This window comes from Plecotus auritus (assembly GCF_963455305.1).
Source record: "Plecotus auritus genome assembly, chromosome: 3".
Taxonomy (NCBI): domain Eukaryota; kingdom Metazoa; phylum Chordata; class Mammalia; order Chiroptera; family Vespertilionidae; genus Plecotus; species Plecotus auritus.
Genome location: NC_137772.1, coordinates 210,270,785 through 211,421,856, shown reverse-complemented (window position 1 = coordinate 211,421,856; position 1,151,072 = coordinate 210,270,785). Strand labels below are relative to the sequence as shown.

Below are 1,151,072 nucleotides of genomic sequence, written 5' to 3'. Positions count from 1 at the left end.
CCTGACCTTTAGAACCCACTCCACAACCTGACAATCTAGTCTTAATCTATCTTTCTAGCATTTTCTCACATCTTCAGAGGCCCAAACCTCTTGCCCACTGATGCCAAGCTCTTCTTTTGACCTGAATTACCTTCCCTTCGTAGCCACACGGCTTCCAGGCTGAGTTCTCCCGGAAGCCAACCCCATGTCTCATCTGCTCTATTCTTCCCACCAAACTCCCCTCATCCTTCATTTCTCTCATTGTCCCTTAATTCCTCCGACCTTGTAGATTACAGTTACCTACTTATCTCATTTCTATTACAAAACAGAATATCCAGAGCAAACACGGTAGCAGACTTCCCTTTGTATCCATCCCTGGGCCTCACATAGTGCTTCTCATGGAAAAAAAATATTGCATAATTATTTGCTAACTGAATCAATGAGTGAGATGAGAAAATAACATTTTCCAAAGAAACATGTGGGCACATTCATGGGTGTGTACGTGTGTGCATGCAAGTGTGTTTGTGTGTATGTGCACAATGTCCCCCATTGAAAAGTAAGATAGTGGAAGGCTACACCCATATCTGTTAGTAATGCTATTATTTTACTTCTCTGATTATATAGCATGCATAGGTCCTACAGTTCACACTCCCTACCTCTGTGGGCTCCGATACACTGAGGCACACCCCCTCCCACTCCCTTTATCACAAGGAAGAGGAGAACTCTCCCTCACCCATTTGAAGCATCTTTCTGATGACTTTCTCTATGCTCTCTGCAGCTCTGGGCTGCCTGGGGGACTCATGCCTGACCCCCAGCACAATTCTTCTTAGATGATGAAAGCCTGTGTTGTTACTTTATTCTCTACAGCAGCAGTGGGAGGGATGGTTGAGGCACAAACTCTGGAGCTGATCACCTGGCATTTCACAATGACTATCATATTTGCCCAACTGGACTAGATCTGAAGGATCTCAGGCGTGTTGGGAGTGAGAGGTCATGAGGAGGAAGAAATGGAGCATTTTGGGGCAAGGAAAAGACAGCAGCAAAGGCTCTGAGGCAGGAAGTAGCTTGGAGAATCCCATGAAGTAAACAGAAGGCCAGTGATCTTCAACTAAGAGTGTGGAGGAGCCATGGAGAAATAGGAGTAGGATAGGTAGGGGCAGTGGTGTGCTGGGAAATGTTTAATCATCGCTCTCTGAGGGTCTTTCCTGTGAAATGCCTCCAGTCCTCACCTACCCCTCCAAATAGAGAAGCAACATAGACATTCAGGCAGTGTTTTTTGAATTGTTGATATGACCCATTTAGTGGTTCATAAAATCAATTTAGTGGGTCATGACCATCATTTGTTTGTTGTCAATGAAGTTGTATATTAAAAAATAGCATAGCAAATATTTGCATTGCAAGAAGAAAGGCAAGTACCAATTAACGGAGCTTTTGATTCACTTACACGTGTGCTGATGAGACCTAGATTTCAGCATAATCCAGTTTAGAAAGGTCACAGTTTAGAAAGTGTTTCAAAAGATCATTGAATTGGGGCCCATGAGACTTGGATTATGGACATAATTTGGTGAAGAAGGAAACCAAGGGGAAAGAGAAAGGACACACATCCCATGAAGTCTCTCTAGTGGGAAAATGTTGATAGAAATGTGATAGAATTCTCAAAGGTACAAAACTAGCTACTAAAAAAAGTACAAAATGTCACAGTTTCATAATATGGGAAATCATAAATTTCTGGGTGTCACAAGTAAACCATACCTTTCTTCCCCACGTATTTCTTCTCCACATTGTGTCTGTGGCTTTGCCTCTCCCTAGCTATTTTGGAACTTAATCAACTCATTTAATCTCTCTAAGCCTTGGTTTTCCCACCTGTAAGCTGAGGATGTTCAACCCGATGACAGCCAGGATTCCATCCACATCTGCCATCTCAGTGGTCTGATGGAGGAATGAGCTGCGCGCTGCTGATCCAGTGTACTTCCCAGCAACCCATAAGCATGTAACCTGCTCAGTCACAAAGGGTCCTTCACTTAGAAGGCCTCATGTTGGTTTTCACATTCTGCGCTCATTCTTCTGAAACTCTTAATTTTTTAACAAAGGTCTTCATATTTCCATTTTCCACTGAGCCCCACAAATTACATAACTGGTGCAGTCTATTAATTCAGACAATAGGAAGTCTTCCTGATAGGAAGGTGGAATTTTTTCTTTGGCACTGCAGAGAGCCGAATCAGTGACTCTCAACCTTGGTGGATAAAGTAGGAGATGCTTAGAGGGCTTATGATATACACCATTTCAAAAGCCTGCTATGCACCAGAACAACACATAAGAGAAGCTCTTTAGAACTTTTGTTCTGCAGAAGGCTTGTGTTCAATTGTTTCGGCCCCAGCCGGAATCCACCCCAGCTGGAGTGGATTGTCCAAACTGCATTCAACTCTTGTCAAAACAGTCTTAAGATAGGATGACCCATTTAATGCCATGGGCTGGGACACAGGTTAATTGGATGTGAAACATTCACAGCAGGTTCTCTACAAAAGATGTAATAGAAAGATGAAGGTCAGTGCTGGGCCCGAGCGCTATATTATGACCAACCTGGATTTCAAACCCAGAGGTTACCAAAAAGATTATTAATAGGTAAAACAAAGTACCGCATTTGGGGACATGGCCCATTTTATATTTGGAAAGGTCCCCATCTGTTTGGGAAATTTAGCTGCTGGCTCAATGGTAAGCTGTCTTCAATGGAGATAAATCTACTTCTCATCGGGAAAGTGAATTTTCAGAGCTTTCCAGTGGTTGCGATGATGTATCTACACTGTTTCTTTTGTGTTTCAAGGGCTAATTGTAGGTTATGACCATGGATCAGAATCAGAAATGATAAAAACCATGATGCTGGTCTCCTAAGAAATGTGTCTGATACGGAGAAGTTAACGAGGTACTTAAAACAGTCTTGCCCTAACTGATGTGCTCAGTGGGTAGGGTGTTGGCCTGCGGACCCACCGAAGGGGGTAAGAAGTCCATGACAAATTTTAACATCACATAAGGCGAAGGTCACTGGAGGTCCCTGTGTTCCCTACAGTTGTGAGTAGAAGCACAGGAAGCTAAGACCAGGGTGTGGGTGGACCTGGGAGGGGCTGTAAGGGCTCTTGAGGCTGAATGCAGATTAGAAGTCAGCTCAGTGGTGCCCATTTTAGGGAAATTCAGAGGACTATAAACCGGAAGTGCCTCAACCTCGTCCTGTCCCACATCCGGGGCTGGTAAGGAGCTAAGCTGTGGAGCCATTCTCAAAGGAATGGGACACAAAGAAGCAATTAAAGGGTTGTGAGAAATAGGGTCAAGGGAAAATGGTTCCAGGTGCTGAGATTGTTGGTTCTGAAGGAGGACAGTTACTATCCTCGACGTGTCCACGCAGCACTGTCAGTGGGATGCTGACCAGCTGTTCTCTGCTCCACAAAGGAGTCAAAGGGGGAAAGGGCTTCTACTGCAGCACAAACAGTTTCTATTAGTTTCAGAGAAAACCTGTCCATCAGAAAACAATAAAATTGTTCATCACTGAGGGGACAGACTCTGAGGGAAGACAGGGTGTTGCTATCCCTCCCACTAAATTCGACCTGACAATGAAGAAGAAGCTGGACTTGAATCCGTCATCTCTTCTGTGTCTCAGTGTCTTCATCTTAAACCGGGTAATAGTATCAACCTCATAAAGTTGTTATAAGGGTTAAAGAAATCTCACGTGGGAAGCATTTAGGACAGGGCCTAACCTATAGTAAATTCTGAGTAAATAGCAGTTATTGAGCTATAGGGTAAAATAGTATCTAGTAACTATTACGGTCTTAAATGATGGTGACTTGGGATGGTCCCTAAAGGTCTCTTTGATTCAAACAAATACCCAATTCCTTTATTAATAGTTTTATGTCCATAGTTTTTTTAATGAAATTCTGTTTTTTTGGAATAAATATTAGACCATTTGTCTCCTGCTTTGGTTGTGAAGAGTTCTGGTGTCAGCCATGTTCCCAAAAGCCCATTTCTAACAACCTCACCCTCTGGAGGAGTGCTGTGCAGAGCCAGTCTTTCAAATCTTTTGGACTGTGACCCACAGTAATGAATAACTTTTATATCACAACACAGGACACACACCCATTCAAATATGTGTAACAAATGAAAATTCGCAAGAAAATACTTGGGCTTTCTACTTGTCACCTATGCTGACATTTCTATTTTATTTTACTATAATTTTTAAAACACTGGTCATGATCCACTAGATTGATTTCATGGTCCACCAGTGTATTGTGACCCATAGTTTGAAAAACATGTGTACCAGCCAAAACCAGTTTGGCTCAGTGGATAGAGCGTCAGCCTGCGGACTCAAGGGTCCCAGATTCGATTCCGGTCGAGGGCATGTACCTTGGTTGCGGGCACATCCCCAGTAGGAGGTGTGCAAGAGGCAGCTGATGGATGTTTCTCTCTCATCGATGTTTCTAACTCTCTATCCCTCTCCCTTCCTCTCTGTAAAAAATCAATAAAATATATTTTAAAAAAAACAAAAAACATGTGTACCAGTGAAGTCTAAGTGCTGTGACTCTTGATGACAATGGGCACGTTTCTTAACTGCTCTGGGATCTGCTTGCACATCGGTAAAAGGGGATTAAATTATCGATATCTTAGTGTCTCAGGAAGTATAATTTAGTGCACCAGTACACTCTGCCTACTATTTATTTAGTAGACCATCCTCAATAAAAGTTGATTATATGATTAAAATGGCTGCAACGAAATCCCTGCACTGAAGCTGCCTGTAGGTCCCAGCCCAGAGCCTCATCGCTGTGATTCTGTAGTATCTTCTCCAGTCTTGGTGCTTGGTTTCCCCACTGATGGTATATGCTCATCTACAAACCGGTAAAAAACTTCAGAGCAAAGTGAGAGGAGGGAGCAATGCAAGAGACCAAAGCACTCCCCCAATATGAGAAGACTGCTCTTGGTATTCAAGTCCAGACGAGAACGAGTGTTCAAGAGAAGCAGAGAGAGGTAAGTTATATCCTCCATTTAGTAGGCAAGTTAGGACAGAATATATTTGAGGAAAAATATTTCATTCCAAGTGGCAAAAATACAAAAAAAAATAAGCATTTTGTTTCTTAAAGGAATACATTTTGCATGTTGAAAAAATCATTATGTAAGAGCTCTTTCTACAACTAAGATGAATGCGAGATATCACCGCAGTTTGAAATAAATTGACAGAATAAATAGTTGGGCATTCTATCCATACACTTGCATCCCCTAAGCTCCCTTTAACCTGGCAGCTATCATTCCTGCCTTGGTCCTGAGAGAATGAAACATAGTTTTTAGATTTTGCTTCTATCACTTTTGACCATGACTAATGCAGCAGGATATTAATGGAGTGTGTGTGTGTGTGTGTGTGTGTGTGTGTGTGTGTGTGTTCCCTCTGCTCTCCAGTCTCCTTCCCCAAAAACCAGCATGTAAGCAGGTAGATAATCCTTATGTATTTTCCTTCGCACCTCCCTCAAACACACACACACACACACACACACACACACACACACACACACACACTAAAAAAAAAACAAAGCTACCTACCCGAAGACAGACCTCTTCAAAGAGATTTTACTAATAACCTGGGAGTGAAAGAGGAGAGAAATGCCTCCTGGGCCGCATAGAGAGCTGGACTGGGAGGAATATGGTGCCAACACGGCTGTCCTCCTAACATAATTCAATTAGAAGCAATACTAACCAAAACATGAATAAAAGAGAAATCCAATTTAATTTAGACTTTTTTTCCTTTTGATCAATGAAATTATTTTTTGTAATATCCACTCTTTTAAGGTTGTGTGTGTGTGTGTGTATGCTCATGTGCCCCTACATTGCTTGTGTCCTAATTGAGTGTTTATTCTGCCTTTGGGTTCATCTAGCCCAGTGGTCGGCAAACCACAGCTCGCGAGCCACATGCGGCTCTTTGGCCCCTTGAGTGTGGCTCTTCCACAAAATACCATGGCCTGGGTGAGTGTATTTTGAAGAAGTGGTGTTAGAAAAAGTTTAAGTTCAAAAAATTTGGCTCTCAAAAGGAATTTCAACCGTTGTACTGTTGATATTTGGCTCTGTTGACTAATGAGTTTGCTGACCACTGGGATAGGGACTTAATCACAAGGAACAACAACAGCCTGTAATTATTGGAACCACTAGGTCAGTGGTTGGCAAACTCATTAGTCAACAGAGCGGCAAACCGCGGCTCGCGAGCCGCATATGCCTTGCGAGCCGCAGTTTGCTGACCACTGGTCTAGCCTGTAGTGCTTGAGAGGGAAGAGATTGCCAAGTCTGGGAAGTGGAAGAAGGTTAGTAAGAACTCCTGCCCCACTCTTACTTTGGGTCATGGGGAGAATTTCTGAGGGAATGGCTTCAAACAGTTTCTAGAAAGTTTGGGCTCCAGACCCACAGGTTCCTTGCAAAGATTCAGGTCCTCTGAGTGTGTAGGGAAGGTCCCTGCAGGCTGGGGCAGCTGACAGCCCAATGGTGAACTTGTTGGTGTCCATGGTTGGCTCTTACACTATTGGGTCCTGGCCAGTTTTGCTCAGTAGTTAGAGCATTGGCCCGCAGAATGAAGGGACACAGGTTCGATTCCCAGTCAAGGGCACATACCTGGGTTGAGAGTTCAACTCCTGGCCCCAGGTCAGGGTGCATGCAGGAAACAATCAATCAATGTATCTCTCTCACATGGATGTTTCTCTCTCTCTGCTCCCCCCATCCTCCTTCCCTTTCACTCTGTCTGAAAATCAAAGGGAAAATATCCTCAGATGAATGGAGAGAGATACAACAACACTGGGCAGTCTCAACATTAACCAAGATTTAATTTATTGACAGATTATATTTTATGCACTTGCGTTTCTGGCCTGATATTTAAACCTGCTCACTCCTGGACCCATCACCTCAGTGGTACCTCTGCAGTTGTGGTTGAAATCTTCCTTTCTGGACCATGCAGCCTATGGCCTTTGAGTGGCAATTTGCTCCCCAGCCCAGCCAATGAGACTCTGCCCCTTGGACATAAGCTGTCAGGCTGGTGTCTTACAGGCAGGGCTGGAGCAATAGGCCAAAGATGAATATCTATGCCAATCTCAGGGGCTTAAACATTTCAGAAATATACTAATACTCCTACTACAATAATTCATCATCGCGCATTCTATTGGGAGGAGATAAGACAAGGTGACACTTTGGGGAGACACATCTCCCTGAGTAATGATGAATCATTTCAGTCATAGGAGGTTGTCAGCCCGTCCCTTCTTCGCTGGCTCCAGGCAAAGGAAGGAGTGTGTCTCTATCAGATTTGGGGATCAGATCCCTTGGAGGAGGCTAAAAAGAAAGAATGCTTTGTTATTTTAACAAAGTCCATTTTCAAAGCACTGTCCCTCCCTGTGACTGTACTTATCAAAGAGAATCAGATTATCATCAAAACAAGCCCAGCATTCCTTTATAAAGAAAGCCAGAGCATTACTCATTGGGTTTTAATTACTGGCTTTAATCTTGTACATGACACCTCTTTTCATTTTCTTCCTCTGAAGAAAATTCTTGGAAAAATCTCCCACCCTTTCTGATTTTATTATTCCCTATCTATGAATATTAAATACCTAGTTTATTAACATGTTTTTCTTAATTGGTTTTAAAAATTGAGTTCAAGACACCAGACTCTATGAATCACTTTGGTAATATTTTCTATAGCCAATGATTAATACAACCAATCATGGGTTTTTTCATTAATGGATAGTTTATTAAAGTATGGCTCTTATAGCTTAATATTAAACCGTCTCTCTGTAAATGCGGGCTTCCCTGAGCTTAAGTGGTGAATGCATTATATTGAGAAAGCAAAGCAATTTGCTACTTGCTAAAATAAGCAAAATGTGTCTGTAGAGACCATGTATGAAGTCCAGAGTTATAATCAGACCTGGAGTTCACGCTCTCCCTTCTGAAAGGTAAAAGGAAGTAAGCTGGAAAGGGAACAGTGAAAAATCAGACAGATCTTTAGCAATAGCAGACACACAGAGCCTGTGCATGTCAATCAGATCAGTGAGGGAGTGGGGCCGGTCCATACCCCTCACCTCTTTTTAACTAGAGCACCTCACTCTCAGGTACAATGGAAAGCAGAAGAATATATTACAGTGTAATATTATATGGCATCACAAGTACAATGCAAACATCTTACTATTTCCAAGTCAGAAACCTTGATGCATAGTGTGATGAGGAACAGTGTAGTTATGAGCACAAGCCCTCCCCACTTCTCATTCATTCATTCATTCATGCACTTAATCATGTATTCAATACATATTTATTGAGCTCCTGTTCTGGGCCAGATACTGGGTGTACAACAGTGCACAAGACTGAGGCATTTTCTATCTTTATGAAGCATATTTTCTAGAAAACTCTAAAACTACTTTACATTTTAAAAAATGGAAAAAAATTATAAACGCAACTAAAGAGAATTGAAGTAAATCTTAATTAAGACCTCCATGGCTAGAAATAGAGGAAGCAAAGAAAATTAAAGAATCGTCATCACATTTGTTATGTGCTGACCTGATATTTGCATGTAGTTACTCTAATACGTACCAAAAATTTCCAAAGTAGATGCTGTTCCCATATTTTCAGCTGAGAAAACTGAGGGGCTGCCTACAGCCAAGGGCTAGAAAGCCCAAGAAGTGGGTTTGAACCAGGACCCTTCAGCCTCCAACACCACATGCTTTCCCCTCCCCATACAGGGACTCTTCTCTGGGCTGAGGGATTTTCCCCCAACTAAGAACCAGAATCACCATATTAGCATAGACAAAGACCGACCTAGAGCATATTAGTTTTGCTTCTCAAAGAAATGGTTGGTTCATGAAGAGTTATTATCTCTTCCTTAAAGGCATTTGAAAAATAACTTTTATGTAGAGATCAGTTCTGTTTCTTCTGAAATATTGCAGTAGACGATACCATTTGTTACCACTGGATTAAAATCCACACAATTACTTGTTTTGCTAAGTTTATATATGCTGTCTTATGTTAGATATGTAAATCGTCCTGTTTCTCTTTTTGCTCTAACTACTAGGAACTTCTAAGTTTAAAATCTCTGATCTCAGTTTAACTCATTCATTTACTCATTCAATAAACATTTATGGGAAATTATTACTTCGGTGTGATTATCTTATCCCTGCCTCAAAGGCCTTTTTAAATATATATATTTTATTGATTTCAGAGAGAAAGGGAAAGGGAGAGAGTGATAGAAAATCAATGTTTAAAGAGAATCATTGTCAAAGGCCTTTCGATTTCCTTTTTATCTTTATTGTAACTGCTTTTCTATTTCATGTTTATTATAATGTATTTTAGTAAATGTGTATTTTGGCAGTAGTCAGGAGAGTATAAGATGTAAATGATGAATAGACAAATAAAATAGTTTTTCTGTAAATACTGTATAATCTGTGACATACTGTAGCATAGGGGCTAAAAGCACAGGGCTTAGAATCTCAGACTGAATTCATATCTCAGTTATGCCCCACTCACAGTGTAAACTGAGACAAATTACACTTTCTGAGCTTCAGTTTTCTCATCCATAAAAGAGGACTAAGAATTGCCACATAAGATGTCTATAAAGATTAAATAAGAAAACTATATAAAGCATCTAACATTGCCTGGCACATTGTAAGTGTTTAATAGTTACTATCTGTATCAAAGCAGGTAAACATACAATAAAAATCCCACCCAGAAATACCCAGACACTAAGGTAAGTTGAGCTTGGTTTCCATAGGGGGAGAGGGATGGACATTTTTTAAATCTCACATTTTAATTAATTTTAAACCATTTCCCTTGGTCCTCTCCAAGATTCTAGGCAATGTTCCATCACCCCTGGTTGTTGAGCCCTCTTGTCTAATTATAAACTAAATTCTGGCTTGTTAGCAGGAAAGATTTTTCTCAGGCTCTGTTCTGTAAACAATACCAGAGAAACCACAGATGCTTTGAAAACTAGGAGGGCTCTCACAGTCTGTTTTTTATTTTATTTTTCATCTTAAAGACCCCATAAATGACACTGGCTTTAAAGGTTGTGTGTTTGCTAACAACAGGTAGAACACCTTAAGCTTTCCTCTTTAATAGCATGCACCACACCATCTTGTAGTTGTTTTTTTCCGTGTCTGCCTCTCCCATAGTAAACTTCCTGAGGGTTGGCATTCCCCATTCATCCTCTGTTCCTAATCCAGTGGTAGGCACATAGTAGGTGCTCAATTAACATTGGCTGAATCAATGAATGAACCAATAAATGAATGAGGGCAAGGACCATATTTAACACATTGTGTTACCTTCCCATAGTACCTATCATAGTGAATGAATGAATATCATTTAGCTGAGTCCACTTGAGATAAAAAAAGAACTTTTTCAATAATAACAATTTAAACATAATTATTTTAGCTTAAGCCACAAAATAACAACTTTTTGAAATCCCAGAGCCAATTTTTAGAGGACTTTCAAAGCCATCACCTGCATTTAAAAGTTTGGATTTCTTTGTCTATCTTCACCAAAATTCTCAAACAACTCTTACTAAGTCCTCACAGTGCTCTGGCCAGGGAGTCATGGAATTCCACTTTCTCTCGGTAACAGAGGACCGCCTGGGCAGAGAGGCGTGAATGGCCTCCTCAGAGATCGGACTGAGTTTAGGAAGGCCTGCAGCCGGAGCCTGGCTTGTGTTTTTCCTAGAACTCAGGCGTGTTTCACGTCTGGAAGATGTGGACGAGGCTCGGGAAATTCTTGGGAAATAACTCTTCCAAAATTGGGCTCAAGGGCAACAAGCCAGTGGAATACTAGGGGTCGGGGGGGATTCCGAGTACTTTCATTCATGAACCGTGCACTCTCTCAAGTGGTCTGTCTCCCTGTCACGCACAATAAGGGCTCACACAAGAAACAGCCCTTCCTGGGTTTACACACACACACACACACACACACACACACACACACACACAAAACGTAGCCTCACAGAGCCTTTCTTTGAGTGGCAAACTTGAGAGAAGTTTGGGGAGTTCAGACTTCTGTCAAATAACTTGGAACCCCTCTGTCATTCCTCCTTGTAGGAAAAAAATCCAAATACCTTTATTTACCTAGGCAGAGAAATATCCAAATGCCTTTTATTCTACCTGCTCTTTCTGTGTGTTTACTCTGCTGCTTATATTTTCATACCGAAATGACTCATCAAGATATTTTCCTAAACAAGGCACTTGCCTCCCTAAGAAGAATCTCATACCTACTGCTAAAGAATGATTTTTGCCACTTTAGTAGATTCCCATTACCCACCCTCCCTTTCAGCATTAGAATTCCTGAGCTTTAGCTGTGCGCATGGACATCCTGAATAAAGACGATCTTTCCAAGCCTCCTTGCTGCCAGGCATAGCCATGGAGCATGAGCAGAAGCGATGTTGCTAGTCAAGGAAGGAACATGCCCTCCACTTTCTTTGTACCTCCTTCCTATTGGATGAAACGTGGACACGATGCTGAAAGCTGGAGCAGCCATTGGACCATAAGAGGAGGTTGTGTGTTGAGAAAGAGCAACAAAATGGAAGGAGTCAGGGTCCCGGCCACTGTGGAGCTGCTGTTTCAGTCCTGATCTACTTACACTCAGATTATCATGTGAGAGAAATAGACTTTTCCCTTGTTTAAGCTGCTTTTATTTTGGTTCTTTGTGACAGCAGTTTAAATGGTATCCTGCTTACTAAACCTCTTTATGCAGACACTGGCAAACATCAGCAGCATCGATAAATACTGTGACAGGCATTCTAATCAGATTATCCATTAGAGGAAGACCTGCTCATTTCCTTTCTATTGCGTTTTTGTTTTCCCTTTTTATGTAGAATCATTCTGCAGACTCTTATCGAGTCGGCAGATCTCTATTGTTTTGGATTTTAAATAAAAATTTTAGCATTTTATATACAATGGGATTTTTCCCCAACAATTTCCATAAATACTGCATGCTTCTGAATTGAACTTTAGTTTACAGTTTAAATTTAAATTTCCTATTTAAATTTTACTAAACTTAGAATTGTTATTTTTTTTAATATATTTTTATTGATTTCAGAAAGAAAGGGAGAGGGAGGGAGAGATAGAAACATCAATGATGAGAGAGAATCACTGATCAGCTGCCTCCTGCGTGCCCCCTACTGGAGATGGAGCCCACAACCCGAGCATGTGCCCTGACCAGGAATCGAACCATGACCTCCTGGTTCATAGGCTGAAGCTCAACCATTGAGCCACATCAGCTGAGCTACAGTTGTTATTTCTTTCAGATTTTTTTCATTTATATGTTTAGTATGAAGTCTTCATACTAAAACAGAGTATCTTTTTTTAAAAGCCAAGAAATCACTAACCAATCCTATTAAAGGAATCTTAAGATTCAGTCATATTTGGTGCATTTCATGCATATCATTCAGCAATTTGCTTTTCATTCAACATTAGGCTCTAGCTCATTTGTTTGCATTCTATTTTACAATTTTTCTGCAATGTATCCATTCTAACTCCAGGGGTACAGCATCCATATTTTCTAGGGTATGTGTCTAGAAATGAAATTGTAGTGTCGTAGTAGTTTGTACACACTTTCAACTTAAATAGAACTTGCTGAATTGCTCTTCAAACTTTCTCTACCAATGTATACTCTCAATTTCTCTATATCTTCACTAGCATATGTATTGTCAGATTTTTAACTTTTTGCTAATATGAAGGCTATGCAATGGTAACTTGTTTTAATTTGCATTCTTTAATTACTGGTTAGGTTTATTTGGTATTCAGTTTTCTTAATCTGTGACTTGCCTCTTTATATTCTTGGCCCATTTTACTATTGAATTATCTAGATTTTTTTGTTGATTTGTAGCTATTCTTTATATAGTTGGGATCCTAAACTTTTCTGTTTATATGCATTGAAAATATCTTCTCCCATCTATGGGCTGTCTTTTCACTTTCATGCACAGAATTAAAACATTTTCATGTAAGTTATTCTTCCCTTTGAGTTGTGCCTCTGTCTTCTGATAAAAAAAAATTCTTTCCTATCTGAAATCATAGAAATATTCTTCAATATTTTATTCTAGGAATTTTTAAAGCCTTGTTTTTTACATATAGGTCTTTAACCCATGGAGAAGTAAATACAAACCTAAATGTTTCAATTCTGGGAACACCAAATTGTGGCTTTTATGACATTTGAGGATTTGATGAAAGAAAAATAAATGTGATTACATTTTGAGAAAGTAGACTATCCAGAAAACTATCAGCAGTAGCTAAAAGAATTCGGTCATATGTACTACTTCCTGTTTTTGTCCCTTTTATAGTACTTTCAGTATCCTTTCCTCCATTTCTTTTTCTTTTTAATATATTTTACTGATTTTTTACAGAGAGGAAGGGAGAGGGATAGAGAGTTAGAAACATCGATGAGAGAGAAACATCAATCAGCTGCCTCTAGCACACCCCCTACTGGGGATGTGCCTTCAACCAAGGTACATGCCCTTGACCGGAATCGAACCTGGGACCCCTCAGTCCGCAGGCCGACGCTCTATCCACTAAGCCAAACCGGTTAGGGCAGTATCCTTTCCTCCATTTCTTACGCAGCATATGATCCTCCATTTATGCATCACTCCAGACCTGCTCATCCCCACATACTCCCCAGCACTGGCCACCTGCCGTTCTTCCCTGGCTGGAGCAATCCCAGATGTGGCACACATCCCAGCTGCTGCCACCATTGCCTCATATGCTAATGTCTCCAATTCTCTCAGCCCTCCCAAGGACAAGGATTGGGCGTAGGCATGGACTCCTCTGTGCTAGCTGTGTGGGAGCTGCAGCATGTCCAGTGTGCCGGCCCAACCTGACTGAACCCCATGGCAACTCTGGTTTTCCCAGCCAGTGGTTGCCCAAAAGGATTGGGTAATACAAGAGGCAAGCAAGGGCGACTCGGTGCCCTGTAGGGCAGACTTTCACTAATGAGCCAGAGATGGAAACAAGCTCACAGATAAATGTCATGCCCTTATTTTGCTTCCACGGTGGATGTTCTGAGAAGCACTCGGGAGATGGCCCACATTAGCTCTCAATGTTTTCTTGAGAAGGTGTGCCTAAGCTTGTCAACACACCAGTTTGTCTTGCTTTTCCTCCTTCTCTGATTTGATCCCTTTTTTCCCTCCCTCTTGCACCCTCAGGATTTCATGCTCTTCTCCAATGAGCACTGGCATGGAAGTTTTTCTTCATGTTCTCTTTTCTGGGGAATCCAACTCTAAGAGAGTCTGCTTAAAATTTAAAAACAGGTGTTATCCATCAATAACTAAAAATAAAAATTTTAATTAAAACTGGCAACCATTTCTATTATGGATGTTAAAACTATAATATGTAACTTTTGCAAATACTGTGTAATGAGTTGGTTCATTGACAGATCAATCCTTTGTGATGTGGCTTTCTTCTGTTCAAGGGATGACAAGGTGAAGTAAGAAGATCTCAGCACATTTAGAAGATACATTGGATAGAATTTGTCATTGACTAAATGTGAGAGTAAAGGGACAGGTTGTATTAAGAAACCTTGTTTTCTGTTTTGGGCAGCTGAGTGAATGGCAATGCCGTTCATTTCATTAAAGCAGAAAGAGCTCTGTGTGTGGGACAAGGCAGGACCCCAGGGTTTAGGCAGAAAACTGTCAGGGAACATAATTCTGGAATCTGAAAAGTCTGAGATATTCTGTAGGCATTTGCATAAATGGGTCTAAACTTTATGAAATAGATCTGGGTTGAAGACATTGATTTTTTGAGTGCTATGATTGACACTACTGATCAATCATCCACACCATTCCTTCCACCTCCCTTGCTAACAGAACTCCAATTCTGTTCAGACGGTGATGTGCCCAGTTCAGGGAAATGAATAAAAATTATTTCACTCGGAGAAACCAAGATGGCGGCATAGGTAAGCACCTAAACTGCTGCCTCGCACAACAATTTCAAAACTACAACTAAAAGACAGAACGGACACCATCCAGAACCACAGGAAAGCTGGCTGAGTGAAAATTCTACAACTAGAAGGAAAGAGAAAAGCTCACAGAGAATTGGAGGTACGGCAAAGGGTCTTTGTGCGTGCAGAGAGGAAGGGTGGCTGAGAGCCTGGCTGACTTTCTCTGGCAGGAGGGGGAAGGAAGCCCCCGACTGCACTGAACCCCAGTTCTGACTGCACTGAACCCCAGTTCTGGGCGAGCCCCTGGGGACCCACGCTCTTACGGGGGGAGTCTGGACTGTCAGGTAGAGAGAAAGGCACCCGGAGACTCGGAGACCCGGGGGAGACCCAGGGGAGCCCCGGCGGGCAGGGGGTCTGGAGACACGCGCGCCAGTGTGCACAAAGGCTGCGGAGGTTGCCACAGGCTTTCCCTAGCAGAAGGGAGTCGGAAGCACCTGACTGCACTGAACCCCAGTTCTGACTGCACTGAACCCCAGTTCCAGGAGAGCCCCTGGGGACCCACGCTCTTACTGGGGGGAATCTGGACTCTCGGGTGGAGACTCGGGAGCCGGGGAAGGCAGAGGTCTGAAGGCGCGTGCGTGCCAGTGCACACAAAGGCTGCGGAGGTTGCCACAGACTTTCCCTAGTGGAAGGGAGTCAGAAGCTCCTGACTGCACTGAGCCCCAGTTCTGACTGCACTGAACCCCAGTTCCAGGCGAGCCCCTGGGAACCCACGCTCTTGTGGGGGGGAATCTGGACTCCCGGGCAGAGACTCGGGAGCCGGGGAAGGCAGAGGTCTGAAGGTGCGCACAAGGTCAAGGCTGACTGGAAGCCAAGACTGTCTGCTCCGCCCTCAGACTCCACCCCATCCAAACTGAGCACAGAGGCTATTGCAATTTGGCAAGTCTAATCCTATAAGGCTGTCTCCAACACCGAACTTCTCCCAGCGTAGACACAGCTAATCCTTACAGCCAACTGGCCTGGAGGTCAATTCCTCCCAGTGATACCAACAACAATCAAGACTTAACTACAACAAGGCTGTACACACAGTCCAGAAAGGGGTGCACCAAGAGTATCCACCTCAGGTTAACTGGGAAGGCCGACCCACTGGGCCATATAGGAAACCTAGCACACAAATCTACCCTACCAACTCAGGGAAGCAATGAAAATGTGGCATCAAAGAAACAGATCACAAACGAAAGAAATGGAGGAAAACAAACGACTGGATATAGAATTCAAAACCAAGGTTATAAGGCTTTTCAAGAATATCCTAAAAAAGGCCGATAAATATAATGAGACCCTTGAAGATATGAAAAAGGACCAACTAGAAATTAAACATACACTGACTGAAATAAAAAATATTATACAGCCGAAACCGGTTTGGCTCAGTGGATAGAGCGTCGGCCTGCGGACTCAAGGGTCCCAGGTTCGATTCCGGTCAAGGGCATGTACCTGGGTTGTGGGCACATCCCCAGTAGGGGGCGTGCAGGAGGCAGCTGATCGATGTCTCTCTCTCATCGATGTTTCTAACTCTCTATCCCTCTCTCTTTCTCTCTGTAAAATATCAATAAAATATATTTTAAAAAAAAAATATTATACAGAGAGCCAACAACAGACTAAAGGAACACAAGAATCAAGTCAAAGATATGAAATACAAAGAAGCAAAAAACACTCAACCGAAAAAGCAAAAAGAAAAAAAATCCAAAAAGTTGAAGATAGTGTAAGAAGACTCTGGGACAACTTCAAGCGTACCAACATCAGAATTATGTGGGTGCCAGAAGAAGAGAGAGAGCAAGATACTGAAAACCTATTTGAAGAAATAATGACCGAAAACTTCCCCCACCTGGTGAAAGAAATAGACTTACAAGTCCAGGAAGCGCACAGAACCCCAAACAAAAGGAATCCAAAGAGGACCACACCAAGACACATCATAATTAAAATGCCAAGAGCAAAAGACAAAGAGAGAATATTAAAAGCAGCAAGAGAAAAACAGTTAGTTACCTACAAGGGAGCACCCATATGATTGTCAGCTGATTTCTCAACAGAAACCATGCAGGCCAGACGGGAGTGGCAAGAAATTTTCAAAGTGATGAATAGCAAGAACCTACAACCAAGATTACTCTACCCAGCAAAGCTATCATTCAGAATTGAAGGGCAGATAAAGAACTTCACAGATAAGAAAAAGCTGAAGGAGTTCATCACCACCAAACCAGTATTATATGAAATGCTGAAAGGTATTCTTAAAGAAGAGGAAGAAGAAAAAAGTAAAGATAAAAATTATGAACAACAAATACATATCTATCAACAAGTGAACCTAAAAATCAAGTGAATTAAAAACCTGAGGAACAGAATAATCTGGTGAATATAATAGAATCAGGGGCATAGAAAGGGAGTGGACTGATAATTCTCAGGGGGAAAGGGGTATGGGGGGGTTCAGGAAGAGACTGGACAAAAATCATACACCTATGGATGAGGACAGTGCGGGGGAGGTAAGGGCAGAAGGTGGGGTGGGAACCGGGTGGAGGGGAGCTATGGGGGGAAAAAGGAGAAACAATTGTAATAATCTGAATAAAGATTTATTAAAAAAAAATTATTTCACTCAACCATGGCAACCCCATTTCTCTCTGTCACTGATTGGCTGAAGTTACGTATATGACCCCTTTCTAAGGCAAGTGCAGTCTCTCCTGGGGAAATTGTAGGAACGATTTTACTCCCTGATAAAACAGAGAGAGCATAAGGAGAAAGCTCTCTTATGCCATCAAAACACACTTCCTTCCCACTTTGAAGATTTTTTTTAACATATTTTTTATTGATATTTTTACAGAGAGGAAGGGAGAGGGATAGAAAGCTAGAAACATCGATGAGAGAGAAACATCGATCAGCTGCCTCCTGCACACCCCCCATTGGGGATGTGCCCGCAGCCAAGGTACATGCCCTTGACCGGAATCGAACCCGGGACCCTTCAGTCCACAGGCCGACGCTCTATCCACTGAGCCAAACCGGTTTCGGCTCCTTCCCACTTTGAATGTGCTATGTGAGGACCTGAGGTTTGGAGCCTCAACTCCCATCTAGAAACTGGCGGGATGGTTCTGCGAATGGCAGAGGTGAGAGGTGGAAGGAGTCCTGGTACCTAATGACACCTCTGAGCCCCTGAGCCAACCCTGGAACAGACGACCCCCAGAATGCTTGTTCTGTCAGATACTTAAGTATCATCACTATTAGGCCATTAGTGGGTACACTGATGTCTGCAGCCAAAATCTCCCTAAATAATACAGATATCATCTGCACACCCCTGATCACTGGAGCCAGAGGAGTGGATGAGACCAGCATAAAGGCCTCGAAGTCTGAAAAATAGCGATGCTTAAAGGACAGAGAAGAGAGAAATCTGCCAATAGATATGAGAAGGATTAGCCCAAGAGATGTTAATAATCTCACATAACCAATGTAGCTGTAGTCATAATCTAGCAGCACCATAAGAAAATAGATTAAAAGAAATGTAACTGAAAACCATTGATGTAGCTCTTTAATTGCAAATCTGTTCAAATATTCATTTGGCCAAAGAACGGTGGACAACAAGAGACAGGTTTTTATCTAAATAAAGGCTTATTTAAATATATTCTGGGAGCTTCGTTTTTTTTCACCCTGTTATCCCAATCAAGAATTAATTTGGAGTCATTCATTGATAGATAAAGAGAATATCATCCAATTCCATGCGTAAGGGTTTCCTGTGGGCCTGCATCATGAAGTCCCCTTGGCCCTGAGAAATGACTGCTTGTCAGCATGAAGCTAGGCTGGTGAATAATTTTGACAACATCACACACCAAATTAGTGAACTGGCCAACTTCAAATTTCTCCTCTAGCTACTGTTTCTGCCAAGTTTTTAATTGTGAATGGATGTGATAAGGTTACCCCTTCTCCCTTCTCTTAGAATAAATATTTGTAGGCTCACTGACATTACACTATCCATATAATGCATTTATTCTCTCCTTGTGCTATTGGGGATTTAGGAGGATAATACTCCACTGGACCATAGCATAAAAGATGAGGTCAGGGAATCCTTCATGTGAGATAATAGTGCCATTTTAGAAATGTTCAAGGTAAACTTACTTAGCACTGGGGAAAATAAAGGACATGAGAAATAGCTCTGAGGTCAGACAGAGTTGGTAGTGAATTTGGGCCCCACCACTAAGAAACTGTGAGAATTAAGCATGTGGCTTATAATTTCTGAATCTGTTTTTCCTCTGCCAGATAAGGATAATAATATCAACTTCAGAACGTTGTTCTGAAGACTAAATTGTGTCTGCAAAGAGCTGGCACAGTGCTAGGAAAGTTAGAGTGGTATACTTATGGATTGTTTTTAATATTAAAAAGGTTATTGAGGCTAAATATTCATTAGCTATGTTGCAAAAGACATTCTCCTTTATACATTTCTTTGTATAAAATGTCTTTCTTTGGGCAAAAAAAAATTCATTTATACAGTCAAGCCTGTCTAATTTTTCTCTTTATGGATTCTGCATTTATGTCTTGCTTAGGAAAGTCTTTGGCATTTTTAAGATTTAAATATTGTCCTGCATTTTTCCTAATACTTTCTTAGTTAAGTATAAGCAATTAATTTGAGACTTAGGGAGAAACCAAGATGGCGGCATAGGTAAACACCTGAACTGCTGCCTCGCACAACAATTTCAAAACTACAACTAAAAGACAAAACGGACATCATCCAGAACCACAGGAAGGCTGGCTGAGTGGAAATTCTACAACTAGAAGGAAAGAGTAAAGCACACTGAGACTCACAGGAGCTGCGGAAGTAAAGGCAGAGGTACGGAGGCGCGTGTGTGGAGAGAGCTGGCTTTTTAAAGCGGGAGGGAGACACAAGCTCCAGACTACTCTGAACTCCAGTTCCAGACGAGACTCTGGGGACCAAGACTCATACGGGAAGAAACTGGACTGTCTGGCAGCGGCGAAACTTGAGGGCGGCTTTCTCTCAGAGGTGCTTGCAGCGATTACCATGGGACACTGAGACCCAGGGGCCTCTTAGGGCAGGGCTGACGGGAAGCCATTGCTTTTTGCTCCACCCTGAGATCCCGCCCCACGAAACCATTGCTATTTGCTCTGCCCTGTGACTCCACCCCTTCCAAGCTGAGTGCAGAGGCTTTTGCATATGAATGGCCTGGTCCTTTGAATTCTAAACTTACCTAACAAACTGCAGCTGAGTCAGTGAGACCCAGCACATCCAAAAGAAGGCCCCGCAGCAGCTTGCACTACTTCACAGCTGGTCCTCATCTGGGCACCTCCAAAACCCAAACAAAGAAGAGGAATCTGCAGATCTCTCTGTAGCTCCTGCTGGGTGGCCTCAGGCAGAGGCTAAATTAGCACCTCCTTGGAGATCCAAGAGCCAGTGTACCCAGGGGTCAGAGTAGGACCATCCAGATTACAACTCCTCAGATCCATAAGGGACACACTCAGGGGCAGATTCAGTGAGCACCAAAGCCCCACTGAAGCAAGTCTTGCCTCATAAGGGTGTCTCCAGCACAGAAGTTCTCCCATCGTAGACACAGCTGATCCTCACAGCCAATAGGCCTGGAGATCAATTCCTCCTAGTGATACCAACAACAATCAAGGCTTAACTACAGCAAGACTGTGCACACAGCCCACAAAGGGGTGCACCAAGAGTGTCCACCTCAGATAACTGGGGAGGCCGAGCCACTGGACCCTATAAGACACCTAGCACACAAAGCCACTCTATCAACTCAGGGAAGCAGCCAAAATGCGGAGACAAAGAAACAGGTCACAAATGAAAGAAATAGAGGAAAGCAAATGACTGGATATAGAGTTCAAAACCACGCTTATAAGGTTTTTCAAGAATTTTCTAGAAAAGGCTGATAAATTTAGTGAGACCCTCGAGGATATGAAAAAGGAACAACTAGAAATTAAGCATATACTGACTAAAATAAAAAATAATATACAGAGATCCAACAGCGGACTAGAGGACCGCAAGAATCAAGTCAAAGATTTGAAATACAAAGAAGCAAAAACACCCAACCAAAAAAGCAAAAAGAATCCAAAAATATGAAGATAGTGTAAGGAGCCTCTGGGACAACTTAAAGCGTACCAACATCAGAATTATGGGGGTGCCAGAAGAAGAGAGAGAGCAAAATACTGAAAACCTATTTGAAGAAATAATGACCAAAAACTTCCCCCACCTGGTGAAAGAAATAGACTTAAAAGTCCAGGAAGCGCACAGAACCCCAAACAAAAGGAATCCAAAGAGGACCACACCAAGACACATCATCATTAAAATGCCAAGAGCAAAAGACAAAGAGAGAATATTAAAAGCAGCAAGAGAAAAACAGTTACCTACAAGGGAGCACCCATACGACTATCAGCTGATTTCTCAACAGAAACTGTGCAGGCCAGACAGGAGTGGCAAGAAATATTCAAAGTGATGAATAGCAAGAACCTACAAGCAAGATTACTCTACCGAGCAAAGTTATCATTCAGAATTGAAGGGCAGATAAAGAGCTTCACAGATAAGAAAAAGCTAAAGGAGTTCATCACCGCCAAACCAGTATTATATGAAACTAGAGGCCCGGTGCATGAAATTCGTGCACGGGGGGTGGGGGGGACAGGGAGGGTGTCCCTCAGCTCAGCCTGCACCCTCTCCAATCTGGGACCCCATGAGGGATGTCCGACTGCCCGTTTAGACCCAATCCTGGTGGGATTGGGCCTAAACAGGCAGTCGGACATTCCTCTCACAATCCAGGACTGCTGGCTCCCAACTGCTCGCCTGCCTGCCTTCCTGATTGCCCCTAACCGCTTCTGCCTGCCAGCCTGCTCACCCCCTAACAACTCCCCTGCCAGCCTGATTGATGCCTAACTGCTCCCCTGCCAGCCTGCTTGCCCTTAAATGCCCTCCCCTGCAGGCCTGATCACCCCCAACTGCCCTCCCCTGCAGGTTTGGTCACCCCTAACTGCCCTCCCCTGTAGGCCTGGTCACCCTTAACTGCCCTCCCCTGCCGGCCTGGTCACCCCCAAGTGCTCTCCCCTGCAGGCCTGGGTCCCCCCTAACTGCCCTTCCCTGTAGGCCAGGTCACCCCCAACTTCCCTCCTCTGCTGGCCTGGTCACCCCTAACTGCCCTCCCCTGCAGGCTTGATCGCCCCCAACTGCCCTCCCTTGCCGGCCCTGTCCCTCCCAACTGCCCTCCCCTGCTGGCCATTTTGTGGTGGCCATCTTGTGTCCACATGGGGGCAGCCATCTTGTGTGTTGGAGTGATGGACAATCTGCATATTACTCTTTTATTAGATAGGATAGAGGCCTGGTGCATGGGTGGGGGCCAGCTGGTTTGCCCTGAAGAGTGTCTTGGATCAGGGTGGGGGTTCCTTTGGGGCATGGGGCGGCCTGGGCGAGGGGCCTGTGGTGGTTTGCAGGCTGGCCACGCCCCCACAGCGACCCTAGTGGAGGCCCTGGTATCTGGGATTTATTTATCTTCTACAATTGAAACTTTGTAGCCTGGAGCAGAGCCAAGCCTTCTGCTCGCTCAGTGGCGGCAGCCATTTCTGTTGGGATTTATTTATCTTCTATAATTGAAACTTTGTAGCGGAGGCCAAGGAAGGCCAGGGCTTCAGAAGCTTGGCTTCCTCCATTGCCGGGGGCAACCCTAGCCTCCTGCTCTCTCCAGCTCTGTGGCTGCCGCCATTTTTGTTGGGATTTATTTACCTTCTATAATTGAAACTTTGTAGCCTGGAGTGGGCCGGCCAGGTTGTGCGGAAAGCTTGGCTTCCTCCATCACCGGGAAACCCAAGCTTCCCTCCTGCTCTCTCCATGGCCGCAGCCATCTTGGTTGGGTTAATTTGCATACTCGCTCCTGATTGGCTGGTGGCCGTGGCTGGTAGGCGTAGCAGAGTGATGGTTAATTTGCATATTACTCTTTTATTAGATAGTATGCTGAAAGGGATGCTGAAAGGTATTCTTTAAGAAGAGGAAGAAGAAGAAAAAGGTAAAGATAAAAATTATGAACAACAAATATGTATCAACAAGTGAATCTAAAAATCAAGTGAATAAAAAAATCTGATGAACAGAATAAACTGGTGAATATAATAGAATCAGGGGCATAGAAAGGGAGTGGACTGACAATTCTCAGGGGGGAAAGGGGTGTGGGGGGTGCTGGAAGAGACTGGTCAAAAATCATACACCTATGGATGAGGACAGTGGGGGTGGGGGTAAGGGCAGAGGGTGGGGTGGGAACCGGGTGGAGCGGAGCTATGGGGGGGAAAAAGAGGAACAATTGTAATAATCTAAACAATAAAGATTCATTAAATTAAAAAAAATAATAGTAATTTGAGACTTAGTGTTAGATTATGATAAAAATTTTTTCATAAGATTTATTTTTTCCAAATCAATATCCAAAATTCTCTTTTCCAACACTTTATTGGAATAACAATTTTACCATTCCATATGTGTATGCCTTTGTTTATAAACTTTGTCCTCTGTTTCATTGTTCAATTTATTTCCTCATAAGTATCACATTGTAGTATTAATATCAACAGAGTATTTTTGATGTCTAGTAAGGCAAGATCTTCATTGTTCTTTTTTAAAATAGTTTTTTATTCTAGCCTAATTTTTTAAATCATCTGAGCTTCAGAATCAATTTAGAATCAATTAGGTTTGCTTTTTTATTTATTTTAGAGAGAAAGGGGAGAGGGGGGAGAGAGAGAGAGAGAGAAACATTGATGTGAGAGAGAAATATTGGTTGCCTCCCACATGTGCCCCAACTGGGTATCAAACCCACAACCTGAGCACGTGCCCTGACAGGGAACCAAACCAGCCACCCCTGGGTGTACAGGATGATGCTCCAACCAAGTGAGCACAATGGCTGAATTTGTATTTTTATGAAATTCAGTCTTCCCATCCAGATCTGTTTATTAAAAACTTCTTTTAAAGAGCTTTCTGTCCATTTCTTGATAGCTTTATTCATTCACATATTTTATACTAGTAGTTTTTATTGCTCTGTACAATTCTTGTTGATTTTTTATATACATTTAATAGCTTTATTGCTAAGATAAAATAAATGGAAGTTTTATTTTGTATTTTCTAATTGATCATCCCTGACATATAGGAAAATTATGGTTTCTTGCTTTTTGTATGATTATGTATGTAATCTTCTGAGTTTTCCTACAAGTCTTACTAATTTCTCCATTGTCCTTTTGGATAAAATAAAAAAATAGAACATCAGGTTTTTACCAAAAGTGACCATTTTATCTCTTCCTGTCAAATACTTCTACTTCCTTTCTTTCTTGTTAAATTGTAATTTTAAGCCTTCCATCATAATGTTGAACAGTGACAGTCACCACAGGCCTCCTTGTCTTGTTTTCTGACATTAGTAGGAATTTTCCTGATGTTTCACCATTAAGTACAAAGATTTTTTTTTCTAATTCTAGTTTTACTAAGAGATTTTATCAGGAACAGCCACTGAATTTCATCAAATGCCTTTTCAGTATCTATCTACTTCCATCTTTTAATAAATAACTCTCTGAATATTGAGGCATCCTTGTATTCCTGGAGTAAACCCTACTATACTGTGATGCATCATTTCTCTACATTGCGGGCAGGATTTAACATGCTAATGTTTTAAGACCTCTTTCATCCATTTGGAAAGGGGGTGGGCAGACATTTTTCTCTGTGTGTGTGCTCTCTGTGCCAGTTCTTAGGTTATTCTCTCTCATCTCCAAGCCCACCCTTCTGTACTTGGGTTTGTGGTGCTGGGGCCGGAACGTTGCAAATCACATCTCTGCTTTGCAAGCAGACTTCTTCTTAGTCTCTAAGAAAGGAGACTGCAGCCAAGCTGGCGTGGCTCAGCGGTTGAGCATTGACCTTTGAACCATGAGGATCTCAGTTCGATTCTTGGTCAGGGCACATGCCCAGGTTGCAGGCTCAACCCTCAGTGTGGGGTGTGCAGGAGGCAGCTGATTGATGATTCTCTCTTGTCATTGATGTTTCTATCTCTCTCTCCCTCTCCCTTCCTCTCTGAAATCAATAAAAATATTTAAAAAAGAAAAGAGACTGCAAGGCTAGAGGAAGAAGGTGTTTGCTCCTCCCTGACAGTTTGCTATGATCTTCCTGTCTGCTTCCTGTTCCTGTATGCGGTATCCTGGCAACGTTTCTTCACCCAGGCCGCAGCAGCTCCTTTCCATAGCAACAGCTGCATCCAGTGTGTGGTTCTTCCAGCACTTGAAGAACCAACCTCAGCTCTATACCAACCCCTCACCCCAACCCTCCCAGACCCCAGCACCTCTGGGACAGCAGCATCTCCTCAGAGATCTGTTTCAGTTCATGGGGACCCTCCTCCAAACGTCTATATTTTAATGACTTCAGCTTCTTCCCTTTATCCCTTCACGCCCTGGGGAGGAAGCTTCCTTCTGCAGCTGCTACAAGGTGACACCTTAGAGCTCTCTTTTGGGGTAACTGGGTAACAACTTTACACCTAGTTATCAATTCTTTCCATTATTGTATCACTTTTCCTTAACTGGCAAAGTTTGTATCTCCTCACTGGACCCTCACTGCTTCACTAACTTTGTCTGGTTTTGGTAGAGGGTCTGGTAGCCTCTTTGAGTTGGAAAGCTTCCCATATTTTTTCATCTGTTCCACGAAGTTCTGTAAAACTCTCCCATAGATACTTCTGGGCCTGATGCCTTTTAATATGTATATATTGAAATTAATTTTCAATTTCGTCTTTCCATATAGGCCTACTCAATTTTTCTATATCTTCTTCAGTCAATTTTGATGATCTACTACATTTTCCAAGAAAATCATCCATTCCCACTTTAATTTCCAATTTTCTCCTATTAAAACTGTTCACTGTAGTCTCTTAAAATCCCACTATTACTAATACTCTAATTTGCCTGGCTATAGCATTCTAGATTCAAAATCAAATCCTTTCAGACCTCTGAAAATTTGGTCCACTGCCTTTTAGCATTCTGCCAATGGGAGGCTGTTAACTACTCAACGTCTCTTGCTTTTATAGAGAAAGCTTCCCTTTCTCTTTCCTTTTTCTTCCTCTGTAGAAGTTTCCCGATTTTTTTTCTTTCAGAGTTAAGAATTTTTAAGGGTGGATTTGATTGCATTCACTCTGCTCTGGGCCCTTTCAATGTAACAGCAAGTGTCTATTCAGTTCTAGAATTGTTTTCTATTGTTTTGATCATCCTTGATAATTTCTCTCTGTGTCTGGAAATCTTATCAGATGAATATTGGACCAACTTCCATAGCTACACAATGGTGGAGCAATAGGGACTGAATTTATGCTCTTGCCTTAAACAACTAGAAAACTGGACTAAATGTATGAAACAATGGTGTTTAATTATTGGATAATGGAATTTAGAACTATCGTCCATGAGAAAAATGAAATGAATGAGGTGAGCCTTATGATGGCTCAGCTGACCTGCCAGGAGGCAATTTCCAGGTCACAGTGCAGGGAGGGTGTAGCCAAATGAATAACTTGGCAATCTTGCTGAGTTGAAGAGACAGATTTCAGGGTTTGGCTCAGCTATCAGAATGATAAAAATTAAAAATTATAACCACACTTTACCTTGCTAAGATTATGGGGAAACAGCTACCCTCGTGCATACTGGTGGGAATGCAAACTGGTAAAACACTTCAGGAAGGAAATTTGGCAGTACATTACAGAACTACATATGTACTTAACTTTTAAACAGCAATCCCACTTCTAGAAATCTATTTTGAAGATATACCTTCAACAATAAAAATATGCATGCTTACATTTATATAACTATTCACAGCATTGCTGTTTACAACTGGAAAATAATAAACAATCTAATAGTCAAACTTAGGAGACTGGTTGGATAAGCTATGATGCACCCACACCATGGAGAATTATGCTGCTGTAAAAAATAAAAATAAGGAAAATGTCTATGAACCGATAGGAAGTAGTCTAGGGCATACTGCCAACCAAAAAGAAGCAAAGTTCAAGAGTGTATATAATATGCTATCCTTTTCAAAAGAAAGGTATATACAAAAATATACATTTCTGCTCATTTGTGCAAAAGAAATGCAAGAAAGATAAACCAGAAACTAATGAGATTATTTCCTGCAAGTATTGGGTGGGAATGGATAGAAAGGGAGGAAGAGAATTGGGGTAGTTGGGACGAGGTGGGTAGGGACACTTCTCTGAATACATCTTTTGGATAGCCTTGACTCTTAGAATCATGGTAATGTCTCATATGCCACAAAATAATCAACCAACATCAACTAAGATGAATGTGTGCATGGGGTGGGGCAGAGGAGTGGGGGAGCCAAAATGGAATACAAACAGTAACAAATGAATCTAACTGTATTCCAGGTAAATAATATAGCCACACTTGCCACACCCCTGCAAAGTCTGATCCATACAGCAAGAAATCACTGTTCAAGTCTACAACTGCCTTGTAGCCAGACACCTAACTTTGTTCTCAAGCTTTTCCATGGAAGGTTAGAAAAGGAAATTCTCCTATGAAATAAAGGGCACTATATTGGATGAGAAATTTCATAATCATCAGTTTCTACATGACTTTCAAATGCTCTTCGTGCTCATTAACACAGACTAATTAGCCTTTACAGTTTAATCAAAGTTGGGAAGTAGGCACTGGTTTTTAAAAGCCTGGTGAGAAAATGATTGAGTGCTTAAATGGCTCACTGTTGGGGACCTTAAACTCTCAGTTTATCATGATGTGTTAGGTATAATGTTGAGAAATGATTGATCACCAAGAAGTATTTTTTTTTACCCTTAAAAATATTGACCTGCTGATTTCACATTTAGCAATTTCTCATGAGGAGACTCACACAAATATCTACGTACAAAGATTGCAGCAGCATATTTCATAGCACAACAACGGAAAATACCTAGATGTCCATAACAGAGAAATGGCTAAAGGCATTATGTTACTAATACACTGTGGTATACTATGCATCTATTAAAAATGTCTTCCAAAATGGGTTAATGACATTGGAAAATACTTAGAATATTAGAAAATAATGCTACAGGAAAGCTTGCCTGTATTATGCTGCCCGCTAACAGAAAAACATTGGGTAGCGATAGCTCAGAGGTATTTTCATTTTGTTAAGTTTTTTTTTAAAGCAAGATAACTATGTATTCTGTACAGCTAAAGCAAAATATATGTATATATGTATGTATATACATATATTGCTATATACATACATTTGTATATTTGTGTATATATGTATACACACAGAAAAAAAGCCTAGAATAATTAACAAGGAAGATTAAAAAATGACTAGATGGAAACACACCAAAATGTGTTTCTTATTTATATTTTAAATATTTTCCAAATATTCTGTGTTAAACAATGAGTTACTTTTTTAACTATATTTTTATTGACTTCAGAGAGGAAAGGAGAGGGTTAGAGAGATAGAAGCATCAATGATGAGAGAGAATCATTGGCTGCCTCCTGCACATCCCCTACTAGGGATAGAGCCTGCAACCTAGGTATGTGCCCTTGGCCGGAATTGAACCTGGGAACCTTCAGTCTGCAGGCCGATGCTCTATCCACTGAGCCAAACCAGCGAGGGCAACAATGAGTTACTTTTACTAATTCTATTTTGCTTGTTGCTCAATCTTGACCTTTTTTGTCTAAAACCCTGTGTCCAACCCATCAGCAAACCTGTCACAAAAGTTCAGAATCTAGTCACTCACTCACCACCTCCCCTTATTATGGTCCAGATCATCATTGGTTGCCTGGATTTCTGCCACAGCTTTCGTTCTGGTCTTCCTGTTTCTGCACTTGCCCTCCCATGCCCACCCAAGTCTCTAGAAGGACCAGAAGGAGGGGTGATAAGAGAAACGTATGGGGAGTAAAACAGAGTCCCATTTACAGAGAAACAAACCAATGTCTACAGAGAAGCATTTCCAGTGGGGGATTGAAGGGAATGGCTGATACATTTGAAGAAATCCCGAAGTCTGACATTGCATATGAAGTTGTATTCCTACTCTGTGCTTAAATTACACACCTCACCTCCCATTATCCACGCAAAACACAACGAACGTCTTTTATATGTAGTCATCTTAAGTTCATGGTGTTTTGAGTTGCTGTGGTAAAGACATTCAGATCTCGTACAGAAAAAGGAGACAAGATGACCAAGTGAAGAACAAGAAGGGCAACTGGAGTAAGAAGTGACCAACAGGGATCCTCAGGAAGCTTAGGCTCCTCAGAGTACTGACTTTCCCACAGCACATGCGATGAAGGCGTGAGCCATTTTATTCCCAAATGAAGCAAAAAGGGGACCTCAAAAGTCTGGGGAACGTAAAGACATCCACTCAGGCATTATGTTACATCAATATAGTGTCAGGAAAGAAGATGGGTTAGACCAGTGGTTGGCAAACTGCGGCTCTGTTGACTAATGAGTTTGCCGACCACTGGGATAGGGGCTTAATCACAAGGAACAACAACAGCCTGTAATTATTGGAATCGAGAGTCTAGGTCAGGGGTCAGTAAACTCATTAGTCAACAGAGCGGCAAACCGCAGCTCGGCTCGCGAGCCGCAGTTTGCCGACCACTGGGTTAGACAGATGTCATTTCCACGTTGTTTTCTAATTGGCTTCATGTGAATATCACGAGCAGAGGAACAAAGCAGGTGTCAGAAGAGTCATAAAAAGAATGAATTAGTCAATTAGAAAGGAAGAAGTGAGGGTGAAAAAATGAAAGAGTGAGTGATAAATGAATGAATGAATTTTCAGATGACTCTAAGAATGACTAGTGCTCCTGGAGCATTTGCTCCACCAGGTACTGTTTTGCATGCTTTCATGTGTTAACTCACTGACGAGATTAGAATTTAATCCCCCCTATCTTTATGTATACTTTCATTATCAGCTTCACCAGTGATCAGATTTATGGTGCAAAGAAAGTCTCTAATGAGACTAATAAAAGAAGCAAATGTCCTTAATTAAAAAGAGGATGATCATCAAAGGCATTCTTATACAAGTTGTCCAAGTGCTGTTGGCTTATGAAAATGCATATGAGCACGCGAGGCTAGAAACTCTGAGGAGATGTCCTCAATATTCAATTACATGAACAACCAGGAATGACAGGCTGAGTCAAGGCAAAGTAATTACCCTGTTAATTCAGGCTTCCCGAAAAGCTGCTTGTCTCGGCAGTTGTCTTAGTTCACTATACTAAATATAAAATAAATATAGAGATTTATATATGTTTCCCAAAAGTCCCTGAGTGCATTCTCTTTCATTTAGTCATTTGACAAGTATTGAGCACCTACTATGTGCCAGGCACCATTCTAAGTGCCTGGATACAGCAGTAATCCAAAATCACTGCTCCATAGAGTTCACATTACCTCACAACTGAGATAGTAGAACTGCAATCCCCATTTAATAGAAAAGGAAGTCGGGGTTCATAAAGGTTGAGTGGCTCTGATTAATGCCAAACAGAGAGATAATGGCACTAGCCTCTGATTCTTGATATTTAGAATTTAAAATGCTATAACTTATAGAGATTGATTGTTTTGATGCAGTAGTTTTAAGTGTTTTGGTTTGTCCTCAGACTGTAAAGTATTGTGCCATGTGTCACACACACATTGTGAAGGTTCTTGAACCCTCCATCCACTTTGTGGCAGTTGCTTAGAGGATTCAGTGACGAGGTCCCTGATAGGAAATTTGTAAGTGTTGATTTCTCTCAGATCCCTCAGCAAATCATATCCAGAACCCAGTAACTTCCTTCTACCTCACTGCTACCTCCAATGTGGTCTAACCCATCATCATCTCTTGATCTAGACTCCTATCTGGTATCACCATTGTTCTCCCCTTCACTTTCTTCATCACAAGAGCCAGAGGGATCCTTTTAATATGTAAGACAGATTTTGTCACTCCTCTGTCCAAAACCCTACAAAGTCTCCCCCATTTCACTAAGTCAACCAACATCTTTGCAATGGCCTAGAAGGGTCTGCAGAATCTGGCTCCCATGTCCCCTGATCTCATCTCCATTCTCCTCTTGCACTTTACCATTCTAGTCACATTGACCTTCTCCCATCTCTCAAATCCATGGGCATGTTTCTACCTCAGGGCCTTTACATTAGGTCTTCTCTTTGCTTCAGACATTTCATCCTAGGTATCTTCATCTCCAACTTCTTCAAGTCTTTTCTCAAGTATTACCTTTTTAGTGAAGGCCCTGGCCAGTCTATTTGAACTTGGCATACTCTCAGATAATTCCAAACCTCCTTACCTTGCTGTATTTATTTTTCTCATTACACTTAACATTTTCTTTTTAAAAAAAAAAAAAAAAAAACTATATAAATTGTTTCTATATTATGTTGTCTTTCTTCCCCTACAAGGGCAGAAATTTCTCTTTCTTTTTTAATTTACTTATATATTCCCAAAAGCTAGAACAATGCCTATTCTATTATAGGCACCTAGTAAATATGTATTGTCATTGTTATCATCATCATCATTATCATCATTATTTGTGAATGTCAAGGGGCAGGAACTATGAGACCTTTAGAAGAACAGATTTTCTCACTTAGAGATACCAGACTTCAGAGAAAGAGATCAAAGATTTTGAATCCTTGCTCTGCCATTTATATGAAACCTGCGGCAAGTTACTCAGCCTCTGTGAGTTTACATTCAAGTCTCTTGAATGTAAAGCTGGGAAAAATAATGCCTCGCTCACAAGGTTGCAGAACTAATAAAGTGATGCAATATATAGAATCTAGTATAATCAGAGGACAATTAGAATTAACTCTCTCAAATTAGTTTTGTTTTACTTTGGCCAGATTCTTAGTTAACAGTATGGCTTTGAACGCATGACTTTCCCTTTTGGAGGCTCGGTTCACACAGCTATCCCGTGAAGCGTTTGTTGAGATGGTCTCTCTCATAGGAGCCCATGACGCCCATGGCTTGAAGAGTTCCGGGGGGTGGGGGGCCCAATGGGAACCCTGAACCTCACAATACATTGCTTCACCCTCTCGGATGGGTTAGCTAATCTGCCACTGTGCTGTTCCTTACTGAGCCCTTTAAAAGTCAACAGATAATGACAGGAGATAAATAAAACCTTTGCCACTTACTGCTGCCTCAGTTTTACACAAGCGCTGCCAAAATGAGTTGCAACAGGAACCTTTGAACAGAAGACCAGTCAAATGGTATGTGCTGATAAACGTTTGTTTAGAATGCAGCTCTTTCTTTTCCTGGAATTTCTCAGTAATTAACCAACAGCATTAAACAAGGCCCTTTCAGACAGCTGTTTAGAGTAGTTATTCCCAAACTTCTTACCACTATGCACCCCCCCGTTCCCCCCTCAACTTCTCTCACATAAACCCAGATTTCCAAACTTTTTTTTCTATCAAACAAACTGCCTGCACCAAGCAATAATTCTGTATTTTTTACATTAGTCCAATTAATGAGTAGAGTCAAAGACTTATGCTCTTTAGGACTTCCAATCAGCAGGAACTGACATGCTTTCACGCCGCATGACGATCCTTCCAGCCAAAAACAAAGAAATCTGATGTTTTAGATGACAGCTTGAGGAACCTAATTTGAACTTTATTCATTTATTCATTCAACACATATTTAACGAACACCTATTATCCTCCAGACACGATTCTAGGTGCTAGAGATATACCAGTGTACAAAACACACAGAAAGTCCTACCCTCATGGAGTTCACATTCTAATGAAGACAGACAATAAGCAAGATAAATAAGTAAAATATATAGATAGGATAAGTTCTAAGGGAAACAAAAGCAGAAGTAAGATGGTATGTGCAAAACACAGTGCAGGTACAGGGATGTTCTTTTTGATAGTGAGGGCAGAAAAGGTCGAACAAACTGAGGTGATATTTGAACAAAGATCTGGAGGTGGTGATCGAGTGATCCATTGAGATCCCTGGGAAAGGAGGGAGAAAACAAAGAAAAGAAGCCCTGAGGAAGAAGCATGTCGTGTAGTCAGGGATCAACAAGCAGGCCTGGGCTGCTGAGACAGAGAACTGAACCACAAGACACAGTTAGAGAACAGACTGAAGAAAGTCTTGGAGTTGGTTCTCAGGATAGGCTTTTATTATGAGTGAGAAGGAAGCCATTGGACAAAAAGAGGAATGGCATGATCTTCCATTTTAATGGCATCATTCTAGCAATTGTGAACCAATCTGATGTTTCCAGTGATATCCTAGAAATATTGAAAGGGCTCATGAAAGGAGTAAAGGTCATCTCACAAATTCAGGACTTAAACATTATTCATAATGGCCAAAATGTCCATCAAGTGATGAACAGATAAACAAAATATGGCTTTTCCATACAATGACATTTATTCAGCCATAAAAAGAGATGAAGTACTAATGAAAGGGGGCTGCAACAGAATTTGAGGATCCAGCTAGTATTTTAAGAAATATTAATCATGCTCTGTTAACCATGATTGTTTTATTCTGATTAAAGGCGGCACATTCTACCCTGGCTGGAGCTAACCTGGAAATGCAGCCCTTCCTCCCCATTTGGAGCTGCCTATTATCATAGAAAGATGAACAACTATGCTGCAGAAACCAGAATCACCAGCCCTTTGAAGATCCCTAGCCCTTTTTGTATGTCTGCAGGCCTTTACAAACCTCCAGCCTGCTTACCTGTTAACTGCCCATCTGGCACTCCTTTTGGCTATTTTCCCATGTAACCCCAGCCCTTGCATATCACTAAGCCCTTTGAAGACCCCTAGTCCTTTTGCATATCTGTAAACTGCCCTTTTGCCTACTTTTCCTTTGTGCTTTTGCTATATAAACAGCTGGCTTATGGTGGGCTGCAGAGCAGATTTTTGTGGCTGACCTGCTGCTCTCCCATACTGCCAACAGTACTAAAATAAATGCTCATATATGATTCAACCCTGTCTTTGCTTCATGGGCTCAAGTAGTGACAGGCAGCATGGACCCATTGTTTTTTGGTTGCACTAATAGATGCTACAACATGGATGAACCTTGAAAACATAATACTAAGTGAAAGAAGCCAGTGACAAAAAGGCCATTTATACTAATAAAAGGGTAATATGCTAATTAGATTGGACGTCTTCCAGATGTCCTTCCAGAAGTCCTTCTAGACAAAGCCATGGTGGCTGCAATGGCTGAGAGCTGGCAGCTGTGGCTGTGAGGGCCAGTCCAGCACCACGGTCCCTTTTGCAGAGGCCGTGGGAGAAGGTACTGCAGGAGAAGGCAGAAGAGAGAAGGCAGCATTGTGGGAGAAGGGAGAAGGGAGAAGGGAGAAGGGAGAAGGGAGAAGGGAGAAGGGAGAAGGGAGAAGGGAGAAGGGAGAAGGGAGAAGGGAGAAGGGAGAAGGGAGAAGGGAGAAGGGAGAAGGGAGAAGGGAGAAGGGAGAAGGGAGAAGGGAGAAAGGAGAAAGGAGAAAGGAGAAAGGAGAAAGGAGAAAGGAGAAAGGAGAAAGGAGAAAGGAGAAAGGAGAAGGCGGCACCGTGGGAGAAGGGAGAAGGTAGCAGTTAGGGGAATCAGGCCAGGAGGGGAGAGCAGTTAGGGGGATCAGGCTGGCAGAGGAGAGCAGTTAGGGTGATCAGGCAGGCAGGCAGGTGAGCAGTTAGGAGCCAGTGGTTCCAGATTGTGAGAGGGATCCTGGATTGGAGAGGGTGCAGGTTGGGCTGAGGGACCCCACCCCCCACACTGTGCACAAATTTCGTGCACCAGGCCTCTAGTATGTTATACAATTTCATTTGTATGAAATGTTCACAATAGGCAAGTCCATAGAGACAGAAAGTTGGTTAGTCGTTGCCAAGAGATGGGGAGAAGGGAATGAGGAGTGACTGCTAATGGGTACAGGGTTCTTTTGGGGTGATAAAAATGTTTCAATTAGACAGTGATTTTTAACGGGTTTATAGTTGTGAGTACACAGAGCACAGAGTTTATTCTTGTATTATTATTTATTAATTATTATATTTATTTGTATTGCAACTGTAAACCAATTTTTGCCTCACCCTGTACTGAAAACCAGTTTAAAGAGTGTATTTTATGGTATGTGAATTATATCTCAATGTAAAAAAGTAAAGGATTTAGGCTTCAGAAACTGGTGCAAGGAAAATGACTTTTTCTCTCTACTGTGTGCCTTGTCACTCTCCTGCCCTCGGGTAACACACAGCACAAAGTGAAGTTAGTTCTGTGACATGCATCAGTATAAGTGCTCACCCAGGAAAGTGTAATCGGGAGAGTCAGGCCACCCTCCTCTGCTGTGTGTGACATGCTGACCCATCATCATGGGTGTGACTTCTTTCTTCCCAATGCCTCTCACATCTTGATTTCATGTCCCTGTCACCATGATCCTTATCCATTTCACATGGATCAATGCATCAGTCTGGATGGAGTACCTACATTTTCCCTCTCCTATCTGTAATCTCCAACCTGTTCTAACAGAATAATCAGAAGACACCACTGTCGTCACTCCTGTGCCCACTGGAGAATCTAAACAGGCCTCCCCGAGGCAATTCCCATATCAGAGAATGAATTTTTCTAGAGAGAAAAAAAAAGATCCATCCTTTAACTATGATTTTGTGTTGCTTCTGCCTTTCAAATGGAGTTTGGATGTTCAGATGTTAAAAGATGTTGGTTTATGTGGAAAACAAAATATTTCAAATCAGAACTAGCTTGGAAAATTCAGGAAAAGTTGGTCAGGAAAATTCAGGAAAGATAGCATGGGCTCCACTCCACACCCTCCAGGTGGTGGTAAGTACAGCCGAGGTTGAGAACCATTGTAAGCAGGCATATTTTCCGCCCTGTACACAAAAGAATCAGCAAAGAAAAGATAAGCTCTCATAAAACTGATATTCTAATGGAAAAGTAAGCAATAAGCTTATTTTTTAAAAATTAAGGTAGTTTCAAAGAGTAATAAAATAGATAAAGCATACAGAGTGATAAAGAACAGCTAAGAAAGTGAAATGTCAAACACTAGACATTCTGAGGGTTCTCATTTATATGTGGAATCTAATATAGTCAAACCCATAGAAGCGAAGAGTAGAATAGTGGTTACCAAGGGCTGGTGCGGGGGGAGCAGGAAATGAGCAGGGGATGATGGCCAAAGGTGCAAAGTTTCAGTTATGCAAGATAAATAAGTTCTGGAGATGTATACAACATAGTGCCTATAGTTACCTATACTGTGTTCTATACTGAAAATGCACTAAGAAGATAGCTCTTATGTTAAGCACTCTTATCACACACTAATAATGCTAATAATAGGGGTGGGAGTGTAACCAAACAATCAATGGGTCCATGATGCCTCTCACTACTTGAGCCTATTAAGCAGAGGCAGGGTTGAATCATATAAGTGTTCATTCCAATACTGCTGGCAGTATAGGAGAACAGCAGGTCACCCACAAAAATCTACTCTGCCTCTCCCCATAAGCCAGCTGCTTATATTGGGTAAAAGGACAAAGATTACATGGGAAAGTAGGCAAAAGGGTATGCCAAATGGGCAGTTAACAGGCAATGCAAGGCTGGAGATTTGCAAAGGCCTGCAGGTATGCAAAGGCTGGGGCTGGCAAAATGCAAAGGGCTAGGGTCTGCAAAGGGCTGGGGGGTCTTCAAAGGGCTGGCAGCTCTGGTTTCTGCAACAAGGTTGTTCATCTTTCTATGATAATCGTCAGCTCCCTGATGGAGAGGGTGGGCCATGGGCCATATTTACAGGTGAGCTCCCAGGTCCCACGTGCAACTCCCAGCCAGGTTAGAACCAACATTCTATTTCTGCCCCTATCAGGAGGAACCTTTGGGAGGTGATAGACATGTCCATGGCCTTGATAGTGATAATGGTTTCAACTTCACCAGTATATACTTATCTCTAAACTCATCAAGTTGTATATATTAAATATATACAGCTTTTCCATGTTAATCACACCTTAATAATGTGGTGTGTTCTTTTAAATTCTCAGTGACATTTAACCGAGACCTGAATGAGAAGAAGAAGCCAACCTATAAGAAAAGAGCACTTCAGACAGAGGGTACAACAAGGTGGGTAAGTCTGAGTGACAAAAAGGAGGGCAATGAAAAAAGGGAAGTGTGAACAACAGAAGATTGAAAAGGAAGGCAGACTTAGGGACTTGTCGACCATGGTAAACATTTGGTTTTTATTCTGACTGTGATGAGAAACTGTGGTACACTGTTTGCAAAGATGGCCACTACTATCCTCACATCCCTAATACGATGTCCCTTTGCAATGTGACTTTAAGGCACCTCCCATCTACAGGTGAGTCTGTTTTCCCTCTCCTTGAACTGGGGCTGGCCCAGAACCAAGAACATGTGGAAGAAGTGACACTGTGGGACACCTGAAACTCAGCCTCAAGAGCCCCACAGCTTCCACACTCTTTCCTCGGAATGCTGCCCTGAGTCACCAGGTAAACAAGCCCTGGTGAGAGGCCATGTGGAAGAGAACCAGGACATCTCAGTCAGCAGCTAGCACCTACCGCCAGGGAGGCCATCTACCAGTAGACCATCCCAACCCAGGCAAGCACAGGGTGACTGCAGTCACAAGAGTGACTCCAGGGGAGACCACAGAAGAACCACCTGTGAGCCCCACCCAAACTGCTGACCCATAGAGCTGTAAGCCAATAGTTTTGTGTTTAAAAAACATAAAAATTTAGTGGTGGTTTGTTATGCAGTGATAGCTAAATAACAAGAAATCTTTTGAGTTTTAAAGAGTGGAATAACATTTTTATATTTTAAAGACCAGTTTCATTCCAAATACAGTGATGAATCCAATCATAAAAACCATGGTCTATATACAGGGGTGGGCAAACTTTTTGACTTGAGGGCCACAATGGGTTCTGAAACTGGACCGGAGGGCCGGAACAAAAGCATGGATGGAGTGTTTGTGTGAACTAATATAAATTCAAAGTAAAGGAGCGGAGGGGAGAGCAAGAGAACCCTCCGCTCTTTCGGCTCCACGGGCCGGATAGAACAGCCGAACGGGCCGGATTCGGCCCGCGGGCCATAGTTTGCCCACAGCTGGTCTATAATCTTTCTAAAGATGATTAAAAATACGGTGGTCTTCAATAGAGAGAGAGAGGAGATCCCAGGGCTATGTTGGACTACTGGGGTCTTAAATTCTTCTCTTCGAAAGGAAATCATATTTACAGGTGAGCTTCATATTAAAGCTGTGTGAAACCACAAACACTAGACAGAAAGAGAGCTGAAAGGCATTTGACTCTTTACTACATTTCTGCTAAGAATATAATGAGAAAAATTCCGATGAAAACCAAGATTGCATTTTAGACCAGAAGTCATTTTGAAATGTGTTCTTAAAGAAGAGTGTAATGGAAGTGACTGTGAACTCTGAACTGTGGAGTTTTGAGTCTATGTGATGCTAAAATAATCAAGGAGGCATTCCATCACTCTTAAAAATGGGAAAGATGATCTTTGAATGCATAATCTTGAAAACAACCAGCACTCTTACATATAAAAAGCTATTTTGTGGGGAAAAAAATTCTGTAATTAGCAAAAGCCAAGATGTTTGCTCTTGCTGTGCATAATTATTTGATCTGCAGAGAAATGGGATTCATTTGGTTATATAAATAGCATTATTTTTTAATGGTTCTTTAAGTGATAATATCTAACCAGTCTTCATGGCTATTTATTCACACTAACTCCTAGTATTTTCCAATAACTTCTCAAGGATGTTAACATTATCTTCCCTGGGTATTTATCATCATGCTTAATTACATATAACTGTTAGATGTTATATGCCTTGAAAGGGAACTATGAAAGTACTTTCAAAATGAGTTTATCTACTTAATTCTAATATCTTGTAGTCACTACTAGGAACGGTGAGAAAAGACAGTTGAGGAGTAAATTGGAGAAGTTCTCACTTACCTGAACACACCACCACTCCAAGCCAAGGTCCCCTGTCAGTCTATACAGTACAGAAGAAGAAAGGTGGGCGGGAAGGGCAAGAAAGAAAAGAAAAGAACCCAAATGAAGGAAAGAGACAGGGGAAATATGGAAGAGAAACACAACGGAAGTTAGATGAGTAAGGAAGAGGGGAGATGAGAAAGCCAGATGCCTGAGCCAGAGAATAGGATCCCACAAAGGGCGTCTCAGGGCAGTGACTACAAAGCTACCACCTATTTCATTTCCTTCCATTTTGCACACTATCTGTAGCTCATTCTGGCAACTCTTAGCCTCTTCGGATCTACGACAAAAACAACAGAGTAGACCCCCATCTCCAGGTAAAAATCAACACATACACTTACCATTTAGTTCCTATTTTCTGGGGTGTTCCATGGGCCCCAAATGGAGAAGTCTCAGGGTCTCACCTCAAGGCACTTGGGTAGCTGCTCCCACACCAACACTATCCAGAACAGCAACGGCTTTATCCAGCTTCAGGATCTGAGTACGTTCTCTCCACGAGAAACGTGCGACAAAGTTAGAACTGGTGAGGGAAGTTAGTTGTGCTGCTCCGCAGGCCCTGGCTGAAAGGTGGTTCCACCCGCCCCCATTGCAGAAAGCTGAGGAGGAAAGCGGAGTGGACGCACCTGGCAGGCAGCAACTCTCAAGCCACGTTGCCACGGTTCTACAAAGGCTTCCCTACCAGCAGCTGAAAGGGCCCAACATCCCTCAAGTTGGTGGTATGTCTCAGTTACCTGACTTGCCTCACCCTTGATTTCAGAATTCAGACATGAGGAGTGGACATGTAGATGGGGGAGTGATAAAGTTAACTCATATATCTGTACCCCCAAAATGCTGGCTGTCCCAATGGCCCGTCTCTCCTCGCAAACCTAAAGCGAAGTCAGCCTGCACTTACTGGAAACACCTGTCACGGAAACTTAACATACAAACCAACAACTCAGCTCCAGGTGGAAAACAGGGCCTGCTTGCCTTATCAGGAAATCCCTGACCCTCTGATGGTCCATAAACTGGCCCTCGCTCAAAACCCCTCAGGAAGAGGGCTCCCTGTGAGGGAGGCACTGCCCTCCCCCAGTCCACCGATTGGTTTCTCTTAAGAGACATCAACCTGATGACCAAATGGCTTCGGTTTTGTCATTTGACAAAAGAGAGAGAGAGACGGACAGAGGGGAGGGGAGATATAAGAGAGAAAGATACTAGCACCTTATGCTTTTCCTGTGTTTGAAGTAGAGTTGACCTTAGAACAACACGGGTTTGAACTGCGCAGGTCCACTTTATACGCGGCTCCTGTTCAGTAAATAAAGTTGGCTTCTTTCTAGTCACGGTTTCGCCACTGCAGATTCAACCCATTGCACCATGGATTGAAAACAGTATTTTCACATTCCCAACCACAGATTCACAGCCCAGATGGAAAAGAGTGTTTTCGTCTGTGGTTGATTGAATCTGAAGATGCGAAGGACTGCATGTAGTTAAGTTTTGGGGAGGCAGAAGTTATATTTCTGTGTGAAGGTGGTCAGCACCCCAAATCTATGCATTGTTAAAGGCCAACTATACTTTCAAACCCTGGGATTTTAGCTATCAATCTACTTCACATGTAACGTTAAAGATGTGCATCTCAAAGCCACTTTGAAATTGTTTTTCTTACAGACACGTTTTTGCATTATCTGTTCCATTATTGTTGCTAATAAATTTAATTAGCCAGTTACTTACTGAATGACAAATACTGTAGAAATGGAAAGTCAGGTTAATTTCCCCTTTTTCAAGACAAGAATGCTTACAGCAGCCTTATTCATGATATCTTTCTTCTCCCCGCCCCCCAAATTGGAAACAATCCAAATGGCCATTGATAGGAGAATGGATAAACAATTTTTGGTTTAGCCATACAATGTAATAGTACACACCAATAAAAAGGAACTACTAGTAAACACAATAACATAGATCACGTTTAAGAATATTATACTGAGGGAAAGAAGTAGAATTCAAAAGAGGCAATTCTGTATGATTCCACTTATGTAAAGCTGGAAAATAGGAAAAATTAATCACAATAATAGAAGTCAGAATGGTGGTTACACTAGGAAGTGGGATGCATGTATTTTGAAAAGAGATTGATCTACAAATCTAAGATTTGTGCTTTTTACTGTAAATTATATCTCTGATTTTTTTACCATCAGACTCTTATAGACTATTTAGAGACACGGGATTTTATTATATAAGGTTAAGTGCATGAAGCAAGATCTAAAACTATATATTTCAGTATTATCCCAAATTGTTCAAAAATACATTATGTGTAAAAAAAAAAGAGAGAGAGAGAGACTGAAGGCACATGTGCCTAAAAGTTATGCTTTATTAAATCTTCTGAAATATTAGGGTAATTTTATTCCCTTCAACATATTTTTCTGAAGTTTACAAGGAGTATATATTACATTTTTTAGAAAAAATGTGTTTTTAAGTTTTCCATAACTACCCTTTCTTCCCCACTTGCATTGCTTTGATCTGGCCTCGGCCCTGATTTCTAAGGTGTTGTAATGGGCTCTTAACTGACTCCCCAGATTCAAGATTCTCTCTGTGTAGCCCAAACTGCTTCTCTGGATACGTCTTCCTTTTTTAAAAAGTAGAATTCTATTTTTGTGTCATGCATGCAATATTTTTTCTTTTCTTTCAGATTAAGGTTTATTCTACTCCTACATCCTCCGGTTTCCTCCAGGTATCTTTCTTCCTGTCTGTGTTGGAAATGTTCTGAACTCCGGGCAATCCTTGGCTGTCTGTTCACATGTAAGAGCAAGACAACTAAAAGCCAACCCTTCATTAAATACACTTCATTCAGAGTTTTGTCATCACCTCTACATTGAAAACTGTGCTTGTCAAAGTCCCCGTGACCTCCATGCTGCTAAATCCATGGTCCATTCTCAGTTCCCGTCTTATTTGACTTAAGTGGCAGCTTTGACACAACAGATCATGCCCTAATCCTAACCCTAACCCTAACCCTCCTCCAAGCCATTCTTTCTTTTTTTTTAATCTTTATTGTTAAAAGTATTACATATGTCCCTTTCCCCCCCATTTTCCTCTTCTAGCCTATCCTGCACCCCCAGCCCCACCCCACTCCCAGCATTCACCACACCATTGTCTGTGTCAATGGATTATGCATATATGAAATACAAATTCTTTGGATCTCTTCCCACCCACCTCTTCCCACCCACCTGCCTTCTTTCTTCAGTTAGCCACAGGCCATCATGCCGTCTGGGTTCCCCCCTCTTTTTCCACCCCCCCCCCCAACTCCCCCATCACTTTTCCATCTCTTTTGCTGATTCCTTCTCATCTTCTTGATCTATGTTGAGTGCCCCATGGCTCAGTCTTGTTCAAATCCTGATGATCTCATCTGGTCTCATGGCTTTAACTACCATGTGTGTGATGTGATGATAACTCATAAATGTACAGCTCCAGCACTGCCCTGAATCCCAGGCTATATTCCCACTGCCCACCTGATATTTTGACTTAGATATCAATAGGCAAGAAAAATTCCCAAATCAAACATGTTTAAAATTCCTGATTCCTTCCCCCACCAATCCTGATCCTCTCCAGTTCTGCCTCTCAGTAAACGTTCCATCTTCCTTCAAAACAGGTTCAGGACCTGACCACTCGGAGGGACTCAGTGTTCTTTCAATATGTCAATGTGTTCCCACGCTAGGGCCTTTGTAGTTGGGTTGTCCTATTCCTGGAACCCTTTGCCCAAATATGCTCCTAACTTGCTCCCTCACTGCCTTCAGTTCTCTGCTCAAAGTTCACTTTATCCCTAAACATCAGCACAACACACCAGTCCCCCCCCACTCCCTCTCCCTCTCACTCTGTTTTATGTTTATTCTTAGTACTTATCATCCTCTGACATACTATGTACTGGATTTACTCATCAACCTGCTTATTTGTTGTGCCTGCCCTCTGGAGCTCCTTAAGAACAGACATTTTGTTCACTTGTGTTCTACTAGAGCCCGATGCACAAAATTCGTGCAAGGGGCTCGCAGCCCCGGTTTCATCTGGAAGGTCGTTCTGCCATTCAGTCTAATTAGCATATTAGCTCTTTATTATATAGGATTCCTAGTTCCTAAACCATTATAGGTGTTCAATAATTGAGTTTTGCATTATAGGTGCTAAACAATTGTAAAATGAATGAATGAATGAATGATAGAATTTCTATTCCCATGGGCAGGACTTGGTGGGAAGCCTTCACAAAAGCGATCAGGTAGGGGTCTACTTATTTTGATGGGGAAACCCCCAAATGTCAATGGCTGTAAGCCTTTCTCTTCATGAGTTCCCACCCCTCACCCCCTGAATCCATCTAGCTCCTGCCTATGGAATCTAAGCCTTACAGCCAGCATTTTGGAAGATCGGCCCATCAGTTTTCAATATGCAAATTTTTAATTTCCCTGTATTTAGTAAGGTTCATTCATTCATTCACTCATTCATTCATTCATTCATTTGATAAATAGTTACCAAGTGATTATTAAATTCCAGGCACTGTTCTAGATACTTGACATATGTCAATGATCAAAATAGCTTAAAATCTCTTACTTTTGTAGGTTACAGTCAGCATTTCCAGGTATTCTTTTTTTTTTTTCCTAGTGGGTATTTATATCTTTTTTTGTTGCTGTTGTTGTTTAAGGTATTACAAATAGTAGTACATATGTCTCCTTTTTTCGCCCCCCATTGACCTCCTCCCGGCCTCCCCTACCCGCCTCCCGCGCCCCCGCGCCCCGCCCCCCCACAGTGTCTTGTGTCCATTGGTTGTGCTTATATGCATGCATACAAGTCCTTCGGTTGATCACTTACCCTCCCCACCCCCGCAACCTTCCCCTGCCTTCCCACTGTAGCCAGTCAGTGAAAGATAAATACCACATGATCTCATTTGTGGAATATAAAGAACATTATAAACTTTTGAACAGAAATAGAGGCAAAGAAGCATCGAACAGACTGTCAAATTCCAGGAGTTCTTGAATCCAGAGATCCTGTCCAGAAAATAAACCTTCTGTTTTCTACTAGGTATGGGGAAGGGCAGTTTCTTAGTTGAGCTGGTGGGGGAGAGACCCTGGGGTTATAACTGCTCCTTATATGCACTTCAGCACGGTGGCTAAATCTGGCAACTCTAACTCTCAACCAATCCTTCCGTTTTCAGCCCCCTTCCTCTAACCTCACTCCACCCTTTCACTCTCTCCTCACGGGGTACTCAGTGCTGGTGCCTCCAATTCTGCAGCTTCCCTGGGTGCAGCAACACAAAACAGCTTCCTTCTTTTCTCACTCAGTTCCACTGAAGTCAGTTAACATTGATGTACCCGCATTTAACTTGTAAATGTGATTTTCTTTTTTCTTTGTCCTGGAAAGTGTATGTGTTCTTATACTACATTATCATAATTTTAGACAGCAGCTACAGCTACCTACATTTCATCTGCTATGCTCAACCAGCCAACCTGAATGTCATCTCCAGCATAATCTTCCTTAAACACCACAGGAGAGTTTGAAGAATGTATTCATTGAGCACCCATTCTGTGCAGGGCACGTCCTGAGCATCTAGACAGTATGTGCATTTCCATACATGGACTACCTGGGAGTCCCTTGGCAGCCCCACCCCTTTCCTCACTGGGTTACCATGAGAATGAAATGAGCTCAGGTATGGAAAGGGCTTAGCATAAGGCCTGGGCCAGATTCTATTCTATTCTAATGAACTGGTATCTTTGTGATCTTTCCTGGAAGAGGCTCAAAGCTCCCTCCATACAAGATTTGCTCCCTACAGCCTAGTGCAGATCTCCCAGAATGCCACATAGCAGAATCATGTCATTTGTGGCACTTGAGGTCAGTTAACATGTCAACTAAGAGCTCAGAAGACCCTGAACCTAGGCTAGAGCTGAGTGGCAGATGTAATTAGTGCTGACTCAGTAATCCACATGCTCCCCATTAGTCCCCAGCCACCTCTATATGGCTAGTGTAGATGGATGGACTAGGAGCAGAAATGACAGTGTCATTCCCAACCGAGGCAGTAGAAAGCCAGAGGGCCTCCTTTTCCCTCTCCTTTCATGGTTATACCAAAGGTTATATGTTCCCAATGGGGAACTACAAGATGGTAAGTGGAGAAAAAATAAATCCTGGATCCTTGAGTGACTACCTGGAGCAAGCCTCCAGTCTACCCAATCCAACCGCCCTCAAACAGTAACCCAAGAGAGAACTAAGTATTGGCTGTAGTGAGCCATTGAGATTTGGGGTTTCATTTATTACCACACTATCTCTAGGGAAACAAATCCATTTGAGAGAACTTGCGAAGATAAAATTAAAGGGGCTTCAGCGTCCACTAATGACAGACTAGGTGCTTCAGACCAACCTTCACACTAGAAAAATTGTATTTTAAATGACTGATCCATCGCATTGAAGAGCCAGCATGGCCGTGAAAATTTACCTGGCCACCCGGCAGGACATAAAAATCCAAAGTAGTGCGCTTGACATTTGAGGCCCCTTTTCACCTAGGAGCATGTTATTGAGAACAAAGCCAGTGTTGGGTAGCTGAGCAGTTGGATGGCCTGGTATGGATACAAACGTTGGATGCTGGTGGAAACACAGTGGTGCGGGTGGGGACCATGAAGCGCTGTACTCTAGGAAGAAGGGGGAATTGAAAGTAAAAGAGCCTTCACATTGCCTGTGGCCCAGCTTCAAACCATCTGGGAGGCCCAGGAGATCTCAGGCCTTGCAATTGGATGAAAGATCCCAGATTGCTAGTGCCTTCGGGCTCCTGGAAGAAGCAAACAAGAATCCTCTCTGGAGAGAAAAAACAACAACAACATTATTTTAAGCTTAAATTCATTTATACAAACAATGTTTCAAATACAAATTCAGATTAAAAAAAAAAAAAAAACAGGCACAGACTGAAATGAGATAATATGAACAAGAATCACCAAAATGAGCAGAAACTAGAATCACCTGGTCTCCAGACAGTGGCACTAATCAGACTTTAAAATGTGTAGTTTATTATGTTCCAGGGAGAAAAATGGGATTAAAAATTCCAACAGAGAACTAGAAATGTTTTGTAAAAGCATAGCAGAATTGAAAAAGAACCAATAAAAGTTCTAAAGCTAAAAAAAAAAAAAAACAGTAACTAAAATTAAGTGCACAATGGATGAATTTTTTTACTGGAATAGATGTTGTTGAAGAGGAAACTAAAGAACTCAAAAATAAGTCAAAGGAAGATGTTCAGAATGACACAGAAAGAGGCAAAAGACTGGAAAATACAGAAGAGATGGTCGGCATCCTACACACAGTCCAGCATCCATTTAACTGGATTCCTGGAAAGAACATAGAGAGAGAATAAAGCAAAAGCAGTGTCATGAGAGAGCATGGCTAAAAAATTTCCAAAATTGATGTAAGACATTGAGCCACAGATTGAATTAAATGAACTTGGCAGGAAAGAAAGGACTAATTTTTTTAAATAAGTCAACAATTCTAACTCCAGCAAAAGGGTGCTGCAAATTACTTAGATAAAAAACAGAAAAGGAAGAACGGGTTTGTTGGGGTTGGGAGGAGTCAGTGTGAAATAGAAATAGCAGGTTTCAAGTTTTACCTGTTGAATTTAACATCTAGGCAGGAATAACAAATGTGCCATTATTTCTTGAGTAATTATTCTTTTTCTTGTTGTGTTCAGGAGTCTCCAAATCTTTCCATCTTTAAAAAGAACCAGTTAAACCTTTTTGCCTCAAGAATCCAGCACCCTTAGAGGCCTCCTTTCCTCCTTCTCGAATCCATGGTTTGTCTCCAAGGCTTGATCTACAAATGGATATTTACACCAAAATGTACAATGACTTGCAAACTGCCTCTGCCTGGTGTTCAATTATAATTATCTGTTCAAGGCAACCTTCACAATACCCATCACAACAAAAAAATGTGCTTTTTAGTTATAACACCATGATACAGGGCTCCATCATTTTTAATACTATAGAGGCAAGTTACAGGTACCCTAAATGCTTTGATTTATCAAAATGTGAAATTTCTGCATATGACACTGACTTTAAATAATGGAGCAAATACAACTTGGTGTCACCATTTACAATATTACCTTAAGGATATCATGAGTCTTTTGAAATAGTTATTTGACTTTATTAACAGAAGGAAAAGAAAACACTGGCTGCCATTAAGTTCTCTCTTTTTCTTTTTACTTAGAAGACAGCACGACTTTCACAATAAATTCCGTGGCTAATGGATGAAAATAACATAGCATGCTTTCTTTTCAACTGAAAGTTCCCAAAAGGTTGAAAGATAACAATGATGATGGCTAATGTTTATTTAGCACTTTGTACATGCCAGAAGCTAGTGTAAGAGACTTACATGAGTTCACTCATTGAAGACATTTAAAGACAGATGATAATATAAATTATACTAATATACTAATGATATAAAGAATATTATTTAATGGAGAATCAGGCAATTCCTTTTTTTAACTCAACTCTGCTGGTACAACTGGGGACCAGAAATATATATATATATTAGAAAAACACACTTTACAATAATAAACTACATGCAAATGTATTTTTCCACAATATTGTATTTTTCTTCTGAAAGTATAAATAAAATTTTCAAAAACAATGAACAGGAAAATAATTTTATTTTCAAACAACCCTTAACATGCCAACATTAAAATTTAAAATATCATTACATTTTAAAATATATCTGAAGAGTATCCATGTTATTCCCTTATGCAAATCAAATATGAAATTTTCAACACTACGTCTAGTTGTCCCAGATGTTTTCATTCTAGTATTTCCCTGTATAACTACTACCATATTATTGTTTCCCCTGGATATCATTCCAAATACAGTCATTAAGAATACCTCAATCATAATTTTGTATAACTTAGTCAAACTTTCTAATATCACCAGCAGAAATGGCTAAAGACATACTTTTTTTTAAACAGACATTTTTCAAGAAAATTTTACCTCATAAAATGCATGATCTGATTTTTTAAATTACTGAATGTCTTAATGATTTATAAGCAATTTGGGACATTACTTAACAACATTCTTGATATTATGAAGGGTTGACATTTAATAGCCAAGCTTTTGTTTACCTCTTCTTGGCCATTCTGATTAGAGTCCTGGAAATTTACTATCTTGCATAGCCTTTTCTTTCTTTTTCAAAACTAGTTTAATCTCTCCCATAGTCTGTGACCCTTGTTATTTTTTTTCAAAACTATGAATTCACAGAATCATTTGACTTTTTAGGTCACAGCTCCTCACACAACATTTGAAGGCTCTGCCACATTAACCCAAATGCTTCCCATCCCCTGCACCAGCCAAAATACGAAGTTATGCACAAGACAGCCCACTGCGTTGTTTCCATTATTAAAACTGTCTTTCCTACCCTAAGGTGAAACCTTCTTCCCCAAAACTAATACCTATTTTGGACCCCACCAACCTCAGCACTGGCCCTGGCAGAATGACTGTGGGCCAGTCAATCTCCAGCTTCCTTGGCTGTAAAATGGGGATAAGAAATGTATGTCATTGTGGCTGTGTGTCCATGAGGATGTTCTAAAGCACCTGACACAACACAGGGCCTCGATGAGCACAGCCTTTCTTGGGGTTAGGAAACCTCCTCTGCATGGCTGCTCTCAGAAATGCAGTGGCAGCTACTGTTTTCTCTCCTCCAAGCCAAATATCCCCACTTCCTCCCATTCTCTTTTCCTTTTTAAAATTTATTTATTTCAGAGAGTAAGGAAGAGGGAGAGAGAGAAAAAAAACATCAATGATGAGAGAATCATTGATCAGCTGCCTCCTGCATGCCCCCTATTGGGGATCGAGCTTACAACCTGGGCATGTGCCCTTGACCAGAATCGAACCCAGGACCCTTCAGTCCACAGGCTGACACTCTATCCACTGAGCCAAACCGGCGAGGGCCCATTTTCTTTTAAAAAACATTATATGTATATAAATATACCTATTTTGTCAACTTAGCGCAAATTCCATACCCATAAATGTCATTGCAAGATAATATCTCTTTTCTCTATTGCTGATTAAATCTTCTCTCCCCCTCCCCCACCTCCAGGGTCCCCATATTTAACCCTCTGGCAAGCTGGGCTACAGGGAAGGCAATGGGTATGGATACTTTCTGGTTCTAAGGTGAGGGGAAGACAGAAGTGCCCCTCAGACATTAGGCTGTATCTGAGAAGCTTTCCTCTTCATTCTGGTACGATGTCAGCTCTCCCTCATCAAGGGTCACTCCCCGCTGCCCTCTCCATTCCTTCCTCTGGATTTCACAATTCTGGGTGGTGGCTCCATACGACATCTTCTTTCTGGGACTTGCAAGACTCTCATGGTTGAGTTCTGTCTCCTCGGCTAATTCATCTTGGTCGATGATTCCACACTTCTCCTCGGAGAGGTTCTCAGGGTCGGCCCACTCCTGTTTCTCCCCCGAAGCAAAGACCCCATAGAAGATCACGCCACTGTAGTGCACCAGGGCAGCGATGAGGAACACATTCTGCCATTCCTCGCGGGTCTAAACAGGAAACGGTACTAATCATTATTTTAACAAGGAAAAGCGAGAGAGAGATGAACAGAATGCTCTGGACAAAAGCTCTGGTCACCCCAAAGGCAATGTTGTGTGTGCTCCTGGGAAGACGTCAGAAGCATGCCTGGGATCCCAACAGAGTTTGAGTGTTTGAGAAATGCAAGTGAACACTACAAGGAATATGCATTTTTTTAATTTAGGAAAAGACTTTACAAAATAAGCATCATATGAGATACAGCTCTCTGAATATACAAGAGGTTTCCACTCAGCTAGTAAGTTAAATGAAACTTGCTTTGGGACCCCACCATTTTTAATATCAGAAGTATCTTCTCACTTACTATTGGAGATATAACCATTTGAGTCATGAAAATACTCAGTCTTCACTGTCAATAGCTTATTTATAATTATATTTTCTGTGTAAAATACAGTATCAAAAATAATGGGTATGTGTTTTTAAAGTTAAGGGGAGATAGTGGCTGAGATTTAGTAGGCATGTTATCAATCTTACCATCTCACGAACAGAGAGGGAAACTGAGTATTCTCTGACTTTAATAATCTCCAAATCCCACCTTTCTTTTCTATCAACAAATAAGAAACATTGCCCAGCCAGCAAGGCTCAGTGGTTGAGGGTTGACCAGGAAGTCACAATTTGATTCCCGGTCAGGGCACATGCCTGGGTTGTGGTGGGCTTGATCCCCAGTGTGGGGCATGCAGGAGGCAGCTGATCAATGATTCTCTCTCATCATTGATGTTTCTATCTCTCTCTACCTCTCTCTTCCTCTCTGAAATAAAAAAAAAAAATCTATTTAAAAATAAATAAGTAAATAAGAAAAATTGCCCATGCTTTTTTCTCCAAGAAGCTGAAAGACTTTCTGAAGTTATATTTGTAATAGGCAATCCAAGTTTAAAAAATATGCATAACCCATGGACACAGACAATAGGGTGGCAAAGGCCTGGGGCGGGCTAGAAGGGGGGAGAGAGGGACATACGTAATACTTTCAACAAGAAAGAACTATTTTTTAAAAATAGGGTAAAAACTCCATAGTTTCAAAAATAGAAAGCAGCATCCTGAGGCCTTTTCAGTGACAGAGATTAAGAAGCCATGTGGCCTGTGGCTGAACTCTGCATGGATCTGGGATCCTCCTCCCTGGTCTAAATGCAAAAAGGTTCAGTACTGACTGAGTGCCATACTCCTCTTAGGACGGGTCATTAATGTCTTGTTTACTTTCTGCATAATAAGGAAGTATAATAGCACTATTTTTATGCTGGGACATGTTAGGCAATAGATGGAAATGGGCTATAAAGTTTAATTACTTAGAATTATAAAACAATCTTGAGTAATTTATTCATCCTGAGTTGATTGCCTCAGTTTCTTCCTGTCTCTAAACAGTCTTTATGGTATTTGTCTCCACTACACACACACACCTTTTATTTGTCAGTTGAGAAAATGAAACATGGAGTCAAAATTAATCAGTCCTGTTGCCATCAATAAACAATAAATTAAAGAAGAAGGAGGAGGAAGGGGAGGAGGAGGAGCGGTGAAGGAAGGAAGAAGAATGGAAGGAAGGGATGGAGGAAGAAATAAAGGGAGGGATGGAGAGATGAAGAAAGAGAGATGAAAAATAAGATAAGTTCAAATGACTTAGCCAAGGTCAAGGACCATACACATTTACAGGCTCGGGCAGGGCTTTGAAATCACAAGTTTATGCAGTATTTCAGTCCTCTGATCCTCACAGCCCAAAAGGAGACCATTACCTTGTGCTTGGTCATTGCACCAACAATGAGGGGACAGACCATTCCAGAGAGGGTTCCCACTCCATTTGAGATGCCCATGAGAATGCTGGCGTAACGGGGGGCAATGTCCAGGTGGTTGACATTAAAACCTACAATGAAGCAAACCTCAAAATCAGAGTCAAGACCAGAATTCCAAATACATTTTGGAAACTACTTAGTTTCCCCCCAACTCTCATCAATCTAAGTGGTTCCTTCTAGCATATGACTAATGGGTACCCGTACAGAGAGGGCTGGGCTGAGGATTGTCAGGCTGTGTCTGCATATAGAGGAAAGTGTGCTGTGATTGATTAGCAATGTCTGCCATGGACTCTCCATAGGAAAAATTAAGGCACCTGTGCCTTTTAGGTTCAGAACTCCAAAATAATGGTGTTTTCAATACTGAGAAGCAGAAAGCCTGGGTCACATTTATTCAGAGTAAACAATCACACAATCACATTCGGTATGATTAGAATCAAACGCTGCCTCCGAACATCCTTTCTTCCAGCCCTCCCCTCACTCCCAATAGGCCACCCTTGGGAAGCCTGCCTTAGTGGCCAAATGGCATACTGGTTAAGGTACTTTTTAAGTAATACAATTACAGAGACATTGGCAGAATCCCCTGTAATTTACAAAACACTTCCGTATAACACTTGATTTCGAGTCCATAAATCTAGATTTTAATCTTATTTCTAACACTTAAGTCATTTTAGGCCTTTGTTTCCTCATCTCTAATGTGGGGTGTTATTACTACTTAAGTCATAAAAGATGCTGTAATATGAGACCCAGGTGAAGTATGTATGTAATATCCCACGGCAAATAGCTAAGCTCTGCTAACTACACTAGCCACCACTAACCACCATTAACTACTACTATCACTTCCACAACTATCACTACTACCACTAACTACCACTGCCACCACTAACCACCATTAACTACTACTATCACTTCCACAACTATCACTACTACCACTAACTACCACTGCTACCACTAACCACCATTAACTACTACTATCACTTCCACAACTATCACTACTACCACTAACTACCACTGCTACCACTAACCACCATTAACTACTACTACCACTAACTACCTCTACTACCACTAACCACCTCTAACTACCACTGCTACCACTAACCACCATTAACTACTACTATCACTTCCACAACTATCACTACTACCACTAACTACCACTGCTACCACTAACCACCATTAACTACTACTACCACTAACTACCTCTACTACCACTAACCACCTCTAACTACCACTACTACCACTAACCACCACTAACTACTACTATCACTTCCACAACTATCACTACTACCACTAACTACCACTGCTACCACTAACCACCATTAACTACTACTACCACTAACTACCTCTACTACCACTAACCACCTCTAACTACCACTACTACCACTAACCACCACTAACTACCACTAATTACCACCACTACCACTACCATTAGCAGTACTACTCCTGCTATGACGCTGTTGCTAGGCATCTCCCTCTCTTGGATCAAAAGATGCTGCTGCCGGGGGTGGTTAAATAATAAGTCGCCAATACCTCACTATCCACCTGTTTATCAGGAGAAAAGAAAGAGTGGAAATGGGGAGGAGTGACGGCAGGGGAACGGCCAGGCTGTGAAAGGGGCAGCTTCAGGCCCTAAGAACCAACTCTACCAGTATTGCCCAAGGGTGCATTTTAGAGTCAGACAGGCCTGCCTCTGAGAGCTTAGTTGAGATGCAAACCTGGACAAAGGATTTAAACTTTCTGAATTCCACTTCTTCATCTATAAATTGGCATACTAATCCTGATACAATTGTTGTAAGAATTCACTTAATAATGTGTGTTCATTACATGGCACATAGAGGTAGGAACTAGCATGTATGTTCTTTTTGGTTGGTTATCCATCTGTCTTGTTTCTATTTTAATACCTGAACTGGCAAAGTGTCTGGCACACAGTAGGCACTCAATAAATCATTATTTAATTAATTACCAATTTGAGCCATGACATGACAGCAGGGGCTTGTAATTTCTATTTATTCATTTTTTGTGTATTGCTTTGCTTTTTAATTCTCCATTCTGTGCAAAGAAGCTGAAAATAGGATCTAAAATTGTTTTTCCTAATCTGGCACATTGGCTGGTTGCTTTTTCCTACTTCTATTCAGGAAAATTTTTGAGAAAACCTTTTTTTTGTAATAAACATGCCATCTCTTTCAGATCAGAGTGGCAGACAATTCGAATATGAAACAGCTGCAAAATTAATTAATCTTGCTGTTGATTTCAATGTGATAAACACTTATTAGAAAAGAACCAGAGATAAGAAGCAATTAATATGATTGTCGAGCATTATATTCTGATGCAAAGCCCAGTTATCTGCGTTCAGTTAAAGATAAGGTTCAATTAAAGATTAGGTTTCTAGCTGCACAATCCTGGTGTTCAGGGGGCGGGGGGCGGGGGGTGGGGAGAATCACTGAGAAACTCAGTTTTGTGTGTGTGTGGTGTTTTTTTGTAGCATATAAAACATATTTTTGTTGGCATCCAAGCTGGGAGAGTCTGTCTTCTCTACATAGGACATTTCTCAAAACAGGCGTCACCCAGTCCTTGTATCTTTCAGTGTCACAGGCTTGACTCCCTCGTCTATAATCAGCTCCTAAATTGTGCCAGTCTTCCTTGGCATCTCTCTGAAGTCCTTATGAAGTTGGCAGGTAGTAGATCCCATGGCCACAGTCCCTCCCATCGTATCACTGTCGGGTCAAACAAACCTGTATTCCAGTCCCAGCCACTTACTCAGCGGGGCAAGTTAAGTCACCTTTCCAAGCGTCAGGGTCCTCACTGGCTAAACGGCCATAGCAATACCCTTCTTGCAGGGCTGCTACAAGGGTTGAATGAGGCCATGTCCAAAACATGGCTAGCTTGGAGTAAGTGCTAAAAAATAATGGCAGCTGCTGTGCTTTGGAGTATTGGGTTTCGCTCCTTCTGACTGTGGCTTAATTGGCAATCTGGGAGCAATATGAACCTAAATATTTCAACATTTCTGGGATCAGAATATGAATCTCTCCCGCATCGTAGAACTATAGGGAAGGTATTCTTCAACATCCTACTGGAAACAGGTTGGGATTGCTCTGTCCTGGCTACTCAGTGTATGGACCACTGAGCAGCAGCAGCAGCAGCTTTGCTGAGGAGCTTATTATAAATGCAGAATCTGAGGCCCCGCCCTGGACATGCTGAATCAGAACCTGCATTTTGCAAGATCCTAGAGTGAGCTGTATGCACATTGAAGTGGGAGAAGGCCTGGACCATCGTGAATAATAACTGAACAATAATAGTAAATACAATTTTGTTATACCTCTCATACCAGGCTAAGGGCTTCTAATGCTTTATTTCCACTAGAATGTAAACTTTCTGAGAATAGATTCTTTGATTTTTTTTTTCTTCAATGCAGTATCCCCAGTGCCAAGAACAGGGCCTGGCTCATGGGACGTGTGAGTAAATGCATGAATCAGTTCATTGAGATCTCTCAACAGCCCTGTGAGGTTGCCATTACATCTTTCCAATCTCTAATAGAAGAAATTGAGGCTTGAGAATTTAATAACTTAGCAATTGTTTTCTTTCATAAATAGTAAGCAGTAAAGAGAGGTCTCTTGCCGAAACCGGTTTGGCTCAGTGAATAGAGCGTCGGCCTGCGGACTGAAGGGTCCCGGGTTCGATTCCGGTCAAGGGCATGTACCTTGGTTGCGGGCACATCCCCAGTGGGAGGTGTGCAGGAGGCAGCTGATCGATGTTTCTCTCTCATCGATGTTTCTAGCTCTCTATCCCTCTCCTTTCCTCTCTGTAAAAAATCAATAAAATATATTTTTTTTTTTTAAAAAAAGAGAGGTCTCAAACCCAAGTTCTCAGCTGCAAGCTACTTTTAAAGTAGACATTTTCCCCTAAGTTAATTATTCACCAGATCTACTTATTTTGATACGATCAAGCCCCTATGTTAGGGTAGTTTAAACCAGAGGTTCCATATTTTTCTGTTCTGAGACGTTACCACTCTGATCCTTCCCGCCGCCTGGAATGCTGGGAAGAGCACAGGCCTGGTGCAGGCAGAACCGTCCCTCAGTTCTCCCTTTGCCACCGATTGTGTGACCACAGGAAAGTACCCAATTTTTCTGACTTTAGGGACCTCATGAGTAAAACAGTGATATTACTGTTTGTTTCCCAGTGTCGTAAGGTGTTCTGTAAGTGATGGGTTTTAGTATTATGGTATGTTTTAAAGGCAGAAGACCAACTGAATGTGACTTCTCACCCAGTTTTGCACGGGAGCTTCTGAAGTCTGTAGGACATGAGACGGCAGCACTAGGACCTCTCACACGCAGTGGACTGCGTTCTGCTCCTGTAAACAGGGGTGCTGACAGCCCCCCCCCGGGAGCTGAGAATCACAGGGATTGATGCCCACACAGGGCTTTGAACAGTCTGACACAGAGTGCCCTTGATCGCCGTTAGCTCTCGCCATCAGCTCTCACTGTCACCGTCATTATTCTTACTATCTGTCCCAACCTGTTCCGAAAGTCACTGCTCTGCACCTGCATTTCCTGCTTTGGAAAATGAAGGTCACAGAGTAGACAAAATCTAGAGAAGCTTTGCAATCTAAAAATCTCCGATTGCAGGACTGGATGTCAACTGAGCTGATGTTAGCCGTTCTCTCATTGGAGGTGAGGGTTGCAAAGGTGACAAGAGCCTCCGGTAGGTAGCGTGACCTGGCTTGGGAGTGTGAAAGTGCCACTTCTCCCAGGGCCCATGCTTGGGCCTCCGCCCATGCCTCAGGGGTCGCCTGCACTTTGTGTCTTTTCCCAAGATGGAGAAACTGGGGACAATTCCAGCTGCACCAGGCTCCGCAGCCCAGACCTCAGTGACCTCACAGTCATTGCCAATAGGCGACACTCTCTAGCCAGAGGCCCCGCTCCATGGCAATGGCCTGCCTACTCAAGGAGGAGGACCCATTATAGTTTTCCTTCCTTCCTCCTAAGTCTTGCTGGATCTATACAAAAGACTTGCACATCCAAAGGACACTTTACCTGAAATAGCAAAGCCACTAAACCCCACAGCCAGCACCAGAAAGGAGATAGCCACCCCTTTGGTATGGGAAAAGCCAACCACCAGGAGTAAGGTTGCCTCCATGCCAAAACCTGCGAATGGAAACACCAAGGGGAAAAAATGTCATTGTCATGTCAGTCAGCCCAAGTTCATGTACTGATTAAATAAAAATCTATGAATATTTCCATGGACCTAATGTTTAGCACATAAATTCTGACACAGTGCTTACAGATATTACCCAGGTGTTTCCTGACTACATGACTATGCTACTGTAGCCCAGGTGACTATGTTACTGTTACCCAGGTGACTATGCTACTGTTACCCAGGTGACTATGCTACTGTAGCCCAGGTGACTATGCTACTGTTACCCAGGTGACTATGCTACTGTAGCCCAGGTGACTATGCTACTGTTACCCAGGTGACTATGCTACTGTTACCCGGGTGACTACGCTATTATTTCCCAGGTGACTATGCTAACTGTTACCCAGGTGACTACGCTACTGTTGCCCAGGTGACTGCTAACTGTTACCCAGGTGACTATGCTAACTGTTACCCGGGTGACTATGCTACTATTGCCCAGGTGACTATGCTAACTGTTACCCAGGTGACTATGCTACTGTTGCCCAGGTGACTATGCTACTGTTACCCGGGTGACTATGCTACTATTGCCCAGGTGACTATGCTAACTGTTACCCAGGTGACTATGCTACTGTTGCCCAGGTGACTATGCTACTGTTACCCAGGTGACTACGCTACTATTGCCCAGGTGACTATGCTACTGTTACCCAGGTGACTATGCTACTGTTACCCGGGTGACTATGCTACTGTTACCCGGGTGACTATGCTACTATTGCCCAGGTGACTATGCTGTTACCCAGGTGACTATGCTACTGTTGCCCAGGTGACTATGCTACTGTTACCCAGGTGACTACACTACTATTGCCCAGGTGACTATGCTACTGTTACCCAGGTGACTATGCTACTATTGCCCAGGTGAATACGCTATTATTGCCCAGGTGACTATGCTGTTACCCATGTGTCGATGTTACTGTTACCCAGGTGACTATGCTACTGTTACCCAGGTGACTATGCTACTGTTGCCCAGGTGACTATGCTACTATTGCCCAGGTGACTATGCTATTGTTACCCAGGTGACTATGCTACTGTTGCCCAGGTGACTATGCTACTGTTACCCGGGTGACTACGCTATTATTGCCCAGGTGACTATGCTACTGTTACCCAGGTGACTATGCTACTGTTACCCAGGTGATTATGCTACTGTTGCCCAGGTGTTCTGTGAGCCTTCTGACATTATCTTGGTGCACCTTGAACACTAAATGGTCCAGCAGATTCCAATGAAGCCCCTGGGACGAGGAATGTTTATCATCAGTGGCTTCATGGGTAGTTGCCCCTGCAAATTCTAACACTAAAACTCTCCTTTATGCTGTGAGTGAGTCCCCTTTGTTTATATGTTATGGCCTCTCACAGAAAAATAAAATGACCACACTTCAATATTTATTGCCAAAAGTGACCTTCTATGGCTGAAGCAAAAAGCATAAAGCGAAATTCTTCCCTTTCAGTTCACCCAGCTCTCGGGCCTCAAAAGTCATGTGATATTCACACAGAAAACACAGTGGGATAGAAGTGCTTTCTGTGCTTGTCATTCAGGATAAATGACTCCCGCACAGCCAAAAAGGACTAGGAAATTCTGAAGACTCTCCTCTCACAATCCAAACAACCACACACACACACACACACACACACTTTCAGCCAACAGCAGACAGAAGAATGGTGACTTAAGTACCATTTCCGATATAAACATGCCCTAGAAATGGATGACAAGGATACATCATCCTCAAGACTGCTTATTCCAGACATCTCCACACGACTGTCCATAGGTCCTTCAAAGCCAACATCCCCAAGTCAAGTCCTGTTCTCCTATTTCTTACTCATAAACCAACAAAACAAACCACCACACCATGCTCTTTCTTCTGCTCTAAATTAATCTTCTCTCCGCCTGTCTTTAGAACCCAGACTTAGAGTCAGACAGGGCTAGGTTCAGATTTCACCTCAAAACCACCCATATGTGACCTTGGACAAGTCACTTCACCTCTCAGGTTCCTTATCCAAAAAAAGGGAGCTAATAACACAACCTTATAGGGCACTGGAAGATTAAATGAAATTGGGTATTTAAGATATTGAGCACAGTCCCTGGCACATGGGCACGGCTCAACACATGGTAACCAAAAATCCAACACAGAAATCTCAAAAGCTCCCTCTTTCTCGGCATGACCATAAGAATCCGTGGGGTCAGTCTCAGAAACATCTGTCAAAACCAACCTTGCCCTCTCCTCCTCGGCCGCTGTCCTAGGCCTGGGCCCCATCACCTCTCACCTGGACAACTTAATAGCCTCTTTACTGGTCTTCCCATCCCTTCCTCCTCTGCTCCATTTTCCACATCACTCTTTCTAAACCGCCGATCTAACCAGTTGTCCCTTTACTGAAAACTGTTGTCAAGGGTCCACAATAGCATAGTGTTATTTGATAAGTCCCTCCTGCTGTTCCTGTCTCATCCTCTGCTAGCCCGCACCCTCCAGCTCACCACTGAGCCCATATGACACCCTCTGCTGTAGTCCCACAGCGCTACCAGCTATTTCCTAGAGACAACACTGTTTACGCCTGTATGTATTCTCACCCACTGTTCCTTCACCTGGGATACTCTTCTCCCACCACTCATTTCTCTTTTTCTGGAGGAATCATATCCTTTAAAGTCCAGTTCAAATATTACTTCCTCTAGAAAGCTTTCCTGACAACCCTGCCCTCACCCCCCAGTGAAGCTGACATCTTCTTCTTACTCCTAGAACTCTTCAACATGGCCTGGTATAATTTTTCATCTGTGTTTCTGCCTCCTCAACTAAACTGTGATATTTTCCAGGAGAGGTACTGTATATATAGTACCGTACCCGCTGGAGGATGGACTTAGGGGCTTTAAATATCCTTTCCAGTGATTAGACATAACCTCCAAGATATACTCTGCAGTTCAATTTCATCTCTTTCTAGAAAAGCTGCTTAAAACCGCTTATGAAATCCATAGTACCTCCACAGTTCATGATTTTTCTGACAGCAGTTGTGGTCAAAATTTGTCTGCTTCTTAAATAATCTGCCAATTGTCCTCCAACAGGCACAATGATGGTCATAACCATATGTGGGAGTGCCGACAAGAGCCCCACCTGGATAAAAACAAAAACAAACAAACAAAAAAAACCAATGAGCTATTTTTAGCTGCTTTCTCCAGATGTACAGATTCCCTGTTCCCACCAGCTACCCTGCCTACCACCATCACCACTAAATTTCATCATCTGCTTAAATGGGACCCAGGTAGGCCTGAATTCTGTAGTAAATAAACAATGAATGAGTGAATGGTTATAAGAGTAGACCTAATTGTCTCCTCCAGCAGATTGGAAGCTCCTTAAGGGCACAAGTGATTGTTATACATCACAGAGACCCCACCACCCAGCATGAGGCCTGGTACATGGTAGCTAAACACTTGGCACAGAATGAATGTTCACTGATGGCACCGACTTAGCTCTTCCCCGGTCCCTTCAGACAGCCCCTGGAGCTACACAGACATCTATCCCTACTAGGCCGCTGTTCTTCCCGTGTAGGAAGGGGGCTTAATTCCTTTTTTTTCCCCTATTTTTATTAAATTTATTGGAGTGGCGTTGGTTAATATGATCATATAGGTTTCAGATGTAGATTTCTACATTACAAGATCTGCATATTGCACAATCAATATATATTACCATATATTATAACTTCACCATATATTATACCTTAATTCTTTCATGATGATGGTTTAAGTTTCACCATTCATACCCTTCCTCCATGAAAGGCAACCTAATGACTGGGGAACATTTAAAACAGCTTGTAAACAAGGCCTTGGTCTCTATTATCATAACCACCATAATGGAGATAGGAATGATCTGCAAAATAAGCTTAAAAAGCAGCTCGCCACAGCTCTGATCCTTGCTATGAAGAAATTAAATAACTATGTATACTATGCACAGAATGTATGACTTGTCTGACCTCCAGGGCATTAGGTGTCATACAACTGTTATAAATTATGATAAGCAATTTAATTACTTTACCATGCAAAGATTTTCTCAGAAGATGCAAGAGATTTAAAGTTCGAGAATATTTGAAGCATCTATGTGTTTACCTTACTTATTGCAAATCCAAAGACCTCTTCAAAATAAGCAGGCTGACTTATTAACAGCAAATAAAAGGTCCAGCTTCTGCAAAAATTTGCCACAATGATTGCATAAACCGGCAATGATGTGAAAAATTTTTTCCATGGTGTATTAAATTTCTAGAGAGTAAAAATACCATGAGATTTTTAGGGAAATATATTGACATGTCATTTTTCTCCTTTTATTTATCCATTACAGCTGATATTCAATATTATATTAGTTTCAGGGATACAGCATAGGAGTTAGACACATATAATTTACAAAGTGCTCCCCTAATAAGTCTAGTATCCAATTGACACCATACATAATTATTACAATATTATTGACTATATTTTCTATGCTGTATTTTACATCCCCGTGACTATTTTGTAACTACCAATTTGTACTTTTTAGTCCCTTCATCTTTTCGACCCAGTCCCTCAAACCCCCAACCCCCACCACCATCAGGCAACCATCAGTTGACATGCTATTTTTCTTAAGACAACACAATCACTAAGAGAAATAGTCATAGAGAAGAGAGAGGCAAGTCTTCATCTATCCATCGAGACTTACGCTTAGGCTAACCACGTTGGCTCCTTCTCCAATACTTGTCTCTATGTAGGTCCTCTCCTCCTGGGATATTGTTGGATGAGCTGCCGGGCACTCATAGGCCTGCAACAGCCAAAACATGTACCAAATAATGCCAAACATACCTAAAACAAAAGGTTAAAATAGTTAAAAAACCAACGGTTTGATGATATGGTCTCATTCTCTTCCATCTCTAAATTTTTCCATTTTCAAAATATTCCCAAACAGTACTATGTTCAGCTAGGAGAAAGGATTTTGTTGTTATTCACTGGTATTTGAAGAAAGAAACTCAACTTTACTATAAATGTTAAATGAATCTTAGATAGTCAAGTATTCCTTGATGTCCTATCGTAAACTCTCAGTCTATCCCATTACACAGTAAAATACCAGCTCTATGAGTCACCATGGGAACTCATGAAGTCAAATCACTCACCATAAATATAAAAGACGGAGGCCCAGCCAATGTACTGCACCAACACCCCCGCCAGGGGCATGGCGATCACTGCTCCCGCATAGGAACCTGGAACAAGAAAAGGTTGAGGGATACTTAGTGATCTCATGCAAGCCCTCTCAGTCCACTTGGAGTTCATGTGGTTGGGGTGAGGATCAACCAAACCGAGCAGGAGTCAAAAGGCCTCTGTGCAGAGGGACAGGCAATTCCCAGCATGCCTTAGCCCAGGGCTTCCAGGAGAGAAAGGTCACAAGGATGCCCTTGAACTTCACCCAGGTACCCTGGAGGGATTAGACAAAGATTGCTCAGGCACAGCAATGTGAAACTGATGACAGGATGGAATAAAAAGATGAGAAAAATCTGAGGGAACTTAAGAAAAATTCAACCAGGCACAATTTTGGGTGCTGAAGACAGCAAGCAAAGAAACATGGATCTGCCTTCCAGAGCTCACAGTTGAGAAGGATTATCACCTAGGTCTTTAAATAAGGGACCTCAAACTATTCAAGGATCATGCTGTTTTATAGTCTTAATTTTTTTTTAATCAGGAAACAGTTTAATGGCAGGATGACCGGCATGGATGTTGTCTCCACCCACCTCCTGGATGAGTACATTTTTAGGTTTATTTCTTACTCTGTAAACACTTCACCTGGTAAATACTTACCTGTGTGTGGATGTTTATCTTGTCTAGACAAGATAATGAGGGCAGAGGCAATGACCTGGCCTCCGCTATCTCCTGCAGCTCCCTAACGTCTGCTGGAGAAACATGAGCCCTGCAAACTCCCAATAGATATTAACTGAATAAAAGAATTAGCTATCTGAAATTCCCTCTGGGTTGTGAATGAAAAAACATCAGTTGACATATTAAGAAAAAGTGAGCAGCAAAAGGCAATTCTGTATCCCAGAGGGCAATGCTGAGGAAGACCTTCAGGCAATGGGGGTTTAGGAGGAGGAGATAAAATCCCATCTTTCCAAGCTGGGCCAGGCTGGTTGTGAAAGGCCCAACCCCGAATCCCAGATCTGGACATCATGGCCCTGAAGAGGTCTCTCCATCCCCCTGAACCATTTTCCTCGGACAGAAGATGGGAGAAATCTCTACATCACGCGGCTGACTTGGGGAGAACATGAACCATGTATGTGGAGATGTTTGGTAAGTTACAGTTAGTGCTGCATTAACACCAACTAAAACTCCTTTGTCACGTACAGAATGACGGCACACGTTTTTCTTTTGCCTCAGACTTCCTCAGAGCAATAAGGGAAGCATTCCTGGGCATCCCAGAAAGAGCTGCACCCAGCTCCGCTGTGTGTGTGGAGAAGGCCCAGTACCCTGGGAGTGGGGGTGGAGGCTCCTGTTTAGCTGATGCAGAGAAATGCCTGGACAGGGAGAGACAGGGGATGACCAGCAACTGACATGCATTGGGTGCTGTCTGTGTGCCCAGGGAGGTGCTCAGTATTCTGGACCCGTGATTTTATTTAACCCTCTTTTCAACCCGACAACGGTGGTACCCATATCACCCCCATTTTACAAGAAGAAAACTAAGGCTGGAGGAGGGGAGGTAGGTTGCAAGAGTTTACACAGGTGTGAGTGACAGCAACCCAAGTCTGTCTGAATCCAAAGCCTTTACCCTGAGCTACTTAATAATTCAGGCCTGCCTCCCCCACTCAGAAATGCCCTATAATTCTTCATACTAAGAAGCATTCTTTCATCCAAGGAATTTTACAACTTGAAGCTGTCCTTCTTCCCTGTCTACTAAACAAACTCTTCCTCATCCTTCCGGACATGGCTGCATGTAAGCTCCTCTCACACTCACCCACAGCCCCTAGCACACCCCAATAGGCACTTCACCCTTATTGCCTGGGGAGCTGGCTATGCCACAACCCATCAGTGCACTCACCACAGAGGACAGAGGAGCCCTCGAATGCTTGCTGAATGGAGTGGAGAGTGGGGAATGGCTGCATTGGGGGTGGGAGGGTCCCCAGTTCTGTCCTCACTAGTTGTAAGAATTTATATTTTCTCCTCCCTCACCCTTTGTTTCCTCTCTAAAACAATGGCTGCAATTAGATGTTTTCTAAAGTCCCTTCTAACTTCAATATTTTTTAAGTGTAAGAACCTTTTAGACCCCAAGCCTGGGTCTCCTTCTAATGGCATTTTGCCTTGGCTGTTCTTGAAACCAAGGCCACACCTCAGCTGGAAATGTAATAAAGCCTGTGACTTTGATCAGGCACTTCCTTTGAGAGTCAAACCACTTCTGAAAGACACTGAGCATGAGGAGTGGCACCAGTCATACTTGTTTTGTTGGCAAATCAAATCAAAATGCAAAACCATCCCGGGAAAATCAGGTCCAGGATCTGACAGTTCACAGGATTGGCTGGGGCAATACATTCTTCTAGAGTTAGTATAAGGTCAGTAGTGTGAGTAGAAATTATCTTGGACTGCAAACAAGAGGACAGAAGTGGTTTCTGAAGACGAGAGTCGCTAAAGATGACAGGACATCTCAGCGGTGCATGCAGTTCCAAATTGAGCACATTGGTGAGTATGTCACACTGACTGCCAGGGATGATGACGATGATGATGATTAAAGTAGGTAAGGAGGAAGAATGAGGGAGAAATACAAATATTCACAGAAATAAAGAGGAAGCTTTATTTCTCCTTTAGCATAAGCTCAGGTTAGCTTCCGTTAGGAAAGGCACGTTATCTTAAAAAACTAGACTGACCTAAATTCTGATCCTAATTCTGCCCAGGCTCCATTGTGACTTTTGCCACCTAAGGCATTTTTGTCTTCCTGGTCCCTCCTCTGATAAAAACAAATTTTAAAAAAATATATATTTCACAACTGTGTTGATTGATACCTAGAAGAAACTTATGATCCTAATACACTTACCACAAAAAGAGGTGGTGGCCAGTCGGCTTCTCTCCAAAGGTGGCGCCCACTTACTCCACATCCCGTGGCAAGCTGGGTAGGTCACACCCTGGCAAAATGGTTGAAAATAGATTATTTATTTGATTTGACTCCAGTTTCTGTTTGTCTTTAAAATATGGACCCTGATTCTTTAATAATGGCTACAATGTAAAAGCCCAATTCATAGACACCAAATAGCATGTGTCAGCTACTTTGACTGACAGCATAGATCTGAATACCAATTCAAAGGTCAGCATGGTGGAGAATGGGGGAGGAGGTCTTTGTATTTCATATTATACAGAATATCACTATAGAAAGGGACTTCTTTTAGAAAGAAAGAAAGAAAGAAAGAAAGAAAGAAAGAAAGAAAGAAAGAAAGAAAGAGAGAGAGAGAGAGAGAGAGAGAGGGAGGGAGGGAGGGAGAGAGGGAGGGAGGGAGGGAAGGAGGGAGGGAGGGAGGGAGGGAGGAAAGGACTTCTGAGCCCTGGGCAGGTAGCTCAGTTGGTTAGAGCATCGTCCCCAATATACCAAGATTGCAGGTTGATCCCCATCAGGGCACATACAAGAAAGAGCCAACGAATGCATAAGTGGAACAACAAATCAATCTCTCTCTCTCTCTTTCTCAAATCAATTTTTAAAATAAGTCTCCTTAAAAAAAAAAAGAAAGAAACTACTTTTCTATGGCTTTAACTACCACCTATGATGTTTGATTACTCTCAAATCTTAAAAAAAAAAAAAAGAAAGAAAGAAAGAAAGAAAAAAAGGACTTCCATAATCACCTAGTACATCTTCTCATTTCAAGATATAGAACCTGAGGCTCAGAGCCATTAAGTAAGTAGACTCTAGTCTTCATGGCTGCAATATCATGTTCTTCCTGTCATACCAGTATTTTTGGAAATGTGGCATATATCCTTCTAGTGGGACTAGAGTTAGGACTAGTGGAGCTAGTGCTACAACAACCTACATTTTTTAATATAATTGTGGCATATATATTCTAATACGCTTCAGAAAATAAGTAACTAGCACTTCATATCCGTGATTTCAAAGAATTGTTATGGACTGTCCAACCTAGGAAGGAAGGTGGTGGGTGGGGAGGAGATGAGGGGGTAAGAGATCAACCAAAGGACTTGTATGCATGTGTATGAGCATAACCAATGGACACAGAGGTGGGTGTGTGCTGGGGGGAGCTGCTGGGGAGAGGTCAATGGGGGAAAAGAAGACTTATGTAATACTTTAAACAATAAAGAATTTAAATTAATAAAGAAGAGAATTGTTATGATGATGTTCTTTGTTTTTATGTTTTTTGGAACATAGCCATGCCCATTTATTAACATTGGCTCCAGCTACTTTTGCACTATAATGGCAGACTTGAGGAGTTGGCCAAGTCCTCTGGCTATATCATGCTACCTCCTTCATTGAGTTAAATCTCTTCATAAGCTACACTCTTAAAACTTTACAGATTTATTAATAAATCCATTTAAATTGCGTCAGTGGGAAGAGCCCTTGCTATGTTTAGGGCTTCCGTTTCATCATTTATTAAATGAAAAGGGTTGGATCAGGTTATCTCCAAGATCATCCCTTACTCATCTAAAATTCTACACTCTATGAAATGGTCCTTTATTGTGTTTAAATTAAAGTGTTCATAATGGTGGTCGTAACCAGTGAGTTGAGATAGCAAAACAAGGTGGAAGATGGGAAAACCGAGTAGAGGGAGTTCCCTTCAGAAGCTGAATTTCCTAAAGGACCATGTTGTCTCCAGCAAGAACATTGAAAACTGTGAGGGGAAGACTCTCCTACCTCCACTAGACCTTGCAAAATCCTCACACACATGACGCAGCCGTAATGCACTCTGGCTGCAGAAGGAATGAACATGTTCAAGGTCGACGTTAGGAAGATGGCGGCTCCAAAGACCCTGAGGGACCAAAACACTGTGTTAGGCCTGCTCATAGTTGTGGCACTTTCATTAAACATCAGGAACAACAACAAAAAAAAAAAACAGTTCCTGGAGGACCACTATGGGAATTAACAGAAAGAAAAATAGATGTGTTACAGTCTAGCGTGTCCCAAACTAGACTGCTGGGCTGCTTTGATTCCCAAGCTCCAGTCCCCGGACCAGTCAGGGGCTGTTTTTAGCTACAAGGACGTCCTGCCTGGATGAGGTCCTGATGCTGGAGACTGACCCGCATGTGGTGTGCTTGCTGGAGACCCACCACTCTGCTTGGTTCCACAAAGCGGACCCATTCTGACCAATACCTGGCGACGTGTGCACATTTGGGTGGTGTCTTCTGCTGCACAATTCTGCTCTCACGTTACCGGGAGGGGATACAGATGATCTGAGAAGCATGCTGTGTCCTGGGACCAGCCAAGCACAAGACAGGCTGTGTACCTGTCTCAGCCCCCGACGCTCTGCCCTGCGCCACTTGCCTTGTCCTCCCTGCCTTGACCAGCATGGAAGAAAGCAGACAGCAGTTTCTTCCTTTCTCACACCTGTTAACGATGCTTCAGCCCATTTTACATGCTGAGAAATTATGTATGATTTATTTTTAGGGCAGAAATGTGAGCAGTAACCCCAGAGATCATAGAAGCCAATATGTTAGCACTTTTTTAAAAAGAATATAATAGGTAAGTGACAATAAAAAGGGACACAAATTAGACAAGAACATAAGTAAATACAGTCTTGCTTATATATATTCAGGCTCTATGATAGTGACTTTCAAACTTTTTTTTACCTTGACCCATAAAACAAAATATATTTTATACTGAAACCTAATACATATTCACACACACAAATGTAGCCAAAACAAGTTTTAAAAACCAAAACTTAAATGTACAATGAGCTAAGATATTTTATGCTGTTTTCTTCTATTTAATTATCTCCTCTCTCTCTCTCTCTCTCTCTCTCTCTCTCTCTCTCTCTCTCTCTCTTAAATGCTCACTGGTAAATTATTATATTGATTTTATTACCATCTAAAGAGTTGTGTTTTAGAATTTGGAAAGCACTGCTTTATAAAATGCATATTTCACAAAATCCATGTACATGAGGTCACACCGGACACACAATTGGAAGGGGCCTGGGGCATTCAGCGCACTCCTTTCTGGTACATATACACCCTCCCTCGCCTCCCAGTGGCCATCCTCTCCGGCTGGAATCCCTCCAGTAACAGAATTCACTGCTTCTCGTGGCACCTCATTCTGGCTTGGCTACTTTTAGTTGTCCAAACACCTGCTATTGAATATCAAGGGCATTAAAGACATCTTGCAATCTAGAGGCCAGTCCCTACTCACATGACAAAACCTGCAGGGTACATGATGATATTTACACAGGATCACAGAATGTCACGGGTCACAGGGAACCCACACACAATCTAACCCATGCTCCATTTCACAGGTGCAGAAACTGAGGCCCAGAGAAGGAGGGAAGGTGAGGGCACCAAGTGAGTGACTCAGAGTCAAATTTTTTTACTACATAATCACTTGAAGTATTGCAAGATAAATTAGATTCAATAAAAAGAGATTCTGAAGATCAGGATCAGATGGGATTGCTATCTGTGAGTTACATCTGTTGGAATGGCTCTTGTCTCTCCTCTGTACCCCCACATTGAGAGCCAGCTCTGCAGACTTGGTAGAAGCACAAAGCCATGGATCTGTGCAGCACTGATGTCATATCGGATCATCTTACCTGTTAGCAGCAAACTTGTTTGAAATGAAACCACCTGGAATTTGGGTCACAATATAACCCCAGAAAAAAGAGCCATGGATAAAGCCCACCGTCTCTGGATCCCAGTTAAACTGTGCTATCTGAAAATGAGAAATCAGATACAGTTATGTTTGTAAGAAAACACTTGCCGGCCATTTTTCACTGAGGATCCTACATAATAATCCCACGAGTTCCTTCTTTCTTTTGCTTATTCAATAATCATTTATGGAGGGCCCTTGTGTGCTTAGGATATAGCAGTGATCACAACAAGATACATACTCTCAGGGAGCTCAGCTTGTAGTGAGAGACTGTGTATGAATTTACACATATGTATACATGATATATATGTGGGTACATATATATATACACCATATATATTATATATACCAAATATATATCATCATATATTATGATATATATGCATATGTACCATATATACCATTTATCTGAGCCCCCTTAGAATCATAATAACCCCCAGTATGAACCATTAGCATAAGTCAAGCACTGTGTCAGCCACTGTGTTAGGCTGTAAACATGGTCCCCAAGAGGCAGACACACAAAATCCCTGGAACCTATGAATGCTTATTGGGAAAAGGGTTTTGCTGGCGTGATAAAGTCAAGGATCTGGAGATGAGTTTTCCTGGATTATCCAACTGGGCCCTAAATCCTATGACAAGCATCCTTATAAGAGAAAGGCCCCGGGAAGATTTGAGACAGATAGGAAAAGGCCATGTGAAGACAGGCAGAGACTGGAGTGATGCTGCCCCGAGCCAAGGAATGCCTGGAGCCACCAGAAGCTGGGAGAGGCCAGGAAGGATCCTCCCCTAGAGCCTTCGGAGGGAGCACGGCCCTGCAGACACCTTGATCTTGGACTTCTGGTCTCCACAACTGTGAGAGAACCAGTTTCTCTTGTTTTAAGCCACCCTGTTTGCGGTCATTTATTATGGCAGCCTTAGGAAACGAATATAGGTACTTAATATGTTAGTACCAAATTTGATCTACAAAGTAGGTCTTTTATCCCCATTTCACAATAAGGGAAATAGTTAGCAAATAATTTTACCTTCTTGCTCACATTTTTCTTTTTCTTTTTTCAATTACAGTTTACATTCAATATTATTCTGTATTAGTTTCAGGTGTACAGCATAGTGGCTAGACAATCATATACTTTACCCCCAATATTTCCAGCTGGCCCCAGAGAAATACATTATTATTGACTATATTCCCTAAGCTGTACTTTACGTCCCCATGACTATTCTGTAACTACCAACTCCTTCCAAGAGGATCCTCCCGCTCCTCTCAGCAACCTGGGCCTCTCCCCTGCTGAATGGACATCTGAATAGAGACAGATAAGGCTGGACTCAGCCAGATAGCCTCTGTTTATCTCTGTGATTTTCCCCCTCTATCTCTCTCTCTCCCTATCTATCTATCTATCTATCTATCTATCTATCTCTATCTCTATCTGTATCTCCCTCCCTCTCTCCTTCCCTCTCCCTCTCCCTCGCTCTTCCTCTCCCTCTCCAATCTGAACCCAGAGATTCTAGTTGAACAGTACTGAACTGAAACAAGTCCCACTGGAGTCAGGGACAGTTACTGGTAAGTCACCTCCGTGACAAGGCCAAGGCTCAAGGAATTCAGCTTTGGAGAGCAGTGAGAAACCATAGAAAAGGCAAGAAAACAGTCCATGGAGAGGCCCAGAGGGTGGAGCAGATTCAGAGAGAAGCGGAGGAGAGACCATGAGGAGTGAGCACGCTGGAGGCGTTAGCTAGGGGTTCCTGGCTCCCAGGAGGTCCAGCTCCACTCTACCTTCCTGGAGGGGCCTCTGTTCATGCCTTGGAAACAGTTACATAAAGATGCCTTTCCTCCTCACAGTGGAGAACAGCCTGGGTTTCAGTCCCACCGCAGGCTGGGCCCCCCGTCCAGGGCACAGACCGGACAAACTTACACAGCAGCGCCGCTCTCTGCCCTCCCCTTTCATGAGATCCCCGATGGCCTCCCGTAATTCCCTTTTTGACTCAAACCGGTTTCACTGAATTTCTATTCTTTTGTAACCAGCAAACCCTTACCAGGACACAAGGGCAACTTGCTCAAGGCCTCAGAGCTAATAAACAAGAGTCAAGTATGAAACCGGGTCTGGCCAGTTCCAAAGTCCATCCTCTAAACCTTACAGAGCTCATGATTCATGGGAAGGCGTCTAGACTTTTCCTGAGGGTAATGAGAAATAACCGCCGTTTCTCAAGCTTCCGTCATTTATTGCCTACCACATGCTAGATTCACACGCTTTAAAACTCATAATTATGGAACTGCGAATGATTATTCACACATCAGCTAAAATGACCTTTTATGCCAGCAGTGGAATATACACCACATATTTGCAAGACCTATCTATTCATATTGCTTAAGTCTCTCGCTTTTTTGAAAATGAAGATTTAAAGTGATCTCTGTGCAAAATATCTAGATTTCCCTCCCTAAAAGAAAAAATCAAACAAACAAAATTACCAGCCATTCAGGGCTTTATTAATACAATTAGTGGAATCGCTTTGGCATCAGGTTGAACAATGAGCTGATATCTAAGCTCTGTTCTGTTGGGATAAGAGAGAAACAGCCTACTATGGATGAGAGCTGGTTAGAGCTTCGAAATGCTGCTCAACTTCTACTTTCACCGCCAGCGAAAATGACGTCAAGTATATTTTAGATCTTAATCAGTTTCTCTAAGATTCCAGAGGGCAAAGCCATAGAAACGACAGAGCACACACCAGCATGGTACACCAGCAATGGTGCTCGGGTTTATCAAAATGCCTTTTCCGTGTGCCTCACAGCGGACTCCAGGCGTATGGTCTCAGGCAGCAAACAAATGGACACCAGCACTGCATTGTGATCTGGGCCTCGGCACACAAGGTTTAATTAGCTGGCCTTGCTCACAAAAGGCCGGGAGAATGCATGTGATACACATCTGAAAGCTCACTAATGTTCTTTACTCTTTATTTTAAAAATGCATGACATGCTCCCTGCACCTCGACTGCCTGCCCCCATCCCCCAATGAAAATAAACAAGGATATCCTTTAGAACAGGTTTAGCTGTGACATCAAAGGGACGAATTAGAAGAATCTCCGCGGAGCTCTTTTCTTCTAGCAGAATAATCTCTTAAAAAAGGCCTTGCGGCAGCATGGATGACCTGGAGAGCATTATGCTAAGTGAAATAAGCCACGCAGAGAAAGACAAGTACCATATGATTTCTCTTATGTGTGGAATCTAATGAACAAAATAAACAAACAACATAGAAACAGACTCATAGATACAGAGAACAGACTGACAGCTGTCAGAGGGGAGTGGGGTTGGGGTGAAAAAGGTGAGGCGATTAAACCAACAAACATGAAAACCCACAGACACGGACAGTATGATGATTACCAGAGGGGAAAGGGGGTGGGGGAGATATGAGAGGGTAAATGGGGGGTAAATGGTAACAGAAGGAAAATTCACATTGGGTGGTGAACACACAACATAATGTACCAATGTCATCCCAATAAATTCAATTAAAATTCAAAAAAAGCCTGCAGACCAACTAAAGACTTCTTTTTAATGGATTGAAATCAACTTTTCCCAAATCAGTGCTTGGCAGGAACTGGTCCGGGTAATGCTAATAGAGGCGGCATGAAGGAGGGCGTTCTGCAATCATGTCTGGGAAACACCACATTCCACGGCCCCCTCTGGAGCTCCTCATAGAACACAGCACAGTGAAGGCTCTCCTGTCACACAGCAGCACCTTCTTCACAGCACAGCCTACAGAACACTGATTGGCCAGACACCAGTGTGGGAAACTCTGGTCTAAATGTGTTTCCAATTGTGGGGGGCGGGGGGACCAGACAACTATTAGATGCCTCTCCACAAATGGATGGATTTCCACCAGTCATTCCAATGTATGGGTTCAATACAAGGAAACATGTATTTATTGGGTATCTATTGGGCATCTATTTTCATCTTTTTTCAATGATTCTTTAGGCCTCCCATTTAAGATATTAACCAATGAACTTATATGCATATATGCATAACCCATGGACATAAGCAATACTGTGGTGAAGGCCTGGGGGGCAGGGTGGAGGGAGTCAATGGGGGAAAGGGGGAGACATTTGTAATACTTTCAGCAATAAAGATAAAATAAAATTAAATTAAAATAAACAAAGGAGATTTTTGACTTTCCGGTGATTCATAAAAACAATACTATTTAAGTCACGTCAGCGCATGCTCGCTTGTGACTACAACAGCCTGGAACTGGGCCTCCGGCCTCCACTCACGTCAAATCTGACCGCCCCCCCCCCCCGCGCCCCCCCCCCTTCCCCGCCCCTGATCACTGGCTAAACAGTGATCGTTGTGGAGCACAGATCTGACGTATGGCCTCTCCTTAAAGTCCATCTGTGACTTTAAGAAGAGGCCATACATGGTTTAGCAGGCTTGACATGACCTGACCCCTTTTCCCTTGCTGCCTCCATCTCCTGATGCTCACCCCCAATCTACTCTCCTATGGGGTTCTCACCCTGTAATCTGTGAATGGGGATCTGTGAACTGGATGGGGAAAAATCGGCATCTTTATTTCTACTAACTGCTAACTGAAATTTGGCATTTTCTGCAATTATGAATGTGGGCAACAAACCACAGTCGTATTCTCAGTACCCGTGACTCTATTAGTAGTGGGAATTAGCGATATGTTCACACTGCATGGCAATTGCTTCCACTATCTCAAACCACGGTTTATAGTTCAAATTCGAAAGCACACTGATTTTTAGACCCATGGCTAGATTTCGTCATCTGGTGTGTTCATAAAGAAGCTCCTAGGTTTCTGTATTGCAAATCAAATTTTATTTTCAAAGATTTTGATATCTGTATTTTAACATTAGTTTCCTTTATAATCTCCTAGATTTAGTTGTAAGAATTTAAAACATTATTTTGACAAAGAGTTCATAAGGCTCATAAGTCTTCACCAGGCTGCCAAGCATGACACAGAAAAGATGAGCTCCTGTCTCAGTTCTAAACTCTCTCTCCTCTCTCTCTCTCTCTCTCTCTCTCTCTCTCTCTCTCTCTCTCTCTCTCTCTCTCTCTCTCTTTCTCTCTCCTCCCGCTACAGACTTGGACACATAATGTTCCTTTTCTTCAAAGATTCCTATTTCTCCCCCACCGAAACCCTCTTTGTCAAATTCTTCCTCATCCTTCAGCTCCAGTCATCACTTTCTCTGGGAATTCTTTCACAATATCAAAGTCTCGTACTAGGTCCCCTCCCCTATATGATCCCGACCATTCTGAACACTCCAACATGGCACCTAGACCCCTGGATTGTAAGTGCTTGCTTGTATGTCTCTGTGAGAACCAGGGCCCAGCCTGCGATGTTCAGCATCTACCCCATCACCTTGCATGGTGCCCGGCACCTGATAGCCCCGCTCCCTTTTTGTCACATCAGCGAATGAGGTGCAGTGCTTTCTTTCACACGGCCGACTACGGCCAAAAGAGCTCCCACCGTCCACTGACCCTGACCTGAATTTCCGGTTTTCCATCAACGTAGATGGTGCTGTTGTTGACCATTTCCACGATGGCAACTCCGAGGTTGCACCGAATCCCGAAGGAAATGCAGAATCCCAGCCCACTCATGATGGCAATGATGTACCGCTTGGGGACGCCACAGCACTGGCAGTCGCAGAGCGGGGGGCTCTTCCTGGACGTCTGCACTGGCCTTCCTTCCTCATTCAGCTCAATGTCATTTGCTTCCTCGTTGGTCCCATCGATTTTTCTACAGTGGAAAACGCATGGGCAGAGAAGAAAGGTCAGAAATAGAGAAAAACAAAAATGTGCTATTCACAAAGACGAAAGGGTCCCAAGAAAGGCGAAGGGAAACACAAGTAGGATGCATCCTGTCTGCATTTTTTAATGTTATTGCTGTTACCATCATCACTATTCTCACTAAAATAAATTATAAAGGCTAAAATGACTGATAGTCTGGATCAGGCATCCTCAAACTATGGCCCGCGGGCCGGAGGACATTTATCCGGCCCGCCGGGTACCGCTGCCTGTCCTGCTTAGCAGCCAACTCGTCCTGGGCCCGCAGTGCGCATAGGAATTTGTTCATAGTTTTTTTTTTTAAACTATAGTCCGGCCCTCCAGCGGTCTGAGGGACAGTGAACTGGCCCCCTGTTTAAAAAGTTTGAGGACCCCTGGTCTGGATCCTGCGTTGCCCGGTGATAGGCATTAAGTGATTGCAATCTCATAACAACCCCACGAAGTAGATGGTGTTCTCTTGCCATTTTATAGATGAGGAAACAAAGTCATCTGAAATGGGATGCGGGCCCAAGACCAGAGGCTGTGTCTCCAACAATGCGCTTCGCTGAATTTCCCGAACTGAGGGACTGTCTGCAAAATACCCCGTCAGTATTCCTCAGAACCATCCAAGTCATGAAGAACAGGAATAGGCCGAGACACAGTCCCAGATCAGGGGAGACCACGGGGACAAGACGATTAAGTGCAAGGTGGTATCTGGGTTGCATCCTGGAACAGGAAAAATGACATCAGTGGAAAAAGTAATGAAACTTTAATAAAGTGTGGGGAGTAATTAGTAATTCATCAATGTTGGCGCCTTCGTTTTGACAAATGTGCCATAGTAATGTAAGCTGTGAACATTAGTGGGAACCAAGTCAGGAGTATATAGAACATCTCTGTACTATCTCTGCAACTTTTCTGTGAGTCTAAAATTATTCAAAAACAAAAGCTTCATTTTTAAAAAACAAAACAGCAGAACTCCAGGGAAGGTGGAATTCTGAGCTTAGGTAGGTCCCTTTCACCAAAGCTGAGATCCTGATAAGAAATGGTATCCTGAGAACCTGGATGAAAAGGTATCTGAGACCTGGGTTAGGGGATAGATGCACCTGAACATCTAATACCCTAAATTCCTCAGAACCCTCTGGACCTGCACAGGTGGCCACTTCTCCTGCTTGGAAGGTATTGGTTCCACCTCTTTAAAGGGAAAGTATAAGTACTTGCAAGGAGAGCAGAATCCCCCGCAGTCTCCCTTGGGGAGTTTGCCTGAAGATCCAGAGGTTGCTGGCTACATTGTAGCCCAAATAACTCCCTAAACCTAAATGAGTGGTTAAATTTCAAGACAGCAAGTGGGAAGAGAAAAGACAGTTCATTAGAGAGGTAGTATAGTGTCATGTCTGCCACTTATAAGCTGTGTGACCTTGGGCAACTTACTTAACCCCTCTGTGCCTCAGCTTCCTCATCTGTAAAACTGTGATTGTAATTGGCTCTACCTCAAAGCATTATTAAAATTAAATAAGCTCATAGTAGTTGGACCATCATGTTTGCTGTTATCATTTATTACACATAAATAGAGGACACCCATATTGTCATTTACGTTGGACAAATCTGTCTATCCATTTCTGGACATTAATGTCCCAAGTTGATGCCTTCTATGCCAAGTGTTCCAATACTGGACAATAAGTGAGTGCATCATCTTTCTTCCCACACTTCTAAAATATCATTGTACCGTTAGCTGGTGAAGTTGGTCCGCTGCTTCTTATCAATGACTGCTCTCAAGGAAGCCTACCAGTGCCTGACTGTATCAGCCTCACGTGGGAACTTCAAACACTTCCCTGTGCACCTGCCACGCCCTTGACCATGAGCAACTCTCTGTGGTTCAAGAGCAACTCACGAATTCCACTTAGACGATGTTTTCAGCCTCCAACACTAACAGACATCTACGATGTGCCTTGTGCGCTGAGTTAGAAAGTTGGTATTTCTAACTTCCAAATGTTCTTATCCTTGTCCCTTCCTTACACAACAGGAAATCCTGCTTTCTGACTTTTTTTTTTTTTTACATTGGATTCTGTCCCCTGCTTAATGTGAAAAATCAACAAGGGAGGGAATGTCCACTATTAGATGCCAGGCTCTGGGCAAAACATTTTATATGTAATTACCTTCCAGACTTGAGGTTCACACCAAGTGCGTGGCAGAGCTGATCTCGCTGGAGGAGCCCTAATTCTGGAGCCCAGCTCAAAGACCCCTAGAGCTGAGCATCAACGCACATCACGGGTCCATTAATGCCTTTGTTTCCTTCCTAGGCCAATAATTCCCCTGTAGGGATCACTGAAAGAACGGGTCTGAGTTTGGCTCTATTTCGGCTAAAGTCATCCTACAATTGTGAGGGCAATGCTAACATCCAGCGTGCATTTAGTGCACTCTCTATCCCGAGCACAGGTACTGTGATTGTTCCGGGACTCAGTTCCGAGAAAACTGTTCAGCGTCCCAAACACAGAGCCTCGGTTCTAGGTTGCGGTCACACAACTTGGAAGTTAGTGATTTTGTTACATGCCTAAGTAAACCAGCTGGTAAACAAAAGGGTTTTTAAGTGGCTCATCTACTGAAACAGCAAAACCTGCGCCGAAGAGAAGTCTCTTATTGAAAAAAAAAAAAAAAAGAAAGAAAACCAACAGAATTTCAAAATAGCAATTAAACTTAAAGTTGGAAAAGAAAATTCCTGAGGACTCTTTGCCAAGTATTTTATAAGCCAAGACAGAGAGTCCGGTGATTATAAATGGCGACTATGGTCCAACGTCACGGTTTTTCTTTCTGACTTTGTCAGATTCCTTTGTCATCAGGTGACTATGCCAGTGAAGCCACCATGCATCCTGTCTGCATTTTTAATCAAATGAACATCACCACGACAAGGTGTTACTGGGGGGGGGCGGGGGGAGGCTCAACAGGAAGGACAAAACACTCTTAAAAGAACGGGTTATTTTAATCATGGCCTGTGTTTGGCAGGTTTAGCATGCCTTCACTAAAGTAGGTTTTCATCTATGCGTGATAATGGGGTCTGATTGGAAGCTTTTTGTTTTTCATTAAATTAATCAAGTGTCCAACCCAGTTCTCTGACTATGAAAGCTCATCAAGAGTGGCACAATAACCCAGCTGGTGTGGCTCAGTGGTTGAGCGTCCACCTATGAACCAGGAGGTCACAGTTTGATTCCTGGGCAGGGCACATGCCCGTGTTGCGGGCTCAATCCCCAGTGTGGAGCCTGGAGGAGGCAGCCGATCAATGATTCTCTCTCATCATTGGTGTTTCTCTCTCTCTCTCCCACTCCTTTGCTCTCTGAAATTTATATATATAAAAGAGTGACACAATAAAAAATGTAACGCCCACAGGAGCCCCTGTGTTATGAATACAAGAAGTAAAATGAACCTCAGTGTGCCTAGACAAGTTACATGCTAACGTTTTTAAATTTAAGAGATAACATAGAAAAGTTAAAAGAGATACCAGGTGACATTTTCACTTACCATGATTAGAAATAATCATTCAAACAAAAATCTTAGCAAGGATATTTTTCACGTTTATTTATATCACAGAGATTAAGGAGTCATTTTACCTTGTGCATGAGGACTGCTTACGAATTCATCACTAAAAACCTAGGAAGGCACTTACTATGTCTATAAAAAAAAAACCCTCAAATTAAAATGTCACATCAATTTATTCACTTATAGTAAACTCTCCTTTCAATAATAATATTTTTTAATTTTTTTAAATATTTATTTTTTGTTTGTTTGTCTGGACCAAAACATTTAACTCAATGATAGTACTTAACATTTCCCACTGGAATCATGTGAGACTTTCTGCTTTAAAGAATACTAATTTCTTAAGTTACCTTCTTCAAACTATTGTATAACTACACTTTTACACAATCAGGAGCCACTTTATATAGTTTATAAGACAAGCTAAACAATTTGCAAATATCTTATTTTCATTTACAGTGAAAAAAATGAAGTAAAAAAAAATCTTAAAAATTATTTCAGCTCCAAGCATAACCATATTTTTCATTCCTATAGAATTAATATGAAGTGTCATTTCCCTAAGTCTTTCCTAATTCAATGCCAAACACACGCTATATAAATCACCACGTCCAGTAAGTGCTAATCCTGCTGTATAAGCAGAACCCTATACTTTGGATGCATCCATCTTACTCTCCCCAGGCACAGTCTGCTGGAGCTGGAAGGGGCTCCAGAGCCATCGAATCTGACCCACCTTCTCCTTATTAAAAATATGGCTTTAAAAACATTAAGCAAAATCCCTTAAGCATTGGCAATGCGAAGCTGCTCAGAAATAAACCTGAAGTTTGCATTCAAAAAACTTTACCTTTGTAAAATCCCCAACGAATCTCCCACGGCATTCTTCACTCCTTCCTTCCCAGGTTTCAGAATTTTTTCTTTGAAGGTATCCAATGCTTTGAAAGGCATTTTGAATGGGGAACACCTCGGAGCCGTTTAACAGTCAGTCTCAGAAACTGTCATCCTCCCTCATTTCCAGCGTGGGGACCACTCTGCTTTCCTTGAACAGTCTGAGGTCAGTTCTCATGCAGGTAACTTCTTAAAATCAAGAAGGAGATGAAACACAGCCCAGATCTTTCAAGTTGAGACAACACCCTCCACACCCCCCACCCACCCCACCCCACACCCCACACCTCCAAAAAAAGAGGCCAGGCCGAGGGAGTCTGGTTGGGAATTCAGCCCCTTGCAAAGCTCCAAGCTCCGCAGCAGCTGTGGGGCTGTCTCAGGCCGAGTGCAGCCTTGCTCCCTCCCTGGGGCGGCAGCTGGAGAGGCGGAGTGGGCTCCAGCCCGCAAGGTGTTCCCAGCCTAGCAAGGCCAGCCACAGCATCTGTGGTGTGTCTCCCGCCCCTCCTGCTGCTTCTGACCACATCCCCCTCCGCCTCCCCCAGCTTGGCAGTGATCACTGAGTGATCCTTTCCAAGGTGATGCTATAGTAACGAGCACAATACCTGCCCCCACGGCTGGGGCTTATGAATGGGCTCTCCGCCTGGCAGGCACCCAGCATGGAGTGGATGAAACATGGACAGGTCCTCTGCTTTTCCGAGATCTGGCCCTGCAGACGGGCTCTCTCGGCCACCACATTATGCCTCTGAGGCCCCTCGTGGGAGCCATGAGACCGTGTTTCAGCCACTGTCCTTGCATGTGGTCCTGGCAGGAACATTTGTTCTTGAGGCTAAATGCAAAACACTTGCCCCCAACATCTAGGAGGGCTTTTGTTGGCTCCTCATCAACAGAGCAGGATCTCTCAAGGTGTGGTGCCACTGGGCACATCTGATTGAAGAGACCAGAGCTGGTCTTGGACCTGCTTAGAATGCTTCCCTGGTCCTCACTATCCCCAAGATAAACCCAAGTTCTTTATCACAGCACACAAGGCTCTCCATGGGGGACCCCAGCGTTGATTCCTGTCACTCCGTTCTTCATACCAGCACTTCCCAGAATTCAGCAAGCTCCCTATCAACCCTGGGGGTCACTCAAGCTGTCCTCTCTGCCTGGGGAGCTCTCCTCACCCCACATCTGGGTAACGTCAAGGGATTCTTAAGTCTCAGCGAGGCATCACCTCTTCTAGAAACCCTCATGGACAAGGTTTGCCCTTCTCTGCCCCATAGGATCTGGCATGTAGTGTGTAGCATAAATCGTTGCTGGATTGGGGTTAAAATATCACACGTTGCTCACGCATGGATGGGTAGCAGGATGACGCCTCCATAAATGACGCTGCCATGAAGAAATGGCCTTGTCTCAGGGCTCCAGGGCTCCCATCCCCCGGCCTCCACATGCCCGACGACCCCCAAGCTATGGGTCTCAGGGTCCCCAGGAGACATTTCCACAGGACCAGCTGCTGCCCTCTGCGTGCCACGGTCCAACCCTTCTCCAAGATTTGAATTAAACTGATCTAAACCAGAGCTGGATGCTTGGTAGATTAAATACTACTACCAATAATAACTATTATTATTATGGCCAATATTTATTGAGCTCTCTGGCCCAAACTCTGGGTTAATAAGCACTCTTTGTGTATTGTCATGATCCTCCTAACACTGCTTTGTGGTTAGTAATTTATTTTCCCCAACTTTACTGACAGGAAACTAGAGCTAAGAGAGGTTAGACTTGCCAGGTTTCAGATCCAAACAGCCTGGCTCCAGCCAACTCTGCTGTCTTTCTTACTCCCATATTCTCCGTTCTCCCCTCTCCTCCCTCTCCACCCCTCCCCTCCCCAACTACCTCCTCTGACTTTAATGAGGTATATTTTATATATCATGGACTTCACCCTTTTCAAGTGAACAATTGGTTTTTAATAAATTGACCAAGTTGTGCAAGCATCACCATAAAGCACAAAGCAGATAGGACATTTCCATCATTCTAATGAAATCCTCATATTCATTATTAATCCTGGCTCCCATCCCCCACACTGCCCCAGGCGACCATCCAGCTACTTTCTGTCTCTATAGAGTTGCCTTTTCTAGCAATTTCATATAAATGATTCAGACAATATGTGGTCTCTTGTGTCTGGCCTCTTTCACTTAGTATAATGATTTTGAGGTCTGTCCACGTAGCAGCTTATATCAGCAGTGTCTTCCTTCTTTTTCTCTTCTCAGTGGAATATTTTATTGTATGGACATACGACACTGTGCTTATCCACTGACCTGCTGATGGACATTTAAGTTGTTTCCAATTTCTGGCTATCCTACTTAATAAAAGTATAATATGCAAATCGACCGAATGGCAGAATGACCAGTTGGCAGGGGGGAAGGCAGGGTGGGGTGGGCCTGTGAGCAGGCAGCACCAGGCCAGCCAAGGTGAGTGCCAGTGGGCAGAGGGAGGGGACGGTGATGGGGGGGCAGGGGGAGGCAGCAGTGACCAGCAGAGGCAGAGGGGCAAAGGAGGGGGGGTGGAGGGCAGGGCCGTCTCCTGATCGGCCAGCCTGGTTGCCTCCCTCAGAGGGAGGCCGGACTGCGGCTTAGGCCCGCTCTCCAGGGGGAGCAGACCCAAGCCTTCAGTCGGACATCCCCTGAGGGCTCCTGGACTGTGAGAAGGCACAGGCCGGGCTGAGGGACCCCCCTGAGTGCACGAATTTTCGTGCACCGGGCCTCTAGTTATGAATAAACTGTTAAGAACATTCCTGTGCAAGTCTTTGTGTGAACATATCCTTTCATTTCTTTTGGGTAGATACCTAGGAGTGTAATTGCTGAATCATATGGTTAAGTCCATTAACTTTTTAAGAAACTGCCAAATTATTTTCCAAAGTGGCTGCACTGTTTTGTCTTCCCACCAACATGCCTGTGCTCCATATGTGGCACTTACCACACTGATGGACTCATTAATTTCCTGGTTGGTTTGTTTCTTCAGGAGGTTATCACAGTCAAGCATTATCACCAGTGCCTCGAGAGGGCCTGCCACACACCCGGCCCTCAAGAAAGGCCTGAATGAATGCATGAATAACATGAGCTTCAGTTCTGAAAAGTCTGGCTTTCTATTGTTTCAACTATCAACAGTTCTAGTGTAGAGGTTAAGAGTACAACTCTGTTACTGCTAGACTTCCTGGGTCCATATCCCATCTCTGCTTCATTTCCCAGCTGTGTGAACTTGAGTCAGAAGTCCCTGTTTGTAATTGGGGAAATACTGGTTCATTTCATCCAGTATTATTACTGCATGGAAACACTTTCCCATTTTCCTTTACACACCATAAATGGTGTCTTGAAAAAAGAAGATTCAAGGTTATCTTGGGTTGTGTCCAAGGCCAAAATATCCTTGAATTTCTGCTAATGTAGTCAATAGAGTTGCATCATAATAATGCAACCTAAAAATGTGGGAGGAAGTCAAGATCAGAGTATATTTTGGAAAATTTCTCATCACCTTCACTCTTCTTGAAAGTGCAGATGAAACGCAGAGTATCCAGATAATTTCAATACATAAAGCAGTGAACAGGGCACACATTCAGGGCATCAAGAATTAAGTTGAGCCCTAGCCAGTTTGGCTCAGTGGATAGAGCATGGCACACAGACTGAAGGGTCCTGGGTTCAATTCCAGTCAAGGGCATATACCTCGGTTGCAGGCTAGATCCCTGGCCTGGTCGGGCTCATGTGGGAGGCAACCAATTGATGTCTCTCTCTCACATCAATGTTTCTGTCTCTACCCCTCCCTTCCACTCTCTCTAAAAATCAATGGAAAAATATCCTTGGGTGAGGATTCATTTATAAAAAAAGAATTAAGATGAAACCAACCTACACACTTTCGACCAATATTTGTTATGAGGCCCTATCCTTCTCTTCATTTAAATTCTAGAAGCCAGATATTCTCATCAATCTGTCATAACCTATCCATGTTCAAAAAATGTACCTGAAAAGGGGCCAATAGACGGACCATTACTTAGGAGACAGTGACATCTTCTGGTAGACTAAATACATTTATGCCAGGCTTCCCTCCCCCCGCCCCCACCCCGTTCCCCCGCCCCCCACCACATATAGATTGGCCGTTCAGTGTACGTTTATGGAGCCCATAAGTGTGAATTCTTAAATTTCTGAAATGTTCAATGAGGCATAAATTATTAGCTCTAAAATAATACTACACTCACTTTGCTCCTTGCCTGGATGTCATCCTGGCTTAATAGGAAATGTTTTAAGCAGCCAACATTAATTGCACTTTTCCTGGTAATCAAATCATCTGACCAAACTTGCCACCGTAATTTAAGTATTTTTCATATAATCTCAGAATTTAAAAGGGCCTTGGGAGTTACCTGCCTAACCTCCTCCCCAGTAAGTCCCGTTTAATTTGGGGAAATGTGATTCCTAGGTAATCATTCAATAGCATCAAAAACAACTTTAAAAAGGCTCCACGTAAGGCCAGCTCAGGCCCCATCTCCTCTGAAGACGCCTAGTCTGGGTGGGACGTCTCTGCTCTACGTCGGTCACAGCACCTGTCACTCTGTCCTGTAACTGTCTGCCTACTCGGCTACCTTTGTAACCACAGCGCAAATTCCTTGAGGGGTAAGGCCTGTTTCTCATTACTACTTGTGTCCCGTGAATCTGACAGCACCAAGCCTAAAACCTATTTTTTCACTTGTTTTTGAAAAACAGATGTATTTAAGTAATGCTAGGTGAGGTACCTGTTTGACAACTGCATTAAAGACTGGCAGCTTTAAGAACAGACTCGGGAATAGACTGTATGAATGTTGATTCCTACGTTCAAATTCTAGACATCCAAGTCTCAATCTCACTTACTTTTTTGTTGTTGTTGTTGTTAAAGCGTGGAAGGGTGGGAAGGAGGAAGGGGGAGAGAAAGAGAAACATCAAATGTGAGAGAGACACATCGATTGGTTGCCTCCCACACGTGCCACTATTGGGGCCAGAGATTGAACCTGCAACCCAGGTACATGCCCTTGACCAGGAATCGAACCTATGACCCTTAGGTCTGTAGGCAGATGCTCTAACCACTGAGAACCCGGCCAGGGCTCATTTCCCCCTCCCCCCCCCCTTTTTTTTTAATCTTTATTGTGGGAAGTATTACATAGGTCCTCCTTTCCCCCCATTATCCTCTCCCAGCCCACTCCCATCCCCCTCCCCCCCAGGCCCTCACCACCCCATTGTCTGTGTCCTCGGATTATGAATATATTCATACAAGTTCATTGATTGCTCTCTTCCCACCCACCCTCCCCTGTCTTCCAAGTTTCAACTGTCTGCTCATGTCTCTGGGTCTATTTTTGATCATCAGTTTATTTTGTACATTAGATTCCACATATGAGTGAGATCATGTGATACTTATCTTTCTCTGACTGGCTTATTTCACTAAGCATAATACTCTCCAGGTCCATCCATGCTGTTGCAAGTGGTAAGAGTTCTTTCTTTTTTATTGCCAGGTAGTATCCCATTGTGTAAATATACCACAGTTTTTTTATCCACTTATCTGCTGATGGGCACTTAGGCTGTTTCCAAATCTTAGCTATGGTGAATTGTGCTGCTGTGAACTTAGGGGTGCATATATTCTTTCTGATGAGTGTTTCTGGTTTCTTAGGCTATATTCCTAGAAGTGGGATCACTGAGTCAAATGGGAGTTCCATTTTTCATTTTTTGAAGAAACTCCATACTGTTTTCCACAGTGGCTGCACCAGTCTGCATTCCCACCTCATTTACTTTTACATGAAAGTCAAACACTGGCTTTCCTAACAATCTAGGCCATCTCACAAAGGAACATATACAAAAAGTAGAAAAGAAAAAAAAAAAAAAAAAAAATATATATATATATATATATATATATATATATATATATATATATTTGGAGCTGCATCAACTAGGGTATAATTAAAATAGCTAAACGTATTTCCACCTCAGGCACGTTTTAAAAGAACTCTTTTAAGAAAGGAAAGTTGTTAATATAGGCTAGGCATATATAACTCACAAATGGTTTTTCCTAGCAGCATAAGTACATACCATGTAGCCCTAGTTTAAAATGGCTTAGCAGCCTGTCTGGCATGGCTCAGTGGTTGAGCATCAAACTATGAATCAGAAGGTCACGGTTTGATTCCGTCAGGGCACATGCCCGGGTTTCGGGCTCCATCCCCAGCATGGGGTGTGCAAGGAAGCAGCCGATCAATGATTCTCATCATTGATGTTTCCATCTCTCCCTCTCCCTTCCTCTCTGAAATCAATAAAAATATATTTAAAAATAAAATAAAATGACTTAGCAGATTCAGGAGTATATCAGAGAGTGAAGTCAGGAGACAGAAATCACACAAGATCCTTGAACAGGGCCATTTTAATAAAATAATTAATTCGCAGGTGATTACTTAAAAGTGAAAAGTTTTTAGGGGTAAAATAGGCAGGTTTAGGGAGTTTTAGGAATTAGGGAGTCCATGGGGGAGGGAGGCACAGTTGGCTGGGGACCTGGAGCTGGCAAAAGGCATGCATTCACAGAGAACTAAAGGCGCCAGCCTAAGGGGAAAGGAAGACACCCATTCACAGGAGATAAGGGGAAAAAGGAAAACAGATTTTCACAGGGAATAGAGAATTCTACCACAGGAGGAGGAGAAAAAGGAGGGGCCCCACGTGAGTTGTTGTTTTTTTATATATATTTTTTTATTGACTTCAGAGAGGAGGGAAGAGGGAGAATTAGAAACATCAATGAGAGAGAATCATTGATCGGCTGCCTCCTGCATGTCCCCTACTAGGGATCGAGCTTGCAACCCAGGCATGTGACCTTGACTGGAATCTAACCCAGGACCCTTCAGTCCACAGGCCCACGCTCTATCCACTGAGCCAAACCAGCTAGGGCCCCACGTGGGGCTTGAGCTTTGAAACTACTATAGTGACCAATCAGAGGAGACTCTCAGGACACAAAGAACTGCAGCCTTTATAAACCTTAGGAAGAAGGGGCTTAGTGGACTACTACCCCTTTGGAACCCACTCCCCATCTGCGAGTCTGTGCTTGTTTCCCAATAAATTTCCACCTTTTCCTATACCACCTTTTGTCCGTGGCTTCATTCTTCGAATCCACCTGGAACAAGGACCCAGGAAAGAAATCACCTTTGCATCCTGCCCAGAGGAAAACGACGTTTCAGTTTGATTTCTGTGTTTCAAAAGGGTAGGCCTCTAAGGAGTCCAGAACAGTTGCAAAAACGAACAAAAACCCCAGCTCTATCTCTAAGCCAAAAGTGAAAAAAATGAAGGAACTGAAGCCTCGGAGAGGCTCCTCACCAAGCCCCGGCTGGGTGCTAGGGTGGCCTCACAGGAACACAGCCTGCCAGTGCTGAAGGAACTGGTAGAGGGAATGGCCCAGAGGACAGCTGCCTGAGGGATGGCCAGTTGCCATGGAAGTAGCCCATGGGGAGGAGCTGGCAGGGTTGGCAGGTGTGCCCTGAGGAGCGATTAGCTGGAGCTCCTTTGCTGGGGCTAGGTACCACTCTGCAAGCCGGCGAAGCAGACGCCTCTCTAGGGTCCCGCTCCAGTATTACCAAGCAGGGCCAAGAGGGAGGGATTTGGAGCTGGGAGACAGTAAATGGTAATGGCCATAGTTCAGTCTTTTGGCTACTTAGCTTCCATATAACCTACACCCGTGGTCCCTTGAGTGTGGCTCTTCCACAAAATACCACGGCCTGGGCGAGTCTATTTTGAAGAAGTGGCGTTAGAAGAAGTGTAAGTTTTAAAAATTTGGCTCTCAAAAGAAATTTCTATCGTTGTACTGTTGATATTTGGCTCTGTTGGCTAATGAGTTTGCCGACCACTGACCTACACTAATGCAATAGCTACTTATTGGCTTCTAAATACTTAAACTGTGATTAGCCTGAACTGAGATGCACCAAGTACAAAATACATACTATATCTCAAAGACCAGGTATACGGTAAATGTCAAATATCCCATTAAATTTTATATCAATTCCATGTTAACATGCTATTTTGACTCGTTAAATATTATTAAAATTAATTCTGGCTAATTTTTTTTAATGTGGTCACTAGGAAATTACATGCATGGCTTGTACCCCAAGTATTAAATGCTCCCCGAGTAGCTTTGGACAACGTTTCTAGTATCCAACAAACCCCGGTTGGTGAAATGGCTGTTTGTACTGCACCTCCTCCTCGGGGTTACGTGCTTTAATTCCAATGCATACTGCAAGCACTGTTGACCCGGCCACCCCAGCCCTCCTCACCTACAATTCAGAGAAGCAGCCCACAGGCTGATTTTGACTAAACATTTGTTCTGCCGTTTCCCACAACGCCAGTTTGCACTGAACACATACTTGCCACAAAAAGTTTCAACAAAAGCAACTCCAGAAGAATTCATACAGTAAAGGACATAAAGGATGCAACATGGCAGAGTCGTGGGACTGCAGATTAGGAAACCATCTAGCTTCCCGTCCTGACTCTGACTAACTTGGGAAAGGTGTAAATCTCTGGCCCCGTTTCTACATCTGCTTAGAGAAAGATAGGGCTGAATTATTTCACTTTTATTCAACTACATGAAATTCTTTTAGAAATTGTAACCAGCTGTCTTTTTAATAAATAGGATAGAATTAAAAATTCAAGACATTTTCTGAGACTTGTTTCAAATATATAGAGGCCCGGTGCATGAAAATTCATGCACTGGAGGGGGAGTCCCTCAGCCCGGCCTGCCCCCTCTCACAGTCCGGGAGCCCTCAGGGGTGAGAGGCAACCCGACGATCAGGGGAAGGTGATGCCCCCATCACACCTCTGCTGCTGCCACTGCTGGCAGCACAAGCCTCAGCCAGCCCTGGTTACCTGAGCCTCGGGAGACCCTGGGCAGGTGGACAGCCGCCATCTGAGGCTTGCCTGTGCCTCGGGCTGGCCCTGGGCAGCTGGGGGGCTGAGGGCGGGTCCAGCCGCACCATGCACCTGCCGCCTCCCCCAACCCCCCCGGATGGGCTGAAAGGACTGTGGGACTCCAGCAGGGCTGAGGGGACTGGGCGCTTCCATCTTTGTGACGGCGTGTCAATTTGCATATTCCCTCTTAATTAGATAGGATATATAGATTTCAAAGGAGGAAAGGAGAAGAGAGAGCTAGAAACATCAATGATGAAAGAGAATCATTGATTGGCTGTCTCCTGCACACCCCCCACTGGGGATCGAGCCCACAACCCAGGCATGTGCCCTGACCAGGAATCGAACCATGACCTCCTGGTTCATAGGTCGATCCTCAATCACTGAGCAACACCAGCCAGTATATTTTATATACTGGTTTGCATTATAAGATACTTCTTTTTTTTTTTTTTTAATATATTTTATTGATATTTCACAGAGAGGAAGGGAGAGGGATAGAGAGCCAGAAACATCGATGAGAGAGAAACATCGATCAGCTGCCTCCTGCACACCTCCCACTGAGGATGTGCCCGCAACCAAGGTACATGCCCTTGACCGGAATCGAACCCGGGACCTTTCAGTCTGCAGGCTGACGCTCTATCCACTGAGCCAAACCGGTTTCGGCTATAAGATACTTCTTAGTGAATGTCACAGTTAGTTTGAAAACCACTGATGTAATCTTTTAAATTCCTATGTAGTAGTTTGAATTCTTATTGATCTGTTTTGTTCTAAAATTATTTCAAGACCAGTAAATCACAAAGCATGAAATCACCACTTATATGGAAAGTTTTATCAAAGCTAACATTTATTTGGTGCATACTCTGTGTTTGCTCTCAGGTGCCTTCACATATATCTTTTCCTTTAATATGTAAAAGCAATCATGTGAGGTATTTTACAGGTTAAAAAGACAACATAACAAAAAAACTACTTCCCCTTAACTTATTCAGGTGAAAAGAAGGGTTATAAGCATTCCAAAATAAAAACAAAAACAAACAAATCAAACCCAACCAAGGTCTATTTCCATTTCCTTTGTACATCTACATATATCACACACTTCAGCATTAGAAGAGCCAGTTCAAACAAAAGGGAATCTTCCTTGTAATTTTTGTCTACAGGTGCTTTTTAACTCACCAATTTTCTACTCTAAGCACACAAAAACTTAAATGCTGTCAATATCTGAAATAATTTTTAAGGTGATCTAGTACTTTGAAAATTCTGTTCACACAGAAATAAAAATCTAAATATAGAACTTTTTCAGAGGCAATTTCTCAACAGAAAAAGGCAATGGTAACAGTTCAATTGATGGAGATGGTTTAAATAAAATACCTTCAAGAAAATAAAGTGTAGGGAAATTTTTTCTACAGATGTAGCACCATTACCTCAATAAATGAGCAAATTTCAAGATGTAAGAATTACATATGTTTTTTCAAGTAACCTATTTCATACTTATAAGTTCAAAGTATATGTTATTACATTAAGCTTTCCTTCTAACTAAAAGTTCAACACACTGACATCAAGGTATTTTACAAAATAAAAGCAATTTCCTAATAAACAGTGACTACTAAACTGTTACAAAGAAAAACTCTTAACATTAAGCAATTTTATTCCATATGTAAACGTTTCTCAAGAGAAATACTGTGTTACAAACAAGACATAATCTGGTCAAGGTGAATGTATTTGACAAAACACTTGATCTTCCTAGTGCTTTTTATTTCTTGGCTGTTTTTTCAGAATTTGTGTCCTTTTTCTAAAACCATGTAACAAAATACAGCTCATACAGAACCCCAATATAAAGCTGACTTTTTATTTTTTTAATATGTTTTTATTGATTTCAGAGAGAGGGACAGAGGAATAGAAACATCAACGATGAGAGACAATCATTGATAGGCTGCCTCCTGCACACCCCCTACTGGGTACTGTGCCCACAACCCAGGCATGTGCCCTGACTGAGAATCGAAAGGTGACCTCCTAGTTCATGGGTAGATGCCCAAACACTGAGCAACACTGGCCAGGTGCTGACTTTTTATTTTTTAAATTATACTCTTACTGAATGCCACTATCAATATTACCATCACTTTATAATCAAGTACTGTCTGGTCAATGATATATTTAGTATGTGTATACATACGTATTTCAATGAAAACTTAGTATCAGCACACTAAATGGCATATGATTTATTTTAAAGAATTGCTGGTCTCACATTTAAAAAACCACAAACTCTACGGCAGCAACTATAATACATATATATTCCTCTGAAAGATAATTTTAAAGTTGTCATATAATGGCAGAATATAATTTAACAAAATAAAAATCACATTTATAACATACGGCTCCATCTGCGATTGAATGAATAATCAGCAAATCAAATAAAAATATCAGAGAAAAGCTTTGAAAAATAAAGCATGTTTCCTATTAGAAGAATTTATTCTTTCCTTCTAAAAATATCTATTTATAACTTCCAAACAAAAGGTTTCTGAAATTCCTAGAAAAGAAGTAAACTTCAGTTATAGTAATTGATGAGGTCACACTTTTTCGTGGTAAACTCAAAATTAATCTCTTGGTAGCCAGAAGATACAACTGCTCATTTTTATAGAAGTAAAGTTTATTACATTTGAAACAATACAGCAGAAATCTCAAATGTTTACTCATTAAATATAGTTTAATTCTTACAAATCTCCTTTTGAAAATGCAATTCATATATACTGCAACCTCGGAATTTTGAATTCAAGTGAAATATAAAGGCCGTCGTCAGGGAAATCACATCAGGGAGCTTTGTCAAATATATGTACAAATCAGTACATACCTCTCCTGTCTGGACACCATAGGAAAAAGTGATTCTAAATATATCCAAGGAAATGCAGAAAAATACATTACTATTTGAGGCAGACCATGCTAAAATATAATTTACAATGATTAATTTGCATTTAAGATGGTTAATAATGCCTTTAGTTTGAACCAATGAAATCAATGTTAAGTTAAATTTTGCAGTATTTGCTCAGTCTTTTGTACTAAACATTAGTTCATCTGAGAAGTAAATAAGATTGGAAAAAGTAATGATCCTTTTCTCATTATGCTTATTATTTTCTCACTCAGTCATACTAAATACAAATCAACACAGCATCAAGATTTTTCACATATTGAAATGAAGACTAATGACTTGTGAAGGCAGACTATGTACCATGTAGTATTTAATAGGTAAAACTTGCAATTACCATCAACTCAATTTTTTAAAATAACAAGATTTACAAGCAAAATAAACATTTGATTAAAAAATTTTGCTATTCAAGGTACTCAGGTATCTTCTCTTTGAGATTGGTACAGGTTGGGTCTTTTAAAAAACCCGAAGAGAATATGGTAAGAGGGAAAAAATTCCTCAATGCTTTAAAAAAACTCTGTTAGAGGACTCCATACAACTACTATGCTGGCATAGAAACAGGTGTTTTCTACCTTAGAACCATTCATTTTTCCCACAGAAAGTTCCTCCAAGCCAACCATATAAAGATGTAAATCAGTTCACACATGATTAAAACTGAATCCTTTAAAAATAGGAGCAATACACCTCACCCAAATAGATCTTTTAAATCATTGCTAGCTGAACTGCTATTGGTCATAGTAGTTGGTGGCTGTGCAAAGTTCTGTGGGTTAAAGAAAGGATTGGCTTGCATACCAAAGGCAGATTGTCCCATCACGTTCATTTGTGTTCCCATTACTGAACTGCCCATACCTGGAGACCCTTGAGGAGGTGCAAACTGATTAAGCCACTGATTTGGTTTCTGTTGTGATAACTGGTTCATGCTAACTTTGGGTTTCTGAGGGCCAAAGAGATTATTAAGAGCAGACATATCTGGGGGTCTTTGTTGAGTCTGCTTTGCACCAGCAGGAGGAACCCCCACAGCATTGAAGTTTGGCAAAGTGGAAGGTGTTCCCATTGTCATCGTGGTCACGCCAGGTGTGCTTGGACTACTGAAGAAGTTCTGGTTTGTATTAACCGGCATGTTGAATCCTGAGGTCTGAAAGCCCATGTTAGCATTTAGGCCATTTGTCAAATTTCTCTTTGTATTATCAACTGGTGTAGAAAACATCATGCCAAGGCCCATGGAAGGAACAGAAGTGAAGGTACTTGAAGCAGAACTTTTAGTGGTACTAACAGACAGGCTGGTCAAAGATGACATATTATCCATCAATGTGTCTGTCAAGTCCTTAGTCTGAAAAATATGAGGGAATTACTTCATCTCCAAGAATTATAAATTACTTTAAATTAATAAACATTTGATAGATTATATTATAAAGGAAAAGTTAAAATTAAGCTCAACAGTCTACACCAAGTTAGCAAACCATGCCACAGACTAAATCCAACCTATCAATACATGTTTTTGTTTTTTCACAGATGAACATTTGTAGTCAATTTGCTGATAGGGAACACTAATTTTGAACTCAAATGAATTGTTGTCTTCGCCACCTTCCCCAAAAGAGAACTGTAGTCTTCTCATTAGTAAATCTTTATAACAAAAATGGATACTTTACTATTTTTATATTTTGAACTATATCAAAACTTTGTGAAAATTTGTTTTCTTTATTATTACATAAGTAATTTAAAAATATTCCGGCCCTAGCCAGTTTGGCTCAGTGGAAAGAGCATCAGCCTGTAGACTGAAGGATCCCAGGTTCGATTCAGCTCAAGGGCACATGCCTGGGTTGTGGGCTTGGTCTCCAGTGTGGGCAGTGCAGGAGGCAGCCAATCAATGATTCTCTCTCATCACTGATGTTTCTATCTCTCTCTTCTTCTCCCTTCCTCTCTGAAATCAATAAAACATATATTTTTTAAAACTATTCTGGATTTTGCATGTTGACGCACAAAAATATCTTCCAGAATTTTAGAGATTAAAAGATAACAAAAAATAATTTAAAGAAACCTTTGAAGAAAAAGTTATTTCTGAAACCAGTAAGGAATGTACACTCTCTACAAGCAGAAACTTTAATCACTGCCACAGTACCAGCACCTATATAACACTGCCTAGAAAATAGTAGGAAATAATTCCTGGTCAGGAAATACATAAAAAGTATTCCTAAACCAAGTTACAAGCTCAACGACAATTGAAACGCCAAAATTTGAAAATTATTTTTTAGTCAAAAATACATAAATGCATATTATATTACTGATCATTTCAAAGTGAATAGTGTTGAATTAGTACCATAAGACCTATTATTAAAAAATAATAATAATAACCTCCTGTTCATCTAGCTTCCTCTTTATTGGTAACAAGCATTTTAACGAAACATTATCCACCAGGCAGGCTACTGAGGAGTTGTTGGAAAATCCTTTATGACCATATTTCTCAGAAACTGCATATTAAATAAAGTATTCTTTACATTTTTATACAAACCCCAATAAGCAGATTAAATTCTATATTACCTTACTCCTTAAGAGTAGTGTATGCCTTTAAAAAAAAATGAACTCTGACCTGTTTCACTGGAGCAATAGGTGTATGTACTTGGGGTTTAAGAGGCTGCTGACTTTTCAACTTCTGTGCCTGCTCCTGTTCTTTTGCTAATTTTTGTTTTTCTTCAAGTGTAAGTGATGCCTTAAAACAAAACAAAACAAAAATATTAACTGGCAACTTCATAATTCTATTTATAAAACAGAAGATTTCTTTTTTTGTAAAGCATGTCTTGGTATGTTTGACAATACCAAATAGTTTGCAAACTACTCATGTATTGGTGATTGCTACAGGTTAAGTTACATTTTGAATTAACTTTAAACAAACTGCAAAAAATAATCTTTAGGTAGAAAGTTACAGAATCAGTGCTAAAATATTTCTAGTATGAAAACAATTATTGTTTTAAGAACATTCATTAAATCATATTTTTACAGACAATGAGAATATGATTAGGTGATTTCATTTTGTAAAATTAGGAGATTTTGTTCAACTTTAGTCTATTTCACTCCAAAAATATTTTAGGAATTCATAAAAAAGCAAAGGAAGAAGTAAGCAGCTTCTTTCACAATGCCTGCATCAAATTTGACATTTGTGTTTATTTTATCAATCTTGCTAAACTATAAACTCTTACAATTTTGAAAAGCCACAATGGCTTTACACACATAGGTATTCTCATTTGTTGAATGAAAAGAGGAAAACTGCCCTCAGCAGAAATTCAAAATTGAAGTAGTATTTTATATTGGATGCTACCAATATTGCAATTGAAAAGTATAATTTTATAGTTTAGTATGCAAAATCAGAAGCAGAAAAAAGACAGAATTTACCAAGGGGTATGACACTGACCAAGTACAGCAGAAAAGACAAAGGAGTTAGGCAATCTAGAAATGTTACCCTGTGGGAGGCTATAATAAAGCAACTAAAAATCATAAGCATGTTTATTCTCAACATGGGTCAGCTCATGTTCCACTGATAACTTTTAAATTTCATAAAAATAAATAAATAATATTTCTTGTTAAGATGCTAAACATTATTTCCCAACAAAAGTCTGTGGTTTACACACACACACACACACATACATACTAGAGTCCCGGTGCACAAAATTCATGCACGGAGGGGGGGGGGGGGGCGTTGTCCCTCAGCCCAGCCTGCACCCTCTCCAATCTGGGACCCCTCGAGGGATGTCCAACTGCCCATTTAGGCCCAATCACAGGCAGTTGGACATCCCTCTCACAATCCAGGACTGCTGGCTTCCAAACACTCACCTGCCTGCCTGCCTGATTGCCCCTAACCGCTTCTGCCTGCCAGCCTGATCACCCCCTAACCACTCCCTTGCTAGCCTGATCGACGCCTAACTGCTCCCCTACCAGCCCGATTGCCCATAACTGCCCTCCCCTGCTGGCCTGGTCACCCCTAACTGCCCTCCCTTGCCAACCTGGCTGCCCCTAACTGCCCTCCCTTGCCAACCTGGCTGCCCCTAACAGCCCTCCCCTGCCGGCCTGGTCTCCCCCAACTGCCCTCCTCTGCTGGCCTGGTCACCCCTAACTGCCCTCCCCTGCTGGCCCGGTCACCCCTAACTGCCCTCCCCTGCTGGCCCGGTCACCCCTAACTGCCCTCCCTTGCCAGCCTGGCTGCCCCTAACGGCCCTCCCCTGCCGGCCTGGTCGTCACCAACTGCCCTCCTCTGCAGGCCTGGTCCCCCCCAACTGCCCTCCCCTTGCAGGCCTGGTCCCCCCCCAACTGCCCTCCCCTGCCAGCCTGTTCCCTTCCAACTGCCCTCCCCTGCAGGCCTGGTCCCCCCTAACTGCCCTCCCCTGCAGCCTGATCACCCCCAACTGTCCTCCCTTGCAGGCCTGGTCCCTCCCAACTGTCCTTCCCTGTTGCCCTGATCACCCACCACTGCTGTCCCCTGCCGGCCATCTTGTGGCGGCCATCTTGTGTCCACATGGGGGCAGCCATCTTGTGTGTTGGAGTGACCGTCAATTTGCATATTACCCTTTTATTAGACAGGATATATATATATACATATTATATATTATATATGTGTGTGTGTGTGTATATATATATGTGTGTGTGTGTGTGTGTGTGTATATATATATATATATATATATATATATATATATATGTGATAAAAAGAACAGTAAAGAAACTTACTCTTTTATGTTTATTCTGTAACACATCCTCTTTCTTTTCTGATTCACCACCAGTCAGAAGGTCTGCTCCAATGTTGTTAAAAACTTTGTCAATCTGATGAAATAGAAAAGTCAACTGCTTAAATGACATAAAAACATATTGTGATTTTACTTCTTAAAGATCAAAAGCCCCCAAATGAAGCACACTGTGAAGCACTTTTTACAAAAACTTAATCTAAATATCTTCATACCTGAGATCCAACATTTGTAACTTTTGTCTCTTCAGAAATATTCCTTTGATTTCCTATATCCAAAGATCTGCAGCAAAATTGATAATTATGACAAAGCAATAAAAAGGAATGCATGTTTTTGAAATATGCATGCTAAAATTAATTCATTCACATGGAGTTTATCAGAACCTGAACAAAATGCAACTTCATTCTTTAAGAAGAGCCATAAATATTTTTCACTATTTACTAGTAATGTCTGCTTGGCCCGCCCCCGCAAATGAACATTTGTATACAAGTCTTTTTTTTTAACTCAACATTTGAGATTTAATGCAAAATTTACTCAGGATGTATTAAAACCAGGCAAGCATGGTTCTTACCATCAGTTTATACACTGAGTGATAAGATGTAATATGGGGAAAAGTTCAGAATCTGTGACTCTAACAATAAATGCTATAATCACTGTGATGTGGACCAGATCTACATCTTGAAAAAAAAGATAGGATTTATATTGGAAAAAGAAAAAGAGGGAGTAGGGTGGGGGGGCATTGGGAGGATAAGGACACATATGTAATACCTTAATCAATAAAGAAAAAAAATAAAAGAAAAAGAGAAGGTTCATTTATACCTTAAGTATAAATGCTAGATATTAAAAATTTGTTATAAATTTTTAAAAATTATTTTTCAGGGTTTCTATGTTTATATAGTCAATCGATCAAGCATCATAAATATATATATACTAGAGGCCCAATGCAGGAAAATTGTGCAAGAGTAGGCCTGCCTTCCCCGGCTGCCGGCACTGGCTTCCCTCTGGCACCTGGGACCTGGGCTTCCCTCGCAGCCCTGGCTTCATCCGGAAGGATGTCCAGTCTAATTAGCATATTACGCTTTTATTATTATAGAAGATCACAGAATACTTAGAGCACACAAGGCTATTTCACATCATTCTACAATACACCTTGTGTATTTACTTACATAAGCCTTCATCTTACGTTGGGGTAGAAGCTAAAGAGTTTCTATTTGGGAACCTTGCTCACAATTGATATCAATTTTACTGATTGACAGATGTCTTTGGCTTATGGTCAAAGTTTAACAAGTATCCTAAAACCATGTGTGTGTGTATTTTTCCCCCTGGGGCAAAGAATACAGCAAAGATTTTATTTTAATAAACTAGCATTCTCTAGTGCATAACTTTTACCTTTCCCTTCTTCCTTTGAACATAAAATGAACATTCTATAAATGTTTCTGGGGTTAGAGAAAAGAGGAAGGGGGAAATTAAAACACCAAGGTTTAATAGATTTGAAAAATACTTATAAGTGGTGATCTTGATGATCAACACCCTGAGTTTACAGCACCAGCGGGTAATGCTGACGAGATTTTCTCAGAAACAGAATTTTCTCTATGTAGAGAAAATGCTAAGATTATATCATATTATTATACTTTTGTACTCAGAAATAACATTAAATTTTCAACAACAGTCCATTTTAACTCAGTTCAATTTAATATGCTGGGATTTTTTTTTTAATGCTTGACATATAGTCAAGCTAAAATCTATCAATTTTTCTAGTCTGCATTTCAGAAAATTAATCATTAGATAAGTTTAATCTCACACTTAACCACAAAAAATTCACATGCCACCTACTTACTTCTGCTGTTCTTGCATTATATGAAGTTGTTCCAGTTTAGTCTTATGTTCAGACTCCAATCTATTAAGCATCTCTTTAATGACGGAAATGAACGAATTGAACTGGTATAACAAGAAGTTGATATGGTTATGTTTCAAGTTAGCAACAAATGTTATCTAATAAGATAATTCAGCAAGTGAAACATAATATCCTCTATTTTCACCAGAATATGACCTACTCATAGCATTGATGTCATAAAAAGTATATTTAAATTCAGCATATCATAGCAAGTTTTCACAGTATCTTAGTATGGTGGTGTATATAGTTGATGAGACTTTTAAGTTCCAGAAAACATGTCTCAATTAATTTTATATCCTGATTGTCTAACAGCTATTATCCATGGGTCTCATATAAATTCATCCCCAGCAGTTATTACATACTGATTTTTCTAGAATAATCAAAATTTGTGCATATCTAGAAGCAATCTGCTTAATAATGCATAAAAAATATGACTATGTATTCAGATTATTATAAAAATGTTTGGCCAAAGTAAGCCTTGTTTTCTAAAAAGTTAGAAATACTAAGTAGCCCTAGCTGATTTGGCTCAATGGATAGAGCGTCAGCCTACAGACTGAAGGGTCCCAGGTTCAATTCCGGTTGAGGGAACATGCCTGGGTTGCGGGCTTGATCCCCAGTAGGGAGCATGCAGGAAGCAGCCAATCAATGATTCTCTCTCATCATTGATGTCTCTCTCTCTCCATCTCCCTTTCTCTCTGAAATCAATAAGAATATATTTTAAAAAAAGAAATACTAAATAAATATACATAATCTAACTTTCAAATAATTAAAGTTCATAAAGAAAATCTAACACTATATCTTAATGTAGTAGTTAAACTTTGGTTAAATAATTCTTATAGTCCCCTTCAGGATCATCATAAAAATGTATTTAAATAACTAGAGGCCCAGTGTACGACATTTGTGCACTAGGCGGGAGGGGGGTGGGGTCCCCTCAGCCTGGCCTATGCAGTCTGGGAGCCCTTGGGGGATGTCCGACTGATGGCAGACATCCTTAGCGCTGCCGCGGAGGCAGGAGAGGCTCCCGCACCACTGCTGCGCTTGCCAGCCATCAGCCTGGCTTCTGGCTGAGTGGCGCTCCCCCTGTGAGAGCACTCTGACCACCAAGGGGCAGCTCCTGCATTGAGCGTCTGCCCCCTGGTGGTCAGTGCACATCATAGCGACCAGTAGTTCTGCCGTTCGGTCGATTTGCATATTACCCTTTTATTATATAGGATACCATATATTATAGGAAAAATCTAGAAACTTCCTTCCCCTCTCCAAATCTCATAACTACATCTTTGCACTAGGTGCTTATACATACACTATTTCATTAATCCTCACAACCCTTCAAAGTTGACTTATTAACATTTCTATTTTATAAATGAGGAAACTCAAGGTCAGCAAGAGAGAAAGCAAATGCCCTGGCTGGTGTGGCTCAGCTGGTTGGAGAGTTGGCCCCTACACTGAAAAGGTTTCAGGTCCTTCAAATCTCCGGTCAGGGCACAGACAGGAGGCAACCAATCCTGTTTCTCTCTCACATCGATGTCTCTCTCGCTTCCCCTCTCTCTAACATCAATAAGCATGTAACTTACTCAGAGATATTAAATAACTTACATGGCATATTTAGAATTGATACTGTGTCTTCAAAGCTTAGCTCTTTTCTACATTGCATTGCCTCTCACCATGCTCAACCATCCATTTATCCTTTGTCTTACCAGGAGAGTAACAAAAGGCATGTTTCCTTACTGTGACTGACTCTCTGCTAATTAGTTTTTAAAAGTTTTTAATGAAGTATAACATACTAACAGAAAAATATACATATAAGTGCACATCTCAAAAAATTCACAAACTGAACTTAACCAGTAGCCATATGAAGAAACAGAACATTGGCAGCACCCCAGAGATTCCTTCTGCTCTCTTCTAGTCATTTACTGCCCACCCCCCCACACACACCCTGTGAGTAAACACTAGCCTGGCTTCTAGCACGAAGTTTTGACTATTTTTTCAATCCTCTTCTATGTCTACCTTCATTTGCTCAACATTATGTTTCTGACAGTCATCCATGCCGCATGTAGTTGGTGCAAGAGTTAACACAGGCCTGACTGCTCTCCTTGAAAGGCCTGCTTACGAGGTTGGCCCTTGGCTTGTGTCCAGGAATTTAGCGGGTTCCCCCCATTAACTGATGATAGTGGCAAACTGTGCCTACCTGCACAAAGAATGCATTTCATGCTGAACACCTGCTTTTCTTCTGGGAGTCTGAATTTGAGTACATGACAGGCAGAGGGTGCTATTGATCAGCTCCCAATAAAAATCTCCAGGCACTGAGTCGAATGAGCTTCTCTGGTTGGCAACATTTGACACATATGGCCACAACTCATTATCTGGGAAATTAAGTGCATCCTGTGTGACTCCAGCAGGAGATATCTCTGGAAGCCTGAGCCTGCCCCCCAGCCCCTACTTTGCCTTCTCCCTTTGCTGATTTTGCTTTATATTCTTTTACCATAAGAAATCACCCATTCGCCCTAACCAGTTTGGCTCAGTGGATAGAGCGTCGGCCTGCGGACTCAAGGCTCCCAGGTTCGATTCCGGCCAAGGGCATGTACCTTGGTTGCAGGCACATCACCAGTAGGGAGTGTGCAGGAGGCAGCTGATCGATGTTTCTCTCTCATCGATGTTTCTAACTCTCTATCCTTCTCCCTTCCTCTCTGTTAAAAATCAATAAAATATATTAAAAAAAAAAAAGAAAAAGAAAAAGAAATCACCCATTCACTCCAGCCAGAGTGGCTCAGTGGGTGGCAGTCGCTCCTTGCCCCTAGTCAGGGCACATGCAAGAGGCAACCAGTCAATGTGTCTCTCTCTCACATCATATTTCTCTCTCCCTCCCTCCCTTCATTGTCTCTGAAAAGCTATGGGGGAAATATCCTCACTCCTTGGGGGAGGGGGAGGGGGAGGGGGGGAGGGGGAGGGGGAGGGGGAGGGGGAGGGGGAGGGGGAGGGGGAGGGGGAGGGGGAGGGGGAGGGGGAGGGGGAGGGAGAGGGAGAGGGAGAGGGAGAGGGAGAGGGAGAGGGAGAGGGAGAGGGAGAGGGAGAGGGAGAGGGAGAGGGAGAGGGAGAGGGAGAGGGAGAGGGAGAGAAGGAATCACCCATGAATACAATTTTATGCTGAGGCCTATGAGTCCTAGGGCAGTGGTCGGCAAACTCAGTCAACAGAGCCAAATATCAACAGTACAACGATTGAAATTTCTTTTGAGAGCCAAATTTTTTAAACTTAAACTTCTTCTAATGCCACTTCTTCAAAATAGACTCGCCCAGGCCGTGGTATTTTGTGGAATAGCCACACTCAAGGGCCAAAGAGCCGCATGTGGCTCGTGAGCTGCGGTTTGCCGACCACGGTCCTAGGGAATCACTGAATCTGGGATGGTCTTAGAAACCCTCCCAAACACCGCTGTGATTGTGTTTTAATTGCTGTGTGGAATTTGCTGTTTTTTAATCAAATGCTAAAAATATATTTTCCTAAGTTACTTTATCTTTTCCACATAATGCATAATATACTTAGATTATTTTACATCAGAACTGACAGGAGAGTCTTGAGTTAGGAACCCTATCCATAAAATATATACGAAAGCGAGCACTCTAAGTTAGACCACTAACTATTTTAAAATGCCATAACATATGAATCAAAGTATTTCTGTTGATGAAAATAGGCCCCTAAAAAAATCAACCACAAAGCTGAACAAATCTAACACCACATTTCAAATGAAATTATATATCCTAAAATAAGCATTTGGGAATATTTTAAATACTTTAAATCATAAATATAAGAACAGGAATGACCCAAAGTTGAAGACTATTTTGGACATATGATCATCCTATTCTTCCTCAACATTCACTTTGTCCCTTTTTTGCCTATCATAACCTCAACCATGCCATCCAAGATATAAAGAAATTTAACAAGCTGAAACGGTTGTAATTAACCTAGTTATTAATAATAGGAAAGGAGCAAAGTGGGGAGCCAGATATTACAAGCAGTCATTTAGGCAGCTTTACCAGGAAACTACAACGTTACCCTCTCAGGGGTCCAACAAAGAGAAGACAGACACATACTCAGTAAAGTTGGGGGGACTAGCGAAGGTGGTTGATACCAATCACACCTAGGGACAGAGGTGGCCGGCCAGAATGGGGGTGGCCACTGCAAGGGCGCAAAAATTTGGGATACTCAATTCTCTGAACAAAGAAGCTTGCTCTCTTATGCTCTTGGGACTCTTGGGACTTATGTGACTCTGGGCTTGTGGGGCTCCCTTGCATTCACCCCACACACAATGGACTAATGGACTGCAACTAGCCTGATGCTGAAATGGACCCAGCTCCAACATGGAAAGGAAACTCTGGACACTGGCTTTGCCTCTAGCTTTATTGAAACCCCAGCTATATTTCTCCTATGACTGGACTAAGGGGAATGGTACCTTGGAAATCTAGGGGTGTAATTCCAGGCAAATAAAAATCACTCATTCTCCTGCGCAAGTCTTAGAAAATTCTTTTCTCAAGATACTGTGAGAACTACACCCTCAGCACCCAGTGGGGAAAAGGACCCTCCACTTCGCCATAAAACAAAGCCCCAAACTAAAATCTAGGAACACAAACTTTCAGAGGCTTACCCTACCACTTAAAAGAAATTTGGGGTCTGATTCATGTCACACATTTCTCTAATTCCAAAATTCCATTCACTCAGCACTGTCCCTTTATGCCCAAATCTCTCTTGCTGAACTCCTAGCTTTGCTCTAATTCACTTTCAGTCCTTAATTCTGAATCTTGCCTGCCTATCTATTTCTGAACTCTCAGTTTAAAAGCAATCCTTCTCAGTCTTTTCATTATACTTCATTAACCACTAGTTCTGTGGTGAACAAACTATGCCATTACTCTGTACCTCAAATTTCCTCTCAATAAATATTTTTGTTTCTGGCACTGCACTGACTGCTGAAGATATATTGAAGAATAAGCTATAAAAATCAGCCTTCCAGGACAGTCAGGCATGTAAGTACATGGCTGTGATAACCACAGTGATAAAGGTATACAGAGAGGCAATTTTATAATACTCTGAACACATTACTCCTTTGCTCATTTACCATACCTTGAAAGTTTGGATATTTAAATCATACCTATTCTAGACTAACTTACCATATCACTACTCCCCTATTGTATTATAGGTATCTCTCGTTCAAATTAAATTCTTCATTCCCAGTGGCAGATAGGGTAGAATGGTTCCCTGTCATTTCGTTCTGCTACTCATGCCTTTGTGCAATCCCCTGTCTTTGTGCATTGGCAGGACCTGTGATCTGCCTGTAACCAACAGAGCATGGCAAAGGTAATGGAATGTCATTTCCTTAATTACTTTATAAGACTGTAATTTCCATCTTTCTAGCAGATTCTCTCTCTTTCCAGCTTTGATAAAACAAGTTTCCATGCTAGAGAGATCCGTGAAGCAAGGAATTGACAGTGGCATCCAGCTAAGAGAGAGAGTGACTGAGGCCCTCAGTCCAACAGCCCAAAAGGAACTGAATCCTGCCAACAGCCATGTAATGAGCTTAGAGGCAGATCCTTACACCAGCCGAGCCCTCAGGTGAGACCTAGTCTTTGATGGTAGAAGTAAGAGAAACTGAGCAGAGAATCCAGGCTCTGGTTTGGCCAACCCATAGAAACTGTGAGATAAGTGCTTGTTGTTTTAAACCATCAAGTTTATGGTGACTTACTATGTAGCAATAATGACTACATATCCCAGGCACATTACATTAATATTTCTTTGTTCATGTCTACTTCCCAAATGTAAAGTAGCCCCAAATCCTATACATCTTTCAACATTCTGCTCATTTACTATCTCCCAATGAAGCCTCCAATAATCCACCCTTCCACCTCACATACCCCTTACTTCAAACCCACAAGCTTTCTGTGACAGTTTTCCTTGTTTTACCAATACAAATATGTAATATATTTAATGCCAAGAAACAGTAAACTGAATAAAGTGAATGAAGCACAAAACTCCTCCTACCTGGTTGAGATTAAGATTATTTTCAATACTCAGAGGAATCAGATGAGGCAATACTTTTCCAGCCAGCTGCTCTTTGGTGATTCCCAACTTCTTATGAGTAAAAGTACATTTGTAAATGCCTGATAGAAAAGAATAATTTTACAATTCAATACCACAAATTAATAGAAATTAGGAAAACAGCTTATCTACATGAAATCTCTTGACAATCAGTTTAGCTACAAATGTTTCCTTATCAGTGCTTAGGATGAGGATGCTCTTACATATGGCATATGGAATGATTTCCAGCTTTGTCATCAGTTTAGATTTAAACACCAGGACATATTTATGTATTCTTTAGTTTAAGAGCACATGTAATAATAGCATAACATTAAAAGCCTATCAGAACTAAGTACAGTTCTTACAGTGCAGCAGGAAGATTACAGAATGCCCTCTACCCTGAAAACATTTAGGTTATATATTTCAGACCTCTCATTCAAGTAGAGACATCTACTTCAAAGTGTATGGGTAGAGCTCCTATACATTTATTCACATCTTTAACCAATAACACTCAACATGTTTGAACCTTAATAATTTAATTCATCTCCACACAACCCTCCTCTATTATCTCATCAATTTACTGGACCTTCAAGACTACTGGTTCCACCTATTCCACAAACGCTGCATTTGATCAACAGAGCACATTTACTCCTCGTTCTCTAAATGTTTTTGTGTTGCAAGCATTTTGCATATAATCCAAAACTGAGTAGCACACCATCTCCTATTATTCTGTTAATGTACACTTCACTTATATACTGAAAGATTAACTTTATTGTGAACGTACTGAATGCTTATTTGTTAGGCACTATACTAATTACTTTCTCTTCAGTTTTCTCACTGAATTCTCACAAGACTCCACTTATAATGATGTTATTTTCATCCTCATTTGATAGATGAAGAAACAGATTGGGACTAGAGCTCTTTCCACTATGCCAAACACCTTCTCAAGAAGACTAATTTCTTTGAGCTCACAAATTTCATACCATATCCCAAAAGTGCTACATTTCCAGAGGTCCACAATAAATTACTTGCTGATCATTCCTGCAAATATTTACTGAGGGCTTTCTATAGACCAGACACTGTAATAGGTGTTAAAAATACATGGGTCCCGGGTTCAATTCCGGTCAAGGGCATGTACCTTGGTTGCGGGCACATCCCCAGTGGGAGGTGTGCAGGAGGCAGCTGATCGATGTTTCTCTCTCATCGATGTTTCTAGCTCTCTATCCCTCTCCCTTCCTCTCTGTAAAATATCAATAAAATATATTTTTTTAAAAAAATAATAAATAAATAAAAATATATGGCTGAGTAATATAGTTTTTCTTCAAAATTAATGAAGAACTTCAAATTTAGTAACAAGTGAACTTTTAATTGTTTTTGTGATTCCATAATTATGTCTGTTTCTCTTAGTAGAGTAGACCTCCAACATTTCCAGATTGGACTCTCATAGCTTTAACTGTTCAACAATTTCAGAGTTCTTGACATAATAATCTGTAATTATGCTGATACAATAAAACGTGCCATAAGGCTAATATGCTTTATCAGCACATCACTTAGCAGAGAAACACAGGGCTTAAGATTTAAACATATCTAAATTAAAAACCAACCCTGGCTGGTGTGCTCAGTGATTAGAGCGTCGTCTGGAGCACTGAAGGTTCACGTTGGATTCCCAGTCAAAGACATGTACCTGGGTTCCAGGTTCAATTTCCAACCCTGGTCAGGGCGTGTGCGGGAGGCAACCCATTGATGTGTCTCTCCCCACAGATGTTCTCTCTCTCCCTCCTCCCTTCCTTCTACACTCTTTAAATATCAATGGAAAAAATATCGTCGGGAAAGAATTTAAAACAAACAAACAAACAAAAAACCAAACCAGCTCCATCACTTAACAGTTGTGCATTCTTCAAGAACTTACTTCACTTCTGAGCCTCAGTTTACTATAGTAAAACAGAAATAAGAGTATCTATATCTCATTGGATTTTGGAGAGTACAAAATAAGATAATGCAGAGAAAATACTTAGCCTAGCGCCTCTTACAAATTGGGTACCAAATAAACATTAGGAATTACCATAAAGACTAGTATCAGTATTTCAAGTAGCTTTGCTTGCCTCTCTTTTTTGGTACCATTTTACAGGGCAAACTATATGCTATCATGGTATTTGTGAAGCTAGAATTCCCAAATGTCTTATTCCTTTGTAAATGTCAAGGTTCTACTGCTTTTGCTAAAATTAACACAAAGAAAAGTTATATCATGGCATTTATCCCATCATTCTCCAATTACTGAAAGCTATATATGTGAAAGTAGAGTACAATGGTTCTATAGAGTGAAAAATGTATTTGCATGACTGTAAAATGATAAAGTAGTATCAAATGACAAAAGTTTTCAGCTACCTAAAATCCCCATGAGGACTGCAGGTTCCTTGGATGGAATTTGTTGTAAGAAGGGCAGGATATCATCAAGTACAAACCACTTATCCAAGTATTCCAAAATCTTTCCTAAGCATACTAATGAATTTACACGAACCTATTAAAAGAGGTAAATTGAATTAGTCATTTAAAGTCTTGTAGTACAGAACAAAATATTTAAGTATTTAATCTTCATATAAGCATGTTAAAAATAACTCAAGAATGAAAGTAGGTTTAAAAGCTCTCATCCTTTATTAATATAAGAAATTCACATATTTACTAACTCCCCTGACTTGTTTCAGAAAAAATTTATGATGACTTTACCAGGATACTAGTTAGCTAAAGGTATGGAATGACTTCAGTTTTGTATCATTTTAAATAAAGTGATTAGGACTTAAGAAGTTTTACTATGTGTTTACTGTACTAAGAACATTTCTTTGGGGCATCTGAGTCATAAAAAGGACTACATTCTCCTACCAAGTAATCAATTTTACTGTGCTTCCAGTATTTTTCTATAACTCAGGTTCAATTCATTCTTTAAATATTTTAACAATATGCAAAGAGAATCCATATTTGTCCTACATAAAATTGTTTCTAAATATATCTTTAATACAGCTATTAAAATCTGATATTTATGAACTTTTTTATAAAAATTCTATCATTCATTTGATTATTTTGGTAAATATTTCACACTATTTTTTTAGCTGGAATTTGTAAAGACAGAATACTCTAAGCCAGGATCTTATCAATAAAACTCCATTTATTTTTTTTAAAAAAAGTAAACTAAGAAAAGCAGAAAACAGTTTAGTTTAAAATGCACTGTATTTCTGCAAGAAAGATGAAAATATTTTTCTGAAAAATAATGTGTAGTTGTTTTCTGAAACCCAAACACAAGGGAATTTACAAATTCAAAATTATATCTAAAGGCTAAACTTGCTCTTAGTTTAATAACAGGAATCGCTGCATTCTTTATATATGTATGTATGTATGTGTATAGATATACACAAAGATATATGAACTAAAAAAAGTTTACTTTTATTTTCTTTCACGATATATAAAATATTAGTCATGTGAGTCATGAAGAAATAGAGCTCTTGGAGCATTTTATCTATCTCTGCATAGAATTTTTTTCTTCTTTATTTTCAGGGAACTGTATTAAAATATAATTTTAACTCATGATTCACGTTTCAGGAATTTCCTAGCATATTTAAACCTTAGAGGTCTATGTCTATGAATGCAATTCAAGAATTCACATTTGCCACTGTGAAGGTAAGAGCACTGAATGTGATCTATAAAATGTAAATCCATTTCAGTTACTGTTCTAAATCCATTCATTATAATTCCTTATAAACAACATGCCTTTAAGGGCTCAGTTGGCATCTTTAAAGCGGATATAAACATCCCTGGGCATTACAAATTATTTAAGTACCCATGCTTCCCACCTTAGAACTCATCTAGAACATCTATTTTGACAAAACGTATGCTGCCATAAAATACTATGTGATTTTTAAAAGGGCATTTTGAAAACTGAGTTTTAAGCTATATATTACTACTACGTAGTTTGAAAATTTAATCTTAAAATTAGAAAATTTCAGAGAAATGGACTGCATTTCAAATCCTTTTAATGTTGATGAAGACAGACACTTAGAGAGGTACAGTGACTTGCCTAAGGGTACAAGGATAATTAGTAGCAGAGTCAGAATAAGAACTCATGTTTTTTTACTTCATTTCATACAAGTTCATTTCAGTAAACAATTATATTTTTTCCTACTTTAGTGTTGTTTTCCATCTAAGAGTCTTTCTCCCAAAAAGAAAAACAAAAATAAATAAAACATGAACTAAAATGGATTAGATGGCTATAAGGTTAAGAGTATATAATTTAAACTTCTTTTGCCTATAAATCTATTAAGCTACAAATATTTACTTTTATTTAAATTCACATTTCACCATCCCCCCCCCAAAAAAAATTGATGAGATCTCCAAAGAACTATCTTTGCTAAATGCAAATTTAATGTTATGCCCATTATTAAACATCAAAATAAGAAGTGATCAGGTGAAAGAAGGACATTGCTCTCTTTTTTCTAAAGCTGGTATTTGCAGTGAAAAGAATATTCAATGTTACTTCTATAAAGAAATATCAATGAGATAATTCTTATGATTCAGAATTAGAGAAAAGGTTGGGCACATTTATTGCCCCCAATATGAGATCACGATAACTTTGTTATTTATTGTACCAGCTTGACTACCAAATAACAGTATTAAAATTCTGTATTCAAGGAGACAACTACCCTTACTCTAGACTTTTTAGCACAACTATTTTCCCCAATGATACTCTTAGTTATTTTTTATTGTTCCCTTTACTCTTTTTGAAAGTAAGCAAGAAAGTGAGGGATAAAAATATTTAGAGTAGATAACTAAAAATAAAGGCAGTTTACAAAAGGAAGTCATTAAAAAAGTGTTTAGGTTTATACACCAAGTTAAGCTCTCATGATTACTTTAAGACTACCATCACAATAGTGAATTAAACCAGAAAAGGATTAAGAAAAAAAAGTACTCAAATTTTCTATTAAAGCACTCAAAATTAGGGGATAATGAATAAGATCAGGGATGTACTACTGTAAAATTATATACTACTGTAAAATTATACAACAGGGAAAACTATAGCTATTGCTTACTTTTATAGTACCTTAGCAGTTACCTATAGCCAAGACAAAATACATGAACACACTATAAAAGGGTCATTAAACAATAATAAAATTATTTAAACAAATGAGAAAAGAAAATAAAAAATTAATATGCAATTACTTACAGCAAGGGAAGATGTTTGTAGACATGCATTTTTAATTCTTGGTATCAAAGCATTTTTCATAGATGGGTAGTCTATAAGATTTGCAAAGGTTGGAATGATGTTTAGACAGAGTTCCTATTAAGAAAATTAATTGGATCAGTCTTAAGGACTCATCTTTTTTCTCACATATTAAAAAATATTTTGCATTTGCATGGCTAATTTGTCACATAGTTTGAAATAAACTTTTATGTACGTTACATCATTTTGTCCTTTAAATAACTATTTGAAATAATAGTTATTTTCAGTTTTCAATTTTACAGATGAGGAAACAGGCTCAGAGACCTTACTCAAAATTATACTAGGTTCTAAAACTAGCATGGGATACCAAAATCCCCTGGTCTCATTCCTAATTTCTTTCCCTGATAACAGAATTCTTCATTTATTTTTAAAAATAGGAAAGTTGGGAATACCTAAGTTTTGCTATCTTTCACAAAGACGGGAAATTAAAAACAAAGTTATGTAAAACTATTACTCTTAAATAAGAAATTTCTTAGCTGCTACATATATCCATATGATGGAATGTAATATAAACATTTTTAAAAATCTATTTTAAAACATTGTTTAATAATATTGGGGAGAAAATGCAATAAGACACTATTACATAGTCCCAATTTTTAAAATGTGTATGTATATGTATCTGTCTACAGGCTTAGGATAAAAGACTGGAAGGATACCTAGAAATGTTAACTGTAGGCATCTCTGAGAGAGGATTTTAATTTTCTTTATATTTTTAAGTACTTTTAAATTCTGAAACTTAAGCAAGTATAACGCATAGAAACAAGTAAAAGTTATTTAAAACATTCTTTTTAACTAAAGCCATGCCACAGTGTAAATAATTGGAACTGGGAACTCTGAGGATAATAGGAAAAAGGAGGATGACTGAGGAAAAGTGGACTAAGTGAGATAAGGAAAAGAACAAAAATGGCTGAGAACCAACTGGCTGAAGAATATCTCAGATACCTTAGAAGGGCCAGAATGATCCTTGTAGCAAAGCATAGCAGAGGGATTACTAAAGAAAATGGAAGTATAAATGTGTATCAGAGAAGGAGTTTTTGACAATACTTGTTAAACACATTCATTTGTAGTTAGCAGATAGAAACAAGTTAACTACTAAGAATCTGTCATCAAAATACTGGGAAGCATTTTATTTAACTTATTCCCAGATTTTCAAAAGGCAAATAGAGTTATATGTTTATATCAACTCAGAACTATAATAATTACATGGGTGGCATCACTGAGGATAAGAAATACAAGCTACATTTAAGGACCCATTTTCCACAGGTGGGAGACAATTAACAAGGGTGAGTAGTCCGTAAGAAACTGTGCTCATTACTAAAGGGTACCTTCTTAAGGAAGATCAGTCTTTAATTAATAAGGGGAGGGGAGAAAGAAAGAGAACTATGATGTATAATCTAGCAATAGGTTGCAAAGAGGCAAATCTTGAATTATGATCAAATCACTTAGCGAAAGGAGAGGAGAGCTCTCTCCATAGGAGGAGACAGGATGAAGAACCCAAGGACAGGATTAGCACATTCTCAGGAACTTCTGCCTTGCATTTATACTTTTTCTGTAATTGGTGGTGGGGAGAGGAGAATGAACATAGCTTCTATGTTTAATCTTAAAGGTAAATAATGTAAGAAAACTGGTACAGATAGATTTCTATTAATGCCTCTAAGGACCCTAACTTTTGTTAACCATCTTCTACTTTTCCAAATGTATTTCTAATCTCTCTCTAGTCTGTTAAATACATCAAACTTCTACTTCAAAAATATCACTCCAAAAATGAATTTCATTAGTTCCTTTCCAGCCGTGTACCTGCATAAAGCTTGAGGAAAAGATTTCTGTTTCTTGCTCTTGCTCTAGGAATCTCCCAAAGCTTTAACTTTATCAGACAGGCTTTAACTTTATCAGACTCTTACCAAGCAAGGTTTGATGCAAGTTAATTGGACTGGTAACTAAATACTTATCCTATATAATAAAAGCCTAATATGCAAATCGACCGAACAGCGGAATGATCAGTCGCTATGACGCGCACTGACCACCAGGGAGCAGACGCTCAACACAAGAGCTGCCCCCAGCCTGCAGGTCCCAGGCCAGCCAAGGTGGGTGCCAGTGGAGGCCCCCCAATCGCCCTGCCAGTCACCCTGCAGAGGGAGGCGACCAGCGGCAGGGGGCAGGGCCAGCGAGCAGGCAGCACCAGGCTGGCGCCAGCAGGGGCCCCCTGATTGCCCTGCCGGTCGTCCCACAGATCGGCCCTGATCACCGGCCAGACCTAGGGACCCTACCTGTGCATGAATTTCATGCACCGGGCCATTAGTATTGAATAATATCATACATGGTGGTTTAACTATTTCAATAAAATACCGGCTGATACCTATTGGCAAAACTAACCCCTTATTAAGAATAAATGGCCTTTTTAGGTCACTTAACCTTTCCTCTCCTTCCTAATCTCACTGAATATAAAACCAGGTTGGCTACACAGAGCCCGTGGGAATGTTTCAAGAAGCTTTAAGTGACAACTCCTTTGGAAAGGGCTAAAAAGTAGAAGTACACCTTCTCCAATAACCCCATGTCATTTGGACAAAGGCAACATATCCTTGCCTTTTAGAAAGCATGCCCTTATAAAAATAAAATTTTTAACCTTAACTTCACAACTTTAAACAAAAGAACTTAGCAGAAAAGGATTGAAATGAGTCAAAAAAGTGACCTTATACATGTGGTATTAGGCTCACATTAAGAAAAAAAACTATGGTCAATAACTTTTAAAAATTAAAATTCTGTTTTTCTTTACTAAAATCTATACTGAATTTTTATAGTAGCAATGAAATGAAAAACTTTTGAAACCATTTTTATAATGGAATGTTCTTAACATCCTATATAATAAAAGCCTAATATACTAAGTGTCTGGTCATCTGGTCATCTGTTCAACCAACCAAAGGGTAATATGCTAATGATATGCTAAGGCTGCTCAACCACTCACTATAATGGGCACTGACCACCAGGGGGCAGACAGTTGACCTGTCAACCAGTTGCTATGATGTGCACTGACCACCAGGGGACAGACAGTCAACCAGTCGCTATGACGTGCACTGACCACCGAGGGCAGACACTCCAACTGGTAGGTCAGCTTGCTGCTGGGGTCCTGCCGATCTGGACTGAGTGAGACGGGCCAGACACACCCTGGAGCCCTCCCATGGTCCCTCCCCGGCTGGCCAACCTCCTGTGTCCCTCCAGGTCCCCAACTGTGCACCAGTGGGGTCCCTTGGCCTGGCCTGTGCCCTCTCACAATCCAGGACTCCTCAGAGAATGTCGGAGAGCCAGTTACGGCCCGATCCCACTCAATGCAGGAGCTGCTCCCTGGTGGTCAGTGCGCTCCCACAGGGGAAGCGCTGCTCAGCCAGAAGCCAGGCTCATGGCTGGTGAGCGCAGTGGCGGTGTCGGGAGCCTCTTTCAGCTCCACGGCAGCACTAACTAAGCCTTCAGTCAGACATCCCCTGAGGGCTCTCGGACTGCGAGAGGGCGCAGGCCGGATTGAGGGACACCCCCCATGCGCACCCCCACACCCACTGAGTGCACAAATTTTGCAGGAGCCCTAGTTAAGTATGTATTTTTCAATGTAAAAAAAAACACCATACCTTTAATAGTAATCCAAAATTTCTTCCCAGGTAGCCAGCCATAGAATCAAAATTTTAATAGCAAAACTACAAAACTAAGTTTGGCAAATACATGATGTTTTAACATCACTTTTGTGACACAAAAGCATGACTATAAGTAAATTAGAAATGATTACACTAAATTACTGTTTGCTTTTCTACCTACCTGCTACACAAATTAGCTTCAATGCAGAAGAAACATTTCTGAATAGAAAATTAAGTTACCAAGCATGAAAGAAAATTATGAGTATGGGAAGACCTACTTGATGTTTTCATAAGAAAAAGGCACATACATATTTGACATTTTCATTTACATGTAAAATACTCATGTAGGAAGAAAGTATATAATAATTTAAACTATAATCAATCAAACCTTCCAGAATAGTACATTTCTGATAAATAAAAGCAATGACTCATTTTGCTTCACTAATACAGGTAATTTGTAAATTGATTCTTTAAATTAGTTAAAAGACCCCTTCCATCATGTGAAAACTCAGCAAGAGGTCAGCAGTTGGCAACCCAAAAGAGGGCCTTCACTAAAACCTGGCCCTGCTGGCACCCTAATCTTAGATTTTGTCTCCAGAACTGTAAGAAATAAAGTTCTATTGTTTATAAGCCACCTGGCCTGTGGTATTTTGTTATAGCAGCCCAAACTAAAGCAATCACATTTGCCCTTCTGGAAATAATCACGACCTGGGACAGAAGACCTGGACTCATCCACTGACATGGACCCCTCCCTCCTGGTCTTCAGTTTCCCCACCTCTACAGGAGGGAGAGAACCACATGATTTCCAAGGGACCTTCTGGTTCCTCCAACATTCTCTGGATTCAGTGGCTCTACTTTGTGACTGAAAAAAAGGTTGCAATTTTGGCTGAAGTGGAAAGGTGGATGGATAGAAAAGGCCCCTCACACTCAGAAGAGATACACCTGTGGGCTGCAATGAAGGTGGCAGGCAGTGAGGGGAGGTTAGTGAGGGAGCAGGGCAATCAAGCAATGATGAAGCTATGGGCAGACACACATCTGGCAGAAACAGGAGATGGAAGTCAAACTCCTGGTTTTGAGTGTCCCCCCACCACTTAACTACATGACACCCAAGCTAGTCCTTAATTTGAGCCTTCATTTACCCCTTGGTCCATGGACGAGCTAGCAATGCGTCTGCTGAATTGGGTTTTGAACCCTGAGGAGCTAATGGAACAGGAAGCCAAACTCTGGGCTCTGAGATGTCACCTTCAGGAGGGGAGGGGCCAGTAAGGGGAGCCCCTCCCACCCACTTCCCACCCCTGCTGCTCCAGATGCAGCAGAGCAAAAGGTACTGATACCTCTAAACCCAACTCCCCACAACCTTCTGCTATCAGACTAAAGCAAGAAATCCGGACTAGACAAGAGCCATTGTGTTAAAATTTTATGTGAAATTCTGTAAAGGTAGAGTGTGGCCTGAGGTCGCCTGCCCACGAGGCCTGGCCTGTTGGCTTCCACTCAGCACTTGGTGTGGATGGCTGTACTGCCCTTCTCCTCAAACTCTTTCTTGCTGACCCAGAGCTGCTGGAAGGCCTGCAGGGAGGCCAGGATGGAGCCACCAGTCCACACGGAGGTCTTCCTCTCGGAAGCTGCAGCCACTGCGGGGCTGTCCCCAGGGCACAAGAGGCTCAGCTCCCTCTGGAAGCGCTCAGGGAAGCCCTCCAGCATGGTGCAGCCACCACACAGCAGCACGTTTGCGGCCATCTCCTCCTTGAAGCCCGCCTCCTGGCAGTGGCCCAGGCAAGTGGCTGTGAGTGCAGGGAGGCCGGGCTGGCTGCTTCCCACCAGGGTGGGCTTGAAGAGCATCTCGGCGCACTGGAAGCGCTCATGGCCAATGGTGATGACCTTGCCATCTGGGAGCTCGTAGTCCACGCGCAGCTCCTCCAGGTCCAGGCCAAGCTCCTCCTCAGGCTGGAAAGCCGAGTAGCAGCACATCTTCTTGATGTGGTCAAGGATGTGCAGGTGGTCGTCCCTGGTGAATTTGTGGCCGGCCTTGATGAGCAGCTGCAGCAGGTAGTTGGTGAGGTCGCTCCCAGCATAGTCAACATGGCCAGTCAGGCCTGGCAGCACGTTGCCTTCTGAGATGGGGACCACATTCGAGACACCGTGCCCACTCTCCACCACCAGCCCTGTGGTCTTGCCATAGGAATAGATGGACAGCAGTGACTGGGATGTCACATGCATGGCGGGGATGCCAAAGGTCTCAAACAGAAGCTCCGCATACTTCTCCCGGTTGCTGCTGGGACTAAGCGGGGGGTCGGAGACCAGCACAGCATGCTCCTCGGGGAGGATCTTCATGGCCTTGTGGAAGATGTACTCCCAGATGTTCTGGACACAGTCCCAGTCCACCACAATGCCGTGTTTTAGAGGGTTAACCAGCTTCAGGTGTGCCTCAATGTTGAGCAGCTCATGACCCACATAGATCTCCTTGCGGGCATCGCCCACATCAGCTGCCTCATAGGGCTTGCCCACTGTGGAGGAGATGAAGTAGGTGGGCCTTGGCTCTCCTGCATAGCCACACTTACAGTACTGCGAGCCCAGGTCGACGATGAGTGCCTTAATCTTGTGCACATTCTTGGGCTTCATCTTCAGCTGAGTGGCTGAACTTGTGTCCCGAATGCCAGCATCAGGAACTGACAGCGTTCCTGCCTCTCCAGTGTCACCATGAGCCGTGCCCGTGGGCATGGAGCTCAGGCTGTTCCTCGTCGTCATCTGCCTTCCTTGCTCACCTTTCTCACATCCACATCCTAGAGCTCCATGGAGAGAAATGAGGGTCCCCCTCCAGCACTGCCAGAGCAACTACTCAGGATTGTGATGTCACTGGGTGCTGGTCCATTCCAGAAGCCAGGGGTTGGCACCTGTGATCTGTCACCCTCACTCCCATCCCCCTAACTTGACTTTGCTCACAACAGAGCAGGTGACCAGCACAGTTTTAGAAACCCAAGCACACTGGGGTCTCAGAGATTTGTGTTCCTACCCCCTTACAGCCCACTCCTGACCCCCTGCTCACTAACTGGACACCTCTTCCTTCTCTGCTTCTTGGCTGCCAGAGTGATTCATAGTTAACCCCTTATAGTAAGCCAGGCATTGTACCAGGAACCTCACATGTTACTCCACAGTATCCTGAGAGGTAGACAGAGCTGAGGACATTGAGGTTCAGAATTCCAATGACTTGCCCATGAGCACACAGCTCTTGGAGTGTTTGTAGTTTAACTGAAGTTCATCTAACTCCAATGCACCAGGTCTCCCTACAGAGTGTGATGGCCCCGACAGTACTTTCATTCCTTCAACATTTACTGGGGTTTGTGGTGGATCCAGCCCAGTATAGCCTGCCAGTGATAGATAGGAACCCAGTCACAACCAGAGCCCAGCCTAACTGGGAAGAAGATGGAATTGAGGCAGGGATTTTACAGATGGAAGTCCATTGGGAGAACAGAGATGCACAAAGAAGGGAGAATTCATTGGAGGGAGGGAGTCAGAAGATTCCCTAGAGTGGTGATGCTTAAGTCAAGTTCTCAAAGATATGTGGATATCTGTCAGGTAGTTGAAGAGAAAAAGGCATCCCCAGCAGACAGCACAGTCTGAGCAAAGGCTCAGAGGGGGGCATGGTGGGGAACTACCTATAGTTAAGGTGTTTGGAAAAATGGATGAAGCTGGAGGGTCCCGGAGCCACCCAGGGAAGGCTCACATGCTAGGAATAGGAGCTTGGATTGAATTGAGGACAGCTGGAAAACCATAAATACTCTAAGCATAGAAGTGCTCAGATCTGACTTCTAGAACAATTTTAGAAAGATCTGTGTTTAGCTGTAATATAAAGTGGCAAAACTCTAAGACCTGAAAGGAGAATTGAAGAAATTCTTCTAAGACTCAAAGGGATCCTAAAGCAGGGCTGTGATAGTGTGGAAGAGAGCAGGGGCAGGTTCTAGAAAAGTTAGAAGGTAGAATCTAATCTAACGGGTTGGTTGACTCCTGTGCCATCTCTAGCCTCAAGCATTGCATTTACATTAGATGACTGGATTAGATGTGGAGAGTGAAGGAGAAAGAGGAACTTCTCACTTCTGCCAAACAAAGAAAGATGGTCTGTCATCCAAAATGGACAAATTCACTAGTTTCCCATAAGGCCCTCCATACCAAAATGCCCCCAAACCCCCCAAAAACCAAATCTATTAGGACTTCGGTGACAAAGAAATAAGAGAAAAAAAGGAAAGGGAAACAACTGGGGCTGAGGAAGTTTTTGGTGCAGAAGTAACTGAGGGACTAGGAGACATGGATAGGAAAGAAAAGGGGAGTTATTGCTATGAAGCATGTCAGCATGTTAATGAAGAACTCATGGGAATTTTTGTTGGCTGAACTGTTTCTGGAACATGGCACTATGAAACTGGCTTACATAGATATCAACTTTATAAGGATCACAGTTATAAGCATCACCAAGCTCCAGGGTGGTATCACAAGTCACAGAACTGGAGGATTGGACACTTAATCTGGAAGGAACAGTTGTGAGTCATAAACTTGTCCTCACACTGGACAGATGTAACACTCTGAAGAAGCCACTAATTGGTCTTGGGTCTACTTTTGAGATTGTGCAGGGCAAGCCAATTCTTTCATGTGACAACCCTTATGCTATTCAAAGGCGGTGCTCATAGAAAAATAAAATAACTTAGTTAAGAGTGGGTACATTTTAGTAACTGTGTATGATGCAATTCAATGGATTAATATATACTACTGAGTTATTTATATAAAAGATCTTATGACTCAAATCCAAAGTGTACTTTACTTTTTTCTTTTGCTTTAAGAATCAAAATCATCACTAGAGGGGGGAAGAAATCAAATATTATACCTGGATCTGAATGGAAGGAGCCTCTAGTGCTCTGTAAACCATTGGTAGGACACTGTTCTTTATTTCATCAGGAGGAGTTTTGGTTAGTAGCAAATCCATTTTTTGTAAGAAAATTAACAAAATCTGTGTAGAAAAAGGGAATAATGCATTAAATTCCAGAATCTTTACATGATTTTATATATCCCAAAATTAAAAGAATATTCTAAAGAATAAAATTCTAAAGAATAAGTTATATATTTTCACACTCACCATGTTGCTAGCCTGAGGGCATGGAAGACAAAAACATACAAATCAAGTCTCTTACATTTCTGGAAGCGCAATATTTAACATCTGCTCTCAGTTTAGGCATTTAAATAAAGACTAATTTCCTAACTCTCACAAATCTTCAGTAATATGTCACTCACCCACAAGTATCAACTATCTGGAAAGCAACGGGGTAAAGAAATGAAAGCCTGAGGGCAACAAAATCACATGGCCCCCAAAAGTAAATTCTGTCACTTGGTTTCTATGAAGCTCAAGAGAAGAAAAGGTATAGGAATAAAGAAGACTGTCAGGAAAAATTCTAGAAAGAAATGTCTCCGTTCATTTTTTGACCTAGCTGCCACCACCTACCTAAATTATAAGGAACAAACTGCCTCTTCTGTTCATAAAGAATACTTAGTCTTGCCAAGGCTCGGTTAAAATTTTTCAGAAGGAATTTTTAGCTGGACTACTAAGGGGGAAAAGAGTACCAAAGAATGGAGGCAAATAAGAATTCAGATGGTATCCTTGTGATACTATATTGACTAATGCATAGCTTAGTGGACATGTGGCTCCGCTACTTTGCCTCCTGATATCTTAATGGTGTTTGCGCAAGTCTGCTTCCAAGTCACCAGTTCCTTCATCTGCCCTTTCCTGAGCCACAGGAACTCCTACCTTACCACAAAGACTTCCTTCTGTCCCCCTCCTTTCAAGGGAAGGATTGCAAACCGCCTGCCACAAAACCATTAAATCAGGTAGCTGATAGTTTATTAATAAGCGATTGCCATGAAGTGGCAAAAGCAAGTAATAATTTACTATGTGCCAGAAAATTTAATTTACTCTCAACAGCCTCTTTCATTTTGGAAATGAGCAAAATGGAAGCTTTAAAAGATTAAGGACTTGTTCAAGTAAGGAGATAAAGGACGGATTCCAACCCAGGTGTATGACCCTACTGCTCTTAAATCCAAGACCACCTTGAATCTGGCAAATAACTATTGTAATAGAGTTTACATCAGACACTAATTATGTTTTTCATTTACAATACACACACATATTATTTTGGGGCGCTATAAGCACTTTCCCTTTTCTGATGAAACTCTTCATTAACAGTAAAATAAAAGAGAAAATACTGGCATAAACCTATGTAAATGAAAAACCCCGGATAATAGAACAAACAAAAAACAAATAAAAACACTTAGGCATGTAGGAGAAAAAGATACTTCTTTTTCCAAACCTGTAACTTTTAATAAGGCCAATGGGAACAGCATAACACATGCACAATCTCATTACAATTAACTTTCTGAGATGTTAACTTATAGAGAACTGCAGACATTTACTTGGAAAGTTCAATTATAATCTTAGGAATGGTTCACTTCAAACATGAAAAACAGCTGACTAATGGAAAAGAAGTCTCTTATATTTACCTCAGTTTTTTAAAAGTCACATATCCATTCCTTGTTTTCAATGATAGTCACCATTGACCAATATCACTGAATAACAGCAGATAAATAGGAAAATTATCTATATACATACCTGTATTGGCTCCTGTTGTTTAAAGACAGGGCCAAGGTCAGGTAGAATTAATTTGACATATTCTTCTTTGGTGCATTCTTCAGCAATCATTAGAACATTGGGCAAAACAAAAGGTACCATGTCAGGGTTTACAAATTCTGAAGTCAAGCAAGGCAAAATTCTCTGCACAATGACACGCTGAAAGGAAAAAATGTTTCATAAAACTAAATTTTATTTCAGGTCTTTAGTACTACATTGAAATTACAGTTTAAAATTTCCAATCCCTTTGGGTAAGGTGACCATATAATTTATGGTTGAAAATGGGACACTTTTAAAAGTAAAATAGGGTGCTATTACCAATTATAGCAGGACAAAGACATAATTTGGTAATGTCACAGATAAAAAACGATACATAATCACTCTTCCTTTAGGAAACCTTCCCTCAATTAGTCTTCATGAATATGTTTTTCCTCTTAATTCCTTCATTACTTATGATTCATACCACACAATTTAAACACTGTCTTATATTGTTAATTATTGCTTCACACATGTTAATCCTATTTACACTTACTATAAAGGCCTTGAGAGCAAGAATAATTTTTGTTTCCTCTTTATTCTCCATAGGATCTAAGTAAAGGGCTAGACAAGCAGTACATAATCAATTAACATCTGACAGATTAAAACATGGGACATTATTTTGGAACCCGAAATTTTTCTTTTTCCAACTAGTGGTTTCTTTAGCATTCATAGAAACTATACTAGTATATACTATACTATACTAGAGGCCCAATGCATGGATTTGTGCACCGCTGGGGTCCCTTGGCCTGGCCTGCAGGGATCAGGCCTAAACAGGCTCTCCAACATCCCCAGAGGAGTCCCAGATTGTGAGACGGTGCAGACCAGGCCGAGGGACCCCACTGGTGCATGATCGGGGCCAGGGAGGGACTGCAGGAGGACTCCAGGGCGTGTCCGGCCTGTCTTGCCCAATCCCAATCGGTCGGACCCCAGCAGCAAGCTAACCTACTAGTCGGAGTGTCTGTCCCCTAGTGGTCAGTGCACGTCATAGTGATAGGTCGGACAGTCGGACACTTAGCATATTAGGCTTTTATTATATAGGATTACATTCATTGTTTAATAAGCCAGAGAGGGAGAGTTGAGGAACTGGAAAGGCCTAGCATCAATACAAACATGTCCCCTTAAGTGTTCCACAGTGACACAGATTATGGGCTTCTTTTCTGACATTTATCTTTCCAATTTTTTTATGCTATTTCATTTTTGAACAATGCAAAAGAAGGTCCACTAAACTTCTGGCTTCAGTTTCAAGTCCTTTACAGTCAAAAGTTACATTTATTTCTTTGAAAGAGTTATCATAGCAGGTTAAAGTAAACTTTAAATTCTAAAATCCTGGCTATAATAAGAAACTGACCAACAACAAACCTTGGGCAATTTTGGTAGAACCTTTGGCAGTCCTTTGAAAAACTGTGATTTCTGAAGGTTATCTCTTTGGAATAAGGTATCAAAATACTGCAGTGTTACTGCACCAACATCATCAAAGAAAGGAATCTAAAAACAGGAAATAAAATTATTTTGATAAATATTAAGGTACTTCCCATATCTGCAACTGCCACAGTTTGATGAAAAAATATTCAGAATATTTAACAAAATGCTAAAAGATTACTTCATAAAAATTCTAATTTAAAAAATCAGAATAAGGAAGTAGCAAATTATTTTTCTTTACAAGTTCAAATTTTCAGAAGCAGTACCTTTGAGTTGCCTGGAATAATTTTTTTTTTTTTACATAACTAGTAAAATATTGAAATATTAAGTAAAATAGGTTCGAGATACAAAGAACATCATTAATCTATTAAAGTCCGTCCATGTTTATATGAGTGAACAAGAGTTGGAGTGTCCAAAATTTTTGCATGTATAACTATGTCACAACTGTTGTTTCTTTGAAATCTTAATTTTATATCAGAGCAGGTATATACATAAATTATTTAAATGTTTAAGAGTAAAACTGAATATTTAATACATTCAAGAATACAGATATTATCTGGGGACTATATCTGATTAAATCTTGTTTTAGAAGCAGTTTATCTACTCTCACAGATTTTCTGTTCCTCTATCTAAGGCAGAAATTCATGTGTACTCACTTACCTTTGTCATTTGATCTGCATCTGGTCTTACAGTTGGAGTTACATTTAACAGTAGTTTTACATGTTCACGGACCTCCTCAGGTATATTTGTAAGTGAACTAGATCCTAAACGACTCAACTATTCAAAAAAGTGATAATATTAATTAAATATGAATAAAAATATTCAGAGATATGCATTTATACTGTCAAGTCCATTTAAGAAACTTACATTTACTTAAAAATATATTTTTAGATTCAAATTGCTAATTCTACTACTGCAAGATAATTAAAACACTTATCTTTATTAGCTGATTATTTCTATTCCTAAAACAAAATGCCCAGTTTTTAGACCATATTTTAAAATTCAGTCTAGTAAATACATGTCATGATTACAGTTGTAGTAAGACTTTAACTAATCCTCATTGATTAGATAATTACTTTTGCTAAGTTGATTTTATGCAAACAAACTATAAGACACTCATCTCAGAATTTTCTGAATACATTTTAGAAAAAAAAAATCAAAGCAGCACTTAATACATTTTTAATGCAAGCAAATATTTAAAGGTAAATACCTGATCCAACTGCCTACTGAAACTCTTATAAATATCTTGCTTGTTAATTTCAAATACAGGTTTCCCTTTGTTAAATACAGCATAAATGACAGTTCCTAAAGAGTACATATCACTGGCCGTTTCACAGCTCACAGAAAGTATGTATTCAGGAGCCAAATATTCAGGATTTGGAAGACACAATGATGGTAAATTTGGGTCCCATTCTTTACATGGAAACTTGGGCTATAAGAAGACAGAAAAGAGGTTTTATAGCTTACATATTTTAAATTAAAACAAACCTCTATCAAGTAGCAATGATCTAGTTTTAAATTCATAGTTAGCCATGTAAGTAAAAATTGTCATCCCCACCTTAAATCATAAAATTCTCTCATTTCCAAACCTGGAAAGTGCATGGAACAAATTTAAAAGATAATAAAAAGATCTCTTACATTGAGATTACTGGAGTTCTCTTCCAGAAGACTATATGATACACTATGTTTTATGATACACAGGGTTCAAGTTTTATGGGCTCAAATAGATTATTGATTGAAACCTTGTTCTTTTACTATCTATGTGATTTAGTTAATAGGTTCAAAAAGTTGTAAGATTAAACAAATGTATGGAAAATAGACTTAACGCAGTCCTTCACCCACAGCACATAATCAATACAAATTCTTTCTGCTTCCCTTAAAAATGTTTACTTAAATTACAAATCTATCTTAGGACAAATCAAGGTCCCCTTAACAACTATGTATAGTGAAAACTTGAAATACTGCAGTGTTTTTGTAAATAGGCAGGTATAATCACTAAGTAACAAGTGCCTGCGGGAGGTTCACAATGTTTGTTAGTGCATTTGACATGGTGAGGAAAAAAATACCTTAACCCAACAGTCCTCAAATTTATTTAAATCATCTTTTTCTCAAGCAACATTAACTATTGTGGAATAAATGAGCTGAAGAATACTCTTAGGTACAATGAACTCTAAAAATTTTCTATAAACTTAAGCATACCATTATACCATGCAGCCTATTTCTAGACATTTGTCAGGCTTATAAATTCTCTTGACCATTCCAGACGCCATCACAAATTTCCATAGCTTTAAAAAATTAGAACACTAACACCTTCATTACCTCTTGTTCAGAAGGATTGGTCGATGATACACAAAAATCAAAGCCCATTATTTTCCAGGCTCCACTTTTATTCAAAATTATATTTTCAGGTGTAATATTTCCATGAACCATTTTCACACTGCTATGCAAAAATGACAATCCTTCAGAAACCTGTAAATGTAAAAATAACCAGACATTTTTACATTAAATAAAACTCCTTTCAATTACAATAAAGTGTCTCATAAATCATAATTGCTGCCTCTCCCAATAGAAGATTTTTTATTTGTCAGATAACAATTAAATTTCATCACAAACGCAAAAGTGCAGATAATCGCAGTTGCTAGGATAAACAAAACAACAACCAGAGTACAACTATTAAGTTGTTTTCTTAAATTTTTTTTGTTTGTTTTGAGAGAGATAGGGAGGGGGAGAGAGAAAAAGAGAGAGAGAGATTTGTTGTTCCACTTATTTATGCATTCATTTGGTTGTTTCTAGTATGTGTCCTGAGTGGGGGTGGAACCCACAACTTTGGCATATCTGGAAGATGCTCTAACCAACTGAACTACCCAGTCAGGGCCATTAAGTTCTTTTCTATAAGCAAAAAGATAATATAAAAGCACTTTACTATCCAAACTTACTCAATTCCTGATTTTGAAAACTGAGGAAATCTTTGGTTCCTGAGTTACAGATAGTAAATATTCAGACATACCTTTGTCAATTTAATTCTAATTCTTAGTATTTTTTAGACTTATACTTCATATTGAAATTCAATTTTTCTGAATAGCATTGTGCTCAGTTTTCAAATATTAACTAATGTTCTCTCATTCTCAAAGCATTTAGGTTTACTGAAAGAAGCCAGGCCAAAAAAGGGAATACATATTGTATAATGCCATTTATAAAATTCTAGAAAGGACAAACCAATTCATAGTGACAGAAAGCAGTTCAGTGATGTCCTAGGGTGGCAAGAGATAGAAAATAAGAAAGAGCAGGGGAGAGGGATTATAACTGGTATGAGGAAACGGGGGGGTGGGGGGGGAAATAGGGGTTAATGGATATATGCAAGATATATGCATTATTTTTATTGTGGTGATGATTTATGAACTTATAAAACTGTGTATTTTAAATATGGAAATTTTCTGTATGCCAATTAGTTATACCTTAATAAAGATGTTAAAAATAATAAATGGAATGATCTCTGTCCTCAAGGAACTAAGAATCTACTGCAATTTATTCTATAGAGCTGAAGATATTTTTCTAAGCAGGGAAAGAAAAATCAGAAAATATGGACATATATGAAATGGCTTACTATATCTCCTGATACCTATTAAATAATTCCTTTAAAGATATAATTTATTTTTATTAAATACTTTATTATTTCAATTTAACATTTATGAAATGAATTCACAAGATTTAAAATTCAAAAAAATCAAAAGGGAACCACCCCATGCACCAGTTAATGAGTGCCCTTATCCAAAGGGTTACCCATATTATGTTTCCAACAATTTAAATATAACTTAAGTCTAGAAATAAACTACAGAAAATTCTAGAACAAAGAAATAATTTTTAAATTACTAAAAAAAAAAAAAAATGCAATGGTTTACATAAAGTAGTCTACATGGCTAATAAATGTGAAATAGCCAAAAACAATTTTGAAGGAAAAAATTCTTTTCACATGATGAATAAAAATACATACCTGAAGCAAACCATATTTAGTTTCTACATCATAAAGTTTATAATCCTTAATGTCTGGAGACACAGTAGAAGGCAAATTTTCCCAGTTACCTAGAACATTGGCTAAACTGGCAAAAACTGGTTCTGTACAAAATGCCAAGCAATCCCTGTTTTAAAAAGGAAAAAAGGGTTATTCACTATCATTTTTTCCACATTATCAAAATTACATATACATAAAATATTATTGGTTCTATTAACAAAAACATAATCTATTTTAGATTTCTCTTCAGTATCAACTTAATAACTCAAACCAATAGAACAATGTCAGGAAGCTTTGCATAGGAATTATACTGGTAAATCATTCAACAGTCTTTTAAACTAAGTGTTATAACCATTGTGATACATTTTTTAAAACTTAAAAAAAGTCAGGAAATAAAACATTACTTCAACCGTGCTTTTTGATTATTGATATTCTTCATGGAAAACCAATGAACTAATTTAAAATATTGTTACATTATACCTAAAATATTCTCTTTATTTATAAGGCTATAATTTTCAGACTATGTGCAAAGGAAGCTACAGATTTCCCATAAAGGCCTCTGGAGCAAGAGGAATCAGAAAGAGGGACAGGGCATAGGTCCAGGTCCCCTATAACCAATTCTATAGGAGAAGCTTTGCTTTTTATGTATTTTATATACCACTTTGAAAGGTGTCAGATTTTTAAATTTTTAAAATTACTGCTCTTTGCCCAACTGGCATGGCTCAGTGGTTGAACGTCAACCTATGAACCAGGAGGTCAGGATTCGATTCCTGGTCAGGGTACATGCCCTAGTTTGGGGGGCGTACAGGAGGCAGCCGATCAATGATTCTCTCTCATCATTGACATTTCTCTCTCTCCCCCTCACCCTTCCTCTCTGAAATCAATAAAAATGTATATTTTTTTAAAAGGTGACACATCATAAATTTCATTTTCTTGTCATTCTCAGTAACAGATCTCAAGCTCATCCTTGAGAAAGATGGTAGAGTAACTTAGGGCTATGGACTAACAAACTGAGCACAGTAGGTTAAATGTATAAAACAGTACCTGGAACACACATAAAAATAGCCCCCAAAGAGTGAATCAATGAAGAGAGGACAGGAAATTCTAGCAAATTAACAAGGACAGCAACTTTCAGATAGGGATTGTATTCTATACTTCTCTTGCATCTTCCACTTTGACTATTTCAGTGCTGAGCACAGAATAAGCAAATAGACTCATGGAAAATGTGAAGAAAGCTTCAGTTAATATTTCAAAAACAGACATATACATAGAATATGCAAATAAATTTTAGGGAAATAACCAATCCTTAAGAACTCAACACTCAGTTTATAAAAATTTTTTCACTGACAAGGATACTATATAGACAGATTTCATATATAAAGTTATTATAAAGTATTTGTTCAGGAAGCTTCTTACATAAGTTTTTATAAAAATTTACCTGGATTCTTCTAAAGGATGCTGGACAGTAAGAAGTCGAGGGTGCCGTAGCCGAGTTAACTGTTGGACTCCGCGTTTTAGAGAATCGATGATTTGATCCTTTTCAAATTTTTGGTATTTGTCAATCAGCTTTTTATCAAAGACAAAAACAGCCACTTCCTAAAAAAAGAATTGTGTAACTAATTTTAATCAAGAATATATAAGAGTATTAAAATTTTATTTAAGTGTCACAACAGTCTTCAAATAATTAAAAACTAATAACCTGGAAATTTTAGCACCATTGTAATACTTTTCTGACATCAAAAAGCTGGTTTCTTCATGATTAATAAATCTAAATATTTTTAAAGGTATAAGACCCACAGCCTCATCTAAGAACATAGTAAAATCTCCGTATCTGAACTCTGGTATCAGAGGTACACATAAACTGTGTGTAATGTGTTGTCCCACATTTAGTAAGCAGTCTCTTACGTAACCAGAATTCAAATAAAAGTTAAAATGTTTAAGAATTCAAAATGCTATTCAAAATGGTAACACTGGAGTATATTATAAAATTTTGAAATCCTTCTTAAAAGATTGTATACACAAAACAATTTATAAGCTTCTTTTACACATGAATAACCTATAATTTCTCTCTCACCTTCTACTCTATCCCCATCTTGTTATGGGTAGTAATGGGAATGGTTACCAGTACAGGAAGATGCTTCCCCATCACTCTTTGAGATCATTCACAGCTTATTTTATACTACCAAAATCATACATCTTTCTTAACTGTCATCTTGCTTTCATTCTCTCAGTTACCCCAGAAAAATAGTTCCCATCCATTTACCCAATCTTAACAAATCAGTCAAAAACTAGCCATATTGATAGTTGATGAATAACCACTGTTATATCTTCATCATAAATACAAAGAAAACTGATAAAGCTGGAAGCAAAATTAGCAGGAATCAATGCTAGCCTTCCAAAATTCTTTGAGAGATTTTTTTCCTTTTCATTGAATTTTTTGGATGACACCGGTTAACAAAATTATACAGGTTGCAGGTGTGCAATTCTACAACACATCATCTGTAATTGTTTTTTTTGTTTTTTTGTTTTTATTGTTTGAGGTATTACAAATGGTAGTACATATGTCTCCCTTTTTTTTCCCCCATTGACCTCCCCCCCGGCCTCCCCTACGCCCTGGTACATGCCTTTACTTGCCCCCCCCCCCACCCCAGTGTCTTGTATCCATTGGTTATGCTTATATGCATGCGTACAAGTCCTTCAGTTGATCTCTTACAGCCCCCCCGCCCACCGCAACCTCCCCTGCCTTCCCGCTGTAGTTTGACAGTCTGTTCAATGCTTCTTTGCCTCTGTATCTGTTTTTTTCCCCATTTCTTTCCTTTAAAAAATCTTGCCTCTGCAGACTAGAAATAAACATATAATAACAAAAAATGTTTGAGTCCCAATTTCAATGTCCAACAGTTCTGAGTCCCCGTTTCAATGTCGAACGGTTCCTTATGTGTACATGTCAGCAATGATATCAGGATGGTGGGCACATGGTGGCAATGCATGTAATTGTTTTGCGTGTTCACCACCCCAAGCCAAGTCTCCATCCATCACCATTTATACCCCTTATGCCCTCCTTCAGCTCCTCCCATCCCCCTCCTGTCATGAAAGATTTTTGAACGGCTCTTCCAGAATTTCTATAAAAGTCTCTTTCAAAAACTTCTAATTAAGTTTATTACCACTAAACTTCAATACCCAAAATAATATCTTTCCATTTTACTTCTGTTCTCTTCTAATTATTTTTGCCATTATTTTTGCCACATTATGACTGTTTTCACAAGTTAGCCTAGCAACCTAATCACATAACAGAGATTTGAATGCAGAATTCCAAACCAATAAATTTCTCAAATACAACCTGTTTTAAGTTAGAGGTTCCTTATATATGTACAAGTGAGTTAAGGATATTAGAGGCTATCCTTAACTTAAATCTCTGAAAAGTGGTAACATACAGGGACTATTTAGTACTGAATTTTAACATCCCATTCCCTAAGCATCTGTGTACTTTTTAGGAATCCTTTCATTCCTAATAGCAACCCTATGAGACAAGTTATTATCCTCAATTCACAAATGAGGGTATTGTGAAGAAGATAAATGTATTATCTAAGATTTCACAACTGGTAAGATGAAAAAAAATCAAGATTCGAACCTAGTCAATCTAATCCTAGGGCTCACATTCTTAGCCAATATACCGTTTTGTCTCCCCAAAAATAACACATAGCCAATATATATCGAGCACCCCAGTAAAACATGACATATGCCTTCAGGAAAACAATCAATTAAGTGAGAGCTTTAAACAACATTCATATATAAATACATTATTTTACCTCCTTTGCTCATTATGAGACACAAGACAATCTGGAGCTAAGAGCATTATGCGACAGTGCACAACATTTGTTGTGCAGGGGGGGCAGGGGGGGGGTGTCCCTCAGCCCAGCCTGAACCCTCTCGCAGTAGTACGGGACCCCTCAGGGGATGTCCACCTAAGCGGACAGGCAGACATTCCCTGAGGGGTCCTTAGCACTGCTGCGGAGGCAGGAGAGGCTTCCGCCACCACCGCTGCACTTGCCAGCCATGCACCCAGCTTTTGGCTGAGCAGTGCTCCCCCTGTGGGAGCACACTGACCACCAGGGGCAGCTCCTGCGTTGAGCGTCTGCTCCTGGTGGTCAGTGTGCGTTTAGCGACCAGTCGTTCTGCCATTGGGTCGATTTGCATATTAGGGTTTTATTATATAGGATTAATATGAACTAAAAACAAATGACCTAGAAGTTCAAGTTCCTATCTCACTATTCATGTGCAAACCTTATTTTAGTAAGTGTTCTGCTATAACACATTTTATAAATGCATCCCAATTTAAATCTGTTTATCTTTTCAAGATGTTTTACATCTTTAAAAACAGGTCATGTGAAATGGCTCTTGACTCTTGCAGTTTCACCACCTTTAGGAGGAACACTACAGTTCGTAAAGAAGAAAAACATGAAACTCTCTCAGACTTCTTTTAGGTCAAAGACGAAAGATTCCTACATAGGTCAGAATAGGTTATTTTCTTTGTTTCAATCAGTTAATTAAAGTAACCACTTTCAACAAAGTTGTTACTAATTAACCAACCCTTTAGGCCTCATACCTACATCCTATGAGAAAACCCTTTCATCAGAAGACTATTATCTAATTTCCAATTGTGTTTTCCTTCTAATACTTCACTATACTAACCTCTGCTAACAAATATCACATGTGTAAAGCTCCTACCATCTTATATGTTTACAAGTTTCTTGAAGAAAGAAACCATGCCTTAAGTACCTCTGTACCCATCACAGGATCTACACCTAGAAGACAGATGTTTATTGCCTACTGGTAGTCAATAAAGATAAGCAATTACATGAAGCTTTTCATTATCATCTTGAATTAAAATCTTTTTCAACTTTTCATTATGAAAATTTTCAAACATACAAAAAGATAATATAGTGTAATCATCCAATATATCTTCCACAACTGTTAACTCTAAATAAAAATTGATTCTTTTTTATTAAAAAAATTACTGAAACAAAATGTAAGCCATATTTAGCACTCTATGGTTTGGCTCTGTGGACAGAGCGTCAGCCTGCGGACCAAAGGGTCCCGGGTTTGATTCCAGTGAAGGGCACATACTTTGGTTGCAGGCTCCTCCCAAGCAACCAATAGATGTGTTTCTCTCACACTGATGTTTTTCTCTGTCTTTCCCTTTCTCTCCCACTCTCCCTAAATATCAATGGAAAAATAGCCTCGGGTGAGGATTAAGAAAAAAAAAAAAGGAATGCCAACTGGATCAGAACTATGGTAAATAAATCTAAATATCAGGTGAATAAAAAATACTTTTTAAAAACAATATTTTTCCTAAATAGCCTATCTTAAAATTTAAAAAGGCTATGAAATAAATTATTTATTGTAAAAGCAAATGTTTCTCAAAATGGAGGCTGTATATATCCACTGAGCCAAACCAGCTAGGACTGTATGTATCTTTTGATATAGGCCTAATTTATAATTTTTAAAAGCTACTTTGCTCACTACAAAGTTGAACACTTGCTGAAAACAAGATAGTTTAAGTAATAAAATCTAAGTTAATATAGACCAATGTGTCTAGGGTTTCCTAACAGCAGTCATGACCTCCACTAACCTATCCCTCAAGCTACCAGAGATGGTTTTTTAAACACAGTGGTTCCCTGTGATCTCTATTTTATGGGTCTTTCATGACTGGCCAGTGATGACTGCCAAGCATCATACTCTTTTTTCATGCGATTTTGGGACAATGTTTCTTTCTCAAAATGATAAAGCAAAATCTAAAATTTTATTTAGATTAAGTTAAAAATAAGGTTGTTTTGAGAAGACTGAGAGATAAGATACACCCTTATTTATTTTTAACTATTAAAACTAGGTATTCGAATCTCTCAACACAAAGTCCCTAATCTGGTGTTTACCTCAAAGTCAAATTTAAGATCATCTATTCTGCTATACCAGTAAAACACAACTGCAATCAAGTACACTGTATGCTACATCAAGAAAGATGCCCTCAGTCTCAATGTCCCTTTATAGGGGAAAGTAAGGAGGGGGAGGACTAAGGAAAGTATCATTTTCCTTTGTTTGTTTTTTTCCTTCCAGTTTCTATAAGTTCAGAGAAAGTTCTATATCGTGTCCTGTATGGTAAAACCAATCACATGTGGCTATGAAGCATTTGAAATGTGACCAGTGCAACTAAAGAACTGAATTTAATTTTATATAATTTCAATTAATTAAAATAGCTATATATAGCTTGTGGCTACCATACTAAATATACTTAATAGCAAAACTCTAGATTATTTTCTGTGATTCCCAACTCAGTGCCCAGGTGGGTAAAGACTTAGCTATTCTTTCAAGAATGAGTCAGTAGTCCAGATCATCAGTTCTGACCCATAAGGTATGAAAGAGGCAAAGAAAAACATTTCAAAACCACATCCATAGAGAACAATGAAATATTTCAAAACTGTATTTTTCCTCAAAGCAGTAAGTTTGGGGGTGAGGAGGCAAGAAATATAGTAAAGTTTCCTAAGAGAACCCAGTTCTGGCAGTCAGCAATTAAGAACTGCTGTATTACTGTACAGTAGTTAATCAATGGTCTATTATCTGTGCCTTGTTCTCATGTTCTATGAGCAGCAGCTCCAACATTATCAGCGGATGTCAGCGTATGAACTACTAATATAAACACAAATACCTAGGACAATTTTGGTTAAGCACAAAGACACTATTATGTTGCCACATCCTTAAAAAGTAATGTAAAATTCAGTAAATTTGGTGTTTTTTCACTTTTCCCTTATATAAATACTTGTAAAAACTATTTGTGCTATTATGGGAGGTTGGTCATTTACAGGCTTCATGACTTCAAACTTCATGAGCTTTTTAAGTAGTCAATATTCAAGAAACCACTTACTTTGTGGATGAAATTTTGTTGAATTTAAAGGGAAAACAATGTTCAAAAAATGACAAATCAGTCAGCATTGAAGACACAGATCAATATTGGACTTAAAGACTCCCTCCAAATGGCAATAAAAAGATTTGCAGGTCAGGTACAAACCACATACCAGCAATACTTTTCATAAAAGTATTATCAAAGCCAATTTAGTCTTAAATAGACTTGTTTGGGAAATAAGCTGATTTTGGAAAAGTGACAAATAATACATATCCACAATTATATGACTGTGATAGTCACCGGAAAATTGGTGTAATAAATCCCATAAGTCTTACAATCCAAATGTTTCACTTTTAGGGAAGTAAAGTACTTTTAGAAATGGTGATATTTTCCTTTTAAAGAACATACTTCTCCGGAGGACTTAAACGGGAAGGTTTTTCAATTCTTTAACAATTCCAACAGAAAGCTGCAGTAAAATTTAACACTAATGATCCTCCACATTTCTAAGAACAATCTGTTGGATCTCCTAAGTCAAATTTAGAAAATAATACTACAACTCATTCAAACTACTCCTCACTAAAAGGTCAGTTAGTTTTAAAATAACTTTAAAATAAGTATACAGCAAGACACGTTGGTACTGACTGTAGCCTACAAATATAACCCTTTCTCTTTTTTTTTAATATATATATTTTATTGATTTTTTACAGAGAGGAAGGGAGAGGGATAGAGAGTTAGAAACATCAATGAGAGAGAAACATCGATCAGCTGCCTCCTGCACACCTCCTGCTGGGGATGTGCCCGCAACCAAGGTACATACATGCCCTTGACCGGAACTGAACCTGGGACCTTTCCGTCTGCAGGCCGATGCTCTATCCACTGAGCCAAACCGGTTAGGGCAATATAACCCTTTCTGATGGTAAAACTTATTCAGGTTAAATGCAAAAGAATATTATAGGAGTCAATTTTCAAGAAGGCTATAGAATTAAAGAGGGAATGAGAATACACTACATAAGAATGCATTTAATGATGAAAAAATTTAACTGCTTATTTTCCCAATAACTTATTGACAAATATGAAAAGGAACATGACAATTTTTATTCTAAAACATACTTTGCTAAATATTAAAATGTAATACTACATAATCATTTGTGCAGCTGATTATTAAGTAAACGAAATTTAATTATAAGATGAGATGATATATCAAACAATATACTCACAACCAGGAGATTCAAGGCATGTTTAAAAGTATTTGTTTTTGGCCGAAACCGGCTTGGCTCAATGGATAGAGCGTCGGCCTGCGGACTGAAGGGTCCCGGGTTCGGTTCCAGTCAAGGGCATGTACCTTGGTTGCGGGCACATCCCCAGTAGGGAGTGTGCAGGAGGCAGCTGATTGATGTTTCTCTCTCATCGATGTTTCTAACTCTCTATCCCTCACCCTTCCTCTCTGTAAAAAATCAATAAAATATATTTAAAAAAAAAAAAAGTATTTGTTTTTGTATGACTTCATCAGACAAAATGAGAACTAAAGAACCCATAATTTTTGGCATTTCTTAACATAAAAATGCATTCATGCATGTTATTATCCTTATTAGCATGTGTTTTTTCCAATTGGACTCAATGAAAACTTACCTGTTTTGTTGACTTTTTTGTGCCATTAAAAATCTTCCAAGCTAGCCCATTCCCACCACTGGCAATGTGTCGACCAACATCGAATTCTCTAGTGACAGGATTTCCCATTACAGCACTAGTGACGTCGGCTGTTACTTTTGTAACAGTACTCTTCAACTTATTAAGCATGGACTCCATGGCTGCAATATTGGGCAATTATAATTACCTAGAAATACAAGGGGATAGGGGAGCTCTGATCATTTCTTTATTCTTATTTAAGCACTTAACATTCATTACTTAGTATGAAAAGCTTAATATATCTAAACATTCAGCAAAACAATCCTATAGAGATAAAAGCTACATGATGGTTTAGTCTTCTGAGAACCCAACATAACTTTCGTGCAAATTTCAGTCTAGGAACCAAACAGTTCTCTGCAACCTCAACTGTCACAGACCAGGAAGAAAAAGACATATTTACACTTGACACTGATATGAATGTTGCTCAACTATGTAACTTGGACCCTTTAAGACATACAGTGGTGTAAAGGGTCTGAATCTTCCTTCATACTAAAAACAACCATGGAAAACTTGAAAGGAGCTAAAAACAGTAGATTTAAATCCAACCATATAAATAATAACATTAAGTATAAGTCATTTTAAATTCAAATTAAAAAGCAGATTGTCAAACTAGATTTTTTTAAAAAGGAAGACCCAACTTATGCTGCTTAGAAGAAACCCACTTTAAAACCACTTTACAAGATGACTTAAAAGTAAAAGAATGTGAAAATATACCAAGCTGGTGTGGCTATATCAGCCGTGGGCAAACTATGGCCCGCGGGCCGAATTCGGCCCGTTCGGCTGTTCTATCCAGCCCGCGGAGCCGAAAGAGCGGAGGGTTCTCTTGCTCTCCCCTCCGCTCCTTTACTTTGAATTTATATTAGTTCACACAATCACTCCATCCATGCTTTTGTTCCGGCCCTCCAGTCCAGTTTAAGAACCCATTGTGGCCCCCGAGTCAAAAAGTTTGCCCACCCCTGGGCTATATTAATAGACAGAATAGGCTTGAAGACAAAGAGGGACATTTCGTAATGATAAAGTTAATTAATCAAGAAGACATAACAAACCTAACTGTGTACACACTCAATAAGAGAGCTTCAAAATAAATGCAGCAAAAAGTGACAAAACTAAAAGAATAGAGAGACAAATCCACAATTATAGTTGGACTAGAAGGGTCCTCACTCAGTAACAGATGGACAGAGAGACCAAGTAGACAGAAATCAGTAAGGGTATAGAAGACCTAAACAACACTGTTAAACAATCTGATCTAAAACACTCTACAACAGAATACATTTTCTTTTCATGTATACATGGAACATTCACTAAGATAGACTATATGCTGGGCCATAAAACACATCTCAATATACACTTGTTAGACATTGGGAATACAGATGTAAATGGAAACATACCTGCTCTTTAGGGACTCAGTCCAATAGCAGACTCAGACCTCCAAAATTTTAAAGCAACTCTCTAGAAGTATGAATGTACCATGTTATGGGAACACAAAAATGGGCTTAAAAATGAAGTGTTCTTCAGGTAGAAAAAAATGGGAACGAGCATTCCAGAAAGGATATGTCAAGACATAAAGGAGAGAAAGACTATGATGTGATCTGAAAACTACAAATAGTCCAGTATGAAAACAAAGGATATTTTCAGAGTTTATATTCAAATTTGAGATGCCTATTCATAATCTAAACAGAGTCAACACTAGTGTACACAAGGTAGGAATAGACATGGAAGTTCATCTGGTGAATTATTTAATATTTATTGAGGACCCACTATGTACCTGACACCATATAAGAAACTGGGAAGAAAGAAGTAAAAGAAAAATAAGTCATGAAAGATCTTACCATCCAAGGGGCAAGAGAGAGAGAAGTAAGCCAACCATAGCATTAGCCTACAGTGATAAAATGTTAAAGAATATAGTACATGCACAGTGTTACAGGAACAAAAAGAAGAGGAACAGACGGAAGCAAGTTTCCCCCAAACAGTAATACTACAGATGTCTTTAAAGGTGAGCAGGAGTGAACTAGATAGTGAATGGTAGAAGTACTGGAGTAATTAAGCAGTTCAGATAAAAGCTGGAGTATAAGAAGGAAGTATGGGAGAGAAGACTTAGAAAAGTGAGATCACCATGGGTATAAAAGTAGTAAGAAATCAAGCTATAATAAGCCACAGACGGATTTCAGGCATGAGGTGAGATGATCAATCATCAAGAGTGAATGATATACTAGGGGTGAAAGTAAGGAATATGGCAAGACTAAAGAGAATATGAACATGTATTTCAGAAAAGAGGGAGGGAGGAGAGAGAGAATACAAAGCAAGAATTCAAAGAGAAAAGACACTAGGAAATAGGGACAAAGAAGATAGGAAAGAGATGGTGAGTGGACGGGGTGCTAAATGGATGTTTACTTTATAATTAACTAGAGGCCCAGTGCACAAAATTCATGCATGGGGGGAGGGAGTCCCCTCTGCCCAGCCTGCACCCTCTCCAATCCGGGACATCCCTCTCACAATCCGGGACTGCTGGCTCCTAACTGCCCCCACCCCCCCGTGCCAGCCTGATCACCTCTAACCGCCTCTGCCTGCCAGCCTGATCACCCCTAACTGCTCCCCTGCCAGCCTGGTCACCCCCAACTGCCCCTCTGCCAGCTGGGTCGCCCCTCACTGCCCACCCACCCCCGTTAGCCTGGTCACCCCATGCAGCCTGCTGTTCAGTCCTTTGGTCGCCCCTCGCTAACCACCCTGACGGCCTGGTTGCCCCACGCAGCCTGCTGTTGAGTTGTTACTGTGAGGGCATCATGACCAATTTGCATATTACCCTTTTATTAGTATAGATATTAAATTTCATTATGTCCTTTAATATATTATATATCAAAATTTTAAAAGAGAGAGAAGTTGCTGAATTAAGAAAATAGCTGTAAGGAAGGGGAAGAAAGGAAAAATTAAGAAACGAGTATGCATTAGAATTAAGAAAACTTACTGGCCAATTAAAGGGAAGGGACAAAACTAGGAATCCCATCAGGTGTCTAATTTCAGAGTCTAGGTGAAGAGTGAAACCATTTACCAAGGCAAGACTTAAAGCAGGCAACTGTCTTTTGTGGGAGGAAGAACTCAATTTTGGATAGATTGAATTTGAATTGCCTTAATGATTTTCATATGGAGATATCTAATAGGTTTTCAAATATGTGGGCCAAAAACTTAGGAAAAACTTCTTGATTGAAGATCAAAATTCAGGCACCATGACCTTATAAGCAATGCAATAATTAAGACTGTGAGCTTGAAAATGGTAACCCAAGGAGACCTAAAAAGAATATCATGAGAGCAACAGAAGATTAAGGACAGATAAACTGAATGAGTTTGTAAAACAACATTTTGAATTATTAGCAATAACCTTTTAACATATAAAAAAACCTAGAGTCTAAATATATTTTCTTTAAGTGATAGCTTTTCAGATTTTCACTTGATTAATGAATAAAGAAATAAGCATATGTTTTCCAAAGACAAAGTTATAAATGACAGAAATATATATTCATGTAAGCCATTTCCCCTTGTATACCATAAGAATTCACTTGAAATTCAATTATCTTACCCTCCTAAATCTCAGCCAAAATAAGATTTGAGACAACTTCAGTATGATCCCAAGATTATACCTTTCTACCATCTGGTTCAGCCATCACTTGGCTTTTAGTAGAACCAGTAAGTGAATCTGTTGTATTACTACATTTTACATGCACCTGATGAAAGGTGGGTTGAGTATTATAGTACCTGATGGCAGGTAGTTTAAAGGAACTGGCAATTCTTTCAGTTCTGCCTACTCATAAATTCTAGACATAGCAAGAATATAGTAGTTAAAACTATATACATGCTAAAAATATGTCCTGAATTTTCAAGTAACACAAGTGCAAAAAGAGTCTCTTAATTCGCCAAGAAGAAAATACTGAAAAGTAGAACTTGAATTTTTATTAGAAACTAGTGGCCCAGTGCATGAAATTCGTGCACGGGGGCAGGGGTGTTCCTCAGCCCGGCCTGCACCCTCTCCAATCTGGGACCCCTCAAAGGATGTCCTACTGCCGGTTTACAGGGGTCGGGCCTAAACCGGCAGTCAGACATCCATCTCACAATCCGGGATTGCTGGCTCCAGCCACTCACCTGCCTGCCTGCCTTAACCACTCTGCCTGCTGGCCTGCTCACCCCCAACTACCCCCTGCTGCCGGCCTGCTCACCCCCAAATGCCCCCCTGCCAGCCTGATCACCCCCAACTGCCCCCCTGCTGGCCTGCTCACCCCCTCCTTCCCTCCCCACTAGCCTGCTCACCCCCAACTGCCCCCCCCCTGCTGGCCTGCTCACTCCAAACTGCCCCCCTGCTGTCCTGATCACCTCCAACTGACCCCCCACTGACAGCCTGCTCACCCCCAACTGGCCCCCCTACTGGTCTTCTTACCCCCAACTGGCCCCTGCCATCCCATCCTGGCCTGATCACCCCCCAGTGACCCAGGGTCCCAGCCCCTCCTTTTTTTTCTTTTTTTCTTTTTTTCAGCACCTCCTTGAATGGAGGCCAGGGCCGGCCAGGGCGGGCAGGAAGCTTGGCTTCCTCCATTGCCGGGGCAACCCAAGTCTCCTGCTTGCTCCAGCTCTGTGGCCACCACCATTTTTGTTGGAATTTATTTATCTTCTATAATTGAAACTTTGTAGCCTTGAGCGCAGGCCAGGGCTGGCCAGGGCAAGTGGGAAACTTGGCTTCCTCCATCGCTGGGGCAACTGTGGCCCATCGCCATCTTGGTTGGGTTAATTTGTATACTCACTCCTGATTGGCTGGTGGGCGTGACTTTTGGGTGCAGCGGAGTGATGGTTAATTTGAATGTTTCTCTTTTATTAGTGTAGATATTGTAATGCAAATAAAAAGGTTACTGTGATTACATCTGATGATGAAATTATGTTTAGTAACTGTTCGTCTCATGGCACCTAGCAGAGACTAGACTTTCAATAAGCACAAAATATTACACAATGACTACAAAGAACAATATAAATGAATACAAATAAGCTCAAAATAGTTTGTTTTGTTCCTTAAAGAGGTGCCATTGTCTAAGATTTCTTTCTATGTAAATGTCTAAAAATAAAAGAATATCATTTCACCCTGGCTGGTGTGGCTCAGTTGGTTAAAGGGTTGTCCCATACACCAAAAGGTAGTGGTTCAATTCCAGGTCAGGGCACATACCCAAGTTGCAGGTTCGATCCCTGGTTTTGGATGGGACAGAAGGCAACCAATCAATGTTTCTCTCATACATTGATGTTTTTTAAAAGTGGCTACTACCATTCTTTGGCCTATACTAGTACTTAATCTTACTCAGAAAACAAAGATTATACCAGCTGAGTACAATCATTCTCTTTACAACCACAGAAAGTATCTAATATTATCAGTTGAGCTAGGACAGATTACTTACAGAAGACAAACCCAATTTTAAGAAATAAATATAAATCACTAAAGAGACTTAGCAATGTATTATGAAGTACACGTCCATTCAACAAGGAGAAAGAAGTAAAACATTGTTTCCATCACTGCTTACAAACTTAAGACCACTGTGCAATAAAGTTTAAAAAGCAACATGAGAGATTATAAGGAAACATATGCTTAAATATCAAATTAGTAATGTGAACAATAAGCAAGATCTGAGGAGAGATTATATCCAACTCTTTTGAAGGTACTTCCAGACCATGTACCTGTTTAGTTTTTACTACAGGAAATCGATCAGATTTTTTAAATTATTGTAACTTGTATTTTAATGTAGAAGCACTGGAGTTGCAGAGTCTTCGGCTAGAAAAGGCAGAAAGAATAACTGGGTAGGAAATTTGACTAAGTGACCTAAGGTCACTTCCTTAGGTCTACAGTTCTTTCTTGATCTAGGAACATATAAAATCTGAAATATATGGTAGTACAGTATGTGAAAACTGGTATTCATAAAATACTGAAGTGTTGTCTAAGTACAGTGGTCGGCAAACTCATTAGTCAACAGAGCCAAATATCAATAGTACAACGATTGAAATTTCTATTGAGAGCCAAATTTTTTAAACTTAAACTTCTTCTAACGCCACTTCTTCAAAATAGACTCGCCCAGGCCATGGTATTTTGTGGAAGAGCCACACTCAAGGGGCCAAAGACCCGCATGTGGCTCGCGAGCCGCAGTTTGCTGACCATGGGTCTAAGACAGGGGTGGGCAAACTTTTTGACTCAAGGGCCACAATGGGTTCTTAAACTGGACCAGAGGGCCGGAACAAAAGCATGGATGGAGTGTTTGTGTGAACTAATATAAATTCAAAGTAAAGGAGCGGAGGGGAGAGCAAGAGAACCCTCCACTCTTTCGGCTCCGCGGGGCGGATAGAACAGCCGAACGGGCCATAGTTTGCCCACGGCTGGTCTAAGACAATGGTTTTCAAATTCTACTGAACATCTAATAACATCTAATGACTGAGTACCTTGTTAAACCATATAGATGCTTATGTAGTATCTCAAACCTTTCGAATCAGAATTTATAAATGTGCAGTCAGGGCATTTGTATACTGAGCAGCTCCCCCAGGTGATTCTAATGTGCAGTGTGAGAATTAAGTGTTATATAATTCAGTACACAGACTTCAGTGGCAAGAAAGCCTGAGTTCAAAAGCCAGTTCTTTTTTGTTTAAATATGTTTTTACTAGAGGCCCAGTGCACAAAATTCGTGCATGGGGCGAGGGGTGTCCCTCAGCCCAGCCTGCACCCTCTCCAATCTGGGACCCCACAATCCAGGACTGCTGGCTCCCAACTGCTCACCTGCCTGCCTTCCTGACTGCCCCTAACTGCTTCTGCCTGCCAGCCTGATCACGCCCTAACCACTCCCCTGCCAGCCTGATTGATGTCTAACTGCTCCCCTGCCAGCCTGTTTGCCTCCAACTTCCCTCCTCTGCCAGCCTGGTCACCCCTAACTGCCCTCCCCTGCAGGCTTGATCGCCCCCAACTACCTTCCCTTGCAGGCCTGGTCCCTCCCAACTGCCCTGACCTGCTGGCCATCTTGTGGTGGCCATCTTGTGTCCACATGGGGGCAGGATATTTGACCACATGGGGGCAGCCATCTTGTGTGTTGGGGAGTGATCTTGTGTGTTGGGGAGTGATGGTCAATCTGCATATTACTCTTTTATTAGATAGGATAGAGGCCTGGTGCATGGGTGGGGGCCAGCTGGTTTGCCCTGAAGGGTGTCCCAGATCAGGGTGGGGGTTCCCTTAGGGCATGGAGCAGCCTGGGCGAGGGGTCTGTGGTGGTTTGCAGGCTGGCCATGCTCTCCAGCGACCCAAGCGGAGGCCCTGGTATCTGGGATTTATTTATCTTCTACAATTGAAACTGTAGCCTGGAGCAGAGCCAAGCCTTCTGCTCGTTCAGTGGCAGCAGCCATTTCTGTTGGGATTTATTTATCTTCTATAATTGAAACTTTGTAGCGTTAAGTGGAGGCCTGGGCCGGTCAGGGTGTGTGGAAAGCTTGGCTTCCTGCATCGCCAGGGAAACCCAAGCCTCCCTCCTGCTCTCTCCGTGGCTGCAGCCATCTTGGTTGGGTTAATTTGCATACTTGCTCCTGATTGGCTTGTGGGTGTGGCTTGTGGGCGTGGCTTGTGTGTAGTGGAGTGATGGTTAATTTGCATATTACTCTTTTATTAGATAGGATTGATTTCAGAGAAGGGAGAGGGAGAGATAGAAACATCAATGATAAGAGAAAATCGTTGATTGGCTGCCTCCTGCACGCCCCCTACTGAGGATTGAGCCTGCAACCCAGGCATGTGCCCTTTACCGGAGTGGAACCTGGGACCCTTCAGTCCGCAGGCTGATGCTCTATCCACTGAGCCAAACCAGCTAGGGCCAAATCCCAGTTCTAATACTTAATACACTGTGACCACCAACTAACCTTCCTAACACTATTTCTAACCTTTTTTTAAAAAAAGGGGGAAAATATCACCCATTCTTCAAGTGATTTCTCTGAGGATTAAAGATGATGAGGCATGTAAAATGTTTAGTACAATTCCTGGAATATTTAGGAAGCATTCAATGAATTCATTCATTTAACAAACATTTATTAAGCACTTACACAGTATAAGATGAGGAACATCTCATTAAATTATTAAGTATTAATAAATATGGCAACTCTGTAATGGTGTTATGAGAACACATAATTAGAAGAATCTATCCTAATCAGGAAAGTCTTCCTGAAGTGAGCTGCATGATGAGTTGGCATTAACTAGATGAAAAGGAAAGGAAATGCATTTCCAAGCAGAGGAAGCTTCATAACCAAAAGCCATGTACCTGAAGCAGAACAGAGTGACTAAAGAAGAAACTAATGCTAGAAGGCACTGTGGAGATGAGGTTAGAAAGTCAATAAGGGGACCCAAACAGGCTAAGAACTTTAGTTTCTTTTATAAACAATGATGAAAAGTCACTGAAGAAGACATATTGGAGACAATATGATTAGATCTGTATTTTTAAAATGTCACTCAGTATGGAGTGAAAACCTAGAAGGAGGCACAGTAAATGCAGCTAGACCATAATTAGGTGGCTTGTGATACTTCAGATGAGAGATGATTGTGGCTGGAACTAGTGGTGAAGATGAAGACAGATATTCAAGAAGCACAATCAACGGGACTTATTGAGAGATTGATAATGAGGCACAAGAAAGAGGAAGCTGTCACACTTCTCCTCCTAGAGCCGTGGTCGGCAAACTGCAGCTCGCGAGCCACATGCGGCTCTTTGGCCCCTTGAGTGTGGCTCTTCCACAAAATACCATGGCCTGGGTGAGTCTATTTTGAAGAAGTGGCGTTAGAAGAAGTTTAAAAAATTTGGCTCTCAAAAGAAATTTCAATTGTTGTACTGTTGTTATTTGGCTCTGTTGACTAATGAGTTTGCCGACCACTGTCCTATAGAATAGAAAACTAAAGGTCTGGTGCATGACATTCATGCACTGGGGGTAGGGGGGAGGTGGTCCCTCAGCCTGGCCAGCCTGTGCCCTTTCACAGTCCGGGAGCCCTTGCGGGGATGTCCAACTGACAGCTTAGGCCCACAGGGAGCAGGCCTAAGCCATCAGTTGGACATCCTTAGCACACTGCCACGGAGACCGGCCACTGTGCTCGCCAGCCCATCAGCCGTCAGCCCAGCTTGTGGCCGAGCGGCGCTCCCCCTGTGGGAGCGCACTGACCACCAGAGGGCAGTGCCTGCATTGAGCATCTGCCCCCTGGTGGTCAGTGCACATCATAGCGACCAGTCATTCCTCAGATGGGTCCATTTGCATATTAAACTTTTATTATATAGGATTATATAGGATGATAGATGATGAAGCCTGTCACTTGAGTTACTTGAGTTAAACACAATAAGAGGGCCTATTTTTTTTTTTTGGGGGGGGGGGGGAAATCATGCATTTCAAACATGTGATCATGACTATTCACAATTATAGGGTTATTTGTACAGAAATATTCTGTTGTATGGAAGTATAATGTGCTTGTATTTATTTTATTGGTTATTTGTGGGTTTTAGAGACAAAAGAATAGGTTTCTGAGGTTTCTGCATATGTGTAAAGTGGATCTGAAAGAATTAAGGTCCTCACCTTTCTTAGGTTCCTTTCTTTTACACAATCCCCCAGAAGCATCTTTTAAGAGTACAATTTAATAGTGACAAGAATTTTACCCATACTCAGCTGATAAATCATTTTTCAATTTTACAAAAATTAACATTCATACTAAAGAATAAGACAGGAAGCCAAACAAAAGCACCTGCAAAGTTCAAAACGTTGCTTTAAGCACCTGACTTTCAAACCATTACCAGAGCATGAGGGGGTTTTACAGGGACAGGCTGTAAAACTATGTTAATTTTCCAGAATGGAAAGGCACATGAATCCAATTTGTAAAACAAATCATCATACAGACAATACCTGAATTTGATCTACAAAAAAATAGCTTGCAATTTACAACTGAAAGTCACTACTGCCTTTAAGTCGCTTAAGTCTGGAGACTCATGAAAACTGTTACAGGAGCTGACTTGACAGCACTGGTCTCCTTAATTACTAATCATAGGTATGTATTCATTCGTATCGCAAGAAGTTTTTGCAAGCTTTATCGGTCTAAACCGTCCTCCATCCTTTCTGTCCCGCTTAGAAAACCTCGAGTGGACGGCGTTTTTTAGTCTTAAAAAAACACCTGCCCCACCCACCTCAAGCACAATAACCTTCCGTTCCAGAACTAGAGCCACTGTCAGAAAAGGACGCCGGGCGCTGGGGCGCTGGGGTGCTGGGGCCCTGGGGGGGCGGGGGGGTGACCCAGGTTATCAGAGGCGGACTCCAGAACCGAGGGGAGCTGTCTCATCCAGTCCCAGAGGAGTGTCCAATTTCCCAAAAGGGAACCAAGAGTTCGCCGACGGAAACCCGAGCTCCCGAGCCGGAGCGGGGAGCTCTCCCGGCAGCAGACAGCTCCAGCCGCGGTCTCCTGTCGCTTCCAGGCCTCGTCCGGGGGCTCGGGCCTCTCGGACACGCTCCCCGAGCTCAACTGCGCGCGGGCGCCCACAGCCCGGCCAGCCTGGCCAGCCCGGCCCTCGGCCCGCAGGCCCGTCACCTAGCAACAGTCGCCAGCACCGGGGGTCTGGGGAGGCCTAGCCCGGGAGCGGGTCCTCCCCCATTTCCCCCTCGCGGGCCTTGGAAGCCCATGCGGAGCGCGGCCAGTGAGGGAGGTCACTCGGTGCCCGGGGGGCGGTCACTCACCTCTTCTCCTCTTCTCCCGGGAGGGGCGGTGCTGGGCTCGTCTCCCCTGCCCTGACGAACGCCTCCAGGTGGCTCCGGCTCAGCTTCGGCGGAAGCAGCCAGCTCACTCCATAGCCTCCTCCACCCGCGCGCCCTCACAGGCTGGAGCCGGAGGAGGGAAGGGGGAGGGGAGGGGAGGGACCGGGGAGAAAGTAAGGGAGAGGGAAGGAGACCCAGAGACCAGCCGGCCAGGGCATTACGTCACTTCCCGCTGGTTCGGAAGGGGCGGGGCGGGGGCTACCTTGGTCTCCGCCCCCCCGAGGATCAGGTGGGGGCGGGGCTTCGGGCCGGGGGCGGGGTCGGCGCGAGAGCGAATGGCGGTTCTTTTGACTCCGTGGTTTCGTAGCCTTGGCAGCCAGAGCGAGCTTTCCGGCCCAGGGCGGAGAGGGTCGAGTTCCGTAAGCCGTAGAAGTGGCTTCTGCCGGAAAAGGAGGACAGGTAACCTAACCAAATATTAGGATCTAGGGGAGGGTGGCTCAGTGGAGCGGTTGGTTTGGCCCTTGCACCTCAGGTTTCTGGGGTCCGCCCCCTTCCTGGGCCCGCCCCTTTCCTGGCCCCGCCCCCTCCCTGCGCTCCTGCCCTCTCTGGTCTGGACTAAGTTCCGTGATTGAGCTTCCCGAACTACTCTCTTCGGGAAGTCCAGGAAAGCAGTGATTTTCAAACTTTAATATGCACACGAGTCATTTGGGAATTTTGTTAAAACGCAGTCTGTGGATTCAGGAATAGCCTGGTAATCTGCGTTTCTTATAAGTGCTGTTGGCAATGCTGTTGGTCCACTTGCTGCACTCAGAACTACCAAGTACTAGATGGCAAGTTCCTTGAGCACAAGTTCCTATTTCTTCTAACCCACCTGTTTAATGAAAGTTAAAGGCAGATGGTCCATTGGAAAATATCATTGTCTCCACCACTCATAGACTTTTAACCTTCTCCACCCACTCCAACCCTACCCCATCCATCACGCCCAGACAAACTTGGTGCAATCTTAGTAAATATTGTATAGTTTACATAAGATTGGAGGAGTAGAAACTTAACAATGGCAGCAGATATGCCATAAAAAAATAAAAAAAAAAAAGCATAAGGTTGTCCTAGCCGCTTTCTCAATGGTTAGAGCATCAGCCCAGGGGCTGAAGGATCATGGGTTCAGTTGTGGTCAAGGGCATGTACCTCAGTTGCAGGCCCTATCCGGATGGTGGGAGAGGCAACCAATCCATGTGTCTCTCACACATCCATGTTTCTCTCTCTCTCCCGGCCTCCCTTCCACTCTAAAATCAGCCTGGGTCAGGGGCAGCAGCAGAATATCCTTGGGTGAGGATTAACAACAACAAAAAAGCATAAGGTTGCCCTGGCCTGGTGGTTCAGTTGGTTGGAGCATTATCCCAGTACACCAAAAGATTGTAGGTTCCATTCCCATCAAGGCACACACCTAGGTTGTGGGTTCCATCACCAGTCCAGGCGAATATAGGAGGCAACCAGTCAATGTTTCTTTCTCTCTCTCTCTCTCTCTCTCTCCCTTCCTCTCTCTCTAAAGTCAATAAAATCATGTCCTCCGGTGAGGATTTAAAAAAAGCATAGGTGTCAAAACTGAAAAACTTAAATATTTTAATAATGTTGTGTAATTTAAGTATGTGTGTGGTTTTTTTGTTTTGTTTTAATTTTCAGGATGTTCTGGTCCTTTTCAAGCTACTCAGCTATGGGATGGTATTATTCACTCCCTTCAGACTCAAGTGGAAATAAAAAGGAGGCATCATTTACGAACATACAAAGTCTATGGTTCTGATGCTGTTGGTGTAGTATTAAGTCATCTTATGCAAAATATGTGCCTAAGTAGTAATGATCTCTCGTCTTAAAGGAGTTCATCTTTGCCAAGTTCTAATGAACCATAAGGTATTTCAACTAGTAGGAGTGAAGCTATTCAAAAATGAGAAGGAATTGGAATTTGAAGATTCAAACAATAGACTCCAGAGGTTTCTAGGCAATAAATCATCTTACGTTTTTTGGGAAAGAAAAAAGGATGCTAAGAATGGATTAACAAATAAAATAAATGCAAAGAAATCTTTAAGGTTAGTATTAATCGAAATACTGTACTGTATTTAGATTATGGCAGAACAGTTGTCATTGAGCTAAAATTGAATATTACACTTTCAGTATTTTTCAGAAGTCAATAAAAGAAATAACCGTGTAAAAATTCAGCATTTCAGCATTTGCTCTAAAACTGTGGTGGAGGACATTAGCACAAATTTTGCAGAATTTATACCAGGAAAAACTTTATATCTTGTGATGAATTGTATGTTTCCTAATTTTGAAAAATGACTTACCCAAAGTAAAAAAAAAAAAAAAAAAAAGGCAAGGTTTCTGGAAACTGCAAAAATTTTCTATCATAGCAACAGTGTTCACCTTATAATTATTCTTTATAATATATTCTTCTCTTTATTTACAACCCTAATCTGTCCTCTTTTGGTGATATTCTATTATCTAATAACTAGAGGCCCAGTGCACAAATTCGTGCACCAGTGGGGTCCGGCTGGCCCGGACCTGTCAGGAAGAGGAGAGGGCAGGAGGTTGGCCAGCTGGCCAGCCCCAATCGGGGCCCAATCAGGGCCCAGCCAGCTGGGGGGAGGGTCTGTGGGCGGTGGGTCAGCCAGCCCCACCCCTGATTGGTCTGGGGGGGGCTGATCAGGGGCAGAGCTGGCTGGGGGGAGGGGCCACAGGCTGATAGGGGTGGTGGGGGCTTTAAGCGGTGGGCTGGCCCCACCCCAGAATGGGGTTGGGAGGCCGATCAGGGGCCAGCGGCCTGCAGGAGGGGCCATGGATGGTTGGCCACAGGCCCTGCCCCTGATCAGAGTAGGGGGGGCTGATTGGGGGTGGAGCTGGCTGGGGAGGAGGGGCCACAGGCTATTGGCTGGCAGGCCCTGCCCCTGATCAGGGTGGGGTCTAATCGGGGTTGGGGCCGGGCAGGGGGAGGGGCTGCAGGAGGTTGGCCCGCCAGCCCTGCCCTCTATTGGGGTAGGGGAGGTGATGGGGGGGCTAGCGGGGGGGGGGGGGGGGGGGGGAGGCTGCAGTCCCATCAGGGTGGTGGGGGCCCATCGGGGGTGGAGCCGGCCAGGGGGAGGGGCTGCAGGAGGTTGGGCGGGGCCAGCTGAGTTGAGGGGAAAGGCCACAGGGGGTGGAGGGTTGGCTGCCACCCCGCCCTCGATCGGGGTGGGAGAGGCTGATCAGGGGCGGGGCCAACTGGGGGGAGGGGCCGCAGGAGGTTGGCCAGCTGGTCCCAGCGCTCAATCCACCAGTTCACTGGCTGCAGTGGGCGTCATAGCAACCGGTCATTCCAGTTGTTATTCAGGTGGCTGGCTTTTTATATATATAGATTTTATTACTTGTGTCTTTTATTGTAAGCTGCCTGAGATCTTTTTTGGAACTAGGGAATATATGATTAAGTTTAATAAATTGTTATTTGAAAATTTGGTCCTGTATATAATGGAAAAATTCACATAGTATTTCTTAACAGACCAGAAGATGAAATAATTTCAAATCCTCTAGCACAGAAATTGGTGAGAAAATAATTAAGGAACTTATTCATGCAAAGAATGGGAATCTGGCTTTACCTCCAAATATCACAGTTGACAAACCTGTTCTCCCGCTTTCAAAAGAAGGTAATTTGTTTTCATTATTTTTTTCAGAAGTTTGTAATGAAAAACTGACTTTAAAAAAAATAAACTTTATTTTTTAGAACAGTTTTAGGCTCACAGAAAAACTGAGCAGAATGTATAGAGAGTTCCCATATACTCCTGCCCCACAGGCACACAGCCTTTCTTACTGTCAACATCCTGCACCAGAATGGTTGTTATAATCCATGGACCTATAGTGATAGATCATTGTCAAGCCCATAGTTTACATTCATGTTCACTCTTGGTGGTGTGTATTCTAGGGGCTTTGACAAATGTATAGTGACATGTATCTACCATTATAGTATCATACAGAAAAATCCTCTATGCTTCACCTATTCATCCCTCCATTCCCCCTAACTCCTGGCAACCAATGATCTTTTTACTGTCTCCAAGAACTGACTTTTCAGATATAATAAAAGTAGTGTGTTTGGCATATTGACTCACTATTCTCTTCCCTGTAAAAGTTTCCTTCTACATAGCAATTACGTCAAACAAGTGAGGCAACTTAGCTCCAATAACATTTAGTTTATTTTTTGCAACCATGATCAGATTAACGGAAGGTGCTATACTCTACACTACCAGTCCTTATTCTTTTTAATCCAATACCATCTTCTAATGAGTGTGGCCTCTGTCCATTGTGTGTAAGCCCTTCCTAAACATCTCCCTGCCATTTGCCTTTCAAAACAAACTAAGCTACTCCTCTTGACTATATACTTCATCTACTTGTGGTTTTCTCCTTATTATGTCACTAACAGTGGAAAGAAGACCCTTTACTGCATTTGGTCAAACCATGAGAGAAGCAAGACAAGCATTGTTTGCATCCTGGAGGAGCAAAGGCTATCAACAAGTTAGGAAAAGTGTGATAAGGGAAATACAGGGTGCCCGAAGAAGGGATGTAGAGCAAGCATGTCAAGAGTGAGAAGAGGCTCTGACCGGTTTTGCTCAGTGGATAGAGCGTCAGCCTGCGGACTGAAGGGTCCCAGGTTCGATTCCAGTCAAGGGCATGTACCTTGGTTGCGGGGGTATGCAAGAGGCAGCTGATCGAAGTTTCTAACTCTCTATCCCTCTCTCTTCCTCTCTGTAAAAAAAATCAGTAAAATATGTTTTTTTAAAAAAAAGAGTGAGAAGAGAAGAGGGACTAGGAGAGAACTCTGAGGAAGACTAATATTTAGGGGACAGGCAGAAGAGGAGGAGCCAACAGGACTATAGTTTTTATATATTACAAATGAACAAATAACTTGTCCCATCAATTTCCCTTGAGGATACAGGGTACCTCTAGAAATTCCTAACTAAAAATGGATGTAATTAATTCATAAAGATGCTGATAAAAAATAATTCCCACTTATTGGACCTTTCTCTGTGCTAAGCAATTTGTTATGCATTTTATATTTATTGCCTATAATAATGGGGTAACAGACTTGGAGGACACAGTAGGGGAGGAAAGCTGGTATTCTTATGTACATTTTGTTAAATGTCTTATTTTTTATATGTGTTATATATGCATGTAATGCAAAACATTCAAAGAATCCTATAGGTTTTGTTACCAAAAAAATAGCATTTCCCTACCCTTCTCCCCATCCATTGCCCTTTCCCCATGACAACCATTTACAACTTATTTCCCATATCTCTAAATAGCATGCTTATATTGCTAGGTCATGATTTTTCAGTTTTGGGTACTGAAATGATTGTTCATTTTTCCACAGAGGAAATTGGGGTTTTAGGCCTCTTCCTTACCTCTGTCTCCCAATACTTGAAATAATACATATGCTTTTATACAATTTTTTGTGTAATATACTGTTTAACAAAAAATATCAGGTGAAAATAGGAGGAATATACGTAGGCTTAAGACTTTCATTAAGCCAGAGATTTTAAACATTAAGTAACAAAACAATAAACTATTAAGTGTTTTATATATATATAGATTTTATGTTAAAACAAAAATCAGCCACGTCTGGGAACCACTGCTTTAGTTTAGATTGCTTATTTTCTAGACTAGAGGCCCAGTGCACAAAATTCATGCACGGCTAGGATCCCTAGGCCTGATCTGCAATCAGGGCTGATTGGGGTCTTCCAGCTGCTGGTCGGGGCCTTCCTTCATTCCACGCCGCCCCCTGGTAGTCAGCACACGTCATAGCGAGCAATTAAACTCCCTGTCTCCCAATCGAACTCCCGAGAGGACACTTGGCATATTAGCCATATATACATATGGAAACGTAGAGAAATTAGATAATATGACAAGTTTCTACAGTTAACCAATGGAATTACAATTTAGACCTAGATTTCTATACTCTATCCATTGTTTATCATTATTGTTGCAACAAAGTGTTGTAATGATAAAATGTGGGAATGAAGTGTGTGTATTTGGTATGACAACTGAATGTCAGCCTTCAGAATAAACACAAAAAACTGTTTTAGTTTTCTAATAGCATTGTTTTCAGAGAAGTAGTTCTTTAATAAGTTACTAATAGGACTTTTTCTTTTTTTTTAAATCCAGTAAGGTGGGTTTCTTGTTCTTTGATTTATAAAAAGGTTTGCAAAAGAGAACTAACTTCAAATTGACTGGTAGCTCTCATATTTAATGCATTAAAAAATTCACTTTTTTGGAAGTTACATTTTCATACTAAAACTTTTGGGGGAAGTATATTAGGAAATTTCTCTGCTCTAACAAATCAGACATGAATAAAGTTTGATGCTATCCACTGAAATCTGATTCTTCTGTGATCCTCAAGCACAAAAACAACCCCATGAGTGCTGTGCCCAAACGTGGGTATTACAAATGTGGACTGATTGGTTAGAGGCTATTTATGGTCTCAAGTCTTTACTAAAAGATTGTTAATTTGATTTCCTTTTGGCCAATAGCTCACAGGTAACAAACTGAGGTGAATTTAGGAGCCAAGCAGACTTGAGAGCCAGTGAGTACTTAATTATCAAACATATAGGAAAAAAATGTACTATTGTTTTGCTTGAAATATATGGCCCTTTCAGGCTATTTTTCCTTTTCCCACTTAACACAAAGATATAATTACAGGGAAATTAATTTTTACTGTAGCAAAGCCAACAGGACAATACCATGAAAATGGTAGCTAGCACTCAGCTGGGATACAGCAGGGAGTAGTGGATTTGTGGTGAACTTGAAATGACATGCAGATGCAAAGGGGGTACCCACTGATTTACATCAGCTGACTTTGGTCAGGAATTAATTCAAGCCCAGAGTAACAAGATCTTTTTTAAAGAGAAGCTTGAAACCTAGAATTTTATATGAAATCTCCCATTTTTATTCAGGTTATTTTTATTCAAATGTTTATAACCAAAAAAAAAATCATGGCTATAGTTCAAATTTATTACATAGGCTCAGGGTTTAGGAGCTTTCCAAGAGATTTAGCTGTTGCTTTTATGATTTTGTTTCATTTAAAGGAAAAACAAAACATTAATTATGGTCTGATGCTTAGGATAATGAAAAACCAAACTCTTAACAGGAATGATGAGAAATTAAAGATTAACCTAATATTGTATTTTTATTTAAAAATAATAAACTCTAAGCCCGGCCGGCATGGCTCAGTGGTTGAGCATCAACCTATGAACCTGCAGGTCAGGGTTCAATTCCCGGTCAGGGCACATGCCTGGGTTGCAGACTCAATCCCCAGTGTGGAACATGCAGGAGGCAGCCGATCAATGATTCTCTCTCATCATGGATGTTTCTATTTCTCTCTCCCTCTCTCTTCCTCTCTGAAATCAATAAAACTATATTTAAAAAATAATAAACTAATTATCTGTGCTATTTTGAATAAAATTATAAATCAGCAATCTCATTTTCTTTCAGATATACAATTTATTAGCATGACCAGTATTTTTTATATTTGGAACTAATCTATTGTTGGCCTTAAAAGCTAGATAATATCACTTTATAATCAACACTAGAGGCCCATTGCACGAAGAGATTCATGGAATAGGCCTTCCTTCCCCTGGCTGCCGGCACCGGTTTTCCTCCTGCACCCGGGACCCAGGCTTTGGCTCTGGCCACCGCCTTCAGTCTTCGCTCCCAGTGGAGCACCCGCTCCTATAGCTCCCTCCACCCCCACGCTCCACCTCTGCATGCATGCTGTCCAGAGGCCCGGAGCAGCTGGAGGGCAGGGCTGTCGCCATCTTTGTCAGGTTAATTTGCATACTCCTGATAGGCTGGTGGGCGTAGCAAAGGTACAGTCAATTTGCATGTTTCTCTTTTATTAGTATAGATAACCAGAAAATACAATCACTGTGCTTACAACTGATGTCTGTTTAAAGGTCAATCTTGGAAATAAAAATTGTAATTTAGAAATTTTAAATTATCCTAGCATTAAATTAGTCCATTATATAGAAAGGTAGCTTTTATTTTGTACTATTTAGAAATGGGAAAATTTTACAATATTGGTTGAATGTATGTCATTTCTCAATTTGATAGTTACATTATTTTTCTTTTTAAGCTATAGAAGATGCTTGGAAACAACAAACATTGTTACATATTCTTCAATTGATTCACCTTCCATTCTTGGAAAATATTTTGGAGCCACCAGTTAAAACACAAAATCTTCAATTAAGTAAAGAGGAAAATGTTATTTCAAATACTTGTCTAGACAGAGAGGTTATTCTAAGTTTCTATGTACTTAAGTGACCATTTTTATTGTCAAATAAATTATAACTTAAAAGGTCTTTAACATATTTCACCTTTGGTATTTTAAGGGGTGAGCACATATCCATATGTATAAGCTAACACAATCTCTGTTTTATAAATTAATCACTGAATTCTCATTTGATCTAACAAAGAAAGTCACTGATTATGGCCCACAAGAAGATCTGGAAATCAGAGTGGTTTCATTCGTATGAATTCAGTCATGATTTGACAGTCATCTTCTCCCTGCACCTGCCTGAGTATTCTCCAAAGTTATATCATTTCCATTTTAGGACTCTAATATAACATTATCAGTTTCTATCAGTTTATTTATTCCTGCCCTAAAAGAATTCACAGTCTAGTAGGGGAGACATTCATGAAACAGAACATTACAGTTCAAGGCTGATCATAAAATCAGCCTTGTTTGTGGGGAAGGGGTTCAGGGAACCCAATAACCTGAATGAAGCTCCATTCTCCTCTCTGAACTCTAAGATATTTGTCACTCCTGCTGGGAACTATTGCTATAAGAATTTGGGTACCAGTAGGGATTCCAACAGAGAGAACTGATGTGATGCTTTCTCCCCTATGGGCCAAAGAAAAAAAGAACATTATCAGACTCTAGGCTGAGGACCAGAAAGCATCAGGTCCTGAGAAGAGCTTAGTGATAAGAGACCTGTGGACCCAGTTAGATAGTCAACTGTTTGCACATGGCAGGTTTTCCTAATTCACAATAGGCCAAGAAAGGCCCAAACCAAGAGCTGGGTCTTCCCCAGCCCTTGAGTCAGGTAGAGTGTGGGGACACCAGCAAAGAAACAGGATTTCTTTGGATGCCTCTGCAGGAAACAGCAGCCAGACTGCCTTTATAAGCTTCCAGGCAGAAAGGATAGGCTAGCTACAAAAGAAAAGCAATCCAATGGTCATTAATCTTTTCATCAACAACACTAGATAGAAGATAATGACTCACATATTAGGGAAAATACACCTTTCACCTGTCGGGGAAATAAAGAGAAGGAAGGAAAGATGGAAGGATAAAGGGAAGAGGGATGAAGGAAAGATTCTTGAGGATTATCAAGAATTCATTGAGGCCCTAGCCGGTCTGGCTCAGCAGATAGAGCGTCAGCCTGCAGACTGAAGGGTCCCAGGTTCGATTCTGGTCAAGGGCACATGCCCAGGTCGCAGGCTCCATCCCCAGTAGGGGGTGGCACAGGAAGCAGCTGATCAATGATTCTCATCATTTATGTTTCTATCTCCCTCTCCCTTCCTCTCTGAAATCAATAAAAATAATTTTTTACAAAAGAATTCATAGAGTATATTACTTAGGAACCTCATGCAAAGAAAATAGCCAAGAAACACTGTTAGGCAATGAACTTTGATCTGTGCTCTCTATTTTCTCTCATTTTGTACACACACACACATTAATTCCAAGCTGATATGTAAGACTGTGTGGGAATATATAAGATATGAGCACTAAATAAGTCAAAACAAGGGACATAGTATTAAGGAAACTTACAATAACCTGGGGGTTGGTAAGATGGCAGATGAGGTTAAGGGGGAATTAAAGGCCTTTCAAAGGCATCATTGTGGGAAGGAAGGAGTGAAAAGATCCTACATTTCTTATCTTGTTGGGGTGGAGAGAGAAGAAAGGGAAGATAGTGTGTGGTAGAATAAACAGTGCATCTTGTATGGGAAAATATTTGGTATCTTATTTTCAAATAATACTAGAACCAAATGCACCTAATTATTGTAGTGGGAAAACAGAGGGAAACCACTGATGAAATGGAGCAGTACAGATGAATTCATGAAGTTAGAAATAAATAATGAAAAGGTGGCCAAAAATATTTTGACTCCTTGAAAATAAAGGTATAGATGTCCGGCTGTGTGGCTCAGTGATTGAGCATCAACAACCCATGTACCAGGAGGTCAAACTTCGATTCCTGGTCAGGGCACATACCTGGGTTTTGGGCTCAATTCCCAGTAGGAGTTGTGCAGGAGGCAGGGGCAGCCAATCAGTGATTCTCTCTCATCGTTGATGTTCCTATCCCTCGCTCCCTCTCCCTTCCTCTCTCTGAAATCAATTTAAGAATTTTTTTGTCTAAAAAAAGAAGAAAACAAAGGTATACAAAGGTATGGTGGTATTTGGTGAGAAAATAAGCTATTCCCTTATTCTCTCCTTCATTCATCCTGCAAAATTTATTGAAATGATTCTCTGAAAAATAGTTTCTTCCTTAGATTTAGTTAAATATAAAATAGATATGATTATGTTTTATCAAACAGTGCTTTAGGTAATTAAATGGAAATGTTAACCATTGGTTTATTTTGTTCCAGGATTGACAACTGGCTTAATGCAGCAATTGAATGCCTGGAGTATTTCCCTGACCAGTTCGTCGTTTCGGTTAGTCAACAGTTAGTGCAAAACAGAAATGAAGAGACAAGACTGAGTAAACAGAAGATACTCTTTGATGTCATAGTAAAATATTATAATCAAGAGAAACATTGCCTGTTAACTGATGAATATTTTGATATTCATTCAGGAATTATTGAACTTTTAGGTAAGAGATGATGTTTAAACTTTAAATTTTTGCATAATAAAACTTTTTGTTTTCAGCAAGGCAAACGTCTCTACTCTTGCAGGAGGGTGCGCATGCACATGGTCTGGGAGCACCCGCACGCTGAGTGGGCAGTCCACTGGGCTTTTTAATCCTGACGCGCGTGACCTGTCCCTTACTCTTGATTGGAGCTTAGGCTCACAGTCTTTTGCAATTGGCTAGCATAATAAAACTTTTTTAAGGCACAAATGGAAGAAATGTTATGTGTTATATGAGTATAACATTTTAATATTTTCTGTGGTGTCAAGGTACTGCATGGAATCTTTTTTCACTTCACTAATGTTGCCTGCCATGTAAATTGTACCATCCAATATAACTAATGCTCTATAGAACATTATATCAAAGGTAATTATGTCACAGGGACATTCTAAGAAACATATTTTGATATAATACAGGATTAGAAAACTGTGGTATTTAGTGACCTTTTAGAAAAATAAAAATTGAGTGACATAGTATTGCAACTTTTTTAGCTATGTAGGTGGCTATATAATTCCATGTTGAAAACAAAATATGGTTTGATAATGCTGGATGTAATTACACAGGTGTTTGGCATATATAGAATTACACAGATAATTTCCTGTATGTTTGAAATATTTCATAACAAAAACTTTTAAGTTGTAAAAAAGAATCCATAAGCCAAATACAGCATCATAGCATTTTAATTGGCTACTAAATTCTATAATCTCCATTTTTTGTCCCATTCTTTGTCATCTTGGTAATCCATGTAACAGAAAGTGAGATAAAAACAGAAGCACTGGAGGCAACACAACTCTATCTAAGATTGTTGTTGCCCAACAATAGAGAAGAATTAGGACGGCTACTTACTTTTATGGCTATTGCATCAGAGCCTAATGCCTACAAGTTACAAAAACAGGTAACAAAATATAACAATGTGACAGTTTTGGGCTATGATTTTAAAAACTGTTCAGACAGACAACAGTGTAGTGGTTGCTGGGGGGAGAGGGGAGAGAGGTGATGGGGGAGGGTAAAGGAGGGATAAATGTTCATGGATGGAGACTTGACTGGGTGGTAAACACAATACAGTGTACAGATGATGTGTTGTGGAACTGTTGCCTGAAACATGTATAACTTTGTTAACCAAGGTCATCCCAATAAATTCAATAAAAAGAAAAAAAACTGTTTGAGATAATGTAATCTTTCTGTTTACAGTATGATAATAAAACAGTTATCCTGAAAACTCTTGCCAAAGCAGTTTTTCAAACCAAATCATTATCAAAAGTACGGGCAGAACAACTCATCTGGTTTCTACTGGAATATCACTCTGAGCTCTTCAAGGTATCTCTGGCATTTTGCCTGGGCACATTTAGTACCAAGCTATTTCTGTTAAGCAAAAAAAGGCAAGTATTTCACTTAATAAATAATCTATTAAGTGCCTGTAATGTGCAAAGTTTGAAGGAATGCTCTCTTCCCCTACCCACTAAAGAGAAGGAAGCCGACTTAATGTCAATATTTGAAAATATATTAATTCCTTCAACCCATTTCTGGTGCATTACTATGTGCCAGGCACTGTTTTATTTAGGCGCTTAGAATACATCAGCAAACAAAACACGAAGATGAGGATCCTTGAGGAGCTTATATGCAGGTGAGCATGACAGATAATAAAAAAGTACACACAATCATCAAGTCAAGTCTTATAGTTTCTAGGGGGCAATAAATGCAATAGAAAAAGGAAAAAAGAGCAGGTTCAGAGGATTAATGGGTGCTAGAGTGGGGATGACTGGGGACTTATAGTATTAAACAGGGTGGCCAAGATTGGGCTCAATGAGAGAGTAAAATTTGAGCAAAGACTGGAAGAGAGAGAGAATCAACCAAATGACTGTGGGGGTGGGAGTCGTGGTTTTGGGGAGAGAAATTGGGTCCTAGAGAAGAGGCCCTGGGTGTGACCCAACCCATTTTTAGTGCTGTGGTGAGCAGAATGGAAGGTAGTATGAGATGAGGTCAGAGACGTGGGGGCCCTTGTAGGCCATTGGAGAGACTTTGCTCCTCCTTGGAATAAAATGGGGAATCACTGGAGGGTTTGAGCAAAAACAGTGGCCTGATATGACTGACATTTATAAAGATAGACTAGAGGCCAGCTGCATGAAATTCGTGCACGAGGGGGTGTGTCCCTCAGCCCAGGCAGCACCCTCTCCAATCTGGGACCCCTCAAGGGATGTCCAACTGCCTGTTTAGGCCCGATCCCACCAGATCGGGCCTAAATGGGCAGTCGGACATCCCTCTCACAATCCAGGACTACTGGCCCCCAACTGCTCACCTGCCTGCCTTCCTGATTGCCCCTAACTGCTTCTGCCTGCCAGCCTGATCACCCCCTAACCACTCCCCTGCCAGCCTGATTGATGCCTAACTGCTCCCCTGCCAGCCTGTTTGCCCCTAACTGCCCTCCCCTGAAGGCCTGGTCACCCCTAACTGCCCTCCCCTGCAGGCCTGGTCACCCCTAACTGCCCTCCCCTGAAGGCCTGGTCACCCCTAACTGCCCTCCCCTGCAGGCCTGGGACCCCCCCCAATTGCCCTTCCCTGCAGGCCCGGTTGCCCCCAACTTCCCTCCTCTGCCGGCCTGGTCACCCCTAACTGCCCTCCCCTGCTGGCCTGATCGCCCACAACTGCCCTCCCTTGCAGGCCTGGTCCCTCCCAACTGCCCTCCCCTGCTGGCCATCTTGTGGTGGCCATCTTGTGTCCACATGGGGCAGCCATCTTGTGTGTTGGAGTGATGGTCAATTTGCATATTACTCTTATTAGATAGGATGTGGCTTTTATGTTGAGAACAGATGGTTGAGATGCAAGGGTAAAAGCAGGAATATCTTTTAGCAGACTGTTGTAATAATCTGGGCAAGAGATACAGTGACTTGAAACAGAGGGGTAGCAATAGAATTAGTCAAATGTGGTCAGATTTATAAAATATATCAAGGAAATGATTGTTTTTTAGCCTCACTACTATATTTTAGTACTGACAGTGGTACTTTTAGTGGTAATTCTCCAAAGCCTGTACAAAAAAATTGTTTCCTTCATTTTTTTTGCTTAAAAATTTTGTCTCATAAGAAATAAACATTGGTTCAAATTTTGTAGTTCTATCAACCTTAACTGAAGTTTCTTTTCCATTATTTCAGAGAAAAAGGTGGTAATTAGAATATACAAGAGACAGTCCCCATATTATGAATTTTGAATGAAATATACTCTGGAAACGCATTTGTAAGTCAGTTGTTATGTACATAGTTGTTTTTGTTTTTGTTTTATCAAAATCCTATATAATAAAAGGCTAATATGCAAATTGACCAAACTGTGGAATGACCGGTTGCTATGATGCTCACTGACCACCAGGGGCAGGGGCAGACATTCAATGCAGGAGCTGCCCCCTGGTGGTCAGTGCGCTCCCACAGGGGGAGTGCCACTCAGCCAGAAACGCTGAGCCGGGCTCATGGCTGGCAAGCTCAGAAGCACAGCAGTGGCAGCGCTAAGGACCCCTCGGGAAATGTCCACCTGCCAGCTTAGGCCCACTCCCCTGCAAGAGGGCGCAGGCCAGGCTTTGGGACCGCCCCCCCCCAAATGTCATGCACCGGGCCTCTAGTATATAATAAATGGCCTGGCTGGTGTGGCTCAGGGGTTGAGCGTTGGCCTATGAACCAGGAGATCATGTTCAATTCCGGTCAGGGCACATGCCCAGGTTGTGATTCTCAATAGGGGGTGTGCAGGAGGCAGCGGATCAATGATTCTGTCATCATTGATGTTTCTATCTCTCTCTCCCTGTCCCTTCCTCTCTGAAATCAATAAAAATATTATATATTTCATATATATATATATATATGTGTGTGTGTGTGTGTGTGTGTGTGTGTGTGTATATATATATGTATGTGTGTGTGTGTGTGTGTATATATATATATATATATGAAATAAATGGAGGTTGGGGAGCCCAGGTTACATAAATGTTTAATTCTACAGTCACTAAATCAAAACTCATGTCTATAGTTTACTTGTAAAATGGGTCCCAGATTTCAACTAGGAATTTAGAAAGAACATTTCCTCTCCCTCTTCCTTAGCACTTAGCCTCTCTACTTTCTTTTTTTCTCATCCTGCCTCCTCCTCTGGGTAAGTGAATTCTCCTCTTTCCTACACACAGGCAAGAAATTATAAAGGATTTTTTTCATTTTTTGACCTTCCCTTCATGTCAGAGTGAGCAGTGTTATAATGAAACATACTGCCTTAAATTTTGCAGCAGGCCACAAAGGAGAAAAGGAATTGATGTGGGCTGAAGGAAGTGCAAATGTGGGATTCAGGAAGCAGGGAGAAGCCCTCTCATGACTGGTTTCTGGAGATTAGGGCAGGAGGCATTTCAGGGAGGCTGAGATGGCGGCATTTATAATGGAGGCTCTCAAATGTGCCAAGTTTTTTCCTGTTACGGGACTTTTTCTATGCTGTCTACTGTCTGTCTGGAACATTTTTCTCCCAAGTCTTCTTATGGCTCACTCCTTCCCATCTGTTCAGGCTTCTGCTTACAATGTTACTCTCAGCAGAAGCCCTTCCCAAGTAGGATGTCTACCCATCGTCTTCACTCTGGCCTATTACCCTGCTTCATGCTTACTCAATGGCACTATCACTACTTGAAAATAAATTATGTATTTGCTGATTTTTTTTATTTTTTTGTGGTTTTGGTGTTTTTTTTATTTATTTGCAGGTTATTTTTTTTAATTATCTTTCTCTTCAATGAGAATGTAAGCTCCAAGAATTCAGAAACTTGATCTGTTTGTCACCTAGAACACAGCAATCACTCACTAAATTTTTATAGAATGACAGAATGAATTAATGGAGACAGCTTCATGACTCGAAATTGGCAAGAGTATAGAAGCTAATGTAAAGGCAGCCTGGGGTCCAGGATGAAGAAGCTGTATAGACACGAGGTTCAGCATTGGTAGGTGTAGGGATGCCCGCTGTAGCAGTATTAGCTGAGGATACATATTGTAGTCTGGGACTCCCTTTGTGTAACCAAAACCCGGAAAAGGAGCATTTATCCATTTTAAGATAATAATGTTTTCATGTATTTTAGAGCTACTATTTACATACTTACCATGTAATTACAATGTAAGATTATTTAGATCAGGGCTACTACAGAACCGTAATTTTTTTATAGAACATTATACTAATGACTGCTTAACCTAGTTTCAGTTGTAGTTCACACATGAAAGTAGACAACTGTAAGAATTCTAAAAAAATTTCAAGAATTCATACCTTTTATAATTCAGAGGTCTGCTGGCCACCCCTTCTCCCCAGCTGGAATCTTTTCCCCGACTCATTGGTCAAAACCATTAAGTTTTTATCTGTTTCTGGATAGAAAAAAAAAATCATATTAAATATTTGAAAATCCCTGTTTTTATGCAGACACCAGTTACTTTATTGGACCTGGTTAGTAAGAAACTGAAGAAGCTTCTGCATGGAGAAGATCCAGATGCTGTATCAGATATTGATTCAGACTTGTTCCTTTTTTATCAGCGACAGTTATAGCCAAGTAAGTTGGGTGGGACCGAGTATGTAATAAATATATAGTGTTATACAAGTGGTTACATTCAGGCTACTTGTTAATATCTCCAGAGCAAGCTCTAGTTTTTTGTTGTGTTTTTTTTGGAAGCCCTTTGGTTACCTTTCTTCTAAAAAGGTGAACACTTTCTCTCATTCTGCTCCCAAGCCTCACCTCCCCTTCAGCATATCACCCACTGCCGCTTCCATGCTCCTGCACTCTCTCTTGTCCTTTTTCTGACTCTGAGTCTTCCTATTGTTTTTCATTTTCTCTCCCCCTCCCTCCTCTCTTTTAGGAAATGACCTAATTTTACAGAGGAGGAGCCTGGCCAGCTGTTGAATAGGCTCCATGATTTTTTTCACTCAGTGTCCTCTGGCAGTTCAGCTGATTCCCTAATTTAGGATTTCTTTAAAGTAAAAAATGGTTTTAATGCAAATTCCCAAAGATTGTCATGTGGGAGACAAAACAGCATAAATGCCATAACTGGCTTATCAGGGCCAAATTGCCTGGGCAAGTCATTTAACCTCTTTATGCCTCAGCTTCCTCACCTATGAAATGGGAAAAATAATAGCAACTACTTCATAGTTTTATAACTACTTCATAGGGTAGTAATAAAATACTTAATATTTAAATTAATAATCTACACTAATAAAAGAGAAACATGCAAATTGACCATCACTCCGCTATGCCCACCAGACAATCAGAGCAAGTATGCAAATTAACCCAAGATGGTGGCTGCCATGGAGCTGGAGCAAGCAGGAGGCTTGGGTTGCCCCTGGTGACAGAGGAAGCCAAGCTTCCCGCCCGCCCTGGCCGGCCCTGGCCTCCGCTCAAGGCTACAAAGTTTTAATTATAGAAGATAAATAAATCCCAACAAAGATGGCAGCGGCCACGGAACTGGAGCCAGCCAGAGGCTTGGGTTGCCCCCGGCGATAGAGGAAGCCAAGTTTCCTGGCTGGCACTGGCCTCTGCTCAAGGGTACAAAAAAAATTTTTTTTTTAATATTTTTTATTGATTTTTTTACAGAGAGGAAAGGAGAGGGACAGAGAGTTAGAAACATCAATCAGCTGCCTCCTGCACACCCCGCACTGGAGATGTGCCTGCAACCAAGGTACATGCCCTTGACCAGAATCGAACTTGGGACCCTTCAGTCCGCAGGCCGATGCTCTATCCACTGAGCCAAACCAGTTAGGGCAAGGCTACAAAATTTTAATTATAGAAGATAAATAAATCCCAACAAATATGGCGGCAGCCATGGAGCTGGAGCAAGCAAGAGGCTTGGGTTGCCCCTGGTGATGGAGGAAGCCAAGCTTCCTGCCTGCCCTGGCCTCCACTCAAGGCTACAAAGTTTCAATTATAGAAGGTAAATAAATCCCAGGTACCTGCTTCCAGCCGGCCCTGGCCTATGCTTGGGTCACCAGGGGGCGTGGCCGGCCTGCAAACCACCATAGGCCCCTCGCCCAGGCTTTCCCATGCCCCAAGGGAACCCCCACCCTGATCAGGGACACCCTTCAGGGCAAACCAGCCAGCCCCCACCTGTGCACCAGGCCTCTATCCTATCTAATAAAAGAGTAATATGCAAATTGACTGTCACTCCAACACACAAGTGGCTGCCCCCATATGGTCAAAAATGGCTGCCCCCATGCCCTAACTGGTTTGGCTCAGTGGATAGAGCTTCGGCCTGCGGACTCAAGGGTCCTGGGTTCGATTCCACTCAAGGGCATGTACCTTGGTTGTGGGCACATACCTGGTAGGGAGTGTGCAGGAGGCAGCTGATCGATGTTTCTCATCGATGTTTCTAACTCTGTCCCTCTCCCTTCCTCTCTGTAAAAAATCAGTAATATATATATATTTTTTAAAATGGCTGCCCCCATGTGGACACAAGATGGCTGCCACAAAATGGCCAGCAGGGGAGAGCAATTGGGCGGGGGCCAGACCAGCAGGGGAGAGCAGTTAGGGGTGACCAGGCTGGCAGAGGAGGGCAGTTAGGGGCAAACAGGCTGTCAGGGGAGCAGTTAGGCATCAATCAGGCTGGCAGGGAAGTGGTTAGGGGGTGATCAGGCTGGCAGGCAGAAGTGGTTAGGGGCAAACAGGAAAGCAGGCAGCTGAGCAGTTGGGAACCAGCAGTCCTGGATTGTGAGAAGGATGTCTGATTGCCCATTTAGGTATCGGGCCTAAATGAGCAGTTGGACATGCCTCGAGGGGTCCCATATTGGAGAGGGTGCAGGCTGGGCTGAGGGACACACACTCCTGTGCATGAATTTCGTGCACCAGGCCTCTAGTATATTATAAACTATAAATATTAAATACTGCTAATGTTTAATATTAGTTGAGACTAATGTTGAGCCTGCTATGTGTCAGGCACTAACATGGATTTATGAAGTTATTTATTCTATACAATAATCTATGTAGGTATTATTATTATCCCATTTTTATAAATAAGATAACTGAAGCTTAGAGAGGTTAAGTAACTTGACTAACTAGAAAAGTAGTTAACATTTTTTTTTTCCTTTAAAAGATGGTTTCAAGGCATTACTAATATTTAGAAAAAAACATTCATGGAGTAGGGCATACATTTATTTGCCTGAGTTACTGGGATTTCTCAGCTAATTTTTCAGCTATTTTCTCTCATGTCCTTCTTTGAACACAGGGCATATGGCAACAGATATGTTACCACCTGTATTCTATCTGTTTTGATGCAATTAAACAATGATGCTAAGTATTCTGAACCTAACATCAGGAATCTTTTCAGATTAATTTGATCTCATCTAACTTCAAAGCAAACCTCATTTGGCTGCCATTACTATATTAGCTTTTCACATTTAATTCTTCATTGCTTTTGGCTTTTGAGGAAAATGGAGGAATTGTAGGCATTTTAATATCTATTTCCATTCAACATTCATTCAACAACATGCTTTAAAGGGAGATAATGAATATAAGTGCTTTGCACAGTGCCATGTGCTATAAGCACTTGGACAGTGAAGAGGTATCTGATATTTTTCCCTAAATAGCTTAACTATTTTGTCTCTTCTTAAAGTTTATCCCTCATCAGTAAAATTGTCACACTATATCAATATGCAACTTAATGAATTTTTAAAAAGCCATCTGTATGTTCTATGATGTATGCTCTTTTCCCCATATTTGAGTTTCTTACCAAGTAATTATTTGAAATTAATTTGTTGATGTAAAATGCTCCTGATATCAAATATTTATCCATTCAATTATTCACCAAAGATTCTTTTTAATATTTACTACATGTCAGACTTTGTATAAACACCAAAAAATACTAAGATGTGTAAGGTAATGCCTCTGCTTGCAATAAGCTCATGTTCCAATGCTCAAAGTGACTAGCACATAGACGTTTAATAGATATTTGGTGAATAAATTAAGTAAGTGGAAGAATTCATGTATGAGACAACCATTATAAAGCAATTTATACTAATTAAAGGGTAATATGCTAATTAGACCGGATAGACCGGACATCTTCCAGACGTCATTCCAGACATCCTTCCTGACAAAGCCAGGGACTTGACCAGTCTGCAAACTACCCGTGGCCCCTCGCCCAGACCGGCCCTGCCCCCCAGCAGGGGCCCCCACCCATACATCAGGCCTCTATCCTATACAATAAAAGGGTAATATGCAAATTGACCCTAACAGTAGAACGACCAGAACAACTGCTGGACCAATCACTATGAGGCACACTGACCACCTCTTGGTCTCTTTCCCCGGCCAGCAGGCTCCGATCACCTGATGGCCACCCGTGGCGGGGGGGGGGGGGGGCGGTGAGCAGGCAGGAACAGCCAACCTCTGGGTCCCTTCCCCTGGCTGTCAGGCACTGATCACCCGATGGCAAACGGGGAACCGGGGGTGGGTGGCGGTGGGGGGCAGGGCCAGCTGCGGCAGCTGGGGAAGATGGCCCTGATCGCAGGCCCGACCTAGGGAACACACCCGCATATGAATTTCGTGTGCTGGGTCTCTAGTCTATATATATAAAAGACTAATATGTAAAGTGTCCCCTCGGGAGTTCAACCAGGAGAATGGGAGTTCAATTGCTTGCTATGACATGCGCTGACCACCAGGGGGTGGCACGGAACATGGCGGGCTACCAGTGGTGGTGGTGGGGCGCTGACAGAGCGAGGGAAGGAGGCAAAGATGCAGAGAGGTGGGGGGGGGGGGGGAACTGCATGGTGGATTCGTGCAGGTGGTGAGGGAAGGAGGAGGCAGGGAGGTGGGGGACCTGATTGGCCCTGACCGCCGGCCAGGCCTAGGGACCCTACCCATGCACAAATTTTGTGCACCAGGCCTCTAGTCATAATATAATAGGGATATGTTTGAGCCAGAGGAGGTTATGGAAGACTGGAGGAGGAGAATTTACCTGATCTCATTTGAGGGGATCAGGCTAGGCTTGTGGAAGCGACAATGCCTACTAGGAATCTTAAAGAATATATATATATATATATATATATATATATATATATATATATATATATATATATAAAAGGCTAATATGCTAAGTGTCCTTCCCACTGTCCCACTGGTTGCTATTCACTATGACGCACACTGACCACCAGGGGGCAGACGCTCAATGCAGAGGCTGCTGAGCTGCAGTGACTTGGCAGCGGAGGTTCTCAGGTGACGCACCCCAAAACCAGAGAGGAGGGAGCCCAATTCCTTGCTGGGCCATGCGATTCCAACTTTGGCTGTGGGTTATATTGTTGCTGGGGCAGTCAGCCCTGAATCTGGTTTACTGCACACTTGCATTTGCGTTCCACACCCTGTACCACTGCAACTTTGCAGAGTGTGAGAGGGACCCTTCGGGGGATGTTGGAGGCCAGTTTTGGCCCGATCCCCCAGGCCAGGCCTAGGGACCCCACCTGCTGGAGCAGCCGTGGGCAAACTACGGCCCAAGGGCCAGATCCGGCCCGTTCGGCTGTTCTATCCGGCCCGCGGAGCCGAAAGAGCGGAGGGTTCTCTTGCTCTCCCCTCCGCTCCTTTACTTTGAATTTATATTAGCTCACACAAACACTCCATCCATGCTTTTGTTCCGGCCCTCTGGTCCAGTTTAAGAACCCATTGTGGCCCTTGAGTCAAAAAGTTTGCCCACCGCCAAAACCGGTTTGGCTCAGTGGATAGAGCATCGGCCTGTGGACTGAAGGGTCCCAGGTTCGATTCGGTCAAGGGCCTGTACCTTGGTTGCGGGCACATCCCCAGTGGGGGGTGTGAATGGGGGCAGCTGATCGATGTTTCTCTCTCATCGATGTTTCTAACTCTCTATCCCTCTCCCTTCCTCTCTGTAAAAAATCAATAAAATATATTTAAAAAAAAAAAAAGTTTGCCCACCCCTGTGCTGGAGGGACCCCGCTCACTCCACAGACGCCAGGGTGGAACCATGGGAGGTTAGCTCCAGGGAATGTCTGGTCCATCTTACCCAATCCTGCCCCGCCAGCCACCTTCTAATTAATTTCCTTTCAATGTGCACAAATCCGTGCACGGGGTCACTAGTTAGTAAATATTAGCTAAACCAAAAAAGCAGTGAAGGATATTCCGGACAGAAGGAACATTGTGAGCAATAATAAGTAAGTGCTAGAAACTGCAGCCAAGGGGTTGCCAGGAATTGAAACTAGAGAAATAGGCAGATGTCAGGTTATGAAGGACCTTATTTAGCAACCATGGAATTCACTAGGCATTTGGGAGATGTCGCAAGTTATTTTTAAGTAAGTGATATGGCTAGATTTGTATTTTAGATGGAGCATGTTTAGCTGCCGTATGGAGACAAGTTGGCCAGGGGCACTGGAGGCAGGGTTCTTAATTAGGAGGCTAGAGTTCTCCAAGTGAGAAATGACATAGGCCTGTACTGTGGCAGAGGCAAGAGGGATGAAGAGGAGGGAGCAGGTTTGAGATATAGGTGACTCACAGATGACTCTCAAGTTTCCAGGTGGGGTGACTGCTACCGATTCAGATAGAAAAACGGGAAAAGGGACACATTTCCCGAGATGATTGAATCCGTTTTGATCTTTTGATACGTGTGGGACACACTGGTCAAGATTTTCAGCAGGGAAGCTGGATGTGCAATTTTGAAGCTCAGGGAAGAAATAGGAGCTAGAATTAAATGTCTGGGAGCTTGTGAAAATTGAGGCTGTGCAGAGTATATTGAGTAAAATAAGAAGTCCAAGGATAAAACATTAAGGGACACTAATGGTCAAGGGATAAGTTAATAGGAATCTATCAATGAGACAGAAATGAAATGTTAGGAGGGGGATTAGGTGAAGTTGTATTCATTAAGCCAAGGAAATACATGATTTTAAGAAGGATACCATTTTAAGGTGGTGATTTTAAGGTGGTGGAAGGTTAGGACTGCCACTGACCATGTGGAGCCAATTAATAAGAGCTGATTTAGTAACTTGTATTTTTAAGCAGACTTGTATGATTTTCTCCTGCTAATCTGTCTTTGTCAGTTTACTTTTCAGGCCTAGCCAGGGGCCCGAAGAGGAAAACATTTTTTCTATCCAACACTTCCAGTTCATTAGCCATGTCACTTAAATTCCTTATATTCCTCTAGAAACTGGGGGAGTAGTTCCTCACTGCTTCTTATACTGCATGGGGTTTTTTTGGAGATCAAAATAATGTATGTAAAATAAGAGTGTTTTTGCTAAATATAGAGCACTTGTGAAGATACAGTATTATTACTCTGAAGCAAAATATGAATATACTGAGCTTTCCACACCCGGCCTTTCCCATCTCCCTCCTCCTTCCCCCACCCCCAAGGCCCTTTACCTTTACCCTTCTCTCGCCTAAGCTCCAAGGGCCCTTCTTCTGCCTCTGTAACTTGTCTCCTGAGCCCATTTCTTCTATCACTCACTTCTCCTACCTCTGTGACTTTCTAAATAAACTTTCTCTTATAAAAAAAAAAAATTGAGTATAGTAAGTACAATTATCTACAATATTTTGGGGGGAAAAATCTAGAATAAGGCCAGTGTGAGTAAATACTTTTTTTGTTTTGTTTTTAACTTGCTTCTCCTATTGTACTTTTCTAATTTTATTTTTTATTTCTTATTGTTTAAAGTATTACAAGTCTCCTTTTTTTTTCCCAATTGACCTTCCCCCAGCCTCTCCACCCCGCCCCCGCCCGCCCCGCACATGCCCTTACCCCGCTCCCAGTGTCTTGCGTCTATTGGTTGTGCTTATATGCTTGCATACAAGTCCTTCGGTGATCTCTTACCCCCCCACAACCCTCCCCTACCTTCCCACTGTAGTTTGACAGTCTGTTCGATGCTTCTTTGCCTCTGTCTATTTTTGTTCAACAGTCTGTAATGTTCTTTATTATCCATAAATGAGTGAGATCATGTACTTTTTTTTTAAGGCTTCACATTTTGCCAACGCCTGACATACAAGGAATTTGAAAAACACAAGGAAATGACAACTCAGTATCTTCACCAGTTGGCTCTTGAGATTACTAGTAACCCCAAGCATCTCTTTGAAACAAAGAAAGAAATTAATTAAGGAATTTTAAAAACACCATCGGGAAGCTTTGCATTAACATTTCTGTGGCAGAAAACTACAATTTGTGAATGTAAACAAATCTCTGGGGGTTTCCTCAAACTGCCACACTGACAGCTCAGGGGCAGAATAGCTTCCAAGCACTGTAAGTGTAATCGTGCATAAACTGTCAAGGAAGGTGGTCAAAGGTACAAACTTCCAGTTATAAAGTAAATGAGTCCTGGGATGTAATGTACAGCATGGCAACTATAATTAATAATACTTAATTACATAGTGGAAAATTGCAAAGAGAAATCTTTAAAAAAATGTTAGGGAAGTTTTTAACTTTAAAAGGGAATATAAGTTAAGTTCATGTATGCTAATGTACTTAATTATCATGCTGCTGAAGTCATGTGTTAAATGTGCTACTAGGGATCTGGTACATTTACTATCTTTAGGTTGATTTTCCCACAGAGAAGGAACATTTCATACCTGAGTTCTCTGAAGAAAACATGCACTTTTCTTAGCATATATTATTTTTAAGCTATCGCCTTGGGCTGCTATTACTTAAACACTGAATCATCTAAATAGTGTAAGACTAAGAAAGTAGGAGATTTTAAAAGCCATAAATTTAAAATTCATGAATATCTAAAACCATGACTTTGCACAATCTACTTCTTCTTTAGTCTACAGAGAAATTTATGGTTTTCTTCTTTCCTCTCTCCTTCCCTCTTTCTATCCCTTCTTCCCTTCCTCTTAATTGGAGGGAGGTACCTGGGGAAAGTTTCCATTTTATTGTTCTGTGTAAGTCTGGTGGGGAATTCCTCCCTGTTACTATGAATGGCTGGAAGTGTATATTACCACGTCCTTGTATCTGATGATTAGAAGATTATATATAACCTTAAGTAAATACCTTCCCTCTGAGCCTCAGTTTTTTTACTCTCTTGGAAAAAAAATACACATGCAGAGGTTGCACTTATAAGACTGGACCAGATATATCAGAGGCACGAGGAGAGCGTGTGGTATGGTAGACAATGAGAGAATAGGCTCTGGAGTCAGAGACCTGGATTTACTAGTGACCTATTTGGGTTCAGAAGAGAAAATTTAGCAAGTCAATGACTTTGATTAAGGCAAAATCCAATTTAGAAATAGAATTACTAGAAGTTAGAGTTGCTCAGCAATGCTTGAAATGCTTTATTATTTAAATTGAATGACATTTCCTAATGAAGCTTATTTTCATCAACATATATACTATTATTAGATTAATCTTGTTTACAAAAAGAAATTGCCTTCTACTGAATGGTTTTTGGAAGTTGAGGCTTTAATTCCTAAAGAGAAAATCCTAACCAAGAGGTGCCACTCCACCTAGTGACAGCTCCATAAATTACAGCTTTTAGGCTTAAATAGAATTCCCAATTTGAGAGACTCTGTTATATGCAAAGTATTTTTTTCCCTGTATAAGTAAAATCCAGCTCCCGTCACTGTAAAGCTTACCTCCTGGTAGAATATCCAGTAAATTACCATGGGAATTCACAGGCTGATTCATAGTGCTTCAGAATGCTTGAATTTCTTATATTGTTCACATTCTTAGATACTATCCAGGTAAGTAAAAGATTTTCTAACTCAAAGAAATACATGTTGAGACAAAACTCTTCTCAAATATAATTTATATACATAATATTCAAGATTGAAAGCCATTCTTGAGATCCTTTTTTTTTTTTTTTTCTAGAAATCTTTCCTCCCTGTACTCTCCACAAGTGGATTTTGGGGTGCTTTTACTATGCAACTGCTTGCGTGCTAGAAAGATTTTTGAACATAAAAACCAGCAAGTTGGTGTTGTAGCTGCAACTCTGTCCTTTAACAACTCTGTCATCAATGACACTATTAGACAACTCTTTGTTGCCCAGTTGATTCCCTCACAGGTGTATAATTCAACATCTGATTAATGCCAGCACTCCACTTCTGGCCAGTGCCAACCATATCATGCAGAACTACCTATAAACCAGGTTTGAATTCTTTCTCTTTGGTACTAGGGAACCTCCATGAGGTCACAGATGTGGGTTGAAGGAAAGGTAAACAATGCACTAAATTCTCCAAGGGTGAGCTCATACAATTGATTTGTCCAACCTGAGTCCAAACTTGTATGTACCACTTCCACTGGACAATGGCATGCTGCTGTGCGTGCCTAACCTGTAGGGGGCAAGGGAAATGACCCCAGGGAACAGAACTGAGAGCAGCATTTCCAGTTGTCCAGTTTGCATAAAGATATGGCTGGAAATACTGGCTAATGGGTTGACTGGAGGATTAGAGACTTGAAAACAAAGACAAAAAAACATGGGAACGAGAAGCTTCAGGATAGTATGTGAACGGACATCTCAGAATAGGCCGTAAGTGCAAGGATAGCTGTGTCCTGTATGAAAGCTCATCCAAGTCCTCTTCTTCGGGGAAGGTCAGGGGTGGGGAACGTCCAGCCCGCGGGCTGTATAGGCCCTCTAAATCATTTGGTCTGGTCCTGCCAAGGCATTAGGGGTGACTTAATTAAATATCTGACCAAGTATAGCAGGCTAATTTTTAAGTTGATAATTTTGTATGGCCCTTGAATGATGTTATAAATATACAAATGGCCCTTGGCAGAAAAAAGGTTCCCCACCCCTGCTCTAAGTGGACAGCATAGCCTACAGTGTGGTTGTTAGTTAGCCTCTTTCCCCAGCCACCCCAGTCCTTGCCCAATTATGCTACATTCTGGGAAAATTCCCTCAGCTTCTTCCTGTTTTTCAGTCTTTAGTAGTATCCATTCTGCTATTCAACCATCAATTAAGCATAAGAAATCTCTTCTTAAGGCGGGGAGGGGAGTGATGGGGGAGTGTCAATCGGGGGGAAAAAGGAGACATATGTAAGACTTTAAACGATAAAAAAAAATTTTAAACAAATCTCTTTTTTTTTTTTTTTTTTTTTTACAAATCTCTACTTTTAATTTCTACGATCTGTCTTTGTTATAGCAACCTGTTGTTGTTGTAATAGATGCAATTCCCTCACCAGTCTCTCAGAGAATATTACTTAAAAAGTTTCTTTTGCTTATTTTATTCCCTAGGGGTTCATTCTTGTTTGCTGGATTTGGTGGTGTTAAGCACCCCTCAAATGTTTAATGCTGCCCTAACCAGTTTGGCTCAGTGGATAGAGTGTCCGCCTGCGGATTGAAGGGTCCCAGGTTCGATTCTGGTCAAGGGCATGTACCTGGGTTGCGGGCACATCCCTAGTAGGGGGCATGCAGGAGGCAGCTGATCGATGTCTCTCTCTTATCGATGTTTCTAACTCTCTATCCCTCTCTCTTCCTCTCTGTAAAAAATCAATAAAATATATTTTAAAAAAATGTTTAATGCTTGGGTGTCTGTTTTTTCCATTTATGAATTCCCTGTTTCCCTGACAGTGAATTAAGTTTTAATTAGGGTGTCTTTCCCCAGCAGGAGGAAAGTGTACTAAATTTAAGGCCCTGCCCAGTCAGAATTCTTTCTAATGAGGTCTGAGCTCTTGTCTTTAGCCAAAGATCAGTGCCACAATCAGCTGCCCCTTTAATTTTTTAAAATTCTGATACTCTTAGTGGATATGACATTATTTCAGGTTCTATTCTGTTTCTCTTTCCAACTCTTACACTTCTACTCTTTCTGCTGAGCCTCAACTCCAAGAAAGGGAGTAGGGCTTAGCTGTTTCCAACACATTCTTTATATGGCTTCCCCCTGATCTCCTACTCGCTAGGTTTGTCCTAAATTAAAATATCTCTCGAATTATTCTTACGTCTTTAGTTTTCTCCTGTCCTGATCTGGGTTTTCTTGTCCTTGTTTCTCTAACAACTTAATCCAATTAGTTTTCCATCTTTTAAAAAGTTCCTCCACATTTGTTCATTAATGGCACCCTTCAGGGTGGCATACTTCAGGATTTACTCTTCTAATAAAATATATATGAACTGTTTCATGAACATAATGAAGTATAGATTCTAATACCATAAACACCTATGTGCCTACCACCCAGGTTGAGAAAGAATATATCACAAATAGCATCTGAGTGTTCTGTGTATGCCTCCCTGATCTCATTTGCCTGTCTCCTCTGAGCTTAAAGGGATTTGGGGCAGGCAGAGAAGTAGATGGACATGATCAGTTTACTAAAATTCAAGCCAATCACCGAGTTAAAAATTTTAAAACCAAGATAGAAAAGTGTTTGAGAGGGCAGTTCTATCTTGATTACTCATTGCTGTAAATCCTAATCCTCTACTACCTTAAGGTGTATATTATGCATGGCCAACATGTTACTTCCCTGCATGCAAATTATAATTAAAACTTTAAACTCTAAAATGGCTAAGTTCTGTCTCTACTTCTAGTCAATCTCAAACTTAAGATCATTACTCATTTTTCTACTTTTCTTGGTAAGTGTTCAAAAAAAAGATCATTAATGTTTTTCTAAAATAATAGAGATCTTTAATGCATCATGTCAGACAATGTTTATTATCCAGAGCTAAAGTTAAATGTTCTCTTTGAAGTCAACTTATTGTATAATATTAAAACATTATCTTAGCAATCAAGTTTTCAAAATCAGGCAGGGAGCTTTGATGCTATAGATAAAGGATTAGGCTCTATGTTCATTAATTTAAGAAATGAATTTTTATGGTCTCAAAAAAGCACTCTGAGACCTACACTGTATACAGAAATTCCAGTCTACTGTAGTAAGGATATGAACGCATATGCATCATCCTCGGTAGAATATAACAGAAGACTTCAGGTGAGGGCATGTTTTGGGAATGCAGCCTTGAGGAATGCCCAGTTCCTCACAGCAAAAACACCTGGTTGGTAATGATAGTATTCTACCTGATCAAGATCAGATCCTGACAAGTCAAGAAAAGCCCTTTAAGTGGGGCTTATTTTTTTACCTCCAACCACATTACCTTGAAATTCTAGCACTGTTCAACTGTATGGTTGCAAAAACTTTTTTATGCCACCAGCATCTTTTTCTGGGTATCTTCAAACTCTGTAATGATAACCAGCCTAGGTCTAGGAGGGACTGACCTGGCCTTACCCCAATACGATCCAATATATAATTGTAGTTAGTACCCAGCTCTTTCACCCTGCCCAGCATCTGTCTCTTCACCTTAATTTTCCTATGGGAAACTTCCTTCTTTTACTCTAGGCTGTCTTACTGGGACTATCAAAGTCCCTGAAGCCATGGGGTAGGCGCATGATCCCAAGTTGGGAAGAGAGACTGGTAGGAATTTGATTTATGAGCACAGGCCTAAGATAGAAAATACAGAAGCTGAGATATCTTGATGGCAGGGCTCTGTAAGGATTGTCTCTTAGTTTCTGTAACCTAGATGCCTAAGGTTATCTGGTTTTTATTCTTAGGGCTGTTGGTCCAGCTTTTTCCTAGATTTTCTGAGCTGTCCTCTGTCCCGCTGATAAATGTTGTTTCACTTAGGATCGCTCTAGTAAGTTCCTACTGTTTGCTATCAAAGAAGCCTACCTGACCCATTCATTAATGCCATTGTAAGCTGTTCCCTTCAATAGGAAAGCTATGGCCTTATCTTAATATGCTTACTGTAGATTAGATGATATTTTAAAACTAAGCACTAATATTCGTATCAAGTTGAACAACCCCAAGTTAACTTCAAATTTATTTTAATCCCCCAAAATGGTGCAGTATTTTTGTAATTGAATACATTTCTGCCAACACAGTAGCGACCAAAAACACTTCAGTAAATTGGCTTTAGTCTCCACATTTTCAAACTTACTCTAAGTAAAAAATAAACATTAAACACACACAAGAATGGTCTTTACAACTTTAGTATATACAAATAAGAATGACAAATTTAAAGTAAAATACTTGGTTCTAAAAGAGAGAGAAATCATACCGGACTGAAAACACTTTGGCCAATTCCTAGTCCCAGTCACACAAAACTACCTCCTAAGGAAAACTGACCAGTGAGACAATTAAGTCTCTGCTTTCAACTATGAAGAATTAAACCTAAAATGCATTCACTCTTTCATCTTCTAATGAAAGATAACCTACTCTCAGAAACAGCATAAGCATTGTTATAGTAATCTAGCTCCTAAATGAAAACAGGGGCTGAGTTACAGTTCACTTAGTAACCTAGCTGAGAAACGTTTGAAAATTACCCCTAGATCAAAGTATTTACATAAGTTCAAGTCTTTCTCTTAAGATAAAAGGTAGCACAGAGCCTTAACCTTTAAAAAAAAAACATTTAAATTAAACCTTTGTCGGAACCAGTCAAAACTTTCAGAAATGTTTCTTAAATATCAAATTTCTCTTCACAGATGCTATGTCCATTTTCTTCATAATCTTCTCTTGTTACCACCATATCTTCAAAATCATCATTCTCTGATATCAATTTTCCTCCTTCCCAGGCATAAGTAATAGGGCTAAAAATAAAGGTAACATAAATGAGTCCAGACGATCTTATAAAACTAAAAGGCAAAAACATTAATTAGTCACTAAAATGTATCAGTCTCTACCCAACAGAAAGTCATTAAAGTGTGAAAATAATCATAAACTTCATAGGACTAAAGCAAACTCAGAAAGAAAGGAATCTTTATCAACATTACAAATAGTTCTTTTGATTTTTTTCCATGTGCCCTGAATCTATCTATAATAATAAAAGTGTAATATGCTAATTAGACCAGACAGCCGAACGATCTTCCAGACATCCTTCCGGACAACCTTCCAGAAGAAGCCGTGGCTGTGAGGGCCGAGCCCATTGCATGAATTTCGTGCATCGGGCCTCTAATTCTTATAATAGAAAACAAGAATACAAGCAAAAGATCAAAAATACATAAAATGAAAAACACTGTCATAAGTGAGTCTAACTTTTGTATGCAGCAAAGATATGTCATCACACAGCAATATAGTTATTATAACTCCCATTTTATAAGTTTGGAAAATAAGGGCCAGAGAGATTAAGTCTGGAACTAGATTCAACCGGAACTGTTATCACACAGTCTGTACTTTTGCTACTATACTCTGTTGCCTCTAATAAATGAAACATTTAGAAAACACAGTGCAAGATAAACAGTTACATGGTAGGACATGGACAGTAAGTAAAACTAAAGCATGTTAAACATTTAGTTTGGCTTTATTTACAAGCAAGGTTATATACTTTGTGTCTTAACTCAATTCTATTTCTACTGTTCCACTACCCCCAATTCAGTTTCAAATCTAAAAAATGAGAAAGAAAAAAGTTAATGTTTTCCTTATTGTATTTATTGCATTTCCTAATCTTGGGGGGAGAGGAATATGAAAATATATATATATATATATATATATATATATACACACACACACACATATATATATACATACATATATATACACACACACATACACACACATACAAACATATATGAACGAGTAGATGTGCAATAAAGATTTGATAAATAAAGAATAAAATTAATTCTGTGCATCCCTTGGCTTGTAATGTGTACACAACTTACATTTAAAATGCAGGATAAGCCCTGGCCAGTTTGGCTCAGCAGATATAGCCTGCGGACTGAAGGGTCCCAGGTTCGATTCTGGTCAAGGGCACATGCCTGGGTTGCAGGCTTGATCCCCAGTAGGGGGCATGCAGGAGACAGCCAATCAATGATTCCCTCTCACTGATGTTTTTCTCTCTCTCTCTACCTCTCTCTTCCTCTCTGAAATCAATAAAAATATATAAAATAAAATTCAGGATAAAGCTTGGCCAGTGTGGCTCAGTTGGTTGGAGCGTTGTCCCATATACCAAAAGGTTTGGGGTTCAATTCTTGGTCAGGGCACATAACTACACGGTGAGTTCAATCCCTGGTCAGGGCGCATATGAAAGGCAACCAAGTGATGTTCTCTTTCACATCAGCGTTTCTCTCTCTCTCATTCCCCCTCTAAGATCAATATGCATACCCTAGGAAGAGGATTAAAACAAATAAACAAACAAATAAAATAAAATGCAGGATAAAAATCCAGTATGCTATGCCGAAACCGGTTTGGCTCACTGGCTAGAGCGTCGGCCTGCGGACTGAGGGGTCCCGGGTTCAATTCCGGTCAAGGGCATGTATCTTGGTTGCGGGCACATCCCCAGTAGGGGGTGTGCAGGAGGCAGCTGATCGATGTTTCTCTCTCATCGATGTTTCTAGCTCTCTATCCCTCTCCCTTCCTCTCTGTAAAAAATCAATAAAAAATATATTTTTTAAAAAAATCCAGTATGCTTCATACTGTAAAAAGAGTATATGAACATCAATGATGATAAAAATCATTTCAATATCTAATGGTAGTTTATTCTTTTACCTGATAGCTATGAAATAAGTAATCAGATGAGGGCCTGATGTAGCTTTTGAAAATTTCTACTTTAGTTTTAAAACAAAACTCTAAAATTAAGTCAGATATGTGGGGTCTCTGCCACTTAAAACTTGGGAGGGAGCAATTATTAGATGTATGTTTGGTAAGAGCTCCTGTCTCAAGGTAAAGAGAACTGGGTTTTGATTTGGTCACTGCCATCAACTCACTGTAAAGCCTTTGCCAACTTGAGTCCTTGCTTCTTCATTTACAAAGTAAGAGCATTGGACAGGATGATGTGTAAGCCTTCCTTACAGCTCTAAAATTCTGCCTTAATTTTTTTACCAGTAAAGTAGAAATGATATCTGCTTTTTCTCATAAAACAGAGTAGGGTAATATACTATATAAAACAGTTTTAAATTTAAGAAAAACTAATTACATTTGAAAGTTAATTTAAAATATTTTAAATTATCTTAAAACATTCCAAAACAACTTATGAATGGACATAACTTATCTCAATGGGTAAATTCTTAAATTTCTATACTTGAGAGAAACTCTCAGGAAATTACACACCTCAGATAACTCAAACAGATAATAACCTAATTGCTTTGCCTATAAAAACTCTTAGGAAAGAAGATTGACTTACTATAGGGAAGTGATCTCATATTAACCAAGTGTCCATCATGTTCTAATCATATGGTGGGCACCTAACATACTTCATAACCCTGAATCTACTGAAATGGAAGGTTTGTCACTTCAATTTTGTTGTTGTTCTTAATCCTCACCTGTGGATATGTTTTTCATTGCTTTTCTCAGAGAGCATGGAAGAAAGGAAGGCAGGGAGAGGGAGAGAAAGAAGGAGAGACGGGGGAGAGAGAAAGAGAGAAACATCGATGTGAGAGATACATATCAATTGGTTGCCTCTCAAATGAGCTCCAACCGGTGGGGGGTGGGGATGGGAGGGGGAGCGAACCCAAAACCCAGGTACGTGCCCTTGACCAGGAATTGAACCTGAGACCCTTCAGTGTGTGGGCCGACACTCTAACCACCGCACCAGCCAGGGATATCACTTCAATTTTTGAGTAAAGGAAAATGAGGGTCCCAAAGGTGAAATAAACCTGCCAGCGTGGAAGAACCAGGTTTTAAACTCAAGTCTGCTTTATCCACAGTCCACTTGATCTACAGTCTGCCATGTTTTGTGTCTATATGAGCCAACACTTACTTTTCAGGCAGCACAACAGAAACATCATAATCTGTTGGAGTGAGACATCGAACTTCTGAGTAAACCCGATCCCTAAATCCTGGGAAAAGGGAATTTCCTCCTGTCAAAACAATGTTCCTAAAAAAATGCGGCTGCATTTCTTTAAAAGAAATAAAAGAAGAATGGAGAGAAAAAAGGCATTAGAAAATCTGTTTACCTATCTTTATGGAATAATAAGGATGAGGGCTTAGGTAAAAGCAATTAGGGATTACAGGTACTGGTTGGGAAACCATATATTTTTATAACCATATAAATTATAATTTCTGAGATTTTATAATGATATTATAGATAAATAGATATGTTAAACAGAAATATGACCTCTAGATATTGAACAAAGGCTAAGGTGAGGGACTGAACTATGGGCTACTTACTATAAGCTATACATTTATCAGTAACTTTCTACTAGCGGACATTTGATAATTTTAATTGTTCTTCCCTAAAATGGAAGGGATCTTAGTGTAGGTTGAGACTGAGCTAATGAAAGATGAAAAGGAGGTCCTTCATGACATTTTAACTTCATACTATCCTCACTCAGACACGTATTTGTGTAAGTATTGTGCAATACTTAATAGTGAAAAATACTCATAATCTATAATAATATTTAAAGAAAGGATCTTGTTTTGCACTCATTAAAGTTACATGATGGCAAACATTAAGTGCCATATGGTTAGCCAGTATTAAAAGCCTACTCAGCACCCCAGGGAAATTTATCAAGAATTATAATACTGAGCCGTAGCCAGTTTGGCTCAGTGGATAGAGCATCAGCCTGAGGAATGAATGGTCCCAGGTTCGATTCCAGTCAAGGGCACATGCCCTGGTTTCGGGCTCGATCCCCAGTGGTGGGCGGGCAGGAGGCAGCCGATTGATGATTTTCTCTCATCATTGATGTTTCTATCTCTCTCTCCCTCTCCCTTCCTCTCTGAAATCAATAAAAATGTATTTAAAAAAAAAAAGAATTACGATACTGAGTACTGGCACAAAACAAGGTATGAGTATATATTGACACTGAGTCTCCTGGCATGACATTAAAGGAGTATAGTATAAAATGTTGCATACCACATGACTGTAACTTTATATAAAGTGTGAAATATGAAATATTAATATGAAAGTAGTTGTGAAATAATTATATTAAGCCGTTGGCGTTATTGACTTTCTTTTTCATTTTTCCTTTTTTTAATATATCAAAAGGAAAGGATGTTGCATATGCTAGGTTTTCTCCAATGCCTAGTGTTCCTTATGAACTAGGAAGACATTTTCAAGACATAAAAGTACTCTAACACTCGAGAATATTAGTTAAATCATGCTTCTGGAGAACCCAGACATCACTCCAAAGTATCATACTTCAATCTCATTAAAATTATATCAATCCAAATATAACAAAAAGAATAAACCACCCTGGCCGGTTTGGCTCAGTGGATAGAGTGTCAGCCTGCGGACTCAGGGGTCCCAGGCTCGATTCCGGTCAGGGACATGTACCTTGGTTGCGGGCACATCCCCAGTGGGGGGTGTGCGGGAGGCGGCTGATTGATTTTTCTCTCTCATCAATGTTTCTGACTCTCTCTCCCTCTCCCTTCCTGTCTGTAAAAACATCAGTAAAATATATTTAAAAAAAAAAAAAAAAGAATAAACAAATCCTACCAACAGCTGAAAGCCATTAAGTTGCTAAATTATAAAGTCATGTTCTGTGCAAAGGTGGGTTAAATTAAAAGTTTTTCTAAAATAAATATGATAATTTAATACTCCTGGAGAGAAAAATTTCTTCAAGCTTAAGTGGACCATGACTTGTCCCATATGAGATGTAAAATGTGGGACCAATAAAGAATTACTCAAGTATATTATTGGTTCTAGAAATCTCTACAAATAAAAGACTTGCTATTTCCTGAAATTATTTGGAAGAAACAGATGACGTCTCAAGTTCACATAAGGTTTTGTAAAAATATCATTACCACTCAGTATTTTAACTATGTACCTTCGGGTAAGTTCTGAATTGAATAGACAATAGCTTCTGGAATTCCCATTTCCTGAATTCCTATATCAGAAGGATTAAAGAGTATTTCTGGAACAGCAAATCTTTCATTGGCCAGACGAAGAATTTGTTCCCCAGATTTATATTTTCCACTTAACACCATCTCTTCTCTTGGCTTAAAGTAAAAGATAAAATGTTTACTACATTATCTAGCTCACATGATGAATAACATTTAGTAATATGTGATACTAATATATTAACATGTTCTTGGAAGTTTCAGGTTCTCAAAAGAAATAAGTAGTTTTCTCTCCTGTTGCCTAAACTACACAAATAAATAGTTAGTGATGTTAACATAGCTATCCCCCCAAAGATAATCCGCTTTATTCCACACGTTTTAAAACAGAAAGAACAGATGAGAGGAAACTTCATAAACTACTTATAATAGTAGACTGATTGTGATTTCCAGAGAACAAAGAGCATACTCCCAATAGAAAACACTGTCTTATGTTTCTTCCGTTATCTACTTTCACTCCCCTATTGCTTATTGAATACTGTGGTTCATTCTATTAGGTCCTTTTCCCTTGTGCAAAAAGCCTACATCTTTACATTTATTATTTATTCAATCTCTATTTAAAAATCTGTTTCCAAATGACTTAAGCAAATATATGGGCATTACCACTGAAATTCTTGTTATTGCTAACCCACCCATCTGTGAGCTGTGTTTTTAAGGAATTGGGGGGGGGGGGAACCTCCTTCTACAACATTCTACATCATTAAAATAATATTCCCTCTTAATTTTACTAAGAATCATCAGCTTTTCTAAACTCAGTTATAGACATTCACTTTATTTGACTCATATATGCAATCTTCCTCCCATAATAGAGTATATCCTAATCCTTTATATAGGTATAAAAATACTTAAAATATATAAAAAGAAATATCAACAATTCAGTCCTGGGTCAACTGTATCAATATTCAAATAGGTAAATAACAACTTCTGTTTATCTCCAGATTTGTCATTCAGCTGATAGTTCTTTTTCTAAATAACTTTAGTGAGACATTTATTAATCATTTATGCACTTGTGCCTGGAAAAATGGCCACCAGGAAGGCAGCCATCAACAATTCTGTTAAGACTCCACAATCCCAGCTGGATGCTTTTTAAATCTGACTGAGGTGGTCACTTGAAGAAATATAATGAGGATTTTTCAAATTACCTTACAAAAGCCCTTTTTAATTGTACTAAAGTCAGGCAAAACATAGTCTATCATTACTGTATTTTCTTCTCCTTTCAACCTGGAAAACAAAATAGAGACTTATGAAATATTTTAACTATGTATAACATTCCCAAGAATCAACTTCCCACTTCTTAGATTACCATTATACATACTTGGCAATATCCATATCTCTATAAAAATCCTGAGATACATAGCATACATCTTCTTTCACTTGATTAATCACGTGTGTTTCATCCATAACATGTAACTGCCTAAAAAGAAATAAAAATTTAAAATGGAAAAGAGCCCCGACTGGTATAGCTCAGTTGGTTGAACACTGTCCTGTGCACTGAAAGGTCATCGGTTCAGTTCCATCCCTGATCAGGACACATGCCTGGGGGGTGGGCTACATCCCACCCAGGGGAAGGGGTGCTGGAAGCAGCCAATAGATGTTCTCTCTCTCTCTCTCAAAAACTTATTTTAAAAATGTTATGGAAAAGATTTAAATATAACTTATAATGATCATTTTAAACATTTTTTCTGGAATTAAATTTTTAGGTAACTAATTTTTTAAAATAGTAAATTCTTGAATGTGTAAAATATTTGTAACTTTATGAAACACTTATTTCCATTATTATTTTTTATTTAAAACTTTTATTGTTGACACTTGCACATGTCCCCCATTTTCCCCTCCTTTGCCCACCTCCACCCAGCCCCATCCTATTTCCATTATTTTATTTTATCTCCACATTAGTCCTCTAAAGGCAAATATAAGTCCCGTTTAAAGAAGGAAACTGAAAACATGTTAAGGGGTAAGGTTTACCCAATTAAAGAGCAAACTTTTTCCTCCAACCATTCTGAATAGAATCTTGCTTTTAACTCTTTGCACTTTCTTTTCTGATCACAAAAGTATTGTGAGTCAGCACACAGTACCTGGCATGTAGTGGATGCTTAATAAATATTTGATGAGTAAATAAAAAAACCCACAGGGTTAATGTATAAAGATTTGTAAAAAACAAAAATGTAAGGTTACTTCCTTTGAATATTTTTCTGTGTACATAGGTTATATACATGTTTACTTTTTATGTTTTAGGCTAAACATGATCTCATGAAGATTTTCTTATGCTATTACATACTCTTTAAAAATTATTTCTTATTGCCCTAAAATATTCAGAGTGATCTATTAAAATGTATTTGTCAATGTTCCTAATGTTGGAAGTTTAGATCAGGGAGGAAAGATACCTGTGTGTTTATAAACATGGACTTAGGAGCCAGAGACTTAGGTTTAATCCCAAATTAGTAGCCAAGTTACTTTACCTTTTTGGGACTCCAACTCTTCAACTCTAAAAAGGTAATATCGCTAATTTAACATAGCTATAAGTTTATCATTCTAATCATAGATATAAAGTGTTTAGCATAGTCCCTGTACTCAATAAACAATTATTGCTTCTGCCTCAGCTGGTTTGACTCAGTGGATATAGTGTCAGCCAGCGGAATGAAGGGTCCCAGGTTTGATTCCGGTCCTAGTAGAAGTTGTGCAGGAGGCAGCCAACCAATGATTCTCTCTCATCATTGATGTTTCTATCTCTCCCTCCCTCTCCCTTCCTTTCTGAAATCAATTAAATTTTATTTTAAGCCCTGACCGGTTTGGCTCAGTGGATAGAGCGTCAGGCCGTGGACTTGGGGGGTCCCAGGTTTGATTCTGGTCGAGGGCATGTACCTTGGTTGCGGGCTCAAACCCCAGTAGGGGATGTGCGGGAGGCAGCTGATCAATGTTTCTAACTCTCTGTTCCTCTCCCTTCCTCTCTGTAAAAAGTCAATAAAAATATATTTTTTAAAAATATATATATTTTTAAAATAATTATTATTGTTTCTACCTTTTTGCTTTTGTTTTAACAACATAGTCATATACACCATATTCCACCTTCTCCAAGATGCACAAATGTACCAATGAAAAGAAAAAAATGCTAAACTATCACAATTCTAAGGTATCAGCGATTGAAAGATTCACCTCAATTTCAAAGGTTAAAATGTAAAAAAACATTCAACTCAGGAGAAATGAAATATAGTACTTTTATCTATATCTCTGATTATTATGATTATTTATTCATACTCTAGAACACAGAATATGAAATACTTAGTCTCTTGGTATACTGCCAAATTGTTTACCAGAAAAGTTATTTCAAGTTGTGCTCTGATCAGCAGCAAATAAAGAGTGCCCATATTACAAGCTACATCATCTTTTGAAAAAGTTCCATAAATGTGAATTGTTAAATATTTTAATGTGCATTTTCTCTAAGAAGTGCCATGAGGAAGAGGAGTTCTTGTCTATTTTGTTAACTCATGTATCCCCAGCTCCTAAACAAATAACTGATAAGGATTTGAATTAAATCTGTAATTTCTAGAGGTGTTTAACATTTTTTTGTCTGAGAATTATCCATACATATCCTTTGCATGGAACTCTCTAGTGATCATCTATCTGTGCCACTGACCATTTGTTTTCTGAGAATTATCTAACTAAGGATAGCTTTCTTATGGCTTAATAAGAGCCCGTAATTAATAAAGAAAATAATCCTGTCATATTTGTTTCAGGTTTATGTTTATCTTAGTTTTATTAATTTTTTAAAGTATATTATTATTGACTTCAGAGAGGAAGGGAGAGGAAGCGATAGAAACATCAATAATGAGAGAGAATCATTACTCGGCTGCCTCCTTCATGCTCCACACTGGGATGGAGCCCACAACGCAGCATATGCCCTGACCAGGAATTGAACTGCGACCTCCTGGTTCATAGGTCGATGATCAACCTCTCAGCCATGCCGGCCAGTCTCCTTATACACATTTTAAATTTGTTTTACCATGCACATGTACAACATTTATCATTTTAAAATATTAACATATTAAATTCTGTAGAAATGGGGAATGTCTTTTTTAGTAGACAATACCATTTTAAATGCTAGAAAGCTTTTCGATTTAAACATCGTTAGTATTTATATATGTGATACAGCTTTTTAAGCACTAATCATATAGAAATGCCACCTGAAGTTACAACTAAAGGTAAAGAATAATTTTAAGTTGCTTGAAAAACTTCAGTGCCAGCATCCCATCCTCCCAAAGAATAAAAGTTAAGTATTACCTATAAGATATGATCTCCTTTAGATGATTGGTTAGGAGTTTCCCTCCCACATTTATCCTAAAAAAGGAGAATGGAAATTTGGATCAGTTTATCAGACATTTTTCAGTTTTATTCTAAAAAATAACATAAAAATTAAATACAACTCACCGAATAATTGCTTCTTTTTTCTTTTTACTTCTACAATAAGGCACTATATGTGTAAAGGAGTACCCACTATCAACAATGATACAGCATAATTCGGAAGGGTTATCTCGGAAATACCTATGTGCACTGAGAGCCCCAGCTATTAAAAAAAAAAAAAAAAAAGATGAAGAGAAAAAGAAACATTATAATTATTTTAAAGCAATAAAGGTAGAAACTAAGGCAAAGACAAATGTTTTCTTTTGTTTATAAGAAAAATGTTAACTTATTGTATTCATAACTGTCAAAAGTTCTTTATAGTGTTTAAACTTTCAAATATCACTTTTTGTGATAAATATAAATTTGTGATCAATTTTTAAAGGTAAATATTCATTTCATAGCTTATAAAATTATTTTAACAACAGATAATTTTACTGAGCATTCATTACGTGTTGGACACCATACTAAACCCCATTGAGTATGTGTGCTTTAAATCTCACAACAATCCCATTTTATAGAAACTGCAACACACACACCGAGACCAAGATGGCGGTGTAGGCAAATGCCTGTATTCACCACCTCCCACAACCACATAAATATTACAACTAAAATACAGAACAACCGAGAAAGAAACCAAGATGGCGGCATAGGTAAACACCTGAATTTGCCACCTCGCACAACCACTTCAAAACTACAACTGAAAGACAAAATGGACATCATCTAGAACCACAGGAAGGTGGCTGAGTGGAAATTCTAAACTAGAAGGGAAGAGAAAACCACACTGAGACTCAGAGGAGCTGCGGAAGTAAAGTGCAAAGGTATGGAGGCACCCCCTTGGAGAGGGCTGGCAACTGAGTATGCGGCTTGCTTTTTCAAGCCGGAGGGAGACATAAGCTCCCTACTGCTCTGAACTCCAGTTCTGGGCGAGACTCTGGGGACCCAGACTCAAACGGGAAGAAACTGGACTGTCTGGCAGTGGGCGAAACTCGAGGACAGCTTTCTCTCATAGGTGCTTGCAAGGGACCTATGAGACCCAGGGGCCTCCTTAGGGCAGGGCTGACCAGAAGCCATTGCTGTTGCTCCGCCCTGAGACTCCGCCCCTTCCAAGCTGAGCACAGAGGCTTTTGCATATGAATGGCCTGGTCCTTTGAATGCTAAACTTACCTAACAAACTGCGGCTGAGTTAGAGAGACCCAGAACATCCAAAAGAAGGCCCAAGGCCCCATAAGGGTGTCTCCAGCACAGAAGTTCTTCCATCGTAGACACAGCTGGCTGATCCTCACAGCCAATGGGCCTGGAGGTCAATTCCTCCCAGTGATACCAACAACAATCAAGGTTTAACTACAACAAGACTCTGCACACAGCCCACAAAGGGGTGCACAAGAGTGTCTACCTCAGGTAACTGGGGAGGCTGAGCCACTGGGCCCTATAGGACACCTAGTACACAAAGCCACTCTATCAACTCAGGGAAGAAGCCAAAATGCGGAGACAAAGAAACAGATCACAAATGAAAGAAATGGAGGAAAGCAAACGACTGGATATAGAGTTCAAAACCATGGTTATAAGGTTTTTCAAGAATTTTCTAGAAAAGGCCGATAAATTTAGCGAGACCCTCGAGGATATGAAAAAGGACCAACCAGAAATTAAGCATACACTGACTGAAATAAAAAATATTATACAGAGATCTAACAGCAGACTAGAGGATCGCAAGAATCAAGTCAAAGATTTGAATGACAAAGAAGCAAAAGACACTCAACCGGAAAAGCAAAAAGAAAAAAATCCAAAAATATGAACATAGTGTAAGGAGCCTCTGGGACAACTTCAAGCGTACCAACATCAGAATTATGGGGGTGCCAGAAGAAGAGAGAGCAAGATACTGAAAACCTATTTGAAGAAATAATGACAGAAAACTTCCCCCACCTGGTGAAAGAAAGAGACTTACAAGTCCAGGAAGCGCACAGAACCCCAAACAAAAGGAATCCAAAGAGGACCACACCAAGACACATCATAATTAAAATGCCAAGAGCAAAAGACAAAGAGAGAATATTAAAAGCAGCAAGAGAAAAACAGTTAGTTACCTACAAGGGAGCACCCATACGATTGTCAGCTGATTTCTCAACAGAAACTATGCAGGCCAGAAGGGAGTAGCAAGAAATATTCAAAGTGATGAATAGCAAGAACCTACAACCAAGATTACTCTACCCAGCAAAGCTATCATTCAGAATTGAAGGTCAGATAAAGAGCTTCACGGATAAGAAAAAGCTAAAGGAGTTCGCCAAACCAGTATTATATGAAATGCTAAAAGGTATTCTGTAAGAAGAGGAAGAAGAAGAAAAAGGTAAAGATAAAAATTATGAACAACAAATACTTATCTATCAACAAGTGAATCTAAAAATCAAGTGAATAAAAAATCTGATGAACAGAATAAACTGGTGAATATAATAGAATCAGGGGCATAGAAAGGGAATGGACTGACAATCCTCGGGGGGAAAGGGGTGTGGGGGGTGCGGGAAGAGACTGGACAAAAATCATACACCTATGGATGAGGACAGTGGGGAGGGGTAAAGGTATGGGATGGGGTGGTAACCAGGGGGAGGGGAGCTATGTGGGGAAAAAAAGAGGAACAACTGTAATAATCTGAACAATAAAGATTTTTTTAAAAAAATTAAAAAATAGCCGAAACCAATTTGGCTCAGTGGATAGAGCGTCGGCCTGCAGACTGAAGGGTCCCGGGTTCGATTCCGGTCAATGGCATGTACCTTGGTTGCGGGCACATCCCCAGTGGGAGGTGTGCAGGAGGCAGCTGATCGATGTTTCTTTCTCATCGATGTTTCTAGCTCTCTATCCCTCTCCCTTCCTCTCTGTAAAATATCAATAAAATATATATATATATATATATATATATATATATATATATATATATATTTTTAAATATATATTTTATTGATTTTTTACAGAGAGGAAGGAAGAGTGATAGAAACATCGATCAGCTGCCCCTTGCACACCTCCTACTGGGGATGTGCCCGCAACCAAGTTACATGCCCTTGACCGGAATCGAACCTGGGACCTTTCAGTCCGCAGGCTGACGCTCTTCCACTGAGCCAAACCGGTTTTGGCAATAAAATATATTTTAAAAAAAATAAAAAAAAGAAACTGCAGCACACAGAAGTTAAATAATGGCCTGGAGTCATACAATTAAAACCAATCAGAGCCAAGATTCAAACCTACACAGTGTGAGCTTCTCAACCTTGAAAATATTGACATTTTGGACCAGATAATTCCTTGCTGTTAGGGCTGTCCTGTGCATTGTAAGATGTTTGGCAGCATCTGTGTCCTCTACCCACTAGATGCTAGTAGCATTCTCTCAGTTGTGACAACCAAAAATGTCTCCAGACACTGCCAAAAGTCCACTGAGGAGCAAAATCACCTTTGTTGAGAACACTGTTCTAGAGATTCTGCTCTTAACCAGAATTCTGCTCTTAGTAGTAGAGACCAGTGGATGATTTCATGTCAGTGGGAGGGGAGGAGGGGAGTCCCTCAGGCTGGTTTGCGCCCTCTCACAATCCCCAGGCCTGCGGGAATTGGGCCTAAACCAGCAGTCGGACATCCCCCGAGGGATGTAGTAGTGCGCCAAGTGGCCAGGGAGGAGCCTTAGCCAAGGCCGGGGGCTGTGCCTGCCGTCACCACTCGGTAGCACTAACACAGAGTCGGGAAAGGGTCCCACCACCACCGCCACAGCTGTGCTCGCCAGCTGTGAGCCCGGTTTCTGGCTGAGCAATGTTCCCCCTGTGAGAGCACACTGACCACCATAGGGCAGCTCCTGCTTTGAGCGTCTGCCCCCTGGTGGTCAGTGCATATCATAGCAACCAGTCAAATGGTCGTTTAGGCTTTTTTATATATACTAGAGGCCTGGTGCACAAAATTCATGCACTGGGGGAGTGGGGTGTCCCTCAGCCCAGCCTGCACCCTCTCCAATCTGGGACCCCTCGAAGGATGTCCGACTGCCCATTTAGGCCCGATCCCACCACCGGGATCGGGCCTAAACGGGCAGTCGGACATCCCTCTCACAATCCAGGACTGCTGGCTCCCAATTGCTCGCCCGCCTGCCTGCCTTCCTGATTGACCCTAACCGCTTCTGCATGCCAGCCTGATCACCCCCTAACCACTCCCCTGCCAGCCTGATTGATGCTTAACTGCTCCCCTGCCAGCCTGTTTTCCCCTAATTGCTCTCCCCTGCAGGCCTGGGTCCCCCCCCCCCCCACAACTGGCCTGCCCTGCAGGCCTGGTCATCCCTAACTGCCCTCCCCTACTGGCCTGATCGCCCACAACTGCCCTCCCTTGCAGGCCTGGTCCCTCCCAACTGCCCTCCCCTGCTAGCCATCTTGTGGTGGCCATCTTGTGTCCACATGGGGGCAGGATCTTTGACCACATGGGGGCAGCCATCTTGTGTGTTGGAGTGATGGTCAATCTGCATATTACTCTTTTATTAGATAGGATAGAGGCCTGGTGCACGGGTGGGGGCCAGCTGGTTTGTTCTGAAGGGTGTCCCGGATCAGGGTGGGGGTTCCCTTGGGGTGTGGGGCGGCCTGGGCGAGGGGCCTGTGGTGGTTTGCAGGCCAGCCACAACCCCTGGCGACCCAAGCGGAGGCCCTGGTATCTGGGGTTTATTTATTTTCTACAATTGAAACTTTGTAGCCTGGAGCAGAGCCAAGCCTTCTGCTTGCTCCGTGGCGGCAGCCATTTTTGGGGGTATTTATGTATCTTCTATAATTGAAACTTTGTAGCCTTAAGCGGAGGCCTGGGCCAGCCAGGGTGTGCGGAAAGCTTGGCTTCCTCCATCACCGGGGTCAACCCTAGCCTCCTGCTCTTTCCAGCTCCGTGGCTGCCGCCATTTCTGTTTGGGTTTATGTATCTTCTATCATTGAAACTTTGTAGCCTTGAGTGGAGGCCTAGGCCAGCAAGGGCAGGCGGAAAGCTTGGCTTCCTCCATTTCCAGGGAAACCCATGCCTCTCTCCTGCTCTCTGTGGCCACAGCCATCTTGGTTGGGTTTATTTGCATATTCGCTCCTGATTGGCTGGTGGGTGTGGCTCTGTGGGTGTAGCAGTGTGGTGGTTAATTTGCATATTACTCTTTTATTAGATAGGAAGATTGTTGCTTTATACAGACTTTTAATTCTGAAAGCTAAATACCTGAGTACATTCATTGTACAGCCATTAATGTAATTCTAACCTTTAATAAACTTACCTGGGTGATAATGACAGAATCTATGTTGGCAGTCTGACTATTAACATTTTTTCAATCAATAATAAGTATAATAGCAAGCATATCTGTAACAAACAAGATAACTACCTCAGAAACAATAATCTTTCAGAGATTAGATATACATGGCTAGTAACTTCATTAGGGTGAAAATATTATATGAGTAAAAAGATAAAATGAGAGAAGTCTGACTAACTAATCTCTAAGGGTCCATCTAGTTTTTAAATTCCATTTTATTTTTTTCAAATCTGAAAGAATATTCTCTTGGATTTTAAGTGTTCATTTACCCTATTCATATCCATATTCACATAACTCAATTTCAACCAAAACTTTAACTCACCATTTACTCTTAACACTGCTTGGAACTGGTATTCTTCAAATAGGATCTCATTCATTGATTCTTGAATAGAAGTAAAGTTAAAATATGGTTCTGTGATAATAATATTAGTATCTAAAAAGTCAACCTAAAAGAGAAAAAAAAATCCCAAAGGTTTTATAACTTTGTGTTATAATTATAAACATATTTCACATATATAAACAGACTTATTTAAACTCACAATAATCCTAGGAGACAGCTCTTATTATACTCAGTTAATAGGTGAGCAAATGAAGACACCTGAGAGAGTTGAGTAAGTTACCAAGGTTCATATAACTAGTTAGTGACCTAGGCTTTGAACACAGGAAGTCTGGTAACAGAATTCATGCACTTTAACTATTATTCAATTTTAGCTGTCTTAATAATAGCATTAACAAAATGGTACTATCAAATTGTTTAAATATAATTATGCAAAAGTAATGAATAACTATAAGTATTGGGGCTATTGTTATTTTGCTTTTAAATGTTAAAAGGCTATAAGCTTGAGGATATTTAATGTGTACATAATTCTCTACCACCCACTCTTAAGCAGCATTAACATTTGAACATTTTCTCTATATACTTAAAGTCACACTATAGCCATTACAAGCACAAATTTCTCATATTGTACTATTCACACATTGAAATATTTAGAAAAAATATTTTATTGTGAAAATAAAAATAAGATACTGAGTTGGTCTAATAATAAAAATCTGAAGTAAACTTTTAATCTTGAGTTTCATACAGTGTCTCTCTTATCAACCTCAAATTCCACTTCAATACAGAAATTCTATTCACTTGCACTTATTTATAATTTAGAAAATCAAAGCCACACACAGAATATTAAGTGACTTAAACATATATCTGAAGCATATTCAAACGTTTATAAACCTTAAAATATAAACTCTAATTTTTCATTTGAATAAGACTTGGAAATAAATCTGAATACATACTCCAGTTTGTTACCTGATACATTTCTTTTCCAAAAAGGTAATCCCAAACTTGTCTTTGAACATCCCAATTCACCAAGTAACCCTAAAAAATTTTTAAATAAATTTAATCATCAAAAATATTTGAACAATTAAAAAAAGTCAGATTAATGATTAATTTTTAAAAAGTCAGGGGTGTGGGGGGTGCAGGAAGAGACAAAAATCATACACTTATGGATGAGGACAGTGCGGGGGGGGGGGTGTAAGGGCAGAGGGTGGGGTGGGAACCGGGTGGAGGGAGCTATGGGGGAAAAAAGAGGAACAATTGTAATAATCTGAACAATAAAGATTAAATTTTAAAAATAAATAAATAAATATAAATGAGAATTATGACCTTGAAAAAAAATAAAAATAAAAGTTCAAAAAATTACAAATTAACACTAACCAAAGTGTCAAGAGTTCCAATGTGTTCATCTCATTTAGCTTTAACACAAACAAGTAAAATTCAGTACCCATACCCACAATCAGTAACTAAATCATGGTTGGTTATTTATTCATTTATTTTATTTTTCTTATTTGGGGGAGAGAGAGATGAGAGAGGAAAAAGGAAACACTGATTTGCTGTTCCATTTATTTATGCATTCATTGGTTGATTCTTGTTGTACCCTCACCGGGGATCAAACCCACCATATGGGCATATTGAGACAACACTCTAACAAACTGAGCTACCCAGCCAGGGCATGGTCATTTCTTTTCTCTTCTTTTCTTTTCTTTTTATTTTTATTTTGTTAATCCTCATCCAAGGATATTTTTTCCATTGATTTTTAGAGAGTGCAAGGGAAGGAGGGGGAGAGTGAGGGAGAAGCATAGATTAGCTGCCTCCTGCACATGCCTCAACTGGGGAGGGGGACAGAATCTGAAACACAGGTACATGCTCTTGACTGAGAATCGAACCCAAGACCCTTCAATGTGAGGGGCGATGCGCTAATCACTTAGATCACCGACCAGGGCGGTCATTTATTTTTAATAGGACACTTTAATTTCAAGTTTTGGTTTTAATAAGATCTTATTTAAAATTTAGCCCTGGCCGGTGTAGCTCGGTTGGTTGGGCAATAGCCTGTGCACACACACTCAAAAAAAAGGTTGCAAGTTCATTACTGGTCATGGCACATGCAGGTTACAGGTTCAATCCCCAGTAGGGGACGTGCAGAAGGCAGCAGATCAGGTTCTGCTCTCACATTGAATTTCTTTCCCTCTCCCTTCCTCTCTCTCTAAACATCAATAAAAACATTTTTTTTAAAGAAAATTTAAATGACATTTTTTATTTTTATTTTTGCAAAAGAACATTTATTAAGTAAATTACAAAGGTAGAAAAAGTAATTCCTAGAAGTAATGGCTTAGGAAACAAGTTATGGAAGTAAAGGAAGGGCCCTTGGATCTTGGAAGTGAGGAAGCTAATGGTAACATGCCTGGGCCAGAAATAGGAAGGGGAAGGAGAAGAGGAAGGCCTGGGCATGCTCCCAGGAGGGAGAGCACCCAAATGACATTTTTTATAAATCTAAAAATGTTTCCATGCATGCAAAATCTTATATACACATTTAAAGTTATCTTTAAATTTGGGTCTATAATGTTAGAAATGGCATGTAAGTGAATTACCTTCTGAAAAGGAAGGATATAAAAGAGTCCAGAAGGGTCCTTTATTTCTTCTATCTGGTTAGCAGTAAAAGTTTTAAGACGTGCTGTTTTTGACCGGAACTGACAGTTAGGAATAACCCTATAAACCAAGAATCAAATAATATAATTATTCCCTAAATACTTAGTTGCTATAAATACTTTTACTTAACCACCACCCTGGATGCCAGAAAAATACCCCAAACCAGTGTTTCTCATTGTCTTCACATAATAAAAAGTATCTTTTTTTCCCCCGCAAAGGGCTCTAGTACATACCAGGTTATATACTGGACGCTTTTTCTTTCTCAAATACTCCTCAAGAGACCCTTACAGGTGGGTGTTGGTCCTGCCACCACCCAGATAAAAGGGGACCTAGGTAAAGTTCCTGGTCTTTCTGGCTTTAATTCATAAATTTTAAATAAAATTCTGGTAAAAGGTTTACTAGTACAAGTTCAAAATTCTGGCCATAAAATCAAGTTTCCATAAAGGCAAAATTTTCAATCAGTAAGATGCTTTGGGTACAGCAGTAGTATTGTAAATGTGGTTGTGTCCACCATGAGCTCACAATCTGTTTAGGAAGACAAACTAGATCCATTATCAGCACACGTTTTTCTCTATGTTTAAATACATGATTTTTTTTAAAGCTGCATTGTAATCAATCTTATGGTTGTATTACAATTTTAATGAATCAGGTATTCTTGATTATTTAGCATCCTTCCTTAATTTTTGCTACCACACACAGTGGCTATAAATAATTCAGAGCATCCAGTATTTACTCTTCTCAAGCATCTCTAATTGATTCCTTAGGTAACTGGTAACAGAACTGCTGAGTCAAAGAATAAAAACAATGATACACATGCCTAAATATTTTCCAGAAGATTAACAATTTACATTCCTGAGCCGTTCAATTGTCCTTTTTCAAAAGAAAACGGAAAGGAAAAGAAAAACACACCCCTCTGTGAATGACAGAAGAAAAGCGTGTCTTTAAATCTGTTTATTCTTTATGCAAACACATATACAGTATTTGATAAATGCTATGGTAGTATTTGTTTAATTGACTCTACTAGTACAATGGAGCAGGTCAGCCAATGAGCACTTCGAAGGACTTAGACACAAGCTTTCGAATTCTCCAGCTATTAAGACCGTGGTTTTTACATTTTGGGGTCATAAAACCCTCTGAGGATATGAAGAAAGCTATAATCGCGTCTCCAAGAAAAGGCATTTGCCCACGACTCCTGCAGATTTGTGTAAACGGACCCCACCTGGCTCCCCCGAACCGCTTCTCTGGGACCCTTTTTTATAGAGCAATTTCCTGTTACAAAACAAAACACACGTCCCACTTCCGGGGCCGCACAGCCCAAAATTAACATCTAAATTCCAGTTCAAAGCTTCCCAACCACCTCCCAGAAGAGCGTCCCTCGGGCTCAGCTTAAGGCCGCGCGGGGGCGTGGGCCCGTACTGACGTCCCAGATGAAGCGCAGTATGAGAAACTACCAGGCCTACGCGCCTTGTTCCTCGGTAAAAACGAACACTTACGAGACATTCTCGTGGCTGTAACCGATTTTGGCGTTGTAGGCTCCGTTATCCAACACTAACGTCGTCATTTTAGCCCGAAACACAATGCCTTTCCTTTCTCTTTCCCACCCTTCTCACATTTTCTTCCGGCACTCTACGGTTCGCGTGGGTGGAGCTTAAGGGCGCGCTTCCTGTATCCCTTAGCAACGGAGGACGCCGGAAGCGGGAGACAGCCCAGCCACAGGCTCTTCAGCCAGAGTCAGTTCTAGGCATTCCAGCCTAACCGATTTAGAAAAGTCGTGGCGAGATCGAAGAGTGGAAGCTGCTAAGTGCTTTTCGCCCACTTCGAATTTGTCCTTTACTTCAAAGTTTGACTCGCTACTGCAACCTTCTTCTAACCCCTGTTGCGAACCAGCTGCGTGTGTGTGTGTGTGTGTGTGTGTGTGTGTGTGTGTGTGTGTGTGTTCGGATAGTGTTCAGACAGTGACAATTATGTAGAATAAAGTGCAAAACCATACTCAGCATGGTATTAGGTATGAGGTCTCTTCAGTCTCATTCCCCTCCATTACCCATCCTACTGTAGGATCCAACTACCCTGAATTACAAATATGCTGTTCGTCAATGGCCTTGCATTTTTACCCACACTCACACACTTCCCCTGTCTACTTGTTCTTCAGGACAGAGCTCTGTATCTTTATCTAAAAAACCTTCCCGACATTTGACATACCTCCTCTCCGTCCTCCTTCCTAAAATGAGGTGCTCCTCCTGTGTGTTCCTGTAATGTTCTCAGCTAACTCCTGTATATCATAATGGCTAAGAGAACGAATTTTGAATTGGAATCCGGAATCTGCTATAAAATAGCTGTGTGACCTTGGGCAATGAAGATGATGATTAATACACATCTCTTAGAGAGAAACCAAGATGGCGGCATAGGTAAACACCTAAACTGCTGCCTCGCACAACAATTTCAAAACTACAACTAAAAGACAGAACCGACACCATCCAGAACCACAGGAAAGCTGGTTGAGTGAAAATTCTACAACTAGAAGGAAAGAGAAAAGCTCACAGAGAATTGGACATACGGCAAAGGGGCTTTGTGCGCGCAGAGAGGAAGGGCGGCTGAGAGCCTGGCTGACTTTCTCTGGCGGAAGTGGGAAGGAAGCCTCCAACCGCACTGAACCCCAGTTCTGACTGCACTGAACCCCAGTTCCAGGCGAACCCCTGGGGACCCACGCTCTTACGGGGGGAGTCTGGACTCTCGGGCGGAGACTCGAGCTGGGAAAGGCAGAAGTCTGAAGGCGCACGCGGGCCAGTGCGCACAAAGGCTGCGGAGGTTGCCACAGGCTTTCCCTAGTGGAAGGGAGTCAGAGGATCCTGACTGCACTGAGCCCCAGTTCTGACTGCAGTGAACCCCAGTTCCAGGCGAGCCCCTGGGGACCCACACTCTTGTGGGGGGAGTCTGGACTCTCGGGCGGAGACTCGGGAGCCGGGGAAGGCGGAGGACTGAAAGTGCGCGCGCGCGCGTGCCAGTGCGCACAAAAGCTGCGGAAGTTGCCACAGGCTTTCCCTAGTGGAAGGGAGTCAGAGGATTCTGACTGCACTGAGCCCCAGTTCTGACTGGAGTGAACCCCAGTTCCAGGCGAGCCCCTGGGGGGGGAGTCTGGACTCTCGGGCGGAGACTCGAGCTGGGGAAGGCGGAGGACTGAAAGCGCACATGCGCGCAAGGGCAAGGCTGACAGGAAGCCAAGACTGAGACTCCACCCCATCCAAGCTGAGCACAGAGGCTATTGCAATTTGGCAAGTCTAATCCTATAAGGCTGTCTCCAGCACCGAACTTCTCCCAGCATAGACACAGCTGATCCTTACAGCCAACTGGCCCGGAGGTCAATTCTTCCCAGTGATACCAACAACAATAAAGACTTAATTACAACAAGGCTGTACACACAGTCCACAAAGGGGTGCACCAAGAGTGTCCACCTCAGGTTAACTGGGGAAGCAGACCCACTGGGCCATATTGGAAACCTAGCACAAATATCTACCTTACCAACTCAGGGAATCAGTGAAAATGCGGGGTCAAAGAATCAGATCACAAACGAAAGAAATGGAGGAAAACAAACGACTGGATATAGAATTCAAAACCACGGTTATCAGACTTTTTAAGAATATCCTAGAAAAGGCCGATAAATATAACGAGACCCTCGAAGATATGAAAAAGGACCAACTAGAAATTAAACATACACTGACTGAAATAAAAAATATTATACAGAGACCCAGAAACAGAATAGAGGAACACAAGAATCAAGTCAAAGAATTGAAATACAAAGAAGCAAAAAACACTCAACCGAAAAAGCAAAAAGCAAAAAAAAAAATCCAAAGAGTTGAAGATAATGTAAGAAGACTCTGGGACAACTTCAAGCATACCAACATCAGAATTATGGGGGTGCCAGAAGAAGAGAGAGAGCAAGATACTGAAAACCTATTTGAAGAAATAATGACCGAAAACTTCCCCCACCTGGTGAAAGAAATAGACTTACAAGTCCAGGAAGCCCACAGAACCCCAAACAAAAGGAATCCAAAGAGGACCACACCAAGACACATCATAATTAAAATGCCAAGAGCAAAAGACAAAGAGAGAATCTTAAAAGCAGCAAGAGAAAAACAGTTAATTACCTACAAGGGAGCACCCATACGACTGTCAGCTGATTTCTCAACAGAAACTATGCAGGCCAGACGGGAGTGGCAAGAAATTTTCAATGTGATGAATAGCAAGAACCTACAACCAAGATTACTCTACCCAGCAAAGCTATCATTCAGAATTGAAGGGCAGATAAAGAGCTTCACAGATAAGAAAAAGCTAAAGGAGTTCATCACCACCAAACCAGTATTATATGAAATGCTGAAAGGTATTCTTAAAGAGGAAGAAGAAAAAAGTAAAGAGAAAAATTATGAACAACAAATACATATCTATCAACAAGTGAACCTAAAAATCAAGTGAATTAAAAACCTGACGAACAGAATAATCTGGTGAATATAATAGAATCAGGGGCATAGAAAGGGAGTGGACTGATAATTCTCAGGGGGAAAGGGGTATGGGGGGGTTCATGAAGAGAGTGGACAAAAATCATACACCTATGGATGAGGACAGTGGGGGGGAGGTAAGGGCAGAAGGTGGGGTGGGAAATGGGTGGAGGGGAGCTATGGGGGGAAAAAGGAGAAATAATTGTAATAATCTGAATAAAGATTTATTTAAAAAAAATACACATCGCTTAATGTGCATGGGTAAACTGTTCTAAGAGCTTTACATGTGTTAACTAATTTAATCTTTAAAATTTCTGAATTAGGTACTATTATTGAAATCAAAGAGATGGTTAAGAGTGCATTCAAACTCCTACTCAAATTCTGGCTCTGCCACTAGATGGCTGAGACAGCTTAGTTAATGTCTCTATGCCTTAGTTTCCTCATCTGTATAATGAGGTAATAATACCCCTTTGCAGAATTGTTTATGAAAAATGAATAATAAAGGTCAAGTACCTGGTAATAGTTATCACCACATTGTAATTGGACAGTCAGTGGGTCTGTGCTGCTAGTCACTACTTGTGCCAGTTAAGCAGAGACAGGGTTGAACCGTTTATTTCAATAATGCCAGCAGTATGGGAGAGCAGCGAGTCATCCACAAAAATCTGCTCTGCAGCCCCCATAAACTAGGTGTTTAGATAGGGTAGGACAAGGATTACATGGGGAAGTAGGCAATGCAGGCTGGGATGGGACTCCATTGTTTGGGCAACAAGGTTGTTAATCTTTCCATGAGAATAGGCAGTTCTTGAATGAGAATGGACTACATTCCAAGGTTGACTGTCCAAGATTGACTCCCAGGTCCTGGGGGCATACAACTCCCAGCCAGGTTAGAATGTCCTTTCTTTAACCAGAACAAGTCAATCATGGTTAACAGAGTATGATTAATATTTCCCAATACCATAACTAATCCCCAATATTCTTTTTGCCCCCAACAACACTATTATTAGTAGTATTCTCTTTCTTCCTTTTAGCATATGATCATTCTCTGTTAACTTGCATAGATGGCAAACTCCATGAAGTCCAGCACTCTATTTCTTGGTGTCTATATTCCTTTGTATTAAAAAAAATCACTGAATGTATAAAATTAATTATGTCAAATTTTAGTCATTCTATTTTTTCTGATATTAAATTGATAAGATTCCTTACTACATACAGGTAAAGAATATTTTATAAATCTTACCTCATAGAGCAGCCATCATTTCTATTCATCTCTTACCTTTTAAAATATATTCTTTTACTCCAGTCTCTCTTGATTATAAGCCCTTTCACATTTAAGCTTCTCTTATTGCTTTCCTTTGCATGCTCCTTGGTCAGAATCATTTTTGTTCTTGACTTCGGCAATAATTAAAGACTGATAAATCCGAAAGCTGAATTTCACCCCCAACTGTAACCTGAATGTTTCTACCCACATATCCTTAAAAAAATCTTAAAGGCAACAAAACCAAAATGGAATCTTATCTCCAAAATGCCTATTCCACCTACATTACTTTATCTCAATTACTAGAGGCCCAGTGTACAAAATGTGTGCATGGGTAGGGTCCCTAGGCCTGTCTGGCAATCAGGGCCTATTGAGGCCTTCCGGCTACCGGCTGGGGCCTTCCTTCCTTCCTTCCTTCCTTCCTTCCTCCCTTCCTTCCTTCCTTCCTTCCTTCCGCGCTGCCTGCTGGTGGTTAGTGCAGGTCATAGCGAGCCATTGATCTCCCGGTCCCCTGGTGCAGTGATCGGCAAACTCATTAGTCAACAGAGTGGCAAACTGCAGCTCACGAGCCGCAGTTTGCCGACCACTGTCCTGGTGGAACTCCTGAGGGGACACTTGGCATATTAACCTTTTATATATATAGATTGGTGTGCCCCAAGTTAGAAACTTCAACTATTTTCAACTCCAATCTTTGATTTAATCTCTGGAATCTGTCCTTGACCTTCTTTCATCTCTACTAATATTGCCTTATCTCTCACCTGAAATAATGCCTCTGCATCTGCAATGCCCTTCCTCCCTCTATTCTCTTATAACCATGTTCTGTCCTCTGTACTGCCAGCATAGTTATCAGCAAGTGTTTTCTAAAACAGAAATCCAATCCTTCTCCCCAAATTCACTCTCTGTAGAAGTCTTCCATGGCTTGACATTGCCTATGTAAAAATGTGCATACATTTGCAATCTCACCCCACTTCAATCATCTTACAGTGTTTGCTAGTAAATGTTTAACAATCAGATCTTCAGAAAATGAGATCCTGATGTGTAGTGTTTATCACTGTGTGCAGAACAAATGCCATCACAAAGGACATTTACAAGCTATCTTAAAGTCACCAAACAACGAATACAGCGTCAGAAAGAAATGCACACAGTTGGTTCTCATGAGCTGGTATAAGCCAGCTTCAGCACAGACTGTTCAGTAAAGCTCTGACCTACCCACCTTCACACTACTCACTCTCTCCTCCCAAGTTTTATCACAAACAATCTCAAGCACGTAAGTACTTTTCAAATATGTATTTTGGCAATGTATAATATTAAAACAATTAAAAACATGTCTCTCCTATAAATATGTAATAAACATGTGCAACATACTTATTTGTTATAATAATGACTGAAAAAAAATTTAATGTATTGATTTTAAACAGGGAGCGAGACAAACAGAGAGAGAGAAACATCAATTTGTTGTTATACTTACTGATTCATTCATTGGTTGATTCTTGTATGTGCCCTGATCAGGGATTGGTATATCAGGACACCCACAACCTTGGGATACCAGCACAATGCTCTAACCCAGTGGTCGGCAAACTCATTAGTCAACAGAGCCAAATATCAACAGTACAACGATTGAAATTTCTTTTGAGATCCAAATTTTTTAAACTTAAACTTCTTCTACCACCACTTCTTCAAAATAGACTCGCCCAGGCCATGGTATTTTATGGAAGAGCCACACTCAAGGGGCCAAAGAGCCACATGTGGCTCGGGAGCCGCGGTTTGCTGACCACTGCTCTAACCACTGCTCTAAGCTACCCAGCAAGGGCTTAGTGAATAGCTTTATACCCTGTCTTGTTGGTTCTTACATTAATATTGAGAGGGTTAACTTGAATCGCAGGCAGATAGGGCAAGGATCCAGTGGAAAACAAAGGCAGGTGGGACATAGTCAGGGGCAGACGTGGCAGTTTGAACCAGCCTAACCACAGGAACCAACAAAACAGAAATCATAAAATGTTTCTGGACTCAAAGCGGGAGGCATGGGGAAGCAAGGGAGGGCCTGTAGCAACAAGATGTACGAACGCACAGAGAAAGAACACATAGAAACAGGGAAAGTTCATGTCTGCTGCTTGGCAAAAACAACTGAAGGAATCAATCAGGTGATGACACAGGTAGACACAGAGCAGGCTTGTAGCAAATATATATCTTTGGACTACAAGGCTTTAACGGGCAGCCCACTACTGGGTCCCCCGCCCCTGCAAGGAGTCTGAATCTGCTTGTAATAAATTTTCCACACTTCTGCTTAAATCTTCTCGTCCACGGAGCTCATTCTTCGGCGTCAGGAGACACGAACCTGGGAAAGACACCTCAGCTTACCATTCCGGTTATCAATATGAGTTAATAAATCTTTGATGCATGTTTATTATATATTTGTATGACAGTCATGATTTTAAGTTTTTGAAAATTTGATAATTAAATGTCAATTAACGAAAAATGTAAATTAATTTGAAACACCGAATTTATGATGGTTTTGTGACATGTGTTCTCTCAATCCAAGGCGAGTAAAATTAAAATTATTACCACGTATTTTCTCAATAACAAGATACTTTAACTACAGTTATTAACCTGTGGGGTTCGTTGATACTTATTACTTTGAAAAGAAATCTACATTTTGTTCTAGCCAAAGCATTACACCACTTGCCATTTAGAAGCCATGAACTTTGATACTTGTCTTTTTTTAAAAAAATCATTATTGTTCAGATTATTACAGGTGTTCCTCTTTTTTCCCCCCATAGCTCCCCTCCACCTGATTCCCCACCCCACCCCATGCCCTTACCCCCCGCCACTGTCTTCATCCATAGGTGTAAGATTTTTGTCCAATCTCTTCCCCCTGAGAATTGTCAGTCCATTCCCTTTCTATGTCCCTGATTCTATTATATTCACCAGTCCATTCTGTTCTTCAGATTTTTTATTCACTTGATTTTTAGATTCACTTGTTGGTAGGTATGTATTTGATGTCATTTTGTTGTTCATAATTTTTATCTTTACCTTTTTCTTCTTCTTCCTTTTCTTAAAGAATACCCTTCAGCATTTCATGTAATCCTGGTTTGGTGGTGATGAACTCCTTTACCTTTTTCTTGTCTGTGAAGCTCTTTATCTGACCTTCAACTCTGAATGATAGCTTTGCTGGGTAGGGTAATCTTGGTTGTAGGTTCTTGCTGTTCATCACTTTGAATATTTCTTGCCACTCCCTTCTGGCCTGCATAGTTTCTGCCGAGAAATCAGCTGACAGTCGTATGGGTACTCCCTTGTAGGTAACTAACCGTTTTTCTCTTGCTGCTTTCAAGATTCTCTCTTTGTCTTAATTATGATGTGTCTTGGTGTGGTCCTCTTTGGATTCCTCTTGTATGGGGTTCTGTGCGCTTCCTGGACTTGTAAGTCTATTTCTTTCACCAGGTAGGGAAAGTTTTCTGTCATTATTTCTTCTAATAGGTTTTCAATATTTTGCTCTCTCTCTTCTTCTGGCACCCCAAAAATTCGGATGTTGGTACACTTAAAGTTGTCCCAGAGGCTCCTTACACTACCTTCAACTTTTTGAATTATTTTTTATTTTTGTTTTTCTGGTTGGGTGTTTTTTGTTTCCTCATATTTCAGATCTTTGGTTTGATTCTTGGGGTATGTTGATCTACAATTGAGTTTCTGTATATTCTTTATTTTAGACAGTGTATGCTTAATTTCTGACTGGTCCTTTTCCATTTTTTTTTTGGCATTCTCATTAAGATCCTTAAAGGTCTCACTAAGTTCCTCAGAGGTTTTTAGAAGATTCTTGAGTAACCTTATAAATGTGGTTCTGAACTCTATGTCGTCCAGTAGTTTGCTTTCCTCCATTTCTTTCATTCGTGATATGTTTCTTTGTCTCCGCATTTTGGCTGCTTCCCTGTGTTGATTGAGTGGCTTTGTGTGGTAGGTGACCTATAGGGACCAGTAGCTCAACCTCCCCAATCACCTGAGGTGGACGCTCTTGGTACACCCCTTTGTGGGCTGAGTGCAAAGTCTTGGTGTAGTGAAGCCTTGATTGCTGTTGGTACACTGGGAGGAATTGACCTCCAGGCCAATTGGCTGTGAGGACCCGCTGTGTCTATAATGGAAGAACTGCTGCACTGGAGACACACTTATGGTGCAGGACTTGTTTCAGTGGGGCTTTGGTGCTCACTGAGTCTGCCTCTTGAATGTGTCACTTATGGATGTGAGGAGTTGAAATCTGGCGTTGTCTCACACTGACCACTAGATACACTAGCTTCTGGATCTCCAATGGGGTGCATGTCAGCTACTGTCTGAGGCCACCCAGCAGGAGCTACAGCGAGAACTACAGTTTTCTCCTCTTTGCTTGGGGTTTGGAGGTTTTGGAGCTGTCTGACCCGGGCTGCAAGTTTGCTAAGTTAAGCTGCGATAGGGAAGGTCATTCATATGCTCAAGCCGCTGTTTGGAGCTTGGGTGGGTTTGTAGGTTGTGCGGGGCAGGGTCTCAGGGCGTCACTAGGCTAGGGCGTGGCAAAGAGCAATGGCTGCCAGTTAGCCAGCTCTGCGTCTCCGACCACATCCCCACGTCCCGCGCCCCAGCGCAGTAAACAATTATTCCTGCGCGCAGCTCTGCAAGCTAGCCTCCCTCACTTTCCGACCCAATGGCAGACAGTCCGGCTTTTTCCCGTAGGAGTTTGAGTCCCCCGCGTCTCCCCAGAAACTGGATTTCGGAGTAATCGGGGGCTTGTCTCCCTTTGGGTTGAAAAAAGCAACGCCTGCTGCCAGTCCGGATCACGCGCCTCCGTACCTCAGCTTTTCAGCGCTTGTGCACGTCTCAATGCTCTTTTCTCTTTCCTTCTAGATGTAGAACTTCCACTCAGCCAGCTTTCCCGTGGTTCTTGGTGATAGACGTTTTGTCTTTTAGTTGTAGTTTTGAAATTGTTGTGCGAGGCAGCAGTTTAGGTGTTTACCTACGCCGCCATCTTGGATCCTCCTTCGACACTTGTCTTTTTTCATAATTGTGTTTCACTTGTGTGAAACATCTTTTCTAGCCTTGTGAATTAATCATAACAGCTACCATTCTATTGTACCTGGGATTCTCTTAGAACTTTACTTTCTTTAGCTTGGTTAATCCTCACAACAACCTCATGAAGATAAATAGCACCATGAAGCTCAGAGGTTCTTTTCCTATGATCACATACCTAAAAACCTACAGGATTAGGTTTAAACTGCAAGTCTGACCTCAGACCCAGTTCTTTCAATACATTAAGCTACATGCTCATATTTTAAATAATATCTCCATTGTAAATCTGTCTCTGACTCAACCAGATAGAAATAAATCACTCTCTCTTCTGTGTTCTCGTAGTACTTTGTTTCTGTTTTCAATTATGCTAATAATAATAGCATTTATCACTTAATTTTGTATTTTTATTTAACCCCAAAGTAGTTTATTTGGGAAGCCCAGAGGACAGGGAGGCCCTTCATCTGAATGAAGATGTTGAGTCTCTTGGTAGTGAAGGGTGGTTTGTGCTACAGACTAAGGACCGGTAGGGCAGCGGGAACTTGAACTTGGAGTTATGGAACTGCTTGACTGCCAATGGTCTGCACTTGCTGGCCACAATCTTCTTCCTCCATGACCTGGATTAAGGGGGCACCCAAGGTGCTAGGCCCCCAAATCTGGGTCTGCAGGGAGGAGGAGGTGGCAGGGTGGACGTTCACTAGGCTCTCTGAGTAGACACTCACTTTAAATGCACAATCTCATTTAATCCTCACAAAATTCTGAGTTAGATATCATTACTCCAGTAGTCCTATGTGGTAACTGAGGCTGAGAGATATAAATAACTTGTCCAAGTTTACACAGCTACAATGTGGCTGAGCCAGCATTTGAACTAGTCTAATGATAGAGCTCAAGGTCTTAGCACTAGTAATTGACCTTCTACACAAGGCTGTTAACTCTTTGATCACAGGAACATTTGTTTGTTTTTATTTAGACATCCCTAGTTATTTGAATAATGCCTGGCGTATAGTACATGATAAATGTTAATTGAGTAAGTAGTCAATCCATGTATATCTCCTTTCACTTCTTCAGAAAGGGACAGGTGTTGGACTATGTGTAAACCACACTCTCCTCCCTCCATGTGTTCCTGATATGTCCCTCAGAGGTAGTGTAATTTCTTTTCCTCTTTTAGACATCACTGGGTGGTCGTTTTCACATCTGAAAAATGTTGGTTTAGGGTTGGGTGGCGTAGAGGTGCAGAGTTGTACTAGTTCTCCTTGCTATTTCAACAATTTCCTTCCTTTTTACAGAAATTTTCAAGTGAAATTTTACATCTTTATTTCTTTAGATACAACACCCTAATGAGGTAAGGCTGGTATTATTAACTCATTTTATAGATGATTAAACTGGTGCTAAAAATAAGAAAATTAATTTCTCCAGGTTAACTCAGCTAGCAAATACTAGAGCCAGAACTTGAATTTAGGCCTTTTAATTCCCAGGTCCTGGACTCCATTAGAGCATGTTGTCAACTTTTACTTCCCTTAGGATTGGAAATCACCAGATGAAACATTACAGCATTTAGCCAGGAAAGCAGACTAGCTTAGCAAAGGAAAAGAAACAGAGGCAAGAATATAAAGAGCCCTAGCTGGTTTGGCTCAGTGGATAGAGCGTCAGCCTACGAACTGAAGGGTCCCAGGTTCGATTCTGGTCAAGGGCACATGGCTGGGTTGCGGGCTTGATCCCCAGTAGAAGACATTCAGTAGGCAGCCAACTAACTAATGATTCTCTCTTATCATTGATGTTTCTGTCTCTCTTTCCCCATCCCTTCCTCTCTGAAATCCATGGGGATAAGCTGAGAAGTTTGTGGAACAAATTCTTAGGAAATGAAAAAGAGAAGTCGGACGTGGCTGGAGACTCAGTGATGGAGACGAGAGCAAGAACAGAGGAGGAGAAGGTTTTGGATTGGGAGTCAAAGCACCCAATAGCATCAGGGCAGCTGAGTTAAGGATAAGGGTGGCAGGGCAGCATACCTTCCGCGCCTGTCTGGAACCTGAGTTGCCCCGCCTCTCCCCGCTGTGGCCCCGCCCCACCTCACTAGACCCCGCCCCCATCCGCACGCCCCGCCCCGAGCCAGGCTCGCCCCCGCTCTCCCCCAGGTCTCTTAGGTGATGCTGCAGCCAAGATGGCGCCGGCGGTGGTTGCGGCGGCCTGAGCGAGATGTTCCCGGTCCTCGGCGGCGGCAGCGGCGGCGGCTGTGGCCTCGGCCAGGGCCTTGGGTCTCTCCCCGGCGTGAGCACTCAGGCGCCTCTCCTTCTGCCGGGTTAACCCGGACAAAGAGGAGACGGCCCCGAAGAGAGGAGGCAGCGAGGAACCGAGAGGAGAGCGCGGCGCCTCCCGCCTCGGCACCATGGCTGGGCTCATCAAAAAACAGATTCTGAAACACCTCTCCAGGTCAGTGAGAGCCGCGGGCGTGGGGGCCGGTCGGCCCCGCCCTGCCGGGGCAGCCTGCGCCCTCGGGGATGGCGGGGACTGGCCGCCGTGCGGAGGCGACCCTGGGACTCCCCGCTCCACTCGGGTCCCGCATCTCCCGCCGCCCGCGGCGCCCGGGGTTGGCTTCCCGAGTGAGACCCCAGACGGGGGAGAACCGACCGACTCGTGGAGGAGCGCAGAGGGCGGCCGGGGGAGGCGGCGGCTGGGATCGCCCCGGCACAGCGTCCGGGGGCGTCCGGGGACACCTCTTGGCGGTCCCGGCGGAGAGGGGAGATGGCCCGCGTCACCCAGGTGCGGGGTATGTGGTGGCCTGAACCCGGGCTCGGGCTCGCGTCCCCTCGGAGCAGAGCGGTTCCGTAAACCGAGGGCGCCTGGCGCAGCCCGGACTCTCGGGGCAGAGGCTTGTCTTCTCTGGGAAATGTTAACCTTGTTATTGTTCTGCGTTCACCCCTCCTCGCCGTTCCCGCTCTGATGCTAGAGGGTGTGCCCGTTTGCACAGTTAGGATTTGCTTTAGGTAAATAGCCCGAGTTCCCAGCTTTGACAACAAGCTCTTTCTGGAGTCGTTTAGCCCCACGTCATTCTTGCAAAAGAGTTTTTTGCTTTTTTAAAACCCGAGACCCATAAATTTCATGGAGTCAACATCTGTGGCGATAAACCCAAGACTTGTTCTTTCCATTTCATAAGCGGTTTTAGTCAGAAACATGACTCAGTAAAGCTGGCAATTTGTTTGTTGCTCCTGGCTTCTCCATATTTGTCTCAAGAGGCAGGCCAACTGTGAGATCTGGTTTCTAAGTTGTTAACCGCGGATCCAAAGCGCTTGGTTATGATACTTTTCCCTGTTGTCTGTAACTTAATGATTACTTTGAACTCATTGTAGGGAAAGACTTGGGTACGATGAGTTGATTCTACAAATCGTTGTATACCACAGGTTATATGTAGGGGTACAACAATATTTCTGTGATTCAGCAAATATTTTCCTTATAACATTAAATAAGATATGTTTTTTAAAGTAACAAATTATAGTAGCGTTTATGAATATACATTTCTCAAAATTACCACTAATTAAAAAGTTTCTTTTAAAATTGTACTTATGGCCCATATGAATAACTTATTTTGGAAGAAGGTTTTAACTTTATTTTTAATTGATTAGTTGGGTAATGTCTGATTTATCAGATGTCCTTTAGCCTCTCTTATACTTACATCCACAAGAATATTCAGACCTACAGAAAAATGATTTGAATTCTCTTTTCTCACCCTCCCAAGGGTGATAGTACGCAGTTCCATTCTAGATGCAAGGGAGGAAAGTTCACTCAATCGGGGAGTGCCTTATACTTAGGGCATTCAGTTTCATTCTCCTGCAGAACAGTTGAGAAGGGCTCTTAATTTTATTTATAAATCTAAAGGATGAAATAGATAAAATAAGATGATAAATACTAGTTATTTAAGTAGTGATGAACTTTGAAATTACCTGGGTCAAGCTTAATTTTACAAATTATCTGGCAGTGAAGATGTCACTGTATTGATGTGATTATGTGGCATACAGTTTAATACAGTTTTTTTTTTTTAAATATATTTTATTGATATTTTACAGAGAGGAAGGGAGAGGGATAGAGAGCTAGAAACATCGATGAGAGAGAAACATCGATCAGCTGCCTCCTGCACACCTCCCACTGGGGATGTGCCCGCAACCAAGGTACATGCCCTTGACTGGAATCGAACCCGGAACCCTTCAGTCCGCAGGCCGACGCTCTATCCACTGAGCCAAACCGGTTTCGGCCAGTTTAATACAGTTTAACAGCAAATGCTTAAAACACATTACTTTCCAATAATAAACATTTCATACGACCAGTGCATGCAACCATGACACCTTCTCCAAGGAGGCCTTATCTGACTGACCACACGTTTCTATAGCATTCATCCTTATCTGTCATACTATTTATTTGCTGTTTGTATCCTGCACTTGAATGTAAACTCCATGATGGCAGGGATTTTTGTTTTGAGTCTAGCATAATGTATACTCAACAACTCTTTTAAATCCCTACCAAGGATATGCTTTTTATTGATTTTAGAGAGAGGAAGGGAGAGAGGGGGGAGGGAAGAGAGAGAGAGACATAAATATCAATAGGCTGCCTCCTGTAGGTACCCCAACTGGGGAACCCAGGTATGTGCCCTGACCCAGAAACAAATCCACCACCCTTCCATGCATCGCATGATGCTCCAGCCAACTGAGCCACACTGGCCAGGGCAACAACTATTTTTTGAATGAATGGATGAATGGCACCAATCAACCGACTCTCCCTCACATTGCCTTTTTTTTTTTTTTTAAACTGAGGCAAAACTCTATGCCACCAATGTTATGGTACTTTACCTTGGTTTTTAGGAAGCAACAGGTAATTGAATCATTGAATAAATGTGATGTTTATGGTGTCCTAGAAAGGAAGGACTAGGAAAATGACTCTTCATATATAGCGTGTCTTCCAATAAGGAAGAAGGCTATCTGGGAACCAACAGGAACCAACTTACTCTGAGCCTTGAGATTGAAGTATGGTGAAATTATAAGATCAAAACCAGTTTTACCTTAATATAGGCACACGAGAAACTGGCTTTGAGTAAATGCTGAACTATTTTAAATCTATACAGTTAGTTTAGTTTCTGTCCTAAGCATGTTTGTATACTTGGAGCTGATCTGAAACTGACAGATACCGGGCTGGGAGAGAAGGTGGGAGAGACAGAGAATGCCATTTGTGTATGTGGTGGGGTGGGGGTTGGAGTCCTTATATTTTAAGAGAAGTGAAACAGGAAGTCTTTGAAGGAGAAATTACTCCGATCTTTCAGACTGTAATTGGCACAAAATATGCTTTGGAAGCTTTCCTAGGAGTGTCCTTTTTCACAAGGGAATGGAAAGTTCTAAAGAAAGTTATAACAAGTATCAGAAAGGAAATAAGAGCAGGAGCTACCCTTCAGCTCAAGGCCTCATTATCTTTTACTGTGTATGTAAGTGAGTGCTTGAGCAAAGGCGAGAGGTAGGGGGAGAGAAGCTGGAAGATGGGGTATATTTAAGCCAGACCTAAAAAGGGGTAGGGAAGATTCAGATACAAATGCTTCCCCTTCCCCTCTGGCTCCAGGCATGTTGTAATGGGCACAAGGTTTACTGGTGAGTGGGAGTTGGCAGGACATACACTGCACCTGAGTGAAGCCTTTGTATAGTTCTCAACCAGAGGTGATTTTGCCCCTCTGGGGAAATTTGGCAATGTCTGGAGACATTTCTAAATGTCACAACTGGGGTGTTGGGAAGTGGGGGGGGTGGTCAAGGGTACTAAGTCTAAGGGATAGAGGCCACGTATGCTATTAAACATCCTACAATGCACAGCACATCCCCTCACAATAAAGTATTTGGTCCAAATGTTAATAGTTTTGAGGTTGAGAAACTGGTTTAAATTGTACACATGTATGTCAGATGATTCAACTAGGGTTACTGTGCTACTGAAAGTTATTTTGTCTGTAAACAACAAAACCTTGCTCTGTTTAACTTAGGTAAAAAGTTAAATGTAACCAAAAGCTGTTGAGGTAGGTCACGGAATAAGGGGAAGGTCAAGAACTAGCCAGCTCCTGGAACCTCATGAAAGAGATCTTGGACTTCAGCACTGTTGACATTTTGGACAAGATAATTATTTATTGTGAAGGGCTGCTCTGTACATTGTAGAATGTTGAGCAATATATCTAATATCCACCCACTAGATGCCCATAGCCACCCCCACAGTCTTGACAATGAAAAATGCCTCCACACATTGCTAAATGTCCCCTGGGGGCAAAAAGGCTCTTGGTTGTGAACCACTGCTTTAGGGTGCTATCCCATCTCTCACAACTCCCAATCTGTGATCTTTCCTGTCAAGTTTCAGATTCCTGGGAGAGAGAATCTATATGGCCCAGCTCTATTTATCCATTGGTCCGTTAGCAATGGCAAAGAATTATAGGTACAGCAAAGATATGGTCATGGGAAGAACTAGTATTTTGAGTCAGGCTTGTTGTCTTTAATAGGCACTACACTAAATTACATGCCAGAGGGCCTCAATTTAACTTCAACCTAGGAGATGACTTAATGAGGAATTCTAGACAAAAGAAGGACATGATCACTAAAGATGCCTGGTTATCAGTTTGGTTTTTGAAGTCCAAGGTTCAGGAGCAGTTGTCTGGGGTGGAGATAAAGAATCTACAGAGGATCTCTGGTTAATTTAAATAGAATAGTAATGTATTGGAAGGATGTCAGTATCACACAGAATTTATGGGAAAGTTGGAGAACCAGATTTGGAAAGGGACTGGATCCAGGCTAGCTCCAAGCATCTAGGTAGGAGAAACTACCTGACATCTCTACAAGACATGTTTCCTAAACTAAGGGGAAGGAACAAGTAGAAAGGGTGGGTGGCCTGACAAGATTGCTGAGTATTTAGAATATATAATAGATTAGGAAGGGTTGAGCATTTGGCAGAATATTGTGACTGAATGGCAAAGTAATAGAGTTTAGATTGCCTCACAGTGTATTGATGGGCTGTTTAGGTTGCATAAGGAAGGAAGGAGGAGGGCAGCAGCTGATAGCCTGTTGAGAAAGGGAAAGAACCATCCAAGGGTTGGAAATTTTATCTAGGTGGAAGAGCAGTTGAGAAAAACAAATAAAAGAACTGGAAGATTTGGAGGTTTTGTCTGAAAGAGTTATATTAAAGTTCAAGATTTTAGAGGTGGAATGGGCCTAATTTAGTACATGGTTTCAGATAAGGCTGTGCAAGTTAATTGCTGAAGAAGTTAAGATGCATGTAATTGGAGATGAATACTGTTAAATCTATAATTGTTCCTCTGGACATTCTTAAAAGGAAATACAACATAGATTATTTAGCCTGTCAAATTATTTTCTTTAATGATAATTTTATATAATTATTGATAGGCTAATTATTTACATCTTCCACTTTTATGGCAAAGCTCGATAATTAATTTTTGAAAGTTTATGTATACTAGGTCTTGAGTACTTGGTATTAGAGATTCAAAGATGGGCAAGATACGGTCTCAGTTCTTGGAAAACTAGTAATTCTCATTCTGGCATAGTCAGTATAACTAAATGTAACCTATATACTGCCATTGAAATTAGTGAAATTTGCTTTACTTGGATTAGGCAACTGGGAAAAATTTGAGTTCCCTTTTAGGATTATAAATAAATTTACTTTTATAAATTTGGGGATTATTTTTAAAACTTTTTTTGAGAGAGAGGAAGGGAGAGGGAGAGAGAGAGAAACATCAATGTGAGAGCCAGACATTCACCAGCTGCCTCCTGCACACCCCCTACCAGGAAATCATCTCTGGGGCATGTGCCCTGACGGAGAATTGAACCAGCAACCTTTCAGTGCATAGGATGATGCCCATCCAATTGAGCCACACTGGCCAGGGCTAAATTTGGGATTTTTTTTTTTTTTTTACTATATTTTTATTGATTTCAGAGAGGAAGGGAGAGGGAGAGATAGGAACATCAATGATGAGAGAGAATCATTGATCAACCGCCTCCTGCACGCCCCCTATTGGGGATCGAGCGCGTATCCCAGGCATGTGCCCTTGACCAGAATTGAACCCGGGACCCTTCAGTCTGCTGGCCGATGCTCTATCCCCTGAGCCAAACCAGCTAGGGCTAGTATTCTTTTTGTTTTTTAAAAAACATGTTCTTTTAAAAAACATGAGAGAGAGAGAGAGAGAGAGAGAGACAGACAGACATTGATAGGTTGCCTCCTGTGCTTGCCCCTACCAGGGATTGAGCCCGAAACTTGGGTATGTGCCCTGATTGGGACTCAAACCTCTGACCCTTCGGGTGCACAGGTCAAGGACACTCCAACCAACTGATCCACACTGGCCAGGGCAGTGGAGTTTACATTTTAATCAGAGGATGCTGATAATAAATAAGTGAAGTACATTTTATTGGTTTGTGGTATGTGCTGGGGTTGGGAGTAGGTCAGGAAAGGGAATAAGAAGTGCATGGAGGTAGGGATGGGGTTTGCAATTTTAAATCTGTTGATTCTAGAAGCCTTAATTGAAAAAGATGATTTTGAGAAGAGATCTGAAAGAGGTGGAAGCAAATGCAAAGATCCAGAAGTGGAAGCTTGCTTGTTATTTTGATACATATCTAGGCCAGGGATGCAGGTGACAGGTGACGTGGAGTGAGGAGTGAAGTGTGTAGAGGAAGATGAAATCAAAGTCCAGGTCTTGTGGGGCCTTGTACTGAGTTGGCTTTTAACTGAGTGAGATTGGAATCCACTGGAAAGCTTGGAACCAAGGATCGCTCTGCACCCAAGTGGAAAATAAATAATGGGAGGGCAAGGGCAGATGGGAGCTCAGTTAAGTGTTAACTATCCAGATGAGAAAGATAATGGCTTGGACCTGGGTAGATGCAGTGAAGTTGTTGAGATATCATCAGGTTTTAGATGTATTTTGAAGGTAGAACTACAGGATTTTGTTGACAGATAAAATGTGATTGAGAAAGAAAGAGAGCAGTCATGGATGACTCAGGAGTTTTTGACATAAGCAGCTGACAAGGTGGAGTTGCTGTTCACTAAGTTGGAGGACACAGGCTTATAGAAGAAGATCAGGAGTTTGGTTTTGGACACATTAATTTGAATACCTTTCACTTATCTATGAAGATCCCTTTTATTTGTGAACTAATTTACACTACGTGTTTTAGTATGGCAACGATGTTTCTTTTTGTGGTTATCCTTTGGTTTATGCAATACAGAATTTTAAGGGTGGATTTATTTATTTACTAGAGGCCTGGTGCATCAAATTCGTGCACATGAAGTGGGGGGGTCCCTCAGCCTGGCCTCTGCTCTCTCGCAGTCTGGGAGCCCTCAGGGGATGGCCTAGGGGAGTGGGCCTAAGCCAGCCGTGGGCAAACTACGGCCCGTGGGCCGGATCCGGCTGTTCTATCCGGTTCTCTTGCTCTCCCCTCCGCTCCTTTACTTTGAATTTATATTAGTTCACACAAACACTCCATCCATGCTTTTGTTCCGGCCCTCCGGTCCAGTTTAAGAACCCATTGTGGCCCTCGAGTCAAAAAGTTTGCCCACCCCTGGCCTAAGCCATCAGTCGGACATCCTGAGCGCTGCCAAGGAAGTGGGAGAGGCTCCAGCCACCGCTGCTGTGCACACCAGCTGTGAGTCTGGCTTCTGGCTGAGCAATGATCCCCCTGTGGGAGTGCACTGATCACCGGGGGGGCAGCTCCTGTGTTGAGCGGGATCAGGCCGAACTGGCTCTCCGACATCACCCGAGGGGTCCTGGATTGCGAGAGGGCGCAGGCCAGGCCAAAGGACCCCACTGATGCACGTTCGGGCTGGGGAAGGACTCAGGAGGTTGGCCAGCTGGGGAGGGACCACGGGAGGGCTCCAGAGCATGTCTGGCCCACCTTGCTTAGTCCTGATTGGCCGGACCCCGGCAGTAAGCGAATCTACTGGTCGGAGTGTCTGCCCCCTGGTGGTCAGTGCACATCATAGCGAGTGGTTGAGCGGCCTTAGCATATTAGCATATTACACTTTGATTGGTTGAAACGACGACCAGACACTTAGCATATTAGGCTTTTATTATATAGGATTATTATCTTTAATTATTTATTTATTTTGGCTATTAACTGCATTATATAGAAGTATCTGAAAGCAAGCAGGTGCCCTTTTATTTCACATTAATTTTCACATAAAAACAGATATTGATTCTTGCAAAAGTTACTTTCAGGAGATTGATTTGAAAACTTTAGGTGAAGAGGGGATGGATGCTTGGTCCACTGAATGTTGTAATATCACCATTCTAGAATCAGAAGGGATTTGTTGCTGTCTGTGAGAAGGTAATTATTAAGGCACTACAGGCCTGGTGGATGAAATTGGTGCACAGGTGGGGTCCCTAGGCCTGGCCGGCAGTCAGGGCTGGCCGGGGCTTTCCTGCCGGGTGCTGGCTACCGGCTGGGGCCTGCTGGATGCGGGGAAGGACCAGGGGAGGTTGGCTGGCCACAGGAGATTGGCTGTGGGAGCACACTGATCACCAGGGGGAAGCTCCTGCATTGAGCGTCTGCCCCCTAGTGGTCAGTGTGCGTCATAGCGACTGGTTGTTCTGGCGTTCCAGTCACATAGGCTTTTATAGATATAGATTGAAATGTGTCATCTGCCTAAGGTTAAAGTTTGACAGGTGTTGAATGGTTACGTGACTGATCCAGCACCCTTTTAAATTGATTTTTCTATGCTGCCTGCTCAGGCTGTTGTTCCCACCTAATAGCTTGATTTTCTTTTACTCCATTTTCAGCATTTCTTTTAGTACTCTCATGGTGTTTCACCTTACTGCTGCAGTATCCCTTACGAGATTCTTTTATAACTTGGGAATCCTTTGACTCAGTTCTTTGAAATTGTGGAAGCATAATTTCTGCTGGGGCTGACCAGCAGCCCCTGAACGATGGATGAACAGATTACTCAGACACATTTTGACTGTGCAAGAGAGGGCTAAGGGGTCCCTGGCTTTAGTAGCCAGAGCAGCCTCTATTGTCTGCCTCTTTAGGCCTTCCTTGGAATTTTCATCTTTAGATACAATCAGTAGGGTGAGTAATCTTGGGAGGACACATATTTACATTGTCCTCTAGGCAAGGGCATCCAGGGATTAAGCATAAGGATTCCAGTAAACACCTGGGGGTCTGCATATGCACAGGCTTGTTTGGAAAGGTCAAGGAATAATTAGGGGTGCTGCCTTCGACACTTCCGTAAGTTGGAATTCATAAATAGGGCAGGCGGCCTTCCACACACTTCCCTTTTATCAGAATGTCCTTCTTATAAACTTTCCTACCAAGTCTCTTGTGCTCCCCAACAAATTTCTTCACCCATTTCTTTTTACTTGTATAATTTTTTTTGCATTATTACTTTTTACAATATTGCACTTTACCTTCATACTACAGTTCCCTGTTTAAAGATTTTCTTAATAAGTTGACCTCTTATTAGTTATACGTACATGTTTTAAATTCTGCATATTATAATATTTAGGATGAGTAATTTAATATTTTTATTTACTATTGGTATTTAATCAGTTGATATTAGTGATTGGAGCTCAGATTGAATGTAAGTTACAAATAGAAGATTTAATGATTATTTATATGAGTGAAATATGAATAGTTATATCAAGACCAAGTTATTAAAACAAAATTGAGAGCTGAAGCAAATATGATTCAGGATATAGCAATTTATTGTTTGATTTTTTTTCAGGCATCAGATTTACTACTGGTCTGTCTGATAATTCACTGACTTATTTTGAGACTTCTCCAGACAAAATGAATGTAGTGTAGTAATTTTGAATTCCATATTAGTCTGTCCTTTAAGACTTAATTTTATGTATATGTACTTTTTTTCTACTCCAAAACACCATTAATAGAGGCATTATCTGGCTTCTTTTGTCCCTGCTGTCATAGCATCAAGTGTTGTTTTTATCTGCTGTTGTCTATTTGTAAACGTTTTGTAATTTTATTGTTAGGAATTAATATTTAGGGATAAATGTAGTAAGTACCAGAAAATTCAGAGATATTAAAATTTGGTAAAAGTATATTTTTAGATATTAAATTGAGTTTCTGCTCCAAATTTTTCTTCTGCTCTGATGCTTTATATATAAATTAAATATATACTAATAAAAGGGTAATATGCTAATTAAACCGGACATTTTCTGGACATCCTTCCAGACAAAGCCACGGTGGCAGAGGCTGAGGCAGAGGTGGTTAGGGGTGATCAGGCCGGCAGGGGAGAGCAGTTAGGGGCAATCAGGTCGGCAGGGGAGGGCAGTTTGGAGGTGATCAGGACGGCAGGGGAGCAGTTATGGGGTGATCAGGGTGGCAGGGGAGGGCAGTTAGGGGTGATCAGGCCGGCAGGCAGAGGCAGTTAGGAGTGATCAGGGTGGCAGGGGAGCAGTTAGGGGCATTAGGCTGGCAAGCAGAGGTGGTTAGGGGTGATCAGGCAGGGAGGCAGGCGTGTCGTTAGGAGCCTGTGTTCCCGGATTGCAAGAGGGATGTCCGACTGCCGGTTTAGGCCTGCAGGGATCGGGCCTAAACCGGCAGTTGGACACCCCTGAGGGTCCCGGATTGGAGAGGGTGCAGGCCAGGCTGGGGACCCCTCCCTGTGCATGAATTTCATGCACTGGGCCTCTAGTATACTATAAAAAGGGGCATTCATAATATGTAAGATTTATCTTATCGTTAAGAAATACTGTAAATATCCTCATTGATAAGTCATTCATTTATTTTTCCTACCAGTATTTAAAGAAGGTTCTGTAAGATAAAAATAAAACTAAGACTTAGGAATATCTTCTGGAAACAATATGGTAGATGAGTGAGTAAATAGAATTTAAGATAAAATATTAGTTTTTTGAGAGAAGCAGAGTACTCTCTGCAACTTTTAAATAATCAGAGACAATGAGATGGAGGTAGTCTAAATGTCAGAGAAAATTGTAAAGCAATAATGAAATAAAAGCACATAAATGACAGCTTAGTGATATAAAATGGATACTTATGAAATCTATTTTATCTGACTACAGCATACATACCAAGAGAGTATTTAAGGCAAGTACGTAGAGACGTTAAGGATGACTTACATCCTCCAAATTTGGCTGCAATTTTATTTTTCATTGTTTTCCAATGCTACATTTCTTTCCCTATCCCGACTTTTTCACCCACCTTTTGTTTTTTCCCTACAGCCAAATTGTCTGTGTCCCTTCAGGAAGGACATCCTCTCAGGCTTCATTTTACTTGTACATCTTCCATAGGCACCTTTAACTAGGCTAGTCTTCATTTTGAAATGTTCATCTTCATTTTGAAATGTTTTAGGTCTTAAAATATATGTTCGTTTTATTTGTTAATTCTGCAGCTTGTCATCTCTTTAAAGGGCAGAATCATCCTGATAGGCTCTGAATTCTGAGGACAGTGACTCTGCTTGTCTTGTTCGCCATTGTATCTTTATTTATTTATTTTTTTAATATATTTTTTATTGATTTTTTACAGAGAGGAAGGAAGAGGGATAGATAGTCAGAAACATCGATCAGCTGCCTCCTGCACACCTCCCACTGGGGACGTGCCCGCAACCAAGTTACATGCCCTTGACCGGAATCGAACCTGGGACCCCTCAGTCCGCAGGCTGACGCTCTATCCACTGAGCCAAACCGGTTTTGGCTATTTATTTATTTTTAATATATCTTTACTGATTTCAGAGAGGAAGGGAGAGGGAGAGAGAGAGAGAGAAATATCAATGATGAGAGAGGAATTACTGATCGGCTGCCTCCTGCACGCCCCCCAACGGGGATCGAGCCCGCAACTTGGGCATATGCCCTTGACCGGAATTGAACGCGGGACCCTTCAGTCCACAGGCCGACGCTCTGTCCAGTGAGCCAAACCAACCAGGGCCACCATTGTATCTTTAACATCTGCCACAATACTGTGGTACCTAGTAGTTATTCAGAAACATAGTTAGCTGACTGGAGAAATAAATTTATAATACATTGGTCTTCATAGGCTACATAGAGCATGAATTAGTTACCCTGAATCCATGTTTGACTGGTTTAAAAGGTGATTCATATTCAAAAAATCTAGATTCAAAACTTTTTTCCTGATAAATACTATATTTCTCCAATTTATTTTTGAATATACAGATGTAGTTTATTGCTGGATTTTTCTTTTTTTGTTTTGTTTGGTTATTTTTTTAAAATATATTTTATTGATTTTTCACAGAGAGGAAGGGAGAGGGATAGAGAGTTGGAAACATAGATGAGAGAGAAACATCGATCAACTGCCTCCTGCACACTCCCTACTGGATATGTGCCCGCAACCAAGGTACATGCCCTTGACCGGAATCGAACCTGGGACCCTTGAGTCCGCAGGCTGACGCTCTATCCACCGAGCCATTGTTTAGGGTTGTTTGGTTATTTTTCATAGGTAACTTTAGTATTCTCTATGAAATGAAGTGAGGATTATTAGTTTTAACTGGGCCTTTTGACAGTTAACTTGACTATTTGTATTTTTTAGAGTGCTTGTCCTAATTGGTTTCATTTAATGTTGAATTATACAGTTCAGTCTTTGTATAACTTTTGTACAATGTAGCCATCTCATTTTTGTTAATTAGCATTTTAATATAAAATTTAAAAAATACATATTAATTTAATAGCATAGTAGTAATTCCAGTGGTAAGGAGAATGAAGAAATCATAAATAGTTAATTTATCTTAGAATTTTAGCAGTGTTTGCTTTTAGTTAATCCAGTGTGACATACAACTGTATTTTTTCGAAATGAATCACAGCTAAATATTTTTATCATATCATTCCTTTCCTCTTCCTTCCCTTAAACTTGCTCCCTTCTGTGTCCCCTGTGTACCCATTCCCTGCAGCGATCCCTGCTGGCTGTGGTGGAGATTGGTGTGCTGTGAATTTCATAATCACCCAAATGAGTACCAGAGGAGTCTAAGAAACCTTGGCAACTGACTACTTGCTTTCACCAGGAATAGGGACCTTTTGTCTGAAATTTCCTGCCCTCAGGTAATAATTCTATTCCCCACGATTTTGTTTTCATTCTGTAAATGCGAGCACTTATTATGCCCATCTCAAAGATACTTAGAGAGTAATTTTTAATTCTTATTTTAGTCAGATACCAATTGCATTAAAAAAAACAACAACAATGATGTAGCTACAGACTCATGCAATTCCTCTCTTAGAATACCTTTTCTAATATATAAGGTTTGACAGTGCACTTATAATCAGCGCTTTCTGATGTTGCCAAAAGAAGTTTTATAATTTAGAGTCAGATACTTGGAAATAGTAATTAGCATTCTTTAATGGGTAAGGCTTCGTAGTCTAATTTAATTAATGAGGTATGAAGGCTCTTTTGATAAAGAAGATGTTTTGATCAGTTCTCTTACTGAAGGATTTAAGAATTTATTTTGTCTACTTAATGTTCATTATATTTTTTATTAAGGAGATTGAAATAACTCATGAGCAGCCGTGAAAACAGGTTTCATTTTTGAAGAATATAAGGACTCCCCACCCCATTCTTTTTCTCCTCTGTCCTGTTCCTGTTTAAAATTCATTATCAGAGAAAGCAATTAGGTTATAAAACCAGATTCATGTGGAAATGGCACTGAATTTCTTTCAATTTAGGGTTCTATGAAAATCCTAGAAACTCAGTTTCAATGACTACTTCTAATGCTTGGAAAATATATCCACATAAATATTTTGAACCTATTCTAAAAGTCTAGTAAGAAATTGATACTTAAAGAATAGCCATCTGTGGAATTGTGCAACTCATTACATACATATCCTACTAGTAATGGGACAGTTGATAAACTTGTTGGCCATATGTTAGCTAGCAATTGTATAGGTATGATGATAAGTACTGTTTTTCAATATTCTTGTCTGCCTTGATTCCATACTATCGTTTCGGTACCTGGGTCTCATCATTGCCACGAGAGAGATGCCATGCTTTAACCTTACTTACTAGGTAGACCATTAGTGAAACCTTTGAGATTTTCTCTAGGATATTGATAGTTAAGAACTTGTTTATAATGACATTCAAAGATAGTTCTGATTTTGTATATACCTCTAGCAAATCCACTGGGACCTTTGCTCCTGATATATAGTCATAACTGTAATCCTTTGCTTTTTCTAGATTGCACCTCCTTACCTATCTTTTTTGGCCTAGCTTGTACTAAGCCTGTTGAGATGTGGTGTTATGATTTTTTTCTCAGTTTAAATCACAGCTATTCATGAGTTTATTCAAGTTACCTACCAAGCTTAATTCCTTGGTAATTTCTTTACCTTCTCATTTTAATCAGTTATGATTCCTTTATACTTAAATAATTCTTGAATTTTGTTCTTTCTCCTGAACATAGCACATAGCCGACTTCTTGGCATAAAGTAGATATCATTAATATTTGAATATCTCTGTTGTCATTACTCAGATTTAACTCATAATTTCTTGCATCAGTTATTGCAACTAACTATTCTCATTCCCTTCTGGTCTCGTATTTCATTTTTCATCCTTGGTACTGTTACCAGAGAGAGCGTTCCAAAATGCTAATCTTATTTAATTTCCTGATAAAAATCGTTTAATGGCTCATGTTCAAGCTCTTAAAAAAGGTTTGTTTATAACTAGAATTTTTGTCCAAAACATATTAAAATAAAATGTCACTGCATAAAATAGACAAAAATAGAGTTCCTCTAGTTGAGTCAGTAATTGGGTCAGCTGTCATAGCCTTTCCCTTTTTACTTCTTCTTCCACCTGCGTTGAATCATGAGCAATCTTCTGAAATGGCACTTTGGCAACAGTACTAAAGTGTAGGATGAAACCCACATTTCTTGACATGGGATAACAAAGAGTCCTTCATGATCTGGCTTCAGTCCATCTTTCAAGGCTTATCATTTCTTTCCAAACTACCTGATGCCTGTACTTCATCTTTGCCTACTGTATATGAGCCTTGAATATGCTGCTTCTTTGCTTGAAATGTCCTTACTCTTATTCTTAAAAACTCTTACTCTTAAAACAGCTCAAGTGCTGCCTCCTCCTTAAAGTCTTCCCAAAACAGTATTCTTTTTTAAGAAAATATATATTTTTATTGATTTCAGAGAGGAAGGGAGAGGGAGAGAGAGATAGAAACATGAATGATGAGAGAGAATCATTGATTGGCTGCCTCCTGCACAACTCCCACTGGGGATTAAGTCCACAACCTGGGCATGTGCCCTGCTCAGGAATTGAACCATGACCTCCTGATTCGGTCATCGCTCAACCACGGAGCCATGCCGGCCGGGCGCAAAGTAGTATTCTTTTTAACATAATTGATCACCTCTTCCCTTGTGCCTACTTCTTATCCTATTTCATTTTTTTTAAAAAAATATATTTTATTGATTTTTTACAGAGAGGAAGGGAGAGGGATAGAGAGTTAGAAACATCGATCAGCTGCCTCCTGCACACCCTCTACTGGGGATGTGCCCGCAACCAACGTACATGCCCTTGACCGGAATCGAACCTGGGACCCTTCAGTCTGCAGGCCGACGCTCTATCCACTGAGCCAAACCGGTTAGGGCCTATTTCATTTTAAAAAAAATGTTTTAATTTATTGATTTCAGAGAGGAAGAGATAGATAGAAACATCAATGATGAGAGAATCATTGATTGGCTGCCTCCTCCACGCCCCCTACTGGGGATCGAGCCCACAACCTGGGCATGTGCCCTTGGCCGGAATCAAACCTGGGACCCTCTAGTCTGCAGCCCGATGCTCTATCCACTGAACCAAACTTGCTAGGGCATCCTATTTCATTTTTATTGTAATACCTGTCACACAGTGCCTGGCACATAGTAAGAACTTAATGTACTGAGATGATTTGTTTATGTGTTTGTCTCTAGTGATAAACTCTGATGTCTTTGAAAGCAGTAATTACGCCTTTTTTATCTAATCAACACTCAGTTTTTGCCAGATGTATGTGTCAGATCTTCCAATGTTTCAAAAATTCAGAATCCCAGATTTCAATATAAGGTTCATCCATTTTTTAAAAAATAAGCGTTTTTATTGATTTGAGAGAGAGAGAGAGATCACTGTGAGAGAGAAACGTCGATCGGTTGCCTCCCACATTCACCCTGACCAGGGATCAGACATGCAGCCTGGTTATGTGCCCTGATCAGGAATCGGACTGGCAAGTTTTTGGTGCATGGGATGACGCTCAGCCAAGTGAGTCACACCGGCCAGGGCCAAGGTCCTCCCATTTTAAATGTTAGCCACAAATCAGGTTTATTAAAAACACTATGTAGGCCAGACAAAACATATTTCTGGGTAAAACATAGCTCACAGCCTACCAATTTTCAACCTCTTTCATTCTTTACATGTTTTGGTGGAAAAACTGGTTAGATAAGATTGATTCTTTACATGCATATTACAAAACTAACCAAGCCAAATAAAGTCTGTAAATTGAGAATGTTAAAAGAAAGGTAATTTATTATGTGTGTACCTTCCTTGATCCTTGTTCCATTATTGACATTGTAGGTTTCATAATAATAATACTTATGCCTTAAATATTTAATAAGTCTCACAAATTGAGATCGAGGGTGAAAATTGCCATGTACTCCTATAGTGCCTAGTAAATGTTGAGTTGCATTGAAATTTGATCAGTATGATAATGGAAGGGTAATTGATCCTAAAATATTGTTGAATTGAAAATTGGTCAGTATGGTAATGGAATTTAACAAAAATACCTTTTAAGTGAAAATTGTACAAATTTGGTTATAATTCTCTACTATAAAATGAGGACTTTAGAGGAACTATTTAGGTGCTCCACTTACAAAATTATTTGATATTTTTTTGCTAGTATGAACACTACCTATGGCTTTACTCAGTTTGTTTTTCATTTGGCTTAAAGTCTTGCTATATATATATTAGGCTGTACTCATGATAAATTACCCTTTTTTGAGTATTCCCAGGACCCAATATACAGAATTTATTTGGCTTAATTATTTTGATAACTAGTGGCCTGGTGCATAAAATTTGTGCACATTAAGAGGGAATTAAAGGAAATATTTTAATACTGCTAGTCGTCCTTTCTCTATAATGGAAGTGTCAGAGATGAAAGGAAATTATCATGTCACCTGTCAAGCCTTGCCGGGTGGGGGATGCAGCCTCATGTCCCCTCGCCTCGTGGAGCATGCAGCCCTGCCCACCAGTACCTACTGCACACGCAGCCTCCTGCTGATGGGTCGTTATGGTGTGAGGGCATCACGACCATTTGCATAGTAGCCTTTTATTATTATAGATATGTAAATAAAGAAACTAATCCAATCTTGTATAACTAGTATATAGAGGGATTTTTATGGCTGCATGTTGAAGCCCCTGGACTGTGAAAGGGTGTAATTAGTTGCAGATTAATAACTTGATGTTCCTAGCCAAAGGATTTGGCAGTCTATCGGATTTTGGGGAGTATCTCCAAGAACATTGTCTCTTGTATGACTTTAACATGTGGTTGTAAGGTACTTTTCTCTTCTTGAAATATTGTTTTGAATAAAATCAAGCAGAAGTTGTTAAATTTGCTTACACAAAGATATTGCTTTTTATAATATGCAATGAGAAATTCAATCCCTGTAGGGACCCACAGTTTAGAGATGCTTGCTAGTGCTTTCAATTACTTGTTCCTTTCAAGGGTGTTTGAATTGGGTCCAGTTGTGGAGAATTGAACATGATGGGGGAAGAATTTTTTTGGTACCTGTAAGTTTTAAAATGTTGGATCTGTGTTTTTCTCTCAAATGTATTCTTTATTATTTGTCATCACAATCCTAAGGTAATGCTTTAGTTTCAAATTTTGAAGCAAAGAATCTGGTTAAACAGCCTAGAAGCCTTGTCAAACTCTAGATCCGTGGTCGGCAAACTGCGGCTCGCGAGCCACATGCGGCTCTTTGGCCCCTTGAGTGTGGCTCTTCCACAAAATACCATGGCCTGGGCGAGTCTGTTTTGAAGAAGTGGCATTAGAAGTTTAAGTTTAAAAAATTTGGCTCTCAAAAGAAATTTCAATCGATGTACTGTTGATATTTGGCTCTGTTGACTAATGAGTTTGCCAACCACTGCTCTAGATCAATCAGCTGTAAGCAAGGAAATATGTTAAACTGTCTTAGATTTGCAACTTTCCCTATGTCTGTAGCCTTTCTTTGGGAAGATGAAATTACTCATAGCTGGGCAGCCACCCTAAATTAACTAATAAGTTAATTTAATTTAATGATATTAAAAATCAAATTACGATGTGGAAATCACTTATTTTCTGGATAGTTAAAATTAATTTTCTTTCTTTATGGCAATAGTTCTTGGCCTTTTTGGTGTCCAAAAACCCTTTTGAAAATATAATAAAACTAGTGGCCCGGTGCATGAAATTTGTGCGGGGCGGGGGGGGGGGGTTGTCCCTCATGCCGGCCTGCACCCTCTCCAACCTGGGACCCATAAACTGGCAGTCAGACATCCCTCTCACAATCTGGGACCGCTGGCTCCTAACTTGGAGCGCCAGGGGGGGTCTTTCTTTATTTTTATTTATTTATTTATTTTTTTAGGGCAAAAGTCTATGATTTTTTTTTTTTATTAGTGTAGATGATCTTTTTTTTTTTTAAAATAAATCTTTATTCAGATTATTACAATTATTTCTCCTTTTTCCCCCCATAGCTCCCCTCCACCCCTTTCCCACCCCACCTTCTGCCCTTACCTCCCCCCCACTGTCCTCATCCATAGGTGTATGATTTTTGTCCATTCTCTTCATGAACCCCCCATACTCCTTTCCCCCTGAGAATTATCAGTCCACTCCCTTTCTATGCCCCTGATTCTATTATATTCACCAGATTATTCTGCTCCTCAGGTTTTTAATTCACTTGATTTTTAGGTTCGCTTGTTGATAGATATGTATTTGTTGTTCATAATTTTTCTCTTTACTTTTTTCTTTTTCTTCCTCTTCTTTAAGAATACCTTTCAGCATTTCATATAATACTGGTTTGGTGGTGATGAACTCCTTCAGCTTTTTCTTATCTGTGAAGCTCTTTATCTGCCCTTCAATTCTGAATGATAGCTTTGCTGGGTAGAGTAATCTTGGTTGTAGGTTCTTGCTATTCATCACATTGAAAATTTCTTGCCACTCCCGTCTGGCCTGCATAGTTTCTGTTGAGAAGTCAGCTGACAGTCGTATGGGTGCTCCCTTGTAGGTAATTAACTGTTTTTCTCTTGCTGCTTTTAATATTCTCTCTTTGTCTTTTGCTCTTGGCATTTTAATTATGATGTGTCTTGGTGTGGTCCTCTTTGGATTCCTTTTGTTTGGGGTTCTGTGGGCTTCCTGGACTTGTAAGTCTATTTCTTTCACCAGGTGGGGGAAGTTTTCTGTCATTATTTCTTCAAATAGGTTTTCAGTATCTTGCTCTCTCTCTTCTTCTGGCACCCCCATAATTCTGATGTTGGTACGCTTGAAGTTGTCCCAGAGTCTTCTTACATTATCTTCAACTTTTTGGATTTTTTTTTTTTTGCTTTTTGCTTTTTCGGTTGAGTGTTTTTTGCTTCTTTGTATTTCAATTCTTTGACTTGATTCTTGTGTTCCTCTATTCTGTTTCTGGGTCTCTGTATAATATTTTTTATTTCAGTCAGTGTATGTTTAATTTCTAGTTGGTCCTTTTTCATATCTTCGAGGGTCTCGTTATATTTATCGGCCTTTTCTAGGATATTCTTAAAAAGTCTTATAACCGTGGTTTTGAATTCTATATCCAGTCGTTTGTTTTCCTCCATTTCTTTCGTTTGTGATCTGATTCTTTGATGCCGCATTTTCACTGATTCCCTGAGTTGGTAAGGCAGATATTTGTGCTAGGTTTCCAATATGGCCCAGTGGGTCTGCTTCCCCAGTTAACCTGAGGTGGACACTCTTGGTGCACCCCTTTGTGGACTGTGTGTACAGCCTTGTTGTAATTAAGTCTTTATTGTTGTTGGTATCACTGGGAAGAATTGACCTTCGGGTCAGTTGGCTGTAAGGATCAGCTGTGTCTGTGCTGGGAGAAGCCCGGTGCTGGAGACAGCCCTATAGGATTAGACTTGCCGAATTGCAATAGCCTCTGTGCTCAGCTTGGATGGGGTGGAGCCTCAGTCTTGGCTTCCTGTCAGCCCCGCCCCTGCGCGCACGTGCGCTTTCAGTCCTCCGCCTTCCCCAGCTCGAGTCTCCGCCTGAGAGTCCAGACTCCCCCCACAAGAGCGTGGGTCCCCAGGGGCTCGCCTGGAACCGGGGTGCACTGCAGTCAGAACTGGGGCACAGTGCCGTCAGGAGCCTCTGACTCCCCTCCACCAGGGAAAGCCCGCGGCAACCTCCGCAGCCCTTGTGCGCACCGGCGCGGGCGCGCTTTCAGTCCTCTGTCTTCCCCGGCTCCCGAGTCTCCGCCCGAGAGTCCAGACTCCCCCCACAAGAGCGTGGGTCCCCAGGGGCTCGCCTGGAACTGGGGTTCACTGCAGTCAGAACTGGGGCTCAGTGCAGTCAGAATCCTCTGACTCCCCTCCACTAGGGAAAGCCTGTGGCAACCCCCGCAGCCTTTGTGCGCACCGGCGCTCGCGCGCGTGTGCACTTTCAGTCCTCCGCCTTCCCCGGCTCCCGAGTCTCCGCCCGAGAGTCCAGACTCCCCCCACAAGAGCGTGGGTCCCCAGGGGTTCGCCCGGAACTGGGGTTCAGTGCAGTCAGAACTAGGGTTCAGTCCGGTCGGAGGCTTCCTTCCCCCTTCCGCCAGAGGAAGTCAGCCAGGCTCTCAGCCGCCCTTCCTCTCTGCGCGCACAAAGCCCCTTTGCCGTACCTCCAATTCTCTGTGAGCTTTTCTCCTTCCTTCTAGTTGTAGAATTTTCACTCAGCCTGCTTTCCTGTGGTTCTGGATGGTGTCCGTTCTGTCTTTTAGTTGTAGTTTTGAAATTGTTGTGCGAGGCAGCAGTTTAGGTGTTTACCTATGCCGCCATCTTGGTTTCTCCTCAAGTCTATGATTTTTAATTAAAACTGAAAAACTCTCAGGGACAGGAATGACAGAGGACCCATCCTAGTGGATGGGATCCTGGGCGTGGGGAGTGGGGAACATTGTTGACAAAGTTTTCAGAATTCAAATGGGGTCTGTGGATTGAACCCTAATACCATTTGAATGGAGATTTTCTCACGTGGTTGGGTGGAGAATTGTTATGTAGGAGTGTCTGCTTTTGGGGAATACACGGGAGTATCCGGGCATCCTGTCATGTGTAGAGCATGCTCTCAAACAGCTCAGAAAAAGACAGGGGGGTGGGGGGGAGAGTGGGCATACATGTGTATAAATGCACATACTCACACACAGTCTAACCTTGCTATTTCTGACTCCACCTTTGTGCACCTGCCTACTTGCTAAGATCCATAACTCCAGAATCAAGGCTTGCAGAGCTTCCTCGGCCTTTGGGCCACAGCCAGGGTGCAGGAACCCTGCAGACAGGCCCGCGGGCACAGTCCCAGCTGAAGTCCAACAGGTGCCACTGTTTTCCTGTTTCCGCTCCAGTATGTGAACTGGGGTCTGTTTCACGGCGGGTTCTGTTGGGGCTTTGGCATTTCTGTGCTTCCTGGTGGCGTCTGGCTGTGTGGGATGGCCAAGCCGGCGCTCCAGTGGCTGCCGGTTCCCTGAGCCCGAGAAGAATGTGCGGTAAAATACGGAGAAAAGATCGCATCCTAAGCAAGTTCAGGCTGCCCTATTTCAACCTTAAGGAATCAACAGCACCCATCACATACGGTGCCTTTTAACGGAAACGCAGAGAGCGCTGCCCTGAGCATGCATGGTGCCGGCTCACCGCGGCCCACAGACCAGCAGCGATGGCCACTTGTGGGTGAAGTTGTGACGCTGAGGTGACGCTGGGGGTGAATCTGGCTGCCAAGGCCATGTCCTGGCCCATGTCCAGGCCTACGCCCCACAGTGAAGCCTGCGGTCGGGCACTGACAGGCGGCTCGGGGAACTGACATAGCCATTTCAGTACCGCCGCAGTTTCTCTATGCACTTTTAAACCATCTGCGTTCTTCTGGAAAGAAGGGCTTTTTCTCCCACTTTGGAAAGCCACGTTCCCCCGGCAGCACCCGAGGACCTAAGGCCTACCTGGTACCCCAGCCTCGCTGACCCCATGGGCCACTGCCCTAACAGCTCCGTACCTCTGCGGCCCTCTGTGCAGCCTGCCAGCACTATCCAGTGCGGTCCGTCCAGCACGGTCTGTCCATCTGCACGGCACCCGAGGCTGCCCGGCCACACACGCTTGGGCCGCTCCCGCCTGGACTCCGCTTTCCCGCGCCTGGCGGTGGGCTCAGTGCGCCTGCACAGAGCTCCCCCCTGGACCAGTTGTCCGTCTGGTCGTGACAGCCCTAGTCTATTATTAGTATAGATAGCCTGAATCCCTTGAATCCCATCCACGAACTTCAGATTAAGAGAGCCTATTTTAAAGGCCTGGACGGGCAAGGGCTGGCTAGAAGTCAACGGGAGAGAAAAGGGTACATAATGTAATACATTCAACAAGAAAGATTAAAAAAATAAATAAAACCATAGGCAAAATTACTATCTAAAAAAAATGCCTACTTTAAATTTTTTAATTAAAAAATTTAACATGCATTGTTAAATTCTCTAAAATCTAGTTGCTATAGCATGAACTGTAGTAGAATAGAAATGATTATTTCTAATTACAACTATTATTTGAGAAAATATTATCAAGTGGCAGAGCTAATTCTTAAGTTTAGAAAAATAGTAGGTCTTGATATGAATCTCTAATAACATATACAATAATAGAATCCATAAACAATTTCAGGACAAGGTAGATCAAGAAATTTATTATACGATGCAAAGAGGTAAGTGTAGAAGAACGTCAGATAAGGGTTGTTTTTATTTTTTTTATTGATTTCAGAAAGAGGATGGAAGAGGTAGAGATAAAAACAGCTATGATGAGAGAGAAACATGCATCGGTTGCTTCCTGCACGCCGCCTACTGGAGATTGAGCCCACTAGGCATGTTCCCTGGCCGGCAATCAAACAAGCAACCGCCTGGTGCATGGGATGATGTCAATCCACTGATTCACACTGGCCGGGCCATACTTAGTGTTTTATAAAGTCAAAAAATTTTTTTAATATATTTTATTGATTTTTTACAGAGAGGAAGGGAGAAAGATAGAAACATCGATCAACTGCCTCCTGCATACCCCCTACTGGGAATGTGCCCACAACCAAGGTACATGCCCTTGATCAGAATCGAACCTGGGACCCTTCAATCTGCAGGCTGACGTACTATCCACTGAGCCAAACTGGCTAGAGCTAAAGTCAAAAAAAAATTTTTTTAATATATTTTATTGATTTTTTACAGAGAGGAAGGGAGAGGGAGAGAGAGTTAGAAACATCGATGAGAGAGAAATATCAATCAGCTGCCTCCTGCACACCCCCCACTGGTGGGGATGTGCCCGCAACCAAGGTACATGCCCCTGGCCGGAATCGAACCCAGGACCCTTGAGTCCACAGGCTGACGCTCTATCCACTGAGCCAAACCGGTTGGGGTTAAAGTCAAAATTTTTAAAAGAAAATTGTGATCACTAGTTATGTAATGTCTGTCCCTGTATTGTTGATATTCCTATTTAACCTGTATCTTAATATTAATAGTTGCTAACACATACTGAGTTTTCCTGTGTGTTAGGGACAGTTCCTAGCATTTTAAGTGTTCTAACTCAGTTAATGCTCAGAACAGCCCCATGAGGCAGGTACTATTATTACCCCCATTTTACAGATCAGGAAACTGAGGTATTGAGAGGTTTAGTTAGTGGTATTTGTCTTCTTGCAGAGCTGGAATTCTTTCTTTTTTTCTTTTTTTTTTTTTTTTTTTTTTTTTTTAAATAGATTTTATTGATATTTTACAGAGAGGAAGGGAGAAGGATAGAGAGCTAGAAACATCGATGAGAGAGAAACATCGATCAGCTGCCTCCTGCACACCTCCCACTCGGGATGTGCCCGCAACCAAGGTACATGCCCTTGACCGGAATCGAACCCGGGACCCTTCAGTCCACAGGCCGACGCTCTATCCACTGAGCCAAACCGGTTTCGGCATTCTTTTAAATCTTTATTGTTAAAAGTATTACATACGTCCCCCCTCCCCCCCCATTAACCCCTTCTAGTCCACTCGCACCTCCCCCCCTTCCCCGCCCCAGGGGAGCTGGATTTCTTGAGTATTCATGCATTTATGCTGTGCTCCCTTAAATTATGAACCTTGATTATGTGGATTTACTTTCTTGGTTTTTCCCTAAATGTTTATTAGCATAGTGCTTTGCACTTAATTTATACTCTAATAATATGTACTGATTGTAAATTGTATATATAAATCAAACCCATATTTTTTTATTTGCCTGAGAATTTTAGTTAGCTATTTTTATTGTTAATACTGAAAAAACAAACAATACATTTCTTCTATTATGTGTAATTAAAGAAGGTTTTGGATAAAATGGAAGCATATGTATGTTTTGAAGTTGATACATTGTTTAAAATATGAGAAAGTTAACCAATAAAATGTATACATTTACCTTGAAGTTTATTTTATACTAGAGGCCTGGTGCACGAACTTCGTGCACGGGGGTGTGTGTCCCTCAGCCCAGCCTGCACCCTCTCCAATCTGGGACCCCTTGAGGGATGTCCTACTGCCCATTTAAACGGGCAGTAGGACATCCCTCTCACAATCCAGGACTGCTGGCTCCCAACTGCTCGCCTGCCTGCCTTCCTGATTGCCCCTAACCGCTTCTGCCTGCCAACCTGATCACCCCCTAACCACTCCCCTGCCAGTCTGATTGATGCCCAACTGCTCCCCTGCCAGCCTGTTTGCCCTTAACTGCCCTCCCCTGCAGGCCTGGTCACCCCTAACTGCCCTCCCCTGCAGGCCTGGTCCCCCCCAACTGCTCTCCCCTGCAGGCCTTGTCCCCCCCAACTGCTCTCCCCTGCAGGCCTGGGTACCCCCCAACTGCCCTCCCCTGCAGGCCTGGTCACCCCTAACTGCTCTCCCCTACAGGCCTGGGTCCCTCCCAACTGCCTTTCCCTGCAGGCCTGGTCACCCCCAACTTCCCTCCTCTGCCGGCTTGGTCACCCCTAACTGCCCTCCCCTGCAGGCTTGATCACCCCCAACTGCCTTCCCTTGCAGGCCCGGTCCCTCCCAACTGCCCTCCCCTGCTGGCCATCTTGTGGTGGCCATCTTGTGTCCACATGGGGGTAGGATCTTTGACCACATGGGGGCAGCCATCTTGTGTGTTGGAGTGATGGTCAATCTGCATATTACTCTCTTATTAGATAGGATAGAGGCCTGGTGCACGGGTGGGGGCCAGCTGGTTTGCCCTGAAGGGTGTCCCAGATCAGGGTGGCGGTTCCCTTGGGGCGTGGGGTGGCCTGGGCGAGGGGCCTGTGGTGGTTTTCAGGCCGGCCACACCCCCTGGCGACCCAAGTGGAGGCCCTGGTATCTGGGGTTTATTTATCTTCTATAATTGAAACTTTGTAGCCTGGAGCGGAGCCAAGCCTTCTGCTTGCTCCGTGGCGGCAGCCATTTCTATTGGGATTTATGTATCTTCTATAATTGAAACTTTGTAGCCTTAAGCGAGGCCTGGGCCGGCCAGGGTGTGCGGAAAGCTTGGCTTCCACCATCAGCGGGGGCAACCCTAGCCTCCTGCTCTTTCCAGCTCCGTGGCTGCCCCCATTTCTGTTTGGGTTTATGTATCTTTTATCATTGAAACTTTGTAGCCTTGAGTGGAGGCCTAGGCCGGCAAGGGCAGGCGGAAAGCTTGGCTTCCTCCATTGCCGGGGAAACCCAAGCCTCCCTCCTGCTCTCTGTGCCTGTAGCCATCTTGGTTGGGTTTATTTGCATATTCACTCCTGATTGGCTGGTGGATGTGGCTGGTGGGCATGGCTTGTGGGTGTAGCGGAGTGATGGTTAATTTGCATATTACTCTTTTATTAGATAGGATATTACTCTTTTATTAGATAGGATAATACTAATGCTAGAATCAGGGCCAAATTTATTTTAAAACCTCTTTGCATGCCATAATATACATAGTAATGAAACAGTCGTGTGCATTCTGAATATTTAAAATATCAGTAAGAGTTGTGCCATTTTTATCTTTCTTATGTGGTATGACTTCTGTGCAGTTAATAACTTTGACATATTCAGGTCAGTCATCTTTCTCTTTTGTCTTTGTTTTGAGCCTTTGTTAACATAACTACTTTGTTTTCTATAGATTTCATGCTTCCATTCCCCAACCCCACTCCCATCTCCACCAAGTAAGTAGTTATTCAGAGTTTAACTAATTGACCTAAATTTCTACCATTTTTTAAAAGTTTGCTTTAAAATGTTTATATACCTTTTTACAGCTTTAAATGATTCTGTAGTCAGCTGGAATGGTTTATTTCAGATATATTTATTCTTTTTAGGATAAGGCCTAGAGTTATAACACTTCTCAATTATAATGTTTAGAAGAGTAATACAGTTAGTTACCTGGGGAATTCAAGTGGCAATTTATATTTTATTTTATTTTATTTATTTTATTTTATTTTATTTTATTTATTATTTTATTTTATTTATTTAATTTAATTTTATTTTAATTTTATTTTTAATCTTTATTGTTCAGATTATTGCAGGTGTTCCTCTTTTTTTTCCCCCCATAGCTCCCCTCCATCTGATTCCCCACTCCACCCCACCCTATGCCCTTACCCCCGGCCACTGTCTTCATCCATAGGTGTAAGATTTTTTCCAATCTCTTCCAGCACCTCTCATACCCCCTTCCCCCGGAGAATTGTCAGTCCACTCCCTTTCTATGTCCCTGATTCTATTATATTCACCAGTCCATTCTGTTCTTCAGATTTTTTATTCACTTGATTTTTAGATTCACTTGTTGGTAGGTATGTATTTGATGTCATTTTGTTGTTCATAATTTTTATCTTTACCTTTTTCTTCTTCTTCTTCCTTTTCTTAAAGAATACCCTTCAGCATTTCATGTAATCCTGGTTTGGTGGTGATGAACTCCTTTACCTTTTTCTTGTCTGTGAAGCTCTTTATCTGACCTTCAACTCTGAATGATAGCTTTGCTGGGTAGAGTAATCTTGGTTATAGGTTCTTGCTTTTCATCACTTTGAATATTTCTTGCCACTCCCTTCTGGCCTGCATAGTTTCTGCCGAGAAATCAGCTGACAGTCGTATGGGTACTCCCTTGTAGGTAACTAACCGTTTTTCTCTTGCTGCTTTCAAGATTCTCTCTTTGTCTTAATTATGATGTGTCTTGGTGTGGTCCTCTTTGGATTCCTCTTGTATGGGGTTCTGTGCGCTTCCTGGACTTGTAAGTCTATTTCTTTCACCAGGTAGGGAAAGTTTTCTGTCATTATTTCTTCTAATAGGTTTTCAATATTTTGCTCTCTCTCTTCTTCTGGCACCCCAAAAATTTGGATGTTGGTACGCTTAAAGTTGTCCCAGAGGCTCCTTACACTATCTTCATATTTTTGGATTCTTTTTTCTTTTTGTTTTTCTGGTTGGGTGTTTTTTGTTTCCTCATATTTCAGATCTTTGGTTTGATTCTTGGGGTACATTGATCTACAGTTCAGTTTCTGTATATTCTTTATTTTAGACAGTGTATGCTTAATTTCTGACTGGTCCTTTTCCATTTTTTTGGCATTCTCATTAAGATCCTTAAAGGTCTCACTAAGTTCCTCAGAGGTTTTTAGAAGATTCTTGAGTAACCTTATAAATGTGGTTCTGAACTCTATGTCATCCAGTAGTTTGCTTTCCTCCATTTCTTTCATTTGTGACATGTTTCTTTGTCTCCGCATTTTGGCTGCTTCCCTGTGTTGATGGAGCGGCTTTGTGTGGTAGGTGGCCTATAGGGGCCAGTAGCTCAGCCTCCCCAATCACCTGAGGTGGACGCTCTTGGTACACCCCTTTGTGGGCTGAGTACAAAGTCTTGGTGTAGTTAAGCCTTGATTGCTGTTGGTACACTGGGAGGAATTGACCTCCAGGGCAAATGGCTGTGAGGACCCGCTGTGTCTATAATGGAAGAACTGCTGTGCCTGAGACACGCTTATGGTGCAGGACTTGTTTCAGTGGGGCTTTGGTGCTCACTGAGTCTGCCTCTTGAATGTGTCATTTATGGATGTGAGGATTTTAAATCTGGTGTCTCACACTGACCACTAGGTACACTGGCTTCTGGATCTCCAATGGGGTGCAGGTCAGCTACTGTCTGAGGCCACCCAGCAGGAGCTACAGCGAGAACTACAGTTTTCTCCTCTTTGCTTGGGGTTTGGAGGTTTTGGTGCTGTATGACCTGGGCTGCAAGTTTGCTAGGTTAAGCTGGGATAGGGCAGGCCATTCATATGCTAAAGCTGCTGCTTGGTGCTTGGGTGGGTTTGTAGGTTGTGAGGGGCGGGGTCTCAGGGTGTCACTAGGCTAGGGCGTGGCAAAGAGCGATGGCTGCCAGTAAGCCGGCTCTGTGTCTCCCACCGGGTCCCCGTGTCCCGCGCCCCAGCTCAGTAAACAATTATTCCTGCGTGCAGCCCTGCAAGCAAGCCACCCTCACTGTCTGACCCGACAGCTGATAGTCCTGCTTCTCCCCGTAGGAGTTTGGGTCCCCCGCGTCTCCCCAGAAACTGGATTTCGGAGTAATCGGGGGCTTGTCTCCCTTTGGGTTGAAAAAAGCAACGCCTGCCACCATCCTGGATCGCGCACCTCTGTCCCTCAGCTTTTTAGCGCTTGTGCACGTCTCAATGCTCTTTTCTCTTTCCTTCTAGTTGTAGAACTTCCTCTCAGTCAGCTTTCCCGTGGTTCTGGGTGATAGACCTTTTGTCCTTTAGTTGTAGTTTTGAAATCGTTGTGCGAGGCATCAGTTTAGGTGTTTACCTGTGCCGCCATCTTGGATCCTCCCTCAAGTGGCAATTTAGTCCAAAGGGCTGGCAGCAACACTTGGAAGAAGCATAGGTAGACACATTTCTCTTTTATGTCTTAATGCTCTTTTATGTATATTATTCACTTGGTTTGCCTAGTATACACTTCATGAAAGCCTGCTTTTCCTATATCAATTAAATTATAACACATGTGGTTAAAGAACCATTCACTCCTTTCTGATTTTGGAAGAAGCATAATTATATTAATAAATGATTGGGAAACATTTGTGCCAGATTTAAACATAGGTAAATTAAAGTCTAGCATGTGAGTAATAGAAGTAATAGAAGATAAATAGTATGATATATACATTGCCTACCCAATATAAGAAACCAGCTTTCTAATAGCTGTGGTTGTAAGAGTTACCAATATATTTTCAGCTTTCTATTTAAAATGTTTTTTTTTCTATTGTTTCTTTTTTTTAAAATCTTTATTGTTTAAGTATTACATATAGTATTACATGTGTCTTCTTTTCCTCCCATTGACCTCTCCCTGGCCACCCCCACCCTATTTAAAATGTTTTTAAATACAAGATATCCTATATAATAAAGGGCTAATATGCAAATGGGCATCACGGCCTCACGCGTAATGACCGATCAGCAGGAGGCTGCATGTGCAGCAGGCGTGCGTGGTGGGCGAGGCTGCGTGCGGGACCGGTCACCAGGAGATGCATGGAGCACCTTTCAGTGCCTCCCCCGCCCCGCCTCCTGTGGAAGTGGTGCGGCTTCCTCCCACCTACCTCATGTGGAAGTGACGTGGCTCCTGCTGGCTCCCATGGGAGCACTATGGCCCCCGCCGGCTCCCATGGAAGCGGCGGGCGGCCTACTGCGTGTGATTTCTTGCCCTGGGCCACTAGTCATAGTATAAGGTGTTTTCAAAATTAGCTCAGAAGCTCAGCCATTTAAAAATCTTATTTGGATAAGCATGATTTTTTTTTTTAATATATTTTATTGATTTTTTACAGAGAGAATGGGAGAGGGATAGAGAGTTAGAAACATCGATAAGAGAGAAACATCAATCAGCTGCCTCCTGCACACCCCCTACTGGGGACATGCCCGCAACCAAGGTACATGCCCTTGACCGGAATCGAACCTGGGACCTTTCAGTCCGCAGGCCGACGCTCTATCCACTGAGCCAAACCAGTTTCGGCAGCATGATTTTTTTTTATATTGCTCCAATTAAAACTAAAATCAGTGTGTTAATAATTTAAACTAAATAGAAAGAGGGAAGGAAAAAGAGAACTCAATTAAAGATCTATTTTGTATCAGGTGGTTTACATATCTTTAATCCTCACTAAAATATTTTGAGGTTAGTATTATTTTCTCCATTTTACAGTTGAACAAATTGAGTTAGAGAGATATCACAGTAAGTGGCTAAACTAAAATTCAAACCTTTTGTCTGACTTTAAGGCCCATGCTCTTTGCAGATGTTATCCCTTTGTTATGAACTAATTAAAAGATAGAATTTCTTGCGAATTACATGTATTTTAATCTTTTCATCTTTCACTTTTACTCTTGCCAGGCCTGTCTTTTGGGGTTTTGGTTGAACTTTTGTCCTTATAATAGTGACATATGCTCCGTATATATTTTAAACATACAGAAAAGTATAAAGAAGAAGTAAACCTAAAATCTGGTCAAAAACATAGGTACTCTTGGTATTTGAGATTTTATAATGAGGCTTTACATAATTGAAATCACAGGGTATAATTTTGAACCTTGTATTTTCACCAGACATTATAATATAAACATTTCTTTATAAAATTATCAAAATATAGTCCTTGCTATGTGTATAACATAATGTATCATAATTAAAGGGTTTATTTCTTTTTGGACACTTAGCTGCTTTCATTTTTTTCCCTTTGTAAATATCATTAAGATGAACATTCTTGTACATAACCAGTCAAGACGTTGCCTGATTTCACACACACACACACACACACACACACACACACACACACACACTCCTTTCTGCTCAACACCAGGATATATAATAAAATGTTGTGTTCATGAGTCATTTAGATTAGTCTTTGTACATCTGTCCCTTTGTCTATCCTTCCTTCCTTTTTGTTTTCTCCTTCAGTGTGGTTATAGTATTTTTGAAGTACAATTGGTTCAGTTGTTTCAGTTGCTTTCAGTTTTAGGTGTTTTTTTCTTCTTCAGTTTTATTTTTCTCATTTTATTTTATTTTTTACATATGTAGAACATTAACATGCTTTCCAAAGTCAAAATTATTCAAAGCCAACCCCTTCTCTTGTATACTTTATCTGCTGTCTCCTGATCAAGGATTGTCTGTCCTTCTGGTACCATCAATAGATTTCTTTTTTCTGCATGATTGTCATCAGCATATAAGCCCGCTGACTTCTCACTTGAAAACCAAACCAAACCTGGTTTTTCTCCTTTCTCATTGGTCCTTCTTCTTAATCTCCTTCATTGGTTTCTTATACATTGCCTTGGCCTCTTAATGATCCCTGGCCACAGTCTTTGAGCCATTTTATTTTCCATCTCCATCTTGCAACCATGAACACTATCTATAACACTGGTGATTACAAAATTTCTATCTGTAGTTACTGAATGAGATCTGTATATTCAACTACTAACCTTTATAAAGCCTAAATTCTAATCCTTAATTTCTTTTTTTTAAAATATATTTTATTGATTTTTTACCGAGAGGAAGGGAGAGGGATAGCAAGTTAGAAACATCGATGAGAGAGAAACATCGATCAGCTGCCTCCTGCACACCCCCTACTGGGGATGTGCCCGCAACCAAGGTACATGCCCTTGACCGGAATCGAACGTGGGACCTTTCAGTCTGCAGGCCAACGCTCTATCCACTGATCCAAACCAGTTAGGGCTCTAATCTTTAATTTCAATTTATTTCTTCCTCTACCTCTTTACTCCAATAAATGGCAATTATATTCTTCCGTTTACTTAGACCAGTGGTCGGCAAACTGCGGCTCGCAAGCCAAGGTTTGCCGCTCTTTTGACTAATGAGTTTGCCGACCACTGGGATAGGGGCTTAATCACAAGGAACAACAACAGCCTGTAATTATTGGAATCGAGAGTCTATGTCAGTGATCGGCAAACTCATTAGTCAACAGAGCAGCAGACTGCAGCTCGCGAGCCGCAGTTTGCCGACCACTGACTTAGACCAAAAACCTTGGAGTTATCCTTGAATTCAGTCTGTATAATCAAATTCTGTTGGCTTTATCTTCAGAATATATCTAAACTGTTCCCTTCTCACCACTTCCTGCTTGATCCAAGGCAGCAGTTTCTCTCTTTTTTAAAAAAAATATATTTTATTGATTTTTTACAGAGAGGAAGGGAGATAGAGAGTTAGAAACATCGATGAGAGAGAAACATCGATGAGAGAGAAACATCGATCAGCTGCCTCCTGCACACCTCCTACTGGGAATGTGCCCGCATCCAAGGTACATGCCCTTGACCGGAATCGAACCTGGGACCTTTCAGTCCGCAGGCCAACGCTCTATCCACTGAGCCAAACCGGTTAGGGCAGCAGCTTCTCTTAACTGGATTGTTGCAGTAGCCTCCTGTTTGGGCTCCCTGCTTCTGCCCATGTCTTCCTGTTATATCTTTTCAGTGGAGTGATTCTTTAAAAATGAAAGTCTCTTGTTCTAGTTAAAACCATCTCTAGTCACTCTCATTTTTACTCAGAGCAAAAGCCAGGGTCGTTAGAGTGGCTTAAAAGATCCTGCATGATCTAGCCCCTGTTATTTCTCTAACCTCATCTCCTTTTACTCTTGCCCTTGTTCATGTCCTCCGGTCACATTGGCCTTCTTGCTGTTCCTTAGACATGCCAAGCATGTTTCTACCTCAAGTTTTTGTCCTTGCTTTGCCTCTGCCTGGGGCATTTTTTCTTCTGGTGTTATTTGCATAGCTAGTACCTTACTTCCTTCAGCTCTTTGCCCAAATGTCAAATTTTCAAAGAGGCTTTTCCTGCCCACCCTTAAAAAAATTAAAAGGTCCTCTGCTTATACCTCCTGTCTTACTATTTTGCTTTATTTTTTTCTCTCCATAGATATCAGAACCTAGCCTACTGCATATTTAACTTATTTTTTAGTCCTTTGTATTTTTTAATTCTCCCACTTCCCTGCCCCCATTAAGCTCCATGAATACAGACATTTTTTATAATTGTTAAAATTCCCAGTGCCCATTAAATTGTAGGAACAGTAAGACGTCATTTAATGTTATCAATAGGTTCTTAGAACTGTGACGAAAGAATGTATAATGAAACCAATTTTTCCATAGGCTAATGGATATAAACAAGAATTAAGTTCCTGTGGTGTCTCATCAATGTTCTAACAGAATGACATTATTTGAGGACCTGCTGTAGCAATTAAAATTAATTGAATGAATGAGTTAATGAACAGAATGGTCAAGGCCTTGGATAATTGGTCTCCTCTTTGTCCTTCTAGATTTATCTTCTACTGTCCTGTCCTGTCCCTCTTGCTACATTCCACACGCTGATCTTTTGTTAGTTCTATTTTATACCACACTCCCTCCTGCCTCAGAAATTTTAGATGCTTTATTTCCTCTTTTTGAAATACTTTCTTGCCCTGCCACCTTCTTTTCCTTCTGTAGTTGGTGTCTACTACTCATCCTTTAGATGTCAACTCAAAAGTTCTTGTTTCAAAGAAGCTCTGTATTAAGACTCCCTACTGTATGCTCTCTCAGTCATACAGTCTATTTGATCTTCCATCTTTCCAACTAAACTGAAACCTGCACAAAAGTAGGGACCTTGAGTGTACTGCTTGCCACTGTATGTGTCTGAAAAGTGAATCCGCAATTAGTTCTGATTGAATGTTCCCTTCTAGCTCTAATGTTCTGCCTTAAGGAAGTGATAGGTTATCCTCCTATATAATAAAAGGGTAATATGCAAATTAGCCATCACTCCGTCACAAAGATGGCGCGTCCAGTCCTCTCAGCCTCACCAGAGTCCCCCAGTCCCGGGGGTACGGCTGCTGAGAGCGGGCAGCATGAGCAGCCTGGTGGAATGCTTGCTTTGTCGTTGCTCCCGGCTCGGGCTGGCCCCCAGGAGCCCGGAGTGGACACGGACATGGACACAGACAGGGGGGCCGGCCCACAGCCTCCGCGGCCGAGCGCAGGCCCGGAGAGGAGACAGCGGGCCTGCCGCCTGCGGAAGCAGCACGGCTCCCTCCTGGCTCCCACGGAAGCGGCTTGGCTCCCTCCCGGCTCCTGTGGGCACCAGCAGCTCGCTTCCACCTTGCGCGGAAACCACACGGCTCCCCTAGAAGCAGTGCAGCTCCCGGTGGCGAGCTGCAGTTCCCACCAGCTCCTGCGGAAGCGGCGGGAGGCCTGCTGTGCGCAATATCGCGTGATGGGCTACTAGTTCTGTATAATTAGGAATGGTGGGCTATCAGGAAACTTCATAGTATTAAACTATATATGATTAATAGTTAAGTATTATAACACAGCATTATTGGTCAAATATGGGTTAGATATGAACTTTGTATTTCTCAGTTGACATTCGTGAGAAGATATGAATATAGATAAATATGGCTCAAGAATTCTGGTTTAACATAAATGGAGAAGCATGTGCATATTGATTGATATTCTTGTTGATGTGTAGGTCATGTGAAAACCCAGTACATTTTGCCGAAACCGGTTTGGCTCAGTGGATAGAGCGTCGGCCTGAGGACTGAAAGGTCCCGGGTTCGATTCTGGTCAAGGGCATGTACCTTGGTTGCGGGCACATCCTCAGTGGGAGGTGTGCAGGAGGCAGCTGATCGATGTTTCTCTCTCATTGATGTTTCTAGCTCTCTATCCCTCTCCCTTCCTCTCTGTGAAATATCAATAAAATATATTAAAAAAAAAAAAGAATCTGTAATTTATAAAAAAAAAAAAGAAAACCCAGTACATTTTGCTACTTTATTTAATTTCAGAAAAAGGTAAAAGACTAGCTAGTAACTCTTGTTAGCCAATAAATTTTGTATGTAGTTTCACTTTTGAAAAGTAATTGCTGTGTGAAATTAGCAATTTTATATATTTTAGGGTTGCTTTAAGCATTATATAAAGTAATGTATATGAAAGTACTTTAAAATGTGTGAAATTTATTATTGTTATTATCATTTAGTTGTGACACTAGGAAAATAAGTTACTCATTATGTTTACTCATGTGAAAAGTGGGGATAAAAGTAGTATTTACCCTAATGGGTAATTTTGGGAATTAGATGAGGTAGTAGTGCATGCCTGCAAAGAGCCTGGTATGCAGTAAACCCGAGTCTCACATAGAGAACACCAACATCGTTTGCTAAATAGAGTTGTATAATTCCCTACCTCAGAGACCTTTTAGAACAAAATAGCCTATATAATAAAAATCCTAATATACACATCGACCGAACGGCAGAAGACTGGTCGCTATGATATGAACTGACCACCAGGGGGAAGATGCTCAACGCAGGAGCTGCCCCCTGGCGGTCAGTGCGCTCCCACAGAGGGAGCACTGCTCAGCCAGAAGCCGGTACATGGCTGGTGAGTGCAGTGGTGGTGGCAGGAGCCTCTCCCACTTCTGCTGCAGGTGGGTGGTAAGGAGCGAGGGGTCCCAGACTGCGAGAGCCCTGGACTGCAAGAGGGATATTTGACTGCTGGCTTAGGCCCGATACCCAGGGTTGGGCCTAAGCCGGCAAGCAGACAACCCCTGAGGGGTCTCGGACTGTGAGAGGGCGCAGGCCAGGCTGAGGGGAACCCTCACCTCCAGTGCATGAATGTCGTGCACTGGGCCTCTAGTGTGTACTATAATTTATTCCTAGAATGATCTGGCTCAGTTTCTAAAGCTGGGAAGCACTGGATGATTCTAAAAGGAGTGCCAGCCCTGGCTGGGGAGCTCAGTTGGTTAGAGTATGGCCCTGAAATGCTAAATTCTATATAACTTATAAAGTGATCTTCTGTCAGGCTGATCCCCAGTGAGGGCATATAAGAATTAGCCAATTAATGCATAAATAAGTAGAACAACAAATTGATGTTTCTTTCTCTTCCTCTCTTTCTACCTCCCTCCCTTCCTTTCTTTCCCTAAAATTAATCAATCAATACAAATAAAAGGAGTGCTAACGTGGACTTACTTGTACTCACTTGCTCTGAATACTTGTGCTGGGGCAGCAGCTCAAAAGCACCAGGGACATTGTAGCTTTCTCCCCTACCTACAGAAGTGCTGGCAGAGACCATTGTTTCTTTGCTGAGCCCTTCCCTCACAGAGCCAGCAGAGGGGAGCCATATTTGAGTCTCCATCAATCTGGCTAACAGTGTTCGCTCCACCCCATCTAACTTGCTGGCCCACCCAAGCTGTTTCCAGTGGATTTTCTATACAAACGGCCTGTCTTATGAATTACAGCATAGGGAATATAGTCAATAATCCTATATAATAAAGAGGGAATATGCAAATTAACCATCACGCCATAACAAGATGGCTGCGCCCACAGTGGAGATAGGGATTCCGTAACACAAGATGGCTGCACCCACAGCAGAGGAGGGGATCCCGTAACACAAGATGGCTGCGGCCACAGCAGAGGCCGAGTTCCCGAAATGAGCCTTAATGAGCAATCAGCAGGGACCTGAGGCTGCATGGTACTGGGCTGGGGCAGGAGACCTGAGGCTGTGCCCCCTGCCTGGTGGGGCTTGACAGGGGACCTCAGGCTGCGCCCCCTGCCCCGACACCAGGCTGCAGGACCTTAGGCTGTGCCCCCTCCCTGGCGGGACTTGACGTGGGACCTCAGGCCACGTCCCCCGCCCGGCAGAGTTTGACTGGGGACCTTAGGCTTCACCCTCTGCCTGGCAGGGCTTGATGGGGGACCTCAGGCTGCACCTCCCACCCCAGCGCTGGGGGACCTGAGGCCGCGCCCCCTGCTCCAGCGCTGGGCCAGGTGACCTGAGGCTGCGCCCCCCCACCCAGCAGGGCTTGACGGGGTCTGGATCTAGCCCAATGGGGGTGGGCCGGCTGGGTCTGGATCTTGCGCGATTTCGAGGCACACGTGGGTGGGTGGGGACTTGACTCTGGGTCCCGTAGTGAGCCCCGGACTCTGACAGGAGGAAGATTTTCATATACATTTTACTAATTTTCTTTCATCTCTGACACTTCTATTATAGAGAAAGAGTAAGTAGCAATATTAAAATATTTCCTCTAATTAATCCCCTTTTATTTATTTATTATTTATTTTTATTTTTTAAATATATTTTTATTGATTTTTTACAGAGAGGAAGGGAGAGGGATGGAGAATTAGAAACATCGATGAGAGAGAAACATCAATCAGCTGCCTCCTGCACACCCCCTACTGGGGATGTGCCTGCAACCAAGGTACATGCCCTTGACCAGAATCGAACCTGGGACTCTTCAATCCGCAGGCCGACGCTCTATCCACTGAGCCAAACTGGTTAGGGCTAATTAATCCCCTTTTAATGTGCACGAATTTCATGAACCGGGTCACTAGTTTTTTAATAACTATGTATGGTGTCAGATGGCTACTAGATTTATCAGGGTGATCACTTTATAAATTATATAAATGTCTAGTCACTGGGTTGCACACTTGAAACTAATATAATATTGTATATCAACTATAATTGAAAATACAAAATTATTTAAAAAATAAATTAGAAAAAAAGAAAAGGAACACTATTGCTGCTGTTCCTACTTCTAGAGTCCCGTTTTTCCTAACCTTCCTTGTAGGTTGGAGTGGAATAGGAATATTCCCTCTTGTGATGTAGTGTATAGCAAAGTGAACAAAATGTGATATGCACTCCCTTTCATAGTGCCTGGGAAACAATGGATACTCAGTAAATACTCAAATTTGCAAGACAGTGAGAACCACAGTTCTGATTACATATGGGTATATGATTTAAATGTATGACAAAAGTACTAGGTTTTCTGTAATAGAGCTATGGACAACAGAGATGAAAACAAAAAATAAAACTTGAAAAACATGGATTAAAGCAGAGCTTGTCACTGAAGTTTTGGGTTTCTTAGTGCTGCTATTACATTTTTAATGCTCTGTATATTTGTAAGAATGACTCTACCATAACGGATGCTAAAATAAATGTCAATATATATTCTCTTTCAGATTTACTAAAAATTTATCTCCTGACAAGATAAATCTAAGTACCCTTAAAGGAGAAGGTGAACTGAAGAATTTGGAGTTGGATGAAGAGGTGCTCCAGAATATGTTGGATTTGCCAACATGGCTTGCTATCAACAAAGTTTTTTGTAATAAAGCATCTATTAGGGTGAGATTTTGATATGTGTGAAAAGCATTTTCTTTTTTTTCTTTTTTTATTTCATCCCTATATTTTAAAATAAGTATTTTGCTTTAGATAATTCTATAAAGAAGCATTTTTATTAACATGGTTTAAAAAGACAAATACCTTTGTCTAAATCGGGGGTGGGGAACTTGTTTCTGCCAAGGGCCATTTAAATATTTATAACATCATTCGAGGGTCATACAAAATGATCAAAAATTAGCCTGCTATATTTGGTCAAACATTTAGTTAACTCACCCCTAATGCCTGGCAGGGCCAGACGAAATGATTTCGCATGCCTTACTCAGCCCGTCGGCCAGATGTTCCCCACGCCCTACTCTAAATAATTACCTGAATGTGTGCCTTATGAATTTAGTCATATGTTAATTACTAAATTATAGATTTTAATTTTTAAAACATTTAATGTTATTAACATTTAAATAAAATTACTGTGAATTTATTAGTAAAATATTCAAAGATTTTTTTATAAGATTTGTTGTCAAATGTGACAGTTTAAATTTGTGATAAGTAAACACTTCATTTTAAATGAAGACATAAGGACTGATAATTTATCTTAATCTGTATATTTTTATTTGAAGTTTAATCTCTTTTTCTGATTTGTTTATTATTTTGAGGATTTTAAAGTCTTTTGTTATTATTACTACTAATTAAAACTTATTTCTACTTGCTTTGACACTAATGTCATTTCACTTCTAGTTCTTAAAGAGTAGGCCTAGTTTTAAAGTCTGCTCAGTGGAAATAGTGAATGCTAATTTGTTTCATAAAATTAAAATTGGGCACCAAGGAGAAAATTGTAGGAAAAAAGTCTCCTTTAATTTTTTGTTCTAACCTCCTTAAACCCAAATATCTCCAATGACATGGTATTTTAGTGCAAGTTATGTTTGAGTAATATTTATTTGATATTGCCTACATTTTATAGCAATGGCCTCACTTCTTTATTTGTCTTGAATATCTATAAAAAGATTGGTAAGAATTGTAGAATATAAAAAATTGTTAAGTGAACAAAATACTGATTATGCTTTTCTGGGAAGTCTTAACTAAATTATGAAATTAAAATGTGTTTTAAGGGTTGGCAAAAGAAGATACTTAAGACAACCTGAAATTTTTATTTAAAATGATGATTAAACATATGAGTAGTCTTTTATATATTACTAGTGCCCCCGGTGCATGGATTCATGCACATTGGAAGGAAGTTAATTAGAAGGTGGCCATCAGGGTGTGACTGGGTGAGACGGCCTGACACGCCCTGGAGACAACCTCCAGTGGTTTCTCCCTGGCTGGCCGCACCTGGGGTGGCCACATGGCTTGAAGGTCGTCTGCAGAGTGAGCGGGGTCCCTCTGGCAGGTGGGGTCCCGGGGCCTGGCCTGCAGGGATCAGGCTGAAACTGGCTCTCCGACATCTCCCAAGGAGTCCCAGATTGCGAGAGGGTGGTTCTCCAGTGACACACCCTGGAATTGGGCTCCTCCTCTCTAGTTCTGGGGTGAGTCACCGGAGAATTGCTGCTGCCAAGTCACCACAGCTTGGCAGCTCCTGTGTTGAGCGTCTGCCCCCTGGTGGTCAGTGTTTGTCATACCTACCTGCTGGTCCGATGGTCGCTTAGAATTTTATATATATAGATTAGGGGTCCAGTGCACAAATTTGTGCACCTTGAAAGGAACTGTGGGCTACGAGGCTGTGGTAGGCACAGGGGCGGGTCTTGGCCTATCTGTCAAGGCCCCCCAGCCCCCTGTCTGCCGGCAGCCCTGCTCCTTCCACTGCCGCTTCCACATGCTGATGGTGCCGGCCCCACTCGCACCCGCTGAAGGCGAGAGTGATTGGGGCCTGTGCCAGCAGTGGCTGCTGCCCCATTCACCCCTTAGGAGCAGGGGGAGGTGGAGAAGTCCTGACGGGCGATCGGGGCCGGCAGCCACCACTCGCACCCGCTGATGGCACCGAGCAATGGGGGCTGGCACTGGGCACCGGCAGTGGGTGTGAGCGGAGGCTCTGGCGCCAGCAGTGGGTGCAAACAGGGCCGGCGGCAGGTGCAAGCGCCAGGCAGGACCGTGGCGCGCTGGAGCAAAGAATTTTCAGTAACCACCAGAGGCTTGCCCCAATGACAGCGACTGGCGCCCCACCTTGGTCTGGCGCCCCTGCTCACCTGCTTCACCATCCCACCGTGGCCGACGCCCGCCATGTTCCGCGCACGCTCCCTGGTGGTCATCAAACATCATAGTGACCGGTTATATGGTTGTTCAGTTGTTCGGCCGTTTGGTCTGTTTGCATATTAGTCTTTTATTATATAGGATAGACCAGCCGTGGGCAAACTACGGCCTGCGGGCTGGATCCGGCCCCTTCGGCTGTTCTATCTGGCCCGTGGAGCCGAAAGAGCGGAGGGTTCTCTTGCTCTCCCCTCCGCTCCTTTACTTTGAATTTATATTAGTGCATACAAACACTCCATCCATGCTTTTGTTCCGGCCCTCCGGTCCAGTTTAAGAACCCATTGTGGCCCTCGAGTCAAAAAGTTTGCCCACCCCTGGGATAGACACATCTAATTTTAAGAGTATGAATGAATTGCTCATTTTATTTTGCATTTTAAGAAAGAAGTCATCTGTTACAATTTGGTATATCTGTCACTATATTAAGAAAGAAACTGTGTTGGTTACCGTTTTACATCTTTTTAATGATTCATTTTAAAGAAAGAAACTTCTTTTTTTCAGATCCCATGGACAAAACTGAAAACACATCCCATCTGTTTGGTGAGTTCTGAATTGCTTCAGAAATAAACATTTATCTAAATGTCTAACTTTTAAAATTAACACATTCTAGGATTAGAAATTGCACTTGTATAAAATATGATTTTCTCAGCAGTATATGGCTTTTTTTTTTCTTTTTAAATGTATTTTATTGATTTTTTACAGAGAGGAAGGGGGAGGGATAGAGAGTTAGAAGCATCGATGAGAGAGAAACATTGATAAGCTGCCTCCTGCACACATCCCACTGGGGATGTGCCCGTAACCAAGGTACATGCCCTTGACCGGAATTGAACCTGGGACCTTTCAGTCCATAGGCCAACCCTCTATCCACTGAGCCAAACTGGTTAGGGCTGGCTACTTCTTATTGTTTTTCTCTTATGCTCCTATAAAACACACAATTTTCCCACCATATAGTAAGTGCCTTGAGAAAGGACTGAGTACATTGTCTTCTGTTTTGATACTTGTCTCTTTAGGCCTTTAGAGTGGCACTTAAAATGACTCCTTTCACTTACTATTTACTTAGCTCATAAAGAAATGAAAGAGGATATAGTCTTAAATATTTTTATAATATACATAAAATATCTAATTGCTTACAGTTTTAATGCATTTCTGTTAGTCTTTAGATAAAGTAATAATGGAAATGAGTACATGTGAAGAACCACGAAACCCTAATGGCCCATCACCAATTGCAACTGCTTCAGGACAGAGGTAAGCTATTTCCATTAATCTGTATGACTGGCAAAGGGAATTCTTTCCTAGAGTCATCTCTATTTTTTTTTTTCCTTGCTGATTTGTTGTTCCATTGGTTGAGTCATTGGTTGATTTATGCATTCATTGTTTTGTGTTTTCTTTTTCACTTTATTTTTACCTTTAATCATCTCTATTATTTGTAGTAAGGGAACATAAACTAAAATCCACTAACCTCAGTCTCTATTTCAGTCACCTTTCCCATCACACATTGTACAGTTTTAGTATACATTATACATTACAAAAGTAGCAGAATTGAATTTAGCCTCTTTTACTAGTATTCATCTTATTTTTCTTGATATTTAAATAGTAATGATAAACCAAAGGCAGAGCAGTAGCAGAAAATGAAAGCAGATCAGCTTAGGCATTCTATAAATCAGATGGATATCATTCATTCTATGCATCAAAGGAGCTTTTATGATTCTTAAGAGTTAAATTGATGCCTAAAAAATTATAGACCTTTTGGATTATTATAAAATTCATTAAGTAAAGAATGCTTGCAAATTGGATTTAGATAAAGCCTATGATTTTGAGACTTAATTTTATCAGAAAAATTTTCGTTTTACTCATTGGTTTTCAGTTGAGGCCAATTTTGCTCCCCAAGGGACATTTGAATTTTATAGTCTGAAGTTCCAGATCTGGATGAAGACATAGAGTTAGGAATAATAGTCATATTGATTGATGACCATGGAAATAATATACTAGTTGGGCAAACTTTTACCTTCCCTCCAGCCAAAATATATTGATAGTTTATATTCTAGTTATACTGTACTACTTAACATTCTTATAACATAACCCCTGCTCTCCTACTTATCTGTGCCTTTGCTCATGCTTTCTCCATTCCAGGGTTTCCCTTCCTTCCCATCTCTCTCTTTGGAAACTTCATCTTTTTTTCCTGGATATATTTCTTCCTAGTTATAAGCAATTTCTTCCTCTACCAAATGTACGGCTGATTCCCTTTTTAAAAAACAATTACAAATTGCCTCATGTTTTAGTTACTAGGGTGTTTTATTTCTTCCCCAAGTAACTTGTGAGCCCTATAATGCCATAACTATATTTTAGTTTTCCTTATGTCCCAGTGTTGTTTATATAGTAGATGCTCAATAAGTATTTGTTGAATTGAATTAGAGAATGTGAACTTTTTTAACCTTATTCCGAAATTATGAAATTACATTTCACTGGCTCCTTCATCCTTCTTTGTGTCAAAAATTCAGCTCTCTTATTTGTTATAGATGCCTGCTGTCTGGACTGATACTTTTTGAGATGCTGATATCAATAATTTAATTTAGGAAATAACCTCCAATTTTAAAAATCTTTTTATCATTTTGAGAAGAGTATTTTATAACTTACATGTGACCAGGCTAGGCTATTGTTTTAACAAAAATTTGGTTTTTTTAAGCCAAAAAGAATAAATACTATGATAGTTTGCATACATGTTTGAGAATATTAACAGATAACTTTTTTTCTTTTAATGACTTTTTGGCTTTAGCACATTATATTTTGTTTTCCAGTGAATACAGCTTTGCTGAAAAAGTAGTTGAGGGAATCACTGTTTCTGTAAATTCCATTGTCATCCGCATTGGAGCAAAAGCCTTCAATGCATCCTTTGAACTTTCCCAGCTGCGGATCTATAGTGTGAATGCAAACTGGGAGCATGGAGATTTAAGATTTACTCGTATCCAAGATCCACAGAGAGGAGAGGTAAAGATTTTTTTGTTGTTGTTGCTTAAAAATTACTTTAGTCACTGATAAATAAAAGTATGTTTAAAATAATTACTTCTTATGGTAACCTAGATTCACATACTACTAGATTTGCTTTTTAGCTATATTTATCTCTGTTTTAATCTTACTCATTATTAAATACTCGTATTTTAATATCTTTATTGTAATTTTTCAACTCTGAGCTAATAATCCTATTTTAACTTCACAGGTACTCAGAATTGAATTTTACATTTACCAAACTAAAATATGTCATTTAAATTCTTGATCCCATGATTCCAATGATCTTTGTACTTAATAGTAAAATTAAATTACTTAGAATAAAAATATTAACAACTTTATAGATGATGACTATAATTATGAAGATGTGTTACTGAATTTGCTGGAAGAATACAATTTCAAAAAATAAAATCATAGTGACTATTGAGAATGTCATGAAAATTAGTGAAGAGATACAGTTCTATTTCTTTTTTTTTTAACCTACATTTTTCACATTCTGTTTTGTATGAGTAAGTGAAGCCAACCTCTGTGTTCTCTTTAGGTTTTGACATTTAAAGAAATAAATTGGCAGATGATTCGAATAGAGGCAGATGCTACCCAAAGTTCACATCTTGAAATTATGTGCGCTCCTGTTCGATTAATAACCAACCAATCAAAAATCAGAGTCACACTTAAAAGAAGAGTAAGTTAACAGGGTTTCCTTTGTGATTCATGTGATAACTATTCGAATTGATGGGAAATTTAAAATAATTTTTAAGCAAAATATTAGCATATTAAAACAATGCAAAGTAAAAGAAAATATAGTGCCTAAACCATTATTTGAAGAAATCTACTATAATAACATTTTTCAGTCCTCTGGATTTAATAACTTAGATTTTTATTTTTTATGATTGAGTAGATTTCTCAGTTGCCAAATAACTGTTGAACATTAACAGTTTTAACATTTTATTTCTCCTATCGAATTGCTCAAGAGTAAGTAAACAGTAACCAAAACTACTAGCTTTCGAAGGTTATTAAGATATGACTGGTAATTAAGATAAATAGGGAAGATTGGTACTTAAGGATGTAAGAAGTTGAAAGTCCATTATGGATTATGATGAAATCTAATGACAGAGTAATGACTTATTTTAACCATGGCTTAAAGTCTCAACAACATGTATTGTATCACTGGACATAAATTACTATACTAAATTAAATTGAAAAAAATTTTTTTAGAATATGTGGTTAAAATAGCATTTTAGTTTTTAATGAATTTTAATGCCCCTTTTTATACTAGAATTAAAATTAACATAGGTAATTAAATGATTTATTACCTTTAAGTGCAAAATTAAACTATTTAGGTACTCGCACCTATATAGCTTTTACCTATTAAGGTACAGGAATTTGTCAGTCTTTTTTTTACCACTGTATTGCTAATACTAAGAAATGTTTTTTCCATACTTTTAGAACTCATTAAATATTTGATGAATAACAGAGGATCCATATTTCTATTCAAAAATTAAAAAAATAAAAGTATATTATAAGTTCTATTTCTTGGCCTCATTTTATGAATCAATTTTTTTTTTTGACAGTTAAAGGACTGCAACGTCATTGCAACAAAGTTAGTTCTAATATTGGATGACTTATTATGGGTTTTGACGGATTCTCAGTTGAAGGCTATGGTACAATATGCAAAATCTCTTAGTGAAGCAATAGAAAAATCAACAGAACAAAGGAAAAGTATGGCTTCTGAACCTACACAGGTATGCTATTAAGTTAACAGGAACAAAAACTCTACTTTACCTATAAATGGTTTAAAAATCAGAATGGTTAGTTGTTTCGTTTATGTGAAATAGATTATAATAGAGTAAGAGGAAGGGAGAGAAAGAAAAACATTGATGTGAGAGAGAAACATCCATTGATGTTTCATGTATAGTTCTAAGGCTAATATATCAGGATATGTATGCAGAATTGTTTTAGGCTATTAGAGTTACACATACTAGTATATCTATACACTTCACTAATATTCTGTGTTTTTTCTCTTGGGGAAGAAAGGATTTTGAACTTAAAATCTCTTTTTTAAAATGTTTTATTATTGTCTAAAGTTTTACGTATGTCTTCTTTTCCCCCAATTAACCCCCCACCCCTCCCCAGCCATTCTCACCCCGGGCAAGCCCCCTCCGCCCCAGTGCCTGGGTCCATTGGATATGCTAATATGCATGCATACAAGTCCCTTGGTTGCTCTCTAACCCCCACCTCCCCTGCCATTTGTCTCTGGATCTATTCTTGTTCATCGAACTTAAAATCTCTTATGTCTCTTCTGCTTTCTAGCTTCTTTAGATATCCAAGGTCAAAGACATACCACATCTTATAACAGGCACTAGAGCACTTACACAAGTGCTTTTACAAAGAAGTGATTAATTTCTACAGGATATATCATAGTGTACTAGTATACAGCTGATGTCTGGTACAGGGCTCACATTTCTTTTCTCTTTAATAGATAGAACTAATAATAATCAAATAAATAAACTGCCTTTAATAGTTAATAAGTATGTTTTCTAAGACAAGAAAGGCTATAAATATGTAAATATAACTATTCAATTATTTACCACAGCATTTGGATTCATATTCAAATTGTGTATAGTTGATGCAAAAGAAAATGTATTAGCTTATTTTTCATCACTTTTCCTAAGAATATTTAAGTTTTCTTGTGTGGGAATTGCAAGTGTTTAACCTGCAGTGCTAAGGCAGTATTGAACCTTTTAGAGCTCCACAGCAGCCCCATCTACGCAGCAAGTGAAGTCACCCCAGGCTTCAAATGCTCCTGATCTAAATGATGCAATTGTGAAACTGTTCAATGACTTCGATGTCAAAGAAACCTCCCATCATTTAGTGATTTCTCACCTAGACCTACACATATGTGATGATATTCATGCTAAAGAAAAAGGTAACTAAAGCTGCTTATTTTAAACTATTTTGGTTTTTCTAGAATTTACTATAAAAATGGATTATTTAGCATGTTTATTATGTAGTATGTGCTGTAAGATAACTGGTCATAACTTTATCATTCATAAGAGATACATGCATGAAAGGTGAAATGCTAAACATTATAGATTGCAGTACATTGAGCTCCATAGAAACAGCACCCGGGTAAGTGGGAGTTGGCGGGCCCTGGGTGACTGTGCTTGCTGAGGAAAAGGAGATCCTAAGAAGCTGAGAGGCAAAATGTCATCATATGCTTGCTTTGTGCAAACTTGCTGGGAGGAGCACAAGAAGAAACCTCTAGGTGCTTCAGTCAACTTCTCAGAGTTTTCTAAGAAGTGCTCAGAGAGGTAGAAGACCATGTCTTAAGTCCGGGGTCTTTCTCCAGCATCTAGAAGGGTTCAGGAATCTGGAGAAGGCGCTGCGTGTAAATTAATTAAAGAGACTAGAAATATAGTACAAATTTGTAATCCATGGGGGAGCCAGAGGAAGCTTAGCTGTAGTAGCTAAGTTCTGTCTATCTCCTGATCCAGGGCTTTTTTTTTATTCCCACATTTTGCTCTACGGCAAAGTAGATATACATACCAAAGGTAAGGTTTAGTATACAGTAAGCATTGTCAGATTGGGGGAACTGCCTTCGTCTGTTCAGGTGTTTGGCCAGCAGGAGGCAATAACATGTAGATTAAAATGCCCTCAGCTGTCTGGTAACAGGCAATAATACATGCAGATCTTCAGGTTTGGGGAAATGCCTTCCGCCATTCCAGCAGGCAATAACATGTATTCAGCCCTGCTGAATATAGACTTCTTGCATTTATTATGACATACTGGAATTAGCCTCCAGCAATGTCTGCTAAAGAGAAAGGGAAATTTGAAGACATGGCAAAGGTGGACAAGGCCTGTTAATGAAAGAGAAATAAAAACTTATATCCCTCCTAAAGGGGAAACAAAAAGAAGTTCAAGGATCTCAGTGCACCCAAGAGGCCGCCTTCTTTGGCTTTTTTCTTGTTTTGTTCTGATTATCACCCAAAAATCAAAGTAAAATGACCATTCTAGCCTATCCCTTGGTGATGCTGCAAAAAAGCTGGGAGTGATATGGAATCACACTGCTGCAGATACAAGCAGCCTGAGGAAAAGAGGGCTGCTAAGCTGAAGGAGAAATATGGAAAGGAAATTGCTGCATACTGAGCTATGGGGAGAGCCTGATGTGGCATAGAAGGGAGTCGTCACGGCTTAAAAAAGCAAGAAAAAGAAGGAAGAGGAGGGAGGTGAAGAGGATGATGATCAGGAGAAAGAAGAAGAAGAAGAAGAAGATGATGAATAAGTTGGTTTTAGCACAGGTTTTTTTTTACTTGTCTATAAAGTAGTTAACTGCCCTGTACACAACTCACTCATTTTAGAGAAAAAAAATTGAAATGTAATGCTGGGTAAGATTTGTTTTTAAACTGTACAGAGTCTTTTTTTATATAGTTAACATACTAATACTACTGAATGTGTCTTTAGATAGCCCCGTCTTGGTATTTTCAGTAGCCACTAACCTTGCCTGCTGTACAGTATGGGGATTGTAAATTAGCATGGACATTTAAAGCAGGTTCTTGGTGCACAGCACAACTTAGTTATATGTGGGGATGGTAGTATTTTCATCTTCAGTTGTCTCTGATGCCACTAATACGAAATAATTGTTTTGTAACTGAATATCACTCTGTATTTTAAAAAAAAAAGTTGCAGCTGTTTTGCTGACATTCTGCATGCCTCTAAGTAAATACAGTATTTTTATTAAAAAATAAACATTACATATTGGTATGAAATGTTATTTTGCTTTAGTATTTAGTACTTCAGCACAATTGTTAGCTATTAATGCTAATAAAATTAAGTTTAAATAAAATCAAAGACTTAGTAGATGACATCCTTGGAGGAGGATGAAATATTAGACTTACCTTTGAATTAATAATTTTGAATTGTCCCTAAATTAAATTGTTGTCCGTACTCAACATATAATTTGCACACGTGTTGTCAGCTTGGTGGTTTATATTTTTCTGACCCCATGTGCATGTAAATACAATTGTGTGGATGTTTAATACTTCTTGTGTCTCTTCCTCCCAATATTCTAGATTTAGTTAGGAAGCTAAATTTCAGTTAAGAAGGTTTTTTCCCCCTTTTTAGCTTTTGTTTCTTTTACTTTTTCTTATTTAGTAGACAAAGGTTCTTGATCATTTTGAAAAACCATGGTTCCCTAATCTAGATTCTGGGGCATTTCTCTGTCAGAGAGTGTCCCTGGCCCATAGTGTTGAAAGGGTTCAGCAGGTAGTCCTATCTCTTGGACAGTGGTTCTCAAACTTTGGCGAGAATAAGAATCAAGCTGAGGATTTTTTAAAAATAGGGATAACTGACCGGTATCTCTCAGAGCAGAATCAGAATGATAACTATGACAATTGCTGCTCTGGATTTTTAAGGCTGTGAGAGTGAATATTCAGTCTGATCCTGGATACTTAGCAGTAGAAAACATCTTGCCTTCATCATATATGATCAAAGGGTGGAGCATCAAAGGTGAGGGATATTTGGAATTTGGAGAAGGTTTGTTGTCCATCCTTTTTGTCATTTGGCATAGTTGGTATCTTCTGTTTTAGTGATTTGGAAGGAAAATCCAAAAAATTAAAACAAAGCCAAAATGACAAAAAGAGGGGTCAAAGTTAAATAATAAGCAAAAGAACAGAGAAAAGTGTTTTCTAAGCTCTTTCATTCCTTACTTTATATATTCCCTCAGAGAATAAGCTGAATGACGTTACTTAAAGGAAAGCCCCTCTACCAAAACACAGTATTGCTGTTGTACAGATATGTAATTAGTTCTCTGTTATTCTAAAGTCCAGAAAGTTCTGAAATGTTTCTTCCTAGTTTTGTGAAAAACTTGCTGGGAAAACTACTTAAACACATTGCTATTTATCATCTTTATTTTATCCACTTAGTGTAAATATTTGAGTTTTGCTGCAGAATTACTATTTTTTATTACTTAGTGCTGCCTTAGAATGTGCTTAGAATCTGCTATGCCACATATATATACATATATATATGTCTGTATATATGTATATATATGTGTGTGTATATATATGTATATATATGTGTGTGTATATATATATATATGTATATAATATTACTTTCATAAAATATTTTTAAAAAACCTGAATTCTGAAACATTTAGCCAGGAGTTTTAAATGAGTGTTTGTAAGTCTGTATCAGAAATTCTGCTAGTTGAAATGAGAGTTATCAAATGAATGTAGAGAGTGTATACATAGCTTGTGTCTTAATTTGTATTTGATTTGTCCATGCTATTTTAAGATTTGATTTTTTGTGTTGGAGTTACACTAACTTAGGTACTTCTGACCTTAATTTAACTATGTGATCTTGGACAACTTATGCAACCTAATAGACTCAGTTTCCTCTTCAGTAAGAGAAAAGATGGTATAGTGTAGTAGTAAATAATTCCTGGGTTCAAAACCAACTCTACACTTATTGGCTGTATGACATTGGCCTGTTTTACTTAACTTTTTTGTGTCTTAATTTCTTTATTTAGAAAATGGCCATACTACTAATAACAATACCTATCTTATAGGGTTGTTATGAAAAGCAAATGAGTAAGTATACCTAAAGTATTTAAAACAATGCTTGACATGTGGTTAGGACTATAAATATAAAAGTTGATTGCATCCTCATTTTTAAGCCTAGTACCTTCCAAGTGATTGGGGCTTAATACTTATTAGATTGAATTGCATTTTCTAAAATCCTTAATGTATTATTCATGATAACAGAGAGATAGTTATTACTGCTTGTACTGTAGGTGTGTCAAATTAAGTGTTTCTGATATTTGCTTAATATTCTTTTCACTTTTTCTCAAATCCATCTTTTTCTTTTCCCAGAGTCAAATAGACGTATTACTGGAGGGGCTATGCAACTGTCTTTTACAAAACTGACTATAGATTATTATCCTTATCACAAAGCAGGTATGTATAACAATTTCTTTAAATGACGTAAATCTTGCATTATATTATAAAACCAATTTATTTTATTTTGTTTTAATGTAATTTTTTTCAGTTTTTTATTTCAAGAAAAATGATTTTAAATATGTTGCATGCAATAAACCTTAATATTTCAAGAAAAATGATCTTAAATATAATAATGTTACATGCAATAAACATTATCTCAAGAAAAACAGTTTTAAATATGATAATGTTACATGCAATAAACACCAGTTATTCAAGAAAAAATGATCTTACATATAATATTACATGCAATATACATTAATATTTCAAGAATAAAGGGATTTTAAGTATAATCATATTACCAAAACTGTACTAACATAGTATGATATCACCAATGTTGTAGGAAATATTGAAAATCTGAAAATAACAGGATTACTTATATTCTAGAATATTTTTTCCCCCCTCTGGCTCTATTTTTATTCATCAGTTTATGTTGTTCATTATATTCCACAAATGAGTGAGATAATATGATACTTATCTTTCTCCAACTTGCTTATTTCGCTTAGTATGATGCTTTTAAAGTCTATTTTGTTGGATATGAGTATTGCTACTCCAGCTTTTTTTTCTTTTTCATTTCCATGGAAAATTTTTTTCCATCCCTCCACTTTCATCCTGTGTGTGTCTTTTGTTTTGAGGTGGGTCTCTTGTAGACAGCATATAGTTGGGTCTTGTTTTTGCATCCATTCAGCTATCCTACACATTTTGATTGGAGCACTTAATCCATTTACATTTAGGGTTATTATTGAGAGGTACTTATTATAGCCATTTCAATTCTGTATGGCTAGGTTTCTCTCTCTGTTTCTTCTTCTCAGCAATCCCTTACAGCAATCCCTATAATGCTGGCTTGGTGGTGATGAACTCCTTTAGCCTTTTTTTGTTTGGAAAGTTCTTTATTTGACCGTCTATTTTGAATGATAGCCTTGCTGGATATTGGTTTCCTTGCTTTCCATTACCTTGAGTGCTTAATGCCATTCCCTTCTGGCCTGTAGAGTTTCTGATGAGAAATAGGTGTCAGCCTTATGGGAACTCCTTTGTAGGTAACATTTTTCTTTTCTCTTGCTGCCCTAAGATTCTCTCTTTGTCTTTAATTTTTGGCATTTTAATTATGATGTGTCTGGGCTTGGGTCTGTTTGGGTTCTTCTTATTTGGGGTTCTCTGTGCCTCCTGAACTTCTGTGACTTTGTTTTACCAGGTTAGGGAGTTTATTTCTTCAAATACCTTCTCTATGCCTTTCTCCCTTTCTGCCTCTTCTGGTACACTTACTATTCTAATATTGTTACATTTCACATTGTCCCACAGCTCCCTTAAGCTGTCCTTCTGGTTTTTAATTGTTTTTTCTTTTTGGTTCTCTAATTGAGTGATATTTTCAACTCTTGTCTTCTAATTCACTGATTTAATCCTCAGCTTCCCCTAATCTGCTGTGTATTCCTTCCATTGTGTTCTTTATTTGTGTTATGTCATTCTTTATCTCAGACTGTTCTTTTTTTCATAATTACTGTATCTTTTTTCACACTTTTGAGCATTTTTAACATCGTTACTCTGAACTCTTTTTCAGATAAATTCCTTATCTCTGCTTCATTTCTCTCTCCTTCTGGAGAATTCAGTAGTTCTTTCATTTGGGGATTGTTTCTTTGTTTCCTCATTTTGGTTATCTGTTTGGATTTGTGACTATGTATTAGGTAAATCCTCTACACCTCTCAGTCTTTAGTGCAGGACAATGTTAAAAAGACTCAAAGCCTCCAGAGACCGCCTCTGTCTACATACAGGCTAATAGGATTCCGACTTGAATTGCCTCGAGGCAGTTGTCCTCAGGTGAGAGTTTTTTCTACAGGGTGGGACAGTTGCTTCTGCCTGAAGGCTAATTGTTACTTTTAATCTCCTAAGTGGCCTCAGGGCAAGATGTTTTCCAATAGCGAGTGTCAACTGCCTTTCCCCCAGGCAAGGCAGATATCTATATGGGAAAGATGTCCTCCGCTGTGTGAGGGAATGTCTCAGCCCAGGAAACTTGGGGTGTCTGTCTTCTGAGTTCTATCCCCCAAGTCCCCGGTCCTGGGTTCTTCTCTCACAGCTCCAGTCCACTTCACCCTCCTTCTGCCAGAGCACAAGGTGGGTGGCACCACAGGGAATTTTTGTGTGTTGGCCCTTTAAGAGATACCCAAACTTCCAGCTGCCTCTCCCTGGCAGACAGCACTCCACTGCTTTTCACAGCGAGATGTTATGTGGGTACCCACCTCAGTTTGGTGCTCTCTGTTGGGGAGCCCAGCTTCCAGATTAGATTCCAGAGTTCTCAGTGGCTCCCCACCCCCCCCACCCCCAGCTGAGATATCTCTCCGGTACTTCAGTTGCCATCTGTGGGTGCCCAGCCAGCCCTTTGTTGCCTATGCCCCTCCTACCAGTCTCTATGTGGTCTCCACCTTTGGTCCTTGGGTATCAGGGTTCTCTCCTGTGAGTTTCCCTTTGATTATTCAGGAAGCCTTTCCATATTTTAGTTGTAATTCCAGCTTGTTCCTCTCCCCTGATAGAAGTCTTCACTGCATTCTTTTCTTTAGAATTCAAATGAAGACAAAGGGCTAAATTAGCTTATTCATTTTCCTGCTCTCTTCAGAATGAGCTCCATCCTATCTATTCTTTTTCTCCAAACTGCACTAGAAAAACAAAGTCTGCCCTTTCATTCCTCCTTGTGTGTCAGGGCCTCTGCTGATGGAGTGCTCTCTTCTTCACACTTAGAGAGCTAATGTAATTTTTAAAGAAAAAGGAGATCAAGGCATTTGTTTTTTCCGCCCTATAGTATCTTACCAAAAAAATATAATTGCCATAGGAAATATTCATGCATTTTATATCGAGGTTTACATAGATTATTAGAAAGTATAATTGTTAGAAATTGGCAATAATCTAATAACTAATTTAAAACTTAAAAAAATCGTAATACAGAGGATACATATTTGTGCTATTTTGTTAATTGTTACCCAAAAAGTTTATTAGTCAATATGTTTGAATTTTTAAATGATATTATTAGATATTTAAAAAATAAAAAAAAAAGAATTTAAAGCAAAAGGATAACAAAGATTTTAGCTAAGTCATAGAAGTCCAGGTACATTAAAAAATTTTTTTTCTCTATTTTTAAAATTTTGTCAATAAGTAAGATTTAATTAGACTCCTTAATAATCAAATATTGATAGGTTCTTCACCTCAAATAATTCATAAAAGCAAAATAATGTATGTTTATGGCCAAATTAAGTAATTTGACCTTGTGCACATCTGCATTTTGGTGGTATGTGGCTTTTAAAAAAAAAAAATTTTTTTTTATTGATTTTTTTTACAGAGAGGAAGGGAGAGAGATAGGAGTTAGAAACATCAATGAGAGAGAAACATCGATCAGCTGCCTTCTCCACACCTCCCACTGGGGATGTGCCTGCAACCAAGGTATATGCCCTTGACCGGATTCGAAACTGGGACCCTTCAGTCCGCAGGCTGACGCTCTATCCACTGAGCTAAGCTGGTTAGGGCTGGCTTTTTGTTTTTAATTCACATAAGTAACTGAGTTTTCGAGAATTTTAAAAAGTGATAACATTTTTCTGTTTACAAATTTTTTATCTCCCATTGTTTGTCCTTTCTATATCAGTACCTGACAGGTTTTAAAGATTGTACTATTTGTTTTGATTTTTGTTAGAGGGGCTTTTTCCTTATATTTTATTTCTCCAGATTCATAAGTTAGCTACATATACCTAAAATATTTTTAACAATAGAAATCATTCATATTGTGAGGCAAAACTTTCAGTTATAGATTTTCTTTTCTTCACCTTTTTACATACATATTACTTTCATTAGTGCTACAGAGACATAATCCTGATTTTTAAATTTTTTCTGTAAAAAAGTTCTATATAGATATGTCTTTGTGACTGATTTCCATCTTGGGAATTTTTATCAATTTCTTCAGTTTTTTAATAATCCTCATTATTTTTATGGATAAGTTTTTGTTAGTCACTTTTCAATAGATCTTTGATGAAAAAACTATTTTCTTTGCTGGGATTCTGTGTGGTGGAGCTATGCCAGGTGGTGGAACATTCAGTGAAGGTACCACCAGCAGTGCTGCTTCCATTGGAAACTTTGAGTGACATTTTAGCAAGGGTCGCTTCTAGGTGGAAATCCTCCCAGATTATTTCCTTTTGATCTTCTTTCCCTCTACTCCAAATGTTTGTTCATATTTTCTAGGAATATTAAAATCTGTAGTAGGTAAAGGCTATAAATTTATTGGGGAATTGAAGAATCCCTTGAGAATATGAATAAATCTCACTAAAAGCATAATAGAATAAATGACAATGGTGAACTTTTCAGTGTAATTTCTTGTTATTCATTTTACAGGAGATAGTTGTAATCATTGGATGTATTTTAGTGATGCAACCAAGACAAAAAATGGATGGGCTGACGAGTTGTTACATGAATTTGAGTGCAACGTTGAAATGCTTAAACAGGCTATAAAGGATCATAATGTAGGTTCACCTCCTAAATCCCCAACACATGCCTCTCCCCAGCACACACAAACAGGTATTTTACCTATAACAACATTATGGCATTCCCCTGATATTGTGTAAATGGTATTCCCCGATATTGTATTTACTAGAGGCCCGGTGCATGAAATTCATGCATGGTGGGGGGGGGGGTTCCCCTCAGCCCAGCCTGCACCGTCTCCAATCTGGGACCCCTTGAGGGATGCCCAACTACCCGTGTAGGCCCAATCCCACTGGGGAAGTCAGGCATCCCTCTCACAATCCAGGACTGCTGGCTCCCATCCACTTGCCTGCCTGCCTGCCTGCCTGATTGCCCCTAATTGCTTCTGCCTGCCAGCCTGATCACCCCTAACCACTCCCCTGCCAGCCTGATGGACACCTAACTGCTACCCTGCCGGCCCGATTGCCCCTAACTGCCCTCCCCCACAGGCCTGGTCCCACTCAACTGCTCTCCCCTTCAGGCCTTGTCCCTCCCAACTGCCCTCCCCTGTAGGCCTGGTCTCCCCCAGCTGCCTTCCCTTGCAGGCCTGGTCTCCCCCAACTGCCTTCCCTTGCAGGCCTGGTTGCCCCTAACTGCTCTGCCCTGCCAGCCTGGTCACTCCTAACTGCTCTCCCCTGCTGGCCTGGTTGCCCCTAACTGCTCTCCCAGGCTGGCCTGGTCACCCCCAACTGCCCTCCCCTGCAGGCCTAGTTCCCCCCAACTGCCCTCCCCTGCAGGCCTAGTTCCCCCCAACTGCCCTTCTCTGCTGGCCTGGTCCCCCCTAACTGCCCTCCCCTGCCAGCCTGGTTGCCCCTAACTGCTCTCCCCTGCAGGCCTGGTCGCCCCCAACTGACCTCCCCTGCAGGCCTCATCCCCCCCAACTGCCCTCCCCTGCAGGCCTCATCCCCCCTAACTGCCCTCCCCTGCTGGCCTGGTCCCCCCAACTGCTCTACCCTGTTGGCCTGGTCACCCCCAACTGTCCTTCCCTGCTGGCCCGGTCACCCCCAACTTCCCTCCTCTGCTGGCCCGGTCACCCCTAACTGCCCTCCCCTGCAGGCTTTATCGCCCCCAACTACCCTCCCTTGCAGGCCTGGTTCCTCCCAACTGCCCTCCCCTGCTGGCCTGATCGCCCACAACTGCCCTCCCCTGCTGGCCATCTTGTGGCGGCCATCTTTGACCACATGGGGGCGGCCATCTTGTGTGTTGGAGTGATGGTCAGTTTGCATATTACCCTTTTATTAGATAGGATGGCATTACCTTGATATTGTGTGTGTGTGTGTGTGTGTGTGTATTCATAAAATGCTATTTTCCGTGAATAAGTATTGTGTTTAATTAGTGTATGAAAATCCTGTATCTCATTCAGACCATAGGTGTATGGAACAAAGCACTTTTAAAAAATATATAAGGCTAATACCCAGATAGAATATTTGACTATTAAATGGTAAGACTTCTCTTAATAAATATTTCAGCCAAAAATTATCACATAAAAGTACCTTAAATGTGATGTGATTCCTAGTTAAGGGATAAGCAACATGAAAAAATAATCACAATAACTTACATTTTTATATCAATTTATATATAAAGTATTTCCACATATCTCATTTGAGAAATCAGAGTTTATCTTTATTTTTAGTAGCTGTCATAATAGTAAAAGAGTGACTGTTAGAAAAAACATTTGCAGTAAACAGAGGATTTTTTTCTTTCCCACAGAGAAAGACTCAGCTGTGAAAGGGATTTCCAGAATACCTTCAGTATTTCCTCAACAGTCCAAAGCTAAGTTAATGTCTAGTTCTATTGTGGTTAGACTTGCAGATTTTAATATATATCAGGTATGTTTCACTTTATAAATTAAATCTTCTGATAAATACGTTTAGTATCTTCTGCAAACAACTTTTCTAAACTAATGCCACCATTTTGTTTTGAAACATCTTGACTAGTTTTGTGAAGTGAATAAATTAGATAGGATAGAAAATATTAGTTCATTAATTTCTGTGTGTATAGTTTCCCAGGGTTAGGCACATCGTGCAGTTAAGGTCGAGTCCTTTAAATTGCCAAGTCTGCACCAGACTTCTCATAGCAACTGCAAGTTCAGGGGTTTCCATAAGCTGCCCACTGATTGGAGAATTCCCTGGAAAAATTCACAGAACTCTCTGAAATCAATTACAGAATCACATTTATTACAGGGGAAAGAATACAAATTAGAACCGGCCCTAGTAGGAGGCCATAACATGGAGCCTGGGAGGGTTCTAAATTCAGAACTTGCTTTGTTCCTCAGGACACCTTAGCCTCTTGACATGGACATGTAACAGTATGCATGAAATATTGCCCACGTAGTTGAATTCAGTCTCTAGGTAGACTGATACCCCGTGACCCAAGGTGTCCACCCTAGAGTCTAAGGCAATCAAAATGTGGCCAGTCCCACTCTGAGACATTTTGTGGGCATAAACTATCATGTTGTGGTCCCGGGGTCATCCACCATGAATAGGAAATTCCAGTAGCTTAGAATTGCCTCCCAGGGGCAGGGACAAAGGCCAGACCTCTCTCTGTAGTCCAGATTCCTTATTACATAATTGTCTTAGTGGAAGAAACTAAAATACCTTTTTGCTTTATTGAACTGCCACGTATTGTCTATACAGTGAACATAATTTTATAGCTAAGAACTCTATATCCTATTTCCACTAAAAATGTTATTCAGGCTGTAATCTCACAACATGGTCTCACCTCACAGTCCTTGAGACCAACACAATAGAATATGTGATGCATTTTTTAAAAATAAAAGGAAGTATTTCAGATGTGTATTAGCATTTATGAAATGTTCTCATTTAATTTTTTTAAAAATATATTTTATTGATTTTTTTTACAGAGAGGAAGGGAGAGGGATAGAGAGAAACATCGATGAGAGAGAAACATCGATGAGCTGCCTCCTGCACACCCCCTACTGGTGATGTGCCCGCAACCAAGGTACATGCCCTTGACCGGAATCGAACCTGGGACCCTTTGGTCCGCAGGCCAACGCTCTATCCACTGAGCCAAACCGGTTAGGGCTGTTCTCATTTATTTTGATAAGCCTATGACTTTAAACTTAGTTTTATCTGAAAAGTTTTCATTTTACTCATTGGTTTTTAGTTGAGCCCAGTTTTGCTCCCCTGGGGATATTTGACATTGCCTGAGTACAATTTTGGTTGTCACGGTTGGAGGAGGTTGCTACGGACATTAGTGGGTAGAGACCAATGATTCTGCTTAACATTGTACAATGTACTGGATGGCCCCCACAACGAAGAAGTATCTGGCCCTAAGTGGTGCCAATTTTGGGAAATCCTGGTTTAAGAGTTTACTTTTATTTTTATTGTGCAATTGCTTCTTTCTTTACATTCTATATATAGTGCATTTCATTTGAAACAGATTTTAAATTAGGAAGGAGATTTAATAAATTTAAATGGCAATGAATTACCCATAATCTCAAATGGCTGAAGGTGAAATATGGTAAAGAAATTATGCATATACAAATACATGAAAACAAAACAATAGTAACTGGAAGAAAATAAAATAGAATGTTCATTCCATTTTTAATAACTTTCTAACTATTAAAGGAAAAGGGAAATAAGCATTTGACTATTAAAATAACTTGACACTTTGACTTGAAAAAGATTTATTTTCATATATGAAGAGAAAAGCTTCTTAATTAGATAATGCAAGGAACTGACTTAAATTTATAGACTACAAATAATCAAAAGGTTTGATTAGCAATTTACATAAGAGAAAACAAACTTGAAAAAGCATTTCACTTTGTGTGAGAAATATACATGTTTGTTGAATGAATGAAAAAAATAACTTGTAGATACATCTCTAGTCTACTAAGTAAGCATAAATAAGTGAAATTGATAAAACTCTATTGGTTGAACTTTGGGGAAATTAGTATATATGTTTTTAATATAATTATAAATCATCAGTTTTGGGTGAGTCTGAGAACCTTAAAACTAATAGTATATTTTTAATAATTTAAAGGATTTGAGAAGCATAATTGTATTATTTTTATTGTAAAATATATATAACATAAAAATTACCATCTTAATCATTTTTAAGTGTGCAGTTCATTGGCATTAAGTATATTCACATCGTGGTACAACTATCATCACTATTTATCTTCGTAATTTTTTATCATCTCAAACTAAAACTGTATGTAATACTTTTCTTAATAAAGAAATTTGAGTAGAGAATTATTATAAAGTATATGTTAGAAAAGCTTTTTAACCTTGTGGACTTAGAACTATGTCCAGACCTTGCCATTGACTTATTTGTATGATCTTATAGAAATATTCTGTCTGTTATTTTAAGGCTCAAAATAATAAGTTTGCAAGGAATGTTGTACAAGTTGATTTTGTAATTGATAATATTCCAAAGAGATTATAGTTTTCTGAATAGTTGATTTAAAAATAACTTAATGTGAAGTTAATTATATAATAAAATTTTTATTGGAATTTAACTGTTCATAAATTATTGGAAGCAGTTTTAAGAGTTTGAAGTGATGTTTATGCTGCATAAGTTCTTTGGAAAGGGCTTTGATACTCAGTGTTACTTTAGGAAATTTAATTATTTTTTTAGGTCTCTACAGCAGAACAATGTCGTTCTTCCCCCAAAAGTATGATTTCTTGCAATAAAAAATCCCTGTATCTTCCACAAGAAATGTCAGCTGTCTATATAGAATTCACAGAATATTACTATCCAGATGGAAAGGATTTTCCAAGTAAGAAGGTTTCCTGTTTTGTTATCATTTGTTCATTACTTGGGAAGTTGTTCTTTTTCTTGCTAAGTTTTTTTGGTTTTCTAAATGTGAAAAAGAAACAAAGGTCCATTGTTTTTTACTCTTGTTATCCTTGTGTGTAGTATATGATTCTAGTATAGCATTTTTATATATTACTAGAGACCCGGTGCACGGGATCCCTCAGCCCGGCCCGCACCCTCTTGCAGTCCGCAGTCCAGGAGCTCTCAGGGGATGTCCGACTGATGGCAGTCAGACATCCTTAGCACTGCCACCATGGCTGAGCGGTGCTTCCCCTGTGGGAGCACACTGACCACCAGGGGGCAGCTCCTGCATTGAGCGTCTCAGTGCGCATCATAGCGACCGGTTGTTCTGCTGTTCTGTCGATTTGCATATTAACCTTTTATTATATAGGATTATTTGTTCATATGTTCTTTCCCCTCACTAGCTTGTAGGATACTTGATGTCAGGAATTACGTGGTATTCGTGCTTCATTTATCCTTGAATTTTTACTTATTTTTATACTTGGTGACTGTTTGTTTAATGACAGGCCATTTATAGAATAAGATAATTTTTCCCCCTTTAGTAAAACTCCATTTATATTTCTGCTACATAAATATAAAACTGTATTTCATTGAAAAAAATAAGTAATGAATTTATCCTTTTAGCTACAGAGAATTTTTTGGCCTGGTTTTAATGTCATTTGTGTTTAGTTAAACATATATTACATGAGTTTTTATTTGTAACCTACTTTCGCTGCTTAAAGTTAAAATTATTATCCATTTGTATTCTTTGAATGTTAAAATTCTGTTTTGTTTGTCTCCGTTGATCTAGGAGTCCTTCAAACTAAAATTTGCCTTGTTTATGTGGTACCTTTTTCATTATTGCAGTTAAAAATCATAGTTGAATAGAAGTGTTTAAATGAAATAGGTTATGTTATCGGGAACAAATTTTTTCACGTCCTCTCTTTAAAAGTGGGATTCCCAAAGTAGTTGGACCTACTTTACCCATTTGTTTAATATTGACTTAATATGGGTTCTTAGTTTCAAAGGGGATTTCTGATCTCATGCCTTTGTTGTTACATAAAAGGAAGGTAGTCTGCCCTGGGCAGTGTGGCTCAGTTGGGTGTCATCCCGTGTCAGGAAAGGTTGCCGGTTCAATTCCCAGTCAGGGCACATGCCCTGGTTGCGGGCTAGATCCATGGCTGGGGGTGTGCAGGAGGCAGCTGATAAATGTTTTGCTTTCACATCAATATTTCTTTCTCTAAAAATCAATTTAAAAATATTTAAAAACAAAAGGGGGTAGCCTGGAAATTACTTTGGAGAAACAAAGAACTATTTTATCACTTTAATTTTTGTTTGTGCCAGATTTTGGGATCTAATCCTCACCGTTTTATGTTTTTCAACAGTCTTTTGTGTGTTTCTCATTTGTTTGTTTCTTCTACCTTCCTGACTAAAATGATAAGAAAATTAAGATAGATTAAGATATTTGCTCAGCACCTTATAAAGAGTAGAATGGCACAGCTGAAACTCAAGCATGGGTCTTCTAAATCGAAATTCATTTCTCCCCACTGTTTCCCCAGGGCATTCATTCACAGCCATTTGTCTATTATTGGGTAATCCTATTGTTTCCAGCCCTCTCCCACACCTCCCAAAATTGTTTTCCTTAAGTAATGCATCATTGAACTACTAATTTTTCTTCAGAGTGAAGGCTAGTTTCCAGGATTTCTAACTTCTAATCTAGGTTTATTTCTGTCAGTTTTATTAACATGTGCCAAAGGAATTAAAATCTTATTCTATAATCTATACATATTTTTCTGATACAAATATAAAAATTTCCCCCAGCAATTTAAATCCTGACACCTAGATACCTAGGAGTGGAATTGCTAGGTTATGTTTTAACTGTTTTTATTATGGAAAATTTTCAAACACACACAAATGTAAAGCGGGTAGTATACTGAATCCCCATGCATAGGGATTCACTTTCATTCCTTATGCTTCATTTCTCTGTTAAGCTATCTAACTTTAAAAACATACAACTTTAAAAATAATTATAAATGTAATATGTTTATTATTTTTATAAACTGCCAAAAATAAAAAAATAGCCCATGAGCCTACAATTTAGAGAAACTTCTTCTAATACCTAAGTGTATTAGTGTGCTAGCCGACGGCAGGTGCAAGCGCCAGGTGGGACCACGGTGTGCCAGAGCAAAGAATTTTCAGTAACCACCAGAGGCTAGATACAATGACAGTGACCGGCGTGCTGCCTTGGTCTGGCACCCCCCCCCCCCCACCTGCTCCACCATCCTGCTACCACAGCCGATGCCCTACCATGTTCCACGCATGCCCCCTGGTGGTCAGCGCATGTCATAGCGACTGGTTGTTCGGTTGTTTTGCTGTTCTGTCTATTTGCATATTAGCTTTTTATTCTATAGGATTGTCTCTTTAAAAGCCTTAACTACATGTACATTCACATTCTGAGGTACTGGAGATTAGAACTTAAGCATATCAATTTTGAGGGGACATAATTCAAACCATAACAATAAGTAGAGTGTTGTTCTGTTTTTAATGCATGTTTCTTTTACATATTTGATTTACATCCTGTTCTTTTCTCTTAATTATATGAGCATATCCCAGGTTTCTCCAAGTTCATTTTAAATACTTTAATAGCTACATAGTAATCTATTTCCTAAGTAGACCCCCATTAGAAACTGCATATAGATCTTTCTGCTGCTTAGAGCACCAGGTTTCTTCCTCTGTCCCAGATCTCAGTCAGGGTTCTTTCCTTTTGTGCTCTAGCCTTGAGGACCACATTTGCTGTCTAGCCTTTTCTGTGGCTGCCATCATCACTTCTTCCCTTTTTCAGCATCCCACTTCCTTGCTATTTCTAATGACAAGCACCTCTACAACCCAATTGAATGTCTCTGTTGGACTTGAATTATAATTTTGCTATTTTCATGTCTGTCTCATGTAATAGTCTATGAACTTTTTAAGAAAGGGACCATGCCTTATTTTTAAAAGTGAATTCTTTGTGCTTAACACAGTTCACAAAATTAGTTACCATTCAGTGAATCTTTGCTAAAAGAAAGTAAATGCGAGAGAGAGAGAGAGAGAGGGGGGGGAAGGAGAGAGGAAGGGAAGGAAGGAAGGGAGGGAGGGAGGGAGGGAGGGAGGAAGGAAGGAAGGAAGGAAGGAAGGAAGGAAGGAAGGAAAATAAATTCTACTCAGGACATTGTTATAATGCTATATTTACTGGTATTCCACCACTTGAGCTCATTTTCCTTAAATGAATATAATTTAAAATTTCTAGATATACATACTACTTTGCTTTGGTAAAAGTAAACAGATCTGAATATTTAGAATAAGATATCTTCATCAAAATGATCTGAAAATAATATTGGCTTTTATGATACAAATATATGTGGATTTCAGGAAGTGATGTACACTCTAATTATAAATATTACTTGAACATATATTGGCACTAAAACATTTATCGACCCCTACTAAGCATTTTTCTATTTTAGGAAGCTATGAAAAGGAGTATTCATTTGATCATTTAAGGGATAATTGAGTTTTCACTTTGCACCAAGCACTATGATAGGTTTAGGATTAAGGGGAGAGTAAAACTGCACGTGGTCCCTCCTGTCAAGAAGATTTGCCTGGTTTACCACTTTCATATGAAATTAATCACTAAGACTTGGTTCTTTCATTGTGGAGGATTCATATTCAGATTCAGGTAGTAAAAATCCTTATAGAAATAAGGGATTAAAGATCACAACTTCGATGTCATAATTCATTAAAAAGGTAAGGTTTTTTGAAGTTTGCTAATTGGTGATATCACATTAGGAAAATAGATGTAAACAGTATTTCCCATTTATATAGCTAGTTTTAGATTAAATTATGTATTTTTTAGTTAGTGAAACAAACAATTGTTTTTGTCTATCTAAACGTGTTTGCTATCAATCCATACATGTCACTTTAATTTTGGAAAGAACATCTGAAAATCTTTTTACCTAAATTGAAAAAGAATAAAACTTGTTAAAAATGTCTTTTCTGTTCTCAGGGAAGGTTAAGAACTATCTGTTTATTAAAAATCTGTTAAAAATTTTTTTCTCCACAGTTCCATCGCCCAACCTTTATAGCCAGCTGAATGCACTACAGTTTACTGTGGATGAAAGAAGTATTCTGTGGTTAAATCAATTTCTATTGGATTTAAAACAGAGCCTTAGTCAATTTATGGCTATATACAAGTTGAATGACAATTCAAAATCTGATGAGCATGTTGATATTCGAGTTGATGGCTTAATGCTAAAGGTACCATATAAACAAGTGGCTATGAGAAAAAACCATTGTTACAGAAGAAAAGTTAACACCATTTTAATTTCCAGGATTTAAGAGGGGTGCTCAATTTAAATCAGCTTCATTGCGATCTTAATTTTGATTTTGAAATTTCAGTTTTAATTTTGATTTTCAATTATAGAAGCTTCAAGAGACTTTTTTTTGCTTTATCTTTCTTTTATTTATTTTTCATTGCTTATCCACTTGGAGGTAATCAGTAGAAGTTTAAGTCAGTCATTTTTTTCGTATATCTTACCAAAGCTGGTAAAATTTTGTTTTAAGGAGAGTAAATAATACAGTGAAGCTTTAAAGTTATATCTAACTATTATTTATTTACACACATTCTATTATTAATACCCAAAGGTAATAGAAAGTTGCTTTATATTATAGCCAGGTAACTGGTAGTCTGAATTCCATGGATATTTAAACTTTAAAGGAAGGAAATTAAAAAAAATATCAGTTTAGTGTAGTAAATAGAATAAGACTTGGGCATGGATGAAAATTTCAGTGTTGATGGAAGACTAAATTTATGTACCTTTAATTCTTCTCTGTAAAATGAGGTTAATAATACTTAACAATTACAGTGCAGAAATGTTTCAAAGATCTTAAAATATTCAATATAAAGAAACGTTTTGTGACATAATTATAATTTAAGATACAATTATATAATGATCTTTACATTTTCTGAGTATGGAAAGTTTTAAAAACAACCACTTTGAACTCTTTGATGTATTTTAAGCACCGGGATTAATCATCTCTGGAAAATTATTTTAGTAAATAATTGGACCTATACACTGAAGTTTATTTTCTTAATAGTTTTCTCCCAGACTCATTCCATTTACTCATCTATTCACCCTTCAAATTCCTTGAACCTCAATTGAGTCATTCCATTTACTCATCTATTCATCCTTCAAATTCCTTGAACCTAAAATACCTTTAAAAATTTCTTTTTTTAAACTTGGCACTTTCTTATATGTACTCAGGGCATAGTAAGCATTTAATAGTACTGATTTAATTTAAATTTTTTTTTTAACTTTGTGATATGTTATATGCAAATATATTTGTATGTTATGCACATTATTCATTACTTATGTTTGTTTTTCAAGCGTTTATTAGTGGTAAATCACTTAAATCCTTTTTACTCAGTTTAATGGAAAGATTTTGGGGGGAGAGTATTTTATGTCTGGATAGGAAACTAGTATTTTGAGTGGTAATTTCAAAAAGAATTCCTGACCTAAGTCATGTTCTTGATTATTTTATCTTATATGGATTTTCAATATTTTATTTTTTAAAATAAAATATTTTTTCTTTTCTAGGTTGTTATTCCTTCTGAAATGAAATCTGAATGTCATCAAGATCAACCACATGCAATTTCTATTCAGAGTTCTGAAATGATTGCCACAAATACAAGGCACTGTCCAAACTGTCGACATTCTGACCTAGAAGCCTTGTTTCAAGACTTTAAAGATTGTGACTTTTTCAGTAAAACATATACTAGCTTCCCCAAGTCAGGTGACAATTTTAATCTTCTACATCCAATCTTCCAGAGACATGCTCATGAACAAGATACCAAAATGCATGAAGTTTATAAAGGAAATATTACTCCCAAGTTGAATAAACACACCCTTAAAACTTCTGCTGCCACAGATGTTTGGGCTGTGTACTTTTCTCAATTTTGGATAGATTATGAAGGGATGAAAAGCGGAAAAGGACGACCAATAAGTTTTGTAGACTCTTTCCCTCTTTCCTTCTGGATTTGTCAGCCAACGAGGTATGCACTGTCTCAAAAAGAGCTGCAGACTTCTAATCAAATATCTCTAAATACATCACAAAGTGAATCTAGTGATCTGACTGGCCGATGGAAGCGGAAAAAGCTCTTGAAGGAGTATTACAGTACAGAGTCTGAGCCCTTAACAAATGGTAGGCAGAAATCTTCCGATACATTTTTAAGATTTTCCTCTTCATCAGATGCAGATATTCACGTCCTGGTTCATGTTCATAAACATGTCAGTATGCAGATCAATCACTACCAGTATCTGTTCTTGCTTTTCCTCCATGAGTCACTTATCCTGCTTTCAGAGAACTTAAGGAACGATGTAGAAGCGGTGACTGGCAGTCCTGCTAGTCAGACATCCGTTTGCATTGGAATTTTACTTAAAAGTGCAGAAGTGGCTCTTTTACTACATCCAGTGGATCAAGCAAATACTCTTAAGTCTCCTGTTTCTGGAGGTGTGAACCCAATAGTTCCTGATTATTTGCCTACAGAAAACAGAGAATTCTTACCTTCAAAAAGGAAACAAGTTAGTAATGGTATCAATCAAATTAGAAGTGTAACTGTTAATCATATGTCAGAGAACAGATCTATGAGTGTTGACCTTAGCCATGTCCCTTTGAAGGATCCTTTGCTTTTTAAATCAGCTAGTGATACAAATCTGCAAAAAGGTATTTCTTTTCTGGATTATTTGTCAGATAAAAATTTAGAGAAAATAAGTGAAGATGAAAGTAGTGGAATTCTTTGCAAAAGTGGCTCAAAGGAAATTGGATTAGAAACAAGGGACAAAAGGAATTTATCTTATACAGATTCAAATAATGTCTTAAACTATAGAGAACATTCAGGCATGCTGTCATTTGATAATGATGGTAATCAAAATGTGCTTTCAAGTAGTTTAACTAGTAAAAGAAATGAAACCATAAAGTCGATCTTTAAAGCTGAAGATTTGCTGCCAGAAACAGTTTCGCTCACTGAGAACCTGGAATTCAGTAAAGAAGAAGCACCCACAGTGAGAACACTTAAATCACAGTCATCTTTAAGGTAACAGTGTGCTATTGGGAGAGGGTGGGGGAGTTTGTGTGTGAGCGTATTTTGATTTTTGACCTAAAATCGCATGGCAAAATATGGCATTGTTAGAGTTAACACATGGAAGAACAGGTTTTTCAAAACGTGAAAAGACTTTGAGGTTATATTTATAAAATATAATTTATAAATTCATGGATACTGTATACATACTTTTATTTTATTAGAGGTATTTTTTAGAAAGACTTTTTTACCTTATATGTGATGATCTTCTAATAATTTTGTTTGTTAACAGTGGGAAGCTTAAGGAATACTGCCCACCGAACCAGGCTCCGCACTGTACATCTTATAAGAACATAAAAAGAAGCTCCTCACAAACCTCATTGGATACCATTTCACTTGACAGCATGATATTGGAAGAACAGTTGTTAGAAAGTGATGGAAGTGATAGTTTTCTGGAAAAAGGTAAAGCAATACAATAAAGCGTTATGTATATGTATGTGCTTATTTTAACAGGATATTTCTCTTGGTGTGTGTGGCTGACAGCAATTATTTGTATATCCTATATAATGAAAGGCTAAGCAAATTGTCCCCTCGACTGGGAGTTCGACCAGGGGGTGGGGCCAGTCGGCCAACCGCCCGCAGCCCCTCCCCCCGGCTGGACTGCCCGATCGGCCTGCACCCGTGCAGAAATTCGTGCACCAGGCCTCTAGTAGATCATAAATCAGGTAGCATTAAGGCTACTAGCTCTTTTACAGAGACTTCTGTATGTGAAATGTTGATTAGGTAACCTAATTAGCATGATGGATTCTTAAATATGTGGTCCTAGGACTGGAGTCCAGACTGTATCTACTTAGTCCCATAGCAGGATTCTCTCATGGAAGCTTATTATATGGTAGCAAATATAATAATAAAAACATTGAAACCATGTTTTGTATGTCTTTGGCTTTTCTAATCTTTCTAGTAATTTACTAATTTTTCTAGTAATTGCTCTGTGACAGACACTTAAAAATTGTCTTTTACCTCAGAGAATTTGAGAAATATGGAAATAATACAGCACATTGAGAAAGTATGGCAGGTAGATAAGAGTGGAGAATTATTACATTGATGGTAGTGGAATTAACTTCATGCAGAAGATCTTTAGAAGCTACTGTAGGGTACTGAAAAGAAAAATTAAGTGGTCAGACTGGAATTATTCAATGTAGGACAGAGTAAAGCAGGCCATGCTGGCTGATCACGAACCTGGTAGTTACAGAAGCACCGTGCCTGCACGGAGAACACAGGCTGAAGTCAGCTGTGGTAGATTTCAGACTGTCTAAGTTTAGGGCTTACGTATCTCTAACATTTTATTGTAGGAAGTTATTTCTTATTATTTGCTAACTAATCACAATTTAATTTTTCTTTGTTTATTGTCTTTTAAACAAGGCTATGCTTAGGAAAAAGTTAAAGGGATAGCCCATTTTGGTTAGATAAATGTAACATTTTTGGATCATTGGTAAAACTAATTTTATTAGTTTACTTTGTATTATTTCAGTTATTAAGAAGAATTCAAGTACAAATTATCAGAACCCAGCAAATAGTGCAAGTGCCACTGCAAACCTACAGAATTATGGTGAAACCTCTCCAGATGCCATCAGTACGAATTCAGAGGGTGCTCAAGAAAACCATAATGACCTGGTAATCATTTCAGAGATTCTATGAAGAGAAATGCCAACTTAATGTGTTCACATGTTAAGACATTAATATATAAAACGATTAGATTATGGGTGATTCACTTTGTTCTCTCTTGAAAACTCATTTTCTGTTCTTGAAAATTCATCTTACTGAATTGTTTTTCTTTGAATTTCACTTAAAAGTTTTGTTTTTTTCTATTGAGGGGAGGTTCTATCTTTTTTTCATCTTTTATTTTTCAATCTTTATTTTAGTTTCAATTCCAATATATTTTGATGATAAGGTTGATAGTTCCTATGAGGGGCTTTCTACAAAAGAAATATATTACTGGTTTATTTAAGCCTTCTTCACCCAGTTAAATATTCTGTGGATGATTTAGAAAATATCTTCAATTTTTAATGAAAATGATTTCACATGGAAATGTCATGTAATTAATCTTTGTGTTCAAAAAATTCTTGTCTTGACTGAGTAAGAAGAAAGGGGACTGAAATTTATGACAATAATTTATTAACTACATTCTTTTGATCACAAGTATATATTTGGTTTATTAGGCTTGAGTTGTATTTTTAGAGATTGTAGTTTCCTAAGTTATTCTTTAAAATTTTGTTTTAATTACTTGGTATACTAATATTATGTATGCAATCATTGTTAGATGTCAGTCGTGATGTTTAAAATTACTGGTGTTAATGGGGAAATTCACATCCGAGGGGAAGATACAGAAATCTGTCTTCAAGTGGACCAAGTGACACCGGATCAATTAGGCAATATCAGTCTTCGGCATTACCTTTCCAATCGTTCAGTAGGTGAGATTTTAATATAACTTAAAACTTTTTTTTATACCTGTGACTCATCTATATGTATAAAAGGCTAATATGCTAAGTGTCCCTCTGCCCGTCTGACTGGTCACTATGATACACACTGACAACTAGGGGGCAGATGCTCAATGCAGAAGTTGCTGAGCTGCAGTGACTTGGCAGCAGCAGTTCTTGGGTGATGCACCCCGAAATCAGAGAGGAGGGAGCCCAATTCCTTGCGGGGCCACGTGATTCCACCTTCAGCCATGGGTTATGTTGTTGCTGGGGCACTGTCGGCCCTGAATCTGGTTTACTGCACACTTGCATTTGCATTCCACACCCTGTATGACAGCAACTTTGCTGAGTGCCCTCTTGCACTCTGGGACCCCTTGGGGGATGTCGGAGAGCCGGTTTCGGCCCGATCCCCGCAGGCCAGGCCGAGGGACCCCACCTGCCAGAGGGGCCCCGCTAACTCTGCAGACGCCCTTCGAGCCACAGCGTGACCACAGGTGCGGCCGGTTGGGGAGGGACTGCGGGAGGTTGGCTCCAGGACGTGTCCAGCCGGTCTCGTCTCTAGTACCGCCCTACTGGCCACCTTCTAATTTATTTTCAATGTGCACAAATCCGTGCACCGGGTCACTAGTTACCATATGAATGAATTCAAGAAAAATTACATTTACATCACCTTATTTTCATGTTGATTAAATTTAGAAATATAATTTGTTGATGTATTCTCTAATGGTTTTTTGTTTGTTTGTTTCTTCTGTTGATAAGTTCTGTCTTACTTTTTCAGTCTTACTGAGTTTTTTCCATATGAAAAGAGTGATATAGTAATCCTAAAAGGTCAAACTTAGGTCCATCTATACTAATAAAAGGGTAATATGCTAATTAGACCTGATAGACCATTTGTCTTCCGGACATCATTCCGGATGTGCTTCCTGACAAAGCCGGGGCCTGGGTGAAGCCACCCGGGGTCCCGGGTGCCTGTGGCTAGCCCAGGCAAAGCTGCCTGGGGTCCTGGGTGCCTGCGACCGGCCAGAGGGAGGGAAGCCTGGGTCTCGGGTGCATGCGGCTGGCCAGGGGGAGGGAAACCTGGGTCCCAGTTGCCTGCAGCTGGTCGGAGGAGGGAAGCCCACGTCCCAGTTGCCTGTCGGCGGCTGGAGGAGGGAGAACTGGGTCCCGGGTGCCAGAGGAAAGCTGGTGCCGGTAGCCAGGGGAAGGAAGGCCTACTCTTGCACGAATTTTCGTGCATCAGGCCTCTAGTACTGGAATAAATGTCAATTTCTATATTCCATAGCTATAAGCAAACATTTCCAAATACTTGGTATTTGGAAAAATCATGTATCCTGTTCTTGTGGTTCTTTATTCTAAGATCAACACTCTCCTTGGACATAGAGGGATATAAACAAAAATACATGCAGGGTATGAAGAGGAAGCCACATTTTCAAATCCCTTTTTCAAAGTTTAAATAAAGGTATTTATGGGTTTTAGTCATTTGAAGAAATGATTTAATAGAATAGTTATATTAAGAATTTAAAATGATAATATTGAAGTTTTAAAATGTTTTAAAAAATCACAGCCCTGTAATATTTTTCTTTGCTATATATACACAGAATGCTGTATCTGATAGGTAACATGTTGAAATACATATAGTCTTACATGATATCAAATAAGTATGCTATCACTTCACATCATGGGAATTGCAGATAAATTTGCCATCCTATATAATAGAAGCCTAATATGCAAATCAACCAAACAGTGGAACGACTGGTGGAATGACTGGTTGCTGTGATGTGCACTGACCAGCAGGGGGCAGATGCTCAACGCAGGAGCTTCCCCCAGCTTGCAGGCCCCAGGCCAGCCAAGGCAGGTGCCAGTGGGGCCCCCTGGTCAACCCCACCAGTCGCCTCACAGAGGGAGGCGACTGGCGGCAGCAGTGCAGCAATCAAGGGGGCGGGGCTGGCCAGCAAGCGGGCTGGTGCTGCCCCCTGATCGCCCTGCCAGGGGGTGGGGCTGACAAGCGGGCAGCACCAGGCCAGCCAAGGCAGATGCCAGCAGGGGCCCCCCCGGTCACCCCGACTGTCACTCCACAGATCAGCCCTGATTGCCAGCCAGGCCTAGGGACCCTACCCATGCATGAATTTGGTGCATCGGGCCTCTAGTTTCCCTATAAACCATTATGGGAAAAATTGGCTCCTGGCTTTTTTCTGTGTGTAGGCCTTGCAGTTTACAATGTATCTGCTAAAAAAAGTCAAGAATTTTATATTAGCAAGTGTAAGATTCCAATAACATGCAAAAAGAAGGAAACTAAGTATATCGTTGGAAAAGTTTTATAGTGGACAAAAATAAAAAAAGATTGAACATAAAATTTCAGAACCTAGACCGTGTTCTGTATACAACCCAACCACTTTTCTAATTGTACAGTCATAGATTATTTCCAGTTGCACAATTAGTTTCTTAACTTTATTTATAGTTCGCTTAGTACCATACCTTATTACTTTTGTTCATACTGTTCTTAACTGAAGAAGTCCATTTGAAATGCCTGTATGTATGGGTTATATAGTCAGTGCTATCTAATACCTTAATTTTTCCCAACCGTCTCACTCAGCTGGTTGCTAGAAGGATAAACACACACACACACACACACCCACAAACAAACAAAAAAAGCAAGGAGAGAGAAAGGAGAGGAAAAGGATGGGGAAAGGGAATAAATGGAAAAAGATTTTAAAACTTTGCTTTAACATTTCAAACATTATTAACATATGAACAAAGATTGTATTTGGTTACTTTTGTTTGCTTGTTTTTGTTTTTCTATAATGTGTGGATTTTGGATTCCTTTCGGGGAGGGTGACCAGGGCCCCCCACTGGCACCCAGCTTGCTGGTCCCGCCCTCCGGTGGGGCAATAGGGGGGTGGCACCAGGCCCGCTTGCCAGCTGGCCTTGCCACTTGATTTCCCCGTGGCGGGATGATTGGGGGGGGGGGCCCGCTGGCACCCGCCTTGGCTGGCACTCGCCTTGACTGGCCTGGGGCCTACAGGCTGGGGGAAGCTCCTGCGTTGAGCGTCTGCCCCCTGATGGTCAGTGCACTCATAGCAACCGGTCGTTCCACCATTTGGTCAATTTGCTTATTAGGCTTTTATTATATAGGATAGACAAGTTAATTAACACGTTAAGCGCCATGTCAGTCACCGGTGACTGACACTATACGTTTTGACCTCGTCAGTCTCTGGACGCCAGCATATTGGTGAAATCGGATATCGCAAGCTAAACGGAAAGGAAGACAAAACAGGGTTGGCGCTTAACGTGTTAACTCTAATTTTTCTTGATATAGGAAATACTAACATATCTAAGTACATATTCACTGAGGGAAAATAAACATTTTTCATCATGAATTTAATTAGTGGGGTTTCTTATGTGGACCCATGGGACAGATAACTTTGGTTCCTCAACAATTGATACCTCTTGGCCTTTCCAGAATAATTAGTTTGTTTTTAACTCATGGGTTTTATGAATTGTGAAATGGATCGTATTTTTCTTTTTGTTTCTAGAAAGCTCGTTTTTGGTCTGTCTTTGATACAGAAATTTAAATAATGCATTTTGAGTTATTAACCTTCCTACCTATTTTTTCCCTTCTGTCCTTATTTTTCTATTGCTTACTTTTTATCTGATTATGGCATGTGCATGTTTCCTCCTGTTCTTTTTAGAGCTGGGTAAAGTAAAATAAACAAAACAGTTGCCAGAAGGGCCAATTCACTTCAGTGGTTCCACTAGAAACTTTTCTTATTTTAAATTGGATATTCTTTGGGTGCTTTATTGAAGTTTTAAAATTTGTTTTTGAACTCACATATTTATATCTCTGTAAGCTACCTAAAGTTTTTTTTTAACAAGGCTAAGGCATAAATAAATGTAAATATTTAATACCCAGTTTTAATGAGGAAGGTGCAAAGCCATTTTGTTACTTCTTGAGAAATGTCTTAGTAGTCACTTTAAATGCCATGATTGTTTCTTCATGACCATTGTCCATTATATTACAGATTTGTAGATAGGTACATATCCAGATACACTCTTAAGTATCTGAGGTATGCATGATATCAGCTTTATTTTTCTTTTCTTTTTTATGAAATCTTTATTGTTGAAAGTATTATATGTATCTATATGATATCAGATTTATATCATGGTATGTTGTTTCATGTTACCAAAAGTAGAAAATAGAGACAAATGAAACTAAAATAGAGACAAATGAATATTATTGCAGTAGAAAATTGTCTATAAAATAGGAAATGAGGGTTATATATGGTATCTATCTATCTATCTATCTATCTATCTATCTATCTATCTGACCATCCGACCTGCCAACCAACTGGTACATATGACACACACTGGCAATTTAAAAATAAACGTTGAGGAGGGGTGGGGGGTTAATGGGGGGATAAGGACACATATGTAATACCTTAATAAAGAAAAAAATAATAATAAAAAAAGAAACACTTTCCTATTCCAGAGACATAAAGACATTTTCTTCTAAAATAAACAAACAAACAAACAAACATTGACTCGCGCATGTGTGATACATATAAAGCTCTTGCTGATGCCAGTCGCATACATGTGTTTTGATCTGTCATTGTTGATTGTGAATTTGGTTGTTTTTGTTGACATTCAATGTGAACCACATCACAATTTATTCATCAACCGACTGGCGTCAGTACATATAAATCTCATGCTGGTGCCAATCACACGTGTGTTTTAATTTTATAATACTATATTATATATACTATTTTGACATAGAACTTTTTGCAGTAACGTAATTACCGCATGAACCTTTCTTCTAATTAATTTCCTTTCAATGTGCACGAATCTGTGCACCGGGGCACTAGTGTTGTATAAGTACTGTAACTATCATTTAAATTAAGGGTGAATATTAAAACCTTACTATTGCTTTCCCATCGTACAAAATGATTGTAACCTCTAATGACATACAAGAGTGACATTTTTGAGTAGTACTGCAAGTTACAATTTTTACATGTTTTTTTTCTGTAGGTTCTGAGCATAAAGCTGTTATTCATTCCAAATCCTCTCCTGAGATTACGCTGAGATTTGAAAGTGGGCCTGGTGCTGTAATACACTCTTTGCTTGCAGAAAAAAATGGATTTCTGCAATGCCATATAGAAAACTTTAGCACTGAGTTTCTTACATCTTCTCTTACAAATATTCAACATTTTTTGGAAGATGATACTGTTGCAACAGTGATGCCAATGAAGATACAAGTTTCTAACACAAAAATAAATTTAAAAGTATGTCAATATTTTCACATTTTCATGTTATACATGTTAACTTTGCCCACCTGAACTTCGGATTCATGCCTGAGAATATGCCTTCTCTGTAATATATACTTTATCAGCACTGAAATGAATGTGTTGGTGTTTTTATTGAATGATGTGGAGATCCTTCATCGAAATTAGAAAATATAAAAATAGAATGGGCAGTTTTCTCTGTATTATCTAAAAGATACATTTATAACTCATTAAAAATATTGACTGAGGTAATATGTGTTAAGAAAATGATTATCTTGATTTTATCATTTACTTAAATAACAACTTGCTAATACTATTTTTCTTTCCTATAGGATGACAGTCCTCGTAGTAGTACAGTATCCCTTGAACCAGCTCCTGTAGCCATTCACATTGATCATCTTGTGGTAGAGAGAAATGACGATGGCTCTTTTCATATCAGAGGTATATATGAAAACCTATTTAACTGAATACCTACTGAAATTTGGAATTACATTATTTACATGCTGATTGTTTCTTTTCACTCATACTGCCATTATATGTGTGTACATATGTAGGAGTGGATGATTGAGGGACACTTTCAGTACATTGTAATAAAATATTACCTATGTATGGATCTCTGTCTCGGAAATAACTCATCTACAGTTGATTTAGTACCTATCCTACCAATGTGTTTCGAATGAAAGTGGGAGGGGTTTTATGGTCTTACATGTCTCTTGATCTTACTTGGATCTCTTATTTGATCTCTTTCCTAGCTTTGTTTCCCACTATTTTTGTATATTTGCTCGATCGACCTGTTATACTCCCTGTATAGAAATTTATCTTCCACTTTCCCACCTCTATAATCTTATTTGCTTGTATTCCTCAATAGAACTGTTCATTTTCTTCCAAGGTTATCTGTAGCTTCCCTTTATACTTATGGTATATTGCCATATGTTTAGTTCTACTTTAATGTCTACTAGTATATACATTCTAGCAATATTTTTAAGGTCTCTAATGTAAGGATTATATTTTATAAGGTAGTGTAGAGTAGTAGAAAGAGCTTGAGTCCATAGACTTAGGTGTTCTATTCCTCAATTGTTAGTAGCTACCTCAGAGTGAAATATGAGGGACTGATATATGCATGCATTCATTATTCATCGCCTACCAAAATCTCATCAAATGACATAAAATATGTTAAAAGAAGAATAAAGTTATAACAATACTGCAAAAGAACAATAAGTATCATTAGTGGGTCAGAAATTCTTTTTTATTTATTTATATTTTATTGATTTTAGGTGGGGGAAGGGAGAGCCTTTTATTTCTTTTTCTTGCCTAATTGTCTTACCTAAAACCTCTAGGATATTGTTATATCGTCTTATTTCAGATCTTAGGAGAATAACCTTTAGTCTTATACCATTAAGTAGAGGGATATTGGCTGTGGGTTTTTTGTAGCTAGCCGTTATCAGATTGAGAAATTCCTTTCTATTCCTAGTTCTGAGTGTTTTTATCATGAGAAAGTGTTGGATTTTATCAGATGTTTTTTCTGCATTTATTGAGATAATCATGTGAATTGTTTTATTCTATTAACGTGATATATTATGCTTTTTGATAGTAAGTCAAACTTGCATTCCTGAAATAAATCCCACTTGGCCATGGTGTACAATTATTTTTATACTAGAGGCCTGGTGCACGAATTCGTGCACAGGTGGGGTCCAGCCTGCTGCCCTGATGGGTGCTGATTGGGCTGGGCCGGTGGGGGGGAGGGGCCGCAGGCAGTTGGCCAGCAGGGCCGGCCAGATGAGGGGCTGCGGGCGGGGGAGGGGCTGAAGGGGGCTCAGGCCGGCTGGGGGGAGGGGCGCCATCGGGGCCCTGATCAGGCTGGTTGGCTGCCGCAGTGCGAGTCATAGCAACCGGTTGTTCCATTGTTCTGGTCGCTTGGCTTTTATATATGTGGATTTGCTAATATTTTGTGGAGGATATTTGTGTTTATATTTATGAGCATTTTGATTTTAGTTTTGTCTGGTTTGGGAATCAGTAATACTGGCTTCATAGCATGAACTGAGAAATGTTTCCCCTCTTCTATTTTTTAGGAGAGTTTGTAAAGATTTGGTATTCATTCTTATTTAAATGTTTGGTAGACTTCACAATTGAAAGCTTTTCTTTATGGGTAGTTTTTTTTTTTATCACTGATCCAATCTCTTTAACTGTTATATGTCTATTCACATTGTCTAGTTCTTTTATAGTCTATTTTGGTAGTTTGTCTTCCTAGGAATTTTTCTGTTTCATCTAAGTTATCTTTATTGGAATACAGTTGTTCATAGTATTTCTTTATAATCATTTTTATTTCATTAAGGCTGATAGTAATGTCCCATGTTTTATTTCTAATTCTAATTTCTTTTCTCTTTTCTTGGTCAGTCTAACTAAAGTTTTGTCAATTTTGTTCATCTTTACAATGAATGAGCTTTTGGTTGTATTCACTTCATTGTTTTTTTCTATTTTGTAATAATGTCTTCATACTAATAGATATGTATTCATTTTAAAATTCGTTTTTCACAATAAAAATTAAGATTTATCAGGTATTTGAAAATGTTTTATCTGAACATTTTACTTGTTCAGATTCTGAGATGCATAATACTGGGAATGATTTGAAAGAAAATGTCACAAGTGAATCAGTGCAGATTTCCAGTGGAAAGTATGATCTGAAGAAACAGCACAGTGTCACTCAAGCCACTCAGACAAGTCCAGAGGCACCTTGGCCTTCTCAGTCAGTTCACTCTCCTGAGCGCTCCTTTAACTTCACTCGGGAACAGGTAATGGGGAAAACTAATTCATTCTCATTCAGTTTCAGTAATTAAAATAAATGTTAGATACTAAATAATTAAGAAGTTATTTACTTATCTAAGTAATGTTTACCGAGTACCTGTCATGAACCCCCACGTAGTGAAGGTTATAGTGTTGAGCAAATAGGGACAGGCTCAGCCTTCAGAGGGGTTGTAGTCTAATGAGGAGATAGAGGAGTCAATGTGGAAGAGTGCTGGTTTCTGGAATCCAGGAACACTTCCTGGACGACGTATTCATTTTGATGTCTTATTTTTAAATTGCAAAAGTATTATAATATTTAATAAAAATATTTAAAACAACTTTAATATATTCTAACCTCCTACAATGCTTTTAGTACTACTTTATTTTCTTCCTAGGCTCTTTTCCATAATTTTCCTAAACAGTTGTTATTCTAGTGTATGTGTTGTATTTTGTTTTACTTAACATTGTTTAACAATTATTTTTGGATATTGCTACTTATGCTTCATATTTATTTTAATGACAGGGTAATATGGATGGGGATGTACTGTCATATCTAAACCTTCCTCGTAACATTTGTTAACATTTGAGTTGCTTCATATTTTTTGCCACTATAAATAAAATGTCCAGCAAAAGTTTAATTTTCTATGATAGAACCACAGAATGAGCTATTTCATCTGTTCAACAGGATTTGTTGGATGTCAGCTCTGAGCTAGGATATAGAATTAAACAGTATACCACTCTTCTCTATTGAAAAACTCAAAGACTAGTGGGAAAGACAGGTGTGCAAATTTTGGTTACCACATACTGTGTAATGCTATACTAGCAATTAAGGACAGACAGTCAAGTACCCAGCTTGGTTTATAAGGCAGGAATTCTTAAACTGTACCAAAAGAAATCTGAGATCTTTTTGAAATTAAACACAAATATTTTCACGTACTAGTAAATGCATTTTTCTGGGGAGAAAGTACTTAGTTTTATCAAATCTTCATAATTAGGGGTTAAGAAACTGTCCTAAGAAGATAAAATACTTGAACTGAGTCTTAATGAGGAGGGGAGACCTAATAGCCATCTAGATAAAAATGTCTAATAAGATATTCAGAATGTGGGTCTGAAGCTTGAGAGTGGTTGATTGCTGGATCAGGCCACAGGAGTTCATGAGATCATGTAAGAGAGTGACTCAGTGATAAAGGAAGATGACCAATTATGGAAGCTAACAGAACATTAAAATGTAAGGGTTCCTACATAGTGGAGGAAAGGATAAAAAGTTCATATGTGGCCCTGATTGGTTTGGCTCAGTGGATAGAGCGTCGGCCTGCAGACTGAAGGGTCCCAGGTTTGATTCCAGTCAAGGGCATGTACCTTGGTTGTGGTCACATCCCCAGTGGGAGGTGTGTAGGAGGCAGCTGATCGATGTTTCTCTCTCATCGATGTTTCTAACTCTCTATCCCTCTCCCTTCCTCTCTGTAAAAAATCAATAATATATATATATATATATATATAAAAAAGTCCATATGTGGAGAGGGATAAACATGAAAGAGCTGTGGCAGAAAAGGCAGAGAGGAGACATACGTAGGAAGGAGAGGAGAGGTCCACAGTGTCTAAAGCCACAGAGAGGTCCACGGAAATTAAAGTTAGACTAGCCCTAACCGGTTTGGCTCAGTGGATAGAGCGTCGGCCTGCGGACTGAAGGGTCCCAGGTTCAATTCTGGTCAAGGGCATGTACCTTGGTTGTAGGCACATCCCCAGTAGGGGGTGTGCAGGAGGCAGTTGATCGATGTTTCTCTCTCATCGATGTTTCTAGCTCTCTATCCCTCTCCCTTTCTCTCTGTAAAAATCAATAAAATATATTAAAAAAAATAAAGTTAGACTAATTCACTGCTAGATTTCAAAAGTAGGCTTTAATTAGTGTTTTGAATTGCTGGGTCAGTACTTATGAACATTTTTAAGGGCTTGATATGTATTTCCAAATAGCTTCTCAAAGCAGTTTTCAGGATAAGTGTACCCTTGCCAGCATTGGGTATTTTTCTGTTCCAAGTGTCACATCTTTAGCTGATATATAAATTGTCTATATTTTCTGAAAATGAATAAATTCTCTGATTTTTCAAATTTATCATTTCAGCTCATGGAAGAGAATGAATCTCTTAAGCAGGAATTGGCTAAAGCTAAAATGGCTCTTGCAGAGGCTCACCTGGAGAAAGATGCTCTCCTTCATCATATAAAGAAGATGACAGTTGAATAGCAGGAGTGGCAGTCAAAACCCAAATAATAGCTCTGGAGTCGGGAGGTTATATTTATATTGTAATGTTACCAACGAGTGGGAGAATTTCCTTTTCATGAAAAGACAATAAAATTAAATGGTATGTGATGAAGTGGTGACTAGTCCAAAGCCAGTTTAGGAAGTATTAGGTACGGGCATTACAATCTTTTGGTTGTTTTGTGTTTGTTAACCCTCTTTTTTAAACTGGTATGATATAGGGAAGTCAGCACATACTGTAAAGTAATTACATGCCTAATGAAGATGTCATTTCCTAATTTTGATACCACACTATAGACATTTTTAAAAAATGAAAACCTGTTGTGTTCCACAGATGATTGAATTTATCACTCTCTGTTAATGATTACTATGATTTACAAAGATTCAAATGATTTTAGGGCTAATGTAAAATAAAAGGCTTACATTTTAAATGTTTTAAAATAATGTACTTAAATCTATGAGTATTTAATTACTGTAAAAAGTCCAATCAGACAATAAATTATATAATTCTGGGTTTGAAAATTCTGGCAAATCACCCTATTGAACTTATAAAGTAACTTGGAAATGTGAAAAAGAAATCATTTTAAATGATGGGTAAACTGTATAAATTGAGGCTATAATTTGCCACAAAAAAATGGTACAAGTGTAAAAATAAAAAGCACAAACTGTAAAAAAGCCAAACTTTAGAGTATATGGCCAACTGATTTAAAAAGCATTACTTGTACATTCTTTGAAACATTTGTTAGAAGTAAAAGAGTAACTATCCTAAATTTGGCAGCATTTGTAACTACGAATTTTAATTAATATGATTTATATTATTTCTTTACCTTTATCTTTTCTCTATTTAAGAGTAAAGTTTTCAGAGTATTTAATTTATACATACAAAAAAATTTCATATCATTCTTATAGTATCAGATTAGGTGGTTGTTTGCACATACCCAGTTTATATAGCTAGTCTTGATTAAACTTCTTTGTGATATATACACTGTCTTCTATAATAAGAATGATTGGTAAATTTTTGAATTCTATTTTCTAGGAATTATTGAGGTTGAAGCCAACATGAGAGAGAATCTCTTTCATGCATCATGAAATAAAAGTTGCTAGTGTTTAAGCAGGAGAGGCTTTTGAAAATTTAAAGTATATTTGTGATATAATTAAACAGACAGACTTAAATAGATAGTCTATTTTAAAATTTGCATTCTTAAACATAAATATATCCAAGAGAGAACATGAAACAGCTGGACTACTTTTTCTGTAAGGTACTTGAAAATTTTAAACCACGTTACGATACTTTATGGTGCTTTGCTTGTTGGCATGACGTACAGCCATCCCTATGTCTGAGTACTTGGAGGAGAATACAGGTTTCATTTACTTAAGTGTTGGAGTAACTTGGACTTTATTTAAAACAGTACTGGTCTTTTCTTCTGTAGCATCCATTTTCATTGACATGACTTTAAAATACAGGCCTTGTTTTGGGAGCTGAGGATACAGCAAAGAACATATTTAAATTGTGAATATTTTACCTCAAAGTATTTAAAAATTATGTTAAACTGTGTTAATCTAAAACTATGTAATAGTCTTAGATTAAGAACAAAGGTCTAATTCAATATTTAAAAAATATAGCTAATATCCTTCGTAGAGTACTTTTGATTTATAGGCATGTATTCAATGTATGCAGTCTTTCATATAGAAAAACGGATTTGACGGGACATTAACTTCAGAGCTGACAGTGTTTCTCAGGATTGACCGATTTTGCTCTATAGAAATTTTAAATTTGTGGCATATTATAATTGTTTAGTGTTATGGAAGCCAAATGTTTGTCTTAATCCTTTTCATTGGCCATCTTAAGAAAATCATACCAACAGTAGATATGATAATTAATGTGGATCTGAGCATTCTACTTCCTATGTTGGATTTTTAAAAAATTTATAGTGAGTACTATTTTTATAGAGATTTAAAATTCACTATCTCATGTAATTCCCACAAGAAAACCTGGGAGGTAGGTATTATTCACATTTTAGAAGTTAAATAAAAACCCTAAGGCTCAGAAAGGACAAGTGACTTTACTGAAATCACAGTTAATAACCTGCTCTTTTGACTTAAATCCCAGTTATATGCTTTTATTTTACTTTGGTCATTAGTTCACATATTTTGCCAGGGGTGGGGAAAATCACTGTCTTTTATCTGTTTTTCTTTTAAAGATAAATACAATATTTTTAATTATGTGTGTGTGAGAGAGAGAGAGGGGGGAAGAGAGATAAAGAGAGATGTATTATGCAAACAATGTATAAGCTAGTGGGAGGATTTTTGATTGACTAAGTGAATCCCAATCTTTTTGGTGGTGTGAAAACTATAGAAGTAAACCACATATTAGAAATAAAGTTGCCATATCTTGAAAAAAATTTTTTTCTAAATCTCTGTCAGAGACTTTACTGATCAGGGGAAGGAAATGATAATCATGTTTTGATTTTAATTTTGTGTATGTCAAAAACATTTTCTTGGTGTCTTGTGTTTTTTTTTTCCTTTTCTCATATTTTATCCTAGAATTTCAAAAGACCACTTTGTGACACTAGTTGTGATGAAGCATCATCATCATTATTCTTAACCCTCACTGGAGAACATGCTTATTGATTTTAGAGAGAGGGGAAGAGAGAGAGACCTCGATGTGAGAGAGAAACATAGATGGTTGCCTCCTGTTTGGGGATTGAACTTGCAACCTAGGTATGTACCTCTGACTGTGAATCGAACCCACAACCTTTAGGTGCACAGGATGATGGTCTAACTAACTGAAGCTCACCGGCCAGGGCTGAAGCATTATTTTTATTTAAGGCTTATTAGTATAGCAGTGTATGATTGCAGGCAAGTATATGTGGGTTTTTATTGTAGTTATCATTATTCGATACTTGCCAATATAAGAGTTATAATTTCCTCTTTAACAAGTTTTTATTAACCTCCAGTTTATTCAAAGCATCATCCTATTTCAGTAAATGGCAACACCATCACCCTGGTTCCCAAACTACTAGTAACCTAGAATTCATCTTAGATAGTCTTCTCTCTAATTCATTCATTTCTCTCCCTCCCTCCCTCCCCCCTTCCTTCTTCCCTCCCTCCCTCCCTCCCTCAATTTATTGCCTATCTGTCATTTTACCTTGCAAACATCCCTCAAACTTGTCCACTTGTCTTCACTTCTCACCACCTTTTAAATCTAAGCTACCATCAGCATGTTTGGCCTGCATTACTTGAATTGCCTCCTAACTGGTCTTCCTACAGCTACTCTGAACCTACTGCGATTCATTCTCTATATCCGTGCAGAGTTCTCGTTTTTGAAATCACACAGGATATAAGGCAACCTACTCATTCTTACCCCCAGCTTAAGCCACTTCAATGACTTTTCATTGCTCTTAAGATGAAAAAAATATTTTGTCACATATATTAGGTCTGTCATTTACTTTATAGAGTAACTCTGAGCATTAGAAGAGGTAATGTCTCATAAAATTAAAACAGTGGCTAAAAGCACTCAGTAGGAGTTAGTTATTGTTACTACTGCTTAGTTAGCCTCATTATGTACCATGTTTCAGTTACTTTGTGTTCTACTTAAGTATCTGGAATAAGTGAGAACAGAGCACTTCTTCCACATTGGAAACTTTGCTTATGCTATTCCTTTGGCTTGAAATACCTTTCCCTACTCATTGCCTGGTTAATTCATATTTGTCTTTCATATCTCAGCTCATTCCCTAATTTCTGTCACAAAGCAAAACTGCTTGGACACATTGTCACATGAACACATACCTCCAGTTAGTATTGAACAGCTTTGTAATTTTATATGTATTTGATTAACGTAGATCCTCTAGATTGTAAACTCAGTGAGGACAGGAATTATGTGTTTGTTGTTTCATTGTTGAACTTTGTATTCCTTATGCCTCATACAGTGCCTGGCACATAGCAGGTGCTCAGTAAATTTATCGAATAAAATGGATGAGGTATCAAGGATGTTTTCAGGTATTGAGTTCTTCCTCTCAGTTGGACTGAGGGGAGATGGAACGTAGGCAGAAAAGTAGGTGGTGGTTATTAAAAGGAACAGTCTCCTTGCGTCCTTGGGGAAAATGGTGGGGGATGGAGAAATTTGCCATATTGTGTTCTTCAGAATTTTGAATAGCTGAACTTCTAGTTAATTTATCACAAGCCATCACAAAGCAAAATTAGCATGTCACTTGATAACACTACTACAGTGCCAGAATGTCATCTGGCTTTGATTGTGGCATATGGTGTTGTGGCTGTCAAGATGTGCCTGTCCATCAGCTAAACAGAATGGAAAAGAGGCCCAAAGAGTAATGGCTGAAAGTTTTTGATTTTGAGAAATTGACTGATACACAGGATCCGTTGTGTCTAATTCCTTAAAGTGCAAACGATCTCATTTTAGCTTACGCCTAGAGATGCTAAGGAAAGTAGATTTTGAACTTGTTTTAGTTTCCTTTTAGAATGTATAAGATATTGAAAGTTGAAATCACACAGGATATAAAAACACTAACATACTAATGCTTTTAAAACACTAATTCATTGAATTATAAATCCTCATAAATGTTTTGCAGTTTTTATTGAGAAATACAAAAATTACGGTAACATGAAGCAAATAAAGTAAGCATGATGGTTTTTATAAACCATTAGATATTAACCTAATGGATTATCATAAAGTGGAAGGAAATTCATGTTAATGTTACAATATTGAAATTCAGCATATCTGTTACCAATACTTCTGTGTAGTCTTGGCCAGTTTGAGAATTTGAAAATCTTTTAATAGAAAAATTTTAAGAAAAATATGAAATCAACTTAATGTCTTTTTTTCTATTTATATAATAAAACATGTATGATAATTTTTTGATCTTAGAATAAAAAAGGTATCTAAATCACCAAGAAGAATAACCTGGTTTTAAAAAACTTGTGAAGAAATATTTGGACAAAAAAAGCAACACTTATAAATTAGATTTTATTTTCAATTTGCATTACTAATCAAAAGTCAATTCATTCTTTACATGTTATACTTAACTGGTTGAATGGTAAGTAAAATTTCTCATTCTTCACTTTATTAATTTTTATGTGAAGAATTTGATTAGGTGAAGAAATACTTGGTGTATGGTGGTTAGGAGAGTACAATGAGGTGATTAAACTTTTTCTTGTGATCATTCAGCAGAATTGTTTTTGTTGGTATGATAAAAAAGAACTCAAATACTGCATCATAATATCATCAAGAATAAATGAGAATATTTTTAAAGACATAGGCATGTGAATAAAGGCTTAAATAAGTAGAGATTAAAATAATCCCTGTAGGATATGGGTGAAATAAATTTATAGGGTATGATCAAAGTCCGTCTTTCACAATATTTAAAATCACTCCAATTAAAATAGATGTACAGTAAAATCAGAGCAGGAACATTAAAAAAGTAACCACTGAACAAATCTTGTGCAAGGAAATATGTTAAACAAAATTGTAATAATTAAGCACTTGAGAAAGATCTATGATAAAGAATTAAAGCCTTAAGCAAAAAATATATACAGACAGAAATTCTCCAATTTAATATGCAAAAATTGGCACATTCAGAATTTTTATAAATAATGATATGCCCAAAAAGTATATCTGTTGAGTTCTGCCCTTGTGGCTCAGTTGGTGGGAGCATGGTCCCAAACACTGCAGAAGTTTTGGGGACAGGGCACGTACTAGAGGCAACCAGTTAATGTTTACCAGTTTGTCTCTCTGTCTAACTATCTGCCTTCTCCTCTCTCTAAAAATCAATGAAAATGTCCTTGGGTGAAGATTTAAAAATTTTTATTGAAATCTTGATTCCGATTTTGATATTAATAGGGCACTCATTGCTATTGGAGACATTTTATTTGTATAAAACTAATTGGCATCTTAGCATTTGTCTGAATTCAGTATACCAGTATTTACTTCATAATTCTTATTAGCATAATTAGCATAGATATGATAATGATTTGGTGCTTCTCTGGTTTATTTTTACTTTCTCCATTCCTTACAGTCAAACAAGATTTTTCTGTAGTAAATATTAAGAGCTCTGAAGGCAAAAGAGTTTTAAAGAGGGATAAAAAATGAGCAAATAAAGCAACTTTTTAATATCCTATTTCTATAAATTTCCAGAACTTAAGACATTCCCATATTATTATATCAATATAAAAACATGCAAAAGCCAAGTATATTAAAAGTGATAGGGTCTTGCATTAGCATACATATTTGAGAATTACTGTAATGTATTTAAGCCTTATCTATAATCTTAGTGGGAGTCTAGTTAACACTTTGCCATTTCCCCCTGTATCTATAATAATAAAAGTGTAATATGCTAATTAGACCTTCTGGATGAAGCCAGGGCTGCGAGGGAAGCCTGGGTCCCGCGTGCCATATGGAAGCCCGTGCCGGCAGCTGGAGGAAGGAAGGCCTACTCTCGCATGAATTTTGTGCATCAGGCCTCTAGTCTTTAATAAGTCCCCTTCCTCCCTTTTGCCTTCAGAATTCAGTTTCTTGTTAATCTATTGGCTGAGTAAGCTTCATCTTTGACTTCCTTTTGATCCACCTTTTTGTGTAGTTCCATTATGTTTGATGGCCATTATAATGTCACTAATTTTAGAAACTGAAGCACAAATAATATAAAAAGATACACTGCAAAAGTTCCTTTTGTCCTGTAAAACAACATATAACGTCCTGGGAATGGAGGTGGGTACCATTATTCCACTTACCACCACTTTCTTGTACTCTTGTTTCCATTTTTTATTTCCTTAGTATAATTGCTTGGATTGTCCACTAGTTCTAAAATATCTTCTTAATATAGCTTATGAGCATTCTCAGTATTTTTGTTGTTAATGTTACTTCTCATTTTCTAGTTACACAAATTACTTGGCATTTGCATTTATGTAATCATGAAATACTTTTCCTCGTTACTATACCATGCATATTAACTTCACCATGTCACTATGAGTTCTTCATATTTCATTGAGTAGATTACTAAAATTTAATAATTGCTGTATTAACCATTTGGGATTTCTCAATGTTTTACTATTATAAATAACTGTAACGAACACTTTTGTGCCAAAAGATTATTTACATGTTGGATTATTAGGATAGATTCCCCAAAGTAGAATAACTCCATCAAAGGCCATGAATTTCCTATGATTGGAACTGCTTTCCAAAAGGCTTCAACAAAGTTTGTATCCTCAGAAGCACTGTCACCAGTAGTGAATATCATAAGAACAAAGTAAACAAAGGTTGAAATGCAAGGACATTAGACAATAACTCAGAGTCATATGAAGAAGTAAAAAAAGTATATGCATAAGCAGTTATAAAAGGTAATAATGGTTGTGTAGCTCCACTTTTTCTACAAGATTTGAGACATTTTTTTAAAAAACTGCTAGTCTGAAAGCTGGTATTGTAACTTTTGTAACGACATTTTATTTTCTATATAATTTAAGAGATTAAGGCATTAAAAATTATTAGTTTATGTTTTTGGACAAAACGTATACTAGTAAAGGAGTACTTTGTGTGACATTAACAACTGAAAAGAGTAGGGATGGAGCTACTAAAGGAGCAGAATTGAGAAGTGGTTGGTGCCTGATACGTTTTGAAGGTGCATCTGTTGAGGAATTGGGTTGGTTGTGTAAAAGATAAGACTAGGATTGATGTATGTTTCTGACCTGAGCAACTGTGCTGCGATCGCACACCACCTTCAGCAAACAAAATCCCTGCAGATATCTTCTTCTTAGGCAAAGTTGGGAACCATCTATTGTTACTTGAGCACATCTCTTTTGTGTAACTATGCGTAAGTATGATGGATTCTAGCTCCTTCCCTAAGTAGAATAAGTAGATAAAAAGCAGAAGAGGTTTAGACACACCTCTTTGCCACACCAGTGTTCATAGGTCAGACAGGTGAGGAAGAACCAGGACAGGATACCCAGAAGCAGTGACAGGGGGACAATCAGGACAGTGTGCCCTGAAAGGGAGGTGGGAAAATTGTTTTAAAAGGGGGAAATAATTGGCTATGTTAAATGTTGCTCAAAGGTAAAAACGATGAGTGAAAGTTGACAATTAGATTTAACAACATGGACATGTTTGGTGAAATTGAAAACAGTTTCAATGCAAATAGGATCAAGACCTGTTTGCAGTGGGGCACAGGAGAGAATAAAAGATGAAAAATTGGAGAGAATGAACATAGGCACCACTTTCAAGGAGTTTTATATTAAAAGGTAAGCTAACCACATAATTTACAATCTAAACTGGAACATGTTTGCAAAGGACACCATTCATAATTAAGCCAAAATTTAATAATCAAGTATAAATGAACTGTCACAACAAACAAATGTTTTTTATGAAGGAGAGAGGACTGGCTGGATGTATTGGTTAGTTTTCTTTTAAGAAGGGAGAAATAATGGGCAATAGGGATGATCTGGAAGAGAGGGAAAAGTTTATGATGGAGGAGAAAAATTTCTGTAGCAATGTCTTTGAGTAACCAGGATGGGATAGTACATGGTGCACAAGTGGAATGGCTGGTTAGCCAGGGGCACAGATAGAAGGCAAAAAATAGGGGACAAATGCGGGTAGGGAAGGTGATGTCATGGGAGCTCTTGGAAATTTTCTTAGAAAGGTCTTTTCTCATTGAAATAGGTCATTAGCTGAGAGAGGATTAGGGAGGAGTTATTGGAGGTTTTAGAAGAGAAGATACGAAATAGTTTTATAGAAGTGAGTGAATGGAGTAGGGAAATTTGATATGGCTGCCAAGCACCTTTAGAGTCCAATTGCATTTAGTCATGTGTTCAAGTGAGACCAATCAACGTGGTTGTGTGTGTTTCTCAAGCCAGGTTTCACTGCAGGTGTAGTCAGAGCTGAACGCTGAATTTAATCAGGGTTTACTTAGTACAATGAAGAGAAAGCAAGGGAATTCAGTGTATGCAAGGGAATGATTTTATAATTTCACTAATGATTTTTATCATGATTTTTATATTTGGCCATATGTAATTTAACCTGGTGTATTAGTTTCTTAGGGCTGCTGTAGCAAAGTGCCACAAACTGAGTAGTTTAAAACAATAGAAATTTATTTCACAGTTCTGGAGGCTAGATGTCAGCAATCAAGGTGTTGGCAGGGCCATGCTCCCACTGAAGCTTAAGGGGAGTATCCTTCCTTGCCTCTTCCAGCTTCTAGTAACCCCAAGCATTTGTTCCTTGGCTGTGGTAGCAGAATTCAAATCTCTACCTGCCTTCATATGGTTGTCCAAATTTTCCTCTTTTTATAAGGATGCCAGTCATATCAAATTAAGGCCCACCCTCATCTTGACTACATGTGCAAAGCTCCTATATTCAAAGAAGGTCGCATTCATAGGTACTGGGGAATACTGGATGCAGGTACAAGGACTTCAACATATATTTTGGGAGGACACAAGTCAACTCATAACACCTGAGGAAAAAGAAGTAAGGATGCCCTGGCCAGTTGTGACTCTGTTGAGCGTCATCCCATGCACCGTAGGGTTGCTGGTTCGATTCCTGGTCAGGGCACGTACCCAAGTTGTGGGCTCGATCCCCGGTAGGAGTTGTGCAGGAGGCAGCTGATTGATGTTTCTCTCTTCCCTTCTCTCTCTAAAAATGCAATAAAAATATTTGTTTAAAAGAAGTAAAGACTAGATGGGGATAAGAGATAATGAAATAGTGGCAGACTCAATAGATTATAGACCCCAGTGGTATTGGAGGGTGCTTAGAATTGGAAATCTAGAAATGAGGTAGAAATTGAAGGATAGAATGTTTGAAGTTGAGATTATGTAAGGGTTAATTAATGGTAGTGAAAGATCTAGAGTGATTTTAGGAGTGAGTAGCTAACAAAGAGTGAAGGACAGTCTCATTGAAGGAAGGGAGACCAAGAAAACCGAGTCCAGGGTGTCGATGGCTTCCACAGTGAGGATCTTGAAGTCCCCAAGAATAATGATAAAAGGAGTATTAAGAGAGAGTGAAGTGATTCAGAGAGTAAAATGTTCAAAGACCAAAAAGGAGTAAGCTTTGGTGTTGGAAGATAAATTCAACAAGAATGAGTAATGGGTACTATGTACTACTCTGATGGTACAAGATTCAAAAATGACTGTTTTTGAAGAGACCAGGGAGGGAAAGTGTTGTTGAAACATTAATAAAGTGCAAGAAAAACACCTATTCCACCTCAGGCCCTATGATATGAATGATGTGGGAGGAAAAACTGCCAATCCTTGAGAGAGCTGCAGGAGAAGCAAGGCCTTTAGGGGAGAGACAGGCTTCAGTTAGATAAAGTAGGTAAAAGGAATAAGGGAGACGTTAAGGAAATTGATTTTTTTTTTTTCCCTTTTATTTATTTATTTATTTATTTATTTTAAATAAATCTTTATTCAGATTATTACAATTATTTCTCCTTTTTCCCCCCATAGCTCCCCTCCACCCCTTTCCCACCCCACCTTCTGCCCTTACCTCCCCCCCACTGTCCTCATCCATAGGTGTATGATTTTTGTCCATTCTCTTCATGAACCCCCCCATACCCCTTTCCCCCCGAGAATTATCAGCCCACTCCCTTTCTATGCCCCTGATTCTATTATATTCACCAGATTATTCTGCTCCTCAGGTTTTTAATTCACTTGATTTTTAGGTTGGCTTGTTGATAGATATGTATTTGTTGTTCATAATTTTTTCTCTTTACTTTTTTCTTCTTCCTCTTCTTTAAGAATACCTTTCAGCATTTCATATAGTACTGGTTTGGTGGTGATGAACTCCTTCAGCTTTTTCTTATCTGTGAAGCTCTTTATCTGCCCTTCAATTCTGAATGATAGCTTTGCTGGGTAGAGTAATCTTGGTTGTAGGTTCTTGCTATTCATCACATTGAAAATTTCTTGCCACTCCCGTCTGGCCTGCATAGTTTCTGTTGAGAAGTCAGCTGACAGTCGTATGGGTGCTCCCTTGTAGGTAATTAACTGTTTTTCTCTTGCTGCTTTTAATATTCTCTCTTTGTCTTTTGCTCTTGGCATTTTAATGATGATGTGTCTTGGTGTGGTCCTCTTTGGATTCCTTTTGTTTGGGGTTCTGTGGGCTTCCTGGACTTGTAAGTCTATTTCTTTCACCAGGTGGGGGAAGTTTTCGGTCATTATTTCTTCAAATAGGTTTTCAGTATCTTGCTCTCTCTCTTCTTCTGGCACCCCCATAATTCTGATGTTGGTACGCTTGAAGTTGTCCCAGAGTCTTCTTACATTATCTTCAACTTTTTGGATTTTTTTTTTTTTTGCTTTTTGCTTTTTCGGTTGAGTGTTTTTTGCTTCTTTGTATTTCAATTCTTTGACTTGATTCTTGTGTTCCTCTATTCTGTTTCTGGGTCTCTGTATAATATTTTTTATTTCAGTCAGTGTATGTTTAATTTCTAGTTGGTCCTTTTTCATATCTTCAAGGGTCTTGTTATATTTATCGGCCTTTTCTAGGATATTCTTAAAAAGTCTTATAACGGTGGTTTTGAATTCTATATCCAGTCGTTTGTTTTCCTCCATTTCTTTCGTTTGTGATCTGATTCTTTGACCCCGCATTTTCACTGAATCCCTGAGTTGGTAAGGTAGATATTTGTGCTAGGTTTCCAATATGGCCCAGTGGGTCTGCTTCCCCAGTTAACCTGAGGTGGACACTCTTGGTGCACCCCTTTGTGGACTGTGTGTACAGCCTTGTTGTAATTAAGTCTTTATTGTTGTTGGTATCACTGGGAAGAATTGACCTCCGGGCCAGTTGGCTGTAAGGATCAGCTGTGTCTATGCTGGGAGAAGCCCGGTGCTGGAGACAGCCTTATAGGATTAGACTTGCCAAATTGCAATAGCCTCTGTGCTCAGCTTGGATGGGGTGGAGTCTCAGTCTTGGCTTCCTGTCAGCCCCGCCCCTGCGCGCATATGCGCTTTCAGTCCTCCGCCTTCCCCAGCTCGAGTCTCCGCCTGAGAGTCCAGACTCCCCCCACAAGAGCGTGGGTCCCCAGGGGCTCGCCTGGAACTGGGGTTCACTGCAGTCAGAACTGGGGCTCGGTGCAGTCAGAATCCTCTGACTCCCCTCCACTAGGGAAAGCCTGTGGCAACCCCCGCAGCCTTTGTGCGCACCGGCGCGGCGCGTGTGCGCACTTTCAGTCCTCTGCCTTCCCCGGCTCCCGAGTCTCCGCCCGAGAGTCCAGACTCCCCCTACAAGAGCGTGGGTCCCCAGGGGCTCGCCTGGAACCGGGGTTCACTGCAGTCAGAACTGGGGCTCAGTCAGGATCCTCTGACTCCCTTTCACTAGGGAAAGCCTATGGCTACCTTCGCAGCCTTTGTGCGCACTGGCCCATGTGCGCCTTCAGACTTCTGCCTTTCCCAGCTCGCGGTCCGAGGCTTCCTTCCCCCTTCCGCCAGAGGAAGTCAGCCAAGCTCTCAGCCGCCCTTCCTCTCTGCGCGCACAAAGCCCCTTTGCCGTACCTCCAATTCTCTGTGAGCTTTTCTCCTTCCTTCTAGTTGTAGAATTTTCACTCAGCCTGCTTTCCTGTGGTTCTGGATGGTGTCCGTTCTGTCTTTTAGTTGTAGTTTTGAAATTGTTGTGCGAGGCAGCAGTTTAGGTGTTTACCTATGCCGCCATCTTGGTTTCTCCAGGAAATTGATTTTGCTGATGACTGACGAGTTCTGGAGGGACTCACAGTGGAAAGGTTTTGAGTAGTGGAGAGGGATGGAAAGGTGATGTGCAATCTTCAACTCCATCTCCCTCCTATCTTCAACCTATCAGATTCATTTACCCACATTCAAATATATATAATATTTCCCATCTTTAAAAATAAACAAATTTGCCCAGCCAACGTGGCTCTGGTTTGAGCATCAACCTATGTACCAGGAGGTCACCGTTCGATTCCCAGTCAGGGCACATACCCAGGTTTGGGGCTCCATCCCCAGTGTGGGGCATGCAGGTGTCCGCTGATCAATGATTCTCATCATTGATGTTTCTCATATCTCTGAAATCAATAAAAATAAAAATATAAATTAAAAAAATTTTGCTTGAGTTTTCATTTCTATCCAGATATTGCTCCAATCTTTATAACCAAACTCGGAAGAGTTATCCAAAACAAACTGTCTCCATATCTTCACTCGCTCTTTATTCTCAACTAAAGTCCCAGTGCATGAAATTCGTGCACAGGTAGGGCCCTAGCGGCTGCCAGCTGCTGGCCAGGGCCTCCCTTCCCTCGGCCGCCTGCCGCCACCACCGCTGCTGCTGCTGCTGCTGCTGCTGCTGCTGCCACCACCACTGGCAGGCTGGCCCCATCTCCTGGTCGAACTCCTGGTTGTGGGGACAATTTTCATGTCAGGCCTTTATTATATAGCATTCCACTGCAACCTGAAGTTTCACCTCACCACCATCGTTCAACAAACTGCTTTTGTACCATCATCCTTTATCTAATGAAAATGCACATGTCCTCACCTTACTAGACTTTTTGGAGCTTTTTGACACTAAAAAATACTCCTTCTTGTTCTTGGCTCCCAACATTCCAACATTCTTGGTTTTCCTCTTAATTCATGCCTATTCCTTTTCCATCCCCTTTATTTTCTTCTTCTCTATCCAACCTTTATATGCTGGGATTCCCTGTCTTTTTCTTTTTTTTTAGGCAATCTCATTCATTTCCTGTGGTTTCTAAGTATCTTCTATGTGCCAAAACTTCCCAAAATATATTTCCAACTCAGACCACTGTCTGAACTCAAACTGCCTCCTTAACATCTTCACTCAGATGTGTCACAATCTCACACTTAAAATGTTCAAAATAGAGCTCTGGTCCCACTTTCCCCTTTCCTCTTCCCATGTTAACATTCAAGATGAGAATTTTTGGGTATTTCTCATTTTAGTAAATGGCACTACCATTCACACAGCCAAAAGCTTGGATCTTTGTTTCTATAATTTCAACATTTCCTCATATACACGCAATCCATCAGCTTGTCCTGTTGAGTCTCTACACATATTTCCAATATATCAATTGCTCACCGTTTTTATACTCCTTCCCAGTACAAGTAACATAATTTCTTACCTTCAATATCATCTCAACTTCCATCCGTACTCACCTCCCATCTATCTTTTTAAAGAGAAACCAGAATGATCTTGAAATAGAATACAGATACATCACTCCTCTATTCAAAATACAGCATTGATTTTCAATATACTTAAAATAGAACTCCAAATTGCTATGATGTCTCACAAGGCTTAGCATGATCTGACTTCTGACTATCTTGTGCTTATCTCCACTTCAGCCTTAAGGAAATGCTCACATGTTCCTTCTGTCTGTAATGCTCTTTTCCCATTTCTTCACCAGTTTACAAGTTCCCACTTAAATGCTATTTAAGTGTTTGGCTTTTAATATAATATGCAGATACACTTATTAAAAACAAGTAGACTTGGTTTTACTGGATTCATTGATTACTACCAGCTCTTTCATAACATGATTCCCCTTTTGGAGTTGTTTTGATTCTCCTTTCAGTCATCTGTAATATTTTCAAGAAAATTTTTCAGAAAGGATAAATGGGTGATATATATTTAAGACTAGCTCTTTTTAAAATACACACACACATATATATAATTGATTCCAGAGAGGAAGGGAGAGAGAGAAACATCGATGATGAGAATCTTTGATCATCTGCCTCCCACACGCTCCACACTGGGGATTGAGCCTGCAACCCAGGCATGTGCCCTAACTGGGAATTGAACCATGGCCTCCTGGTTCATAGATCAATGCTCAACCATTGAACCACACTGACCCAGCGGTGATATATTTTTTCTAAACATTTTATGTCCAAGAATATGTCCTCATTAAAACAACAAAACAAAACAGTTTAGTGGGTTTTTATTTTCAGGTTACAATATTTATGTCCTCTCAAGAAAGCAACACTGTTGGTTGCCTACCCAACAGCCATTTTCCATTCTTATTATGAGAACTCTGGTTTTGTTTGGATAATCCATCCTTCTCTACCCAGCCATGCACTGTACTAAGCCAGTTGCATTCTCCTTAAAAGTGATTGGTTTAAGAATGGGCATGTGACACAAGTCTAGCCAGTGAGATCTTTCTTCTGCTTGATATTATAATGTCTACTTGTAATGCCTGGAACTGTGGTGCCATCTTATGAATAAAACTAGTGGCCCTGTGCACGAATCCGTGCACCAGTAGCTTGCCAGTAGCTCACTGCTGCCTTCCTGTAGCTCGCTGCCTGCTGCCCCACCCTTCTGTAGCTCCCTCTGCCCCCTGCCCCCCACGTCCCCCTCATAGTTTGCTGTCCTGCCCTCTCCTGTAGCTCTCTGCCACCCACTTGTAGCTCGCTGCCCCACCCTCCTGCTGATCCATGATCCAGTCGTTACGCAGTCAGTCATTACGCTTCACGGCATAACGACCATTTGCATATTACATCTTTATTGTATAGGGTAATGAGTAGCTCAGGACAAGACTGGTCCCCTGAGCGTGGCAAAGCTGAAGCCATGGGCTTATTGAAAGGCCCCCAGACAATGACAGAGCAAGGATATATCCATTTTCATTCAAGATGGGGCTGCTATAATGCAGTCTTGACCCTGGGCGTGGGCTGGCATAGATTGTTAGGACAGCATTGCAGAAGTCTACATTGTAATTTGATGGCTCCCTTGACCCAGGTCTTTCCCTTTCACAGGCGTCATTTCCCATTAATCATTTTAGGCTCCTCACTCTGCCTCAGTGTCTGCTTCTTGGAAAACTTACACACCTTCTGAACCTGAAACACTATCTAAATGTATTGGCCTAACAATATCTGTGCCTTGCATAAGTGAAATGTGTGGACTGCTAACTCAGGCCAAATTCTCAATTTGCACGAATACTATTGCTTCTAAATCATTCGAGGCTTTTTCTTCTGCTTTCCTCTCTCTCCTACATCAACAATCTTTTCCTATAGTATTATTTTTTACCAGTATACAAACGTGCTGTAAATCTTTCCACCTAAAAAATCAAACAAAAAACTTCCCTTGACCATACATACGTTCCCCTTCAGCTTCCATTTTTTCCTGCTCCTCTCTAGAGAAAAGCTCTTCAAAGTATTGTCTGGCTCCCTGCCCCTCTCTCTCTTTTGTCCCCATTTTATCTTGAACCAACTGCAATCAGGTTTTGTCCCTATTATTCCACTGAAACTGTTCTATCTCCACTTTGCTTCAGGTCTCAGTCCTCATCGTATCTGATCTCTCAGAACCAATCAACACAGTTGATCATTTCCTGCTTTTGAAACACTTGCTTCATTTGGTTTTCAGGACTCACTAGCCTGTGCTTTCCCCCTACCTCACTGGTTGCCCCTTCTCAATCTTTTTTTAATGAGTCCTCCTTATATTCCCAAGTGTCCCAAGACTCAGTTTTGGCTCTTCTCTGTCCATACTTATTTCCTAGGAGATCTCTTCCAGTCTCATAGCTTTAAATACCACAGATACATTGACTATTCCCATATTCATATTTTCAGCTCTAACTCCTTGCTTGGACTCAAACTCATATACTTGACTTCCACCTGGGTATTTCTCAGTTTATACTTGGTGTCACTAGACTGGCCAAGCACAGAGGAGGGGCATCGATTTTAATCATTTAAGATGAGTCAATTTTATAAATTTTCTATGTTTTACGTGAAGATTATACATGATATTTTAAAAATAAGTTTGTTTAGTTTCCTTTGTGTTTTTTTTTTTACTTCATTTTCTTTCTATTATATTATGTTTCTCAGAGAAAGGTTTGAAGTTGCTTTATTTTAATTTAAAAATATTATTCACAATAAATCAAGATCTATGTTAGTCATTTTCAGGTGTATAATTTAAGTAAATTAGTTTGGTGAAAAAAAATCTATCTTCTAGTGATCACCTGAAAATATACTGATAAACTATGTGCTTCATCTGTTCTATAATTTTGCCAGCTTTCAATGTCATGCTTATTAGTATTTAGTTTCTGGAATCTGTTTTTTTATGTTTTGAAAATGTAAACATCTGTGCATCTTGAGTCTTCTGGAACTCTTGCGTTCTTCTCGATTTCTCAAAATTTAGTGACAATTTTTCTATCATTACATCACCTAGTGTTACTATATTTTATACTCATGGATGCAAGTCATCTGTGTAATGGAACTATGTGTATTCTTACTGTGCTTTAATTGTCTAATAATCATGTTTCTATAACCCTCTTATTATTATTATTATTATTTTTTGGTTAATCCTCACCTGCAACCAGGTATGTGCCTTTGTCAGAGAATTGAACCTGTGACCCTTCAGTGCAAGGGCCGATGTTCTAATCGCTGAGCACCCTGGCCAGGGCTAACCCTCTTAAATTTGAATGGAATGAGTATAAGCAACACAATATTTAATAATAGTTCACTACCTCAAGCAATAGGCTTTTCCTTCTAATTTTTTTTCAGAACCAGTTAAAAAATGTCTAAAATGATCTAATTATGACTTTTGCTTTAAACTGTGTAGTAAAGAATAAATTTTAAGAAATATTAACCATCCTTGTTTGCCTATTACTGTATTTAAATTTTGATAAATTGTCTGGAAGGCATTGAACATGGTTGCTTTTCTCTAAGTATTATCCTGGGATGCAAGATTAAAATGAAAGGATTTATAAGAATAGACATATAGATCAATGAAACAGAATTAAGAATCCAGAAATGGATCCACACTTATGTGGTGAATTGATTTTCAGTAAAGGTGTCACAGAAATTTAATAGAAAAAGAATTTTTAAAAAAGAACATAATCTTTACAAGAAATGTTTTTGGGGCACCATATATCCACATAGAAAAAAATAAACTTTGATCTTTCTTTATACTATACACTAAAATTAATTCAAAACAATCATAGACCTAAATGTAAGAGCAAAAACACATACCTTCTACGGAACAAAGCATAGAAGAAAAGTCCTTGTAACCCTGGGATAAGATACGAAAAAGCGTGAACCATGAACGGAAAAACTGATAAGAGTTTCAAAAAAATTAAAATCTTTTGTTTGTTGAAACCATTAAGAAAATGAAAAGACAAACTTCAGCTTGGGAAAAAAAATATTTGCAAAACATATATCTGACAAAAGACATATCCAGATGTGATTAAGAACGTTTGCAACAGCTCTAACCAGTTTGGCTCAGTGAATAGAGTGTCAGCCCGAGGACTGAAGGGTCCCGGGTTCGATTCCAGTCAAAGGCATGTACCTCAGTTGCAGGCTTGATCCCTGGCCCTGGTTGGGGCATGTGCAGGAGGCAACCAATCGATGTGATGTGTATCTCATGCCAATGTTTCTGTCTGTCTATTCCCCTCCCTTCCACTCTTTCTAAAATCAATGGAAAAATAACTTCGGGTAAGGATTAACAACAACAACAAAAGAACTTTCACAACCTAATAATAAGATAAGTCAATAGGAAGAAACAGAAAAAATATCGGTATTGGTTGGTATTTAACAAAAAAAGCTCAACATCATTGGTTATTAAGAAAATGCATATTAAAACTGCAATGAGATACATACCTATTAGAATAGCTTAGGAAGACTGAAATGCCAAGTGTTGGTAAAGATGTGGCAACCAACATCTAATCGCTGAGCACCCTGGCCAGGGCTAACCCTCTTAAATTTGAATGGAATGAGTATAAGCAACACAGTATTTAATAATAGTTCACTACCTCAAGCAATAGGCTTTTCCTTCTAATTTTTTTCAGAACCAGTTAAAAAATGTCTGAAATGATCTAATTATGACTTTTGCTTTAAACTGTGTAATAAAGAATAAATGTTAAGAAATATTAATCATCCTTGTTTGCCTATTACTAGTGTTTAAATTTTGATAAATTGTATGCTTCAGTGGAAGGCATTGCACATGGTTGTTTTTCTCTAAGTATTATTCTTAGAGATAACAATTTGTCAGTGCCTTCAAAATGGAAACAAACCCCTTCTACATGACCCAGCAATGCCACTCCTAGGTGTTTACCCATCAATGAAAACACACGTCCACACAAAGATTTGTACACAAATATCCATAGCAGCAGAAGGGAGGGAGGTTGAGGGGCTGGGTGACAAAGGTTAAGGGAATAAGAAGTACTAATTGGTAGTTACACAATAGTCATGGTGATATAAAGCAAAGCATAGGGAATATAGTCAATAATATTGTAATTACTATGCATGTGGTACTTGTAATATTGCAGGGAACACTTTGTCAAGTATATGATTATCTAAAATTTAGTAAATCAAATGCCTTCACTTATTTTTTTTAAATTGTTGACACTATTACAGATGTCCCCATTTCCCCCACCTTTGCTCACTTCCACCCAGCCCCCACCCGCCGCCCCTGGCCTTCACCACACTGTTGTCTGTGTCCATGGGCTATGCATATATATTCTTTGGCTAATCTCTTCATGCCTTCACTTCTTTAGTCTCATTTATTGTGATTCTCAAAACACCAGTCAACCCTGTTGTTATGAACTGAATTGTATCCTCCCCAAATACATATGTTGAAGTTATTAGCTTTTATTACTAACCCCCAATAGCTAAGAATGTGATTGTATTTGGAGAGTCTTTAAAGAGGCAATTACGTTAAAACGAGGTCATTAGAATGGGCCTTAATCCAATGTAACTAATAAGAAGAGAAAATTAGGACATACGCACATAAAGCAAGTGCCCGGTGAAGGCATCGGGAGAAGATGGCCATCTGCAAGCTGAGGAGAGAGGCCTTAAAAAACACAACCCCGCTGACACCTTGATGTCAGACTTCCAGCTTCCAGAACTGTGAGGAAATACATTTCTGTTGTTGAAGCCACCCAGTCTGTGGTACTGGGTTACTAATATACTTATAAAGGTGTGTGTTACACTTCCATGTTGGACCTGATGGCTCCGAGTTTCTTAAGCTAAAACGAGGTCACACAAGGATTGCAAACCAGGTCTTCTGAACACAACGCTAGTGCCTTTTCTTTTACAAAACCGTAACTTATGGGATAATGGAAAGAGTGCTTTGGAAAGCATTTAGGTACCAATGTAGAAGATGACACATCCATTTAGACAGATGATGTTAGCTACTGAGTCCAGGAAAAAATATCTCACAATTACTTCCCTTCTGTTCTTGGCTGCAAATCCAGCCCAGCTTGGTCCCCCAGTTGGCAGGCTTGGACCTCAGCTGGGTGACAGGAAGAAGCTGGCCCATGAATATGGAAGGTGGGAGGACTTTGGATTGTGGCAAATAAATAATTAGCTGCACATGTTTCTTTGTTAGCGTAAGAGAATTAAAAAGCATATGTATGCTGGACAGTTATAGTTAGAATTAACGATTTAATTTTTCATATTCAGCTTAGCTTTGTTTTCATGTTGTTTCATGCAACTAATTCCCATTCCTATTCATTGATCCATAAAGTATACCTAGACATGAAAAAAAAAAGGGTGCAGTCCATGGTTTACTTATTTGGGTTTTCTTCATATGAAGAAAGAGGGGAACCTCTTTGAAGGGGGCTAATTCTACTAAAAAAATGAATCAGAGGCCATATACAAGTAAAAAAGCAACTTTACCTTTAGAAAAAGCATTTGGATAATACTTTAAAATTTTTGAAATTAAGAACATGCAATAACAACAATAAACTTAAATTCCATAAAAATACAAATGTGAATGGGAGAGGTGAGTGAATTAGACAAAGTAAGAGCAAAGGTAAAGAAAGAGATGGCAGGAGGTGACTTGGGAATTTAGTTCTGAGAGTATAATTCCAGACGGTTCTCTAAAGAGCAAGGTGTAGTGATTCCCAAACAGCTCTCTGCATGGAACATTCTATCTCCACCACCTGCTTCTCTTTGCCATTTATCGCTCAGGTCTCAGGCCGTGTGCTCACCTCTAAGACTTAGATGCCCCTGTTATTCACACCCATAGCCCTTATGGCATCTTCTTTGTAGCATGTGGCACATTTGTGAATACTTGTTCCATGTCTCTGCTCTTAAATAGAATGTGAGCTCCATGGCAGTTGTGACTATATTTGCCTTGTTCACTGATGAATCACCAGCACCTAGTGAGCTTCCTGGCATATCACAGACAATGAGTGAATGAAAAGATGAGAAATGTATACTTTATGTATACCCTTAAGGCCAAAATAAGCTTGTTTCTTATAAAGTTTTTGAAGGAGAAGCAATCTCTAAGATATTCCCTATGCCTGCTTTCATGTGAGAATAAGTGAAAGAATTACCAAAAAAAGAAAAAGAAAAAGAAAAAAAGAAAGAGAACAGGGTACTTTTCCTTAATCTGGCATTTTTTATTACTTTCAATGGAATCTCCATGAGGAATGAGAGTATGTTTGTTTTTACTCATTATTCTATTACTTAGAGCGGTACATGGCATACAGCAAATTCAATAATACAGATGCAAGTTCAATAATACAGATGCATACATATCTCTTATAACAAAAACATATTGAATAAAATACAACTGAATATCAATAAAAACCAAGGCAAAAATATGTAAAGAGTAATGACTAAGATGCAAAAAGATCACAAATATGTCAAACTTTAAATTTGGCTTAGTTACCTGAGAGCTAATGTGGAAAGTGAAAGTCATTTTATTAGTTAAAATTATCAGAAAATGAATTCCTTAGGGGGAGCAAACTTTCCTGTATAGTTTAATGTAAGTGTGGGGTTCAATATAGAATTCACTAAATAAGTAATGGACAAAACTTCCAAGAACATTCCTACACCCCATGGATAACAGATGCCATATAACTGCTGATAATAGTCAAGGACTTTGCATTACACTTCAATTCAATGAGAAATTGTGCTAGGGACAGAACTGGTCAAATGTATAGCCAACTGGTTGCCCAAGGTCACCTAATGCAATGCTCCTAAAGTTCTTTCCTGGCAGAACTATGTGGGTAGGGTTACCTTGCTTTCTAGACAAGATTCTGGTTCAACTCTGGCTTTCTTTCTGTCTTGATGTGCCTGTGTTATGAACCACTAAGAAGGGCAGTGAGCTTTCTTCCACTTCCTACCCCAAGATGGTGGGCATACTTGATCAGGACCTGTCTCAGCATGCTTTCCAAAGGCAGCCCTGAAAACACATAATTTTCTTCAGTCCTCTGACAGCCCCTTGTGAGACAGGCTTTAGTCTGGTTGGGTGTATCTATATATATAAAAGCCAAGCGACTGGAATGATGCAACAACCGGAACGACTGGTTGCTATGATGTGCACTGCAGTGGCCAACCAGCCTGATCGGGGCCCCTCCTGTGTCCCCTTCCCCCTGCCAGCCCAACCCTGATCTGCCCCCATCAGGGCAGGTGGCTGGACCCCACCCATGCACGAATTCGTGCACTGGGCCTCTAGTAAAGTCATATTTGTAGATCCAAATTTCTCCAGTGTTAGGCCACAGGGTGCACATTTACAGAGAGGTAGGCCCCAGTGTCATTTTCAGTCTAATTTTAGGGATCTAGGGATCCCTGCATTGTGTGGGATATTAGATACCTACCTGACCTGGTAATAAAAATGATGCTCTAATGAAATGCTCATTTGGTTCCTTGTGTCTATTCTCAGTTGGTTAGAACATAGAGAATGTGGGTGATTGACATTCTATGGCCTTCAACACTCATGACCATAAATTCAGAAAGACTGCAAACATCATGATATGCTTGCTGACTGGGTTTCCTCAGGAAGATGATGAGAGGCAGAGTTTGTGCCAAGCAGGTATAAGGAGACAAACAAATGAAATGCAGAAGGTGAAAACTTGATCTTCTTTTTAGATATCTAGTATCTTCATATTCTGTAACCTGAAGCTGTTGACTTCTGTCCCACAGCCTATCAGCCCCAGTAACTGCAGAGCTCGACATAAAGAAAGTAGATATTTTCCAAACCCACTCCTTAAATCACAGGGTTATCCTCTCTTAGCTCAGCTGATAACTTGATGCTGTAAAACATCATCATTTCCTCTACCTCACTGAAAACAGACTTTGGTATATAATTCTAAGATAGATCGAGATCCATGTTCCTTCCATTTATGTTTCCAAAGGCTTTTTTTTTTAATGGGTGTGAAAACACTTCTATATTTGTTTTGTCTTTTGCTTTATCTCCCTTTTCTAGCCTTAATCCCTAGTACCTCTTTTTTATTAATCCAAGAGGAGTGACTTGCAATATGTGTATATTGGAGTAATAATTCTCAACTTGCCAAAAATATACACAATTAGATCTGCATATATCAGCTTTAGAGTAAGGGATTCAGAGGTTCTTCAGGAATTATAATATCTACCTCATAAGGTAGATATCATATGGTTATATATAATATACATTATGCCTACATAAATATAGTAAAACTCGAGGCCTGGTGCACGAAATTCGTTCCTAGGTTCCTAGGCCTGGCTGGTGATCAGGGCTGATCTGTGGGGCAACCAGTGGAGTGATCAGGGGGACCCCGGTCACACCTGCCTTGGCTGGACTAGGGCCTGTGGGCTGGGGGCAGCTCCTGCATTGAGTGTCTGCCTCCTGATGGCCAGTGCATGTCATAGTGACTGGTCATTCTGCCGTTCGGTCAATTTGCATATTAGGCTTTTATTATATAGGATTGTGTTATTATGTACTACGAATGATACTAGATTGTTTACTTTGTCTCCTTTAATCCTGACAGGTACAGGTGTGTTTGTATGTGTGTGTATAGTACAATAATATCCTATATAATAAAAGGCTAATATGCAAATAGACCAAATGGTGGAACAACCGGAACTGAACAACCAAACAACTGGTCGCTATGATGTGCGCTGACCACCACGGGGCGTGTGCAGAACATGGAGGGTGTTGGCTGCAGTGGGATGGTGGAGCAGGTGAGCGGGGGTGCCAGACCAAGGCGGGGTACTGGTTGCTGTCATTGGGGCGAGCCTCGGGTGGCTACTGAAAATTCTTTGCTCCTGCTCACTGTGGTCCCTCCCGGTGCTCGCACCTGCTGCCAGTGCCAGCCCTGCTTACACCCACAGCTGGTGCCAGAGTCGGCACTTACACCTGCTGCTGGTGCCCAGAGCCGGTCCTGACTGCTCGGTGCCATCGGCAGGTGCGAGTGGTGGCTGCCAACCCTGATCACCCCTGAGGGCTTCTCCACCTCCCCCTGCTCCTGAGGGGCGATCAGGGCAGTAGCTGCTGCTCGCTCGCACCTCCTGCTGGCGCTGGCCCCAATCATTCCATGCTATCAGTGGGCGCAAGCGAGGCCAGCACCGTCAGTGTGTGAGAGTGGCGGCGGGAGCAGAGCTGCCAGCAGACGGGATGGGGGGGTGTTGGCCATGGCAGGCCGGGCCGGGTGGGGGTGTGGAGGATGGGCTGAGACCAGTCCCTGTGCCTACTGCAGCCTCGCGGCCCACAGTTCCTTTCAAGGTGTATGAATTCGTGCACTGGGCCCCTAGTATACTATATATACAATTATATATACTGTATATAATGAGAAAAAGAATCTAGTATCATTCCTGGTATATAATATGCATTTCCAACTGTTATTAATATTGAGAATAAGGAACATAGATTTTGATAAAAAATATTTGATTACAAAAACCTGGAAAATAGATAATATATTTTATTTCTTGTAATTAAAAACAGAATAGAAATTGATTGCAAATCTATCCTATGCTTTATTTACAGCTTCAATTATGCATATGACTTAAAGGACTTACACCAAATGTCATCATAGGCATAGAATATTAGGGCTGGAAAGGCCAGTGAAGACCATCAGACACAACTTCTTCATTTCACATATTTCACATGCATGCAAACTGAGATCTAATTGGTCCCCAAGACTTTCTGGCTATTTCCACCATATACAGATGCAAAATATCTTTTTTTAAAAAAATATATTTTATTGATTATTTACAGAGAGGAAGAGAGAGGGATAGAGAGCTAGAAACATCGATGAGAGAGAAACATCGATCAGCTGCCTCCTGCACACCTCCCACTGGGGATGTGCCCGCAACCAAGGTACATGCCCTTGACCGGAATCGAACCTGGGACCCTTCAGTCCGCAGGCCGACGCTCTATCCACTGAGCCAAACTGGTTTCGGCAGATGCAAAATATCTTAATGAAATCTGATGTTAAATAATCTGGAGGTGTTTTTTGTTTGTTTTTTGCCTCTTCAGATTTTTGGAAGTATGTTTTCACTTTTAATTTGCATGTTAGTTCCCATGCAGCCAAGCCTTTCTCCTTTTCACCAAGAAGCTATGATGTAATTAAAAACAAAGAGTTTGGAGTTGGAAAACTGCTCTGAGTATCAGATACTGCCTGGAACTTTGGAACTGATCCTCAGAGTAAGTCATTACTAATGGTTTCCCTTTGGGAGTTGATTCTGATAAGATGACTCAGGAGCCTCCCGGTCACTAACTCAGCCGTGATTAAATGTTGCATTTGAAAACTGGGGGTGATTTTTAGCTCTGAGCAGTTGAATACTTACAGTATATTTTGGAAAAAGTGTGTTTTGCTTAGGTGACAACATTAGGAAAATGGCAACTTTCAAAATGAATTCAATGGCTTTCTTCTTTAACTGGTCTGGTGGTCCCATGATGTCAAGGATCATGTTATTATCACATATAATATCATCTTATCATTAAAACAGGTTCTAAAACATAAGGAAACAAGCAAAAAAACCCCCACACTAGTTCAAAATCTACTTCCTTCAGGAAACCTCCCATGAGTAATCATAATTTACCTTATACTTTGAACCTTTCTATTGAAATCACAGAATATTGGATTCCATAAAAAATTTAAAAATAGGAGAAACCAAGATGGTGGCATAGGTAAACACCTGAACTTGCTGCCTCGCACAACCACTTCAAAACTACAACTAAAAGACAAAACGGACATCATCCAGAACCACAGGAAGGCTGGCTGAGTGGAAATTCTACAACTAGAAGGAAAGAGAAAAGCACACTGAGATTCAGAGGAGCTGCAGAAGTAAAGTGTAGAGGTATGGAGGCGTGCACGCGGAGAGGGCTGGCAACTGAGTAGGCGGCTGGCTTTTTCAATCCGCAGGGAGACACAAGCTCCCAACTGCTCTGAACTCCAGTTCCGGGCGAGACTCTGGGAACCCAGACTCATTCGGGGAGAAACTGGACTGTCTGGGAGCGGGCAGAAACTCGAGGGCGGCTTTCTCTCAGAGGTGCTTGCAGCACTTACCAAGGGACACCGAGACCTGGGGGCCTCTTAGGGCAGGGCTGATGGGAAGCCATTGCTGTTTGCTCTGCCCTGAGACCCCGCCCCACCCATGCTGTTCGCAGAGGCTTTTGCATATGAATGGCCTGGTCCTTTGAAATCTAAACTTACCTAACAAACTGCAGCTGAGTCAGAGAGACCCAGAACATCCAAAAGAAGGCCCAAGGCCCCACAGTAGCTTGCATTGCTTCACAGCTGGGCCTCATCTGGGCACCTCCAAAACCCAAACAAAGAAGAGGAATCTGCAGATCTCTCTGTAGCTCCTGCTGGGTGGCCTCAGGCAGAGGCTAAATTAGCACCTCCTTGTAGATCCAAGAGCCAGTGTACCCAGGGGTCAGAGTAGGACCATCCAGATTACAACTCCTCAGATCCATAAGGGACACACTCAGGGGGCAGATTCAGTGAGCACCAAAGCCCCACTGAAGCAAGTCTTGCCTCATAAGGGTGTCTCCAGCACAGAAGTTCTCCCATCGTAGACACAGCTGATCCTCACAGCCAATTGGCCTGGAGGTCAATTCCTCCCAGTGATACCAACAACAATCAAGGCTTAACTACAACAAGACTGCACACAACCCACAAAGGGGTGCATCAAGAGTGTCCACCTCAGGTAATTGGGGAGGCTGAGCCACTGGGCCCTATAGGTCACCTAGCACACAAAGCCACACTATCAACTCAGGGAAGCAGCCAAAATTCGGAGACAAAGAAACAGATCACAAATGAAAGAAATGGAGGAAAGCAAACGACTGGATATAGAGTTCAAAACCACGGTTATAAGATTTTTCAAGAATTTTCTAGAAAAGGCCGATAAATTTATTGAGACCCTCGAGGATATGAAAAAGGACCAACTAGAAATTAAGCATACACTGACTGAAATAAAAAATAATATACAGAGATCCAACAGACTAGAGCAGTGGTTGGCAAACTGTGGCTCGCGAGCCACATGCGGCTCTTTGGCCCCTTGAGTGTGGCTCTTCCACAAAATACCATGGCCTGGGTGAGTCTATTTTGAAGAAGTGGCGTTAGAAGAAGTTTAAGTTTAAAAAATTTGGCTCTCAAAAGAAATTTCAATCGTTGTACTGTTGATATTTGGCTCTGTTGACTAATGAGTTTGCCGACCACTGGACTAGAGGATCACAAGAATCAAGTCAAATATTTGAAATACAAAGAAGCAAAAAACACCCAACTGGAAAAGCAAAAAAAAAAAAGAATCCAAAAATATGAAGATAGTGTAAGGAGCCTCTGGGACAACTTCAAGCATACCAACATCAGAATTAGGGGGGTGCCAGAAGAAGAGAGAGAGCAAGATACTGAAAACCTATTTGAAGAAATAATGACAGAAAACTTCCCCCACCTGGTGGAAGAAATAGACTTACAAGTCCAGGAAGTGCACTGCACCCCAATCAAAAGGAATCCAAAGAGGACCACACCAAGACACATCATAATTAAAATGCCAAGAGCAAAAGACAAAGAGAGAATATTAAAAGCAGCAAGAGAAAAACAGTTAGTTACCTACAAGGGAGCACCCATAAGACTGTCAGCTGATTTCTCAACAGAAACTATGTGAGCCAGAGGGAGTGGCAAGAAATATTCAAAGTGTTGAATTGCAAGAACCTACAACCAAGATTACTCTACCCAGCAAAGCTATCATTCAGAATTGAAGGTCAGATAAAGAGCTTGACAGATAAGGAAAAGCTAAAGGAGTTCATCACCACCAAACCAGTATTATATGAAATGCTGAAAGGTATTCTTTAAGAAGAGGAAGAAGAAGAAAAAGGTAAAGATAAAAATTATGAACAGCAAATACATATCTATCAACAAGTGAATCTAAAAATCAAGTTAACAAAAAAATCTTATGAACAGAATAAACTGGTGAATATAATAGAATCAGGGGCATAGAAAGGAGTGGACTGACAACTCTCATGGGGAAAGGGGTGTGGGGGGTGGGGGAAGAGACTGGACAAAAATCGTAAACCTATGGATGAGGACAGTGGGGGTGGGGTAAGGGCATGGGGTGGGTGGGAACCGAGTGGAGGGGAGCTATGGGGGGAAAAAGAGGAACAATTGTAATAATCTGAACAATAAAGATTTAAAAAATTTTAAAAATATACTTGTGCTATTACTTATTACTAAACATCTTTTTTTAAAAATATATTTTTATTGGTTTCAGAGAGGAAGGAAGAGGGAGAGAGAAACATCAATGATGAGAGAGAATCATTGATTGGCTGCCTCCTGCACACCGCCCCCTGGGGACCAAACCCGCAACCCAGGCATGTGTCCCTGACCAGAATTGAACCCGGGACCCCTCAGTCCGCAGGCCAACGCTCCACTCACTAAGCCTAACCAGCCAGGGCACTAAACATCTTTTAAGCCTTCCCCAGTTCTTTGTTTAAAATCTCTGCCTACAGCAGGCAGCCCTGGGTTTGAACCTTGGCTAACTTTCTAGCTACTTGATCTTGGAACAGTACGTTTCCTCATCTGTAAAACAGGGGTAAAAATGGTACTCATCTCACGAGATGGCTATGAGGGTTGAGATAACATATGGAAAGTACCTAGCACAGTGTGTGGTACGCAGTAACTGCTTATCAAATGCCTGGGATCATTATTGCCTGTCCATTTTATTTGTTTCCTGGAGGCAGGAAGGTGTATTGGGAAGAGCCTGGGCTGTGCAGTGAGTCAGGTCTGGTGTTCGGTGGCCACCACTTAACTGAGAAACCGAATTAACCCTTTGTGCCACTACTTTCTCATTTCCAAAATGGACATGCTGAAATACTACCCAGTTCACTGGGTTGCGGAATGCCTATTATGTCCCTTTACTCCCCAGTACATTTATGAAGTGTGTCCCAAGGGCAAGGCACAGCCAGGCAAGGTGTCACAAGAAGTTTCCAAAGAACATAAACGCATGTTTTCCACTATGGGCACGGAGAGCATCTCACAAATTCAAGTCAGCCACTCAGTGCCTTGCGGATGACACATGCAAATTACAGTGGGTCTGCACCCCATGCCCCTTTCGGTTGCGCCCGGGGTTCAGGGAGAGCCCTTCTTCCTGGTATTTTTACAAGTCGGCCGATCCTCCAAGCCCTAGGGAAACGGGAACAGTCACACACTGTCCAGTGTCACAGCAATAGGATAACACAAACCTCCTCTTTCTAACCAGGGGCAGATCGCCGCCGCCTCGGGGAGGTAAGCCTTAGGGCGAGTGCAGCCCCTGGAGGAGGACGGGAGCGTAGCAGAGGGCCCCTTTCCAGCACCCCGGCCTCCCGTGCCCGTCATGGAGGATTTTCCTCGAGCGTGTGACCAACCCGAGGCGTGGCGGCGGTCGGGAGAACTCCAGTCCTCACACGGTTAACCTTCTCCCGAGGCGACCGGAGGAGGGAGGGTCCCCGCCCACGAAAAACGAGGATCACCTCGGCCCGGGGCCCCGCCCCCATTCCGGGCCGGCCTCCTCCGTCCCCTGCCCCGCCCCCCCTCCCTACTGGGGACCGACCCGCGGCCGCACCTGCCGCGCGCACACGCCCCCCGCGCGCCGGCCGCCCCGCGCGCCAGGCCTCAGCGCCGCCGCGGCGCCCCCGGCGCCCCCCGCCCTGCCCCAGCCCGGGCCCCGCCGCCCTCGTCCGCTCCGCCCGGCCTCGGCGCGGGCCCCGGCCGCCCGAGCCGCAGCCGCCGTGCCCCTCCTCGCCGCCCCACCGCCCAGCCGGCCCGCGCGAGGCTCAGGCGAGGACCAGCCGGGGCGCGAGGCCGCCGCCGCCGCCGCCGCGGTCGTGCACTGCGCTCCGGCTCCTCCTGCTCCGACCTCCTCAGTCCTCACCCTCCAACGCCCGCTCCTCAGAAGCACCGGGGTGGCATTATCTTAGGGTGGGGCGGGGAGGGCCCTGCATTTTGGGGGAGTGGGGTGGGAGGGGAGAAGGACCCGCAGGGGGAAAGGACTCCACGAAGGAGTCGGGGAGAGACTATGGGGAAGGACCAGGAGCTGCTGGAAGCGGCTCGCACTGGCAACGTGGCTCTGGTGGAGAAACTCCTGTCTGGCAGGAAAGGAGGGATCCTGGGCGGTGGATCCGGACCCCTGCCCCTGTCTAATCTGCTCAGGTAAGGACGGGCGACTCCTCCGGGATTGCATCCCTCCTTAAGCATTGTGATGGATGCGTGCTGCTCCTCGGGGTAACTGCACCTGCTGGCGGCCAGCGGTTCATTCTTAAATTAGACAGGGAAACAGTGTGTATGGAGAGGAGGCTCGAGCCTCCCAGTCAGATGGACGCCTTGGATTCTTTGAGTAATTTTAAGATAGCCTTCCATCAATGCGCCGGTAGCTACTTTTCTCAGAGCCGTGATGCAGAACTTGGACATGGACTCGTGTTGCTGGAAGGAAATCGGTGTTCCACCTGCTTTCCATCAGTGTTTATTCTGTCGCTTCAGCCTCCAGCCCAGCCTTTTTGTGTGCGTGTGTATCTATTTGAATGAAACTGTCAGAGAAGCTATAGCGTGAATGCCATTACCCTGCAAAAGCCACAGCCTTTGGTTGCTGCTACCTTCTCTTGCAGAAGGCATTTGCTCTGCGGTGGGTAATGAGCCCACAAAATGAAGAAAGTGGACCTTCGATGCGATGGCATCAGTACAGGGTGTGGATAAAACTTGATGAGGCAGCCCAGCAGCACTTTGTTACCTGGATATTGCTGAGCGGAAACTTAGTTATTTTATATCTCAGGATTGGGATACTGTATTTGGAACATGGTAGAGGCCTTTGAATGTGGAGATGTTTCAGGTGAGGCTGATACTGCTTGGAGAATCTTCCTAGGATGACATTTAAAAAAACTGTCAAGGTCTTTATTCAGCAAGCAGAGCTATAGAAATAGCAGGGATCATTTACACATTTAAAAAAAACTATCAACTTAAAAGTTGAATTGATGGACAAATGAGATCAGTTGGAAGGATGCCTGAAGAATAGTCACTAGATAACATTCAAGGAAAGCTCTTTAGTTTCTAAAATCATGGCTTTTCCATGTATCCTGGATATTTTGGGAGGCATTCATATCTTTACCCCATCTCTTAGGCAACTCAGCTGTACTTGTAAAAAAAAAATTTTAAAGCCCAAGTGATTTTTATGGTTTTAAAAAGGTGTTCTGTGCTACTCCGAACATGTGCTTAAGACAAACTTTTGGACGATAACAGTGTGTTTTTTACACAGTTCTCATATGTTGTAGTGGTCAGACAATGCAATTAATTGCAGTCCTGGCTAATAGGGTAAATGAAAACATTTGTGTTGCAGTGAAATGAATTTGGTTGGAAAATAGTTGCTGGGATTCAAAAAAGCTCCATAAGTGATCATCTATACTTGTTGACAGTGACATTTTATTGAAATGACAGTTCACTTCAGAACAATGAATGTTTGTGGAACATTTTTTTCAGTAGGTCTTAGAAGTGATGACTCTTGTGTATACTCCCTTTGTTAAATAATTTTCACTTCCATACACGAGTAGATAATGTGTATATTTTAGATGATAGCTCCAGTAATTGCCCTTGGTCACAGATAATTTATACAAAAGCAGTTATCTGGTTACAGTTTTAAGTTGCAGGTAAAATAAATTTTTGCCAGAGTGACGTATCAGTTATAAAATTGAATATGGCTAGAAACCTATGTGGTTAAAATAGGTTCCTAAAAATAATCAGTTCCTTTGGAATAACATTAAAGAGTTCTTTGAGAACAGGGAGAACTCCAGTTAATTTCATTGAGATAGTTAAAAAAGCCTATTTGTGTGATCAGCAGATATCTATGAAATACTTTCTCAGTTGTGCCATTTTTAAAAAGAATAAAATACCAACTATTTAATGTTAGTAAACATTAAATCTCAAAATTGTGACCCACAATGTACCTCTCGAATGAGAGGTTTTCTGTTTTGCTGTTTTTCAGAGGTAGTAGCAGTAACTCTACAACAAGAATGCATGTAGAAAACAATGAAACTAAAAAACATGTTCATTAGAGCAGTGTGAACCAAGTTGTAAAAATCAGAATCAAACCCAGTAACCGTTAAACTTGCATTTTTCTACCTCATACTGAATAAATGACTAAAACAGTGTCTTTGAAGAAAAATGGGAGTTGAAATTGTATTCTTTGGATGATCATTTGCATAAAATGAAATTCCTAAGAGAAGGCACAGTTTATTTAGTTGTCACTTTATTTCATAAATGATTGTCATCAGAAATTTATTTATAGGATAATGGAAAATGTGACCCTTCCCACTTCAAACATGATGACACTTCAAAATTTTAAAGTATTTTGGAATTAATTGTGGAATAGGGTTGTCTCTCCCCCCATTTATTACTTGTGTAATAGTAGTGTTAGATCCTATGTGAAATGCTTACATGTGTTATCTCATTCAATTCTATGTCAACCTTAAGTGGTCGATCCTCATTTCACAGATGAAGGACCAGAGAGATAGGAAGACCAAGAACTTGCCCAAGGTCCCATAATTAGTATTGGCAAAGATGTGAAGTTATGTGATTCAGATTTGCTCTACTACATCTTATGTGTTATTCATTGAATGTTTTATTTTCAAAAGTTTAATGTGTATCTGAATATTTTTTGCTATGCAGAATTTAATTAAAAAATCCTTAAATTTTTTTCTAATTAAAAAGATCTCATCTCTGCCCTTTGAGGGATCACTAGATAATAAATTTTGTGAAGATGCTTTTGATTACATATCGCAGTGGCTATTATGATGGAGAATCAGGTATCCTTGGGTGACAACTGAACTTTTCAGCAAAAGTAAGAATGACCTTGAATAAATATAAAACCGCCCCAAGCCTTACTGTCCTCTTCTATAAAATGGGAATAGCAATAGCATCTACCATACAGCGTTGTTGTAAGGATTAAAGGAGATGTTAAGCAATGAATGCAAATCATTTAGCACGTTAGTGTTCACCATTAGTGTTATTGTAACTTCTCATGCATCTCTAAAGCACTGGACTCTATTTCTTAAGACCTTAATGACGATGGATTTGCTTCATATTGGACTGGGAGTAAATTTCTGTAGTAGGTTTTCCATTAGAATCACAGAATCTTCAGATAGAATGGGGCCTTTTAATTCAGCATCTCACTTAGAGGAATTACCTCTAACATCCTTTACCAGTGAGTTACTCCAGCCCTGTGAAGCCCTCCAGTGACGAGATCCGTTTCATTTTTGAAAGCTCTAATTATTTAAAAAAATTAACTTTCTTGAGTTGAAATCCACCTCGCTTTAATTTCCAGCGGTTGGTATTAGTTTAATTCATCTGCCAGTACAGTTCTTAAGGTGCATGCATTTAGATATATTGTTTTCTTATAAAACTTCTATATTTTTTCATGGAAGTACCATATTTCCAGCAACCTTTTGTCATGTGGCATTATAGATTAGGTGAAGTTAGATTTTCATACTTTTTACTGCTCCATTTTTCTTTCTTTGTATATTCTTAAAGTTTGCAATGACTCTCTTGAAGTGTAGCGAGCAAAAGTGGACAAAATGCACTATCTGTCATTAGACCAATGTAGAATGCATTGGGACTCGATGTACTGTTGAATTAAAAAACAAAACCAAAGAAACAGGTGACAAAATGTGTAGTATGATCCTACTTTTTTAAAAGAAAGAAATAAGTGTGTGTGAACATTTATAATGTGCATTAAGAAGTCTGGAATGATAAACGCCACAATGTAAACTGTATTCATTTTTGAGTGGTGGAATTGTGGGTGATCGTTATTTTCTTCTCGTTTATGTGCATTTTCCAGAATTCTACAATGGACACATATTATAAAAATGAAAATAAAACAGCAGCTATTTAAAACATGATACAATTAAATTACCACATTATTATTATTGTTGATCTAAAACCTATCTTAATGCAGGTCAAGTTTTTCTAGGCTGTATAATGGCATTGGTTCACATTGAGCAGATACTCAAAACTTCTAGGTATTCTTTTTTTCCATGACATGTGGAGCCATGCTTTCCCTATGTGGTACTTGTAAATGTGTTGCTTGAACTTAAATTATTCCTATTACATCTCATCTTATTTGCTTTATCCTATATTTATAATCTATCTAGATCTTCATGACTCTTAAATCTGTCTTCCAACATAGTCACTTCTCTGCATCATCTGTAGATTTAGTAAGCATGTTTTCTATAACTGGAATTCAACACACCATAATGTATCCTCTAAAGAACCTCTCTTTGGCTTAGCACAAATGTAAACGTAGCAATCTTTATGGGTGGTATTTCTACCACCATTGAAGCCACTTAACAGAACCGTCAGCTACTTCTTTCCAGTATACCTGTGAGAATAATATGGAGGAGTACTTTATCCACTGTCTTTTTAAATTTACACTATATTTTGGTTATGGCTTTCCTTTGATCTAGCCCTTTAGTGGTAAGTCAACAAATTCCATCCAAATCCGGCTACTTTATTATAGCCTGTTTCTGGTAGTAAACCATTGATGATGCTTAATACTGACGCGTCTCATTCTTCTGGGTCCGGGTACTTACACTCATTGGAAGCAGCTAAGTGTCTCTTAGGATCTCTGTCTATTAGAACTCCAGTAATTTCCTAACATTATTTGTTTATCCTTTCTAGTTTGAAAATTATTTTCACTAGGGAAGAGAGAAGCAAACTAGAAGTTGGGAAGAATCGGATTCTTGGAATTGTTCAATGTCATAGGAAATTCTCTTGTGGTCTAAAACCATCCATGATTTTTTTTACCGTTCCTCTGTCAGAGCTCAAGGTGACATTAGCTGCCATAGCAGTGAACTTTTGTACCTCCCTTCTGTTTTTCAAACTTAGCTGCAAGAGACATTAGCGTTTTCCCAGGACAAATATATATATGTCTGGTTTTGTGTTTGTTTTCAGTTATACTCCTCACCACCCCCTTTCATCCTTGAAGAAACGCGAGCTCATCAGAGTTCACCACAGAAATGAAATGGAGTTGCCTCCCTCCTTTTTCCTCGTCCATAATATATGTGAAATTTCATTGTATTTAACAAATCTTTCATGAGACAGCTGCAACGCCTTTTGAAGTTTCTTCCTTTGGTACAACTGCCTTTTAATCCAAATAGGAATAATTCCCTTTGAAAAGGTATATTAAACTATTTCTTTTTTAGTGTGTCTAGATTGAGTTGTATTTTAATAGAGCAATAAAAAGTTTGTGAATGCCTCAGATGTACTTGATTTTCTTAATGCCTCAAGGAGCCATTAGTAAAAGTGTATCTTACTAATATGTGTTCAATAAATTCTTGTTGAACATAAAGAATCCAGTCCTCAAGATCCCTCTGGGAAAAAATAGCTCAGTAAGTGGAGGGAAAAAATCTTCTGGCCACCAAACACATACAAACCAGATAGCTTATAAATTTTTTTTTTCTTTTAGAGTCAGGATCCAGTTCATGAAGTTTCTGTTGATGAGTACAAGGAGATAAGAGGCAACTCGGAAGCATTGTAATTTCCACAACTATTTGAACAACTGTGGTTATGGGGGCTCTGATAAAAGATACTTCCAGGGAAACTGCACCGGTTAAGTGGAATAAATCACAAAGAGAGCAGTGGAACGGCATGAAAACGATGTATCTATAAAAATAGTCAACTTGCAAGTGGGTTATCTATTTTAGATAGTAATGATGTTTGAAGCGGTGATTGCACCATTATGTTCAGGGAGCTGTGTCTGCCAGCGCGAACAGTGCCAGCTGCATGATGAGGACTGAGCAGAGAGAGAGGGAATTTTGGTATTGACCTCTTTCTCTCCTAAGCAGGGTATTCAGCTCCCTCTTCAAAACGGTGAGGCTGATGTGTAGCAGGGAATTAGGACAACCGCCGGCGACTACTACGCACCTTGTCCGTTCTTACATCGCCCAGCACCTCGTGTGTCTCGGTGGTTCCTTACAGTTGACAGAAGGGTGGAGCAGGTCTTCACTGATGTTAATGCAGAAGCTTACAATATTCAGTAGTGCGTCTACCAACTTTAGCCATTTAACCTCTCACGTGACGGTAAACACAGTAGGATTAGATCAGTTGTAGAATGAAATAGTTTCCTTAATTATGGATTTGGGGTCGTTTCGGAAAATTCTTTCAAGGAGCCTGTTCTAGAACATTCTTCCTAAGTATTTAACTAGAAAAGGAAGCTGACTACCATTCAAGTCAAAGATTAGAAAAGACTAATTTCAACCTTCAGAACTTGAAGGTATTTAACATTTAATGCATATTTCGTCTGCCTTTGGTTTCCATTTTGAACATATTGCAGCAGCGTTTTATTAAAATATGATGAGTTGGTGATTCATCATAGATTGATATGAGAGAATATTTTGTATCTGAAAAAGCAGGAATTTGCACAGAAGATTCATCTGTGTTCCACTTCATTCTTATGTACGTGATGACATGGTCATGTGAACCATATGGCGGGAGAGGCACAATGCCAGGTGAAAACCCAGGGAACCTCCCTGTGTAACACAGGCCCCGGGACTCTCTGAAGAGTCCAGTTTTCTTCTTTCGCATGAACAGGACAGCAAGTGACCTCTACATTTGTGTTCAATCTGGGTGAGGACTGAAATTGTGTGATTTATTTATTTTATTTTTTTAAAAATATTTTTATTGCTTTTAGAGAGAGGAAGGGAGAGGGATAGAGAGATAGTAACATTGATGAGAGAGAAACATCGATTGGCTGCCTCCTACACACTTCCCACCAGGGATCGAGTCCACAGCCCCAGCATGTGCCCTGACAGGGAATTGATCTGTGACCTCCTACTTCATGTCGGATGCTCCACCACTGAGCAACATCAGCCGGGCAAAAGTGTGTGATGTATTTAACAGGATGTCTGCATGAATCTGTCTGAAAATTGAACTTCGCTTCAGTTGTGCTTTGGAGTTATTTGGGTTCCGGTATGTTGTGAGGGCAGCTTTATTTAAAGTGGTTATTTACTTCTAGTTAAGTGAGCTGAAACAATCGGCCTAGACTTGTCACCATCCTTTGATCAAATCTTCAGTGATGGATGTGAGCATAAACAGCCAACCTCATTTCTTTCTGCCTGCTTGATATTTCTGTCCCCCGCACCATATTTCCTCTGACTCTTCCTGCCCAAATAGTTTTCTAGAAAGAAAGCCCCATCTCCATTCTAATTACTACATGTTCACCCTGGCTCTCGTTTTTGTGCCAACGTTCCTCTCCTAAGGGAAAGCAGGTTTTTGTGCGAGGAGGAGAGAGGGAATGGGCTGCAGAGTGAGAGGTAGATTAAGAAGAATGGATATTGAACCCTCAAAATTGAATTTACAGAGTTTGCTTTCATCATCTTTAGTTTCCTGCCTCCCTCAATGTTAATTCTAACCTCATGGACTCCGTGTCCTCACTTCTTTTTTTTTTTAAAATATATTTTATTGATATTTTACAGAGAGGAAGGGAGAGGGATAGAGAGCTAGAAACATCAATGAGAGAGAAACATTGATCAACTGCCTCCTGCACACCTCCCACTGGGGATGTGCCCGCAACTAAGGTACATGCCCTTGACCGGAATCAAACCCGGGACCCTTCAGTCCACAGGCCGACACTCTATCCACTGAGCCAAGCCGGTTTCGGTTGTGTCCTCACTTCTTTCCAGCTTTACACAACCACCATAAACTATTTGTGGGAGCTGACGGTTAATTCATACTGAAGTGTGATTGATTGACATATGCATTTAGGAAGAGGAAGCTCTTTTAACATTTTCATTTAGGGAGGAAACATAACTTTAGGCTAACCTAGTTAATCTTTGGAGCTCTTGTAGTAAAGTTGAGGGAGTAGATTTTGCCAGATTTTCCAGAGGGGGTTGGATAAAGGTGGTCATTTATCCTTCCTTCCTCATTGGAGACATGAGAAATGGGATAACATAAGGGCTGGTGCTGGAAAAGCCTTTTTGCTACTTATTTAGTCTTTTTATTGGATATTTGTTATACTATATACACATCTTGGATATCAGCAAATGGCATGTTGTTTGCCTGTTTGCAGAAGAAGTTATTCCTTAGGTGTATATGTTTATTATATGATCACAGGCGACAAAGATATGGAGTGCAGTTGCACAAGAGCTTTAATATCTAATGTGGTTTGAGATTCAAATTCTTTTAAATGCATTTTCTTGCTTTTTTTATAAAAAAATTCATGTTGCAAGTTGACTTCAGTATCTAGGTTATTCCATAAACCTATGTTTCACTTTACAAGGAAGGCATTGGAAGTTCTGACCCCTGCATCCCAGTTACCATTCTTCCACATTAAAGTCTTCTTTCTTCTTTTGTTTGTGCCTTAATTACTATTTAGCCACTTGGCGTCTTTGTTTGATACCTGTAGTTACTAATCTGCATTTGAAATGTCTCATGTATCACAAGTAGACTAAATATAGTATCTTGTGTTTTGAATATACTGAAACACTGCTATATTTACTTACAGAATTCTCCCTGTGTTGTATAGCTGTTTTACTGCTCGCGTGGAGACATGGGAGTGAGTGGGAGTGTAGTGCCGGTGAGCAGCAGGAATGATGCAGAGATGTTCTTTGGCATGGTAAACGCCAGCAGGGGGCAGCCCAGGACAGAGTTGCTTCCCGTGGGCTTGCTTTGGCTAGTGAACAGAGTGGTCTCTCACGCTGAAGGACGATAGAAACTTTGAGGACCTATCAGAGAACATGAAGAATTAGGAACAATGCTAAAATGATCTCCTGCAAGTTTTTCCAGTGGTATGTTTTATGCTGTGTAGTAAGACCAACATTTACTACTCAGTGAACCAACTACTATCCAACTAATCAAAGTCAGCCAGGATTTTATAGGGAACTGACCTAAGAACAGTGATAACAAAGAATGATTATTATTTATTTTAACTAGTATTTATTGAGCACCATGTGGATTCTAAAATTGAATCAGATCATCTCTCTCTACCCTCTAGTACTTGTAGAATAATTGGACAGATATGTCAACAAAGAGTTAAAATACATTGTGATACAGGAAGGAGACTTGACTGGGGGTGGTGATCACACAATTCAATATGCAGATGATCTATTATAGAATTGTACACCTGAAACCTATATAATTTTATTAACCAATGTCATCCCAATAAATTCAATAAAAATAAAAGAATTAAAAAAATATACGTGGTATTTGCTGTAATGCAAGTACTAAACAATGCTACAGGAACATGAGGAGCAAGGAGATACCCTTATTTCTATCTGAGAGGAATAATCAAAGGAAACTTCAGGGAGGAGATGATTCTTGAATCTTGTTAGATGAATAGGAGTTTACCAGGCTGACAGTATGGGGGACGGGCATTTCAGCCTAGCATGGTGGCAAAGCCTGAGTGGCGGATGGAGAGGATTGGTTACCTGTGGCAGGAGGTATCAAATAAGTAGACATACTAACGAGAACAGAACCCAAGTTTCTCACCATTGGAGAAGGAAATTGCAAATATAGGAAGGGAGAAACAAAAATGAATCCTGCCTGTGGAGTTGGATGCATCATTGCTTTCAATAAATGTAGATATAAACATGTGTATTTGTGTGTGCGAATATATTGTTTTCACGAATGAGCATAACTAGTACCCAAATCTTAGCCTTTAATAACTATTTTTTCGATAAAAGGAACTCTGGTTTCTTGGTGAAATGACTGATCTAGGACTGCAGTAGAGAAAGATGCCGAAAGGAATAAAAAATGCTCAAAGAATGACTCTATGAAGCCAGCCTGAAGGGGCTTGAACTGGCAAAGTCTGGGACAGTTTAAGTACCAAAGTTAATAATGAAGAATGGGATAGTCACATAGTTTAAATGTACCTCTCCACAAAATAGCCAGTGCAAAGGAAGAAAGAGCAATTGTATATGAAGCCTGATAGACATTATCGTAAACAAGTGATTAAAGTGAACATTATGAGCAGCAAGGACAAGTCTCCTACACAGACACCCTCTTGCCCTTTTCTGTCTCTGACTCCTTATGCCAGATTATCTCCAGAGGGATACCCTTTTTATCTTGCTTGGGGTCTAACCCCCTGCACTGGGCCAACTTTGCATGTGGTGCCCTCTTCCCCCTGTTTGGACTCTGACACCCCATGTCTGGATGTTCCCTCTGCCACCACCACAGGAATACCCTAGCCACCCTGCATGAGCTCTGACCCTCTCATATCATGCACACCTCTATAGGGTGCCCTCTCTAATGCACTTAAGCTCTGACACCCCACGCTCAGTTCCCCAGATACGGACATTCTTCTTCCCTGGCTCGGGCTCTGTCACTTCACTCTTGCCTCTAGTGTGGACGCCTATCTTTCTCTGCCCTACTTAATGGACTTAGGGACGGAATTGTTCAGGAAGAGGAGGGAAATGAAGAAGGAAAAGAGGAAAAGAGTGGAAGAGGAAGTGGAAGAGGAGAGTAACATAATGCTCTTATTTTTATCTAATGGTGACAATAATGGTGATGGTAATGATGATAAATTTCTCCAAGTCAGCCATGCCTATACCCTCGTGTTGGGCAATTAAGAATTCTAAATTTGCCCTAACCGGTTTGGCTCAGTGGATAGAGCGTCGGCCTATGGACTGAAAGGTCCCAGGTTCGATTCCGGTCAAGGGCATGTACCTTGGTTGTGGGCACATCCCTGGAAGGAGTTGTGCAGGAGGCAGCTGATTGATATTTCTCTCTCATCGATGTTTCTAACCCTCTATCCCTCTCTGTAAAAAAAATCAATAAAATATGTTAAAAAAATTCTAAATTTTTTTTAAAAAATATATTTTTTTATTGAATTTAGTGAGTAAGAGAGAGGGAGAGAGAGATAGAAACATTAATAAGAGAGAATCATCGATTGGCTGCCTCTTGCACGCCCCCTACTGGAGATCGAGCCCACAACTAGGGCGTGTGCCCTTGATTGGAATCGAACCTGGGACCCTTCAGTCCGCAGGTCGACGCTCTATCCACTGAGCCAAGTTAGCTAGGGCAAGAATTCTGGGTGACAGCCTGCCCTGTGTGGCTCAGTGGTTGAGCATCGAACCTATGAACCAGGAGGTCATGGTTCCATTCCCAGTCAGGGTACATGCCTGGGGTTGCCGAGTCAATCCCCAGCAGGGGGTGTGCAGGAAGCAGCTGATCAATGATTCTCTCTCATCATTGATGTTTCTATCTCTCTCTCCCTCTCCCTTCCTCTCTGAAATCAATAAAAAATATGTTAAAAAAATTCTAGGTGACATGGAGATTATGACCAAAACTTGGGGTCTTATGTGGCAGTTTTTCTGGACACTATTTCTCCTTGCACTTCGGAGGAAAGATGTGATAATGTTTTTTTAATTTAATAAATCTTTATTGTTCAGATTATTACAATTGTTCCTCTTTGTTCCCCCATAGCTCCCCTCCACCCGGTTCCCAACCCACCCCATGCTTTTACCACCCCCCCCCACTGTCCTCATCCATAGGTGTATGATTTTTGTCCAGTCTCTTCCCGCAACCCCCACACCCCTTTCCCCACGAGAGTTGTCAGTCCACTCCTTTCTATGCCCCTGATTCTATTATATTCACCAGTTTATTCTGTTCATCAGATTTTTTTTTTTATAGCAAAGATGGAGTTTTATTGAAGAACAAGTACAGACTCCCCTGTAGGGAGGGGGAAGAGTCCCCTCATCAGATTTTTTATTCACTTGATTTTTAGATGCACTTGTTGATAGATATATATTTGTTGTTCATAATTTTTATCTTTACCTTTTTCTTCTTCTTCCTCTTCTTAAAGAATACCTTTCAGCATTTCATATAATACTGGTTTGGTGGTGATGAACTCCTTTAGCTTTTTCTTATCTGTGAAGCTCTTTATCTGACCTTCAATTCTGAATGATAGCTTTGCTGGGTAGAGTAATCTTGGTTGTAGGTTCTTGCTATTCATCACTTTGAATATTTCTTGCCACTCCCATCTGGCCTGCATAGTTTCTGTTGAGAAATCAGCTGACAGTTGTATGGGTGCTCCCTTGTAGGTAACTAACTGTTTTTCTCTTGCTGCTTTTAATATTCTCTCTTTGTCTTTTGCTCTTGGCATTTTAATTATGATGTGTCTTGGTGTGGTCCTCTTTGGATTCCTTTTGATTGGGGTGCAGTGCACTTCCTGGACTTGTAAGTCTATTTCTTCCACCAGGTGGGGGAAGTTTTCTGTCATTATTTCTTCAAATAGGTTTTCAGTATCTTGCTCTCTCTCTTCTTCTGGCACCCCCCTAATTCTGATGTTGGTATGCTTGAAGTTGTCCCAGAGGCTCCTTACACTATCTTCATATTTTTGGATTCTTTTTTCTTTTCCAGTTGAGTGTTTTTTGCTTCTTTGTATTTCAAATCTTTGACTTGATTCTTGCGATCCTCTAGTCTGCTGTTAGATCTCTGTATATTATTTTTTATTTCAGTCAGTGTATGCTTAATTTCTAGTTGGTCCTTTTTCATATCCTTGAGAGTCTTGCTAAATTTATCGGCCTTTTCTAGAAAATTCTTGAAAAACCTTATAACCGTGGTTTTGAACTCTATATCCAGTCATTTGCTTTCCTCCATTTCTTTCATTTGTGACCTGTTTCTTTGTCTCCGCATTTTGGCTGCTTCCCTGAGTTGATAGAGTGGCTTTGTGTGCTAGGTGTCCTATAGGGCCCAGTGGGTCAGCTTCCCCAGTTACCCGAGGTGGACACTCTTGGTGCACCCTTTGTGAGCTGTGTGCACAGTCTTGTTGTAGGTAAGCCTTGATTGTTGTTGGTATCACTGGGAGGAATTGACCTCGAGGCCAATTGGCTGTGAGGATCAGCTGTGTCTACACTGGGAGAACTTCTGTGCTGGAGACCAAGATGTGATAATTTGATAGGCTGGTCAGTATGTTGCATTTTTTATGACCTTTTCCCCCTCTCCCCCCCATGTATATTGTTGTGGATATGTAGTAGGCCTCTAGATTGACTGAGAGACAGAAAATCTTTATGTAATTTTTGCTGTTTAGCTGAAAGTCTTTATCATAATTGTCAGTGAAATGCCTTCTGAAGAATTTTAGTAAGATGATGATAATGCAAAAGAAGAGTTATAAAAGCACCAAGATAGTAACTGTCATTTACCAAGGAAGTTGAGTGTGCAGAATTTGATAGAGATAAAGATTTCAGCAAGTAGGTATTTCTTGTTATGTGATATTCCCACTATGATTTTTAAAATGTCACAGAAACATTATGTCAGGAAATTGACCAAGTATATTTTAAAATTTGGTCAATCTGCATAGGCCTTATAAAAATCATTATTGGTCTAAAGGAACCAGGGCAATAAATAATTTATACTGCGGATTTTCCAGACTTTAAATTATGACCAGGAATCCATAATTTCTAGAAACAAATCTAAGCAAAGAAACTTCCTTGAAGCTCTTTAGTAAGCATTTTGATATAGCTGAAAAATACCCTTCTTATTTGAAAAAATTGGGAAACAGTAGTTTGGGAGCTTTGCAACAGTAATTCATTGCAGTTGTATTCTGTACTTTAAAAGACCATTCGGCGTTTCATGCCAAGTTTAAGAAAAAATAAGCAGCAGGCAGTATTATCAGTTGTGCTGTCCTTTTCTAGGTCTGGGAAAACAAGCTCAATGGAAAGATGACAACATTTTTGGTTTTACTACCTACGAAGGAATGAAACAGGCCTGGATTTAAACAACATGCTTAATGGACAAGGTACCATCTAGGGATCTAAAGAGATCATGGTTCCTACGCTTTTCTTACCTTCTTACCTTTTCTTATCGTCATTAGCACCTCTAAGAACATATGACCTTTTCATAGTATTTCTTTTTGTATCTTGGCCTTGCAGTTATGGTACTATTTATTCATTAGCAGAACAAGGGACCACACAGAATCTGTCCAATACGTTACCTAATCCATTCATTATCTTAACGAAACTCTTGAATGTGGAACTGGCAGATACTGTTTTCTCAGAAATGTAATTCAAATGTTGTTTCTCTGATAGAAAGGAGTTGAGGAAAAGAGTACAAGATCCATGTCTACTGTGACCTTCCTTGGAAGTCTTGCTTGCTTACCCTTTACAAGGAAATGGGTTGTTGTTTTTGAATAATCCTCACCTGATGATATGTTTTTATTGATTTAGAGAGAGAGGAAGGGAGAAGAAGAGGGAGAGAGAGAGAGAGACATCCATCGATCTGTTGCCTCCTGTACTCACCCTCACTAGAGATAGAACCCGCAATATGAGTATGTGCCCTCACTGGGACTTGAACCCTCAGCCTTTTGGTGTATGGGACAGTGTGCCAACCAACTGAGCCACAGGGGCCAGGGTGAGAAATATTTTCCCCCCCTCTTTTCTCCCCCATTGCCCCACTCCCCCCGGTTTCTGCCCCAGTCCCAGGCCTTCGCCACCCTATTGTCTGTGTCCACAGGTAATGCATATATGCATATAAGATCTTTGTTTAATTTCTTCCCACCTCCTACCCTTCTTCCCTCTGAGAATCATCAATCTGTTCTATTTCCATGCCTTTGATTCTATTTTATTCACCAGTTTATTCTGTTCATTAGATTTCTTATTCATTTATTTTTGGATTCAATTACTGATAGGTATGTATTTGTTGCCATTCTGTTGTTCATATTTTTGATCTTTTTCCTTTTCTTAAAGACTACCCTTCAACATTTCATATAATTCTTGTTTGGTGGTGATGAACTCCTTTAGCTTTTTCTTGTCTGTGAAGCTCTTTATCTGACCTTCTGACCTTCAATTCTAAATGATAGCTTTGCTGGGTAGAGTAATCTTGGTTGTAGGTCCTTGCTATTCATCACTTTGAATATTTCTTGCCACTCCCTTCTGGCCTGCATAGTTTCTGTTGAGGAATCAGCTGACAGTCATATGGGCATTCCTTTGTAGGTAAATAACTGCTTTTCTCTTGCTGCTTTCAAGATTCTCTCTTTGTCTTTTGCCCTTGGCATTTTAATTATGATGTGTCTTGGTGTGTTTTTTTTTTGGGTTCCTCTTGTTTGGTACTCTCTGTGCTTCCTGGACTTGTAAGTCTATTTCTTTCATCAGGTAGGGGAAGTTTTCTGTCCTTATTTCTTCAAATAGGTTTTCAATATCTTGCTCTCTCTCTTCTTCTGATACTCCTGTAATGCGAATGTTGGTACGCTTGAAGTTGTCCCAGATGCTCTTTACACTATCTTCATATATTTGGATTCTTTTTTTATTTTTGCTCTTCTGGTTGGGTGTTTTTTGCTTCCTCATATTTCAAATCATTGATTTGTTTCTTAAAATCCTCTACTGTTGAATCCCTGTATGTTATTTTTTATTTCAGTCAGTGTATGCTTACTTTGTGACTGGTCCTTTTTCATTTTTTTTGGAGGTTTCTAGCAGATTCTTGAGTAACCTTATAACCATGGGTTTGAACTGTATATCCAGTAGTTTGTTTTCTTCCATTTCTTTCATTTGTGACACGTTTCTTTGTCTGTATTTTGGCTGCTTCCCCGTGTTTGTTCCTATGTATTGGATAGAGCTGCTATGTCTCCTTGAGTTGGTAGAGTGGCCTTGTGTAGTAGGTGTTCTATAGGACCCAGTAGCTCAGCCTCCCCAGTCACCTGAGCTGGGAGCTCTAGGTGCACCGCTTTGTGGGCTATGAGCACAGTCTTGTTGTAGTTAAGACTTGATTGCTATTGGTGTCACTGGGAGGAATTGACCTCCAGGCCAATTGGCTGTGAGGACCAGCTGTGACTACAGTGGGAGAGCTGCTGTGCAGGAGACACCCCTATGGAGCAAGATTTGCTTCAGTGGGGCTTTTATGTTCACTGAATCTGCCCTTTGAGTGTGTTGCTATGGATGTGTAGAGTTGTAATCTGGTATGGTTTGACAGTGACCACTGGGTACACTGGCTCTTGGGTCTCCAGAGAGGTTCAAAGTCAGGGACTGCCTGGGGCCACCCAGCAGGAGCTACAGAGAGACCTGCAGATTCCTCCTCTTTGTATTGGGATTGGAAGTGCCCAGATGATGCCCAGCTGTGAAGCAAGGCAGTTTGGTGCTGATACTAGGTCTTGGGCCTTTTATTGTTAGGTTTGAGGCTCCCTGACCCAGCTGCAGCTTGTTTGAGAGATTTTAGCCTGAGCAAGGACAAGTCATTCATATGCAAAAGCAGCTGCAGGCAGCTTGGGTGGGGATGTAAATTGGATGAGGCAGGGTCTCAGGGAATCACCAGGGTGGAGCAAACAGAAATGGCTGCCAGTCAGCCCTGAGACCAGGGAGGTCCCAGCATAGGAACAATGATCCCTGCAAGAACCTCCATCTGGAAGAAAGCCACCCATGAGTTTCTGCCCTGATGCCAGACAACCCAGTTCCTCCTCGTATGTGTCTGTGTTCCCCAGAGCCTCGCCCTGTTTCTGGAGCTCCGAGGAAGAGGGATCTTGTAAATTCAGTTCATGGTGCCAGCCTTTTAAGAGAAACAGGGTCTCCAGCAACTTCTGTGTCACTGAGCCCCAATCTGCACTGGTTGGTACAGCCCATAGTTTTTATTGCTGGTAGGGTCTTCTTTTCCCAGTTCTGGGACCCTGGCCTGGGGGTCTGGTGTGAGGCTGGGACCCCTTGCTCTTCCAGGTGGCCTCTGCAGAGACGATCTCCCTCCTGATTAAAAAAGCAGCACACATGGGTGCTGACCAGCCTATTCTGTGCCTCCGTACCTCCTACCAGTCTTAGTGTGCTTTCTTCTTTACTTCTCTAGTTGTAGGACTTCCCTTCAGCCAGCTGTCCAGCAGTTCTGGATGATGATTGTTCTGTATTTTAGTTGTAATTTTGATGTGGTTGTGGGAGGTGGCGAGTACAGGCGTTTACCTACACCACCATCTTAAAATCTCTGGGGAAATGGGGTTTTATAGGAATATATAGACCTCATAGAATCAAGGAGAAATTAAACTGCCAGGAGTTGGAAACACCGGGAATCAAGGTATCAAGGATCAGGGTGACGAAATCATGGAGCATATTAGGGGCTGCTGGTTGCTTTGGGCCCAACCTGAGTGTTCAGAGGGGAAAGGGGACAAAATCTCAGAAAAGGGGTATGTGGAAAAATATTTATTACTTTGACGATTTTGTGAACTTCATGAGAAAGCACCCAAATCATAAGTCTTTCTTCCCTTTACCTTTCCCACTTCCTCTTTGTTATGCTTTCCTTACTTCTTTAAAGAGCCGAAATATTGTGTGATACAACTGAGCACCTTATCCGAGGTGACAATGGTGTTAGTAGCAATGCTATAATTGTTGGGCATTTTCAACAGTAAAATCACTCAAAATGAATGCCTGTCCTTGTCTTTTTTCTGGTTACTGGTTGTAAACATTATCCAGACTCCTACCGTTCTGTGTGTGTGTGCGCGTGTGTGTATTTTAAAGAAATGTATATTTATTTTAGATCAGTGAGAAACCCATTTAGAAAACCATTGGTGATCCTTAGTTGACTATGGGCCCTGTTCTGCATTGAGAACATTAATCTAGGGTTACAAGTTTATAAAGATTCAGACGAAGTTCAAGGTTTTTCTGTTTCTTCTCTAGTTAACATCACTAGGTTCCCCTTCCTCTTTCCTCTCTGATTAAAAGTTCAGCTGTTTTCCTTCAGCAACTCAGCTGTGTCAGCTTTTGGTGGTAAACCTTGGAAACTAGAAAATTGCCTATGGTGAAAGAGGAATAGCAAGTTTGGGAAACATAACCAAAAGAAAGTTAAGAGAAAGAGACATGGGTTGACAGTGGTTTCCTTAAGGTAATTTATTTGCCTAATTCGAGTAAATATCTATGAGGTCCACCATCTGTCTTTGGAGTGTGAAAGGGAACCTTACCCTGGAGAGATCGTCGCAGCCTTGAAAGAAGAGGACCCTGGCCTGGGGGTCTGGAGAGTTTATCCCCAGGGATTCAAGGGGCTCTACCTTTGCTTTTAGAGCCTGTAACATGGATGGACTTGTGCTTTTAATCTATGTCTTAGAAAGATTATTTCCAAACATCTGTAAATATTAATCTTAAAAGAATTCCTCACATTCCACAGTTATGCATCACATTTTGCTAATACTTTGAGTCTTCTGTTCCTTTTTGCAAATAAAGTGCTCATTTTGGCTGTTTTCCAGATGTGACAGTTGGTGGACATGCTTCAGTAGAGAAAAGGAAATTTTCCCTGCTTATCTACTCTCTCCCGTCTGCCCAAGATAGTGTGTCTGTCAATTGTGACCTGATTTTGAAATAATTTATTAAATAGAGGGATGCATGATGTTATTTAAATTTTTGGTATGACATTGACTTTTAGTCCTATATAATAAGCTCTTGACTAAATTCTCTGAGTGAGGTTTATTGCTCCTGGGATTTTAGAAATTTCTTAACTCCTTCAGTGACTTTGGACTCTGTTCAATGTCAAGTATGAGTAATGTTTACTCAGGAAATTAAACATGCTGTTTATTCAGAAGATGAAGCATACTGTATTTTTTTTTTTTGGTCATGAAACAGTATTTTGGAAATGTATTATTAGTTCGTAGACTGCTTAAGAAAATTGATAAATAAATGAATATAAAATACTTATCTTTGGTAAAAGTTTATATTTTTTCATTAAACATATTGACATCTTTTCTTTTTTATGTTAAAATTTAACATCTATGCAATGGACAATAAATTAAGGTTTTTAATTTGTAATCTTTTCAATTGAAGTTGGGAGAGAAGTCTAAACAAATTACATTTCTTTTAAAAAGTATGTTCATCGCTTCTCGGCCTTTTGGCTAAGATCAAGTGTAAAAAGTATGTTCCTGGGTTTTAAGAAAAGTTATTACTCTTAATATATATCCTAAATATAGATTTCTAATTTAGTCCTCTCTCCTGTACTCTAGACATGTTACTCCCAGTGGCCTATCGAACGTCACTCCCTCAATGGAGATATTAAAGTCGAAACGTTCATTATTTTACACAGTTTGCTCTGCTTCTTGTATGGCTCCTTTGCATTAGTGGGACTATAGTGTGCCATTCATCAAAGCTAGAAACCCTAGAGCATCCTTCCTTCCCACTTACATCCATTCAGTATCACCACTTCCAATATGAGCCCTCCCAACTCATTCCTTCCTCTGCCGTTAAGGAATTGTTCTAAAACACGTTACTTTCTGACTTAGAAATTTGTGGCTCTCTCGTGCTTAAAGAATAAAGTCCAAAGTCATTGGAGTGTTATTTCAGGTCTTTTGTGATTTGGCTCCTTCCTTGCTGCCTCATTTCCTGCTGGTCCTCTACAGCGGTGTCCTCCAACCGTAGAACAACTTGGTGTTGTCGGCAGGCATCATAGATTTCCTACTATTGCTCCCTGTGGAATGCCCCTCTTTCCCTCGTGTGCTCAGTGATGCCCTGTTCATCCTTGTAGTCTCATTCCAGCATAGTCATCTCTTTGGGAAGCATTGCCTGCTCTCTGTCTTCTGTGCATTCTGTATCTTGTACACACCTGTCTTTAGCACTTCAAATACTGCATTGTAATGATTTGTCCGCATGTTTGCCTTCCTACTAGTCCCTGAACTCCTTCAGGCCTGAAACCTTGGCTTAGTTAAATTTTAAAGTCCTGTACAGTGTTATTATTTTATGCTTAGAGCATGTACGGCATTCCAAAAATTATTTGTTGAGTAACTAAATGAATAACCAGGGAACAGGGCAGACTTTGGACTTTGTATATCTTTTTGGTACATACGTTTGGTACATATATTTTTTGGACTATAGCTTTGAGAGCAATTGTTGGCTGAGAACAGGGGTTTGGTAGGCAACCTCAGTGCTGAGAAACATTAAATCATTTTTAGAGCATCTATTATGTGCTAGGCCACTGTGCTCATTGCCATACATGTATTGGTTTACAGGACATTGGGACCCAGAGAAATTTAGTAACTACACCAAGTTAGTAACTTGACTAAGCCAGTAAGCAACATAGGTGGATTTGGAAGCCACGATGCCTGGATCACAAGCCCTTGTTCTTTCCTTAGGGCCAGAAAATGGTCAGACATGGGGGTAGGGGAGAACAATTTAAATCAAAGGCAGATCAGTGTTTTCAGAGTGAAGGCCAATTTAGAACCATGACCTTTACTTTTCACAATGGATTCCAGAGATGTTTGGGTGATGTTGTGGGAGAGGCAGCGGCTTGTGCTCTTTGTAACTGTGAATAAATGAAAGAATGAAGTGTTGGTAGAGTGGAGGGAGTTAAAGAAAATGAAGCAAAAAGAGAGAACAGAGTTAGATAATTTTGCTCAGTAAATTTATATTAGAACTAGGGGGCCAGTGCATGAATTCGTGCATCTTGAAGAACTGTGGGCTGCGAGGCTGTGGTGGGCACAGAGGCAGGATTCGGCCCATCCTCTGCACCCCCGCCTGGCCCCTCTGGTCAAGGCCCCTGGTCCCCTGTCTGCCGGCAGCCCCACTTCCGCTGCTGTTCCCACGTGCTGATGGCACTGGCCCCGCTTGCACCTGCTAATGGTGCAGACTGATTGGGGCCGGCGCCAGCAGCAGGTGTGAGCAGGGCCACTGCTGGCAGTGGGTGAGAGAGGTGGCTGCTGGCCCCAATTGCCCCTCAGGAGTAGGGGAAGGTGGAGAAGCCCTGAGGAGAGATCGGGGCCAGTAGCCGCCGCTTGCACCCATTGACGGCACTGAGTGACTGGGGCCAGCGCTGGGTGCTGGCAGTGGGTGCTGGCAGTGGGTGTGAGCGGAGCTAGCACCAGCAGCAGGTGCAGGTGCTGGGCGGACCGTGGTGCATGAGAGTTTTCAGTAACTACCAGAGGCTCGTCCTGATAACAGTGACCGGTGCCCTGCCTTGGTCTGGTACTCACCTGCTCCACCATCCCACCACGGCCGATGCCCACCATGTTGCATGCTCTGCCACCTGCTGCCAATGCCCACCATGTTCTGCATGCACCCCCTGCTGGTCAGCACACATCATAGCGACCAGTTGTTTGGTTGTTCGGCTGTTCGGTTGTTCTGCCATTCGGTCTATTTGTATATTAGCTTTTTATTATCTACATATATAAAAGCCAAAGCGACTGTGCGTCTATTCGACCATTTGACCAGTACCTATAATGCGCACTGACTACCAGGGGACAGACGCTCAATGCATAGACATGGAAACATGGAACAGACTGATGAATCTCAGAGGGAAGAGGGGAGAGAGGAGAGTGGGAAGAGATTAACCAAAGATCTTATATGCATACTAGAAGCCCAGTGCACAGATTTGTGTACCAGTGGGGTCCCTCGGCCTGGCCTGCAGAAATTGGGCTGAAACTGGTAGTCCAACATCCCCCGAGGGGTTCTGGATTGTAAGAGGGCACAGGGCAGGCCGAGGGACCCCACCGGTGCATGAATCCATGCACTGGGCCTCTAGTATAGGATAAAGGGAATGCTAGTATTCATTGAGCACCTAGAATATGCTAGTCTCATAGATTTATCATCTTATCAATTGTCACAGCAAACCTATGAGATATTATTTTCCACATTTGCATGTGGTTAAAGTCCCATATGCTCTTTGGCCTTAAAATAGCTTCAACATCTTGTTTAAGGCCATGTAGATAGAACCCAGTAGAGCCTGGGTTCCAATCCAGCTCTGTGTCACTCATGTCATGAGGAATGGAGATCATCTCAGTTGCAGCATCAGATATCTCAGTGCAGCTGCAGTATAAATTGTCATGAGTTAAGGTGTTATACAGAGAAAAAACCAGTCCAATCGGTGGATTCTTTGTGCTGGCCCAATTGGTAACTGGTATTTTCATACTTTTAGAAGAGGAGGAATGAATATAGTTACGATCTTTTTACTTCTTTTTTTTTTGTTTTGTTAATCCTCACCTGATGGTATTTTTTCCCATTGTTCTTTTAGACAGAGTGTAAGGGAGGGACAGAGGGAAGAGGAGAGAGAGAAACATTGATGTGAGAGAGACACATTGGCTTCCTCCTGCACACACCCTGATAAGAGCCGGGGATCAAACCTGCAACCCACGTTCATGCCCTTGACTAGGAATCGAACCCATGACCCTTCCTGTCCTGGGCTGATGTTTTTCCTTGAAAACCCTGCCTGTTGCTCTAAAATTGAGAGAATTTCCAATCAAAGGTGGCATTAAAACTGCTTAATAACAGATAAGGCACAAACACTTACCAATTTTGGATGCCGTGCATTTTGGGCCAGTATCAGTCTCGTCTGTGCAGACTAGTGGGCTAGATCAATTCAGAAGTTCCATTATCTATAAAGCTGAGAAACAAAGATTTTTTTTTTTTAGCATGGATTGTGTTATAGGATTATTCTACCACCAGATTAATCTGTTATAGATGCTAAACCAATTAGCATTTATAGTGAGAATGACATTTAAGGCAAATGAGAGGAGATGTAGTAGAATAATGAAACTCTCATTTACATGATATACCACCTTGCCTGAGACCCAAAAAAAGCTTTACTAGTTTGGTATTTAGTTTCTTATTTCTCCATCTGCTTGTTCATTTGCTCACTCATTCATTCTGTATACTTTATTTTGAGACTGTTATTTCTGAGAAAGGATTTTTTTTTCTCTTTTTAAGCTACAGAATAGGGATTATCTGATTATAATTAGTCAAGCTATGAATTATTTATTTACATATCTGACATATATTAAGCATTAAGCTACTTAAGGGTAGGGATCATGAATTAGTTTTTATTCCTTCACCCTCCAATGCCTAACACAGTACTTAAGTAAATATTTCAGTGACTGAATGGAAGAACTCAGAATTCATTCAATCTAGATGTATGTTCTTTATAACTCAAGCCTATGGGTTATTGGCTCATGTATTCCTTCAGTGACCATGTAATGAGCTCTTAAAACCTATAAGTGGCTGTTCTAGGGACAGGCAGCAGCCCCTCAGGTGACTACAGAAAGAAGAGATTAAATCCAGGACTCCAGAGTTAGACAGGAGAAGACTTTTTAAAGGCTGCTGTGATGTGCAGTGTCAAATCAATATTGTCACCTGGGATGTAGGGAGGTGATCAATTTTAGTTAGGTTGGATTGGAGACCAGACCGTAGAAATCCAAGTGCAGAAAACGAGGGGTTAAAGTCTCTCCATTTTCCATGATGAGAAACAAGTCATTAAGTTTTGGAACTGGATGGGAGGCAACCGTGTCTTATGTGTTAGAAGTCAGGAGGAACACTATACCATAGCATTGCTGGCAAAAAGGCAGTCTCAATGGTCAAGGGAGACACAGGGCCTGGGAACATAGTAGGTCAGGGACTAATCTACAGCCTAAAGCACATTTTGCTTGATTGTTGAGCTATTTGTAGGTCTTAGAATAAGGGTGAAGTAGCTTTTAAAAACAATTATATATATTGATTTTAGAGAGGAAGGGGGAGGGAGAGAGAGTTAGAAACATCAATGGTGAGAGAGAATCATTGATCATCTGCCTCTTGCACGCCCCACACTGGGGACCCAGCCTACAACCTGGGCATGTGCCCTGACCAGGAATTGAACCATGACTTCAAGGTTCACCTACTAAGCCATGTCAGCCAGGCAAGAGTGAAGTAGTTTTTGAGCAGGATTTCTCAACTTTGGGACAATTGACATTTGGGGCCAGATAATTCTTTGCTGGGGGTGGGGAAGGGTTGTCCTTTGCACTATAGGATTACTATACCCACCTGGCTCTGTGATGAAGAATATTTATGTAGTTATAATGATGTTTTAAACACTGACTACTGATTTAAATATGTATTTATATATTGGGAGAGAAAAGTATGTGTGTGTGTGGCGAGGGAGCAGGGGAGAGGGGAGGAAGGTTGATGGTGTAAGAGAGCCAAATTCTCAATTACTATAATAGAAATTAAAATGATAATCTTGGAAATTGATCAATCAATAAATATTCATATAAGCGTTATATTTATTTTTTAGTGTTATGCTATAATTTCTTCTTTTTATTTTACTGTTTACATCCAGTATTATTTTGTATTAGTTTCAGGTGTACAACATAGTGGTTAGACAAGCATATACTTTACAAAGTGTTTCTCCTGATATTTCTAGTACCCAACTGGCAACATACATAGTAATTACAATATTATTGACTATACTAGACTCCTGGTGCACGAAAATTTGTGCACTCGGGGGCATCCCTCAGCCCGGCCTGCACCCTCTCGCAGTCCGGGACCCCTTGGGGGATGTCCGCCTGCCAGCTTAGGCCCGCTTCCCATGGGGAGTGGTCCTAAATCAGCAGTCAGATATCCCTCTCACAGTCCGAGAGCCCTTGCTCCTTACCGCCCGCCTGCTCGCTGCTCCTTACTGCTTGACTTGCTGCTCCTTAGCACTGCCTCAGAGGCGAGAGAGGCTCCTGCCACCGCCGCTGCCCTTGCCCGGCTTCTGGCTGAGTGGCACTCCCCCTGTGGGAGCACACTGACCACCAGGGGGAAGCTCCTGGATTGAGCATCTGCCTCCAGGTGGTCAGTGCGCGTCATAGAGACCGGTTGTTCCACCGTTCGGATGATTTGCATATTACCCTTTTATTATATAGGATTCCCTATGCTGTACTTTACATCCCTGTGACTATTTTGTAACTACCAATCTGTACTTCTCAATCCCTTCACCTTTTTTACCCAGTACTCCAACCTCTCAGCCCTCTGGCATCCATTAGTTTGTTTTCTGCATCATAAGCTTTATATTTAGACCAGAGCAGACTGCTCAAAGAGTTGGAACAGTGGTTTACAAGGTGTGGGACTAGATCAAATGTCCACAATTTTTTTTCTGTTAAGGGCTTGAAAGTAAATATTTTAGGTTTCATAGGCCATATGTTATTTTACTGTTATAGGGTAAAAGCGGTCATTGACAATTCATGAATGACTGGACATGGCTGTGTTCCAATAGAAATTTACCGACAAAAACAGATGGAGTGCTGAGTTTGGCCTGTGGGCCATAGTTTGCTAACGTTTTGACTATAAGGCAAAGGGAGGTGGGACAAGGATAATTTTCCCTTCTAACTCAAGCTCATTTTTTGGACATCCCTTCCTTTCTTCCTTAAATATAGAGTAAATATAGAGTAATTTCACATTGTCCCTCACATCAGTCCCTCTTCTTCTTTATAACTGCTGAGATCCTAGTTTAGACTCTTGCCTGGACTAATGCACTAATCTCTTACCCCCGATATTGGCCCCTAAAATGTGTGTCCAATTTAATATTTATTTGCAAAGAGTTTGTGCTGTAGATGATCTGAACTACTTACTATTCTCCAAATGTTGACAGGAATTTCTTCTTGCTTTATGCTGTTTCCCCTGAAATTGTTCTCCTTCCTTAACATCTCAGCTTTTCAAAATTGTATATATCTTTCCAAGTTCTACCTGAAATAACTGCCTCTAAGGTTTCTCTCCACTAACCTCTAAACCCCTATTCAACTGGCCAACCTGAAATGATTTATTACTCCTTTGGGGGAGATTGAGTTTTGGGTCAGTCAGTCCTGAATTTGAATCTATATCCTAGCACATTCTTGCTACATGACCTGAAAAAATGTTTTTAACCCATCTGAGCCTTTTGTTTTTCTTGTCTGTAAATACTTCACGTGGTTCTTATAGAGTTAAAAGTAATTTAATATTGAATTCTTTCCTTCACTTTTCACTAACGTCACTCAACCTCACACAACCTCACATTATAATCATTTGTGTACTTCACTTATCCCCCAACCCTTAGTGATCTAAGCTCAGCTTAGATATCCTGAAGCCGTGTCTAGTCAGCATTGATTTGATTGATGTGAATAAAAAAGAACTATCTCAGTGTTGATCTTCAGCTGAAGAATTCTGATTTTATCACAAAATTACAGAAATTTTGTATTCTACAGTTTGTCTATTCCCTAATCTTTGTTACATGGTCTATTTTTGTTAGTGCACTTATGTTTTCTCCCATATTGCAAAGGAGGTGCGATGTTGGAGAGGGGAATACAGTAACTTGATTTTTCCTTTGATGGGAAACTAAGCCATATGTTTGTCTTGAGTCAGCTACTCCAGACTCCGAATTCTCAATCAGATGGTCAGCAGTGTTTAATTGAATTCCCAATATGTGCAAGGCTACCCTGGGTGTTGTCACTCTAGGGAGGCGTAACCACCTGGAAGCACTTTTTCAAAGGACCCAGAATATGAGAATATGTCTCCTTGTATCTAAATTAAAATGATACTGATTTTGATGAAATAAATAGCTGACATAAATGCTGTCTTTTGCTTCCCCTCTCTTCCCTTTTATCATTTTTTTCTTCCAGTCTCCAAGAAAAGGCATCCTTCTTGTTTGCTATGGCTAAGATGGTGTACTTTTTCCTCGATTTCTTTCCTTCCTAATTATTGGTAATTTGTGTGATATAAGATTCTGATGCTGAAAATCTTCTTCAAGGTCTTTTAGCTTTTGGATCTTTTTTCTAACTTTAGATATGTATATGTGAAAGGCAGAATCCTAAAATGCCCCCCAAAGATTTCCTGCCATAATCCCTAGGACTGTGAATATGGTGATATTACCCCCTTGATTATGTTACGTTACATAGCAAAAGGGGGTTTGAGATACAATTAATGTTACTCATCAATTGACTTTAATATAGGAAGATTATCTAGATAGGCCTAATATAGTCACATGGGCCCTTTAGAAGCAGAGTTTTCTCCAGCGGGTAGTAGAAGGGGAAGCCAGAGAGCCAAAACACGAGAAGGATCCACCGCAGTGTGGCTGCCATGAGGACACAGGGGAATGGATACCTGGGAGAATGGGAGAGCAGCCACTAGGACTTGAGAGCAACCTCTAGCCAATAGCCAACATGGACACGGGACCTCACTTCTGCAGCTGCAGGGAACTGAATTCTGCCTGCAACTCAAATGAGCAAGAAAGTGGATCCTTCCCAGTGCCTCCAGATAGGAACCCAGACTGCTGGGCTCCTGGATTTTGTCCTTGTGAGACTCTAAGCAGAGAACTCAGCTAAACCCACGAGGACCTCTGACCTACAAAATGGAGATAATAGGTTTATGGTAATTCGTTACATAGCAGTAGAAAACTACTGCAACATAGGTCTTTCTTGTTAAGAAATGAGTTCCATTTCCTGCCCCACTAGTTGTTGCCCTGTTTCTTCTTTCCATTGTTAAGCTTTTAAACAAAATTATCTAAACTCACTATCTGTTTACATGCAATTTACTCTTTTCTGAATTCCGTGCTTCTGTCTCTCTAGTGTCCAAAAATGACTCTCTGATGAACTAGCAACCTCTTCCTTACCAAACCAAGTATTTCTCCATTCTCATTTTCTCTGATCTTTTGTATTGTACTTAATTTTAATTTTCTCTCGAAAAATTTTTTTTATTTTTTATAACACTGTATGATACCCCTCCCCCCAATTTCTTCTGTCTCCTCTGTTTTCTTCACAAATCTTGCTGACCAGTATTGGCATTGAATTCAATAGCTATTGCAAGGAACCAAAGAGGTGAATAAAGAAACAGGGATTTGAAGAAAACAGTTGGGGCAGCCCAACTCAATTTTCCTAGGCATCTTTGTTAGCATACAGCTCTTTCTAAAGAGCTAGACATGTTCTTTGGCCTGTAGATATTGTATGGGTGTTACATCGTTTACCTATTTTCCACAATAATGCTTTCTGACAAACTGCTTCTAAACTCAGTGACAAAAAGATAATCATCTATTGCGATTCATGCATCTGCTGGGTTCCACAGGGCGTTTAAGCTTGGTGGCTAGGTGGCTAGGTGGCTAGGTGGCTAGGTGGCTAGGTGGCTGTGCTTCTCATTGCAGGTGGTTACAGCATGGGTTGGCTGGCTGGTAGTACACCATGTATTTCTGTCCTCCTTGATGGAGAGGTCTAGCCATAGCATGCTCTTCTCATGGCCATGACAGAGACACAGGAGGGAAAGTGGAAACATCAGGGCTTTTAAGGCCCAGCCTTGGAACTGGCATACACTGTCACCTCCATCTCATTTATTAACCAGAGAATGTCACATGGCCAAACCACAAACGGAAGGGTGGGAGGATGTATACTGCTATGGACTCAATTGTGTCTCTCCCCAACCCCCCCCACTCAAATGTTGAAGTTCTACCCCCACCCCCCTCCATGTGATGGTATTTGGATGTGGGATCCTTTGGGAGATAATTAGGTTTAGACGAGGCCATGAAGGTAGGGCCCTCATGATGGGATTAGTGATTAGTGCTCTTATAAGAAGAGGTATCAGAGGACCCTCTCCCATCCCTCTCTCTCTGTCTGCTATGTGAGGATACAATGTGAAGGTGGACATCTGCAAGTCAGAAAGAGAGCTCCAACCAGGACCTAACAATGCTGGCACCCTGATCTTGGACTTTCAGCCTCCGGAACTGAGAAAATAATTTTTTTTTTTTTGTTTAAGCCACCCAGTCTGTGGTGTTTTGTTATGATAGCTCAAGTTGACTAACATAAACTCAATCCTATTAGGAGGAGGAACTGCAAAGTTACATCATATATAATAAAAGCCTAATATGCTAAGTGTCCGGTTGTCCGTTCAACCAATCAAAGCGTAATATGTTAATGATATGCTAAGGCCACTCACTATGATGTGCACTGACCACCAAGGGCCAGACGCTCAATGTAGGACCTGCCCCCTGGGGGTCAGTACCTTCCCACAGGGGGAGTGCCGTTCAGCCAGAAGCCAGGCTCACTGCTGGCGAGTGCAGTGGTGGTGGTGGGAGCCTCTCCTGCCTCCGTGGCAGCACTAAGGATGTCCGACTGATGGCAGTCAGACATCCCCCAAGGGCTTCCGGACTGCAAGAGGGCTCAGGCCCGGCTGAGGGACCACCTGAGTGCATGAATTTCGTGCACCAGGCCTCTAGTATCTGATAAAGTCATTGATAATAGGGAAAGATAGAGAACTGGGGCAAAAAATGCAGTCCATCACATTTAGAAAATGTCCCCTTTTCCATTAAACCAAAGCCCCAGGTTTTATTCTGATAGGACCAAGTTGGGTTCTGTGCCCATTCCTGAATCAGACTAATGCTGTTGGTGGTCCATGCCTCTGGAAACACTTCTTTGCTTTGATCCTTCTGCCTCTCTACTCTCTTCTGTATTGTTTCTCTTTGGTGATTTGCTGATCAATCTTTGTCTTTTATCCCCCCTTCTCTATCTCTTTTAATGTGGATAGTCTCCAAGGTTATACCTATACCATTCTTTCTTATCTTTTATTTTATTTTATAATTCTTTATTGTTGAAAGTATTACATATATCTCCCCCCCGCCGGCCCCCCCCCCCCCCGCATTGATCCCCTCTAGACTGCGCCCGCCCCAGGACCTCACCACTCCATTGTCTGTCTCCATGGGCCATGCATATATGCATACAAGGTCCTTGGTTGATTACCTCCCACCCACCCACCCTCCCCTGCCTTCCCTTCTAGATTCTGCACTCTGTTCCATACTTCCAGTCTTTGGATCCATTCTGTTCATCACTTTATTCTGTTACTTAGATTCCACATATGAGTGAGATCATGTGATACTTGTCTTTCTTGGACCAACTTATTTCACTTAGCATGATACTCTCCAGGTCCCTCCATGCTGTCTCAAAGGGTAAAAAATTCTTCTTTTTTACTGCTGCATAGTATTCCATGGTATAAATGTACCACAACATTTTTATCCACTCATCTACTGATGGACACTTGGGCTGTTTCCAGATCTTAGCTATTGTAAATAGTGCTGCTATGAACATAGGGGTGCATACATTATTTCTGATTTGTATTTCTGGTTTCTTAGGATATATTCCTAGAAGTGGGATCTCTGGGTCAAATGGCAGTTACATATTTAACTTTTTGAGGAAACTCCATACTGTTCTCCAAAATGGCTACAGCAGTCTGCATTCCCAGCAGCAGTGTACTAGGGTTCCCTTTTCTCCACATCCTTGCCAGCACTTGTCATTTGTTGATTTGTTGATGGTAGCCATTCTGACAGGTGTGAGGTATTACTTCATTGTCGTTTTAATTTGCATCTCTCTGATTATCAGTGTCTTTGAGCATTTTTTCATATGTCTCTTGGCCATCTGTATGTCCTCTTTGGAGAAGTGTCTATTTAGATCCTTTGCCCATTTTTAAATTGGATTGTTTATCTTCCTTCTGTTAAGTTGTATGAGTTCCTTATATATTTTGGATATTAACCATTTATCAGATGTATCATTGCCAAATATGTTCTCCTATACAGTGGGCTCTCTTTTCATTTTGTTGATAGTTTCTTTTGCTGTGCAAAAGATTTTTATTTTGATGTTGTCCCATTTGTTTATTTTCTCCTTAGTTTTCTTTGCCCTAGGAGATGTATCTGTATTTTGCTGCCTATGGTTTCTACTAGGATTTTTATGGTTTCACGACTTACATTGAAGTCTTTTATTCATTTTGAGTTTATTCTTGTATATGGTTTAAGTTGATGGTCTAGTTTTATTTTTTTTGCATGTATCTGTCCAATTTTCCCAACACCAGTTATTGAAGAGACAGTCTTGACTCCATTGTATGCTCTTGCCTTCTTTGTCAAATATTAATTGACCATAATGTCTTGGGTTGATTTCTGGGTTCTCTGTTCTGTTCCATTGATCTATATGCCTATTCTTGTGCCAGTACCAGGCTGTTTTGATTATGGTGGCTTTGTAGTGTAACTTGAAATCTGGTATTGTGATTCCTCTAACTGTTCTTTCTCAAAATTGCTGTGGCTATTCAGGGTCTTTTTTGGTTCCATATAAATTTTTGGAGTATTTGTTCTAGATCTGTGAAATATGCCATTGGTATTTTAATAGGGATTGCACTGAATCTATAGATTGCCTTAGGTAGTTTGAACATTTTAATGATGTTGATTCTACCAATCCATGAACACGGAAGAACATATTCTTCCACTTGTTTATATCTTCTTCAATTTCTTTTTTCAATGTCCTGTAGTTTTCCAAATATAGGTCTTTTGCCTCCTTGGTTATGTTTATTCCTAAGTATTTTACTTTTTTTGTTGTAATGGTAAGTGGGATTGCTTGTTTAGTTTCTTTTTCTGAGTATTCATTATTGGTCTCTAAAAAAAACCCCATTGATTTTTGGATATTGATATTGTATCCTGATACATTGCCAAATTAATTTATTAAATCCAGAAGTTTTTTTGGTGGAGTCTTTAGGATTTTCTATGTACAATATCATGTCATCTGTGAATAATGAGAGTTTTACTTCCTCTTTTCCAATTTGGATGCCTTTTATTTCTTCTTCTTGTCTGATCACTGTGGCTAGGACTTCCAGTACTATGTTGAATAAGCGTGGTGAAAATGGACATCCCTGTCTTGTTTCTGTTCTTAGGGGAAATGGTTTTAGTTTTTGACCATTGAGAATGATGTTCGCTGTAGGTTTGTCATATTTGGCCTTTATCATATTGAGATATGCTCCCTCTATTCCCACTTTGCTGAGAGTTTTTTTTTTTTATAAAAAATGTGTGTTGGATTTTGTCAAATGCTTTTTCTGTGTCTATTAATATGATCATGTAATTTTTGTCTTTCAATTTGTTTATGTGATGTATCATGTTTATTGATTTGCCACTATTGTACCAGCCTTGCATCCCTGGAATAAATCCCACTTGGTCATGGTGTATGGTCTTTTTAATATATTGCTGGATGCAATTTGCTAACATTTTGTTGAGGATTTTAGCATCTATGTTCATCAGGGATATTGGCCTATATTTCTCTTTCTTTGTAGTGTCTGTATCTGGTTTTGGAATTAGGGTAATGCTGACTTGGAAGTGCTCCTAAAAAGAGCTTGGAAGTGCTCCTTCCTCTTGGATTTTTTGGAATAGTAGAGGAGTATAGGTATTAGTTCTTCTTTGAATGTTTGGTAAAACTCCCCTGTGAAGCTGTCTGGATCCAGGCTTTTGTTTGCCAAGAGTTTTTTGATTACTGCTTCAATTTCCTCAGTTGTTATTGGCCTATGCACGTTTTCTGATTTTTCCTGATTCAGTTTTGGGAGATTGTATTTTTTTAGGAATTTTTCCATTTCATTCACATTGTCCAGCTTGTTGGCATACAGTTGTTAATAATATTTCCTTACAATCCTTTGTATTTCTGTGGTGTCAGTGGTTACTTCTCTGCTTTTGTTTCTGATTTTATTTATTTGGGTCCTCTCTCTTTGTTTCTTGATAAGTCTGGCTAACGGTTCATCAATTTTGTTTATCCTTTCAAAGAACCAGCTCTTGGTTTCATTGACTTTTTTGTATTTTTTTTTGTCTCTATGTCATTTAGTTCTGCTCTAATCTTTATTATTTCATTTTTTCTACTTACTCTGGGCTTGTTGTTTTCTTTCTAGCTCTTTAAGTTGTAGGGTTAAATAGTTTATTGTTAATTTTTCTTGTTTTTTTTTTTTTTTTTTTTTTTTTTTTTTTTTTAGGTATGCCTGTAGTGCTATGAACTTCCCTCTCAGGACTGCTTTTGCTGTGTCTCAGAGATTTTGGGTTGTTGTGTGTTCATTTTCATTTGTTTCAGGGAAGTTTTTGATTTCTTTCTTGATCTCATTGGTAACTCAATCATTGTTTAATAACACGCTATTTAGCCTCCAGGTGTTTGAATTTTTGTTGTTGTTTTTACTGTAGTTGATTTCTAATTTCATTCCACTGTGATCTGAGAAGATGCTTGATATGATTTCAATCTTCTTGAATTTGTGTCCTAAAATGTGGTCTATCTTTGTGAATGATCCATGTGCACTTGAGGAAAATGTATATTCTGCAGCTTTGGGGTGAAATGTTCTGTAAATGTCAATTAAATCCATCTGATCCAGTGTGTCCTTTAGAGGCACTGTTTCCTGGTTAAGTTTTTGTCTGAAAGATCTATCCAGTGAAGTCAGCGGGGTGTTCAAGTCCCCTACTATGACTGTATGTTGTCTATCTCTCCCTTAAAGTCCTCTAGACTTTTTTTTTTTTTTCAAATATATATTTAGGTGCTCCTATATTGGGTGCATATATATTTACCAGGGTTATATCCTCTTGTTGTATTGATCCTGTTAGTATTATATAGTGACCTTTGTTGTCTCTTGTGATGCCCTTCATTTTGAAGTCTATTTTGTCCAATATGAATATTGGTACTTCAGCTGTTTTTCTTTTCCATTTGCATGGAAAATTTTTTTCCCATTCCTTCACTTTCATCCTGTGTGTGTCTTTTGGTCTGAGTTCATCTCTTGTAGACAACATATAGTTGGGTCATGTTTTCATATTCATTCAGCTACCCTATGCCTTTTGATTGGAGCATTTAATCCATTTACATTTAAGGTTATTATCGATAGATATTTATTGCCATTTTAATTCTTTATGGCTAGGTTTCTCTCTCTATTTCTTCTTCTCATTACAGCAGTCCCTTTAGCATTTCTTGTAATGCTGGCTTGGTGGTGATGTACTCCTTTAGCCTCTTTTTTTTTGTCTGGGAAGCTCTTCATTTGACTGTCTATTTTGAATGATAGTCTTGCTGGATATAGTCATCTTGGTTTCAGATCCTTGCTTTCCATTACCGTGAGTACTTCATGCCATTCCCTTATGGCCTGTAGAGTTTCTGATGAGAAATCAGGTGTCAGCCTTATGGAAACTCCTTTGTAGGTAACAATTTGCTTTTGTCTTTCTGCTTTTATGATTCTCTCTTTGTCTTTAATTTTTAGCATTTTAATTATGATGTGTCTGATAATGGGCCTATTTGGGTTCTTCTTGTTTGGGGTTCTCTGTGCCTCCTGTACTGGTGTGACTTTTTTCTTTACCCGGTTAGGGAAATTTTCTGCCATTATTTCTTCAAACACTTCCTCTATCCCTCCCTTTCTGCCTCTTCTGGCACACCTCCTATTCGAATATTGTTACGTTTCACATTGTCCCACAGCTTCTTAAGCTGTCCTCCTGTTTTTAATTTTTTTTTCTTTTTGGTTCTCTGATTGAGTGATATTTTCAACTGTCTTCTAATTCATTGATTTGATCTTCAGCTTTTTAAAATCTGCTATGTATTCCTTCCAATGTGTTCTTTATTTGTGCTATGTCATTCTTTATTTCTGTTTTCATAGTTACTATGTATTTTTTCATGCTATTGAGCATCTTTACCATCATTATTCTGAACTCTTTATCAATCTCTAGTTCAGGACAGTGTCAAACACTGTTTCTGACTAATTAGAACAGGCAAAGATTCAAAGCCTCCAGAGACTGCCTCTGTATAAAACTGATAGGATTTTGCCTTAAATTTCTCACAGGCAATCATCCACAGGTGTGGCAAGAGTTCTTATCAACGGGTTGGAAGCTAATTGTTATTCTCAGTCTCTTAATGGGCTTGAGCAACTCTGCTAGTGGGGCAAGGTGTTTTCCAATAGAGTGGATCAGCTGTCTTTCCCGCCAGGCAAAGCTGCCGTTTTAGCTAATGCTTGCATGAGGAAGATGGTCTCCCCAGCGTGAAGAAATGTCTCAGCACAGGAAACCAGGGTGTCTGCCTTCTGAATTCTACCCCCAGAGTTCCTGATCCTGGCTTTTGCTCACTCAGCTCCAGTTCACTCTGCCCTCCCTCTGCAGGAGCACAAGGTGGGTGGCTTGACAGGGAATTTTGTGCATTAGCTCTTTAAGAGGGTGCCTGAATTTCCAGCTTTCTCTCCCTGGCTGACAGCAACTCTGCTGCTTTTCACAGCCAGATGTCATGTGGGTAACATTCTCAGTTCTGGTGCCCTCTGTTGAGGGGCCTAGCTTGGGGATTAGACTCCCAAGTTCTCAGTGGGAACCCCTCACAGCTATTGTGGGTGGTGCCCGGAACTTCAGCTGCTGTCTGTGGGTGCCCAGCCAGCCCTTTCTCCCCTCCGCCCCTCCTACCAGTCTCTATGCAGTCTTCACTTTCAGTCCTCAGTTATCAGGGTTCTTTCCAGCAAGTCTTCTGTTGATTATTCAGGAAGTTTTTCTGTATTTTAGTTGTAATTCCAGTTTGGCCCTGGAAACATGTCCCTGCAGCATCCACTTACTCCGCAGCCATTTTTAATCCTTTCTTTCTTATTTTTTTCCAGCTCTCAACATCAGCTCTCATATGTATGCCAGGCTTTCCTAATCATAAGATCTTACCTCTGTTCTGTTCTCCAGTCTTGAATTTGCAACTGCCATCTGAATGGGTTCCCTTGGTTATTTTATACAAAGCCAACATGTTACACTATCATATCCTCTTCCCTTTCCACTTTCTTCTGATGTTGTTTATTCTCTGAATGGTATTGTCGTTTGCTTAGTCATCTAGACTCAAAACTTAAGAGTCTTTGACTTCTATCTTTCTTTAGTCATTCTGTCTTCAATCAGTTTTCCCTACTGGGATGACTCAGAGAGATTGTCAGCTTTTCCAGGTAAAGGACTATGGCTTATTTATTTTTTCTGTCTCCAGCCCCTAGCACAGTGTCTGGTAGACACATAGTAGATGCTTAAGAGATGCTGTTTGAATGGATGACTGATTGTCCTATTGATATTATCTGTGTAATATTCCCATGGTTATATATTTTTTTAAACTTTTCATTCCACTGTTTTTATTCTAGCTCAGGTTCTTGTTATCTTTGATCTGGACTCCTATAATGATCTCCTGATTGTCTTCATTGTCTCTCTTTTGGTAATCTGTGTGTATTGCTTTGAGATATATTTTCTAAGCACAGTCCTATTTATGTCACAGTACTCCTGAAAAAATTCAGTGACTTCTTGTTACCACCCAAATAAAGTAAAAATTCCTGTTGGATTTTCAAGATCTTCTGTGATTTGGTCCTAAATAATCTTTATGTCCTTTTCTTTATTTTCTAGGCAAATTGTTACTTTCCTGCCTCTGTTTGTTATTCATTTATTTAACAAATATTTACTGAATGTTCACTATGTAACAGATATCCTGCAATGTACTGGAGAGACAGTTGAGAAAGTGATAGTCTCAGCTCTCTCAGAAGTCTAGTCAGGAAGAGAGATGTTAAATAAATAATTGCACATAATTCATTGCACTGATGAAGGCATATGCTGTTGCCTTTTTTGAAATGACGCCTACTGTAACACTACATATTCTAAGGCTGTCTTTAAAGCCTAACCCAAATGTTCCTTCCTGGATGATGTCTTTCCTTATCTCAGCTGGAAGTTATTCTTCAAGCTCTGGTTCCACTTTATCTGTATTTTCTCATGATTCACCTCAATATTTGCTTTGTATTATGTGTGAATATTCTTTCTCTTACAAGCTTTTTCAATTGTTAGTGTGGGATTTGAACCATTTGCAAGTCAATATTGAATTTCTCAGTATATTTCTCAGTATATTGCAAGTTGATTGCATTAAGTAAGTTGTATTGTGGATCAATCTTCTCAATTTTTATTCTAAGTAGTCCCTGCTCCCTGCCCCCTCTTTTTTTGTTGTTGATCCTTACCCAGCAATATTTTCCCATTGATTCTTAGAGAGAATGGAAGGGAGGGGGAGAGACAGAGAAAGAGAAACAGCGATAGGAGAGAGACATTGATTGGTTGCCACCTGCATGTGCTATAACCGAAATTGAACCCAGGAGGATCCCTTCAGTTTGAGGGCCAAACCAGCTAGGACTAAGTAGTCCCCTTTTCAAGGAATTATTAAACTTTTTGGGACAAATCTAATAGTATTAGAACATTTAGATTTCAAGTTTGTCACTAATCATATTATAACTTTAGGGTAATTACTGAATTTTAAGTGAATAATATTTTATTTTCTTTACTTTACTTTACTTTACTTTATTTTATTTTATTTTATTTTATTTTATTTTATTACATTATCTCATTTAATCTCCACAAGAGGCCTCTCAGTAGATTTGAGAATCTCTATTAATGCAGATTGTTGGAGTGTGGGAAGGCAGAAGAATATGATCTAAATAAAAAATATAAAAAGAAAATATGAGTAGTTTTATTGAGACAAAGTTCTTGAGTTTATTAAGTTGGCCAATTTCTCTGCTAGCTTTTTCCTTCTACATTTTATTGATTGATTTTAGAGAGAGAGAGTGAGCAAGAGAGAAACATTGTTTTATTGTTCCACTAATTCATGCATTCATTGGTTGATTCTTGTATGTGTCCTGACTTGGGATGAAACTCTCAATCGTGACGTATCAGGACGATGCAATGAGCTACCTGGCCAGGGCTCCTTCTGTTAGTGTTATAATTAACTAGTCCTATATAATAATCCTATGTAATAAAGAGGTAATATGCAAATTGACCATCACTCCAACACACAAGATGGCTGCCCCCATGTGGCCGTCCCCATGTGGACACTAGATGGCCACCACAAGATGGCCAGCAGGGGAAGGCAGTTAGGGGCAACCAGGCCAGCAGGGGAGAGCAGTTGGGGGCAACCAGGCTGGCAGGGGAGGGCAGTTAGGGTTTACCAGGCCAGCAGGGGAGGGCAGTTAGGGGCAATCAGGCTGGCATGGAAGCAGTTAGGCGTTGATCAGGCTGGCAGGGGAGTGGTTAGGGGATGATCAGGCTGGCAGGCAGAAGCGGTTAGGGGCAATCAGGCAGGCAGGCAGGTGAGTGGTTGGGAGCCAACAGTCCTGGATTGTGAGAGGGATCCCAGATTGGAGAGGGTGCAGGCTGGGCTAAGGGACCCCCCCACCCCATGCACGAATTTTGTGCACCGGGCCTCTAGTTATTAATAATAGAAAAGGAGCAAAAGGGAGACCAGACATTGTAAGCATGGCCATCTGGGCAGCTTCACCAGGAAGCTGCAAGTTTACACTCCCTAGCGAACCATTGGCCCATTCTCCACAGAACACTAGGGGAAATGGTCCAACAAATGGGAGATGGATGCATGCACAGTAAAGTTGGGGTGATGTTGGCAAGATGCCTGTCAGTTTAACCTGGAACAGAGATTATTGGCCAGAGTGGGTGGAGCCACTGCAAACCTGTGAAAATTTGGGATACATAATCCCAAAACCAAGGAGTTTGCTCTCTTGGCTCTTAGCTCTCTTGTTCCTCTGGCTTTGCTCCTGCCCATGTTCCCTCCACAGCCATGTGGCCCTGTGGACCCCGCACACAATGGACTGATGGACTGCAGCTGGGAACACAAGCTAACCTAGCCTGATGCTGGATTAGACTGAAGTCATGGAACAGAAACTCTGGGCAATGGCTTTAATCCTAGTTCTGTTGAAAGCAAAATGGGACTTTTTCCTTGGTGGGACGGAGGGAAATGGGACCTCAGAAACTCAGGGTTTGATTCCACAGAAATAAAGCTTTCTACAGTATCTCATCCTCCCATGCAAGTCTCAGAAAATTCCTTTTCTTGTGACATTGCAAGAACCCCACTACTACTAGCAACAGGTAGAGTTTTGGGGAACTCCTCACCAATAACACTCCTATATTTTAATAACACACACCTGATTTTACTTTCTACATGGTATCCTGCTGATTTTATCATATGGAATCAGGGAGAGTTCATACATTTTTTAGTGGTATTAATAATAAGTGTGGTGATAATCCAGTATGATTGAAATCATTATGCTCTTAGTGGTTATGCAATTCAGACTACCTGTACTATCTCTTCTCTTCTCTTTTTAGATTTTGTAACAGAAACTATCAGGTAATGAGAGGCATTGCTGTGTCCAAGTCAGGGGGCCTTAGTTTTCTGCATGGACTTGACTCCTGTAAGGCTGGAACCTACAACATTAATCTCATTATACCACTCATATAATCTAACTATATAGATGGGCCAAATATAGTTCACATGGCTTCATCTATACCAGTGGTTGGTAAACCGCGGCTTGCGAGCCACATGTGGCTCTTTGGCCCCTTGAGTGTGGCTCTTCCACAAAATACCACGGCCTGGGCGAGTCTATTTTGAAGAAGTGGCGTTAGAAGAAGTTTTAGTTTAAAAAATTTGGCTCTCAAAAGAAATTTCAATCATTGTACTGTTGATATTTGGCTCTGTTGACTAATGAGTTTGCCGACCACTGGTCTAGATATTTTGCGTATCCAGTTAAAGTTGGTATGAAAGCACTCATTATCTGGTGCTGATCCCTGCACACCTGGATTTCAGCTGTCATGGCATTTAACATACTCAGAGGTGAAAGGAGGGTCAATGGCAATGTTTTCTTGCCCTTATGTAGGTTGTGGTACTTTTGCTCTCTGTATTATATCTGTTCCATTAGAATAGTAAACTTTTGCAGGACATTTAAACAATTTTTACTGAGGCATAGCATAATGAAGTATCTAAATCTTATATACAGTTCAGGGAGTCCAGATCAAGATAGAGAACATTTCTAACACCTAAGGAAGCTGCCTTATTCCCTTTCTTAGTTACTGGGCAATCCTCAAAAGGTAACTATTGTTGTGACTTCTATCTTTATATTAGTTTGACTTAGTTTATTTTTGAAATTCATATATGTGGGATGGAATCACTGTGGGTCAGTTAGTTGCAATCAGGTGTGGGCTGTGGCTGTGGTCATTTGAAAACTCAACTGAGTTGGTTGACCAAGATGGCTTACCGACATGGCCCTCAGCAGATGTTGGCAGCTGTGCTCAGCTACTAATTAGCTGTTGACTGGAATGCTTACATGTGGTCTCTCCAACATGACAATGTTAGAGTACTAGGATTTCCTCTGTGGCCCAAGAATGAGCATCTCAAGAGACTCAGAAGCTGAATGGCCTCTTCTGACTTAGTCTCAAATCAGGCACTGTCACCTTTGCTTTATTCTCATGATCAGGTGTCCTCAAACTATGGCCCGTGGGCCACATGCGGCCCGCCGAGGACATTTACCTGGCCCTTCGGGTGCTGCTGCCTGTCCTGCTTAGCAGCCGACTCGTCCCGGGCCTGCAGTGCGCATAAGAATTTGTTCATAGTTTTTTTTTTTTTTAAACTATAGTCCGGCCCTCCAACGGTCTGAGGGACAGTGAACTGGCCCCCTGTTTAAAAAGTTTGAGGACCCCTGCTCATGATTATAAGTTAATCCAGAATTAAGGCGAAGGCACATAGATTCTACCGCTCAATAGGAGGAGTGTCACAGAATTTGAAGGTGTGTTTTAAAACCCCTACAGTCACCATAATTATAATGTACACTTATTGAATGATAGTAATGTATCAGGTATTTTGATAAGCACTTTATATGAATTCCCTTATTTATTCCTCACCACAACTGATTTTTTTTTTTTTTTTACTATTTTATAACCATTTTGTATATAAGGAAGTAACACTTGGAGATATTAAGTAACTTGCCCAGGGTCACACAGCTAATAAGTGGTGGAGTCTAGACTCCCACTGAGTTCTCTTTGACCCTAGAGTCCACAGGCTTAACCATTGCTGAACTGGCAACTTACTTTAAGCAGAATAGAATTGTGTTTTTGGTAATTCATTCCTGGAAGCAGGGAGACTAATTAGGAAGCTATTACTACTCTCAGGTGCTGTTTAAAACCTATTTTTACACAAGGTAAGTAATAGAAGGAGTAGAAAAGTAGGAAAGAGAAGGCGTACATATTATGAACTAGTTGCAGAAAAAGTATAACATTTTTAGGTCAGAGAATTTCTTTGGGTCTAATAATTTTCAATAACTGTTTTTGGTTAAAATTACTGGCCATCTTCACTCTTCATCTACTATAATGTCTTTGTTTATTCAGGGAGTCACATAGATCCCTGGGTCTGCTGTGCAGCTAGTTTGTGCTTTTGGCAATTTTAAGGAAGAATACAAATTATTAGGTTTCTTTTCTTCTTTACCAAAGGCATCTTTTTCAACTACTCATTAGACTTGAAAAGATTTGGGTTGTAGGATCCTTTGAGATTCCCTGTTGGGGGTTGGCAAACTATGGGCTGTGGTCCAAATCTAGCCTGTAACTTGCCCTTTGTAAATAAAGTTTTTCTGGACCACAGCCATGTCCATTAATTTATACATTTTCTAAGGCTGCTTTCATGCCATGGTGTTGGGCAGTTCTAGCAGAGATTATGTGGCCCTCAAAGCCTACAATATTTACTATGTGACACTTTACAGAAAAAGTCTGTAGACTGCTGTTCTATATAACTAGAGGCCCAGTGCACGAAATTTGTGCGCTTGGGGGGGCGGGTCCCTCAGCCCAGCCTGCACCCTCTTGCAGTCCGGGAGCCCTTGGGGGTTGTCCGACTGACGGCTTAGGCCCACTCCCAAGGGGTCCTTAGCACTGCCATGGAGGTGGGAGAGGCTCCCGCCACCGCCGCTGCGCTTGCCAGCCGTGAGCCCGGCTCTGGCTGAGTGGTGCTCCCCCTGTGGGAGCACACTGACCACCAGTGGGCACTCCTGCATTGAGTGTCTGCCCCCTGGTGGTTGTTCCACCATTCGGTTGATTTGCATATTAGCCTTCTTTATATAGGGTGTGAGACCTATGGCCAGGTGTGTTAGTGTGTGCCTTAGTCGCAGAAACCAATGATTAACTCAATCATCAGTGCTTATCACAGGTTTAAAAAACCCAGAGGTTCAGAGGCCTCTTAAAGGGATTCCAGCAAATATGGTAGAACAACCATTTTAGGATGAGGCCAGATACTCTACTTGTTTTGTACTATGGGCTGGATGTTCATGAGTTTGGTTCACCAGGTTATTACTGATATACAGGTGAGGGGCCAGTATATAACTCTTGCCCTTCACTAAGGCAAGAATAGATATCTATGGGTTATCCTTCATTTACTCTGCCTGTTTTTTTGTGTTTTTTTTTTCTTTTCTGAAAAGCCTTAGAAATGTTTTGTTTTTGGCCTTTGTATGCTGGTTTTTAACATTGTTACCTTTAGTGCCTCATAGTATCTGGGAGATATATTGGTTTACATTACTGTACATTTCATTTACTCTCATGCCCTATTTAGGGCATTGTTGTTTCAGCCATAGGACTGACCCAGATGTTCACAAACAGGGCATTCAGAGCAATACCTCGAGGCACAGTTGGAGTGTAGATCAAGTTATGCTTTGCACACTCATTTCTGTTAATGTCCTCAAGCTTTATTTAGGGTAAATATGCATTCTTTCCAATTATTTTGCTTTTATTCCCTGCAATTTTGAAACTGTGATTATGCTTTTAGTAATGCATTTTCTCAGACAACCATAAATTTTGTCAACAAAAGTACTTCTTAACTATTAATGATTTGCAAAAAGGCTTTTTTATTGTGTGTAATTAAAGGAAATTAACTGTTAAATATGCAATGAAAGTTAATTTTATTAGTTGTCCATTTGGAACTAGGTTATTGATTCACTTTTCCTATGCATAGAAAAATGACATGAAATAATGTAGTGAATCTCCTTTTACAAAGAAGAAAAGTACATTATGCTAAGCATATATTTTGTCACAAATTTTGTGTTTTACAAGTAACTGACTTTATTTATTTAAAAAAATATATTTTATTGATTTTTTTACAGAGAGGAAGGGAGAGGGATAGAAAGTTAGAAACATCGATCAACTGCCTCCTGCACACCCCCTACTGGGGATGTGTCCGCAACCAAGGTACATGCCCTTGACTGGAATCGAACCTGGGACCCTTCAGTCCACAGGCCGACGCTCTATCCACTGAGCCAAACCAATTAGGGCTGACTTTATTCTTTTAAATGTGAGCATTAAATAAATACAGTGACAGATGAGTTCTTTTTCTACAGCTCAGTGTTGAAAAAAAAAAATCTTGCTAATTGTTTGTTTTTAGTAAAATTTATGATCTGGATAAAATTATGCTAATATTTCACTTCCACTCCTTGTGAAATACAGGGTGTCCCCCAGAAATGTAATCACACTTTAACAGCTGATAGCCCAATTTTGAAAAGAAAATAATGTATTTTAATAAACACTGCCTTTATAATTATTCAAAGTGTGTGTGTCATTTTGGGGGACACCCTGTATTGTGAATTATACCTCAATAAAGCTGAAACAAAAAAGGTGGCTTTCAGATCTGAAAGAAAACAGCTGTATTTTACTAGGAGGTGCTTATTTTTACTTCCTTGGAGTAAGTGGGAATGAGGTTTCTTCTACACCTTAAGCTTGTCCTCTCTACCAGCCTCTGTGGTGCCCCTTGACCCTTGGGATTTTCTGTTCATACTTAATAGGCCTTATGGCTCATTCTGAGAATTGAGTCAGGAAATGGAAGCTGCTTTCTCCCTAAGAATAAGCAGCTGATCTTAATGTTTGATATGTTAGTCCAGGGGTCGGCAAACTGCGGCTCGCGAGCCACATGCGGCTCTTTGGCCCCTTGAGTGTGGCTCTTCCACAAAATACCACGGCCTGGGCGAGTCTATTTTGAAGAAGTGGCGTTAGAAGAAGTTTAAGTTTAAAAAATTTGGCTCTCAAAAGAAATTTCAATCGTTGTACTGTTGATATTTGGCTCTGTTGACTAACGAGTTTGCTGACCACTGTGTTAGTCAGTCAACCAGCCTGGCCCTTCTGACAATATTGGCAACAAACCGAGCTTTCATCTTACAAGAGAGTGTGAGTATGTGACTGATTCTGGTATGTTTCCTGTTGCCAATAGTGTTCTGGTGTTTAGAATACTTAAGGTCACCTCTTACGCTATGTGAGCCACCTGCATGGTATAGAAAGGAAGGTGTATTGGTTACCCATTTCTCTGTAACAATATTAACATAAACTTAGTGGTTAAAAAAATCATTAATGGTTTCACAGTTACTGTGAGCCATAAGTCTGGGAACAGCCATCTGAGTCCTCTGCTGAAGATCGCCCAAAACTTTAGTCAGGGTCTTTACTGGGACATAGTCCTCAACTCAGGCTTGACTGGGAAAGGAGCTGTTTCCAAACTTACTCAGGTTGTTGGCAGAATTTAGTTCCCTGTGGTTGTAGGACTGAAGGTTTTGGTTTCTTGCTGGCTGTCAGCTGGGGCCAGCTTTAGCTCCTAGAAGCCTCTTGCAGTTCCTGGTCACGTGGCATTTCCCACTATGGCCACTTGTTTCCTCAAAGCCAGCAAAGGAGAGAGTCTCCACCAAGATGGGTGCTACAGTCTTGTGTAACATAATCGCATCATTACATATAGGTCATCGTGATACGTCTGCCCATAATGAGTTTTACCAATAGGGGGAGAGAGACATATGAATAAATAAGCACAAAAATGAAAGTCCACCAACGTACAAATAAAATAGGGGTTCAAAGGAAATGTTTCTGCTAAGGGGACATAAGAAGGAACCTGAGTCATCCTAAATGTCTCTTTCTTACTTGACCAAGTGTTGACCTCCTTTCAAAATCCCTCTTGGATGTTCCTTCCTAGTCTCTGACCCCATAATTAATGCCATTTTATTAACTTTGTCTCTCCTGGATTACTCTTAGCTGGCCTACTGTCAGAAAGGCTTCGTTAAGACACAGATATGACCATGACACTCACCTATTTTAAATCCTTTCATAATTACCAGTCACCTTCATTTTAAGTCTTGCATCTAAAGCATTTAATGATCCCACCTCTGCCTTGATCTTGGCATTCTCCCATGGATTTGGAATTATCAGACTCTGCATGGTTCTCCAAATGCTTTTCATATGTCGTCTTCTCTTCTTCCCCCAGCTAACTTCTATACATACATTAGCACTCAGAACAGACATTACCTCCCAGGGCTATGGTTTATATGTCTATATCTTTGGTGCCTAATACATACAGGCAATTATTATTTGTAAAATAGCTTTATCAGCCTGGCTGGAGTGGCTCAGTGGTTGAGTGTTGACCTATGAATCAGGAGGTCACAGTTCAATTCCTGGTAAGGGCACATGCCTGGGTTGTAGGCTCAATACCTTGTGTGGGGTATGCAAGAGGCAGCCAGTCAGTGATTCTCTCTCATCATTGATGCTTCTATTTCTCCCTGCCTCTCTGAAATCAATACGATATATTTAAAAAATAGAGTAGCTAGATCAGCCTTGGTGAGAGAGAGTACATGCTTTTGTGCCCATGCATAGTGTCCATCCTTGCCACCACGGCTATTCTGTTCACAAGTTCACTGTGTAAGCATTGACATGGCCAAGGATAGAGACTGGCTGACCTTCACTGGGTGAGGCATCTTTTCTACCTGGTTGTTGAGTGCTGCTCCTGCTATAGATGCTCTCTTGGGTATTTACACTTTGTGTCCACTGCTAAAGTCACCCGTATGCCTTTTACTTCAGTCCTCCTTGTGTCTGATCATCCATTATTGTTCCTTACAGGCCTCTGATCAGTTAGCAGAGCCATTAGCCATTGCCCAAGAATTCATATATATCCTTACCTCAAACTACTTCTCTCATACAAATTTGATGAAGCTCTGCTTGAGGTAGAATTTCCTTTCACCGCTGTCCTTCAGAACAGTACGACTCAAACGGACCATGTGAAGGACCTTTTGTTTGGGTTTTGTTTTCAGTTCATCATGATTGATCCTTTTGTAAAATATAAAACCACACACTCCATTATTTCATCAATGTCAAGTTGCTGTAAATGTTTCCAAATGTGTCCTCTCACTTTTTATATTTGTTTTTATATCTTGTTGTGGAATGATAGAAAAGAGTTTGTGAACTGGCTCTAGTCTGTGGACCACCTTTTGGGTAACACTGTGGTAGTTCTCTCTTGCATGGGGCTACCGTGTGATAACAGTGTGCACTTAAGTACCTGCAGCGGTCAGTGCACCTTGCACCTATATATGGAGCTGACCCATCCCATGAGCTCTACGGTTTTTGCAGGAGCCACTCTTTGATAGTTGTACAAATGTTTGTTATTTCACCTGGTTGTGATGTTCCCTCTGATTCATTATCTGGGCCAGAGGCAAGGAGAAGCTATGTCAGGGGCTTCTATTATCTTTTTCTATCATAATGACCCTTCTTTCATAGTGTTTGTGTCCTGACTGCTGCTAAGCATATTCACCCCAATTATGTACTCAGAGACAAGGTGCATGACCAGATGGTGAGTCTGCAGACACACTGGGCCAGGCCTTCATTTATTTTCTGCCCTCCATATGCTTACACTCTAACTGGGAGGCCATAAAGGTATTTTGGGTACTAATGTCAGCTTAGATTCTATATCCGATAGTCTCTGGAAGGGTTAGGTGTTATTCTTTCACCAGTGTTGATTTACTGGAGTGAATGGCTGCACATGCTCTTGGAGGATTGGAGAAATATTGATTTTTTTGTTTTGCTCGAGGGGACTCAGCCTGCCCTTATTGGTGGATTCTATGTCTCTTAACTGGCTTATGTCTGGAAACTGTGCATAAATCTTATGTGCTTCAGTTACTGGCTTTTTTTTGGCCATATAAGTTTAGAAATAGCCTTATCCACTACTTGTTATGGGTTGAATTTTGTCCCCCTCCCCAAATTCATATCTTGAAGTACTAAAACCTAGTACTTCAGAATGTGACCCAATCAGGAAATGAGGTCATCTATATATATAAAAGGCTAATATGCAAATTGTCCCCTCAGGAGTTCGACAGGGAGACCGGGAGTTTGATTGTTTGCTATGACGTGTGCTGACCACCAGGGGGTGGTGCGGAAGGAAGGCCCCGGCTGGCAGCCAGAAGGCCCTGATTGGCCCTGATAACGGCCAGGCCTAGGGACCCTACCTGTGCCTGAATTTCATGCACCAGGCCTCTAGTTACTGATACAATTAGTTAAGATGAGGCCATATTGGAGTAGGTTGGAACCTTAATCCAGTATGACTGGTGTTCTTAGAAAGAGGAGAAATTGGGACATAAAACATAGAGGGAGAATGCTATGTTCAGATGCAGACATTGATCAGAATGATGCTTCTATAAGCCAATGAATGCCAAAGCTTGCCAGCAAACCACCAGAAGACAAGGGAGAATCACGGAGCAGATTCTCGCAGCCCTCAGAGGGAACCAGCCCTGCTGACACCTTGATCTTGGAATTCTAGTCTTCCAAACTGTGAGACAATATCTTTTGTCTCTCAGTTTGTGGTCCTTTGTTATAGCAGCCCTAGCAAATGAATATACTACCCACCTCTTTGCTCCTACAAAACACAATGGCCAATGATTTAGTAGCCATAGCTGCAGATCCTTGCAGATCAAGTTGCTCTGGTCCCTTCTTTGACCTTACTCCCTGTTACAGCAAATATACTCACCTCATTTCTAATAGCTAAGTGCTACCTCTGGGGCCTGCTCATTTGAAATACTGTCACTCCCATTGTCCTCCCATTAGTGTTTTAGGACTTCCTTAACGGTTTCATGCTAGAGTCACAGGAGAGTGGCTCCATATTGATTGATGCACTCTCCTCTCTGGCCTTCTTGGGCCTGCCTCAGCTTCACACCCTCAGATCCACTTTCATATATGGGCCCCCAGTTGTTGATGACACAGCAGATAGGCTCAGCAGCTTTTTTTGGTGCATAAGTTGTTTCTTCTCAGAGCAGGGACTGTACTTCACAGTTGGAGAGATTATGAGTAGAATTCGACCCTAGTTTTTTTTTTTGTTGTTGTTGTTTTTTAATTAAATGTATTTTTGTTGATTTCGGAGAGGAAGGGAGAGGAAGAGAGAGATAGAAACATCAATGATGAAAACTGTGACCTCCTGGTTCCTAGGTTGATGATGCTCAACCACTGAGCCATCCCGGGGGCCCCAACCCTAGTTTTTAGTCTGGAGGCCATGAGGGGAGGCAGAGCAGACCTTGAGGAGGATGTTGTCCTCAGGTATGGCCTTTGCAATGTCTCCAGGCATCTGGAGGCTGCTTTTATTTATAAAAGGGAAGGGAGTGGATCCTTCCTGTCCAGAGGTCAGCAGAATCTGAGAGGTCACGTTCTCATGTGCACCCACCCAAATATCACCTCTCACTTTCCTACTCTTTCCCTATCAGAACCCTAATTGCCTGGGAGGCCTGCTGGGCTGTGCTTTCAGTTTTCTTTTGGATTCAGCTACTCAGTTGAATCATAGACCTGATTTTAACTATTGTCTGCTCTCTGGGGACAGGACATAAGGTTCACTTAAATGCTGACATGGAGTTTCTCTGGTGTCTACAGTATGACCTGAATGAACACCTGGCTTACCCAAGCCTGCCAGTCCCATACTTCAAAGCTTTGAGAGTGGTTAACCAATACTAACTCCAAAATCTTTATAGCTATGACAAACCTCTATCTTTCAAGTGTTAGGGCTATTGTATAAGCTTATGCTTCCTCCTTCCTCCTGCACCACATTCCAGTGGCCCTCAGGTAAAAGTTTGAGTCGTTATACTGCTGTTAGGTGTTGTGGGTTTTTACCACTCATTATCACTAGAAATGGAATCCTCAGCTGCCCCCTAACCAGCAAGCAACAACATTCCAGAATCCCATGCTGAGGGTCTGTTTTCTGACACCACTTCTATTACAGTCTTAATCAGAGTTTTTCTCCAAAAGCAGGCCCCGAAATAAGGATTTAGATGCAAGTAGTGTATTTTTTGTGATGTAATCGCAGGAAGCCTCAGGAGGAAGTAGGGAAAGAGCTATGGGTCCTTCAGCTGGGAATCTGTCAGCATCAGCATGACTGTCCACAACTGTGGCAAGAGAACTCAGAGGAGTCAAGGGCATCTGGGGTGGACATTACCAGTCTTCTACGTGGCCCTAATAAGGTTGCTATAAAGAGTTGTAAGGCAAGAACATAGAAACGAGCACACAAAAAGCACTCAGTAAATTAAGCTATTACTTTTTTTTGGAGCTTAAAATTATAATACAAATTGTTTTTTTTATTTGATTTGTTTGCTTTTGCAGTATGAAAGGATTAATTTAGGATACATTTAATTAGTGGTCTCCTAATGTATTTGAAATGTGACTTAATTTGTGAATATTTCCAGACATTTCCAACTTTCCAAAATACTTCTGTTTTGTTAAGTTGAGGTACTCCCATGAGCCCTGCCTTGTGATTGAACTATAACAGTGGAATGATGACTAGCCATTATTTAGTCCAGCATTTTGGTCCTGCAGTGCAGTTATTTTGAAGCTAATATCTTCACCCCAGATTTTTCAATCTCTTTCACTTCTTGTTAACTTGATGAATGACAATGAAAATTTCTATTCTTCTCTATTTCAGGAGAAACTGTTATTTATAGGTCTCGTAGGCCTGGGGAAAATCCTTACTTAAGGTGCAAATGGTAATTACAACTCTTTTCTCAGGGGAAATGTATGTTTTACTAGTGAGACAATGGTATAAATTTAGAACACAAAATATAATGTTTTCTATTTTTGAATTATTGTGCTTCTACTTCTGTTTGATATCACCATTATTTTATCATCAGTTTGATTGAGGAAATGAAATTAATTATTTTTTTTTTTAAATTTTCAAAGGAACACTTTAAGGTAAAGCGTGTAAGGTAAAGTACCAATAATTTTATAGCTGAAACTTTGGAAAAAGAGGCCAGTTAAGAAAAGAATGAGAAAGAGTGAGTGTGGCAGGAACAAAATGCTTCTAGAGAGTTATAAAAAATAAGGGTCACAGAATAAAAAAGGTTTATATTAATTCTTCAGTTGGATACTATATGCAATTGGAGGATAATAATAATAGCTGGCAAGTTGCTAAAAATTAATAAGTAGTCATTTGGTGTCACCAAGAGGGAAGTAAATTGAAATGTGGAAGACAGCAAAGGTTAATCACAAACAACTCATGCCAAATGAATTTAATGCCTTTGTGATATCCAGGGAAGCTCAGTGAGTACAGAAAGTCTAATCCGCTTAGTGCGTATAGAATGTTTAACACTCTTTTATGGGATACATTAGCGATAGTGCCATAGGACATTTTATGAATAAAGTAGAGAAAGGTTAATTATAGGAATGACAAATCAGCTATAGAAATAATGGGTTAAAAGAGAAATAATAGTCATAGAAAATTTGAATATACAGATAACTTTAACATTCAAAATAAAATTGTTGAATTAAAATACTTTATTTACTGTCATTTACGTTATAAATTGATGTCCCCAGTTTATTTAAGTCATTATATTAAGATATATTGTTAATATTGTTAGCGGTGATAATGGCGTTTTAGTTATACTTTAAAGAAGAAAGGAATCCTGCCATTTAAACATGCATACTGAAATACTTACAAAAACGTTTCGATATCAGGGATTTCCTTCAAAGTGGGAGGGTATGTAGATTAAACAAGATTGGCCACGAGTTGGTGATTTTTGAATATGGGTGATGGGTACATGTTATACTATTCCGTTTACTTTCTAATGTTTAACATTTTTTTCATAATAAAAGTTAATAAATCATGTGGTATATTGCTAATTTTAAGCACTGAACTTCATAAATAGATTTTAATTATGCTTTCTTTTCCAGTTATAGTTAATATGTTCACAGCCTAGTAACAGTAATAGTCACAAAAACATAATGAAGGATATAAACAAGTTCTTTTGGCAAGGTTGTGGGCAGAAGACTGAATTTTAAATACTTCATAAACTAAATGGATTTTTAAGCCAACATTTACCTTGAAAGCTCTCTGGTCCAATTTCTAAATTTGTAGATAAAGGGACTGGAATTTGGCTGGCCTGATTGGTTGGTATCATGACTCAGACTGGGGTTTGGGTGTCAGCTATTGGTTCTGGGATTTTTCCCTAGATGCCTGTCCACAACAGTAATATAAGATTCTTTTAGCTCACTGAGACTCAGTTGCCAAAACGGGGATAGCTGAAGTGGCAGCCATCTGCAGTCATCAAAGTTCAAGTCATAGCTCTGCAACTTTCTAGCTGTGAAAACACGTGATTTATTCTATGATCCCAAATCTCAGTTTTCTCATATGAAACTTGGGAAGAATAATAATTCCTATTGTGAGGATTAAAATAAATAACGTATGTTAACATGAATAGTAATAGAATCTACATCCCAGAGACTTGGTGAGGATTAAATGAAATTTTGTATCTTTTTAAAAAAATACATTTTTTATTGATTTCAGAGAGGAAGGGAGAGGGAGAGAGAGAGAGAGAGAAGCATCAATGATGAGAATCATTGGTCAGCTACCTCCTGCACACCCACTACTGGGGATTGAGCCTGCAACCCAGGCATGTGCCCTTGACCGGAATCGAACCCAGGACCCTCCCTTCAATCCACAGGCTGATGCTCTATCCACTGAGCCAAACCAGCTACGACACAAATTTTGTATCTTTAGGAAATAGTTGGCGCTCAGTGAATACTTCATAATATTATCATTGTAGTCATTATTATTGCTGCTGCTATTACCATCTTCATACTATACTAGAGGCCTGGTGCACAAATTCATGCACAGGTGGGGGTCCTTCGGGGTAGCCTGCAGAGATCGGGCCCCAGCTCGCGCCCCCAGCCTCACAGCCCCGTAGCCCCGTCTGGCACCCCGCGTTGGCCTGGCGTCGCCCCGCCCCTCACCTGCTCCATCATCCCACCGGTGGTGCGATGGATTGGGGCTGGGACACCCCTCTCCTCCCCCCGCCCCCCCCCCCCCCCCCCCGACTCCCTCAGTGCCTGGGAGCCAGGTGGCAGCCCCACCCCCTGCTGCTGCCTCTGGTCGCCATCTGCAGGGTGATTGGTGGGGTGATTGGGCCCTGCTCACACCCACCTTGGCCTGGCACCGCCTGCTCACCTGCTCTACCATCCCGCTGTGGTCCCGCTCTCGCCGGGGCCCATCGGGCCGGGAGCACCTCCACTGCCGCCCTCTGCGAGCGCCCACATTGCTGATGCCCACCATGTTCTGCGCTGCCCCCTGGTGGTCAGCGCACGTCATAGCGAGCGGTTGAACTCCCAGTCCCCTGGTCAAACTCCCAGTGGAACGACCGCCTGAGGGGACAATTTGCATATTAGGCTTTTCTTATATAGGATAGGCCGTGAGATGTATCATTGGAGAATACATCCTTTCATTCAGTTGGCTGTCTTCTCATTTTATTGATGGTTTTCTATGCTGTGCAAAATCTTTTTAATTTGATGTAGTCCTATTTGTTTATTTTTCTTGTTTCCCTTGTCTGAGATTTTACTGCCTATATTTTCTTCCAGGAGTTTTATGGTTTTGAGTCTTACATTTAAATCTTTAATCCATTTTGAGTTTATTCTTGTAAATGTATATGAAGGTGGTTTAGTTTCATTTTTTGTAGGTATGTGTCCAATTTTTCCAACACCATTTATTGAATCAGCTGTCTTTACCCTATTGTATGTTCTTGCTTTACTTGTCAAATATTAATTGACCATAAAGGTATAGGTTTATTTTGGGCTCTCTGTTATGTTCCATTGATCTGTATGTCTGTTTTTAGCCAGTACCATGCTGTTTTGATTACTATAGCTTTGTGTATAGTTTTATATCAGGTAGTGTGATACCTCCAACTTTGTTCTTTTTCTTTTTTTTAATCCTCATCTGAGGATATTTTTCCATTGATTTTTAGAGAGAGTGGAAGAGAGAGGGAAAGACAGAGAGAAATATCAATGTGAGAGAAACACATTGACTGGTTGCCTCCTGCACGAGCCCCCAACCAGGGCCTGGGCTAGGGAGGAGCCTGCAACCGAGTTACCATTGACTGGAATCAAACCCAGACCCTTCAGTCCACGGGCCAATGCTCTGTCCACTGAACCAAACTAGCTAGGACCAACTTTGTCCTTTTTCTCAAGATTGGCTATTCAGGGTCTTTTGTGGTTCCATATACACTTTCTGGGTTATTAGTTCTAGTTCTGTGAAATATGCCAATGGTATTTTGATAGGAATTGCACTGAATCTGTAGATTGCTTTGGGTAGTATGGACATTTTAATAATGTTAATTCTTCCTATCTATGAGCACAGTATATGCTTCCATTTGTATCTTCTTCAATTTCTTTCTTCAGTGTCCTATAATTTTCTGAGTATAGGTCTTTTACCTCCTTGGTTAAATTTATTCCTAGGTATTTCTTTTGGCACAATTGTAAGTGCAATTGTTTTCTTATTTTCTCTTTTTGACAGTTCATTATTGGTGTATAAAAATGCAATGGATTCCTAGATAATTATTTTGTATCCTGCACTTTACTGAATTTATTGATCAGTTTTAGTATATATATATTTGGTGATACCTTTCACCAAAATACAGTATCATGTCATCTGCAAATAATGACTGTTTTACTTCTTCCTTTCCAATTTGGATGCATTTTATTTCTTCTTTTTGTCTGATTGCTGTGGCCAGGACTTCCAGTTCTATGTTGAATAAGAGTGGTGAAAGTGGACATCCTGTCTTATGCCTGATCTTAAGGGAAGTACTTTTAGTTCCCCCCTTTGAGTATGATGTTAGCTGTGGGCTTGTCATATACAGCCTTTATTATGTAAGAGATGAACCCTCTATTCCCACTTTGCTGATACTTTTCACCAAAAGTGGGTACTGGATTTTGTTGAATGCGTTTTCAGCATTTATTCCTATAATCGTATGATTTTTATCCTTCATTGTGTATATGTGGTGTATCACTTTTATTGATTTGTGAATATTTTTCCAAACTTGCATCCCCGAAATAAGTCCCACTTGCTCATGAGGTATGATCTTTATTATTATTATTGTTATTATTATTTTTTAATCCTCAACTGAGGATATGTTTTTCATTGATTTTAGAGAGAGGGGAAGGGAGGAAAGAGAGACACAGAGAAATATCGATGTGAAAGAGAAACATTGATCAGTTGCTTCCTGTATGTGCCCTGACCTGGGATTAAACCAACAATCTGAGTATGTTCCCTGAACAGGAATCGGACCCGTGACCTTTTGATGTATGGGAGGATACTCCAACCAGCTGAGCTACCTGACCAGGGATGGAACCATAACTTTAAACAGAATTCCCTTTTGAGTCCTTTCAGGTCTAAAATTCGGTGATTTTATTTTATTTTATTATGTTGTGATTTTATTTTATTTTATTATGTTGCTTAAAGCTCACTCTTTTGGGTGAGCTTTAAGGCTAACACCCTATTAACTAAACAAGATATATACTGTATATGGACAGCCAGGTTTTTAAACTTTGATTTTTTTTTTAAAGAATATTTATAGAGAAAAAAATTATTTCCAAGAGGCATCAGAAGCAAAAAGGAATGTTTCATTTACCCCCTTGTTGAAAGTAAAGTCTGATTTTAAAAGGAGAGAATAAAATAAAACAAAAATGGCATTTTAAATGTTATCACTTTCCACAAAATTCTGCTGGGAAGAGCAAGGTGTCCCTCCCTGCTGGTGGTTATGAGGATGTACTAAATGTACAAAGAACATGTCGAGCTTTTCTTTGAGGCATCTGGATCAGTAAGTGAAAAAATTTAGAGAACATGAATGGTTCTGCATTTCTTCTCTTTAATTGTTGAAAATTCCACCATAGGGCTGCTCTCACTGGTCTTGCCATACCTTTAGATGTTCAATTCATGCTTTTTTTTAAAAAAAATTAATAACTCTTTATTGTTCAGATTATTACAATTGTTCCTGTTTTTTCCCCCATAACTCCCCTCCACCTGGTTTCCACCCCACCCTCTGCCCTTACCTCCCCCCACCCCCGTCCTCATCCATAGGTGTACGCTTTTTGTCCAGTCTCTTCCCACACCCCCCATACCCCTTTCCCCCAGAGAATTGTCAGTCCACTCCCTTTCTATGCCCCTGATTCTATTATATTCACCAGTTTATTCTGTTCATCAGATTTTTTTATTCACTTGATTTTTAGATTCACTTGTTGATAGATATGTATTTGTTGTTCATAATTTTTATCTTTACCTTTTTCTTCTTCTTCCTCTTCTTAAAGAATACCTTTCAGCATTTCATATAATACTGGTTTGGTGGTGATGAACTCCTTTAGCTTTTTCTTATCTGTGAAGCTCTTTGTCTGACCTTCAATTCTGAATGATAGCTTTGCTGGGTAGAGTAATCTTGGTTGTAGGTTCTTGCTATTCATCACTTTGAATATTTCTTGCCACTCTCTTCTGGCCTGCATAGTTTCTGTTGAGAAATCAGCTGACAGTCGTATGGGTGCTCCCTTGTAGGTAACTAACAGTTTTTCTCTTGCTGCTTTTAATATTCTCTCTTTGTCTTTTGCTCTTGGCATTTTAATTATGATGTGTCTTGGTGTGGTCCTCTTTGGATTCCTTTTGTTTGGGGTTCTCTGTGCTTCCTGGACTTGTAAGTCTATTTCTTTCACCAGGTGGGGGAAGTTTTCTGTCATTATTTCTTCCAATAGGTTTTCAGTATCTTGCTCTCTCTCTTCTTCTGGCACCCCCATAATTCTGATGTTTGGTATGCTTGAAGTTGTCCCAGAGGCTCCCTACACTACCTTCATATTTTTGGGTTCTTTTTTCTTTTTGCTTTTCCGGTTGAGTGGTTTTTGCTTCTTTGTATTTCAAATCTTTGACTTGATTCTTGCGATCCTCTAGTCTGCTGTTAGATCTCTGTATAATATTTTTTATTTCAGTCAGTGTATGCTTAATTTCTAGTTGGTCCTTTTTCATATCCTCGAGGGTCTCGCTAAATTTATCAGCCTTTTCTAGAAAATTCTTGAAAAACCTTATAACCGTGATTTTGAACTCTATATCCAGTAGTTTGCTTTCCTCCATTTCTTTCATTTGTGATCTGTTTCTTTGTCTCCACATTTTGGCTGCTTCCCTGAGTTGGTAGAGTAGCTTTGTGTGCTAGCTGTCCTATATGGCTCAGTGGCTCAGCCTCCCCAGTGACCTGAGGTGCACACTCTTGGTGCACCCCTTTGTGGGCTGTGTGCACCATCTTGTTGTAGTTAAGCCTTGATTGTTGTTGGTATCACTGGGAGGAATTGACCTCCAGGCCAACTGGCTGTGTGGATCAGCTGTGTCTACAATGGGAGAGCTTCTGTGCTGGAGACACCCTTATGAGACAAGACTTGCAAAATGCCTCTGTGCTCAGCTTGGATGGGGCGGAGTCTCAGGGCAGAGCAGACAGCATTGGTTTCCCCATCAGTCCTGCCCTAAGAGGCCCCTGGGTCTTAGTGTCCCGCAGTAATCACTGCAAGCACCTTTGAGAGAAAGCCGCCCTCAAGTTTCGCCTGCTGCCAGACAGTCCATTTTCTCCCCGAGTGAGTCTGGGTTCCCAGAGTCTTGACCCGAACTGGAGTTCAGCGCAGTCGGGAGCTTTTGTCTCCCTCCTGCTTGAGAAAACCAGCCGTGCACTCAATTGCCCACCCTCTTTGTGCGTGCGTCTCAGTACCTCTGCCTCCTGCAGCTCCTCTGAGTCTCAGTGAGCTTTTCTCTTTCATTCTAGTTGTAGAATTTCCACTCAGCCAGCTTTCCTGTGGTTCTGGATGATGTCCGTTTTGTCTCTTAGTTGTAGTTTTGAAATTGTTGTGCGAAGCAGCAGTTTAGGTGTTTACCTATGCCGCCATCTTGGTTTCTCCCTAATTCATGCTTTTGACGTTAGCAGGCACTGAGAACAAACATGGCATATTTACAGATCAGTAAGCACCTCTGATTGCTATAGCATAGGCAGCTTGGGGCTGGGGAGGCAGGGATAGGGGCTTTGGGGAGGGGAATGGCTGCCGGGGGAGGTGGGAGCAGAAGCAAGCCTAGGGAAACTTTATACCTTGCGGAAGTGACACACAGTACTGATGGTGCTTAAAAACTGTCAAGTGACTTCCTCTGAGAGGTTCAAGTGCTTGTTATGTAGCATAACATTGAAAGCTCACCATAATTCCCACCCTTACGAGCCTTTTGTTACAGCCATTATTGTATGTTCTGTTCCCTAAACATTGCCTTGCATTTTCTTGCTTTTGTGCCTGTGTTTACGCTGTATCCTCCCCAGATACTTGCCTGTACCCTCCATTCTATATTTGGAAGCTCTGCCTCAGGCAACATTAGCTTCCTTCTCTGTGCTTCCTAGCACCTTGTGGTTATCTTGTTATAATATGGCATAGTCCCTTGTGGTTATTGTTTACACATATATTTTTTACAGACTTTACTTTTTTGAAGGGCAGGGATTGTGTCTTATATTTTATACTCCTGGCACTGTTTGTGGCCTACAAAAAAATATTTGTTGGATGGAAGTCAGTGATAGAATATTCAGTTGCACAAAGGATAAAATGTGAAAATGAAGTCTGTTTTTAAAGACAGTTATACCTGATGTTTCCCTGGTTTTTACTTTGAATCCAGTACTGTTTAATAATGAAAAGAAATATAATTCTGCAGGTATCATTAGTGAACTATAAGACTAGAGATTTATGAAAATGTATACCAGGCTGATGGAAGTAAAGGGAAAGATGAATATGGTCTTTGAATCCATTGGCAAAAATAAATAAAAAAATAAAAAAATACCCATCCAGTAGATAATGAGTTATATTAGGTATGAAGCAAATCACCACCATTTGTGATTCAAGCCAACCCTCCCCTTTAAAATATATTAACCACAAATTTTTGCTCATTATGCATTACTTCTCTGGAAAGGCTTTGTTTGGACAGAAGTCACAAAGAGAGTAATGTGGTATAGAGCGAATTTTTAAAATTGATTTTAGAGAAAAGAAGGGAGAGGGAGCAAGTGGGAGAGAAACATCGATGTGAGAGAAACATGGATCAGTTGTTTCCCTTATATACCCCAGCCAGGAATCGAACCTGCATCCTGGTGTGTGCCCTGACCGGGATCGAATCCATGACCTTTTGGTATGCAGGCCTATGCTCCAACAGAGTGAGCCACACTGGCCAGGACAGAGTGAATTTTTAATAACAGAAAGATAATGATAAAGAGAATATAGTGACACACATATCTAGACTATTTGAGTTCTTTCCCCATTCTTTGCCAGTCCTGGTTCTGCCTCATTTCTGGCTCTCTGGGTTGCTGTGCCCTTCAGGATTGAGACCAGACTCGGTTCATCCCAGGCTGCAACAACTTTAGGGAACTGTTCATTCCAGGTTTCAGTCAATGGTCATTAAACGAGGGTATATGCCATAATCCCTAAGAAGCCTGATAAAAAAACATGGATGTCTGGACTACTCTTAAGAATTTCTGAGTATGGCCAGAACACCCACAATTTTTAACATACCCCATAATTTGAAACCACTGTTGTGGGTCTTTCATTTTTAGTATATCCCTGAGATCAAATAACTCTATATCACCTCTTCAAGATTCAGCTAGTCCTGGATTCTAACACCCATCAAAAGGCGGATGGATACCTAGATATTACTTGTTATGAGCGGAATTGTGTTTTCCCCTTAATTTATATGTTGAAGTCCTAACCCTCAGTATCTCAGGATGTGACTATATTTGGAGACAGACTCTTTTAAAGAGACAGTCCTATATAATAAAAGAGTAATATGCAAATTAACCATCACTCTGCTACACCCACCAGCCATGCCCACCAGCCATACCCACCATCAATCAGGAGCGAGTATGCAAATTAATCCAACCAAGATGGCTGTGGCCACGGAGAGAACAGGAGGGAAGCTTGGGTTTCCCCGGCGATGGAGGAAGCCAAGCTTTCCACACACCCTGGCCGGCCCACTCCAGGCTACAAAGTTTCAATTATAGAAGGTAAATAAATCCCAACAAAAATGGTGGCAGCCATGGAGCTGGAGAGAGCAGGAGGCTAGGGTTGCCCCCGGCGATAGAGGAAGCCAGGCTTCTGAAGCCCTGGCCTGCCTTGGCCTCTGCTACAAAGTTTCAATTATAGAAGATAAATAAATCCCAACAGAAATGGCTGCCACCACAGAGTGAGCAGAAGGCTTGGCTCTGCTCCAGGCTACAAAGTTTCAATTATAGAAGATAAATAAATCCCAAATACCAGGGCCTCCACTTGGGTCGCCAGGGTGCGTGGTCGGCCTGCAAACCACCACAGGCCCCTTGCCCAGGCCGCCCCACGCCCCAAGGGAACCTTCACCCTGATCTGGGACACCCTTCAGGGCAAACCAGCTGGCCCCCACCCATGCACCAGGCCTCTATCCTATCTAATAAAAGAGTAATATGCAGATTGACCATCACTCCAGCACACAAGATGGCTGCCCCATGTGGTCAAAGATCCTGCCCCATGTAGATACAAGATGGCCACCACAAGATGGCCAGCAGGGGAGGGCAGTTGGGAGGGACCAGGCCTTCAAGGGAGGGCAGTTGTGGGCGATCAGGCCAGCAGGGGAGGGCAGTTGGGAGGGACTAGGCCTGCAAGGGAGGGCAGTTGGGGGCGAATAAGCCTGCAGGGGAGGGCAGTTAGGGGTGACCAGGCCTGCAGGGGAGGGCAGTTAGGGGCAAGCAGGCTGGCAGGGGAGCAGTTAGGCATCTATCAGGCTGGAAGGGGAGTGGTTAGGGCAGGGGTGGGCAAACTTTTTGACTCGAGGGCCACAATGGGTTCTTAAACTGGACCAGAGGGCCGGAACAAAAGCATGGATGGAGTGTTTGTGTGAACTAATATAAATTCAAAGTAAAGGAGCAGAGGGGAGAGCAAGAGAACTGGATAGAACAGCTGGATCTGGCCCGCGGGCCATAGTTTGCCCAAGGCTGGGTTAGGGGGTGATCAGGATGGCAGGCAGAAGCGCTTAGGGGCAATCAGGAAAGCAGGCAGGCGAGCAGTTGGGAGCCAGCAGTCCTGGATTGTGAGAGGGATGTCCGACTGCCCGTTTAGGCCCCATCCTGGTGGCATCGGACCTAAACGGGCAGTTGGACATCCCTCATAGGGTCCCAGATTGGAGAGGGTGCAGGCTGGGCTGAGGGACACCCTCCCCCGCCCCCTGCCCCATGCACGAATTTCGTGCACTGGGCCTCTAGTTACATTATAATTTGGTTATTAGGATGGGCCCCAATCTACTATGACTGGACTGGTGTCCTTATAAGAATAGGAAATTAGGACATCAACATACACAGAAAGAAGACCATGTGAAGACACAGAAAGAAGTCAGCCATCTGAAAGCCAAAGATTGAGAAGCCTCAGAAGAAAACCAACTGGCTGAAACCTTGATTTCAGACTTCCAGCCTCCTGAATTGTAAGAAAATAAATTTCTGTTGTTTAAACCACCCAGTGTTTGCCCAGCTGGCATGGCTCAGTGGTTGAGTGTTGACCTATGAACCAGGAGGTCATGGCTCAATTCCTGGTCAGGGCATATACCTGGGTTGCGGGCTTGGTCCCCATTGTGAGGTATCAGGAGGCAGCTGATCAATGGTTCTCTCTCATCATTGATGTTTTTATCTCGTTCTCCCTCTCCCTTCCTCTCTAAAATCAGTAAGATATTAAAAAAAATAATATTAATAAACTACCCAGTGTTTGATACTAGCAAACTAATACTGTACTAATCATTGTGTGTCTCTTATGTACAAGGCACTGTACAAACATTTTATTGAACCTCCAGAATATTACCAGCTTTTGTGTGTGTGGAGGAAAAGAAGGAAAGAAGATGTAGGTAAGGAGTCATTCTTGAATGCTATGAAATATCCTCCTTCCTATTGCCTGCAGACTTTAGAATGGCCTTTTCTTATAGCTTTCATTCAGCAGGAATCAGTTGATATTCTTAATGCTTTATTTTTAACTAGAGACCTGGTGCATGGATTCACCCGGTGGGGTCCCTTGGCCTGGCCTGCGCCCTCTCGCAGTCCAGGACTCCTCGGGGGATGTTGGATAGCCAGTTTCAGCCCGATCCCCGGAGGCCTGATCCAGACAGGAGGGAGCCTGATCCTGTGCACTGAGTGTCTGCCCCCTGGTGGTCAGTGTGCATCACAGTGGTCGACAAGTCATTGGGTTGTTCAGTCACTTAGGCTTTTATATATATAGATTGTCCAAACTTCTACTTGCTTCTATGGACCCTGGGTATGAGTGAAGTCAACACACCAGAATTGTCTAACTATGTATTGAAATTCTGGTACCACATGGCATTTAATGTAGTTACAGGGCACTTTCTATGTGACTGTAGTCAAAGGAATTCCAACAATTATTATTTTTTTCAATTCAACTTAGCTGTGTGTTAATTGGAAGTAGGGAGAACAGAAATATCTTATTATCTCCCACCTCTATGGATGACTATTTTAGATGCCATATTGGAAATATAGTTGTCACATTAAAAGTCTACTTTAAGTTTTTATTGTAAACTAGTGACCCAGTGCACGGATTCGTGCACATTGAAAGGAAATTAATTAGAAGGTGGCTGGCATGACATGCCAGACACGCCTTGGAGCCACCCTCCTGCTGTCCCTCCCTGGCTGTCAGTGCCATGGCTCAAAAGGTGTCTGCAGAGTAAGTGGGGTTCCTCCGGCAGGTGTGGTCCCTCGGCCTGGCCTGCAGGGATCAGGCCAAAACCGGCTCTCCAACATCCCCCGAGGGGTCCCAGAGTGCGAGAGGGCACTTGGCAAAGTTGCTGTGTACAGGGTGTGGAACGCAAATGCAAGTGTGCAGTAAACCAAATTCAGGTCCTACAGTGCCCCAGCAACAACATAACCCACCACTGAAGTGGAATCATGTTTTCTCCTCTCTCGTTTCGGGGTGCATCACCTGAGAACCACTGCTGCCAAGTCACGGCAGCTCCTGCATTGAGCGTCTTCCCCCTGGTGGTCAGTGCGTGTCATAGCGACCAGTTGTTCCACCGTTCGGTCAATTTGCATATTAGCCTCTTATTATATAGGATTAACAAATATTTATTGTATACCTAAAATACACCTATTACTAGGCTGGAAATTAAGTAGACAGAGGTGAATACAGTATGGTTTCTGTTCTAAAGTAGATACACTTCAATAAATACAAAACAGGAAATAGGTGCATCAATAGAATAGAGGGTAAGTAGGGGGGATGATATTTTGATTAAGTAAGTAATCCAACTTAGTCGTTCTGAAGCTGGATGGGTATTAGAATTACTAGGAGAGCATTTTAAAAATAGAGTCCCAGATTCCACCTCAGATCAACTGCTTTAGAGTTTTCATGCATACCTAGGACCTTTGATTCTGTGTTTAAAGGATTCCTTCTGGTTGTAGTTTATATATCTCATGCTCACCATGGCTGGAATACAGAGGTCTAATGGATCTTAACTGTAGTGTGTGTGCAAAGTACACGTTGACACTCAAGTAGGAAGATGGGTGATAGTCCAGGCGCTGAGGCTTGCCGAATCAGTTTTCAGAGTACAATGTATTCTGTGATTTTAAAAATATTATTAAGTGTCTCAGGATGTAAATGAAGGAAATGAAATAATGTTTTTAATCAAACTAGGGACTCTTTGAAGTTAGTGATAGAAACCCAACTCAAGTTAGCATAATCCTAGAAGGACATGCCTTGGCTCATGGCATGAAAAGTACTCGAGCAGTGCCTTAAAGCAGTGCTGTCCAATATGGTAGCCACTAGTCATATATCGCCGTTGGTCACTGGATGTTAAAGACTTAAATTTAAAAAAATGTACTCGGTCTCATTAGTTTTTATACTGAATACTTGTTGACATGATTTGGGATATATTGGGTTAAATTAAAATAATTTTACTTATTTTTAATATGACCACATATGTGGCTCACATTATGTTTTTGTTGGACAGCACTGCTCTAGAATCTTTGGAAAAAGGGGCTCTAAGCCTCTAGGACTCTGTCTTTCATCTCTGCTTCACTCTCGGTGTCAGCCTCATTCCCTCCAATCACAGAAAAGAAAACTGTGTTCCTACTGAAGAGGAAGGGGTACTTCTCTTCCAGATCCCATTTTGAAAATCCTGGGGAAGAATTTCAGTTGGTGCAGCTGAAGTCATGAACCAATCACTATGGCTAAAAGAATGGGCTACTATATTTGCCTGCATCTAGGCCAGGGGCCAAGAGGAAGTTGTCAGTTATTGCAAGAACCATATGGGTAAATGACCTGGAGAGTAGTATGCTAAGCGATGTAAGCCAGTCAGAGAAAGATAAGTATCATATGATCTCATTTATATGTGGAATCTAATGAACACAATAAACCGATGAACAAAAAAGATCCAGAGATATTGAAGCATGCAACAGACTGACATATATCAGAGGAAATGGGGGTTGGGGGGTTGGGAAGAGATTAACCAATGAACTATGTGCATATATGCATAGCCCATGGAGAGATAATAGTGCAGGGAAGGCCTGGGGAGGGGATGGGACTGAGATGGAGAGGGTTAATGGGGTGGGAGGGGACATCTGTAATACTTCAATAATAAAGATAAAATAAAAAATATTTACCACATGGGTAGTCTAGGAGAGGAAATTCCCTCTACTTTCCCAAATAATATTAGCTAACATTTATTGAGTGTTCACTATGTGATAGGCATTGTATTAAGCTTCTTTACATAGATTATCTCATTTAATATATATAACAGCTATTTTGAGATAGTCTGATAGGCATCTCAGATATAATAAACCTGAACTCCAATCTTCTCCTGATCTTTCCAATCATGATAAATAGATGAACATTCATTCACATAGTTACTCAAGCACAATAACCCAGGAATCATGCTTGATTCACTACCTTTCCCCCCCTTCTTTTCATTATTTATCTTTCTTAGTTAACTCTTCTTTTTCATATCTATTCTTACACATAAGCCAGAATAATATTTAAAAAATATAAAGCGCAGCCAGGCCAGTGTTGCTCAGTGGTTAAGCATTGACCTATGAACGAGAAGGTCACAGTTTGATTTCTGGTCAGGGCACATGCCCAGGTTGTGGGCTCAATCTCCAGTAGGGGGTGTGCAGGAGGCAGCTGATCAATGATTCTCATCATTGATGTTTTCATTTCTCTCTCTCTCCTCCTTTCTCTCTAAAATCAATAAAAATCTATTAAAAAACATGCAACATAAAGCATAAATAAAGCCCTTCAATGAATGAAATCTGAACTGTAAGGCCAGCATGGTGCGTTCACTTTCCCCACTTCATCTTGTGCTATACCCCTTCTCACTCACTGTGCTTCAGTTGCATAGGTCTCCTTTCATGCCAAGCTCTTTCCTCTCCCTGGCCTTCTCTCTTCCTGGAATGATTTTCTTGTTCTCTGAGCAGCTAGCTCATTATGTCTCAGTTTAAATGTCACCTCCTCAGAGTGGCTTTATCTGAACATCTGGAGAAGTGGATCTTCAGTTTCTCTTTTACTACCTCACCACACTGTTAGTTTTATAACACTTTTCATGATTTGTACTTCTCTTGTTTATGTATCATCTGATTCCCTTAATGCAATGTATAAACCCCATGATCATCAGCCTTTTATATCTAACTAGAGACCTGGTGCACAAAATTTGTGCGGGGGGTGGGGGAGGAGAGGGGTTGTCCCTCAGCCCAGCCTGCACCCTCTCCAATCTGGGACTCCTTGGGGGATGTTCGACTGCTGGTTTAGGGACCAGGCCTAAACCGGCAGTCGGACATCCCTCTCACAATCCAGGACTGCTGGCTCCTATTTGCTCACCTGCCTGCCTGCCTGATTGCCCCTAACTGCTTCTGCCTGCCAGCCTGATGGCCCCCTAACTGCTTACCTGCTGGCCTGATTGACGCCTAACTGCTCCCCTGCCAGCTTGATCGCCTCCAACTGGCCCCCTCCCCCCCCACCCCCCGCGCCGGCCTGATCACCCCATGCAGCCTGCTGTTCAGTCGTTTGGTCATCCCTCACTAACCCCCCTGCCGGCCTGGTTGCCCAAGCAACCTGCTGTTTGGTTGTTACTGTTACTGTGACAGCATCCCAGACAATTTGCATATTCCTCTATTATTAGTATAGATTTACACTGTTCTAACTCAAGCACCTCTATAGGGTCTGGGAACATAGTAAACGTTCAATAAATAGTTGTTGAATATGCAAATGAATCTTTATTTTACAGATGAAGGAACTGAGGCTGAGAGAAGGTAAGTAACTGACTCAAGTTATATAGTATGAAATGATGGGAACAAGTTTCAAACCCACTATTAATTGCCACATCATAAGAAGGGAATGTGTAATGGGCTGACAAAACAAGAATCATCTGGTAAACAGCACAATGTACTACAAAGCGCTGGCCTTGGTATCAGAAGTCTTGTATTCATTTCAGGTTCTGTTGACTGGGGTGAGAAGACCCCCTCCAGTCCACATGACTGAGCGTGGAGGAGGGATGTTATCCAAACAGTACCTGGGTGCTGTACCAGGAGAGCTGAAATAAAGCAGGGGAGGGGTGCGGGTAAATAACCAATGTCCACCACAGTATTCTGGCACGGAGAGGCTGCCCATACCTCTCCTTTAGAGGCCATTTCCTTTGTCACTGTCTTTTGCAAGTCGCTTGAAGCTTTAAAATGTAATAATTTCGAAGGGATATTGAATTTGGAATGAAATTGTGGGGACAGCTGGCATCAAGATAATTCCTAAATATGAAGTCTGACAGCACAGACTGACAGTTGTGAGAATATGATAATATTTTCTACTTTAATAGATGCAAAATCATGGCTGGACTGGATGTTGGGATTTTTTTTTCTCCTTTAGTATAATTGAAACTTTTCATTCATTTCCAAAAGTGTATCTAGGATATATAGAAATTGTTCTCTAGCTAACTGTAAACTATGGTTGAAGATCATAGCATTTGGTTTTCCTGCTATAAAATGTTTTTAAGAACATACATTTGTTTTTTAACTTGTGATTTTTAAAAAATCCTCACCCGAGGGTATGTTTTTATTTATTTATTGGTTTTAGAGAGAGGGAAAGGAAGATATAGAGAGAGGGAAAATCAGTGTGAGAGAGAGACATTGATTGGTTACCTCCCATTTGCTCCAAGACTGGGGGATGGAATCCACAACCTTTTGGTGTACAGATGATGCTCCGACTAACTGAGCCACCCAGCCAGGGCTTAACTTGTGATTTATAAAAATATTTTTTTTTATTGATTTCAGAGAGGAAGGGAGGGGGAGAGAGAGAGATAAAACATCATTGATCAGCTGCATCCTGCATGCCTCACACCGGAGATTGAGCCTGCAACCAGGCATGTGCCCTGACCCGTGTGAATCAAACTGCGACCTCCTGGTTCATAGGTTGACGCTCAACCACTGAGCCATGCTGGCCAGGCACTCTAGCAGTTCTTAATTCAGTTCTGGGGCAATATCGAAGAATTTGTATTTTCATCCTCCTGTTTCCCTTTCATTTATTCCAAAGGGCAGTTAGTTATCTCCCCAAAATAGTGTTATTTACTTTTCCAATTCTCTCTGCCGAATAAAGGACTCAGAAGCAGCGTGAACTTTCAAGAAGCTAGGTGAGGCTCCTCCTTTCTCCTGAAAGAAAACAAACAAACAAACAAAGGATTAGACTCACAGTGTGACCTTAATTAAATTTTAGGTTTCCGTATACTGGATGTTTCCTGCTCAGTTTGTCTCTTCATTCAAACCGAGACTCTTGAGAAGCTACAGAAATTTGCAGGTGCTACAAAGACAGTCTCATATCTTCCTTCCCCACCTGCCCCTTTTACTTACTTTTCTTGTCCTATTGCATCAGCCAGAGCTTCTAGTACAATGTTGGTAAGGAGTGGTGAGAAGGGGCACCCTTTCCTTGTACCTGATCTCAGTGGCAAAGCTGAGTCCCTGGCCATTAAGTATGATGTTAAGCTGTAGGTTTTTGGGTCGATTTTTTCCCCCACATCAAGTTGAGAAAATTTCCCCTCTATTCCTAGTATACAGAGCATTTTCATCAGGAATGGGTGTTGGCTTTTGTCCCAGCAACTTCTAGGCCAGCCGTGGGCAAACTACGGCCAGTGGGCCGGATCCGGCCCATTCGGCTGTTCTATCCGGCCCGCGGAGCCGAAAGAGTGGAGGGTTCTCTTGCTCTCCCCTCTGCTCCTTTACTTTGAATTTATATTAGTTCACACAAACACTCCATCCATGCTCTTGTTCCGGCCCTCCGGTCCAGTTTAAGAACCCATTGTGGCCCTCGAGTCAAAAAGTTTGCCCACCCCTGTCTAGGCTCAGCCCAGAGTGCACATTAGAATCACTGGGGGAGATTTTTAAATTATAGAAGATTGGGCGCTATGGTGTGCCAGTTGAGACAGATGATTCTAATTGGGTTGGGCTAGTCCCTTGCTACTCCTGCATCACCTAGGAAGCTTGTTATAATGAATTCTCAGTCCCACTATTATTGGTGGGGTATCCTCTGTGTCCACACCTGTTGTTGGTGGAAGTAGAGCTGTTGGGGTGCCAGGGGAACAAGAATTCCCTGAGGCCTCCACAGGAGGATGAGGTATCATGGAAAGCTCATTGGATGATGTAACATTAAGGGGGTTCCCCTTCAAGGTCCCATCTCCCTCTGTTCTGCCATGGAGTAAGTTCCCTTTTGTCTTTAGCAGGGCCAAGATTAAAGCCACTGCTCAGAGTCTTTGCTCCCTATCAGCACAGTCCGGTCCAGCATCTGGCTCGCTTCGCGGTGTTCCCAGCTGCAGTCCGCTGGGCCATGCGGCTCCTAGGGTCATATGGCAGGCTGGTGAGGGCCACAGAGCACGTGAGTGCAAGGAAGCAGGAGCACACGAGAGAAACAAGAGAGAGAAAGTGTCCTTGTTTGGGGATTTTAACTAGGAGCTTAACCAATGAATCCTTCAGGATTTCACGTTCTTGCCGAGGCCCCACCCCTCTAGCCAATGATCTTTGTTCCCACGTTAGACTGACACACAAGCACCTTCCCTATGTTACCATGACTTCACTGCACATGTGCCCATCTTTTCCTTTTTTTAACCCCTTCCCCCAGTGATTAGCAGGGAATGGACTGGTGGTTTCCTGGGGAGTATAAAGTTGCATTGTTGCATCTGCCTGGTGAAGCTGCCCAAATGACCACGCTTATAATATCTGGCCTCCCCTTTGCTCTCTTCCTTTTCTTTTTCATTATTCCTCGTCCAAGGATAATTTTCCATTGTTTTTTTTTTTTTTTTTTAGAGAGAGTGAAAGGGAAGGAGCGAGACAGAGAGAGAAACATCGATGTGAGAGAGACACATCAATTGGTTGCCTCTTGCGTGCACTCCGACTGGGCTGGGGATTGAGCCTGCAATAAAGGTACATACATACCCTTGACTGGAATCAAACCCATGATCCTTCAGTCCGTGGGCCAACACTCTGAGCAAAACTGGCTAGGGCTGCTCTCTTCCTATTTTAGTATTAGCATGCTAGTTACAACGGTAACACCACCAGAGTAAGATTCTGGAAGAGTTAAAGGTATGCCACAATTTTGTTCTGATATTTGGGTTCCAGTTTAAATATGTTTGGCAAGATACTAAAACATTGTAAAAGGAATGAACTTTGCTTCATTGTAGACTTTTTTTTGGCTGCAAAAAGCTTTATTGTTTCATTTGGTCCAATGCCTGGGAGAAGGCTTCAGGGTGGTTAAAAGAATGGCTAGTAGTTTCGGGGAGAAGCTCAAGTAAAAGCCGGATACCAGGGGAATGCAGAGGGGCCCCTCAAAGGCCTCTAGGGTCCTTGGGCTCCTAGTGGTGCTTGAGGGTGAGCCTTTTGAAGAGATGCTCGCCCAGCCCAGCCTGGGGGCTGGCCAGCCTGCGGAGGTGAGTCAGGTGTTGCCCATCTTTTTGATGAGTTTCACCTCCTCATCCAGGAAGTGGTTCTCCCGGAAGTCACAGAGATGAGGGTCTGCGGGGGTAGAACCCAGGGCCTGCAGCTCCAAAAGGGCCTGGTTCAGGTTCTTCTCCAAAGCCCTGGCGGCTTCCATGGCATCCTGAGTTTTGCCCACTCATCTTGGGAGGCTTCAGCATGTCCAGGAAGAGAACGCGGCCACCACGTTTGTTTTGCATCTTTAAGAGATGCTCAGCGCCCTCGTGCTTCTTCTCCGCCAACTTGAGGAAGGAGTGGCCCACACCCCCAGAGCTACATCATCCTGGTCGAATTAGAAGCCCAGAGAGAGGTAGGTGTAGGAGGCCTGCAGAGGCAGGTTGGCCAGGCGGTTGACCGCAGCCTCCACCTCGGTGGAATAATTCTGATGAATTTGGGAGCTCACAGTTGTTTGGCAATAAGAAGTTAAGGTAGAAAAAAAAATCCGGTGTTTTGGCTGGTCCCAGAGGTGGTTCTGAAGGTGGTGACTGGAAAAGATGCAGGAGAGTGGCTGGAGGCTGGGAGAAGGGATGTCCCCGTGTCTGTTCCATCCAAACACTGTTGAAGCAAGAGACAGATCTGGGATTGCCAAGGGAACTGCCTCATGGTAGACAATAAGTGATTTTATCAATAGGGTTTCCTCTTTTAATGTGCCATGACAATATGAAGCAGTGAACACCAACTTACATTGTCTTGGCTTACTTCTGAAAGGGAATATTGCTAGTGTTTTGGTAAGCACTCTGCCTTTAGTGTGGACTTTCTCAGCAAGCAGAGTCATCGAATGGACTTGGGGGAAATGAGCATTTAAAATGTTCTTAGACCTTCCTTAGTTGACAGACAATTGTGTTTAGAATTTATAGTGTCAGAAAAAATGACTACTGGTTGCTTTGGGGTCTTTAAGCAAAGGTCTTTCTTGAAAAAAGGAATATCCCAAGTCAGTGAGACATATGCAGGAAAGACTAATTTTTCCAAACTTTTTTCTTAGAGACATTCATAGTCCTGGAGAGGTAGTGCTCTGGGGCATGATGGAGAAAAGAAAGGCTGCCCAAGTCAGATCACATACTTGACATTTACTTGCTTGGGAATCTTGAACAAATAAATTACCTTTCAGATGTTCAGTTTCCTTATTTTCAAGTAGGATCACACAACCTACCTCACATGATTTTTCATAGGAATGAAAATAATAACCTATGTAAAATGCGTGGTACAGAGAAAGTGCTTACCAATGCCTCTCCTCTAGAATGAACATGGTACAGGGCCAGTGGGAATGTCCACTGGCAGTGATTAAAACCAGCACTGCGTTCTTAGCATAGTGATTCTTGCACATAATTCTAAAGTAGACTTACTGTTGGATAAGTAAATACATTTTGGTTTACAAACCAGTCTCTAGAGTATTTTGCCAAGGGGAACCATTTTGCAAGGGCTGGAACTTTAGAGCTAAGAGACCAGATCCTGAACTCCTGCTGAGATCACTGAGATATTTTATCAAAAAAGGTGCAATTTAAAACAAGTAGTTGTGCCCTAGGGGGTTTGGCTCAGTGGATAGAGCGTTGACCCTCAGACTGAAGGCTCCTGGGTTTGATTTTGGTCCAGGGGCATGTACCTCAGTTGCATTGATATTTCTCTCTCTGTGTCTCTCCTTCTCCCTTCCACTCTCTCTAAAAAAAAAAAAATCAATGGAAAAATATTCTCTGGTGAGGGTCAATAAAAATAAATAAATAAATAAATAAATAAATAAACAAACAAACAAACAATAAAACAAGTAGTTCTTTTTGTCTATTACATAACTACACTTCGGGCCTTTTCAAGCCTTTCTAGTAATACATCACAGTGAGGAACTATCTACCTTCCTTGCCTTAGAATCCCAAGTTATTTTAGTGAGGTCCATAGACGCCCCTGTAGAAAATGGTCTGGAGACTCTGATGCAGTGAGTTACATTTGTGTTAGTGAAAAAGTCTTTTATAAGAATTTATAATCTATAATCTGTAGTTGGCAGACATTTTTTCTTTTTGCCTACATATTTCTATGCAATGGAGGTCAAACACTTAAAATCATGTTTCTGGTGGTGATTGTTATATAAAAGAATATTTAGGGTCAGTGACCCTTCCTATTTCCACTTGTCATTTTCTGTTTTGTCTTAACCCGTTTTAGGGAAAGTACTGTACACTTTTAGGAGGAATCTTTTTTCACTTGAGTTATTACCTAAGGCAAGACTTTTATCTTTAAAAAAACACCCACTATCAGAAAGCCACATTTCTGTGCCTTCCCTTGTGAAATTGTGTTAGCTAAATCATTTTGGTTTCAAGGAACAGAGCCTTAACCCATCCTTCTTAAGGGGAAAAAAGGATTGTGAAGAGAAATGTGAACTGAAACTAGATGCTGCCTGGATCTCATAAAGCTCTGGGAGTTCATTCCTCTCTTAGGGCCTCTCAAAAATAGACATTTTTTAGAATGAATGAATGGTTTTTCTCTTGTTACCTCTGCTCTCCCACCATGTCTGCTCTGTTATCCTCTTGTTATTAACTTTGGTCTGTGTCTATTGCTAGGATGAATTCCTTATGGAACAAATATGGTTGATTGAGCAAATTATTGTTGATCCACTGTTTGGGCCCATTATATCATACTATGCATTGGCCAGACTTCAGAGGGGTCATATTGGAGTCAAGTGTCCAACTTGGACTAATCAGTGAACACCAGCCAATATCTGCTTTTCTGGTCATGGGGGTTGTGTTAACCTAGACCAGTGGTCGGCAAATTGCAGCTCGCGAGCCGCGGTTTGCCGCTCTGTTGACTAATGAGTTTGCTGACCACTGACCTAGACCAACACATTGGGGATGATAGGCACTAGGACTTACATGTATGTATACTACAGCATTTTAACTCCAGTTTAAATTAATAGGGCAGTGGGCTGGGAAAGAGGAGGAGAAGAGACATTTACATTGAGTGGCTGTTAATTGTAGGACACGTTGTTAGATCCTTCATGTGTCATTTAACTTCTTAATAGTACTGTATTATCAATTTAGTACTTTAATTTTAAATACAAGTAAGTTCATTTCAGTAATGTTAAATAATCTTCTGCAGTCACTCTGTAAGTATGTGGTGGGTGTATCTCACCTTGTTAAACCATATTGCCTGGGAGTGCTTTGTCCAATGCCAACAGAGATAGAAAGCAAACCACAGAAATAATTTTCAATTTCCAAGTAACCAGATTAAAAAAGTGAAAACAAACAGGTAGAATTAATTTTAATATATTTAAAATATTTTCTTTTTATTGAATTTATTGGGGTGATAATGTTTAATAAAATTATATAAGTTTCAGGGGTTCAATTCTATAATACATCACCCAAGTCAAGTTTCCTTCTATCACCATATATCCCCCATTTACCCTCTCTTACGTTCCCCACACCCCTTTATCTCAGGTAATCACCATAAAACATTTCAACTTGGAGTGACCATAAATAATTACTAAGGATCTATTGTACATTCTTTTTTTAAAAATTTAATAAATCTTTATTGTTCAGATTATTACAATTGTTCCTCTTCCCCCCCCATAGCTCCCCTCCACCAGGTTCCCACCCCACCCTCTGCCCTCACCCCACCCCCATTGTCCTCATCCATAGGTTTACGATTTTTGTCCCGTCTCTTCCCGCACCCCCAAACCTCTTTCCCCCCGAAAATTGTCAGTCCACTCCCTTTCTATGCCCCTGATTCTATCATATTCACCAGTTTATTCTGTTCATCAGATTTTTTTATTCACTTGATTTTTAGATTCACTTATTGACAGATATGTATTTGTTGTTCATAATTTTTATCTTTACCTTTTTTTTCTTCTCCCTCTTCTTAAAGAATACCTTTCAGCATTTCATATAATACTGGTTTGGTGGTGATGAACTCCTTTAGCTTTTTCTTATCTGTGAAGCTCTTTATCTGACCTTCAATTCTAAATGATAGCTTTGCTGGGTAGAGTAATCTTGGTTGTAGGTTCTTGCTATTCATCACTTTGAATATTTCTTGCCACTCCCTTCTGGCCTGCATAGTTTCTGTTGAGAAATCAGCTGACAGTCGTGTGGGTGCTCCCTTGTAGGTAACTAACAGTTTTTCTCTTGCTGCTTTTAATATTCTCTCTTTGTCTTTTCTCTTGGCATTTTAATTATGATGTGTCTTGGTGTGGTCCTCTTTGGATTCCTCTTGTATGGGGTTCTGTGCACTTCCTGGACTTGTAAGTCTATTTCTTTCACCAGGTGGGGGAAGTTTTCTGTCATTATTTCTTCCAATAGGTTTTCAGTATCTTGCTCTCTCTCTTCTTCTGGCACCCCCATAATTCTGATGTTTGGTATGCTTGAAGTTGTCCCAGAGGCTCCCTACACTACCTTCATATTTTTGGGTTCTTTTTTCTTTTTGCTTTTCTGGTTGAGTGGTTTTTGCTTCTTTGTATTTCAAATCTTTGACTTGATTCTTGCAATCCTCTAGTCTGCTGTTAGATCTCTGTATAATATTTTTTATTTCAGTCAGTGTATGCTTAATTTCTAGTTGGTCCTTTTTCATATCCTCGAGGGTCTTGCTAAATTTATCGGCCTTTTCTAGAAAATTCTTGAAAACCTTATAACTGTGGTTTTGAACTCTATATCCAGTCATTTGCTTTCCTCCATTTCTTTCATTTGTGATCTGTTTCTTTGTCTCTGCATTTTGGCTGCTTCCCTGAGTTGATAGAGTGGCTTTGTGTGCTAGGTGTCCTATAGGGCCCAGTGTCTCAGCCTCCCATTACCTGAGGTGGACACTCTTGGTTGCCCCCCCTTGTGGGCTGTGTGCACAGTATTGTTGTAGTTAAGCCTTGATTGTTGTTGGTATCACTGGGAGGAATTGACCTCCAGGCCAATTGGCTGTGAGGATCAGCTGTGTATACGCTGGGAGAACTTCTGTGCTGGAGACACTCTTATGAGACAAGACTTGCAAAATGCCTCTGTGCTCAGCTTGGATGGGGTGGAGTCTCAGGGCAGAGCAGACAGCATTGGTTTCCCGTCAGCCCTGCCCTAATAGGCCCCTGTGTCTCAGTGTCCCGTGGTAATCGCTGCAAGCACCTCTGAGAGAAAGCCGCCCTCGAGTTCCGCCTGCTGCTGGACAGTCCAGTTTCTCCCTGAATGAGTCTGAGTCCCCGGAACTGGAGTTCAGTGCAATCGGGAGCTTTTGTCTCCCTCCTGCTTGAGAAAGCCAGCCGCATACTCAGTTGCCAATCCTCTTCGCGCGCGTCTCAGTACCTCTGCCTCCTGCAGCTCCTCTGAGTCTCAGTGTGCTTTTCTCTTTCCTTTTAGTTGTAGAATTTCCACTCAGCCAGCCTTCCTGTGGTTCTGGGTGATGTCCGTTTTGTCTTTTAGTTGTAGTTTTGAAATTGTATTTTGAGGCAGCAAGTTTAGGTGTTTACCTATGCCGCCATCTTGGTTTCTCTATTGTACATTCTTTATCTTGTACCAAATGTTTGATATCTGGTGTGTATTTTACACCTACAGCACCTCTTGATTTGGATTAGTCATAATCTAGGTGCTCAGTGGCCACGTGTGGCTAGTGCAGGGGTGGGCAAACTTTTTGACTCGAGGGCCACAATGGGTTCTTAAACTGGACCGGAGGGCCGGAACAAAAGCATGGATGGAGTGTTTGTGTGAACTAATATAAATTCAAAGTAAAGGAGCAGAGGGGAGAGCAAGAGAACCGGATAGAACAGCCGGATCCAGCCCGCGGGCCGTAGTTTGCCCAAGGCTGGGCTAGTGGCTACCATATCAGGCAGCATGGCAGCAGAGTATGAATGCCCATTGAACCCTTTATTAGTGTTGTGATCTTCATTGAGCCTTTCAGGGCATCAGTTACCAATTTATTAAATGGGGCTATTAATATCTTACATACCTGGAATGTAAGGGTGTTGCATTAGATCATTTATATAGGGCTAAGTTTAAAGATCTAAAATGGCTCTCTGGGGATGTATTTTGGGGAACATCCATAATTGAGTTCCAGCTAATTATTAATACTGCTGGCCATTTTAGAATGATTTATCACCATAGTGTATGTAAGGTAATCTATAAGTCATGCTTTGACTTTCTTGAAAGTCTCACTTTTAATATTTTTGACAGCTTCTATAATAAGAAACAGGTTTGGTTTCTGAGTGCTTGTCTGTGTGTATGTTTGGATGTGTGCCCAGAAACGATGCAGATTAGTATGTGCGCCCAACAATGTGTGCCTGACAATGATCTGATATATACATATCATATACACATGTATCCTTCAAGTACCAACTAATTTGTTAATTTAGCTTATGGATATACAGTAGGTCTATCACACTGTCATTTTCAGTTAATATTAATGATTACAAATGAGGAAAAATTAGTGAAAATGTCAGCCTATGCATAATCAGTGTTATCTTTTGATGGAAATTTACCAAGCAAGGAAAATTAGCCAAGCAAGGAACTTTGTTGATGGTATGTAATACATACTACTATATTTTGGTATATATATATATATATATATAAAATATATATTAAAAATTCCATTTTATATATATATAAAAATATACTAGTATATGCACACACATATACACATATGCTTACATAGAGATGCACATATATGTATGTATATAGAGTGAGAAAGATAAAATATTAAGAAAGAATAAGAATATAATAGAAAATGCTATACGTATTGGTCTTTGCACAGTGGTCACTAAAAGTACTTATGTAATACTAACCAGTGTTCTAGGCCCTCTGGTTGCTTGGATTCTGATGAAAACAATTTGAAGAGTACCCTTTCTTATGGAGCTTGCCATTCTATGAAAGAGGCATTGATTGTGATTATTTAAATATAGATCTGCAGTTTACTTTTATAAGGAAATACTATTTAAATAGAGACCTAAGGAATAAGTAGGAATTAGCCAAGCAAAACAGGAAGGGAAGAAACATTTCAGAAAGAAGGCATAGAATATGAAAATGTAGGACCTCAGAATGTTAATACAGAATTGAAAATGACAAAGACCGGTAAGATATAAATAACATACTTTTCATTTCAAAAGTTGGAGAACTGAAGCTCTTTGATATTAAGCCATTAGTGTAAAATCACATATTAAACAATGGAGTTAATATAAGGTCCTAAGTTACCCATGTCTTTGTTTTTTTAAATAGGTACATTTGCTTTAAATTAAAAAAACATTAAGCCCTGGCCAGGTGGTTCAGTTAGTTGAGTATTGTCCCCGTCCCAAGAGGTTGCTGGTTCGATTCCTAGTCAGGGCACATGCCCAGGTTGCAGACTCCATCCTCAGTAGAGGGCATGTAGGAGCAGCTGCTTGATGATTGATGTTTTTCTCTCTCTTCCTCTCCCTCCAACTCTAAAATAAATAAAAAATATATTTTAAAAAATTAACATACAATAAAATTCACTGTTTTGAGTGTACAATTACATGAGTTTGGACAAATGCATGATCATGTAACCATTACCACAGTCAAATTACAGAAGAGTTCATTACCCCCCAAAATGCTCTCATTCTGCTCTTTTGTTAGACAACCCTGTCCCCAGCCCTAACTCTGGCAACCAGTGATCTTTCTTTGTCCCTGTATTTTTTTTTTTCAGAATGCCATATAAATGGAATCATATAGTATGTAATGTTTTGTGTCTGGCATCTTTGATTTCTCATAAGCATTTGTAATTCATTCATGTTGTATCAATAGTTCATTCATTTTATTTGGCAAATGGTATTCTTTTGTATAGATGTTACACAATTTGTTTATTCATCAGTTTAAGGACATTTGCCTTTTTGCTTCTGATCTTGGTGTTTATGAATAAAGCTACTATAAATATTCATGCACAGGCTTGTGTGAAAATAATAAATATTTATTTCTTTTGGGTAAATACCTAAAAGTGGTATTACTGGGTCATATGATAAGTATCTGTTTATCATATGGTATGTTTAACTTTATTAGAAACTTCCAAACTGTTTTTAGTTTGTTTTTCTTTATTTTCCTTTTTATTGAGTTTATTTGGGTGCTGGTTAACAAAATTACACAGGTTTCAGGTGCACAATTCCACAACACATCATCTGTATACTGTATTGTCTCCCTCCATCAACATTTATCCCCCTACACCCTTCTGCACCTCTCCCCTCCAAACCCCACCAAAGGAAACAAAAGAAAAAATAAAGAAGTGGGGCTACATCAAACTAAAAAGTTTTTGCACAGCAAATGAAACTATCAACAAAATGAAAAGACAACTTACTGAATGGGAGACCAACCATATTTGCCGATACATCTGATAAGGGGTTAATATCCAAAATCTGTACAGAACTTGTAAAAATCCAAACTGTCTTTCAAAATGGCTGTACTAGTTTGCATTCCCACCAGCACCGTCCGAGAGTTTCAGTTGCTCTGCATCCCTGTTAGCACTCTGAAATGTCAGATTTTTTCCTCATTCTAATAGATGTGTAATGGCATCTCATTGTGAATTTATTTTCCAAAATGCAAATGCAAACAGAGTGTCTAATTACAGCGGTAAGGTTAGGGAGAGGTGGGGGAAATAAGAGATCAACTGAAGGACTTGTATGCATGCATATAAGAGTAACCAACGGATGCAAAACATTGGGGGGTGAGGGCAAGTATGGGAGTGGGGTGGGGGGTGGGGGCAATGGTAAGATATGTACACATATAATACCTTAATAAAAAATTTGAAAAAAAACAAAAAAAAAAAAAAAACAAAACAAAAACAAAATGCAAATGCATTTTTTCAATGGTTAATGATGTTGAGCATCTTTTCATGTGCTTATTTAACATCTGTGTATCTTCTTTGGTGAAGTTATCTCTTCAAATCTTTTGTCCATTTTTAAAGTAAAGTTTTTAGTTTTCTTGTTACGTTTTGGGAGTTCTTTGTATTCTGGATACAAGTCCTTTGTCTAATATGTGATTTGCAGATTCTTCCCCCCAGTCTATCTATGGCTTTTCCCTTCATTGCCTTATTAGTGTCTTGGCAGAACAAAAGGTTTTCACTTTGATAAAGTTTAATTTATCAAAAAATATTTATGGACCATGCTTTTGATGTTTTATCTCTAGTAAAACCAATGTTACAAAGATTGTTTCCAATGTTTTCTCTAAAAACTGTATTTAACAGTTTTATGTTTTACAGTCAGGTCAATGATATATTTTGAGTTACATTTGGTTTGCTTAGAAATGCCCATTTTTTGTTTCAGCATCTCTTATGAAAAAGACTCTAATTTTTCTATTGATTTACCTTTGCACCTTTGTCAAAAATCAATTGACCATACTGATGTGGGTCTACTTTTGGATTCTATTTATGCATTGAAAACTCTATCAGACAATACTATATATTTTTGCTCTTAACTCTCAAACATTATTTTAAAGAGCTGAAGATGGAAGAAGAGTCTATTATATTTACCCAGAAATTTGCCATTTCTGTTGTTCTTTATTCCTGATGTTCTAAGTTTTCTTTGGATATCATCTCCTCCATCTAAAGAACTTCCTTTTAGCAATTCTTCTAGAGAAGTCCATATTTAATAGATCATTTTAGTTCCTCTTCTTTAAGAATGTGTATTTCATCTTTATTCCTAAAGAGTATTTTCACTAGGTATAGAATCCTGGTTGAAGTGTTCTTTTCTTTCAGTGCTTTAAAAATGTGTGCCATTTCCTCTTGCCTCTAATTCTGATGAAGGATCCTCAGTCTTTGATATCATTTAATACTTATAAATAACACATCGTTTTTTCTTTGGGTACTTTTGATATATTTTGCCCTTAATTTTCAGGAGTTTAATGATCCCTGTCTAGGCATGGATAATTTGGAGTTTATTTGTGATTGTGGGGTTCACTGAGCTTGTTGAATTTCTGGGTTTATGTCTTTTGCTAACTTTGATAAATTTTGAGCCATTATTTTTTCACATATTTTTTTCTGCACTATACTCTTTTCCCTCTCCTTCTGGGACTAAGATGATATGAATACTAGACATTGTGGTAATGTCCCACAGGTCCTGAAACTGTTTATATACTTAAAATTTTCCTCTCTGTTTGTTTAAATTGGATAATTTATATTGATCTGTCTTCAAATTTGCTGACACTTTCCTCTGTCATCACTAGTCTGTTACAGATACCATCCAGTGAGTTTTAAAATTTTGGTGATTGTATATTTTCAGTTCTGAATTTTACATTTGTTTCCTCTTATGTCTTCTGTTTTCTTGCTGAAACTCCAATTTTTACGTTCATTTAAAGAGTGTTTTTAATACCTACTTGAATGTTTTGTCCGGTAATTCTAATGTATGTGTTGCCTTGACGTTGATATCTGTAAATTTTCTTTTCCGAGGTAAGCTGGGATGTTCCTGGTTCTTTGTAATGCTGAGTAATTATGTATTGTATTCTGGCCATTTTGAATACGTATTATGAGACCCAGGGTCTTATTTCTATCCTTTGGAGAATGTTGATATTTTTATTTTAGCAGGCAGTCAACCCAGAGAGTTCAGGTTGCAGGTTCTGGCTAACCCTCCTGTGGTTTGTGGTTTCAATGTCACTTCCATTTTTAAAGCCTTTGTAGTTCTATTTTGATCTGTCCCATGTGTTTGCAACCAAGTGTTGAGCCAGAGACCTGGACAATGGTCTGTGATTCAGCTCAATTCTTAAATCTTTGTTGTGGTGTTTAGGGTCATCTCCATGCAGCTCAGGATGAGCTCATGTCCCAAGCTTTTCCTCTATAATAGATCCCAAGTGCTTTTTGCTCCCCCCAACCCCCCACCCCAAAAGAAATGGGGCCTTAGTTACTCTGTTGTGCTACACATGTCTCATAGCTGTACCTACTTTCAGGGCCAAGAGGTACATAGACAGAGAAAAACAAAGAAACAAAGAAATGAACAGTTGTCTACTCCTCCCTCTTGGACCACAGTTCCTCTGATAGGAAGGGGATTTTTCTTTTAATCCTCACCTGAGAATATTTTTGCCATTGCTTTTCAGAGAGAGTAGAAGGGAAGAAAGGAGGGCGGGGGAAGAGAGAGAGAAAGGAAGGGAAAGAAACAACGATGTGAGACACAATGACTGGCTGCCCCTTGCATGCGCCCCAGTCAGGAGCAGGGAGCAAACCTTCAGCTGAGGTACCTGACCAGGAATTGAATCCATTACCCTTTGGGTGCACAGGCCGACACTTTAACCACTGAGCACACCAGCCAGGGCAGGAAGGGAATTTTTTAAATTCAAGTTTTAGGCACCTATGTGTTTCTCCCTGTCACTGTTGCTGCTGCCACTGCCACAGGATTACCTGGAGACTAAGGCATGAGAAAAGAGGGGAAAAAACAGTAAAGGAAAAATGGGGATTTCCTCTACACTCTGTTAGGAATCCTTTTTCCTACTAGTTGAGCCAGACTAGAGGGCTTTTCTGGAACCTTCTCTGTTCACATCTCACTGTCTACTTTTGGTTTTGGTGAACCTGGAGTCCAGGCTGGGGGTTGCCAAAGGAAAAAGAGGAAACTACTTGTTATTTTGAATTCTGGCCTTTATTAGGAATCCACTTGTTATTATTTACTCTTTGGAGCTCCCAAATAGCTGCTCTATGCAATCTGTTCAGGTTTTACAGCTCTGCATTGAGTAGGAGAGACAGGGTGGAATACGCTTTTCCCATCTGACTCAGAACCAGAACCCAAAGGACACATACTATTAAAGTCTAGCTAATGGCTTTAGTGGAAGAAAAACAATCAGAAAATTATGTATTTGTGCTTCATTTTAGCTTTTACTTGTCCTGACTAATTGCTTAGTTAATTAAGAACTTCTGTTTGATGAGGCTCTTGGTAGAGGAAGGTGAGTTTTCACTTTTATAAATCATTCAATTCACACAAAGACGATAGACTTAGAAAACACATTTTCATATGATAAGAGATATAATCACAGTGAATGATTTTGGAACAATAGGCTTAAAAACTGTATTTTTATGTTTTGTGTTCTTTACTCATTATGGAAATGCGTATCACATGTGTGCAACCATTCTGGAACATTGCCATTATTTAGAAGGTAGTTTAATGGAGAAATAATTTGGTTCAGATTTTGCACTGTCATTTTGGAATGTGTCTTTAAGTTTGTTTGTTTATGGTACCAAACATAACTTAATTGGCATCCCATAAGAGAACTAAGGAGAACCTGGGGACTCAGATTTGAATGATGCTGTCCTTGGACTGTATAATATAAGTTGTTAAGATCAAAGTCTCTAGAACCAGTTTACTTGGAATTAAATTCAAATTATCTAGCTTTGGCTGTGTGACCGTGGACAAGTTATTTAACCTATCTGTGCATCATTTTCAACCTTTGTAAAATTGGCCTGGTAATATTACCTATCTTATAGTATTGTTTCCAAGATTTTATCATTTAATACTTATAAAGCATTTAGAAGAGTGCTTGTCACTCTCACCACTTTGGAAAATTGGACCTGTTGAAGTTAATAAGATAACAACTAGTATTCATTGATTATTCATGTGCTGAGTACTTTGTTCATTTAATTCTCACACTACTCCACACTTTTCAGATTAAGAGATTGATGTAAGAGAATATGTCCAAGACCATACGGTTAGTAAAATGAAGACAGAATTTAAAGCGAGGCAATTTGACTTCAGAATTCATGCTATCTACACTAATAAAAGAGTAAGATGCAAATTGACCGTACCATTGTGATGCCCACCAGCCAATCAGGAGTGAGTATGCAAATTAACCCAACAAAGATGGTGGGTTAATTTGCATACACAGGCGCTGAGTGGCTGGGGGCGGGGTGGGACGTTTGCATTGTTGCCATGGCAATGGCATAGGCGCTCTGCACCACCCCAGGCGCTCCGGGCCTCTGGGCAGCGTGGGAAGGCGGAAAGGCGGCTCCGCCTGGAGTGAAGGCGATGCCGGCAGCCAGGGGAAGGAAGGCCCATTCTTGTACGAATCTTCGTGCTTCGGGCCTCCAGTTATGTCATATTCCTAGAAATGAAAAATCAACAATGTACTAACCTTTCTAAACTGATGATGTATGATCACCAAGAGTATCTGTTAGCAGGTAGAGTTTTGCTGTGGAGCATGCTCTGATTATATCTATGAAGGTTTTAAAGTTTTAAATTCATAATTAGAAACTTACCTGTTTAAAAATGGCAGGATAAGCCCTAACTGGTTTGGCTCAGTGTGTAGAGCATCAGCCTGTGGACTGCAGGGTCCCAGGTTTGATTCTGGTCAAGGGCACATGCTTGGGTTGTGGGCTCGATCTCCAGTAGGGGGGCGGGTGCAGGAGGCAGCCAATCAATGATTCTCTTTCACCATTGATGCTTCAATTTCTCCCTCTCATTTCTTCTCTGAAATCAATAAAAATATATTACAAAAATAAATAAATAAAATAAAAATGGCAGGATAAACTAGACTAAAATGATTGAACCAAAGAAAAAAAAAAGGGGGCAGGAAAAATAATTCTGTCCCTTAGAGAAATTGCTTAAAAACAAACAGTAACAATAGATATATACATTTCATCTTTAGTAAAACTAGGAGGTATCTCTAATCCCCATTTATAGGATAAGAAGATGGAAAACAGAATTTGAAAATTTATAATTATTTTTTATTAATGGTCCTAACATTGCAACTTAAAAATCTATGTATAAACACTACTTCTGACATTTTTGTCCTTCCTAGCTCTTACTACAGTTTGTAATTATTTTGTGATCTATTTTCTGAATAGACTGTCAGCTTTCAGAAGACAAGGATGTGCCCGTCCTGCCCAGCATTGTTTCCCAGTGTTTGTTACAGAGACTCACATGTGGAGAAGCATTTGTTGAATAAATATATCCTGACAGTAATTTTGTAGATAATTCAAAGATCCAGTGTTTTTTTCAGACATTGTTAGCAACAAAAAACAACAACAGCAACAACAACAAAAAAAACACCTTTAAGTCCATTAACTGAAATTTGCATGTGGTCCTTGTCAGCTATTATGTAATATCACTTTGGTTGGTACACTTGGAATGGTTTTCCATTTCCTGTGCATTTGGCGCCATTTTACTCCTTTAATGACCTCTTCAATATTTCTTTCTTTCATGAGGCCTTTCTGAGTTAATCTTCCAAGTCTCAGCAACTTACTGTATGAGAGCTGTGGTTTACATAAGACTTTTTTTTTTTCCAAGTTAAACTGTGAATGATTTAGGACTGAGTTTTTGTGGCTTGATAAAATGTGCTCTACATTTTAATGAGTCAAATCTAAATGATTTAAATCTAAAAGCTGGCTTTTCATTCAATACATAAAAATAAAAGAAGTCAAAGACTTGGCAAAATTTATTTTATAATTTGCTAAATCCAGCATTTTGAAATGCAATTTAAATATTTAACCAAATTCTAAATGTCACTGCGTTTATTCCTCTCTGGCTAGAAGGTGTAATTAGACAAGAGACTAAATGAAATCATTTTTCTAAACTATTGGATATCTTCTAAAGAATTTGAAGTCTTTAACAGTAGTCACTGATTCCCCTGGATGTATGTCTAAATTCCCAAGTATTCATTGTCATTATCCCAAACTTTGTGCAGCAACTTCATATCATTCATCAGCATCTCCTCCTTCCTCCTTCAGTGCCCAGAGTGGCTAAGTGATTTAGGCCAGCAGTCGTCAACCGGTGGTCCGCGGACCACTGGTGGTCCGTGAGGTCTGAAAGGTTGGTGACTGCTGAGGCTATCGGCTGATCCAGGGAATGTGAAGTTGGAAAGGATCTGACTCTTTCTGAGTACTTACTATGTGTTTTAAAGGAGACACATGTCAAATACTTGCTATGTACTGGGCATTATTACAAGTGCTTTATGTGTATTTTAAACCTCACTGCAATCCTGTGATCTGAGTTTCATTTTCTCCCTTTTACTGAAAAGGAAATGGACACTCTTTGAGAAATAAGCAGTTTGTCCAGTTAGAGTTTGGAGTGGTACCTGAAGCCAGGTCTGTCTGGAACAGTATGCATTCTGCTATTCTGGCATATCCAATGCTCTCTGAGAACTTCAACAGCAGCATATTTATGCCAAAACTATTTGAATTAAGGCTTTGTTTAAGGTTAATGATGTTAGAGATTTCTCTTGATCTCAGCTATGCCTTTTTTAGTTTGATAAAGACTAGAATTTCATTAATCTATATATATATAAAAGCCTAAGCAACTGAATGACCGAATGACCAGTTGACAGGTTGCTGTAATGCACACTGGCCACCAAGGAGCAGACTCTCAACGCAGCCAACCTCCTGTGGCCGGCCAACCTCCTGTGGTCCCTCCCCCCTGGCCAGCTGGCCAATCTCCTGCAGTCCCTCCTCCCAGCTGGCCATCCCTGATCTGCCTCGATTGCTGGCCAGGCCGAGGGACCCCACCCATGCACAAATTCGTGCACCGGGCCTCTAGTATAAAGATAAGTATTTATAAATATATTTAATGAGAGAATAAGGATTTCCAAAGATTTTGACAGCATTTAGTGAAAATCTAAACTTCAAAGGATAAAATTTAGTAGGAACAAATGTTAGGTATTGTGTGTAGGACCCCCAAAATGATTGCACAAATGCAGAATTTGTGAGGTGTGGCTGGCAACAATTCTTATGGAAAGCTTGTGGCATTTTATCTTGGTAAGCTCATTATGAGTAGTGATGCAACTAGGCTTCTCTTTGGCTGCGTGAAAGAAACAATAGCAGCTAGAATTAGGGAGGTGAAAAAAAATCACTGTTTTCTTCTAACTTCTAGTCCGATTGCATTTGAAATAGTGTGGTTTAGGCAGAGTTTAAAGAATTATGTGGACTTAATGAAGTGAATTTAGATTGGGAGGTTCACAAAGGTGGGTAGAGTGTCCTACTTATGTTCCTGGAACATAACTGTATAAGTCAACGTTCTCTGGAAAAACAGAACCAACAGGATGTGTGTGTGTGTGTGTGTGTGTGTGTGTGTGTGTGTGTGTGTAGAAGTTATTTTAAGGAATTGGTGATTGTGGAGACTTGGCAAGAACAAAATCTTCAGGTAGAGCAGCACGCTGGAGACTCAGAGAAGAGTTGAAGTTCAAGTTCAAAGTTGATTTACTGGAAGAATTCCCACTTCTTCCTGGGAGGTCAGTCTTTTTCTATTTAAGGTCTTCAGTTGATTGGATGAGGCCTTCTCACATGCCAAAGGATAATCTGCTTTATTCAAAGACTTCTGATTTAAGTGCTAATCTTATTTAAAAAATACCTTCATAGAAGCATCTAGAATAATCTTTGACAAAATATTTGAATACCATGGCTTAGTCAAGTTAACATATAGTATTAACCGTCACAACAAATATCACTAAATATTTCTTAAATAAACAAATTAATTTAAAAATGAATGAAGGGTATGTAGACAGTTAAAGAAGATAGATATGTCTAGCTGGAGAGGTTAAGATTCACAAAGAGCCCAGTCGGTGTGGCTCAGTGGTTGAGCATCAAGCCATGAACCAGAAAGTCACAGTTCGATTCCCGGTCAGGGCAAATGCCCAGGTTTCGGGCTTGATCCCCAGTGTGGGTGTCAGCTGATCAATGATTCTCTCTCATCATTGATATTTCTCTCTCTCTCTCCTCCCTTCTCTCTGAAATCAATAAAAACGTATTTTTTTAAAAAAAGACTCACAAAGAAAATAATGGCTATTTTTATTTGAAGGGCTTGGAGATAGATACCAGATATAGCTGATGTGAGGGGACAAGTCTTGAGGCAGAAAACAAGGGGATAATTAGTTTATCTGCAGAACAATTGAACCCCTCTTTTTCCTTTTTCTTTTTTTTTATTCCTCACCTGAGGATTTTTTTCCATTGATTTTTTTAATGAAGAGTGAAAGAGAGAAGGAAAGACAAACATCAATGTGAGAGAAACACATTGATTGGTTGCCTCCTGCACTGGTTGCCTCCTGCACCTGCCCTGAACAGGGCCCGGGCCAGGGAGGTGCCTGTAACCGAGTTATGTGTCCTTGACCGGAATCCAACCCGAGATCCTTCGGTACACAGGCCAACACTCTATCCACTGAGCCATACCACCTAAGGCTGAATCCCTCTTTCTTTTTGAACCCCTCTTTTTATTTCTTTGCATAACACCATCAACTAGGCAGCTACTTTCCAGGTAGGAGATTAATATATTCTTATCTGAAAGAATTGAAAACTAAAGAAAAGGCTTTTAGATACTGATATCTGGAAGTCCTTTAATGCAAGGTTACCTCTCAACCCAGTCATCCCAAAGAGAAGTCCTTGTGTCATCAGTTTCAGTATGCTCACAAAGCATCTAATGAGCTTTATAGTGTTTCATTTTTAAAAATAAGTAGGTGGACAAAGATAATTTGTCTAAGATTTAGACACAATGATAAGTGAGATTTACTTATGTGTTGTAATTAATGTATTATTGTATTTAATCCTCATAATAGCCCTATGAGATAGGTGGACCTTTCTTTTCCCAAGTTAGGGAAACATGAGTTTGTTTTTTGGGAATGTTGAGTTGGATGTGCCAAGGGGATTATGGACAGTGCCTGGAAATGCATGATTAAAGTTTGGAGAGAGGTCAAGGATTGATATATAAATTTGAGAGGCACCCACATAGAAAACCAGCAAAAAGAAAAAAAAGAAAAAGAAAAAAAAAATGACACCCAGGCCGGTTATGTACAGTGGTTTAGAGCGTCGTCCCTTGGACTGAAGGGTCCTGGGTGCAATTCCAGTCAAGGTCATTATTTTGGTTGCAGGCTCAATCCCTGGCCCCAGTCAGGGTGCGTGTAGAAGGCAACCAATTGAGGTGTCTCTCTCACATCCTTGTTTCTCTTTCTCTGTCTCTCCCCTCTCCCTTCCACTCTCATTAAAAATCAATGGAAAAATATTCTTTGGGGAGGATTACAAGAAAAAAAGAAAAAAGAAAAAAGAAAAAAAAAATCACTGCCTAAAGGTCAGCTGATATATGAATGGATGACACAGACCACATGAAATATGGTGTTAAGTATTAGTTCCTAACAAGAATTGCCTCTCCTTTCCTCGTGACAGCTTGGTCCTAGGGTAGAGGATATTGTGCCACGCTGTCCTTTGCATCTGGTCTAGGAATAATGGGTGAGCTTTCTGAAGACATTTATTTAGAATTGAAAACCGATTCCAAGGGAGATGAATTCTATTTTTTCTTCTCCACATAGCTTTTCCACCTTTACATTGTTTCTCACTCCTTTCCTCCCCTACTGGATTCTGTATTCTCACACTTATTGCTGCAATAAAAATTTTTGGTGCTCTGGTGTAAATGTAAGATAGAATGGATTGTAGTATTTGGATGTTGAGTGGAAGATGAAAGAAGTGCATGAAAATAATGTGTTATTCTGAATGAAAGATTTTAACATTTCCCTATACTTGAATGGTACTATATATCTTTGGTAACCGAATAGCATTCATTTAGCTGCATTAAGCAAGACATATGAACAACTAGACCAGTCAGCATTCACAGAAAACATGAGACGATTTTAAGGACATATTTGCCTAGGCAGAATAATAGTACCCTTGTTCAGGTGACTGATAGACAAAAATAAAATTATTTTATAGCTTGGTTCTTTAGCTGTATTAAATATACTTTTTTGCTTTTTCTTATTGTTGATATTATGTAAATAACACAGGTGTCCTGCTTTAAATGTTGCCTTAGAAAAAAAAATCCAGTGCTGATTTTGACTATTGGAGAGCCTTTCATGATTTTCCATTCTGAAACTTGCTCTGTGCTTTCTTTCTTTCTTTTTTTAATTTTTTAAACAATCCCTTTATAAATAAAAGTCTAAACTGCTTTGTTTCTCTTTTTAAGCATAAGAGCATGCTTGTTGGAAGCATATTGTATGTGAAGATTGTCACTTGTTCAATTTTGTGCACTGATGGTGAGCAGAAAATCTTTTTAGCTTCCTTCTTTGTAAAAAATGATTTATACAACCCCACGCTTAAAATTCAGTGTTAACAGTGAAATTACTTCTTGAGCTATTACAATGAAGAATCAGAGAAAACCTACTATGTTAAAAATGAATAATGCATTTATTTTAATCTTTGGCTTCACTCCCCCACCAGCTTCCTATTTGGCTACTAAAAAGGATGCAGTAAAAATCCCCAAAAGTGTTAATTTTTTTTCTGGAGCTGCTCCAGTAGCACGTCAAAAGAATTTTGAAAGAACACTCACTTATGTGTAACAGCTTTGGAATACATAACAGGATATATTAGTATGTTTTTAAAAGGAGCAGGGGTAGGTTATGAAGAACATAAAAGAAGTGTGTGAACTCCTTTATTTTTGGTCATGATTAGCCAAAATTGTTTGCATGTGAACAGGTTTAATTGTTTACAGAATCTGCATAATACTCTCAACAGAATGGGATGATGGGGGAGGGAGATGTAGAGGGGTTAGCCTGGTGATGATTCATAGATGTTCCTCTAATAAATAGCTTTCCCTAAGTATAATATGAAGGAAGCATAGCAATAGACTCTATGGAGTCTATATTTTTAATTGCAGGTTAATGGGCTAGGAGGGTAACAAGACTTTAGAAGACATATAAGGTATCTGTAGATTCCTTAGGGGAGTCAGTGGCAGGATAACTAGATCTCTCTCTCTGTCTCTCTCTCTGTCTCTCTCTGTCTCTCTCTCTCTCTCTCTCTTGGTAGGAAATTGTCCTTCTTACCAAGATGAGTTACTAGTCAAAGGATTTTTTTTTAAACATTGACTTTCTTATTTTAAGTGATTATATAGAAGAATAGAAAAGTTTTCTTTGTGTGTGTGTATCATGGTACCTCAGCTGCAGAGTTGAGTTTTTCATACTTCTCAGTTTAAGTACAATCAACATCATCATTCTCTCTTTCTTTTAAAAAACTTATTTCTTGCCCTGGCCAGTGTGGCTCGGTTGAGCATCGTCCCATGCACCAAAAGGTTGCCTGTTTGATTCCCTGGTCAGGGCACATGCCCAGGTTGTGGGCTCAATCCTGGCTGGGGTGTGTGCAGGAGGGCAACTGATTGATGTTTCTCTCTCCCCTTACTTTCCTCTCTAAAAATCAATAAAAAATCTAGCCATAACCGGTTTGGCTCAGTGGATAGAGCGTCAGCCTGTGGACTGAAGGGTCCCAGGTTCCATTCCGGTCAAGGGCATGTACCTGGGTTGCGAGCACATCCCCAGTAGGGGGCGTGCAGGAGGCAGCTGCTCTCATCGATGTTTCTAACTCTCTATCCCTCTCTCTTCCTCTCTGTAAAAAAATGAATAAAATATATTAAAAAAAATAAAAAAATCTAAAAAAAAGAAAATTTATTTATTGTTACTCTATCACTTATAACTTAATATCCACTTCTGTCCCCAATTCCTTGTATAGGTTTTCACTTTACAATGTTGGATATGTATGGGTCTTCAACAATATATGGAGTTGTATTGTTTGGGGATGTGCCTAAACTAACCATTGTGGGAGTCTGATGGCTATACTAATCTCTAGTCTCACGCACTTTGAAACCATTCTCCATGTGTCCTCCAGAGGGATTTTTTCTAAGATAGAAATCTGATCATGCCAGTCAACTGCTTAAGATTCTTAGGCTTTCTCATTCGTTAGGAGACTTTCCATAAGTTAAATCCCTTTCTCACTGAATTTTACTGAACAACCCATGTGTTTCATGAACCCAGCCTTTGCACAGAGACTTCTCACTGTTTGTGTTGCCTGTTAGCAGCTTTGTACCTTTCTCCACTGTACCTGGAAACACTTCTTTTTCTGTCTTCAAGACAATTCAGGCACTCATCTCCTTTTTTATGAAGTCTCCTCCAGATTTCTTCGGGCTGTCTTTTATGCCTTTGTGTCTTCACTGTACCTTGAATAGAATTTTATCATAACACCTATAATACTTTTTTTTTGTTTCCATGTTTTTGTCCCTCTTCTAAGCTCTGAACTCCAAAGAAGAGGGGAAAGTCTCTTAGTCAACTTTTTAACCCCAGTAGTATTTACAAATCCTTAATAAACATTAACCTTTGGGATTCAGCAATAAGGAATCATAATTCCTAGGATTTTTTTGGAATTCCTGAAATCATGTTATTCTCAACGAATACTTCTGACATTCTTTATATACCATATTCATTATTATGAATATCTAAAATTCTGTTTAATATATGAGAAATATTAAGGTTAGTAGTATTTATAAAGAACTGTGGCCTATATTCAAACATATTTGAATTATATAACCTCCTTGAAAAGCTAACAGCAGCACACAGAATCATGTGTCAGAAATGCCAATGTAAGCAAATATTTTGCTTCCCAAACCTCTTATTTCTTGAAACATCACTCAGGAATTATGTAAAGTATATTATACATATAATCATATTAATATTTATTTTATTTGCAAGAGTGATTCCCTCTTAGCAGCAGGCAGGCCCTGAACACATTTATAACTTGACAACAGCTACAGACAAGAGTGACTGATTAAATTGTGGCCACTTTGTTCCTATGTTCACCTTCCCTGGTTGCTGGAAATGTTGACCTTCACCTTCCACTCTGTGTTGTGTCAGCACTTCCTGCTCTTGCTTGACATCAGTATATTCCTTTGACCCAGGAATGTCTCAATGTTGTTAAGCTCTAATTCTCACAGAAGAGTTACAATATTTTTCCTATTTCTGACTTTTTAAAAAAATTATTTATTTATTTATTGTCTAAAGTTTTACATATGTCTCCTTTTCCCCCGATTGCTGAATTTCTTTATTGCTTAACTAAGTTTTCTTAGGACTTGGCATTTAGAAAAACAAATTTTCTGAGAAAGGCTAGAAACGAATTCTTGTAGGGAAACAATCCCCAATGCCTAGCATATTAGACATTCAATAAAATATTTTGAAATATATCTTAAGTGAATGTTTCTTTGTAGTCGCAAAGCATCTAAAATAGTGTCTGGTACATAGAGATACTTAAGATACTTTAATTATTGAATCTATGTTGTTTTTTTTTGAACCAGTGTCATGATAAAGTAGGGCATCATAGTTTAGATTTTTGTCATTAACACCACAAATGCCAGGTTAGCTTACATTATTTTGGTGGCGTGGAAGCAGGCAACCTTTATTTAGCTAAAATCGATGAGAACACCCATAAAATGGCTAACACACATGAAAGACTCTATGTTATGTGCTTGCATAGCACTCTGTATATTTTATAGTGTTTATACCTGTGGACATGAACTAATTACTTGTACAATGTTTTTATTCTTGACTAAGCTCCCTGAGGGCAAGAATTATTTCTGTTTTCAGAGGTGTGATCCCAGAAGGTGCTAACCACAGTACAAGCATGTAATGGGCAACTTGCAAAGTATTTATAGTATATATAAGTGAATGAAGAAGATAGCAAGCATGGAATGCGAGCCTGCTTTACCTGAGATCTCTGAGAGGTTCTGAAGAACATAGTTTGAAACCACTGCGGGATTCCTTGACACAGATTACATGTTAATTATGTCACACGGTCTTGCAAAAGGTTTTCTATCTATATGGCTGGTAGTGAAATGTTATTACCCCAACTTTATGCCTGTTAGCCTACCTGGGTTAGCACCATCATCTTCCATTATAAAAGATTGTACATTATTAATATTGTTATTATTTCTCCCATTATTTACTTCCTTGTGACCTCTTTAGAAGGACATTCCACCCCTTCCAACTTACTAAATATTTTTGCTTGAGAAACTCCCAGGATATCACATGTTCTAAATTCTAAAGATTAAAAAGAGTTCCTCAAATATTTAATATCTTCTCCTTGATTAATATGCCTAGATTTTGGATGTTTTACTCATGTCCTAATTTCATCATGGTGACCAGGTATGGGTAGGGTGAGTGCAGAAGGAAGAGTTGTATTAGAAAGGATGGTGGCATGGGGCAAAGAGGGCATCTAGTCTTCTGAATAAATATTTTAGGTAAGGATTTCCTGAACATGTTCTGGTTAGGACTTTTCTCAAATCGTTTTCAATATTTCTGCCATAGAAGACCAAGCCAACATAGTAGTTTTCTCTATTTTGTGATTTCCAGGGTTTCAAATGGTCAGGATCAAATCACCCCAGTGTAGTTGTACACAGAACTGTTTTCTGGAGCTGGAAAATGTGTAGCTGGAGAGTGGCTACCAAGTTAGAATGTTGGTCATTGTCACGTCATAGGGAACTAAAACTTACACTCAGCGTCAAAACACAGATGTCTCCCACTAGTGTAGGCTTTTATGGAAAGTCAAACAAAAAGGAAATAGAAAGGAGGAACATATTATTGAATTTCTCTTGTGCCCTTTATTTACATTATACTGACACTTGTACTTTTATCAGGTGATTTTTTAAGTTGTGGGAACTTGGACTAGTTTTTATATTTGTGGTTGATTTAGAGTGTATTGAACTAGCTGAGAAAAATTTACCCCATAAGTCTTTGTCAAAAGCAAATAAAGCTATCTGTTTTAAACTTGATATTAACAGTCTTCACTGAAGCAATCAAGCAAATTTAATCTGTTCATACAAAATTAACTCTCTCCCTTGAGTCACTTAACATAATTGTGGTATTTTTGCTTGGGATTGTAAAATGCTTCCAACTATTTTGTAGGGATATAAAAGGAAGACAAAAATAGCTATCTTATATTTATAAAAACCTGGAATTATAGGTGTGTTTTGTGGACTGAAAATTTTAGTTAGATGAATTTAGTTTACTTTGAAGTTAGACAAATGTAATAAAGGCTACAGGGAGGATGGAACTTTCAAGTGTCTAGGAAATTTAGCATGTTACAGCAAAGAGTTTATAAAAATAAATAATTCAGAGACCATGAGCTGAGTGGACATTTTTGAAAAATAAACTAGTGATTAAAATACAATTAAAACAATGATTTCAGAAGACAGGGAAAAAACTACAGAGAGAGAAAAATGAGAGAGAATAAAAGATGTATATCCAGGGGACTCTAATCTTCTAGTCATAGATGTTCTAGAAAGAAAAATTAAGTAGATAGAGGAAGTGATAATAAAAACAAAATAACATGTTACTGAGATGAAGACAAATTTAAATCTTTCAAATGAAAAAAATGCAGCAAGAAGTAGTAAACACAACAATCGAGGGAATAAAGATCTGCAATTAGATATATCTCAGTGGAATTTCTGAATTCTATGGACAAAGACCATTTTAGAAGATTGTAGACTGAAAAAGCAGATGCTGTCCCAAAGGAGAGAGAATCAAATTGACATTGGTCGTCTTGTCTTTCTGGATTTTAGATGATAGTGGGGGAGTGTATTCAGAGTTTCAAGGGGGAAAAATGTCCACTCTGTTCTATGCCTTCAGTTTATAGATGGGTAGTACTTCTTTTTATTTTTTATTTTTTTTTTATTTTATTGATTTTTTACAGAGAGGAAGGAAGAGGGATAGAGAGTTAAAAACAACGATCAGCTGCCTCCTGCACACCCCCTACTGGGGATGTGCCCGCACCAAGTTACATGCCCTTGACCGGAATCGAACCTGGGACCTTTCAGTCCACAGGCTGACGCTCTATCCACTGAGCCAAACCGGTTTTGGCAAGGGTAGTATTTCTTGTGGTACCAAGATAGGTATTTCCTCAAGGAAGTTCTCTGGCCAAATGAATTTGAATCGGAATCAATATTACAAGTAGAGGAAAGATTAATATAACTGAAATGACTGAAAATTTTTATGTCATGAGGTGTAAACACAAAGCAATTGTTTTCCCAACTTCTACTACCACTGTGTTCTATAGAAATTCCCTTTCTTACTGAAGAGTGCACTCTGTAATGACATTTAAATCTAATTCCATAATTTTAATTTTCTGTTATTAAGACAGTTATATTTTAGCTATTAAGACTTATTCTTGCTTATTTTGTTTTAACAAACCCACATAAATAAGTGTAAAGCACAATGAATTTTCAGTTATTACATCTATTTAGCCAGAATCCAAATTAAGAAATAGAATATTACTAACACTCCAAAAACCCTAGTTGTGCCCTGTGTGGTAACTTTTCTCAGAATTTGATGATGAAGTAGACAAACTAAGATGGTATTGTTGGGGAGGTACAAACTTTTCTCTACCCTCAAGGTTCTTTTTCTCCACTTTATTTTTTTCATCACCATTTATCTCCCCTATACCCTCTTTCAAACCTCAAGGTTCTTATGAATGGTTTGATAATCACATAGACATGAGTAGATTAGCAAGAGAAAATAACCAAGTTTAATACATACATATGTTGGGGAACCCCTCATACATGAGAGAGTCAGAGACCCCACATGCACCAGAGATTCAGAGATAGGGAACATAGGAAAAATTAGGGAGCAGTAAGGTGCCTCGGGGCCTTGAAATGGTTATTGCAGGATAAGAACAAATGTTTAATAAATAGCAGTTTGTCCTGCCTTATAGACACATCAAAAGAGGGTATCTCTGATTATTGCTTTTTTGAGGCAAGGCCCCTAATTAAAGTTCTTCTAGGTAGTTAAAGGGAAGGGCAGAAGTTCTCTTGACCCTGAAGCTAAAATTGACTTTAGCTCAAAACAATCTGCATACTACTGAAGCACATGTTGGGGTGGCTTGTTCTGAACCTCCACAGTGTGAATTGTGCACTTAATAAACTTGAAAAATATACAGCTCGCCTTTAAAAACAGAGGATACACTCTTCAGGTTATGAAATATAAGAAAACTATATACTAGTTTTCAAAGAAAATCTAAAGAAATCATTTGAAGTTAAATAATTATTCTCTGATTATAATGTGGTAAAACTAGAAATGTATTTGTAAGAGACAACCTATGTAAGCACTTACAAATTTAAAAACAAGCCTAATATTTAGGGTAGGGGAGGGTGGGGGTAAGGGGGAGAAATCTACCGAAGGACTTGTATGCATGCATATCAGCCTAACCAGTGGTCACGGACAACAGGGGGGTGGGGGCATGCGTGGGGAAGGGTTCGGGAGGGGAATGGGGGGATGAGCACAAATATGTGATACCTTAATCAATAAAGAAATTAAAAAAAAAGAAATAACTGAATAGCAGACTGTATAGCAATTGAAATAAAAATATGACTGGCCAATACCTGAGTGATGTGAACAAAATCATACTCAGTAGAGATGTCATATAGCCTGTAATGCTCTTACTTTTAAATAAGAAAGAATAAAATTAGTTAAGCATTGAACTCAAAGAGCTAGAAAAAATAATATAATATAAAAAACTAGTGGCCCGGTGCACGAAATTTGTGCATGGGGGTGAGGGGTGTTCACCTGCACCCTTTCCAATCTGGGACCCCTCGAAGGATGTCCTACTGCCGGTTTACAGGGATCGGGCCTAAACCAGCAGTCAGACATCCCTCTCACAATCTGGGACTGCTGGCTCCAGCCGCTCACCTGTCTGCCTGCCTGCCTGCCTGATTGCCCCTAACCACTCTGCCTGCCAGCCTGCTCGCCCCCAACTGCCCCCTTGCCAGCCTGATCACCCCCAACTGCCCCCCCCGTGCCAGCCTGCTCACCCCCAACTGCCCCCCCCGATGGCCTGCTCTCCCCCCTCCCCTCCCCACTGTCCTGCTCGCCCCCAACTGCCCCCTGTTGGCCTGCTCACTCCAAACTGCCCCCCCCCCACCGCTGTCCTGATCACCTCCAACTGAGCCCCACTGACAGCCTGCTCACCCCCAACTGGCCCCCCTGCTGGTCTGCTTACCCCCAATGGCCCCATCCCCCCCACCAGCCTGATCACCCACAACTGCCATCCCATCCTGGCCTGATCACCCCCTGGCGAACCAAGCTCCTAGCCCCTCCTTTGTTTCTTTTTTTTCACCACCTCCTTGAGCGGAGGCCAGAGCCAGCTAGAAGCAAGTATCTGGGATTTATTTATCTTCTATAATTGAAACTTTGTAGCCTTGAGCAGAGGCCAGGGCCGGCCAGGGCGGGCGGGAAGCTTGGCTTCCTCCATCGCTGGGGCTACCTGTTCACTCCAGCTCCGTGGCTGCCGCCATCTTGGTTGGGTTAATTTGCATACTTGCTTCTGATTGGCTGGTGGGCGTGGCTTGTGGGCATAGCGGAGGTACGGTCAATTTGCATGTTTCTCTTTTATTAGTGTAGATAGTTACATGATTGAAATTTCATAGTTAAGAACAGAAAGCAGTAAATTAGAAAGTAAACAAATAGATGAATAAATGACACATCCAATAAATGTTTGATTATTAAAGTTAGATGAATCTTTGAATATGACAATAAAATAGAACCACTTAGGCAAGCCAAGAAGAGAAAAATCATATGAAACATTATGAATGAAAATGGTGATAGAACTGCAAGTACAGTAGGTAACAATAAAACATGTACACTTTTATTCAATAAATTAGAAAACATAAATGGAAATAATTGACTTCCTAGAAAAACATAAATTACAGAATTGGTACAAGACAAAGTTGACTGTAGTGATAGATCAGCAACCATAATATAAAATAAAAAAGGAAATTTTAAGAACTTAACTCCACATAAGTGCTAGTCCTAGATGATTTTACATGTTTGCTTTTTAAAATATTCAAGTAATAGACACTTTATGTGTTAGTTGATTTATTCTGGAGATTAGAAAAAGGTGTAAAATTCTTCAGTTTACATAACTCTGATACTAAAAGTGAAATAAGAGAGAAAAGAAAACTGGAGACCAATTTTACATATAAATATGGGTGCAAAACTCCAACATAAAATAGTAATTCAGTATTATGTTAAAAAATATACACCACAGATAGACAAATTTACTCCCAGGAGTGTAAAGATGGTTCTCATTGGGAATTAAGTATACTAATGTATAAAAAGGGAAAACCCATATGATCATCCTGAATGGTATCCTCAATAAATTTAACAAACCATAAGAGCATTCTGGATTATTCTTCCTACAGAAATAATGACAATACTATGTGTCAGGCTCTGTGCTAGCACTTCACATGGACTATCAGATCTTCATAACAATCCTACAAAGTAGCTGTTACTGGTATGTTCCTTTTATAGATGAGGAAACTGAGGTACAATGTAATTTTCCTTCCCAAGGTCATGCAGTTAGAGATGGAACCAGCATTTGAACTTAGGCAGTTTCAATGTGCTTATTCATTCTGCCATTCTGCCTATTTTTGTTCATCACTGAAGAAATAAAAGCTTACTTAATATGGTGAAAAGGTAAGATATCCATGAGAATACAACAGCAAACATCATTTGTTCATGCTGGTAGGGTGAACAAACCCTATCAGGTATGTCATAAAATTCATCAAGACAGGAATTGTCCTCTCATTATTTTAGTGGTTCTAGCCAATGCAGGTGTGTAAGAAAAAAAAAATCCAGGATGAGGTCAGATGATTAGCAATTTAATTCCATCTGCAGCCTTAATACTCCCTTGCTGTGCAACATAACATATCACAGATTCCAGGAATTAGAATGTGACTGTCTTTGGGATACCATTATTCTGCCTACCATAGTACCCTTGGAAATACTATTACCTAAGAAAAGAATATGAGGATTAGAAGAAGGATTGCCACCGAAAGCAATGCTTGCATAATAATGAGAGATTGATCTGCCTTGCATTTTGGTTTATTTTCAGGAATTATATCCAGACAGAAAAGATGAGGTCTGGGAGGAATATGTTTTACACTTCTAGCACTAGTGACAAAGTTGAAACTGGGTTGAAATTAGATGCTCTAGATTTCCTCTAACATTTTCTTAACTCTGGGTTCTCTGCACAGTTACAAATTCCTTCTCATATTCTGAAATTCTGTCTTGGGGCATATACTACATATATAGTAGAAAGATCATAAATTGTGTGATTTTTAATTCAAGGAGTCATTTCACAGTTAGCCAATTCTGGTTTGCTGTGTGAATGCATGTTACTGAGGGTTGCATCAAGCAATTTAAGGTGCATATTTGTCATTAGTTAGTATAATTTGGTTAGTATAATTAGTATAATTGGTTAGTATAATTTTGGCTGTGGTGCTCCGTAATGTGCTCACTTATGTCAAATTGTGCATTTACAGTCTCTGATGTGACTATAATATTAAATCTATTATATATTTTTTTCTCACAATGTAAAAAATTGGTTAAATTTTCTGTGACTCAATCAAATGGGCATTTATTTACTAATGGCCAATGTTTTCAGTTATTTTTAGAAAGCATTTAAAATTATCAGAGTTAAGCTTAAGTGTTCTCTTTTTCCCTGGAATTAATTATCTAGGGCCTTCCCTGTGGAGTAGCCACTGTCCACATGAGGCATAAAGCCCTTGAACTACGGCTAGTCCTAATTGCGACGTATAAAATAAAGTGTAAAATTAACACTGGTTTTGAAAACAGCACAAAAAGAAATGTAAAAATACCTCAATAATTTTTATATTGATTATGTGTTGAAATGGTATTTTGGATTTACTAGGTTAAATAAAATATATTAAAACGAGTTTCCCTCTTTTACCTTTTTAATGTGGCCAATAGAAAATTTAACTTTACATCAATAGCTCACATTTATTCAGGACCCATTTGACCCATATGAGACACTTTTAGCCCATGATAATAAAATTATATAATCACTATAGAAGATGAGGACGTACGTTATAGAAGAGAGTTTGTCCACCAGTGCCAGCAGTGACACTAGACACCGAGAATTGCAGTGGAGAAATATTGGCTGTTTTATTATGAATGGCACCATCCAGGACAATGGGAAGCTAATGCTCAAAGCTCAACTGCCCAATGGCCTGTAGGTTATAGGTTATATAGGGCAAAATCACAAGACACTGGGTTTGGGGTTTGGGTCGTGCTGGGAGCTGATTGGTTGGAGATGAGATAAGGATGATGAATCATTTCTTAAGGTGTTGAGGACAGTTCTGAGATCTGTTCTGGGGTCCCTCTGTCTGGTTTCATGGGAAAGTAGACAGGGGGTCATTCCACCTTAGAGCAGCTGAAACATAACGTAGGTCAAGATGTTGTCTTTAGCCTGCCAGAGGTCTGGATCCTGTGACCATTAGTCAGGTCCAGCTACTGTCTTCTGCTGCCTCAGGGGCTGCTGATTACGGGGGGAAAGGCTAGATCTCTGATGGACAGACACATATGAGAGAGAGAGAGAGAGAGAGAGAGAGAGAGAGAGAGAGAGAGAGAGAGAGAGAGAGAGAGGGAGAGAGAAATGATTTTTAGAGCTAGGATTTAAAGCTAAATTTAATCAAACTCATAAGGATCCTCGGTTTCACTTACAGTACTCAATAGCTTGTGCACATCTGTCCAATTCTTGCAAACATGGGAGCGGAATATTAAGATACAAATTGAAAAAAAATAGGGACTTGGTTTTGCATGCTTGAAATGATCTGATTTGTCAGAAGACCCTTCCTACATACTCTGACCTGGCCTGTGGCACTCCATGCACCTTCTGTATGAGTTTACGTATCTGAAGCCCTGGAGTGATCTCAAGTGTCATGAGTCAGGTGAGAATTAAGAAATGCTGAACACTCTAATGTTGCTCCCGATGAATATTTCCCATAGGTTGGTAGAAGGCATAATGACGATCCATTTGTGGAGTAGCTGTGCCTAAATCTTATTTGTTATACATATGAATTGGCCCAACAAACTCAGGTTTTTTATTTATTTAGGAATAATCTTATTTAATATGTGAAAACTCTGACTAATGAATGTATGGTCATTTGAAAGTTCTGTGGAAAACCTATTTTGTTTATATTTGTTTTAAAACATACTAATCCAGTATGTTATATTAGTACAAACAGTATAACAAAGGAAATTGAATCTTTGGTCATTGGGGATTTCTGATGATCTCAGAGCATTCATTCTGGGCAAGATTTCTCACATAAAAAATTTAAAAATATTGACAAGTAGGTATAGGAGATGAGATTGTGTGTATGTTACAATAAGACCGAGGATGCCCGGTAGGTGTGGCTCAGTGGCTGAGCATCTACCTATGAGCCAGGAGGTCATGGTATGATTCTCCAGTCAGGACACATGCCTGGGTTGCAGGCTCAATCCCCGGGGGCAGGGGAGGGGAGGAGGGGTGCGCAGAAAGCAGCCAGTCAATGATTCCCTCTCATCACTGATGTTTCGATTTCTCTCTCCGCCCTTCCTCTCTGAAATCAAAATTAATAAAAATATATTAAAGACCAAGGATGTATAAATTGCCTTTGTAAAATAAAATGTAATTAATTATTTAAAACTTTTGGAGACATCCCTTAAAGGTACTTAGAACTCTTGCATTTTATAGAACAGCCTTAAGTTAACACAGGCCCTCTTTTTAAGTTCAAGGATTATCAAAGAGAAGCGAGAGGAGGGCAGTGCAAAAAGCTGGAATGATATTAGCTCACCGATTGAGCTTTTAAACATCAAGGTTTATTTAAAGTAAGCCTATAATTGGAAGTTTTGGGTCTGGCCTATTTATAGTGTTTAAAATGTGTGTGTATGTTCTATGAATATATGGATATGTGCCTAAAGGCTCTGGTAATAGGTGCAGTCAAATATATTTATATACAAATGCTAAATTTCTATTCTAAACCTCCTTGTTTTAAAAAAAAGTCTATCTGCTTCCATTCTGTTTAGAAAATGGGAAATACATTGGAGATATTTTTTCATGCTATTGTAATGAATTCCTTGTTTTTCTGGTAATGGGGAACTGAGATGGTATAGGTAAATGAAATCTATCGACCCTGAATCTATTTTAGTTATGAATATCAGTATCTTTCCTTCCTAAATATTTATGAGGTCTCATAACATACAGGATATTTAAAAAAAATAATTTGCGTTAATTTACAGTATTTTCTCTTTTTTTTTCTATCCTGTGCCAGAGGTATTCCTGAGCAACCTAGTGTTCAAGTCTGCTTTAAAGGGAACTTGCCTTTCCCCACAAGACACCGCTGCTCTCACGGAGATATCTCATCATCCGTGCATTTCACTTATGGTGGAGCCTTTGACTCTTAGCTTGTCATGTGGATACCATTCCCCATAGGTTTTATTTTTGACATACCTATTTGAATTTCCCCCTCTTCTTTATCCACCACTGTATCTCCATTCGTCCAAATTTCTTTGTTTCTTCCTGAGACTGTAAAAACAGACAATGAACCTGACTCCCTGCCACCAGTTTGTTCACTGTTTCCCTTCCAGCTGTCACTAGAGCCCTCATGACCTGGTCATGTCAGAAACATGCTTAATATCTCTGTGATAATCCTCTAGCTCCAAGTTGCCTATAGAATCAAGACGAAGCTTCTTGACATGTTATAAGGCTCTTCACAACCTAGAGCAAACCTATGCTTTTCTCCCCTTGTATTTTATTGTCTTTTTTGTTTTGCCTTGAAGAGTTACATGATAATTTTGACTGTTCAAACAATTTAGAGGTGAATAATGTATTTTTGCATGCATTTTTCTATGTTAATGCAAATCTTTCTCATCTGTACATTGAGAATAAGAATAGTATCTGTTAAACCTGTAAGATCATGCTGACCAATGTCACTCCAATCAATTTAATTAAAAAAAAAGAATAGCATCTGTTTTATAGTTGTACTAGAGGCCCAGTGCACGAAATTGGTGCACAGAGTGGGGGTGTCCCTCAGCCCAGCCTGCACCCTCTCCAATCTGGGACCCCTTGAGGGATGTCCAACTGCCCATTTAGGCCCAACTGGGATTGGGCCTAAACGGGCAGTTGGACATCCCTCTCACAATCCAGGACTGCTGGCACCCAACTGTTTGCCTGCCTCTGCCTGATGGCCCCTAACAGCTTCTGCCTGCCAGCCTGATCACCCCTTAACCACTCCCCTGCCAGCCTGATCGACACCTAACTGCTTCTGGCCAGCCCGATTGCCCCTAACTGTCCTCCCCTGCAGGCCTGGTTGCCCCCAACTGCCCTCCCCTGCTGTTCTGGTCACCCCTAACTGCTCTCCCCTGCTGGCCTGGTCACCCCTAATGGCCCTCCCTTGCAGGCCTGGTCCCCCACAACTGCCCTCTCCTGCAGGCCTGGTCCCCCCCAACTGCCCTCCCCTGCAGGCCTGGGTCTCCCCCAACTGCCCTCCCTTGCTGGCCTGGTCTCCCCCAACTGCTCTCCTCTGCTGGCCTGGTCACCCCCAACTGCCCTCCTCTGCTGGCCTGGTCACCCCTAACTGCCCACAACTGCCCTCCCCTGCAGGCCATCTTGTGGCAGCCATCTTTGACCACATGGGGGCGGTCATCTCGTGTGTTGGAGTGACAGTCAATTTGCATATTACTTTTTTATTAGATAAGATGGATATAAATGACTTAATACATGTATGTAAAACATTTAGGATATTAACATACACAATATTCTGCAATTTGCTTTTTTTTGTTTTGTTTTAATCCTTAACTGAGAATATGTTTTAGAGAGAGAGAGGAGAGAAAAACATCGATTGGTTGCCTCCTGTATACACCCCGATTAGGCATCAAACCCTCAACCTACATATGTACTCAGTGTACCCAGCTACCTGGTCAGGGCTCTGATTCATTTTAAAGTTAATTTTTGTATGTGGCAAGGTATGGATCAAAACTCTTTTTATTTATTTTGGCCTAAGGATATTCATTTGTTCCAGAACAATTTTTTGCTAGTTCCTTTCTTTAATGAATTGCCATTGTACCTTTGTAAAAAATCAATTGCATATGTGTGTGAAAGTCAAAACTGACTTTCTGTTCCTTCATTCTGTTTTGTTGATCTGTCTTTCCTCCAATACCAAGCTATCTGACTTGTTTACTAGAGCCTTATTATAGCCTTAAAATCAGGTAGTGTTCATTTGCAACAACATGGATGGACCTAGGGGGTATTATGCTAAGAAAATAAGTCAGACAGAGAAAGGAAAATACCATATCTTTTCACTTGTATGTGGAATGTAAAGAACAAAATAAATGAACAAACAAAACAGAAACGGACTCATAGATACAGAGAACAAACTGAGAGCTGCTGGATGGGGGGCGGTTTGGAGTGCAGTGCCACGTGAAAAAGGTGGAGGGATTAAGAAGCTGTGAAACAGTCATGGAGGTGTAAAGTACAGTATAGGGAATATATTCAATGATATTGTAATAACTACATACGGTGCCAGGTGGGTACTAGACCTTTCAGGAGGATCACTCCGTAAATTATGTAATTGTCTAACCACTCTGCTGTACATCTGAAACAAATCCTATCTAATAAAAGAGAAACATGCAAATTGATCGTACCTCCGCTACTCCCACAAGCCACGCCCACCAGCCAATCAGGAGCGAGTATGCAAATTAACCCAACCAAGATGGTTAATTTGCATATCCAGGCACAGAGGGAAGACTGAAGACAGTGTAGAAGGAAGCCAAACGCTGCAGAAAGGAGCGAAGCTGCAGAGAAGCAAGCAAGCGGGGCGGTGGAGAAGAGAGGGAAGCAGGTGGGGCGGCATAGATGGGAGGGAAGCAGGCGGGGCGGCGGACACCGCCACAGGAAGCCCTATTCTTGCAGGAATCTTTCTGCAATGGGCCTCTACTATAAAATAATATGGCATGTCAACTGTAATTGAAAATGAAAAAAATCCTTTAAATTAAATTTTGAATAAGTACATTCTATTCATTTTTATCATCCCACCTTAGTTTAATTCAGTTATGATCTCTCATTGGGAACAGCTTTTTATTTCTTAGAGAAGCCTGCGTGCTCTTTGGTACTTCAGGTATCTTATTACTTTGTAATTGTGAGTTTATATGTCTAGACCTTGTTCTTGTAAAGAAGGACCTTGAATGATGATTTTCTACCCAGTGCCTAGTTTAATATGTAATGTGCAGTTGGGGTACAACCAATATTTTGCAAGTACATGAATTAACTTGTTATTAGATGTTAGTTTGGATGGCTTTAATATCATCGTGAACATTAGATAAAGTCATTTTTTGGTTTACTTTTGGAAAAGTGTCTTTCAATGCCTTATTTACTCAATAGCTAAAAATAGTTTCTGTAATTTTAGTGATCAAGGTTACAATGGACTCTTTTATATAGTTACATGTTATCTCCAGGATATTCTTCCAATAATGCAAAAATAATCCTAAAAGTGACATAAATCAGTGCCATCTCAGAATAGTGTGTTAAACGGGAAGAGGCAGGTGTCATAAATCTTTAGTCTCTAGTCTATAATATGGTAGCTGAATGTAAATTGCTTCCAATATTTGAGTAATGGTATCAAGTAATAGGGAAATGTTGGATCCAGATTTTTTAAAACAATATATTTTTATTGATTTCAGAGAGGAAGGGAGAGGGAGAGAGAGAGAAACATCAATAATGAGAGAGAATCACTGATCCGCTGCCTCCTGCACGCCCCCTGCTGGGGATTGAGCCTGCAACCTGGGCATGTGCCCTTGACCTGAATCGAACCTGGGACCTTTCAGTCCGCAGGCTGACGCTCTGTCCACTGAGCCAAACCGGCTAGGGCAGACCCAGATTTCAATATATGGCAGAGGCCTGCCTTTGCCAATAATTTCTGGAGGTAGTTATATTCCCTAATAATTTCCTTGAATCAAATAAATGAAGTTGTTGCTCTGAGGGGGGTGTATGAAAGACGGCCATCATTTTTCACATGACTAGACTTTTCCTGTGCCACAGGCCGCTGGCTGTGGGACCGCCTTTCTGTTTTCTAAAGCACCATTCTGCTTAACCGCTAACTCTGCGCTTGTGCTCTATTTGCAGCATCTGGCGAGGCCCCAATGTGAACTGCACAGACAGTTCGGGTTACACTGCTTTACACCATGCGGCCTTAAATGGACATAAGTAAGTGCCACTTATTTGGACTGGAATCCTTGTGTATTTCGTTACATGCGATGGAGTTAATTATGTCTGACGATAGCTGTCTCATGTTGCCATGAGTCCCCTGGGCTTACAGAAACTTGGAGAGGCATCAGGTAGCAACACCTACACGTTGAACTTGGTAGGAATGTTGCTGAGGATGATTATGTGCAGAGTGTGAACTTAGAGACCTGCTCTCAACTAGTCAGATGTCACACAGGGAGGATGAAAGAAGTGACAGGACGTGCTAGTCGTGTGTAGCTTTGGGGAGGGAATGGGATCAAACCACTTCCACCTTACCTTTTTTGGTGTCTTCACCTAACATGGAATTATTCACCAGGAGCAAAATCTTAATAGATTTTTGCTGTTATGAGCCACGGACACTTACACAAACCACTTCAAAATCCTTCAGATTTAGCTAACGTGTCTTTTCTTTGTCATTCACGATGGTCTTTCTGGTTTTAAACTTGTGTGACCTATGGAATTATGCTTCAAAGAATGTGATAGTCTACAGTATGAAGAGCAAAAGAATGTGTATAGCAACCATTTCATTCCCCATGTTTTAGCTAGGTAACTGCCTGGGTTAGTGACAGTCAGAGTGTGAGGTGTTCTCTGAATGACTCAGATGAAAAGTGACACTTTTCACTTGTCTCTTCCTCCTGTCTGTTTTTCCTTTGTTCTGATGATCCAATTTGGTCTTCCCAAGTCTGGATAATTTCATTTCACTTTAGTTTTATATATATATATATATATATATATATATATATATATATATATATATTTAAATTGATTCAGAGAGGAAAGGAGAAGCAGAGAGAGATAGAAACATCCATGATGAGAGAGAATCACTGGTCAGCTGCTTCCTGCACACCCCACACTGGGGATCGAGCTCACAACCCAGACATGTGCCCTGACCGGGCCATAGGTTGACACTAAACCACTGAACCACACCAGCCAAGCTCACTTTAGTTTTTTAAAGTTGATAATTACTGCCATAAAATTCTACTTACTTTTTGTTTTCCCACTTTTTTTTTAACTTTGAATTGAGACACAAGGGACTTAGTCATATTTGATCACATTTTATGGCCTTAAAAGTTCTCACACAGGAAACTTATAATTTTTTAAAATTATTTTTCACTATACCTTTTATTTATCTTAAAAATTATTGCATAAATCTAACATTATTCTCTTTGGAGAGCCATCTGAATTACATAAACTATCATAAACTTAGTGTTTCATCACTTGGATTCCTAGTATCAGTATTTCCAAATTATATATTTTTTTCATCCACTCCCATCTTATGTCATCTAACTTAGAACTGTTTTATTTTGCCAGATCTTTCTCAACTATATTGCTGTCCTTCTGTAGAGTGGAATATGTGTCCAGATCCTTACGATCTGAATCTTTTAAAGGAATTACTATTTATTTTTCTTTGTGCCATATACAATATGGCTCATCAGGAATGAAGCCAGATTTAATCAGCCCAAAGTACACAATGCTGACGGCCTCTCTGGCCATCTTAGGTTTGGATTTCGGGAAGTTCCAGTTGGGAACACCAGATGACAAATAACTGACCTAAGATCTGAGGCCTGACCATGTGACCTATTCTACTTTTTTTCTTTTATCTCAGCTTGCCAGTATAAGCACTTCTCAAAAGAATGTTGTCCCCAAATGGATTAGCATTCACATCCCTCCTTGATTTTCAATGTTTAGTAAATGTTAATGATGTATCCATAATGGCCTATGAAATTCTAATTATGGAGATATATTGCATTGTGGTTCAATGCATAATTTTTAGTTTCTGTTGGCAATACAAAGTGAAGCTAATTTAAGTGCATTGAATAGCATTTATTAAGATCATCATAAAGAGATATCTAGATATCTTTTAAGACCTCTCTAATTGCAGATATTCTCTGAGAATTATATTTTTGTTTTGCTTATCTGAAGATCTCATTGACCTTTTTAACATTTTCTAGAAAGATTTTACTCAGTGTCATTCTATAGGCATTGGAAAAAAAGCAGGAAATTTCTAATCCTGTCTTCCCATCTCTGTTAGTTATGTGACCTTGAGCCATTTACTTAACCTCTCTAGGCCTCAGTTTAATATACTGGGTATTTTTCCTTGTTTCTCCCAATTATAATATTTTGTGGTATATTGTTTTGGTATTATTTGTGGATCAGTTATGATGCTACAACTCTAAAATTTGGATTTTCATCTAAAGCAGTGGTTCTCAATCTTTCTAATGCCGCGACCCTTTAATACAGTTCCTCATGTTGTGGTAACCCCCAACCATAAAATTATTTTTGTTGCTACTTCATAACTGTAATTTTGCTACTGTTATGAATCGTAATGTAAATATCTGTGAGAACCGCTGCTCTACCCACAGGTTGAGAATCACTAGCAGGGTCGCCTAAGACCATCGGAAAACACAGATATTTACATTATGATTCATAACAGTAGCAAAATTACAGTTATGAAGTAGCAACGAAAGTCATTTTATGGTTGGGGCTCACCACAACATGAGGAAACTGTATTAAAGGGTCGTGGCATTAGAAAGGTTGAGAACCACTGATCTAAAGTATAAGATTGCCCTATTTTAAATTATTTAAATTACCTATGGACTTTTAAAATTGGAGATCATTTATTTCAACCTTACCCTCCTCACTTTACTCATTTATAGATGGAGAAATAAGGCCATTCTAGATAAGTGACTGAGTGGCCACTTAGATATTAAGGTGGGGTTGTGTTTAGAGTCTAAGTGTTGTAGTTTAAAGTGTATGATTTTACCAACACTCTACATTATCTCCTTTTTTTTGGTCTGCACGCACAATCAGTTTCCTAAACTCTCGCTGGCTTTTCTCTGTCCCATTCTGCATTTCTGGGCTGCCTCCCATTATCATCAACCAGGGTGTTCACATGGAATGCTAATTTTACTATTGTCTTAAGACATTTGAAGGAGAAAAAAATGTCATAAAATATATCTCAGAGCCAGAGAAGAAGGTTTTTCTTTTTTTTGCCTTCGCTATTCTCACTTAGCATAGGTAATGAACTATTGATTGTGTTGTATTCTTTCCAAGCGAGCCTTAGCAGTCAGCATGGAAACACATCATTTCCACGTGGGTTGCTATTGTTGTTGTAGCCATCAGCTCTAGATTGTTTCCATAAACACTGTGATTTTTAGGCTGAAGTTTATGATGTTACAAAAGACTGGAAAAAAAAACCAAGCCATGCTTAGAGAAAGGGAGTTACATTTTATTAAGGGCAGGGCCAGAGAAAAATGTGCCTTTCAAATTCTGGGCCCCCCCACATGGAGGAAACCTTTTCTATTTATACTTTTCCTAGCTCTTTTGTCTCCCAAATTTGGAATGAGACTTCTGAGCCTTCTGGGAAAGAAGGCCTACGTGCTGGGAAGGGGCCATGAGACCATATCTCAAGGCCTGGCCTGGTGTTAGCACTGACAACTCTGTCTGGGACATAGTCCACGGCCTCTCTGGAATGGGAGTAGTCTTATTTTCCTTATCATTTAAGCAAGCAAGCGTTTACAGAAGCCAAAATAGCAGGGTTAAAATTTCAAACAGCAGTTTTTATATAAGATGGATGCTTCAATGAAATCATAGAGCTAGAAATAATGTTACAGGGTCCTGTAGTTATTTTATTTTTGCTTTGAATGCAGGCTTTTTCCTACTCCCAACATAAAATCTAAGGACTTCTTACTGCATATTAAGCCCGTTTCCTCTTATTTTGTATGCTTTATTGGTAGCACTTGTTTATCAACAGTAGTTAATCCACAAGTGGAGCAGCATTTTGTACCTGAAGTACATGATTTTATAATGGACAATTCATCTCCACTTAGCCAGATTAGGACACAACAGAAAATATACTCTGTTGATGATTTCTTGGGGTATTTGTAATTGAAGATTAGAAAATTGTTGCTTTCAAATGATAGAAAAATCATGGTCAGTAGAACAAAATCCAGTAGCAACAATTATAGATAAATTATTTAAATAGATAGGCTATAGGCCTATCTATTACTCTCTCTTTATTTTTTGTTGTTGTTTTTTAAAAATATATTTTATTGATTTTTTTACAGAGAGGAAGGGAGAGGGATAGAGAGTTAGAAACGTGGATGAGAGAGAAACATTGATCAGCTGCCTCCTGCACACCTCCTACTGGGGATGTGCCTGCAACCAAGGTACATGCCCTTGACCAGAATCGAACCTGGGACCCTTGAGTCCTCAGGCTGACGCTCTATCCACTGAGCCAAACAGATTAGGGCTACTATCTCTCTTTAAATATGGAAAATTCATTGTCTCATGTATTTCTACTACAAATTTGATTCTTTTAATTTAAATAGTAATTACCCAGTATGGGGTGGAAGGCATTTTACTCTATCATTCCATATTCTTCTGACTCATCTAGCAATCAAATCAACATGAGACAAATTATTAATAAGAGAAAATAACCAAATTTATTGCACACATATGTATGGAAACCCCATATATGTGAGAGATTCAAAGACAGAAAGTTAAAATGAGGTATATGTGTCGTTTGAGCTAAGGATGAGGTAAGGTACCTGGGCCTGCAGAGGGGAGAAGGGTCACTGTTAGGATGATAGGAAGAGCAGATGTTCAGTAAATAGAAGTTTGCCCTGCCCTACATATAGATAGGTCCTAAGTTATTTCTGGTAATAATTCTTATTACAGACAAGGTCCCTAATTTAAATTTTTTAAATTGCCACTTTATTTCCATTAAGAAGAAGTAAAATCTTCAAGAAAGTCTGAAATTAACAGAACCTTCATGAATTTAAGAATTTCATTAGTTTTGTTAATACCATATCCATATGAAGATGATTTGCATTTATTTCAAAGTTCTTTTGACTGCCAATAAGCAAAGGGAGATGGAACAAAATAAATATTTTTGGTTAGCTCTAGCTGGTGTGTCTCAGTTGGCTGGGCATCGTCCCATGCGCCAAAAGGTTGCTGGTTCTATTCCTGGTCAGGGTACATGCCCAGGTTGCAGGCTAGATCCCCAGTAGGTGGCATGCAGGAGGCAGCCGATCCATGTTCTGCTTTCATATCGATGTTTCTCTCTCTTTGTCCTTCTCCCTTCCTCTCTCTCTAAAAATCAATAAAAAATCCTATAAGAAAAAAAACAACCTTTGGTTATGATTTAATTATAGGAAAACTTGCTGTTGAGGTAAAAAATTTTTGAATTTTGAACCTTCCCAATTTAATTTTACTCAGACCATAAACTGAAACTTCTTAAAAAACATTTCATATTAATTGGCAGTATACTTATACCTATCAGAAAATGACATAGTAGTGAAAATCAACACTTTTAGAATTCCTATTTTTACCCAAACTTACATAATTAGCCCCAACCTGCAAAATGTTGCATTGCTTTGAATTGGATTATTATTAAATTTATTTGATATGTTGTTCAGCTCCTGGGAAATGGGATGATTTTTTATGATCCCATCAATCACATTTACTTTCAAATTTTAAATAATTTCTTATTTAATAGATGCTGCATATGAGAAAGAGTGCCATTTTATGTTGAAGATAAATAGGAATTACTTCTCTGCTTGCTCTTCTATAGACTTGTTCATCAATATAACTGAATATTTCATACTAGGTAACCAAGCATAGTCAACCTATTTATTTGTTGATACCTCTAGAAGTTATAAGGTACAACTTAAAGAGATATTAAAAAAATACTGATTTGATGGGATTCTGGTGTTAACTACTTTTTAAATTTAGATATTATAGAAAGTACCTGAAATTTAATTTGAATGAGTTTGGATGAAAAAGGCCTGTGTAGTACATATTATATGTGACATACAGGATACATCAGAAAAAAGATTAATGACAATTTGTTGATTAATATTTTATGATTCAGTAAGGCACTTATTTGATTAGAGATATAACTTTATATTTCACAAATATATTTTCACATGAGAAATCTAAGCCGAGCCAGTTCATTAGTTGATATCTCTGAATAAGATGAAAAGATCAACTTAAATAAAAATTAAAAGTAAATGTAAATTAAAAAATAAACAAATTTAATAAAGTGAATAACATTTTAAAAACATAAATAAAAATAACAGTATTTAATTAGATCTTATTGTTCACCAAAGGCCATTGCATAAACATGCATATTACTCTTTTCTGATTTAGATATTGGAAAGTGGTGCAGGGGTGGAAAAAGTTTTCCTTCTTCCCTTTTATAGGTTATTTGGCTGGTCTGATAATTAAGTTGATGTAAGAAAGATTAACAGGCACTGGCCAGTTTGGCTCAGTGGATAGAGCATTGGCCCACAGACTGAAGGGTCGCAGGTTCAATGCTGGTCAAGGGCACGTACCTCGGTTGCAGACTTCATCCCTGGCCCTAGTCGAGGCACATGGGGGAGGCAACCAATCGATGTGTCTGTCTCGCATTGATGTTTCTCTATCTCCCCCTCCTTTCCACTCTCTCAGAATCAATGGAAAAATATCCTTGGGTGAGGATTAAAAAAAAAAGAAAAAGAAACGAGAGAAAAAAGAGTTACAGGAGGAAAGAAAACAGAAATCTCATAACATGTATATTTCTTGTATAGAAGGTAGGGACCCAGGAAAACTGAGTAACTCTCCCAAAAGCCACCACCTTAAATACCATTGCTAGCTAAAGACAAAAGATGTTGGGGCAGGGAGTGAGGGAGGAAGCCAGTTATGGGAGAAAAAGCAGAGTAAACAAGAGTATGGGGTTGTCTGCAGATTTAAGTTACTGCCTTCTCCATTGATAAGAGTTTATAGAGATTAAGTCAGCTTTCTCCTGCTGTACACAGAGGGAGATACCCTTACAAATAGAGATTTCCCTGATCAATGTAACCATCTCTTACAACAGAGTAACTTCTCAGCTTTCAGTGCTCCCCCCATCTTAAAAGTAATCAGCCTAAAATTATCCTTGTGTCAGATAGGCATATTTTGGGGTGGTATATTCTGCTCTCCTCAAGTTCAGGCCACATTCTGGGCAATGTTTTTCTTTTTTTTTTTTAATCATTTACTGTCATTTTGTGTTGTGTCTTATTTATTTATTTATTTATTTATTTGTGATGTGGGGGAAGAAGAAATTTTTATCTATCCTTACAGATTCTTTCAGCTGGTCTAATCATGAGGCAGACTATTAACAAGAGAAAAACAAACACATTTAATTATATACGTATGTACGGGAACCTCACATACATGAGAGTCAGAGACCCCACATACATGAATTGTTCAGAGGAAGACAGGCAAAATGAGGTACAGATGACATCTTGAGCTAAGGAAGGCAGTTAGACACCTGAGGCTTCAGAAGAAGAGAAGGACATCCACAGATCCAGTAAAAAACCAGATGTTCAGTAATTAGATGTTTGTCTCACCGTACAGATAGGTCAAAAGAGGTTATCTCTGATAATAATTCTTATTATGGGCAAGGCCCCTAATTTCAGTTCTTCTAGGGTAGTTGGGGTAAGGGGGGCAGACGTTTCTTTTAAGCCCACAAGATCTCAATTGCCTTTAGTTAAAAAAAATCCACATACCACAAAGGCACATCTTAGGCGACTCATTCTAAACCCCTGTAGTGGGCTATCAGAGTTCTAACTCCTATTCAGATTTCCTCCAACTTTCCTCATTTGTTACATTTAAAGCCTGGCTTTATGAAATATTTACATGTAGGTCTTTATGTTGCATTCATCCTCACCACTGGCGATTTGTTACATATGAGAAACAACTTTAGAATATGTTGTGATCGTCTGTTTGCATGTATTTCTTTATCTAGCTAGGATTTCATTTAGCGAATGAATAGAATTTGCTTTTTAAATGCATCCGATTGAAAATATAGTTGGTCAGTTGTTTTTGATTGTTTGTTGCCAAGTTCAATGTAATTATACTAATAATTATGAATTAATTCCTCCTGAGGTTGAGTATTGCAATTCAGAATTTTTACTTTGAAAACCTGGTGGGATTTAGTACAAAATCCTATAGGTAGGATATATTGAGTATGTACTGAAATTGCATCAATGATAGAACTTGTCTCATAAATGAATTTTCCTCTTGAAATGATTTCTTAGGCTTGAGAGGACAAAGGTGAATGAGTGCAGAAGTATGAACAATACACATTCAAAGTATATTGTGGGCTATGGCTGAAAATGAATTAAACTTTTTCCCCCCAACCTTGGGCTTGTACTGCAGCTAGTCCTTAAAAGTCCCGTTCTTATTGTGCAGTCTGCTTTCTCTTGTATATGCATCTTCAGTTACATAGTGCAGTTCTCAATAGGAATGATACATAAACTCCCTCAATGTCTGTTGGTAATATAATAAACTTTTTTAAAAAAGTAAGCAAGGAGTTTGCTTGTACCTAAAGTTTTTCTTTAGGCTAAATCTCAAGTATGGGCTATCTGGAAGGAACTACATTTTTTAAAAAAATGGGAAGAGGTATGCTTTTGAATTATTTTACTTAATTTGTTCGGTTAATGACATTAGATAAATTTTTCCCAAATGACTTCTATTAAGTCGTTTCATTGGTGAGTCAAGGCTCTGTGTGAGTATGTGTGGCAGTGGTGGTTTTTCAGGTAAGTACAACAGACAGATGTTCAATAAGCAGATTCTTAAACCCAATTTTATACCTCAGTACCTTGAATTACTATTCTAAATTGCCACCCAGCATCTAGTATACTTTAATAATGATCTATTTAATAAAACCTGTGTTGTTCAGCATATTTTCTTTTCTGTTGTGTGCTTTTCTTCTTCTTCTTTTTCTTCTTAGGGAAATAGTTCTCAAACTACTTCAATATGAGGCATCAACAAATGTAGCAGACAACAAGGGTTATTTTCCTATTCACCTGGCTGCCTGGAAAGGAGATGAGGAAATTGTGAAGATTCTTATTCATCATGGGCCATCACATTCCCGAGTCAATGAACAGGTGCACTTGTCAAATGTTTGCTCATGCTATACCTTTTCTAGAGTTTTGAGAAGGCAAAGCCACAAGTGAAAATTTAAATTACTTTAAAATGAGATTAAAAAGTGAATGTGAAAAGATTTGATTACTTCTGTCTTTACCCTGCCAAAGACTTTTCCACTACTGAATTTCCTGAAGGGAAATCTGAAAATTTCTTTGGCATTTGTATACAGTACATAGGCACTAATTTGGTCATTTGTTAAGATATTTGTTAACAAGAAAACCCCATTTAAAGGAAGTAGTTGTGATATTTTTGCCTGCCTTATAGAAGCATCGATTTTATAGTTCTTGAATATTTAAAGATAGAATGGAATTCACATTTATAATATGAATTAGAGCTTTTCTTAGTACAATTTTAAGTGCTAGTGAAATAATGATAACTATCATTTGTATAGTGCTTTACCATTTACATAGCACTTTCACAATAAGTGCCTTTTGCGAATCAAAATACAATGTATAGAGTTGCTAGTCACAAATTAAGTTAAAAATGTTCTATATATGTAAATATATACCTATGCCTAGAGTAAGTTGAGTAAAACACCAACAGCAGTTGATACCACAGGTGAAGTCATAATATTTGCAAGTGCATAATATTCATATTACTCAAAACAGACATATTAAAAGAGGAAGGCCATTGTCAGTATTCTAAATAAATAAGACCACAGATTCCAGAAAGCAGGATAAAGTCCCCTAAAACAGTATGATAACAAACATCTTAGCTCTGCATGCCCCCTACTGTTCCCATTTTGTAAAACAATATTTGAAAAACAGCATGCAGTCCAACAATTGAATTTCAACCATGGCATTAAGCTGCAGGTTGGCAGCTGTCCAATATCAATGCAATAGGTTACTCTAGGGCATACACATCTAATAAAGTATAATTAGCATATTGTTCAAATACATACAGATTTTGCAGGCCTTTGGATGAAATTCAGACGAAAGAGTAAAAAGTAACACTAGCACTAGCTATAAACAGCATAGGGAAGAAAAAGAATTTTGTTTTTCTAAAATGCAATTGTAGGAAGAACTAATCAAGAAAAATGTCTTATTAATTGGAAATGTCTTATTAATACTTACCACAATAAAAATGTCTGTGTTTACAGGTTAAAATGCAGAATATTTTTTATGAGAGTACACATATAAGTCTGATCGTAAAAAAAGGCAGACATGGCTCAGGGTATCACGCTAAAAGGAAATGTATGAGAATGCTGTCTGTTCTTCAGAAAACCAGAAGTTAAAAGATCATTTGTGGTATGAGCCATCTGGTGGTTATTCTGAATAACTGTCTGAATGCCCCAAAGCCAAACCTGAAATAAGATGGAAAAATAATCCAAGGTTAAACAAGAGGATATTAGTTTTTACAAACAAAATATTTTTTAAATGACATGAAAATAAGAAAACACACACACCTAGGATTCATTTACATTTGAAACTTGACAATTTTAAATGGGGTATGACTGCAATGGTATGTTTTAAAGAGAAACACTGGTTTTGTGTGATGTTGAACAGTTCAATGAAAATATAAAAAAAAGTCTTTCCCAAGGAGATTCTTTTTTCACTTCTATTACTTTGTGTTTTGTTTTCTATTTGGTTTCATAATAGGGCACCTGCATGTCTTCTTTCTCTTACTTATATGGAAAATGAAATGAAACTTAATTTGGGAGACCTCTCTGTAAATCTTTCATTATCAAGAATTTACTGATTAGTGGGGGAGGCCAGTCAAGATAGCAGACAAAGTGGATGCTGTGCTCCCCTCTTCCCATGACCACATCAGATTTACAGCTAAGTTACAGAACAGTCAACCTGGCGAACCATCTGAGGATTAGCTGAACAGAAGTCCTAAACTAAGCATATAAAGAAGAAGCCACACCTGGCTGGTGTGGCTCAGGAGTTGAGCTTTGACCTATGAACCAGGAGGTCAGGGTTTGATTCCCAGTCAGGGCACATGCCTGGCTTGTAGGCTCCATCCCCGATAGGGGGAATGCAGGAGGCAGCCGATCAATGATTCTCTCTCATCACTGATGTTTCTATCTCGCTCTCCCTCTCCCTTCCTCTCGGAAATAATATATATATATATATATATATATATATATATATATATATATATATATATATATATAATTTATTTAAAAGAAGTCCTGTTGAGACAGCAACAGTGTACTTAAAAAAAAAAAAAAGAATCGATGAACTCATTTGTCTTTTGGAAAGCCAGGCTATTGAAAGTGTGTTATAATTGTTATTAATTTCTCTCATTAACAAATATCATGGAGGCGCGATGCACAGTGCAGATCACACTGAAACACCGACATCTGGGCCCAGCAGGGTCACTGACTAACATGGCTAAATCATTTATCACTCTTGGAAATTGGAATAAACAATGTAGGGAAAAGTTAGATTTTTTTCCCTATTGAAGTGATAAAAATCAAATGTGATATTTTTGATGCAATCAATGATGTATACTTTTATCAGATATAACATTCTATTAGGAATACTTATCAAAATAGATAAATCTTAAACATATTTTCAAAGCATCTGAGGTTTTAGATGATGGAGTTTACATTTCGATAAGGAATTGAATTTCTGAAAGTGCGTTTCATGTGTTTGTGTTAACAGAACAACGAGAATGAAACTGCCCTACACTGTGCAGCTCAGTACGGACACTCGGAAGTCGTGGCTGTTCTCCTGGATGAGCTCACGGATCCCACCATCAGGAACAGCAAGCTGGAAACACCTTTGGACCTGGCGGCGCTTTACGGACGGCTGAGGGTAGTCAAAATGATCATCAGTGCGCACCCGAACTTAATGAGCTGCAACACTCGCAAGCACACCCCGCTACACCTCGCCGCACGCAATGGCCACAAAGCAGTCGTTCAGGTGCTGTTGGAAGCAGGGATGGATGTGAGCTGTCAGGTGAGGCTTCCGTTAGCTAGGCTTTAAAAGTGATGTTGCGCCCTAACCGGTTTGGCTCAGTGAATAGAGCGTCGGCCTGCGGACTGAAGGGTCCCGGGTTTGATTCCGGTCAAGGGCATGTACCTTGGTTGCGGGCACATCCCCAGTGGGGAGTGTGCGGGAGGCAGCTGATCGATATTTCTCTCTCATCGATGTTTCTAGCTCTCTATCCCTCTCCCTTCCTCTCTGTAAAAAACCAATAAAATATATTAAAAAAAATAAAAAAATAAAAGTGATGTTGCTCTTGTGCTGCTTTGAGATGCAGATGGTAAAAGTTATATAGAGAGCCCGGCCTGCGTGGCTCAGTGATTGAAAGTCCACCTATGAACCAGGAGGTCACAGTTGGATTCTGGTCAGGGCACATACCTGGGTTGCTGGCTGTATCCCCATTAGGGGGCGTGCAGGAGACAGTTGATCAATGGTTCTCTCTCATCATTGATGTTTCTGTCTCTCTCTCTCTCTCTCCTTCCTTTCTGGAAAAAAAAAAGTGTATATATATATATATATATATATATATATATATATATACACACACATATATATATATATACATATATATATATATATATATATATATATATACTTTTTTTTAAAGAAAAAACATATGTAGAAATCGTACCATTGTTTGATTAGTCAAATTGCAAGTATTTTTGTAACTACTAAGTTCAAGGCACCCTGTCACACAGTTTTGGGAAGTATGTAGAGATATAAGGCATGATCTCTAACCTCATTCTAATTTGAGGGCTGTATACTTGAAAAATTATTCTTAGGTGGCAGTTGTGTGCGGTATCCTTAGTAACTGTTTCCTTTATTCTAGTAATTAGCACACACTAGGAATCCATCAAAGTTGAACGAATGAATGAATGAAATGAAGTTCACTTGAACATTTTGAGTATGTACTTTGTGTTTAATATGTCACCACATTTAGAATCCAATTCTCCACAACTGTCCTGAGGGATTGAGAGCTGTTAAGGTCCAGTTAAGATATGAGCAATCAGATTCAAAGATTTAAGAAACTTGCCAAAGGACACATAGCTGATACACCCAGAATGTGAATTTAGACTTACTGATTAAAGTCCAGGCCTCTTTCCACAACAATGTGCTGTATGTACATAACTAATGAAGGAAAGACCATTGTACCTAAGGCTATCAGAAAAAAAGTTTATTGGAGACGTGGTTTGAGTTGAGCTTTGAAGGATGGATAACATTAGGATAGATTTTGTTTCTCCACAAGGAAATGGTAACCTGCTTTTATTATCTGTTCCAAGTTACCAAAACTTTTAAAAAACAGTTTTATTCTTTTCTGACTGTATTTTTGGCTCCCAAGTCAGTGGTAGCATTCTTACCTTCCGGTCAGGTTGTGATCTTCTCCCCTGTGTATTAGTAAGCTATTGCTGCATAACAAGCTATGCCCGAACTGAATGGCTTCACACAATAACTGTGTATTTAGCTCATAATTCTGGGGTTGGTAGTTTAGTCTGAGCTTATCTGGGTAGTTCTTCCATGTTGGCTGGGTTCTCTCATTTGCCTGGGGTCAGTTGTAAGTCAGTTAAGTGGCTCTGTGTCAGGGACTGACTGGATGTTGCCTGGGATAATAGGTGAGATTGGAATGTCTTCTTTACACTATCTTTCTCTCAAAAAGTGCTGAGCCCAGCCAGCTTGGCTCAGTGGTTGAGCATCAACCAGAAGGTCAAAGGTTCGATTCCCAGTCAGGGCACATGCCCGGTGTTACCCCTATTCTATCTCTCTCTCCCTCTCCCTTCCTTTCTGAAATCAATAATATATATATAATAAAAGGAGAAAGAAAAAAAAAGAAGTGCTGGTATTACAGAGAATATGTATGAATATATAAAATGACACAATTTTTTTTAAACCTGTAATCATTCCTAATGCAACTGTGTTTCTTCTTATTCTTCTTTTTTTTTCCAGACAGAAAAGGGGAGTGCACTTCATGAAGCAGCTTTGTTTGGAAAGGTGGATGTTGTGAGAGTTCTATTAGAAACAGGTAACTATCATGAGTCCCCGTGGAGCTTATTCTACCAAATACTACTTTTATTTCAGGAGTAAAAGAAAACAATTTTTTTATTTATTTTTTTACATAATCACCCTTCTTAATCTTCCCTCCAAATTGCAGTTTTATATTCATATCATGCAGAATTGAGCCTCAGTGTTTAGATAAAATTGATATAAATGTGTACCTTTTTTCACTTAGTAGATGTTTTAGTAAAAAGCTCTTGGAAATTAGAATGACGTATATTTAAATCACAGTAAAATGTACTAGAGCAACTTCCATAAGGAAAAGGGAATATCTGCCTTCCACAAGAGGAAGGATCCTGTGAAGTTATGACAATTGCTTTGTTTATTAAAGAGCAGAATATTCCCCTTGCTTTCATATTGTGAACTGTGGTAAACAGCAGTTAGAGTTCTCTATCCTTAAGGCAAATTCTCCTTCTGGTTTTTACATCAACTGAGTTGCTGTTGTTTGTCAGCCGCAGTGATTTAAAGGGGACCTTAGAAGGAATGCTTTGAAAGAAAAAGTAGGTTTATTTGTCTTCATGGGTATATTGTGATTAAAATGAAATAAAATTGGAACAGAGGAGGGATTATTTTTTCCAGGATCAAAAGGCATGAGTACCAATTCATACTTGGAAACAACTGATGAGTCTTTTGTGTTATGGGTATATTTTATGCTTTTACTTTCCTCTGTAAAAAAAAAATAAAGTGTAAAACATTGGCAGACTATGGCATTTTGATTGTGTTTTTGCAAAGTTAAAATTTCATGTATATTGAACTTGACATGTAACACAGTGATATATTAAATGTGTTGAGGCACATTTAATTAAATGTGTGCTAGTCACACATCCCTACACAACTGAAACAATAATAAAAACAATACATACTCTTACTATGATGAACATTTGAGGCCAGATACTGAAAAGTGGCTCTGTTTGTCTTCAGATGTTTAGAAATTTATAAACTTTTTTAGGGTGGCGAAAGCTATTTGCTACATTAAGTTCTTCAGTGCAATATGTATTTTCAGAATTAAAATAATTCCAACGGTTTTTAATTATGCACTTCAGTAAGTTTGCTCACCATGCAGATGATGAGTGTTGCTAACATTGATTATAATGTATGAAATATTTGACTTTGGTATTTGGACAAGAGTTCTAAATAATCATACTCTTTCAACTTTCATGAGTATTCAAGTATTTATGACTGTTGTTATATTACTCACATGGTACATTAGTATAATTTAAAAATATTTTTATGACATACAGACTATATAAATCACATGACCATCATACTTTAGTAATTCACATTCTAAATTAATTAATATTTTCAGCTTGTACCATTTAGTTTACAAGTTAAAATAGCTATAATCCTAAAAAAAAATTCTTAAGAGTTAATTCATTATCAAGATTATTCCTAATATTTGGTAGCAGTAGACGCCCACCTTCTGTTTTACTAAAATCTTGCATGTGTAGGTGTGCACATGTAACTTAATTTAAAAAATGACTTTTTAAACGTGTTTAGTGTGTATATGTTTGAAATTAGAGCAGTTATATATTAACAGTACCTTCTGGTCACTCCAGTGTTGTATATCTAGTGGGTTTTCTTTTTCTTTCAGGAATTGATGCCAATATAAAGGATAGCTTAGGGAGAACTGTCTTAGACATTCTGAAAGAACATCCATCTCAGAAATCTCTCCAGATTGCAACACTCTTACAAGGTAAACAGTATTGAATGATGGATGAGTGTGCCTTAAAGTTAAGATTCAATGAAAACCGTTGTAGTTTTCCCTTGGGGTTTGAGTTAATGTTTACATTTGAATGAACTTTTTCTTTGCATTTTTTTTTCTCGTAGACTTTTAAACTAAATAAAATTCTTTGTAATGCTTTATTTTGTTTTTTCAACTACTCAGTATTTTAAGAAAAGCTAAGATATTTTTTCATGCACTTGATATTAGTCTCTTTTAAACACAGATATTAAATATGTAATTATGAACTGGAAGGTATAAGCTTATACATTGATGATAATTAAGTATTATATTACATTTGAGTAATCCTTAAAGAGTTTTCAGGGATTTCTGTTATTTTGTCTTATTTCTTTAATCTGTGAGGGTAAGTTAGATGTCATTGTTGTGTGAAGTTCTGAGCGTCTAAGGGACTTGCTCAAACTCGTATATTCTATTCGGAGTGGTAGAGTTGTTACATAAATGCTGGGTTAACAACAGTAAAATTGTATGTAGATTATTTTCTCCCTAATCCGGTAGTGCCATTAGTTCCATCTTGCCAGCTCTGTTTTTGATAAAGGCCACTTAAATACTTTTGTAGTTAGTTGCAGTCATTAGGTATACTGAAGGTTTGACAACCATTTAGGTACTGCTTTTTTGTTTGCAGGATTACATACGTCCCCATTTGATTGAAAACTTTTATGAAAAATGTAGATTTAGACCAGCCAGTGTGGCTCGGTGGTTGAGCGTCAACTCGTGAACCAGGAGGGCACATGCTAGATCGCCAGTGAGGGGTGTGCAGGAGGCAGGGGATCAATGATGCTCTCTCTGAAGTCAATAAAAAACAACAACATTAAAAGAATTTAGATTTAAATGCTCTGCCTTTCTGCTTGGGGCTAGGCCTGGCATGTAGCATGTTCCCTTAAAAACCCAGAGGTTTGTTCTCTCCATTCCAGTCAGCTCAGACACTGTTCAGCTGCGATTAGCCCCTATAATTGTTACGGATTGGCTACAAATGTAATTGAGGCGGGAGGCCGGACGGGTTTCATTTGATTATCAGTTGGGAGGCGGAAAACAGCTTTGTCCTGCAGGGAGATAAGTGAATTATAACCAAGTGAGCAGGAGAATTGTAGGGTCAACAAGGGCCAAAGCGGGGCAAGGAGAATAGATACACTACAGGAGGTCATTATGCTCTCCTCTCTCCAAATTTCCATAACCTCTCACGGAAGTTCAGGCCCCTACAATTTTCTTGTCAATAAAGAAGTTAATTTTAAGTCAAGTGCTTATAGAGATAAATCAGAGAAGAATACAAGAGTGGCACTTCATATCAATTCAAATTAAAATCGAGTTGAATCAAAGCTGAAACATAAAAGTAGTACGCAGCATTTTTGTAAGTCTTTCTCCTCTAGGTGATTTGTATTTCATGTTGGATTTTTGACTCTGAGATTTAAAAAAAAAACAACTGAGGCTTGTGCATAGTGTGTTTTTGGAAAAAGCAAAATAAATATACACTAAAAAGGGAGCATGACAGAATTACAGACATTTTTTATAAGATGCTGCATTAGTTCAACTTAAATAAAATGTTATTATAGAGGAATAAATGTGTTCTTTTAAATGATCATGATTCATTAGGTATGCCAATTTGTGATAGGGTACATGGGACACCTTTGAATTTTTAAAATTATTGGAAAACTTTAGAATGTGAACACATTCTATATTCTTTATATTCCTGGATTCAAGTCACTGGTGCATTTTTTTTTTCCAGAGAGGAAGGGAGAGGGAGAGAGATAGAAACATCAATGATGAGAGAGAATCATTGATCGGCTGCCTTCTGCACACCCCACACTGGGGATTGAGCCCACAACCCAGGCATATGCCCTGACTGAGAATTGAACCGTGACCTCCTGGTTCATAGGTCGACACTCAACCACTGAGCCACACCGGCTGGGCTCACTGGTGCATCTTAAAACGTATGAAAAAGTTTGTTATAGCAATAAAGCCTATCTATTGATAGTAGGTAAAACTACTATTTGTGTCCCCAGGAGAAATTCTATTTTCGTAATGACTGCATGAGTCAAAACTTTTAAGTATAGGAGCCTATAGGTTGCTTTCTGTCCCTAGTAGAATGTGCCTGGCAGAATTGCCCTTAGGTAAAAACTGTTTGGATGAGATGAGGACGTAAGTGGCTGGCAGGAGAGCACAAACTTTCCTAACTGGATTTTTAAAAAAGGTTTCTTCTGAATAAAGAAATGCAAGTAAAAGATCCCCATAGGGAGGGATCTCTTCATTAATTCTAACCACTGGAGCTGCATGCTTGGGGGAGATAGCAGATACATTGTGTTCAGATCACATATTTTTAGCTCACACTGTTGCCATAAAAAAAAATTGAATTAGCTTTCAACATTTAAAAATCTAGGATTTTGGTTAAAACTCCAGAGTTTTTTTTTTTTTTTTAAATGCAGGCTTTCTTTTTCCTTCATTGCCAACTTTAGGTGGTGTACCAGCCCTCTAGCTACTCATGGTCTGTATGCTCTCTGTCATGACACTGGCGCTGACTATTTGTGGATATTTTCCCTAAATTGAGGTGCTGTTTGCTTTATGTTCAAAAGTGAGAAGTTTTCTTGTCCTATGTCTTTTTGGCTCTGCCACTTAGCTGTATTAATGAGGCCAAGTTAAAGTCCTTTTCCTTTAGTTGTCATCTTAAAAACTGACATTGTAATAGTGCCTGTGTCATAGTTTTTTGAGGATTGAGTTAATTTATATTAAATACTTAGAACATTGCTGGGTACATAGTAAGCAAAATTTCCATTTTAGCTGCTGTTACTAACTTTATCAAAGTCAGAAAAATGAGAAAGAGACTGAGTGTGGGACATTGTTCCAAGAATAATGAGAAAGAACATTATTTCTTTGTAGGAATAAAGTTTAATATGAAATTATGCTTATCTTACTATGTGATAACACCATTTTATCATAAACTTATCCCACTTCATTCATTTATGTTACTTGACTGGTGGTTGTATCCAAATGAATTTGACATTCCTGCTTAGGAATCAAGTCTATTCAAAGCATCTTTCAGAGTTTTAAACCTTTCGGTAGAATACATTTAAGGAAACCACGGATGTTATTGTGTTTTCAACAGGGGAAGTTATTTCTTTTTTTAAAAAAATTATTATTGTTTTCAGAGAGGAAGGGAGAGGGAGAGAGATAGAAACATCAATGATGATAGAGAATCATTGATTGGCTGCCTCCTGCATGCCCCCTACTGGGCATCCAGCCCACAACTTGGGCATGTGCCCTTGACTGGAATCGAACCTGGGACCTTTCGGTTCAAAGGCTGATGCTCCATCCATTGAGACAAACTGGCTAGGGCAGGTGAAGTTATTTTTAAGGAAAGAATGGATTAAGTTTAGTTTTCAGAAAAAGGTTCATAAGTCTCTTCCAAAATATCTTTTTTGTTTTCATTAAGAGCTTTAAGTTAATAGCTCACCGTGAAGTTCTTTGGGTTTTTTGGCTTTATGAAGTTCTTATAAAAACTTAGGATGTATTTAGGATATGAGGAAAGACATGGGAAATGACCACCAGAGGTAAAGCATAAAGTTTAGTTAAAGATTTTAAAATAAATGAATTCAAATACGTAATTTTAAAACTTATACACAGAGTATTTAGAAGGCACGGGAAGACCAGCAGTCCTTGAAGCACATGTACAAGAATGTACAACACAGGAAACACACCTTTCGTCTCCTCTGGAGTCTCCTTCCCAGAAGACCAAAAGTGAGTGGCTAATTTTAAATCCTTGAAATGATATACTGGAGTTTTAGCTGCAACTTTGTCCTATCGATACAAAATTGCTAAGCCTTGTGAAAATTTTAAGTTTAATAAGTTCTACCTTATCCTCCATATTTTATCCATTTATTCAGCCAGCATTTATTGAGCTCCTACTATTTGTCAGGGCCTACCTGGTGCCCTGAGGTACAGAGGTGAGCAAGGTAGAGAGCATCCCTGCTGCCATGAAGTTTACATGGAGTGGATATTTCATAGTAGGTTATTTTTTCAAAATGAATTTTTAATGCAGAATAAAAAATACTGATCTCTGGATTGTAACTACTGGATTTTTTTTTTCAGAATAAATTATCAGTATAAAGTGCCATTCTTAGAATGATTAGAAAAATGAATATTTGCATGCAACCTACAGATATCCATATTTTGACAGATGCTGCATATTATTTACCTCTTTCTTTGGAGTCTTCCCTCAATATCACATATCATAATTCTAATTTATTAATTACTTGTTTTAATATGTTCTACTATTTATTTTTTTATTAAACCTAGGAAGTAGGATCCTAGTATAACTTTAAATTTGCTAATGAATTGTTGAATGAATTCTGTCAGTGAAGTGTAATGCTGATAAAAGAGTGTGGAAAATTAAATGCTGTAGTAAATGAAGCTTTAGGAATCGTAATTCCAGGTATTTTATGTACCATGTATATGTGAACCTTCAATACTTATTTCCATTTTGAAAAATAATAATTATAGGCAAAATTGGAATTCCTCATTGTCTTTTAATATTCTTGTATTATTTATAGTTTAGTTTCTTGTTTTTAGCAGAATAGTTTCTGAGTACTTGATCTTGTTTGCCATATTTTGAGTTCTATTACCATAACAAGTCATATTTCTATTATTTAACATTAAGTTTTATCAGTGGCCCTTCTTGAAACTTTGAAAAAATTTACTGTCCCCTTAACAGGTGAAACTGTGACTGGAGAATTATCAAAACTCTTGGATGAAATAAAACTCTGTCAAGAAAAGGATTATTCTTTTGAAGACTTGTGCCACACAATATCAGACCACTACTTAGATAATCTGAGCAGGATTTCAGAGGAAGAACTTGGGAAAAATGGAAGCCAGAGTGTAGTAAGTAAGGGGGGGGCAAGAAGACAGTTTGTCTGTCTTCACCAGGGCCGTGTGTACCCAAGAGCCATGGGCTTTGTCCATTATCTTATCTGCTGACTTGGCCAGCGTCAAATGTCAGGCTACCTGTGACTTTTCCCCTCCTGTCCGCTGGCATTTTATTCTCACTGCATGTGGAGGGGAGGGATGCTTAGCTAAATCACTTGTAGTTTGTGAGGATCTCGTTACCGTTAGCCGTTCGTAGTTTCCTAGTTCCTGTGATTATGTCCTTTCAGTTTTATTGGGTGTGATGATACTGGTTTCCTTTTGTCTTTCTTCCCCATGTTGTCTGTGAACTGAGTCTAACTCCATCTTGAAGAAGAAAGACAGGGCCCTGTGTGTACGGTCACTCCGCATGTCATTGTAGGAGTGAGACCTGGTGGGAAGTTCGACCTCCATGTTTTTATAATCCCAAGGGCTTTGCCTGTAACCTACAAGCTCAGAATCTGAGTCATGAGTTACAGATGCTTGCTTGCTTGGATTTCTGTATTGGCACAATAGCAAGAAAAACTGTAGAGAATCAAGCAGTTCAAAAGTAAGATTTGGATATCTATTTTGTGTCCTATAGAGGAAGAATTTATAGGATGCACGGGAATTAAAGGAAATATATTATGATGATACTTGTATAACTTCATTTGTTTTAGAAACATTTTCTTCTAAAGCCAATAGAGTGGATCGTGTTAAAGGGATGCCATATGATTTATGAAAACAAAAATAAATAGCCAAGTATCGTGACTGGTATGTCATGAATTTTCATTTAGTTAGTCAATGTGCGCTGTGACGCTTTCCCAGGGAGCAGCTGTTAGTCTGGAAGGCGCAGAGCTGGTCTTACCACATAGGCCTGCCTTTGTTTTTGTTTGATTGTCTGCTGCACTGTCTTTTGTAAAACATCACACTGTTGGCGCCAATAGAAGGTCTTTATGAATGATGGTGATTGGTTATACAGTATATGCGCAGATGTAAATACTTGGTTTTACCAAAAGAAAAGAATTTATGTTAATGAAAGATTTATGATAGTAACCTTAATGTCAGGAGAAAATTCCCTGTTTAAAAATATAAAAAGGTATATACTGTCTCGAAATTACAAAGCAATTACATTTCAATGTTTCCTTGAAATTGGTTAGAAACGAGACCACATTTTTTTCTGCATAAACAATCCATAGTGTTTAGATTTTTATATCTGTCTCTAAAGATTTCCATAAATTTGCTGTTTCTGACCCTCTATGTTTAAACCCACGGACTTTTGGAAAGCCCTCATTTTTCAGACCAGTTCATTTATTAAACTTTTCTTATTCTATGTACCATAGTAGTAAACAGATTTTGAGCAAACATCCCAAATGCATTTATTTATCCTATCTAATAAAGAGGGAATATACTAATTGACCCTCACACTGTCACAAAGATGGTGGCGCCCACAGCCAATAAGGAGGGAATATGCTAATTGACTGCACTGCCCTCAAAGATGGTGGCACCCACAGCCACAAGATGGCAGCGCCCAGTTCCCTCAGCCCCCCTGGGGCGGCAGGCGCGTGGCAAGGCCGGGCCCACCCCTAGGTGGGCCCAGCTGCTCCATGTGCCTGCCTCCGGAGTCCCCTAATCCCCTCAGCCCCCCAGCCGCCCAAGGCCGGCTCGAGGTGCAGGCAAGCTGGTGGCTGCCCAGCCTCCCAGGGCCACCCGAGGCTCAGGTAACCAGGGCCGGTCAAGGCTTGCGCTGCCGGCCATGGCAGCAGCAGAGGTGTGATGGGGCATCACCTTCTGATCGCCAGGTCGCCTCCCGCCCCTGAGGGCTCCCAGACTGTGAGAGGGGGCAGGCTGGGCTGAGGGACCCCCCCCTCCAGTGCATGAATTTTCATGCACCGGGCCTCTAGTAAATTATATATATCTACTAGCATTCTATGAATATATGATTTAAATTATGAGTAATATACTACAAAAGAAACTCAAGGGAGGAAGATAAACAATAAGTGTCAATAGAATCTCTAATTTTATTCTTTTACTGGGCAGGTAATCTGTGCCCCCTGGGGTCTGCACACTCTCTTTGGAGACCATGCTCATTCAGATTTGTAGCTTTCAGATAGTGATGGAAGGGGCATCTGGCATTGCTGGGGTGACATAATTTGAGGAAATGATGGCCATTTTCCCCCCTGTAAGCCAAAGACTGTATTGTGATAGTAGCATGAGAGAAATTAATGCTCATAAATTGAAATTAAGTTTTTCAAATTCAAGTTCATACTTTCACATAAGCAATCGCTCTTTGTTTCTGTGACAAAGCTTTATATTTTGTTCCTTGAAAATATTGCCATTTTTAATATTAAACTTTACATGAGGCAGAAAAGCAGAAGGAACAGATGAGTAAGAGCAAGGAGTTCTGTTTATTTGGAATAATAGAGTTTATAAAGGGGGGAGATGGGGGAAAATGGGGGATAAGTATAGAAGGGTAGGTAGAGGTCAGGCCTTGGATGATTTTGAATGTCATGCTGAGAATTTTGATATTTATTTCTTAGGGAATGAGGAAAATCTAAAGGATTTTGGGCAGGTAAGACATCAATGGAAGTGGCCTTTCAGAAGATAAATGTGATAGAACTTGTTATTGAATGTTGAAAATGTAATCAAATTATTTTTATCCTTGTCTGCAGCCTGTGTTTTATTTGGGTTCATTTCCTGTTTTGTTGAATATTTGTTTCCATTCATCAAAAATGTTTTTCCAGAGTGTTGTTATGAATTATTCTCTCAAATTATGCATCAATTTATAGATCATCTATAGGTCATCTACACGTTGTGAGCTATAGAATTTATAATAGCAATAATGAGAGACAGTTCCTGACTTCAAGGAATTAAAAATACTTTTTGCAAGGAGTCTTTAGTCACAGTGTGCAGGCAATGCTAACATATAAAACAACAGCTATAAAAGAGCTACATTTATTAGGTGCTTGCTGTTTGCTATTCTAATGCTTTCTATGATTTAAGTCACTTTGATCCTCATAGTAGTCCTAATAAGTGAGTTATAGACTTGGGAAATGACTCAGGAAGTGGCAGATTCAGGATTCAAACTCAGAGCCAATGTCTTATATCTCTCATAATAAACTATACTGTGGCCAAAGGATTTTTTTTTTAAGAAGGAAGAGGTTAGTGATGATTTATTGGCATTCATTGAAGACTTCATGGAGGCAGGGAGAAACTAAACTGGGTCCTGGTGGAAGAGGAGATGTGCCATGTACTTGTATTAGAATGAATGAATGAATGAATGAATGGGAGAGGATTCCAGCCTGCAGAGACAGTGCAGAATGTTAAATGTGGACATTTTTGTTGGTTTATTACTCACATTACTGGCTGAAGGACAGGCATTTAGGTTCAGTTAAAATTTAATTTTAGATGATATGAAACATACTACTTTTCATTGTAATATGACAAATAAATCCAAAAGTAACTTAGAAGGAATTTAAATGTAAGTAATGTGTTGTGTAGCATTCATATTATTAATAAATGTATTTATCTATTAATGATGTGGCTTGAATTTTGGGACTATTTTAGCTCTTCATAGTTCTGTTTAGCTTTTATTACCTTTTTCTTCCAATAGAGGGCACTCTAATTCAGTAATTTAAAATACAAAAATCAGTCATCTTATGTAAGAACTTTATTTTTGAATTGGAGGTTTTTGGTTTTATTAAAATATAAAATTAGCCTTAAGGTTGTAGTTTGAACAGTTTTACTAATATAAGTGAATTAAAAATTAAATTCTTTTTGTGGTTGAATGTATTCGATTAAAAATGTTGCATTTAATTTGAAAACCAGCTCAAGTTATAATTACATTTTCTCTTGCATAAATTTTAATTCAAAAGTTAGTCTCTTTTAAAAGCTTTTATAATATGCATGTGGAGCCATTTTCTAAATTGAATTAGGACATTATATAATCTAGAATGTAAATTTTGAAGAAATATAAATATCTTCACTTTTTTTTTTCAACATATGAAATTTAGGTTTTGGAAAGAATATAAAATAATCTGAAAAAATTTATATTCTCTTCACTTATTTTCCCAACTCATATATTCAGTTTTCCCCTCTATGTGTATAAATGCTGTGCACAACTCTTAAACGTGAACACGCCACGACATAGAGAAATTTGGTGATAACATAAAGATCATCAGAGCAGGTTTCAGAATCTAGATTTCAGGAAAGCATATTTTTAAGATTTAAAATAGAAACAATAGTGTGGTGAAAACCTGGGAGGGGCAGGTGCCAGGTGGAGGGCATCTATGGGAAAACCCCCACAAAAACAGAAGGGACATCTGTGATTCAATAAAGGTACATTTTTAAAAAGACTTAAAATAAAACAAGCATTATTGTCTCATTAACCTATGTCTCTAAGAAATAAACAGGAAGCTTCAGGGATGAAATGCATTATATATTTTTTTCTCCTGAGGGGGAAAACCTAGAAACAAGCAGCATCTAAGACTTGTTGTTTGAAAGTGGTTGTGCAATTGCAGGTTTTTGTGCGGTTTTACTCAGCCAGCACACCTCTTTTCTGGTATTTCACTTCCTTTTTCAATGCAGAAATCTTGAATTACATGTAAACCTTCCGAAGTGTGAGGTCTTTTACTTGAGTATTTCAAGATTTCATGGTCTCAGTTTTTATACCAAGCTTCGATAAACTGCTTGAGAATACACTTGGGAGTTGGGGGGCTGGGAGTGGGGAGTCTCTCTAGGAAAATATACTTAATTTGGTATCAGAATTCAAGTCTTAAAGATCAGTAGAATCAAATACCTAAAATTCAAATGGTGTTTCTGAAACAAAGTTTACTTTCAAACCCATTCAACACAATTTCTAGAGCTTAAAATCAAGAGTGCATCAATTTCAGAATTGTGAGAGACTGCTATAGCTTTGCCATCCAATTCCCATAAGATTCACAACACTTTGGGAAATGGATTTTCTGTAACATAAGCAGAAGGTTCTACTTACAGGGTTATAACTGGTTCTTTAGGATATACGAGTTTGTTGTTGTTGTTTTTTTAAAATAGTGGAGCCAAGTCTTAAGCCATGGTAACTATGGTCTTATTGGAAAGATAGTGTTCAGAGAATATTCTAACTTCAATAATTCATGTCTTATATAGTTACACACATTTTTTGGAAGTGGTGACTCAAGGCTGAGGTGTACTAAGCCCAGTTTTGGATTGTCCTGACAGATTTTTCCACAATTTAGAGAATGTGTAGATTTCTGATGACCTATGTTAATATTTTAAAACAAATACCTTTAACCCTATCTATGTACATGAAAGGAAAAATCCAGAATCTGAATGGTAAAATTCTTGTCCCTTCTCTCACCTGAGAAAAAAACTTTTTGTATCTGTAGTGACTCTAGGAGGATCCTTGAGATAAAAAAGAAGTCATTCTTCTGAACTTATAATACAATTGATTTTACTTTCATGACACATCTCTTTGTTCTGCTTTCCCTTGTAGTCATATACATTTTATATTACTTCTTACAGACTCCTTGATGGTAGAATCTATATTTGATTGATCTCTGTAATCACATCTGCCTACACAGTGCCTTGCATGTAGTGGTCTCTCATGGAAATTCATTGAATGAATAAATGCATAAAAAGACAAATACTGCATGTAAAGGTGCATATAAACCATTGCTGTAAGTCCACCATTTTCATGGAAACACATGTTTAATCATTTGGAGATGAGTTACAGAGTCCAAGGAGAGGTTTTTCTCATTAAGCATGGCGTCTCAACCATCTTTCTTAGGGAAGAATTTAGTCTAGCAGTTAAGAATATGAGATTGGAAGTTACACAGGTGGACTTTCAATAATCACTCAGTGTCTACATGGAGGGATTTCTCGAGTGAAATGCTAAATACTCTGTTCTTGGATTGGTCCTAGTAAATATTTTACGTTGTAAAAGACAATCGTATATTCTAATCAGGTTTGCCGGATGTCAGGGAGGAACTGCAAACATGGAAAATAACTGAACTTACATGAGAAATATCTCAATAAACTGAGATTCTTGGCTCAAAGTGAAAACACAGAATTCAGTGGGAGTTATAACACAATCCTATATTTGGGTTCCTAAAAATTCAGTGGTATAAATATAAGATGGGAGAGATTTAATAGGGGGAGTTGTTCATGCAGAAAGGTCTTCTGAGTGTGGACATTTTGGACAGGATTAAATATCAAGGACCTTTTGTCACGGACCAGATGTCTCTGTGGACATTGTAGATAGGACCAAATGTCCTGCAGTGGTTCACAGAGTTTATTCTATATGTAATTCTTTTCCCTATTGTCTCTACTCTTGAAAACCATTCTTTACAAAACCCTTTTTGATCCGTATATATATAAAAATATATTTTTTATTGGTTTTAGAGAGGAAGGGAGAGGGAGAGAGAGAAATATCATTGATCGGCTGCCTCCTGCACCCCCACTACTGGGGATTGAGCCAGCAACTTGGGCATGTGCCCTGACTGGAAATCAAACTGTGACCTCCTGGTTATAGGTTTATACTCAGCCACTGAGCCACACTGGCCAGACTGATCTTGCTATTTATTTTATTTTTTGTATTTTTAAACATATTTTATTGATTTTTTACAGAGAGGAAGGGGGAGGGATAGAGTCAGAAACATCGATGAGAGAGAAACATCCATCAGCTGCCTCCTGCACACTCCCTATTGGGTATGTGCCCACAACTAAGGTACATGCCCTTGACTGGAATCGAACCTGGGACTCTTGAGTCCGCAGGCTGATGCTCTATCCACTGAGCCAAACCGGTTAGGGCTGATCTTCCTATTTAGATCCAATGATTGGGATAAAATATTATTACATTTTATTTAAAAATCATTGCATATTTTCATAGTTTGTCCTGTATTTTTTATGCATGATTTTTTGTTTTTGGTTTTATGGTAAGCTCCTTGATGTCAGGGGATATATTGATCTCTCTCTGTGTGTGTCCTTAGAATAGTTCCTCACTCGCAAGTTTAATAAACATTTGTTGAATAGGTATGCTAGGCCTTGGACATAAAAAAGTCTGTTTGGTACCTGAATTTAGATGCAGACCTATGGGAAGAATTCTAAAATGGAGTCATTCTAATCTCAGGAGAACAGGTCAAGTTATATCTTTTTAGGTGGCAATACAGTTCTTTCAGTAATAACAAGGAAATCTTATATTACAAACACTATGTTTGATTCCTGATAACATATATAATGGGAATCTACTGTGAGGATATAGGAACATATGTCTCACATTATTATTTTCAAATTCTTCAATATTTTGTGATAAATATTTTTAAAATTTATCTGTTATTCTTTCAGTACAAGTTGAGGTTGGCTATTTTGAACCAGGTTTTTTTATTTTTCCAGTTAATCCTAAGGAAAGGTCTTAAGCCAGAACCCTGATTTTCCTCGATTATTAGTGATTCTTACTGATTTTGATGTGTCCAGCTGATGTACAGTATTATTGTTTGCATGTTCTTAAACTGTGTTTCACACTAAAACGCCTCTCAATATTATGAGCATTCTGTAAGTTATCCAAAGGCAGTAAATTCCCATTCCCATTTTTGAAGTTTGGGAAGTTATTATTTTATCTACTTTGCAGATATAACGTCACCAGTTTTTGTTTTGATATTTTCATTCTCTCTGATCTCTTTAAAATCTCTGATTTGAAAATAATCTTCCTAACAGAAGAGCTCAGCTATTATGATGTCCCTGACAAGCTATACTTTATTCTCAGGAGCTAATTTAAAAAAAATACATTTTTATTGATTTCAGAGAGGAAGGGAGAGGGAGAGAGAGAGACAGAAACATCAATGATGACAGTCATTGATTGGCTGCCTCCTGCTTGCACCCTACTGGGGATCGAGCCCACATTCCAGGCATGTGCTCTGACCAGGAATCGAACCATGACCTCTGATTCATAGGTTGGCCCTCAACCACTGAGCCACACTGGGTTGGCAAGAGCTAATTATATTGTGTGTTTTTTGAAAGTTTAATTATAATTCAACGTTCTTCTTACCTCACTTTCCAGATAATGATGAAGTTAAATTTTGAAAACACTCAGCTGCATGCTACATTTACCTTGTTCATTTGCCATAAAGCACCTAATTTGTAATTCTATTTCAAGGTACACATTTGAGAATTCTTGATTCTCTTATGGAGTAAAGGCCTTGGACAGCCTGCTCTTATAAAAGAATCCCATTTTGCTGCCTAATGCCAAAGGGAATCAGTCTAGGGCCTGAGCTTAGAGGAGCATGTCAGTGGCAATAATCACTTATCTCTGAGTTCAGGGAAATGTTTTTCACCTTGAAGAGCAAATTGATTCTAATGGTAACCCAGAAAAAATTACTGAAATCGCTCATGCTTCCAACACATTTCATCATGGAGATCATTTGGGACTTGACTACTGAATATTGGAATTCATTTAGCCTCTAACAGCTGGAGAATTAAGGCTCTCTGTGATACAAAGTCCATAACAGTAGATGGAAAAGGTATTATGTAGCCTGCTTCAATTTCAGGCTTAGATTTTTAAATTTTTCTGTTTTTTTTTTTTTAATCTATTTTTATTGATTTAAGAGTGGAAGAGAGAGAGGGAGAGAGAGATAGAAACATCAATGCTGAGAGAGAATCATTGATCGGCTGCCTCCTGCACGCCCTCCAATAGGGATGGAGCCCATAACCCTGGCATGTGCCCTGATCAGGAATTGAACTGTGACCTTCTGGTTCATAGATTTACACTCAACCATTGAGCAACACCGGCCAGGCAATTATTTCTGGTTTTATTTTCACTTTCCTTTGCCAGAATTTTTATTTCAACCATCTATGCTTTTTAAAGCTCAAATATTTTGGTGGCTTGCAGTTTCACAACAGTTTCATTTAGTTGCTACTGTCAGTCTCTGCTATCAAATAATTAATAATGAGAAACAAAGTCTTAATTTCGAGAAAGAATGAGGTAGTCAAGAATATGAATTTGATGGGGAATGAAAAGCTCTTAAATGAAAAAGATAACCAGTAAAGTGGAAATAGTTGCCCCAAAATAAATGAGACAAACATTGCCATGTTACATTTTTTACTATAATCATCCATTCTGTGTTGCAGAAATAAATCTATTCCAGCCTTGAAGATTTTTTTTAGCCTTATAATCCTACTCTTTCTTAGCTTTGAGCCTCTTTTCTAAATATTTAAAGTATCTTTATTGTCATAGTCACTATTATTATCCTTACCAACTTACTGATACTCCACCCATTAAAGAATTGCACTAATTTTTTCAAAACATGTAGTTGTAACTCGGAGTGGCATTATAGAGAACAGGAATTTTAAAGTCAAACAGACTTGTTTGGATCCCAGTTCTCCTTAGATAAATACTATCTTGATCTTTATATTTCTATCTGAAAAATAGAGTGCCTAAAAAGCCTCACCTTCACCTACAAAACCAGACTAATAAACTCCCTAGGTCAGTGGTCGGCAAACTCATTAGTCAGCAGAGCCAAATATCAACAGAACAACGATTGAAATTTCTTTTGAGAGCCAAATTTTTTAAACTTAAACTTCTAACGCCACTTCTTCACAAATCGACTCGCCCAGGCCGTGGTATTTTGTGGAAGAGCCACACTCAAGGGGCCAAAGAGCCGCATGTGGCTCGTGAGCCGCAGTTTGCTGACCACTGCCCTAAGTCATGCTTATGCTTCATAGTTTGTGCACACTGCACTAGACTATTTTAAAAATGTTGATTTCATAGATAGTCAACTACTCAGATCCATTTTCATTTTGCCCGCACAGACCTATTGATCTCAGATTTCAGTGATTTGACCCTAATTTGCCTTTGCCTTTCTTTTGCGGTCCTCTGGATGCAAATTTGATGGGTCATTAAGGCAAAATAATTTATCTTTTAAGGATATTTTTCTATTTCTGTGAAAATGCTATTGGAATTTTGCTAGGGATTGCATTGAATCTATAGATGGCATTGGGTAGTATGCAACTTTTATTAATTCTTATAATCCATGAACACAAATTGTTCCATTTGTTTGTGCCTTCAATATCTTTCACCAAAGTCTTGTAGTTTTCACTGTACAGATGTTTCACCTCCTTGGTTAAATTTATTCCTAACTATATATTTATTTTTGTGTGCTATTGTGAATATGATTATTATCTTTTTCAGGTATTTCATTGTTAATGTATAGAAACACAACTGATTTATGTATGTTGGTTTTGTATCCTGCAACTTTACTGACTTTGTTGATTAGTTGTAACAGTTTTTTGGTGGAGTCTTTAGGATTTTCTATATACAGGGGTGCAAGAGTAGGTTTACAGTTGTTCATATGAGAAAAGACAAGTTAAATTACCAGCCATCATTACCTAAGAGATAAATCATAAGTAAGGATAGATACAAAATCCTATCAAATAAAAGAGTAATATGCAAATTAACCATCACTCTGCTACACCCACAGGCCATGCCCACCAGCCAATCAGGAGCAAATATGCAAATAAACCCAACCAAGATGGCTACAGGCACAGAGAGCAGGAGGGAGGCTTGGGTTTCCCTGGCAATGGAGGAAGCCAAGCTTTCCACCTGCCCTTGCTGGCCTAGGCCTCCACTCAAGGCTACAAAGTTTCAATGATAGAAGATATATAAATCCAAACAGAAATGGTGGCAGCCACGGAGCTGGAGAGAGCAGGAGGCTAGGGTTGCCCCCGGCGATGGAAGAAGCCAAGCTTTCCGCAACCCCTGACCGGCCCAGGCCTCTGCTTAAGGCTACAAAGTTTCAATTATAGAAGATACATAAATCCCAACAGAAATGGCTGCTGCCATGGAGCAAGCAGAAGGCTTGGCTCCGCTCCAGGCTACAAAGTTTCAATTATAGAAGATAAATAAACCGCAGATATCAGGGCCTCCGCTTGGGTCGCCAGAGGGCATGGCCGGCCTGCAAACCACCATAGGCCCCTCGCCCAGGCCGCCCCATGCCCCAAGGGAAACCCCACCCTGATCTGGGACACCCTTCAGGGCAAACCAGCTGGCCCCCACCCGTGCACCAGGCCTCTATCCTATCTAATAAAAGACTAATATGCAGATTGACCATCACTTCAACACACAAGATGGCTGACCCCATGTGGTCAAAGATCCTGCTCCCATGTGGACAGATGATGGCCACCACAAGATGGCCAGCAAGGGAGGGCAGTTGGGAGGGACCAGGCCTGCAAGGGAGGGCAGTTGGGGGTGATCAAGCCTGCAGGGGAAGGCAGTTAGGGGTGACCAGGCCTGCAGGGGAGAGCAGTTGGGGGGGACCAGGCCTGCAGGTGAGAGCAGTTGGGGGGGACCAGGCCTGCAGGGGAGGGCAGTTAGGGGAAAACAGGCTGGCAGGGGAGCAGTTAGGCATCAATCAGGCTGGCAGGGGAGTGGTTAGTGGGTAATCAGGCTGGCAGGCAGAAGCGGTTAGGGACAATCAGGAAGGCAGGCAGGCGAGCAGTTGGGAGCTAGTAGTCCTGGATGGTGAGAGGGATGTCCGACTGCCCGTTTAGGCCCTATCCCACTGGGATTGGGCTTAAACGGGCAGTCGGACATCCCTCGAGGGGTCCCAGATTGGAGAGGGTGCAGGCTGGGCTGAGGGACACCTCCCCCCATGCACGAATTTCGTGCACCGGGCCTCTAGTAATAACAATAAGAAGAAAAAGAAAAAGGAGACAATTCAAATAAATAATACAATAATTAATGAGTAAATAATAATATAGGAATAAACTTTTGCATACTCACAACTGTAAACCTACATTTGCCTATGGCTGTATGAGATCATATCATCTGCATACAAAGACAATTTTACTTCTTGGATGCATTTCTGATTTGGATGCATTTATTTCTTTCTCTTGCTTAGCTGTTCTGGCTAGGCCTTCTGGTACTATGTTGAATAGAAGTGGTGAAGGTGGACATCCTGTTCTTAGAGGAAAAGTTTTCAACCTTTCACTATTGAATATGATGTCAGCTGTGGGTTTTTCATATGTGACCTTTATTATATTGAGGTATGTTTCTTCTCTAAGCAAGTTGTTGAACATTTTTATCCTGAAAGGATGTATTTGGTCAAATGCTTTTTCTGTATCTATTAAAATGATCATGTGATTTTTATCTGACATTGTATATAACTTACCTTTAGTAATCTTTATACTTGAAATTAAGTGACAATGATGTTAAAGTACCAAATAAAGTACAAAGTGGTATTCAAAAGAATATATTATCATCCTTATCATTTAATTTTCTGTTCTTCAGACTCATAGTTTCATTCACTGCTGCTTGTTTCTTAAAGTTCTACCTTCTTTACAGCTCTTCCCTCCTATCCCTGCCTATTTCTCTTTGCTCTCCTCCTCATTTAAATAAAACTCTACAAGAATGAAATTGTGAACCCAGGAACAATGTTGTACCTGAGTGCCTATTATCATTCCTAGCATATAATAATGTGCTCAATAAATGTTTGTCACTTAGTCTTTTTAAAATTTTATTTTATTTTTAAATCTTTATTGTTGAGATTATTACGGATGTCCCTCTTTTTTTTCCCCTTTACCCCTCACCACCAGGCTCCCACCCCACCCCAGGCCTTTGCCGCCCTATTGTCTATGTCCATAGGTAATGCATATATGCATATAAGATCTTTGTTTAATCTCTTCCCACCCTCCCATTCCTCTTTTCTAGGTGAAGCATCAGTCTGTTCCATTTCCATGCCCCTGATTCTATTTTATTCACCAGTTTATTCTGTTCTTCAGATTTCTTATTCATTTATTTTGATTTTTAGATGCAGTTGTTGATAGGTATGTATTTGTTGCCATTTTGTTGTTCATATTTTTGATCTTTTTCTTTTTCTTCTTCTTCTTCCTCTTCTTAAAGAATACCCTTCAGCATTTCATATAATACTGGTTTGGTGGTGATGAACTCCTTTAGCTTTTTCTTGTCTGTGAAGCTCTTTATCTGACTTTCAATTCTGAATGATAGCTTTGCTGGGTAGAGTAATCTTGGTTGTAGGTCCTTGCTCTTCATCACTGTGAATATTTCTTGCCACTCCCGTCTGGCCTGCATAATTTCTGTTGAGAAATCAGCTGACAGTCGTATGGGTGCTCCCTTGTAGGTAACTAACTGTTTTTCTCTTGCTGCTTTTAATATTCTCTCTTTGTCTTTTGCTCTTGGCATTTTAATGATGATATGTCTTGGTGTGATCCTCTGTGGGTTCCTCTTGTTTGGGACTCTGTGCTTCCTGGACTTATAAGTCTATTTCTTTCACCAGGTAGGGGAAGTTTTCTGTCATTATTTCTTCAACTAGGTATTCAATATCTTGCTTTCTCTCTTCTTCTGGCACTCCTGTAATTTGGATGTTAGCATGCTTGAAGTGGTCTCAGAGGTTCGTTACACTGTCTTCATATTTTTGGATTATTTTTTTATTTTTGCTCTTCTGGTTGGGTGTTTTTTGCTTCCTCATATTTCAAATCATTGATTTGATTCTCAGAATCCTCTACTCTGCTGTTGAATCCCTGTGTATTATTATTAATTTTGGTCAGTGTATGCTTAATTTCTTACCAGTCCTTTTCCATTTTTTTGAGATTTCTAGAAGATTCTTGAGTAATCTTATAACCATGGTTTTGAACTCTATATCCAGTAGTTTGCTTTCTTCCATTCCTTTCATTGTGACATGTTTCTTTGTCTGCATTTTGGCTGCTTCCCTGTGTTTGTTTATATGTATTGGGTAGAGCATCTTTGTCTCATTGAGTTGGTAGAATGGCCTTGTGTAGTAGGTGTTAGTCTCCCCAGTCACCTGAGCTGGGAGCTCTGGATGCACCACTTTGTGGGCTATGAGCACAGTATTGTTGTAGTTGAGACTTGGTTCCTGTTAGTGTCACTGGGAGGAATTGACCTCCAGGCCAATTGGCTGTGAGGACCAGCTCTGACTACAGTGGAAGAGCTGCTGTTCAGGAGACATCCCTGTGGAGCAGGACTTGCTTCAGTGGGGCTTTGGTGATCACTGAGTCTGTCCCTTGAGTGTATCGCTTATGGATGTGTAGAGTTGTCACTGACTACTGGGTACACTGACAGTGACCACTGGGTACACTGGTTCTTGGTTCTCCAGGGAGGTACAAAGTCAGTGACTGCCTGGGCCACCCAGCAGGAGCTACAGAGAGACCTGCAGATTCCTCCTCTTTGTATTGGGTTTGGAAGTGCCCAGATGAGGCCCAGCTGTGAAGGAAGGCAAACTGGTGCTGGTGCCAGGTCTTGGGCCTTTTATTGATAGGTTTGGGGCGCCCTGACCCAGCTGCAGCTTGTTTGAGAGATTGTAGCCTGAGCAAGAACAGGCCATTTATATGCAAAAGCCATTGCACACAGCTTGGGTGAGGTTGTAAATTGAATGAGGCAGGGACTTAGGGAATCACGAGGGCGGAGCAAACAGAAATGGCTGCCAGTCAGCCCTGCAGCCTGGGAGGTCCCAGCATAGGAACAATGATCCTTTAGAGAACCTTCGTCTGGGAGAAAGCCTCCCCTGAATTCCTGCCCCAATGCCAGACAATCCAATTTCTCCTCCTGTGTGTCTGTGTTCACTGGGGCTTTGCCCTGGTGCTGGAGCTCAGAGGAAGTGGGACCTTGTATGATCAGTTCATGGTGCTGGCCTTTTAAGAGGAACAGCTGGGTCTCCAGCAGCCTCTGTGTCACTCTGTCCCAATCTGCACTGGTTTTTACAGCCCACAATTACAGGGACTTCTTTTCCCAGCTCTGGGACTCTGGTATGAGGCTGGGACCTTGCTCCTCATGGGCAGCCTCCTCAGAGACAGTCTCCCTACCAATTAAAAAGTGGCACACGTGGGTGCCAGACTACCAGCCTGTTCTGCGCCTCCGTACCTCCTACCAGTCTCAGTGTGCTTTCTTCTTTACTTCTCTAGTTGTAGGACTTTCATTCAGCCAGCTTTCCAGTGGTGCTGGATGATGGTTATTCTGTATTTTAGTTATAATTTTGGTGTGGTTGTGGGAGGTGGCGAGTATAGGCATTTACCTATTACACCATCTTCAAATCTAATTAATCTTTTAAAATTCAACATTACCAGTGTCTTTCTTCTCACTCATCCTATTATAGCTAATCAAAAGCTCATTCCATCCCCTCACAGCTATGACACACTCCCTTCCCCCAAGTTCTGGACAACATAAATAGATGAGGTCATTCTACCAGGATAATCTTAAAAGATTGTACTGACTCAGTAGCATTCCTTATGAGAGTTAAGTGAAGTTCTAGATAAAGCCTCAGGAATGGAGACATTCACAGAGATTGTGTTTCATGTTTATAATTGCTTATTAATTGTCCTACTGCTGTAATTCCCTTTCAAATAGAATGCATAACCAGCATACCACACAAGACAAAAGTGTGTGTGTGTGTGTGTGTTTGTGTGAAAGAGTGGCAGAGACAGATCAGTATTAGCAGTAGGAACTTGTATATTTGCCCTTTGATTTAAAAGTTCTATAATTTTATCTTATCCTTTGGAACAAGTGGCATACCAAAGAGTGTCCCTGCTTTAAATACCTACTTGCAAATAGCAAGTGCTCAATAAATATTTTTTTGTATGGATGAAAACATGAATTCTACTCATATCTTTAATAACATTGAGTAAGATTCAAATATAAATTTTTAGAAATTATCTAAATTATGAATAAAAAGGTATATTGGGAAAGAGTACTATAGTGGGGAAATACTATTTACCAATAAGTTAGTGTAAATATTCTGCAAAAAATAAAAAATACATTTTAATATTTTCTATTCTTGAAAAGCCTCATTATACCTTGAAAAAACTAAAATGAGAGCCCACCCTTTTTTTTACAGGTGATCCATTTTTCTGCATTACTTCAGTTCATCCATTCAGCAAACATTCATTATACCTCTACTATGCACCAGCTACTGTTTTAGGGCAGATAAAACATGAATGAGGCATTTGTCTTGTTCTCAGGAGCTTGAAGTTTGGCAGAGAAAGCAGATACATTGCTAAATAATAGAAATGCAGAGTGATAAATTAGTTTACCAAACAATCCAGTAAATGTTAGTATGAGGTGCTGATGTTAGTATGAGGTGCTGTAGAAAAAGAGAAATAATTTAGTATCTTGTCTGACACATGTTAGCTATTCAATAAAAATATGTTGGTCCCTGGCCAGTGTTCTCAGTGGTTAGAGCATTGTCCCGGGTACCAAAAAGTCTCAGGTTCAATTCCTGGTCAAGGGTACGTACAAGGGTTGTGGGTTTGCTTCCTGTCCCCCAGTCTGGGCACATGCAGGAGGCAACCAGTTGATGTGTCTCTCTCACATTGATGTTTCTCTCTCCCCCTCCCTACCTCCCTTCCACTCTCTCTGAAAAGCAATGGATAAAAATATCCTCAGGTGGGAATTAACCAAAAAAAAAAACAACAAAAAAAAAACAAGAAACAAAATAAGTATGTTGAAAAAAGAGATAGCTCTGTTTTCTTCAGTGAAAATGAAAAGGTGAATAGAGTATGGGAGGGATATTAAAAAGTGAGATGACACTGACTATTTGATTATGAAATAAGGATGGCATGTCATGAACTGACTCTAGTATAGTTCTGTTTTCATCTCTCATTACTTTCCCTACTAACCAGTACTTCTATGAATTTTCCATACTCTTTTTTATCTGTCTTTACATACCTGAAGTTCTGACTCTCTCTTTCACTTCACATCAACTTTATTATTTTTAATTCTCCTCATCCATTGAAGCTTGACTCAGATGTGACTTTCTTCCAATCTTAGCCCATCCTTGAACCCTCTCCTTGGTCTGAAATAGGTGCTGCTCCAGTGCTTCCCTGTGCTCTATAATAGTACTGATTGCGATTACAGTGAGTAATTATAAATTTTGTTGGTTTCTTATTCTTGAAATTATAAGGCTATGAACTCCTCAAGGGCATTATATGTATATTTCATCTCTATATGAGCAGATTCTAATATAATGCCTGTAAATAAAAGGAGACCAATTGCCCTGGATGGGTGGCTCAGTTGCTGGAGCGTTGTCTTGTACACCAAAGGTTTTGCATTCCATGCCCAATCAGGGTGTGTATGGGAGCAACCGACCAATGTTTCTCTTTCTTTCTCTCTCATCTCCTTCATCTTTCTTTAAAATCAATAGGCATATCCTTGGGTGAGGACAAACAAAAACAAGGGACCAATATACTTTCATTGATTCAATGAAGAAAAGAATACATGGATGGATGGGTGAATGGATGGATGGATAACTGTTAGGAAGGTGAGAACTAATGTTTGACTGGACATTGAGAAAAACTTCCCTTACTTCAAAATCTTGTCAAGTGGTATGTGCTTTTTTCCCCTCATCTGTTTGTTTTGAATGATTTCACCTTTCTGCTTACTTAATGAGAGCTAGTCTGGTGGGACCATTTTTACTTCTTTTAAAGTTAATCTAAATTTATTTTCTGGTAGTTATCTATTTTGTTACTTTTTAGATGCTTCATGGGAATTTGATAAAATTGGTAAGACTGGTTCTTATTTTTAGTTTTAGTAAAAAAGAGTTTACATTATCTTATTTTTTATAAAAAAGACAAATCTTTAGGTTAAAGATTTAATTGATCATTAAAGCCATTAATATGGTTGATGTCTTAAGTGTTAAAAGGATTTTAGGATCTGCTGGGATTAAGCAAAGAATAAACTTTGAAAATAATTTTATCTGAAATGTAGACTACTTATGAACATTAAAATATTTCTCAATTGAAGTTAATATATTTGTATTGAGTTTTGGGGATATTAAAATTTTAAATTAGTAGAGTAATAAATGAATGTTAATGATTATATGTTATTGACATAATAAGCTATATTAATTAAGGCAATGCTAGCTGTTTTAGAAAAAATTAAGACAAATCGTATCCTATATAATAAAAGCCTAATATGCAAATTGACCTTCACATCCTTGCACAAGATGGCCACCCCCATGTGGTCAAAGATGGCTGCCACAAGATGGCCGGCAGGGGAGGGCAGTTGTGGGCGATCAGGCCAGCAGGGGAGGACAATTGGGGGTGACTGGGCCTGCAGGGGTGGGAGAACAGTTGGGAGGGACCAGGCCTGCAGGGGAGGGCAGTTAGGGGTGGCAGGGCCGGCAGGGGAGGGCAGTTGGGAGTAACTGAGCTGGCAGGGTAGGGCAGTTGGGGGTGATCAGGCTGGCAGGGGAGGGCAGTTGGGGTGATCGGACCGGCAGGGGAGGGCAGTTGGGGGCAATCGGGCCAGCAGGGGAGCAGCTAGGCATCGATCAGGCTAGCAGGGGTGTGGTTAGGGGGTGATCAGGCTGGCGGGCAGAAGCAATTAGGGGCAATCAGGCAGGCAGGCAGGAAGGCAAGCAGTTGGGAGCCAGCAGTCCTGGATTGTGAGAGGGATGTCCGAGGGGTCCCAGATTGGAGAGGGTGCAGGCTGGGGTGAGAGACCCCTCCTTCCCCCAGTGCACGAATTTAGTTCACTAGGCCTCTAGTAGTAAATAATAGCTCAGATATAATGGAAATTAATTTGTCACTCCTTACAAGTCTATAACAGTTTTCCTGATCAGCAGTTGGCTCTCCTCCAAGTAGGAATTCAGGAACTTAGATTCCTTACATCTGGTAGCTCTGCCATCTTAGGCACAGGATCCAAGATCACCTGGCTCATCTGTAAAAGGTGGCAAAGGGTAAAGATGATGGGGGATACAGGTAGGATGTTAGGGGCTGGGTCTGGAAAGACCAAACCTCACTTCTATTCATATTTCATTGACTAGTACTCAGTCAAATAGTCACATAGCATTTCAATCTGCGTGAAAAGTTAAGAAGTATAGTCTAGCTATGTGCTCAAGAAGTAGAGGAAACAGGTTGGTAATCACCTAACCAGAATTGGCTGCAAAATATGTTTTATAATTTAAATAGTTTTTCTCTATATACATACTTATTTTTATAGTTCTCATTCATCAAAACTTTTTCTATAGTTATAGGTAGTTCCACATTTAAGAATGCATTTATTAACTACAGACTTCCCTGTTAAAATTATGGAATATTTTTCTATAACAAGGTCTTTATGCAAGACAATTTTAAGCTTTAATTTCTTCCAAAAAAATTATAGTTATCTCTATTCATTGGCTTATTATATATATGAAAGGTCCTTTATATATTTATGAACACTTACACATAATTTTTGATGCATTTACTTACATGTATCAAGTTATAAATAACTGCTTCATTCACTAATTCACACATTTAAATAAATAAAATCATCAATTTTAATATGCTTGCGTGAGAAAGAATCCCAGATCTTGTTTTCCAAAATGCAAATGGAAATGACTTGTTTCTTTTTTACATTAAGAATTTCCTCATTAAAATAGAATGTTAATGATTTTTGAGATGTCTGGTAGGTAAGTCAGTAATTACTTCTAAATACCATAGTTAAAATTTGGATTATATACCTGTGTCTGCGATAGCACACCTGGATATGTTATCTTTGGTTACTTTCCTTATAGTGAACTATATTTGCTTTCATTTGGTTTGTTTTAGATTTGTTCTTATTCTATATACTGATTCCTCCCCAAAGTAACATTTTTCATCTATCTTGATTTAAGATCTTTCAATCTCCAGAGACTCTTTCTGCAACCCTAGTTTCTGATAATCACATATATAGCCTTGGACCTCATTTTGTTTATATTGACTTCCTTAAGGAGAATTAGGTATTTTTACTTTGAAACAGTCCTATGATCACACTCTAGGTTCTGTGGTGAAGCTTGGTCTACTTTTGTCAAAGACGTGTGTCAAGCAGAACACTGTGCATAGGTTTCCAATGCCAGGGGAGGACTCCATGGAGGACAGCAGAGATCATCACTATGACAACCATCAAGAATAGATGTTGGTCCTAGCCAGTCTTGCTCAGTGGATAGAGCATCAGCCTATGGACTGAAGGGTCCCAGGTTCGATTCTGGTCAGGAGCACATCCCCCGAGGGGGTCCCGGGTTCTGGGCTCAATCCCCAATGAAGGGCCTGTAGGTGGCAGCCGATCAATGATTCTCATCATTGATGTTTCTATCTCTCTCTCCCTCTTCCTTCCTCTCTGAAGTCAATTAAAATATATATATATATATATATATATATATATATATATATATATATATGTATATTAAAAAAGAATAGATGTCAAACACTTCTGCCCAGTCACCCCGAGTAAACAAATGCACAAGGCTGAGATATGAATTAACACACATGGGAACATTGGCGGCAGTGTTGAAACTGCAGCAGAAAGTCCCACCAGGTGACAACAGAACCAATTACCACTCATGATGTGGTGTGGCTTTGCATTTAAATACGTAGACTATAGTTGTAGATATGTAATATTTATTTATGTTGGTGAGTTACTATGATGCTTTTTTTTCCAACATATGGCCTATTTGCCAAAATTTGTTAAAAATAACAGCGAATTAATAGCAAAGAAAAAAATAATAACCTGTTAATTTAATTATAAGAAAATCTTGGCTAAAAGCACTTTATAATTAACAGGGTGTTAATTTTCACATATGGCACATGGACCGGAAATTTTTTCTGTTAAATCTGAAGTCTGTTAAATTGAGGTCTGCAAAATGAAAGGTTCACTATATAACGGGCTTTCGGCTTTAAGGGACACCCCCTTGCCTGAATTAGTCTGTTCTGTCGATGTTTTACCCTGCTGAACACAGAGGATCTGAGCCCAGTCAGAAAGGAACCCTGCAGCTGTAGGTTCTATGTATGATTTCAGAAGGTAATGAGGTTGTAGAGGGATTGGGGAACATAGGGACATAATGAGAACAGTGAGTAGAGTTTGTGCTGTGTCTTGAGGCTGCAGTTGTTAGTGAAACTTTTAATAATGGTCTTTTTCCCCCCCCTTAAGTTAGAAACTTCTGTTGATCAAGTCCAGAGTAGTTTTGCCTCATATCAAGGTATATACTATTTACTAGTAGTGTATGTTGAGAAATTTTACACTAAAGATATCATATGATTGACTCTTAGGAGAAATTAATTTATTTATATGAATTTTTAAATGTAAAAATCCATTTAAAACTCTTCACCCCACTCCCTTTCTTCCTTCTTTGTCACCTCCACTGTCTCATTTTACTTTTTCAGATGTTTTAATATTTTCCCGGTATCATCTTTGTCTCATTAGGATTGTTAATGCCATGCTTTTCAGGATCCACACAATTAAAGCTAGGGAAACTATCAAGATTCAGGAAGCTTTTCCAAAACTCATTACTTAGAGACCCATCAGTGCCCAGACATAGTTCTTTCTAAGACATAGTTCACTGTGGAGAATTTTAGCTGACATTAACACTGCTTTATTTTCTAACTAGAGGCCCAGTGCACGAAAATTTGTGCACTTGCAGTGGGAGGGTCCCTCAGCCTGGCCTGCGCCCTCTTGCAGTCTGGCACCCCTCGGGGGATGTCCACCTACCGGCTTAGGCCCACTTCCTGTGGGATCAGGCATAAGCTGGTAGTCAGAGATCCCTCTGGCAGCCTGGGAGCCCTCGGGAGATGTCCACCTGCCAGCTTAGGCCCTCTCCCTGGGGAATCTAAGCTGGTAGTCAGACATCCCTCTGGCAGCCCAGGAGCCCTTGGGGGATGTCCGACTGTGGCTTAGGCCTGCTCTCCACGTTGCAGTCAGACATCCTTAGTGCTGCTGAGGAGGTGGGAGAGGCTCCTGCCACCGCCACTGTCTCGCAGCCATCAGCCCGGCTTGTGGCTGAGCGGAGCTCCCCCTGTGGGAGGGCACTGACCACCAGGGGGCAGCTCCTGCATTGAGCGTCTGCCCCTTGGTGGTCAGTGTGTGTCATAGCGACCAGTTGTTCCACCATTAGGGTCAATTTGCATATTACCCTTTTATTATATAGGATGGCTGCCATCTTTGGAAATGGCTACTAAATATGATACCAGTTTAGTTTTTGTGGTGTTACTATTTTAACTTCTTTTTATAGTTGGTGACAAATATTTCAACTGCTGGTTGGGGATAGAAAATTGCAAAATCCTAATATGTAAAAACCCTGGATCCATCACATCCACAATGACCAGGAGGCTCGACCAACCAGAAGTCAGTCCTGCAGTCAGCGCTGGGTTGCTGTGGCGGCCCAGTACTGACTGTTACGGCTGCAGGCATGGTGACCCAGCACTGACTACTGAGGGGTCAGCAAATCAGGCCTGGAGAGAGGCCTGAAGACAGAAGCAGGGTCTGATCCATAGCCTCTGTGGCAGCTGTTGATCAGCACTTGCCTCTCTCTTTCTCTCTGGGCCTGGCCAGCAGCCATGCCTCCCTTTCTTTCCAGACCTCCACCGGGGCTGCTGATCAGCCCTGCCTTTCTGATCAGGCCCTGTTGATAGGCCCAGAGACACTGACTGGCATAGAAACTGACCAATCAGAACCAAATCTGGGTGAACTGTGAGGAGCCAATGGCTGCCTAGGAGGTGGAGCTTTTGACGCTGACTGGCATAGAAACCGACCAATCAGAACCAAGTTGTCTGGCAGAGGAGGGCAGTCAAGGGCGAGATCAGGCCTGCAGGGGAGGGCAGTTGGGGGCGAGATCAGGCCGGCAGGGGAGGGCAGTTAGGGGTGATCAGGTGGGCAGGGAAGGGCAGTTGGGGGTGAGATCAGGCTGGCAGGGGAGGGCAGATGGGGACGAGATCAGGCCAGCAGGGGAGGGCAGTTGGGGCTATTGGGCTGGCAGGGGAGCAGTTAGGTGTTAATCAGGCTGGCAGGAGAGCAGTTAGGAGGTGATCAGGTTGTCAGGCAGAAGCAGTTAGGCGCAATCAGGCAGGCAGGCAGGCAGGCGAGTAATTAGGAGCCAGCAGTCCCTGATTGTGAGAGGGATGTCCGACTGCTGGTTTAGGCCCGACCCTGTGGGATTGGGCCTAAACCAGTAGTTGAACATCCCACAAGGAGTCCCAGATTGGAGAGGGTGCAGGCCAGACTGAGGGACAGCCCCCCAATCCCCCAGTGCACAAATTTCTTGCACTGGGCCTCTAGTAAGTTATACAAAACTTTAAAATTATTTAGCACAAATGTACCGCTACAGTCACATACAGGTTCCCATTTGTACCAGAATAAGATTTACTTTATTAATCCTCTTTTCCTCTTTATCAAATAAAAGGTTAAAGTTGTGTTTTGAATTGTATTCTGAGACAAAAGATCACTTGCCTTTCCAAAAAAAGATGATTTTAGAAGTATATATTCATAATGAAGATACTTAGAAATCACTTTATAAAGAACTAGAGGCCTGGTGCGTGAAATTTGTGCACAGGTGTGTATGTGTCCTTCAGCCCAGCCTGCACCCTCTCCAATCTGGGATCCCTCTCACAATCCAGGACTGCTGGCTCCCAACCACTCGCTTGCCTGCCAGCCTGGTCACCTCCTAACCATTCCCCTGCCAGCCTGATCAACACCTAACTGCTACCCTGCCGGCCCACTTGTCCCTCACTGCCCTCCCTTGCCAGTCTGGTTGCCCCAAACTGCCCTCCTCTGCTGGCCTGGTCACCCCAACTGCCCTCCACTACAGGCCTGGTTGACCCTAACTGTCCTTCCCTGTAGGTCTGGTCACCCCCAATTGCCCTCCTGTGCCAGCCTGGTCGCCCCTAACTGCTCTTCTCTGCTGGCCTGGTTCCCCTCAACTGCCCTCCCCTGCAGGCCTCGACCCCCCAACTGCCCTCTCCTGAAAGCCTGGTCACCCCCAACTGCCCTCCTCTGACGGCCTGGTTCTCCCCCCACCACCCCAACCGCCCTCAACTGCAGGCCTGGTCACCCCAACTGCCCTCCTCCCCCCCCAAACTGCCCTCCCCTGCTGGGCTGGTCACCCGTAACTGCCCTCCCCTGCTGGCTTGGTCGCCCCTAACTACTCTCCTCTGCTGGCCTGCACCCCCGAACTGCCCTCTCCTGAAAGCCTGGTCACCCCCAACAGCCCTCCCCTGCAGGCCTTGTCCCTCCCAACTGCCCTCTCCTACTGGCCCAGTCACCCCCAGATGCCCTCCCCTGCAGGCCTGGTCCCCCCCAACTGCCTTCTCCTGCTGGCCTGGTCACCCCCAGATGCCCTCCCCTGCAGGCCTGGTCACCCCCAACTGCCCTCCCCTGCTGGCCTGGTCACCTCTAACTGCCCTCCCCTGCTGGCCTGGTCACCCCTAACTGCCCTCCTCTGCTGGCCTGGTTCCCCCCAACTGCCCTCCCCTGCAGGCCTTGACCCCCCAACTGCCCTCCCTTGAAGCCTGGTTGCCCCCAACTGCCCTCCTCTGCAGGCCTGGTCACCCCCTACTGCCCTCACCTGCTGGCCTAGTCACCCCTAACTGCTCTCCTCTGCTGGCCTAATTCCCCCCAACTGCCCTCTCCTGTAGGCCTGGACCCCCCAACTGCCCTCCCTTGAAGCCTGGTTGCCCCAACTGCCCTCCTCTGTAGGCCTGGTCACCCCCTACTGCCCTCCCCTGCTGGCCTAGTCACCCAGTCACCCCTAACTGCTCTCCTCTGCTGGCCTAATTCCCCCCAACTGCCCTCTCCTGTAGGCCTGGACCCCTGAACTGCCCTCCCCTGAAAGCCTGGTCCCCCCCAACTGCCCTCCCCTGCAGGCCTGGTCCCCCCCCCAAGTCCTCTCCCTACAGGCCTGGTCCCCCCCAACTGCCCTCCCCTGCAGGCCTGGTCACCCCCTACTGCCCTCCCCTGCTGGCCTGGTCACCCCTAACTGCTCTCCTCCTCTGGCCTAATTCCCCCCAACTGCCCTCTCCTATAGGCCTGGACCCCTGAACTGCCCTCCCCTGAAAGCCTAGTCCCCCCCAACTGCCCTCCCCTGCAGGCCTGGTACCCCCCCCCCCAACTGCCCTCTCCTGCAGGCCTGGTTGCCCCCAACTGCCCTCCCCTGCAGGCCTGGTCACCCCCAACTGTCCTCCCCTGCAGGCCTGGTCACACCCAACTGCCCTCCCCTGCTGGCCCAGTAACCCCTAACTGCCCTCCCTTGCCAGCCTGGTCACCCTAACTGTCCTCTGCTGCAGGCCTGGTCACCCTAACTGTCCTCCCCTGTAGGCCTGGTCACCCCCAACTGCCCTCCCCTGCAGGCCTGGTCCCCCCCAACTGCCCTCCCCTGCAGGCCTGGTCCCCCCCAACTGCCCTCCCTGCAGGCTTGGTCCCTCCCAACTGCCCTCCCCTGCAGGCTTGGTCCCTCCCAACTGCCCTCCCCTGCAGGCCTGGGTCCCCCCAAACTGCCCTCCTCTGCCGGCCTGGTCACCCCTAACTGCCCTTCCCTGCAGGCCTGATCGCCCCCAATTGCCCTCCCTTGCTGGTCTGGTCCCTCCCCACTGCCCTCCCCTGCTGGCCTGATCGCCCATAACTGCCCTCTCCTGCTGGCCATCTTGTGGCGGCCATCTTGTGTCCACATGGGGGCAGCCATCTTTGACCACATGGGGCAGCCACCTTGTGTGTTGGAGTGATGGTCAATTTGCATATTACTCTTTTATTAGATAGGGTGAGTGGCTAAATTAGGTCAGTGGTAAATTGCATATATGTTATAATTAAGGAAACAGTATCTATATGGACTCAGAGGTCTTTTACTCTAGTCTTTTATTTTAAGTGTACCTCTATATTTCATTATAATTGTGACAAAAGTCTTTTCCCATATCTGTAGGCTTACAGTAAGTCCATTTTCTAGAGAGACTCTGATAATCATCACTTATTATAATTAAGGACCTGCTTAGAAGAGGATGCTTAAGTCAGATACTATCTGAATAATTAAGGCAGCATTTCTACCAGTGAGGCTAAATTAGGGGGAGCACTTAGAGGATGCTGACATAGTCTCATGAGGTCAAAGATTTGTTACCAAGGCTTGGCCAGTTTAGACCAAGGAAGACATTCTTTCATACAGTTTCATTGTGATGATTAAATGGGTAGTATATGTAAAGTTTCTAGCTCAGTGCTTATTGTAAATTGTCCACAAATGTTAGCTTTTGTGTTAGTCAACTATTGCCACAGTGATGTTGTGTAACAAACCTCCTCCAAGCTCATCCTCATACCAAGGCAAACTGAATTTTTTCTTAAGTGGCTCTGATTTAAGCTGTGGTTCAGTTCCAGGTTTTGAGGCAAGTTCAGATTTATTCCTCATGCCTCATTCTGAAGCCCAATTGAAAGGGGTACTTGGGTTGTATTCATATGTTGATGTTTGAGTTCAAGAGCAATCCAAACTCTGCAGGCACATTTAAACTATGCAAACAGCCTGCTTTATATTCCAGTGTCCAAATAAAGTCTGTGGCTGAGCATAAAGGTATGGGGGGTGGGAATTATACTCTATAACTCATGGGGGAGAGGAAGTAAGTAAATATCTGCTGAATAAAACTCAGCTTTGTTAGTTATGACATCTCAATACTTTTTCTTGTAATTAGCAAGGAAAAATAACACCCAGCTGAAATAATCTGATTATTTTTAAACCTAATTTTCACAGATCTTGTTTAAGAGAAATGTTGGTTTATAACTGAAGAAAATGACTGATGAAAGAAAATGTACTTATTTGCTAACATAATTTCAGAATGTTAGCTTATTCAGTGTATGGGGACTGAGCATCTCAATCTCGCTGATCTTTTCCTACTAATGAGCTATTTAACCATTTCTTTCTATTGCTCTTTAAAAAAATCTTTATTGAGATATAGTTCACATACAATAAAATTCATCCACTTTAAGGGTACAGTTAGATGAGTTTGACAGGTAAATAGTAATGTAACCAGAAATGCAATAATGATATAGAATATTTCTTTCATCCTACCAAAGATCCTTTATTCCCTTTTGCAGCCAAAACAGTCCCACCCATTTGCTTTCTATCGCTATAACATTGTCTTTTCTAGAATTTCATATAAATAGAATTGTACACTCTGGCCTTTGTGTCTGGCTTCTTTCACTTATGTATTTACTCCTTTTTATTGCTGAGTAGTATTCCATTGTATAGATATACCACAATATGTTTATCCATTCACCTGTTGGTGGACATTTGGCTATAACAGCTATAATAAATAAAGCTATGAACAGTTGCATGCAAGTCTTCCTGTTTTTATTTCTCTTGTAGGAGTGGTAAACATGTAATAGTTGGATTATTGCATCATATATTACATGTATTTTAACTTTTAAATAACTTTTCAAACTGCTTTCCAAAATGGCTGTGTCCTACCAGGAATGTATAACTATTCCAGGTGCTCCCTGTTTTTCCATGAATTATATCACCAGTATTTTTATTTGTAGCCTTTCTAATTAGTGTAGAGGTATCTTATTGGGGTTTTAATTTGCATTTTCTGAAGACAGTTGATATTTAAGCATTGATATTTAAGCATCACTTCATTTTCATACTTGCCATTTACATATCTTCATTGTTGAAATATCTAGTCAAAGTTTGGCCCATTTAAGTTATTTATGTTTTTTTATATTGAGTTGAATAGTTCTGTATATATTGTGAAAGCAAGTTTCTATCAGATTTATGGTTTACAAAGTTATTTCCACAGTGTTTGCCTTTTCTTTTTTTCTAACAGTATCTTTTGAAGGACAAACTTGAATAAATTTTGATGAAGGCCAATTTAACAATTTTTTTGGTGTATGATTCATGCTTTTTGTGTCCTAGTTAAGAAATCTTTGCTTATCCCAAAGTCACTGTCACAAAGAGTTTTTCCTATGTTTTATTCTAGAAGTTCTATAGTTTTACATTTTAAGATACAATTTATTTAAAATTATTTTGTATATGGAGTGAGGAAGCATTGAGTTTGTCCGGCATCACTTTTTGATAAAGACTCTAGTTTTTTAATTACCTTGCCACTCTTGTTAATCAATTGACCAGAGGCACTTCTGACATGACTGCATGAGGAGCTCAGTGGACCTGCTCCAAAACTGGTGGAAATCATTTATTTAAAAAACCATTTAATGTCTCTGTAAATGATCCTTTATATACAATAAAGGAAGAAACATTTATTTAAGAAAAAATCTGTAGTTTGGTAAGAACAGTGAGACTCTATGGTATCTGAACTGAGACCCACTTTCTTTCTCCCCCATCCCAACTTGGCAAGATGGAAACTCAACACTGGTGACACCAAAACCAATGGGCTCCCTCACCCTCCAGCTCCCACTCAGAGGGCTCTCTTCTGGCACAGGCAGGACATCACCATTTCTCATCTTTTCCCACCTACTATTTCTGAGGCCAAATTTGGAGAGTGTGGCCACGAAGTGTGGCTCTCTTCTTCAACCCAAATCCCACTCATGGGATGAGCTCTCGTCTTGGATATGGCCCTACTGTGAATTGCCATGGCCTGTAAGGTGATGAGGCTGCTGTCCACCCTATCCTCTCCCTGTCCCCTCAGAGTGATCAGCTCCTACAGGGAAGTGCCAGTCAGACGTGTCATTGTCTATATCCCTAGCTTCAGAGGACAGGCTCAGAGATTTTTGCCAGGGAGGAGAAGCATATAATCTAGGAAACAAATAGTTTGGAGGAGACTTATTCATTGTATCCTTTAACTTAGTCTTTTAAACAAGAGCTTTTTCTATAAAAAGTCTTTATAAAACACATACTGTTGATTTTTTAATTTTATCTGTACCTCCAAGTCTTGTATCTTATACTAGAGGCCCAGTGCACGAAATTCATGCATGGAGGCGGGGTGTCCTTCAGCCCAGCCTGCATCCTCTCCAATCTGGGACCCCTTGAGGGATGTCCTACTGGGATCGGGCCTAAATGGGCAGTCGGACATCCCTCAGACAATCCAGGACTGCTGGCTCCCAACTGCTTGCCTGCCTGCCTTCCTGATTGCCCCTGCTTCTGCCTGCCAGTCTGCTCACCCCCTAACCACTCCCCTGCCAGCCTGATTGATGCCTAACTGCTCCCTGCCAGTCTATTTTCCCCTAACTGCCCTCCCCTGCTAGCCTGGTCACCCCTAACTGCCCTCCCCTGCCAGCCTCATCACCCCTAATTGCTCTCCCATGCTGGTATGCCCCCCCAACTGCCCTCCCCTGCAGACCTGGGTTCCCCCAAACTGCCCTCCCCTGCAGGCCTGGTCCCCCCCAATTGCTGTCCCCTGCAGGCCTGGTCACCTCTAACTGCCCTCCCCTGCAGGCCCAGGTCCCCCCCAACTGCCCTTCCCTGCAGGCTTGATCGCCCCCAACTGCCCTCCCTTGCAGGCCTGATCGCCCACAACTGTCCTCCCTTGCAGGCCTGGTCCCTCCCAACTGCCCTCTCCTGCTGGCCATCTTGTGGTGGCCATCTTGTGTCCACATGGGGGCAGCCATCTTTGACCACATGGGGGCAGCCATCTTGTGTGTGGGAGTGACAGTCAATTTGCATATTACTCTTTTATTAGATAGCATTGAGGAAATCAACAAATACTTTTCAAGTAAAGATAAGAATAACATTAGCACAGTACATTCCAGTTTTTTTAAAAAATATATTTTATTGATTTTTTACAGAGAGGAAGGGAGAGGGATAGAGAGTTAGAAACATCGATGAGAGAGAAACATCAGCTGCCTCCTGCACACCCTCTACTGGGGATGTGTCCGCAACCAAGGTACATGCCCTTGACCAGAATCGAACCTGGGACCCTTGAGTCCGCAGGCCGACACTCTATCCACTGAGCCAAACCGGTTTCGGCACATTCCAGTTTTTAAGATTATTTCATTATAATGATGTTAGCTCTTTTCTTGACTTTATTATAAACACAACTCCATCAAGACCTGAGAAACTAGCATAAGGAAGCTGTATATTCCGTTGACCTAGTCATTGGTTGTGGGACTTGAAGGAGAGGGACTTCGTTGATGTCTGGATTTTTCAGCCTGGGTGGTTTGAGCAGTGGTAATTTCATTCAAAGAGGAGTTGGGAGGATATAAAGATAGTGATTAACATAAAGCAAACTGAATTATAATTAAAGGACACAGGAGAAAGAGGGTGATTAATCAGTAAATCTCAAATGTATGGGCTTTTGTTGATTCTGATGCACATCTGAGGGATACAGATATGAGTGACATTTCTCTCAGATTACTTTAGGTCTATAGGGGTCTAAAGGTGCACATGCTAATAAAGTGAAATACAAAAGGGACTTGGGAAGCAATTCTTCCTCTCATTGTGTTTTCAGGTATATTGAGATGTTGACTGAAAGGGCCAGAGTTGTATTCTTCCTTATGACTATGAAGAATTTTGCTATTGGGGCATTAAAAAGGAAGAAACATTGGTTCCGAGTTCTTGTTTTCATGACATGCTTTACTTAATCCATTCATAATAAAACACACACACACACACACACACACACACACACACACACACACACAGATCGCTACACTTGAGATCTCAGTCAAGGCTTGACCTGGATTTGCCCCCTGAGTCTGTCTCTTCTACCCAATGAAGTTTAGGTTAGTCAAGCAGGTTAAAAATTCAGTCACTTCTTTAATTGTTCCTGGAGGGGATTGTCCCTAAAGCTTTGTTTGCACCAAGAAATTAATTATCTGCAGATTGGTGGTTTTATCTTCATTTTTTCTTCCAGTAAACGAGTTGCAAATGTCCCATCAAAGAATGCTGGTCTAAAGTCAAAGGCAGTCTGATCAACTGACAATTATGGTGAGGCCTTGTCTTCTTTATGGTGCAATGTCAGCATCATGAGTAAAATGCTGTCTCATTGTGGTAATGACTCAGATTCCTATTGGATCAAGTTTTTAGCAGTCATCTCTTTAGCAGCCCGATCTGGAATATTCGATCTCAGTTAAATCAGCTTTAGAAAGTAGATACTATAATAGGGAAAAATGCACAAACCCTACTATGGAAAATCCATGCAGTTAATCTTCCTTCAATTAAAGGTCTAAGGCTGCATCTGAGATGAAGTGAGAAATGGGGCTTGTTTGTAAGGCCCATTTTATGGAAGAGACGATTCCATGACTTTTCTGTGCCTAGGTAGGAGAGGGAGGGTCAGAACAGTGAAACTGGAACCCAGAAGTGGGAAACACGCTTTAGAGTTGTATATTGTGATGTCATCAGTACATGGGGTCCAACACATGGATATACAGTCATGAGCTACTGCTACTGTCAAATCGTGGGGTGTGTGATAATATTTCTGAAGTTCCCCTTATCTCATCCTTTTTTGGGGGTAGTGAAGCTCTTTTGAAAGAACCATTATTGTTTTTTTGACTCTTGACCTCTCCTGTATGTTAAAGTATGTGGGAAAAGCCCAATATGGATTTTCAGATTTCAACAAATATAGGTTTGAATTTAGGTGTCCCATTAGCCAGCTTGAAACCTTGAGGAAGTTACCTTATTATTTCTGGGTATTATTTCTCTTCTTTGAATGCCTATATCATCTGGTATTGTGGGCCTTAACTGATTTAACATTAAAATTTGTAAAGCCTTTAGCTTTGTGCCCGAGACCTAGTGGCCATGTAATAAAAGTTGGCTCTTTCTCCTCTCCACATCCCACACACCTTTAGTTCCATCCTTAGGTATCAGAGCAACTGCTTCAAAATCTGTATTTTGGATTAAAATTGCCTGATGCTTTTCAGCACCAACAGTGGTTATTATAGTGTGAATCATTCCATGCATATAGCCTGCAAGTATCATTGGAATCCTCCAGGGATTCACCTCTAAGATAACATTCACTCATTACATTTGTTCTTGTTTAGTTCTCCACACTGGGCTTACCAAGAGGAATGAATCATAAAAATTTTAGACCAATTTATTAAAGAGTTTGGGAGCCTACATAATATTGACTCACAACTTCCAATCAACTTTCATTTATTGTATTTTGGATGGGTTTGTGTATGAGTAATGAGTTACTTTATCAGAGACAAGTAACTTCTGATTCAGACGTTTATGAGACCAGAACCTCTGGTGGTCTGAATAGTGGCTCTCAAAAGTACCCAGGTGCTAATTCCCAGGAACTGCGAATGTTCCTTTAGATGGCAAAAGGGGTTTGCAGATGTGATTTAAATTAAGGGTATTAATAAGTGGCAATTATGCTGGATTTTCTGGCTAGCCCTACATGTAGTCACAACTGTCTTTATAAGACAGAGGCAGAGGGAGAGTAGACCACAGGAGGTAGAACTATGTGATGATGGAAGAAGATGAAAGAAGGAAACATGAGCCATGGACAGATTCTACCCTGAGTCTCTAGGGCAGTGGTTCTCAACCTTCCTAATGCTGCGACCCTTTAATACCGTTCCTCATGTTGTGGAGACCCCCAACCATAAAATTATTTTCGTTGCTACTTCATAACTGTAATTTTGCTACTGTTAATGAATCGTAGTGTAAATATCTGTGTTTTCTGATGGTCTTAGGCTCTACAGCGTCGCTAACATCCTGATGTTAGCCCAGTGAAATCCATTTCAGATTTCTGGCCTACAGAACTATAAGAAGAATAAATTTTCTGTTTTAAGCCACCCAGTTTGTGGTAATTGATTACAGCAGCAAAGTAAAATAATGCAGGATCTAAACAGTACCTGTTGAGAATAATGCAAAATAATGTATTTTCGCCCTCACTACAGAGCTAGATAAGAACAGTGTGTTTACCTACTTGCTCTTCATGCTTCACGACATGAAGTCATCTAAGAGAGACATCCGCACGGATGTATTCTGTCATTTCCAACCCCTTGTCACCAACTTGATTATGAAACCATCTAGATAGCAAGGCTGCTGCTGTCGCATTTCAGGTTTCCCTTACGAGTCTCACTCAATTGAATCTGGCTCGCAAGCCTCAGGATGGAGACAGCTTGTGCAACTGTGACAGCTGCCAGAACCTGGGTGCTGACGCATCCAACCCCCACGTTAACCTGTGCGTCCCTTGCAGGAGTTTTGACAAGTGACAGTCTGTCGTGACTGCCCATGCAGCTCATTGTTCTTCAGGCGGGTGATTCACAGCTGTATATGGATTCTCTTCAGAACATTTCCCCACTTACACACATACTTTCTGAGTCAGTGTGCTGAAGGACATTGAAACAGCAGATAACTACAGCTTTTCCCTAACCATGTGGTTACGATAACGCTAAAGCGAGGAAGTCTAGGAGAGCTAGTAGGTGGAGTCAAATGGCTCCCGCTGCCCACCTGGTTGGCACAGCATTTTCTCCTGCTTCTGTAGTGCTGGTTCCCTGCTGCCATTTCTTTCTGTGCAATAACGTACGCTCGGTAAGCCGCACCATTTGCCACCCACACATCACTTTTTATTCTAGATTAAAAGCAAAGGAAATTTCATTTCCATTTACCCAAAGACCAGAGCTTGATAAATATTCAATGCGTTAGAATTATAGTGTATAGTTTTGGGGAAGTAAAAAACTTGATTTTTTTTAAATGTTAAATTTCTTTTTATTTAAATTTTTAAAAATTGATTTTAGAGTGAGGAATGGAGAGAGGGGGGGGGGAGAGAGAGAGAGAGAGAGAGAGAGAGAGAGACCCTAGGTATGTGCCCTGACCAGGAATCAAACCCACCACCTTTTTGTGTACAGGATGACACGCCAGGGCACATTTTATTAAATTGAAGATTTCTATTGGTGTGTCACCTCTTAGGCTTTTTCCTCTAAAATCTTGAAATGACTATTACTTTACCTTTTGGGTGACATTTGACTGACGCTGCTAAACATAGTAATTTGTTTCAGTTCTTTAGTATTTGGGAGATAACTTGATGACTTTGGATGATTCGATGACGTGACCCGAGTGCAGTCAGCTGGGGTGGCCCCGCTGATCCTCGGCTGCCACGGTGTGAGCTCCCGAGACTGGATGGTGCAGGTGGGCAGAGGTTGGGCCTGCGCAGTCAGGTTCCACACCTCTGTGATGAGCAGAAGTCAGCAACCTCTTTTCTAACATGACAAGCCGATGAGGTGCTGCAGTCACAGCCTCTTCACGTGAGGTCCTTTACTAATCTACCGTTGACACTGTTGCCACAAGCTAAGTGGTGTCACAGTTTTCGTGTCTCAGGAGTCCAATTGGAGGGTCTCTCAGGCTCCAGTGAAGGTCCAGCTGGGGCAAGCATCTCCTCTGCGGTCCAGCTGGGAAGGGTCCACTTGCGCGCTCACATGCTTGTTGGCAGGATTCAGTTTCCGTGGTTTGTCAGCCGAGGTGTGTCTGGGTTCTAGACAAGCTCAGGCTGCCCTCTGTTTTTGACTGAAGGGCTCAGTTTATAGCCACGTATGAAATGGAATAATGATGTTAACCATGCCGGATATATCCTAGGGATTCAATACATATTTGAGCAATAAAACTTACGTTATCCTTGAAAGTCTGTTGATGCATTGAGAGTGTTCACTGACACTATTTTATTTCTTCCTTATAACAGCTCTGGGAAGGAGGTAAAGCAGGCATTTCTATGTTAGAGAGGTAAACAATCATGGTGACAAAACTAGTCCCTGTTACGTAAAGCCGGGGTTCAAATGTAGGGTCCTTTCTACCATCATTTTCTGCTTGGATTCTTTGGAGGTGTGACAGGCTGACATGAATTTCCAGTGGACCTGAGGTAGGCTGGGTTTCTCATGCCCTTTCTGACACAGCAGCTATAGAGTACTTTTGTCTTTTAGTTTTAGTCGAAATGATGTTTTAAAGGATATAATTTAAAGTGTCAAATATTTCTATAAAATTTATAATTATTAAAAACGGCAATCTCCTGTGGACCTTCCTCTCATCTCCCTGTCACATTCATCTCTTTTACCTGAATTATCTCAGTATTTATCTTTTACTAGAGGCCCGGTGCATAAAATTTGTGCACGGGGGGGGGGGTGTCCCTCAGCCCAGCCTGCACCCTCTCCAATCTGGGACCCCTCAAAGGATGTTCAACTGCCCGTTTATGGGCAGTCGGACATCCCTCTCACAATCCAGGACTGCTGGCTCCCAACTGCTCGCCTGCTTGCCTTCCTGATTGCCCCTAACCGCTTCTGCCTGCCAGCCTGATCACCCCCTAACCGCTCCCCTGCCAGCCTGATTGATGCCTAACTGCTCCCCTGGCCAGCCTGTTTGCCCTTAACTGCCTTCCCCTGCAGGCCTGGTCACCCCTAACTGCCCTCCACTGCAGGCCTGGTCCCCCCTAACTGCCCTACCCTACAGGCCTGGGTCCCCCCCAACTGCTCTCCCCTGCAGACTCAGTCACCCCCAACTTCCCTCCTCTGCCAGCCAGGTCACCCCTAACTGCCCTCCCCAGCAGGCTTGATCGCCCCCAACTGCCCTCCCTTGCAGGCCTGGTCCCTCCCAACTGCCCTCCCCTGCTGGCCTGATCATCCACAACTGCCCTCCCTTGCAGGCCTGGTCCCTCCCACCTGCCCTCCCCTGCTGGCCATCTTGTGGTGGCCATCTTGTGTCCACATGGGGGCAGAATCTTTGACCACATGGGGGCAGCCATCTTGTGTGTTGGAGTGATGGTCAATCTGCATATTACTCTTTTATTAGATAGGATGGTCTAACCAGTTTGTTTTGTTATTAACTTTTTCAGTTTTAGGTATTATCTATTGCCCTCCCACTATAGATTAATCTATCTCCCTACACATCACACAGGCACACATATGTGTGTACACACGACCCGTGTTCATTGCATAATTTCATTTCGATCACTTTTCTCCATTTACTTTATTATGTTTGCTGACAACATAATAAAGTTTACTGATCCATAAGCTACACTGATTGCTTTTTCTTTACAATGTTTTTGTTTTCCCCAGGGTTAATAATTGTCTTTATTTTTTTCATTATGGTAAGTTTTCCTTGCAAATACATATAGTCAATATGATACTGAGCTCATATTGTCTCAAGATATTCTGATCCATCCGGTATTCTGTACATTGGATATCTTTGGAGAATGTCACCCAAGTCTTTCTATTTGCTCAGACCTGGACTGCTCACCTCTGCTTCTGCACAGGTATCAGACTTGGCGCTGTCTTCAACATCACCTGGGGATTCCTATTGCCTCTGTCCTATGTTGGATCACACTCTCTACATCTTGTACCTCTTCTTGCTTTGAGGGAGCACATTTCCCAGTAATTTCCTGAAAATACCTCTATTCTATCCTAACCCCTGATTGATACTTAGACTGGGTATACAGCTTTAGAGTTGGAAATAAGTTTCCTTAAGGTGATTACCATACTATCTTCTCGATACTCTTGTCACTGTGAGCTTTGCTTTAGGTTGGTCCAACAGAGCTGTTTTGTTGGGGAAACTTTGATGTCAGTGTCATTAGATGTTTACTCTTGAGCTGGCCATATATCCTAGAATTACTCTTTCAAGGTTCTAATGGGATGTTATTGGGGTCAATTAGGGAAAGGGGGCTCGGGGATGTCAGGATTCAGTGTGCCTGTGTTTTCTCAACCACCCCGTTTTCAGTATGTTACCTTACTCTAAACTTTGACTGTTTGAGACAGTTATTTTACTCTTTCCAGAGAATAAACTTTTAGTCTTTTGAAAGATTGAAGGAGACATAATCATTAGGCAATGAAAGAGTGGGAAAAACATATGGGAATTAACTGCTGTTTAAATACCCTTTCAAATAGTTCTTCAGTTTTTTGCCCTTCACTTTTGCTTTTAGATATATCTTCTAGAAATGTCTGTATGAAATTTGTGGGGCTTTTGTGCTGTCATCAGGTTGATTTTTAGTTTTTCCCATAGCCTCCTTTGAATGTTTCTCATATCAGCTTAGTCATTTGTCATGTATCTATAGCTTTCAGAAAGTCATTACTTCAGATTCCTCTCATTCTGCTTGTCTTTATGTGTCTGCGCCTTTACAAATAAGTTTCTGCTATTTTAATGGCATTTGGGGAGCCAGGGAAGGTAGATGTGTGTGTGTGTGTGTGTGTGTGTGTGTGTGTGTGTGTTTGTGTGTGTGTATGTGTGTGTGTGTGTGTTCAACCTGTCATTTTTTTTTTTCCCCTATAAAGTCCTGGAAGCATCCTCTAATTTGAAGGGCTATCAGACATGTATTGCGCTTCTAGGGATTTAACTGGAGAACCACCAACAACTTCTTAGCTTCCAGTTTCTTGCCCTGGCTTAGGAACGCCAGTACTAAGCTGGAGAATCTAATTTCCTTATGAGAGGAGGCAAAATTGAGACCCAGTTAAGCTTTATTTAGAAATTGGCACAGTTTCCATTGGAAAAATGTATGTGTACATGTACTTAATATTTATATCTACATATTATATATTAGTATCTGTTGTATGCACAGTAACAGGGAGATGAGTTTAGCAATGTCGGAATGTCTTGTCTTGGGTTAGTTCTCCCTGGGGATACTCATTTCGATCTATTTTTTAATCTAAGCGATAATCTAAGGGAACAGTACTATGCTTGTTCCACTGGAGCATCCCAATCACCTCTCCTCATTGCATTCTCAGAAGCTATGCAGGGGAAACATGCCTCCATCTGCCTGTGGAGAGAGGAAGCCATATGAACCCTCCCCCGTTAGCCCATAGGGAACTTTCCTTACTGATTCCTGTATCCCAGCTCCCACCCACCCGTCAGAGAATCGGGCTGATTATGTTTAGACTTTCTGTTCTTATTTACACATCTATATTGCTATTATTTAACTTCGATTTGGGAACAAATACTTTACTTTGGGTGGGCCTACAGGAAAGTAAAGCTTGAAATGAACTGCTTAAAAGGCCCAAATTGCGCTACTGATTTTAGCAATTATTTTTCTTAATTCATTATCCTTTGTAATTTAAATGCTAATACAATTTGCCAAATGTAATGGCTGTTCTACAGAGACTAATCACAGAAACAGTCATACACAATAACTTATGCCCAAAATCAAGTTAAAAATATTTCTATTTTAGATTTATTATTCAATTTATCAAACTTTTATGGTGCACTTACACTGTGCCAGGCTCTGTTAGTTACTGGGAATAGAGACATGGCTTCATGGGCCATACGGGATAGCAAGGTGACACATTTGTAAAGAAATTATTCTAAGACAGGATTAATGAGATAAAGATAGAAATATATCCTGGGAAGAGAGTACCACACAGGGAATCTCCTAGGAGAGAGCAGGGTTCAGAATGACTTCACAAAAGTGGTGACTGAGCTGAGTTTGTTTGTTTATTTTTCTTTCTTATTGAATTTATTAGGGGCCCAGTGCACAAATTCATGCACCTTGAAAGAAACTGTGGGCCCTGAGGTCGTGGTGGGCAAAGGGGTGGGTCTTGGCCCATCCTCCACACCCCCGCTAGTCCCTCCCGCCCTGGCCCCTGGTCCCCTCTCTTCTGGCAGCCCTGCTCCCGCCCCCGCTCCCACATGCTGACAGCACGGAGTGATTGGGGCCAGCATCAGCAGGGGTGTGAGTGGTGGATGCTACCGTGATCACCCCTCAGGAGCAGGAGGAGGTGGAGAAGCCCTGAGGGGTGATCGGGCCCAATAGCCACCGCTCAGGGCTGGCGCTGGGTGCCGGCAGCGTGTGCGAGCAGCAGCTCCGGCACCAGCAGTGGGTGCGAGTGCCAGGTGGGACCGCAGCACACAGGAGCAAAGAATTTTCAGTAACCACCAGAGGCTCACCCCGATGACAGTGACCAGCACCCCGCCTTGGTCTGGCAACCCCGCTCACCTGCTCCACCATCCCGCCGCAGCCAACGCCCGCCATGTTCTGCACTCTGCCGCCTGCTGCCGATGCCTGCCATGTTCCCTGGTGGTCAGCACACATCATAGCGACTGGTTGTTCGGTTGTTCCACCGTTCAGTCTATTTGCGTATTAGGGTTTTATATATATAGCTTGGGGTGACACTAGTTAACAAAATTATAAAGGCTTCAGGTGCACAATTCTACAACACTTCATATGTACACTGTACTGTGTTCATCACCCTGAGTCAAGTCTCCTTCCATCACTGTTTATCCCCCCCTTGCTCTCCTCCGCCTCCTCCAACCCCTAACTCCCCTCCCCCAGCTGAGTTTAAATGAAGGGGAGGAATTGTAATGTGAGCAAGGGGCGAGGGATGGGAATAGCATATGTAAAGACAGGATAATATATTTTGAGCATGCTGAAGCTAAAAGGAGGTAGATACCAGTCAAAATAGAGAAACATTTTGAGAAGAGCAATGGAGGCCAGTTAGTTAATCGTTTCTTTTTAAAAGATTTTAAGCATTCTGAAAACATTAGACATTATGTTACATTTACTATTGCAAATAATCACCTGCAATCTTACAGCTCCAAGTGTTTGTTAGCTTTTGTTGTGTAACATACTAATCTAAACTTCGTAGCTTAAAACAACAACCATTTGCAAACTTTTTTTTATTGTCTAAAGATTTACATATGTCTTCTTTTTCCCCAGTTGACCCCCACCCCCACCCCCAGCCATTGCAAACTTACTTTCTGCAATTTTAAACTAAAATCAGTTGGGTGGTTCTGGAGTGGGCTGGCTGAGCAGATCTTGGCTGGTCCCATCTATGTGACTTTAGCCAACTGGTGCATCAGCTGGGGCTGCCAAATCAGTGATAGCCTCCGCTGAGTAGGGATGCCCAGGATCACTTTCACGTGGCCTTGTGCCCTCCAGTAGGGTAACTGGGGGTGGCTCAGAGTGCAGTCTTGAAAGAGTGAGGATGTGCCAAAGCTTTCAAGAGGACTGGCTTGGAACTAACACCGCCTTGCTTTTGCCCAAAATATGTCCCAAGGCTAACCCACCCTTAAGGGGTAGAGAAATAACTCTACCTCTTAATTACAGTAGATTCAAAGAACCGTGGCCACTTTCGTAATCTACCACAACCCATCAGTATAGCTGCAAATTAGGGGATATCTATGGGCTTGTCTGAACTTCTCACTAGCCCACCTCCCACTCCTTTATAAACAGAAACATCAACCGGAATAATGACAGGATGACCACCCTTGTGCCCACCAAAGTTCATCTTTACATCGAGTACTCAGACGAGTAAAGGTTGTAGGTCTCTTGCATTACTCACCATGATGCAAATGAGTGATACGCACGAGTCGAGCAGATAGAGAATGGAAGCGTGCTCCATTGTCATTAAGGAAATCTCTTTCTGCTTCAAGCCAATGATCCAAGACTGTCATGGCTAGGTTTTGCTGAACTACAGGAGATAAATTCTCTGGTATACCCTGAAGTTAGTTTCTGATTTAGGAACTGTGGCTCCTAGCAATTAGAACGGAACTATCTTGGAAATACCAGGATTATCAGGGCTTTGGGATCTCCTAAATTCACTCCAAGCACTTTGTTGATGATACCCTGCCTAAGGGTTTCTTCCTTTTGTGAAATGTCCTTCTCAGAGGAGGGATAACACATTAGAAAAATTACAGCACTAAAGACTCAAATGTTATAATATTTTAACACTTTAAAAATTACCTTCTGTACAAACTTTGGTAAACTCACAATCCATTAAAAAATTAAATATGAATTACCTAGTCAGGCGGTGGTGTAGCCCTCTAAGCAGAAAATAATTCTATGACATTAATTTCTTATTTACTAGAGACTTGGGGGGAAAACTCTTTTAGTTTCATTTTAAGGCAGCTGGATTTATAATTCATATTTAAAAGGTGCTTTCAGGGTTAGAATAATCATATGCAGGAAAATGCAAACAGCTCCTTTTAAATATGCCTGAAGGAGAAGATTGCACTGAATTAAATCTCCAGGTTACATTTATCAGTGCCAGCACCTGTGTGTTGAAATTAAAATGGAATAACGGTATCAAAATTATTTCATTTCACTGTATTATGTTTCGGATGCCTGCATTGATGAATATACACTCTCTCCCCCAAAGTATAAAATCTTGAGCAAGCCTTGCCAATTATTTATTTTGCATCTTGTAGCAAATAAAGGGATTTGACCAGAAGTTATAGGGTATTTAAAACTACAATACAAGAAGGCCTCATCCTTCAACATTTGTCAAGGGTATTATTTCCATTCTGTCAGTCAACATCTATTGTGCCACCACTGTGCATAGTGCTGCAATGTTATCACCAAGTATTGCTGGAAGTCTTCGCAGTGGCTGGACTCAGTCATATTTTTTACTCTCAAGGACTTTATTGTTTAAGAAAGGCAATACTGAGGAGGCAGTGATGAACAATACTAGATGAATGCATGAATTAATTAAGTAATTACAATATTGATCAAAAGAATTGTTCAAGAGCTAGATTCAAGGGTGCTGCAGTTTTAGATAGGGAAAAGCGCATAAGAAAGATGTGCTTTCATTAATTAGAGAAGAATTTGTGGAAGGAGTGGAATTTTAAAATGTGTGTATGCATATATTCCACTTATTTGTGTAAGCCTGTGTGTGTCCATGGTGAATGGGGAATATTGGTGCATTTCCAAGTATAGACTGAAACTTGGGAGAATCACCCGCCCATTGCCTGTGTTGTTGAATGAATTTGAATGAACAAATGAGTGAAAAATAAACGTTGAGGTTGTTAATGTTCTTAATACTATCTTACTTTGCTATGAGCACTCAGTTTGTGATGCCTAACAACCATCCATTGAGAGAGACATCTAGAATGAAGTTTGACCTCTTACTCTGGCTTTTGTGTTTTTTTTGGTTAGGCTAGGGAATCAAATACAGTTTTCTGTCCTTTGAAAAATGTTGTATCTTAAGGAATATATCCCTTGGTGTGAAACACTCTAGCTATTCAGTCTGCATTTCAGTCACTGGCTACCCTTTCTAGGGTCAAGCACCATTCATTGCTTTCTACTTCCAGCCATGGTGCATTCTTGGCTCTGTCCTTACTGAAGGTATTGTTTCAGTCTGGATCAGGTAGAAGACAGATGCCACATAGAAATTCAAAAAGGCAAAGCTTAAAATAAGAGATTTAAAAACCATGATAGGAAAGTAATTATAAAGATGTAAAACAAAATATAAAAGTATTCAATGACTGAGGGAGAGCACCCGAGGAAGGTCAAGGCTGTGATTCAGGCCTCGTTGGAGAAGGTATTCGTTGCTGCCCACTCTATGGTCCCTCTCTGCTTGGCCTTTCAGAGTTGTCCTGAGTTGGGAGGAGGTGGCTCGACCTCCCTGACCAGATATTACATGCAGGCTACCCCCGGAAGAGGCTGTGCCTTGGCAATGACAGGATGGTACTTTCTGGTGATAGAAGAGGCAGATGGAATGGTATGGGGTCAGACCTGTTTGGAGTAGTTCTGTTTGGTCGGAGTTGTGTGTATTTGAAAGGGGTTTTCAGATGATAGAACTCCATAGCTAGCGAGCAAAACAATTCATTTCTTCTAGATGAAATTAGTTTTCCTTTAGGATGATCAAGGTGGAGCTTTGGGGAATGAGTCAACAGTAGCATCTGGTAAATCAGAGATTGCTGATGTTTTTGATACCTCCCAATTGAGTATCTCAGACAGATGACTAACCCAGCATGGGTTTAATGTCTCGGCGAGACAGGATTGTGGCTCAGGCATTTCAAGGCAGGCGTTTGATGTTGGATTTGGGAGAGTTCATTAAATACTGGCAGATGGCAAGAATGCTGCACAGGCTGAGGGGTATGACCATACTTTTCAACTTGTCTTGGTGTATCTGGAAAGTTCCTTTCTACTTAAAAAAATTATAAAAGAGAAACGTTTTTAAAAACACCTAGCATTGTTAAGCTAGTTATTAATTAAAGGTAGTTGTTTTTTGGAGAAAACATGATCAATTTTGATTTCCTTTGCTAGTGTAAATTAGCAAAATATTTCAGTCAAAAAGCATTTATTGGTGCTGTTAAGCATATAAAAGAAGCATGTTAAATTTATCTTTGCATACTTACTCTGTGCCACATACTGTGGATATTAGGAATACAGACATAAAAGTCAGATACAGACTTCCTTTACCAGTTCTTACCCCTGAGAAAGAATGCTATTTTAGATAGTATCGATTATTTACTTTATCGCAGTTCAAAAGTGGACCTTGAAATGAGAAATTAATCTCAATGACTTGCTTCTGAAGCTTTTATTTAGACCTTTTCTTCTCTTCAGTATGCGCACCATCATGTTCACTGCGATAGATAAAACTGATGAAGGATTAGAAATGAACCTAAATCTAAACTTACCTTGCATATAAGTCAAGGATAAACCAAGACCAAAGACCTGGTACATTTCTATCAGGACAAGAACTTCTCTTCACTGGAAAACAAACTCAGTTGGTTTATTTAACGTACACACACAGACAGACGTATACACAAAACAAGCATTAAAAATACCTTCTGTGAAGACATCATTTCTTTTTTTTAAAAAATATATTTTATTGATTTTTTACAGAGAGGAAGGGAGAGGGATAGAGAGCCAGAAACATCGATGAGAGAGCTACATCGATCAGCTGCCTCCTGCACACCTCCCACTGGGGATGTGCCCGCAACCAAGGTACATGCCCTTGACCGGAATCGAACGTGGGACCCTTGAGTCCACAGGCCAACGCTCTATCCACTGAGCCAAACCAGTTAGGGCAAGACATCATTTCTTATATTGCGATGTTGTATGCACTCTAAAAGAAACTTCACCTCTTTTCACAAAAGGAGTTCAATTATTTTTAAGTGTTTAAAAAATTCTTTAATATGTTTTTATTGCTAATTTTTGCCTCTTGAGTTATGGTTACCAAAATGTGATCTAGATTCCTGTTTTGTTCACCTCTATGACCTTCACATACCATATTCATACTTCACTCTGTGGACTAGTATGATCTGGCTTTGTGCTGGGAGGGATGGAAATCATAGCTATTCTTCAGGAGGCCTCGAGATTTATTTTGTTAATGCTTATAAAACTCATTAAGGGATTATTTAGACATATGGTTGTTGCGATCCTATTGTGAACAAAGAAAGTCTGACTTTTTCTTTCATAATTTTAATTTTATTAGTTCTTTATGCAAATTGACACATTCATTCTAAAGTTATGTAAGTGAAAGCAATGTTTTTAAAAATATCAAAAGTAACATATGAAAGGGCCCCTGCCAAAAAAAAAAAAGTGCCATATGAGAGTAACATATCAATACATAGCAGTTAGTAGCACACACATCTCATCAGGGATATTATGATTGTGTTTCATTAGGTTAAAAAATATATTTAGTAATTGTTCATGAAAGTGCTCGTGAATAACAAGCATTTTAAAATTTCTTTTTTAAATTTTATTTTTCAACTGCAGTTGACAGTTAATATTATTTTGTATTAGTTTCAGGTGTATAGCATAGTGGTTAGACAATCCTATACTTTCCAAGTGTTTTCCCCGATACTCCCAGTACCCAGTTGGCACCTGATGTAGTTATTACAATGTTATTGACTGTATTCTCTATGCTGAATTTTACACCTCCATGACTGTTTTATAGCTACCAACTTGTATTTGTTAATCCTTTCACCTTTTTCACCCAGCCCTCCAAATCCTCTCCCTTCTGGAAGTCATCAGTCTGTTCTTTGTATCTATGAGTTTATTTCTATTTTGTTTGTTATTTACTTTGTTCTTTAGATTCCACATATAAGTGAAGTCATATGGCGTTTGTCCTTTGCTGTCTGACTTACTTCACTTAGCACAATACCTTCTAGGTCCTTCCATGCTGTTGTAAATGGTAAGATTTCATTCTTTTTTTATGGCCGAGTAATAGTCCATCACATATATGTGCCACTACTTTTTTATCCTCTTGTCTATTGATAGGCACTTGGGTTGCTTCTATATGTTGAATATAGTAAATAACACTGCAATGAACATAGGGGTGCATATAGGGTAGGGCAAAACTAAGTTTGGGACATAATACAATAATTAATAAATAAGAATATAAGAATAAACTCTGTGTTTTATGTACTCACAACTCTAGATCTACTTTTGCCCCACCTTCTATATTCTTTCAAAATAGTGTTTTTGGGTTTCTCTAGATATATACCCAGAAGTGGAATTGCTGGATCATAAAGCAGTTCCTTTTTAAAAATTTTGAGGTAACTCTGTACTGTTTTCATAGTGGTTGCACCAATCTGCATTCCCACCAACAGAGCATGAGGGTTCCCTTTTCTCCACATCCTCACCAACACTTGTTTGTTGATTTATTGATAATAGCCATTCTGACAGATGCGAGGTGATATCTCCTCATGGCTTTAGTTTGCATTTCTCTGATGATTAGTGACATTGAGCATCTTTTCATATGTCTATTGGCCATCTGTATGTCCTCTTGGGAGAATTGTCTGTTCGGGTCCTCTGCCCATTTTTTAAATTGGATTATTTGTTTTTCTTGTCTGTTGAGTTGTGTGAGTTCTTTATAAATTTTGCATATTAACTCCATATCAGCTGTATCATTGTTGAATATCTTCTTCCATTTAGTAGGGTGTCTTTATGTTTTGTTGATGGTTTCCTTTGCTGTGCAAAAAACTTTTTAGTTTGATGTAGTAAATTTATTTCTTTTTTCTTTTTTTTCTCTTGCCTGAGGAGAAACAGCAGAAAGAATATTGCAAGATATTTTGCTGCCTATGTTTTCTTCTAGGTGTTTTAAGGTTTTGAGTATTACATTGAAGTCTTTAATCCATTTTGAGTTTATTCTTGTTATGGTATACATTTTTTAATTGGATACATTTAAAAGATTCTGTGTCCATTGTTCTTTTGACCATTTATAGTTTTCCATTGTTATGTTCTCCATGCATTTTTTTTATTTTATTTATTTATTTATTTATTTATTTATTTATTTATTATTTATTTATTTATTTATTTCAAGAGAAACATCAAAAGTGCTTTATTCAAAGTAATGTTTATCACTAGCTACACAGTTCCCCCATCTTTCAGGTAATTTGTGGATACTGTCCCAATAGAACTTTTCTTGTTTTGAGGCAAACCATTCAGAGACCCCATTTTCCACTTCTTCGTATGTTTTTTTTTTCTTTTAAAATTTTTTAATTGTTTGAAGTATTACAAATAGTAGTACATATGTCTCATTTTTTTTTTCCCATTGACCTCCCCCCAGCCTCCCCTTCCCCCCAGTACATGCCTTTACCTGCATTCCCCCAGTGTCTTTTATCCATTGGTTATGCTTATATGCATGCGCACAAGTCCTTCAGTTGATCTCTTACAGCTCCCCCCCGCCCAAAAACCTCCTCTGCCTTCCTGCTGTAGCCCGACAGTCTGTTCAATGCTGCTTTGCTTCTGTATCTATTTTTTCCCCTTTTCTTTCCTTTAAAGAATCTTTCCTCTGCAGACTAGGAATAAACATATAATTACAAAAAATGTTTGAGGAGAAACCAAGATGGCGGCATAGGTAAACACCTAAACTACTGCCTCGCACAACAATTTCAAAACTACAACTAAAAGACAGAACGGACACCATCCAGAACCACAGGAAAGCAGGCTGAGTGAAAATTCTACAACTAGAAGGAAGGAGAAAAGATCACAGAGAATTGGAGGTACGGCAAAGGGGCTTTGTGCACGCAGAGAGGAAGGGCGGCTGAGAGCCTGGCTGACTTCCTCTGGAGGAAGGGGGAAGGAAGCCTCCGACCGCACTGAACCCCAGTTCTGACTGCACTGAACCCCAGTTCCGGGCGAACCCCTGGGGACCCACGCTCTTGTGGGGGGAGTCTGGACTCTCGGGCGGAGACTCGGGAGCCGGGGAAGGCGGAGGACTGAAAGCGCGCCCGCGCCGGTGCGCACAAGGGCTGCGGAGGTTGCCGCGGGCTTTCCCTGGTGGAGGGGAGTCAGAGGCTCCTGACGGCACTGTGCCCCAGTTCTGACTGCAGTGAACCCCGGTTCCAGGCGAGCCCCTGGGGACCCACGCTCTTGTGGGGGGAGTCTGGACTCTCAGGCGGAGACTCGAGCTGGGGAAGGCGGAGGACTGAAAGCGCACGTGCGCGCAGGGGCGGGGCTGACAGGAAGCCAAGACTGAGGCTCCACCCCATCCAAGCTGAGCACAGAGGCTATTGCAATTTGGCAAGTCTAATCCTATAGGGCTGTCTCCAGCACCAAACTTCTCCCAGCATAGACACAGCTGATCCTTACAGCCAACTGGCCCGGAGGTCAATTCTTCCCAGTGATACCAACAACAATAAAGACTTAATTACAACAAGGCTGTACACACAGTCCACAAAGGGGTGCACCAAGAGTGTCCACCTCAGGTTAACTGGGGAAGCAGACCCACTGGGCCATATTGGAAACCTAGCACAAATATCTACCTTACCAACTCAGGGAATCAATGAAAATGCGGGGTCAAAGAATCAGATCACAAACGAAAGAAATGGAGGAAAACAAACGACTGGATATAGAATTCAAAACCACGGTTATAAGACTTTTTAAGAATATCCTAGAAAAGGCCGATAAATATAATGAGACCCTCGAAGATATGAAAAAGGACCAACTAGAAATTAAACATACACTGACTGAAATAAAAAATATTATACAGAGACCCAGAAACAGAATAGAGGAACACAAGAATCAAGTCAAAGAATTGAAACAAAGAAGCAAAAAACACTCAACCGAAAAAGCAAAAAGCAAAAAAAAAAAATCCAAAAAGTTGAAGATAATGTAAGAAGACTCTGGGACAACTTCAAGCGTACCAACATCAGAATTATGGGGGTGCCAGAAGAAGAGAGAGAGCAAGATACTGAAAACCTATTTGAAGAAATAATGACCGAAAACATCCCCCACCTGGTGAAAGAAATAGACTTACAAGTCCAGGAAGCCCACAGAACCCCAAACAAAAGGAATCCAAAGAGGACCACACCAAGACACATCATAATTAAAATGCCAAGAGCAAAAGACAAAGAGAAATATTAAAAGCAGCAAGAGAAAAACAGTTAATTACCTACAAGGGAGCACCCATACGACTGTCAGCTGACTTCTCAACAGAAACTATGCAGGCCAGATGGGAGTGGCAAGAAATTTTCAATGTGATGAATAGCAAGAACCTACAACCAAGATTACTCTACCCAGCAAAGCTATCATTCAGAATTGAAGGGCAGATAAAGAGCTTCACAGATAAGAAAAAGCTGAAGGAGTTCATCACCACCAAACCAGTATTATATGAAATGCTGAAAGGTATTCTTAAAGAAGAGGAAGAAGAAAAAAGTAAAGAGAAAAATTATGAACAACAAATACATATCTATGAACAAGCGAACCTAAAAATCAAGTGAATTAAAAACCTGAGGAGCAGAATAATCTGGTGAATATAATAGAATCAGGGGCATAGAAAGGGAGTGGACTGATAATTCTCAGGGGGAAAGGGGTATGGGGGGTTCATGAAGAGAATGGACAAAAATCATACACCTATGGATGAGGACAGTGGGGGGGAGGTAAGGGCAGAAGGTGGGGTGGGAAAGGGGTGGAGGGGAGCTATGGGGGGAAAAAGGAGAAATAATTGTAATAATCTGAATAAAGATTTATTTAAAAAAAAATGTTTGAGTCCCAATTTCAATGTCCAACAGTTCTGAGTCCCCGTTTCAATGTCAAACAGTTCCTTATGTGTACATGTCAGCAATGATATCTGGATGGTGGGCACATGGTGGCAATGAAGGTCCGACCCTCTCTGGTTTGGTCCTAGGCAACCTGCTGCGTCGCACAGCTCTGACTGCTAGCATGACAAGGCTTCGTTAGCGTGTCCCATCTCTGGACTGTTTCTCCTCTTGTCTTCCTGGTTGGAGCAAACCTGTCAATTCCTCTCTGTTGCAGGAATCCACATGGTCTTGGAGTTGTTTTCTGAAAATATACAAACATATTCTCGACCAAAAGTTAATAAAGGAATCTTTTCTATATAATTGATTTGGGATCCTTTTTATTTTTGCCCAAACTATTTTCCTTTGTCTTATTTAGACACCATGTGTGTTTTTCATGGGTGTTTTGCTGTTGTCATTACAAATAAAAATTAATCTTGTAAAGTAAAAATTTTCTAGATGTAATTTACTTATAGGATATTTTTCCTTACATGGTATTACCCTACTATCCCCCCTTTTCTGATTAATGGAGGCTTTTGTAAATTTTATAATGCAGTCTTGATAACTTTAAATTTTAATTTTTTGCACAAAAATATGGCTGCTTTAGTTTCATTGCATGTTCAGGAATTTTACCATGAGATGAACTACCAATAGAAATTTTAGTTAACACTTTAGGAACAGCTTTTTGTCCAGTACAATTAAATTTTCTTGAATATTCACTTATTTGAATTAGCCTCTTTAAATTAATCTGAAAACTTGATTATTATTTTACTGTCAAATTTAATACTCTACCATCAATCTTAGTTTACCCTGTAAATATTAGTGGAAAGGATTATTTGCATTCTTGAGTAGGCCCTGAGCATTCCTGGTGCTAGGCTGGATTTAGATATAGGGCAGCTGCTGTCAGTCAAGTCTCTGTCTGTTACCTGGGTCCCAATCTGAGCTGGGCCAAGTCACACTGTCTGTCACCTGTGTCCCTATCTGAACTGGGTGTCGGAAGCAAAGCAGCCATGGGAGCAGGACACCTCCCTCAGACGGGGCGAGGGTTCAGGCCCCTGTAAGGTTGGGAGGGTGGGGGTCTGTGCCCCACCTCTGATGATCCCCAAGTTGTCTCCTGATGGTCCCTCTGCGACTGTGCCTGTCTTAGGTTGTTCCTTCCCTGAGGAATCTTCCCCGTCTTCTCCATGCATTTTTAACTTACTAGATTTCTTTTCTGGACTTTATTTATGTTAAGAGAAAGTTTTGATCTTGCAATAGAATTTGCAAATACTAACCTATCTAACATCTACTGTATTTTAGTCTTACTTTCTGTGGCTTTGTTGTTGGTTTTTTTGTGTGTGTGAACTGAAGCTGATTATATTAGTTCTTTATTTCTATTCTCCTTTGAGATTACAAAGTTAAGAATTTATATCCTCCTTCAGACTTGTAATAGAATATATTTCATCTTTTTTTTTTTTTTAAAAAAATTGAGGACCATTGCTTATTGTGTAGTTTTGTCCATCAAATAATGTAAATCATGGAAGTCACCACAAAGTATCAAATCATTAGTCTAAACCATGTCTTACATCTCTTAGCAGTGTATGTCCTTAACATATCCTTGGCTACATTAATATTAATAAGAGTGTGTAAAATCCCCAAGTTCTATTCCCATTTTATTTATTCTATTTTGATTTCATGTCAGTATGACCTAGAGTTAATCAGTTTTCTGCTGATCTAACAGACTTAATGTCTAATTTGTATTCATTTAATTTTTAATATAAAATGCTTCAGTTAAGTTTTGTTACTTTTTGATGGTTTAATTAATATACGTTTCAATCACATTCTTTGCTATTCCATTTTTTCCATATAACTGAATAATTGCTTCCTCTGAAAATGGATGAAACTATAGTAGAATAGAAATAACCTTGTATATAATATAAATTTGAGGAATGCAAGTAATATGCTGTTATATATTGAAAATGGTAAAATATTATCATTTAAGAATGTAATTTTAATTTTTTGATTGTGGAGTTATTGAAAGTCTTTTTTCACATGTCCTCCTGATCAAACATACCTTTTATTATCTGTTTTTCAGTCCAGTACATACACACACACACACACACACACACACACACACACATACATGTGAGCATATATTTACATACACACTAGCACTGAGGGCCTCTCTGTTTTATAATTGTTGAAAGACAATATAGAGAATGAGAATGGGCCAGAGTTGTGTAGTCGAAAGTCTATGCATATAATGTACCTAGAACAGTGCTGGTCATTGTGCAGGTCACACAAATAGAAAATATTGCCCTTACATCATAAAGATAAAATATACTACAGTGAAAAGTAGCAAATAGTTAAAAACAATAGATTTGAGTTGCCAAGACCATATGTATGTACTATCGAAATTCAGAGAAGAGAAATAGTCTCTGAATTCTTTGTACCCAGCTACATACAGGTTTTTTAAAAATTTATAATCATCATAGAATTAACAGTAGAAAGTTAGGCTTTGGCAAATGTGGAACTGGTTTTAAATCAACCATTTTCCACAATAAAGCCCCGATGTATTTCCCCTCCTCACTATGCCCTTCCTGATTTGCCAGATGTGGTAAGCACATTCACATACCAGGATCATACGATGCCTCCACCGCTTCCCATCCCCCTCTTCTCCTCAGAACTTTTATCTCAGGAGGTGCTGTTGCTTAAATGCAGGTGCTTCTCTGCGTTCTCTCCTCTTCACACTCAGTTGGAAATAATTGTTCCTTCTTTATGTTCTCCTAACACCTTATTTCTGTATCTCTGTAATGCTTATCCTCTGGCCTAGTTTTACTGTCTAATTACTTATCTACACATCTCTTTATGCCTTGAGTTCAGAGTTCATGACATATTTATCATTCCTTTCCCCCACCCTCAAGTTTAGTCTTGTAGACAGCAGTTGTTGATCAAGAGATAATTAAAACTGTGTAATGAATTTGTTTGAAATAGTGGAATAAACAATATAATTTTAATTAAATTAATGTAAGAGGTAACTAATTTCCTATTAACTAAAATCTTTCCCACAAAGAAACTTCAAGCCCAGGTGGTTTATTGTTGAAAAGCCTTTCTTAAAATAAAGGATGAGGGTTGTTCCCAAGTTATTGTATAGGGTCAACATTACTGTAAAAATAAAGACATTCAAAAACTATATGTTTTTATTGATTTTTAGAAAGTGAAGAAGATGGGGGGAGAGAGAGAAACATAGATGTGAGAAACATTCTGCACATACCATACCAAATGGGTCAAAGACTTTATCAGACACTTCCCCAAAGAAGACATACAGATGGCAAATACCATCTGCAAAGATGCTCCACATCATGTGTCTTGATTGTGGTGGTGATTACACAGGTGTATACATTTATCAAAAATGCCCAACTGTACATTTAAAATGGGTGCATATTATGTATTTAAATAAAACCTTTGTAATTTTGATCCTAAAGAAGAAACTATTTGAAAAATAGTATTTATTTATATAAGATGACCTGCCATGAAGGATAGTTTAGTTTTCCAAAAGTTAACACATTTTGCCTTTCATACTCAATCTTGCTGAAATTGCAAACTAAACTTGAATAAACTTTATAGAGTAACTTTTAACTTTTTTGAAATTAGCTCCTGTCTCTTTGCATAAATCTGACATTAGTTTAGACTTTTCTCTAATTTTGGAAGACTAAATAGTATCATTAAGCTAGAGTCTGATAAATGCACAAAAGTTTTAAGAGAAAAAAGAACGTATGGATGATATATTTTATTTATTTATTTAAATATATTTTATTGATATTTTACAGAGAGGAAGGGAGAGGGATAGAGAGTTAGAAACATCGATGAGAGAGAAACATCGATCAGCTGCCTCCTGCACACCTCCTACTGGGGATGTGCCCGCAGCCAAGGTACATGCCCTTGACCGGAATCGAACCTGGGACCTTTCAGTCTGCAGGCTGACGCTCTATCCACTGAGCCAAACCGATTTCAGCCGGATGATGTATTTTAAAATTGTACACTTGAAACCTATATAATTTTATTAGCCAATGTCACCCAAATAAATTTAATAAAAAATTTTCAAAAGAACATGCAAATTGATCGTATTAAAGTAGAGTAGCAAACCAAATGCATTCTTCTTTAAAGTTTCCCAGATGGCTATGAAAGGATGTCAACTATATAAACAGGTAGCAGGTGGGGACAAAATGTGTTAGAACTGATTGTCTTAGAGGAATTGTAAGGAATGCTTCTTAAGAAAGAGGACAGCTCTGGCCTGGCCAGTGTGGCTCCGTGGTTGAGTGTCAACCTATGAACCAGGAGGTCAGGGCACTTGCTCATGATCGGGTTGTGGGTTAGATTCTTGGTGGGGGGCGTGATGGAGGCATCCAATCAATGATTCTCTCTCATCATTGATGTTACTATCTCTCCCTCTTCCCTTCCTGTCTGAAATCAATAAAAATATATTCTTAAAAAGAGAGAACAGTCATTCTTAATCTATCTTTCAATATTCCTTGCAACTAAAATATTGCTCTAATAGCAATTCTACCTTTCAATAAATATGAATTACTTTTGATAGTGGCAAACCCCCAAGTTTAGAATGTCACCATGCACAGTAACATCATTTTGGTGTGTGGATGCTAGGAGGTGGACTTAGTGTACTCATCGCATAAAGATTTGTTTTTTCTCACTCAGCTATAAATGCAACTTAGAATTGATAGCTAATTCCAAATGATTCCAAGAGAAATTTTGTTTTTCAGAAAACTTACACGTTGTAGGGTTGGTGAATTTCAGTAACCTGGAGGAAATGGCTGTGGTGAAAAGATAGCATAGGGTAGCATTGCAGAGTTATTTTCAGAAAATTTTGAGCAGATGTTTAGTGTTTATAAGCTGATAAAAATATCACATTTGACACTAAGTTGTTTGAACATGGCTAATGCATTAAACTGTGACCTCTTTCTCGGGACTGAATGTAAGTTAAGTGAGTCTGTTCCTCCGGAGTAATAACCATTACTGACCTGTATCTGTTTGATCATTGGCACTGTTATAGTTTTGATATAAATAAACCACCTTAACATCTTACAATTTTCCTCCTCTCTCAGTGGCCCAGTAGGCTCTTAGAACTCCAGTTTTAAAAAGTATTATAAAAAAATAACACGGGTATATCTTCTTTTGGTGTTGCCTTTCAAATGGACAAAAATGAATAATCCTTATGTAAGGTCATCTGTGTAATGGGATTGGCTATGCAAGTTTGGAGATAAGGTGTACACTAGAGTTAAACTGCTCTGCATAAAAGAGGTTAGAGGAATTTGAAGAGCAAATGGAAAAAAAACGTATGGGAGAAAGTAGATACCAAGGAACCTGGGCACTTCTTGGTGGAAGGGGATGTGAAAGCACCCTTCTACCCAACCATCATTCCAAGGAGAAAAATATTTGTTGGGGAGGGGTTCAGTTGTGCAATTTAAAGCCCTCTCTCCTTCTCCACTGTAGAGGTTTTGGTAAAATCTAAGTAGCTCACTAATGATTGGTGTGAATGCTCTCATTATGAAATAAAGCAGGTGCTGAATTCAACACTAGTTTGAATATGAGATGAACACAGTGAGAGCAAGTGAAATATATATACTATTATAGTATGTTAAACTAATTAAATAAAATATTATATATATATCCATATAATAACATTTTTATATTACATTCAAATATCACCTCATAAGGAAATCCCATATCTTCAGTGTTAGACTAAGGTAGCTATTCTAGAAGTATTTTTCTTTGATTGAACTTAAATTTGTTTCCCCATAGTATTTAAGTATTATGATATTTATTCTTTGAAACAGTATAGAACTGGTCCAATATTTCTTCTGCATAATCTCTATGTATTAACCAATAAATCTAATAGGTTCAAATTTTTTGTAAATTTAGGTTCAAATTTTTTGTAAATTTAGGTTCATATTTTATGGAAGAATTTCCTGACATCTAGAACTTTAGGAACACAGTTGGATGTCCAGTAAAAAAGTTTTAGTCATTTGAAATGAAATAAACTTGTGAGTTTGTATGTTCATGGGGCTTTTCCCCCCACATATAATTGAAGATTGTTTAGTTTGATAAAACCTTTCTTAGCCATCTTTAATTGTAAAGCGGTGATGTGGAAAATTATGGTTTTAAACAGTTAATTTATATACTGTCTTTAGGGGGCAGTACTAAACCACTGATAAATTTTGTTATTTTTGCTAATGCTATTGTTAATGACCACCATTAAATGAAATTAAAATAACAGTAATGAGATTTGGGATGCAATTATGTACACCTCTTAATATTTGTAAATATTTATAAGTAGTCAAATGAGAATGATAGTTTGAAATTCAGTCATTTAATAATTCATCCAACAATTATTAAAATCCATTATGTATAACACATGGTAAGAGATACAAGTGTGAATAAGGCGATGTTTGCTTTTAGATAACTTACAATTGAGTAGGATAAGCAAGCCATACTTGTACGTGTCTGCTATGTGTATGTACATAAGATACAGATAATAATAATATAAATAACAGTATTTATTGATAATTGTTTATTTGCCAGTCACTGTCAAGCAATTAATTTTATCCTCATAAACCCCTGTTGAGTAGGAATTATTATAATGCCTACTTTGAAGATAAGAAAGCTGAAGATTAATAAGATTATGTGATATAATTGGTGATATATGAACAGGGTAGATACATAAAGAGTTTTTCTTTGGGAAGGAGAAAGAAACTTTGGTAGAAAAGAACTGATGAGCCTATGAAATATTGATAATTCTTAGCCAAGAATGTAATAACTTATAGTGCCATGCCATCTCAACCTTGATGGTCAAACCAATCGTGAGTTGGTGAAGGAGATGCCTATTTGATCATTCTATTCATTTTTGTAGACAGCATTGATCATATTGATGCTCTTGTGATATTAAGGTTTTGGACATCCCCCAATATTTTCACCCAGATGATCTGTAGGACCAAAAAGCCCTGTGATAATCATCTTATATTACTGATATGAGAAATGTGTACTTATGAAAGTATGGGGCTATGTACCAGACTGCAGAAATTTTCACTGGCTGTCACAGATAACAAAATGCTCTGGGGAATATCATCATACAGTAGAAATATATTAACAAATATGCTTCTTCAATTTAAACTGCAATTGTATCAGCTTGGTTGTTCAATATACTGCCTTTCATAGGTCATTGTGCTGAATGAGAGGCCATGCAACACAAGGGTAAGGGGTAGGCTCTAGTCTAGAGTCAGGCAGTTGGGTAGGAATCCTTTTCCTGCCACTTTCCAGCTCTGTGACCTTGGGTTTTACCTGACCTCTCTGTGCCTTAGTTTAGTACTTACCTCAAGGGGTAGTTGTGTGAATTAAAATAATGAATAATAGTGCTCAAAAGATTGTAGTTATTTTTATTGCATCTTATAGACAGTAACTTATGATTGGGAGACTAATTTCTCAGTTATTGAAAATTGATAAAGGGAAACTTAAGATGTGAATGCCAAAAATAGTCGTATAAAGCTTTATATCTGATTTTTTAAAAGCAACAACGTTTGGAAGGCATGGGGGTGCTGTTTGCAATTCAACATATAAAATATCTTTACTAACTTCAGTAGTTATGATCTATCAGTATTGTGCTGAATGATACTTTCCAAAGATTTTTAGAAAAACTTACTATCTTTCTTTTTTTTTTCTAAAAAAAAAAAAAAAAATTCCCCTTGCTGAGCATTTAGCAGGTTCTTTGAATATGGAATTTTTCTTCAGTTCTGGCAAAATTTCTCACCTTACTTCTTTGATAAATTCCTACCAACTCGACATGAATCTCTTAGTTTGACCTCCTACTTACCTTAGCTTTTAATTTATTTCATCTTTTGTTCTATCTTCTGGGAAATGTCCTCACACTTATTTTCCAACTTTCCTGTTGGATTTTATGTATTTGTTTGATAGCATTCTGTTCTTTTTCAGGGATGCAAATAATCTTCTATTTCTATAACTTTGTTTCTATATATTTATTTTGTTCTCTTAAAGACTTCCTTTAAATTTGAGTGAGCTTTTGGTTCTTGGTCAAATTTAACTAAAAACTTAGAAACTGTTTATCTGGGTGGAGTTTGTCCAGATGTGGCCTTCATAAGCAGGCATTACGGCACAGATCCCCACCATACACTGAGTGGCCAGATTATTATGATCTCTGAATGCATAGTGATCTGGCCACTCAGTGTGTGTGTGTGTGTGTGTGTGTGTGTGTGTGTGTGTGTGTGTGTGTGTGTGTATGAGGCCCAGTGCATGAATTTGTGCATGGGTGGGGTACAGTCAGCCTGGCCAGGGTGAGCGGACATGGGCGGTTGGCCACCTTGCATGCTGGTCGAACTCCTGGTCGAGGGGACAATTTGCATATTAGCCTTTTATTATATAGGATATACACTGAGTGGCCAGATTATTATGCAGTCAGAGATCATAATAATCTGTCCATTCAGTATATTCCTAGGTACTGATAGATCTTTTTTCTTAGGAGGTTAATTTTTGTAGAGAGAAATATACTCTACTCTCCTGTCTAGAGGGATATAACCCTAGGTGCCATATTCTCTAAGGTAAATATGGTAGGCACTGGGGTTGGGTGGGATTCCTCATCTATTACATAGATATTCACTTAATTCCTTTGTTTTTTTGTGAGAGGCCCCTCTGCTCACTGTGTATGGATTCTTAGAATTCATAATCCCTTTGCTGCAACCTCAACAGAAAGTAAATCTCCAATTTCTTGTCAGGTGGTAAAGATTTAGTTTCTTGGCTAGGTGAGGGGGTGGGTCTAGGGCAGGGGTGGGCAAACTTTTTGACTCGAGGGCCACAATGGGTTCTTAAACTGGACCGGAGGGCCGGAACAAAAGCATGGATGGAGTGTTTGTGTGAACTAATATAAATTCAAAGTAAAGGAGCGGAGGGGAGAGCAAGAGAACTGGATAGAACAGCCGGATCCGGCCCGCGGGCCGTAGTTTGCCCAAGGCTGGTCTAGGGGGTCTAATTTTTTCTAATATACTAGAGGCCCGATGCACGAAGATTTGTGCAAGAATGGGCCTTCCTTCCCCTGGCTGCCAGCACCGCCTTTGCTCTGGCCGGAGCTGCCTTTCTGCCTTCCCATGCTGCCCAGAGGCCCGGAGTGGATGGGGTGTGCTGAACGCCTGCATCGTTGCCATGGCAAGTGTCCCATCCCACCCCCGGCCACTTGGCACCAGCCTATGAAAATTAACCTGCCATCTTTCATGGGTTAATTTGCATACTCACTCCTGATTGGCTGGTGCGCGTTGTGAAGGTACAGTCAATTAGCATGTTACTCTTTTATTAGTGTGGATAGTGTCCATTCTGTTTTAGCCCCATCTGTATCTACACCTTCAGAAGTAGTGAATCTCTCCATTTGTTAGGCCCTTTGGAGGGTGCTGAGGCATGAATAGGCCTGCTTCTTATTTTCTCCTCTAGCAGGCACTTGGCTTTCAATTTTCTCAAATTTTCTAAATCGGGTAGTATCTACTCATCTGTTTATTATTATCCAAAACTTTTCTTGATATTGATCATCAGCTTTTAACAGACTCCTTTTGTCCTTGTCCTTATGCTTTAGACCAGCCGTGGGCAAACTACGGCCCGCGGGCCGGATCGGCTGTTCTATCCGGTTCTCTTGCTCTCCCCTCCGCTCCTTTACTTTGAATTTATATTAGTTCACACAAACACTCCATCCATGCTTTTGTTCCGGCCCTCCAGTCCAGTTTAAGAATGCATTGTGGCCCTCAAGTCAAAAAGTTTGCCCACCCCTGGTTTAGACCATGTTCAAAATGGAAGTCCTATGATTCGTTTAAAAAGTACTACCCTTCTTTATATGATAATATAACATGTTATGAATCATTTTTTTTTTCAAAAAGGAGACTACGTTTTTGGTGACATTGTGAAAAAATGGGATTTTTAAGTAATTTCTATTTTAAAAAAGTATTTGCATATTATTCTTCTGATTGCATTTAGAAATCATAAGATTTTTCTCATTTGTTGCTATTCAGCTATTACTTGGGTCATTTTCGTGTCCTGTTCTTTGTTACGAACTTTGTATCTTATCAGTCTTTCCCACCCAATTTTTTCACTTTCAGCTTAAAATTGAATTATACATGTTTTTTTTGGCTGAGTTAGGTGGTGCAGTCACATAACTATGGCTAGAATTAAGCTGACTTGCTTGCTACAATACACCATAAAAATTTAAATTTAGTTGATGTTAAGATATCTAAATAACATTGATATAATACATTGGTCTAATATAAATTTAATTTCAGAGAACTTCATCTACAATAAATTTGTCACCAGGAGAAGTGGAAGAAGAAGATGATGATGAAAACACTTGTGGGCCCTCAGGACTCTGGGAAGCGTTGACTCCTTGCAATGGATGCAGGAACCTTGGCTTCCCTATTCTTGCACAGGTAACAGTTTGCTTTCTTAAGGCACAATAAGACATAAAAACAGTTGCCTATGTTTTTAAGTAAATCCTTTTTCCCTCTGGAAATGCAGTTAGTATCTTGTTCGCTTTGTAATTTTTCTTCAGTTAAGGTCAGTAATATATTTATATAACTTGCTATACATATATGCATATGCAAACACATATTTTACATAATTTTATGTAGTTGTTTTATTTTGGTCATGATGCTAGTTCCAGAAAAATGGATTACTCATGAGATTTTAATATTTATGATCCATAAATATTTATTAAAATGCTATTTGAAATTAAATCATAATTTGTATTAAAATAATAATAAAAAATGATTTGCAAAGAAAGATACTAGGGCTCTATAAGAGCATAGTGATTTTTTTCTTAGCACAATGGAACATTGTAGAATAATGTGTGGCATTATTAGTACAACCCCAAAATGAGAGGCGAACACTAAAACATTGACTACAATTTTGAACCCATTTTGCTCTTCATTAAGTCAATTTTAATTCGATTGTATCACCTTCAAATTACTATTGTATGCTATGGACTATAAGCCCTTCAGGGAATTTCAGAAAAAGTAAAATAAGCCAAACACAGTTAAATTTGAAACCAGAATGAAATATTTCTACACAAAAATGAAAAAGCATGTTATAAAAAAACAAAACAAAAACTAAACAGTGTAATAGCAAAGGTACGTCTGTGTACTTACGTAAAGCATGGGGAGAAAAATGGTCCAGGACAGGAAATAATTCACAGTAATTGTCCAGAATAGTGTTATATCTCAAAACTATTCTTTCCTATTTTGCAACAAATATGAAGCAATTGTATCTAAGAAACCGTAACATTTTTCATGTCTATGTTATGGACAATTTGATGATATCCACTCAAATTCCAATATTAATTTATTGTGGAAAATGAAATAGGATAATCAAATCAACATATAGTACTTAAAGAATCTCTTCACCTTAATATGAATTGTTTATAGGACTTTAAGACAATTTACCCTAACCATTACATAATTATTACCAACTAGAGGCCCAGTGCATGAAATTCATGCATGGGGCGTGGGGTAGGGGGTTTCCCCTCAGCCCAGCCTGCACCGTCTTCAATCTGGGACCCCTCGAGGGATGCCCGACTACCTGTGTAGGCCCAATCCCACCGGGGAAGTCGGGCATCCCTCTCACAATCCAGGACTGCTGGCTCCCAACTGCTCGCCTGCCTGCCTTCCTGATTGCCCCTAACCGCTTCTGCCTGCCAGCCTGATCACCCCCTAACCACACCCCTGCCAGCCTGATTGATGCCTAACTGCACCCCTGCCAGCCTGTTTGCCCCTGACTGCCCTCCCCTGCAGGCCTGGTCACCCCTAACTGCCCTCCCCTGCAGGCCTGGTCCTCCCCAACTGCTCTCCCCTGCAGGCCTGGGTCCTTCCCAACTGCCTTTCCCTGCAGGCCTGGTTGCCGCCAACTTCCCTCCTCTGCCGGCTTGGTCACCCCTAACTGCCCTCCTCTGCAGGCTTGATTGCCCCCAACTGCCCTCCCTTGCAGGCCATCTTGTGGTGGCCATCTTGTGTCCACATGGGGGCAGGATCTTTGACCACATGGGGGCAGCCATCTTGTGTGTTGGAGTGATGGTCAATCTGCATATTACTCTTTTATTAGATAGGATAGAGGCCTGGTGCACAGGTGGGGGCCAGCTGGTTTGCCCTGAAGGGTGTCCCGGATCAGGATGGGGGTTCCCTTGGGGCATGGGGTGGCCTGGGCGAGGGGCCTGTGGTGGTTTGCAGGCCGGCCACGCCCCCTGGTGACCCAAGCGGGGGCCCTGGTATCTGGGGTTTATTTATCTTCTACAATTGAAACTTTGTAGCCTGGAGCGGAGCCAAGCCTTCTGCTTGCTCTGTGGCGGCAGCCATTTCTGTTGGGATTTATGTATCTTCTATAATTGAAACTTTGTAGCCTTAAGTGGAGGCCTGGGCCAGCCAGGGTGTGCAGAAAGCTTGGCCTCCTCCATTGCTGGGGGCAACCCTAGCCTCCTGCTCTCTCCAGCTCCGTGGCTGCCGCCATTTCTGTTTGGATTTATGTATCTTTTATCATTGAAACTTTGTAGCCTTGAGTGGAGGCCTAGGCCGGCAAGGGCAGGTGGAAAGCTTGGCTTCCTCCATTGCCAGGGAAACCCAAGCCTCCCTCCTGCTCTCTGTGGCTGCAGCCATCTTGGTTGGGTTTATTTGCATATTCACTCTTGATTGGCTGGTGAATGTGGCTGTAGGCATGGCTTGTGGGTGTAGCTGAGTGATAGTTAATTTGCATATTACTCTTTTATTAGATAGGATATGTGCTGGGTTGTGAGTTCCATAAAAGTAAGGAGTATGTATTGCTCACCATCCAAGGTCTAATGCCATCATAGTCCCTGGTATATTGTCAGAATTAAGTAACAAATGTGTATATTCTAGGGTTTTATTTCTTCACTTATGGTTTTTACATCCAGATGCCCACCATCACCATTTGGTCACTGTTGTGTACATCGATCACTTGTCCTCTTTAGTATGAAGTCGCTCTCAAACATCGGTGCATACCTGAATATGGTATAGTCCTCCTTGTACAACTGCCGCTGTAGTTGCCCCATGGGGGTATTAAACATGCCCAGCTGCGGGCCTCTTTTGGCTGTGTGATACGGAAACATGGTTGGCTGTCCATGGCTCTCTTTTGAGACGGCTCCTCCACACCTTCCTTATCGCAGCTCGCAGAGCGTCCTGTTGCCCACTCTCTCTAGCAGGTGGGCTAGCGGTGGGCTTCTGCGGGCTTTTTTGTGTCTGAGTGACTGAGGGGTGGGGGCGTTGATTACTGACTTTGCAGGGTTAGAGATGATCGCTCCTGCACCATACTGCGCCCTGCGGGGGTCTGCAGATCTCCAGTCCTCTCACATGTCAGGGTGCGCGGAAGTCCAGGTGTGAGGAATTGGTGTTCACTCTGGGAGGACTTCCTTTTAAGCCAGACACACTGGTTCGCAAAAAGTTCTGCTATTTGATTTAGCAACCTCAGCTGCCAATCCCTCTGTCCCTCTTTTCTGGAAACCAAATTCTCCAGCTTTTAACTCTCCTGCCCCTGGTGACCTGTGCCCATCACATACCCTTTTCTCTCTTTTGCCCTACAGCCCCTCCCTCATCACAGGGACACTGTCCTTTGGACCTCCCTGTGCCACCCTGCCCGGCACAGCTCAGCAGACCACCCCCTCTCATGAGAGTCCCTCTAAGAATCTTAATAAATACTGGCAAATTGCTCTCAACAAGCATTAGGCAAATTTCTGTTAGGTCTGAGTTTAAAATAACCAGAGTCTCTCAGCCAGCACTTCTCATTGTAGACAATTAGAATTAATTGTAGAATTTACCTTAAGGAGGGAATTGGACAAGTTGGTAAACAGGTTAGTACAGGATGTTTTTCAAGGTGTATTGTATCAAAAAAAAGACAATAACCAAGAATAATATCTTACAATAGGGATTTGTTAAATAAATTATGGAGCATTCTATGATATAATATTCTATATCCATAAAAATGGTTATATAGTTTTGCACTTATTGAAATGAAAAGATACCCCGGACTTTTAAAGGAGCAGAGTGAATGGATTTCAAACTATCATTATGTGCACGGTCCAATTTATGTAAAATCATCTGTGTGTGTGTGTGTGTGTGTGTGTGTGTGTGTGTTTGGGTTTGAAAGTATGTTCAGTGAAATGTTTAAGTGCTTATCTGGATGTTGTGGTTTTGATTTTCTTTTTTCTACTTTATTTATTAGGATAATTATTTCTGTTAAGAGGGAAAATAAAGCTGTTTTTATAAGCAGTGTCTAATTTTTACATCCATGATAATTTTTATATTTTGACACACCCTAAAATTGCTGATGAGATTTTTTAACCTTTTCCCTAAACATCTACACCCTGACTATACAGTGAAAAGAACTTCAAACATTAAGCTGTGTTCTAGTCTTCACCAATTATCAGATTGTATATAAAAATGGTCTGAGGAATTTTGCCAACTGTTTTAAATATTGTCAATAAGATTAAAATATCTTTATTGGCACAGCAATATACCCAACACATATACATATATAAAGCAATGGTTTTAAAATTAAATTTATTGGGATAATATTGGTTAATAAAATTATCTGTTTATTGCATTGTGTGTTCACCACCCAGAATAAATTCTTCCATCACCATGTTTTTGACCCCCTTTACCATTTACTACCTCCCTCCCACCCCATTGCCCTCTGGTAACCACCATAATGGTGTCTGTGTTTGAGTTTTTATTTGCTTGTCTTGCTTGCTCATTTCTTGTTTTCAGTTATCTATCCCACATATAAGCGAAATCATATGGGTCTTGACTTTTTCTGTCGGACTCCTATTGCTTAGCGTAATATTCTCAAGATCTATCCATGTTGTCACAAATGAAAGTATTTCATCTTTTCTTATGGCTGAGTAGTATTCCATTGTGTACGTGTACCGCATCTTCTTTATCTAACCATCTATTGAAGGACACTTTGGTTGTTTCCACATCTTGGCCACCATGAATAATGAATGATGCAATGAACATAGGGATACATAGTATATGTGTGTGTGTGTGTGTGTGTGTGTGTGTGTATGTATATGTATGTATATATATGTATATGTATATGTATATGTATATGTATATGTATGTATGTATGAATTTTAAAGAGTAGCATTTCTCTATTTAGAAGGTCAAGAGGTCTTTCTTTTGTTTCTCAGTAGGTGGCGCTAAAGCATAAGTCTTTTTTGTTTCTCTTGCATTGATCTGGCTTCTTGGATCTCTGCAGGGGCAGTGGAAAATGCTCTGTATTCCCTGGGGAGGTGAGTGTCTCTTCGGTAACCAAGTCACTTCAGGGCACAAACCCCATGGGGAGATGTGGTGGGTGATGAGATGCTGAGCCCAAGAAATCCTAGTGCTACCCCACCAGACACTGCTGGCCGTGCAGCGCATGGGTGGGGACAGGGTGAGCTGGGAGAGGCCAGCTGGTGCCTTTGTGGCTTTGTTCTCCTCTCAGTAATGGCGACTGCCAGACCTCCGCTGCCTCACCACTGTATCTCCACCCTTGTCGCTGGGATTAGCTGCAGCATGCTTCTGCCTCCCCAGCTCTCCAGGCTGCAGATCCTCGGTGCTACAGCTTCTTCTGGGGCCCTCTGCGAGCCGGGAGAGGGTGAGGAGAAGTGCCAGGCCTCCTGGCTTTGTTTTTCTGCTGGACATTGGCAGCCACCAGACAACCGCAGCCACACCTCTGTACTCCATCTCCCCGTTGTCCCCCAGCCTCTCCATCCCCACCCTGTCCTTGGCCTCAGCCCAGCACGTATGGACCACTCAAGGCAGGATTGTTCCCGGTATCTGTCTGCTCCTCAGGGATTTGTCCCCTCTCTAAAGACTGACTGAGCTCTGGGCGGTGTCTGTGGCACCCATCTCTGCTCCTCTCCCTTTCCCTCCCCGGTTCATTCTGATTTGCCCACCTTCAGATGTTTTGATGTCCACAGCTCAGCCATGTTGGTGTGTGGAGCAGAGAATCCTTTCCTGAGTTATAGCTGTTCAATTTGTTGCAACTTCAAGGGGGGAGACCAGGGAAACTCATGCTGCCTTCTTCTGATAGCCCAAAGTTATAGTTTCTGAGTCCTCGTTTGTTCTATACATCAAAAAGGACATTTTTCTTCCTTTCAGATTAAAATATCTGGTATTTATGGTAATGTATTTTTCCTTTATTTATTGAAAGGCCTATTCACATATCAATATCAGTTCTCACTGGCTTGTTCAAAGTCCTTAAATCAAGTGGTTCTGGTGTGTGTTGTTTTGAAAGAAATAGGTAGCATTGGGCACAGTATAATTTGGGTGCTATTTAAAAATTAAAATGAAGATATATCAGTTTGCTTAAAAGCACTTATATGCCATGCACTTTCATTACCAGGTATTTATCTTAGGTTTCCATTAAAGCACTGAGTTAATTGCCTTGTATCCAGAGAAACCAGAAACTATTCTGCTTGTAGGGTCCACAGACTTTCAGAATTTTTTCCTATCTAGTCATTAGACCGACAGTAGTAGAACCTCTGTTATTTGGCCTGATAACCATCATGTGTAGCATTCTGGCAAGTATGTCTCTATTTTCATGAATCTGGTGAAGTTTTTCTGAAATTCCTCTTGCTACTTAGAAAACTACCTGATTTGTATTTGCCTCAATACTTAAGAAGCTCAGGTGGCTAAATAAAAATCGACCTGAGATTAAGAAATTCTTTTTATGTAAATGCAGCAGCTTTCTATATGCTTGCTCTTAGAACAGATTTCCATACAGCTACTCATTAGCTATTTGTAATGTTGTGGTGTACCCCAAATCTCACAAAGGACGCTTCAAAAAAGGTCAAATTATGGAGTCATTTATTAAAAAGCCGGCTGCTGACGTGGGGCAAAAGCGCTCCAGACCTTGCAGCCCCGAACAGCTTCCCACATCTGGCTTATATTGACAGAATATCACAAAGGTATTGATTACATCGTTGGGTCTGGAATAAGGAACCTGTTTCGCGAAAAAGCATTTTTACAGAAGCAGAATTTGAGCAGCTTAGTTATCTAACACATTATCTGGGACCACCTGGACAATTTAGAATAACTGTGCTGTCTAGATTCTGAGATCACTGAGTCAACCGAAATTCAGTTATCTGTAGCTGCTGAGACAAGTTAGGATCACTGTCTGTCCTTGGTCCCAGAGGAATGTGCTTCGATGACCAGTGAGATCACAATCAATGGGATATTCAAACCGCCAACAGGGGAGTATTCAATCAATCATACATAAGTTCAATTAAAATAACTCTTCTATTATTTTATCAAGCAAATGAATACAGAAGCCAAATAGCAGGTTAAGTTAAGATTAGAACTACCATACTTCAGTAAACTAAATGTATGTTCCCTCTTCTCTATGTTAGAGTTTGTCATTGGGTAGATCATTTAACCTCCTTAGACCTTATTTTCATCATCCTTGAAATTGAGATGATCCTTTACGTATCTTTCAACTCCAGAATAGTTAATGGTTTTGTGATAGGGGTTCCAATACTCCAAACAATAATTATGAGTCAAGGAATTACTCAGCTATCGACAGCTTTGGGAATTGTGATTCAACGCATAGTCTTACTTTGTTGCTGATTTTCTTCTTGCTGAAGCTTTTAAAAGAACCATTTGAAATGTGGAAATGACACAAATGGTAGCTTAGTAAGCTGGCAGTCAGTGGGGGTAGTGCTTGAAACTATGTAATTGAAAATATGAGTTACATATTTTATTTATTTTTTAATAAAATTTAAAAATATTTTTATTGATTTCAGAGAAGAAGGAAGAGGGAGACAAAGATAGAAACAACAATGATGAGACAGAATCATTGATTGGCTGCCTCCTGCATGCCCCACAATCAGGATCGAGCCCATAACCTGGGCATGTGCCCTGACCAGGAATTGAACCATGATTCATAGGTCGATGTTCAACCACTGAGCCATGCCCTGCTGGCATGGGTTACATATTTTAAACAGAATTTAGTTGATTATGAACATGGCTGTGATAGGCAGATTAATCCTCACAAAACATGTCCATATCTTCATGTTTACAACCTGCGAATAGGTGACCTTTCACGGCAAAGGGATTTTACAGATGTGATGAAGGTAAGGATCCTGTGAAGGAGAGACATCCTGGATTATCCAGATGGACCCAATGTGGTCATTATGGCCCTCCTGAGAGACAAGCAGGAGTGTCAGAGTCAGAGAAGGAGATGTGATGGTGAAGCAGAGTTGGAAGTGACAAGGTCACGAACCAAGGACTGGGGATGGAGTTTGCTGAAAAACAGGAAATGGCTCCTTCCCTACGACCATCTGAAGGAACCAGCCCTGCCAACACCTTGATTTTAGCCCAGTGAGAATAATTTTGAGCTTTCAACATGCAGAACTGTAAGGGAATAAATTTGTGTTGTTTAAAGCTTTTAAGTATGTGGTCGTTTGTTACAGCAGCTCTGGGAAACGAATGCAGATTTTGGTACCAGGAAGTGAGATGCTGCTGTAACAAATACATTAAAATGTGGAAGTGGCTTTGTAATTGTGTAGTGGGGAGAGGCTGGAAGAGTTCTGAGTAGCATGGGAGAATAAGACTAGACTGCTTGGGGCAGAAATATGAATCTTAAAGGTCCTGCCAGTGAGGGCTCAGAAGGAAGTGCTAGGTAGAGAAAACCTATGTTGTCTTAGAGAAAACCTAAATTGTCATAAATAGAATGTTTTTAAAAACATGGATATTAAAGGCACTACTGGTAAGGCTTAAAAAGTGAGGAGAATGGTAGGGAACCTGAATTACCTTAGAGTAGCAATTTTCAACCACCCGCCCCCCTTTTTTTAAATTTCATGGCACGCATAAACTAATTAGTAAAATTCTGTGACACATGAAAAAAGTTATTTGTTTTTTGCCAATCTGACAAAAAGCATACACAACAACACAGTATAATTTTGATTCATTCACACTGGATGGCTATTGTGTTGGCTGTTGTCATTTTTTTACTTGAAAAGGAATAAAAAGGAAAAGAGGTGAGTGCCCCTGACTAAATAGTCAGGTACTGAAAGTTTTAAAAGTTCTTGCACTCTTAATCGCTGTCTTAAAGAATAGCTAAATCATCATAGAGAGAATGTTGGTAGACATGAATGTTAAAGATACTTCTGGTAAGGGCTGAGAATTAAATGAGGAACATGTTATTGAGAACTGGAGGAAAGGAGATACTTGTTATATAGTAGCAGAAAGCCTAGCAGAATTGTGTTCCGTAGTTATGTGGAAAGCAGAACTAGTAAGTGATGAACTTGTATATTTGGCTCAGGAGATTTCTGAGCAAAATATTGAAGGTGAGGCCTTGTTCTTCTTGTTGGTTATAGCAAAATGTGAGAGGAAAGAGATAAATTGAATGAAGAAATTTTTGAGCAAAAAGGGACCAGGACCTGATGGCTTGGGACTTTCTCAGCCTATCCAGATCGAAAAAGACGCTAAAATTTGTAGATTCACTGTCAAAAAAGTGTGTTCTGGAGAAGAAGAGAAAAGGGTGGCTGGATAACTATTTTTTAGTTCCTTAGTAGCATCAAAATATCAGATTATTCACTTACACAGAAAGCTCTTTAAAGAGATTAGGTATGTGTTTCATAGATCTCTTAATTCATTTTAGCAGAATTTAGGGATGGGATTAACCAGGCAAGATCTATGGAGGAGTCTCTAGTTTACTGGAATACGTTCCTATGACATACGTGGGAGACCCACAAGGTTTTTGAATTTAGTGTATCAGCAGAGATACTGCCTGCTTGGACTGAAAGGAACAGGAAAAACACAAAATAAAAGAGGCTGTTAGATTCCTAAAGGAATGGATTGTTGCAGAAAAGAAATAGTCTCATGAAACTATTCAACTGCAAATAGATATTAACCTTTATGAAACAGGAAGTAAGACTCAGAGGACCAGAGGACGGAGCCAAGGACGCAGAAGACGGAGCTGAGAATTACAAAGGATTATTCCTAGGCCTGAAACCTAATGGGATTTTCCCAGTTAGGGAAATTTCTTGTGGTTGTTGAGTCCCCTTTTCTCTTTTATTTCTCTGTCTTATAATTGTTACCCTAAGCTTAGCTTTGTATTTAGGGAACAAGTAATTTGTTTTCTAATTTCAAAGATTCACAGATGAAGAAGAATTTTATCTCAGGGTATCCTAGAGTTTCACCCATACTTCATTTAGCTGATGAGATTTTGGACTTTGGAGCTGATGAAATCTAGATGAGAATTTGAGTTTAAGTTGATGCTGTAATCTCAATATCCTCAACACTGGGGGATGTTGAGATAGGGTGAATGGATTTTACATGTGGATGGATGTGAATCTTAGGGGAACAGAGAATGGACCTAGGGACAGAATAAGGCCTCCCTCCCTCCCTCCTTTCCATCCTCCTTCTTTCTTTCCATCCCCCCATAAATGTCTAGTGTTTTAGTAACTAGAACCTGTGAATATGTTGGTAAAAGGGACTTTGCAGATGTGATCAAGATATGAATATTGAAATAGGGAGTTTTTCCTGGATTTTGTAGGTGAACACAATATAATCATCAGGGCCCTTAGAATAATGGAAAGTGATATGATGAGGAAAGCAGAGAGGAATATAAAAATGTTATGATGCTAGCTTTGAAGATGGAAGAAGGAGCTATGAGCCAAGGAATGCAGGAGGTGTCTTGAAGATGGAAAAGGCAGGAAATAGTTTCTCTCCTAGAGCTTCAGGAAGTAACCAGTCCTACTGACACCTTGATTTTAGCCCGAAACTTCTTTCGGACTTCGGATCTCAGTAACTGTCAGAGAATAAATTAATTGTTGTGTTAACTACTGAGTTAATGGTGATTCGTTATAGTGGCTAAAGGAAACTAATTAATGCGATGGCTATGGAAATTAGGCCAGTAGACATTTCATCTATTGCATACTTGTTCAAGGAGCAGATGCCTGTTGCTGTATCTAGGCAGATGCAGACATTTATAAAAGAATGTACTTTTGAGAAACCAAGATGGCGGCATAGGTAAGCACCTAAACTGCTGCCTTGCACAACAATTTCAAAACTACAACTAAAAGACAGAATGGACACCATCCAGAACCACAGGAAAGCTGGCTGAGTGAAAATTCTACAACTAGAAGGAAAGAGAAAAGCCCACAGAGAATTGGAGGTACGGCAAAGGGTCTTTGTGTGCGCAGAGAAGAAGGGCGGCTGAGAGCCTGGCTGACTTTCTCTGGCAGAAGGGGGAAGGAAGCCCCTGACTGCACTGAACCCCAGTTCTGACTGCACTGAACCCCAGTTCCGGGCGAGCCCCTGGGGACCCACGCTCTTACTGGGGGAGACTGGACTCTCGGGCGGAGACTCGGGAGCTGGGGAAGGCAGAAGTCTGAAGGTGCGCGCGTGCCAGTGTGCACAAAGGCTGCAGAGGTTGCCACAGGCTTTCCCTAGTGGAAGGGAGTCGGAGGCTCCTGACTGCACTGAGCCCCAGTTCTGATTGCACTGGACCCCAGTTCCAGGCGAGCCCCTGGGGACCCACGCTCTTGTGGGGGGAATCTGGACTCTCGGGTGGAGACTCGGGAGCCGGGGAAGGCGGAGGACTGAAGGCGCGCGTGCCAGTGCGCACAAAGGCTGCGGAGGTTGCCACAGGCTTTCCCTAGTGGAAGGGAGTCAGAGGCTCCTGACTGCACTGAGCCACAGTTCTGACTGCACTGAACCCCAGCTCCAGGCGAGCCCCTGGGGACCCATGCTCTTGTGGGGGGAGTCTGGACTCTCAGGCGGAGACTCGGGAGCCGGGGAAGGCAGAGGTCTGAAGGTGCACATGTGCGCGCAAGGGCAAGGCTGACGGGAAGCCAAGACTGAGACTCCACCCCATCCAAGCTGAGCACAGAAGCTATTGCAATTTGGCAAGTCTAATCCTATAAGGCTGTCTCCAGCACCGAACTTCTCCCAGCATAGACACAGCTGATCCTTACAGCCAATTGGCCTGGAGGTCAATTCTTCCCAGTGATACCAACAACAATCAAGACTTAATTACAACAAGGCTGTACACACAGTCCACAAAGGGGTGCACCAAGAGTGTCCACCTCAGGTTAACTGGGGAGGCAGACCCACTGGGCCATATTGGAAACCTAGCACACAAATCTACCTTACCAACTCAGGGAAGCAATGAAAATGCGGCGTCAAAGAATCAGATCACAAACGAAAGAAATGGAGGAAAACAAACGACTGGATATAGAATTCAAAACCACGGTTATAAGGCTTTTCAAGAATATCCTAGAAAAGGCCGATAAATATAACGAGACCCTCGAAGATATGAAAAAGGACCAGCTAGAAATTAAACATACACTGACTGAAATAAAAAATATTATACAGAGATCCAAAAACAGACTAGAGGAACACAAAAATCAAGTCAAAGAATTGAAATACAAAGAAGCAAAATACACTCAACCGAAAAAGCAAAAAGCAAAAAAAAAATCCAAAAAGTTGAAGATGGTGTAAGAAGACTCTGGGACAACTTCAAGCGTACCAACATCAGAATTATGGGGGTGCCAGAAGAAGAGAGAGAGCAAGATACTGAAAACCTATTTGAAGAAATAATGACCGAAAACTTCCCCCACCTGGTGAAAGAAATAGACTTACAAGTCCAGGAAGCACACAGAACCCCAAACAAAAGGAATCCAAAGAGGACCACACCAAGACACATCATAATTAAAATGCCAAGAGCAAAAGACAAAGAGAGAATATTAAAAGCAGCAAGAGAAAAACTGTTAGTTACCTACAAGGGAGCACCCACACGACTGTCAGCTGATTTCTCAACAGAAACTATGCAGGCCAGATGGGAGTGGCAAGAAATTTTCAATGTGATGAATAGCAAGAACCTACAACCAAGATTACTCTACCCAGCAAAGCTATCATTCAGAATTGAAGGGAAGATAAAGAGCTTCACAGATAAGAAAAAGCTAAAGGAGTTCATCACCACCAAACCAGTATTATATGAAATGCTGAAAGGTATTCTTTAAGAAGAGGAAGAAGAAAAAAGTAAAGATATAAATTATGAACAGCAAATACATATCTATCAACAAGTGAACCTAAAAATCAAGTGAATTAAAAACCTGAGGAACAGAATAATCTGGTGAATATAATAGAATCAGGGGCATAGAAAGGGAGTGGACTGATAATTCTCAGGGGGAAAGGGGTATGGGGGGTTCATGAAGAGACTGGACAAAAATCATACACCTATGGATGAGGACAGTGGGGGGAGGTAAGGGCAGAAGGTGGGGTAGGAACTGGGTGGAGGGGAGCTATGGGGGGGAAAAAGGAGAAACAATTGTAATAATCTGAATAAAGATTTATTAAAAAAAAAAGAATGTACTTTTTGCTTTACTGTCAAGCATTCATTTTGATCTAAGTTTTTATGCAGTAATTTTTATACCTTTTAAAACAGCAACTAAAATTTTATCATTGGAAAGGCTCCATTTCATGTATTTTAGGGATGTATTATGATAATAATAATAATGTTAATAGTAATATCTAGCAATTTTTTGAGTCCCCAGCATATGCCAGGTACAGTGATAGGCACTTTGCAGTTCTTATCTCCCTTTAATTTCACCACAATCCTATGAAATATTTTCACTTGACCTTGAGAAAATTGTTTCAAGAGATTAATTTGCTCAGGTTTGCTTGTTATGATCGATCCAAAACTCATGTGAATACTTTTCTATGAAATAAAAAAAGACTTTTTTGAAGAAGGCCCACTTTCTCACAGTAAGTAAACTTGTATACTGTGTACTGCCCAATATTTTTCACTGTAGCATTTCTCTGTTAAAGAGGATATCAGCAATTATTAAAATCACTTTTTAAAAAATATATTTTTATTGATTTCAGAGAGAAAGAGAGAGATAGAAACATCAATGATGAGAGAGAATCATTGATTGGCTACCTCCCACACCCCCCGCACTGGGGATCGAGTCTGCAACCTGGGCATGTGCCCTTGACTGGAATCGAACCTGGGACCCTTTAGTCCGCAGGCCAATGCTCTATCCACTGAGCCAAACCAGCTAGGGTTGAAATCACTTTTGTCAAGTGTGTATTCAGTTTTATTTTGTGCTTCCAGGGTAGTTGAGCTGCTGAATATATTTTTTATCTTACAGGTTAAAAAAAAAATGGATGGTTTGATAAGAATCTTAGTTCATTTAGAATCCCTCCACATTTCCCTATTTTATGCATTTACCCACTCATGTGTACAAGTATTTATTGACTATTTGTTATGTGTAGGATATAGCACAGAAAACAATATAAACATTCATCATACCCTCATTTTTCTTATACTATTGTGCCAGGTATTGTGAATGATATAAAATAAGATTTCTACTATATGGATTTTGCTCTGATGAGCATTACAATTTATTTGAAGTACTTGTCCCAACTGCTATTTATTTTCTGTACAACCTTGGAAGAGAAATTTATCCTCTGCTTTCTATTTTTTAAAAAGAGGAGCCTAGTTCCTATTTATAGGGTTGTTATGAAGATCTTACAATATAAATGCAAGTCCCTATATAAATTCCTTGTTATACCAATGCAAATTGATCTTTTTTTTTTTCTGTTAGGGTTTGTTGGACTCTGAAAATTTTGGTAGTATTCATATGTTAAAGAATATTATGTATAGTACAAACCAACCTCATATAGGTGCATTAAATTACATGTAATGTTTATTTGTGTGTGCTTAGAAGGTCTGCAAATGTATATACTACAGTGTTAATAATTGTTGTATCGAAGGCATAATTTTCCAGGGAATTAACTTCCTACTTCACTTATTTGCACATTGTTGAATTATTTAAAACAAGATTTTATTTTGTAATAAATATTTTATATTGTGTGAAAACAATAAATGCCATGAGTTGTAAAAAATCATGATGACTCATTATATAGCTGTCAGTTTAATTAGTTCCTTATCAGATATATGATTTGTGAATATTTTATCCCCATCTGTAGGTTGTCTTTTCATGCTGTTGATTGTGTTCTTTGATGCACAGAAACTTTTTATTTTGATTCAGCACAATTTATCTTTTTATACGTATGCTTGTGCTTTTGGCAAGAAATCATTATCAAATCAAATGTCATGAGGATTTCCCCACGTTTTCTTCTAAGATTTTTTATAGGGTTAGACCTTACCTATTGAACTTTAATAGAACGATGTCAAATTTACAAATCAATTAGGAGAAAATTGTCATTTTTTCAATATTGAATCTTCCCAGTCAGGAGCATAATATAAATTTCTATGTTTTCAAGTCTCTTTTTATGTTGTTAAGTAGTTATATAGTAATTTAAAATACATAAATATCTACATTTGTTGGTTTATTTTCTGATTATTTCACAATATTTGTTTCTATTGTGAGTAGATACTTTTCCCATTGTATATTCTTACTGGTTGTTGCTGGTAGGTAGGAAAGTTGTTGACTTTTGGATATGTTCCCTATACTTTGTTATCTTATGAATTACATTGTGGTTTATAAAAATGTTCCAGTTGAATTTTCAGTTAGGCAATTATATAATCTGGAGAGGCTAGTAATCATGTCTCTGACTTTTCAGTGTTCATAATCATTTGATTTTTATCTCTTAATCAGTTGGTTGGATCTGACATTACAGTGGAATATTGGTAGTGTGGACTCAGCAATCTTAAAACTGGAGACCTCCATACATATTTAAATAGTGTCTCTAATATTGCTCTTAAGGTTTCTTCTATCTCTGTTCTTATACATGGGTTTTTGTTTTTAGAACATAAGTTTTGGAACCTCAATATTTATTCTGTATACGCTCTATATTTAGTTTCTATGATAACAAAACCATTTAACATTATTAGTAATTTATCACTTAAATTATGTTAGTTTTCTGGTTATATGACTAAGCATTTTTACATTAAAGCAATGCTTTATAGTTGTCTACAAATCTTTGATACCTATCACAGCACCTGCTTTATAGCAAGCAATCAATAAGTATTGAATGTGTCACACCCCAGAGTGAATCTCAAGTTTATCACATCTCTAAATAACACGTCTCTGAGATTCTTGGTTCATCAACTTTATTTATTTTAAAATTATTTTTGATTACACTTTACATTCAGTATTATTTTGTATTAGTTTCAGGTGTACATCACAATGGTTAGACAATCCTGTACTTTACAAAGTGGTCCCTCCCGTATTTCAAATACCCACCTGGCATTGTACATAGGTGTATCTTTCTCTGAGAATAAGTATTTAATTTACTCACAGTATATTTAACTCCCTTCTCTCCTCTAAATGGGATTATTTTTTTAAATTGATTTTTAGAAAAAGAGGAAGGGAGCGGGAGAGAGAGAGAAATATTGATGTGAGAGCACAACATCTATTGGCTGCCTCCTGCACGCCCCCTACTGGGGATGGATCCATGTGCCCTCACTGAGAATAGAACCAGCAACCTTTCAGTGCATGGACTACACCTAACCAACTGAGCCACACTGGCCAGGGCAAAATGTGGCTATTTTTTATGATAAATTTTACTGGTTAGCTTGGTGGCTTTAAATAATATTATAATTAACTTTAAATCATATTTTTCTTTTATGTTTCATTGATTTAGACAGTATCTCTTGACTTTCTATTTTTAAAAATGAAGATATTAGCTCCTGTGCTCTTTCTTTCATTTTTTCATCCCCCTCTTTACTGGCTGTCTTCTTCTTCTTTTTTGTTTGTTTGTTTTTACCCACTGTCTTTTTTTTTTTTTTTCTTTTTTTTAGCTACACTTCTACTTACACGCTGTCAAGCTAGTAGACAGCTATGTTCTATCCTTGGACATTGGCCAAGTTTCCCATGTTTTGTTTATAGGCTGACACTGCAAAATATGATCAGTGAGTCACATTTACATATTTATGTTTATAGATGGCATGCTGATATTATTATTTTTTCTATCAAGACCCTAAGCTAATTTGAAGGAGAATGTATCTAGAATTAAAATGAAATAGCTTCTATTTTTTGCACTCCATTAATTGCTTAATATCTTACCAGCATGTACTTTTCTTTCTATTTGACTTGTGATATTGGTTAGATTAACCTCATAACCTGTAGCTGTCCTGTTAATCATTTTTTGGCTCTGTACTCTTCTCTGAAGCCTCATGGTTTAGATTTCCCATGCCATGAAGGCAAAGTCATGTAACTCATATTCTAGGGATACTCTGGAGAAGAGCTTCTTAGATCCTAATTTTCTCTTTTTTTTTTTCAGCTTATATTATATTTTATCCTAGAATCTTTTTTTTAATTGTTTACATTATTACATATGTCTCCTTTTCCCCCAATTGACCCTCCCCCCCCGCCATTCCCATCCCTCAGGATAAGACCCCACCATCCCAATGTCCGTGTCCATTGGTTTTGCTACTATGCATGCATACAAGTCCTTTGGTTGATCTCGTACCCCTCCTCCCCTACCTTCTCTATGAGGTTGGATGGTCTGTTAGTGTTTCTTTGTCTCTGGATCTATATTTGTTCATCAGTATATGTTGTTCATTATATCCCACATATGAGTGAAATCATGTGATATTTATCTATCTCCAACTGGCTTATTTTGCTTAGCATAATGCTCTCCAGGCCCATCCATGCTGTTGCAAATGGTAAGAATTCATTCTTTTTTCCAGCAGCATAGTATTCCATTGTGTAGATGTACCACAATTTTTAATCCATTTGTCTGCTGATGGGCACTTAGGCTGTTTCTGAATCTTAGCTATTGTAAGTTGTGCTGCTATGAACATAGGGGTGCATATATCCTTTCTGATAGACGTTTTTGTTTTCTTGGGATATATTCCTAGAAGTGGGATCACTGGGTCATATGGGAGTTCCATTTTCTCTTTTTAATTTCAGCAGCCCTGCACACTGAGATGCATAAGCCACCATTTGTGGTACTAGACATGTGAGCTGAGAGCAGAGCAGGGATGACCAAATGGTTGCCATCAATGGGAGGGGTACTCAAATAATAATAATAATAATATCAGTTTATAGAATTTGTTAAAAACCCTAAAGATTCTTTGTTTAATACTAATACTCAGATCCTAAGTCCTTCCCTTTTCCTCTAGGTTATATACATACATTTTATTATGCCATTATATGCATACTAGAGGCCTGGTGCACGAATTAGTGCACGGGTGGGGTCCCTCGGCCTGACCGGCCATAGGGGCTGTCTCTCCCAGTCCCAGTTGGGGCCAATGGGGGTTGGCTGGCCAGGGAGGGACCATGGAAGGGCTCCAGGACGTGTCCAGGCCCATCTCGTCCAGTCCCCATCGGCCGGACCCCAGCAGCAAGCTAACCTACTGGTTGGAGCATCCACCCCCTGGTGGTCAGTGTGTGTCACAGCAACTGGTCGAGCAGTTGACCAAACTGTTGACCAATCAGTTGGACACTTAGCATATTAGGCTTTTATATATATAGATACCATATGTACTAGATCCGTGGTTCTCAACCTTTCTAATGCCATGACCCTTTAATACAGTTCCTCATGTTGTGGTGACCCCCAACCATAAAATTATTTTCGTTGCTACTTCATAACTGTAATTTTGCTACTGTTATGAATCGTAATGTAAATATCTGTGTTTTCCGATGGTCTTAGGCGACCCTGCTAGCGGTTCTCAACCTGTGGATCGTGACCCACAGGTTGAGAACTGCTGCTGTAGAGCATGTGGGAACACACCACCATAATATTTATGTAGTATAAAAACCAGGAAAGGGTGTTGACATGAGGGAGACTGTAATCCTGATTATGAATTCTACCATCTCTCTTCCTAATGTAGCTGTTTTATGTTTAAAGAATGTGGGCAATAACGGAGATAATACATTTAAAAGTACATGGGTGGATTGATATCCTTGTTTTGTTTCTCTCATTCTAATCAAACTGCTTGTTTAACATTTTAATGAAGATTTTCAACCTAACAACTTTCTAGTCAGATTTTTTTTGTTTGAGTTTTTCATCGCTTTTCTTTTCCTTGTACAATTTTCTTTTATCATATCCTCATTAAGTTTCTAAATTCTTCCTTACCATCTATTGAGTCTCTCTTTTTTCCCCTGGATATCTCAATACTAAAATTGTCTATTTCTCTGCTTCAGTCTCTCCCCTTTGCTTTCTGGGCTTGCTGGAAAAATCTTTCATTATTGTTCTAATGATAGGATCCTTGTTCCTGGCTTCATATCTTGTTCTCACTTTATTTCTTGACTGTACTTGAGTATCATTAAGTAGCCTCTCAAGGCAGAGCTTTTTAGTCCGTGAGTGATGGAAACTTTTATTTTTCTCTCATATTTGATTGTCAGTTGATTTCTAGGTTAAAATTTATTTTTGCCTCAAAATTGGAAAGTTTTGAACAACTTCCTTTTAGTGTCTATTGCTATTATTCCTGTGCTTATGGCTTGTTTTTTTTTTTTTTTTCTCTCTCTTGATGCTTATAAGATCTGATTTTTACATTTTTGGTGTTCTAAAATTTTATGTCTAGTTGTGGGGTTTTAAAAATGTATCATAGTGCATATGAGTTCTCCCTTTTAATATTAAAATTGTATCTTTCAGCTCTGGGAAAATACTTTTCTACTTTAAAAAATATTTCTTCCTTTCATTCTCATTCTTTTCTTTTTAGAGTATCTATTAATTAGATGGTAAAGCCTCTGCATTCATCTTTTTCATATTTTAATTTCCCCCATCTCTTTGTTTTTTTTTTCCTCTCCAATTTATTTTTCAATACTTTCTTGATTTGTATGTTTTAGCAATCAGCTATACTTTCTAAGAGTTTTTTGTTGTTGTTGTTGTTGTTGTTTTTTTGTATTCTCTGATTGTGTCTTTCTCAAAGCATCCTGTTCTGTACTTTCTGAGTGGATAGCTACTTGTAAGAAGTATTGTAAGATTTCTCGCCTTCTCCCTTCCTCTCTGAAATAAATAAAAGTGTATATTAAAAAAAGAAGTATTGTAAGACTCTATTTCAAATCTCATAAAATGAGCCACAGTGCAGAAAGACATGCTTTCATGCCTACCAGAGAAGGGGAAGACAGAAGTGAAGTCAGGAGGATTCTGGTCAATTAGCCTATAAAGGAAGTAACTCTTTGGCTGTGTTAGAGGTGACAAGTGCATGACCATAGAATATGGGTAGGATACATACTGAAAGTTATGAGTTCTTAGTGATCCTAATTCATTAATGTGGTGTTTGAGAGCTGTCTGCAGTCTGACTCCTGTTACTCTCCCCTCTGTCATACTTAAACTAGTGGGATTGCCAAGAACGGGAACACACTTCAGCTTCCCAGATTTGGAGCATTACCATGAGTCCTTTCCAGTACCTGAAATGCCCTACCTTATTTCAGCATCTGTGAACCCACCCATTCATAGCAGGTACACAACAAATAGTTCTTCTCAAACCTTTCAAACCAAGGAGACATATGGAGTCTATTTACATAGTGGTAAAGGGAATAAGTGAGAAAATAATATTTTCTCTTGAAGTTCTTTTTTTAGGAAAAATGATTATAACTGAAAGAATAATAATTCTCTGCATTGGATCTGTTCTAGGAAGGCATGTTGATGCCTCTGTGCCATCTGTCACCAGGAACCTATGAGATGAGGAAACCGAGTTGCAGAGAAGTCTGTTAACTTGTTTATGGTGACAGTTTGCAGTAGCAGAGGTGAATATTCCAACACAGGTCTATTTGGACCTAATGCTTAGAGCCCCTCATGTTTTTCTCGTTATCATTCAACCATGCCTCCTAAGAGAAGAATGTTGTTCACATTCACATCTTCTGTTGTTTCTTCAACTATAGTGTAGAAATGGGTTGACCAGCCTTCTCTCCCTTGGAAAAAGGAGTACTTGATTATGTCAGAAACATACGCTAAATGTTAATGGATCATTATTTCTATTTGAGAATTAATAAAGGTTTCCAATTATTTTAGTGTCTCCAACAAATTCCATTCTGAGTTTAAGCTTAGCTACAATTCAGAATAGACTCTATATTTACATTTAGAAATACATTTCATATTTACCTATTTTTCTCTTTAATATTTTAATTGAATAGTTTATCCTGCCCTTACTGATATTTCATTGTTTAGCTGTTGACTGTCTGCTGCTTTCCTTTTTAAATGTGGTTCCTTTTCATACACTACAGAAGTACAGCTAAGATTTTAAAAAAATGAATATAGCTTGATATACATGAAAGTCAGGTAGACCTAATTTTAACCTTAGTTTTGCAACTTACTAGATATATGCCTTTGGTCAATCAAATAACCTGTCTATACTATTTCATCATTTGTAAAAGAGGGAACTTATACCTACCTTGTTGGGAGATATAAAAATTAGAGAATGTATTTAAAGCATATAGAACAATGCCAAACCCGTAGTCGCTTCTCAATAAATGGTAGCCTTTATTATTATTTTTTTTGCTTCTTTTTAAAAGCATACACCATTATCCAGTTAAGAAGTCATCCAGTCTCTGCTTAAATATCACCAGGGATGAAAGCGTGTTCTGTAAAGTCCCAGCCCTAACAAATATAAGCAGTGGGACCTCAGAAATAAATTACTTTGACTCTGTAAAATGAGGATAAAGTACTTAATTCTTAGGCTTGTAAAGAGGAATAAATGACATATACTGCTTATATTGTGCTTATAATAGTGTCTAACACTCAGTAAATGCTCAATAAATGTTCACTAGTCATAGAACACTTCCTAAAAATACTACATTTTGTCACCTGCTGTATTTTTTTTCCATAGCAAAAGTTGTTCCAGTTTTTCTGTATGTGTGTTGATTAATTATAATGAAGCATACAGTGCACGGTGAATTAATTTTTAACTTGGTTTAATGAGGCTACCATCTTTAGCTAGCAACCCACTTTAGCTGCCCACCAGCCACCTACCCTCATAAGCCTTTAAATAAATATTTGCTGAACAAATTGGCTATGGAAGGGGTCTGCAAACTCTCTCTTATAAAGTAAATATTTTAGGTTTGATGCCATATGGTCTCTGTCGCAATTACTCAGTGTAGCACGAATGTAGCCATAGACAATATGAGAATGAGTGGGCATGGCTGTGTTCTTATAAATCCGTATTTATGAAAATGGTCATCAGCTTGGATTATTGCTGAAGCTTATTGACCTCAGGTCTACAGAATAAGAAAATTAGATCCCCAGTACTTAGAATGAAAGCCACATCAATGTAGTTTAATTGAAAATATTTTATCCTGTACAGAAAAATAGGAGATTGGAGAAAAGTCAAAAATGCATTCTTCATATATAACAAGACTCCAAAGTGCCAGTTTTCAAACTTTTAAGCTCAAAGCACAATTTCACAGAAATCATTTTGGATGTTCAGCTCAAACACATTTCTAAGCACCGAAACCAGATTAGAGTTCATACAGAGCCACTCGGGATTTTGAAAAACTAAATTCTAAATGAGATGAATATGCTCTGTGGTATGTGAGATGGGTACTTCTTCTGTGAGATGAGTACTTCTTCCAAATGTTAGTGTGCAACCAGTTGGTGCAAAACTACTAATTCTGTAGGATTGAAGGCCCAACTCAAATGCCACTTTCTTCCCAAAGTCTTATTCAGTCCTCCCCTGTCAGAAACAGTCTCTTTTCTCTTAGTAGTCAAATAACTTATTTTTGACATCTGTGGATTTTCCCTTATGTTATAGTTGTGTAGTTATGTAACATCTTTTCTTTGCGCTTGTAAGGTACCTGAGGGCAGTGTCTGTGTCTGACAAATGTTTATGTTCTCTAACACACCCTGCTTATGCCTTGTACGCAGGAGGCACTTTGGCTAGGCTTGTTGATTTATGAATTTTTCTTTCACTCTTACCATAGGAAGCAAGCTGGAATGGTGTAAAAAGCCTTTTCTTTGACAATCTGAGTTCAAATTCTGACTTGATCACTTGCTTACAAAATACTCAACCTATGAATCAGACTCAGTTTCTTCATCTATAGAATGAGGATTATTCCAACATTGAATTGTTTTCTGAGGATTAAATGAGTTGATATATGTCAAGTCCCTAACAGAAAACCTAACACATAAAACAGTAGCCTTTATTATACCTAAAGAATATATTCAACTCCTCTCTTTACCCCACTATATGATGGGATTGTGGCTCAGTTGGTTGAGCATCGTCCCATATACCAGGAAGTGGCTGGTTTGATTCCTGGTCAGGGCACATGCCCAGGTTGCAGGCTTGATCCCCAGTAGGAGGCATGCAGCAGGCAGCTAATTAATGTTTCTATCTCTCCCTTGCCCTTCCTTTCTCTCTAAAAAAAAAAAAAATCAATAAAAATTTAAATTAAAAAAATAAAATGACTAATTAGTAGCCAATTCATATGTAAATGTCAACAATATGAAAAAGGCCACTAACATCTCCTTGAGTATGAATTAGTGAAATGTTTTATATATATACCAGTATATATATTACATTTTTTATTGTTTATAGTATTACATATGTTTCCTTTTTCCCCCATTGACCTCTCCCTGGGCACCCCATCCCCCAGTGCATGCCCTCATCCTCCTAGTGTCTGTGTCCATTGGCTATGCTTACATGCATGCATACAAGTCCTTTGGTTGATCTCTTATCCCCCACACCCTTCCCCTGCCGTCCCTCTGAAATTTGATGGTCTGTTTGATGCTTCTCTTTCTCTGGATCTATTTTTGTTCATCAGTTCATGTTGTTCATTATATTCCACAAATGAATGAGATCATGTGATATTTATCTTTCTCTGACTGGCTTATTTCGCTTAGGATAATGCTCTCCAGTTCCATTCATGTTGTTGCGAATGGTAAGAATTCTTTCTTTTTTACAGCAGCGTAGTATTCCATTGTGTAGATGTACCACAGTTTTTTTATCCACTCATCTGCAGATGGGCACTTAGGCTGTTTCTAAATCTTAGCTATTGTAAATTGTGCTTCTCTAAACACAGGGGTACATATATACTTTCTGACTGGTGATTCTGATTTCTTGGGATATATTCCTAGAAGTGGGATTACTGGGTCAAATGGGAGTTCTGTTTTTAATTTTTTGAGGACAATCCATACTGCTCTCCACAGTGGCTGCACCAGTCTGCATTCCCACTGGCATGCACGAGGTTTCCTTTTTCTCCACATCCTCGCCAGCATTTATCATATTTTGATTTGTTGATGATAGCCATTCTGACAGGTGTGAGATGATATCTCACTGTTGTTTTGATTTGCATCTCTCAGATGATTAGTGACTTTGAGCATGTTTTCATATGTCTCTTGGCCTCCTGTATGTCCACTTTTGAAAAGTGTCTATTTAAGTCCTTTGCCCATTTTTTGATTGGATTGTTTATCTTTCCTTTGTTAAGATGTATGAGTTCCCTATAAATTTTGGATATTAGGCCCTTATCGAATATAACGTTGGCAAATACAGTGTATATGCTCCCGTGCAGTGGGCTTTCTTGTTGTTTTGTTGATGGTTTCTTTCGCTGTGCAGAAGCTTTTTATTTTGATGTAGTCCCATTTGTTTATTTTCTCCGTAGTTTCCATTACCCTAGGAGCTGTATTGGTAAAGATATTGCTACGGCATACATATGATATTTCACTGCCTATGGATTCTTCTAAGATTTTTATGGTTTCCCATCTTACGTTTAAGTCCTTTATCTATTTTGAGTTTATTTTTGTGTATGATGTAAGTTGGTGGTCTAGTTTCATTTTCTTGCATGTATCTGTCAAATTTTCCCATCACCATTTATTTTTTCCCCTTTATTGATTAAGGTATTAAATATATGTCCTTATCCCCCCATTCCACACCCCCACAATCATTCCCTCACCCCCCTGGTATCTGTGTCCATTGATTAGGCTTATATGCATGCATAGAAGTCCTTTGGTTGATCTCTCCCCCTTACCGCCACCCTCCCCTACCTTCCTTCCCTCTGAGCGTTTACTGTCTGATCAATGTTTCTCTCTCTCTGGATCTGTTTTTGTTCATCAGTTTATGTTGTTCCTTATATTCCACAAATGAGTGAGATCATGTGATATTTATTTTTCTCCGACTGGCTTATTTCACTTAGCATAATTTTCTCTAGTTCCATCCATGCTGTTGCAAATGGTAAGAATTATTTTTTACTGCAGTGTATTATTCCATTGTGTAGATGTACCACAGTTTTTTAATCCACTCATCTGCAGATGAGCACTTAGGCTGTTTCCAAATCTTAGCTATTGTAAATTGTGCTGCTATGAACTAGTGGTGCATATATCCTTTCTGATTGGTGTTTCTAGTTTCTTGGATATATTCCTAGAAGTGGGATCATTGGGTCAAATGGGAGCTCCATTTTTAGTTTTTTGAGGAAACTCCATACTGTTCTCCACAGTGGCTGCACCAGTCTGCATTCCCACCAGCAGTGCACAAGGGTTCCTTTTTCTCCGCATCCTCGCCAGCATTTGTCATTTGTTGATTTGTTGATGATAGCCATTCTGATAGGTGTGAGATGGTACCTCATTGTCATTTTAATTTGCTTCTCTCGGATGATTAGTGATTTTGAGCATGTTTTCATATGTCTCTTGGCCTTCCTTATATCCTCTTTCAAAAAGTATCTATTTAGGTTTTGCCCATCTTTTGATTGGATTGTTTATCTTCCTTTTGTTAAGTTGTATGAGTTCCCAGTAAACATTGGAGATTAAACCCTTATCGGTGATAACATTGGCAAATATGTTCTCCCATGCAGTGGGCTTTCTTGTTGTTTTGTTGATGGTTTCTTTTGCTGTGCAGAAGCTTTTTATTTTGATGTAGCCCTATTTGTTTATTTTCTTTTTAGTTTCCATTGCCCTAGGGGCTGTATCGGTGAAGATATTGCTTTGGCATATGTCTGAGATTTTGCTGCCTGTGGATTCCTCTTAATATTTTTATTGTTTCCCATCTTATGTTTAAGCCCTTTATTCATTTTGAGTTTATTTTTGTGTATGGTGTAAGTTGGTAGTCCAGTTTCATTTTTTTTGCATATATCTGTCCAATTTTTCCAACACCATTTATTGAAGAGACTGTCTTGACTCTATTGTATGTTCTTGTCTCCTTTGTCAAATGTTAATTGAGCATAGTGGTTTGGGTCGATTTCTGGGTTCTCTATTCTATTCCATTGATCTATATGTCTGCTCTTGTGCCAGTACCAGGCAGTTTTGAGAACAGTGGCTTTGTAATATAGCTTGATATTTGGTATTGTGATCCCTCCAACTTTGTTCTTTTTTAAAAATATATATTTTTATTGATTTCAGAGAGGAAGGGAGAGGGGAAGACAGACAGAAGCATCAATGATGAGAGAGAATCATTGATCGGCTGCCTCCCGCACGCCCCCTCCTGGGGATCAAGCCTGCAACCCTGGCATGTGCCCTTGACCAGAATTGAACCTGGGACCCTTCAGTCTGCAGGCCGATGCTCTATCCACTGAGCAAAACCGGCTAGGCCCAACTTTCTTATTCTTCTTTCTCAAGATTGCTGTGGTTATTTAGGGTCTTTTTTTATTTCATGTGAATTTTTTTTTTATTTTTTTATTTTATTTTTATTTTTTTTGAAATTTTTAAATAAATCTTTATTCAGATTATTACAATTATTTCTCCTTTTCCCCCCCCATAGCTCCCCTCCACCCCTTTCCCACCCCACCTTCTGCCCTTACCTCCCCCCCACAGTCCTCATCCATAGGTGTATGATTTTTGTCCATTCTCTTCATGAACCCCCCATACCCCTTTCCCCTTGAGAATTATCAGTCCACTCCCTTTCTATGCCCCTGATTCTATTATATTCACCAGATTATTCTGTTCCTCAGGTTTTTAATTCACTTGATTTTTAGGTTCGCTTGTTGATAGATATGTATTTGTTGTTCATAATTTTTCTCTTTACTTTTTTCTTCTTCCTCTTCTTTAAGAATACCTTTCAGCATTTCATATAATACTGGTTTGGTGGTGATGAACTCCTTCAGCTTTTTCTTATCTGTGAAGCTCTTTATCTGCCCTTCAATTCTGAATGATAGCTTTGCTGGGTAGAGTAATCTTGGTTGTAGGTTCTTGCTATTCATCACATTGAAAATTTCTTGCCACTCCCGTCTGGCCTGCATAGTTTCTGTTGAGAAGTCAGCTGACAGTCGTATGGGTGCTCCCTTGTAGGTAATTAACTGTTTTTCTCTTGCTGCTTTTAATATTCTCTCTTTGTCTTTTGCTCTTGGCATTTTAATTATGATGTGTCTTGGTGTGGTCCTCTTTGGATTCCTTTTGTTTGGGGTTCTGTGGGCTTCCTGGACTTGTAAGTCTATTTCTTTCAGCAGGTGGGGGAAGTTTTCGGTCATTATTTCTTCAAATAGGTTTTCAGTATCTTGCTCTCTCTCTTCTTCTGGCACCCCCATAATTCTGATGTTGGTACGCTTGAAGTTGTCCCAGAGTCTTCTTACATTATCTTCAACTTTTTGGATTTTTTTTTTTGCTTTTTGCTTTTTCGGTTGAGTGTTTTTTGCTTCTTTGTATTTCAATTCTTTGACTTGATTCTTGTGTTCCTCTATTCTGTTTCTGGGTCTCTGTATAATATTTTTTATTTCAGTCAGTGTATGTTTAATTTCTAGTTGGTCCTTTTTCATATCTTCGAGGGTCTCATTATATTTATCGGCCTTTTCTAGGATATTCTTAAAAAGTCTTATAACCGTGGTTTTGAATTCTATATCCAGTCGTTTGTTTTCCTCCATTTCTTTCGTTTGTGATCTGATTCTTTGACCCCGCATTTTCACTGATTCCCTGAGTTGGTAAGGTATATATTTGTGCTAGGTTTCCAATATGGCCCAGTGGGTCTGCTTCCCCAGTTAACCTGAGGTGGACACTCTTGGTGCACCCCTTTGTGGACTGTGTGTACAGCCTTGTTGTAATTAAGTCTTTATTGTTGTTGGTATCACTGGGAAGAATTGACCTCTGGGCCAGTTGGCTGTAAGGATCAGCTGTGTCTATGCTGGGAGAAGCCCGGTGCTGGAGACAGTCCTATAGGATTAGACTTGCCAAATTGCAATAGCCTCTGTGCTCAGCTTGGATGGGGTGGAGTCTCAGTCTTGGCTTCCTGTCAGCCCCGCCCCTGCGCGCATGTGTGCTTTCAGTCCTCCGCCTTCCCCAGCTCGAGTCTCCGCCTGAGAGTCCAGACTCCCCCCACAAGAGCGTGGGTCCCCAGGGGCTCGCCTGGAACCGGGGTTCACTGCAGTCAGAACTGGGGCACAGTGCCGTCAGGAGCCTCTGACTCCCCTCCACCAGGGAAAGCCCGCGGCAACCTCCGCAGCCCTTGTGCGCACCGGCGCGGGCGCGCTTTCAGTCCTCCGCCTTCCCCGGCTCCCGAGTCTCCTCCCGAGAGTCCAGACTCCCCCCGTAAGAGCGTGGGTCCCCAGGGGTTCGCCCGGAACTGGGGTTCAGTGCAGTCAGAACTGGGGTTCAGTGTGGTCGGAGGCTTCCTTCCCCCTTCCGCCAGAGGAAGTCAGCCAGGCTCTCAGCCGCCCTTCCTCTCTGCGCGCACAAAGCCCCTTTGCCGTACCTCCAATTCTCTGTGAGCTTTTCTCCTTCCTTCTAGTTGTAGAATTTTCACTCAGCCTGCTTTCCTGTGGTTCTGGATGGTGTCCGTTTTGTCTTTTAGTTGTAGTTTTGAAATTGTTGTGTGAGGCAGCAGTTTAGGTGTTTACCTATGCCGCCATCTTGGTTTCTCCTTCATGTGAATTTTTGGAGAGTTTGTTCTAGGTGTGTGAAATATGCCGTTGCTATTTTCATGGGGATTGCATTAAAGATATAGATTGCTTTGGGTAGTATGGACATTTTAATGATGTTGATTATACCAATCTATGAACACGGTTTATTCTTCCATTTGTTTATATCTTCCTCTATCTCTGAAATGTTATATTGTTTTATGCATCTGTCAACAAATACTTTATCCATTGTACTTTTAAAAGTTACTGTAGCAACGAAAATAAAGCTAAATTTAATTTGAATGAACTTCTAGAAGGAATTCTATTTCTTGCTTTCATTCTCTGGTTCTACTGATTAGGCTCCTCCATTCTGAAAACAGGTAAAATTAACAGGAATTATAAGGGAACTTGTTGGAGAAAAGAGAGAATGGTATCTGTGTACTTTTTACAAACTAATAATGGCCAGTACAAATTTTGTACTGGAAGGAGGAAACGGCCATAAAGAGATGAAAGGTATCGCCAACCTTGTTCTTTTCTTTGTTTCTGCCCCATGTATGTGCCTAGTTATGATAATGCCCCACGACGACTCTTCCGTGAGCCTCTGCTCTCTAGCACTGCTTGGACTCGGCCGCTGACCTTCCCTCCTCATGTGCCCCTTCCCCCTGTTACCCTGCTCCTCACCAAACCCAGCATCCTAGGATGGCTTGTCATTCACCTTGGTATGTAGCAGTCAGCCCACAGGCCTCCTAGCTAGTAGCTTAAGTTCTTAGAAAAGTGAGTTAAAAAATTGCTTCTTGTTGGATATGAGGATAAGGATTTGGGGGTGGTCATAAAAGTGACATGTATGGCTTTAGGGAAAGAACACATGAAAAGGGAGATGAAAAATAGATGGATAATAATGACAGAGAAATGGTAGGCTAGATGGAGAAGAAAAATAAGAAATGAAAAGGAAGAATGTGGGTTGCATTTGTAATCCTTGGCCACAAGTGAGATATCAATTTTTCAAACATGTAGTTATGATGGGAATAAAAGGTGGAAACTTGAGCAATTTGTCATTGTCACCTGAATGTAGAGAAGAAATTACAGGATGTTATATACCTTTGGTGAGCCTTTGTTCATTGCAACAGTGAATAGCTGGCTACCTAAAATACATAGGAAAAGTACCGATCATTTTATAATAATTAAGTTTATAATTTACTTGTATATTGTTTTGTACTTTAGCAACATATATTTAGCTTAGAGATAAAATATGTATTTCAGTTCTTAATGTAATCTGATTTTTTCAGGTCAGAATATTTGAAAGACAGCTATTTATATAGCTTCTCAGACACAGTAAGGCTGATTTATTTTAATGCCCCAGTTTCTTCATCTATGTACAATAAAATTTATACTTACTCAGTTCTTTTGTATTTAAATTAGCCTCCAAAAGGGCTTGGCATATTAGAGGTGTTTCTGTTGAGGATCATTTTGTTTTGTGCCTCAAAAGAACAGACAGAATATCGAATGACTTGCCAATTTTACCTGTCTTTTAATCTAATTATTTTATTTTATATTAATGTGTCAATATGAATGTTATAACTTCCTATTTCTGATTTTTCTGTGGTTCCTTTTCCATATTTATAGTCCTTTAAAATATATTCTTATATATTTCATTTTCACTGGATTTAAAAAATGATTTTGTTGTTACTAATTTTAAATACCGCCATGATATCTTGATTTGGGGGAACATGACAAGATTAATTCTGGGGACATTGATCATTGTCCAACTCTTGGGAGGACCCGAGTCTTGTGGACTGTAAGAAATAAGTTACATCATTTTTTTCCCATGTTGTTATGTTTAATGACATGTATAGAAGAAACCAGATCATAATATAATTAATAAAACAGTCTAATAGAACTTAAAGAAGGAGTCCTTTAATTGAGCATCACACATGTCCCAATGTCAGCCATTCCGTGGGAGGTGTCTGAGTAAGCAGCTGCCTCCTGTGGCCGGCTAGGGCATGGATCCCTGCGAGAGGAGACTTGGGACTAATCTCACTGTGCCTAGGCTGCCACTTAGCCACTTAGCTCAGGTTACAAGCCTTTGCCCAACTGACATCTCTGACATAAAAAGGTTTAATCTTTTAAACTAACTAGAGGCCCAGTGCCCGAAATTCGTGCACTTTGTGTGTGTGTGTGGGGGGGTTTCCTCAGCCCAGCCTGCGCCCTCTCACAGTCGGACATCCTTAGCGCTGCTGTGGAAGCTGGAGAGGCTCTTGCCAACACCGCTGCACTCGCCAGCCATGAGCCCGGCTTCTGGCTGAGTAGTGCTCCCCCTGTGGGAGTGCACTGACCACCAGGGGCAGCTCCTGCATTGAGCGTCTGCCCCCTGGTGGTCAGTGTGTGTTATAGCATCTGGTCATTTTGCCATCAGGCCAAAACCAGCTCTCAGATATCCCTGGAGGGGTCCCAGGTTGCGAGAGGGCACAGGCCAGGCCGAGGGACCCCACTGGTGCACGATCAGGGCCAGGGAGGGACATGAGAGGTTGGCCAGCTGGAGAGGGACTGCGGGAGTGCTCCAGGGCGTGTCTAACCCATCTTGCTCTGTCCCAATCGGCTGGACCCCAGCAGCAAGCTAACCTATTGGTTGGAGCATCTGTCCCCTGGTGGTCAGTGCATGTCATAGCGAGCAGTTGAGTGGCCTTAGCATATCATTAGCATACTATGCTTTGATTGGTTGAATGGCCAACTGGACAATTGGACACTTACCATATTAGGCTTTTATTATATAGGATGTTTCAAATTAGGATGCATTATTTTTTTGGAGACCAAATTGAATTTGTAAGAATACTACAAAAGCAATCTCTTAGTTCCTTTGTCTGTTTTTCCTTAATATAATGAGATACTGTGAAAATTAAGTGAAAGATACAATTTTATTCTGGAAAATAATATTTTTTTTCAGGCAGCATTAAAAGTTGACTGATGGAGTAGAGCTATTAAAGGAAATATAGCAAGGAAATCTCATTTATGAAAATAAAACTGTATTTGTAAGAAGGAGGTGGAAATTTTAATTGGAAAAGTTTATACAGAATACACAATTTGGTAAAAAAAATTAAAAGATCGTATTTATAGGCTAGACTAGAAGTCCGTCCTATATTTTGAAATCTGCATTTAGTTGACCTTTATCATTATCATCTATTGAGACCCACTGGATACTGGTACTACAATATGATCTTATATGCTGACTATCCAAAGGAGTTTTTCATCTAATTAGAGGCATAGAACAAATCCATAAATGCAGGGCAACGTTTGCTAAATTTAAAATTTTACAATTATGGCAAAAATATTGAAGAGGTATTAGGGTTCCAGCAAATTTCCGTAAATTAAGTAGAACCCAACCTGCAGACTAAACTTAGAAAGCAGCGAGAAGGGAAGACACTCCAGGTAGAAGGAGTGATTTGAGGAGGTAAGCAGGAATTCTCATGTCTTATAAGAAATGGTTCATAAATTGTTGACATTGACACAAAGGATTTGTACCTGAAAAATAAAAGTGATAAAAATAAGGCTGGAGAAGGAGGTAGGGAGTTTGGAAAAATCTTGCTCCTAGTAATAAAGACACTGTTATATTAGTATGAATGGAGGGCCAGTCTTAAAGTATTGTGACATGCTCTACTTATTCACAGAGGCTCTTTGGAAATGGGAACCCATTTTCAGTCCAGCTGAGTGTTAGTTTAAGTAAGTATACACATTATTTTCTCTATGAAATGTCATCATAGATACGAGGGTCTATATGCCACTTGAGTGTGGGGAGCAAGACTCACTGGCTGTGACTAGAACTGCCCTGTGTCTCTTTCTCCCTGAAAACCCTAAAGTTTGTGCCACCTTTCTCATCTGGGCCTGGAATGGGAAGGCTGAGAATCATTCCTCACCCTTGAGAATGGAGAGAATGATCTTAAAAAGGGATTTATGGTCTTAATATTGACCAAAGTAACAGTCCTAAATGTTTTGGAGGCAGGGTACTTCTATTCTCTTAAGAGTTCTCCAGTGTGGAAAAATAATTACTTTTAGAAGCTACTTGTTGTTGGACTGATGAACAATTTTAAGTACTTTGGTGTACTATGAAAGGAAGGTTTATGTAGAAGAATAGGTTATTATTTTAACCAACACATAACAAGTGTTATTATTTTAATAGTAACACTTGTTAAGTACCCAAAATTATAGTCATGGTCATTTTGACCATCTGAATTTCTTTTCATCCTCCATCCTGGAAAGAAATCATCTGTTTCTGAGATTTTAGGACAAACAATAGTATTACTTTTTGTTCCAAGTCAAGTATAAAGTATTTATATCAAGTGAGATGATTTCTTCAACAAAGGTATCTAAAAGGAAATTTAATAATTCTGATTCCTCTGGGACTAGTTCTGCAAAGTCATTGGAACAACAGCCATCATATAATAAGATCAGAATGATAGGTTTCATGGGTTCAATTCCTATTTATATCCATATGTAGAAATTATTTAACTGGCTGTAAGTACATATTTGATATAGAGCATAGTGCGAGTGCTATGGAAGATACAAAGTGAAGGAAATAAAAAATTATAATTGACCTGAAAGGACTTATACTCTGGGAGGAAATACTTAAACTCTAGGAGGAAATTTCTAGAGAAGAACATTAAATTTAGAACAATTTGTTCAGTATTATATGTTTAGTGCAGAGACCATTCAAGGTAAGAAAATGAACATAGAATCAAGGTGATCTCCAAGAAGTCAGAGGTTTTTGTTTTTTAAAAAAACATATTTTATTGATTTTTTTTACAGAGAGGAAGGGAGAAGGATAGAGAGTTAGAAACATCGATCAGCTGCCTCCTGCACACCTCCCACTGGGGATGTGCCTGCAACCAAGGTACATGCCCTTTACCGGAATCGAACCTGGGACCTTTCAGTACGGAGGCTGACGCTCCACTGAGCCAAACCGGTTAGAGCAGAAGTCAGAGGTTTTAAATCTATTTTGTTCAGAATATTGTTTCTCCGATTACCACAAAAAAATACATATTCATTGAAGAAAATTTGAAAAGAAAATTGCTTATATGTCCTTACCATGAAATAAGCATTGTTTGCTTCTTAAATTTAGCTTTTCCTTTTACCTGTAGCAATTTTCTATGTGGAACAGTCTTCCCATCATTTTTTGCTTGGCTAATTCTTATTCATCCTTCAGGGCCTTATTTTAAATGGCACTTGCCTCAAAAAAGTTTTTAAACTTCCTGAATATTTCAGGTCCTCCTGCTAATATGTTCCCGTGTAGTCTGTGGGTTTCCTCCACATTTATCAAATATTTATACTCCTGGACTTGGTGAATGCTGGGAATACAGTGACAAACATGATACACAGGATCGCTACTCTCATGGAGTTGGCAGTTATAGTGGACACATAGGAAACAAACAAATAAATGTGTACACACAATTTTGTTGTAATTACTTGTAAGAGTATCTTCCTCCCTAGGTAATCATCTCCAAAGGGTAAGGACCATTTCTGTTTTGTTTAGAGAAGTTAGTAAATAAATGTGTACGTGTTTTAAATGAAAGAACACTGAAGGAGTGAACAAATAACATTGTGCATTTTTTTCATATTAATTCATGTAGCTAAACATACAATTTTCATATACTATACCTAAAATTGGAATCTTTCTCTATACATAGTATATTTTTTGTCTCATTTAACATTGTCTTGAACACCTTTCTGTGTGACTAAATATTTTTTAAAATCTTTATTGTTGAAATTATAACATATGCCCCCCCCCCTCCACTGACGTCTTAAATATTCTAATGGTTTCATAATATTCCATTATAAGAATGTTCTGAGGGTAATTATTTAATCATTCCTTATTGCGATTCTTATTTTTACTGACTCGGAACTATACATTTATTTAGATTGTTTCTAGTAGTTTACTGTAATGAATTATGTTCTGGTGAACATCTTTATGCATAATTCCTTATATCTTTGATTACATTTATTCAGAAAAATTGAATCACTGAGCAGAGGTTATTATTTTTTTTAAGGCTTTTGTGTAGATTGCCAAATTGAATTCCAATAAGATAAGTTATATTTCATTAAGGGACAATTTAGGCAATTTCATTAGGTTTTGAGAAATGCATATGACCTCATCAAAAGAAGGATGGCAGGACCTAGGGTACTGAAGTCAGAAGTCGCACTGATTCAGGAAACAAGCAGTGCATCTTATGTTGCGGAGTGAAGCATTCTTTGATTTGTTTGCTTTTACTATAGTTTTGCATTTTCTAGATTTCCATATTAATAGAATAATATATGCATTCTTTTGTGTCTTGGGTGTATTCAGTTAGCATAATGTTTTGGAAGTCCATCCATATATCCATTGTTTGTTCTTTTTATTGCTCAATAGCATTGCTTTTTATGGATCTAGTACAATTTGTTTTTGTGTGGTCAGACATTCCCAACTCCCTTCATAAATACTAAGGAGCACACTTGCTTGATAATATGGTAAAAATATGTTCAATTTTATAATAAACTACCAAACGGTCTTCCAAAGTGGCTGTACCATTTTGCATTCCCACCAGCAATGAATGAGACCTGTTTGTTCTACAGCCTCCCCTTCACTTGGTGTTGTCAGTCTTCTGAATTCTAGCAGCTGTGTTGTGGCATCTCATTGTTCATCTTAATGAAGTCAGCTTATCAATTCTTTCTTTGATGGATTCTGTTTTTCATGTTATTTTTATAAAAGTCACCACCAGCCGAAACCGGTTTGGCTCAGTGGATAGAGCGTTGGCCTGCGGACTGAAAGGTCCCAGGTTCGATTCCGGTCAAGGGCACATACCTTGGTTGCGGGCACATCCCCAGTAGGAGGTGTGCAGGAGGCAGCTGACCGATGTTTCTCTCTCATCGATGTTTTTAACTCTCTATCCCTCTCCCTTCCTCTCTGTAAAATATCAATAAAATATATTTAAAAAAATAAAATAAATAAAAATAAAAAGTCACCACCAAACCCACAGTCATCTGGATGTTATCCTGTTACCTTCTAGAAGTTTTATTGTTTAGTGTTCCATATTTAGGTCTGTTATCCATTTTGACTTAATTTTTTTGTGAAGGGTGTTAAGTCTGTGTCTAGATTAACTTTTTTCTTTCATATTGATGTCCAGTTTTTCCAGCACCATTTGTTGAAGAGATTATTTTTGCTCCATTGTATTGCCTTTGCTCCTTTGTCAAGGATCAGTTGACTATATTTATGTGGATCTATCTCTGGATTTTCTCTTCTATTCAATGATCTATTCGCCTATTTTTTTTTTATCATTACCATACTGTCTCGATTACTGTAAATTTGTAGTAATTCTTAAAGCCAGGTAGTGTCAGTCCTCTGGCTTAGTTCTTATCTCAATATTGTGTTGAGTATTCTGGGTCTTTTGGTTTTCCATATAAACTTATAATCAGTTTATCAACATCCAAAAAATAACTTGCTGGAATTTTGAGTTGGATAGCATTAAATCTATAGATCAAGTTAGGAAGAGTTGACATCTTGACAGTATGAAGTCCTTCTATCCATGAACATGACCTCCATTTATTTATTTCTTCTTGATTTCTTTCATCAGATTTCATATTTTCCCCTATGTAAATCATATATATTTTGTTAGATTTATACCTAAGTATAGTCCTTGCTAATGCAATTAGGCAAGAAAAGGAAATAAAAAATATATAGGTTGGAAAGAAGAATTAAAACTATCTTTATTTGCAGATGACATATTTGCCCATATACATGTATACACATATATATTTATATATATGTATATATCTCTCTATATATATCTTGGATTTTTAGGCTCACCACCTGAATTTTCCAAATTGATGTTGCTTCAAAATTATATGAGTACTAGAGGCCCGGTGCATGAAATTCGTGCACTGGGGGGGGCGTGTCCCTTAGCCCAGCCTGCACCCTCTCCAATCTGGGACCCCTGTGGGATTGGGCCTAAACCAGCAGTCAGACATCCCTCTCACAATCTGGGACTGCTAGCTCCTAACAGCTCACCTGGCTGCCTGCCTGATTGCCCCTAACCGCTTCTGCCTGCCAGCCTGATCACCCCCTAACTGCTCCCCTGCTGGCCTGATTAACACATAACTGCTCTCCTGCTGGCCCAATCACCCCCAACTACTCTACCCTGCAGCCTGGTTGCCCCCAAATGCCCTCCCCTGCCGGCCTGATCTCGCCCCCAACTGCCCTCCTCTGCCGGCCAATTTGGTTCTGATTTGTCGATTTCTATGCCAGTCAGCATCAATAGCTCCATCTCCTAGGCAGCCATTGGCTCCTCACAGTTGACCCAGATTTGGTTCTGATTGGTCAGTTTCTATGCCAGTCAGTGTCTCTGGGCCTATCAACGGGGCCTGATCAGAAAGGCGGGGCTGATCAGCAGCCCCAGTGAAGGCCTGGAGAGAAATGGCGGCGCGGCTGCTGGAGAGAGAGAGAGGCAAGTGCTGATCAACAGCTGCCACAGAGGCTATGGATTAGACCGTGCTTCTCTCTTCAGGCCTCTCTCTGGGCCTGATTCGCAGCCCCCTCAGCAGTCAGTGCTGGGTCGCCATGGCAACCCAGCGCTGACTGCAGGACTGACTTCCAGTTGGTCGAGCCTCCGGTTGTGACAGACCCAGGGTTTTTATATACTAGGATGAATTTATATTATTATTTTACTAGCCTTAAGTAGTTATTACCCTGTGAATAAGCCACAAATACCTAGAATGCAACACTTCAAAACTGTGATTAAAGCTGAAATTTCCAAGTATTAGAGACTGGAACTGTAGCATTTAACTTATGATTATACATTATAACTATATAATTGATTTGAATTATAAAATTGCTGGCTTAGATTTGAATGATCAAGTTTCTGTATAGCCAGTTTTGCAGAGCACCCACCAGAATTCCCGGTAGAAGGTCCATCTCATATTATTTTAGAAAACTTTAGGAAAATGTAGTAAGGGAGACAGAACACATAATATTTGGAAATCTAAACTCTTATATAATTGGTAACATTTATTTCCAACTTTCAGAAAAATTTGAGTTTTTATTCTTGTTTAATTTCCATTCAAGATTCTTTTAATCCCATCGCTCAACATGTTTATGATTGCTTATTAATAATGAACGTATAATACTTGATTTGTAAACCTTGGAGTATAATAATCGTAAGGGGCCTTCATCTTACAGATAGAGAAATTGAGATACAGTGGGGACAGTGCCCAGGGTCATAGAGCTAGTCGATGGGAAATCTAGTGCAAGAATCTAGTTTCCTGACTGTTTTCCCATCTCATTATATTTTATGACACCAAATTCTTCTCAAATCTGGCATGTTTCCTATAGGACTGGGCTCAGCAGGCATACATTTTATACATATTTAGGCTTTATCTCCTCGTTTGTTTATTTGAGATATTCCAGTGAGCTAGGTTAAAATGCTTTGAAGCTCAGCTGCGTAGCTCAGAACTAGGAGGTCACAGTTCGATTCTGGTCAGGGCCCATGCCCAGGTTGTGGGCTTGATCCCAGGTTGTGGACTAGCTCCTAATTCAAAGCATTTATGTATTTGTTTTTAGAATGCTCCATTCCTTCTTTTTATTTCAGGTCCACCAAGTCTTATTTATATAAAGGAGGCAGCTGATCAATGATTCTCTATCATCATTGATGTTTCTATCTCTCTCTCCCTCTTTCTTCCTCTCTGAAATCAATAAAAATATATTTTACCAAAAAAATAAGTAAATAAAATGCTTTGAAAATTCAGCCTTCTTTGACTATGGGACTAGCTCCTAATGCACAGCATTTCTGTATTTGTTTTTAGAATGCTCCATTACTTCTTTTTATTTCAGTTTCACCAAGTCTTATTTATATAAAGAATACCTGTAAACAACAACAACAACAACAACAACTGCAACAACAACAACTTTGGAGCAGAGTAGGGCAGTGAGGCAGACCATGGGGCAGGGGGTGGGGGGTGCAAAGACCAGTGAACCACAAAGCACAGAGCAGACCGTGGAGGAGCAGAGCTCTCTGGCTGGAGAGGGCTGCCTGGCCCCCCATAGCTGCTCCATAGCTGTAGTGTTTCACAGCCGGGCTATAGCACTGCCCTGAGTAGCTTCCTTCTTATCTGCACCCCAAATTGGGGATTCTTATTGGCATTGACTTGGCACCAACAACCATCGGTTGGCACCATGTTTAGGGAATTATAGGTCATATAGAATCAGTCTGTGTCAGAAGACAAATTTGAAAAGGCAAACATGTTTGATATTTTAAAAGGGAAAAGAGGGCAGAAAGAAAATACAGCATGCTAATAAAAAATGAACACATTTTCAAAGAAGATTTAATTAGGAAATATAAGCACAGCCAAATTTAAAATATTTCATAAACCTTCTGAATTAGAGGCAGGAAAGGGAGTAGGAGGAGGACCATAAAAATAAAAAGAACATTTTAAAAGGAAATATAATATGAAAGAAAGTAAAATGTAGTTGTAATGATAATAAATGCGGTTGGATTAAAACAGAAGAAAAAAAGCCTGGCCAGTGTGCCCAGTAATTGAGCGTCAACCCATGAACCAGGAGGTCACTTTTCGATTTCCAGTCAGGACACATGCCCAGGTTGCAGGCTCAATCCCCAGTAGGGGGTGTGCAGGAGGCAGCTGATCAATGATTCTCTCTCATCATTAATGTGTCTATCTCCCTCTCCCTCTCTCTTCCTCTCTGAAATCAATAAAAATATATTTAGAAAAAAAAAGAAAAGTTCAAACACATGAAGAAGAGAATAGTATAATGAACTTCCATGCACCAGTGACCCCACTTCATTAGCGATCAACATTTTGCCAATCTTGTTTCATTTGTCCTCCCTTTCATTTTCTGGCTTATTATAAAGCAACTAGAGGCCTGGTGCACGAAATTTGTGCACAGGGGTGTGTGTCCCTCAGCCCAGCCTGCACCCTCTCCAATCTGGGACCCCTCAAGGGATGTCCGACTGCCCGTTTAGGATCCGGCCTAAACGGGCAGTCGGACATCCCTCTCACAATCCAGGACTGCTCGCTCCCAACTGCTTGCCTGCTTGCCTTCCTGACTGCCCCTAACCGCTTCTGCCTGCCAGCCTGATCACCCCCTAACCACTCCCATGACAGCCTGATTGATGCCTAACTGCTCCCCTGCCAGCCTGATTGCCCCTAACTGCCCTCCCCTGTAGGACTGGTCACCCCTAACTGCCCTCCCCTGCAGGCCTGGTCCCCCCCAACTGCTCTCCCCTGCAGGCCTGGGTCCCCCCCAACTGCCCTTTCCTGCAGGCCCTGTTGCCCCCAACTTCCCTCCTCTGCCAGCCTGGTCACCCCTAACTGACCTCCCCTGCAGGTTTAATTGACCCCAACTGCCCTCCCTTGCAGACCTGGTCCCTCCCAATTGCCCTCCCCTGCTGGCCATCTTGTGGTGGCCATCTTGTGTCCACATGGGGCAGCCATCTTGTGTGTTGGAGTGACAGTCAATTTGAATATTACTCTTTTATTAGATAGGATAGAGGCCTGGTGCATGGGTGGGGGCCAGTTGGTTTGCCCCGAAGGGTGTCCCGGATCAGGGTGGGGGTTCCCTTGGGGTGTGGGGTGGCCTGGGCAAGAGGCCTGTGGTGGTTTGCAGGCCAGCCATGCCCCCTGGCGACCCAAGCGGAGGCCCTGGTATCTGGGGTTTATTTATCTTCTATAATTGAAAATTTGTAGCCTTGAGCGGAGCCAAGCCTCCTGCTTATTCCATGGCTGCAGCCATTTTTATTGGGATTTATTTATCTTCTATAATTGAAACTTTGTAGCAGAGGCCAAGGCAGGCCAGGGCTGTGGGAGCTTGGCTTCCTCCATTGCCGGGGGCAACTCAAGCCTTCTGCTCTCTCCAGCTCTGTGGCTGCTGCCATTTTTGTTGGGATTTATTTACATTCTATAATTGAAACTTTGTAGCCTTGAGTGGAGGCCTGGGCCTGCCAGGGTGTGCGGAAAGCTTGGCTTCTTCCATTGCCGGGAGCTACTCAATCCTCCTGCTTGCTCCATGGCTGCCGCCATTTTTGTTTGGATTTATTTATCTTCTATAATTGAAACTTTGTAGCCTTGAGTGTAGGCCTGGGCCAGCCAGGGCGGCAGGGAAGCTTGGCTTCCTCCATCACTGGGGGAAACTCAAGCCTCCTTCTCTCTCCAGCTCTGTGGCTTCCGCCATTTTTTTTTTAAAATATATTTTATTGATAGTTTACAGAGAGGAAGGAAGAGGGATAGAGAGCTAGAAACATCGATGAGAGAGAAACATCGATCAGCTGCCTCCTGCACACCTCCCACTGGGGACGTGCCCGCAACCAAGGTACATGCCCTTGACCGGAATCGAACCCGGGACCCTTCAGTCTGCAGGCCGACGCTCTATCCACTGAGCCAAACCGGTTTTGGCAGCTGCTGCCATTTTTGTTGGGATTTATTTATCTTCTATAATTGAAACTTTGTAGCCTTGAGTGTAGGCCTGGGCCGGCCAGGGCGGCAGGGAAGCTTGATTTCCTCCATTGCTGGGGAAACCCAAGCCTCCTGCTTGCTGCAGCTCTGTGGCCGCAGCCATCTTGGTTGGGTTAATTTGCATACTCGCTCCTGATTGGCTGGTGGGCGTGGCTTGTGGGTGTAGCGGATGTACGGTCAATCTGCATATTACTCTTTTATTAGATAGGATATTATTAGTTATTAATATCAATCACTGCATAAATAATATTAAAATTTTCTCAATTGTGAGATTAGCAACATTTCTAATATAACAGAAATGTTGCTAATTGGTGAGTGAAACATATTCAGAGGAGTAAAGTAGAGCTAGGGCAAAGAGTTCATACTTATTCTAGCTTCTTGGTAAACAACAGCAGAAGTGACGTTCAAGACTTAAGAAACCTTATTCTGCATTTCCTGTGAGAGCAGCCCAGCAATGCTTGGGTGTGTCATGTGCCCTCGTGCCCCTATGGAGAATGATGATGGTCAGGTCCACATGAGAGGCTGAGCAAGAAACCCCGCAAACTTGATCCTGGGTGGGGTTCCCTGGGAAACTAACTTCCCACTCTGACTAGGGTAAAGGATGCTTATGAGGAGTGCAGTTCAGATCAACACCTATGGAAGGGAAGCAAAAAGAAGGAAGTGAGATGGGACAGAGGGAGGAGTTGAGCTGATAAGTAGTCTCAGCAGAGATCTCAACCAACCCTTTGGCAAATTCTGATCAGATATGACAGCCCTGTGATCAGTCACTGGGGCTGGTCACCCTGGAAGGGGGTGGACATTGGATGAGGAGTCTCTCTTCAGGTAAGGTGACCCCCACAGGGACTGACACAAACAACTTTCCATCAGGACCACTCCTAGCAGCTTGGAGCATAGATCCTTCCTCCCTGAAGTGGAATGGGGGCAGCACATCAGAGCATCCACTCCAAATATTTTTAAGCAGGAAGATCTGTTCCTACATTTTTTGGTTTTTCCTAAGTTGGAAACGTACTAAATGCTTTTGTGTACCAGGTATTTTCTGTACATGATCTTCAATCTTCACATCAACTCTGTAAAAGAGGTTTATTATTTTCAAGATGAGGAATCTGAGACGGCAGGCAGCTTGTCCAAGGTCACAGATGGGATACATGGGAGAATTGAGATTTCAATCAAATTCTGTCCTACTCTCCAGCTCTTTCCACCAGCACAGCCTCTCTACACTCAGTGCACCAGTAATTAAAGCCCTCAGACAGCACAATCATATTCCTTTACTTTTTGTTTTTTGTTTACCAGTTAGGTAAGCAATGTCTGTTTTACACAGTTAAAGCCTTGTGAATTTAAGGCCTTCCCAACCTACTTAAAATTCAAGGGAGATGACAGGTTCGAACATGAATTGTCTACATCTTTAGAGCTTTATTGAAACCATGAAGTAAGAAAAACTAACTAAAGGCATATTAATGTATCTGGGGTGATTTTTCTTTTAGATTTGCTGTGCTTTGGAGAAGAGACACTAGATAATCAGTATGAATCTGTGAAACATTATTCCTAACCTTTTAAACTACTGAATGGGAACAGGGAAAGCTGAGTTCTATTCATAACTCCTTCAGTGTTCCTCCCTAAGTGATCTAGGGAAAGCCACTTAACTCACTGTATGCATTCATTTTCTTAAAAATTACTGTAATGATAGATGAGCTGCTTTGTGAATGCTTTGAAACAACTACTTGAAAACATCGTGTGTGTTTTTTTAACACTTTCTGCCAGCTAATCAAATTTGTTGATTATAGTTCCTCTATTAATTTTCTTAGAGAATATAAAAATTTTATAGAAATTTATTGCAAAAACTTAAAACTCATTAATACACCACTGGGCATTTTTATGAGCAGCCAAATGAGCTGATTGAATTTGAGTATTAGAAAGGCATTTGACAGGTATGGTAAGCAGAATTAAATAGCCCTCAAAGATGCCCACATTTTAATTTCCCAAATCTGTGGAATGTTACCTTACATGAACAAAGGGACTTTGAAGATATGAATAAGCTAAGGATTTTGTGGTGGGAATATTATCCTGGACAATCTAGGTGAACCCAATGTATTCACAGATGTTCTTGTAAAATGGTGATAGGAATATCAGACTAGGAGAGAGATTTTAAGGCAGAGGAAGGGACCATGAGCCAAAGAGTACAGTTCGCCTCTGGAAGCTGGAAAAAGCAAAAAAAATAGATCCTCCTAGACTAGAGCCTCCAGAAGAAATGGAGTCCTGATGACACGATTTTAGTCCAGTGAGAGTTCTGACTTACAAAACTATAAAATAATAAATTTGTGTTTTTAAGCCAATAAATTGTGGTAATTTGTTATAGCAGCAATAGGAAACTAATGCTGTCATTTCATTTAGCTACCAGATCTTGGTCCATATGAAATAATAGATTGTCCTGTTGTCAAGTCTAAGAACCATACCTGGAAGGAGGTGCGAATGTGTCTTAGGATGCTTCTGTGCATCTCCAGATTAAGTGCAATCTTAGTTGACCAACTCTCCCCTCGGTTTGTCTTATTACCACTTCTTGGCTACCAGGTCAGTGTGAGATATGGGCAATTATGCTCCTCTAAGAATTTCTTAGGAAAGCCTTCCCAATGAGTTTTCAGTTCCACTTAAACTGCAGGATGAGGGGCTGGCCCCGAGTGTCATTGTCTTGGTCCTGATGTTTTTATCTACTCTGAGTGTCTGATAGAGACCTCTCTTCCTCCTTTAAATATCTCTTGCTGCTGCATATTGAGAATCCTATAGGAACTTCTTTATCCTTTTTCTCTAGATTAGTTCTACTACCAACATCTCCTGTTGCTAAACCAAGGCTATTTAGCACCATTGAAGAAAATCATACAACCAAATTGGGTGTATTTTAGGAAAACTTTTATGATCTACAGCTAGGTGTGTGTGTATATGTATATGTGTGTCATGTTGGGGGAATGAGGAGATAGCATTTTTTTCAAATGCAAATGGATATATACATTTAAAAAGATTATCAAATTTAATGAAGTTGTCTTTGAGTTCATCAAAGGAGGGATTTTACAGGATGAACTTGACCTAATCAGGAAGCCCTTTAAAGAGAAATGGTCTCCTTCTGATCTAGAAGAAAGAAATGAGCCAAAATGTAAATTGCCTATGACTAGGAGAAAGGCAGCCATTAGAAACTGAGAGCCTCAGTCCTACAGCCACAAGGAACTGAATTCTTCCAACGATCTGAATGAGCTTCAAAGAGAACCCTAATCTCTGGATGAGAATCATATACCAGTAAGCCCACACTTTGAATGGCGCCTTGGAGTCCCTGAGCCCAGGACTGCTTTAAGTTATGCCCAGACTCCTGAGGCACAAAAACTGGGAGAAAATAACTGGGTATTGTTTTAAGCTGCTGAGTTTATGATAATTTCTTATGCAGTAATAGCAAAGTAATACAAAAATAAAGGTAGATAGAAAAGAAAGAAGGGAGGGACCCAGAAGAGGAGGAGGGGAGTTATGTTCTGCTAACATAACTTGATTGAGCAAATTCTATTGGTTTTCACAAATACCTGTTCATTTATTAAGACCTAAAAATCTATCTGCTTAACCCCAAAATTTTGGCAGGGACTGATCTCAAACTTCCTATTTCTTTTGCCTCAATTTCTACTTTAAAAATTGGAGTAAAAATATGTGCATATCTGGTCTTCGGTCATCCATTACATTCACTGTGATTTTTGAAGAATTACAGAAAATATTCACAACAATCAGTATCTGTAAGTTCTTTTAGTGCCTTGAAGTATGATATACATAAGCCTTGGTCTTGGACTTCATTCACATGGGTGGACACTCTCTAATTATTGTATGACCATCTCAAGTTTCAGTTTCTTCTTTATATTAAATGATAGTCTATTTCCAGTTTGAAGATTCTTCTTCTTCTTAGAATAGGTAGAAGCAGAATTGAATATGGTTGATTCTGCCTGCTGGCTGTCATTTGTTAAAATCATTTTTTTTCCATTTACCCTGTGTGATGAATACCTGGGAGTAAGAAATTCTGGGTAGATATATGCTAAATTCTCTTTTACTTTAAAGCATTTTCTTGAAATATAACATACTGTCATAAATTCACTCATTTAAATATACATTTTATTGATTTTTCTGAAAATGTGCAGTCGTGTAACCATCACAGCCCCATTGTAGAACAATTCCATCACTGCACAAGATCCCTCACTCTTTACTGGATTGGCTGCATTTGACAAAGTCAGTCCCTCCTCTTTGACATGCTTTCATCACTTAGTTTCCAGTTCAATAAACTCTATTCTTTTTATGATTGTTTTGTTGTTATTCTGTGTATTTTTCTGACCTCAGTGGCCTTTTCTGTCTCTATTGCTGATTTCTATTTTTTCCCTCAAACTTTTCAGCATTAGTTTTGACCCAGGATATAGTACTTGGACTGCTTTTGTCCTCAGCGAATGAAAACACAATTCTTTTGTTCAAGCAGTTGGCATGGTTAGTGTAAGTCTTTCCTATTCCTGTGGATATAGCTAGGATAACAGTGGGTTTTGTCACTCTTAATATTTTTACATCCATTATGTAAATGACATAGAGGGTTCAAATTCTTGAGGGAAATAATCTAGCTTGGAAGGCTGAGCACAATGGTAAACTATGCTTTCAGAACATTAGACTAAACAACCTTAAATTCCTTCTATTTCACTTCCTAAGAGCTGTTCTATAGTATTTGTTAACATATGATTATTGCGCTGTATAAATTGCTGAAAATTTTATTTAAACAATTTTTCTAAATAAAAATGTTCCCCTAATATAGCTAGTAAACTGGATTTTTATCTATTTTAAGTTTATTTAAAATTTTATATATTATATCACTCAGTTTGGAAATGGACCTCTTATAACCTATTGTTTGAACTAAAAATTTAGGTACTATGGGGCAAAAGGAAAAAGAAATAACCAGTTGGTGCTGGAGGGCATTTGAAGCAAGGATTGAAAGGATAATTTGATAGATGTGACACAGTTATGAACAATAACTGGTAAAAAAGACATGGGTGAATTGTTACCTATTAATGGCCTCTAAGCTCCATCTCACATCTGCTTTCCCACTATTACATCTCTTCATTACATGTTCCCATGGCAGTCCCTATTATACATAGCACACTTGGAATTATTTATTTAGTGTTTACAATTATGACTAGACAATATTGTTCCCTACACTGTTGCACCTGGCATATAATGGGAACCCAATGATATTTGTAGAATGCATGTTTTTCCAACTTCTAATAATCAGATATCTATGTTCCTCATATGTATAGGAGCTACTTGTTGAATGACCTGTCAAAGGAATGAATGTGTTTAGCAAGAACAAAGGCAAAGATTACTGTCTTCCAGAGTACTCCTTTTCTGTATTACTTTTTCTTTTCACATGTCTGCATCCCATCTCTTGTTCTGGCTCCTGAATTTCCTTTCTGGAGAGTACTGATGAGTAAAGTGCTTTACTAATGTCGACCCTCCAAGAACATTTGTCTTTAAAGTAATTATTGGCAGAAAGATGGTATATCTAGATTATAAAAACCCAGTGGCCCTAACACCGTAACGACCAAAGACCGGCATGGGTGGGCAGGGCGCACGCGGGTGGGCGAGGCTGCGCAATTTTGCGCACTGGGCTTCTAGTCATTAGATAAAATTCCATATACTTATCAGAGATGGAAAAGGTATTTTGTGGAATGGAGGGGGGATTCTCTACATTCTCTGAAAAACACATTTGTAGTTCTGCCTCTCCCTCTCTTCCTTCCTTTTTTATTTACACAGACGTTTTTCTGAGCATTTAATGTGCTAAACTGTTGGGGGTTAGAAAGCAAAAGACCTTGAAGGAAAGGGCCACCTGGTGGAGGACCTTCCAAGACAGGGCAGAGGAACTTGGATTGGGTATTCCATGCCAAGGAGCTACTGCCCTCTTCACTGCTAGAGTTTGATAGCAACATTAACAGAAGTTGTTTAGGCCAAGTCAGCGGAACAAGTTCTGGCAATAGGCTTTTATATATTTGGTGCTTACCTTTTAGAAGATAAAACAAAAGTTAGAGAAAGATAGACCAATTATTTTAGCTGAGCAACAGAAAATTCAGTATTGTTCTGCACTATCAGTCTGATATTTTTATTTGATTATTTAAGGCATTTTTGTTGCTGTTACAGATTCATAGTTCATATCATTTAACTATAATTTTTGTTTTAACTCTTTGGAGTATAGGAAAACTTCACACAAGAGATTAAGATTATAAATAAAAAACAAAACAAAACTCTCCTACAAACATTTTTGCAATTTGTAATTCTGTGTTTATTTTGGATGAACATATCCACTGTAATAAATGTAGAAGAACCTCCTCTACCTTCTACTTTTAAGGCCTGCTTCTGGAATGTGATTCTGAGAGACAGAAATGTTAGGGTAATGAGAAAGAAAGTACTGATCTTTCAGAATATTTGAACAAAGTATTTCTAGTAGATTTTTTTTGTATGTACATAGAATTTGAGGATTATTCATTTACTCAACACTTGGTTCAATTCCACTTAAGACTGAAGTGTTGGAATGTTGAACACAAAAGGCTCTCTCCCAGGGAAATGCTTTCACAGTCACCCAGTAGCCCATGTAGAGTCTCTGAAGAAATTAGAAGAAGGCACTCCACTTTGCATGGATTCAGCCTCTGGCCAGATCCTTACTTGGCTGTGGAGTTAGGGCTACAATTTCAGTTCCCAATTTTCTTTTAGGCCTGGTGCCTCACAAGCATGCACAGCCCCTCAGGGTGTTTAAGTTCCCACGTTCTCCGTTTCTTTTTTTATGAGCTGGGAGTTGGGTTATCTCCACTGGGCAGAAAGATAAGCTTTGTAAAGGTAAGACCTTGCATTTTATCCTATACTAATGGCCCAGCACATGATACCACGCGCAGTAGGCCGCCTGCTGCTTCACCGATGGGAGCGTGCTGCTTCCGCGGGAGCTGGAGGGAGGGAGCTGCGCTGCTTCCATGGGAGCCATGCTGCTTCTGCGGGAGGCTGGAGGGAGCCACGCCACTTCCTTGGGAGCTGGGAGGGACCCACGCTGCTTCGGGAGGGAGGCTGGAGGGAGCCGCCATCCATGGGAGTGGGGGTCGGGGGGGGACCTAGAGGTGCTCCATGTGCACGCAGCCTGTTGAATGGTCATTACTGTGATGCTGTAATGGGCAATTTGCATATTACCTCTTTATATATATAGATAATAAAAGGCTAATATGCAAATTGACAGCAGAATGATTGGTCACTATGATGCACACTGACCACCAGGGGGCAGATGCTCAATGCAGGAGCTTCCCCCTCGTGGTCAGCGCACTCCCACAGGGGGAGCACCGCTCAGCCAGAAGCCAGGCTCACAGCTGGTGAGCACAGCAGCGGTGGCGGGAGCCTCTCCTGTCTCTGCAGCAGCACTAAGGATGTCCAACTGATGGCTTAGGCCTGCTCCCCCTAAGCCTTCAGTCAGACATCCCCTGAGGGCTCCCAGAATGCGAGAGGGTTCAGGCTGGGCTGAGGGACTCCCCTGAGTGCAAGAATTTTGTGCACCGGACCTCTGTTATAAAAATAAAAGAAAAGGAAAAGTAGAATGAACGATTGAACAGTGCCAGGCATTTTTCATGTGTTAGCTTATATAACCTCACAAGAGTCCTTTGATGTAAATGTTATTTATGATACAAGGGTAAAGATTAAGAAAATGATGTTTACATGCGGCTGGCATGGCTCAGTGGTTGAGCATGGAACTATGAACCAGGAGGTCATGGTTTGATTCCCAGTCATGGGGGCACATGCCTGGGTTGTGGGCTTGATCTTCAGGATGGGGTGTGCAAGAGGCAGCCCATCAATAATTTGCTCTCATCATTGATGTTTCTTTCTCTCCCTCTCCCTTCCTCTCTGAAATAAAAGATATATATATGATGATGTTCAGTGTTTAGGTGACTTGCTTCAAGTAAAAAAGCTCGAAAGCAAATGGACAAATGCAGATGCAAGAATGCCTGCCTGAGGTTTAGTTCTGTTATCAAACATCAAACAAGCTTTCACAGCCCACTTAACCCTCTGCCTGAGAGTAGCACAATCATACAAAAAGAACGCAAACCCATCCAGCCTCACAAGGTGCCCACCGAGGAGCGTGGTGAGGGAAAGGCTGGAGGATGGTTTTTTGAATAATTGAAGGGAATGTTTTCTGTGTTTTGTTTCCCTTTCTGTTGTTTATCTCCTGAGGGGAAACATTCAAGAAATAAAAGACAGGGAACGTTCTGGGCTTCCTTTAGTCCCTCATGAAATGAAGGAATCAATCAATGTTGGTTGAGTGTTGAATACATTTGCTGTATACCATTAGGACCAAGCGTGTGATATGAACACTTTTACTGGGAAAGAGAACAGAACAGCAAGTACAGTGGCTTTTTCAGATGTAGACATGAGGCCAGCCCATGGTGCCTAGAGTGACCTGTTTCTGTCCTTTCAAGAACACAGGATCCAATAATTAAAATGACCTGCGCATTAACAGTATCTTAGGAGAACATCAGTAACTCTAACGACGACAGTAACCTTCTCTCTCACTTCCAGTAAGTTCACCCGATGATAAATGGAGCCACTTATCCACAGAGACAGTCAGATAATTTAGCTAAGGCTCAAAGGAGAGCTACCGGAATAAACACACAGAACGTATTTTGCAGAGGAAGGGTTAAAATAGCAGGGCTTTTTTTTCAGCCCCAGAAAGAAAACACAGAGGACTTTGTAAAGAGTATTTCTGAAAACTAGAAAAGACTTTTGTGCAGGAGAAAGGGTAGCAGCATGGGCCCAGAGTGCATCAAAATCAGCTGTGCAGCTTTCCAAAAATACAGATGCTCAGGGCCCACCTCCCCCCAGAGCTCCCAAATTAGAACTTCAATGGGGGCAGAAGGTGGGTGCGGCTCAGACTATATAGGCTTTTTAAAAAACATCCCTGATGTTCCAGACTCACAGCTAGGGTGGGGAACAATTGCTCTTGTCACTTAGCCTCCCATCACGACTGACTGAATAGGTGGGTGTTTCTGACTCCTTATATTCCGGGGTCTCTTGTCATGTTGAGTGCAGCTCCTAGGCAGTGGTAATGAAGCTCGCCTAAAGGCAGGCTCATACTGTATTCCAGGACCGGAGTCAGATCTTTCACACGGGATAGTTCCTGCCATTCTCAAAGCAGCCTTTTGAGAACGATCTGATCACCTCCACGCTGCAAATGAGGCAGAGGCGCTCACAGGGCTTCAGTGCCTTGCCACACGTAACAAAGCACAGTCATGAGCATTTTAGATCCGGAACAGTTGGCCTTTGAAACCGGCTCCAGAAAATGAATGTGAAAAAAATCTAAGGCAGATTGGAATTTTAAAAAAATCTACCAGATTGAGTGTGACTGATATTAGAATTGAGAGGGGAGGATGGAAGTAATTGATAACTGGCGAAATGTACTGATTTCAATACTTTTTCCATGGCCACAAGCTATACACTCACTTACATATTACCCACATTTATTTGGATGTTGCTCTGCAGTAGGTGGCACAATCCAAATACGAAGCAGTTTAGGGGAAGAATTTGCTTTCTTTTCTGTTTTTCATAACACACTTTAAATTTCATTGTCATTGTGCACACAACACACACACACACACACAGTGACAGCATCTTCAATTTCAACTACCAATCTTGATCCCCAGCGAAGTTCTGATTTTACTTTTTTTTAAATGTCATTTGACCTTGGTCTTACTAATGCTACAGGTTCCTACTGTGCTTACTAACTGATAATTTAATTTTACTATTGCTTGTTAGCTTGGGTGTCCCAAAGTGGTCTTTTTTTCCCCACCAAAAGGTTAGCCTAGGGCCGTGGTCGGCAAACTGCGGCTCGCGAGCCACATGCGGCTCTTTGGCTCCTTGAGTGTGGCTCTTCCACAAAATACCACGGCCTGGGCAAGTCTATTTTGAAGAAGTGGCGTTAGAAGAAGTTTAAGTTTTAAAAATTTGGCTCCCAAAAGAAATTTCAATTGTTGTACTGTTGATATTTGGCTCTGTTGACTAATGAGTTTGCCGACCACTGGCCTAGGGCCTAGGCCTTTAGATTGTTGGGAAAAAAGTGAGTTCATGTCCAGAGACTTTTTTTGACTTGATTTCTATGTCTTCTGCAGTTCCCACCAACCATTTTTTTTTATTACTCACATATACGTCTACAGAAATACACTGAGGAATAATCATGTTATATATAATGCTTTTGATTAACTAACTCTATCTTTTGAAATTTTCTTGGGACTGAGACCTAAGTGATCCATTTGTCCTATCAGTGCCATGCTTTTTAAAAAAAAGGGTATGCTGGCATTATTGCCTTTTATATTCTTGTCTGTTAGTGAATTATTGAGGACTGTGCTGTTTAGGTGGGGGTATTTGACAATAAGTTTGGTTCTTGTTACCAGTGACAGCATTTAACTTTGTGACTATTGCACGGTAGGTTTATATCCTACTCCCATGTTCTTTTAGTTTTTGACAGTTTTACCACTTTAATTTTTAATATTCAGCCTTCAGCAGCATAATATAGATTTTTGGAGGAATCCATCTATAAAACCTGGGCTATGCCTAAGGAGTTATTTTACACAGTTTCTTTACTGAAATTTTAAGTATCTTTTTTTTCCTCATAAGTCAAAACTGAGGTCAGTAATCACTTGCACAGCTCAATTGCCCATGAGTAGCTTTGAAAATGAATGTCTCTGTGTTCACAAATCTGGGATGGAAGAGTTGTAAGTTGCTGGAAAAAATGTTTGCTATAGACTTTAACAGAGGTAGCTGCTGATTTTTTTTTCCTGACTGAAATATACCTTCAGAAAGGAAAAGGTATATTTCAGGATAGTATAATCCTGGTGATTCTGTGCATACATGAGTGAGACTCAGGTCACTATTCTAGAGACAATCAAAACAACTCAGGGATTCCAGATATTGTGAGAGAAAAGTTAATTCTTTCACAAAACTGTATGGGAGTTCCAAAAGTATTCTCTTTAATAAATTATATGATTTTATAGGAAGATGGAGTTTTCTGATATGAACACAGTATAATTCTTAAAGTCTAAAGCTTAATAATTTCTTGTTTCATAGTTTGGGCAAGAAAAGCACACTTTGCTTGTATCAAACATGTATAATATAGCCCTGGCCAGTGTGGCTCAGTTGGTTAGAGCCTTGTCCAGAACACCAAAAGGTGGCAGGTTTGATTTCTGGTCAGGGCACATAGCCAGGTTGCAGTTTTGATCCTGGTTGGGGCATGTGCAGGAGGTAAATGATTAATATTTCTCTCTCACATCAATGTTTCTGTTCTCTCTCTCCCTCTCTCATCAATTAAAAAAAATGTGTAATATATTAGATTCCAAGTTATGCAAATCTATTCTATTAGTTTTTTTTTTCTTTTTTACATCCCATATATAAGTGCGATCATATGGTATCAATCTTTCTCTAACTTACTTCATTTAGCATAAGGTTCCATGTTGTTGCAAATGGTGATATTTCATTTTTTTTATGGCGGCGGTAATATACAGGATAGGGCAAAAATACGTTTATAATAGTTTGTATGGAAAAGAATACAATAACAAATGATACAAGAATAAACTCTGCTTTGCATACTCACAACTGTAAACCTACTTTTGTTCCATCTTGTGTATATATATGTAGATAATTTAAATTAATTAAGCAAGGGGGCTATTAGCCTGGCAGCCTACATAAGAAAACCAAAATCTAAGCCTGTAAATGCCTCAAGGTTATGAAGTTGAAAACTAAGGACAACTAATAGCAAAAAGCCAACAAGGCTTGTTGCTATAGCCAATTAATAATTTAATTATTCCTGTAGGTCTTTTTCCTTTAGTGTTTCTTTTAGGACAAGTCTAGTAGCAATAAATTCTCTCAATTTTTGTTTATCTGGGAATGACTTAATTTATTCTTTATTTCTGAAGAATAGTTTTGCTGAATATAGAATTCTTGATTCACATTTTTCTTTTAGCATTTTGAATATTTCAACTAACTGCCTTCTGGACTCCATGAGTGCTGAAAAGTTAGCTGTTAATAATATTTCTCTTGCTGCTGCTTTATCTTTGTTATTTAAAGTCCACGTGTGGATTTCTTTGAATTTATCCTAAATTGAGTTTGTTGAGCTTTTTTTTGTGTGTGGAGTAATGGTTTTTTCATCAAATTTGGGAAGTTTCTGGACATTATTTCTACAGATACTGCTTTTCCCTTTTTCTGTCTTCCCTTCTGAGACTCCCAGAATGCAGGTTGGTGTACTTGTAGATGCAGAACAGTTTTCTAATACTCTGTTATTTGTATTTTTTCTTTCTGTTTATTAGATTGGAAAATTTCAATTGACCTACCTTCAAGTTTGCTGATTCATTTTTCTAACAGTTCAAATCTACCTTTGAGTCCCTCTAGCAAATGTTATAATTAACATTTAATAATTATATAATTAACATAAGTTACAATGCAGAATTATTTTGTTCCATTTTTATAATTTATATCTCTATTTATATTGGTATTCTCTATTTCACTTTAACATGCACTCTTTTAATTTTTACACATGGCTTAATTAGGTATTTGAACATATTTATAACATATGACTTAAAGGCTTTATCTAGTAAGTAGAAAATCTTTATTTCTTGAGGGACAGTTTCTATTGACTGTATTTCACGCCCCCCCCCCCCACCCTGCCCCCAACCTCTCTATATGGGCCATAGTTTTCTGTTTCTTTGTATGTCTTATAATTTTTGTTGAAAATTGGGCTTTTGAAATAATATAAAAAGACAACTCTGGAAATCAGATTCTTCTCTTCCCAGGGTGTGTGTGTGTGTGTGTGTGTGTGTGTGTTGTTGTTGTTTGTTTGGTTAGTGACTCTCCTGGATTAATTCTGGCAAGTCTGAATTGTGGCTACTTAAGTATCTGCTTGGTTATCTTAATGGTTACCTTATGACTTGACAGAGATTTCCTTAAATATCTTGAAACAATAAGTCCCCCTATGCCATGGACTCTGTGTGTTGAGACATGTCTTCAAGTTTTGACAGTTTAAATATTTGCCTTAGCCTTCATTTCCTCTTTTTACAGAGCTTCAAGTTCATCTACAAGTGAGAGATTAGAATCTTTCCTGGGTATGCACACAGCCATGCACATGCATGTGGTCTTTTGGTCCATAGAAATATGTTGAAACTTTTCAGAGACCGATATGGATATATGATTTCCCAGATTTTTTTGAAAGCTTCTTGAACAGCCTTTTGTTTGCTGCTGCTGTTATCACTGACTTGGGCTGCTGTGGTGTCAAACAGCTACCACATTAAGCAGTTACTACTGATTCATTTTAACAAACATCCAGAGGATGAGGCCTTTCCCACTGAGTGAGCTCTGCATCCGGTAAAATAAAAACAAGCCCTGTAAATGATCCTTTTCCAGGGGGCTGCTGACCATGTTAATTCGTAAGAACTCTCTGTGGCTGTGAAGATGTTTGTAGTGCTCCAAACCCACTCACCCCCACCCCCACCCACCCCAGTGGCTTCTAGGCTGCTATCTTTAAGATTCACTCTTATTGTGAGACTGTCAGTTTTCTCCCTGTGGAACTGGAGAGTGGGAATGGGAGATGGGACATGTCAAAGTGCCACAATGCTTACTGTTTGAACAATGATTCTGCTGACTTTTTCTGGAATAAATTCTACACAGATAGTTGCAAACTATTGGTTAATTTTTAGAGTTCTGAAAAAGTTGACTTTGATCATTTTTTATGAATGTTCTTGTTGCTCTTATGGAGGAGTGGATTTTCAAAGATACAATTTCAGAAATGCTTCTTCACTATCCTCTAAAGAGGTGGAGAGTATGTCATGTTCAAATTCAGTGTTAAGTTGAACCAATAAGCAGATGAATTCAGATGCAGCAGATTACTGGCATAGAGTTGACTGAAAAGTAACATGAAGTAGTTTTGAATGAGAAGTATTTAGAAGGTACTTGAGTTCTTGGACCATGGATAATGTTTGAAGATCATTCAGATGGTTGTGATAGGATGAAATAAAGCTGTATGAGAAGGGATATGAGTTCAGAGACAGCAGCAAAAATCTGTATCTGTGATGCTGAGGTCTAGCTTAACATGGCAGCTGTGGATATAGAAATGTAAGGGGGAATCAATCATGGGATTTGGTGATAGACTGGATCTGGGGAATAAGGGAATAGAGGAGTTTCAAAAGATAAAAATGTTGCTGTTCTGCTTTGCAAAAATGATGGTAGAGTAATGATAATGAAGATAATGGAAGGCATGTGGCAAATTTTTATTTTGATATCTTAGAGATTCCTACTTTTAAATAAGTCTCTTTTTAAGCTCTTTGCAGACATGTCAATAAGATTCATAAAGATCAAATGAATAGGTGTTGGTTGTTAAAACCAGGGTTTTATGCTATCAAAAGCTAAATATCATCAAGAGGCCTCTTAAATTACATTAATTTAGAAAAAGAAAAAGAAAAGGAAAGGTTTCTTTAAAATCTAAAGATATTATAAAATGTTAATCATGTTAACTTTCTAACATGCAATTCTCTGGAAAGGCAGACATCAGAATGTTAAAGTTTTATATTAATGGGAATTTAATTAATATGTATAAGCAGTGGTAGGTTCACAGCCTTGAATGTGCATTAATAGAATGTATATTAATAATGTATCTGTTATAAATAAAAGTCCTGTGTTCAAGCACTGCTTGTTACTTAGAACACAATGTTCTGTTAGCATGTGGATTCATCATTATTTTTCAAATCATTTCCCTCCTTTATTTTTTTCATAGTCCTCAAGGAGAGAAAGCAATAAATGAAAAAGGAGGTGATTATCAATGAGATGACCACTTTAATCCATATAATTGAGAAATGTTCATTCCAATGTGGGATCAGAGTCAGATTTGTGGACTCTTCTTAACCTGTGAATATTTCTCATTCAATCGTTTACTTCTGTGTGTAAGTCTAACAAGGGTGAAACTGGAGACAATAGTACATATTTCCACATTACCATTGCATCATCATCTTCTTCAATATTTTAATTATGTTATTTATCAATGTTTGTGTTCTTCCCGATTTGTTTAAAGCATTAAATCACAGATTTGTATCCTTTACTTTTATTTAGAAGCTAAAAGAGCAACACTCAATTCTGGTATTGATATCGGACGAAGTAGGGGGTTCCTCTTCCCCACTGAGTGTTGCTGGGGGTGGACTTCTTATGCTATTCCGAGGAAAGGAACTTTCTGAGACTTGCATGGGAGAATGAGTGATCTTTATTTTTGAGGAATTAAATCCCTGTGTTTCTCAAGTCCCATTTCCTTGAGTCCAGTCATAGAAAAAGTATAACTGGAGTTTCAGCAAAGCTAGAAGCAAAGCTAGTGTCCAGAGTTTCCTTTCCATGTTGGAGCCGGTTCCAGTTCAGCATCAGGCTAGTTACAGTCCATTAGTCCATTGTGTGTGGGGTCCGCATGGTATGGGCCACCCAGGAGAATGCCAGGAGTCAAGCATACCAAGAGGAATGAAGAGCACAAGAGCATAAGAGCACCAAGAGAGAAAGTTTCTTCGTTTAGGGAATTAAGTATCCCAAATCCTCATGGGCCTGCAGTGGCCACAACACATTCTGGCCAACTATCTCTGTCCCCAAGTGTGACTGACAGCGGGCACCTTTGCTAGTCCCCCCCCCCAACTTTACTGGGCATGCACCTATCTTCCCTTTGACCAGTCTCCTTCCCCCAGTGTTTTGCAGGGAACTTGCTTATAATGTCTGGCCTTCTCTTTGCTTTCTTCCCCCAATTTATTAGCTAATTACAACAGTATCATTATTATCTTACTTGTCTTTGTGGGTAGAGAAGTAAATGTTTACAAAAGAGTTATCTTATAATTCATGTTTCTGTTAAAATAACACAGGGATGGGAAGGCTTTACGAGGCCATTCAGGTTGTTCTCCCTATTCTTAATATTTAATTTTTCTTAATCTTGGTTATTTATTTAGTCATCCTTTTAACTAATTCATTCAACCCTTTAATACTATATTGAGTTCTATGACACATACAAAGAGGTACTATATGGAGCACTTGTTTTCTGAGAAGACAGAATTTAGAAGTAGCTAACAATAAAAATATTAAACATTAATATAGGATCTGAAAAATCTAGTGTGTCATGAGATACTGGATTATCAATACAGAATATTACTGTTGTTTTTAGATTCAGAGAAGAAATCAAGCCATGCAGGCAAGAGTGCTCATTAAGCTTCATTGATTATGCAGAATTTATGATTGGTTGTGAAAGAAAAGGAGAATTTTGATAGGCCTAGAAGAGCCCCCTAATGCTCAGAAGGGATGGAGACAGCATAAGCAAAGGGACATTCAGGAATGGGGCTACTGGGTGCATCAGCCTATGGGAGCAGTGTTGAAAGGTATTCTTGGGGCAGCATCAGAAATTTGAAAAAATAGAATAATTATAAAAAGTTCATATTTTCATTGAACAAATATTTACTGAATGATTTTTATTGTCCTCTGATAATGCTATAATCCAAGGCTATAATACATACTTTTTGGGAATGGTAGGAAGCAGTAGCTCTGAAACTGGACCACTCTGTGGAGGGGAGGTACTGTAAAGGGCTTGCAGTTTCATATGGGCACCAAATCTAGTCTGTAGATTACATAAATAATATAATCCTTACCCATACCCAAATGTGCATAAGTTTTGCTATGATTAATAAAAAAGAAAATTTTAGTTGTTTTTTTTTCTGTTTGTTTTTTTGTTTGTTTGTTCACGTATTTTTTTCAAACAACAAATCCAAAAACTGTAACTTACCTATTGGAGTTTGGTAGAGAATGAGGGTTCTTTCTCTCTGTGTCATATTTTCATGTGGAGAGACATTTGATTAGTTTAACTGAGCTTCTCTCTGCTTCTACTCTTCAGGGGAGTTAATTGATTTGTAAATTTGGAAACAGGAACCGAGCACGTGTCACTAATACTCTGTTATCTTCTCACCTGCAGAGAGAATAATCCGTTAAATTTAGTAGGGGAGAGACTGCTCAGGCTTGCGAGACCTTATGCTAGAATTTTCTAATCCTGGAATATAGTAGCAGGAAGTTTATGTGACCTTGCACCTAAACTACTTTCTCTAGGATCTGCTCCATCACTAACCTAATTGACATTTTAATCCATTTGCCTAAACCTTTTGTTTTATTCATGAGTTGGCTAACAGCTGTCTCTGGGCCAAATCTGACTTATTGCAGGCCAAATCTTGCCACACTTTTCCATTTACATGTTGTGTATAGCTTTATTGCTATCATAGCAGCATTGAGTAGTTGCAACAGAGATTTGAAAAGCCTAAAATATTTACTATCTGGCCCTTTACAGAAAAGATCCATCAACCCCTGGACTCTCATTTATAATTTGGGCAAGGAAGTCATTTATTGTACTCCCTGAATTCCTAAACTAATCCCAGCATTATCCTGTAGGGATATGTGAACATTTTTACTTTGAAAACATGTTTTATTATTTAAAATAGTAGAAATCCTTGATGTAAAAATGAAGTGGAGTCAGGGATGGGAGCTCAGAGGCTATTCAATTAACAGAGGTATGAGCCAGTGAGGTTTGCACTAGTTTGGTGATTATGAAAGTAGAAAAGTAATACAGGGTTTAGGAGTTACTATGAAGTGCAAATTTTATGGAATTTGATGCCTACTTCTTCACAGTAGCAGTTAGCAAGGTGGACAGGAAAAAAGCAAATGTCTCCAAGAATTCAAGCCTAGGTGACTGGGTTAATATCCTGGGAGCTCTTATAATGTGTTTGTTACTCTACCTATCTGGCCCTCCAAGTCCCACATTCACCAACATCAGATAGAAAGGCTCCAAGCCTAGTAACATCAGTCATGCAGGACCCCTCACTATTATTAGACCTACCAACACTGAGCATTTGTGTGTGGAACCTCAGCATCTATTCAGCATTTTGTTCTAATGAACTTGCCAATGCCTTTTGTCTTCCCAATACTTAAATTACATCTCAGTATTTTTCTAATAGACACCTGGTTTATCTCCTGGCTCCCTTATTTGTTCAGTATTAATCAATTTTTTTTCTTCATAATTTGTTCTCTGCCTCTTTCCAGTAAAGAGTACAAGGTGTTGGACTACTCACCTTGTAAAGAAATCCTTTTAATATAAACAATCTTGGCTTCTTTTGTTTTCTTTTCTTCTCTTTTTCACTATCACTAATGCTTTCCAGACAATACACTTCTTAGTCTTTCAGTCTCAAGGTTGTTTCACATGATGCAGTTTTCCTTTTTGTCATCTTGTTATTGGTGAACTACATTTTATTTCTTTTGACTTCTTATGGAGATTACCTTGGTCTTTTCTTGTGGATTTTGTACTGAGCTGATTCCTATTTAGCTTCACTTGGCATTTGGTATATTTTCAGTTGCATTTGTGTGACTTATTAAGAAGATTATTTCTGGGATTTCACCATCTTCAGTTTCACCTGGGGTATGCACATATCTACACAATAGTATCAGAAATAAAAATCAAAGTTCATTTATATTTGAAATGGTATCATCACCTTCCTCAGGTGGTATTTAGACTTGTGGGTATATATTTTTTTCTGAAAATAATGTGTATATATAGTTTAAAAACACACACACAAATATGGTAAGCCAGTCTTGCTTGGCTCAGTGGTTGAGCATCGACCTATCAACCAGAAGGTCACAGTTTAATTCTTGGTCAGGGCACATGCCTAGGTTGCGGGCTTGATCCCCAGAAGGGGGTGTGCAGGAGGCAGCCGATCAATGATTCTCTCTCATCATTCATGTTTCTATCTCCCTCTCCCTCTCCCTTCCTCTCTGAAATCAATAAAAATAAATTAAAAAAAGACCAAATAAAACAAAACAGAATATTGTCTCATTCCCCAATGTTGATCACCAAATTTTTCATCGTTCGGTCCAGAAATAGTCCCTGCATATATTAGACATGTACATATTTGGTCTTTACACAGACATGGACATACATTACATATTGTTCTTGCCTTTATTTGTTTTATCTCACCATATCAGTACCTACACATGTATCTCATTTTGAAGAATGACTGAATAGTAATAATGGCTATATTTATTGAGTATTTAGAAACTTAGGCACTACATTATACTCTTTATAAATTTCATTTCACTTTATTTCAAATTTATGTCATTGATTTTGTTATATCATTCACACCAACAACAACCCTATGAAATAGATAGTATTAGTATTCTATTCTGGCAAATGAGGATACTAAGACTTTGCCAAGGTAACTTTGCCAAAAATGGCTGAGCTGAGGTTCTGAATCCACACTCTTTAATTATTATATTCTTTAAGTATATTTCACTAACCATTTCCATCAATATGACCTGGGATACTAGTAAAACATAGATCTCTAGGTTTGCTCTCAGAGATTCTGATTTAGTAAATATTTGGGGGAAAGTAAAAAATTTTAATTATTAACAAGTGATCCAAGTAGATTTTGTGTAGTGTAAAAATCTGTGCACCTCTACATTTTGTTACATTACCTCCTTATATGAATTATAGTTATTTATTAAACAGTCTCCTAAGGAGAAATCTAAAAAAATAATTTATAGTCCTTTACTATTATAATCAATGCCCAATACACATTCTTACATGTACATTTTTATTTGTATTTGTGGGTAATTGTAGGAAAGATTTCTGGAAGTGGTATTCCTGGGTAAAAGAGTATGTGCACTTAAAATTTTGATACACTTCTGGAAATTTTATTAAGAACAGAGATAGTCCTCTTTTCCTTGCTAGCCCCTGGTTAATTACTAGTTATTTTCTAAGGAGTAAAGATTTTGAACACTAGAAAGAGATTAGTCAAAAGAATTTTTCAGCCAGTTCCTTTGATTTATTAGTATTAGTTTACTAAGCTGCTTTAATAAAGTACCACCAACTGGGTGGCTTAAACAACACAACTTTATTGTCTCAACATTGCTGGAGGCTTGAAGTCCAAAATCAAGGTATGTGTAGGGTTGATTCTTTCTAAAGACTGTGAGAGAGAATTTGTTCTATTCCTTTATCTCAACTTCTCGTGGTTTGCTGGCAATCTTTGGCATTCCTTAGCTTGTGGTGGCATAACTCTGATCTTCACTATCCTAATATGTAAAAACCCAGGGTCTGTAACGACTGACCGAAGGCTCAACCGAACACCAGAAGTCAGTCCTGCAGTCAGTGCTGGATTGCCATGGTGACCCAGCACTGACTGCCATCACTGCGGGCTCAGCGACCTAGCACTGACTGCTGTGGGGGCTGCAGGTCAGGCCCGGAGAGAGGCCTGGACAGAGAAGCAGGGTCTGATCCATAGCCTCCGTGGCAGCTGTTGATCAGCCCTTGCTTCTCTCTTTCTCTCCAGGCCTGGCCAGCAGCCGCATCTCTCTTTCTCTCTGGGCCTCCTCGGGGGGCTGCTGATGAACACCACCTCCCTGATCAGGCCCGGAGATAGGTCTGGAGATGCTGACTGGCATAGAAACTGACCAATCAGAACCAATTCTGGGTGAATTGTGAGGAGCCAATGGCTGCCTAGGAGGCGGAGCTTTTGACACTGACTGGCTTAGAAACTGATCAATCAGAACCAAATCTGGGTGGACAGCAAAGGCAAAACCTAAGGTGGGGCTGAGGAGGAGTTTTAAGGGCAATAGCTGTTTGGTGTAAGGTGTAAGAAAATGGTTCAATTTTTTAATGACCGGTTTGGCAGCATAGTACATATGGCTGGCTATCAGTCCAGATATAGGGATTATGTATTTTTGTCTGCCAAGATCATCTCCTCCTGCTGAAAAAGGCTTCCCCCTCCCCCATTTAAGCAATTCTATCCTATATAATCTAACTATACTAATAAAAGGGTAATATGCTAATTAGACCAGGTTGACTGGCCATCTTCCAGACGTCCAACTTCCTTCCAGACAAAGTTGTGGTGGGGGCTGAGGCAGAGAGGGCAGTTGGAGATGAGATCAGGCTGGCAGGAGAGGGCAGTTAGGGGCGATCAGGCAGGCAGAGGCAGTTAGGGGTGATCAGGTTGGCAGGGAAGAGCAGTTGGGGGCAAGATCAGGCCAGCAGGGGAGGGCAGTTAGGGGTGATCAGGCAGTCAGGCAGAGGCAGTTAGGGATGATTAGGCAGGCAGGCAGGCAGAGAGGTTAGAGGAGATCAGGCAGGCATGCAGAGGGGTTAGGGGCAATCAGGCAGGCAGGCAGAGGCAGTTAGGAGCAATCAGGCAGGCAGGCAGGTGAGCGGTTAGGAGCCAGAGGTCCCAGATTGCAAGAGGTATGTCCAACTGCCGGTGTGGGATCGGGCCTAAACTGGCAGTTGGACATCTCCCAAGGGGTCCCTGATTGGAGAGGGGAGGGTGCAGGCTGGGCTGAGGGAACCCCCCACCCCATGCATGAATATCATGCACCGGGCCACTAGTATATACGTATCTGTGTACATGCCTATTTTAAATTTCCCCTCTTTATTGGCTTCATCTTAATTTAGCTAATTACATATGCAACAACCATATTTCCAAGTAAGATCACATTCTGAGGTAGTGGGGATAGGACTCTGACACATGAATTTTGGGACACACAACTTAATCCATAACACACTCAAAGTAATGTTTGTTAGGTAGTACTTACATTGGTTTCTTAGCGCTTTGCTGGTGAGATTTCTGTTGTGATTTCAAATGTTTAATTGACACCTCCAACTTTGAAGTGGCTGATCAAGTGAGGTTTAAGTAATAATCAAGCTCCACAGACATTAATTGGTAATATTTTCTGGAGGGGAAAATATCCTGACACTCATTTAGAACTCAGATGATTGATATTGGTAAGATCTGATTACAACTTTTCTCATTCATGACACTAAGAGGCAAGCTTCCCTTCACTTACTCTCCCTCCATTTCATTATTTAATAGAATATTTAAAAGATCTTAGGATATTATGCTAAGCAAAATAAATCAGATGGAAAATGTCAAGAACCATATGCTTTCACTCATATGTGGGATAGAAAACTGAAAGCAACAAATGAACAAAGCAAATAAACAAGTGAAAACTCATAGACACAGATAACATGATGTGATTACCAGAGGGGAAGCGGGGTATAAGGAGGTAGTAAAGGGTAAAGGGGGTCAAATATATGGTGACAGATGGAAATTTTTGTGGGTGATAAACACATAATGCAATATGCAAATGATGTATTATAGAACTGTACCCTTGAGACCTATATAATTTTATTAACCAATGTCACTCCAGTAAATTTAATAAAAATATTTTAAAAGTAGCAAGTGCACATAATTTTCTAGGAAGTAAGAGTGATAATTATGGAGTGCATATAAATAGTGCCTTGCAGTACCATGCTCTAGGAATAATGATGGCACTTTATCCATCCCATCTGTTTCCAGGTGAAGGAAGAACATTTTTATCATGGCAAAGCTCTAAAAGTTTTTGCTATCTAAAGATCTGCTTCCTAAAGGTCTCCTGTAACAATTGACAAGTTAGCCTAAAAGAGGCTTAGACCAATTCACACTTCACCTAATGGTACCCATTTTTCCAGCTTCTCACTAACACCATCTGTTATCTACAGCAACTTGGTCAAGAATGGTGTCTCATGTGTTACTTTAATTTATTTACATCTCTCTATATAAAAGCCTAAGTGACCGTCTGACCATCTGACCAGTAGCTATGATGTGCACTGACCATCCAGTAGCTATGATGTGCACTGACCATCAGGGGGCAGATGGTCAACACAGGAGCTGCTGAGCTGTAGTGACTTGGCAGCTGCGGTTCATGGGTGATGCACCTGGAACCAGAGAGGAGGGAGCCCGATTCCGGGGTGCATCACCAGAGAACTGCCCTCTCGCAATCGGGGACCCCTCGGGGATGTCGGAGAGCCAGTTTCGGCCTAATCCCCACAGGCCAGGCTGAGGGACCCCACCAGTGCATGAATGTGTGCACCGGGCCTCTAGTTTAATTATAAATGAGATCAAGCATCTGTTCATATAAGAAAATGAATTGCTCCTATCCTTTGCCCACCTTTTCCCTTAAGTTAATGATCTCTTTCATCTCAATGTTTAATTTTCTTGATATAATACAGATATTTACCCTTTGTCAGAATTTCTCCAAATCTGTAATTTGTCTCAATATTTGGCATCTTAGTGGCTTTATAGAAATATTTACATGTACTCAAATTTATCAATTTTTTTTTCTTTACAGTTCTGATTATGTGTCTGGTTATCCCTCCTGGTCAAAGGTCATTCTATTTTGAGATTATTATTATAAGTTTATTTACTTGTTATTTAAATAATTTCTGGAATTTATTTTCATATAAGAAATGAAGTATTAATCTAGCTTTATTCTTTCTTTCCGGATGACTAGTCAGTTATCTCACTGGCAACTATTACATAATCTATTGTTTCTCTACTGATTTGAAATAACACCTTCATAATATAATAAAGTTCCACAAACATTGAGCTTTGCTTTTTTAAATTCTCTCTTCTATTCTATTACTGTTTGACTATTATACCATAGCCATTTATAATTTATTTAAGTGTCTGGTAAAGGCTGATCTATATCTCCCCCCCCATTACTTTTCTCTCTTCAGATTGATAACCTGCCTCTTTTGCACATTTATTTTTCCAAATTCACTTCAGAATTACTTGTCAAGATCCAAGATAGAGTGGGAGGGAAACTCTGTTACAATAGTACTGAATTACATTTAAGGCTAAGTGAAAGTGAAAAAATCACTATCTTTAAAAATATTGAATCATATCATAATATAACGAAGTGTATTTTCTTTTTTTATTTTTTTTTCAAATTTTTATTAAGGTATTATATGTGTACATATCTTACCATTGCCCCCCCCACCCCACTCCCATACATGCCCTCCCCCCCCAATGTTTTGCATCCGTTGGTTACTCTTATATGCATGCATACAAGCCCTTCAGTTGATCTCTTATTTCCCCCACCTCTCCCTAACCTTACCGCTGTAATTAGACAGTCTGTTTGATGCTTTACTGCCTCTGTAACTATCTTTTGGTTCATCAGTTTATAATGTTTTTCATTATCACCAAATGAGTGAGATCATGTGGTATTTTTCTTTCATTGACTGGCTTATTTCACTTAGCATAATGTTCTCTAATTCCATCCAGGTGCCTACAAATGGTAGTAATTCCTTCTTTTTTATGGCAGCATAGTATTTTCCATTGGACTCCAATTTTCATGTCCCCCACTCAGCCTTTAGTAGTTTCTGTTGCCTCCCTATGTGGTCCCTTCTGCTGGTATTACCCTGTCAGTTTTCTATTGCTTCAGTAACTAATTATCACACACTTAGTGGCTTAAAAAATGTAACTTTATTAATTTATAGTTCTAGAAGTACAGGATGGGTCCCACTAAGCTAAATTCATTGTGTGCATAGGGCTGTTTGTGGGGCTGCATTTTTTCTGGAGACTCTATGAAGAATTTATTTTCTTGCCTTTTGTAGCTTCTATGAGCTGTACTCCTTCCATCCTCAAAGCCAGCCATGGCCAGTCAAATCTCTCATGTCTTATCATTCTGACACTGACTCTCCTTTTCTCCTTCACTTATAAGTGGATAATCCGGGATGATCTCTTCCCACCCACTTAAAGATTCTCCTTATAATTTTCTTATTTTTCTTAGTATTTCACATTTATGATATAGTCTTCCTATTTAAATGTCATTGTAAGTCTTCAGGGTATAATTTCTTGATATTGAAGGACATGTCAGAGCATTAAGACCACTTCCAAAAGCTTTCACCTGTTTTGAGTCATTTGAAATTGTGAGTCATCACTAGCTTTGAGAGAGTCATAAACCCATACTTCCTTGTGTTCGTATTACTTTTCTCATTATCAGATAAAGAATTCAGGAAGCAGCAAAAGTATACAGGTAGCTTTTAGCTTATGCTGACACATACTTCTACTTCCATCTTCTTCTTTGATTACCATTTTAAAGCTCATTTCAGTCAAACCACCATCTTCTGTTCTCAGGAGACGTCTTTGTGTTGATCACATTGGGCTTGGAGACTTCCAGTGGCACGGAACTTGCTATCTGCTAAGCAGCCAGTTTCGCACCTGGAAGCTCTAATTTTTAGAAAGCTCATCTTGAGCTGAAATCTGTCTCCTTGTTACCATCTCTCCATCTGCACATTTATACCCCCTTAGAGAACAATTGGCATCGCCCTTCTGCTTTTCAAGTACTTGTGATACATGTATCGTGCACCCTTTCTTCAGTCTTTTCTCACATGACATGGGTTTGACACTCAACACTTTCCTTATCCACGTCCAGCGAAAATAGTCCATTTGGTCTTCGCACCTCCTCAAATGTGGGCCCCAGTACCTGTCAGCTGAGTGCCCAGGTGTGGTTGGTTTAGTGGCTTCAGTTTCCTTCATGTGATTAAGAATAGACCTGCGTTAGAGGCAAGTTCTTGGAGATGCCTTGTCCAAGTCGTCTAGGAAAGCCTCCGAGTCATCTTATTTCTGATAAAAAGCTACACCATTGGTAGGTTTTGAGAAACAGCTGCATCCATATCTGGGACCCTGGTTGTTGCCAAGGTTTTTCATAAATCAGAGGGCCAAGTACTACCTTGCAAAGGATGATCAACATAATACTGCTAATCTATCTTTTATGAAATTACTAAATCAGATCATTCCCAATTCTAATTAGCACAGAGGAAGGGAGGGTTGTCACTTTCTCTAGTCCAAATATCATACTTGTATTAAATCAGCCAATGTTATATTATGTCTTTAACTAGTGTATTACACTCTGACTCATTCTGTGAGCTGTAACTACTAAATTTTTTTCATGGTATTGCTAATCTATATTTATACCCCCTGAGAGAACAATTGAATTTTTATAACTCATTTCTGAATTTTCATAACTCATTTCTGTACCAGACGATATGACCTTATTTTAGTCACTAAGAAACTTTGATTTGTTAGGTTTGGTCTATTACTGATTATTTTAAACTTTTATAGGAACACAGTTTAAACAACCTATGAAAATATACTTTGTAGACTTTTAAATGCTAATTGTTTATTTTTTCTTGGGGGGACATAATGTTCTTTTAGTTTACTCAGTATTTTCAGTATGTGTCTTTTTGAAGAAGTACTATTTGATCCACACATTGTACAATCAACTGTAGCAAGTAGGATGAAGCCAACTGAGTAAGTGTAGGCATTATAGATTCACACTCAGTCAGGAGCTGTGAAGTTAGGAACTCAGGGCCTTAGGTACCTGGTTAGGATTCAGGGAAAGGATTCTTTGTCTTTCAGAAGAGAGCTGGCAAACACCAGTCAGAGAACCCAGTGTTAGGCATGCTGCTATTAAAACAAAGCAAGCACAGAAACACATTTGGAATCCTGGAACTGGGCATTAGCATAAAGTTGGAGTCTAACTATCAAGGAGAAAGCAAACTGCTCTCTAGATTAGAGCCCACTTTTGCTATATGAGGTACAATGGAGCCTTGAAGGTGAGTCACAAATTGTTGAGCCAGTTCTTTTAATTCCTCTGGTCTGTTACCAGGATTTACCATCAAGAGTACGTGGGCACTTAACCTGTGAATCAAAATCCAAGTTTAAATTTTAACAACAATCCAGGGCATTACAAACAAAGTTCAGAACAGGATTTAGTGTTGGTTGGGGAGGATTGGGTAGGATGGAAAGGGGGATGGGGTGGGGGCGAGTTCCGATGGTAATATTCTATCTCTTAAATGGAGTAGTGGCCACATGCAGTTTTAATCATCTCACATACCCATCCTCTGTTGGGAGATACTTGTCAGGTATTTTGTTGAATGCCCTTCTTTCCTGACAATTACAAAAGCATAAGTTTCCCTGTTTTTGTTTTACCATCTGCTTCCTGAGGGCTCTCACTTTCCATAAGGAAGTCGTGTACTTCAGACTTTTATTCCACTGAGAAATGATGGTCCTTCCTTAGGAAGCACTTTGTTATTGTTTAAAATATTTGTTCTCTCTTTTGCACACACCCGCATGTTTACACACACATTTACAGAGGGAAGCAGTCAGAATGCATCACCACCAAAATGTAACTGTTAATTATCTGAGCATGCTGGGTACAATGTGATTTTTTTTCTCTTCTTTATGGTTTTTAATATTTCTCTAATAAGTGTATATCCTTTCTCTTTGAGAGGAAAGCAAATTAACTCATTCCATTTGGTTAGATTTCAGAGTATTTTTCAAGGCTTTTAAAATGCTTATACTTCTTTATACTAGTAAACACAGCATTCCAACTTAACCAAAAGATAAGCAATATTATCAACTCACAGAAAATTCCTTTTTGTATTGACCCAAATTTGCCCTCCTTGACTTGTAAATATGCATCTTTGTTCTGCCTTTTTAAAAAAAAATTTGTTTTTATTCAGAGAGAGGAGGGGGAGGGAAGAGAGATAGAAACATCAATGATGAGAGAGAGTCATCTTGTGGCTGCCTGCCCCCTACTGGGGATCGAGCCTATACCCCAGGTGTATGCCCTGATCTGGAATCGAACTGTGACCTCCTGGTTCTTTGGTCGACTCTCAACCACTAAGCCACACCGGCCTGGCTATTCTGCCTTTAAGAACGTTAGAATAAATCTACCACAGCAACCTGTCCCCTTCCCCACTTTGTGGGATAGTTGTTGAGGGGCAGCCTTTCAGACATGCTGACAGCACTGTCGCCCTGCCGGCAGGCTCCTCTGGGTTGGAACGCTGTAGCCCTTTCATCATATCTTCTGTGACATGGTTTTTAAATCATATGCCATCCTGATTGCTTTCCTCTGGACGCTTTCTGTTTTGTCACCCTTTGTTGTTAAAAATAAATTACTCCCAATTTCCTGCTTTCAATAGAGTAGAGTGAACATAATTGACTCTTTGATGTGTGAGGGTCTGGTATGGTCCGAAAGCAATTCCAGTGACCTTGACTACTTACACTCTGTACTGTAAATATTATAGGGGAAAAATAGGAGCTGCATCTTTACCAACCCTTGGATATGTCTTGGAAAATTTTTTTGAAATTAGTTTATTTATTTTTTCTTATTTGTCTTTTTCTTTTGGTAGTGAATTATACTATATAAAGGTAACCGAAATAAAAAAACAAAACATGGTTAATTGCTAAATTCACAATGCAGATAATCTGGTTTTATTTTCCTCTAGCAAACTTTGACCTTTCTGAGGGCAAGGATTATTACTTACTAGTTTTAAAAAATCTTCAGTGAAGCCCTAACCACTTTGGCTCAGTGGATAGAGCGTCAGCCTGCAGACTAAAGGGTCCCAGGTTCGAATCCAGTCAAGGGCATGTACCTTGGTTGCAGGCCTATCCCCGGTAGGGGGTGTGCAGGAGGCAGCTGATAGATGTTTCTCTCTCACTGATGTTTCTAACTCTCTATCCCTCTCGCTTCCTCTCTGTAAAAAATCAATAAAATATATTAAAAAAAAAATCTTCAGTGAATAGCATAGTCCTAGCTATATGTGATGATGCCCAATAAATATTTGTTGCTCAGTTAATGCCTATATAAGAAATTAAGATCTTGTAAAATGAAATAAATTCTAATTTTTAGAATATAGTGAAGAATCAGTAATATAGAACTGGACCTTAATTTTATTCTAACTTGCAAGGAGTGACCTTCGTATATTAGTTAACATTATTCACAAAGAAAAATACTAGTGTGTTATGTGGGAATACTTTTACCTCGAAATGGCAGAAAACCCAAATGGCAATGGCTCAAGCATTAGGAACTTAAGAAGCCTGGGGAAACTGGCCCTGTGGAGTAGTTCAATGATGTCATCAAGGTCCCAAGCTCTTTTTATCCTCCTGTTGCTGTTCTTAGCCTGTTACCTTTTTGCCTTTGGGCTTATTGCCTTATGGCAGTGGTCGGCAAACTCATTAGTCAACAGAGCCAAATATCAACAGTACAACCATTGAAATTTCTTTTGAGAGCCAAATTTTTTAAACTTAAACTTCTTCTAACGCCACTTCTTCAAAACAGACTCGCCCAGGCCGTGGTATTTTGTGGAAGAGCCACACTCAAGGGGCCAAAGAGCCGCATGTGGCTCGCGAGCCACAGTTTGCTGACCACTGCCTTATGGTTACAATGTCCCTGCCCGTGCACCAGGCATCAAAACTGCATCCAGACAGAGGAACCGGAGGGCCGAGGCTCTGAAGCAGCCTCCTTGCATTTCTTTTCTCTGGGGAAGGTAGTTTTTCAGAACCCTTCCAGCAAACTTCCCCTTATATCCAACTGACCAAAACTGAATCTCATGCCTATCTCAGGGAAGCAGGCAAAGGAGCAGAGTCTTGGGAAGGACTGTTCATTAAACAACAGTTTAGGCCAGAGCTAGAAAATAGACATATATTATAAAGAGAGATCATGTCAAGAGATTCTGAACTCGACTAGTTCAGTGATAAATTCAGGGGAACCAAATTGCAAAGACCCTTCTAAAAAGATGGCTGATAATACTGGAGTAACATGATTGCATAACTTATTCAAACAGGTGAATCATCTCCTGTCAATCACTTTTGGGAGAACTGATGAACCCAGTTCTCTTTCCTAGCTTTATACATTACACAGGCTGTGTCTTTATCACAAAGCTATTTTTATTTTTTCTCCTTCCTTTCAGGAATCCTATCCAAAGAAGAGGAATTACACTATGGAAATTGTACCATCTGCTTCTCTGGATACGTTTCCTTCAGAAAACGAGAACTTTCTCTGTGATCTCACGGACACAGCAGTTACCAAGAAACCCTGCTCCTTAGAAATTGCAAGAGCCCCTTCCCCAAGAACTGGTAACGTGTCTTACAGTTAGATCTGCGTGCTTGTGTATGTGAAGATGTGTCATTCATATTTTGATTTCCCACAATATTTTCAACATGGAAATTCCCCAATATAATCATGATAATTTGTTTCTTTTTTGTTTTGTTTTGTTTGCATTTTGAAGTAAGTTCTGGTAAGTCAGAGGGATTTGATGTGAAGTCTCTTAACTTCCTGGCAAGAGGTCTCATAGGAATGACACTGCTTAGGTGCACGACTCTCCGTGGTACTGTTCTTATGGCACAGATCCTTGATTACTTTTGCTCTTGGCAGTGATGACCTGTGAACTGAAGAGACAATTTATCAGTCTCCTCTCCTACACACCCAACTTATAATAGTGGAAGGAGCGTAGGAAGGCCACAATTGACATTCCTATTCAGACACAGGGGAAACAGGGCCCACAGCAGTCACAGCCTGCGGCTATTACGAAGCTAATCAGATACAGTTTCTTGATTAAGGGTCAATCCTATGCATAGGAATTGTTCTCTGGGGCTCTAGGTTCTGAGTCATTCGTCCTTTTCCATAAAAAGCAACCCATATTTGCAGCTGAGTGTCTTTCTCACCTGGTTCTTGCCTTTAAAATTTGAGCAGTCAAAAGACTTCTTTTCATTGTGTACTATCTCTGTTCCTTCCGGATCAAGCTCATATAATTGCTTTTAAAACTTAGTAGATGTTTTGTGTTTCAATTTATATTACACCCCATTAGACAAAAGCTTATATTCCAGATAAGCTCTTCTGAATATTGGGTGACTTCTGTGAGACAATGTCCTTGAGATTCTTAGAAATCCTATTGGTGAACCGAGAGGATCTATGAAGTATGCCCTTAAAAATCCTTAAAGGGCCTTTCTGTTTGGCTTAGTTTCTATGTGGCTCTTCCTGAGATCTTGCTTAGATGTTAAGGAATGATTTTGTAGTCCCACCCAGATTTAATCATTGGCCTTTTTAATTTGAGATATTATTATTATTATTTATTATTATTACTTTGCCATGTGGAGCTGCTGGAAATCAGAAACCAATTTTGTTTTTATACCCAGAAATTCCTGGCTCCTTTGAATTTAGCAGGCCACTCTGCAGTTCTCTGAATTTTATCTCAGGTAGCCAGAAGAAGCTAAGTTTTACTTTAAATATTCTGCCTGGAAATCTCCTTAGCTAGATCATAGAGTTCATTCGTTCAGTTGCTGTTTTCCATGCTACCACAGATGTCAATGTTGCCAAACTTTCTGCTATGACATGACACATGAATCCTTGCCTTGAGCTTCCAATTGCATTTTCTGTCCTTTGAGCTTTACCAACAGCTTCCTCAGAGTGCTTTGGGCTTCCACGAATCCTCTCCCAAAGGCCATTTAGCTTTTCACAGTCACTCACTGGGAGGCCCTTCCAGCTTGTCCTGCTGCCCAATCACCAAGTGAATGCCACTCAAATTTTTAATATGGAATCACCCCATTTCCAAGTACAGCAATATGTTCTTATTATTGATTGCTGCATAATAAGCCACCTCAACACTTAGTGAGTTAAAATAACAGTCATTTATTTTTCTTATAAATCTGCAATTTGGATAGGGCTTGTCAGGGGTAACTTCTTTCTGCTCTAAGTGATATCAACTGGGGCAACGTTGCTAGGATCAGTAGCATCCAGTCGCAAGGTCAATCCTTATTCATATGACTGACATGGCCAGCTTGGACTTCCTCCTGGTATGTGATGGGATTCTAAGAGCAAGCATCCTTAGAGAATGAGGCAGAGCTCTAGGTACTACATTTTATGACTTAGCCTCAGAAGACAACATCAATTTCATTGTAATTATGAAGCTGCCTTTATTTAAGTGGAGGGAATTTAATCTTCCCTGACCCATTAAGGAAATGTGTTACTAAAGTTACATTATAAGAGCATGGCCAGTGTAGCTCAGTGGTTGAATGTTTGATCTATGAACCAGGAGGTCACAGTTCAATTCCCAGTTAGGGAACATGTCTTGGTTGCGGGCTCAATCCCCAGTAGGGGGATTGCAGGAGGCAGTTGATCAATGGTTCTCTCTCATTGATGTTTCTCTCTCTCCCTCTCCCTCTCTGAAATCAATAAAATAATATATTAAAACATAAAGTTATAAGAATGAGTTCTTGTAGCCACATTTGGAGAATACAAATCCCACAGTAACTGACTAGGACCGTGGTCAGCAATCTGTGGCTCGCGAACCACATGCGGCTCTTTGGCCCCTTGAGTGTGGCTCTTCCACAATATACCACAGCCTAGGCGAGTCTATTTTGAAGAAGTGGTGTTAGAAGAAGTTTAAATTTAAAAAATTTGGCTCTCAAAAGAAATTTCAATCATTGTACTGTTGATATTTGGCTCTGTTGACTAATGAGTTTGCCGACCACTGGACTAGGATAGGAATTAATTTGCATGAATATGATTTTCCTCAATTGTGTTCAATCATCTGGATTCAGTATAAAAGAAGTCAGTTTGCTCAACTGACCCAGGCTTAATGCATAATTATTGGTCACAGTCCAGTGGCTTTTTCAGATGTAGAAATGAGGCTGGCCCACGGTGCCTAGAGTGACCTTTGGGTTGTGACTATGAATTCTAGGGGTGAGGGAATCCAGTATTAGAATGGAAGAAATTTTCATTTTAATGTTAGGAATAGGGATGAATACAAGTCAGAGCAGTTTCTGTTCCAATTATAGATGGAACCTTATCTGGAAATCCACAGAATTTGCCTCCATGAGCACCATAGCAGGATGAAGAGAGTGTCGGCATAACTGTCTTCTGGCTGTGTTGGTGCAGCAAGGGTTCAGGAAGCCCCAGTTCGGGATGCCATTAATGCCGGGTTTCTTGTTCCAGCATTAAGAAGGGTTCAGCAATCTGGAGAAAGACTATGCATAGATTAAGTAAGAGTCCAGAGATGAAAGATAATTTTGAAAGGCATTGGGGGTCAGAGGAGCCTAGCTGAAGGAGCTAAATTCTCCTAGTCTCAGGACCCCTTGCTTTTTATTAACACAATTTGTCCTAAGGCAAGGTGGAGATATACTTCAAAGGGTAGGGTTTCTTACAGAAACATTGTCAGATTGGGGAATAGCCTATGGCTGTTCAGGTGTTTGGCCACCAGGAGGCAATAACATGTAGATTAAGATGCCCTGAGCTGTCTGGCAGCAATCAATCATCCTATTCAGGTTTGGGGGAAATGCCTTTAGCCATTCCAACAGGTGATTACATATGTGACTTAGCCCTTGTTGATCCCCAAGTTCCATCAACCTTTTGATGAAATTCTTGCAATTATGACATGCTGGAATTGGCCTCCTGCATGGCTGGATGGGAAAACAAGTTGTGTCATCTTCCTCTTGATTCCATTAATATGTAGCTTAGGTTTTGCATGGATCCAGTTACTTCCAAGTCTCTCAATCTGCTATGCCTCTTCCTTAGTTTTTCCTTGTACCCTCAGGGCCAACTAACCAAGCTGCTGAACTCAGGGAAGTTCTGACCTATTAGGGAATTACTGACTTCTCAGGGAGTTATGGAATTTTTCCTTTGTTACTAAGTATTTTATTGACTGAAAGTAGGACTTTTGGATATGGAGACACCTCTTGATGCACCTAAGTCTTTTAAAGGCACTCAAATTGAACTGGGTGGGTAACTACCCTACAGTTCCTCATCCACTCAACATGCATTTATTGAGTGCCTCTCGTGTTCTAGACATTGCGCTACATGTTGCAGAGGAAACAGAATGAAAGGTACAAATCTTGATCTGTAGGAGCTTAGGATGTGTTAAAATTATGGGTAAGAAGTGCAATGAGAGAGATGAGCATGAGGTTTTCATAGGAGTGTAGGAGAGAGTGAGTGAGTGGAAGCTTATTGAGGGAGCTGCTGCCTGATCTGAGCCTCAAAGAAGAGTTGGGTGGATGAGCGGGACTTGTATGGCCCCCAGGCTAGGGAATGCTCTTTGGGAAAATGCATAACAACAAGAGTGGCATGCAGAAGTTTGGGTTTTACCTCACAGCAGGAGCAAATCACTGACAGACTATAAGTGGGGATGTGACCTGATAGGTTTTTGTTTTAAAATGACTCTCTGGAAGCAATGTGGAGAATAGATTGGACAGAGATGAGGCTAGAAGCAGGAGGATTAATGAGGAGATCAATGTGCAGTCTCAGCAAGAAATGATGGAGTCCAGGACAGACGCAGTGGCAGCCCTGAGGGAAGGGGGACAGAGCTGAGAGTGAAGCTCATCCCTTCCTGCCTTAGGGATTCCGACATCTGTGAAATAAGTAGCCAAGGGAACTGAAATGTTACATGTTGGGGAATGTGTTTTATAGTTCTTGGTTAGTTGTGTTGGATAAAATGGCATAGGCTTACAGAGAAAATGGGGATTTCTACACACACACGAACTGGATTCTGAAGGAGAGAGAGGGAGGGAGGGAGGGAGGGAGGGAGGGAGGGAGAGAGAGAGAGAAAGAGAGAGAGAGAGAGAGAGAGAGAGAGAGAGAGAGAGAGAGAGAGAGAGGAGGGAGGAAGGGAAGAGTTAGGAAAGAGATATGATGAAGGGATGATCAGATCTTTACTGGTAGAGAGACTGTTATGCTTAAATTGTGCTCCCCCCCTCCTTTTTATGGAATCCTAATGTCTAGTACCTCAACATGTGACCTTATTTAGAGTGTTTGGAGAGAGGATCTTTATAGAGATAATTAAGTTGAAGCAGAGTCATTAGATGAGCCCTAATCTGACATGACTGGTGACCTTATAAAAAGGGGGAGATTTGTACACAGGTGATATGCAAAGAGAAAAGATGATGTGGAGAGATACATCTGAAAGCCATTGAGAGAGCTTAGAACAAAGCCTCTCTCACAGCCCTCAGGAGCCACCAACCCTGCCAAAACCTCGATTTCAGGCACCTAGCCTCCAGAACTGTGAGATAATACATTTCTGTTAAGATACCTAGTTGGGAGTACTCTGTTACAGGAGCTCAAGGGAACAAATATGGGGACCAAAACTGAGCACACAAACTCAATACTACACAGAAGGGAGGGGTGAATGAGGATGCCTGGGCTGTGAAGGCAGACTCCGCCTGGCCTGCTTATCTCAGAGGCTAAGCAGCTTGAGGGTCTTGGCTGTGACTGGCAGTGTCATTCATAGATATAGAATATGTAGTTTCTCAGAAAATCACAGTTAAGTATGCATGTTAGTTACCTTTCTGTGGGCTGTCCCATGTATTAACTAGGATGAGCTAGTACAAAATATATCTCATCCTGACCACAAGGAAAAAATTCAGCATTTCAACTGGTTTAATTTAAATATGAAGCACCCTATTAGTAAGGCTATATTCAACAAAATTTTGCAGTCCAACCAGAAAATGAGGGATGCTCTTCCCAAGGAGCATCTTAACTAATGCCTCAATGACTACAGAGGTTACACAGAGTAAGGCATGATATTGCTCTAGTACTAGGCTCATTAAGTAAAGAATAACAGAAGTCCAGTACTTCCTTGGTAATTTACTGCCTGAGACTCATGTTTATGAAGTCAATATTGAATCATATTTTTCCCTTATTTTATCAGGAAAAAAGAACCGCATATAATTATAGCGGTGACTCAGTTGCATAAAGAAATGAATAATCAAATGAGTGAATGAATGAATGACCATTATCTTTAAAAGAAAATGGCTGTAATGGCAGAAAAAGCCCTTATGAAATAGTCAGATGCCATCAAAGATAATGTTTTCTTATCTGCTTTTCAATTAATTTTAACCTTCACAGGGGAATATTTCTATTTTATGGTAACTAGGCAACCTGTTATTTTGAATCACTTAGTACAGGCTTTGCACACTATGGATGCTCAATAAATCCATTTGATTAATGAGCAATTTGCAGCAACACTGTTTCCAGTCTTGTTGGAAGAGAATAGATGATCTGATAAAAAAAGAACACAATCAGGTGCATGCCAGGGTAGTGTGCATCTTACTTACAGCTATGCAATTTGCTAATGTGCTTACTGGCTGTGGTCACCCTGAAATGCAAAGGTCATCTGGTGAATAATCCTCCCCTCCCCCACTACACTTCCACCGGTATCCTGAAATCGATCATTTCGATGGTGATTCTGTAACTTCTGTATACCCAAATATTTTTTGAAATGAATGGTGAAGCTTTCTGAATTTTAGTGCCAAAATTTTGAAACTAAAAGAATTCCGACTGGACCTGGACTAATGTTTATCTCTGCTTAGCAAGTGAGTAATGTCAACATAATTTCTGTGGGTATGTTTAACTCATTTAAGAGAGCAAATGTTTTTAAACCCCTTGGAATCATTCTTTTACATATAAATACTGGCCTTGCTGATAAGAGCCATTTTTATCAAACAGCAATTATTTATTTGGCATTTATAATGCTGTCTTAGCCATTTAGTAAAGCAGACTGGTACTCGGTACTTTTTTAACCCAATGTTAGTTTACTGAGGGGTGAAGAGAGGAGACTAGGGCAGCAGTACCTGCAGGGAAATCCCGGTAAGTTTATTCTTTCACCCGTAGGAACAGTTGACCAATTTGAAAATGTAATCATCTCAGTTTGCTTAAATTGGTGGGATTTGGCTATATGTGGAAAACAATACCTTAAACAAAAAAAAAGCAAATTATACTCCTTTCCCCTCAGATTAATTTTACTTATACAATATATGAATAACATGAATTGCAGAATAATGTTTATAAAAATACAACAAACTCTTTAAAGTGATTATGTTAGGAAAATAGGCTTTTTATGATGTCATTTATGGTACCCTCTGGAACAGAGTTTCTCCTACAATGTCAGGCTGTGTATAGTTATGAAATTAATATTCATTAATTCATAAATTCATGCTCACCAAATTCAAGCTGGATCTCCACTCTTTCTCTCCTTTACTCTTCTCAAACATCTGATACCTTTTCCTACCTTGTCTCTCACTCACAGCACATATTCTCATATTTTAATTAATAAAGAAAATTGAAGCCATCAGATGGAACTTTGTTAACATCCTCCATGACAACTGACATTTTTCTGAAAGTTCTAAAAGCTGGAAGTTCCTCAAGGCTCAGACAGAGTCCTTCCTATTCATTTTACTTTTCTTTCTTCTGTTATAATCAATATGCTAAGGACTCCCAAATACTGCTCTCCAGGCCACACCACTTCTGTCAACTCCAGGTTAATCTATTCTTCTTATCCATCTATCTATTCATCCATCCATCCATCCATCCAACCATCCATCCATCCATCCATCATCTATCCATCCATACATTCCCTGTCTACTGAATATCTTCACCAGCATGTCTCAAAGGCATCTCAATCCTAACATATCTAAAACTAAGATCATATCTTTCCCCTCAAACTTATTCTTCATACATAGTTTCTTTATCTCAATAAATGACTTATTTAATCACTCATCTGACTTCAGAAACCTGGGTGTCCTTGCCATCACCATCTCCATGAACTCCTATATCCAATCAATCACCAGTTCTTGTAGTTCTTAACTGTAATAAGTAGGAGGTTAGGGTAATTCTGTAACTTACTATATATCCCCAACTATCCCTCAAATCTGTCTTCTCTTAATCTCTACATTCACCAACCAATCTTCTGGATTATTTTAATAATAAAATATTAATTGTCCTATTTTCCTTCCTTGAATTTATGGTTTATGTTATAGCCAAAATCATCTTAAAAATCACAAATCTGAATGCATCACTCCTCTGATTAAAAACTTTTAGTGACTTATTATTTTGTCATTGTTCTTAGAAAAATGACCCAAATCTGTAATAAGGTTCAAAAAGCCCTGAATGATGTGCTGGCTTTTCTTTTTTTTATATTTAGTCTCATCTCTTATCAGTCCCCACCTTCCCACCTGGGTAGATAAAGAATAAATGAGGACAATGATGTGAACACAGAATTTATCTTTAGAATAGGGAAAAATGGAAATCTTTGCTCCCAGTTAAGTATTATTCCTGCTGTGAGTATAAAAGAGGAGAGATGAGTTAGGATTAAATAATACTTGGGGGTGGAGGGGTGTTCCCATTTACTTTCTGGGAATCCTGAGACATTTCAATCTGATTTATGAAAGCATATGGATGCAATCTAACTTTTCCCAAAGTTCCTCTAAACAAATAGTAATTGGATACAATATATTTTTCTTACAATATGTGAAGTCTGTCATCATGAGTATTCACATAACTTGAAGAGTATAATAGCATATCAAAGGAAATATAAATTCAGATGTTAATAATAGAGTAAGGCTAATTTGTGGCTGCATTTTATGCCCAAATACCAGATCACAAAAGTAAATATGGGTTCCTGACTAGTGTAGATTTCAAACAAAACTCTATACAGGTGGTGATTTCCATCCAGTTTTCCTAGAACTTATTGACATTTTGAGTAAAAAAGCACTAATTTTATGAAATACATATTTAATTTACATGACATACCTATTTTCAGAACTATATTGTATGTGTGCACACAGGGCAAATTACTCTAAAACCTATTACCAAAACCAACAAATATTTACTATTTCAGAGTTTTTGTGGGTCAGGAATCCAGGTGGGCTTCGAGGGCAGTGGTTCTGGTTTCAGACTCTCTGTGAAATGGTCATTTCTAGGCCTGACTGGGCTGCAAGGATCCACTTCTAAGCTGACTCATGTGGTTGTTGACAAATTGTGGATCCGAATGGGCTATGGAACCGAGGGTTTCAGTTCCTTGCCATGCGATGGGTGCCTCTCTAAGTGGCTGTTGATAGTGTGACTACTTTTTTTCCTCAGTGTAAGATATCTAGAGAGGGGGACCACTAGATGACACACCCAAGCCTGTTTGTAACTTAACCCTAGAAGTGACATCTCATCACTTATGTATTTGTTTGTTGGAAGTTCATCAACAAGTTCAACTCACACTCTAGGGGTGTGAAATTAACAAAAGCATGAATGCCATGAGGCAGGGAGGATCAATCAGGCCCATCTAAGAAGCTGCCCACCATGCATTTTATCTGGTCAAGTAGCTGCTTGGTCAAGACTATGGAATATGTACAGCTGTTGTTGGGGATAGTAATGAAGGTTCAAGTGTTTCAGTTTTCAATAGATTTTAAAGAATTGCTAATTCTTAAAAAACCATCACTAGGAGAAAGTAAAAATGTAATAACTATTTGGAATATTAAATAATGCTCTAAAACAATTATTAAATATTAACTTCTTCAACTAGTACATAGTGGGCTCTTCTTACTGGAAATATTGAAACAGAAGATATTTGGACTACTTTACTTATGATTTTTATACAATCTGTCTCAGAAATGATGGTCATGTCCCATTACTAAAACAAAGTTACTTCCTTTTTTTAAAATAAATCTTTATTGTTCAGATTATTACAGTTGTTCCTCTTTTTTCCCTCCATAGCTCCCCTCCACCTGGTTCCCACCCCACCCCATGCCCTTACTCCCCTCATTGTCCTCATCCATAGGTGTAAGATTTTTGTCCAATCTCTTCCCGCACCCCCCATACCCACTTCCCCCCGAGAATTGTCAGTCCACTCCCTTTCTATGCCCCTGATTCTATTATATTCACCAGTTTATTCTGTTCTTCAGATTTTTTATTCACTTGATTTTTAGATTCACTTGTTGATAGATATATATTTGTTGTCACTTTGTTGTTCATAATTTTTTTTTTCAAATTTTTATTAAGGTATTATATGTGTACATATCTTACCATTGCCCCCCACCCCCACCCCACTCCCATACCTGCCCTCACCCCCCAATGTTTTGCATCCGTTGGTTACTCTTATATGCATGCATACAAGTCCTTCAGTTGATCTCTTCTTTCCCCCACCTCTCCCTAACCTTACCGCTGTAATTAGACACTCTGTTTGATGCTTTACTGCCTCTGTAACTATCTTTTGGTTCATCAGTTTATAATGTTTTTCATTATCCCTAAATGAGTGAGATCATGTGGTATTTTTCTTTCATTGACTGGCTTATTTCACTTAGCATAATGTTCTCTAATTCCATCCAGGTGTCTACAAATGGTAGTAATTCCTTCTTTTTTATGGCAGCATAGTATTCCATTGTGTAGATGTACCATAGTTTTCTGATCCAGTCATCTGCTGACGGGCACCTAGGCTGTTTCCAAATCTTAGCTATTGTAAATTGTGCTGCTATGAACATAGGGGTGCATATATCCTTTCTGATTGGTGTTTCTGGTTTCTTAGGATATATTCCTACGAGTGGGATTACTGGGTCAAATGGGAGTTCCATTTTCAGTTTTTTGAGGAAACTCCATACTGTTCTCCACAGTGGCTGCACCAGTCTGCATTCCCACCAGCAGTGCATGAGGGTTCCTTTTTCTCCGCATCCTCGCCAACACTTGTCGTTTGTTGATTTGTTGATGATAGCCATTCTGACAGGTGTGAGATGGTATCGCATTGTCGTTTTGATTTGCATCTCTCGGATAATAAGTGACTTTGAGCATGTTTTCATGTGTCTCTTGGCCTTCCTTCTGTCTTCTTTCGAAAAGATTCTATTTAGGTCCGTTGCCCATTTTTTTATTGGATCATTTATCTTTCTTTTATTAAGTTGTATAAGCTGCCTGTAGATGTTGGAAATTAAACCTTTATCAGTGATACCATTTGCAAATATGTTCTCCCATACAGTGGGGTTTCTTGTTGTTTTGTTGATGGTTTCTTTTGCTGTGCAAAAGCTTTTTATTTTGATGTAGTCCCATTTGTTTATTTTCTCTTTGGCTTCCATTGCCCTAGGGGCAGTATCACTGAAAAAGTTCTTTTGGCATATGTCTGAGATTTTGCTGCCTGTGGATTCCTCTAGTATTTTTATGGTTTCCCATCTTATATTTAAGTCCTGTATCCATTTTGAGTTTATTTTTGTGTATGGTGTAAGTTGGTGATCTAGTTTCATTTTTTTGCATGTATCTGTCCAATTTTCCCAACACCATTTATTGAAGAGACTGTCTTGACTCCATTGTATGCTCATGCCTCCTTTGTCAAATATTAATTGCGCATATTGGTTTGGGTCGATATCTGGATTCTCTATTCTATTCCATTGATCTATATGTCTGTTCTTGTGCCAGTACCAGGCTGTTTTGAGGACAGTGGCTTTGTAATACAGCTTGAAATCTGGTATTGAGATCCCTCCTACTTTATTCTTCTTTCTCAGGATTGCTGTGGCTATTCAGGGTCTTTTTTTATTCCAGATGAATTTTTGGAGAGTTCTTTCTAGGTCTGTGAAATATGCTGTTGGTATTTTAATGGGGAGTGCATTGAATCTATAGATTGCTTTGGGTAGTATGGACATTTTGATGATGTTGATTCTACCAATCCATGAACATGGTATGTTCTTCCATCTGTTTACATCTTTCTCTATCTCTTTTTTCAGTGTCCTGTAGTTTTCCGCATATAGGTCTTTTACCTCCTTGGTTAGGTTTATTCCTAAGTATCTTAATTTTTTTGGTGCGATGGAAAATGGGATTGCTTTCTTAGTCTCTCTTTCTGTAAGTTCACTGTTGGTGTATAGAAATGCCATAGATTTCTTGGTGTTAATTTTGTATCCTGCTACCTTGCCGAATTCATTTATTAAGTCTGTTAGTTTTTTGATAGAGTCTTTCAGGTTTTTTATGTACAATATCATGTCATCTGCAAATAAGGACAGCTTTACTTCTTCTTTTCCAATTTGGATGCCTTTTATTTCTTCTTCTTGTCTAATTGCAATGGCTAATACTTCCAGTACTATGTCAAACAGGAGTGGTGAGAGTGGGCATCCTTGTCTTGTTCCTGTTCTTAGGGGAAATGGTTTTAGTTTTTGCCCATTGAGTATGATGTTAGCTGTGGGTTTATCATATATAGCTTTTATTATGTTGAGGTATGATCCTTCTATTCCCACCTTGTTGAGAGTTTTTATCAAGAAAGGGTGTTGGATTTTGTCAAATGCTTTTTCTGCATCAATTGATATGACTATGTGATTTTTATCTTTCAATTTGTTTATGTGATGTATCACATTTATTGATTTTCGGATATTGAACCATCCTTGCATTCCTGGGATAAACCCTGCTTGGTCATGGTGTATGATCTTTCTGATGTACTGCTGGATCCGATTTGCTAGAATTTTGTTGAGGATTTTGGCGTCTACATTCATGAGGGATATTGGCCTGTAATTCTCTTTCATTGTGTTGTCTTTATCTGGTTTTGGTATTAGGGTGATGCTGGCTTCATAGAAGGAGCTTGGAAGTGTTCCTGCCTCTTGAATTTTTTGGAATAGTCTGAGGAGGATAGGTTTTAGTTCTTCCTTGAATGTTTGGTAAAACTCTCCTGTGAAGCCGTCTGGCCCCGGGCTTTTGTTTGCCGGAAGCTCTTTGATGACTGCTTCAATTTCTTCCATAGTTACTGACATATTGAGCTGTTTAGATTCTTCCTGATTGAGTTTTGGAAGGTTATATTTTTCTAGGAATATGTCCATTTCCTCCAGGTTGTCCAGTTTGTTGGAATAGAGTTGTTCGTAGTATTTTTTAACAATCCTTTGTATTTCGGCGGGATCTGTTGTTATTTCACCTCTTTCATTTCTGATTTTGTTTATTTGGGTCCTCTCTCTTTGCTTCTTGGTGAGCCTGCTAGAGGTTCATCAATCTTGTTTATCCTTTCAAAGAACCAGCTCTTGGTTTTGTTGATCTTTTGTATTGTTTCTTTGGTCTCTATGTCGTTTATCTGTGCTCTGATCTTTATTATTTCCTTCCTTCTGCTTACACTGGGCTTTTCTTGTTGCTCTTTTTCTAACTCTTTGAGTTGTTGGGTTAGGTAATTTATTACCCCTGTTTCTTGTTTTTTGCAGTAGGCTTGTAGAGCTATGAACTTCCCTCTCAAGACTGCTTTCACTGTGTCCCATAGATTTTGGATTGTAGTGTTTTCATTGTCAGTTGTTGTCATGATGTTTTTTATTTCTTCTTTGATCTCTCTGGTAACCCAGTCATGGTTTAATAGCATGCTGTTTAGTCTCCATGTGTTTGATTTCTTTGGGTTGTTTTTATTGTAGTTGATTTCCAGTTTTATGCCACTGTGGTCCAAGAAGATGCTTGATATGATTTCTATCTTCTTGAATTTGAAGAGACTTTGCCTATGTCCCAACATATGGTCTATCTTTGAAAATGACCCATGTGCACTTGAGAAGAATGTATATTCTGTGGCTTTGGGGTGAAATGTTCTGAAGATGTCAATTAATTCCATCTGGTCTAGTGAGTCATTTAGGATTGATGTTTCTTTGCTGATTTTTTGTTTAGAGGATTTGTCCAATGGTGATAGTGGGGTATTAAAGTCTCCTACTATGATTGTATTGCTGTCAATCTCTCCCTTGATATCCTCCAGGAGTTTTTTTATGTATTTGGGTGCTCCTGTATTGGGTGCATATATGTTTACCAGAGTTATTTCTTCTTGTTGGATTGCTCCCTTTAGTATTATGAAGTGGCCTTCCTTATCTCTTGTTATGTCCTTCAGTTTGAGATCTAATTTGTCAGATATAAGTATTGCTACCCCAGCTTTTTTTTCAGTTCCATTTGCCTGGAAAACCTTTTTCCATCCCTTCACCCTCAGTCTGTGTGCGTCTTTTTTTCTGAGGTGGGTTTCTTGTAGACAGCAGATATATGGGTCATGTTTTCTTATCCAATCCATTACCCTATGTCTTTTGATTGGGGCATTTAATCCGTTTACATTTAAAGTTATTATTGATAGGTACTTATTTGTTGCCATTCCTATTCTTTACACCTGTGTTCCTTCTTCGCTTCCTATTTCTTTGTTTTTTTTTACAGCAGACCCTTTAGCATTTCTTGCATTGCTGGTTTGGTGGTAATAAATTCCCTTAGTCCTTTTTTGTCTGTGAAGCTCCTGATTTCACCTTCAATTTTGATTGACAGCCTTGCTGGGTACAGTATTCTTGGATTTAGACCCTTCCTTTGCATGACTTTGTATATTTCATTCCATTCCCTTCTGGCCTGATGAGTTTCTGTTGAGAAATCAGTTGCTAGTCTGATGGGGGTTCCTTTGTATGTAACTTTCTGTCTCTCTCTGGCCGCTTTTAAGATTCTTACTTTGTCGTTGGTGTTTGCCAATTTAATTATAATGTGCCTTGGCGTCGGTCTTTTGGGGTTCATTTTGCTTGGGAGTCTGTGAGCTTCTTGGATTTGTGTGGGTTTTTTCTTCTCTATATCAGGGAAATTTTCTGTCATTATTTCTTCAAATAGGTTTTCTATTCCTTGCTCAGCTTCCTTTCCTTCTGGAACCCCTATTATGCGAATGTTGTTTTGTTTCGTGTTGTCCCAAAGTTCCCTTAGGCTCTCCTCCTGCCTTTTAATTTTTTTTTCTAGAAGTTGCTCTACTTGGGTATTTTTTCCCATCTTGTCTTCTAGCTCACTGATGCGGTCCTCTGCTTCTTCTAGTCTACTCTTGATGCTTTCTATTGAGTTCTTTACAGCAGCGATGTCATTTTTCATTTCTTCTTGGTTCTTCTTCATTTCCTCTTGGTTCTTGCTCATATTGTCGAATTTGTCTTCCATTCTTTTCAGCCACCTTATGACCATTTCTCTGAATTCTTTTTCTGGAAGGTTGCTTGCTTCCATTTCGTTTACTTCCTTTTCTGGTGATGCCTGCTTTTCTTTCATATGCGGGCTGTGTCTTTGTCTCCCCATGGTCTCTCTTCTCTGGGTGTCTGGTTATGTAGTTCTCTCTCTCCTGCGTCGATTTAAAGGCACAAAATACAGCACTACCAGGTACAACACACAAGGCACTGAACAGAAATGTATTCACAATATTAATAACCTCCAATAAAGGTGACCTCCAGAGAAAGGCAAATTAGGGGATAGTAGAGAAAGAAGAAGAGGAAAAAGAAAGAAAGAAGAAGACAAAAAAAAGGGGTGTCAAAATGAAATTGGGAAAAGGGAAGAAAAGAAGAAAAAAAAGTAAGAGAGACAAGAAAGAGACTAAGAGAGAAAGGGAAACAGACTATATATATTGGGGATAAAACTCCAATAGAACAATCACTTATCCCAGCAAATGCCAGCAACAAGTACCTGGGGATTAATACAAACTACAACACCAACTAATATTGAGTGAGGCAAGGGAAAACAGAAGCACTAAACAAACAAAAAAATAAACAAAAGAAGAATAAGCAAAACAATCTCACAAAAAAGCATAAAAATTCGATATAATCTACATTCAAGTGAACAACAACAAAAGGACAGAGAGAAAAACAATTTTTTGGATAGTTAAGACAGCGAAGAGAGAGGTGTGTATGGACTTGGAGCAGGGGATTGGAGATTAGATATATAAGTAGGGTGAAATTTTAAAAGGGGGTAAACAGAAAGAATAGGGAAAATCTAAAGCAGGAAAGGGGTAAGATAAACAGGACACTGAAAAGGGAAAAGTGAGGAAGAGAGTGATGGCATAAAGGTAGATTTGAGATAGAGTAAAATGATGCTAAAGGAAAGATAAAAATAGAATGTAGAACATTAATCCCAAAACAAAATGAAGAGAAAATAAAATGACACTTAAAAAAAAAAAAAGATAAAATAGCAGTAGTAATAATACGGATTGAAAATAAAAATGTAATAATTAAAAAGGTAAAATCAAGTGAGGAAAAAAATTAGTTTCTTGAGTAAAAGATGCAAAAAATGAAAATAAAAAAATAAAAAATAAAAATAAAATGTGGAGTAGTGAAGGTCATTCACTTCCTCTGTTGTTCTGTTTGGCACGCCTGTTTCTCAGTCCGGACAGTATTGCAGTTCCCTGCGTTCCACTGCTCTTCAGTGATGTAAGCCAGTCCTGATTTTAAGCAGGCGGTGTGTCTTAATTCGTATTCCTTTATTTTTGATTACACAAGAGTCAATTTGTGATTCAGCCCCTGGGTGGCAGTGTTTCTGGATTGACTTCCGGGTTTATCTATGGCCTCTCTAGGGAGTGTTAGAGCCTTCTTTCCCTGTGGCACTCACTACCGGTTTGTGGGAGTGGGCTGCCTCAGAGCTGGCTCTCCGATGGTCACTCCCCGCTCCGATCCCCAGGTTCCAGAAAAACAACTTTCCCCTGCAGTCTCCCAGGGTGTCCCCAACTGGGTGAACCTATGAATTGGGCTTAGTAATCAGAAGCAAGAATTTCAAGAGGAAAAAGCCCAAGTGTGCGCACTCCGTGGCTGCGCGTAAGTCTAGCACACCCCTGAAATTCTTAGGGTGTCCCTGCACTTCAGATCAAAATGGGTTGCTTTTTAGAGAGCCCTTCTGTTAGCAGCTCTGAGGACCCCCTTCCACATTCACAGATCACGCCAGCCCCAGCAGCCACCGATTTTTCTAGGCACAGACTTCCCTGGTCCTCCAGCTCCTGCAAAACGCGCGTTCCTCTCTCGCGCTGGGACCAGAGACCTCACCTTATCCTAGGCGAAATCTGACCTTTCCGTGGTGGAGTGTAGAGCTCCTCTGAACCTGTGTGTTTGCGCCAATTGGGGAGCGTTGTTCTGGGGCTCGCAGCTGTTCCGTGGGTGCCGCAGTTGTGGATTCTCAGGCTTCCGATAAGCTCCACTTTCCGGTTCCAGATGGCGGCGACTCCGCGTCCAAGCCCGCAGCTCCGGGAGGGGACCCAGCCGCAGTGGGAGCTGCCAGATCAGGGGAACCCCGTCTAGCAGTCTCCCACCTTCTTCTGGAGTTCAGCTGTCCCCCAACTTGCCAACAAACACTCCTAGTGCGACCCTCAGCTGTTCTTTCTTTCTGCTCCGGGACAAGGCTCGGAACACGTCTGTCTATTCCGCCGCCATTTTTCTCTCCTGTTCATAATTTTTATCTTTACCTTTTTCTGCCTCTTCTTAGAGAATACCCTTTAGCATTTCATATAATCCTGGTTTGGTGGTGATGAACTCTTTTAGTTTTTTCTTGTCTGTGAAGCTCTTTACCTGACCTTCAATTCTGAATGATAACTTTGCTGGGTAGAGTAATCTTGGTTGTAGGTTCTTGCTATTCATCACTTTGTATATTTCTTGCCACTCCCTTCTGGCCTGCATAGTTTCTGTTGAGAAATCAGCTGGCAGTTGTATGGGTGCTCCCTTGTAGGTAACTAACAGTTTTTCTTGCTGCTTTTAAGATTCTTTCTTTGTCTCTTCCCCTTGGCATTTTAATTATGATGTGTCCTAGTGTGGTCCTCTTTGGATTCCTCTTGTTTGGGGTTCTCTGCGCTTCCTAGACTTGTAAGTCTATTTCTTTCACCAAGAAGGGGAATTTTTCTGTCATTATTTCTTCAAATATGCTTTCAATATCTTGCTCTCTCTCTTCTTCTGGCACCCCCATAATTCAGATGTTTGTATGCTTGAAGTTGTCCCAGAGACTCCTTACACTATCTTCATTCTTTTGAATTCTTATTTCTTTTCTGGTTGGGTGTTTTTTGCTTCTTCGTATTTCAAATCTTTGACTTGATTCTTGGGATCCTCCAGTCTGCTGTTGGATCTCTGTATATTATTCTTTATTTTAGTCAGTGTATGCTTAATTTCTGATTGGTCCTTTTTCATATCCTTGAGGGTCTCACTAATTTTCTAGGAGGTTTCTAGGAGATTCTTGAGTAACCTTATCACCGTGGTTTTGAACTCTATATTCAGTATTTTGCTTTCATTCATTTCTTTCTTTTGTGACTTGTTTGTCTCTGCAGTTTGGCTGCTTTTCTGTGTTTGTTTCTATGTACTGGGTAGCTGCTAAGTCTCCTTGAGTTGATAGAGTGGCCTTGTGTGGTAGGTGTCCTATAGGGCCCAGTGTCTCAGTCTCCCCAGTCACCTGAGGTGGACACTCTTGGCGCACCCCTTTGTGGGCTGTTTGCACAGTCTTGTTGTAGTTAATCCTTGATTGCTGTTGGTATCACTGGGAAAAATTGACCTACAGGCCAATTGGCTGTGATGACCAGCTGTTTCTACACTGGAAGATCTGTTACGCAAGAGATACCCTTATGGAGCAGGACTTGCTTCAGTAGGGCTTTGGTGCTCACTGAGTCTGCCCCTTGAGTGTGTCTCTTATGGATGTGAAGAGTTGTAATCTGGTATGGTCTCACTCTGACCTCTGAGTACACTGGCTCTTGGATCTCCAAGGAGGTGCAAGATCAGCCACTGTCTGGGGCTTCCCAGCAGGAGCTACAGAGATATCTGTAGAGTCCTCCTCTTTGTATGGGGTTTGGAAGTGCCCAGACGAGGCCCAGCTGTGAAGCAAAGCAGCTGCTGCTGCCAGGTAGTGGGCCTTCTTTTGGAATCTCTGGGCTCTCTGACCCAGCTGCAGTTTGTTTTAGGCAAAAGAACAGTCCATTCATATGCAAAAGCTGCTGCTCACAGCTTGGGTGGGGCGGGTCTCTGGGAATCACCAGGGTGGAGCAAACAGCAATGGCTGCCCTGAACCGGGGAAGTCCCCGGTTCTATGCGTCCAGTGACCCTGTGCAGGAACAATAATCGCTGCAAGCACCTCTAAGAGTAAGCCACCCTCGTGTTCCTGTCCCGATGCTAGACAGTCCAGTTTCTCCCCGTATGTGTCTGGGTCCCCCAGAGTCTTGCCCGGAACTGGAGTTCAGAGCAAGCAGGAGCTTGCATCGCCCTCCCGGTTTAAAAAGCAGCACATCCAGGTGCCAGCACTTTCCGCGCCTCCGCACCTCTAACTGGTCTCAATGAGCTTTCTTCACCTCTCTAGTTGTGGGACTTCCTCTCAGCCAGATTTCCTGTGGTTCTGGGTGGTAGTTGTTCTGTCGTTTCGTTGTGGTTTTGATGTGGTTGTGAGAGGCAGCAAGTATAGGTGATTACCTATGCCACCATCTTGGTTTCTCCAAAGTTACTTCATTTTTGTTTTAATCCCCACCCTAGGATATCTTTCCATTGATTTTAGAGAGAGTGGAAGAGAGGGAGAAATATCGATGTGGTAATAAATTGGTTGCCTCCTTCATGAGCCCTGACCAGGGCCTGGGCCAGGGAGGAGCTTGCAACCAAGGTATGTACCCTTGACTGGAATTGAACCCGGGACCCTTCAGTCCACAGGCCAATGCTCTATCCACTGAGCAAAACCAGCTAGGGCAAAACAAAGTTACTTTAAAATACAAAGATTCAATTGGTTATTCTCTTTTTATTTATCCATCCAATGACCATCTATTGAACACTTATTATGGAAAAGTCATAGCCCTTGTGTTAGATATTGTTATTTTTTGTTTAAATAATAAGTACATTTCTACTTTTATAATGAAAATCTTAGTTTTAAATTACATAGTGAGGAGAATATTCATATTTAATATGAATATGGAAAAGTAAATGTATAATATACCATTCTTCTAGGTTTGCCCATAAGAGGGAAAACATTTCCCTGGGAAGTACTATGACAGGGGTCTACAAACTATCTGGTCCACACTTGTTTTTATAAATAAAGCTTTCTTGGAACATAGCCACATCCATTTGCTTACATATTGTCTGTGGCTGCTTTTGTGCTACAACAGCAGGTTGAGTAGTTATGAAAGAGACCATAAAACCTACAGAGCTTAAAATACTATCTGCCCTTGCAAAAGAAGTTTGCTAATTCATGACTTAAGGCCAACAATTAAAACTTGTACTTCATGAATTGCTAGACTAATAATTATTAAATACTTTCTTGATGATTACTTAGTGTTACATTCAAGACTTCCCACCTGTCTACTTATATTTATTATATATATATATATATATGATAATAGCAATAACTACATTTATTTGAGCACCTACTATGTGCCAGGAACTATGTTAAACACACATACATACACAGATACCCCATTTATCCTTAGGAAACTATGAGAAAACACTGTTTCATAGGAAACTGAGATTAAAATATGCCAGAATTGCAGTTTAGGTTTGTCCGGTTCCAAAGCCCAAATTTGTACTATATGGCTCCTCCATTTCTTAGTATTACTTTCCATGAATATTATATTTTATTCAAAATGAACTCTCTTATTCTACCAATGTGTCTAGCTCTTTCCAATCCCTCTGCTTTTTTCTCATTCTACTTCCAACCTTACCACCCATTTGTTTATATCTAAATTGTACTAATCTGTCAGAGACCTCCTTTATCACCACCTGTTCCATGACACCTTTCCTGAATCTCCAGCTAGAAGCAATCTCAGTCCTATTTGTCAGCTACACAGCAGCTAACAAGGTCTCTGGTGTCCTTTAACTGCTCCACACATACTAAAGAATGATGTTAAAATTCTGTAACACTGCCCATGCGTTATTTTGTATTCACAGAATGCTTTCCTCTAAAAGCTCAAGTAAACTAGAAGGTTCCTGCTAAGCTTATTATTGTAGAGGAAACTGACAATCATAATGCATAATCTAATGCATAGTAAGGGAATCTGACTAGAAGATGTTTCTTATTTCAATCTAAGATTGCAGTATATTCAATAATTTTCTCTAAGCAGTTTTTACACACCTCATTTCATTTTCATCAGCAATGTTTTGTAGCTGCAGGTGTGAGATGTGGGTTGATGATGTATATCTTTGACATAGGCTGCCATTTTATAAAGTCCACTGGATAATTGGAATTTTTTATAAGTAGTATAATAAAGGCTATTTTAAGGCATAAATCTGTTTCCTAACACTCTTATGTATGTTCTATGCTTTTCATTTAAATTTTCTCTAAAAGGACCATGGAATTATAAAAGCCAGATCACCTTTCCTCATGTCACCATGGGCATTGTGATGGTTGCCACTGACACACAAGTTTTGCTTTATTTGATTTATTTCACTTAGTACTTTTAAAGGATTGCATTGAACTAAGAGCTATGGAGGGTATAATGGAAATACAAGTTTCTGAGATAATATAGTCGAGTCTAGAAGAGATAATGAATAGTGCACTGTAGTATAAAATCAAATTATTGGTATAATGGCAGAGATCATGGATTCAGGAGATAGAGACACTTACAGTCTTTTGTAAAGAATTTAGTACTTCATTACCCACTGTCTTGTGCTGTGCTGTAAATTACTTGTAAGAAACATTCATAAGCTTTTGCTTTATAGTCTGCTTAGAGTACACAGCAGTTTTTCTGTCGTTGATCCAAAGGCAGTCAACAGGGCCAGTCCTTGCAGTAAATCATTCCTCAATGGATCATCCCTTATTCCTGGAATTCAATTCTGTTCCTACCAATTTGTATTAATAGCTTAAAGGTACCAGCCTCAAATCCTACCCAATTACTCACAGTCGTTACTCTAGGTGTACTAGTATTATCTAAAACACATTAGTAATTATTTTCTTGCTTCTCCCTCTGGATTTTCTTTCCACTTCCATATTTTATTTTAATTCTGATGATATTTGGTTTGATAGGGGAAAACAAAACTCAAATTTATTAAACCTCATAACATGCTAGTTATTTTTCATGTGTGTTCTCTCATTTTATATGCACACATAAACCCAAGAAGATACTTATTAATCATTTTCATTTTTAAAGTTCAGGAAACGGACATCCTGAGAGGTTAAATAAATTATCTAACATTGAACAGGTAAGTTTTCTACAGACTTCAGCATATGGTATTAGAATGTATGTTGGGATGCTTCTTTGAATTAACATTTACTAAAAGACAAAAGCATTATAGTTAATGTTGGATATCTTATTCTATCAAAAAGTTGAATGACACATAATAAAGAATTAAAGATGAGATAGATAATAGAACAGTGTGTAGAGAAACAGGTCTACGGAGAATTCAGATATTGGAATTATTGGACTCAGATGCTAAAAAAAAAACAGCAAAAACAAATGTCCTTGGCATTTCCTAATAAATAAAGGGAAGCATGAAAAAGTTAGGGAACTGAAAAATGTCAAATGGTGACAGTGTATTTGAAAAAGAAACAAGTAGAAATTTTAGAATTGAAATTAAGAAAATGGTTTGATAGCAGACTAGATAGAGCTGAAGAAAGAACCAATAAACTGGAAAATAAATGTAAGAAGCTCGGCAGATGATGTTTTGTTGATTTGTACACTTGAAACCTGTATAGCTTTGGGAACCAATGTCACCCCAATAAATTCAATAAAAAAGAAACTATTCAGAATACAATATAGAGAGACAACAATGAAAAGTACAAAAGAAAGAATCAATGATAAATGGTAAGGAAAATAAACTCTAACATCATTTCATTGTAGTCCAATAAACTTTTTAGCTATTATTACTAGCAGGTCATTCACTCCCTGCTTAAATATCTTCAATATTTCTTATTGCCTACAGAATTAAGTGTAAACTTTTATACGAAAAAACTTCCTCTAACTCATTTAAACTCATCTCCAACTTCTTCCTAACATAAAATAGCTCATCTATGCTTGTTCTACCTTCGTGCTGTTATGATTTATGCTCTACTCCAGCTTTCTTGCCTGAAAACTGAAGTATTTTACAACCACCTTCCTCTTCAGCCACAGACCTCCCCTGCTTTTTCATCGTGCTTCATTGATCTGTTATCAATTCTCAAGTTATATTGCATTATAAATTGCATCTCTGATGCCACATGTGATTGTATACTTGTCAAGGGCAGAGATATATATTTTTTAATCCTTACCCGAGGATATTTTTCCACTTATTTTTAGAGAGTGGAAGAGAGAGGGAAAGACAGAGAGAAATATCAATGTGAGAGAAACACATCGATTGGTTGCCTCCTGCATGAGCCCCAAGCAGGGCCCGGGCTGGGGAGGAGCCTACAACCAAGGTCAAACCTGGGACCCTTCAGTCCGCAGGCCAATGTTCTATCCAATGATCCAAACCTGCTAGGGGAAGGGCAGATATTTTTTTAAAAAATATTTTAAGACATTATTTTTAGAGCAGTTTTAGATTCACAGCAAAATTTAGTAGAAATACAGAGTTCTCATTTACACTCTGCCTCTACATGGACACAGCCTCCCCCACCAATCAACACCCCCCACCAGAGAGGGGGTACATTTGCTACAATCAACAACCCTACATGGAAACATCATTATCACCAAAGTCCATAGTTTACATTAGGGTTCACTCTTCGTGGTGTATAGTCTAATGGGTTTAGACAAATTAAAATGTCAGGCACCCACCATTATAGAATCATACAGAGCAGTTTTACTGTCCTAAAAATCCTCTCTTCTCCACCTGTTTATCCCTCCCTACCCATTACCCCTGACTAGAGATTTATCCTTAGAAGGAACATAATAACTGACATTCTTGCCCCCAAATAAAAGTTTTTGGATGTATGGTTGAATGAATGAAAGAAGGAAGGACAAATTGGAGAGAAGCAGGGCATCTTTGTCATCCTCTTGCTGATTGATGTTTTGTCTCTTTCAATATTGACTCATACTATTCTGTTCTACTCAGAAGACCACCCACACAAACCTGCCTGTTCTTGAGATGCTAATTCCCACCTGATCCATTAAACTGAAGTCAAGAGAGAGCTCTGGACATTTTAAAGGCATATTTAGTGATGGATCTGTTTAATTCAATGTGCCACACTTGTATTTTTCATAAACCTATGTCTAGATTCACCAGAAGACTGAATTATATTTTTATGTGGGGGGTAGAGTTTTTATATACTCACTTATTATGAGCAAGAGATGCCTTCATAACTTATTGCTTTTCAGTTGGGATTGTAGACAGTAGCTATGGAACAGAGAGATTTGCTGGTCTATAAACAATTCACAGTCTCAGTCTATTTTGCATCAATTCAGCTAGCTGTCTAGGACAGAACATTATTGGAAACTAATTAAAATTATAACAGGGAAGTATTTTTTTTTTGCAGATATGAACTTGCAATCATTTCCATAAAAAGCCATAGAGGATTGCCAAATTGTTGTTAAAATAATGTAACTTCTCTTTGTGCTAGCAGAAGTTATTTATAAAACATTTGTCATCCTTTCCCAAGTATTTTAAACATTCCAAATGGCATCGTTGATGTTATTTTGTTTTTATATAAACTTAAGAAGAAAATGTTTCATGTGCTGCTGATTTTGAAGACATTACTTTCTTTATCCTTCCACCCCACCCCCCAAACAGTTACCATTAGGAAAGACTTATTTAGATTTTTGAAATTTCATTCATTTAGTTTTGACCATATAGGAGGATATATTTATCTGTGGGATAATAGTTTTTTTTTTTTTTAAATATTTTATTGATATTTCACAGAGAGGAAGGGAGAGGGATAGAGAGCTAGAAACATCGATGAGAGAGAAACATCAATCAGCTGCCTCCTGCACACCTCCCACTGGGGATGTGCCCGCAACCAAGGTACATGGCCTTGACCGGAATCGAACCCGGGACCTTTCAGTCCGCAGGCCGACGCTCTATCCACCGAGCCAAACCGGTTTCGGCAATAGTTTTTATTATAAAACTGTTTTATACAAATGTCAGTTTCTCATCCAGGTTAATTCCCTGGGGTATTTTTCTATAGCTTGAAGGATTTCTGAGAGAGAAATGCTTTGGGGAGGTTTGAATTGGGGTTTTATGAATTGGAGCTTTGAAACATCAGCTTTAATAAAGATCAATACCCATTTGAAAGATTATGAAGAAAACTTAGGCCTATAATATATTAAAAAGATCATGTTCTTTTTAAAATTAAGGTACAGTTTTAGTCATTCATATAATCGTAGTAGTCTTCACAGCTATGCTGGGTAATCTATCATTATTAACTGAATAATAATACTCTTCTTTCTTGGGATAATACCACAGGGGGTGATATTATTCTAAAAGAGAACAACGCATTCAATAAACATTATCTTTAAAACATGCTGCTGAGCATATTCCTCAGTATGATCTTGTAATTGATAGTTTTAAGTTGAAATCTCAATTCCTGTTCATTAAACTAATTTGCAGTCTCAAAAGGTAAACTGAGTGATTAGGTTCATGGCAGTTCTATTTTTATTCACAGATAATGCCTCTGAGGTAGCAATTACTGCTCCAGGAACTAGTAACCATAGAAACAGCTCTACAGGCCCAACACCTGACTGCTCACCTCCATCCCCCGACACTGCCCTCAAAAATATTGTAAAAGTTATTCGACCCCAGGTAAGTGCCCAGAATGACATGAACTGCACCATAATGTATGTTGTTTCTGAATCAGTGCATGCAAAACTGACATTGCACTGCCTGGCCTATGTTATGATATGTACATCGGTTTTTAGATTAAAAGAAGGGACTTGGAATGGGATATTTTCTTCCCTTGGAGTTGATGGTAGACGCTGAAATCGATATCAACTTTTAGAAAAAGGAATTTGTTTATTATAGAAAACAACAACAAATGAAGCTTAGGAAACATGCTATTTCACATCCTCCTGCTTTCACAGCATTTTAATAATTATAGTCCGATGATTAAGTTGTTACTTTTTTTTCCCTTGGGTGTCTCCCGCTCCTTTTGTCTTCATTTCTCTGAACATGCTGCTTCACTTGCAATCGCTTCCCTATCCGCCAGCCCCAGTTGTTTCTATATGTTTTCTTTACATCCTCTATTCCTAAGGTCTCTGAGTTTGCCTGTGTTTGATATTGTACATCCCGTTGCTCCTTACTTCCCTTCAGTGCTCACTTTCGCCTAGCCGAGCTCCCTTTACCCTTTGTTCTTTTCCCCCACGCCTGTCATTTGTCTGTGTGGCTTTCTTTCGCTTCCCTCTTTCTTCTCTTTCAGTTGGGTTTCCCGGTAGGCGGTTTGCAGGCAAGCTTTAGAAATATCACTGGGACAAGCTGTTCTGTGATATTTCATTGAAAATAGCACTTACAAAGCTGTTAGCATTATATTTTTGCCAACAGAAGAACTCAGAACCTGGACGTGGTCTTGTTCTCAACCTGGCTCGTTCTGAATGGGCCTCATAAAATCCAAGCAAGGGGGACTGTGGATCCAGTCAATGCCATTCACCATCTACTCAAGTACATAGTGTGAACAAGTCCTTGGAGCTAATTTGTAAGACAGATGTGCCTTTTAAGACTGTTTTGCTGTGAATGAGCCATGATTTCCTTAATATCTTATCTTCTTCCATATAATTTGTTTAGGATGATTCTTATTATAATCATCATCCTCATTAATAAAACGGAATTTATTTATTTACCTGGAATTAGCCTCTTACTCTCAATATTATGTTATGAATATTCACCCACATTCATGTGCAGTTTAGTTCATTAATTTCCTTTGTAAAATTTTTAAAATTTTATTTTTCTCATCACCTTTTATCCCCTCTATGCCCTTTACCACCTCCACTTATTCCCCCTCCACCCCCACCATCACCACACTGTAGTCCATGTCCATGAGTTCTCTCTCTTTTATTTTGATTTTTTGCTCATTTCCCCCTCCTCACACTCCCATCCTTGAGCTGTCGGCCTGCTCTCTATCTATGAGTCTATCTCTATTTTGCTTCATAGTTCAGTTTGTTCATTAAATTCCACATGTAAGTGAAACCATATGGTACTTGTCTTTCTCTGACTGGCTTATTTCACTTAGCATAATGTTCTCCAGGTCATCCATACTGTCGCAAAGGCCAAAATTTTCTTAAAATGGCATTTAAACCTTACATATCCACCTCATTGTATAGAACATTTTCTTTTTTTTTCTTACTTTTTTTTTTGGACACTTTCATATAAATTGTTTTCTTTAACCTTCATTAACTCTAAAAGAATGGATATTCTGGTGTTTTGGGTAAGGATGTTGGCACTCCAAAGGGGCTAAGTTGTGCAACTAATTTGCAGTACTTTTGATTTCTTTCGTATAATAGTTGTCTCTTCCGGTCCTGTTCAGAGATTAGAAAAATCCTCACGAGGTTGTACAACATGACATCTTTATGAGGAACTTATAGGTTCGGGGTCAGTTAGGCACAGTCACATTTTACACAGAGTCCCAATGTGCAGAGGAGAAAAATGTCTTCAAAAACCCTTTCTTCCTCTTCAGGGAAATGTCATCTCGTTCATTTGCTTCAAGAAATAACCTCATTAAACCCCTATTTAGATGCTAAATGCCACATTAACTATCATTGGTTCTCTCATTATATGAAGCTGTTTCTGGTGTTACTGTGAAGCCATAACATTTCCAGCATTTTTAAAATTACTTAGGTAGGAGATTGTCCTATATGTAAATTAATAAGATCCATTAATAAACATATTTACTTTTATACCAACGTAAATTCTCTAATGTAAATGCATGTGGTCATTCAATGAATGAAAAACAGATTTCTTTCTACATATCTGAAGTCTATGCAACCCTAAGGAAACTTAATCCATAAATCCTTCCTTACATATTCTACTTTACTTTAGCTGTGTTTATTTTGGTAAACTTTGAAGAAAATGAGAGGTAGTGTTAAAGCCAGAAATTCCAACTTGACTCTATTCCTCGGTTCATTATTACTAGTAAATGTCTATGAAGCTAACTAACTCCAGCTTCCTTTCTTAGCTGTCATAGTGATGATTTAAGGAGGAAAGAAATAAAGTAAAAAAGTCAGGAAACTAAGGATTATGCTATTTAACTTAGAACCAATGCAGCCTATAAGTATGTATGTAATGGAACAAGATTGCTAAGGTGTGTAATTGGGAAAGAATATAACATCAATTTTCTTTTTACCGCAGAGACTTTGGCGGATTGCTTATTTCTCCTCATGATGTCTGATCTCCTGGGGCGCCTCATTCACTGTAGAGAGCAGGGAATAGAAAATTTTAGTGGAAATAATTATGAGGGAGAATCAGGGTAGGACACATGATTTCAGGAAAGGGTTTGGAGACTAGGGAGTGTGGGTGGGGGACTCCCTGTGTGTTCTGACAAGTCACAGGTGTGTGAGGGATGGAGAGTGGTTGAGATCTGTTCTAAAGAAAAGGTAATTGTTGTTAGATTATATAAGAGCCTATATTTTGATCACAAGTTTAATCCTCTAAAGTGTTTGCTAATTCTGGCTTTCTGGCTGGAAATGCAAGAAATGTGAAGTTAGATTGACTTGTGGGTATTAAAACACTTTTAAAATTTACTAATTAGAAATTAATAACATGGTTGAAAAGATCATTTCACTCTTAAAACTATCTATGTTCATGAATTTGCATTTCTTTGACTGGGCATTGGCACATGTGTTCATTTTTATTGTGAGAATGATATAGAATTGATGAGGGATAAAAACATAATTTTTATTCGCTGCAAATATATACTACTTAGATAGAGCAAGTTTAGTTACTTCCCCTTCTCTTTTTTTTTTTTTTGTATGCCTTTATCTAGTCTACTTTCCATAACTCTACCTATACATGAGAATATCTATTGTAAACAAGGACTCATTGCATTCAATTTGTGGTAGGGCTGATTATACATTGCATGTTTGGAATTACTGTTAATTATTTAGAAGCCACAGATTTTGCAGTGTTTTGTTGTTTGATTTTACTTGGAATACTTATTTATTTTTTAAATGTGTTTTTATTGATTTCAGAGAGGAAGGAAAAGAGAGATATAAATATCAATGATGAGAATCATTGACTGGCTGCCTCATGCACGCCCCCTACTGGGGATCAAGCCTGCAACCCGGCCATGTACCCTGACTGGGAATCAAACCATGACCATGTGGTTCATGGGTCGACCTCAACTACTGAGTCACACTGGCCAGGCGTGGAATATTTACTAACTCACTAAGTCACAGCTATTAGTTCTGCATCCCATGTTTGACCTTTTTACCTCTGCTTCTTTGGACTCTTTCATGTCATAAAATTTTTCAGATTGTGAAACATTCTATTTTCAACTCATAGAGACTGAAATATTTATATACTACTGGTTTCTCTATGTTTTCCTCCAGTATATTAACCTACTAGGCTGAGCTTCTCTATCAGGATGATTTACCCACATTTTTAAAATGATGACTTTTGATGAACAGAATATTTTAATTTTGGTGAGATCCAGTTTATAAATTTTTTCTTTCATGGTTTGTGCATTTTGTGTTTTGCTCAGGTTGTGAATATGTGCTCTCATATTTTTTTTCTAGATGCTTTCTGGTTCTGGCTTTTATATTTAGTTTTATGATCTATCTCAAATTGTTTTTGTAGGTTGCGAGGTAAGAGTTGAGATTCATTTTTTTTTTCTACATGGAAAATGAGTTTTCTCATTGAGTTGACTTAGTGCTTTAGTATTGTTTATTACTTTCACTTTCCAATTGTTCATTGTTGGTATATAGAAATGCTGTTGAGTTTTCCATTATCCTGTGTCCTGCCACCTGGATAAACTTATGGGAAAGTTATAGTAGTTCCTTTTAAAAATAATTTTTAATGGTTTTCTTCTGTCCTCTAAGAATAATGATGGTTTTGTTTCTTTTTTTTCTAGTCTTTATGTCTATTATTATTATTAATAATATAATACTACTGTGACTGCAGGGCAATTGTGCACGGAACTGGTAAAACCAAAAATCCTTTCCTGTTTGTTATCTTTAAGGGAAAGCATTCAGTATTTCAGCATTAAATATAATATAACCTATGTTTATTATATAAACTCTTCTACTCCTAATTTGCTGAGAGTTTTTAGAATAAAAGGGTGTTGACATTTTCCATTTTTTTCTGTATATATTTAGATGATCATATATTTTTTCCTCCTTTGTTCTGTTGATGTGATAAATTATATTGTTTCATTTTTTATATTTTAATTATTTTTTAATCCTCACCTGAGGATATGTTGTTTCCATTGATTTTTAGAAAGAGAGGAACAGAGAGAGAGAGAGAGAGAGAGGGAGAGAAACATTGATTGGTTACCTCCTGTGCACACCTCGACTGGGGATAGAACCCTTGACCTAGGTATGTGCCCTGACTGGGAATTGAACCCTCAGCCTTTTGATGTATGGGATGACACTCAACTAACTGAGCCACCGGGCTAGGGCTACATTGTTTTATTTTTTAATGTTAATCCAACTTTGTATTTCTGGGATAAGTTGACTTGGTTATGATGTTCAAGAGACACTTTGGATAAAGCATTAGTATGAAAAGAGATGGATTAAATCTAAGCGAGTCAAAGATGACTAATGATCTGGTCCTGGTTGGCTGGGATTTTGAAATGATCTTAATAAAAATAGGAAAGACCTGAGCAGAATTTATTTTGATGAGGAAGAGGGTAGCATGATAAATTTTGTTTTGTAAACTTACTGAGTGTGTGGCATGATATTACAAATTAGAAATATTGATGTGGAGCTCTGGTGAGAGGTAAAAGCTTAAGGTAAAGATTTTACAGTCAGTTATAGAATTAGATGGTGAAGGGAGATAGTATCAAAGACAGAATGCTGGAAATGTTCACTCTTAAGAGTATAAATAATATTTGTTAAATATAAAATACAATTTAATTTTCCTGGTTCTTTTTGGAATGGATATTATCTTCATTTTATAGATGAAGAAATTGGAAATCAGTACATTTAAGTAATTTCTTTACATATGTTTTAGAAAGAAGGCCTTAACAAATGGAGAGAGAGAAGGAGCATTGAGAGATAAAAACAAGAAAGATAAAATAATATCCTAAATATGAATAGAGAAAAAAATTTGAAGAAGAGATTAGTTAACATTATCAAAATTTGTTGGGATGCAAAGCAGAAGGAAGCTCAAAATGTCACCTTGTTTGGTGATTATGAGGACAAACACCTTCAAGAAAGCAATTTAATTGAAGTGGAGAAGGTAGAAGCTAAATTGCAGAGTTGAAGAGTTGAAGAATAGCAATGCACTGGTTGTAGATTAAGCTTTTGAATAATTTGGTGGTAAAAGGAAAGTATGATGGGTGTTGAAGGAAGGACAGAATTTAAGAAACAATTTTGTGTGTGTGTGTGTGGTGTGTTAATGTCAGGATGCATGAAATTAAATCTGGTTGTAAAGAATGGCAAAGAAGAGATTAAAAGTTGATGGGAGAGACATGAATGATGAGGACTGAAATGTTAAATTTGTAATAGGAGGAGTGACTAAATCTAATTAGCTCCGAAGTTCAAACACTGGCATTACTGGAGTGTTTGGATAAGGAATTGGCTATTGAAGCCTTGGATTTTGGGGCTGCAACCTTGGTGGTTGTTTTAGCTGGATGGATTTTTCTACTCCTCCTTTTTCATGACGTGGGGATGTTTGAGAAGTGACTCAAGGTGGAGGCAGAAAAAAAAACCACAAAGACAATTTTGGTGCAATATCACAGATGAATCATCCTATTAGGTGCTTAATATTGAATTTGATAATAACATTTTAATGAACATAGGTGGATATTAACAGAAAGTCAACCTGGAAAATTTGGAAATTTGATTATCTTGAGGCTATTTCTGGTACAGATCCCACCACATACTTTAAACCCCATCCATAGTAGAATCTGACACAATGAAGTGAGAAGGCTACACTTTTTCACACCTATGGAGGGATCTTACAAAAAGAAGCACACAGAGGCCATAGGGGTAAGGAAAGAAAGATAAAAGTCAAGGTCCCAGGTCTCTCAAGAGACTAAGGCAGATAATTTGAAGAAAGATGAGCTGCTCCTGAATTTCTACCCACGATGGTTTCTGTTTAAATCAGGTGGCAACCCGAAGGAAATCAATATTTTAGATATTCTTTTGGACTTTTTTGGGTGCTTAATGAGCTAATAATAAGGTAATTTAATAATAATCCATACCATCTCTCCTTCCATTATTAAGAGTTTAGAACTTGTGGTATATAAAATTCTTGCCAAACCTAGAATACTATTTTACTGGGCACTGCGGGGTTATAGAATATATACGCTAAATTTTAAAATTAGAAATGAGAGTGGGTAAAAAACAGAGTCATATAACTCAGAGTACAGAATATTGTATTGGGTTGAAGCAAAAAATAGATAAGAAATAAAAAGACCTTTTAAAAGATAATCTTTAAAAAATATTTTTCTCTTAGTGTATTGAGCCATTTATTTCTATTATTGAGCATGTGTTTCATTTATTTCTTTTTTGTTTTTATTTATCTTTATTGTTGAAAGTATTACAGTTGCCCCACACACACACACACACACTTTTCCCCCATTGACCCCTTCCACTCCACTCCCACCCTTTAAAAAACCCTACAAGGTAAGTATTTTTTTCTTTATTTTAATGATTGGGTTTGAGACTTAAAGAGGTTGAATAATTTTCCCAGTCTTACAGAGCCACTGACTGGAAGAACTCTGGTCTCCTAACTCCAGTAATCTGTTCATGTTAATTAGCTCCTCGGGGAGAAAATCATTAAGATGGAACATTGTATTCCAAAGGGATGATGAAGTCTGAGAGGAGAATAATACGTTGGAAAAAGGAAGAAGAGCAGACACTTAGATGGCTATAGTTTGTAACCTAACGGAGGAAACCAAAGACTCTGTTCAGTAATGTGGAATCCTTCAACCAAAGCCAAGTAGAAGTGAATGCTGAACACAGAGAGATAATAAAATAATAGAAAATAATCTTAGGTGAAACAAAGAACAATTGGAAAAGAAGATGATATTAAGAAGTCAATGGCCCCAACAATTAATCAGTAGTCCTCAACAAATTAGAATTTCCTGGGAAGATTAAAAAAAAAATGCCTGGGCCCTACCGAAGACTAATTAAATCAGTATCTCTGAAGACAAGTATTTTTTTAAATCCTTAGAGCTGCTCTTTTCTAGGAATTCATCTCTAATCATGCTTGTCATCCTCTGTGTAACCTTCCTGACCCTTCAACTTGTCAGCAACGTGAGGATGGTATTTGCCTTGCCTCCTTCTCAGGGATGCAGTAAAGCTCAGATCAGATAAAATGTGCATGGTGCTGTGTAAATTGTAAGGCCCTGTAGCAGCCCTACTTGCTGTTACAGTGATTTAAAAGTGGTGTTTGCCCACATTTGAAATATTACCTTTGAGAGACACTCTTCTCACTCTTGCTGTCTCATCCACAGTGGCTCTGATGATAGCAACTTCAGCTTTTAGGAAATGTGTTTGGGAGCCTTTTAAGTTCCTTAAGTCATTCAAATCTACCCAGAATGATGCTGGCTAATTAGGAGGTAATCCCAACCTCCAGCATTTCATCCCATAGAGGTGTCTGCATACGAGAGCCGTGGAGATATGAACTGAAATCTGGGATGTGAGAGAAGCCAATAAAGAAGGACACAGAATTTGGTCAGGCTGAAGGGAAAATCCAGAATCTAAAAAGCACCCACTACAAGCTGTATCTTCCATTAATGAATAAAATCATCATCATTCTTTATAGATGCCATGCCAATCATACGCCAGTAGAATATTACAAAATTATACTTATTGAGCACCTATTATGTACTAATTTTTTAGTACATCCTCATTTTTTTTTTTATGAAACTCTGGCTGGATTTATCCACGATGAAAATGGGGAATGATTTATTACTGACCCTTTCTACATGTAAAAAAAAATTCATCTCCTTTTCTAAGCATAAAATCTGATTCTCTGAATTTTGTGCCCACGTTGCTATTAACAGCAGCAGACTTTATTAAATGGGTGTTTTTGTGTGTGTGTGTGGTTACTCAGGTTTTTTTCTTCCGCATACATAAAAATCTCAGTGGGTGCCATTCTCTGGCATGTCTTTCTCCTGAGAGCATTTCTAGGCAGTCTGAATAAGAATGCATAGATGGAAATTTCTCTGGGAAAAATTTCCTTAAAAAATAAAATGTCTAGAAAGTAGAGTTGGCATTATTGTTTTAAATGTCTTCAGTGGGAACTAGAATTTGAAACCTAATCTCATCCCTTGTATTGACTTGCCCTGGGTAAAGTTAAAGGCCTGCAGTTACCTCTGCCTCTCAATTCAGAGGAACCTGTTTGACCGAGTGATGAATAGTAGACCTAATGTATGAATCTGAAGTTGATCACTTCAACTTCCTACTCTTGCCTGTTCTAAAATGATGGAATTTAGCTATGAATGTACCACAGAGCACATTGTTACTTTATTTATTTATTCATTCAGTAAACAGAGTTGAGTGCTTATTGGATGCTGGGCATCATAAAAGGATACTTACATATAAAAATGATCTCAAAGAACCTTTAATCGACTGAGGGAGACTGTGTTTTAAAGAGATAACATTTAGATTTTCACTGATGGAATTCATTGATTGAATGAATAATCCCAGGGATTATCCTCAGATTTCTCTCAATCTACTTTCATTCCCTGTGTATTCGAATCCCGTTCCAGGGCTTTAAATGCTATCTATATGCTGATGACTCCTAAACTTCTATCTCCAGCCCTGACCACTTCCCTGAACTCAGACTCAGATCCAGCCAGCTACCCTAAATCTCAAGTAAATGTCTAAAAAGCATTTTAAGCTTAACATGTGTGGCACTAAATTTTGCATTTCAGTTCATGGCAGCACAGGGTAAAGAATTTGATCCCATTCTTGATTCTTTTCTTTTTCTCACACTGTCACATCCGATCCATCAGAAAACCTTCTAGGCCGACAATTCTTAACTATGGTTCAGGACCCCTTGGCAGTCTCAAAGACCCTTTCAGGAGGTCTGTGAGGTCAAAACTGTTCATAATTATACGAACATATTTTTCCCTTTCCACTCTTATTTGTACAAGTACTTGATGGAGTTTTCCATTATTGTATGATGATGTTCAGTGACATCATAGCTCTGATGGCTAATGAAATGTGCATTTGGATTCCTATGTTTTAAAAGTATCTCAGTTTTAATATACTAAATAGTTATAGATATTACCCCCCATGTACGAAAACTCTTTAGGGTTTCCAGTAATTTTTAAGGGTATGAAATGGTCCTGAGATTAAAAAAAAAAGTTTAAAAATTGTTCCTCTAGTTTCCTTTTCAAAATATATCTTGAATCTGCCACTATTGTATAAACCATTAATACTTTTGCCTGGACTTTTGAAATAGCCTCTCACTCTGTTTCCTGGCAATGACTGTTGTGCCCTTATTATTCTTTTACAAATTGGCAGGTGGACTTACATAAATCAGATCATGTTATTCATCTGCTAAACTTCCAATGTCTTCCCATCTCACTCAGACTAAAATCATCCATCACCTTATGTAATTTGACTCTCTCTTTAACCTCTTCATCGATCTCCTGTCAGTCTCCACCTAGCTCACTTTACTCCAGCCATGCCATCTTTTCTACGCTGCCTCAGATAAGCCAGACAGTTCCTGCCTTATGTTTTTTATACTCATCATGGACTTGTCTGGAATGCCCTTCTCCCACTGACTTATGTGGCTCATTATCTTTCTTCCTTCAGGTCATATTCAGATGCCACTATGAGGAGGCCTTCTCTGACTACTGAATATAAAGTAGCCTCAACTTCATGTTCTAGCTCCTTTATGCTAGTTTTTCCTTTGTAACATATTTTAAACCTGACTTAGCATTTATGTGTTGGTCAGTGTCTTTCCCACTCGAATGGATGTTCCATAAGAATAAGAACAATGTACTATCATGATTATTATATGCTCAATCCTAGTACCTAGAACAGCACCTAGTACATAATAGGTGCTCAGTAAGTATAATTTTAATTAACCAAGTATGGTTGGGTAAAAGCCAGGGAAAGCTATTCTAGGAAGAGGGTACACAAATGGAGCTTTATATTTGAATAGAAATTAGGTAGAAAAAGTGGTATATACACTTTCCAGGGAGCACAATAGAATGAGCAAGGTTTTTATAGTTTTTTTTTTTTTTTTTTTTTTTTTTTTTTTTTACTTAATGCTGTGCCAAATTCACCATAGGGTATTCTAATAAATCAAGAAGTCCCAACCACATATTCTACCTTGTTCCCTTCAATCAGAATGTCTCAATATCTGTGAAGTACTCATTCTGAGTGGTGTTTCTGGAGTAAAAAAATGTTCCAGTGGTCAAATCTATTAGGGAATTACAGAGTTAAACACTTTTCTGCCCTGAAGGATTTTTCATAGCCTTCCTCCACTTCCACCCTTGGAAACCCATTATTATTTTTCACAACTAGTGATCGACAACACACAATTTGGGAAACATGATATAGGTCACTTGATATTCTTCTTTATAGCTGACCCTAGCAATTCCATTCTGGTTTGGTTTTTCCACTCATTCTGCACAAATTTACACTGTTGAGAAAGGGGACATGATGACTAAGCAATAAATCTGAGTCATTCATTTAGTCTGTTACAGAATGCTATCTATATATTACTTACTTAATTCTCTGAGCAATCATTATCAGATAATAGGGCCATTATAATTTCTATTGTATGTATGAAGAAAAGTAAAATAAGTATACTGTACCCTGTTGAAAAACAAGTTTTGAATCAATGGTGTTAAATCCCTAAAACTGAAAAACAAGTAATTAGAAGGGCCTATATTTTTCACTATAATACAGTATTATTTAGCATCATTATATTTTACATTGATTGAATTCAACTCAATAAGTTTGTTTCAAGCACTGTATTAGTCACTATGAACAATAAAAAAGTTTACATAATTGTTTGAGTTTGGTATACAAATTAGCTACACTGTTTTCTTTCTCTCCTAGATTCAGAACCAGTTGAGAGATATGATATAGAAGTTAGACAAATTAAAATAAAATGTCATAATTTTTATTGTTACTGTAGAACTGATTGGACAATATGATTCTGGATATGTGGCTAAATGTGCTTGCTGTAACTTTGCCCCTGAATTAAACATACATCACAGCCATCTACAAGGTGGTTTTGATACAGAAGAGCAGGAATGTATAGATTATGCTGACATGTTGGCTCTGAAGAGGAAAAACCCAGAAGGAGCAGAGCCTGGAATGTTTAGTTCTTTCCCAAAGACATTTTGCAGCTGAACAATTCTCACTCCATGGGGATATATGAGTGAAGGGAGAATAGGCCAAGAATGTTACTCTAATGGAATTACCTTTCTTGTGGAAACATGAGTTCAGAGAGTACAAATTCAGCTTAACATGATAATAAAATACCTAGTATACTTTATTTGGTCAAGTAGCCTAGAGTGTTTGGATAATAAGGCTCACTATACTTATTTGCCATTACATCAGCTTACTTACTCCAAAAAATCTCTGTTTTCCTTATATTAATGGTACTATCATCTAATCGGTTTTCCAAACCAGAAATTTGAGTTGCCCTAGAGCCTTCCCTTTTCTTCTCTCCCTATCTAAAGAGCAAACCAAACCATCTCAGTTCTGTTTCCTTAATACCTGCCAAAGCTTTCCTCTTTTCTTTGTTCCCACTGCAAATGTCTTAATTCACCTGTTCTTGACTTGGTTATTGAAATAGCTTCCATAATGGCTCCCTTGCTGGCACTCTCATCTGCTTCTAAATTATCTTCTACATTTCTCACAGTAATTTTCATGTTTTAATATTATTATTTTGAAACAATCAAAAAGTTACAGCAAAATTAGAAAACAATATAAAGACCTTTTTGCCTGGTATTATTTGTAAGTTGCTGATCCCATCAGCTCCAAATTCTTTGGCATGTTATTTCTTATGAACGTGGACATTTATCCTTAACCAGAAAACAACTATCAAACTCAGATATTGAACTTTGACATGTTACTAGCATTGAATCCTATAACCCGATTCAAATATCACCAATTGTCATAATAATATGTTTTATGGTAATATGATCCCATCCAGAACCATACATTGTGTCTAGTTATCATCTCATTTGACCTGGAACAATTCCTCAGTCTTTTCTAGACTTTAAAACCATGACGCATTTGAAGATAACAGGTCAGTTACTTGATAGAATGTCCCTCCATTTGGGTTTGTCTGATATTTCCTCATAATTGGATTCAGGCTATTTTCATCTTTTTCAGAAAGATGTAGAAGATTTTTTTTTTTATTGTATCCTCTCAGGTGGTACGTTGTTTTGATTTGTCTTATTCCTGATGATGTTCACCTTGATCACTTGATTAAGTTTGTGTCTCCCAGGCTTATCCACTGTAAAGTTACTCTTCTGTAAGTTATAAGCACTTGTGGTATGTACTTTGAAACTATACTAACATCCCATTTTTTATAAAATATTGCATTTGTTTTATTTATTTACATATATTTGTGTAGACTCATGTTTTCCTATTTTATTCAGTGTGTTATATGCTCCATCACTATCATTATTTGTTCTGATGCTCAAATGAGTCCTAATCTTGCCAAAGGGAGCCCATCTGTGTCCTTTGACATATCCTCATCATTCTTCAAGTACTTCATCATTCTGGAAGAATAAGATATTCTAGGCTTAGCTCATATATACATTTCCAGTCCCAGATGTGGAACCAGCCATTTCTCCAAGAAGCTCTACTTCCTTTTAGTGGAAAATGGTAGTTAGATGCCAAGATTTGGTCACTACAGTAGGTCCTCAGGTTATGTCGGAGATCCGTTCCTATGGCGCGACGTAACGCGATTTTCGCCGTAAGTCGGAACCCATCTACATAAGCACCTACGTCACTCACATGGAGCACATACACAGCAGTAATGAAGTGAAACAGTAAAAAACATTTAAAAGAAAGATAAGAGAGGAGAAACCAAGATGGTGGCATCGGTAAACACCTAAACTGCTGCCTTGCACAACAATTTCAAAACAACTAAAAGACAAAACGGACATCATCCAGAACCACAAGAAGGCTGGCTGAGTGGAAATTCTACAACTATAAGGAAAGAGAAAAGCACACTGAGACTCAGAGAAGCTGCAGGAGGCAGAGGTACTGAGATGCATGAGGAAAGGACTGGAAACTGAGTGCACGGCTGGCTTTCTCAAGCTGGGGGGAGCCAAAAGCTCCTGACTGCGCTGAACTCAAGTTCTGGGCGAGACTCTGGGGACCCAGACTCATATGGGGTGAAACTGGATTGTCAGGAAAGAGAAAAGCACACTGAGACTCAGAGGAACTGCGGAAGGCAGAGGTACCGTGGTGCGAGCGCGGAGAGGGTGGGCAACTGAGTACGCGGCCTGCTTTCTCAAGTGGGAGGGAGACAAAAGCTTCCAACTTCGAACTGCACTGAACTCCAGTTCTGGGTGAGAATCTGGGGACCCAGACTCATTTGGGGAGAAACTGGACTGTCTGGCAGCGGGCGGAACTTGAGGATGGCTTTCTCTCAGAGGTGCTAGCAGCGATTACCACAGGACACTGAGACACAGGGGCCTATTAGGGCAGGGTTGACGGGAAACCAATGCTGTCTGCTCTGCCCTGAGACTCCGCCCCATCCAAGCTGAGCATAGAGGCTTCTGCAAGTCTTGTCTCATAAGGGTGTCTCCAGCACAGAAGTTCTCCAGTGTAGACACAGCTGATCCTCACAGTCAATTGGCCTGGAGGTCACTTCCTCCCAGTGATACCAACAACAATCAAGGCTTAACTACAACAAGACTGTGCACACAGCCCACAAAGGGGTGCACCAAGAGTGTCCACCTCAGGTAACTGGGGAGGCTGAACCACTGGGCCCTACAGGACACCTAGCACACAAAGCCACTCTATCAACTCAGGGAAGCAGCCAAAATGCGGAGACAAAGAAACATCACAAATGAAAGAAATGGAGGAAAGCAAACGACTGGATATAGAGTTCAAAACCACGGTTATAAGGTTTTTCAAAAATTTTCTAGAAAAGGCCGATAAATTTAGTGAGACCCTCGAGGATATGAAAAAGGACCAACTAGAAATTAAGCATACACTGGCTGAAATAAAAAATAGTATACAGGGATCTAACAGCAGACTAGAGGATCGCAAGAATCAAGTCAAAGATTTGAAATACAAAGAAGCGAAAAACACTCAACTGGAAAAGCAAAAAGAAAAAATAATCCAAAAATATGAAGATAGTATAAGGAGCCTCTGGGACAACTTCAAGCATACCAACATCAGAATTAGGGGGGTGACAGAAGAAGAGAGGGAGCAAGATACTGAAAACCTATTTGAAGAAATAATGACAGAAAACTTCCCCCACCTGGTGAAAGAAATAGACTTACAAGTCCAGGAAGCACACAGAACCCCAAACAAAAGGAATCCAAAGAGGACCACAACAAGACACATCATCATTAAAATTCCAAGAGCAAAAGACAAAGAGAGAATATTAAAAGCAGCAAGAGAAAAACAGTTAGTTACCTATAAGGGAGCACCCATACGGCTGTCAGCTGATTTCTCTACAGAAACTATGCAGGTCAGACGGGAGAGGCAAGAAATATTCTAAGTGATGAATAGCAAGAACCTACAACCAAGATTACTCTACCCAGCAAAGCTATCATTCAGAATTGAAGAGCAGATAAAGAGCTTCACAGATAAGAAAAAGCTAGAGGAGTTCATCACCACCAAACCAGTATTATATGAAATGCTGAAAGGTATTCTTTAAGAAGAGGAAGAAGAAGAAAAAGGTAAAGATAAAAATTATGAACAACAAATACATATCTATCAACAAGTGAATCTAAAAATCAAGTGAATAAAAAAATCTGATCAACAGAATAAACTGGTGAATATAATAGAATCTGGGGCAAAGAAAGGGAGTGGACTGACAATTCTCGTGGGGAAAGGGGTGTGGGGGGTGCGGGAAGAGACTGGACAAAAATCGTACACCTAAGGATGAGGACAGTGGGAGCAGGGAGTGGGGTAAGGGCAGAGGGTGGGGTGGGAACAGGGTGGAGGGGAGCTCTGGGGGGAATAAAGAAGAACAATTTTTTTTTAATATTTGTTACTTTTTTAAAAAAAATAAATCTTTATTGTTCAGATTATTACAGGTGTTCCTCTTTTTTTCTCCCCATAGCTCCCCTCCACCTGATTCCCCACCCTACCCTATGCCCTTACCCCCCGCCACTGTCTTCATCCATAGGTGTAAGATTTTTGTCCAATCTCTTCCCACACCCCTCACACCCCCTTCCCCCTGAGAATTGTCAGTCCACTCCCTTTCTATGTCCCTGATTCTGTTATATTCACCAGTCCATTCTGTTCTTCAGATTTTTTATTCACTTGATTTTTAGATTCACTTGGTAGGTATGTATTTGATGTCATTTTGTTGTTCATAATTTTTATCTTCACCTTTTTCTTCTTCTTCCTCTTCTTAAAGAATACCCTTCAGCATTTCATGTAATCCTGGTTTGGTGGTGATGAACTCCTTTAGCTTTTTCTTATCTGTGAAGCTCTTTATCTGACCTTCAACTCTGAATGATAGCTTTGCTGGGTAGAGTAATCTTGGTTGTAGGTTCTTGCTGTTCATCACTTTGAATAATTCTTGCCACTCCCTTCTGGCCTGCATAGATTCTGCCGAGAAATCAGCTGACAGTCGTATGGGTACTCCCTTGTAGGTAACTAACCATTTTTCTCTTGCTGCTTTTAATATTCTCCCTTTGTCTTTTGCCCTTGACATTTTAATGATGATGTGTCTTGTTGTGGTCCTCTTTGGATTCCTCTAGTATGGAGTTCTGTGCGCTTCCTGAACTTGTAAGTCTATTTCTTTCACCAGGTAGGGAAAGTTTTCTGTCATTATTTCTTCTAATAGGTTTTCAATATTTTGCTCTCTCTCTTCTTCTGGTACCCCCAAAATTCAGATGTTGGTACGCTTATCCCAGAGGCTCCTTACACTGTCTTCATATTTTTGGATTATTTTTTCTTTTTGTTTTTCTGGTTGGGTGTTTTTTGTTTCCTCATGTTTCAGATCTTTGGTTTGATTCTTGGGGTACGTTGATCTACAGTTGAGTTTCTGTATATTCTTTATTTTAGACAGTGTATGCTTAATTTCTGACTGGTCCTTTTCCATTTTTTTGGCATTCTCATTAAGATCCTTAAAGGTCTCACTAACTTCCTCAGAGGTTTTTAGAAGATTCTTGAGTAACCTTATAAATGTGGTTCTGAACTCTATGTCATCCAGTAGTTTGCTTTCCTCCATTTCTTTCATTCATGACATGTTTTTTTGTCTCCGCATTTTGGCTGCTTCCCTGTGTTGATGGAGTGCCTTTGTGTGGTAGGTGGCCTATAGGGGCCAGTAGCTCAGCCTCCCCAATCACCTGAGGTGGATGCTCTTGGTACACCCTTTTGTGGGCTGAGTGCAAAGTCTTGGTGTAGTTAAGCCTTGATTGCTGTTGGTACACTGGGAGGAATTGACCTCCAGGCCAATTGGCTGTGAGTACCCGCTGTGTCTATAATGGAAGAACTGCTGCACTGGAGACACACTTATGGTGCAGGACTTGTTTCAGTGGGGCTTTGGTGCTCACTGAGTCTGCCTCTTGAATGTGTCACTTATGGATGTGAGGAGTTGAAATCTGGTGTCTCACACTGACCACTAGGTACAGTGGCTTCTGGATCTCCAATGGGGTGCAGGTCAGCTACTGTCTGAGGCCACCCAGCAATAGCTACAGCAAGAACTACAGTTTTCTCCTCTTTGCTTGGGGTTTGGAGGTTTTGCAGCTGTCTGACCCGGGCTGCAAGTTTGCTAGGTTAAGCTGTGATAGGGCAGGCCATTCATATGCTAAAGCCACTGCTTGGAGCTTGGGTGGGTTTGTAGGTTGTGCGGGGCAGGGTCTCGGTGTGTTACTTGGCTAGGGTGTGGCAAACAGCGATGGCTGCCAGTTATCCGGCTCTGCGTCTCCGACTGCGTCCCCACATCCCGCACCCCAGCACAGTAAACAATTATTCCTGCGCGCAGCTCTGCAAGCAAGCCACCCTCACTTTCCGACCCGATGGCAGACAGTCCAGCTTCTCCTTGTAGGAGTTTGGGTCCCCCACGTTTCCCCAGAAATTGGATTTCGGAGTAATCGGGGGCTTGTCTCCCTTCGGGTTGAAAAAAGCAACGCCTGCCACCAGCCTGGATCACACACCTCCGAACCTCAGCTTTTCAGTGCTTGTGCATGTCTCAATGCTGTTTTCTCTTTCCTTCTAGTTGTAGAACTTCCACTCAGCCAGCTTTCCCATGGTTCCGGGTGATAGACGTTTTGTCTTTCAGTTGTAGTTTTGAAATTGTTGTGCGAGGCAGCAGTTTAGGTGTTTACCTACGCCGCCATCTTGGATCCTCCTAAAAAAGGGGAACAATTGTAATAATCTGAACAATAAAGATTTATTAAATAAAATAAATAAATAAAAGATAACAATTCCTGACCTTTACTTGTGGTAAATAAATAAATAATAAAAAAACATAAAGCACATATGTACACATGTTGAAATGACGGAATTTTTTTCTTTTTAATAAATAAATGGGAGATGGCTACATAACCACGAAACCCGAAGACTGCCTGTAAGTACATTTATTGCAATTGGATGTCACTGTTCCAAGGTCCCCTTAGTGGGCAGAGCTGGGGAATATTTCTATGTTCCATCTTCCCTTCTTTCTCCCCAGCTTCACAGTCCATTGCCTTGAGCCCTCACTTTTTAAATCAGGATGGGTGGCTGCTTAGGGAGGTTCTACCAGGGTCTTTGACCCTTATTTCCCACCAGGATGATGATGTGTCTTGTTGTGGTCCTCTTTGGAGGACATTGACAGCTTTCTGCTTAATGCAGTCATTACAATTTCCAGGGAAGATGCTTTAAATACTGGAAAAATAAGTCTATGTGCTGTATATTCTTCTAAACCTACGGCTTCTCCCTGTTCTTTCAACTCTCATCTATGCAGATTAGCAGTGGGGCCCTGCCACTGTCTTCTCCATTTAATTTGATTATTTTGCCAGCCAATAGGAGTGCTTTGTTGTGATTTAACGCTTCGATGTCTGCTTTCAAGCAGGTTACATCTATGCTACATCTTGTACTAAGGGAAGAAAAAATAATTATCAGTCCTTTACATGGAAGTAGGCATTATCCTAAGTGATTTATTTACATTACCTCAGTTAATCCAGACAATGATTTTACACAGCAGGTTATATTATTATATTTCAAAACTAAACTGTAAATATGGGCACTGGTATTTGAATCCAATTCTGTCTCACTCCAAATCTCATTCTGTCTCAAATATAGGTGTCAATAACTTTTACCTATGGGACCAAGAAGAAAACAAATAGGTGCTTTTGAATTTAGGACACTAATGATTTGAGTGTTCAACCTGCTCATTTTTTAAAAACATTTTTTTTTAAATTGATTTCAGAGAGAGGAAAGGAGAGAGATGGAAACATCAGTGATAAGAGATAATCATTGATTGGCTGCCTCCTGCATGCCTCCCACTGGGGATTGAGACTGCAACCTGGGCATGTACCCTGACCGGAAATCTAACCATAACTTCCTGGTCCATAGGTTGACACTCAACCATTGAGCCACACCAGCTGTGCTCAACTTGATCATTGATGTAAAGATAAAGCAAGGAATTTTAGGCTAATAGACTGTTTCAGCATTTAATGATTTTGTTTCTTTAAGGGCACTGTAAGCAAAGTTTACATATAAGTCATGCCAATTTTTGATTATCTGGAAACTGATTACTCAATTTATAGGTTTAAAAATATGTATTTGCTTTCTATCCCTTCCTATTAATCTTTTGAGTATTCCATTACCAAAGATGGGACAGGGAGAAAATAAAAACTTTTATTAATGTGCATTTTGATATGTGTTTTAGAATAATACTTAGCAGAAGAAAGAGTTGAAAGTGTTAGCTAAAATTATTTTGAATACATATCTTCATTTAAAAAACTCTATTATCATACTATATAATAAAAGCCTAATATGCAAATTGACCAAACAGCAGAACCACCAGTTGCTATGATGTGCACTGACCACCAGGGGGCAGATGCTCAATGCAGAAGCTGCCCCCTGGTGGTCAGTGCGCTCCCACAGGGTGAGTGCCACTCAGCCAGAAACCGGGCTCACACCTGGTGAGCGCAGCGGCAGTGGCAGGAGCCTCTCCTGCCTCCACTGCAGGCGAGCGATAAGGAGCGAGGGGTCCCAGACTGCAAGAGCCCTGGACATCCCTCAAGGGGTCCTGGACTGTGAGAGGGCGCAGGCCAGGCTGAGGGACCCTGCCCCCCGTGCATGAATATTATGCACCGGGCATCGAGTATGACATAAATTTCCATGACACTGATAGTGTTTTATTCCAAAGGAAGTCCTATGTATTGAACTTATTCTTAAAACTTCATATCATACTTGTATTGTAACATCTTTCTGGTTTGAACCTTAACCTCTCTTCTATCTACTATTTATTTACTTCTTGGTGATAACCCTCATTGCAATTGCTTTTACATATACAGGGGTGGGCAAACATAGGTTTACAGTTGTGAATACATGAAACAGAGTTTATTCTTGTATCATTACATATTAATTATTGTATTATTTTCCATATGAACAACTGTAAACTACTTTTGCCCACCCTGTACTTTGGATAAAATGTCCTTTTAAACTATAATTTTCTTACTAACCAAACCAAAAAAAAGGGGGTGCCATTATTTTATTATATAGGAAGACATTTGGGGTAATTGTAGAGAAAAATAAATAAAGCATGGTGCAATGGAAAGTGTATGCATTGCTTTGAAGTGTTGAGAGACCTAAATTGTAAAACTGTCTTTGAAAGTTACTGAGTATCCTTTGAGAAGTCTCAGTTTCCCAATCTGTAAAATGTTATAAATAATATTCACTTTTCAGTGGTTGTATTTGCATGAAAAGTATATTGTAGGATGCCCGATACAGCACGTATTTAATGAGAGGTATTATTAGTAATGATGTAAAGTAAGAATTGGAAAGCAGAATGACTTTTGGTGGGTTAAAAAGCAATGCATACTGCACATTTATTTGTAAAAAAAAAATTCTTTGCTCTCATGCACACGGTAGCATATGCTTCCTGTTTTGGCTGCTCAAAACATATCTTCTATAAATCATTATACAATTACCTCCTGCTGTTCTTAAACAGAAATTGAAATAGAGAGAAAGACACAAATTGCCTATATCAGAAATGAAACAGGGAATATTATTACAGACTCTACAGACACTAAAACGTCAATGAAGGAATATTGCAAACCACTCTACCCACATGAATTTGACAATTTAATGTAAATGAATAACAAACTAGCACAATTCACACAATATGAAAAAGGTAACATGAATAGTCCTATAGCTATTAAGGAAATTGAATTCATAATTTATAAATCTTTCAAGAAAAACATGTTGGTTTTGCTGGAGAATTATAACGGATAAAGAAGATTTTTTTTTAAATACTCACCCTAGGAGTGAAGATATTTTTTTCATTGATTTTTAGAAAGTGGAAGGGATGGGAGAGAGGGAAAGAGAGAAAGAGAGAAAGAGAGAGAGAGGAGAGAGAGACATTGATGTGAATGATTGCCTCCTTCAGGCACCCCGATCTGTGGTGGTCATTGAACCTTCAACCCTCAAGTGCACAGGCCTATGCTCTAACCACTTAGCAACACTGGTCAGGGCTTAAGGATGATTAAGTTCAATTCTAAACATTTTTTTTTCCCTGAAACAAGAGAGGAACTTTGCAATTCGTTTATGAAGCTAGTATTTCCCTAATACCAAAACCAGAGAATACAAAACAAAACAAAAACACTAAAAACGCCCAATAACACAAAAAGTAAATTCCACAGAGCACTATCCCTCATGAATATAGACACAACATTTCTTAACAATCTATTAGTAAGTAGAATTCAGCAAGGTATAAAAAGCATTACACACCATGACCAAGTGGAGTTTATTCCAGGGATATAAGACTGGTTGAAAATTAATAAAGAAGAAAAACCACATGATCGTTGAAGCAGATCAATTGAAGCAGAAAAAGCCACCAACAAAATTCAAGATTCATTCATGATTTTTAAATATATTTTTATTGATTTCAGAGATGAAGGGAGAGGGAGAGAGAATCATTGATCAGCTGCCTGCCTCCTGCATGCCCCCTACTGGAATTGAACCCAGGACCCTTCAGTCCACAGGCCGATGCTCCATCCACTGAGCAAGACCAGCTAGGGCCATTCATGATTTTTAAAAAAATCTCAGAAAAATAGAAACAACAGAGAACTTCCTCAACTTGATCAAGATCATCTATAAAAATTCTATAGCTAATATTGAAATATTTAATGGTGAAAATTTGAATGCTTCTCCTCAGAATAGGAACAAAATGAAGATGTTTACTCACACATCACTGTTATTCAACATAGCACTGAAAGTTCTGGCTGTGCAATAAAAAAAAAGGAAATAAAAGGCATAAGGCATGTGTATTGGAAAGGAATAAATAAAACTGTTCCATTTGCAAATGACCTAATTGTCTAGGTAGGAAATCCCAATGAATCTACAAAAAAACCCTCCTACTAATAAGTTAATTCAACAAGGTCACAGGATGAAAAATAAACATTAAAAAAATCAATTGCATTTCTATAAACTCTCAATAATCACGTGGACACTGGATTTAAAAATACAATATAATTTATAATCACACATACAAAACAAAGAGAAATCTAACAAAACATGTATAGGACTTGTGTACAAAAGTACAAAATAGTGGTGAGAGATATAAGAAATGCAAATAAGAGTATAGAGAGTGTTTATGGATTAGAAGACTCAGTGGTAAAGATGTAAATTCTCCCCCAATTGATATACAAGTTTAATGTAACTTCACTCAAAATCCCAGCAAGATTGTTTAAAGATATATACAAGATTATTTTAGAATTTACATAGAAATATAAAGGAATTGGGATAACTAAAGCAATTTTGGAATAAACTGGGAGGAACTAGTCTGCCCAATGTTAAGATTTATTTTATAGTTACAGTATTGAAGACTATATTAGCAAAGGGATGGGCACAATGGAACAGAAGAGAGAACCCAGAAATAGACCTACACAAATATGCCCAACTGATATTTGACAGAGGTGTCAAAGCAATTCAGTGGAGAAAAGATAGCCTTTTCAACAAATGGTGTTGGAGCAATTGGGCATCCATAGGCAAACATCTGTCCTAAGTCTCATACCTTAAACAAAAATTAACTTAAATGGATAACTGTCTTAAATGTGAAATGTAGAATTAGAAAACTTTTAGAAAAAAATTATAGAAGTTACTTTTTTGAATCTAGAGCTAGGGAAAGTGCACTTATACTTTATAACAAAAATATTACCCATAAAAGGAAAAATTGACAAATTGTGCTTTCTCAAAATTAAAAATGTTTGCTTCATGAAAAACTGTTAAGTGATGAAAAGACAAGTGGACTGAAGAAAACATTTGTACACCACACACCTGCTAAATAAGAGTTTCTAAAATACATAAAGAATACTCAAAACTAAACAGTCATATAAAAACAAGGAATCCACTTAGAAAATGGGCCAAAGACATGAAGAGACATTTCCCTGTAGAGTATATACAAATGGCAAATAAGCACATGAAAAGATGTTCAACATCACTAACAATTAGAGAAATGCAAATTAAAACTCCAATGAGCTATCGCTACATCTATCAAAATGACTAAAATAAAAAGTAGTGACAACACCAAATGCTGGCAAGTATATGGAGAAACACACACATTGCTTGTGGAAAGTGAAATGGTAGTGACCCTGGAAAAACAGATATTTGAATATTTGAATACCTAGTTCAAAAAATATTTTTTGCAAGAAAATCATGACTATTTTAATGCTGGGAGAAGCTTCTCTGAGAATCAACTTCATGATTTGGAGGTAAAAACATTCTCCAGGTTTTTAATATCTATATTCATTCCAGAGAAACAACACTTTTATTGAATAAAACCCAAAACTTCTAATACCCTTTCATGTCCATATATATATATGTGTGTGTATATATATATATATATATATATATATATATATATATATATATATAGTATTTCCAATTCAGGTTTGAATAACTTTTATGAAGAAACTCACTCATATGAAGAAACATATATTACATATTTTTCATTTAAAAAATTTTACACTCATGCTTATGTATGTTAAATACTACGGATGTATTAACAGTTTTATAATTTGTTTCTTTCAATAGAAGATGAGAATATATGTTAATCCATAGCCAAATATCTCTATATAAAATGAAATGAATTAATAGAGAAAAGCATAAAATATAAAGATTTTTAAAATTTCTGCTTTCAACACTGAATAACTGTAGGGCTCAATACATAGTTGAATTAGATTCCATTTGTTCCTGTGTTCCACCCACTTGTATTTTCTTCAACACCCTTTAAAACAATGATTAAAAAAAATCAATGCTGTCAGTAGACTGAAGAGTAGGAAAATTGCTCATTGATGTAAATATAGAAACTCAAGAGCTATTAGGCTCTTGCTCTACCTGTACTTTATATTGCTTCTTTTTGCTTTATCTATAGTGTGGTGTCCTGGCGGGGGGCTGGGGAGAGATGCAATTTAAAATTCCATATAAGTGTGTTTTAATTTCAGCTCTCCCATTTGTTAACTGTGAGACTATCTCTAAATCTCACGTTCACTGCCAAATGGAACATAGAAATATAAAACGCCCAATAACACAAAAAGTAAATACCAGAGCAGTATCCCTCATGAATATAGACACAACATTTCTTAACAATCTATTAGTAAGTAGAATTCAGCAAGATATAAAAAGCATTATACACCATGACCAAGTGGAGTTTATTCAATACCAATCTTATAGGCTTAAATGAGATAAATTTTAAATTTCTAGAAGTGTGTGTTACCTCCCCTTGGGTACTTGATATTTGCTCACACCCACTTTTGCCTATCTATGTTTGTCCATAATCTATATAGCAGAGGAATGGTATTTTGCTTACCTGAAGATAAGAAGTTCTATATCTTCAGAATAAGCCTTAATCATATCAACTATTATATTCATGACCAAAATAAAAACAAACACAAAAAACTGTACTCCATATTAAGGCTTTTCCCCCTTTTACTGAAAAGAAAATATTATTTTCCATTTGTATGACATCTGAATAAAAGTTTAATAATATTTACCCCTACTGAGTTGTTGTCTAGACTCCCTCCCCTCTCTATAAAGGTTTAAAAGTGATCAAGTCAGAGAAATAGGAGAATTCTAACTCAAGATGATGAACTGATCCCAACTGTTTACATCTTCTCTCTCCCGAAATGCAATTAGAATGGTAAAATAAGTATACAAATAAGAATAACTCCATAGCAACGATGAAAACCAGACAGTGGTATAATCAGAGGCATTTGGGAGCTTCTGAAAGAAGTTCAACTGAAAAGAGAGGAACCAAGCTCAATGAACAAAGTAAATAACCTCTGAGAAAACAGAGTTAATGCAAGAAAAATATTATAATCAGTATGCTTAGGAAGATTTGAGGAGTTCTTGAATTTATAAAATTAAGAAGAGGCTATTTTTAAAATGGAATTTTTTGAAAATTAAAGATAGGATCATTAGACTAATGATATATTGTCATGGGAATGTAAAATACAGCATAGGGAATATAATTAATAATGTAATAACTATGTATGAAGTCAGGTGGAGGCTAGACTTATTGGGGGATCACTTTGTAAGTTATACAAAAAAATAGGATCGTTACACCTAAAGTCATAAAAAAATGCCTAAAAATTTCATGCCTTATCTTATTTGTTAACTGATATAACCCCAGAGCCTAGAATAATATCTGAAACATGGCTGATGGTCACTAGCGTTTTTTTGAACAAATTAATGGGAGTGCTTTAGAACACCAAATTATAGAATACTCCCAAAATATAAAAAAGAGGGAGTCAAAGAAATCCAAAAGCCATTTACTAAAAGTTCTAGAAGTAGGAGAAGTCACAGCAGTATTTGAGAGAGAGTGGTATTAGCACAGGAATAGACAAGTACATCAGTGGGAATGTAGTAGAGTCCAGCAATGTAAAGCCAGTCATATTTGGAAATTTAGTGTAATAAAGGTAGCATTTCTAATCAGCAAAGATATGATGGTATTGGCTAGTAGACTATCATTTTTGGGAAAAATACTTTGAATTAAATTTTTTACCATATACCAGATACACAAAATATTCTAGGTTGATTAAAATTCTAAAAGAAAATACTACTGGTCTAGCTTCCCATTTTTTTTTTTTTTTTTTTTACCGTCCCACTTCCATCTCAGGTTTGGAAAGTATTTAAGAAAGCATCTAATTTATTACCATTGACTTGACATAATTTATCAATGGTTCAGTGTTTGAATGGAGAGTCTGTCATTTCCACATATGTTTATGGATGTCACTTGCTAATTTTCTAACTTTCAGCCATCTTCCCTTGGAAGTCATTCTGAACTTGAGTTTTGCTTGAATAATTTAATACCACCATTGACTTTTTCTAGCACCACTTTGTCTTTGTACTGACACGAGAATGTCCCTCTAGTCCTACTTGACATTTTATTAGGAGGTTGATGAGGTCCCTTTATAATGAAATTAAGTGAATTCAAATGATTTTAAATCCAAGTGAGTGGATTTTAAAAATGTCCATTAGTTTAAGTAATGTGAAAATAACAGAGGAGGAAATGTAAAAGTGGATATTTGAAAGTTACATTCCAATCCAGAAAACACTTGAAAGTAAATGCACATATTGCCTAGATCTCACCCTAATCAGGAGTTGCATGTTCTTATTTTACTCAAAAATGAATCATATCTGTCTGGGTTGCACAAATGCCATGAAATTATTAAGGTTGTATCAGAATATATTAGTTCATTTACATCTTTACCGAATGTAAAGAGATTCTTATGGTAATTGGTTTTGATTAAGAGAATCCAAAGGGTAGGAAATGCATGCCATTCTGTATGTGACACCAGTAAATTCGCACATTACTCTTTTTTTTAAGGTAATAACCTAAGATGGCACTGGCTTCATGGATGTGGGACCAGTGGAGTCCCAATGGGCATCACTCTCAGAAGGGGCTCATGCTTGGGGTTTAATGCTCCTGGTCAACTGTCTAAATTTCTTAATGATTTTTATCTCTGAATTTGTTTTCTAAGTGAAGTCTGTGTGAACATGGAGCCTGTGCTGGGGCTTGGAGCCTTGGCTCATCTGTGGTTCACCTCCCACCATCTCCCCACCTTATCGGGGGTGTTCTTAGCAGTGAGACCCTGAACATGGGGAGGATAGAGATGAGGTGCACACGCCAAGGTGCAGGACAGAGCCTCTGGGTGCCTGTGAGAGTCTGCTCTCATCCTGTGAGTGTCCCAGTGCCCAAGGGAATGAGACATTAAGTAGCAACTTAGACTACATGACAGATCTAGAAAGAGACCATGGAGGAAAGGAAAGCTTGGTTTTGTATCTGCTTTTGGAACAAGGGGCCCCACATCTTCACGTTGCACTGGTTCCAACAACTCTATGGAGCTGGTCCTGACTCACAGTCATTGGCGTATCTGTTCATTTCCGCTCCTCAGAGATGTTTCCTAATCACTCTGTCACAGGGGTGACCCACTTTTTCTGTAAAGGACCAGAGAATAAAGTAGTTCAGGCTTTGTGGGTCATAGAGCCTCTTCTGTAACTGCTCAGCTCTGCTGTGATAGTATGAAAGCAGCCATAGACCACATATAATGAATGGGCATGTATATGTTCCAATAAAATGTTATTTATGGGCACTGAAATGTGAATTTTCATGTAATTTTTACCTGCCATTAATATTATTTTTCCTTTGCCCCCCCACCCCCCATCATTAAAAAATAGTCAGAAGCTTGGATTTGGCCCAAGATCTGTAGTTTGCTGATTCTGAGGTAAATATGTGTGGGAGCAAGTCCTTGGGAAAGTAGGGAGAGATGAGTGCTGGACCACAGGTGAGGGCGGGAGATGTTTTAAAGGAGGAGTCACAATGAACACAAGTGCAACTCATTTTACAAATGAAACTTGGCAAATTCCACTTGTAATTTCAACAATGTTTTTGTGAAAACATTTTTCTTTCTTATACTGAATGGCTTGGCAGGATTCCATCAGGATAGTTTTTTGTTTTGTTTTTAGGTGAATGTATTAAAATCAAAGCGAATATTTCAGGCCCATCTCCATTTTTAATAATGCTACTATCTCTTTGTTCTTTCTCCTATTATTATTATTTCATTTCTCCATACGGATATTTCTTTAATCCTGCCCTTGTGCTTTGTGTTTTGAGGCACCATTTGCTTGTGTCTAGATGTGAACACATGGACTCTCCTTCTCTGTGAAGCCCTTCTGCTTGCTACTGATGTGATCTTGAGTAAATAATCTACCTCTCTGATCCATTGATTCTGTGTTAGTTAGGCTAAGTCAGTGGTCGGCAAACTCATCAACAGTACAACGATTGAAATTTCTTTTGAGAGCCAAATTTTTTAAACTTAAACTTCTTCTAACGCCACTTCTTCAAAATAGACTCGCCCAGGCCGTGGTATTTTGTGGAAGAGCCACACTCAAGGGGCCAAAGAGCCACATGTGGCTCACGAGCCGCAGTTTGCCGACCACGGGGCTAAGTAGTGCTAGCTGACACAACAGACCAACCTAGAATCTCAGTGGTTTAACATAAAGGAGGTTTTACCTCAACTTCTTAAACAGTCCAATGTGGATTGAATGACCCTCCTTCATCTTGGAACTACATCATCTGTGGAGTAAGAGAGAGTTAGAGAAGGCTCACTTCTACAGACAGTCGATTAGTCAGAATTAGGTACCTGTCACCAACCTAAATGCACACAAGGCTTGGAAATAACAGGGAACCTATGCTTATGGTTTTGTTGAGCACTAAAATGATCTCTTAGAACAGGGGTTGACCAGTGTTTTCTCTATAGGACCAGGCAGTAAATATTTCAGGTGCTGTGGATAATATGGCTTCTGTCTAAACTTCTCCATTCTGCCATTTAGACACAAAGTAAATGAATGGGCATAGACGTGTTCCAGTAAAACTTTATTTTCAGCGACATGAGGCAGGCCAGATGTGGGCCAGAGGCTGTAGTTTGCTGATCCATAATGATTCTCCCTTTTTATTACCTCAGATGCTCAAAGAGCTTTGGGCAATTACCTCCACTCATTGGTCCTCACACTGGGTAATAGCAGATGGACAGTTCGGAAGAGGCAAAAAAGAATGGGGTCAGGTGATCACTGATCAATGGTTCCTTCCCTTCAAATTTCTATTAGCCTAGATCCCTTTCTTCAGATATCTTATTTGAAGTTATGCTACAGTGAGATCATAGCACTCTGCTCAAAGAAAGAAAGGGAAAATAAAATGTAGATTTGCGTGACCATGCATTAGACAGTCTATACTTAGTCCTGAGAGCACACAAACATACATCTTTCAAGCTTCTGTGTACACATTTGTGTTTCCCATTAAAGAACTTATCTTCTGGTATTTACCCAAGCAAGAAATATGTGAGTCACCCTAGACTCTTCCCTTAAAAAATCAACCTTCCCATACAATAAGATGTCAAGACTAAAAAGCTAGCCTCATTAGCATCTCCAAAAAACATCTGCTATCTCTAACCCTGTTGCCATTGCTTTACTTAGGATCTCATTATGTCATGGCTGGATTTCTATAACATCCTCCTAATTAGTTTTCCTTCCTCAAGTCCAACCCTGACCAATCTATTCTCTAAATTGCTAAAGTAAGTTTATTAAAATGCAAACTCAGCTATGAAAACCTTTCTTGAAAATCATTCAGTGGTTTTTTAAAAATGTTCACGTTAAAGACCAAACTCATTGGCATGGCATTAGAGCCCTTTATGATTTGGCCCCTGCAACTTACAATATCCCACGTCTTGAACCCACCACTATAGTACTTTGCACTATAGCCACCCCCACTATTTACAGTTTGTATTTCCCTTCTCCCCATCCTCTTTTGTCTGCCTACCACATGCTTCCCACCTCTGTTTCATCAGGATTCAACTCAGCCACCAATCACCTGCTCATGGAGGCCTTTCCTGATTCCCTCCCTAAGGTAGAGACCCATCTTTGGGCTCCCTTTATATTCTGTTCCTCCACCTATCATAGTCCTTTTCACTGTACTATATTACAGTGAAGCATAATTCTTGGGTGGCTTATCTCTTCCCTCATGCACCATTCCTTCTTCAACAAAAGTTTATTATCACATGGACCGTAGAGATAATGTCTTATTTATCTGTTCCTATCACAGTGCTTACCTTGGTATCTGCAATTTAGTCACTCAGCAAATATCTGTAGAATGAATTCATGTAGCAAAAAATATATAGCATGTTTGCTTTTATTCTCTTATGCATAACAAATTGTGTTTGTATGTAAATAGAACTTTGGGTGGCCCGGGTTGAGAAACATTTATTTAAGAAACATTTAAATGTAAAGAAGTCCTATACATCAGTTAGCTTGACCTTTATAAAGTTTATGACAAGGAAAATTATGAAAATTTGGTTTATGGCCTGTTTATAAACTGAAACAAAAACACAACACAGCACAATAAAACAAGACCAAGATAATGGACATGCCTGTGTTTTTATTGCAGCTAGTGTCATAGTTCATGACTTTGTTTTCTGTAAGAGAAAGTTTATTTAGAAAGTCACAGAGGTAGAAAAAGTGAGCTGTAGAAGAAATGGGCTCAGAGCTTAGGAGAAAGAGAAAGGCAGGGAAATGTGCCGTGGGGGAAAGGTATGGGCTGTTCTATTGAGAGCCGCCCATAGTTCATGACATTTAATTGCTGTTATACAGTCTAGAGCAGTGGTCGGCAAACTGCTGCTCGCAAGCCACATGCGGCTCGCAAGCCATGGTTTGCCGCTCTGTTGACTAATGAGTTTGCCGACCACTGACCTAGACTCTCGATTCCAATAATTACAGGCTGTTGTTGTTCCATCTGATTAAGCCCCTATCCCAGTGGTCGGCAAACTCATTAGTCAACAGAGCGGCAAACCGCAGCTTGCGAGCCGCATGTGGCTGGTGAGCCGCAGTTTGCTGACCACTGGTCTAGAGGAAAGAACATTGAATATGAAACTGAGATTCAGCAGCTTCAAGGACAGACATTTCATGAGAAACCAAGGCTGACATTGAACCCTGGTCTTTCATACTTCAAAAGCATCTGAGTCCTATGGGTACTCATTTAAATTCTATTACTGAGTTCATGTGGCATAATAATAAATGACTTGCAGTTTCTTGTATAACAATATTTATGCCTCTCAACTTCTTTCATTAAAATATTGCAATGGTGAAAGAATAAAGCATATTGTGATAATTTGTACCCTTTATGTAAAAAAAATAACCTGTAAAACAGAGATATTTTCAGTATCATTTAGTTTAGATTATAGGCTAAATGATAGCTACTTTAAAAACCATGATCTGGAAGAGGCAGGGTAGCTGAAATATTATGCAGGAAAACAATCTGTGAAGTACAGATTAAATTAACAGATATTTGAGGGCAATGGAAACATTAGTAAACCAAAAGTAATTGTACTTTGGGGAAAGAAACTTACTGTAAAGAGATTGCAGTTAACCTCTTGTTAATTATTGTGAGATTGTTACTATTGCAGTAATATGGATGAGAAGAATAAAAAGTAAAAATACTTGAATTGATTCTTGGGAAATGCACACAATTCTGAGAGCCAAAAAGACTGCAATCTTTTTTTTTTTTTGAAGGACTATGTTAGAAGCTCTGCTAGGCAAGGAAAAAGAGTGAACATATTTAAAACTATGGGGGAAAAATAGAAAACTGCTATTGAGAATAATCCATTACTGACAAACGGGATAGATTATAGGTGTCATTACTCCATGACTTTAACTTTTATGTTTAAGTTGACTTTTCTTGCTATTTGGGGATTAATTAAAACCCTTAAAAAATAAAATCAAAGTTTACCTCAAATTCCAAGCAGATCCTGGAAAATGCCCTATATAACTTTAATTAATTCTGATGATAGAATTTCAGCATATGGTACTTGGGGACAATATCTAATGCCACCGTTCCTTGGGCTATATAAAGAATAAAAAAAAATAGAATTGCCCTAATAATGCTTCAATGTCATGAAATCCCTTTTATTGTTAGATTCTATATCCTCAGGGTCTGGCAAATGGCTGATGTTTCATAAATGTTAGTTGATTGAAAGGTGACTTATAATTGCAACTTTCCAAATTGATCATTAAGAGAAATTCTGCACACTAAATTTTTACATACTTTTGGAGAAACCTAACAAAGAATCTAAATTATTTAATCAACTATGCCATTATAGTTTTTCATTAAATATCTTTGCATTAATTTGTTAAGGGATTATTTAGTGTCCCTCTGTAAAGCACAGTTATATTTTAAGTATAAATCCAGACAGTTTAACTGAAAAAAAAAATCGTCACTGAGATTAAACTGATGGGGAGATGGGGCTAAAGATGAACATGATCATATTAATACTGTCATCATGCTCATTTATTTTAGCCTAAACAACGAACCTCTATTGTGTCTTCTTTGGATTTTCATCGGATGAATCATAACCAAGAATATTTCGAAATCAACACGTCTACAGGGTGTACAAGCTTCCCTTCCAGCCCTCCTGTTAGTCCACCCACCTCTTCTGTGGGAACCGCAGAGGTCAAGAATGAGGGAACTGGCCATCCAGGTAAAGCAGTTCACTTTATGCAGCTATATTTCTCAACTTTTAAAACTAAAGCCTTTATGAGTTAGATTCATTAAGAGGAATCCTTTGTACAAATTGTGCTGAGTTCTTTGATCACCTACATGTGAGGCAATGTAGGGCTTTATGATTTTTGTCAGAGTGTGGGTATAATATTCTTTCTGAATACATTAATGGCCTTTTAGGCATTAGATATTAAAGATGATGATATAATGCTATTATGGTAGTGGAAAAAAACAGAGACCTAGAAATGTTCTTCTTCCTTCTTCCACTACTATTTACCCCTCTCCACATAGTGGTAGCAACTCATCAATATATGCCATCTAGCTCTGAGGCTAGAGACTTCGGCTCAAGGTTATCTTGGAAGATTAAATTGGACAGTGTGGTCTAAGTGGGCTATCAATCTACTCAAACCAAAGTGAACTTAGAGAAGAGGGGTGTGAAGAAATAAGCCGGGAGGTAAAGGGAAGATTAGGCAAGGAACCACATCCAGTAGTCAAACATACCTGGTTCCATCCAATCAGATTTGCAATGCTTCCCTTCTTTGGGGGCTAGGAGCTAATGACTGGTGGACAGAAATATGAGAAGTGGGGCCTGAAGGATATCTTCTGTTTATGTCTAATTTCAAGTAAGTGAATTATTCAACTACTTTTCTTCAAAGAGATATTATTTGAAAACCCTGTATATATAATTAATATGACTTTTAGAATCATAAATTATTGTTCATGTGTGTACTCCATGTAATTATTGTTCAAAATGAGTGTGTGTATAACTATATGAAAGAATACACACATACTTATTTAAGTCCTTTACAGTGGCTGCGCTTTTAAGAACACTTTAAAGACTAAAATTATTTCAAAAATTTCGCCAGAGAATAATTTTCCCCTAGGAAAACAACTAAGATTTTTAAAAATAATGATTAATGGAAGTGGGGAGATCGATATTCTGTGGAAGCTATACTTCAATCTTTCCATGGCAACCAGATTGATATTTACAAAATATAAATCAAAGCATGTCATCATCGTGCTTAAGATGCTAGATTGCTTTTCACTGAACTTAGAATGAAGACCAACTCCTTACTGTGGCCAGTGAAGTTCATTGTAACCTCGCTCCTAACTAGCTCTTTAACCTGACCTTTTGCAAACCTATCCTGGCCCACATGGGCTGTCTTTGCTAGGCGTTCCGGCCCTGGGGCTTTGGTACTTTGGTTCCTGCTGCCTAAAATCTCTGTCTTCAAATTTTCATGTGACTGAGGGTCACTTGGGTTTTGACTTAAATGTACTTCCTCATAGATGCTTTCCCAGATTCCTTCAATATAATGATAATTATAGTAACAATGATGCAAAAAGAACAAGAGTAATAATATTAATAAGCAATAGTATTTAAGCAAATGTTTAAATATTTTTCATAATGTTTTCAATATTAACTTTAATTTATAATTATTATAAATATTTAATGTCTTGAATTTAATATCTTTAATATTAAGAAGCAATAAGTAAGCAAATACTTAACACTATGTTTCATACACTGTTTTAGGCATTTTATGTGTATTAACTCATTTAAACCTCATAACTGATATATGAATTAGGTGTTATTTTTGTACACAAGGAAACACAGAAAGAAGCTAAATTACTAAATTACAGCCCATAATAACAGAGCTGGAATTCAAACTTGGTGATAGAGTCCGTGTTAAACATGTTTCAACATTGCCTAGTTACTTTGGTCAAATCATCCTGTGTTTTTTTCCAGAACCTATTTACTATCTAAAATTATATTGTTCACTTGTGTACTTATTGATTGTCTTCTCTCCTCTTTCTAGATTTGTGATTTAGAATGGATGGGTCCCTGATACATTGTAGGCTGCCTAAGTTTGTTTACTAACTATGAGACTGAACTTCTTACCTAGCTATGAAACTTAACCTCTTTAAGGTTAAGATTTTATCTATAGAATTAAATGAACAATTAATTAATTAGATTAGCTTGCCCTGTAGTGCAGTCATGCATGTAAAGTGATTAGTGCTGTGTCGGGTACATAGTGTTAAATAAATGTTAGTAACTATTAGTAGTAGTCATTATGTTAGTGAAACCTAGTATTAGTCAGTGAGCATGGGCATTTAGTGTATGTCTGCCTTGCACCAGATACAAGTTTCCAGGAGAGGAGAGATGGGACATGATTTGTAAATCAAAGTGGTATGTGAATCCCAAGAAGGGTTGTAGGCATAGAACTCACACTTAATTAATATTAGTTCAATTACTCATTCCAGATTTAAAAAGTTAAAATGGGAAAAATGACATTGATACTTGCCTTTTGGAAAATCTTTCTTAGTTTTACTTTAGTGTACTAATTGGTGTGTTTTTTTAATGATTAATTTTGAAAAATTTCAACAATGCTTTGAGATAGAGAATATTTATTTATTTATTTATTTATTTATAAATTAAGAGTAAGAGAAGTTACTCTTCTCTCTACTCTGACCACCACGGGGAGAGGATAAGAACACATCCTATTGCTGTCTGGATTTCAGTGGCACCATCCAAAATGTGTGGAGAAATTAGCATTTTCCACACATTTCAAAATTGATATTTTCAGGCCTGACCTTTGAACAGAACTAAAATCTAACCTTTAACAGTTGAAATAATTTCAAATAGCATGAATGTTACTATGGTTTCCTAATGTAATATGTCACCTCCATGTTACATGAAAACTTTTAGAGTGGACAGATATTTAGTAATAATGAGTAAGGACAGATAATGCTGATTGGTTTACATCAAAAAGTAAAATTTTTAGGTAGGTATTTATCTACTGGGAAAACTAGCATTTTATTATCTTACACTAGCATTTTATTGTCTTACACTAGCATTTTATTATCGATGTTTTGCTATCCTTTGCATTGAAGAACCTGCACATGCAGGTGCTACCACATAGGATATATGGAAAGAGGATGAGTCCCAGTGTCAGTTCTGTCACTGACTTCCTAGGTATTTTCCATCAAATCACTTAATTCCCTGAGAGGGGTGTTCCATACAGGATCACTCCCTTATGGTTCTCTTTCTGATCTTGACCACCATGGATCTCCTTCTTGTATGAACTTCTGAGTGATCTGAGAGTCTAGGTGATGAAGTATTTCAGTCCAGTAGGTACCCCTAATGGTTGCCAATGTGTTCCTTTTCCTTGGGTAACAGTTTTTTTTTTTTTTAATAGAGGTGGTGGAATTCTGGATCTATTTGAAAGGTAAAAGCAACATTTTTTGGATGGGTTGGGTGGTAGGGTATGAGAAAATGAAAGAGACCAAAGATGTGACTCAAGGATTTTTGGCCCTTTTGACCTCTGTAAGGATGGACTTGATATTAGTTGAAATGAGGAAGCTCAGTTTTGGACATTTTAATTTGAAACATTATTGTATAATCAAGTAGATAAGCTGAGTAAATAGTTGAGAGGGATTTTTTTTAGTGGAATAAGGAAGGGTGAGATGAAGCTATGTGGTAATTTTATATTTATCAAATTAAAGGGTATCAGTTTTAAAAGACTGAGAATCAGTGCTTTAGTCCACAATGAGTGACCTGTGAGTTCGGAGCTCCTCAATGAAAATGTCCTGGGCAGGTGTGCTGTGAATTGCTGAGGGAAAAGAAGCTGAGAGTCACCAGTAATAAAAGATGCTTCCTCCTTATGTAAAGTTGTTTCCAGAAAGCTCTATGAAGAATTTTGTTGACTAGCACTTTTGGATACCTGCTTAGGAATGTAACTACCCTGGATAAATAATTATCTCCAATTTCATTAGTAGTTTCCAATCATCACCTCCTGCTGGAGAAAACTTCTTTCCAAATGATAGAAATAACAAAAACAAAAGCTTTTAAGTGCTTAGCAGCATCGGATGCTTTTCTGCAAGGGAGAAGAAACATTAGAAAAGAACTAAAATTAGCATGGAGAAGGTGGCGTGCACCTTTCACGCTGCTTGGGGATTGCCAGAAAGCAAATGAAGGCCTTCTTTTTAATTAGTTCACACGGCCTGGAAATAGGCCTCCTGAAGCTGGGGCAGTGTTATTCCGGCAGCCGTTGGACGCAGGCAGCAGAGGGGCTCTCTGGCCTCCAGCCAGCACCAAGGCCAGAGCCGGGTAGCTGAGATGATGTGGAAGCTCCACGCTGAGATTCGGGGTGAGCTGATATGGAGGAAGTGAAGGGTTAGTGGGAATTTTGTGCTAATTATATCTTTGTGGTTTATTTTATTTTAAAAAATGCATTAAATAAATTATCTGGATTATTTATTGTTAAATTGGGTACTTTAGGTTGACTAAGTTTTAGGTAGCCAAAAGGCAGTGATTTTTATATCAAATGTCAAATTTTTATATCAAATACACACACATACACCCTATTTTAATTACTTAAAAATATGAAAATATCTTCCATAGTTAGATGTTGGAGTAATGCGATTTAGTTAGTGCATGCAATTGGGTGGGAACTTGTGATTCTGACTGTAATTAGTTGAAATAAGACTATTGGTTTATTTGGGCAGCATAAAATAAACATGTTTACTCAGTGTGTGGCATTCTGAGAAAGTCCAGGGGGCTGCGAGAGGACCTAAGAGTGTGATTGACCTCATGTGGGGTCTGCAATGCTTCCAGAGAAGAGACACATTGATTTGTCCAAATATGGCCATTGGGAGGCCACCGAGGGAGTGAGAGTTGTGCAGGGTCTTGGAAGCTGTGTTCAGGATGCTGGCGTGCATCTAAGATAAAGTCTTAAGAGCAGTGAGAAGTCATTGGCAGGTTTGTAAGCAGAGAGAAATGATATAAATTTTTTTTTTCTGTGTGATGTCTCCTATTTTTTTTTTTCTGTGAACTAAAGCAAAGTCTTTCTTGGAGAGTGACCAATGAGGGCAGAGATCAGACAATTAAGGAGAGTGGAGAAAGTTTGACCTAGCTTTTTGTTTAAACTCCTAGCAAATGGCTAGTATGTGGGCCTAAGGAAAAAGGGATAGTAGGTAGGAGTGGGTGTGGCTAGGGCCAGCTTAAGGTTATCCCTCAGTGGGAAGGTGGGCCCTCTAAGTCTGCCACTCTGACCTCTGTCCATGCTAGCCTCTGCGGCAGTCACCATAGCAACCTTGCCAAGCTGGCCCTATAGCAGCCTACGTGACTTTCAGCCCAGATACTTCAGAGGCCCTTCCTGGAGGCCACAGAGACTTCTGGGTCTCATTCGTAATTAAGGAAAATACAAGGAGCTCAGAAAAATTTATCCTCAAGACCCCGCTGGTCTATACCGCATGGTACTACCAAGTTTACTCAGAAGTGGCCATGCCCGGAATCTGGATGGGATTGGGAGCCTGGGCCCCTCGCTCCGCATGTTCTCCCGTTACCTACTTATTACACTATAACCTCTCCAGGCCAGAAAGAAACGTTCAGGACACACATGTAGATCTACTTCCCTACCCTCCCTATTCAAATTTCTCAAAGGCTTGTATCCTTCCTCTTCTGGGAACTAAGTCTCCCATGTAGACCTGGGGGAAGAGAGGTTTCCAAAGGAACTCAATTTAAGAATGGAAATGTATTAATATCGTCTTTGAAAAATACTATCCCTATGAAATTGATTGAGTGGGTGCCACTAAATAAAAAAAAAAAAAAATACCTGAACATAACACATGCTTAATTAACGTAGCTTCATAAATGCTTAATAACTGTGACCATTTTTATTACCAGTATTGGTGTTGTTACTGGGCCGCGAGCAGAGCCTAGGATGCTAAGAATTCAGTGCAAACACAGAGCAGCCAGGTGCTCGGAGTCCAGCCAGGCAGCCACAATCTTAAATCCGCAGCGTTGCTTAGAACAAGCAGGTCAACCCGCAGAGGAGCAGAGTTGGAATTCCCATCTGCTCTTGCCCCAGTTTTCGTGTCCTGGGGTGGAAGGGCCGCAAAACCTGGAAGTTGTGTCCCTGCAGGGAGAGCTAGTTAACAGCAGAGGCAAGAGAGAAACGGTCTCAGAGTTTTTGTGTTGAAAATCTTCCCGTCCCCCCTCCCCCATTTAATCTTTTATTAACTCAATTTTCTCCTGCTTTTACCTTCTGTTAATTTGTGTGAAAATATAACTGCTTTGTTAGCTGGAATTTTCTTTGCAACTCAGATTCAGTGCTGCGTAGATCTTCTAATTATCTTGTCTGCTTGTTTGCTCGATAGTTTTTCTCTCCTGATTTTCTCTATCAGGCCACTTACAGCTCTTGGAAAAGCTCCCTGTTATCACTTATATCTGTATGAAAAATCTGTGATCATTAGAGTGAAATGTAAAATGGTAAAAGGAAAGCTGACTATAAATATAAATGGTGGGAGAAAAAAGCTTGGTATTTCCAGGTCTATGCCACCCTCAATTGCAAACAGTTTCTACACTGCCAGACCTTTTTGTCTATTGACATCTTCTATCTCTACAGTCTTCTTTTGGAAGAACATTGCCCCCTGTTTTTACACCTGTCTGTGTTGGGCTGGGGCACTGTGTGGTGTTTACCTGGGCCCTAGCACTTTAATATATATATTTTTTTATTGATTTCAGAGAGGAAGGGAGAAGGAGTGAGGGAAACATCAGTGATGAGAGGGAATCATTGATAGGCTGCCTCCTGCACGCCCCCTACTGGGGATTGAGCCCGCAACCCCGGGAATGTGCCCTTGATTGGAATCGGACCCAGGACCCTTCAGTCTGCAGGCCAATGCTCTGTCCACTGAGCTAAACCAGCTAGGGCCCTAGCACTTTAAATACAGGCTTCTCTGTTATGCGCCATGCCACAGTGAGCCAACCCAGGACAGAACTGGTTCCAGACATTCCCCCAGTCAACTTCCTACCTACCTGATAAACCACTAGCTCCCTGCCTACCTGGCTCTGGGCTGTAGTGATTTCAACTTTTCTTTCTACTTGACTCTTGGCATCTGTGATAGGCAGAATTCTAAGATGGATTCATGATTCACGCCCATGTATCCACACCTTTGTGTGATGCCCACCCCCCACCCGCTTTGGGGGCGTGGGGGATCTGTAACTTGCTACTAGCCAATGGCAAAGGTGATGGGGTATCGTTCCCATAGTTATAATACGTTTTATGGCAAAGATGATGGAATTTGGAAGATATAATTAAGGTCTCTAATTACTTTAAGTTACTCAAAATAGAGATTATCTTTGGTAGCTTGAAATAAACAAGTGATTCTTTTAAATGGGGGTCTTGAAGTTAGCAACTTGAAGCAGCCGACTGTCTCCATTGCTGGCTTTGGAGAAGTAATTTATCTATGATTATTAGAGATAAATGTAATAGCTCTAATAATCATAGATTATTAGAGTGCTAGAGCTGTACCCCAAGGCTCATTGAGGTCACAGCCCTGGCTGACACCTGAATTGCAGCCTGTGAGACCCCTTGTGGAGGAGCCAGTGAAGACATGCCCAGACTCCCAACGGTGAGATAATAGAGCATGTTGTTGGAAGCCACTAAGTTTATGGTGATTTGCTGTGCAGAGAGAAAACGAACACAGTGTCTAATGTTCACTTGCTTTGGCAGAAAGGGAGACTGTCTCTCCACCTGCCTTGGCCTGAGAACCTCCCTGATCAGCACAAGTCCTTACGGAGATGATAGACATGATGGAGAGTGAAGAATTTGAAAACGTCTCCTTCACCCCACATCCCCAAGCCCAACTCAGTTAATGCCCTTACACACATCTGTCACACCATTTCCCCCCAAAAGATTAGTTTTTATTTTAATAGGTACCAAGTTGTGAAGCTAAAGCTCTAATAGCAAAATCTGAAGACATAAACCACATAGTAGGAAATTATATTAGGACATACAGACCTGAAATCCTTAAATTATTAATTCTTCCCAACTGCGCCTCCCTCCTCCAGGACTTGGCTTTTGCTCAACACTGGGGTTAATTTTTTCAAGCAGATATCTGATCATGCCACTCCACTGTTTAACAACCTCTTATGTCTTGTCACTATCTGTATGAGAATGTCCAAATGCCTTAGCATGCCCAATAAGATCCTTGATAATCTGGCTGTAGGTTTTTTCTATCCATGTACATCACATGCTCCTAAGAACACTGTTCTTAGAGTTCATTGTTCTTCATTTAGAGTATACTCCCATCAGTTTGGACTGCCTTTCCATCTAATTTACCTGGTAAACCTCAGTTATTGTATGGAATTTGGCTAATGATAATCTCATTTGTGAAGCCTTCTGTAGCTCCAAAAATTCTTTCATCCATGTGCCCCCCTTAGCACTCTTAACACACCTTTACTATTAGTTATTTTATATAAAATTTTTTTGTGGGGGTTTTTTGTTAATCCTCACTGAAGGATATATTTCCCATTGATTTTTTAGAGAGAGTGGGAAGGTAGGGAAGAAGAGAGGGGGAAAAAGAGAGAGTGAGAAAGACATTGATGTGAGAGAGATACATCAATCGGTTGCCTCCTACACTTGCCCCAACCAGGGCCAGGGACCGAACCTGTAATTCAAGTACATGCTCTTGACTGGGAATCGAACCCATGACCTTTAGGTGCGCAGGCTGACGCTCTAACCATTTAGCACACCTGGGCAGAAAATATTTGTCCCTTTGTCTGTGAGTTCCTTAAATGCAGGGACCATTTCTCAATTAAGATGTACTCCCAGCACACAGCATAGTGACTGACTTATAATAGAGGCAATAAGCGGTAAATGATGGAATAACTGAGCATTTGCTTTGTTGGACTTCTGCCCCCTACTGTGAGCCTATTTCTATCTATACAGTAAGGCCAGGACAGCTTTTCTCTTAACTATGTTGCTTTCTTATGAGCCATGAAGCCTACTTTTCATTTGTTATTTCTTAAAATGCCTCAGAGAGAAATGTCATTTTTAATGTAAATTTTTGTTATATATTTGATCTGATTTAACGGATGAAAAGATAGCAGTTATTTAACATTGGAAGGCTATTCAGTTTTCTTAGTTAATTATAATGAAGTTGACTCACCATTGCCAAAATCATTTATATCACTCTAGAAAGCATTATATCTGCAGTGTGCACTAATTTCCAATTTCCTTCCTGTGTTTCTTTTAGTGGACCAATATCTAAAGCTTAATTTAAAATGAAGGGAAAACTTTAGTGATGTCTGTTCTTACACAAGGTCAAAACAAGGCATATTATGACTTTTTTTTTTCTTTCCCAGAACTGACTTTTTTTCCACCACTGCTTTTGCTAGTTTCTGTATTAGCCATGTGTGAGCTTGAAAAGATTGTATTAGGACCTGGAACCTTGAGGATGAGAAATTATAACATATTAGCAATGATCAAAATACAATGTGCAGCCCTGGCCAGGTGACTCTATCAGTTGGAGCATCTTCCTGTGCACCAGAAGGTTACAGGTTTGATTCCCATTCAGGGCACAAAGCTAGGTTTCAGGTTCGATCCTTGGTCAGGGAGCATACAGGAGGCAACCAATTGATGTTTCTCTCTCACACAGATGTTTTTCTCTCTCTCTCTTTCTCTCCCCCCTCTCCCTCCCTTCCTTTCTCTCTCTAAAATCAATAAACATATCCTCAGGTGAGGATAAAAATAAAATAAAATGAAATAATATCCAATGTGCAGAATGAATACTACTGACAGGAATTCTAATCTCTGGCCAGCAGTTCACAGGATCTAGAGTGACCTCTTACTTGCATATGAGTTTTCCATGGCATTGTTCTCTTTCCTTAGAAAAACTAATGACATACAGTAGGAAGACAAATATGCTATAAAGAATCAACATTTATTCCAGAGTCAAAGATGTAATTTTTGTATTATCCCCCATTTTAGATCTGAAACAAGCCTGTTTTATGTCTATACTCTTTCTATTAGCACAGATGCCAGTGTTCTCTTTATTAACACAGATAATCTGGAGTTGACTATGGAAGCTAATAATAGATTTCAGATTTCCTTCTGGAAAGCACATAGCACATGTGAAAGGAAGCGTTATTAGCTAAACAAATCTCTCAGTTCCTAATAATTAGCATTTTGACAAGCTGTTGTCTTAGATGGAGGATTTAGACATATATTACATAAGTTCGAAGTATTTCTTTGTATTTTATTTCTTGATTTGAGTATCAGGTAAATAGTTCTCATTTTCCTTTAAATGTAAAGGAAACTTTTGACTTTATTTTAGTTTTCTAGTCTATTGATGTGCTGTAGGCCATTAATGTGCAACTGGGTTTTCTTTCTATTATTAATTATAAATAATATGTGAAGTTCTCTAGGCTAAGTAGTTTGCTATTTACTAACAATATATTTGTTCCCTGAAGTTTCCATATAGAAAATTTAAACTAGTATATCAAATTCAAAATGAGCCAGAACCATTTCCCCATTCCTCATATTTGATATGTTCTCTTTTAGGCAATTATTAGATGTTTTTTAAAGTCATCTTTAATATATTTATCTAAAAGCAGATGTTTATTATTTGATAAGTGCTGGTGTCATATGTTCATTATACTATCTTAGCAACCCAATCATATAAGCCATTGTAGTTGAGACCCTAATTGTTGGTTAGTTAAAAGTAAATATAGCCATGGACGGTGTGGCTCATTTAGTTGAGCATCGTCCTATGCACCTAAAAGTTGCCAGTTTGATTCCTGGTCAGAGCACATGTTCAGGTTGTAGGTTTGGTCCCTGGTGGGGGGCATTCAGGAGGCAGCCAATTGATGTTTCACTCTCACATCAATGTTTCTCTCACTCCCACTCTTTCTGAGAAAAAAATTTTTTTAAATATAAAACTATATATCAATACTAAACAAAATTAGTTATATTACCAAATTTATTAATAATACTAGGTAAAGTTCATTTATTAATTTAGCAAATACTCAGTGCTTACAAAGTACTAAAACCCAGGCAAGATACTGGGTATGTAATAATGAAAAAGACACCATCCCTTCTCTGAAAAATCTGTGGTAAGCCAATAATTAAAGTCTGCTGTTATTACATTAGTATAATGTGAGCTTAGAGATAAGAGCGTATAAATCTGCCTCGGAGAGTCAGAGATGGTTTCACAGAACAAGTCGTGCTTGTCCTATGACTTGAATAATTAATCAAATGGGTAGTCACACAAAGTGGTGAGAAAGGAAAGAAAACGAGAAAAGAAAGCAGAGATTTTGGAACCAGAAAAGTTTGGACTTAAGTCCTTTTTTTGTCACTTACTGTAATATTTAGGTGAATGAAAATCTTTCCGAGACACTTTATTTGTTTTGAGAGAATGTAGATGGCCAAACCTAGCATAGGACTTTGCACATGGTAGGCAATCAATAAATATTGTCCCTTCTCACCTACTTTCAGCCTCAAGACAACCTTTGTAGGTAAATAGGACAGATAGCATTATCACCATTTTGAAGATGAGGAAAGTAAGTTCATGGTAGTTAAGGCCACACAACTAGTAAGTGGTGGAGCTAGGACTAGAACCTACATCTTCTGACAAAACTTTTCCCACTATGCTGCTACAAGGATTCCAGGCTTTTTATGCACTTAGTTATTTATTCAGCCAATACATACTTTTTGAGCACCTATTATGTGTCACACATGTTACTGTACACAGATGATACAGTAGGGAACAAATAGATAAAGTCTGCCCTTATTGAGCTGAGAGTTCATCAGAGAAGGCAGACTTTATACCAATAATTTCATTATGTCCTAATTAGTGTTAGGCAAGGGCACAGTTCAATGCTCTGGGGTATGTGTGGCAAGAAAACTTACTCTACTTGAGGAGGTGTGGGAAGTCCTGTGAGGGGAAGTGATATTTCTGTCAAGACCTAAAGAGTGAGCAGGAGTTATCTGGACAGAGAGAAGATTTTCCCAACAGCAGGAGGTTTGGCAAAGATGTGAGTGAGAACACGATATGTTCAAGGAACTGAAACTGATCCAGGACAGCAGGATCAGAAAGTATGAGTGAAAGATTGGCAAGAGGTGACTCTACAGAGACTGGCAGAGACAAGGCTGTAGGGGGTTTACAAGCCGTCTTCAAGAGTCTGGGTTTTCTTCTAAGTTTCTGCACTGCATACAGAGCCTGACCAGGGGGAAATCGGGTCTGAAATCTGACTCATTCATTACTTATCACAGAGAGGGGATGGTTACTTTTTTCAAATCCCTCACAAAGGCTCAAACAGGCTTGCTGTAGCCCTGGTTCTAAGCAGCGGAATGATCTCTGGTTTGCGTTTTTCCAAGTTCACTCTAGCCATGCTGTGGCTTCTCTTAGAGGGGACGAGACAGTAGAAGTGAGACTGGGCATAGGGGAGTCAGTGGCAGCTTAGATCAGGGCTGTAGCTCTGTGGAAGAAGAGAAATGAGTTATTTGAGATGTAGAATTCACAGGATTTGTGATGACATGGAAGCTGAAGAGAGGGGGTGAGTGGAGACAGGGATGTTCCTCACTTTCCTGGCTTGAGCAGAAAACCATAGGAGCCTTGGGCACAATATCTAAGACTTTAATGTTGAGAAAAAGCTACTGGAGTTATTCCATAGTGGGAAGGTGCCAAAATCAGCTGGAATAGAGGACACAATAAAAGTATTTAAAAGTCCTCAGGGCCAGCAGGCATGGCCTTAACACTTAAAGTAATGGTTCTTTTTCTTCCTTACTGGAAAAACGGTATCCCTTTGTTATTTTTTGTTTCACTTCTTAGGCCACTGTATATTTCCATTTAGCTGTTACCAGACTTTGGTTTTAATTTAAAAGAGGCTAAAAACTGAAGTTATGAAGAGGATTGGGCATGTGGGTACCTGATTCATTTCCCTGAATGGCACCATGACTCACCTTCATTAAAGTAATTTTGCTTTGACATGACTGATGCCTTATTGGCTTTGAATGTTCTCTGCCCTGTATGTAAACAATAAGATGTTTCCTTCATGGGTCATTTACTGCTCTTCATCTCCACTATGAGTCAGATGTTTGGCATTTCAAGACGTTATCCTACCTAAAACTTCCCTCTTTATAAATTTTGAAGAAAACTTCTACCAACAACAGATTCTCATTTACTGACTTTTCAGATCTGTATCTGTAAAACATGTTCTAGTTGTCTTGCTATATATACTTTAGTAGTAGTTTTATGGCCAACAATAAGGAACTGTTTTATTTATTTTATCTTCATTGCCTACACATCCAGATAAAAACATAATCATCTGTAAGGGAATTCAAATACTGATGATTAAGTCATACAAAAAGCCCTTCCTGTTAATCCTTTGTCTACCTCCAGTTTCAGTAGCTTTCCTCCCTTCCACATTCAACCTCCTGGATTCACTTTTTCATCTGTCGGTCACTCCCCCAAAACTATGCCACTAAATGCCCTGGATTGTCTCTTCTGGATGTAATGGACAAAGTCTTTATCTTACTTGCTCAAACTGTTTCACTTAGCTGGTGAAACACTCTTGTTGCATGTGCCTCTGTGATACCATACTGTCCCAACCTTTCTTCTGCTTCTCAAGTCTTCATCTCGTTCTCCCTTTGTGAGTACTTCCAACCCTACCCACTCCTACAAGGTTACTGTTCTTCAAGGTTTGGTTCTAGACTAATTCATCTTCTCTGGGTGATCTCAACCACGTCACAACTTTATTGCTCAATCATATGCTAATGTTCCTCAAAGTTTTATCTTCAGCCCAAACTGGAGTTTGATATCTCCAAATTAATCTTCCTGTTTTACCTCTCCACTTAGATGTCCCACAGGTGCTTCAAAGTCCACATATCTGTGTTAGTTCCCGAGGGCTGGTGCAAACATGTACTACAAACTAGGTGTCCTAAAGCAATAGAAACCACACAGTTCTGATGCTAGGCATTTGAAATCAAGGTGTGAGCAGGGAGGGCCATCCCACCTCTGAAGGCTTTCAGGAAGAAACCATCCTTGTCTCTTTAGCTTCCAGGTGTTCCTTGGCTTGTGGCAGCATAACTGCAATGTCTGTTTCCATCTTCTCGTGGCCTTCCCCTCTGTGTCCTTTCCTCTTCCAATAAGCATACCAGTCATTGGACTAGGGGCCTACCCTAACTACCTTTGTTTATTTATTTTGTTTTTTATTGTATCATGAGCTTAATGGTTATAGAGATTATGCCTTTCTACTGGAATCTCTGGCACTAGGTACAGTGTCAGTAAACAAATTGTTGCCTAATATTTATTGAAAAGGAGGATGAAGAAAAGAAGTAAAGCAATTAATCAACAAGAATTAATCTGAAAAAAAAATACGCAAACCAAGATAAGTTGCAGCGTGAATTTATAAACTTTGGCTAAACGGATTTTTTTCTAGTCAATATATTAACAAAATACACTAAGAATCAGTCAAACCTTATTTTAAGCTCATTCAAAACCTTCTTTTCTATTGTAACAGAAATCCATGGTTCCATAGATGCTGTTATTCACTGGCTATTTCATAATTGGCTCTCTCTACCTCTTTATTAATGAAAAAGTTCCTGCTTCTTTTGATGTTATAGGAGGTGACATTGTTTCCTAATATTTCTTGAATATATCTCAAAAAGGATAAGGTTAAGCAATTAGTTACTTGCATTCTAATTACAAAAAGAAAGGAAGAAAGAAAATGAAAAGAAAGGACAAAAACAACACACTATATCCTAAAAATATATATATATATATGTCTTCAGATAGCCTGAAAGAAAGTATCTTTAGTAATTATATCTGCCTACTTTTAAAAATTTTTTTATTTCTTGATTTTAGAGAGAGAGACAGAAATATTGGTTTGTTGTTGCACTTATTTATGCATTCATTGGTTGATTCTTGTATGCACACTAACTGGGGATCAAACCCACAACTTTGGTGCATTGGGATGCTGCTCTAACCTCCTGAGCTACCCAACCAGGGCTAAATCTGCTTAGTTTTACAAAACATGTAAGCCTTGCTTAGCTGGTGAAAGCTCTGAATGAATAGTAAGGCAACCAAGAACTTAAAAAGGATCAGACCTGCTGTATTGTATCTACTTTGCCTACATTAATAAATTTTCTCCCACGAAAGGATCTGTGGGAGACCCCTGTGCTTGTAATTATTGGAAATGCCCTTGGTTTAGCTAAATCAGGCTAGTTCCTATAGATGTCGGCAAGAAGAAAAGTAGAACTGCCTCACTTTCTTGTAGGCTAATAAAGGCTACTCTAGGGAGTTCACTGAATTCTTTACAGGAGGGCAAGTCCTCAAGAGAAATTCTAAGTATTAGCATTTTGCTCTACTTTGCTTTAGTGCTACTTTATGGTACTAAATTCACAGAACTTTTAGAACACATAATTTTAATATTCACTAATTAAACAGAAAAAGTCAACTACATTAGATATGGTTAGGAAAATGTCTTGGCATAACCCAGTGAGTCTGCTTAGATTTATTGTCTCTAAATTATCCTAAGTAGACGCTGGCATTCACAGCTTAGTATTTATTATTCTTCATCTATTTTTAGTTACTTTTGATAAATTCAAGGCAGAAGATTCTAGCTTTACCGTATTGTGTTGTGTGGGGGCCTCTAGGTACTTATGTAACCACTTAAAAAGCTTTGTGTAGCAATTTTCTTCACTCAACAAGATGCACTTCTGAATTTTGAGTAATTTTAGAGTCTTTAAATGCTTTCCTTTATTTCAGCCATGAAAGCTGTCATTTTCAATTAGGCGCATATAGGTAAACCATCTCTATTATTCTTAAGAAATGTTCTACATGTTTTGCATTTATTAACTCTTTAATCCTTACAATAGTACTTAGGTAGGGACAACTCTTACCTATGATTTACAAATGGGGAAGTAAAGTACAGAGTCTTTTTTAAAAAATATATTTTATTGATTTTTTACAGAGAGGAAGGGAGAGGGATAGAGAATTAGAAACATTGATGAGAGAGAAACATTGACCAGCTGCCTCCTGTACACTCCTCACTGGGGATATGCCCACAAACAAGGTACATGCCCTTGACCAAAATCGAACCCGGGACCCTTCAGTCTGCAGGCCGACGCTCTATCCACTGAGCCACACCCGTTTCGGCAAGTACAGAGTCTTTAACTGACTTGCCCACATTCCTATGGTTAGAAGAGAATGGAAATGGGATTTTCTTCTATACATTCTGATTTTGGGTCTGTGCTCTTAACCATCATGTTATTCTGCATCTCAATAATATATATATATATATATATATATATATATATATATATATATATATATATATATATATATTTAGAAAACATGTACCACTTTCACTTATAATTGTTATTAATTCATCTAAACCTGATCCCTTATCTCAGAATTCTTAAGAGTGTAAGTGGATCTAGAGAAGCAGACCTTTTCTTTCTCAGATTTTCCCCAAATGCTGGCAGTATATTTAGGAAGTATGTTACAGAACTACTTTTTCCTTTATTCAGCCTGGATTTATGGAGCACTGCTTTTCCTTTAGTCACTATTCGTTACTGAGATACAGATGTAAAAGTCTCAGCCCTTACCTAAAAGAAATTCCATGTCCAGAAAGTTTTGCTTAAGGCGGGGAGAAGTAAAATAGTGTCTCCAGCTCGGTTGATTTTTTATTTGTTTGTTTTGTCTTTTATAGATGAGTTCAGGTTCATATGTTTCTCCATTCGTTCTTTCCACAGTGTTTGCTGTGCCTGACACTGTGCTAGGGGCTGGGTACAGCAGAGAACCAGAGTCTCTAGCCTGTTGCTGACACAGAGAAGGGAAGAAATGTCTGATAGTTTATCAAAAGTGATAAGGTAATAGGCCAGTTCTCGGATGAAATGCCGTTGCTTCTGTCCATCTTCTCCACTGCATATACCAAACTGATGGCATGTGATTTTTGCTTAGAAATATCCCTAATTCAACTTAATCCATGTGCTAATTCTTTCATAGATATTATCACCAATTAAAAGATGGGAAACCAAAAGGATTGAGTTACTTTCAATGGTCCATGGTAATAAGAGATAATAATTTTTTAAAAATTCAACCCTCTTTTCACCCCATTGCTAGTGTTCCAGATGGAAGGTGGAAGTAGCATTGCCTTTCTGTCTCAGCCTCAGAAGTTGTACAGCATTACTTCTCACCACATTCTATTGGTTAATAAGTGAGCCACTTATCTATCCAGATTCAATAGAAGAGAAATTAGACTCTACTTCATGATGGGTGAGTGGCAAGACTCTATAAGAACATGTAGGATAGGAGATATAGTTGTGGCTATCACTGTAAAATAAAGTCTTCTTTTAGCCCAGGGGTTGGGGAACCATTTTTCTGCCAAGAGCCATTTGGATATTTACAACATCACTAGAGGCCCAGTTCACGGATCATGCACCTGTGGGGTCCCTAGGCCTGGCCTGCAGGGATGGGCCCAAACTGGCTCTCCGACATCCCCCAAGGGGTCCTGGATTGTGAGAGAGTGGTTCTAGGGTGACGCACTGTGGAATTGGTCTCTGTCCTCTCTGGTTCCAGGTGTGTCACCAAGAACCACAGCTGCCAAGTCACCACAGCTCTGCAGCTCCTGTGTTGACCATCTGCCCCCTGGTGGTCAGTGCACATCATAGCTACTGGTGGGAGCATCTGCCCCCTGATGGTCATTGGGTCATAGTCTGGCCTGCACCCTCTTGCAATCCAGGACTTCTCAGGGGATGTCGTGGAGAGCCAGTTTCGGCTGATCCCCCCAGGCCAGGCCGAGGATTTGTGCACTGGGCCTCTAGTATGCATATAAGATCTTTAGTTAATCTCTTCCTGCCCTCTTCCCTCTGAGATTCATCAGTCTGTTCCATGTTTCCATGCCTGTGGTTTCCACTCCTGTGGTGAGTGTTTGCCCCCTGGTGGTCAGTGAGTGTCATAGCTACTGGTCGGTTGGCCGGTCACTTAGGCTTTTATATATATAGATTCTCAGGCCATACAAAATTATCAATTTAAAAATTAGCCTGCTGCCGAAACCGGTTTGGCTCAGTGGATAGAGCGTCAGCCTGCGGACTGAAGTGTCCCAGGTTCGGTTCCGGTCAAGGGCATGTACCTTGGTTGCGGGCACGTCCCCAGTGGGGGGTGTGCAGGAGGCAGCTTATCGATGTTTCTCTCTCATCGATGTTTCTAACTCTCTATCCCTCTCCCTTCCTCTCTGTAAAAAATCAATAAAATATTAAAAAAAAATTAGCCTGCTACTTACCATTTACAGCAGCATGGATGGACCTGGAAAGTATTATGTTAAGTGAAATAAACCAATCAGAGAAAGACAAGTATCACATAATTTCATTCATATGTGGAATCTAATGAACAAAATGAACTGATGAACAAAATAGATCCAAAGGCATGGAACAGACTGTTGAACCTCAGAAGAAAGGCGGGGGTGAAGGGATGGGGGATGGAGGGAGGGTGGGGGGTAAGGAACCAACCAGAGAACTTGTATGCATTATATGCATGACCCATGGACACAGACAATAGAGTGGTGAGAGCCTGCTATGTTTGGTCAAACATTTAATTAACTCACCCCTAATGCCTTGGCAGGGCGGGCCAGATGTTCCCCACCCTTGCTTTAGCCTAACAATTCACATTCCTCCCACAAGTAAAATATGCTCACCTCACCCCAAGATTCTTCAAAAGTTTCATTCCAGTTGGTTTATCATTTAATTAAGTCCAGGTACAGGTGAGTTTCCTAAGGCAAGGTGCCTTCAGCAAAGCACTTGAGTATCATTCCTCTTGGTTGGAAGTCCTGTGAAAGAGACAGATTATCTGCTACCCACATATTCATCATATAATGATCAGACAAGCATAGATTAACCAAAATAAAAACTTCCATTAAAAAGAGATGGAAAAGTAAAGTCTGTGGAAATTCTGAATTCCAGCCAGGTATATGTTGTCAGGTCTGTGAGCAGGGCTCAGTCAGCTCTCCGAGAATTATTCTTCAGGGTTTCTTGGCTCTGCCTTCTGGGGCCTTATCCCCTCTGAGTCATATTCCTTTTCATAATAAGTGACCTATGCTTAAAGCTAAATAATATCAGTTTGATTCTTGCCCATACTAGTTCTAGCATCCAAAGGCTTCCGTTTATTTTGTACTATTTCTGTTCCTTTTATTTTTAATCTGGCAGTGTTTTTAAAATATATATACTTTTATTGATTTCAGAGAGAGGAAGGGAGATGAGAGAGAATCATTGATCAGCTGCCTCCTGCACGCCCCTCACTGAGGATTGAGCCCACAACCTGGGCATGTGCGCTGAATGGGAATCGAATCATGACCTGGTTCATAGGTCAACGCTCAAACACTGAGCCATGCCAGCCAAATTGGCAATGTTTGTTGTTTTTGTTTTTGTTTTTGTTTTTTTTACCAATATAATTCTTAGAAACATTGGGGGTTTTCTATGAATCTTATTGGCTATTATTCTACTAGACAAGACTTATAGTCAAAAATCTCTTCAAGATAACCCTTCAGGAACCAAGTGACAGTTATCAGAAAGGAGGGCGGTAGTGGGGCTGGGTGAAAAAGGTGAAGGGATTAAACAAACAAACAATCAAACCAAAGCCTCATAGAGACAGACAATAGTATAGTGAAAGGGTTGGGGGAGGCAGAAGAGGGTGTAGTGGGGATAAATGGCGATAGAAAGAGACTTAACTTGAGGTGGTAAACATACAATACAATATACAGATGATGTATTATAGAATTGTACACCAGAAACCTTCCTAATTGTATTAACTAATGTCACCCCAATAAATTCAATAAAATATTTTAAAAAATGACAGTCCTTCTCTACTTTAGGTTCCCTGTGAGTCTGCTGAGGGACTACATCCTTAAGATGCTTAAAAGCTCTATAAAATGTTTAACAGAGAGGACCGAAAAGGCATGCCTTTAAGATCCTCAAGAGCCTTTTTTATTTCTTAAATATCCTATGAGGTACAGCCTTAGATCTTTTTGAAATCTTACCAAGCTATCTTAGAGTCTTTGATCTTTGGCTTGAGGCTCTCTTAATTAGGGAATTTTTGGCCATCTGGAGAGGCTGAGGATGTTCAAGTGTACAAATGGAATTTGCACTGCATTTCAGACCTCGCTAGGGAAGTTATAGGTCATTACAAGCAAGCCACAAACTTGTCCAAATTTAAGGGATAGGAAATAGGCTGTATTTTTTAATGGGAAATTTGCAAGATTCTAGAAGAATATGTAGAATGGGTGATATTGTTGGAGCCATCTTTGGAAAATGCAATCTACCTCAAAGAATCGCTACAATATGATGAAGCATTTTTAAACAAGTGGACTGGTACCTAAACATGCAAATGCCTTAAAAGTAGTTACCTTGGGAAGATTTGTGCTTTTTCTTAAAAGTTTGCTTTTTTTGTAAACAGTTTTGGAATTTAGTTTTTGGAGTTACTTTAGAAAAAAACTTGAAAAGGCTTATTATGGCTGAATACTATATACTACTAGCACAATTTGTTGACAAAGAACATTTTTATGATAGTTTCATTTTCTTTGCCCTTATGTAAGTTTCCAGCCTTTGGAAGTTTCACTGATGATCTCTTTGGACCCCAGGGAATAAAGTCTACAGTGTTTTCCTCAAGTGTTTCTTCAGATACTGCCAGCCATGCAAAAGCCAGAGTATAACAGAAAGCTTATTTTGTTCAAAAATGATATCCTAACCCTAGTCAGTGTGGCTCAGTGGATAGAGTGTTGGCCTGCAGCCTAAAGGGTCCAGGGTTTGATTCCAGTCAGGGGCATGTACCTTGGTTGCAAGATCCTCCTCGGCCTGGCCCTAGTCAGGGCACGTGCAGGAGGCAACCAATCAATGTGTTTCTCTCACATCAATGTTTCTCTGTGTCTTTCCCTCTCTCTTCCACTCTCCCTAAAAATCAATGGAAAAATATCCTCCAATGAGGATTTAAAGATAAACAAACAAACAAATCCTATGTAATAAAAGGCTATTATGCAAATTGTCTCCTTGAGAGTTTGACTGACCGGGAGTTCAACCACCTGCTATGACATGCGCTGACCACCAGGGAGTGGCATGGAATGAAGGAAGGCCCCAGCTGGCAGCTGGGGGAGGATTGCCCGGCCAGCAGCCAGCAGCCAGGGGAAGGAAGGCCCCAATTGGCTCTGATCACCAGCCAGGACTAGGGACCCTACCCGTGCACGAATTTTGTGCACCAAGCCTCTAGTAAATAAACAATTAGGAATGATATCCTAAAGAACAATGACCAAGTACTTTAACCATGTAACACTTCAGCTCATTCAAAAGTTAAATAAAGATATGTATGTGGGTGGCGTATGTTAAGTGAAGGATATGTTAGGTTAAATGAACATGTAAACTTCTCTCATCAAAACAATCAATGTATCCATGATTTAATCATCCAACCCACAACTGGAGTGGGATTCAGGAATGTGTGACCTGAACAAACTCTGTAATCAACTAGCTGTGGGACTTTTTAAAAGCCTTTGAACTTCATTTTAGTTTGCTGAAATAGGGGGAGATGGGACCACCATCATCAAGAATTATTTGTTGCATATCTTTTATTTAAAAGGCATTCTTATGCAAGTTAGTGATAAAACAATTTTAGTCATGGTGATGGCTCATTGTAGGAGAGTAGTACTCTGCTTGGTCCATGCAATTTACTTTCATAGAGAAGATTTCTAAGATGATTCACTGCAATCTGAACACACAGGTGACTGGCTTCTGAGAGGCCCTGTTATTGATATCCTTGCAAGTACAAAGCAATAATCAAAATTCCTCTTCTCAGCAGGATCTCCTTACAAAATAATTTGAGTTTTCATATCTTATCCCTTCCACAAACCTCCTCCCCAAATGAAAGCACTATCTGAACATCCCTAGACAAAGTGAACCTGGAATTAAAACAACTATACCCCCTCAGAACAACCATTTGTTTATGGTTAACAGCTGTACTCACCTGAGTGTGCACCAGAGTCCAGGGGAAAAGCACATAAAATTCCCAGATGGTTGGGTTTTATGCTAAGGGATTTAAATGAGTATTTTTAAATGTCATTCTACCCATGCAATTTTTTAACAGCTTCAAAGTTTGGCATGAAATCGCTTGTTCATATGCATTAAGTTCCAATGAATGTCTGAGGTCATAATTGAGTCAAGAAAGAAAAGATTTTCTATTAAGCAAAATACTAAAGTTCAGAACATTATTTTTATACAGCAGGTAGTTTGACAATTCATGTATTCATCTGTTATTTCTCTAATTTTGGGGTTGAGAGGATTTGAAATGCACATGTATAATATTCCTTCATTTAAATGTTGTCTTTGGTTGTACTTCTCTATTACTTTGAAGTGACAGTATTCCACATTATAGTTCTTTATTTTTGTGGTGTCTTTCACTGCTAACAACCTGAGGATTTAGAAGAAGAAGAAGGAGGTCAAGTTCTCTTCTTAGGTCTAGAGCTTTGGATATATAACTCTTATTTAGTCTTCTGTCTCCTATCTATACTTTCTGCAGCAGTCATGTATGGAAAGCAACATTACTCCAGTCATTTCTCTGAAAATAGACTGGAGAAAAGAAGGTGAAGAGATTATCCAAAGAACATGTATGCATAGCCCATGGACAAAATAACAGTGTGGTGAAGCCCGGGGTGCAGTAGGGGCTGGGTAGAGAGGAACAAAGTGGGGAAATGTGGAACATCTGTAATACTGGCAACAATTTTAGAAATTAAAAAAAAAATTAGTTTCAAGGTCATCTCTGTCCCATTTAGGAGTTACTTAACTTATATTAGAGTTTGCATTTATTATACCTTTGTTGGAATTGTGATTAGTCATAATTTTGCAGATTTGAGTCAGAGAATTTGCGTGTAGGATTTAGGAACTATGATACTATTGCTATTAATGACAATGACTGCCTTTATTGCATTTTTGCTGTGGGTGAATCATCAAGCTTAAATGCATTGTCCTTTCTCATTCTCATCCAATAATCTAGAAGACAGATGATCCTAAAAGCAATATTTCACAGTTAAGGAAAATGAGTCATTTCCCAGGTCAACTCTGTAAAAGTGGTAGACCTGAGAGTTGAGCTCAGATGTGTCAGGCCCTAACGTCAGTGCCCTTCACCATAATGATATGTATCAGTGGTTCTCAACTGGGAGTGATTTTTCCCTCTCCCCCCAGGGAAACTTTGACAACTGAAGGGGTTGCTACTGGTATTGTGTGAGTGCACACCAAGGATGCTGAAAAATATCCTAAAATGCACAGGACAGCCACCAACAGCAAAGAATTATCCAGCTGCAAACGTCAATAGTGCCAAGGCAGAGAAACTCTGATATACCCAAATACTTTCCCTAGTTAATTAATGGATTATCCTGAAACTTTGTCTTTGTTTACCATGTAGCCTTCAAGATTAAGCTTACCAAATTTACAGACTCCAGCTGAACTTGAATTCACTGACTCTGGAAATCAGAGTATGTTCCATTTTAAAGTAGCCATCATTATTGTGTGGCAACAGAAAATAAATATTTTTAAAAAAATTTACAAACATTTGTGAGTTGCAATTTAATCAAGGTCAAGAATACAAGTTAAATTTGTATTAAATTTACATTCATAACCCATAAGCAACAAAATAACACATAAAAAAGACAAAGAAGGTATATGAATTTATCTCTTTTAAGATGCAGTTAAGAAAGTGTCCATTGCTGTAATTTTTTTCAGCTAGGAAAATGACTCTATTTGTCATTGATTTATATATTTCTTTTTTTTTTTTTTTATGTTTACAATTTTTTTATTATAAGTTGTTATTGAGTTAGTTTTTTTTTTTGTTTTGTTTTGTTTTTTTCAAATTTTTATTAAGGTATTATATGTGTACATATCTTATCATTGCCCCCGACCCCCACCCCACTCCCATATATGCCCTCACCCCCCAATGTTTTGCATCCGTTGGTTACTCTTATATACATGCATATAAGTCCTTCAGTTGATCTCTTATTTCCCCCACCTCTCCCTAACCTTACCACTGTAATTTGACAGTCTGTTTGATGCTTTACTGCCTCTGTAACTATCTTTTTGTTCATCAGTTTATAATGTTTTTCATTATCCCCAAATGAGTGGGATCATGTGGTATTTTTCTTTCATTGACTGGCTTATTTCACTTAGCATAATGTTCTCTAATTCCATCCAAGTGCCTACAAATGGTAGTAATTCCTTCTTTTTTACGGCAGCATAGTATTCCATTGTGTAGATGTACCATAGTTTTCTGATCCAGTCATCTGCTGATGGGCATTTAGGCTGTTTCCAAATCTTAGCTATTGTAAATTGTGCTGCTATGAACATAGGGGTGCATATATCCTTTCTGATTGGTGTTTCTGGTTTCTTAGGATATATTCCTAGGAGTGGGATTACTGGGTCAAATGGGAGTTCCATTTTCAGTTTTTTGAGGAAACTCCATACTGTTCTCCACAGTGGCTGCACCAGTCTGCATTCCCACCAGCAGTGCACGAGGGTTCCTTTTTCTCCGCATCCTCGCCAACACTTGTCGTTTGTTGATTTGTTGATGATAGCCATTCTGACAGGTGTGAGATGGTATCGCATTGTTGTTTTGATTTGCATCTCTCGGATAATTAGTGACTTTGAGCATGTTTTCATGTGTCTCTTGGCCTTCCTTCTGTCTTCTTTCGAAAAGCTTCTATTTAGGTCCGTTGCCCATTTTTTTATTGGATCATTTATCTTCCTTTTATTAAGTTGTATAAGCTGCCTGTAGATGTTGGAAATTAAACCTTTATCAGTGATACCATTTGCAAATATGTTCTCCCATACAGTGGGGTTTCTTGTTGTTTTGTTGATGGTTTCTTTTGCTGTGCAAAAGCTTTTTATTTTGATGTAGTCCCATTTGTTTATTTTCTGTTTGGCTTCCATTACCCTAGGGGCAGTATCACTGAAAAAGTTCTTTTGGCATATGTCTGAGATTTTGCTGCCTGTGGATTCCTCTAGTATTTTTATGGTTTCCCGTCTTATATTTAAGTCCTGTACCCATTTTGAGTTTATTTTTGTGTATGGTGTAAGTTGGTGATCTAGTTTCATTTTTTTGCATGTATCTGTCCAATTTTCCCAACACCATTTATTAAAGAGACTGTCTTGACTCCATTGTATGCTCATGCCTCCTTTGTCAAATATTAAATGCGCATATTGGTTTGGGTCGATATCTGGATTCTCTATTCTGTTCCATTGATCTATATGTCTGTTCTTGTGCCAGTACCAGGCTGTTTTGAGGACAGTGGCTTTGTAATACAGCTTGAAATCTGGTATTGAGATCCCTCCTACTTTATTCTTCTTTCTCAGGATTGCTGTGGCTATTCGGGGTCTTTTTTTATTCCAGATGAATTTTTGGAGAGTTCTTTCTAGGTCTGTGAAATACGCCGTTGGTATTTTAATGGGGAGTGCATTGAATCTATAGATTGCTTTGGGTAGTATGGACATTTTAATGATGTTGATTCTACCAATCCATGAACATGGTATGTTCTTCCATCTGTTTACATCTTCCTCTATCTCTTTTTTCAGTGTCCTGTAGTTTTCCGCATATAGGTCTTTTACCTCCTTGGTTAGGTTTATTCCTAAGTATCTTAATTTTTTTGGTGCGATGGAAAATGGGATTGCTTTTTTAGTCTCTCTTTCTGTAAGTTCATTGTTGGTGTATAGAAATGCCATAGATTTCTTGGTGTTAATTTTGTATCCTGCTACATTGCCGAATTCATTTATTAAGTCTGTTAGTTTTTTGATGGAGTCTTTCGGGTTTTTTATGTACAATATCATGTCATCTGCAAATAAGGACAGCTTTACTTCTTCTTTTCCAATTTGGATGCCTTTTATTTCTTCTTCTTGTCTAATTGCAGTGGCTAATACTTCCAGTACTATGTCAAACAGGAGTGGTGAGAGTGGGCATCCCTGTCTTGTTCCTGTTCTTAGGGGAAATGGTTTTAGTTTTTGCCCATTGAGTATGATGTTAGCTGTGGGTTTATCATATATAGCTTTTATTATGTTGAGGTATGATCCTTCTATTCCCACCTTGTTGAGAGTTTTTATCAAGAAAGGGTGTTGGATTTTGTCAAATGCTTTTTCTGCATCAATTGATATGACTATGTGATTTTTATCTCTCAATTTGTTTATGTGATGTATCACATTTATTGATTTGCGGATATTGAACCATCCTTGCATTCCTGGGATAAATCCTACTTGGTCATGGTGTATGATCTTTCTGATGTACTGCTGGATCCTATTTGCTAGAATTTTATTGAGGATTTTGGCATCTACATTCATGAGGGATATTGGCCTGTAATTCTCCTTCATTGTGTTGTCTTTATCTGGTTTTTGTATTAGGGTGATGCTGGCTTCATAGAAGGAGCTGGGAAGTGTTCCCTCCTCTTGAATTTTTTGGAATAGTCTGAGGAGGATAGGTTTTAGTTCTTCCTTGAATGTTTGGTAGAACTCTCCTGTGAAGCCGTCTGGCCCCGGGCTTTTGTTTGCCGGAAGCTCTTTGATGACTGCTTCAATTTCTTCCATAGTTACTGGCATGTTGAGCTGTTTAGATTCTTCCTGATTGAGTTTTGGAAGGTTATATTTTTCTAGGAATATGTCCATTTCCTCCAGGTTGTCCAGTTTGTTTGAATAGAGTTGTTCGTAGTATTTTTTAACAATCCTTTGTATTTCGGCGGGATCTGTTGTTATTTCACCTCTTTCATTTCTGATCTTGTTTATTTGGGTCCTCTCCCTTTGCTTCTTGGTGAGCCTGGCTAGAGGTTCATCAATCTTGTTTATCCTTTCAAAGAACCAGCTCTTGGTTTTGTTGATCTTTTGTATTGTTTCTTTGGTCTCTATGTCGTTTATCTGTGCTCTGATCTTTATTATTTCCTTCCTTCTGCTTACACTGGGCTTTTCTTGTTGCTCTTTTTCTAACTCTTTGAGTTGTTGGGTTAGGTAATTTATTACCCCTGTTTCTTGTTTTTTGCAGTAGGCTTGTAGAGCTATGAACTTCCCTCTCAAGACTGCTTTCGCTGTGTCCCATAGATTTTGGATTGTAGTGTTTTCATTGTCATTTGTTGTCATGATGTTTTTTATTTCTTCTTTGATCTCTCTGGTAACCCAGTCATGGTTTAATAGCATGCTGTTTAGTCTCCATGTGTTTGATTTCTTTGGGTTGTTTTTATTGTAGTTGATTTCCAGTTTTATGCCACTGTGGTCTGAGAAGATGCTTGATATGATTTCTATCTTCTTGAATTTGAAGAGACTTTGCCTATGTCCCAACATATGGTCTATCTTTGAAAATGACCCATGTGCGCTTGAGAAGAATGTATATTCTGTGGCTTTGGGGTGAAATGTTCTGAAGATGTCAATTAATTCCATCTGGTCTAGTGAGTCATTTAGGATTGATGTTTCTTTGCTGATGTTTTGTTTAGAGGATTTGTCCAATGGTGATAGTGGGGTATTAAAGTCTCCTACTATGATTGTATTGCTGTCAATGTCTCCCTTAATATCCTCCAGGAGTTTTTTTATGTATTTGGGTGCTCCTGTATTGGGTGCATATATGTTTACCAGAGTTATTTCTTCTTGTTGGATTGCTCCCTTTAGTATTATGAAATGGCCTTCCTTATCTCTTGTTATGTCCTTCAGTTTGAGATCTAATTTGTCAGAAATAAGTATTGCTACCCCAGCTTTTTTTTCAGTTCCATTTGCCTGGAAAACCTTTTTCCATCCCTTCACCCTCAGTCTGTGTGCGTCTTTTTTTCTGAGGTGGGTTTCTTGTAGACAGCAGATATATGGGTCGTGTTTTCTTATCCAATCTGTTACCCTATGTCTTTTGATTGGGGCATTTAATCCATTTACATTTAAAGTTATTATTGATAGGTACTTATTTGTCGCCATTCCTATTCTTTACCCCTGTGTTACTTCTTCGCTTCCTGTTTCTTTCTTTCTTTTTTTTTTTTTTTACAGTAGACCCTTTAGCATTTCTTGCATTGCTGGTTTGGTGGTAATAAATTCCCTTAGTCCTTTTTTGTCTGTGAAGCTCCTGATTTCACCTTCAATTTTGATTGACAGCCTTGCTGGGTACAGTATTCTTGGATTCAGCCCCTTCCTTTGCATGACTTTGTATATTTCATTCCATTCCCTTCTGGCCTGATGAGTTTCTGTTGAGAAATCAGTTGCTAGTCTGATGGGGGTTCCTTTGTATGTAACTTTCTGTCTCTCTCTTGCTGCTTTTAAGATTCTTACTTTGTCGTTGGTGTTTGCCAATTTAATTATAATGTGCCTTGGCGTCGGTCTTTTGGGGTTCATTTTGCTTGGGACTCTGTGAGCTTCTTGGATTTGTGTGGGTTTTTTCTTCCCTATATCTGGGAAATTTTCTGTCATTATTTCTTCAAAGAGGTTTTCTATTCCTTGCTCAGCTTCCTTTCCTTCTGGAACCCCTATTATGCGGATGTTGTTTTGTTTCGTGTTGTCCCAAAGTTCCCTTAGACTCTCCTCCTGCCTTTTAATTTTTTTTTCTAGAAGTTGCTTTTCTTGGGTATTTTTTTCCATCTTGTCTTCTAGCTCACTGATGCGGTCCTCTGCTTCTTCTAGTCTACTCTTGATGCTTTCTATTGAGTTCTTTACAGCAGCGATGTCATTTTTCATTTCTTCTTGGTTCTTCTTCATTTCCTCTTGGTTCTTGCTCATATTGTCGAATTTGTCTTCCATTCTTTTCAGCCACCTTATGACCATTTCTCTGAATTCTTTTTCTGGAAGGTTGCTTGCCTCCATTTCGTTTACTTCCTTTTCTGGTGATGCCTGCTTTTCTTTCATATGCGGGCTGCTTCTTTGTCTCCCCATGGTCTCTCTTCTCTGGGTGTCTGGTTATGTAGTTCTCTCTCTCCTGGGTTGATTTAAAGGCACAAAATACAGCACTACCAGGTACAACTCACAAGGCACTGAACAGGAATGTATTCACAATATTAATAACCTCCAATAAAGGTGACCACCAGAGAAAGGCAAATTAGGTGATAGGAGAGAAAGAAGAAGAGGAAAAAAGAAAGAAAGAAAGAAAAAAAGAAAAAAGGAGTGTGAAAATGAAATTGGGAAAGGGAAAGTAAAGAGAAAAAAAAAAGTAAGAGAGACAAGAAAGTGACTAAGAGAGAAAGGGGAACAGACTATATATATTGGGGATAAAACTCCACTAGAACAATCACTAATCCCAGCAAATGCCAGCAACAAGTGCCTGGGGATTAATACAAACTACAACACCAACTAATATGGATTGAGGCAAGGGAAAGCTGAAGCACAAAACAAACAAAAAAATAAACAAAAGAAGAATAAGCAAAACAATCTCACAAAAGCAGCATAAAAATTGGATATAATCTACATTCAAGCAAACAACAACAAAAGGACAGAGAGAAGGACAAGTTTATGGATAGCTCAGACAGCGAAGGGAGAGGTGTATGTGGACTTGGAGCAGGGGATTAGAGATTAGATATGTAAGTAGGGTGAAATTTTAACAAGGGGTAAACAGAAAGAATAGGGAAAATCTAAAGCAGTAAAAGGGTAAGACAAACAGGACACTGAAAAGGGGGAGGTTGGGAAGAGAGTGATGGCCTAAAGGTAGAGTTGAGATAGAGTAAAACGATGCTAAAGGAAAGATAAAAAATAGAATGTAGAACCCTAATCCCAAAATAAAATGAAGAGAAAATAAAATGACACTTTAAAAAAAAAAAAAGATAAAATAGCAGTAGTAATAATACGGATTGAAAATAAAAATGTAATCATTAAAAAGGTAAAATCAAGTGATGAAAAAAGAAAAAAAAGTTTCTTGATTAAAAGATGCAAAAAATGAAAATAAAAAAAAATAAAAAAATAAAAAAATAAAAGGTAAAAATAAAATGTGAAGTAGTGAAGGTCATTCACTTCCTCTGTTTTTCTGTTTGGCACGCCTGTTTCTCAGTCCAGACAGTATTGCAGTTCCCTGCGATCCACTGCTCTTCGGTGTTGTAAGCCAGTCCTGATTTTAAGCAGGCGGTGTGTCTTAATTTCTCGTATTCCTTTATTTTTGATTACGCAAGAGTCAATTTGTGATTCAGCCCCTGGGTGGCAGTGTTTCTGGATTGACTTCCGGGTCTATCTATGGCCTCTCTAGGCAGTGTTAGAGCCTTCTTTCCCTGTGGCACTGCCACCGGCCTGTGGGCGTGGTCTGCCTCAGAGCTGACTCTCTGATGGTCACTCCCCGCTCCGATCCCCAGGTTCCAGAAAAACAACTTTCCCCTGCAGTCTCCCAGGGTGTCCCCAACTGGGTGATCCTATGTATTGGGCTTAGTAATCAGAAGCAAGGATTTGAAGAGGAAAAAGCCCAAGTGTGCGAACTCCAGGACTGCGAGTAAACCCAGGCACAAAGGGAGCGCACGGGCTGCGCGTAAGTCTGGACAGCCTGAAATTCTTAGGGTGTCCCTGCACTTCAGATCAAAATGGGTTGCTTTTTAGAGTGCCCTTCTCTTAGCAGCTCTGAGGACCCCTTTCCACAATCACAGATCACGCCAGCCCCTACAGCCACGGACTTTTCTAGGCACAGACTTCCCTGGTCCTCCAGCTCCCGCAAAACGCGCGTTCCTCTCTCCCGCCGGGACCAGAGACCTCACCTTATCCCAGGCGAAATCTGACCTTTCCGTGGTGGAGTGTAGAGCTCCTCTGAACCCGTGTGCTTGCGCCAGTTGGGGAGCGTTGTTCTGGGGCTCGCAGCTGTTCCTGGGGTGCCGCAGTTGTGGATTCTCAGGCTTCAGATAAGCTCCACTTTCCGGATCAAGATGGCGCAGACTCCGCGTCCAAGCCCGCAGCTCCGGGAGGGGACCCAGCTGCAGTTGGTGCTGCCAGGTCAGGGGAACCCTGTTCAGCAGTCCCCCACCTCCTTCTGGAATTCAGCTGTCTCCCAACCAGCCAACAAACACTCCTTGTGCGTCCCTCAGCTGTTCTTTCTTTCTGCTCCGGGACAAGGCTCGGAACACGTCTGTCTATTCCGCCGCCATTATTCCCTCCCCTGATTTATATATTTCACCAGATCCTCTACACTTATGTAGATCATTTGATTAGTTCTACATATTCCAACAAATGTTCTCAATCAACACTATCTTTATATTAAAACAGCCTCGGTTAGATCAGAGTTTCTCTAACAGAACTGGAAGCAGAACGTAAATCCAAACTCCTCATTATGCATACTGGTTAGTGCAGCCTACATTTTCATTGTATGGATTGTATGACTTTACCAACTAGGGAAGCAGAACATTGATTTATATTTTGGCTTAGTGTTCATATCTCAAGGTAGACCAGAGGCCCAGTCTATTTTGGATCAAAGTCCTTCTGTACTCTTTTGCAGAAAGTCTCCATTCTTTAATGCAGTCCACACTTTATCAAAGTCAGAGTTTTCTTTCTTTCTTCTCCAGATCACTAAAGAGACATAACTCCTTGGTCTGGATGTATCAATTAGGGTTGTACTATTACAAGCAATGACATCAGCAGGATCAAAAAACAAGGCTCAAAAGGAAGAGTAACTAGAGCAACTAGGGATATCTAGGGAGCACAGACTGATTTAAGAGAGAATCTTCAAAACTAAACTCCATTGTTGAGATAAATCAACTTTAAAAATCTTCTATCTTTGTATCTCTCAATTCATATACCATGGGGTATCTGATTTTCCTTGATTGGGCCAAATCTGTGCTCTTGGCCAGGAGAGGACAGAGAATCAAGATTGACACTCTCCCATCTCATACGGAAGGGGATGTTTCTCAGAGAAAAATCTTGATGTTGTTAAGAAGGCTTCTAGTCAAGCAGAAATAGTAGCTTAGCATTACACTGGCATTCCTTATTTTCTCTCCCAATTATTTTAAAACCTTGAGAAATATATTTTTGCATCTTCCAGTTTTCATACTATGTCTATTGATGCTTCTATTGATTCTTTACTATCACATGCACATACTGGCCTATTCCTGCTCTCTCCTTATGTTACCCCATAACCAACTCCATGAAATCCAAGGATAGGCATTGCGTATAGGTAAAACTTGTATAATGAAGGTAAACCATAGCTGAAATTTAATAATTGTTTTCCTGGATATTTGAGAAGGTGTTTTTCACACTTTATGATGCTTCAGAATTCCATGCTGTATCTATAAGGATTATGTTTGTTTTTAACATAGACCCTCGCTGTCATATCCATGACTGATCCCAATATCACTCAAAAATTAGGGAATAAAAACAGGAAAAGAGCGCAGCCCAGCACAATATAGAAGGCACTCACCATGGGAATGCAGACATTCAAATATTCTAATGAGACATGATTCTTGATTTCAAAATAACCACCAAAATGAAACAAATGGAAGGAAATAATTATGCATCTGAACCTCTGGCCATGGTACCAGAGTTGAAATGTAAAAAGCAGAGAAAACCTGGCACATTACTTTTCCAGTAACATCTTATGCAGAACAGAAGCTGTCGCATATAAAAATAATGTGAGTGCTGTGTGTGCACGTTTAGAACTAGGGGAGGAAGTCGGAAGGAAACTAATATGTAGCAGTTTTTCCATGTATGATAAAAACCTATTTAGCAACCTTGTTTAGAATTTGAAATGATGAGAAAACATGTCATAAAATACCATTTGCAAAGAAAGGAATTTTCAAAAGCAGAGATAATGAAACATTTTCTCCCTATAAACATCTTATTCTTCCCTGAAATCACAAACAGCTGCAGTATATTCTGACTAATTACAACTGAATCATAAGAAACACAGCATGATAAGAACCCTAAGCGGTATCAGTATGGTGCAAGTTGATTTTAAATGCTCAAGTTCTATATAATTCAGGTGTTACTCACACTTGGGTTACGAATTTTAAAGAAATAATACTAGTTTTCATTGGGGTCATTTGTTCATATAGCTGAATGTCTTTATCACTGTGGAATATTTTAATAACTGTAAAAGCCTTATTAGTTCATATGCTGCTTACTAAGAGTTTATGCTTCTTATATACTGGTGGAGTTTACCTTTGCATTATCGGTGCAAATGGAAAATATATTTTCAGAGAAATGTTGTTTTCTTTAATGATTAGGGCTGATTATTTTCAGACACCAATCTAGCAGCAGAGATCTGTTCTTTGCATATGAAATTACAACACTGAAGAAATTGGGAGGTCCTTATAAGTGAAGAAATATAACCAGAGTATAAATTTACTTATCGGATCAATAGACCAGCAACTAGTTCATCTGACCCTTATGCTTGCATTTGTGAAACATATAATAAGTATTTTAAAGTCTCTTCTCATGAATATTTTTTTAAAATATATTTTTATTGATTTCATAGAGGAAGGGAGAGGGAGAGATAGAAGCATCAATGAGGAGAGAGAATCACTGATCGGCTGCCTCTTTGCATGCCCTCTACTGGGGATCAAGCCTGAAACCCAGGCATGTGCGCTGACCAGGAATAGAATCGTGACCTCCTGGTTCATAGGTCCACTACCCCGGCTGGGCTCTTCTCATGAATCTTCTCTTTTACATTGTGCATTTAACAAGCTCGGGGCTAGGAAACATTTCATTCTATTCTCCCTTGTTCATCAAGCTATCACCAAGGGTCCATGAACCCATTCTTGTGATAAATAGGTAGAAAACACACAGTACCATACGTTACCCTGAGTACCTGTGCTATTTAGACAAGGACACTAGAGTTAAACCTAGAAAACAAAGCAAAACCATCTATAACCGAGAGGTAGATTAGGACAGACAGGATCTAAATTAGAGTGGGCTAACTTTGAAAAGGAGCCAGGCTAATTTCACAAAGAACAACTTCAGCCACCTTCAGATTTTCCCTGGGATCCAAAACCAGAAACTGGATTGCAAAACATGAAGACAACAGAGAGCTCTTAAGCACAATTTATCCTTGTCACTTCAACAGAATTCTTCCTTTCCCCCTAAACTTCAAAACATCTAAGTGTTTTTAAGTCTCTTATTCAACTTTAGGATTAGTTACATTCCAGTACTTATCTTATTTCAATATACAGTTTCTCCCCAAGATTCTGATAAATTATGGTCATTTTAAGAGGCACTAAAATGCTATGAGACTGTGGTAATTAAATTCCAGACCTGGGAACTTTTCAACTAGTCCATTAAAGTAATATTTCCTTTTCACCCTGAAACTAGTGTGCGGTGAGGCCAGCTACTCATTAACAGACCATTATCTTTCACCCAGAGGGCAAACACTGTCTGGGCCTGGGAAAGTGAACCATGACTACATAATTTTACATGATTCCTCCACTATCTGTTGCCTGTCTTTTAAAGAGATGTTTAGATCTCATCTGGGTTCATTGGCCTTCCTAGGTTCCTATCTAGTTCCTTTATACCCTTTTGCTTGGATTTCAGCCTGAATCCTTCTTGGGGATAGGTCTTCTCAGTGACATTTGCTTCTCCTCTGGATTTCTCTGTATTGTCCCTTTCACCATGTTCCATAAACCATAACAATAGTAGCTGAGGTAGATTCTCCCCTGCCAACATCACCACCTACTACTACCTGTTTTTGTAAGTCATGACCATATGCTCCAGATCCATAGGTCTTAGTCTAATCAGTTTCATTGTCAGCACCTACATCCGAAACAGCTCACCAGTGCCTTCTGGCTCTAGGTGACTCTAGAAAGCCATCCTCGCATCTCCATACCATCAGCTGTCTCAGACGAAGCAATTTTTTGTGTGCCTCTTTGAATAGTCTAAGGATAGAATATCATGTCCCACTAACCCCCTACACATTAGAGTCTTCTTTATATTCAGTCATATCTCATCCTACATTTGTACAATGTTTTAAACCATGTTTTTATTACAAAAAATTTCAAACATAAAAGTAAAAAAATAGTGCAATGAACATATGCCCACCATCCAATAACCTATAGTTAACATTTGCCATATTTCCTCTGTCTATCTATCTACCTATCTATCTATCTTGCTGAATCATTTGAAAATAAATCTCAGAAATAACAGTATTCCTAAATATTTCAGCATACATAGAAAAGGCATTCTTTTGCATAACTATAATACTCTTTAACACATAAGATAATTAGTAACAATTTTTTAATCAACTGGTATCTATCAATTTATCTAATCTACCAATCCATCTAACTTATGCAATTTTCCCCCAAATACTCTTACAGCTGCTTTTCCAAACCAGGGTTCAACCAAAATTCACATATTTCATTGTGTTGCTATATCACTTTTATTTTTTTTCATGATACTGATGTTTTTATGAGATTAAGCCAATTGCCTTATATCTGACATTTTATATTTGTATGATTATTTTCTTGCTGACTTTTGATAATATGTTCCTTTATACCCTGTATTTCTTATACCCTGGAAGTTGGAACTAAAATCTTGGTTATATTCAGGTGAATGTTTTTGCAAGAAAACTTCATAGGTGATTCTGAGCATCTTACATTGCATCACATCTGGAGGCATATAAATGTCAGGTTTCCCCTCTATTGGCTTTGCAAATGTGATCATTTTAGTAGTTACTGCTAAATCTCTTCATTATCAAGGTCTGCTTTTCCCTTTGAAATTTGCAAGTAAACTGTGGGATGAATGAACTCTTGGGAATGGCACCATGCATTTTCCAATGTCATCTCATATAAGAGTTTATTATTCATTGGTGATCCTTTGTGGGCACTATTGTTTCATTGGGATTGCAAAATTATGATTCTCTCATAATCTCATTTCTGCCACAATTATTGGCAATTAATCTTCTATAAAGAGTTTTCCACAGTATAGAGGGCATGGGCAACAGCTTCTTCCAAAAAGGCAGAGAAATTCTGAATTATTTTCTTTTAATTATCAACCTTTAAAGTAAAAAGTTGGTATATTAGTTACCACTATTAATGACAAACAGATTTCCCCTCTACCTTCCTCCAATTGCTGTGCTCTCCCAAGCTTGCTCTCTCTCTCTCTGAGAATCACTGTGGACTTGTGTAGTTTTATATATGTAGTGTTTTACAATTAATGATAGTGGATAGTACCAGTAAAATTATTTCTTACTAATTAAAATTAATATTATGGATTTTTATTTTATATTTGTATCTTTTATAATGAGAATTTTGGTTCCTAAGATATTTACTTGTTTTATCCTATTATCTAAAATAGTTATAATACTGAAAATTACTAATAACAATAAAACTATTAAGTGAAATTTAAGTTACCAGTACTTGAAGTGCTTTCAAGGTTAGGAAATATTTTAAGATGATAGTCTTAAAAATATAATCAGAATGCTATGTCAAAAGTCACTTGAAATTATTTTCTTTCTGAGTTTTATTACTAATTTAAAATAGAATTAGGTTTAATTATTTTTGTTTCTTTTTAATGTCATAGTTTAATGTTTACCTATTTTTAAAATATTTAATATATAAAGTATTTATGTAGTTCAAAAGTCAAAATTATCTAAAAAAGAAAGATATACTCAGGAAATTCTTGCTTCCTTTCATCTACTCTCTACTTTATTCTTCCTATTCATTTACTATACGTCACCATTTTCTAAAGTTTTCTTTTTGCCACACACACATATACATATGCACACACATATATATATACACATACACTGTTCTGCACCTTGCATTTTTCACCTAGCAATACATTCTGAATATTTTTCCATATTGATACATAGAGATATTCTTCATTTCCTTTAAGGCCTGCAGAGTACTTTATTGGGTATGTGTGTCATAGCTTATTCCACTATCCATAGTGATGGACATCTTAATTACTTTAGCCTTCTGCTATTACTCCCCTTCCCCCCAAAAAAGCATCAGTAGAATACCTTGTGCATATGTCATTTTATATTTGTGGAACTACCAGTATGTCTCTTTGGGAAGATTCCTGGAAGTAAGGTTTTAGGTCAAAGGAAAATGTGAAGATAATTTTGTTAGCTGTTGTTAAATCCACCTTCAGGATTATGTCATTTTGCACTCTCATCAGTAATGTATTGCCTGGCCGAGTTATTTCAAATGTTTGGATATGTGCCAGTCTGATAAGTGAGAAATATGTGTGTCATTTTAATTTGGATTTTTCTTACAATGAGTGAGGTTAAGCATCCTTTTGCGTATTCAAGAGCCAGTCTCGATTTTGGGAGAAACCAAGATGGCGGCATAGGTAAGCACCTAAACTGCTGCCTCGCACAACAATTTCAAAACTACAACTAAAAGACAGAACAGACACCATCCAGAACCACAGGAAAGCTGGCTGAGTGGAAATTCTACAACTAGAAGGAAAGAGAAAAGCTCATGGAGAATTGGAGGTATGGCAAAGGGGCTTTGTGTGCACAGAGAGGAAGGGCGGCTGAGAGCCTGGCTGACTTTCTCTGGTGGGAGGGGGAAGGAAGCCCCCAACTGCACTGAACCCCAGTTCCGGGCGAAACCCCGTGGACCCAGGTTCATACAGGGGGAGTCTGGACTGTCAGGTAGAGAGAAAGGCACCCAGAGACTAGGAGACCCTGGGGAGACCTGGGGGAGCCCCGGGGGGCAGGGGTCTGGAGGCGCATGCGCCAGTGTGCACAAAGACGGTGGAGGTTGCCACAGGCTTCCCCTAGCAGAAGGGAGTCGGAAGCTCCTGACTGCACTGAACCCCAGTTCCGTCTGCACTGAACCCCAGTTCCAGGTGAGCCCCTGGGGACCCATGCTCTTACAGGGGGGAATCTGGGCTCTTGGTTGGAGGCTCGGGAGCTGGGGAAGGCAGAGGTCTGGAGGCGCGCACGCTAGTGTGTACAAAGATTGCGGAGGTTGCCACAGGCTTTCACTAGAGGAAGGGAGTTGGAAGCTCCTGACTGCACTGAGCCCCAGTTCTGACTGTACTGAACCCCAGTTCCAGGCGAGCCCCTGGGAACCCACGCTCTTGCGGGGGGAATCTTTACTCTTGGGCGGAGACTTGGGAGCCGGGGAAGGCAGAGGTCTGGAGGCACGCACGCGCACAAGGGCAAGGCTTACGGGAAGCCAAGACTGTCTGCTCCGCCCTGAGACTCCACCCCATCCAAGCTGAGCACAGAGGCTTTTGCAATTTGGCAAGTCTAATCCTATAAGGTTGTCTCCAGCACTGAACTTCTCCCAGCGTAAACACAGCTGATCCTCACAGCCAATTGGCCTAGAGGTCAATTCCTCCCAGTGATACCAACAGCAATCAAGACTTAACTACAACAAGGCTGTACACACAGTCCACAAAGGGGTGCACCAAGAGTATCCACCTCAGGTTAACTGGGGAGGCCGACCCACTGGGCCATATAGGAAACCTAGCACACAAACCTACCCTACCAACTCAGGGAAGAAGTGAAAATGCGGCGACAAAGAAACAGATCATAAACGAAAGAAATGGAGGAAAACAAACAACTGGATATAGAATTCAAAACCACGGTTATAAGGCTTTTCAAGAATATCCTAGAAAAGGCCGATAAATATAACGAGACCCTCGAAGATATGAAAAAGGACCAACTAGAAATTAAACATACACTGACTGAAATAAAAAATATTATACAGAGACCCAACAACAGACTAGAGGAACACAAGAATCAAGTCAAAGAATTGAAATACAAAGAAGCAAAAAACACTCAACCGAAAAAGCAAAAAGAAAAAAAAATCCAAAAAGTTGAAGATAGTGTAAGAAGCCTCTAGGACAACTTCAAGCGTACCAACATCCGAATTATGGGGGTGCCAGAGAAGAGAGAGAGCAAGATACTGAAAACCTATTTGAAGAAATAATGACTGAAAACTTCCCCCACCTGGTGAAAGAAATAGACTTACAAGTCCAGGAAGCACAGAGAACCCCAAACAAAAGGAATCCAAAGAGGACCACACCAAGACACATCATAATTAAAATGCCAAGAGCAAAAGACAAAGAGAGAATCTTAAAAGCAGCAAGAGAAAAACACTTAGTTACCTACAAGGGAGCACCCATACGATTGTCAGCTGATTTCTCAACAGAAACTATGCAGGCCAGATGGGAGTGGCAAGAAATTTTCAAAGTGATGAATAGCAAGAACCTACAACCAAGATTACTCTACCCAGCAAAGCTATCATTCAGAATTGAAGGGAAGATAAAGAGCTTCACAGATAAGAAAAAGCTAAAGGAGTTCATCACCACCAAACCAGTATTATATGAAATGCTGAAAGGTATTCTTAAAGAAGAGGAAGAAGAAAAAAGTAAAGATAAAAATTATGAACAACAAATACATATCTATCAACAAGTGAACCTAAAAATCAAGTGAATTAAAAACCTGAGGAACAGAATAATCTGGTGAATATAATAGAATCAGGGGCATATAAAGGGAGTGGACTGATAATTCTCAGGGGGAAAGGGGTATAGGGGGTTCAGGAAGAGACTGGACAAAAATCATACACCTATGGATGAGGACAGTGCGGGGGAGGTAAGGGCAGAAGGTGGGGTGGGAACTGGGTGGAGTGGAGCTATGGGGGGAAAAAGGAGAAATAATTGTAATAATCTGAATAAAGATTAATTAATTAATTAATTAATTAAAATAAATAAATAAAAAAGAGCCATTGTCTCTCTTTTATCAACTGTCCAGGTATTTTGCCCAATTCTCTATTTGGGTCTTGAACTTTTCCTTCACTATTTTAGGTCCTCATATATTAGAACAGAGTAATGGTTTTCAACTAGGAATGACTTGTAACCTTCCTGCTCCCCTGCCTGGGACACCGGTTAGTGCTTAGAGAGGTCAAAGATGCTTCTAAACATTCCACAGTGCACAGGACAGCCACCACAACAAAGAATTATCTAGCCTCAGGTGTTAATAGTGCTGGGGTTGAGAAACACTGGGTTAGACCCTTGACTACAATATAAATTGTAAATATTTTCTCCTGTGTTAATGTATGAAACATTCAAACCTGTAAAGAATTTGTGTGAGTTTATTTGAGCCAAACTGTCAACAATTGCCAGGAAGCAGAATATCAAGGGATTGAGATAATGCTCCAGAAAATGGCAGTTTTTCACCTTGTTTTTAACATTACAATCAAAAGAGGGTATGTAAGTGGGTTACATGAACTCCATTGTTGATAGATTAGGGAGGCGGGAGAAAGCAAAGCTGGGAAACCTCTGGGATTGGATAAAAAGTAAAATGATAGACACACATTTCTTTTACTTAAATGGGTGCAGGATAGTTAACAGTCAACAATTAACCCAATAACAATGAGGGGATTTGTGGTCTCTACAGAGTGGTGCCTGTGCTTTGAGGGGTCCGGAAAAGGGGAAAATTATCGTAGATACAAAAAGACAATAGGCTCAATTAAGGTAAAAATTGACCTTTGTCAGGGAAGATACCAGCCTAGGACATGACTACTCACCATAAACTGTTTTTTAATTTAAAAACTTTTAATTTCAGACTACCCTTTGTGGTTACTTTAGGTCTCTGAGTTTGCAAGGCCACCACACAGGCCTTCCCTGAGCTGGTCAGGTTAGCCTGTGGCCCCTTCTTGTCCACACCTGATTTGTCCTCTGGTTTTGCTTATAATAGAATACTTTTTCTTTTTTTAAGTAGTGTGATTTCTCACTCTTTCCTTTTATTGCTTCTGTATTTTAAGTCATACTTAGACAGGCTCTGCCAACTCTCAGGTTATAATAGAATTCACTGTGTTTTCTTTTAGAACTTGTGTGTGGTTTTATGTTTTACATTTATGCAAAATTGATCTTAGAATTAATCTGGAGGTAATGAGCGAGGAAGGATCCCACTTTTTGTGTTGTTTTTTTCTAAATGACTATCAAGCTGTACCAATACCACTTGTTCTAAAGGTCACCCCCCCCCAACCCCGCAGTGATTTGAGATGCCAACTTTATCATGGACCCAGTTTCCATATATACCTGAGTCTATTTCTAGATGTTCTGTTTTTCATTGTCCTGTCTATTCATGGGCCAATACCATACTTTTATTTATAGAAGCTTTACAACAGAGAGAATAGGAAGCAGAGGATTAGTTATGTAGGTGATGGAATAGTAGAAAAGCCAAATAGGGAGCAGTGAGGTGACCTATGGACTAGCAGAGGCAGGAAGCCATTAGCATTGCTGGACTGAGAGACAAAAGGAGATGGTGGTGTTATGAGAGCCCAGGGACCAATAAAACCAAGGATATAATAATGGAACCATAGAAAAGACACAGTCACCAATGGAGATGCTCCCGAGGCAGAAAGAGAGGGAGGGAAATATCCCTGGCATCTCCCTACCTAACACTTTCCAGTCTTTCATCAGAGCTTCTTATTTGAAGTCTTATCCAGAAACCAGCTGACTTGGAATTTTTGGGAAACAGTCCATGTATTCTCACACACGTCAGACACAAAGTTTCAGTGCACCCTTAGGCACGAGCTGTGGGCCTGTGTATCAGCTCTCACTGGTATGTGTTGACCACTGTGCCGCCTCCAGTCTATAGCCCTTGGGAACAGTAGGGACTGCAGGAAGCATCCTTGGCCTTATGGACTCTCAGCCACTTGCACCCAGGATGCCCACCTCAGTCCTGCTGCAGGCTCCATGCCACATGTCAGGGAGTTCTCTGGGGATAGCCATGCTGCTGTTCTCCAAGAACTATGAAGATTCTTGCTCAGCATTGACAATGGGCCCTCTGGGCAATGTTCTCCAGTTGACATGTGACATTGTGCTCCTCAGAGGCAAGTCTAAGCCATGCTGAAGGAAAGATAAACATTTCTTTTGCACAAACAGAACTTCTCACATTGCCCTTAGGCCCCTTGTGTGTTTCCCCACAGGTGGCAATTTATGGAAGGTAAGAGCACAGACAACATCCAAAGATATCCCATTTTTAAGAATGCAGTGATTTTGGCCTGAATAGTTCAGGAGAAATATAGTTGGAAGCTACATTGAGTTTGTGCTATCAAATTGAAATCAGTAAATTTAACATGACCAGAAAACAATCATTCTCGTTTTCTGGAATACTTGGGAATGACTTGCATTGTGGTCATCATTAACAAAGCCTGGGAACAGCTCTGAGAGAGTCGTTAAGTCAGAATCCACGGATGGCCTAATGAGCGATGCAGTGACATGAGCAGCGATGTAACCAGCAATAAATAAATGGTATTAGGACTGCAGGTGCAAAAGATATGTGTTGTTTAATTATACACAGGTTCCAAAGAGCCATGACGATAACAATAACCATGTTGGCACCTTTTTATCATCCTGGGAGATATGAAATAGCTAGGAATGGCACATTTGACAATAAGGAACATGAAGATATGAATCTGAACAGGTAGAAGTAGTGAGCAGACACTATAAAGAATCTTCATGTGTACTGACTGTACAATAAACAAAAATGTAAGCACCATTTCTCTACCCATTATTTACTTGATAAGTCACCATGTTTCACATGGGTCCATACTGTTTGTAATACATTTAAATCAAATTCTTTATATAGATAGGAGTCCCAAAAAAACAAAATAATTTGCCTGGGACCTTGCATACCTTATGGGTGGTCCTGGTCAGACCTTCTTCTTTTAGGGGGAAATGCTTGTTAATTCCTTGTGTTTTCCTACTATGGGAAACTTGCCTCACTTTCCTCTTGTATCTGCAATTCCCTGCCTCCCACCTTGTTGATTTTAGATGATTATTTTTTCCCACTTAGAGGTAAGTTGACTCTGTCCAAATTATGCTCTGGCTTGAGTCATGAGGATTTTATTTGCTCTCCTTGATTTGATCTAAAAGATTTCTTGAATGAAGATTGAGGGATTCAGTTAGGAAGCTTACATTACCCTATGGGAACTGAAACCTCAGGGTGAATTCAGATTTTGTGGTGCTTGGTGTTTATATAATTTTGGAGGCCCTCTTTAAGAAGAAGATTAGGTACAGGGCTCTGGAAGGTTTTGGTAAATCAGAGTTCCTGAAGCTTAAGCAGCATGAGCTTCATGGTAAATCTGCCATTGTTGGAATGACGATTTAAAAAAGAATTCTCAATATAAAATATTATCTATCCTAAATTTTACCTCATTAAATTTCTATCTCAGAGATCCTGTGTTTGTTATACACTAACTATATTATTCATTCCTCTTGCTTTCATGTCATTTGTAAGTTAGGAGTTAATTTATGATTTTATTTAAGTCACTGTGAACAATAATGATTAAGTCAGTTGAAGATTTTACTAAATAAGTTTTATTGAAATATTTCTTATTAAGGGAAATAATCTCTTCTCTCCTTTCCTACCCCATTTCAATTTCTCCTTTAAAGTCAAACATCTTACCATAATACACTCCTCTTTTTTTACTAAAAGTGGAAATTGGGAAGTTTGCTAAAGACTTATTTATAAACTAGGGAAAGGAACTTGTCCTTTACTGCATTGGCCATAAAGAGGTGAGAGGAAAATTCAGTTAATCTTTGTAAAATATGTAATGATTTCAGAGAAGATTTAACAGTGTGTAATAATTCTTCCAGTTTCTAATAATTCTCAGACATCTTTGAGATGTACAATTTGTCTTTAAGTAGAATACATAATTATTTAATCTAAGATCAACTTACTTTGGGTATGTATCTCACAATTCCCTTAATTTAGTAATCAAATATGAATAAGCCGTGGCTGGTGTTGCTCAGTTGGTTGGGTGTCGTCCAGTGCACCAAAAGGTTGCCCAGTAGATTTCTGGTCAGGGCACATGCCCAGGTTGCTAGCTCGATCTCCAGTAGAAGGTGTGCAGGAGATAGCCAATTGATGTTTCACTCAAATGGATGTTTCTTTCTCTTCCTCTCTTTTCCCCTCACGCTCTAAAAAAAAAAAAAAATCAATTAAAAATTAGAAAAAAATATGAATAATATAACAAAGACATATTAGGAGTTAATTATTTTCATTCTCCTAGACCCCTACTGAGATAAAATGTATCTTTTAGAGGTTATTGAACTCTTCAGGGGAGAAAATGTAGAAATTAGCAGATTAATTGATTCTATTAAGGTATGTGACTATAAAAATTATACTGAGGCTTGGTAGAAAATACATATTTAGAAATAAACTTTCAAGAACTTAATACAAATTGTTTTTTTTTTAAATATGTGGTATTGCCCTGGCCAGTAGTTCAATAGTTAGAACATCATCCCACGCAATGAAGTGTTGTGGGTTCAATTCTGGTCAAGGGCACATACCTGGGTTGCAGGTGCGATCCCTGACACAGATTGGGGCAACCAATCAACGTGTCTCTCTCACGTTGATCTCTCTCTCTCTCTCTCTCTCTCTCTCTCCCTCCTCTCCTCCCCTCTCCTCTCCTCTCCTCTCCTTCCCACCTTCTTTCTCTCCCTTCCACCCTATCTAAAATAAATGCAAAAATATCCTTGGGTGGGGATTAACAGAAATAAAATATGTGATTATAATATATTAGAAGACCATGCTAAAGAAAAATTCATGTTCTTGTTTAACTTCTGCTTCTAACTAGCTGTGTAACTTTGGACATGATACTTAGTATTTTTAAATCTTAGGCTATGACCCAAAAGGACATTTCACTTTCTTTCATTCATTAGAAAATGCTTTAACATGAAGACTTTGAATTCTGAAATCATATTTCCTGACCTTTAGCCACTACCTTGGGCAAAGAATTTTATGTCTCCAAGCTTCAGTTGTCTTATCTGTAACTGTCATGTTATTGAACCTCACCATTGTTGGTGGTTATGAGGTTTTATTGTGTCAAGTTATTTCTAGGCATAGGTAAAATTGCTAAGGATGCAGCTGCCATACCTTCCCCTTTTGAACATGCCAGTAGATTTCAGCAATGGGCCATTTCATTTTACTGAGTTACACAGTCAATATCCTTGTGATGCTTTAGGTCTTAGGATTTCTTCATAAATATTCCACATTTATAACATTCTTAGAAAATGTCTAATTATTAGATTTCTTAGATAATATATGTTTTGCTTTGCCTTTGTTTCCTGGCATTTGGAATTTACATAGAAGCTTTTATGTACTGACATAGATACTTAGATAATCATGTTCTTGATTCATAAGTTACTATACAGGAAATGTGATAATAAAATTTAAAAGGCAGAATTTAAAATTAAATTTTCTTTTGAAATTAGAGTCAAATGCTTAGCATTTCCTCCACTTCCAATGTTGTTATAAAGCATAAATCACCAGTTATCCCAAAGATTGTATAATTTAGAGGTTTTTAAATAATGAAATTAATTGGAAAACACCATATAGATATTCAAATTTGACCATTCAACAAACACAGTTCACTATATCCTATTAAAGCTCATATATTGACAAGTGCTAGATGAATGACCCCAAAATTTTAATTTGTCTATACCATTTACATTCTTTAACATTTAATTCTGTGAAATAGCTTCAGATGATCTGTTAACTCCCTACAGACATACCTTTCCTTCCCTTTCCCCCCGGGTCTTATTTAAGCTGATCCAGTACAATACCAAGCCTACAGGAGGGAACAAAGGCTCTGGCAATAAGGAATTAGTTGCTTAATAAAGTGTTTGGAATGAGGCTTTCAAAATCTTTTTGTTACATTAACAGACACTACACCTAGTACTTGATTAGTCAGTTATTGCTGTGACAACAAACCAAAAAATTTTAACAATTTACAACAGTGAAGATTTATTTCTTGCTCACAGGTTTGCAGGTTGGCTGGACTGTACTGGCCAAGAATGGCTCAGCTGGGTTTGGGTTAGTGGTTCTACTCCATGTGTACCTCACACAGGGACCTGAGCTCAAGAAGCAACTGCTATTTGGGGCACGCTGTGCTTACAGCAGAGAGATCATCTTAAGAGAGTGAGAAGAGGCATGTGGTGCCTCCTAAAGCCTCTCCTTGAATCACCACAGAGGCCCTTTCATTATATTCCAAGGTCAAAGCATGTCACATAGCCAAACTCAAGGTCAGTGGGGCAGGAATTATACTACAACCACAGGGAAGCTATCCTGAAGGAAGAGGTGAATAATAGTGAAGAAATAATGCAATCTTTTATAGTGCTTGTGTTTTAGTATAAGAAATTTGACCTTCAGAAACCCCTACATTCATACGTGAATCATTAAGTCTTTTTATGTACAAGGTAGAGTCAGAGAATTTTAGCATTTTAGAGGTGACGGGACTTTGAAGAGTCGGTAATCCCATTGCTTCATTATAGAGACAAAACAGTGTAATGTTAAGTGACTCTTGCCCATGATTAGATTCTGTAGGTGGTGAAGATGGATGTGAAACCTAGCTTACCATTCTTCACTATCAAAGCACTATGCTGCCAGTTGGCTAATTATTTCATCTAGACTAGGCACTCTCTGAGAAGTGGAAAAGAAAGAAAATTCCAATTCAGAGTAGACCAACTAAAAGTTCACCATAGCTCTGTTCTCAGCATGGAGAGATTAAATAATTCAATTTCAGTTCTACTAAAGTTAGTTGACATCTTATAGTGAGGAGTTCATAGAATTAGTAGGAAAAAACACCTATGTGTCACTAGAAAATTGGGTCAATAAAATAGACTATTTGAAGAATATATTCAATTGGATGCATGTGTTCCACCTCATTAATGATTAAATACAAATTAAAGCAACAATAGAGTATAACATATTATTAAAAATTAGAAAAAAATAAAAATTATAATACTTGGCTAGAAAGGCATTCTTACCATGTACTGTGGTTAGAGTAGGAATCTCTACTTTTCTGGAATAATGTAATTTAATAAGTATCAAGATCCTTAAAAAATGTTCATACTCTAAACTAGCAAATCCACTTATAGGAATTCATCCTATCTTAACCACAGATCTTGTTTATAAATGAGGGTTTTCTCATGTAATTTATTAAATAAATATTTATTAAATTCCAACTATGAATGAGACAGTGTGTCAGATGTAAGGGATATAATGGTAAACCAAACAAGGTACTTGCATCTCTAGGGAACATACAGACACATAAACAGATGAGAAGTATAATAGCCAATATTTAAATGGGTTACATTTTCAAGCACTTTTCTGGGTGTTTTCCATATATTAACTATTTTATCTTCCCAACAACCTAAGAAAGTATCATTGCAGCCTTACTAAAGACAGATTAAGTGATTTATCTCAAGGTCACCCAGCCCATGCTGGAGATGGGATTTAAACTCAGGAATATAGTTACATTCACATTGTTAACCACTATATAGGGGTGGATATAAGGCAGAGTACATTACTTATAATGCTAAAAAGTCCACCATTAGAAAAAATGTTATAGAAATTAGACTACATTTAAATGATAGAATTTTATTCAGCCATGAAAAAAAGAACGACACATTTCAAAAACTTATAGGGACATTGGAAATATTTATAATATATTAAATAAAGATGAATACAAAAAAATAAAGATGAATACAAATCAGCATACATATAATGAATCAAATTTTATTAAAAAGTGTTACACATATGCACATATACTATACATATTTATGTATATAGAAACACATTTATGAACACATATTCATTTAACATTTGTTTCACTCACTAGATTCTGATGAGGTAGTGCGTGGTTGGTTTGACAACTGTATACCAGCAATTACCTGTGCCTGAACCTAATAAGTACTAAATAAATTTAATTAAATGAATGGCCAAAAAAAAGTCTAGAATAATATGCACCAAATGCTAGCAGTAGTTTTCCCTTAATTCTGGAATGGTGGGTTATTTTACTTTTATTTGTTATACTTTTAGTTATTTCCAAAGTTCTCTCTAGTGAACGTGTGTAGACTTAGTTTTTTAGTGTGGAGCGGGTTGTAAAGGGAACTTGTGTTTAGCAGAATTAACAACCCCTGCCTTAGCTGGCTTAGATATCCATCTGCTGGAAGATAGGAAGTTGAACCAGATGATCCCCAGAGATTCCTGTGAGATACAGGTTAGCCGGCCTGTTAGATAGAAGTTACCTGGTGTGCCAGGCATTGACTTACTGTCTCTCAGCTGCAAATTTATACTCCGTTGCCTGTTCTGCAGTAATAGAGGTGAGCCCTTGACATATTTTTCCTTTGCTAGCCTGCACCATGTTAAGCTTTGTCAGTTAAGGGCACTGGAGACACATAACAGGAGAAAGGGTTTTCTCTTTCCTGGTTCTGGTGTGGGTACTCAGCAGGCTTCGCAGTGCATGGTGGTCAGCAGCACCCACCAGCCTGCCGTTTACCCCAGCACCCACCTTGGGCAGGTGCGTAATGGAGTGACTCCAGCAGGACACCTCCCGATGAACAGTTTGCACCAGCATTCTAGAGAGCAGGTTTCCTGCAAGTCCTGGAGGCCAGATCTTCATCAACTTACTCTGGCATGGTACCTTCCTCAGCGCCTGCAATGCAGTGAGCCATGGCTGTGCCCTCTGGACAGGTCTGGATCAGCTTTGGGGGGCAGGTCAATTTCCTCAGAACATCATCTACCTCAGCGTAGGGGAGTGGCTGCTCCTTGTGTCCGCGATTCCTCTACTCTGTGGAGTTCCTTTCACTGCTTACCAGCCAGTCCCTCACTATGACAATCCCCTGTAAATAGTTCTTTATATATTAAACTCTTCCTGTTCAGTTTACTCTGTGGTTTCTGTCTCCCAGGTGGACCCTGATTGATACACCTGGGTTTTGTGAATTTCAATAATTTTATTATAATTTCCATCCTCCTCTCTTCACTAAGAAAGGCAAAGGATATAACTAAAATATGGCAAGGGTTATGTTTATTATTGAAGTCAAGAACCATACTTGCTCAAATATGAAAAAGGAGATATAAAGAAAGTTTCCTCAAAGCATATAAAACTCCAAATGAGCAGGTGTGTGGTGTAAACTGGGTAAACAGCTCTTAAGCAGAAAAGGAGGAAATATAAGGTGTTAAAAAGAAATATCCTGCCCTGGCCTGTGTGGCTCAGTTGGTTGGAATGCTGTCCCATATACCAAAAGGGTGCAGGTTTGATTCCCAGTCAGGGCACATGCCTAGGTGAAGGGTTCAATCTCTGGCCTCGGTTAGGGTGCATGTGGGAAGCAACAGATTGATGTTGCTCACATTGATGTTTCTTTCTCTCTCCCCCTCTCTCTCCCTCTGTTTTCCTCCTACTCCCTCTCCCTCCCTACCCCCCTCTCTCTAAAAATCAATGAAAATGTCCTTGGATTATAAAATAGAATAAAGAGAAATATCCCCTTCTGCAAATGGTAAACAGCATGAAAGCAGAGCTATTAGCAAAAAGAAATTATAAAAGGAAAACTATCAGAAGACAAAATGATATATGCAAATAAGAAATTAATTTGAATCACCATATAGAGGCCACCAAACCAGAAAGCCAGGCAAACAGACGCGAGCTCCTTTATTTCAGGGCAGTGGTGCTTGTCTAATTCTGAAAATTGTAATTCTTCCAAATCAGCATTACTCACCTTTTATTCAAAGGACAATGGAAAAAAGTTACAAAAGGGATAGAATGAACCCAAACTTGTGTTAAGGAATAAATTTGTCACAGAAAAAAATAAGTAAGATTTTGCAAATGCAGATCTGAAGTAATTATTAAAATGAATTACACAAAGAAATTTGCATTGAAACTAAGGAAATAATTCTAGCACATTTTAATTTGTTTGTTTTTACCAACTATGAAAACTGAAAAGTGCATTTCCCTTATCTCATGGGAATTGTTGAAAGGATGCAGAAATTCCACTGGCTTAAGTCTTGAATGACCTGGGTTTAAAATTGGGGATTCAAAGAAATGGTTCTTTACAAAGATATTGAGATAAAAACTTTATTAGTTAAAAATATTAAATGTAAAACATGTAGCATATTATACTGCATGTGATAAGCACATGATAATATTAGATAGTACACTGTTATTAATGTTAATACAGCCAAAGATCATATTGGCATCACACATTATTATTTATTTGTTCAAAATGCCTTTGAGATGTGTTTTTTTCTATGAAGAAAATACTCTACTAGGAATGGTGGAAAATATATAAGATTGTTGGATTTGCTAGTACCACCCCCATAACTTCCTAATTCTCTGTTCCTAAGATTGTTTAAATCAGACACTTCTCTTTTACTCAACTTGAAGTCAACAAAAATTTGAGTGTTCTTTTGTCTGTCAACTGTTGTTATCTCACAGGACCCCTACCCTTTACTTAAGCCATTAATTTTGCAACCTACATCCACTGTCTAATCTTAGCTATGTTAACATTGTGGGTGTCTGGCCCAGTGATCCAGGACTCAAGGTCATTTTGGCATTTGTTGTATTAGCTCTCTTTCCCAATGTGTGGCAATCACAGATTTGATAAGCATTTTTTTGGGTAGTCATCCAAATTAGAGATAAGTGGCCCCTATATAATGAGTGCCTGTTATATGCCAGACACTATACATACATATGTCACCTTGCTTAATGTTCACCATGAAGAAATATTGAGTCTCAGAGTGGCCCAAGATCACATATAAAGAAAGAAATAGAGACAAACTTTGAATCTAGATCTTTGATTTTGAAGTACTTGCTTTTGCCATTATTCTTATGGTTCCTGGTGCATGAGAAATCACATGAGAAACAATTATGTATTTCCTAGGCTTTTTCCAAGAGTGTCTCATTCATTAGGTCTGGAGTAGAAGCCAGGAATATGTATTCAAGAATTGCTACACTACACCATGGTGTCCCTAATGAACAGGACAGGGTCTATGGCTCATATCAGATTCCTGTTCCATATTACTAAAGATCTCCTTCCTGGTTAGTAGACCCATTCATTAATAAGCTCTGGAAAAAAATACATCACACTGTGCTATTATTTAATTTATATGTGCTATTTAGTTCATAAGATTTTTTGTGATACTTCTTTTATCTTGCATGAAGCAGAAGAGAACCCAGTGTGCCAGTAAGAAACTTAGCTGAAATCAGGATAATCTGCATAAACATAAATTCATCTTTTCTTGTGACTTCAAAAGAAATGAAAATTAGTTTAGTATTTAAGTAGTGTTCTCCATTACAGTATAAAGTGTATGCCTGAAGTGATAGAACTATATAGAAAGAAGAGCAGGCTCTGATAGAGAAAAGGGAGTATATTACAGGCAAATTCCATCCTTTTCCTGGTTCCTCTGAGAGCTGGCATTAGGACCTAGAGAAGAAAGCAATAGGCTAGATTCCTCAAGGGAATCTTTTGAAGAGAAAATGGATGGGACATGAGCTGAAACATTAGAAATGGGCAGGCCCTAGCATAAGGATAGAGGACATAGCAAGCAAAAGAAAGAACAAGGACAACATCCAGGAATTGGCATGTTGAGTGAAAGAGGTCAAAAAGAAATTAGACTGACCCGAGTTACGGTTTATAACCTGGGATCCTGGGAGAGGATTTGAAATTGGACCAGAATAGAGAAAGCATTAAAAGCACAATGGAAAAAAAATTACATTTAATTTGATATGGCCAGAGGGACTCATTCTAGGTTTTTTAGAATGGGAACATGGGAAGCAATATGTTAGAAGGTGATTATAGTTAACAGTCACTACTATTTATTATGTGCCTACTGCATGCCAGGATTTTTATAAACAATATGTGCATTTACTCTCCTCCATAAATTATGAGATCAATATTCTCAGTTTTGCAGATAAGGAAACTAAGACTTAAGAGAGATAAAAGGCTCACCCAAGAGTTCATAATAGAATGGAGTGAAGCCCACATTTCACCTATATACAGGCTATCCCAAAAACGTCTACACATACATTGAATAATTATAAAGATAGTGTTTATTAAAATACATTTCATTTTCAGAATTGAGCTATCAGCTGTTAAAGTGTGTATTCATTTTGGGGGGACACCCTGTATATCTGAATCTAAAGATCACATTATCCTGTGCCTCCTTGTGTAAGATGGGTCTGGGGTCCTTGTAAGACTTTTATTGGCAAGAAACCAAGATTCCACTTAGGAAAAAGGTAACCTGGGCTTGAGTACCGTGGTTCAATTGTTTGCATTGGACCTCAGGGGTTATATTAGATCCCTGTTTGGGAGTGGGAGTTGATTTACAATTTGAATTACAATACGAAGAAATTACAAAGTCACACCTACCCTTCATTTGAATGTATTATGAAGTAATATTTAAGAATTATGGAGGATCTTTAGCTATAGCTATAATAAACTCTGTAACTGGAATATTTAGGAAAAAAGTCTAGATTCTTAAGAAAACTAGCTTTCTTTTGCCTCAGGAAACATTTAGGGAACCAATATCCAAAAAATAAAATTGCCAGTGGGGGTTGAGGAACTCAAATAATCTCTGGATGCTTACTCTTTTGAGTGAATAATTAATGGACTTGTGAGATCTCTTTAAGGTTTTTATAAGTGGTGTGATTTTTATCTAAAAATGAGTCTTTTGCCTAATGGGAGTGGCCTCTCAAGATACCTTGATTCCTTGATAACATCTCCTTTTATTTTTTTAAAATATATTTTTATTTATTTCAGGGAGGCAGGGAAAGGTAAAGAGAGATAGAAACATCAATGATGAGAGAGAATCATTGATCGGTTGCCTCCTGCACACCCCCCACTGGGGACTGAGCCTGCAAACTGGGCATGTACCCTAACCGGGAATTGAGCTGTGACCTCCTGGTTCATAGGTCAATGCTCAACCACTGAGTCACATGGGCCGGGTGATAATCCCTCCTTTTAGATTACATGTAACACAAATGACAGGAGATAATGGAAATTAGAAAGCAGGTTATAGTATAACTATAGGCCCAGTGCACGAATTCATGCATGGGTGGGGTCCGGCCGGCTTGCCCGGATTGGGCTGGTCCAGCCAGGGGGAGGGGATGCAGGTGGTTGGCTGGCTGGCCTCGCCCCCTGGTTGAACTCCCAGTTGAACTCCTGGTCAAGGGGACAATTTGCATATTAGCCTTTTATTATATAGGATTCCATCATTTTCATTAAAGACGAAGCAGGGTTTTTGGTGGCTGCAGGAAGGTATTTATGGCAGGACTCAAGTCTGCTTCTGAAGTGTTTCCGTGTTTCTCTGTCTGAGTAAGCGGCTCTGGAGCTCAGGTTCTCTCCTTCCAGATATTCACCAGAATGCTTACGCCTTTCTTATTTATGCTTTTGTTTTAAGCACTTACTTCTCAGTAACATGATGAGACCATACACATTCATTGAAATGAAATTATGTACCATGAGGCAACGAAATCAGTAGCAGTAAAATGTTTTCCAAGCCAAGTCAGGTAGAATGATCCCAAAAGTAAAGACCAATTTTACAAACCCTGTGTAGCTCTTAGGCCATTCCCACCCAGGTGCGATGGAGACAGGCGTGAAGTAATTTAAAAGCAAGCGTGAACTAATTTTATGAAGGTTGTCCATACACAGAAAAAAGAACATTTACAAAGCAGTTTTCCGGCCTATCCTGGGTACCAACCACAGCATTTGGCTCAGCTCTGCAGGTAATGCCAGGTGTTTTTTTTAAAGGTCTGCATACCATTTTAAAAGATTTGCGTTTCTGGATCAGAATGAAAAGAGGCACATTTCCTTTCTTCCCTTCTGTGTTCTTCCCCATCCCCACCATAGGAACCCACAGACACTATTTTCACTAACTCTCTGTGCAACCTGGGTCAAGTGATTTAACCTTTTTAAAGGTCAGTTTCCTTCCTTTTAAAATGAAAGGGTTGAGTTATAACCGTGCCTCTCTAAAGTCCTTTATACTCTTCAAGTTCCATGATTCCTTCTGACACAATTTAGAATCTTTATATTCTTCTGTCCTCTTTATATATATTTAACACTTGAGCCTCTACCTCATAAACTATATTAACATCACTTTCCATTGCTGCTCTAAACTATCTCTTGAGTTACGACCCACTTTCTAAACTATTTTGTCTTTCTTCCAATTAATATGACCTTGCCTAAAAGAAGTGTCCTACATTTCCTCCTGTTTAAATCAAGTGCCCAACTTAGGGCTGGAGAGAAAGAAAGGAGTTAGTTATTCCTCTGCATCATGGATCTTGCCTATCTGACTCTTCAGATTATTTTGTTGAGCCATTGGCACAGTAACAATTTGACTATACCCCAACCAATGTCACTGGCCAATATCTTTGAGAAAAGATGAATTAGGATCATCTTATATGATACCTAAAAGTGGTTCTATTTTTAAATCACTCCTAAAGTTATTAAAATTGTTTGTTCTAAACACAGACATTTCCAGGTTGTCTTTTGGAATTGGAAAGGACATGGTCCATAGCTGACAAATGTCAAAATAAGCAGTTTCATCTGTTCTAAGAATTAGTTTAAATGCATTGCTTCTTTTTAATCCATTGGAAAACAGTAGTGATCACTATGAGAAAAATGCTGCCTGTTTAAGAGGTGATTATAAGGATATGAAATTGATAACAAAATTAGTGTTCCTAGTTGTTGTTTTTTTAAAATCATATTAGCACTTCCACAGCAGACTGGATAAATCTCTTTCTTATTGCTTATAGCTAATTAAAATATACATTTGGAATACAAAGAAGGTGACTGATCTCATACAGATATTCTTTGCAAGAGCCAAATTTATTGTGCATAGAAAAGCACCTCTAAGAAAATTAGATACAGGGATTTATTTAATTCATGTAGTTGTTGCCCAAAGTAATCTTTAAAACCAGTGGTAGGTAAGAGTTTATTTTTTAGAAAGTTATAAATTTTTAATAGCTAGGATTTAACTACAGGAAAACAAAATATAAAACCATGAATCTGTTCTTTTTTGCCAGAATCTAATATTCTTATAGATTTTCATTTAAGGGACCAGTGTTTATCATTTCAACCTGATTTCACACAGCATACAAGCAGTTCTTAAAATTCATGTATTACGTGACCCTAAGATCTTGTCATGCGGCAGACATAATGCTAGGCAGTGGCACTGCTACTGCAAATACATGGTGTTTGCCCCAAAACACTCAGCTGGGGACAAAAAATACCTGATACAATATCATGAGTACTGCAATAGAGGGGTGTCTTAGTCAGCTCAGACTCAGGCTGGTATGAAAACACCATAAACTGGAGGACTTATAAACATTTATTTCTCACAACTCTGGAGGCTGGGAAGTCCAGGATCAAAGTGCCTACAGATTCGGTATCTGGTGAGAGCCCACTTCCTAGTTCGCAGACAGACATCTTTCACAGTGTTCTCCTATGGCAGAAGGGCCAGGAGCTCTCTGGGGTCTCTATTATTAGGGCACGAATTCCACCCATGAGGACTTTGCCCTCTTTACCTAATCACCTCCCAATGACCTCATCTCCACATACCATCATATTGGGGTAATTGTTTCCAACATAAGAATTTGGGGGATACAAACATTCAGTCCAAAGCCGGGGATATATGGGGTGCAATGGGAATAACTATGCTTGTCAGTAACAGGGAAACTTTCTCAGAGGTGGTGAGGCTAAAAAAATGAATGTGTCAACAAATAATAGGAAGAAAGGAATTAAGAATAGCAAGGGCAATAGCACACACAGTTACACACACACACATAATTTGCAAAATATTTTGTATAGCTAGGCTATACAGTTCACATGGATAAAGAGGATGTTGAGGCTAATCAAGGAGACCAGGTAATGAATGACCTAATTAACCAAGATAAAAATGCTGGGTGCTATAACACTCCATAAGCACCAGTGGCTTAATGCAAATAACACACATTCATTTCTTGCACACATAATAGTTCAATTAAATGCAAGGCAGATACCCTTCCATGTGGTGATTCTGGGAAATTGGCTTATTTCTCCTCCTGATGCCATGAGATTCAAGAAGTATCTGGTTAATATCAAATGCTGCTGAGAGGTCAACCCAAAATGATCTGAAAAATGCCCATTGAGTATGGCAATGAAGAGGTCGCTCGCTGGTGCGGCTCTCAGAAGCAGTTTCATTGAGAGTAGCTGCAGAAGCCAGACCACAGTTGAAAGGTGAAAGAAGGGTGAAAAAAAGGAGCCAATGAATACCAACTACTCTTTAAAAATATTGGATGTGAAGAAATAGAGAAAACAAGGGTTATAGATCAAGGGAGACATATTTGAGGGCTTGTTGTGTTATTTGTTTTTGTGTCTTTTTACCACAAAGGAGAATTGAGCATGATGATCTGCTGAGGGGAAAGAACTAGTGTAGAGGAAAAGGTGGTTCTTGCTGAGAAGAAAGTGGAGTCCCAGCATAGTCAGGAGGCCATGAGATTCAGAGGACAGATAAAGGGAATAGCCTTACATTGGAGTCCCTATGCTTGTCCATGAACCTGGGAGAGAAGCAGATAAGAAAAAGAAAAGTAACTCTAAGACTGTTTTATGAATGTCAAAGGAGAGTGTTGAAGGCTCAAATATATGCCTATGATAACATACTTCCAATAATAGAGAAATAAACCATCTATTTTAGAACAATTGCAGATTCATGGGATATTGGATCTATTCCTGAGGAGTCAATAAAACTAAATTTTCTTCACTGAACATGACTTCTGCTCATTGAATGTGTTTGAACAGCCAGATGTTTCATTTATAGACTTAAAAGATATACATGTCAATGAATATATGATTTTAACCATTACTTTGGGTGACATAATAATGTAAATCTTTGAAAAGTTTGAAAATTGTGTTAGATATTGATGGAGTAGTTTCGAGAATTCTTCTTACATACAGAAATGAAATGTAATTGCATTTTTCATTTCACAGATATAGGGCAATTTGATTTTTATTTGATTCAAAATATGTTGAGGAACAAATCATAATATTCTGAATGTAAGGGTTGTGTGCATTTTCACTGTTTGCAAAGGAGCTTTAGGTAAAGTTCTAAAGATTGGTGTTTATTCATCAAGACAAAATTTTATCTCAATGGCAATTTAAATGTTATCTCAAAGACTAAATTAACCATCTGCTTAATTTTAACTATACTAAGTGATTCTTTTAGTTTACTTTCTGGTGTTAGATAATTGTGTCCATTCTACTTTTCTCCTTGTAGAATCCATAGCATCCACAAAATTTAAAGTGTTAAGGTAGCCTCTCAAGATATTCTAATAAGTTAGGGCAGTTTATCATTCTGGCTTCACTTTTCCTTTTTAAAATATGCATCAATTTACTGGCTTTCTTTGGAATCATAGGACTGCAGTGTAAAAGGAAGCTTAGAAGGTTTCATGGCTACCCCTCACTGGTGCGCACATTGATTCAGTGACCATTGATGAGGTCCCACCCTTTGGTCTTATCCTAGTCATTTTCTTCCTTGTTGTCTGTACTCCAGCCACACTAGCCTTCTCTGTATTCCCTAACTTCCTTTCATCCTCCAGGCCTTCTCACACTCTATGTTTTTGTTTGTTTGTTTGTTTTTTTAAATATATTTTATTGATATTTTACAGAAAGGAAGGGAGAGGGATAGAGAGCTAGAAACATCGATGAGAGAGAAACATCGATCAGCTGCTTCCTGCACACCACTGGGTATGTGCCCACAACCAAGGTACATGCCCTTGACCGGAATCGAACCCGGGACCCTTCAGTCCGCAGGCCGACGCTCTATCCACTGAGCCAAACCGGTTTCAGCCAAACACACTCTATGTTTTACATGTGTCTACAATACTCCCTGCTCAGAACCTATCCCTTACTCATTTTACAAGTCTCTATAATTCAAGTTACTAACCCAGGGAAACTTGCCTGTCCTCCAGAATTAGCTGAGATCCTCCATTTATATGCTGTTTTATTTTTTATGTATATTTCCGTCATGTCACATGTAATAAAAGTTGTGTTTAATTAATGTGCAATTTTTTAAATCTAACGACAGCCACTAAACACTAAGCCTCACATGATTAAGAACTATACCTATTTTGTTCACCTCCATATTCGTAGGTCCCTGGAAGAGCACGTGGCACATAGTAAATATTCAGTAAGAAGTTGTTGAGTGAAGGAATAATGGCACCCAGTGTTTCACAGTGAAATATACTTACCGAATCAGAAAGATTCTTGTTCATCAGAAATTCATACTCTATTAGGAGAGAAGTAATGTAAACAAGCAACTATTAATATCACAATGGCTAAGAAGGTAAAAGTTGGATTGGCATGCCGGGGTTGAAATCCTGGCTTCCTCCTATACTAACTGTTTACCATTTAGCAAAGAACATAATTTACCCGAGACTCAGTTTCCTCATCTATAAAATGGGAAAAATTATAGTACCCAACCTGTAGCAGATAATACAGATTGCCTTACTCATTTCCATCCCAGTTCCTTATGTCTCCCCTTCTTACCACAGAGTCTACTTAGAACTTGTTTCTACTGAGCAAAGAGAAAGCTGAGAAGGCAGCAGCCACATGTGACAATCATGGTGGTAGTGAAGTCCAGTGGAATGTCTTAAATCTAGGCTTGGGTGCTGATTCTCATGGGTGATACCAATGAGTAGATCTTCTAGAATGGTCAGATAGTGTGAGTTGTGGGTATTTCTTTTGTTGCTTTATTTCTGGATGCTTTGTTTCTGATTATGAAACTTTAAGTTTGGTTCTCTAGCCTCCCAAAGATTCTGTGAGCTACTTAATACCTTGTAAAAATTCATTTCTGTTCCAGACAGCTAAAGGGGATTCTGTAGCCTGCAACAATTAAATCTGGATAATCTATTCACTAATAGTTTGTTGAAAAAGTTAAATCTAAATGGAAGCTTTGTCCTTCAGATCTGTCCTTGAGATCTGAACACAAAGACTGTAGCAAATCAGATTAAGACAACCAATACTACATTTGTGAAACAACCTAATATTACTTTCTCTGATTTTAAATCAATATCCTTCCCCAAAATTCCTTGGAGAGTCCATTTTTTTTCATTGATTACATGTATAGATAGGTTTGGGTTAAGTTTTAACAAGTGTTCAATTAAGTTGCTGAGAGAGAGGGTGTGGGAAGGGAGAGAGAGGGAGATCTTGAAAAATACACTGCTTAATTATATTACAAGTTATTTTTTCTTTCTACTTATCTGTAATTTATTATTTCCCAGAAATAAACACATTACACACACACACACACACACACACACACACACACACACACACATATATATTTAAAAGACAAGTCTTTTAGATAAAAAACACTCCACATTTGTATTGTCCTTTTATTTTTTTTAAAGTTCTCAGATGCACTAATCTCATGACAACCCTGAAAGCTATTTAGTAATATTGCCATTATACAATACGCAAACTGAAGCCAAGAGAGAGTAGGTGACAGAGTCAAAACTTGAATGCAAGTCTTTGGACTCTAAGTCATGGGCTTTCTTGCTTTACCACAGTTGATGAGCAGTTCATTGAGAGCAGCTCTCTGTAAAATGAAATAAATTTTTATTATCAGGGCCAAATGAAAGAGGTAGGAAACTTGGGTTTCTAGGTTTTCAAATGCGAAGAATCCATGTTCCCTAGCAACACTATGTGGATCCATATAAAGGAACTTTCAAATACTATTTATAGTAAGTTCTCCCCCCACGCCCCACGCCCCGCTACATTGCCACTTCACTATGAAGTCATGATTACTAGAGAGAAAATGAGCTTTAAAGATTGTAAGTAATGTTTCTAAGAGGACACCATGGTGTTCAGCCAAATGAATGTTGTTCATAATATTGCTTAGGCTTATTTAAAATTCTGTAGAGCCCTCTTTATTTTTTCTCACTGCTACACTGATTATAAAATATGGTTATTATAAATGGTTATTAGAATTCAGTGTTACTAGCAATGAGAAGTTTAGCAATTGTCCTGAAAGAAAATAGACACCGTATTTTTATATTCTCTTCTACATGTGTGTATATATATGTATGTATATATTTGTTTATTTGTGAGTAGCTCTATGTGTAAATTTGTGTGTATACCTTTGCACACACCCCTATACATTATGATGTACCACTTGATCCCTAATGGCAAGATATTGTGCATTCTACTTTGAAAATCCTTTTCCCAAATAAGACTTTCACCTAATAATATCAGAATTCATAGGGCTATAAAAATTAATTGATAAAAATCATTATCATAGGAATACAAGAATGTTTCAACATATGGAAAATTATTAATGTCAACAGATTAAAGGAGAAAAACATATAATTATTCCCAGTAAGGATAATAAGATGCATTTGATAAAATTCCATACTCATAAAATTAAAAAATAGGTTTAACAAGCTATGAATAGAAGGTAATATCTTTAAACTGATAAAAATTATCTATCTAGAACAAACAGAAAAATACATTACTGCTCATATTCAAATATACTGGAGTCATGACCAATGCAATAAGAAGAGCAATATGAAGCATAATAATTGTAAAGGAATACTCATACTGAAATTACATGTGGTTTATATAGTTGTATCCATAGAATGTTCAGAGAAAACTACAAACTATTATGGAGTTCAGAAAAATTGCTAGATGTAAGATTGAGATACAAAAACCAATGGCTTTCCTATATACCATCTCATTATATGAAACTAGAGGCCCAGTGCACGAAATTCGTGTACGGGGGTGTGTATCTCTCAGCCCAGCCTGCACCCTCTCCAATCTGGGACCCCTCAAGGGATGTCTGACTGCCTGTTTAGGCCTGATCCAGGTAGGATCGGGCCTAAATGGGCAGTCGGACATCCCTCTCACAATCCAGGACTGCTGGCTCCCAACTCCTCGCCTGCCTGCCTTCCCAATTTCCCCTAACCGCTTCTGCCTGCCAGCCTGATCACTCCCTAACCACTCCCCTGCCAGCCTGATTTCCCCTAACTTCCCTCCCCTGCAGGCCTGGTCACTCCTAACTCCCCTCCCCTGCAGACTTGGTCCCCCCACAACTGCTCTCCCCTGCAGGCCTGGGTCCCCCGCAACTGCCCTTTCCTGCAGGCCCGGTTGCCCCCAACTTCCCTCCTCTGCTGGCCTGGTCACCCCTAATTTACCTCCCCTGCAGGCTTGATCGCCCCGAACTGCCCTCCCTTGCAGGCCTGGTCCCTCCCAATTGCCCTTCCCTGCTGGCCTGATTGCCCACAACTGCCCTCCCTTGCAGACCTGGTTCCTCCCAACTGCCATCCCCTGCTGGCCATCTTGTGGCGGCCATCTTGTGTCCACATGGGGGCAGGATCTTTGACCACATGGGGGCAGCCATCTTGTGTGTTGGAGTGATGGTCAATTTGCATATTATCCTTTTATTATATAGGATTAGATAGGGTAGAGGCCTGGTACACAAGTGGGGGCCAGCTGGTTTGCCCTGAAGGGTGTCCCGGATCAGGGAGGGGGTTCCCTTGGGGTGTGGGGCGGCCTGGGCGAGGGGCCTGTGGTGGTTTGCAGGCCGGCCACGCCCCCTGGCGACCCAAGCAGAGGCCCTGGTATCTGGGATTTATTTATCTTCTATAATTGAAACTTTGTAGCCTTGAGCAGAGGCCTGGGCCCTCCAGGGCAGGCGGAAAGCTTGGCTTCCTCCATTTCTGGGGGCAACCCAAGCCTCCTGCTCTCCCTGTGGCCACAGCCATCTTGCTTGGGTTAATTTGCATACTCGCTCCTGATTGGCTGGTGGGCATGGCTTGTGGGTGTAGCGGAGGTACAGTCATTTTGCATATTACTCTTTTATTAGATAGGATACGCTCCCTTGCAATAACAACAAATCTAAAAATACCTAGGCATAAAAGTTGTACAAGATCTTTGTGAAAAAGTCTATGGAACATTTATGAAAGATGTGACCAAATGAAGCAATGGACCATATTTAAAATGGGCTAACTCAATAGCATAGAAATAGAATTCAATTTAAACTTTAAAAAATATAAGCTTTAAAGCCATCATAATATTTCCACAGAATCTTTTGTGGGACTTGACAAGAATATACTAAAATTAATGAGAAAAATAAAAGAGCCAAAATAAGTAAAAATTATTTTGAAATATATACTGAGCATTTGTCTTACCAGATACCAAATCTTATCATGAAACTATAGTAATAAAGATCATGTGAAATTGATACAAAAATAGACAAAGTGATGATTACCTGAAAAAGGGAGCTTAGTAATAAAACCTGGGCATAAATGGAAATTTAAACTTGTGTAGCTCCTACTTGGAATAGTCAAACCTATCTATAATAATAAAAGTATAATATGCTAATTAGACTGGACAGCCAAACAACCCTCTGGATGTCATTCCAGACATCCTTCTGGATGAAGCTGCAGCAGCAGGGGCCAAAGCAGAGGTGATTAGGGGTGATCAGGCAGGCAGGTGAGTGGTTAAGGGCAATCAGGCAGGCAGATGAGTGGTTAGGGGTGATCAGGCAGGCAGAGCGGTTATGAGCAATCAGGCAGGCAGGTGAGTGGTTAGGGGCGATCAGGCAGGCAGGCAAGTGGTTAGGGATGATCAGGCAGGCAGAGTGGTTGGGGGTGATCAGGTAGGCAGGCAGAGGTGGTTAGGGGCAATCAGGCAGGCAGGCGAGTGGTTAGGGGCGATCAGGCAGGCAGGCAAGTGATTAGGGGAGATCAGGCAGGCAGGCAAGTGGTTAGGGGAGATGAAGCAGGCAGGCAGAGGGGTTAGGGGTGATCAGGCAGGCAGACAGAGTGGTTAGGGGTGATCAGGCTGGCAGACAGGCGAGCAGTTAGGAGCCAGCAGTCCCGGATTGTGAGAGGGATGTCCAACTGCCGGTTTAGGCCTAAACCGGCAGTTGGACATCCCCTGAAGGGTCTGGGATTGCGAGAAGGTGCAGGCAGGGCTGAGGGACTCTCTCCCCCCATCCCCCCCCCCCCCCGGACAAATTTTGTGCACTGAGCCTCTAGTTTTATAATATTTGCTTAATTAAAAAAATAAAACTCTTCACCAATTCAGTCCATGGAAAATGATTGACAAGAAATTTAGGGATGGAGATAGGGAAAATAGATTAGAAAGTGATGCACAGGAAGCTATAAATGTGTCTCTAATATATTATGTCTTAATAATCTGAGGCAAATTCATAAAGCTGTGTGCCAGCTGTATTGATTCTTACTCTCTATACTTTTCTATAGAATTTTAATATTTAAATATTTTTGTAAAATGTTAATGTAAAAACAGATTAAATGGTTAACTTTAGGTCCAGATATGGTAAACCAAGCAAGAAATGATTCATTTGGTCATTCATTCATTGGTTTAATAAGCTGCCAGCAGAAGGTGAGCTAGGTTGATGGAGGGCAAGGCTTAGTTGATGCTAAGTTGTTTGAACTGCTGGTCTTGTGATTCCTCCATAGGAACGGATGCTGAACCGGTGATTGAGAAACATGGATTCTCTCGTCTCACCTCTGACATAAATGGGCTCTATGACTGCCTTTTGGCATGAATTAGCCTCTTGAGAACTCACCTTCCACTAGAGTTAAATGAAAAGGTCAGGCTAGATCACATTTGAGGCAGTAACCCCCATGTGCACCTCATGAGGCTGTTGAAGGCACAGTACACAAGAAACAATAACAGGATGGAAATAACCACTTGTTTAACAGCTCCACATGAATACCCAATAACTGTGGGTGAAGAATTTCAAGAAATTCTGGATTAGAGCATAAACTAAAGCCTCTTGCTCTCCATACCTTGCCTTCATAACACCCTCCAAATGTCTAAATTACAGGTCTAAAATCTAAATCAGGGGTCCTCAAACTATGGCCCGCGGGCCACATGTGGCCCGCCGAGGACATTTATCCGGCCCGCCGGGTGCCGCTGCCTGTCCTGCTTAGCAGCCGACTTGTCCCGGGCCCGCAGTGCGCATAGGAATTTGTTCATAGTTTTTTTTTTAAACTATAGTCCAGCCCTCCAACGGTCTGAGGGACAGTGAACTGGCCCCCTGTTTAAAAAGTTTGAGGACCCCTGACTAAATTATGGCTCCAGCAAATGCTTGTGTGTAGTTAAAATGTAACATGAAAGTAAAAAGAGTCCCTCAAAGTGTAGTTCAATTTCTGTTATGGAAACAGAAGTTAAAGAGAAGTAGATTTCCATTCAACAAGGGAGGATATCTCACCTGTTATATAGGCTTCCATTAAAGAAATTCACTGCTTCAGGAAGAAATGAGTTCTCCATCACTGGAGTCTGAATGTTATGGCAGGGAAGTGATTCCAATCTTAAATGGAGAGTTGGACTAGTTGATTTTTAGGTTCCTTCCCCACACCAGGCTTCTTTGATTCTAGGAAAATTTATTGATTTTTCAAGCTTTCTTGAGTATTGATATATGTAGAGAGAATGTTCTAAGAGAGAGAATTGACTTTATCTTATCTAATTAAGAGGGAATATGCTAATTGACTCTCATGCCATCGTAAAGATGGCGGCGCCCACAGCCAATAGGAGGGAATATGCTAATTGACTGCCCCACCCTCAAAGATGGCGGCGCCCACAGCCACAAGATGGCGGCGCCCGGTCCCTTCAACCCCACCAAGGCCTTGCCGCATGCCTGCCTCTGGAGTCTTCCAGTCCCCTCAGCCCCCCAGGTGCTCAGGGCCTGCCCAAGGCACAGGCAAGTCTCGGATGGTGGCTACCCAGCATCCAGGGCTGCCCAAGGCTCAGGTAACCAGGGCTGACCAGGCTTGCGCTGCCGGCAGGGGGAGCAACAGAGGTGTGATGGGGGCATCGCCTTCCCCTGATCACCAGGTTGGCTCCTGCCCCTGAGAACTCCCAGACTGTGAGAGGGAGCAGGCCGCCCCCCCCCCCCCACCCCAGTGCATGAATTTTCATGCACCAGGCTTCTAGTTTATTTATAAAATTGAATTTATTAGGGTGACATTAGTTAATAAAACTCTATAGGTTTCAGGTGTACAATTCTATAATACTGTACATCATCCATATATTGTATTGTGTATTCACCACCCCAAGTCAAATATCCTTCCATCACCATTTATCCCCCCTTTACTCTTTTCCATCTCCCCCCACCTCTTCCCCTCTGTTAATCACCATGCTGTTATCTGTGTCTATGAGATTTTTGTGGGTTCTTTCCCCCAGCTAATCCCTTCACCTTTTTCACCCAGCCCTGCAACCTCGATCCCCTCTGACAGCTGTCATACAGAGAACTGAATTCTGATTTTAGCCGTAGAATATTACTTAGCTTCTCAAGAAGAATTTCAGTGGAATAAGAATTCCTGTTGTGTCTATATTTTCAAGGACTAAGAATCTAAATTGCCATATTCCTTCTCTTTCTCTTTAGAAATATTGAGAGTTTTTTTCTACCCTTGTAACTGCAATGAACTGCTTCTTTCTGATATAAAATATTCCCACAGACCTTCATCCTATTTCTAGTAGGCATCATAATTTCTAGAAAACAGTACTTTGCAACCGTTACAGTGTCCAAAGCTTTTGCCATCAATTTAGTGATAGTCCTTGGTACAAGTCAAAGAATTAGGGCACAATTTAATTTTATTAAATTGAAAATATACAGCCAAAACCGGTTTGGCTCAGTGGATAGAGCGTCGGCCTGCAGACTGAAGGGTCCCGGGTTCAATTCCAGTCAAGGGCATGTACCTTGGTTGCGGGCACATCCCCAGTGGGAGGTGTGCAGGAGGCAGCTGATCGATGTTTCTCTCTCATCGATGTTTCTAGCTCTCTATCTTTCTCTCTTCCTCTCTGTAAAAAATCAATAAAATATATTTAAAAAAAGAAAATATACAAACAATATTTACAGAAAAAGACATACTCAGAAAATGCACAAAATGTAAAATTCTTTAACCTTTTTTATGAATTCAAGGGAATCTCAAAGTACAAATTCATTGCTAAAGATTCAAAATTACTTCCTAGCAAATTTAGAAATGAACAAATTAAAACAATCTACTAAACTATAATATTTAATGTATTATAAATGACCAGTGCCAGGCATATTCCCAGAACCTAGATAGGCTGAGGTCACTCAGAAAACCAGGCAACTCTCAATTATCCATTGATATATGAGCCCAGGGTGGCATAAAAAAAGTATTGTTAGAATCCAAAAATATCTCATTTTATCCATTATTGTCAGCATCCTTTGAACCGGATTTCTCTGTAGAACTATCAGCAAGAACAACATTGTCACATATTATTTCCACCTCCTAACTCACTCTTCCTGAGAGGCAAAAACTAGGTAAAATTAAATAATGGGAGGGTGAGAGAAGAGCCAAGAATCAGCACTGTACAGGAAGTGCTCAGTCTACAGAAAAAAATGACAGATTAAGGAGAGCAAAAAAGAACCCTCTGCTCAAGAAGGCCTTCCCTGACCCCTTAATTTAAAATAGTCTTTGCTCCTCCTACTCTGCATTATTTCTCAACATACAACTTATCAATATTGAAATTGTTTGATTAATTTTTCATCGTCTTTTTATTTCTCTAGAATGAGTATAGACACCTTGTGTAGTCACTACTGAAACTGCAAGGTTTAGAACAATACCAGTATGTACTATACCCTCAATTAATATTTGTTTTAGATGGTTAGATACAGATATAGAATTGATGGGTGGATGGATGGATGGATGGATGGATGGATGGATGGATGGATGGATGAATGGATGGATGGATGGGTGACTAGAGCCCCAAATAGGAGTTGATTAAGAAAATAGAGTAGATTTCTTCCTTTTTAAAATGTACTTTTATTGATTTCAGAGAGGAAAGCAGAGGGAGAGAGAAATAGAAACATCAATGATGAGAGAGAATCATTGATCGGCTGCCTCCTGCATGCCCCACACTGAGAAATGAGCCTGTAGTCCAGGCATGTGCCCTGACCGGGAATTGAACCATGACCTCCTGGTTCATAGGTTGACACTCACCCACTGAGTCATGCTGGTCTGGTGAATAGATTTCTTCTTGAAACAGAATTCTAATCAAGGCTAAATGGCCAAGTGACTGACAGAACCCACATTTCATCTATGATGGGCTTTCTAAATTTTCTAAGTGTAAAATGTTTTAGATCAGAAATAACTGAAGCATACATTTCCTATGATATGACTCTCTCAGAGGTTGCTTTATTGCTACATAAAAATATTATGCGAATTTTATTCAAACATGACCATTCATACCAGCATGTGCATTTGCTAAGATTACTTAATAATCAGGTGGCCCTTCTGTATATTTCACAGAGGCAAATATTTGAATCCAGTTAGCCTAAAGAACATGAAAACTAATCTCTAGGCCTCTTGTGGCACGAGCTTTTTGAGCCCTTATGAAATATAGAATTATAGGTAGCTTTTAATGTCATCTCCACTTTTAGCATGCTTTATATTCTATGAAATGTGTTCTATTAATTAGATGAGTGACAAGAAGCAAGTCTAAACTAAATTAGTTTGTTTCATAATTTCCTATTTCATTATGTAAGCAGAGAAAAGCCAAATCTATATTGCCAAATTTGATTCTTTGGATTACTTAACAATTGGTGTTTTTTTTGTTTGAAATATTTGATAGGTGACACTGGAAAAGTGACATTGAATGAAAGAAAATTGGAAGGATGTTTAGATGAAATTTTCTCCCAAGCCATGATAATAATTTATATACCCAGCACATCATTGAAAAACAGTGTTATGCTTGCCATGCATTCATTCCCTCTCTAAAATTCTATATAACATACCCTGCAGTGACCTCTGAAAAGTGTTTTCAAGGGGAATCATGAAAACATACTTTAATAGAGCCGTCTTGATGTTAATAGCCAAATAAAATGAAATGGTAGAGCTGCTGTTTTTTTATGGAAAGGCAGATGGATACATTCTTTTGTACAAATACATGTGTTCCCAGGAGGAGAAGATATAAAGCACATTTTAGAAAATAGCTTTATGTTTTTAATATGTAAAGGAATTTTTCTATTTAAATAACAATGCTGTGGCAAAAAAAGAATTCTTTGTAAATCAAATAATTCTTTTGTCATGCAAATAGCCAACACCTCATTTGTTCTGAAAAATCTGATGAAATCTCCTCCCAGTGGAATAAATCTTCACTGTTGCCCCTTTGGCACCAGAACCTCTACATTGATGAACACCATGTGACCCTTCTTTGTTTGGAAACTGACGCAGAGTTAAGAACTCAGTGCATTCTCCACACCCGTGCTCTGCATGTCAGCTAAGAAAACTTTTACTTGAATGTGTTTCTCCTACCTGTTTGGCCTGCCTGATGTGCCCTTCCCACTCCACTTGAACAAATTCTGCCTTTTTCCTCTTTATAAATGCAAGTTCCTACTTGGCTTCCTCAAACTAACTTTTTTTTTTTGGCCCTGGTCACATTTACACCTTTTTTTTTTTTTTTTTACACAACATTGAACACTTCTTTATACAGGTATTATTGAACAGTTTTCATGAATTTTGTTGTTTCCTTTTTACTGTAATGGTTCTGTTTTCTTTTTGTGTTTATTTGGTTTTTAATCCTCACCCAAGGGGTTGGGGGAAGAGAGAGAGAGAGAGAGAGAGAAAGAGAATAGAGAAACATTGATCAGTTGCCTTCAATATGTGCCCTGACTGGGGATTGAACCGACAACCCAGTTATGTGTCCTGACGGGTTCGAACCCAGAACCTTTCCATGCACAGGATGATGGTCAACTGAGCCACTACGATCAAGCTTGTGTTTATTTTTCCCAAGAGTTTATCTTTTTCTCTATCTGACTTGAAAATTTCATCAGGGTAAAACCAAGTCTGTTTGGATCACCCACAGTGCCTGGTTCATAGTATATACTCAATGTTTTTGAGCAATACAATGAATAAGTAGAATATGTACATTTATAATACATGCAGTTTAATACATATATGGTAGCATCCTTTTTATCACAGGGTTTCTCATCATTTCCTTTCCATAATCCTAAAATAGTATGCCAAATGCATTGTAATACATAATTCCTATTAAGTATTCCTTTGTTTCCTTATTAAGAGAGCTCAATTTTTCACAGATTTTTCATTTTTTTGAGCCTTTACATCCATATCAAACTCTAAACAAAACTGTACAACCAAACTGAGAAAATCAATCGGGAGCCGAAAACCAGGATTACAGGCTTTATTAGGGGAAAGAGACCTGCCGGGCTGTCTTGCAAGGGGAGAACAGCAACACGTGCAGAGGAGAACACGCCTTTTGAAGGGAGGAATGGGAAGGAATGGGGGCTTAGTGTACTTGGCACGCGCTGATTGGTGGCTTAATGTCTGGTCATATAGGAACAAGGGCTTAGGGTAATTGGCAGGTGTTGATTGGTGGTTCAATGTATAGTCCATATAAGGTGCCTGGTTAGGTACTCAGGTGTGTCCAGGCCGCAGGTTACGTCATTCTCCACCCACCAGTTGGGGGAAGGGAGGATCTATCACAAACTATGCTTCTAAATTTTCACATTGCACACCAAACCAGACCTGGACTCACTCACAGACAGAAGAAGCAAAAGTGAAGTTATGTACATTTTATCTCCCACTTACACCTACTGAGTTTTGAACACAACGTTTTACTTCCTAAAATTCTCCAGAACAGGTGGGCATGAGTCTTTTTACTTCTCTCTAGCTTTCTTTTATTGGGAAAGTACTTTCTAAATATATAACTATAACAAAATCAAAATGTAGATGTTCCATGGAGTTTATTATAATAGGCTTTGATCTGTGTTTTGTGTTTTGTGTGTGTGTGTGTGTGTGTGTGTGTGTGTGTTTGTTTGTTTTTTTGAAAGACTGAACTTCAGTGATGTTCTACTGTCAGTAGAAATTCAATAAATGGGAGAAATCAAAAGCCCACTATAATGTGTCATCCACATTACATTTTGTGTTGGGATGATAGTTTACTTATCTTTAATTCATGTCCTTCTAAAATTATAATAAGCTGCATTTGTCATTGTGAGCAACCACTCATCAGATGGATCATAGGTCTGTATGAGAAATCATTTAGTCATCTTATGGGAACCCTTTCCATAGGCCTAATTCTTTTGCGATTTTACCACTCTTGATTAGATTTTTAATTTTACTCTTTCAATATAGAATTTTTCCCTCCTAGTAAATTAATTAAGACACTTTTATTCTCCTAACACATACCAATTGTTAGGCTGTTGTATAGTTTCCATCATCAGTTAGGCTGAACCATTTACATCAAACTTTTAGCATTCAGTGTGACTTGTCTTAGAATTGATTTGATTACAGCCATCTCTATTGACCATAAAGGCAAACTCAATAAAGAGATGGAAGGAACTGTGATTTTCCCACCAAGAATTGAACAGCAATAGATTCAGATCATTTATCGCCCCTTCCTAGGAGAAGCAAGAAATCAATAAAGCAAGTGCTCACCACTGTAACTGCATAGCTGGCAGGATGTCAACCTCTAATATCAAAAAGGAAACACAATGTGCCTAACCAAAAAAAGCAAAAATATATTTTTTAAAACTACTTATTAGAAAAACTTGTGTGTGTGTTTTTTTTAGATGATTAACCCTTCCCCCCCCCCCCCCGAATATAAGCTTGCATATAGATATGTCCTAAATCCATTGTCAGAATATGATCTTCGGAAAATTGGGCAACTGCTAATTCTGAAAGGTAGATAACTTAATGAGTTTATACAGTAATAACAATGATCACATACAAACAAACATTCAAAAGTAATAGAATAGAAGCTTAAAACCAAGAAAAAGTGAAAAGTAATTATAGTTTTCATTTTTATTAGAGTTTGAAAAAAAAAGAATAATTTATAGAAAGGTTTGCTATGAAAATTATACCTTTATTCATAGGATATTGACATTTTTATGTTTTATATGAACTCACTAGAGGCCCGATGCATGAAATTCATGCATAGGTAGGGTTCCTAGGCCTGGCTGAAAATTAGGGTTGATCTGTGGGGTGACCGGTGGGGCAACCAGGGGCCCCTGCTGTCATCCATCTTGGCCGTCCTGACACCGCCCACTCACCGGCACGGTCCCTGGTGAGGTGATCGGGGAATGGCACCAGCCTGTTTGCTGGCTGGCCCTGCCCCTTGATAGCCCTGCTGCTGCCACCGGTCACCTTCCTCTGTGGGGTGACTGGTGGGGTGATTGGGGGGCCCAGCTAGCACCCACCATGGCTGGCCTGGGGCCTGCGGGCTGGGGGCAGCTTCTGCATTGAGTGTCTGCCCCCTGGTGGTCAGTGCCCATCATAGCAACCAGTAGTTCCACTGGTTGTTCAGCCATTCGGTTGATTAGCATATTAGGCTTTTATTATATAGGATAAGTTCTCCCTCTCACTCTACAGAAGCTACAAACATGAAATAGAATAAGTGGCCTATGGTCAGAATTTCACTGAAAGGTCAGCTGGAGCCCTGGGTTTCCAGATTCACAGAGGCAGAAATTTTATACTAACGGCTTGTTTTTAAGAAACAGAATGTCTATAAAGGCATTAAATGAATGGGTTCCGTTTCATTACCCTGGTTACTAAAAGCCTGGAAAATGGAGTTGCAAAGGGTATAGAAACCATTCTTATTTTTAATATTAGGTATTTTCTAACTTTAAAGTATATGTTCATGCTAAAATAGTGACTAAGTATATAGGCTAAGACTAGACGGGCAGGGTTAAGTTAAAATCCTAGTCTCGTCACTTGCTAATGTACTGTAGGTCAAATTATTCATCCTATCTGAGCATGTTTGATAAAATTTAGGAATAAGACTCCCCATGTCAGAGGATTAATGCAAAGATAAAATGAGAGCAGGCATGTTGCCCAGCGCCTGGTCCATAAGAAACATTCAATAAATGTTAGCTGCTATAATTATACAAATCATGAGTTATGAGTTGTTATACAACCATCCTATTAGCTCTCATCCTGACATCTTTAATTCTAGAGCCTCTGGATAGTGCAGGGAAAGGAGGAAGGCTGCCTATAAGAGCCTAAGGCCTTTATTCAGAGTCTCTATTTAATACTGAAATATAAAAGGACACTCACACCTTACATGGTAAAGTTGCCAAAGATCATAAAAATGTGGAGTAATTAAAAAAGAAAAGCAGAGTCTCTAAGCCACAGGGAAACTTGGTGAAAAATCTGGAGATAGAGATTGATGATGGAGAGTTATATTTAAACTTGATTCCCATGTTGCCAGTGGGAATGGCTTCTTAGAATAATCAGATTTGAGAAGGCTAATAATAGAGCACTAGATCGTACTTGCCTCTGAGTCACTTAGCTGAGGAAGGGGAAAGCTAAGCCCACCACCAGGTCTGAGTATTGAATGAAAGCCGCCTAAAAACCATGTTGGAGAGAAATCACCAGTTTCATAATTTCAGTTCTTTCAATTGTGGTTTTTTCCTTCATTCGATCAGATGATGAAATCTGTGACGTCTTCAAGGAACGGGGCTATGTTTCATTTGTTTCTTATCCCTCTTGCCTAGCACGGATCCCAGCACACAGTGGGTGCTCAGGACACGTTTAGTGGGTTAAATGAATGAGGGTTCTGAGAGAGGAAACTAGCACAATGAGGAAAATGCTATGTTTTTGCTACCAGAAGAGATCTTGAGCCAGCCTTAGGTTTTATACTTGTGTGGCATGAGCTCCTTAAGGATAGAATTCTGTTCATACATTTGAAACATGGAGAGGGCTCAGTAAATTGATTTTGTTCTCATTAGTTACTTTAAACCACTGCGCACCTTAATAAAATACTTTCTAAATGTTGCCCCCATTGTGTAAAAATTATGGTTCGTTTATTTTCTTTTAAAAATCAAATATTATTTTGAAAATGCCTATAATTTCTCAAGGACCTGAAACTTTCTACTTTTATCTGTAACATTTGGGATTTTATTTTGTCCAGTTTATTCATTTTCCTAAAGTCATATGCATTTTATCTCACTCTTATGTGAGATCTCTTTTAAACTCTAATAACAAAGCTAATGAGCCAAATTGAAGATGTGTGGGTTTGAAAAACAAAACAAAAGTATACTTTGGAAATGCCATCATCTAGCCCAACAAACACAATTGGCAACCTTAGGGAATGGCAGCTTTAAGTGACATGCACATCCACAGTATGCCCAGAGAAATATTTCATACTAAGTTATATGTGCTAGTTAATATTATGATATTTCCATTCCTGTTGAATATTACTTAGAGGCACAGTTGTCAAATAGTCATTCATTTGACAAATATGTCTGCCTGTCAAAGGCACCTTTGGGTTTTAGAAATACAAACTAAATAAGACCAGCAGGGTCTCACTTACATTCTAAAGTTGGATAGTCAGCTAATAAGCAACTAAATAAACAAATGGACAAGATTAATTTCAGATGCTAATTAATGCTGGGAAGTCAGTGAAACAGACTGTTTTGATAGAGAGAAAATGAGGGATGTTAATTTAAATTGGGTAGTCACGGAAAGTTATTTTGAGGCTATTATATTTGAGCTGAAATCTGAATGGTGCAAAGGACCCAGTCATGGAGAAATCTGTGGAAAGAGAAAACAGCCAAAGAAGTAAAGGTCTTAAAATGATAATAAACTTTTAATTTTCTTAAAAGAAAAAAAAAACAACAACAACAGAAAAATGTCACCCTAATCAAAACCCCAACAGGTTCTCCGCCCCCCCCTTGGCTAAATGGGCAGATCTTCAAATTCATATGTAAGTGTAAGGATACAGAATAGTCCAAAACAACTTAAAGTCAAACTTACCAACTTACACTAATCAACTTCAAGACTTATTATTAAGTCACAATGTCTAATATTGGTCAGTATAAAGATAAATAAATAGATTCATGGAACAGAATACAGAGTCCAGAAATAGATTCATATTTACATGGCCAACTGATATTTAGCAAAGATGCAATTCAATGAAGAAAGGAAAATCTTTTCTTTTTTTTATTGTTTAAAGTATTACATATAGTAGTACATATATCTCCTTTTTCTCCCCCCATTGACCTTCCTCCAGCCTCCCCCACCCGCTATCGCATGCCCTCATCCCAACCCCCCCCCCCGCCCCAGTGTCTTGTGTCCATTGGCCGTGTTTATATGCATGCATACAGGTCCCTTGGTTGACCTCTTTCCCCCTATCCCCAACACTCTCCAGCCTTCCCACTGTAATTTGACATTCTGTTCGGTGCTTTACTGCCTCTGTATCTATCTTTTTGTTCATCAGGTTATTAAGGAAAGTCTTTTCAACAGATGTTCTTGTTAACATTGGATATCAATTAAAAAAACACACAGGCCTGGCCTGCGTGGCTCAATGGTTGAGCATCAACCTATGAACCGGGAGGTCACGGTCTAGGTCAGGGTACATTCCCGCTTTGCAGGCTCCATCCCCAGTGTGGAGTGTGCAAAAGGCAGCCAATCAATGATTCCCTCTCATCATTGATGTTTCTATCTCCCACTCTCTCTCCCTTACTCTCTGAAATCAATAAAAATATATTTTTAAAAAACCACACAGTATTGATCCACATCTCACACCATATAAAAATTAACTCAAATGAGGTATAGACATAAATGCAAAACCAATAACCATATTTCTAGAAGAAAACATATGAGAAAATTTTTATGACCTTTTATTAGGCAAAGATGTGTCCAAAAAGGAGACCAAAAGTATAATCCATAAAAGAAAAGTTGATAAATTTGGACTTGATATAATTTAAGAATTTCTGCATTCAGAAAGACATTGTTAAGAGAATGATAAAACAAACCATAGAGTGGGAGAATACATTTTCAAATATCATGTAAGAGAAAGGACTTATACAGAATATATAAAGAATTCTCAAGTCCAATTTAATAAAATGGGCAGAAGATTTTTGCCCAGTTGGTGTGGCTCAGTGGTTGAGCATTGACCCATGAACCAGGAGATCATGGTCCAATTCCCAGTCAGGGCACATGCTGGGGTTGTGGGCTTGAGACCCTGGTGTTTATCTGTTTTAATGAAAGGTATCTCTACTTGCCGGGGCTGACGAGCAGACCCTGAGCGATGGATGAATGATTACTCTGACACAATGTTTGCTGTGAAAGAGAGGGCTAAGGGGACTGCCTGGCTAAAGGAACCAGACAGCCTGGATCACCTGCCTCGTTAGGCTTTTATTGCAGCAGCAGTTTGAGATAAAGTTTATCTTTTAGATACAATCAGTAGGATAAGGCACAGGTGTTTGCAGTGTCCTATAAGCAAGGACACCTAAAGATTAAGCATAAGGATTCCAGTAAACACCCGGGGGTCTGCATGTGCACAGACTTGTTTGGAAAGGTCAAGGAATAATTAGGGGCAGCCGCATTTAGCACTCCCCTAAGTTGAAATTCCAATAAACATGGCAGGCCACCTTCAGCACACTTCCCTTTTCTTGGAATGTCCCCCTTACAAACTTTCCAACCAAGTCTCGTGTGCTCCCCAACATCTACTTAGTGATTCTTGTGGTAAAGGACAGACCCCAGCCTAATCCAGAACTTATCCAGAATTATTTTGGAGGATTCTGACTAGGGAAAAACAGAAAATCCTTTCATATATGAATTAATTCATTCACTTAATTTTTCCATTCATTCTTTCAATAAGCATTTCATGGTATATGTTGAAAACAGAGAAATAAAATAAAAGCAAGTGATTGTGGCTGAGTATTATTTCAGGTACGCCTCATTTATTCAGTAAACACTTTCTCTATCAGTCCTAAGTAAAGCTGCTTTTTTTTCATAGCTAAAGGAACCCACATTTGCATCAAAGAAAGCATAGACTTTCTCCAAGGACAGATGATCTTGAATCACTACAAGGTGTCTAGCTACAACAATAGGTTTCAACAGCTGCAGTGAAAGGTCTACTTAACTCATCTATTTATATACAGATAGCTCTTCCACAGCACTGAAAAAAGCTTCTGAAATTCAGTTATTTGGTGAGCAGTGAAATGTTGAAGTAATGGCACCCTAATACCAGCTGATAAATAACCCATCACCAAGCCCCATCCCCCCAAACCCACTTCATCTTCAGTCTAGTGATTATGCCACCTATAACCCTGAGTCCACTTCAAAACAAAGGAAGAGAGGGAGTTGCAAAGACAACTACCTAATAATAGTGAGCTTTGCAATTGAAAGTGTATAACTAATAATGCAAGAAAAAATAGAGGCTCTTGTTTCCATAGCCAAAACTGTGGAACTGTCCTAAAAGCCTAATATGCTAAGTGTCTGGTCATCTGGTCATCCGGTCAGCCAATCAATGCCTAATATGCTAATGATATGCTAAGACTGCTCAACCACTCACTATGATGTGCACTGACCACTAGGGGGCAGACAGTCGACCTGTCAACCCGTCACTGTGATGTGCGCTGACCACCAGGGGGCAGATGCTCAATGCAGGAGCCAGGCTCATGGCTGGCAAGCGCTAAGGATGTCCAACTGATGGCTTAGGCCCGCTCCCCCGGGGCTCCTGGACTGCAAGATGGCACAGGCTGGGCTGAGGGACACCCCTCTCCCCCGCCCCAGTGCAAGAATTTCGTGCACCGGGCCTCTAGTAGGATTCATATTTGAGGATCTTACTGAGAGACAAAAAGTGAAGGGAGGCATAAGAAATCTGACATTTATCCAGAATTTCACCAATTCTATTCAATTAATAGGTTCTTAATAAATGCTTGTTTAATCACTGAATAAATTAAACCTAGGATGGCCTAATTCCAAAGCTTATGTTCTGCTTAGCATATAATTCTGCTTCTCTGTTAAGGAAGTTGCTTTCTGACAAGACATTTCCTACTTTTCAGAAGCTCTTTCTTGTGTTCAAGGTCATGAAGTTTGGTACATTAGTTACTGGCATTTGTATAGCTAGGAAAAAAAATAATAAAAGTATTTTTGTGCTTGATAAAGTGCTATGGCATTACCTACCAACAGATAGGGCCTGTTCTTTGTCTCTCAAGAAAAGCCAGACTGGATGAGTCAGATCGGAACTCTAAACACACTCAGCTACCTGAGCTATACCCACAGCCTCCATGGGACCTAGGAGCTGGCTGTGTAAGAGCACTCCTCCACTAGCAGCTTATGACTCATTTTTCTCTTGTGGTAAGTTTTAAAATTCACAAGCGAAAAGATATTCATTTGACTGAGATAGTTAACTTTTAGCTATATTTTGACTTGGAATGGGTTTGCCTTCAGTTCCACAAAAGTCCAGCATACGGTATGTGTAAATAATGCTGCTAGTTCCTAGAACAGGTAAACCCCCCAATCTCAGGGCTCAACACGACAGATGTTTATTTCTCATTCATGGTGCAGTACAAGGAAGGCGGACTGGCTGGCCCTCTTCTCATTCTTTATTCAGGGACCCAGATACCTTCCCTTTGCGCCTTAGAATCCTTTCCATTCATTCAGGAGATGAGGGAAGAGAGCAAGATCCTCTGTGGAAGGGTTTATGTTCTGGGCCCATGCATTAGTCAGTTTTCAGAGAAACAGAACCATAACACCAATGGTATGTACTTCTAGTCTGAAAGCTGGTGGGCTCAAGATCTGGCATTTGTATAGCTGATCTTTTCTGTTCTTGTATGAAGGCCATGTTTCAGTTTAAGCCTGCAGGCAGGAAAAACCCCAGTGTTGCAGCTCAAGGCAGTCGGTAAGGAGTTTCCTCTTACTCAGCCTTTTTGTTCTACTCGGGCCTTCAACTGATTGGATGAAGACCACCCATATTAGGAAGGACAACCTGTTTTACCCAGTCTGCTGATTAAAATGTTCATCTCATTCAGAAACAGCCTCACAGACACACCCAAAATAATGCTTGACCAAAGATCTGGGCACTCCATGACCCAGTCAAATTGATATGCAAAATTAACCAAATCACTATAAGAGGCCCAGGAAAGAGTCCAACTGTGTGTCCAGAAGGACAACGAGAGGACATATACTGGCAGAGGACTAGCAGACTCTGCCAAAGAGCATCGCTGGTTATTTACTTGCTAGTGTTCCTCAGTGTTAGTGCTTGTTATAACATTTTGCAAAATTGGTCTGCAAAAAAATGAAGGGAATTTGGTAGCATTTGGAGAAAATATCAATTTTAGAATTATTGGTAATAAAATTTCAACTGCTGGCTCCTTTCACTGTTATTTCTAAGCAATTCAGCCAGTTATAGGAAACCCCATCCTGTTTCTTTTTTGTGAATTTTAAGAACATATTTTATATATCCAACTGCATGTTAAAATGATATCAACAGTTTTCAAAAGAGAAAACTGAATTTTAAAAACCACCACAGATTGCCTGATTCTGTTTATAGGAGATGTCCAGAAAAGGCAAATATATAGAAAGTAGATCAGTGGTTGCTTAGGGGTGGAGGTGGGAAGAAGTGAATGAGGAGTAATTGCTACAAGGTTTCTTTTTTGGGTGGTGGAAATGTTCTAAAATTAGTTGATTGGAATGGTTGCACAATTCTTTAAACATACTAAACATCGTTGATTTGTACACTTTAAACATGAATTTTATGGTATGTAGATTATATCTTAGTAGCTTTTTCTTATAATGGAGCTAAGCTAGTTTACTTAACTTTTCTTATTGATGAAAGCTTTTCGATGACCTCTTAAACTATAGCAGTCAGCCAGTCACCAAGTCATCATGCCAGTCAATAGACATCTATGGGGGCTACACTACTAGTTTTTCAGGCACCAGGATCTGGAAACAGAGATATAAATAAAACCATGGCCTCTGTGCTCAAGGTCACAATCTAGTGAAGGAGTTGGACTGTGTGGAGTACAATGTGCTATACTTTTGGTGCTATAATTTAAGTGCTATAATTTAGGTTAATATTAGGTAATATAGAGCCAGGGAAAAGATTTATAATATATAGGTAATATTTAGGGCATTGCTGGGAAAAGAAGTAATTCCTGGATGAGCAGTTCCTTCCTAGCAACACAACCACTCTATTCCACGGAAGAAAACATAAATCTTTGGTGGACAGCTGTATTTCCGACATGCTCACTGGAATCGTTTATCTTTTATGTCACAAAGTGCAGAATACATTTACAGATTATTATCACTGTCACAACTGCGCTTGGGAGTCACGTGACTCTGTTGAGAATAATCACAGGGCATGTTCAGGTTATCTATGGAGAAGGAAAGACAAATGTCCATTGTGCAGGCTACCAGAGGAGCTGTGTTTAGGAATAGTTTGTAGAGCAAAACTTCATAATGATCTGTTCCATCCTATGAAATGTGTATTCAGTCTTACTGTGAGCCATAATTCACTTTTTTATCCATCTGAGTTCAAACAAGACCTCACACTAATGAATTATACATACCAATTTGAAGGCACTTTAGCACCCTGAACAAGAGCCTGAGTGCCTAGGGTCGAATTTTGCTTCTGAAAGTTTTGAACAGTACTGAGAACTCGGGTATCTTCTGTATAACCTGGTGCCCTCAAAGCAAAGGGAAGAACTCTTTACTGAGCCACAGATGCATCTTCGGTTCCATCTCCCACGTTCCATGTATATATGTAGCCAAAGACCCTCCCTCCCATTTATTACCTTAGATTTCTCTTAGAAAAACAATTCCTACTGCTGGTAAAATTAATATTTCCTTGGCTTCTCAGCTGCCATTGTGCTCTGTGGCATCAAAATTGCTTTGATAATGTGATTCTTATGTGGTCTCTGAAGGAATCCAATGATTCCATTTTTATTTTTGCTTTCGCTTTTAATGTTGAAGACTGCATACCTATAGTAAGGATAAGTAGGAATGAGCTTTCTTTCATTGGGTGCTCTTGTAGGAGCTAAACAGACTTAAACTGTAAAATAAGTTTTGCTGGTTACTGAGAACTGCATGGCAGACAGGAATGAAGGAGGAGGAGTGCTCAAAGCATGGAGACCATCACACCCAGCTTCTTAACACATCAGAATTATAGGTTCTCTTTTATGTGTGAATACATCACATGACCCTTCTCAAGAACTGCCTTGTGGTCATCAAGGGAGGGAGGTCCTCATGGCAGGTGAGGGAGAAGGGATCTAGTAATACTCATCAAGGAACAGAAACATAAGGAGACAACTTCAAAAAGATACCAGGGTTATACACTGGTTTTTCTTCAGATCGCATGAATCTTTCGCCTTTTACTAAAAAGATGTTAGTGTTTATCCAATAAAATATTAAGGAACTATAGTGGGATCTCATAACTTATCCAAAGAAACAAAACATTGAAAAACCATAAAAGGATCTCAGTATTTGTTGATATTTCAACTTTATTTCTCTGATTACAGATATATAGCACGATCGTATCTCAGAGGGGATGATTTCTTCATCTGGTCCCTATAGAACGCCAAGCACTGTTTGGTGTTTTATAAATGTCTGATTCAATAGTCAGATCATCCCTATGAAGTAAGTAGGTGTTATCTTCTATTATCCTCACTAGAAGATATTGTGTTAGTTTTCTAGGGCTGTTATAACAAAATGGCACAGACTGGGTGCTTTACTAGTAAGCTTAACCAGAAATTAAGAAGCAGGAATTCCCAGATCAAGGAGTTGGCAGAGTTGCTTTCTTCTAAGGCCCCTGTCCTTGGCTTGCAGACAGCCACCCTCCAGCTGCCTCTTCACCTGGTCATCCCTCCATACAGGTGCACCCCTGGTGCCACTTAATGTGTCTCAGTTTACTTTTCTTGTAAGAACAGCAATCATATCGAATTAAGGTAGTGATACCATTAGACTGCATTATAGAAAACAACCCAGCATTAGTGAAGGAAATTGATTTCAGAAAGAGGAGTCTGAAGTCAAGGAGACCAGTTAGGGAACTCTTATAGTTACCTAGGCAAGATATTATAAGGGTCTGAATTAGGACAATGGATTATTTAGGTTATTATTTCAAGTTCTTACCAGACACCCTCCCTCCCATTTATTACCTTAGAGTTGATGTACTAGGGACTCAGTAGGTATCATTGCTGACCACGTTGCTTTCCCCATTTAAGCTACATTCTAGTTGGGGCACAAGGAGGAAACAGACAATAAGCAAGAAAAAGGTTACTAATCTCGAGTAAGTAAGAAGAGCATGCATTAGAGAGTAACTGAGTAGAGAAGTAGGAGGCAGTGAGGGGTAGGTGGGGTGAGGGCTGGCTGGAGAGTTTGATTACTGTAGACTAGGGATCAGAGTAGGCCTTGCTAAACAGGTAATAAGCTGAGACCTCAATAATAAGGAGCTAATCATGAGTAGGAGAGTGGGAACATTGGAGTTTAGAAATATTTAGTAGGTAAAATCAGATGGCCTAAGATACTGACTAAGTAAGAGAGAAGGAGAAGTTAAAAATTACCTAATTTTAAAGTTATATTTTAAATTGGAATTGATTGACATAACTGGGCTTTTTTTCAAGTTCTATCTAGCTTTATCTCACTTTTACTCCAATTCTCTATTAATTGGAGAACTTGATTATCTATTACACGTTTGAATATTGAAGCTATGTCTTCTGAAAATTTTACTATGTATTACCCTTTGATTTAATGCCACAAAGTTCTCATCTGAAATGTCTCTATATTGCTCTCTCAAATGAAACAATGGCCTACCAGGTTATCCAGCCCACCCTGGTATAGACCATGTAAAATATGATTTTACAAGTCATGACCAAAGCTTTTGAATTGATGAATTTAAAAGAAAACTTTTGACAAGAAAATATCTGCTGATTTCATCCCAAATAAGTTAATAAAATCCCTAAGGGTTTGTTGAATGCAATTTTATGCTAAATATATTAAACATTTTGTTGGAGTGATAGATTTCTTTAGCAATGTTGGAGACTGCATACCAAAAGCATTTAATTATGAATGCCATAATTTGCTCAATTGATGCTTCTCTTTTATCTCCAAACCGTAGATAATTTTCCCTAAATAAATTCAGCCATGAAAATAATATTTAAAACAGGAAAATGAATTTGCTTGATATCAACCAAACACTGCATAGTCATAATTAACTGCCCCAGTGGCAAATAAACATCTCATAAATTCAAATTGCAAAGGTATTATCTGTTTATTGGAAGTTATTTTTCAGACAAGAATCATAGGATTTGTTTTTATAAATAACTTGGGGATTTTATTTTTAATCTGAAGCTGATTTTAAAGTAATATTAAAATTCTACTCATTTGTGTATTTTTAATACTTTTCAGCAAGCCATTACATAACAACCAATGACACCTGATTTTATGCACAATGAATTTATAATGTGTATAAATTTCATTCTCCTCCCCAAGCTAGATTTTATTCCTAAAACAGAGCTTATTGTTTCAAAAGAAGTTTCCCAATAGAAAAGATAATTAAAATACAAAATATTTGGATATTTCAACATCCTTTCTTTTTGTCTTGAATGAATCCATGCATGCCCTTGACTCTCATAATTGTTGAAGTTTGCACTTCTAAACCAAGTTGAGTTTTTTAACAATCCCCATACCTATTGTTCAGTTTTATTGAGCTATACTGGGTTAGTAAGTTTGAAAGAGAATACCAGGGAGGTGCTGGATGCTGATAGAAAGAGCTCCAACCTCAGAGTAAGAGAACCTGGGTTTGCATTCTACACCCACTGATTACTTTGGTTAGATTACTTAAACGCCTAAACATTATAACCTACCTTTGTAGCTACTCAGTTTTCCCACGATATCTGGACTTTCCTTTCTGTGACAGATGTTGCAAGCAGAAAAATATAAGCAAACTATGTCTTTGCTTATATTTTCTCTGCTTGCAACATCTGTCACTCATTTCTACATATCTAAGTCCTGCCCATCCTCCAAGGCTCAATCTTTTTTCAGAGTTTATTCTTCCTCTGAAGCCCACTAAACTTCTTTAGTGGTGCACATGTTACAATATATTGCATATTTCCTGGCTATAATCTCCTCAACAGGGTGGACCTTATTTGATTAATTTTTGTTACTGCAGTGCCTTGGTATGATACATGTATTTGTTGAAAGATTGGATGGATGGGTGGATGGATGGATGAATGAACAACCAAAATAATCTTCATTTTTATTATGATAAATGGGTGAAAGAGTATCTACAGCACAGATTGTACTGAATATTACATTTAATTAGATATTGTAAATGAATACCTTATTTTTTCTATTTTGTAGAAAAAAAATTCTATAAAAATGTAAGGTATTTGAGTACAATCTTATGAGAGGAATTAAGTGGAATTGACTGATCCTGACAGAGTCAAGGGAGAAAATAAATATTGGGGATAAAAGTGTTCCTCTGTGTAATGAGGCGGGCTTCAGTGAGTATCCCTTTGATGGTGACTATGGAAAAGTGCACCGTATGGGAAATTCATAGTTTGGTCAGTTGTAAGCAGTTCTTTTACTTCTGAATCATTCCTATCAAACTGGTGTGGACAGTAAGGGTTGACACTTGTCCTCCATAGACGTAAATGTCTGAATGTCAGCAACTTAGAGATAGAGTTTTCTGTTTTAAATTTGCAGCTTCGAAGCCACAGAGTTCTTCATAGGTGACCTCAAACTGCCTATTTGTTGCAAATACTCTTTGATGATACTTTCTTTAAAGTGCTGGTGATGTTTTGAATGAGTCCGTCAATAGTAATGGTGACAAAGGCAGATGATCAGGAGAGGTTAGCATTAGTCAGACCACTCCCAAGCCTCTTGTCAGGGTTATTACTCTGCAATCTAGCAAACATTGGGAATACAGCAGCCAGCATAGTGGCTAACATGCAACAGATTATGCAATACATAATTAGAATGAATGGAAGGTGGAAGTCAGGACTTGCATTGTTTTAAGGATTCTAGACAGAATAACAGAAAATAAGCAAAAGATTACAACAGATTAATATGTTTCTCTAAATTACTAACCACATAACTCTGAACTTGGTTGTCATATAGAAAATAAATAATAAAATAGCCCACTGTGTGACAAATGATGAGATATGAAGAAACCCTCTGATTACTCTCCAGGATAAGAAAGCAGGATAGTATAGTCAGTAAGAGCACAAGCTGTGAAGTCAGATGGACCAGGCCTGAAAGTTGGCAGTGTTACTGACTGGTTGTATGAGTTGAACAAGTTATTCAACCTCTCCAGGTTTGCTTATCATCTATGGAGAGAAATAATGATAGCACAGATCTCATAAGGTTGTCATAAGGTTGAACAATATAATAGATATGAAGCACTTAATACAATGCTGGGTCCAAAATAAAAATCCAGCAAGTATTAACCATCACTTTCCACATATGAGGGACCCTTACAAAGCAGAGACTCTATTCATTTCTGTTGTCTAGATAATTTAAACCATCAAAGCCTCTGTTTCCTTACCTGTAAAATGGAAATAATAAAATGACACCAGAGGAACATTTGGGAGATTAAATGAGATGGTACATTTGAAAGAGCACTATAGAATTATATGAAAAAGTAAGGTAATACAAAGGATTTTTTTTGGGGGGGGGGGCGGGAAGCAAGAATGCATTTCTCCGGTTCATCTCATTCTGTGTCATTTCAGAAATGACCAACAGATATAAAATAAGGAGGAATAGACCTATATCAGCATGGCAAATTAATCACGTGTGACACCTAAATGCCAGTAATTCAAGAGTTTGTGCAAAATAAAAAGGAAAGTGAATAAGATAGAAGACCTATGAGATACATGATTTCCCACATGAGAAGCAACATCTCACTAAGGTAGTAAAATGAAGATTTAGAAAGTTCAGGGCAAGAATCAAAAACATCCATGGATGCAGTGAGGAGGTATTTTTGGATTCTACCAAGTGCCACAGAGAAGCAAGGATCAGGTAACAGGCTCACTCCTGACTTACGCTTAGGGGACACATTGTCACAGTTAGTTCCTAATGAGGACAACTGTGACAGGTAAGGAATGAGGACACTGTCCTAGTTAACTCCTGGCTGCTAACCTCAGATACAGGAAAGAAACATTGGGACAGAGAGAAAACTCCCTCTTGCGACTGCTGTTAGTTCTGATCCTCTCCTAACTTGTGATCAATAGATCATTGGTTCCCAGTTCTTATCCCAGAATCACATGGTGGGTTTGTTCAAACACAGATGGTAGGCCTCACCCCCAGATGCTCTAGGGCAGAGCCTGGGAATGTGCATTTCTAACAAGCTGCCTGGAGATGCTGATGCTGCTGGTCTAGGAACCACTCTTTGACAACCACTGCTCTAGAGTTGTTCTGCCCTACACAATAGCCACCATCACATGAGATTATTTAAAATTAATAAAATCAAATGAAATTGGAAATTTAATTCTTGATTTGCACCAGCTATATCTCAAATGCGTAATAGCCGTATGTGGCTACTAGCAGCTACCATATCGGATGGGGCACAGATAGAGAACATGTCTGTCATCACAGGAAGTTCTATCAGACAGCCCTGCTCTAGGTTAAAAAATAAAACTTCAGTGAACAGGGCACCATGCACAACTGCAGGAGGCATGTTTGTGCTATGGGAATGAAGGCCCCTGGAACTGTGCAGGATGGCAGACCCGGCGGTTCACCTAAGCTTCCCACCCTCCCTCTCCATTTACCTATCCATCTCTCTCTCCCTCTCCTTCTGGCTAGCAGCTACCATATTGGGCAGCATAGATATAAAACACTTTTTAGAACCTAAAGCTAGAAAGAAGGACTCCCTCAGTCTCTGATAGAACTCATCTCATTTCTCCAAAGTAAACAAGCCAAATCTTCCTCTGCAAGAGTGAGCAAGTAGCAAAATAACGGGATATATTAAATGACACCTCAAAACAAGAAGCTTATTTTGGCCTAGCCAGTGTATCTCAGTGGTTGAGCATCGACCTATGAACCAGGAGGTCATGGTTCGATTCCAGTTCGGGGCACATGCCCGGGTTGCGGCCTTAATCTCCAGAAGGGGGCATGCAGGAGGCAGCTGATCATGATTCTTTTTCACCATTGCCATTGATGTTTCTATCTCTCTCACTCCCTTCCTCTCTGAAATCAATAAAAATATATTTTAAAAAGAAGCTTCCTCTGAAGAATCAAAACTGCCATCTTATGAGATAAAATTACTCTTAAGAAAAAGGAGTTTTCTAAACTACTAACATCAAAACAGATCTCAACAGTATTCAGCAGACTAATGCTGTGTGAAGGCAGAAGAAGCAGTTATTAAGAGTCAAAGTTATAGAATCATAAAGGCTTCAGCTGAATAATATTCACGTCAAATTCAAAACTATAATAGAGGTAAAAATGCATGGGTCATGAGAATCCCAAGTTAATGAAGTAAAAGATAACTCAACACATTCAGTAGACAGAAGACATGTATAGAAGAAGAAAAATTATGATATAAAACATAGAGGAAAACTCTAAGAAATCCAATATGCATAGGGTTAGGAAAGTCAGAAGTAAGAGCATAACAATTTTTAAAAGGCATCAATAAAAGGGAAAATTGAAGAAAAATTTCCTGAGCTAAAGTCTTGAATAATAAATTACAGACGATTTGCTGAATATAGGTAAAATTTCTAAAATAAGCAAAGTTATACTTGAAAATTTGAAATTTCATTAATTTCAAGGATAAGAAAAAATCCTGTAAGGATTCAGCCGTGGGCAAACTACGGCCCTCGGGCCGGATCCGGCTGTTCTATCCGGTTCTCTTGCTCTCCCCTCCGCTCCTTTACTTTGAATTTATATTAGTTCACATAAACACTCCATCCATGTTTTTGTTCCGGCCCTCTGGTCCAGTTTAAGAACCCATTGTGGCCCTCGAGTCAAAAAGTTTGCCCACCCCTGAATAGACATGACCAAACCAAAACAAGTTACCTACAAAAGAATAAAGCTTAATCTAATGTCAGACACTCCTCAACTCAAAGCACCCGGAAAACAGTGGAGAAGAGTCTAGCATTTTTAGAGAAATGGGTTAGGACTCCAGATTCAAGAATTATGTGCCCAGCCAAGGTATGCAAGATCATAGGAAGTAAGTCATTATCAGATAAGTACCTAGTATAGTAGAAAACAACCTACCCTTTTGAAAGAATTGCTCAAAGATACACTTCAATTGATTAAGGGATGAATAATAAAAATCTCAAGAATGGGCAAGGAAAATGTCAGTATAAATGATTATGGAGTGTAAAATGAAACTTGTAATAAATAGAACATATTTTCAAATAGTTATTCTCAATATTGTTTTAAATGAATGTAAATGTTAACATTTTTGAAAAGAAAAATATAGTATAGACTTTATCTAAAACTCCAGGTTATTTTAATATAAATTGGGAAGGGTGGGAAAGTTTGGGGAAGTGAGATGAGTATGCTAATTTTCTCATTTTAGGAATGCAAAATAGTTTAGCAGTCAAGAGCATCATTGCCTGGTTCATATGCTGCCCCACCAATTAGTGGCTGTGTAACCTTGGGGAGTCACTTAACATTTTCAGGATTCGCTATGAAATGGGAATATCATAATACCCCAGAGTTGTGTGGGAGTGAAACCAGATACTGCATGTAAATATTTAGCACCTATAAGCACTCAGTAAATATAAACTATTAACTTATAAAGAGAGAAATCAAAGATACTCTTGATAAAAGGAGGAAATTTATCTAAGGGTGAGTTTTGTAACATAAAAGTAATGAATAATAGAACACATACATACACCCTCCAAATCATTGTAAAAGACCAAAATGTACCCTAAAAAAAGAAATAAGATAAAATATGTTAGTAATTTGAGTATGTCAAAGATTAATACTGTAGAGCAGCTGTGGGCAAACTACGGCCCATGGGCCGGATCCGGCCCGTTTGGCTGTTCTATCCGGCCCGCAGAGCCAAAAGAGCGGAGGGTTCTCTTGCTCTCCCCTCCACTCCTTTACTTTGAATTTATATTAGTTCACACAAACACTCCATCCATGCTTTTGTTCCGGCCCTCCGGTCCAGTTTAAGAACCCATTGTGGCCCTCGAGTCAAAAAGTTTGCCCACCCCTGCTCTAGAGCCATTAAAATAAACATGTTCTCATTGTTTAAGTGATATTTAATTTTAAAATTTTCAAAAAAATACATACAGCAATTACATTTTTGTTGGGGGAATTCATATGTGCATAGAAAAAAGACAATAGCCCAGCCAGCATGGCTCAGTGGTTGAGCATTGACCTATGAACCAGGAGGTCATGGTTCAATTCCCGGTCAGGGCATATGCCTGGGTTGCAGTCTTGATCTGCTGTGTGGGGCATGCAGGAGGCAGCCGATCAATGATTGTCTCTCATCATTGATGTTTCTATCTCTCTTTCTTCCTCTCCCTTCCTCTCTGAAATCAATAAAAATATATTTTTTAAAATAAAATGATATATATACACATATACATAAATGTTAATCATCATTGCTAGGTTGGAATTATGGGTATCTTTCTCTTCTCTATTTTCACTAATATCTATAATGAATAAACATCATTTTTACAAACAGAGAAAATATTATTTTCTTTCTAAATAGCTTTACTGTTAACCACTGTTAACATTTAAGTAAATATTACTCTAGAATTTTTCTTTATGTGCTACTGTTTATTTCATTCAAAGAATACTTATTGATTGCCTACTATTTCCAGGCTTTGTTCTAATCTCTGGATATAGCAATAAAAAAAAATCTCCACTTTCCTGGAATGTAGTTGGGGGAGAGAGAACAGCATTAATAGGTGAAATATACATTTTTTATATTGCTAGGTAGATGCAGAAAATATAAAGCAGGGGAGGGGGATAAGATTAGTGGTTGCCATTTTAAATAGGGTGATCTGTGGAGGCCTCATTGAGAAGACAATGAAATAAGGTCTCACTAGTGACAGAGAGTTAAAGGGGGTCCCAGAGGGGGCAGCCATATGACTTTTTAGGGGAAGACAGTCCCAGGAGAGGGAACTACAAGTACAGAGGTAGCCATGCAGAAGAATGCCTGATGCACTGGAGAAATAGCCCAGAAGCAAGACGGCTTGCTGTACGTAAAAAGGAGAGGTCTGGGAGCTTAGGTTACAGAACTGGCGGGGAGCGTGCATAGGGCCCAGATCATGTACGGCCTCATAGACAATTGTAAGGATATTAGATTCAACCCAGCATGAATTGAGGTTCCAGTGGGGAGTTCTGAGCAGAGGGGTGATATCATTTGACTCAGTTTTACTAGGATGCTCTGGCTTCTGCATTGAGAATCATATGAGGAGGTGCAAGGGTAGAAACTGGGAAACCAGTTAGGAGACTATTGTAGTGACCCAGGAGAAAGAGAGTGGGAGAGAAACCGACAGGTTGTAGGTATATTTTAAAGATAAAGCCACCAGGAGTCACTGCATGATTGGGTATGAGAGTCTGGAGTTCAGGGGAGAAGTCAGATTGAAAACAGAGATGTGGGCGCTGTCATTGTTTAGGTGATATGGTGAGCCCTGAGACTGAATGAACCCAGCAAGAAAATAAATGTAAACAGAGGAGGGGAGAGGTCCCACCTGCCACGCCTGGGGCACTTCAAAATCAGGCAGTGGGAGGTGAGAGGAAGGGGGAGATGAGAGGAAGGAGCCAAGGAGAGTGAGAGGTAGGATGAGCACCAAAAGAGTGTGGTATCTTGGGAGCTCAATGAACGTGTTTCATATTGGGGGGGGGGGGGGGTGGAGGGGGATAACCTGTATTAATTGTATAGCTGGCAGATCAAGTAGGATAGGGATTAAGGAATGTTTATTTCAGCAATGTGGAGATTTTGCTGACATTGATAAGGGACATTTCAGTGGAGGAATATGGAAAAAGAAGCCCATTCGGAGTGGATTGAAGAGCCTAGGAGGAGAGAAATGAGTACGAGTTCCTCTTCTGTAGAGGCAGAAGGGACACTGCTGTCCACCTTCCTTTAAGTTACATTTTCTTTTTCTGCATTAGAGTGGTAGAAATTGCACTTTGGTTGCATTTCATTTTTTTCCTATCCATGGAAAATGACATGATGCCCCCTGACCTGAAAAATGCTGGGAAGCATTTTGTTCAATGAACATGCCATTTCCTCGACACTTAGCTAAAGCGGATCTCTCCTGCTTCCATAGCCTGGAGAAACTCAGACACACAGACCCTTTGCTTAGGCTAGCTGGCTTCTATTTCTGCAGTGTCTTCTTTAACCAGTCCAGGGATTATGGGAAAGACAGCAATAAGTGATGGATTTTCTAGGTCATTTTACATACATTAAAATTACATTTTGTTCCTCTGTCTGGATCCGATGGAAACACGAGCAGAGTTGAGCAGTACTAGAATCATCACCTCATCGTTGCCATGGCTATAGCACTGAACCCTTATAGGGGATTTTTATTTTACATGACATATTTCTTACCATAGCAACAGCACGTTGATTTGAAACATAACTCACCAGATATAATTCATCTTTTACATTTATGTATATTTTCTTGTTAATAGGATCGTGCTTTTGATGACTCTCCTGTTCTTTTGAAATGAGACACCTCTTGGGATGCATGTGACAAAAATCTGGGCGGCTTGTTACTTAGAGGAATAGAAAATTTACAGGATACATCTGAATGCATTACATTCCCAGAGCTTTTCTTGAGGATGTTTGGGTGACTTTGAGTTCACATTTAGGGTAGATCTTTTGAAAATTGAATCAGTGATTATTCATTTTAAAGTAATTAAACATAATTTTCATCCTTTTTATATTGTAAAATTACTTTTTTTTTTCAAAGAGTATAGATTACATATACTCTTCAAATAAAACCACCCAGTGTTTTTTTTTTTTTTTTTCAGGTACCAGCAGTGACCTTGGGGTATTTTGTGTTTGTTTGTTCCATTGCTCCAGAGCAGTTCTTCATTTCACTTTCCTAATCAGTTGGGAGAATATAAAAACAGAAGGTGTTTTAAAAATGTTAAAATGAAAGGACCAACACACTTGAAAACAATAGACTTGAGTTAAAGGGGTTCTTTCCTCTCTTCCCCCAATACAGAATCTTCTGTTTGGGAAAATACATGGATACAGTGACCACAGTATTACAAAGAAATACGTTTTGGGAAGAGAAAAACAAAACCTTTTGGTTCCCAATGTAGTTATTCACTATAGGCCATTTATTCGTCTGGCTCTAGGCTATGGGAATTACTCCTAGCACAGAACTCCCTTTGAAATCCCTAGCTCCCTAGGGGGTCAGAGATAGATGAGAAACTGCCTCTATGAACTTGGCTTCTACTCCGGAAACAAAGAAGCTAGTGGTTGAGGGTAACAGAGGAAAGGCGTGTGGGAAGGGTGAATGTGGCTTAGCTTCCTTTGCTTGCAACAGGAGCCTCTTTCAATGCGGAGCCCATGCCAAGACAGATCAGGCACTCTACCAAAAAGATACAATAATTTAGTAATACAGTCTGCCCAGGCAGTTCAGCAGCTGGAAATGAGGGAGCCTTGGGATTTGCTATAAACGGTGGGGAAATTGGCCCATAGCCCCTCTCCTATATTGAGTAAAGGGAGCAAGAGAAAAGATTATAAATGTGTGAAATCGGAGCCAAGCAGCATGGTCTGTTCTGGTCCAGGAGCTGCCAGAACTCCAGCATCCTCTGGCTTCGGCATTAAATGCTGAGTTTGGCAGAGTATAGGGCTAATAGGGCAGAAAACAACAGACTTCACCTGGATGCATTTTCTGAAAGACAGCTGCTGATCTTAAATTGTTTAGGGGAGGGAATTTTATTACTTGCTGCATCCAATGTCACACAGCATCCAAGCATAGCAACGACCTTTGTGCTAATTGTACAATAAGAAAAATTACCCCAAGGTCACTGCTGGTACCTGAAAAAGAACACACTGGGTAGTTTTCAAACTCCGGTAAAACTCAGATAGCACTGCCCAGGGTACAGCACGTTGGGCTGATGCCATAGAAAATTCTGTAGGAAGCCATAAGCACAAAGCCGTGAATGGAACAGAAGAAAGCAGGCTTTGGACTGGCCACATTTGTGTCCCATAGAGGCTCCTGTATCTACTAGTATCAGCTAGGTGATGCCTTTTCCTTTTAAAGGTCATAATACAGTAGTCCCGATGATTCATAGGGGATATGTTCCAAGACCGCCAATGGAAACCTAAAACCACATATAGTGCCAATACTATGTTTTCTTCTATACAAACATACCTATGATAGAGTTTAATTTATAAATTATGCAATTTCGCAGATAAATAATTCATTCTTACTCGAGATTTTAGCAATCTCAGCTTACGGTTTTTTTCCTTTCCTTATTAAGTCAAGAACGTATACCTTTCCACTTAAAGGAAGCACTTTATGGCTTGTCTTTGGCATATGTCCAGCATCAGTACTCTTGTGCTTTGGGGCCATCACTAAGTAATATAAGAGTAACTTCAGTACAAGCACTGAGGTCCCCTGACAGTTAATCTGATAACCAAGATGGCGTCTAAGAGATTAAAGGGTGGGTAGTTTATACAACATTGATAGACTGGACAGTGGGGTGATCCACAACCTGGGTGGGATGGAATAGGGTGGCCCAAAATTTCATCAAGCTGCTCAGAGCAGTACACAATTTAAAACTTAAGAATTGTTTATTTCTGGAATTCTCCAGATCATGAAAAGTGAACCCACAGATAAGGGAGAGACTTATATGAGGATTAAATGTGATAGAATGACATTGAACCTAGAAGGCACACAATAAATGTTCCTTCTCTTTCTTCACCTAGTGTGGAATCTTAGCCTTTGTAATTTTTGAAGTAAAATATTTTCCAGGGAGTTTGCATTTACTTGAATTCATTTTATGTATTTTTAGAAACTTTCATTGATTTTTTACCTTGGGGAATTAAGGGAATATAAATTCTATATAGTTGCTTCTGTGACTAACATTATCTGTTTGACTCTCACTTCTATATCAATGTGTAGGTGAGCTGGAAAGACATTCTTAATATTTGGATGTAAATGGACATACTATCCAGAGCTCATGAGCTCCATGACTATGAAAGCAAGGCAGATAAGTAGACTACAATAAGTTCATATAATTTACATTATAAATGAAAAAAGTAGCATTTCTCCCAAATTTTTCTGATAATACTCAGCACTTCTTTAAAAGCCTGTTGAAACATGTTGACAGTATATGTTCTGAAAATTTAGGTCCTTCTTCTCTTTAGTTGATCTAGAATTTAAATACAAAATATACTCTATGATTAATTTGCATATTACCTTTTTTCCTGAATATCATAATAGTTGGAATGCTCTAAAAATTACCAAGCCTCCATGAATTCTTTGTATTCTTTATAAATACACATTTTAGAGGGATCTTATTAAAAATTATTTGCTTTGAGTCCATAGTAAGCATGTTCTTCATTTACATAATTCTCAAGATAATTTATTGACTTGTATATTGCATCATACATTATGCAATACTAACATGCACGTCAAGCATCTCATTATTAACTCTACCTATTTAGTAGGGTACAAATCATTTAAAGAGTCATATTTAAAACTTTGAGTCCTAATAAACTGGGTTTTTAAAAAAATTGGAACCTTTATGAATGTACATTTGAACAATAAAAATATTTTGCTACAAAGTATTATGGCAGACTGAGAGATCTTTATTCAGGAGAACAATGGGGCATGTTCTTTGAGACATTGCCTGCTCTAACAACCTTGGCTCTCTAAGAAAGTGTGTTAGAAGACAAGTGAGTCCATGTTGCACTGAGTACAGATGTCAGTAATAGCAGTGCTATTGAGACACTATACCTTGGTTAAGTGGGAAGGTTGGAAGGCTGCATCAAGACTCTTCAGGGAATATAAATATAAATCTTCTGTGGAAGAAACCTTCTCTGCTCAGACTGACAAACTTCCATAGATTAAGATCAACTAATGGGGTGACAATAAATTATTTCTAATCACCTTGGAAAGCAAACCACTATAAGTATCAGCAAAACTAATAAAAGCATATATAGTCCCCAGTGACTATAGATATTGTTAGTGAAAATAGATAATAAAGTGTTTAAGGAGATAAAAAGAAGAGTAAAAACAAGGACTGTCAGTAAGTAATAGGCACGTTTGAAAAATAAATGTCATTTCTAGATGTGAAAGATATAATGCTTGAAATTATTTTTGAAGTTCTAAATAAATAGATAAACAGCAGATTGGGCAGAGTTGAAAAGAGAACTGGGGAATTGAAAAATTAATTTGAAGAAATTATCTAACATATAACACAGAGGGCCAAAGAAGCAAAAACTATGGAAGACATGAAGAGGTGTAAAGGATGGAATAAGAAGGTTAATCCACATCTAATCAGAGACTCAGGATGAAATCATAAGGAATTTATAGGAGAGGAAGTTCCCCATTCCTAATGGGCTCATGGTTTTCTATTTTATTCAGCGAGTTATAATCTCCTACAGTTATTTATTTTGTTCCTATAGTTGTCCTCAATTTAACCAGTGGAGCCAATTCAAGCTGGCTACTCTACTGGCTACTCTGTTCTCCTGACGTGCCTCATCATTCTTTGAGCTCTGTCTTGTTTTCTGGCACAAGGTGTTCCAGGCTCACCTTGCACTTGCCCCACCCTGGCCCTGATATTAGTCATTTCCCAATGGATCTCTGTTTCTTTTAGTGAAAATTATATTTAGAAACCAAAATCTGGGCTTTACTTATTGCTATTGGGGTGTCAAGGTCCTCTTAGGAGACAGAGTTAGGTAATACACACACACACACACACACACACATATTAACACACGTAAATACATATTCACATCTATATATATCTACCTCTGTCTCTATCTTGATAGCTCCAATTCCAATCTAATATCACAAAGTTCACTCTATAATGCCGGTGTGTGTTTCTCGGCATCTTGAAGGGTTCAGGAATCTGGAGAAGGCGCTGTGTGTAAATTAATCAAGAGTCCAGAGACGAAACATAATTTTGAAAGGCATTTGGGGGCCAGAAGAGCTTGGCTAAAGAAACCAAGTTCTCCCTTGTTTCAGGACCCCTTGCTTTTAACACAAATTGTCCTAAGGCAAGGTAGATATACACATCAAAGGCCAGGGTTTAGTATACAGAATCCATTGTCAGATTGAAGGAATTGCTTTCAGCTCTTCAGGTGTTTGGCCAGTAGGAGGCAATAACATGTGGATTGAAATGCCCTCAGCTGTCTGGCAGCAAGCAATCATTTACGCATCCTTTTCAGGTTTGGGGAAATGCCCTCAGCCATTTCCAGATGATTCAGCTCTGCTGACATGCTGGAATTGGCTTCCGGCAACTCTAGTTTTCTCCCTCCTCATATTTATAAAAATTCCTCTTCAGCAGTGAGAAATCTGGTCCCCCTGAACCTTAATGTAATTGCTTATTTGATCAACCCCTGTGTAAGTAATATATTTCCCATATCCACGGCCACCTCCTTCCCACTCAGACATCTTTCTCACCCTGACTGAGATTTGACGCCTCAGGCCAGTTTATCTCTCTGTGCCAACATCCCACTCATCTCCCGAGACTCTGCACCTTCTGGGAGGCCATCCCCACACATGGTCACCCTCCGTTCTCCAACTGGGCTCTGACAGCTCATGCCAAGCTACCCAAGGCAGGAACACTTTCCTGCTGGATATGAACACCTTCCTCACCCTGTCTGGGTTTTGACATCCCTGACTAGGCTGCGCCTCTGCAGGGATAGCCTCTCGCTGTGCTCAGTTTCTGACTCCTTTTGCACTAGGCCACTCCCTGTTCTTGGATTCCTCCTCAAGCTTCCTAGGCCCTAACTCTCCACGCTGGGCTACTGCCCCCTTAATCCTGCTTGGGTTCAAACACGAGTACTGCCATTACCCTGCTTGGGTGCCAGTACCCTACACTGGGCCACTGCATACCCCCCTCTCCACGGAAGGTACAGTTGTCATCTCACTCTTCTCGATCTAATTATGTTAAGACTGAGCTGCTCATGGAGTGAAAGGGGAAGGGCAAAGAGAACGACCAGCCGCTTCTCTTTTTTTTTTAATTTAAATTCTTTATTGTTTAAAATATTACATAAGTCTTCTTTTTTCCCCATTGACCTCTCCCTGGCCGCCCCCGCCCCCCTCCGCAAGCCCCCCATCTGTGTCCATTGGTTATGCTCATATGCATGCATACAAGTCCTTTGGTTGATCTCTTACCCCCTCAGCCCCCGCCTTCCCTCATAGGTTGGACAGTGTGTTCAATGCTTCTATGACTCTGGTTCTATTTTTGCTCATTAGTTTATGTTGTTCATTATATTCCACAAAATGAGTGAGATCATGTGACATTTATCTTTCTGACTGGCTTATTTTGCTTAGCATAATGCTCTCCAGTTCCATTCATGCTGTTGCAAATGGTAAGAATTTTTTATTTTTTACAGGAACGTAGTATTCCATTGTGTAGATGTACCACAGTTTTCTAATCCACTCATCTGCTGATGGGCACTTAGGCTGTTTCCAAATCTTAGCTATGGTGAATTGTGCTGCTATGAACATAGGGGTGCATTTATCCTTTCTGATTGGTGTTTCTGTTTTCTTGGGATATATTCCTAGAAGTGGGATTACTGGGTCAAATGGAAGTTCCATTTTTAATTTTTTGAGGAAACGCCATACTGTTTACCACAGTAGCTGCATCAGTCTGCATTCCCACCAGCAGTGCACGAGGGTTCCTTTTTCTCCGCATCCTCTCCAGCACTTGTCATTTGTAGATTTGTTGATGATAGCCATTCTGACAGGTGTGAGATGGTACCGCATTGTTGTTTTGGTTTGCATCTCTCAGATGATTAGTGACTTTGAGCATGTTTTCATATGTCTCTTGGCCTTCTGTATGTCTTCTTTCGAAAAGTGTCTATTTAGATCCTTTGACCATTTTGTGATTGGATTGTTTATCTTCCTTTTGTTAAGTTGTATGAGTTCCCTGTAAATTTTGGAGATTAAGCCCTTATCAGAGATAACATTGGCAAATATGTTCTCACAAAGCCACTGTTCTCAAAACTGCCTGGTACTGGTACAAGAACAGACATATAGACCAATGGGACAGAACAGAGAACCCAGTGATTGACCCAAGCCATTATGTTCAATTAATATTTGACAAAGGAGGCAAGAGCATACAATGGAGTCAAGACAGTCTCTTCAATAAATGGTGCTGGGGAAATTTGACAGATATATGCAAAAAAATGGAACTAGACCACTAACTTACACCATACATAAAAATAAACTCAAAATGGCTAAAAGGCTTACACGTAAGACAGGAAATCATAAAAATCCTAGAAGAAGCTTCAGGCAGCAAAATAGCAGACATTTATCGTAGCAATATCTTACCTATACAGCTCCTAGGGCAATGAAAACTAAGGAGAAAATAAACCAATGGGACTACATCAAAATAAAAAGCTTCTGCACAGGGAAAGAAACCATCAACAAGAAAGACCAGCTGCCTCTTTTCTGAGCTTTTTACTTACAGTTTAGACTGTTCTTCCAGAGCTTTGACCATTTTTAAAATTTCTTTTATGTAATTTTGAATTTTAGGTTACAGCTTTTGGTTGCTTTGGGGCTACATTTTTGCTTTGTTTCATTAGCTGTTAGACATTCATTTCATTTCTTTCTCTTGCAATGTCTTTAAATAGGATTCCATCAAAAAATTATTTTTCTCCATATTTCATGAGAAGAGATGTCATGGACTATTCAGAAGAGGTTTCCGTGGGAGAGCAGGCATGCCCATCAGCAGCTGTCCCCACTTCACAGCTCACGGACTTTCTCCTTTGTTATGACCATGAAGTGTTAAGAAGTATGGGTACTTCTCTGCTTAATTCAGAAAGGCTTCCTGTCATTAACCTCAGCATTCTCCAGAGTTCCATGAACCTTGCCTTCCAAAGCAGTGCTCTCACAAATGAACACTGTATTTTGCTATTATTACATTCAAGGTCCCCCACCTCTGACCTCTGCCTTCCCTGCCACTCCCGCCTCCTCATTATAGGAAACATTTTACTCCCTGAGAGCTCTGGTGGTTTTCACCCTGTTCAATTTGGATTCTGCTCCTGAAAGTTTTTCTTCGGCCTGAGTCTCTAGCCTACCAAAAGCATGAATTTGTTGGAGATTTCTGAGATCTTCCATAGTTTAGGCTTTCCATTGTCCTTTTGCAGGATTTTTCAAGTTTTGCTAGTTGTTCTCAAGTATCTGCTGAGTGCCAGGCCCTCTCCTTTTTAGAATCAATCTAATCTCAATTTCTGGGTCCTATGGTTTGCAGGCTCCATAAAATTTTCTTTTTTAAAAAAAATATATTTTATTGATCTTTTACAGAAAGGAAGGGAGAGGGATAGAGAGTCAGAAACATCGATGAGAGAGAAACATTGATCAGCTACCTTCTGTACAGCTCCTACTGGGGATGTGCCTGCAACCAAGGTACATGCCCTTGACCAGAATTGAAACTGGAACCCTTCAGTCCACAGGCCTCTATCCACTGAGCCAAACTGGTTAGGGCTCCTTAAAATTTTCTTTTTACTATTGCAGCTCACAACTGCTGGTCTAGTTCTGGACCCAGCCATCATCACGTGATTTGGCTATGCCCACGCGTTGTCCAGGACCATGGGGATTCCTTGATCCCTGCCTTATCGAGGATATACTCGCACTTGGCTTGTGGAGTTGTGTTGTTGCTGTGTGCTACCATGTGCTGACATTTTATTCTTTTACTTTCATATGTATTGTTTTTATGAGGGGACAAGGGAAGATTAATTTCTTAAAATACTACATTATTGTCATATTCTGGCCATCAGAAATAGCGAGTGATCTTTTAAAAGTGCAAATCAGACCATGTAAATCCTACTCCTACCTTTATCTCTGACCTCATCTTCAACCCTCCTACCCACCTGTGGTGGTTCATTTTATGTGTCAACTTCACTGGACCACACGGTGCCAAGATATTTGGTCAAACATTATTCTAGGTATTTCTATGAGGGTGTTTTTGGATGAGATTTAAATGGGTAAACTGAGTAAATCCAGGTGACCTTCCTAATATGGGTGGGCCTCATCCAATTAGTTGAAGGCCTGGATACAACCAAAAGGCTGGCCCCCACCCAGAACAAGGGAGAACTCTTACTGCCTGACACTCGAAGTAGTACATCAACTTTTTTCCTGCCTGGACTCAACCTGAAACATGGCTCTTCAGACTAGAACTACATATACCACCAATTCTGGTTCTCAGGCCATTGGCTCCAAACTGCAACTACACTTCTCTGTCCCTTTCTCTGAAGACTGCTGGCTCATATACCACCCTCTCACCACTTTTTTGTGGCTACTCTGGCCTTCAGAATAGCCTCAGAGGATTTCCATACCTTCTTTCCTGGGCTGGCAATAACAATTCTTATCTCATTACTTTGCTTTATTGTCTGTATAGAACCTACCATCATCAGAAATTTGATTCTTTTGATTTGCCTGCAATTGTTTCCTTCATTGAAATGTCATCACCCTGAGGGCATGGCATTGTTCTGCTACTGTTGACACATAGGACAGTGTCTGGTACACAGAAGGCATTTATGCATATTTGTGAAATGAATTTAGAATTTCTATCATATCAACATCAGCACTAGAATCCCTGAAAATGAAGACATTTTTATTTTCTAAAGAGGAATGCAATGACCCAATACTCAGAAGGTATGGTCTATAATAGAAGAAGAAATCACTTGTTTTCTATCATTTGTTTGTATTTTAACATGACATTTTTGGTTTTATTGTTATTCGCGTATCTGTATGGGTGATAAAGATCAAGGGCAAAGATGGATAAAGGGAGACTGAACTGCTTACTACTGGATACTAGCTCTGACTTTTCTTTGAAATGCTAATGGTGCTTTGAATCACTATGAGATTGGAATTCACACATATTTAGTTCTGTACCTTGGCATGAAATACCCACTTATCAAAAGAGAAGTGTGAAATTAAATGAGACAAGTTATAAAAACAGTTTAATCTATACACTTTTCCTCAGTTTCATCTAAAGAAATAGTAAGAAAATGTAAATATTATTTCCAAAATACAGTATACTTTTTAAAAATAGACAAGCAGAAACAAAGAAGTAAATTCCATGTTTACCATGTCAAAATACCAATCTGTACTGAGTGCCTGATACAGTTAATTACTACTGCATTTCTTTGTAAAAATGAAACCCTGTAGGTTAAAAAATTATTGTTATAATAACAGGAACATATGCTTAATGTGTTCTGTGCCACAGGCTTGTTCTAACTACTTCACTTCTATTTCACTCAGTCGTCACAACACTGATAGGTATTTGAAAAATGTATTAATTCTTTAAAAGTTGGCAGACAGGTGGAATCAGTTATGTACTGCCATATATCAAACTGACCCCAAATTTAATGGCTTAAAATGATAGGCATTTGTTAGGTCATCATTCTGGTGGGTGTTCTGATTTGGGTCAGCTTCAGCTGATCTTGGCTGGGCTCATGCATGCATTTGTGGTTCGTAGGCTGGCTGGCCTGGGACTGGTCAGTTCTGGATGGCCTCACTCACATATTTGGAAGCATGTCCTGTAGTTTTGCAGTAAACATCTTTGCTGTAAGACAATTCGTGGTAAAAGATTAAAAAAAATGAAAAAGAAATATTAAAGGACCTAATGAAACATTTAAAAATTAATAACAAAATTTAAAACTACTTGCTGAGAAAAATGAAACTACATTGTCTTTGAAAGTTTTTGTTCATTATATTATATGTTTTTCTTTTTTTCTTTTCTTTTCTTTTTTTTTTTTTTTTGCTTATGGATTTGTCTTCTCTTTTGGCATTGCACTTTTTTTCTTTATTAAAAAACGAATCAGCCTTGGCCAGGTAACTCAGTTGGTTAGAGAGTTGTCCCGATAGGCCAAGGTTGCGGGTTTGATTCCTGGTCATGGCACATACAAGAATCAACCCATGAATGCATAAATAAGTGGAACAACAAAATTGATGTTCCTCTCTCTCCTCCTCCCCTTCCGCTCTCTCAAAGTCAACAAATAAATTAAAAAATGTAAAGTGGTATCAGTTTCCAACTAAAGAATTGGTAATTAATGCTCTGGAAGACTTGTGAATTAGCTGCCTGTTTTATATTTGCCACACATAGCTCGGTAAACTTTTGACAGGTGTGAGGGATGACTGTGCTCACCAAAGGATTTACAAAAACTGATATATTATCATTTTCTACTGTGGTATGTTATCTAGCTGTACACAGAGCTTTGCAATCTGGCTTTATACGTAGTCATTGTCATCCAGTATTTTAAGACTACTGTGTCTACTCGTCACAGTATAGACCATTATGAGGGCTAAAATTTACATAAAATACAGATGGGAGTACTGAGAGAACTTCCTCAATGGAGAATGAAAACGAACTGACAAGATACATGAAGTCTGCCAAATGTAACCCAAACTGTTAGCCAGTTATTTTACCTTTTATGGCAAAATTCCCTATGGCCAATGTTTGCAACAAAAATGTTTGCAGCAAACATACCTGTGGCAGAAATGGTTATGGCGAAACTACCTCGACCCAACTGGAATTTTGCTGACTATGGACCGAGGTAAGGGAGGCTGGCTGGGATATTAAGGTGCCTTTTTATTTGTTTTGTTTTGTTTGATGCTTTGACATCTTGGGACCTTGTTGACTCTGCAGGGGTGGCCCCTCCTAGGGCTAACAAATTCTCAGGGATAGAAAACTCACCTACATACATGCCTTTCATATGCAAACCAGCCAATCCAGAGCCATTTCCCAACAGCACCCTTTCTCAGGTTCTCACAGGGAGCCACCATCCACCTGCCCTAATCACACCAACACCACACACCAGACCACTAGGGACAGTGCCTATGCCCAGGGGTCAAAAGAGCCAATCCTAAAACTGCATATGGTTTCCCATAGGCACCACAATAAAGGCTCTTCCCACCTTTTCCTTCACTCATTCTGCCTCCTGCCCCATCCTGGTGCCTCCCTGTGCGCCCCCTGGTGGCATGGCATGCTCCCTCCTCTTGGGATCTGAGTATACTGGTAACAACCTGTCTTTCCCAAGTGGCAACTCCTAGTCTGTAAGCCTCTTTATAACTTGAAAAACAGTAACACCGACAACTTCAAACAGCTGGGTCATGTATCATTCCCTCATCCAGCAGGCCAGCCTGGCCTTGCTCACTGCTGCAAGGTTCCAAGAACAGCAAGAGAACAAGGCCCACCCACCGCACAAGTGCTTTTCCAGGCTCTCTGTTCCTATCGCATTTGCTTGCTGTTGTCTCAGTGACCAGAGCAAGGTGCCTGCCCACACCCAGAGCCATGTGGGAAGAATGGCTGCAGGGAGCCAGGGCAGATCGGGGTCATCGATGTAATCAGTCTACCAAACAGGTGTTGCAGGAGGTTTCAGATCAACTTCTCTTTGTCTTTGACAGTCATCCTTAGAGTTTGGCCACGGAAATAAACAAATAATATTTGTAAAAATGTTACCAACTGTCATGATGCTAAAAGCCTGATCTTAGAAGCTGACTGAATTCTCTTTTACTTGGGGAAGTGACTGCTGGTGATGTGAGGACTTGGACAATATAAAGCATTTTGGGATGGTGATTGGAGTCATTTTTGTCAAACCGCAGAGGGGATTGTTACCTAATAATAATAACCACAGAAAAGTTGAGTGTTGTGCCCCTAACGCTCTCTTTGTCATGAACATGGAAACCTTTTGACTGAGATTTACAGTATCTTTTTCTTGCAGCAGGCTGATTCTTTTCAGGTTTCCTTTCAAACCCAAACTATTGGGCCTTCTTCAGCACCTTTCAAAGTAACATTCTGCACTTCCTTTTCAAATTCCTTCTCCCCTTTATAATTATTCACCCATTATTGTCACCCCACACCAACCTGCTTATGTCGTAAAGCGCTATGGGGAGCCAAGTAGCCAAGGAAGGAAAAGAGAAAATAAATCGGAACAGAATGCCAAGTTGTATTTCCTCCAGGCAACAGTTATTTCCATGAAGCAGGAACAAAATCTTTCAGTCCACTATCCCAAATTCCAAAAACAGTCATAAACAGGAGAAACCACATCCCTCCTCACAAAGTGTCAACTTGATTGCCTTCGATCCCTAGGTTTTTCTTTTCTCTTAACAGTGACATATTTTCCAGGATAATTTGGTGTGGGAATCCGATGGACCTTAGTTTGAATCTCAGCTCAACATACTGGCTGGGGAAACTGCAGCAAGTTAAGTTGTCGAAGTGTTCATTTTGACTTCTAGAACCTGTATAGAATAGGCCTTATATAATCACTACCCTTTTAGAAAGTTCAGAGCTGCCTTGCCTCACTCCCCACCCACTATTCTACTTTAAGAAGGGTCCCCAGGGGAGGACAAAATGGTTTTTTTGACGAGGACATAGTATTGCTACACTCGATAGGGACAGAGTTTTTGTGGGACGATGATGTGATTATAATAGTACTGGATGGGTACAAATTGTTTCTCTTTTAGATTGTGGTCTCTTGGACCCCTCTTCCTGTCACTCTTCTTTCTTCCATCTCAGGATACCATTATGATAGGTCTGGGAAAGTGGACATCGTCTGTTTGGAGAAGTCAAATAGGAATGAGGGTGAGGTCAGGGGACATGCTTTTGTCAATTCCGAGGAAGAGAACAGTATAGGGACCTGGGACCAAACTTCAATGAAGAAAGTCAATTTGTCTCTATGTAGCATCCTCTGGGTAAATGTCTATTGTGGTTGCTGATTTGTGTGAATTCAGTATTCTGGCCATATCTCTTTCTATCAGAAAGTCATGATGTTTATTAATCATTTCACAGGATTAATTTGAATTTAAATGAGATGATGTCAATATAATCCCTCATTCAGTACCTAGTAAATAAATATACCTACTCAATGTTACTTGTTAATTTCTAAAAATGTAGGTGTTTGGGGTTTGTAATAATAACTAACTTCTTTAAAGTGTGAGTCAGCATGTGAGCTTTGGATTTCTGGTTATTATCTACCACATTGGCTGTACAGTGTTTTATTCACAAGATTTGGTTATGGGCTTATTGGATAATTTTGTAGCAAATATTTAGCTAAATGAATTAAAATGACCAGTCAAAAAAGTAAACTGACTTTCTTTGTTAAATTCTTTGGCCAAGATTTTGACACAGTATCTTTAAAACACAAATTAGGTCATAAAAAAAGCATGGTATATTTTAAATTTCAGAGAACATTTATGATTTATCTTAGAAAAAAATATAAAGTGATAAAAATTAGCATTTTTCTTTGGTTTCTAGAATGCATTACATTTTCAAAGACCTGAAGAAATTCAAAGATAAATAATGTTATTTCAGAGAAGAAAGGAAAGAAGAGTTTTGTGTTAACAGCTCAACATCAGTTTCTTGTAAAAGAGTCTCTCACTTTTTAGTGATATAGATCACATTGTTGGCCTATGTTAAGCTCTCCCTTCTTTAAAGAATCTTAGATATTCAAATCCTTTTTATCTAAATTATATAATTTGTATAGAATCATTATTAATTTTATACTTAAAGTAACAATATTAAGATTATTAACTTTAAATTATGTTTAATAATACTTCTTTTCAAGATTTTGTTTCTAGATTTATGTGCTGGGAGAAGGGCAGAGGGATGTCATTGTGCATGACCTTGATTTACATGCCTGATGTCCACCTGAACAGTGATTCATTTATTGCTGGGTTAGGATGTGGGTGTTTCATGTTAAGAAAACCCAATTTTGTTATTTAATATAAAACATACACCCTTGGGATCAGAGAGAGGGATATGCAATTACTCAGTTAATACCCAATTCATACCTTTGAAATGCTCCCTCAGGTATTATCAGGAAGATTTGGTACACACACACACACACACACACACACACACACACACCTTTATTATATAGGCAGCACAGTAGAGTCATGGGTGTTTCATAAAGTGGGGATATCATTGTGTAGCAATAAATCAAATGCCTGGATCTAGCACAGGTTCAAAAGGGCACTGCTATTGTATCAGGGCTTTCAGGTTCTTCTATAAACAAATATCCTGACCTCTTTATTTTCTTTTGCAGGTGACCTCTCTCAACAGGAGGACAGTGATCCCCCAAAGGAATATGATCCTGGTCAATTTGCAGGCCTTCTCCATGGATCCTCTCCAGCTTGTGAGTCCCCTGAAAACCCATTTCATCTCTACAGGAAAAGAGATGAACGTGAAGAAGGACAAGATGAAATCATTTTGGCCAAGAGTCCTCTGTCTTTCAAGCAGTCTCCAATAGAAAATAACTCAGAACCTTTGGTAAAGAAAATAAAACCCAAGGTGGTCAGTAGAACAATTTTTCACAAAAAGCCCAACCAAGTTGAAAACCATACCATTGTTGGTACAAGAACAACTCGGAGTGGATCCCGGAATGGGGACCAATGGATTGTGAACACAGGGGGATTTGTGGAGAGAGCCTGCACCCTGGGGAGAATCAGGTCATTGCCAAAAGCCCTGATTGACATGCATTTATCCAAAAATGTGTCTAAGTCAGATTCTGATCTTATTGCCTACCCTTCAACTGAGAAACCATCGAGAGTTAACTGGAGTGAATCTTCCACTACTGAACACAGTTCGAAAGGGAATTCTGAAAGAACGCCATCCTTCACCTCAGAATGGGAAGAAGTAAGCCTTGTTCTTCTTTATATGAATGCTTTGGAATCGAGGAAGGTTTTGGGGGGGAGGATTTTCAGCTTTAAGTCTTTCAGAGGCAAATAGAAAAAAAAAAATTAACAACGCATACAGCTACGAGTGGAAGGGAAAATTCTAGGGGCAGCACATGATAATTTAAAAACAAATAGAGTTCCACACATGTGGGGAAATCTATTGTTTCCATAGAAATTGATATCAAGCAGAAGTAATAACTAGCTATAAGGTGCAAGAGAATGTTCAAATTATGTCTTCCCAAGCACTGCAGCTGACAAATTGAGAAAAATCTTCTTGTTTTTGCTGCCCTATATCATTTTGTTTACTTATTGAACTCTTGTTAGCTTGTCTCCCTTCTTTAAAGAATCTTAGATATTCAGAGGATCTCCATATAATCTTACAAATTACTTAATTTTTCCCTTTTGCAACTATCAGAGTGACTTTAAAGAAAAAAATGTGTTGAGGTCACGTTTCAGCAATTTAAACTCTCCCTAAAGAAAAATTATTTAATTTCATAGAATTACTCAGAATGCAAGGGCCCTTGTAGGATTATGCAATATATCCTTTGTCCCTAAAGAGGACTACATCATGAAATAATAACGTTTCTTGCTTTTTTCTTGAATTTCTTCAAAGATTGGACCACACTCTCCTTTGATATTTTATTCAAACATGTCACATTTTATCTCTCAAAAGACTGTAGGTCACTATAACATTCTGAGAACTAGAAATTGAAATGGTTCAGATATTGACATTCTGAATTGAGCTGTTTGGGAAAAACCACTCAGTCTCCCCGCATCTCTTTCAGGGTGAACAAAATGAGACACTGAAGTAATGCTTCTTGTCCCTTCTGGAACCTGCTGCCTTACCAGGGATGCTAGGATGACAAGGAGGGAGATTCAGCCATTAAAGGGCTAAAGCTTCTTATAAAGTCACTTCTTCCTATATATTTCATACTACTAGATAGATAGTTTGTTTGAGTCTACCCATTACTTATATTTATTAACTCTGTGAGTAACATCTGAAATTCTTTTTGGAATGAGGCAGGATTAATTAACATTTAACTTACCTCTTAGAATTAAGTTGTTTCATGCCTTGATTCTTGTGATTACATGCCACAAGTCAGCCTGTGGCTGGTCAGACCATTTAGTGAGACCTTGGTTCCAATGGCCATGCCTGCAAACTGAAACCCACCCATCAGCAGTCAGAGGAGACACGTGCCCCAGAGGATAGAGATCCTCATGTGACTTATTCTCAGCCCTTGCCCTTCTGACTCTAAAGAATGCACAATTCCTAATGTACAGACCCACGTAGTTCCAAATAAAGTTCATTTTAGGAGATACAAAGAAAAGTCAAGTTGGTTTTGAAAGCTTAAGAAAGGGAAACATAATTTATATTTTTAAAAGCAATTCACAAAATGTCTGTTTCCCTTTAAACCTTGGTCTGTCAGTCTCTTAATTGTGGTATTGCAGTGGTAATAACATCAAGAATACACTGTGGAGCAAAAGTGGGTTTATAGTTGTGGATATGGAAAGTGATACAAAAATCCTCCTCCTCCTATCTAATAAAGAGGGAATATGCTAATTAACCATCACTCCATCACAAAGATGGCTGCACCCACAGCTGAGGCCAAGTTCCCATAAGGAGCCTTAACAAGCAATCAGCAGGGACCTGAGGCTATGCCCTCCCCCACCCCTGTGGGGCTTGACAGGGGACCTCAGGCCGCGCCCCCCAACTGATGGGGATTGACAGGGTACCTCAGGCCGCCTTCCACACCCGGCAGGGCTTGATAGGGGACCTCAAGGTGCACTTCCCGTCCTGGTGCTGGGCTAAGGGACCTCAGGCTGCTCCCCCCGCCCCAGCACCAGGCCGGGGGACCTCAGGCCATACCTCCCACCTGGCAGGGCTTGACAGAGGACCTCAGGCCACGCCCCCCCAGGTGGGGCTTGACAGGGGACTTCAGGCCGCACCTCCCTCCCCAGCACCGAGCCAGGGGACCTGAGGCTGCGCACCCCCTGCCTGGCGGGGCTTGACAGGGGACCTCAAGGTGCACCCCCAGTGCTGGGTCAGGGGAACTCAGGCCGTGCCCCCCGCCCATGGGGGATCTGAGGCTGCAACTCCCTGCCGATGGGGCTTGACAGGGGACCTGAGGCTGTTCCCCCCTCCCGGTGCCGGGCCAGGGGACCTGAGGCTGCACCTCCCCCCCCGCCTGGCAGGCCTTGATGGGGGACCTCAGGCCATGCCCCCCACCCAGTGGGGCTTGACAGGGGATTTCAGGCCATGTCCCACACCTGGTGGGGCTTGACGGGGGACCTCAAGGCATGCCCCCCCACCTTGGTCTGGGCTGGGGGACCTCAGGCCATGCCCCCCCCCCCCCGTCCTGGCGCTGGGCCAGGGGACCTGAGGCTACGTTCCCTGCCTGGTGGGGCTTGACAAGGGTGGGACTAGCCAGGTCTGGATCTATCCCAATGAGGCGGGGGGGCTGGCCAGGTCTGGGTCTCACACAATTTTGAGATGCATGTGGGTGGGCGGGGACTTGACTCTGGGTCCCGTGGTATGCCCCAGACTCTGACAGGAGGAAGGTTTTCATATTCATTTTACTAATTTTCTTTCATCTCTGACACTTCTATTATAGAGAAAGGGCAAATAGCAATATTAAATTGTTTCCTCTAATTAATCCCCTTTTAATGTGCATGAATTTTGTGCACCGGGCCACTAGTTAATAAATAATAATACAAGAATAAACTCTGTGTTTCACATACTCACCACTGTAAACCTACTTTTGCCCCATCCTGTATGTGCTTGTGGCATTTGAACATTATTTTAAAATGCAATGCTAAAGGTGAATATAATTATTCACTTATATGCTTTCTGTTTTTTGCAGATTGACAAAATAATGAGTTCCATAGATGTTGGAATTAACAGTGAACTTGAAGAAATGAATGGTGAGGCCACAAGTAAGGAAATCTCTCCTATATGTTATAAGTGAATAAATGTGCACAGGATCTAGCTAGAAAATGATAGACATCTTTAGATAATGTTGGTTTATTATGACAACAGCAGCTATAAGTTATTTCCTTTTATTCATATCAAACAACCATGACCTCTAAACAGTATCAATTATACGTATATTGATGTAGCACACTGAGGTATTTTTTCCCATGTACTGTTTTACTATGCCAGTTACAGTAATGGAGTTTCAACTTTAGGTAGAGCTAATTATGAAGCACTTCAAGGTGTTGTAGAATCTGATGACTTACTGTACTACTGTTGCTCATTCAGTGAAATGTCCCGTTTTTCCTGGCCAAAATGATTAGCAACATCTAAGTTGTCAACTCCAGTATGGCAAGAACTGTGTGTTACTCATCTTCATTTATTCCAGAATATTTACCAGGGTGTCTCACAAATAGTCAGTTTTGCAATCTCTATTTAATCTATTACCTGTATGAAATATTGTTTCCTTCCCTACAATTAAGGCTCAGAGTAAAAGGCCATTTGAAACTTTCTTTGAAGATTTTTTGCTTAATAGGAATGGATGGTGTCTATTACCAGATAGCTACACCTAAAAATGGCTGTAATAGGCCTACTAAAGAAACTACTATTCTGAAAGAGTCAAAGGATCTGGCTCCAGCTCTGCCCTGCCACTAAGTAGAGGTGTAACTGTAGATTAAATAGATCTTTAGAATTTGGAGTTAAGACAAGTGATTTCTAAGCTCCCTGAACAACTCATGTTAAGTTAGTGGTAACAGCTGATGTTTCTACAGAGATAATGCAATCAAGATTTGTGTAAGAGAAGCCTGAATATATATCATTGGGTAAACAATTATGAGATTTTGTAGCCCTTTAACTAGTTATGAGGGCCCTTTAAACAGCATTCCAAGTGACTCTTAAGCATAGGTAAGTTGGAAAATGGTTCTCTTGTGAGGCACTGGGCCTGGGGGGATAAGCAGTGACATTGAAATCAGGTTGCCTTCACTGGAGACCCTTGTAGGAATATCTCACTCATGTCTCAGGTGTGGGGTAAGTAAGAACTTAAATTATTCTAACATGATTGGTCTCCATGTTAATTAAGTGATAATTTTTTAAAATATATTTCTTTATTGATTTCAGAAAGGAAGGGAGAAGGAGAGAGAGAGATAGAAACATCAATGATGAGAGAGAATCATTGATCTGCTGCCTCCTGCACGCCCCCTACTGGGGATCAAGCCCACAACCCAAGCATGTGCCCTTGGCCGGAATTGAACCTGGGACCCTTCAGTCCGCAGGCTGACGCTCTATCCACTGAGCCAAGCCGGCTAGGGCATTAAGTGATAATTTTTAAAAAGCTTAAACAATTTTTTAATGAAATGTATATTCATTTTAGATTGAAACATTATGGGAAAGCACCAAAATTGTGTATATATGTTGAATGACAAAAGTGTATTAGCTCTGTGACAGCATGTGTGGCCAGGTCTCCCATCCAGAAATGCTGACAGAACTTAAAGACTTTTCTAAGTGTCCGTAGAACTGGTCCAGGAATGTATGTTGCCACACAGTTCTTTCAGACGTGCTTATAGAATAATTTCAAGTTAGCTGTAGGAATACAGAGTCTTGGTCGATATAAAGGTAAGGCTTTATTTTCTTATACATAGTGAATTCCCTGACACCGAGAATGTCCAAGCAGAGCCCTGATACTTTTCTGGTGGAAGACTTAGGTGCCATTGAACATTCATGTTCTAAAATCCTTCAAACACATAGTACCATAAAATTGTAAAAGAATGTTACAAACATGATTATAATGAAAATAAGGGTAAATGTTAAAAATGCCACTCAGGCAAAGCTGCCTCTGCAGGGCGTTTTAGCCATAAACAAATCCATTTTCCCTTAGTTCTCCTCCTCCCACCTCTCATGCTCCATCCTACCTGCTGCCTTTCTTTACTATTTACTATAGTGGGAATGAAAATGAAAGTAGACACTCAGTCCCCAAGACTGAGTACTGTATGCACCTTAATTGTCACTTCTTAATTACACACTAATTATGTGACTGACCATAACAGTTGGCATTCCAACTGGCCATGAGGCCATTTGTGGATTACAGCCTTACTGGGCTGCAGGCTTTTGCCTTTGGAGGCTGGTTAAGTCTAGAGAGGTGATAACCCCATGAAGGTGACCTTCCACAAGTATTGTATCAGGCATGAGTGTGGTGGGAGAATCACATGGTAAAATTAAAAAGTCAGACTGACATGAATTCAAATCTCAGCGCTGCTGTTTACTAGCTCATGATTGTAGGCAACTCACTCAGTTTCCCCAATGACAGAAATACGGGTATTGATATCGAATAATGCTAGAGAGGTGCAATGGAATATTTGTAGAGTCTGACACCTGTAGGTATGTATTCTATTTCATGTCCCCCCTTGCCCTACCAGGAGGGAGACGTTGAGTTTGATACCGTGGACACATCAAGATAAACACCTATCAGCCCTTTCTTGAAGAGCTAATGATGGCAACTAGTCTCATGGTCTTCACGTTAAATTTGCTGTATTTCCTGAAACTGTAGTGTGTCGATTGTAATACAGCTGGTAGTAAGCCCAGAGTCAAGTGGTACCAAACAAGAGTACTTAGTAAAAGAGAGCATAAAACTAAAGGGGACCCTCGAAGAGAAAAGAGAAAAATTTAGAATGTAGTGACTTAAATGGTCTAAAGCCGTGGTCGGCAAACTGCGGCTCGCGAGCCACATGCGGCTCTTTGGCCCCTTGAGTGTGGCTCTTTCACAAAATACCACGGCCTGGGCGAGTCTATGTTGAAGAAGTGGCGTTAGAAGAAGTTTAAATTTAAAAAATTTGGCTCTCAAAAGAAATTTCAATCATTGTACTGTTGATATTTGGCTCTGTTGACTAATGAGTTTGCCGACCACTGGACTAAAGTATTTTTTCTGAAGTCTGAGTATCCTCTTTTTGCCTGACAATGGGGAGGACATGTGCAATGAAAGTGACAACAGGTAAATTTGGAATGAGCAAGAGGAAATACCACTGTTGTCAGTGTCTAGAATTTTGTGTTGGAAGGCCACTGAGCCAAGCGCTGTGCCTGGCTTTAACAGAGCTGCATCATTTTATGAGCATGTATGGTGTTTGTTACTACAAACCTCAGAAGATGATAGAATAAAATCTTAAGCAGTGGAAATACATGAAGAATCAAGGATCACCATTTAATCGTCCGTGCCCTTACCCATTTTGTTTCAGTGTTTTTGTTTGCCTGTCCCTCAACCTCCACATTTGCAATTTCAGGTATTTTGTAAACAGAATGCTCATGGGACCAGGAAGGGATTTGGAACACTCTCATTTTCACTCTTGTTGACCAGTCTCTATGAATCATATAACTAATTCCACTCATAAAAAACACTTTCTTCTTTAAAAAAAAATCCTTAGCAATTAATAGTTTGAAACTTATCCAGCAACATCAACTGTCCAGTACTACGATAGAAATAAAAGTAAATAAAATTTACTGAATTTATTTTTGGCCAGTCCCTTAGGGTTCTGACTCAGAGTAATACTAATTCAAACTTTCCACAAATACAATTTCTGTTTTCCCACTTGAAATCAGATTTAAGTGTCCAACCAACCAGCATTGGCAGCAGGATTCAATTATATTGAATATCTCATATGATGTAGGACATCCTATTTTGAGATGATGCTTTGACAAGTTAGTACATTCTGCAGAATCGTGAAATCCCATGTATAGGATTTTTTTCAGACAACAAGTCTTTAAGTGACATGGACTTGGATTGAGACCCTAGCTTTGCTTTGTGATCTTTGATATCAACTTCATCACCTATAAATTCAGATTTTTTTACAATCATATCATCAGAATGCTGCAAGATGAAATCACACAGTTGTACTACTGTAGCCTAAAATGTACCAGGTGATCAATAAATATAAATTCTCTTGCTTCTGATCCCAGTATGCTTGGCTATCTTTCCAATTAGAGTGTACATCACAAAGGAAGATACTTGGGAAATCTTGCTTATCTTTTTGATCAGTGAGGATTGTAGTTAAGAGAGAACTACTTATATTCTAAGTTGCTTTCATGTGGAGTCTTTTCTGAATTTTTATTTCTTTTTTTAAATATATTTTTATTGATTTCAGAAAGGAAGGGAGAGGGAGAGAGAGATAGAAACATTAATGATGAGAGACAATCATTGATTGGCTGCCTCCTGCATGCCCCCCACTGGGGATCAAGCCCACAACACAGGCATGTGCCCTGACCAGGAATGGAACTGTGACCTCCTGGTTCATAGGTCGACATTCAACCACTGAGCCACGCCAGCCGGGTTGAAGTTTGATTTCTTAACCATTGTCCTTGAATCACAAGGAAGCACGTTCAAGGTAGAAAATCTATTGAAAGTACTACTTCAAATTGTCACACTTTCTAAGAGTCAGTTTGATGATCTTCTTGATGAGATTGAAGATCACTTAAGTAAAGAGGAGGCTATAATTGGCTCCAGAGCAATCAAGTGCCCAGACTTTCTAATACAGGGGTGGCAGGTAATCTTAGAAACACCGTCTCTGAATAATGGGCTTGAATAATCTCCTGTTACACTAAACAGACTTCAGATCTCTGGACGTATTAGATTGAACTCAAGTACATGAATGTGAAAGATAGTATTTAGTTCACAGGTACTTTTTTTTAAGACTGGGATTTTTTTCCCCTTATACTTAAGGTTAAATTGTATTCAAAGAGAAATATTCCCCAGTCTTATCTTTAAAAAACCTACTTTTGCCAATACATGAATTCCATCTAAATTTTAATTATCAATGAAAGCTATTAAAATGAATCTATGAAGGATTTTATCATAGGCTACACTGTCTGTATTGGGTAAAACATAATTCTTAAGCTGGAAAACGCATAGCTCTAAAAACAGTAGCCAACATTAGTCCCACAACCCGACTTTCTAAGCTTTTGCTCCTCTTCCTCCAAGAGTCTGAGGGCCAGGTTAGAGTCCCTCATGCTCCATGAAGAGTTTCTAGGAACTGAGGAACGCTCTAAAGCATAGGCCATGTTCTGTCTTCCCATGGTCTAAGTCTCACCTTCTCCTTGGTCTGCAGGAACAGAGGGAGTTCACATGGCTCTTTCCCCAAAGAAGGGCTGGTAAGGGCAGACCTCTCTCTCCAAGCTCTGGAAGCTGCTCCTCCCTCACATCTTGGCTGCCCCCAGGCCTCTGAGTTTTGCCCATGGAGCTCTAGATCTGCCTCAGGAGGTACCTTGCCACCGGGGCAGCTGATAGCTGTCCTCCCGCTGGGACTGCTGATGGGAATATCATTTCTCAAACTCTAGGAGAATGCTTTTAAAGATGCATTTACAGTTTCCAGAGTTGCTCTATTAGAGAAATGACAGAGGAAAGAAGCTAAAATGTATTCTGTTCTTACTGTGTATCAGATGCTGTGCAGTTTACTCCTGTGACCATTTTTGCATTTAATTCTCAAAATAACTCAGTGGGATGTTATTATACCCACCTTATACATGAAGAAAGGCTCACAAATTTAAGTAACTTGTCAAGTCAGCTGCTTCAGATGTAGTTTTTCTCCTTCCTGAAGTCCATACACCTTTGGATAAAATATGCTGCTGACTCAGGATAACAGAAACCAGCTCTTTGCCTCTTTCTCTTTAGTTCAAATCATACTCAGGAACTAAGGGGAGCCATCCGAGGGTGTTTAGATGTAGAACCAATCAATTCCTTTTAGCAAAGCTACTGGCATGGAAGGCTTTAGCTCAGACCCCAAAGCACAGGCCATCTGGTCATATATTTAAATGAATCACAGCCCTGAATATCTTCTACCTCCCAAAGTGAATGCATAAATCCTAAGAAAGACCCAAGTTTCACTTATTTCTCAGAGGAAGAATGTTCCTTGCCTTCAGTAATATTCTTTTTTACATGAACTGTTAAATTGCACATAAAAGCCTTTCTGTGAAATGCTTTGCAGCAGGCATAATTTATGTTGATTTTTACCTCTTTTTACAGCACTATTTCTAATAGAACCAACTGGGGGAGGTGGATAATAGAACATGTTAGCATGCAAGCATACTATTTTGTCTAAATCACACTATTTTGTTATAAAATTATATAATACTACACTGAGTGACTTAGTTATTTTTTAGATAGATTAAATCTAAGAAATCCCTTAATAATAGAACAGAGATATAGAAATGTGAACTATAGTAATCATTAGGCTGGCGTGAGTTAACTAATCTTTATTAAGAGATAATGTTTAATCAACCAAACAATTGTGTTCTTAGCACAAGATACACTAAAATTCATTTAACACCATAATTCCAAATACATCACCATTAAAAACTAAAATAACCTATGTAATATAGTTTTTTTTATTAGAATATGGCTTAGATTCTCTGGTTTTGAAAGTACAAGTAATATTCATATGTGAAATTAGGTTTCACTTAACTTTGAAGTAGTAGAGTATCATTCTGTGACCTACTATCAATAGTTACAACTTGGTACATTGTTTTTAGTTTAACAAAATATTTAACCTTCTAGATGAGGCCTAGAGAAATGATCAAGTACAGTCTTCCACTTGTACTGGAACACTTCCCATAACATCTTTCATGTATGATCCACCAACATCTACAACACCTGCTTCCATATTTCCCATGATGATACACTTACTACTTTCACAGATAAAATATCTTATCACTGGGAAACTCAGATTGTTAAAATACTTATTTTTTGAGGCAAAATATGTTGCCTACATAGACAAAGTTTTGAATACCCACTCTAACAATTACTAACAATGGGACCTTGGGGAATTTATTTCATCAACTCACACCTTACTTCTTCATACAAAAAAAACAGCTATGACAAATAATATCTAATTCTCCCCAATATCATTGGGTAGATCTAGTGAATTACTATATGAAAAAGTAGTTAGCTACATTCTTAGTACATAGTAGACCATAAGAGTTGACATCTCCCTTCTTTGATTTATTTTTTCCTATCTATTCATTTTTCTCTTTAAAAAAAGTCCAAAGAAACAAAGTATGGATAGTAGCTCATTATTTCAAATCTCTCTCTCTCTCTCTCTCTCTCTCTCTCTCTCTCTCTCTCTCTCTCTTCTCTCTCTCTCTCTCTCTCTCTCTCTCTCTCTCTCTCTCTCTATATATATATATATATATATATATATATATATATATGCCTAAGGGACCGTTATGACCAGCCCACTGAACAACTGGTCGACTGGTTGCTATGATGTGCACTGATCACCAGGGGGCAGACGCTCAACACAGTTGATTGCACCCCCCTGGTGGTCAGTGCACTCCTACAGCCAACCTCCCACAGCTGGCCAACCTTCCACGGTCCCTCCCCCAAGCCAGCCAACCTCCTGCAGTCCCTCCCCCCACTGCCCCCGACCCCCCCCTCCCCTCCGCTCCTGTCTGGCAGATCCTGATCGGCCCCAGTCAGGGCCAGCCATCCAACCTCTCGCCGTCCCTTCGCCCTGCCAGCTGGCCCCAGTTGGCCCCGATCAGGACTGAGTGAGATGGCTTTGATCAGCCCCGATTGCTGGCCAGGCCAGGGACCCCACCCAAGCACGAATTCGTGCACTGGGCCTCTACTGGTATATAAGTATCTTCAGGATATGGAGGATATTTTTGATAGAGTATACCCCTTGCACATTTAACATAAATTTAAAAACAGTTGCAAAGAGTGTTCTTTATAGACACTTTAAAAATAGTTGAATAACTACTATATAAATGTCAGTGCATTTTACAAGTGCCACCATTAACGATCTCATACCCATAAGAGAGTAGGACCTAAAAATAATTGGGAATAATTTGAAATATAGATAATAGAACTTCATTAGTAATGGATAATCACAATGATTGCTTTTAGATACAATTTTGTTTTCCCCAAATATAATAAAGAATTAAGTGATAAATATGGGTCACTTATCCATGAGAAAAACTATAGCTTGTACTGGTTGTACCTATGATACACTGTCCTGATAACAAAAGGCTTCTCATCTACTAATATTTTTGATACTCAAGTATAAACTTCAGGAGTTAGGAAGTACCCAACAATATTGCTCATAGGAATGTTTCTTAAGGAAGCAACAGGACCAGAGCAAAAAAATGTATATGTAAAGATGGCCATTTCAGCATTATGATCATTTAAAAAATAAAATCAAACCAAATGGCCATTAATAGAAAATTTGTAAAATGAATTATTATGATTTCCTATGATGAAATGTCAACTATCTAATTTAAAGTTACAATTATCTGCATTTATTATCCTGGAAATATAGCCATAATATATTAACTAAGTGAAAAAGTAGATAAAGTAAATTATAATCCCATTTTTGAGTACACATGCATAAAATGATCTGGAAAGACAGATGCAAAAAGATTAACTGTGGATATCTCTAGATAAGATTATCATTGATTTTTACTTTATGCTCTCCTTAATTTTCTGTAATTTTATAGTGAGTATATGCATTACTTTTATTTTCATTGTCCACAGTTTCAATAAAAAAGTATATGCCCTTTTAATAAACAAATATATATTTATATAGAGACCTATATACAAACACGTATATGTAAACATTTGTATGTGAAACATAAAATGTTATAGCTATCAATGCTGATAATGAAAGGTTTTCCCAGTGAATACTGTGAATGAATGCGTGATTAAGTCTTTTTTATCAGATTTTAGTTAAAATAAGTGTGTTTCACTGGTTTTAGAAAAGGGATTTATTTGACTTGTATTGCTTTTATATTTTTATTCCTCTGCAAACACTATTTAAAAATAACTACACAACTTAAAAAATATCCATAACCCAATTCCTGATCAAAATGATACTTTCCTTTGTCCATGTTCTGGTCTGCATGCTTATTGTGGTGACTTTATAGTCATTGTCTGCATGCACATTTAATTTCTATGCATTAATAATAATTTTATAGATAGAATTTCACAATCTTTATTTTCACATGCCACTTCAAAAACTATTTTATTACATTTATTTTCTTACCCTATTGCTTTATCCCTCCTGTGAATAGCCATTGTTAGCCTGGTATAGATACTTCTACTCTTTTCTCCAGTTTCATATGATCACAGATAGGAGGTAGATGATGGATGGATAGATAGATAAATGATAGATAGATAGATAGATAGATAGATAGATGTTATGTTTTAAAAACATGAAATCACACTATATACATTTCTCTCCAATTTGATCTTCCCATTTAACAATGTGTCAAAGCTTCACCTGTTTTTATAATCAGTAAAGTAAATAACCTATGAAACAAAATTTCACTCGTGAAGTTCACCCTCTGAGAGGAAAAGAACACTGACCTGTTGCTCCTCTGACCTCTGTACTAACTTGCTATGTGACTTGGAAAATAACAGCTCACAATGAGCCTCAGTTTCTTTATTTGAAGATGAAATGGTGATGCTAGATTCTATAATTCTATGATTCATACTTTTATCTTTCATTTTATGGGTTACACTATGGTAGAAGGTCCTTCTTTAAAGCTTTCCACTTCTTAATTTCTTAAGGACAAATGACCAATAAATCTCAAGGATGCGTAATTCAACCAGGTTCTTCTAGGAAAGTTGCCAGATTCTCATTTTACAATGCTTTTTAGATATGTTAATACAGTGAGTGCATAATTTAATGGATATATGAATGTAAGATAAGTTCTTTGTTTTTATATGCAAACTTTCTCCTAAGCTGTCTTAATCAATTTTATCTTTTGCTGATTTGTCAGAGACTTAAATGACTAACTGAAATCATGTGCACTTTAGTGATGTGAATGGAAATAAATGCAGAGTTTCTAATACAGTAGTCCCTCCCTTACCCACAGGAGATACCTTCCAAGACCCCCAGTGGATGCCTGAAACCATGGATAGTACAGAATATAAATATACTGTTATTTTCTATACAAACCTATGATAAGTAATTATAATAATATACTGCAATAAACGTTATGAGAAGGTGGTCACTCATTTCAGAGGGTCCCTTGCTGAAGTCTTTGTAGAGGCTCAGTGCTGTCCGGTGCAGCACATTCGGTCAATTGGAACACATTTTCTGCTCATGTCATCCACCCACAAACTTAATGCCTTTTCCATGTTAACTAAGCACTTGCCACACACTGTGGCCATAACTTTTGCAGCTTGAGAGGGGCAGTAGCAAAATGAGCAAGAATTTCTTTTCTCCTTCTTTACAATTTTGCATACAGAAGATTTGTTATTTGATCTTGCAACCTCAGCATACAGTTATTTTTCTTTCCTTATTAAGTAGAGAACTTTTACCTTTTCATAAAGGAAGCACTTTATTGTTTGGCAGATCCAAATTGCCAACATCACTACCCTTGTGCTTTGAGGCCATTATTAATTAAAATAAAGGTGACTTGAACTCAACAGTCAATCTGATAACTGACGGTTACTGAGTGAGTAACAGCTTATACAGCATGGAGACACTGGATAAAGGGATGATTCACATCCTGGGTGGGACGAAGCAGGAGGACATGACATTTCATCATGCTACTCAGAACAGTGTGCAATTTAAAATATATGAATTGTTTATTTCTGGAATTTTCCATTTAATATTTTTGGACCACAGGTAATTGAACTGCAGAAAGCGAAATCGTGGATAAGGCAGGACTACTGTAGTATACTTTGCCTGCTTCTTGAATCCACTAGACTCTGTATGACAATTTTTATGGCAGAGAAATGTGGTTAGGGGCGATCAGGCAGGCAGGCAAGTGGTTAGGAGTGATCAGGCAGGTAGGTGAGTGGTTAGGGTGATCAGGCAGGCAGGCGAGTGGTTAGGGACGATCAGGCAGGCAGGCAAGCAGAGTGGTTAGGGGCAATCAGGCTGGCAGGTGAGTGACTAGGGGCAATCAGGCAGGCAGGCAAGTGGTAAGGGTGATCAGGCAGGCAGGCAGTCCAGCAGTTAGGGGCCAGCAGTCCCAGACTGCGAGAGGGATGTCCAATTGGGCCTAAACTGGCAGTCAGACATCCCCCGAGGGGTCCCGGGTTGGGAAAAGGTGCAGGCTGGACTGAGGGATACCCCCTCTGTGCATGAATTTTGTGCACCAGGCCTCTAGTTTTTAAATAAAAGTGTATTATGCAATACCAAATACTTGATAACCTACTGTTGCTGACACATAAATGCTTCTTAAGAGACACTAAGCCTTTATTATAAAAATAAAGGAACAATTTTCTCTTTAAAGCTGAATAATATTCCATTGTATGGGTATAGCATATTTTATTTATTCATTGATTCATCAGTGGACATTTGTTTCTATATCTTGGCTATTGTGAACAATGCGGCATTGAACATAAGAGTGCAGATATCTCTTCAAGATCCTATTTATTCTTTTGCATAAATATGCATATATGAGATTACTAGATCATATAGTAGTTCTGTTTTTAATTTTTTTTAGGAACCTTTGCACTGTTTTCCATAGCAGCTGCACTATTATATATTCCCACCAACAGTATGTATGCAAGAAATTGATTCCAATTTCTCTACATACTTGTCAACATTTGTTATCTTTTTTAATATGTAAAATGGCCGTCCTAACTGGTATGAGGTAATAAAGCTATTGTGGTTTCAATTTGCATTTCCCTGATGATAAGTGACATGGAGCATCTTTTCATGTACCTGTTGGCCTGGAGGGTATTATGCTTAGTGAAATAAGTAATCACAGGACAAAAACTTCATAATTCCATTGTATGAAGGCTTAGTCTATTCAGGCTTCTCTATCAGAATGCCACAGAGTGGATATTAATAAAAAAGTGATGTATTTGTCACAGTTCTGCAGGCTGAGCAGTCCAAAATCAAGGCACCAGCAGATTTGGTGTCTGATGAGGACTCACTTCCCAGTTCATGGTCTTCCACTGTGTCCTCACATGGCAGAAGGGGACAAGGGACCTCTCTGGGTTTTTTATTTTATTTTATTTTATTGTTTAAAGTATTACATATAGTAGTACATGTATCTCCTTTTTCCCCCATTGACCTTCCCCCAGCCTCCCCTACCCCCTGTCACATGCCCTCATCCCACCCCCCCAGTGTCTTGTGTCCATTGGTGTGCTTATATGCATGCATACAAGTCCTTCGGTTGATCTCTTTCCCCCCCTCCCCAACACTCCCCAGCCTTCCCGCTGTAATTTGACAGTCTGTTCGATGCTTTACTGCCTCTGTATCTATCTTTTTGTTCATCAGGTTATAATGTTCTTTATTTTCCATAAATGAGTGAGATCATGTGGTATTTTTCTTTCATTGCCTGGCTTATTTCACTTAGCATAATGCTCTCCAGTTCCATCCATGCTGCTGCAAATGGTAAGAATTCCTTCTTTTTTACAGCAGCATAATATTCCATTGTGTAGATGTACCATAGTTTTCTAATCCACTCATCTGCTGATGGGCATTTAGGCTGTTTCCAAATCTTAGCTATGGTGAATTGTGCTGCTATGAACTTAGGGGTGCATATATCCTTTCTGATTGGTGTTTCTAGATCTCTGGTGTGTTTTTTTTGTTTTGTTTTGTTTTGTTTTGTTTAATTAGAGCACTAATCCCATTCATGAGGGTTTGCCCTCATGACCTAATCATCTCCCAAAAGTTCTACCTCCAAAACCCATTATACTGGTGGATTATATTTCAACAGATGAATATTGGAGGGTCACTAACATTCAGCCTGGAGCATATGAGGCATCTAAAATAGTCACACTTGTAGAAACAGAGAATAGAATGGTGGTTGCCAAGGGCTGGGAAGAGGGAGAAGTGAAGAGTTGCTATTCAAGAGTACAAAATTTTGGTTATACCAGATGAATAAGTTCCAGAGATCTGTAGTTACAATATTGTATTGTGCACTTAAAATTTTATCAAGAAGGGAGTATCTCATGTTAAGTGTTCTTACAACAATAAAAACAAAAACAAGGAATAAAGGGAAAAAAATGGAACCCTATTACCCTGTTCATTCACAACAAAAATTTCTTCCAGTGAGCTTTTCAAGTATTTAAATAAACTATTTGCACATGGTATATTCTTACTATTTTTTCAGAGGAGTAAGTGCTCATATTCTTACTAGAGTTACTTAGAGTGGGACTCTGTATATTTATACTCTGCCTATCTTCAAAAAAGGCTTGAGAAGGCTTGTAATAAAAGATATAATTACAGTAAAATAAAACCCCATAAAATGGTAGTAAAAGATATTGTCACTTGAGGCAGACCCTAAAAGGGGCCCCTAAGCACTCCAGGATCTGTAGGTTCTTGACTTTGCACAGGAAAGAATTCAAGAGCAAGTTCCAGTAAAACCAAAAGCAAGTTTTATTTAGGTTGAGAGAAAGAAAGAGGCAAGGTCACAGGTTCCTGGAGACAGGATCAGGGGTTTAGCCACCTGCTAGTCCCCTGGTTGCAAATCTCACAGGTCACTGCTGTGAAAGAAGCAAAAGTACAGTAAAATATTGATAGAATGGACTAATTCAGGCTAGGGGGTGTCCGTTAAAGCTGAAGGTCCATTGTATAATAAAGTAGGTTTTCCAAACGTGTAAGTTAAAAAATTGACAAATTAGTTTACCTGTTTTTACTTATGTAGACACATTTGTGTAATTAAAATTGTGTATGAAGCCGAAACCGGTTTGGCTCAGTGGATAGAGCGTCGGCCTGCGGACTGAAGGGTCCCTGGTTCGATTCCGGTCAAGGGCATATACCTTGGTTGCGGGCACATCCTCAGTGGGAGGTGTGCAGGAGGCAGCTGATCGATGTTTCTCTCTCATCGATGTTTCTAGCTCTCTATCCCTCTCCCTTCCTCTCTGTGAAATATCAATAAAATATATTTAAAAAAAAATAAAATTGTGTATGAAAATTTAATTTCATAGAAAAGTGTATTATATGTATTACTGTCATTTTAAATTTATACTGAACTAGAGGCCCAGTGCACGAAATTCGTGCATGGGTAGGATCCCTATGCCTGGCCAGCGATCAGGGCCAATCTGTGGGGCGACTGGTGGGGTGATTGGGGGGGCCCCACTGGCACCTGCCTTGGCCAGCCTGGCGCCGCCCGCTTGCTGGCCCTGCCCCCCGCCACTGCTGGTCACCTCCCTCTTCAGGGTGACTGATGGGGCCCCCACTGGCACCCACCTTGGCTGGCCTGGGGCCTACAGGCTGGGGGCAGCTCCTACATTGAGTGTCTGCCCCCCCAGTGGTCAGTGTGTGTCATAGCAACAGGTTGTTTCACCAGTCGTTCTGCTGTTTGGTCGATTTGCATATTAGGCTTTTATTATATAGGATTGGTCTAGTAAATGAATACATTCACCAGTCACCCCAGTTAACAAATGTGTGAGGCTAGGGCATGGCTTAGAGCAAATTGGGACATTGGCCAGCAAGTGTTAAAACTGCTTCAGAAAGTCATGCCACTTGACATTAGAACCAGTTACTGCTCATGATTCAGTATGATCATGTGCTAGTCTTATGCTGAACACATTGTTTAGGAGTAGTGTCTCTTGCATTTAAATATATAGACCAGCCGTGGGCAAACTATGGCCCGCGGGCCGGATCCAGCTGTTCTATCTGGTTCTCTTGCTCTCCCCTCCGCTCCTTTACTTTGAATTTATATTAGTTCACACAAACACTCCATCCATGCTTTTGTTCCGGCCCTCCGGTCCAGTTTAAGAACCCATTGTGGCCCTCGAGTCAAAAAGTTTGCCCACCCCTGATATAGACTATAGTTGTAGATATATAGCATTTATTTATGTCAATGAAATTACTAGTGTTGTTTTTAACATATGGCCTATTCGCTAAAATTTTTTAAAAATATCAGTGAATTTGCCCTAACTAGTTTGGCTCAGTGGATAGAGCATCGGCCTGCAGACTCAAGGGTCCCAGGTTTGATTCCGGCCAAGGGCATGTACTTTGGTTGCGGGCACATACCCAGTAGGGGGTGTGCAGGAGGCAGCTGATTGATGTTTCTCTCTCATCAATGTTTCTAACTCTCTATCCCTCTCCCTTCCTCTCTGTAAAAAATCAATAAAATGTATTTTAGAGAAAAAAACAACAATGAATTAATAAAAAATAGACCGTTAATGTAATTATAAGCAAATCTTGGTTAAAAGCATTTAAAAATGAACAGGATGTTAATTTTCACATATGACGTACAGACCAGAAATTTTGTCCGTTAAATCCGAAGTCCATTAAATCGATGTCCACAAAAATCGAGGGTTTACTGTACACATCAGAGTGGGTGTGGGCGAACTCACAACTGAATTGCTTTCCATGCTGCAGTCAGTTTGGGGATTTTATGTGTTTCCAAGGGTGAGTTGTTCCTAAACTTTGTGGCGCCAGATTCTGTCTCTGCCTCTGGTTGGAGGGGGTCTTGTTCCTAATATGGTCTGTTCCCAAGTGTTACGGAGTTTATACCCCTCGGCGCCCCTTCTACTTATGGCATCTATTTTCACTACAATGATGGTATATGAGCTTTGGGGTCATTTTTCAGTCAATTTTTCCTCTATGTTGGGTTGATCTGGTTTTAGTCAATTCTTGTGGTTGACCTCTGTGACCACTATTGGGGTTTCCTGCCATAAATTATTTCCCTTTGATCAGGCGTGGAGGTGCAGCTCTGGTGAGAGGACCTTGTGGTGTATCCGTCTGTGGTGTCCCTTCCTACTTCCTCATCCCACTTTCCGGGAGCTTTCCCTAATTTTTCTCTATCCTGCCTCCATATGAAACAGATCGTTTAAAAGAGAAAATAATTAAAAGGGACAAAAAGGAAAAGATACCAGAAAGACCTGAACTAAGGAAAATGACTGCAACTGAGCATATGACTTGGCTCTGAGCTTCCTGGCAGCCAGGTCAGAAGTGCGCTACAGAACTGTCTCAGGGAACTATTACGGAGGCAGGCAGAGAAAGGAACTCTGCTCAGGCTTGAAATGCTAGAAGGACTTTTCCTCGTGGGCTATTTTATAAAAGATATATAACTAGATTAAGAGCAGTGCTTTCATTAGAATGCAGGAGAAAGGGGGAGTATTCTCCCTATACGTATACTGAGCCAGGTGTACAGTGATAAGGTAGTGCTTCTCTAAGGACCTTCCTACTGTGACTTCTAGCTTTCTCCATGACATAAACAACACTGCCTCTAAAGGATCAATGTTTTTGTTCCTTACGCTTTCAAAAAACGCCCTCTTTACTTAACCTGTTTTGTGTGTCAGTGATTTGAGTACCATCATTTCAGGGGTACTTAATGAAAGTTTACATGACAGTGAGATTGGGGTGCTACACCGCATCAGGAAATGTAAATTAGAGTCCCAGTTACATCTCTTACTTGCTGAGCAACCTTGGATGAGTTACTTCATCATTCTGAGCTTTCATTTCCTTATTCTTTAAAATGAGAATAAAAATACATTTCTTCTTTTTATAATTAAATGAGATAATTTATATGAAAGCACTTGTAGCCGGGAAGGGTCTGTCAGTGATTATGATGTTGCCTTCCCAGAAAGCTCTTTACTTTTAAATTAGAGGTCATTGTGTTCATTTTTCTCTCAGGCAATTGAATGCAGTTTATAAGTACTCAGTGATGTAGTTGCTTTATGTGCACACATAGACTCTCTGGAAATTCTCTAAAAATAATTTTGGTTTAAATTAGGCTTTTCTCCTTGAAGTAGTGATCAGTGAATCAGGTTTTTTACTTCATTTCTATATATTAAAGAAAAGTATGTTTACTTTATGAATATAATAAATAAGGCAATTTTCCATACTAATAAAAATAGGAACATGTGTGAGTACAGTATAATTGTTATTCGACCTACAATCAAAGTCTCTTCAAAAAAATTTATAAAGTAGGTGGTAAATTATTTAAAAAATGATGATGCCAACAACTGAGTACATAGTATGGAGCTTAGAGACCTGAAGGCAGATGTGCTGCTGCCTCAGTCATCTGGACCCAAGGAAAACTCACAACCCAGACTTTAGTAGCCGTAGAAAAAAGGGAAAGCAGTATCTGTGAGAGATAATGACTATTATCTATTAAAAAATGCTGGTAGACAAAGCAAATGTAAGCATTAACGAAGAATTAGCAATTTTAAGAAGATTTCCTAAACTCCTGAGAGTACTCCAGATTTTGGATTTCCAGAGTTGAAGGTCTTCATACCTACAATCACTGCTACACACATCACCCAAGTCTTCAGAGAAAGCTATAGAGCCTGTGTTCCATTTGGGAAGATCTTATTTTTCCAGATGACTACTCAATTGCCCCCACATCCTTTCATTCATTAATAGTCCATGTGGTCCTCACTGATCTGAGATACACATTTATTATATACTTGATGTCCAATGATATTTTGTTTTTACTCACTTTCTATTGTGTTCCCCTTATGTGTCTGTATCGTTCCACATGTCAGCACCACATTGTTTTAATTATTTACACTTTATGATATGTCTTAATATCCATCTTCAGAGTTCATGTTTTCTTACCCAGTAAGTTCCTGCTTTAATGCTTTAAAAAATGTTTGAACACCACCCACTACCACTCTAGTTCATCAAGGTTCAGAGACGCCTAATTTATTATTGTAGGGTATGTGAATGACCCCAGTCCTGCAGACTCAGCCATCAGCCAGAATCTTCTTCCTAGTTGACAGCTATGCTCGAAGACTGGCTTCTCAGAGAGAGGCTTTCTGAGTAAGTGGATGGTCCTTGCACATTCCTGAGCCTTTTGCGACTGAATTGCTGGTCTTCACATGGAACTGTATGGAACTGAGGCAACCCCTGGAAGCTGAGTTCACTGTCATTGTGGGAGCAATCTATTTGCCTATTTTTTCACAAGGTCTGTAACTTTGAGCCTTTTCCCAGTCTTCTCAAAGCCCAGCCAACGTCTAAGAAATGAACATATATTGTAACTTCTCGGTAATGACTATAATTGATCTTCTGCTTGAATCTGAGCTACTCACAGCCCTCCCTACAGTTCCCTTCCTTCCTTCCTACTCTGCTCCAAAACATAATCTTGTTTGTTGGTTTTGTTTGTTTGTTGGCAGATAGCTGGGGGGAGGGAGAAGAAGGGGCTTCTTTTATTCTTCATTTCCACTTCTATATCATCATCATTCCTTATGCCTAGAAGCATTTGTTTCACAGTTGTATTCTACTTGCTGATTGTAGTGTCAAAGAAAAATTGCACTAGGTGCAGCTAAAGAGTCAAGAGAGACTTATGCAAGACTATTGCACTAGAGAGAGATTGAAGGTGGGAGAGATTTTAAGTGAGCTAGTGGAAAAGTACTGAAGGACAGTTATGGGGGAAGATTGGTCAATGGAATTAGACTATCTGTGTGGACTAATTGATACTTATTGAAATTAGACTCCTACCCTCCCACAGAGCCTTGAGAGATTGGGGAAATACTTTCTTTGATTGCTACATTTCAAAAGGATGGCTTCCAGGTCCTTGGAAAAGACATTCCTGGATTGTAAAACCAGCAAGGGACTAGGAGATTTGCATGTCAGAAAGGCTGAGAAATTTACAATTGTAAGTTTTCTAAAGCAAATGCTCTAAGTAAAAAAAAGTGAGGAAGAAAACAATCTAAATTTCAGTCAAACTAAGGGGAACATTAGCCTACAGTGAATCTATTCACTGGTAACTCTTTCTGTAACTCATCCATGAACTCATTCTGCCTTAACTACCAGATCTCTAATGAGGATTCTCTTCCTTGAGAGAATCGCCTGATCTCTCAGGACATTTCCACATGGTGTGCTGTATTCTTCAACCAAGCTGAGTTAGAGGAGTCACACTACCAAGTACAATGGTTTCATGTGATTTTATGTCTCTGAGCGTTTGCATACATAGGTGAGAAAATGCCTGTGAGGTACAGGCACCTACAGAACCTTTCACATACTATGGTCTTTTGTACCAGGTTTCACAGGACTCTCATTAACTCTTAACTATAAGAGAAATAATTATTAACTTTTCAAGAAGGCACTTATTATGAGCCAGGCACTGTTCTAAGCACCTTACTTATATTAATTCATGTATTCCTCACAAATACTCTGTGAGATCATTATTCCCCCACTTTACAGACTATAAAACAAAGGAACGGAGAGAATAAGGTCATTTACACAGAAGCAATGGGATGTCAACCCAGTCTGATTCCAGAACCCAAGATCTTACCTTCTATGTTAAAATGTCTTGCCAGAGGGCTGGGACAGTATTTTATTAGGAATTGTCAGGGGCCGATAGAATAGGGTAAACTGCATAAGTCTGGAGTTCAGCTGGCTTCCTTAGTGCTGAGCCTGTGGGCAGTGGCTCAGAACCAGGGACTCCAGAGGCTCGCTGGCCTGAATACTACTGAGGCAGCCACTTAGCAGAGAATCTCATAGTAGTCTTTCCTATGAATTAGCAATCAAATATTTTCCATAAAATACTATGAAAAGACTCAATAAAGACACCCAGGGAAATTAAAATAAGCTATAGTACTCCATGATAATTCAGAGGACATTGGTCTGTCATGATCAAGGATAAATAGAAGACTCCTGGAGGAGGAAAGGTGAGAAAAATCATTTTTGAAAAAAAAAATCCCAAAAAGCAAGTTAGAAGGACAGCATCCTTTTTTTCTGAGTAGCTTTGAAATGCTAATCTTAGCATCCTTAGCATTTTAGAGCAGGATGCTAAGTAGTCCTTTTACCTCTCTGGAGTCTGCACCTGTGCCAGGATAGGATCACTAAAGATTACTTCTTTCCAATTGAGTTCTCATCTTTGGACCCTTGTCTTGCCATGGGCTTGGGTGATAATATGGATTGAGAGCCCTAGCCTGTGTAGTTCAGTGATTAGATCATCGGCCCATGCACTGAAGGAACACAGTTTGATTCCCAGTCAAGAGCATATACCTGGGTTGCAGGTTCAATCTCCAGCATTGGTCAGGGTTCATGTGGGAGGCAACCAATTGATGTGTCTCTTTCACATCAATGTTTATATCTTTCCCCCTCCTTCTACCCCTCCTTCCCTCCCACTCTCTCTAAAAAAGCAATGGAAACAATATCCTCCAGTGAGGATTAAAAAATATATATGGCTAGAGGGAAAATTATAGATTGTTTTAAATTGAAGATTCATTACTTATTAGATGAGGCATCTTGGGCAAGGCATTTATCCACTCTGAACCTCAGTGTTCTCATCTGTGTAGTAGGGATAACTTTTTTTTTAGTTGTTATGAAGATTAGAGATAATGTAGGAAAAAAGTTTTACTTACGCAATAGTCCCTCAACATTATGAGTATTGTTATGCTTTCACAAGCTTCTTCCAGTCATGTTCAGCTGAAGAGCTCAGAGCAAAGCAGGAAGAGATTTGAACCACAGACCAGGTCTATTTTGGGAGCTAGAGAAACAGCTGTCTGTGGACTCCATGGTGGTAGGTGATGAACAAAAGGATCACATCGGCAAGGCAAGGAAAAGACAACCTAAGGTTACAGTCAGTATCCAGTCCAACCTAAGGAAGTTGAGGATCTTAAGCAGAGACAGGCAACATAACAGGATTCGGATAGTCAAATGAATATGAACCAGAAACAATTTCCGTAAGTATTGGGGCCCAGCTTAAGGGTAGGCCTCCATTCATCAGGGAGGAGGTATAGTAGTAACCAGATTTCAAGAAAATTGAGCAGGATCTCAGATTTAGAGCTCAAAGAAGCCCTTTCTGAGACTGGCACACATTGTTACAGAAGACCGGGAAAAAACCAAGCCATGCTTAGAGAAAGGGAGTTACATTTTATTAAAGGCAGGGCCAGAGAAAAATGTGCCTTTCAAATTCTGGGCCCCCCCACATGGAGGAAACCTTTTCTATTTATACTTTTCCTAGCTCTTTTGTCTCCCAAATTTGGAATGAGACTTCCAGGCCTTCTGGGAAAGAAGGCCTATGTGCTGGGAAGGGGCCATGAGACCGTATCTCAAGGCCTGGCCTGGTGTCAGCACTGACAACTCTGTCTGGGGCATAGTCCACGGTCTCTCTGGAATGGGAATAGTCTTATTTTCCTTATTATTTAAGCAAGCAAGCAAGCATTTACAGAAGCCAAAATAGCAGGGTTAAAATTTCAAACAGCAGTTTTTATATAAGATGGATGCTTCAACATGAGTAGACTGAGTCATGGAGAGGAGAGAGAAAAGGAGAGGGAGAGAGGGACAGGATCTTGAAAGCAGAGCAGCTAACATAATGCTTTTGGCTGTTGTAACAGAAAGATTCAAAATAATAGTGGCTTTAAAAAGATAAAAATGTACTTATCTCGCACATTGGTCTGGGTCAGTGGTCTAAGGTGATATAGCAAAAATCATCCAAAATCATCATGACTCGTGTTCCGTCTTATTGTTCTGCCACTTTGACCCAAGATCATGTCTCTAGCTTTCCCCATGTCATCCAAATCCCAAACAATGCCAGGGAAGGAGGCTGCATCTTCAATTAAAGGGCACATCACAAAGTTGCATACCTCTCATCTCCGGGTATACCATTTGCCAGAACTTAGTTACATGGCCATCCCAAGCTGCAAAGGAAGCTAGATGTAGTCCTTGGCTGGGCAGCCATAAGTCCACCAAAAATTCCGTTACTATTAATTAAAATTATTAAACTAGTGGTCTATACCATGGCTACCAAAAAAGAAGGCCAGTCATGAAATCCTAGCACCATGATGCTGTATCAAGCCATGCCTTCTTAAAGGCAATAAGTCAGGGCCTTGTCAGATACTATATTTCCACTAGTATTTAGAGGAAACCTACCAGTCTCCACAAAGACATTGGACTCCACCCAATCTCCTGGACTGTTGTTTTATTTCCACTCTTTTAAGTGACAGCAAAGCTTATTTGTAAATTATGTGATACTTTATTGAAACTACAAAATCAACCAGCAAAGAAAGCTATAGATTTTTTAAAGAAATGCGTATTTTAACTTTCTAGTAAAGAAAAAAGTAAAACTGTTTACAAAGCCATATCAAAAGCAATGATTTAATAAATCATTAAATACTTGCATAATACCAGCTATTAGCCACATTATATACATTTCACTCTGTCAGTGACATCTAGTAACATACCCAGAGTCCCAGCACTAGTTAGGGGTAAAACCAAAATTTAAACTCAAGCTTATCTGATGCAAAAGTACAAGTTACTTTCCATGTATACTTAAATATTTTTATAAACTATATCAGAGAAAAATATCAATTTGGCTATGACATACTATTTTATCACTTAAAATTTTTATTTCATATTTATTAAAAGTGCTCTAAAATACTTAGACATTTTTAAAAATCATATACTATTCTTGGGCATACATTAAAAGAAAAATATAAGCAAAATAAATTGGTTCAAATTGGTTCAGAGATTTCTAAAACTTTCTCAGGGTCTAAATATGACTCTTTTGAGTAGATTCAAGTTGGTTTGTTTGTTTGTTTATGTGTATATTTTTAGTATATTCGGTTTTGACTTAGTCATTGAGGTCCAAGTTCTTCTACACAATATTGTCCTCTGGGCCACCAAGAGTACTGGTGATAAAACATTTCCTAAAGAAAACTGTAAAAGAACTAAAATCTTGGGCTTTTAAGTTGGTTTTGCAATTATGTAGAGCTAGTCTACTTTTTCAATCTGTTCTGCTAATTTTGATGCTGGTAAATCTGATGATTACACATCTAAAGGCAATGAATGACAACTATGATGACTACTGTTTGGCCAACAATGGTTATGCAACTATCAATTAATTGTAAACTGCATTCCAATTACAGGGATGTTCACATGTTTTAAAAAGTACATTTTAGAATTGATGAAATAATATTTCTACTTGGTTCATTAACTATATTTAAGTAGACATTTTGATGCTTGCAAATTGATCTGCTCTCACAATTTAGAATTCCTCTCTCACTCTCTTCACACACATCTCTATCGTTAGTCTCCTCAAGGCTCAGTAAACCATTTCTTCATAGTTGTTCAAATGTAATCTCCATTAGATGAGTCTCGGTGGAATTTTCCCCACATCCCAATTAGTAAGTCTGGCACTTAAGGTTTCTGCTCTTCCCTGATGCTGCCTTGAGTTGCCACATTGTGACTTGGAGACCTCTGAGATGGACTGAAGGGCAGGCGAAAGTGGGAGTCAGGGCAGGTGAGTGATGTATCACAGATAGGTCTGAAATGAGCAGTTTGGGCTGACAGGACATCAGAAACAAGTGGCTGAGATGACCCACTGCCATGCTACCAGCACCTGCTGGGAGCCTGTTCTGGGGAGAGAGAAGCAGAACATGCACAGGCTGAAATGGCGCCACAGCCGTCGGAAATCCTATTAGAGGAAGCAGGTCACTGGCGGGCATAATTGCCTTTTGTGAAGCTGCGGGAGTGGGAAGTGAACCTCAGAAAAGTGACAGAGAAATAGCAGAAACGTCCATAGAACCTGCTGTGCAGTTCAAAGAGGGCACATGGGGTGGTAGGGTGGAAAGCTGGATTTGAAGCCAAACAGACCAAAGTGTGAATCCTGGCTCTGACACACACTCTTAGTGAGACTGGGAGCAAGGACATTGATCTTTCAGCATTCATTTGTCTTCTCTAAAAATCAGATAAGGCATCATCAATCGGTATGTCACCAGGGGCACTCGGAGTCTGAATGTGCTGTGAATTAGCACACAGTAGGCACTCAGGACATCTTGCACATTAATATTATTCAGTGTCATCACCTGCAATAGGGAAGTCTCAGGTGCCCTAGTACAGCCCTTAGGTCCTGAAAGCTTGGAGGAGAATCCAGAGCCCTCAGTTCTTGAAAAGTTGAATTACCTTTGACAATGATGAGTTTATGTAAATTTATATTTTTTTTCCAAAGAGACCATCAATACAAAAGCCACTTAAGTAAAAAATCAATATTTGCTCAACAAACATTTATTGAATGCCTCTTATACAAGCATGAGCCAGACAAGAAAAAAATATAAATGCCACAAGAAAACCATTGTTAGCAGAGGAGGTGACATTTCTGCCAACAGGCACAGTCAGAGTTGGTTTGTATAGTAGGGCAAGTTAGCTGCTGGAATTTGAAGCATAGCCAGGCTTTTGACTTCCAAGTGAAGAAAACCCACACATAGAAAGTATAGGATAAATATAGGAGATTGTTGGTTAGAATTCGAAAGAATAGGAACAAAAGATGAAAATGTGGTAGACAGTTAGACAGACATGAGCAAAGCAAAGACTATAGGCCAGGTACAGATGTCACCAGGGCAGAACGCCCCACCTGTCTAGCAATAGGCGAACTTGGGGAAACAAGGACCTTACCCCCAAGGTGACCTTTCCTCCCTTAGCATATCAATGGTCATGCAGTTTAAACCTCCTGACCTTTCCTTTCTAGAGATAAGGTCTAGGCCTCCTGCAAGAAAGAGACAAAAACCCTTAAGACAAAGGACCCAGAGCATGCTCTCCCTCTGGGAAGAATACTTGTGCCATTCCCTTCCCCATCTTCTTCCCCTACTTCCTTCTCCTTAGGCACACATCTCCTAAACACTAAGGGACCCCATGAGACTTGCAACCAGGGGAGCGATGGGCAGTGACAGCTCATCCCAAACTAACTGCTGAGTCTGTCTCTAAGGTATTCTTTTCTCTGACTTCCCAGTGAGCTAAAGTAGCCCAGATGAGCTCTCCTGTTGTTTCTTTTATGCTAAGCCCTTCCTTTTTTCACTCTCTCCAGCTTTAATAAATGTACCTCATAGTCACCTGGACTCATGTTGTGAAACAAGAACCCGCACGCTACCGGCAGGCCCTAGGCATTTCTGCTCATGGCCAGGTCCTCTGTCTGGTAACAAACATGTACATTGGAGGCAAACTGGCCAGCCTTTCATCAGGCTGCCTTTTTCAGGAGGTGGAGCTAATGTAGGTTCCATCCTCAGAGCAGTGTTTGGGAAGAATAAATCTGGCAGCAGCATGGAAGAACTGTGGCCGCCCCTTGTGCAAATGCCACATCAGACAAAATCAGTATGCAGAATGGACTTTGTTCTTTTCTGTTCACTTGTTCTTCCCTTAATTGTATGATGCCCTGAATTGTACTTTATGGCAGATTGGATTGCCTGGGAATGATGAGGAAAGCCAGCACTCTGCTGTAGGCCTCCTTGGGAAGATGCACACAGGGGTGAATGTTTCTTGTCCCTTCACCAAGAGGTTTGGGGTTTGCCTCGCGAAAGAAACTGTCTGCCTGGGTCGCCAATCCTCCAGGAAACAAGGAATAACAAGGCAGAAAAGTCAGGTCTGCTCTGACTCAAGGCAGTAATTCTGCCTCATTACCACTTCAATAAGCCGGTCAACAGAAATTAGCATGGCTTGCCCTCCCCTGCATGTCATCTGTTCTGTTTGTTCTTGGTTTCACACTACTACACAATCTGAAGGTGACAATGATCAACCAACAGGCAGACTAAGGAGTCCTTCCTGGTTACAATAAGATAATGTCTCTCCCTTGAGGTGAATTTAATCCAGAAGGGGCCTCAAATATTTCTAAGTACTCACTGTATGCAGAGAATCTTGAAGGAGGGAAGGAATCTAAGAGAACTTTTTTATCCTTAGGAAGATTAAGGCTCAATTTAGGGAAATGACATGTACTCATATAACACTGAGACAAGACAGAGTTTGACAAATTCCCATGGGTTACGCCGGTAAAAATTAATATAATCAGAGCCATTTCAAAATAGAATCAGAGTTGCCATCCAGAGGAACTGCCTTAAGCCTTGGGAATATTAAAACTGGGCAAAATAACCTTTGGACTGGGCTGATAGCAGCATTGTATATTTAACAACTTTGCAAAGCTAACATGAAACAGACATAATGACCACAGGATTGAAAATTGAAGACATTCTTTAGAATTAACATCACTCTATTAGCTTATCTGCACCTATAGAAATTTCTTCCTTAGCTTATTAACACCTATGGAAATTCCTTCCTTAGCTTATTAACTCCTATAGAAATTCCTTACTTCTATTTGACACTAGAGTGTGAGCTGTTGAGTTCCTTGTCTTGATGGACAAGGGAGTGGTAAGCAAAAGGGAAGCGAAGTTTATTACTGCAAAAGTAACAAAGCCAAAGCTCTGCACAGGAGAGGGGTCCTAAAAAAGGGTTGTAGAAGCTCACTGGTCTAGGAGTTTATATTTATTGCTCTTGCCCTCTATTGGCTCTTTCAAAAAACACCAGCCCATCTCCTTTTGCCCTCATCTTCCCACTTTTAGATCCTGCCCTTGGGTTCAGGGGGAAGGACAGCTCTACAGTTGACTGGTACATTCTGCCTATCTTGCTCACATCCTAACCATCTGGTTCATCTCCTCTTTATCTACCATTTTACCTCCCCGCAGCTCTTACGCTAAACTGCCTGATCCCATCTAACTCCTCATGTTCAAGTAATTATTCTCTTTCCCTTTTTTCAAAAATACTCCTTGCCTTCACTTCCTAATCAGAACACACTATTTATATTTCTGCCTGAATCAGTGCTTCCCAAAGAGCTATTCTTCTGGAATCTCAAATAAATACTTGTTGTCTCTTACTTTGGCCTGTTATTTTTAGATTAGCACTCAAAATGGGACTTTAGGAGCTCAGAGGAGGAAGACTTCACTTATTGATGATGCTCAATACAGAAAGAGGAAGTTTTACCAGAGAAATGCATGGATGGTCTTTCTCTGTTGCTAGTAGGAGTGGGGTCCTTAGGATATCTTGATAAAAAGAATTTTCTGAGACTCACATAGGATGAGGAGTGATTTTTTTTTAAATATTTTATTGATTTCTTACAGAGAGGAAAGGAGAGGGATAGAGAGCTAGAAACATCGATAAGAGAGAAACATCGATCAGCTGCCTCCTGCACACCTCCCACTGGGGATGTGCCCGCAACCAAGGTACATGCCCTTGACCGGAATCGAACCCGGGACCCTTCAGTCCGCAGGCCGACGATCTATCCACTGAGCCAAACCGGTTTTGGCGAGGAGTGATTTTTACTTGTGTGGAATTACATCTTTGGGTTTGCAAAGTCCTATTTCTCTGAATGGAAATTCAGTAGAGCTAAAAGCAAAGCCAGTTGTCCAAAGTTTCCATTCCATTCTGGAGCTGGCTTTGTTTAGCATTAGGCTCATTGCAGTCCATTAGTCCATTGTGTGTGGGATCCACGTGGCCCTGAGCCATGTGAGCACATGCAGGAGCATGCGAGTCCCACAAGCCAGGAACCCAAGAGGCAAAAGCGTAAGCTGGTAACAGAGAGCAAGAGAGTAAACTCCTTTGTTTAGGAACTTAGGTATCTCAAAGCTTCCCATGTTTGCAGAGTGGCCATGCCTACGTGGGCCAATGACCTGTTCCTAGGCGTGACTGACCAACAAGTACCTTCCCTATTTCACCCAGACTTGACCAGGCTTACGTCTAAACTGCAGCTTCCTGGCTAAGCTACACAAATGAATGCTCATCATATTTGGCCTTCCCCTGGCTCCTTTCCAGTTATTAATAACTAGGTTAAATTACAATGGTATCAGAAGAACATGGAAGAGATAGAATTTTAGACTGAATGCAGTCAGAATGACCCAGATACAGCTTTGCTGTTAACATTGCTACTAGCATTTAATTTCTCTGGCCTTCTATAAAATGGGGATAGCACCCACCAACTTCCTAGGATCCATGTGAGGATTCAAAGAAATAATGCATGTAATGTGCTTACTTAATAAAGTGCTTGGCCCATAGTAAATTTAAGTTAACATTAATAGTTGTGGTTTTATATTGTTGTTAGATAAAATTTCACAAGAGCAATTTATTCTAGAAACTGGAAATCTTGGACATGATGTTGCTAGTGGAAATGGGGTCCTTTCACAGAGTCACAAGAAAAAGCACTTCTGGGAATCCACGCATGGGAGGTTGAGGTGTTGTGGCAAGATTTATCAGAATACAAATGGAAGGCTGTCCCCAGGTTCCTACTGTCTCATCACAGTCTGTCCCACTGTGAAAAAAGTCCAGGCTTGTCTTCATCAAGCCCAGAAGAAAGGCCAAGGTCCAGAGATTCTCTGCCATTGGTTCAGTCCATATTAAAGTTTAGTCCAGTTCAGCCTTTGTCCCTGTCCGGCTAGCGTAGTCTCTGTTCCTGGATGTGCTCTGACTGGTGCTTCCTTACTGTTTCCAGGTTTACGCTTGGAGCTTGCATTTGGAGCCCATGTGACTGCCGGGCCCCGTGCTGCTGCTAGGCCCTGCTAGGGGGCTAGAAGGCCGAAATGCATGGGGTGAGCACGAGTTACTAGAGAGAGAGAGAACACTTTGTTAAGCTTGGATTATATTACCTCAGGTTTAGGAAGGACCAAGGATTGTTCCAGATTAACCGATCAATTTCCTAATCCTCCACAGGCTGGCAGTTGGGTCCTTCCCATAACCAGTTCATTCCTTAGATCTTCCATGGTTCTTTGTCCCTTAGCCCAAACTGATTCTTTTCCCAGGCTAGGCTCCACCCCTTATGGTTGCCATCTTAGTTCTTACTGCACATGTGCTTATTTCCCTTGCACCATCTGGGCTTCTACTGAGCATGGGCCTAGCAGAGGAATTTCCCCTTTATTGCTTTATCTTTCCCTCTGTAATCTGGGATAGTGGCCGATAGAGGGAAGGAGGTGTGTTAATCCCTTTGGGGGGACAATGCTGCGATCTCCTGGGGAGTATGTGAAGCTGTAGCTTCCTAGTGAAGCAGGCTTATTATCCAATTCAGCTTCCTAGCAGATTAGGCTTCTTAATGTCTGATTCCCTTTGCTCGATTACTTTATTAATGGCTAGCTGTCTACATTAACAATATCAAGTACTTAAGTGGCCCTTGGAAGTCTTGGGGACCCAGATGGTCATGGGGGACCCAGATGCTGATGGATCCCTGAGACTAACAAGATCTAAAGTTTTGATGTTATCCTCTGCCTTTTAGAAGGTTCTGCCACTAAACAGCTGTGTAGTCTCTGATATCTCTCTCTCTCTCTCTCTCTCTCTCTCAGGACTTCATCTCAGAAGGAGGGGGAATAGGCATTAAGACTCATTGGGAAGATTGTTTTAGCTGAAAGAACTTCAGATTATCAAACCAAACCCCTTTATTTGATAGATGAGGAAACTAAAAAGCAGATAATTTAAGCAATCAACCTATGCCCTCCTGACCCCTAATCAGTTTTGTGTACAATAGCATCAGGTGCCCAGATTGAGGGGCTGGGCTTCATAGACAAAGTTGTTACCAAAGTGAAGTCTGTGTGCTCGATGCTTCAAAATACCAAAGTTCAAAATGTCGGGATTTGGAGTAAGAAACAGTTTATTGATTGAGAAGGTGCCAACTGAGAAGATGGGAGACTTAGTGGTGCCTCATATTCATCTTGCTCACTGGACCAGGCCAAGGGCTTTTAAGGGGATGAGGGAACAGGTATACAGACGTGCTGGTGGGGCAAGTTTTTATTGGAGGACCTTGGAACTTGGCCATTTATGGTAAAGAGCTGTCTACACAGGATCTTCTTAGACAATAGATCCTTGGCTTCTGAAAGGGTTCTGGTATTAAACTCATTTATGTCCTCATCTTTTGGTTCTGTATGGGGAGAGTTGGGGGTATGAGAATTTGGTTCCAAGTGCAGCTGGAAGCCAAAGTTCTCTCCTCTGTGCATGCTGTGGATGTATGATTCCTTTTTCTCTGAAAAACAACTCAATACTTTACCAAACAGGATAGAACCAGTTTGAGCTGGTTCTGCAGCTACAAAAGTACCAGCAAGAAACTCCTAGTAGCCCAGGTTGTGAACATTATTTAAAACTAGAGGCCTAGTGCACAACATTCGTGCACTGGAGTGGGGGAGGTCCCTCAGCCCAGCCTGCACCCTCTCGAGGTCTGGAACCCCTTGGGGGATGTCCAACTGCCAGCTTAGGCCCACTCCCTGCAGTCGGACATCCCCCAAAGGGTCCTTAGCACTGCTGTGGAGGCAGGAGAGGTTCCTGCCACCACTGCTGCGCTTGCCAGCCGTGAGGCCGGCTTCTGACTGAGCAGTGCTCCCCCTGTGGGAGCGCACTGACCACCAGGGGGCAGCTCCTACATTGAGCGTCTGTCTCCTGGTGGTCAGTGCGCATCATAGCAACCAGTCATTCCACCATTTGGTCGATTTGCATGTTAGGGTTTTATTATATAGGATAATAAAGGTTAACAATCCATCCAAATTTCTAAAAGGTACTAGGGCCTTAGATCATAGAAAGTCAAATATCCTTAGAGGAAAAAACAGCAGACATCCATGAGATTTTCCCCCCTCTCTACGGTAGTATTTTATTGGGAAGGAATCTTACAAACCCATAGAGGTCAGATGCCTAGTTTAGAATCATAGGACTAAGGAGTTGCAGAGCCATACTTAGAACCCAACTTTTCTGCCTCCTAATCAAGAGTTTTTGATACTATATCCCTTTCTTTTAGAACAATAGATTCTGAAAACAGGAAAAGATGGTAGCTGGAGAATATGTTTATGATGTTTCATTGCCTTGGCAACGGTATATCCAATCCAAGCACGGTGAGTCACCTGGTAACCGAAACCCCTGCAGCATCTCTGCTTTTAGGTTTTACAGGGGGAATTGTCAAACACAGGCACACAGCTCACCACAGAGTATGCAAAAGGAAGAGTGGCCAGTCAATTCAGGCATGTGCTTGAATGGTACCCTATTGCTGTCACATTTATTTAGGGCTTTCAGGTGGCTGAATTCATTGTGTAGAACTCATTTCCCATATAGCATAAAACTTGATCTATGCGAATGCGGTATGGTACTAGGAAGAAGACTAGTACCACTCACCTCAAAATAACTCCCGGTGTCCACTTCGGAAACCCATTGATTTATGTTATCTCTTGCTCTGAAGCAGTCACACTTAGCAACGTAATTTGGTTTCCTACAGGTTTTATTCTGTTTTGTAAAAGCAGGAGAACAGTTTTGTGCTTAGTGGCACGAATACGTGCCCTCAGAACTTTAGCTCGCATCTTCAGAAGGATATGGATTTATTTTTAGCCCTATGCTCCCACCTGAAAGGTTTATGCTGTTAAACATTGCTGTTTCTTGAAAAGTTATGCCTAAGGCATATTGCTTCTTCCTTCCAAGCTAAGAATTGAAATTTTTATGAAGCTTACTGAAAATTTACCAGATCACTGAAATCAGAGTTTATGCCTCTTACATAGCAACTAAGAGAAAGAGATTTGTTTATCAATTAGCCATTCATATTTATTAAACCACTAATATGCACATTGTAGTATTCTGTATAATTTGGTGATGTTGGTACACAAGATGCACTCCTGTGGTTCCAATCCTGTTTTAACATATGGTTAAAATCAGTAATCACAGTAAGACTCAGCCCCTGCCTTTAGGTTATTTATAGTCTATCTGGGGAAACAAGCTCATGAAACAAATTGCCAGACATTTAATACAATATGGCAAGTTCTGCAAAAGCGAAGCTAGAAACTCAGAAGCAAGGCCCTAACAGAACCAGAGAGCATCCGTCAAGGTGCCCTGAAGAAGGTAATGCCTGAACTGGAATTGGCAGTAGAGACTTTGCCAGATGTCAAAAGGGAGGGGAGCACTCTCCCAGGCAAAGGGACCAGGATGATTAGCGGAAATATGACTTCCAGAAGCTGTGTTGTTGGAGCCATGAAGTGCAAAACAGGTAGTACGAGGACTAGTACCCCTTTGCCTTCCTAAGTAGCTCACTCCTACCATCCTATAGTTCTTTTTGAACCTGAGTATGTAGCACAGGTTTACAGACACTTCAGTTCAAGGTAGTTGTAAAGGTTGCATTAGAGGACTCCAATAAACCATGCCTCTGAGTATTTGTACCCCTGTGTGGTCCCCTACTTTGAATCTGGTTGGCCCCATGACTCTCTTTCACTCATAATAGAATGTAGTGGAAGTGATGTGTTTTAGCTCTAAGGCTAAGCCTTTATAAGCCATTGACTCTTGAGGGCTCTGAACTGCTGTGTGAAGAAAGCCATCCAACCTGCAGTGAGACAGTGCAGAGAGGACACAGCATGTATGGAGAGAGAGAAGCCTGAGGCTACATGAAGACCGAGGGAAGCACAGCTGTCTCAGAGTCCCACAGCAGCACCACCAGCTGAATACATCCACACCAGTAACCTCCAGTAGGAGAACTGCTTGGCAAAGCCCAGCCCATATTGCAATATCATGACAAAATAAAATGTCTGTAGTTTTAATCCTCTAAGATTTGGGGTTGTTACATAGCAATAGATAACTGAAACCTAAATATATAAAAATTCATATGAATACTAGATTCAAATTCATATGAATACAGTAGCATGAGAGACGTCTGTGAGCCAGAGAAATTATTGTGCTCCCATTCCCACCTTAATCTTCCAGTGTGCTAACAAGATAAGAACTTTGTGCAGTTGAGTGATTGGGATGGAGTGGAATGCTTCCAAATTGCAAAGCACCAGTAAACTAATTGCCTGATGTCTAAGTACTGAAGTGAGAACTAATCATTATTTCAGTCATATACACTTTCTCTATTAACAGAGATAAGGCTTTCCATGAAGTAGCCCACCTGTGCACACATCCAAAGAACCACAGAGGGATTATGGATGGTAAATCACTGAAGGAGGTCTACAGCACCTCAGAGGGCAAGGACCAGGGGACAAGGCGGAAATCTAAACTGACCACGAGAATTAGGCATTTGTCCAGTTGCATTCTCATCTGTGGGTCCAGTCATGCTGACAGTCCTGTTTATTATAAACAAAGTCAGGGCAGAGAGGGAGGAAGTCAATCCAAAGAGATTAATAGCCCATTGCCAGTTGTCGTAACTCTGAACAAATATGCTAACCCTATTTTCATTTAGATGAGAAGAAGCTACTGTTACTCTGTTGAGTTCTAACTAGACTATTAATTATTTTCAGTTAAAATTAAAACTTTTTCTTCCATTTTTGGCCCCTAGCTTCATACCTAGTACTTGGTACATGGTACATGCATGATAAATATTAGTTGATTTGAATAAATGAGTGAAAAATGAATGAAAATGAATGAATGAGGTTCCAAATTTTCAACCTTCCTATGCCACTTGGCAATGTTCATTTTACCTAATAGCCCTTCATAAGTATCTGTTTATTACATAATTGGAAATAGCCAGCCGAGTTATTTCCTCCAGATAAAAAATTTTGGCATAAACTGTAGATAAAGTCTTTCTATCATTCTCTCCTTATCAGTGATCTCATGTGATTTGGCTATTGTAAATATTTGTGTTCCTTTGTTAAGCCTTTTATTGAGGAAGAATACTTATTACTTGGCTTTTTATTACAGCAAAGGAAAGAGGAAATATATACATGCAAAATTTATTATGCAAATTCCCTGCATACCTAAAAGATCAAATAAGTGAAAATCCCTAAGTATTGGCATAACACTAACTCTCTTTCTAAGGACTATGTCTCTGTAAAATGTAATAAATTTATTCAACTTCTCAAAAATAAGAAGCTTTCTTTAAAGAACTAAATCAGTACCCATTATGCTAGCTTAAATAATAACACAGTATGTTCCTTATTAATCATTTCAAACACATTTACCTACTAGTGAATTAAGAGCATTTATGCAGTGCTCATGGGATACTTGACTGTATCTTCAGAATTCCAAGTATTTTTCTACCCAGGAAATAACATATTTCAAAGACAGCCTGTCACTCTCATGGACTGTGAATGCTTATTCTGGTTCCCTGACCATGTTCTTTAATAAATAACATCTTGGCATATTCAGAAAATGGTAAAATTCATATAATGACCTAGAAGACCCTACATGATCTGACTCCCAGCTATTTCTCTGACCCATTTCCTACCACTCACCCTTTCTTTACTCTGCCTCACAACAAGGCATTATTGCTCTTCAAACACACAAGTTCACCACCTCATCAGGCCCTTAAGATGCTGTTCCACTGCCTACACCACTCTTCCTCCAGGCAACTCCATAGCTCACCTGCCTTTCAAATGTCTTCTCAAATGGCATGTCCGGAGAGACTATCCCCTTACAAATTCCTCTGTTGAGCAATAACTCTTAACTTCTTAAAATATATATATTATTTCAGAGAGGAAGGAAGAGGAATAGATAGAAACATCAATGATAAGAGAAAATCATTGATCAGCTTCCTCCTGAAAGCCCCCACACTGGGGATCGAGCCTGTAACCTGGGCATGTGCCCTGACTGGGACTCAGACCATGACTTCCTGATTCATAGGTGATGCTCAACCACTGAGCAATACCATCCAAGCAGCTCTTTACTTTTTATGGGTCACAGATTCTTTTGAGAATCTGACGAAGCTCAGAAAATGTGTGATTGCACACAAAGTTTTACATATCATTTTGGGGTCTTTATTGACCCCCTAAAGCCTTTCCATCTACCTTTTTGGAGTCTATAGATCCAAAAACAAAACCCAAATCTAGAGGTGATATGAATTAAGTGTTTTGTTGCTACACAGTTCAGAACCCAGCCCGGGACAGGAGCCACGGAACAATTCCCCAATCTGTTGAGAGTCCCTGACTTCCATAGGTGCCACTTCTTCATGTGACTATTTTCTTCTGAGCATTCCCTAGCACCTTCCAACCTTCAAGAAATGCTTATCCAAGGCACAAGTGCTTGTGTTTGATCAGGAAAGAAAAAGAGCAAAGGTGTCTGCCCTTGTGAAACTTACATTTAGTGCCTGATCCTAAGAACTGCCTAGAATCTTCACTCTATTGTAGTAAGATTGTACCTTTTTATTCTCCAGTGACTTCCTTGAAATTAGATAAGCTAAGAAGATAACACCAGGTCTTGGCTATATCCCATTAACTCCTGCTATCATGCTGCAGAGGTCACTAGCTTCCCCACAATGCACAGAACAAGCGGGGAAATGACTTCTGCAGTCTGATAAATAGATACTTATAAAACTGAAATACTAATGACATGCTAGCAGTCATATGATGACAAAAATAATAATTTGAAACCACTTTGCCATTCCTGCTTAGAAAGTCTGAAATCTGCTACACAGCTCTACTAGTAAATTTCAGGGTACTAAAGACAACCATCTAGCTATTCTATCTAAATTGAAGCAATTTTCTAGCAAGGCTGCAAAAATGCTCTATTTTCCTTGTAAACAATGGTGACAGTAAACCTAAGGCTTGATATTTATAGATTCATGTGAAAAAGTTTATCAGTCATAAATATTTATCTGATTCAAAATTGACCATATGAATAGGAAGCATTTCGACTGTAATGTGTTACTTTCTCAGGATTGAATAAGTTAAATTAGAATGCAAGTTTTTTCTTCTATCTGTGCCCCATCTTGCCCTTTTGCAGAAACCACATTCTTTAGAACCATTGATTGATTTCCAGCATTCATAGCAGTAAAAGTTGAATTTATAATGCTATATTTATATAATGCTTTTTACAATATGGACATTTTCAGTTTCCAACTCTTTCTCATTCCTGTGTAAATTTCCAAGTGTGTGATCAGTGCAATGACTTTTTATGCATTCACCAGTAGTCATTAAAATTTACTATGAGCCCAACCTTGCTTGACCTGTGCTATACATTGGGGAATAGGATATAGTCTCTGGCCTAAAAGGTATTTGCAATACCATGGGAGAGACGTACCTGTTCTGAGACTATTTGAATACTGTATGTTAAATACTAGAGCAGAAGTATGCATTGAGTGCCTTGTGGCCACAGGTCAGAAGTCCTAGGGGATGATACTAAGGAAGGCTTCAGAGAGGGGATAACACCTGAGTATATTTGAACAATAGTAGGAGTTCAACAAATGAACTGGGATTGAGTGGGGTGGGTCAGTATGGAAGGCATTTTACATGAAATGACAAAACTGTGCAAAAACAAGAAAATGATAAGGTTCGGAACATGCTACCCCAAAATATGGCACTTGGCACATTGAATATGTTAAGCTGAAGAAGTTTGAGAAAACAGAAAAAGGCAGGTCACTCTGACCTCCTCCCCATGCACTCTTTTTCTCTGAAGCAGGTCATAGAACCTTTCTGTGAGAGGTGTCCTCCCTATACCCAAAGACAAAGCGCCTCCTAGAAGAATCCAAGCAAATAGGCCTTCCTAAGTTTCTCCCAGTTTACTGCAGTAACCTCATACTTCTTCACCTGTCATATTTCTCCATAACTTCATAATATAGACAAGTCTGACATGTCTTTGGGTCTTCACTTCCTTGTGAAGGCTTCTGTATCATCCTATCTAATAAAAGAGTAATATGCAAATTTACTGTACCCCCGCAAGCCACGCCCACCAGCCAATCAGGAGCACGTATGCAAATTAACCCAACCAAGATGGCTGCAGCCACGGAGCTGCAGCAAGCAGGAAGCTTGGGTTTCCATGGCAATGGAGGAAGCCAAGCTTCCCTGCCGCCCTGGCCTGCAAACCACCACAGGCCACTTGCCCAAGTCGCCCCATGCCCCAAGGGAACCCCCACCCTGATCTGGGACACCCTTCAAGGCAAATCAGCTGGCCCCCCATCCGTGCACCAGGTCTCTATCCTATCTAATAATATAGTAATATGCAAATTGACTGTCACTCCAACACACAAGATGGCTGCCCCCACGTGGTCAAAGATGGCTGCCCCATGTGGACACAAGATGGCCGCCACAAGATGGCCAGCAGGGGAGGGCAGTTGGGAGGGACCAGGCCTGCAAGGGAGGGCAGTTGGGGGCAATCAAGCCTGCAGGGGAGAGCAGTTAGGGGTGACCAGGCCGGCAGAGGAGTGATGTTGGGGGTGACTGGGCCTGCAGGGGGGAGCAGTTGGGGGGGACCAGGTCTGCAGGGGAGGGCAGTTAGGGGTGACCAGGCCTGCAGGGGAGGGCAATTAGGGGCAATCAGGCTGGCAGGAGAGCAGTTAGGCATCAATCAGGCTGTCAGGGGATTTGTTAGGGGGTGATCAGGCTGGCAGGCAGAAGCGGTTAGGGGCAATCAGGAAGGCAAGCAGGCAAGCAGTTGGGAGCCAGCAGTCCTGGATTGTGAAAGGGATGTCCGACTGCCCGTTTAGGCCTGATCCAGGTAGGACAGTCGGACATCCCTTGAGGGGTCCCAGATTGGAGAGGGTGCAGGCTGGGCTGAGGGACACACACCCCTGTGCACAAATTTCGTGCACCGGGCCTCTAGTATTAAATAAATTTGTATGCTTTCTCCTGTTCATTTGTCTTTGCCAGTTTAATTTTCAGATCCAGCCACAGATCCTAAGAGGGTCAAGGAAAAATTTTCCTCCCCTACAGAAGCATGAAATAGCATGGCCTATGCATTACTTTTCTATTACTGCTGTAACAGATCATCGCAGATGTGGTGGCTTAAACAATACAAGTCTGTTATCTTTCAATTCTGTAATAGTTACGAAGTCTTACACAGATTTCACTGTGATAAAATCAAAATCTCAGCAGGGCTGTAGGAGGCTCTAGAGGAGAACCCATTCCCTTGCCTTTTCTAGCTTCTAGAGGCCACACACACTTCCGGTTTGTGCCCCAAGTCAGCACTGGTGGGTCCAGTCCTTCTCAAATTGCCAATTGTCTGGTTCTCTGAATCCGGGAAACGTTCTTTATTCTTTGGGGCTCATATGATTAGATTGGGTCAACAGGGATAATTCAGGACAATGTCCCCATTTCAAGGTCCTTAACCTTAATCACGTCCATGGTTTTGGTCAGCTAATCATGGTACAGTTATTACTCCCCATGCACAGGATTGGACCTGTGACTCAGGCCTGCCTCTTGGCCTTTGTAATTAGTCCAAAGTATGGATATATTATTTAACCAAAGTCTCTGCCTTGGATTTAATACACACATACTGCAGAAAAAGTGTCTCTCGGCTTTGAGATTGCTAGCTCAGATGATATAAGCCTTGAATTATCTGTGGTTCTGCTCTCAAATCCCAATTGCTGCAAGGAAGCTTCTAAGAGATGCAACTTCCTAAGAGAGAAGAGAAGCAAGAAATAGAGATTTGAGGGAGGATTTAAATCCCTGGACCTGAAACTCTCCTTTTCTTTTTAGAGGGTGACTGGCAACTGAAAAAGTCCTAAATAACGTACCTTATGTGCTATGAGAAGTCTTTCAAGGATGAAAGCAATGGAGTGATGTGGTCAGGTTTGCCCTGGTGGCAATGTGCTGAATGGCTTTTAGTAAAGACAGATAGCCATTGCGGTCTTCCAGGTGACAGCTGATGTGTGACTCAATTAAAATAGCCAAGCCAAGGGAACACCAAATTTTAGCATGGAGTGGCCAACAATGTCAAAGGTTGCAGAGAACCAGAGAATAAAAGCAAAAGCATCCATCTGATTTGTTGGTAACCTTAACAACAGTTATTTAAATGGGCTAGTAGGAGTTGAACTATAGGAGATTGAGGAGTTGGTACTTTAAACAATATTTTTATTGTTATGTCTGGTTATAAAAGTAATTCTCATTGTAGTTTATCGAACAAAAGTATAAATAGATGAAGAAAATTAAAATCACCAATAACCTCCTCAGTATTAACTACTCTTGATGATTTACTCTTTCCCTTGCAGACAATAATATGATTCTGCATTTGTCACTTAATATAATATTATTAACAACTCCTCTTATCTTAAAGTATCCTTGAAAATATTACTTTAATTGGCTGCATAATATTTCATCATATGTTAATTATTTAGATAGCTTTGAACATCAATTACAAGATCATATTAGAATTTTAAAAATAATTTTCCTTTTTGTGGCTTAAATTGGAACCTCTCAATCAACAATGCACTAGCAATTCTGCTCCAAGTTCATCTTTATTTTAAGGAGAATTTTAACAAATTACCAATTGCATATGCATTTTTACTATGAACCATTGGCTTTCCCCTCCTCTCTATAGAAGGAGCAAAATGTGTCATTTAGCTTTCTATTGTTCCTGAAATAGTAAAAGAATTCTTTTTTTCTCTTTTCTTTTATGTCTCTTAGATGTGGCATCCTGTTTCCTACTGAGCTTTTCTGACCCTACTCCTACAAACTTCTGCTATTTCTCTGTGATCTCCTCAGGAATTTGCCCTACATTCCACTTTATGTGGCATTTCCATTTGTGCTTCATCTCCTTGTGAAGTTCCTTCTTAAGTAACTTTTATATTCCTTGCCAATTTTTTCTTATTGCAAATATAACAGATTGTGCTGCTGCTACTGCACTTTGGAAAGTGTTTTGCTTGAACCAGTCAAAAGCAGCATTTTTGACCAAATCAACATCTGACACTATGACATTCAGTTACTAGCAGTTCATATCCAAAATCACCAATAAGGTAGATACTCAGAAGAGATTTATCTATACAAGGGAACTAACATTTTTATTATGTTATTGGAGTTCTAGAACTTGTCAAACGAAGTAATGTATCTATGAAGAATATATAATCAATAAAGGTATTAAAATCTTGTCAAAATCATGGTTCTGTTATCTGTGTCCCCACCTGTTGTTGCTGGTGGAAGTGGAATTCTTGTAATGTCTTGAGGAAAGAAATTTCCTGAGACTCGCACAGGAGGGTGAGTGATATTTATTTCTGTGGAATTAAACCTGTGGGTTTCCAAGGTCCCATTTCCCTCGGTCTTGCCGTGGAAAATATCCAGTCTTGTCTTCAGCTACTGCTCCATATAAAAGTCCAGTCCAGTCCAGTATCTGGCTAGGTTAGCTTGTGTTCCCAGCTGCAGTCCATTGTGTGAGGGGTACACATGGCCATGGACCATGTGGCCGCTTAAGGCCACGTGGCAGGTGTGTGTGGGCCACAGAGCAAGAGCATGCAAGAGGAACAAAGGCAAGCAAGAGAACCAGAGACAGAAAATTCTTTGGGGATTACAACTAGGAGCTTAGCCAATTAGCTCTTCAGATTTCATAGGTTTGCCATGGCTCCAGCCCCTAGCCAATCCTCTTTTTCCCAGGTTAGACTGACAGGCAAGCAACATCCCTACATCACCCCGACTTCACTGTACATGTGCCCATCACCCCTGTTGTTGGACCCCTTCCCCCAATGATTTGCAGGAAATGGACCTATGGTTCCCTGGTTAGCATGAAGTGTAGCTTCCTGGTGATTCTACCCAGAGGACCATGTGTATAAAATCTGGCCTTTCCTTTGCTCTCTTTCAGTTATTAATATTAGCTAGCTAATTATGAAAGTGATAATCCCACCATTTAATACATTGACTTAGCCAACTGGGAATTCAGTAACTTATATAGTAAAACTATTTAAATAAAATTCATCAATTAAAGCACTTAGGGAGCAAAGTATGACAGCATTTTATTTTGTGCCACTTTTTTATTGAAAGGTCAAAAATGGAATGTGTTCAGCATTTCTCCTATAGTTTTACCAACATGACCTTAAACAAAAACAAAAACTGGTTCCATTGTGGAAAAATTTAACATATACAAAAATAAAGAGAATAGTATTAGAAACACTCAGACCGGTCATCTAGCTTCAAAACCTATCAACACATGACCAATATTGTTTTATGCTATACCAACCATTCATTCCCTATACAGACCCAGGGTCATTTTGAAGAAAATCTCAGACATTACATCATGTCATCTGTTAATATTTTGTGTAAAACTTTAAAAGATACAGATTTAAGAATATAACCCAAATGCCACTACCACATCTAAAGAAAAATCAAACTGTAATTTCTTAATGTCACTCAAGATCCACTTGGTTTTTAAATGTCCCAATTGTCTCATAATTTAATTTTGAACCTTTGGTTTGTTTGAATCGGTTGCTATCTTATCTAATAAAAGAGTGATATGCAAATTGACCATACCTCCACCACACCCAAAAGCCACGCCCACAGCCAATCAGGAGCAAGTATGCAAATTAACCCAACCAAGATGGCTGCGGCCATGGAAAGAGCAGGAGGCTTGGGTTTCCCCAGCAATGGAGGAAGCAAAGCTTTCTGCAACCCTGGCCGCCCCAGGCCTCCACTCAAGGCTACAAAGTTTCAATTATAGAAGATAAATAAATCCCAACAAAAATGGCAGCAGCCACAGACTGTAGAGAGCAGGAGGCTTGAGTTGCCCGGCGATGAAGGAAGCCAAGCTTTCCACACACCCTTTCGGGCCCAGGCCTCCACTCAAGGCTACAAAGTTTCAATTATAGAAGATAAATAAATCCCAACAAAAATGGCTGCGGCCACAGAGCGAGCAGGAGGCTTGGTTCCGCTCAAGGCTACAAAGTTTCAATTATAGAAGATAAATAAATCCCAGATACCAGGTCCTCCGCTTGGGTCACTGGGAGGTGTGGCCGGCCTGCAAACCACCATAGGCCCCTCTCCCAGGCCGCCCCATGCCCCAAGGGAACCCCCACCCTGATCTGGGACACCCTTCAGGGCAAACCAGCCAACCCCCACCCGTGCACCAGGCCTCTATCCTATCTAATAAAAGAGTAATATGCAAATTGACTCTCACTCTAACACACAAGATGGCTGTCCCCATGTGGACACAAGATGGCTACCACAAGATGGCCAGCAGGGGAGGGCAGTTGGGAGGGACCAGGTCTGCAAGGGATGGCAGTTGTGGGCAATCAGGCCAGCAGGGGAGGGCAGTTGGGAGGGACCAGGCCTGCAAGGGTGGGGCAGTTGGGGGCAATCAAGCCTGTAGGGGAGGGCAGTTAGGGGTGACCAGGCCGGCAGAGGAGGGAAGTTGGGGGTGACCGGGCCTGCAGGGAAGGGCGGTTTGGGGGGACCCAGGCCTGTAGGGGAGAGCAGTTGCGGGGGGGGGGGGGGGACCAGGCCTGCAGGGGAGGGCAGCTAGGGGTGACCAGGCCTGCAGGGGAGGGCAATTAGGGGTGACCAGGCCTGCAGGGGAGCAGTTAGGTATCAATCAGGCTGGCTGGCAGAAGTGGTTAGGGGCAATCAGGAAGGCAGGCAGACGAGCAGTTGGGAGCCAGCAGTCCTGGATTGTGAGAGGGATCCCAGATTGGAGAGGGTGCAGGCTGGGCTGAGGGACACACCCCACCCCCGTGCACGAATTTTGTCCACCGGGCCTCTAGTTAAGTATATTATGGTGGGTTGATAGGTCTCTTAAGACTCTTATATAAGTTCACACTCTTTTTTTATCTTATTCCTTAAAATGTATTTATTGATGAAGTCATGACAAAATGTTTTAAAGCTTTCTTTTATGAATTCAGTAATCTGTTATTTAAAACTTGGCTTCTCTCAAAATATGAAAATCTATTTTAAAAGTAATTAGATCCCTTTTTAAATTAAAGGCAGTACCATAGCAGTAAGACACTGAAATCCTAGCACCTAGTACGTAGCACACTGATGATGAGCCCCTTGAAGCCATCAGGAAATGGTCTAAACTCATTTATGTTGATTATAATGTTCACTTATTCCTTCATTAAATAAATACTTATTGAGAACTTGTTTTATGTTTATGCAATATAGACATCAATTTCAAATGAGGCTGTCTTCAAATAGGCATAAATAAGAAATATTTCCATGAACAGATGTAGTCTAATTAAACTTATGTTTTATTATTCTATCACATATAGAGCCTGACATAAATAATAAATGGGAAATCTGTCTTACACTGGTTCCCAGAGAATCAATGGCTGAAAGAGAGACCAAGAAGAAAGTTGAATGAGTAATTAATTCACCTACCATGTATTGAGCATCTACAACTACTATGTACAAGGATTAATCATATCAAGATATTTATAATTTATTACAGGTATAATGAAAATGAGAATCAAAGGAAAAATCAAATCTGAAGAACTAGGAAGCCATGTCAGAATTTGATGACAGATTTGCTAAGACATGAAAATAGGAAAGAGTAAGGGTTAATTCCAAATTTTTTAGTTTTCAATACCAGAAGAGTGGAGTAGTACTATATGCAATTATTATGTAAAGTAGCATATAAAAACTTCCAAAATATCACACCCAAATTCTATTATTACATTACATTTGAAAAACAAGGACAGAAAATGTTTTAATGATTTAAAAATTTATCTATTAGAATAATTTGGTAATTTTTTTTTGCATAGTAGTCACTATAATATGTAGCCACAGAATTTAAGCAGATGCAATTTTATATTATACACAGATGGTTTGTGTTGCACTTTACTTTGGGTAAAATATATTTAAATACATTTCCCAATTATTTAAAATGTGATATTATGAGTACTTCTTTCCAGCATGCCTTATGCAGTGGTTAAAAAGAAAGTTTTTTGTTATTGGAAATGAGCCCATTTATATTTGTAAAATGCTAAAGAAAAAAATAATTTCGCACCCAACTAAGGTTTTTAGGAGTAGATAACATAATTTTAATGATATATTGAATAGGACTGAACTCATCTTTTAGATCGGAGTTGAGGAACATCCCGCCCATGGGCCTCAAAGGCCTGTGAAATCATTTGGTCGGGCCCTGCCAAGGCATTAGGGATGAGTTAATTAAATGTTTGACCAAATATAGCAGGCTAATTTTAAAGTTGATAATTTTGTATGGCCTGCGAATGGTGTTATAAATATACAAATGGCCATTCGCAGAAAAAAGGTTCCCCACCCCTGTTTAGATAATACAAATTTGGTCATCTGAACAAGTCATAAACAACTCAATTAGCTGCTAACAGCTAATGGTCTGAAGAAACAAATAGATTCTCAATAGATAATCTATATATCTTATTATTTTATTGAGCCCCCCTCAAAATACTTCAAAAATAATAGAGAGAACATAGAAAGAAATTTCTTTTTATTGAAATTTTTTTTCATTGTTTTAGAGAGAGAGGAAGAGAGAGAAGGGGGGAAAGAAACAAGGATTTGTTGTTCCACTTATTTATGCATTCATTGGTTGATTCTTGCATGTGCCCTGACCGTGGCATATTGGGACAACACTCTAACCAACTGAGTTATCCCACCAAGGCATACAAGGAAAATTTCAAACCAAGTTAGCACTTTAATCATAAAATTTCTATTAAAGTCAATGGATGTTCCTTAGAATCACTGAGTACCACCTCAAACATCTTTTGTTATGATCTTATAGCATTCTCTTTGGCTCCCAATAGAAGTTAAACCAATTTACAAATGTGTAAAACAATTAACATTATCACCACTGAGCTATATTATCACCACTAAGCAATACCACCATCTTTGTCAAAGTTTCAGTTTATTATATTCATTTATTTGAGTCTTAGCATACTCCAGAGAGCCTTATGTATATTATTTTTGAACTCTGATTGTGTTTCATATATTTTTAAATGGCATAATAATCTAGGGCCCTCATGAAAAAATAAAGTCAAAGACATGATTCCTTCTAAACCCACAGTCTTAGTGATGCTATTGGATGCATTGTGTGTCACTCATCCATTCTGCATAGCTGTTGGACCAAAAGCAGCAGATCACAACTACATGTTGGACACTGTATTACAACTTCTCTTCCATTAGATGGTTTTTATATAAACACAATCACTGTACTTTATATTTGCTGAGTACTCATCAGTTGTCCAATTTGTAAAATGTATGTTTTGAAAAGTAAGTACCAACTACTACCGTATGCTAAGCACTTTCTATGAGTTCTTTTTTTTTTTTAATTATGGTTGGGTTTTTGTTTTTAAATGTGTTTTTATTGATTTAAGAAAGAGGAAGGGAGAAGGGGAGAGAGAGAGAAACATCAATGATGAGAAAGAATCATCCATCAGTGCCTCCTGCACACCCCCTACTGGGTGGGGATCAAGCCCACAACTTGGGCATGTGCCCTGACCGGGAATTGAACCATGACCTCCTGGTTCATAGGTTGACCCCAACTACTGAGCACATAGGCCGGGCTATGAGTTACTTCCATTTACTCACAGAACAATACTGTGATATAAGCATAATTTTTAACCCTCATTTTAAAGAACTTAAGATTCAGGATGGCTCAGTAATTTGGCTAAGATCACTCAGCTACTACCTGGCAGAAGAGATTCAAGTCTGTCTAACTTCATTCTTCCAGTCACTCTTTCATGAAAAAGAAAGTTTATTGTATGGCAATGCTTTGCACTAGATCTTGATAGAATTAGAAAGATGAATAGCTTGGAACCCTGAATCTTAACACCATTGCTGTGCAGTGTACTGGTGTTCCTCCTAACAATATTTTAAGGTAGACATAACAGGCATTATTCTCCATCATTTGTAGAAAGAAAGCTGAAACATGTCACATAGCAAGTGACTTTCAGAACTCAGGTTGGAATCCAAATCTCTAACTCTGGGGTCAGGAAACTTTTCTACCATGAAGTTGGGATACAGAAGCTCTTCTTTATTCTGGACATATTCTATACTTGAGCCCAAATAGAGCTACATTATAAATATTCTCTAGTCTAGGCCAAACCGAAGACTTATATCCTCCATAAAACATTCTCCTCTCTCCCATATTGACCGTCCACTTTAATCAATGATGGTTTGATAAAGTATTGGTAGATTCTTGACATATTTCTAACTGTTTTGCAATCTAAATGTGAAGATATACTGTCTTTTATTTATCGTGATATTGAAAACAGTGTTTTTCTTAAGGTGAAAAGAGAGTAGTTGTTTGATGAATGATCACACTTTAATCAACAGATGAATATCTACCCATCTGTTGATTTACGACTATTTCCTATTCTTTAGAAAACAACCCCATTTAAGATGGTAAGGCCCAATTTATTTCAGGACTATGCCTTTTAGATTTGATATTATAAGTAAAATGTGTTTATAGGCACTGCATTTGACATATTCGATTTCCCATTGAATGTTTCCATTAACTTTCTTTAGGTAATATTAGGGATAAATTTCCCAGTGTGCTTTATAGATTATTAGTCCCTCAAGGTGTTCCGATAAAAATGTGGAGAGGTACCCGTGGACATATAAAGTCAGGAACCATCAATGCTATATGCCCCTTCCTGTGGATTCATGAAACAAATTCAGTATTTCAAAGTTTTTTAGAAAATCTATATGAAAGAAGCCTGTTTTATTTATTTTATCCTTGTATTTCTCAAACTTACTTGACCACTAGATCCTTATTTTACATTATTCCTCTTATTGTTGCATAGAATTTTAAAAACTTTGGCAAATCTTGTGTTAGCCCCAATCCAGTTGTTGAATATTACCTACTACGGTTTTTTTTATGCATCCAACAACACCTAGATCACCTGTAGCAACAGGAGTAAATGAAGTTCATCATGCCATCACTGTCCCTAAATACTTCAATTTTGGATTCAACTATTTTTTATTCTTTTCAAATATTTCATGAAATTAATAACTAAAACTTTCTCTTGAGAAAGTCTCTTTTCCTCACTAGAAAAATTAATTTTGTTTGGATTGCCAACTTTCAAATATATAAATATTATTTTGAAAAGTAATATTTCCTTTTGTGAAGTCACCTTGATTTTTTTAGTACATTTAAGGTAAAATCCAAGGAAAATACCTTTTTTTTATTAACCTGCTGTTTATAATCTTTCACTTTGAGGCTGTAAAGCCAGTTTTCTTTGATCATTGTGCAAATGAAAGCCAGCATCTCCTAGAACAATAAGCCTGCAGAAACAAATCATAGATTTCAAGTTCAGTGGGTGGTTGGAGTTTTGGTAGGACGACATACCAGACTGAAAAATGATAAAGTTTTGCTCCAAGAGCAGGGCATTGGGAAGCAAAAAATTCAAGGTTTCTTTCAACTCAGAAACTCCTATTCTACATTTTTTAAAACTCCATTCAAATAAAGAAGCATTCACTGTACCTAAGGGATAGAAAGATGGGGTAAAAATTCCCTTGCCCTCAAGGAACTTCCCTTAGTTTCAGATTACAGCCCCAAGCTTGGGAAAATCAAAGGAATCCAGTGACCAGCTTTGGATATCTAAGAAATACACCTCCAGCAACGAGTCCCTATTCAGCTATTTAGAAAAGTAAGCGCTGCATAGGCATGTTGTTTAGAAAGCTTTTCTAATGAAGCTAAAGTTTTATCTGATTCCTATAAATACTTTTTCATCCATTCAAAAATGTTTGAGTAAAACAATGAGAAAGATATAGCTTTGTGCAAGACACTCTACTAGGTTCTGTTTGGACAAGAGGTGATTAAGACATGTCTTCTTTCATTTAGGTGTTTAAAGTCTGGTGAAAGAAAGAAGATATATTCCTAAATATTACACAGTATCAAAAGTGAAAAGTGCCAAGAAAGAGGCACAAATATAATGTGTTGTGGGGGTTTATAGGAAGAATAAATTATTCCTCTGGGAGTATTCTGGAAAGTCTTATGGAAGACATGGAAGGACCTTAAAGAACCAATAGAATAAAGCCATTAGGAAATTGGAAATGAGGGTGGGAGTGACCACAGGTATGACAGGTAGAGAGGGTAGCCTGAGCAAAAACCAGGGGGCAAGAAGGCATGATGCAGGTAATGAGTACAAAAAGGCATTTACTTAAACATGGAGGGAAGGGCATATGAATGAATTTGGGGTAGAGTCAGCCCAAATAATGGAGACCCTTGAAAGCCATGTAATGATGATGATGCTAATAATAAATAACAATAGTCATAGAGTAATGTAGTAGTATAATGGAAGTTAACACTTATTGTGGATTTATCATATGCCAAGTATTGTTCTAAGTAGTATCTCATTTAATTTCACAACAACCCTATAAGGTAAAAACTCTCATTATACAGTTTCTTCTAATTTTATAGATAAAGATGTGGCTTCACAGAGAAGTTTGTAAAGTCCATGATTCCATAGGACTTTACTCTTTACTTCTTAAACTTAGAAAAGTTGCAAGAACTCGTAGCTAGGTCAGCTGTTACATGGCCCTAAACTACCCGCCTAATCACAAAATGCTGTTGAAATCTATGATTGCCCTAACCGGTTTGGCTCATTGGATAGAGCATCAGCCTGTGGACTGAAGGGTCCCAGGTTCAATTCTGGTCAAGGGCATGTACCTTGGTTGTGGGCACATCCCAAGTGCGGGTGGGGGGGGGGTGCAGGAGGCAGCTGATCGATGTTTCTCTCTCATCGATGTTTCTAACTCTCCCTCTCTGTAAAAAATCAATAAAATATATTTTTTTAAAAAGAAAAGAAATCTAGGATAGGAGGAAAGAGATTGCAGGATTCTATTCTAGAGTATGTGTCAAGTTAAAATAGACAACTCTACTGAGAGTAAGCATATATTTGCACTAAACCTATTTCTTATTATCACAGTTAGTTAATCCATAATGTGTATTTGACTTAGAGGATCGCTGTGGTTCTACACCCTAAGGTTTATTATATTATTACTAACCTTTTTTGCTACATTGTCTTTAAATTCGGTATTCCTTCCAAAGCATTATTTTTATTATCCTGATATGAGGTTAGTCATTTATAGTTCAAAGGATTGAAAATGAGTTGAAGAGCTGGTTTTGGATCTACAATTGAACCGGCTCTTGGCCTTGACAGAATAAATTGTTTGTTCCTTCTATTTTACTTAAACTATACCTAAAACTATAAAAATGTTATTGTTGTTAATGTTATTTTATTACATAGATGGTCCTAAGTTACTTATCTGTGACCCAATAAATGAACCGTGGGTACGAAGTTGTTTTCAATTAAACCATGTTTGATATAACCCACAGTGGAAGCCCACTTTTGTCAAAACCAATAGAAAAGAAAATAGAAAGTCAAGATAAAATACTATAGTATATTCATGAAAGAAACGAAAATCCATTAAACAAAACATACTTATTAATATTAAAAACATAGGTACCATTTATGTAAAAATTTTAGGATCTGCTCATATATATAGGATGGATATTTTTACATATTCAACTACAGTAGAACCTGGGCAAACTTTGCTAAATGTCCACAGGAACTTAAAGATGTTATTTGACTGCTGGACGAATTCAACATAGGACAAAATGTTTTGTGGACACAGTAGAAAGCAAGATATTAGAAATGTAATTGTGGGCACACAAAAAAAGAAATTTAATTGTTATATTTGAAAGCAAAAGTGCATAGTGATTATAGAATTCAAAGCAGTATCAATCTTGTTCTTTCTAATATCAACTAGTTTATATACATGCTACTGAGATGGTCTATAGTATTTTATTTTTTAAAATTTATCTTAGAATCTAGAGGTACTGAAGAAGAGATTTCCTTTATTTACCACCAATTTTCTTAGATTTATCAACAATGAATCACTGTTTTATACAGAGAGTAATATATTGCTTACAAAGCCAAAAACAAGGAAAGAAATGAAATTATTTTATGAAGTATCTTGGATCTTTCTTAGCAATCAAATTGACTCAAGCAAAATGGTATTTTTATAAAACATGAAACATATTTTTAATATTTGCAAAATATAAAACAGATAATGTCAAAAAATCCAAGGAAAATTTATGTTTCAAGTACTGCTTGATCCTGAGGTCTCAAAAGAGGTCAGTAGGACACAGACTCTTTCCATTTCTCTGCTGTATTCTCCATGTTGGCTTTATTCTCAGGTTCCAAAGTGGTGTGAGTAAGACTGCCAATACCACCCAGCCTATGTCTTCACAATATTGTGCCCTGTGTATATGGCAGGGGGAAGGGTGATTAACAGAATTCTTTTGCTTTGAGTCTAATTTTTATTGACTTGGATTTGGTCATATGCTCAATCATGAGAGAAATACTTTGGCCAGGGGAACATAAATTGCCTGGTGTATTAGTAATAATAGTATTAGGTATTTATTAATACATAACAAATTACCACAAAATTTAGCAACTTAAGAGACACTTAAAAACAATCTCAGTTTCTGTGGTCAGGAATCTGGGCGTGGTTTAACGGGGTTCTTGCTTCAGGCTTTCTCACCATGCTGCAGTCTATGTGTTGGCCAGGGCCCGGGCTCATCTGAAGGCTCACTCACATGATCCTTGGCAGGATTCAGTTCCTTAACTTGGGACTGAACATAGCAACTTGCTTCATCAAAGCCAAGCAGGGAAAGGGTCTCCTAGTAAGAAGTCTGAACTTTTGTAATCTGATCTGGGAAGTGACATAGTCACAATGGTGAGGTATTTTGTTGGTTAGAATCAAGTTACTCAAGGATTTGTATATCAGATTTGAGTTATAGGTCCATCCCTGAAGATGGGGTGCAAGATACTCTTTCCAAAGCACAGGAACTGTGAGTGAAGGGTTCAAACCCCCTAAGGAAAATAGAAAATTGGATCATTATCAGAAGAGAAGAGTGGATGTTGCGTGGTGAAACAACTGTTCATGATGTATTACCAGGTTTGGGTCTGAGTTCTTTAGAAAATAAGTGAAAACTCTTTTTCTATCCCCATGACTTTGAATCATTATGAACCTCAATGCTTATTTTAAATTACCTAATTATATGTTTATATTATGGGATGAAGCTGTTTTGGTCTGTTTATTCAATATTTCTAAGCCAGCTCTATTTCTTTTGTATTTTGGATTTCTATTCTAATTTTCAGCCAGCACCTCTATCTGAAATAGATTAAAATTTCTGTTTGTTAAGTTGCTGAGTTTGTCTTGTGTGGAGGATTACATGCAAGCTTGAGGTTCAAATTCTCTCAAAACTCATCTTATTTTATCAAAAAAAAAAACAAAACATTTTATGGTAACTGAGAAAATCAAGCAAAACCAAGTCTTTAGCACTGACTTTTCAAGCTTTTAGTAGAAAATGGAAATAAGCATTAACCTTGAGGTTAAAAATATTCTGAAGGATCTTCTGTTTTATAGACATCATAGATTTACTAGTTGACTTTCTCAAGAAAGTAAACATGTCTCCATCACAGTGGGTATATATTGTACCCATGAGATTTCATAACAGTTAAAGTTGTCAGGGTAAGATGATTAAATGAATTCAGTGTCTTATCTGTTTTCATACTTAATCACAATGCATCTGTTAGAGTGACGGGTGATAAATCTGACCCAGAGTTTCTCTGAGTTTCTTTCAAAATCATGAATTTCATGGATTTTAAAAAGTGCTTGACTGACTCAGCAAGTTGATCTTTTGAAATTTGCTTATGGCTCAGGAGCCAATTAATATTAATAACATTATTATATGTATTGCTGTTATAAATAAGTACCATTATAGCTAATCATAACTAATATATATTATTATAATAAATGTTTTTATTTTTTCACTAATATTTGCTCAGTGCATGATTTATGCCAAGTACTAATCTAAGCACTTTCCAGAGTAATCAATTCTTTTGATTTTCACAGCAATCATCTTTTTGGAAAATATTGTGTAATCATTTCCTTTTTACTGCTTTGTATTACATGCACAGAACACTTGGAATTTTGATGCCCTTCTGTCCAGAGTGTTCATTTACCATGACTGTCAAGCTAAGTTTGAGCCAATTAGATGAGGTCTTCATGGGGAGAATTAACCCCATGTCTGACTTCTGTAGTTGAGGCACAGCTAGCTAAGTTCCGTTCATGGGAAATTCAGTCAGCCATTGAATCAGGGCTTACTTTGGAAGGTTCTAAGAGACAAAGAATATTTGGAATTTCCTCTCCTGAGAGAGACTGCCCCCTAAAATATTTAGTTGTGTCATTTAGTCTGTTTGCTTTACAAGAGAGAGAACCTTGCAGGCTTCCCGTGTCTCCCTACTTCCAGTTTCTTCCCTGCATTATTCTCTCTCACGTCCTCCCAGATATTGTTTGTGCCACAAGACTGTGATTGTATCTCTCTGTCTTGAGAAAGAAAATACTGTTTTACTTGGCATACAAGTGTCTTGATTATCTGTCTCCTGCCTACATATCTTGCCCCATTCCCTGTGGCACTCCCCTCCTTAGACATGCACATTTAATTGAATTCTGGCAGTAATCATTTGAATCATTTTTTACTCAAATATACCCTTCCCTCATGTTATTCCCTCTGCCTGGAACACCATTGTATTAGGATTCTCCAGAGACATGTAACCAATAGGATATAGATAGATAACATAAGAGGAGATTTATTATGGGAATTGGCCCACAGGATTATGGAGACTGAGAAGGTTTACGCTCTGCCATCTGCAAGCCAGAGGACCAGGGAAGCTGTTGGTATAATTCAGTCCAAGTCCAAAGGCCTGAGAGTCTCAGATGCTGATTGTAGAAGTCCAGGTCCTAGTGTGAAGGCCAAGAACCAGGAGTGCCAATGTCGGAGTGCAGGAGATGGTGAATGGCACTTCCTGTGACTTTTCGTTCTAATAGGCCCTCAGCAGATTGGACGATGCCCACCCACATCGTGAGGGCGATCTTTACTCAGTCTACAGGTTCAAATGAGAGTCTCCTCTGGAAACAACCTCACAGACACACCAGAAATCATCCTGGTACCAGCCCTCTGAGCATCCCTTAACCCAGTCAAGTTGACACATAAAATTAACCATTATAACCATCTTCCTTTTATTTGCCCCACAAACTCTTCCTGAATCTTTAAGCCACAGATCAAATGAACTCTTCTGTAAACTCTCTTAAGCTCTCTACCTAAGCCAAAGTAAAGGTGCTTTCCTTTTCTCTACATTTTACGTATTTTGTATACATCTCCATTGCAGCATTCATCCTCCTCCTGGTAGTTTTCTCTTCATGAGACTATAAGACCCTTGAGGGCAGGACAGGCTCTCTCCCGCCCTGTGCCTCACAGGATGACTGGCACACAGGAGGCCTCAGTGACTTACGGCTGTAATCAGCTTCTTCTCAAAGAAGATTCAGACATTTGCCAGAAGCCTAAAAAGAAGAAGAAATAAGAAATCAGTGGAATTACTATTTTTTTAAAAATCGGGTATGCCCTGATTAAATAAATATATTATATATAAATAAATATATAATGTAAATATAGGGGTCCAGTGCACAAATTCGTGCACCTTGAAAGGCACTGTGGGCCGAGAGGCTGCGGTGGGCACAGGGGCAGATCTTGGCCCACCTTCTGCGCCCCTACCTGGCCCCTCCCCCTGTGGCCCCTAGTCCCCTGTCTGCGGGCAGTCCCACTCCCACCGCTGCCACTCCCACACACTGATGGCACCAGCCCCACTCGCACCCAGTGACAGTGTGGAGCGATTGGGGCTGGTGTGAGCAGCAGGTGCGAGCTGCAGCTGCTGTCCCAATCGCCTCTCAAGAACAGGGGGAGATGGAGAAGCCCTCAGGGGCAATCGGGGCCAGCAGCTGCTGCTCACACCTGCTGACGGCACCGAGCGATCTTGGCTGGCACCAGGTGCTGGCAGCAGGTGCAAGCTCTGGGCAGGACCGCAGCATGTGGGAGCAAAGAATTTTCAGTAACCACCAGAGGCTTGCCCCGATGACAGCGACTGGTGCCTCACCTTGGTCTGGTGCCCCCATCCCGCCGCGGCCGACACTCGCCATGTTCTGTGCGCCCCCTGGTGGTCAGCGCACATCATAGCAACTGGTTGTTTGGTTGTTCTGCCATTTGGTCTATTTGCATATTAGCCTTTTATTATATAGGATATATGTATATGGTTGTCTGCCAGAAGATTTTAGCATTTTAAACTTAAATTCCATTTTCTATTTTAGACCATACCCCAGTGCATAAGTTGTCAGATCTGGTTTGTAAAGGCTGGTATTTCTTAAGTGTTTCATAAAGTATTTAGTTCAAAATAAAATTCAAGGCCTTAGGGAAAATTGAATCTGAGCTCCTGACTTGCCTTAGCATTTAAACACCAAAGGATAATCTTGGAACATTTTCCTCCTTAAATCTTGGCTTGGTGATCCAGGACTCTGTTGACCCACAACATTCCACAGTTCCTAGAATGACTCATCTCTTTCCCTTTTCCTTGTCTTTCACCCGAGCTTTGCATTTCTGTCTGTATTTCCGAATGGCTGTCCTTTCATCAGGGGAAGAAGCATGTTCTTCATTGCACTGTCTCTCTCTTCTTGCTGATTTTCATGGTCAGATTTTCTCCATAAGGAAAACAGATATGTTGTTGGTGTTTCTCAGCTCAGAGGACTTGTAGGATTGGAAAAATGAGATACCGGTACTTTCTAGTTAAAAATAGAATTGTAAGGGTTTTCTTACACTACTCTACAGGAACGAACACTGTTCACTCCTAGCTTCTACACCTGTGTTTCAGGCTTGAAAAGAGAGGAAAGGAGGCTCACAGAGAGGCCATCCCTATTGTTACTAATTGAATGTTCAATTTCTCTCCAAAAATATGGGCCTACCTTTTAATTTCAGTGGGCTCTTCTACCAGTCTCTTCAAAAATGACCAGTCTTTATTTGAAATATCTTGGACCAAGTCACCAACAGTCCCTTTTTTCCATTTTGAAGCTGGGAATAGGAACCATTCTTTCCTGCCATTGGTGCCCCCTTTCTTCTCTTTTCACCCTTAGATGGATGGGGAGACCAGGTTGCTTTGTGCTGAGACCTGATTATTGGTGCATCAGATAAGACAAAGCCCCAATGACATCACTGGTTTTGGGATTCTGATCACTTCATAGTACAATTAGCTCTCCTCTGTTATTTGGCCAGACTGCTCACCCCATTCATTTTTGTCTGTTTGAAACAAAGAAAACTGGGCAAGGAAAAGCACTGGTGGCTCAGGGCCAATCCTTTCGATCCAGGGACTGAATGAACAACACGGGTATATATTTTACCGACAGTAAAGATAATGAGTGTCTCTAGCATTCGAACAGTGCTTTGTAAGTTATAGCGATTCTTCCACACGTGTTATTGCATTTTAGCTTCACACAGAACCATAAGGTAGGTGGGGCGAGGTGTCACACTCACTTTACTGACAAAGAATGAAGCCACGGAAACTTGCCCAAGCAGAAAGGTACTCTTTCTATCCCTCCGTGCAATAGAATCAAAACAGCAAATATATAGAGAGTGGAGAATAGCCAAAATTCAAACCCATGCCGACTGGCTCTCGGATCTGGGCTCTTTACCATCATGCAATGCTATGCCAGTTCTCGTTGAGTCACGCAGCCCAGGCATCCAGGCATTGCAGACCTGAGAGGCTGAGCACCTGTGGAACTGGAAGGTGCTATCTTTTAGAATCACAGAACAGCCCTTGGCTGGGTAGAATAGAAATATCCGAGTGATAGGTTTTACCCTTCTCCCACCTCTCATGACTCCCCCTGCTTTTCCCCGTTGCTTTGCTCTTTAGAAGCCAAGAATAATGAATGTAAGAGGAAGGGTGGGAAGAAGAATACACAGAAAAACTGGGAAACGCTTTGAAAGCAAGCCTGCTGGCAGGTGGATGGGTGCACAAGCCTGCGAAAGGGCCCGTTCCCCACCCTCTGCACGGGGAACAGAGGCGCAGTACAGAGTCGTGGCTGAAAGCTTCACTCCGGAACCAGGCTACCAGGACTCTAGTCTAACTGGGTGGCTTCATGGATCCCACAGATCTTATTTTCCTCCCCAGTGAAAGGAGGGGATAACAGTAATACTTCACAAGGTTGTCGTGAAAGTAATATGCGCTAATGCCTGCAGAGCCTTTGGAACCTGACCAGAGTAAATGCATGTTTTCTGTTATCTATAATAATAAAAGCGTAATATGCTAATTAGACCAGATGTCCTTCCAGACCTCCTTCCAGACAAAGCAGGGGCTGCAGCCCCGGGATGGAGGCAGCCGCCGCAGCTGCGAAGGCCTACTCTTGCACAAATTCCGTGCATCAGGCCTCTAGTTTTACATAATGAGGTAACATTTAAAAGGTCAGACGCATAGTAGATGCTCAATAAACACAAGCTTCCTTTCTTCAGATAGGGTTTAGATCACTGGAAAGACTCACATTCATTGAAGAGTATGTGTCTTTTGTCAGTTACCTTGGAGCTACGATAAACAAGTATTTATTACATTTTTGAGGGGTTAGCCAGTTTCTTTTTCTTTAAAACTCTTTTTCAGAGGCTTGTCTTTATCCCTTCCCTAATGCCATTTTCCCACCTAACCAATTTGATAACTGCCACGTCTGCCACATCAGTTTATCCATGTTAACCGTTTCATCTAGTAGCACCTGTTGAAACAGTATATTAGGTTTCTCTTCTGCTCATGGAATCTGGAGTCACTTAAGCAGTTTTCTCTAACTCACTTCTCCTCTCTGTATGGTCGCAATAAAAATTCATTATTTTAAGTTTTAATTCCTCTAATCTCAAATGACATTTTCTAGGTGGTAAACCAGTTTTCTCCACTAGCCTATAAATGACATATGTGCAAGGATGTTCAAAGCTATATCCCCACCTCCTAGCAAAATGAGTGGAACAAGAGGTACTTTATACGTATTTGCTGAAAATATCAGTCAATGCTAAAGGAATGAATCCTATATAATAAAAGCGTAATATGCTAAGTGTCTGACCGACTGCTCAACCAGTCACTATGACGTGCACTGACCACCAGGGGGCAGATACTCCGACCAGTAGGTTAGCTTGCTGCTGTGGTCCAGCCGATTGGGACTGAGCAAGAGGGCCGGACACACCCTGGAGCCCTCCCGCAGTCCCTCCCCAGCCAGCCGGCCCCCATCTGCCCCGATCAAGACTGGACGAGAAAGCCCCAATCAGCCTGATCGCTGGCCAGGCGGAGGTACCCCACGTGTGCACGAAATTTTGCATGGGGCCTCTAGTAAAATATAAAAAGAAGTATCCCCCCCACACACACCCATTAACTAGAATTTTTAAACCTCACATGCATGACAAACATTGGTCTATAGTTTTCTTTTCTCATAATGTCTTTGTCTGATTTTGGTATCAGAGTAATGCTGACTTCATGTCTTGAATTAGAAAGTTATTCTTTTTAATTTTCTGGAAGAATTTATGTAACATTGGTATTATTTCTTCCTTATATGTTTGCTAGAATTCAACACTGAAGTCATTAATGAGGTCTAAAGTTTTCATTGTGGAAGTTTTTAAGTATGAATGCAATTACTTTAATAGAGAGATATTCCATTAGGAAATTCTTCATGAGTGAGCTTTAATAGTTGTGTCTTTCAATAAATTTGTCTATTTTACTAAGTTGTTGAATTTAATGGTATAAAATTACTCATAACATTCTTTACTTTCCTTCTTAATATCTGTAGTCTGTAGGCTACCACTTCTCCCATTCTTGATACTGGTAAATCATTTATTCTCCTTTTTTTTCAATCCTGCTTAGCCTGACTAGTGCTTTATCAATTTTATAGATTCTCTCAAATAACAGCCATTGATTTTTTTCCTATTGATTTTTCTTTTTCCTGTTTCATTTATTTATCTTTAATTTTTCTTTTCTTATTTCTGCTTACTTTTAGGCTTTTTTGTTTTTCTCATTTCTTAAGCTGGATGATAAAATTATTGATTTTTAAATTTCTGTATTTCTAATATTTATACTTAATGCTGTAATTTTCTCTTTAAGTACTACTTTAGCTACATTCACAAATTTTTATATGCTGTGCTTTTATTTTCACTCAGTTCAAAATAGTTTTTTAGTATATGATAAAGTTTTTAACAAAACCACAGATGAAAGCAGAAGTATTAAGATGGAGAAGGTTATGAAGAAAAAAACAACAGTGATCAAATATCTTTATAATAATTAAATACAAATAGATATGATAAACATATTGGGAGACTTCAACATAAATATTAAGTAAGAGTTCATTAAATAGAAGGAATATACTATAAGTAAAATTCTAATAATAGGCTAGTGTAAAATTTTCTAAATGATTATCAGCAAAACCTAAGAATAGGTTTGGAAAAGGGCAGAATGGTAAAGGAAAAGCATTTTGGAAATTATAGCACACTAGAGGCCCAGTGCATGAAATTCATGCACGGGGGGGAGGGGTGTCCCTCAGCCCAGCCTGCACTTGCTCCAATCAGGGACCCCTCGAGGGATGTCCAACTGCCCATTTAGGCCCGACCCTCACAATCCAGAACTGCTGGCTCCCAACTGCTCGCCTGCCTGCCTTCCTGATTGCCCCTAACCATTTCTGCCTGCCAGCCTGATCACCCCCTAACAACTCCCCTGACAGCCTGATTGATGCCTAACTGCTCCCCTGCCAGCCTGATTTCCCCTAACTGCCCTCCCCTTCAAGCCTGGTCACCCCTAACTGCCCTCCCCTGCAAGCCTGGGTCCCCCCCAACTGCACTTCCCTGCAGGCCCGGTCGCCCCCAGCTTCCCTCCTCTGCAGGCCTGGTCCCCCCAACTGCCCTCCCTTGCAGGCCTGGTCCCTCCCAACTGCCCTCCCCTGCTGGCCATCTTGTGTGTTGGAGTGATGGTCAATTTGCATATTACTCTTTTATTAGATAGGATGATTGTAGGAAAGGGAGAATAGAGAAGAAAATAATATTCTGAAGGTATAATTTTACTGGAATAGGAGGGAAACAGAGTGTTGAAGGGGGAAAGAATTGGTATCTTATTTTCAAATAATTTTTAAAAAGTATATCTGCTTTTCAGAGCAGAGAAAGTAAAGTAATCGTCAATGGAGTGGAGAAGTATCACAAAATCTCAAAGTTCAAAAGGAAAAAAATGTAATGAGTAGAAATGTCACCAGAACAACAAAACTGAAGAAAAGGAAAATAAGGGAACAAAATTTTAAATAAATATAAACATAAAAAAGATGAAATGTTAAAATCAAGCATGACTGTCATCACCCTAAACTGTATTTGTCCATTAAAATGTAAACCACCAGACTATAGTTTTTTTTTTACTTTCCATATTTAAAAATAATTAGTTATAGGCTATTTAAAACAGGTGTCTTTTTTTTAAATGACCGTTTTTAAAAGTTAAAAATAACAGGGAAAACACCAAAAACATGATCATCAAAGAAAAAAATTGATCAATTCACTTCATCAAAATATAAAACTAGCTCTGCAGGGAATTATGAAGAGGATCAAGACTGACTACAGACTGAGAGCAAATATTTGCACGTTAAAAATCCACAAATACCATGTATCTAGAATGTATAAAGAATCCTCAAAATTCAACAATGCAAAAACCAAACAATCCAATTAGAAAATAGGCAAAAGACATGAACAGACATTTTACCAAAAAGCATATGCAGATGGCAAATAAGTACACAAAAATATGTTCAACATCATTAGCCATGAGGGAAATGCAAATTAAAACCACAATGAAGAATTACTACACAGCTATCAGAATAGCTAAAAAAAAAAAAAAAAAAATCTTTTAAATAGTGGTTACACCAAAGTCTGGTGACGATGCAAAGAAACTTTATCTCTCATGCATTTCTGGGTGGAATGTAAAATGTTACAACCACTCCGGAAATAATATGACCATTTATTATAAAATGAAATGTGTACTTACTGTATGACCCAGGAATTGCACTCTTGGACATTTATCCTATAGAAATGGAAATGTACTAGTATGTTGACAGAAAAACATGTATACCAATGATCATAACAGCTTTATTCATAATAGCTAAAAGCTGGAAACAACCCAAATGTCTTTCAATGGGTGAATCATTAATCAAACTGTGGTACATCCATACCATGGAATACTACTCAGCAATAAAAAGAAATGAGCTGTTGATACATGGAATAAGTTACATGGATTTCAAGAGAATTGTGCTGAATGAGAAAAGCCCATCCCAAAGCTTACATGCTATATAATTCCATGCAGCTAACATTCTTGAAATGACAAAATGATAGAGGTGGAGAACAGATTAGTAGTTGCTAGTTAGAGAATGGGGGAGATGGCCATGACTATAAAAGAATACCAAGAGGATTCTTGTGATGGTACTATCTTTATCTTGACCATGGTGATGGTTACACAGTCCACATGTGATAAAATTGCAAAGGACTAAACACATACATGCATACACACACAAATGAGCACATGTAAAACTGGTGAAATCTGAGTAAGATCAATGGGTTTTATCTACGCCAATTACCTGACTGTGATAGCATACTGTAGGTAGATGTTTACCATTGGGAAAAACTGGGTAAAGTCTATACAGAATTTCTCTCCTATTCTATATAATAAAAGACTAATATGCAAATGACCAAATGGTGGAATGACAGGTCACTATGATGCGCACTGACCATCAGGGGGCAGACACTCAATGCAAGAACTGTCCCCTTGTGGTCAGTGTGCTCACACGGGGAGCGCCGCTCAGCCGGAAGCCGGGCTCACGGTTGGCAAGCACAGCAGCAGTGGTGGAGCCTCTCCCACCTACGTGGCAATGCTAAGGATGTACGACTGATGGCTTAGGCCCACTAAGCTGTCAGTCGGACATCCCCCGAGGGCTCCCAGACTGCGAGAGGGCCCAGGCCAGGCTGAGGGTCCCCCCACCCCAAGTGCACGAATTTCATGCACTGGGCCTCTAGTTTCTTATAACTGCATAGGAATTTACAATTAACTCAAAAAGTTTTTAAAAAGAAAATGAAGGGGTGGGCCTGGAGATAGAATAATGAATAGCATATAGTCAATAAGACAATAGTCAATATTGTGGACTATTATACAGTTATTTCAAAGAATAAATCATAGTTTGTCATTTACTTGGTTGAATTTCCATAAGGCTTTGTTGAATGAGAAAAGTAAGATTCAGAAAAGTGAGTGTGAGCCAAAACTGGTTTGGCTCAGTGGATAGAGCGTCAGCCTGCGGACTGAGGGGTCCCAGGTTCGATTCCGGTCAAGGGCATGTAACTTGGTTGCGGGCACATCCCCAGTGGGAGGTGTGCAGGAGGCAGCTGATCGATGTTTCTCTCTCATCGATGTTTCTGACTATCTATCCCTCTTCCTTCCTCTCTGTAAAAAATCAATAAAATATATTTTTAAAAAAAGAAAGAAAAGTGAGTGTGATCTGATTCTATTTTTTAAGAATGACTTCCAAAAGTACCCCCATTTATACAGATCATACACACATGCATATATATTTATACACATCTGTGTGTGTTTGAGGAAGAGATTTGGCAATGGGTAAATGTGCATGGGAGATACTAGTTTGTTAACCTGAACCACCTTGAAGAGAGGATGGATGATATAGATAGTATGGAGGAAGAAGTAAACCCCCCCCAAAAAAAAAAAGGAAAATGAAAATAAACAGCACTAAAAACAACGATATACATATAAATAAAACAATGTACACATATGTAGTTGTATGTATTTTTTCATATAAATTTAAAGAAACTTTAAGAATTATTCTTATTTTATTACTATTCAATCATTGTAATTTTGAGATATAATTTATATACCATTCATCCATTTGAGGCATATAAATTCAATGGTTTTTAGTATATGCACAGAGTTGTGCAACTGTCACCACAATTTTAAAACATTTTTGTCACTCTAAAAAAGAAACCCCATGTCTATTAACAATCACTCACTATTTACTCCCAAGACTCTCTCCCTCCCACTAAGCAACCACTAATCTACATTCTGTTCCTATAGATTGGCCTATTCTGGATATTTCATATAAATGGCCTACCACTTAGCTTGTCCTAATGGAGCTACTAGCCTCCTTTTATTTGCTTATCATAAAAAAATCTCCATTGCTTTCCATATCCCACTTAGGCTTGAACTTCCTCAGACACTATTTCAAATAAAATCAATTTCTTGCAGTAGAGCTTTAGAGCTCTCTATACTTAAGAACTGACTCTCCCTTTTGGCAAGGACTTTGAACCATTGGGCAAGGATGGTAGCCTCATCCCTGGTCTTATCATCTCAGCTTGCTTTCCGGGCACAGATCCTCAGCCCTATAGTTAAGTTGGATGAGGGCAGCCAGGGCCTCACTGTTGCTAGCCGGCCACAGTGGGCTAGAGCCTCCACTTTATGAATGGAGGCTGGATGGACAAAGGGAACCCCTGACATCTCAGCCACACACCCACCAGAAATTTAACCTCTGCACCTTAGAGTTAGAAGGAATCAAAAACCTTACTGGCCTGCCCCTTTAGGTAAGTTACTATATCCCATGATGGGAGCTGGGAGCTGGGGGAGACGAGTCCCATCCTCTGGACACACCTAGAGCACAGTTTCTTTCCAGCTGAGCTGGGGTGGAAAGGGAGGGAGAAACATGTCATGGCTCCGGGGCCCTAGATTCTCTCTGTTGTTACATGTTTTCATACATTTTCTTTAATAAATATTTCTTCATCTTGTATGTTTTTGAAACAATTTCCAGAGACTCTAAATGGTTGTCATATATATATGTTTGTTTGGCTTGGGATAGGGTCCATGGAGTGTCTTTACATTGTCATTCTGGAAGTGGAACCCTAAGGATTATTTTTTAAAAGACTATGTCAAAGAAAACTCCCAGCTTCATCACACACCCTGAGCTTCAATTCCCTTATCTATAAATGGGGATCTTAATCCACGCCACGCTGCTCAGGACAGTGTAGCGCAGAATAACTGTTAGTTTTTCTCCTTTCCCTCCTCTTATATCACTTTTGGGACTTGGAGAAGTTCTAGTCGAATAAAGGTGTCTGCCCAATAATGCATTGATATGCTTTAAGAATTTTAAAACTCCAAGAAAGTGTTTCAAGTAAAGTGAGAAATATACTTAAACACTATTTAAAAAATGATCTTCAGACCCAGACCAGGGTTCTTTAGAGGTTTGGCTCAAGGTCCTTTCTTCTCCTTTCCCTCCCTCTTTCCCTCATTCTCTCCTAACTCACTTCCCTCCTGCATTATAATCTTTCACCAACATATGAGAATCACTGAGTAGAAAATGAATGATTGGACAGTTAAAAGAATAAAATTCAATCGGTGTGTATAATGATTTCCAAAGACTTGGCAGTATTCTCTCTGAGCTATGTGTTTATACAACAGTCTGGCCCATGAAAAAAACCCCACCTCGATAGATATAGATCAATCGATAGATAGATAGATAGATAGATAGATAGATAGATAGATAGATAGATAGACTCTTTCTATTTTCTTTTCATGAAAATACCATGAAAGTCATTTTCACTGTCACTCATTCATTCATTTAATAAATATGATTTAATGCCTATAATGTATGTGGCATTCTTCCCTGTATTTTAGCCCTGGCACACATCTTAAGAGATGAGAGCCCTAGCTAGTTTGGCTCAGTGGATAGAGTGTTGGCCTATAGACTGAAGGGTCCCAGGTTCGATTCTGGTCAAGGGCACATGCCTGGGTTGAGGGCTCAACCCCCAGTAGGCAGCAGATCGGAGGCAGCCAATCAATGATTCTCTCTCATCATTGATGTTTCTGCCTCTCTCTCCCTTTCCCTTCCTCTCTGAAATCAATAAAAATATTTTTTTTAAGAAAGAGAGATGAGATAGAATTTGAGGACCTGGTCAGTCAGCATATGTCTTACCAAGCCAAAACAATATTTCAGTGTTTTCTCACTCTTTGTGTAGCTTATTGACTTACTAATAGTTTAAATAATCAGGAGGAACAATATGGATGTGACCCTAGGAAAGATGGCAATTAATACTCAATTTTACTCTACCTCATACCAGCTTTAGAGCTGTCCAAGGACAAAGAGTGTTTTGTTTTTAAGTTCTCATACAATTAATGTTGAGCAACCAAAATCTCTTGTAATTGATTTCTAGACTGCTACAAACTTTTTGACCTTCTTAAAAGGTCTAGAACCAATCAGGGATAAATTCTAACAGAGTAAAAGAGAGGATGAGGATGATAAAAATTCACCTGAAAATTCTATTTAGAAACCCAACTATCTTCTTTTATAAAGAATTCAGATACTTGGAAAAGATTTCAAAATGAAAATACAATTTTAAATCAAAATTAGGAGGATTTTATGTTACATGAGAGTTACATTATTTGGTTTAGCAGATGCATACTGATTCCTTACCATGTGCAATATTAGGAAGAACATTCCTACGTTCAAGAAACAAGTCTTGTACGCTAATAACTATAATGTTAGACCGAAAATATTTGTTATAATAGAGAGCCTAATAAATGCCACTTAAGACAGATAAGGAAAAGATTCATTCCTGTTAGGGGGATTAGAAAAGATTTCACAAGGGAAGTGCCATCTGATTCAAAACCAGCGAAGGGACAGAAATGTGGGGACAGAATAAAACCAACCGAAGTATGTTACAGGCTGCCTTCAGAGACCAGCCAGTAATCTCACCTGACTGGAACCCCGGGGAAAAGGAAATCAAGGTGGGTTATTTGTAATCAATCATAAAGACGCCCCAAAATGTTATCAAAGAAGTTGAGAGTTTATTTTGAAGCCAACTGAAAACCAGGGAAGAGTTTTGGGAAAGGAGAAATCATCAAACCAGTATCTTAGAGAACTTATTCTGACACCCACACATAATATAGATTTTTAAAATATTAGAGGTAGGAAGACCCGTGTAGAAGCCACTGTTGCATGGGCCAGGTGGCCTGAACTAAGATCACAGAATTAAAGTCAATCAAAGTTCCATACACGTGGAACAGGAAATAGAATCAATGGAGCAGAGGCCAGAGACACTGTGGTGAGGGATGGTGGGAACTTGGGGACTGGTGTCCACACTTAAAGAGAAAGTGTGCTAGGTGCTTTGAGGTTTAATGTCTGTGTGTCAGGGAGGTTGACAATGTTCTTAAAAAGAGAAAAGAAACAGAGAAAGATAAAGTTTGGGGAAAGAAGGAAAATGATATTTCATTTATTCAGTTAATATTTATTGAGTACCTACTATGTGCCAGGCACTGTTCTGGGTTGGGGGAGGGGAGGGGAGAGTTATCTTTAATTTTTAAAACACACTGTTCCCAATCTGTGGGGACTCCAAAGGCAGAGCTGAAGCCAGTGGGTAGAGTCAGGTAGGAAGTAAAATAGCTTTCTAATAAATGGAGTCTTCTTGATAAGTAATGAGGGCTCTGTTACAGGCAGTATTCAAGCATAAATTAGATGATGGTCTCCCAGGAACACTGTGACAAGGGGTTCCTGTGGTAAGAGGGAGGTGAGACTAGCCTTTCTGCAAGTTCTTTCCCAGTCTTAAGAGTCTGTTCTTTCTGATGACCTAGTCCTCTGGGTTCTATTATTAATCTCTCATTTCTCTCAGTTATTAAATAAACTAGAGGCCTGGTGCATGAAATTCATGCACGGGATGGGGGATGTCCCTCAGCCTGGCCTGCACCCTCTTGCAATCCGGGACTGCCAACTCCTAACCACTCACTTGCCTGCCTGCCTAATCGCCCCTAACCCCTCTGCCTGCCTGATCGCCCCTAACCACTCTGCCTGCCTGCCTCAACACTCCTAACTGCCTCTGCCTGCCTGCCTGATTGCCCCTAACCACTCTGCCTGCCTGCCTGATTGCCCCTAACCACTCTGCCTGCCTCACTGATCGCCCCAACCACTTGCCTGCCTGTCTCATTGCCCCTAACCACTCTGCCTGCCTGCCTGATTGCCCCTAACCACTCTGTCTGCCTGCCTGATCACCCCTAACTGCCTCTGCCTCAGTCCCCGCTGCCCTGGCTTTGTCTGGAAGGATGTCCGGAATGACATCCAGAATGTCGTTTGGCTGTCTGGTCTAATTAGCATATTATGCTTTTATTATTATAGATTACTCAATCTGTCTGTCATTCAGTAAAACTCACACATTTACATCTGTTATTCTTGAGTTATTTTTGGTGAGGGCTCCTCTTCCTTATTAAACAATTCTACCCAGTAATGTTACCTTTACAGCACATTTAGGATGGTAACCCTGGTAGACTGGGTTATAAATATCAGAGGGAAAAGGGATTTCTTATGCCTAATAATATTTTTGTTTAGAAGGAGCCATGCAAACGAGAAAGGAATTATCTTGACTTCAAGATTGTGATACAGTTTCTGTATGTTCCAGTAATTCAAAATGAACAAGGAATCTCAGAGAGGTTCCTTTACATATAGCCTGCGAAAGAAAGAGAATAATTATTCTCCAAACATTGTAAAGCTTTAGATCAGAAACATTTATCTCTGCTGCATTTTAAAGAGAAGAAGAAAGGGAAGGGAAGAAAAGGAGAAAGGGAACCTGTAGTGAGCTCTGCTAAAAGCTATGGTTAAAGCTTTGCATTTTCTGGTGTCTTTTGAAACGTAAAATTCCACAACAAATAGCTCTGTAATGTATAACCGGTATGAAGATTCAATTCAGATTTAAGCACTTTGGTTTGCTTTTGAATCTTGCTATTTTCTGCATTTGTTTTGACTGCTCTCATCATTCAAGATTGACGCTTGGATGGGTGTGTAGGAGGAAGCAGCTTACAGCTTGCAGACAAAAAAAAAATCTGCCTTATCTGATGGCTATTATTGAAAATGCGAGGTGTAGCCTGGGCTGGGTAATGAAGGGGAGCGAGCGAGGGGGAGCAGGGAGCATGGAGCTGCATACTGATGAGTGTAGGAGTACTTGATAAAGAGAATTCTGGCTGCTGGCCGTGCCCTGCTCATTGTGGAGTACTCCAACAATCACATAGCACGCAGACCAGCCTCGGCCGACAGCTTGCTATGCCTTCTCCTGCTGCCTGGTTCTGGGGGCTGTATGACGTCCTGGTCGGTAGTAAAGATTAATATGTGAGAAATGTGGAGCTAGGATCAAGTCAGACTCCACAGCCTGCCTGGCAAACTATGTGTTACTTCTGACTTTGCTCTCTCGCGCCGGGAACGCTAATCTGTCAAGCTGGCGGGCTCCTTTGATAGCAACTTTCCCAGGAGCATGATGTGGCAATGCCACCTCTCAGCCCAGGACTACCGCTATTACCCCGTGGACGGCTACTCCCTGCTTAAACGCTTCCCTCTTCATCCTCTTACAGGACCCAGATGCCCTGTCCAAACAGTGGGACAATGGTTGGAAAGCATTGGGCTACCTCAGTACGAGAACCACCTGATGGCTAATGGATTTGACAATGTGCAGTTTATGGTAAGACGCTCTCTGTGTCCACAGAGCTGCCTTTTGTCTGTCTTTGCTTCTCATGTGTCTGACATGGCTCAGAAGCAGCCCGATTTGCACCAAAACCGGTCAGTTTTATATCTGTCAGGGCATCGGAAAAGGGGATGCCCTCAGGGCTGAACTTACTGTGTACATAGAGACACTTGCTGAGAAATGAGATCTAGAGGCGTCCATGTGCGTGTGTCTGATATGAATGAACTGGTGAGAGGACTATTTATAGGCAGCGAGAGGAGATGAACATTTGTGTCCTCCCTTCCATTCTTTGTGTGATTTTTATAAATTTGCAGTCTCTGAATTCCCTGGGTCGATCAGTGCCCTCTTCAGTGGATTCTGGGTGCCTAAAAGCATAGGATTTCGTGTGAGCATCAGCAGTTAGGGGTTCAGTAGACAGCGTGTTATGTTGACAGTGTGAAGATCATTTGTTTCCTGATCATTGTGCGATAGGCAGTTTAAGTTGTGTTATCGAACAACCTTTAGTTCCTTAGCAAACTGTTTCAGACAGTCCATTATGGAGAGCATTCACTTACACATGCTGATTGAGGAGCTTGGAAGTATTGTTTGTTACTTAAGGGAAAAACAAACACTTCCATAAGTTAGCTGTCGATATTCAGAAGGAGAGGCTAATGGACTGAACACATTCATGTACTTCTGAATATGGGTCTGCGTGCAGTCTAAACCCGGTGTGGTGTGTGCGAACTTCTCACGGTGGTGAATATCGGTGAGGAAGAAGGGTAGGGAGAGGTGCAGACAGGCGATCCAGCTTTCTAATCATTTACACGCCTCCCTCGGTGATCATCACTTTCCCTTGTTAAGCTACGTCACCGTCCTTATTACCTTACCTTGCTTTTAAGGTCCCATCACACACATTGCCTATCCCTAAATTCAGAGAGAGAGCTTCATAACATAGGCATGTAGCACGCAAATGTAGAACTAATGAATAGCTATTTCTAAATAAATTGCTGGAGCCGACACCTGAGGCTTATTAACACCAGAACTGATAACAAAACACGGAGAGCTAGTTAAGTCTTTTTATCTCCATTGGAGATTCTTTTCCTCCAAGCCTGACTTGACTGTTAGTACAGATTTGAAAATCATTCAAATTGTCCAACGTCTGCCTCTTCTCCAAAAAAGGTGTATGACCCATGAGCTTTTTAAAAAAGCTATTAAATGCATCAAGACATATGAGCTCTAAATAATTGTATACATTGAACTCTTTATGAACCTTTTCTCTTTTTTTTTTTTTTTTTTTTGCAATGAGATGTGCAGCCACTGTATTTTTTCTCATGTTTAAGAATACCATCACTAATTAGACAGGAACAATATTGTGGGTATTGAAATATGAAAAAAAAAAAAAGAAATTTCTTCAATTGCTGTGAGAGTCTTAGGATACTGAGCAGATTCAGGTTACTACACAGATGCCACCAGGAATTAGAGGAACTATCAAACAGAATGAAAATCTTTGCGTCAATACATAACGTTTACTGCACATTTTGATAAGTATGCTTTCTCCCTATCTCTACTTGAGATAAGACTTTCTCATTCCTACTCCTCAAACTCTCGTCCAAATTTATTCTGGTCCCATGAAAAGTGAGGTAGGTTTTTGGGTTCTCTGGAATTTTTGGCTGCTTTGAAAGATTTTAATTCAGCATAATTTTCCCCTGAATTTTAAACACTTTTCAGCAAATATAATCCCCCTTTGAAAGCCTGGAACTGAAAGGTTAATCAAACAGGTTTCACATAAGCATTTGGAGATCGTAAAAACATTCCTGAGTGGAATATGTATGAGCACTCCAAAATGCATCTGGGAGGCAAAAATCCTGTACCAACATAACAAAACCAAGGTCTGATCTCCTCCATAGATTATTGTCTTTAATTTTCAATTCTAAGTATTCCCAGGATTGTGTGTAATTTTCTAGAAATTAAGAAAACATGGTTAATTCAGATAAGTCAGTCAAATACTTTCTTCATGGGACAGGATCAATTTTAAAAGCTTTGAATTATCATTTAGAGGAATTAGTTAGTTATGAAAAGGAAGCAAATCATAAAATGGTTGTCATCAATTATTGCTTGGTATGCTGCTATCTATCATTTATTTGCTACCACTATCATAAAAAAATCAACTTCTGCCTTTATAAAAATTATTTCTTGATCTCCATAATCTAATTTATTTCATTATGCACTTAGTTAAAGTACACTGATATGCTCAGGCCATTTTAAGAAACAAATTTCATTAATGTGGGGGAAAATCTGTTAGATCTGCTCAGCCTCTACTCAGTATCATAGTCTAGCTTTTGTTTTTCTTGAAGCACATTCTGACCTGCATTTATTCATCCTGTTGCCTAAGCAACAAGCACCACACTTCCATTAACTATGATGTAGTGCAGGTCTTATTAGCTTTTTAGAGCCACACAGTACAGACATCAAAAGGATCTAATTAACATTCGTTGAAGCATCATAGTTATAGATCCATACATAGATATACTTTACTTAGGGAACAGTCTCAAGAGTTAAATTTTTTATTTAATCAGTATTCCATTAATGAATGGGAGTTTTAAAGGATCCATGTAAGTAACTTTCAAAGTATTTCTTGAAAGCTTTAACAAAATTTTTTGCTCATTCTGTTCTATATACTCTCACACATAAAACACAGGGTTTCTCTGCATTGCTATGATTAACTTTAATAAATATTTCTTACATCCATTCCTGGACATGGTTAGAAAAGAAGGATCCCCATTTATTTGTAAATATCTGTCAATTATGGCTTCTCCTTTGGTCTCTTAACCTTATCCTTGTTTTTATTGATGTGTGAGTCTGAAAGGCAAAATTCTAAACTTTGTCTTTAAGTATCTGGTTCTGGTTTGCAGAACAGGTGTGCACACAGCCTTGACCCTCTGTATCCTTAAATATATCAGATAAATGAAAATTGATATAATCAATGAATAGCTACAAAAGTGCATCAGGTCGCATAAGACTTTGGGAAAGTCAAATCTGTGTTGCGATCATAAACCCCTTCCACACAGCATCCTTTGTCGAAAGCCTTATGCAGGCTCCCACTCTGCCTGTGCATCCCCTTTGAAGGGACATCAGCTCCCTCCCTTTAGGCATGTGTACCTGCTACATGCTGGCCTGGGGGAATGCAGCCTCCTGGTCCTCTGACATCCCACCTATTTTGCCCAAGTTTGCAACATATAGAATGTATCTAAGTTTCAAAGTTACTTTGTTTTTTCACCAAGGAGTTTAGGTATGAAATGATTATCATACAAAATGCACATACTTAGCTACTTCCTTATTCTATATGTTTCTGTTATCATCTCTATTTTTTCAAGTCTGATGACTGCTTCCTTAATTTTAACTCTCAAACTCTCTATTCTTATCTTGATGACTGTTCATTTGTCCTCTCCAGCCTTCCCCCTCCAGACTGCAATTTCCTTCCCTTCCCCTTTTTTACCCCCAAAGGTCTAACTCAATCCCTGCCTTGTTTATATAGCTTTCCTTAATGACTCCAGTCCTCAGCAGCCTCTCTCTTCTCTGAAATCATGTAGTTGTTGTATTGGGTATGAAAAATTACCTTTGGCATGCCATTATTCACTCTAGGATTAGGAGTTAACTTTTCACTTGTATATATCTTGTCTCCTCAACTAGACTGGACGCTTCAAGTCCACGTTCTGTGTATTCAATTTTCTTTATTATTTTTTTCTGAAAGATATGTCAGTCTTATTTTTTTCCTTTTAATTTTATTTTGCTTTGGTTTCAGGAGTACAGCTTAGTTGTTAGACAATCATATACTTTACATAGTGTTCCCTTGATATTTCTAGTACCCCAACTGGCACCCTACAGAGTTATTGCAATTTTATGAACTATATTCCCTATTCTTTATTTTACATCCTTGGGACTGTTTTGTAGCTACCAATTTGTACTTCTTAATCCCTTCACTTCTTTCACCCAGGCCTCCAGCCCTGCTCCCTGTATTCAATTTCCTTGCCTATCTCACAACTTCTAGCATGATGCTGTGTACATAGAAATCTCCCATACACACTGAATGCATAGGAGATTGTTGTAGATGGACCTTCCCACCTCATTTTTAACCCGGAAGCCTTGTTTTGCCAGTGGGAACATGGAGCACTAGTATTCTTCGTTTATTAATGCAGCAAGTGCTGCTTAAATATTTCCTGTGTTCTAGGGACAGTGTTAAATACTAGTGGTGTAACAATGAACATACACGATCCTTGACCTCCAGCAGGTTACAGAATTGCCCTCAGACCTATCATATTATTTGCATGAACATTGCACACACATTCTTTTATTTGCTCATACACACACTATATCATGGGGACCTTACCCCCATCCTTTCAGATAATCACCATCTTTCAGCATATTACTTACTAGCAACTGCTTTTCCAGCAACCAATTACAGTAGGCAATGAAAAGATAAAATCTATGATAGTGCGGAGCAAAGGAAGATAAAGATACTGATAACATCAAAACCTGGCAGGTTTAACTGTAGATTTATAGACCAAAGACTGAATTAGGAAGTTTATATTATTTGGAGGAGGACTGACTCATAGCCTTACCAGAGTAACCAGCTGACAGTTATATTTGTAAACTCTAATCCAAAGGGGGAAAGCCTTGATCAGGTGGCTCAGTTGGTTGGAGTGCCATCCTGTACATCAAAAAGCTGCGGGTTCAATTCCCTGTCAGGGTACATACCTAGGTTGTGGGTTTGATCCCCAGTTGGGGCATGTGTGGATGTTTCTCTCTCTCTCTCTCTCTCTCTCTCTCTCTCTCTCTCTCTCTCTCTCTCTCTCTCTCTCCTCTCCCCCTCTCCCTCCCTCCCTCCCCCTCCCTCTACCTCTCTCTCTATCTCCTAAAATCCTTGGGTTGAGGATAAAAAGGGGGAGTGAAATTATACCAAATTATCTTTTTTAGCATCTACTGTGTTCCTACTAATTGCCCTCTAGGTTGACTAGGAATGCTTTGACCATTATTAAAATGTTCAAAATGCAGCCTTTACTGAGTAAGAAATAAAAGTAACACCAGGAGCCTTATGTGAATTGGCATTTTTGTACACTTGGTGGGTAGCATTCATAAAAAAATGTGCCAAAGGTTAGAGTACTGCCTATTAGGCTCTGAGGTGGTGCCACAGAGCTCTTAGAAAAGGCATGCATTTGAACAAAAGATTTGAGCAAGATTAATCTGATCAGTATGTAACTGAAAAATTTCACCACTTTTATGGTGCATTTTACATGCTAATGGACTCACTTCTCTTTTCATCTTTTACATAACTTTTCTGTAATAAGAGCACCATTTATGGTTGACCTGATAAAATGACCTTTTACGTATCTTAGCATCAAATCATGATCCAAGGAAGAAATTAAACTTGTGAAGCAGAAAAATAAATTGTCCCTACAGGGTAAGACTAATAGTACCCATGATGATTTCTTGTTTCAAATATTGTTTAAGAAAATGTTATAAAGTTACTGTGCTTTAAAGGCACAGGAGGAAAGAAATACCTTCCACACTCTCCATATCTTCCTGTTTCTGACATAGGTGAGGCTCTGGGTTGAGTGGGTTGCTTTGAAAGTTCAGCTATAATTCTTCAAACTCATTTAGACCAATAGTTACACACCCACTTTTGCAAAACATAAAAGACATTGTGTTCTTCAACTGCAGGCATTTAATGTCTCTTGGTATCCAAAGGGGAGTACAAATGGTGATGGAAGGAGACTTGACTTTGAGTGGTGAACACAATACAATATACAAATGATATATTATAGAATTGTTCACCTAAAACCTATCTAATTTTATTAATCAGTGTCACCTCAGTAACAATTTTTTAAAAAATCTGTTTGTATCCAAGAGTCAAAGCCAGGAGGGAGTTATTGTTTTTCTGGACAACAGCTTAATCACAAATGTGATAGGCAACAGCCTTGAGTGGTGTGAGAGAGAACTAAAGACTTCTCAGTTCCTCTGTCTTGCCTCTCTATGATTCGGTTGCTCATCAGTAAAATCAATCTAATGAGGATCTGGGAGCAAGGTTCTTTGGGCTTGTTATTTAATATTTTGAGCTCTTTAAAGATGCAGGGTACAGCTCTAGTGCTGGCAGAGCGATTAATTCTTCGTGTAGATCTCATTAGCCTGAGAAAGATGCTGATTGCTTGTGCAGTAGAAAGTCAGACAGGAGGGCATGTTCAGGGATGACCACCTTCGGAGAGTAGCTTTCGGAAATGACATTAGCCACAATCATCTCTGGTGATACCAAGGAGAGCCTTTTCGTCCACATGGAAGTTCCTCTGATTACATGTTTAAGCACTACAATGTGCTGCCCCATTTTCTGATAATGCAGTACCACAACTCCCATGACTAAGGCGGACATGCACTGTCTTTTAATTTAGTCATCCGGCATGGCTGCATAATTTGATCTTCACTGTTGCTTCCAATGACCAGGTATTTGGGATGAGTAATTTACTCGATGAATCAGAAAATGTATTAAAACTGCTGAATTACAGCCTCGTTAAGAAATCCAGCCACAATCATATTTCTTTGCTTCTTTAAAAAGACAGTCTCTCAAACAAGCGTTCAGTGGCAGCGATCTTCACTGTCTCACTTCTGGTCAGCTCCGAAACCCTTATAATCCTGCCTCCTTCCCAACTCTTCTGCTGAAATTGTCCTCTTTTATGTCAGCTGTGACCTGCTTTTTGTCAAACCTCAACCCCTTTTCCCCCCTCACTTCATTTCTCTTTGCCTTCTTTACAATGTCTGGTTTTTACTATCCACTCCTTATTAACATGTACTCCCTTATTCATTTTTATTGGGGTTCTGTGACACTTTACTGCCTTTCCCAATCATTTCTATTCTCCTACTCCTCCTCCTGCCTCTACATGTGTGTGATGCTCTAATTTTATTAACCTATCTAATTTTATTAACCAGTGTCACCCCAGTAACAATAGTGTGGCATAGTTTAGGACTATAAGTCATTCAACATGGCCAGAGCTTACCAGGGTTAAGAGGTGAAGCTGGAGAGGGGGGCAGGGTCCAGATCAGCAGAGAAAGGCTCCACAGAGCAGGAGAGGGGGGCAGGGTCCAGATCAGCAGAGAAAGGCTCCGCAGAGCAGGATCTATTGGTTCTCATAGATCCAAATCCATAGATTTGGATCTATGAGAACCAATTATCTCCATCCAGTAAGGAGATAATTGGTTCTCATAGATCCAAAGCTGTCCCTACTCTTCACCTCTTTCTACCTGGCTTCCAGTTGCTGTCCAAGCTACTTAATAAGCATTTCCATATACATGTGTGCATTTAGCACAGAGCTGTCATAGAATAAATTCCCAACAAATGTTAAGTATTATACAGCCAGAGTGATCTTTCTTAAGCACACATTTGCTTTAGCACTACCCTGTTTACAGTAATTCATTGATTCTCGACTCCGTGTGGGACATTATATTTCCAAAATCCTTCAGATGACTTTCACATGCAGATACCTTATGACCTGCCTGAGCCCAACGTATTTTCCAGCCTCATCTGCTGCCATTTCCTCTCCAAACTGCACATTTTTCTTGCTTGGCCTTTGCATGTGCTGCTCTCTCTGCCAGGAACAACCTTGCTTCCCCTCTTCACTCCTTGTTATCTTTTAGTTCTTAGCTCAGTTGTCCCTTCTTCTAGCTGTCACTTCTCCCAACCCTCCTTCTGTAGTTCCCTGTCTTACCACTTATCTCACTGTATTACCCATTTCCTTGTCCACCACCTCTGCCACACACAAACACTGGAACCGGGGTTGGCAGACTTGTTTGGTAAAAAGCCAGGTAGTAAACATTTTAGGCCAGTCGTCGGCAAACTCATTAGTCAACAGAGCGGCAAACCGCGGCTCGCGAGCCTTGGTTTGCCAACCACTGTTTTAGGCTTTTGAAGCCACGTGGTCCCTGTTGCAACTATTCAACTCTGCTCTTGTAGCATGAAAGCTGCCGTAGACAATCCGTAAGCGATGGGCATGGCTGTGTTCCAACACTTTATTTACAAAAACAGGCAGATTGGGTCAATGGGTCATAGTTCACTGCCCACCCCCCCCACCCCCCCACCCCCCCACCCCCCGCCACTGATGTTTAACTCCTTGAGAATTAGAAATTATGCTTTGATCCTCTATATCCCCATGGCTTACATATGTAGACACGGTAACCACTTGATGAAAGGAGGAAGGAAGAACAAATAAGGATGGGGGGAAGGAAAGAAAGAAAGGGGAAGGAGAAAGGGAGTGAGGGAATCAGGCAGGTGGCCACAGTCAGGTTTCTGCAGGCCTATTAGCTTAAGGAGAATGCAGATAATGGCTGAGGATATTTAGACTTGAAGTCCAGCTTTCGGGAGTCTGACAGAATGAGAGAGAGTGTTTTTGTTCTAACGCATCAGCCTGGAGTACATTTTCAGCAAAGGAACTGCATGTGCATAGGAACTAGGAAAACACAGCTGCAGAGGAAGCCCGCTGGTCCCTCTGGTTGGAATTCCTTTCTCTTCCTCTTCACCTAATTGTGCGGCATTGTTCAGGATTCAGCTTAAACATCACTTCCTCTAGGAAGTATTTCCTAGTACCATCCTGTTATCTGGCTGGCAAAACTGACCCATTCCCATGCACTCCTGGCCTATGCTGGTCCTTATTATACTGCATTGCAATTCCATTATCTGTTCAGATGTCTGCCTCCCCCCCTATAAAGTGTCCTTAGAGGCAGAGATGGGGGTCTTGTTTATCTTTGCATTTCTAAAGCCTAGCATGGTGCCTGGCATATAGTAGCATTTCAATAAGTATTGATTGGATGGAATTCTTAAGTTCTATTCAGTTCCATTTAAATTATCCCCTGTCACTAAGTATTGCTATCCTCATATTTATAAATGAAGAAATCCTCATATTTATAAATGAAGAAAAGGTGACACAAAAAGGTTAGAAAAACCCTGCACCACCTAAATTTTGAAACCAAACCAAAAAAGGACCTAAAAGTCCCTGCTCAATTCACTAAGACCACATTGTGTCATCCTTCCACCCCTTCATTCATTCGGCAAATGTTTGTAGAGCACCTGCTAGATTGCAGACACTGAATAGGACACTGGTCCTGCCCTTGAAGCACTCCTGGCTTGTCATACTTCCTGTCCTTTAAGCGACTTATTTATCTTACATCTCCTTATCTTTTCACCTCATCCCCACTGCTTCTGGAGAGAGCCTCTACTTTACCCAGATCAGAACCCTCACTGCCAAACGAATATAAACCTTCACTTTTGTTCATGGTTTCCCTCCCACCTAACATAGCCTATATTATATCCTCCAAATTGCTTATTCCAGAAAGACCCATTCCTCAAGGCCTTGGTCCTGCCTCCTGCTCTGGGGAGCCTTTCTCTGCTGATCTGGACCCTGCCCCCCTCTCCAGCTTCACCTCTTAACCTGATAAGCTCTGGCCATGTTGAATGACTTATAGTCCTAAACTATGCCACACTTGCTTATAGATCCATGTCTCTGCACACATTGTATCTGATGTTTACTGTTCTCTGTCCAGGACACTTCCTTCCTGCACTCATTCTGACCCTGGGAAACTCTTACTTAAAAATCCCAGCTCAGAGGTTCCTTCTGGGGAGGCTTGTAGTGAATTATTTGGTATTGCTCAACTATCCGTCAGTGGCCTCCCATGACACCCTGTACCATGTACCTGCTCCTACCTAACATAGCCTATAGCCTACACATATATGTCTATTGGAGCAGGCTTCTCATACAGAGCTGAATTATCTGCTTCTTTACTTAACTCCTTCTTGGCTTGTGTTATTTTCCCAGTCACTAGCACACAATATGTCCTTGTACAGTTTACTAGGGCTGCCATAACAAAGTGCCACAAACTGGGTGGCATGAACTACAAATCCTCTTCTTATAAGGTAGCAGTCATATTGGATTAGGGTTCACCCTAGTGACCTTATTTTAACTTGATTACCTCTGTAATGACCTTATCTCCAAATATGGTCACATTCTAGGGTATTGAGGATTAGGACTTCAACATAAAAATTTGGGGGGAACACAGTTCAGCCCATAACAGTCCTCCATAAATGAGTGTGCATATGCATTCTTTGTCTATTATCCCTCACATTGCCAAATACAGTCTGTATGGTTATGCAATAAACACTTGAACTAATTAGGATTTACATGAGATTTAAAATGTTCAAAAAATCTTATGTTGCTCTTTTATTGATTATAAATGCAATCTTCCTGATAACTTATAGTTTTGTATGTATAGGTAATCATACTGTTAATATTAACTAGTTAATTAACTGCTAGTTAATATGAGGACCAGCAAGGCCAGAACTGAGAACTTCTTACCTCTCTAGCCCAATGCTCTTTTCAATTTACTTTGCAGTCCTGCTGGTTTCTAAATAAATCACATTTACAAGAACTATTAATTTGTTTGCCATCCTTATGATTGGTAACTATCTGATAGAAGACTCCTAAGGGAATAGGTGATTAGATCAGTAGTGTGTTATAGGAAAGAAAGGAAATGTAGCCAACTTAATAAGATAACTACTATTTACCAAAACTTGTCTAATACTTTTTTACATACATTATATTTACCTCTCCCACACATGTTACAAAGTATGTAATGTTATTCCAATTTTTCAAATGACAAAACTTAGAGACTAAATGACTGGCCCAAAGCACTCAAGCTTTAAACCCAGGTCGATCTGAGTCCAAAGGGAAACACTATTGTATTGACTATGTTGCTGGGGCATAATTTAGGTGAGCTGAGAAAGGCATGTGTTCCGGAAGAACAAGCGTTGCATTTCTTTTCCTTGGAGGAAAAGATGGTGATTCAGAGGAGAACCAAAAGGAGAGGTGAGAGAGAAGAACCTTGTGTCATACAGAGATTAGGCAGATCAGACTAAGAAAACTTTCCTCCACACCCAGGGTTATAAACATACAGCTGCACCTCCATGTCAGGTCTGTCCTCCAACATGAGACCTCTGAGTAGTAGTCATTCTGTTATACAGGAGACACTGTATCAAACAGGACAGATGTTCAAGGAAGACATGCTTTGCTTTCTTCAGTCTAATCCTTTCTAAGGTATAACGAGTAGTCATTATGAATTGCTACAAATTCTTATCCATGAGAAAACTCAAGCTAGAGAGACATGGAAACAATACCCTACAGCTCATTGCATACATCCCTGACGTCACCCCAGGCTTCCTAAAATGGTCTGTGTGTACCATGCACATCATAAACATTGGGAGTGAACATTCATTTCAGAGCATATGAGTTAAAAGAGTATTGAGAAAGGAGAGCTCTTATGTCTGTACTTATAAATCATAGAGGTATATTAGGAGGAGAAGAAACTACAGTGAATAGTTAATAGAGGTCTCTTAATATCAGGTCATGGATTTCTGCCCCTTGAGTCCACAAAATTACATTTCAGATGGCTAAACTTTTACCTTCTGTCAAATTGAGCAAAGATGATTAGGATTCATATCCAAAGCCTTGTGGAACATCTTGGTTGTATAAGCCAGTGTCTGTTTAGATGGCTGGCAAGAAGAATTAGGTTTGTCCTTCCAGAGTTTTGAAGGAGATCTTGGAATAAGAGGCCTAGAATCTAAAGTATCTCAAGTTTATTTGACAGGATTTATACACCCTTTTATCAGAAAGGAGTATTGCTGTAAAGAAGGAGCTGAGCACTTAGTATTCATCAGGTCTATGTAATTATATAGCCTGTCTAGCTGTCTGCCAGCTCAGAACAACTGAACAGAAACAGACAGGCTGGCCAACATCTACTCCGGAAATCCCTCACTCTTTCCAAAGAAGCAAGCAAAACATTATTCATTACAATTTAATCATTTACAAACTGCAAAATAGATAACAATGAGGTTCTTTGTCGGGGGGGGGGGGGGGGATTGGATGAAGGCTATATTCTACAGTCAAAAAATGTAATTTTCCCTGGTACATAATTATTCTTTGTGGAAAGAATATCATATTAAAATTCCATTGCACTTTATAATCTTTAAAACGCTTACACATATATTAGCTCAATTACTTCAGGTCACAAAATAAATGAGTTCTACTTTCAGTTCCAGTATAAGTGCTATGACATTAGGTAAACAAACCTTCTTCACAATCTCTGAACAAGCCAGATATAACCTGATTTTTTTTTCAACTCTGCCACAATCCTGTGTCAGCACTAGATGCTACCTGGTCATTCTTCCCTTCATAACCGAGCGTCTCAAATGTCTACACTTGCTGACTTGCCTTTCAACTCATTACAGCCAGGCCTCAGTACAATTAGCCTATGTCAGCATCCTGAAATTACTTATAAATGGTGACTAATGAACTCCTAATTCCCAAATACAATATACTCTTTCTAGTCCTTACATGCTTCATCTTTCTGGGGTCTGGTTTCTATTGACCACTCTCTTCCACCTCAGCTTCTCTATCCTTGGCATCTCCTGCCCCAGTAGCCACCACTTCCCTGGCTCCTTTGTAGACCTCCTTGCCTCTGCCTGTCCCCTAGGATTCAGCCCTTTCCCTCTTCTCACACCACACATTCACCCCAGGTGACTTCATTTATACTCAACAAAGGCAACAGTCCTTTACTTCCTAGATTGTACAGACTCCTCAAACTTCAAGGGTCTAAAAGTGGAAAGATCTTCCCCCCAAAACTTGTTTCATGAGAAAGCGATCGAGAGGGTAAAATGATTATGAGAGGTCAAGTGCGCTGAGACTGGAGCATCCGGTTTTGGCAACTTAGAGGCTACTAGAGAATTTGACGAGAGCACATTCAGTGGAGTGAGAGGTACAGAAACCATATTGCATTGGGTTGAAGACGTAGTAGGGTAGACAACCCTTGAAAGAAGTTTTGCTGAGAATGGGAACACAGAAATAAACAAGTAGCTAATGGGTGATTTGAAGGTCAGAGTGGAGATTTTTGAAACAGGAGAGACTGAGGCATGTTTGGCTATGAAAAGGAATGATCAGGTAGAAAGGGAGGTATTAATATTGGAAAAGAAAGAGGGACTGGCTGGCCGAAACCGTTTTGGCTCAGTGGATAGAGCGTCAGCCTGTGGACTGAAAGGTCCCAGGTTCGATTCCGGTCAAGGGCATGTACCTTGGTTGCAGGCAAATCCCCAGTGGGGGTTGTGCAGGAGGCAGCTGATCGATGTTTCTCTCTCATCGATGTTTCTAATTCTCTGTCCCTCTCCCTTCCTCTCTGTAAAATATCAATAAAATATATTAAAAAAAAGAAAAAAAGAAAGAGGGACTGGCTGAATAAATAGAGTTTGGGATCCAAAGACAAATAACAGGAAGGAATATAGAACGAATGAGTACCATATGATTTTTATATAGGGTGATGAGAATATGGAGGTACGTTTCCTCTAATAGTTTCTATTTTCTAGCAAATTAGAAGACAAAGGTGTGGAAGATTTGAAGATATAGAAGATATTAAACAGACATTTCAAAAGTGGGAGACAGAATTTACTAGGGAAAGGGAGTAGAATGACAGGGCCCTGTTGAGGGCTTCTTTGCAATTTGTAACCATTACACTCCATAGGAATTGGAAAGATGATTGCATTCTGAACTGCTTTCATAGTCTTGCTCCTTCTCCTACTTGGGCTGGTCACTTAACCTCCATGTACATTAGTTTCCCAAGTGCAAACAGGATATAATACCACGTGGTTCACAGAGTTCTAGTGAGAATTACATTAAGGCTAGCTGTGTGCTTTCAGTAGGCAATGAATCATGACGGTGACAAGATTGCTTGTGCCATTTAGCTGGCAAAGCCACTTTGCAATTACTGACAGCACAATGATACACAGAAATTGCTACAAGGCATCACTGCTCTTGCCCTCATAATACATTTAATACAAGGAAAATGCTTACATGATGTATGCTGTGAACACAGAAGTACCCCAAACCCACCTATCTCAGCGACCTTATATCAAATAAATAAAGGATGCTGCAAAGTTATGTCACTTCATTTACTCTTCTCACCACAGACCTTGATTAATTGACTGTGTGCACACTACAAGTGCCGGACCTTTCAGGCTTAGCGGCCATGCAGTAGTGCAATGCTGTTGGCAGGATACTGTGGGACTTCCAAGGAACTGGATGGCATTTAGTGCTTCCCCTAAGAAACACCCAAGGACACCCACCTGCTCACAGCAATAAAATGTTCCCTTAGCTATGGTTGATAAAATTGTGGTAATTAATTTTATGAGAATATTTTAATACCCAAGGATCTAGTAGTTTTGTCCTCAAGTATAACTAGTTAACTTGCATCCATACTGTAAAGTATATTAACAAACACAGATGGCAAAAACTGCAGCATTTTGAAATATACATCCGTATGTTTCAAATCTGCATCTTTTATTCTTTAATATGTATTGACAATCTAAAGTAGAAAACAGACAGGCATTTGTGAAGGGGCTCCCAGAAAATGCTTTTTGAATGGATTCCTGGGAGAGTCGCCCATTCTTTTCTAAGGAAACAACCTATTGAGTGCCTACTATACTCATCAAACTGCACCAGTTGTGGTGGAGACTCGAGAGGGATAATACAGGCTCCTACTAAAGACCCTGCAGTTCACTCAGGGAGCTAACACTAGCATACCTATCAGGGAAAGAGCAATCCGCGTTCACGTTGTAATCAAGGACAATAGTGTAAATGTTTTCATGGCATAGAATGTAACTATGGGAAAAATCAGTGTTAGGATTCATGAATCCTGAGAAGGAAGAGATGTTTGTGAGCTGGATGGATCAGGGAGGCCTCTCTGAAGGAAGTGGGCTTGTGTGGGTTTTGTGTAAACGGTGAAGAACAGGAACAGTGATATAAGATTAAATGGAATCATGAAAAAAGATGGAGAGATGGAAAAGTGCATGTGATGTTTGAAGAACAAAAGAGATACTGGCCTGACAACCATCCTAGCAATCATGCGATGCCTCTGTGAATGAAAGTGTTGCCTACATGTGAAATCACGGTTCAGACGCTATGCATGCACCATTCAGAAAGACAGATTCATGATCCATCACTGTGCCCAGATAGGCTCACCCAAATGGCAGCACGCACAAGCACATCACACATACAGACAGCAAAGGAGGATGGGCATGGAAACATCTGTCTCACTGAGTGGCCTTCTTTTTCTAGATAATCTTGAAGAAAATGAAGTTACTTGAATTACACTATGTGTTTCTCCAAACAAGCCCATCTTTCTGAGGGCTAGTGTATTGTCTCAAAGCCAACCACAAATCTGCTTTCAATACTTTCATATTCTCTAAGCTCCCCTCCTATCCCCCCCCCCCTACCCACCGAACTAAATTTATCCACCTGTTAGATTCTTTGCTTCTTCAAAGATATTCACAGCTCTCAATTACCAATATCTAAAGACATTGTTGTCACTTTCACCTTGGAACCATGACTATTGTCAACCTCCTCATCTTTAAAACTCACCTTGTTTGAAATGTTCAAAAAAATACAAAATAAAGAAACATTTGCTTAGCTTGCATGTGCCAGACATCATGTGAGGTATCTAAATACAAAGATTTGCCAACTGGTGTGGCTCAATGGTTGAACATCAGCTTAGGAACCAAGAGATCATGGTTTGATTCCTAGTCAGGGCACATGCCTGGATTGCGGGCTTGATCCCCAGTAGGGGACATGCAGGAGGCCGCCGATCAGTGATTCTTTTTCATCATTGATGTTTCTATATCTCTATCCCTCTCCCTTCCTCTGTCTCTCTAAAAATCAATAAGAACATATTTTAAAAATGCAAAGATGGATGATAATGATGATCATGATCATGATAAACACTTGTATAGTGCTTATATTCCAGGTACTGGTCTAAGTGTTTTATATATATTAATTTTTTAATTATTTTGGAATGAATAATATACTCAGTCCTTCCTCTCATGAAGCTTACAATGTACTGGAGAAATAACCATGAGAACAGTCAAATTCCTTCAGCACTGTAACTGATCAGAACTATAATTTAGTGTAGAGTGGAGGCATCCAAAACTAGCAACTCAGGCAAGGTTCCCTAGAAGAGGTCAGGTTTACGCTAACTCTTGATGGATTGGGGAAATTCACAGCCTGACAAGGGCTGAGTGACAGGGCAGCTTTTCAGGCAAATGGAACAGCATGTAATTATCATAGAGAGATCTCATAGAGTGTCTGGGTCCAGTTGGGGGTCAGAGGGCAAAAACAAGAAGAGGCAATACCTGAAACCAGGGAAGCCATCATGGGCCATCAGAGAGAGTCCATGTTTATTCTAATCCAACTTGGATCTCCAGGGCCCCCTCTATGCAACCGAGAATGATCTGTTTATTATTTGTCTTGTGATCGGTGTGAATCTCTGCAGTCCTTCCCCTTCTGCACCCTTAGCCCCTTTTAATTGGAAGTGCCTTGAGGAAAGGTCATTCCAAGGTCTTCTCTTCCCTTGCCACCCCCACGGCACTTCATAGTGAGTACTCAGTGTCAGCTGACTGACTAATCATCAGCCTGTGGTCCTAGGTGATTATCTGTGCTGCCTGGCAAAGCCAAGTCCAGAGGTGGTAATTACATTGGCGTCAATGGTGACTTCCGGTGTCAGAGAATCCATTAGAGAGCATTTTATTGATATGAGTTCAGAAGACCCTTATCAGCTCAGGGAAATGGGTGCACTTTAAAAAGCTGTAATCAGAGCTTGCCGTTTCAATGGCAGTCTTCAGAGCCAGAGCCTAGCTGCTAAAAACTAAGGCTCTTCTGCTTCCTGCTACCCCACAGGCAACCAAGACAATGATGGCACTGGTGCTCCTCACGTGTGTTTTAGAGAGCACGCCTGGGAATGAGAAGGAGGAAGAGGTTCGGCCAGTGGAGGAGTGGATGCCCGTGACTGCTTAATTATTCAATTCATGAACTCACCCTCTTCTAAGGTGGTTTATTGCAGACATGAGGACAATTTAAACCTCTCTACTAGAGCGAGGGAATTTGGACAGTAGGATTGACAGGAGCATACTTCTTAAAAAGTATTTAATTTATATATACACATATATATATTTGAAACATCAAAACAAATGTACAAATAAAACGTAAATGCAAACATTTTTTTGCACTATTCTCCCCATCCCCAGCCCCATTCTCCAAAAGCAAATACTTTAAACAGTTCCATACTGAGTCCTTCTAGAGCAGTGGTTCTCAACCTTTTTAATGCCGCGACCCTTTAATACAGTTCCTCATGTTGTGGTGACCCCCAACCATAAAATTATTTTCGTTGCTACTTCATAACTGTAATTTTGCTACTGTTATGAATCGTAATGTAAATATCTGTGTTTTCCGATGGTCTTAGGCTCTACAGCAGCGATATTTACATTACGATTCATAACAGTAGCAAAATTACAGTTATGAAGTAGCAACGAAAATAATTTTATGGTTGGGGGTCACCACAACATGAGGAACTGTATGAAAGGGTCGCGGCATTAAAAAAGTTGAGAACCACTGTTCTAGAGGTTATGCCCATATGATATGCATAGATCCTTAGTTCTCACTCTGTCAACTTTATATATCATTTACTGACATCTTGATGGGAGCGATGAAGATTTACCTTATTTATGCCATCATCTTTTCTCTCTCCTACCTGTCTCCATCCCCAATGGGCTAAGATTCAGTCTGAAACTGAAATATTACTTCTTAGTGTCTTAAATCAACTTAGTTTTGACTCTATACCAGAGCTAGCATGAAATTCCACTGCAACCAGTATTGGCTTCTATTGCCACCCCATAATACCAGAAACCCGAAAGTTGCCAGGCAAAAAGGGGAGCCCTTGCTTTGTGGTGGTCCCTGCTGACATCCTCATTGTCCAACCTTGCAGTGGTACCTTGATATCCAGTGTTTCTCTGCCTCCATGCCACTCATGGGGTGTGCGAGCATTTATCAAGGGTGAAAACCCTACTCCTGAGCGCTGCTCCCATCCTGATGAGGCTGAGCCTCATCGATGATGGCCATACATCATTCACGCAGTTACTAAGCTACAAGCCTGAGAGTTCTCCTACTCATTTTTACTAATGGTTTTCTTTTTCCTGTCGTTTCCAATTATTTTCCTTTCTCTGACATTTCTGCCTTTTTTTTATCCTTAGGTTTTCCACAGTCTCCATCATACTATTTTTCTGCCCACTTTTTCCCAGAGACCCCTGCCAAGGCACGCTTGTTCTTTGGGACTGCCTCACACTAGTCATTCTGAGACTCTCTGCTTTTCATTCCTGGCTGAATCCACTGTTTCTTGGATGTTTTCCTCTCTCTTGATTTGATTTCTCATATTGTTGGAGCACACACTCAACCAGCTCTTTTAAAAAGAAAAAGCTGAGAAATCCATGAGAGGTGAATTTCTAAGTCCTTGTGAATTTAAAAATGCCTGTGTTCTGCCCCCACAGCTGATTAATCTTGTATTTTAGGATGTAGTTCTAGGCTGAGTCTAAATTTTCTCAGAGCGTGGCACATATTACTCCATTGTTTTTATAGCATCGGACATGGTTGTTGAGAAGTCTGACCTTGGTTTCCTTACAGTTGACCATCCCCTTTACCCCTCTCTGGAAGTTTTCAGGATCTTCTCTTTATTCTTGGTGTCCTGATGTGTCACTAACAAGTGACTACGTGAGCATCTTGTTCATCCTGTTTCATTCTTGTTAAGCATTTTAAATATAAAGATACATTCTGGGACAGTCCCTTTTATTATTTATTTGATCATTTCCATTCCTTCTTGTTTTTCTGTTGCCTTTTTGTAAACTCCTATTAGACAGACATTGAAGTTGGACTTTCTCAATCATTCCTTAATATCACTTGTCCTTTCATATTTACTATCTCTTTCTATTTTTATCTTATACTCTAAGAAGTTGAGTTCAATCTTTGAATTGATTGCTTTTAATTTGGGCAATGATATGTTTAATTTCACAAAGCCCTTTCTTCTTTTCTGTTCCTTTTTCTTGACACCCTTTTCTTTTTCCTTCTATGTGACATTCCTCTGGCTTTGTCAGGGGATACCACTTGTTTTTATTTTGAAATTCTCTTTGTGGAATTATCTCTAGAGTTAATTTTTCTCTGTGCTTTGTTTCCACTTGATCCTTCTCTGCCATACCACAGGCTGAAATAACTGGCAGCTTGTGGTTTTCTGGCCAGCTTTCAGGAAGAGACCATGGCAGGCTAACTGGAAGCTCTGTGTACATGGGCACATTGATTTTTACTTTCAGGCTTTCTTTACTTTGTAGTGAACAGTGTGTCCCTATAATGAGTAAGGTGTCCCAAATACCACCATACTAACTGATCTAATTATCCCCAGGAAGGATTTTATAAATGTCTTTAGAGAATAAGCATCTATTTTCTTTTTGGCCTAAGGAGAGAGAAATGCGTGGTGTGTGTGTGTGTGTGTGTGTGTGTGTGTGTGTGTGTGTGTGTCAGAGAGAGAGAGAGAGAGAATGCTTGGGCAAGGAGGCAACAGTTCCATACGTAATAGACCTTCAATTTGTCCCCATTTTCTGTTCACTTCTCAATCTCTTCCTTCTCTCAGGCTGAAACCTCTGGGGTTTATTCCAATGGGCAACTTGGCTTCTTAATTTGATCAGGAAACACCTCAAACTAACACTACCTCCACCTCACTGCACCATTCAGTGCTTTTCCATGCTCTTTCCAACTTTGGGAGACTTATTGAAACCTCTCATACTCATGAAGTTATCTCCAGTTATCTTTGTTACTGTGAGATCAGAGATTTTATTCCTTTTCCAAATTTTTACTGGGATCTAAGAGGGAAACACATCGACCAGGAGACTCAGTGCACATCTTGAAATAGAAGCCAAGAGCACAGCCACACATTCCTGCTATATACATGCAGTGATACCAAGTGAGGAAAAAATAGTTCTCTCTAAAAATCACTGAGCCACAATTCCTAAAAGAGCCCACATATTCCTTCCATAGAGAAGCAGATCGCCTCTGCCTAGGTCCAAACCGCAGTCCTGGGAGTTGCAAGCTCTATCACCGTGGGGAAATTTCTTAATGTCTCTGCACTTCGGTTTCCACGTGTGGAAGCAGGTACAGTAATAACTGTGTACTAATCCCATTGGACTCAGGTGAGGGTTATGAGTCCATTCATGTGAAGCGCTGGCACAGCAAGGTCAATGCTAGCCGTCATCATTGCTATTATTGTCCCAATGCCAGGACAGGGAGGCCTGGAGAAGAAGAGTCCGCAGTAACTTCATGTCGTTCTTCTAAGAGAGCAAGGACAGCCCAGAGTAATGGACTTTTAGGCAACTCTGGTTAAGCCACTGCTTTTCTAGCTTCTTTCCCTGGAGTCCTGAGGGAAGTGGTAGCAAAGACCTTCATGTGAAAAATACTGATGGGGTCCTATCGACATGCCTGTGAACAGGGAGTGTTGTTTTTGCAACAACCTCTTGAGCTAAGAGGAGAGAAGAGAAAGGAGAGGTGATGAGATCAATAGCATTCCGACTCTGTAAGAGAGGAAATGAGCACATATTATAGATTTTTGGAAAGCACAGATAGAAAGCTATTTGAAAGAAAAAGAATGGCTCCCTTTCTGTGATGACAGGGCTAGACCTAAATATTGGCACCATTTAGTCAGGTACATATGATCCGGATGCCATCTACTCAGGAGATATGGAACATTGAAATCAATACAAATAACAATGCACAGTTTTCAGTGAATTTTAACTTAAATATCTGGCCCAAGCTCCTTTGAAATACTATTCTTCAACCTCAAACACTGATTTTTTTTTTAAATAGCTACTTTACCTGCTATTATAAGTGGCCGCTTCATGTGCTTTTAGTTCACTTGATTCACAACAGCCCTTTGAGGTAGGTATTAATCACTCTATTTCAGTGGATGAGCAAACAAAGGAGCAACCAAAGACTCACAGAAGATGAGTAACAGATGACTATTAAGTAGCTGCCAATGTACAAGCCCAGTTACATTGCCCTTACTTTTATTTCTTAGGTATTATCATTAAGCTCTCAAGCCCTTATTTTTTTGCCACCACACTATTGCCTTCCACTACTCACCTTTGAAATAAAAACCACCTATTCCCAGCTTGATGCCTAACATAACCCTTCCATCAGTCACTGTATATAGGATTCTCTGTTACTTTGAGTCCTTCCTCCTATTTCTTCCTCCTACCTTACTTTTCTAACCAAAGTGTTTCTGCTTGCCAACGCACCTTTCCCCAGAGCCTCCCTGCCCTTCTCTCTTCTGAGGGCCCCTCACCTGGCCTCATCCTCCCCTCCTTTCACCCGAGTGCTCCCCTCACCTCATTCTGCAGCCTCCAGAGAGGCCCACATTTCACCTCCTCCTCTCAGCCCCAACACTAGTTGCAGTTCAGCATTTTTGCTTCCCACCAACATTTTCTGTTGCTATGGAAACGGAGAGGCAGTTCTGGAAGGAGGGGGAGTCTTGGAGCACAGTCACTGCTGGCCTTGGTGTAGGAGGGAGATGGTAGGCAGCTGGGGTAGGGGGAGGAGGAGGAGAGTCTGGAGAACTCTGATCGGAACCCAAGCAGTTCCCAGTGGAGCAAGGGACTTCTCCATTCCCCCTGTGAGACAGAGAGGCAGAGGGAGAGCAGCCCAGTGCTGGGCTGGCTTAGCAGCTGCATCTTTCGGATGGCTGAACAGAAGGAGGCTGAGTGGGCGGCCCCCTGTGGTAACGGAGCCTGGTTCCCAGGCTGCTTGTAATCTGTCCTTAATTTGCCACCGAGGAAGTTAACTTTATGTAGCTAAGAAAAAGGAAGGCTCATGGGAGCCATCATCACACAAAATAAGTATGTTCCCATTATAAATAAAGTAGCAGGATAATTTACAGCCTCAGAAGATGATAAGACAGGAAGAAATGGCCTGTGTCTAATGAAAAGTTGAAGCTAAAAATTAGGAAAAGGACCTTTACAGGAATGGTTGTTCTACAAACACAACTAAGACAGAGTACACAGCATTTTCACTGGCAGATAATGTAGTCCGTGCCTTCAAGAAATGAACTGTTTGTGCTAGGCAAAGGAGCTGGGACCCTCTAACTTTCTCATCTAATCTGAAGAGGAAGACTTCAGCAAATAATGCACAATTGGTTTTGTGTCAAGAGGAAGAAATGACTGAGAACTGGAGTCAAAAGAGTTGGTAAGGCCCTGACCAGTTTGGCTCAGTGGATAGAGCGTCGGCCTGCGGACTGAAGGGTCCCAGGTTCGATTCCGGTCAAGGGCATGTATCTTGGTTGCGGGCACATCCCCAGTAGCGGGTGTGCAGGAGGCAGCTGATCGATGTTTCTCTCTCATTGATGTTTCTAACTCTCTATCCCTCTCCCTTCCTCTCTGTAAAAAATCAATAAAATATATATATTTTTAAAAAAAGAGTTGGTAAGGTAGACCTGGCAGTGAATTTACCTTAATAAGCACTAAGCAAGTAAAGAAAGGAGAGCTGAAGGGACTCATGAAATCCCATTCACTCTAATCATTCATTCTTTAACCAACAAGTGTTGTGTGTCCAAGACTATACTAGAACCTGGAGGCCAGGAGAGCAGGTGAGGAGGCAGGAGGAAGAAAAAAGCAAAAAGAAGAGAGCAATAATAGCCCCCAGTTTTCTGGAGCTCTCAGCCGAATGGAAGAGACAGATGAATAAATGCGGTGTAGCTAGTTCTCAGCACAGATGCGCTCCACATGCTGTGAACATCACAGAGGTCTTACTTCAATCTGACTGTGGGAATCAGGGGCCATTTCACAGCAGCGGGTTTTGAATCAGTCCTTAAAGGATGAGTTGAAGGGATCAATAGGTACAGAAATCCAAGAAGAATTTCTGGGCAGAGGAAAGAGTGTGTACCAAGAGGCACGGGGATGTGACAGTGCAGAGGGTGTTCAGAAAATAGAAGGATGTTGTTGGAGGCTCCATGTGTGCATCAGGAATGGGAGAGACAGGAATCGAGGTTAAAAAGGTAAATTAGGACCAGATCACCAGCCCCTCAGATGCTATCCTATGGGGTTTGGACTAGCACAGAGTCATGATAAGATTTGTGTATTTGACTTTGGAGGCAAAATGAAAGATGGAGGGAGGGAGAAGAAGAAGGGTTTGTTAGATCATGTGAGGAAATCACTGGCTATAGTCACGGGCAGAAGGAGGCAAATTCAAAGAGATATTGTGGCAGAAAAATGGATGGGACAAGGTAAGATTTGGCGTTAGGAGTAAGCAAAACAGTGATTGAGGCTTACAAGTATGAATTGAGCCTAAACAAGTAAAATTTCCTTTCACAAAAATATGTAGGTTGGCACCTAATCTGGGTTCACATCCTATTTCTTTTTTTTTTTTTTAATATATTTTATTGATTTTTTACAGAGAGGAAGAGAGAGGGACAGAAAGTCAGAAACATCGATGAGAGAGAGACATCGATCAGCTGCCTCCTGCACGCCCCCCACTGGGGATGTGCCTGCAACCCAGGTACATGCCCTTGACCGGAATCGAACCTGGGACCCTTCAGTCCGCAGGCCGACGCTCTATCCACTGAGCCAAACCAGTTAGGGCTCACATCCTATTTCTTCAAGAGCTTCGGGGGGAGGTGGAGAATCAATTAAGTTTTATTCTATCGGCTTCCCTACCAAACAGCTCATAAATATAATATCAATCTTTTGTGTTTCACAAACAAAACCACATTTTAAGATCTGAAAGAGGAACAAATGGCTGAAGATCATTTTTAAAGTTAACAAGCAAATGGCAACCCCCATGTTTCTTGCACTGAAACACATCATGCTGTGTCATGTGGCAGAGGTCATACAATCTCGAGGTAAAACTAGAAAATGAGCTGACAAAATTGATGTCACTGGCAAGAAGATAAAGATAAGGATTATCACGCCCCTCTGAAATGAACCATGCTAAAATTTCAAATTAGATCAGAGGCTATTATTGTTATTTACTCAAAGAGTAAACACAGGAATAAATCCTGGACAAGCCTTCATCCTGTTCATGTGCATTTGTAAGTATAAGAGTTTTCACATTTTTCATTTTTGATGCAGTCATCATTTAAAACCCAAATGTTATACTGAACATCTTTTTAGGTGTTGAGGAGTTGAATGATGATGGATAGTCTTCAGTGGGACGATCAATACCATTTTGATAGCTTCTTCCCCGTTTAACCAGGCAGTGGTACCTTGTTTATCTCTATATCCAAGTTAGGCAGATTCACTTAAAAGTTTTAAACCAGTTTTTGAGTCTCCAGACTGACAGCAAGGTGGAGCATGAGGAGGTGAGAGAACTGCCTTCCAGCGTCTCTGCTCCCCATTTGAATTCTGAATTTGAGCACACCTCCTCCTTGCCACAGTGGGATCACCCCCTCTCCACCTCAAGACTGAGCCTTGCTCCCACACTCTCAAGGTCAAGACGTCCCTAAAGTGGCAGATATTTGAATTCTAACCTGCTATCTGTGACTGCGCGTCAAACGGGTCTTGCTTCCCTGTTGCCCTGTCCCAGTTCTGATCACTCTAGTGGGCCCTGTTTCATTCCCGAGGCTCCTTCCTGGAGTCTCACTCCACCCCCTGTCACATGGCCCATTTCTTCTTACCAAAGGCTTTAGCCAATGGTTTGCTCTGGGATAAATAACTGAGGCCCTGCTACCCATTCACAGACTTGGAACTGTGAGTATGACCCAACCCAGAATCTCCCATGCCATTGGGAAGGAAGCACCACCCCCATACATGTACTTGAATGCTTCTTTGTCTGGGACCATCTATCAGAACAATCTTCTGGAGTTGTGCTCTGCTACTGTTGTGCCCTCCCTGCACACCATGCTCTACCCTCAGCCTAGACCTCCTCTAGCCACAGCTACAACCAAATCAGTTCCTGAGCCCTTGTTCTGTCACCGTAGGAGGAAGGCCCCCTTTCCTGGCCCTGAAACAGCCCCATCTGCCGCACCCTGCTGCACTACCTGATCATGTCCAGAAGAATCCAGACATGGGGCGTTCTACTCTTTAACCATCCTCCACGCTCCAGCCTAAGAGCAGCTCTGTTCTCTGGGACATTAGATCTTTTTACTTTTTCTGTCACCTCCAACTCTATTTCTCCAGATTGCTACTACATGATGCCGCTTCTCCTGAGCCTCCAAACTTCTCTTGTTCTCTTGGATCCTGTCTCTATACTATCTCTTCCTTCTACCAAAAACAGTGGCAGGATTGGATTACTTTCACCCAACAGACTGGAACATTTTTCATAAAGCCAGACTGCATGCTGGTGCTGAGTGGCTGAGAATCAGGTCATAAAACCAAGTGTTGAGGATTTATTTCCACCAATTTGAATGTCCAGATGAACAGGCCAGTTCCTGTTTATTGACTGGAATCCCTGCAGCTAGTCTAACAGGTTCAAATTAGCCATCAGTGTGGCTAAGGGCTCTACCCAATTCTAAGCATACACAACAGCATTCCAGTAAAAAAATAATGAGCACTCAGATAAAGACTTCCTTCCCTGTTGCTTGGTCATCTGAATCAGAGGCCTGGCCAACCCATTCATGGTCTGTGTCCTAATTTCACCAAGAATTGCAGCTGAGACAGGACACTAATGATGCATCTCTTCAAATGGCAAGCCACGGTGCTATTTATAGTGTTAGCGTTTGAACAAGGCTTTTTTGGAATCCAGTACAGTATGCAGCGACTGCGTGGTTTTTAACTAATTAGTACCATGAAGCAAGAAAGTATTATGCACACTTTATAGGTGAAGAAATAGACTCAGAGAGGTTAAAACTATTTGCCCAAGGTCATTCAACCAACTGGTAGATGTTAATGATGTTAGTTTTTAGTTTTCAATGTGTGGTTTACATTTATAATTTTTTATTATACATTTTATGTGTCTTTTTAAATAAATCATGTTCATCTTTGTCTTGGGAAAAGAGGATTAAGTTTTATAGAAGTATGTTCTGTGGAGGGGAATGGCCGTCATAGTCAAAAGGGAAAGCCTTCTCAACCCTCTGCTGACACAAATATGGCATAGCCCAGGAGACCTAGGAGGCACGCAAACATCCATGTAAGGGATCATCGGGCCTTCAAAGTTTCTAGAGAGAATGGAATAGTTCTAAGACCACATGACTCTTTGTATAGTGAGGTTTATCCACTGGGCATTGCTGATGAATTCCCTTCAAAGACAAGAGCAATTGCTTGTGGGAGGCAACCCCTCCTGGGTGATGTGATGTTACATTTATACTATACTAGTGGCCTGGTGCACGCATTTGTGCACCAGTGGGGTCCCTCAGCTTGGCCTGCGGGATCGGGCTGAAACTGGCTTTCTGACATCCCCTGAGGGGTCCTGGATTGCAAGAGGGTGCAGGCCAGGCTGAGGGATCCCACTGGTGCACGATCAGGGCCGGGAAGGGACGTGGGAGGTTGGCCAGCCATAGAGGGCTCCAGGGTGTGTCCGGCCCATCTTGCTTAGTTCCAATCGGCCAGACCCCAGCAGCAAGCTAATCTACTGGTTGCAGCTCTACCCCTGGTGGTCAGTGCATGTCATAGTGAGCAGTTGAGCTGCCTTAGCATATCATTAGCATATTACGCTTTGATTGGTTGAACGGATGACCAGATTACTGGCCACTTAGCATATTAGGCTTTTATTAGATAGGATTATACCATACTATCATAAGCCTTTGCTGGATCAAGCATCAGGTACCTTTTGCTTGTCTGGTTCTAGGATTTTGCCCCCTAGACATTCATAGGTAATTGTTTTCTCCTTTGTGAATGATGAAAATGTAATTGGATCATTGTTATTAACCCAGAATATGGAAGCATCAGCATTATTGGTGTCAGACTTAAAAAAAAAAATAGGTAAATAAGAGAAGTACTTGAGAATGGGATGGTGCTAGGTAGAGGTCTATACTAAGATTCCAGATTGCCTCTGCCATTTCCATGCCATCTCAGTGCAGGCCCTCTCCTCCATGAACCTTTCTCTAGCATATTCCACATGCAAATTTCAATGTGATATTTTACAGGCAAATTATTCAGTCTTCTGAGGTGGGAGTTTGCCTGTGGGCTTGCTGAAAGTGCCTTGGAGGATTGATATCTTTTCAGCAGAAAGTTGCAATTCTACTTCTTGAGAAATAACCTTTTTTTACAACACATGTCAAGTATATGGATTCTGTGCTATAATCATCTCCCAAGGTTAGGGTTGTTTTGGGTTTTTGTTTTCAAAGTTTTCATTATGACTCAAGACTTAGCTGAATGTTCATTTTTTCCTAAAATGTTCACTGGATCTACTAATATATATTTGGTGCCACCATACACTAACCCCGTCTATATTTTGTTTGGACCACGAGGGACTAGATTCTAGTCTGTTAGAAGGAAATTTGTAGATCACATAAAATGATCCCCTTATTTCTTTATATAAGGAAACCACAGTACAGATTGTTTGTGATTTTCCAAAAGCTACTCCAAACTCCTGTTGGAAATAAATAGGGTAGAAATAAAATTAAAAATAAATGCAGAACTAGGATAGAAGAGCCCAGGTCTCCTGAAACTTGGTGTTCTTTCCCTTTCCCCTGGGCTTCTCAACATGTCCAGGGGAGAGTGGCAGGACACAGGGATGTGATCAGAATCATTAGCTAAATCATGACAAATCTTTCCAATGCATCTGCTTTACCCAGTGATTTGAGGCAGGGTAAGGTGGGGAAAGGAGTAGAATCTATTATTTTTTTATGAAAGAAAATGGATATTTTATGAAACTAAATATAAAATGTAAAAATTAAAATGCCACACTTCAAACAAATGTCATGTATGCAACTGGTTGCTTCAGGTTATACCCTCAGACACCCCCTTTCTCATCCACCATCCACTTGTACAAATTCCCATCCCCCTGGCAGTGGGAGGGCTTGAGTGGGCACTGAGGTATAAAAAGCAGTGTAGCCCTAGCCAGTTTGGCTCAGTGGATAGAGCGTCGGCCTGCAGACTGAAGGGTCCCAGGTTTGATTCTGGTCAAGGACATATGCCTGGGTTGTGGGCTCTATCCCTGGTAGGGGGCGTACAGGAGGCAGCCAATCAATGATTCTCTCTCATCATTGATGTTTCTATAATCTCTCTCTCCCTCTTGCTTCCTCTCTGAAATCATTTTTTTTTTTAAAGCAGTGTATGGCACCATGAAATTTCCTGCTTGGAGGAGTTCAGCTGAGAGAAGGCCCCTGAGTCAGTAATGTTCTCTTCTCCCCAAACTCTAGGACTACTCACAATTTTCATAGGGCCTATCTAGTCTGGGGTCACCGTGAACTGCAACTATATGTTTCAATTAACTTTCATTGAGTTTCTCAAGCTATTCTGTGGGGGTGGGGGGAGACAGCAATCCAGGAACTCTGGGTTTGGGTTTGCTGATTTTTTTGAATCTCTTATGTAGTGTTAAAAAGTACTTTAGAATCTCTCCTGTCTTACTTTCCTTTTGTGTTTGTGACATTGCAGAAAGAGCAGGTCTATTTTTTTCTCTTTTTGTAGACAGAAATATCTAGCTCCTTTTGAGGCTCTTTGCAAATGTCAAGTAGATCTTAATTTTTGTTTAAATGAAAGGTTTTCTCATCCATCCATGCTGCCTGCCTGTTAGCAATTGGTTTCTCAGCTGCCACACCCCCAGGATCCTGGATGTGAGAAACCTGGCAGGTATCCTAGACCCTAGGTTATCTTACCCCAGATCAGCCAGTCACCATGTATTATTGATTTTACTTCCTAAACATTTCTTAAATCTGTCACCTCAAATTGATGTGTGCAGCACAGCATCCATTCGCACTCAGATCTCTTGCCTGAATTAGTCCAATCAGTAGTGGAATCCTGAGCTTTTGTCCATGCATTACAGAAACAAAGACCTTGACTCTTGGCTTACTAGGTGTACCAGTTAATAATGCGGATTTTTTTCAATCGATGGAGTTACACATATGTTGGTATGTATGTGATTTGATATGTATGCTATTTTGTTGTATTGACAGCAAGTTTCAGAACTTTATATGGCAAATTTGCTGAAGGTATTAACATCATAGATATTTTTACGCTTGAAAATGTCAAATTTCATGCCAAAAAATGAGCATTTGCGGAAAGTTTTAATTCATTACTTTATTTTTGAAGAAAAAGTTATCGTATACTTCGGGAATCTATGGTGAACATGCTCCATCTCAAGATACTTGTGAATGCTTGTTTAAATGCTTTAAAAGTGATGATTTCAATGTGAAAAACACAGAATGTCCAGGTCAACCGAAAAAGTTTGAAGACCAAAAATTACAAGCATTATTGGATGAAGATGCATGTCAAACTCAAAAACAACTTGCAGAAAGAGTAAATGTTGCTCAGCAAACAATTTCTGATAGTTTGCAAGCAATGGGAAAGATTTTAAAGGAAGGAAAATGGGTGCCACATCAACCGAATGAAAGACAAATGGAAAACCGAAAAGTCATCAGTAAAATGTTGCTTCAGCAGCACGAAAGAAAGTCTTTATTGCATCGAATTGTGACTGGTGATGAAAAGTGGATTTATTTTGAGAATCCCAAATGCACAAAATTATGGGTTGATCCAGGTCAACCATTAACATCAACTGCAAGGCCAAATCGCTTCAGAAAGAAGACAATGCTCTGCATTTGGTGGGATCAGGAAGGTGTGGTGTGTTATGAGCTTTTAAAACGAGGTGAAACTGTTAATACTGATCGCTATCAACAACAAATAATCAATTTGAACCATGCTTTGATCGTGAAATGACCAGGATGTGCCAGAAGACACAGCAAAGTAATTTTGCTTCATGATGACACACCATCACACACTTCAAAACCAGTTAAAGACACGTTAAAAGATCTTGCCTGGGAAGTATTAACCCACCCGCTATATTCACCAGACCTTGCTCCTTCAGACTACCACTTGTTCCAATCAATGGCACACACACTTTTGAGCAGCACTTCAAAACATACGTAGAAGTGGAAAATTGGATCTCTCAATGGTTTGCCTCAAAACAAGGAAAGTTCTATTGGGATGGTATCCACATATAACCTGAAAGATGGGGAAAATGTGTAGCTAGCAATGGACATTACTTTGAATAAAGCACTTTAGATGTTTCTCTTGAAATGATCGTGTTTTCTTTGATTACAAAATCCCCCATTATTAACCGGTACACCTAGTATAGTGACATGGTAGCTCAAGAATCGACAGGCCAACATGAAAAGCACCCAGACAGAGTTCTGGGTACATTTCTTGGACATTACCATTGCTACATTGAATAAGAATGATTGCTTTATAAAAATGCTTTTTCCCCCTTTCCAGAAAATGTGCTCTTTGATAACAGGAACCACATTTTCATTTCTGTGTCTCAGTACTTAGCTATATATCTTGTACATGATAGATGCCTATTTAATTTTTTTGAACTGATGAATGAAACCCATCACATATAAATGATGTGGTCCCTCTTGGCCACTATCCCCTCTCTGTTCCACCTCATCAATTTTCCTCTCTTTGTTGATTATCCCTATCAGTATGGAAACATGTCATAATAGATCCTAACTTGAATTTAACAACTCTCTTTACCCTACATTGCCTCAGTTAGTGCTCCATGCTTCAGCTCCCTTTTTAGCAAAATCCCTCAAAAGATCTGTCTGGAATCATTATCTCCCCTTCTGTTTTCTCTTGAAAAAATAGTTGTTTCTCCCCATCACTCTATCAAAACTGCTCTAAAAAGTACCCAATGACTTCTTCATTGCCAAGTCTAATTGTCAATTCTCAGTTCTTGTTTTATATGGGAAGTATTGACTCAGCTAATGAGTTCCTTCATCTTAAAATAGCTTTCTTCCAATAGTTCATTATCTCTTGGTTCTTCTACTTTGCAGGGCATTTCTCCCCATTCTCTCTTGTTGGACACTCCTCATCCTTCCCACCTCTAGCATTGGAGTGGTCTTGGTCTGAGTCTCAGTCTCTTGTCTGCTTTCCTCTATCCATGTTCATTCACTCCCTCTGTGATCTCTTTCAGCCACATTGCTCTACGAGTATATTCCATCTATACAGAATAACTGTCAGAATTATACTTTCAGCCCAGTCCTCTCTTCTGAACTCTGAAATCTATAAAGAAATTTTATTTTTTATATTGTATTGCCTACTTGATGGATTTAATTTGATGTCTCACAGAAATATTAAAATTAACATGCCCAGAACAAGGTTTTATTTCACACACACACACACACACACACACACACACACACACACACACACTTTTATTTCAGTCTTCCCCTGAAGAAAAATACTATCTTCAGTTTTCCACTGCTCAAGATATAAATGTTGGAGTCATCTTTGAATTCACTCTTTCTCTCCTACTTCGTAAGTATTCCATCAGCAATTCCCAGTGGCTCTACCTCCAAAGTACATCAAAAGCCTGATGACTTTTCACCATTGGCCACCTGCTCTGAGCCATCATCACCTCTCCCCTCTATTACTGCAATGGCTTCCTAATTGATCTCCCTCCTATTTTGACCCCCTGCAGTCTCTTCTTCCCACAGAAGCTAAAGTGATCTTTCCCAAAACATAGATAAGATCATGTTACTCCTCTACTCATAATCCTACATTGATTCCCCATTTCACTCATAATAGAATCTAAGGTTTTTACAGTGGCTTCCAAGACCCTGTGTGAACAGATTCTGTATTCACCTCTCATTTCACCACTTACCTCTCATTTCACCACTTATCTTCCTCAGAGCACTCTGCTGCTATCCCCAGGCCCCTTGCTGGTCTGGATACAACCAAGCACACTCCCAACTGAGGGTCTGTGCACTTGCTCACCTTCTATTGAAATGGTCTTCTACAAGTTATCTACAACTTTTCTCACTCTATCCAAATCTGCTCAGATATCACCACATCAAGAGACCTAACGTATCACTTCTCCCTTTCTCTGCCTTCTTTGCTTGCACTGTACACATGACTCTATGTATATTCCTCTACATGTATTTATTGTTGCTTATTTAGTGTGGGTCTCCCTGTTACACCTGACTGTAAGCATCACACAAGCACTTTTCATTGTTTTTGTTTATTTGTTTTATTGTGTTTTACTGTTTTGTTCCTAACACTTAGAACAGTCTGGCCTATGGCAGGCATTTGATAAACATTTTTGATTGAATGAATTAACAAGTTTGCCTTGGAAGAGGGCCTATAGATAGAATTTTGTTGCTAATATATACTTTTAAATCCCCAACCTTGGCTTTATTAGTACCAGGCCTTAAAAGATTGAGCTAATGGGCCCAGAAATGATAATAATATTTCTTAGTTAAAAAAAAATCTAAGAATTCAGAGTGCCAAGACTGCTGAGAGGATTGATGGTTGTTATAGCAACTCTTCAAGTCAGGCAAATTGGCAGGCAGTATGCATTTATGAAAACATGTTTATGGAGCCTCCTAAACATTTTTATAAATTAATTAGACAGACACTTTGTTTGTTGTCTCATATTAGGAGTTATTTACCTAGCATACACAGTAAGTCAAAGTACCCTGCAATATTCCCTAGAAAAGTATTTCATTAGTTATTCTAAATACCTACATCTCTGCATCACCCAACCAAAAATTGAATGGAAGTTAGGAGAAAGACTGCTGATTAGAAATCTTTGATAACTCATGTAAATAAGAAAATGTCTCCAGAGTTGTAACAAACCAAGTTGAATAACCCTCCACAAAATCTTAGATTTTGTTTCTAAAGGAATTTCCTTCCATTATCCCTGGACTGATTTCCTTCTCCAAAGTGTTCAATTCAACATATTCTCAATGAATATTTTGGTGTGACCTCAAATATGTAAGGGAACTAACATTTATTATATATCTATTAAATTTATTTTATTAATAGATTATATCTATTAAATTTCTTAAATTTAAAGATATATATTATTCAATTTTAGTACTTTATTAAATTTCACATAATTTGTTATTATCCCCTTTGTCTAAGATTTAAGGAGACTCAATAATTTTCTCCAGATCACAAAATAATAGGAATGGAACTCAAACCCTGGGTTGTCTGACTCCAAATAGTATTATTTCCACTGTTTCACAATGCCTCACAATTTTTTTAAGTATTTCAGAAATCATCCCAATTACCTAAAGAACTACTTGCAGTGCCTTTCCTAGGATATTCCTAAGACCCCACGAACTCTTGGCCACGTCTGAAAATGATATTAAGAACTCCAAGATCAAAGGAGCCATGCCAATCACTCACATCAGCTCAGCAATGACCCCAGGAAGCAAACCACCAAGTAAAGCTGTTGCCCTCGGACTTTGCACTTCATTTGTCAGCATCTCCAAAAGGGGAATGAAGGGATAATTCTTTTCATTCACTTCTTGTGGCCCTTAGCAACACGCTCAGTGAGTGGCCACCGTCTATCCTGTGGAAATGGTTATTTTTAACTTTCAACTGCCAGGAGACAGCACTGCATGTCCCACTGATCCTGCTTCCACAAAGTTCTCAGTAAATAAACTGGGTCAGGCCATGCACCGAATTTTCCTCATGACATATGACTTTCCTCTCTTTCTACCTTTTAATACAAAATGCAAGACCTTTAACACAGACATAAATACTCAGAGGTGTGCCTTTGAGACCAATTTTCTTTAATATATTTGGAACTTCTTCCAGGACCTTGTCACCTGTTATCCTAGATTTCCACATTAACCTTTCAACTAAGCTCCTCACCCTCAGCCTTTTCTTTGCGATGTCCATCCTCACTCTCCCCTGGGTTCACCTTAAGAAGCACAGCTATAATCAGATCAGGCCCCTAAACAAAACATCTAACTATTACTTATGGGGGAAAAAATCTAAATGTTGATCTGGCATTTAAAGCCACCCTCATTGGATAGACTTTTTCAGTTGATGTCCTATCAAACCTCTTTAAATCTCAAATTGATTTGGCCATCATTCTCTTGACATGCCATGTGCTTTATGAGCCCTGTACTTTTTCCTCAGGTCTTTCTTCTCCCTGTACATAATGTCCAGATAATTCCCAAACCTACACCTTCATCCTAGATCTGTCTTTTTAAAGCCAGACCCATTTTTCCATGTGGATGCTCCACATGTACCTGAAACCCATAACCCTTCCCAGATCCACTTCTTCTCCCACAGATTTCATGTCAGTTTCCATGTCAATGAATGACACTGCTATTTTTTCAGTCATACAAGCAAGAAACTCAGATGTCAACCTCGTCTCCATTCTCTCCTTACTGTATTTCCACACCTTGCTTTTCACAATTTATGAGCTGATATTTTTTTTAATCTCAATAAGAATTTAAGTGAGGTCAGAAAATACATCATATATATCATTAAATCTCTATTGCCAAAATCAATGCCTTACACAGTTTTTTAACATTTGTTGGCAAAAAAGAAAAAAGGTAAATCTATTTCTTATGCATTATAGTCACAGATATTGTTCTTTTTCATCATTAATAGACTCAACTGTTTAAATAAATGAGGTTATACAGGAAACATTGAAATATCTGCATTTGTAGTGCTTAAGAAAATCCACTTAGGGAAAAACAAGGCAATGTACATCAGGCTGACTCACTGTACCTATGTGTCAATTCCAACTGATAAGTGGGTGGGGCTGACAATGGAAGAGATTTTACCAAAATGTCAGCAAGTGATGCTTAACCTTGGAAGAATGCTCTAATAGCTCTGTTCTTACCACCGGCAGCCCCCACAGAACCAGGAAATCAAGAATTTTGGAGTCTGTGAAAGAATATCAGCACTATTCTGATATTTGTTCTATGATTAGATGATTAAAGTTTCTATTAAGTTCTTGTGGCTGCTGTGGCCAATTACCACAAATTGGGCAGCTTAAAACAGAAACAATTTATTCACTCACAGTGCTGTAGTCAGGAGTCTGAAATCAGTACCACTGGGCCAAAATCAAGGTGTGGACAGGGCCTCTCTATTTCCAGAAACTCCAGATGAAAACCTGCTCCTTACCCCCTCTAGCTTCTGGTGCCTGCCAGCATTCCTTGACTTGTGGCTGCGTCACTCTGCTTTCTGTCTCCATGGTCATATTGCTTCTTGCTTTCCTGTCTGTCAAATATCCCTCGGCCTCTATTTTATAAGGATTACAGGAGATTGTATATAGGGCCCACCCAGATTATCCAGGGTAATCTCCCCATGGGAAGATCCTTAATTTGATCTCATCTGCAAAAATCCTTTTTTTTTTTTTTCAAATAAAGTAATATTTCCATGTTCCAGGGATTCAAACCTGATACCTTTGAGGGCCATATTCAACCTATTGGAGAAGCTGAAGTCTTATAAGTGAATGCTCAGCAAATGGTGGTTGCTGGTTTTGTTTTGTGGTGGCTACTGTTGTTAACCTGAGACCAAAAACTTTGATCCAGGACTTCTGAGAAGCCCCAGAAATTCTTCACTCCTGCCAGCCCTTGAGGCTCATAGTAAAAGATTAGTGAATTCCAAATGAAATATTTGTCAAAAATGTCTGATCTGGTATTGTTAAAGTTGCCTACAATCATTTTGAGCTGCTCATTCATTCTTTTCCCATCCTTTCTTTGTGTGTATCTGCGGTTGCTTTTGATAGTGAACCAGAACTATGCAGAGTACTTAATTCGAGCGTATGAATAGCAGCTCATCTGCCATCTGATGGGTGGGTGGGCACACAACATCGCAACACATAATGTTATATTTTAATTTGCTAAGTAGAATATTAACTTCATTCCTGAAGCCTCTTTATGAAAGTGAAAAGATCTGAGTTAGCTACTGAATTTAGCACTAGACACTGTAGACACTTTCAGGGAAGGGTGCTATATAAAGCTGCATCATAAAAAATTTTACTGCATTCAATTGTTCTCATATGCAGCATGACCAACTCCATTCCTTACTGAGATATGCCAGCTTACAGAAGAAAATTCTCAAAGCTTTTAGTGTTACAAAGTTATTATATATATACCTATAGGTGATATATGTGTATTCTTTTCAGACAAGAAAATAGAGTTTTTTAAATCTGAACTAATTTATCATATGTTGCATTTGTATTTTCAGACAACCACTAGGTCTATATTACGTAATAATTAGAATAGATATTTTAAAAGATAGATTTCTCTGGAATGTGAAGTTTTGGAAAGCAAGTTTCAGACTTGCTTTCTTTTCAGACAAGAAAATAGAGTTTTCAGACAAGAAAATAGGTATTTTAAAAGATAGATTTCTCTGGAATGTGAAGTTTTGGGAAGCAAGTTTCAGACTTGCTTTCTTTTCAGACAAGAAAATAGAGTTTTTAAATATGAACTAATTTATCATATGTTGCATTTGTATTTCCAGACAACCACTAGGTCTATATTACATAATAATTAGAATAGATATTTTAAAATATAGATTTCTCTGGAATGTGAAGTTTTTGTACTAGTATTTGAAATCTAGTATGTATCAACTTAGAATTTGGGATTTTCTTTACAAAGCTTAAGTTACATCTTTCCACTTAAATCATGTTTATTTAAAAATCCCTTGCATCTAAATGTTTCTTTTTTTAAAAAAATCTGTGTAGGAAGAATAAGGGTAAGAGTAAAGATAACAAAAAAGACAGATTCCAACCATAAGAAATTCAAAATAGCCCTAACCAGTTTGGTTCAATAGATAGAGCGTTGGCCTGCAGACTGAAGGGTCCTGGGTTCAATTCCAGTCAAGGGCACATGCCTGGGTTGTGGACTCTATCCCCAGCAGGGGCTATGCAGGAGGCAGCCGATCAAAATGATTCTCTCTCATCATTGATGTTTCTCTCTCTCTCTCTCCCTCTCCCTTTCTCTCTGAAATCAATAAAAAATATATTTTAAAAAAGAAATTCAAAATATCATGAGTGAAACATTTCTATGAGCAATAGTAATAGTAGTAAGAGTAGTACTTACTCTGTGCCAAGCACTAAGTACTTATGTGTTCTACAATAAACAATATAATCACCACAACCCTCTAACATAAATACTGTTTTTATCCTGGTGTTCACAGATGTTAAACCAAGGCTCAGAAAAACTGAGTGACCAGTCCTAATAAGGATTAGATGTAAATGTTCTGAGTCTATCCTGAGCCAACACCTTAAAGCAGCTATAGTGTCCACTATATAGGAGATAGAAACAAAGCGCTACAGGGGCACCTGTGAGGAGGCAATTAATTCTGCTTCTTGAGATCAGGGAACACTACAAAGAAGAAATGTTTATGATATATTGTTGAGGCTCCCAACAACATTTGGGAGCATTTAGAAGTATTTACTTATGTGTCGGATATTATTCTAAAACTTTATTTGTACACAATAAACTCACTCTACTCTTAGAGTAATCCTGTGCAGTAGAGACTACTGGCATCCCACTGTAATGATGAGGACATTGAGATCAAATAACGTATGAAGGCCACACAGCTAGGAAAGAGTAGAGCCAGGGTTCCTACCAAGGCAGTTTGGCTTCAGGGCCATTATTTTTGGCATCTGTGCTGAAGAGCTGAGCAGATGTTGAGCATTAACATTTTGAAGTCACCATTGTTATTTTTTTTAATATATTTTATTGATTTTTTACAGAGAGGAAGGGGAGAGAGATAGAGAGTTAAAAACATGGATGAGAGAGAAACATCGATCAGCTGCCTCCGGCACAGTCCCTACTGGGGATGTGCCCGCAACCAAGGTACATGCCCTTGACCGGAATTGAACCCGGGACCCTTCAGTCCACAGGCCGCTGCTCTATTCACTGAGCCAAACCAGTTCGGGCTTTTAAATATTTTGATTTATTCTATGGTTCCACAATCATCCCAGCCAGAATTTTGCAGCATCATTCTCAGAAAGGTTATGATGAACAGAATCATTCAACCTCTCTGATTTTCAATTTTCTAATCAGTGAATGAAATGCTATCTTGTCTGCCTACCACAGAGTTTTTGTGAAGTTTCAATATATATGCATGTGAATTCTTTATAAATTGCAAAGTGTGTGTCAAGTATTACAGAGCTATTATCATTCTACTAACTAGGCATAGACAAAAACTTTAAAGTTCAAAAGTGTGTTTAGGGAATTGGAAAGCTAAGACTTAAGAGTGAGTGGAGGGATGTTGATTATAAATGGAATTGAAGGTTTCCATTTGAAGGATTGTGATTACCATGCTAAAAATTTTCTTAATTAGAATATGAGAATAAACACAACATTTCTGACCAGAACAGACATATGATCTTATTTATGCTTTAAAAATAACAGTTTGGGCAATAATTTGGAATGGGGAAGCATGGAAGAGAGGAACTTCAGACTAGAACCTCCTATAACAGTCTAGCTGAGAAATGGTGGGGGCTGGGCAGAAGCATAGCATTGGATGGGAAGAAAGTAACCAATCCAAGGCTTTGCAGAGGTAAAATAAACTGGACTGCATGGTGTGGAGATTGAGGGAAGAGACGTAAAGATATTTACAAATTTTGTCTTGGCAATCCAGTATGTTTCAGGAAATGGATCTAATCATATTTATTTAGGACATTCATTTAGTTAACGCATGTTTATTGAGTATCTCCTAATGCTAGCACTGTTCCAGGTATCACTATTAAGTGTTATTTTAATCCTCATTGACAAATTTTTCATTAATCCAGCAAGTATTCTGAGCACTGTGTTTTGAGCTGGGTGGAAATTAGAAATGAAGAAACACCGATAGAGTGTAAGTAACAGACCCAAGGTAACAATCAAATGGAGTCAGGACAGTACGGAGTCTAAACTTACTCATTTGCCTCTTTCTACTACATCCCATTTGTGTGTGGTAAATACTCAGCTTTATTTCAGACATGTTAAATTTGGGAATTCTGTGAGAAGTTGGGAATGTTGATTTCACATCAAGAAAAAAAAAGTCAAGTCATAGAATTAGTATTTGGTTTTACATTGGTGATGGTTCAAGCTTTGTCTTGTTCTAAAATCTTACATTAAAGGGTGGAATTGAAATATATTCTGAAGATACTGTCTTAAACAGTGAACTAAATTGTGAAATAATCTGATGCATATTTAGGGTTCCATATAAGCTTTTATCTTACCTACTTGTCAAGGCAGACATGATCTGCAATATCTGTGAGTCCTGTGATGGTGAGGACAGTGTCTTACTCATCTTGGTATCTCAGCACCTATGATAGTGCTTGGTATACAAGGTGCAACCAACAAATGTTTAATGAGTGAGTGAGTGAGTGAGTGAATGAATGAATGAATGAAGAAATAAATGAAGGAATAAAGCAAACTGGATGATGTGGAAAGAGCATGGCTGGGTTGGGAGAATTGAATTCCCTATGATTATGTACTTGATCCCTATTTACTCTTCTTAAAGTGGTGATTCATAATGGCCACTGTACCTACCTCTTGAAGTTGTGTGAGACTCAGACGAGTCAATTTTAACAAGCAACAAGCATTTATGGTGTAGCTACTATGTGCCAGGTACTGTGCCAGGAACGGAGATCTAAGATGAGTAATATGATTCCTGCCTTCAAGAAACTCACAGTGGAAAAATAAATGCAACTAATAATAATTTTTTAAAAGCAAGGCAACAGTCGATAGGCAGAGGGAAGGAGAGGGATATCTATTTATGTGTATGGAAAAGGGAAGCCTTAAGAGAGGAGGTTGCATGGGACATGTAAAAAGTATGAAGTATCACCCAATTGTAAATGTATTTTCTTTTCTTTTTTGTACTTTCAATCTACTAGTTGTTAGCATGCAAACATTTTAATTCGTTTCATTCAAACATTTCACCTCTGATCTGTGCACCTAAGAACATTTTACTAATACCCAGCAATTCTCAACCCAGGAAAAGGAAAGGGTTGTGATACTAGTTGACAGAAGCCCCAAGTTGAAGTTTCAGATGCAGCGTGGCTTTGCTGCTTTACACAAGCATGCTGCATGAGCCTTTATTTCTTCTCCTATAAAAGGGGTTAATAATGTCTTTCCTGCCTAATGAACATTAAAGTCTATACATTATATAAAAGTCCTTTATAGATTTTAGAATACCATATAAGATGTCATGCAGGGAAGAACGCTAACCTTTGTGAACATGCATCCTATGAGCAGTTTAGGGCTATAATTGTTCAATGTTTCCAGTAAATCAATCAGATTCTAATAAATCCAAAACTATAACTGAAACTTATTGTCAAAATTATCCTCAAGAATGATGATCTATGCTGTTGACACAAGGCACATGAGATCATATTACTGCCACCATCATCTTGTTGCCATGGTAACCATAGCAGGCTGGCAAGAAAGCTGCCTGACAGTTGAATTGGAAAGAACAAGAAAACTCAGCCCACTTCCTGCATTAAATGAATTACAAGTATGTGAAAGAAAGAAAGGAAAATTGCTAACCCTTAATCAACTGCTTTTATTTTTTTAAATATACTTATAAGGAACACAGAGAAAGTAGGGGACCTCATTTTCCCACACACTGGGTCTCAACACTTTCATAAGATTGAAAGGTAACATGTAGGTAATAGCTATGAAAAAAAAAAAAAAACACCTTAAAATACACATTAGCTTATATAATAGTCTTCTCTCTCAGGCTTGTGCAGTATTAAGCTGAGTCAAATCTCTTTCATGTCTCTGGATTCAGAGCCAAAATAGAAAGCTATAAGGGCACTAGCAAAAGTATCCTTCCAGCCTGAGAAATAGAAATGATGCTGTAAAGAAATACCTTTTAATATTATATAAGCCAATTAGTGCAGACCTGGAAAATAAGACTTTTTCTTTCATTTGCAAGTTTTGATATCATTAGAAAATCATGTTTTTAATACACTTGATACACTCGAAATAGTGACCTTCATGTGATAGGAGGGAGCATTTCCAGAGTCGGATTATTTTAAAACTTAGTGCTGTTCCTTAAACATTTTCCGAGCCCGGGCTGTAAGCCGGGTGCTGAGGACACCAGGTGAATCTGAGACGTGGTCCTTGCCCTGATCATCTTCCCAGGGCACAGATGTGCAGGCAGGGAGCTCCCACACAGTGTGCTGAGGGCAGTGATGGGTGGTGCTTTGTGCAGAGTGCTCCTGGAGCCCAGAGGAAGGGTGTCTGCATTCAAATGAAGAGTCACAAAGGCCACCTGCAGAAGGAGGTGCCTGGATCAAGTCTGAAAACAAGCATAGCCCAACTGGCATGGCTCAGTTGTTGGGCCTTGACCTATGAGCTAAAAGGTAATGGTTCAGTTCCCAATCAGGGCACATGCCTGGGTGATGTGCTCAATTCCCCGTGGGGGCGTGCAAGAGGCAGTCAATCAGTGATTCTCTCTCTTCATTGATGTTTCTATGTCTCTCCCTCTCTTTTCCTCTCTGAAATAAATAAAAATATATTTTTTAAAAAGCATAATGGGTTATCATCAATGCAGTGAAACAATGGCAATTTTCGTTGTTTTTCTCATTTCCCCCTTTTGAAATATTTAAATTGCAGGAAGCTGCCCCTCCCCCCAAAAAAGTAAAAATCCATAGCCTACTGAGATAAATCCAGCATCCCCAATAAACACCAAAAGTCATATTTCTGAAAGAACACTTTAGTGTTTAATATTTCTTGAAATGCGATTATTTTTCAAACCCAAGAACAGAGAAGCTTTCTGTTGTATATTAATGTATAAAGATAAAATGAAATTCTATTCTTTGCTTTTAAGCTCAGCCCAGTGGCACAAAAGAAATGAGCTTAAATTAAGGGGTAAGTGAAGAAATGACCTGGAATGACAATAAATATTTTAGAACTCTTCGTAAGATAAATCGCCAATCAGGGCTTCTACTTCTGTCTGTACAGCAGAAAAGTCAGTCTTCATCCAAGAAACTCCTGGCATGGTTTCTTGGCTGCCTTTGATACCAGGCAGGATGTATTTCTATGATAGAATTTATTCCCAACTGCAGGAGGCTCATCTGATTTTATAGTGGCAATTTTGCACCTTCTTAAAAATCTAAATTGTTTTACCCTGAGCCGATAGCACCACTCAGTAGGAGATAATTAACCAGTACCCCTGCGGTAAGGAGTTCAAATCTACTCATAAACTCATGCCTTCACTTCCCATTCCTCATCTTTCTGATGATGTCTAGCCAGATCTCAGCTTTGCTAGCAGAGAACTTTAAGAGCAGTGCAAACAGATCACCTAGATAAATAGTAATGATGTGGGCACCTTCCCTGGACCCAGGTCTGGCTCTCTGTCTTTTATTATTTATGGTTATAAATCTTGCATGCGATTTCAAGTTATGCCGCTAATTAGTTATTTGAGTTTGGGCCAGTGAGGTACCTGCTCTGGGCTTTAGTTTCCTCACCTTCAAGTAGGGATAATAGTGCTGTTCAAGGTTGCTGTGAGGGTTAAATGAGATCGGTGAGCATCAAACAGAAGTAGAAGCCCTGATTGGCGATGTCACGGTGATGGTAGATGGAGGCATCTGTTCACCTAGATGACTTTGTGTATTTGTTAGGGATATGGAAACAACTGCCTGGACTTAAATGTTGGCTCTGGGACTTCCCAATTGTGTGGCCTTAGTCATGCCACCTTGCCTCTCTGTGCCTCAGCTTTCCCTTTTTCAAAGGGGGTAAATGCCCAAATAAATGAATAAATAGTAAATAGCATTATTATCATTTATACCTATTTGGAATCCTAAAAACAACCCTGCCACATAGGTAACATTATGTCTGTTTCATAGAGGAGGAAATGAAGGATGAAGAATCATTTCCTTACAGGTGAAAAATTGGATAAAGAATCCAGAAAAGACACCTTCCCCAGGTACATAGGTAGGAAATGGTGGGATGCACCTCTGCCTTTGTTTTCTGTCTCCAAAGCCCATGTGCTTCCCCACTGTACTCTGCTTTATCTAGCTCAGGGCTTGACACACACGGAATTCCATCCATTCATTATCTTGATGTTAATTGCATTACCTTTATATGTGATAGGCAAGGTAACCATTAGCTAGCTAAGCCTGCAATAGAAATTGAACCAGTTAGCTTTTTTTGGTTTTTGTTTGTTTGGTAGAAACATGTGTCCTGAGAGAATAAAGTAGAGTCTGAGCAAGTTCTGATGGTTGAAAAACTGTAGGGACAGACCCACAGCTTGGGAAAGTATTACAGCCCAGTATGCCCCCTGGCCAGCCAAGGAGCAGCCCTAAGAGCAGGTATCAAAGTGGGAGGAGGAAGAAGCTGAAGAAAGACCACCAGTTTACAGCTGGTCTTGATTTCTACCTGCATGTAAGGAGGAATGTCCTGCTTGATGATGAAAATGACCCATTTTCTTCCCTTCCTCTTTCTCTAAGAGTGAGCAGTGCCTATATATCACACCCACTTCTCTTTTGTCCGTTCCATGACTCCAGTTTCTCCCCTTTGCTCTCTCAGCTTCTGAAAGTCTGTAGGAAAGAACCATATTATGCCCACAGAATGTCCTATGGCAGTGGTCGGCAAACTGCGGCTCACGAGCCACATGCGGCTCGCGAGCCGCGGTTTGCCACTCTGTTGACTAATGAGTTTGCCGACCACTGACCTAGACTCTCAATTCCAATAATTACAGGCTGTTTTTGTTCCTTGTGATTAAGCCCCTATCCCAGTGGTCGGCAAACTCATTAGTCAACAGAGCGGCAAACCACGGCTCGCGAGCCGCAGTTTGCCGACCACTGTCCTATGGAAAGGTTAGTCTTTTCTCTTTTCTCCTTTCCCTGTTGAATGCCTCTCCAGTTCCCTCTTTCTCCTCCTCTGTGTTCTAAATCTGCTTTCTGTTTTTCTCACCAACCATTTCTACAGTCATGTCCCTTCTTATCTGTTCTCTTTATAGCTCAAATTCTACTACAGTATTCATAATGGGTCCATTTTAAAAGCAAAAGCAAACAAAACGAACACTACCTTCTTTTTCTGTTTATAATCTCTCTATTGTTTCCAATCTATTTTCCCCTGTATCAGTACCCAACTCAAAGATTATGACCACTCTACATTATTCTATATTCTTTTGCATGCACCCACACTCTCTCTCTCTCTCAGAGCTCCAATTCTTGAAGGTAATTTTTCCAGATTACATCATGTTTTCAGTCATGCATTTATTCATTCTTCAAATGTTTATTGAGTGTCTACTATGTTAGTTATTGTGCTAACCACTGGGATATTAGATAGACTTCAATAGTTTTTATCCTCAAGGCACACAGCCTGCTTGGAGAGATGGAGACCTGGACCTTTGGCTAAAATCCACTGTGATCAGTGCATGCAATTTTGCACAGAGAGCATTTTCTGTCATAATGGGTTATCTTCACGAACTGAAGCTACTGTAGCTATTCTAGAATTATCATACCATGATGGTGCAATGGCAAAAATGCTGCTCTTGCAGTTATTTGCTTTATTATCAGGATAAGGTCTTTGACCTTGCTGAACCTCACATCTCATTTATAAGGGACTGGACTTTACTCTTCTTTTCTTTATATTCTTCCTGGAAGGCCTGGGGAAAGTTTTAATGAGGAAGGAGAGAGATATTCTTGATCTTAAAGGATGAGTTCAGTTAATGTCTCTACAGTCTTAAAATATTTTTTTAAATCATTGTGTGTTTTTAGTTCTTTCTTCCTCTAGCTCCTATTCTCTGGCTATCTGTGTTGTGTATCTACTCAGACATCCCTGTGCCTTTCTGGGAGTACTTTCTTGCAGGAATTCATCTTTTCATTGTAGCTTCAAATGGGAAGAAACTGAGTCCCAAGAAGATTGTGGCTAACTTACAAGTGAGCCTGTGTTCAAACTCGCTCAAGTGTTCCAGTGTGCAACCCGGGCCTGGCAATTCCTGGCAGTCTCAGTCTTGATGCAAGGCTAATCATATTTAGTTACTAGCTTCCACTAAGCCCTCTGTGTATAAAAATTATTAATATTACATAAGGCATTTTTGTTGTCATTATTCCATACTTTGGTCTAATGGTTCAAAAAGAAATGCCAGATGTTCTATCTATAGAAATAAATATCCCCCAAGACAGTCCTTGTGAAGTTATGGGATGTCAGGTACATCTAGCTAAACATTTTAATTTGTTCTTTGTTTATAAGTCTGAAGCAACATGGTCAAGCTTCCTGATTTATCACCTGGTATTCCATCTGTCTCCTCTGTGCAGGTTTATGCCAGTTGCCCATTCTCATCATTTTCCAGGGTATCATTGTTCAAACAGGGTATAACTGGTCCCCTTCCAAAAGAAGAAATGGCTCCTGAGAAATAGGTGTAAAAATGGGCTGATGAGCTTACTGTCGATATTGTTCAACTTGTTCATCTGTTTTAATATCCTGAGTTTATTGTAATTTTTTAGCAATAGCATCCTTCACTATCATGTAGTGGAGGTAGAGGAGAAACTACAGTAAGAGCAGATATCTGGATTCTTGTTCTTACTCTGTTATTATCAAGATAGTCAGAGCCAAGCCAGCTAACCTATCAGTCTTTGGCTAGCCAATGAAATAATATAACTGAAAGCTGAATTGACAAATGCTCTACAGAATACACGTTATGATTCTGTTATTACCAATGAGTCATTAAAGTTTAACAATCAAAAACACCTTTGGAAATAGGCGACCACTTTAAAGGCACTCCTTGCCCAGCCCTACCACCCAGAATATTTCTGTTGTTTCATTGCATCGGATCAGCACTTTCAAAATATTATCTGTTAAGGTGTAATCCAAAATGTGATTTAGAAGCTTATATTGCGTTAGGCCACTCAAATGGAGAAGATGAGTCTCCTCTGAACCTGGTCTTAATCTTAGACTTTAACAATGAACTCTAGCCTCTCAGTCACTTTCCAAGTTAGCTTTTGGAGCACATAGTGGCATCAAAGCTGTGAGTATTTCTAATCCAGGCCTTTTGGGCTATTCCAGGATTTTCTTTTCTATTACACCATGATGGTGGCTGGTGATGTTAAAGAAAACACACTAGACTTTGGCTCTGGAGATACTAGAATAATGGGAAACTTCTTTATCTTGAAAATAAAAGCTGCCCTTAGTAATTGATCCTCTTGTAGTGCCTGTAACTATCACCCACAGATAGTAACATGGAGCATCTGTATTGGAGGAGAGACCGGAGCCCCTGCAGAGACACCTAGCAAAGGGTCTGTTGGGGAGAATTCCTCACCCCAAGTCACAGCCTATCTCAGGGATATGAATTGGTTTGTGCAGAGCTATATTCCAAGAAACCACTTATCTTCTTGGAGACCAATTCCAAAATTGCGTCTTGATCTGAATCAACCTCCTAAAAATCAGTACATCCACCCCCAAGCCTTTTATCCCTTGACACCGAGTTCCATCAGAACAAGGTTCATGCCTGATTTTCTTAACACCTCTGTTTCTAAGACCTAACATGGTACCAGGCAGTAGTAAGTAAAAGTGTGTTGTTCAACTGAATAAACCAAATGCCCAGAGCACAGGACTGTGCTGACTATGACCTTGTATTATCTACAGAACACTAAAGCTAGACTTCTGAAGACTTTCTACTGGTAAAATGGAACCTGGCTTTCTGATTTCTTTGCACTTTTGCTGTCACATTTGTTTCCTAATTCTGAGATGCTTACTGTTCCGGCCTCACAGAAACTTACACACTGAACATGATAGTGAGTACACCTGAGAAAATGGCAACCAAGCAGATACTTGCATGCTCTTGGGGATGGGTAGAGTGGTGGTGCTTGAGCCATCTCAGTGTTTCTCAGAATTTAATTGCATAGAAGTCCTCAAAAGTACAACAGCTACTTCAATTTCCACTAACTTAATTAGTAGCTTTTTTAGATGGTCTCCCATCACTGTTTTGCACTGGATGAATCTAGGGCTCTGTGTCCAGCCATTTGGAGATTTAAATTTAAAAATGTTCAGATTTACAAATAAAACCATGTTTGTTTAACAAATATTTACTGAGCAACCGCTGTATGGCAGGCACTGTGCTCAGAATGGGGATAAAACAGTGAGCAAATTACCAAAAAGCTCTCTGTCTTTGGGGGCAAAGAGAGAAACAAATACTAAGTATCAAAAATATTATTTAGCAAACATATTTAACCCAGTGTAGGCAAATCAATCAAGAAATCTTGGAGGAAGTGAAAAAAAAACAAAAACAAGCTAGGCAAAGCTAGGTAAAGATAGTAGAGGGAGAGAGGAGAGAGAGGTAAGTATTCCAGGTACAGAGAACAGCATTGCAGAGGCCAAGGGCATACAATGTTCAGGAAACCCCAAGTAATACCATTCAATTCAAAATAAAGATATTTATTTGGTATCCAGTACGTGGCTAACCCTCTGCCAAGTACCATGAAAAGTATAAAAGATGCATACTAATGTATATGCAGGAGCTCATAGGGTGTTCAAAACTTAAGACCTGAATAAATAAGAAAAGAATGTTTGATCATTTAGGACAAAGTGCCAAAATCAGGCCCAGAAGGTAATTAAGTGGTAAAGAAGAAGAGGTGTCAATATTGCCTGGGGCTGATTCTAGAGAAATGTGTTATAGAGTATATAATAAACTAGAGGCCCAATGCACGAAATTCATGCATGGGTAGGGTCCCTAGGCCTAGCCGGTGATCAGGGCCAATCTGTGGGGTGACCAGCAGGACAATGGGGTGGGGGGGTCCCTGCTGGCACCTGCCTTGGCCGGCCTGGCACCACCTGCTCTCTGGTCCCTCCCCCCGCCACCTCAAATCACCTCCCTCTGTGGGGCGACTGGTGGGATTGGGGGCCCCAGCTGGCACCCACCTTGGTTGTCCTGGGGCCTGCAGGCTGGAGGCAGCTCCTGCATTGATTGTCTTCCCCCTGGTGGTCAGTGCACATCATAGCAACCGGTCGTTTCACTGGTCGTTCTGCCATTCAGTCAATTTGCATATTAGGCTTTTATTATATAGGATTATAGTCATTATTGTATTTGTCATTTAATGTCTTTTAAAAAGTAAGATCAATATATAACTTCTGGGCACTTAGTTAACCTTGTATACCAACTCCCCCGTTCTCTCTCTCTCTCTCTCTCTCTCTCTCTCTCTCTCTCTCTCTCTTTCTCTCTCTGTCTCTTGTCTGTCTCATATCTAATCTGTAACCAAGTTGCTCTTGCTTGACTTGTATCATCTCTCACCTAAACTATAACAAACCTTCAGTTATACAATAAGGAAGTCATAGGGACGTAATGTACAGCATGGTGACAACCGTTAGCAATACTGCATTGCATATTTGAGTTTGCTAAGAGAGTTGATCTTAAAAGTTCTTATCACAGAAACCATGTGTGGTGACTGATATTACCTAGAATTATTTTGGTGATCATTTTGCAATATATACAAATACCAAATCATTAAGTTGTGTACCTGAAACTAATATTATATCTCAAGAAAAAAAAAGAAGCCCTCTCATAGATCTGCCTGCTTTGAATCTAATTCTTTTCCAATTCTCCATCCATTCTGCTGTCAGTTATCTTTTAAAAACACATGTTTACTCATGTTCTCTGCCTAAGACCTTTGAGGGCACCCAGATTCCTGACCTATGAAGTGCAGCTTCACCGGCATGCCTGTTCACTTCTCTCAGTCTCTGGTTCCAAATTGTATGTTCAGCTCCGTCCTCTCACCCTGCCCTCCAGCCATGGGCTTTCACAGATTTGGCTTTTCCACACTGTGCCTGTGAAAGTCCTGTTCACACCAAAGGCTCCTAATATTTATGCACTGGTGTTACATACAGATTAGAATACCCTACTGGATTTTGCACCCTTAAGAAACAGAAACTGTGTTTCATTTTTTTTGATCCAGGTATACCCCTAATTGATAACAAGTGTGTAATAAGTATTGTAGTAAATTGATATACTTTACAGAATATGCATATGCATATGTGTATCTATTGATATGTCTGTCTGTCTCATCCATCTATCTTCTGGGAACTTACAATCCATTAACTGTAGTAGGTGGCTATTATTTACAATGCATTGTTACTGCTAGAATGGGTAAAAAAATAATTTATCTGCCTTTAAGGGACTTGATAGTTTAGTAGAGAAATGATATATAAGAGTGAGTCAAAGAGATAAAGAAGATGAAGGCAAGATTATTTTAAAGGTATCAGGGCAATTGGTTGGTTGATTGAATCCCTTTTTTGTTCTACAAGTACTTAAAATAGCTTATCTATATATGTAAAAGGCTAAGTGACCATCCAACCATCCGACCAGCTGGTAGGAATGACACGCACTGACCACTAGGGGGCAGACACTCTACACAGGAGCTGCACACCCTGGAACCAGAAAGGAGGGGGCCCAATTCCTCGTGGGGCCGCGCAATTCCACCTTCGGCCATGGGTTATGTTGTTGCTGGGGCACTGTCGGCCCCTATTCTGGTTTATTGCATACTTGCATTTGTGTTCCACACCCTGTACAATAGCAACTTTGCAGAGTGCCCTCTCACACTCCGGGACCCCTCGGGGGATGTCAGAGAGCTGGTTTTGGCCAATCCCCACAGGCCAGGCCAAGGGACCCCACCTGCCAGAGGGACCCTGGTTGCTCTGTAGACACCCTTCGAGTCATGGTGCCACCCCAGGTGCAGCTGGCCGGGGAGGGATCATGGGAGGTTGGCTCCAGGGTGTGTCTGGCCCATCTCGCCCAGTCCTGCACTGCCGGCCACCTTCTAATTAATTTCCTTTCAATGTGCATGAATCCGTGCACTGGGCCACTAGTAAAATATAAAAGACATCAAATAACTTGAAATGTATATGTAAGATGAAAGCAAAACAGAGATAAGGGACATCACTTGAGATGGACTCTGAAAGATCAATAGAATTTTAAATATTTCAAGAAATAAGACTGAGATGAAGGTGAGGACATAAGAAGTTGAAATAGAAAGGAGAGATGCTGAAGGGGTTCATGATGGATAACCTCGAATCACTCAAAATAGGAGCAGAGCTTGTAAGATTGAGGGATCTAAAGATAAGATTAGAGACTTGGAGAATTGTTATCTGAGACTTTTCTAGGAATCCCCCCACAAAAGACTTGCCATGATGTGCAGTCTATTAGCAGTTTCGTAATGTGAATCTGTAGAGAACTCACTCAGCACAGTTGCCTGGCGTTTTCCAGCAGTTTGCCAGCTCAGTTTCAGGACTAGAGACAGTCCGAAGACTTAGCATGTGCAGTGGTGGCAGAAGTGGCAGCAGGAAGGACCCAGGAGTACAGGGTCTGCATCTTCAGCCATCCTCACATCACTCCTCCTAGCGCACAGGAGGCGCTGTCTTCTTCTAAGCCTGCCCCACCTACCTCCACCAATTTTCTTCCTCTCTCCTGCATCTCAGACTCTCCCTCTTTAGTATTTTCCTTTCTTCTGCCTGTAAACTTACTTAAGTGTCTTCTATTCTAAAGAGAGAAAAAGAAGAAAATAAAGCAACTCTCCCTTGACCCTGTTCCTTTTCCAGCTGTGCTCCAAATTTTCTCCTCTCTTACTCTTTCTAATGTCTCAAAAAGTCATCTGTATGCACAGTCCCCACTCCTTTTACTTCACAATCCTCCTAGATCTGGCTTTTGTCCCCACAGTTCTCCTAAAAAGACTCCCCTGTGATCCCTCATGAACTGCTCTGTATTACCAAATCAAAGACCTCTTCCACTTTTAGGATCTCTCTGCCAGGCTTAACAGCAGGTTCCTGTCCTCAGGTGGAAACTCTTTACCCTCTCAGCTTCTGTGACAACATACTCACCTCTTTTCCTCATGACCTTGCTCTTTTCCTTCCATCTTTTGTGATGCCCTGTGGGTGCTTTCATCCATCTCACACTTACATCTACCACCCAGATGGACACCTCCAGCCCAAACCTCTCCCCAAATGTCAGTCTCCTCTGCCTGCTGACATGTCCACCTGCCCTTTCCATAGGCCCCTGACCACATCCAAAACAGCCCACACGGTTCTTCCCCGCTGCACCTCCCAAATCCCTACCTCCTCCTGAGTCTACTTCTCCCCTGACCCCTTCACTCTCAGTCACCCAAACAAGACACATGGCAGGCATCCTTGCTCCTCCCTTCCTCTCACTCCATTTATTCAATAATGAGTCCAGCCCGTTTTAACTCCTTAGCAATTTTTAATACAGAACCTCCCTCGCTACAACTGCCCTAGTTCAGAGAGTCCCTGTCTCTTGTATTAAATGCTATAAGAGCTTCTGAAACAGGCTCCCACTTCTAGCCTCCAGTTTTATCCCTTCAAATCCACACTTCAAGTAGCCACTAGAGTGGGCTCTCTAAATAATAACTCCAACTATCTTCCTTCTGGGCACAAAACCACTCATTCACCTGTTGCCCAGAGCGACAGGACGAAGCCCCTTAGGAACTTCGTGATGTGAGCTTTGCGAGGCTCGCTCCTTGATGTTTCCCTCCCTAGTCCTCCTGCCTGATGAACAGTGAACTGCTTGCTGGTGTTCACTCTCACTGCCCTGGTTCTTGTCTCCGTGCCTTTGTTTATGCTATAAGCAACCCACGCAATGCCCTTCCCTCCCTGCTCTGCCGTTTTCCATGCCCTGGCTAACTTTCACTCAACACACCCCAAATGTCTTTCCTGATGTCACCCTCCCCCACATGTCTTTCCTGATCCATGCCTGTGTACTTCGGGAACCTTTTCTCTGTATAGCCAAAATTATTGCACTTACTGTCATGAAAAATGATTACCTATTTATGTGCCTTCTTCCTTTCCGCCTCCGCCCTCACTGACTTGGAGCTCCTTTAGGTCAGAGGATGTCTTCAGCACTTTTGAATTCTTGATGTTTAACAAAATGTGTGCAGCCTGGTCCATATTGCAAAGTGGCAGTGAAAGTGAATGAGAGAATGAGTGACAGGCTGAATGAATGAATAAATAAATAACGGGGCCCCGGAAAACCAGGCAAGTTTCAGTATCTCTCTTTATCCTCATGTTTTTAAGCCAACCCCCAGGATTGCAAATGGAAATTGTATCTAGTTGATGTCTAAGGAAGCACCACCCTTCTTGGGTTAAATGACCTTAAGCATTTCCAAGGGAATGACCCTCATTTCTCCTCTTGGAAAGGTGCAGATAGAACCAGAGATAATTGGATAGAGATGAGCTGTTCATGGGTCAGTCCAGCCGTGCTCCCTCCCTGAGGGCCCAGACCTGGTGCGGGTTCACCTGTGGAGTGAGGCAGGGACCAGATGATTGTGCAAAGCTGCCATGCTAGGAGCATGCCCAGCTACTAAACTCGCGGCACCCAGTTTGAAATAAAAATGCGGTGCCCTTTATTCAAAAAGCAGGCGTGAAAGTACCACGAACATTATATATAAAGCTTTTCCTTTTCTTCACCCGTCTTTCTCTGGACTTGCCATGGTGTTTTTTAATTTACTACTACTCTTCTGAGTTAAAAAAAAAAAAAGGTATTTTATTAGCATAAATGTTGCCATTTTTTATATTGAGCATTACCCATTTTAAATGCAAATATTACAGCATCTAACTCATATACAGAATCACCAAAATGACACAATTCCCGTTTCATGGCATCCAAAGGGTGCCGTGAGCAGGCCAAAAGAGACAAAGGTAAGCCAAACTGAAAAATGGTTCACAGTTGCAAGGAGGAGGGAGGAAGCCCTCAGGCATAGCAGCAGGCAGGGAGCACTCCCAGGCTCAGGCACCTGCAGGGGGAGCGCAGACCCTCGCAGACACCTGGGACTATGCCTCCTGAGGCAGACACAGGTGCTTCCCTGCAGATCCTGACACCTGCTGAGTCCCCTCCCACAAGCCCCTGACCAATGAGCTGCCCTTGACCTGGGCAGGGTCTGGGGAAGTTTTTCCCAGGGGCCTGTCACTCCAACCCAGGGGAGACAGGGGACTTGTGAGGCTTTTTAAATCTCTGTGTCTGTGTCAGGACATGCTTGATACCCAGATCAAGGGTAAACTTGGACCCACTTCCCAAGGGATGTGCCAGAGTCCTGCCCATGGCCACAAAGCTACGTAAATGGCAGAGCTAGGCCTGAAACCTACATTTCTTTCCACCACACATGCTGCCACTTTCAGAATAGACTATTTCTCTCAAAAACCACATGAAACTAGAAGATTTACCGCTCAGTGTTCTTAACGGGAAAAAAAAAATTAGTTCCTAGCAAGCATGCTTCACTTTTAGCAATTTTACTTTTTAGTTCATAAAGCAATTTCATAAGCATTATGCACCACATCCCCAAGGGTGAGTGTCATTGTTATCCCCGTTTTACAGATGAAGACAGGAAGCTTAGTTGCCCAGAGTCACTCTGCTATTAAAGAACAAGACTACGTGAACCCAGGAGCTACAATTTCCATGTTCTTTTTCCTTAGCAGAGACTGTGGGGAAGGGCTTAATGCAGACCACTGGACTAGTAGGGAGAGACTCCATCCATCTACATCCACTTCCATGTAGAAGACAGTTGTCTAGACGATGGGATGCAGGCGCATCCGACCCTCTGCTTTCATTTTCTTCTTTATTGTTGCCACAGCAGCTCTACCACTTACTGTGTGATCTCTGTCAAGTTCCTAGTTATCGCTAAGCTTCAGTTTTCTCATGTGTAAAGGAGAGATATTAATAGTAATATTTATTTCCTAGAATTTTTAAAGCAGTGTCCAGCCCACAATCAACACTCAATGAATATTAACAGTTGTTATTATTATTGTTATTATTAATTCAGTTGGTGCAGTTGTCTGAGCCCAAATCCTTGTCTTCTCTTATCATTATACAAATGTGTCTCTGAGCACTCATTTAAAGAAAATACTTTCCCACAAACAAGGAGAATTATTCTTCAGACAATATGAGTAGATGAGTAGAGTTACTTTGTGCTAGAATCTCCAGAACAAATGCTATGTTACAAGGGAACATCCAGGCCAACTTTATCATTGTTCAGTTGAGAAAATTAAATTCCAAGGAAGTTAAATGACTCTTCCAGGTTTACACAATTAGTGATAAGCCAGGACTTCTAAATTCCAATGAGTGTTGCTTCTGTAAGAGAAAATGTAGCTGCACTGGTATCGTGGCTTTGAAATATACCTCATATTTCATTACGCAGCATGATTATGAGAACTGTATATTCTTATTTTGTTTATTGTAATTGATCTTTATGGTCATTATAATGATTATGATGCCATAAATAATGATTTAAATTCATTCGTGCTTGTGCTCATAAATTGAAGACTATACCAGTATTATTTTCACAGTAAGTTCTCTTTCTCACTGCTGGATAGGAAATATTTTTGAGCCATATGGGATCCTAATTCTCTGAATGCTTTTAGATGATCAGATGTCTCAACTGACAGTCCTGGATGAAACTCAACTCATAAGAATTTGCAAAACTGAAAAAATTAAGAACATTTTGGTGTTATTGTGTACCGGAAATGCCATCTTTGTATTTCCTTCAATTAAGGGGGAGAAATTTGACTTCCTAAATATTAGAATTTTCAGTTCAAACTTTTAAATTCATTTTCCACAAACTTGCTTAATGATCTCTAGACTGATGTTTTTATAAATCTATGCTTCACATTTTTACTTATTCATTCTTTCAAGTTTTTAATTTAGTCAAAGTTTAGCAAATGGGTGATAAGGCAGATGCAAAGATGCTTAAGGCTTGATCACTTCTCCCAAAAAGTTTGCTATTCAATGAAGAATACAGGACATATAACACCAAGTAGAAAGAAATAAGAGACTCTTTGGCCTATTTAGCATCAGCTTTAACCTACAGAAGATGTGTTCATCTTTAATAATGCTTAACTTAATTTAAAAGACTTCATGATGCTTTTGGTACCAGTTGAATATTTTATAAGTAAAACCCAAGAACTTCTCTCTTTAATTAGAAAAATTAGGCAAGCAAACATTTAGTATTCATTAGAAGAAAGGGTATCTCCCTTTTCTTTCATCTCTTGTTCTGGTTGGTTAGTATTATTTAGTGAAGAAAACCACAGGATAAAATGAGGTGAGTATCCTTCATGGTGTAGATGCTATACAATGGAAAGGGTATTTGTGTGTCTTGCACAAATTTTCCCTTTGTAGTCAACCCAAGGCCAAATGGTGGAGCCAGACAGCTCCACAAAGGTTCAAAGGACTCTTCTTAGTTGTAATTTTGCTCAGCTTTCCATTTAACCCCTTGGTTGGATTTGCCTCCTACCTGTCTAACCCATAGTGACCATGTCCTCACAATTAATTCCAGTGCTGTTATATGTCTTAATCCATTTGGGGTTGCCATAACAAAATACCGTAGGCGGGGTGGCTTATAAACAGAAATTTATCACTGTTCTGGCGACTAGAAGTCCAAGATCAAGACACTGGCAGATTAAGCAAATGATGACAAGCCCACTTCCTAGTTCATAGATGGCCATCTTTTCTCCATGTCCTCACATGGTGGAAGAGGCTAAGGGACTCTCTGGAACCTCTTTTATAAGTCTCTAATACCATTCAACAGAACTTGGCCCTCAAGACCTAATTACCTCCCAAAGGCTCCACCTCCAAATACTATCACTTGGGGATTAGGTTTTAACATTTGAATTGGGGCGGGGGGGGGGGAAGACGGGGGGAGGTTTAGGGGAGAAGGAGGACACATTCAATATATACTATGGTGCAAGTGATTTCCCCACCACCAAACTTTAACAATGAAACAAACCAAAGCAGTGTTCATGGGGGAAAATACGTTTTTCTGCTGAAGATATTTCAAGAAAAATGTCTTGAAAACCAAAAATAAATGTGGAGAAAAGTCAGGAATCTTGTGGTCTTCTGTTTCAGTAGGCATTCCGAGTGACCAAGGACCTGGCCACAAACTGGACATCTCAAGAATTCAGCTACACACTGAGGCCAGCCTCACACCCCCCGAAGTTCTCATTGTTTCTGCTCTGTTAAGATTATAATATGTTCACGTTTCAAGTGTAAAATTATTTCCTATAAAAAAAATCAAATTTATGTTAAAAAAAAAAAAAAAAAAAAGGTCCTTCCCATAGGACTGTAAGGACTCTAATCAATCTCCGGATTGCTGTCATCTTCAGTCAGAAGCGGAAAGCCACTCCCAGACTTAAAATCTTTCAATCCCATGAACACTTTAGTAATTCCACATCCAGGGAGTGAATCGAACAGAAACCAAAATCCATAGGAAATAAATTCCTTCAAGTGATAATTTTGTGAGATTTCATAATTTTAAGTCGAAACGAGAAGACACAATTTTATAGATTGACACACCCGGCTGCCCCAATTGGCTCTGATACATTTTATCCTTTCTAATATCCCTTCTCTGTTCTTGGTGGTCATCACACCCAGGTCTGTCTAAGGTGAATTGTAAATACACTGCCACCTCCATTATGACTCTATTATGTGCCATAGTTCACATCCTCATCAATATTTTCACCGACAGATCAACACCGGTCAGAGCAACTTGGATGCAAAAGGTGGAGGGAGCTTTAAATGAGCTTTCTTATTCAGGGACTAACTCTCTTATAGCCAATGCTTCCCTGCTTACAGGTATGCAATGGGGATATTTGTTTCTGATGGTCAACTGACTGGGAACCCATCTCTGTTACTCTGTATAAACAATTGGACCCACTCAACGTGAGAGAAGTGCACTGCCACTTTCTTATGGACACTGGAGGGTACCAGGTGAATTTTTCTCTTTTAATCAGGAAAAAACACAACACTTTTCCAGATGTTTTCCAGTGGGCAAATGCTGCCACATGTTCAATCATAGCCTCAAGGCAGGCCAAGAGCATTTAGTTGTTCAGCCTCCATAGTAGGGGTAGCTAGGGAGAAGGGTGTCAGCCTGCCAACAGTGTCTGCCACCACCTAGAAATAGAATTGCTGAGTCCCTGGAGTATGGATGTTTGCTTTTCAAAAGGTGTTACTGTACTCAATCTCTGTCTATAGTTGTATCCATTTAGACCCTATATCAAAGACCATCTGACTTTTATCTTTGCCATCTGCCTTTTCTTTGTAATTCAAATGAAAAATTATATTTGGCTTGGAAACTTGACTCCCCATTCTCAGGGTTCTCCAGTAGGTCATATTTCATCACATTTCCCTCAGATTTTGATGTTTCTGCACTGTCATTTCAATTTTGGTTGTTGAACTCAATATCACTCAGTTCCTCCATCCATTCTTCACACCATAGCCAGGTATAAGTGTAAGTCAGTTTATGTCCTTCAGTGTTTTTCATTGCACTTAGAATAAAACCAAAGTCCTTATCAGGATATTCAAGGCACTGCATCATCTATGCTTTGTTTTCCCCTCTAAGGTTCTCATCCCCCTTAGTCACCAAATTCAAGTCTTACTAGCTTTCTCTCTGTTCCTAGACTAGGCCTGACTCTTTTCCCACCTCACTGCTTTTGCACAAGCTGTTCCTTCTGCCCTGAATCTTCTTCTAATGGCTCTTCTCATGGTTGGGTTGTTCCTTCTGATTCCTCACATCTCAACTTACATGTCATTTTCTCAGAGCGGCTTTTCTGACTAGTCTTTCTAACATAGGTCTCCCTTGTAATTTTTTTCTTTTTACTACAGCACCGCTAGAGCAGTTTTTTCTAGCTATGTGACCTTGGGCAAATTAATAGCTTCTCTATGTCTTTAATTTTTCATTTGTAAATAAGGGTAATAACTGTACCAACCTTGGGTGTTGCTGTGAACAGTAAATAAGGTAAAACACTTCATAGTACCTGGCATATATAAAACTTTGCTAAATGATCATTGCTTGTATTATTTTCTATTTGGTTATTTTCCTGTTTTCTCCACTAGACTGTAAACTCAAAAAGTAAGGGACTTTTCTGTCCTGTTATCAGCGTGTCCCATGACCTAGCCCAGAGCCTGCACATAGTAAGTGCTCACAAACTGTTAGTTGAACAAATATATTTAAATAAATGAAGCAAGGCAGCTCATTTCCAGCATTCAATGGCCTCTTCTCTAAGGCTCCAGATTAAGCAAATAAAAATACAAAATCCCAGATAAATTGAAATTTCTGTCTTTTTGTCTGGCAGCCCTGCTTCCCTCAGAACCACCTTTATCCTTAATAAGCAACATTTTCTCTCTCTCCTTCCCTACCTCCTTTTTCTTTTTTTGCTCCTCTCCTGTTACGTTTATTTGGTTATTTCTGAATCTAGTTCTTCGTGTCAGAACATCCGTCATCCTTAAATCTCAGGGTGTCTGCTTCTCAAGGACAAACATTTTTTTGATGGACTAATGAGTCAACTTTATGATGTTCTACCAGTTCCCAGAGGACTAACCGATCCACCTGCACCATCACAGACTCTTTCGGCTTCCATAGCCCTCTCAGAGACTGCAATTGACTGTCTTTTCTTTGGACTCGGAACATGTTAAGTTAGGAACACAAATGTCCTTAATTTATTTCCAGACATCCTCTCTCTTATTCATTTTCACAAATCCCCCATCCTAAATCCTGGCTTTGAAAAAGACCTAAAGGAAAGACACCCAAACATGGCTCTGACCTTGAGAACTCCCCTTTCCCAGTTGGTCCTCCAAATAGTTGGACAAGGCTCTACAGAAGAGCTGAAAAGTGCCAGCTCAATGGCCATGCTTTCATTCCCCACCTCCCAACATAGTCCTGGCTCAGAACATGGCCAATTGCTTGATGCTGTAGCCAGAAATGTCCTGGGTCACTTACCTAACAGGTTTGGCTCTAGATGACACTAATGTCATTGGAAGAACTAGCTGCTGAATGTTTTCAGAAGGTAATTTATTTGAAATAAACTGTGTTGGAGAAACTGTGGCCTATTACTCTCAGTGCTCTGTCAATCCATATACCAGGCTGTGTGTGAAAATAGGGTCATGGGAGTTACTTCTTGGCAGTGTTACACATCTATTGACTCCATCCAGAAAGTGCCTGCCCCGAACACTGGTTCTCCTTCTGTAGTGAAGGAGGCATGAACATCAGCGTCTGACAGGAGAAGTCACTGACCCCAGAACCATCGTTTCTCAGCTCATAGACTCGGTTTCCTTGTCTACAAAATGAAGATGCCATTACTTATCTTACGAGATCATAGTAAGGCTTATGAATAAAATGAACGAAGTGCCTGGTACTCAGTACAGGCCTAACGGCTGGTAGTTCAACATGGTAGGCTCTCTTTCCCGCTTCAGGGTATGTGGCTGTGTTGGTCATACCCAGGAGCGAGTTCTTTTGGCTTCTCCCAAGAGGAGCCTTTCCTTTTGGAGATCTGTATCACCTGTGAGAGGTCACGTGCAAGAGGAGTCTGTTGAAAACACAAAGATGCCATGCTCCTCTTCCATTAAGAGCAGGTGTTACATAATCATGGACAACACTGTGGTGATAGCCAGAGGGAAAGGTGTGGGGGGTTGGAAGTGGGCAAAGGGGAGATAAATGGGGATGGAAAGAGACTTAACGATGCAGTGTGTGGATGATGTTTTATTGAGTTGTGCACTCGAAATATGTATGTTTTTATTAACCAATACCACCCAATAAATGTCATTTTTATTTTTATTTTTTTCTGTGTTGTTTTTTTATTATTATTATTGTTTAAAGTATTACAAATAGTTGTACATATGTCTCCTTTTTTTTCCCCCATTGACCTCCCCCCGGCCTCCCCTATCCCCCAGTACATGCCTTTACCTGCGCCCCTCCCCACCCCAGTGTCTTGTATCCATTGGTTATGCTTATATGCATGCGTACAAGTCCTTCAGTTGATCTCTTACAGCGCACCCCCTTCCAACCTCCTCTGCCTTCCCACTGTAGTTTGACAGTCTGTTCAATGCTTCTTTGCCTCTGTATCTATTTTTTCCCCATTTCTTTCCTTTAAAAAATCTTGCCTCTGCAGACTAGAAATAAACATATAATAACAAAAAAATGTTTGACTCCCAATTTCAATGTCTAACAGTTCTGAGTCCCGGTTTCAGTGTCAAACAGTTCCTTATGTGTACATGTCAGCAATGATATCTGGATGGTGGGCACATGGTGGCAATGCAGGTCTTTTATTTTTAAAAATATTTTTATTTATTTCAGAGAGAAAGAGAGAGGGATAGAGAGACAGAAACATCAATGATGAGAGAGAATCATTAATCGGCTGCCTCTTGCTCGCTCCACATTGGGATCGAGCCCACAATCCTCGCATGTGCCCTGACTGGGAATAGAACCATGACCTCCTGGTTCATAGGTCAATGCTCAACCACTGAGCCATGCTGGCCAGATAAATTTCATTTTTTAAAAAGAGCAGGGTGTCCAAACTAACCTAATCGCTGCTCACTTCTCTCTTGTGAGACCTGAGACATGTGCAGTATATTAGATGGAAGAACAAGATCCGACATCTGCCAAGATTACGGACAGCCTACCCAAGGAAAATTCCTTTTCAGAACTTCACAGCTTGTGATTGGAAAAGGACACAGGACAGCTGCTCACTGTTTTTCTTTCATCTCCACTTTTGGCATATTCTTCTAATAGCTCTCCTGTCCCACTCAGTATGTAGCACAGTGGGAGCTAAAAGAGTGGGACTGAGGTGTCCCCCATTCTGTTCCCACCCCCTGCTCAGACTCAGTTGCTGGGAAAGACCATGTCAAGCATTTCCTATCCACCCTACCCCTTTGGGAATAGTGCAACCCAGGCTAGACAGCATGCTTCAAAGGAGAGGGAAGTTAAAGCTTTGTGGTTAGTTAGGGACCGTTTAGACTAGAAAAGCCCCCCAGGTTCCTGCCAGCCCCGATTCCATGATTCAGTGAACAGAAAGGACTGTTGCAGAGAAGGGAAGAATGGGTCCAATAGCTTTCCAAATTCTCTTCTATACAGAGTGAGTCATCGTTGCTTAAACGCTGTGAAATCAAGCGTAAAAGAAGTGGGAAAACTATCTTTCAAATGTGAATTTCATATGGCTCTAAAGTAAAATGCAGATGATTTAGGTCTAGCCACATTTTCTTACTCAAACGTTTCTCTCCTGCACTAACTACACTAGAGGCTACATCAGGTAATAGTTATGAGAAAAACTCTGTTCATCTATGGTAGCAAGTTACTTAAGTACCTACCTCATGGAGTTGCTGTGAGGATTAAATAAACTTGTATTGCTGATGCACCTAGAACAGTGCCTGGCACAGAATGAGAACTCACTAAGTGTGCAAATCACTTTATGCTAACTTACACCAACTGCTCTAAGTGTGAAAATGGGAAGAAGACAATAGGTGTTCGTAAGCTTTATACTTTCATATGCATGCATCTGGAGAAAAATAAGAGCATACAAGTAAGTTTTGTTGTCATCTGCTTTTCTTCTTGTAGGACTTGTGGGTTAGCATCCTTAATTAAAAATGAACAGGTTTCCTCTCTTGCAGCTATGAAATTTTTAACCAAGACAGTACGAGTTAGTGTATAAATGACTTGCATTCTTTTATAAGTAGACATCTATTAAAATCTGCATGAATACATGTCTCAAGGGAATCATAGTTGTAACTTATTATATCACCAAACCTTGCTTAATACTTTTCAACAAATAAATACCTGATTACTTAAACCACCAATCCCCCCAACCCCATCTTTAGAACAGATAGTTCAAAGGGGAAAAAGACTTGAAAAAATAATGAGGGGAATAAATGGAAGTATAACATTGTAATCATGATAGCTGTTAAATGCTAATCTTTAAAAAAAAAAAAAAAAAAAAAGGCTAGGCAAGCCCTAGCAAGTTTGGGTTCAGTGGGTAGAGTGTCAGCCTGCAGACTGAAAGATCCTGGGTCCAATTTTGGTCAAGGGCACGTACCTCTGTTGAAGGCTCAGTGCCTGGCATGTCAGGAGGCAACCAATTGATGTGATGTTTCTGTCTCTCCCTTTCCCTTCCACACTCTCTAAAAATCAATAGAAAAATATCCTCAGGCGAGAAGTAACAACACAAAAGTCTAAGATATAATTTATTCATTAAGATATATAACTTACATATATAAGATTTCTCTACCTTCTTGTTTAAATGTGACATTTACTTGAAACAATATTCTATGTGGTCCAAAGAATCTGGAAAGCTTTCTTCTTAAGATAAAATCATGAAAATTTAGTTATGAATAAGAAATTCCATTGCAGTAGACAGAATATGTTCAATTAGAGGGCAAAGGTAGAGAGGTAAAATATATATATGATGAAATTTTCTTCCACTGCCATTTCATTAGTATGACAGAAGGAGTCAAAATTAGAAGAAACACATTATCTAATACCTGATTACTTATGGTAATTCATGTTGCTGTGTGATAAACTAAGTAAAGCTTTATTCCAACTGGCAAAGGAATTATAAATCTGGTTTTTACACAATAGCAGTTAATCATAATCATGCAATAAAGACATGCATTGGGTACTTGTAAATTGATGGCAAATTGACTCAAAGCCTTAAAGAAGCTAAGAGGTAGCATTGTTACTGCAAGAAAATTGTATATGCGGGATTCCATATACAATTGTAACTGCTATCCAAAAGGAGAGTGTGCCTATAAAACGTTTAGCAATTATCATTAATTTATATGGGAAATTTTTTTAGCATTCCCTGACCCAGAATTCAATGCATGCATAATGTCTTTATTTTGTTTGCCATGATTGAAATGCTTTATTATGTCCAGTTTTACATTAAGTATAACACCCTCATGAGCTCTCTTCGGCTTTCTGATACCGACAAATCTTGCCAACAGATGCATAAAATACTTGAGATAAAGCCCTGGCTGGGTGGCTCAGCTGGTTGGGACATCATCCGATACACCAAAACGTTGCAGGTTCGATTCCGGTAAGGGTATATGCCTAGGCTGTGGCTAGATCCTCAGTTTGGGCACTTACAGGAAGCAACCGATAAATGTTTCTCTCTCACATCAATGTTTCTCTCTCTCTCTCTTCTCTCTCTCTCTCTCTCTCTCTCTCTCTCTCTCTCTCTCTCTCTCTCTCTCTCTCTCAAATAAATAAAAACAGATATTCAGTTAGGATTAAAAAGACAAATATCCCTGGCCAGTGTGGTTCAGTTGGTTGAGTGTTGTTCTGTGCACGGAAAGGTCACCGGTTTGATTCTCGGTCAAGGCACATAACCAGTTGCGGGTTTGGTCCCTGGTCAGGGTGTGTGCGGGAGACAACCAATCAATGTTTCTCTCTCACATTCATGTTTCTCTCTCTCTTCCTCTCCCTCCCTTCCACCTCCTTTCCTTTCTCTCTAGAAAAATAAAATAAAATTTGTTTAAAAGACAAGTAAGATCCTTGAGATAAAGTCCAGATGCGCAGAGTTCAAAACTGTGGTGCATTGATGCTGAGATGCTGAGTGTGGTTCTAGGGGGAAGAAGCTTGGGGGGCCATGCTTGGATGCTGGGGTGCAGCTGCCTCTATAATGGTTCCCTGAAAAACCAACACTGAACTCTATTTTCACTTTTCATCCTTTTTCTTAAAAGCAAAAGTCCTCTTCAGATTTTTTCCTTTGGTTAGTGAAAACAGGTACTAATGTATGTCTTTTATAAAAGTAAAGTGGTATAAAGTGAACTTTCAAAAAGCAAGGGATGCCTGTAGTTTTATGCAACCATATCATTTATGCTGTGAAAACTTGTATTAAAAATAAATGAAAATATGCATTTTTCCATGTGTGAGTTTGCAAGATCTTGGTGTCATTTGATTATACAAATATTCTATTTTAAATATTTAAGGTCACACAAACTGTGGAGAAGAATCTAATTTAGTTCATTATAGAGCAAAAGAATTTTCTCCAGTAACAGCATCCTATTGACTTTTTTTCATTCTTGGCCTAAAAAGAGAGAATAAATAACATCCTACTCCAGCTTATATTAAGAAGAAAACAGTTCTCCATGGTCCTTAAATATGTTTCCCTAGCATTTTATGTAATACTAGAGGCCTGGTGCACGGATTTGTGCACCAGTGGGGTCCCTCAGCCTGGCCTGCAGAGATCGGGCTGAAACCAGCCTGGTGCATGGATTCGTCCAGGGCATGTCTGGCCCGTCTTGCCCAGTCCTGATCGGGGCTGATGGGGGCCAATTGGGGCCCGTCTCACCCAGTCCCAATCAGGGTCGACCACCAGAGGTTGGCCGGCTGGGGAGGGACTGCAAGAGGGCTCCAGGGCATGTCCGGCCCCTCTCGCCCAGTCCCACTCAGCTGGATCCCAGCAGCAAGCTAACCTACCAGTTGGAGGATCTGCCCCCTGGTAGTCAGTTCACGTCATAGCGACTGGTCGAACAGTCTAACCAATGGTTGGAAACTTAGCATATTAGGCTTTTATTATATAGGATGCAATGTGAAGGGAAGGTTTCTAAATGAGTATGATATGCATGTACTAAAGTTGTTGAAATAGGAGAAGTGTTCAAGATGGAGTTCTATGAGACAGAAGAAATCAGCACAGATATTATTGAGAGATGATTTCAGTAAATAGCTGTTCTCTTTCTAATGGATCACTAAGATCAAAACATTCCTTTTCATTTTATTTGGTCATCTTGTTAGTTTATCATGGCTGAAAAAAATTAATACATAAGTACTTTCCCCATGATCAGAGAAGAAACTTTCAGCTCTCAGTACACATATATTAGATTATGTTTATTTACTCCATAATTTAAGAAAGCAATATAGGTCCCCTGGATTAGATCTTTCTTGTCAGTAAAGAAACACCTGTTCTAAAAACACTGCCTTAGGCCCTTGATGCTTCTAGTAAGTCATTAACTAAACAACTTAACCTACTGGTTATTATTCCCTAAACACCCTGTGCAATGTGCCTGGTAGTGTACTAAGAAAATAAATCATTTCTCAATTGGACTTGTCATTTCAATAGCATAGATTTCTAACCCCATAATAAAACAACACTAATGAAAGTAGAATCAGTGTCTAATTTGTTTTAATGACTGAAAAGTTAGAAGAGCATCTGCTGGAGATCCTAAATTTAATGTCCATGAACTTTGACTGAGAGGCACATCAATTATATCCTGGGAACAATAACTGAGTGTTTTTGACTTCCTGTGTCTGATTCCCTGTAACATCACCACCTTTGCTCTATCTGTGGAATTCAGCCAGTTTCAATGTCCTCAACTGTAGAGAAGCACAGCTGGATAGAAATTGCTGTGATGATGAAAATGTCCCACATGTGCATGTCCAATATAGTTGCTAGCAACCACGTATGGTCAATGAATCCCTGAAATCAGAATGGAAAAGAATCAACTAGACATGGCAATTGAGAGGTCATTCTTAACATTGGGCAGAGAAATTCTATGGAATTAATGGGGGTGGGGGGTAAATGCTTATTATAGTGGGTTAAGGAGCAAATGGGAGATGAGGAAGTAGAGCCAGCACGTGTACTGGGGAGATGAGGTAGAGAGTGCAGTGGAGTAGAAGATGGACATACCAGAGCTCTATTCCAAAAACCATTGTTCTGGCAGCCATGTGAAAAATGGATTGAGGAGGGAAAAACTAGAGTTTATGTTTAGTTTTTCTTGAGGAAAAAAATGAGTTAAGCTGAGGTTTCCTAACATTTAGTGAAGGCAAGTGGTAATGTAAGAATAAATTCCCGTTTCCTAGGAAAAATGGAAACATTTATTGTCCTTGATGGTGTGACTATTACCCAAGAATAAACAAAATAGTTAGTTGTAAGACTTGAAACATTTCATTTTCCTCTGAAATTCTGTAGGAATCCATGACATTACAAAAATAAGGTATTCTAGCATTTCTTTTCCAAAGAACTTTGTAAGTTCCTAGTACTAAGATGAATTTCTCAAGAAAAAAAAACACCACACATGCATTCTTGCACTTTTCTATAATTCTTAAAGGTAACTGTAAGTTATAAATTCTGAAACAATAAAATGTAATTTCAAATTACACAATCTATACTTATATATATAATGATACTAATTAAAAGTTGGACTTGACTGAAATCATAGCATTTTAGAAATGAATGGATGTTTATTAAAGTACTTCATTTTAATGGATAAGGACCAGAGACCTGGAAATAATATATGACTTATCAAGTTTACCCAGACAAGACTCAAACCCACATTTTATACTGCAACCCTGGTGCTGTTTTGAAAAAAAAAAAAAAAAAAAAAAGATTGGCTAGATGATGCACTGAGATATTTTTGTACTCTGTGTATTACAATAAGAGAGAAAATAGAAAATTCCTAACTGTATGCGTCACTGGGGACAGTGAATCTTTTTCTTCACCTTTCTACAATTAGTACCATTTCCCCCTGGACACATTCTTACCATTTGCACTGTGCTCCCCATAATTTTCACTCATTTTCAAAAATACTTGGTCATTATCCTGCATGCTAGGAAATTTGACCCAAGGAGAAGTCTAACTTCCTTTCAATTCTCCCCAAAGTTTCTTTCCTTGCTGAAAATAGGAAGATGAACCCTAGCCGGTTTGGCTCAGTGGATATAGTGTTGGCTCATGGATTAAAGCAGTGGTTCTCAACTTTTCTAATGCCGTGACCCTTTAATACAGTTCCTCATGTTGTGGTGACCCCTAACCATAAAATTATTTTCGTTGCTACTTCATAACTGTAATTTTGCCACTGTTATGAATTGTAATGTAAATAATCTGTGTTTTCCGATGGTCTTAGGCAACCCTGCTAGCGGTTGAGACCCACATGTTGAGAACCGCTGCTGTAGAGCCTAAGACCATCGGAAAACACAGATATTTACATTACGATTCATTAACAGTGGCAAATTACAGTTATGAAGTAGCAACGAAAATAATTTTATGGTTGGGGGTCACCACAACATGAGGAACTGTATTAAAGGGTCGCGGCATTAGAAAGGTTGAGAACCACTGGACTAAAGGGTCTCCAGTAGATTCCCAGTCAAGGACATGTACCTTGTGGTTGCAGGCTCAATCTTCAGGGCACATGTGGGAGGCAACCAATCAATGTGTCTCTTTTATGTTGATGTTTCTCTCTCTGTCTCTGCCCCTTCCTTAACACTGTCTCTAAAAATCAATGGAAAAATATCCTCGGGTTAGGATTAACAAAAAAAAATGAAAATAGGGAAGATGGTATATTGGTAGGTTAGAGGAAGAAAAGTGGTCTTTAAAGTTTCAATTCTTCAAAGCATTTCAGTATTCAAACACTGAAATCAAGTTTTCAGGATTGCATATAGATAGTAGATAATTCAGATTATGAGATCCTGGTGTGTTCTGTGTTTGTACAAAGAAATTAGGTTCTATATTTTCTGAGCTGAAGTTGTAGGCTGGTAATTTAGTCCATGAAAAACCTGGTAATGGTCTAAAACATAGAAAGCCAACTGTGTGTGTGTGTGTGTGTGTGTGTGTGTGTGTGTGTGTGTGTGTGTGTTTAAGGGCTGGGGAACTCCTTTTGGAAAATCCCTCAAAGAGTAAAAGTCAAATGTGAATGGTATCATACATCCCGCTTGTGACACACTAGTCCATTTCTGAAAATAATAACACTTTTTCAAAATGAAGTCATTTATATTCTTAGCCATCCTCTGTTGTGTGCACTGAGTAATTTCTTGAGAGCAATGTTTCCTATGGCACATTGCCAAGACTGGCTTTATTTGGTTTTCATTAGGCTTTTCATTATCAGACCTTGATCGTTCTGCCTCATCCAAGAGCATCAGAGTAGCTCAAGCATAGGGATGGTACTAGGAGTAGGTAGAATGTTTTTTGTCCGTTGAATGCCGGTTTTAAATCCCTAGCTATGGCACCATTCTAATGGCTTTCATCTTTCTAAGACCAGTCATTTCTCCATTTATAATGTAGTCTGATATGAAATGGTTTACATCAATCTATGCTGTCCCTGTCCAGGGAAAGACATTAGTCTCACTTTGCACACACTGGACTGGCCCCTTTTCCTTTATTATCTCAAGGAAAGGCATCATGAATCACCCCTCTTGCCCAAGCCTGGGAACCAGTGTGTATTCTGCATTTCTCCATCATTCCACGCATGCACTTGCCAAGTCAAACTTCTTGATAGTTTTCAAGTCCCCTTCCTTCTTTCTATGTCCCATGACCACTCCCTTAGTCTAATCCCAATCTCTAGAACTACAGCAGCCTCCTTCTAGGCTCCAGGCCCCAGGGTTGCCCTTTCTAATTCATCCTCTTTTGCTTTCAACGTTCATCAATACCCATGGCTCTCCATAAATGAGTATTCTGTAACTTCTATTCATATAAGTTTTTGTGTTACACATTAAGAGGACAGAGTTTGATTTGTCCAGAAATGTAGCGATCTGAATTCTTGAACTCTCCTATAGACTCCTCAATTTAGCTTACAAACCCCAAAAAACAAATGTGTGTATATTAATTAGAGGTTTAAAACATCATTGAAATCAAAGGACTTCAGGACTAGATCGGCCCTTGAAGGCCGTGGAGCTCAACTTCGTCATTTTATAGGTAAAGAAACAGAGGCCCAGCCACAAAAACCAAATTGATCTTTCTAAGTTTGGAATCACATCATGTAACTCCTTAAAAATTTGCCCAGGGATCCCCGTTACGGGCAAGATGGAGTCTGAATTCCACAGCGTGCCATGCAATGTCTGTACATCTGGCCTCTGCTTGCCTTTGCAGTCTTACCTTTTGCTCCTCTCTTCAACTTACCCCAGAACTCAGTGCTTCCAAGGACACTATTGTTTTTAGCCACAGGACATTGCTCATTATTCTTTTAGCCATTAGACATCATTTCCTCTGAAAATATACCCCTGATCCCCTCGGGACTCCCCAGAACATGTCACCATCACATCACTCTGACTGCCTTTGAACAGTCTGTTTCCATCACTGCACTAGAAGGAATAATGACAATTGTGGGCAGGGACCTGCGTCTTACTCATTGTTCTAGCCCCACATCTTGACCAGGTGTCTGGTAGTCACTATTTTAAGATTAACTCTCACTTTTAACCTCATCTATGCAATTTTGCCATCAGCCCTCCTCACAAAATCTGTTTTCTTGTGGGGAAAAAAATAAAACTGATTCATTCACATCAAGGTATAAGTCATGGATGGTTCTAAATAGCACCGCTCCCTAGAAGCATTTACATTTTAAAGGGACAAAGTTTTCAGTCACAGGAATGAATCCTCAGTGCAGATAATCCAACCAGAAATAGTAAATCATGAGAGTATTGATGAAGGGAAGGAAGTTTTCCCAGAACTTTCAACGTGGGTGACCCCCTCTAATCCTACCCTCACAGAAACATGACTGTTTTGTCTATAAAATTCAGATCATATGTTGGTTATTTGTCTCTGTATTAAATAAATCATTATTTACCCATGATAAAAATGCCTGACTTAACTTACAACACTTCTGGTTTTGTTTCAGGGAAGCAATGTTATGGAAGATCAGGATTTATTGGAAATTGGGATCCTTAATTCTGGGCACCGACAGAGAATTCTACAGGCAATCCAGCTCCTCCCAAAGGTAAGCCATGCTTTGTTCCCCTCACTCTAAGTACAGTCCCAGTGGTTTAAGTCCAGGTGTGCAAGGGGTGTCAGTAATTAGGACATTTCCAAAGATTGATGCAACTCCCCAAAGCAGGTCTTTAGACTTACCTACAAGGATGCAATACAGGAAACACCACTGGCTAACAGGCAGTGTCAGAGCTTCTCCTCAGTGAGAGTCCTTATATCAGCACAAACATCCGACCAGGCCCCTCAAGTACAAGAAGATAAGATCAATATTGGATAGATACAGGATGTTCCTGGATTAGAAGCCTCATGCCCCATAAGAGGCAATATCTCCTATAACAGCTCCAGAGGCTTAGCCCCCAGGGACAAGGGACCTGCCTAATTACAAGAGTCATCACTTGGCAAAGTCCAAAGCATCACATCCCCATCAGGTATGTATAGTTCATGTATAAATCTTCCCAGTCCATTTGCATTTTGTAAGTAGTATGTTACCTAGCAACAAAGTTGACCTTCTGTGTCCAGATAAGGTTTCATAGGAGCCTAAAGCAAGAGGTAGGATCTGAGCATTGGTCTTCAAGATAGATAGTATGTTAATTGCTAATGAAAGGAAAAGGCATTTCAGGAGACAGAGGAACCCAGGTATGGTCCAGGCAACAAACTGCCAGAGTGTTAGGGGAATAGTGATACTGTATGATTTAAAATCCAATGATTTTAAAAGTACATGCACAGCAATGTGAATGCACTTAATGCCCCTAAACTATACACTAAAGAAAAAAAATTGGTTAAGGTGGTTAATTTTGTTATTTCTTTGTTATTTGAACAAAGTTTTGTTATTTCTTTTCAGCACAAGCAGAACAATATTTTTTTAAAAAGAAGAAAAAATTCAATGTGATTAAAACAATAGGAGAGTGGAGTAGAGATAAAGCAGAAAAAGTAGTTGGGTCAGTTGGTGCAGGCTAAGGAATTTGGAATTTATTCTGTAAGCTCTGGGGAACAGACATGACTAGAATGCTCTAGGTCAGCTCATTCTGGAGGAGTACACGATAGGAACTAGAAGGAGGGGAAGTTGAAGTTGAGTCATCCAGCTGGGAAAAAATTGGGGGTGGGATGGGGGAATTTGAGGCAGGGTAGCAGGATGGGAAAGATATATATTAACCATTGTTTCTAAGGAAGGGATCTGATAATATTTGCCAACTGATAATAAACTGAGTTGCTACTGATAGAAACTTAACACTTTTGCAAATTCAAGGAGAGTCAAGTATACAAAGAAGGTTAATCATACAATTTTCTCCACTAAAAGGAAAAAATAAAATAAAGCATCCTTAGAACTAATTCTGGAAGTAATTCTTTACGTGTATTGTTCACCTCACTACTTTTGAATCTTTACTTACAATATTACTCGGCAAGTTTTCTCCTTATTGTCAGCAAGAGCTTCTGCACTGCTATGCCCACAACACCTAGACCAGTGCCCATCTCAGAGTAGGCACTCAGTAAATCAATGAATGACTCTCCCCTTGTCATAGTGCTGCCCATCATTTCAAGTTCAGCTCACATTGCTCCATATCACTTCCTTTGTGAAACTTCCCCTAAAGTGGAGTCACTTCTCTCCACCTTGGTAATTATCACCCTAGTTCAAACCAATCACCTCTGACTGGACTACACTAGATTCTAATCTGTCATCTCTAGGTTAGACTAGTTGAGTCCATTTCTCCTTGGTCCTCTCTAGCCTGGGCAATTCATATATGCCTAATCTCTGTCCTAGATACTTTTTTTTACCACCTTACAATTAAATTTACACACAGCATCAAGAACAACCCTTCTAAAATGTATATCATATCATGCCACATGCCATGACCTGCTTAAAATCTCCAATGGCCTGCCCTGGCTTGTGTGGTTCAGTTGGTTGAGCATCGTGCCATGCACCAAGAGATCACTGGTTGGATTCACAGTCAGGGCACATGCCCAGTTGCAGGCTTGATCCCCAGTGAGGATGTGCAGGAGGCAGCTAATCAATATGTCAGTCTCTCATCAATGCTTCTCTCTCTCCGTCTCCCTTCCTCTCTCTAAAGTCAATAAAAATGTATTTTAAAAAATCTCCAATGGCCTACAAAAGTCAATATAATCTGGCCCCTTCTCACATCTATGACCTCAACCCTCACTCTCCCCTTCTCCTGTACTCTCATCATATGATTTATTTTTGTTCAAAAACTTGCCAAGCTCATTTTTGCCTCAGGGTCTTTCCATATTGGATTCTGCCTAGAAAGCCTTTTCTTCAGATCTTTATTCACTTGCTTCCATACATTATCAAATCTCTACTCAGCCATCACCTCTTCTCAGAGGCCTTCATGATCTCAAAGTCACACTCCTCACTCATTTACACTGCCCTTTGTATTGTCCTATTTTAGTTTTTTCTTCATAGTACTTATGGCTACCCCAAGTTATATTATTAGTTCAATTTTCTTTCTTATTTTCCACTTCCCCCTGAGGATGCAGGTTCCCAAGATCAGGGACCATGACTGTCTTATTCCCTTCTATGTACACATTCCCTAGAACAGTGCCTGGCACATAGTAGGTAACCAAAATATTTGTGGAATGAAGGAATATACTGCTCTCTTTTTCCTCTGAGATTTGATAGTTCTATGCTTGTTCTCTCTGAAGGTACTGATAGTATTATTACAAACATTTTTAGGGAACAAACAATGTCATATCCATCCTTGAATTTTCCACTGTGCTTACCCATCCTATATAATAAAGAGCTAATATGCTAATTAGACTGAACAGCATAACAACCGTCCAGACAACCTTCCAGACAAAGCCAGGGCTGTGAGGGCCAGCCAAGGCAGCTGGGGCTGCGAGGGCTGGCTAAGCCCCTTGCATGAATTTTGTGCATGGGGCCTCTAGTTAAAATAATAAAAGAATAGCCAGTTGGTGTGGATCAGTCAACATATGAACCAGGAGGTCACAGTTTGTTTCCTGGTCAGGGCACATGCTGGGATTGTGGTCTTGATCCCCAATAGGGGATGTGCAGGAGGCAGCCCATCAATGATTCTCTCTCACCATTGATGTTTCTATCTCTCTTCCTCTCTGAAATCAGTAAAAATATTTTTAAAAGAATGAGTGATTGAATGAATGAATATTTTCCTCTCATGTTATTCAGATATAATTTTTTTAAATCAAAGAGTACCTCAGTTTTAAAATATATCTGTAAGCTTATCCATGCCATTTAATAATGAGAAACAAAACCACTTGAACTCAGAATTATTTTGAGAATAAATGAAGTGTTTACTTTTAAGACAGAATATCATTCCCATTAGACAAAAACAATATAATAGAAACAATACAAAATTAAACTTCTATTAAGAGGCTGATGTAAAGTGCTTACTAGGCACCCAAATGAACAGAGAATATATAAAAACATCCAAACATGTGATCAGCAGCACAAACAGAATGTTATAATGCTACAAATTGATGCTTTGCTTTCTTAGGTAATGAGCCCAATCTTCAGATGGTTAATAGTGTAATTTTACTGCCAGCACATTCATTTGTATTCACTCTAACTTTGCACTGCCAGAAAATGGACAAAATGTCTCTTCATTGTGTTTATGCAATTTGGGTCTTCAGAATATTTGTGTTCTTCATCTGTCAGGAAAAATATTCCATGATTGCTACCTGAGATCCTTTAATTAACATACTGTGTCTTGGAACAAGCGAGATTGTTCCTAAACAGAGAAAAGGTGGTTTTCTAAGTGCGATCTTGACCTGTTAGCACACTTCAAGCCATGTTCTTCATGCTTTATTTGTGTTTGATGAGTCAAGTTTCAAAGACAAAAGCTTATTCCCTTGGTAAGAATGGTTTTTCTAGAATATGCCCTTTTTGTATTGAAATGCTCACCACCACATGTTCTTAAGTACACTTGATACATTGAGCACAGAGAATACATTCGATAGATTCTAAGCACAGACACCTTTAGAACAGTAGTCACATTAATTCCCCCTCCACCCAATCTTTCCCTCTGTCTTTTGCAATGCTTAACCTTTCGTAGCAACACTTAATATCAATGTTCATCCAGCATCCTCTTCCTTCACCAACCCCAACTCAGTCTTTAGGTCTACAAGTTTCCCTGAACTTTTGAAGATCAAATTTCACCCTTCTCACTTTTAAGAAAGGAAACATACCAAAAGTTCTATGAGAAGATGACCTATTTGTTATTCTCTTAGAAACTGTAAGCATAATGGGCTTTTTCTATCCCTTTGACACAGAGAAATTATCTGATTACTTATTTGCAATGTATAAATTATCTTTTACCAGATAAGAATTCTCTGTGGCCAGGTCTTTGGATAATCCTCTAAAATCCTTTTAAAAGGACATAATCTCTTTTGTCCTTTGACAATATAACAACTGGAAGTCAGGAATTCAAAGGATATTTATTTTATTTTAAAGGTTTGTAGGACTTCATGTCAAGGCCCAGATGTATTTGTTCTCTTAAGATTTCTCATCCTGAATTGAGAATGTATTTTAGCATACCGACAACTTTGAGATTACATGCTCACTTCACTTTTCAATATTTCCTTTTCTAATATTCTCCTGTTTCATAATATCTTTTGAAATTATTTAGTAGTTATCTGAATACTTCTTAGCAAGTAATTGTCTCCTTGCTACCCCCCTTTCCCTAGTTTCCACTTGTCTTTCATTCTACTTAGGTCTACTAGTTCCTTTGCTGCCACAGCACACAACCAGCACTAAGGTCACCAGTGACCAGCAGAGCAGACATTCATAAGCCCCTTTTCACCTTCACCTGACTCTGGCTTTGGTAGATTCTGATACCCTTAATTGTCTTCTTTTGGCTTCCTCGATACCTGATTATCATCCTGCCTCTCTGATGTCCTCTCTCCTTGCCTGTTCATTCTCTTCAGTGAAATGTTGCTCAAGAATATCTGATGGCTACTGAATGTTGTTATCACGGGATTCTTGATCATTGTACAGTTTCTGGTATTCATTGTTTTGTTCATTGCTACTCTACTTCTACTTTATTGCATAAACGAACACCTGCATTTTAGCTGCCTTTATTTCTAAGTTCAGTTCAATTTAACCAACTTATGTTGAGCTACATAGTTCTTTGTTCTTTAATATATTTTTATTGAGGAAGGGAGAAGGAGCAAGAGATAGAAACATCAATGATTAGAGAGAATCATTGATCAGCTGCCTCCTGCACAGCTCACACTAGGGAACAAGCCCACAACCTGGGCATGTGCCCTGACCGGGAATCGAACCATGACCTCCTGGTTCATAGGTCAATGCTCAACCACTGAGCCATGCTGATTGGGCTGGGCTACATTGTTCTAATTTTTTTCACTGAATGGCACTGAATATCTCTGGTTGTATTAAATTATCCCCATTCCCATCCTCAGTTTGAGATTGGTTTAAAAAAAATAATAAAGAAATTATTGGTTAATCCAATAGAAAAACAAAATCTGTGTTAGTTGTGTAAAGCTATATAACAAATTACCCCCAAATCTTTTTTTTCCCCACGTTGCAGTGAGAATAACATTTATTGAGAATGGCTCATTACAGACAAATATATTTATGTATAAAATCTCCACAATGTAAAAGATCCCTTTTGTCCCCATGTGACTGGAGTGGACAGAGCCAACTGTCCACATGGCTCTGGGGGCTGTGCTAGACCCCAGCTAGTAGACAGGGGGTCAGTCTGTAGGCAGACGGGCCTTTTCTCAGCCCCATCTTCATGATTTCTCATTGCACAACGGTGCATGGTTCTCATCCTCCCCCCTGACCCTCCCTGGAAGACAGCGCCTCAGAGGCAGACAGCTCTCCTGTCAATCTCCCAGACAGGTGACCCCTACCTTGTGGAGCCCAGGGACAGAGCACTTTTAAATGTCACATGATAGGCGGAGGCACTGTGCCCACTCTCACGGAGGCTGCTCTCCATGCTGGCCCCACCAGCACATGTCAGCCTCCCTCCCTCAGCCACCCTGAAAGCTGCACTTCCCATTTTCCATGATACATCTGTCCTCACCAGTTTACCCAGACCCTCCTGAGGATGCCCACCCCATGCTATCACACGTGGTGATCCTGGGCATGGAGCCAGGCTCCCGGGATCCCGGGCCATGCAGCATTAAGGCAACAGAGATGAGACAAGTCTGAAGACCACACTAGCCATACCCCAGGGTGGCACCTCTCTCTCGGCCAAGGCCACGGCTGGTGCTGAGGAGCACAGCTGGGTGCGGTCTGCCAGCTCTTCTTATAGCAGAGCCCACCCAGCCCCGCCAAGCAGCCAGTGGGGAGGGGACAGCTGGCAGGTGGGAGCAGATGCTGAGCATGGTTTGCCATCCATGGGAGGGGAGCAGCCTTGGGCACTGGAAGACAAAGGTGCAGGGGTGCATAGTGGGTCTGTAGGCATCCCTGCCCCTTCAGTAGAGGCAGCCCCTGAGGGGTGGGTGTATCCCCAGCCTCTGTGGGAAGGATCCACTTCCCTTATTTCTTAGGTGCAGACCTGGGTTCAAGCCCCAGCTCACCAGTCAATGACCTGGGCAAACTCCCCAGACCAAACTGGGTTCTGTCTGCAGGCTAGGGACCCTGGAATCAGCCCCCAGTGGGGGGCCTCTTCTCTGAGAGAGAGGGAACCTGAACTGGCTCATCTGCCCGTGAAGAGGTGTCCGTGGTTCCAAAGCACCCCCAAATCTTAGTGGAATATAACAACTACATTTGTTATCTCAGAGTATCTGTGGGTCAAGACTCCAGGGGCAACTTAGCTGGGTTCTCAAGCTCTGAGCTACAGTCATCTCAAGGCTCAACTGGGAAGGAACCACTGACTAGGTCACATGTGGATGTAGGCAGAATTCTGTTCCTTGGGCGTTTTTGGACTGAGGCCTCAATATTTCAGAAGCTGTTAGCTGAAGGCCTCCCTTAGTTCATTGTCACATGGGCCTTCATAAAGCATCTCACAGCAGGCATCTGGCTTCAACAGCAGGAGCATGTGAGAGGACAAGAAAGTGCCAGCAAGATGGAAGTCCAGGCTTTCACAATGCCCCATCCTTTCTTTTGTTAATTTTTCCAGTTTTAATGAAAAATAATGTACATACATCACTGTATAAGTTTAAGGTATTACAGCATGATGATTTCATTTACATATATTGTGAAATGATTAACCACAGTAGGTTCAGCTAACATCCATCTTCTCATGTAGACACAATTAAAAAGAAGAAAGAAAAAAGGAAGACCATTTTCTCCCTGTGATAAGAACATCCCATCCTTTGTCATATTCTATTTATTAGAATGAAGTCACTAGACCCAGCCCCCACCCAATAAGAGGTGTTTGCACAGGGATGTGAATCCCAGGATATAGGGTCATTGGGGACAATTCAGAGATTTACCACTATACAATCTACTTTCCATGTCAACATTTGTGATTAAAATGGAATAGCCCATTAATAACAGCAACAACAAAAGCATCTTTTATTTCCATGGGCCATCTTCATGAGACTATGGTATTCACATTTAGATAAATTAGGAGCCACATTTTACATCACTCAGAAAAGAGGTACATGCATCTGACCTGTAGAGTGATATGCAGGGTGTCCCAATAAGAAGGATACACACTTTGGATAATTATTAATTCCAATGGGTTAAATCTGAAAAGAAGGAAAAAAATCCATTGAGCTCTCAGCTTCAAAGTGTGTATACATGTTTTGGGACACCCTATATAATGTAGCTTGATATAATACAATCATACAGAAATTTAGACATATTAGAGATTTGTCAATTGCACAAAAAGTCTTCATGCTCTGAACACCACTAGTCTAAGTAATTCACACAAGTAATACCATAAAACACTACAAATTTTAAAAGCATGTTTATTCTTTATTGGTGACTCATTGCTAAAAATAGAGTATTTACATCTATAGTAGGGAAGTAAATTAGTCAAAGTATATTGGATAAGGCTTTAAGGATGTTAGCAAAGAAAACACATTTTAAAAAGCTAATAAAGTGAGACAGTAAAAGGGACTATTTAACTTTAGGTCTGATCAAAGCAAATAGATAAAGACAACAGTTGACAAAAAAAACTTTGTGAGCAAGGATATAGAGATGCATTGGCAGGGATTGAAAACTCGAACATTAATAAAGTCATGACAACATGGAGTGGTGGGAACTGGTAAGCTGGAGAGCACAAACCCCACCCTCAAAAAAAATATCGGCTTTATTTCCAAACTTTTTTAGTAAAGCAAAGTATTGGGGACCAGATTTGGCAATAGCTGTGTCACAGGACAAGATAATATCTCCAGAAATGAAAGTCTTAATACAATGGGATCACAAATTATTTCAGAGTATAAAAGGAGTATTATGAAAGTGACATTATCTCAATCTGCTTCCTGTTCAGGACTATGTTCTTAAAGATTCTAGTTCTTCCAAGGTCCTTAAAATTCAGATGTTAATTCTAGCCTTGATGGTTGGTGAAGAAGTGTGCAAGCTTTAGGGGATAGGAGGACAACCAATGTAATTTCCTTAAGAGTCTAGAAAGGAAGGTTCAATCTTATCTCCCTGTCACTTAGAAAAATGATAGAAACTTATTCCTGTTTCTTCTGCTATTTCTCAAAAGGGCAATGACAAAATGTTGGCCACAGGCACAGATGCTCTCAGGGTAGTTTCTGACAGGGTAACTTTGCATTCTCCCATGCCATCACTCACTCTCCATCTACCCTCATTGCTTCTACTTGCACCTATTTCTTTTCAACTCCTGGTATCTTCAACTTCGTGCCACCCAATGTAGACCTACTACCCTGTGGACATCTAGTTAAAGATATACTCACAAACAAAAATCTCACACACATATGTGCACCATGAACATGGGGAATCTAACCTAAAGTTAATACATGATTAGACCTATAGTCTAACTGAAGGCATAGGATGTTCTACTTCCTTTAGGTCTAGTTTTGGTGAGAGAGTCTGCAGTGTTCCTAGAATCCTCTCAAGCTCCATTCTGTTCTGTAAGTGTCTCATGGTTCTGGGACAAGTAGATATCCTCACTTAGGTCACCGTAAAAGATGACTTATTTTTTCAGGAGAAACGTTGGTGCCATTAGAGAATAGGGAAGGGCAAAAGAGTAATTGACCTTAAGGTGAAAAACTTAAGTAATTTGGAGTATATAAATTCTGAAGTGACAACAAGTTATTCAGATCCTCTTATCATTTGTCCTCAGCCTGGCACACTCTACAGGTAATGAACTCTAGCTGCTATAACAAACAACTACAAAATGTCAGTGTCTTAACACTATTAAATTTTGTTCTCACTCACATTGAGTCCAGTGGGGGTCAGGAAACTCTTCTCCAACCAGTGACTCAGGGATCCAGGCTTCTTCGTTAATGTGGCTCTCCCATCTCAGAGTTCTCTGAGGGCTGCCATAAGGGCAGGATAAAGAGGAGCTGAGAACACAGGATGTTGTTGGAAGTGCATCACTTACCTTAGACTACATTTGATTCACTAGGACTCAGTTATATGATCCTCACTAAACTGCAAGGTAAGCCAAGACATACAGTCTCCCTTCCCAGGAAGAGGTAACAGAATTCCTGAGAATTTAGCCATTCTATGCCAGAAACACTTTCTCCTTTCTGTGCCTCAACTGCTGACTTTCTTCAGATCGGTAACTCCAAAGAACTGCTAGGTGTGAGAGTGACGCAGACCCCTTGTACTTACCAATGCTCTGGTCCAAGGTTTTATGCAGCTTCCGAAAGCAAGATGACTGCGGCATTCTTCCTAAATGAAAGAGGGATGATTTTTCATGTTTTATTTTAAATAAATTTATTTTGTATTATTAGTAGTAGTAGTTTATTATGAAGACAAAGAGCTGAAATACTAGATTTACTCATTGTCTCCCCTGAATATTTACAGGGAAGTAGGGGAGAAATCCTGCCAGTAACTAGGTTCTGACCTATGGCCAACCCCATCAGCTATCATCCTTCAACTTTGAGAAGCTCACCCTCATTTAGTAAAGAACAGGGGCTCCCTTGGAGTGGCACTACGATCAGTAGGAATAGTAAAGAAATCTGGAAATTTTTTCTCTTCTTTATGTAATTTAAGAACATCACAACTTAGAGCTGGAAAGGGCCTTGAAATACCTGCTCAGCCTCTGACTTGAGTCATTTCACGGGTGAAGAAACCAAGTCCTGGTCATATTGCATGACTTGCCCCCAGGCAGATTGTTCCTTAGTGACAGAGCTGGGATGAAATCTCAGGTGTCTGTGCTCATGACAGTTGCCTCCTGGGTAGATACTGTGCTATATATTGGAGATACAAGCCTCTGAGGATGCTTGTGTTTTTGTGAGAAAAACTGTAAATGGGCAGAAAAGGACCAAATGACTAAATGCAAGAAAGGGAATTGCTTATAAAATTGGATTTCCTTTTAAGTTTCAAGCTTTAAAGGCAGATTTTGCAACCTCCATAGACCACTAAACTCTCTTCTCAAGGCTGGAAGGGAAGGGCTGTGGCAGGGATCCCAAAGCCCTAGAGAAGCAGGAAGGAGACAAACATGAGAAAGAAAAAAGGTAGAGATAGACCATGTCTATTACCCAGTGACCCGTGGGGATCAAACCATTTGTTTATCCTTGAAGGTGGCCTGAAAAAACTTCACTAACAGTAGGCATTACTGTTCCAAAGAAGGAAAGGCATAATGGAATGAAATAAAACAACTTTCTTTTCTTTTTAACTCCTCACCAAAGGATATGTTTTCATTGATTTTAGAGAGAGAAGAAGGTAGAGGGAGAGAGAGAAAAACATCCATGTGAGAGAAACATCAGTCAGTTGCCTCCCATATGCTCCCTGTTGGGGAATCAAACCCACAACCTGGGTATGTGCCCGACCAGGAGTCAAACCTGTGACTTTTTGGTGGGGACAGCGCTTCAACTAACTGAGCCACACCGTCCAAGGTTTATTTTCTTATTTAATCTGGGTAGAGAGGAAGGAAAAATGGGGAAGATGGAAGGGCATACCTTAGGAGAGAATGAAGACACATCTTTTGAGAATTAAACTCCATGGAGATGACATTTTTTATGGAATTTAGCCAGGAAGCAGCATGGTGTAATGGTTGGGAACATGACCAGACTCCCTGAGCTTGATTTTACCTACCCCATAGGTAGTTGTAAGAGTGAACAAGTCAATAAATATAAAGGACTTAAAACAGAGCTCAGCACATTGTGTGTTCTATTGTAGTGTGCCTTAAATAAAAATTTTATAGAAGACGGAAGGTGAACCAAGAAAAAAAGTGAAGTTCCTTCAGTCCATTAAGTATATCTAAAAATTATTACTTCAGACCCTAGCCGGTTTGGCTCAGTGGATAGAGCGTCAGCCTGCAGACTGAAGGGTCCCAGGTTCGATTCCAGTCAAGTGCACATGCCTCAGTTGCAGGCTTCCAGGACTGAGGGCATGTGGGATACAACCAATCAATGTGTCTCTCTCACATCGGTGTTTCTCTCTCTCTCCCTTTCCCTTCTACTCTCTCTAAAAATAAATGGGAAAAAAAATATCCTCAGGTGAGGATTAAATATATATATATATGAAAATTACTACTTCGGGCATAAACAATAAGCAAAGTGCATCTTTTTTAATTCACTCACTCAATAGCTAGTTTATGAAATACCTACTGCATGACAGGCACTGTTCTACGTAGATGCTGAGGATTCTTTGTTAAAAAACAAGATAAACACAGTCACTGTCTTCAGGCAGCGATTCCTGTGGGGGATGCAGACAAAAAGAAGTAAAAATATGAAATGTCAGGTAAATAAGTGCTATGGAGAAAGAGGAAGCAAGGGAATAGACGAAGTGTCAAGGATGGATGAATGCTGTTGTAGATGAAGACACTAGGATTCACACAGGCAGGTTAACTGAGGTTCTCAGCCACCTCTTTGTGTTGTTTCAACACTGTACTTGGAACCTGAGAAGGATAGTAAGGAGATCTTGAGATGAGTGAGCTGAATAATCCACTTCAGGCACCTTTAAGGAATTTGCAGGGGCTCACAAAGTGAACTCTTATGAGCTTTTAGTTAATTTAATTAATCCTAGGTTAGCCACCTACTACTTGTGTTACTGTGGGCAAGTCATTGGAATGCTCTAGTCCTGTTTCCTCATATGTAAAATGGAAATAATAGTGGAATTTACCACATTAGATTATTGTAAACTATAAATTTATAATGCATATCAAGTGCCTGGCACTTAGGACTAAGTTAATATTAATTATAACCATTTGCTTTTGTTCAATAAATGCTCACTAAATTAATAAAGATCCATGAATTTTTTAAATATATTTTTATTGATTTCAGAGAGGAAGGGAGAGGGAGAGAGGTAGAGGGAGGGAGAGAGACACATCAATGATGAGAGAGAATTATTTATTGACGGACTCATGCACACCCCACACTGGGGATCGAGCCCGCAACCCGGGCATGTGCCCTGACCAGGAATCGAACTGGTTCATAGGCCCATGCTAACCCACTGAGCACTCTGGCCAGGCAATTCAATGAGTTTTTGACATGTCTCTTGCCTGGGCCAAAAAATAGCAAAAAGAGACTCGGTGACTGATACAAAAGCCTGTGACTAAAAGTACCCGTGACCACATTGCCCAGTGAGCTTTCCATTCTCTACGAGTGGATTACTTACAGAGTATTCCTTTTCCAGATTAACACAGGGGCAAAATTTTAAAATATGATCATCAGCCACTAAATTATTTTTAAAATATTTGGGACTATGGTTATCCCACCAGATATTAGAAGAAAAGTTGTATAAAATCATAACTAGGGTCTTCTTATGTAAGAGATTAACTGAATAAGCATAATGCTGAGAGGGCTTCCTGTCTGTATCTCTTGGAGGAAACCTAATTAATTCCCAACCCTAAGTGGAAGTGGGAGAAGAGTGGAAATGAAGAGAGTACTTAAAGCACAAGGGCTCAATAAATGTATGAGGGATAGAATGCAATGGAAGTGAGCTGAGAAGCTGAGGGGTCAGATCTTAACCACACAGTTCCATTAAATTCCTAAAGGCATTGTGTTTTCATAGAAAAGCAGAATATGTAGGCTTACACAAGAGCACTAAAACATCTCCACCATTTTGAATGAGCCATTGTTCCCTCCCCTTGCAATACAGTTGAATTAGGTTCTAATTTAATAGTTGAATCTAATTTGGCTATATTTCTTATTTTTTATAGAAAGCACTCAAGTGAGAAGTCTCTGTTCAGTTTGTTTACAAATGCATTGAACATCTACTTATGTCTCAGACATCATGAAAGGAGAAAAAGGGTAAAAGTACACAGTAGCTGCCTTCAAAGAGATTACAGTCTAGCAAAGAAAGTTGGACCAATATTCCCGTGATTTTAATACAAAGCAAAGCATAAAAGAGCTATAATAGAGGTAAAAATATAAGCTTTGCACGTTAAATGGAAAGGAAGGTCTCTTTCGTCCAGGGAAGGGTTTCTGGAGGAGGAGGCAGGTAAATCAAAAGCCATGCTTATGCACCTTCAAAACTCCTTTTTGTGGGGAGTTTTAAGGTAGCACATGACGCTCCAAGCAAAAAATGACCCAGAGCATTTCCTTAGCTTATTCAGGCACATGGACATGCTACTTTTCTCCTTTGTAATACCCATCCTCTGAAATACAACTATGGATTTTAGCCATCAATCCAGCTACAAATTTCATCCATCACTTTGTCCTTCAAGCTATAATGAGTCAAATACTTCAAGTCCAAGCAGATACCTGTAGTCAGCTTAAATGGGACAGGCTAAATAAGGGGATGAGTTAATGAATTCATGACAGTGTAAGTGCTAACTAGATACATTTTAAATGATTTTTAGGTTATGATTTATGAATCATAGAACCCCAACTGGTTAAAGCTTTTTCTTCAATGCATCATTAGTTTTAACCCTCAATTCTGTCTCTACTTAGTGTCCACTGCTTGATGGGAAAGGGTTGTATTTACAATTTTCTAATACTAAGAAGTATAGATGTTTTCAAATGTGAAATTTTATATACAAATGTACAAAAGATTATTACTGTAAGTGTAGAGAAGATTGATTTCCCTGCCTCTCACCACTGGGACTCAATTACATCCTCCTGTATTAATATTTCTGGTGTTCGCTTTCAACAGAACACTCTTCTAAGTGCTACTGATGTAGACATGAATAACATCTGACCTTACATCCCGAGAACTTAGCACCCCTGGTAGGATTGGAGCCAAGAGAAAGAGAGCTAGCACAACTCCAAAGATGCGTAATGTCTGCAACACCCACTTGCCAGATGTTCACCGGTGAATCTCTGGTTCATTCATCCATTCAGTCAGTCCATTCACTTTGGCCCTATGCTAGGTTCAGAGATGGGGATGCAAAAATGGACAAGACTTGGTCCCTGAATCAAAAAGTTCTACCTACATTTTAGACAGAGACAGATAATGTCAAAAACTAAACCACTGTGAATATAAAGCTACAAAAGTAGGAAGAGCATGGGGGTCAGGGAAGGTTTTCTGAATAGGCAGATGATGCTTGAACTGAATCTCAAAGAATTAATACATATTTTTTTAGCCAAACAGGGCATTTAGGAAGTCACTTAAGACAAAAGGTACTGCCCATGTTCCTACAGATCTAGAGATAGTAAGAAGTGAATGCCTATTCATTCTCTCTCTCTCTCTCTCTCTCTCTCTCTCTCTCTCTCTCTCTCTCTCTCTCTCTCTCTCTCTCCGTCTCTTATGCATGCTTACTTCCCAATATATTAACCCCAAGAGAAACTGTAAAAGAAACTTTTCTCAAATTTCTCCAACCCACTCAGTTTCTTTTATTTTGTAGGACTTATAAAAACATTGGCACTTAATAACTTTCTTATATATGTATGTATTTCAAATGTATGCTCAAGGAAATTACATATTCCTGGAAGGAAGGAACCTTAGACCCTTTTACATTTTACAATACAAGAGGATGATGTTGAATATACTAGTATCATCTGTGCTTAAAAATACTTGTTGAATTAAATTAGTAATAACTACCAAAATGATTGTTAGAGCTGACTCTCTACTGGGGATTCACATAAGTAGAGATAAAAATGCTAATCACTTTGCCCTAGCCTGTTTGTCTCAGTAATTAGAGCATCGGCCTGCGGACTGAAAGGTCTCTAGTTCAATTCTGATCAAGGGTATGTACCTCAGTTACATGCAGGCTTGATCCCGAGCTCTGGTCAGGGCACATGCAGGAAGGTAACCAGTTGATGTGTCTCTCTTACATTGATGTTTCCCTCTCTCTGACTCTTCCCCTCCCTTCCATTCTCTCTAAAAAAAAAAAAAAAATCAATGGAGACAATTTCCTCAAGTGAGGATTAAATAAATAAATAAAAATTCTTAGTCACTTTGATGTCTAAGGTAATTAAAAAATCTGAACTGAAAAAAAAATACAGAAATAAACAAACATAAAAAACCACCACCAAACTATGAGGCTAGAATCATTTACCTAAAGGCCAACCTATTATTTATTGTGACTGCTGTTCTCTCTCCCCCCCCCCACCCCCCCGACCCCCCAATGTTGGTGAAATAGTTTGTGGATCATTCCCTTACTATAGATATAAAAGGGGTTCTGTAGAATTCTAGCAGAGCTTCAAAATGGGGTTATACTTATCTGTGTATTCCAGACCTTATGGAAATTACTTCTAATGATTTCCTGGGTGTTCTAGGTCACACATGTGCTATTAACCAGACCATTTGCTGACCGTGTGACATCTGCCCTTTTCTGCCTGTCTTGCTTTAGTTTATGTGGTTGATGGCTCCTGTCACCAAAGCTTGAAACAATGTCACCAGAACTTACCCAATGTGTTCTCAGTGCTGCTAACACCCACTGAGGGAACCAAGTCTGTTACTAAGGATCGCCAAAGGCTGCTTCAGAGCAAGGGCACTGATGCCTGTGCTACTTGCTACTTGCTGCTGGCTGCAATGCCCAGTATCTTCCCACCAACGGCAGCTTAGCCAGTGCCAAGTGAGTGTTCTGCCATTGTCACTGAAGCCTGCCAGTGTGTGCACCACCGCCAACTGCAGGTGCCCAATGTCGAGAGCACCCATGTCTGCAATATGGCACCATCTCTACTCGCTGATGAAGTTGCTGGTGCCAATTCTGCTGACTCCTTTGTTTCCAATATCCCAGAAATGCTTCATGATATGGCTCTTTTACTAAAGCTTTTTCTTCTTCAGGCATGGCTCCTTGGAGCTGGGCCAAGGGCCAGTCAAAGCGCCAGATCCTGAAATCCGTTCACAATCATCCTTCCCCTCTCACCCTTGTCTATTGTCCCTTGAATCAAATACGTATGCCTTGATCACCTTCTTTGAGCAGAAGAGTCTCCTGTGGCCCAGGATTCCTCACTGAATACAGACCCATGCAAGCCCAATTCTTCCAGTCGTCCAAATATTCCCGCACAGGACAGCTGAGCACAGTTCTATTCGAGCTGAGATCCATACCACACAGCTGCAGCTGTCAGCTCACGATTCCCACTCTGTGTTAGAGAACAGGAGCATTCTATTTAATTTTTTAAATATATATATATATATATATATATATATATATATATATATATATATATATATATATTTAGTGATTTCAGAGAGGAAGGGAGAGAGATAGAAACATCAATGATGAGAGATAATCATTGATTGACTGCCTCCTGCATGCCCCCTACTGGGGATCGAGCCCAAAACCCAGGCATGTGCCCTGACCAGGAAATGAACTGTGACCTCCTGGTTCATAGGTCAACACTCTACCACTGAACCATGCCGGCGAACAGAAACATTTTATTTCGTGTCTCAAGAAAGCATCCTAAATCTGACCCCTCCTCACCACCTCTGCGCTCGCACCCTGTGCAAGCCGTGTCCCCTTTCTCCAGGATTACTTCCACAGTCTCTGAACTGGCCTTCCTGCTCCTACCCTTACCTCCCCGTGAACTGTTCTCAACACAGCGGCTGGAGTGATTTTGCTAAAATGTAAGCTAGATCATGTCACACCTCTACTCGAATTCTTGCATTGACTCCCATCTCCCTCAAAGTCAAAGTCTTTACAAGGCTTTCAGAACTTTACCTTATCTGACCCCCCGATTATGTCTCTGACCTGCTGCCCACTCCTCTCTGCCTGCACAAGCTGCCCCAACCACATTGATGTGCTTGTTATTCCTTGAACTTACACCAGGCTCACTCCATCCCGAGGTCCTTTGCTCTACACAGTTCCTCCACTTGGAATTCTCTCCCCTCAGTTGCCAACAGAGCCAATTCACCATCTTCACATCTTTGTTCAAATCTTGCCTTCTGGATGAAGCTTCTCCTAAGCACCCTAGGAATACTACACCTTCCTGCCTCCACACACACTCTCCAGCACCTCCAACCCTCCTGCTGGATTCTTGACCCACTTATCACCTTTGGACATAATTTCCTTATTTATGATGCGTGTTAATTATTATCTGTCTCCTCCACTAGAATGTAAGCTCCACAAGGACTGGCACCTGTATATATTTTGTCACTGATGCATCCAGGACAGCACTATAATGTAGTAGACATTCTATAAATATTTGTTGAATGAATGGGATGAGTGGATGAATGAATGAATGAATGAATGAATGAACAAATGAACAGATTAAGTGGATGGATGGATGGAAAGGGGTGGTGAGTTCTCATTTTTGTACCTCCTTTACTAATTTTAGGCACCATGTAAATATCTTTTGTACTGCCCTCCCTAATCAGGACATAAGTTATTCATCTGCAACCTGCTAACATTGGCCTTATGGCAGATTTATCTGTTTGAAGTGCTTTAGTGGGTGATGTTATTATGCACATGCCTGGAGGCTATGAGAAAGGACATGGTTCTTAAATATCAAATAAATAGAATTGACATTCAGAGCATTCATTACTTCTGAAAATTCAAGAGTAAGGAGATTTTTTTTTAGTTGAGACTAAAAAAATTGCAAACAATTTTCCTGATTGATAGTAGCATTTAAAGTTTCTGTTTTAAGAGCAAAGAAGTGTGCTGCAGAGCCCCTGAAGAGCTACATGAATATCAGAAAACATGCACTGTTGGAGGGAAAACGAGACCCTGTGTCATTTTCTAAATATAGTTCACATCACCGGTGAAGCTTGAGAAATGGGAATGATGGGGAGCAACTTATTCAGTTGCAAAAAGTCCTCTTCATCTTCTGTCTGAGCCCTTGTTTCATAGAAGAGCTTTGCAACAAGGAAATGAATCAAAACAGTGATATTTAACAAAGGGCTTTCAGGTCGACATTATCTCAATAAGGATTTTAGAAATAAAAATTAAAAGGCACCCCAAGTCGATTGAGGCTCACTTGGTGATGGTAAAAACAACCACAAAACAAAACACATGTCCTTTTAAAAGTACCCCTTTACCAAAAGCTTCAGGGGAAAGTACAGTAAAATCCTTTAATAAAATCATTTAAGCCCAAGGGCCGCGTGTATGTGCCTTTTCATCCACATCCCACTTGACAGATAACTGCCAGGTTCTCAGGTGATGCTATGGAGCTCAGTTAGCCTCTGTGCACAGGTGAAGCTGAAAAGACCAGTGCCTGGCTAGCCGCCTGCTCACCGAGCGTGCAAAGCCATAAAGAGATTGTTTTGGAGTTGCTGTTGTTGATGTCATTTTTTTTTCTACCATGATTTATAGAACGTGTTTGTTTGAGAAGCTTCACTCCTTTAGCTTGTGGTGAGCCTGGAGCCTTTGGTCGAAGAGGGCCCCCCTTCCCTGGTGACGGGAGGCCAGGTTAGTCTGGCCAGCGTCTGTTTGTTCACTACCTGACTATCCTGTGCTCTGGAAGCTGATCGCCATGTCTCTTGAGAACATTTCTTATCTATGCGTTGTTTGTTGTTCACTGCTTCCTTTCAGTTTACCCCATGATATAAGACTTGCAAAAATGAAGAAAGGCTCAGGTACTCTCTGAGATAGACCTTCATTTGTTTCCTTTATTTCTAAAATAGAAATCATGGGTTATTAAGAGACAGTGCCCAGTCCAAAGTGCTTTACTTTCCCTTCCTTCCCCCAAAAATGTAGTGCCAAGTAATATCCAGGTACTACCTCTTCACTGTTCCTGCCCTGTTCCTAAAGCTGGGAGTTTTCTTTTTTTTTTTTCTTTTAAAAATTTTTTTTTATTGTTTGAAGTATTGCAAATAGTAGTGCATATGTCTCCTTTTTTTCCCCCCATTGACCTCCCCCCAGTCTCCCCTACCCCGCAGTACATGCCTTTACCTGCCCCCCCCCACCAGTGTCTTGTATCCATTGGTTATGCTTATATGCATGCGTACAAGTCCTTCGGTTGATCTCTTACAGCACCCCCCACAACCTCCCCTGCCTTCCCGCTGTAGTTTGACAGTCTGTTCAATGCTTCTTTGCCTCTGTATCTATTTTTTCCCCATTTCTTTCCTTTAAAACATCTTGCCTCTGCAGACTAGAAATAAACATATAATAACAAAAAATGTTTGAGTCCCAATTTCAATGTCTAACAGTTCTGAGTCCCCGTTTCAATGTCAAACAGTTCCTTATGTGTACATGTCAGCAATGATATCTGGATGGTGGGCACATGGTGGCAATGCAGGTCCGACCCTCTCTGGTTTGGTCCTAGGCAAGCTGGGAGTTTTCTTTTTGTATTTGTTTAAAATATGTTTTTATTGATTTCAGAGAGAGAAAGGGAGAGGGAGAGAGAGATAGAAACATCAATAATGAGAGAGAATAATTGATCAGTACAGGGGATCGACCCCACAACCACGATTTCTGACCTGGAATTGAACCGTGACCTCCTGTTCATAGATTGATGCTTAACCACTGAACCACACTGGCCAGGCATGAAAGTTTTCAATTGTCTGAACCTGTAGGCACCCCAAGTGAGGCTCAGTTCATGGTGGGGAAGAACAGAGAGGTTACTTCTCTCTGCAATGATAAGTCCATAGCAACACCCAAACACAATTAACTTACCTCGGACGGGTTAGGTTTCCTCCCTATTCTTTCATGGAAATTGTATCCATGACAGAGTCTGATTCTAAACAAAGGGGCTTCCAGAAGCAGATTTGTAAATGTTACTTGTCTCCCTCCCTTGCTGCAGAAACCCAACACAGAGACCTTATCACACCTTGCTTGTCAACAATAGTCACAGTGTACTAATCCATTCAGTTCCCTCAGGAAGGATATCATTACATGGACTAGCCAGGGCTTGGACTTCATAAAGGACGTTTTCCCCAAGATCACCTGAAACCCCTGACAAGTGAGATGATGTATGCGAAAACGTTTTGGGGTCTTTAAAGTCTCATATGGTTATTAGGTGAGGTTCTTATCACTAATAGTCCTATCCCTTTTTGCAGACACGTCTCTCCCAGCAAAGTTGCACTGCGCTAACACTTAGGTGGTGATGGATAGACTTCTTTCTGGGGCCCCGTGGTCAGCGGATTTGCCTTCCCTTTTATGTTCAATCCGTCTTTTAAGAGCCACTGTTGAAATAGCACAGCGATGTCTAAGCCCAGGTCTCAAAGCCTGTATGAGATTTGATCCTCACACGACTGGATAGACCTGCATTTGGACTCGGCGGCACACTGGCTGCTAGCACTGCTTGTCCTGGTTTATTTTCAGGGCTACTGCTAGTCTAAGTCTTGGGTAGCAGCAGGACAGAGAAGCAAAGGCTAGAACAAGGAGCAGGAATAGAGGGAGGTACTCGACAATATCAGCTGTCTGTTATCACAAAAGTCACATCAGGGAGTCTGAGCGTGTAAAATACATCCAGAGTATAGAGAAGCCACGTTACTGCAGCTTTCTAGGCAAGTTTAAGGAGCTGACCCTGGTACACCAGGGCTGTTGCACAGGTTTACATAAATGATAGGTTTGTGTGTTTATATCTAGGGGTGGCATGCCACGTGGATGGCTGTCCTTGCCCACATAAGGACCGCTGCCTGGTCCCATAAAAGGATCCAGCTATCACCAAGTCCAAGCGAGGCAGCTTCTGGACCCTCACAACTGTTTTCACAGAAAGATCACTAACCCCAAAGTTAGCGCCAACTATGCCTCTTGCGTTATATTTCCAAGAAAGACAAGCAAAAAGCCCTCCACCCCACCCCAATCTCCATTACATTCTTAGGTTCTTATTTTTTTATATCTCTGACCTTCTTCTATCCTGAGTCCTCATTTCCCACCCCTTCCATGCCTTCACCATATACCTTCTAACATCTTCCTCCTCCCATATGAATGAACTGAAGAGAATAGTTTAGAGAACACTTACTACTTCCCCATCTCTAACTCCCACCTAAATCCAGCACAGCCTAGCTTCTGGGCTCTTCCCAGTTAGGTCCTAGTGATTAATTTGCCAGATCCTGAAAACACTTCTCCTTGCTCATCTCATTATACCTCTCTGCAGCATTTCCTCATGGCTCACCATACCCTCTTTGAAACTCTATTTCCTCCCCTTCTCATCTTGATCATTCCTTTTCTTGGCCTGCTGGGTATAATTCTTATCTTTTGCTTATTCATTGACAGTGTTGGTTCACCCTAAGGCCATTTATCTTCTCATACTATATAATTACCCTCTGCAGCCTCATTCATGATTTCAGTTCCCACTTATGATAAAATAAGTTAAAAACTGAGATATATTGAGTGCTTCTCTGTGCCATGTACTCTGCTAAACTCTCATTATTTCATTGATTACCCATGACAACATTCAGAGGTAAATATCCTTTTTGTCTCTCACGTATACTATTCAAAAAATGGATGCTTAGGATAGTTGAATAATTTACCCAATGTCACACAGCTAATGAGTGGAGGAGCCAAGACTCCCACTTGTACTGCTTATGATCCCCAAAGTTACATGTCTCCTCAGACTCTCCCCCAAATGTAACATGATATTCCACAGCATCATTAATTTCAAATGTCTCAAAATTATTAATGCCATCTCAGTCCATGCTCTTTTCTTTATCAGCCGGTAATACCACCATGTACCCAGGTGTACAAGTTTGAATTTTGATGTTTTCCTATACTTTTCCCTCTTATCCTTTGTTTAGTTGTCACAAAGGGATGATGATATGGTTAACAGAAAGATGCCAACACACACAGTTAAAGAAAATGAAGTTTCTTTACAGCAATGGATGTGAAAACTGGTGGCTACACAAAGCAAGAGACAATGCAATGTACTGTCAAATAGAAATGTGGCCTTCCATTAAATATTATACATAAAATTACCTTGTTTTCCATTCTGTTTGTATTAAAGGAAAGGCTAAGCTGCTGAAAGACTTCTATAATATAGTGGTTTTAAGAATAGAGCATTTTAATTCTACCAAGCAATCAAAGAAGATTTAATACCTAACCTTCTCAAACTCTTCCAAAAACTTAAAGAGGAGGGAATACTTCCTAACTCATTTTGAGAGGCCAACAGTACCATGATACCAAAACCAAACAAGGACAATGCAAAGAAGAAAATTACAGGCAATATCACTGATGAACATAGATGCAAAAATCCTCAACAAAATATTAGTAAACTGAATACAACAATACATTAAAAGAATCATATTCCAAGATCAAATGGGACTTATTCCAGGATACATGGATGGTTCAATATCTGCACATCAATTAATGTGATATACCATGTTAACGAAATGAAGGATAAAAAGGATACAATAATTTCAATAGATGCAGACAAAGCATTTGGCAGTATTCAATATCCATTTATGATAAATAAAAACTCTCAATAAAATCACTATAGAAGGAAAGTACCTCAACACAATAAAGGCTATATAAGACAAACGATTTGTTGTTCCACACAGCTAACATACTCAATGATGAAAAACGGAAAGCTTTTCCTCTAAGATCAGGATGCCCACTCTTCCCATTTTTATTCAACATACTATTGGAAGTCCTAACCACAGTAATTAGATAAGAGAAAAAAATAAAAGACATCCAAATTGGCAAATAAGAAGTAAAACGGTCAATACTTGTGGATGGCATGACTTTATATATACAAAACGCTAGACTCCACCCCCCAAAAAATGTTAGAAATAATAAACAAATACAATAAAGTTGCAGGGTACAAAACAATAAAAAAAAAAATTCCTGTTTCAGATTTTTTAAAGGAAAGAAATGGGGAAAAAATAGATACAGAGGCAAAGAAGCATTGAATAGACTGTCAAACTACAGCGGGAAGGCAGGGGAGGTTGGGCGGGGGGCTGTAAGAGATCAACTGAAGGACTTGTATGCATGCATATAAGCATAACCAATGGATACAAGACACTGGGGGGGCAGGTAAAGGCATGTACTGGGGGATAGGGGAGGCCGGGGGGAAGTCAATGGGGAAAAAAAAAAGGAGACATATGTACTACTATTTGTAATACTTTAAACAATAAAAAAAAAATACAAGGGAACAAAATTAAAAAAAAAATAGTCAATGAAAAAAAAACTCCTGTTTCTATACATTAACAACAAAAAGAAATTAAGAAAGCAATTCCATTTACAATCACAATGAAAAGAATAAAATCCCTAGGAATAAATTTACCCAGGAGTGAAAGATCTGTTCAGTGAAAACTGTAAGACATTGTTGAAAGGAAGTGACGATGACACAAAGAAATAGAAAGACATTCCATGCCATATCTTTATTGAACTAGGGTAGACTCCAAGCTTTGGATGAGATTTAGGATTGACCCGTAAGTCTTCGTCTTTCTCCTGGGCCTGCAGTTATGCAACTACTCAGCACTTGTTATTCTTGTGGAAGAGCCTAAGAATACAAAAGGATTAATAGATTAGAGGAACACAGAGGCCTGATGTATAACTGCCACATTGACACTTCCACTTATTCCATTGTCCAAGCAAGTACATGGCCAACATCAATGGGATGGAGAACTTACTCCAGCCACCAGAGGGTACAATGCAGAAACCTTGGCAAAGAGCACAGGGGCATAGTTCTAACACAGGAAGAAAGCAGAGCATTGAGAACAAAAATTCAATCTACTTGAGTGACCTTGTAAGAAATATTTCTGAACAATAACTGTTATCTGGGGGCAAGGAGGAGTATAAAGAGGTGAGTAGACATAACCCCTTTCTAAAACAAAATGGAAAAGGAAAGTAGTGAGGGAAGGAGAAATGGATGGGAGAGGAAAGAAGAGTTCTGATTGGAAGTTGAAAAGATTAGCAGCCAACAGACTCAGTATTATTTCAAAATAAACATGGGTCTAATTTAAGGCAGTGGGGAGGGAAGAGAACTAAGAGTAACTGAAGACCTGTTACATTCAAAACACTCTGCTAGGCAATATCTGTACCCTATACCATATAATTCTCACAACAACACTTGGGGTAGGCACTACTGTCAGAATCCAAAGTCCCTTTTAGAAGGAGAGAATTGAACTGAGAAACATTTTAGAAATCAAACTTGTAAAACTTGTTGGCCTACCTAGATAAGATGGTAAGTAAAACGGAACGAGGAAAGATGCCTCCTAAGCATCGACCTGTCAGTGGTGGATGGTTCTCTGTTAACTGAGATGGGAAACACAGAGGGAGGGCCAGTCTGTGAGCTGAAGGAGATAAATTTGTTTTTTACTTGTGTTGGTGATAGCTATAGGACATCTATGTGATATAGCCTACAAACAAATAATTGCAAATTTGTGTCTTAGAGCACAAGAAGGGAAGCCAGCCCCAGAGAAACATCCCAGAAATAAAGACAAAAGCATTCCGAGCATGGAAAATGAGATTAGCAAAGATATGAATGTGTCTTGCACAGTTCATGTTCATGGGACAGTAGCAAGTTAACATACTGTTTAGACATACACACATGTCTAATCATATGTATTGGGCTGCACATAGCAGAGTAGTGTGAGATTTGGTTGGAAAGGTAAGTTTGTACCTGAGCACAGCTATCCTAGAATGTTGGAATAAGACATTTGGGCTTTTATCAAGGAGGAACCACTATAGGTTTTTGTGCAAAGGTTGACTTAAGAGCCTGGGTTTTTGAAAGAGTGATGGAGCAGCAGGTTACAAGATGGAGCAAAGGTGGGAGGCCAAGTGGAAAGCTATTGCATTAGTTTTTGTAAATGCTAATGAGAACCTAAACAGGGTAGTGACAGTAGGAACAGAAATGAAGGAACAGATGGGAGAATTGCTTTGAAAGAAATTGTGGTGCACAGTAACCATTCTGCATATCATTAAATATGTGTTAAGTTAATTTTGTAACTTCATATGGCTCTAAAGGTTTCCTCTCTTCAGGTATGCAGAGCCTTTATAATTTACTAGAGGCCCGGTGCATGAAATTCATGCAGGGGGTAGGGGGTCCCCTCAGCCCAGCCTGAATCCTCTCCAATCCAGGACCCCTCAGGGGATGTCCAACTGCCGGTTTAGGCACAATCCTGGGGATCGGACCTAAACCGGCAGTTGGACATCCCTCTCACAATCTGGGACTGCTGGCTCCTAATTGCTCACCTGCCTTCCTCCCTGATCACCCCTAACTGCCCCCCCCCCGCCCCGCTGCCAGCCTGATTACCCCTAACTGCCTTTGCCTGCCAGCCTGGTAACCCCTAATTTCCCCCATGTCGACCTGGTTGCCCCTCCCTGCTGGCCTGGTTGCCCCCAACTGCCCTCCTCTGCTGGCCTGGTCACCCCTAACTGGCCCCCCACCAGCCTGGTCACCCCTTACTGCCCCCCCTGCCAGCTTGGTCACCCCTAACTGCCCCCCCCCCCCGCTGACCTGGTTGCCCCCAACTGCCCCCCCCCCCCCGTCGGCCTGGTCACCCCCAACTGACCCCCTGCCTGCCTGTTTGCCCCTTACTGCCCCCCATGCTGGCCTGGTCACCCCTAACTGCCCACCCATCAGCTTGGTTGCCCCCAACTGTCCCCCTCTGCCAGCCTGGTCACCCCCAACTGCCCCCCTCTTCTGGCCTGGTTGTCCCTTACTGCCCCTACTGCTGGCCTGGTCACCCCCAACTGTCCCCCATTGACAGCCTCATCACCCCCAACTGCCCCCACCGCCATCCTGGTTGCCCCCCACCACTCCCCTCTGCCAGCCTGGTTGCCCCCAACTTCCCCCCCCCCCCGCCAGCCTGGTAACCTCCAACTGCCCCCCCTGCTGGCCTGGTCACCCCACGCAGCCTGTTCGGTCATCTGTCTGGTTGTTTTGGTCATGACGGCCCCTGGCTTTTTATATATATTAGGATTGGTCATCTGTTTGTATGCTTTTTAATTTTTTTATTGATTGCTTTCAGATGAGAGAGAGAGAGAGAGAGAGAGAGAGAGAAACATTGATTTGTTCCACTTATCTATGCATTCATTGGTTGCTTCCTGTATGTGCCCTGATGGAGATCGAACCTGCAACCTTGGCATATCAGGACAATGTTCTAATCAACTGAGCTACCTGGCCAGGGCCTGTTCATATATTTTTTAATTAAGAGTTATAATTTTCATGAGGGAGACACTGTAACTGCTTTCTTCTCTACTGTTTTCACAACATTCGTCAGAACAGGCACTGACTAAACACTTTTCAAATGAGTACATGAATGAATGCTGCCCCTGCACACATTAACGTAGCCATTTCCAGGTCCTCTTCACTCTTGCTCTCTACCCTGCCCATCTCTCACAATCCCAGCAAATACTTCCCTCCCTCTCACCTCCTTCAGGATGGGCTTAGAGAACTTGCCTCATGTGAGTAACCAGATTAATGAGCAGTCACTCTGCATTCCATGAGATACTGATGTGATTATTTTTTCTAATCCTGCCTTCAACTAAACTCAATTGATTCTCTCTTTATTAATTTTAATGTTATCTCAAACATATCAAATAACTTTCCACTCATGTAAAATATTGAAAATTCAGTGCCAACCCATTGAAACCTCATTTTATTTTCTTTGCCCTTCACTCCCTACTTAAGGTTTTCCCCAGGATAGTGGCACCTTTCTCTTTTCTTATTCTAAATTCCCTGGCACTGGGCAAGAAGGAGGGATTGTGGGAAAGACAAACATTTTTATACTTATTTAGGTTTGCTTTGCAGAGATCTGGTGGGTATCCCTGCCACTGCTTGTTGGCTAACAGACCATCAAGAACCTCTGTGTGGCAGGTGGACATTGCTCTCTCAAAGAAGTGGTGTGTCACTTGGGGTGACCTATGGGAACCCCACTGCACAGCCTCTGGTATGAGATATCTGACTCTGCCCCAGCTGGGTTCATCAGGATTCCCTAAGCTTGTACCCAGTATCCACCACCCGGGTGGTCAGTTTCATGAATGGCTGACAACAATACCTCCCTGCCAGGCTGTTAATTTCAATTCCATTGAGTTTTCCTTCCTTCTTTCCCTTTCTCTAGTTATTTCCTCATATCAACTGGGACCGCCAGGGAGTTTCTGGGGCTGCGGTGTTGGTTCAAGTTAGCAGAGTTGGTTCAACCACCTCTTGGTCCTAGAGAATACACTTAGCCCAATATTTTTGTAGCTCTCTCCAGAATATGAAGGTACTTCATAGTTTTGAGCCTCTGCTTTGGGTCCTGGTCTCCATAACCCTGAGCAGTTATTTACATTTGTAGCTACTTTGGAATAAACACCGAGCTAAGTGTTACCCAAACAAACATTTAATTAGTAGCTACAACCGGTTAGTCCATGTAAAAGTGATATACAAAAGCCAGATGCAATTCAGGCTCTCATGCAAATAATAAATTACACTGTGACTTTAAAACAGAGGACATTTAAACCTCAAAATTGAAAATAGACTGGGGAGGGAAACAATGGGAAACAGGAAAGGAGAAAAAGTAACTTTAAAATGAAGGAGTAAGGAGCATCTTAAAAATGAGAACTCTGCATAGTGACGGAAAGCCTAACATGTTTAAGATTAAAATCTGAAACCCTGATGCCCAGGCTAATCTTTTCTCTGCTCACAAATCAGTCATATCCATTCCCATTAATATTTATCTCCTTGAGTCTGAAGGAAGAGGAAAATCTATTTTGTATGCTTCCCTGTTTTGCTGTTCCCATCACAAATTCACTGAAGGATCACAGCAGGTTGATGAGGTACCAACTGTCCTTAGTAGCGGAAGTATCAGATATATACAGTGTGGCATGCGAAGCAACACACATCTTGGAAGTGAGTTCCTTCAAGGACCACCAATTCAACTAAAATTCCAGATGAACGCTAAAGGACTGGAATAATCCATACAGAATTTTAAACCCAGAAGTTTCTCTTGCTGAAATTATTTTCACACTCTAATTTAAACTCAGAAACGTTATGCTGTTGTCACACTTCTTTGTTCTCCTAAAGTAAAAAAAATAATAATAATAAATAAAATAAAATCTGTATATAGCTGATGAGAAATAGAAACCTATCTGCCAGCAAGTTCTCTGTTCATGTCTAACATACTGTGGAATCAACGTAGCACACGTGGTCTTTAAACACTGAAAAGCCTTTCTTTGCAGGCTTGTTTTTTTCCAGTACGTTTGCAATGCCTACCACACATGTCTTGCATACGGATAAATTCCTTTGGATGTTTAAGGCAAGTCGTACAGTATTTTCACATGCTTTGATGTTGTGCATATGAGCAGTATCATCTACACTTTGGGAATGCGATCCCTTTTGCCTTCAGCATTGCATTTAATGTTGCATGACTGACATCATTTGAAATTCCATCCGACAGAATGCCAATAATGTCTATAACAGAAGTTCAGCATATTTAGTTCATTCAAATACGGAGGTGATGTAGCAGCTAAATTGGAAAGTTTGGAGTACATTTTTAAAAATGAATTCAGCGTGAAGATTATTAGTGAATTAGAACTGTGCATAAAATATTTTGGTTGTCTTCATTTCCTTACCCAGAAAAATCGCTTGCTTCCTATCAGATAAATTTCCAAGTGGCAAGAGGCATCCTGTTTTGGGGACACAAAGTATACAGATTAAATTAATCTTAATTCACGTTTCTTAATTGCAGATGAGACCCATTGGCCATGACGGCTACCATCCCACCTCTGTCGCTGAGTGGCTGGATTCCATCGAACTAGGTGACTACACCAAAGCCTTTCTAATCAATGGCTACACATCGATGGACCTGTTGAAAAAAATCTGGGAGGTTGAGCTTATTAATGTAAGTTGGTCTCTTAAAGATGCCTTAGTCATTCAACCCTTGATAAATGAAGTTCTTATTGTACACGAGTAATTTTTTATCCTTTCTTTATAAGTGTTCGGACATCCAAGGATTTACGGACATGCCTTCTGGTTTTAAATATACATCTCTCTTGGCTCCAGTCAAGCTCCACAGTCACGGGCTTTTGCAATTTTGAGGTGGGAACTGAAAGGACTCTCGGGGTGTTTTGCATTATCTAAAAAAACTTTCCAAGCACTTTTGGATTTTCCAATTTAGGAAATTTTGTCACTTTAGGGTATGGATGTGATAACGAATAGGCTCCTATTTTGATCTTTGCTCAAATTTGTTGCTAGAGAGGAAAGTTATAATTTTTAGTTGAATATTATGATTCCTTGACTCTACTCCTTAATTGCATTATAGGAGACTGTTTTTGTTCTTACTAAGTAGGCTGCTGTAATAACAAAATTTTATTTTCCACAGCTTATATCTAATCCTGTCTTTGTTTTATTCATACACATGGCATAGGGTTTCTATAAAAATTGGCCAACATATGTTGCCATGTATTTGAGTCCAAAGAGATCGACTGGATGTGCACAGATATTTTTGTTACTGACACTTCTCTCATTTTTTTTACTACTGTTTCATTTCTAATAGCATAAAGGGATGACAGAGATTTAAAAAAATATTGTATAATGATCATGTCTTTGCATTACATTTGGAATCACAAACATTTCTTCTTAAAAGTGACTGTGAAATCATTTAACCCTTTAAAGGATTTATTAGATTTAAGTTCTATAGTTTAATAACTAAAAACGTATTCAGAAGCGGAGAAGTAAAGCAGGCGAATTTCTGCTGGTTCAAAAGTGCTCTGTTCTACTCTCTGTGCCACTTTGTCTCCAAAAGTCGGGTCTCTACATAATACACGTCACTAACTATGTTAAATGATGGCCATTAGTAGTGACTGATTATTCTTTGCTTTTAAATGTCTGTCCTAAAAATAATACCTTTTCTGGAACATCTCATTAAAAACTGTTCTTTAATCTAAAAAAAAAAACACCAAAAAAAACCCAAAACACTTTCAATGGACAAATTCTTGGCTCCTACTAATTTGCCATCTTCTCCTCTTAGCTTTCTGTGCTCATCCCTCACAAAAGCGATCATTATTTCGGAAGAAACTTATGACTAAAAGCCTCTGATTAATTTTGCTCTTAGTCTGTATGGCAGTGTAACTAGCTGAAACTGTGCTGCTTTTTGGCTGCATCAAGCAGGTTTCAGTTCTCCACTGAGAACTCAATACTCATCTTACAGCTATTCTTAGCCATTTGTTAAAGGGGTACCTTCCATAGATCAAACAAGCGTGCTTCCAATTAAGTTGCATTCTAGCCAACAATATAATTGACAAATATCTCTATGTGGCATCTTCTGAATAATGCTGCTCCGCACTGAAGAACAGACATAATAGATAGCACAGGAGTCACTCACCTAACAGGCTTTAGTAGCAATCCCTCATTGAAAAAAAAAATGGATTCCAATAGGACTTGACTATAAAATGTGTGAAGCAAGTATCATTGAAGCAAGACTACACTCTCTCAAAATCCAAATGCTGAGACTAGTGTTTTGGACCCACACTTTCCTCAGTGCTGGAGACACCAGTGGCCCAGAGATCCCTGGTCAGTCCCTGTGTCCTGGCATTATGGACAGCTACAATGACTGCAGGGTCAGTGGTGCCAGAAGGTTTACCGCCAGGGTCAGGGACTGATCCACCACCACCCACAGGGCCAGCCAGCCCTGAGTTGGGACTGTCTCTTTAAGGGTTTTCCCTTTAGCTGCATTTTCTGTAACGCAATCTGACTTTGATCTGGAGAACAGAAGTGCCCATCACAAGCATTGTATCAGAATCAGAAAAACATAGTCACTGTGGTTGAGACCTTGAGGCTGAATCTCTCTGGCCTGGAGTATAGCATCTGCATCTAACACCAACCTTTCTCCTTGTTTCATTTAAATTAATTTATTGTCCTTAAAATAAATTGGTAAAACTTAAAGTTCCTTGGGACATCTTTGCAGGCAAGTTTGCACTCTTGAGGAGGCTTTGCAAGTCATTTCTCTCAGTAGATATACTGATTATGGACAAATGCTGTTTTGTGCTTGGGAATCAGAGAACAAAATGTTTGTGTCCATAAGAGCTCTTTAAGAGTCATTCTTTGGGTGGTTTAGGGTTATTGGCTTACGAAGCTTTTGACTGGTCTCAGAGTCAAGACTTTTATTTATCCCAACTAATAAGGGAAGGCATCCAAATATAAGAAAGCATCTTGTATAATATATGGGCCTTATAATTCTATATTAAATACCCATCATTTGTTGTGTTTTAGGCTGAAGGGAATGTACAAGTCACCTTGAATTAGAGCAAAGCTAATTTGGGAAATTCACATCTTGAATTTGGTGCTGACTGACTAGTTTGAAGGAAGCGAAGTGACTCCAATAACTGTTGTTCTGTGTAAAATGAAGAGAGAAGTGCAGTGTAGAGTGGCTTTGATACAGAGGTCTGCTGGTGGAGGGAGAAAGGATGAAGGATGAGGAGGATGACTGCTGATATGATTGCAAGTAACTGCAGCATCACTACATAGTATTGATTAAGCTTCCAATTTCACATGGTATTATGCTTGATAGTGAATAATACCGTCTCATTGGCATAATAAGCTTATTCAAAGTATTTTCAGGATGAAATGAAAACTATACAAAGTTGTGCCTTAACAAGCACAAATATGTTTGAAATTGTAATCTTTCAAAAAGTGTCCGAAGATCTTTTTTCTTGGTGGAGTACATTATTGCCTTTGAAAAACAAGGCTATTTGAGTAACCTAATAAGGGACACAAAGCTACCCAAGTATAAGGGTTAGAGAGAGTATTAGAAATCTCATGTCTTAAAACCACCATTGTCAGCAGGGGAAATAGAGCACAGAGAAACTTTTAAGACATCAGGTATTGTCGATTTTACAGGCCCCTATGTATCTAGACCTAGAGAATGTCCTTTATGCCAATAATTGTTCCCTTTGTTCCCTAATCCATGCTTTATGTTCAGAAACTGATGTTTTTATCAATATCTCTGTTTTGTCCCTGTGTCTGCCACTATCATTAATAACATCATTAACATCGCTTTTGCATGATATTTTATTGTTAAAATATTAATATGTTGGGGGAGATTGTCCGGCAAATGGTTCCCTTTGCAGATGCTAGCTGGTGAAACTCTAGCTTGAATTATAGTCCTCAGCAAAGGCTTGCTAAGAGAATGAAAGGCAAGTTAACAGTGCTAAGTACATCAATATTTTTAAATCGGGTTTTTCTGGCCTTGCCTCCGGTATTACCACGTTTGCACAGCAGTTTCTACTGTTGACAACCTCAACAGCCCTGCATAGGGGTAATTTTAGATAAAAGGGTTACATATTACCTGTATGAAATACGTATGGATAATTATTAAATCCCCATGAAATTATCCATTTTCTGGATTAAAAACATATTGCAATTATGAAAAACAATGCTAATTTACTTTACCACTGTGTGCCTACTAAGAGAATTTTGGTAAGACCAAGTACATTGGAACAGTGTCCAATTTGTTAATTTGTGAATCTCAGTGTACATATCATTAATTTCTCCCCAGTGGATTTACCAAGGAAACAATTCTAGATTAGGCTTATGATATTCTATGGCATTGATCATGATAAATGTACACATTGAACGAACAAAATAAAATGCAGGCCTCACTGTGTTCTTAAGTCCCTGCTCCTAAGAACAAAAATAGCTTTGAAAATCTAACTGTGGTGATTGGCTATGTTTTAAATACCTTTGGGTAGAAACAAATAAAATAACTACAGCAGTGATATCCATGCGTCCCATGAAAATCATTTGGACTTATTTTGCAACAGTAAATTGATTAGAAGATCATTTGCTTGCTGCCTAATAGCTGCCGAAACCGTATTTGCATCACTCTTCTGTTTAGGACTGTCAGGGTTTTTTTTCTCTTTTGCAATATTGTTGGTTTAATTTCTACCTTTCCAGGGAAAATATTGTGATAAGATAATCACTTGGAGATGCACTAAGAAATTTTCAAAGGAAACATTTTAATTTTAATTTTGTGTTAAATCTGTAATTGTGTAACTTTATTTGCTTAAATGCTGTAGAAATATAGTCCTATCAGTACCAAATTTAGACTCACTACTTGACTTTGCTATTTTTATCTTGTGATCAGCATCATAAACTCACACTCCTATCCACTCTTCCTTCATTGCTATAATGGCAATAAAATTTACTTTCTATAAGTCTTTTTTGCATTGTGTGTGTGTGTGTGTGTGTGTGTGTGTGTGTCCATCTGTCTGTCTCGGTGTGTGTGTGTACATATTGGATAAAAACAAATGGTAACTTATGCTGACAACCCAGAAGAATAATCCGCAAATCCACAAATTGCTGGGGGAGAATGAATGTTATAATTCCATCTCCAAACCAATTATTTTAAGTAAAAGGTTATGCTTTCACTATAAGACATTAATAAATGAGAAAAATATTCATTTTTCCTCACCAGGGAAGCTAGATCAGTCAATACTTCAAATGTTAAAAACTTTAATCAAAGCAAAAGGCTTTAACTAAATGACTGGATATGAGTATTCGAGTGTAAAGCAAACTTCATAAATTACCTTTGTATTAAAGCATTTCATTTATACCCACACACAGTGCAGCCAGCTCTCCTGCAGCCTTCAGGACAGCTAGACACAATATCTGAGTCTCAGACATTTCCAGGCCTGTGTCAGGTGAAACTCCAGGATCCCACCACCCGCTCAGTGCATCTCAATTGCAAACTCTTCCAGTCATTCTCTTGAAGCTTCCCAAAGTTGGCCTGTTTTGGGGGAGGGAATATTCTTTTTCCTTCCTCATATAAGATGGACAATCTTCTCCCAAGCGCTCACTCTTCAGTGTTATTTTTAGCCCTTTCACATACAGCCTGGAGGTTGGTGATGGTCTAGGACAGGGATTATTGATTCCACTCTCTGTCAGCATATGTGTACTAGTATATCTGCACCTATTATGTTGCTCTCAACTTTGGAGCCTTGACCTAAACTGAAATAGAATTACACCACAATAAAATGCACTTAAACACTAAATCTTCATTGGAAGGAATAAGGTTTTTTATTTTTTAACTTTTTTGGCTGGTAAAAAGACTTTATTTTGCCTTAATTTTTGGAATGTATTTTTGCTGGGTATAGAATTCTAGAGTAACAGTTTTTTATCAACATTGATCCATCATCCTCTCTTCTGCATTATTTCTAACAAGAAATCTCCTATTATCCTTTCTTTTTTGTTGTTGTTTTAGTCAGTGTTGTTTTCCCTCTGGCTGCACTTGTCTTTATCACTGCTTTTGAGAAAGATTATGATGTACATTGATAAAGTTTTCTTCTTGTTTCTTGTGTCTGGAGATTTTTGTGCTTCTTATGAAATTATAGTTTTCATCAATGGGGGAAATTTTGGTTATTATTTCTTTTCTTTTCTTTTTTTTTTTTTTTGGTTTTCCATGAAGTAGTTATATTTCTTGTTTTCTCTTCCATGTTTCAAAACTTTTATATAGAATTACAATATACATTAAAAACTCCATAGCCTATATTATAAAAGCCTAATATGCTAAGTGTCTGGTTGTCCAGTCAGCTGTTCAACCAATCAAAGCATAATATGCTAATGATATGCTAAGGCCACTCAACTGCTTGCTATGACGTGCACTGACCACCAGGGGGCAAACTCTCCAACCGGTAGGTTAGCTTGCTGCTGGGGTCTGGCCAATTGGGACTGAGCGAGACAGGCTGGACATGCCCTGGAGCCCTCCCGTGGTCCCTCCCCAGCTGGCCAACCTCCCGCATCCCTCCCCAGCCTTGATCATGTACCAGTGGGGTCTCTTGCCCAGGCCTGCACCCTCTTGCAATCCAGGACCCCTCAGGGGATGTCGGAGAGCCGGTTTTGGCCCAACAGCAAAATGACCAGTCACTATGACATGCACTGACCACCAGGGGGCAGATACTCAATGCAGGAGCTGCCCCCTGGTGGTCAGTGTGCTCCTACAGGGGGGAGTGCCCCTCAGCCAGAAGCCAGGCTCATGGCTGGCGAGTGCAGCAGCAGTAGCGTGAGCCTCTCCCGCCTCGGCGGCAGTGCTAAGGATGTCTGACTGACAGCTCCTGGACTGCAAGAGGGTGCAGGCCGGGCTGAGAGACGCCCCTGCCTGAGTGCACAAATTTCGTGCACAGGGACTCTAGTATATTATAAGTGTACAGCCTAATGATTTTACATAAAAAGACCACACACATGTAACTAGCACCCAAACAAGAAATAAAAATTTATCAGCACCCCAAAGGTCACTCATGGCTCCTTCCAGTGACTAGTTTTCCCATGACCCCAAGGCAGCTATCATCCTTACTTCTAACAGCAATGCTCAATTTGCTGTTTTGTACAGAATGCTCTTGCATCTAGCTTCTTTCGTTTATATCACATTGCATGTAGTTGAAGGACTGGTCATTCTATCTCATTGCTATGTACTATCCTGAACTTTTTACAGTGTTATTGAGGTCTAACTCACATATTATACAATTCACCCACTTATAGTATACAATTCAATTATTTTAGTATATACACAGAGTTATAAAGTCATCACCAAAATTATTTTTATTGTACTCAAAAAGATGTAACAAAAAATTTGCCATGCTAACCAATTTAACTATACTTTACAGTAGAGTAAAGTAACTTTATTGCGCAACAGATCTCTAGAACTTTTCCATCTTGCAATACTGAAATTCTATATCCATTTAACAGCAACCTTTTTTTTACCCCTCACCCAGCCCTTGGCACCCACCGTTCTACTTTCTGTTTCTAAAAAATTTGCTTTAAATACCTCACATAAGTGGAATTGTGCAATATTTGTCTTTTTTGTGGCTGGCTTATTTCACTGAGCATAATGTCCTCAAAAACATTTGTGTTGTGTAGCATATGACAGGATTCTCCTTTTTTAAGGCTGAATACTATTCCATTGTATGTAACACCACATTTGTTTTATACACTCACCCATCAATAGACATCTGGGTTGCTTTCATCTCTTGCCTGTTATGAGTAACGCTGCAATGAACATGGATGTGTAAATATCACCTTATGGTTTTGTTTTCAATTATTTTGACTATATACTTAGAAATGGGATTGCTGGATCATATAGTAACTCTATTTTTAAAAATGTTAGGAACCTCTATAATGGCCACCCCATGGTCATTATTTCTTAAAATATTAGTTTTTGTCATCTTTCTCCTCTCCATTGGAAACTCCAATCACATGTGCATTAAGCCATTTGAAGATGGACCACAGCTCACCAATGCTCTATTCATTTTTTCAACACTTTTTCTCTGTGTGAGTCATTTGGATCATTTCTACTAGTATTGCTGTCTTCAAGTTCACTAACATTTTCTTCTTATAATGTCTAATCTGCCATTATTACCATCCAGCATGTTTTTCATCTCCAGTGGTTAGACTTGGTTCCTTTTTCCATTTTTCATGTCTTTAACTGCTCAATCTTTTCTCTAACTTGTTGAACATATGGAATGCAGCTATAATAACTTTTAATGCCTTTATATTCTAGTTTTGGGTTGGTCCTCTAACTTGCTAAAAATATGGAATGTGGTTATAATAACTATTTTTAATGCCCTCATCTTCTAACTTTCCAACATTATGTCAGTTTGTGGTTGGTTTTGATTGACACATTTTTCTCCTTATTGTTCATGGCATGCCTGGTAATTTTCATTGCATGCCAGACATTATGAATTTTACCTCACTGGGTGCTGGATTTCTTTCTGTACTCCTATAAATATTCTTGAGCTTTGTTCTGGGACACAGAGAAGCTCCTTGTATATACTTTGATCCTTTCAGGTTTTGTTTTCCAGTTCTCGATTTGTTAGGCAAGACCAGAGCATCATTTAAGTCTGTGGCTAACACTTCCAGACGACTGAGGCAAGGTGTTCTAAGTATCCCAACAATGCCCTGTGAGTTTCCAAGCAGCCCAGTCTGAATAGTGCAAACTGTTACCAACCCTGTTTGAATTCTGAGTGCTATTCCCATTAGTATTTTCAGGTGGTCTTTTTGATCTGGCCTTGGATAGTTTCCTTATATGCATATGCTGATTTTTTACTCTCTCCTGTCTAGTACTCTACCCAGAAAACTCTAGCCATGTAATCTCCGTAGAGTCTCACACCATCTTCTCAATTCAAAGCATCTTCCAGGCTCCCAGGGAATTCTCTCAAGGTGACAAACTAGGGAAACTGTAAGACTGACTTTGCTTGTTTCTCATCTGTCAGGGATTAATGCCCTTTATTGCCTCGTGGTAATGTTTTTGAAAACCCGTGTTTTATTTATTTTGTCTAGATTTTTTCATTGTGTCAAGTTGGAGGGTTTATCCAATCCATGTTACTTCATCTTGACCAGAAGCCCAAGTCCATGCAACTTCTTATTAATCCCACACCTAAACAATTGAATCAAAATCTGGGCATTGAGAGGTTTTTTTGAAGCACCCAGATGATTTTAATGTGCAGCCTGGATTTTAAAATGCTCCTGTAATCAGTGGGGATCCATTAAAAGGATTTTAATCAGGGGAATGACATGATCAGAAGCAGTAGGCAGGGGCAGAAACCAACATACTGAATAAGGTAGAGCGGAGTGTGGAGGAAGAAGCAGCTGAGTAAGCGATTCTGCTCTACAGTTATTTCTAGCCATGAATGTATTAGGCATGACAGCAATAAAATCTGTATACCTCATTAGAACCTGGGGGTATCCCTGAATTGGAAGTCCATATATATTGAGTCAAGTTTCAACATTTTAACCCCATGTATCAAGAAGGCAAAACACAGTCAGTATTGAAGGGCAAGTATAATACATTTCTGAAATGCTTTGCAACAATGGCTAAAATTGTTTCCGTTTGGTCCTTAAAAGGCTAAGTCTTGGTTATATGAAAAATTTACTCCCTGTTTATAGCATAAAGAGTAGGGCATATGGTGTGTATGAGTGCTTCCAATGCACCCTCTCTTCTTCAGTCTTTTTCTTGGAATCAGGTCACTTGATTTTGAGTCTTATATCTGCCGCTCAGTATGTGGCCTTTAAAACATCACTTACCGACTGTGGGGCGGGTTTCTCATTTGTAAGTAGAGGAAAATAACATCTGCCCTGTTGGTTTCCTGTGAGACTCAGAGTCACCTGAGAGCTTTGAACGATCCATGCCTTTCTCTTCTCTCCTTTGATTTTGATAGTGCCCCATCTCTTCCTTTACCTTTTCCCCAGATCCCTCTCCCAGAGTCCGGCTACGGGCTGGTCCCCTCCTCTGGAGCACGCTTTCACTACTCAGTTGCCCTTTGCTTCGCCCTCTCTGTTCTCACCGGCTAGAACACAGATAGCTCTGTTGGTTGTGCAAACTCCAGCCTCCAGGAATCACCACTCAGCTTCTTTCCCCATTTCCAGCTCCTACGTCTTTCTCCTACCTCAGCTCTCCCATCTTGCCCAACAGAGTCATCTTTTCCTACCAGCTCTGTCAAAACCCTTACTGCTTAGTGCTGTTCAGAGCCCTCCCACCCCTGGAGTAGGCAAATGTGAGAGGGAATGATGATCAGTTTTGGGTAACAACATTCAGGATAAAACTATGGAGGGTCCCCCCCCCCCCCCCCGCACACCCCACCATGACTTGTTTTTCTGACTGCTTAGTTACAGAATTGCTAGTATCTCCGTCTCCCCTCTCTCCCCCCACCCCCACCTTAGCATTACCTTTGACCCTCAGTCACCCAGTCCTTTTTATTCTTGAAGCAAAAGACCTTGGGGCAGAGCAGGGTAGTCACCGAGAGGTTAGGGATATACTCATTCTTAATCTATTTTCCATAAACTTCAGCCTTTCTAGAATCTGTTCCAAAGGTTCAGCTTGATCATCCATAGGAGTAAGAACTTCTGGTAGCTTTTTGAAGTAGCTCTGTGTTCCCTTTTTATTGAAATTGCTTTTTAAAAATATATAGTATCATTCATTATAATGAAGTCTGTTAATTTTTTATTCTGTATTTTGCTCAGATTTCTTACATGGCATGGGGACTTTTGTTTCTTTAAGAACTCTGTTCTGGAAATATTTAGGACAGACCCTGTTGCTACGGAGATCCATTTTCATTTCAGTTAACTAGGTAATGCAGTAAACTGGCTCTATGCTTTGAGAAGGGAAAATTCCAGCGGATTATTCTATAGTGTAAGAAATAAAAATAAAAATGCAATACACTTTTCATGCTATTTTGGTGCAGAAATGCTTTGGGTCTTCCTTGGGAGATCTGAGATCATACTGAAAAGATCTAAGCCTCATGAAATGGAAGCCAGAGAGGTTTTTTGTTAGAAAAAAACTATTAAGACTTTTGACACCTGACATATGAGCTGCCATGGAAGACATTGACGATAAATAAAGACGCCTTAAATCATAACGGTTAACATCATCACCCAAATGAATATGTAAGATTAATGTTAAAATCAGCCCATTATGAAGATAATTCAAAGCTGGAGAGGAGAGACATGAGGCAGTTGATTTTGTAGTTTAGGATTTATATCTGCTTGAAAGATGGTTAAAGTTGATTTAGAGTTTTAAGTTTAGCTATTTTACTAAACAGTTGTAGTAAGATAAATTAAATATCTGCGGTCACAAATTACTTCAGAACTCAAGAAAAGAGCTATTACTTGTAACCTCAGAAAGCACCTCAATTCCTTACTGTGTATATCTTATGCCTGGCATCCTATCGCCACCTGGTGGCAGCATACCTAAAGCACAATAACTAAATCATAAAACTCTCAAATGCAGAAACTAGCTGCCAAATAGAAATTATTCCATCCTAGTTTTATATAAATCCCTGTTTTTAATATTATACAAATAAAACGTGATTCAGGAGAGTTTTATTTTTTAGACATGAAATTCAAATACTATCTACCTAAAACTGTTTACAAAAATGGAAAAAACTTTACTATGCATTCCACCAAGTAAATCAATATGGGATAGCAGTACCCTTTAAATAGATGTATGTTTAAATATATACTCTATAGTAAATTTTTTCTTACTTTTGCATAAGTTGCTTTTTTGGGGATAATTATATTTTCTTAAACTTGAATAGGATCACTACCTTTTTAAAAGTTCTATTTCATAGTAGCTGGGGGCGTGGGGGGATTACAATAAGTATTTATAGTCCTTATCCTCAGAAGAACTTCCAGACTTATGGGGAAGATGGCTGTTGACAGTCGCTGTAACAAGAGTTGTTTTAAGGGGACCTGAGTATAAAAGTGGTCTCTGAATCCGTGGGCAGGAGAAAAGATGTGGTGGAGGAACCAGTAAATAGCAACATCAATGGTGAAGGCGCAGAAATTCTAAAAGCAGCCTTCCAGGGTTTGACTCCCAACTCTATTTCTTATCGTTTTACTACCTTGGGCAAGTCACTTCACCTTCTCTACGAGTCCATTTCCTTGCCTCTAAATTTTGGATAATCACTTTTTCTGTCTTCTAGATAATAGTGTTGCCAGGGTTAAATAAAACCATCTAGGAAAGCATTTTGCACAATGCTTTGCTAATAGAAGGCACTCCATTTTTGATTAATAGAAGCCAAATGGAGGGACAGCTTCCAAGTTCGAAAGACTTAAGGGAAGCATTATCAGTTATCTATGGTCACAGCACTGCTGTGCATCAAACTGTCTTGAAAAGGCAGTGGCTTTAAGCAACAAGCATTTGTTTAGCTCATGCGTCTGCGGGTCAGTAATCCAGGCAGCGCTTGACTGGAAATTTCTTCTGCTCTCAGCTGGCTCCCTCACATCTGACAGCTGGCTCTAGACGGTTGGGATATGGCAGTCAGCTGAACTGGGATGGTCTCAGCTCAGACAACTTAGGGCAACTTGGCTCTGCTCCCATCCCATAACGTGCTCTCCCAGGCACGTCCTGTGGCAAAGACAGAGAAGTGAAAATGTGCCGGCACTTTTCCAAGCCTCTGTTTGCTAACATATCTGCTAACAATTGCCCAAAGGAAGCTACATGAGCAACTGAAAATCAAGTTGAGAGGGAAGGATATGTTTCACCTCTTGATAGGAGGAGCTGAAAATGCACGTGTAAATGGCTTAGATGCAGGTCGGGATGAAGAATTGGGGCCATGAATACAATCAGTCCATCACAAAAGAGAAGTTTGATTAGAGAATATTTAAACATTGGATGGTCTTATCATTGTTTCTAAGCTTCCAATCAGAATATGTGAAATCAAAAACATCTCAGAAATATTAAAACGATTCATGATGCTAAAGTATGGGGGCCTACAGGACAGAAAAAAGACTTGGATAAGGCCCTATACTAGAGGGCTTAAATGTAAATGTATGAAGCCTGGCCGGTGTGGCTCAGTGGTTGAGCGTTGACATGGTTCATTTCCCAGGCAGGGCACATGCCTGGGTTGCGGGCTTGATCCCCTGTGTTTGGTGGGGGGGAGGGGGAGGAGTCGGGGAGGGGAGGGGATAGAGTCGTGCAGGAGACAGCCAATCAATGATTCTTTCTCATCATTGATGTTTCTATCTCTCTCTCCCTCTCCCTTCCTCTCTGAATTCAATAAAATAAAGTATAATAAGTAAATGTATTGAAATTTTAGGGGCAGGAACCTTCAACCAATGCTGTATGGTAATGGACTTGCTAGATCTATAAAAAGCTGAACATTTGTTTGTTGAATTCATTGGCCATCAAACTAATTTATTTTAGGAAAGTAAATGCTATAGTATCTGTGTAATAGAGAATCGTTTTCATGCCTTTCTCAAATATTTGCTACGTACTCACCCTTGCTCTGAGTGCGTATGCAGCAAAAAAAAATATTTTTTTAATTGAATGTGGTTCCTTAGGTTAGTTAACCACTCTAGACAGGCACAGGGAATGTACTAAAAAGAAATGTACCAAATTTACAAATACAGGGAAGCAGGCTTGGGGGACAGAATGGAAAAGAAGCTGGACTTGGAGTTAATGAGCCAAATTCAGGTTCTGGTTACTTACATCCCCTGGAGCAAGATACTTAACCTTTACATCAGCCCTTATATTTATTTTGGTTCATCCCTATTACCTCGAACCCTGGCAATCACCAAATTTCTTGAGGACCTGACCTCAGAAAGCTTAGCTATATATCCACCCCCAATGCCCTTAACAAAGCAGCTCCTCAAATATATTCCCTGACTGAATGCTGCCAGGGGAGGAGTGGGGAGAGGAAGGAACAGAGGAGCCACAGGAGGCAAGGCTGTCAGAGACACATTTCACCTACTTGGCAAATGGAAGGCCCAGGAGAGGCAACCACTCATGTGACCTGCACCCATCTCAGTGCCACCACTGGGTGCTGCCATCAGCTGGGGACCCCAGGCATATTGGGTAAAAATGCTTCAGTTGAAAGGCAGACCACACTAGATCAGTTCTTGCAGGGCCTCAGTGTGTCTAGAATGTGTATAACTGGGGATCTGACATATGAAGAAGTACATGCAGTATTTACGTTGATGAGAAATATTTCTTGAACAACTGCTATATGCCAGGCACTGTTCTAGGCTCTAGAAACACAGTGGGAAACAGTACAGGCGACAGAGCCCCTTCTGTCATGGAGTTTACATTCGGGAGAGCAAGACAGACACTAACAGGTAACAAGTAAGTGTATGATCTGACGGCAGAGAGTGGCACATGAAGAATCATAAAGCAGGGTAAGAGGACAGCAAAGGACCAGATCTTAAGGAGGGTGGTCAGAAATGACTTCTTTGAGGAGGTGCCGTTTGGGCAGAGCTCAGAATGAAACGTGGGAATAAGCCATGCAAGGATCAGCATTCCAGGCAGAGGGAACAGCCAATGCAAATATCCTGAGGCAGGACCATGATATAATAGCAGGAGCAAGAGGAAAGACCGGTGAAAATGCTGTCAAAGAGATAGCCAAGGACCAGGTAGTGAGGGTCATGAGGGGATCAAATTGAATTCCTGTGTGGGTGGGTGCCATGGAGGCATTTTGAGTAAGAGTGTGTGACATTGTCTGATTTATGTATGTGTTAAAAGCTCACTTTTACTGATGTGGGAGGAACAAATAGGGGGAGAGGTGACAGGGATGGGGAGACTGAAAATCTAGCTAAAAGTCTCTCCCAATAGTCAAGACAAGAGATGATGGTGCCACCCAGCCAGTGTGGTTCAGTGGCTGAGCATCGACCTATGAACCAGGAGGTCACTGGTTCCATGCCCAGGTTGCAAGCTGGATCCTTGGGGGGTGGGGGGGTGTGAGGGGAGAGTCATTTAGGAGGCAGCCAACAGATGATTCTCTCTCAACATGATGTTTCTCTCTCTCTCTCTCCTTCTCCCTTCCCCTCTCTAATGAAATCAGTAAAAACATGTTTTAAAAAAATTTTTTTTAAAGAGATGATGGTGCCTCGTGCTAGTGTAATTGTGAGGAAGAAGATGAATCAAAATATACCATGAAGACAGATCTGATGACTGAGACACTGAGTGTAAGAGGAATGAGTAGTTGAGGATGAGTCAAAGGTTTGGGGTCTGAGCTATTTCTTGGGATTGGGGCTATTTGGGAGGAAAAAGGGGGTGGAGAAATGGAGAGTTCTGCTGAACATGGTAAGTGTGAAGTACCTATCACACATTCCAAGTAGCAATGTCTGGTAGCAATTATAGATACAGCATTTCAGCTCGTCTTTGCATTTGAAATAAATATTTATGATCAGTGCCTGAGAAAAACCACAGTGTGGCCTAAAAACATTTCTGCACTCGGCACCCTCCACAAAGCTACCCTTTTCTGCAGAAGCTTTTTCTCTTTAGAACCTGATGCTACAGCAAACAGCCACCCTGGGCTTGGGGCCGAGAAGCGGTACCCTTTCTCCACCTCCACACGCCAGGCAGCGTGCCCTTGGCTCTTGACCTGCTATTTGTCAAAGCAGTTGACTAAATCTTTAGGGCAGTATCTCTGAGTAGAAATAGGAGAATACCTTTGGCTCTGACAAAAATATGAGGGCAGGAGTCACACACCGTGATAGACAGCCGGCCCACAGCAGGACTGTGAATTCTTCCCTAGCTTTCCAGCTGACACTCCCCAGTCTGTCTTTTCCCACGGATCTGAGAACGCCCTGAAACAAAAAAGCCTTAGGGCCCTGAGTCCTGACTTTTCAGAATCAGACATGAAACACAGTGACCTTCTAAAATTGAATTTTATATAACAGCCTCAGCCAAATTATCTGATTTTTCATTGAAGCCATTTATTTCACAATCAGCTGCCTATGTTTCATATTTATCTAAGTATTTAGAGGCTTTTGACTACATTCAGCTCACTAGCCGAGGGTATCAAGTTGCCCTAAGAATGTTTTGTTCAGTCTGCAGAGGCGTGGGTTACAAGGTTTCAAGTGGACAGGTCGCTGGTAATGGGTGAATGGGCCTGCGTGAGACGCTCCGAATGCAGTGGGATAAATGGGATCTCGTAGTTGCGCTATAGCCCTAGTCATCTAAAGACAAAACATCTGCTCTGTTCTCCTGTGTTTCATTGAAACTGAAATGCCATCTATTGTAAGTTGCACCATTATTTTCTACATCATTAAGGAAAAAAAATTAAATGACAACACAGTGCCTTATGGTGATTCTGTCCAACATATAAACCCATCACAACAGCCTCGCATAGCTTCGACGTGCCTTTCATTGAGGAGATTTTATCCATTTCTCCTGACTTTGTTGAGTTCCTAGGCATGTAATATGTCATTTTTCTCAGGTAGCACAGTAACAAAACATAATGTGACTCGGGTATTTATGGATACCTTCCTTTCTTCAGCCCCATAAAGCACATAATTGCTGCTCTTAAAGAAAATATGCAATTGCATTCTCTTCCCCAATGAAGATATATCACAAATATCAAAGTACCCTTTCTTCTCTATTTATACCTGAGCACCAAATAACTCCATATTGATACCGAAATATAGTGTAATCTTTTAAAACACAGATTAAATGACAGTTATACTCACCACGTGTAATATCAGCAATACCCATGAGCTGAATTGACCATGTGAACAGCTGTGACCAGATGTGCGTGCACAGGTGGGTGACAGGCGGGTCACAGCAATCGTGAAACACCATTGCTTGTAAGATGCATTACCAGTTCAGAGATGGTAAAATGAAGGTAAAGCGTGTGTCTTGAAATCAATGAGATATGGTGCCAGCAAGGTATTCTGGGAGAGTGTATAACCAATCAATGGGTTCGTGCTGCCTGTCACTACTTGAACCAATTAAGCAGAGACAAGGTTGAATCCTATATGAGCATTCATTCCAATATGCCGGCAATATGGGAGAGCAGCAGCTCATGCACAAAAATCTGCTCTGCACCCCCACCGTAAGCCAGCTGCTTATATTGGGCAGAAGGACAAAGATTACATGGGGAAGTAGGCAAACAGGACAAATGAGCGGTTTACAGGTATGCAAAAGGGCTGGGCTCTTCAAAGGGCTGGTGATTCTGGTTTCTGCAACAAGGTTGTTAATCTTTGCATGATGGGGAGGATGGGCTGCACTTCCAGGTGAGCTCCCAGGTCCCAGGTTAGAATGTGCCTTCTTTAATCAAAACAAGACAATCACACAGAACATGATTAATATTTCTTTCAATTACAGTTGGTCCCCAATATTCTATGGCTTCCCTTATCAAGTGCACAATGAATAAAACAGAATATAAGTCTTGAGTTAATATTTTCCTTTTGCTTAGGGAAAAAAAAAAGTCCCATTCCTTTCATTTTCATAGCTAGGAGGTGATATTGGGTTGCGAGAGAGACCTCAGATTCTGTCAGGATGCGGCAGTGTAAATGAAGTCACTCAGGTTTCTGTCTTTTTCAGTCATGGCAGTTGTCAGGGGTTGACATCACTGACTTATGCTGCCGCAGTTGCTGATGTAGCTCCCGCATTAAAATCACTGTGCATGTAGCAAAACTATCAAAACCACCCCCGGGGAATGGAGGTGTGCCCTGTGTTATTGGAACTGCAGCGCCAACATGGGGCCTCATTACCGCTGGGAGGATAGGACTGCGGCTGTCAGGGTGACAGGCTGTCAGTATCGGGGCGGCCCTGAGCCACGCACCCAGAGGGACCTCGGTTCCTGTCAGACCGGAACAAAAAGACCTCAACCTGACCTTTCCAGGAGCTCAGCCATTCGCTCCTCATCACGCTCAGTTGCCTTTTCCATTTTTTCCTGACATGCCCAGTCTGGAAATTGTCGGATTCTTTGCAAGCTCCAAATGCGTTCCCACCTCAGGGCCATTATGGTTGCTGTTCCCTCAGCCCGGACCACTTCATGCACATCTTACCGTTCTCCTCCTCCTTCATCTCAGCTCAGACATCACCTTCGGGGTCAAGGCCTCCTTGGACCGCCCAGCCTAAAGTAGTGTTTCTCCATTCTCCATCGGTTTCCACCACATTCCTTGGAATGCACGTTGGTTTGTTTTCATAGCCCTGAAAGGCCATCTGCTGGTCTGTTTCCCTCACTGGAACGTGTGCTCACCTCTGCATCCCCAACACTGGGAACATGTAATAGATATTTGATCAATGTAGACTGAATAAACTCAGCTTGATTCCTATCTCATCAGTCGTTTTTGCATATTTGGCTTCATATCGTGTTGTCCAGTTCCCGCCTTCTTCCTGTCCGTCTCAGAAAACAGCAGATGCCCGGGAGAGGCCTCAGACTGTTTTTTTTAATATATTTTATTGATTTTTTACAGAGAGGAAGGGAGAGGGATAGAGAGCTAGAAACATCGATCAGCTGCCTCCTGCACACCTCCTACTGGGGATGTGCCCACAACCAAGGTACATGCCCTTGACCGGAATCGAACCTGGGACCCTTGAGTCCACAGGCCAATGCTCTATCCACTGAGCCAAACCGGTTAGGGCCTCAGACTGTTTTTAATACTATGCAACTGAATGAAAAATTCTCAAACCTTGGATTTCTGGGTATATGATGTATAACTAAAGAAGAAAAAAAAAAGTTTCTTTCATCAATTTGACTTGGGATAGTTCTAGAAGTTATAGAATGATTTCCAAGCTTTCCCTATAACCCATCAAGTTTACAATTACCCAAGTCTTTTATCCACATAGAGACTGGCAGGCATTTTAAATTAAAGAACACCAGAAAAAAGAGTAACATCTTTAAATTCCTTTTGAAAGTCATAGCAGAAGCTCAATGAAAAGAGAAAGAAGACATACGTAGCTTTGTGACTGACTTTGCTCTACCTTTGCCCCCTGATGTTGTTCTCTCCTTGGCCCTTCACGTAGGTCACCGACAGAGGCAAGCCTCTGAATGGAGAGAGGTGTATATCTGTATTACACTGTGGCCTCAAATGACCCTTCCTTTGCGTACGTTTAACTGCAAGTCTGTGGGAGTTTGTGGAGCGGAGGGGGTCTAGTCACTTCAGTGCAGTAGTCATTTACCCGCTACCTACTGTGTGCGAAGTACTGTGCTGGGTGCTGGAGAGACTGCCGAGTAAGACCCGTGTCTTCCCTTGGAAGAGCTCACGCTCCGGTAGGGAGGTGAAGAGTGACAGTTACAGTGTAGGATGGCAAGTGCCACGTTTAAGGTTTGCATAGGGGCATGTCTAGCTGAGACCTTAAACCAAGCCTAGGGCAGGGACGGATCAGGAATGTCTTCCTGGGGGGCGGGCACACAGAACAAAGAGGAGGAGGGGAGCATTTTGCTTGGTTGGGAGGAAGCGGGATTGGCTGCTGAGAGAGGAATCTAACTCCTTTAGGAGAGGAGAGGACAGGAGAAGGAAAGGAACTGGGAGAAGGCATTGGGGTTAATAGAGGAGACGGGGGTGGGGTGGGCTGTTGACCCCACACACAACTACAAGGACCCAGAAATGGAGCGTCAGAAGCAGGACCTGCAGGTCAGCTTTCCCCACCATCATCATGGTCAGAGCAGCTTGAGGCAACAGCTGGGCAGCCTAGGAGGCCGCCTGCAGGGTGGCTGCAGCCACAGGGACATTATAGGAGCGTTCTTCACAGCATGCCCAAGCCGAGGACCGGTCCTCCTGCCTGGCATGGCAGGTGTGAGCCAGTGAACACGAGATCCAGGAGAAAAGCCCCTCCATTGGAGGGAAGAAGATGCAAGGACTGACACCAACTTACGTTAGCTCCCTGTTTCCCGAGGCAGGTGTCAGGGGTAAACTCCTGTTACTTTCCGGGGGCATTTCAATAGTGCTTTATACTTGCCAACGCTTTCACATGCCTCAGAAGGCTCTTTCCTCAGAGCGGCTCAGTAAGAGGGGGTGTCATCCCCATTTTACTGCAGAGGAGGGGAGGTGCAGAGGGCACCAGCGAGCGGGTGCACCATCCCACATGTAGACTGGAGCTCATGCCCCAGTCCCTCTGAACCCAAGTCTCTTTCCAGAGAGACACCGGCGTCCCTGGAATGAATATTCTTTTCCACTTCACTACATCGTATTTAAAGCTGCCTTCTCCCAGAATGTCTGTTAGACACAAGTGCGCTGCTCACGCTTCTGGGTTTCTTGCCAAAGACTGAAAGAAGCTCCCCCTTATGCATGGCTGGGTTTCTGTTGGGAAGCCTTCCTCCGCTCCTGTTTTCATGATCTACCAGCTGCAGCTGATACCCGCCTTTCCCACCCCTCACCCCGACATGGACTTCCCTGGAGGCTGTGCATGGGAGAAAGGAACCTGGTCCCAAAGCATGAGCCATGCCTTCCTGCCTCCACCACCTCCTGAAGCTGCCGCCCAGCGCCGGGCCTGGCAACTTCCCCTGCGTGGCCACCGCCCCCCCTTCTCCTCGGGGATCCTGTGGGTGGAAACGCCCTTCCCCAGTGGAAACGAAGCCCCGTGTTTCATTTCATGGACAGCCTGTGGGTCAGGGTGGGAGCAAAGGGGAAGTAAAGGTGGTGTTGTCGGCTATTCCCCGTGTCAACAATGTCCCCGTGTCTTGTACAGTCTGTGCCTGGCTAGGCACGTGGCGATTTTCTTTTCCCGTTTGGATAATCCTACCTCAGAAGAGAAGCAGCGTGAGTCAGTACACAGCTGCCTACTTTCATGTCAGTTTTCACATAGTCGCCTGCCATTGGCTAAGCCGGCAAAGTGCTTAATTTCTTTTCTTATTTAAAAAATAATTGTGCATATTTGCAAGGAGACTTGATGTACTGAGCACAGACAATAATTACAACCCCCGTTTTTTATTTTCTCTGGTTAACTCCTATTTTTTTTTTTCTGGCTGCTGCATGAAAATTTTTATTTTAATGAATGTGGTTGCAATTACCAGCACACAGAGTGCCTTTTAAAAATAAAATACGTTTCAGTGTTTAAGGAGTTATCAGAATCCCATGGCAGCACCTCTTTTAACTGTTCTCTCTTTAAAAGTCATTTAATATTCCCATTGAAACACATGTACAACATACAGGAGAGGCTGTCCTGACCCTGAAAATGGAGCCCTTTACCAACTTGCATAATGCCTCCCACCATGAGAAATTTAGAGAAGTTACCGCAATGAGATAAGTCCTTGTACATTATTTAAATTCTGTTTTCCTTTTGTACAGATAGTTATTATCTTCCTTATCTGACAATTCTTTTTATTGAAGTAAGATAACCTTCCTAGATGGCCCTATTCTGAAATTCCAGAAGGAAATAATTCAATAGGAAAAGGCTTCTTTGTAATTCCTAATTTAGTAGCAAAATGTTCTCTCTAACTTTTGGTCTCATCATTTCCTTGACATCTGGACCCATAAACAGAATAAGGCCCAGAGGCTGTCTCAGGGCTGTTATAACAGAAGCTCAATGAGGATAAATGTATAGTAAATACTTGCGTGCATTTAAAAAACACACTGTCCTGAGAATCTATAGCATGAGGACATAATAACAATAACAAATGTTTACCAAACTTCTGTTGTGTGCAAATTGCTCTTCTAATTGCTTTAAATATATTCATCATTTTTAATTACTTAAGTAATCCACTTAGATATGTATAGCAAATGACATTGGACACAATTCTGAATCATAAAAAACGTTTTTTTTATAAAGGTTGAGTCAAATGTCTCTTTAATGCTTCTGCGAAGAAGATTAGCAATGTACTCCGTGACTATTCTGCAAAATATTTGTGAAGTCCATAAACCTTCAGATGTAGGCATATTCTAGAACAGCTATAGAAATAATGATAACAGTTCCCATGTTAAAGCCCTTGGAGATTGGACAGTAAAGTATATCTCATATAATCATATTCATTTCGAACAATATGCTTTTAGGAAGACAAGATGAGCATAAATGTCCTGCTTTGCAAATGGGGAAGCTGTGGCTTAGACCAAGTTAATAAATTTCCCAAGGCCACAGCAAGATGTGCAGACGCAAGCCTGTCCGAGTACAGCTCTCTGCTCTGCACCGGGCCACGTCTCTGCCTACCTCCTCTAGGGGTGAATCATGGTTCTTTAGCATAAATTTTCCATGTGTGGAGTTGAAAACCTCTTTAATTTAATGAAATATCTCACTTTAGTGAAGAAAGCAATAGTGTGCTGGAGAGAGCCCGGGACCTACAGTCCCCTAAGCAGCCATGAAACCATTTAATAAGTCATTTGACCTCAGAGTTCGCTCATCTGGATAGATGAGAGCCCAGGATATCCAACCGAGCAGCACAGGGAAGCCCTCAGACCGTTCTTCAGTAGATTTCACTGTCTTATTTCTGACTTCTTCCTTACTGCCGTACCTCCTAGCCTACCAATAATAAAGCTGAGAAAGGACGGAACTGAAACTGGAGAGATGTCCAAACTGGTTTGGAAGGTCAGACTGGAGTCAAGGTGAATAAGGGAGGGAAGAGTAGTCCAGAAGACTACTGTGCATACCTGGGACACAACTGAGGCAACACTAAGCTTTCAGAATCGCTAAAATGTGAAGCGTAGGGAGGCTGGCCGGATCCCAGTGCTGAGGGGGAAGGAAAGAGGGGAGATCCCAACCACACTCCATGCCCCTGGCTGGAGGCTCCCTGCTTGCAAAGAGGGTCCAGGTGGAAAGGGGAGAAGCCTCAAGTTTAAATCAAGATTGGAATTTTTCACCGTGACCCTGGAGGAACATTGGTGATTACTAACTTGAGATGGTGTTTTCCTACCACAGTGATTTTTCTTAACCTGAGAGTAAGACTGCCCACGTTTTTTATTCAGCGGCAGGGAAGCACCAGCCACACTGAAAAAATTTAAGGTAGTCATTGGGGAGAACAGTTGCCTTGTGATTAAAACCATGAATCACTCCTGTTCAATGTACTAGTTTTATGTCCATATGGATGAGCCAACCACCTAATGATAAGCACAGAGTAAAACAAAATTAAATATTTTTTTATTTATACCTGATGGAGCTGTAGTTATTTATAACTCAGGTCACTGTCCTGTGGCACTGTCTCTGTCTAGTATTGTTAGTGCAGGAGTTTGGGACATATGGAACCTCCCTTCAGATCATGCTTAAAAACAAATTTTAGACTAAATGTCTGATATAAACTTTTTAAGTGATTTTTCTCCTTTTTAATAAAAGAATTCAGTTCTGCAACTCTGTCCGTCATTTCCCTTCAGTGCCAGTTAGTTGAGAATTCTGATTAAGTGGGTTGGAGTTATTGAGGTTCGACTAGATTAGTGGTTCTTAACTCTGGCTGCACATTAGAATCCCAGTGCCAGGCTGCACCCTGCAACAATTAAATCAAAATCTCTAAGTATGAGCCAGTGTTTTTTAAAGATCCCCTGGCGATGTCAATGTACAGCCAAACTTGAGAACCAGAGCTATTTTTTAATCCAGAAAAGCATTAGTATAAAATTAGCAGCCCATTTCCCTTGGAACTTGTACACTACTCTATTAAAATATTTGATGATTATCAAACTAAAACTCTTTGAAGACAGTGAGAGGAGCTTGGCAATCATCATACTCAATTTAGATGAAAGTAGAAAGTAATTCCATTCTATTCAGGGTTTATAGTACTGTTATTTCCAATAAGTAGCAAAGGAAATCCATGTTCATGCAACAAAGTAACAGTTTAGTACAGTGATTATTAATTCAGTAAATGCTGTTGAACACAGTGAATTAATTCATTATTTCTGGTTAAGATTATTTTTACCGTGTGCTTAAGTAAATACACACAAAAAAAATCAATCAATGTGTGGGAAATATGTCTTCAACATATTTCTAATAACAAGACCCATGGGAAATTATACAGAAATGCACATATTAAACATTGGAAGTACCTTCTGATTCCATTCTTTAAATATGCATGTTGTTTTGATTATTTAATGTTAATATAAAAAACACAGGAGAATTAAACCTGGACTCTATGTAAATGACTTTTTTGAGATCTGTTATTTGAACCCAGATGTAAAAACCCAGATACACAAAGACCCAAACTTCCAAACTTGTAAATTAGAGAGTGATCATTCACAGTACAAAAAAGGACTTTCTGCTTTACAAAAGGATTCATCCTAGCACTTCTATGTCTACAAGCCAAATAGCTTTATACAATACACATCCTCCTAGATGCTCTAAGTACACTGTGAGATCCTGGCTATTTTAGTAGTCTGCTGGCGAATCTTTTTGTTATGCAAATTCATCCCTCTAATTGATCTGTTTTGTAGATTTGTACTTTTTTTTCTTTTCAGTAAGACTGAATTTGCTTAAATCATCCCTTTGCTTGTAGAAAAGGTCTGCTTTTAAGTTCTTGTTTGCAAAAACAATGCATTTTCTGTTCAGGTGACATGGCAAATAGTTAACCTGCAAAGGTCTATCAACCATGGTTCGTCTATTTTGCATAAGAAACTCATCTGTTCACTTGAGAAGGAAACATAATGGCATGGCCATATTACGGATGTCATGGGCCCTAGTACAGAATTTTCTCAAGGATCCTTCAGAGCAAATGCCTAGCAAAGTAATATATTGCCTCTAGTTTTACAGGAGTAACCCCCTTGTTCCTAGGAACTGATACTATCCTTCTACTTAACTGGGCCTCCACATTCTGAAATGAGGTCTTAAATTATAAAATGAATTTGTGCAAGAGGTATCTTTTAGGTGGTTATTTTTTTCATAAATTAACAAATACAATGATATGATCAATACAGACATAATCAATAGTTAAAAAATACTGGTACAATCAAATTGCAGGGGAAAAATTAGATTGAAATTAAGAAAAGATTAAAGACTTTGAAATCCTTTTGAGTTACATCATGGACATATGAAATAATTAATAAAATTTTAAATCTCTTGAAATATCAGTCTTCTTTACATTTTCATTAACAGAAATGGAATTTTGTCTTTTGGAGGAACTCTCCATGGCTGGGAGCATATTACCTTCTGGGTCAAGCTACCTCTAAGAGATAAAAGAAATGTCTAAATGAAAATATAAAGTCCTGCCCTAACCAGTTTGGCTCAGTGGATAGAGCGTCGGCCTACGGACTGAAGGGTCCCAGGTTCGATTCCGGTCAAGGGCATGTACCTTGGTTGTGGGCACATCCCCAGTGGGGGGTGTGCAGGAGGCAGCTGATCGATGTTTCTCTCTCATCGATGTTTCTAACTCTCTATCCCACTTCCTTCCTCTCTGTAAAAAATCAATAAAATATATTTTTTTAAAAAAGAAAGAAAGAAAATATAAAGTTCTAAAACTTGGGTACTGTAACTATGACATCATGCAGATTCCAAATATGCCGGCCTGGGGCATTCCGGGCTTAGACCCAGGGATGGGCACAGAATCTGGCTGGACTGCTTACTAGCCCTTTTCCTCACCTGCAGCCCAGTGTCTTCATCTCTGTTACCTCCCTGCTTCTTGCTGTTATTTTAAGATTCAAATAAAAGAATGTACCGTCAGTTCTGCTAGAAGACTTGTTTTGAAGACAGAAGTTTTCCCAAAATGATTAATATATTATTAGAGAACAATTTGGGTGTCATATGAATTTCAGTTCAATTTTGCACTATTATTAGTCCACGAGAGACACCACGTGAACACAGGCAATTGCACCCCGCTGAACCCAGCCACCTAGGAGTATAAAAAACATACTGTCACACACCTCCAACATTACCACCCACCTCAGTTCACCACCGGTGTTATAGGCCACACCCGTGAACATCTGGGGATACAACATTCCCTCTAATTTCAGATCATCTCTCTTCTGCTACTTCACAAAAACTCACATGCTGTAACTCTCCTGACTCCCGCTTGCACAGGCAAACTTGCGGTCTTTTTCTAAGGTAAGGGCAGCATATATACATCCTGTGTTTTTTGCTTTATTTCTCATAACACAGTGACTTTTTGAAATATATATGTTGCTTAAAAACAGGAATATGTGTATGAAAGTGCTTTGTAGTTTGTAACATGATCTTTTTGGCAATTAATACTACAATGAATGGTGTCTATTATTTCAAGAGAAAGAAAAATACTACTTTCTTTATAGCCAGAGTTTCAGCTTTTCCGGCACATACAGGAAATAAGTCTTGAGGCTTTAGAATCAGTTGTGATAGCCATAATCTTAGCACTCCTTCAGTTATCAAGTATTTGAGTAATGAATGGACCTCCCAAATAGCAACTCTGAGATTATTTCAATCACACTTAATTCTTCATTGAAAACTTGAAATCTTCCAACTCAAATACACATTTATTCTTTCACTTATGCAACCAGTTTTTAATAATTCAGGATTATTTAATAATTAATTCAGCATCTGAATACTGAATGTGTTAGTCCTCTGGTGAATCTGTTTGTTATGCAGATTTATCCCTCTAATTTATCTGTGTTTTAGGTTTTATTGCTGTGTAACAAATTACTAAAATTGAGCATCTTAAGACAACATAAATTTATTCTTCATAGTTTGTGTGGGTCCATGTGTTCTGTGAGTCTGGGCCCAACTTAGCTGGGTCCTCTGCTCAGGGCCTCATGGACTATAACTACGGTGTGTGCTGTGGCTGAGATATCATCTGAGGCTCAGAGATTTTTTCCAGGCTCTAATGAATGTTGGCAGAATTCAGTTCCTTGTGGTTGTAAGACTGAGGTCCTCAGCTACTAGAGGCCACTCCTCTCCATTGACAGTTTACAACATAGATGTTCATTTCTTCTTCCAGACCAGCAGAATAATCTCGCTGATGCCTCCTGTTCTTTTATCTATCTATCTATATAAAAGCCTAAGCGACCGAATGACCAGTTGACCAAATGACCAGTCGATCAGTTGCTATGACACGCACTGACCACCAGGGGGCAGATGCTCAGCACAGGAGCTGCCCCCTGGTGGTCAGTGTGCTCCCACAGCCAACCTCCCATGGCCAGTCAGCCAACCTCCCGAGGTCCCTCTCCCCTGCCAGCCAACCTCCGCGGTCCCTCCCCTCAGCTGGCACCCCAATCAGCCCCAATCGCTGCCAGGCCAAGGAACCCCACCCATGCACGAATTTGTGCAAGAGTAGGCCCTCACAGCCCCGGCTGCCTTGCGGCCCCACCCCCCACCCACTGGTTGTTCTGGAAGGTCATTCTGCCGTCTGGTCTAATTAGCATATTAGCTTTTTATTATATAGGATATAGATATAGATATAGATATAGATATAGATATAGATATAGATATAGATATAGATATAGATATAGATATAGATATATTTTATTTTAGAGAGGAAGAGAAAGGGAGAGAAAGAAACATCAATGATGAGAGAGAATCATTGAGTGGCTGCCTCCTGCACAGCCCCACCAGGGATTGAACCCACAACCCAGGCATGTGCTCTTGACCAGATTCAAACCCAGACCCTTTAGTCCACAGGCTGATGCTTTATCCACTGAGCCAAACTAGCTAGGGCTGCCCCCTATTCTTTTAAATGGCTCACCTGATTGGGTCAGGCCCACCCAGGATCATCTTCCTTTTGATTAACTCAGAGTCAACTGATTAGGACCTTAATTACATCTGCAAAGCCTCTTCTCTGTGTCATGTAACCTCACCAAAAGTGAGACGATCCCATTGTAGTCACAGATCCTGCCCATACTCAAAGAGAGATGAGTATGCAGGTGTGTAAACCAGAAGCAAGGACCTTGGAGGCTACCTTAGAATTCTGCTGGGCACAGTAATTAAATTATCCAGGCTCTTTGCTTCTCCTCCAAATTTTCCATGGATATTTATTCTTGTTGGCAACCATGGCACTAAAGATACAGTGAGGAAACACACCCATCAATTTCTCAAACCTTGGTTCTGGTAGAAGTTCTAACTGGTGATTTTCCAGCAATTCTCTTCAATTCTCTTCACTCATTTCAAGTTCTCTTCCCACCAATTTGTGGATGCCAACTCCCTCTCCCCCACCCCCTGCTCCATGGACTGAGAGCTTTCGGCAGGACTAGAAGCCAAGGAAAGAAATCCCTTAGCCCCTGACCATAGAAGACACTGGGCTGCAGAACTACATAAAGCCAAAAATATGCCTCCCCTCCTCAGAACAGAGGTCCAGTGAATAAGAGAGAGTCCCAAGTGGGTGCTGAATCTGAGTTGGAGTTGACCATAATTGAGGGAGGACATTTGTGGGAATCAGGAGTTGAGAATTAGTTTCCCACACAGACTCTCTTCTTGTGAACTGCAGACTCATTCATATGTCCAGTCATTTCTCTCTGCTTGCTCATCCTTACAGAGATTCCAGGATTTGCAATTGATTCTACTGAGACATTGTGTTCAAAACTTCAGGTTGTTGGGGAGGGAAATTTTTCCTCCCACCCTTCTTAGTTTTTCTTGTGGTTCTAAACAAATAAATTAACACAAGACAGGAGAAAAATTAATTCGTACATACAAAGGTCTCACAAAAATGGAACAGCAGGCAGCTTTTATATGTTAGATAATGAAGCCATAAATTTTGGAAGAACTGCCACTAGGACCTTCTGACACTTCTTCGTCTTGTCAGTTCTCCAAAAATTCACGACTTCTAGCATGTGAACAACACCCTTCCCTAGTTTTCTTAATTTTTTTCTTTGATATTTTTGGAGCATTTCAATAGCAATTTGTAAGGAGGCTGATGTGAGTTCAGCATGTCAACTCAAATTATACTGTTAGACCAGCAATGAAGCATTCAGAACTGGAAAGCTCCAATCCAAATCAAAGCAGGTTGAGCTCAGAGTACAAGAAAGTCCTAGTGGCTAATGGCAATGTCAGCCTGGTGGTAGGAGGCATCCAGGAGTAGAAAAGTATCGTCCAAGGTTGGAGCAGGTAGAGCTGTCACCAAAATTCTCTGGAAACTAAGATCATTTCCTGTCTTCTTGTAGTTCAAATTCCTCTGCTCTGTTAAAGTTCTCTTGTTGACATAAGGTAATACTGATTTTCTATGCTTTTTATTCCTCATATTTTCATTTGTATGGTTGTTTGGAAGAAAGAGAGAAGAAAGGAAGGATGGGAGGGCGGGAGGGAGGGAGGGAGGGAGGGAGGGAGGGAGGGAGGGAGGGAATGAGAAACATGATGCTTTCTTATTAAAGCTTTGATCAAAGTTTATTATTACAGCCTGGGCAGTGTGCCTCAGTGGTTGAGCATCAACCTATAAACCAGGAGGTCACAGTTCCTGGTTTGATTCCCAGTCAGGGCACATGCCCGGGTTGCAGGCTTAATCCCCAGTAGAGGGTGTGCAGGAGGCAGCTGATCAGTGATTCTCTCTCATCATTGATGTTTATATCTTTTTCTCCCTCTCCCTTCCTCTCTCTGAAATCAATTTTTTAAAAAAAAGTATTTGGAGAAAAAAGTTTATTATTATCATAGGATGTAAAGGAGAGTTATTTTGTCTGAGAACTGGTGCCTACGGACCAAAGCTAAGGAAAAGGGTGATATCTCACATTACAAACCAAGCACCACCTAATACCTTCTTTGGGGCTCACTAATAAGTAGCTAAACTCTCCCTACTATATCAGGACTCATCCTTCAACCACCCAACCCACATGGTATAAGGCACCTACCTACCAGGTGGGAAAATGCAGGCAGTGCAGGTACAGCTGATAAGGTGGAGAAGTAGCTGATGGGGCTGAATGCATTTGAGGCAGAGCCATATATCTCATGTGAGGGACCCCAAAGTACCCACACATGTCCCTGAGAGAGCCAACACCTGGCACATGCCCCACAGAGTCTCAACAGTTACCTGTGTGACTGCAAAGAAACAGCAAAACCAATGGAAAGAGCAAAAAACTGTTAACTCTTCTCACCCTCTCTCCTGATCTCCAAAACAAGAGGAACTTGGTTTTGCAGGAGGAGGAGGGAGGTAGCCAAGAACCAGAGCAGTTCCATACTGCACACCAAAGTGGACAAGTTGCCCCAAAACACCCCATCAGGCCTTTGAATCACAAGTCTAGCCATCTGTGGAGCAGTGGGAAATCTTTAACTGGATGTGAGGTCAAAGAACTGGACTGGACAGAACTTTCAATGACCGTGGATGCCCTCCCAAAAAACATAATTAAAAGAGGGTTGTCCAGAAGAGACGGGAGATTCGACATAGCAGATTTAGGAGCAGTGGCTGGAGAGAGAAATGTGTTTCTAGCTAGCCCCTCACCACGGTCAGACTCCTCAATAACAAGCAATAAAACTGCTGTCTTCATGAAAAGTCTTGTGGACCTAATAATCTCTTGAATCTTCATATCTGTTTCCATAGCGACATCACTTCTGCCTCTGTATTTTTTAACTCATGGGTCTATGGTTCATAGGTACTGTATTAAACAATACATTTCTTTCATAACTAGTTCTTGATCCCTTTCCTTTAAAAACAGCTGGTGGGTAGGTAGACAGCTCCAGCTCCCACATCACCTCCTTAAGGTAACTGTGCATTTTTTAAAAATGGGACTGATTTGGGGAAAATCAAAAACAGTTGAGCAAAAGCAAAAGAAAAATTCCTAACTTATTTTTTATGCTTTCTTATATCACCTCAATGTGTTCTTTTATTTGTTATGTTTTTATTGACTTCAGAGAGGAGAAGGGAGAGGGAGAGAAACATGAATGATAAGAGAGAATCATCAATCAGCTGCCTCCTACACGCCTCCTACTGGGGATTGAGCCCACAACCTGACCTGGAATCGAACTGTGACCTTCTGGTTCATGGGTCAACGTGCAACCACTGAGAAACACTAGCCTGGTTCACTTCAGTGCTTTGAATGTTAATTGCAGAACCTCTCAGTTTCCTATAGTTTTGGGGCAGTAGTGATGGAGAAGTGCCTCGCTTAATCATTAAGAATGTGTGTGGCCTCTGGAGTTAGCTTGCCTGATAGATGAACGGTTCAAAGTGAGTAGTTTTAACTCAGTGTCTTAGTTTTGTTGTATGACTAATGGGGAGTAGTAGTGTTTATACTAAATAACAGAGGAGTGAGTGAAATGAGACAAAAAGTGCTTAAAACAGCACCTGGTACGTAAGAACAAATATTAGCTTTATTGTATTAACTAATATCACCATCGTCATCATTATGATCTGTATTAACTAATATCACCATCATCATCATAATCTACAGGCAGATCTCAAAGCATATTTGAGATGCTTAGCCTCCACTCATTTCTGGGATTTCAGAAGCAGTTTGGGGGCTGAGCCCACGTGTGCTAACAGTCGCAACAGGAGCCAGGAGGCCTGTTTCTGATCCTGAGTCCTGCGCTATTGAATAGGACTGTTGCCCTTTAACTTGCTTTGCCCCCTTGGCACTGCACCCAGGACAGCCCACAGACAGATGACCCCGGGTAAATGTTTACGGGAGTGAGGAAAAGGCAGCAGGAATAAACCTCTTGGACATGCCCACCTGTGGGCCTTGACTGTTACTCTAATATGGAATCAAGTCTGAATTAATTTACCCAGGGTAGTGTTCTGGTGAACTGTGCACTCCTCACAGGCAGGGATTCAGTAAATATCTGTGGAATGAATGAACCAGTTAAGTTCTCAAAGTGCTGGTGCTTTAGGACGGAGTATGTTACAGATAGAGGAGATGAGCTTCCGCCAGCATAGACTTCCATTAAGGAAATGAAGCTCTGCTCACAGCTCCCTGCTTTTGAAGGTTTGTGCTCCCTCTTTTCCCAAAGCCCCATGTAGTTTGTCTGACATGTTTCTGAGTTGTGATGGGACCCCAATTACAGGGTCTGACCCAGAAGGCAACATGAACCTTTAATTTAGAAGACTCTAGTTTTATAAGCTTCAACCATGGGGCCTTGTTGTCCAGGGTAGAAGAGATGCTGATTTATTTATTCAGTGGTTGGAAGAAAACTGTTGGCATCATTCTTTCTCCCAGCACTCTGTTTATTCCCATGAAGAGTTACTGTCGCAGACCCATCAGCTGTCTGGAGTGGGCTCACTGCTCAGAATGTCATCAGCAGATCAAGTGTATCAGCATGTTTTCAACTCACATGAGCTTTGAGTGGTGTGTATGAGTGAGTGTGAGTGTGTGTGTGTGTGTGTGTGTGTGTGTGTGTGTGAAAGAGAGAGAGAGAGAGAGGGAGAGAGTTTCCCATCTGTATTAAGTTTTTATTTTATGGGTCTCCTCCTTATAGAACCCACGAGCAAATCTGCTTCCCTAAACAGCAATGCAAGTCCATTCACTATTCAAGTGGGATCTTGCTTTCTGTTACTTACCACCAATGCATGCAAAATTCAAGCCAAAGTTATCCGGAGGGAGGAGGAGAGACGGGGAAAGAGGTTGGAGAGGAAAAGAGAGCTAGATTTGAAGCATTCGTGTTAAGCTGTGATGCAAATAATGTTCAGAAACATGGCCATCAGTATGCTCCTTCACATGGAGGCACCCACTCTATAATCCCATGACTAAGCCCTTTATATGGTTCAAATTTGCCTTGCTTTCTGCACGTGTTTTTAGGAAGAATTTTTAGAAGTGCACTGAGCCTCCTAAGAGAAGCTGCAAAGGAGCTGTGAGTGCAGAGGATTCGGACATGACCGCCAGGCTGTCACCCGGGCCCACGGCAGGGAAAGCGAGGCTCTTGCACGCTCTCTCCAGCCCCAGTGCTGGGGCCTGGAACAGCTAGCTGGTCAGAGCCCCACCTCTGCCTTTGCCCCTGGTGTGAATGAACAGTCAGCTCCCGGTGGGAAACCTTGGAGATATGTGCCAGTGAGGGGGTGTCTGCTTCGCATCTATAGATTATCCTCATGTTCTCGTCTGTTACGGCAAAGGGCTCGGATGACAACAGAACACTTTACTCTGTGGGAAACCTGTTCCTTCTGCTGCTTCTGCCCCCACCGGATGTTCTTATCTGCTCCTTGCGAGGGCACCGGCAATTACAGAGCAATACATCTTCACCCACATACTTTCAGGCAGATATCGGGAGAGGCGGGCAGATGGCGCTGGAGGAAAATCCTTCTGCTGCTTCTGTGGCTTTAGTTTTAAGGAAGAGAGAGCAATTTCTTTTTTAGGAAAGCCCCTAATAGTTCATTCATCTATTCAGTGAGCCAACAGATGTTTATTCAGCGTCTACTTGATGCTGGTGTGCGTGGGCCATCCATTTATACTTAGCACCAACACACCCATCACCCACTGGGGAGATTTGTCCTGGCCCATCTCAACCCACACAGCACCCTCCTGGCTCCTCCTTAGCCCCCATCGTTTCCACCCTTCCTCTCAGCTCTCCCCCTTTTCTTATTTTTCTCAAGCAGAACAACTGAGTTGTTCTGTGGCTGCTTGGTTCAAGCCATACCCTTTGGGTCTGGCCTTCTACTCCACTTATTCGCTCATTCAGCCAAGATTTATTAAGAGCCCATCATCAAAATAGTAATAAAAATATTCCTCTCTATGTAGTACTTCCTTCGTGCTCTCTCTGTATATAAGTTATCTCCTCTCATCTTTGCAACCATCCTGTATGGAAGCTCTTGCTACAACCCTCATTTCCAAATGAGGACGGTGCAACAGAGTCAAGTAACTTGCTCACAAGTTCAGTGACTGAGCAAATTGACATTTATTTCTCTCACATAACAATAAGCTGGGAGGTCATTGGTTCCCAAGCTCAACAATGTCAGGGCTGGCATCTCCAAGGGCTGCTTTGCCTCTGCCCTTGCTAGCACACAACGGCTGCCTGGGCCCAACCATCACATCCACGCTCACGTGAAGAGGAAGACAGAAAGGGTAGTGTTACCTGCTTCTGTCCTTGCCAAAGCCTTTCCAGTCCCTCTCCACTTTCTACTCACTTCTAATTGGCCATGTCTGTGTCATGTGGCCACCACCCCTAGCAGCAAGAGAGGCTGCAAAAGTGAAATTCAAGTGTTTTCTCTTTTTCTCTTTCTTTTCCTTTTTCAAGCCTGTATAATGGAAAGCAAGAGGGAAAGAGATCTGGGTGTGTGTTAGGTCAGCCAGTGGGCAGTACACCTGCCATGGGGAGTACCAGTAAGTGATTGAAGCAGCCTGGGAGCCCAGGGCCTGTGCTGGTCACTCCATGGTGAGTAAAAGAGACACGGTCCTGCCTTCGTGGAACCATAGAACTAAGAAGCACACGAATAAATTTATAATTGCAAATACCTGTGAGTAGTAAGAGATAGAATAATAGGCTTTGCGCAATATTAAGAACTGCTCACAATTAAGCTCCCGTTGTTATGTTCATTGACCAGGAGAAGTCCAGTGGCCCGTGTTAGAAGCCCTTCACCTTGACCTGTCTGAAGTTTTAGCCTTCCCTCTCTCTGCACTCTGTTCTGTTGGGGTTATTGCTTATGAGCATCATCTTTCCCTGCCTTTCCAATGTCCTTCTTCATCTTGTGCTCGCCTCTCTGTTCCCCCTCTTTCTTTTCTCTTCTTCTACTCATGCATTTCTGAGCATTTTACTGGATGCTCCATCCAACAAGAAGTAGAACTGGGTTTTAATTCAGGGACCTGGGGTTGTTCCTGTCTTCGCTTCTAAAGAATGAGGAGGAGATCAGCACGCTTGTGAAAATCACAGTTTGAAATTCCATCTTGGGAGAGTGTCCACCTCGCCTCCTTCACACGGCAGGAGGAAGACAATCAAATGGGAATTGTTCATAGAGCAGGAGAGCAGCCGATTCAGACACTGCAAATGTCTTCTGACGGCAACCAGCCCCAGCGGTGCCCACCCACAGGCCCTTCACACACAGCACCCGACTGAAAAGCACCCACCTCATAACCCAAAGCCTACCGTCTGCTTAACAGTTAAACTACCCGCTCACAGGCTAGCATAGCATCAACGTTCCTATATCCCTTAGATCCCAGTGGTTTTTTCTTCTGATGCCTACATAAGCCATGATATTTAATTGACCTTTGGTTCAGCATCAGAATTTACTAAAATTTGACACTTTGTAATCTTTTGCATTTCACCAAAGTGTCTTTTTCCAGAATGTTTGTTATTTCTCAGACCCATCATCCCAAATTCCAAAATCATATATGAAACATCTGTCACCACCACCAAGATGCGGCGGGCCAGCTGGCTCAGCCATGGGCTGCCGAATGGCCAGGGCACACATAGGGGCTCCTTTGCTCCCAAAACAAAATTGATTCTACACTCCAGTGTGTGCAACCACAGATTTATGCAAAGGTCAGCTGCTGCTGTAACCCCTCAACTGTGCTCTGTAGAGTTCTCTCTTCTCACTCAGCGAAAGGAAGACTCGGCCAGGAACGCAGATGAGTTTCCGCAGCTTACCTTGCTTGTGGACTTCCATGGAAAATTTGGAGCTTCATCTACCTCTGCCTATATTTCCATTATTTTTATTTATTTTCTAATTTATTGTTGACAGTATTACAGATGTCCCTTATCTTCCCCTCCATTATACAGGCTTGAAAATAAAAAGAGAAACCCCTTGAATTTCACTGTCCCAGTAATGGTTGAAGATTAACAATGACTATTTCTGTTCTGAAGCCACGAAGAGATCACAACCACTGATTTCGCTTTAGGACTCACCTCAGTGATTACAAGTGAGCACTACTCGAGCATAAGAGCTGTGCAGTAAGTGAAAAATCCACGAGGTGGCTCTGCTGTTCTTCTAACCAGCAGCAAGTAGTGCTAAATCTCTTACGTCATCACTTCATATTCCCAAGGCAGAGCAAAATGTAAACGTGAACATGCTTGGCTGTTGTTATTCACTTCACTGTTTGTTCTAGGTTACCTGTGAACAAACTGGTCTCTGCAGTGGTTGATCAAAGACTGAGCTTCTTAAAGTGTTGGGACTTTTTCTTGGTCTCTTTGACACAGACATGCGGAGGCTACCTTTCAATCTTGTAACTTTATTTTTATGGTTAATGAAACCTCTTCATGTATGTACCTATGCTCTCATGACATATACCCGCCATCTCCTCACCACTCATTGGCACTCTCTCATAAAAGGACCCACACTTTCGAAAGATGCAATGTGTTGTCCAATGTGTTGCTTCTTCAAAGCAAACCATTCTCATTTTAACATTCTCTGTGACTGTTTTTGTTATTGTTTTCAGTAACCTTATCTAAGTGTGACCCAGGTTTACAAGTTCCTCTTAGCATCCTTATTAGAAGATCTTCTCTTATGTTTTAGAATGTAATCTATAATAATAAAAGCATAATATGCTAATTAGACCGGACATCCTTCCGGACGTCCTTCTGGACGACCTTCCACACAAAGCGGGGGGCTGCAAGGGAAGCCCGGTTCCTGGTTCTGGGTGCCAGAGGGAAGCCGGTGCCAGTAGCCGGGGAAAGAAAGGCCTACTCTTGCACGGATTTCATGCATCGAGCCTCTAGTATTAAATAAAGATGATTTTAAAAATACATTCAAATCATCCTGTCTCCCCAAATCATCTCAAATTCTCAATCCTCTGTCAGATTCCCCTTTAATTCTACCAGTTCCAATGTCTTCCCAGTTTACAGTTAGGATTATCATGAAGTGTCAGATGTCTGCCCCCAAAGCAGCCTGGGTAAATTCCCACGGTGCCAGACTCTAGGCTGAATTCCCAGAAGGACAGATGACAGCTGTTCTTTCCCCATCACACCGAAAAGTGGCACAAAAACAGGTTGCACACGGAACGCCAGACAAACATACCTTTGCCCTTGAGAAGGTGCCAAACCAGAAGACAGAACACGGCAGTGTGCGTGAACGTTACCAGAGGTAGCTAAAATGACCGACCTTTTCATGTTAAAAGGAAAAAAAAGAGGTCAAATATAAAATGAATGCAAACTCCAAAGAACTTTGAAATGTACCTTTTTAACAAAAGAAATTAGAAAATTTCCATAATAATTATATCAATACCTTGAAATGCATTTAAATATCAAAAGATTGAACCAGAATGGAGTTGTCTAAGATAGTAGGAATAACAAACACTAGCATATTCTAAGTGTCTGTTGGTTACTTACTATGCTAGTTAAATGTTTTCAAATCATGACTAATAGGAAGAGTGTAGTCCTTAATATCTGTTTTTATTTTCAATGATAAATAATAATTAATTTTGATTCAATTAATTCAAACAACACAAATATATAGAATACAAGGTGAAAGGATCTCCTTGCCATTTTCTCCCTCCCTGCTCAATGCCAGTCCCCAGAGAAAGAGGTAACTGCTATTAAAAACAAAAACAAAACAAAACAAAAAAACAGGAAGTCACGATTCTATTCCCAATCAGGCCACATGTCTGGGTTGTGGGCTCGGTCCCCAGTGTGGCGCATGCAGGAAGCAACTGATAGATGATTCTCTTATCATTGATGTTTCTATCTCTCTCTCCTCTCCCTTCCTCTCTGAAGTAAATTAAAAATATTTTTAAAAATAGTTTGGAATATAGCCCTCTAATAATTTTAAATGGCTATTAGCATATGATATGTGGTACATTTTTGGCATAGTGGTTATATTTTGGGGTACATTTTTAGCATGTTTTTGGTCAGATCTCAGAGGAGTGGGGGTAGAGAAGATGGGAAGAGATTAATCAAAGAACATATATGCATAACCAGACAACAGTGTGTGATTTTTAGTGATTTCTACATATAAGATCATGTCTTCAAACACAGGTAATTTTACTTCATTTTTTTTTTTTTGCAATTTGGATGCCTTTTATTTCTTTTTTCTTGCTCCATTACTAGCTAAGACTTCCAATGCTATGTTGAATAGAAGTGGCAAAAGGGGGCATCCTTGCCTTTTTCCAGATCTTAGAGGAAAAGCTTTCAGTTTGTATCATTGTTAGCTGTGAGCTTTTCATATATGGCTTTTATTGTGTTGAGGTAAGTCCCTTTTATACTAACTTGTTGAGAGTGGTTATCATGAAATGATGTTGAGTTTTGTCAATTGCTTTTTCTGCATCTATTGAGATGATTGGAAGATTTTTATCCTTCATTCTGTTAATGTGGTGTATCACATTAATTGATTTGTGGCTGTTAAACCATTCTTAAATCCCAAAGATAAATCCACTTGGTCATGGTATATGATCCTTTTAATTTGCTGTTGAATTTGGTTTACTGATATTTTTTGAAGACTTTTGTATCTATGTTCATCAGGGATTTTGGCCTATAGTGTTCTTTTCCCATGGTGTCTTTATCTGGCTTTGGTATCAGGGATGCTGGCCTCATACAATGAGTTTGGAAGTGGTCCCTCTTCTGTTTTTTAGAAGAGTTGAAGAAGGATAGTAGTCACTCTTCTTTCAATGTCTGGTAAAGTTTATACACTTAATTTTTTATAAACATCTGTCCAGTCAGTAAAACTATAACTGTGTTAAAGTTATGACCAAAGTTACCTACTCTTAAAGAAGTATAATAGGCAAACAAATAGTGCATAGCAACTAAACAGTAATACCAAAATATCTCAAGATCTTTACTTCAGTTGCCAAACACTTAGAAGGGTATTAACACCCCCTTTCTGGACCAGTCGGGAGAACCTCTTTGAAGACCTGGGAATGGAAAGAAACTATAACTAAGTTGGCAGAGTCTTTAGTGGGTTCAATGAGAAGAACTGGGAACACTCAGACCCTAATATTTTTTGTCCTGTCACATATATGGGATTGGAAATTTTAATCTTTACATTAAAAGAAAATCCTTTTATCTTATCATGGTCAGAGATACCAGAAGTTCTTGCATAACCTCCTGAACACATCCTGAGTTCCTTCAGGGTTTTGACAATAAGTCATAAATATTTCTTCCATTTGACTTCAGTTTTCTAAAGCTTCCTTAGATCATTCCCATTCTATAAGATTGAAAAAGTTCAGGTCCTAATGTCTGATTTTTAACTTTAAAAAGCTTCTCCTTGTGTCAATTTTGAAATAACAGTAATAATAGTAATTAGTTTTATATAAAAAGTAATTAAAAGCCAATATTATTTCAATATAATAATTTACTCTACCAGTTCAAATAGCATTCCTATGAATAGAGCTAAAATGATTATGCTATATATCCATTATGAAGATTAAATATCATTTTGTATATAATTAGTAATGCATTTACTTCACAGGGAAAATTAATGAAGTAAAATTAATGTTAATCAGATTTTTAAACAGAATGAGAAGTATTCTGTAATTCACAGCTTTATCATGTCCAGTATTCATCACTGTACTTTCAGCAATTAGCCAAAGAAATGACTCTTTAATTACAAACATATATCATAAATGAAGAATAAAATCTTTCCTATAGCTCATTGTTTCCTTGGAATATTTTAGAAAGCCACTTGTGTTGATTTTTTCATAAGAAACAAGAAAATCCTTCGATTAATTTCCAAGCAACAAGAAAAGACTATGATGGCCAATAAGAATTTGGAAAGGAGAATGAAATGGAAGAGGCACCCACAGGACCTATAATGTAGGGGGTCATTTCAAAAGAAGCCAACTTTTGTTGAATGACCTACAGAGTCTATACCAATGCACAGCATAATCAATTCACTAAAAAATTTAAAAGCATCCAGAGGGAAAAAAATAATTACATATAGAGGAACAAAGATAAAATATTCTGCAGGCTGCTTGTCAGAAACTATACAAACCTTAAGACTATGGAATGAGCATCTTTAAAATTCTGAATGAAAAAGCTGTCAACTTAAATGCTATATCCAATTAACATATTCATCAGAAATGAGAGTGAAATAAAAAGTTTTTAGGCAAACAAAATCTGAGATAACTCATTTCCAGCAAGCCTACACTATTAGAAATGTTAAACGTTCTTCAGTTAGAAAGAAAATGATACCAGATAGACAAATCTACACAAAGAAAAGTGTTGAAAATAGTAAACATATGGGTAAATATAAAATAATTTTTTCTCATTTTAAAATTTTGCTAGATAGATACTTAAGTGTGTAAATAAAAAATAACAATGTATCATGAGTTTAACATATATTAGAAGTAAATGTATGATAATATCATGAAGGATGGAGGAATGTTATTATAACTGTTGTAAGCGTCATGTTATACATTAAGTGACCTACTTTTTGAAGATAGACTACAAGAAGCTGAAAATGCATATTGTAATCTTTAAGGTGAGACCTAAAAATAAATAAATAAGACAAAGTGGTATAGCAAATAAGCCAATAGTGGAGATCAAGTGGAATATTAAATAAAATACTCCATGAATCCAAAATAAAGCAGAAACTGAATGGGAACAGAACAAGAATAGAAGAAATAAATAGAAATCAAATAGCAAGATAATAGACGTAAATTAAATTCAACTATATCAATAACTACATTAAATGGCAAAAATTGGATTTAATTTTTAAGAACAATACCCAACTATTTACTGTCTATGAAAAAATTTATTTTAAATATCTATAATAATAAAAGGGTAATATGCTAATTAGACTGGACGTCAGACATCCTTCCTGACAAAGCCGGGGCTGGAGGGAAGCCAGCCCGGGTCCCAGGTGCCTGAGGGCGGCCCAGGGGAAGGAAGACCTACTCTTGCATGAATTTTCGTGCATCGGACCTCTAGTAAAGACGTAAATAGATTAAACCAAATTGGTCTATGTTTTTCCTGGTATGGGAATTTAAGTTCTTTATAGATATTTGATTTTTCCCTCATATACCATAAAGTACCCTAGTTTGATGAGTTCATCAATTATAACTGTATCTTGAATTGAATCTACATCAATCTCTCACTTATTAGTCATCAAGTTCTTTCTTAAGCTACTAATAATGTGTGTGTGTTTGTGTGTGTGTGTGTGCGTGTGTATGCATACACTATATGTCTATAAAGTAGAAATTGCTATTTCTAGTATTGGAATTTTAGAGTGATATAAATACTTTATTCCTCTACTTAGATTCTCCAAACTTTACTGACCTACAGTATCCATCAAGAATAGTATCTTAACCAGGAGGTCATGGTTTGATTCCGGGTTGGGGGCTCAATCCCCAGTAGGGGGTGTGCAAGAGGCAGCCAATCGATGATTTTTTTCTCCTCATTGATGTTTCTCTCTCTCTCACACTCTCCCTTCCTCTCTCTGAAATCAATAAATTAAAATGAAAACAAAATAAGAATGGTATCTGACTTTCCTCAAAGCATAAGAGATTTTTGTTCTTTTATGATAGCCATTATTTGGTATCAGATCAGACTGTTTCACTAACTGTAGGCTAGCCTCTTTTTAAATCTGATTTTTAACTGCAAAACCAGATTTTGGTGGTCATATCTTGTAGAGTTCCTATTATACTATGCGGCATTTAAACACCCTGAAAGTGAAGCTTACATTTTCATGTTTCTATATGAATGGATAAATGCTTTCAGTTTTTTAAAACTAAATTTAAACTCTCTGGAATCTTTTCCTTTAGAATGTGCTAATCATATACCACAAAACAGCACCGACTTCCACAGAAAATAACTCAGCCAAGGATGCTGTGTTACATCTTTGCAGTGAAATGCAAATTTCTCAAGAGATTAAACAAGATTTTCTTAATAAAATAATTTTAAATTTTACATTTAAGGTATAGGAAGCATATTGAAAATGTTCTCTGAGCTGCTGGAATTTTTAAGTATTAGAATTGATAGTTTTTATTCACTTTAAATCTTTGTCTCTCCGAATTTTATTGTACAACAGTGATACATACTGTGAATAGCTATCTCTTTTGCTTACATTATTTATTCTATTATGTTATCACCAGCTAAAGATACTCTTACATTTTCATTGATTGATTGAAAAATGTCAATTTTTCCATTCAGCTTCTTGTATGTTTTCTTACTACCCAACTTTGACTTGTCTTTGAAGCCATTGTATACCTGACCTGAAAAGATAATACCTTAGTAGTAATTAAAGCCAATTACTTTAAGGCAAAGCTATCCTATATAATAAAAGGCTAATTCTATAAAATAAAAGGCTAATATGCAAATAATAGACCAAACAGCAGAACAACGGGTCACTATGATGCACACTGACCACCAGGGGGCAGACGCTCAATGCAGGAGCTGCCCCCTGGTGGTCAGTGCACTCCCACAGGGGGAGCACCACTCAGCCAGAAGCCAGGCTCACAGCAGCGCTAAGGAAGCCATCAGTTGGACATCCCCCGAGGGCTCCCGGACTGCAAGAGGGTGCAGGCCGGGCTGAGGGACACCCCTGAGTGCATAAATTTCATGCACCAGGCCTCTAGTAAATGAATACATGCAAAGCCTTTAAATCTCAAACCAGAAAAGAACAACTTTTCCACTTGAGACCTTTTATCAATTCAAACTAGAGGCCCGGTGCACGAAATTTGTGCACGGGGGAGGGGGGTGTCCCTCAGCCCAGCCTGCACCCTCTCCAATCTGGGACGCCTCGAGGGATGTCCGACTGCCCGTTTAGGCCCAATCCCACTGGACATCCCTCTCACAATCCAAGACTGCTGGCTCCCAACTGCTCGCCTGCCTGCCTTCCTAATTGCCCCTAACCGCTTCTGCCTGCCAGCCTGATCACCCCCTAACCACTCCCCTGCCAGCCTGATTGATGCCTAACTGCTCCTCTGCCAGCCTGTTTTCCCCTAACTGCCCTCCCCTGCAGGCCTTGTCCCCCCCAACTGCTCTCCCCTGCAGGCCTGGGTCCCCCCCAACTGCCCTCCCCCGCAGGCCTGGTCACCCCTAACTGCCCTCCCCTGCAGGCCTGGTCCCCCAAACTGCTCTCCCCTGCAGGCCTGGGTCCCTCCCAACTGCTCTCCCCTGCAGGCCTGGTTGCCCCCACCTTCCCTCCTCTGCTGGCTTGGTCACTCCTAACTGCCCTCCCCTGCTGGCCTGATCACCCACAACTGCCCTCCCTTGCAGACCTGGTCCCTCCCAACTGCCCTCCCCTGGTGGCCATCTTGTGATGGCCATCTTGTGTCCACATGGGGGCAGGATCTTTGACCACATGGGGGCAGCCATCTTGTGTGTTTGAGTGATGGTCAATCTGCATATTACTCTTTTATTAGATAGGATAGAGGCATGCTGCACGGGTGGGGGCCAGCTGGTTTGCCCTGAAGGGTGTCCCGAATCAGGGTGGGGGTTCCCTTGGGGCATGGGGCGGCCTGGGCGAGGGGCCTGTGGTGGTTTGCAGGCCGGCCATGCCCCCTGGCGACCCAAGTGGAGGCCCTGGTATCTGGGGTTTATTTATCTTCTACAATTGAAACTTTGTAGGCTGGAGCGGAGCCAAGCCTTCTGCTTGCTCCATGGCGGCAGCCATTTCTGTTGGGATTTATGTATCTTCTACAATTGAAACTTTGTAGCCTTAAGCGAGGCCTGGGCTGGCCAGGGTGTGCAGAAAGCTTGGCTTCCTCCATCGCCGCCGGCAACCCTAGCCTCCTGCTCTTTCCAGCTCCGTGGCTGCTGCCATTTCTGTTTGGGTTTATGTATCTTCTATCATTGAAACTTTGTAGCCTTAAGTGGAGGCCTAGGCTGGCAAGGGCAGGCGGAAAGCTTGGCTTCCTCCATCGCCGGGGAAACCCAAGCCTCCCTCCTGCTCTCTGTGGCCGTAGCCATCTTGGTTGGGTTTATTTGCATATTCACTCCTGATTGGCTGGTGGGTGTGGCTTGTGGGTGTAGCAGAGTGATGGTTAATTTGCATATTACTCTTTTATTAGATAGTATTCTGCTATTGTTTATCAAAATGAATATGAGTTAGTATAAGGCTGTCTATGCTTCCATTTTCCTGGGCAGTATAAATTTTTTACTAGTTAAATTTGTGGCACTTATATAAATCACATTCTCCAGTCTTTATCAGAAATGTGTCTGTTAGACTCTGAGGGTTTGGGGGAATGTTTGTTGGTTTAATATAAGCCTTTGTCACAGTGGCCTCTCCTTACCCAACACCTACAGTTTGGTGAGTAGGGAAACTACTCCATGATTCTCTTAAAGAAAAGTTTGCCTTTTATACTATTTATACTATTTCTCCTTCAATTCAACCACTCCAGAGCTACTACACTAGGCTTGGGTCTTGGGAGACAAGGTGTGAATAATACTAGTTAACACTTACTGAGTATTTTTCCTCGGGAAGCACTAATCTAAGAAATTTGCAAGTATTAACTCAAATAATCAACCCTCTGAAGTACTATTATCTTCATATTACAGTGGAGTAGACTGAGATCCAGAGAGGTTGGGTAACTTTCCCCAATCATCCTGCCAGAATTTGAACACAGATAGTGTCGTGCTAAGGCCCCTGTTCTTAACAATTAAACATACTGATGTAATAAACAGCACTGAGCTGGGATTTTAGAAGACATAGATGCTTATCTATGTGACCTTAGACAGTTTACTTTTCTGAGTTAAGAACTCAGTTCATGTATACGCTCCTCACCTGTAAAATTAAAAGATGGGACTACATACTATATAAAGGCTCTCCAACTCTGACATTCTGTAATTACCTGCCCCAAGAAAGATATATGTGACAATACTTTAGAAAGTCATCTCTGTGTACATTCTACACTGTTCATATCACCTGCTGTGGCTCCTATCATCTGATGTGGCAACATCACAGACGGAAAAGAATGTGATCTGGGTTCAAATCCTAGCTTTGCCATATCTCAACTATACAACGTTGGGTAACTGACTTGACCCCCCTGAACATTTAGTTTATTTGTTTTCTTTTTTATTTTATCTAGAAATGTAACACTACTCAACTTATAGGATTTTCCCAATGAATTAAAAAGATAAAGTATGTAAACATGACTGGTAAATCTTAGGTACCCAATAAAAAGTAATGTCCCTCTCGCTTTTGCTTTCTACAATCTTGGGTGTTTTACACAGATGTCCATGGTGCCAAACAAAAAAAAGTGAATGCCAAGAAATTTTGAAGTCTGTTTTAAACTTTTATTTGTGACCATCATTTGCTTTATAAAACAAAACAAATAATTCCATAATTTTGAAACAGTATTGAACACACAATTTTCACCTGCTCTCTGAAAATGTTTAAAATGACCTGCACTTCATTAGAATCACCGCAGGAGATCACAAAAAGCATCTAGGCTGCTTTTTTGGAGCAGATGATATTAAGAGACCCCCACATCTATCTAATACCAGCCTTCCTATTACATAGCATTAAAGGCATTTCTTGACAAGTCCAGACTTCCAGCTGCCAGAATGCCAGAAAAATATGGTGGGGGGGAAGGGGGGAATAAAGAAAGAAATGATGGAACTTGTATGAAGAAATGAAAAAAAATATATAATATATATCAAAAAGAGTTGTTACTCATCTTGAAAGCAAAACACCATTAAAGAAACAGAGGGTGGTAATCAACCATAACAGCAACTGGACTGAACAGAGTAGGTAATGAAAAGTACCAGAAAAAGCAGGAGATGTAAGATCAGGTGGTCAGCATGCCAATTTCAAATGGCTAGTTATGTGTCTGTGTGAATGACTCCTTGCTTCTCATTTTCTTTCCCCAAATCTCAGATTTTGTAAATCCCAGAAAAGCTGGCTATCTAGTCAGATAGAAAGAGCCGGGGTGACTGAATAGCCTCAGTTTCATAACAGGAGACCAGTGATGTCCATCTTATAAGGTATTGGAAGCGTGTCTCTGTACTGTAATTTCCAGAAATGCATTTCACAGCCTATATTCGAATGAAATTAATAGGTAATTTACAGCCCCAGCAAGTTTACCAGGCACTCTCTCTAAATGCAATTTGTGTTTAAAATAACAATATCCCAGGTGGTATGTTTTCTCACAAAGTGAACTTCAAAGTAAGCGGGGGTGGGGGGAGATATTTCTGTTCCACAAAAATCAATTATCTGCGATTTGGTTGAGGTTCTTTACTTATTTATATATGATTCACCTCTAGTGGTTCATTTGGTTTACTTTGATTATCGGTTGGTAGAGGCAATATTTTTGCAGAGTGCATGAGTATGAAGGAAAAAGAGATAATTAAAATAAACAACAAAAAATGCATTTCAAGTGTTTGGCCCACATTTGATAACGAAACGTATCAGTGTTGCAGCTTCAGTTTCATTAGGTCTGCTTGCCAGGAGTCTGTGCAGTTTTTTTCTGTCCTGCATGGCTGGGACACCTGGCCCTCTTCCCAGTTCTGTGCAGGTCACATTAACATTTCAGTTCATCCTGGCGGTTTCTGTCATTTTCTACTTGAGGAAACTGAAGTCCAGAGAAGCCGTTACTTCCCTATGTTCCTGTCTAAATCAGCAACAGAGCCAGGCTGCAAGTCCCAAGCTCATCCTTCCCCATCCAGGTGGCGGCAGCTCAGACTGTCAGCTTTGTTCCAGGTTGTCCATGGCAGGAGCGTGTGGGCGCCTGGAGAATGCTCTGGGGGCTGGATGTTACTGTGAGAAGAGCAGCGCATCATCAGAACAGGTTCTTACGCGTTCTCATCTCCCACTGGAAACTTAGTACAAGGGACGCTCCTCAGCCTTATTAGCATGCCAGTGCTGTGCCCCCAGAAACAAACTCATTGCTCTCATGAAACCAAAGGAAAAGTAAAGCCAAGTTTGTTCTTCATGACTTTCTTTTCTTATTATTTTTAGGTTATTCTTTCCTGGTCCAAAAGCCCTTACCTTCTGCACTCACCTCCTTCCTTCCTTCCTAGGTTAAGGGCCAGCTGTCTTTTCCGGGGGATAGACAGCCTTCCATTATTAGTCTCTGCGTTTTATTTAAAATCACATGACCCAGTCGGAACCAAGAGGTCTGTGGTTCCTTCTTAAGAGCTTTGAGGGTCATAGAGCAAAGTTTGATTCTCCTCTCCTCTCCAAGGCTGTGTGGGAATGAGAATGTGTGTTTTTTCATTCTTTTCTGTAACAGAAAAATCGTTGCACGGTGGACTTCCACCCTGACCCATTTCAGCCTCACTGCCCTTCTGATTTTTCCCGTGTGACATGACTTGTCCAGGACATTGGTCCTCAAACTTGAGTGAGCACCCAAGTCACCTGGAGGGTTTATTGAAACACGCGTCACTGAGTCCCACCCCCAGAGTTTCTGAGTCAGTAGCTTTGGGCTGGGGCCTAAGAACTTGCAGTTCTACAAGTGCCCAGGTGATAGTAGTCTAGGAACTATACTTTGAGAACTACTAGCCTAACACAGTGGTGTGTGTGTGTGTGTGTGTGTGTGTGTGTGTGTGTGTGTGTGTTTTACCACTGGGGGAGCTTTTTTTAAAATATATTTTTATTGATTTCAGAGAGGAAGGGAGAGGAAGATAGAAACATCAATGATGACAAAGAATCATTGATCAGCTGCCTCCTGCACACCTCACACTGATGAGCCCCACAACCCAGGCATGTGCCCTGACCTGGAATCAAACCAGGACCTCCTGGTTCATAGGTCAGTGCTCAACCACTGAACCATACCAGCCGGGCTTTTTTTTTTTTAAAGACCAGTGCTGGATTTCAGACCCAGAGATACTCATTAGTTGGTCTTTGGGTAAGGAATGGACAATGGAATTTTTAAAACTTTTCCAGGTGATTCTTCCAACTGTGCCCAAACCCTCTGAGACACGTTCTGGGTCAGGATCCTGTGCTGAATCAGCTTCTCTTCTTGTTGATTGCCTCTGTAGTGCAGTTTCAACGCGCACTTTCTGTGTCTTCCACCAGAAGCTCTCTGGCGCCACCTCCTGTTTTCCCCAAAATATCCTCTTCAACAGCTTCTAGTCCCTAGGGAATAGAATGTGGTGAAGCCCTTGCCTGCTTTCAGATGAGGCCCAGCTACCAACATAGAAAAACAAATCAGCCCTCCCTGGGGTGGCGTGGTTTGTGGTACTAACCAATCACCAGCCTGGACAGGTCCCAGGCATTTTGATAAAACAGTATATGATTTAGGTGATCAGTTTAGGGCCTTCATTGCAACACTTGAAAGTGCCTCATGGTTTTTGATCCAACTAACTCCATTATTAAGGATCATCAAGCAATTCGATAGTTAATGAGATTTTTACAACCGAACAGATTCTTATGTCCTTTCCTCAGTTTCTTTCAAGGACAAGATTCAAAAGGACAATTCTACTCTAAACTTCTTTGGGCCAAGGCCTTTAAGGATGCTGCTTTAGCCTTTAAACTATTATCTAGAAGGGTTTTTTTTCTTTCCATTTTTGTGTCTTATGCAATGTGTACACAGCTCTTAGAAAAATCATCTTCTAGTTTTACTCTCGGTGCCCTGAAGGGAAAGGAGCTTGGATATTCATTCCACGTGTGTTACCTGAAGGGCAAACCCTTATTAGGAAGACGGTAATGATATGCCCATTGCCGCATGGTCATTACTGCATTGTAAATGCTGCTCAGACTAGACTCCAAAGCAAAGAGAGTCAGAGTCATTTCAACTAATAGATCACATTCATGGTAGAAATATAGCCTGCATCTGATTTTGCTCAACCATAAAAAGCACTGACCTTTACAATACGCTGGGCACAATGTTGAGTGTTTTGTATACATTGCCTCCGTTAATCCTTCCAGCAGACAGGAGTCTGGTACAAGTTAGGAGATTGAAGTTCAGAGAGTAAGACATCTTGCTCAAGGTTAAAAGGGGGAGCTAGGATTTGAACCAAAACAATCATTACAATGGAAGTTCCTGAAGTCAGGATCCCTGTTGTATTTCCAGATGCCCCCTTCCTGCCCTGCTGAATGATGCCTGGCATTTAGGCACTCAGTAAATATCTTTTGAGTGACAGAATGAATAAATGAATCTGACTCGTATTATCCACCAGGTATGACTGGCCTCGGAGCAGATGTCTAAATCTTGGCTAAGGGGCTATAGGAAGAGGCACAGGTCACCAGCCTCTGCCAGGGAAGAGACAGACACCCTAGCCTGAGCTGGGCATGTGTCTGAGACACATACAGAAGCCTGTGGCTTGACTTCCTGAGCAGAGATGGAGTAGAGACAGGGAAGAACCTTGCAATCTCAGTACTAGGTCCAAGTCATCGGTGCTGGGTTCTGGCTGTGCCCTTTACCCCGGCATTTAATCTGTCCCTTGTAAAATCACTAACCTGCAGTAATAGAGACTGAAAGCCATGAAAATATGTACAGCAAGGAAATTTTATACGTCAAATCTATAGGAATATAACTTAATGCCTCAGGATCGACAACTTCTTCTTGTCTGTCCACTACATACCATCCCTTCCCATGCCATTAAATGTGCAATTTTGTTATACTATAACCACAGGAGTCATTAAACCATTATAATTATTATACAAGGCACTCATAATCACCACCTAATCATAAGCCTTCAGAATCAGCATAGTCCTCTTACTTTGATAGCATTTTAATTTATAAAATGCCTCATTGATATATCTAAATGTTGTGGCAAATTAATAAATAATCAGCTACATGTAGATGTAACTATATTTTAAGTAATAACAGAGCAGGCATCTCTTTGAATAAATTAAACCTATTAACAGTGGCTGTGCTAGCTCTCCTATGCAACAAATTGTGATCTTCATAAATTATTGAAAGTATTTACAGCTTATAAATATATTCATGGTTTTATAATTCTGATTGACAATCACTGATGAAATATATGTTCAAATGTTCAGTACAACACAAAAGGAAAAGATGAATGTGATTATAATGTTAGATGTGTGTATCTGTATGTGCATGTATATAATCAGACATGTGTTAGCAGGTATTGTGGAAGGCCACATGGGGGGGCTGTGACTTTTATTGTACCCAGAGTGACTCTGCTATTTTTTTTAAAATATATTTTTATTGATTTCGGAGAGGAAGGGAGAAGGAGAGAGAGATAGAAACATCAATGATGAGAAAGAATCATTGATCAGCTGCCTCCTGCATGCCCCCCATGGGGGATAGAGCCCACAACCTATCAGGAATAGAACAGTGACCTTCTGCTTCATAGGTTGACACTCAACCACTGAGCCACACTGGCTGGGCTCTGCTAGTTTTTAAAATGCTTCTATGGTGATAATCAGGTTGTTGACTGCCTAATCACACCAGACATAAGGCGAGAAAATATCAGACATTCATTTTTATGGCTCCATTATAAGATACACTGCCACCTGCAGCCTGTAAATAAGTCAGAGGGAGAGAACCAAGAGGTGGGGATTTTTAGGCTTTTGTTACTAGAATACTTGGTTTTAGTGCTGTTGCATATTGATAAGATATAGCTATTCCCAAGGAGTTTTCTAAGATCATCTAAATGTATACATGTGTGAATATCCAGAGAGTGCAGTGGGGAAGTATAGAGACAGATGAAAAGAAAGGGAAGAGAGAAGAGATGTAGATAGAGGTTGGGACCAGAGTTTCTAGGATTTCTCGGCCTGAGCAAAAGGCTCGCTCATAAACCGAAACATCCCTTAGGTCCGTGGTCGGCAAACTGCAGCTCACAAGCCACATGTGGCTCTTTGGCCCCTTGAGTGTGGCTCTTCCTCAAAATACCACGGCCTGGGCAAGTCTATTTTGAAGAAGTGACGTTAGAAGAAGTTTAAGTTTAAAAAATTTGGCTCTCAAAAGAAATTTCAATCATTGTACTGTTGATATTTGGCTCTGTTGACTAATGAGTTTGACGACCACTGCCTTAGGTCATTGGTACTTTTCTTGGTACTCTTACTTATTAACCCCCAAAGCCCCCATCAGATTACATGTGTTGAATCCACATGTATTTTCTTTTCCAAACTATATGCCTCCTCTAGGAACTGCAAGCAAGGGCATATCAGGAGTATGGACAGGTGTGCATAAAGCAATCATTTTCTGTACAGTGATAGCACTAAGGTTTGGCTTAAAAGGGAGTCTTTAACCCCCATCTTTATCAGTCCTCCCTATATGTTAATCTAAGTAAAAACTATGAGCTTGCTATGCAAACTCAGCTTTAAGGCAAGTTCCCCAGCATCCCTACTCTCCAATCAGATCACCACCCCTACGGAATGGTGGTATATATAATCCAGTGTATTGTAATGTACTCTGTAGCAGGTTAACAGTTATCCCATTTGTGGAGCCTAAAGACAGGGGGACAAAGCCAGGGAAAGGAGGCTTTTCTACCTCCTGGGATCAAAAAGAAAACCCTATTCCTTGAGCTGTAATCTCTTATATAAAATACAATATTCTGAACTGAAGCTGTAGTGTGTTTAGAGATATCCTCACTTCTAGAGCTGCTAACTTACCAGTATTCAGTAATAGTGCCTTTTGAGGGAGGAAACATTTTTAGGAGACAGAAGGAGATTAAGAAAAGTGCTACTACAAGGAAATGACATGCACTGAATCTTGAAAGGAGAGTTGATTGGTGTTCTCTAAGTGGCGGTGGGGTGGAGAGCGGGGAAAGGGGTGGTAAGTTCAAAGCAGAAGGATCAAAGAGGAAAGGCAAGGAAATCGAGAAAGTGGGGTTCCTCCAGAGCCTCATCCAGCGTTGAATCCCCAGAGCTCAGCCTAGGAAGCACTCCATTTATATTTTAAATTTTGGGTGACTAAGTCAATCATCTACGGTGTTTCAATGTGGAGAATAGATGGAAGTGATGGGTGCATGTGTGGAGCAGTAAGTCTGAGAGATAAGCAGGGCCATATCATGAGGATCCTTGAAGGCCAAGCTCTGGATTGGAGGCTTTGTAGACAGAAAGAAGCCTTTGAGAAAATGTTACGCAAACTAGTAATATGGCCACAACTGCATTTTAGAAATCGTTCTGGGAGCTATGTGATTAGAGACTGGGAAACCAAGTAGAAGATTGATGTATAGCAGGGTGAAAGATGATGAGAACACAGTCACCAAGAAAAGTAGCAGTGCGGATCGAGGGGAGAGGTGAATTCTAGAGATGGCATGGAGGTAGTGCTGATAAGATTTGGTGACCAGAAGACAGGCATGAGGAAATGGAAGAATCTAGTGTGACTCTTGCTTGCATGCCTGCCTGGTGGTACCATTCTTCCTATTCACAAATGATACCAGGTTTATGAGAGAGAGAATGAGTTCCATTTTAGATATTTTGAGGGTCTAGGGAACGTTCAAGGGGAGACCATCAGATCTCCAGGTCTGGAATTCAGACAGGTCTGGTCTTGGTCAAAAGGGTCTAACTTCCAATGTCATTCCCCTTCCCCAGAATGTTTTACATTACAAAAAAATAGAGGAATATATTGATTTATGTTTCAAAGTATTAAGTATTTTATTAAGATCCTGCTCATTCATTCATTCCACAAATATCCAACTGCCTCCCCAACATTTTTACTTGTCTAAAAGATATGTCAAACTCAACATGGCTATAACTGAGTTTCTAATCGTCCCTGAAAACTTCTCCACCCGCAGCCTTTCCCCCATCTCATTTGATGGCAACTACATCTTTCTAATTGCTCAGGCAAAAAAGCTTGAGTGCCTGGGTCCTCCCTGTTTCTCATACTCCAAATCCAATCCTGCTGGCTCTACCCTCAAAATATATTCAGAGTCTGACCACTTCTTACCTCTTGCACTGCTGCCTCTCTGATCCAAGCCACCATCATCTCTTGCCTGTATCACTGCAATGGCCTCCTAATTGGCCTCCTGCCTCCACCCTTATCCCTCTTCAGGATTTTTTCAATAAAGTGGCCAGCAAGATCTGATCTCATCTCTCCTATTTTTCTCCACCAAGCCCCTTGTTTGTATTCCAAACCTAGGAACCCTTTCTTGCTGTTCCATGTTCATTCCAGCACACACCTACCTTGTGGCCCTTGCACTTGCTATTCCTCTGTCTGGGATGCTGTTCCACTGGGTAGCTACATAATTCACCTTCTTCAGGTCCTTTAATAAATCTCACCTTCCTGTAGGGGGTCTTCTCTGACACCTTATTTAGAAGTATACTTTCCAAAAACAAAAAAGTATACTTTCCCAACTCTTTAACATCCTTCCCTAATGTATTTTCTACAGTGCATATTGAGATCTAACTATATATTTTACTTATTTTATTTATTGTCTTGTTTTGCTCCCTAGAATGCAAAGTTCCATGAAGAGAAAGATTTTTGGTTTTATGGATGATTTCTGTATATATATATATATTCTGTTTTATAGATAAACTATTTCAATCACTCAATAAATACAGGAAAGATGGAAGGAAGGAAGGAAGGAAGGAAGGAAGGAAGGAAGGAAGGAAGGAAGGAAGGAAGGGAGGGAGGAAGGGAGAAAAGGAAATGAAGGGGAGATGGAGCTGAAGTTCTATGTGCTGAGCATTGTCAATATGTACAGAATTAGAAAGTACATGTGCCTGCCCTCCTTACAGTCTGCTGACAGAAATAAGACACATTCCTGTGAAGAAAGTTAAGTAACAATACATTTGCATGCTGGTTTCATATATAGCACTGTTGTATTCTTTGAGCTTTTCTGAGCCTAGGCTAGTGGAAGAATACAGTGACACTAACTGTTCTCAGATTTCTCTTTGTTTCACTGATGGGCAACATTTGCCACAAAGCACACATGTCTCTACTAAGCTTAGCAAAACCTCATCTATTTTCCAGACACAAAATGAAATTGTAAGCCAGAATGTACTGTCAAGCTTCATAAACACCACTTTGTTCTACAGTCATTTACCTTATCACTCCTTTTTGTTCGATGAACTTGTTAGAGGAGAACACTTTGTAATGTTGACTATTGAGACATTTATCATTGAAAAAGTTCTTTCCATTTGAGGCTTCCTTTAAGTCATTGCCATTTGAATGTAATACACTCTTCACCTAAGATTCTTTCATTTCTTTCCTGTTTCTCCTTTCAGCCTTCATATTTCTCATCTTCAGCCGTTAAAAAATTGAAATACAGTGTCAATGGAGTGAAAACAATGGAGCAGATCTCTGGTTTAGGAAAGCTTGTCAGTTTAACGGTTGTGTAGAGCAGTGATTTTCAACCTTTCTCATCTCATGGCACATAAACTAATTACTAAAATTCTACGACACACCAAAAAAATGTATGTTTTGCCAATCTGACCAAAAAAATAGGTATAATTTTGATTCGTTCACACTAGAAGGCTATAGTTGTGTTGGCTGTTGTCATTTTTTTATTTGACAATCTAAAGGAAAAGAGATCAGTGTCCCAACTAAATAATAAGGTATTGCATGTTTTAAAAATCCATGCAGTTTATATGCAGTTCGCAAGCTATTGTCCAATTATTGACCAAAAGACAGTTATTTTTCTAGGTTAAGGTAGTCATATCTAGGTTTTTTAATGTTTTCAACAGGTTTTAGTAAGGGCTTATGGTATGCTCAGCACTGTGACACCACACACCAGATACAGAGTTAGAATCAACATGGGCCCTGCTGTGAAAGGACTTAGAATATAGTAAGGAAGAAGAGAAACACAAGTCATGAATAATAAAACGTGAATCGACATGTAATAAATGCCATGAGGCTCATACGAACCAGGTACAATTGATGTTCAGAGAAGAGGAAATTTCTGGCTGAAGGATAGAGAGAAGGAAGGCCTTGAATGAGGGTAAAGCTGTGACAGATGGAGAGGACAGGGATGGCATCCCACATAGGCCCAGAGGGAAAAGGGCACAGACAGGGCTTGGGCAGCGGCAGGGAACACAGTCAGCTTGGAACGTGGAACAATTAGGGGAGCAGCAGGCGATAGTCCGATTGTAAAGGGCACAGATGCCAGGCCCAGGAATCTTGACTTTGTTCTCTGGACAGTGGAACACAATGAGGGCAACAAAGGACCCAGAAAAGCAAAGTAGCACCATTGGGCTGCGCTTAAGATAGTTCAGCAAAGGGGTAGGCTTCAAGGGGGGAAATGGGGGCAGTAGAATTTTGATGACATGGTTGAATTTTTTTTTAAGTTGCTCATTAAAATGGGACAGCAGTATTCTATGAAAACTAACACAGGCATGTCCTTCCAAAGAAAATTAATTTCAATAGAAACATGGAAGTTCACTTCTGTCTTTTCCAATCCTCCTGTTTCATAGTTGAATGCAAAGTTCCTTCAATACGTCATTATGGGGCTGAACTCTTAGGGAGTTACTACTTAAACCTTACCTCCAGGTCTTCATGCATCTTCAGTTGCTATTTTAACTTCATCCCTCACTCAACATGGTCACCGTGCCCTCTTGAAAGACAACCATTCCCTCCTTCAACCTTTCACAATCGCAACCCTTCCCACTGTGCTTGTACATATAGTTTCTATTTCCATCATCACTGTGATGGCTCTTGACCTTTCATGACTTAGCGCTAATTCCAGTGTACTAGAAGCTATCTCTCAGGAGTGAAGCATACTGGATGACCTTCTGCAATTCAAGGGTGACTCATTCAGATAATCCAACAGAGCAAAAAATCAGTAGATTTCCTTGACCTCTGTACTATTTCCTAACTTTAATTCTCTGGCCATCTCTCTGTTTCTGCAGCAACAATGGAAATTAAAGGATTACGTGTCTAAAAATTAAAGGACTACATGTCTCCAATGTCCAGTGTTTCTGGTTATTTCAGGAAAAGAGCCTATGGTAGAGTCAAGCTCTCTTATTTGCAGGCAGGCGAGCTCAGGTAGTGTCCTTTTCTATAGAGATGTAGACAGTATCTATTTTCCCCCAGTTCCTTTCTCCTCTAACTCTCCACCAACCCCACCAGCCAAATTGAGCCACTTTGGAACACTATGCACCAATGAGGCACAACACAACTTCGAAAAGTTAAAGTTAAAAATTCATGTATTAAGCAAATACTCTGGCTTCCTATGTCCTAGTTTTTTTGTTTCCTTTTTTAACAGTTGGGTGGCATTGCTTAGCCAGGTCTGGTCTGCTCAGGAAAAAATAATGGTGGCTGCTGCACAGACCCAAGGAAATGGCAACTGTTGTGAGGCACAGTCTCTAACATCATCTTCACATTTTCCCAAACACTTTAAGTTCCCAGATCTCCCTAAAAGTAGCCCATGCTTGCACCTCACTCTTTAAAAGTAGCTCATGCTACCTTGGCTGGTCTTTCTCAGTGGTTAGAATGTCTGTCTGTGCACTGGAGAGTCAAGTGTTTGATTCCTGGTCAAGAGCATGTACCTGGGATGCAGGTTCAATCCCTCACCCCAGCTGGGACATGTGCGGGAGGCAACCAATCAATGTGTCTCTCTCACATTGATGTTTCTCTCTCTCCCTTTCTCTCAGTCTTCCTCTCTCTTTCTCTCTCCATCCTCCCACCCTCCCTTCCACTCTCTCTTAAAAAAAAAAAAGATAAATGGAAAAAAATATCCTCCAGTGAGGATTAACAACAACAAAAAAGTAACTCATGCTGCTCTCACCACAACGGTTCAGAATATCATCTATTTTTCTGTTCCTAATTAGTAGAAAAAGAAAGGGTGGGAAGTTAAGTCGATCAGGTTACTATCTGTATGCTCTAGAACCTGTTACTTAATCTTCCAAGAGCCTCATTTTTCCCCCATTGCAATAGGCATAGTGATTCCTATCTCGTTGGGTTATTGTGGATATGAATGTGGTCCATGATACAAGGCGCCTAGCACAATGTGTGGCTTAGAAGAAGCATACAGGATCACTTCCCTTCTCACCCAGCTCTGTCACCAGATCATTGGTTAACCAGTTTCAACTGCAAGTTGCTAAGATTTCAAATATCCCTGATTATATCTATACCTGCTACTCCAGAGCATAACCCCACAAGGAGAAACTAGGTAACCATGAGCAAATTCACTCAACCTCTCAGAACCTCAATTTCTTCATCCTTAAAATGAATGATCTCCAAAGTTGCCTCTGGCTCTTCCTCTAACTGGTCTACCCCAGAGATGAACCAGCCCCCCCTCTCGAGTTATCATAAGGCAACAAGTGTTGCCACAGCTGTTTCCTAGGTTGCAACCACAGAAAATAGCCCAGTAGGATTCAGAACAGAGGGAAAAATATTTAAGGATAAACAGCAGGAAACCTAACCATTACAACTAGGTAGAAAGAGAGAGAGAGAAACAATAACGTTAAATTACAATTGAAGTGCAGGTGGAGATGAAAGCAACAAAAGCAACACCCTTACGAGAAGCTAACAGCAAGTTCTGCGATGTGAGACGAAATGTCATTTCCAAAGGTTTTTAATAATTGTGCTTCTGCTGGAAGATTTGTAATTATAAACGTGAATAATCCTTGGCATAGATCATTCCTAAAGATAGAGACTGTAATTCTGTTCCAGATGAAGAGGCAAAAACTGTCTCACACCAGTTGGTAAGTGACAAGGCAGTAACAACCAGACAATTAAGATGATGCATCAGCAAAATTGCAGTGGAAACATCCCATACATGGAGGCTGAGTCCACCAATGAGGAATAGGAAGGGAAATGGCACCACACAAAGATAAATGACAAGGACATTACTGCCCAGGGTAGAAAAGTCATCACTTTGGTCCTACCTGAGGAATGAGGATAAGTTTATTTTTACAAGGCAGCCAAGAAAAAGATGTTTTACACGGAGGAGAGAACTGATAGAAATTGTAAAGCCCTCAATATCGAATTAAGGGTTTGGGTGTGGCTATGTTTGGTTGGACTTTTCCATGATTTGTAACACACATTGTTTATAAGTAGATGATAGGCAAGCCAGGTAAATAGGAACGAATTAGTTAAGCTGCTTTCACTGCAGTCATCCTTAATACCTTTCTTTCTCTCATATCCCACACGTATCCTGTCAGCTCGGCCTACCAAACCTATCCAGAATCAAAACCACTCATCATCACCTCATCACTACCACCTGGAGGCGGACTATGGCCTCCCAGGTGGGCTTCCTGCACCTTCCCTCTCCCCTTCGAAGTCTTTCCCAAGGGAGTGGTTGTCACTCCTCTGCTCCCCGTTTCACTGAGTTAAAAGCCCAAATCCTTCTTCATTGGCCTCTAAGGCCCATAGGCTCCCCGTTAACCTCTGCCCTCCTTTCCTTCATTCCCACCACCCCAGTGTCCTTTCTCTCTCACTCCAGGTAAGCTCCCAACTTAGGGTATTCGCTTTGGCTGCTGCCTCTGCCAAGAAGGTTCTTCCCCAAATGCCCACACCTGCTCATTTCATTGGAGAAACCGCAGTCAGCTACTCCCATCTGTCACCCTGTGCTTCTTTCATTGCCTCGTTCCTTCACTGGCTCTGCTTAGTGCCTTCCATTGCAGCGGTCACCAACCTTTCGGACCTCATGGACCACCAGTGGTCCACGGACCACCGGTTGGCGACCACTCTGAGTTTCCTGATTTATTCTATTATTTTCTTACTAGAGGCCCGATGCACGAAATTCACTCATGGGTAGGGTTCCTAGGCCTGGCGGCGATCAGGGCCGATCTGTGGGGCGACTGGCAGAGCTATGGAGTGGGGGGGGGCCGCTGGCACCCGCATTGGCCAGCCTGGGGCCTGCAGGCTGGGGGCAGCTCCTGCGTTGAGCGTCTGCCCCCTGGTGGTCAGTGCACATCATAGCAACTGGTCATTTCACCGTTCGGTCTATTTGCATATTAGGCTTTTATTATATGGGATTTATCTCCTCTTACTAGAAGGCAGGGACCTTTGTTTTGTCCTCTGGTGTAACCCAAATGCCTAGAAGAGTGTCCAGTACACAGCAGACATCTGTAATTGTTTGTGAAATGAATGAGTAAATGTAATGCACAATCCATCTCAAACTGGCTGAAACTAAAAGGAAACACTGTCCCATGTATCTGGAAGTTCAGAGGTGTATGTGGGATTCAGGAGGGGGTCTACTTCCCTGTCATTCTTCCAGGTCAGTTGCTTTGTCAGGCTGATGCTGAAAAGCTTCCAGGATCCATGTGGGGTGAAGAAGGGTGACTCTTTGAAACTCTAAGCAGGAGGGCACTTTAACTAGGAGCCCCAGCAAACTTCTGCTGGCATTTAATTGGCCCAGATTGAGCCTGATCTTGTTGCCAGGGAAATGATAGGCAATGCTTTGCCTCACAGAGAAGAGAGATGGAAAAAGCACGATGGACTTAGTGAAGATTAACCAAAATTCACCCCAAGCACATGATCACCTCACAACCCCTTATGCTAAGGAAAAAACCTTAGGGAGGAGTGAGGTGGATGGAGAGGAGGGAAACCCAGTGTCCCCTCCTCAGTTAGCCAGGTGAGACAGACAGGCAGACAGAGGGGTCGGGAAAGGGATTTGCTCACGAAAGAGAAGCTAGAAAACTGATCATTCTGAAGGCACCTCAGTTGATTTTGCAGGAGCTGCTCTGAACTCAGTAGCACATGAGCTTTATAAAGTATTGGCCCTGCTCGGGTGCCTGGGAAGTATGGATGTGGGCTGCACGGGAGCCCTGCTCGCGGGGGGCAGTCTCACACCATGCCTGGCAATTCATACTCACACAGCAAATATATTTAGGAATGCATAGTTAGGAAACAAATTTGTTATCGATTCTGATTTCACTCAAAACCAAATACAACCAATGTCTCATACTCTTACAGTTTGTAGATGGGGCTAGAATGTGGAATGCTGTGAGCTCTGTTGCTTCTAATGTGTTCAGTGTGTGATGTGGGGGAGGAGGGGGGCATGTGGGGCATGGAATTTGCAGTGTGTGCCTTCTGCGTAAACCACACAGAAAAGCTCATCAGTCCTGCTGATTTCTGATCACTGGTCATTCTTCCTGGGACTGGCCAGAGTCTGACTCTGTGCTCCCTGTTGAAAAAAGCAGGTGGGGGTGGGAGGCGGGGGGTAGCCTTGTCTAATCAAATTAGGAAGAGAAACAAAATTCCCAAGTGAGGAATGATTAAGAAGAAAAGTTTTAGACACAATTTGTATGCACAATTTCGGGCAAACAGTGGACAGATAGTAACAGGATCATGTACATTCTTACTGTGAGCAGGGATTCATGGAAATAACTCCTGAGAGTTAGATTCCTACACATACACTCCCACACAAGTGATACTGTGGAGCTTAATCTCCTAAATCTATGCAACAAAAGCAGAACTTGACCTTTTTCTTTTTCTGGGGGAGGGATATTGGAGTGGAGGGAGCAGAGTTGGAATGGGGACGCAGTTTTTAAAATGACTTACTATCTTTCTTAGATTGTGTGTCTATATAATTGCATGCATGCGTAGTTGTAGTAGGCTGAATAATGGCCCCAAAGATGTTCATGTTTTAATCCCCCAACCTTTGAGTATGTTAAGTAACGTGGCAAAGATAAATTGTTTGCGGATGGAATTAAGGTTGCTAAACCATTGGCTTTAAAATAAAAAGATTATTCTGGGTTATCCCAATGGGCCCAGTGTAATCACAGGGTCCTGGAGAATGGAAAAGAGTTTTGGGAGAGGGAACAGAGAGATGACAGCCTGAGAACTCAGCCTGGAGTTGGTGGCTTTGAAAATGAAAGAGGATGGGCATGAGCCAAGGAAATCAGGCGGCCTCAAATGATGGAAAATGCAAGGAAATGGCTCCTCCCCTGGAGCATCCAGAATAGAATGCACCTTGCTGGCACCTCCCTTGATCTCTGCCCAGTATAAGACTTCTGAGCTACATAAATGTAAGGGAATAAATTTGTGTTAAGCCATTAATTTTGCAGTAACCTATATAGCAGCCAAAGAAAACTAATACAGCGATCATTTTATAAAATCACACATGGCAAATAGAAAGCTACTGAAATAGCCTTGCGTTTGGAACACTGTCCAATGCCTAAGGAAATAGACGAAAGGCTGAACAGGATCCAGCCCAACCCGCCTTGTCCCACAAGGAGAGCACGTCAGGGATTGGGCTCTGCTATCTGTGTTTATGGACACGCCCCAGTAATCGCACACCAGAATGCTGCTGAACAGAATGTACTGTTGTAAGGATGTAAAAGGAAACAAGAACTTGATTTGCTTTTCATACAAAGGCAGATTCTGATTTTCATGGTCTCTATTTGCCTGAATATAATACATCTTGTCCATTTTATAAGTCTTTGAAATTTTCTGATTTGAACTGTTCAGCATCTTTGGATGAGGTTTTGGTGTTTCGGATGTAAAGGTGACAACTGACAGGAGTCACTGCCTGTGGGGACTCTTGATGCGTGATCATCCCATCTATACTGGACACATACTTATTGCCCCTCCCTGTGCACGAAGCTCTGTGCTAGCTGGTGGGATGCATAATGAAGAAGCTGCCCTCAGCCCTTGCTTCTCAGAGCTTAAAGGCTAGCGGTCACGTACAAAGGCCATTACCACACAGTGTGGAAAGGGCCATAGTCGAAAAAGGGGCACTCTGCCAAGAGGTGCCTAACCCAGACTTGGCTAAGAGTGGGGCATGAGTAGCTAAAGGCTTTCTAGAGAAAGCAGATCCTTTTACATTGCCTTAGTCAGATGGCTGCGTGCTGTTTGGAGAGCTGGATCTTATTTTCTTTCTTTTGGTCAGTTTGAAGCCCTGTTCTTGGTTGTAGAAGAGCACATTGGCCATTCAAAACATCATGTCAGGGGGATGCAACATGTTCTCTAAAATTATGGCTCAGTATGCTTTTTTTAGAGGGAAATAAATAGGAACATCAATGATCAGAGATAATCATTGATCGCTGCTTCCTACATGCTCCCTTCTGGGGACCGAGCCCATAACCCGGGCACGTGCCCTGACCAGGAATTGAACCAGTGACCTCTCAGTTCATGGGTCGACACTCAAGCAACAGCTATGCAACAACTGCCCAAATAACCTTTTGCTAAGCTTTCTATATATCCTGCCCATTACATTTTGCTCATTCTTAATATAAGAAACATAATGTTTCCTTTTCTAGCTATAAAATAATATTTATATTTGAAATTTGGAAAATTGTGGGAAAGCATTAAAAAAAAGTGTTTCTCACAATAATCCTACTACCCTGGGGGCATCTTTGCCCTCAGTTTTGTTTTGTTTTTTAAGTATATACAGTTAACCTTCATTATTGCAGATCCCGAATTCACCTACACACTAAAGCTTGATTGTAGCCCCAGCATCAGTTCTCAGCGTGCTCTCCTGGCCACTGTGGACCATGCACGGAGCAGCAAAACATCTGAGTCACCCACACACATGCTGTAAACAGTGTCCTTTTCACAGTCTACTCTGAGGCACGTTGTTCCCATTTGTATGCTTTTTTTGGTGATTTCATTGTTTAAAATGACCCCCAATTACAGGGCTGAAGTGCTGCCCCATGTTTCTAAGCTCAAGGTTGGGATGTGCTTACTGAGAAATGCCTGAGTGAGATAAGCTTCATGCAGATATGAGTTAGAGTGCCATTGGCTGTGCATTCAGTATTGATGAAACAACAACATAGGTTAAGTAAGGTGCTTTCAAACAGAAACACACATTAGTTATAAATTATTCAGTTGACAAATATGTGACCAAAGGCTGTATTTCCCCTCGGAGCAATGAGTCAGTATTTGGTAATGCAGGGTTCCTGGTGGCCTTATAGAACATAACTACCACGAATTGTAAGAATCTACTGTATTCTTACATGCCAAAAAGTAATTGTGCCATATGTTAATTTTTGTATCCTACTTTTTTTTTCACTTAACCTTGCATTATGAACACTTCTCAATGTAATTAATTTTTTTTAAATATGTTCTTAATGATGTGTTCGACCAAGTGGATCTACATGATTTATTTATTTTTCTTCCTAAATGTTAGGACACAGTATTTCAAAGATCATATATATATATATATAGTGCTTTTCATGAATTCATTCAAGAAATATTCAGCCCTAGCTGGTTTGGCTCAGTGCATAGAGCATCGGCCTGAGGACTGAAGGGTCCTGGGTTCAATTCTGGTCAGGGGCACATGCCCAGGTTGCAAGCTCAATCCCCAGTAGGGGGCATGCAGGAAGTAACCAATCAATGGCTCTCATTATTGATGTTTCTATCTCTTTCCTTCTCCCTTTCTCTCTGAAATCAATAAAAATATATTTTTAAAAAATAAAGAAATATTTATTGAGTACCAGCTATATTTCAGGCCTCCTGCATAAAGGCTATAAAAATAAAATAAGACAGACACCAGTCTCTTCCCTCCTGAAGTTTATAATCAACTGAGAGGGACAGATAAGAAGCAAATACTTACACAAATAATTTATTATACTAGTAACTAGAGGCCCAATGCATGAAGATTCATGCAAGAATGGGCCTTCCTTCCCCTGGCTGCCAGCACCGCCTTCACTCTGGCCAGAGCTGCCTTTCCACCTTCCCACGCTGCCCAGAGGCCTGGAGCAGCTGGGGAAGTGCAGAACACCTGCGTCATTGCCAAGCATCCCACCCCGCCCCCAGCCACTCAGCACCTGCGTATGCAAATTAACCTTCCATCTTTGTTGGGTTAATTTGCATACTCACTCCTAATTGGCTGGTGGGCATCACAAAGTGCTAGAAAGGATAGGTTCAGGAAGCTACAAAAGCACAGAAGAGAGCATAACCTTGATGACAGAGGAGTTCCTGGATGGCGTGACATTGTCAGCTGAGCCCTGAAAGAGCCCAGGGCTGAAACACACTATACTCCTAGATTAGAAGTAGAGGAAAGGGTTTTTTCTTCTCTCTTACTCTCCTTCCTCCTCACCCTCCCCATAGCACAAGCCAAATGGTGCATTAGTGGGCTGTGCCCTGTGTGTGCATGTGACCATGGGGCAGGCTCCCATCTGGCTGCCTGCCCACACCCAGTACCACCCTCTTTCCCACCCCCTCTGTTACCAGTGGGGAGATGTCCTCGTTCCCACCTGTTGCTCATGGGAGTGGAATTCTTGGAGTATCCCAATAAAAAGAATTTTCTGAGACTCGCACCGGAGAACAAGTGATTTTTATTTCTGTGAAATTATATCCTTGAATGTCCAAGGTCCCCTCTCCTTCCTTCCTGCCATAAAGAAGTGTAGCTGTGGCTTCAATCGGCTAGAATCAAAGTCAGTGTCCAGAGTTTCTGCTCCATATTGGAGCAGTGTCCAATCCAGCATCAGGCTAGCTTAGCTTGTGTTCCCCACTGCAGTCCATCAGTCCATCACATGGGGCGGGGGGAGGAGGGATACAGGGGTACATGACTATGGAGGAAACACAGGTGAATGCAAGGAAATAGGAATGAGAGAGCCCCACAAGCTAAGAAACAAGAGAGTGGATTCCTTTGTTTAGGGGATTATGTATTCTCAAATTTTCATGGGCTTCCAGTGGCCACACCCATTCTGGCCAATGATCTCTGTTCTCAGGTGTGACTGACAAGCACCTTCCCTAGTCATCCCAACTTCACTGCACATGCATCTTATCTCCCCTTTGTTGGCCCCCTTACCCCAGTGATCTGTGGGGAATGGGCTAGTGGTTCCCTGGGGAGTGCATAGTTGCAGCTTCCTGATGAAGCTGTCCAGATGGCCATGCTTATAATGTCTGGCCTCCCTTTGCTCCTTTCCTGTTATGAGTAACTAGTTAATTACCACAGTATCACCACCACAGAGGGAACAAAGACACGAGTAGAGGGGCCATTAGACTAGGCTAAGGACACCTGTCTGGATGGGATGCAGCACATACCAGCCAGGGAACCCCACAGGACCCGGCTGACAGAAGAGAGGGGTCAGATGTAACTACAGGCTTCCCACAGTGGGGCCTGGGCTCCCCTATGGGATGAACCTCAAATACAGTCAAACCCCCCTTTCCCATCTCCTTTCCCCCAATGGAGCCGCTGCTCAAAACCATCTATGGCCATTCTCTCAAAGATCGAATTCAGAGTAGAAATGCCTGTTTAGGGATATCAGTGTGCAATCTGAGAACAAGTCAGTAATACACATTCGAGCCGGGAACCAATGAAATACATTAGTTGACCTTGTTCCATGCCTTAAGGGCAGCATTACCTGAAGAGGTCCAAGTGTCTATTTTGCCAGGGACTCTGAAACCATTTGCTTTGGGAAGACTCCTCCAAGAAACGTGTACACAGAACTTGATACAATTTGAACATCTAGGAACTGGAACATGCAAAGCTTAATTATTGGGAGGTTTTTAGGGGCATGTTAGTCTGAATTATATCAAGCAGAATGTAAAAGCAATACTATTTCTAAATTCTTTCTTAAATGTTAACGCCAACCTAACTGCTAACTAGCCGCTGCCACTAGAGGTCCCGCCTGTCCAACTTCAATGAGCAGATAAGACTCCTTAGTAGCTAGTCCGGGTGGTATGATTCCTAACACATGTCACTTAAGTGCTTGTAAAATACTAAGTTTTCTTTAAAAGATTAACTGCAGTGACCTTTGGCAGACCATGACTTGCTTAGCAAATTCTTTCGTAACTCAAACTTCAGCGGGTTATAGGATAAATTATTTCCTGACGTAAAGCAGCGATGCCCAAATTAGTATACAATGCAAAAGTTAATTTCTATCCAGAAGGCCTTGATGTCCAGGATGCAAATTAAAAATGGCTTATTTACCAGATAACCATTGTGATTCTCTAAAAAATACAATATCGACAACATATACATCAAGCCTAGTACGATTTCTCACAAATTTCTCCTTATAGAAACTTCTGGGCTAATATTAGCTGATGCTCACCTAAAGTTGTCACCGAGATGAAAGTTTGAAGCTAATCTGACACCTCCCTCACTTTTCCTACAATCTCGGGGTGAGAAAGAGAGGGAGGGGAAAAACGTGTTAATTGCAAAGTCAGTATCAGATTTAACAAACATTTGCCTTTTTGTTTTCTCTGTAGTCTGAGATTACTCTCTTTCCCAGAGAATATTTTAGACAGAGCCCACCCACTCTGACTATAATATTTTAAAAATAGCCCAGCCGGTGTGGTTCAGTGGTTGAGCTTCAACACCTATGAACCAGGAAGTTGTAGTTGGGGCACATACCGGGGTTGCAGGCCTAATCCCCAGTAGGGGGCATGCAGGAAGTAGCAGATCCATGATTCTCTCTTATCATTGATGTTTCTATCTCTCTCGCCCTCTCCCTTCCTCTCTGAAATCAATAAAAATATATTTCAATAATAATAATAATAATAACTCCTTAATCCTTTACAGTTCTCAGAATGGTTTTCTATAAGTTGTCTTATTAAAACTCAACACAACGTATTACCATTAACCCCCACCACCTTCTCACCAAGGCCTTTTTTTATTTCATGACAATCAGCAAGTACGTTTTCACCTGTGGCAACCCTCATGCTCCATGAGGGACCTCACAAAAAGTGTATCTTCTGCCCAGCCTTTGTCAATATCTTTAGCCATTCCTTTCAAGAACTTGTTCCAATTTCTATGACATGATCTATTCTTAGTGAAGTCGTGCTAGGGAGTCTTAAACTCTCACATTTTCATCCAAGTGACACGGTAGTTTGCTCTCAATAAATAACTGTGATTTGTGTATCACACCTCCTCCAAGGAGGGATTCTAACCTTACAAAAGCAGGGTACTAAGGACTTTCACAACCGCAGTTGCCTTTTTAGGAGACACACTCAACTCTGTCTCGGGTTTACCCAAGTCCCTTTCTTTGTTTACCCATGCTACTTACAGCAGTGGCCTCAGCCCTGGCTGCGCATGCAAACCAGCTGAGGAGCTTTCAAAAAGCACAACAGGTGTCTGGACCTCATCCCCTACCATTTGAATCAAAACTCCTGTGTGTAGGGCCTGAGCACTGGGATTTTGGGTAGTTCCGTGGTGAAATGTGCAGCCAAGGCTGAGAGCCAATGCCTACAAGTGTCAGTCAGAATTGTTTTGCTCCCATCGCCTGAGCAAAATGTTTCAGCAATATATTCCACTGAAACCCATCAGAATTTAACAAATGTTACTAATAATGGTTTTGCATTTGCCTGCAGATTTTAACACTTTATAGTACTACTCTCATGACTCATTTGCTATTTGCATAATTAATCAATATTTTTTAAACACTAATCAGGAGGCATACTAGGTGCCCAAACAAAAAAGATGAAGACAATAGGGCCCTTGTCCTTCAGAGACATACAAACTAGTAAATGAAGTCAAACAAATACGCTTCCAGACAAGTTGCAGGTTCCATGTATAAAGTCCAATGGAAGTTCAAGGCAGAGTCATCTGGTATACCTGGGAGGTTTGGGAAAGAACTTATCCAGGCAGTAACTCCTTTGTAGTCTTTTTTTTTTAACTTTAAAATATATTGTTTTATTTCTACTTGAAAAAAAAATGACAAACAGACTTGAGGTTCATAAAAGAATTCTTAAATGAATGGAGAGATATATTATACAGATACAATTTTCCCCAATCTACACATCAAAATCTTAAAAGAAGTTTTTGAGAAGCCTGACAAAAATTATTCTAAGTCTTATTTTGAAGAGTAAATATAGCATAGGATTTATTTTATTTTTTATTAATAAATCTTTATTGTTCAGATTATTCCAAGTGTTCCTCTTTTTTTTCCCCCTATAGCTCCCCTCCGCCTGATTCCCCACCCCACCCCATGCCCTTACCCCCCACCACTGTCTTCATCCATAGGTGTAAGATTTTTGTCCAATCTCTTCCCGCCCCCTCACACACCCTCCCCCCTGAGAATTGTCAGTCCACTCCCTTTCTATGTCCCTGATTCTATTATATTCACCAGTCCATTCTGTTCTTCAGATTTTTTATTCACTTGATTTTTAGATTCACTTGTTGGTAGGTATGTATTTGATGTCATTTTGTTGTTCATAATTTTTTTCTTTACCTTTTTCTTCTTCTTCCTCTTCTTAAAGAATACCCTTCAGCATTTCATGTAATCCTGGTTTGGTGGTGATGAACTCCTTAAGCTTTTTCTTGTCTGTGAAGCTCTTTATCTGACCTTCAACTCTGAATGATAGCTTTGCTGGGTAGAGTAATCTTGGCTGTAGGTTCTTGCTGTTCATTACTTTGAATATTTCTTGCCACTCCCTTCTGGTCTGCATAGTTTCTGCCGAGAAATCAGCTGACAGTAGTATGGGTACTCCCTTGTAGGTAACTAACCGTTTTTCTCTTGCTGCTTTTGAGATTTTCTCTTTGTCTTTTGCCCTTGGCATTTTAATTATGATGTGTCTTGGTGTGGTCCTCTTTGGATTCCTCTTGTATGGGGTTCTGTGTGCTTCCTGAACTCGTAAGTCTATTTCTTTCACCAGGTAGGGAAAGTTTTCTGTCATTATTTCTTCTAATAGGTTTTCAATATTTTGCTCTCTCTCTTCTTCTGGCACCCCTAAAATTCAGATGTTGGTACCCTTAAAGTTGTCCCAGAGGCTCCTTACACTATCTTCATATTTTTGGATTCTTTTTTCTTTTTGTTTTTCTGGTTGGGTGTTTTTTGTTTCTTCATATTTCAGATCTTTGGTTTGATTCTTGGGGTACGTTGATCTACAGTTGAGTTTCTGTATATTCTTTATTTTAGACAGTGTATGCTTAATTTCTGACTGGTCCTTTTCCATTTTTTTTGGCATTCTCATTAAGATCCTTAAAGGTCTCACTAAGTTCCTCAGAGGTTTTTAGAAGATTCTTGAGTAACCTTATGTGGTTCTGAACTCTATGTCGTCCAGTAGTTTGCTTTCCTCCATTTCTTTCATTCGTGACATGTTTCTTTGTCTCCGCATTTTGGTTGCTTCCCTGTGTTGATGGAGTGGCTTTGTGTGGTAGGTGACCTATAGGGGCCAGTTAGCTCAGCCTCCCCAATCACCTGAGGTGGACACTCTTGGTACACCCCTTTGTGGGCTGAGTGCAAAGTCTTGGTGTAGTTAAGCCTTGATTGCTGTTGGTACACTGGGAGGAATTGACCTCCAGGCCAAATGACTGTGAGGACCCACTGTGTCTATAATGGAAGAACTGCTGTGCTGGAGACACGCTTATGGTGCAGGACTTGTTTCAGTGGGGCTTTGGTGCTCACTGAGTCTGCCTCTTGAATGTGTCACTTATGGATATGAGGAGTTGAAATCTGGTGTCTCACACTGACCACTAGGTACACTGACTTCTGGATCTCCAATGGGGTGCAGGTCAGCTACTGTCTGAGGCCACCCAGCAGGAGCTACAGCGAGAACTACAGTTTTCTCCTCTTTGCTTGGGGTTTGAAGGTTTTGGAGCTGTCTGACCCAGGCTGCAAGTTTGCTAGGTTAAGCTGTGATAGGGCAGGCCATTCATATGCTAAAGCCGCTGCTTGGAGCTTGGGTGGGTTTGTAGGTTGTGTGGAGCGGGGTCTCAGGGCGTCACTAGGCTAGAGCATGGCAAACAGCGATGGCTGCCAGTTAGCTGGCTCTGTGTCTCAGACCGCGTCCCCACGTCCTGTGCCCCAGCTCAGTAAACTATTATTCCTGCGCACAGCTCTGCAAGCAAGCCACCCTCACTTTCTGACCCAATGGCAGACAGTCCAGCTTCTTCCCATAGGAGTTTGGGTCCCCACGTTTCCCCAGAAATTGGATTTCAGAGTAATCGGGGGCTTGTCTCCCTTCGGGTTGAAAAAAGCAACGCCTGCTGCCAGCCTGGATCACGCACCTCCATACCTCAGCTTTTCAGCGCTTGTGCATGTCTCAATGCTTTTTTCTCTTTCCTTCTAGTTGTAGAACTTCCACTCAGCCAGCTTTCCCGTGGTTCTGGGTGATAGACGTTTTGTCTTTTAGTTGTAGTTTTGAAATTGTGCGAGGCAGCAGTTTAGGTGTTTACCTACGCCGCCATCTTGGATCCTCTCTCCTTTGTAGTCTTGAAGATGAGTAGAAGGTTTCCAAGTGGAAGGTGGGGGGCTGAGAGAGGTTTCAGGACTTTTAGGCAGAGGGAACAGTATAAGCAAAGACAATAAAGCTGTGAAACATGCCGGTGTGTTTGGTTACCAGGAAGGAGAGTCAGGCAGAAGAAATGAGGCTAGAGTTCTCAAAGAATTTGCACTTTTTCCTGGAGGCCACTGGACCTCCAGAATTTTTTATTACACCTATTAATGAAAAACTTGAGCATAACATCCAACATTTTGCCTGTGTGTTTTATAATTGACCTTAACGTAATGCTATGCTATATTACAAAACATATGCAAAAAATAATTTTTTAAAGGACAAGATTAAAAATTACTATAGATGGAAGTTCTGATATTGTCCTCCTTCACTTCAATGAATTGCCATGCACATCCTGGAGTATGTACTACTATACCCCACTTTAGGACAGCTACAACAGACATGGAGAAGGTAGTGAAGGACTTAATTCATACTTCACAGAAGTAAGTAAGTAGGGCCAAAGTAGGAAAACTGAGCCCCAGAGATACAGAATGACTTGTCAAGGTCATGCAACTAATTATAGCCTCGGGAGGACTGGGACTCACACCTAAGACCCAGGTAATGTTTTGCCTACTCCCTCCTATCACCTCGCCTGAGCTGTACTCTTCACCACCATTTCCTGTGAAGTCGGGAGGCTTTGCACAAGATATAGCTGGGTGTTCAGTGATATGACCCTTCCTTATTTTAACATTACATGAGAGAAATTTTGACCAAGGGGTCATAAAATATCATTGGCATGATATTGAAATAGGATCATTATATTGAAATCTAGGATGGTAGCGATTTCTCTGGAATGAGGAATAAGTTGGTCTTGGTTAACAGAGAGCTAGCATGTACATGTAAGAATGAATTATCAATTCTTTAAGAAGGCTTTAGGGCATAGGCGATGGAGAGAATGCTGGCTTTGGAAACAGGGGACTGAGTTTGGGTCCTAACTCTGCCACTTAATATGCCCCGTATATGCTTAGGCAACTCACTTAAGCTTACTCATCAGTGTAGTGGGGCTGGTTCATTTCTACACCATAAAAGTGATGTGAATATGAAGTAAATTCTCTATAGATGTTCTTTTCCCTCCCATCCTCAACAAATAGAATATCATAAATTGTACTAATCGCTAAAATTGGACGTAAAATTAAATATAATTCCATCCTTCTTGCATCATACAGAAGCTATTTCAGAAACTTCTATTAAATTATCATTGTAAATTAAAGAAATGCTTGCTTCTTGTTGGAAAAAGTTTGACAACTCGTTTTTTCTATACATAGTAACAGCTCCCATTTATTTAAAGCCTACTCGGTGCTTGGGATTTTATTAGCTAGTATGCATATAATAATTCATTTAATTTCCCCAACATCATTTGCAGCAAGTATTTTTATCTTTCTTTTATAAATGAAGTTAATTGACAGAGGGCCCACAACTAGAATCTAATCCTATTTATCCAAAATCATCTCCCTTAATTATTATATCAGGTTAAAGGGTATGAATCTAAAATCTCATTTCACAAACTCTTTCACAGAGCACTAGCTCCTTGAAGGATAAGTATTCATTCCAGAGACAAAGCTGTTTACCCGGGCTGCATCTGAGACGTTAAAAAACAAACAAACACAAACATTAGCATTATTGAAGAGTCTATGAAGCTCTTCAGGAAGGAAATCAGCTTATTTTCTTTTAACCCAAATTTTTCAAATGCATTTGACTATGGAAACCTTTCTGGTTCCCAAGAATAAATATCACATCCCCCAGGAATAGCTACTCAATAACCACAAGTTTGGGAAATGCTTATCTGGAGAAAATATAAGACTACTTCCATGTGCTATGCTTTTTGGTATTATCAGAAAGCCGAGGACAGATGAAATATTGTTTTTCTAACCCTTTGGAAGATTTAGTATGTACAGAAGAGGGAAAATATATGACTCTTTTCTATAGCAACAATTTCACACAGATAAGCCTTTAGCCTTCAGTGCCTGCCACTCATCAAACTCGGTCCCTTTCACAAACATGAAATTTGCTTTGGAAACACAAAGCTAACGGTATTATGGTTCTGAACATCCTGGGATTGTACCATCCTATTCAGGATGAGCTTTTCAGAACAGAAGGAATGACTGTGCTGCATAGCAAACAGCTCAGGAGAGGGAACATCTCTTCTTATGCAAGGGGCTATGACTAAGGGAAGCTTGCTCCTGGTGAAGAATTCTCCGTGGTGGAGCTGCAGGGCTGATTGATGAGTGCTGCCTCCCAGAGTAGAGAAATTACCAAGAGATGCTGCACACAAAACCAGGAGGAGTGTGCGGTGCTAATCCAAACTTCCCCCTGGTCCCCTGCCTGGGCTGGAGGCGGTAGGAGGGGACATGACAATGGGGAGAAGGCAGAGAGCAGTAGGCAGGGATTTAGGCCAGGGAACGCAGGGAGAGCTGAGGGTGGTGCATTTTCCACTCTGGGACTGAGCTCTGCCAGGCAACACTGAAGAACACTATGTAGATCTAGAGCTTATTAAAATCAGATGCACAGGTGTGTCCATTGCAGGACTCCACAGAAGGCTTTGAGAACGTATAGTCAGAGACACCAATTTCTTTCTGGGGAAAGTGCTTCCTTAGGTTTCCCTTAAAGAAGCAGAATTTTGGTGTGGACTATTGAGAAGCCAATCAGGAAATAGAGAGGTGAAGCTTAAGGGGGCAGTGCAGTGATGAAGGGCAGTATTCATGGAGAAAGCAGCTGTGAATGACTTTTCCTTCCTATCACATACAAAAGCGGCTAGGAAGTATTTGGCAGCATAATGAGCTGAGTTTGGGTCCTTTCCCTCCCCCTTTTCCCCACTCCCAGAGGCAAACACACACACACACACACACACACACACACACACACACACACACACACACACGGTTGTAACAGGATATTGATATAAATTTTAAAACAACAGTATAGGTGTTCTATCTCGGATTTTAAAGAGTGACCCTATCTTTGAAGTATACAGAGCCACTACTTGAAGCTGTAGTATCCCCAAATATTATCCTAATAGAAAAAAAAAGAGGAAGCAGAAATTGTTGCTTTGCATTTACCCAGAAACTGTGATTTAGTTACTTTGCCTCTCCCTTGTTTTCATCTAAAGAAGTCGTTTTCTTTTAATACTAAATACATCTCCAGGTCATTAAAAAAAATGATTTTTCCCTCTTTGGCCAGTGACCAGAGGGCCTCAAGTTTCTTTTAATGTTAAAGTTCTACTTTATTAATGTGCAAAATAGCCTGCGTTTGAAAGATTCTGTTAATTGGACTCTATATTTAAAGTATAGCAGGGGATGTGAAACTTTACAGAGTATTCATCAACAACTCAAGCCAACCGTGTCCGTGATGGACAGAATCAGGTTGATTTCACTTCCCAGGGTAGCAGAGAAGCCTAACAACTCGGGTTATCCTCAGGCTATTGCTCCTGGTGCCTTAAAAGCCATTTCTGAAATGTCATTTGTTGTCATCGTCATTTTCTACCAGAGATGCCGGCATGGTAACTTCTGAATTGTCCCACTATTATTATTATTAACAACAATAAGAAGAAGAAATATAAAAACTAAAATGCCCAGGTTTTATTATGGCTTTATTGAGATAAAATTCACATAGCATTACATTTATTTGTAAGAGGTACAATTCAGTGGTTTTTAGTGTATTCATGGAACTGTGCAACCATCACCACTGTTCATTTTAAAACATTTCATCATCCCAAAAAGGAACTCTGAACCCATAATAGTCACTCCCCATTCTTCTTTCTCCCCATCCCCTATACTAGACATTTCTTATAAATAGAATCATACAATGTCTAGTTTTTGTATTGGTTTTTTTCCTTAGCACAATGTTTTCAAGGTTCACCCAAGTTGTAATATTTCAAGGTAAGTATTTACTTCATTCTTTTTACTGATGAATTATTATTCAATTGTATGTATACACGTTTTATTTGTCCATTCATCAGTTGAGATGCATGTAGGTTATTTTCACTTTTTGGCTATTATGAATATTGCTGCTAGAAATCATCATATGTAAATTTTGTATAGATATATGTTTTTAATTCTCTTGAGTCTATATCTAGGAGTGGAATTGATGGGTTATATGGTAAATCTAAGTTTAACCTTTTGAGGAACTGCCAAACTATTTTCCAAAGAGGCTGCACCATTTTACAGTCCCACTAGTAATATCCGAGGGTTACAATTTCTCTACATTTTTGTCAGCGCTTATTTTTTTTTAATATATATTTTATTGATTTTTTACAGAGAGGAAGGGAGAGGGACAGAGAGTTAGAAACATCGATGAGAGAGGAACATCGATCAGCTGCCTTCTGCACACCCCCCACTGGGGATGTGCCCGCAGCCAAGGTACATGCCCTTGACTGGAATCGAACCTGGGACCCTTCAGTCCGCAGGCCGACGCTCTATCCACTGAGCCAAACAAGTCAGGGCGTCAGCGCTTATTTTTTCTGTCTTTTTTTATTTTAGTCATCTTAATAAGTGCAAAGTGGTATTTCATTGTTTTGATTTCCATTTCTCTATGACTAGCGAGATTGAGCATCTTTTATGTGTTCATTGGCCATTTGTATATCTTCTTTAGAGAAATGTTTATTCAAATTATCTGCTCATTTTAATTGTCTCTTTATTATTAGTATTTTATTATTGAATACTGTTAATTTTATATTCTGAATATAGTCTCTTATCAGGCATATAATTTGAAAATACTTTCTCCATTTCTGTAGATTTTTTTACTTTCTTAATGATGTCTTTTGAAGCTTTTTAAAAAGGTTTTAGTTTTGATGAAGTCCAATTTATTTATTTTTTTTCTCTTGTCATTCATGTTTTTGATCATATCTAAGAAGTCATTACCTAATTTGAGGTCATAAGGATTTCTTTCTATGTTTTGTTTTAAGGGTTTTAAAGCATTAGCCCTTTTATTTAAGCCTGTGGCTTATTTTGAATTAATTTTTTCATATTATGTGAGATAGGGGTCCAACTTTATTGTTTTGAGTATGGATATCCAGTTGTCCCAGAGCTGTTTGTCAAAGACTATTTTACCCTTGATTAGATTGTCTTGGCACATTGTCAAAAATCAATTGACCATGTAAGAGTTTATTTCTGGGCTCTCTATCTATTCCATTGATCTAGATTTCTATTCTTATGCCAGTACAACACTGTCTTGATCACTGTAGCTTTGTAATAAGTTTTGAAATTAGGAAACGTGAATTCCTCCAACTTTATTCTTCTTATTCAAGATTTAAAAACTTTTTCTGGTCCTTTCAATTTTTATGTGAATTTTAGGATCAATTTATACAGATAAAAGCAGCTAAAATTTTGGTAGGGAGTAAATTGAATCCTGTTGATCAATTAGGAAAGTATTGCCATCTTAACAATATTGAGTTTTCTGACACATGAACATGAGTAGTCTTTCCATTTCTTTAGGTCCTTCCTTCAATGATGTTGTAGTTTTCATTCTACAAGTATTTCATTTCTTTTTTTATATCTACTATCCTATCAAATAAAAGAGTAATGTGCAAATTGACCGTCACTCCAACACACGTGATGGCTGCCCCCATGTGGACACAAGATGGCCACCATAAGATGGCCAGCAGGGGAGGGCAGTTGGAAGGGACCAGGCCTGCAAGGGAGGGCAGTTGGGAGCGATCAAGCCTGCAGGGGAGGGCAGTTAGGGGTGACCGGGCCTGTAGGGAAGGGCAGTTGGGGGGGACCCAGGCCTGCAGGGGAGAGCAGTTGAGGGGGACCAGGCCTGCAGAGGAGGGCAGTTAGGGGCAATCAGGTTGGCAGGGGAGTGGTTAGGGGGTGATCAGGCTGGCAGGCAGAAGCAGTTAGGGGCAATCAGGAAAGCAGGCAGGCGAGCAGTTGGGAGCCAGCAGTCCTGGATTGTGAGAGGGATGTCCCAGGCTGGAGAGGGTGCAGGCTGGGCTGAGGGACACATCCCCCAGTGCACAAATTTCGTGCACTGGATCTCTAGTTTTAAATTAAGTTGGGATGATGTTGATTAACAAAATTATATAGGTTTTAAGTGCACAATTCTATAATACATCATCTATTTATTGCATTGTATATACTTCTTTTAAAATTTTATTTCTAAGTATTCTATTCCAAATGCTGTTGTATAAAGAATTTTTTTCTTAATTTTATTTCTGAAATGGTCATTTTTAATATGTAAAAATACAACTAATGTTTGTATATTTGTCTTATATCAGGCCATCTTGCTGAACCTATTGATTAGTTCTAATAATTTGTGTGCATATTCCTTAATATTTTCTATGTACAAGATAATGTGATTTGCAAAAAGATTTACTTCTTCCTTTTCAATCTGGATATGGTTTATTTCTTTTTCTTGTCTAATTACCTTGTTTAGAATCTCCAATACAATGTTAAATAGAAGTGACAAGAGCTGGAATTCTTGTCTCATTCTTGATCTTAGGGGAAAGCATGCAGTCTTTCACCATTAAGTATAATTTTAGCTGTATAATTTTTGTATGTGGCTGGCCGTTATCAGTTTGAAGAAGTATTTTTTTTCCTAGTTTGTCAAATAATTTTGCCATGAAAGAGTATTGGACTGTACCAAATACTTTTCCTGCATCTATTGAGTTAATTATGTCATTTTTGTCCTTTAATCTAAATATAATATAATATAGTATAATATAGTATAATATAATATAATATAGTATTACATTGATTGATGTTTGTATATTGAAAAATCTTGCATTCTTAGGATATATTCTTCTTGTTCATCATGTAGAATCCTCTTAATATGATGCTGGATTCAGTTTGCTAGCGTTTTTTTGAAAATTTTTGCCTCTATATTTGTAAGAGATTTTGATCTGTAGTTTTCTTATGATGTCATTGTCTCACTTTTGGTTTCAAGGTAATATTGGCCTCATAGAAATAGTCCAGAAGTATTCCCTCCTCTTCTATTTTTTGGAAGGGCTTATGAGGATTGGTGTTAATTCTCTTTTAAGTATTTGGTAAAATTCACCAGTGAAGTCATTTTGACCTGGGCTTTTCTTTGTGGGAAGTTTTATTATTATTAAAAATATTGTCTCTTAACTTTTGTATTCAAATTTTTAATCTTTCTTGAGTCTGTTTTGATAGTTTATGCCTTTTTAAGAATTTTCCCTCATCTAGATTATCTAATCTGTTGGCATATAGTGTTTATAGAATTTGCTTATAATGGTTTTTATTTATATATGAGGGGCCCAGTGCACAAATTCGTGCACCTTGAAAGGAACTGTGGGCCACAAGGCTGCAGTGGGCACAGCGGCGGCTCTCAGCCCATCCTCCATGCCCCCCGCCCGGCCCCTCCCACCATGGCCCCCGGTCCTCTGTCTGCCGACAACCCTGCTTCCGCCACCACAGCTCCCACGTGCTGATGCGCTGACAGCGCGGAGCAATTGGGGCTGGGGCCAGCAGCAGGTGCAAGTAGTGGCTGCTGCCCTGATCGCCCCTCAGGAGCTGGGGGAGGTGAAGAAGCCCTCAGGGGTAATCGGGCCGGCAGCCGCCGCTCACACCCACTGACAGCACTGAGCGATCAGAACCGCTACCGGGTGCTGGCAGCAGGTGCGAGCAACAGCTCTGGCACCGGCAGCAGGTGTGAGCACTGGGCAGGACCACATTGTGCGGGAGCAAAGAATTTTCAGTAACCACCAGAGGCTCACCCCGATGACAGTGACCGGTGCCACGCCTTGGTCTGGTGCCCCCGCTCACCTGCTCCACCATCCCACCGTGGCTGATGCCTGCCATGTTCCGTGCTCTGCTGCTGATGCCCACCATGTTCCACACACGCCCTCTGGTGGTCAGCACACGTCATACCAACTGGTTGTTCGGTTGTTCTGCCATTCAGTCTATTTGCATATTAGGGTTTTATAGAGAGAGATGATCATTGTCCCCTCTTTTATTCATAATTTGGTAATTTCAGTCTTCTCTCTTTTTTTTTCTTGGTCAGTGTCAATAAATATTTGTCAATTTTCTTGAAATTTTTAAAGAATATACTTTGAATTTTATATTCTCTATTGTTTTACTATTCTTTGTATTATCTATTTCTACTCTAACATTCATTATTTCCTTTCTTCTTCTTACTTGAGGTTCAGTTTGCTCTTCTTTTTAAATTTTTATTGAATTCATTGGGGTGACATATATATATATATATATATATATATATATATATATATATATGCCTAAGCGACCATCGCAACTGAACGGATGACCGAAGAGGCTGCATGGGGCAACCAGGCCCACAGAGGGGTCAGTGAGGGGTGACCAAATGACCGAGCAGCAGGCTGCGTGGGGTAACCAGGCCGGCAGGGGGGGTCGGTGAGGGGTGACCAAACGACCAAGCAGCAGGCTGTGTGGGGCGACCAGGCCCACGGGGGGGGGGGGCAGTTGGGGGCAACCAGGCCAGCAGGGGGGACAGTGAGGGGTGACCAGGCCGGCAGAGGGGGGAGTGAGAGGTGACCAGGCCAGCAGGGGGGGCCAGTTGGGGGCGACCAGGCCAACATGGGGGGCAGTAAGGGGTGACCAAGCTGGTGGGGGGGACAGTTAGAGGCAACTCAGCCAGTGGGGGGGGGGGCACAGTTGGGGGTGACTAGGCAGGCAGGGGAGGCAGTTGGGGGTGACCAGGCCAGCACGGGGGGCAGTTAGGGGAGATCAGGCAGGCAGATGAGCAGTTAGGAGCCAGTGGTCCCGGATTGTGAGAGGGATGTCCGATTGCTGGTTTAAACCGGCAATCGGACATCCCTCGAGGGGTCACGGATTGGAGAGGGTGCAGGCCGTGCTGAGGGGACCTGCCCCATGCACAAATTTTGTGCATCAGGCCTCTAGTTAATAAAGTTATATATGTTTCAAGTGTACAGTTCTATAATACATTATCTGTGTGTTCTCCAACCAAAGTCAAATCTCCTAGGTCACCTTTATCCCCCCTTTACCTTCTTCTACCTCAGCCCATCCCCTTTTCCCCTCCTCTAGTAATGACCATACTATTGTCTATGTTTATGAGTTTGTTTGGGAGTTTTCTGCTTAATTTTTCACCTTTTTCATTCAGTTCCTCTAACTCCCACCCCTCTGACAGCTGTCAGTCTGTTCTCTGAATCAATGAAGCTGTTTCTATTTTATTTGTTTGTTTAATGTTCATGAGATTCCACATATAAATGAAATCATATGGTATTTGTTTTTCTCTGCTTTTTCCAGTGTCTTATGATAGAAGTTTAGGTTATTAATTTCATAGTTTTCTTCTTTTTTGATATACGTATTTATAGCCATGAGTTTCCCATTAACTACTGTTTTAGCTATATCCCATAAGGTTTGGTATGATGTATCTTCACTTTCATTGCCTCTGCTTATACAGGGGTGAGAGATTAGGGCCTTCTCAGGTCTTTCTTGGGTATATACACAGCCCTGCACATATGCATGGCCTTCTAGATTACCAAGAATGGGCTGGAGCTCTTCAAAGCCCCCTATGGACATATCATTCTCCACTTTTTCTATAAAGTTTTTGGTCATCCTCTATTTAGCTCTAATTAGTATCACTGCTCTGGCAGCTGTGATATTAAACAGTTGCTGCTGATTATTTAAACAAATTCCCTGGGAATGTGGTGTTTATTATAATGAATATAATAACAAATTGATGGGAGGAATCAATTTAATGCAAAGAGTCTGAGAAGGAAATGATTTAAGAGCTGAGCATGACTTGATGAGCTATAATTTGCCACACAGAGAAGGAGAGCAGGCATCCAGAAAAAGAAGATATTCTTAGAGCCCATAAAGTTTTGGGAACTGATAGTACAAGGTGACTAATGCCCAGGGAGAAGTTGTGGCTGGAAAGGGAGCCTGAAGTAAGACAGTGAGGGACTTTAACTAAGGAAGGCCTTGACTGAGGAAGACTAAGAAGTTTAAACTTTAATTCTTTAAGTAAGGAAAGCCATAGAAAGTTTGTAAGTAGAGGCATCAATCATTCATTTATTCGACAGATTTACTGAGTATTTTATGCATTGGGGATGCAGCAGTGAACCACACAATAGCCCTGACCTCACAGAGCTTATATTCTTGGGTGGGGAAATATTGAATGCATACTATTGATTTAGGTTGGGGTAAGTACTGTGAATGAAAGCAAGAGAAGATGATGGAAGATTAGAGAGAGCTTTGAAGCCAGCAGCAGAAGGCGACTGTGTAGAGGTAGTCAAGGGAAGCCATCTCTGAGGAGAGCACAGTCACTGAAATAAGAGCAAGGCATCCAAAGATCTGAGGAGCAGCAGATCCAGGGAGGAGCCATGGCAAGTTTGAATACCCTGAGGCAAGAATGGGTTTCTCAATGAAACACAAGAAAACTTGGCAGTAAAATATGACAGAGAGTGATGAGAGATGGGGTCTTACAAAGAAGCATGGGTCACATAATGGCCTTGTAGACAGGGGTAAGGGGTCTTTACTGTAAGGGTAAGGAAAGCCATTGGAGGAATTTAAGCAGGTAAGTGGCATGATCTGATTTACATTTTCTTTTTTTTTTAAATATATATTTTATTGATTTTTTACAGAGAGGAAGGAAGAGGGATAGATAGTCAGAAACATCAATGAGAGAGAAACATCGATCAGCTGCCTCCTGCACACCTCCTGCTGGGGATGTGCCCACAACCAAGTTACATGCCCTTGACCGGAATTGAACCTGGGACCTTTCAGTCCGCAGGCTGATGCTCTATCCACTGAGCCAAACCGGTTTTGGCCTGATTTACATTTTCAAAAGATCACAGATTGCCTCTGTGGAAATGGGCAGTGGAGGGACAAGTGCAGAAGAAAGGAGACTGACTTATTTGAGAGATTACAGTGGCCTGAATGAGATGGTGCCAGTGGAGCTGATGAAATGCACTTGGATTTAAGATATATTTTAAAGGTGAAGCAACAGAACTTGCTGAGGGTATGTTGGGGGAAGGGAAAAAATTAAGGGTGATTCCTACGTTGTTAGCTTAAGCAACTGAGTGAGTGGTGGTGCCAATGATGGAGAAGGGAAAAAGGAGCAGAGGGGAATATCAGGGGTTTGATCTGGGACATGTTACATTTGAGGTGTCTTAGCTCTATTAGTGCCAATATCAAGTGAGCAGTTGGAAATGTGAATCTAGTGCTTATGAGAGAATTCAGAACTGGGTATAAAAATTTGAGTCACCAGCTTAGAGATGAGATTTGATGAGTCACCTAGGGAATGTTCACTACAGTGAACAAATCTGTCCTTTATGAATAAAATATCAAGATTAAGTTATGTTTTAAGTATCACTTTCATGTAGCCTGAATATAGATTTTTATTTCTCCCTTTGTATATCCCAATCTTATCGTCAGTATTTTCTGCTGCTTCATTATAAACCAATTAGCTTTATATTGTAACTATTAACAGTAATTGCTATTAAGTGCCTCCTCAAGGCAAGCAGTAGACCCAGAACTGCTTAAGGAATGTTCTTTTTCTGTTCTTATGCAGAAAGCTTATCAGATGTGGAGTTCTACATTATGCCATTCTGCTGCAGTTCATTATTCTTAACAAAGAAAGTGTCAGTTGCACATAATGGAATCGTATTTTGTGTGCTATAGGTCACTTTGGTTTGGAAAATTGTTAAGCAATTGCTTTTTTGTCTCTTGTCCCTTCTGGACTATGAATATTAAATTTGTTGGAACAGCCTCAGCATTTGCATTATCAAATAGTGTATGCCGCCTTCCTACTCGTTGAACTATGGAAATTAGTCCGCACTATTATTTGATAATCTGTTTCAAAATCCGGTCTCAGTTGGGGGGGGGATAATTTCCCTATGTGATGGGAGCTATTTAATGAATTGATTAAGAAGCAAAAGGAACCAGCTTCCAGTATGAATTCCTTTCCAGAAGTTCTGAAAGCCTCATAAAGAAGGAAATTTTCTTCCAACACCATTAGACATCCTAAGATTTAGCAGTGACCTCACAATAAAACTACACCAATCCCACAGTGGTGTCCCTAAGGCAATGTCTTGGGGTTGTTGGTGTATGAGAACAAGGTAAAACTGGGCTATGGGGAACAAAACAGAAAGGAGAAAGAGAGGATGGCTTGGGAGAGGCTCCTCGGGTTTCCTAAGGTCAAATTCACACAAAAACACTTGGAGCTAGCGTGTATGTTCAAAAGCAAATGCCGTCTTTTTTGTAGCGAGAGAAAGAGAAGTCCCATGAGGGGGGAAGAAAGTTATCCTTAAAACCTGTATTATCTATCTTATTGAGCAGAGACATAAATGACAATGAAAAATGCCACTTGTTTTAGACACTGGAAGTTCACTGTTCAGTAATGCGTGGAAAAAGCCATGTGGAGGGGATACTGGTGCATTTAATCTTGGAATTACATCGCAGGCCTTTGTGGGCAGGGGTGTCCATGCTTTAAGGAGCAAGCGCACCACGGCCTCGCTCCTCCAGTCCTGAGCAGCGGGGAGAGTTCAGTGTAAACAGCAGCATCAGAGGGCCACGGTGTCCAGCCCTCCACTTGCTTTCACGTTTGCGTCTTACTTGCACTCCAAGTGGGAATAGAACAAGAAGGCAAAGCATGGAACTATTTTTAATGAATGCAGAAGTAAATGCCTCCTTTAGTGTCCCCCAGAGATATTAAGAGCAAAAAAAGGACAAGGAGAATGGAGGCATTAAAAGAAAATAAATGCCTCTGATAAAAGTAGGAAAGATGAAAAATGAGCAGCAAGCTATTGTTTAGGGACTCCGTGGTAACCCTACCGGGCTCTGCATCCTCTTGATGCCAATACAAAGTCCCACGTCTCCCCTGGTGGCTCAGAGCAGTGAGGAAGGGATCAGGGACCATCTTATCAGTTACCCAAAAAGGGATTCCTACATATGCACTCTGCATGAAAGTGTGCCTACTCTATTCAAGCAGAAAATGGTTTTGTGGTTTTTTTTGCATTTGTCTGTGAATTACAGACCAAAATGCATTGGAAGCTAAATCTTTCAGAAATGTTGGGTTTGGACTCAAATTGGTTTATAGCAGGCAAACCAAAGCCTCTCTTCCTTCATCAGTAGGTCATCTCTGGTATTGAAGTTCCTCTTCCACTCTGAGGAGGGAACGCTCAGGGAATCCGCTATTAGGCACAGTGGGAACCGCCATGGTTTTCCAGGGATTTGTAAGAAAATGTCATCTTCACACGAAAGCCCACAAATAAATCAGAAGTGTGCATGCCACATTCATGTGAAGACCTCAAGAGAGAGTTACATTAATTAATTTCTTTTTTAATATGTTTTTTATTTACTTTTAGAGAGAGAGAGGAAGGGAGAGGGATATAGAGATAGAAACATCAATGGGAGAGAAATATCATTGATTAGCTGCCCCCTGCACACACCCTACCAGGGATCGAACCCGCAGTCTGGGTATGTGCCCTGACTGGGAATGGAACCATGACCTCTTGGTTCCTGGGTCAACACTCACCACACCATCTGGGCTAATTCTTTTTTTTTTTATGCAATGACATAGTTACCTTTCCAACAAAGTCATTAGAATCAATGTACGGGGAGCAGGAATTTATGTTGCAAAAGAAAGCCTGCAGTGAATATGAGTGATGAACCAGGGATCAAAAAATCCTCACTAAAATGTATATAGATTCCATTGCATTAGGAATGCTGGAGGAATAAAAGGTTAAAGTTATTTTTTTAAAAAAGAAGGCAATATGTGTATATTTTAAAGTTGCACAAGGGTGTCTCTCAGGGCATGATATTATTAAATGTTAACCATGAAATAAAATTACAGAACATTCTAAATAATCAGAACTATAGTTCCCCAGTAGAGGTGCCACTTGGGGGTAGATGTTCCAGCACCAAGACACTGCAGAATGATTCTGAGTGTGCGAAATAAAGGCACTAACTACATCACTGTTTCCTTGTCCATATCCTGAAATAATAAAAAAAAAAATTGCCAGAGCAGACAGCCCTCACATTTGCTGAGGTTATCGGAAGAAAATATTTTTTGCTGTCTTTAAGATCCATTCTGAAAAGTAGAGAAATTTGCTTCAGACTGTGGAATTTCTTAAAATCCAGGACTTTAAGCTCAGTGAAAGAAAGGTTTTATACTCAATGTCAAAAAAATCCCTTCAGATTAATCCTTATAGTTACCACCTTTATAGATGGAAATACTCTTCATTAATAATCACTTTCTTTCCATTAATTTCCAAATTAAATAGACTCAACCAAAGCAGACAAACGGGGCACAGCAATGGCTCCCTGGTAGCCTTTTGAGTCACCCCCACTTCCCTGCTTCTTGTGTTGGAGGGTGGGCATGCAACTATGGGAGGCGGGTGATATTCCTTGTGTAATGAAAAGGCCCCAAACATCAAACATTTGCTTTAGAACCTTGTTAGAACAGCAATAATTGGCAGAGTCTATGGAAAACAGACTGAACTACTTGAAGGGACACTATAACACATTCCTATGACTATTGAGATGGCTTTCAGGTGGGAAAGCAATGGCAAAAGTGAAGAGGAACATCATGGAATGCATTCAAGAGATGTGAGAGGACTCCTTTGATCCACTCTCATAGAAGAATCACTCCCGGCCTCCCCCATCAGTTCACTGTGCAGTTGTTGAGGGCAGGAACTATGTTATCTCAGTATTTGGGGTGATTGATGGCCTATGGTCTACACAATGGAATACTACGCTGCTGTAAAAAAGAACTCTTACCATTCATAACAACATGAATGAACATGGCGAGCATTATGCTAAGCAAAATAAACCAGTCAGAGAAAGATAAATATCACATGATCTCACTCATTTGTAGAATATAATGAACAACATAAATTGATGAACAAAAATAGATCCAGAGACAGAGTAGCATCGAACAGACAGTCAAACCTCAGAGGGAAGGCAAGGGAAGGGGGGAGGGTAAGAGATCAACCAAAGGACTTGTATGCATGCATATAAGCATCACCAATGGATATAGACACTAGGGGGGTGAGGGCATGTGCTCGGGGGTTGGAGTGGCCGGGGAGAGGTGAATGGGGGAAAAAGAAGACTTTAAACAATAAAGTATTTTAAAATATATATATAATCTTTGAATTCATTCATTAAATACATATGATCTGCACATACTTAGAGAGTAGCTCACTACGTACACTTCACAAAAACAAGGACTTGGTTTTGACCACCAAGTATCCTCAGTGCTTAGAACCATGTTTGGCACACGGAGAGACCTCACAAAACATTGTTGAATAATATTATGTAATATAGTGGCGGGGGGGAGGCTTCCTGGGTTTAAAATCCAGCTCCTCCTCCTAGCTGCATGAACTAAGGGGCAACTGACTCCACCTCTCTGTGCCTCGGTTGTCTCATCTGTGAAATGGGACACCAGTGATGGAATCTACTTCTTTGGGTCATCTGAGGATTAAATAAAATGCCACATATGAACTACCTAGAATAGTTTGGCACTGTGCTCAAAGATGCTAGTTGCTTTTAAAATGATGGCTTATTCATTAATAATTTATTATTACTCATTATTAATTGATTAATAATTATTATTGTCATTATCCAGCTACTAGACTGGGGATATAAAAATAAAAAAGACATGGCTCCCATCCTCAATGAGTTTTACTGGAGGATCCAGCTAGTAAGCAAAACTGTCCATTATAATACAGATGCAATTATCAGTGCAGCTACTGGTGGCTGTGGAAGTAAAAACAGGTACTTCCGCATACAACTTGGGGGATCAGTCAGTAGTCGCTAGAGAAGCTGGCATATGCGTCCTAAGTCACTAAAACTAAACCCCTTCCCACCTAATAGAAAAGAAACCTACTTGCAAGCCATCGGACATCATTGCTATACTTTCCAAGTGAATCGCAGGTCCTGGGTACCAATCCTGTTCCCTTTCTCTCCCTTGATGTCACCTGCTGTGATTCTTACTTTATGATATAAGGTAGAGTGTGGAAGACCTGCTTCTTCGTTCCTCTCTAGACCAAGCTCTAGCACGGTGGTTCTCAAATTTTGTTCTAGGGAGCCCCAGGGTTCTGCAGACGTCCCTTGGGCACAACCTCCTCTAAGTCACAGGAAACCCTAAGAAAGGATGTTCAAGACCTCTACCCTGCACTAACCATAAATATGAGAATTTCTGTGTAATTTCTTTGGGGAAAAAAGAGCACTCCCATATAAATAATTTTTAAAAGTTCAAAATCCACTGCCTTAAAGATTCTTCTAAGAAACATCTTATCAGAAAGAACAAGATTCTCTGCTCCCAGGAAAGACAAATGCTTGGCAAAAAGAGATTTTTGACAGGCTTCTAAACAAGGAGTTTTCTCCCTGGCATATTTCCCAGCTTACCATGGAGAATCAAGCAAGATATTTCTTGTTAATGCAATATTGGGGGAAACATGGTCCAGTGGATAAAACCTGAAATTTAGTGAATGGTGAAATGTTACAAATCCTCTTGAAGAATTGATTCATGATTTTTTACTTGGTTACAAAGTGGATCACATATTCCAAAGAGTAAACGTAAGTTCACATAAACAAATCAAGGTCATGCTTCTATGAACCAAGGAATGCCAAAGATGGCCAGCAAACCACCAGAGGGGATTTTCTCTCACAGCCCTCAGAAGGAACTAACCCTGATTACATATCTTCATCTTCTTCAACTTGGATTTGTAGCCTCCGGAACTGTGAGACAATAAATTTCTGTTGCCTAAGCCACCCAGCTCCTGGTTCTTTGTTACAGCAGCCCTAGCAAACTCATACATTTACTTTAAAGAGAATTGGGTGTTAGTTACTGGGCTTTTCCCAATTACTGATGTTTTCCATTGTTGAAATGAAAAGTCTGGAGTGTTGTCATTCTTTAGAATGTTCCCCTGTTTTTCACTCCCCTGTGGACATCGCTGTTTGTTATATGCACTCATATGTGCATACTTTTAGAAATATAGCCAACTAATGATTGCACCAATCAGCTTCTATCCAATTATCACACTTTAAAAAAGACCCTATGAAAATATGGGTTGAAGTTGCCCTGGACACTAAGTAAGTACAAGCTAAACAATAAAAGAAAAAAATTTCTCCCAAATGGAAAAGTGTGTGTGTTTTCTTAAGACATCTAATTTGATGTCTCTTTTGAAAGACATGCAATTGGAAAGTGGGTGTTGGGGTCCAGGAAGTACAGTGTGTTTGTCCCATTGTAAATTAGTCCAGACCCAGGTAAAGAGTTGAGGGTTTCTGACTCTTTGTATGAGTCATAGTAGGTTGACTTATTCCAGTTCATCAACTCATCAAGCCCGTTTACCCCCTTCTCTGGGAAGAGAGCAGGAGGGCAGCAAGAAGGAGCCGTGGTAGCATCCCCTTGTTCGGAACATACCTGCCCTCTCCCATCTTGGCCTGTCTCCCATAGTTCCACTGGCTGTGTATACTCACATCAAAATATTACCACAATGAGCTCAAGTAGCTGTTCTGCTTGTTTTCTTTCTTCATTTTACGTAGGAGGGCAGGGACCATGATGTGTTTAATTTGGTAACCCCAGCACCTGTTATGATGCCTGCCATTCAGTGAGTGTGTGCTGAATGACTGAGTTGCTATAAGAACACATGGAAATAATGAGGGTCAAGCACCTAGTGTGATGCCTGGCATGAGGTAGCTACTCAACAAAAGCTCATTCTCCCCCTCCTCCCCTCCTCATTCTCCTAAATCCCATTCCTCCTTTGTTCATGCAGATTAGCTTCACTAAGTGGTCCCTAGACAAGAGCTACTCACTTAGCTCAAAGCTGTAAGACATTTATGTTATCATGAGATTCATTAACTGCGATAAATAACTCTTCAACCCTGAATGCTTAGAGTGATACTATTTTTTTAAAGACTCCCAAACTTTGATCTTGCCTTTGTATTAATTTCACTGTTTGAGAGGAAGGGGTCTCTCTCTCTCTCTCTCTCTTCATGTATACGGAGCTGAGCAGACATGGAAAGAAAGGCTAAATCGCTGAGCGCCAGACAGCAATATACTGTCCTCTTTCTCTTAACAGAGACTTACTAGTAGAGTCAATAAAACTTTGTGTTTTCAGAAACACGGGCTCTGACATTTATGAGGTCGGGTAGGGAAGAGATTGAGCCTCTGAGTTCCAGACTACCTATTCCAAAGACTCACCCTTGCCACTTGTTAGCAGTGTGACATAGAGAAAGTTGCTTAACTTCTCTGTACATCAGTTTCTCCATCTGTAAAATAGTGATAACAATTGCTGAATCTTAAGGTTGTTGTAAAGGTTAAGTAAATTAGCATTTGCCAATGCCTGGTATATAATAACATATTACTGAGGGACTGATACGTACATAGCAGTCACAAACATGCTCTCTTATCTTCCTAAAAATACTGAGAATTAGAAGGTGGCGTCTCACCCTCCAAAGAAACTAGATCGAGGGTCACAGAGGTTAATTAAGAGCGTCTCTGCTATTCTAGCTGAGTGAGTTTCACCAAAGACCATGCTCCATGACCAGGTCCTGATGAGGCTTTGCTAGTGTTTGATGGCCTATGCTGTCAACATTTTGTTAAATATTTTAAATATTACCCCTGATTGCCCTCATCAATTTTTCATACCCGATGTCACACCATAATTCCATTCTAAAAAGAAAACACTGTTCCCCAGCCTGTTTGGGAAGTGCCCAAACATGTTTGACTTCTTTCAGAATGTTTCTCTGTGACTGATGTTCATTTGCTTTGTAGCAGTTTGGAATCATTTCTTCCTCCATGGAGTGTGTTGGCTAGATTGCTGCCTCCCACCACCTCTTATTGCCTTTCCTTGAATGTGGCTGTCAGCAGGGAGAGCTGCTCTTCCCAGATGTGGAGGAGTGCTCGGCAGCAGGCTGACTTAATTGTGATGTTCTTCTGGATCAGCCCACTGAGGCAGTTGTATGTTCCGCTGTGACATCATCGTGACTTCTCTTAGCTGATTGTCTACTCGAGACCTTGAATTGCTCCCCATGGCTCAGTGGCTCAGTAGTGAATCATTTCCCCCTCTATATTATGACTATAACTTCTGTTACTTCCTGGATAACGGAAGAGTCACACGCAGGGCTTTCCTCTGAGAGGAGAGCAGACCACTTAGCAAACACATCAATCCTTGTCCAGCCAGGAGAGGGGGTGTTAAGTAGGAAAGCAGAAAATATGAGACCTGAGACCCAGTGAGACAGCTCTAGAGATCTCCTTTGCCCGCAGCACAGTACTGTTAAGTGTGTGCCAGACAGACCTAGGTTGCCTCAAGAGGTGGTAACCAAGAGCTCGATGGGGAAGTAGGGAAGTTGGGTTTTGGTCCTTCTGGTTCACCCCTATGTGTTTCTTACTTAAGTTACTTAACCTCGCTGGGCTTCGGTTGTTTCATTGGAAAAGTTAATTTATTTACCCATACATTTTTCTTGAGTATTTGTTTGAAGACTATATTAGTTTGCCAGGGCTGCCATAACAAAGTACCACCAACTGGGAGTGCTTTAAAAACAGAAATCTATTGTCTCACAGCTCTGGAGGCTAGAAGTCCAAAGTCAAGGTGTCAGGAAGGTAAGTTCCTTCTGAGGGCTGAGAGGGAAGGGTCTGCTCCAGACCTCTCTCCTTGACTTAGAGATGGCCATCTTCTCCCTGTGACTCTTTACATTGTCTTCCTTCTATGCTTGTATCTTTCTCTTCACATAGCATTCTTTTTACAAGGACACCAATCATATTGGATTAGTGGCACACCCTACTCCAACTCATCTTAAATAACATCTGAAATGACCTTCTTTCCAAAGGTCACATTTGGAAGTACCGGGGGTTGAGACTTCAAGGTATGAATGGGGGCAGGTGCCACACAATTCAATCCATTCAAGTCCTGATTACTATTCTGTTGCTGAGGACATGCAGTGACAAGAAAGACAAAATGCCTGCCCTCATTGAGCTTACATGCTAGTATGGAAAGACAAAAAAAAATAGGTAAATACATAAATTATTCAGCATGTTAAAGGGTGATAAAATGCTTTAGAGAAAAGTAAAGCAGAAGGGGTTTGAGGGCAAAGAATCCTGGGGTCAGGGAGTCCATTTTAAAGAGGGTGGGTCCAGGAAAGGCTCAATAAGAAAACTTATTTCTGTAGTCATGAGGGGAGTGAGGATACAACCCATGGAGAGACCTGGGGAGTGGGAGAAGGTTGGACTGGGCATGTTCCGGGCAGAGGAAACAAAAAGTGTGAAGACCTGGAGTGGGGGCCAGCCCAGCGTGTTCAATGAACATCAGGGAGGCCAATGTGGCTGCAGCCTGTCAGTAAGGGGGATAGTGGTAGGAAAAGGGGACAGATAAATCAAGGTGGAGCGGGGGGGGGGGGGGGGGGGCGGGGAATAAGGATGGTGGTAGAACATCAAGGCTCCTGCACATCAAAACAAAGACTTTCTTTGGCTTTTGATCTGAAAAAACTGGGGGCATTGATTGCCAAGGATTCAGATGTGGCAAATAATAGAGAGGGGCAAGGAGGAATAACCTCATGGATTTTGACCTGAGCAACCGGTAAGATAAATACACCCTTAACTGCTCTAAGAAGAGCAGATCTGAGGGTGGAATTCAAGAGCTTGTTTGAGTTTGTTTTTAGGTTGCACAGGCCCATTAGACAACCATGATTCCCATTGAGGAAGTGCCAGTACGTTAACAGTATGAGGCCATGAGCCTGCATAAGATCACCAAGGGAATGAAAGTAGGTTGGGAAAGGAAGCAGGCCAAGGGCTGCACCTCGGGGCATCCGACATTTAGAGGTCAAGCATATGAGGAGGAATCAGCAAAGGAGACAGAGAAGGAGAGGCCCGAGAAGTGGGAGGGAAACCAGGAGAGTATGGTTCTGAAAATCAAGGAGGAGGATCTCAGGTCAGAGCTGGGGACTGGACTTCGCAAGATGGAGGTCATTGGTCACTTGGACACATCAGTAGAGGGTGGAATGAATACACCTGCTTGGAATGAGTTCATGAGATAATTGAGGACCATAGGTACAGACTTGAAGAGTTTGGCTGTCAAAGGGGGCCAAAAAAGGGCTGAACTAAAATCTGATATTTCATATCAAGTGCCTTAAAGGGCCAGGAAGATGATATAAATAAGTGAAGTGGTATTTTATGATGTGATATGCTACAGAGTGTGGAGAAATAAAGAGTAAATGTCCTGCTTATCGGTGTCCTAATAAAAATAGAAACAAACAATAATGTGTCAAATAAAACATATCTCAAAGCCACCAGTTTGTAATGCCTGCACTAAATGATCTCCAAGGGCCCTTTCAGTCTACAGTTCTACAAATCTAAGCCGTGAGGAAAAATTAAGTTCAGGTCATGTAATGCTGAGCCCCTGAGCTATAAAAAGTCTTGTTTCTTTCTGAACTGGAGTTAAGCATTTGTCATTATTCTCCTAGGATTTGTGATAGAATCCCTTTTGTTCTTTTTTTAAAATATTTTTTATTGTTTAAAGTATTACATATATTAGTACATATATCTCCTTTTTTTTCCATTGATCCCCCACCAGCCCCTCCACCCCCCGTCGTATGCCCCCATCCCACCCACCCCCACCCCCGCAGTATCTTGTATCCATTGGTGTGCTTATATGCATGCATACAAGTACCTCGGTTGATCTATTTCCCTCCCTCCCCAACACTCCCCAGCCTTTTGTTCTCAATGTGCTTGCAAACCCTGGACACCAGAGTTGCAAAATAAAGATGTCCTTCATCGAGCAGACAAATAGGTATTAGCAACAGTTCTATGTTCCAGGCCCTGTGTGGGTCACCATAACATTTGAGACCATCCCTGGATGGATTGATGGGGGAGACAGAGAGGTAAACAGACACATGGGGCTGGGCTCCAGCACGTGAGCAGTGGAGGATCCACCACACCCAGGCTCGGGGAGTAAGAGCAGGAAGCGTTAAGGAAAAAGGAAAGTGATGCTTGGGCTGGATGGTGAAGGATTCGTTGGTGCTAGCACAGAAAGGGGCGGGGAGGAAGTACAACTACCGTGCCAGGCACCTCACGTGTGCTCAGGCTGCTGTGGCAAGCTGTAGGGATCACTGTGCGGAGAGCAGTGGTGAAGAACAGACATGCTGGAGCCTAACCGCCTCCGTTCATAATCTCAGCTCTGCCCCTTACCTGTAACCTTGAATACATTTCTTAACCTTGCTGCCTTTGAGTTTCCATATCTCTAACATGGATGTTAAAATGGTACCTACTTCAGAGGGCTCGACGTGTACCTGGTACCAATTAAGTGCTACATGTTTGCTGTTGTGATCAGGGAAAGCTCTCAAGAGGAGGTAACGCGTAAAGGAGGAACAGCGTTCCAGGCAGTGAACTGGGGGAAGGATGTTCAAGGTCAAGAGAGTCCTACAGGCAAAGGCACTGAGTCATGGCATCCTTGCAGGTGCATCAAAGGATTCAAGGGCAAAGAGGCCAGAGTTGAGGCTAGAGAGGAAGAAAAAGTCGGGAGCATATGCCTCTTTCTTCCTTTGCTAGTAAGAAATGACTTAGGCAGGAAGAAATTAAGAGGTAGCTCTAACCAAACCACTGTTTGTGGGGGTGGATGGGAAGTAGGGGAGTTGCTTTTCTAGGACAGTAACCAGAACCAATATTCCTGGAGGCCATAGAATAGACTTGTGACCTCATCTATTCACACACATAAGACTGTAAGAAACATTATGGAGAATTATCATTTGGCATGAATCCAATGTCTCCCTGACCCTGGATCAACTCTTCTCTTCTGTTTAAAGCACTGCAATCCTGAAATTGATTCTAGTCCAGGGTAGTACATTAGTTTCTTACAGCAAAAGTAATCCAACCCATGCACCTGCTCCTCCTAAGGAAATACTCACTCTGTTTTTCCTCACTCTGAATATTTGTGGAAAGATTTGAATTCATAATCTCAACATGTAGCGTTGTTTCTTGGGGCAGTACAGTTTACATTCTAGCCAGTACATTCCAAACTCCTCTGGCTGTGCAATGCTTTCTTTAGGTCCCTGAAGACTCTGGAATATTAATCAGTTTCAGCATCTTGATTCTTTGGTTCTACAAATACAATGACAGCTGTTCCTCACAGAGCTATAAATCTGTTTTCTAACCCCAGAATCAAGCAGTAAGCAGTTTTGCAGTATGCAGTCCAAGGGAGACTCTGGCTAGGATCTTGTCATTAATATAAAGTTCATCAGTAAGATATCACAGATAAAAGAAAATGTACTGCGGGGTTCTCATCTCCAGATGGTGGTGACGGGGTGTCACTGAAATCCCATAGCCCTTCCTCAATTCTCCATATGTTGAGAAGGAGCTCGTGCAGACATCTCCATAAATGTTACCTCTGTGCTTTAAGACGTCTGCCAGGATTCTGCCTTACCATCCTCTCTGATTTCCAGATTTGGCTTTTTCAAGGGCTAGAATGCCTCTTTGTGATACCTCCAGATCACGTATTGGCACTGTTCCACTGGAGATTACTGGATCCATGAAAAACCAAACCACACTAAAGTCGGGAATATTGGGGAAATTGGCTGCGGAATGCTTCTCTTGTGTCCAGGAAGACGTTTGGAATGGTGTTGGCTTCGGTGATTGTTGATTCTATTTTACTGTTTGATCACCACATTCGAACTGACTTTAATCGCACTATTTCAAACAAGTTTCTGCAAATTTATTAAGATCCACTGGATTCTTCCCTCTGCTAATTTACACATTGGTTTTTAAGCCTGGTAATTAGCAGTAACACTGTTTCTGATGTCTTCCATCTCCTCCATCTCTTAATTAAAGTGTGTTTTCCACTTTTCTGAACTCTCAACATGTTCTCTGTATTTCCCATCAAAGCCAATTCTGTTTCTTCTGCTCTTTTTTGGATCCTGATGGTTAAATGCATCTGAAGTGCCAACAAGCCATATCTCTTGTTCTTTTGTAATTCTGTTCTATTTCCTCCTTTTGTTTATTATTTTTGGATGTCCATTCTGTGCTGATGATATGCTAAGTAAAACAAAGGTACATATAATGGGAAAAAGCACTATGTGTACACTATATGGGTGTGTCCAAGTTCACTTTGGTTTCCCAGTCTCTCTTATTTAAAGCAAGCCTACATTTCCATTTAACATCTCTCCTTTTGTATTCTAAATGCTTTTTTTTGGGGGGGGGGTGTATGGTTTTTCTGATAGAATACTGATCACAGAGCACAGATAGACACAGAGTCTATCAAGAAAAGAGTTAAAAAACCTCTACCTTCCCAGCTAACTGTGGCCCACAGGCTGCTAATTAGCTTGATGGATCAGCACCTGGTCTGGTTATGAATGCTCAGAAGCCCATTGGCTGCTGGCAGCTGATTCCTGACTCCCTGAGGTTTGGAGATGTATCAACCTGAGCAGAGAGAGCTGGCACTGGCTTAAAGGGTAGCTGCAGCCAATTATTCATGCGCTCCTTTGGACTTGACTTGGCTGAAGAGAGAACTATGCTTTTAGACACATTTGAGTCAGCCTTTTCTTGAACAATAGGTTGCATCTTCCAGGCACATTTTTCCCCTTTGGTTTCATTATAGTACAATGACTAATACTGGTACAATCCCACAATTATTTAAGAGATGATTGCATTATGCTCTATTTTTTTCTTATGCTCTTGCTCTTTCTCCACCCCTTTAAAAAGAAAACATCTTATTCTCTAAGAATGTTTTTAAAATCGATTTGACTTATTCTTCTGATTTCATTGGGGTTTTAGATTATACATATATGAGTAATGCTTGGTTTATATGACACTGAAACTCTAGATAGTGGAGTAAAGTTACATTGATCAGGGAGGCATTAAGTAATGGGCATAGATTTGTATCTCTGCTTTGTCATTAGTAGTTGTGTGACCCCAGGCAAGTATCTTGGCCTCTCTGAGCCGCAGATGTAAACTGGATAGACTAATACCTATGTCAAGGAGTCATTGAAATGATTATGCAAAATATGATTATACATTGAAATGATTATATAAAGTCATATCTGTTTCCTTTCCTTAGTAGTTACTACTCACATTGGTCAGCCCTCTACACGTGAGTATCCACTGTGTGCAGAGCCTGATGGTGAGGCTTGTGGGAAAATACAAACTAAACAGAATATACATAGCTGCTGTCATATCCCTCAAAATACCTGACCTGAACAAAAAGTGAGATCACTCGGAGGAAACCATCAAAGAATAATGTTGTAGCCCAGCATCAATTCTACGCTCATCTTCTGGCACACGCGTCCACCCATGCTGCCTCCTTTCGTATGTGCCAACATGAATGTGAACCTCAATACCTCTCGGAGACTCCCCTCCCCCCATTAATCTAATCACAGTTATTTCATCTTTACTGAAGATTTTGTGAAGATGGGGAGGTGGGGGGTTTACAGCATACACCCAACACCGACGATTTGTTTAAAGCCCCGTTCAGTATTTCTATCCTCTGAAGGGCAGATGGCCACTTGTGTTCTCTTTCCCCCTAAGCCTTTGTCCCAGTGACTCTTCTTTCTTTCCCACCTTCCTCCAGGGAACAATGCAAACTCCTCTCCTTGTCATACGTGCAAAAGTTAAGCTACCTCCTTGAGTTACCTGAGTATGTGGGGGGCAAAGGGGGATCCTCACACTTCTCCTCATGCAGCTTATCAAGATATTTCTTGCAAACAAACACAGTGCTAGAGTAATGCAGGTGAATAAAATTTCCTTCATCCTTCTATACACACGCCATCTTAATTCTAACAATATCCTTGTGAAGGGGGCATTATTGTGCCAGTTTCACAGATGAGAAACAAACTCAAAGAAGTTAGGGAACCACCCCATGGACAAGCCCTATCTTGTATAGTGGTTGTGAGGACTGAATAGGATGACACTGCTGAGGGCTTACTCCAGTGCAAGTCACCGAGAAGGTAGTGGTGTCCTCCACTAGCAGGAGCAATAACAGCAGAAGGTGTAATAGTTGTGACACCCTTGTCCTATTGAGGTTGCTTGGCTATCATAATGAGTGTCAACGACTGGGCCGGCTACACAGTTTGCAGGACCCAGTACAAAATGAAAATGTGGGATCTGGCCAGGGGCAGGGAAATCAATATCCCCCTCCCACAACCCCACCTCCACAACCTACAGCAGACAAGTGACCACCCTCACCAAGGGACAACAGTCTCTAAGCCGGAATGTGCTGTGAGTGACAGGCTTTTGCGGAGTCACCCCACCATGTTGCCCATCAAACACGCCATGAGTTGCAGTTTAGGGAAAGAATGGCTGTTGCCCCCAAAGCCACAGGGTGGTGGCCCTCCATGCCAAGGCCCATCGCCACCACTAGCAGAGGAAGAAGGGCAAGGGCTGAAGGAAGGGCAGCCCACCCCCACCCTGTCAATGCCACCTGATTGCTACCCCAGGCAAAAGGCAGCAGTGGTTGTGGGGGAAGCCCAGGGTGGGGGTGCAGGCAGGGCCTTGGGCAGCAGGAGATAGGAAGTAGCCAGCCAAAACCTCCTCCCAGGAAAGCAGGACCCCAAGTGAGCTGAGGGTCGAAGCTCCAGCACATGCTCCGTAGTCGCATCAGATACAAATTCAAAGTTACAATTATTTAGATGTACAAGTCTGCAGCTGCAGAGCATTGAACCAAACATGGGGCCCTTCTGAGAGCCAAACCCTGTGGGAGAGCACTGGTCACATGTCGATGAAGCCAGCCCAGATCAGCAATGAATATGCAAATGCTCCATATATGTGAAGCTTGTTGCTGCAATCACGGTGATCACACTCCCTAGCCACTCCCTTGGGCATTAACTTAGTAACCCCAGATTTGCAAGAGCAAAGGAAACTTTTGACACTTTTGTTTTCGCCCCAGGGAGATAAAAATGTTCCCAGCTCCTTCAGCTGTCGGTGTTCATGCATTCTGAGTGATCGGTAAAAACAGCATTTTGAGGGAACATCCCTGCCCTTCCCAGAAATCTCCTTTGAGACAGTATGCCAGGGCAGAGACCCTGAGTCCTCCTCAGATCAGAACTGTGGATCCTCCCTTCTAAGCAAGAGAAAGGAACTCGTACCCTGGAACTTCCCACCACATCTGCTCCCCCCACCCGCCACCCCAGGCCCCCGGGAACATGGGGATCTCCATCACACATCTTCCATTAACTCACAGCTTGAAGAGCAGGTATGTCCCAGTGCCTTGGGTCAGTCTTTGGTCCTATGAGTGCTGGGCTGCATCTCTCAACCCCTCACACCTTACACATAGATTTGAGTCCACACATTTCAATATAACACATCTGCAGGGGCACTTTTTTTAAATCCTCACCCAAGGATATGTTTTTATTGACTTTAGAGAGAGAGGAAGGGAGAACGAGAGTGAGTGAGAAAGAAAGGGAGGGGGAGGGGGAGAGAGGGGGAGAGAGAGAGAGAGAGATCAACATGATCGGTTGCCTCCTGTCCACACCCCGAACCAGCAACCTAGGTATGTGCCCTGACCCCCCACCCCCACCCCCAGGACCTTTGGATGCACCATAAGATGTCCCAAACAATTGAACCACAATGGTCAGGGCTGCAGGGGCACTTTTCATCTCTATAAGAGCATCTAGTGATTCAGAATAAAGTAGTTATTACACAGCTTCTTGGTCTACATCATAATTAGAAAAAGCAGCTGAGAGAAAGGGGAGAAAACACAAATTAGAATATTCTCACATTCCAGACCCACTAGGGACCCATTTAAAGCAAAGTAGTAATTTATTAAATAACCAAATGGCCTGAAAGAGTTAATGTGGCTTTCTACTTTATTTCTACCCAGGTAGTCATTTCATCCTATCCTAGGTCCTGACAGTGTGTAGAACTAGCAGGATTTTCACAGCACCACACTATAGACCTCGCCCTAGTGTTCCACACAAAGGGAATGGGTAAAAGTTCTTGAGGAGCATCCCATCCCCTGCCCCGCCCTCCACCCCTGCCAGAAACTCCAGGGACCCTACATTCCTCTTTTTCCCTGGGGTTTTTCTCTTGTGAGCCAGTGAGGGTGAAAGCAGGCACTACTACCAAGTGTCAGGCTGGGCATTGCTCTGCCAGGGAGGGGATGTTTGAGAGCAATGCTGTTCTCACTGTCTGACAAAGCCCCGCTTCACAGCAGCTTGCCCAGGACAGGAGCTGCAGTGTCATCGGAAAAGACATGAGACTTGGAGTTAAGAATTTTGAATCCTAGCTGTAGTTCTGCTACTTACTAGCTGTGTGACCTTGAGCAAATCCGTGAACATCTCAGGTACGCAGTTTCCTTGCCCATAAAATAGGGACCATGTTGGCAATACCAGCCTTTAAGTTGTTGTTTTGGGATTAGTTGAGATAGTATTTGAATGTATTTTGTCAATGAGGCAACAGTCAATCATTTCAGGCAGGCCTGGATGCAGAGCCTCAAAAGCTATCACTGGAACCAGCCAGCATGACTCAGTGGTTGAGCATCTACCTATGAACCAGAAGGTCACAGTTTGATTCCCAGTCAGGGACATGCCCAGGTTGCAAGCTTGGTCCCCAGTGTGGGGCGTGCAGGAGTCAACAGATCAATGATTCTCTCTCATCATTGATGTTTCTCTCTCTCTCTCTCTCTCTCTCTCTCTCTCTCTCTCTCTCTCTCTCTCTCTCTCGCGCGCGCGCCTCCGCTCTGCTTCCTCTGCACTGCCTTCACCCTTGGAGACCCTCCACACAGGACAGCCCTAGGCAGTCCCAGGCATTAAGCTCAGCACTCTGGCAACTCAGAAACCTCAATGAAGACAGAGCTTCTCTTTCCCAACATTTCCAACAGAGTCCTGGTCCTCACCCTCCCTCGATGAACCACTGTGACTGAGCAATGGAAAGCTCTCATTGGATCACAGGTCCACTCCATGGTCAGATGTTCTAGAATTTTCTAGGATTTCATGGCAGAGGTGCTGGAGAGGTGTGTCCCCAGTGAAAAAATCAGACTATTGCTAATAGAAGTAGAGGGCCTGGGTGTTGAGCAGGAGCAAAACAGTGGATATCAACCACATCTTCCTATCCTAAAGTCCAATTATTCCAACCCAACATTATTTTTAACATTTATTAAGTAATTCTTTCTCCCTTTGTCCCTCTGGTATTTTCAACACCCTTGATGTGTATTGCTGGAGAATTCGTATAATGATATATGTACCTAAGCCCCATCAAATGATAGGCTATCTTGTCCTCCACAAAATCCTGTAGAGAAAAAATATATATATATATAAATCTTTTTTATGAGTCTGTACCCTAAAATGTTACTTCCAATTCCCACGTACATGGGCCTTTCCTCCCTTACACAGATGACAAGCGCACTAGAAAGTGCTATGGGAAGGAACTTAGTCATTTAATTCAGTTGATAAGATAGTGTAGCCTATTGCTTCTAAAGACTTATGAATTAAAACTATGGTGCACTTAATTCTCTTGTTGAATAATTGTAGGTATTAAGAATATTTTTACATGGGTGCACCCATTCAATCCTTAAGGAACAATTATCCTTATTTTACTGATGCAGGATGGGGTGCAGCAAGGTTAAGCAACTCACTCAGGGTCTACAACTAGTAACTGATAGAATCAGGCATGAACCCAAGTTTTCTATACATTTTACTACCTCCTTGAAGACTCAAAGTATGAGCCTTAAAATGCTAGAGACTATATTTCCCAAACTCAAATCAGATCTCGTGGCCTAGCTTATTCAAAGAGGGCCAACCTGGGACATTTGGAATGGATGGGCATGTAGTGAAACAGATGCTCAGATCAGGTTACTGGAGCCTTCTCCTCTCATGGCTAACCTTGAAAGTTGCTGTGAGTGTTGAGCACGCTGCTCCGTTGCTTAAAGGTGTTAGAAGGACGAGGTACTTAACACCTGTGCCATGAGGCTAACATGGATTCTCAGGAGCTGGTTGTAAGCAAAAGCTGCCAGCAAACATCTTCACTATGGCTCACTGGGGCTGAATGTGGCTCAGGACTTGAAGATAGTGAACATCTAAAAGAAGTCTCTAGGTCTTAGTTCAGAAGACTGGGCCAGAACGTTCCTGGCAGATGGGCCTCCGTGTTTACATTCATTCCCCCTGGATTCCAAGCCTGCTTGCCTTCAGGAAAAAGTGAATGTCCCTTCTGCTCACTCTGAATTGTGTTAGTTTGGTAGTTAGATCTGTAAATATGCTCATGGTTAATAGGCACTCAATGAGTTGTTTTAAATTTGCTATTCAAATAAAGGCATTTTTCTGCAGCAAAAGTATGATCATACAATAAAAAAAATAATAGAAATCTGTAAATGTTGGAAGCTGGCCTATGCCTTACTTATCTCATTAATGACAGCCAAGCCCTGAGTATAGAAAACCATACTGTTTCCATGGCGAACATACACCAATAGCCACACAAGCCTGTTCACCACTCAGAGCCTTTCTTGATGCCTAACTCTTACAGAGTACCTTACTCTTGTTGCTGCACCATTACACAGACTCTCTCTCTGGCTTGTGTCCTATTCCTTTCCTTCTAACTACACATACAACCTTTTTTTTTTTTTTTTTTTTGCAAAATTCAAAGCCATGCTTTCTATATTATTGGAAGGTAACATTTCCACAACATCATGAATAGAAATTCACATTCAAAGTGCTCCTATCTCTGCTACAGCTTAGTTCTGAAATACTGCTCATTAGAAACTTGTTCACGTGGTTGAAAATATTTATTTGGCGGTGGGTTTTTCCCACACTGTTCTATCCTAACCAGTGGGCCAGGTATCATCCATCCCACAGGGTAAAATTGGAAATGTGGGCGCTGTCCAGGGTCCTGACCTCACTGTAAAACTGGCGGTGTGGGCGCTGTCCTGCGTTCTGACCTCAGTTAAGATTGGCGTTGTGGGCGCTGTCCATGGTTCTGACCTCACCCAAGCCTTCCAACTACAAGGAATAAGCTGGTAGCAAATCTGTATTTCTTGCCCTCACCTGAGCTCCAGATTTATATTCTCTCTGATTTCTGCAGGTTTCTATTTGAAGAGCAACTGAAATCCAACCTGCCCCAAGCTTTCATTCACTTGTTCAATAAATGTTTACCTAATGCCTATTGGGAGTCAGAAGCTGAGCATGAATGGAGCATTACATAAACAGGGTCCCTGACCTCATGCAGTCATATGGGGAGATCCATAACTAAATAATAAATTACAAAAAAAGTGTTAAATACTATATTAGAAGAAGCAGAGTTACTGAGGCCAGTGCAGGGCGAGGGATGTATAAAAACTTCACTGGAGTAAATAAATGTTAGTTAAAATCCATAGGATACCCTGAAGCTACCCAGAGAAAGAATTTTCCAAAGTGAGAGTCCACCTCTAATCTACCTTCCTCTCCCTCGGCACCCAGCTCAGTGTTTGAACTCATAGGCATTCAATAAATCTTGGCATAATGGATGGAAGTATTTTTATATCACTACCTTTTTAAAATCACTAACATGGTATTAAGGATTAGAGGATAGTTTTTTCTAGCAAATATGCACTCATTTACAGACACAGATACATGTACTCTCTAAGAGCGACTCTAAGTGATCAGAGCTTTAATATAAGGTCAAAAATGTTTTCCTCTCTTTTATTTCCTTATCACCGTTCAATCCTGTTTATATCTGAAACTACCTCGCTGGACTTGGTTTACTTCTGTGAGATATTTTGAGCAGTTATAACCCTAAAGGCAGGGACAACTTCTATACTAGTAAGCAGATATGTGCCATGCCTGCTTTTTAATGGTATTTTAAAAAGTATTTTCTTTGCTTAAAAATGCTCAAATGTAGAATACTGAGATAAGCTAACATTGAGATAAGTAAGATCTTTTACTTTAATGTTCTTAAATATAAAAATATTTCTTCTTCTAAGACTCTCAAAGCAGTTCTCTTAAGCACATAATTCTAATTGGCTTAAGACCAACAGTCTTAGGTGAATTTGTATTACATCATGGAATTTCTCTGTGAACTATTTAATGTTTTACTCCAACCAGTTGGAGATTGCACTGATAAGACCTTTGTGTTCTAACTCTCATACCTTTAGGTTATTGCCAAATTTCATTAGTGCTGTACTGAAGTTAATTTCCAAGACTGTAGTAATTTTTTTTTAATCCTCACCTGAGGACATGCTTAGAGAGAGAGAAACTGATGTGAGAGAGAAGCATGGAACAGTTGCCTTCCATACATGCCCCAATCGGGGCTCAAACCCAAAAAGTCAGTTATGTGCCATAAATGGGACTCGAACTGGCAACCTTTTGGTGCACAGGACAACGTGGGCAGTATTCAGTATTTAATGTGTGAGCTGATCATGCTGAATTGGAGAATAAGTAACAGCCACCATGGACAGAGACTTTCCATCCCGGCTCCCTCAAGGAATTTTCACTAGGCAAGCACAAATGCCTAGGTTTCCATCATTCTCTACAGACACAAATGGCTATAGACCACAAATGACTCTAGAGTGGGCAGGACCTGACACCATACAAAAATGATAGCACCCCTCCTTTCCAGGGAGCCTGTAGTTCAGTCCTAACAAATGACATCTCTCTGAAGTAACCCGATATTTGTCACCAGAGAACAATATCCAGAAGAGAGTGATGCCCTTCAGTCATTCATGGGATTGGGAATGCAAGAAAACACCTATTCTGCCTCAAGTCACATATGTTTGAACTGCAAAGTGAGAAGTAAAACTAAATGGCCTGACTTCCAAACTCATCTCTGACTACACACAAGAACCAGCAACTCAGAGATATCCAATCATGCTCCAGGCAAGAAGGCAGGTCATGTCCAATCTTGTTTCTCTTTCTATACATGTAAGATGTAAAATCAAAAAGCTTCATGAAGTCCTCATGTGAATGAGAAATGCTGGTAGCTTGTATATGGTTAAAGGCTCATATTCTAGAGTCTGACAGGCCTGGGTTTATGCCCTGGTCCTGCCCCTTGCTAGCAGGTGGCTTCAGAGAACACTGTTAACCTGAACTTCACAAAAGCAGACAATGATATGTGGGTGGACAAAATGGTGCGCATTTAGTATTTCTTGTTTAAGGAAGTGAACGTTGTCCCTTAAGTACTAAATGCAGATCTAAGCTTTTTTGTCCATCTGAAAAGTGAGGATAAAAATAAAACCTACCTCATAGAACTGTGAGAATTAAATAATTCACAGATGCCTAACACACCTTAGGTGCTCAGTAAAGGTTACCTACTATACAAGAATTGGTTCACACTTCTATTTTAGTGCCTGGTGTTTCGCCATTGATCAAAATTTTTGTTTTAGTTGGTTTTAAGGCATTGAATGTATATCAGGTCCTCAAATAATGTCCTTTTGTTGTAATGTTGATAGGAATTAAACTGTTGCTTATACCAATTAGCCTATGGGGAAATTGGTTGTTATACGTCCCTTCACTGCAGGTCCAAGAACCTAGCCACACTGTTAAGTGAGGACTTACTGTATACTCTTAAAGTTTAGAAAGTGAAAGCACCCTAAACAGTGGGTTATTAATACTGTTTGGAGTTCATCCTATTATATATTTCCTTAAGTACTTTTACTTAAAGTACCTTCATTCCAACCTATTTTTTTCACAGACTCTTTGGGTGCTGTTGAGTTATCCTCTGTGGAATGTAGAATACTAAGATAAGCTAACATTGAGATAAGAAAGATCTTTTACTTTAATATTCTTAAGTCTAAAAGTATTTCTTCCTGTAAGAAGCACAAAGCCTTTCTCTTAAGTATATAATTCTAGTTGGCTTAAGACCAACAGTCTTAGATGAATTTGTATTACATCATGGAATTATTCTGTTTGGAGTTCATCATATTATACCTTTCCTTAAATACTTTTACTTAAAGTACCTTCATGCCAAACTTTTTTTTCCCACAGACTCTTTGGGGGCTGTTGACTTGTTTTCAAATGTTGGGTTATCCTCTGTGAAAACCTATGGTTCTTATCTCAGACTAAGGGGAAACTCACACTTCTGGATGGAATGTTGAAACACCGAACAACTGAAATGCGTGGGTTGCTAGATGTGTTCATTCAAATGTTATTGTATTAAGCAAAATGGAAGCCACCCATTATTTTTATTTGTTTATAGCAAGGAAACCCATTGGGATTTTTTTTTTTTAAAGAGGAAGGGGAGTTTGGTCATTTAAGGTCAGATTTATTTCATTTTATTGGCTTAATTTTGAAGTAAATGTCTACATCTGGGGAAGGGATGAGAGGTGTTTGAACCCTATCAAAATGTGACTCCCCATCTTAACCCTGATCCTCCAAGTCTGTTGGGGGCCGACCATCCCCCTCTGAGAACAAGTGGAACGCCAGTCGCTGGGGGTGGCGCCACCGGTCCATGTGTTGAGCATTGCTGTGGCTTCTCTTACGTGGAGAATTCCAAGCAGCTTGGTTACTGGGTGGAAACTCGAAGTGGCCTGGGGGTAGACCAGGACCTGCCTTTTCCCCTCTTCCTACTCCTCCTCTCCTCAGCGGCGGCGAAGGCAGTGACGGCGGCGGTGGCGGCTGCTGCCACCGCTGCTGCGAGCTGGTCACCTGGGCGCCTGCGGAGCAGCCAGGCGGCTGCCTCTGCTGCGGGCGGCCTCTCGGAGTGCGAGGAGGGGGCGGCGAGAAGCGAGATATCCATAGTAACACAGGATGCGCCGGGCGCCGGGCGGGAGCGAGTGCGGGAGGAGGAAGTCCCCGCGCGCCCGCAGCCCACGGTGCTAGGCGCCCCGCAGCCCCCGCGCGCCGTGCCCGGGTCCGCGTCGCTCTCTCTGCCAGGGTCCGACTGAGTGGTAAGCCCTCCCCGGCAACTGAGCCGACACCTCCCACCCTCCCCGGCCGCCCACCCCCGGGAAGCAGCTGCAGAACAATGGAGAGCGCCGCCAGCAGCCCTGGAGACGGCTCTCGGGGGAGGACGCGCCGCTGCCGCCGCCGCCGCCGGGGCTGGCGCGCGCTGCGTGGGGCCGGACGCGGGAGGGCGCGCGGCGGGGGCGGGAGCGCGCGCGGGAGCGCGGGGAGCTCGCGGGGAGAGCCCGGCGCTCGGCGCGGCGCGGCTAAGCTCGGCGCCTCTCCCACCCTCCGCGGCGCGCCCGCCCTCGCCTCGTCGCTCGCTTTCGCTGGGGGCCCCAGAAAGATGCTCAGAGGCCACGGCTAGGGGAGAGGAGGTTCCAGACACATGTCCGCGGCCGGAGCCCGACTGTCCCCGCGGATCCCGGCTCGCCGCCAGCCCGCGGCCGCTGCCGTCGCTAGTGCCCAGCGGTTCGGGTGAGTAGCGGCGTGGCCGCGGGCGGCGTGGGGCACAGCTGCCCCCGCGGTCCACGGCCCCCGCTCGCGAGTTGCGGTTGCGGGAAGTGGTGCTGTGGCTGGGACAGAGGAAAAAGGGGAAGCCGGTCGGAAGATCCGGGGAGGCTGCGGAAAGGGTTTGTCGGGGCATTTGTTGCAGCCTAGGCTTTTGGTCTCTCGCATGTGGGCTGATTTTTTTTTTATTTTTTATTTTTTAACAACAACGTGGTTTGGATATGGGTTTCCCCCCTCGGGTTGGGTGCATTTCCCATCTCTTTTCCCTCCTCTTTGGGGTTGCGAGGAGTTTGGAGCAATAAATTGCCGGATCTTTCCAAACGGTTTGACTTTCATGAGTTATGTATTTTTCCAAAGGTCATTTGTCTTCAGCGTGAGAAAGCCACGCCACCCCATGTAATTTCCACGCGCGCTCTGCATCACCTTTCAGGAGCCCAGGTAGAATGGGCGCTGGAAGGGTTGGTGTTGAGCGTGTCCGCTCTCCTCGTATTTTTTTACGCATTGATTAATCCGAGGGAGCAGTGGGCAGGGACTTCCCGGCGATACGCCTGGAATGGTCACAGAGACTGCAATTCGCTGCTTTCCTGAAGGTCGGGTCAGCATTTCCACCGAAATCCCAGTTTCCGTGGTTGTAACTTGGAGGTAATTTTACTCCAGGCTAAAACTTGCCAAAGCCAAACGAGGACTTGCTTTTATAAGGATGCTGCCATTGCCGCGGGGTTATTTATTTATTTATTTTGGTTTGTTTTCCTCCAAGAAAACTATCCCTCCGTAAACATGAGCCCCTAAAACAAATGGACAATCCCCCCCCCCACCCCCCGCCAGGCTTTGCCTTTTCAGAGACTGGCCAGGAAGGCTAGTCCTCGCTGCTGTTACCATTTCTCCTGGATGAGCGACTCTGATGTTAGTTTTTAGAAGACTGAAAAATTCAACCCCCTTACTGCATATATGCACAGAACGTATTGTATTGGTAGATTGGAGGCATAGGAACTTGGGGATCGATAAGGATGCTTAGACGCTTATTTGATTAACATGCTTGCTTTGGGGACTCTTGCATGTGGAAAGACAGAATGAGACGAAACTGTTGGAATTTAGGCACACCTTAAGACTTTTCTTAACATTGACACGTTACCAAGGGAGACTGTAATCTTCCTCTTCGGGAGTCTTTAAGATTTATGTTGAAGTTCAGAGCTGATCTGGCAGGAAGAGAGGCAAGATTAGATAACCTCTCTGAGGTTCCCCGAAACCTGTGTTCTTTCTACTCAGCCACTGTGCTTGGGCAAGGAGATGCTGGTGGTGTCTGGGTTATTTGAGTCCATAGTGTTCATGGCTCTGTGACAAAACAGAGTAGTGGAATGACTGGTGCTGGTGTTACACCACTATAAGGGTTCGTCAGATGTGTTCTGTTCTATTGTTCTGTCTGTCCTGGTAGTGCTTGGTGTGATGGCGTGACCCTCCTGGACTCAGAGGGAGGAGAGAGGAGTAAATGGTACAAATGAAGTGAAAACAGATACACACTACCTGGGATGCTTGTGACAGGGTCATACAGAAACATTGTTGCAAAGGCTTTTTTTTTTTTTAACTTCAGAATGCAGGGGAAATGTGATGTTGGAAAAAGCAGTGACCAGTCAGTGCTCTGTCCAGAGATGGGAACTTTGTCCCGCAGTTGCTAATTGCCAAAACCTGATTTACTGCACTGGAGTTACTTTGCTTAATGGACTTTGACACTTATAGTTTTGAAGCAATATTTTTTTTTTCTTCATCAAGGACAGTAGAGTGACAATATATCCATGTACCAGGAATGAGAAACCCTGTATTGTTACATTTCTGCTAAGGGGACCAGAGGGAACAAAGTATGTTGCCTCTACTTGAAGATGAACTCTCCAGTAAAATAATTTTGAAGTATAGATACAGCATGCTATATAGTCTTTATAAGATATTTGGGGGTACTAGTTCTTAACAAAACTGTGTAAGTGCATGTATTTGTCAGCAATTTAAACTGATAGTCACTGAACAGTTATTAACAATCTAAAAGTTTTCAGGTTAATCAAATTTGTATACATGTATTGAATTCTAATACGTACAGTCAAATGACATGGTGTAAGGAATTGCTTTCTTTAAAATAGTAGTTAGTATTTGTTTAAAGTTATTCTACATATTCTAAATAGGGAATAAATCAGCAGACAGTACATTGTACAGGAAAAGGCATTCTAATAATCATTTCTGATGTCATTATCCTCTTTTAAATGTGGGCAAACAGATGTTTTCCAATTTATTATCAAGTCATTCCCATCACATCATTCAGTGAATGGGCGTCTTTGAGCACCATGTGTTTCAAAGCAGGTCTATTCTTCCTCTAAATGGAGTCAGACATGTTCTCTAAATATTATATTGAAATAAATGCTTTGGCATCGTCAATGTTTATTGCATTGGCAGAGTCTGTAGACACACCAGATAGAGTTTATTGATGTCCCTGTTTCTGGCCAGATGCTCGTGTCAACATATAGTACGTCCCAGTAATCGCCATCAAGCCAGTTAATGTCCCAGGAGGAATGAACAATTAGCAAAATTAATTAGGAGTTCTGCTTGATTAAACTCATTAATAACCATGAGTAAAGTATTTGTAGTTCCATAGATATGTTTGATTTTTTACACATTTTGTATTTGTAGCAGTAACTCAGACTTGGTTACCATTTACAGGTACCAATCCCAGTAATTGAAGTCCAAGGTCTTCTGTAGGCCACCAATAATTAACACAAGTGTGAACAGAATCCAAATTTATCAATTGGTTACCTTTTTTTTCCTTCCAGGGACAAAAACTAGTAACAAAGCATAAACGTTTTTGCCACTGAATTTAATAGCAGATTATATCAATAAGCCTTAGAAAAATTGTTGTAGTCATATTTCTTTGAGTGAAAGATTCTATTACTTATGATGGTTTTACTTTTGTATTAATATTTGTTTTCTTTAAAATGATTGTTTTCAAAATGCAGTACTGTCAATATATTTAATAATTTGCTTGAGAACGAACATTTACATGAGTGCATTTGTCTTCCCACGTAACTGTCAATAATGCATTGTTCCAGAATTCTATTTTTATGTAGATGTGATTTTCATGTAAAAATGAACCTTTCTTACAAATCTTGCAGGAGATGAAAACCATTCTCGTTCACCTGATTTTTGCTTTCTCTTCCTAGAATCACGAGGTACTTTTTTTACAAATCAAAATGTGGTTAAGCTGAGCCTTTTTTTTTTTCTTTTTAAAAATTGTGAGACTATATTAGCTTGTTTAGATGAAAACCCAAGATAAATTTCCTTTTAAAAAATTATCGTTTGCCGAAACCGGTTTGGCTCAGTGGATAGAGCGTCGGCCTGCGGACTGAGAGGTCCCAGGTTCGATTCTGGTCAAGGGCATGTACCTTGGTTGCGGGCACATCCTCAGTAGGGGGTGTGCAGGAGGCAGCTGATGGATGTTTCTCTCTCATCGATGTTTCTGGCTCTCTGTCCCTCTCCCTTCCTCTCTGTGAAATATCAATAAAAAAAATATTAAAAAAAAAATTATCGTTTGCCAGTATCTCTCAATTCCGGTATTTACAGAGCAAACACTTACTAGTATTCCTGGTAGTTTTCTCATATGGCAATAGGAAATGCAGAGATCAAAATAAGACTCGAGCTGGAAGAAGCAAAAATACATGTTCTGATCCCCTCTGTTATGAAATACTTGATAGTGTGCTTTTACGTAAATCTCAAAACAGAGTTGTTCTATAAATGGACTTTTATGGATACATCTCTTTGGGGTTTGGATTGCATGTAACTAAACTGAAATGAGAAAGTTCACAGGACTAAGCACAAGGACTTGCTCTGGAAAATTAAGGTATTGAGATGTTTACCATGTGTTAGCACCTCCGTCACTGCAGACAGTACCTTTGAAGTGCGTGGGAAGACTTGGCTGGAATCAGTGGGCACCCCCAGCACAATCTCAGCGCTGCGTGACCATACATTTACATGCTACTCCATTCTGTAGCTCGAGTAAGATTGGCCAGGGCTCGATTTTGTGGCCGTTTTTAAACCAAGGCACTTGGCAAAAGAAAAATTTTATTTTAAGACTACTTGAGCATCCTGTCATTTTAGCGCGTTTCCATTAGAGTAATGTTTGGGTAACCATAAGTTTTATGGTCTGTTTTTGGTTTTAAGGCTTGAGAGTGACTTGCACATATTTGTAACTGCAACAGGTGGTATGTTTTGTGTTACATAACGTTCATAAAAGTCTCATTTCCCTGTGTTTAGAAACCATGACCATGTTGTAGTTATTTTTCTAGAAATGTAAAATGTAACTGTAAAAATAAGCGGCTTCTCTTCATCTCCATGATTCATTTCTCCAGAAAAGACTTGCAGACCATATGCAGTATCTCTTGGCTCTTAATACATTTTTTTCCTGTCTTAACTGTCAACTTAGTGTAAAAATAATTGGCTCAAATTGTTTTCTTGTAGTATAGCTTTCCCTCCGGAATGGAGGTCTGGCATAGCCTCCTGAATACCTCCCTAGGGTTGGTTCATACTCCTGATGTGAATGATGCTGTTTATTTCACCCTATTGGTGGATTCGTCATGAAAACTCATGGCAAACCGAATTGGGACAAAGCTTCAAATTAGGAAGATACAGCCCCTTTCACGTTTCCACATTCACACACTGGCTCTCCCTCCACTCAGAGCCAAGCTGACTGGAACCAAGCTGACTTAGAAGATGAAATTCCCTCCTACAACTGATAAAAAAAATTTAATAAAAAAAGAAATTCCGCCTAGCCGGCTTGGCTCACTGGATAGAGCATCAGCCTGCGGACTGAAGGGTCCCAGGTTCGATTCAGGCCAAGGGCACATGCCGGGGTTGCGAGCTTGATCCCCAGTAGGGGGCATGGAGGAGGCAGCCGAGATCAATGATTCTCTCTCATCATGGATGTTTCTCTCTCTCTCTCCTTCTCCCTTCCTCTCTGAAATCAATAAAGAAATATATTTTTTTAAAAAGAAGTTCCCTACTAACTAGCAAGAGAAAATCTTCTTTCCCATCTTCTCCCAACCACTCAGCACTGACTTCTCTCCTCTCCTGCACTGCTCTGAACTCGGGTATCTCTCAAATCACACATCCTCTTTAACCCTTTTCTTCATCTCCTCTCCTGTCTCCAGAAATAACTGTGCTCTTTCCTCTTTTATATTTTTTTAGATATTTTTATTGATTTCAGAGAGTAAAGGAGAGGAGGGGCGGAGATAGAAACATCAATGAGGAGAGAGAATCATTGAACGGCTGCCTCCTGCACACCCCACACTGGGGATCGAGCCCGAAACCGGGGCATGAGCCCCTACGGGGAATCGAACCAGTGACCTCCTGGTTCATAGGTCGATGCTCAACCACTGAGCCACGCTGGCCGGGCTCCTGCTTTATGTTTTTGATACACTGTCCCAAGTCATGACTGATGAGGATCCAGGGTGGTATTAGGGATATGTCTGTTGTCAAAGGAGCAGAAAGCCATCCATCTTAAAGTGATGTTTTATGTAATAAAAAACCAGGACCAGAAAGCTCTACAGTCCTTATGAATGCTTAGAGTCCCCTTCAGAACACCCACACGTATTTCCACCAATATGAAAGCTAAATAATAGTTGTAATTTGTCTATATCACATAAACTTAAAGTATTCTTTTAAATGCTATATAGTATGCCAATGATCATTCTTCATGTGATTTTCTAGTATTTTTTTTTGGGGGGGGGGGGCACAGATACAGAATCCTAGCCTCTTATGGGTCCAGTAGACTTTCATGGGCCAACCTTGATATTTAATTACTAGAGGCCTGGTGCACGAATTCGTGCACAAGGGGGACTGTGGGAGGTTGGCTGGCTGGGGGGGGGGGGGGGGGGAGGGACTGCAGTTTGTTCGCTGGCCCCAAGGAGAGAGCTGGCCCTTGGACCCCCTGGGAAAGGGGCCATGTCCACCACCACCCACCCCCAGTTCCCCAGCCCAGCCCAGGCCCAAAGGCCCCATCGGGGTCGGGAGAGGAGGTGATGGTTGCCAGGCCGGGCACAGAAGGTTCCCCGCCTCCCCTCCTCCTTCCCTCACCACCGTGCTGCCACCACGGTGGGCGGGCGGCCCCCGTAGAGCTTTCTGGTCCTGGTTTTTTTATTACATAAAACATCACTTTAAGACGGATGGCTTTCTGCTCCTTTGACAGCGGGGCGGCCCCCGGGGAAGGGAGAGGATGGGAGTGAGACAAACCCTGTGTCGAGGGCTGACTTTCAATAGATCACAGTGAGGAAGCTGCTCTGCTACATAGGAAACCCCAGCCCAGAAGCAGGTCGTCTACTGATGGGTTAGCACCAGGGGCCGATGGGAGCCAGCCAGGGGGAGGAGCCACGGGAGGTTGGCTGTGGGAGCACACTGACCACCAGGGGACAGCTCCTGTGTTGCACGTCTGCCCCCTGGTGGTCAGTGTGCATCAGAGTGACTGGTTGACCTGTCATTTTGGTTGTTCAGTTGTAACGCTCACTTAGGCTTTTATATATAGATTATATATACTGAGGCTTATTTGAAGGACTATGCATTCTGAATTCTAAACCACTGGCTGAACAGACAGCTTTGCAAACACAGCCCTTCTTTTTTAAGCTGTGAAACAATCTCCATGTGTATTCATCCCCTTGGAAAATAGTCAGTGTCTGCCATCTTCTAGGCACTCTTCTTACGGCGGGAGATATAACGGTGAACAAAATAGACAAGATCCCTGTTTTCTAGAGCAGATACTTAGTGGGGGAGGGGTGGCACAAAGCCAGTAAATAAATAAATAAATAAATAAATGGAGAAGACAATTTCAGATAGTGGTAAGTGCTATGAGGGTCGTATAACAGGGTGACATGCTTGAGAATGTTCTGAAGGGAGGGATGCTACTTTTATTTATCTTTTAAAATATATTTTTATTGATTTCAGAGAGAAAGGGAGAGGGAGAGAACGAGAGAAACATCAATGATGAGAGAGAATCATTGATTGGCTGTCTCCTGCACGCGCCACACTGAGGATGGAGCCTACAACCCAGGCATAGGGCCAGACGAATCTAAATGTGAACTTCTGGTTCATAGGTCGATGCTCAACCACTGAGTCATGCAGGCCAGACAAGGATGCTACTTTTAAAAAAGTTGTTCAGAGGAGGTGTCCCTGAGACGGTGCCCCTCACACAGACCTGAATGGTGAGCTGTAGCCAGACGGGCAGAGATGGCGGGGAAAGTGCTCTCCAGGCACAGGGTAAGCGCGATGCGTTTGGGCAACAGCAAGCAGCAGGCCAGTGGGACTGCGTCCTGGCCAACTCAGGTCAGCCTTGCCGGTCATGGCAAAGGGTTTTAGTCTAAACACAGTGTGGAGCAGTGTGAAAGCAGGTGTATGTAGTTCTACCTTTGCAAAGAATACCCTGGCCTCTGTGTGAAGACTGGATATTACTAGGGTGGGAATGGAACCGAGAGAGACCACGTAGAAGCAGTCCGGCTGAGAAGTGGTAGTGATTTGGACAAGGGCAACGGCAGGCAGTACACAAAGAAGAGTGAGAATGTCAACGTGCAAACAGCTTTTTGGAAATTTCACAAAGGTAGGAAAATACAAAGAAGAAAATCACAATTCTCCCTAGTTCTGACCATCCAGAGTAATATCTGTTAATATCTTGGCATTGTTAAGCAAAAATAATTGCTATATATAATTTTTGATATTTGATATGTGATCATATCATTCAGGCAATGCACACAATACAAATATTAAATTTTTAAAATTATTCTAAATTCCACCACCCAGAAATAACCATCTTTAACAATAGGCTAATATCATTTAAAGCATCTTCCTATACGTATATATACACTGGGGTTGATCAATGAATGCATGAATAGAAAGAAATGCTTGTATAACAGTAGCAACAATGGAATCCTACTGGAGATGCTATTTTTTACATAAAAAGCATTAAAATGTGTTTTCATGTATTTAGCAGCAGGAAAAATGGAAGTAAGAAGAGCTAAGTAATTGTTGAACTTCAAAGGAATATCTCCTTACTACAAGAGTTAGTTCCTAAAAGATCTCCCCTCGTGGTTAAGAGAAATGGTTATGAAACCCGTGAAGATGTTTCAGCAGGAACGGATTGAGAGGTTGTGGGAAGATGATACAGTTTGGGGCTCCTTTGGAACAAAATGGCATGTAGTTTACAAATGTTGCCAGCACATGCCCATGTGAGCGCTTTGCTGTGACACCTCCCACAGCCTGGGGAAGAGCAAGTCTCCCATGGCGTTGAGGGGGCTTGAAACGGGAGCTTCCGGAGCTCCCCTCAAGTCTGCCTCGGGTTTGGAATCATTGTGTGTTTTTTAAAAACTACGTATTCCAGCTCTCAATACATCAGATCGATTCTGCGCTATAAAGAAGTTGCGTTGTCACTTGATTGCTCATCACCTCTTCTCAGCGAATACTTTTAATTAATTTTTATAGATCATCTTTAGAGCACACTTTCTATTCCGTAATCACAATCACTAAGCTTGTGTAGTAAAAGTTCTTCTGTGAAAGTGGACCCCGTGGTTTTCTGTCCTTTAGAATGCCTTCTCCAATTCTGGCTGAGTCCTTTGATTCATCACTGGATTGCCTCCTGTTCACTGTCAAATGCTTTTTGTTCTCATTTCCAGAAAGAGTCCTTCATGACTACTGTATTTCTCACGGCATATATATATATATATATATATATATATATATATATATATATATATTTGAGGATGCCTTCCTGATACTTTAAAATTGAACACTATCGTGGCTGAGTATACTATACTTGTGCTATGCTTTCTTCCCCTTATAATTTTGCAGCCATTACTCCATTGTTTACTGTCATTCACTATTGCTGTGCAAATCAGAGGCCACCCTTTATAGATAATTTGCTTTTTTCTGCCTGGATCCCAAAGAATTCTTTCTTTTTATCCTCATGACTCAGTAGCATAGCTAGGTTTAAGTCTAGGTGTTGAATGCTCTGTGCCAAAATTTTCCGCAGTACAATCAATGGGCTCTTTAAATCTGATAATATCGTATCATGTCTTTAAAGATACCTTTTATTCCATGTGTATTGTTCCCCACACGGGCACATCAATTATTCTTCTTTTGGATCAGCTTTGTCTCTCTGTCGTATCTATTAGTTTCTTTATAATTTAATCTTTTTGTCATTTTCATCTGTATTCACAGTGAGTATGCCAATTCTTTCTTCTGTGCCAGTAATTCAATTTTAGAAGTGTCTGCTCTGTTTCTGGATGTTTCTAATTTATTTATTGATTCTAAAATGATGTCTTTGGTCCTTAATTTGTTTCCTTAGGTCCACAGTCTCTCTTTTCATCTCGTTCAATTGTTTCATTATTCTGCCATTAAGCTTCAGTTTTTACTGAAACCATTCCTGCATGGTAGAAAGTGCGTGAGGATTTTCTTCTCTTTTTTTGAATAAAGTTCTTCTAGACTTAGTTCCTTATGCTATGACCTTGCATTTTATTTCTTTCCTTTCCTCTCTTCTCCTCTGCCTCCCTGTGTCCTTCCTTTCCTCCTTCCTCCCTTGCTTGCATATCTTCCATGCTATTTTTTTTTCCATCTTGCTGGTTCTTGGGCAGCTTTGCCCAGACCTAGTGTAACTTCTTAAATCACTTCCCACCTTTCTGGAGGGATCAGTTTGCTTTCTTCTTTGAGCTATTTTATCGCCTAAATCTATTCGCTTTCTCTGCAGTCTGAAGAAATTGCAGAAGGAGTCAGAACTTGTCCAGAGAGGTAGCTCAAGCTGTTTGTTTATAGTCTTGGTTAGATTTTCTGGGCTGTGCTTTCTCGGATATTTTGTGGCATATCCCTATCATGAGCGTTCATTCAGCATTCAGGACGGGGAGAGGGAGCGATCAAGGACAGCCTTTTTATAATTAACTGAGGGGTTTCCTATGAACTTGTAGCTACGCTGGAGATAACCTAGAACTTCAGGGGATTCCCATTGCAGTGGGGCCCTGGAGTCTTCAGTTGTGTGGAGTCAGCCCTTTGCTCCCTTTCTCCCACGTTACCGTCGGTCCCGTGTTTCCATTGCTGCTTTGTAGAGGGAGGAAACAGATAAGAACATTCAATGAGTGTGCTTTTCTCCAAATTTAGGGTTCTTGGTGCGAATTCTCAGAATTTTATTGACTCACCTCTCGGGGGAGTGAGAACAGGATGAAGAGCCCAGCAACACTGTGCCTCTTTACCCTGCTCCAGAGTCTGCTGTCAGTCTTGAAGTTTATTTATATTTGTCTATGGTCCTTTCCTTGATTTGTTACTATTGGGTATTTTTGTTACTAGTGTTTACTTTTTTTTTTTTTTTTTTTTTTTACATTTTGTTAAGTACTTAGGAAGGGAAGTTCTATGAGGCAGTTAAAATTGACCAATTTGAATCAGACTCCGGGATATATCGGGAGATAGATGTCTTGCTAATGAATTTGAAAGATGAAGGACACAGAGGAGTTATGGGTGATTCCTAAATGTTTAGCCTTAGCCACTGGGTGGATGAAGAACAGATTGGGTTCGTGGTGGGAGAAGGAATGAGGAGTTCCGTTTTGGCATTTTAAGGTTGAGAAACTTGGCATTCACATGGCAATGGGGAGCAGGTGGTTGGATTTCCAAGTCTGAAACTCCTGGGAAAGATGCTGAGCATGTAGATGGTATCTAAAGCCATGTGCCTGGAGGAGAGCACCTAGAGAGAGAGATGTAAACAGGGAAGTGCATAACGCGTACTGGAGATGTGTATGTGTACAAACTCTCTGGGCTGTGCGTAAACCGTTCTTAATCTAACGAATGTCTGACATCTTTCAGGGTAAACGTATCAGGTTTATGACCAGTATGAATTAGTGAGAAATGTGGAGCAGTGAACATTTTTAAAGATGGGACATTTTACATTTCTACTTCTCCACAGTAACACTCAGAAAGGGTACCCTTTTGGAGATATTTAGACTTGCTTTTAGCTATTTACACATCAGTGATGTACAGTTGAAGATGATACAGATTTGATTTTAAATAGTGGTAAGTTATTAGTTACAAAGACTCTGTTTTCTGTTTTCAAAATGAAGTCATACATACATTTTTATTGAATATGTACTTTTACAATTAAATGCAGCTTTTGCTCATAGAAGATGGACATTATCCATTTTAAAGCACTACTGTATTCTGAGGGAATGTGCTTCCTGAAAAGAACACCGTTCCGCAAATTAAGAAACAGATTCTAGATCCAACTCTGCCAGTAATAATGGCAGTACTAAAAGGAAACAATATCAAACACTCACCATCCTGTCGGTCTGACAGGCACCATTCTAAGCCCTGTACATAGATTTACATCTTCAAGAAATAGTGTAGTTACACAGTTTCCAGCTACTTAATCTCCCTGGATTTTCATCTTTTCATTTGTAAAGCCAGTCTTTCCTCTGGCTCTGAAATCCAGCATAATTTATCTTAAATTGTACAGTTTTATCAAGAAATGTGAAAATGTTTTAATGATCTTCTTAACCAAAGCAAATGGAAATAGATTCTTTTATAGTTAGGGGGGAGAGGAATCATTATGTAACAAAGATTAACCAGCAGAAGGAGGACATTATGGAGAGTTTGGTTGACTAGGACCATGTCACAAATGTACCTTCCCTCAAGCTTTTGCTCATGCTGTTTCAGATCCTAGCCTGTGGTCCAGGTCACGTCGGTCATGTCCTCCTTGCAGTCCTTCCGTTAGAAATAACCAGCCCTCACCGGAACTCCCAGTTTTCGGTGCCTAACATTTGTGTGTGTGCATACATTGTAATATTCTCTGTGAGACTCTAAGCTCCTTGAGGGCAGGGACAATAAGCCTTATAACCTCGTTCAATACTTTTTAAATTCAGTTGTCTGTATGTGTATAGAGTGCATATAGCAATTGAAAGGCAGGCTTCTCTCTACAAAGTGAAACAGTTTTTCTCAAAAGCATAACATTGTCTGAAAGACGTTGACCTGGGAATCAAGACTTGAGTCCCAGCTTTGCTGCTGACCTGCTGGTATGACCTTCAGCGGGCCAGTCTCTTCGCTTCAGTTCCCCATCAGTCAGATGGCTGTATCGATATGTGTATTCCTGGGGTTACAAGGCTGTGGGCACTGAATGAGAAGGTCTTGAAGAAAAACAGTGCATAGCCATTCCTCTCAAGCCAGATGGGGGGCATAAGACCAGTCACCTTCAACCAGTTCTCAGAAACATTGGGGTTTGTGAACCACTGCCTTCTCCCAAAACCCACACCCCAAACTCAAACGGATTGATTTCTAGCCTCCTATTGATTCTGTGTAAATACAGTTTATTTAGCGGATTACATTTAATGCGGATTACTTCTCAAATCAAAGAAGACTGGTTTGGTAGTAATGTGAGAATGAGTAGAAGCCAGTGGGTACAAGGTGGTGGGTCCCACAGCCAAACACTTAATTTGCAGCTTCATCCTTCCTTAATTATGCTTCTTTGTATTAATTCCACGTTAATCACTTGAAGAGCTCTTGTGAATTGTGTTTCTCTCTATACAAGTACAAGTGAAAGTGTCCCACGTTGCACCAGCGCGTCTGTGGTGCTGCGAGGACCTTGGCTGTCACAGCTGCCTCTACTGGGGACAACCTCTGCCTGTTGCAGGGGCTCACGGTGTTCTCACTGCCGTGTGACCATCATCCTTCGGCCATGGCCGGCCAGCCTGCACTGCACACCAGAAGACACTGCTTTCATGCAGGGTCTTGAAGGCCTCCACATGCTGATTCTGTAGACTTGAGAAGCCAATCATGTAATTGTCTCAAATACCTATTGCTCTTGCAGTGAGGTTTTAGGCACACACAGTCCTGGAATCCAGATTTTTAAAGCAAAATTGAGATGAGCTGGCAAGTCAGACTCCCCCAAATGTTATCAATCTAATGCCTTAAGCTGTTCCATGAAGTGTAAGAAATAATTGGGATCCCTGACAGTGCACTAATTAGAACAGTTTTATTGTATTTTAAACAAGTCAGCATCACCCTTTCAATAAATACAAATCAGTACATAAGATCTTGCCAGGATTCCTTTGTCTATGAAATAATACAAATAAAAATTGGTAATGTATGGTGGTTCTTAAAAAAAACAAAACTGTACAGAGTGTTATTGTATGTGACCAGCTCATATAATAGACCTAAATATTGACTGTTTTCGATATTGTGTGGCATTTCTAAACGTCGGTCAGAGATGTCCCTAAAATAGTTTGCAATTTTACCTTAGTGTGTATTTTGGCTTTCTTAACATCTTAACGTGGAGTCTTATGAACATTCTCTCTACCTAAAAAATAGGATTTTTTATTTTATTTTATTTATTTATTTATTTATTTTTTTGCAGTATGGCAGTTACTTGCCCAGTTGCTAGGTAACGAGCCAGATATCTATAGCTTTATCTGAACACACAGCAGATTATTCTTTAGCGACAATTACTTATATCCATTATAGTAAAGTATGCAGTATTGGTGATTAGACAGACTGTTGATTTACTTACTGTGTATTTGCAAGAAGGCATGCAGTGATTCAAAAAGCTAGGTTCTAATCCTTTTCAAAAGCGATTATTAATCTTCACCACTAAGAAGGATCAGTTTATTAGTGAAGCAGAATAGCTAGATTGTTTATTTGATAATCCTTCCAACTGGCTGATCAAAACCATTGGCATACCTTTCCAGCTAATTGTACTGCACATCATCTGAGAAGGGATATTTTGTTCATCCGTGGTATCCATTCAAATGTTATAAAGTTTGAATTTTGTGAGAATTGATCCTACTCTTTATATCATTTGTCATTTCTCCTATTATAATTACTCAGGATATCTAGCACTATACTAAGAAGTCCCGATTGATTAGGGATATATTCTTTAAAAACATTACAATGTATTGGGTTTTTGTGGGTTTTTTTAATCTTTTGGTACAGAGCTGAGAAATCGCAGCAGCTTGTCATCAGTGTTACATAATCAGCAATGGTGTCTTGTTAGAGATCTTTTAACAAAAGTTACCATTAAAGAAAAGATCTGCAACTTAATATCACAACCAGTGAATTTCAGTAGTAACGAAGGAAGATAATCTTTCCACTGTTCCTGGATTTTGTCTATAATATTTGCCTTTAATCAAGTGGCTTCGTTTCTTCATGTATGCCAGGAACCGTGTGAAGTACACAACCATTCCAGGTTCATTTTCCTCCTGTCATTTATATTAGTAAATTTAGATCATTATTAGATAGAATTTATGCATTGAATTAATAGTCATTTGTCGCAGTCTTTTTTTTTTCAATCCTCACCTGAGGATATGTTATTGATTTTAAAGAGAGGAAAAGAGAAAGATAGAGAGAGAGAGAGAGAGAGGAGAGAGAGAAACATCGACATGAAAGGGAGACATCCATCGGTTGCCTCCCATACACACCCTGATCAGGAATGGAACCTGAAACCTTTTGGTGTACAAGACAACGTTCCAACCAGTTGAGCCACCCAGGGCTGTCATTGTCTTTTTAAAATAAAATTCAAAATGGTATTTTACCAGTATTGGAAAAAAGGTATTTGTCAAACATGCACTTTTGTGGTGGAATGGCTGTAATTAGTCCATCAACCATGGGATAATGATGATACAGTTTTCTTTATAGCCAAAGAAATGTCACAATATATAATGTTAGTATGCAGGTTAGTCTTTAAAAATGTCATTTATAGGACAGTAACACAAGAAAAATATTTGTTCAGAGACTTTTTTTTTTTATAGCCAAAGGAATGTCTTCTGTAGAATCAGAAAACAGACAAAAATGAGGCATTACCTGTCTGTTGTGTGAACTCAAGATAACCTTGTCTTTACAAGTCAGCATAGCAGGAAGCTAGTTTATATAGAAAATAGTTTAATATGGAAAATTGCACTTTAATAATACCACTAATTAAATGCCAGCATTCAGCGAAATACAGCTCTCGATGCTCAGAAAGCTGTAAAAGCCACCTGGAATGATTGATCACTCTGAATGTCTGCAGTCTTGAATAAACCACAGCCGATGCATATATTTTATTGACTATGGACCGAAGGCCTGAGCAATTTACAAGACAATTGAAAATAATTTATTTGATTCTACACTACCGTGTTCTGTTATCCCTCTGGCATTTAAATACCAAAAGTAAAATGGAAATCACCTCTCTGGTTTTTTTCTCCATTTTCCATATTCACATACTGGTTTGCTGCCGTTTTAGAAAACATGCTGTTATACAAATCGTCACTTATTATAAAATTTAAAAAATCTTTTCCGGCAGGGAATCAAAGCAGATGTTTGTTTGCCATAGAACAACATTCCTCTGTTACGGAGAAATTTACTGCAAGATTGTATTATGTTTCTCTCTCTTATATTTACTAGAAAAAAAAAACTGTATTTATGCAGAACTTCTGAGGAACCTATCCATCTTGTGAAGCTAAGCATACCTGTGAATTCCAGTTCAGGTTGATTTCGTTTATGTTCATGTTTCCAATTGGCATATTGTTACCAATGCCCAGTTCCTGAGATTGCCACCTTCCTTGGTGTCTTGTTTTAGATGCTTGTCATTTTAATGCACTTCCACCATCGTGTCTGTCTTTTGTGGTGCTTGTTGCTAAATCATTTTAAATGATTTTCACGGAAATCGTTTTGTTTTTTCCTCTCGACACCTGAGCCTCTCTTCCGTAGAGAAACTAGGTAATCCTAAATATGAGCTGTTATTGTCTCACGTTGAGGGTCTACTTACTTGTTTTTTAAAAAAAGAGGGAGCACTGTAGCCATAGGAAATCAAACTCACAAATTTGTCAGGAGCTCGGCATCCCAGGATATCCAGGCTCCATTCTGAAAAGCATCGGAGATGATTCTGTTGTGTATTGTTAACACATATTTTATACTTTTCATCAGTATGTGTAACACTATGCACACACCCACCAAAAGAAAAAAGCTGAAAAATCTCGGTATTTAGCCCCCTTTTTATTTATCAGGCATTGTGGAACTCTTGACTGAGGGTGAGATTAATATTGAATAATCATTTCAAAAGGAATTGTCCTTTCTGATTGAAAACAAATGATTCGGATCGTGCGTGCGTGTGTGTGTGTGTGTGTGTGTGTGTGTGTGTGTGTGAATGTGAAAATTCCAAGAGAATTATTTTCCAATTCAGTTTTTAAAATTCAAGGTGCCTGAAAGCCTAAATATGTTTATCCATGCTCTGCAGATTAAAGATCATTTTTAAGGATTTAAAGATTATTTTATGGCACTTTTTCTCAGAAGACTTGCAGACACTGTTTAAAGAATTTTAAACTAAGGTTTATCAAATGCCACAAAAACGTAAGAAAGAACAGGAATTGAAATGGGGGTAGGGGGTTGGACAAGAAGCAGGAAGAATATACACTGTAAAATGAGGAAGAAAGGAAGGTTAAATTTATGACATGTCAGTAGAAACCCTGGTATAAGTTGCTGCATTTCTTCAGGGGAATGATGAGAAAGAATGAGCTTGGCATTGCTCGGCAGACCTTGGATCATATCCTAGCTCCCCCACTAATTAGCTGGGTGTGCTTTTGGGAGAATTGCCTAACCTTTCTGAGCCTTATTTTCCTCATCTGTGAAACAGTGAAATGTCTAGCCTGCATGGTTCTTCTGAGGACTCACAGATAGACCGGAAGATGGATAGCCCTCTGCTGCACAGTAGGTGCTGAATAAACCCTAGTTGCTATTTTGTGAAGGTTCCTATATTCCTTACAGACATTTGCCTTTATCCTTAGCCTGCCAGTCGCAATACATCATCAAAGTTAGGACCCCAATCAATCAATATCTTCAAACCATATGGACCTGAAAAATCAGAGCCAGGACGAGAACTTGGGGCCCCAAGCAAACCTAGAGTGGCCGACTATGGCCTCACACACACAGGTGGTCCTCTGCGCGCCATCAGGGGGCGCCACTCACACAGACAGTATGCACAATGTGATGCCTGGTTCATTAGATCTGCTTTGTTAGTCTCTGCCTTTGAAAAAGCACAAAAATCAAGGCATGAAAAATAATTTTTTTCGGTTTTACAACAACTTGGATTTTTAAAATTCCTTGTATAAAAGGGGGTGGGGGAACAGCCTGCTCCCAGATGTCATGTATACTGCCATCTCTCAAGGGGGCGCTCTTGCCAACAGGGGAGTTGATTGAACCGTAAAACATACTGGTCATCATATCAATCATGTCATCTACATGCCTGCAGTGTATGTAATTGATTTTGTTTCACCAAAATGATTACATTAACTACTTGTTTCCATAAGACCCTCCAGTTTTTTCCCCTCTCTTCCTCCTCTCCTGTTATCAGCCTTCTTCCCCCTGTATTTATCATGTGCCTGTAATGGGCCTCAACCTGTATTAGGCATCATTAGCTCTAACAACAGAGACAGACTCCTGGCCCTCAAGGAGCTGCCTGACTGGTCGGGGAGAGGCAGACAAGTAAACCAGAAATTATTATAGATTTTGTCACCAACAAAACTCTGTTGGCTTTTCCAGTGTGTAGGCAGTGAGACACTGTAAGTGTTCAAAAGTTAGACAAGATACAAGGCTACCTAGAATGGGATTTTTTTTCTCATCTTTTATAAAATAACTTTTTTCACCCTTTTATGCAAGTAACATATCCTCATTATAGAAAAATGTTAGAAAATATAGAGAAGCACAAAAAATAAAATAATTTGCTTTACCTCTACATTTTAGTATGTATCCTTCCAGAATTTTATATATACAATTCTAATTAAAACATTACGAGGTATGTATATACTCAAGCCATTTTGAAGTAGAAAACAAAGATTGGATGACAGATTTGGTTCCTCCGGTAGACTGCAAGCAGTTTAAAGGCAGGTACTAAACCTCCACACCCTCACGTGCCCACTGAAGCCTCCTATATTTATGTTCAGTAAATATATGTGGAATAAGTCATGTTGGAGGTTGATGGATGGGTTTGTGAATACATGGCTAGATTGTTTTATTTCTCACTTAAAATTAAAATTAAAACATTTTATATGACATTTGTTAGATTCTTCTTGATGAAGATAAGAGTAACTGGACAGTTCTTAAAGGATGCCTTCTGTTTCTAGCTTGAATCCTTTCAAAACTAGAAAGCTTCCCTGGTACATGTGGCTCCATTGGTAAGTGTCGTCCTGTGCACCAAAAGGTCATTGGTTCGATTCCTGGTCAGGGCACATGCCTGGATTGCAGGTTCAATCCCAGTAGCAGGCGTGTAGGAAGCAGCCATCAATGTTTCTCTCTCTCTATATCTCCCCTCCCCTCCCCACCTCTCCCACCTCTCTCCCTAAAATCAATAAAAACATTTTTTAAAAAAAAACTGGAATGCTTCCATATTTTAAGCAAGCAAACAAAACCAAAATCACCCTCAAAAATAAAACACAACAACAATAAAACCTGTATTATTACAAAAAACATAACATTTCTTTTTTATGGCTTTATTAATTCACTCATGTTTGACATATATGAATTATTGAAGAAGAAGAAGGAAGAAAGCTAATTTCCACTTCCTCTAACACTAGTTTTTACTTACTGGATATTCAACCTGTTGTACTGCCTGAGTGATGGGTCAGGAAGTGTTTCTTTAAAATAAGCTTTGATGAATGTTGTTCTCTTCTTATTTCTAGTAATGGAAAGTCAACCTCGTCATGTTGACAGCAGTATGTTTGTAGAGATTTCCTGACTCATTAGAAGTTGTATGTAGTAAGAATCAAGATGGCACCTCAGCTCCTTCTTGGGCAGAAGGTTCAGTGAAATGGCCCATCTCTAAGCTCTCTCTTTCTGTTTTCTCTTTAGTTGCAGGAGGGATTGATCGGTTAGGCCAGTGGTCGGCAAATTGCGGCTCGCGAGCCACATGGGCTCTTTGTCCCCTTGAGTGTGGCTCTTCCACAAAATACCACGGCCTGGGCGAGTCTATTTTGAAGAAGTGGCATTAGAAGAAGTTTAAGTTTAAAAAATTTGGCTCTCAAAAGAAATTTCAATTGTTGTACTATTGATATTTGGCTTTGTTGACTAATGAGTTTGCCGACCACTGGGTTAGACTGTAGGTAGACTACAATCCAGTGTTCTTGTAGGTGCCAATATACTTAACTACATAACGTTTTTATGAGTCACTCAGACCCAAACTGGCCCCCATTAGATTGGCTCTGTTGCTATTCCAGTTAATTACAGTGATCTAATTGCATAATGTAGCTATATCTGCATAGTAACCTGAAGGCCAAGTGCTTTACTTTATTGTACAATTATGCTGAATAAACTCACAGTAAAAATAGAACCGAAATACCTGTTGTAAAACACCACTCTTAAAAAGCTGGTTTGGGGCTTTTCACAATGCTTTGATGTGTTATTAAAGAAAGCAATCTAAAAATATCATGAGATATCTACCTGTACTCTAAAGCCATTAAATATTATTTTCTGCGATGGCCCTTGTCTTCAGTTTATTTAACTAAAGGGTTTCGTATCCCCATAGTTTCTGATTGTGAAGATCTTTTTGCAAATTCTTGATCATTGTCGTTCATTTTAATGATGTTCCCTATTGTCAAATGAAACAAAAGATTAACCACTGTTCAGGCTTTAAATAAGTGTTCTCTTCCATGTGAATTCAACGAAGTCAATTAAACACATAATTTATTGAGTTCTTAATCTGGGTGGGGCATTATGCTAGAATCCTGGAATACAAAGATGTGTATGTAATGTCTGCCATGTGTGGGAGGAGCAAGCATGTAAACAGACAGTCTGCCCAATTACATTGGTAGATTACAAGGTGCATTAGAGACAGCAAGGAGACACGCTTAGCATTGGATGCGTCTCAGAGGAGGTGATTGAGATGAGTCTTCCAGGATGATCAGGACTTCGCCAGGAAAACCTGAGAAGATGAGGGAAAGAGTCCCTCAGGTAAAGAAACAGCATGTGCTAGCAAATGAAAGGAATCACTAGTAATGTGGTATGGGTGAGTATGAGGAAGAGGAGGAGAGAAATGAGGCTGTGAGACTTCAGCCTTCTAGCGATAGAAGGGCATTGAGGAGATGTGGTGTGGTTAGATTTGTAGGTGGGAGGGTCACTTTGTTGCATTCTGCATTCCTGGTCCTCTGCTATGTTGTTTAAAGACCAGCCCCTCCTTCCATTTTTATTATAGTTCCTGCAGGGCTTGACCTAAAGTCTAGCATGTTCTAAGCCACATGGACTGAGGAAGGCTGAACTTAAGAGCCACAGGCCAACAGGTTGCCTACTTCAGTTATCCGCTGACTTGTTGATACCAACGTTTAGGTTGTGTCATCGCTATCGTCCTTTTGTGGGCCATTTCTACCTCCTGTGCACTGCTCGCAAAACCAATGTGCTTTTGATTACAAACCCTGACTTGCCTTGATGTTGGATGCAGTCCCTGAGTATGCTGATCATCTGGGTCCATTCACTCAGCATATACCGGGAGGCCTGCTATGTGTCCTGGGCTGGCAACCTAAGGAATGAAAAGGTTCCTGCCTTCTGCCATTTGCAAACAGGTAAACAATTCCTATAGAGCACAATGAATGTCGTAGTAGAGGAACTGAAGGAACAGAAAGGAGGGGGAGAGAACCAGGAAGGCTTCCTGCAGGTGGCATCTGCATCTTCTGACGGAGGAAGCAAAGAGGGGTGGACAGGAATGTCCAAGTGCAAGGCAGACAGACAAAAGGAGCTGTTGAGAACTGGAAGCTCCTCAGGCCAGCTGTGGAGGAGGAGCGGAGGGAGGTGATTAGAGAAGGCGCTAAAGAGGTCAGAGGGGACCGGAGCTTCCAGGGGTTGTACGCCAGAGGGTTCTAAACAAGGGAGAGTGAACACGGTCAGCTCTGCAGAAAGATTGTTCTGAGAGCGAAGAGAGCGGATTTGAGAGGAACAAGCTGGAGACAGGAAACCCTCTGTTACGCAGCTCTGAGAGTGATTCTGGTAAGAAATAATGAGAGCGATGACCAAGTTAGCATCGGTGGAACGGAGAGACGAAGATGGGTCTACAGAAGAGGCAAGGAGGTGAAATTGCCAGGGGTTGTGGATCATGGGTGTAGAGATGAATAAGAGGGTGAAGTCAAGGATGAAAAAGGAGGCTCTCAGTCCACAGATGGCACAGTTTTCCAATGGGTGCCACTCTTGTGACATGAGTTACACTTCTGTGTGGATCTGAGAGCCACACTATAGTCACATACCCTTACTATGCCTTCCCCTCCTTGGTTCATTTTTATAATGTCAAAAATAAAACTCCTGTCATAAGCCTTATGTAGCCCTGCACATTGTTTCCACCTTTTATATGATTTTACTTCAGGACCACTGAGGAAGGTTAGGCAGTGGCAATGCCCTCCTTGTGGAGATGCAAATCCATCGTGCACAGAAGCACACGGCCCAGGTGGCAGAGGAGGATTGGAATCCTCGCCCTGCTCCTTCATTCTAGACTGCATTGTGTGCTTTGAAGATAAATCACTAGATTATGTACTCCTGACAAAATGGAATTCATTTTTTATTTTTTTCAGCAAATAGTCATTGTTGAGCTTCTAGAGTTGAATATAAAGTTTTTCTCTGAAGCTTATCTCTTTTCAATTTGTTATCTGCTCACAGTGAGTCTATTTTGGAATAGCTCATGCCTCTGGAGGGCTCACTGTGTGCTTTGCCTAGTATTAATTCATTTAATCCAGTGAGGTAGACATTGATGGCACTTCCCTTGTGTGTGTGTGTGTGTATGTATGTGTGTGTATGTATGTGTGTGTGTGTATGTATGTGTGTGTGTGTGTGTGTGTGTGTTAATCCTCACCTGAGGATATTTTTTCCACTGATTTTTAGAGAGAGTAGAAGGAGAGGAAGGGAAGGAAGGAAGAAGGGAGGGGGGGGAGAGAGAGGGAGAGAGAGAGGATGCCTCCCACATGTGCCCGGACCAGGGATCAAACCTGCAACCCAGGTACATGCCTTTGACTGGGAATTAAATCCACCACCCTTCAGTGGTGGGCCGACGCTCTAACCACTGAGCGTCCCAGCCAGGGCAATGTGGTCCCCCTTTTAGATGGGGAAACTAAGGCACTGAAATGGGAAGTAACTTGTCCAAGGTCCCCAAGACACAGGCAGCTGAGCCAGGGATTGAACCCAGACTTAAAGGCTTTGGATATTTACATTATGATTCATTAACAGTAGCAAAATTACAGTTATAAAGTAGCAACGAAAATAATTTTATGGTTGGGGGGTCACCACAACATGAGGAACTGTATTAAAGGGTCGCGGCATTGGAAAGGTTGAGAATCACTGCTTTGGAGCTTCTCACTTAGCTGATAATGAACACATGAGCTTAAGAGTGGACAAGTCCAGGACATAATCATTAGTTTTCAAACCCTGCTCTGGAGCATTTGTGTAAGAGATTTTCTTTAACTTTGAAAAGAAGTTTCTGAAAGCAGCAGCAGCAGCAGCAAACCTTCACAGCGGTGCTCAGGATCCTTTTAGAGCAGGTCAGGCCTGCCCTGGAGAAGGTTCGTTTGTCCAGAAATAGTCTCGGCTGAGCTGGGCCTCACTGAGGATCAGATCAAAAACAAGGCAGCATCTCAGAGGGAGATAGGATGAGTTGTCCCCGCCCCAGAATGGCTCATTTCATCTGTTTTAATCATTTTATTGCTAAACTTGACGGTTAAAATTCACAGTAAAATCCAAAGATGAGGAGGAAAATCAGCTCTTTTGCACCTAAAAAAAAAATTACTTTGGGGCAAGATACAAAATGTGCTTTCATTGTGATATGGTGTGAGTCAGTAAAATCTGTTTTGTATCTGTGTTACAATTCAAGTTTTTAGCAAAGAGGTTTTCCTTAGGCAGTTTTCCGTGTCACTGATTTCTGGTTTCTTTCTCCTTGGGTGTGTGCATTTTTGCAAATATTTTTCCAAGTGTATTTACTTTTCTAAATATCTTTGTGAGTGTTCTTTTTTTCTATATTCAGATGATTTTAACCAAGTTTCTAAGCCCTTTGTTCAGTAAATCTCCACCTTTCTTGTCTTCCACTCTCACCCTTCTGTTTTTATAGATCATTTAAAAAAATATTCTATGCACCCTAAACAGTAGGAGCCCTGTGCCACCTCTTAGACACCTCCCTCCCAGTGAAACTGATTCGTCTCCTGAATTCATGTTCAAGCCCCAGTTACCTAGTTTTGTGAAGGAAATTGTGTGCGATGTTCTTCCAGATGTTCTAATAAAAGTCAAATATATCCCATCTGCTCCATTCCCTTAAACTAGTCCTCTTCTAATTCCATCAGAAAAGCAATCAAAGTTGGCATGCCTTTTTTAAAAATTTGTTTCCTTCCTAACGTTCAGCTTCTTATTACTTTGGAGTTGATTCCATCTAGGTGTTAAAAGATTTTTTTCTTGCTCTCACAATATTGCAAACTTGCCAGATTACGATTGCCTGGGTCACTTTCACTGGTAAATCAGGGCTCTCTTTTTCTTTTGCCTCATTTTGTAAGCGCCTACGTCTTTGGATTCCTGTTGATTCTGCGCCTTACATTGACCAGGTTCATTATTTATAGGGGATGGCAGTGACAGCGAGGAGAGGCAGGCGGACAGTCTCCCTAGGGCTCTGTACCTGTGGCTCTCTACTCACGCCATGCCCACGCCGTCCTGACTGACGCCATCACCTCCTTCTTACCCGCCAGCAGGCCTCTGCCCCACCCCAGGTGCTGTAATGTGTAACCTCCTTGCCCCCTTACAGGATCCATTAGCATCAGTTCATCTGCTTTTGCTGCCCTTTACACGAGAACTCACAAGTAGTTGATTTTTTTATCTGCGTGTTCCCTATTCTCTCATGATTCTGTTTATTAGAGAGTAAAGGCATTTTTACCTCCCGGACTATGACTGTCCTTTTCACGCACATGGAGTATTCTTGGAATCTTCGCTTCTTGAACTTCACGATGCGGGCATTGAGCTTCATGATGCAGGCATTGAACTTCACGATGAGGGCATTGAACTTCACGATGGGGGCATTGAACTTCACGATGCGGGCATTGAGCTTCATGATGAGGGCATTGAGCTTCACGATGAGGGCATTGAGCTTCATGATGAGGGCATTGAGCTTCACGATGCGGGGTGCTGTAGGGCCTGGTTCGGAACAACCGCCCCTGTGCTTCCTTTCTTCAAGTCTAACCAAGTCTACACCCAAGTGCTGCCCTGTTAGGTTGTACTGTTCTGTCCCAAGGTCTTTGCTTCTACCTTTTTCATGACCTCATCCTCAATTAGAGTTGACCCTTGAACAACGTGGGTTTGAACTGGGTCCATTTAAATGTGGATTTTTTTTTTCCATTTAAATGTGGATTTTTTTTTTCCATTTAAATGTGGATTTTTTTTTTTCAGTTGACCACAGTTCAGTTGACCCACACAATTCAAGCCCTCATTGTTTTAACGTCATCTGGCAGTTGGGAACCCGAATATTGGGGAGGTGGGTGGTGACTTATATTTTATACCCAGATTTTGAACTGCACAGGTGTCCAGTGCCCCTAACTCTCCATTGTTCAAGGATCAATGGTTCTTTCTGTCAAACTCATCAATAGATACTTCCTTTCTATAGATTTTACTTCTTTTTTTTTCTCTTAGCTTTGGATCACTTTATACTTTTCTGAACAAACCAATTCAGCTATATTTCAAATTGTATAGGGGACTTAATTATTCCAGGCTTCTTTCAGGAGGAGTGGAAATCTTTTTATTTCATGTATTCATTCATCAAACCAATATTCAATGATCACCTTCTAGGTGTCAGATACGGGGCTACAGAGATGAGCCCCTCCTTTCAAAGCCCACGGTGGCAAAGGAATCAGTGGTGGAAACAGCTCTAACCGGGTGAGATAGGTGTAATGACAGGTTTACAAAGTGTGGCAGGGGCACTGCCCTGAGGAGATGAAGGCTCTGAAGAAGAATCTAACTGTGACTCAGGGGGAACTGGGATGAGTTTTCCAGGCAGACAAGAGGGATGGCTTTTCGTGGAGCCTTAGAAGGTGGGTACTCTCACCTTGTCCTGATTCCTCCTTCCAGACCTGCCCATCTTTGTATTATTGGCAGAAAGGAGAAAGCAGAAAGCTACAGGAAATACAGGCACAGAGGCTGGAGTGAGAATATAAGTATTAGTATTTGTGTTAGTTTGCAAGGATGCTGCCAACAAAATTTCACAGACTGGTGGCTTCAACAACAGAAATTGACGTTCTCACAGTGCTGGAGGATCAAGGTCAACGTGTCAGAAAGTTTGGTTTCTCCTGAGGCTCGCTCCTTGGTGTGTAGACGGCCACCTTGTCGCTGTGGCCTAACACGGCCATCCCTCTTTCTGGAATGTCTGTTTCCTAATCTCCTCTTCTTATAAGAACATCAGTCCTAACAACCTCCTTGTAATTAAATTGCCTCTTTAAAGGCTGTATCTCCAAGTAGAACTACATTCAGAGGGGCTGGGGCTTAGGGCTGCAGCATAGGGATTGGTGGAGGGCACACAATTCAGCCCATATGAGTTTGTATTTAGTCTTTGGTAGCGTTGAACCTTTGGCATAACTGGACTTCGGAATCACTTGGCTTCATTAAAGGACTCACGATGAGCTGTATCTGCTGAGCAAAGCTATTTCAGTGTTTTAAACTTATACTAAATGTTACTATAAATGTCCTTGATTCCCCAGGTAGCTCTGTTTAGAATTAAAATATCATTTATAGAAGTCACACCTCATTAAATACGGAACCTTGTCCCTAAAGACCCAGGACACATGACAGTGTCTGAACCCTTTCAATGCTGCAGCGGAAGCCACATCACATTCATTTCCATGGATAAAATGATTAGGATTTAAATGGCTTAATTTCCAGTAATCTGTTCCCACTGTAGAGATAAATTATCTTGATTTAGGTGGATCCCAGTATAGAATTACAATAGAGATAAGAATTTAGTTTTTAAAAACAAACAAACAATACACATCTCCTCAACAAAATGACCTGTATCCTTGGATCTCCTTTAAGGGGGGGGAGGGGGGTAGATATGTATGTTGTTGAATGTGAGTTTGCCATATCACACATTCATAGATTTCCTAGTGTATCTTTCTGTGGTCTCGCACAAAAAGCTGTGCAATGGTCAGAAGCTGTCCGTTCTGATTTCATAAGGCCCCCTCACTCCGCGGCTTGTGCAAGGCTTTCATTTATCCAGCGCTTTCGCTCCTCCTTGGTCCAGTGCAGATGATTATTATTTCCAAAAGCTTGTTGAGTATTTTATATTCTTGTGCATTTTCCAGTGTAAGTTACTTAATTAATATGTAAGACGTCATTTAGATTTTCAAATACCAGAACTTGTTTTTTAAATATAAACCATGCTTTGTGGTGGAAGAGAGAAAATTGGGGATGATAGTATTTATATGGACAGAAAGTAATGATGCCTTGCCAAGGGGGGAATTGGATTAGAACAAAATTTGAAGCTCAAAAAGTCTAAGATATAAGAAACCTCAGAGGTCACTTCTATTACATGAAGAAACAGTTTTTAAAAATTAGACCATTAGAGTCGTTCTTAAGGTAAAATGAAAAAGATGTCTCGATTTTTAAAAGGGAAGAAGACCTGGGTCCAGTGCAAAGAGGGGAGAGGAAATTGTGTTAGTTGAGAAAGGAAGAAATGAAATGGAGACACCTTGCCTGCCCCTCTCCCCAGCCTGAATAATCAGAGGAATGACACAGAGGCGCACAGAGTGAGTCTCCTCTTACAAAATCTCCCCTAAGGAACCGTTGTTGTTTTTGTCATGTAAAAGCATTTTGTCAGTGCCTCCAGAGCCTGGCACAGCGCTGGGCATGGCACCTCGGCTGTTGTTGTCCTGGGCCCGCCTCCTGGGTGCCAGTGAGCATGCCCGGAGGTGTGGTGGACATCCAGGCTGCTGGATGCTGACAGCCGGGTGTTTACATGAGTTGTGCAAGCTTTGTTTAGTAGCAGGAAGTGGGACTCCACGAGGGGATCACCCCTCACTGCCTGTTAATTGGGAAGATGGAGTGGCTGGGGTGGAACAGCAGGGCTGAGCCCTGTTTCCTCATCATCTCACAGCTGGGCTCCCAGCCGCCCTGCCATCTCCTCCCAGGCAGTCCTGAATTCTGTGGCTTTTATTTAAATAGGAGAGAAGAAGAAAAAAAGCGGAAGGAAGGGAGAAAAGGTGGAAGGGAAGGAGAGAGGAAAAGGAAATATATACCCCCAAAAGCTCTTCTATTGGGTTCCTCTCTGTCTGTTAAAGTGACTTTCTGCGAAGACCACCTTTTGGGGTTGTGGGCCTGGATCTGCCTACCCTTCACCTTGGCCAGTTCCTGAGGACAGCCGCCCACACTTCCTTCTGCTGCTTAGGAAGCTAGTAACTGGCAAGGTTCGACATTTGTACACTGATTCTGAACGCAGAGTAAGAGCCATAGTTCAGCATTTCTGACGTGCTGGGCCTCTGGAAGTGCTGTAGGTGTGTTATCTCACTGATCTCCCTGATGGCGCTAGAGCTGGGGACACGATCACCCTTCAGTTACGTTAAACAAATGGAAGCACAGGTCTCCCAAACCCCCTCGAGAGAGCGCGGAAGGCTGAGCCAGGGCTGGGGCCCAGGCCGCTCACCTTAACTACTTACTGCGCCCAGAGTGGAAGAGACAAGCAGACCCCCGCTGTGGACAAGACTGCTTTCTGGCTGTCAGGACATGCTACCACATTGCAGCGTGTGCTTTTTATATGCAGCAGCAGGGTGTTTTTTAAAACTCCGTTTTATAGAAAGAAGTGAGGCTCAAAGGGATTCAATGACAGTGAGTGGCTGAATAGCCAAATTATTAGGAAAGTATAATGGACATGGTTTCTTTTTGTTTTAAACTCAAATTTTCCACATAAGACAAAGGTTGGCATATATATATACACACACACATATACGTGTATGTAGGTGTGTGTGTGTGTGTGTGTGCGCGCGCACGGGTGCGCACGTTATTTTGTGCTATTGTAGTTCAAAATCAGACTATTGCAAAACTGGAATTAGATGGTTGGTGTTAAACCCATTAAAGATGGTTGCCACAATTCTGGGAACCTCTAGAGTTCTGGAATTTTAGTTATTTCAGTTTTCATCCAAACTGGGAATTAAACAACAAAAGATGGACCCCCAGACATATCTTTAGGATGTAACTCCATCCAGGGCATCCAGGTTTCTTTGTCATCTGGGTTGACACAAGTCTCTTCCTGAGTCAGGAGTCCTTCAACGACCCCAGTAAAGCCCGGCCAGCATGGCTCAGTGGTTGAGCATCCACCTATAAACCAGGAGGTCACAGTTCAATTCACAGTCAGAGCACATGCCCAGGTTACAGGCTTGATCCGCAGTGGGGGAGGTGCAGTAAGCAGCCAATCAATGATTCTCTCTCATCCCTGATGTTTCTATCTCTCTTTCTCTCCCATCCTCCCTAAAATCAATAAAAATATATTTTTTTAAAAATAGTAAAAACTTCTTCCTGGCAATGTTCCGGTTCTCACCAACCCTCCTAAGGGAAGATCTCATGCCACATGCATGGAAGACGGTGCTGGAGGCAGACAGCTCTTCTCCAGGCCTTGGGTCTGTTCACTTCTCAGTAAATATTTGTGGAGCACCAAGTACGTAGCAAGCACTGTGGATGTAACTAACGATGAACAAAAACATAAAAAGTCCTGTTCTCCTGGAGCTTACTCTCTGAGTGTCTTTGGGGAAATGCCACAGGAGCAGGGGCAGGTGCGAGGGTTGCTCTGCGGGAAAACAAGCCGCTCTGACCACATCGAGTGCGGCCCCAGACCGACTCTGGAGTCCAGCACGTGTGTCCATGTCTTCACTCTCTGCCAGCCACCTTTGTGTCCTTGGACGCGCTTAACAGCTATAGAGCCTTCACGAATTTCTTCTATAAAAGGTGTGCATAGTGTCGGAAAGGGCTGTGGAAAATACAGTGAAAGCAGCACACTGAGCTGCCAACAGTGCCTGAGACACAAGATACCAAGCAAAAGCTTAGTTCTCTGGCTCCAAGTCCCCACCCTTCTTTTGTTACAGTGCAGATGCCTTTCCTGTGGCCGTGCTCAGCTGGTAAGAAATGGATAAACAGTAATCCTATCTAATAAAAGAGTAATATGCAAATTGACCATCACTCCAACACACAAGATGGCTGCCCCCATGTGGTCAAAGATGGCTGCCACAAGATTGCCATCAGGGAGGACAGTTGGGAGGAACCAGGCCTGCAAGGGAGGGCAGTTGTGGGCGATCAGTCCAGCAGGGGAGGGCAGTTGGGAGGGATCAGGCCTGCAAGGGAGGGCAGTTGGAGGCGATCAAGCCTGCAGGGGAGGGCATTTAGGGGTGACCAGGCCAGCAGAGGAGGGAAATTGAGGGCGACCAGGCCTGCAGGGAAGGGCAGTTAGGGGGGACCCAGGGGACCAGGCCTGCAGGGGAGGGCAGTTGGGGGGACCAGGCCTGCAGGGGAGGGCAGTTAGGGGTGATCAGGCCTGCAGGGGAAGGCAATTAGAGGCAATTGGGCTGGCAGGGGAGCAGTTAGACATCAATCAGGCTGGCAGGGGAGTGGTTAGGGGGTGATCAGGCTGGCAGGCAGAAGCAGTTAGGGGCAATCAGGAAGGCAGGCAGGTGAGCAGTTGGGAGCCAGCAGTCCTGGATTATGAGAGGGATGTCCCACTGCCCGTTTAGGCCTGATCCTACCAGGATCAGGCCTAAACGGGTAGTTGGACATCTCTCGAGGGGTCCCATATTGGAGAGGGTGCAGGCTGAGCTGAGGGACACACACCCCCCATGCATGAATTTCGTGCACCGGGCCTCTAGTAAATTATAACCGTAATCCCCCCATTGTTGGGCTTGCATCCTACAGGGCCGAGTCTCGTGCTGCGCCATCTAGTTTTGTAGATCTACTCTGGGTGATTTCAACTCTGCTCAGGTTTTTCTCTTCTAGCCCGAAGATGAACGGTACATTTAGGGCAGTCTGTCTTTCATGGTTTTGGTCTTTTTTTCTAAGTGACAATTAGTCATCCATCAGCATTTGAAATAATTTGGGAAAAACCTTGTCCACACAGCCAAAGGTTAATTAATATTTGAATGCTCTGTGCTCCTTTAAAGCCATTAAAGGGGTTTGTTTGTTTGTTTATTTGTTTGTTTGTTTGTTAAGGATGTCTTTCCTAACGTGTGCACCCTGCAAAAGAATTTGAAACTATATCTGCGCAGTACGCAGCATCCATGGAACCTCCACCTCCAGACAGCTGGATGCCTGGTCTGGAACATGAGGCGAGCCACTCCTGAGAGTTCCAAGCAGCCCACACCTAACACCAGTGTTCCGTTCTCTGCTCCATGCACAGCCCACACTTGGCACCTGTCCTCAGCCCCCTCAGGCCCCGGTGCACTCTGCTTTGAATTGTAGATTTATACATTGGAATCCAGACCTTTTCCGCTGTAGACTCAGAGCACCCAGAGCTGTTGACGCCTGTTTATTAATCAATGCAGACTGTGTTTCAATCAGTGGTTTCATAGGAGACAAAAAGAGAAGACTGTCAGACCTGGAGGTGTTTGGGGAAGATGCTGTGTGAAGAGAGGGTGGACTCTAATGAATAAACACCTCCGTGGGATTCAGAGGCAACGTCTCACTTAGGGAATGTAGAAAATGCTTCACCTCCCACAGATGGCAGAAGCATTAAGAAGTCATATCCAGAAAGAAAACTGACTGAGAGTCTAGAAGATAAAATTTGCTTTAAGAAATTTATGCAAAAAGAAAATTAAAAACACAGCCTCATAGACAAACAACAGGATGGTGATTACCAGAGGAGAAGGAGGGTCGGGGAGGTAGAAGAGGGTGAAGGGAGATAAATGGTGATGGAAGACTTGACGGGGTGGCGAACACACAGAGCAATATACAGATGATGTATTATAGAACTGTACCCCTGAAATCTATATAATTTTATTAATTAGTGTCACCTTAATAAATTCAATTAAAAAGAGAATACAAACCAAAAAAGACGTTGGTGAAAGGAGTGAAGATAGAGCTGCCCTGTTCCTCCTGGTAGTTGCTGATTGCCTTTGGGTCTATTTCCTCTTGATTGAGCTCCTTCCTGTCTCTATGATATTACCATTACATTTTTATGCCATTTTAGATTTTCTTTTGTTGTCCCGTGTAGGGAATGGATTATTTCTTGTCTGTGAAACCAGAGGCAGGGTTTGTTAGGAGATGGCCTCACACAGTGTGGACTAAAGAGATCAGATGCTGGCATAGCCTCTGTTTGAGACGAGGCTCATTGTAATTGCTCTGAAGAGGGATCAGGGTAATCCATTTGACTCAAAAGCTCATGCTCACCCACAGTGACAGAAGCAGCTCGGATCACTTCTCCGTTCCTCTAGGTGGCTGCTCAGGGTTATAGATTCCGCTTCTCTAGCAAATTCCTTTTTAGAGAAGGCTATACATTTATTTTTCCCTATCTTATCCACATGGGGATTATTCATGGATTTATTCATTAATTCAGCAAATGTTTATGTAACACCTCTTACGTGTCAAGCCAGGTGCTAGGTGCTGGGCTGTTTAAAAAAGCATCATCCCCACCCTTGCTTAAAACCTAGTGGGGAGACCAAGAGAAAAGGAGATTGTGGAGATAAGTCATAGCTTTCAGGAAAGCACAGTGAAGGGGAGCCAGAGAGAGAGGAAAGTCAGGAGAAACTTCCTACAGGAAGTGATGTTATAAGAAGAAAGAAGCCCAGACAACATGCCTCAGTGGTTGAGCATCAACCTATGAACCAGGAGGTCACAGTTCAATTCCCGGTCAGGGTACATGCCCAGGTTTTTGGCTCCGTCCCCAGTAGAGGGCGTGCAGGACGCAGCCAGTCGATGATTCTCTCTCATCCTTGATGTTTCTCTCTCTCTCTCTCTCTCTCTCTCTCTCTCTCTCTCTCTCTCTCTCTCTCAAATCAATAAAAATATATTTTAAAAAGAAAAAAAAGGAGCTGAGACTGAGCTGATCAGACCACACTTCTCAACATGAGAGTTGCAATAACTAGTGAAGAGGGTTGGGGGAGATATTTCAGGAAGAAGAAGCAGCACCCACAAAGGCATGGGGGCCAGAGAGACCATGACATGTTCTGAGTATCTCTTGTAGGGTCATGTGGCCAAATGTCGAGGGTAGGACGACATGGCAAGAGATGACATTGGAGCAGTTGGTTGGAGCCAGGTGGAAGAGGGTCTCTAAGCCCTTCTTCAGGACTGCTGACAGCAGCCCCTAGGCCGTGGGGGGCCATGAAAGAATTCTGAGCAGGTGACATTTGCATTTTTGGAAGCTCATTCTGGCTTCAGTGTAGGAAATAGATGGAGGTTTGGTACAAGACTGAACATGAGAAACCCACCAAGAAAATCAGCGTATTAATGTGAGAAAGGACAGGGCCTGAACTGAGGTAGCAGACATCCCTGTCTTATTCCTGATCTTAAAGGAAATGCTTTTAGTTTTTGCCCATTAAGTATAACGTTAGCTGTGGCTTTGTCATATATGGCCTTTATTATGGTGAGGTATGTTCCCTCTATTCCCACGTTGCTGAGAGTTTTTATTCTAAATGGGTGCTGGATTTTTTTCAAATGCTTTTTCTGCATCTATTGATATGATCATGTGACTTTTATTTTTCATTTTGTTAGAGTATCACATTTATTGATTGGCAGATATTGTATCAACCTTGTATCCCCAGAATAAATCCTACTTGATCACGTGTATGATCTTTTTAATGTATAGTAAGATATGGTTTGCTCATATTTTGTTGAGTATTTTAGCATCTATGTTCATCAGGAATATCTACACTAATAAAAGAGTAAGATGCAAATTGACCATACCTTTGTGACACCCACCAGCCAATCAGGAGTGAGTATGCAAATTAACCCAACAAAGGTGGTGGGTTAATTTGCATACGCAGGCGCCGCTCTGGGCCTCTGGGCAGCGTGGGAAGGCAGAAAGGCAGCTCGAGGCCCAAGCGAAAAAGTAGCTCCGGCCAGAGCGAAGGCAGTGCCAGCAGCCAGGGGAAGGAAGGCCCATTCTTACACGAATCTTCGTGCATCGGGCCTCTAGTTGGCCTATAATTTTCTTTCTTTGTAGTATCTTTATTTGGTTTTGAAATTAGGATAATGCTGGCCTTGTAAAATGAGCTTGGGAGTCTTTCCTCCTCTCAAATTTTTTGTAATAGTTTGAGAAGGATAGGTATTAGTTTTTCTCTGAATATTGGGTATAATTCACTTGTGAAGCCATTTGCTCCAGAACTTTTGTTTGTTGGGAGTTTTTTTAATTATTATTATTACTGTTTCAATTTCACTAGTTGTAATCTGTCTATTCAGATTCTCTGATTCTTTCTGATTCAGTTTTGGAAGAATTTTATGTTTCTAGGAATGTATCCATTTCTTCCAGATTGTCCAATTTGTTAGCATATAGTTGTTCATAATATTTTCTTAACAATCCATTGTATTTCTTTGGTATTAGTTATTACTTCTCTTCTTATTTCTGATTTTATTTCTTTGAGTCCTCTCTCATTTTTTTCTTGATCAGTCTAGTTAAAAGTTTTTCAATCTTGTTTGTCTTTTCAAAGAATCAGTTCTTTGTTGGGGAAGTTTTCAGTCTTTTTTTTTTTTTTTTTCCAAATAAGTTCTTGATCCCTCACTCTCTCTTTTCCTTCTGGTACTCCGATGATGCTGATGTTATGCTTCATGTTGTCCCAAAGGCCCCTTAAACTATCCTCATTTTTTAAAATTTATTTTTCATTTTGCTGCTCTGATTGGGTGTTTTCTGCTACCTTGTCTTCCAAATCACTGATTCAGTCCTCTACTTCATACAACCTACTGTTCATTCCTTCTAGTATATTCTTCACTTCAAGTATTCTTCATTTCTGACTGGTTCTTTTTTTATTGTTTCTGTGACATTTTTCATGCTGTTGTAGTTCTCACTAAGTTCCTTGAGCATCCTTATAACCATTTTTTTAACTCTATATCTGATAAATTGCTTGCCTCATTTCATTTAGCTCTTTTTCTAGGGATTCTCCTGTCCTTTCATTTGGGACATGTTTCTTCGTCTCCCCATTTTGACTGCCTGTTTGTGTTTGTTTCTATGTATAGATAGATCTGGCATGACTCCCACTCTTGGGAGGGTGGTCTTATGTAGTGAGTGTCCTGTGGGACACAGTGGCGAAGTCTCCTTGATCACCTGAGCTGGGTGCTCCAGGGATGTTGACAATGGCCCATAGTTGATATGAGAAAACAACATCTTTTGTTTGTCAACCAACTTGATGTGCAGACTAACAAATTTTATTTCTATACAAGAATGCTTTCTTTCTCTCCTCTCCTTAATAGTGAACCTATACAACCAACACACTTTATTCAATCCTTCCTTTAGAAAAGAGGTTAACAAATTATTTCCATGCATCCCATAAGGGATTAAAAGTTTGTTGCCATAATCAGACTATCCAGGGTCCCCACCTAACCAGGTACAGGGCATAGAAATGCCTCCTTTGGCTCATATTCAGGGCCATTTGGGTTTTGCAGCCTGTAATGAACATCAGGACTCTAATTTGCATGGCTGGCACCTCCTGTCCATTGCCTGTGGAGAGCCTGTTAGCAGCAGAGGTCACAGAGGCTGGGGTCCCACAGAGCTGCAGGGTGAGAGAGGATACAACCTCTTTAGTATTTGTCATTATGGTTAATCAACATTTACTAATAGCATGAATAGATGAAGTCCACTTACTGAGCCTTAAAAAAATATAATTTTGCAGGGCAAGACTGCAGTTGCTTGTATCCCTGAAAGTATCTAAAAAAGCTTATCTTTGGGAAGAGAGACTTCCGGCCACAGATAAATCAAGGACCTAAGAGTTGGTGAAAACCCCAATGACATGAATGGGTTTTAGATTGCGTGGCATATTGCCAATGTATTGGAGGTCATGTTCAATGATTTGTCACAGGCACTATTGGACGATTAAATGCAAATGTCTGTGGTAGAGATTTATTATTTGCTACTGGGACCAAAAATAATTCTTTGGGCACATATCCCTACAAGATGCTCACTCTGCACATCACATTTGAGAACTCTAAATGATTCTTGAATGTGTATTAATGTGTATAATATGTAAAGCAAGGTTGTCCTGAACAGTGTTTTGTGGGGGTTTTTGGTGGTAGTGGGGGAAGGGATGTTGCATTATTGATCCAATTTCCCCAATCTCTAAAAGCCAGTCATTGTTAAATTACATTATTTGGGCAAAAGATTTTGTGTCAAAATGTCTATTCAGATGTAATGATAAAATTTCATATCCTTCACATAGTGTGTTGTGAAGCTGAGTTCCCAATATTCATATGAGTAATAATTACATAAAATAATTTCTGTTTTTTGTTTGTAATAATAGTAGCTATTAACTGTATTGAGTGCTTACTAGTACTATGTGCTAGTCACTGTTTCCACACTGTGTATCAGCTCATTTGATTCTCACCCACAACAACCCTTTGAGAAAGAACTTACTATACTCCCATTTTACATAGGAGAAAACTGAAATACAGACAAGTTTAAGTAACTCCCCCATGGCTGGGAAGTGGTAGGATGGGGTCTGATCTCAGCCAAACCAACCCCAGAGCCTGTGCTCTTAGACCATCTCAAGGTCATTAGTTTATACTTTAAGAAATAGGACCTTTAATGTCAGCATAATCACACCACAATCCTATTACACTGAGGGATGATTAAAACAATCCTATATAATAAAAGGCTAATATGCAAATCCACCAAACGGTAGAACAACTGGTCGCTATGTTGTGCACTGACCACCAGGGGGCAGATGCTCAATGCAGGAGCTGCCCCCTGGTAGTCAGTGCGCTCCCACAAGGGGAGCACCACTCAGCCAGAAGCCCTGAGCAGGACTCATGGCTGGCTAGTGCAGCGGCGGTGGCAGGAGCTTCTCCCAACGGGAGCGGGCCTAAGCTGTCAGTCAGACATCCCCTGAGGGCTCCCAGACTGCCAGAGGGCACAGGCCGGGCTGAGGGACCTGCCCAAGTGCACAAATTTCTTGCACTGGGCCTCTAGTTTAGAATAAAAGAGAACTGACATAAATTCTTAACCTTTAGAAATTGATATAGCAAATTTATCTTTCAAAAATCACTAATGAATTTACAGAAGAAAGAACAAAAATGAAATTTGAAATGTTAATAGCATTTCAAACATGTTGAAACAGGAAGGTCAAGATTTTTCTTTTAAATCATCCGTCACTGGAAAAGCTAACCGCAAAATGACGGTGTTCCTCTATGTCATTCTTCTTCAACGTGTGAATCTCAAAAGCTGTTATTTGCAGTAGAAAAGCAGCATATCAGAACCCAGGAGCCCCAAGACTCTCTCCTGGCTCTTCTGTTAACTCGGGGTGACCTTAAACACGGCACCCTCTGAGTCTGTTTCCATACCCTTAAAATCCTCTTCTAGCAATCACCAGAGTTTGTGCCAGTTCTGTCTTGTGAATACCTTCAGACTAGAAATTTGTTTGCAACTTTTGCCATCTCAGAATGAGAACTAAACTCTTTTCTAACATGATTATTGTGCAGGGCTGGGGCAGGGAAGGGGGGTTCCTGATGAGATCCATGGCTGGGCAAACAATTTTTTTCAAACATTGTTAATTGATCACATTAAATCCACCATCACAATGGACCTTTGGTCATTTGCTAAAGCTGATGAAATCTTCTATTTCTCCCCCAAGAAGGCACTGTAATATCTTCTCCACACAGTACAAAGCCATATGGAGCCATTAGAACAACAAGCAACAAGGAAGATCTATTAAATAAGCAACACTCTCTTCCTCACTTCCCTCCTCCTCCTCCTTCTTCCTTCCCTCCTTCCCCCCACAGAGAGACACTAAATTAGTTTTCTTTCCATCAGAAATTAGGCTGCAAGAAAGTCCTCCCAAAAAAATTGATGAGGAATGCTAAAATCTAGATAAAAGCCTGATCCATCCATATGAACAACACCTCCATTCAAAGCCGGAAATGGTGGAATAATAGCATAAACTCCGAAGGAGAAGCAGTCAAAATTTTACTGTAAGAGGATCTAGTATAAAATTTACAGTCCTTGCCCAGCCGGTATGGTTCAGTGGTTGAGCGTCGACTTCATGAACCAAGAGATCACCGGTTCAATTCCCAGTCAGGAGTGAAGGCATATGCCGGGATTGCAGACTTGATCCCCAGTAGGGGGCATGTGGGAGGCAGCCAATTGATGTTTCTCTTTCATGGATGTTTTTATCTCCCTTCCTCTCTTTCTAAAAAGAAGTAATAAAAACTTTTTTTTTTTTTTTAAGAAAATTTACGATCCTTTCCACCTGACCTAACCCCAGAGAGGAGTGGGGGTTGGGAATGGGATGAACTGGGAAGCTTTGAGATTGTCACAGATCTATCAACAATCCTTTTCGGACTTAAAACCACTCCGTTCTTGTTGCTCTTTTACCTCTAAAAATATATATAAATAACCTTTCTTTAAAAACGCATGTCAATGAAGGGGATGTGAGAGAGATTTGCATTTTAGGGTCGTTAGTGGAAGAGCAGCCTGAAGAAGTCTTGTCAATGCACCATTGACAGTTGGCTGTCCTCTTCCTTTGCTGGGCCCTCTGCATCCTCCTGCTCTTTTTACCCCTAATTTTGTGCATATTTTAAGTGGGAGCTGTAGTGTGCTCCTCTGTCAAGCTTTAATTAAGACATTAGTATCCATTCAGCAAGCACAAGGCAGGCTTGCTTCTCTGAGGAGCAGAACTAGACAACAACCGGTCAAACTTAGGGAAATACACATACGAGTGTGGCATGTACGTGACGAGCTGACGCAGGACAGCTTTAGCATGCGGTGAGAAGTGCATGGTCCCTCTCAGATTCCTTTGTTCGTAGAATCTAGTTCTATATCTGTGTTCAGCTTCCAGGTGCGAAAACATTGTATTAGGCCCTGGCTGGTTTGGCTCAGTGTATAGAGCGTCGGCCTGGGGACTGAGGGGTCCCGGGTTCGGTTCCAGTCGGGGGCACGTGCCTGGGTTGCGGGCTTGATCCTCAGTGGGAGACATGCAGGAGGCAGCCAATCAATGATTCTCTCTCATCATGGATGTTTCTGTCTCTCTTTCCCTCTCCCTTCCTCTCTGAGATAAAGATATATTAAAAATTTAAAAAAAAAAAGAAAACATTGTATTAGGATCGTCAGGACTGCGAAAACTCGTAGGTTTTTAAATCTTTAAGCTTGCAGAAATGGCGCACATACATTAACAGCACAGGTGTTTAAAGGGTCCTGGAATGAGGAGCGCGTGAGTAGCCTACATGCAACATATGGTAAGAACTGTTCACTCCATTTGCGTTTGTTTCTAGAGCTGTACTAACGGCAGCTTATAACATCCATTCCACGTAGCTGCTGTTTCTCTGTGCAATAAAACTACTCTCTGTGTAATACAGAAAACCTGAGCCCAAAATATGGGTGGGAAAATGGTTTTTGTCACACATCAAGATGCCAGCATCTTGACCTAAATATAAGCAAGGCTGACAAGCCTGCCTCCTGAAAAGCCACACTCTCAGGGCGCTTTCCCCATTTTTCTTACAATGATCTTAAGAAAAATTGAATCTATAGATGCCAGTTGTTTAGGAGACCACACAAGCCTATACTTGTACATCTCCTTGGGCTGTATTGATGTGACTGTTGTCTCAGACGTTATCCATTTGAATCAGATCAACTAAAACACATTGCACGAAAGATCACTTATTTTCCCTGTTGTTACCAGTGAAAACATTGAATCAGTACCCAAGTTATACTTTCCTGATGAAATTCTTAATCTAACGAGTCTTCTCTGTTTGTTGTCATTCTGAGCTTTACTTCTGATTCATTATTAATCACAGCTCATGTGTTCAATCATTATCAACTGTTCCTAATGGCTTATTTGTAGCTCTTGGGTTTCCTTTAATCTCCCCACAGTGAATTACAGTAGAACTCAATTTATTTGTTGGCATTATTAAATGCTTGATTAATGCCCAGGTTTTAAATGGTTAGTCTTTTCTTATTTTTATAAAGAACTGAAAAAGGCAGGATTTGCTGCTCTTGGCAGAAACCAGGGAGAATTTTCAAAATATTTCTCTTTGAAGGCTTGTGCTCAGATACCCTCACACATGTGACTGTTCTGTTGAAGTCCTTTTGGGTAGCTTGAGCTCCCCAAACTATCTTTTTCCTTGCAGGGTTAGACATGCTGGTGAGACCCAAAAGCTCTTCTAGAACCCAGCCCTTGTTTTTCTCAGGAACCAAATTAGTTCAGAGCCAAAATGTATCACAACAAACTAAAGACGACATTCTTTAGCAAATAGGAAGTCCATGAAAAATCAGCGTTTTGCTCACTTGCCTGAGACCCCCGAAAGAGACAATAACCGTAAGAGCAGCCGGAAGTCTACTTAATATAATTGGGTAATCTATGCTTCTCTCTCTTCCCACGGGAAACAGATGGCTCTCAAGACTCGCTTCCTCAAGGGAAATTGGGACAAGTGCTAAGGTTGTGTTTAGTTAGAGCTATCAGAGAGCCTGGGTCGGACATCACAATTCCCAGCAGCGCAGGAGAAATGTCCCAGCCCTGCCCCCTGGCTCCTACTGCCCATGAGTGAGGGTCAGATTCTCTACAAAGCTGTAAGATGTAGAGTCTAGCCCCAGTTCTTCTTGCCTCTCTCTTCTACTCTGAACTATTGTTTTTTCATTGATTCAAGAGCTTTCTTTTTCAGGATCTTCTCAGTAAAATACTCACTAATCACCCCATTTGTTTATGGGGAGCACTGTAGTATAGTAGGTCCCAAACTGTGGCCTGAAGACCTCAGGAATGGAGGGTCGGGGCACAGGGAGTAAGTGGAGAAGCCACTGAAACTGCCCAATTCTGTCTGTGCACAAAACGTTGTCAGGAACCTGAATACAACTGAAGTATAACTACTGGCACATAGGTGAGCTATATTTTTTAAAAATATATTTCATTGAATTTTACAGAGAGGAAAGGGATAGAGAGTTAGAAACATCGACGAGAGAGAAACACCGATCAGCTGCTTCCTGCACAGCCCCCACGGGGATGCGCCCCCAATGAAGGTACATGCCCTTGACCGGAACCGAACCCGGGACCCTTGAGTCCGCAGGCTAACACTCCAGCCACTGAGCCAAACCAGCCAGGCAGTGAGCTATATTTTTAACATTAAGAAGGGAACACAGAGCCCCCCAAATTAGGATGCACCATGATGTGGTATACAAGATGTAGCTACAATCTTTTTTTCTTAAGCAATTCATACACATACTTTTCCCTGTGAACACTCTTAATATATGAACCATTCATTTCACTTCCTCTGCTTTGAAACTACGTATAATGTCCTTACATATGTTTCTTCAACTTATTTCAAATACCTGACGTCAGAAGCCATGCTTTCATTCATTTCGTGTTTCCTGATCCCCATAAATAGCTTTTTATTTTATGTTTCTTAAGCTTCTACCTAGCCAACTTCATTCATTCATTCATTCATTCATTCAATCAACAACATTGCCTCTCACCACACCAAAACCATGAATGTAACTTAGAATTTACAGCCAGAGAGTGGGAGGAAACTTTTGGAGGTGATGGATATGTTCATGGCATAGAGCGTGATATGGTTTAGTGGGTGTATACTCATCAAGTTGTATACATTAAATATGAAAAGCATTTTAATATGTCAGTCATACCTCAATAAAATAGAACAGAAGAAAAAAACAAACCACTGCCTCTCCATCTCTAAACTTACCCAAGTAACACCCAGACTCACCTGCTCAGAGAAACATGTGTCCCTCCATCTCCAAAGCTAAGCATTCTATCCGTGTTCCAGGTCCATCCCACACTCCTTCTCCAAATTCCCTCCGTTCTTTTCTTCTTCTGCCTCAAGGCTCCCTGCAATGTCACCCCAACACCCTACTGCTGAGGTCACGGTGCTGCTGCAGTAGCAGAATATCTGTGACTGTGCGTACTGCTCACACCTGACCCCATTCCTATCTCATGTACATCCCCCTTCGCTGTGAACATCCTGTTGCTCCTCCAAAACCTAGCCTAAAATACCCCCTCTTCTTAGAAATGCCCTTGGTCCTCCCATGGCACAGTCTTCATACAGGAACCATCACAGGCTGGCAGGGTAGTTTCTCATGTCTATTCAGGCTTCCCCTATTAGATGGAGAACTCATTGCATGATGGGTTATGTCTTAGGAATCAATGTCTCTCCATTGCATGGCTTTTTCACATAGTCGATATTTTATCCAATGTTTGTGGAATAATTTGTCTTCCCTCTTACCAGGTCGTACTTAATAAAAGTAAACACATATCATATCATGACATTTATGTTCTCAAATAGAAACTTTCTTCTATCCTCTTTTTTAAATCCTCACCTGAGGATATGTTTTCCATTGATTTTTAGAGAGAGTGGAAGGAAGGGAGGGAGAGGAAGAGAGAAAAACATCAATGTGAGAGAGACACATCAATCATCTGCCTCCCCCATGTGCCCCAACCAGGTCAGGAATTGAACCTGCAACCCAGGTATGTGCCCTTGACTGGGAATCAAACCCACAACCCCTTGGTACATGGGCCAGCACTCTAACCACTGAGAAACATAGGACAGGGCCCCCCCTTTTTTTTAAGCCTCACCTGAAGATATCTTTATTGATTTTAGAGAGGAATTGAAGGAGGGAGGGAAAGAGAGAGAGAGAGAGAGAGAGAGAGAGAGAGAGAGAGAGAGAGAGAGAAAAGAAAAACATCTATTGATGGGTTGCCTCCCCTACACACTCCAACCAGGGATTGAACCCACAACCTAGGTATCTGCTCTGATTGAAAATTGGACCTGCAACCTTTTGGTGTGTGAGTCTGTGCTCCAACCACTGAGCCACTCAGCCAGAGCTTGGCTTTTCCTCTTTTGTCCCTAGCTAGTTGCAACCGTCTGTCCTCAGAGGCTCTCAGAGATTATTCAGGATCTATCTGTGGCCACACTCCCCTTTATCCAACTCAACCCTATCTAACCTCTAGAAGGAAGAGGCAATCGATAGCACTGACCAGTGTCCTCATAATCATATTAAAAAATAATGCATAAGAGAAGGCAGTATTTATTAATCCTGCACCAAACACATGCACACATGTGTACACACACACACACACACACACACACACACACAGTCATCTCATTTTATTAACATCAATTTATATACATACTAGAGGCCTGGTGCACAAATTTGTGCATGGGTGGAGTCCCTCAGCCTGGCCAGTGATCAAGGCTAATGAGGGGGCCAGCCTGCCAGGAGGAGGGACTTCAGGAGGTTGGGTGGTCAACCCCACCCCCCATCGGGTGATCAGGGGGGCCTGCCAGCCAGAGGGAGGGACTGCGGGAGGTTGGCCCCAGCAGCAAGCTAACCAACGGCCGATTCCACAAGGAATCGAGCTCCCTCCTCCCTCCTGTCTGGGCCCAGGGTGCAGGTGAACCAGATTGGGGGCTGTCAGGGCCCAGCAGCAAGGTCTGTGTCAGTGCCCATCATAGCTACCAGCCGGTCGTCTGGTCATTCCGGTCGCTTGGTCATAATGGTTGCTTAGGCTTTTATATATAGAGATAATCAACACATGAAATGCTTTCAGGAATCTGTGCAGGAGGTACAAAGATTAAATCTAGGAAAGGTGAGATCAGCCTGTAAATATTAGAGGCAGGAATCCAATCCAGGTCTGCTTTACATCAAAGCCAGTGCACGTCCTGGTACTCGTAGTGCCTCAGAGATAGGGAGAATTGATTAACATTAATGACTGTATAACGTGTACACATGACTGTGGTAGGTTATTTATGGCTGCACTGTATGCATCATAAAAATATAAATTATTTACTAAACCATGATGTATCAGGCTCAGATATGTTCTTAAGAGCTGATATCTGCACCTCACGGGACATCTTTCATTGAGGAATGACTTATATTTATAACTTTTGTTTGAAACAGAGGACTCTCCACGATTCAGACAAGGAAATCAAAGCCCAGAAAAGCGCAGACCCTTCCTGAAAGTCAGCATAGAGTCCCAGAGCATCACCCCATCCTGGACTTCACAGTATCGGTCTGCCTTCCCGGGCTTTTGAGAAACACTGTGCATCTCAGGTAGCAGAGTTGATACTCCCCATACGTAAGGATCCCAGACCACAGACTAACGTGGAAGGATGCAAAGATCACGTGACAATGCCAGATGCAAAGAAGGGATGGGAAGGGCAGCCAAGGCATTTTCCGTTGAGAAATATTGGAAGACCTTGTTCCTTTACAAATCACTGGCCAATAGCCAGTTATGAATTCTGCATCCTCCTTTCCCAAACCCTTCACACTGAGTATATATTTTTATAGGCAGTCCCAGCTCTTATGCCAATGCAAGCCAAGAAATTATATAAGGATAGAATTATTTTTTAAAGACTGTGTTAGCCTCCGTTTATTTTCTTCATTTAGTCGTACTATACTTACTGGGCACCTGCCGTATGCCATGTACTCCGTATAGTTTGGGTGAAGACCAGAAGTGATCCTTTTCAACATCAGAAAATTAAATGTGCTTCTATTTTCAAAAATTGGTGAATAAGCAGCAATAAATGTCGTGCGGGGATATTTAAGGCACCAGAGCCCTTCAGGATGAGCAGGTCAGCAAAATGCAACATCAGACGGACAGGTTTGGGTACTATAAATATGGCTACTGCATATTTCAACTCTCTTGACAACTCTAGCTTGGATGTGGCATTCATGTACCTTTCTTAAGAATTGTCAGAGGAGATATTTATTTAAAATATAAGTATTTTGCAAGGGGCGTGTTTATATGGATATAGTTTCTAAAAAGAAAAAGAACTGTTTAGAAGGGTTAAAATCATTCCGTGGGAAATAGATGAAATCCGCAAAGACTGCCCTTTTAATTAACAATGAGGAAGGAAAATCGTCATTCCCCTAGTTGTGTTTCCCAGGGGGAAATGCATCCCATCTCTTGGAAGCCACCATGTTTGCAATGCATATATTCCTGGTATCTAGCCCTGGCCGGGTGGCTCAGTTGGTTGGAGCATCATCCCATACACCAAAGGGTGGCAAGGTTCCAACAGGGCACATACCTAGATTGCAGTTCAATCCCCAGTCGGGGTGTGTATGGGACGCAACGGATCAATATTTCTCTCTCTCTCTCTCTCTCTCTCTCTCTCTCTCTCTCTCTCTCTCTCTCTCTCTTCTGTCTCCCCCTCTCCCTTCCTGTCTTTCTTAAAATAAATAAAAGCATTTCCTCAGATAAAAAATACATATATATAAATATATTCCTGCTATTAAAAGGTATGTAAGAAATATGTAAGATGCCTGGCTGGTGTGGCTCGGTGGTTGAGCATCAACCTATGAACCAGGAGGTTGCGGTTCAATTCCCAGTCAGGGCACATGCCCGGCTTTCCGGCTTGATCCCCAGTGTGGGGAGTGCAGGAGGCAGCTGATCAATGAGTCTCTCTCATCACTGATGTTTCTATCTCTCTCCCTTCTTCTCTGAAATCAATAAAAAATACATTAAAAAAAAGAAATGTGTAAGAAGTGACACTGCCGTAAGTAGAACTATATCCTAAGCAGTTATCTGGCTTTGGCTCCAGGGTAAAAGAAGTGCAAGTGTTGAAACGTAACAGACTTAGTTGCTTGCATAACCTCCCTGAACCTGTTTCCTCATTTGTAACACAGGAGGTACTATTACTTTCAGTACATGTCGTAAGGAGCTGATGTGGTAAATTATGCATAAAGACTCGCCTGTCAACTAGTCCTGTGTGGCTTTCCAGCCCTATCACTGCATATCATCTGCTCATTTCGGGTCTTAACCATTTATTTCAGTGGTGGAAATGCAGGGGAACAAATGTTGCTCCAGAACCTCCCGTGCTGTAAAATGTGTCAGTTGTTTCCTGCGGTACCATTTCCTGGAGTAGTCTCTGTTCCCACCCCTGGCACATTCCTGACTTCCCTGGCGGTCTCACCGCCCACTGACTGGTTCAGACACTTCCCTGGACTACTGTGAGCAACAGCGAGCCCTTCTGTCTGCACAGTTCTTTTTATAAACCATGCATACTGAAGTAGGAGCGCAAGAAAACTACTCCCAGGTGGAGGAATAGTGATGCGCATGTGCTCCTCCTTGTGGGGGCTTGTGTGGGGGCCAGTCACTTCATTTGGTTGGCCCGCCTTGCTGATGAGACCAGAGAGGTGGCCTCAGTCCACACATGAGCCAATCCACCGTTCCATTTCCGGTCCCAGATCATAACTAAGCCCAACGATGGGACAAGCTCCCCCAGGGGCTGAGTGGCCCTCTACTTTGCTAACACTTGTCTCACCATCCCAGGGTATCATTTGTTCATTAAAACAACAAATGGATTCCAATATCCTACAGCATGCCAGGCCCATGCTAGGTGCTGGGCTGAACGACCTAGGCATGTTCCCTGCCCTCAGGGGGCCTACCTTCTAGTTTGAGAGGGAGGCAGCAGATGAGCAAACAAGCAGATGTGTGATCAGAAATTCTACAAAGAACCACGTGAGAAATGAACAGAGTGCCGTGAGAGTCGTGGGAAGGACCCGGTGGCACACAGTGATGCCATTGAAAGCCAGGCGCTGGGGCTACCACAGAAGGTGGGTGCAGCCTCTGCTCAGTCTGCTAACGGGGTGATGGGATCAAGAGACAGATCAGCACCCTCTGCAAGGCCCCCCGTGATATTCATAGGCTTTGCCCAGCGCCAGGAGGAAGCACATCCCACCCAGTGGCCACTGCTCCCCACCAGCGACCACCCTGCCCAGTCCCAGAGGGAATTTTGCAGACATGCGTGGTATAAGTTTGGGCTTATTCAGAACCAAGCCTCCTTGGAAACAGTCTAATAAACCCTCTGACTGTGGAAGGCAATATTCATGCTTTTCCCACACCTCCAACTCAGATGGTCATGTTTTAGGAAAATTAACTCATAAAGGCAGCAAAACAACTCAACCAGTGCTCTGAACCATGGTTGAAAAAGGTGCCTTTGCCATCACATGACCCAGTACCCATCACCTTCTGCACTTCTCTAGAACTCCTTAACAAGAATCTGAGCATTTTCCTCGTTTTTTATGTCACCTTGTTCTTATAGAAGGCTTTCTATTTTTCAAAAGATTTTCACATCTTTTTTGGTTCCTTATGACTGTGAATAGGGAAGACATGTTTGGCCTATTAATGAAGCAAAAGAAGTTAACAGAAGTTACTTTTTGGTTTCTTTGCAAAGTATCTCCCCTCGCCAGCCACAAACTTTCTTTTTTAAACAAAGTACTTTATTTTTTTTTTAATTTTTATTGTTGAGAGTATTACAGATGTCTCCCTCCACCCCCCGTTTTTCCCCCTTGCCTCCCACCACTGGTTCCCACCCCACCCCAGGCCTTTACCACTCTACTGTCCTTGTCCATAGGGAATGGACATTCATGTAAGTTCTTTGGTTAATCTCTTTCATCCCCCCTCCCCGCCCCTTCCCTCTGAGACTCGTCAGTCTGTTAGTCTGTTCCATGCAGCCACAAGCTTTCTGAATTTGGAATATACCTCATTCCAAATGTTCATTTTAACAGGAGAGGCATTATGGTGGTAAAAGCAGAGGCTTTGTGGCAGGAAGGTGTGTGTGTGTTTTTAATCTGGGCTCCGCCATCTAATGAATACGTTGTCTTAAGCCTTTGGCTCCCCACCTGTAAACAAGGATCACAATCATAAATTCAGAGACAGTGCGTGGGGATTAAATGGAGTGACCGGGAAAGCACCCAGCTCAGTGCCTGTGTGAGGGGCCTCGCGCGCCTCCCCTCCCCGGCCCTGGCTGCTTTCTCTCAACACTCAGGAGAGGATGAGCCCGGCAGTCGCATGGAAAGTAGTCATCACAGAGCCTTGACACGCCCACACCCTTCAATCCCAAACCTGTCCCCCCTCCTTTCTGCAACGCCATTCTCCCAAGCCCAATTTCCTGGAGTCATCCTTAAATATGCCCTTCCCTTGACCACCGACACACAGTACTCACCATCCCTGCCCTTTCTGCCACCTGGATGTTTCTCAGATCTGCTCCTTCCTCTCCTTGCCATTCACTTATTTATTCAATGACTATGTATTGAGTGCCTACTATGTGCAGCCACTACACTGGACTCTGGCAAGACAGTAGTGGACAAGACTTCATTCCTGGCTGTCATCCTCACTCACTTGAATTATTTTAATTTACTGATCTGTGGATAGAACCTCCTTACTCCAATTCATTCTCAAGAGTGACATCAAAATTATTGTGATAAGCAATCCTGACCTCTGATCTCATCAACTCATTTCCCTTCCTTAAAACTTAGGAGGTTTCCCAAAGATCTCAACAAAATAAAAACAAGCCACATTTTCTGAGTATGCACAAAATGCCAAGTATTGTTGGGAGCACTTTACATGTGGTATCTAATTTAATTATGTTGGGATCAAATTCCTTCAGAATGTCCTTAAATCTGGCCATAACCCACCTTTACAGCCTCCGATCCTGCCATTCACACATACAGCTCTTACTCGCCAACACTAAATAGGAACATGAATAAAAATTTTAAACCATAAACAGGACAGGTCATGTTCTCATGTTCTTGCTCACCTCTGTCTGTGCTTTTGAACATGATATCTCCTCTGCCTGGCATTCCCTTCCCTTAGTTCTGTACCTGGAAAACTCCTACTCATTCCTCAAAGCCTGTCTCCTACCCATGAGGTATCTGCAATTCCCCTCACCTGCACTTTCATTACATTGAATGTACTCCCTTGGAGTAGCTGTCAGTGCCTAGTACTAGTAATTCCACGTCTTCCGGAAGCTCCTTATGAGAGTAATTATATCCCGTTCATTTCTGCATGCCCCTAACAACCTAGCATCACCACTGTAGTCAATCTGGAGGCATATTTGCTGATGAATAACTGGGTACTCAGGCCGCATTCTGGGGGTCCCCCACCGAGGAGCCACTTTCAAAACAGAAACTTCCAATGGGGATCTGGAACTCAGGACTGTAACAATTTTGTGAAGGACACAGTGGCCAGGTTTTATAAGCTTTCTTCCTAGTAATTTGCACTTTAAGTAACAATAGTAATGGAACTCCGTACTCGGTTAAAGCATGTATCCTTGTTCAGTGTCAGGTTAGGTCTTGGAGGGCCTGGGTGCTGCGCAGATTTCAAAGTATTGGCAGGAATTGGAGAGAATCTTTTTTCCCCTTTAATGTTGTCTCTATGGTCTCCATTACCTACATTATGTGGAAAATAGGCTCCTAAGGAAGCATTTAGCTTAAATTTTAATCAAAGACCAACTGAACACTTGGAAAAGGAGTATTGCTAAAGGAAGACCAGGTACTTACAATTTCTGATATTTTAAACCCAGATTATCCATCGGCCCCAAAGTCCCCGGCTGTGGGGAATCTGATAATAGATCAGAAAGTAGAGCAACCAGAAGCCCTTCCACTCCCTGAGAGGCAATTCAGCAACGACATAAGCAACAAAACATGCTTAATGCTGAGTTTTGGAAAATTGTTTGTTTGGTTTTTATTTAACTGAGATAGGATTCTAAATAGTAAGCCTGTCATGAGGGCGTCTGTCTGTCTCATTTGGAAGCCAAGTGAATTTTCTGCATGCATGATGATTTAATCATCAAGTAAACTGAACTAATCAGACAAAGCCCATTTGTTCTGTTGTTTGAATGATCAATTCAAATCCTCCAGCTTCCTAATAAATTGCTTGGTGGTCAATTCAAATTAACTGGGGATATACATCTATTAGGCCTTGCATACAGACAACACATTAGCCACGAGGCCATTCCAAGGAGTAAATTCAAAGTTTAAACACTCTTGAATGTGTGCCCTTTTGCATTAAGATGAATGGTTTATAAAACCTTTCTCCCAGCAAAACTCCTCACAAATGAGTGCAGTATTGCTATTTTAAAATTAAATCATCTTTTTTAACATCATGACTAGAGACTTTGCAAATAGCCATGTAAAGATTATAAAATAGGGGGAAATGTTTGAAAAGGTGCATGTTATTAAATTCCTGGCTAGATGCAAATTTTTTTTTCTCAAAGTCACGATTTACTCAGTTTTAAATGGGAGATATTTATAATACTATCAACAATTAAAATACATATTTAATAAATATGTAAATTACTCAGTTTTTGGTTTGCCCTAATGCCATCTTTTTTTATGAAACAAAAAATAAGCCATGCTTATATAAGATCCACGTGCTTCATAAAACCACCATGTTAATAGCACCTGTTTTTTAAATGTTGCATTTGGCAAGGTAGCATCTCTTTTCTCCCGGGCTCCTTAATTAGCATCTCTCATGTGCAACATTTCTCTAAGGGACCCTGTAGTTAAGAAGCTAAGGATTCTGCAATGATTTTTACCTCTGCTCGTGGTTTTTCCGCAGGGAGCCTTCAACACATTCTTTCAATGTTTAGGAGATATAAATATCATTTTCCATGAAGCTTGATGAAGGAAGAGATTAAACCTAAATAAAAACAAGAACTGCTGAGGAGAGGGAAGCCACTGTCATCTCAAGGAATTGAAATACGAGATTTCAACATTTGAGGCCTGAAATAATATCAGTAAATTTCTTAAAGAGTTGAGATTAAAATACTTCTAATTGGCAAACAGTCATTTTTTCATAAATAGGAAGTAAGCTTTGGTATTTCAATTCTTCATCTTTTTTACTTCTTTATAAATTACTTGAATCCCACAAAAATGAAACCAGAAATTTCAGGAGGATTTCATTTAAGCATGTGTGAAAAAAAATTTGATGTAATCAATAGTATGATATTAACACTGTGGCATTTTCATCACTAATTATGCATTTCAGGGATATCAAGTGCCTGCTACGTGAATAACATTATATTAATTAATTAATGACATGCCCCATATTATCAGCATTCTAGGGCAATCTATATATATAAAAGGCTAAGCGACTGTCCACCCGGTAGCTATGAAGTGCAATGACCACTAGGGGGCAGACCTCAACACAGGAGCTGCCAAGCTATAGTGACTTGGCAGCGGCGGTTCTTGGGTGACGCACCTGGAACCAGAGAAGAGGGAGCCCGATTCCGGGGTTCATCACCCAAGAACTGCCTTCTCACAATCCGGGACCCCCTTGGGGGATGTCGGAGACCTGGTTTCGGCCTCATCCCTGCAGGCAAGGCCAAGGGACCCCTCCTGCCGGAGAGACCCCGCTCATTCCATAGACAACCTGTGAGCCATGGAGGCACCCCAGGTGCAGCCAGCCAGGGAGGGACCACGGGAGGTTGGCTCCAGGGTCTGTCCTGCCCATCTCACCCAGTCCTGCCCCGCTGGCCACCTTCTAATTAATTTTCTTTCCATGTGCACGAATCCGTGCACTGGGGCACTAGTCCTATATAATAAAAGCCCAGTGACAGAACAGCAGAATGACCAGAATGACTAGTCAACCAGTTGCTTTGACACGCACTGGCCACCAGGGGGCAGACGCTCAACACAGGAGCTGCCCCCTGCTGGTCAGTGTGCTCCCACAGTGGGAGCGCCGCTCTGCTGACTGGGATGATCAGCGCTCCCACAGCGGGCTGATCCCCACAGGCTGTGCCCCCCACCAGTACACAAATCCCATGCACCGGGCCTCTAGAATAAGAATAAATTAAAAAAAAAAAAAGAATAAATTACCAAATTTTCATCATGTGTTTTTCTGTCCAGCTTAGTATCACAGTTATCTTGAAGTAAAAATGAATAATTTCTCACTGTACAAATGACATTACATACAGGTAATGAGTTTGGAGACAATTTCATATTAAGCCCCATTTTCTACCAAATACTAAAACATTGTCTATTGCTTGGTTTTCATGGAGCCCTGTAGATTCTATTCAATTACATTGGCAAGTAGGGAAAATTACTTTTCTGTGTGATGGTTCAGCATCTACTTTGAAAGCACTGACCATCACTTCACTTTTTTTTTTTTTTCTGAGCTCATAAATTTGATCAACAAGCTTGCAGACCTCACACAAAATAAATGTCTTTCATGCTTTCATACAATGTGCTGAGTAGATTTTGTTGTTGTTGGAGCATGGCTAATTTGATACTGTCATTCAAAAGGTCGTTGCACTTATTTTTTGGAGATTTCTTTTTTGGTCTGCTTGGGGATAGTTTTGAGCCACCTTCTAATATACTGCATGCTAGGAATAGAAAGAAGGCTCTCACATCGATGTTTCTCTCTCTCCCTCTCTTCCACTCTCTCTAAAAAGGCTCTCACATCGATGTTTCTCTCTCTCCCTCTCTTCCACTCTCTCTACTGACCAAAGTCTTTGTGTAAACGTGAAAAATAATTTACACAAAGACTTTGGTCAGTAGAAGGAAACATGTGAACACTTGGCTTTGGCACAGTGTGGTAGATGGTGAGGACGGATGACAAGGGTGCGGGTAGAAGTTTCATCTTTCACAAATATAATTATTGAACTTGGTCTTGAATTACTGAAAAATGAGTAGGGTTCACCGGATAGTGAAGAGATGAGGGGCATTCCAAAAAGAAGACAAAGCTCATGTACCTTGAAAACCTGAAGGGAGTGTCCCACTGTACCTCTGGCCCCAGAAGAATCCTCCATCCCTGGAAACATCACTTCTTTCCATATCTGTGTGATACAGGTTGCAGCAGAGGTTCTCAGCTCGTCCACTACACAGGGCAACCTGGTCACTCACCAGGCCATCCCTGTCCATGCCAGGGTGTGGGGAGGATAGGACCGGCACCATCAGTAGCAAATGACTCCATCTTTGTTGTTGTTGTTGTTGTTAATCCTCACCAAGGATATTTTTCCAGGCTTTTTAGAGAGAGTGGAAGAGAGGGAGAGAGAGAAACATCGATGTGAGAGACACATCTATTGGTTGCCTTCTGCACGCAACCCAACTGGGGCCAAGGGTTGAGCCTGCAACCGAAGTACATGCCCTTGACCAGAATGAAACCCTCAACCCTTCAGTCAATGGGCTGGCACTCTATCCACTGAGCCAAACTGGCTTCATCTTTTAAATGACTCCATTCTTCAGCCTTGTGAATCATGACTAGCCTAGGTGAAGAGAAGGAAAGAGAAAATTAAAAGGAGCTCAGTGTCCCCCCCCCCCCTCCAAAAAAAAAAGAATTACTATTTTTTTTACAGTAAACCCTCCATTAACTAGAACTTTCACATAGCTAATGTTGTCTGCCCTTGCTTTTAATGCAAGAGACAATGACAAACAGCTGCTCCTAAGCATTTATTAAAAAGAGCCAAACCTTCTGGGACGCTGCTGGGGCCACTGTGCCTTCCTCAGCCACCTTCAGCAGCAGCAGCATGACCAGTGACCCATGGGCTGCACAGAGCATGGCTCAGATACTGGCAGTATTCCCAAGTTCCAGGAAAGAAGTAAGGCCCATCGATAAACTGCACTTAGGCAGGGGAGGGGGAAAGTGTGTTTATGTGTGTATATTAGTTATGTAGAGATTATAATATATACTAGGGGCCCAGTGCACAAATTCGTGCACCTTGAAAGGAACTGTGGGCCGCGAGGCTGCGGTAGGCACAGGGGCGGGTCTCAGCCCATCCTCCGTGCCCCCGCCTGGCCCCTCCCACAGCGGCCCCTGGTCCCTGTCTGCCGGCAGCCCCGCTCCCCACTGCCGCCACTCCCATGCACTGATGACACCGGCCACGCTTGCACCCGCTGACAGCACAGAGCGATTGGGGCTGGTGCCAGCAGCGGGTGCAAGCATCAGCTGCCAGCCCCGATCGCCCCTCAGGAGCAGAGGGAGGTAGAGAAGCCCTCAGGGGTGATCGGGGCTGGCAGCCACCCACTTGCACCCACTGATGGTGCCAAGTGATCGACATAGGCGCCGGGCACTGGCAGCGGGTGTGAGCAGCAGTGCCGGCTGTAGGTGCGAGTGGGGCCAATGCTGGCAGTGGGTGGAAGCAACGGCTCCAGCACCAGCAGCGGGTGCAAGCAGGGCCATCGCTGGCAGCAGGTGCGTGCGGGGCCATCGCCGGAAGTGGGTGGGAAAGGCGGCTGCCAGCCCCAATCTCCCCTCAGGAGCAGGGGGAGGTGGAGGAGCCCTGTGGGGTGATCGGCCCGGCAGCTGCCCCTTGCACCACTGATGGCGCCCAGTGATCATAGGCAGTACCGGGCGCCGGCAGCAGGTGCGAGCGCCAGGCGGGACCACGGCACGTGGAAGCGAAGTATTTTCGGAAACCTCCAGAGGCTCGCCCCAATGACAGTGACCGGCACCCTGCCTTGGTCTGGCACGCCCACTCACATGTTCCACCATCCCGCCACGGCTGACGCCCGCATGTTCCGTGCACGCCCTCTGGTGGTCAGCCCACGTCGTAAGGAATGGTTTTTTGATTATTCCGCCGTTTGGTCTATTTGCATATTAGGGTTTTATATAGATTATATATAATATTTATAATTCTTCCTAACTATTCATATGTTTATATTAACTATATAGATTATAGATCTAGGAAGAATATATATTATGTACTATAAAACATTTGGAATTCTTCCTAAATATATATACTTTTATATATATTTCTAAATATATACATATTTAGGAAGAATTCCAAATGTTATATAATACATATGAATATATTTTATATGTAACATATATAAATACATTTTGGAAGAAGTCAAATAACGACTCCAACAACAACAGAGGGAAAAGGGTTTAACCATAAAATACACTAATTAAATCATTGAATTTTGTACATTCTACATGCATATCATTATACTAAGGAGATATGCACCACCTCATTATCTAAAGGTAATTGAGGTTTTTTTCATGTAAATGTGCAACATTAAACCACTAATGCAGCCCTTGAAAATTACCTTAATTGAAGAAAAAAAAAAAGTTTTCATTATCCAGGAATCATTACTGACTGAGATTTCAGATTGCCCCCAAATTTCCCACCTCCTTTTTCCTGGCTGGAGCTTCCTCTTCTGGAATTAAGCTTTTGGGAATAATGGTGAAAGAGTAACAGGAATATAGAAAAATTGACAGAATAATTTCTAGTAGTTGTATTAACGGATAAACTTGGAAAGAGAATGAACGGCAGGTCTCCTACTATAATAAATAAAGTACCAGTCATTTAGATATAATCACACAGCCTTACAGCTACAGGAGTCCCTGGGAATAGACAAACCACTTTTGAATAGGGGATGTATGCCAGGTACCGTGCTAGGCTCCTCCATTAAAATTCTCTCACTGGAGCCTCACAGCAGCTCTGGGCACAATGAATATAAAGAACATGATTTTGGAAGTCAAATCCTGGCTTTGTCACCTATTTTGGCAAGTTTCTAAAATTCTTGAGCCTCAGTTTATTCATTTCTAAAATAGAGATGATTACCAGTCTTTAAGACTGAATGGTAAGGGAAATGAGATTATTTGTTTTGAAAAGTCATTTTAAATGTGTGTGTTCTCTTCCCTTCTGACCTTTAACCTTGTATTCTTTTCTTTTAACATTTTTTAATTGATTTCAGAGAGGAAGGGAGAGAGAGATAGGAACATCGATGATGAGAGAGAATCACTGATCAGCTGCCTCCTGCACGCCCCACGCTGGGGATCGAGCCCACAACCCAGGCATGTGCCCTGACCAGAATCGAACCGTGACCTCCGGGTTCATAGGTTGATGCTCAATCACTGAGCTACGCCGGCAGGGCTTGCGTTCTTTCCACTAAACCTCTTCTCGTGTCCAACTAAGAACTCAGATATCTCTTTGAACTGTGGCAAAACCATATCTTCTCCCTTGAACTTGAACAATTGATTTCTTTTGGAACCTTAATGTAGGACATTACCTTTCTCCCTCTTAAATTTCATCATTTCGGTGTCAGCGTGGCCTTTAAACCTGTAGAGGAAATTTCCAATTTTTGCATTGGCCTATTACCATATAAAATAGCCTTCACAGCTTTATGCCATTGAAAAATCTGATAAACGTTCTTCTTATGTCTACTTTGATGCCATTAATAAAAATATCAAATAGAGCAGAATCCAGGGCCAGAGCCCTGTGGCATTCAATCAGTGATCCCCCTACAGGCTGCAACAGTGTCGTTCATCAAGCCTCTTGGTATAGATGGACAACCAGCTGTGATTCCACTTAATTTTTCTCTCCTAGTGCCCCCCATCTTATAGATAATGAAAGAACTCATCAGCTGCTTTATTGGAATCAAAGACTGTGTCTGTGGCATTCTCCTGGTCTGTCAATCTCATACTAATAACCCTGTCAGAGAAAGGAAATGAATATAGTCCAGCAAAAACTTATTTTTAATGAGACCACTGAAGTTGGGAAAGAAGAGTGGCTGATGACACAGAGGTTGTTGCCAGAGAAAAGGCTTCTGGCCAGTTACTGACGTGTTTCAGATTGTGGCATTGATGTGACATTGATGAGCTGACCCAAGGTCCAGCAGTGGGCTCAGCCCTTCCAGTGCAGAAAACTGGACTCAAAAAACTGAATGAGTTTCCATTTATTGAGACTCATTTTATGCCAGGCACTGTGCTAAGTACTCTTCATGTATCTCATTTAATCCCAGCCCTCTAGTACTATAGGCACTATTTTTAATCCCGTTATTTTGGATGAGTTAGGTGAAGCTTAGAGAGGTTAATTGACCCAGAGTCATATATAGTGTCAGAGTCAAGGCTCACACCAAGTGCCCCTGAGACTGAACCCTGCTCTTACCATTGTGCCTGCAGAGCAGATTCTACTGCCCTAGTGGTGCTGAACTAATTGAAGAGAGAAGGAAGCAGATAGTCGATGAGGGTGGGGGGAACAATGGAAGAAAAAGGGGGAAAGAATGGGGAACAATGGGATAAAAATCTGTCTCCCACTGTCACCCTGCTTCCTCATCTTGAGCCTGTCCTTGGGACTATCAGCAACATCTGCTTTCCTTAGAAATACTTTCATAAGCCCTTCACATCCTTTCTTCCTCTACACATGGGCCGAAATACACTAACACAGTTCTAAAGAGCAGTAGTAGCTTGCTAGGCTAAGTCAAATCCACAGGTGTGTTTTTTAAACCTAAATGTTAGCTAGTTTTAGATAGATTTTTACCTCCTCCCATACCACATTCATTTATCAGAGCCACTGGGAGGGAAAAACAAAACAAAACAGAATTGACTTGTTTTAATTCATTGACTTTCTCCTTCTTCTACACTCTGATGGAAGGTATTATGTGCCTTTAAAGTAGTGAAACAGCAAGAAGGAGGCAGCCAAAGAGCAGAAAGGGAGACCGTTTATGATCCAAACATTGAATATTCAGCCCCTCACTTGCCTGGGATTGTCTCCTGAGATTCAGTTTATCTTAAAACTTCCACTTACAAATATGTGTATTTTATGTATTTTGCATCTTTCAGTTGCATTTATAATATATGGATATGTGTTAATGAATTTTGTTAAATATAATTTAATTACATTACTGAGAGCATCAGTCATCCTATATAAGAAAGAGGTAATATGCAAATTGACCATCACTCCAACACACAAGATGGCCGCCCCCATGTGGACACAAGATGGCCGCCACAAGATGGCCTGCAGGGGAGGGTAGTTGGGGGTGATCAGGCCTGCAGGGGAGGGCGATTGGGGGGGGAGACCCAGGCCTGCAGAGGAGGGCAGTTGAGGGGGACCAGGCCTGCAGGGGAGGGCAATTGGGGGGACCAAGCCTGCAGGGGAGGGCAGTTGGGGGTGACCAGGCCAGAAGGAGAAGGCAGTTAGGGGCGACCAGGCTGGCAAGGGAGGGCAGTTAGGGGTGACCGGGCCAGCAGGGGAGGGCAGTTAGGGGTGACCAGGCCTGCAGGGGAGGGTAGTTAGGGGCAATTGGGCTGGCAGGGGAGCAGTTAGGTGTCGATCAGGCTGGCAGGGGAGTGGTTAGGGGGTGATCAGGCTGGCAGGCAGAAGCGGTTAGGGTCAATCAGGAAGGCAGGCAGGCGAGCAGTTGGGAGCCAGCAGTCCTGGATTGTGAGAGGGATATCCGACTGCCCACCGGGATTGGGCCTAAACAGGCAGTCGGACATCTCTCGGGGGGTCCCATATTGGAGAGGGTAAAAACTGGGCTGAGGGACACACACACCCCCGTGCACAAAGTTTGTGCACCAGGCCTCTAGTACAATATAATAGATCCTAAGTTTTATTATCTCAAAAACCGAAAGGAAATAAGTTGAAAAGTACCCTCAATAGCCATAAATGTCTTGCATGGTTAGCAAAATATAAGCAACACTGAGGCCTCTTCACTTTTTAAGCTGCAGAGCATTTTTTATAATATATTTTTTCATATATTTTTGTTGATTTCAGAGAGGAAGGGAGAGGGAGAGAGAAATAGAAACATCAGTGATGAGAGACCGTCATTGATCAGCTGCCTCCTGCACACCCCACACTGGGGATCGAGCCCGCAACCCGGACATGTGCCCTGCCCAGGAATCAAACCATGACTCCTGGTTCATAGGTCGATGCTCAACCACAGAGCCACGCCGGCCGGGAGCTGCAGAGCATTTTTAGGTATTAATAATACAGCAAAGAGATTTTCAGATTTCAAATGCTATTAGACCATCATCACGTCTGCAAGAATAACTTCAGGTGTGGGATATAGCACATATTTCCCATTTTCTTTAGCAACAAAATTTTCCTTCAGTAATTCCAACTATTGGGTTATTGAGCAATGCAAACCAAATTTTTCCTCTGAAAACCGAATTTGCAGCAAGCTGTACTTAAAAGTAACTTACAGGGAAATTGGTTAGGAACTGATTGGTTGGTTTGTTTGTATTTGTTTTAATCTTCTGGAGTAATGTTTATGTGAAAATATAATCAGAAAATTAGTACCTTCATCAAGAGGTAATTCAGAGAGCTTTACAAATAAACTGATGATTCTCCTTGATTACAAAAGAAGGCTTTTCTACCTCCAGCACCTTTAAGTGCTCAGAGGCAATTATACCAGTAAGGTCTCTCTTTCCATGTAAAGATTTTCTCATTTCCTCATAATTAGTATTTCCTGTTCATTGAAACAGACTATACTCAGAAAACTCACATCCCCCGGCCCCTCCCTCTCTCGTTCCCACTGTCCTTTGCTCTCTCTAGAGCTGTGTAACTTGGAACCTCTGGTCCTTCCCATAAGTTAACACAGTTGCATTTTGATAGCATCTATCATACAAATTATTATTTAGTAGCAGTTTCTTTGAAAAGTAATAGCAGCCCAGCTGGTGTGGCTCAGTGGTTAAGCCTCGACCCATGAACCAAGAGGTCACTGGTTCAATTCCCGGTAAGAGCACATGCCTGGGTTTCATGTTCGATCCCCATTTGAGGGAGGGGGGTGGCAGGAGGCAGCCGATCAGTGACTCTCTTGCATAATTGATGTTTCTATCTCTCTCTTCCTCTCTAAAATTAATAAAAATAAAGAAAGAAAAACATAAAAAATGAAAAGTAATAGCAGAAGAGAAAAAATAGGGAAGATCTAGTCAGAGTGATTTTTTTCTTAGATGAAGCATTCGAGATAAAAGGAAAAGGTGGGAGGTAAGGAAGTCTTACATCACCCATGGCAAGACTTTGGAAGCAAGGCACCAAAGCTCAGAAGGAATAGAAAGGAAGGAAGGCACCAAAGCTCAGAAGGAAGCAAGGCACCAAAGGAAGCAAGGCACCAAAGCTCAGAAGGAATAGAAAACTGTTGAGTCAAAAGGGAAAGAAATAGGATACGGTGTTCTTTTCCTTTCCCCTCTGCCTTTCAGAGTCGTCTTCCTACTTCATTTGTTGTCTACGCATAAGGGGTGAAATCTGAGATTCAGGGATGCCCCTTGCTGGTGTACTTGTGTGCTGGGTGCTATGAGGGACTCAACGATGCAGTGACCCTGTATCTCACCCTCTGGAGCTTATTGTCTTGTTGGATTCTAGAGAAATTCAGAGAAGGAAGTTGCTGGGATCCAAGGTGAGCAAGGAAGGCTTGAGATGGGTCTTGATTTCATGCTTGCAAGAGCCTAAATGAAAAGGAGGCACAGCAGGGGTCCTCAAACTTTTTAAACAGGGGGCCAGTTCACTGTCCCTCAGACCCTGGGAGGGCCGGACTATAGTTTAAAAAAACAAAACTGAACAAATTCCTATGCGCACTGCGGGCCCGGGACGAGTCGGCTGCTAAGCAGGACAGGCAGCGGCACCCGGCAGGCCGGATAAATGTCCTCGGCGGGCCGCATGTGGCCCGCGGGCCGCAGTTTGAGGACGCCTGTTCTAGAGTGTACAGAGGTGTTGTATATGTGGGCCGAAGGGATGTATGTGGCGCAGTTGGAGACATGGAGGAGACTGGCCGGAGTTAAAGACAGTTTAGATAATAGGAGAAAGGGCTGGCTCTTGATCTAAAATCTATCCAGAGATATCTATAAAATAGCACATTTAAATAACAAAGATACATTCAAAATTTTGCGGTTAGGGTTATTCAAGGATAGAGTAAGAAAGTTTTTTACGTTTCTGTTATACTTAAGAGAGAAATAATGCCTTCGTTAACAGAAATCTCTTTTAATCTGTGTAGCTGAGTAGACATATATATTTGGATAGACGGATGGATGTTAGGTAGGTAGGTGATGGGTGGACGGATGGATAGATGGATGGACGGACACATAATAGATAGAAATATATAAACAAATTTTTAAAATATTTTTCCAACTACTGGATTGAGAGCCCTAGAGGACTGAATATTTTTTTCTTTGTGGCTCACAGATTGCGTAGCACGGTGGTCATATGTGAAAGATATTCAATAAATGTTTGTTGAATGAGATTATCATTGACCCTTGAACAGCACAATGCAAAGGTGTTAAAGATCACTTCCCTAGAAGAAGAGTGAAAGAAGAAAAAAACAAAAACATCCTGACCTTCTGCTTCCTAGGTCCTTCCCTCCACCATAGCAGTGCCAGCACGCATTATTACTTTCCAAGAAATAAGAGAGGAAATGTCACAGTCAGAAATCAAATGCCATTTCCAACGAGAGTTTCTGGAATTGTGGGAATGCAAATCCGATGGCACACTGGCACTGTTGCCTGGATGCTCTCAGGTGGAAAGTGTTTGGAAATGATAACCAGGGAGGGGGGAACTCCTTCCCATTTAATTGCAATTTTAGTTCTGCAGATGAGAACAAAGCAGATAAACTTCCACCTCGACTTCCGGTCTGGGCATCCCAGACCACCAGGAATCCACAGAACACTTGCAGGTTTGTGCAGATCTCCGTACATTGAATATGAATGAGTAGGAAGCTGCTCTGGGAATTCTAAAGCCCTGAGCTAAGGCATTATTTCTCTCTTAAGTATAACAGAAACTTAAAACTTTCTTACTCCATCCTTGAATAACCCTAACAGCAAAATTTTGAATGGTGTCTTTGTTATTTAATGTGCTGTTTTATACATATCTCTGGGTAGATTTTAGATCCAGAGGCCGCTCTGAAGCCAGGCAGGCTATCAAGGTTTGCTAGGGAGCTGCTGTCCTTAGTCGGCAAGTATCTAAAAAAGGGAGAGGGGAACAGTCTACCCCCTTAAAATGGAAGGGGTGTTTGGAATGCAGACGAAGCCGTTTCATCCTAAAGACCATTTAAATAAAAACAAAGTAAAAATCTCTCCCTGCACAAAAACACAGAAATGAGAAGGCACCGTGATCACTAGAATCGCTTGTGTGCTCAGCGATGCCGCATGTGTAATCTCCGGGGGATTCCAGCTCCATGTGTTATTTCACATCTGCCCGCTAAATCTGAACCCCAAAGCATAACCAATGCACAGTGTGACACTGAGGAAGATAATGTGGACTTGCCGTTGTCCCTGGAGGGACTTGGCCCAGCCGGTAATAAACGGGTTGCGATTTCATGCGGAACATGGAGACAGACTGTCGCTACATGACTTTTCTGCATGATGTGTACGTACTTACAGTTTTCGTTGGTGTTTTTCGTATCGTGTCTATGCAAACATGGCAATGAAAATGGAAATTGAAGGATGATAGGATATTTCTAAGGACATGGAATGTTTGATATCCAGAAAGGAATCACAAACTCCATCTCCAACAATAAAGGGAGTGGTTAGTGAATTATGACGTGCTTCTCTAAAGCAATGATATGGTAATATGGAGTTACTTAAAACGTCTACTGAGAGTTGAATATGTAGGAAAGTTCTTCAGCTTTCGCATCGGGCAAAAAAATTAAGGTGAAAATTGTGCTTACAGTATGGCCACTACAAAACATAATCGTGGGGACAAAATGAAAGGAAATATGCCTAAATGCAAATAGCCTATCAATACCTTGTTCTCGTTTATTTTTCTGTCTCTACCATGGGAAAGCAGTAGTGTTATTATAATCAAAACATTGTGTAATTTTTTAAAAGCAGGTGGGGGGGGAAAGTCATGCTTCATGTACATCAGCTTAAATTGAACATGTTTAATATGTGGCACATTACATTTTAAAAGGAATAAAAAAGAAGTCCAACTGCACCGACTTTCAGTATTGCTGGGACATATATTCTGATGTGAGCTGTTCCGTGCAAGAGTAGGGTCATAATAGTGTCTAGCAGAATTCCCACAGCTAAGCCCAGGAACATAAATGAGAGTGGCATAATAGTGTGGCATTGTCACTCAGCACAGTTATTCTCCTCTTGCTGGGATTTGCAGTGTTGTTTCTGAATTTCTCCTGTTTAACTGACAGTGAAGAAAATATGTAGAGGTAGCTACTCCTTTGATGAGTGGATACCAATATTCAGCAGACCTGTATTGTTTCAATATTCCTTGCCTTTGACCCACATTGCTCATGAGAGTTGTAGTAAAAACCCACTAAGGAAACATGCCACAACTTTTATTTCTTATCTATTGGAACTGGGCACATTCTTATGCTCATGTGTATAGTAATTTTTCCTTAGCTAATGGTTTGACAGTGTAGTTATTTGTGTCCAATCTCTGCACGTTTTCCCTTTGAATTCTCCAAATAATTGGTGGCAGAAAGTTAATATTGTTTTTGAGCTTAACTGAATTGTGTTAATATCTTAGAAAAACTAAATCCCCTATATATTGCCATTACTTTACCTTTTACTCCCATTGGGTCCGTGTACATGCAGTTAACGTTCACCAAACAGTAATGAAAACCATACAGAATTTTTCTCTACCACAATAACTGTTGCTCTGGCTTTTTGAAAACTGTTTGTAAACTGACTGGACATCTGTCATGGTGCCTGGGGTGGTAGGATTTCACTACTTCCTATCGCTTACAATGATGATCAGATGTTAAGCTGATCTCACTCAAGGCAAACCCAATGGCCTTTGGACTTGACTTTCCCATAATGACTATCTTTCTTTGGAATACTCTCTGTTGTTGTCTTGCTGATTGGATTTCATATTGTTGACTTGGAAGTTTTGAAGCCAAATGTCACCCTCCTTACCACTCTACTGTTAGTCAACTTGGATTGAATCTTGGATTGATGAGGATATTCTGGTCTTTGCCTATACAGATTTCCCCCACTATCCGAAAGTACAGCATTCCTGTGAGACCTTTCTTAAGCCGTAAGTGGCTTAAAGCAAAGAAGAAATTACCTTAGGACACATCTGGCTAACAGATGCGCAAAATTAACGGAGATGAAGCGCAGATGCGCACCGACGGCTCAGAGCTGTGGCGGTTGATGCTGAGATGCTGAGTGTGGTTCCCAGGGAAGGAGCTTGGGGGCCACTCTCGCTGCGCAGGGTGCAGCTGCCTCCATCATGCAAAACAAACACTGAATGCGCTTTCCCATTTTCACCTTTTTATGTAAAAGTAAACATCCTCTTCGGATTTCTTTCACTTAGCAACAACAGGAACTAATGTAGGTCTGTTGAAAGCCAAGTGGTGTAGGGCGAATTTTCAAAAATCAGGGGACACCTGTCTAGGCATTTCCCAGGGAACTCTGTAGGGTATCTGCCTGGGCCCCTTTGGCCTAGCTTTAACACTGCTGTAAGCCTCGTCCAAGACTAAAGCTGTATAATTTTAATGTTTTTCAGATGGTCAAGACCCAGTAAAACTGGACAACCCAAAGCAAAAAGCACCATCTCAATACATGATATAAAACAATAGTGTAGCTAAGGCATAGAGGTTAAGACCTAGAAGAAGAGCATGGTGAGTGGGGAAGAGAAGGCTGAGTCAGGTGCAAATCCTAGCCGTGGTGCCATTAGCAGCGTGAGCACAGACAAGGTGCTCAGTGTCTGTGGGGCTCAGGTTTTGCATCTCTAAAATGGGAATGATAATGTGTTTTAAAGATTAAGTGAGAAATTTATACACATATATAGTGCAATTGGCACAGTTTCTAGCACAATTAGAACATAGAACTAGAGCATAGCAAATGTTCAGAGGATAATAGTTATCATCATCTGTGATATGGGATCATTTCTAATAAATAAGGAAAGTTACTCAAATGTTCTTGATATGAATTATCACTGTAAATTTTTTTATTCTATCCATCCATCCGTCTATCCTCTTCTGGGTAGTTCTGTGGAGGAGACAGCAATGGAGCTCAAGGGAGTGGCTCAGAGTACCTCCTGTAGGAGAGTAAATGGTGTGTGTAGAAGAATAGCATGCATTCTTTTAGATTAGGTCCAGAATTAAACTAAGAGCTAGAAACTAGATCCATTCCTATCACTACATATCACTTCAATGAGGGCTTTTCCAAGGTTAGCCACATCTCTTCATGCAAAGCACCAGCGAATTTGTTTGACATGACTAACTATAAAAACGGCCAAGTCTCTGTTTTCTGGGGGAGGATTTCTGTGCATCCTTAGGGTCCATTAGCTAAGATAAGCACACCTGGAAGGTTGCATCTTCTCTATGCCAGGCACTGTGCTGGTTATGCTCACAACTTCATCTTCCCAACAGCACTTGAGATTGGCATGAACGTTCTCCCTTTGCAGGTGAGAGAACAGAGACCGCAGGAGTCAGGTCACTTGCCCACAATTGAGTTGAGAGAGCGAACTAGAAGCAGCAAAGGTGGTTGCACCAGCTCGGTTTTACCAGTTTTTTTGTTGTTTAGCGTCCGTTACTTGTCAAAATAATTTTGAACATCTGTATTACTATGGAAAGTGTTTCTTAGCAGGACTCAGGAGTTCGGGGTAGCACCATCAGTATCAGATCCAATTTCCTACTGGGAGAAAGGCAGTGGGAATTTGATGGAAGGAATTCATATCCAATAGAAGTCTTTGGCAAAGTAACTGAAAATAAGAATAAAGGGGAATAAGAAAATGTAGTGTTTTAGATTTACAAAATACATTTGAAAAGAGTTTCTGAAATTGGGAGATTTTTTTATCTTGATGCTTAAAAAAAAAAAGACACAATGCAAGAATATTTTAAAGGCATTTCCCTGGATCGTATAAACAGTGTTGCCTACAAGTAAGCATCATTGGGGCCACACTTAGCATATTTATAAATCATCTGAAAGAAGGAGTTTATGGTCACATTCCAGATTTGCAGAAACTGCCAAGCTCCTCCAGGTAGCAAAATGCCAGGCTGACTAATATGAATGCAGAAAGCGTACACAGGGCTTTGCGAGTGGGCAGAGCATGGCAGATGGGCTTCTGCATGGACAACTGTAAGATAAGGAATTTAGGGAGAAATAATTCAAACCATCTTTCCAAGATCAGAGAGCTTTGAACTCTCAGCTATAACAAAATTAAGAGGTTTTACAGCCAGTGTATGTTTTTGTCCCTACTTACCTCTACCTCAGATGCGATTTAAAGGGGAATGAAAGTAGAAAATTGTATCCTGTTCAAATGGAAAGCCATGTTTCTCTTATACCTGGAATATTGTAAGCAATGTTTGTTTGTTTTTGTTGTGAGCAGTTTTTTCAGCACCCCTTCAGCAGTTGTGCTGTAGGAGACGGTGCAGAGAAAGTGGACTAAAGTGATCTCTGGGAAGAGGACCTGCTTTGCACAAACAAACTGCAAAGAGCAGGACTCGTCAGCCTGGGAGGTTTATAAAATCAGCGGGATGTGTGTGCATGTGGACATTCGAATTTAAGTCCTAATTTAAAATCTAAATAAATGTAGGCAGAAAAGCCAATAAGCGAAGTGACAAATAGGCAAATAAAAATTCTAGGTTAGCATAGGATGAAATGCCCAAAGACATGCTCACTCCTCCCCCTTAAAACTTGAAAAGAGAGAAAAAAAATTTTTAAGAAACTAGTTACTTTGGGAACTGGTTACCAAAAATGAGTTGTTATATCCTGGAACATCACGTGGGCAGGGACAGGGTAAATACACTTTTTGTGAATGCATCTACATGTTGTATTAAGGTTTGGAGATATGCCCAAACTTTGCCATTTACAAGCTTTGGAATCAGCAAACCTGATTCAAATCCCAGAGCCACCTCACACTAGCTCTTGGATAGGCAACTCTGAACCACTTTGAACCTCGGTCTCTTTGTCTGTAAAGCAAGAAGAAGCCCTTCCGGATAGGAGTGTTGGAAGGACAGAAAGGGCAGCATGTGCAACGCTGCAGGAAGGGTAGGGACTGAGACTTTTCAAATCTTGGTTCCCCGTGTCAGCTCTTCTCCAAGGTGCAGCTCTGTCGGACTTAACATCCTATCCGGGGGAGACCGTGAGTTCCCCAAGTCACAGTGCTTGATTGTAACCCTACTTTACAACTTCTATCTAAATTAACATTCACTCTCTCCTATTCAGGGAGCCCCTATTATTTCAGGCGTTGCTTTAGGAGTTTGGGAAATAAGCCATAAAGACACACCGTGAACCTGCTCTCAGGAAGCTTACCCGGGGGAGAGGGGCACGCAAACGCTAACCCTGGAAATGAAGTCATTTCAGAGAATGATCAAAAGGGAACACAGCCCAGCCGGTGTGGCTCAGTGGTTGAGCATCAACCTATGAACCAGGAGGTCATGGTTTGATTCCCAGTCAGGGCACGTGCCCAAGTTGCCAGCCCAATTCCCAGTAGGGGGTGTGCAGGAGGCAGCCAGCTGATGATTCTCTGTCATCATTGATGTTTTTATCTCTCTTTCCCTCTCCTTTCCTCTCTTTGAAATCAATGAAAACATATTAAAAGGGGGGCGGGGAGACCCAGGGTAGAAGAGAGTGTGATGGGGCTGAGGTCACAGTGCTTTAGTGAGGAGGTGCGGGGAGGGGGGGCCTCTCTGAGGAGACCCACACTTGAGCAGTGTCCAGAGGGGTGAGAGGCGTCATGTGACCTCTCAGGGGCCTTCTAGGCAGATGGACAAATGGGGTAAAGGCCCCAAGGCGAGGATGTGTAATCAGACATTCAAGGAACAGAGAAACTGGTGTGACTGAGCATCCTGAATGGACGGGGGAGAGGCAGGGACACAGACACAGGCAGTGGGCAGCCAGCCCTGTTGGGCTTGGAAGCCAGTCAGGGAGCTTTCATTCTAAGAGCAGCGGCCAGCAATCGGAGAGTCCAGCGGGTTGGGGAGACGACTTGGCTTTCCTTTTGAAAGGTTTTGCAGCTGCTGAGTAGAGGCTGGGATTGGGGCAGCCTGAGCAGAGGGGGTACCGTCTCCGCTTTCTCCTCCTCCCCCCATCACTGTGCCTCCCTACACTTCCTCCACAGCATTTCTACCTTCCTGGACTCGAAGGCTCACACTGATTTCACATCTGTCCCGGGGCAGAGGGAGCTTTGTACAAATCTCGTTTCGTTCCTACATCCCTTAGATCCGTGGTCGGCAAACTGCGGCTCGCGAGCCACATGCGGCTCTTTGGCCCCTTGAGTGTGGCTCTTCCACAAAATACCACGGCCTGGGCGAGTCTATTTTAAAGAAGTGGCGTTAGAAGAAGTTTAAGTTTAAAAAATTTGGCTCTCAAAAGAAATTTCAATCGTTGTACTGTTAATATTTGGCTTTGTTGACTAATGAGTTTGCCGACCACTGTCTTAGAACATGCAAAAATCCTTTTTCTCAAATGAAATAACCCAAATGTGTGTCGTTTCAGGTTTTAAAAATCAGTTTGATTGGCCACAGGAAACGTATTTTGGCGTCCCTGGGAGACAGGCTGCACGAGGACCCGCCCCAGAAGCCCCCTCGCTCCATCACCCTCAGGGTAAGTGCTCAGGATATTCCTGTTTTCTCCACTCCTGGCCCCCAAAGTTAATGTGGGGCAAGAACATGAAATGACTGAAGCAGTGAGTCAGGAAGTACAGGCGGTGTTCCACACAGCTTACCTTACCCATCTGAAAAACAATCTCACTTCTGATTGTGTTTCGTAAGACAAGATTTTTTTTCCTCGATTGGTTAAATATATATTTTTGAGCTTTAGATACACATCGGACAAACCCCCACCTTTAAAGGAACCCTGCCCCCACTACTGCCATCCCACACTCCCATCTACACCGAGAGAGAGGAAGTGAGTTTTCTGTCAGACTCCTGAAACCCACTGAAAGAAAATCCATCAGAGGCCACAGCTAAGTGAAGGTCAATTTGAAATTAACCTTAGGGTCTTTGGTTTTTTATGAAGTAAATATTGCCCAGTCTCGCCCACTTCAAAAATTAGAGAAGCTAGAACTAAATATTTAATAAACTATTTCAGCTATAGTTTAGAATTATGGGGAAGCACCACTAGAGAGAAACCCCACAGCGGGCAGAGAGGAACACAGTGGGAAGGGAAGGGGGGCAAGGAGGAAGAGGCCGAGAGGAAGAGAATGAGGGAGAGGACTGCCAAGTGGAATGGAGCGGGGAGGGGCAGCCCGTATTCACCGGGTATCTGAGGCCTCCGGGAACTTTCCTAAAGTCATCAAAAAGCTGGGCTGTCCATGAGCCGTTGGGGAGTTCCAACTCCGTGCTCTTTATCGGGTCTGGCACTTGCGTGCCTCTGACTCCCTTTCTGCAAGTGTCAGAAAAGGGAGCGATGATAACTGATGCACACAGTGTGCACTTCAGCAGAACGGCCAGTGATGCGATGCAGCAGAATGCCTCTTATTAGGGAATTTCAGCAAACGGCATAACCACCGTCGGCCAGGCAGAGGGTCGGGCAGGAGAGGAGCTGTTAAGATTTAAGATGAGGAGATGGGGAGATGGTTAACCAGGGAAAAAGGGAGACATGTAATACTTTAAACAAAAGCTGTTGGATTTTGTTTAAAAAAAAAAAAAAAGAAAAGATTTGAGTCTGATTCCGTTTTAAAGAAGAAAATGCACAAAGATTTCGGGAAATGAAAGAGAATTGGCTCCAGGAGGGAGCCCTTAGGAATGGTGATTATTGGGGCAATTGGGAGACGCTGGGACATTCGGAGGCTAGTTGAGGGCTTTGGGAGCAGTGGACGTAGAATTAGGACCTATTTTTCTCCCTCAATAAGAGGCGCTTCAAATAGATGGGGAGAAAAATGAGGCTAGAGAGAGATGATTGTCTTACCCTCATTTTGCTACACAAAAGGGGAGAAAGATGTAAGCACCGTCAGTATAGCCCTCCTGGAATGACTGTTTAGAGGAGGCATTTCCTGCTGCTTACTTGACTCTCTTTCCTCCCCCTCTGCACCCGTCCCTCTGACTCCCTGAAAGCAATTTAGGAGAACAGTAGAGATCCCCAAGAAAAAGGGCAGAACCTTAATTTGTCAAAGGAGGTCCAGAACCTTCAGGGAGCCAGGGAATCAGCACCCTCCAATCCTCCTCTTACTTGCAAACACTAGAGCCCCGCTGTCTGCCGCCTCTTATCTTACTTCCCACCAGTTCTCCCCGGCTTAAGTCACCTTTGCCTTTGAAAGTCATTCCATGCACTGCCCTGCCGTCTGCACGTGCGACCTGCTCTGTTTCCGTACTGTGTCCTCTTCCTCACCTGACTGCCAGACCACCGTTTGATGGAGGATCAAGCCCCGGTGGTTCCCATTTAGCTTCCTCGTCATGGCATCTACCGTGGTGAGGACACTGTCCACCGGAGGATGCAGCTGCTGCCCTTGTACACGCACGTGGTCGTGTCAAGGTTGCCTGACATCTGCATCCTCTCCCCTGAGATCACGCACTGTGCTGGTTGAAGAAAACAGCCTGACTCTTTGCACTCTAACCCTGTGGCCTGAAATACTTAGGGGGGGAAAGTATTGACTAGATCGTGCCATTCACAAGACGCTGGGATGCCATCCACACCTTGGCAGTTGATTCAGAAATGAGTCCCCACCCCCACAGTGTGTCTTGTCGGTATTTCACAATTTTGCAACCAAAGGTTAGCCGCCAAAACGTGGTATTTACTTCATGATGTATTTCCATTCAGGAACCCAGTGGTAATCACACTCCTCCTCAGTTGTCTCCATCACTTAGCCAAAGCACTTACACCACTGGTGGCTCCCTAGACGTTCCTCACATTATCATGCAGGGCGATGCAAGGAGGAGAAGAAATGAAAACTACTTTGATGATATTCCCCGATCAAAACTGGAGAGGCAGATGGCCCAGGTAAGGTGTTATGAAATGCCTCGGTGATGTTCTTTTGCCTTTCACCCATATCACAAAATGTATTCTAACATCGAGCGAAAGCTAACGGTGCCTATTGACCACACCAATGGGAATTTGACCATTGTATGCCATTGCTTTCATTCCCTGCTCACTTGACCTAGATTGAAATAGACCTTTCTGGGAATGGGAGGTATACACAGATGCTTGGGTTTTATTTCTTACTGAAGAAATTATGCCCGCTCTCATTGTATCCAGAAAGTCTTTACCCTAAAAGGGAATAATTACTGGGCAAGAATGAAATCATAATGAAATGAATACTAAAAGTCTTATTAGAACATGTAAATGGGCTGGATGACAGAGCAGAAATCAGGGGAAAGTGTTAACTCTGATAATGTTGTTAATTTCCTCCCAAGTTTACACATCTGCATAGAAGTGTACTATTGGGACTAGTTGCATCATCTCACGTTGTGAAGTTGAGTAGCTGAAAATGATGATGCTGCCCGACACTAATTACTGAAAAGAGAGATCTGTCACATTCAGACCTTTCCCTGTTTTGGTGTAGACGTCCAGGGCTGACCTGTCCTCAGATGGCCGCTCTGACACGAGTCAGCCGTAGCCAAACAGTGGTGCTGTTCTTAAATGCACATTCATGTGGACAGCTAGCCCTGCCGTGTAGCCCTGAGATTCAGAGATATGGATTTGTTGACAACAATTGGCAGATTCGACCCTTTTCATCCTCATTCTAGGTTCAGACTAATGTGTTGAAAGGCTTTTCTCTGCCTCTCACACCTAAGATGAAAATTTCGAGGTGAAAATTTGACTGTAATTGCTTTGCCTTGGTTGTTAAATATTTTTCTCAACTGTTTGGTGAGATTCTGTTTTTAAAAGCCTTTGGCAAACATTCTATGCTGCTACTCACAAAAGAAAAATGTGAAGAGAATGTTCTGGAAACTATGGCTATTCTGCCTGCTAATGCCCCAGGAAGAAAGGGCCTGATATATTGCGTCTCCTTTTAGCTCTCTCAATTCTGAATTGTTCTCAGAGTTCTTTGTGCAAGGAATGACAATGTTGGGATTGTGGAGAATCCTTTATTGAAGGGAGATGGAAAATGTAGGAGAGACAAGAAAAGAATAATTTCCCTTTCTCTCTTGTTACGTGTCGTCTTTTAATCCTTATTACTGTTTTCACTGATGTCTTTTAAATAACGAGTCTGAGAGCTTTTTTCCGAAAGCTGTTCGTATATTTCCTGCTACTTGTTAGAATTTGGGGATCACATAGGTGGTTAAATCTCTCTAAAGACAGTATTTCAGAGACATGGTACGTTTTGACCTTGAACCATGTAGTCTTAATGTATTAATGCAAACAGGGTGTTTTCCAAACCCTTCTGTCTGCTGGGTAAGGGAGGGTCGTGCGTTGATGAATATTCGCTCTTATTGACTGTGTCAACTTCGGGAACAGAATCACCCATCTCAGCTGCTCACATAATTGATGAAATTTCTCCACATGGTACAGCTTTTCCAAAGAGGAAATTAATTACTCTTCCTCTTATATGTGAACCCTCGGGGTACTCTGGCAAAATTTCTCCCTTACTTTCCTTATGAGAGTCACAAGCTGGGCCAGTAGTACCTTTTGAATAGCCTAGATTGTTTTCTTCTCACTCCAATCTGAATGCATCGTTTTCAGGAATTGTCTTGCCCTTGAGAAGATTAAATGAGCTTGTATCTGGCCGAGTGAGAAAGGGCCAAAATCAGCAAGAGGAGGCAGACAAGCAGGTGGGTGGGATGTGGTGAGCCATGGAGGGACGGTGTGCAGGTGCTCATTCACCTCACGTGTGCTGCTCACAATGTTCAAATGACTGGTTGTAGACACAGGCTTCCATCAGCAAGCAGGAGCTTGTTACAAACTTTCTAAAATCCTGCTGTTCGATACGGCACTTTTGCTGCTGAGAAAATAGGAGGTGGCGCTACAGGAATCTGATCGATAAGAAAAGGCATTCTGGGATTGCAGCTCTTCAGGTTGTGTTAATTGCAGCCTTTTATTTGTTTGCTGTAAGAGTGTTTCCTCATCTGAAAATGCCAAAAAAAATCATGAAGAAATGAACACATCTGTACCTCTTTAAAGTAGTGCCGTTTCAGTGCGTTACCCTAACAAGATATTAAATACTCGATAATTTTGTTGTCGAACAGTTTTATGTATGTGGCTTTTCCACCATTCAACTACTGAGATTGATTTTTTTTCTTTTTTTGGGTCATTTGCTATCATAATTTCAAAAATTCACTTGCTTTTAAAAAGCGTATTATATTCTCTCTAGACTACATTTTTTTCTCAAAGTCAAGTGCTTAGCCAATAAAGTCGATTCTTCCCGAAGACTTGCATTAGCCATTAAAATCCCAGTAAGCAAGCAGCAGTCACACCGCCTTCCCACCAGGAGCCCATCCCAGCGGGTCTTCCCCCAGCGGTTTCTCCCTCCCCAGAGGCTTACTGTAGTTTGGTCACTACATGCCTAGCCAGTCTGTTCCTAAGTCGCTGAAGTCCATCTTCAGGGTTTCTTTCCTGTTGTTAACGGACAGGGAAATGCAGTTAAAGAGAATCACCAAGACAGATCCATGTTTTCAGGAAACACTCTACTGCAAGCATGTCACACTCACCAGCCGTGAGTGTGACCTGCTTGCAGTGCCTCAGGTTTATCTGAGCCCCTACTGGAGTGATCTGGAGTGATCTGGGTGATCTGGAATTCCAGCTGCAGGCAAGAAGCCTGTGCTCTCGGTGGCTGCAGTCGTTCATGGGAGTGTTGCCTTCTTAAGGTCTGCTGACCAGATGTTTGGAAATGCTTTCCTTGACTTGGAAACACAATGCTGAGAGTTAAATTAAGACAAAGTTGATGTCCATTCCACCTATTACGTTCCTTTGTTGGCAAATATTTTTTAAAAGATAACACTGAAGTGGTGTTTAATTACTTGTTTTTCATTTAAACCAATATGAAAAATAGCTGTTTGGGGATACAAGGGGTTCGCAAATGTTGTGGCTGTTGTTTGCTTTTATTCTGATAAAAGCAGTATTCTGCCTCACATTATCTTAGATGAATATGTGAGAAGCAAAATTAAGTTTAGTACTAATAGCATTTTTTAAACCACTGAGAGTAACGATATAAACACATCTAAACAGTGGGTTTCTTACTATGCTAAAACATAGCTTTTCGAGCCTGTAATTCTAAATTGGACACATTAGCTCAGAAGTTCTGAAATGTTCCCCTATTTCCATACACCTAATAAATAAATGTTGCACTCACAGTTATATAATAATACCTAAAGCTTTTAAACTTTCAAAATACTTTCACATCTGTTATCTCATTTTAGCACAAACAAGGTATATCCCGCACAATCATTGATGTGCGTGTAGCACGTGGCAGATCAGCTTTTAAGTCGAGTGCTGTAGGGATGAGATAGTAAATGAAAATATGGAGAAAATATCAGAAGGAGGAAAAATACTTCCAGTTCTTACCGCCTAATCTCAATCTTTAGAAATATTCTTGAATGATATTTAGGAGAAGTCAAAGTACTCTTAAAATGGATACTAATGGGGGTGGGGGGGTGAATACTAAAGAAGAAGAATGGAATTAATAAAGTTTCGAGACCACATTTTCAAACTTACGAAAATGGTGCAAACCATTTGTAGAAGGCCTCCATTTATAGAAAATATTTATGGAAAAATGAAATAATGCCTCTATTTTCACAAAATAAAAAAAAAGACTTCTAAAAGGAAGAGAAATGCATATTTTCGCACAACCTTTGGCTTAATATTCATGAGGAAAATTCATAATGTAAAGGTCCTTGTGCTTTGAACACTCTCATCTAAATGAAAATATTAATATCGTCTGGGGCCATGGCCCTATCTGATGAGCACAACCCTGAAAGCAGGCATGAGCCACATTTTAAAGGTAAGGAGACTGAGAAACTCCCTTACTTGGTCCAGGTAGCAGAGCCCATAAGAAACCAAATTAGAACTTGCTGGGAGCAGTATGTGAGGCTCTACAAAGGCTTTGTCTCAATTGCTTCTAAATCATAGAAAGTTGATTCAGTTCAAAGTCTAGTATTTTCTCATTCAAACAGTACAACTTAGTTAGTATGACTAGATCAATTCCTCCTTTATTTGAAAGCATTTTACATATTATATTAGTTCTACAAATATTCATTCTTTTTAAAAAATATATACTTTTATTGTTTCAGGAGGAAGGGAGAGGGAGAGGGAGAGAGAGAGAAACATCAATGATGAGAATCATTGATCGGCTGCCTCCTGCATGCCCCACACTGGGGATCAAGCCTGCAACCCAGTCATCTGCTGCCACCAAGATCGAACTGTGACCTGGTTATAGGTCGACACTCAACCACTGAGCCATGATGCTGGCTGGGCCAAATATTCATTCTTTTGATATTGTCAAAGGAAGAGAAATGGAAACAGCCATGTAGAAGTCCTGCCCTGGCCAGGTCCGTGCCTGGGGTTCCAAGTGCGGTGTTTTAGTTAATCCTCACAGCAGCTCGTTCTGTAGTGGAGGGAGACCAGGTAGGTGAGTGCTTGGCCTCACCACCGGTACACGGCAGAGCCAGCACTCCAGCTCTGCTCTGCCGGGTCATACCCTGCTGCCTCCATGGTCCTGATGCTGTGGGCTGCCTCTGTTTACAATGATATAAAATGTTTAATAACCGTTCAACAAACACTAATTTCCCACATGCTCTAATAGATCACACTTATGTAGGCACAGCGAGCAGATTGAGCATAAAATCACTAGTCGTGGAAACTTACTGAATCAGCTCATGGTTAACCACCACGAAACCCAGAACTACAGTGGTTATTTGTTGATCCTTTCGGTGGCAACCCATCCTGCACCTCCTGGTAGAACTCTGCCCTTCTCCTGTGTTTGTGAAGAACTTTGCACGTAGGTCTGGCGTTGCTGCATTTACAGAGAAGTTCTTGCTTGTGGGATTCTCCAAACAATTGGTGCTCTAACTTTAGTGGCTTCTTCAGTTGGTGTTCTGATTTGGTTTCTCTCTGGCTCTGTGACCTGTACCAAGTCATGTGGTTTCTCTGGACTTCCGTGTCCTTGACTTTAAAATGTAGGTAATGCCTGCCTCTCAGGTTTGAGTGTGTCAGATAAGATGATTCATGTGAAAGTATATTTCAAACCATAAATCACTACATGTTTAGATGATATGACTAGCATGTATGACTGTCAGCCCCTAATTCAAAGGTCCTGATCCATCGTAGGGCCAGTTAATGCCAAAACTATCAGATGGCTATCTGTTCTATAAATGCAATCATTTTTGTTCTGGTGTTATCAGGGCTTTGAATGTATATTGATAATGGAATTGGAATTTTCCTCTTTATTATTTTAATTGTATGAATATGAAGGCTGCCAAGGAGCATCTGCCATGATAGAGACGGGATCTGTGCAGAATGATCATCAGAGCCAGAGAAAGGAGAGGAGAGATGGAATAGTCCTCTGCAAATACAGGTTACCAACATGTGCGGCAAAGGACACCCCATAGTGTTAGCATGTTATCACTGTAACAGGGTAAGATAAACCACTTAGAAAGAAACTTAGAACTTGTTTGAAATACACAGTACACAAAATGGTTAGCTGGATAAGATGGGTAGCTCAGAAAGCCACAAGGCAAATGCGTGGCCATCTCTGGATAAGAAGGAAGATCATAATTTATCCTTTGATTCTTTCCCTGGGAGGGAAAGCCTGTTGCTCCTAGGACTTCTTCCCATTGTCTGACATTATGGGGATTTACAGGCTTAGCCTGCAGAAAATAGCCCAACTGTGTTAAGAGCAACAGCATTTTAAGTGATTGTCCCCCTACAAACTATACAAGGTTTCTTATTCCTTTGTTATATCAGATTATTTTTAATGCCCATAAGTTAGTGGCTGTTTTTTAATTTAGATTTTCATCACCTATCTACTACTCAGAAAGGCTTAGCCTGTCCATGACGTTAACATTTTCTTCTATGAAGGTGTAAAGACCAACTTGTGATACTAAGCACAGACAGATAATATATAACGCCCCCCCCCCAAAAAAAAGAAGGTTAAAAGAATAAGCTCAGAAAGCTCTTCCGTCAGGAACTCCCAATTTGACATCCTGTCAAATTGACAAGCTGACACACCAGCTTCGGAGGTACCTTGGGATGTTGATGATATCTGTGCCCGGTTCCGGGCCAGGAACTAGACCACCAGCCATCTACTCCTAAAGGCATCTCCCCAGGCAAAAGTGGAAACCTTTGCTCTCATACTTGAAACAAACCTGATGGTTGTACACCTTGTTTATTAATGTGGACAATTAATTGCCTTTTCTCAACATACACGTTGCTCTCCCTGTGACAACCTCGGGTTGGAAATTCCAATATGATGAGTGTTCTTCAGGCCACATTGGCATGTTCATTGGTCTTAAAAAAATAATGGGAAGAAGTAGGAGCTTTTTTGGGTTTTGATACTGATCTTAAAAATCTTGGTTCTTTTATTCTCTATCAAACCCATCAGTGAGGCAAATGAGGTGGCCAGCGGCTTGCTCAGACTGATGCTGGGCAGACTGTAACACCACCGGTCATTTCGCTAGGGAAGCTCTGATGTCTCCCCTTCCCTCTATGCGCTGGGCCTTCGCCAAGGTGAATGTTTCCAATTAAAACCAGACCATGGATTTCTTTTTCTTTAATCAGTAGAAAAGATCCTATTTTCAACGGAATAAATAAGAAATCTGACAGTCTATAAAAACCCTGTTTCAGAGGCATTGACCTTGCGGTATTTCATGGTGCCTTAGGCTTCTTCACAAAGAGGCACGCCAGGCTGTTTTTCCACTTGTTAACTTTTCGGAATGTTTCTCATTATATTCAGTCCAGTTTGGGGGTTCACAGAGCAGAGCTTTGGCTGGTATAATCTGACCTTGCTAAATTTTCAAGGGTAGGAAAATGCTCTTATTCTCCTTCTCCCTCTTCCTTTTCTTTTTTTGGTGTTTAAAAAAAATCGAGGGTTTTGGGGTGTTTTTTTTTTCATGTCTAGAGGAAACAGGGCCAATTATGCAGTGCTGTCTGAGTTAATTCCGTTTATATATGACTAAGGTAACATATTAGTAGGGACTCTTTTGGATGCGTGCAAGTAACGAGAATCCCACTCAAGATGTTAAAACATAAAAGGGCATGTATTTGAGTCACTTCACTGCAGAGTCCACACAGTCCTGACCCTGGTATGTCTTGCCCTCGGGCTCTGCTCTCTTCTGGGCTACCTCCTTACCCAAACAGGCTTTCTCTATGTGAGAGGAATGTCGAGTTCAAGTCCTGCTAAACTTGAACCTATAAGAGAGAGGGCTTATCTCTCTAAGAGTTCCCCCAACAATCCCAGGATTGAGTCCCATTGGTTCAGATCAGCCGGGTTTGGATCACTTATCTGCCCTGAGCTAATCACAAAGACGGCAGGGGGGTGATTAACCAGGCCTCCGTCACATGCCTGGAGGTGGTTTTAGCTCCACCTGAACCACATGGACTCAGGAGGGTGGGAAGGGGGCTTCTCCCATGGACAGTCAAAGGGCCGTGGCCAGAAGTGGGTATGGTTTCCAGGCAGGCTCACTGGTGGGTACTTGAATAAACCCACGTTGACTTTTGAATGAGAATGTCTGATGGAAAACTATTACATCGTTGCAGGTATTGACTTCATTTTTTCATACTTAATTTGATGAGTTTTTTTGAAGTAATGAGATCAGGGTTAAAAATTCCATCTCTGGTGTCTGTTACCTCTATAATCTGGAACAGGCCTCTCAGCTACTCAGAGCCTCTGTTTTCTCTTCCTACAGGGAGATTAATGCCCACCTTACAGCATGGGTTTTGAGACACAAGTAAAGTAATATTTGTCGAGGTATTTTACAAACTACAAAGCTGTAAGTTTGGGTTGTTTTAGATATTTTTATTTGAGATAACTTCTAGTTTTCTACATTATGCTTTTTCAACTGCAACTGGGAATAAATGTCTTTTAAAGTAAAGCTCATACTATTTGGCTGTGTTCTACAAAACCATTTCTGTTTTCCAGCTTGTAAGCCCAGACTAATACTTGTGCACTGATACGGAAACAGTCGTTCTTAGGAATGCAAACACGATACAGGGTCTTACCGTGTCATAACCTAATTAGCATTGGGGCTCTTTGGAAAGAATTTAGGGATGATATCCCATACTTAAATACTTCTCAGTACTCTATGAGTTGGTATATATCAAAATATATCAGACTTTATGTTAAAATATTTTATCTCTCTTACAATGTTGGCTAAGTAAGGACAAGGCCCGACTGACCCTTCCTGGGTCACTTGTTAATTCCCTATAATAAGCACTCCATAAATACTTGTTGGTTGGATTACTTTACACAAAGTTATAGGCACCAAAAAAAAAAACACACATGTTTCTAGGACTGCAGGCTGGACATAAATTGGGATGGTCTCAAATATTTTAGAGAAATAAAATACTTAGAACTGCAGTGTGTCACCTACCTGGCTTGATCTGATAGTTCATTGTCATCATTGTCAGAGCCTGCACTGATTAATACAACTTTATAATGAGGAAACTGGGACACAGAGAGTTTATGTTGCTCATTCCAGACCACACAGGTCCTGAGTAGAGCCAGGATTCACACCCAGGCCTTAACCACTATGTGATGAACACCCGCGTTGTCTCTACAAACTGGTCCGGGACACCCTCTAGAAACTCTAGAACCTCAGAGGGCTCCAGTGCCATGTTTTGAGTCCTTCAACAAATCCTGTTAATAGTATCTAATCCCTGATGTAAATGTGAGGTTAGTAGAGAATTGAACCTCTAGGGGAGCATTGGATAAACATTGTATTTGAAGACAATCCTTCGCTCTGGACATCCCATTTTTCATCCTTTCCAAATCAGGGATAGCAAACAATTGTTTCATGTCAACAGCTATGAAATGAGGTGACCCCCTTTCTGTGTGCGTGTCTCTATGTTAATGAGGTTTGAATGTAGCATCACACAGGTGTATGTGCATTAATACCCAGAAGATTCTTCTGTTAAAGGAAAACGGGATTTTCGTGTAGGAAGGGGCCAGAAAATGCCTCTAGTCCTGCCTCATGATGCATTACCCTCTAATGCATCCTTAACAGACAACCACAATCTTCTGCTTAAACTTGTCCCTGGAAAGGTGGCCCCCACTTTCTGAGGCAGCTCCACCACTGGAAAAGTTCTAATTGGTGGAACTTTCATCCTGTATTAAATGGAAATAAGCCTTCCTAGAATTCCTATGTAGTTAATGCTGTCTTCTGAAACAACGAAGAAACCTGCTCCTTGCTGAGAACAGTTCTTTAAGACTGAAGACAACTTGCTGTCCTCCCCTCACTATATTAACCATAGCTAGCTCCTTGCCAATATCATTCTGATAAGTGGGATGTGAGCTACACAGCATCCTGATTCCCCAGTTTGGAAGTTTTCCAGCCTTTGTTAATGGCCATGAGTCATGGCTCCCTACTCAGTCCTCAGCAGTGGGGTGTGTGTGTGTGTTTAACCTTAATGCAGGATTTTACATTAACATTATTACTTTCCAGCTAAAATGTTTTTTTCAAGTTTACCCAATAACCCTTCTACCAATGGCTTTTTAAAACTGGGCCAATACTCTGTGTATCAGTGATCCTTCCTGACTATGTAATGTGCTCATTTTAAAAGCTTACCTCAAAAAAGCACGTTTTTCAAGTAACCCTACAACATATCGATTTCAGTGCTAAGTGGACAGAACTGAGGGGGAAACTGTAACCTTCTACCAGAGACCTCTTAGGTTGGCATCATTCAAGTTCAGCTAAACCTTTTCTTAAATGTTTTCCACAAGGATAAAATGAGGGAGTAAGGGGATCTTGATAAACCTCGTTGAATGAATGGCTTCGTCCAATACCCCTCTTCTTACCAGAGGCAGGAAGCGGTGTTGAGCCTATAGTTAATAAATGGGTTTAAATAAAGAAAATGACAGCCTCAGCTTGCAAGAAAGGAACATAATGTATATTTTAAAGAGATGTTACAGGCAAAGAACAGCATTACTTTGCAAAATCGAGTTTCTTTGCAGCAATTCATGTTTTGATAAAAAGCTGATCACTGCTTTTCTGAGTGAGTTATTAATATTTCTGCTTTTTAGTGGTCCTGAAAAATGTATGTGATGGCATCCAAACTTTGAGGTAGAACAAGTAAAATAGCCCATATTGCAATAAATAGCATGATCCCAATTGACTTAAATTCCCTGCACCACCCAGAGAACCTGGGGAGCTGCCCAGCAGAATCTGGAGTTAGTGTTCCACTTTTCTTTCCCTGCTCTATTTTTTCATAAATAGTTCTGTAATTTAGGTTCACAACTGTCATATTAGGAATGCAGGTTATATATTATCTCTACAAATGAATAACAGGAATCACATAGCCTATAGTTTTCTCCTACTTTGGCAGCTGAGGGCTTATTTTATGTGCTATCAGTTCCAGAATCAGTGTTGGAAGGAAGAAAGGGAGGGAGGAGGGGAGGGAGGAAGGGAGAGAGGGAGGAAAGGAGAGAGGGAGGGAGGAAAGGAGGATGGAAGGGAGAGAGAGAGAGAGGGAGGGAGGGAGGGAGGGAGGGAGGGAGGGAGGGAAGACTACTGTAAACTTGTCCTATCAGAATATATATATGATGCCAGTGTATTTATGATAGGACCAAACATGGTGTTTATTACTTCCTCCCACTTTTGCTAGATCGATTAATGCTGACACCAGCAATAGTGGGTCACACATGGAGAAACGACTGTTGGCCTGGCTTTTCACATCCAGCAGATGATTACCAATCTGTCCAAGAATTTCCCTGTAGACATGGGGGGAAGGTCACAATCACAAAGGTTTGCAAAGGACTGCTCTTAAGAAAGATGGAGAAATGACAGGAAGCAGCATTTTCTTGAGTCCAGCATTCCCTGCAAATAAAATAGTTCATCTGAATCCTTTGATTAAAAGGGTCAGTAGGGTATGGTGCCAGGTAGGTACTATACTTGTTGGGGGAATCACTTCGTAAGTTATATAAATGTCTAACACTATGCCGTACACCTGAAACCAATGTGATATTGAACATCTGCTGTACTTGAAAGATTTTTTTAAATCTTTATTATCACAATAAAAAAATAATTAGTTAATTAATTAATTAAAAGGCCACTGATAAGAAACCCTGAACTTGAGTCGTTCACAGTACAGTTGAGAAGAATCACATACAGTTGGTTTAGGGCCTTGTACATATCGCACAACTCACCTGAGAAGAGAGAAGGAGGATGAGTCCTGTACCTGTAACAGAAGAGATGATAAGATGCTGGCCTGCCGGTAACTGGGGGGAGACAAGAGGTTGCGGTTTTCTGGTTTCCTGACCAGCTTCACTTAGAGCCCCTGGAAGAAGAGGCTGAGGCCGAGGGGCTGTTCCTGCGGAAGCAAAGATGCACCCGAGCTGTTTGAACTGGAATTGTTCGACTCCATCCTCTGACAGAGCTCATCTCGTTTCAATCCCAGCTCCAGGAGCCATGGAGTCTGCTGGCTGCTGGCTGTTGGCTGCGGGCGGAGGCCTCCTTGGTTGGGGTGCCCTTTTTTCTTTTGCCTTTGAAGCTGTTTTGTTCGCTCTTCAAGTTTGTTTTTGTTTTATTATAGAAGCACTGTCATCCAAGAGAAGGAATTGACTTTATTGTTCCTTTGGCTTTTGCCCGGAACCTTTCCTACTTCTTGTTGGATTCTTTCTGGTAAATTTCTGAACACCCTGTACTGTGAAAGAATTAAGGCCAAAAAAGAGAAGAAACAGGAAAAGTCCATTTTTTTTTTCAGGGCTAGAACAAAGCAAAAAAATCCTCTCTGATAGAATCTGACCAGAGGGCTCTATTCATACAGGTTTCTTTATTAAACTAGCTATGCAGCATCGGCCAACTCCCGGAAGATCTTCAGAGCCTAATTGGAGTTGTTGAGGTGATGGAGGTATCGGTAGCTTGCTTCATTCCAAGACCCACCGTCGGCTTCTGAATCCCAGTTTACTACTGGTCCTGATAATAGAAAAAGGGTGGTGTCCATAGCAATTTCCATCCCACAGTCATCCACTAAAAGCCAGGTGGATGCCTACTCACTTTGCAACCCTTGCACCCAATGGATGAGCAGTAACTATCTTTGAATGAATGTCCAGGTGCCAGGGAGACAGGTTCTTGTGCTCTGAAGTTTTTTCAGATTTTCCATTTCTGCTTGAAAGAGAAATCCCTTTGCAGTGTGGTCAGCGTAGACTCAATCTACACTAATAAAAGAGAAATATGCAAATTGACTGTCACTTCGCCATGCCCACCAGCCAATCAGGAGTGAGTATGCAAATTAACCTGGCAAAGGAGGCAGCGGCCCCACCCCCCAGCCGCTCCAGGCCTCTGGGCAGCTCACATGCAGGTGTGGAGTGGCCGGGTGGGGTGGGACGCCTGCTGTGAGGGGGAGGGTGGGGTGTGGAGGGAGTTACAGGAGCGGCGCTCCAGCCGGAGCAAAGACGGAAGGTGGTGGCCAGAGCGAAGGCCTGGGTCCCAGGTGCCGGAGGAAAACCGGTGCCGGCAGCCAGGGGAAGGAAGGCCTATTGCACGAACCTTCATGCAACGGGCCTCTAGTTTGGATATAAAATGCTGAGTGCTCAGGGAAGGCTTCTCTGAGAAAGGGGCATTGAAGGAAGTGAGGGCTGGTCCTGCAGTCTGTGAAGGAAGGACATTTCCGGCAGAGGGGAAAACACATGCAAAGGCTGTGAAGCAAGAATGTGCTTTGCTGTTCAGAACCGAGTGGGCAAGAGGAAGAGTAGGAGGGAGGAGGGCGGAGAGGGAAGGCAGGGATGGTGCCAGAGGATGGAGGTTCTTGCAGGCCATTGTTAGGATTCTGAATTTTCTTCTGAGTTAAATGGGGCAAAGTGGCATGACCTGGATGGATCATTCTGGCTATTGTGTGGAGAATAAGGACTAAGGGGGCAAGGATGAAAGTAGTGAGACCAGTTTGGAGGCTAAATGCAATAATCCAAGTAAGGAAAGGTAGTGGCTTGGACCAGTTGGTGATAGGAGGGTGAGAAGATTTTAGGAGACTCAATGGGAGTTCCTGCTAGGTTGGGTGCAAAATGGGAGTAAAGGACATTTACAACTGGAAGAAGGGGGTTGGCATTTACTAAGAAAGCTTAAAGCGGAGGTGAGATAATCAGGAGCTTGGCTTCGGGCATTTAATTTAAGGTTACGATGCCTATTCATCGTCAAAGCAGAGCAGTCAAGAAGGCAACTGGATATCTGAGTCTGGAGTTCAGCAGAGAGGTCTGGGCTGGAGATACAAGTGTGAGAGTTGGGACTGGATGAGATCACCTCGTATAGCCAGAGAGGGAAACCGGACTGATGGGATCAGAGGACGATCAGATCCTGGGAACCAGCAAAGGAGGCTGAGAAATGGAAGGAGTGATCCACGGTGTCAGACGGGTCAGGGCAAATGAACAGGTGGGTTTGGCAGAGCGACGGGTGCTGCTAAGAGCAGTTTCAGTAGAGTGGGCTTGGGTTCAACAGGAAAGGGGAAAGTGGAGTCTGTGTGGATACCTTTGGGGGAGTTCACTTCTTAAAGAAGAGCAGAAATTGAGCAGGATCTCAAGGAGGATGTTGGGTCAAGGGAAGAAGTGTAGAAGATATTACAGCACTTTTTGAAAATGTTCCAGTAAAGGGGAAAAAATGGATGATGAAGGAGAGATAGCTTATTATAAACTACCTGATTGCTACCAGTTGAGCAGAAAAGAAGGCCACCTTTAGGAGGAAAACCTTGGAGATAAGTAAAATGCTTTCATTTTATTCTTAGGTTTTAATGCAAATACGTTGTATTTTCTGAACTGAATTCATGATAACCTGAGAGACAGATGGTAACAAGAGCAAGATGTATGTTGTATTTTAAGAAAATGTTTCCAGAGTCAGGAGGCAGGTTTGAACTAAAGATAAAATTAAGCACCTTCAAATTTCTGTTGACTTCATCATCAAAGTAAACATTTAAGTATTAATTGTATCTCAGTTATAAGGCTACTATATTTTTACTTAACCCCCATTTATTTGGATATCATGATGATTCGGGTTCAGATAAACTACATTAGCCTTTCCAATATATGTGGAAAAGGGATTGAGAGAAAATTAATAAGCAAATGAAATTGCAAAGGGGTGTTTAATATGCTTTTATAGAATTGTTTCCAAGTAGCCCTATAACATGCAGGCATGCTAATTACAAATGTTCCTACTCTCGTCAACCAAGTTGGCCACACTTTTTTCAGCTCTTATCAGGAAAAATGAGAACATTTCTAACAAGAAGTCTGCAGGGTTGGTTTCTGGTACATTTTACCAGAAATGTGTCTGCAGTGACTAGTTGAAAGGCACAAGTGCCAACACCACCTGGACCAGCTACAAATGAGAATGAATAACATGAATGAATGTTCCTGTGGTGCTTTACCACTAACCAGGACATCTTTGAACACATCCTATGATTCCATTCTTCGGTCAACATGCTTGACAGCCTTCTGTGTTCCAAACGTCCTGGGAATTTAGGTCCTAGAAATTGTGAAAAGGTATCTTTCTCATGAAGCTTACCATGAGCTGCACAACAACCTAGTGAGATATGTAGGTCAAGTACTATTATTATTCATCTTTAGAGATGAAGACATTCTAAGGCTTAATTAAAACTCATATTTAAATCACTACAGTTCTAGGAATTGCAGCCTCGGGTGAAATTTTATTACTTACTGGAGTCCCGGTACATGAAAATTCATGCACTCAGGGGCGGGGGGGGGGGGAGGGGGAGTCCCTCAGCCTGGCCTGTACCTGCTCCCCAGGGGATCGGGCCTAAGCTGGCAGTCAGACATCCCTCTTGCAGCCCGGGAGCCCTCGGGGGATGTCTGCCTAAGCCACAGTCAGATAGCCTTAGCACTGCTGAGGAAGCGGAAGAGGCTCCCGGCAGCCCTCAGCCCGGCTTGTAGCTAAGCGGAGCTCCCCCTGTGGGAGTGCACTGACCACCAGGGGGCAGCTCCGGCATTGAACATCTGCTCCCTGGTGGTCATTGTGTGTCATAGTGACCAGTTGTTCCCGGTCATTCTGCCATTAGGGTCAATTTGCATATTACCCTTTTATTATATAGGATATTTTCTTTCTTAAAACTTTTCAAAACTCAGTGCTTTAATACATGGTATACCCTGAAATATTATCTTTATAATTATGAAATTTCACAGCAGAAACTTTTGTATTTAAAACATTTATTCCAGCGCTCAGTCTAATAACCATGTGCTAGAAGAGCCATTTCATGTGATAAAGTCACAGCTGCTCCACCTTAAGTTACTGCTCTGTGAGCCTGATAAATCCTTTCCTGCCAACAGAATTCCTGTGATATCTGAAATGTATCAGCTTTTTACAAAACAACCTTCATAACTAAAATATAATTTACTGCCTCTATTTTAAACTATTTTTAAAATATGACATTTTACCGTTGCACTGAGTCACAGAATTATTGGAAATGAGGGAGGTTTTACTTTTTCTAAGTTTAAAACATAGCTTATAAGTGGAAAATAGTTCTTATTACTTTAAAAGATATGTAAGCCACATATGAACTCTCTCTTCATTGTATATGACTAGAGGTGGGGGTTTTTCTTCACTGTGAAAAATTTTTATATGAATTTAAAAATATATAACTATGGCGTGAGACCCTCTTTTTCCACCTTAACTCTCTGGTAACTTTTAGGGACTGTGGGAAGATATATTCGTGTAACAGGATTCTTAGTGGGAATTTTCCTGTAAATAACGCACATTCTAGAGAGAAAGATGCACCCTGTTTGGGGCTTACCAAGGGGTGGTGAGCCTGCCCTCAGCTACCAGTCATGGAGCAGAAGATCAGTGCTGGGAAGGGCAGAGAATGGTCTGAGCCACTGCGGAAAGAGAGGAGGCTTTCCTGCCTTTGTGGGAGAGGCGAGAGAACGTGTCCCCGTGCTCTCCAAGCCTGGTGAGAGGGTCCCATGAGGCTTCTTACCAGATTTGGGGAGCCTGCGAGAAGGGGGAGCAAATCTCTTCCCACAGCTGGACTTCTGGCAGGCAGATCACGTAGCACCAACCTGAGCTGAAAATTAGAGAATTGGAGAGAGATGTCCTGGCAGAGAGGGGAGTGGCCGCCAAGCAGCCTGCCCTGCATGAAAACGTTGTGTCCACGTGATGGGACCGGGTGTGCAGAAGGAGCTGGGCTTACGCCCTCTCCCGGCATCCCACCCAAGGTACGTGCATGTTCGCGGCGGGCAGAGTGGAGGAAGCCAAGCTGGAGCCAGAGTTTGCACATCTGGAACTGTGCAGTGGGGACCACACCCTCTCCTGAAGAGCCCTCCAAGAACGCATGTGGATACGGTACAACCTGCAGGGCTGTGCCTTCAAGAGGGCGTCAGAAGCCATGTTAGTGTTCCCCCGACAGCCACAGAGACAACCCAGCCTCCGCCAGATAAGAAAACCCCAAGCCCTTCTGTACCCTCCTCCCCACCTGAGCACAGGAGGGAGGCAGGGCTTGGGGCTGGGGGCGGCCAAGGTTGACCATGACCCCCAGGTTTGGTAAGCCCCCAAGACTGGCCTGTGGTGAGGGAGAGCAGCATTTGAATCAGATAGGACATTGGAGTTTTATACAAAATGGATTCTTCAAAACTCAAAGGGACCAGGAAGTCATACACTCTTCCCGAAATGTCAGTTGGCCTGTTGCCCATCTGGAAGGAGGGACTGGGCATGGCCCATGTGGGAGCAATGAGGAGAAAACAATAAAACATTCAGGTGTTTGAACCCCAGAGGAGTTGCGAGAGTTGTGACTGTTCCATGAATGGGCCCCATGTATATATAGGATGTCCCCCAGAAATGTATATACACACTTTGAATAATTGTAAAGGCAGTGTTTATTAAACTACAGTTCATTTTCAAAATTGAGCTATCAGCTGTTAAAGTGTGTATACATTTGGGGGGACACCCTGTTACATTGTTTCAGGATCAGCAAAACAAGTTCCGTGTAACCAGGGTCCCTCTGCCTTCCGGTGAAGTCGGTCCCAGGCCTTGCTCCCTATCCCGTCAGGCTGACATGCATGACACTCCCGTGTGACCTGAGCAGGCCACTTTACCTCTGGGAATGTTGGTGTCTTCATCTGCAGATGACAGGCGTCCCTGGGCTACTGCTACACGTCTGTGAACGTGGTGGGAGATGTGATTTACAGAGAAGGATTAGCTCAGGCCTGGGGGGTGAGAGCGCAGCGCGGCCATGGCGATCCTAGGAGGGAGTCTGTACCTGTTAGGATGGTAATCTCTGGAGGCAAGGAGTGAATATATTCAAATCAAATGGCGGCTGTTGGAGATGAGGCTGGCGGGGAGGAGGGGCCCAAGACTTAAACTGCTAGGGATTTCCTTTTTGAACAGTAGGAAGAGGAAGATGCCCCTGTGGAGAAAATGACATGAAGTGTAAGAGGGAGCTGAGAAGAGCAGAGCTGGTGTAAGTGGAAGGGGCTGGAGGTGCCTTTTGGTTGGACCCTGGGGGGTCTTTCTTGCTTAATAGAATGCCAGTTACCTGACACTCTGTCCCCAGCAAGCCATCAGATGACAGAAGGGATGGAAAGCAAAGACGTACGTATTTGTAGATGTAGCTGGAGAAAAAGACGTTAAATTTCTGGTGAGCATTTCTGGGAGGGTTGGGGTGGGGGAAACGTTTGGCCGGGAGAAGCTTTCTTTCCCTTGAGCCCTTGGCCGGTGATGTTGTTCTTTACAAGGTTTCCGAACCATATGGCGGGTACGTTTTTATCTCCTTCTTGCACTGATCTCTGTACCTCTCCTCGTGAATTCTCAGGGTGCCCACAGTGCCGGCTGAATAAGATTAGGTGCTCTGCTGCTCTGAGATTCCATTTCAGGGCGTCTTTTAGATAGTGATGGAATTCACTCCTTTTCCGGAAAAGAACGGCAAAGGTCAGCCAGGCGCCTAGTCACTTTGTTTGGTGGTTTCTACTCTAACTCCTGCGAGGGGCTGTTGGTTAGTTCGGTCCTAAGCAGACCTCATTGCCTCCTAATAATTGCCAGTTATTAGATTGGCAGTGGTATGGTGGAGAGAGCGAATTACGGAGCTGACCCATTCAGTGCACAAATGCTGTTCCCCAAAGTTTCTGCTTGAATTACAGAACTGAGCTTCCCCTCCCCCAGCCTCCTTCCCGCCACCTCTGCCACCACACGCTCCAGTGCTGGGCGGCAAGCTGGCACCTCTCCCCTTCTTAACCACTGAGATTTGCCCTTGAGAACTCCAGAGGGAAAAATATCGCCTCGGTTTATCGAATGGAGGAGCAATGACTAAATCACGAAAATCAATTTACTGCATTCTTTGCTCATGGTCATTTGAAGATAAAAAAAATGAAGATGTTTGACGTGTGTTAAAGGTTTTCTCCCATCCTTCTTGAAACTATTGATCATCTGAAATGATGTGAAGAGGGAAACTATTTCCATTCTCTTCGACAAAAGTAAACCACAGCTGGCTTTTCCCAGTGTGATTGGTCATTTCCCTTGATATAAAGCTAACACCTAAATGCTCTTTTTTCTTTTCCTAGCCAACCCAAAATGTTTTGAAGCAAAAGAATGGCTTAGAAGTCAATGATTAACCCTTGAGCATTTTTTTGAGCTTTTTTTTTTTTTTTTAAGAAATGTGATTCTTTGCTTTTTATTATTTTCCTCTCTCCCTTCCTTGATGCTACCTCGGTAGCTGCCATGTTTTAAATATTGACAAGATGAGATAGTTTTCTGTTTATATCAGCAGTCGTCTGTCTGTGAGATATGGACGAATCAGAACGCTGGATTCCCTTTCTCAGCCATCCATCAGGTCCATAATGTAAGGTTACAAACGGTTATATTCTTGTCCTGAACTTGCGCTGTGTGATGTGTTGCAGAGTGTTGTCAGTGGCTGCAGGGACCGTGTCCTGGCAATGCAGAAAATGCGTGCTGTCTAATGACTCCTGAGATTTTGATTTTTATATTTGTCTATGATACTTCATTCGCTGTGCCTTGTGACCAGTTGACGTGCACACATTGTCCTAAAATGAGAAACATACTTGGTTTTGAAGTCTACGGTTAAAATCTGTCTCATGTAAGTTTTGGCTTTCATATCAGGTGTCTGTGTAACTTGCTTTTACAGGAAGAAGGAAAAGGGTAAATAGAGATATATATACACATGTGTATATATCGGTGTTTTTCTTCCCCATTTTGTACTTCCCCATGTCCATGGGCTAATCAACCCATTGTGTCTAACAGTTCTCAGAGGTCCATGCGCTTTACTAGTGAGAAATATTGGAGTGTGAGTTGCATGATATTCCGTATCCGTTTTATGCAAATGTGGGAGGAGGCGAGCCAGGGGAGACACTGTTACCGCTAAAAGTGGTTCTCAGCCTTTTGCATCTGACAGCACTGAATTGATCTCTGAAACGTGGAATCATGACCCATTTTACTCTAAGCTGCTGAATAGTATTCAAATGTTCCCATTTCACCAAAATTCATTTATGTTGAGAAAGGAAATATTTTAATGTCTGGGTTTTTTCCATTTTGTCATTTAAACTGCAGCCCCGTTTTCACATCCTGTTAAATTATTCCCATTGACTAGCCTACCCTACCGTCTGAGAGGCTGTGACATTTGGTTGAGAATCACAAAGCAGAGCTCGTGGGGTGGCATGCGAGGGGCCTCTCTCGGGGTGCCATGCCAGCGCACCCCTCCTCCTGTGCATGGGACTTCTGGCTCTTGGGGACCAGGGGGTCTAGACGTTGCCTGGTGCTGGTGCTCTGAGGTCCAGCAGTTCCTCCTGAAGCTGCAAACGCTAAAACATGCTTTTCGTGTTCAGAAGTGGCCATCTCTGCTCTGTATCATCAAAAGGAACAAACGCATTATAACCAATTGCATTGGACCCAACTACCATTCTTTATTCTTGAAGGGTTTTTTTTTAAGGAACTACAACAGCATCCTGCTTTTGTGTGTGTGTGAATGTTTGGCAGAGGCTTTTTCTTACATTCACATCCAAATAGCCGTATACATATTTATAAGCAGAGAGCTATATGTAGCATTCTGCAAAGCCTTAGAGATAGCAGAAAGTAAAGGTAACCACAGAAATCTTATGTCTGATGTTTGGGGAGCCTGTCTCTGACATTTGTCAGAATTATTGAAAGTGAAACCTTAAAATAGCAGTTGTCCTTTAAAATCATTTTAGTTTTCCGTTAAGTGTTTTTGAAGAAGTAGGATATAATGTTTGTTAATATTCAGATCTAAATTTACAAGCAGGTAGGTGGGAGCAGTTACTAGTAGAAAAGATTTAAAAGCCTCAGTTTTTAAAAAGCCAATTAAATTCTAATTTAAAAAAATAAATTTTAAAACAGTAAGAGAGGGCTTGGATGGATACCATGCCTTCCTGTCGTGTTAGAAAACTAAGTCATAGCCATGGCTTTTACTTACTGGCATCCTTAGGAAGTAAATAAATTTTCTCAGGAAGAAAATAAGAATACAGATAATGCTTGCCCCTTTTTATTCTCAGAGCATCTAGAATATGTAGTATCTTCCATTTCCTTTTAGGGGGAGAAAGCTATACGATAAACCATTTCCACATCTGCCTTAGGCGTTTGGTGTATTTGTACTAAAACCATGCAGCTTTGCCACCTTTTGAAATAATACCAAGTTTAAAAGCTGCTTTGGACTCTGCCATGCAATAAACACCTTATCTGTAGACTTCTGTGAATTATTTTCCTGTGTTATAACTAAATTCAGCTCCTAGTTTTCTGTTTTTCAGCTGGTGGTCTGAGACACTTAATTTAATGGCATCGTACTAGGTACGGCCCAATTATGATCCTTCAGATTCATTCTGACTATGGATTTCTAGTTGGCAGTTGGTAAATCCCTGTTACACAGAATCAGTTCTCCATTTAAAATTCTAATCTCACATTATGCTTTTTCTTACTGGGGACTGAGCCCACCACCCAGGCATGTGCCCTGACTGGGAATGGAACCGTGACCCCGTGGTTCACAGGTCAGCACTCAACCATTGAGTCATATCGGATGGGCAAATTATACTTTTTCTTTCTATTAGAAGGTTAATTTTTATTTGAGTTTGAAGGCATAGTTAATAAAGTACATTTCCCTCTGTGTAATTGATATATCCTAAAGGAAATAAATAAATACATACATACCAAGGAAATTATGTTTTAAGCCATTGCCCAGTTATTGCAACATTAAGATCATTCAATACAAGAGCCTAAAGGAAAAGTTTTTCTCTAAGTATTTTAAGTTCTAAAGAGATAGCCTGAACACATTTAGGAGGAGTGGCTTGAATTATTTCCATTATTCTTATGTAATTACTTAAGCTTTTTAAAGAGTACTGCCAGTCAGTGGTAGTTTAAAATATGACAGAATTTACCCCAGACATTTCCTATTTCATTTTTTTATTCTAATTAAACATTATTGCTTCATTGTACCCATGTTTAGATCTACTTTTCATTAAAGATAAAGTTTCATTATAAATCATTATTTGAGGCCAAAGACCTTTTAGGTCTGTTTGATTTTTATTTCATATTTAGGAAACAGTTTTAACTGAAAGATTGTTAGTTCTTTCAATTTACCTGAAAATATATAGGTATTATCTAGGTACCAATGCACTATTTAACAGAAGCTAATGGTTTGAATTTATTTTACATATAAGGCCAAACCGCAGGTCGTCAGTACTCTGCCCACCTCCTCCTAGCTCATTCCTGCTGTAATTCAACCTCCAGGAGGGCTGAGACCTAAAGCACCCTGTTCTCTGAACTCTTTCGTTCCTACCGTCAGTCAACCAGGGGACGCTGAATCCCACCCGAGGGCAAAGGCCACATGTGCCCTTCACCACCGTGCGATGCCAAGTCCATCCGTTCCTGTTAAATTAATTCCAGAGGGAAGACGCGACACCTGAGCTGAGTCTTCTAAATATTCTTGGCTCTAAGGTTTAAAACAAACAAGTTGATGAATATCCAGGAAGAAAAGAAATTTATTTTCTTACCAATTCAATATTAAGAACACTTTACCCTCAGTTTGAAAATGAATTTCTGGAAATAGCACTAAGTATAACAAAACTCAATTTCTATTTCCAGAAAGGTAGATTCAGCCACGAAGAGAATTTAAAAATATTTGGACTCGAGCAATGTTTCAAGGCCAGAAAGAAAGTAAAGTAAGGATTATATTTCTCTTCTCTATAATTATCTCCCCAACCACGAGGGGGAGGTCCCGTCTGATCACTCCGGATTCAAAGCAGGTGGTTTGTGATTTCTGGACAAAGTGGAATCCTAAGAGAGCAGATGATGCTGTTGCCAAACAAAGTTAAATGGATGCGCCACTAATTTCTTCAAGTGGTTATCTCATAAGAGATCAGGGTAATTTCCAGATGGAGGTGGTATGTGCTGGGGCCTGTTATTCCCAAAATGGCTGCTATAGTTTATGCTGGATGATGTAAATATTTGGATCAGCATTTGGCTGTAGTTCCGCTTTAAGTGTATGGAACTCACATTGAAGTTCAATTATAAAAGTGCCTGAGTTAATGAAATTAGAGAATGAGTTTGCATATGATTTGCATGCTTAATATACTAACACCTGAAATGTCCCCATAACTCCAGCTTCGCCCCACCCACCCCCTCCTCCTGCAACCCATCATGCCCCCCAGCTCCTGCCGTGTCTGTGTAGGCTGTTGTGAAACTGCCTGCTGAGCTCGGCCAAGGTTCCTCAGCTAAACTGTGACAGGGCTAACGTGAAGATCTGATGCTTGGTTTGAGCTGTCACTTCAGCACATGCTGGATCGAAGGATCTTATGATGCCAACCAGCTCCTTTTGTACCATTCCACGGAGTTGTGTGCAAACTTCTGTTGTTCCGTTAACAGTGTTACCTGTGACTTAAATGTACAACACCTGTTTGCTATGTTGTTGTTGCTTTATGGGGAGGGGGAGGGAAAGGGGGGAAAGTTAATGGGGGAGATTAGAGGATGAACTGCTGTAGGTGTTGAGAGAGCTTTTAATTAAGTACACATAGCTGCATGTTCCAGAGAGAGATTGTCACTTAGAAGTTATTACACTCAGCCTCAAAATAATATTGAAATCTACATAGCCTACATTTTTTAAATTTTATACTGGATTTTTTTAGACCAAATCACAGCCAGTTGCAATGAACACTGGAGAAATAATAAAGAGCCAGATGTTTGAGAAAGAAGGAAAAGAAATGATCAAAATAGGAAGTCAGGGGAAAACTTAATGCTAACCTTAATTGCAGTCAGTTATGGTTCTTACGTAATAAACATTCATATCGCTATAAAGAAAAAACTCAAAAATGAATCAGGGATGGATCATAAAAGAGACAAAAATGCTAAAATAGATATCCCAGGTAAAGTCCTAACAGTATCCACAGGTGGGAGGATAGAAGAACCACGCCATCTGCGTGTAAACCAGCAACTAGAAGAAAACGAACTCACAGAGTAGCTCAGATTAGAACATGAGAGAGGAGTGAGAGGGGTTCTGACTGGTCACACCCTCCAGCGAGAAGCCCGGGAAAGAGCGTGGTACTGAGTGTGCTCTGTCTGGGACTGGGCTGACCCGTCTTAAAGAGAAAAGTGCCGGGCTCTCTCCCTCTGTGAAAAGGTCTACAAATTCCCAAGGGACTCTAGAATCTTCTTCTGGATTTCCAAAGCCAGTTAGAAACTTCCAGAAGGCACAGCCTATGCCTAACATGTTCCAGCATTGGCTGCCACCTTACAGGCCACTTACTGGAAGTCCACAGTGCACAGGAAAGATTGGAATGCTGGTCCTCTTCCCCAAAATACACATCCTGGAGAATTGTGGTTATTAGTCTTTGGGAATCTCTATATTCTTTCAGAGAATTTAATGAAAGCTATGGACTTTCTCCTCCAAAACACCTCCATCCAAAATGTTGCATTGTTATCCTAGACTCCTTGAAAATCCTACATTGTCAACCCATATGCTAGTACATCTATGGAACGTGGTCTCTAGCCAAGGTTTTGCTTCGTTTGGGAGCTCATGAGACCATTTTATATTCTTTCATCTCCTAAGAAAGGTAATTTCTCATAATTCTATAAGACCAGCCAAATCCAGGTTAGGAAAGAGTGGCTTTGGAAATCTGCCTACTGTCTAGTTTTAATTATTTAAAGTCTATTTGAGAAGAAAGAACAGAATTTTGAAAAATCAGAATTTTGGCCAGGGGAAAGAGTAAGAAATCTCCCACGTGTAATATCTAAATCAGACGAGAGCCCACAAAAGACCTGCCAACACAGGCCTTTGACTTTATAGATCTCACTAAACCGTATTCAAGCAGACTGGGTTTTATTGCGCTTCGCTTCATTGAGCTTCATGGATGTTGTATTTTTTCAAATGGAAGGCAAAAAGATTACGACTAAAATAAAAAATAAAGATTACAACTGTCTTTATTGTAATACTCACCTGATTGCGGTGGTCTGGGATCAAACCTGCAGTATCTCTGAGGTATGCCAAAGCAGTAAAACAGGTTGAGGCTAACCTCGTGCAAAATGATAAGTCAAATGCATATGTGCTATATGATATCCCAGCATATGCATATATGCTTGTATTTGTGAGCCAGGATCCTCAGTTACATGCATATTCACATATGACCAAACATGGCATTGTAATGCCCAGAACAATCACAGTGGCATTATATCAATGCAAATGAAGTCAGGAGGGAAACTAGTTGTCATCCATTAGTAAACCTTTCTTCTAAAATGTTGTTTAGTATCACATAGAACCTTTTCTCCAGAGATAAAATTATTCAAAGGACATGGAACCTGTCATACTTGGAACCTGATATTTATGGAACTGAGTATTCTGCATATAAAAGCAATTCAAACTAAAAATGTCAAACAGTCAGGTTTAAAAACAGAAAACTCTTTCAAAAATTAGGCGTTCTTTCCCCTGTAACAGGAAAGTATGAATTAGTAAACGACTTACGAATATCTTAAAGGCCTTTAATTTTAAATTATTTAGCTTTACAGTATCATTCTAACAATAGAATAACTCAACTTCTTTCACACCTCAAAAATTAACTCAGCTTTGGGAAATACACTAATACATATAAAACCATAATAAACAGCGAAAGTATTTATATACATAATAGTATAAGACTCGCAAATTTATTTGCACATGTGCAGCACCTGTGTATACGATGACCTCGGGCTAGCCACAGGGAATGAACTTTGCCGAATGCTCATATTACCTCTGGAATAACTGTGATTTTCAGACAGGAGACTGGGGAGAACCTTCCATTACCTTGCGCCCTCCAAATGAAGCTACGGCCTCAACTCCAGTTCAGTATTGGCAGCACCACCCAGAAAAGCTCATCTTCCAGTCGTGTGATTACAAAGCTTTTGTAAGTTACCTTGAATTCAGTATTTGGGTCTGAGTAGGGATAGAGGGTATATTCCTGGCTTCCTTATTTTATATTGAAAATATACCAAAATGCCCATCTTCCTAAAATGGTGTCCAAATACATAGAGCTTTATAACCCTTTTAATCGTAGAAGCTTAAGATCTGTTTTCCCTTCTTATATAATTGTATATTTTAAATGAAATGTTGTACACTGAAATCTTAAAATGGAAATGAGTATCAATATAGCACATATAGACATCTCCATTCACCAGTGGTCTCAAAACATTGGGTCTACCGCCTTATAAAAATTCCAACCTCTCCTCATTGTTATCAGTGGGATTATATTACTAAGGATTTTTTTAATAGGGGAGGGAATCAAGCTTAGCTGAAAATTGTGAGTAATCTGAACCAGTAATTGATCAAAAGATACCATAGGTTTGGGGGCAGGTGGTTGTCATGACTACAGCAGGAAAAGTAGCTGAACCCTCGGCAGCGCATTGAAACTGCCTGGCAAGTGTTTCAATTAGGACAAACTTTCCTGATACCTTAAAAGATAAGGATTTCACCAAGATCATTTTCCTTAATTAAGATGTGGGCGTTCTGGTTATCTCAAGCAGTTTAGACTTTTTTTTTTCCACTTTGTGTTATCGGCACCTCTTTTACTGCTCGCTTATCTTGAAACACGGGATTTATTTCAATAGTCATTTCCCAAAATCTGTAGGAGTGAAATGCCCCCTTCTTCCTCCAAATTCCGGAGGCTTTCTGAACATGCCTTCCTTCAGAGCCTTTGACCACGCTGTGCCCCTGCCCATCCTCTGCCAGTCGGGACTTCCCAGGCTACAGGACTGGTTGCCAATCCTGTTTTTAGAGAGTGCCAGGTCTCCTCAGTCATATCAGGAAAATAATTACCTTAATTCACGTAGAACAAAACACCCCTAGAGCTCTTTTTTTTTTTTTTTTCTGAAGGAAATTAGAGAAGGAAAAATGACAGAAAACCTACTGAAGCTTCAAAAAGTTGAGGAGTGCCCTCGCTGGTTTGGCTCAGTGGATAGAACACTTGCAGACTGAAGGGTCCCAGGTTCAGTCCCGTTCAAGGGCATGTTCTTCAGTTGCAGGCTCCATCCCCATCCCTAGTTGGGGCATGTGCGGGAGGCCAGCAATCGATATATCTCTCTCTGTGTCTCTCCCCCTCCCTTCCACTCTCTAAATATCAATGGAAAAATATCCTCAGGTGAGGATTAACAACAACAAAAAATAGTTGAGGAGTCCCTTGATAGCCAGGTGAAATAAACATTTTGCTAAAACAGACGTGTTTGCTCCAGCTAGATCCTGGAGCGTGGTGGTGTTTCGTACTAAGGCAGTATGGGATCCCATCACCAAGATGTGAGTGGTTGGTGATTCCAGGAAGAGAGCTTCCCAGCCTTCTCGTACCCCATTCAGCCCTCCACTGTTCATCTGCACCAGGGCCCCCTCCGTGGTTGAACAACCGAGGTGACATTGTCCCTCCCCACAGGCTCCCATCCCCTTCTCAGGTGGGTCAACCATCAGAGGCCACACAGCTGTGAAGGAAAAGGGTCCAAAATAGGCATCTCTGCCTTGGAACAGCCTAATGTTAATTACCTAAGGAGCCGACTAAGCCCAAATGGGGTGCCTGTGGCTCAGCTCCTCAGCTGTCTCATACAACCCTGTAATTACAGAGACAGCAGCATGATTTATTTTTGCAGATATTGCTGCTTCAAAAAAACACAGGGAAAACATTTTTAGATGCCCCCATTTTGCAGTTAAATATGATGTGAAAGATGGTGTCTTTAGAGAATGCTGCAGTTTTATTATGAAGAGCAATTTACAGCTTTCGGAACTGTGGTTAACTCCGCTGTGTCCTCTCTACAGAAGTCTTGATTCGTTAGGATTAGTTACTGTCCTTCTTAAAAGTTGTGCACCGACTCACAGCCAGGAGAGCTAGCCAATGGTACTTTCACAGTGTGTTTTTAAATCGCTGCTCGTATTTGTACTTCTAAGTCATTGGATTTTTTGTGTGTGTGTTTTAGTATTTAGGTTCTATGCTGATTAAAGAGCTCAGGGGGACAGAATCAACCCAAGATGCTTGTGCAAAAATGCGGGTAAGTTTGCCAAACAATTTTATTTCTCATCGCTGAAATACTAAATACTGGGTTTGGATGCAAATTGCCACTTTCCACATTACTATTTTCTTCATCTGTTGGTCTGCTGAGTCACACTGGTGTTACATGAGAAGGTGTTCAGGCCTTGTTCATGTTTATACTTGAGCTCATCTCATTGTAGTTTGAGTTGGTGTCTTTTTGATATATTTATATGTATGACATTTACACTTATTTTTAAAGATCTAAAACAGATTGTATATACATGGATCAATGTCCAGATTAGGAGGGAAAAAATGATCTTTAGTTTATTACAAGAAAATGTTTTCAGCACCCACTTGACAGTCTACGTACTGATTTTCTGAAAAGGCTGCCAATTAACTCAAATTTATCGAACTCAGAAGTACTGGGAACATGTTATATAAAGCTAATATTCTTTATGAGGCTTAATTATTCTTTTTTAAGTATAAGAAACACATTCAACTCTGCATTGAATCATATAACAACGGTGAATGTTGACAGAACTGGCCATTCCAGACATCTGTGATTGGTGGCTGCAGGATTCCTTGGAGTCTGTACCAGCCAATCCAGCTCTCACACTGCAGAACCACGCCTACTCTTTCTTCCATGAGTCCCTTCGTCTTGCTTCCTCCAAAGCAGATGGATAGGGGTTAGAGCAATATCTGGCTGACAGTACAAATTAAGAATATTGGACTTATTCCACGTAGCAACTAATCGGGAGTCAGATTTAACATCATTATTGAGTGAACCCTAACTTTTCTTTTCGGCCAGATACCTTGTCACTTATTTTATATGAGCAGCTTTTCGTGGGAGTTATTTAAAATCATATAATTGAACTGAAACAGTTTTGAAGGTAAATGTGTAATACCCATTGCTCATGGAAAGCTACATGTATATGAGTCTTCACGAAATTGAGACCTTAGCATGTGGTCGCTGATCTAATATTTTGACCAAGTCAGTAGCAGATAGCCTGAAACAGTTTTCTTCCTATTTGATGCAGAAGTTATATGTAAATTGTCAGCGTCAGTGAGCCTTTATTACAGGGACTGTGCTATGATAAGAGCTCTGGTATGGTCTAGGACCTCGTATAAGTCTAGTTTGGTTGCTGCTGACCTGGCTCATGAGTCACTTTTTAGTCGTTATCATAACTGCTAACATTTACTGAGTAGTTACAATGTGCCCATCTTTGTGCTGAGTCCTGTGCACGTTCATCTTATTTCATCTTTATCACACCCCTATAAGATTAGTACGACTATTATCCCCATTACACAGGTGAAGAAACTGAGGCTCAGAGCAAGCATGTCAAACTCAAAGGCTAACGCGGGCCAAATAAACAAGGTTTACATTTATGTGGGCCGCAAAAAAACAAAAGCTTCAATCTTCATAGAAACGAAGTTTTATTTCAATAGAGACATGCTGAATACAAAGGACTGAAATAAATGAGTCATCGTTAACATAAAATAATAGAACATTTTAATAAAAATTAATATTTTTTCTTGAACATTAACTTACCAGACACTGAATAACTGCACAAATTAATAAGTATAACACAAATAAACCTATTTTTCTTGTTCTCCGAAAGCAAAATATTTCCTGTTGCGCACACCAAACAAGTCAGTACAAGACTAATGACGTGGCCATTGGCTGCTAAAATATTCGCTGCTAGTATTAGTGGAGAGAAATGGTGCACCTGCGCGTAAGGCGTGTAAGGGAAATGAATGCAACACGATGATAGTAATCAGCCATTAGCAAATGTTGTAGTTCGTTATTAATAATTACGGATACAGGATATTGTAAAAGTTAAGTTATGAAATTTTTATTAAAACATTTCTTACCTACCGTTCGTTATATTGGCTGGGCCACAAAAATATTCATTGTGGGCCGGGCCGCGAGTTTGACATGCTTGGCTGATAGAGTTAAATAACTGACCCCAGGTCACACAGTGAAGAATTTGCCCATCTGGAACTGGGACTCAGATCCCTCTGACCCCAGAGTGCAACCAGAATTATAAAACCTCCTGGTTTTATAATTCTGGAAAACCTGTACGTATTCTAAATATATATCATCTAAATGATGTCACCAATGCACAAAAAGAAAATGGGAATGTTTTCCAGTCATCAAGCCCTGTAATGATGTTAGTGCTCTTCGTGAACATACCTAAGAAATCAACTTGGCATTTCTGATTTCATACTCTTAACTCAATTATCTGAGTCCAGCTACTTCAATGCTATAATCAGCATAAATAGTGGGTAGAGCTCATAGCACCATTTAACATACACCCGATCTGTGATTTGAATTTCAGTCAATTTCTTGAAATTAGGTGGGTCTGAAATTTCATTCCGCTAGCAATGGCGAAGCCATTTTAATAGTCTCAGTGGAGAATAATTTTGTTAAGTACTTGTCTGTTGCTTAAAATGAAGCTGAAAAGGCTGCCGATTTACAGGCCATTCTTCTTTAGGGCGTTCTTCTGGTTTGCTGCTCTAGGTGGTTATTTTGAGTGGTTTACATGAAAATGGGAGCTTTATTGCTTCTTAGAATACTTCAAACTCTTATTTCCCCATCTTGATTGAATAAGTATCAGCCTTTGATACAGGAGCTAAAGTTGCACTCACTGGATTCACCAGAGCCTTTCAAAACCAGAAGCGTGGATTTGATACTATCGGGGACTCCTGGGTTGTGAATTAGAACTCTCGCCAACTAAAAACGGTGTGGATCTCAACGTGCAGTTAATTTTCAGGTTGGACCTCAAGTTGCTGTTTTCTCTGTTTTCTGGCCGTTCAGCTCAAAGTCCCAGTATGATCAGTCTCCCCAGGGGGAAATACTTTAGGACACAGATGATGTACAGTAAGATCTTTAGACCAAAGTATTGTAGATTCAAACTTTACCTGGCTTACTCTCTAAATTGAAAAAAAATAAGTTTTCAATTCAGCAGTATGCATTGTAGCTGAAATTGAAATTTCTTTCCCAGGAAGAAGTAAATCACTGTGAGTCCTTGTTCTGAGAAATGTTTCCTTATATGCAGTTTGATAAAGATAACTAAGATTTGGCTCCTGCTCTCACTGGACCCAGTGGAGGAGTCCAACATGTTACCATTTAATTACCCCATAGTGGCAGAAGTATTACCATAGACGTATCTTCATGTTGCCACTGACCTGATGGAGTGTCATAGATGATCCCAAAAATGACATACAGGCGTGGCCTCCTAAAATCAGTTTATAAGGACTAAGAACAGTTAACACTTGAGAGCTGTATGCCAGGCCCTACACAAATGATTATGTGCATTCATTCATTTCATCATGAGGTAGTATTGCTATTGTCCCCAGTTCACATATGGGGAAACAGAGGCCAAGGAAAGTTAAGTACCTTACCCAGGGTCACCCAGCCAACAAGTGGTTGAACCAGGACTTGAACCTAGGCAGTCTAACTCTACCATGCACACTCCGACCCCAGACTGTACCAGCTCTCTAATGAGCCAGTACAACACTTATTGCCCTGAGTTTTAAAATAGTTGAAAAGATGTATCATTTTAATTGATAAAGAAATAGCATTCCCTGGTCACTGTGGCTCAGTTGGTTGAGCATCTTTCTCTGCACTGAAAGGTCGCTTGTTCAAATCCCAGTCAGGGCACATACCCAGATTGTGGGTTCAAACCTCATCAAGGTGCATATGGGAGGCAAATGGTAGATGTTTCTCTCCCTCTCCCTCTTCCTCTCCCTCTCCCTCTCCCTCTCCCTCTCCCTCTCCCTCTCCCTCTCCCTCTTCCTCTTCCTTTCCCTCTCCCACTCCCTCTCTCTCTCCCTCTCTCCCTCCCTCTTCCTTTTCTCTAAAATCAACAAAAACATATTTTTAAAAAGAAATCACTTTAGAAACCCTCAAAGAACCTATAAGATTAGCACTGGCTAAATTAAACCATTTAGGTACAGACATATGTAGTAAGTTGGGCTATATTCTAATGTGTTAACATATATAAAATTTTCAGGAGAGTTTTTATTGCATCCATAGAGACTGGAAAATGTTTTTTCCACAACACTTACTTTAACACATTCATTTTGCCCCAATAGAAACAAAACAGTTTTCTCAGAGTCATTTGGAATGTTTGATAGTCACAGTTGGTTAATTTCTAAGTTTATCTAAACCTGTTTATTCATCCTTAGGGTCCCTTCCAATTCTAAAATAAAGATAATTCTATACTAATCTTCCTGGTGTTTTATTATACACATATTATTTCAATTAAAGATATGCTGTAATACACTAACATGTGTGAGATAATAGTAATTCACTTCATTCTATAATATGGAATCACTTCTCTGTTCGTTCAGGTTAACCCGTCTTTTTCCTCTTCGGACCATCTAAAGATTTTTTTAAATAGACTTTATTTCTTATAGCAGCTTTAGGTTAACTAAGAAAAATTGAGCATAAAGCACAGAGAGTTATCATATATACACTCCTTCTACCCTCCCCCCACAGTTGCCCTCATCTTGCATTGGTGTGGTGCATTTGTCACAATTATGAACCAATATTGATATGTTATTATTAACTAAAGTCTGTGGTTTACATTCGAGTTCACTCTTTATGTTACACAGTGTTTGGGTATTTTATACATGCATAAATTCATGTATCCAACATCATAATATCATACAGAAATTTTCACACCCTACAAATCCCCTATGCTCCTGCTGTTCATCTCTTTTCTCCCCTACCCCCTAACCACTGACCTTTGTACTGTCTGTGTAGTTTTGCCTTTTCCAGAATCTCATAGTTGAAATCATACTGGCTTCTTGCACTTGGCAATATGCTTTTAAGGTTCCTCCATGTCTTTTGTGACTTGATAGCTCATTTTTACTTTATCACTGAATAATATTCATTGTATGGACATACCACAGTTTGTTTACCCAATAACTTATTGAAGGCCATCTCGGTGGCTTCCAGGTTTTGGCAATTATGAATAGAACTGCTATAAACATGTGTATGCAGGTTTTCATCTTAAGATTATTTTTTTCCTGGATTCAAACTGTAAATAATGCTCCTCTTAAAATTATCTTCTGAATTGTGTCTTGTGAAGAAGAGTCAATAGGAACTTGCATTAACAACTGATAATTTTTTAAGTAAAATTGCAATCTTTGCCTTCCCTTTTAGAGTTTTCTTTAATAAAAGCCTAAGAGATTGACTATGCCTTGATATTGAGGCACACTTTGAAGAAGAATGGTTTCTATGAATTACATATTTTGCTCCTTAATTGTACAATTGGCTGCTGCTTTCTTTTACCATGACAGTTTTGGAGACATTCACACGTAAAATTAAAATCTAAAAACATTAAGGTATTTATTTTAATCTGAACATAGCTGTTTAGTGATGCCTTTTATGTTACTGGTTGGGTTTTCCAGCTCCATTGGTGCTCAGAGACAGTCTTCATTTCTGAAAGGATTTCTGAGAGGAAGCGTCAGCTCTGGGACCCTGAATACAATGCCCCCTAACATGTTCCCTAGATCACGGGACCTTCCCTCTGTCACACCTCACCACCTCACACCATATGGGCAGACCTTGTTTTATTGCACTTCACAGATGTTGCTTGTTTTTGTTTTTGTTTTTGTTTTACAAATTGAAGGCAAGACCCTCCACCAACAAAAAGATCAGGATTCACTTTATTGTGGTGATCTGGAACTGAACCCAAAGTATCTCCAAGGTCTGCCTGTGCAATATAAGGTTACTCATGCCCGTGCTCCTTAGAAGGCAGGAACTGTGGATATTGCATCCCCTGGGCCTGCTATACAATCATAACTATCTTATGAGGTGGTTGTGATGGTTCAATAAAGGAATGCCTGTAAGGGGTCTTAAAACACATTGACCTCTTCCACCAAATGTTTGAGAAACAAGTATGTTGATGGATAGATTTGCTTTGGATTACTTCATTTTTTTTTCTCCAACTATAATGCCAGTGTCCCAGACATTAAGTTGGTTTTCTTTGTATGTAACATGTAAGGGAGTATTCAAAACTTATTTCCAGTTGTTAGAGGCCATTGCCAAAAGGAAAAAAAAGATTGAAGAGAAACTGTAGATAAGATAGTGTATGTAATTTTGCAGTTCTATACTTTGAGGTGGTAATTTGTCCTTAAATCAATTAGGAGTTGCCTCTTTTAAATAATGTGCCCACAGAACTGAACTTCACAAAGCAATTAGTTAATTGCTTTGGCCTTTCAGCACCTTTTGGTATGAGTAGCTCCCACTTCTAGGATTCTAAGAGGCACAATGTTCAGTGAAAGGAGTGATTTGCTGTGGCCAGAGGACATTCTATTCCATTTTGCCTCCTGAGACTTACACATACCCCAGCCCCAGCCCCAAATTTTGCCCCAGGGCTTAATTGTCACTAATATACAGGACTCTATCACTTCCCTAATTAAATATATTATTATGAAACATCTGCTTCTGTAAGAGGTAGGCCATGGTAATTCATGTAATACTCTCTGAAACATGGCATTCTCTAATCCCATAGTTGATGGTTAGTGTTGTTCACAGGTATTAGTACTCAAGGAAATTTCTCTTTTAAAAAAAAAGAAAAAGAAATACCTATTTTTAATGCAATAAAGTAGAAATCTGCCCTCCTGGTGTAAGAAAGGGAATATTTTAAAATTATTTTGAAGTCAGGAATAAGCAAATCTTCCAGTGGATTTTGGTTTTAAAACCATTATTTCCCAAAGGGCTTAATTTTACCATAGTTCAGACTTCTTGTTGATTCTGTTCCTCTTAACTTGTATGATTTTTAAACTTTTGGAAGCAATTCTAAAGTTGAATTTTCCAATATATAGATTTCCAAATAACTGTCTGTGATGTGGTTGAAGGGTGAAGACTCTTTCTTTTCTTTTTTAAGACTTTTTTTCTATGCTTATAAGGAAACAAATTAATGGGGGAGAATGGATTGGAAAGCTTGAAAAAAAGTTAGATTTTAGAATTAGATGAAATGTTAAAGTAAGACCCCTTTTTCTCTTCTTAGAAGAGACTCAAATTAAAGTCACGTCCAGTTCTTCTGTCCTTATACAAACCCCTCAAATCCCTTCTATGAGAAATTGTCGTTTTTAGAAATAACTTCGTAGGAACCAGGCTGGGAAAAACTTATAAACAAAGTTTTTTTAAGTCTCTGTTGTCCAAATTTCAAGGAAGAATCAAATATTTTATCTTTCACTCTCTCCCAAGTACTATACAAGCCAGGTGAATACAGGTCTAAGCCCACAGATGTGGGGGGTGTGTGTGTGTGTGTGTGTGTGTGTGTGTACGTGCGCACGCGTGTGCATTAAAATAGCACTACACATAAAGACACATCCACACTTCTCTTTGTTGCTGAGCTTTGTTTATGTGTACTTTTTGCTCTTCATATCCTAGTTCTCCTTTTTTATTATTGTTTTTATTGCTCTTATTAGTGGGTTTTCTCTCGTATAACACCCACTCCTGTTTTTAATTCCCACTTGTCTTAAACTCTCATTCTGGATGTGTTTTAGTCAGTTGTCATTGGTCCGGATATATTGCTCTGCTGAATAGTCATTGTTGCAACCACCATTTTCCTGACATCCTAGCTTGTAGCACAGAGCTTATTCAGTTACACTCACAGATTTTCATTTGATTTCTCTTCTCTTTCACCAGTGGGGTGCTGTGCTTTAGAAAGCTACATGAAAGCGTTCATTCTCAGAATGACAGTAGTAGCTAAAATCTGTTGATGTTCACTCATGCCAAGTACTGAATTATGCAATCCTCACAACAGCTCTACAAAGTAGATGCTCTATTAACATACCCATTTTACAGATGAAGTAACTAAGAGAGGTTAAATACGTAGCCACACAGCTCAGAAGGGGTGGAGCTTAGACAGGAATCCAAACATGTCCTCCTCTGATTCACTGCACTACAGTGCCTCCTGGAGGAAGGAGTTTATCAGTGGGTCCCTTCTTAAACTCAAGATGATCAAACACACACACACACACACCTTCTTTAGTTGTACTTACAAGTGATGGGTTGAAAAGTCAGTGGGAGTTTTTTCCCACATATATACAATTGGCTTTTTTAAAAAATCATAAATTTTTAAAACTTTACATTTTCTAGTTACAAAAGCAATACATGGTCCCTATTATCCAACTTTAAAATAGAGATACAGAAAGGAGAAATAAAAACCACTGTAAATTTACCTCCAAGAGGTGGTAAACATCTCGATCACGTGTAAATCCCCAGACCGATTATTTATGCATTTGTAGGCATCACTTTTCTACAAAAAAAAAGGAAATACTCTGTGTGTGTTGTTTTATAATCTATTTTTAAACACAACAATATAATTTGAAATATTTTTATTTTAATAAATATTCATCCCCAATATTATTTGTGGTGGCTGGTCAGTATTCCAGTTTATCACTGAACCAAACTTATTTAACCAGTTCTTCTCGTTGGTCATTAGGTCATTTCCAGTTTTTTTCAAATTGTAGCCAATACTGTGGGTAATGTTCCCATACCTAACTCTTTCAAACTGGTCTGATTATTTCCTTAGAATAAGTCACTAAATGTAGAATGGCTGGGTCCGAGGGAATACACATCCTGAAACTGGGTAAGAATTGCCAGGTTACCTTCCAAAAATCTTGCCCCAGTTCAGACCCCCAGAAGCATGTTGACGTTTGCTTGTCACATGTCTCAGGGGCAAACACTTATTATCTCAGATGTGCTCCTAGTGAGGGAGAGCGGGGGAACTTCCATGAGAAAACTGTATGTCTTCAGCATGACCCCTGGGCTTATGGGCTCTGTCTGACGACATCTATTCTAGACATAACTCTACAGTCTGTCTTTATGAAGAACATTTTATACTTTCACGGCCCCTGAGAGATTGTGGAAGAATTCAATAACTCTTAATTGCTCTGAAGACCAAGAGCTGCAGTTGAGTGCTAACTAAGGGTTTTTGGAAATCACTTGTCAAGTGGAGAATAGTGTGTTTTGGTAAATGAACTTCTCTCTGACTTAATGTAGGGCGCAGTTTACCTGCACAGCAGCAGAGAGTGGTTCTGACAGTGACTTCCCATCAAACTCATCAACTGCATTTTTAGAGCAGAAGTTCTCAAAGTGTGGTCCCCAGACAAACAGCATCTGGAAATGCATTAGAAATACAGAATCTGCTCAGCCGGTGTGGCTCAGTTGGTTGAGAGTTGTCCCATGCACCAGGAGATTGCTGGTTCCATTCCCCGTCAGGGTTGGATTCCTGGTGACGGCACATGCCCGGGTTGATGGCTTGATCCCCAGTAGGGGCCTTGCAGGGCACAGCCGATCGATGTTTTCATCTCTCTCTCCCTCTCTGAAATCAATAAAGACATATTTTTAGCCCTAACAGTGGGTAGAGTGTCAGCCTGTAGACTGACGGGTCTCAGGTTTTATTCTGGTCAAGGGCACATACCTCGGTTGCAGGCCATAGGAACCCTGATACAAAGGCTGGGCGAACACGGCCCCGGTCAGGGCACATGTAGGAGGCAACCAATCGATGTGTCTCTCTCACATCAATGTTTGTGTCTCTCCCCTTCTCTTCCACTCTCTCTAAAGTTCAATGGAAAAATATTCTCGGGTGAGTATCAACAAAAAAAACACCATATTTTTATAAATAGACTAGAGGCCCAGTGCATGAAATTCATGCACAGGTAGGGTCCCTAGGCCTGGCCGGCAATCAGGGCCTATCAGAGCCTTCCTTCCCCCAGCTGCCGGCTGCTGGCTGGAGCCTTCCTTCCCTGGCTGCCAGTTGCTGGCTGGGGCCTCCCTTCCTTCCGTGCCACCCCCTGGTTGTCAGCGCACATCATAGCGAGTGGTCGAACACTTGGTCAGCCGAACTTCCAAGGGGACAATTTATATATTAGCCTTTTATTATATAGGATAGATAAATAGATGATGGAAAGAAAGAAAGGGAGGGAGGGAGGGAATGCAGACTCTTAGGCCTTACCTCAGACTTACCGTCTTTGTTCGTTCGGGCTGCTGTAACAAAAATACCATACACGGGAAGAAATTTACTTCCCACAGCTCTGGAGGCTGGGAAGTCCAGGGTCAGGGAGCTGGCAGATCAATGTCTGGTGAGAGCTCTCTTCCTGCTTCATAGAGAGCAGTCTTTTCACTGCATCCTCAAATGGCAGGAGCAGCAGGGGAGCTCCGTGGGGTCTCTCTCATAAGCACAGGGAATCATGAGGGCCTACCCGCATGTCTCATCGCCTCTGAAAGGCCCCACCTCCCTAGACTGTCACCTTGGGTGTTAGAATTCCACATGAATTTTGGTGAGACAACTCTTCAGTCCATAGTCTGTCATTTACTGAGCCCTCCACGGGATTCAAAGGCGCTGGAGAGATTGGGCTCCACAGCCGTGGTCCACCGGGCACCCAGTGAGGATCCCTCTGCCCTGGTGCCTGCAAACCAGCTGCAGCGAAGGAGGCAGAGGGCATGGCTCTGTGCTGGGCCAGATTTGGCCCGGGTGTGAGTGCCTCTGGGGACAGCAGCCGTGTCTAAGGCCGGAGGAGCAGTTCACATGGCTGCTTGCCCACGGTCTGTTCGTGTCACATGGTCTCCCACAGGCTCTGTGTTCGCCCAGCGTCTGTGTCAGAGTTCCTGTGGCCAAAAAAGCCCTTGAGAGGTCATGTAGCCTGGTTTCCCAGCCAAAGGAGACTTACCCCCGAGTCATGAGTGACAGGTAAATGTCCAAACTGTGTCTAAGACAGCGATTGCCAACCAGTGGTCCACTGGTGGTCCTTGAGGTCCGAAAGGTTGGCGACCGCTGCTCTAAATCATCCCGAGGGAGAAGCTTCCCAGCTGCCCTCAGGAAGTCTTTCCACATCTCAGCGCTCGCCATCGGAGCTGGGTTTCTGTTGCAGAAATGAAGGCTTCTCTCCCCGAGGCTGGAAAATCACCAGATCTGTGGAGCGTTTGCCACCCCATAGGAATCTCCTGGTGTATTTTTAATCACATCTGTGGTTCTCCAAGTTCCTTCAAGGCCTCCATGCCTGGCTCTGGGCACTGAGGCTCTCTAAGCGTTTGCTGAGCTCTGTGTGTGGAGGAGCTGGCACTGTGGAAACGCCGGCGTCATGCTCATTACCGTACATGAATTCATATGCTCATTCATTTAACTGTCACGGATTTCAGCAGCTGGTACACGGAACCCTAGGAAATGGCTCATAGTTAGCCATTTTGGACCCTTAAATATGGCAGTTTTGCCCGGCCGGTATGGATCAGTGGACTGAGCGTCATCCCATACACCAAGAGGTCACCGGTTCAATTCAGTTTACACTAATAAATAAGGCTTGACCCTAGCCAGTTTGGCTCAGTGGATAGAGCATTGGCCTGCGGACCAAAGGGTCCTGGGTTCGATTCCAGTCAAGGGTACATACCTTGGTTGCAGGCTTCTCCCTGGCCTGGGACCTGGTCAGGACTCACGCAGGAGGCAACCCATCGATGTGTTTCTCTCACATCGATGTTTCTGTCTGTCTTTCCCTCTTCCACTCTTTCTAAAAATCAATGGAAAAATATCCGTTGGGTGAGGATTAACCAAAAACAAACAAACAACCAAAAAAAAAAACACACAAATAAATAAGGCTTGGATTCTTAACATACACAGATGGGAGTGTGAACTCCCCAACAAAGCTGCAGATAGATGGGCCCTAGAAACCAGGGTTGCCTGGCAGTGCGTGCTGTAACTTGAGCAGTGACTAGGTGCCGATGGAAATGCATGGCCACCCCCAGCACTGTCGTTCATTCACACAGGCCTGTCACAGCCTGCATCATCAGCACCCCAGCCTACTCCAGTGAGGAGACAGGAATTCTTGGCACCCTCGAAAGAAAAAGAAATGGCCATCCTTTATCTTTTCTTCTTTGTTCAGCGCGGCTGAGCAGACTATGCGGAATCTTTGTATCAGGACAGAAATCCCCACTGATGCCTTCATTTCAGCCTGAGAGTGTGTCCTGACCCACTGACTGGCCCATCTCTCCACTCCCTTTCACGGACATTCACTGTGTTCTTTCTTTGTCTGCTGCCACCATTCTGAAGCGGCTCTTAATAAACTCAGCAACAAATTTTCTAGCTACTAACGCCCGAGATGTCACCCAGGAGACTCTATAAACGTAGCCGCTCCTCCGTGTCTCCGCCACTAAGCCAGGCACAGATTTCTCGGCCTCTTCGGTCCTCAGGGCATCAGGCACTGTTCCCACCTCCGAAGGAATCTTCTTCTCCACTTCCAGCTCTCAGGCTGCTTCCAGCTCTGTTTCGGGTTCTTTCATGGACTTTTCTTCCTGCTGCAGCTGGTAAATATTCCCTTTCCTCAGGGGCGGTTCTTAGACCTCCTTTGGCTCACTCCCTCTGCTGCCATCTCTTCAGCCACATCCTCTATGTGGGCGGATTTCCAGATCTGATTCTTTTTATATGTGTGTGTGTGTGTGTGTTTATTCACTTTAGAGAGAGAGGAAGGGGAGAGAGAGAGAGCAGTTGCCTTTCACACGCACCCCGACGAAGCATCAGACCTGCAAACGTAGTGAGATACTTGCCCTGACTGGGAATCGGACCGGCAACCTTTCGGTGCACGGGGCGACACTCAACCAACTGAGCCACGTGGGCCAGGGCTCCGGATCTGATTCTTGTTTCGGATTTCCTACTGATGATCAAACTGAGCACATTCAAAAGGATTGTGTGCCAAAGCGTGCTCCCCTCCAGTGTTCCTTATCTCAGCGAATGGCCTCTTTGCCCGTGACATCCTCTCGCTCACTCGTCTCCAGGCGGATCAGTTAGCAGATCCTCTTGATGCCTCCTCATCAGAACTGTGGCTCCCTCGTGCACTCTCCAGCACCTCTACTTCACCCCGGGTGCTTAGGCTCTCTCCTTGGATTTGTACCAGAGCTTCCTGCCTCCCTGCACCCAGCCTCTCCTCGTTCCTGTCCATCCAACCATCAGAGCTATCTCCCTGCAGCACAGATTTAACGGTCTCACTCCCTCCTTAAAAGCTGGCAGTGGTTGCCGAAACCGGTTTGGCTCAGTGGATAGAGCGTCAGCCTGCGGACTGAAAGGTCCCAGGTTCGATTCCGGTCAAGGGCATGTACCTTGGTTGCGGGCACGTCCCCAGTAGGGGGCGTGCAGGAGGCAGCTGATCGATGTTTCTCTCTCATCGATGTTTCTAACTGTCTTTCCGTCTCCCTTCCTCTCTGTAAAATATCAATAAAATATATTTAAAAAAAAAAAAAAAAAAAAAGCTGGCAGTGGAGCCCTAGCCGGTTTGGCTCAGTGGATAGAGCGTCAGCCTGTGGACTAAAGGGTCCCAGGTTCGATTCCGGCCAAGGGCACATGCCCGAGTTGCAGGCTCAATCCCCCCCACCCCGCCCCCAGTAGGGGACATGCAGGAGGCAGCCAATGATTCTCTCTCATCATTGATGTTTCTATCTCTCTATCTCTTTCCCTTCCTTTCTGAAATCAATAAAAAATATATTAAAAAAAAAAAAAGCTGGCAGTGGATCCTAGCTTAGCAGAGCAAGTCACAGTCTTCCAAACCTACTGCACCAGCATCATCTCCCACCAATTGCCCGCACCCACCACATTCTTCCTTAGTTCCAGGCATGTGTGTATGTGTGTGTTGATTCTGCTGCTAAAACAGCCTCTTTTGTCCTCCTTTGCCACCTGGAAATTCCTATTTGTCATATATAATTTATTTTAGAGAGAAAGAGAAAAGGAGAGAGAGATAGAAACTTCAATGATGAGGGAGGATCGTTGATTGGATGCCTCCTGCACTCCCCCTACTGGAAATGGAGCCCACAACCCCAGACATGTGCCCTGACCTAGAACTGAACCTTGACCTGCTGGTTCATAGGTTTATGCTCAACCCCTGAGCCATGCCAGCCCAGCTCCTATTTGTCTTTTAAGAGCCAGCTGGCAGGCAATTAGTGTTTGTTGGATGGATGGATGGATGGATGGATGGATGGATGGATGACTTGCCCCACTCTCTCATGCAAAATGAGGCTCTCCCTGCTCAGTACTCCGGAGACACTCTGTTCATATGTCTGTCACATTAGTCGAGCTACTTGTATTATGGCTGTTCACTGTATCAGACCAGGCCAGGAATGTGCTGCTCTCCCTCTCCCTCTCCCTCTCCCTCTCCCAGGGCGACATCATCCCCAGCCCTCTTTCCCACGAGCCCAGACACAGGCTCAGAATCCTTCTCCACACAGCCCTTCAGACAGCCCTTTTCAGCCGACTGCAGCTTGCACACAATTTGAGGTCTGTTTCACATCCCTTGAAATAGATTCTGAGTTTTTCCAGAGCCCAATGAGCTGCCTAATATAACCACTCAACTGCTAAAATGAACGACAAATGGGTTTTTCTTGTTTCAATTTTTAACTTGGGAGGGGGGTTCTTAATTACTAAAAAATGTTGATATTTTAACCTCATGTTAGTTAAATATTGTTTCATGTTACCAATAGATCTGTTCAGGACAATATATTCTTGGCAAGAGATGGACGAGGTGTTGCGTTGCAATCCATTGTTACCCTTTGCAAAGAATTCTTCACAAGCTCACATTCAGCCCACCAAACCCCTTCCCATGCCTGCCATAGCCCTCTCTCTTTCCAGAGTTCAGCCCACCGCTTTGCCTTAAAATCAGCACACTGCACATCATTTCTCCTAGCCTGGCCTGTGATTTATCTTGCACATGCTTAAGAGTTGGTTGGATAAAGCATTAAAAAGGTAAAAATATCTAACCTTACATCCCAATTTCATAGTATCCTTTTTTGGCAATCACAAAAGAAAATTGATGAGTCTGGGTAATTTTAAAACTAGTTAAAAAGCCCCTCAAGCCCTGGCCCGTGTTGCTCAGTAGTTAAAGCACCTGGAGGGTCTCGGGTTCCGTTCCTGGTCAAAGACACGTACCTGGGTTGCAGGTTTGATCCCCAGCTCCAGTCGGGGTATGTGAGGGAGGCAACCAATCCATGTGTCTCTCTCACACACATGTTTCTCTGTCTTTCTCTCCCCTCTCCCTTTCTCCCTCCTTCTCCCTTCTCCTTGTCTTCCTTCTCCTTCCCTCCCTTCCACTCTCTCTAAAAATCAACGGGAAAAATTTTTCTCAGTTGAGGATTAACAACAACAACAAAAAACCTTCAAAAGAGCTGCTTCTGTATACTGTATGAAACACCTAGTAAATACTAAGTAGCAATCCTCTTAGAAATCCATTATCTTTATCTTTGAGATGGGTATAGTAACTACCAAAAAGATGTGTCAAAGTAACCAGGACAAAATCACCTTTTGGGTGGCTCAAGTGAGAACGGCAGTATAATGATCATTATTGAGTTCAATGGCTATCATTCACACTATCCAACAAACAGCTTCCTTCCGTTCTGGTCCCATGTCAGAATTCAGAAACAGAAAGTTGGAAAGTACATGTAAATGAAGAAATCAAAAAAGTTCCTATTGTCTCCCAACTCCCTTAAAATACACAAGATGGCTGGTAGTGGACCGCTCGCAGCAGAAGGTGCCTGCCTGTCAGTCAGAAGACTGTGCAGTGCAGTAAGCAGAGTGATGAGAAAACAGAAGACATGGAGAGACGGGTCTGTAACGCCTGCAGCGTTTCTAGAGTAACGGTTTCGCTGCATCCACATAGAGCCATCAAGCCTCTAATGTTTACTTTTTAATGAATGTATGCGGTTGGAGGATTACTGAAATGGTTTCCCTCACCTTTTTATCTGTTTTCTTTCCTGTTACGTTCCCACCTGTCTTGTCTGGAAAACGCATCAGGCGAACTGTCAGGTAGGTGCTTCTGGACGTGGGATGTGATTGTTAGGGGCGTATCCCTAGCGGGGAAGTAGTAAACAGACTGTCGGTGACCTGTGATGAGTGGCACAACTAAACAGAAGAGGCACATACTAAATTACACAGGAGCTTCTTGCAGATGCATGAAGCAGGAAGCTGCACACACGAAGTGTGTGAAGCCAGTGTGAGCATCTACCGTGAGAACTTGGCCTAAGAGAACGGAGCAGCGCTAAATGGCAAAGTAGGTTGCCTGGACCCGCCGGTTTTGCTGTGGCTCCGAGCACAGGCTGCACCCAGACGGCTTCGTTGTCACAGGTGGCATTACATCCTGTGTGGCCACGGTGACTCTGCTATAAATACACTATCAGCTGTCACAGATTTGGCCAGGGTCAAGAAAAATGCATAGCAGTGTATTTTAAATCCCTTTTTTACGTATTTAGACAGACCTTGTGCCCTGAAGAAAGAGAGTGACTAGGAAAAAAAGGAGAGGTAGTATATATTTTATTAATGCTAACCTCACCCTTGGAGTCAAACTTGACATGGTCTAATTCGAGTCAGAAGAATCATTGCTTGTGATCACCGTGGGAGGCAGTGCCATGCGTTTCTCCTTTGGGGGTGTGGGGGGAGGGGGAGGGAGTGTCCCTTCATCCACATGATGCAGCAGAGCAAGCTCCTTCCAGAGCCTCACGTGCAAGACCGACTCTGTATAAGCCCAGACCATAGCTAAGCCCAGGAGAAGGGCGACATAACATTTAAATGAGAGTGCGTTGGGTGCGTGTGCGTGTGCGTGTGCGTGTGTGTGTGTGTGTGTGTGTGTGTGTGTGTGTTTGTAGAGCTCATTTTTATCTTTTTCAAGAGAAAAAATTATGTGCTTCAGTTGCCATGCAACGCAAACTGCTCTAACAGCTTTCTCATTTTAATTTCAGAAGTCCACCGAGCAAATGAAGAAGGTCCCTACCATCATTCTTTCAGTCTCATATAAAGGAGTGAAATTTATTGATGCAACAAATAAGGTGGGTGCTGCACCTGTCCGTGGCTTAGCTACCAGATACAGTCCTGAGTCTGTGATCTAACAGCCTTCACTTCCCGTCATGCCCCATGTTAATCACTCCCCACTCCACTCCCCACTCCCTGAACTTCATGCTCCCTAAGCACAACTGCAGACACACTCACACATGTATACAGAAGGGCACATGTCATTCTGGGGACTTGACCTAGGATTCCTATACATACTCTGCTTTCACATGTCGATGGAGCCTTTTCTAATAGATCATGGCCACTTACCATCTGGCTTGTTCCTTTGGATCCAGAGAACATTAGAACAGGAAAAAAATGTGTATAGAATGAAAATAAAGCAATGTCATCCTGTTGGACATTTGACTTTCCATTTCTCTAGAGATACATGCCCTCTCATTTGATACATGTAATGAATACCTCACCAAGGAACACATTTTCTGATGTTAGTATTTTATAAGTGCATTTAATTCTCAGCTACTGAGATGGAAAAGAGAATTACAGCTGTATTGTTTTCTTTATTTAATACTATTATTTTTTATTTCAGAGAGGAAGGGAGAGGGGGAGACACATCAATGATGAGAGAATCATTGATCGGCTGCCTCCTGCAGGCCCCACACTGTGTAGACTTAATCGGAAATCTGGGAATTGAACCATGACCTCCTGTTTCATAGGTCGACGCCCAACAATTGAGCCATGCCGCTGGGCTGTGTTGTTTTCTTAAAAGACACAATCAGAAAAGAAAGCCAAACCATGCTGGGCTCTGCTGGGACTTTGTACTCCCAGTGGGAAGAGTTAGGAGCCTTAGGTCTGAGTGTGGACAGCTGGGTTGCATTTTACTTAAAAGGTGTTCTGAGTTCCCTTCTTGGCGAAGATGACAGTGCCAGAAAGCTTGGGTGTGGACACGGTCATTTTCCCTAAATGCAAAGCTGACTGGCTCCTTCTCACAAGACCCCCACTGTCCATGTGTTTTATTTCTACACCTTCCAACTGATGAAGTATAGAAGGAGGGGAATGAGGTGATCACCACTGGTGCATACCATTTGTTTTCTGGACTTCCCCCCCAGACCTCCCCCCTGGGAGCTGAAAGTCATGGAACAGGTGAACGTAAGGGTACCTTAGGGCCAGGGCAGCCAGATTCAGATACCATGGGAAGTCCCATGGGCAGTGACCCTTGGGTGTCTACACTAAACCTAAGCATCTGAATCAACCAATTCGCAGTTTTCTTGATTTTTTTCTGTAATGAAGGAGATTGCCACACTAGCAGTCAGATATGCGCAAGCCCCCCAAATCTACTTAAGGAAACAACCTCCCAGGTTTAGAAACAGTTCTGAAAACCAAGCAGAGAGCTTATAACCTGGCATGATCATGCTGGCTGACAATATCAAAGTCAGTACGTGGAACGTTAGTTTCAACTCTGCAGTGGGTTGGTGACGGTTACTGTTGGTCAATTGTGGAGACTTAATCAGAAAAATCCCAATTGATTTGCTTTTTTATTTCTGGGAAACATTTTTATTGGAGCATAAACTCGCGTCATCCTTAAATGATAGACAGTTGATTTTGAAAGTTCCCAGACTCACTGAAGATACCATTGCTACCGCTATGTCTAAATTTCAAGAACGGCTTTGGCATTTGGAGTGTTTTCTAACCTGGAGCAACTGTCTCTGCCCCATTTGCATTTGAAAACCATGAATAGCAATATATTTTCAGTGTGTGAGTTTGACACTCGCTTAGATGAACAACCTTAGCAAGCTTCAACCGTCAATAATTAGATAGATCTCTGCTCCCAGATGACTACTCTTTGGAAGTACTATATGTACCAAAAAAAGAAAGTACTATATACTACTGTTAAAGTATAAGCACCAAACGATATGCAATAAGTAATTTGGGGTGAATAAAGACACTAAATAAAGAAGGCCAGCATATCTTTTAAGTCCTCATGGTGGTCCTCTGCATATTTTCAAATCTATAGCAAAGGCAAGGTGCATATGTTGGTGATAAGTGGAGCCGGCCTCTTTATGACTATATGACTATGTGCCTGGATTTTTCTTTTTTTTATATATTTTCTTTATTGATTTTTACAGAGAGAGGGGAAGGGACAGGGAGAGAGAAACAGAAACATCAATGTGATAGCAGAATATTGATAGGCTGCCTCCTACATGCCCCCCACTGGGGATCAAGCCCACAACCCAGGCATATGCCCTGACCAGGAATCGAACCTTTTGGTGCATGGGACTGACACCCAACCAACTGAGCTACACAGGCCAGGGCTGTGTCTGGATTCTTCAGTAATGTGGAGACATTGACCTCAACTGGCTATCCAGGGACCCCATCCCAGTGTCCTGCAATGTAACTGATCTGCCCCAATCTGACAGCGGATTGGGAGAGAGCAGGGGACTCAGGACAGTAGTCTAGGAGTTGCTGTGTGAGGACTAAAGTAGACAGGCAGTATTTGGAAGAGTAGAAAAAAGCAACGGTGCAATGCCACACTGGTGGGGTTTGACTATAAAAGGCTGCTCAATACTACCCCCAACCAGGGCTGCAGGACTAGTTTCAGAAGTCATGGAGGACCCAGAATTGAAGGACCCTGACCCCTCAGGTTGTGGCATGGAAGGAACTGTGCTCAGACACCTAGATGCTAGCATTGTTTACAGTGGCATCTTGTATGACGCTCTGTTCTCTTTGCTGACACTCACTCCAGTCAGCAAAGACTGACCTCTAATGCCCACAGCCGGAAAGGAGCAGGTACATAAACTCCAGAGTCCTGCTGTTGGTCTGTACCAGAGATTTCTCCCCTGGGAAGTGTTATCTTCGTGAGCACTTTGATTTGAAGAGAAGGACGTGGGACATGTAGACATATTGGAAAACTTGGCATCTTTAGTTACTAGTGACCACTAGGCCTGTAATTAGGCTCAACCCAGTCACACCTTAACATTTATATTTGACTACAGGCCCCGTTGCACAAAGATTCGTGCAATAGGCCTTCATTCTCCTGGCTGTCGGCACCGGTTTTCCTCCGGCACCCAGGACCCAGGCCACAGTGGAACCAAGTCTTCAGCCTTCAGGCTTGGCTCCAGCCACAGCAGAGCCTTCAGTCTTCAGTCTTCAGTCTTCAATCTTCTCTCGGGCAGAGCCTTCAGTCTTTGCTCTGTGCCTGCTTATGCAAATTAACCCGCCATTTTGTTTGGGTTAATTTGCATACTCACTCCTGATTGGCTGATAGGCATCACGGAGGTACAGTCAATTTGCATCTTTCTCTTTTATTAGTGTAGATGTTTTCATTGCACTTTCTTCATAAACAGCCCTCTCCTAACCACAACATCTCTTTAACCCTGCTCTGGTACAATCGAGGGGATGGTTCAACCTGACCTGGACAAGTAGAGTGGTTAAGGTACTGCCCTGCAGTCACACAGCCAATTGGTCTTAGAGAAGGACTAAAACTTGACTTTCCCACCCCCTAGTGGCCTAACACTTTTTCTGTTACTACACAGCTGCCTTCCACCAACTAGTTTGAAGTATAACAGATGATTGTGTTAATTACTCTTCCATTCCTCTGGGCCCCCATTAGATATGTGAAAGCTAAACCCTCCCGAAAAGCATTCCTTCCCTTTTACTCTAGTAAGTAAGTGGCTTTGGCTGAGTTCAAGAGGAAGGGTTAGCTACCTAGTTGTAAACTCAAATTTATTGCCTGATAACTTAGGAAACAAATCATGAATCCTGCTTCAAGAAGGAAGAGTGGAAAATGATCTTAAGTTAAAAATGGAACTTGGCCCTAGCCAGTTTTGCTCAGTGGATAGAGCACTGACCTGTGGACTGAAGGTCCTGGGTTTGATTCCAGTCAAGGGCACATGCCCGGGTTTCATGCTTGCTCCCCAGTTGGGTGTGCAGGAGGCAGCCGATCAGTGATTCTCTCATCATTGATGTTTCTCTCTTTCTCCCTCTCTCCCTTCCTCTCTGAAATCAACAAATATATATTTTTTTAATTTAAAAATGGAACTTGGAATTGATTTAGTACCAAAATGTTGTAGATGAAGCACATCATGTATCTCCGTAGCTCAGAGGCAGCTCTGGCATAGCATTCGGCCCAGAGGACTGTGACCGTTTAGTCAGCAGGGTCTCCCAGAGGTGACACATCCCCACGTCCAGAGCTTGGATGAGGGTGGGCTGTATCTGGCCTCCTGCCCAGCCCCCTCCTCAATCTTCGCACCTGGCTGAATTAGGAACGGCCCGCGCCGGGGTTTGGGTTTTGTTTGTTTGCTTGTTTTGAATGCCAAGTTCAAACAGGGCGGATCCTATTTTTTAGGAACAAAATAGACAGAACATTTGCCTAAACAAGTGCCCGTTGTTTTCTGAAGTCAGATTGAGAGCCCATGGAGCATGAGTGCTGTTCTCATTAGCATCACCTACTCCGCAGGTGTCTCAAGTTAGCCCTGGGCCGGGGCCGCTAGGTCTTCTTGGGGGGCCTACCTGTTGGAGCCCAGAGCGAGGAAAGCAGGTAGAGGCCGATGTAGGCTCCATCACTTCATTATCACACATCCTTCTCAGAACCTCTCTATTAATTGTCTGGACCAAAACTTCTGCTCTACGCCTACCGGCGAGGCACCTCTTCAGCTGTTTTTCAACAGGATGAAAGGCAACAGATGGATACACAGTCTCTCCTTGTTGAAGGAGGGAGTTGTTGCCCAACTTTCTATCCCAAAGACAGGGCAGAGTGAGCCTCTCCCTGTCCTTCTCTTGAGCCTTTTTAAACCTCTAGGCTCCTTAGAACATGCGTTCATTTTAAACGGAGGTGTGTCACCTGTCCCTCATAATGATGTCAGTTTTTCAGTAGTGAGATCCCAGGTCCTCACCACATTTTGGCACTGTGGATATATCAAGTTTTGCTAAAAAAAAAAAAAAAAAAAAAAAAAAAAATATATATATATATATATATATATATATATATATATATATATATATATATATATACCTCCCTAGCCCAGCTGGCATGGCTCAGTGGTTGAGTGTCGACCTATGAACCAGGAGGTCAGGGTTCAATTCCGGTCAAGGGCACATGCCTGGGTTGTAGGGGGCATTCAGGAGCCAGCCGATCAATGATTCCCTCTCATCATTGATGTTTCTATCTCTCTCTCCCTCTCCCTTCCTCTCTGAAATCAATTTTAAAATTTTTTTTAAAAATACCTCCCTACACAGGCCCAGGACCACAATGCTATCATACACCATTGAAAATCATCTAGTATGACATCTTATCATTTGGCAAGATTCAGGAAATTTAGTGCAATAAAAACCATGGGGCACTTTTCACTGTAATGCTTTCCCAAGAAGTTGACCCACTTTATGCTGGTACATGATCTCAAGAACATGAAATGGCCCTGGCCGGTTTGGCTCAGACTGAAGGGTTGCAGGTTCGATTCCGGTCAAGGGCATGTATCTCAGTTGCAGGCTCCATCCCCAACCTAATCACTGGCTGGGTTGGAGTGCAAGAAGGAGGCAACAATCGATGTGTGTCTCACATCGATGTTTCTCTCTCTGTGTCTCTCCCCCTCCCTTCCACTCTCTCTAAAAATCAATGGGAAAATGTCCTTGGGTGAGGATTAACACACACACACAAAAAAAAAAAAAAAAAAAAACAAAAAAAAAAAAAACAACCAGAACACGAAATGCCAATTCAGTTGACAGTTGGAGCCAAAGTTCTGTTTCCGGTAATAGTGAATCCTGGACAGGTGAGACCAGATCCACCCAGACTTCCCGAGGTACTGACAGCCCCCCAATTAAAATGATGGTAGAGGCTCTCAGCACCTGCCTCCATCGTACCTGTAAAGACTTTGTAGATCTTATTATTTTTAAATTCATTTTAAGACTCACTTATTCCTAATTTATATTTCTACTCAAAGAAATGCTATCTGAATGCCAGAAGAGGCTCATGACCTTCTGTTTCGAAACCATGTATCTTGCAATAGAATGTTACTTGTTTATGGGATTCCAGTTTCAATTTGAGTTATAGTTGACAGAGCGCTGCATGTAATGTCAACAGACATGGCCCCGGTGAAGGATGTCTTAATTTAATTTTCTTTTATGTGTTAATTCTGTAATTGCTTCCCAGCCACACAGCTCAGGAGAGTGAGGGACATGAAGTCCTCGCTGGGGCTGCTGGCAGGGAAGGACATTTTGTACGTCTTTGTAGACATTGATGGGTATACATGGAACATTATATTGCCAACAGGTTATTTAAGACTGTGCAATTAAAACCCAATTAGGCTAACTAAAGTATTGAGGGTTGTAGATCTATGACAACTGCAGAAAACATAAATGGGATATTATAAGATAAAAAAATGATTGCATGATTATGTGAAAATTTTTTGCTTTTTAAATACATCTATGTGTCAAAAGAAGTTTCTAGCAGAGATCTGCAGCCTACGATGCTCCTTAGTCATCTTGTGCTTCAGGATAATGGTACTCACACCTTTCCTCACGCATCTCCCACCAGTGATCCTCAGAGGCAGGTTGGGGTGAGGGTGCTGGCAGAGAGATGGCATAAAGAAATGCTACAGAGAGAAAAATGAAATTAATGTTAAACCAGTGAGAGCTGGGTAGGGATGAGGGGCATCAAAATGATTTGAAAGAGCCCGGCCAGTGTGGCTCAGTGGTTGAATGCCGACCTATGAACAAGGAGGACACAGTTCAATTCCCAATCAGGACACATGGCCAGGTTGCGGTCTTGATCCCCAGTGTGGGGCATGCAAGAGGCAGCTGATCAAAGATTCTCTCTCATCATTGATGTTTCTTCTTTTTTTTTTTTCATTGATGTTTCTATCTCTCTTTCCCTTCCTCTCTGAAATCAATAAAAATATATTTTTTAAAAATTATTTGAAAGAGCCTGAACTCTACAGTCAGGCAACCCCACCTTGCACTCCCAGCTCTACCATGTGCCTCATGTAAAGCACTTCCAGGCTCTGGGTACCATTTCCTCACCTGTACGTTGATGATAATCCCAGTACCACTCAAAGCGGTACACAGTGTCACCCCCAAGACCCCACCTCACACAAGGCATCCAAGGCCCCAATAGTGCAGTGTGGCCTTTCCCTCATCCCACCCCTACACCTTAGCCTGCACGGGGTCAAGAGCACCTTGCCCTAACCCATTTGGCTCAGTGGATAGAGCGTCAACCTGCGGACTAAAGGGCCCCATGTTCGATTCTGGTCCAGGGCACATGCCCAGGTTGCGGGCTCGATCCCCAGTGGGGAGCATGCAGGAGGCAGCCAATCAATGATTCTCTCTCATCATTGATGTTTTTCTCTCTCTCTCTCTCCCTCTCCTTTCCTCTCTGAAATCAATAAAAATATATTTAAAGAGAGAGAGAGAGGGAGAGCACTTTGATGCTTCTGCCTGCCTGCTGCCTTCCTCTGCACCGACCGTGGCTCTGGGGCAGGAGGGGCAGGGAGCAGACAGTGGGTGGGACAATGGTGTGGATCAGCCTCCTTGGGACAGAGTTCCTCCCAGCGTGGAGACTGTGGCAGGAGGAGGCCGCCCTGCCTATCCACAGGTGCCCGTGGGGAATGGAGACAGGAAAGTGATTAGCAATTACTCTTTATAAAGAAGTGGCTGCCACCCCGACTGCTTCTGTGCGCAGCACCTGGTGAGCACCGCTGCTCCAGGATGTGACTATTTTAGGTTGTTTTTAATTAAGCGAAGACATGCCTTCCAGACCTGGCATAACTTACCCATGAAGAGTGTGTTGGATCACTTTGAATGTTTCTGGTCTAGAACATTCTAGAAAGGGAGAAAGCAGCTGCTTCTCTGTTCATTTGCCTTGGTTCTAAAATATGCTGGTTTGTGCCCTGGCGGTTTGGCTCAGTGGATAGAGCATCGGCCTGTGGACCGAAGGGTCCCAAGTTCGATTCCGGTCAAGGGCACCTTCCTCAGTTGCAGGCTCAGCCCTGGTCGAGGGCATGTGGGAAACAACCATTCAATGTGTCTCTCTCGGTCTCTCCCTCTCCTTTCCACTCTCTCTAAAATTCAATGGAAAAAATATCCTCGAGTGAGGATTTTAAAAAAATAATAATAAAATGAAATATGCTGGTTTGCAAAGGAAAGCAATGGTCATTCATGTCATTTCCTCCAGAACATAATTGCCGAGCATGAAATTCGTAACATCTCCTGTGCCGCCCAGGACCCGGAAGACCTCTCCACGTTTGCTTACATCACAAAAGATTTGAAGTCCAATCACCACTACTGTCACGTGTTTACCGCCTTCGATGTGGTGAGTAGCTGCCCCCTGGGACAGTTTAAGTCTTTTCCCACATGTACCTGGAATGTATTGAAAGCCCAACTTGCCATTCAGCTACTTGGCACGTTCACCAAAAAGGAAGGTATACCTAGTACAAGGTATTGTGCAGACTCGGTTTTCCTGAGTTTTTTCTGTATCACTCCACTTCTGCCTAGTATCGAAAATGTCACTGCTCAGCTACTAACTTCGCTTTTCCGGTTTGACGAATCCCTTTCTCTCTCTGGTATCAAAATACAGGAAATGTCTTCCAGACTCCTTGTTCCTTCACTGGGCCTGCCGGTTTCTCTGGCGGCTGTTTCTAAATAGTAGGACATAATAGTCTGGGTTTGTTGGGACGAAAAATAAATGCCAGTGCCTCATACAATATTTGTGGTTTTCTATTTTGAATAGCAGTCAAAGTAGACACCTACAAAAATAATTGGGAACACCAACGTTTGGTCCATTGGCTTAGTCAGAAGTTAGTCTTACAATGATGTCCTCGTGGTGCTATACCTCTTAGAGTCCTATTTGTCATTAGGTCTAAAAACTAGCCCATATATTACATACTTGGGAAATGAAAGCAATTCTAGAAAACAACAAGTGTTCCTGTAATACACACACATCTTCAAGATGGTACAAATTGAATGGCATTCTGCATTTGAAGAAGATAGGACAGATATGGCTGTAACCAAGAAATCATTTGTAATCAGGAAAATTCTAAAATGTCACGTTAATTTGACAGCTCTTCTCTGTTCAGTGTGTTTGAAATATACATAAAGAATTGTATCAGCCCTAGCCCGTTTGGCTCAGTGGATAGAGCATCGGCCTGCAGACTGAAGGGTCCCGGGTGCGATTGCGGTCAAGGGCATGTGCCCAGGTTGCGGGCTCAATCCTCAGTAGGGGGCGTGCAGGAGGCAGCCGATCAGTGATTCTCTCCCATCATTGATGTTTCTGTCTCCCTCTCCCTTCTTCTCTGAAATCTATAAGAATATATTTTTAAATGGTTTCTTACCCCATAAGAAAGAATTACATCGATACTGCAGTGTAGCATATTCTTGGGAGTTCAATGTCTTGGATGAGACTTCTTGAAACAGTCTGAGTTCTGACAAACATGCATGGACCACAGACCACCACAATGCAAAACGTACACCATTCTAAGGTATGTCAGACTTATGCCCAGAGTGTGGATCATTCTGCATGTGGCTCACTCCTTTCAGTTTTTGAGGCTTGAAAACAGGAAAGGATGTTCATGTGCCATCAAACAATTCCTTCCATTTTAGGAGGCCTGGGGAGGCTAATATAGAAGTTACATGAGGTAACAGGAAGGGCCGCAAAGCAAAGCCCTCAGAGGCGGCTCCTGATATCTCTGGTTGTGTTTCTTTGCACGGGATCAACCGGGTTGATTAAAGTCATTTCAGAAGTAGGTTTCTGGTGACGTAAGCATATTCTTGTGAAATGCGGCTGTCTCTTTAAGCAGCAAGATTCCATTCTATCCACCTACATTTTGGTTTGCATGAAACCCCTTTCCCTGTGGCAGTTGGACTGTTGTCATGGGAAGCACAGGCAGGTCAGAGTTCATACCCTGCAGCTCCCCGCTCCCTGGTCTTAGACAAGCTGTGGGACTTTCCTGAGTTGATATCCTTCGTATATAAAATGGGTCCAAGGATTTACACCTCACAGGTTTTCATCGGGATAGAAGTGGAGGAACATATGTAGAGTGCCTCATAAATAATAGGTGTTGGACGTGAGCTCCATCTCCACCTGTCCGCTCCCCTCGCCTGCTGACGTTACCACTGACAGACAGCCTGGCCCCCTTTCCTGCTAAGAGACATAAGATAGAGTTGCCGGAAGTGTATTTATGGTCCAAAGTTTTCCCATTGCCCTTGTAAAAGAAGTGAGAGAATACAAAGCAATACATAAATAAAATAGAAGTCATAGCAAACATCGACTCTGCAGGCCTCATATTGGCATATTGCCGCCATTTGTTTTCCTTGAATGTCAACATTAACATTCCGGTGCTTTTTAGGGTGAAGCCCAGCCTTTCCTGGAGTATTGTAGCATTTCTTTCTAAATTAAAAATATTTCATTTGCCTTCTTAAGAGTATCCAAACATTATTCTACATTCGAACTAAAAATGACACCCATTCCCTAACCGGTTTGGCTCAGTGGATAGAGCGTTGGCCTGTGGACTCAAGGGTCCCAGGTTCAATTCCGGTCAAGGGCATGTACCTTGGTTGCGGGCACATCCCCAGTAGGGGGCGTGCAGGAGGCAGCTGATCGATGTTTCTCTCTCATCGATGTTTCTAACTCTCTATCCCTCTCCCTTCCTCTCTGTAAAATATCAATAAAATATATTTTAAAAAAAATAAAATAAAATAAAAATGACACCCATGGACCATCTGCCCCCTTGAGGTTTTTAGCTATAATTGTACGTGACACAAGAATACTGGGATGAAACATGGGGGAAACGTAATTGAGACCAACGTGCTATCCCTGATCCATTTGGAAATCATGTGGAGAATAGCTTCGTCTTCTGTGTCTTCGCCCAGATGTTAGACTTCATGTAGACATTCACTAGCTTAGGATTCCGGTATCAGCTCCAAACGGTTTTCATCTCCCACCACAAAGCCACCGTCTCAGTCCTCTCTAGGTGAACAGTTTGTCCGACTTCAAAAATAGTAACACAGGCCACCAGCCTTGACCTGGGCCTTTGAGCGATTCTGAGATGCAACGAGCTTTGCTGGAGCTAAAATAAGCCTCTTTGAGCATGGATTTTGTATCTTTATGTAGGGCAGCTCCATATTCAGTCCAGTCTTGAAGCCTTAAAATTATTTTGATACAAGTCAGTCCCCTGGGCTGCCCAAATGGCAAAGTAGGGAGGGAGGGATGGAGAGAGAGAGGGAGGGAGGAGGAGAAAGAAGGAGAGAAAGAAGGAAAGAAAGAAGGAAAGGAAAGGAAAAAGAAAAGAAAGGCAGGGATGGAGAGAGAGGGAAGCAGGAAAGAAAATACCTCGCATTTAATCTTTTAGCTGACATGTATGAATACATATACATTTTTCATTGCGAAGGTATTGCCACTTTGACCTTGTAGACGTTCTATGGGTCACACGATGTCTCTGAGTGTCTGCTACCGTCAAGAAAATTTGGTGGCCTCTAGGGTGCTTCCAGTTCATGGAGCGTTAGATCTGAAATTCAGAGCATTTTCCCACAGAGATCCTGTGACCCAGCAAGGGAGCCCCGAGCCCCCGACAAAAGCCAGCATGTGAGCTGACCATACTTCACTCGCCCTGGGGCACGGCCGAGCGTCCTGTGCCCAGACTCCGGGAGGGTGCAGTGTGCCGCTTCCCGGGTGCGTTCGGCAGCCTCTTGGGGAGAGCACTGCAGGGGTGGCGGCCTGCAGCACACACCTCGGGAAGTGTTACACCTGGTGATCTCTCAGCCTGTTCCCATTCTTAGAATCTGCTCCATTCAGCCTGTGGTGTTTTCAGCTTTAGACGACAGGTGGATGGAAAGATTAGGGCAAAGATGGAATTGGAGTTCCCAAGACAAAAAGCCAGTGCCTCCCCACAGGCACGTACCAGGCCTGCTTTGCCTTCTAGACCTGCCGTCTGGTGGCAGCTGATGTCTAGTCACCTATCTAACCTGCTGGGCCCGGAACAGACCTCATAGAACACAAGGCTTCCCAGACCCCACCTTCCCAGCAGGGGAAATTTAGGGGAAGAGGGAGCAGTAGGATTGGGTAGAAACGAAGGATGTGTTATGAGACTAGACGTTGTGGGGTTCAAAACATGGATTCAGCAATGCTCTCCGCCTCTCATCTCAAACTAGGGAAGAGGTGTTCCCTGCTGCTAGGATGACAGCGGGGTGGGGGACTGAGTATTTCAGTAGCCACCAGATCCCAAGGCTGCAGTGATCATCCTTCGAAGGCTACGATAGGTAAGGGGCATATATATGTATTATATAATGTATATTATTTGGTTAGTCCAATTTCTATGTCATAGAATCGAGGTAGGTAGATCAGAGAGACTTTGATGCATTCTCTGTGAGAGTATTGGGTCTATTTTAAAAAATTGGGAAGGACCTCATTCAATCATTTTAAAACAAGCAAGGTTGTTTTTTAAAATTTGTTCATAGCCAGCATTAAAGACCCGATTGTTGCTAGACTTTTGCTAATTCTCACTTCTCTATAAAGAGTATGTTCTCAGTCTTTCATATTTTAACCACGCTCATTTTTCTCTTACTTGCAACTCCCACACTCGGTAACCTTCAGTGTGCAGCACGCGGTCGGCCAAACGAACGGCCAGCCCGCTGGTACGTGGAGGTGAGCCAGGGCAACACCTGCAAACAGGGCCTGGGTTTTGCCTGGAAACCAGTTCCCAGCCCTCTCTGCCAAAGAATGAGGGAGAGCTAAACCCCCAGGTGACAGGTAAAGAACAAATAAGATGCTTTTGAGCTAGATCTTTCTCACGCTTTTAATTATCAAAATGGAAAGGCTTACCCTTATGATTATAAAATTATTCATCTTCATTTGAATAAAGTTCAAAACACACCAAGAAGGAAATTCATCCACAGTCCCAACACGCAGTGGTAACCATTGGTAACACTTGGATACATCGTATCTGTTTTCCACGCACCTGGACAGATACCACCCAGTTTTGTAGGTATACATATATTTTTACTGACAGCCTTTTCTCCAGTTTTTTTAAATGACTCAGTTTTCATTTTAAAGGGCTGCCCCGTGTTCCACTCCGAGGCTCTATGCAGAGTACTTAATCAGACCCCTTTTAATGAAAAAATGTTAAACACTATAATGAATGTTCTTGCAAATATGCCATTGAACCCTTGAGCCAGAAAGATTTTCAAACCAGGAGTTTCCAACACAGACCAATCCTAGTGGTGCCCCAGTTAATATAAATTACTTCTCCGGTGGTCAAAGCATGTCCTAGGGACAGATTTCCCACGGTCTCTGCTGCGGTTTTTCTTTTTTTTTTTTTTTTTCTTTTTTAGTTTTTTTTCTTCACTGATTAAGGACACTGTGGCGGGCTGGTACGGCCATGGCATACTCAGCCCCAGGGCGCCTGATGGGCTGCGCCAGCTCAGCCAGGTTCAGCAACCCTGAGTGGGGGCGGCTGAAAGGCTTAGAGAAGACAGACAAGAGAATGAAAGCTGGGTCTCGGTGGGACGCTGCTCCCTCATGGAGAGACAGCGCTGACACCCACAAGCCGTGTCTTTATTTTATAGCAGATGCCAGGAGGCAAAATAAGGGCGGGGTCAAGATGTTTACAACATTCTCCAGAGTTTCGATCCTACTCAATTACATGCACCTGATCAGGCTTTGTTTACTTGCAGCCTCTTTGGCACATGGGGCCACGTGTTCGGACCATAGGTTCTAGCTTACAACTACAGCTGTTGGCTGTCATTGTGCTGGAGGGCTCTGCCCTCCAGGCTGGGACTTGCACGTGGCCACGAGAGGACTGTGCCCGCTCGTCAGTCCAAGGCTTGAACCTGTCCAAAACACTGTAGCCACTCTCCACAGGACACATATGTGTCCTTATTCCCCCATTGCCCCCCCCCCATGCCCTCACCCCCCCTGTTGTCTCTGTCCATTGGTTAGGCTTATATGCATGCATACAAGTCCTTTGGTTGATCTCTCCCCCTTACCCCCACCCTCCCCTACCTTCCCTCTGAGGTTTGATGGTCTGTCTCTGGATCTGTTTTTGTTGTCTGCTGCGATTTTTCTAACTCAACCTCGGTACTTGGGTTCTCACTAGGAAAGAATTCAGAGCAAGACCCAAACTGTAAGAAAACATACGTTTGGTAAATTACAAAGGTAGAAGAAGTGATTCCTAGAAGAAATGGGCTTCGGAAACAAGTGACGGAAGTAAAAGGCCCTGGAGCTTGGGAGTGAGGAAGCTAATGGTGAAGTGCCTGGGGCTGGAGGGGGAGCGAAGAGGGAAAGGGAAAGGTCTGGCCGAGGTCCCAGGAGGGAGAGCTCTGGGTCCTCCATCCTAAGGGCTTTAAGGACGGAGGTTTTTAGGGGAGGGAGGTCCTAGGGAAAGCTCTCCACAGAATATTCAGCAGCTTTCCAGCTGTGTCCTTGCAGGGTTGTGGTCTCCCCTGTATTGATTGGCCGGCACCAGGGCAGGGGTCACTATTCCATGCAGCTGGTCCTGACCTCAGCCTTGGCTGGTTTCGATGCTTACCTCGGCCTGGAGCTGAAATACAACTTGAGGCCTACGTGTTATCTCTAGGGAGGAAAGGTCAGGGGGTCCAAACCACATGCCCAGCAATCTGCTAGGGGCGGAAAAGTCACCCTGGGGGCGAGGTCCCACCCTATAATGATCTTCCATTGCTAGGCACCCGGGGCTTTTCACCCTGGTGACCTTCTGTACTTGGCCCATCGTCCTTGCTCTGCTCACGTCTGTCCAACTGCCTACAGCAGGTACAGCCTGTGACTAGGACGCAGGAGGACAAAGTGGGGGGGCTCTCTCTGTCTCTCTATAAGCCTCTCCTGCCCCCCATCATTCAGCAAGCACTTCCTGGACCCTCACTGCAGGCCAGGCCACAGGGACCTCTGAGTCCTGACACAGGGAAGCAGCTCAGCCTGCATCCGTGGGGATGTTCAACTGCAGTCCTGGCTGCCTTAAGGGCCCATGGCAAACACAAGCAGCCCACACAGTCTCCAGTTTGCAAACCAAAAACAAGGTTGCATCCCTGGATTAGAATCAGGATCTATCCTTAAAGGAGGATGGCTCCTCAGCTTCCTCTACTGTAGCAATTCTTCATCCACCAATTAAAGTCCCTGGTGCGGGGAGGGAAGGTCAGCGCTTCGGGGGGCAATTGTCCCCATTAAATCATGTTGCCCTAACTGGTTTGGCTCAGTGGATAGAGCGTCGGCCTGCAGACTGAAGGGTCCCAGGTTCGATTCTGGTCAAGGGCATGTACCTTGGTTACGGGCACATCCCCAGTAGGGGGTGTGCAGGAGGCGGCTGATAGGTGTTTCTCTCTCATCGATGTTTCTGGCTCTCTGTCCCTCTCCCTTCCTCTCTGTAAAAAAATCAATAAAATATATATATTTAAATCATGTCTCCCTGCCTCCACCCTACATAGCCTCTGCTGGACACAGTGTCGCCTCAGGTAGGGCCTGCAGGGTGAGAATCCCTGTACTGGCGGCTCATGTCCAGTCACCCCTTTGCTGTTGGCTGCCTCCCCACTGGTCCTGACGTGAGACCCAGGCAACTCGCCTACCCTACCCCAACCCAAATGCATCGATCTCCCGGAGCTTCTGGCTTTAATGTTTTCCAGTGGTCTTTTTTCTTTTTTTTAACCGTTGGCAGAAGTCTTTCCGCTTAAGTATGGTTCTAAGCTGTAGTGGCCAAGAGCAGGGCCTGTCAGAACTCCTGGACTCCAACCCCAGCTCGGCCAGGTGCTGGCTTCATGAGCAAGTTATTTAACCTTTCTAAGCTTAATTATTCCCCTGGCAAAACAGGAACAATAACAGCCCATGGCACAGAGCTGCCGGGATTAAATGGAAGTCCGTGTAGAGCACAGGAAATAATAAAGGTTGTCTGGTATTGTCCTTAGGTAACTGTTGCCCTGAGTGATTCTCAGAACAATCCAGTGAGGTAGGCACTGCATATGTCATTATCCCTGTGTTGTTTTTTTAAAAATATATTTTATTGATTTTTTACAGAGAGGAAAAGAGAGGGATAGAGAGTTAGAAACATCGATGAGAGAGAGACATCGATCAGCTGCCTCCTGCACGCCCCCCACTGGGGATGTGCCCGCAACCCAGGTACATGCCCTTGACCGGAATCAAACCCGGGACCCTTCAGTTCGCAGGCCGACGCTCTATCCACTGAGCCAAACCGGTTAGGGCTCATTATCCCTGTTTTAAGATAAGGAATCTGAGGCTCAGCGCATGCTCTTCCCAGTCATCACCCCCCACACCTGCACCAAACACCCACGGACCAAACACGCACACACCTGGGCCGCCTTCTTTCTCTGGTGGTCCACGTAAGGTAGAAAATACGCAAGGCCAGTTGCCAGAGGAAGTGTGAATCTAGAAAGAGACTCGCTGGCAAGGCCAACGCAGGAATTTTTCAATAAGCGAGGAGGGGCAGAGGGAGCCATGGCCGGAGACAGCCGAGTCTCAGCATTTAAGAGAGGGGAGGTTAGTGAGTTTGCATTTATACCCAAGGGAGGTAGGTGGTAACTAGACATGAGAGGGCAACTGTGCCACCTAAAAAGGCTCTGCTCCAGCTCTGTGGCTTGTGGCCTGTGGGAAGGGACACCTTAGTGTTTGCTGGGCCCTGTGACCAGGATGGATGGAGGTGTCAGCCACTTCCCTGCAGCCAGGGCTAGAGCCGAGTCTCAGGATTGGCCTCCTGTGGCCACACACAGTTCACCCCAGCTCTGAGACTGAGGCGCCTTCTCCCGCTGCCTGGACGAGGGTCCCACCAGCCTTCTTCAGGACTGCATGGTGCTCCAGTGACCTGTGGGTGCTTGCACACCACCCCAAAAGTCGATGGCATAAAACAACACCCTTTCAAAAAATATATATTTGTATGGATTTCAGAGAGCAAGAGAGAGGGAGAGAGAGATAGAAACATCAATGATGAGAGAGGATCCTTGACCAGCTGCCCCTTGCACGCCCCCTACTGGGGATCGAGCCCGCCACCCGGGCATGTGTCCTGGCCAGGAATCGAACCGTGATCTCCTGATTCATACGTAGGTCGATGCTCAACCAATGAGCCACGCTAGCCGAGTTACAACAACCGCTTTATTATGTTTACAATTCCGTGAGTCAGGAATCTGGGCAGAACACGGCAGTTCTGCTCTGCTCTGCCCGACAATACCAGGGGCCTCCGCGGGGGTGGCTCAGGTGGCGGCAGGTGATGGGGCAGCTCCGTGGGGGACATCTGTCTGAGCCTGAGGTCCTCCCCATGTGGCGTCTCCTGCAGCTCCAGTGTCCAGGGTGACTCCTCCCTCGGTGTGTTGAGCCTGGGCCGGCTCGGCTGCTATGGCTCCCCAGGCAGCCTCCCCGCGGCCAGCTCGGACATCCTCGCAGCGCTGCAATCTCAGGTGTTCAGACCTCTTACCTGTGGCTGGTTGCCCTCAGAGCGAGTATTCCCAGAGGCCCACGTGGAAGCTGCCAGACTCCCTACAATCTAATCTTAAAGGCCCAGCGTATCATTCCTGCTGCATTCTGCTATCTGGGAGTCAGTGAAGTCCATTCAGATTCTAGGAGGCGGAGGAGCAGCTGCGCCCTCTCAGCGGGGAATGTGGCAGCCGGCCTGGAGACCAGTGACCACACAGGGAGGGCTAACAACACAGGCTTGGAGTCACAAACATGGGTTCATACCACAGCTCGGTAACCTAGCCGTGTGATGTCAGGCAAGTTACTTAACCTCTCTGAGCTTCAATTTTTTATCTATAAAATAAGGATATTCCACCGCAGATGCTTATGGTAAGACTTAAATGAGATCATTGTAGTGCTCTGCACAGCGCCTAACACCGAGTTCTTCCTGTGTAGTAGGTACACTATGTATAGTAACAACTTAGTAGTGTTATCCTTCTGGTTTGTCATTCTGCTGTTCCTTCATTCTGCCAGCAGCTGCCAGGTGCCTGCAGTGTGCCAGGCACCGTCTCGGGCTCTGGCCACCCCACAGGGGCAAGGACAGCATGTTGCAAGCAGAGACCAGTTTGGGCTTCCAGGTTTTTAATTGGTTCCTGGTGTTGGAAAGCAGTGTCAGTGGGCTCGTCAGTGCCAGCAGGCATCGATGGGGAAGCCAGGGCCTGTCACCTACGCCTCTCGGATATTTCAACCTTATCTTGGGCCTCATCCCAGTAGAGTCTCCTGCTCTCTTCCCTTTTTAAGTGGTGGGGCTGTTACCAAGGAGAAGCAGGAGAAATGAGTCTGCCTCTCTAGGTCGGAGTGTGTCCCAGGTCCCATCTGACCAGCGTGTGTCTGCTCAGGGCCCTGGCGTGTTGGTGGCACAGCACTCAGCAAGCCACCAGCTGCTCCTTGCACCGCGCACCCATGGGCCCTCCCTGACCTCCGGAATCTGTACCTCACACATGGAGATGAGAAAGTATAAGAAAGGTAACAGTGTCCTGTACCCGATACATAATCATGAAAGAAGAACTCTGCAAAGCATTCTAAAATAAAGCAGAAAGCAAGACGTCAGGGACAATGCAGGCCAAACCAGGAGAGGCCATTTGGCAGACAACCTCCGCCCCACAGTCTGGTCTCTGTGTCTTTATTTGAGCAGCTTTCTAACACCAGGAACTAATTAAAAACGAAGGGGCAGAGCTTCTGACCCAGCACTTTTCACAACCTTTACACGTCCCATAATAGGCCTGTGAAAAATCGCACTTACTCAAATGAGCATCTTGGACTTTCATGTGAAGACACTGGAGCTTTAAGGAACGCCCACTTGGAGGAACTTGTTTTTAGGTTAGTGATAACGGAGTTCACACTCACTAAGCTCGCTCTTCCAGCATCTGAAAGCTGATGGTGTACAACCCCCGAATCGCCAGCTTCCCCTTAGTTGCTGACCCAGAGCACAGACGTCTGCCACGTATCCCTGACAGCTGGACCTCAACCCTCTCCACGGTAGACGACCAAGTGCAAGAGCCCACGACTTCCTGCGGAGACCACAGCAGTCAGCAGCCCCAGTCCGCCTTTCAGAGCCCAGGCGTGTAGGCAGTGGGAGGGCTCAGCCCTCCTCCACTATCAATTGTTGGTGCCTTACTAATTTTCCAGTCTGACTCATCCTTGGAGGCAAACGGGCTCGGTGTTCATTGCAGGAAGTGCCTGGCTGGCTGTGTGAGGTTCACTGTCTCCAAGAAGCCCACACCTGTCATGTGGGGCCATCATTTCCCAACAGGTAGCTCAAAGGAGAAGACATTCTCTGTCACATTAACTCTCACCCTCAAAGGCGTTTTTCCCGTTCGGGTCTAAGACCGAGTCAGTCTGGCATTGGTCGGAAATCTGGTCCATCCAGAAACCCACAGCCCTTCCACGTGGCTTCTGAAAGACATCCTGCTTTGCCCACTACATCTTTGACCATCAAGTGGAATCAGCACCAAACAGTCCTGAGACTCATGGGAACTAAGTTATTCTGTGCGCTCAATTGGGGGGAACGGGGGAGGAGGGGGAGGGGAGTAGATCGCATAAGCAGAACGCTCTTTCTCTGGTTTTGAAAAACTATGGACAGATGTCCAGGGACATTCATCAGGATGAAAACTTGGGACAGACGGACTGCTCTCTGGGACCAGTGGACACCGACTTTGAATGGGCTGTGACCTCGGGGGGTGTTGTCCAGACCCTGCCTCTTTGGGGTCCGACAGTGTCCTGTTTCCTCAGTGAGAGAAGGCAGGGTGGAGCTGTTCTCAGAAGAGAAGGCAGAAATCAAAGATTCACACCGGGAGAGGAGAAAGGGAAGCTGGAAGTCGCCTGGAGGGAGTGATTGAAGGTCTGAAGGAAAGAGCCTTGCTCCCGGCCGCCGGCTTGGCACGGAGCTGGGGCCTAACAGAATCTCCTGTCTCTTGCTGATTTGATGATAAAATATGGAGTGGACCCCCCCAGGAGAGCAAACGCCTGGAGAAGTAGATGGATAATTGGCTCTGCTGGCACGCTCGCTGCTGGGACTGTGAGCCGCCCGCCAGCATGACTAACGCCTCTCCCTCCGCCTAAATTAGATTCTGATTGTGTTTCCGAGATGTTCACTGAATCGCAGATGTTGGAGGTAAAAAGACCCAAACTTCTGAGGAACACCTCCCGTGGAGCGGGTGTGGTTGTCACAGGCACGGCTGGGCACGCTCAGGCATCTGGCCAGAGGAGCCCCTTCCCTTCCCCGGCCTGGGGAGCAAGCCAGCTGCCCACCGGGGCTCTGAATGGAGTGGGCTCCGGGCCAGGGGGTGGGGGCGGGGGCGGGGAGAAGTAGGAAGTAGGCTCCTTAGCTCAGCTGTAAGCAAGTGCCTGGCATCAGGGACTAAATCCTGGTGTAGACCCTAAGTTGGACCCGGAGTGTCCCCTTCTCCACACATTTGCATCCTCACTGCCACAGCGGCTGGAGTAGTTCGAGGTCCCCCCTGGTTCACCCCCGCAGGCTCCTCAGCCATGGGACTTCTCCAAGCTGCACTGTGCCATCGTAAACGCGTTCTGGTTTCTCTTGCAGAATTTAGCCTACGAAATCATCCTGACGCTGGGACAGGCGTTTGAAGTGGCTTACCAGCTCGCACTGCAGGCGAGGAAAGGGGGCCATTCCTCCACGCTCCCAGAAAGCTTTGAAAACAAACCCTCCAAGCCCATCCCCAAGCCCCGTGTCAGCATCCGCAAGTCCGTGGTAAGTAGAAAGGATGCAGATGCTGGGAAAACCTGGACCAGAGGGCGAGGGGCTGCTCCCTGGGCGCCTGTGGGAAGGGGTGCCGGTTAGACTCAGGGCCCGCCTTTCTTCACCTTTTCCTTGGCCTCCTCCCGGCACGTGTCTGCCATCCTCTCAGCCCAGTTCCTGGAAAGCAGGGGGGACCATCTGCCTGAACCTGCAGGCTCCCGAGCAAACACCACCCCCTCTGTCTCCTCTGGCAGCCAGGAGGGGCTGGGCCCTGCCACTGTCCTTGAGAATCTTTCCTGAAGGTCCCAGCGTGGGAACAATGTTCCCTGAGCCTCCAGGAGCCATCCCACCCGGAAAAGCCTCCGAAAGCCCCTGGCCTGTAGGGAGGTTGGCAGAGGTTCACGGTGAAGATGACTCTACCCAGAGGAAGCCGGATGCACAGGCGGTGGGCAGTCAGAGCAGAGCTGCACCTGCTTTAGTTTGGGGTTTGGGGAAGTCTAGATGGCGGGCCCCTGGCCCCTCCTCCTTGTCCTCTGCCTTCCTCCAGGAATTTCCTCCCCTGCCCTCCCAGGAGCTCTGCAGACACCCTGTCTTACAGACTTGCATGCCTTCAGAGCGCCCTCCTCCGGTAGTAGCAACACCCAGAAGCTGGAATGTTCCCAACTGGCTTCTGCTCCGTATGGCCTCCTAGAAAGGCAGGGACCGGGCAGGCCTGTCCTCCCATCTGTAACTCCCTCCCCTCCCACCAACCCCTGGCCCCAGGGTCCTGGGGGAGGTGCAGGATTTCTAATGTTTGTGGAGAGGCACCTCTCTTTGTGACCTTGCGATAACCTTTGTGACCTTGTGGGTTCTTGTTGGCAATCTTCTTTTTGGTCTCTGCTCCTGTCACGTTCTTGGCAACGTCAATGTCCCTGGGGCGGTCCTGCCCGCGGCCTCTGTGTTCCTTGCCAGCTCACTCTGGGACCTTACCTCCACCCCCCTCAGCCATCACTCCATGCTCAGCCCTCCTCGCTGATCATCACCAGGGACTGGGCGCCTCTGAAAACCTGTCCTTCACGCCCTGCCCCCTGATGCCCTGGTCCTCCCTCCACAGCCCTCCTCCCCTTCCCCGCTGGTCCTGACACACTCCCAGAACTCAGAACTCCAGACTCACAGGGTCAGGTTTCTTCAGCATTTTACAGACACCTGAAACGTGGGGCTTCTAGTAAATCTAGAAGTCATCCTGACTCCTGGCTTCCCCTAGGCCTGCATCCAGCCCATGAGCAGCTTCCGTCCACTCAGCCTCTAAAACGTGTCTCAGATCTGCCCGCTCCTCTCCTTTCCTGTCACTCTTCTCACCCCGTGAGGGTCCAGTCCACTGGACTGAGCGTCACCCCATTTACCAAGAGGTCACCGGTTGGGTTCCCGGTCAGGGCACATGCCCGGGTTGCAAGCAGGCTTGATCCCCAGGAGGCGTGCAGGAGGCAGCTGGTCAATGTTCCTCTCTTATCAATGTTCCTATCTCTCCCTCTCCCTTCCTCTCTCTCTAAAATCTTCTTAAAATACTAAAAATAACAAACCCATAGATCAGATCATGGCACCACTACCCAGCTCCCTAAAGCCTGACTTCCCACTGTCCTTCTCTCTGACGCTCAGGCCTTTCTGGTCCTGGGAGACAAAGCTCACTCCTCCTCAAGCTTCTGTCCCACCTGGCCACGTGCCCCCCCGCTAATTCCACATGGCTGACTCTGTCATTCAGATCGCAGCTACATGAGGGGGATTTTTCTGGGCCATGCTCATCACACTCACGCTTACCACCGCCTCTTAATTCTGTGTGGCATTTATAAATGGAGATTTATTGTCTCTCTTCCCCTGCAAAAAATGTGAGTTGCATATCCAGGAACTTTCAGGATCCTTCTGTGGTTTCTCTTAGAGTAGTCTGCGCGTTCTCGTGTGGGCTGTGAATCAGTTCTGGGCAGGCGCCTCTGGGCCCCATAGACTCTGCCGGAAGAGCACTGAGGGCTGGGCGCTCCGCAGCTCTTGGAATCCATCTGGGGCTTCCCTGAGCAATAGGAAAATACACCGTGACAGCACTGGTGTGCTTTAAGGGCCTCAAGGCCCCGACCTGCACCTGGTGTCCGTGTTCCATGTCCCTCGGCCCCAGTCGTTTATTGCTGAGAAATCATCCGTGATTCCTGAGAATAGGTGACCTGCTCCCACAGCCTAATGGAGATGCAACCAAATCACCTGGGAAGGTAAGCGATGGGCATGGATCTCAACCTCCGCAGGATTTTAATAAATCCAACCGGTGACCTCTTGGTAAATGAAGTGACGCTCGGCATGCAAAGCTCACTGTGCAAGGGAAATGGGAGAGGCCTCCCCTCAGCGCCCTTGCCCAGGGTTGCTGAGCAGAGCCGGGGGCCAGAGCCAGGGGCAGATGGGGAAACACCCTTTGGTGTTTGGTGAAGAACTCGCCCCAGGCCCTCCTGAGAGCTCATGGTTTTTGCATGCCCAGGGTGAGGCTCAGCCGGCTTTAACCATTCTCCAGCTCAGCCTGACCTGGCCCTGCTCACCTCCCCCTTCAGGTGTCTCCCCTCCTGTCCCCCACTCTGTGAACTGACTACAAGCCCCAAATGGGCCACATTCCCTGCCCTCTGGGACTTTGCCCATGCTGTTCCCTCTCCCCTGCCTTGGCCAGACCTACTCTTGCTCTGGTTCAGCTCTCCATTTAGATGTTATCTCATTCTTTGCATGTTCCTGTTCAGCAAGTATGTATGATGTGCCTTCTGTTAACTGGGTTGCCGGGAGCTTTTCTAAGTAGTGAACAGAACAGACAAAGCCCCGTCTTCATGACAAATAAATAGATGCGATAGGATGTGTGTGGCGAAGGATTACACGGAACAGTAAGAGGAGAGCCAGCAAGCTGGGGCACTGTTTTGGACGGGCCCATGGTGAGGAGGTAATGCTCGAGCCGCCACCTGAATGACGGTAGGACATAAAGCAGGCCGGGGTCTGGAGAGGAGCATCCCTCAGAGCAGAGGGGACAGCCAGAGCAGCGGAGGCCCCTGGCGAGGGCTTAGTGCTGAGGGAGCAGCAGGGGGGCCGGTGTGGCTGGAGCCAAGCAAGGTAGGCGGGGCCGCCTGCAGGTCACCTTGAGGGCTTCGGGTTTATTCTGTGGTGGAAACCATTGGAGGCTTGAGAATCAGGGAGTGGCATCACCGCCTCCTGGAGGTCCCCCTGGCTCCCTGATGGGGGGGGGGGGGAGGGGTCCGTGGCTTTCCTGCGGGCCCACAGGGCACCCTTCCCCCTCCCATCTCACTTCTCGCTGTTGAGTATCGCCCTGTCCGCTCCCCAACCATGTGCCTTCAAGAACAAGGCCCGCAGCTCATTCCCCATCCCTTCTCCAGCAACTTGCACGCGGTCCATATGCAATAAATGTGGTCGAAAGGGCAATAAATGATTCTCACAGACAACAGCCCTGAAGTCCTGCGGGGGCGGTGTTGGCCTCTGAGTAGCGGTAGGTTGCGTGCTCGCACCCCGTACAGGTACCGCATAACAGGCATCAGCCTTTCTCTCTCAAAGCAGATCGACCCCTCTGAGCAAAAGACTCTGGCCAACCTGCCGTGGATTGTGGAGCCGGGACAAGAAGCCAAGAGGGGCATTAATACCAAGTATGAGACCACGATTTTCTGATACTCACCGTCCTCCCGCCCTCGTGGTGCCTTGCACGCCGAGCAGCCCGGAGCAGGCTTCCCTTCCCGCCTCCGTTCCCACCCAGCCCAGGAGGGAGACTGCTCGGTTTGTGTGGCCTTGTCACAGGCGAAAGGCCACTGGCCATTCCTGGGGACGTTCTTTCTGCACCAGTGACAGAAAGTGCAACGGAAACCCTGAGAGGCACGAGCTGAGATTTTCGCGGGCTCCCGACTCCCCTCCCTGTCACCACCCAAGGTATTTCGAATGACTTGACCCCCACACTTGCTTTGCTGTCGTTGGGGATAAACATCTTTAAACAAAAAGTGCAGGGGATCTCTAATACTGCCTAAAAGTATAAAAATCTTGGGTTTTTCACTGTCCGCAGTTTTCAAGGTAGAATCAGAACAGAACAGCCCCCACAAAGCATCTGTAAAATTCTATCACTGAGCATCATTTCATGCAGCAAAAACCACCCTCCATAGTGGCCAGGAAATCCTGCCTTCCAATTTCTATATTTGTGGTTTTTTATGTAATCAACTATGTCGGCTAAAGAAAACCTTCACATCTACAGACTGATTCAAAATTTACGAATGATTTAAAGCAGAGAAATTTATTATGCACAGGAAAATGTGTCTTGTATTCAATATTTTTACTAAAAAGATGTTTCATTAATGCATTGATAAGCAAACGAGGTTAGTTGTGAGGGATGTTTCCGGTTTCATTTCAAGTAACTAAATTTCTACTGCTGCGACCAAGAGGGCAGGCTGAGCGTGGGAAGGCCCTGGCGACTCTGCCCAGGGCAGGAGATTCGGGCAAGCAGACGGGGGTCCCACCCAAAGTGCTGACGCAGCCATAAGCCTGCAGAGATTGTTTTTCTAAATCTTCACAGTGTTTTAAAGAACATGATAAAAAAAAAATCTAGGGCTCCTGCTGTCAAGATTTCTGTCATGGAAAACTTGTTTGAGAAAGGTGTTAATAAAATTCTATTGCAAAAATTTGTTTTCTAGAAAAAATAAATAACAAAAAAAAAGAAGAGATTCCAAAGTAATAAAACTCTTTTCTTGAAACAGAAAAAATAAATAATGTTTGCTTACTATTTGATTAAATAAAATTTACTTACATTTCATTAAGCTATTTTACTTTTTTTAATGTCTCTGTGGAGTATTTGTATGATAAATACCATAATGTATATTTATGTAGAATCAAATTATATACAGTACCAATATCATTATAGAAAAAAATAACGTTTTAATGTATATTGTTCTAACTGATCATATTGTGAATCATTTTGAAGTTCATTATAGAGATATTGATAAATTGTGGGACTGTCTTAATGTTGCTTTTTTTTAAATTAACCAATATGATTTTAAACCTGAGAATATCAGTTACATTCATCAGTTGGTGAGTTTTGGAAGATAACTACATTTTATTTCAAACTGACAAATGTATATGGTTTCAGTTCAGTGTGGAAGAATTTTAATACAATATTAAATTACTTGAACTGAACAGTTCCTTGTACATATTTTGCCTATTCACTGTCGATATGTATGTAGAAAATGGAAAGTAAAATAACACATCTATAGTACCAAAAGGAAACTGTATAGGAGCAAAGTGAATAGTAGCTTTGCCGAAACAGAAACATACGTGTAAATATGCTTGGGCTTCCAGTTATAAATTTTGTAATTTTTGTCATTATTTATATCCTATAAAAAAGCACACAGAATAAAAAGGAGATTGTACAGCCGCCGGCGCCTGGCATCATTCTGTGAGCACTTCCTGCTTCCATTTAGGAAGGGAACCGAAGGGCCAGCCCTCTCGGCGTGCGTAGCCAAAGGGATCTTTACACTGGCAAAATAATTGAGAAAATCTGCTCATCTCCAAGTTCAACCCGTCTGAAAAGATACAGTGGCCTTCACAGCTTGAATTTCAGCCAAAAAGCCCCCATTGTCTTTGTTGAAATATTAAAGTGGGCTGTGAGGAGAAATTGCCAAAACAGAAATTTCTAAAGGAGGAAGTGACCACGAACTGGGTCACTTTTATAGGATCACATAGATGGCAGGTTGGGTAAAGCATCTGCGTGTTTGTCTCAGCTCAGGCTGCCATCATGAAATACCATAGTCTGATGGGCTTAACCAACACAATTTCTTACAATTCGGAAGGCTGGAAAGTCCAATGTCAAGTCCAAGCCCTCACAGTGGTTTTCATAGAAGGCACTTGATCTTGGCTTGTAGGCGGCTGCCATCATGCTGTTTGCTCACATGACCTGTGTGTGTGTGAGCCCAGGTGGGGAGCAGCAAGCTTGCTGGTGTCTCTTCTTACAAGGGCACTAATGCCATCATGAGGGCCCCACCCTTATGACCCCATCTAACCCTAATTATTTTCCAAAGGCCCATCTTCAAATACCATCACATTGGAGGATTAGGGCTTCAACATGTGAATTGTGAGGGGACACCAACATTCCATAGCAACATTCATCAATCCTTTCATGTTTCCTAAAACGCATGTGCCAGCTGTGAATTGAGTGGTAATAGGGCCATGTTAGAGACACACTGGGAAGATCAATGGTTTGCATTCCATACCCTGTGGCTTTCAGATCTCTCCACTGCTGGATCCAAGTCTGTTACTCTGCAAAATACATGCCAAAGCAATCTTGGGGCACTACCAGCCTGACATGCAGAGGCCCAGGGCTTTGAATCCCAAAGAGTAAAACCATCCTGCGACGGCGTGGCATTCACAGAGGCAGAAGGGCAGGTTTCCTGAAAGAAGGTTTGGGCTGGAAATTTAGATGGTGATGCTTCAACTGGGCTACTTTGGCCCTTTATCTTTGCTAACCAAAGGTCAGTATTGCTTTTATTTGTTGTCTCCATGGATCAAATGCTTATTTGCATCAGTTATGGCCCCATCACAAGGCAGATGGCACACTCCAATTAGGATCATTTAAGAGTTTAATAAATAAAATACTTACATAGGTGTTGGCAGCCTGTAGGGTAACAGAGGGGGTAGAGCAGTGTCCCTGGGCTGGTGATGGCCTGAGAGGGAATGGGAGAGGAGGGGGCTGCATACAGGTTGAGGAACGTGGCCTGGTGCAGGAGCCCTCAGCAAGAGAGCCGGGGATTAAAATACTCTAATCTCAGCCCTGGCCGTGTGGCTCAGTTGGTTGAGTGTTGTCCTGTGTACTGAAAGGTTACTGGTTCAATTCCCTGTCAGGGCACATGCCTGGGTTGCGGGTTCCATCCCTGGACTGGGTGCATATGGAAGGCAATCAATGTCTGTTTCTCACATTGATGTTTCTCTCTCTAAGCGGGTGAGGAGATTATTTATATATATATATATATATATATATATATGTACACACACACACACACACACACACACACACACACATATATACACACACACACACACACATATATATACATACATACACACACACACACATATATATATATATACACACACACACACACACATATACATACATACATACACACACACACACACACACATATATATATGGCCCTGACCAAGTGGATAGTCGGCCTGTAGACTGAAGGGTCCCAGGTTTGATTCCGGTCAAGAGCACATGCCCGGGTTGCGGGCTCAATCCCCAGCTGCAGGCGTGCAGGAGGCAGCCAATCAATGATTCTCTCTCTCCCTCTCCCTTCCTCTCTGAAATCAATAAAAATATGTATGTATCCTGATCTCTCTACCTTCCATTCTGCATTACCTGAACCCACGGGTGCCAGAGGGCGGAGGCCCACTGGTACGGTCTACACAGGGCAGCCTAAGTTGGCAACTGCCATGTCCATGGGCGTGGGGATCCTTGAATGCTATTATTATTCCAAAAGGGACTTCAATTCAATCACTCCTTCAATTTTTTCCTCTTAAATTATACGCTATGACAAATTTGGGTAAATGAACCCTATGAAAATTATTCCTGGTTAGTTTATTAATAAGTCATGGAAGTGATTTTTCTCAAGACACCAGATTTTTGTTGGAATACTTGGGAATATTGCTGGTGCATAGCACGTCTGGATGTGATGGGGCGGGAGACAGGCTTAGACAAAGAACACCTGGCCAAATCCCCCAAAATCAATACAAATTCACACTTGGACCAAATAACATTGTGTCTAAGCTATTTCTGAAAAGAAATGGAAATTTGATAAGTGGGTGAGCCTCCAGAGTTCTTGCTTCTTCACTGAATTGGAATATAATGACCGTGTTCAGAAGTCTACATGGAATAAAGTCTTTTTTTTAAACATTAAGTTTTTCAGTTCTCTTTTTACACAAGCTCTTCACTGAGTATGTTTCTTGGGAAAATTAAGCGATCTGACTGTTATAACACATTTTTTTAAATTAAATCTTTATTGTTGAAAGTATTAATATGTCCCCTTTTTTCCCCCCATTGACTCCTAGCCTGCCCCTGCTTTCCCCCACCCAGGCCTTCACCACCTTATTGTCTGTGTCCATGGGTTATGCATATATGCATACAAGGTCTTTGATTTCTTCCTACTACCCACCCCCACCTACCCTCTGAGATTCCGCAGTCTGTTCTATGCTTCTATGTCTCTGGATCTATTTTGTTCATCAGTTTATTTTGTTCATTAGATTCCACATGAGTGAGATCATGAGATACTTGTCTTTCTTTGACTGGCTTATTTCGCTTAGCACAATACTCTCCAGGTCCCTCCACGCTGTCTCAAAGTATAACACATTTTCTTAAAATATGATTGGGTAGGTGCCCAGCACAGGCCAGCAGAGTGGCGCTGCACCATGGTGCTCCATCAGGTACCCTCCCCCCCTGGGCCCTACATCCATTTACTGCTGTTGGGGCAAACGTGAACCCAGGCATCGGCCTGCCCCGGTGACAGAGTCCTGCTTCCCACAGAAACCAGCTCCGAACAGGCAGAGAACTGCCTTAGCCCTGCCGAATAACGACCATCGTGTGCACTGTGAGCTTCCCGTGGTACCCGCAAATCAGAACTTTCTTTTTTTGTTGTTAATCCTCACCCGAGGATATTTTTCCCATTGATTTTTAGAGAGAGGGGACGGGCGGAGAGGGAGAGGGAAGGGGGGGGGGGGAGAGAGAGAGAGAGAGAGAGAGAGAGAGCGCCATCGATATGAGAAACATCAATTGGTTGCCTCCTGCATGTGCCCTGGGATGGAACCTGCAATCCAGGTATGTGCACTTGACCGGGGAGCAAACCCGTGACCCTTCTTTGCTAGGGCCAATGCTCTAACCACTTAGCAACACTAGCCAGGGCAACCAGAACTTACTTATGGGGGTGGAATTAATCCTAAGACTTTGGTGCTGACCTGGCACCAAAATTCTACTGTTTCCTGTTTTCATCTCAAGCCAATGTACTCACTCAAAACTCACTCTGAGCTCCGGGTGGCGCCACTGTACTTAGAGTTGCGAACGTGGAACCAATCATTCCCACCCAACATACTGCACTCTGTGAGTAACTCCTAACAAATCACAGCTACAAATTACCACCAACACAACGTTTGCTTTCCTCTCCAAAACCCCAGAGACATATGTAGTAAAAGCACAGGCATTCCAAGAGTAATGACCAGCGATGCAAAGACTTGCACATACATCAGACTGAAATCAAGATTCTCCAGGGGGGTCACCCAGCTGAAGGTGGCAGCTGAGGTTTTCTCGGGTTTTTTTAAATATATTTTTTTTTTATTTCAGAGAAAGGAAGGGAGAGGGAGAGAGAGACAGAAACATCAATGACCAGAGAGAATCACTGACTGGCTGCCTCCTGCACGTCCCACACTGGGATCGAGCCTGCAACCTGGACACATACTCTGACTGGGAATCGAACTGTGACCTCCTGGTTCATAGGTCGACGCTCAACCACTGAGCCACGCCAGCTGGGCAGGCAGCTGAGACTGACCCATTGCTTGGCTCCGACAGCTGAGGAGCAGGCGAGTCACACACCAGACTTCACGAGCACAGCGGAGTTAACGTGCACCTTCCAAGTCCTGCTGTTTAGGAGACCTGAGTCATCGCAGCACCACAGTGAGAGTAAGCGGACATGGGTCGCGCTCACAGCCAGTCAGCTGTCAGCCAGGGATGAGAGCTGGGCAGAGCGGTCCCATCCGTGCTCCACTGAGCTGGCCTCGTCTGTGGCCTCCATCGAGCACCCCTACAGCTGCTCCTGCCGCTCCCCTCTTACTGCCTCTCTTCAATAAGACACCAGAGGAGGGAAGTCAAGACGCCTCCACGTAAGAACAACATCAGCTGATTTCTGACATTTGAGAAGCTGGTTTCTCGCCACGTCTCAAACCTGAATGCTCAGTTTTCCGAGACATAAAACAACACAAAAAAAACTAATGTGCTAAGACAGTGGTCGGCAAACTCATTAAGTCAACAGAGCCAAATATCAACAGTACAACGATTGAAATTTCTTTTGAGAGCTGAAAACCGACTTCGGCGCATGGGCCACGAAGTTTCAATCGCACTGTACGTGCACGCCCGCATGTGGTATTTTGTGGAAGAGCCACACTCAAGGGGCCAAAGAGCCGCAGTTTGCCGACCACTGTGCTAAGAGATGACTCGGGGAGACTGGGAAAGAAGGCAGGCACAGGAAATTCAGCAATCCCATTTCAGCAGGCCATTTCTGGGGAGTTGGTCTGTGGGGAGGGGAGAGGTAAACTCCGACGGCTTCAGGGCCACACAGGCAACAGGAGTGGAGGGAGGGCTATGGCGAACCACAGAGCACCTGCCTCATCTCAGGGGGCGGGGGGGGGCGGCTACTCAGTTCCTGCTTGATTCTTGCCAGGCAGAAAGGAAGGCTCTAGGTCAACAGACTGTCTAATAAATCGAGATTCTTAGCAAAATCGCCAGATTTTCAAATGCTGGCAACAAATGCAGAGTTTTAAAAACTCATCTGTGGGCTGGGTGTGGTCCATGCATCACTTGTGTGAGATTTTCTGAGAAATTCACCCAGTTTCAACGGCCTCGCGGCTGGATGTCCAGTTACTTATCAGACGAGGAACAGTGTGTCTGGATGAGGGGAAGGGGTGGAGGAGAGAGGGCTGCAGGCTCACTGACATTTGCTGAACTGGTCTTATACACCACATTGGTTTACGGGAGTACCAGGAACTAAACATCAGAATTAACAGTCTCTTAAAAAGGGAGAATCTTTTTTATAATGTAACAGCAACTTCAGAGATGGTACAGGGCTGGAATGGTAGCTCCATAGCATCAAAATCCCAAGTTCCTTCAATATTTCCACTATGCGTCCTTCACGTGTAGCATCCAGCTGCAAGGTCACCTCATGAACACAGAAGGGCTGCTGGAGCATCATCCAACACACACACATTCCTGGCAGGAAAAAGGATGGTAAGAACCAAAGGGCTCCTGCCTCCCAAACAAAACAAAACGTATTTCCTGGAAGCTTCACCACGAACTTCCACTTCCATCTCACTGGCCAATCCTAGATAGGGGGTAAAAATTAAACGTGTGAAAGCCCAGCCGTGGTGGCTCAATGGTTGAGCATCGACCTATGAACCAGGAGTTCGTAGTTCAATCCCGGTCAGGGCACATGCCCAGGTTTTGGCCTCGATCCCAAGTAGGAGGCATGCAGAAGGCAGCCAATCAATGATTCTCTCTCTTCATTGACGTTTCTATCTCGCTCTCTCCCTCTCCCTTCCTCTCTGAAATCAATAAAAAACATTAAAAAAATTTAAATGTGTGAAAGTGTCCAGTACAGGGCCTGACACATAAAAGGCCTGTAAAAAAAAGTAGTAGCTCCCCCTTCCTTCCTCCTAAAAAGATTTATTGTCTCAGAAAGTTACTTGACAGAGTGGGCCATGTCGACATAAGAAATGGCCAAACCTATAGAGAATTTTCCTATGAGTTTCTTTGAGCCACACTGACAACGTATGCTGGGGAGCAAGGCCTCAAATGCTCCGGAGAATAACAATTTTGCAGCTTGCATTTGAAATTAAGGAGGGAACGTAAGGAAGAGTACTTGAGAGTGGGAGAAAGCAAGATGGGGACTGGATTACAGGATAGTTAAGATTATGTGCTCTCTTGAAACCTACGTGCACAGAAGCAATGGAGAGGGCTTGCTTACAACAAAAATAAACCTTTTGCTAAAAAGCTATATGCCTGGGGCATGACTGCCCACCAGACCTGCCCAGTTAGGAATTTATAATCAGATCACCCTTTGAGGTTACTTTCCCTAGAACTTTTTTTCATCCACAGGCAAATAAACCCAAGGTGAAGGGTTTAGAACCACTGCTAACTGAAGATGAATCCAAAATGAGAAAGAGGTCTCCAATGCATTCTCCAGCTAACCCCTACACAGGTGTCCATGACCCCAAAAGGATTCCACTTCCAATTGCAACTGACACTCAACTTGTAGCCCAGTGGTCTGGGTCTTTCTATAACGAACAAATCATCTCTCTCTCTCACTAGTAAGCTCTATGGGCCTCTATAACTTGTTTCCTGAGCCCACACACCTAGCTGGCTCACTTTTTCTACCTCTGTGACTTCCTAAATAAACTTGCATTTGTATTTGAAAAAAGAAAAAAATCAGATTTGTATTCTGGCCCTGGCTTTGACACTGATTAACTGCCTGGGGTGTGGTTCTTCCTCTATAAACTGCAACTGCATAGTCTGCAGATCCACTCATAACTACCGTGAAGATAAAATAAGGGCTGGGCCCAGCCAGTGTGGCTCAATGGTAGAGCATCTACCTATGAACTAGAAGGTCACAGTTCAATCCCCAGTCAGCACACATGCTCGGGTTCCAGGCTCAATCCCCAGTGAGGGGTGTGCAGGAGGCAGCCGATCAATGACTCTCTCTCATCATTGATGTTTCTATCTTTCCCTCTCCCTTCCTCTCTGAAATCAATAAAAATATATTTTTTTTAAATAAAATAAGGGCTGGGCAGTGCCCTGAGTGGGGAGGTGATGAAGATTTGCATGGATGGGGGGATGAGGACAAATATGTAATACCTTAACCAATAAAGAAAATAAAATGGAAAAAAATAAAAATAAAAGCAAGCTGCCAAAAAAAAAAAAGAAATTTTATCCTAAAGTGCCACCAGACTTTTATGGGGATACATAAAAGGTAAAGTTTACAGTACAAAACCAGCAACAGTCGACAAATTGAGGGCACAAAAATACCAAACAAAATGATTCTTGATGTTTTCGATCCCATTACTTCACATTATCAGTAGTGCCTGGACCAGGATGGTAATCAGTTTGAAAAGAGGCATTGACAAGAAAAATTATTCATTTCTGTAGATTCTTTTAAATTTTGAAAATGACTATATTTAATAAACACTGACTTTATAATAAAATAAAATAAAAAGATTTGCATGGATGAATGTGAACATTTGCTCCAGCTCTGAGCAGCCACCTGTTTCCTAAGCAGGCGTCTTCACTCACCTGCTGGGTGTTTCCCAGTTTGATCTGTTGTTCAGAACCACCGGGCACACACTGGGGCTTGGAGTGCTCTCTCTGGCTTCTTATTCTAGCCCTGGGTGATGGCAAATCGCAGAGGCAGGTTTTTCTCTCCACTTCTGTGGGATAAGCAGTATTCCCTGTTCTGAGAGCCTGACCTCAGGAGTGAATTTACAATGAATAACAGCAACTCATTTTCCTGAATCATAATTGAAATGAAAATGTCCTATCTTTTGGTCTCCTCACAAAACCATCTGATTCAGAAGTCAGTCGCTGTTGATGCCAAATGACTTCAAAGGCCTGGTCTCGGAGGAGTCCCAGGTTTGATGCAAATTCTTCTGCCCCTTCCACGCACATGCACACAACTACACAACAATTCTGTTGTTAAACTCACAGCCCAACAGCAGCTGATTTCCTAAGGCGGGAATGTTAATAACCGTACATCTGTAGTCTTAAGGAGAGGGTCTATGGGCAAGAAATTCTATTCATGTGACTATCCTCAGAGATTAAGAATTGTAAGAAAACCATTTTCTCCTTTTCTAAAGGTCAGTAAGTAAATTATGGTAACATAGAACATTTGCTGAGTCATAGACTGCCATACTTGCCAACCTAAACACTCTGGGGATATGTTTATTCATTTCATATAATTTGGAAGCAAATCTTTTCTATCCAAAAGAAGTTTTACTTTTCCCTAATGCTGCTTCACAATAAAATGTCCAACTAACCCGGGAAGGTGAAGAAAACGCTGGTGACGTGCTGCATCTTAATCTGACAGCCCCATGGTACCCTAGTGCAGAGAGAACACAGCACGTGCTCTGGGCAGGCGGGCCAGCAGGGCCTTCCATCATTCAGATACTTATGGAGGCTCTGATGGGAGCCAGGATTGTGTGAGACTCTGGTATAAAAGACAAAGACCTGGCTTTCGTGGAGCTTCTGACCTAATGGGGGACTCCAATAAGTAAGCAACACGGGGCAACAGAAGTCATGTAAGAGAAAAGAGGGCTCTATAAAGGTAATCTCAAAGAATATATGAAGAATAAGAAGGACTTAGGAGAAAAAAATAGGGGGAAGAGGGGCAGTATGGAAGAGAGGGCAATGTATACAAAGCCACGGAAACAACAGAGCACACAGCAGACCCAGGGCTTTAAAGAGGTAAAAATCACGCAGGGGGCAGGACTGATGCATAGATGGCAGTTGGGGGCCTGCTGCCAGGCAGATAATGGGACCCAAATAATGGCAAGCATTGTTCACTGGTCCAGGCTCCGAGATAAATACTTCATGAGCATTACCTTACTAAATCCTTACAACAACCCCGAGAGGCATTTTACAGGTAAGACAGCTGCTGATATCTTCTTGTTTCCTTATTATCTACTAGAGGCCCGGTGCACGAGATTCATGCACTGGAGGGGGGGTCCCTCAGCCTGGCCTGCACCCTCTTGCAGTCTGGGACCCCTCGCTCCTTACTGCCCACCTGCAGCAGAGGCGGGAGAGGCTCCCATTACCACCGCTGAGCTTGCCAGCTATGAGCCCGGCATCTGCTGAGCAGCATTCCCCCTGTGAGAGCACATTGACCACCAGGGGCAGCTCCTGTGTTGAGCACCTGCCCCCTGGTGGTCAGTGCACATCATAGCGACCAGTCGTTCCTCCTTTCAGTCTATTTGCATATTACGCTTTTATTATATAGGATTATCCCTAATCTCCCCCCAACAACTAAAATGTATTTATTCCCTTGGCTGCTGCTTAAAATAGTGCTTGGCACACAGTAGACCCTCAAGGCATGTAAGATAGATAGGTGGCTGAATGAACAAACTAATAAAGGAATTTTGCTCAAGGTTCCTTCACCCACACCCACTGTCTTCACTACACTTACCACACTAACTTGCAATGTTTAGTCTTTGCTGGTCCTTCTCAGCCCCTGTGCTGGTCCCTCAACTCACCAACCTGGACTTAGTCCCGGGCCTCCTTGACACCCATTTCACTGCTGATCTCTTTTGGTTTTGTAGTTTCAAGTGTCACGAGTCACGATGACTCTCGTGGTTTCTATCTCCCTCATAGATTTTTCTCATGAGCTCCAGACCCTTTTATCCAACCAGCTACTTAACATCTCCACTTGAATGCTGAATGGCCACTTCAAATGTATTATGTCCGAAAACCCACTCCTTTCATTCTTATTCATCTCAGTTGCTCAAGCCACACAAGCCCAAACTTGGTGTCATTCTGGAATTGTCT

The 1,151,072-nt window shown here is 40.7% G+C and overlaps 7 protein-coding genes and 1 pseudogene across 26 annotated transcripts; 3 read left to right on the top strand and 5 right to left on the bottom strand.

Moving 5' to 3' along the window:
- Positions 1–47,347: 47,347 nt before the first annotated feature.
- SLC17A8 (solute carrier family 17 member 8) lies at positions 47,348–78,391 on the bottom strand. Of its 2 annotated transcripts, XM_080660726.1 has the most exons (12): positions 78,196–78,391; positions 73,554–73,806; positions 68,016–68,134; positions 66,134–66,248; positions 64,319–64,406; positions 61,422–61,508; positions 60,974–61,113; positions 60,391–60,540; positions 59,269–59,401; positions 56,153–56,263; positions 51,072–51,199; positions 48,890–49,304 (listed from the first exon to the last, which is right to left on the bottom strand). In XM_080660726.1, the coding sequence occupies exons 1-12, from the start codon at positions 78,294–78,296 to the stop codon at positions 48,960–48,962; spliced, it is 1,770 nt and encodes a 589-aa protein (XP_080516852.1). In that variant the 5' UTR covers positions 78,297–78,391; the 3' UTR covers positions 48,890–48,959. The 2 variants fall into 2 exon arrangements, with proteins under 2 accessions (XP_080516853.1, XP_080516852.1); XM_080660727.1 differs by lacking the exons at positions 73,554–73,806; positions 78,196–78,391 and adding an exon at positions 69,976–70,079 and having other exon boundaries at positions 47,348–49,304.
- A 9,575-nt stretch (positions 78,392–87,966) lies between these two features.
- Positions 87,967–143,479, bottom strand: SCYL2 (SCY1 like pseudokinase 2). 3 transcript variants are annotated; one of them, XM_080660561.1, is made up of 20 exons: positions 143,351–143,479; positions 143,071–143,211; positions 132,277–132,481; positions 125,191–125,348; positions 123,735–123,879; positions 122,063–122,212; positions 120,954–121,175; positions 120,404–120,520; positions 119,684–119,809; positions 118,268–118,444; positions 116,744–116,755; positions 116,495–116,617; positions 107,948–108,061; positions 105,124–105,256; positions 102,703–102,821; positions 96,624–96,724; positions 95,002–95,068; positions 94,773–94,865; positions 92,647–92,766; positions 87,967–91,389 (listed from the first exon to the last, which is right to left on the bottom strand). In XM_080660561.1, exons 3-20 carry the CDS (start codon positions 132,451–132,453, stop codon positions 90,745–90,747), a joined length of 2,799 nt encoding a protein of 932 aa, XP_080516687.1. In that variant the 5' UTR covers positions 132,454–132,481; positions 143,071–143,211; positions 143,351–143,479; the 3' UTR covers positions 87,967–90,744. The 3 variants fall into 3 exon arrangements, with proteins under 3 accessions (XP_080516687.1, XP_080516686.1, XP_080516688.1); XM_080660560.1 differs by lacking the exon at positions 143,351–143,479 and having other exon boundaries at positions 143,071–143,322; XM_080660562.1 differs by lacking the exons at positions 116,744–116,755; positions 143,351–143,479 and having other exon boundaries at positions 143,071–143,322.
- LOC308243851 (actin-like protein 7B) lies at positions 113,116–114,369 on the bottom strand (the record flags this gene model as incomplete). Its single annotated transcript, XM_080659655.1, has 1 exon — positions 113,116–114,369. One exon carries the CDS (start codon positions 114,367–114,369, stop codon positions 113,116–113,118), a length of 1,254 nt encoding a protein of 417 aa, XP_080515781.1.
- DEPDC4 (DEP domain containing 4) lies at positions 143,418–167,978 on the top strand. The gene is given in 11 exon segments (XM_080660563.1): positions 143,418–143,547; positions 144,769–144,949; positions 144,951–145,169; positions 146,612–146,643; positions 146,646–146,756; positions 151,241–151,415; positions 153,742–153,965; positions 154,754–154,896; positions 155,193–155,318; positions 159,411–159,489; positions 166,907–167,978. Coding segments are annotated over 11 exon segments (1,554 nt in total). The 5' UTR covers positions 143,418–143,423; the 3' UTR covers positions 167,047–167,978.
- Positions 167,979–172,831: 4,853 nt separating this feature from the next.
- On the bottom strand, positions 172,832–192,952 carry ACTR6 (actin related protein 6). 2 transcript variants are annotated; one of them, XM_080662464.1, is made up of 11 exons: positions 192,776–192,952; positions 191,225–191,342; positions 189,593–189,674; positions 188,625–188,748; positions 183,052–183,187; positions 182,905–182,961; positions 179,942–180,040; positions 179,769–179,847; positions 178,557–178,728; positions 176,549–176,687; positions 172,832–173,444 (listed from the first exon to the last, which is right to left on the bottom strand). In XM_080662464.1, the coding sequence occupies exons 4-11, from the start codon at positions 188,677–188,679 to the stop codon at positions 173,315–173,317; spliced, it is 867 nt and encodes a 288-aa protein (XP_080518590.1). In that variant the 5' UTR covers positions 188,680–188,748; positions 189,593–189,674; positions 191,225–191,342; positions 192,776–192,952; the 3' UTR covers positions 172,832–173,314. The 2 variants fall into 2 exon arrangements, with proteins under 2 accessions (XP_080518590.1, XP_080518589.1); XM_080662463.1 differs by having other exon boundaries at positions 189,606–189,674; positions 192,776–192,923.
- An 11,222-nt stretch (positions 192,953–204,174) lies between these two features.
- BLTP3B (bridge-like lipid transfer protein family member 3B) lies at positions 204,175–286,016 on the top strand. Of its 3 annotated transcripts, XM_080662917.1 has the most exons (22): positions 204,180–204,476; positions 216,927–217,074; positions 242,072–242,234; positions 244,965–245,003; positions 245,617–245,708; positions 247,259–247,448; positions 248,008–248,148; positions 249,038–249,208; positions 250,212–250,392; positions 254,336–254,419; positions 258,821–259,003; positions 260,657–260,775; positions 263,549–263,690; positions 267,825–268,018; positions 269,359–270,854; positions 271,132–271,301; positions 272,371–272,513; positions 273,160–273,310; positions 278,339–278,592; positions 278,925–279,033; positions 281,188–281,381; positions 283,493–286,016. In XM_080662917.1, exons 3-22 carry the CDS (start codon positions 242,172–242,174, stop codon positions 283,610–283,612), a joined length of 4,236 nt encoding a protein of 1,411 aa, XP_080519043.1. In that variant the 5' UTR covers positions 204,180–204,476; positions 216,927–217,074; positions 242,072–242,171; the 3' UTR covers positions 283,613–286,016. The 3 variants fall into 3 exon arrangements, 2 of the variants coding, with proteins under 2 accessions (XP_080519042.1, XP_080519043.1); XM_080662916.1 differs by lacking the exon at positions 216,927–217,074 and having other exon boundaries at positions 204,175–204,476; XR_013960292.1 differs by lacking the exons at positions 216,927–217,074; positions 267,825–268,018 and having other exon boundaries at positions 204,175–204,476; positions 283,493–284,189.
- A 27,466-nt stretch (positions 286,017–313,482) lies between these two features.
- Positions 313,483–1,141,160, top strand: ANKS1B (ankyrin repeat and sterile alpha motif domain containing 1B). Of its 13 annotated transcripts, none has more exons than XM_080658528.1 (27): positions 313,483–313,884; positions 417,537–417,617; positions 426,415–426,571; positions 429,221–429,517; positions 431,486–431,561; positions 433,185–433,286; positions 436,947–437,060; positions 438,034–438,200; positions 496,795–496,938; positions 567,322–567,487; positions 592,359–592,495; positions 624,524–624,704; positions 729,046–729,635; positions 732,538–732,610; positions 799,110–799,216; positions 868,281–868,379; positions 897,294–897,446; positions 1,068,315–1,068,422; positions 1,070,577–1,070,756; positions 1,089,597–1,089,668; positions 1,096,093–1,096,221; positions 1,098,269–1,098,340; positions 1,114,110–1,114,121; positions 1,115,051–1,115,137; positions 1,123,261–1,123,398; positions 1,135,589–1,135,756; positions 1,139,309–1,141,160. In XM_080658528.1, exons 1-27 carry the CDS (start codon positions 313,751–313,753, stop codon positions 1,139,414–1,139,416), a joined length of 3,852 nt encoding a protein of 1,283 aa, XP_080514654.1. In that variant the 5' UTR covers positions 313,483–313,750; the 3' UTR covers positions 1,139,417–1,141,160. The 13 variants fall into 13 exon arrangements, with proteins under 13 accessions (XP_080514654.1, XP_080514655.1, XP_080514658.1 ...); XM_080658529.1 differs by having other exon boundaries at positions 313,486–313,884; positions 732,538–732,598; positions 1,139,306–1,141,160; XM_080658527.1 differs by having other exon boundaries at positions 313,487–313,884; positions 1,139,306–1,141,160.
- LOC308243344 (ferritin light chain-like) lies at positions 381,827–382,722 on the bottom strand (annotated as a pseudogene). The gene has a single exon. The product of its transcript is annotated as a ferritin light chain-like (transcript).
- Positions 1,141,161–1,151,072: the final 9,912 nt, after the last annotated feature.

What these genes read in the sequence shown, in the direction of transcription:
- ANKS1B (XM_080658522.1), top strand. Translation starts at nt 313,751, where the DNA reads ATGGGGAAGGACCAGGAGCTGCTGGAAGCGGCTCGCACTGGCAACGTG. An exon ending in GAGAGTTCTATTAGAAACAG is followed by an intron (nt 431,562 to 433,184) that starts GTAACTATCATG and finishes TTTTTCTTTCAG; the next exon opens with GAATTGATGCCAATATAAAG. An exon ending in GCTTCCCTATTCTTGCACAG is followed by an intron (nt 496,939 to 567,321) that starts GTAACAGTTTGC and finishes CCTTCCTTTCAG; the next exon opens with GAATCCTATCCAAAGAAGAG.
- BLTP3B (XM_080662916.1), top strand. Translation starts at nt 204,433, where the DNA reads ATGGCTGGGCTCATCAAAAAACAGATTCTGAAACACCTCTCCAG. An exon ending in GCAACTGCTTCAGGACAGAG is followed by an intron (nt 245,709 to 247,258) that starts GTAAGCTATTTC and finishes TTTGTTTTCCAG; the next exon opens with TGAATACAGCTTTGCTGAAA. An exon ending in TTGATGGCTTAATGCTAAAG is followed by an intron (nt 268,019 to 269,358) that starts GTACCATATAAA and finishes TTTCTTTTCTAG; the next exon opens with GTTGTTATTCCTTCTGAAAT.
- ACTR6 (XM_080662463.1), bottom strand. Translation starts at nt 192,843, where the DNA reads ATGACGACGTTAGTGTTGGATAACGGAGCCTACAACGCCAAAATCGGT. An exon ending in ATATCCTTCCTTTTCAGAAG is followed by an intron (nt 189,675 to 191,224) that starts GTAATTCACTTA and finishes AAAATTTTTTAG; the next exon opens with GGTTACTTGGTGAATTGGGA. An exon ending in AGAGATATGGATATTGCCAA is followed by an intron (nt 179,848 to 179,941) that starts GTATGTATAATG and finishes TTTGTTTTCCAG; the next exon opens with GTTGAAAGGAGAAGAAAATA.
- SLC17A8 (XM_080660726.1), bottom strand. Translation starts at nt 78,296, where the DNA reads ATGCCTTTCAAAGCATTGGATACCTTCAAAGAAAAAATTCTGAAACCT. An exon ending in ATGGAAAACCGGAAATTCAG is followed by an intron (nt 68,135 to 73,553) that starts GTCAGGGTCAGT and finishes TCTCATTTTCAG; the next exon opens with ATAGCACAGTTTAACTGGGA. An exon ending in CTCCGTCTTTTATATTTATG is followed by an intron (nt 61,114 to 61,421) that starts GTGAGTGATTTG and finishes CTTTTGTTTTAG; the next exon opens with GTATGTTTGGCATTATTTGG.
- SCYL2 (XM_080660561.1), bottom strand. Translation starts at nt 132,453, where the DNA reads ATGGAGTCCATGCTTAATAAGTTGAAGAGTACTGTTACAAAAGTAACA. An exon ending in CAAAAAAGTCAACAAAACAG is followed by an intron (nt 125,349 to 132,276) that starts GTAAGTTTTCAT and finishes TTCTTTTTTTAG; the next exon opens with GAAGTGGCTGTTTTTGTCTT. An exon ending in TTACAAATGTTGGATCTCAG is followed by an intron (nt 94,866 to 95,001) that starts GTATGAAGATAT and finishes CTATTTCATCAG; the next exon opens with ATTGACAAAGTTTTTAACAA.